The 1,153,433-nt window shown below is 34.1% G+C and overlaps 13 protein-coding genes and 4 non-coding genes across 32 annotated transcripts; 7 read left to right on the top strand and 10 right to left on the bottom strand.

Annotated features, from left to right (window-relative positions):
- The first annotated feature begins 38,322 nt into the window (after positions 1-38,322).
- On the top strand, positions 38,323-42,153 carry LOC149414752 (uncharacterized). Its single transcript, XM_089643382.1, has 5 exons — positions 38,323-38,332; positions 39,320-39,453; positions 40,760-41,021; positions 41,444-41,621; positions 41,745-42,153. Exons 1-5 carry the CDS (start codon positions 38,323-38,325, stop codon positions 41,746-41,748), a joined length of 588 nt encoding a protein of 195 aa, XP_089499508.1. The 3' UTR covers positions 41,749-42,153.
- Positions 42,154-45,209: 3,056 nt separating this feature from the next.
- Gasp (Chitin binding Peritrophin-A domain-containing protein Gasp) lies at positions 45,210-80,585 on the bottom strand. 2 transcript variants are annotated; one of them, XM_089643449.1, is made up of 5 exons: positions 80,455-80,585; positions 57,029-57,238; positions 56,092-56,280; positions 54,823-55,033; positions 45,210-46,448 (listed from the first exon to the last, which is right to left on the bottom strand). In XM_089643449.1, the coding sequence occupies exons 1-5, from the start codon at positions 80,504-80,506 to the stop codon at positions 46,388-46,390; spliced, it is 723 nt and encodes a 240-aa protein (XP_089499575.1). In that variant the 5' UTR covers positions 80,507-80,585; the 3' UTR covers positions 45,210-46,387. The 2 variants fall into 2 exon arrangements, with proteins under 2 accessions (XP_089499575.1, XP_089499574.1); XM_089643448.1 differs by lacking the exon at positions 45,210-46,448 and adding an exon at positions 48,266-49,004.
- A 95,937-nt stretch (positions 80,586-176,522) lies between these two features.
- Positions 176,523-183,191, bottom strand: RpL7A (ribosomal protein L7A). The gene is made up of 7 exons (XM_089643275.1): positions 183,049-183,191; positions 181,727-181,841; positions 181,009-181,158; positions 179,811-179,899; positions 178,683-178,814; positions 177,603-177,725; positions 176,523-176,755 (listed from the first exon to the last, which is right to left on the bottom strand). Exons 1-7 carry the CDS (start codon positions 183,061-183,063, stop codon positions 176,573-176,575), a joined length of 807 nt encoding a protein of 268 aa, XP_089499401.1. The 5' UTR covers positions 183,064-183,191; the 3' UTR covers positions 176,523-176,572.
- Positions 178,882-178,954, bottom strand: LOC149414750 (small nucleolar RNA SNORD36). The gene has a single exon (XR_016303953.1). It is a non-coding gene; the product is annotated as a small nucleolar RNA SNORD36 (small nucleolar RNA).
- LOC149414749 (small nucleolar RNA SNORD36) lies at positions 179,979-180,054 on the bottom strand. Its single transcript, XR_016303942.1, has one exon. It is a non-coding gene; the product is annotated as a small nucleolar RNA SNORD36 (small nucleolar RNA).
- LOC149414748 (small nucleolar RNA SNORD36) lies at positions 181,242-181,313 on the bottom strand. Its single transcript, XR_016303931.1, has one exon. It is a non-coding gene; the product is annotated as a small nucleolar RNA SNORD36 (small nucleolar RNA).
- A 6,669-nt stretch (positions 183,192-189,860) lies between the features above and the next one.
- On the bottom strand, positions 189,861-589,478 carry LOC149414746 (uncharacterized). Its single transcript, XM_089643066.1, has 4 exons — positions 588,914-589,478; positions 514,755-514,839; positions 193,747-193,860; positions 189,861-193,203 (listed from the first exon to the last, which is right to left on the bottom strand). The coding sequence occupies exons 2-4, from the start codon at positions 514,766-514,768 to the stop codon at positions 192,054-192,056; spliced, it is 1,278 nt and encodes a 425-aa protein (XP_089499192.1). The 5' UTR covers positions 514,769-514,839; positions 588,914-589,478; the 3' UTR covers positions 189,861-192,053.
- Positions 589,479-602,235: 12,757 nt separating this feature from the next.
- Positions 602,236-759,573, bottom strand: LOC149414745 (uncharacterized). 7 transcript variants are annotated; one of them, XM_089643451.1, is made up of 3 exons: positions 759,040-759,573; positions 737,047-737,256; positions 602,236-606,830 (listed from the first exon to the last, which is right to left on the bottom strand). In XM_089643451.1, the coding sequence occupies exons 2-3, from the start codon at positions 737,155-737,157 to the stop codon at positions 603,246-603,248; spliced, it is 3,696 nt and encodes a 1,231-aa protein (XP_089499577.1). In that variant the 5' UTR covers positions 737,158-737,256; positions 759,040-759,573; the 3' UTR covers positions 602,236-603,245. The 7 variants fall into 7 exon arrangements, with proteins under 7 accessions (XP_089499577.1, XP_089499578.1, XP_089499579.1 ...); XM_089643452.1 differs by lacking the exons at positions 737,047-737,256; positions 759,040-759,573 and adding exons at positions 652,619-653,063; positions 654,044-654,376; XM_089643453.1 differs by lacking the exons at positions 737,047-737,256; positions 759,040-759,573 and adding exons at positions 652,619-653,008; positions 654,044-654,376.
- Positions 759,574-763,423: 3,850 nt separating this feature from the next.
- LOC149414743 (CIMIP2 protein GA14893-like) lies at positions 763,424-797,435 on the top strand. Its single transcript, XM_089643381.1, has 8 exons — positions 763,424-763,470; positions 777,007-777,145; positions 778,509-778,605; positions 782,905-783,072; positions 783,185-783,340; positions 783,422-783,551; positions 795,795-795,893; positions 797,366-797,435. Exons 1-8 carry the CDS (start codon positions 763,424-763,426, stop codon positions 797,433-797,435), a joined length of 906 nt encoding a protein of 301 aa, XP_089499507.1.
- Elp3 (elongator complex protein 3) lies at positions 783,733-795,420 on the top strand. The gene is made up of 7 exons (XM_089643300.1): positions 783,733-784,393; positions 785,831-785,995; positions 786,581-786,695; positions 787,716-787,966; positions 788,904-789,069; positions 794,887-795,099; positions 795,189-795,420. Exons 1-7 carry the CDS (start codon positions 783,834-783,836, stop codon positions 795,381-795,383), a joined length of 1,665 nt encoding a protein of 554 aa, XP_089499426.1. The 5' UTR covers positions 783,733-783,833; the 3' UTR covers positions 795,384-795,420.
- A 2,033-nt stretch (positions 797,436-799,468) lies between the features above and the next one.
- Positions 799,469-832,422, bottom strand: Kyat (Kynurenine aminotransferase). 2 transcript variants are annotated; one of them, XM_089643314.1, is made up of 10 exons: positions 832,375-832,422; positions 831,788-831,976; positions 828,003-828,153; positions 827,226-827,352; positions 807,030-807,139; positions 806,383-806,626; positions 805,430-805,596; positions 803,927-804,113; positions 801,714-801,877; positions 799,469-799,869 (listed from the first exon to the last, which is right to left on the bottom strand). In XM_089643314.1, the coding sequence occupies exons 2-10, from the start codon at positions 831,973-831,975 to the stop codon at positions 799,795-799,797; spliced, it is 1,413 nt and encodes a 470-aa protein (XP_089499440.1). In that variant the 5' UTR covers position 831,976; positions 832,375-832,422; the 3' UTR covers positions 799,469-799,794. The 2 variants fall into 2 exon arrangements, with proteins under 2 accessions (XP_089499440.1, XP_089499441.1); XM_089643315.1 differs by lacking the exon at positions 832,375-832,422 and having other exon boundaries at positions 831,788-832,240.
- A 2,844-nt stretch (positions 832,423-835,266) lies between these two features.
- On the top strand, positions 835,267-855,622 carry Hen1 (Hen1 methyltransferase). Of its 2 annotated transcripts, XM_089643313.1 has the most exons (14): positions 835,267-835,580; positions 836,990-837,166; positions 838,380-838,639; positions 840,289-840,440; positions 841,522-841,585; positions 842,308-842,590; positions 843,660-843,832; positions 844,347-844,518; positions 845,719-845,800; positions 846,693-846,895; positions 850,728-851,193; positions 852,060-852,102; positions 852,427-852,625; positions 853,090-855,622. In XM_089643313.1, exons 1-12 carry the CDS (start codon positions 835,410-835,412, stop codon positions 852,068-852,070), a joined length of 2,214 nt encoding a protein of 737 aa, XP_089499439.1. In that variant the 5' UTR covers positions 835,267-835,409; the 3' UTR covers positions 852,071-852,102; positions 852,427-852,625; positions 853,090-855,622. The 2 variants fall into 2 exon arrangements, with proteins under 2 accessions (XP_089499439.1, XP_089499438.1); XM_089643312.1 differs by lacking the exons at positions 852,060-852,102; positions 852,427-852,625; positions 853,090-855,622 and having other exon boundaries at positions 850,728-852,032.
- Positions 855,623-856,665: 1,043 nt separating this feature from the next.
- Pgk (phosphoglycerate kinase) lies at positions 856,666-870,962 on the bottom strand. The gene is made up of 11 exons (XM_089643316.1): positions 870,795-870,962; positions 870,501-870,704; positions 868,728-868,872; positions 866,201-866,282; positions 862,467-862,584; positions 861,811-861,949; positions 861,108-861,242; positions 859,533-859,654; positions 858,397-858,497; positions 857,820-857,918; positions 856,666-857,083 (listed from the first exon to the last, which is right to left on the bottom strand). Exons 1-11 carry the CDS (start codon positions 870,854-870,856, stop codon positions 857,043-857,045), a joined length of 1,248 nt encoding a protein of 415 aa, XP_089499442.1. The 5' UTR covers positions 870,857-870,962; the 3' UTR covers positions 856,666-857,042.
- Positions 870,963-871,167: 205 nt separating this feature from the next.
- On the top strand, positions 871,168-882,574 carry wds (WD repeat-containing protein wds). Of its 2 annotated transcripts, none has more exons than XM_089643318.1 (6): positions 871,168-871,486; positions 871,633-871,729; positions 872,473-872,618; positions 874,298-874,442; positions 876,927-877,261; positions 877,654-882,574. In XM_089643318.1, the coding sequence occupies exons 1-6, from the start codon at positions 871,352-871,354 to the stop codon at positions 877,840-877,842; spliced, it is 1,047 nt and encodes a 348-aa protein (XP_089499444.1). In that variant the 5' UTR covers positions 871,168-871,351; the 3' UTR covers positions 877,843-882,574. The 2 variants fall into 2 exon arrangements, with proteins under 2 accessions (XP_089499444.1, XP_089499443.1); XM_089643317.1 differs by having other exon boundaries at positions 871,168-871,492.
- Positions 882,575-895,676: 13,102 nt separating this feature from the next.
- Positions 895,677-1,119,859, bottom strand: raw (NDT-like domain-containing protein raw). 6 transcript variants are annotated; one of them, XM_089643337.1, is made up of 14 exons: positions 1,119,592-1,119,859; positions 1,109,269-1,109,352; positions 974,112-974,224; positions 938,592-938,706; positions 936,049-936,167; positions 909,311-909,435; positions 908,599-908,810; positions 908,117-908,290; positions 907,341-907,654; positions 902,671-902,969; positions 900,854-900,988; positions 899,713-900,460; positions 899,000-899,160; positions 895,677-898,137 (listed from the first exon to the last, which is right to left on the bottom strand). In XM_089643337.1, the coding sequence occupies exons 2-14, from the start codon at positions 1,109,301-1,109,303 to the stop codon at positions 897,994-897,996; spliced, it is 2,694 nt and encodes an 897-aa protein (XP_089499463.1). In that variant the 5' UTR covers positions 1,109,304-1,109,352; positions 1,119,592-1,119,859; the 3' UTR covers positions 895,677-897,993. The 6 variants fall into 6 exon arrangements, with proteins under 6 accessions (XP_089499463.1, XP_089499459.1, XP_089499458.1 ...); XM_089643333.1 differs by lacking the exon at positions 1,109,269-1,109,352 and adding an exon at positions 1,036,994-1,038,148; XM_089643332.1 differs by lacking the exons at positions 1,109,269-1,109,352; positions 1,119,592-1,119,859 and adding exons at positions 1,036,994-1,038,148; positions 1,067,619-1,067,793.
- Positions 1,008,399-1,008,471, top strand: TRNAF-GAA (transfer RNA phenylalanine (anticodon GAA)). The gene has a single exon. It is a non-coding gene; the product is annotated as a tRNA-Phe (tRNA).
- Positions 1,119,860-1,120,106: 247 nt separating the features above from the next.
- On the top strand, positions 1,120,107-1,145,483 carry Fbl6 (F-box and leucine-rich repeat protein 6). Its single transcript, XM_089643554.1, has 9 exons — positions 1,120,107-1,121,078; positions 1,129,817-1,130,165; positions 1,130,662-1,130,818; positions 1,131,899-1,132,059; positions 1,133,691-1,133,857; positions 1,134,688-1,134,828; positions 1,136,716-1,136,880; positions 1,139,142-1,139,349; positions 1,143,030-1,145,483. Exons 1-9 carry the CDS (start codon positions 1,120,593-1,120,595, stop codon positions 1,145,111-1,145,113), a joined length of 3,918 nt encoding a protein of 1,305 aa, XP_089499680.1. The 5' UTR covers positions 1,120,107-1,120,592; the 3' UTR covers positions 1,145,114-1,145,483.
- Positions 1,145,484-1,153,433: the final 7,950 nt, after the last annotated feature.

Raw genomic sequence — 1,153,433 nt, 5'->3', positions numbered from 1 at the left:
CCGATTGTGCACCGGTGACGATGGGAACAATGATGCTAGTTCCTTGGAGCATCTTCAATTAAAATACCGGTAGAACAAGCACAGCGTTCCCAACTGACGCCTGTGCTCTAAAAGTACTATAAAGTACTTTACGAATATACTGAATAGAATTCTCCGGATTCACAGAAGTTATCAAGTCCGAATGTTTAAACAAAATGTCTTCTCATATAATATTGTAATGGAAATAGAAATAAAAATTAAATAGTTATTTATGTGATACATTAAAAATTATTTGGGTAACAATAATAAGTGGTCAATGTTCATTCAAATCAACTTAGTAATAACTTCTAGTGGATACGAAACTTTTTTTTAATTAACTGCCAGTGTTAATTCAGTACCGATAAAGGGTTAATATTCCTGACTCATTTGTCTTATGTTCGAGGCAGGTACCTACCTCCTTATTCTTATTCTCTTCGTCAATCTGGTTTAGATTCGCTTGTGGCCATCCAGTTTACTCCTCCTGCAAGTTCCACATCTTTAAGTATGGTCATTCAAGGTGAACCGATTCCGTGAGCAGGGGTGTTCAAGGACCCGTCAATGACCGCGGATTATTATTAGTAAACACCTGTTTACCTAGCAAAATTGTCAAGCACTCCACATACATTCTCAGATCGAGTTGTCTTTAATGAGACTCTCCTTCATAACCGTACTGATTCTGATACCTTCTGACTTAGTTAGAATTGAATCTTCGCTTAGAACAACCATTAATACTTAACTTTTTTTAACTATTTGATTGCATTCTACCTATTTGTATATTAATGACACGCTTATGCTTTAAATACATAGCTATCAAAAATACTTATATCTGCTGTGTGTCTGTCTATAAGTCTAGTTCAATTAACACTGAACAATTCGGGTACGCCTTGAATTAAAGTGTATTTTTTTAAAATTGTAACTGTTTTATTTAAATCAGTACCTACAATATGGTATTTTAAAATAATATTATTAATTGTCTTCTTCAAAATTGGAATTATTATATCCCGTTGTTTTTCCTGGGTCTGCGCTAGTATAAAAATATTAATTTCGGTTATGCTTCTGTCTGTGATTGTTCTCTGGTTCAATGAATTTTAAGTCTGTTATTTCCAAAATTAGAATTGATAGTGTCAAAAATTTAGATCCCATAAATAAATTTGAAATAAGATCCTCCCACGGAAAATGAATTGAAAAAATATTAGTGATTTTCAGGAAACATGAGTTTGTTAAATACGACAGAGTGAAAACCAGATTTGGCAGTGCAACAAGTAAAGAAACGAATTTCATTTTGTTTAAATGTTATTAAGACGGTTTAACTATAGACATTCAAATTGATTCAACTTTACATTTCTGTGCAGGGTCTCCTTATTTCAATGCGCGTTCTTCGGCGGTCAAAGTACGACTGATGTCATGTAGCAGTCTTAAATACTCCTGGTGCCAAAAATATGGTCACGTGGTTTGCTTCTAGCTCATCTAAATTATGGAAAGTCTACCAATTTGGATATCTATGGGTTTAAATAAATTTATGTAAAAGATTTGGGTACCATTTTCCTACTTTTCTTTTGGCGATTTCTAACTAATTATCGTAAGAATTATATAAAAATCGATCAAAGTAGCCCCATTTCACAAGTTGTTTTATTTTTATATATATATAAAATGTATTAGAAATTCGGGTACATTAAACAATGGAACTTGGCAACAAGTCAATCTTCATAACAATGATGCAAGTAAAGTCTACAAATGCAAACGTCATTAAGTAAACGATAACAGTTTAAAACATGCAAATAATGTTAAGTGTTATTTAACCGTTTTGGTTTTAAATACGTATTAATATATAATTATTTCAATTTCACGGCTTATTTTATGTTTTTAAGCTTCACAAGGGCCTAGATAGGTATTTTAGTATATTTTAAATATAAAAATAAATCATTTTAAATGCTTAAATAAATAACTACTGATAATTTTATATTTAAAAATAAGCAACTTTTCAAGGATGTTTTTTTTTTAATTTCCTAATTTTACTTTGCCGCTGCTCTTCTAAAAAAATTAATACCAATAGTAAAGTAGAAAAAAATAGAAAATTTTTATAAAGATAGTTGCCAAAAAGAAAAAAAAAGTGGCGTGGAAAAAATCAGTGGTAAAGAGCGGTGCCCCGGCAAGGCAAAGGGTCGTGGGTTCGAGTCCTAGATGTGACCGTATCCTTTTCTGATTTTTCTGTTTCAGAGTTTCGTTTGGAAATCGCCAATATTGTCTTCAATAATTAAAAATAGAAACTGTAAAATCATACAACGTGCAGTGTTTTTAATATAGTTGAGTGCAAAATCCATTGAGTTATCCAAATAGAGTCTACATTCCAAGCAACATCAGTGTAAAATATTGTTCCGAGCGGGAAATGAGATGGGGGGTCTGGCGGCTGTCGATGTCACCTGAATCCTTCAGACCGCGAACGAACTACAGGGTTTTCCAATAAGAGGTGTTATTTTGATATTCAATCGTAAGAGATCAATGGTTTCATTGCTTGTGTTGCACGTAGCGCCGTCTTGTTAAAAGTAAATGTTTTCCGAATTAATACCATCTAATTCCAGCCATAAAAAATCATTAATCATCTCTCAATAGCGATCCATTCACCGTAACTGTTGCTCCAGCCTCATTTTCGAAAAAGTAAGGTCCAATGACTCCGCCGGACCATAAACCGCACCAAACAGTCACACGTTGAGGATAGAGAGGCTTTTCAACAATAACTCTTGGGATTTCCGAGCCCCAGATGTGACAATTTTGCTTGTTGACGAAGCCACCGAGGTGGAAATGGGCCTCATCCCTCAAGATGATTTGCATTTAATATATATTTATTATTATTATTAGCATTATTAAAGCGTGTATCGTTCCATTTTTATTAATGGCGTAGTTTCTACTTGTCAAATGTCAAATAATAACAGCTTTAAAAGGAACATCTACCGAAATAGCGGGCTATTCAAAATAACACCTCTTATTGGAAAACCCTGTACTATTACTGCTGATTATGGTCAAACCCTATTTCCCGATAAAAGGATAAACCATTGGTTTCCCTATATTTTCCATTACGATGTGTGCATGTACAGTATCTCAGCGTGCATGTTGGCATTTTGAAGTTATCGCCAGATATTAGACCTGTGCAACGCGAGCGCTTATAACTAACTGAGGCCCGTAGTATCTCACAGCGGACAATTAACCGATGTTTGTGACCCATACTTCGAACGTCAATGTTAGATCTATATATGTACCTCAATGGCAAAATCGTATATTCTTCAAGCTTGAATTTTCTTATGAAACTGTAATCAGTTCATTCTTGTACAGTGCCCCTGAGTTGATTTTTCACAAAAATATTATCCAGTCATCACGATTTTTAATCAACATTTTAAATAATTTCTTCATTGACAGTCTTTTAACGATAACGACAAAATTCTTTTAAAAGTATTATGAATTCAAAGATTCAATTGAAGCTGCTAAAATAGTGAATATGCAGTTTTACTCTCCTGATACATTTTCCATCAATCTCCATGTTTTAATTCGCTATATTCTGTTTTGTCTCCGGGGTTTCTCACAAACTTTCTTAAATAAAACTTCGGTTTCAAAAAAACACTTGTACTTTTAATTTGATAGACTGACGATGGGCTCTGATATCTTACCATATACTAATCTAGTGATATCTATGGGTGAGCTCATACATTAATATCAATGATATTACATATTCCAAATAATGAACATCTTTACATTTTCCGGCTACCACAAGAACTGACTGAATTGATATGTTTGTTACAAATTTAGTGAATATAAAAACACTAAAATATGAAAATATTTTGCGATTCAGTGACTTTTACTTGAATTGCATACAAAAAATAGTATCTTATCATGGATAACTACAGAGCTCTCCTTGCCAAAATAGTGCATTAATTAAGAGTTCAATGCATGTACACTATACGTTATACACTACAAGTTTAGTATAAGCTGTATTATACAGAGGCTTTGTAGTATAAAGCCTCCGTTTCAGTTTGTCCCTGACATTGTCCGCCGCGATCCTAGCGCGAAAGCCTTCCCTGGAAAGCAATGTACGTTTTAAACTCTAGCTAAACCATCAAACAAATTAATACAATATCTTCAACAACGTGTGAAATTATGTGTAACTAATCAACCAAAAACTATAAAATAATTACCTTAGAGTTAACATTTAAATGAAAAGTGATTTCTTCATTTATTTAAAATCTTTTCTACGATACGGTTGAAGTGGTTGTAAAATTCATTGTTTTTTATATCTGTGAAATAAACTAATCGTAGATAAGGATTGTAACTAAACTATTGAAGGGTTTTTCTTACTGGTTTTTTAAGCATTTCAAAATGCTTCGATTCTTGATGTTTGTAATTTTGATGGATGCAATATCTAGTGCTCTTTTACAAACACAAGCTGTGAATATAGTTAAAAGAGGAGATTTTCAAGTATTAAATAAGGATGGAGAGCGTCGTGTGAGGAGGAAAAGGGAATCTACTTTTCAAAGTAATTATAAACCCTTATTATATATATTTGTTTAATGATAATACTGAAAGTTATGTATGAGAATTATTGTATTAAATATATGAATAATTGGAGCAGATGGATGAGTTTGTGTATTTGGAAAAAAGTGGAAAGGCTAATAGTGATAATGAAAAAAGGGTCAATTTAGGAAACTTCATTAACTCTTGATAGGCCAACATGCCAAACAAAACGTCTGTAACCAAGTGACTTTTTGGCAATTGACTTTTAAACTATAGAAATCCCTATTATTCAGTCAATTATTAATGGTAACTTATGTATTTGCGCAGAAATACGTAAAATACTAAAGTGATATGTCAAGTATTTAAGCTAATATAAGGAGGATAGTAATTTTGGGTACTACCTACTCCCCATTTGGCTGCCGGATTATTTATTTGAAGATTGACTGAACGCTGTGGGCGCTAACAAAAATTGTAAAAAGATCCGAAGTCATCAGTCCATAATGGAGGGCTTGTTATCAACCCTGATGTATTGCATAGAGGTATGAAACTGGCAGGAGATGAATGAACGTAGCTTGAATTCTGTGTAAATGAGTCCTTGAGGCGAATGTGTGGTAAAACCATCTATGCACGGAGAAAAATGAGTATTGCTATTCTATTGAGAATCTCTTAAAATTATTGGTAATCCGGTTGAAAACGGGATTGCAGGCCCTTAATTAATGAATTTACAGGTTTCCTGATAAAAATATAGTCACAAATACGTGTTCATAAAAATCCTAATATTTTCACATTTCGTCATTTAATAATATTAAGGCAAATGCAGGTGCATGACCACGTCACCATTTGATATATTAGGAACTTACTAGTTTATCAGGAAACGGCCGGATTACCAATCATTTTAAAAGATTCTTAATAAATTAGCTATAGTCATTTTTCTCCGTGTAACCGTATGAAAATGCGGTTAGATGGTTTGGGTATGCACAGTGAATGATTGAAGAAACGAGTGTCAGAAGAATATATTACGCTGTTGTGTATCGTAGAAGAAGTCAGGAACGCCCGAAGAAGACATAGCACGAACATGTAAACCAAATGCTTGAGACCATGGGCCATGTCAAGAGTCAGAGTTCTTCTTCTTTGTGCCGTATCAGGTCCCCCCGACGTTGGCAATCACTCTAGAGAATGTCTCTTTGTCTTGCGCTACCCGGAATAGCTCCTCCACACTTCTAATGCCGGTCCACTCTCGTATATTTCGCAGCCAAGACATTTGTCTCCTACCAGGCCCTCTGCGACCCTCTATCTTGCCTTTCAATATTAACTGGAGCAAGTGATACTTCTCCCCTCGAAGTACATGACCCAGATATGAAATTTTCCTGATTTTTATTAATCTAAGCAGTTCTCTCTCTGCTCTGGCCCGCCTGAGAATTTCTGTGTTGGTGATCATGTCGGTCCATGGGACTTTGAGTATTCTCCGGTGAAGCCACATTTCAAAAGCCTCTAACCTGTTCATGGTATTTATAAGAGTCAGAATAACAGAAGAGTACCTATGTATGAGACAGTGTATGAATGTGACTGAAGAAAGGAGGGTATGCCAAGACAACCGAAATTAGTATGTTCTATATGTAGTTACTTTACCGCTTTTCTGAATTCTTTACACAATCAGTTCCAATTTTGAAAATGACACTTACCTAAATTAAAAGTTCATTGAACCAGTGTTACGCATGAAGCTCAGACCACCGAATTCGGTAGTTTTGACGAAAAAATATAAAAGGTAAATAAAGAAGTAAATTACATATAATACGTTGATATGTATAATTTAACGGTCAGTAGCTGAGTTGGCGTCGCGTTTGGGTCCCAACCAGGCGTAGTGTATTCAATTCCTCGGCAGACTAAGTCCTCCATCACAACACAAGCAACATTTTCCGCTTACGATAGTGGTAGTAGGAGATATTCAAATATTGTCAGGTTATTCGTAACCTGGGAATGTTTGTCTTTCTTTAAAAAAAATTTAACTAATCACCAATTGGATAAATTTTTTCAGCGGATAAAATCAGTTTTCATAACAATATAACTGAGTAGCTCTTACTTTATCGCCAATAATGTCAAATCCTGATGAATTCACGGTAATTGAACACCTCAAGCATTTTTGTGGTCAATTTCCCAAGGGTGTGCCAAACGTATTGTATCCAATCCCCCAACATTTCCATAGTGAGCCAAAGAAACAACAATGAATTGGCACATTTTACAATAATGAAGAATGACGAATCAACTGTCAGAGCCGAAACAAAAACATTTTACGATCATTTAATCTTAGATCCAACAATGAAAACAAAAATGATTTGAAACGGAATAATAGCTAAGATAACGGTCTCAATTGGGAATAGAACCTTAGATCTCTCTCTTACCGGGACAACGTCTTTAACCACTCGACCATTGGGACCTAATACATCGATTATGTCAATCTCATATTTCAAATTCAGAATTAACAATATTTTCTTGCAACTAATGTTTCCCATATTTTGGCAGTTATCTTTTTAAATAAATACAAATTTCTGAAGAATTGGTTAGTAACCTAGATACTGTCTCGGATAAACATGCGCGATTTTTTTTTTCCGGGATACCTATTTTAATAAAAAAAATACTATTCAAATTTGTATGGGAGTCACTTTACAGTTTTCTTCTGTATTCTATTTCTATAAATTACGTATATTGAATTATACACTATACAAAACAAATAAGTCCAAGATAAATCCGGCCATGATTATGCCATCCCAATTTGTAAGTGGTGGATATTACTGTTTATTCGGATACCAATGCATAATGACAACCAAATTATGTAGATGTATCTTTTAATGAATAATTTATACGAAAACCTCCTTATTGTTGCCAAAGTTGGTAACGGTATGAGGATGTATCGTGTACCGAACGTAATCCTCTTATCATGATGAGTGCCCTACTTATAAAACTGTGATTTACAAAAAAAATTGGACTGTTTGATTTTAATACACGTAGGTAGTCAGGTTAAAGCAATTTATTATTATATTGGTAAAAATATTAAATAATTTCTCCCAGCCCTGTGGAGCCAATAGGATTATTTATATATATATTTTTTTTTTCTACTTCCGATTTTATGTCCGGATTAAATCTTCCCCATAGAAAAAACTAAACCCTTCCACTCACTTTTCCACAAATGATCATCTAGTCAATCAACATTATGTAAGTGCATTATATAAGCAAAATAAATACAAAACAATACAAGAACAACACGTCAACTCACCAGAGATCAAATGGGGAAATAATTCACCGAGTCCAGATATTTTCATATCAGAGGGTTCGGCTCGGTAGAACTTCTAACAGGGCCTATAAATCCTACTGATCCCTCAACATAAATATTTAAAAAATCTTTCGTTATCCTACATGTATTCAAAATGACCGACTTTTGCATCTTTATATATAATTTTTTTGATAGATCTAATACGCCTAAATTTTTAATGAGAGAGCTAGGTATAATGCCAGTAGCCGAAATAACGAATGGTAATATTTTTATAGTTTGAGAATGCCAAATTCTTTTTATTTCATTTCCTAAATCTGTGTATTTTCTTATTTTTTCATTAACAGATTTTTGAATACTACAGGAATTTGGAATAGCGACATCAATGATATAAGTTATTTTTTTTAATTTTGTCATGTAAAACTATATCGGGTCTATTATGACTAATCGTTCAGTCTGTTATATGTTTTTATTATAGTTTTATCATAATATATTTTATAAAATTCGTTTTCTAAAAATGAATTTGGTTCGTATTCATAATATGGTACTATATTACGGCAGTAATATTATATTTATTATTGATTTTTTTTTATACATACATAGATAGTTACATAAAATATTGAAAAACGTATAAAAAATATTATAATAAATGTACATAATTAAAAAAAAAATCCCACGAAGGCGAAGCCTGAGTGTGAGTATTATTATTATTTTTATCTTATTTCCATGGTTTAAGTAGAGATACAATATCAAATATAAATTTTAGTTATTTTAAAAGAGTTACTGTACACACAATAAAATATATCCGCTGTTTTGTATGTATGTTAAATTATAAAAAAATAAACTCTCCATGGATATAAATGTTACAAATAGCCTTGCTAAAACTTATAAGAAAATAAAATTGGGTGTGTCAAGCCTACGCAAGACAGAAGTGAAACTTCTAGTATTCCTCTCTCTCTATTTTCATTTCATCATCTCTATTTTCTCTCTTAGGTTAGTTTGAAAATTAGAGGTTAAATAATTCAACGACGAAGCATGGATTTGCTTTTTCTAATATTTTCTTATAGATGAATGACGTTCGATTAATGTATAGTTCCAAAAATTTTCAATTTATTCACAAGTATACAATATTACATAAATAACAATATTACAATTAAATATCTCGTCACTACTCATTTTTAACACTGAAATTCTGTACCAAACCGTATGAACCACAATTTATGAATGTGGGTTCTGTTGGTTTGTCGGTTTCTTACCTTTGTCGTCTGCGCCTCGAGCCGGTACAGCCGAGATGTTCCTGGTCTCGAGGAACTGTCTCACCTTACTGCAATTGCTTTCCTCGAAGGTTCTATCGGAATTATCCACATTTTTGGAGGCAGCACTACTCACTAAAACCAGCAGCAGCAAGCTGAACGCACAACACGTATATTTACACGGCATTTGAAACATATTTTTTAAAGTTTATAACAACTTCCTCGACAGTAAACAATATTTATATACTGGAATACGAATGGAACGGCAAAGCGCGCGACGCGAGCGCTCTCGACGGACGACTAAACCAGACTGAACGGCGGACGGACGGTACAGGAAAGCCCTGTCCACGTCTGTACCACAGCTAAGGCATGCGCCAAACAAAATTATACTACCGAGTAAAAAAGTACTTAAATAAAACACATAAAAACTTTTATGCGCATGCTAATGATTTGTTGCTTTTACTGAAAACAGTGAACGGTGAACGGTGAGCGGTGGTGGGGGTACCCGCATTTTCGTGTCGATCCTGACTCGGTTTTACTCCGTCCCCGAAAATCCATTACGCGCCTAAAGAAGTTTCACTTCAAAAATATCTAGTTCTATTATGGCATCCGCAATTGGGGTATGTTGTGAGGTTGAGAACAGCGGGGATAGAAAAGAGATGGGGAAGAAGAGAAAGGTGTGGGAGTATCTGGCTACTCAGATCGGGTCACTAAACACGGCTTAAGTAATTTCAAGCAACCTTTCAATTCTGAATGTTGGTTTTTCACCAAGGCGATACTGAAAGTGCTATCTAATACTTCGTTCCAACGTGCCGCAAATCAAACATAATTATATCGGTTTTCTTGCGTAAAATCTGGTTCAATGAACTCAAATTAGCTTTGAATTTAAGTGTCATTTTAAAAAAAAGAATTGATTGTGTGAAGAATTTAGACAATCGATAAAATAGGTACCTACTTATATTTCGGTTGTCTGTGCGTCCTCGTGAAATCTGGTTCAATGAACTCAAATTTGCTTTGAATTTAAGTATAATTTTCAAAATTGGAACTGATTGTGTGGAGAAAAGAAAAATATTTTAATGGTCTTTTCAGTAATGAATTTTAATATCCCGTGATTTTTCACGGGTCTGCTCTAGTAAATTATATTATCATAATTTTTTTTAAATTGTGAAATAAATCAAATTAAATTAATATGTTCGAATTTATAAGCATCTGACTGATAATCATGTTTCCAAATGTTTTCGTGTCATTATTTGATAACTTATCCTTGTTAATATTTTCAAAGTAATAAACGGCCCGGTGATGCAACAGTTTCAAATCCTTTATCTAAATCCCTCCGGAACCGAAAATGGGCAACAACTACAACATCGACAACTGGTAAGGTGTTCTCACTAAAAGAAGCACGACGCATCAAGTATGACTTACTACATTATCACTGATACCTCATTCGCCATAATAAGGGGACATCTCTAGTATTGTGGCGAAATTTAAATAAGGTCAGTCGGGGGAAGTGCGTCTACTAGAAGGTTTAATACGGTTGAGCGATATAGCCATATTTCAATACGATATTGACTAAATTTATCATCTATGGTTAGTTAGCGGTATTTGAAAGCACGGTCAACAATTGTTAAAATTTTTTTAAATTTTTTATTATAAGATAATACATTACAAAATAATAAAAAAATTATAATATAATATTCCCAGTGAGTTTACAAAACTCATTTCAGGAAAGACAACATTAGATGACAATTGCAATTACTATTACGATTGACATACATTCTTCTTCTTCTTTCGTATGGTGGGGGGTCAGAGGGGGACATCTAGATCTGCGAGCCATTTTAGGGCCTCAGGCGTCGCCATGTGGACCTCATCAATCCCGCCGGGGAATGAATGGAGCGGGCATTCGTTGACCACATGTTCGGTAGTCTGCATCGCACCACATTCACACATCGCCGACTCTTTAAGGCCCCATCTGTGCATCATGTGGGCACAGCGGCTATGGGAGCACCTTAACCTATTGATGGCGGACCAGGTTTTGCGAGGCAGTGAGAACCCAGGCTGTCTCTCGGTGGGGTCCTGTATGAGATGGGCATTTCCCACGTTGGCCGTTTGCCACTCAAGTTTCCACCTATCTTCTGGGGTGAGAGGTAGTCGGAGGAGCCTCTCTCCTTCCGCCCAGAAGGGCTTTCGGGACTTCAAGCGGCATGCCGGGTGGGAGACGACATCTTCGTGTAGAGGTATTGCGCTTTTTTGCAGCGCCTTCTTGTATTCCCTCAGTGTTGCAATTTCTCGCCTGATGTTTGGCGGGGTTATGTTTGCAAGTACGGGGAGCCAAGGGAGAGGAGTAGATTTTAAAGTCCCGCTGATGGTTCGCATTGTGGCATTAAGCTGAACGTCTACCATGGAAGTGTGGGCGCTTCTAGCCCATACTGGAGCACAGTAATTATTATTATTGACAAACATTAAAATAAATAAACGCAGATGTTATTATGGAGTTCCAAAGAAAGATGATGTTAGTCATTAATAAAACTGCTGAGGAAATAATTTTTAAGAGCTTTTGCCAATGTTTTTTGTTCGTTGCCGGAAGTTTTAGATTACTGTGTAATGCGTTGTATTGCTTATGTGCAATGTATTGTAGGGAGTTAATTCCAAATTTAGTCGTGTAAGTAGATGACGATAAGTGTATTTGATTTTTTGATCGTGTTTTGTGCTGGTGTACGTCAGAATTAAAGACTGGTTTAGTGTTGGTGTGTGAGGAGTGTTGAATTATTTGTAGAATGGCAGTTGTGATGTTATACTTTGGCAGGATCGTAAAAGGAAGTATTTGTCTCTGTGTGTATATATATTTGACATGTGTATCCCATGGCAGATTATATATATTCCGTACGGCTCTATTTTGAATGACTAGTATTTCGGAACTTTTTTTTTGGTAATGGTGCCCCAGATACTAACTAAATAACTCAGGTGGGAGTGGATCATAGCACAATATGTGGCACGCAGTAGAGATGTGGGGAGCACACCTTGGAGTTGATTAAGAGTACACCGGTTATGGGGGAAATTTTGAATTTTACATTCTCAAAATGTTCCGATAGCTTTGTCTCATAGGTTCTGGCTTTTAGAAACGAAATCTGTTCACATAACAAGTTGTAAATAAAGACCGATTTAACTAATGAACTCCATTTTCTTTGTCAAAAAGTAAATGCGGAATGCCAATGCATATTTAGGTTAGTATTTCGATTTAACATTGACAATTCATTAATATTTTTAAGTAGCTATTTGACGTTTGATCTTCCGGAATGCCGATTAATAGACTATACCTCCGGTGTTGCCAGCGTTTATCCATATCTTGTTTATTGAATTAGTGCATTGAAGGCGCTGAGTCGAGAGAGTACTGCTAGATATTTCAAAAAACCTCCCTCAACCAGTCTTCCCCCATCTGGCCCGCCAGATAGCTGGTGGGCAAGCAGACGTATCCGCCGCCAAGACATGGGACAGACCTCAACCCCATCAACTCGGATACCCCTGCTAAATCACCAAACGTAGCAAACCACATGGGGTGACCTATAGCAGAGGTGTTGGTGAACCAATAAATGGTTCTCGGAGCGGTACCCATACCCGCCTCCTAAATATACTAAACCCGTCGCTGTTTGCTAGCGTTAGATGATTCCGATTGCACCAACTTTAATCTGACAGCAATTTATCATTGTGCTTTTTTCTCAACGAAATATGATGGTTTTTAATCATATCTCTGCAAAAGCTAGCATAAAAAGTATATTTCTCCTTAACATTTTCAGTATTTTAATACACTTTTTTAATTCACTTTCTCCATTTCACGGGTTTACGTGCATTTAGGTGATAGCTTTTTATTAAAATGATTTTATTACATCCTACGATGTTCTTATCCACTCAAGCGATTTTAGGCATATTAAAACAATTTAAAATTAAACAATAACTTTTTAAACATCACTTATAGGTAGCTTCATCAGGACAGTATTTTTTTTTTATATATTAACTCCACACAGGAGGCTCTGAAGAAAATAATTTCCCTCAGGGCCTATGTCATCTTTGGGGATGCTGTGTGGAGGGTCTTTTTGTGGAGAGGAAGGAGTGAACATGGGTCTTAAAGAGTCCCATGTTGTAGGAGGGAGGAAACACAGAGGCCGGCAGTTCGTTCCACAGCCGAGCTGTTGAACTTAAGAACGAATCGTAGAAGCGACCCGTTCTCATGTGACAAATGTCAACCGTGTACAAATGTTGGGCGCGCGTTTGGCGTGTATCCCGACTACGCACTAGTGCCGAAGGGATCAATGAAGCTAGTTCCCCAGAGCATCTTCCATTGTAATACCGAAAATAAAATTTTTCATAAAAACGGAAAAGGTCTTAGGTTGGATAACTTAGAGGCGCTAGAGTTAAGGAAAGCCAAAAACGTCAATAGCAAAGTCATCAACAATCAAATAAACCTAAATAAAAGCCCTATACTCAGATTGTTCCCTATTGACAAAGAGCACTCGCCTCTCAATCTCCCACATATCCCTACCTCTTCCACTGTAGCTCAGACTGTCCACTTACCGTGATATCAACACAGGTTAATTTATATTTTAGATGTTTAGTATTATACTGCCCTGATGAAGTTACGGTTGTAGCGAAACCCGGTCGGCATTAAGTATTTACCTATAAGTGATGTTTACAAAGTTATTGTTTAATTTTAAATTATAATGTCACATCACAAAGTAACCGCTTCATGTGAAGAAATATTATACCAAGTTTGCAAATACTTTTAAGGGATTGCTTGCCATATTGTACCAAATTTATAATTATATAGAACCTAAAAATTTGGGATAAACAGTGAAATCTGAGTGGATTCATTTGCTTTAAACCGCAGTAAGAAATTTTATATGTTTCCATATTAATATTTTGAGGAATGGTATTGCAAATATATGACACATATTGCTCGAGTGTTTGGTTCCCACGCTAAGACTTTCAATGTTGAAATGTATAAACTTTTGTTATAAACCATTTATTTCTCGAAAGCACAGTGAATGTAATTGAATCCAACTCTTTAATGTATATGCCGTACTTCTCCCGATTGACCTTACACAGAAAATGTTCAACAACCACTATATCATCCAATTGAGAAAACACTAAATGAAAATAAAATTATAGGGAAGATGAATGAAAACATTTGACTGCCACCCGAAGAAAATTAAAAAAGTAAATCAACTTCCGAACTAATACACAGGCGATCAAATTCTTCAAAAAAATCGGAAATGTTCGATATATTTGCCGGTATTCACTTCACACTCGGTTTTCAGCGTATAAATGACATGGTTTTTTCAGCGTATAAATGACATAAATTCAAAACATAAGTTTTAGATTTACACATAGATACTACTAAGTGGCACATTTTATTAATATGATCCATGTTTTGTTCACTTTTATTCCAATCTGCCGATAAAACTAAAAATATTAATAATATAAATTCATACAAATCTTTGCAGCCGCAAATCTATGATAATCCAGGTCAGAGTCAAAGGATGGTGATAGAAAACAAACCATGCTGTGAAACAACAAAATGCCCGTCAGAAATAAACACGCAAAAATCTAAAACCACCGGCCCTGTGTTAACAGCAAAACCAACAACAACCACATCTGTAGCAACACGAATTCCCAGCTATAGGACATCTACTATGAACCAACTTGATACAACACAAAAACATACCACTGTAAACCAAATATCTCAATCCGCAACTAAAACTAGACCGGTCATGACAACTTCCATAAGAACACAAACAGAACACACGAGAGCTCCGAAAAAGCATACCGCGACACCAACTAAACAAAGATACCTTACAACAACTTCACTTAAACCAATAAAACATACGACAACTCCAACAAAACATACAACAGCACCGGTGGAGCCAAAAAAACTAACTACAGTACGAACAAAACTTACCACAGAACCACCAAATGCAACAAAAAATAAAATATCTCCATCACAACCAACACAACTTAGCACAGCTATAACAAAAACAAAAAAAATCACCAAAGATATAACAAAATATACCAAAGCTCCACCGCAACCAATAAAAAATACAACTATTGAAAAGACGCCACAAAAGCATACAATGCCTCCTTCAAAACCAATACAACATACGGTAGCTCCACCTAAGCCAACAAAACTTACCACAGTTCCACCGAATCTAATAAAATATACCACTAGTCCACCAAAACCAACAAAACTTACCACAGTTACTCTAAAGTCAACAGTATATACCATTGGTCCAACCAAATCAACACGACATACTAGGACTCGAACCAATAACAAAATCACAACATACCCATCGAAAATTACAAAAGTCTCAACGACTCCAACAAAAAATGTTACCATAGCCCAACCAAAATTAATACAACAGACCACAGCATCAACGCCACTAAATAAACTCACCACAAATCAACAGAATACAATAAAACATGCCACAGCTTCATCAAAACCGAAAGAACATAACACAACTCCATCGAAACCAAAACCTACTAAAGTTCCACCTAAACAATCAAAACTTACCACAGCTCTACCAAATGTAACAAAACATACTTCTGTTCCATTGAAACCATCAACAGTTTTACCACAACAAACAAAAAACACAACGATTCCAAATCCATCTAAACTAACACAACATACCATAGCTCCACATAAACCAACAAAACTTACCACAGTTTCACGTAATCTAACAAAATATACCACTGATTCTCAAAAATTAACCCAATATACCAAATCTCCAACGACACCAAAAAAACATGCAAAAGATTCAACAAAACTAACTACTGCTCCATTGAAACCATCAAAACATACTTCAACCACACCGCAACTAACAAAAAATACAACAAATACAAAAACACCACAAAAGCAAACTGCAACTCCACCTAAACCAGCAAAAATTACGACAGCTTTTCCAAATTCACCACGAGCAACAAAACATTCAACAACTACACCGAAACTAACACAACATACCATAGCTCTTCCAAAACCAGCAAAAAACACAACAAATCCCAGAGCACCACAAAAGCAAACAACAATTTCATCGAAACCAACGCAGCATAAAACAGCTCCACCTAAACCGACAAAACCTAGCAAAACTCCTACAAATTCACCGCGAACAGTTAAAAATACCACAATACCATCGAAACTAGCACCTTATACCATAGCTTCACCAAAACCAACAAAACTTACCACAGCTCCTCCGAAACCAACAATATATACTACTCCAGCCCTACCAAAATTAACACAACGGACAACATCATCAACGATACCAAAAATACTCACGACAAGTCAATCCCGTGCAACAACGGCATCAAAAGCAACACAAAATTCCATCGCTCCAACTAAACCAACAAAACTTACCACAGCTCCAACGAATCTAACAAAATATACCACTTATCCAACAAAATCAACCCAGCATACCACAACTCTAATGACACCTAAAAAACATTCTACAGATTCAACGAAACTTAGTACATCTCCACAAAATGTAACGAAACATACCACTGCTCCACCGAAACCCTCAAAACTTACAATACTTCCTCCGAATTCAAAAAAATACACGACTGATTCAACAAAACAAACACGACTTACCACGGCTCCAACTACAGCCAAAAAAACTACTCAAAATAAATTTGCAACAGATTCAACTAAACTAACTACTGCTCCACTGAAACCATCAAAACATACCACAGCCTCAACGAAACTAACAAAAAATACAACAATTCCAAGAGCGTCACAGAAGCAAACCACACCTCGATCAAAACCAACTCAAAATAACACAACTTCACCTAAACCGATAAAAACTACTAGAGTTCCTCCGAATCCACCGCGAACAACAAAACATATCACAACTCCGTTGAAAGCTATGCAACAAACCATAACTCCACCTAAACCAACAAAAGTTTCTACGCCTTCACCAAATCTAATAAACTGTGCCGCAGATCCACCTCAACTAACAAAACTTACCACATCTCCTCCGAAACCAACAATATATAATACTCCAGCCCAACCAAAATTAACACAACGGACAACATCATCAACGATACCAAAAATACTCACGACAAGTCAATCCCGTGCAACAACGGCATCAAAAGCAACACAAAATTCCATCGCTCCAACTAAACCAACAAAACTTACCACAGCTCCAACGAATCTAACAAAATATACCACTTATCCAACAAAACCAACCCAGCATACCTCAACTCTAATGACACCAAAAAAACATTCTACAGATTCAACGAAACTTAGTACATCTCCACAAAATGTAACAAAACATACCAATGCTTCACCGAAACCCTCAAAACTTACAACACTTCCTCCGAATTCAAAAAAATACACGACTGATTCAACAAAACAAACACGACTTACCACGGCTCCAACGACAGCTAAAAAAACTACTCAAAATAAACTTGCAACAGATTTATCTAAACTAACTACTGCTCCACTGAAACCATCAAAACATACCACAGCCTTAACGAAACCAGCAAAAAACACAACAAATCCAAGAGCACCACGAAAGCAAACCACAACTCCATCGAAACCAACACAACAAAAAACAGTTCCACCTAAACCGACAAAACCTAGCACAACTCCTCTAAATTCACCGCAAACAGTTAAAAATACCACAACTCCATCGAAACTAGCACCTTTTACCAAAGCTTCACCAAAACCAACAAAACTTACTACAGCTCCTCCGAAAACAACGATATATACTACTCCAGCCCTACCAAAATTAACACAACGGACAACATCATCAACGATACCAATAAAACTCACGACACTTCACTCCCGTGCAACAACGGCATCAAAAGCAACACAAAATTCCATCGCTCCAACTAAATCAACAAAACTTACCACAACTTCAAAGAATCTAACAAAATATACCACTTATCCAACCAAACAAACCCAGCATACCACAACTCTAATGACACCAAAAAAACATTCTACAGATTCAACGAAACTTAGTACATCTCCACAAAATGTTACAAAACATACCACTGCTCCACCAAAACCCTCAAAACTTACAACACTTCTTCCGAATCCAAAAAAATACACGACTGATTCAACAAAACAAACACGACTTACCACGGCTCCAACGAAAGCCAAAAAAACTACTCAAAATAAATTTGCAACAGATTCAACTAAACTAACTACTGCTCCACTGAAACCATCAAAACATACCACAGCCTCAACGAAACTAACAAAAAATACAACAAATCCAAGAGCGTCACAGAAGCAAACCACACCTCGATCAAAACCAACTCAAAATAACACAGCTTCACCTAAACCGATAAAAACTACTAGAGTTCCTCCGAATCCACCGCGAACAACAAAACATATCACAACTCCGTCAAAAACTATGCAAAAAACCATAACTCCACCTAAACCAACAAAAGTTTCTACGCCTTCACCAAATCTAATAAACTGTGCCGCAGATTCACCTCAACCAACAAAACTTACCACAGCTCCCTCGAGTTCAATAAAATATACCACTGGTCCAGCAAAATTAACACGACACTCCACGGTTCCAACGACACAAAAAAAAATCAGCACATTCCCATCGAAACGTACTACAGCTCCACCAAATCCAACAAAACGTAATACAACTGCCCCACCAAAACTAATACAAAAGACCACATCATCATCTACAGCAAAAAAAAATTTCACAGATCAACCGCGAACAACAAAACATGCCACAGCTCCAGCGAAACCCAAACAACATTCCACAACTCCATCTAAAGTAAAACAACGTACCACGGCTCCACCCAAACTATCTAAACTGACCACAGTTCCACAAAAAGCAACAAAAAACATCACAGGTTCGCCGAACCTAGCAAAATATACCACTAATACACAAAAACCAATCCAATATACCAAAGCTCCAACGAAATCAAAAAAACTTGCTACAGATTCAACAAAACTAACTACTAATACAATGAAACCATCAAAACATACCACAGCTCCACCGCAACATACAAAAAACACAACAAATCCAAAGGCACCTCAAAATCAAACTACAACTCCACCTAAACCAGCAAAACTTACGACAGCTTTTTCAAATCCACCACGAACAACAAAACATACAACAACTACACCGAAACTAACACAACATACCATAGCTCCACCAAAACCAGCAAAACATACCATAACTCTAACGACACCAAAAAACCTTTCTACAGATTCAACGAAACTTACCACAGCTCCACCAAATGCAATAAAATACACCACTGCTCCACCAAAATCCTCAAAACTTACAACAATTCATCCTAATCCAAAAAAATATACCACTGGTCTAACAAAACAATCACGATATACGACGGCTACTCTGAATCTAACAAAATATACCACTGATTCACAAAAACCGACCCAATATACTAAAGCTCCAACGATACTAAAAACAAATGCATCAGATTCAACAAAACTAACTACCGCTCTGAAACCATCAAAAAATACCATAGCACCACCGCAAGTAACAAAAAACACAGCAAATCCAAAAGCATCACAAAATCAAACCACAACTCCATCGAAACCAACACAACATGAAACAGCTCCAACTAACCCAACAAAACTTACCACAGCTCCACCGAAAACAACAAAATATATCACTGCTCCATTTAAACCAATCAAACATACTACGGCTCCACCGGCATTAGGACAACATCCCACAGTTCCAACGACACCAAAAAGACTTATAACTACTCAACCTAAACATACCACACTTCCACCTACACTAACGGAACTTACAAAACATAATTCTGCTTCAGAGAAACCACCGGAATATTCCACAACTCCCACAAACCATTCCACACTTATTCCAAAACCAACAAATCATTTCACTGCTCATATTGCACCAACACATACCGTTGAATTTCCAACGCCAACAAACAAACCTAGTACAGAGCTCTCCGATCCGACGCCAAATCCCACGCCAAATTATATGAAATGTCTTCAACCATCAGCAAATGGTATCACAATAAACCCTGCTGATGCTTCAACACTAAAAACTCTAACTGGAACGACCCCGCAAAGCAAAACAGCTGTATTTTCTTTTATGACTCTCTCCGAGTCAATATCAACAGCTACCGCGTCGCTAAAAATTAGTATGACAAGCACGGGAACACCAACAAAACATACCACAGCCTCACCTAAACCGACAAAAAGTGTCACAGAGAACCATAGTTCAGCCCGCCCTGTACTAACATCGAAGTCATCTTTCGTACCAACGCCAAATACAGTACCTGCCGTATCATCGAAAACAGGTAATGCTTGGATATTTTTGGAAACCGCCTCAGTTTTTTTCCACCATCATCAATCACCAGCACCTTTATAACAAAAATATTTGCACTTCATATTACTTGTTATGTTTCACGTACACGTAGGTACATAATATTTATTATGGGTTTAGTATTAGGTGGCAAGTTGAGCACTGTGTTATCATTTGCTCTAACGCAGACCGATTTGGGACCATCATCTGACTTCATATTACACATTGACTGGCCAAGTTCGTGTGAGCTGGTCAGCTGGTGGAACTTTTGGTATAAATATATATTGTAAGGAAACTTGGCCGCACTACCTGCTTCTGAGAGGAGACGATGTGGTTTCACCGCTGGTCCACTACCAGACTTAAAAATTAACCAAACGTCCCTACTTCCTCTCTTTAACGGACTGACAATCATTTTGAAGCGGGGACTGAAACGTTATGAGCCTGAACCTCTTTTATTTGTCCATGCCCGACCTCGTGGTGCAATCAATCTCCATAGTCTAGGTCGGTTGTTATAGCGATCACGATGGAGTGCGTGTCTTCAGATGCAACATCTTTCATTAGAAAAAGTAGGTTTCTTCTAGAGATAACAGTGGTTGAATCAACACTGAACTCCAGATAATCCACGTCCTCCCAAAGGGTGCACATTTCCGGTCTAAGATTTTCGAATAAAGAATGGCAGTTGCCCTGTTCATCTGTAATTTTAATCTTATGGAATTCATTCTCCGTTTCATCGATTGTGATTTTGGTTTCGATCATTATTTTGATTCATTTTTGCACAATTAATTATCATTTTGTATATTGTTCTACCTCTAATCCCCTAGCAATTGGATTGGCTAAAAAGTCTTTAAAATGTAATATTTTAATTAGATTCATAAAAGATGTAAGTATGTAAGAATGGGTGTAAGTATATAAGAATAAAATTTTTAATAAATTCAATACTTAGGTCCAAATTGTTAGTGATGCAATCTAATATCAAAAATATTTATTTTTCAGGTATTTCGCAGTACTGCTTGAAGCCCACGGGTCAATTTCCTTTCCCGGAGTCGTGCGGGAAATTTGTAAATTGCTGGGAAGGCGATGGCCATGTTATGGATTGTCCCGCTGGACTACATTTCTCAGCCGAGAATTCCAACTGTGCTTATCCCAATAATGTGGATTGCGGATCCAGACCTTCAGCGAGTTAGTACCAATTTGACAATTATAAATTTTGTCACATTATTTATTAAATCCTTATTAAAACTAATAATTTTGGCTGTGACTCCATCTATCCCCCAGTAACACCGGTGCAACGAGCTCTAGAACTTTTGCTTTGAATTTAAGAGTCATTTTCAAAATTGGAAGTGTTTGTATGGAGAATTCAGAAAAGCAATACATAATGTTTACTTGTAATATAATAATTTTTAAGTTATTTTCAAAATCGGAACTGATTTTTCAAGAATGAGGTCGCCTTTAAAATTAAATTTCATGGTTTTTACAAATGTAGAAGTTAGTGTAGAGCATGCTGAAGACAGAACTTTTGAATTTTAGGAAAATATCCTAAGATTCCAAAGATATAAGCCGACAAAATATTGACATTTGCCGCCGGCCGAAAAGCTTGTGACATCACGGTATATACACGGCGGTTCTGCAGCACTGCCATTTGAATTATGAGTTGTACTGAATCATGTTACGAGACACCATTCTACAATTTTTACCCAGGTTCACTTTAGGAGCTCTTAACTTCGTCATTTTTGGAGATACCGAAAATCTAATTTTACTGTCGTTGTTACTTTTTAACGTGATACAATGCCATCAAAGTGAAAAATTAGAAGACGACCTCATTTAAATATAGGTCTAAGATAGTATTATATAAAATACGATGCCATAACAAAACGGCACAATGACAAACGGAAGATTCAATGAAAGTTAAGAAAAATAATGAACCTAACCTAATCTAACTCTCTTATTTTTAATATTCCAAATTATAAAGTCTCTTTGATTGGTTAGGTTAGGTTTGATGAGGGGGTAAAGATACAGCCATCCAGCTAAAATGATCAGATCCTAAAGAGACCATTTTGGATATAATCCATTACGTTTGGCAAATCAATATATCTACTATAGATTATGGCGTGGCTTTCAAATTTGGTAGAATAATTCAGATCACCAATTAAAAATTTCATAAAAAAAACTACGTCACCTCGCTTCGAAAGCATAATATCTTGGGAGATAAATTTGCTCCTTACAGACCAACAAAAGGTAGAAAGCAAAGCTTCTTACCATCCGACTGCAATAAAATGAACTTTTCTTTTGATAAATGTTTACGTAACCCAATTTTTAGAACAAATAATTTCTGTTTCGGTGTCATTTTTAACATCGACACGACCTGTCTAAACTTTGTTGGTCAATGGTTTTGGCATGCATTTCTCCGGTTAAATCCTGAGCTGTGTTACATCAGTTCCAGGAGTTCCAATCCGTTATAATGTGGATATTTCTTAGAATCGGTTGTTTCTGAAAATTTGAAAATTTAATTAAATTTCGAAGTTAATTTTCAAATTACGTGAATATTCTATTGAAAATCTGTTATTTTTCAGTTTTGTGAGGCAACTCGCCCATAATGTTATTAAAACAGAACGTAAATATAATTTTCACAGAACTTGAAAATTAAGGACGGGTTGTTTCACAGAATTTGAAAAAATTCATCCAACTTCAAAGTTGATTTTCAAGTTCTGTGAAGGTTCTATTCAAGTCCTCTTATTATTTAAGTTTTGTGAAGCCACTGTCCAAAAATAATAAAGTAATAGAACTTAAATAGAACCTCCACATAACTTGTAAATCAACTTTGAAATTTTATGAATTGTTCAAATTCTGTGAAACAACCCGTCCAAAGTGTGAAATTTGATGAGTTGTTCAAATTCTGTGAAACAACCCGTCCAAAGTGTGAAATTTGATGAGTTGTTCAAATTATGTGAAACAACCCGTCCAATGTGTGAAATTTGATGAGTTGTTCAAATTCTGTGAAGCAACTCATCCTTAAAAATTCAAAAATGTAACATAGTTATCGAATTGCCAATCAGCACCATTTAGTGTTTAGACCTTTGAAATGACCCTTAACTAAACGCCGATTCTAAGTCCATTTCAGATTTTCATCAAATTGCGATCAGCTGACATTTCATGTCAAAGTTTTCGGTGAAACTTCTCTACCTGATATTAAGTTACCACAACCAAAATAAACTGTTCTTTTTTTTCAGCCAAATCAAACTAAATTAAGAGGAAGTACGCGTTTTCTCCAAGAAATGAATTTGAAGATTTAAAAAAAAACACTGATTATAACGCTTCAGATATTTTGAGATTTCGTCAAATTCTTGACTTATTTTGTCATATTTGTATTTACCAGTTTATTTCACCGGTAAAACAAGAGGATATATTGCCGACAAGAAATTTTCTCGTTTACCAGAGTTCTAACTCGAACAAAAACGAACATATCTACAACAACGAAAACACGAGTGAATTACCCAATTTTAGCAGCATTATTATTTTTAAAACTGATCTGTCTGTCTGTAACTCGGGTTCAATGAAATCTAGTACTGTAATATAATATTGTAACTCGACATGAACACCACAAAAGATTGAGGCTTGCCATAAGTGGGATAGACTTTTTCCATTAGTTTGAATATTATCCTGGAAGTGGAAGGAGTTAATGAGTATTTCAACACCAATAAAAGGGTAGAAAACTCGGCTATCTTATTCGATGTACCTATATATAAATAAATCGTTATATCTTAAGTCTAAAATAACACTTTATTCTATGGATAGTGCTTATCAACAGAAAGGTAAAATATCCCCTAAATATAAAAGCGGTTTACATATATTTTTAGAGACAACGCATTAGTTATTATAAATTTTCTGACATTTGATCAAGGGGTGATATAAAATATTGTATGTTAGTATTATTGATGAAATTTTGATAAAATGTGAAAAAAAAATCCTAAAACGTTATTAATTCATCCATTCCCTTGATAGCTTAATCACATGATAACGTATGTTTTAGAATTATTTACGAATAAAGTCCATGTTTACTTAAATATTGAAGACAATATTAGTGATTTCTAAACGAAAATCTGAAATAGAAAAATCAGAAAAGGATACGGTCACATCTAGGACTCGAACCCAGGACCCTTGTCTTTCCGGGACAGTGCTCTACCAACTGAGCTAATGGGACCCTATCCCCCTCGGTCACTTTTAACTGTATCATACTTCGAATAAGAACTACCAACATGGTCTTCATTTTTTCATCGCACATTTTTACTGGCAACTATCTTTATGTATGATCGCAAGATTCAACCCGAACTAAATGCAATCTAGACAGCGTCTTTTTAGATAAACCTATCTTATTTTTTTATTTTTATGTTTACTGTTGTGTGTTGTTATGGCTATATATTAGCGAAGTTAGCCGAGTTTTTCACCAGTTATTTGTTTATTTATTAATATGAGTTATCTTATGGATAAGCTAACACGAGGATGGTGAAATACCCCATAAGACTTGTATTATGTGCAATAAATGCAATAATTTTTTTTCGTGTTTTTTACTTTTTGCTTTGTTCAGTGAGGTGGATAAAACTAGGCATAACATATTTACCTACTGCTATATACTTTAAAAAAAGCAAGATAATTATTCCCGGGTTACGAATAACCTGACAATATGTGAAAATCTTTTACTACCAACACAGTAAGTCGAAAATGTTGCTTGTGTTGTGATGGAGGACTAAGCCAGCCGAGGTATTGAATACCGGTCGATTGTACTATATATTTAGTTTTCTACTGTCAACATTATGTATGTAATAAATATTAGTCTAACTTTACTTTATATATTATTGATATAAACTAGCGTACGGCGTACACTGTATTTAAAACGCATTTTTAGTTATGGTTGCTAAATTATTTCAATAAAGACATAACAATTATTATTATTTTTTATTTTATACTTTTTAAACTAGATTTCTTAATTAGGAATATTAACGAGGAAAAATCAAACCCCCAAAAAATACTAAAAAAATTACATCTTATCTTTACATTTGGGAGGCAGGTTATGAAAAACCTTTACATAAAACAGTACATCTACCATTTTTTACATAGTATTACCTACTGTTGTATATTATTTTCTATTGTTTATTTCATGTATCTAATTTATAAAATACTGTACACTATAATGTATAATATATGTATACAAGTATAAATGTTTTATTCAAACTTAATAATTATTTAATTATCATGAACATATAACACATCTTCGCATTTTACAAAAAAATATCAAAATATCTGACCTTCAGAGGCTCTAATGGAATATAATGTGTGTAGCTAGTTATGTACATCTATAATGTATGAAATCAGACCTGACCTTCAGAGGCTCTAATGGAATATAATGTGTGTAGCTAGTAATGTACTTCTATAATGTATGAAATCAGACCTGACCTTCAGAGGCTCTAATGGAATATAATATGTGTAGCTAGTAATGTACTTCTATAATGTATGGAATCAGACGTGACCCTCAGAGGCTCTAATGAAATATAATGTGTGTAACTAGTAATGAACTTCTATAATGTATGGAATCAGATGTGACCTTCAGAGGCTTGTAATGATCTGCCCTTTCTACTTCAAACTTCTCCTTCTTCTCTTCTTTCTACGATAAATTTTCCTTCTGTCCCGTAGGTAACTTTTCCATAAGGCTTTGGTTATATATATATCCGGGGTAGGAAGGTCCTCCCTGCCGTCTTTTCTTTATTTCACACCCCTTCAAGTGTGTACATCCTAGTTTGTCTACGTGACGTACGACCTTGAACGTACTCATTTCACGTGACGGTTCAGTATAAAAAGGCTTCACCGAACGTTGTGTTGGGTTTTTGTTTCTCGGTTTAGAAACCTAGTTATCTATATATGTGTGGTATCCCTTGGTTCTTTTGAGATAGAGTGAGTTGAATTCATTACTGCTGTGTTTTAAAACCATTTTATAAACCTTATCTTCTAAGTCGCCTGCTCTCCCCCCACTAGCTACTCGATTCTACCTATCGTAGGGTAATGTGAATATAATAAAGTGTTAGATTTTATATATGTGATATACATACGATAAGTTTATGGTGTTAGTTGTCGGCGCCATCCATGTATATATTTTGGGAGGGGAAGGAAAGGAAAGGAAATGAATTTTTTTCAAGCTAAGATTGACTCCTCCTCTTACCAAACAAAACTGATGGATGATAATTTGAGCAAGGCGATCGATATCTGCGTGTCTGGATATCACAACCGGACGGGTCTCCCCTTGTTCCAAATCGGCAACCTTCGCGCCAGAATAAAGAAAACCAGGTCTCATCACCAATTTCAGAATTGCCCCAATCTCAAACACCTCCAGGAAATCTACTTTACTGAGTGTAGAAGGGGAAAGCCATGACATCCCTTGTCACGAATCTAGTCGCGAAAATGTGACACGTAAGGTCCTAAGTTACGAGCCACCTCTAGAAAACATTGTAACTCCCACGCCGTCGGGGATTTACATCCCTTTCTAGGTCAATACATATATAACACACGACGATCTTGTCGACATTTTGCCCGCTTATTAACGATAGGTTGTGTGCCTACCCATTCAGCCAATTATCATGTGAGATATATGTAAGGTCTACTCGATATGCCAAATTTGGGATGAGGACTGTCTGTATTTTAATATTTGGTTCCAGTATTTATTTTATGAGGTTACTAGCATCCTCGTGTATTAGGTATGGGTAACTCCTACTGAATACCTATCCTCTCAGGTAAGGTATAAACGGATAATTGGTTTGATTTTTTGCATTTAATTTAAAGAGGCTGCCCACCTCTCGAAAGGCACCTGTTGAGAAAAATTGTTCGGTTGGTAGTTTTATTTCGGAGATTACCATCTCCCTCTTCCGACTTTAGATTTGTTTTTGTACATCCCAATTCGTAACTTAGAAAGTCAAACAATAGATGAAAAGTATTAAATTTGAAAGGTCAAAAAAACAGAAGAAAAGTTTTCATTTTGTTCCGTCTGGTTGCATCCGAACGCTTTCAATTCGGGACGGCATACGCTAGCAAAACTTCCCCTTTGACTGACTGTACCTGCGTCTTGTCCTATATATGAAAAGGTCGTTGACTCGACTCTCGCTCACAGCTGATTGACAATGCGTCTAGCGCATCCCTTCTTATGGGAAGATTATTTGGGTTGCAGGCGTTGCAAACTCGGTTCCTGTACCTCGGTTGTATCCTATTATTAAAAGGGTCCTCTGAAATTTAATAAATAATATAAAAAAACTCACCCTGTTAGTCACCTCCAAATCCTCGTGTGAAACTTACCTGGTTACACTATATAGCTAAATCACTTTAATTTTCGACCTCCTCCCTACGCTTATAAAAGGGTAATTAAATATTCCTGTAAATAAAATTGTACCTCCCTAATCTGTTAGGATTCGAACCCACAGTTAATAATCTATTTGATTCTCTGGTTTTCGGTCTCCGTGGATAGAATGCCATCTCGCCAAATCAATAACCTAGCCCGATTAAAACTTGCTGCCTTTATATACGGTCACTCTGTTTTAAAAACGCGATCATTATTATTATTATTTTCATGTTTTTAAGACAAGTAATTTAGTTTGAACTACACATTTAAATCAACACAACTTTATAACACAATCGCGATTGCACAACACCGGGCGTCCCTGAGGTGGGTTTTTACAAAACGGCGCTCTACAAATTATCCAATTATTATTATTGTCATTATTATTAATTGTTTTCTCACTGAGTCGAACCACTTTCACTTCACACAAGCACTGGTTCAATAATCTTTCACTTTAATTCAATATTCCACAATATTCTCTAATACCATTTGAATCCACTAATTAACTCTAATTTCACACAACACTTCTGATTTGTATTGATTTCTCGGAGCTCCCCACGTATCTAAGTTCAAGACTCGACTGTCCCTCCGGTCTCTCCTTCCCCGTGAGAATCTGTTTACTCCAGGCCTTCTGTCAATAAATCTTCCGTCGTTGTCTAAACAAAAATTTTTTTTTTGAGCACGTTCGTTTATTTATGTGGATGTTTATAACATCACAGGCTCTAATGGAATATAATGTGTGTAGCTAGTAATGAACTTCTTTAATGTATAGAATCAGACCTGACCTTCAGAGGCTCTAATGGAATAAAATTTGTGTGGCTAGTAATATATTTCTATAATGTATGGAATCAGACCTGACCTTCAGGGGCTCTAATGGAATATAATGTGTGTAGCTAATAATGTGCTTCTATAGTGTATGGAATCAGACCTGACTTTCAGAGGCTCTAATGGAATATAATGTGTGTAGCTAGTAATTTACTTCTATAATGTATGGAATCAGACGTGACCTTCAGAGGCTCTAATGGAATATAAGGTGAGTGGCTAGTAATGTACTTCTATAATGTATGGAATCAGACAAGATCTTCACAGGCTCTAATGGAATATGGAATATGGAATATGGCTCAGCTTCCTAATAAAAAAAAAATTGTTAAAAAAAAATGTATCAACCAGTACACCGTTACCCAAGAGAGAAACTTTTAAAAATGATTTCGTTGTAGGTTTGTATATTTGAGCCACTGAATAGATAATTTGGACACACACACACCTTCAAATAGAAGTGACTTCCATGTAGATTTGAATGAAAATTTTTGTAGTTACAGACCTTAAACTTAATTTAACCCCTCAGGCTTCTGGCATATTCTGACAAATGATCTGAGTATTGCAATAAAATTCATATTAATGGAATAATTACGAACACAACCAAAAACTAAACACACTTTTTGAAAGGCGATAAAATATGCTTTCAAATTTTATTATTAGAAATAAAAACATGATTTTAGAATTTTTTTAATGCAAACATATGAAAGTTTTAAAAATGGCTCACCTGGCATTTTTTCGTCTAAACACTGTATCAAAATTACTGATAAACGAAAATAAAACTTTTATTAGACAAATGTATAATTAAAATTACTGTCACTTATTTTTTTTGTTTCACGAAGTCTTATAAATTTTTCTCAGATTGCTTTTGGAACCTCTAGTTTCATTAGGGTGTATATTTTAATTACTCTGCGGTTAAATTCAAGATTTAGATATAAAGTGTATTTAAACATCATTTATATCACGTTTTTAACCAATCACTATCAAGTAAGAAGACACAACGATTTCAATGAGATCATATGTAATTCCCTAAAACGAAGAAATTAGTTGGAGTGGCTCCAGCCCCGAAAAAACTCATAAAAATACAGCGCTCTCTGTCTCTCTTCCACCACCTGACATCGAATTATACTTGATTTTGAATTTGTACCGAGAAACATAATTACTGAATGGAAATTTAATGCCCGTATAGTTTCCCTTATCTTTATTATTCTTTAGTTCATCGTGACTTCACTACCAAGCTGATGAGGGATGATAACAATATACAGGTAATGGGCAGAGTTTTAATTTAAGAAGATAAAAAACACCCTACAATTATACCCTAAATAGTAGACATTCATCATTCCACTGCTATATCTAATGAGTCTGTCCTCCTTTGAACTCTAATATTGTATCCTAGAATTTAGTCCAAACTTCAACGTCTTGCAGCGAACCGGACAAATAAATTAGCAACCTTATTCAATTCCTCCTCCCCGGGAACGACACTGCTTTATGAATGTTTTCAATGTTCAATGAATTCAGTACATTAATTCAGTGATCACCAATAATGTTTATTGACATTAGATTTGAGTACATAATATTGTGATCATAATTATTAAAATACATATTATTTAAGCAGGTAAAGGAATTGAGAAGCTGAAATGACACTCGAAAAGATGTTTTGAAGATTGTATACTAGATCACAAAACCATTTACATTTGATATGACAATTGAAAGAGTCATGTAATCGGAGCCCGGTCGATGGAAAAATGACAAAAGCTTTTGTGAGGCTGGACCTGAGGGTTTATTTTTACATTAGCTCCACACATGAGGCCTTGTGGAAAATAATTCCCCTAAGAGCCTGTGTCGTCATTGGGGATACTATTTAGAGGGTATTTCTAGGAAAGAAAGGGGAGGACATTCAGTAAAGGAAAAAGGTATCAGGAGTTAATTAGTCGTTCAAAAAAGTATAAAAAAGAATGCAGGCAATACTTTTCTTTGGCCTAATTTAAGTTAGAAAATTGAAAGTAGGGGAGGGTGGGGGACCCGAAGAGGTATGCAGAGAGGATATATGATAGTATAACCGCCCCCATTCGTGAACAATTTAGTTATAAATTTAATAATATTATTTAATAATTATAATATGCAAGTAGGTACCTATAGCGTATTTTCCCTAAGCCTACTGCAAATGTAAGTATATCGTCTTTTATTATTCTGCGGTATACCCTCACTACATACTCCTCCGGGAATATGGTATTATTGTAGCAAAAGTATGTAATGATCTGCCCTTTCTACTTCAAACTTTTCCTTCTTCTCTTCTTTCTACGATAAATTTTCCTTTAAGTCCCATAGGTAACTTTTCCATAAGGCTTTGGTTATGTATATATCCGGGGTAGGAAGGTCCTCCCTGCCGTCTTTCAATCCCTTGCCTCTCTCTTTATTACACACCCCTTCAAGTGTGTACATCCTAGTTTATCTACGTGACGTACGACATTGAACGTACTCATTTCACGTGACGGTTCAGTATAAAAAGGCTTCACCGAACGTTGTGTTGGGTTTTTGTTTCTCGGTTTAGAAACCTAGTTATCTATATATGTGTGGTATCCCTTGGTTCTTTTGAGATAGAGTGAGTTGAATCCATTACTGCTGTGTTTTAAAACCATTTTATAAACCTTATCTTCTAAGTCGCCTGCTCTCCCCCCACTAGCTACTCGATTCTACCTATCGTAGGGTAATGTGAATATAATAAAGTGTTAGATTTTATATATGTGATATACATACGATAAGTTTATGGTGTTAGTTGTCGGCGCCATCCATGTATATATTTTTGGGAGGGGAAGGAGAGGAAAGGAAATGAATTTTTTTTCAAGCTAAGATTGACTCCTCCTCTTACCAAACAAAACTGATGGATGATAATTTGAGCAAGGCGATCGATATCTGCGTGTCTGGATATCACAACCGGCCGGGTCTCCCCTTGTTCCAAATCGGCAACCTTCACGCCAGAATAAAGAAAACCAGGTCTCATCACCAATTTCAGAATTGCCCCAATCTCAAACACCTCCAGGATAACCTACTTTACTGAGTGTAGAAGGGGAAAGCCATGACATCCCTTTATCACGAATCTAGTCGCGAAAGTGTGACACGTAAGGTCCTAAGTTACGAGCCACCTCTAGTAAACATTGTAACTCCCACGTCGTCGGGGATTTACATCCCTTTCTAGGTCAATACATATATAACACACGACGATCTTGTCGACATTTTGCCCGCTTATTAACGATAGGTTGTGTGCCTACCCATTCAGCCAATTATCATGTGAGATATATGTAAGGTCTACTCGATATGCCAAATTTGGGATGAGGACTGTCTGTATTTTAATATTTGGTTCCAGTATTTATTTTATGAGGTTACTAGCATCCTCGTGTATTAGGTATGGGTAACTCCTACTGAATACCTATCCTCTCAGGTAAGGTATAAACGGATAATTGGTTTGATTTTTTGCATTTAATTTAAAGAGGCTGCCTACCTCTCGAAAGGTACCTGTTGAGAAAAGTTGTTCGGTTGGTAGTTTTATTTCGGAGATTACCATCTCCCTCTTCCGACTTTAGATTTGTTTTTGTGCATCCCAATTCGTAACTTAGAAAGTCAAACAATAGATGAAAAGTATTAAATTAGAAAAGTCAAATAACAGAAGAAAAGTTTTCATTTTGTTCCGTCTGGTTGCATCCGAACGCTTTCAATTCGGGACGGCATACGCTAGCAAAACTTCCCCTTTGACTGACTGTACCTGCGTCTTGTCCTATATATGAAAAGGTCGTTGACTCGTCTCTCGCTCACAGCTGATTGACGGTTCGCCTAGCATATCCCTGTTAATGATAACATTATTTGGGCGGCAGGTGTCGTAAACGTAGTTCCTGTACCTCGGTTGTATCCGTCTTTTAAAAAGGTCCTCTGAAATTTAATAAATAATATAAAAACTCACCCAGTTAGCCACCTCTCATTCTCAGCGTGAAGCTTACCTGGTTACACTATATAGCTAAATCACTTTAATTTTCGACCTCCTCCCTACGCTTATAAAAGGGTAATTAAATATTCCTGTAAATAAAATTGTACCTCCCTAATCTGTTAGGATTCGAACCCACAGTTAATAATCTATTTGATTCTCTGGTTTTTCGGTCTCCGTGGATAGAATGCCATCTCGCCAAATCAATAACCTAGCCCGATTAAAACTTGCTGCCTTTATATACGGTCACTCTGTTTTAAAAACGCGATCATTATTATTATTATTTTCATGTTTTTAAGACAAGTAATTTAGTTTGAACTACACATTTAAATCAACACAACTTTATAACACAATCGCGATTGCACAACACCGGGCGCCCCTGAGGTGGGTTTTTACAAAACGGCGCTCTACAAATTATCCAATTATTATTATTGTCATTATTATTAATTGTTTTCTCACTGAGTCGAACCACTTTCACTTCACACAAACACCGGATCAATAATCTTTCACTTTAATTCAATATTCCACAATATTCTCTAATACCATTTGAATTCAATAATTAACTGTAATTTCAAACAACACTTCTGATTTGTATCCATTTCATGGAGCTGTCAACGCACTCAAGTTCCAAACCTGACTGCCCGTCCCTGCGCCATGTCCCGTGTGAATGTGTTTACTCCAGGCCTGTCTGTCCATAAATCTCCCGTCGTTGTCTAAACAAAAATTTTTTTTGAGCACGTTCGTTTCGTTTATTTTATGTGAGTGTCCAAAACATCACAGCCTCCCTTTAGTTCTAAGCCCAGCGGGTAATCTCGCTTCCTCGTGTTAGTCGATGGGATTAGAAATAACTATAGGTAATTTACGTTTCTCGAATACCTCTGTATTTATTTTTTATTTTTATTTTAAATTTTATTTTAATTCTTCCAAAATGTTGAGCGCCCCTGTTCTTCGTTTCTAACCTAGCATCTGTTTATTTTTTGGTTCCCGTGATTATCGGCTTGTTCTACTGGTGAGTTTTTTTCCGCCCTCAGCTTTTTCAAGTGCTTTTGTGTCTCTATGGGTAGAAATTCAATATGTCATGTCACACTTGTTTGTTTTCGAATTTTAACTCTGAGTTTTGTTTATTACATAATAGTACTTGACTTAACTTTGTGTTTTTTCATCTCAATGCGTTATTTGTATTATATTCGAGTGTTATTTATTTCCATGTTGATTTGTTTTTATTTTGTGTCCTCGGCTGTGATCCGATGGTTTTTTGTCCGTCTGTGTTATTTATGACTTAAACATTCTCTGCCTTTTAGATCTGGAATAAACAATAATTGTTTACAGTTATTCTAATATCAATGGTATAAAATATGCCATATACTTCACGATATCCGATGCAATGTTTATTTTAGATTTGTCCCAGCTATCTTATTCTTGTGTTATAATTAATCCGATTTCGATGTTTGTTTATCCTTTGGCTTCGTTGTTTATGAACATTTTAGATGTTTTTTGTCGTCACAATGAATTCAATGTTTTCCGGGTCTGTCTGTTTATTCTATTTTGCCTTTGAAGTACGATGTCTCTGTTATCATTTTTGACGATAGGTACCATTTCTTTTGCTGTTAATGTGAATTAATAAGGTTTATGAAATCCATTTTTTTTCTCAACAACAGTAATGAACTCAAGCCAGCTTTTATATCTATCTCTCCTGGTTTGCGGCATCAGATGTAATGATCTGCCCTTTCTACTTCAAACTTTTCCTTCTTCTCTTCTTTCTACGATAAATTTTCCTTTAAGTCCCATAGGTAACTTTTCCATAAGGCTTTGGTTATGTATATATCCGGGGTAGGAAGGTCCTCCCTGCCGTCTTTCAATCCCTTGCCTCTCTCTTTATTACACACCCCTTCAAGTGTGTACATCCTAGTTTGTCTACGTGACGTACGACCTTGAACGTACTCATTTCACGTGACGGTTCAGTATAAAAAGGCTTCACCGAACGTTGTGTTGGGTTTTTGTTTCTCGGTTTAGAAACCTAGTTATCTATATATGTGTGGTATCCCTTGGTTCTTTTGAGATAGAGTGAGTTGAATCCATTACTGCTGTGTTTTAAAACCATTTTATAAACCTTATCTTCTAAGTCGCCTGCTCTCCCCCCACTAGCTACTCGATTCTACCTATCGTAGGGTAATGTGAATATAATAAAGTGTTAGATTTTATATATGTGATATACATACGATAAGTTTATGGTGTTAGTTGTCGGCGCCATCCATGTATATATTTTTGGGAGGGGAAGGAGAGGAAAGGAAATGAATTTTTTTTCAAGCTAAGATTGACTCCTCCTCTTACCAAACAAAACTGATGGATGATAATTTGAGCAAGGCGATCGATATCTGCGTGTCTGGATATCACAACCGGCCGGGTCTCCCCTTGTTCCAAATCGGCAACCTTCACGCCAGAATAAAGAAAACCAGGTCTCATCACCAATTTCAGAATTGCCCCAATCTCAAACACCTCCAGGATAACCTACTTTACTGAGTGTAGAAGGGGAAAGCCATGACATCCCTTTATCACGAATCTAGTCGCGAAAGTGTGACACGTAAGGTCCTAAGTTACGAGCCACCTCTAGAAAACATTGTAACTCCCACGTCGTCGGGGATTTACATCCCTTTCTAGGTCAATACATATATAACACACGACGATCTTGTCGACATTTTGCCCGCTTATTAACGATAGGTTGTGTGCCTACCCATTCAGCCAATTATCATGTGAGATATATGTAAGGTCTACTCGATATGCCAAATTTGGGATGAGGACTGTCTGTATTTTAATATTTGGTTCCAGTATTTATTTTATGAGGTTACTAGCATCCTCGTGTATTAGGTATGGGTAACTCCTACTGAATACCTATCCTCTCAGGTAAGGTATAAACGGATAATTGGTTTGATTTTTTGCATTTAATTTAAAGAGGCTGCCTACCTCTCGAAAGGTACCTGTTGAGAAAAGTTGTTCGGTTGGTAGTTTTATTTCGGAGATTACCATCTCCCTCTTCCGACTTTAGATTTGTTTTTGTGCATCCCAATTCGTAACTTAGAAAGTCAAACAATAGATGAAAAGTATTAAATTAGAAAAGTCAAATAACAGAAGAAAAGTTTTCATTTTGTTCCGTCTGGTTGCATCCGAACGCTTTCAATTCGGGACGGCATACGCTAGCAAAACTTCCCCTTTGACTGACTGTACCTGCGTCTTGTCCTATATATGAAAAGGTCGTTGACTCGTCTCTCGCTCACAGCTGATTGACGGTTCGCCTAGCATATCCCTGTTAATGATAACATTATTTGGGCGGCAGGTGTCGTAAACGTAGTTCCTGTACCTCGGTTGTATCCGTCTTTTAAAAAGGTCCTCTGAAATTTAATAAATAATATAAAAACTCACCCAGTTAGCCACCTCTCATTCTCAGCGTGAAGCTTACCTGGTTACACTATATAGCTAAATCACTTTAATTTTCGACCTCCTCCCTACGCTTATAAAAGGGTAATTAAATATTCCTGTAAATAAAATTGTACCTCCCTAATCTGTTAGGATTCGAACCCACAGTTAATAATCTATTTGATTCTCTGGTTTTTCGGTCTCCGTGGATAGAATGCCATCTCGCCAAATCAATAACCTAGCCCGATTAAAACTTGCTGCCTTTATATACGGTCACTCTGTTTTAAAAACGCGATCATTATTATTATTATTTTCATGTTTTTAAGACAAGTAATTTAGTTTGAACTACACATTTAAATCAACACAACTTTATAACACAATCGCGATTGCACAACACCGGGCGCCCCTGAGGTGGGTTTTTACAAAACGGCGCTCTACAAATTATCCAATTATTATTATTGTCATTATTATTAATTGTTTTCTCACTGAGTCGAACCACTTTCACTTCACACAAACACCGGATCAATAATCTTTCACTTTAATTCAATATTCCACAATATTCTCTAATACCATTTGAATTCAATAATTAACTGTAATTTCAAACAACACTTCTGATTTGTATCCATTTCATGGAGCTGTCAACGCACTCAAGTTCCAAACCTGACTGCCCGTCCCTGCGCCATGTCCCGTGTGAATGTGTTTACTCCAGGCCTGTCTGTCCATAAATCTCCCGTCGTTGTCTAAACAAAAATTTTTTTTGAGCACGTTCGTTTCGTTTATTTTATGTGAGTGTCCAAAACATCACAAGTATTGGTAAGAAGATTTCTACTCAAGACGCCTGCGCTTACAGATATAAGTGTATCCACTTTTGTTTTACCTACGGCCGTATTTCATCTTTACAAATCCCTTCGGAAACACGGTATTACTGTAAGCAACTGACTTTACCAATGAGGATGTACAGCAGAAATAATCCTCTGGGGGATCAATTGTCCGAGGGATCAACTAGAAGAGAGATCAACCGTCCAGGGGATTAACTATCGGGGGTCAATTGTCAGGGGGATCAAGTGTCAATTATAAAGTCAGGTCAAAATCTCTCTTCAACCAACCTCTCCCGATCCGGCCCCCCAAACAGTTGGTAGGCAGACGTATCCGTCGTCAATACATGGAAAAATCTAACCTCATGAACCCGGGCACGCCTGCTAAGTAACAAAACATGAAGCATTGAACCATATGAAGCAACTTATAGCACTAAATAAATGGAATCTTCTAAATCTCGGTTATGAGAGTTTTAACAAAGGAGCGTGCTGAAGTACTGACGGCAATTCTGTACAAAACCATAGTGTTATTAAACGATTCAAAACATAAACAATGCTGCTTGCTTTTATAAATTAACTAGTTAATGTTTGGTATTTTGGGTTATAAGTACTCTAAAAGACCATGGATAAAATTGGTATTCGATATAAAAGTTTACGTAAACTAATGTCTAAAATGGAAAATGTAACAGATACAAGATATGTCAACGCGTCTTGAAAATGAACAACTTCTCGGGTAGGTAACACTAGGACAGTCAAGCCATAGAATCAACTAAAAAAATAAGGCTTAGCAGGCTAATTTATAAATTCTAATATAATAGTGGCACCGATTGAAGTGGACACAATTACAAGAACCTTTCCTTATCTGTGGTGTGTATTTACTACACTTCTTCTTCTTCAATGGCGCTACAGCCCATTTCGAGCCTTGGCCTCCTTTAACATGAGCCTCCACCGCCCTCTGTCCTCGGCCGTCGTCTTCCAATCTGCAACATGGAGTAGTCCTCTGGCATCTTTCCTGACATCGTCCTCCCATCTCAGCCTAGGTCTGCCCGCCTTTCGTTTGCCTCCCGTGTGTCCTGTTAGAACCTTCTTTGGTACACGTGTGCTTGGCATTCGGTGCACATGTCCGGCCCATCTAAGATTTTGGAGCCGTAAATGAGTAGAGAGTCTGAAAAACAACCATCGTTGTTTTTACAAGTTTGACTATTTTGGGCGGTATACCAACATTTAGGAGTATTTCATATATTTTCTCCCTATCTATACTGTCATATGCCTGTTTGAAGTCAACAAATAATTGATATATGTCTATATCGAATTTCCGGCATTTTGTCAGGCATATTTACTACACATTGCTTCTAATAACTTTATTAACTCTATAAATGTAATAAATTCTGGGTTCAGATTTTAGGTATTCCTCTGTTATAAATTTATGCACTGAATTAAAAAAAGTGTTTTACGTAGTTTTCAAATTCAATTAAAAATCAGAGTGTTTTGTTAAAAATCGGGTAAAAATACACCAATGCAATCAACCGTGTGAAGCTGCTACGCAAAGAGTGTGCGAGGAAATGACACGCTATAGATGTCCCGCTTTAGTTCGCTATGCGGGAACGTGAGAAATCCACTCGTCCGCAGTTGTATTTACGACCGCATAGTTGTGTGTGCGTCCAGCGCCCAGCCAGTCGGTCACGGTCCGTCGTTAGATAAGGACTCCTCGCACGTTTGTTTAGCATCTGCCGATGGTTTTTTCATGTTTTCAGCAATTAATTACAATTATAATAAACATGAGCGATTAACTGTGAATATTCATATTTTTCCGATATTAAATCGCTTATTTTGAGATGTGTATTGACTACACAGCACCGGAACGCTTGGATTTTTTTAGTACAGTAAGGGAAAGGTTAAACGCGCATTTGCTACCATCATTTTTTTGGTAACCAATCACTTCTTTATCTTTTGGGTAAATATTACATGTGTAGGTTTTTCATAGACAGAGCTACAAGCAAAAGTATGAACACTAGTTAAAGTCACAAGTGAATAATATGCATTTCAAAAACTTTGAACGGTATACAGACGGAGCACGAAAATTTTGAATGCATTTTACTCAAAACTAGAACTTTTTAAAGTTGTTATTGCATCCTGCTCCTATTAGTGTCTTATTTAACCAGTGATTTCTGACTTTATTTGGAGGAATACATATATATCAAATTTAAGGATCTTACAGTTAGGTTTTGGATCGGTCGGTGGCGTAGTGTATTCAATTCCTCGACTGTTATAGTCCTCCATCACAACACAAAAAACTTTTTCCGTTTACTGTGGGTGGTAGAAGTAGATTTTAAAATATTGTCAGGTTATTCGTAACCCGGGAATATTTCTATTGCTCTTTAAATTTAACACATTATGTCAAGCGATCGCTCAGAAAGTTTTTTCAAACTTGGCATAATTTGCCAAAAATCGCTCTAGTTCTTAGTATGACATTTTCACAACTAAATGCCTTCTTTTTTATTATTGTTTTACATCTTGCTACATATACCGCTATTTTAAATAAACCATTATAAAATGTTACCAATTTTAATTGTTTTTCTTGTCTGATTTCCAGCACCCATACCTTCAGGTTGCAAGCATAACCCCTACGGTACTTTCAGAAGCCCCACTAACTGCAGCGAATTCTACGTTTGTGATGCAGGAGACCCTATCAAATTGGATTGCCCTGATGGACTGTACTACAATGATGTAAGTTCTTTGTCCAATTGTTATCATTATTACAGCGCTACATTCCCAGGGTGAGATATGACCAACTCCACAAATATTCTCCGATGGCTACGGTTTTTAGTCATTGACCTCCAATATTCCGTCCTTTCCTGTCTTTCCTGGTCTTTCACTCAGTCTGTGCGCCTGTTTCTCAGTCTGCTTCAGTGTCACTTCATTCTACTAAATTGTATTCACAGATTATGTCTGAAATGTTTTAGACAACAATAAAGAAGTAGACGTTTTGTCTATACGTGGATCTACGTAATTCACCCGATATTTTTATGCAAACTTAAAAAATTCGGCTTCTTTATTCGGTAAATATTTTCCTTAAATGGAAATAGTTCGTAGTTTACGTAGTTTTAAAACAAACCTCTATTTTAACTACTTTCGGTTTCCCCAGAGGTCTGATTTAGGACCACTATTATTTTCTATGTTTATAAATGATATTGCTCTACTTATAAAATTTGTGACATTTGAATTATTTCCCTGCGATATTAATTTATCTACCAGCATAACGAAGAAGGAGATATATATTCGTTTACAAATCGATGTTGACGGTATTGTAGAGTTATCTAATAGAAACTTTATTTTAACAACATAAAGTATACAAGTATGTGCTTTTACATCTGACGTCTCATTAAAACATATTTCAGTAATGAAAGATTTGAAATATCTTTCGACACGCGCCTGACTTTTCGTTCTCGTTTGGATTTGGTTTGCAACTCTGCCATGCCAATGCTAGGTTTTGTAATGTATAATGCAAAGTCTTTTTATAGTACCTATGGCAATTATGAAGATGCGTTACGTTAGTCTGAAAGACTGTTATAGCACGCCTTTTATTCGCCTTCATTACGGAGGCAATTGAAATTCTTAAAAATCCCATAAATATCAATAAAGACGACGACGGGCTTAGCTTAATAGTTTTTAGTTTCACCAAAAGAAACGCAAAAAAAACATGTTAAATTATAATGTACTACAAGCTCTTAGAGGTTTGGAGTTGGTCACTCGATATCACGTCTACTTACATAAGCACACACTTGACCACAATCTTTACACATCTGCTATGAAGATGGATACTGTAATGCTGTCCGAAACGTTGGCTAAAGAAGGAGATAGCGCAATACGGCATAATACCCCAATAATAAATCATTTAAATACTTTTGGCCATGATATTCTCGGATCATTATTGAATTTATTTTTAGCAACGCAGCAATATTACAATGCACATTAAGATCCATAAAATATACCTATTACTTGTTAAAATAGATACCGTCTCTACGTTTTTCAGAATATCGGAGTTTGCGACTATCCCGAAAGAGTGGACTGCTTAAATGCTGAGGAGACAACCACTCATGCGGAACAAACCACTAGTGTTGAAGGAACCACTAATCATCAAGGCACCACTCCACATCCCGAAACCACTAATCAGTCATCGGAATCCATCGAAGCGAACGACAGCACTTCAACGATGACCACTTCAACAATGACCACCACAACGATGACTCCGATCAAAGATAACAAATTCAAGAAAATCATCACAATTAAAACAGGTAGGTACTTCTGAGAGATGAGGGAGGTATTATTTATAATCAAATATAACGTTTCGGTCTGGATCAAAACAAAAAATAATCTCTCATACAATACTCGTTTGCCTTTTTTTAATATTTCGGTACCTACATGCATGAAGAAAGTTTAAAAAATCATTGTCATTGAGATGGTGACGTTTATAATCATAGTTTATACTTGTAGGTAGTTGTTGCATACTTACAAATCTTATGCCTTGAGAGGACATTTTGTTTTTGATTTATTAAATTAAAGAAAATTAAGAACATATTTTTTTGGACGCAAGGTTTACATTGTTCACAGAACTATTATTTTATATTTATTTAATAACTTTTTATACCAGTGTAGTTGATTACAAGTAGTACAGTATTCAAAAGATAATTAATATAGTTGTTTGTTTTACTAATAGGAATTATCAATACAACAATCTGGTGCCGTTTTGGATCAATAACAAGGCGCACAAAGGACTCCTGCAATTCCATATCGTTATGCAATCCAAATGCATTTATGAAAGAAATTAACTGTCCAACAAGAACTGCATTTGATGCAACTGCCAAAAAATGCATAATTGACACCAAAGCTATGTGGTAAGTAAAATTGAAATATTTTTAATTTCTATACGATTTCGTCACAGAGACATCTGTGTTTGAAATAAGAAATTATTACATATATGGAAACAAAATTTTAATCGTGTTCATTTTGCTTTGCAGTTGACTGGCACAAAATTATCCGAGACGCAATCCATAAACCCGAAAATATTTATTCAACTAGCGACTGATTAGTTCGTAAGTTTCTCCACAGGGGGCGAAGTTATCGTGAAAATTTATTGTGAGAATTTTTTTTTTGTTTTTCAAATTACTTTTCTCTACTAGCATAAGCAGGGCACCCAAGAAAATCACGAAAATTCGTTTATTCATAAGTGAAAAAGTTGAGCAAACTTTATGATATACGCAAAGCAAACTTAAATACCTAATAAATTAATTGAATTTAAGTGATACATCTACATTTTTGAAATGAAATGTATGTAGATGGGATGCTTTGTTGCCGGCTCCACTCCTCTAAGAGCACAGCTGGTATTATTTTATAATATTAAATGGTTTTCTGCGTTTAGTTTTGGTGTAGCCGTCAATCACCGGATACCGGGAAATATTGAGCTTAGCCTTGTTGTATTTTTTTAATATTAATGGGGTTTTTATTAATTTTGATTGCCTCCGCAATTAGGCGTGCTCTGTGCGTTTTGGGCGTTGTAGGGACTTCATTTAAAGGCTTGTTTGTTCTTTTCTACTTATTTTAACTGTATTTTTTACATATTTCATTAATAAGCTTCATTTTTTTTATTTATTTTAACCTATTTACTGGCACTTAATTAAGATCAAATTTTTAAATATTATATAATATTAGGTTCGGTTCATTAGAATGATTTTTTGAGAAAATAGTTATGTTCACTACAAAGCACAAGTAAGGCACAATGAAACAAGTTTGGTAACATCGATATAGAAGTAATGAATGTTGTAAATTGAAGTTATAGGCAGATAATAGAAACAAGGCAGATGGGACGTGAGATCAGAGTGAAACCGCTCGCATATGAGTGTCGCCAGTATCGTTCGTCTACATCACTGCAGATCGAATCTAGAGCGGAGCTCCGCCATTTTTTCTACCTCCCTACCAAATTTACAATTTGGGAGCCGGGATTGGGTACCGCCTCCCCGGGAACCATTTATTGGATAACTAACACCCTTTCCATAGTTCACCTCAAGTGGTTTGGTACGTTTGATAGTAGGTTAGCAGGGGTGCCCGGTTTCGTGGGGCTAGGATTACTTAGGTCTTGGCGGCGAATGCGTTTGATACCTGCTGCGTGGTGGGCCGGATCGGGGGAGACTGGTTGAGGGAGACCCTTTGACCTCTTTAGCCGGACTCTACTTTTTTTCCTAGGTTATTGACTTCTGGACTAAGATTTATTGAGTTAATTTATGAATTTCTAGGTAAAATTATTCACATTCCATGTGATAGTTTACGAGAGTGCTGTTCAGAAAATAACCACCTTTTAACTATGAATATATTACGTGTATTGTATCAATAAACCATGGACTAACTCAATTCTGGTTCGTCAAGTAAGGCAGGTTATGTCCAACATTTTTCTATGACTGTTCTCGGTACTAAATTGTAAAATTGTATTTCAACTTTAATGAAAACCTAATCATGACATAAGTTCTAATAATCCATCTAATGTTAACCTGTAATGTTGCTTTGATAATTTGTATGTTTACATTCCATTTCTGTTTTTGATAATAAATAATAATAAAAAAATTAAAAACTTTCCATTGTTCTCTCTGATTCTCTCAGTTCCACCCAAAAACTTGAAACCAGTCCTTTTCTACATCCTGATTTTCACTTTGTATGCCTTATTCGAGTGCTGATAGCCTTCATTCAAAGCTCTGTTAAAACTGTAGTTCTGATTTGGATTCCTGGACACGTTGGATTCCTGGCATCGTGGGTTATGTTTATGCGGATTTCTTGGCAATACAAGGAGCATCCAACCCTAATGTTACCCTCGTAAACCACATTCCCCTATCTGACATTTTTATCATCCTCATAGACAGATCCCACATTGTTTGGTCAAAGTATTGGCACATTGCTAGTCAATCCAAGCGAGCCTGCTATGCCTCAATACAAAGGACTATCCCATCAAAACGGGGTTTCAACAATTCGCCCATTTCTCCAAAAAATAAATTTCCTCACTTATTCGAGTCATTAGACATTGTTCCGTTCCTTCTAACCTTTTTAAAATTTACGTGCTTGACTCGCCAGATTGTAAATTCTGTGATCTAGAACTGGGAACTTTAAATCAGATATTTTTTGGTTTCCCTCTCTAAAGAAATATCCTCTCTTCTATAAAGCCTTATCTTAAATTGTGACCCCTACATTAAACATCTCATTTCTTGTAAGTCTGAATACGACTCCTATTTTCCATGAAATTTTCCAATTTATACAAAATGTTAATTCACCTTCCCTCTCTCCATCTCTAGAAATCATGGCATTGAACACTCTTGAGGGTGAAACTAGAATTTTTTTTTAAAAAAGTCCCAGAAATATTTTATTATATACCTCTTAACATGATCGCCATGATAAAAATCATCCCCCGTTATTCGTATAGCCCAGACTTGGCTCCATTGTTCACTCACATTAAGAAAGTGGCTTGGGACCAATACATCAATGACAATGAAGATTTTAGATGCTGTGAGAGGTTGGCTACGTTCCCAGACTAACGAGTTTAACGCAGAAGGAATTTTTGAAACTCTATGACAGTTGCTTGAATTTACTATGCTGGAAACTATGTTGAAAAATAGTGAAACGACGTGGTTTTAAGAGGCACGTAATAAAATATTGTTACCTACGCAAGTTTGTTTATTTAGAGCAAAACTTTGGTTACTTTCCTAACAGCTACATCATTTTCAATGTAAAAATAAGGTAGGCAACCGAATAACTGATAAATAATTATAAGCAATTATTAGTCGCCCGAAATATTAATACAAATTGAAAATATCTCCCGAGTAAAAATAAATGCCGCCAACGGGAATTGAACCCGTACCTTCTGGGACATCATTGATATTTTAGGCGACTAATTATTAATTTTTCGAAGAAAACTTCTTCTAACTGCTTTTCACTTTGTGATGGCATTATTTTTTTTTTTTTTATTAAAACACAAATAACATTGTTTACATCACTTTATTTCGATACAAAATGTATACTTGTATGTATACTTGTGCTCCTGATGAAGTGAACTTGGTTCATGAAACATGTTGAGATTTTGTATCGAAATAAAGTGATGTAAACAATGTTATTTGTGTTTTAATAAAAAATAGACTAATTATTGCTTATAATTATTGGTTATCCTTTATGTTATGCATAAAACATTGGTATTTTACTTAAAGTTTATCAGGATAACTATTAATTCATTCGTTAATGGCCTAAAATCCCGTTTTTAACAAGAATACGAATAATTTGAAGATTCTTAATAAATAAGCAATATTTTTTACCACGAAGTTTTCCCGCATATTTTGTAGGACTTCATTTTCATCTTTCTCAAGGGATGTTTTGGGGGTAGAAAAGTTTTATTTTGGAATTGTACACAAATAAGCAAATAATTATTGTACATAGATAAAATAAAATAAAAATTGGTGTTTTCAGTTTTATTTATTTACACATGATGATTCTTTTTTTACATGAAATGATATTTTTCCCCGCACGAGTCATCGTAGAAAATGTCAAATAATTTTAAATGACATATTTTTGATTTTCTTATAAAACTTAAACAATAATTTTGAAATAAATCTCCCTTACTAATAATAATTTCTTAAAAAAACGAATTTAATATTATTATCTTGTCGTATGGCATTTAATGGTTGTCGATTTTCGAAGAACGACGTATATTGGTTTGTAATTTATTCGATTTCTTTAACAAGATCATAAAATAGAAACTAACTAACATAATTTAATTTTTTTTCTATTAGTAAACTCCTTTCTTCGATGATTTATCTTAATACTTAATTTAAATTTATACACCTCCGTCTGAAGTAACTTTCCTCGAGTTTATCGTCAAAAACATAGTATCTATGCTTTTGAAGATCAACCTAGTACAGTATGTCGTCATAAGACATAGTATTTACACTTTTAATGGACAACCTAGTGAACTACATCGTCACATAATATAGTGTTTACGTCATTCTGAAGAAAAACCTAGTACAATTGTAGTAAAAAAATATAGTATCTGCGTCTTTCGATTAACAATTGAGTACAGGTTTACTCTAAAAAAAACATAGTATTTACGCTTATTAAGAATAACCTAGTACAGTATATTGTCATAAAACATAGTATCTACATATTTCTGAAGACCCTAGTACAGTTATGCTAAAAAAATATATCTTTATGATGTTTAATCAAGTTAAACTTACGGTCAAAAACATGATAATTATGTGTCCTTATTTAAGTAATAGTTTATCGTCAATAAACATAGAATCTACATTTTTTGAAGGTCAACAACTAACGGTATTTAAAACTTGTTTATTTGCACATTGTCAATAAGAACAATCGAGTAAAAAATGAATTGAATCTACGTATCAATTTAATGATGATAAAATATGTTTTCATTGAAATAGCTACTGGCAAATTTCCAGACGGTGGCGAAATTAAAATAATTTCATATTTAATACTTCGATAACGATAGACCTTTGGATGTTTGGTCCACCATAGAAGGTGTTGCTGGAGTCTGCAGAAGTGATGTTTAAATGCTAGACTATTACAACATTGACTGTGGAGCCTCTATTTTTGGCAATTTCTCCTGGCGGCATCCATCCTACTTCTTGAATCCCAGTTTCTTCAGGGCCTTAAGGTCTACGTCTCCGTAGTAGTCCTCGCTGTTATTTAAAATTGGAAAATAAAGGATTAAAACACAAATCTACTTTGAATGAGTGAAAGTTGAAAAAAAATAGGTTCCAACACCATGTGATTAATAAGTTCAATTTATTTTCAATTGTGAAGATACTAGCTCTTGTGTTTTACTTATTAGTGATGACTTCCTATAATAAACGAGGATTAGAATTTAAATTTGAAATATCTTCGAAAATCAAATCGTATGGAGGCTTAGCATTTTTTTTAAGTGAGCTTAAGTTCTTGCGGGTTGAACTAAAACCTCCTAGATCACAAGGCTGGGAAACTCATTCAAAGCAGCCTACTAACTTGTATGGGATTTTACAAAAAAAAATCTTAATTTTTTTTTCAGTTTATTCGTATTTGTTAAAACATCTTAAAATGTTTTAGTTAATAAATTAAATTAAATTAAAATACCTTTTTCGGGGGTAATCATATAGTGTTTTCCAATAAGAGGTGTTATTTTGATTAGCCCGTTATTTCGATAGATTTTACTTTTGAAGCTGTCATTTTTTGACATTTGACAAGTAAAAACTACGCCATTAATAAAAACGATACACGCTTCAACAACGCATTGAAATTATTAAAATTCACTTGAGTGAATCAAATGCAAATCATCTTGGGTGATGAGGCTCATTTCCACCTCGGTGGCTTCGTCAACAAGCAAAATTGTCGCATCTGGGGCTCGGAAAACCCAAGAGTTATTGTTGAAAAGCCTCTCTAGCCTCAACGTGTGACTGTTTGGTGCGATTTATGGTCCGGCGGAGTCATTGGACCTTACTTTTTCGAAAATGAGGCTGGAGCAACAGTTACCGTGAATGGATTGCGCTATCGAGAGATGATTAATGAATTTTTATGGCCAGAATTGGATTGTATCGATTTGGACAACGTTTACTTTCAACAAGAGGGCTCTACGTGCCACACAAGCAACGAAACCATTGATCTTTACGATTGAATATCAAAATAACATCTCTTATTGGAAAACCCTGTACAAGTTAGTAGGCTGATTTGATTCAGTGTTCCAGCCTTGTATTCAAGGAGGTTTTGGTTGAACAGCAATAACGTCGAAAAACTTAACAAATTGTGATTTCTAAAAAAAACGCAACTATTTTTCATGTGCGTTTTCCACATTAAAGCCAGATATTATATATTCCAAATATTTCAATTGTTTATTGAGAAAAAATGGTGTTGAAATAGAATAGTCAGGGGAAGAACTATTTACTGAGACAATAGTTGAATACAATAGGAAATGTAAACTTTTTCAATGATTAAGTATATTGGATTGTAGAGAATCTATTATATAATTAAGAACTTCACATTTATTACTAAATACATACCTCAAACAAATCACAACAAATAATTCTACAAAAAATAGAAATTTGTGATTAAAACAATAAATTAGATATATAATAAAGTGCATAATTATAATTGCCTGTAATAAACCCGTTATTTGAGTTTTATTAAATATATAAGTATAAATAATAATATGATTTACGTTAGGGTATTATTACAATAAGAGAGAAATATAAAATGTAATATACTTACACACCTTTATTAGCCAAAACACGAATATACACATGGAAGTTCTTGGTTATATCCACCGTGCCATAGACAATAGAAGATGAAGGAAGAAAACAATACCAAAAACCACATTCAGTGCATTTTTGAAGGAGTTACCATAGACAAGAAGGACAAGAGAAAAACACTGAAAGTCCGGTGAAACATTGATTTGTTAAAATACATCACATTTTCACACCGATATTTATATTTACAATTTAGAAGGAAATAAATAAAAACATTTGAATTATTTTGTAATTTTTATTGACGCACTTTTAGTGCTACGTATTTTTACAAACTTTGTTATTAAACCTAATTCGTACCCTATAAATAATAATAATAATATACAAAATGCAGGTTTACTTGATCCATTTAATTCCTTTAAGAAACAATTTTTAATTTTATTTAAACCACTTATCTATAAAAAAAAACATTAATACTTCTACTTCAATAAAATGATTTTCAAAAAAAGGTCTAAATAAATTGATTTATTCGCTGTATCTGTATTGTCATCGATCAGTCGAGGTTTTGTGAAGAAAATATAAAAAAAATAAATATGTCGTTTTGTTTTGTAAGACTTAAAAATAAACACAAGACTCAACTTAATAACTTTTAAATCATTCTAAAAATATGAAAATAGAAGTTTCTTTGATTTGATTTAAATTTTCTAAAATATTCGCTTTTCAGAAATTTGACTTTATTTAAATATCTGTAAAATGGTTTTAAATATCTGTTAAAAAATTGATCCGGTATTGAAAAAAATAATAAAACAGTTCTCACTTAATCATTGTAAGTTATTAAGTTATGTCTTGGGTTGCATTAAACTAAGGGATGTGGTGATATCTCAGTTATCCTGAGATACCTTGTTGTTGTTCTGGGGGCGAGGCTTGGAGGCTTTGTGCTGGGTCTTGGCGGAGCCATCCTGGCCGGCGAGCAGCTCACTCTTGCGGATTGCCTTCAGGTCCAGGTCTCCGTAGTAGTCTTCGCTGTAAGATCACCCCAGAAGCCTTCAGCATCAATGGTTCAAGTACTACGGGCTACGAAGCTACGACAACCAACCAGCTCATTCAAAATCACGCTCGACTTACGTACTGAAAATTGCATTCACACACAAAATTTACAGATTTTTAAAGAATCTACAAGTTAAAACTCAAGTCTTAACTTGTTTTAATCTAAACTTGTCCAATTTCAACATTATTTGAAATATAGGTAAGTAGGTGGAACCTGTGACAATCTTAGCACTAAATAAATAGTGTCTTGGATTTATATATTCATTTTGATTTATCTAGATTGCATTTAGAAGAATATTGCAATCGTACATAAAAACTCATATATACCAGTCAGTAAAAATGTGCGTTGAAAAAATGAAGAATATGTTGGTAGTTCTTAGTCAAAGTATTATACAGTTAAATATGAGCGAAGAGGATAAGGTCGAATTAGCTCAGTGGTAGAGTAAATCCCTAGCAACGCTGAGGTCCTGGGATCAATTCCTAGATGCAACCAAATCTTTTTTCTAATTTTCAAATTTCAAATTTTTTTCGAGAGTTGTTAATATTGCCTTCAATGATTAAATATTACAATTTGAAGTACTCATTAAGTTATTAAAAAAACACTAAGAAATACTAAAATATTATCTAGATTTTAAGACAGAAATGATTATGTCAGAAAAAGTTCTCAAAGAGTGATCTCCGTCAGTATTTATCTGTTTTTAATAATTTAATAGAATTATTTATTATCTACAGTTAAAAAATATTTATGTTTAAAATGGGTCTAAAAAGAGTTAATTAAATTTTCGTTGAAATTGTTTTCTGAACTTTAAATAATGGCTTTTCTTGACTTAATTATTGTTTCCATTCGTTATTTAAGTATTTGAAAGCAGCCGCCGCTCGATATATGCCAGCTTTCCATTGGTCGCCAGCTTTCACGCATCTCACTTACACTATAACTGTCATAAAATTTACCTTACAATGAAAACTCTCTTCAACAAAATTCAGCATCAAATAATGCACATTTATTCCATTTATTAACGTCATCAACTCAAATAATTGTACCGTTCTCTTTTTAAATAATGCACATTTATTCCTTTTACTAACGTCATCAAGTCAAATAATTGTATCGTTCTCTTTTTAAATAATTCACATTTATTCCTTTTATTAACGTCATTAACTCAAATAATTGTATCGTTCTCTTTTTATATACTTATCTTAAGTTAACTATTCACAATACTGAGAAATGCAAATGGATGCAATTTGTGACATTAAACGGCACAAGGTTCATTCACACGTTCTCGTATTGCTTTCGTTTCAATTTCTAAATTTGCAAACCAGTAGTGAGTGAAATTTTGAACAATCTTGATGTGATTGAAACCGATGAAGAAAATGTTTTTTTTTACAAACGTTTCAGAAAAGAGATAACAAATGAGTTACACCTTATATAAAATGAACAATTTTTAAAAAGTGTCAATTTAATTAGTAGTCGTTTTTAGTACTTTAAAGTAACTTCTACATATTATGCTCTATAAATTCCAGAAAAATGACAGCTTGTAATTTACTATATCTATGAAGATTTTTATGTACTTTCAAATAGATATTTCGTTTATATCTAATGGCGTAATAAATTACTTACGTAATAAGTACTTAAGGTAGACAAGGTTTAGACTAATATATGTTTTTATTTTCTTGGCAAAAAATAACAAAAATTACAGAACCTTCGGTACAAGACGAAACAAATGATCTACTGGCCCTTTGTCGGTGCCTACGAGTATATCTGAGAAAAGAAACGCCTTTCCAAATCTATCTCATTGACACCGCACACTCTTGAGGATAATTTGTAACGATTCACTGATTTCCACAGCGTGTATAAGTAATAATGAAACGAAGCGACAAATTTCCAACACGCCCGTTCTGGGTTCTGGCATAACAATCAATTTTTATAGTCACAAAACGAATCACAAACTTTCCTTTTCAGTACCTACCGCTTTCACTTGTAATGTCATCTGGACTCCGAAGTGCAAGAACCGGTTTATTTTCATTCAGGCTACGAAGGAATACGCACAGACCATGTAGCATTCATTATTAATGGTACACTTATTGTCTGGAGATTTGACATTTCGTAATAATGTTATACAGCTGAGAACGGAATGAGAAAACTATCAAATAGTGTTTTTTACAATAACTCCCCAAAGTATGGTTTTACTCGGGGCTCTGGCCTCTTACAACTAGGTCTTGTACAGACCAATATTCAGGGAGGATAATAACCTAAAAGCAAGGAGGCGATTCGGCCCGGAGTCTAACTGCTGAACACAAGAACGAGTAGTAAAGGTACTCGTATGTCAAATGTCAACTTTGTGCTTCTTGCATTAAAATACAAGTTAAACATAGACGTCATATCCTCCTGATAGCTGCTATACTATGCGTCCAGTTGTCTTCAAATTACCAAAATTATAAGGCAAATTAATTATTCACAAAGAACAAATGGACGATTTCAGTAAGCAATCGACAAAAATCGAATGCAACTGAAAATTCTCCATAATAAGTTCTGCAGCTCATCTCAGTGTGAAACTTTTCTGCGGATTGTCTTGAAGCATTCGGTTTACGTCGATTGCTTACCAACCCGTGGGACGACGGGTTTAGTTACCTTTCGATAGATTTTGGAAATTAGAAGCTAGTACCTGATCTTATCAATCTCTTAGCTAAATTGCTTAATTCGTGAAAGCAATCTCAATGATAGAGAGATCGTGCAACAAGTATTTTGAAGATAATCAAAAAAACGTCTACAAAAAAAGACAATAATTCTTAACACGCCATTAATGACATCAATACATAATTCACAAGTTTTCATCGATACAAAAAAACACGCACTTGAATTTACAGTAGTAAATATCACGCTTCAAACTGGTTGGTTGAGAAAATACAGCAAATACATTTTTGCAAAACATCAACAGATTTTACAAACAAGTTTATCAATGATAAATTTTCGTACATACGAAGGATAAATCAGAAATTGCTAAGCAGTCTACGGATATATTTTTGTGTGAACAAATGTGATGGTGAAAATGTTAGTCAAACAAAGAAAAAAAAAACAGAGTTATGCATTAAATCATTTAGTTGGTTAGTTCAAGCAATTTTTAATTTAATTTTTGTTAGCCTAAGATGAGGTAGGTTGTAAGTTTGTTTGTTTGAGAATTTTAGTCTACTTTTGGAAGCGATATTTTGATTTTCAAAGCAGTATTATTTGGAAAGTATTGAATAAATTTTAATTTCATTTGATTTATTATTACGATTCATTTACAAGATGTATCATTATCGAATGCATATGATTGATTTTAGAGTTAGACATGAATTAACGCACTATAAATTTAAGATTCGATAAAATAATCTATCAATGTTTTAGGGTTGTTTAGGCACAGTTATTAATGGAGTGTCTGTGGCAGGAGACGTGTTGTGAATTTGCTGTTTATGCAAATCTACAGTTTTATTCCGAGATTGAAGAAATTTTTGAACACTTGTCCTACAATACAAGAAGGTGACTATCAAAATGAAGTTTCTAAAACAATCATCCCATCTCATTTTTCTACCTTAAGGCAAAATTTGATGCTTATTGATAAAATTTTGATCACTTAACTTTTAAAATAGGAGGAAAATTACTGTCTACATCTGATTTTGAAAAACTTTGTAAAAAGCCCGACCGACGCCGGAGTCTTCAACAAGTTAACATTAATTAATAATTTTCAACCCAAAAACAAATCATTTATCTACGACGTTTTACGAATTGAAAGAAATTTTAGTTAATTTAAACAAATAATTTACAGTCAAAACAACAACATATATATTTATTGGCAATATGTTGTTGCAACTTGCAACATAATTCTAAAAATAACAACATGTTTCCTTACTAAAACAACCTAGGTTCTAGATAGAATGTTCACGTGTCAAGACGTCTAGAATGTCAAGAATATAGCGGCATTGTTCGTTTTTAATAGTCACGGTATAGTGATTTACAATTCGTTGAAGTAAAACGTCAGTGCTAATTTGTTTTGGTTTGTAATTACCTGCCTATACCTATCGAGAAAAAGATCGAAGCGTGGAACCATTGTTCCTTTAATTAAAACACATGTATTCTTTATTTGATTGATAAAATCATTCGAAGAGTAATTCAATTGTTTATTGATAGTAAGAATTACGCAATAGTGTATTTTGTTTGCTAGATGTACGAGTTGATATTGACATCAAGTCGTATCTATAAAGGAGTTCATTACACCCACCGGCTTTGCGATGGCCTTGTTCTGATTTTACTAGAAGCTTTCTCGTAGCGCAGTCAGTTTGCATTATTATAAATAAATAATAAGTTCTTAACTATCATTTTAATGACTAAAACAGTACAAAAAATATTGTTTGTTTTTGTATTCAATTCAACCAATATCGACACATTTCTAAACTACATTTTTATTTTAAAACACCTGAACTTTACAATCAAACTAACGGTTTTTGCTCTATACATAACGCTATTCAAAAATTATGTTTTGTTGTAAAACAAAATTATAATAAAAGGCATTTATAAACATTTCCTAGTAACAAGTTTTGTTTTGTAAATGCCAATAGAAAACATTTATTTAAACCAATCAATGTTATTGGTATTATTAGTTTTTAATCAAAATGTGAATACGCCTTTATAATACAGTATTTTATGTCATCACAAAACTATGCGGAAATAGCTGTGCCTATAAAATTAAAACGGAATTAATTTAGCAGAAAAAATATACTTGCAATATTTTATAAGCAAAAAACGTTTATTGATCACAACGTATAAATGTCAAGGTTATCAACTTTGAAATTTTTGATCACTCGGTCAAGCATTTTAATATTGCGAATAATAATCTTAAATTTATTGTTCGAGTCGTGGAGCGTTTTCGTTTTCATTTGAATAAATAAACAGTTATTTTTTTTCTGGTTTTTTAGCGAACTCCAGGTGTTTATTTTTTAAATGGCATTGAATAGGTAGCAATATTTTTATTTATTTATTTGAATATTCGACACTTAGCATGCTTGTTAATTTATGTAAATTTAAATATTTGTATTTTAACTGTGATTTTATGTATTTTTTGCTATATTTAAAAGATTTATTATTTAATCAACCGGATTCTAAGCGAATTATTGCGAATTTTGGGCATCCGTTTAAAAATTACTATTTTGCAAAATATTTGTAAATTATTTCTTTCGTTTTATTATTAAATAAGCATTCATTGTAAATTGAAATACTTAGGTTTAAAAGAATATTCTGTTTTATGAGGTGGTTAATCATTATAAAAATATATTAATTCATTATTATTGAGTAATTTTTTGAAAAAAAAAAGGTTTTTATAATGTACAAACTGACAGACCAGCCAATCGGGAACAAAGGAACAAACCAAGTGTGAGGAGCGCAGGAGGCTGCGTGACCGTCTCCTTTTATGTAGTTTGTCAATAAATGAATCTGACAGCATACAGGCAACTCGTATTTTATCACTATTCAATCCTCTAAAATAACAGTCTAGCGATACGATTATCTCATACGATATTGATTATGGTGATGGTTTATGATCTATGGTCAGTTAACGGTAATCATATTGTATCGTGTTGCTTTTTATTATCTAGTAATTATTAGGTTAAGTCATGTAAGTTAAGTGGTTAAGGTTATTCATTAGGTTGAGTTTAATTGAAATGTTTTGTTTGTTAGTTTTTGAGTTAAAGAGTGTAACAAACATTGAAGTAGTTATTTCACAGTGTGTTGAGTGTTAAAGTATTAAGTCCGGGGAGTTAAACTCACCATCCGGGAACATCTTCGGGGTCCTCACAGTTTCCTGTGCCTTCACCGTCTCCGATCTTGAACACGGTTCCGATGGGACATCCGTATTCCCTGGCGACACCCTCGAGGCAGATGTAGTATTTGCGGCAGTCCTCGGGGTGGGCGTGGCGAGAGAAGGATCCGGCGTTGGTCACCTCTCCGGCGGCGGGGCATGCAAAACCGTTGGCTACCTCTGGAATAATTATTATTTCAATCAAAACATGTCAGCAACTCGTTAAACTAAGAGATTTTCAATTAATTTCATTGCTGTCCTTTTTAACCCAATCTACGCCAATCTACCCTATTTTAATACTCGTTAAACTAAGAGATTTATTTACAATGCAATGTATTACATTGTACTCGTTAAACTGAGAGATTTTTTTACAATGCTGACCTTTCCAATGCAATTTACCCCAGTTTATTCGTTAAAGTAAGAGATTTTCATTGCTGTCCTTTTTAACCCAATCTACTCTATTTTAATACTCGTTAAACTAAAAGATTTATTTACAATGCAATGTATTACATTATACTAGTTAAACTGAGAGATTTCTTTACAATGCTGACCTTTCCAATGCAATTTACCCCATTTTACTCATTAAACTAAGAGATTTTTATTGCTGTCCTATTTGACCCAATCTACGCCAATGTACCCTATTATAATACTCGTTAAACTGAGAGATTTATTAACAATGCAATGTATTACATTATACTCGTTAAACTGAGAGATTTATTAACAATGCAATGTATTACATTATACTCGTTAAACTGAGAGATTTCTTTACAATGCTGACCTTTCCAATGCAATTTACTCCATTTTATTCGTTAAACTAAGAGATTTTCATTGCTGTCCTTTTTAACCCAATCTACCCTATTATAATACTCGTTAAACTCAGAGATTTATTTACAATGCAATGTACTACATTATACTCGCTAAACTGAGAGATTTCTTTACAACGCTGACCTTTCCAATGCAATTTACCCCATTTTACTCGTTAAACTAAGAAATTTCTGTACAATACTAGGTTTTTCATCCGCATGCTCAATGAATTATATGTGTGTTTTTACTTTCATTCCTGCACTCTGGAAACTGGTCAGCCCATAAACAGACCTTGAATTCCCTTAACTATCCAAGACACGAAGTTAAATTGATGCACCAGTGATTCGAGAATTTGATTGAGTTTCATATTTTAATTCTTGCTCGAAGAAGATATCAAACATCATGTTTAATGAAGGGTGTAAGTGTGTGTTTACCTTCGTTCTTGCACTCTGGAACCTGATCAGCCCACATACAGACCCTGGCTTCCCTGTCGTAAGCCAGACCGGGGGAGCACTGGTATCTGGAAGCCTCTCCGTTCCAACAATTCCAGAAAACGTCGCACTTGTCCACGTCGGCGAAGATGCCGTACAGGCGAGAGCAGTGGTTGGTGGGGATGGCGGGCTCTGGAATTATGAAAATTGTTATCATAAGCTATTTTATAAATCCATCAAGATTTTTTCGTTTCACTAATTTACAATTTTAATACAGTAAAAAAATCTTTACGGAAAAACATAATTTAAATGCAAAAACACCGTTTGCATCGGGTATTGATATTAAGGACGGGTTGTTTCGGAGAATTTGAACAATTCATCAAATTTCAACGTGCATTTTCAAGTTCTGTGAATGATTTTTTCAAGTTCTGTTTTTATTTCAGTTTTAAGTTTTAAGCAACTAGCCTATAATGATATAATGCCAGAACTTGAATAGGACTGTCACAGAACCCGAAAATGAACGTTGAAATTTGATGAATTGTTCAAATTCTCCGAAACAACCCGTCCTTAATAATAGTTTCAGAATGAGATGCAATCTAAAATTATGATCACTCAAAATGTTAATTCTTATGTTTTCCAAAAAAAAAATTATCGATTTCGTTCGGAATTATATTTTTTTCATAAAAACCGTCTTTAACAACGTTTTCGACAGATTTTCATAAAAGAAACATCATCTTCTTGTGTGTTCATCTTAATAATGAACATCTTCCATTACACTTTGATAAATTTTCTTGTGAGGAACATTCTGCACTACTACGTTAATATTCTACAAAGTGCCATTTATATGGTAGTATAAGGTTGACTTAAATATAGATATTATTATAATAAAAAAATACGAATAATTCTCATGGTTTTTTTATTTTATAATTTAAAGTCTTACCAAGTTCTGACCGGTCTCCGCACTCGACGTTGTGAAGGTAGTCGCAGTTTTCGCTGAGGAACTTGGAATCTGTGGCATCGAAGGCGAGTCCGTTTCCGCAGGTCTTCAGCTCAGCGAGGTTATTGTCACACTTCCAGTACTTGTCGCAGCTCTTGTGATGGGGGTAAAAACCGAAGTCATCGGGGCATTTGAAGCTCTCTTGGGCCACGACTGTAAAACAAATTAATCATTAATTATTAGACAAACAATCCACAAGCACAAAATTATTACATAAAAAATACTCAGTAATTATTTACTAGGAGCGGATATGTTTACACTGTTATAGTCGGAATGCAAATCACGTGATCGGGATCGAATTAAGCACACGTGAGCACAGTCATACCAACTCTAAGCCAACCTTTAAGGTGAAGATTATTTATTACTTGCCCTAGAACAATGTTTATGAATCTACTTTTGAGAACATAAAGTTATTTTTATAGTGCTAGTAAAAATATAGATACTAACGATGACTATACATCGATTTTTTTAGGTCGTGTCAGTTTGTGACAGATATAGCACAAGGTGACTCAACAGCGTTTGATTTTTAGTGACAATTACAGCACGATGTGTTCCGAGAGGTTAAAAGCTAAACTGAATGATTTTAATGTTGGGGTGTTTCTCTAAAATTCAAATGTAACAATGTCATCAAATAGCCAAGCAGCTCATAATATTATATCTCACAGCTTATAAATGTATATATCAATCTGTTGTTTATTTTATATACTATGTTGCAATTACTTAGGTTTCATTTGATTGGTGTATTTTGCAATTAAAGCGGAATCTTGCGACCTATAATTACTATTAAGGCTCTGATGGGGCAATGCGGACTCTTCGAACGAGGTCTGTGGCAAAATGTATTGAAAGGTGCATCCATTGCATTATATAAACTTAACTGCCTACTTAATATTTCAACATGTATGGCAACCGTTTAAATATATTTCTCAATACTTAATACTGTATATCTTAAACGCATATTGTGTTGCTAAATTAAAATTTAACGACAAAATTTTTAAAAGTAATTATATAATGAAACGATACCTCAACAATCTCTAGAGGAAAAACTTTGGAAAAGTGTCGGAAATTCATGGTGTTAATGCAAAGGGGTTTGGTTAGGTTCATTCGTGATTCTCGGAAAGGAGAAAATTCCGACAGTGATAATAAAAAACTTTTAAAAAAAGTTTGTTAAGTAAATATAATTATTTTAAAAAAATATTTAAAAAGCATTGATAAGCACTGATGTTCATAGTCAAGTCACTGAACAGTGAAAATTTGGAAAAAAAGAAAATTGTGGGTTACCGCCAAAAATTGTCCACTGTGCGGTTTTTACTCAAAACCTTGAAAACAGAAGCTAAAACTTCTTTTATGTGATATTTTAGAGTTCTTGACTGAATTGAGAGGGTTATTTTACGTTAATAATAGTTGTTTAAATGAATAAAATCATGTTTGAAGTTACATTCTTCAGTTACGCCACTTTCAAGGTAATCCACTTGGAGCCGTGTATATAACCGTCAATTTTAATGGTGCATATTTGTAACTTTATCAGTTCACTTGACTCTGGAAATGATAATTATTTGTGAATTGTAGTTATTTTAAACATAAAAAAACATTATTAATGCAGATTATTTAAAGTTTAATGTTAAATTCGTAGTCACTGCTTTGTAAGTACTTAACAATACACTTAATTTGATTCAGAATCATCGTAAGTTGATGTAAAACTACACTTAGTTGCAATGTAAAAAATGGACGACAATCATAAGTTAATTGAAAAATATTCTTAGTAGAATTGTCGACGTTCGTTATCCAGATGGTTGAAAGTTGTTGACAATCTTTCAGAGTTTGTTGACAATCGAAGATCAGCCGGAATTGATCAAAGTCATCTGGTTCCTTATTTTTATTAGACTAAGTTTGTTGAGTATCATTTATAATTTATTAGATTTATATTGATGGAAAATACGCCCATTTTCCGATTAGGGAAACCAGTGGAGATATCATGTGACTAGTATTTCTGTTACAAATGCGTATTGTATAATAGCTTGTACTACCATTTTAAAACATTTCATACCGCAGGCCATAGGTGCATAGAAACTAGAATTAATGAGAGAAAATAACTATGTAGGTAAGCGATATGTTGTTTACGGCAAAGGTTGCTCTGACTGATTTATGTTATTATGAAATTATTAAATTTTAACTGACTGCATAATTTAATGTCAAATGAATTTTACAAGAATTATAATTCAGAATCAATTAGCAATGTGACCATTATATTAATAATTCATTATATTCAACTTAAAAGTGCGATTGTGCTTAACTAACTAACTAACTAACTAACCATCACGCCGTTTCCCCGCAGGGGTAGGCAGAGAGGACGGACCGCCAAACAACTCGGTCTTGGCACACACTCCTTGCCTCATTCACATTCATACATCTTCTCATACATACTCTTCTATTATTCTGACTCTTGACATGGCCCGACTCGAGTATCTGATTCACTTGATCGTGCCATGTCTTCCTCGGGCGTCCCCGACTTCTGCTACCATTCACATTTGCATCATATATCCTCCTTACACTCCTATCTTCGCTCATTCGCTCTACATGCCCAAACCATCTAAGCGTCCCTTTCTTAATCTTACTCATTACGCTTACATCAGCCTTGCACTCTTTGCGGATCTCCACATTCCTCACACGATCAAACATGGTTTTACCACACATACGCCTCAGGGATCTCATTTCAACAGCATTTAATCTACTTTCATCCTTTCTTTGCCAGTTCCATGCCTCACTTCCATACATCAAGGTAGGTACCAGCACTCCGTTGTGGACTGCTAACTTCGCTTCTTTGGACAATTTTTTGTTAGCGCCTACGGCGTTTAGTCCTCCATTAACGGAATTACCTGCATTTACCCTTCTTTCGATATCTCTGTCAGCCTTCCCATCTCTCGTAAACATACTTCCTAAATACACAAACTCATCCACCTGCTCCAAGTATTCCCCATTCACAATTATATTGCACACTGTTTTCGCACTCTCTCTTTCAAACACCATTACTTTAGACTTACTTACATTCATCATTAACTCATTCTTCATGCATACTTCGTTCATCCTAGACACGAGAGACTGTAGATCATCTATACTATTAGCAATCAGCACCGCATCATCAGCATACAACAGGCAACATACTTTCAAATTATTCAAATTCGCGCCCAATCCCACCTCTTTCAATTCTTGCATACAATTATCCATGTATAGATTGAATAACCACGGTGACATTACGCAGCCTTGTTTAACACCTTTTGTGATATCAAACCACCCCGTAAAACCACCGTTTACCCTAACACATGCAACGCTTCCCTCATACAGAGACGCAATTGCCTGAATCAGATTCGTATTCACTCCATACTTGGACAACACCTTCCATAGCTTTTTCCTGTCGACTCGGTCGTATGCTTTTTGTAAATCTACAAAGGCACAGAAAAGTTTCTGGTTTTTTGCCAGAAACTTCTCAGTGAGCATACGCAATGAGAATATCTGGTCCATGCACCCCCTTCCACTCATGAAAGCACCTTGCACATCCCATATTTTATCCTTTGTTTCCTTTCTTACTCTTTCAATCAAAATTCTACCATACAGCTTGCCAACTGAACTAAGCAGGCTAATAGCCCTATGATTCCCACATTCCATACGTGACCCTTTACCTTTGTATAATGGCATGATCACAGCCCTTCTCCAATCTAAAGGCGTGTAACCTTCCTTTAAACATTGGTTAAAAAGATTGCACAACCATGTGAGAATTACACGGCTACCTCCTTTAAAATATTCAGCAGCAATATTGTCAAACCCAACAGCCTTACCATTCTTCATACATTTAATCGAGCTTTCTATCTCATCCATGCTAATTTCGGTAACATTCACTCCATCGTCATTCATATCTGATTCGCCACTGGAATCACTGTCATTCACTTCGCTTTCGAAGACTTCCTCGAAATAATTCATCCATCTCTCTTTTATTTTTTCCTCATTCGTCAACATTTTTCCATCTTTTGATTTTATCACTTTCATGCTTCCGTTTTCTGGGCCACTCCGGGACCTTTTGACTTCTTTCCAAAACAACTTAATGTTTTCTTGGAAATGGTTTGTCATTTTCATTCCTTCTTCCTCTTCCAGGCGTTTCTTTCGTTCTTTCACTCCAACTCTTACTTTTTTCTTACATTCCTTATATACTTCTTTCGCTCGATACTTCTCTTCGCTGGAAGCACTGCCAGCCGCAATCAGACACAACCATGCTTTCTTCTTTTCTGAGACCAGTGCTTTAATCTCATCATCCCACCATGCATCACCTTTCTTCCTACCTTGCGTACTTATTCCACAAACCTCCCTAGCAGATTCACAAAGACACACTTTTATGTGGTTCCATGTTTCGTCTATGCTTAGACCATCCATTTCCTTCGCATTCAATCTTATCTCTGCACAATTCACATACTTACTTCTCACATTATCGTTTTGCAGTTTTTCTATTTTGACTCTTGTCGGAGCTGGTACCGTTTTCACTTTAGAGCGCCAACCGCGAAAGAGGTTTACTCTCGACACTACAAGAAAGTGGTCAGTTTCGACCTCAGCCCCTCTGAAAACTCTTGTGTCCTCGGTAACAGCTCTCAACCTAGAGTCAATTACTACAAAATCAATAATTGACCTCTCATTTCCTCTTTCCCACGTATATTGGTGGATACCTTTATGATCGAAGAAAGTATTCGACACAAACAGGTTCCACTCTAAACATACTTCAAGCATTCTGTTCCCGTTGTCATTCGTTCTTTTATCCCCAAACATACCTAAGACCGAATCAAATCCGTCACGTCTAATTCCCACCCACCCATTCATTAAACAAGACGAAATAATACTTAATAGTGTTTGGCAAAATTTTAAATTGTGTAATGTTGTTATCAAATAGCCAATTTATTTATTTTTTTTACATTTGAAAGGTTACGGTTAAACGCTGATTCTAGGGCCGTCACAGCTTTTGAACAAAATTTAATCAGCAGCAAAGTACAAGGATGAGTTTTTTCACAGAATTTGAACAATTCATCAAATTTTAAAGTTGATTTTCAAGTTTCTATTTGTGTTCTGTTATTATATCATTACTGGCCATTTCTTTCACAAAACTGAAATTATAACAGAACTTGAATAAAACTTTCACGGAACTTCAAAATCACATTTGAAATTTGAAAAATTGTTCAAATTCTGTGAAACAACCCGTTTTAACTGTCATAGTGTTTTGCTTGTTAACTGATCACAATTTGATAGAAAGCTTAAACCCACCTAGAATCGGATTTAAAAGGGGACTATTTAAATGTTAAAAAAATGGCGCTGACTGAACCTCAATGTTTCGTCGTTTGAATTGATGTGAACATCTCAACAAAAGAAATGAATTTGAAACAATTCATACTATTTTGATTTCTTATGTAAAAGAACGCATTTCTTTTACAATCTGATATGAATTATGTATATTATACAAGCATAACAGAAGAAATGCAGGTTTTAATGAATATATCAAAGAAAGTAGTATGAGGTAAGTGCAGAATTTATTATAATAATGACGATTAGGAAATAAACTAATTATATTTCATAATTACCATTCCTTTCAAAAGAATGTTTTTGATGAAATCTATTTCCTAATTATAATTTTGCTAATTGCTTAAGGCTTACACCTTTCGACTCTTAGAATTTCAAGCACGATCTGGTGTATCTTCGTGTTGAAGCTTTATTGTGTAAGATGTGACGGTAAAAGGTGGAAACCATCGCGCAATGTATGAAAATAGAAGAAAAAATACAATATTGCTTTCTTCAGAAGCAAGTATGGGGAAATTCAGTTATGATTTCATAAGAATTTAAACAATTTTGCTGAGCAGAAATTGTTAGTGCAATGATGCGAAACACAAATAGGTTATTTTCAGAGATTTTCAACGTGTTCAACGTTTTATCATTTTGTGCAATTGATATACAATATGACATAATCAATCTGTCATGTCTCATTTTTTTAAACATTGTTGCAGGTATTTTCAAGCTCCATACAAAAGCTGACTGCTCTAAAGACAAATAATTATTTGATTTGATTTGAATCAAAGCGATATGATTTATAAACCGAGTTTAAATATGATTTTTAAAAAGTCACCGCAACAAATCTCATCATAATACTTTAATTATTATTTTTTACATCCTTATTGGCGACAACTGAAATAATAACAGAACTTGAAAATTAACTTGGAAATTTGATAAATTATTAAAATTTGATAAATTATTAAAATTTGATAAATTATTAAAATTTGATATATTATTAAAATTTGATAAATTATTAAAATTTGATAAATTATTAAAATTTGATAAATGATTAAAATTTGATAAATTATTAAAATTTGATAAATTATTAAAATTTTGTGGAACAACCCGTCCATAATTTCATATTTCTATCATTATTTGAATTTGATTGAAATTTTCTTACGTGTCGTACTACTCGTACAATGGTGATGGCAAGGATCTGAAATAGTTCACCCGTCGCTTGTGCTCTGTTGACTTGCGAAATCAAATTCGTTTAATTATTTTCTTGGCTTTCAAGTAATTAATTTTGTATTATTGTAATATTAGTCAAGACTTTCGTCATCAAATATAATGCGTTGCAATGCATAAATTCCTTCAACGCTCACTAGGGCGATCATGCAAATCTGATCGTACCAGTTTAAGTGTAATAGGCACTATCTTAATACTCGTAGAATGTAAAGCTATTTTAACCAGATTGTGCTTTGCGGTACTAACTTGGAAATTTATTAGTGCTCGTTCTACCGCAAATCTAAATACATACATACTGCAATACCAGTACTGCTGATATTATTTGTAGTAAAAATTTAAATTCTTACACATATCGTCACTGGTCACTGAACCTAGTAAACAAAAAAACCCTCACCCCGATCCCAACTATCCGATACCTACTGATTTTTTATGTTTCAATTCAAAAAAGTCACCGTAATCCCAAAATTTTATTTGTTTTTGTTACTCCAAATAATGTCGGGAATCACTTCTTAAATTAAGTATTATAATACCCTGTATAATACAACACAGTCACCCCACTTTGACGCCTTTCTACGACAGCAAACAAAGACAAATTCAAACGATACAATAACAAAAAAATCCAGATTTTAACTTGGCTTGGGGTATGCCTTCTTCTAACTTCTTAATAAATGAAGGAAAAAAGGTCTAAGGATGTCCATTATTAGGTCTATTTAACTAGAAATCAATACGACAGTTTTTTTTATTTAAGGATGGTCAGTTTCACTATCGATGTATAGCCAGGATCGAATAGAATATGTAGTTTTTATACAACATTCTGTTTGCTATTTAGATAACTGGTACATTTAATTTAATAGGATCCTAGTTTAATATGTTTTTTATAATATTTAGTGATTTCAAACAGGTTTATAATTGTTATTATCTTGACTGCAAATGCGTCGTTCAAACCGAATGGCTCTACTTTAAAGAAATCTGTGCCGCAGTAGGAATGCGTGAGATCACTTCTAACTGAAGTACTATGGAACACAGTCTACATAGTTAACAACACACCTGTTTCTCAGAACGCTATTAAAATGACACAGATGTTTTCTTAGAACAGAACTATAATAAAAAAACACTCTTGTTTTTGTTACTCTTTTGAGGGTATAACAAAACAAGCAAGCAACAACCTACGTGTTACAGTGGTAAATATCCTTATCGCTGGATCTAGAGGACACGAGTTTAAAGTCAAAGGATTCAAAGTGCACGCAAGACTTGACGGCCTTCGTGGGCTAGGGGTAAGACTCTCCAATAACAATTCAATTTTATTTGATAAATTTGTCGAATTCACAATTTTTTTACTAAAAATAATATGTAGTATACTTGCGGCACGTTCCAAAACGAAATATACTTTCATTATAGCTCTGGTGTAAGACCACCATTCAGAATTGACAAGTTGGTATAAATGTGTTTGGTGACCACATTTGAATAACCTGGATCAAACCTCCGTCCTCTCCTCCATCTTCTTTCCCTCTCCACTACCTTCAGCCTCCCCACTACCCCAATTGGGAATGTCATAGTCTCACTGGCTCCAGACGGTTCGGAGCAGTTGGGACTATTGAGCGGTATTCACAAAACAGTTAAAAAAACTTTCTTATAACGTTGAGCAATTCTCAGTATCTTATACAAATTTATCTAAAGTAACTAACGCCTTGTTTACAAAATTTCTAATGGCATTAAATGAATTTGGCCTAACCTATAAAAAGCAGGTGTGTCAAAGAATCTCGTTCTCACTCTTGTCTCATAAGGTAAACAGCCTACGTAACATTATGAAATCATATTTCCAAATGAACCGAAATTATGCGACACCCGTTACGTGAGTAGTGTTTTAAGTGGGTAAAGTATTAATGTTTATTCAGTGCCGAATCCGACAGACTTTTGCAAAATGTGTGGAGGAGTCAAATATGATGGCCTTCACAAGGAATCGCATTGCTTCGACACATAAATCAATGAAAAAAACATGGTTGATTTGCTGATGCAACACTCACAATGAACATTTTTTAAATATTGAAGACAATATTAGTGATTTTTAAAACGAAAATCTGAAACAGAAAAATCAGAAAAAGAAACGGTCACATCTGGGACAAGGGTCCTGGGTTCGTGTCCCAGATGTGACCGTTTCTTTTTCTGATTTTTCTGTTTCAGATTTTCGTTTAAAAATCACTAATATTGTCTTCAATATTTAAATATTACAATTTGAGGTTTTACTCAATAAAAAATATTCCGAAAAATAATAACATTTTTTAAGGTTCAATAGTTTAAAACTTTATTATGGTGTGTTAAACGTATCACCATTGTTCACACATGGTGAAAAGTTGCAGTTCATCCTATTCTAGGGTCGCAAATGGGTTTTTTTAATGGCTGTGTTCAGAACGGCTTCCACTAAGGATGCTAGTGTATACTGTAGGATATTGTCTTTTTAGTCAAGAATAGCTACAATTTGTTTAGTTTCGTTCTGCAATATTCAAGGAATCTATAAATGACATTTAAATCAACCGATAAAACAGTTTAGAAAGCCGAATGGATGTAACAACGCAGGAGTTTTTCATATTTGAACAACTTACGGCTGTGGATACGGAAACATTAAAGACGAAAATATGTTTGGCAAGATAATAATGCAAATTATAGAATTTAACACCTGTAAAAAGAAGATGATCGAAAAAATGGAATCCTGAACGAAAAATACTATGAAGAAAATAGAAAATTAATGTAATTGGACTTCTCTATTCTGCCAAATTATGGTTTTCAGAAGTGAGGAACGTGCAAATGACGTATTGCATAAGAGAGACATCAATGTAGCTATAAAAGAGAGTGCAAGGTTGGTCAATTTCTAGTATTTCTTCATTATCATCTGTCATCCAAGATACAAAACTACAACAGTACATTAACTACTATATCACAGTAAAATCTAATTTATGAAAAGTAATTGTTTCTTCATTATCATCTGTCATCCCAGATACAACAGTATATTAACTACTATATCACAGTAAAATCTAATTTATGAAAGTAATTGTTTCTTCATTATCATCTGTCATCCCAGATACAACAGTATATTAACTACTATATCACAGTAAAATCTAACTTATGAAAGTAATTGTTTCTTCATTATCATCCGTCATCCAAGATACAACACTACAACAGTACGTTAACTACTATATCACAGTTAAATCTAATTTACGAAAAGTAATTGTACAAAAGACAAATACCTAAAAAATACTCTCAAATAAATGCTTCCTTTATAAGTAGAATTTGCCTGCAAATGACATATTTTATGGACAAACTGCATACGAAAAAATCATCAAAACTAAATATATTATATAGTAGTCTAAATTCAAAGCCAGAATCAAGTTGTCATAAAAACTATGCTGATGGATCATTCGCCTCTGTAAAACCATTTCACTAACATAACCCAGTGTTTGGCTCTCGACTTAAGAATGAAAGAGAAATTTCAAGGCGTGGCTGATCGCATAATGTATGAGGTTCTTGGCTACATAATAATAACTTACATATTTCACCGGACCTAATGATCAGAGTAGTGATAATTTTCTCTGTTATCTCATAAGTCGACTATTGTGACATGAGTTTATTAAGTAGCTTTATAATTTGCTGAGTCGTCAAGAACGCAATACGTGATAATTACAATCTTATAATCTTGATGGTGGTGTTTTCATAGATAAAAGAAAGAAAAGAGATGGGCCATGAATCATTATTAGTTCGAAACAATGCGTACAAAAGAGTGTCGCCAACATCATTCTCCAGTATCCACTACTTAAAGTCACTTCTATGCACAACAATCTTTGTTACTACCTATACCAAACGCGTAACTATCATTGGCTCCGCCACTTCAATAGTCCTTGCAATTTGCTCGTACATCGGCGACAGTTGGTAGGCTTCCATGCTATATCTCTATTTGTTTCATTTATCCATTATGGTTACATTATCTTATTCATGTAGTACACTCTCCAAAGACTTAAACTTTAACATCGATTGCACGCTCTTTTGATCTTTGCCAAATCTTTTGCTCATCACTTTTTACCTGCCATTTTCTTCTCCAGCACTTTACTCCAGACATTTTTATTTATTCGTAATATTTATATAGTCTACTGCACTGGCAATAAATTTCTTTTAAAATGATTTGACATTTGTCTGTTGTAAAACTAGTTTTTTTGACTAAACAACTCGGCTGTTGAATGATTTGCCGACCTCCATGTTTCTTCCTTCCTACAAGATGAGTCTACTCATGACCCATGTCACTTCTAGTTCTCTTCAAAAAGACCCTCCACACAGCATCCCTTAAGATGACCTAGGTCTTGAAGGAAATTATTTGTGTGAGTGCAAAAAAACGGTAAACTTTGTTTTACTGTATTAAGTAATGTCTCCTTTCCAAGGTAGCTGAAAAACGTTAAGATGACGCAGAAAAACTTTTTGTATTCGTATTAGGTCGCAATGATGGAAAAATGATTTTATTGCTGAGATTATCATTCAAACTTTGGTTATATTCATGAATTTGGTCGATAGTTTAGAGAACTCTCATCCTGAACAGAACTCACCCTGAGAACCCGGGCACCCCTGCTAAATAACCAATTCACTTATTGGGGTTATTTGATACTTTTATTAAAATTATATACGTATGTATCTTTGACAGCCCTGTTGTAAGACGAACCCTAGAAATGCGACTATCGTATTTCCTAAGTGCTGCTCAAGAAATTGAGAGTTAATTGCACAATAACACAAGAGCTGTTCGATAATCTAGGTCTAACAAATAATTTTAAAAATGTACTGAAAATTTGTTTATAATAGAATTTTTTTAAATATACAAATAATGCATATTACTAGTACAATTCGTATTTTGAAGGAGGGACAAAATATTTCTGATTTCTTCTTTTAAACGTTTTATTATATTCTGTTCGCTGTGCTACTTTTTAAAACACATTCTTTCGTCAGATGATTACGGAAACATAATATTATAATCTCATATGTAACAGATTAGTTTTTAAAACTGGTTCATTAGGTAACCAGAACAGTGAACCTACAAACACAACATAATCTGTAACACATCTAGGTATGGGTTTGATCTCATAACATGTGAGACTTACATTAGAAACTTCGGGATAAGTCGATCAATCATAAGCTCGTCAGTTAATTTGAGATGCCTAACTCGCGTATTAATCTTTTCAACAAAAACAAGTACTAACAAACTCATTTTAATATAGTCTTAACACATTATATTTGAACCACATAACTTCGGCCGTCTAACCACCTACACAATGCTAACCATGTTAAACATTCTTGTGAGTCCCACGTCATTTGAACTCAAAAATTATACTCGTGCATTTATAACTAATTTATATTTAAAATATAAGCAGCATGAATCGTTTAGTAGTGGTTTTAATAATAATCCGTAAATTTGAATCCTAATCTCATAAAACCCTAATTGTAAGGAAATGCTGAGTGAAGAAAAGCGATAATCATGGGTTTCTAGTTTGTTAATTTGATCGCGTAGAAATATTAAAGACGCATTATTTAAATACCATAAGTAAAACAGATTTTGGAATTAATCGATCATTTTTTTGTAAACCTAGAATAAAATAAAGTATCAGGCCAATTAAAAAATGTTTTTTTGTGTAAATTTCCTACATACCTTTTTTGGTTATAGTTTTATTTTTTAATGTGGCAAGTTAAGTTCTTTGGATTCAGATCGGAAATGATTTTAATATTTGTGGTTCAACATCACAAAATAAAATAAAAAATGAATTTCGTCAATAGTTTTTTGCGTAAATCAAAACAGTTTAATCTTATCTGCGTAAAGAGTGTGTCATTTCGCCGAAATCTGAATTATACACGCCAAAATGGATGGCCGTGTTTACGTCTTAATCGTTTGAACAAATATCTAGTTGTGACAATGTTTCTCCTCGTGCTATAGACCAAGAAATTAATATCTCAGTTCTTTACCTACTCCCTTTATAAATACCGTAAGAAGGCTGTGTTTAAAATTAACCTTAATATCGAACTGCTTTTATGAAACAGGTTTATATATGAGAACACTTTCCATTTGTCGGACGCACACGAAGCTGGGAGTTGCAAGGTGTTTCGGAACAACCTTCTGTTTTCTTGACCTTCGCAAGCCGACAGATGGCCCCTTACTTAAAGATCAAAATAATTGCACCTTAACAAAACACAAAATTCATCATTATTATGCCATCTATGTGTTTAACCAGGCAATAAACCGGATATTATCGTCAGATTTGTCTGCAGCTATTTCCTATTGACCCTTTGTTCTGACTTTCAATTCGTTCTATTGTTCAATACTCAGATGAGTAATTGATTTCGTTTAAAGATACTGTTTCATATTGTGATTCAAATCAAAGCTTTGAATCAATTCCATAACAGTTTTTATAAAATTGTGTGAAAAGTGCATGAAATATGAATTATGAAAATCAAACGTAAGCAACTTTCAGACAATACGTTCTGATGCATAAAACAAAGCAGATAATACGAGAGATATGCCTTCGAAATGTTAAAAAAAAACTATTAATTAAAGATCGTTGTGGAGCGTGGGAAATGATTAATTGCATTCTGCCGTTAAAAAATTTAGTCTACTGGTAGAAATTGTACAGAAACCGCTTATTACATTCACAAGTTAGCATCATTCTCATATACACAAAGAAACATTGTTTCCGGCAATAAATAGAGTCATTGTCTTGCATAGCCTTGAGATTTTAGCTAACAGAGCTAACTCTATCGCAAATGATGCTGAGAAATCAGCAATGTGTATTTCTAAGATGTCATTTTTGCTCGTTTCTTATTTTTTTTATCTATTTCGTAATTACTAAACGTACTTGAGTGAGTAATTAATGATTTCGATCAGCGGAATCGTGTGCGTTGTGCAAAACGCAGTATAATTCTTTAATGCTTTTGTTGGTTGATTTTATGAGATTATTTATTATTTAGAAGTTCTTTAAGATGCATAAATAACGATAAAAGTAATTGCATATGAAATTGTACGTATTAACTGACCACTCTCACCATCTTACTGCGATTATTGCAATGTAAAAGCATATTAAGATATCATTAAAATGTAAATTAGAACTTTTACAATTAATTTCCAAGATATATTTTTTTGTGGTAATTTGGTAGTTCTGGATAGCATGATGAGCGAATTTGTTAATATCCACAAAATGTTAATAAATCTTATTTTAGATGGGAGAGTCCGGAAAAGTATGTGCCAACGAAACCTATATTTTGTAATCTATGCTTGTGGTAATAAACAAAAAGGCATCCCAGCGTACACGCTGTGAGATGGCTAGGGAAAGAAGCCAGAAACTTTAATACAATAAGTCTTTCTCATCTTTGTTTTAGGAGTTTGAAGATGATATTGTCGAGCATGTCGTAGAAATAATGTAAGTAATTGAAATAAGTCACTTAAAGTAGTCTGAACGAGGCTTTTCATAAAAAGATTGATTTAATTACAATAGAACATGAATAAAGCTTTGAAAACGGTAGTGAATATATCTATTAAAAGCATTTCTTCCATCGGCCACGTAACAGGCTACCGTGCATTTGCTAATCTTTAAAAATATACGAAATACCACCAAAACACTCGAGCGGAAAATGTAAACAAATTTTACAATCATAGTGAAAGTTAAAAACGTTAATTTTACGGAAAGGTCGTATAGAGATGCCGCGCATTGCATAATGCCAACGTTTATGTGAGATTACCTAATGATTTAGTCACGAATTTGATTCCATCGCAGCATCCTGGCTTTGTAGAGATAAAGGATTGACAATATGCCGTGAAATTAAACTTAATTCTTACGATGCGCATTCAAATTAAACTAATTTCTTATAATATACTATTGCATTAAAGTAAATTTTTAATATTACCTAACGATTTCGTCACGAATTTAATTCCATCGCAGCATCCTGGCTTTGTATAGATAAAGGAGTGACAATATGCTGTCAAATAAAATTTAATTCTTACGATAAACCGTCAAATTAAACTGATTTCCAACAATATCATACAATATCAAATTAAAATAAAACATAATTACAAATTAATTTAATTTCCAAAAAAGTACTGTCATATAATAATAATTTTAACAATATTCTATCAAATACAAAAAACATATCGCAAAATTAACTTTATTTTAACAAAATTCTGTGAAAATTAACTGCAATAGTGTACAACAGCAAAAAATTAAACAATTATTTTTAAGATACATGAATCTTTTATCAGGAGATTTTTCAATGTGGATGAGTGTTTCAGGCGAATAATTATTGCTTGTAAAATAATTGTTACCCTTTGTGCTAGGCATAAAAAAATCTTGTCTTAAAACATTAGTTAACCAAAAAAAATAATAAAAAATTAAACATTAACCCAACAATAATTCATTTGCAGTATTGTGCTAGGTATTACATATGTTATAATTTATAAGTAAAAGTGTTTTTAAGTGACTGTACTAAAAACACTTATTTTTGGAGATGTTTTAATTCAACAAAGCTTGTTTCCCTATTAAAAAATAACTATACTGGTTAGCCTTCTTCACGTGGCCTAAATAATGAGCCACGTGTAGCCAATCGATTTCAGAATACTATAACCCTAAACTAATAATTATTTTTGATGTGTATAAAAACGCATTTTGTCAAAGCTAGTAGTACACTTCGTTACGGTAATGATTTTAATTAAGATTCTAAATTTAAATCAACGGAAGAGTGTTGCTATTGTTTGTCTAAAGCCTTAGACAGTAATCACTGTTAGGAACCCACGAGTTAGAATTAATAAAACTGTTTCCACGTAACAAACGCGTTATTTAAATATTTTTCAAATAATGCGAAGGATGGCAACTTTCGTTTTCAATGTGAACGTTATGTCGTCTTGATATTTATTTTATTATTTAACATACTTGAAGACGAGATTATGTAAATCAAATTAGTTTTATTAGCATCATGTTTATTTATAGCTACGACATAATTATATAAATTAATTACTTTTATAATATGGAAATTTATTGGAGGAAATCAAATACATTATTGTTAATGTTAAATTAACGCTTTAATGTTGGTATAACAACAGAATAATGACATTTCTAAGATCCATACAATATCTATCCATTTCTGAGAAAGAACTTTCTCTATTATTTTAATATCGCAGTGAACATTATTAAATATCTACTCCACAATGAGTGCTATTATAAAAACGAGTGTTTGTGCAAAGTCTGTATTTACTTGAAACGTTTTCCACAAGAGAAATCATCTATAATATGCAGGAACAAAAACGATAATTCTCAGCAATTGTACAATGAATATATGGTAGGTTTCAGTGAAGCCAAATGTAGTTCGAACAGAAAATATGGGAAATTTCTCGTCTCAATTACTGCAAATAAACTTACTGCCAGCAAATTCCATATTATGTTTTTGAGTTCTGAGGCTTTATGCAACATACTATAACAAATCATCTAGTTATTATGCTAATTCCGAGAGTATATTATATAATTCTTTGATTTCGTATACTATCTAATTCCCGCATCTTGTCGTCTCTAACTAATTAGGGTGAGGGATGCTATTGGTTACCTTTTCACCCCTCCACCCTGGCTAACAGATATGATCCAGGTCACGATATATGAACACAGCTGTGATGACCGATCAAAGGTCATGTTATTGCTCTAGAAAGTCAAATTACCTGACTTCGGCTCCTCCAACAGGTCTAGCCCAAGAAACGCTTCGTAAACCGTCTGCCTAGAAGATTAGCTAACCCAGAGAGAGAAAATACTTGATGGAACCCTTTTCGTAAAACAAAGGGATAAAGGAAAATAATACGTTCCGTTGGGAGGAATGATGCACGTATAACCTGTTTCTTCAGTGAACCTAAAAGGTGTTTATCACACTGTTTGACTATTGTTAGACTGCTATAAATACCTACGTACTTAAAAATTGATTTCACCTAAAATAAGGACTAATTCTATTCACCATTAGAATTGTGCATTTATTTATTACATCAAATTTAACACATTAGAGTTATGAAATCTTCATGGTACGTATCGTAATTTATTTTAGGTTAAGAATACATAATCATCTTACAAAACATCAATAATGATTATTTATTATCGTTGCACGATTCCGAAGAAAGAAGCCTTAATAAGGCTGTGTTAAATTTGCATGCGTTATAATAATATATAATGACAGAAGTGACAGTAAAAATTTTATTTTTTCATTGAGCCACGTTCTCTTTTAAGTGGGTTCGAAACAAAAATATTAATTTTGGCTGTTTGTGCGTTCAATGAACTCAAATTTGGTTTGAATTTAAGTGTCATGTTCAAAATTGGAACGGAGTGTGTGAAAAATTCAGACAAGCGATAAAGTACCTGCCTATAATACAAAATTTTTAACAGGAAATATTTTTTCTATAAATATTTTGTCTGCGCTATATTTATATCAATTGAAAAATTTTGGAGATACAATCAATTTAAAAATAAAATGTTTCGTTGCTACCGTTTAATTTTTATGAGTATCTATTCCTTATTTGAATTTCCTATTAGAATTGCCACACGTGCATCCGCGTTCGTGATTGGCTGCATTCATAAATGGAACTCATTCTTCGAAAACTGTCATGGCCGTAAAGGAATTTATTTTCATATGATCACGTATTTCAAACGGTCTTTTTTCGTCGAAATTCTTTTGCATATTTGACCGACAAAGAACGATTGATAACCATAATAAAAATGCAGGAAATCAATAAGACATAATTGCATAAAAACTATCCAAATTATGGGCGAATTAATATATTACTACCATATATTTTAGCCCATTCACATTTACATAATAAATAGTGCTCCATTATGGTTCTTGTGTTTCAAAGACCCCTTTAAACTCTGTTTCTAGGTCCATTTAAGCTTTCAATCAAATTGTGATCAACTGACAAGCGTAACAACATGATCGTTGTTCTTTTTGGCAGATCATAATTTGTTCAAACTCTGAAACGCACCTAGAATCGCCGTTCAATATTGACCAGTTTTTCGCTGACAAAAATTCTCTACATATTGCATGTAACAAATCGATTATGGTTTGGTAAAACCCTTCAAGCCAAAAAATGGAAATTTCACAGGAGACGATAAAATTTTATATGGAAGTGGATTTTTTTTTCGAAATTTTAAAGACATATTTGAGTGTTGAGTAATTTTATCTACGGTTTTCTGTATAAATGCCTTAATCTTCAAAAATTACTATACCATGTTGTAATTTGAAGACCTATATGAAACCACTCTGTTATGTAGTTAGTAAATAGTACTTATAATTTAAGTAGGGGAGGAAATGGAACAATAAAGTCAGGTATTTGACTTCGTTAGTGTAGAACGAGACAGACATATTAAAGTAGTACAAAAGTCCACGTATTAGTTTTATCTATCTCTCACATTCCAGCTCGCAACTAGATAGCACGAATCCGTAATCTCTCTACTCAGTTAAATAACAAAATAAAGTAATTTCAACTCAAAAAATCATTATATTAATAATTGCAAATCATTAATTAATATTTATAACAATGCAGAAAAATGTTGCTTTAGCTGTTTTACCGAAACACAATCAGAAGTTATTTTCCAATTCATTGAACGTTTATTACAGAGATCCTCATTATTTTCTCATTGCTATTATTGTATACTATATACGACACTTACTGTTACAATAATGACATTATTATCGAATTATGTGTGTATATCCAACGAATGAAGTCACAGTGACACATATAATATAATTGATCGAACTGTGACCGTTAGGAGCAGCCATTCACCTACATTACTTCAACAATAAATGTGACACAGTAATCAATACCTTATTAATTGTAATTCAAGGTGTTTGATATGAATATAATACAGTTATGTGTAATATAGTTCCACGCCCGTAATGTAAGTTACAATTGGGTTATGTTATTACATCGATAAATTTATATATGCGAGCCTTGGTACACATACAATCGTACATTTAATTGCTTGACATTTAAATAAATATTAAGTGTGTGTATTTATTAAAGGTACCTTTCTTTTGATCCTTATCTCACTAGGATGTCTGAATTAATCATGTATTTATGGTATGGAACAACAGAGTAGAAGCAACACACCTAAATAAAATTTACAGCTGTATTACGAATAAGATTTGATAATATTTTAGAATTGTCTATGGTAAAGTAATTAATAATATTTGGAGAGATAGGTAGGTACCTAAAAAATATAAAATTTAACAGATATATTAAATTAGTATAAAAGTCCACGTATTAGTTTTATCTATCTCTCACATTCTAGCTCGCATCTAGATAGCACGAATCCGTAATCTCTCTACTCAGTTAAACAACAAACTAAAGTAATTTAAACTGAAAGAATCATTATATTAACGTTGTTTAAAATTTCTTTTGTTAGAGCCATTCCTCTTGTAATGCCATAATGTACAAGAACAATTGTTGTCATGTGGTATCTTAAACAAATTGTACTAACAAATACGGCTGTAGTTTTCAGGAACGAGTAAGCTATCATTCCTAGAGAAATGGGCTATCAATAGTGTTGTGCACTGCATTAGAACTAAATATTGAAAGATTTGCATTAGGTCTGCTTAGTCTACAAACCAGACCTCATGCAAATCTTTCAGTTTTTAGTTCTAATGCAGTGCACAGCAATGCCCTAGAAGAAAGGGCTATCAATAGTGTTGTGCAAGAACTAAATATTGAAAGATTTGCATGAGGTTTGGTTTGTAGACTAAACCTATAATCTAAATTGTTTCAATAACTGTTGGGATAACACATGTGAAAGTAAACGGATGAAGAAGTCAAAGGCGTCCCAGGAATACGTAGAACGATCAAGTGAATAAAATAGTTGGACCATGTGTCATGTTAGACATCGGAGTGACAGAAAAGCATAATATATTTAGTGAGATTTTGTGACTTTCAAAAATTACTGAAGTGAAAAGTTCGAGGAAAGCGTTAAGAAGCATTTCTTCCACTACGACCACTAATGACATAAAAATACTATGAATAAATTCGCAATTCTTTCCTGAATAAAATTTTTAAAAAACATGTTCGGCTGCACCTGGGTGTTGTTCATAAAAATCTAAAGATAAATGGCCTTGAAATTCGTTCTTTTTATCGCCATAATGCAAATAATATTATTCTGTAGAAGCTTCTAGAACCAAGAATGAAATTCCTTCTGGCAAACAACTATTGAGTCACTGAGTACACTCAAATTGACATTCGAATATCTTTTTTATGTTTTTTCTTGAGAAATAACGCCGGCAGACTAAAGTGGTTGGCCGTGAAACGGGGCTTCGATTACGGCATTCGCAAAGCTTGAATTTTGAAGGATTCTCGGCGAAAAAAAGGATACGATATACTATTCATGATACATATATTATATCGTTTGTACTACGCAAGGAAAATTATAGTTCATATGATATTAACATTCATCCAAAGATCTTTGTAAATCTCATAACAACGTTTACACCCTCACATTATTCATTGATTTCAATGAAAATCTACTCTTGTGTAGAACTGCCCATGAACGAATCTTTTACTTTCATTTTTCACACATCATTTGTCTACAAAAAAAATGATCCAATAGCCGTTTGTCATTGCAAGACCAAAGAGTAAATAATTTACCGCTCAGAATCAATTATTACCCAATAGGTAAAGCGTAATTCCGTAATAATTGGTTACGACAGTTATGTAAGCTTAGGCACCGCATTTTTACAGCCACCTGTCAAACGGCAACTTTTATTTTAAGACCATAGTGAGTATTACCTGCGATATGATATAACCATAAATATGTATCGAAGAAGAAAATTTCCTAGAGAATTGCCCGATATACTTTTCATGGAAAGAATGAGCTAGGTTAACTTTTAACTTTTAAAGCAATCAATGAAATTAATGCAAGTTAATCCGTTTAACTAATTGAGAAAACATTGATGATTTATTGAATGATTGAAACGTTGTTTGAAATAGATGCAGTATTTATGCGCTTTGATTTGTGGAAAAACGCATTGCATCAGTGCATCTAGAAATTGATTAGCAGGTAAAGGATAATGTTTATTTTTTAATAATTGAAGAAAATATTCGTTGCATCTAGGACTTGAACCCAAGATCCTTGCTTGCTAATGGGACCATCATATTAAATATTAAAATTTGAGGTTTTACTCAAAGTTATTTCAAAAATAAATAATTTTTAAGTTTAGGTTATAGGATGTTATAAGTTTTATGGTGATTCCTCTGTTTGTACCAGAATACCTGTTCTGCCGTGTGGTATCTTGAGAAAGTAATGGTGACAACCACGGCTGTAAGGTCATAACTTATTATAAAGAATTAATGATTCTGGAGTCAGTTAGACTACGATGATGCCTCCAATTGAGGATTTTGTGAGAAGGGAAACGAAACAGAGAACCTACCTAGCTAAGCTGATAAAGCTAAAAATCATAGAACACTTCCCAGCAATCTTTATCTCCAACTATGTCCTCTAACCACCCCTGCAGCTTAACAACAAACCCGATTAGGGATGCTGTAGTCCCTCAGTCCATCAGTCCGTCAGTAATACCGCACAATTCTTGTGCGGTATTCACATAAAAAAAATATCTGTTGAATATAGTATCCTCCATACATTTTCTCCACACGCGACACGCCAATGTCTCCAACAAACACCCCGTTGTGATTCAATTGCACCCCAATTCACCTTTAAAGATGACGTGTGGAAGCTACATTTTTTCTACTACACTACAAATCTAAATGATAAAAGCTCGTTTTTACTTTACAAAGCTCTAAAGCAAGAAGCAAATGATATTTACTCTAAACAACGGAGAGTAAGCATTATACATCTAAAAGACATTGTCAAAAAACGTTAGCACGTTGCGCTTTGATTGCGATTTGTTTACTTAGTTGTATACTTATATAATTGATAGATTATTGTTTCGTAATTAGTATTTTGTAAACAAAGCCGGTTGTTGTTTATCTAGGCCTGTTGTAAATACTGCGTCACATTCTGTTGCCCATTTCAAAATAGCTCTATGAGAAAAGTGTTGTATTTTCACAATATTTTCCGTTCAAGCGTACCGCACTTGCCATAAAAATATGCTAATTGAACCGCTGATCGTAAATCTAGAACTTTTTAGGCCTCCATTATATGAAGCGTGGTAGATACTCTCGCGTGAATTAGAATCGTCAAGTTGTTCTATTTGGCTTTAGCCGTGTTTAATGACTATCTGAATAGCCAAAAACTTCATACCCTTCCACTTAATTCTTACCTCCCATAACCTACTTCCTTCAACTTTAGAAAATACTCGAAATCGGAATGTTTACAATAGTTAGCACACAGAAAATTTGCGTAAATTTAAAGATGTCAGAAATTACCGTTTGAGAGTTTCATCGGATTTATGTAAACATAAGACGAGAAAAATCAGTATTGCTCATTTTTTAAGATTCATTTAAAATTAGTCGTAATCCGGTTAAAAACGGGATCGCAGGTCCTTACCGAATGAATCAATAAGTTTCCTGATAAACTTTTATTAAAATACCTATGAATTATATAACGATATCGGAACACGTGTTGATAAAAATTCTAACATTTTCGCATTTCGTCATTATATATTAAAAAGACAAATGCAGGTGCATCAACACGTGTTCCGATATATTAGGAATTTACTAAAAGTTTATCAGGAAACGGCATGTTATCATATTCATTCTTAATAAATTAGCAATACTCGTTTTTCTCCGTGTACAAACGACAAACACTAGATATCTATATGCAGCCAAAATTATTAAATTCAACAAAATGTATATATATATATGTAATTAAAAACATTAATAAACAGCGTTAAATGTTGTAAATTTTTGAGTAGCCTTGTAAAAATGTGCCCGGGAAGTTCGTTTACTCGATTTTCGCCAATTTTCTCTGAAGGCCACTGAGGTATTTATTGCCATCATATAAAATAATTGGTTAAATTAAGGTAAATTGTAATGCAATTGAATGTTCAATTGCAAATGCACTGCTTATTTACTTGCACGAATATCTCGTTAAAATTCCAATTTAAAATCAATTTTCTTAGCTTGTTGCCATCACGCACGTATAAATCGTGAAAGTAACGCAGAATCTAGTTTTTTTTTTATCTCGGTTAAACGATAGGTATTAGCAAAAAATGCATTGAAAGTTTGTATTACTGAGATGTTGAGAAAAATTATCGATTATTTCGTAAATGGAGAAAGCAAAAATCTGTTGTTTTTATCAAGGTAAAAGTACTAAAAATTACGCAAAAAACTGTTCTCCGATGCATTTTATACCATTTTTAATGATTTAAAACATAATTGTAATATTTCTGTATTTTCATTCAAATTGAAAAAAGTCGAAAACTTATTTTTTAAATATATTATAAGTATTTGTGTTTATTTAAAAAAATGCTTTAAAAATCGTGCATTGTAATTATTTCTACCACCCTAATAAAAAAATGTGTCACTAATGTCGTAAAGAAATAAATCAAGGAGATTTATTTTAAATTATATAATCATACAATTATAAATAATACACGGTTGAACAATCAGACTCAAAAAATGCATTAAAAATGATAAAAAGAGATTTAAAAATTGTTCACTTTCTCACGATATTAACATATTTTTTTTAAATGTAAAACACTAGGCAGTTGTTTAATTTAACAATAACACACTTATAAGTAAATAAAATTACGCACTTAATTTAAAAACTACGTTGCACAATCCTTATTTTCAATGCATTTTTCCGAGTTTGCAAACATTTAAACAATTTTAATAAAAATCTACATACCGGCTCCGAATAGTGCCAAAGCGACAATCACTATACACTGTTGTGACTTCATTTTGATAATTTGTAATTTATTTTAACTATTGATCACTGTTTTTCGTCTTCCTTGGGTGTGGAAGAGGTGACTGATGCAGAGTGACTGTTGTTCGCGGCTGGCCGGAGGACGCTTTTATACCATCGGGTCACGTGGTACGGCGGTGAAAAGCCATGCGAACATGTCATGCCCAACCAGCAAGCAACCGAGCAACCAGCCGACCAACGTGCTTTCCTTTTAGAGGCGGCGTGCGGCGACTTCACTAAGGAAGAGCGCCCAATTTAAATTTGGAAGCAAGGAACACACGGAGTAAGATGTGTAGGCTGATCCTGTTAAAAACGTGATTGCAATCCACTTCCAAAAAAAATATTATTCCATTCAGAATATATTGGAAGATGTGTTCACGCAGCTTTTGCTCATTTTGCTAGTAAATATAACGACGAAATGCGACAGTATAAAAATTCTTATTAATACGTGTTAACAAATACATATTTTAACGACAGTTTGTTAGGAAACCTGTCAATTCGTTATTTAAGCGCTGCAGTCTCGTTTTTAACAGGAATACGAATAATTTGACCAATTTTTAATAATTTATATGACACACATGAGATGGGAAGATGACCTAAAACTCACGGCTGGACATCAATGGAAAAGAGTAGCGCGTGACAGGTCCCAATGGAAATTGTTAGAGGAGGCCTATGCCAAGAGGCAAACTGAGCTTCGGGATATATTATAATAAACAAAACATTTATAATATTAATGTACCTAGCAGAAGTTCAGAATAAAAGGCTTATTATTATTATATGAGTTAGTTTTCTCCGTGCAGAACATTCAGCTTTGCCGCCAAAGACAATGTTGTAACACAAAGTAAAAGCACGAAAAATTAGACATCATTTTTAAGAAAATTATCTGCTCTAATGGTGTCCTGTCCCATATTACAAGGAAGGAGGAATAATTTATAAGTTTATATTTAATACAGGTACAGAAACTTGCGGTGAAATATAGGTTTTCCAATAAGAGGTGTTATGTGTATTTAATTCCGGTGATAAAATGTTTTTTTATGGCTGGAATTGGATGGTATTGATCTGGACAACGTTTACTTTCAACAATACGGTGGTACGTGCCACACAAGCAACGAAACCATTGATATTTTAGGGGAAAAGTATCCGGACCGTGTTATCTCTCGAAGATCACAATTGGCCACCGAGATCTTGTGATTTAACACCTTGCGACTTCTTCCTTTAGGACCACGTGAAAGAGAAGGTCTACGCCAACAGCCTAGCGTCGATTCAAGACCTCAAAGATGGAATTCGTGAGGCTATCGAGGACATAAGGCAGCCACTTTGTGATTTGGTAATGATTTGGTGGATAAAGATATGGTCCTGTAGGCGTGGTCGTGGTGGTCATTTGACTGATGTTATTTTTCACTATTAACGGCATATCTTCCTCTTTATAATGAAATAAACATTCGATCATTTATATTAAAAAGGTATTTTTCTTCGAATATCAAAATAACACTTCTTATTGGAAAACCCTGTATAACGATGGAAGCGTAAACTCCATACGGAAAAATGAGTATTGCGAATCTCTTCAAATCATTAATTATTCAGTAAAAACTGGATTGCGGGCCATTTCCTGATTAACTTTGTGTAAATTCCTAACATATCAAAGTGTTCATGCCTTGATAATGTATAATGACAAAATGCGATGATGTGAACATTTTTAAGTGGACTGTTGACATCTAAGTTTTTTGCAGCGCTTATCTAATGATTTTTCATGATAATAGTCTGTAAATGTTCCCAAACAATAAATAAATGATATTAGGATTTATTTTCTGAGTTTCACAAAAGTGGCTGATGGAACTTTTTTATTCTAAAAACAAAAATAAAGTTCATTATATAGAAATAAATTTCTCTTAAATTGAAAATCATGCATCTAGGCGTAATAAAAAAGGAATTATGTGTCTCGGTTTCTGCCGTATAATACTGAAACACTTTTAAATTCATAAACAAAGCGTAGTATTGCCTTTTTCTATCACTGCTTAAAAGACATAATATCTCACCGTAATACAAAAGGAGATATAAAGACTTGTATGATTTCTTCTCATGTTGTGCCGTATAGGGCACGAAAAGACTCAACTGCCCTCGATGTACTGTGTACCAAAAAGTTTATATATTATATTTATTGTTCACCGAACTAAGAACTAGAACCTGGAGAAACTGTCATTGGCAAAGTGGAAGGGAGGAGAAGCAAAGGAAGATTCGGACGCCTGTGATACCATTTTTTACAAGGCCCCAACCCCCGACGTGCCAAAATGACACAAATTGAGGAAAAAAATATTTCAAATTTTTATATAAGCGGAAAATGTTGCTTGTGCAAAGCTGGAGGACTAGCTAGCACAGGACTGAACTAGCGACGTCTGTGTGGAATTTCATATTTTTCCACTCAGCCACAATCTAATTAAGATGATATGCTTTAAAAATTTTCATTTTAAACAATACCAAAAAAGATTTCCATCTAATATTGTTGGGAAAAATAAAAATCTGCAAAATTATTTAAAAATAAAAATCGAAAGTGTTTATTGATTTTTATTGACTTGATCGTGCCATTTTCATCCTTTTCGTCCACCTTCCTCTGTCAGTTCCGTGCCTCACTGCCAAAAATCAGGATTAGTATCAGTACCCGAGGCCGGCCCTGACTAGAATTTTGGCGCCCCGTGTCAAAACCAGTTGACGTCCAAGTAGGCGATCATTGTATTCAATAATATTCGGATTATTTGTAATTTTGTGTAACGCCGTTTTAATGAAAAATTATGTTAGGACTGTTAAGAGTTAGGTATTATCAGCGCCTTGGCGCCTTAACATTTCGGAAATCCGGAGCGCTCCAATTGTGCCTGCATGAGGCCGGCCCTGTCATTACCCCAAGTGGACTGCTATCTACCTGTCTTAAAACATTTTTTATTAGCGCCAACCGCGTTAAGAGTAATTAAAATATTATTTAGCAGTAATTACTTCATATCAACAGAATGGTACTTCTACTAAATACAAACATTAAACAATATTAGACACCTACCCACAATAACAAACATGTTTTCTAAATCTTCACACGGTCTAACTATACAAAAATGATATGCTAATCGTTTCCTATATTCGTCTCAAATGGTAAAGACATAACGTCAGTAACCGCTTCATCAACATGCATTTGAATAGCTATAAAATCTATAAATATCCTTGACCTATCGCTGGGACACGATTGTATTTCAATTGTTATTAAATGGGACTGTTCTTCCGTTTATTTATAATTTACCTTGTTTGGTATACGGGTTAATTTATCACTGTTTTATCTACTTATCAGAGGATCCTGACCCTCACTCAGTTACCCTGATGGGCAAGGCTTCTCTACTCCTTGCGGTCCTGCACTGCGTAGAGACCAAGTATCACAGGCGTCCGGATCTTTCTCTGCTTCTCCTCCCTTTCTCTTTGCCAATGACAGTTTTTCCAGGTTCTATTTCTCAGCATGGCGAACAATGAATATAAAGTGTTAACCCTTCGGGTATTTCTCTACCTTTTGGTACACAGTACATCGAGGGCAGTTGAGTCTTTTTGTGCCCTTTACGGCACAAAATGAGAAGAACTAATAAAAGTCTATCTATCTCCTCCTGTATTACGTTGAGATATTATTTGTTTTAAGCAGTGTTAGAAAGAGGCAATATTTGTATATGAATTTAAACTTTTTTCAGTATTGTTATGGCCTTTTTTTATTATGGCAAGATGAATGATTTTCAATTTAAGAGCAACTTAGTTCTTTATAATAAACTTTATTTTTGTTTTTAGAATATAAAATATTTTATTTTTGTTTTTAGGTTTCATTTGCAACTTTTGTGAAACTGAGAAAATAAATATAAAAAATACATTTATGAAATAGTGAGTACGTAGAACGTATTGCAATTGATTTATCTTTAGGTTTTTTTGAAATATTTTATGCTAAAAATATGGCATTCAGCCAAATAAACTACCTAAAATAATCAGGATTCTTAGCAACAAGGTTATATATTTCTTAAATTCATTTTCAATGTGTTTTTCTCATTCACTATTTCATAAATTTCAATTTTTAGTATTTTATTCGTTATTGAAAGTTTGGAACTCAATATCTCGGTTTCATACAAATGGCAGATAGAACTTTGTTGTTTACTATTTTTCTGTCGATAAAAATCTTTTATGGTGCCAATGTTGATAATTTTGAAACGTTCGTTCTAGGAACCATGGAGAAAGCTTTATAGGAATATGATACTAAAGTTAATAAAATCTTTGCGGCACCTTTGCAGCATTCATCATCGGGGAAAGAGTTGCTGCAATACAGTATCATCTCAAAATAACTTTAAGATAATTACATATTTGCCCTGATGATAAACACCGTAACACCCTCCTAAACATTGTTTAAAAGAGTAGGAAAGACAATACGCTATACTACCCCAAAAGAAGAAATAATAATAATTTGCCGTGAGCACCTTAAAACGTGTATATTGATGTTACTTTATGTTACCTTTGATCTAGTGCGAAGATATATATCATTTTACGTTTATTTATATCCTGTTTGAGAGATTAAAAGTGATGCAGTGACCATGAACGTTTTAACTGTCCATTGGTTCTTGAGACATCGGACTGAAGATTAACACAACACCTACAACGAATAGGTGCTCGATATATACACTGACTACTGTTTTATTACACGGGCTTAAAATCTGTGCTGGAAATTTTCAGTCCAATAGTTCAAGACAAGTATTTTTCTAGGGTGCTAAAATAAATCGTATTTTAAATGAAAGACCAATTTTTTATTTGTGAAGAATCCAGTTATTAATTTGGGAGGCGGTTATGTGTTCCGCCTCCCCGGGTTATTTGATAACCAACATCTCTGCTATAGGTCTCCTCAAGCAGTTCACTACGTCTGGGGATTTAGAAGCGATGCGTGCCCGGGTTCAAGGGATGATGTTTTACTAAGTCTAAGAGGCGGATAAGACTGTCAGAGTACTGCGTGGAGGGGTGGCTCGAAAGAGACTGGTTGAGGGAGGCTTATAGACCTCTAAAGCAGGACTCGACCCACTGTCGACCCATTGCCTTACACTGCACTTGGAGGGACATTGATGGTCTAGATTATTTTTATAATAAATGTAGAGTCGTTTAACCAAAAAAATTAGAGTCCTTATGAGAGTTCTGAAGGAGTAACCATCTGTTACTTATACCAGGGAGGGTAAGCGGTGGACAGCCTCCAGTAGACTTGGAGGGATGGATTAATGAGTTCATCAGACCCTCTGATTCCTAACCAAATCTAATGTTTTTTCCTTCCCAAAACTTTCTCTCCTTCTTTCATTAAAAAAACCCTCCATACAGCACCCTCAAAGATGATATAGGCCTCGAGGGGAATTACTTTCCCCAAGGCCTCCTGTGCGAAGCTAATGTTTAAAAATAGTTATTTAAAAATAAAGTAATTACGCAAAGTTGCAGTTTTTTTTTCATATTTATTTATTTGTGTATTTTTTTAGGTGATCACCTCACAAAAGACCCTACAGCTCCCAGCTATCAGTAGCTAAGAAAACTATTGCATCCCCTATAAATTGCGATACTATGTTAATTGACTAAAAGGATTCGAAAAGAAATTGAGATGGGCAAGAGTAAGATTGAGAGGTACCTGGCTATTCAGATTTTGTCACCAAGTATGGCTACAGCCATTAGATTTCTGAATGATGGTATTTCACCCGAGCAATACTGAGAGTAATCTATAACTTTGGATCGAACCGAATTTTTACTAGCTATACGAAAAAATATGTACTTTATAACCGGGATTTCCAATTTGGTTCCGTCCACAAGAAACCCACACAACGCACTGAGCTGCTCTCACCTAGAAAAGGGGCAAAATAAAGTGTACGAACCTTTCTACGTTCACAAATTTATTAACTTACTCGCTAATTGGAAGCGTCTCAGCGCGTCGTGCGGGACTCTTGTGGACAGAGCCATTTTAATATTCTTTAAAGGCTTTAACGCAACAACGAGATATTTAAAAAAATATATATTAAAAAAAATTGTTTTCCGCATTAGCCTTGACAGTCAAATAAATATGGAAATTACGTTTAAACAGGAAAATCGGATGAAAAATACTGTCGCCACAAACATAAGGCAAAAATAAACAGAATCGTTTGTCACTCATTGCCAAGGTTTTAGTCAAACTTTGTTCACTTTAATTACCAATAAATTTTAATATTATAATGTAGTAACACGTCGTTGATTACCAAATGTAGAATAACATGTTCCAATGACATCATCGGGAGTGGTTAAAATCATGTGTAGTGATTATACTTTTCGCAATTTCTAGTTTGTTAATATCGTTAATTTGATGTGAACACTGATCAATAGTTGTTCTGATAGGCAGAGACAAAATTTCTATTTTACATTTTGTCAAATATCTGTTGCAGACATAGATGAAAGATACAAGAAAGATGAGCCGTGCTATTTGATATTAGCGTCGCTAATATCATTCACCAGATTCACCAGTTCACAAATGAGCAGATTCAAATCGTATTTGCTCACTCCGGTTTTCCACATTTTCTTTCAACCTACAAACGAAACGCAAGACTTTCATTATCTCCAACGCTTTTACAGTCCGTGCAGCTTGGTAGTAGCTCGGCGACAATCGGCACGCATGCATGCCATATCTTCCTTTATTCATCTACGATTTCAACTATGGTTGTAGATTCGAAAATCTAGCTTTCCGGATCAACAATATAAACCACTTATAGTAATTTTTTTGGGGTATTATGCCGTGATTTGCTACCTACTTCTTACCCAAAGTTTTGGACAGCATTGCAGTGACCATCATCAGTGAAATCAGATTACAAATCTGCACTGATGATAGACACTGCAATGGTCTCCGAAACGTTGGCTAAAGAAGGAGGTAGCGAAACGCGGCATAATACCCTAAAAAAAAATCACCATAATACTTTTGGACGTGAAAATCTCAAATCATACACAATATGAACCACCGCCAATGCTTTTAGTTTTGGTTCCATTATTATCCCTTCCTGTTTTAATTTAATTTTTGTTTTCGTGAATGAATTAATGAATGAATGCAAATTTTGAAAGTGCAAATTGCAACTACAACTCGGCAGATAGACTTGTTGTCGATGACAATGCATCAACTTTTGACAATCACGCACACATACCCTGAAATATAAGAGAAATTTGATGACATTACAGCAGTTAATATACGAAACAAATTTTGGTCTTACTCAATCGAGTTTTGGTGCAGTTATTAGCGCTGTTAACTAATTCTGGGTAGGAATGTACGATTCTCATCAATAAAAAAAATTGAATACATTTATTAATAAAAATAAATGTATTATGCAGGGTTTTCCAATAAGAGGTGTTATTTTGAATAGCCTGTTATTTCGGTAGATGTTATTTTTAAAGCTGTCATTTTTTGACATTTGACAAGTAAAAACCACGCCATTAATAAAAATGGAATAATACACGCTTCAACAATGCATTAAAATTATTAAAATTCACCTGAGTGAATCAAATGCAAATCATCTTGAGTGATGAGGCCCATTTCCACCTCGGTGGCTTCGTCAACAAGCAAAATTGTCGCATCTGGGGCTCGGAAAACCCAAGAAGTATTGTTGAAAAGCCTCTTTATTCTCAACGTGTGACTGTTTGGTGCTGTTTATGGTCCGGCGGAGTCATTGGACCTTACTTTTTCGAAAATGAGGCTGGAGCAACAGTTACGGTAAATGGATCGCTATCGAGAGATGATTAGTGATTTTTTATGGCCGGAATTGGATGGTATTGTTTTGGACAACGTTCAATTTCAACAAAACGGCGTTACGTGCCACACGAGAAACGAAACCATTGATCTTTTACGATTGAATATCAAAATAACACCTCTTATTGGAAAACCCCATAATAAAAAAACTCTCTTTTTTCCTATGTTAATAGAATGCACGTGATCATCTGTATATATCGTACCTACGAGAATCAAAACGGACCAACCAATATATCTACTTGTGGCCGGGAAGATTCTAGAGTCTACCAAACGTAAGTGTGCCCTATATAAAGCGGTTATGTCAAGGTACTTAGTCAGTCTTTAGTTCTCAGTCGGTCAAATCCGTTCAAGCGTCCAGCTGCAACTGACAACGGGCGGCCTCTTCTTGCCCATACACCACGCGGTGTACTCCCTCCTTCTACGTTCCCAAAACGAAACTACAATTAACCGACGACTCTGTGGGAAATAACAGCAAGCCCATTCGCGGTTGCATCATCTGCCGACCAGGACCACCGCACCTCCGATTCTTTCCTCATTGGAGCACCTGAAAGATCCATGATATTCACCATAAGTAATGAGTCACCTACAAGTCCGGTCTCCGCTTCTGCTCATTCAAACTACCGACTTCACTTCGCTCCACCACAGTTGACCATCGACCTGAGAAATTCACCACCGATAATGTCCACAAACTGCGTTGCGCATCGGCCTGGAGTCCATCGTATCAACTAGTATCAACTACACTCCGTAAACACTGAAATGTCCACACTATCTTTCATTAACGTTTCTCACTTTACCAACCCCGAAACGGGTTGATTTTTTAATGTAAATACCACATAAGAGCCCTCACTGTCTAAAGCCTGGGGAAGAACGGCATCCCCTATATCTATTTTGTGAGACAGAAAAGAGTGGAAGGGGGAGGATTTGAGGGATAGGAAGGTGGAGAAATAGCTGGCTATCCAGATCTGGTTATCAAACATGACTAATGCCTGCGTTATTGTTAGTTAGTAAGCTTTAAACGTAATAACACACGATAGCAACAATAAGCAGTTACATTTTTATTAAAATTACCCTTGCATCTTGTAATAAAACACTTGTGGGAGGTATCAAAGCGGATCGTGTTCATATTGCCGACTTGCATATCAAATTGCAAAGTAATTCTACCTTTAATTAACCCTAATGGTAGATGCTCCCACATCGATTTACGGGTGGTGATTTTCTTGCAACAACAACATATCGTGTTAAACTATACCGGATATTTATTTTGAATGTACCTTGCACCGTAAATTCGTGATAATCGCAGAGAAAATAATAGCACCAATCTGCCAAGGTTAATTTATTTAATACACACGGGTGTCCCTCTACACCGGCGGTGAAAAAAGTTACACAAAAATGTGTGCAAACAGCCGTTCATGGAGGATATTTGAACATCTCCCGTCTCCAAAGGGCCATCAGCCTAGTAGTACCGAATTCAATTAGTTGTGATGAGCCTAGTAGTACCGAATTCAATTAGCTGTGATTAGCCTAGTAGTACCAAATTCAATTAGCTGTGATAAGCCTAGTAGTGCCAAATTTAATTAGTTGTGATGAGCCTAGTAGTAGTTAATTTAATTAGTTGTGATGAACCTAGTAGTAACGAATTCAATTAGTTGTGATGAGCCTAGTAGTACCGAATTCAATTAGCTGTGATTAGCCTAGTAGTACCAAATTTAATTAGCTGTGATAAGCCTAGTAGTGCCAAATTTAATTAGTTGTGATGGCCTAGTAGTAGTTAATTTAATTAGTTGTGTTGAACCTAGTAGTAACGAATTCAATTAGTTGTGATGAGCCTAGTAGTACCGAATTCAATTAGCTGTGATGAACCTAGTAGTACCGAATTTAATTAGTTGTGATGAGCCTAGTAGTACCGAATTCAATTATGATTTTTCGCCACTTAGTGAGAAAAGAAACACAAATGAGGATGATAAAATCTTTAAAAAAAATCCACGAAAATTTGTAGAACTGTTTCAATGAATTCGCCACTGCCAATATGCCAACTAAGGGGATAGGGAATATGCAATTGCAAATGAGATTTTAATTTTAAAAGTGCTCGTCTCGAGCACACTCTTACTTTATTGGTGGTCTGTCATTGGAAAATAATATCCAAAACTGATGAAATCACCTTGAAGTAGTTTTTATTTTCAAAAGCTGGTCTGGTCAACAAAGAAAAATGCAATCGTCTGCTACAATGCAAAACTGGTTTTTATTCACCAAAATTTGCCTTTAATTAATAATTTGTTTGGTAGTGACCAAAATAGAAGTATTATTAATTGTAATTGACCATACTAAAGAAAAAGAAGAAATCCTTATTAAGCATCCAATGTTTTGATTTTAAACGGTGATCTTTTACCGGGGCAGGCCCAGTTTGATAAACATTATATTGTAAAAAATACCCACTACCAACTCTTTCAGTAACAACAACAAAAAAGTAATTTTGAAGAGAATTCTCTGTAAGCAGTGACGTTACAATATACAGGGTGTATCGGCACGTACCCGACAAACTTTAACCAGCTATTCCTTAGCATATTTGGAGTAAAAAATCTTATGTGCACTTTGCTGTCCGGTAACGTTTTTTTTTTTTAATAAAAAATTTACTACCTATTCATATTTTCACCACACGTCACCACTGTTTTATCCTTTGTCAAAGTTTGAAAACCCATCTGGCAATATTTTATTCGAATTCCGTTGAATAATGTACGTATGTACCTATATTGGCGCGCTTTTACAATCACAACGAAATGGCACGGCACCATTCGTCTCATTTTTAACTATTATTATTTAATGTGTGCGAAAGAGCGATGACGTTTTTCGACATTCTTGCTTATAACAGCTGTTTAACACGAAAATCAATGCCAATGACAGTGATGTAGTGTGGAAATTTTAATTTTTTTTGTTTTTAATTGAAAAAAAAAATGATACCGGACAGCAAAGTGCCCATATTTTTTTTTACTCCAAATGTGCTAAGGAATAGCTGGTTAAAGTTTGTCGGGTACGTGCCGATACACCCTGTATAAATACGCGCTGCAGAAATCGCAAAGTGCCAAGCTAAAAGCAAGATAGTCTTATTGCTTTCGATTTCGTAGTTTTAGTACTAAGCTGCCACGCGTCGCGTAAGGTCGTGTGCTACCTCTAGCAAATTATAAGTAAAATGCCTTCACGTGTGATTAAAAAATGTTTTTTTACCACCCAGCAAACACTAAAATAAGATTTGGTTTTTAAATACACACAAATTATTCAATAATTATTATAAGACTTTCAGCGTCATTAGAAAAAGAGAGATAGCGAACGTAGCAACACAATAGGATGGACAACCTAATAGCATACTAGGTCGCACATAGAGTATTCTGTGTTCGTCTTGTAAGTCTTGTAGTGTAAGTGAGTAAGCGTACGTTGTTATCTCAGTCACACCCTTGACGTAGAATGTAATATTCGACGCAAATACTAAAACGCCGCACGCTATCGTTCATTTCATTCATACGCACATTTTTTGTGAATTCATTTTTTTATTTTTTTTTTAAAGAAAGACAAACATTCCTGGGTTACGAATAACCTGACAATATTTGAAAATCTCCTACTACCACCACAGAAAGCTGAAAATGTTGCTTGTGTTGTTGTTGTGTTTACCCATAAACAATATTTAAATTAAGAGATGACTGGAAACATTGGAGTATTTCTTACTTGCCACATTTTATCTTCAGTTTGTTATTATTATATAGTTATAACGAGTCTAGATGTACTGTAACCCCGTTTTACAGCATTTTTATTTTTAGTGCATTTTGTATAATATATAAAATTCTCACGACAGATTATTAAAATATGCAGACGGAGTTTAATGAAATACAACACCCATTTTTCCTTGTTTGCATAATTTTATTTGACATTTGCAAAATGAAATAAGTTCTCTTCGAGAAACATCAAATATTTTATCGATTTAACATATGACAAACAATACTTCCTTTAAAAATAAAATATTAATTGATGATGGGGGTTAAAATGGATTTGCCAATGAAAGATTACCAGATAACCGTAAGTGGCAGGCAGTGGAAGCTATGGGCTGACTGCAACAGAGCGATAAGCTTCTTGGCTCCGAACCATTTCTAGTCAATACCGCCACTAATTCCCACTCCCTTCAGCTTAACATCATACCCGAAATGAGAATTCCATTTCGGCAGGATTAGGCTATGGACAATTGGGACTATGTTAACATTAACACAACGTAAAAGGTTCAGTAGGTTTATGCGTAGTCCACTCAATATTTTTATGAATGTGCTGAATAAAATGTATGTATTAAAAGTAGCAATCTAATATACTCCGAATTTAAAACCACAAATGATTTATTAAATGTTGATTCAACCAGTCAAAATAATGATTACAGAGAATCGCTTCACATACTATTAAATATTTAATAAAAACCGCTTGGTGTTATTATTCGAGGAATTTAATGTTTCGGATTAACCACATTGATGTGTTCTGATTACTCATGCATTTAATGAGAAATATAATGCACCCGGGTGTGGGTCATTATGATATTTTCGTATCAAATTTGTTTGATACGAAAATTTTTGTGTTATCGGGACCAGTTCATAATCTTTTCTTTTTTTTTCTTTTTTTGTATGTAGAATTTTAGGAAATTGAAAAGGACAAACAGAAATTTTCTGAAAATTTTGGTACAAAAAATCGAGCCGCTATTGATTGAGAGGATAGTGCAATCGCAGCCTGTCATATAATTAAATGAGATTTGTAACAATTACATTTAAAGAGGAACCTAACCTAATGATAACATAAAATAAAAAAACATCATACAATTTAATTAAATTAAATTTAAATGAAATGAACTTAACCGAACCGAATCCAGCCGAGACCAAACCAAACCAAATGTCCAGAAACAGAGCAACATAAGAAAATGTATGAATTAAATAAAGCAAGAAGTGTGTGCCGAGATAATGTTGTGTGGCGCCTTATAATCTCTGTCTAATTCTTTGGGGCAATGGCGTGATGTGGAAATTAGTCAGTTGTTAAATCTGAGTAGAAACAGTCAGGTTTAGTGTTTTACCTACCGTTGAAGTTCTTTCCGCACAAACTCTTTTATTTTATTTGATTGATAAAAAATAATACAATAGTGCCGACTCTTATATTTACTGTACAGTAATCGATTCAACAGACATTCATAGACATCAACCATACTACGTGCTGGTTCATTGTTGGTATAGTTGAGCCGGCTTTGAGCCTGGTGATAATTTTAACCGTACCTTTGCCGCGGTGAAAAGAGATAACACGGACTTCAGTGGGTTACGCAAAGATACTGCACAAATCGATCAGGAAAAGATAGAAAAAACGATGGGAAACCTTTCATCGGTCAGTCAGTAGTCGTAAAAATTGACACTTTTATGTTAAAAAACTCGAGGATCACTTGCAGGTGAAGAAAATCTATGCAATATTTAAATAAACACACAAAACAAGAGAGAGAAAAAAACAAAAATAAATGTATGTGGTTTCATCAAAAAAAAATTATAAGTCGCAAATAACTGTGGAAGTATTTTTGGTTGTTTAGAAATATTTTGATTAAGATGAAACAATATAAATCTTAAAATGGGAGGTGGGTTTGGGTGACGCTACACGGGAATAATTTATTGGATAACCAAAACTTCTGTTATAGGTCACTTCAAGTGGTTCACTACGTTTGCTGATTTATCAGGGTTCCCGTGTTCAAAGGGTGAAGTGTATTTAGGATACGCATGCCCACCAGCTGCGTGATGTGCCAGATCTAGAGAGGATGATTTGGGGCGACCATTTGACCTCTCCAACTGATATCTCGACCCATTATCTTGCGCCGCAACGGGAAGGATAGATTCATACGTCCGTCACTCCTGAATTTACTGATCCCTAGATTTCTACCCATCCCTCATATCTGTTTTCTTCCCAAAACTTTTTCTCCTTCCTTTAAGATTATTTTCCTCGGGGCCTCCTGTGTGGGGTTAATGTGTAGTGGTATGCCACTACTCGAGTCGAACGGTGTCGGGTACTACTTAGTACACATTAGTACCTAGGTACCTAGGCCGTGATAGAACCTACTGGACACTTCGGCTGTTGCCTAGAAGTCAAACCAGACGGTACCTGAAACTAACGCGCTATTCCTACAGGCATTGGGCGACAACTAGAATCTTTAGCGTTACGGGCGGCAACATATTGTAGCGATAGTAAGTATAGAATGTTTTTGAACGTTCTTAGATGTAACTTGAATCACATTGGAACCTACCAGCAAATACTGCAGGTACTGCCCATCTACTTAACCGCTGAATAATTCTCGATGCATTCGCACCTTATATAAGCGACAGCAGGAAAGTGCCAGGGCAGTTTACTACTTACATATCTTTAATGCGCTTATCGAAAAAAGGTAATCCTTTCGAGCCACGATTTCTTAAATCATCATTGCTGTGTCTGTTGGGATTAATTACTTGTGTGATATATAGAATATTGTTAAAATTTATTCAATGCTGTTTTATCCCGGCAACAGAACAAATCCATTATCAAAATTTAAATATTATTTTATTTTAACACCGAACACATTTTCAACCTTTTTTGTTTTTTAATCCAAAATTTGAGGTGTGTGGTGGGTCTTACTTAATAAAATCATCGAGTTATATAAATATAGTCTACATTCCTTGTAAATATTTTCAAAATATTTATTCCATGCGAGAGCGGGAAGCAGAAAGAGGTTGTAGTGGCCATAAACTCAGTCCTCCATTATTGTACAAGCAGCACCTTTCGCTGTATTGATTTTAGCAAGTTATTCCAAACCATTTTGGATGTTTTAAAAAATATGTATACAAATAAATACCTACCTAAATATTACAGATAAATGAGATTTCACCAACACCCACAGTAAAAATCAAACATGCGTAAGTTACATACAATTACATAAACGCACCTAATTTCTCCAGCACTATGTTGACTCTATTCATCATGACCTATTGATCGGCCGGTGGGAATTACGTAGCCAATTCTCCGTACAAACCATTCACTCCCACTCGGCTTGATCGTGTATGTAATGCATACATCTTGACAACATACAGATACTCTTGTTTATGGTAAATCGGTGAGATGAAAAACCGTGGATGGTGTAAGTGTTAGATTTATAATATTACAAAACAGCCTGCTGAAAACTAGTCGTGAAACAAAACAGCCCGCATATGTGAGTAACGCATAAGAGTCCCAACTGCTTCCATGCGTCTGGAACTTCCCCAATTGTGATATGTTGTGAGGTAGTGGGAACTGTGGTAAGAGAAGAAGATGGAAAAGAAGAAGATGGGGTAGCAGCTGGCTAGATCGAGTCACCAAACAATTCTAAAAACATTTGAGGCAACGTTTCAATTCTGAATGATGGTATTCCGCAAGGGCAATACTGAAAGTATCTACATAATATGAAAAGTAGCGTAAATATACAAAATTTTATTAAATAATAAATTTTGAAATAAAATCTAAACCCGCGTTCTTTTGATTCGTAGCCAATGACCGAAATCGAGGAACGATTTGAGAGATGTGTTGTATATTAGTCCAGTCAGTGGGGAGTTTTACCTTGCAAAAGGTTAGGTAGTAGCGATTTTGATATATGTTGTTAAGATTGGGACTCTAAGGAAAAAAAAAAGTTTTCGACCTTGGGGGGGTCGAGCTCGATCCGCCATCTTGGATTGAAGGTGCCAAAATTTGATTTTTTCAAAATAATTATGAAGTGGTTGATTTTACAACCAAATTGTTGAAGGCAAACTTAAAGACAACTAAATTACCTACATTTTTTGTATAAAGTTTTTTTTTTAAATCTAATAGGTAACGAGTTACAGCGGTTGAAAGAAGAAAATTTTGACAAAAAATTGTAAAACTCCAGTTTTCTTGATAAATTTTGTATTATGGTATTTTTTTGTAAGTCTAATAGGTAACGAGTTACAGTGGCGGAAATGTGAATATTTTTCTAAAAAATGATGAAATTCCCAACTTTGTAATTTTTTCGGGTTATTCATTACATAATTATAATAATTTTGTAAACTCATTTCCACACCATGAGGTATAGAACATGGCGCATTTTTTTATTGTGGTATCTCCAGTAGGTCTACTCCACAGATATACCAGCGATGGTAGATTTCGAAATTATGTTACATTACTATGAATTATGTTACTATAAATTATGTTACTTAATAACAGTCTTCGTCGCCAATGTCATCATCTAACTCATTGCCTGTGATACTGAGATTCTGGGCTTTCATTGACAAAATCTTTTCTTCTTCGTCCTCGACATCGATGTGAACCTCTAGCGAATTTCAGCATGTTTGACCATTACAGCACCCACATACAATAGAACACTTCAATCCAGCTTTCGTGCAGCTACATGCAACGCCGCATCCTTTTTTACAATTGCATGAAATAAATTTTAATAAAGTCTCGGGTGCTGGTTTCTTTGTCATTCTTACTGGAACAAGCCCGTTGGTGTCACGTTTACAGCCCCAGTTTCTGGATTTTTTTGGATTCCATACCATTTTTGGACTTGATGGTACGTTCTAAATGCATGGTACCGTGCAGCGTCGTTCGTTGGTGGCAAAGAGGCAAGATTGAATTTGCTTTTTGTTGTCGACTTTGCGAAACGTTTGTAGCGGACTTCTTCCAAGGTTTCCTTATCCATGTCACCCCCGTACAAAGCAACAAGAAAGCGTGTTCTTGCAACTGCTATGTCTTCTGGTGTTGCATCATGTTGTTTGAAGATTCCTATCATGGCATTGAGTCTTGTGTCGTTTTGCACAAGTGAACAAAATTTTGTTTTTCCTTGGTTGAAGAAGGACGATGTTGTATCGCAGCCGCTAAAGGCATGAAGAAACAGAATATTCTCAGCCGCCTCTTTGTATTTCACACTATTCGCAGTCATTCAAAAGTTTTGCCTCTCCCGGGTTTGCGAAGATATATACTACTTTTCGGTGGTGCTAATGCTGTCAGCAGAACTAGGAGATCAACGTCTTCGCCAATAATGAAAACAGCGTCATATGATGAACACAAGGAAATCGCAGTAGGTATTGACAATCAACTCATCAGCATCTTCTTCAGCCTGCTTAACTGTAAAATCATCCTGTATAAATTGCTTTGTAAGCATCGAAATCAGAGGACTTTGTTATTTTCATTGGCTAAAAATCTTTCTTGTGAAACTTGAACTGGCATTGTTTCATCGAAAAGAACATCTGCAGACATGAGCATCCAGGCAACGTCCTGTAACCAGGACTCAATCAGTGTTGCCAAGTCAGCTGTAGACTAGGATCCCACTATAACAAATCAACGTCATCGAGTACACTGATGATGCTATATAAGTATATTGTAACGTAGAAATATGTTAAATGATATTGTGTAATATGTTCGTACAAAATTTTTCAAGAAAACTGGAGTTTTACAATTTTTTGTAAAAATTTTCTTCTTTCAACCGCTGTAACTCGTTACCTATTAGACTTACAAAAAAAAATTTTCGACAAAAAATGTAGGTAATTTAGTTGTCTTTAAGTTTGCGTGCAACAATTTGGTTGTAAAATCAACCACTTCATAATTATTTTGAAAAAAACAAATTTTGGAACCTTCAATCCAAGATGGCGGATCGAGCTCGACCCCCCCAAGGTCGAAAACTTTTTTTTTTCTTTAGAGTCCCAATCTTAACAACATATGTGAAAATCGCTACTACCTAACCTTTTGCAAGGTGGAGCCCTTTTTTATCCCCCACTGACTGGACTATATGTCTTTACCTATTATTTTTGTTAAATAAAATCATTCCCTCCGTTCATTCCGACAAAATTTGAAATATTCTTACTCTCATCATTATAAGCGGAATATGTTGCTTATGCGATGATGATATCTAAGGTAGGAGATACATTTAACCGACTGTGCGTGACGCATGTGTGGGCACGAGCCAATTTATTAAATTCAGCCACTAACCATTCTAATATGTTAAAAAAATTACAGTACTTACTTAGTTCTTTTATGGCACTAGGAATTCACCTGCGTTGTGGAGCTCTAGGGGTATAATACACCAACAACATAAACTTCATGACAATGTAGACATTATTTATATTCAAATAGAATATTGAAAACAAAATGGCCAGTCAAATCAATATATAGTACAAAATTGTTCTTAATCAGTGCAACAAATGTATCTCTTCAGAACAGCTTAGAATAACAGCTGTGAAAAGATTTTGATACAAAACATTTCTTTGGGTTTGAGGTCAAAATACCCAAAAAAACCTGAATTAAAAAAATGTATCAAAAGATATATCACATATCTAATACGGATGTCATTTTATTTATTTGTGTTTTAAAATGTAGTACAGGGTTTTCCAATAGGAGGTGTTATTTTGATATTCAATCGTAAAAGATCAATGGTTTCGTTGCTTGTGTGACACGTAGCGCCGTCTTGTTGAAAGTAAACGTTGTACAGATTAATACCATCCAATTCCGGCCATAAAAAATCATTAATCATCTCTCGATAGCGCAATCCATTCACCGTAACTGTTGCTCCAGCCTCATTTTCTTAAAAGTAAGGTCCAATGACTCCGCCGGACCATAAACCGCACCACACAGTCACACGTTGAAGATAAAGAGGCTTTTCAACAATAACTCTTGGGTTTTCCGAGCCCCAGATGCGACAATTTTGCTTTTTGACGAAGCCACTGAGGTGGAAATGGGCCTCATCACTCAAGATGATTTGCATTTGATTCACTCAAGTGAATTTTAATAATTTCAATGTGTCGTTGAAGCGTGTATCGTTCCATTTTTACTAATGTCGTAGTTTTTACTTGTCAAATGTCAAAAAATGACAGCTTCAAAGTAACATTTACCGAAGGAGCGGGCTATTAAAAATAACACCTCTTATTGGAAAACCCTGTACATTAAAGAATTTAATTTTTTGTGAGTTAATATTGCAAATAATTTTTAAAAGAAATCCAAAATTATGTTTCCTGAAATGAAACTAAAATAAATAAATAAATTAGCCAATAAAACTCTAGATATGTCAAGATTTAGATAACAGAAAAGTTGATCATCGTTACTAAGAGGAATTTAATGTATCATTAATAATTCACTTTCCAGAAGAGACTCGCAGTATCGCCCTGGTGTAAGACCACCATTCAGAATTGAAACGTTGGTTGAAATTGCTTTGGCCGTGTTTGGTGACCAGACCTGAATAGCCAGGTACTTCCCCACCTTTGTCGTCTTCGTCTCCTTCCCCTCAAAACTACCTTCAGCTTCAAAACATACCCCAATCGAGGATGCCATAGTCTCTTATGGCTGCAGAAGGTTGGGAGCAGTTGGGTCTCTTGTGTGGTTTCACATAAAAAAGTAAAATATAAAAAATCATTAACTTGTCAGGTGTCAGCCATATTTTGACAAAAAGTGTCATTTTTTATTATCAATAAAAATATAATTTTTTTAGGACGAACATATAAAAATACAATGGTACATCTTACATTTTTATTCTAAAATTATTGATAGCTTAAATTTATAAAAACACATCTATTACAATTCTTTTTGTTAGAAATATGTATTAAAATTCATAAAAAAATAAAATAAAAATGTCGGTTTCCTAATTTATTTTCTAATTTTGATATAAATTATATACGATGTAAAGTTGGATATAAATTAAAATTTCTACCCAAAAACACGACGGTCATCAGAAATAATTTATTTTATTTATCATTATATCATCTCTGTAAGTATGATAATATTATTTTTTTAATAATTACAATTAAAAGCAAAAACATCCAATGTCTCTGTAAAATCCCGCAAAATTAAATTCTTTAATGGCCCGTATTTTTATATTTAAAACACAAATAAATAAAACGGCATATGTCCGTACTAGAAATTTGCTAAATATTTAATAATTTTTCAGTTTGCTTAAGTATAATGGCCTCAAATTCAATTTTTAGTTTTATTTGAAAAGTCAGCGCAGTCGTTCCTCTTCAAAATGATTAATCTTTTACCGTAATTAGATCATCAATCTGTCGTAAAACAATAATTATTTAAATAAATAAAATTGTCATAGATCTACGTAATTTGGGTAGAGTAGGAATGCGTTCACGTAACATAACCAATCGTATATGTAAGTAGCAATCAAAATTAATGATTATTGTTACAACGAACACATTTTTTTGCGGAATGTTTGTTACGTAGGTGCAGACGATTTATTTTTTGCGATTATGACCACCTTGAACTAAATGCGTAAAAATGTTTTTGTATGAGAATTAATTCAATTGCCTCAGATAATGATCTTGTCGCCGACGTTTTAAAATACATGTTGAAAAGATTAGACGGATAATTGAAACAAATTAGTTTCACAGACGCATAAATGCTATCAATTTGTCAATTTTTAATACTTCCGATGCACGTTCTAAATAATAAATAAGTATTATTTCAATTTTTCATGGACAGAAGTCATGTTTTGGATGTTGAGTTGGGAAGTGTTTCCTTCTCTTTCATAAGCAAACGTTTTTGATGGCCTTGTTGGATTTTTCCTGATGATGAACTCTGCAAGGCTGTCGTAAATATTAGCTCAACATGGCAGAAAGAAAACACGACACCACATTACCAAAAACCAACTTTTCTTGTGAATTCGCGTGTTTAGGACGATGGCAACCCCAATTATTGTTTTTTTTGTCATTATCATATTTTCAGGAGAAAGCACCGACTTACAGACAGTGACAAACAAATTATATAAAACAAACATTATGAAGAACAGAAGAATTCACGAAAAGAAGTTATTCTAAATTGACGGCCTCCGTGGTTGAGGGGTAAGGCTCTCGACTAGCAAACCGAAGGTCACGGGTTCAAATCCCGGCGTGCGCATATAAATTTCAAATGATTAATTTGTGTTATTTCACAATTTATAATTTAAAACAATACATACTTGCGGCACGTCCAGAGTGGAAGATTATTATTATTATTATTATTATTTATTGGATGATTTGTATAGCGCCGCTTTTGTGAGATATCACCTCAGGGGCGCTTACAGTTAATGCAGATATTACAAAAAATATATAAATATTACAAATTGAAATTGAAATTAAGTTAAATAAAATGAAGCACAGAAACAGGTGACACGAAGATGGAGAATCTGCTGCAAGAATCCTAGGTGGTGAAGAAACTGGACCAGCTGCTGCAGCGAGATAGTGCACCGCGTCCACCAACAGTGCCAGCACGAGGTTCGTCATCCGTCCAGGTATGTGTCTGCTGCTAATAGAGCGCTGACACAATGTCCTCTCATGGATTACAGACCTTGGCAGCACCGCTGTGACATTCGGCGAAGATAGAGGATGGAGACTCTGCAGCAAGAATCCTAGTTGGTGAGGAAACTAGACCAGCTGCTGCAGCGAAAGAGTGCACCGCGCCCACCAACAGTGCCAGCACGAGGTTCGTCATCCGTCCAGGTATGTGTCTGCTGCTAATAGAGCGCTGACACAATGTCCTCTCATGGATTCCAGACCTTGGCAGCACCGCTGTGACATTCGGCGAAGATAGAGGATGGAGACTCTGCAGCAAGAATCCTAGTTGGTGAGGAAACTAGACCAGCTGCTGCAGCGAAAGAGTGCACCGCGCCCACCAACAGTGCCAGCACGAGGTTTGTCATCCGTCGAGGTATGTGTCTGCTGCTAATTAAGCGCTGTCACAGTATCCTCATATATATAACAAACTTTGGCAGCACCGCTGTGACGTTCGACAAGTCCATCTCCTTGTACACTTGTTCCTGGTGATTATGTTAGTGGTGCATTGTCCCGCAATAAAAGGCAACGGACGGGATAATAAATCACCCTGGGCACTTGTTAGGGCTTTCAGAGTTTCCAAGAATTCAATTGAAAACATCTGGCGTACCTACAGTTACCGATTCTCGTCCCAAGTTCAACTTCAGCGAATTTAGAATATTTTTTAGCACAATTTTTGATTATCCATTTTTAAAACACTGCACTCTAATGACATTACTAAAAAGTTCTGATTACTAATTGGTAAGTTAATTTAAAATGTTGATTCACTGATTTTTAAAATAATTTCAAAGGGATGTTGCCTCGTTTCCCTTGAAAATACTAAAAAAACACAAAACGGTTGGAAGGCGGCATGACGCGTCCAGCCGCCACAAGGGGCGCTAACTCATACTCTCAGTATCGCCCTGGTGTAAGACCACCATTCAGAATTGAAACGTCGTTGCTTTAAATAGCTTTAGCCGTGTTTGGTTTTCCTCTTCCTAGTCCAACAACCTTCAGCTTCTCAACATACCCAAATTGGGGATGCCATAGTCTCACTGGCTCCAGACTATTGGGAGCAGTATGTAAACAATTTTTTTTGTCTGAAGGGAGTTGGGAAGGGAAGGAGATGGGGAAGAGGGAGGTATCTGGCCAATCAGATGTGGTTAAAAACACGGCCTTGTTTATTAGTATTATTAGGTATGTATGGACAAAAAAAATATTGGAGTCGGCAGTAAAATTCGAGGCCAAATCTTTAACAAAACAATATTAAATGTGTCTTATAAATACACTGTTATTATTAAGTAATTTACAATTGAAAAAGTCCCCCACAATACAAGTAAACTCCCAGCTTTTAGGACAATATATAAAATCTTTGCATTACATATCATTATGTTGATAACAATAAATAAATATAGGAAATTGTTCTATCAGGAATGAAAACAGAACAAAAACAAGATCTTTTGTGTATAAACACAAACAATCCCGCTACATAACGTGCTACTGAAAAATAGTGTTTTAAAATGTTTTGAATGGACAAGGCCAATCAATGTGAACTTTGTGTGTTTTTTTTCCAGGTAATAACACAACGTTTTTTCATGTTTAACTTAAATACAAGTCTTATTTTAAAACTATGAAACTAACATTGAAATGGAACACAAGATTTCTCAACTTTTTCTCCTTAATCCTTCATTGGGGACCCATCATATCGACAAGGCACCTCCAGGCTGTCCCTGTCCTGCACTACTTCAGAGTCCTCCGTTCATACATAGCAGGCCCAATCTCTCCTTGCACATCCTTTTAAGTTGAGGGCACATGGTCGAAGTTTAAAGCTCTAGAATACGAATCCGGAAATCACGGGCTCATTTCAAGTAAATTTGTATTGATTCACAATTAATTAATTTAATAGAATATTATATCTTCTCTCAAATCTATCTAACTAACTAACTTACTATCTAACCATCACGCCGTTTCTCAGCAGGGGTTGGCAAAGAGGACGGACCGCCAAACAACTCGGTCTTGGCCAAAGATATTAGAAGAACGAGATATGCTATGTTGGCCGCCAGACCGTAGGCGGAGTACTACCTAATTAGGGTACTTTGAATGCTATCGGGACGTGTACGCACAGAAATCTGTTCTATGTTTTAGTGCGGATACCTTAGCGTAAGCGAAGGTGTGCAGTAGTATTGGTGAACAAAACCGGCGACACTGGGCAAAACAATTCCACACAGTATGAACTGCTCATAGCACATCTCGTTCTTCTAATATCTTTGGTCTTGGCATACACTCCTTGCCTCATTCACATTCATACATCGTCTCATACATACTCTTCTATTGTTCTGACTCTTGGCATGGCCCGACTCAAGTATCTGATTCACTTGATCGTGCCATGTCTTCCACGGGCGTCCCCGACTTCTGCTACCATTCACATTTGCATCGTATATTCTCCTTACATTCCTTTCTTCGCTCAATTGCTCTACATGCCCAAACCATCTAAGCGCCCCTTTCTTGATCTTACTCATTACGCCTTGCACTCTTTGCGGATCTCCACATTCCTCACACGGTCATACATGGTTTTACCACACATACGCCTCAGGGATCTCATTTCAACAGCATTCAATCTACTTTTATCCTTTCTTGGCTAGTTCCATGCCTCACTTCCATACATCAGGGTAGGTATCAGCACTCCATTGTGGACTGCTAACTTCGCTTCTTTTGTAAATTAAATTAAATCTATCTATATGTACAAATAAGGATGCATGTAGGTTTGTTTTTAATAAAAATCTATAGTTTTATTCCAATGTTGATGAAATTTTTGCACACTTGGCAATAATAGAAAGTTCACAGTTTGTAAGAGATTTTCAAAAACAACCCTAATCCCCATTTTCCACCCCATAAAATAGAAGACGCACAGGCAATGCTATAAATTTCTGCTAATACAGTATATTAGCAGAAATTTATAGCATTGCCTAATATCGCCCTAGTGAAAGTCACAATTCAAAATTGAAACGTCTCCTGAAATGGCTTTAACCTATTTGGTGTCCAGATCTGAATAACCAGTTACTTCCCCACCTTCACCTCACCATCTCCTTCCCTCCCAACGATGACGTGGTCTCACTTGCTCTAGACGGTTGGGAACAATTAGGACTCTTGTTCGGTATTCATTTTTTTTTCAAGTTTCTTCTCCCTACGTTGCCTATGGCAGCCCATGGAACGTCTTCCTTCTAGAATAGCATTTTTAGTGGATTTCGATCTTTTTGCATTTTAAACACGTGATACAAACAAATTGGCTACGACTTTTTTTATGAAAGGAAGCAGAGTATCGAAGGATATTTAAAATGAACTAGTAGAAAATTTTGGATCACTATTTATATTTGAGTTATCCTTAAGAGATAGACATATACCATGGCAAACTTTTCTGTAGGCTTTTCAAGATATACAATCCCGTAGTACATTATTTTGATGTATCTCATAAGGTTTAGCCAGCGTTTAAAAAAAATTTTGACTTGATTACAAAACTTCGCTTTATTTCTACTTTTTATAAATATAATTTATATATGTCATATTTATAAACCTTCTGAGAGAAATTCTCTAAAGGATCCGTTGCGTAGTTAAGAAGAACTAAGCGCACACACAGACAGACGTGGATAGTGACTTTGTTTTGTACTTTTTTATAGATAATAATTCAATTCCATATTGAATCAACAATAAAAAAAACAGATACATGTTTATTAGTCTGGTAGTCTTGCCTAGCATGAAAAAATGTATTTATTGGTCTAATCGAAAACAAACTTAGCTTAGTGTGACACCTGTCACAGCAGACAACGAATTAATTAAGCATAAAGCACTTTCACCAAAGATCACTTAGTACATTCCGCGCCTATTTCCCAGTCATTTCCGAATTAGCATTGTTAATTCCGTCGAAGAAATCTGTCTAGATGTTGAATTCGAAATTCTATTGGATATTCATTTTCAGAGGTTTTGAATAAACAAACATGTCAGTACGTACGTTACCGAGTATATAGATACAAGGCAGAGGAATGAAATGTGAATTAAACAGTTCATAGGTATTCAATTATATTTTTGTTAATTAAGGCGATGCACTACGTATAGTACCTATGCAAAATTGTGATTTTTTGGTTTGAAATTTTAATCGCTTAAACATGTATTAGATGCTTTAATTAAATACTTCAAGTAGAAACAACGCCTTTGAAAATAATCTGACATTTTTTTGATAAGTTCAATCTTAAGATTAGTCTTTTTACAAGCCTAAAAAAAATTCAGTGTCAGCCCTATTAAAACTGATTTAAAATTCAAAATCTCCTACTTACGAACCTATTTTCAGTTATGGTTTTATTGTATAATGTGGAAAATTAAATTCTTTATAAAATTATTGTAAAACATTTAAATATATGTGCCTCCAATTCGCAAAATAAAATAAAACACACTTTTGCCGATGTTTTTTTCTTACATAAATCAAAACAGGTGGGTGGTGTTTGCGGGAATTTAAACCTTATCGCAGTCTACATAAGGAGTGTTATTGTTAGTGGACCCATTCCAAATGTTTTACGACGTGGTGCAAACTGAGTCATGTTTGAGTAATTCAACCCACAGTCTAGGGCAGTGATCAGCAAACTCCCAAGTTAAATTGCCTCATTTCTACGGTGCAGTGATCAACACTTTTTTCAAGAGTCTACATATCAGTTTTCAAGAGTGTGTTCGTATGTTGACTTTGAAATAATCGACTGTTTTTTGATAAGCACAGAAAAAAAACTTGTATCAGGCCTATAAAAACTGCTTTAAAGTTAAAATTCTCCTGCTTTCGAACCCATTCTGGGTTATGGTTTTATTGTATAGTGTGGCAAATTGAGTTGTTTATAAAATTATCGTAAAAAAATGTATTATTTATTATATTTTGGCGATGTTTTTATCTTGCGTAAATCAAAACAGGCGGATGGTATTAATCGGCAATTGCAGTGCATCGCCATTATTTTTTGGACTACGACCGAATCTTTTAATGTTTCAATTCTTCGTTTGAAAGTCGCCAATATTGTCTTCAAAGATTAAATTATACAATTTGAGGTTTTACTCCTTAACATATTAGATATAAATATTCGCTTTAGTCTTGAAAATAAATCAATAGATGTCGCACATTAAAACAAAAATTGATATATTTATCTAATACACTCTCTAGATTGCATTTAGCTCGGGAAGAATCTTACAATCATACATAAACAAATCAACGAATATACTCGTAAATATGCGTTAAGAAAATCAAAATAATCTTAAAAGTTCGTAGTCGAAGAATGATACAGTTATTATATGACCGTAGGGGATAGAGTCGAATTAGCTTAGTGGTAGAGCTAAGTCCCGGCAAGGCTGAGGTCCTGGGATCAATTTCTAGATGCGACATTTTTTACCTTATTTTTTTTTTTCATTTGAGAGTCTCTTAATTATTATTATGGATTATTTATTTATACTGGGTTTTAGCAGATCTCACTTACGTGAGAACAATCCAGTTTACATACAAATACATATACAAAGACACATTAATTTTCATGTACCTAAATAAAGATTAAAATATAAAACAAATAAAAATTAAAATTCAAAATTAAAAATATATATGAAATACAAATATTACAGAAATTAACTTCCTTAATATTATTGTGAATAATTTCTTGGTGAAATGTGTTTTTTTTAAATGTGATAATAATGGATTTTTTTTTAAAGTTTGCAAATATAGAACAGTCTAATATGTAATTAACGATTTGCCGCCAAAACGATAGAGTTTATATGAAGGGCGTTTGTGACGTCATACTAATAAATGTAATAAAATGTTATATATATATATGAATATATGTATATGTATATGTATGTAAAAAAAAAAAAAATCTTTTCATGATCTTTACACTCTCTGAAAAAATATGTTAAATTATTATTTACACGCGTTTCTCCGCCTTTTTAACACGAGCATTTGCTCTAAAAATAGGTGTATCACGATGTACTGTAATGTATTAAAAAGAAAACGAACTTAATGTAATGTAATAACATGTAATGTAAATTTAATATTAAATAAAGAAAAAAAATAATAATAATACAAATGATTTTAGGTCGCAGTCCCGGGTCCCGGTGACAGCTGTCTTGGCTTTTGTTAGTGGATTTACCTATATTACCAATATTCGAAAGGTTTAGAAATTTAATTTTATTGTTGGCTTGATCAACGCTGGCCGGAGTAACGTCATAAACGCCAACAAAACGGGGTACTATTTTAAACGGTTACTATGCATAAGCATATTGCAATTACTTTCGTTATCAAAGGAAAAACGTTTGAGATATTGTAATAGTTGTAACAGTTGCTGAGAAATGGGACTTTGATTACGAATTAAAAACAAATTCAATTTTTGCAACAATAATTTGGGTGTATTCCATGAACAACCTATTAAATACACGATTGAGGAAATACAAACTAGATTACGTCAATATTTCTAGAAATACACCATATTATATTAAATTCGTCCTTGCCAAGCAATAACCATATAATTACTAAATTCACCATTGATTTGGTTTGAGTTCCTCTTTTTATTAACGAAGAATTTGGCTCGCCTTGAATCCACAAGAGTAGGCATATTATTCACTGTCTGACCTTAAAGCAATGGTGCATTTCTAGGCATTGGTATTATTGTGAGGTCATTTGGTGTATTCCTAAAGAGTCTAGACAGAATACGTTCTTAAAAATATATAGCATTCATTTTGTTTAGGCAATTCATTTTGGGGGCAAGTTTAATGGGGCGATGATTAATACATCTATTTTAATACAGGGTTCTCCAATAAGAGGTGTTATTTTTATATTCGATCGTAAAAGATCAATGGTTTCGTTGCTTGTGTGGCACGTAACTCCGTCTTGTTGAAAGTAAACATTGTCCAAATTAATACCATCCAATTCCGGCCATAAAAAAATCATTAATCATCTCTCGATAGTGCAATCCATTCAAGGTAACTGTTGCTCCAGCCTCATTTTCGAAAAAGTAAGGTCCAATGACTCCGCCGGACCATAATCGACAATTTTGCTTGTTGACGAAGCCACCGAGGTGGAAATGGGCCTCATTACTCAAGATGATTTGCATTTGATTAACTCAAGTGAATTTTAATAATTTCAATGCATTGTTGAAGCGTGTATCGTTCCATTTTTATTAATGGCGTAGTTTCTACTTCTCAAATGTCAAAAAATGACAGCTTCAAAAGTAACATCTACCGAAATAGCGGGCTATTCAAAATAACACCTCTTATTGGAAAACCCTGTATGTAAAAATCACGTGTCACTGTGTTCGTACACTCTAATCTCCGAAACCGCCCAACCGATTTTTATGAAGTTTTGCGGATTTGATTCTTTGTTTCCTGTTTTAAATAAAGGAAAGTTTGGACCCGATACGCCACCTATCGGGCGTTATTGATTTTTTTTGTTTTTTTCATATTTCTCATCCTAAAATACATACAACCGCAAATTTAAAAATTCCTTCATAGAAAACGGTCTGTGACAGGACAAAGTCGTATTATAAAATGTATTCCAAATGGTTGAGTTAAATTCTAACTAGTTTATAATCTTAATATATAAAAATTCAACCTTAGTATGTTTGTGCTCGCAAAACTCGAAAAGTAGTCAACCGATATCGCTGAACTTTTCAAAGCTTCTTGTTTTTAATGTTTAGAGTTGTTTAAATGGTAGAAGTCGGGGACTCTCGAGGAATAATAAACACAATTTCTTCGCACCGTAATAAGATACAAAGTTGAATTAAAATCGATGTAATGTAGTTTTTTATCAGTGAATACAGTATACAGTGGTGAATGGTGGAAAAAGTCAGAGGCGCCCGAGAAAGACACTATCAATAGAGAAGCATTGCGGGAAACCACTTTTATATTTATATAAAAAATATAAAGTTTGTTTTTCAGATCGTGATTATCGTACTAAAAATATATAAATTTGAATATTTAAATTCATAATTATTGATTTGAAAAACGATCTAAAACAGCACATCCGAAACGATTTAACTGGCTCCAACGTCATTATGACATATAAAACGCCAAAGTCTGGTCAGACGGCTACCAATAGCGTCGCCCGGAATGACGTCAGTGCCGCTGAATTCACGAATAAAAACGAACACGTCGTCGAACACACATTGTAAATCGTTATTGAAAATTTATTCGTCAACCAAAATAAAATTAATATTCCTTCACTATCGTGTTATTTTCTTTTTATATTTTCGAATATCCCTATTGACTTAAAACGGGAGCAACAACAGCAATCCATGTTCCCTCCCCTTAAAGTAGAATTTTGATACTTATTTAAGACACTTTTTTAAAATTCTATGTACAGCTCGTGTAACGCCGTGGGCTTCTGCTAGCAGATAATAGAAATAATGGTTGATATGGCGTTGAAGCGTGTCAACTGTCGCCGAACTACGACCAAACTCCAAATTTATTTCTGTTGTTGCTCTTGAAAAATATAGAGCACACAACTAGTTACTTGCAAACATAGTTCAAATCAAGAAGTTTATCAAACGATAATTTATGTAGGTCTACCGTACCTGTTTTAAACATTATCACGGCGATAAATCCCATGGTGGCATTTGACTATCTATACTGAGGGGGACACCATTCTAAATTTCCACAAATATCGCTATTGGGATATTTTTACTGTCGGACCATCACTCTTAGTCCAAATCCAAAATTTCAGTCGATTCAATACCATCATGGAGCCTAAAAAAACGGCTGTCATTTTACAACTCCAGGGCGCAGTTTGTTCTCAAATTTGACAATTTTGTATTAAATTTTATTGAAACGTTTTCAGGCTATCAACCTTGATAAAAAATACGAAATATCAGTCCAATCGTTGTCGAAGAGCAATAGAAAATATTTGTTCGTTTCAATGGATGCAAGTCACGCATTTTGCATTTTTAAAGAAAAGTGGCTTTTGGAAGATAATTTTCATCGAATATTCTTTGTAACCCTACAGAATTTAACCTACTAATATGGAATATGTTTTGGACAAAAATAATTTTTGTAAGATATTTTCATAGATTTATGTACAAATCCAAAATATCATTCTATTAAGCGCCATTTGGCTAAAATAAATAAAAAAAAATCAAATAAAGGATAGAGGTTTCAACAAAGATAATTATTCAATTTTTGTTGATTGACTTTTTTTAAATTTAAGGTTATTCCCATCAATGAAGATAATACTGATAAATAAAAACCAAACATGAAACGGAACAAGACACAGAAAATAAAATGATAACGCTCACAATTGGAAATCGAACCCATGGGACAATGCTTCTCAAAGCCAACAAAAAGATAGCAGCAAAAAATACGGGAAAAATAGTTAAAGATAAAATTTTTACCAGAGTTTAAAATAAAATATTGAAAGGCCGAGTTATAGGTGTTGTCCCAGTAAGATAAAGATACTGGGTTCTATTCCCAGTTTATATTAAATTTTATTGAAAAATGTTTGAAAAAAGAATTGTCTATGAAATAGTGACATTTCTTTGGACTAATGTGGTATTTTCACTATGTCATTTATTGTAACTATGAATACTTTTAAAATGTGTGGAAAATTTAAAGTTTAATTTTTTGACTATAATTATCGTGCAAATATGTGTTATTTTAATATTTTCATTAATAATTATTTATTTCAAAAACGATCTAAAACCGGACATTTAAACAAACAAAACGTTATATGACATAGAAACTGCCTATGTCTGGTAACACGCCCTTGAGGTAACTTTCTCACGAAAACGGAGCTATACAAATAATCCAATCATTAACTAATTATTACCAAGGTTGCCCGGCGTCACGTCACTGCCGCCGAATCCACGAATATAAATAAACACATCGATTTGGCGGCAAATCGAAATTGACACATTTTAAATCCGTAAAGAAAATGTATTCGTCAACTTAAAAATAAAATAAAAATACCCTTACTAACGTAATTGTTTCATCATTTTTTTCGAGAATAAAAAAAAAATTGAAAATACCATGTTTTATAATTCCTTAGTGGAAATATTTTGTTTTTCGATCAAATGTATGGTTTACAATTTAATTAGTTGCTTAAGTAACTACTTACAGATGATTTCAGAGGAATTTTACGTTTCGATTTATTAAATACTAGCTGGCCTGTATCAGGTATTGCTTGACTTTTCTCTATTTTCTGTTAATATGATACGTATGTATTATATAGATAAACCTTCTGGAAGAACTTTTAGAAACTTAAAAATATAAGGCGCGCAAACAGACGGCGCGGATAGCGACTCTGTATTTGTTTTATACTATTTAGAAAAAAGAAAATTAAAAACACATTTTTTTAACGTGAAGTCGACTTTATACCTATGTGTAATCACATCTGCCCTGATGATGGACGCTGCAATGCTGTACAAAACGTTGGCTAAAGAAGGTAGCACAACACGGCATAATACCTCAAAAACAAATCTCAAAACATACGTGAGGTCTCGTGTTCATAAAACTAAGTAATGACACAGCAGCTATTTCAGAGATAGGAATTAAAATACCAAACAGTAGCAAGTAGCAGGTAGGTACTGACAACAGGTAGTTTTATAATTATTGCAGTTAACATTGGCCCACAATAATCAATATAAACATTATGGTTAAACTTATCAATTGACTGATTAATCACCTGGGGCCAAATACCGGTAGGTCGTTTTTATAAACCGACTGACCTCTCGAAGGTTTCGGTAACCGCTTCATTACCGTTTATATTATTCATATTATTTAAAAAAAAAAAAACAGGGTTGGATTTGGGTATTAACATATTGTTTATAATTATTAACGCCTCATGGCATTGAAGTTGTGATGAAATTGTTTAATGGATATCATCAGTGTGTTACTTTCTATGAAAGTTGATGCCAAAAGATGTCGAGGGCGTCTCATAAGAATGCAATATGAGTATCGATGTTTTTTTTAAATGATTGGTGTTATCAATATACTTAATTTATTTATTAACACAATAATTTTAGAGACACTATCGAATGTAAACCGAATACCTTTTAAGATATATATTTTTTACCAAATCATGCTCATTGCTCAAGTTTTGCTTTGAAAAAATCATTTTTAATTTTAATGGCGAATTATATTTCATCTGAAGGCGGTTTTAATTTGTAAATAAAATACTAACTACGCACATAAATAAATTAAAATTCACTTAAACTTTATAATTTCGATTGTCGGTGCGTGCAAGCGTGAATGATAGATTAAAAGTCTGATAGTCTTTATTTTTTTTTTTTATACAATATTTCTGAAGCAAATATTTTCAGCTTCCCAAATAGTGATTTTTCCCGGGTGAACGCTAGTGTCTTAATATATATTGTGTAAGAAATCCATTAATGAATTTAAAAATCATTTCTTGAAAGAAACTGTCATGCAATAAAATATGATTAATTTTTTTATAATGATACACTAATGTTTATAAAACAAGGTGTTTTTTTATGCATTGCACAAAGGATAAAAATGATTATAAGCAATAATTAGTCGCCTGAAATATCCATACATATTGAAAAAATCTCCCGAGTAAAAATAAATGCAGCCGACGGGAATTATTGCTTATAATAATTTGTTAATAAAATATAAGGACAATTTTGGAATTAGGTTCCTCTATTTATTTATTTTATTGATACATGATTTAGAGAGTTCATATGTTTTTTTGTGATATTTCACCCTCCATGCATGACCTTGTGTTATGGCGGGTGAATTTTACAGTTTGCGGGCATAGAATCTATACATTACTATAATATAAAAAAGAAAAATGATGTATAGCTAGTTTGGGTTGCAAGAAGAAAATGGAGAAGTTAGATAATTAGAGAATTATAACTATAACTAGACACTATGCACTATAACACCATTAAAACCCCTTGTAGATATTACATTAAAAAAATTGATTTGTTTTTTTTTTTCATAAATATGATAAATTCACAACACGAAGACATTATTTTCACTGAAAATTATAATTATTCAAGAAACTCTTCTTGTTCTTGTTTTGAATCCTGTAAATCTCGTTTTCAGAAGTCGCACTGACCAGTTTCCTAGCAAATATGGGTCAATACCAATAGTGTAGTTTACTTTAGTTTGTTTCTTTAACTACATGTTGCATTGTGGTATGGCACATTAAATTAATAACCATGTTCGAATATTAATCATCAGTTCTATACAATTTGGAGTCATTGATGACGATTATTGCACTTTGTTGGTGTGATTGTTTCATTTTATATAGTTAGATTACTTCAGCCTAGTGATATTAAAACTACTAGTTTCTATGTTCGAAAATATTCTTTCATTCGATATCTAATATATAACTGTTACATTTGACATCCTTTATTTCTCTAAAGTTTTCACGAAACACAAAAAATCTTATAATTATGATTTCATTATAAAAACGTATTTTTTAACTACAGCGGGACCGGGAAGATGGTGCAATCCCTGTTTTCCAAAAAGAGGTGTTATTTTGAATAGACCGCTATTTCGGTAAACGTTACTTTTGAAGCTGTAATTTTTTGACATTTGACAAGTAGAAACTACGCCATTAATAAAAATGGAACGATACACGCTTCAACGACGCATTGAAATTACTAAAATTCACTATAAAAATGGTGAAAATTTAAATTTGGCAGAGACGGTTCGTAATACTCGAACATTTTTGGGTCGTCGTGAAGCACCTTGTCGGACCGCAATACAGAAATTGGTGGAAAAATGCGAGCTGTTGGGACAACTTAGTGATGTGAAGAATAAAACCCGTGCACGTCGCTCAAGAACAGCCGAGAATATTGCTGCTGTAGCCGAAAGTGTTGAAGAAAACCCAGGTTTGTCCATTCCTCGTCGTTCTTTTTTTTTTTTTTTTTTTTTTTTTTTTATTATTTATTGAGTTAGTTTATACATTTGAATATAAACTAATATAAACAAGATCATATTTCATTTTGTAATTTTACATATTTTTACAATAAATATAACATTTCTTTTTAAATACATTCATTCTTCCTTCATTCTTCAGACTTTCAGGCATTTCATCATACATTTTTAGTCCTTTGTACATTAGGCAGTTCTGTGATTTTGTTTTTTTCATATGTGGCAATCTAATCCTATTTACATTTCTGGTTTCGTAATTATGAACATCTCTATTAAAAACAATTTCATCCTTAAAATATTTTGGCATTTGGTTGTTCATGATTTTATGTACAAAAATTAACACATTAAATAATAGTCTCTTTTTTATAGAAATCCAATTTAGCTGTTCTCTCATTTGATCTATGCTTGCGTATTTTCCTTTTCCTAGTATACATCTCATAGCTCTATTCTGTATAACATCTAGCTTGTTCAAGTTTCCTTCATTGGCCAAATACAACATAGTAGAGCAATAATCTAAATGTGGAGCAACTATAGTTTTATAAATCAGCTCTGTAGTGTTTCCATTTAGTTTATTTCTTAATCTTCTAAGAAAATTGACTTTTTTAGATACCTTCTTTAGCACATATTCAAAATTTGCTGCGAAAGTTAGTTTTGAATCTAGTATCACACCTAGGTACTTAATTTCATTTACTTTTTCAATTTTTTCGTCATTAATTGTCAATTTTAACTCTGTGTTATGCGTTTTGTTGCCTATTTCCATATATTTTGTTTTGTTGACATTCAGTTTTAATTTGTTTAATTTCAGCCATTTCGCTATATTTTGTAGGTCTTCATTTAATTTATTGATTGCATCTATGTACTCTTCACATGAAATATAGATTAATGTATCGTCTGCAAATAATCTAATTTTGCAATGTTTTATGGTTTTAATTATATCATTAATGTAAATAATGAATAGAATTGGACCTAATACCGACCCTTGTGGAACACCGAGGTTGTTTTCTATCGGTTCTGATTCTGAGCTTTCCACTTTTGTTACCTGTTTTCTTTCATGGAGATATTCTTTGAAAAGATTTAGAGCTACTTCAGAAAGACCTATATCTTCTAATTTTTCCAAAAGTTTTTTCCTTTCTATCGTTTCAAATGCTCTTTTAAAATCTAAGAATGCTGCAATGGTGATTTTTTTATTATCTGTTTCTTTCTTCCTTCTTTGAAATTAGGCATTCCACAAACTTCATTACACCGTATTTTGCATGAAGATTTGTGTCTTACGGCTTATAAAGTTCAGTTAACACAAGAACTTAAGGCGGCCGATCATCAATAACGTCGTGTCTTTGAGGATTGGGTCCTTCAAATGCGTGAAAATGATCCGGAATTCCATCGAAAAATCATCTTGAGTAATGACCCATTTCCACCTAGGTGGCTTCGTCAACAAGCAAAATTGTCGCATCTGGGACTCGGAAAACCCAAGAGTTATTGTTGAAAAGCCTATCTATCCTCAACGTGTGACTTTTTGGTGCGGTTTGTGGTCCGGCGGAGTCATTGGACTTTACTTTTTCGAAAATGAGGCTGGAGCAACAGTTACGGTGAATGGATTGCGCTATCGAGAGATGATTAATTATTTTTTATGGCCGGAATTGGATGGTATTGATCTGGACAACGTTTACTTTCAACAAGACGGCGCGTGCCACACAAGCAACGAAACCATTGATCTTTTACGGGAAAAGGTTAAAATAACACCTCTTATTGGAAAACCTTGTATTACATGTGATATATACAACAATTTTACATTTAAATCATACTAATTGAAGACTTAATATGTGCTTGGTGATAACTAAAATATAAACATCACTTGAATAAGTTTAATTAAATAACAATAATTAATTAGTACTATCAATTATTAATTAATTTGTGCCTCAAACTTTGGGTCGATAAATTATTTATTTTAATTTTAAAAAGAGTCTTGACTGCCCGGAACAGGTGGGACAATGGCATCCCCAATCGGAGGATACATAGAGGCCAGCAAACCATTCCACAGCCGAACTGTCGAAAACAAGAACTAGTCGTAGAAGCGACCTTTTCTAACGTAACAAATATCAACAGTGTGCAAATAGTTGGGTGCACGTATAGCGTGTTTCTCAACTGAAATACTGGTAAAACAAGGACAACATTCTCACTTGACACATTTGTTCCAAAGATTGCAATCCGTTAGCCGAGATAGTGGAAGCTAACAAACGCTCCGCCCGCTCTGCACATAAAGGGTTTTTTCAGGATTTTGGGGATTCAGACCACAGGGGGCTGCCAAATTTTACAGTAGGTTGCGACTTATACAGAGTCAGCAGTTGTTCAATGTGATCTAATGAAGAATAACTTCCAGTTCAATGTGATCTATTGAAGAATAACTTCCAGTTCAATGTGATCGATGTAAGAATAACTTCCAGCTTAATGTTATTTATTGAAGAATAACTTCCAGCTTAATTTTATATATTGAAAAATAACTTCCAGTTCAATGTGATCGATTGAAGAATAACTTCCAGCTTAACTCTTGAAGAATTACTTCCAGTTCAACGTGATCTATTGGAGAATTGCTTCCAGTGCAATACTTAAATTACTAGCGGAATAAAATACTCATATAATATTGATGACATTATCAAAGCAAAAGTATTGCCCATAGTAACAGCGAATCTTTGCATATAAGAAATAATATTTTAGTTCAGGTATGTAACATGTTACTCATTCAAAGGCATAATATTATGTAAATATACTCAACGCATAAACAAAAGCCCATTTTATATTTACATACCTGAAATTTCAAAACATAAATGCCAATCATTATTTCGCGACCTTCGAAAATGTCATGCATTACGACAGGGCTCTCAAACTTAATCTAGGAATATATTGAACACTAATCTTGTCTCATCTTCTTCAATATCTCCTGTTTGGGTTAGGGACCAATCGCTTCGACAAAGCGCCTCCAGGCGTCCCTGTCCTGTGATACTTGCGCGGCTTCCGTCGTAGCAGGTACATTCTCTCGAGTTACTTTCCCCAGCTTACTAAGGGACAGCCAATTATTATTTTTTTAAATAAAACTTAGTAAACACCACTTTTATTTTTTATACTTACGTTGACCGGGTTTTATTTATTTATTTATTTTACGCCTATTAAGGCTTTTACATACATATATAACAATATTTAAGAAATTATATTCGTAAATAGTGCAGGAAATGAATGTTTAAAACACATATTTAAGAAAAATTAATTTGATCCACACAGTATGTAGGTACAAAATATAAATATAAAAAATCTAAAATATTTTTTTTCTTTCAGCCGACAAAATACTGTTAACGTGCAAAAACTGTAATACTGTCAATTTAAATGGATTTATGAAAAAAATCCCCCTCCTTGATGAAAAAACTTCACCAAGGTATGCTTATATAATGAAATTGATGTACTAAATATATCAACAACATCGGAGTATTTGTTTCCTAGCTGTTGAATCCGTCGCATAGGAGTGTGATATTGGGACGTTGACATAGAATTGCTACAATAATATGGTAGGTATGTTTTGCTACATCCGTAGCTTCTTCAGTCAACAAATATGTATATTTGTTTTGTCTCCTTCCAGTTGTTCCGTAAAAGTTTATAATTGATTTCATAGCAACGAACCTATATAAGGAATTTATCATTTACGCATGGTTTAGAGAAAATCTCTAATTTTGTTTCCTTAGTTTAAATTTCTTCCTTTGTATACTCACTCTTTCATCAGAACATACTCGTTCAGATGCGATTATTATTTAAAAGCGGGGCGATAAACTATTTTATACACATATTATATACTATTCTCATATCTCGGTCCTAAAATACGGGACGTTGATATAGAATTGCTAGAATAATAATATGGTAGGTATGTTTTGCTACATCCGTAGCTTCTTCAGTCAACAAATATGTATATTTATTTTGTCTCCTTCCAGTTGTTCCGTAAAAGTTTATAATTGATTTCATAGCAACGTACCTATATAAGGAATTTATCATTTACGCATGGTTTAGAGAAAATCTCTAATTTTGTTTCCTTAGTTTAAATTTCTTCCTTTGTATACTCACTCTTTCATCAGAACATACTCGTTCAGATGCGATTATTATTTAAAAGCGGGGCCATAAACTATTTTATACACATATTATATACTATTCTCATATCTCGGTCCTAAAATATATAACAAAATCCTCTCACAGCTGAAACTGTGTGAATTGTCATCTTTCGGTCCAAAAATAACAAAATGGTTATTAGATTTAGGCAGGACTGATTCCGAAATATTACTAAAAAATGTAATCTGATAATTATTTATCACGAACGCCTAGTTGTATCTTCGCTTTTACATACTTATTTTCTCTATTTTTAAATCCTGTATTCCTCTAGGATAATTTGAAACCTGTTAATTTGACTGTCCTAAAACGGGAAACTTTCCTAGTTGGACAATCAAAAGATTCCTTGCATATAATGTTATGAATATTATAAAAAAATAAATACGCTCATAACTTCGCCTCGATACTTGATCTGCTATGATCTTATCACCTAGCTGTAAAATTTCTGAGAAACTTTCTACAGTTTTTCAGTATGAATAATAAATATTCGTTAAAATCAAAAATTATACAAGTGAATGTTAAAATTTATGGAATACTAAAAATAAGATTTGGCAAGAAAAGTGAAACAAAAACATATAAAATGTAAACTTTTCGATTCTTTACAATATTCTGGTACACTAGAATTCATAACCTCAAAACTTTACTTAAAACCATTCATAACCCCAAGCAACGCCGGGTATAAGTCATCAAGACTAATATAATAAATAATAATTATTTATTTATGTTGACCGAAGGAAGGGTGCATGGGTTCGCTGCTTTGATGCGCCACAGAATAGCCGGGACGAGTCAGCGCTACCAGAAATCGGACAACACTCTTGTCCAGGCCGTTGCCCAGTGGCAAGGAGCGCCACTACACCAGAGATGGAGAATTTCACTCAAGCCACCATAAAGTCTTAATATGTTCATCAATTGAATCATTTTTTATTTATTTATTTCTATATTGATTTTTTATGTACCTATTAACTTAAATGTAAACTTTTATGGCAGGCAGAACATTGCACATACCACTCTGTCCAGCTGAAATAAAAATTATTAATATAATTATTATAATTATTAAACGAAAATTTTAAACAGAAAAATCAGAAAAAGATACTGTCACATCTACAGTTGGTAGAGCGGTAACGGTCCTGGGTTCGAGTCCTAGATGTGACTGTATCTCTTTCTGATTTTTCTTTTTCAGATTTTCGTTTAAGAATCGCTAAATATGTCTTCAAAATCTCAAACGGTTCGAATCGGGCAAAGACGTGGTAATAACTGCTAAAATACCCTAATGGGGTGTGCCTCACGGGCCGTAACTTTAATAGGCCTGCATTACGATATTATGTGTTTTGGACCCGGTCTGAAATATGTGGTTCCAAGGTCCGCCGGTGAGCTCTGCTAGAAGTGCAGATAACCCTGAAAAACTGGATCACTGGTGTGAAGGCTGTTCCACTGACAAGTGCTCAGCTTAACCACATACTTTTGGTGACTTAAGAGCCGAATTTGTTGTTTAAAAAAATATTTTAAATTATTACGAATCCATACATGGTTTTCTGTGAAACTGCAATATCATTTCTTCTCATATGAAAATCTAGGTGCCTTAACCATCCTTTTATTCATCCTTTCTTCAACCTTTTATTCTTTCAGTATTTAATTCATGTAATATTTAAAAATTGGTCTAAGAATTATAAAATAGAATACATTCCAAAGAATAATAAGAGCTCACATTAATATTTATTTATAAGGTATGTTATTATAGCCTTCTTGTAACTAAATTCCGTGCAATTGAACGCGTCTGATATTTCTTTGAAAGCCTTTTTGCAATCTAGGTACAAACGGATATCTGAAATGACTCAAACTTGATATTGAAAACTTATTAATCCCAAAAGCAAACAAAACCATATTTCTAAAATGACCTTAGTACATGTCCATTAAAGTATATAACAACCTTCCACGTAGCATCAAACAAATAACCGACACACTTAAATTTAAATCAACACTAAAAACATTTTTTTAAACTAATGTCACTACACCTGAAGTTTTTTTTTCACATACATTTGTTAACATGTAATTCTTGGGTTATGTAATATAATGTCTATTTGTTGGGTTAGCTGGAAGATATAGGATGTAACCTATAAGCTATACCCTTTGTACTCTGTATATTTGCGCAGTAAATAAATTTTTTAAATTTTGAATTGTTCTTGCAATTAAAAATTATTTTTGATAAAGTATTAAATATTTTTAGTTGGTGTATGGAAGGTAATTAGGCTAAGTAAATCAGGGCTATCTATAATACCATTTACAATTTTAAAAATAAAATTCAAGTCGGAAAAAAGTCTTAGGACGGGTTGTTTCGGAGAACTTGAACAATTCTTCAAATTTCAAAGTTAATTTTAGAGTTCTGTGAAAGATATTTTTAAGTTCTGTTTTTATTTCAGTTCTGTCAAGCAACTAGCCTATAATGACATAATAACAAAATTTGAATAGAACTTTCACAGAACCCGTAAATGAAAGTTGAAATTTGATGAATTGTTCAAATTCTCCGAAACAACCCGCCCTTAGAGTTTTAATTCTTTCATCAAGTGGTTGTAATTTATGGTCTCTATATGGAGACCGTGTTTACATTTCATATATCAGAAATGCATGCTGAATATTTTTAATGGAATCAGAGTGGAATTTAAAGTGAGGATACCAGATGGAAGAATCATGTTCAACTTGGCTTTAAACTAAAGAAGTATATAAGATCTCTGCCATTACTGATAATGAAGCTAAACATTTTTTTTAATTTTCTCCTTTGTAACTCAGGTATGTAAATTAGGTTAGTTCTCAATAAATGGATTTTCTTTGCATTTACCGTTCTTTCAATATCCTTATCAACATTTGCATCTCTCTTAAACGTACATCCCAATGCATTTATTACAATAAGAAAATAATGATTATTTCTATAATGCCATTTTTGTTGGAAAATCACTTCGAGAGCGTTTTACAATTAACTTACTAAACCGATCACTTAGACTTAAAACTAATAACTTACAATGATTTAATAATAGTGACTTACAGTAACTAGTTACTTACAACTAAGACTTATGACAAGCAACTAACTTCTGAAACTTATAACTAGTGGCTTACATCAAATACATGATTTATAATTAAGACTTATAACTAGTGTTGATGACCAAGTCGGTCTTAATACATAATTAATATTTGATAAACAAAGTCCGCTCTTGTCTAATAAGTCTGTCTGTTAAATATTTTCCATTATTTAGCACCCACACCTAATATTATTCCATTTTCATGATTCTTTGCCGACAAGCAACAGTATAGCGCCCTTCGTGGCAGCAGGACGCGTCCTAACGCTTCCTCCAACCGCTTTGTGTTTTTTTAGTATTTTCAAGGGAAATGAGGCAACATCCCTTTGAAATTATTTTTAAAATCAATCAATCAACATTTGAACTTAAATAAAAATAAACTTAATAATTATTAGAACTTTATAATATGTGATTTGAGTGCAGTGTTTTAAAAGTGAATAAATAATCGGAAATTTTCTCAAAAATATTGGACATTCGAAACGAACGGCGATCGGTAAACGCACTCCAGATGTTTTCAACAAAATTCTCGGAAACTGGGCAAGCTTGGCCCTGCAAGTTTTTTTACTAAGCCCAGGGTAATTTATTACCCAACCGTCGCTTTTTATTGCGGACAGAATGCACCACTTCAACAATTACCAGGAACAAGATTACATGGAGATAAATGATGGACTTGCCGAACGTCACAGCAGTGCTGCCAGGGTCTCTTATCTATGTGAGGTGTCAGCGCTTTATTAGCAGCAGATACATACCTGGACGCTGTTGTTGGACGCGGTGGACTCTCTTACTGCAGCAGCTGGTCCAGTTCCTTCACCACTTAGGATTCTTGCTGCAGAGCCTCCATCTTCTATCTTCGTAGAACGTCACAGCGGTGCTGCCAAGGTCTGGTATCTTTGAGAGGATAGTGTGTCAGCGCTTTATTAGCAGCAAACACATACCTGGACGGATGACAAACCTCGTGCTGGCACTGTTGGTGGACGCGGTGGTCTCTTTCGCTGCAGCAGCTGGCCCAGTTTCTTCACCACCTAGGATTCTTGCTGCAGAGTCTCCATCTTCTATTTTCGTGTCACCTGTTCCTATAGGTACTTCATTTTACTTAACTTAACTTCACTCTATTTTTGTAATATTTATATTTTCTGTAATACCTGCATCAACTGTAAAGCGCCCCTGAGGTGATATCTCACAAAAGCGGCGCTATACAAATTATCCAATAATAAATAAATAAATAAATAATTTATAAAACTAGTGAACACCGTATGCTTCGCTTTTGCTAATGTCTTTCTCGGGCGTCTCCGACTTCTTTCGCCATTCACTAATGTATACCACAATGTTACCGTTTAAAAACTACATTACATCGACTTTAATTCCACTCCGTATCTCATTACAGTGCAGAGATATTGCGTTAATTATTCCATTTATATATTTTTAACTATAATTACTTACACATACATCATCAGTAAGAATTAAAAACAAAAATTTTCATTCCAGACGAAATTAAAAAGACATTTTAAGGACATACGTAATAGGTACATTATCTACATTTAATTTAATATTTAGGTATATTATCTACGTATAATTAAATATTAAGGTATATTATCTACGAATAATTTAATATTTAGGTACATTATCTACGTATAATTTAATATTTAGGTATATTATCTACGTACATTTAATATTTAGTTCCATATAACTTGTAGTAAAATGGACAGTGAATGTTCAAATAAAAATTAAACAATTGCCATCAAAAACATAACATTTTAAAACGCCTTTTAAACTTTTCAATACGTAGTTTTTTTATTACGAGTCCGACTTTATGTCCGGGTTAAATCTTCCCCATAGAAAAAAACTAAACCCTTCCACACACTTTTCCACAAATGATCATCTAGTCAATCCACATTATGTAAGTGCATTATATAAGCATAATAAAAACAAAATAATACAAAAACAACACGTCAAATCACCAGAGATCAAACGGGAAAATAGTTCACCGATTCCAGATATTTTCATATCAGAGGGTTCGGCTCGGTAGAACTTCTAATTGGACCTATAAATCCTACTGATCTCTCAATATAAATATTTTAAAAATATTATAATAATAATATCATAAATATTAATTAAAAAAAAAATTAAATTAAATTTGAGTTCAACAAAATAAACTAGATTAACAATTAATTAATCTTTATAATAAACCATAGGTTTCATTTACATATGGCTAGCAATATAACCTTCGTTATACCATTATTCAACAGACTCTTATCAGAAGTTTATTGATAAACAATCATCATTTATCATTCACTAAAAACATCCCGTTTAATCCACTGAACAATTAATTCCAAGAAATGTGAACGACGTTATACCTATTTTACTCTTGGGCACAAGATCCGCCCTTGAAAAATCACCAAAATATAATTATTGACCTTAATTCGGTCACACGGACACGCCCATAACACACTTCTATCGGCTTATATCTTCAGTGGTTAGATCCTTGCAACCTCCGGTTCCCACACTTCGAATGCTTCCGACCCTGGTATTTAAAAAACTGTAATTCCATTAAAAATCAAACAACTTTCGTTACGTCAGTCGAAGCTTTTGGTGTTATTTCGCTCAGAGGTGAGAAACCAGTTTAGACATAATGATTTTATATTATAAACGTTGCCAATTCGCTATGTAATAATAATGCGAAGATGCAGTAATCGTATTTCGTCATCTCTCTTTTGAAATCAAGCTTAACTTCATTGACATAACATTGTCTAAGGTCTTCGAATTTAATTTATACAGCGAGAAAATACAGGCAGAATTATTTTAAACCAGTTTTTGTGTACTAGAAACTATGGAAAACCAGATAGAAAAGAGTTTTGCTAATTTATTAAGAATCTCTTCAAATGATTGATAAAACCGTTTTCTGATAAACTTTTAAAGCATAATATTTTCGCATTTTTTTCATTATATATTAACAAGGCAAATGACTACGTTTTCGACCATAGGTTCCGGTGTATGGGGAATTTACTTAAAGTTTTTCAGGAAACGGCCTGCAATCACATTTTTAACCGGATTACTAATAATTTGATGAGATTCTCAATAAATAAGCAATACTCATTTTTCTCCATGCGCAATTCAGATTTAAGTTCAATGTACCTGCGCGTTCAATACGCTCTTGTGTCCTGTTCAGGGTGGATCAATGCAAAACAAACTCTAAGCAGAATTCTTGTCTGAACAGACTATGCAATAATTACAATAGCGTATTATCCAAGGTGGATATTTTCAGTTGCGAACTTACAAAATATCAGAGGTCCATAAAAGATTTTTTCTCTGTAATGTTATGTCTCTATTGTTTATATTTCTAGTATGATTTGATTTATATCTACAACCTCTCTCCATGGCTATAAATGTATTGATAAATGTTTTGTTTTGTAAATTTTTCGTTTTATGTAATCTTTTGTTTTGTATATATTTTTGATTTCATATTCCTTTTTTACAAATTTAATTTACTTATTCCTTATAACGCTGTCTCAGTACAGGTAAAGTTACAAGGAGGAAATCCATAATTGGTTTATTTTGGTCATATAATACTTATGTATAAACTGAAATAAATGTAAGCTGTCGATTCCCCGAAAAATAATAAATAAATAAATAAAGTTGCTTGAAGCGACTCTTGGTAGATTTTGGTGACCTGGTATGAATAATCAGGTACTTTTCAACCCTTCGTTTCCCCATATTCTCCCTCCACCAACTCGACCAATCAGATTCATTCGCCTATCTGGAGCCTGGAGATAAAAATGGTTCTATGAAAATTGATGCATGCCGTTTTCTTTCAAATCCCTACAACCTACACTTCTAATTTTCTGTTAAGTGTATAATATATGTAATTAACAGATCTTTCTATTTTTTCTTATGAACTTATAATTTTATTGAAATAACTTTAAATGAAAGAGAACAAAACACAGAAAACTTTGAAAAGATAATGGTCGCAATTGACAATCGAACCCAGGATATCTGTCTTACCGCGAAAATGCCTTTAACCACTAGGCAATAATAATATTATAACTACAATAATAATATTCTATTACCTATGTACTATTATTTGGACAACATTGAGACATAAACCTCGAAAAACTGCAAGACTTTGGGCATTCTTTACTTATAAAGGAAGTTCATTAAACATTTGTAAACCCTTATAATAAATTTGTTTTGTATCGCTGATGATTTTGTCTTAGGTAGTCTTAAATCTTTGCAGCTTCTCGTAGGATAGCTACGGACTGTACTATAAATAATAACACTTTTGAATATATGCTGGTAACATTTTAGTATTAACTTATGTATAAATACTAGAGTATTATAGAATAAACATTTGCGATTCCAGTAGGTGCAGTTTAAGGTTCCATGATAACTCAGGATAGTGACAATTCAATACATGATAAAAAAGTGATATAAAATCATTAAAAGTGACGAAAAAACCCGGTCTATAATAATCTTTTTTTTTAACTCTTCATGATTATCACTTTTCAAAAGTGTGTTGAATTGCCACTGTTTTGAGTTGTGTGGTTACCATAGCTTAAATAGTCTAATTCTTTCCCTGTGTAATTTCATCCATGTGTAATTCCGTTCAAGTGTGATTCTTACCTGAATTTCGTCGTGTAACCCGTCGCGTCGTGATGAAGTGTGAATAGGAAGAATATGAAGAAGGGGAGGGGGAAGATTAGGGTGTGTGGATTGGAAGTACTTAGACCATTTAGATTCGATTAATACTCATACAAACACGGCTAAAGACATTTCAAATAAACATTTCGATTGTCTGTCGAAACTGTCGGCAAATGATTGACAAATAATTACCGAAAGCTGGCGCCTGTGGGAGGCTACACATCAACCTCTGAGAGTAACCCAGTGGCTGCCTACTGAGATTAGACGACCGTAAATAAATTCAGCAATCCGGTGAAGAAGAATCTACTTTCACTTAAGTTATTCTCCCCCACTCCTCAATCTGAAGATAGGATCTACGAAATTGAGGATTCTGCGTTGGGTGACCATGACAAAATATTTTATTTTAATTAAAGGTAGCTATTTATATAAACAAATATCTAGAGGTGTAATGGCGATCTCTTTGGAAGACCTCAGCAACCTATTTATTTTGTTATTTTGTAGAACCTTTCACGTTTTCCGCGTACAATTTTAATTAGTGGACTGGTGGTGGACTCGTATGCAGATTGATTCTTAAGTTTAATCCAGTATTATGTTCTTAACGCAACATAAAATTCAAGTTGTGGACTCATCTGCTGACGCAATTCAGGGGAAACCATTCTCGCGTTCCACGTGCAGTTATGGCTAAATGAGGTTGTGATAATATATTAAGCATTCTTACCCCTCCTATACTAGAAAATGGTCCCTGAAGGCAAAAAGGATCCACATTCTTGTACTAAACACTTTATCACGCTCGATTATAGAATTTCATATTAAAACAGCAAGTATCCTATAAGGGCTCATTGACTCATCACTCTTGTTAACATTGTCTATTGAACAAACTAAAATGTTTGAAATAAAAAAATTACTCCACAATTATTGACGTATTGCGTATTTTAATACTAGTGGTCACCCCACAAAACGACAGATTATGTGAGGTTACCTCAGCGCTAAGATTACCTGCTGAGAGTCGAGTTGAATAAACATTTTAATATTATGGTTATCTAATATTGACACACAAACTTTACCGACTGCGGCTTACTGAAAAATAGGCCTCTGCTGATAAATGTTAAGTAATATATTAATAGGTAAATTTCAAATCATTCATAAGGAGGTTTTGAAGATTTGAAATTGAATCTTTTTGGCAAAATGTCTATGGTGATAGGCCTAGATAATAAAATGAATGAGTTGGGTCATGTAGAGTGCAGAGTCCGAATAACAGAAGAGTATGTATGAGACGGTGTATCATGCATTAATGTGAATTAATTACATTACCTTAGACAAAGTTATGTGGCGGGCTATCATATCTACTTACCAAGTGCCATTAATGAAGGTACAAAGGGCATTAACCTCTTGGTTCATAAGCTCACAAATGCCTTATTAGATTCACCGTTGCAATATTGTTGCATCCGCTGCCTACAATACGACACAACCCTAATAGTGCCTTAACCTTCCCAATGCCAATCTCCAAAACTGCCATCCGTTATAAAACGTGGTAAAACGAGGTGAAACGAGGTGAAACGAGGTAAAACGTGGTAAAGCATAGTAAAGCGTGGTAAAACGTTGTAAAACCTGGTAAAATTTGGTGAAGCGTTGTAAAACGTGAGGAAACGTGGAAAAGGGAAAAACAAAAAAAACGTGGAAACCCTTTACCACGTTTTTAAGAGTGGTAAAACGTGGTAAAGCGTGGTATAGCTTGGTGAATCGTTGTAAAACATGGTATTACGTAATAAAACTTAGCAAAACGTGGTTAAGAGTGATAAAACACTGTAAAAAATGATAAAGCACGGTTCGTGATTAATCGTGGTAAATCATAGTAAAATATGTTAAAACCTATGATAAAACATGGTAAACTATAGTAAAACACGGTAGAACAAGGTAAAGCGTGACAAAGCATTGTAAAGCATGGTAAATTATAGTTAAACGTGGTAAAAGAGGTAAAACTTGGTAAAACACGATAAAATATGGTAAAATACCAATAAAACAGGTAAAATTTGGTATCATCTTACAAAAAAATCTACTTGATATGTTAAGTATTTTCCAAATGTACGATATAATGATCAAAATTTTCGAAAAGGTCGAATATATTTCTTCTTGTAAGTGAATAATTATCACTTAAACGACTCTCAATCGAAAAAAGTTAAACAGAATTTTTATTTCATGCTAGAGCAATCTCGATAAGTTAAAAAACTCATTGTAAGACGGGAAAAACTTACAATACATAGGTGGGAGTTAATTAGTACAATTACGAATCGGTATTTTGATTTCAAAATTATAAGTTCCACATAAAAACAGTAAAAAAATAAAAAAAGAAGAACAAATTTATTTATTTATTTAAAACAAGAAAAAAACAAAAAAGGAAACAAGCAGGACTTAACACATGAGCACAAAGCCAAGGTAGGAATTTACAAAAAGGTACTTATCCACCAATAAATTGACAAATACAAGTACTGTCTTCTTCGTCTTGTTATACTAACAAATTGAATTCTGAATAGCGTTGCTCTTACAATTTAAGGTTATATTGATTAATTTATTTCAATGATAAACTCATTAAATTATTCCAAAAATAAACTCATTGAGTTATTCAAAAAACAAACTAATTAATTTATTCAAAAAATAAACTCATTAAGTTATTCCAAAAATAAACTCCAAAAAAAATATTGTTTCGGAACTGATTTGCCAACTTCTCGGATACGGAAGGGTTAGTACAAGTGGAAGACAGAACATTCAATGGAATGCTGCACCGTTAAGTAATGCCGATGCATCCTTGTATGAACTATTGTGCAATTGCAGTGCCTTAATTCAGTATTTTACATGCAGCGCTGACCTTACGGAAGAAATCGCAAGTGCGATCTTGGACATAACTTTCATTGTATTTAAATTTTTACTCACTTCAATATTATGAACGTTCTCAATTTTTTATTTAATATATAAAAAGACATGCCACGTGAAAATTATCACTGAAATATTGACCAAGATTTCACACTTCTAATAGTGATAAAATTTAGTGTGTGGGTGTCTATGTTATCCTGAACATTCTTTGTCAATCGACAGGGCGTCTATCAGTTAATATAAGCTATATGTTTGGTTATAACTACAGAGAATCATTTCCAACTTACAATTTACGTGTATCTTACAGGACATTTGAGATAAACGCCTTCATAGTAACCCACCCCACCGAACAGATTACGATATGAGTAACAAATTACGGTAATTATAATATTAAGTGTACACAATGATACTATTGTGGACGAAGGAAAGTAAAATTATTATGGAAAACGAAGTATTCTTGTGTTTTAACCTAAACCTGTTCATAACTGCGATAGCTTGCGGAAGAATAATAGCAATATAATATTGATCTAATATGATGATATCTCCTACTTTAGCCTTTTTTGACAGTGCTGATGATGGACCCTGTAATGCTGTACAAAACGTTGACAAAAGAAGGAGCAATCGCATAATAACTCAAACATTAATTACGGTAATAGATACTTTTGGCTGTGATAATCTCAAATCTTATCTGCAAATAATGTCTATTACAGCGGTTATAGCGGATTTTTTTTATTTTTTTTATTTATTCACCAATATAAATTTTTATTACATAAATTTTTCGACATCTGTCTCACTAGGGTACACCTGTGTCGAGACAGACGTATTCAGGTACCTAAAGATTACTTACAAAGGGGCTATTATAAAATTATTGAATATATTATTTTATTTTGCATGTGAATTGTTGTTACTGTTTACGTGTAATTTGGTTTACATTTGTTCGTGATAGTGGGACGTCCAATACTTGTTATCCATTTCTTTATTTCATGTTTGAATTTGGTCATTGACTCTGTTCGTCTAATAGTGTCTGGGAGTATATTGTATAGTTTGCAAGCTATGTATTTTAAATGTCTTTGCCCAAAGGTGGTTTTAGCAAAAGAAGTTTGGAGAAGTTCTTTGTTTTTGGCTCGGGTATTGTGTATCGTTTGAGTTGGTTTGTATGGTGTTTTGCTGTTTTGGTGTAAATTAATCAAGAGGGATCTTGCAAAGAGCTGTTTTATGTCCATAACGTTGATAGTATTGAAAATAGTATCAGTGCTGGTAGAAAAAGGAAGTTTGGGAATTATTTTTATGATTACATCGATTACATGGTTCTGTAACTATGCTGAATTATTATTTTTGCTGTTACTATTAGTTCTATTATGGATTTTTACTATTTTTATTTTGTACTATAGGTTGGAGCATTTTTAATCTATCTATCTATATAAATAAATATGTAAATGTTCTTCACCGATTGCTTTAACATTTTGACACAACGCGTTGCATTTGAATATGCGTGTATTTTTATACACCTTTTTAAATAGATGTCACCTGTGACCTCTTAGGGTATTTTCTTTAGTCATTGCCTGTGACATGTAAAACCAAGCTTGTTTGAAAAACAGCGCCATTTGTTGGATATTTGTTGGCTATCTGTTGAACAAAGACGTAAAAGCAACTAACTCTATTGTTTCTCTATCTGCATAGACAGACTGAGCCACAGCTAAGCGTGGTGGGGTACAGCTAGTCTATAAACAGTATAAAACAAAGTCACTATACACGTCTGTCTGTTTGTGTGCTTAGTTATTCTAAACTACGCAACGGAGCTTGATAGGGTTTTCCCTATAATTTAGAAAATTTCTTCCGGGAGGTTTATATATATAATACATGGATATTATATTTATTGAAAGTAGAGAAAAGTCAAACGACGCCGGGTAAACGTCAGCTAGTAATAAATAAGAGTAAAAATCATTTTATTATATAAAACTATGATAAAATGTACTCCTCGTAGCTTGCCAATATTTTGGATCCTTGATTTATTATATTTATTATCCGTTTGACAGACTGCAGTTGTCCCGTGACTCCAATACACAGTAGGTATACACCAAAGAGACTATTTACTAGCTCTACGCAGAAATAAAACTGCTATATTTTAGGGGAGTTACAGCTATTTATCATCAAAACTGACTATTAGAATATTGACATCGTTACTGTGCTTCAAGAAGCTCTGCAGCGAATGGTTGCTGACTGCACAGTCAACCGCACAACATCATAATTGGTAGACTTTACAGTGAAAGGGATACATACTTGTGCACGAAGAAAAATGAGTACAGCTTTTTTTATCAAGATTCTGTTAAAAATGTGACTACATGACCATTTCCTGATAAAATATTAGTAATTCAGGATATATCTGAACATGTGATCAACGCAGGTGGTTTTTCCGAATAAATATAATAAACGAGATGCAAAAATATTATTATTTTGAGGAACTCGTGTTCCGACTTCCTCATAACATGAAATTTTTCAAATCATTCGTTATAGGCCAATGTTTTAATATGAAAACGATTAATTTTCCCAGAATTTTAATAACTTAACAATATTTGTGTAGTTCGTAGTGTGTTCATTTCCTCGACTGGCTAAGTCCTCCATCACAACACAAGCAACATTTTCCGCTTACAGTGATTGTAGAAGGGGATTTTCAAATATTGGCAGCATATTTATAACCCGCGAATGTGTTATCTTTCTTTAAAAAAATAGGAAGTAATTAGAGTAATTAAAACCAGATATACTATTCTGTGCTAGAACATATTTAGAAAGTACATTCAATAGCACCATTCCTCTTGTAATGCTATTCTGTGCTAGAACACATATAGAGAGTACTTTCAATAGCACCATTCCTTGTGTAATGCTATTCTGTACTAGAACATATTTAGAAAGTAAATTCAACAGCACCATTCCTCTCATAATGCTATTTGTGCTAGAACATTTTCTGCTGTGTGGTATCTTAAAAGTTGTAGTGACCACAACAGCTGAAGTTTTTTAGACCTGTCCAAGACATGGCATTCCAAGAGGAATGGACTATCAATGGTGTTATGCACTATATTAAAACTAAGATTTGAAAGATTTACACTACTTGCAAACTCCAGTAATATCGTCAACTCACAGATATAATCATTGTGACTAACGAAGGCTTCCTTCAAGGCAACGGAAACAGTCTATAGTGGTAGGAAGTGGTAAAGGTAGTGTCGCTTGTCTGCATGGCTCACCCACAGCTGTAGTAACGTTAATATGTCACAATACCTTATCCTAATAATTGTCTACATCCGATGACTAACGCGAGGCTTCTGGGGTGACTACTCCTATATATAAATAATACAGAATTCAACAATTCATTATTTCAAAAGTTTGATTTTTATTTAAAAATAAATAAAAAATCTTATTAATTTTCATCCCCCTAATCGCCCTAATCTAATAGAATATGGTAGGGGTAAATCAAATCATATACAAAATTTATTTAACTTTTTTAAAGGTTGTGTTTTGGTTCTTGTTCCGTTTCATATTTAACTCAGATTTGTGAGTACAAATTTTTCAGTCATAAAATCATATGAATTCGTGTCAATGTGGCCTTACTACAATTTGAAAAAGGCCAAAATCCAAAATAAAGTTTTGATTTTAACCAACGGTTCCTGAGCGTATTTGGATTAGTGTAAATGACTTTTTTCTGTCAGATGTTTTTTTTTTAAATGAAAAACAATATAAAATAACTTTTCATCACCCAACGCCACTGGTTAGTTGGATACAGCCTGGCAGGTCACGTGATATGCACTGCGTCTCGTTCCGGCAGCACGGTAACACACGAGACAGAACGCGTGTCACGTGATCCGTTACAACGTGTAGCAGTGCTATCAGTGGCGAGGTGTGAGAGAATGACATCTACGTTTTTTACTCCAAAATTTTCATCAAATGGCCAACAGGTGTCAATAAACGCCAATTCTCCCCGATTCGCTGAAGTCTGTTTTAGCTCTATATCAATTTGTGATCATCTGACAAGAATAACAACACGAAACCTGTACTTTTCAGCTGATCAAAAATATAGAAATGCTTAAACGTTAATTTATTTATAAATGGATGATATTTGACGTAGAAATTTACAAATATTAGATATATTAAATTACCATACTAGGCGGCTGCCTTTTATGATGACCAATGGAACATAGTTATTTTGTATGAAGTCTAGTGTAAACATATGAATTATATACAGGATTTTCCAATAAGAGTTGTTATTTTGAATAGCCTGCTATTTCGGTAGATGTTACTTTTGAAGCTGAAACTACGCCATTGAAAAAAATGGAACGATACACGCTTCAACAACGCATTAAAATTATTAACATACACTTGAGTGAATCACAATGCAAATCATCTTGAGTGATGAGGCCCATTTCCACCTCAGTGGCTTCGACAAGCAAAATTGTCGCATCTAGGGCTCGGAAAACACAAGAATTATTGTTGAAAAGCCTCTCTATCCTCAACGTGTGACTGTTTGGTGCGGTTTATGGTCCGGCGAAGTCATTGGACCTTACTTTTTTTAAAACGAGGCTGGAGCAACAGTTACGGTGAATGGATTGCGCTATCGAGAGATGATTATTGATTTTTTTATATTGGAAAACCCTGTACATAAACATGCGAAAAATTGTAAGACGTATAATAGAAAGTAAAATATACAAAAATACATGCATAAGGATTAGATTACAATTTATTAAACATGTAATATTTTCGGTAAGTTGTACTGTGGTCACCCGAGCAAACAATATTGCATGAATCAAAATCAATTGTGCAAAGCAACCTACAAAAAACGGCGTGTGTCTACATAATATATAACAGCTATGTCACAGATTCAGTTCAAAGTAATACGGTACTCACCGCTAAATAATAACGCATCCACGAAGTTATGCAGCTCTCGTACCGTTAAATCACCGTATCATATTTTGTGATGACACGAATTTAATTCAATAAGTTACCTAATAATTTATTGTTATCGTGTTGTAATGCTAACCATCTGCATTGAATTTTAAAGAGGGGATATCGAGACATTTTTTAACAACGATAATTTTAATATTTGTTATGAATAATAATTTGAAAATTCTCATCACTATGTAGATATGACAGCCCACAATCGTACATGATTTATTTTTTATATGAATACCGTGCAAGAGTAGCTATGGCTCGGAGCCAGTGTTGTTGTGAGACTGCAGGGGGTGGGAAGGGGAATGAGATGGAGTAGAGACAGCTTGGGAAGTAAAACTTTATTTTATTTTATTGATATATGATTTAGAGAGTACATGTGGTTTCTTGTGATATTTCACCCTCCATGCTAGGGATGACCCTGTGTTATGGCGAGTGAATTTTACAGTTTACGGACATAGAATCTATACATTACTATAATATAAAAAAGAAAAATGATGTACAGCTAGTTTGGGTTGCAAGGAGAGAATGGAGAAGTTAGAAAATTATAAGAAGATGAAAAATTTGAGAAATTATTAGTAAATAGATCACACTAATTAATTATGTACATACTTTACCGCTAAGTTAGGAAATAAGGATATATTTTGTTGTGTCTGAAAGGTGATTAAATTGATAGAGTTTAGAATGAATGGGTATTTTAGTTGTAATGTATTCCGTGTATAAGGATCCATTTGGAAACAAAGATTTCAACAAAATGGATTTCGTCAAATAACCTACCATTTAGTCGTCAGAAACTAGTTTCAATTTTTTTTAAATAAGTTTTAAAAACATGGCTCTATGGGAACAAAAACTAAAAAGAAATTTATGGCGCCCATGATGTAATTTTGTTGTGCTAAATCGGTGCTAAATAAATTTGAATATTTATAAAACACGTTCAACTATCTAACGTTATTGCCAGTTGTGGACGTGTTATAGTAACTCGACTAACCTCCGATAATGTTGATAACAGGGTTTCTTGTAGGCCAATTTATTTTTTTATAATATTATCTACTCGTCTTTTTAACCACATGTCTAAAATTGCACTATTTTTTATCTTCTTTTACACACTACCCACTTTATAATTTATTTTCCTTAACATAAATTTAACACTGCCTAATCTGTCAGTTAAATTGCACTGAAATATTTTACTGTACATTCCTGTCCCCGATCTCAGAACAGGTTAGACCTAGTCATTGGTCATAGATAATGTAAAGCGTGCAATTAAATTTTTACAGGAAATTTCCTGCAAAAATTTAATTGCATGCAAAAATTAATTAATAATTATTTGACTTCTTTCAGAGCACGATTTGCATATAAAGTTGTTTGTTTGTGTGTAACTTTAAAAATAATATTTCGATAAACCTAGATTTATCGGCACTAAAACTGAAATGATCTTAACGGAACAAGTCATCGCTACCGGAAAACCGAGAATAATCTCGTTCACTCTGTAGCCCAGTGGTTATAATATATTATAGATTTTCCTTTAAATAACCGTAATACAAGTGGTTAATTTATTTATTTATTTCTGTATTACTATTGTATGTTTTCTGGTTAAAAAAATTTTTACGAGGCTTTTAAATTTTGTGCATATGGTTACGATTTTTTCACAAAGGTTAAAACAAATCGAATTAATATGAATGATATGTATGAAAATGTTTTAAACATCGAATCTGCTATGTTGAAAGTGGCGATATTATGTGTATATTTGTTTGATAAAGTATGTAACCGAGAAATTGGAGGATTTAATTAGTTTGTAAACATTGACAATGAAATAGCTTTTTGTTAAGTATATTATATCTTTCTTTTCAGACAACTTATGTTTTATTTCTATATGACGAGTATGGCATCCATCGCTTTGTTTCGCTGAATTTAACTATAAGATCTCTCTGGCTCTCACCCTGCAAGGGTGTTCTAGGCCATCATTTCAAATTATGGAGAGAGGGAGGTGAATTTATAAATGAATTTTGTTTAAATGGGGATATTTGTAGTAGAATTTAGACTTAGAAGAGATGAGATGTTGAATGGGGGGGGCAATTTTAGATAAGGCTTGATAGAAGAGAGGATATTTATTTAGAGAGAGACAACCAAAAAATATGTGACCTAAAGTTCTCATTTCTAGCATACAGAATGTACAATCTGGGGAGTCAAGCACGTGCATTTTAAAAAGATGAGAAGGAAAAGAACAATATCCAATCCTATTTGAATAACTGAGGAAATATCTTTTTTTGGAGAAATGGGGGAATTGTTGAAACCACGGATTTAGTGGGATAGTCCTTTGTATTGAGGCATAGCAGGCTCCTTTGGATTGACTAGCAATATGTCAATACTCTAACCAAACATTGCGGGATCTATCTTTGAGGAAGGTAAAAGAAGGTGTCAGATAGGGGAATATGGTTTACGAGGAAAATAATAACAGGGTTGGATGCTCCTTGCTTTGCCAAGGAATCCGCAATATCATTACCTACAATGCCGATGTGTCCAGGGAATGTAATGTCATACCGTTGTAACGTTTAAATCGGGTCGTTGTAATATAATATTATTGGATATGTAGGTTTATTATGCGTCCATATTTATTTTAATAATCGTTGTAAAGTTAATCAGTTATTCAAATCATAATTTATACCGATTTGATTTGACATTGAATTATTATCAAAACGATTAGTTATCGTCCGACATACATTGTACGGTTAGTGGGGAACATAACATATGATCAGTTAGTAGTTAACCTTTACATTGAACCAGTTATTTACAGAGAAACTAGGTTAAAGTCTGTGGAATTAACCTCCAAATTGTCTGATTCCATGGATTATTTCAATCTGCTAATTGGAGCAGATTGCAAAATTAAAGACGAATTCCACGCTCTTAATTTAACTTTGTTTAAAAAAAATATTTGTGTACTTGAGCAGGGGCTATTTAGTTCTCGTTGTAGTAATTTCCTTACAGAAAATGGCGTTTATTTTTCGGAATAAATAAACTAATATACTAGTCAGTGGAAGCAAGTCAAAGTCAGATTGTGGAAGCGCTGGATAAACTACGTAGAGGAGCAGAACAGGGGGGGGGGGGGTTAAGGGTTGAAGGCTAATAGGGGATTCCAGTCATTTTTATTTGTTTTATGAATGTTCACCTTCCAACTTAAAAACGTTATTTTTAAATTTTTTTACAAATGTCGATTACATAGTCTCTTTTGATTAAATAATTTTCAAAGTTGCATTTTTCAAAGCCCGCCAAAACGATCGAAATTTACTGAAGTAATTCGATTATCAATTTTAGACATCATGAAAATTGAAATTAGGCGGGGGCACGGACGTATATAAGGGGGGGGTCTTGGGGGTCCGGACCCCCCCCATTGCACCGCGCCGATTGTAGAATACGATAGTTTCTTAAGTCCGCCACAGTGCGGGGAGCGGGGGAATGGGCAGTGCCCCCGCCGCGGCGCGCCGCCGCCGCCCGCGTTTCGGCCGCGCGCACCATACCAAGCTAGAATCTAGTTTAGTCTATTTTGTCTCTTCGCGTTGCGATTTATTTATCGAAATATTTTGTTATTGTAGGTAGGATGATACTTTTTGATTTTAATTTTATAATTGTAGTTCATTAAAAAGAGTGCCTTACAATATGACCAAAGTTTAGAATAAATTATTTGGTTATGTGATTAAATAAAAAGTGTTTCAATTTTAAAACAAATTATTTGTTCTTAAGATGAAAGACTATTTTTGTTTAGTGTACCTTAACAAATTAGGTATAAAAAAAAGTTATTTTGTTTTCCACCTTTTATTTTATGTTATTTCTTTTTTTATGTTATAAACGAAGCGATTTTATTTAAATAAGGAGCGATAATTATGTTATGTTTATTTTTAGTTCAAATATCAGAGACTGAATGATTTATATATATAATATTTAAAAATAAAGGCTGATTGATTAAGACTGACTATTTTTTTCACGAAAACATGACCTTATATATATTTTTTTAATTTGCGGACCCCCCCCTTATCAAAGCTATATATACGTCCGTGGGCGGGGGTAAATAGAATCATATAAATTAGTCATCTCAGCGTTGCCTAACAGTAATAAATAATAACTAAAATACTCGAAGAACTCAATAATAACATTATTAAATTTAATTAAAAAAATAATTTAATGTTAATGCTACCTCACCCTAGTACACTAATATACTAATAATATTATTTTTAACTCCTACATCAAACTCAAGAGTTAGCGCTTCATTGGCGTAGATATACTTACAAAAATATGTATTACACTATTTTGTTAAGCCATCATATGTTTATTATGGCAACAATGTATTTTTTAATTAATGTTAACCCCTTCAGCCTTTGAGGGTCATATATGACCGTGCGTACATATTTCATAAAAGTATTTTTATCTTTTTTTCTATCATGCAGACATACTTACTTTTTGACGTTAGAGAGGGAAGTGATAAGTCTTTCCAGTTTGCCTCAATTTATACTGGTATCCGTTAGTAAAATCCTAAAAAATAGCCAAAATGAATAATTTATATGTCGCGCCGCTATCGTAACAATCGGTTTAACTTTAAAATTTATTTTTATTTATTTATTGTATGAGCAAGATAAAAGTGAAGGTACAGTTTTCTTACAAATTTTCCAAACAAAACGAATGTATTTTTGAGTTCTCTCAATTTTCCTATGATTGGAGTAAAAATATGGTTGGCTTTAGTGACAACATTTTTCATATTTGATATTAAAATTTTATTATTTAGAAATAGAAATGTTTATTTTAAATGCATACACCGAAAATCTTATTATATCTTGTTTCTAAAACAGCATTTGTTTCTACGGAAAATTAAAAAATGAGATGTATATAGCGCATTTTAAATACACAGAAAACATTGAAAACCGTACAAAAGTGATTAAAGTACTGGAGGGTTAAAGTTTAAAAGAAAATAGCTCAGTGGTAGAGCAAAGCCACTGCAAGGCTGAGGTCATGGGTTCAATTCCTAGATGCAACTAAATTTGGTTCTGATTTTTCTGCTTCAATTTTTTTGTTTGAGAATTTTCAACATTTTCTTCAATGACTAAACATAATCATTATAATACTTGTATTACAATTAGAGATTTTACTCAATCAGTTTCACTATAAAAATATATGATAATGTTGGGTCACCTAACCAAATAGAAGAAAAGTACTGCGTGTACAATATTCAAGTCAATGAACAGTGGAAATAGCAAGCGGTACCTGTTTATGGAGTAGCAACAACTCGAGGACGTGTCTGTACTAAAAATGCCATACTTAAGAAGTTAGTCGTTGCCTCTAGATTCAGTAAAGTATGAATACATTCAACTGGTAAAAGTTCTTAGACGACACCGGTCTCCTGCGCGGTGCGTGCTTAGAATCCTAGCTACTTTATACTGGATGTACAAGCGTTTTCACATGTTTTATTGAAAAAAAAATTCAAAATTGCCATAAAATTTATGAAAAAATATCAAATTTTCACACATCCTGAAGGGTGAGCAAAACAGATTCAAAACAATTACAATATTATTTATTTATTTATTGGACAATTTGTATAGCGCCGTTTTTGTGAGATATCACCTCAGAGGCGCTTTACAGTTGATGCAGGTATTACAAAAACATAAATATTACAAAAATAAATTGAAATTAAGTTAATTAAAATGAAGCACAGGAACAGGTGACACGAAAATAGAAGATGGAGACTCTGCAGCAAGAATCCTAGGTGGTGAGGAAACTGGACCAGCTGCTGCAGCGAGAGAGTCCACCGCGTCCATCAACAGTGCCAGCACGAGGTTCGTCATCCGGTCCAGGTATGTGTCTGCTGCTAATATAGCGCTGACACAATATCCTCTCACAGACACCAGACCTTGGCAGCACCGCTGAAGCGCTGACACCTCACATAGACGTTCGGCGAGTCCATCCTGGTGATTATAAAAATTATTCCATTTCTATAAGTTCAGTGAACAATAAATAATAATTATCTTATTTATAATCCAAAAACCAAAATTTCCTCTTAAACCACGTAAAAAAGGTACAAAAATATTTAACCTTCCAGCGGGCGCGTTGAGAAATTTCCCTTGAGCGGGCGCTTGTCGTAAATTTTACGTCATCAAGTTTTCTCCACGTAAGTGGTGTTTTCTTTATACAAACGTGAGGGAATTTCTTTAAGGATATGACAAATCATAATAGGCAGTACTTAAAAAAAATATTTGACTTTCTTAAAAAAAACAAAGCAACACTCTCAACATGTTAATATTTCAAAACAAAATATTGTATCGACCTATTTAGTCAGAATCAATATTCTCATCCTTACAATTGCTACAAACCACCTCAACAGAAGAATGGTTCTTGCATGTAAAGGACTGGCAACGGCAACACTTCATTGATGCTGAGGATCTTTTCTTATCCAGTGCACATAACCGACAAACACCGCATTTTGGAAAGCTTCTGTTTTCTTCATCTGTTATCGGTTCAACTGCCCTACCGTAATTCACTTTGAGAAAAGCATTTATATCTTGCGGTAAATGTTTGACATTTGATTTGACTCTAGCATAGCTCGAAGCTCGATGCTTACAACTAAGTCGCAAGAGTGGGGGAAGCGATAAGGCGCGTTTGTCGTAAATTTTACGACAGCGCGCCCGCTGGAAGGTTAAATCTTATATTTTATATAACTATGTTTATTTGAAATAAGGAGTTACGTAACGATATAGTGATATTTTTGGGGTATTATGCCGCATTACGCTACCAACGTGTCGGACATCATTACAGTACCCGAAACGTTGGCTAAAGAACGAGGTAGCGCAACACGGCATAATACCCAAAAAATAAATCACTTTAATACTTTTGGCCGTGAAAATGTCATAATCATACAATTTGTCCAAAGAAACCTCTCTATCTCAATGAGATTTTTTTTTCAAAATTTCTTTTGGCAGGTAGGTACCACAATATTTAAAAAAATTGAATAAGAAAGTTCAAATAAAAACAACGATTTCAAATCAGAATATCTGAACCAATAACGGCCACCGTCTTGAAACGTAATGTCGAAAAAGATTGAAATGCAAAACATTCGAGTTAGAACAGGACTTCGCCATGATCAGTTAATTATTTATTTTCTCTTTCATATTATTTTCTACTTTATATTTATTTATTTATACATTCACAGTACATTTTACTACGAGTTATATAGTTCTAGAATAAATAAAACATAGTTAATATACCTATTACGTGTGTCCTTAAAATGTCTTGTTAATTTCGTAGGTGTGAGTAGTATAAATAAAAAAATAGGAAAAAGAAATATACCTGTGGGTATATTCCTTGAAATTCTTTCTCGATCCTGGGCAATCCGCTAAACCGAACATGCACATTTGTATGGTGATTTCATATACAGGGTTTTCCAATAAGAGGTGTTATTTTGAATAGCCCGCTATTTCGATAGATGTTACTTTTAAAGCTGTCATTTTTTGATATTTGACAAGTAGAAACTACGTCATTAATAAAAATGGAACGATACACGCTTCAACAACGTATTGAAATTATGAAAAAATTCACTTGAGTGAGTCAAATGTAAATCATCTTGAGTGATGAGGCCCATTTCCACCTTGGTGGCTTCGTCAACAAGCAAAATTGTCGCATCTGGGGCTCGGAAAACCCAAGAGTTATTGTTGAAAAGCCTCTCTATCCTTAACGTGTGACTGTTTGGTGCGGTTTATGGTCCGGCGGAGTCATTGGACCTTACTTTTTCGAAAATGAGGCTGGATCAACAGTTACGTTGAATGGATTGCGCTATCAAGAGATGATTAATGATTTTTCCTGGCCGAAATTGGATGGTATTAATCTGGACAGCGTTTACTTTCAACAAGACGGCGCTACGTGCCACACAAGAAGCGAAACCATTGAACTTTTACGATTGAATATCAAAATAACACCTCTTATTGGAAAACCCTGTACATTATTAATTGCTGTACACCTTTAATTTATTTTTGTTTCTATTTGTCGTTCTAAAAAAATGTATTCTTTCTGATTTTCCATGCAATTCTCCATTCTCCACCGCAAAAGTGACTCTGAAGACGCCGAATTCTATATCAACCTATTCTATATATTCTACCTTTCCTAATCAAAAATATTAATTTCGGTGGTCGATGCGTGAAGTGAAATATTCCTGCGAGAAATTAAATGAACTAAAAAATACATTGAAATTTAAAAAAATTGTGAAACTGATTGTGTGAATTCACACAAGCGATAAAAAAAGCAACTACCATTAATGAGAAAATTATTTAATTGATAATTCTGAAAAAAAAGTGTATTTCTTATATTTAAATTTTTGACAGATTTCGGGATTTTTTAGATTCATTCTAAAGGTAATTTTCTGATCAAATCTGATGAAAAATTGACAGTATTAATTGGTTTTTCAAGGTCAATAATCCCGAGCCAAATATTTTACAAATGCATTCAGTTTCACAAATCCTACAATTGTAATATCCTCTGATTTCTCACGGGTCTGTGCTAGTCTCTCCTAAATTACTATAAATCTAAGATGTATTTAAGAACCACTGCTGTTTTCCAATGTCAGCGAAGTGAATGTGCATCTATTTACAGTTAAATCGATAATCCGAACACCACGCATGCGCCTATTTAAAGACGCCATCAGATTGGATGATGTGCAAGAATGATTCCTTGAAGAACCAGGCAGAAAACAACACAACATTCTCTTTCGTTCACACACAAATTATACCAGTTATATTCTGTTGTTGAAGTACGCGTATTAATAAATTGATCATCAATTGAACACGATATCTGCAAACTTACACAAACTGTATAATTTTGTGAATTACAGCAAAACGTAACTAGTTAATAGGTACCATGAATGATAATCAGTTTATCACCATTCAAGTGATTTTAAAACTGTTAAAAAATTGTAAATATTATTTTAATGAAAATAAATAACTCTACATAACCCCACAAAGTGAATTTACGATTATTTAAAAAGAAAATCATATTATTCTGATAAACAATCAATTAACTAGGTAATGGAGTATAAAATGGCAAATTTAAATCATTCAATATGCAGTATTTTTAATATGGAGTCTGTTCATCTTCTCCAAACTTTAACTTTCTAATAAAGTTATTCATTTCTGAATTGACATGCCGAGTCAATTCTGATATGCATTTAAACAAAACAAACACAAATTTCAAAGAAATTAAAATAATTTTGGTAAGTACCTACTTTGTCGCTTATCAGATTTGATTTATATTCTTCAGTTCCAATTGTGATAATTTAAAGTTTACGCATTGCGCGGGAATACTCATGCACCGAATTATGTCGAAATCAATACAATGAAATATAGTTATAGATTGATACCTTCTTGTGAAAAATGTCAACAGCTATTTCGTATAGGATACCCACGCACGATTGTTTATAATTTTCTTCGTACGACTTGCGTAGAACTTGAATAACAATATCCCTATGTCTGGGAATGCCATTCCGTCTACGTGACACATATATCCAATGCGACTATTTTATCATGATTTATGTCACTGAGGTCCCATTATGCAGCTCTAGTACCTATAATCTCATTTATCCAATGTTTCTGGAATTCGCCCTTCAAGGGTAAAATAAAGTCGCTATCTGCGTCCGTCTGTTTGTGCGCTTAGTTCTTCTAAACTACGCAACGGGTTTTGATAGGATTTTCACTATCCTTTAGAGAATTTCTCCCGGAAGGTTTATATATATGATACATATAAATTATATTTATAAAAAGTGGATAAAAGCGAAGTTTTGTAATAAAGTCAAAAAAAAAATTTCGTGCGCTTACATTGCCAACGCTGGCTAAACCTTATGAGATAGATCAAAAGTATGTGCAACGGAAAAGGCCTACAAAAAAGTCGAAAGCACGTGACTTTTAAAAATGTGATAGGGAACGGAGGAATATCCAATTCTCATTTGATTAAGAGAGGATTTTTTTTTAAATGGGAAAATTGTTAAAACAACAGTTTGATCAGATATTCCTTTGTATTGTGGCATATTAGGCTCCCTTGAATTGACTAACAATACGCCAACACTCTGTCCAAACATTGCAGGATTTACCTTTGAGGAAGGTAAAAAATGTCAGTCAGAATGTGTTTTATGAGGGTAGCAATAGGGTTGAATGCTCTTTTTTTGCCTAGGAATCCGCAATATTGTTACCCAAGACGTCAAGAAGATAAACTTAAATGTCTTAATTATGTCTATCGATGTCCAAAGCATGCCTGAAGGTCGACAAATCAATCATGTCAGAGTAAAACGCGCTATACGATGGCAACATTGATGCATTTTATGTATTATTTCCTAGACATGAAAAAATATACGTGTGTATACTGGTATATTTCATAAAACTGTTGTTATTAATTTTTTACGAATTTTTTGATTTTTTTACTATCGCTAACCCGTGATACCACGAATAACTGTCGAAACTACGTTTCCCCATTGATGTGTATAGCTTTATCCGTTTCCCCAAGTTCAAATCTGTCAGCGTTGCATAAAAAGCAGCCTTACGATGAACAAGTTTATATCCGTGCCATATTTTTTGAGATGCAGAAAGCTTATTTAGAGGGTGGCCAAGGAAATACTAATGATGTTGTAGTCAAGTTTAACTTTCGTGAGTGCGAATGTTGACTAATCGCAAATATTATTGATAAAGGAGTTTTATTGTATCGGTGTGGGCTGCCATTCTGAAGTGATTTTGGAATTAGTGTGTATGTCGTCATGGCCCTCTTCTTAAGTGAATGTATTGTTTGAAGGGTTGAATGAAGAAGATTAGGAGACAGTCTCGTGGCATTGACATCTACTTATTGTGGTGCAGCCTCATCAAATCGTTGCATCATCCACGAGCGAGATGCAGTTTGGTTTTGGATACGAATTAATCGGGTTTATATCCATTTTAATATATCCAACGCGATTTTATTCATGGTTGTTTAATTATAATGGTTGATATATATAAAATTTGCATGTTTTACAATAAATATACATTGTTTACATGTCATACAGTATTATAATCTAAAACAAAAATAGCCTTTCTTCATAATAAAGAGACAAGGCTTTTGTGTTTGGTGAGGGAATTTTAGCTCAATTATAAAAAATTAGTAATCAATAAAATATTGTAAATAATAAAAAAATAAAAGTAAGAAAAACACAAGATTCATCAGTAAATAGATTTTAAAATTTAAAAATAAATTGCAGAAATGTGGACTCCTGTAGTAAGTGGTCTAAGATAATTTTTCAATTTTAGTTGAAATTCATGAATTTTTGCGATCATTTTTAGATTTGAAGGAAGGTTGTTAAAGTAAGTTATATCCAAATAAATATAAATATTTTTAATGTGTTTGGTATTAAATTTTGGGATTCTAATATTATTCTTAAATCTGATATATTGAATTTAAAATTATTTATTTGCTTTTCCTAAAAAATTACCCACAAAAGCGATGCATTCCTAAATGGGTATTTATTATTTTACAACCTATTATAATAATAATAATCTTTGTAAGATTTGCATCGCGCCGTTTTTGTACAAAATCACCTCAAGGGCGCTGTACAAATATATAATACATTATATATGGAGATAATATACAGTACTATACTTACCTGGTAGGACACTTGACATTAACACTAAATTAACATTAACCAATTGTTGAATACCGAAATTTATACACATGATTTAGGACATAATTGGAAAATTGGACATAATTGGACTTTCCGGTATTTATTTTAATAATATATATATTTATGTTCTTGCAAATTTAAGTACATGGTTTTAATCAGAATTTACTTTTTTAGATGTGATTCGTCCCTCGGTATAAGACAGATTTTGAATAATGTAAATGCAATGTATCTAAATAATCAATCACACGCATAATACGTGTTTACTAGTAACTTGCGAACTTCTAATATCAAATATGTAAAGGCCACGGCTCGAAGGAGTTATAAAAAATCTGATTAAAAACAGGTTTTAAAATGTACAATGTCTAATATTATCATGTATTTGGTAATGCATTCTTTCCATAAAAAAATATGGAAAATTAAACGTATGCAGTTCATAGGTTACGTCGGTGACCTTTCAAACGATAATTCATTCAGGTAATCGAATAACGTTGACCTTTCAACGTATATTGTACATCATTTATTACAGGAAGTCTTTTGTTTTCTCGATTAACAAGTTAGATGCTACGATTTAAAAAATCTGTTAAAATATATCGACGTAATAATATAGTATAAAGTAGACTGATTGATGTAGAAATGAGATCCCTGAGACGTATGTGTGGTAAAACCATGTATGCTCGTGTGAGAAATGTGGAGATCTGCAAAGAGTGCAAGGCTTAGATGTTTTGGGCATGTAGAGCGAATGAGCGATGAAAGGAGTGTAACGAGAATATATGATGCAAATGTGAATGGTGGCAGAAGTCTGGTACGCCCGAGACAAGACGTGGCACGACCAAGTGAATCAGATACTTGAGTCGGGCCAAGATGTCAATTAGAGTCAGAATAATAGAAGAGTATGTATAAGACGATATATGAATGTGAATGAGGTAAGGAGTGTGTGCCAAGACCGAGTTGTTTAAGGTGTAAATACTAATTAATTTGATAATCAATTAATAATTATCGTTATTTATTTTTGGGGTAATATGCCTCATTATTTGGCCAATGTTTCAGACATTACACTACTACCCTGATGGACACTATAACGCTGTTCGAAACTCACATTTATTTATTTATCATTTATTTACATAATAAAATTATAATTAATTAAATAAATATGGAAATAATTTTAAAACCGTTTAAAAACATTTTTTTACACACGTTATTTTATTTATTTTAGGAAATTTTCAAATATTGTAAGGTTATTCATAACTCGGGAAGGAGTGATTTGTTTTAAAAAAATTGTCATGTTGACAGCCCCATTTTCATTATTTGTCGATTTTCTAGTTTAGTTCAACTTCGATTAAATTGTAGATATCGTAGTATTTGGTCGCTGATGTGTAGAACATTTTAAACATCACAATACAATCATTTCACCATGAAGTATCTATCAAACTTTTAAAAATTGAATCATTAAATTAAATAAAATACCCGGTTTTTAAGTTCCAAGTATTAAAAGTATAATCATGCATAAACTTGGAAAAATTAAAAATTTGCATCCGGGTATCATAGGAAGGTATACCTGCTAGAATGACCTTCATAGCAGAATCAGTGTAAGAATGCCTGGTACCTACCTAACACTTGACCATAGAAAAACTGTACCGTGAATCAATTAGCATATTATGTAGATCGGAGATTGACTCAGATTTTCTTAGATATTTCTATGTTATGCAGTAAAAAAGAATGGGCTGTCGATGTAATGCCGATTAGGCCTTGGAAGAGGACGCTGGTAGAAATGTGTTCTCGCGTGCAACTTGTTTGGAATTAATTGGAAATATCTATGTTTTAAACATATTATGGAAAGCAAAGAGACACTTACGTTCTCGTTGTATACTACAGCTTTCACTCAAGATTAATTATTACAGTTCAATGGTATTGTTATTGAATTGGTTGCATTATCGAATAAAATATATATTTTTTTAAATTAAACGAACACTTTGTATTTAACCAAGTTTCATCAGGATATAATAATAACTTTATTTTCAAATATTTTCAGTTTTATTCGTTACCCGGTAAACTGCTCCCAACTGTCTGGGACCAGTAAGACTGTGGAATTCCCATTTGTGATATGTTGCGAGACTGAAAGGTAGTGAGGAGGGGAAGGAGATGAGAAATATGAAGGTGGGGAAGGTCCTAGTTATTCAGATCTGAATGGTGATCTTACATCCTGATGATACTGAGAGTATCTTCCACTCTGGAACGTGCCACAAATATACAATATAATCATATAAATGAGTTGAGAAATAACACAAATTAATGAAATAAAATTTAAATACATAAAATATAGAACACGTAATCTAAAGTTCCCACTTCTAGATCACAGTAAGTACAATCAGGGGAGCAAAGCAAACTTGAAATTTATAAAAGGTAAGAAGGAACGAAATAATGCCCATTTTTAATTCCAACAAGTGAACTTATGACTAATTAGAAACTAATGTTGACTGGGCCATAATTTACACACACCTGTATTTGCAGCGCATCCTCGACGTACATTGTATATACTTGTTATATTATTATATAGTCAACATCTACGTATACATTATTTGGCCTAATACTGTAACTTATATCAAATGTACAGTAGTAAATAAATAAATAATATTATGTTAATTATTAATCATTGGTGATTTTAAATACAAACAGCGAAGCAGTCGTTGAATACATTCTAAGATTCGTAGCCTCCTTGCTATGATTGCCCAGGATGTAACCAAGTAATATACTTTAAGGATTACTTTGAACATACAAATGAATTCAGTCCTTTATCCCATGCCGCCTTGGGAACTCTGTGTGACACGTTATTAATCTTAACCATCAAAGGATTTGAGCTATATGCCTACTTCCACGTAAGATGTGAAATCTGGATGTTTCTTGGATTGGGCATGAAAATGAGGCAAGTAAAATTGTATTTCAGTACATGGTAATAGTTATATGTTTATACTAATCACTTTACGGCATGGAAACTTGGATAGTGTTGTGTCTCCGACGTTTTCTTACAAACTCTCTTATTCAATAAAACTCCGGCTTCAACAAAACACAAGGACTTTTAATGTGATAGATTGACAATGTGCTCTGCTCTCTTAATTAGCAGGTAGTTGAAATAACGTGAACCCCGAACTTGTGGTTCCCACCTTATTTATTATCCATTCAGTCTCTGCAATATTCGAAAGGGTAACCTAATAGATTAATTTGGTACCAGCTATCCACTAATATCAAGGATATTTCAGACATTAGCATTAACTCGAAACCCTTTGAATTGTGAATATTATAATATAAGGCACATCCTCAAAATATCTTAGACAGATAGGATATCGAATTGAGCAATTCTTCATCAGTAGACCAAACTTTGAAAATAGTTTTTTTTCACTTTTTTTTTTCTTTCGAAATAATTTACGATGTTATTTATTTTATTTTTATGTGGACGAAAAATGTTCTGTAATGATGTAAAATGTGCCATTTTTAGTTTGCCGCCAAAACGACGTTTCGTTTTTATACGTGAATTGGTGACAGCCATATTACCAACCAGTGGCGTTTTCTGTGTCATAATAATGTTGTAGCCAGTTGGAACCGTTTCGGAATGTACGGTTTTTCAAATCGATAGTTAAATCGATAAAATCAGAATAAAAAAAATTAACTTTAAATTTTACACATATTTTAACTATGAAAATACCCCATTTTTGCTAAAAAAAAATGAGAAATCTCCGTCTTCTCACATTGTGAGGAACAACAAATACAAGACTACCCATTACCCAATTGACAATTCAGAAGAACATCCATTCATATAAAAGAAAGACAAACATTCGATAGTCACAATAAACTTCCACTACCATCATTAAAAGCAGAAGATGTCTCTTTTGCAATGATGGAGGAATAGACGAGTCAACTTAGCCACTAACCGGTCTTACTTAATTAGAGAAGTGTGGCATTCAATTAGGGTTGCCAGATGGTTTCCAAAAGGAGGACATGTCCTCCTTTTACATGTTTTGTCCTCCTTTACCTACTGTAAGTCCTCCTTTTTGCTAAACATCGGGCGAGACTGGCTTGAGATTTTTTAAGTCTTTACAAGGCTTGTGGAGATTACTTGATGGAATGGGTAAAACCCTTGGAAGATTTCAGATGTTTTGAGTGAATGACATTGCTGAAAGAGAACGAAAACCTATAGTATGATGATTTAGTTTCATGCATTGAGTTTTTGAACATCAGAGGCGTAGAGATTGACGATGTTAAGCTACACGATCAATTTTTTAACTTGATTTCATTTCTTAAATCAAAATCAGATGAAGATGAAGCGTATTATGATTTGAAGTTGCACGAGCAGTGGACAATCTAATTCAAAAGTGTTTGTGAAATTGAATGTTTCTCATAACTGCTCAAGATATGCGAGTATTTTTGTATATGCGCAAATAACGCATAACTCAATGGAGCAAAGAGAGGAATAGACTAAGGACGGGTTGTTTCGGAGAATTTGAACAATTCATAAAATTTCAGCGTTCATTTTCGGGTTCTGTGAAAGTCCTATTCAAGTTCTGTTATTATATCATCGTAGGCTAGTTGCTTGACAAAACTGAAATAAAAACAGAACTTAAAAAAATCTTTCACATTACTTGAAAATGAACGTTGAAATTTGATGAGTTGTTCAAATTCTCCGAAACAACCCGTCCTTAAGTGTCAGTTAAACCTTTAATTCTTACTCAATACAACTTCAAAAACATGACATGTGAAGATTTTTATAATTATTTGTTAAAAAACCAAAAACTTCTTTCAAAAATTGGCAGCTCAGCTAAATATGATTAAAATAAAGTATAATAATATAAAAAATTCGTTTAATTTCTGAATGTCCTCCTTTTTTACAGAAAATCCTCCTTTTTAGACCCATCTGCCCTCCTTTATCAAATTATCATCTGGCAACCCTACATTCAATTCCCTTTGCCTATACCTGTCGAAAAAGGCAACATTGTTAATTAGTTATTTGCAAAGTATCATTTTATAGCATTGTTTCGAAATTCGATAATTTAAAAAATGTAGATAAAAGTATTCGATAATTTAAAGAACAGATCTAAACGAAACAGAACAAGACAATGAAAATAAAATGATGACGATCTCAACTGGGAATCGAATCTATAATCTCTGACTGACCAGGACAACGTCTTTATCGACTCAACTATTGGGACCTAATTATTATGCGTCATATTTCTAATTCAGAATTAACAAGATATCTTGCATCTCCCAAATTTTTGGCAGCTATCTCTAAGAATGATTACAAAGATTTTAAGAAATGGTTTTCAACCTAGATAGTGTCTCGGATAAACAAATCCTATTTTTATTTATATGGGACACCTATTGACTTTTTCCAAAAGTCTAAATGAATATTTAATTTTTATCGGAACGACTTTTCTTTAACTTTTGAAGGTTATAGCTATTAATGTAATATATCATACCAACAAACCTAAACGAAACATGGAACAGAACAAGACACATAAAATGCGTTAAAAATGGATTTGCATCCCATTCGAAAATGGCGCAATAATTGCATTGTTCTCGATTGGCTTAGAGCCAGTTCGTTATTCAGATGAAATCATAAATTCATATCTGCAATCTTATGCGGCTATACTCATAATAACCAACAACTCGTTATAAATTCCTTTACGGTTTATCACTGCCAAATCATTAATGAAGGTATGGTTCATTTCTCATTATTTAATGTGCGTCATTGAAGGAAACTTAACTGACCGAAACAATTTTGACTCATTCAGAAAACAAGCAATAATTGTGTAGTAAAATTCACGTTACTAATCAAAACATTTTGAAATAACTGCAGTAGTCATCGATCAATGGTATCGCTTAAAATTATTGTTGTGTTTTCTAGTAACCCATAAGATTAAATTGTATCAATAGATAATAAAAAACGAAGGGAGCTATGAAATGGAAGCGTGCTGTCTGTTCAATTCAATCGTTTTATTCATTTTAAAAACATTACTAAATACAATTTCAATACCTTTTTAAAGATACACAAGAAAACAACAAATATAATATATCGTAGATTTTATAAAGATTGCCGTCACTCTGCTTCATTGATGTTAAATATATCAATATCCGAAGTGATTCTATTTAGCAACAAGATAGCTCTCCCCACCGGCATGTCTATTGACAAGTTAGTCCTGCAGGTAGAGTTACAGATGTCCGGTTTTGGACCGGACAGTACGGTTTTTTGAACGGCTGTCCGGTCTAGAAAATTTTGTAAAACCGGACAATAAAATGTCCGGTTTTTTTGAAAATACGTGACATATATACCTCACTTACGAAATTATTTACAGAGCGAAAGCCGTGAGCAATTCTGGCGGGTGGTAGCAAGACTAGCTCAAATCTGTTTAAAATGGTACAATATGTGTGCAGTGTTCCCGTCTCTAATGCCTTCGTAGAAAGAGTTTTAAATGTCAGTTTCACTGGATTTAAAGATACGAGTACAACTTCAAGCAATAAAAGATTATTTAAAGCAGTAGCATCTAGTGCCAAATATGTTAATGTGATTTTTTACTAAGTAATAATAAATATAAGTTTTAATGTTTACTCTGTGTTTCATTCTGTTAACCCTCAGAAATTTTCGGTAATTTTCTCTGTTTGTTTAGGCCAAAATCAAAGGGGTTTATGATTATCAAAAATCTGGCAACCCTACCTGCAGTCCTAAAAATAATTCAGTCTCCGCTGTCGGTGATGGAGGTTAACACTGGGAACATTGAACGGTTTTAGAATTGTCCACGAATCAGTCTGATGAAGTGTGATGTTCTAACCCGTAGATGGTTCATTCCGAGAACACTTAAGAGAAAAATCAGTAGAACAGCGCTACGGGCTGTTAGTTGCACTCCCTCAGGTAGAGAAATCATGGAAATTTCTTCTGAACCCTCTCTAACATGATTTCAGGGAATTCTTCACCTGATGCGAGTTCCAAACTGCGGACCCACTCCTAACCAATGGTTCATGGTCCACCTTCATTTTTTTTTTTTATAATGAAAAACTAATGTTTATAAGACAAGGTTTTTATGCGTAGCACAAAGGATAACAAATTATTATAAGCATTAATTAGTCGCCCGAAATATCAATACAAATTGAAAATATCTTCCGAGTAAAAATAAATCATATAGAGTCAAAATATTTCACCAACAAATGAAGATTTTAATTGTAGTACAAGGAATATAGATATATAAATATTTAACAATATTACATTTTTGATCATCATTGGTTATGTATACCTACCTTTTCAGAAAAGAGTAGTTCTTGTGTCTGATAAGGGAGCCACGATTCTTACACAAGTTTCATGTTGTAATAATATTTTTGAATTGAATAATTGATTTTTCAATGTAATGTTTAATTTAAGTATTTTTTTTTTCTTTTTTTCTGATTGGTTGACAATACAGCGCAGTTCAGAAGGGAGATTATTGTAGTTTTTTATGACTTGGTAAATATAATGGTTTTGCATTTGTGTTGTTTTAAAATTAGGTGTAATAAATTGATTTCCATTTCTCATTAGTTTGTAAAATTCTTGGTATTCTTTGTTATTTTTTCTTTGCACATTTTTATAAAAGAATCTTGCCTAAATATGATATAATATATCTCGATGCCATCTAGTGGGAAATTCAGCACTAACAAAGCATTTCCTACAAAAATAAATTTTGTTGTTAACAGGTGAAAAAAATATAATAAGCAGTAATTGTTGATTAAAGTACTTGTACATATTGAATTATTTGGCCGGTGGGAAATAAGCCGACGAAGCTCAGTGGGCCAGAGCACTTGTTTGGACATCAGAAGGTGCGGGGAGATATTTTGAATTTGTATGGAAATTTCAGGCGAGTAATTAATGCTTATAATAATTTGTCACCTTCTTTGTCCTCAATGTGAAAAACCAATTACTTGCTCTAATTTAACATAGTACTTTACTGTTACCGAGTTTAACATGTTTGAACTCTGCCAAAACTTTCAAGCCACATAATTAAAAAGTTAATCTTAGATTAGCATTGTTAGAATCGAATCTACGTGACAACCAACATACTTGTTATTCGCCAGTTAACTGACAACCGAATAACTTTCTTCCGTTTAAGAACTTCGTGTTTTGCATTCCGTTAACATTGAAAATGAGCGGTCGACCAACAAAAACCGACATTGTTTTAAATGCTATTATTCTAGTCAGGTACGAATTATAAAGTCACTATTATTATTCCGTGTACAATACATGCTCAAATGTGTTATTTACAGTTACAAGGTGAATGCACTTCTTTCAGTAAGTCAGAAGGGCTCAAACCTGACTTTTTCACCATGTTCTTGAAATCAAATACCTACTGAAACATTATTTTTTGGTTCTCATAAAATGAATGACAAAAAAAGGATGATATCTATTTTCCTAATGAGAAACTCTACAGATCCTTCACAATTCTATAGCTACGGTGGAAAATACTGCCTTAGAATATCGGTCCGCAATTCTAATGTAACTACAGGACCTTTTGTGATAAATGATAAATGACGACTAACAGGTTTTCGATTTACAATTATATATTACATGGTTTTCCAATAAGAGGTGTTATTTTGATATTCAATCGTAAAAGATCAATGGTTCCGTTGCTTGTGTGGCACGTAGCGCCGTCTTGTTGAAAGTAAACGTTGTCCAGATCAATACTATCCAATTCCGGCCATGAAAAGTCATTAATCATCTCTTCAATAAGCCACCGAGGTGGAAATGGGCCTCATCACTCAAGATGATTCGCATTTGATTCACTCAAGTGAATTTTAATAGCGTGTATCGTTCCATTTTTATTAATGGCGTAATTTCTACTTGTCAAATGTCAAAAAATGACAGCTTCTTTAAATAACATCTATTTTAAATAGCGGGCTATTCAAAATAACACCTCTTATTGGAAAAGCCTGTATTATTTTCCCATAGGAATTAGTCTATACTTGTTTGTCCATTCTTAAGTTTGTTAATTTTCGCTATACGTTTATCCTGACGAATAAACCATTGACTTTGAAACATGTCGATCCTATTTTGATTAAATAATGTTGTATACAAAGTTATTTATATTATTTGAGTTAAAATATAGCCACAAAATGAATTTACAATTATTAAAAAATTATTTAGTGAAACTATTATTTTTAAAGCTGCAAATTTGCACATAATGCGATTTCCAGATATTTTACAAAGGAAACCAAAGGATAATTAATCCACTTACCAACTGTTCAACTGGCTACAACGTCATTATGAATCCGCCACTGGCTGGTAAGACGGCTGTCACCAGCGTTGCCCGGCGTGACGTCAACACCGTCAATTCTGTATTTCTATCTTCTATCTATATGTAAATAAAAATGTAAATGTTCGTTTGTTCAAAATGTTAAATCTCTACAAGTTCTTCATCGATTGCTTTGAAAATTTGACACAACGTTGCATTCGAATACACGCGTGTTTTATATACAGGATGTATCGGTACTGACCCGACAAACTTTAACCAGCTATTCCTTAGCACATTTGGAGTAAAAAATGTTATGGGCACTTTGCTGTCCGGTAGCATTTTTTTTTCAAATAAAAACAAAAAAATTAAAAATTTCCACACTACATCACTGTCATTGACATTGCTTTTCGTGTTAAACAGCTGTTATAAGAAAGTATGTCGAAAAGCGTCTTTGCTCTTTCGCACACACTAAATAATAATAGTTAAAAATGAGACGAATGGTGCCGTGCCATTTCGTTGTGATTGTAAAAGTGCGCCAATATAGGTACACACGTGCATTATTCAACGGAACTCGATTAAAATATTGCCAGATGGGTTTTCAAACTTTGACAAAGGATAAAACAGTGGTGACATGTGGTGAAAATATGAATAGTAAATTTTTTATTAAAAAAAAACCTTACCGGACAGCAAAGTGCACATAAGATTTTTTACTCCAAATATGCTAAGGAAAAGCTGATTAAAGTTTGTCGGGTACGTGCCGATACACCCTGTATATATATTACATAAAGATATCACCTGTGACAAAAGCTTTTTTAAAAAAACAGCGCCATCTGTTGGACGTAATCATCGCAGACAGACTACAGCAACGCGTGGCGCGGTAAAGCTAATTCACGAATAAAAAAGAACGTGTTGTTTTGGCAGCAAATCGAAAATGGCGCATTTTAAATCATTATAAAAAATAAACTCATCAACATAAAAATATCATTATTATAATTATTTTCGAGAATAAGAAAAAAACAGTAAAATACCCTGTTGTTCAAATTGTTGTAAGAAGCAACCCGTCCTTAATGTCAGATGAAAGCCTTCGAGGTATTTACAAAAGCTTAGGACTTTTTAAGTTCTGGATCGGGACTGAAAAAGAGTATCCAATGTTATTCAAAACATCGTTAATGAAGTTTTTTTTTATATTAACTCCACACAGGAGGCCCTAAAGAAAATAATTTCCCTCAGGGCCTATGTCATCTTTGGGGATGCTGTGTGGAGGGTCATTTTGTGGAGAGGAAGGAGTGAACATGGGTCTTGAAGAGTCCCATGTTGTAGGAGGGAGGAAACACAGAGGCCGGCAGTTCGTTCCACAGCCGAGCTGTTGAACTTAAGAACAAATCGTAGAAGCGACCCGTTCTCATGTGACAAATGTCAACTGTGTACAAATGTTGGGCGCGCGTTTGGCGTGTATCCCGACTACGCACCGGTGCCGAAGGGATCAATGACGCTAGTTCCTCAGAGCATCTTCCATTGTAATACCGATAGAACAAGGACAGCATACCTACCTGACGCCTGTGCTCTAAAGATTGCAGTCCGTTTGTTAAGATTGGGGAATCTATCAAACGGACCGCCCGTTTCTGCACAGAGTCAAGGGTTTTTTTTCATGTATTTTGGGGCTCCGGACCAGAGATGACTGCCAAATTCGACAGTAGGGCGCACTAGTTACTACTATTTGCATGTACATACATGTGAGAGACAGATTTTTCTGCAATGCTGCTATAAAAACTATATATCGCTTTAGACTAAACATAGAACGGGATTTGAAAGTGGCTAATTCTAATATCTCACCAATAATAATTAAAAAATTTAACTCACCGACTGTTGATGAATTAAATTTTAAATTTATTTATTTATTTATTTCATTTCATTTATTTCATTCAAAAAACAGTTTTTACATAAAAAGCATGCTCTGCACATCTCACTAGGGCATTCCTGTATCAAGATGTGCAGCTTTACAATAATATCATTTTAAAAAAATACATATATGTAAATTTAAAATAATAACAACATTAAATTAAATTTAAACCAAAAAAGAAAAGTTTATGACACGGACGTTTCGAGACCGGTAGACAAAAATAAACAAAATTTTAGTAATAAATGTATGAAAAAAATAAAAACAAAATGTCAACAAAAGAAGCATTAGTAAGTAAGTTGGCAACAATAATATTCTTCTGTTAACTAAAGTACAAGTTACCTGTGCTGGCTTATCAGACACAAGCATAGGGTAACCATACTAACAATTACAACATGGATAGTATGAATAATAGATTATAAGAAATAATTAATTAATTACTTACTTAATCAATTACTCATTTTATATGCTTACAAAAATGTGTATTTTCCGGTCCCCTCTGCTAATATTTTAGAAAAATTGTGCATAAAATAATTATTAACCCGCTGTTACCTTGACATCTACCTGAAAAACACTTTTAAATTTGGTATTCTTTTTCTTCTGGGGTCGCTGATAAAAACTTCTTTCAATTTGGGAACTCAGTTTCAAAAAGTTTGCGGACCGCTGACCAAGAAGAATAGTAAATTAGAAAAAAACTGCGTTATTTTCATGGTGCTGCAGATCATCGTTGGACAATCATAATTGTTGAATATTTTGAATACAGATAATAGTTATAATCATATTTATATATATAGTTACCGAACGCCATGACCGTTGACATTTTAAGGGTCAAAGATAAAGTTTTAACACATAAAGGTGAAAACCAATATATTGGTCGCTTGATGAGGCTTTTGCTGTGTTTTGTGACCAGATCTGAATAGCCAAGTACTTACCCACCCTCCTCTTTCCCATCTTCTTCTCTTTCCAATACCTTGAGCCTCGTAACACACCTACCCCAATTGGGGATGCCAGTGGCTCCAGACGGTTGGGAGTTGGGAGCAGTTGGGACTATTGTACGATATTCATATCAAAAAAACTTAATTTCATTTTTTAATAAAAATATTTCATAATCGATTGTGAAGGATGAGTTTAATAATCCTATAAGGTGTTTCGTGTACAAATTAAACTGCCCACTAATGTATTTATTTAATATTATAACATATTTTCTCTAATAATTGACCATGATTAATTATTTAACTGTTAATTAAAGATACCATACATTGCACGCATTTTTTAAATAAATAAAAATGTGATTACACCACTATCGAGGTCGCCTGTCAGTATTTTTACATCACACGGTTCAACACCCGATGAAGTAACACATTAAATGGCCGCGGATATGTTTAATATTATTTCAAAACGGCTGATAAACACGTTATAGTAATAAGTCGCTTCTTCGTTTGCCAATGGCGAGTCAAACTTTTCACTACTTAATTTTAAATTTCTTCACGTTACGAAAATATTACAGTGAAAATAAAATAAATCTCAGTGATTAATTCAGTTTATATCATCGATGTTGTTTCTGCTATCGTGGTACGAGAACACGCCGTCAGATGGAATGCAGGAAAACACTTCTTCTTCTTGACATATAAATTTATTAATTCCCAATATAATTGCAGAGGATCTTATTTTCCTCTGCTAAAACTTAAACTGAAAGAAATAAAGGTCTAGTTTCCTCTATTCTTCAGTTTTCCCTAGGTTTACATAAACCTAGTAATTATCTCACGACTGACTGCCTAGGTACGCATGTACCTACCAGTTATTTCAACACTCGCTCCTCCGTAGGTACGTCTGTACCTACCCGTTATAGCAATACTCTAATACTGTCCTTTTTCTGGGAGGTATCTGTATTTAAACTAAATTCTGAAGGACGTTTTACAAAAATAAAGATGTTCCACCCGCTCGTTGGCAAACAACATTCTTAACATAAATAAAATGCACTTAACTATTATTAATGATACAGACGTGACTTAAACAATACAAATATTTTAAAGGAATTATTTTAAAGGAGATGAAACTTTATTTGGGGTTTTTATTATTATGGGACAGGGGTGGGAAAGGTATTGGCAAATATTTTTAGGCATAATGGTTTAACTAGGGTCATCATAAACATATAAAGCGAACAGCCCTATTTGAAAGCTGCCGCCGCTTGCAGTAAAATGTCACTAATTCTTAAATCATAAATGATACACAAACAAGACAATATGTTTATAAAAATACCAGGCCAATGAATTGTTTTATTGTAGGGTCGAATCTGCAAATGTGGGAAGCTACACTAGCTTTAAAAATACGAACTGTGAGAATGCGCCTGAAGGCTAAATTTTACTGAGCAATATGTAATAGTCGCATTCTGGAAGATACATACCTCCTCCCGTGAAGGTACTTCACAAAATAGGCAAAGAATGCGACTGTTATCTTCATTAGGTACCTACTCTACTGCTTGTCTACGAAAATTACCAGTTAATTTTATTAAAATATCTGAAATACAAATATTTATGCTACTCTTAAAACTAGAAATTCCGTGGAATATGTAAATCTTATGACTAAAAATTGTGTAGTAGGTAATGTCTTAAAACTAGAAATTCCGTAAAAAATGTAAATCTTATGACTAAAAATTTTGTAGTTGGTAATGTCTTAAAACTAGAAATTCCGTAAAAAATATTTATCTTAGGACTAAATGGTTGTAGTAGGTAATTTCGCATTCACCTCCCCCCGTGAATTCATTTCACCTAGCGGATAAAAAGAATGCGATGGTTGTATCTTCAATACTGCTACTTTAGTAGCCGGTCTGCGAAACGTACCGTGATTTGTTTGAATATCTACAACGCGAACTTGTCCATCGGCTCCGGGGTATACTTTTACTACCATACCCTTTGGCCAGGTATTCCGGGGCAACGTGTTGTCACATAGGATAACTACGTCGCCTACCTTTATAGGTGGTATCACGTCATGCCATTTAGAACGTTTTACCAGTGTAGGTAAATATTCTTTTACCCATCGTGACCAAAATTGGTCGGCAAAAAATTGTGCAATACGCCATTGCTTTTTTAGGCATAAATCGCCGTGATCAAAGACCCCTACGATTGGGGTGTCATATTTATAACCTAACAGGAAATGATTTGGTGTTAGACTTTCAAAATCCTTGCTATCGAGAGAAACGTGTGTGAGTGGTCTACTATTAACTATATTTTCTGCTTCTAACAGCAATGTGTGCAAAGTGTCCGGGCGTGGTGCTTGCTCGCGTAATATGGCGTAAAACGTAGTTTTAATTGATTTTATTAGACTTTCCCAGGAGCCTCCGTGGTGAGGAGATCCTGGCGGATTAAATTTCCAATTTATTTTCCTTACCGACATTTCGTTATTTAATTTGTCCTGGTTTAGAGATGATAATGATTCTGATAATACCTTATCAGCACCTCTAAGGTTTGTTCCATTATCACTCCAAATAGTTAGCGGGTAACCGCGCCTAGCAATAAAACGTCTGATTGCTAGTATGGCGGAATCCGTAGTCAGGGAATCCGCGATTTCAATATGCACGGCTCTTGTTGATAAACATGTAAACAAAACACCGTACCGTTTTTCATTTCTGCGCCCTATTGTAACTATCATGGGACCAAAGTAATCCATGCCTGTGTGTGTAAAAGGACGTATATGATGTTGTAACCTTTCCATAGGTAAACATCCCATTAGAGGTGCCTGTGGTTGGGCTCTCTTATTTTTGCAAGTTTGACATAAATATTTAATTTTTCTAATAGACTGACGCGCATTAAGTATCCAATACTTTTGTCTTATTGCATTTAAGACGTGTTCAACTCCACCGTGGCTAGACATCTCGTGAAACTGTGTAATTAATAATTGAGCTAACTTATCTTTATTGTCGAGAATTATCGGGAAGACTGTACTTAATTGTACGTCTTCAATCGCCGCAATTCTACCCTGTATGCGTATTATTCCATTTACATCTAAATACGCACTTAATTGTCTTAATCTACTATCTTTTGGCAATCTTTCGTTTTTGGATAAAATTATAATTTCTCTATGAAACGTTCTTTTCTGAGACTCTTTTATAAGAAAATGTTCTGCTGAAGTTAAGTCATCAGCAGTAAGAGAATTATTTTCTGCTTGTTTGCCTCTACATTTGTTAATGAATTTAAAAACGTACGCTGTAGCTCTTAATAATCTTGAATATTTGGAGAATTTATTTAAGTCTATGAAACATGCCGCCGATGTGGTGAGTAAGATAGCCGATGGTTTTAACTCTAATAGTTCTTTGTTTATGCTATCACACTGTTTAGCCAAATTCTCTTGCGGCCATACTTCTGGAGGTGATTTTAGGAATTCGGGACCAGAAAACCATCGTCCCTCTAATCCTAAATCTGTCATTCTAGTATCTCTGGTAGCCTCATCTGCTATATTATCTTTAGTTGGAAGCCACCGCCAGCATTCTGAACCAACTGTTTCATCCAACTCACCTAGCCTATGCGCAACAAAAGGCTTAAAATTTCTTGAATCAGATTTTAACCAGCACATTACGGTTTTTGAATCTGTCCAAAAATGTTTCGAGTTAAAGGTGAGCGTGTGTTCACCGATTATACATTTATATAATCTACTACCTAAAAGGGCTGCTTGCAATTCTAAGCGCGGAATTGACATCGGCTTGATTGGGGCTACGCGGGTTTTGCTAGCAATAAAATTTACGAAGACCTGACCATTAGCATTTTGAACACGACTATAAGCTACACAACACATTGCCTTTTCGCTCGCATCACAGAAAATATGAAGTTGTCTGTCTACGGCGTTTTCACCATCGCATAAAATCTCGTAATACCTAGGAATTTTAACTTTACTTATTGACCTTAAGGCTTCCAACCACTGAAGCCATTCATTAAAATTACGATCATTTAATTTCTTATCCCAGTCAGTACCCGACCTCCATACATTTTGCAGTAGTATTTTAGACCGAACTGTCAGGGGTGCTAAAAACCCGGGCGGATCGAATATTGTCATAATGACTTTCAACATCTGCCTTTTCGTGGGTCTTTGCTTCCCAGAAATAATATCCCGGGAATTTTTTTGAAGCTTAGATCGAATGACAATGTGTCTGAATTTGGATCCCATTGCAAACCTAATGTTCTCTGTATGTTTTCCTCACCTTGTTCGAAACAAACAACATTCTTCGACCTGTGGGCTACGGGAATGTTTTCTAGCGCCTCTGGCGCGTTACTTGCCCAGCCGGTGATATTAAACCCGCCTTGAGCATGTATGTATGTAATATCTTGTATTAATTTCTTCGCACTTTCTACTGAATTTACACTATCTAAATAGTCGTCCATGTAATGTTTTGTTTTTATTGCTTCGACGGCCTGGGGAAACTGAGATAAAAATTGATCCGCGTTTTTATTTTTTACGAATTGCGCCGAACAAGGTGATGATTTTGCGCCAAAAATCATTGAATTCATAGCGTATACAGACGGGGCTACCTTACGATCTTTTCCTCTCCATAAAAACAACTGAAACGGTGTATCTTCATCAATAATTTTAATTTGTAAAAACATTTCTTGGATATCGGCGGTAAATGCAATTTTATTTTGCCTAAATTTAAAAAGCATTCCTAGCAGAGAATTATATAGATCGGGCCCGGTTAAAAGCCTATCATTCAAAGAAATTCCCTTTGATTTTGCCGCCGCATCAAATACAACCCGCAGCTTTCCTGGCTTATTTGGGTTGTAAACAGCAAAATGTGGTAAATAAAATTTATCCGAGCTATCCGGATACCTACCACTGAAATTGAATTTTTTTGCATATCCTTTATCTAAATAATGTTGTATTTTGTTGCAGTAGGCTTCCGCAAATTCAGGGTCTTTGTCCATTCTCTTTTCTAAAGTTTTTAATCTATTTTCCGCAACCTGAAGACTATCAGGAAAATATCTTTCTTCTTCCTTCCACAGCAAACCCGTCTCCCAATGACACCCCTGACTAGCGCGTTTTGTGGTACTTTCTAACAGGGAATATGCACGTTTATCATCTTTGCATATTTTCGGGCTCACTACTCCCATCTCGTCTATCTTAAAACTCTCTTTGATAATTTCATGCAATTCGCTATTTTCGTTTTCCTGAACATGAAAATTGAATTCCACACTATTTCCCGTTTTATTTGAAATATGGCCGAGCGCGACCCAACCAAGCTTTGTATAAGATAATGATACTTTATTTTTATCTCCCTGAACTATTTTTCTGGAAATAATTAATTCCCAGTTGTTTTGCCCAATTAACATTTGGGGTTTTACATTCCTATCAAAGCGAGGAGCGTTCTTTAAGTGTTTATTACTCGCAATGTAAGAATTAGATAGCGCCATTTGAGCTGGTATCTTTAAATCCCGAACGGTTCGAGCACTAGCTATGTACGATTCTACTTCGTTTTTACCTTTTATTTTTACATTTATTGACATAGAATCCGCGTTGTTGGAGCTCATTTCATTGACTCCATGCAATGAGAGGTCACTAACTGGTCCAGACAAACCGATTTGTTTGGCTACTTCTTGGTCTAACAATGTGACGGTTGACCCATCGTCTAATAGCGCATGAATATTTCGGCTTCCGAGTGGCCCGTATACCGTAATCGGAATAATTTTTAAAAGTACTTGATTACTTTCCCACGTGTTTGTGACAACTTCATCGGTTTCCACCCGATTGTGATTAACCAATAAATCATGAAATTTTTTGTTTGGTGATTTTAAATTTACTTTACAATTAAAACGGGAATGTCCGTACCCTAAGCACTTATAACAAACATTATTATATTTAGCAATTTCCCATCTTTGCGTTATTGGGACATTTTTAAATTTCTCACATTGCCAAATCTGGTGTTCTCCTTTGCAAACACAGCACGGTGGTTTTCCATTATTAGTGGTGTGATAAAGGAATTTTTTTGACGTATCGTACGAACGTTCGAAATGATTATTTTTGGATGCATAAGGCCTATTAAAATTTTGTTTATTTTGATGTTGATTAGCTTGCCGTGGATGATAATTATTACTATACTGCTTGAAATGGTTATTGGAAGCGAATTTAGTTTCGTTACTGATTTTAGAATTAAAACTTATTCCTGAGTCACGTGAATTAATGACGATTTCTTCCAGCCAAAGTGATAAATAGCAGATTATTGGCTGTGTTGTGTTCCGCCTATCTTTGTCTGTAAGCCACAACGTTCGTAGTGTACTAGGCAGTTTACCGATTAATGTCGACAACAAATCTGGATTGTGCAAATGTCCGATATTTTTAAATGATTTTAACATAGAAATTAAATTTTTTACTTTACAAGAAAATCGAATTATGGCGTCTGAACTGGTATTCTCATCTAATTTACTTAAATTTCGGATCTCACCAATAGTTTTTTGTATGATGTGATCCGTGTTGCCAAAAATATTTTCTAACGTATTTATTATTTCCTTGACATTGCAAGGAGATAATAGAAGGGAAGAAACCGCGTCACGCGCCTCTCCTTTTAACGCTTTTTGTAATCTATATAAATTTTCGCTGTCAGATACTTTTAAGAAGTCTGTGGTATGATGGTATATTGATTTGAATGCAATCCATTCAATTGGATTGCCGTTAAATGTGGGAAGATTATTAACTTTGGGCCTGGTATTATATAAAGACATTGCCTTACCAATTGATTCCGCGAGACGGTCTTCAGTTATAGCAGGTGTTGGTCCCTGGAATCGGCCCTGCGACTCTGGCCACTGTTGCCCGTCGCGTTGCTCTGCTAAGTTGAATGGCTGCTCTGATGTAGGCAGCTCCCAGTAGCTACTGCTTGGCTGCTGAGGCTGCGTCGACTGCAGCTGAAGAGATTGCCCTACCGAGGGCTGCTGATGCGATGTTCCTCTGGGTGGGAGTAGCTCGTACCGCCCGCCCTGCTGCTGCTGCTCCAACCGCTGTCCCAAGTGCAGCGGAAGAGTCTGCTCTGCCCGAGGCTCCAATTGCGATGGGAGAGTCTGCCCTGCCAAGGGCTGCTGCTCTGAGGATCCTTTTGGTGGGAGTGATGTGTACCGCCCACCCTTGTTCTGCTCCAACCGCTGTTCCAATTGCAGCGGATGAGCTTGTTCTACCCGAGACTCCATTTGCGACGGGAGAGTCTGCCCTGCCAAGGGCTGTTGCTGTGCAGTTCTTGTGGGCGGTTGTAGTGATGAGCGCCCATCATGGAGCAGTTCCTGTTGCTGCTCCATTTGATCTCGAAGAGGCTGTTCATCGTGATTTCCAAGTTCTGATGATGAACTGTGATGTGACTGGTCCACCCAGTCATTGACTCTATCCTCGACAGTCCGTTGCGAAGTCCTTGATGCAGCTTCTAAAACGAGCGCCGCATGTTGCTCCTCTGCTTCCAAGACTGACATTGCTGCAGCCATCTTTGCTTCGGCAGCCTTTGCTTCAGCCATCTCCGTAAGTAGGCGGGCCTTTTGTCTCGTGATGTGCACCTTGGTTGCTGAAGCTTTTATTTGAGCTTCCATCCAGCTGCTGCTGGTTCCCGCCTTGCTGCCGCAGACAGATGACGTCTTTGAGTGTTGTCCCGCTTCCATGATGCTGCTGTTCCCGATGCGGCTCGAAGGACCATATGTTTCTGCTATCGTGGTACGAGAACACGCCGTCAGATGGAATGCAGGAAAACACTTCTTCTTCTTGACATATAAATTTATTAATTCCCAATATAATTGCAGAGGATCTTATTTTCCTCTGCTAAAACTTAAACTGAAAGAAATAAAGGTCTAGTTTCCTCTATTCTTCAGTTTTCCCTAGGTTTACATAAACCTAGTAATTATCTCACGACTGACTGCCTAGGTACGCATGTACCTACCAGTTATTTCAACACTCGCTCCTCCGTAGGTACGTCTGTACCTACCCGTTATAGCAATACTCTAATACTGTCCTTTTTCTGGGAGGTATCTGTATTTAAACTAAATTCTGAAGGACGTTTTACAAAAATAAAGATGTTCCACCCGCTCGTTGGCAAACAACATTCTTAACATAAATAAAATGCACTTAACTATTATTAATGATACAGACGTGACTTAAACAATACAAATATTTTAAAGGAATTATTTTAAAGGAGATGAAACTTTATTTGGGGTTTTTATTACTATGGGACAGGGGTGGGAAAGGTATTGGCAAATATTTTTAGGCATAATGGTTTAACTAGGGTCATCATAAACATATAAAGCGAACAGCCCTATTTGAAAGCTGCCGCCGCTTGCAGTAAAATGTCACTAATTCTTAAATCATAAATGATACACAAACAAGACAATATGTTTATAAAAATACCAGGCCAATGAATTGTTTTATTGTAGGGTCGAATCTGCAAATGTGGGAAGCTACACTAGCTTTAAAAATACGAACTGTGAGAATGCGCCTGAAGGCTAAATTTTACTGAGCAATATGTAATAGTCGCATTCTGGAAGATACAGATGTATATTGAAAGATTTTGTGCAAATTGATTTTCATAATTAATTTTAATTAAGGCGATGCACTACGTAGTAATGCAAAATCATGTGTATTTGGTTTGAAAATTTGGTCGTCTAGAAATGTTTCAGATGCTTTAATTAAATACTGCGAGTAGAATACATCTTGTCCTTTAAAATTATCGAGTATTTTTTAGATAAGTCTTCTTATAAGCCCAGAAAAAAATAATGTTAAAAGGCCTATGAAAACTGCTTTAAAGTTCAAAATCTCTTACTTACGAACCCATGTTATTATGAACCCAAGTTATTTATAAAATGATCGGAAAAAAATTAAATATTTATGCCTGAACATCCACAAAATAAAATAAAAGGCACTTTTGGGCCATGTTTTTTTCTTGCATAAATCAAAACAGGTGGATGATGTTAAACGGGAATTTAAACCTTATCGCCATCTACGTAAGGGGTGTTATTGATAGCGGCTCGATTTAAAATATTACACGACGTAGTGCATCGCCTTAACACTTTATGGTGGCATGATAAATAAATCGAACATTTTAAACATTGTGTTTTTCAGCCCTGCAGCCAGGTACACTTTATATCAATTCAATTTATTATTTCAAAAACATTACAAAAGCATCAATTTTAAAGCATGTGTAAATTTGTATATTTAATCATAATTTTTTGAACATAATTATTATATATTGCAGAAGCTTAAAATATTCTTTTTAAAGTGGGTGTGAACTATACGGAGAAAATTGACTGTCGCTAAAATCCTGTTAAAAACATAATGGCACTCCATTTTCTAATAAAATATTATTAAATTCAGAATACATCGGAAAATGTGTTCATGCAGCTGCGCTTATCCTGATAAATATAATGACGAAATGCGAAAATATTACAATTTTTATGAAACTTGTTCCGACATGTTTTATAGATAGTTTGTTAGGAAATCTGTCAATTCAATCATTAATGGCCTGCAATCCCGCATTTTTAACAGGAATACGAATAATTTGATTAGATTTTACTAAATTAGTAATATTGTATATCATTAAGTTATCTCCGTACAGCAACAAAGCTTGCCGTTTAAACGCAGCTAGATGCAAAATATGGTGACCGGGTTTGTCATCAAAATGACAATTCAACACACCTACAAAAAGTGATATAAAGTCATTTTGATCTAATATACCTGATGGAACCGCTAAATATATGTCGATCCGACTTGATTCTATTCAACAACAAGATTGCCCTGACCATTGGCAAGTTAGTCCTGCAAGTTGGGGGATGAAAGAAGCAATGCTGTTGGTGACGGAGATAACCACCGGGAACATAGAATGGTCTCCATGATAGAAGAGTTTTCAAACCATCCACGATCGTGCACATCTCATCAGATCCGTGGATGGTTCTTTCCTAACATACCCAAGAGAAAATCAGTAGGATAGAGCCACGGATAATTGACATACTCCCAAAATTCTCAAATAATCAATGGTATCAATTCTGAAAGAGCTAAGCTAAGCATTCATAACAAGCTATCAACTGTCTCTAAAGAGTCCTAAAGAGTATCCCACGATATTTTGGACACGTTGCTAAACGGAGAACTCAATCCTGGAGAAACTCATTGTCACCGGCAGAGTGAAGAGTAAGCGAAGAATGCGTTAAAGCCATCATGTGTCACAGGCGTTCAGAACTTCGATATCCTTGGCTCTCCATCCAGCGCAGGACCGCAAGGAATTTGGCAGCCATTTTCGCCAGGGAAATTGGAGTGGGTCGCGATCCTCAAAATAAGACACCGATTCCAAATTCTGCAGTGGGCTGACCGTGTGAACAAAAATCTATTGCATCCGAAACTGTTTACAGGTTCCGATGAACATGGTAGGGCCAACAGATTACGCTATGTGCATTATTTATTTATTTATTTTTTCATGTTCTCCATAAAACGGTTATACACCAATATATCGTGGAGAAGATTACAAATTAAAAAGTTTACAGAGGCAGTTTTACTATTTTGTGACATATGTTAAAAGATAGTTACTGAATTGTCTGTAGGTGACATTGAAAATGTCGATGGCTAATGCAGAATCATTAAGCAGTTGAGTCGCTCTGTTTATTGGCGCGTTCTGATAGGCAGAAGTCCTCGCTTTCGGAGCATATAGGAGTGCATGGGATCTCCCTCGATTATGGCTTGGCCTATTTCAGCCTAAAAAGCCTTAAATAGGAAAAGCCACGAGAATATAGTCTGGTCTGTCATGGGCTTTATAGTGGACTGTAGATAATTTAAAATGAGACGAAATGAAATGGTGTTTGTTGGAATTGGGTGTTAGTATGTGTAGGAATGAACAAGGTATGGAAAGAAGGAAAACGAAGAAAATTTCTACGAAGGAGCACACAACACAATCACAATATAGTAAGCTCCACCGCTAAACCTAGAGGTAATTATCGCCGCAATAAAACGAATGAGTACTTAAAATGATGACTTTCAAGATAGTCAACTTCCTTCTTTTCAAGGATTATATACACGAAAATCACCATCAGCTTGCTTCCAGTAGTTTATCCTTCTTCTGAACAAAACAAATGCACTCGAATTTTCCCTATATTCTTGCCATTATTCCAAATTTCAAATACTTTTCCAGCAAGGTGATGATTAAGGATAGTTAGGAACTGGGTAAATGATATCCCGGTAGAAATAAGCATATTCTCTTTTAAAACAAAAAAATCCACATAACCCAATGGGTGTCTAAATGGAAACAAACAAGAGGCAGGATAAAAAAGAGATGGTTTGATGGTTTCGAAGAGGATTAGAGCAGAAAGCAGGACGTAAAGCCCTGAGGACTAGAGATAAATAGTTTGATACAGCAATCGGTGGATACATTTGTGGAGGAGGTCAAATCTCATTCTGGCAGCATCGCTGTAATTGACGTAAACATTAATGTTTCTAGGTATGTCAGTTCTCGCGGAGAAGATTATGGTAGGCATGTCTGAGAATTTCCATTAGCAGATAAATTCTCTCTTGGAATCGTTGGGCCGCGGAAAATGAGATCACAGAGATTTCAATCAAAGAACAAGGGAGAAAGTCGAGCATATATTATCATACAAACTATTTATACACACTCAACAAAACACGACACGTCCATCTGTAGAGCGGTGGAGTTAATGTAGTGCGATCATTTACTGAGGAGCTATCTTCTGGGCTGACATCTATCTACCTTACTTGTAATTTGAAATATTCTTGTTGTTTTATAAGAATTTTCCAAACTCAAGACGGTGAATCTTTTTCCCTTGCTCGGGTTTTTTGCGTAGGTAGATTAAATAATAATAATCCATTATTTAGGCCCCTTCTGAACAAAACCATATCCTAAAAATAGAAAGAGTACAAAAGAGATTTATGCGTTACCTGTATATGAGGTAATATACATACTATCAATTCCTGTATTCATCCTTACTGTATAAAAGAAATGCTTGATTTCAACAACTTAAGCCTCAGAAGTATTTTTAAGTTAATCTCTGTAATAATACGTAATCCACCTATTTTGAAAGAGGTTAACTTATATGGTTTATGGTCCGGCGGAGTCATTGGACCTTACTTTTTCGAAAATGAGGCTGGAGCAACAGTTACGGTAAACGGATTACGCTATCGAGAGATGATTAATGATTTTTTATGGCCGGAATTGGATGGTATTGATCTGGACAACGTTTACTTTCAACAAGACGGCGCTACGTGCCACACAAGCAACGAAACCATTGATCTTTTACGATTGAATATCAAAATAACACCTCTTATTGGAAAACCCTGTACTTACATGTATACCTCAATTTTTTCCGTAATATATTGGTGCACAATTGTTTTATGGAGAACATGAGGAAATATATAAATAACAAGCTGACGTGTACCCGTCGTTACTCGATTTATCTCAACTTTCCATACATATAATATGCATAATTCTCTAAATGAGAGTGAAAACCCTATCAAAACCCGTTGCATAGTTTAGGAGAACTAAGCGCACAAACAGACAGACGCGGAGATAGCGACTATGTTTTGTACTATTTAAGATTATGAGGTCCATTCACATGCGATTGAAAGAATCTAAAATAAATTTTTAAGATAAATAAATTTTAAAATGGGCATTCCTAGAGAAAACCTGAATTACGATAACGTACTTTGTTCATTAAATTTAATAAAATTATGTGATCGAAGAATTATTTCCGATTTAACCTGTTTGTATAAAATCATTAATTCAATGTTTGATACCCCTGATTTATTATATGTAATCTCTTTTCATATTCCAAGCAGGTCAGTTACAAGACAGTACCTACCATATTATTGTAGCAATTCTATATCAACGTCCCAATATCACACTCCTATGCGACGGATTCAACAGCTAGGAAACAAATACTACGATGTTGTTGAGATATTATCTAGTACATCAATTTCAATATATCCTATTGAAGTTTTTTCATCAAGTAGAGGAATATTTTAATAAAGGTATTTAATTTGACTAACACAATAATTTTGTCAACTGAAAGAGAAAAAAATATTTTGGATTTTTTATGTTTTGTGCCTGCGTGCTGTGTAGATAAAGTTCAGTGATATTTTGACTTTATATTTTATTTTTCTGCAATGGTTTTAAATAGTCGTTTCCTGCACTATTTTCGTATATAATTTCGTAAATATTTTTTATACATATGCATGTAAAAGCCTTAATAGGCGTGAAATAAATAAATAAATAGATATGAATCACGAAAATGAACATTGTAGAAATCAGTTGTAGGATATTTAAGAGTTGGAAGCGAGACGGTTTTGGTTGGAGTAGTCGGTAGAAGGACTAGACATCCTTTTTGTAAGAATTTAATTATGACAAATTCACTGTCTGAAATTGAACATAAAAGACTTTTTACAATGTTGGGATATAGAATGGGATTTTAGCAGTGGCGTTGATCTATGATCAAAGGATATATAATAGATTGTTATAATCTTTGCCCTGGGACAGTTATTTCTATTCACTGAAATAAACGGTACCTAGCTGGGCCCCTTTCCGATGGGGGCCACTAGGCATCGGCCTTGTTGGCTTATGCCCTAGGCGGAAGTCCGGCCCTGATCGCAATGCGATAAAACTAGTAGTTCTTTAAACAGTGTACCGCGAGTCCAAAAAAATGTGTTTCTACTTTTCCTCATTTAAAAAATCAATACCAAAGATCCTTCTTAAATAATAAGATTTGTAAGTACCTATCTACCTACCCAATATTTATTTTCTTATTTGGCAGCTCTTTGTGGGAACCACGATTATGCAAACGCTGGCGGGGTAAAAATATAGTATCCAACAAAAGTAAAACTAGATCACTCTCTTGAGCCGGAACCAGAACGTTACAAGCAAATTTACAGACGGATAAATTGCCAAATGGTCGAATTAAAACAGGACTTCGTTACCATCGGTCAATTATACGTATTATATATATGGACATATCATAAACCATTGAAAAAATGATTCGTTTATTCTAAGGTTTTTATGATTTTCGTACTCGATAAGAAAATAAATTATTATCGCCGACATCCATAATTTTTTTTTTTTTGGATTGTACTTTCAACTACCTACTAAGACCTAGAACGCACTGACAAACGCAAAACAAAACGCCTAACCGCGTACAAACACGCACTTGCGGCTGGCGTTCTATTTCATTTCGACAAACACTAACTTAATTTTGGATCGCCAAGTAGTGTAATATGTTAAATAATGATTCGCAATCATTTTATATTTACTTTGTAATAACATAAAACATGAAGACAAAAAAAATCACATTTTCAATGTGGTACAGCGGCATCTATGAACAAATAGGAAAAGCTAATTATTACTAGATTCAAAAAGTTTTGGCAAAAATCCAAGAGATGTCAGCTTCAGAAAACAATTTGCTTATGCATGACAGTTGGGATTGCCAGAGCTATGAAAAGGAAAATATTTCCAAATTTCCTAAACAACGGTTCCTACGTGAAAAACTCTCTTTTCCCCAAAAAACACAGAAAAAATAGTACCCTTAGAAAGTGTTAAAAATTAAAATTCTGTAAATCATTTCCAACCATTTGTTTATCGTATTATATATGTCGATACGAAGAAAAATATTATTTACAATCAACGTTATTGTTGAAAATTGAAAAGAGTGATTCTGCAATCCCCAGTTAATTAGATAAAACACAAAACTAATAATCAACAAACCTAACAAAAAAAATAATAAAAAGTACAATAATAATAAATTTTCTTAGGTATGTATTATATTTTTTATTGTTTTGTGGCTTCTTTGTTTTCATACCATTGGAGTTTTAAATAGACAAATCAACAAGCTTTTTTGCAGTCAATGTTCGCTTATAATGTTGACAGAAGACTTGGTAAAATATATATTTTTTAAATTACACAAGAGACCCAACTGCTTCCAACCGTCTGGAGCCAGTGAAACTATGGTATCCCCAATTGGGATATGTTGTGAGGCTGAAGGTTGTGGGGAGGGGAAGGAAATCGGGAAGAGGAAGATGGGGAATACACCAGGGCGATACTGAGAGTAACTTCTACTCTGGTACGTGCCGCAAATATAATACATAAATATATATATAAGTAAATAAATATATTTTTTTTATTTATTAATAATTTTTTTGTTACATACGTATAAATATGTAAATTTTAGGTAAGGTAAAATTTTTTTTTTTTTAAATATACAATTAAACAAAAAATATAGTACAATAGTATGCATATAATGTACAATGTCAAAAAATTCCACATAGGCTTCGCCAGTTCGTGGGTATACTTATGTTTTATTATGCAGTTAAGATTATAAATTATAACATTACGCTTTAAAATATAAAACAAATAATTCCGTATTTATAAAATTTTAAATTAAAAAAAAAACAAGTTAAATAAAAATTAAGAATTTGGAAAGTTACAGCAGGTAGGATGTTATAGCAGGTAAGTATTTGTTTTATTGGTAACGATCCAAGTCTTTATTACATTTTTGTATACGCTGTAAGACGATATATTTTTACATCTAATTTCTACAGTCTGATGGAGTGCATTGTAAATTAAATAATAATGATTCATATAAATAACGAAAATTTACTTGCGCATGTTGGGATTTGAACCCACGATTACCGGAATGCTAGACGAGGGCCTTAACCTAATCTAACCCCGACAAAGGAAGGTTTGAAGATGTACGTTTCTTTCCATACGCAAAAGGGCGTGATTTATTAGTAGTTCGCTAGCGTTTATTGCTGGCATTCCTCCCACACCGCGCTTCTGTAGGAAGAAGGTATTTTTTTGGTTGAACTATTTATAGCAAGGGAAAACGCCTCACTTCATGGTTTTGAAATCTATGTGACAGGTACGAGCCAGTTCCGCAGAGTTGTTACAGGCTGCAGCCTGCAGATTACCAAGTTCCAATCAGAGAGGGAACCAGAAAAATGCACATTCAAAAGCCAGTTTTAATGATTGAAGGTGTGATGTATGGTAAAAAGTTGGGTATTCAAGCAATAGATGGCACTAGTCAGAAAGCTTACTCCAGAGTCCGACAGATGTCGCTAGAGTGTAGCAATTGCCTGTGGGGTATCCTTGTCAGACTTCAAGCTTCTAGAAACAGAGAATTACCAACCCTCGGGTAATGAAGAGTGTAGCTAAATTCAGACTTATTTATTGTAACGTAAATACAAACAATTATTGTAAAGAACCTTTTACTTTATCAAGAGTTCCCAACACACTAAATCTGCAAGTAAAGGCAGAGATATAACAGAAGGTGTTTTCAATTAATGCAACGAATGACCCAACACTGTGTTCCATATCAAAACCAAAGATTGTTGTGGCTAATTCATCACCACGCGAAGAGTATAACTATTTTTTTCCAAAAGAGGAAACATTCCCTGGTTAAGAATAATCAGGTATATATTTGAAAAACCCATACTCCGTTAGAGTTGAAGATGTGGCTTTTGCAATGAAGGAGGACATAGCCAGCTAAGGAATTGAATACACAACACCCGAGTCAACTCAGCAAATAAAATTAATGATTCCATAATATTATTAGTGGACCCCACAATGCTTCGCTGCTGCTTGTGTCTTTCTCGGGCGTCTCCGACTTCTTCCATCATTCACTACTGTATACCACAATGTTACTGGTAAAAAATTACGTTACATCGACTTTAATTTGACTCTGTATCTGATTCCAGTGCAGAGATATTGTGTTAAGTATTTCTCAGGCGTCCCCGACTTCTTTTACCATTTAAACCACTCTCTAAACACTCCTGCCACTAATAAGAACTAACTTTGAAATTTTCATTGTAATCGGTCAACTGCTTTTCGAGTTTTGCGAGCACAAACATACGCGGGCTGAATTTGTACATATATAGATTATTATTAAACCCAGTTTACTGCCAGATGCTGCCAGAAAACAAACATATATTGGCTCACTTATGGAGCTAGTTTTAGTACCACCACAGTAAGCGGAAAATATTGCTTGTGTCGCATTGGAGTACTTAGCCAGCTGAGGAAATGAACTCATGACGCCTGCGTCGGACCCAGACGCGATGCCAACCCAATTATATATTCGAATGTTGTTCCAATGCTTTCTCAAAGTACCCAACTGGCCACTCATATAACATGCGTTTTTCTTTCTCCTTATAATATTTTGTGTTTTTGCAGGGCCGGCCCTGTGCAAGCACGATTGGAGCAGATCAAAGTCTGTGCAAAGGAGGGCGGTCCATCTGTTTCACAATCCGTTGTTAACAGACCAATTGCCATCTCTAATGCGCAGAAGCAATGTGAGCATGCTACTGAAACTGCTCTAAGGAGCTAGCAGCTAGGACCATCATGATCCCCGATCATGATGGTCCCCGACAACAGACACGAGCGGAACACCCGTTCACAGTTGATGTTGGCTTGTTCAGGGTCGTTTCTTTAACTCGTTTTTGTGTAAGTCAGCTTGAATGTGTTTTTTCTCCTTCGTATTATCTGGGCCTCTTTCGCATTATTAAATCCCTCCATATAGCCCCTACCTTAAACCGCCCAACTGATATGTCAAAGATATTTTCGCTCTTAGTATTTGTTCTAAGTATTATGCGTCTTGCATATGCTTATCGTGGGCGGGGGATATCTACAGGCATCTCGCTTACTCACCTACATAAGAAGAGTGTTTCCCTAGTATTCGAATAGTACGGAAACACTCTTCTTATGTAGGCGAGTGTAGGTAGGTACAAATGCGAAACACTAGGTAACAGGTATTTGGAATAAGTATTTATTCTTAGTTGTACCCAAGTATTAAGACGGGCTAGTACGACTCACTCTACAACCGAGTGGCGACATAGTTCCCCTGCGTCATAGAAGAAAAAAAAATCCAAGCCGCTACTTACAACTGCTAATACCTTACATCCAACACAGCGCCTTTGAGGTTTTTACTATCGCCAGGAGCCACTCGGCTTAGGGCCGGCCCTGCGTTTACGTATGTAGTGATTACCTTTATGCTGCTTCACTCAAATTTGTAAATTGTTGACCTCGATAACCTTCCCCTAGTAAGGTTAATTATTGTGTGATAAATTATTTATATTCCGTGAGAATTAGAAAAAAATTCGTTCCCTTATTTCAACATATTGTATTCCATATTAGATGCACAGGTGGGAATGATGTTCTTGTGTATCACAACGGAAGATGTTCAGAGGAATTAGTGTCATCGATTCCTTCGACTTGCAGTCAAGAAAGATGCCAAGCGTGTGCCAAACAAATACATACACACAAACATCTGTCCTGACTTCAATGCATACAAATCATTGACCAGACGAGTTAGTATCAAGCAATGATTCATAATATTTATTAGTCACTTCCCTCGTTGAAGACCCACTTCACAGCATCCCCAAAGATGACACAAGTCTTAAATGAAATTGAAGCACGTTTACTTCGACTACTATTTACTTTTTGCCTGTGACAGACCACGCTATATTCTCATGGCTTGGCCTATTTCACCATATCGCTCGCCATATATGTATTTCCATTGGTAAGTGTATGGCGAGTGATACACTGAAATAGGCCAAGTCATGTTGCGTGTAGGGTAAATGTGTCGTCTACCAAGGTAATGTAATAAATGAAACTAAGTATGCAAATTTTTATAGTGTTTTTTATTGAATATTTTTTATAAGTGTTCATAGTCTATCCGTGCTTCTGTAGCAGCTCACTGGCCTTGGCCTTTTCCAACTTGGTGACGCGAGCCATGGACTTGGAGCCCAGCAGGCCACCGCCCCAGTGACGTCGCAGCTCCTCGTAGCGCTCGTTGAAGTTGGTCTTGATGGCGTCCACCAGCTTCGAGAACGAGGCGCGATCACCCGACTCCACCTGGAAACAACATTTTCATTATTACACATCAATCAATTTGAACCAATCCACGCGGCTAACAAAATTGATGGTAGCGTACAATCAGTAAAGGTTTCTATTGGTGGTAGAAGAGTTATCCGCATAGCATTGTAGGATAGCAAATAAAACATCATGTCGTACGCTACACCAAAATAATTTTTAATACAAGTTTAACTATGAAATAATAATTGGTCAATAATGCCGTTCTAAGTGGGTGTCCCAGAGGCAGACCTAGCGAGATATGGATATACTGCGTGAAGAATTGGAGCAGGACGGGAAATAAGGGAGACGATACCCTGAGATGTAGTGCCATGATGATACATATAGCACCATTTAGTGATACAATTACCTAAGGGAAGCTGCTTTACGTTGCTACCCTCCTGTGTAAACTATTGGATCATCGAAATCCCAAATGTTGAGGAAAGCAGTTTTAAAGATTATTTTTACATTTATGTATCTGTTGCAGGCAGCATGGATTAGGAGGACAAATAAATAAACTTTAAACTGCTCTCCTTAACAATCGGGATTTTGAAGATACAATAGTTTACGTTGGAGTGGTCGATTGGTTAATATACGAAGCCTCGTACTCATCTGCGAGCTGTACTGTAACCAGGCTCTTGTGTACGCAATGTTCACACCACTGCAACTGTAACGGGCCACCGGTGTTGAGTGCCCTTTGATTCGCAGAAAAGACTGGCAGCCATTGGCTTGCGAGCCCCGTACACACTTGTTACAACTCACAGTATGTACAGGGCTACATGGGAGTATGAACTTTCTAAAAGCCAGGTGATTCTAAGACTGTGGGTTATTGGGTTGGGTGGGTACTCACGTTGGTCAGGCAGATGGCACTGCAGTTCTTCCTGCGGATGAGGGCTCCAAGACGTGCCTTTCCCTTGACGATGCAGTATGGGACTCCCATCTTTCTGCAAAGGGCGGGGAGGAAGAGAACCAGCTGCAAACAAACAGATGTTGTTATTTCATACCGTTTTATTCAATCAACATCCTCATTTCACATAGAATCACATATTTATCCATTTTCTTTATGAAGAAAGACTATTTATTAGACATTAACTAAATATAATTTTCAACAATATCTTCCCCTGGGTATTACACAATAAAAAAAAGGAAATAAGTTAGAAAATGGAAACACCACACATTGTATTTTCATTTGAAAGTTTTCAAGTAATTATAATTTATTCCAAAAGCCATTAACTGCCACTGCTTGCGTGTTTGCGAAAGATTTGCCAAAGTTTATGAATTATTTTTATATGAAATGAAATGAAAAAAAGAGTGAAGTGACAATAAATAACCATCATAAATTTTTAGTTCCGTTACAAAGCGGTATTTTTACAGTTGGTACGTAACAGTTCATATAACAATTGTTATTTCTACATCATATTACAAAAATGAATGTCAACTGGGAATATTTCTATTATTCTTGAATCATTGCATCTGATAAATCATTTAAAGTAACTTAACGACGAAATCTTAGAATACCCCAGAGGTTAATATTATACCCAGAAGCCATTTTCTTGATGTATATAGCACTGGAAAAGGAACCCAGAAACAAGATTTGATGAGTCGTTCGTAATGTTGATTTCTGCATGGTGCCAAAATGGTCACAAATCAATATTAAATATAAATATGAAAGTTGCCACAAGATTAGAAGTATGTATAGAGAACATTGAGTTTGCTTTATCGATAGCCATTTGGCGAGGGAATTAAAGTGATTTGAGAGTTTGTTTAGCTCAGCGGTCATGCGACATCAGTGATCCGGGCGCCCCAAGGAGATCTTTGTCAGCCAAGGTGACCTCCCGGACTCAGTCGAAGAAATTCTAACATCATTGCTAAACAAACGAGGTGTTATTATTTTAGGTTGGTCGGTATGCAATTAATAATTACTATTTACCTCAACAGGGTCAACATCGTGGGCAATGATGACCAGCTGGGCCTTCTTCTTCTCTACCAATCTGGTGACGGTGTTTGTGCCGGCCCTGATTGTGTTTGGCCTCTTGGAGGGAGCCTCATCCTTGCCAGCAACCTGCAAATACCAAAGGGTTCAGGGTTAGATTAGGGTTGTCATTATATTTAAAAGATACTAAGAAATAGGTCTGTCAGTGTTAAAAAGCTCGTAATTTGTTTCAATCATTGAATTCATTGCTTTTTTTTTCATCATTTGAAGTTGTGACGTATCTCGTGGTAATTGTAATATTCATTTTTAAAACCTTCAAATGCTGTTCAGTCTTCAAAACCAGTATCCCTGATATTAAAATGAACTCCCAAATAAATGAAATAAAATTATTGCCACCACAGATTTCGAAAATCTAAAATTAAATTCTGTATACAGATATGCAAATAAACCACAGGTAGATTCTGTGCAGAATGGGGAATGGCGAGTTAAGAAATGGAGACACTTGACCTCTTATTCTTGGCTTTCTGGGGGTGTTTCGTGATCCAACTATTCAGCTAATCTAGGCTAAAATTTAAATACAACAAAACTGTTTTTACGAAATTCATGTGGGATCGAGATCTACAATATCAGTCTAGAGAATTTGAGATGGAGCGCTTGGCTATTGGGCTAAACGCAACATTTGTTTCCATTCAATTTGGTATGGAAGGCACTTCAAGTGTTATTCTTTGACAATCTCAATAATTCTTTTCTCAAACTATCTTCGGGTAGGTACCATAATATTGAAGAACTGAAAATAAGAAAATAAATAACACGATTTACATTTGGTAAATAAATTTTCACTGCACCTAACATAATAATAATCAGTTAGCCACCTAGTGAAAGGCTTGCTTGAATAATTAAATGAATGCAGTAGATGCTCGAAAATGACAAATACAAAGACAAAAGAAATGCCAAATGATCGAGTTAAAACAGGACATCACTACACTCGGTCCATAATGATGTTTGCTTCAAGCACTCGGATGTTAAGATGGAAAGACGTGTTGCCCTGAAATGTATATTACAAGAATTCTGTCGCTGCAATAACATAAGAATAAATACAAATAATAAAATCTATGTTCATGTTACCTTGGCTTCAGCCTTGGCCTTCAAGCGCTGCTTCTTCTGGATTTCGCTTTCCGGGCGATATTTGGTCAGGATTTTGAAAAGTCCCTTGGCTACAACGAAGCAAGTAACAAACATACTGGATTAGTGCATATTGAAAATTAAACTGGTCACGTGTTTTGGTATGGGTGAGATTATCAGTGTTAAAAAGCTCGTTGAAATATAACAACATGGTTTTGATTTCAGATTCTTTTCTCATCATTTGAATAAAACTAATAAATTAATAGCTGATTTAAAGAAAATAAGATAAAGATGGAGACAGCACAACTTTATCAAGATTCACGTGGAATTGAAATTTCATTGTAACCGTACAGCGCAAACAAATACAGAAGGTTACGGTCCTGCCGCTGATTAACTCTTATGTAACCTCTCGTTTTATGTATTACTTGCCTCATTTATGAGAAAGAGGGAGAGGTTACAACAGAGCTATCACGGTAAGACTGTATATTTAATGTCTAACATTTATGATCCTACCAATGCGAGCACCGTTATGACCTCTTGTTTGCCAACATGATACAATTTTAAAATCATTTCTCTGAATATAACTAGCATTTCGGGGGAAACTACTTATGGTAGGTAATATACTATTTTTTAAATACATATAAACATATCATCTGGCAAGACATTATAATTTACAAAAACAAGTTTTTACAAAATTAGAATTAGATGTCGAAGGGTGAAAACTTAGCATCGACGATATAAATTAAAGCTATTAAAGCTTTCAAATCTCCCAAAAACTCCATCAACGGGTCCCGGGGACTCATATCAAAACATCCCCTCTCTCATTCTATCCATTGCAGACCCCTTCGCGTCTCAGTATCTTTCTACATTCTGCAATTGCACTCACATACGTGCAAAATCAATTTAAGAGTCGTAATATGAGAGTTACTTTTCGCCCCACAACATAGCGGTTAAAGATTTGACAGAATAATAATAATTGGATAATTTGTACAGCGTCATTTTGTGACAAATCACCTCAAGAGTGCTGTATTGTGAGTTCCTGGGCTCTATCTGTCTGCTACTTAAAGCATTATGCCTGTTTATAGCGGATATAAAAGCGGAAGAGGTTAGAGTGGATCCATCAGTGGTTTCAAGTATTGGTAAAAAAAATTCAGTTTTTTTAAATAATTGATGCGATTTTGTGTGATAAATGGTAACGTACCAGTCTGCTTGTCGAGCGTGGACTGGAACTGATGTATTGGGGGAGGAACCTTCAACCTCCTCTTGAGCACGGCCTTCTGGCGCTGGATGCGCACATACTTGGGCCAGCGCACGAAGCGGGACAGGTCACGCTTGGGCTGAACATCCTGGCCTAAATATCGCAACAAACAAAAGGAAAATTGATAATCATGTCACGGAATAACGAACTACCTACTAGAAAGTTTATTGACTTGGGTCACTTCAGTGTTAAAAAGCTCGTTGATAAGAACATCAATAATGTTTCAGATCTACGTTTCATCATTGTGATTTTAAGTTGAAGTTAGCTCATACAAAACATGCAGCTTATATGAACAAACACAGCAGTGTCCTGTTAAATGCAAAAATCATCATATATAACAGGTATGTTCACAGATAGTATAAACTAGTGAATATATTTATGGCATTGAAGTGTGCCAACTGTCATAAACTAGCCAACGAAAGTCGTGCATAGGGTGTGTAGGTAGAAACAAAGTCAGGATTTGCAGTAAAATGGGTGGATGGTGTTGACAACACTTTTGTGCGCACAGTTTCATACTAAAAATTATTAAGGACTATCTCCTTCATTTATATTATCTAGACATGTAACCGAGAACTATTGAGTTTATTTCTTAAGAATTACAGTGGGTAACTAGCGAACACCGACGGGTGTTCAACCATAAAAAAAATCTTGTGTTTCTTACCAATGCCGAAGTTGCGGGTCCTCTTTTCGAAGAGGGGGTTGACAACCTTCTTGGGCTCAACTTTCTTCACAACCAGAGGGGCGGCTGCTACCTTCTTCCCGGACTTCTTCTTCGGCTGACGGAGGAAAAAAACAACATTAGATTTAATTTATAATAACGCGATTCATTAGTTTCCAACCTTAATAAATAACTGTCCTTGTCCATACATATGGTATAAAGGCAGTCAGTGCACTTTAAACTAAAAGAACTTGTGTTGTCAAAGTTGCCTACTCAAAAACAACAGTGTTTACGCGGTTTTCAGGACCATGAAACTAATTAAAAACACACACATTATGGTTTCATTTTATGGTGGGGCACTAATAAATTCATAAACCATCCTTTAAAACAAATGCTTAGATGTGGGATCATAGGTTATTTACAAAACTTGGTATGTCCGTAGTGGCACATGGGTAAAAATAGTTTATTTAGTCAAAATAAAGAGAGTTGATAAGTCTTGCAGATTTATTTAAGGCAGAATCCAGATTATTAGCATAAACAAGACAAAGGGGACATAATAAAATGACAGTAACTGGCAATGCAAGTGCAGTATTTGACCATGAAGGAGTTTGTTTGAATGTGGGTTTAGGAGCACTACAATTGTTTTAGAAAACTATAAGCACCTAATTTGATAACTAACTCGTCTTTAATTCTACACGCTTTGCCTTTAGAATCGCTGGTTTATTTATCTACTGTACCGCGAGCAGACATTTTGAGGTTATACATCAACGTTTGAAAACGAATAAAAACAATATTTAGATGACTAAAATATATGTAGCACGCGGTGAAGATTCAATTACAAAATTATTAACTCGAAAGAAACAATTTAAAGTAATCTTAAATCTATATTTCGGATATGCATTGACAGGCTGGTGTTAAAAATCGAACTTATTGTGGCGGTGCTATCAACATCAGTCTCCATCTTCGCTACATGTAAAAACTCTTTTGAATATACTAAAACTGACCTTATGGAAATCGGTTTATAATAACAAAACAAAGTATGGAAACTTCAGATTTGAGGTTAGAGATATAAATGTCAAAATTCACCAGAAAGTCGTGAGAAGTTGTGACAATGTTGAAATCGATCAGGCAATAACTGAATTTAAGTGAATTTGCAACACAAGAACAAATGAAACCGATTATTACGTCAATAAATACAGTAAAACGAAAGGCATGTCATGTGGATTTTGGCACTCTCGAAACGGTGAAAACACAACACAATTTCAATATCACGGGAAACGGAGGGCACAAAATATTAATCATCGATGATATAAACACTCACTCACCTTCTTCTGAACCATTTTGAATGGTATTAAGTTAACAGATTAAAAAACCACGAAAAGATTCGTGGCCGGCAAACGGACATAAACCAGTCGGCGACAATGGCCGATGTAAAAAGACACTTCGCTGACGTTTCCGGTGAGGGCTGGATTCTTCATCGCTATTGGTTCAAAATAGTCACGTGGTAATTTGTGTTCCGGCACTAGTGTACCGGCCTAGCGACAGATTGTTGAATTAATTTCGTTCCATGATATAAAAGAAATCTGTAATAATCATATTTAGCTTCGATCGTACGACAAAAGATGGTGTGTATTCGATTATACTCTCCTAAATTAATTTGTGGTCTAGCGGCAGATAGTCGAACTAGTTCTGTTGAATCTGTAAAATGTAGGGTATTTTCTTTATTTATTAGTAAAATTAATGTTTATCTTTGGTCTTATAATAACAGGTGGTATGATTTTCGTTGCCGCAATTTTTTGCAGTCTACTCGCGAAATTTGAAAAACAAATCAATGGTTCTTTCTTTTAGCTAGAAAAACTGTGACTAATTTTTCACCCCAAGTAAAAGTAAAAATAAGATAATAATAATCAGAGTGTGGCTTGACATTTTAATTAGAACAAATATTATAATAATAATATTTGGCTAATTTATATAGAGCCGTTTTCGTGAGAAATCACTTCTGCCCTAGAAGGCGTATAATTCCATACATTACGTCAAATAGTTTCGATTATATCAAACAGTATTATTATAAGCCATAAATGAAACACTTACTTAGAAACTGACGTGAACAAGTACTGTAGTTAGGTATTACTATAACCTAACTGCAGTTAAGTATAACTAACATTAAGTACAGGTACTGTACGATTTATAATTGAAACTAGTTGATATGTTTAAATTATAAAAAGATAACCTATCTTTTCATTTCAAATTAAATGATCTTTAATCTGTAGTAAATAAATATACATGATTTATGTAGAAGTGTGCAGAAATAAAAATTATATACATTTGCTTTATAAAAATATCGCCTTAAATGGTTTATACTGCAGTAGTAAGTAAAACACAGTATCTTCCGTTGGAGCAGTCATTACCAAAGCAGGGGTTCTACCTAAAAAAAAGAAAAAATCGGCAAGTGGTCTACGGTACAAAAAAGTTTGGGGACCTCTGCTTTAGGGTATCAAGACAGATAAGTACTTTGTTTTTACTTACCACTGTAGTACTCATTGCGTAAAACACTTATCTGGCCCCAAAGTAATATTTTTATCGTTTTGTTGATGTTTATAAGTACTAAAACTGAATTTCTAAATGATAATACATACTTTTTATACATGGTATCTGGAACCTCGCAGTACAAGCGAGAAACTAGTGAGTCTACATCTCATTTGGCGTCCTTTTTGTGGCATAACTTTTTTGATTTGAGCTTTCGTTTTCGAGTTTACATTTACATTTCGAGTCCTAAAAAAATGAGGAAAGTCGTTCGCTAGGGAATTGATATTGGCTGTTTTTATAAATAACTAACCATCAAACCATTTCTCCGCAGGGGTAAGCAGAGAGGACGGACCGCCAAACAAATCGGTTTTGGCACACACTACTTGCCTCATTCACATTCATACATCGTCTCATACATAGTCTTCTACTATTCTGTCTCTTAAAACGGCCAGAAGCAAGTATCTGGTTCACTTAATCGTGCCATGTTTCCTTGGGCGTCCCCGACTTCTTCTGCCACTAATAATTGTGTCATTTTATTGAACACCAAAAGTTTTTGTTTTGAACTAGTTCCCGAAAAAAAAATTGGACCAATTTCACGCGTGTACTTGTACCACGAGTTCCGTGTATTCGTAATAAAGTTGTCATTTTCTTATGTTGAAGATTTCTTGGAGTATCTATGTGATATAGACCAGTTTTTCGCTTGTTCTTGTACCACGAGCTTCCGGACACCGTGTATACGTCAACTTCACTGTGGAAAATGATTGGAAAACCTTTTATTATAATTTTTCTGTGGCAATATTGACATTAGACGTCATGATAGCAATTCTGAAATTTCGACGGTGACTTTTATCAATTTAATTAAAAAAATACGCCCTAACATCAAAAATCCACAGCTACAGAAGGTCCTTGGTGGATCTGTGGAAAAGGGAGTCAAATTAAATTTAATTACAGATACAGACAAAAAAATATGATTAAAAAATAATAATGTCTTCAAAAAGGCTTTTTTGTGTTGATTTTTTTTTCTCCTAAAAACTGCGCTTAAAATGAAGTCAAATATTATTATGACTATCACCTACCTACTAACCGTCTTACAAAATAGATTCTTACACGCCCGTTCAACAATTAACAAACGCCATTGTAATAAGTCAAGTTTTTCACTATTCTGTCCTTACGCGCCGCGTAATATTTGGACTCAATTTACACACAATTGAGGACATTGTTTATGGCCTACGTGACCGAGGGATAAGGCTCTAGACCAGCAAGCCGGAGATCGTGGGGCTTATATCCCGGCGTGCGCAAGTAAATGTGAGTTGTTTTACAATATACTCATTTATAATAATACATAGTATGTTTGCGGCGTGGTATATAGTACGTTACAGAGTGGAAGATAATCTCAGTATCGCCATAAAATAATAATAATAATATTTGGATGATTTTTATAGCGCCGTTTTTGTGCAAAATCACCTCAAGGGCGTTTTAAAAATATATAATACATTTCTAGAATGATCTGTGTTATTACTAACTATACAGGGTGTATCGGCAAGTACCCGACAAACTTTAACCAGCTATTCCTTAACATATTTGGAGTAAAAATCTTACGTGCACCTTGCTGTCCGGTAACGTTTTTTTTAATAAAAAATTTAGTATTCATATTTTCACCACATGTCACCACTGTTTTATCCTTTGTCAAAGTTTGAAAACCCATCTGGCAATATTTTATTCGAATTCCGTTGAATAATGCACGTGTGTACCTATATTGGCGCACTTTTACAATCACAACGAAATGGCACGGCACCATTCGTCTCATTTTTAACTATTATTATTTAGTGTGTGCGAAAGAGCGAAGACGCTTTTCGACATACTTGCTTATAACAGCTGTTGAACACGAAAAGCAATGCCAATGACAGTGATGTGGTGTGGAAATTTTATTTTTTTTTGTTTTTAATTGAAAAAAAATGCTACCGGACAGCAAAGTGCCCATAACATTTTTTACTCCAAATGTGCTAAGGAATAGCTGGTTAAAGTTTGTCGGGTTAGTGCCGATACACCCTGTATATGGAAATAATTTACAGTACAATATTTACCTGGTAGGTCACTTGAGATTAACACTTAATTAACATTAACTAATTGTTTATTAGCGAAATTTAGATATAGGATTTAGGACATAATTGGAAAATTTGGATATAATTGGACTTTCTCTCAGGAATGGTATATTTTTTTTAGGGTATGACAGCTTAAAAAGGTAAGTTTTTAGTTTAGACCTGAATTCTGTAGGACTTGTTATGGATCTTAGTTCCTGAGGATGTTTATTCCAAGCCTTCGGCCCAGATGATGTTGCTGATCTAATAGTTGACTGCCTCAGACCAGTGTTTTTTGGGATGCATAGTTCTTAGTGGGGCCATTTCATTGATGGATTTAAAAACCATCCAGCACAATTTGTGCTGGATTCTTTCAGGGCACTAGAGCCAGTAGTGTAAGACCACCATTCAGAATTTAAATATTGGTTGAAGTGTCTTTGGCCGAATCTGATGACCATATCTGAATAGCCAGGCACTTCCCCACATATCCCCATTCAGCTTCGATTATAATTAGCTGTATCATCCATCGACTAAGAACTACCAACATTATCTTCAAAGTGGGAAAAGGGTTGCAATAATAACAAAATCAGTTGAAACATTGAAGGAATTTAAACTTTATTAAATATTATTGATTGCACTAGTGTTTTCTATACAAGCTTTATTCACAATGTTAATTACATACTAATAAAGATTAAATTGACACATTACATAACGTTTTCTTATTATTTTAAGATATCGTTATCTTAAATACTCGAAGTTATATACTTCTTTCATTCCAATTCTCAGTAAATCAGAAAAATACTTTCGTAATATTAATGATTCTCGTTTCGATTAGAATAATTAATTTATACAGTACATTCAATCAAAACTTCTACATTTTCTTATAAAAATGATAGATTTTTAATTTAGTACAGACATTAATTTTCATAGTTTACACAACCATTATTTTACAAAAATACTTTTGCATAATTTAAAATATTGGGTATTCTTTGAAGATATTATTTAAGACGCAACTAATTACTGTGTTCAAATTTAAAATTATTTATTAAGAAGTCATTTTTTGTTATTTTCACAGACGTATCTTTAAATTTTATTCATAATGAGAAATATAAGAATTTTTTGGAATATAATAGTAACAAAATTATAAGACAGTCTTTAAAATTTACAAAATACTTGTAAATTTATGATTAATAATACAAATTTGTATCAATTAATCTTATAATAACATCTTATTTTATTTTTTTTACAGTGAATAATGTGTAGGAATCGAACCAAGTGTATTTTTACAAAAGTGCACAAATTAATGGCAAAGTCGAAAATTATTAAATTTAAAATTTGTTTTTAATTATTAAAAGTGGAATAGAAAAGTATTTATTTATAATAATGAGTTAATACATTACCTGGGTTATATAAATAAAATGATAATACGTAATTTTAATTATGTATTTACATTGTTTTTGTTAAGAGTTACGAACTAGGAAAGATTCTTTGGGAATAACCTATTAGGAAATATGTAATTAGAAAAACATTTTTTTAACATTAGGTAAATTATAATATTACATTAATAAATGAATAAGGAGCAAGCGTTTATAAAAAGAATTTTCAACATTTTATTTTGGCAAATAATACGATGTTAGGTTTTTACTGTAAATACGAATTCCAAACTTAATATGAATGATAACTTTTTTTAAGCATTGAAGATTACTCTAGCGACTCTCTAGTGACACTTATAACAGACTCTATACGCATCAAAGCGTTTTATTTAATCCATATCGCACGCCATACAATCCCATACAGACCTGTCACACCTGACAGATGATGTGTTATAAGTGTGGGCGTGGCGACGGTGATGCGCCGTGATCTGCTAGCCAGGCTATATTTTAAAATGATGCAGTAGGTAGGAGAGGGGGTCAGAACGGAGCGCTGTTATCACGCGGCTGTCATCTGTCAAGGTAACAGACCCCATACAAAGAAATGATATTCCGCGGCAGTTCCCCAATTGATATGACCCCCTTTCCTGAGGAAGTTTATAACGTAGTTGTGACACATCAACATATAATCTGCATAAGGCACTCCCAAATAAGCGTTGATGTGTATAGCGTAATCTGTCTTGGGCTTAAAAAGATTCTGTCGTATCTGGGAACCCAGGATCTCAACCTTGCCGGGGCTTTACTCTACCACTGAGCTCATTCGACCTATCCCCTTCGGTATATTTAACTGTATCATACTGTGACTAAAAACTACCAACAATCTTTGTCAGATTTTTCCGTTTCAATATTTAGAATTTTCGTTTCAGAGTCGCTAATATTGTCTTCAATGATTAAATATTACAATTTGAGATTATACTTATTAAGTTATTCCAAAAAGGGATAATTATTTTTATTGATGCACTGAAAATTCTCTGTAGAATTGTTCCAAAAGAATTTACAATTAAATTTTTACAAAGGAATTACATTTATCTAATAATATTCAAGCCATGAAATCTGAAATTGGATATAAAAATTACAAAGAAATGTTTTACTATATAATTACATTAAGGTATATACTTACTTGATTGAGAAATTATAAAAATAATATTTTTTTCTTTCTTAACAACGTCATAGGAAAATACACACTTTATCAAAGTCTTTGTGTTTTTTACGTGAAAATAACAATTATTTTCATTAAAAATACACGAACCAACCTCTAAGCATGGTTTTTTTTAAAACGAAATTATTTATTTTAAAGTTAAAAAATTATAGATTGATACTAAAAGGTTAAATTTAAAATATTACATGGTAACGTTGTAAAAATGCTGTTACTTCTTAAAAACTAGTAGTTCATTTTAAGCAAATTACAATTTATTATTTACACTACTTGAACAGCAACATAAAAATAAAAAAGGTTCAAATATTTTAAAAATAAAAGGTTTTTATATTTTTTTACTAAAATAATCAAATTTCAATAATAGTTTTGAAATTGACTACGCAAGTTGTAATAAAAAATATACCTACCGGATTAAAAAAAATGTTATTATTTTAGACTTAGAACTGCCGCGTAACGTAAAGTGGTATTTTATTACAAAAATATACCTGGTTTATTGTTATTGTTGTCTTTATAAAACGTTTTACAAAGTAATGAAGATATCGTTCTGTTTCAATGATTTTTTTAAAATTTGAGGTGACCTAATAGTACTAAGAACCACAGCATGGTTATGGTATAATTGAGAAATAGCGGCAGTTCTAGATATATTCTGATGAAATTTCGACGGACGAATTAGTAAAAAATTTTTTTGGAGGGTAAAAATATACGGATATAAGACAAGGTTAATACGCACAAAATCTCACTTTGAATCAGTTTAAAAACAACTATTTCATTCACCAAAAATGGAAAATAACTCATATTAATTGTTATTTCTTCAAAATTAATTTGATTGTTATTGATGTGAAAGTTTAAGGGTAAGTTTTTTCTTCACTTATTTAACTCAAACTATGAATCTATAGATGTAAAAAGGTTTTGAGATTGGGTTTAATTAAAAATTATATTAACAAAAAACTAGCTTAACATACTTATGTATATGTCAACTACGTTAAATTATGTGTATTATTAACGAAATAGCTATTAAAATGCATTATTTTCTATTTGCGGTTACTGGAATAGTTGTTTCCTTTTGTCATCAAACTGATACAGAATCTTTTAAACATAAAATTAACATTGACAGTGTCCCGTGCATCTGTATATTTACCTTTTATCTCTATATTTAGCAAGTGGCCCAAAAGTTTCAACATTAAAAATATCAGGACAGCGATATTAAAGAACAGGGATTCGGGTCCAAACTAAGTCACAAAGTGACAATATTGTATTGTTAATGCATTGACCACGAATTAACTCAATATAAAGCTGATTACAATTAAATATCCGTAAGTAGAGGTCTATGTAACGTTCATACTCTCGAAAAGATTACATATCATTTAAAGATTGCCTTTTGTTGCTGTGGATCTACAATTTATACTTCGAATGGGATAGGAATATTTCCTAAATTATAAACATCTATAGTTATTATTGATTAGCAATGGAATCAGTGAATTAAAAATGAGTTTTGGAATATAATATTACAATTTGAAGTTCTCTATAATACTCTTTAGATAGACAGCATTACAAATTCAGGATTTTAAAACCGATAATTTTTGATAGATTTTTATTATATTGACTGTCAAAGTGCATTTAACATGTTATTCGTGGTTTAAACAAATATACTGGCAATATTTGATCACAAATGAAGCTCATATTTCATTCAATACAATACCAAGAACATATCAAATACAGCCCTTTAAATAGGACTCAAACGGTTTTAGTTTTTTGCACGACAATTGATTCTCACTCAAATACTTTGTGTTGATCAATCATTATTAGTTTTTACTTTAGTGTGATACTTTCTACTACAATATAAAGTTATGTTTTCAAAGGACATTGCATAAATACAATATTTAACAACCCTCCAAACTAGAAATATAACTTTTGGAAATCGATAGAAAAATGTGTCGTGCAAGAATGGAGAATTAAAAAAAAAACAAATACACATAATATTACATTGTTCGACATGATGTAAATGTTTGATTAACAAGCAATTTTCATAAAACGTCATAATACTTTTAAGTAGACAAATTAAGCAAATCCTAATGTGTTTACCCTTTTTACCAAATTGAACTAATGAAGTTTTCAATTTGAATCTTAAAAGTATATTAAAATGAACGCTGGATCCTAAATACTATGAACACTTTTTTGTAACATTGTCATCAATTGGCTGATTATTTTTAACACTTGAAAGGTTTCCAAAACGCTGATCCTAAGCTCGTTTTAATCTTTAAACAATAATTTATTTTCAGCATAAAAACACTGTTATTTTTACAATTTGACAGAAAGCTCAAACAGACCTAGAATGAGCTTTCAACGAGTTTTAAACGTCAAAAACAAAATGGCACTGATTGGCAATTTGAGGACAATGTTACACTTGAATTTCTGTGAACTTGAGGACAATTTGATAGGATGGTCGAATTTACTTGAAAATGTAAATGGAAAAATAGCCAAGGGGAATATTCATTGTTCGAGCTACTTCGATTTAAATAAATCGTAAAGCTGTTGAATGTTGAATACAAACCAGTGAACAATGATTTTAATCTCGCGAGCATTGGACCATTGTTGTAACTTGTAATATATGCTTTATACTCCGCCCGGCTTTATTTAAACTGAAATTCTTTTATCTTTAATTAAATTCCGATTTGATTTTAAATGTCTGCTAGTTAAAATAACGAAAAGGCGTGTATAATAAATGTTAACCATTTATTACGAATTTTAAGAAATACTTGAATTTTCCAAATAGGCTACATAAATAATTCAACAGAATGATTATTTTATTCAAAGGTCTTGTGATAATGACTCGATGCTAAAAGTTGAGACCTTCTTAATATGCATTTATGTAAAAAGCAGACAGTGTAGCATAATTTCTTTACAAAAAGTTTGTTAGTCTCATAATACTTAACGTTAAATACATACGTAGACAAAAATGGACATCACAAACTTAAGATTCCGATTTAGACCACTTTTTGGTTCCAGCCAAAAAGAATCCACTGGATTTAAACTATTAACAGAGTCACATGGAATTGTTTTAAGCAATTGGGTTAATTTCGATAAAGAAAAGGTAGGTAAATCAAAAGCACATCGATCGCAGAAGGACTGGAGGGGTATATTTAGGCATAGCTCTGGGCTTGATCCAACGATATTCCAGTGAGCTTGTTTCCCTTCTCAACCCAATTTTTCAATCTGCCTCTCAATTCCTCCAAACTCTTTGACTTAGCTTTGTTAATCCTTTTGTACTTCACGTCTTTTGGCTTCGTCACGCTTCTGTGGTTTGACATGACTCTGTTGTACGTCGTGACGTGACTTCCTTTTACTTTGTCTACGTTGGTATCTTCTAGCAGCATACTCCCGTCTAGGATATGGCAGTCGGACAGGTTGTCATCTGATGACGTTAAATTCGAGATCTGCTTTCTAGGAACGTAGCTGTAGGCCCAAGCTATTTGTTGGCACATGGCGTCAGTAAGTGCGTTGACGTCTGAAATCTTAAGTTCATTTTTGTCTGTATCGTTGGTTTTATTAGCTGTTTTCAAAAAATCACTCGAAATCTTCTCGCTTCTTAGCTTGAATATGTCTCTTCGGTTTTGAGCTTGGTTGAGAATGGCGTTTGCGTCTTCCTTGTCCGCTGCGCATCCTTCTTTAATATCCTTTTCTGTGCTATTCTGCGCGCTAAGTTTGTTGGAGCTGCCATCTCCGTCTGGTTCTTCTTCAACGCTGTAGACAGTCTCCAGGATTTCTGGTCTTCGTAGGAAGCCGTTGGATCTTCTGACCGAAGAGTATTTTAAGTTAGGATCGATGGCATCCGATATCGATCTGACTATCGTGACGGAATCAGCGGTGCTGGATCGGAATCTTGGAAAGTGAGGAGTGTTGTAGTCCGAATCGAGATCTTCCATAATCACCGCTGAGTCTGAGTCATTTAAAGAGTCAAAGTCTGGTACGAGGTTAGTCTCGTTGATGAGATCTCTATAGTCGATGATGGGATGAGTGGGTTCGAGTCCATTGTCTAATAGTTTATTTGCGAGAGATTCAATGATTCTTTGTTGTCTGAGAATGATCGTCTCCCTTTGGGCGAGCAGAGCTGTGATCTCCTTCTGTTTCCGAATTAGTCGGGATTCGAACAACAGCAGCTGACTGGACAGTGACTTGAGTTGTTCTGCCTTTTCTCTTTGCACTCTGGAAGATAGGTCTTCCTGGATTTTGTGAGCTCGCCTCCAAATCAATAATTGGTGTGCCTGGGCCCTGTAGCGCATTCGAAGATCCCTGGAACAATAACGATATAATATATTAGTTATTGAGTTTGTAAACTGAATTTAATGTGAACACCGCACAAGAGTTCCAACTGATCCCAACCGTCTGGAGCCGGACTATAGCATCCCCAATCGGCGTATACTATAAGGCCTAAGGTAGTGAGGAGGGGAAGACGATGGGGAAAAGAAAGATGGGGAAGTATTTGGCTATTTAGATCTGGTCACCAAACATGGTTAAAGCCATTTCAAGCAACGTTTCAATTCTGAATGGTGGTCTTACACCAGGGCGATGCTGAGAGTGTCTTCCAGTCTGGGACGTGCGCAAATATACTTTATATTACTTTTAATTAATGAGTTGTGAAATAACAAAAATAAAACAACCCGAGTTGAACCCGCGACCTTCAGATTGCTAGTATAGAGTCTTACTCCTCGATCACGGAGTCTGTCTATCATTGAAGTTTATTATTGAAATTGGCCAATGAAAAGCCAAAACTGACTGACAGTATCAGAGGAGTTGGAGCATTGGAGACGACGGTTTGTTGGTTTGTTGATTTACCTGATGATCTTCCTGGCTTCGTCCAGGGTCTGCGCCTCGGGAGGCAGGTCCGTCAGGGAGGCCGCCATGGAGATGTCCGGCTCCGTGGGGCTGTTCAGGGCCGACTCGCTTCGACTGAAACAAATAATAGCATCATCGTTAAAACAAAGACATGGCTATTGGACAGCGTCATTTGAGATATAATGAGATGTTTTTTTTTCCTGCCATTACGGGATTACAAAGATCACAGGAAGGTGTTAAAAAATCAGCACATACATTGTGTATTCGAAAATATGAGAATTACAATTAGAACAGCCATTTCTATTATCTACTAGTGGACACCGCAATGATTTGCTATCGCTAATATACATTTTGGGCGTCTCCGACTTCTTTCACCATTCATTACTGTATTCAATGCTACTGTTAAAAAACTACATTTCATCGAATTTAATTGAGGACTAGGCTACAATAACGGCAATTTCGCAAAAATGGCAAAAGTTAGAAACATTTAATGTTGTTAAGACTATGCAAAACATTCTTGAATCTTCTTACGTGTACCTTAGAGACGATGGAGCTAAGCTCAATAGTTCTTGGTATCCGGTAATTGACGGTTACACCAGAGCTAAACGAAGAAAACCACTTTAACCAAATTATACGTTAATGTTAGCTCAGAGGGTTGGAGCTGGCAACACGGTATCACTTCCTCATACATAAGCTCACATTTCACCACAACCTCAAATAACACATCTGCCCTGATGATTGACACTGAAAATGCTGTCCGAAACGTTGGTTAAAGAAGGAGTTAGCGTAACACGGCATAACACCCCAAAAACAAATAGCAAAAATACTTTTGGCCGTGAAAATCTTAAATCATATTTAACGTTATATTGAGTTTTATTTATTTGGCTATGAATATAAAAGTAATAAATGTGTCAATATTTATTTGTAAATGAGAGAATTTAGCGTTAATTCAGTTGAAAAAAATGCCCTTATTGCAGAGAAGAGGTTAGGTATCATATTTATTTTAAATTCGAATAATTATGTATTTAATAGGTGTTCGCTATCCGTGCCTGTCTGTTTGTGCGTTTTCTTTTTCTAAACTAAGCAACGGAATTTGATAGGGTTTTCACTATAATTTAGAGAATTTTTTCCGAAAGGTTTACATACATAGTATATGCATATTTCACTTATAAAAAGTATAGAAAAGTCGATGTTTTGTAATCAAGTCGTAAAACAAATATTTTCGGGAGCTTTCATTGCTAACGCTGGCTAAACCTCACGATATAGATACAAATAATTTGGTATATGTCTCTCTCCTAAGGATAACCCCCAACAACGCCGAGTACACGTGAGCTAGTTTTAATAATAAAATAAAGACTGTGGCGCAATTTTTTTTATTAATTTATCACAAATATCTTGCAATTCTTGCAATCAATCGTCTAAAAAACGCCGAGTGAAAACACAATTGACTGTTCTCTAAAGCCTTCCACGCTCTTAGCGTTAGAATTAAAAAATGTAAAATAGCACGGCTATCCAAGACTATCTCTAAAGACCGACCGAATTTGGATCGCTTATAAAGGGGTTTTCCAATGAGAGGTGATATTTTGATATTCAAAGAAACTTTTCCCGCAAAGATCAATGGTTTCGTTGCTTGTGTGGCACGTAGCGCCGTTTTGTTGAAAGTAAACGTTGTCCAGATCAATAATATCCAATTCCGGCCATAAAAAATCATTAATCATTTCTCGATAGCGCAATCCATTCACCTTAACTGATGCTCCAGCCTCATTTTCGAAAAAGTAAAGTCCAATAATAACACGTTGAGGATAGAGAGGCTTTTCAACAATAACTCTTGGGTTTTCCGAGCCCCAGATGCGACAATTTTGCTTGTTGACGAAGCCACCGAGGTGGAAATGGGCCTCATCACTCAAGATGGAATTCGATGGAATTCTAATAATTAATAATAGTGAATTTTAATATTTTCAATGCGTTGTTGAAGCGTGTATCGTTCAATGTTTATTAATGGCGTAGTTTCTACTTGTCAAATGTTAAAAAATTACAGCTTCAAAAGTAATATCTACCAAAATAGCGGGCTATTCAAAATAACACCTCTTATTGGAAAAGTATTAAAAGGAATTTTTTTTGAAAGGTGGTCTATATTTGGAAAACTCTGGTCTAGTCCAGGTCTAGTTTAGGAAGAGAGTGCAATAAAGATATTATCAGTTTGAAGCTGTTAAAAAAATTAGTTTGCTGTCTAAACATGATCTTTACCGTTCAGTCTCTTTTGTGGTGGCGTTTTTTCACAATCGTTGATTTATTAGCCTCTTACCGCGTGTTTGCGAGTTTTCAGCATATTAAAGGTAGCCACCGATTTGCATGCCTCAAGAAAAAACTGAATAATTTATTATACGTCAAAAAAGACCGAGGTAAAATGTAGCCATCGATTTATCTTGCTTATGGGGAGGTTGGTAACCTTCATGGGTATTTTATTGAATTGCGATAGAAACAATATCACTACTTCGGATCATTTAACGAGCCTCCGCACTAGTAGCTGATTCAATTAAAGGTAAGTCTTCACAAAACTGGACATGCAGCTCTGATCTATCAGGGAATGATTCAACATAGATCCAGCATAAATAAATTCATACAACATAAAATCATAAATTAGGCTTGGTAAATGTAATTTAATCAGGTAAATCAACAAAGATATAATAATAACATTTGTTTTTTGGTAAACTAATGTTTAAGACAAGATTTTTTATGCATAGCACAAAGGGTAACAATTATTTTACAAGCAATAATTATTAGCCTGAAACACTCATCCACATTGAAAAATCTCTTGATAAAAGATACGTGACGCCAACGGGACTTGAAAACTCTAAGATAAGCCAGAGATCTAGAGATAAGCCGCCATAGCTCAGTGGTCAGAGCTGTCGACCGGAAATCGAAAGGACACGGGTTCAAGTCCCGTTAGCGTCATGTATCTTTTATCAGGAGATTTTTCAATGTGGATGAGTGTTTCAGGCTAATAATTATTGCTTTTAAAATAAAGATATAATAAATAAACAATGCTTGGCTATTGCTAATATCTTTTTAGGGCGTCTCCGACTCCTTCCACCATTCACTACTGTATACCACAATGTTACCGTTAAAAAACTACATTACATCGCCTTTATTCGACTCTGTATTTCATTCTGTTGAAGAGATATCGCGTTAACTATTCCTCGGTCCCCACTGACTTCGTATATCATTCAAACAACTATCTAAACGCTTCTGGCACTAATAAGAACAAAATTTGAATTTTTTAGCGAATTCGGTCGACTAATTTTCGAGTTTTGCTAGCATAAACATGCAGGCTGAATTTTTATATATTAAGAAGATAAATAATTAATGGATACATAAAATATACCGGGTAGTATTAACTCATTTATATTCCGACTAAAAGTTGAAGGAAAGATAAAAAGTACTTTGATAACATTAGAAACTCAATTCACAAATAGTATTTCACATCCTAAAGGAATCTATAAGAACTCCACAAAAATTAAAATTTTTGAATTTTTATGTTATCAGTATTATAAACCACTAGTCAAAAAATGCTCAACTGAATTTAAATTTAAATAATTTTATTTTTTTATTGTGTTTATTTCTTGCTAGAGCAATCCCGATGAGTTACAGAACTCATTTTAGGACAGGAGGAAACTTACAATTCATATGTAGGAGGTAGTAGGTACAATTTTACAACGGTATTTTGATATCAAATATAAGTTTCACATTCAATACAACATAAAAATTAAAAATTAAAATAATGACACGTTAAGTAGAACAAACAACAATTGAAATCAAGTACAGAAAGAAAAAAGAAAAAAAAAACACATGGATAAGATACAACAGGAAATGACAACACAGTTACATATTTTCATTTTTAAATGTAGTTAAAAAATATTCTTTTAAAGCATTGCTTTGCAATTTTTTATTATGGTGGATGTGTTTGTACATATCTGGAAGCGAATTATATAGTGTATAGGCAATATAGTTCAGTGATTTTAACCCATATTTTGTAGTGTGTGTTTGAGGAATGCGGATTTTATTGTTATTTCGAGTATTGTGGTTGTGGATGTCTTGATTGTAAAGTGGCTTGGTAATTTGTAGGATGGTGCTTGTGATTTCACATTTAGAAAGGATTGTAATTGGAAGGATACCAGAAACTGAATAGATGTCCCTAACATGAGTGTCCCATGGAAGTTCAAACACATTTCTGAGAGCTCGGTTTTGAACCACCTGCAGGTCAGCTATCAATGACCATGACAATATATGATCTGCCTGGCATTATCAAAAAAACTCTTCCGCTTGCTATCACGCCAAATAATATAATGTAACAAGTGGAATTTTCCCGTTTAATAGGGATATTTTCACAGATGAAGACTTTCTTCCATCGGAAGTTACAAATCGTGCTTAGGTGCCTTTGACAGACTCCTCTGCTGCTGATCTCACAAGAACACCATTGCAAGACCTAACGAATGCAGAAATTGAAGAAAAATTGTTGGACCCTCAACCATCAACTAGCGGAACCATTAAACCTGGGTGTCAGAAAACGCCAGAACAAATCCAGCCATTACCCAAAGCTCAACCAATAAAGAACTTTCCAAATCGTAAAAAACTTACGAGCGCAATTTTAACGGACACCCCTACAAAGAAAAAAATAGAATTAGAAGACAAACTAAGAAAGGAAAAGAAAGAGAAAAAAATTTTAAAAAGCGTGTATACAAAACTAACTAAAAAAAACAAGCACCCAATAAAACAAAGGTGGTGTCAAAAACAGAACTACATAAAAAAAATATTTTAGACGTAAAAAAAAGAATTTTGGTGTCCACATCATCCAGTGAAACTGAAGAGGAGCTACCACTTATGGAAACTGACGACAGCGATGCAAACGAAGAAGAGCAATGTATATTTTGTCGTAACCCCTATTCTAATGATATTTCTGGTGAAAGATGGGTGAGGTGCATAAATGTCATAAATGGTGTCATGAGTTATGTGCCGGAGTGGATGAATACATTCCTGCCTTCATCTGCGACTTTTGCTTGACTGACTGAGATTTATTTTAAATGTTTTTATTTTTATTACATTGGAGGTATACTAAAACCACTTTTATTTAACTGATAATAATATATTATCGGGACTTTCGTTTTTACCAATTTTATTTCGTACCTAACTAATGCTTTTACTTAATTATTTGTTCGTCTCAACACGCCCCACCCCCGTCTCAACTAGCCCCACGGGTGGGGCTTGTTGAGCCAATTCCCATATTTTGTAAAATAATATTTTGTCACTTTATTGGTATGTTAACAAAATTAATAATACCAAAATAATGTAGCCAAAGAGTTATTTGTTTCCATTAAAATGTCAAACCTTTGATTTCATTAAAGATTTTTCTACTACACTCAGTTTTGTAATTTAGTCACAACACGCCCCACCCTCCCCTACTAATGATTGCTGTGTAATTAATAAACATATTATTTGAAATGCGTGCTTACTTTGTGTGTAGACGGAATATATGTATGCGAATATGAAGAAATATATCATACGCAAGGGTTAAATTATATTATTATAACGTAGTCCTAATCAAAACTAGGTCAATAATATAATAATCATGTTTCGGTGTAGAGTATTCACAAAACCTATATTACGAGTATTTCAACGGTGGTGACGACTGTGTAGATTAGCTTTTGTTTGTGCAAACCTAACATAAAATATTTTTTTGTTATTTTGTTTAGTTCGTTCCACTTAATTAATTTTAATTATTTAAATTAAATAATTTATTTATTCATTTAAGCGCGTTGGGCTCTTTCACAAACAAGTATAAATTAATTACATTACATAGTGCATTAAAATTAACAAAATAATTACAAAAGAAAAAATGCTATATTTATGAGTAAAGTATAAGATCAAAAAAATATAAAAAAATAGAATAGGAACAAAATGAATTAACGCAATGAAAACAAAGGTATTAATATCTGCCTGGAGTTATAACAAAAATAAGCATTAAAGAAAAACTAAATATTTACATAAAAATGTAAATTACAGATTTTATAATATAATAATGTTAGCTAAACAAAATGTTTATCTTAAATTTTAGTATCGAATAAATTAAAATATCAACGGAACCTAAGGCTTTGGACTGGGGAATTAAATAAAATAGATTAATTAAATAATTTAGATGAGTGAACAAAGAACAACTCAGGAAGTCTCGGGTAACGATTTTGTACTCAGAACGCTATTAGTTTAATTATGTCAGGGGTATCCATCAAATCATTAGGTAATTTGAATAAAAGTACTAAATCGCTCACGGTTCTTCTGCAAGATAATATATATATATATTAATCGTTATATATAATAGTTATTAATTTCTGAAAATTTTTATGATTGTGATAGCTATTTTAGCGTTCAAGACCATGATCAAACTGGCACTTGATAATGGTCTTGAACGATTTTTCACTTGTTTCTCAGATCAAAAAAGTTTGTTTTTTTTTCACTTTTTTTTTCTCGGGTCTAGCAGTTTGCCCCTGATGAATCTTCATTATTCGACTTTATTTCGTAATAAAATATGAACAAAACGACCAACTCTTAATTTCGTACCAGCATCCATTATTACTTCTGACATAAGGCCGGTGTTAATAGGACTAATCTTTGATTAAATGCCTCCCGATCATCTTTTTTATCGCTAGGGTAAGGACCCCAAATAAGAACAAGTAATTCAATTAAGTCTTATTCTCAACCGAGCGTTAACTCCGAGTCTTAATACAGTCGTTAACTTTTAGTGTTTTGCTTTCATGTGTTGCTGTGAGAAAGTTAATATTTGTGACAGTCGTTCCATTAATTCTAGAAGTTTCATAAGAAAGGGTTCTTACGAAGAAAATAAATTTTATAAGAGTAACCGATATATGTATTTGTTTCAGGACTTGGACCATTTGGTCACACAAATGTTTACATTTGTATCAAATAAGACTAAGGTATCTCAGTTATATGAAGATTCAGAAGTTCCCGTCTTAAAGAAATATTTTAAGTTTGGTACGTCTCATCTTTTAGTCCTTTGTCCATCAATATTAATAATCATCATTACAAAAAACAACACCAAAAGCGCCAAAGCCGAATTTGACAAATGTCCTTACAATTTTCGTGACATATATCTGATAGAATTAGTATCTCAAAGCCTGAACAGTTATTGATTGTTGTAGTCAGAAGTGGCGACCTCTGTTATTTAAAAAAAATAACGTTTAAAATTGTCAAACAGCATCCCCGTTTTCTTCCCATTTCAAAGCATTCTCAGTTGCAAAAGGTTTTACATATTTTTCCATCCTTTTTTTTTTGATTTTTCCAATTTACAATTAACATTTTTTTCAGAAAAATTAAATTTTCTCAACGTCGAAAATTTCCAAGCTTCACATAATTTTAAAAAGATAAATATTTTTATTAAAATTTCCCAACCAATTTATTTTGATTTTCCAACATTCCCGGATAGAGTAAAAAATAAACTAATTTTTGAGCAAAATTTCCGATTTTCAATTTTTCCAAAGAATACAATTTCCGGACATGAAAATTTTCCAAACGTCACATAAAAAAAACGATTCCCCTAACAATTTTCCAACCGACTTTTTTCTTCGATTTTTTCAATTTTCCCGAGTAAAAAATAAAATTTCCCAACATGGAAAATTACGAAACTTTATATCAAAAAGTTTATATCGAAACTTTATATCCGACGAAACGAAAAGTTTTCTGGGGTAAAAAAATTCTAAGCTTCGAATTACAAAATAAAAAAAGTCAACAAATTTAAATTGAAAAAACTAACTTATGAACCCAACTTCATGTATGACTATATTCTTAACACGATTTTTTTACCGGTGACTTTGCTGCCACTGGATGGACCTGATATTATTTTTCCAAGAAACCGGCTATTTTGGAATCGATTCCTATTGGTTTTTATAAAATTCGAGAATATGAGCAATATTTTTCGGAGTTCACGAGTTCTGCCACATCAATACAAATATTATTTGAGAATTGACTGACAAAAATTATTAAAATTACACCAAAAAATTCCAGTTCCTGACTTGTTCACAAGTCTGGCCATGATGGTTTATAGGGGAGAAATTCGAATTTTATTTAAAAATATACAATTTCGACGGCGTTATTTAATTTTTTGAGTCCTGATTGGCAGTCAATTTCTTGGTTAATAGGAGTTTTTACTTAGTAGAAATTAGATTTCATTAGTCCAGTGAATTGAAAATCAACGAAGTTATAAGAAGTTCACATTTTACGAAGGCATTCACAAATTATTTTAATTTTTATAGGAAAATGAATAGATAGGTTCCTATGTAATAAGTAAATTTTTGCAGACATACTAATAATTGCTGGAGATAGGTAGAGAGAGGTGAGAAGTACTTGGCTATTCACCTAACAGAGTTGAATATAGTCTCAGTATCGCCCTGGTGTAAGAACACCATTCAGAATTGAAAAATTGGTTTTTTTTTTTTTTTATTTTTTTTTTTTATTGATTTATTGTGAAAAACAGTATATTCCATTTACATTTCACAAATAACAGTTTATAAATTACAGTTTATAAGAAGTCAGTACATACATTTATTTGCATGGGTAAATACATCAATACTATCTGATTAACCAGATTTGTTAAATAGTATGCTTATCGCCGTCTTAAATTCTCTTTGGTTCAAATTGAAAATGTCAATCACAGAAGAAATGTGATTTAACAAAGTAGTTATTCTCCCCAAAGGCATGATCATTGGTAGGTTGGTCCTGCCCCTTGGAAAAATAAATAATCTGTGCTGTCTAGCTCTGATGAAATTATCAGGGACATAAAAAGAAAATCGTTCCAGAATATCTGGATTGCAAATGTGCCCATTTAGCATCTTGTGCGCCACTAACACCATTGCAATATTTCTCCTAATGTCTCACTAGCTCCAAACGATTGGGAGCAATTGGGATTCTTGTGAGATTTCACATAAAAAATAGGTAAAAAAATAACATCTAGATAAAAACAATAGCTAAAGTATCTAGAAGAATTAATGGTAATTATTATTAACTTACGCGAAAGGAAGAAAGGACCATAAAATAACACTAAAAGCCTTACCTACAGTACTTAGTTAACTAAACACGTTTTTAATTAAACGTTAATTCGTTTCCTTAATGGCTTTTAAAGAACCCATATTTCACGGGGCGACATTAAAATTTAAGTCACTCATGCGAACTCGAGAAATAATAACAAACAATGCAAACAAATAAATATTCAGAATAAATACGCCTTAATACGAAACGGCTTATCCACCCAGTCCATTTGCCTTAAGCGATTTGCCGTTTTCTATTGTAAAAACAAACCCGAGAAAATTCGGAGACATAAAAGAAAGAAAAGGGTGAAATAACAATAAACGGAATCCTGGTAAAGCGGCCACGAACAAAATAGCTTCACAACAAAATAGCCTCGCGGATAAATATAAATATATATTTTTTTGTCTGTACTGCACTGTTATTTTAAAATATAACAATTGCAGACCCGTGAAAAAACACGGGATTTTTAAATTGTAGGATTCGCGAAGCTAAAAAAATAATAATTAAATTATATAGTTTTATTGGAATATTTGCCTTTCAAAATAAAACAACATTTACAATTTATTTGAAATTATTTACCTTTCAAATGAACACTGTTAGTAAACTTGATAAATTATGATATCGCTTAAAATATTGAACAAAATAAATACACATTTCAAATATGGAATTTTTAATTAATTAATTAAAATGAAATTAGTTTTTGTACCTACTTTATCGCTTGTCTGAATTTTTCGCAAATTAAGTTACAATTTTAATAATGACACTTACATTCAAAAGCAAATCCAATGCATAAAGTTAATTGAACCAGAGTTACGGACAGAACCACAACCGAAATTAATATTTTTGATAATTATGGTTTACCAAATTTTATTATTATTTCAAATTAGTTTCGTTTCGTTTCGTTAATTCGTTTGTAGTACCAATTCGTTTTTTCGTGGCGACAATTACCTCGAGGTATCGCGGTGGAACTCACTATATTGTGATTGTGTTGTGTGATCCTTTGCAGAGATATAGTGGAAAATTATTTGTCATCCCGTTTCCCTTCATTCCATACATTGTTCATTCCTATCATACTATCTCTAATAAACACCAATGCATTAAATTTCGTTAAAATTTTTTACAGTCCACTTTTCATAATGTGCATCAACTGAAGCTGTAATTCGTTAGCTGTTTCGAATGCAACAAACAGATTGCCCTCCCACCGACATGAACATTAACAAGTTAGTCCTGCAGGCCGAGAGATAAAAACAGGATAATAATATGCTGTCGATAATGGAGAAAACCATTGAAACTATGATCAGCATCCTGTGATTAGTTCTATTAGCTCCCCAATTGTTTCATTTTGAGTGGTTTTCCGACTGATCTTGGGCTTGGTTTTGGTTTATCTGTACGTTTTTAGATGGGGCTGTTTTGTCACAGCTCTTCTTTCGCGAGCCCTGGTGGTCGCCTTGCGATAAACCCATCGCCAAACACGCTATACTCAGAAAGCTGACACTTTTCAAAATTTCAATATTATTTACTTAAAGTGCTAAGGTAAAAGGATCGACTGATATTTTATTCAGGAGGTCACAACTAGACGGAAGAACGTTCCATTAAGTTGTTATTATTATTTGATGTTAATATTAGGGTAGAATTTTAACGTGACATAGCGCATGAAGTGCCGATTATATCGTGAATTTTAAATAATAGAAGAATTATTTAACGAAACATAATTTGGCTATTCATTAAGTTATTGTAATTTAATAGTATCTGCAAAATAAAACATTTAAATAAAATAAAACTGTGCACTCAATTAGTTTGGAACCTGCGTACTTTGTATCTGGAGAGTCAATAATTTTAATCGCTCGGCAATGGCGATGATCATCGTTATTGATAGAGAATAAAAACAAATTTAATGAAGGTAACATAGTCCTAAGGCTTGGGGCGGTGAGACTATGGTGTGGTGCTCAAATAAAGTTCAACTTTCCATACAATGTTTTAACGAAAATCACTTGAATAACTTACAATTTAATATACAGGGTGTCCGGGGGTAAAGAGCACTTTGGAAGGTAATCCTACATGATGATGGAAGTAAAATAGAAAAATACATAACTTTTTTAGAAATTCCAACTTTTTTTCCATACTAAAATATTTTTCCATAAAATAATATTTATTTTCCTATACAAAATTTTTGTTAACGTAAAACTACCTCAACACGTTGGAATTTCGAAAAAAGTTATGTATCTTTTCTACTTCTAAAATCACGTAGAATCACCCCCTAAGGGAGTGCACTTTACCTCCGGACACCCTGTATATGCAAAATATCAGAATAGCATTAAAATTCATAATTTAAAAATATTAAAAAAACCAATAATATTTATGAATTTTAGCTTTTTTGTTATTACCGTTACATTATTTTATTACTTCGTATTATTTAAGGGGGGGCTAGGGTTAATTCGTACGAAAAAAGGCATTTTTTTGTGAATTTTTTGTGACAACACAGTTAAAATCTCTTTATTAAATCTAATAGTACAGTAAAGTATGACATTTTAAGAATGTTGTATAAAATTTTCACGGAGAAATATTAAAAAATACGGCAATGGCAGCAATTATTCGGACGTGTCTCAAAAAAAGTAGAATGGCGGTGCCCCTCATAACTCGGTGCTGGGTCATCTGAAATCAAAAAATCAAAGTTCATTCATTAGATAATAGTTTTTCCCAGGTAACGCTGGGAGGGTTTTTCGAAATTCTAATTTTTCACTTTTTTGGAACACTTTGAAGGGAAAAACGCTATTTTTAGTGAAAAAAATCGGCTAATTTGTTATTGTAAAATAATAATTATTAACAAATTTGAAAAAAACTCTCCAGCGTTACCTCGTAAATTATGTACAGAAATAGTTTTCAAAATTTTAAAAGGATCGGTGCAGTAGTTTTGAAGTTATGACGGGCACCGACTTTGAAAACGTGAGTTGTGGGAAAAACGCTTTAAAGTTTTGAACACTAAAAAATCTGGTAGGTATTAAACGTTTATAAGCAAATTTTATCGGCTTACCTCACACTGAATCATCAATGCCAGGTCCACAAAGGATGTTGCTATCATCCATGATGTCTAAAGCACCTTTTTGCTCCTGTCTACGACGAATCCTGCCTTCTTTAGTTTGTCTCTCAGCTTCCTGCTCTGCTCGGCATATATGTATGGTCGGGTAGGGGTTAAAATCCGACAGGTATAAAAATACTCGTAACTTCGTCAATTTTGCTCCAATCAACTTGAAATTTGAACACAATATTCTTAACATATTAAGCATTTTATTTTTAAAAAAATTTAAAAAATAAAAAAAAAATAATTTTAAAACCCTAGCCCCCCCTTAAGCGTAAATTAACTCCCCAAACACAAGATTCTTGGGTCCTTATGGCGAGGAAAACCTACTATGATTTTTTACTTTACAATACAATGCGAACATGTAATAATTATTGTAAAAAATACATACATTTATAAAAAATAAAATACTAGAATTTGTTTTTAAAATCATGGGACTTCATGAATTGGATTTATCTCTTATCTGCGTGATAATTTATAATAAAGTAACAGCGCCCTAGAAGTGATTTATAACAAAAACGGCGCTATATAAATGAGCCAAAAATTATTATTGTTAAAGTCAGGGATAATAAAGTATCCTTCATCTTATACTTAGTTTCAACGAATAATATTTTGAAATATTGGCATCCGTTGCCCTTGTTTGCTGAATACTGTGCTCCAGTATTGGATGAAAGCGCCCAAACTTCAATGGTCAGTGTTCAACTTAATTTCAACTTCTCTTCCCTGGCTCCCCGTATTTGTAAAATATCACGCTGGAGATCCAAGAAGGCTCTGCAAAATAGCTCACTATCTTTGTACGATGATTTAATGACCCTGCATGCCACTTGAAGTCCAGAAAATCCGTTTGGATGGAAGAATGGAGACTCCTTCATTTTCCATCGAACAGTGAATCATGAAGAAAAAAAGGGTTTTTGGAAATCATCGGCATAAAAAAAAATCTATCAAAATCTCAGACATGAAAGTATAGTAATCAATTTAACCTTTAAGACGCCAAGCAACGACATATCATGATTCCACGACCAAGTTGTTTATGTAATCTCAGTAATAGGTATCTTAAAATAAATGAGAAAATCCTTCTGAAGAAATGTGTAGCAATGCGCACCTCCGTCCTGACTCGTAGATGATTCATTCCGAGCATACCCAAAATAATGACGGTAGGATAGAGCAACGGGTAGTAGCCATACTCCCTCTTGTGTAGATATCTACACATATGAGTATATATACATTATGAAACCACTGTATAGATATACTATTATATGTACTTTTTTCATTTAAATAAATTCAAGAAAATAACCAAAATATTTTCGAATGTTCACCCAAGACATTTATTACAGAATTATTATTACAGACCGGTCATTATTACCCAGGCGTAGTGTGTTCGAATTCCTCGGCTGGCTAAATCCTCCATCACAACACAAGCAGCATTTTACGCTTAGTGTGGTGGTAGTAGGAGATTTTTTGAAATATTTCAGATTATCCGTAACGCAGGAATGTTTGTCTTTTTTTTTAAAAAAACTGTATTATTGAGAATAAGCTATCACTTGATGGTCGGTATTCTAAGGGTTAAATCGTGAAAACTAAACTCATAATTTTGGTCACGTCTTTGACCACGTCAAAGGGATAATTTTCCAATAACTTTACGGCGGTGATTCAATTTATTTTCAACGTTTTTCTGAAATGTGCTTTACGACAGAATTTCCCTCCGGGGCTCAAATATTGGCTTTGAAAAGAAATATTTGGTTTTATGTAATATTTCGAAAACAAAGTGACATTTTAACTTTTAAAATGAGGCTAGATTTATTCAACAAATAAATTGTAAAACTTTTCAATCACATTCACGAAAAGCAAGAATGTCGAATAACTTAAAAAACGTATCTCTTTTAGCCCTTTCAATACCAGAATTCCTCCTGAGGAACGTTAACAAAACAAATTATTTGATTTTGTGAAAAATATCGCCATATATTCTACATATCCAATTGAAGGATAATCCCCATGGCGTCTTTTTTTATGCTAGTTTGCAACCATTATTCCAGCAACAAATACTGTAAATATAATGACAGTTCCCGTTTTGGCTGTTTTGCTTGGACTGGGATTTTTTATTTATATATTTGTTTTTTTATTTATTAATTCATTTAGATTTACACACAGTACAATATGATACAAGATATAATTAAAATATTTTGTGATTATTGATTATTGTACCTTATTTATCCACGGGATCCACGTTTATTTATATGTATGCACGTTAAACTGTAAATTTTTGTGTGACAGGTTTTTTTTACTATAAAAAATAACCCCCTGACGCCAAATAAATATTTTTTTAAATGAAATATTAAAAAAAAAAAATTTAATCCAAAAATTCTCAAATAATTGTTTAAGATGTTATCAAGCTTAAAATAAACAAGTCTAAACAGGGTGTCCGGGGGTTAAAGTGCGCTAACTTAGGGGGGGATGATTCTTCATGATTTTAGTAGTAAAAAAAAGAAAATAAATTCCAATGTTTCAATGTAGTTTTCACGTAAAATTTTTTTATTGTTTTCATGTGAAAATAAACATTGGAATTTCGAAAAAAATTATTTATCTTTTTTTACCTCTACCATCATGTAGAATCACCTCCCGAAGTTAGCGCACTTTAACCCCGGACATCCTGTACGAGGAAATAAAAGTGCAGTGCTGAAAGGGTAAACGCATGTCAATAGCTTAGTATGTAGCATTCTCGAGAGTGGGTTTCAGACATGGACACGTATTTATGTGTTTATTTTTATTTATTACATTTAAAATGGATCCACTCACTTTGTCTAATATAAACATAGGTTATAAATTACACATGTAATACTTATCATTACATACATTCCTACGGCCTCCTCTGTCAAGGGGTAAGGCTCTTGACTCGCAAACGAAGGTCACAGGTTTAAATCCCGGAGTGCGCAAATAAATTTTATTTGATGAATTTGTGTTATTTCACAATTTATTATCTAAAAATAATATATAATATTCTTGCAGCACGTTCCAGAATGGAAGATACTCTCAGTATCGCTCTGGTGTAAGACCACCATTCAGAATTGAAAGTTGCTTTAAATGTCTTTAGCCGTGTTTGGTGACCAGATCTAAATAGCCAGGTACTTCCTCACCATCCTCTTTACTATCTCCTTCCCGTCCCCACTACCTTCAGCCTCACAATATACCCCAATTGGGGATGCCACAGTTTTACTGGTTCCAGACGGTTGGGAGCAGTTGGGAAAAATTTCAACATTAAATTGAATGCATCAAAATTTTCCACTCCCTTTTGTTAATGTTTACATTCAAAGGTCATTTTAAAACATATTTTGAACTTTGACAGAAAATCGATACAGCATGTTTTCCCGGGGATAATTATATTGACTAAACATATTGCTGAACTGCATTTTGCATTGAGGCAGAATAATTAGTGACCCTAAAACTGGCACTAATTGTTGCATAGGTTGGAGGAGAGGTTAATTATGCGTGTGTGGTTAGCTTTTAGCCGAAGGTCCCGGGTTGAAATTCCGGCGTACACAAGTTAATTTTATTTGATTAATTCGTGTTATTTCACAATTTATTCAATTAAAATAATATATAGTATACTTGCGGCACGTTCCAGAGTGATCCTCTCAGTATTGCTCTGGTGTAAGCTGACCATTCAGAATTGAAACTTTGCTTGAAATAGCTTTAGCCGTTTTGGTTTCTCCTCCCCCTCCTCACTACCTTCAGCCTCACAAAATACTCCAATTAGGGATGACATAGTTTCACAGGCTACAGACGGTCATAAAAAAGAATTAAAAATACCGAAAACATTACAATTATTTTTACTCGGATACATTATTTGGGAATTTTCGCCAAAGCTTTTACACGTTTTTAAATTTTTTTTATTAATTTAAAAATTTTCCTTCACGTTTTATTTTTTAATTATCCACCAATACCGGGTACTAGAAATCTATTTTTTTTCAGTGCAGATATTCTAGGAATTAGTATTCTCGGATTAACTGTTGCTCAAAAAACTAATGGAGGGTTATAATGTGGATTCTTCTGTGGAGATTTTAAATTTATCACTTTTTGTAAAACCACAAAAGAGTCCCAACAGCTCCCAACCTTCTGTTAATAATATATCAGTATCGCCCTAAAGAAAGACCACCATTCTGATTTAGCCATCTTTGATGACCAGATCTGAATCGGTACTTCCCCACCTTTCTCTACTTCATCTCTTTTCCCTCCCCACAACCTTCAGCCTCACAACATATCCTAATTGGAGGTGCAATAGTCCCACTGGCTCCAGACGGTTTGGAGAATTTGGGACTCTTGTGCGGCGATGATTGATGGAAAATTTTGACAGTATAACAATATTTTTTTGGAAGAAAAACAAAACAAGTGAATATTTTTGTTTCGTTCGAACAAGTAGGCATGCTTTATAAAAATCAAGGTAAATTTAATTCTAGAAAATGTATACAATAAGCTTTCAACCTGCTAATTTAAAAAAATATTATTTTTACGATTATCCAACAATCCCCTCTTGTCTACCAACACCTCAGGGAATATTTCTGTGTTTCGGAAATAAGAAAATCTTGCTTGGAAATAAACAAGAAAACGATGGCATATAAACAACTATCCCGCGTTACGGATATTAAATTTTCCAGAGAAACATTCGCCAAGAGAAAATGATCCCATGTCACTTAGGCTGGCCGCATACATACGTTTTTCGTATTCGATTTCCGAATTCGTTTTCCGTATTCGGACATCCGAATGCACGGAATCAGTAGAAAATACATTAACTGCCGCACACGTTCGTTTTAGTTCCGAACGGAACAAATTCCTTACGCACGTTCCGAATGCGAGCCCGCGCGTTCGTGAAAATGAATGGAAAAAACCTAATGACGTCATGTGGAACGCAGCTATTGCATACAGTTTGTTTGTGCCGACGCAAACGTACGGAAATTTCCATTCGTAATTCAGTGTTGCCAACGGATCTTGACCTAATATCGCCGTTTCTCATACATAAGGTAGCGTAAAGTAGCCGAATTTGCTGTTAGGTGGGACATGTTTAAAATTGATGTTTTTACGTGAAAATAAAAAAATTTCGTGGGGGGGGGGGTGGCTAGAGAATTTCAAAAAAATAAAATTTGTCCCCAGAAAATAAAAAAAATTCATGGGGAGGGTGGCTAGAGAATTTCGGGACATGTTTAAAATTGATGTTTTTGAAGTAGCTTAATTGGCGACCAGTCGCCTTTTAGATTTTTTCGGCGCCGATTCTCGCTCTGAGTAGCCTAAATGGCGATATATCGCCCTTGTTGGCAACACTGGTTCTGACGTTTATACATTCCGAATGAAGAAAAACGAACGTTTGCGCTAGTCTCACGGAATTCCGAATACGGAAAACGAATTCGTAAATCGAATACGGAAAACGTATGTTTGCGGCCAGCCTTAACAATGTCAAATTTTACTAAGACATTTTTCTTCTTGCAACATTAGTATGTGACGCTCAAAGAGAACTAAGTCCATCCTCCTTTCCTCGTAAATATGATAAAATTTTATAACCATCGATAATCGAAACGTGGTAGTTGGGCCATCAACATTATTAGTATGAAACCGCACGAATACTGTTGCAATTTGTATCAACGCATAGCGGCGGCCCGCCTTTATTTCTACCTACACACCAAACGCATAACATTCATTTAATGGTCGTTTTGAGAGTCCGTGAAATTTGGTCGTAGCTCAGCGACATTCGGCGCGCTTCTATGCCACATCTATTTTTGTTTGTGCTCTATGACATGACAGTTTTAGCTTATATATTGAAATAATTATAAGCAATAATTAGTCGCCTGAAATATTAATACAAATTGAAAATATCTCCCGAGTAAAAATAAATACCGCCAACGGGAATTGAACCCGTACCTTCTGATGTCTGGTCAGTTGCTCTGAAACCACTGAGCTATGTCGGCTTATTTCCAACCGGTCAAATGATTAGCTTTGTTTGAAAGCCTTTCCTACAAAAATAAAGTTGGTTGTTTACAGGTGGGAAAAATATAATAAGCAGTAATTGTTGATTGAGGTACTAGTACATATTGAATCATTTGGCGGGTTAATTATTGCTTATAATTACTTGTTATCCTTTATGCTATGCATAAAACCTTGTCTTATGTGTTTAACATTAAAAAATAATAATATATTGAAGTCCATAAATTTTCTAATGAAATCCATACATTGTTTGCTCAATTATTGCCATGAGAATTTATCAAAACGAAAACCATACATTTTAGCTCAATTATTGCAATGAGGACTTATCTAATGAAGTCCATATCAATGTTTGTAGTGGACATTTTGAGTAATAGCCACTATTTGCTCCAGACAAAAGATTACCAAATTGAATGGAAATGAAATATTTCGAATTGGAATACATGTCCCTGAAAAATAATATAAAACTCTTGGAACAATAAATTGGGTCACAATATTGCATGATAAACATGTTTGTTTCTATTAAACCCTGCAAAACCCAGTGTTGATTCAGATTGCCACGAACTTTGTGATTTTTTCCCGTAACTAAAAGAGTTATGTGTTTTGTTTTCTAATAGCTGGAAATATTCTCTTAATATTAACGCCACTAAACTGAAAACCATAAAATCTATAACCTAACCTAACCTCACCTAACCCAACAGATATAGCTTATGCGGGGATCGTAAAATATCCAAATAAAAAAAGAGTGAAACGCTGTTGGGTCATGTAAACTATATCCCTGAAAATTATAACAGTAATTTTTTAAGATTTTACTGTGATATTGGGATGGCGAAATTATAGTCAATATATTGTTATTACCGTGATGAATTCAAACTTTATTGACTGAATAAAATCATTCGTTTAACTACCCAATTACATGAGCCAAAATCTGAAATTCTGCCTTGTATAGTAAAAATCCCTATCACCATTAATATCGCTGACAAGTTTTATCCTCCGTTGGACTCTAATATTGTTTCTTAGAATATAGTCAAAAATCCATCGCCCTCGGTTGAACTCGACCGCTACGTCAGCGATTTTGAAAAATTCCTCGATCTTTATGATATGTAGGTAGCCGTTGGTCATCAACAAAGTGATTTCTGTAAATCAGCGTGCTTGTGGACATTTGGACATTGGCTTCTCGAGTTAGATGAAATCCGTACACCTCCTCATAAACGTAGCAACAGTGCGAATGCACCGGTACTCGTTGATTGACCTCCTCAGTCATTTACGATAAAAATCCAATGAATGTACCCCGTTATAACAGCATAATCTAGAACTAACATTCTGTGCAAGACATCGCGTCTACCCTCTTTGAAATCCAATTTCCTCTAATGTCCCAATTCCACTGGTTGTTATCAAATCGCAATGGCAACATTACCTGAATGCACCTGCGACAGTATCCTTACAAATAACGATACTTCTAGCAAATCTCTTTTATAATATCTCTCCCACAGACTAATCTACATATAAAGTAGCTTCATGCGAAAGACAATAACTTGAATAACGTTCCAAGAACCGTGACAGAAAAGGTCGACTATTTATATGAGAATGCAATCATTTACCACTTGAGCTTTTCCAAGCTACAGCCCCTTTACTATGGAAGTTATTTTATGTTATTGGATTATCCTTAATTTTTATTCTAAGACTCAAAGTAAGAAACATTTCTACAAAGAAACTTTTGAATGCATTTTTGTGAGAATACTGCCTGAAGCCAGCTGGCTAATTTTTTTAATATTTTATTTAAATATAATTTTATTTCATATGCATTCTAAAACTACTATGAATGACAATATTCTATTATCTATGTACTAAAATTTTAACTTCACAACATTCACGACAAACTGTAAAACTTTTAGCTTCGTTTACATTTAAAAGGAAAACATTTCAAAAGCTTTATAATAAATACTGTTTTGTGTTCTCGATATATTTATCTTAGTAAGTCGTTGAATCTTCCTGTGGGATAGCCATGAACTGTACTATTAATAAAGTAACACTTTTTAACATATAATCTAGTAACCTTTCTTTTAAACTTATAAATAAATACTAGGGTATTATAGACTAAACGTTGCCACACACTTAGCATATTGAGTGCTCGTTGCATCATTTTATCCTAGTATATCTGCTACACCACAATACAGACCTCTTTCCTCTGTTCTGAATTATTTACATTATTTTGACTTGTGTTTTATTGCACAAAAAATTACACTTGTGCAATAATTCAGGTGGGACGCTACAGTGATTTTGTACACAAAGTTCCTTGATTTGAGGTCTAATTTTCCCTTTATTATTTATCAATTACATTTATCCTACTTAAGAAGTAAACCTTTTTACATTTTTAACAAGTAAGTGTTAATTTTTTTTAAGTAAATGTTTATTGTTATCGATTATAGTTCTCAAATATTTACTTTCTTCTACTTCTTCAATATTTCGACTGTCTATAGTTAGGGTAATAATTTCGTTTAGTTTTTTACCTAACTCCATGAATTTACTTCTAGTTACGGTTAATTTCAGTTAATTTATATTTAACCATTTAGATATTTCAGTATGTTTACTTTGCATTATTTATATTGCATATTCAATATCATTTGCTATGGTATGTAAAAGTGTGTCATCTGCAAAAAATATTGATGGAATAGTAGATTAGGCACTTCACTATATCATTAATGTTATAAAAAAAGGAGCGGTCCCAAAACAGATCCTTGAGGGACCAATACACCAAAAGACTCCAATGATATATGGCATTCCTATTTGGGAATATTTTGTTAAGCTGAAAGAAGTGGGTATAGACAGAAGAGGGGAAATAGGAAGGTTTGAAAGTACTTGGCTATTCAGTAGTTCGATCAAGCTGATCAATCAACCCGACGTTTGGATTCTGTATAGCAAAATTTCACCTGGTTGGTATTGATAGTATCTACCATTCTGTATCATGAGTTGAGATGAAAAGCGATTGTAGCAATACATCACGGGAACGATGGAATTTTTTTTTTTCTATTTGAAAAAGTCAAGAAGTCTCAATTGCTCCTGACTGATCGAAACCAGAAGGACTATGGCATCCAGAATAGTTGGGGTATGTTGTAAGGCTAAAGGAAGCACAGCTGAAGCCATTTAAATCAACTTTTCATTTCCGAATAATGATCTTTAACTAGGTGAATATATATGTGTTATCAAAGTTTACCTCATTGAATAGAAGTTACATCGTGTTCAAATTACATAACCATTACCTGGTGTACAGATTAATCCATTTATTCAATGCATATCTCATTAGCAAATGAACAGGGTAGTATTAAATTACAGTTGGCAAACTGGATGCGGTGCATTACACGAACAAAGGTTCAGCTACACCGCTGTAGCCCATACAAGGTGGGCTCTACACCGCAAGCATTAGACTGATAGGAAGGATTTTAAATGTTTATTTGAAATGGTTCCTCGATGAGAGAAAACTAATATAACCTATTATTTTTTAATTATTATCATTTAATGAGCAGGCAGCATTCTGCCGATGCGCTCATATTTGATTTGACAATAGGTTTTCACAATTTAAAATAAGTTAATCCTTTTTTTCTGGTTGGTAAATTGGTTTATATTAGTAAAATCGATGACATGTTGTAGAAGTTTGTTTTATTCGTACTTTCTATATTTACAAAGAAGTGTATCCTAGGATTAGACCCAAAAAGGTGAAGTAATTTTTTTGAGTATCCAAGGAGTTTTATGTTTTTGTCGGTGTTGAAGATTTTGTTAGATTCCAAAGCAACTATAATGTCCAGATAAAAAAATTAGAATCTCAATTAAGTCACCCCTTTCTCACACTAACTCTGAGGGTACCTACCAGCAGTATTAGCAGTTTTAGCGGTTCTAACAGTTTTAATAGATTTATCGTGACATCAGATACTGTGAATAATTGAAATTTCATAAACTGGTCGTTCTGTGACAATTATACCTCAGGTACAAAAAAACTATGTTTCTAATTTTTTCATTTTATTAATTTATTTTTATTTATTGGACAATTTGTATAGCGCCGCTTTTGTGAACTCGTTATAATATCTTACACGAATATACATTAAATAATATTAAATTAAAACCAGTGTCACAAATTCGTGACTTGGGTGTAATATTCGATGAAAACTTGTCATTCATTGCACACATCAACTATATAACTAATAAGGCTTTAAAGATGCTTGGCTTCCTTTGCAGAACTTTAACTGATTTGAAGTCCATAGATTGTATGAGAACCCTCTATATTTCATTAGTCAGAAGTCAATTGGAGTATAATACACTTATTTGGTCCTCTTTATATAAAGTAATATAGAAAGAATTCAGCACAAATTTCTTAAGTACGTAAATTTTAAGCTCAGAATTCCTATTGATTACATCAATTATGTCAGTTTGATGAATCAATTGCATCTAATAACACTGTGTGACAGGAGAATCATTTCAGACCTGGTTGTGTTACACAGAGTCATTAACAACTTAATTGATAGTCCTGCCATCGTTGCCACTATTAAATTCCATGTGACTACTAGAAATACAAGACAAAATATAACATTCTTCTGCAATACATACACGACCAACTATCAGACACACTCACTGACCAATAGGATGTATGATCTGGTCAACAATTATGGGGGTGCTATTGATTTATTTATTGACTCCATTTATAGAATTAAGCATAATCTATACCAAAACTTTGTCGAATCCTACAAATTAAGAGTAGCGTTGGTAAATTAGTTTTAATGTTTTGTATTATATTTAGTGTTGTTGTAATATCTTTTTTACTTTATGTTACTCTTACGTTTTACTAATATTGCTTCATATTTAATTATTATTTTCTTTAAATTTTTTTTTTCTCATTATACTTGTAATCACAATTTTACAATTGTGTATTTCGTACCTACTTTACAATGGATTACATATATTTACTGTCAGTATCTCCTGTATTATACAGATATTCTCCTATGTACACTGCATCATGTATCACTTTTATGTAAAAGCCCTTTAAGGCGTATATATAAATAAATATTTGATAAATCAAAACAAAAATTTCCTCTGAATTATTTTGTTTTCAATTTTTTCTTAATTTTCTGTTCTATGGTGTATAATTATAAACCAAATATTTAATGCAAGATAACAATAATAATAGTGCGGTTTTGACCGAATTTTGTAACAAACTGTCAAATAAATATCAGAAACCAAGGGAGAGAGAGTGCATCGACTGTCGCCACGCTACTACCAAACTGTACGGACTATCAAAACGACGGAGACATTAAATATTATGCGATTTGTACGTACAAAAAACAAAAGCCAGGCATCGCTGTATGTATATACGATTTGCAGTAGTATGGTTGAACGATGTGGACGACAAGAGTCGTGCGTGCGTTTACACCAATAATGGTTTTTGGCCAACCTATCTTGTAGAGGTGAAGCGTATATACTAGAACAGATATCTCAAAGATACTTTCTTACTTAGTATTTGTTCTTAAGTGTAATACGCGCGTCTTGCGAATCTTACAAGTCCATATTTCTGGATATTCTCCAGCCACCTACCACCTAATGTGGGTAATCCAGCACTAGGGAACAGGTATCTGGAATAAGTATTTTTTCTCACTTGTACTAGTTGTTCCAAGTATCCTGAGCAAATAGTACGATTCAACTCTATTATCTTGTTTATTTTATCTATGGTCTGTCAACTATCACTTTTATTTTCGTCGGTGGTAGATTCTGTAATTGGCAAGCTTAATTAATTGATTAATATTGCCTTCCAATCACCGTGTGCCACGTGTGTACTATTTAAATGATATAAAAGTCATTGCGTTTGTCCGTGAACCAACTATTTTGTGTAGCAATACGCATATAACCGTGACATGTTTTGTGTTCAAGGTTCAGGGATGAAAGCCCAGTGGACAAGGTTTACCCGGCCCCGGGGCCAAACTGCCATGTCGCTACGCCGCTGATTTAAATTGAACTCGCAAACCCCTTTCAACTAGAAAATTGTCACAGAATTTCCTGAATATATTTACGCATTCAAACAAACAATAGAGTAGTCAGACCCATATACAAGCGAATTCAAAGCGTGTTGACACAAAGCCGCGAGTATGCTGCCCTGCTGCGGCGGTTGCACCAAAGCAACCCGGCATTTTATTTCTTGGTATGTATGGACCTTATGTTGGTCTCGCCATCAAAGATTTTTACGACAATTTGATTTATTCGTTCATTTGATACCGAGTAATTTTTAGTATAAATACAACACAAGAGTATCAACTGCTCCCAGCTATCTGGAGTTAATGTGACTAACGTCTGTGGTATCCCCGATATAGTATTTATACTGATTATTTTTAATTGTTCATTTTCTTTGTGAATATGGCTTTGTTTATGTCAGGACCTGCCTCCGTCGTCTTACCACCAGCCAGTAGCGTTATCAACATCTGCTGTGCTTCGTTTATCACGACTTATATCTCATACAAACTATTAATTTTTCAGAAGGACATGCTCAAAATACAAAAAAATCTTTTCAGACGCTGATATTTTCCATTTATCCACAGATACATTTTACTAAATGAAAACTAGAAAAAATGAAATCAAAATATCAATTATGAACCAACCACCCCTTGCTGTGTGTAAGATCTTTATGTTATTTTCTCATTTAACCCTAGATTCATAACCATTCGTCCCACAGACCGCGCAAAACGTAAATTTCTTTCTAGTGTCTCGAGTGAAAGAGATAGAATGATGACCTTTCAAGTACCTTTCTAGATCGCTTGTTCAATAGTAACGCGGGTGCGCTTGCCTCGCAGTGAAGTCTTGTGGACAAGTTATAGACCTTTGAACGTCTGAGAGACGAATGTTTATGAATAGTGTAACTTTTGACGAGACTGCAAGTTATTTTGAAAACATTGTTTTTGATGAGTTCTGGCTATACAGAGTAAAAGTAAGTATATGATATTATTCTATATGAGTTATTATTTATAGTTACATCTTATTTTATCGTTCAAAATGTATTATTGTGTGTATTTCACATAAAATCTTTTTATTTTATTTTAGAATAGATGATCGGCACATTGATGACTATTTGAATCGTTTATCTGATTCTGGTGATGATGATTTTACCAGTCAGCAAAAGGATATAGAAATCAGTGATGTCGAAGATCATGTGAAATTAGACGAAATGATCCCGATAGATTCCGGCAGTGATAACGACATGGTTACGTAAAGACACGAAATGCCAACTTTGAATAGATGCCTAAAAAGGAAAATCACAGAAGTTTTAGATGAAAGGCCTACCATTGCCACACCTGGTCTAAGTGGTACTCAAAAAAAAGTTTGTGGTCATTGTGATCATAAAAAACGGCATTTGACAAGTTTCCAATGCAAGCAATGCAAAAAGTATTTGTGCATGAACCATCGCCGCCTCATGTGTGAGGAATGTACCGATGAAATTTAATTTTAACTCGTTTATTATTTTTTTTGTTACCTTATTAAACATATTAAAGAGTGCCATACTTTTTTTATTATTTATTAATTTATTTATTTTATTTACAAGTACCCTAAAACTCGTCACTTAAATTTAGTCGTCTGTGAGATGTTTATGAATAATGTTCCTCTTAGATAAGGTTATGTATCTAGGGTTAATTGTGTCGTTTTTCTATTTTGTTTATCCTTGATCATTTTGTTAAGATTTCATATTTTTATATGGTTAAATTTTATTTATTATTGTAGAATTATAAACATTCTGTTTTTTTATAGATTCCGCCAACAATATATATATAAATAAAAATGTAAATGATCGTTTATTCAAAATTTTAAATCTCTGTAAGTTCTTCCCCGATTGCTTTGAAATTTTGACACAACTTTGCATTCGAATACGCGTGTGTTTTTATATACCTATATTATATTACTTACGACAGGTAACAATATGCTTTTTTTTTAAACCGTGCCATCGTAAAAGCAACACGCGCTATTTTTTTCTCTATCTGCACAGATAGACTGAGCCACAGCAACGCGGGTGGGCTAGTAATTTGTATAAATTTGTTGTATATTACGCGGAAACTTCAGTGGTCTTATCCCAGAAAACTTTATTTATTTTTTTGTTTTTACATTACTTTTTTTCTGTATCACATACACTAAATCATGTATAATGTAAATATCATGTAAAACCCACCAGGACATAATATTGTAAATTGTCTTTTAATTACTAATAATATTAAGATTCCATTTGCGAAGAGTATTATGAGATATTTCAAAGATTTATAGACGGTTCATCTAGATTAAAAGGTAATTTATTTATGAAAAGAATTACAAAGTAGTCTTACTGGACTAACTTCCCTTTGTTGGGTCTCTAAGTTAATCTGGCGAAACCGTTTTAATACTGCGCTCCGCAGACTACAATCGGCTAGGGTTCGGGAATCTTTTTCGGAACCGTTCGGAACCTGATGTGCGCGCGCAACGCTCGCCGTACAACCAACGCCATCTGTGATTAATTGCTAAAACTGACATTACTTTATTACTGTCTCAGCTTTAATGAAAAAAATCAAATCAAATAAATAATAGGTGGTTAGGTGCCTACCAACTTTCCAAATAAGTACCATTAAATAAAATATTGATTCTGGCTTCAGAAATACACGCTTTGATTTTAGTATTACATTATTTATAATAAAGTTTCTCATTGTGAATTATAAATTGTGACACAAACAGTCGATTGGTTGATTATAATATAATTTTGAACGCATTTTACAAAGGCTCCATTAGCTAAAGGCACTTTGAAGCTATTCCAATAAAATATAATATACACATTTACAAGCAGGGTCGGATCTAGAAAAATATAGCATAATTTGCAAATATTGACAACTTATGTGGTCGAGTGGATAAGACTCCGTTAAAAAAGAAGAAGAAGATTACTGAAAATTGTTTGAAAGATAGTTATGTAAATACGATTGATAGAAGAAAGAGCAAATATTAAAAAAAGATTATAATCAGCGACCGTAGTGAAAACATTTAATAATAGCCGCGCGCTACTGTGGCTCAATCTGTCTGTGCAGATAGAAAAATAATAGCGCGTGTTGCTTTTACGTCCAAAAGATGACGTTTTTTTTAATAAACAAATCATGCTGTTTAACAGATTATGCTTTAAAAAATATATATATAAGTTTTTATCTCTCACAAGTTACATCTACATAATACAGGGTTTTCCAATAAGAGGTGTTATTTTGAATAGCCCGCTATTTCGGTAGATGTTACTTTTGAAGCTGTAATTTTTTAACATTTGACGAGTAAAAACTACGTTATTAATAAAAATTAAACGATACACGCTTCAACAACGCATTGAAATTATTAAAATTCACTTGAGTGAATCAAAAGCAAATCATCTTGAGTGATGAGGCCCATTTTCACCTCGGCGGCTTCGTCAGCAAGCAAAATTGTTGCATCTGGGGCTTGAAAAGCCCAAGAATTATTGTTGAAAAGCCTCTCTATTCTCAACGTGTGACTGTTTGGTGCTGTTTATGGTCCGACGGAGTCATTGGACCTTACTTTTTCGAAAATGAGGCTGGAGCAACAGTTACGGTGAATGGATTGCGCTATCGAGGGATGATTAATGATTTTTTATGGCCGAATTGGATGATATTGATCTGGATAACGTTTACTTTCAACAAAACGGCGCTATGTGCCACACAAGCAACGAAAACATTGATCTTTTACGATTGAATATCAAAATAACACCTCTTATTGGAAAACCCTGTATAACACACGAATATTCGAATACAACGCTGTGTCGAAATTTCAAAGGAATCGATGAAGAACTTTCGAAAATTTTGAACAAACAAACATTTTTATTTACATGATCGATAACCACAAAGTTATAGCTATATACGTTTTGTTTTTTGGTACGTTATTATTTACGTATTATTCTCAGAATCGTTCTGGTTGTTTCAAATGGTTTTAGCCGCTTATAGAAACTTTTCGATTTTGAATGGAGGTTTTTCACCAGAGCGATTCTGAAAGTATCTTCCACTCTGACTCTGTAGATAATAGTAAAAGAGAGATGTGTCATGAACATTGATGTATTATACTAGATTAGCCCTGTCTAGTTAAATTCATTTTAAAAATAACGCCACGTAGCGTACGTCACAAATATGGAGATGAACTTAACAAACCAACTCTGTTTAAACTCCTTGTACAAGCGTTCAAACTCGTAAGCGAAACCACGGAGAATTTGTTGTCAGAAGTGTTGTAATATGGACATAATTCAAATTTAAATATTTGGAATTCGGTTATTTTTGTGATTGAAAAAATGAACTTGCCCAGCATAGCTGAGAAGCAAAATAGACCAACAAAAGGTAAAACGCAATGCACAGTGCCCATTTCGCATTGTGTCATAATGCGTGGGCCTTTTCATAAATGTGCATGTGAACCAAACCAAAATTGTGTTGGGGTTATTTTTAAATGAATATGCCGTGTCTAGTCTAATTTAGTCTATGGTCATGAACCATTGTTAGCATGAAACCGCGTGCATAACGTGTCTCGAACATCGTTCATCCCTACTACTGCAAATCGCGTCTAGGCACCTAATTACCATCTACCTAATTAAGATAACATTAATGTGGGGAAAACAGACTTCGAAAAACCCTCCACAAAATATGAAATCTATTGTCACACTTATTTTATTAGTAAACCGGTTTAACCGGTAGTAAATCATTTTAAATTGGGAGGGGGTAAGATAGAATCATATAAATAAGTCGTCTAAACGTGGTTAAAACCACAAATACAAATGGCTTTGAAAGCCGAAACAGCTGTGACAATAACAAAAACCAAAAAATACTTGCAGAACTTAATAATTATATTATTAATTAAATTTTAAAAAATTAAATGGATTTATAAAAAAAACACACAAACAATAAAAATAAATTTTTACGCACCAAACTTCAGAGTCTGTGAAGTTTGGTCATAGCTTGGTAACAGTCAGCACGCTTTCATGTCAATCTCCTTTCGTTTCTATTGTTTATTGTGTTTTTTAGCACCTTTTTTCGATTTCGACCCTGTTAAACATTGCACGAGTAGATTGGCGTTCTTTGGTAAGCTCTGATAAGAACTTCAAAGCTTTCCGCACAATATTCAAAGCGACTCCTTTATTTTCTTGGAATTTCATTTTGTGGCAAAATGAAAATGTAATTATTGTGTATTTTGTTGAACACAATAAATAGCTTATTGTATGATTTTAATCAGCATTTTGTCGGTTTAAATAATATTATTGTTATGTTTATTGATTAGTATCTAATAAATTGTTTATTCAAATGACGGCTTCCGTGGTAGAGTGGTGAATATCCCCGATGACCTTAGCTAATCCAGAGATCACAGGTTCAAATCCCGTCGAGCGCAAATAAATTGTATTTCACAAATAATTCATAAAAAATAGTATGTAGGTAATACATATAGTTATATGAAAAGTTTTTTAGCTATTTTTTTACTATAAATATAATTTTCATTTTTCGACCTAGTTGCGCCATCCCTCCGGCCGCCTAGTAGCCAATTTTAAAGATTTTTTTTGGTTTGACTGAGGATTGAACCTTCCTCCCGAGGGACTGGAGTCAAGCACAACTGAACCAAATCCAGATTGGGTAGTACCGACATTTAATTTCGTATATTAACTGCAAGGGTTTTCCAATAAGAGGTGTTATTTTGGATAGCCCACTATTTCGGTAGATGTTACTTTTGAAGCTGTCATTTTTTGACATTTGACAAGTAGAAACTACGTCATTAATAAAAATGGAACGATACATGCTTCAACAACGCATTGAAGTTATTAAAATTCACTTGAGTGAATCAAATGCAAATCATCTTGAGTGATGAGGCCAATTTCCACCTCGGTGGCTTCGTCAAAAAGCAAAATTGTCGCATCTGGGGCTCGAAAAACCCAAGAATTGTTGAAAAGCTTTCTATTCTCAAAGTGTGACTTTTCTATGCAGTTTATGGTCCGGCGGAGTCATTGGACCTTACTTTTTCGAAAATGAGGCTGGAGCAACAGTTACGGTGAATGGATCGCTATCTAGAGATGATTAATGATTTTTCATGGCCGAAATTGGATGATATTGATCTGGACAACGTTTACTTTCAACAAGACGGCGCCAAGTGCCACACAAGCAACGAAACCATTGATCTTTTGCAATTAAATATCAAAATAACACCTCTTATTGGAAAACCCTGTATTATTATTTGCTGTGTAAAAAAGAGCTGAAACATTATTTTGATAATTAACGAAGGTAAGTTTTATGCATTTTTTGTTTCGTCGTCATGCAGTAGCCTAAAAAATTATAAAAGCACTTATTACCTGTCAATTGAGTAGAAATACAAATAAATAATTATATCTAACGTATGTACTTGATTCCTTTCGAATTGCACGAACTAAATAAGTGTTTTTGCCACAGTTACAAGTAAACCGACGATTTTGTCGCATTAGGTACCTCTTTGCGAAGAGAAAAAAACACGCTAACGTGGGTTGGCTGTAGCGATGAGTCGTTCAAGAGAGAGCCGCTGAATTGAGCTAGCTCTTTTTGATGAGCGACTCCTGGAAACCGTACCACGGCTCAAATGAAAGGTTACTATTTTTTATCGGGCGATATTTTAGATAAATAGCGCCATTAAAATTATCCAAGTGTTGATTGTTATTACATACTTGGAGACGTGAACGGCGTCTGACAGTCCAACATATGGATAAAACACAGATAGAGACAGTAATCAAAAGATAGTTTTATAAAACAATAACTTGAGAATTTGTCTGCATCCTAACTATTTCTCACGGATTGACTTGGTAGATAACAATTTTAAATATTTTTTACATGTAATTAAGGAAAAAGTATTTAAGAAAATTCTTTTGTATTTAGACAATGCTCAGTGACAAATAAAAGTGTTCAAATATTTTTTTATACAAGTTAAGAGATAAATCATAATTAATATTGGACAGGAGTTTGTTTAAAAAAAGTACTTAAACAGTATAGTGAATGAAGTAGGTATGTACAATTTTTAAAAAAAAATTTATAGGAAAACAGATTTTAATTTCCTACCAAAAGTAACATATTATGTATCAAAAAATTTGTCGGAATCCTTCAGGTTTTAGTTTTTATCATACAATTCGAACATTCTTTTGATTGGATCCCTGACACCAGCATTTGTGCGCGTCCGGCTAATATGGAATAAGTCTTTAAGCCTAGTCCTTCTGGATGGTATTTTAATGTTATTAGATTGAGTAAGCCAGGACAGTTGGTAAAATTGTTACAGATTTTGTACGAGGTCAATAGGTCAAGGTATGTTTGCGGGTAAGTAAGAGTGGAGACGTTATATTTCGAGAGCATATTTGTCAGGGACCGCGGAAGTACTCTATGACGGGGGGGGGCAAACTTGTTTAGTCACCCTCTTCCTTCACTCTCCTCTCCAGTCAATCAACTAGTTATAAATAAGACAAAACGGAGATGACTAGGTCAAACAAATAACAAGTTCACTGAATAAAAACTTATTTTTTTAAATATTGCTTTATTGCATTCATTGAACGATACCAAAAACGTTGCGTCTCTCAGCCGTCTTTGAAGCAAATTCCCTAAGAATTTCATTTACATCTAAACTAAATGTTTCCACCTTATGCACGTGCAGTATTGATTATTTAAATAATCAAAGCTCTAATGCTATCTCTTGACGATTTTTCTTGAATACAACAAACACTTTTTCATTTATGAAAAAAAGCACTGTGAAGGATACAGATAATCTTTACCAGCAGAGATAATCCTTCTTTACTCAGGTAGTAAAATTGGAGGGGGCGCGGCCCCCCCTCATTTGATTTTAGGGGGGCATTTGGCCCCCTCTGCCCCCCACTTCCGCGGTCGCTGATATTTGTGTATCCCCGTTTAGGTGCGCTCATTCCATGACTTTGCCAACTACTAACTACATAGAATCTTATTTTTCTCGTGGTACGAGGCGGCGTATCGGTACGGGTACGGTAAGTGTCGTACGATCATTCATACCCTGAGAGCTGGTAGAAGTACCGGGAGTACCGCCCGATAGGGCAAACACAGTATTCTCATTGCTCATACGCTCTGAGCTCACGGCTACTGTTCAATTGAGCCATCGTTCAATTGAGTCGACTCTTTGTGCCGTTCGAAAATATTGAGTTGATACCGTGGCTCGTGCTCTTTTACAAAATGAGTCATTGCATTACCCATCGCTAGTTGGCTGCTCCGTATATAGCTGTGTATATTGTACGTATGTATCATGCGACATCTGTTGCCCCGGATATAATTTGAAGACGGAAACTAAATACTGCGGGAAAATACTGGAAAAGGCTTTTTCATTTGGCGTTTGAGGGAGCAAAAAACCGTCATTACGGCCTAGTGGAAAACCTTATTTACGGAATGAGAGGAAGTGACTATGTTACGGGCTTTAGGAGTAAGGTAAGTACCTACCTTCCTGTTGAGGTAAACACTCTGAGGTTAAATACAGCTTATTTGGTTTCTCCTTAATAATTCATAAATGACATTAGCTTTTACAAAAAAACCTCGAGGTTAGAATAAATTTATATTAAAATAGGAAGATATTCTTAGAACGGGTTGTTACACAGAATTTGAACATATCATCAAATTTCAATTTTGATTTTCAAGTTCTGTGAAGGTTCTATTCAAGTTCATTCATTATTTCAGTTTTGTGCAACAACTGGCCAAAAATGATAAAATAACAGAACTTTAATATAAAACCTTCATAGAATGTGAAAATCAACTTTGAAATTTGATGAATTGTTCAAATTCTCCGAAACAACCGATCCTTAGTATTGCACTGGTGAAAGACCATCATTCATAATCGTAGCATTACTTGAAATGGCTTTAGCCATGTTTGTTTATCTATATAATACGTCGTGAAGTATATGAGGCGGGCAGATTGGTTTTGATTTTTCATAAAAATTTACAGTTTTGATTCCGAGATTGGAAAATTTGCACACTTGACCTTCAAAACAAAAGGAAAGTAACTTTCTATAACTGATTTCAAAAAACTCTGTCTAAAGCCCAGGTAACGCCGGGACTTGTGCTAGGAATATATAAAGGAGAGAGACTGTGGTTTGATTCCGTGATTGATGAAATTTCGCAAACTTGATTTTTAAAAAAAAATGTTGACGGTCGGTATGTGTTATATCTCTGCCTTTACTTACAGATTTAGTGTGTTGGGAACTCTTGATAAAGTAAAAGGTTCTTTACAATAATTGCGTGTATTAACGTTACAATAAATAAGTCTGAATTTAGCTACACTGTTCATTACCCGAGAGTTGGCAATTCTCTGTTTCTAGAAGCTTGAAGTCTGACAAGGATACCCCACAGGCAATTGCTACACTCTAGCTACATCTGTCGGACTCTGTAGTAAGCTATCTGACTAGTGCTATCTATCGCTTGAATACCCAACTTATTACCATACATCACAATATGTTATTTCGTAAATACACCCCCTTCCTCCCCTTTTCGCACCCCTTAAAGAAGACTTATTTTACTTATTGATGAAATTTTGCACATTTTACGATCAGAATAAGAAAAATTCTGCCTAGATCAATCTCGAAAAACTATTGGCAAAGTCCAGCCAACGCCGGACTTTAACTAATAATAATATAAAAGTATGTGTGCAGAATGAGGCAATGATATTTTTAAGTTAAATTAATCGAAAGTCACGGTGTTGGAAAACTGTGTGAATTTAGTCGTAAATTAAACGTACTTGGAGCAATTAAATGAGTTTGTGTATTTTGGGAAGTATGTTTAGGAGAGATAGAAAGACTGAATGCAGTAAACTCCATTAACCGTTGGAATGCCAGCGAACCGTAGCGGATTAGATAGGAACTTACCAAACCTTAAAAAAATCGACCTGTAAATAACAAAGTTTTTTTTCTATAATGCGCACATCTGGTTTCAAATTTCTTTTAAAATAAAATAAAATAATTGACTGAGAATTAAACCTACCAACCTAACAACTGAGTCAAAAACTCAACCGAGCCAAATCGGATTCAATATTTTTGACATTTATTGCATATTTACTGCTGTAACATCATCATAAGCGTATGACTCCGCGTGTGTGTGCATGATTTCCACTAAAGGTTGATAAACTCTTTGTCGATAACAATGCATTCTATATGCCATATTTCAACTCGATCGGTTATTGGAAAGTGGGTTAATTTATGCTTTCAAGATTTGCATTAATTTAAAAATAGAAGCATTTAAAAAATTCCTGAACCCAAAAAAAATAATTACAATAATATCATATAATGGCTTATCGTTCCGCCAGTTGCAAACATTGATTTTATTTGTGAAAAACCGTACCGCAGATTCCGTATCAAATGTCGTAATTTTTCATTTTCATAAGTCATAATTCTGAATTTTTTTTTTTTTTTTTTTTTTATTGAAAATTTTTTTGATACATATGTATACAGGTACATACATAATAACAAAAAATAAAAGAGAGTAACAAAAAAATCCCACAAAGGCGAGGCCTGTGCGTGGGCATTATTATTTGTATGTGGATATTTAAAACAGAGGTTTAAATAAAAATAAAATATTGTACATGGTGATTGATTTTACCGTAATTTCAGTTACTTTTTACTAAAATTCCAAAAATATTTAAGTGCTCAATGAATATTAATTGGTACAACAAGTATTAATTGATACAACAAACACATAGCAGACTTTATTATATATCTACTCTTAAAGCTAATTAGTTGTAAGTATAATTAATGGCTTTGTTAATAACTTATAAGAAAAAAATATCTATTTTGGCTGTTTTGAGCCAAGTTTTGATATATTTTTTATATAAATGAAGATTTTGACGAGTGGTCTCTTTAAGGGTTGAACATACTGAATTATAGATTTTTGGAGCAATAAAACTAATGTGTCTCTGGGCCTGTCTAGTTTTACAGTGGGGTACAACATACTCACAGGCGCCACATCTTCGACTGGAACGATTAGAATTTTTAATAAAATTGTTTGGGTGCTTGTAGATAAATTTAAGACATTGAAAACTATAGGTTTGTCTAAGGTCCAAAATATCGGTTTCCCTAAACAATTGTTTGGAGGGATAAGATTTACTTTTCTGGTACATAATCTTAATTATTGATTTTTGGGCAATTTCTAATGGTTTGAGATGATTATTGTAACTTCCTCCCCAACCAATTATTCCATAGGAAATAGATGAATAGACTGGTGCATCATAAACTAATTTTATGGTTTTTATATTAACTATATTACACATTCTTTTAAAAATATAATTTAAATATCTCAGTTTGTTAACAGTTTTTTCTATATGGCTGGTCCATTTTAGTTGAGAATCTATGGTTACACCTAAGTACTTAATATTTTTTCCTGATTTCATCTCTTTACAGTTTGAGCATGCGGTAGGGTTACAATTTACATTATGAAATCTTAAATTAAGATTAGTTTTGGGAGCTGACTTCAGTGTGTTATAGAAAGGAATACAGAGAGTTTTTTCATAATTTAAAGTAAGAAGGTTTCTATCTAACCACTCTTTGACAATAGTAATACATTTGTTAGCCTTATTAGTTGTGTCTTCCCATGTATTTCCTTGGACTGTTATTGCAGTATCGTCAGCAAATGAGAAAATATTACCAGGTATAACAATGTTACATAAATCATTTATATAGATTAAAAAAAGTAGCGGCCCTAATACAGTCCCTTGTGGAACACCGTGTTTAACTGTATCAAAATTGCTCAAACACATTCCAATTTTTGTACATTGTTGTCGATTCGAAATGTAATTTTGTAAAAGCATGAGACATTTATTTTTAATTCCAATGTTGGATATTTTATTTAAGAGAGTACTATGGTTGACTGTGTCAAAGGCTTTCTTCAAATCTAAAAAAAATGTTAGGGTTTTAATATTTGAGTCTAGGTTAGAATAAATTCTATTGGTTAAATTAAATAAAGCATCGTCAGTGCCGAGTTTGGTTCTAAAGCCATATTGGTTAGCTGATAGGAGTGCATGAGATTCCAGAAAATCGATGATTCGTTTTTTTATACATTTTTCTAATATCTTGGACAATTGAGAAGTTAAGGTGATTGGTCTGTAGTTGTCTGTTTTACATCGAGGTCCTGATTTGTGTATTGGAATGATATTCGCAAGTTTAAATAAATCCGGGAAAATACTCTTACTGATACATGCGTTAAATATATGATGTAGTGGTTTGATTATATGTTGTTTTATGGATTTAATTGTAGCATTACTTAAGTTATCAGGACCATTTGCAGACCTAACGCTTATGTTATCAATATGGTTTGAGATTTCAACTTCTGTAATTTCCATGAATTCAGATAGTTCAGAGGTAGAATTTTTAGTCTCTAAATAGTCTGAGAATACATTCTGAGAGTGTAAGCTAAGAGAAGGGTTATTGTCTATTAGGGTAGATGCAGTGTTTGTGAAAAAGTGATTGAAATTGTTTGCATTATCTTCAGCATTCTCTAAGATTATATTATGTTCGGTTACAATTTTTTGGGGAATTTTGTGATCCTTTTGTTTCCTGTTTGAGATCTCATTTATGATGTTCCATGTTTTTCGTGAGTCGTTTTGTGCTTTTTGGAGTTGTTCAGAATAGTACTGTTTGCATTTTTTTATAAGAGTATTAAGGTAATTTCTATATATAATATAATGGTTCCTTTTGCTGTAATTTTGTGTTTCATTGTTGGTTATGCAATGGTTTTCGTAAGTTTTGTAAGATTTGAACAGTTTATTTCTATGATGTATTGATATTATTAGACCACGTGTGATCCATGGTTTTATGTGTCTATGTTTACTTTGAGGTGGTTTTCTTTGTTCATAACATTTTTCAATGTGGTTTTGAATAATTTCATAAAAGTTATTTAGAGACAGATTAGGGTCGTTATTAGAAAGCACCGAATCCCATGTTTCGGTTGTTAGTGATATGTCTAGTGATAGGTAATTAATTTTTGTTTTTATTTCCTGCTGGTTATTGGGATCGATGTTTCTGGGAGAATTTATAACGCAATGACCGTAGAAGGTGGGATAGTGGTCTGTAATGTCAATTTTTAAGGTAGCTGATCTATTTGGGTATTTTTTTTTTGCTTTCAGAAATATGTGATCAAGACATGAATCATTAGGATGATTGGGCCTAGTAGTACTGTTCAGGTAAGATAGGTAACCTTTGGTGTACAGTAAGTTTAAGTATTCGTTTGCAGATGGATTTAGTATTGCGTTTTGTATATTTATATTAATGTCTCCCATTAAAAATGAAAAATCAAATTGATTTGAGCTATGTTCGTCAATAAAAGTTTTAATTTCGTGTATGAACAAATTTGTGGATAATGAGGGAGAGCGGTATGCTGACAAAATAGAATACTTTTTTCCTTGAGAGGTAAAGGTTGCATGGACAGCATTTGAATATTTGAAATTTGGGCTGACAATGTAAATATTAGATATAGAGTGTACATTACAAAATATGGTAATGCCATCATGAGAGGTGTGTCTAGCTGGAATTGAAAAAGAAATATAGTTTGGTAGGCTGAAAGGGATACATTCGCACATTTGCGTTTCGGTAAGAGATATAAAATCAATTTGGAAAGATAACGAGTTTAAAAGGATACAGAACTCATCAAAATGTTTCCTAATACTTCTGATGTTCATATTTAGTACATTGAAAGATGTATCTTCGAAGATTGAGTTTAGGTCTTGATAATTTTCGCATTCATGGTTTTCCGGGATGCTATATACTTCTAAGGAGGCCATTTTTATTGAGTCCGGGAGGTATCCAAAGAGGTTGTAGAAGTGAGGCACGGTTACTGGAGTGGAATGTCGCTCGCATCTTTGACATATATTATTGGTGAATCCTTATTTTTACGGAGAAGGACGTTCCCGTTTTTCGTCCACGCATATTGGTATGCCATTGATTTTGTTGCTCTCGCTAGCCAGAGTAATTGCTTGTTTTGTGGCGTCAGCTTTTCATTTATGTAGATAGGGTTTATCGAGGTGGAGTGATTTATATCTTTGGCGGAGAAATATCCCGCTTTCTTTTTTTGGGAAAGGATCCTGTCTTTCAATTCTTTTGTAGCCATCTTTATTGTTATACATTTCTTTAGTGAGTTGGTGTAAATGTTTATTATGGAATTATTATTTAGTAAATCTTCACACCCTATTTTTTTAAAGTTGCATTCTATAGGTATTTTAGGATTTTCTTCTTTTTTAGTTTCGATTCCGTTGATTTCGAGCGATTTTTCAAGGCAATTTTGTAGAGATTGATTTACAACAGATTTTAAATTTTTGTTTTCTTTTTCCACTTCCTTAATTTTTTTGTGGAGTTTATTTCTCTCTACTTCATAGTCATCGATTTTTAGTGAAAGAAAGTCAATGGTCTTGAGTTCGCACAGCTGGTTCTTGAGGTTTTTTACATCTTTTAATTCAGCAGAGAATTTTTTTTCTATAATTTCCGACATATCTTTTTTTAAGCTATCGATGTTTTTTTGGTTTTCAATGTTTTGATATGCTATTTGAGACATTATGTCTTTTTTCATTACGTCCATTTTTTTTTTCTACGAACTGTATAATTTTATCTTCGCTATCCAGAATGGTTGTCTTGCCTCTGGTGCTGCTCATTGTGGATTTTTTAAAAATAAGTTTATTGTTTAATTGGATGCTCTATTTTTTTTTTAATAGGGTTTCAAAAATATCACACGTTACAATGCAGATTAAAATTAAATTTAAAAGAACAAAAAAAAATGCGATTGAAAAAAAAAAAGCAGCAAAGTTTTTTTTTTTTTGGAAACTGTGGGGTTTGAACTGACTTCCCGTATTCCACGGAGAGTATTGGCGAAACGTTTATACCACCAGGCTACTGACCGCCTGTGACGTATCGATAAATAATTATAATATTAATTGTGAGGGCACAGGTCCGTTTGTATTTATTGTAATAAAAGGTTTTGATTGAGTTTGCAAGCCGGTCACTGTCACTTCAAATTGTCACTTTAATCACTTAAATTTGTAATGACTAGGCCGTTTAGACTAAACTAAATTGGATGAATCACTTCACGGGTTTTACAGGTAAACACCAACCGTCGGTTGTTTGATTTTGGTGAGATTTTAACTATGAATTTGAGCGATTTTTGTGGAGCGATTATTTGACGTGCGCACTGTTTTAAATGTTGTTAATGAATTATTTTAATTTATATACAAGGAATGTTCATACGGCTTATTTTTACTGTGAAGAATTGCAAAAAATAATAAAACTCAATAATAGTGCCATTTTTTTTCATTACATTATTTTTTTTTATAACATTAGTGAGAATTTTTTTTTCTGAATATAAGTAGCTGTTCTGGGGAAACTACAAAGAATACGAATTTTACATAAATACAATTCACAAAAACATGAAAATAGTGTCCTATCGGCGCACGGCGGGCTAAACACATATTACCCCAGTGTTCCGAGGGTTAAAATCTTATTATATAAAATGTACCTACTTGAATAGAGTAGTGATTATTTATGCATTAACTTATAAAGATCCTTCTAAGATCATACTTCAATAAGTTACACATTTACTTTAGTCTATTGAAAGATCGACACAATATCTACAGAAGATACGGCGAAATTATAATTTGAAGCGGATATTTTTTTTGATTATGTAAAGTAAACTTACTCCTATATTTACATGTTCAAGACGCCAACGAATGTTTGGATAATCAAGCATTTCCAAGAATATAAAGAGATCGATTGAGAATGTTTGCAATGCTCTAGTTCGGATTCTAGTAATTTCTACCCGTTGTTCAATTACGGGCTTAATTTGACCACACATTGAACATTCTCTCAGATCAATTCGATTAGAAATAAAGTCACATTCTTTGAAGATACGCAGTTTTATTGTTGACCAAACTTGTGATCGCTCTAAAAGAGCCGATATTACGCTTCAGAATACGAGTATATAAAGGAGTTTTTTTTCTGATATAAAATTTCTTCCGCTTGTCCAGAGGCGGCTCTATGGATCCAGGGAATGTGTGACTAATCTTTATTTGATATTGTGAAAAATGCCCATATATTATTATCCATATCAATTTTTTATAGAGGGTTTTCCAATAAGAGGTGTTATTTTGATATTCAACCTTAAAATATCAATGGTTTCGTTGCTTGTGTGGCAAGTAGCGCCGTCTTGTTGAAAGTAAACGTTTTCCAGATCAATACCATCCAATTCCGGCCATAAAAAATCATTAATCATCTCTCGATAGCGCAATCCATTCACCGTAACTGTTGCTCCAGCCTTATTTTCGAAAAAGTAAGGTCTAATGACTCCGCTGGACCATAAATAGCACCAAACAGTCACACGTTGAGGATAGAGAGGCTTTTTGACAATAACTCTTGGGTTTTTCAAGACCCAGATGTGACAATTTTGCTTGTTGACGAAGCCACCGAGGTGGAAATTGGCCTCATCACTCAAGTGAATTTTAATAATTTCAATGCGTTGTTGAAGCGTTCCATTTTTATTAATGGCGTAGTTTTTACTTGTCAAATGTCAATAAATGACAGCTTCAAAAGTAACATCTACCGAAATAGCGGGCTATTCAAAATAACACCTCTTATTGGAAAACCCTGTATTTATATAGAAAGTAGAGAAAATTCGAAGTTTAATCAAGTTATTAAAAAACATTTTCGGGCGCTTACATTGCTAAAGCTGGCTAAACCTTATAAGATACATTCAAAATAATGTACTACGGAATTGTATATCTTAAAAAGGCCAGTGGAAAAGTCTGCGATGGTATATATATATCTATCCCTTAAGGATTACCCCCAGTAACGCCGGGTGCACGTCAAGTATATGAAAACATACGCGTATTCGAATGCGACGTTGTGTCAAAATTTTATATTTACATTTTTATTTATATATAGATTAAACTCCATTTATATTGAAGTAAAGATTCAATTAATCACTCAAGCATAAATGTCGCTTGAGAGGAAAATTGTCACAATTTTGTAAAGTCAATGACATTTCTATACAAGTTTTCGAGGACGTTAATGTACGTAGTTAGCATCTACACTCGTAAAAACATAATAAACCTCATAAACTTTAGACATGTGTCATAATAATGACGTTGTACGCTACCACTGAATAGACAAACGTGTCTATACTCTTTGTGCCCGAAGTAAGATCAAATTGATCTTACTTCTGGTGAATTTAATCAAATGTAATCTAATTTCAGAATTCTTTCTTGAACCGATAATCTAATTCATTGTGTCTGTAGGCATCAAAAGGTCGTATGTAATCTGGCGATGACAGTTGTCTTTTAACCCCTAGTGTGCCAAGAAATCCACAGTGGATTTCCTAGTAGCTTGCCGCGATTTTCTGATATTTAGAATAGTCCCAGCATACTAAAATTTATTTCATTCGCTTGGCGAGGAAATAATGTATCTTTGTGTTATTTTAGCTTATCGTTTCGTCACTGGCAAATATGTTTATTTTATCTGTGGAAACTCCATGTCAACTGTCATAATTGCGATTAATACAGTACTGTATTTATTTACAGGTAATCGCGTCGTATGACTTATTTCTTCCGCGAAGAACGATTAAGCTATTCTGGGAAAACTATACAGGATATTTGTAAGCTATTCTGGGAAAACTATATAGGATAGTAATTTTTTTAGTATTATGCAGTGTTGCGCTACCTTCTTTTTTTGCCAACGTTTCGGATATCATTACAGTGTTCATAATCAGGGCAGCAGATGTGAAATAGAAGATTGTGGTGAAGTGTGTGCTTATTTATGTAGATGTGAAACAGTGTTGCCAGATCCAATCTTCTAAGAGCAGTACTACAGTATAATTTACCAAGGTTTTCTGCATGTAGTTTTGGTGTAGCCGTCCATTACCGTCAGAACTATTTAGCATAGCCCCACAGTCTTCATATTTAATTAATCTCTAAATAGTATAAAACAAAGTTTCTATCTGCGTCTGTCTGTTTGTGCGCTTAGTTCTTCTAAACTACGGAACGGATTTCAATAGGTTTTCAAAGAATTTATGCTAGAATGTTTATATATGATATTGCATATTATATTTATAGACATTAGAGAAAAGTTGTGCAACGCCGGAAACACAACAGCTAGTTAATATTAATGGCATTTTTGTAAATTTCAATTGCGTCCGTAATTAGGCGTGCTCTATGCGTTTTGGGTCTTCTTTATTTCTTCTCTTTCTTGATGATGGACACTGTAATGCTGTCCAAAACGTTGGCTAAAAAAGGAGGTACCACAACACAGCGTAATACTCCATAAATAAATCACTATAATATAATAATAGGTCGTGAAAATCTCAAATCATATCCAACATAGAATAAATTTATAAATTTCATATAAATATATAACCACATTGTCTTGTAAGACGGTAAAATTTACAAAAATTTAATTTTTCTTAAAACAAGTTATTACAAAAATAGTGTCAGTCGGGGTATGGCGAGCGATTGGTATTTTACCTCAAGGCATTCCACGGGTTAAATCGCTATAAATCACATTTCTAGGGAATGTCTATTCGACATACGAAGTTATATTACAGTGAAGGCTTGTTAACCAAGGCAAAGAAACAAATATATTTAATTTTATGATATGAGTTACGATTTTAACTATGGCGTAGGCAGTTAAAATATAACTTGACGCTTTCATAAATGATGTTTATAAGATATTTCAATAAAACATGAATCTGTTATAACCAAAGCCACGGAACCGAAAATTTCTAGAAGTATGTAATTATGAAATATATAATTCAGTTCTACTAATAATTTCATTTATTCCATGTTGAAATAACAATTAGAAATTCCCAAGATTTCGAATCCAAACTTATTACTTTTACTATTTATTCGTCTCTAAATAGTGTAAAAAAGAGTCGCTATCTGCTTCTGTCTGTTTGTGCGCTTAGTTCTTTTAGGGCAAAGCTTAGTGCTAAATCACTATTTTGATTAATATTTATAACGAATTGGTGTACATTAAGAATATCAAAAATTATGCTTTAGATAAATTGAAGGTTTTCCTATCGTTTCGCTTGAGTTGAACACAAATAAAAAATAAATTACTCAACAAAAAAAAAAATGCAAGCTACTAAAATAGTATATTAAAGTATAAGTGGATAAACAGGTCTTTAAAACACGCGCGATTTTTCGAGCACGACGGCGTAGCCGAGTGCTCGAAATAAAGCAAGTGTTTTAAAGACCAGTTATCCACGAATACTTTACGCTATTTTTTTATTGGTACACTTTGAAAACATAAATATTGATATTATTATTAAAAATTTGGAAATAAGAACTATTAATGAATTCTTGATGTGACATCACAATATCTTGTTGTCATGGAAATGAAAAACACAAACATTGACGATTAAAATATTCCTGTCAGATTTATAGTTAAAAGTTGACATTTAGACTCCACATTTTGTTGATTTGTTGATGTTGCCATGGTAACTTTAAAAAACGCGCGTTCCATAAAGTGCGATTTAAACACGCTAGAGCGTACTTTAAATGAGTAAAAAAGGGCAAAAATAAAAAAATATATATTTTTCCAATAGAAATGTATGAACGCATAAAGGAAACAACTTTAAAAAAATACGTTATTATAGTTAAAAATATCTGTGACAGTTTCACTTCATTGACTTTTTGCTTTCTTTAAAAATTATGTAAAAAAAAATAAAAACCAGTTTTGTGCTTGAAATCGAACGTTCTTAGACTCCGTTTGTCAAGCGATTTTAATGCCTATTACCTACAATATAAGGTATACCAAGAATGCACACATTTTTGGCTTGTAGCTTCCTCTACGGAACGGATTTTGAGAGGGTTTTCACTATCACTGATAAAATTTCATCTGGAATCATGCATATAAAATGTATAAAAAAGTGATAGGTCGATGTTTTGTAATAGTAAAGTCGTAAAAATATATTTTCGGGTGCTTACATTGGTCACTGTTGTTAAGGCTGGCCGCATACATACGTTTTCCGTATTCGATTTCCAAATTCGTTTTCCGTATTCGGAATTCCGTGAGACTAGCGCAAACGTTCGTTTTTCTTCATTCGGAATGTATAAACGTCAGTACCAGTGTTGCCAACAAGGGCGATATATCGCCATTTAGGCTACTCAGAGTGGGAATCGGCGCCGAAAAAATCTAAAAGGCGACTGGTCGCCAATTAAGCTACTTCAAAAACATCAAAACATGTCCCGAAATTCTCTAGCCACCCCCCCCCCCACGAAATTTTTATTTTCACGTAAAAATATCAATTTTAAACATGTCCCACCTAACAGCAAATTCGGCTACTTTACGCTACCTTATGTATGAGAAACGGCGATATTAGGTCAAGATCCGTTGGCAACACTGAATTACTGAACGAAAAATTCCGAACTTTTGCGTCGGCACAAACAAATTGTATGCAAGAGCTGCGTTCCACATGACGTCATTAGGTTTTTTCCATTCGGTTTCTCCGAACGCGCCGGTTTGCATTTGGAACGTGCGTAAGGAATTTGTTCCGTTGGGAACCAAAACGAACGTGTGCGGCAGTTAATGTATTTTCTACTGATTCCGTGCATTCGGATGTCCGAATACGGAAAAAGAATTCGGAAATCGAATACGGAAAACGTATGTATGCGGTCAGCCTTAATCAAATGACTTTAAAAAATGTTCAAAAATGTGTATATCTTAAAACGCCTACAGAAAAGTCCGCAATGGTATATGTCTATCTCCTAAGGATAACCCCTAGCAAAGCCGGGTATTCGTCTAACTAGTTTTTATTAAATAAAAGTAGGTATAAATATTTAACATCAACTTTTTATTTCAGATTAGGAATTATGCATTTTTTTCCAAGTAACATCATCATCTCAATGATAATTCTTTTTTTAAACATTCTTTAGGTTGGTAAGTACCAGAATATTGTAAAAAATGCGAATAAGAACGTACAGATAAACACGACGATTAAACATTCGAAAAAATAATCTTTACTGAACCAACAACCACCGTCTTGATATGGGAACGGGACGTACAAACAAATTTGCAGACAGGCGAAACGCAAAACTGTCAAATGAAAACAGGACTTGACATTACCAACTTTGATTTTAACCAATTCAATTTATGTCCCGTAGAAGGATATGATATAACGTAAAAAAGATGATTAATTGATAAAAACAAAGTAACTTTTTATTTAATTATGAACATATGTTTTGCTAAAATAATGAAGGCAGCGAACAAATACTAAACATGACCTTGGTGTAATGTACCTACATACAGTTGGTAGATAATAGTGCCTATTTATCCCATTATGTATTATTTGACAATCATTACACTAAACGTAAATTATGATCCATGCATTAATCTCCGTATTAAAATCATCATGGGAAAATGTAAATAATGGCCTTGGCATGATTTAAAAAAACTTACTGATTTAATTGCCCAGGAAATGCTGAGTTCTATTTAACTATAATTTTTATAAACGCACAACGCGCCTTGAGCCAAAATAACATTAAATGTATGAAAATATGATTTAAGATTTTCACGGCCAAAAGTATTTTTGTTATTTGTTTTTGGGGTGTTATGCCGTGTTGCGCTAACTCCTTCTTTAGCCAACGTTTCGAACAGCATTGCAGTGTCCAACATCAGGGGAGATGTATTATTTTTTAACATAACACATCTGTACTCTAGCTACTTTAAAAATATGATAAGATATTATTAAAAAATATATACACTTTAACAAACCTCTAATTTGTGCTCTAACGTAACTGCCCAGTATTAAAAACTGCGTAAAAATTGAAAATTCCAAATTTGTTTAAAATATAAAGCGTTGAATAAATTATTTCTCTCAGTTTCGTATCGTAAGCCCAAATCTCTTATGGTCTGTAAATTAACTAGCAACATGGGCGTAACAATGAATTGCGGTTTTAGCCCAGGGTGGAATATTACAATACAGTCCCGTTTGTTTCAAAACCCGCCGACCCTACATTACGTTACCGAATCGTATGTTACCTTTTAGAGCGGTATGTTACGTCTTGTACCGGTATGTTAACCGTAACATAGGTTTTCCGGGAAGAAGACATATGCCAAAGTTAACGGGAACTAATTATTATGATGGTGCTAAAGGTCTAATATTGGACAGTATGGGAAAAGTTTGGTGTTAGAACTATATTGTTGGAATTAGTTCTCATTGTTTCTTTAATCTGGAAATAAATTTAAACATAAAACTAAAAACAGAAAGTGAACTAGCATTAGGTATAAGTTATACGTTAATTGCTTTACCTCTTTAAGTATTTGAGCTGCATACAATAGTAAAGATTAATTAGATTTTATATTCATATTAATAAAATTTTTTTTTTTTTTTTTTAAACGTCTTAGTAACACCATGCTTCTGTTGAGTTATTTTATTTAAAAAAATATATTATATATACATTAATACAATAAATAACCTGATTTAAAAACCATATTATTTATTCAATGTATTTTTTAATAATAATAAAAAATAACTTATCACCGCTTATTACGATTTTTTTGTTTATATATTGTTGTGTTCCGATCGATTGGTACTCGACGAATGGATTATGGATAATTTTTAACGAGTACATAAGATCAAACAATCGTGTTTATTACAAGGAAAATAGGAGTGGGAATAGGATTCCAATACCTTGTGATATTGATATTGCTTTATTTGGAAGTTCTGATGTGAACATCAAGTATTCTTTCACAACACAAACGGTTTTTTTTCACACACGACAATAGTTCAATATTTATTCAATGTATGATAATTGTGGCTGATATGTACTGGCTTAAGATAATTATTACGAGGGGGCAACAAATTTGCAACTATACGCAACAACGACGAAATTAACATAAAAAAACGAATGACATTTGCTTTTGGCTTATATTTTACAAAATCTTCTTGATTGATTTTTTCGAATGTAAGACCTTTAGAAAATGGAACAAAAACAAGGGAGAGGGCAATTTAGGTAGGAACCGGATTGTTGAGATGATCATAAAAGTGTTTCAAATATTAAAAAAATATATATCTATTTGTCTTTACTTCTTTGTCTATTCACGTATGTATTAATTTTCATTATACGTTTATGTTGATGAAGAAACCATTGGTTTCAAAAAATATCGTTTATTGTGGTTGAATAGTGTTGATTTGTTTTCATTAAATGATGCCACAAAGTGAACCTGCGATTATTAAAAAAATAATTAAGATTTTTCTAGAATTAGATTAGAAAGATCGGCAACTTTATCAAGTACATAAAACTAGTTTCCTAATAAAGAAGGTAGGTAGCTACCTCAGTGAAAGTGTTGGTAATACCACCAATGAAACAAACGAGTAGGTAGTCAAAATATCAAAGATAAAGTACCGGATTATATAATTATATGTCGGAACACTCGCCATTCGAAAAGTGAAAGGTCAAATAATGTAAACAAATTTGATATTGGTCCGATGATTGATTCTGTATTTAATGTTTCAATGTTACAACCATTAAAGTTATTACCCGATATTGCTCGGGGACTTATGAATTGTTTGGGGGTAATATTTAAAGGTTGTGAATTCTAGAGAAACCGACAAATTATACATGCATCAGTTGATACACCAAACATTTTATCCCAAATTAACATCAATATACCATCAAGAAAATCAACAAGGAGGATGATAGACATTTTCTATATTAAAGCCTAACACACAAATACAGGATATTTCTCCCCTGTACAGCGAACATTAAGAAATTATAACATTATACATGGCTCTGATAATGAAATAGACATTTTTAATGACCAATTTCAACACGCATTACTTAATCATATTAAGCTGATATTGTGATGAAGCCCTTTATTCAAACGAAGCAACATTGTACCTACCTAATCAGTTTCTCACCATTACAGGTGTGACAATTACAAATCGTTTATGAACATATTTGTATTTACCTTTTACCCATTCTTATTTGTTATTTACTTCTGCATATATTTAGCTTATTCATTTTGTTACTATTTTTGTTATTATTATACAGGGTGTATCGGCAAGTAAAAGACAAACTTTAACCAGCTATTCCTCAGCACATTTGGAGTAAAAAATGCTATGGGCGCTTTGCTGTCCGGTAACATTTTTTACCATTAAAAACAAAAAATAAATAAAAAAATCCACACTACGTCACTGTCATTAGCCTTGTTTCTCGCGTTCAACAGCTGTTATTAGCAAGTGCGTCAAAAAGTGTCCTCGCTTTTTCGTACACACTAAATAATAATAGTTAAAAATGAAATGAATGGTGCTGTGGCATTTCGTTGTGATTTTAAAAGCGCGCCAACGTAGGTACGTACGTACATTATTCAACGAAACTCGAACAAAATATTGCCAGATGGGTTTTCAAACTTTGACAAAGGATAAAACATTGGTGACATGTGGTGAAAATATGAATATTAAATTTTTTATTAAAAAAAAATGTTACCGGACAGCAAAGTGCCCATAACATTTTTTACTCCAAATGTGCTAAGGAATAGCTGGTTAAAGTTTGTCGGGTACGTGCCGATACACCCTGTATATTTAAAGATCCATGTACGTAAATTTTTGGGCACCATGCCTGTTTTATGTACTTAAATAAAAATAAATAAATAAATTATAAATTTTCTTCACGCACGCCTCATTTTTCCACAAATAAGTATTTGATTCATGTCTTTCTCGAACATCCCCGACTTTCTGAACCATTCACTTTACGTAGTAACATAAAATCCACATTGTTACCGTTAAAAAAATACATTATGTCAGATTTGATTTAATTTGACTCCGTATCTTATTTTAATACAGAGATAATGTTAAGTCTTCATCGGGCGTCCCCAAATTGTTCTAAAATTCACTGCTGTATACCATATAGTTTCTGTTAAAAAGTTCATTATATCAACTTTAATTCGACTAGCCTTTCTCGGGCGTCCACGACTTTTTCTCCCATTCACTACTGCATACCACTTTGATAGATACTATTAAAAAACTACATTATATAGTCTGCAATTCAACTCCGTATCTAATTCCAATGCATAGATAATGTGTTAAATCTTCCACGGGTGTCATCGGCTTCTTAAACCATTCAGAATAATCTTTAAACACTCTAGGCACCAAGAAGAATAAACTCATCTTGATGTAATGATCATTATGGGGTATAGCTCCGATCCAAAATAGGAACCGAAGAAAACACACGGCAATCTCTAAAGTCCACATCTATGGTGGTTTGATATCTTGAACTTGAATTACCCCATTATCGCGAGATTTCAATATATTGTTTATCCAATATTAACAAGACGTCCATCAGTTTGTGGCTGTCATTTTTCAATTGGGAGCAAAAGACAGAGTCATTACATTATGATAACGCTTATACTTTATATTATACGATTATATCGCCTGGCCAGGCCACATTTCACATCCAAATGGGTAATAGTATATTGCCCATCGGGGGGTTAAAAAGCCTTTTTATAGGTATTAGTAATTTAATTATACTCTAATCGAAACCTAACCTAACCTAACCCAACCTAACCTAACCTAACCTAACCTAACCTAACCTAAACTAAACTAACCTAACCCAACGTTCGTTTTTTTCCCATGGATCATGATTCGAGATTTATTGAATAACTAATTTCATCGAACGGTTCCCAGTTTTGGCTCAGCGGTTTGGCTCGCAGGTGTATATGCGCCATAATATGATCTAGTAACTGAAAAAAATCTGCTAAAGATTGACAGTTCGTCTGAATAATTTACTCGAATGTTAAATAAACTTATAAGAATTCATATCACACACGTCTTTCTTGAAAATATAAAATGTTAAAAATAGGGTGAAAAGATATTACATTGAAGCTGTCTTGTTATTTTTTCAAATGTAAAGAATCACGCTATAAGCCGCCTCGAGGCATTACACGGTGAAGTACGATTTCAACATTGATATTGTTGTGTTATATCAAAAATAGATATTTTATTTATCATGGTAAACATTTACTAGCCGGCTTCTCTCAAGAATCAAATAAAGTTTCTGCGAAATAATGTAAGCAATTGAAATTTTTAAACGACTTGTCTGGATTTGATACATTTTTATTAAATTGGAATTTTAAATCTCCAAAGCCTATAAAAGAAACAAAGTACTTGCTACACTAGCTCCACACAGTAAGCCTCGAGGGAAATAATTTCTATCAGCGCCTACGTCATCTTCGGGGACCCTGTGTGGAGGGTCTTTTCAATGAAAGGAAGGAAAATGTATGAGGGTTGGGTGGAAATCCCCGTGCGGTTCAAGGCGATGGGTTAAGGCGAAGCTTAATATCAAATCACTATTTTGATTAATCTTTATAAGGAATTGGTGTACATTACGAATACCAAAAAATATGCTTTAGATAAATTTAAGGTTTTTCTATCGTTTCTCTTGAATGGAATACAAATAAAATAGTAAAAAACTCAATAAAAAATATAAATGTAAACACTAAAAAAAATATTTTTTAATGAAAATGTATGAACGCATAAAGGAAACAACTTTTTAAAAATACGGTATTATAGCTAAGATTATCTGTGACAGTTTCATTTGATTAACTTTTTTGTTTTCTTATAAAATTATTTACAAAATAAATAAAAACCAGTTTTGTTCTTAAAATCGAACGTTTCTATACTCCGTTTGTCAAGCGATTTTAATGCCTATTACCTACAATATAAGGAATCCCAAGAATATACACATTTTTGGCTTGTAGCTTCCTCTTAAGAGAGTCCTGCTGGAGAGGTCAAATACGGTATCCCTCAAACATTTTCTCCTAATCCAGCCCGCCACGCAGTAATCGGGCAGACGTATCGGCCGCCAAGACCTAGAAAAACCTAGGTTAACTGAATAATCTCACTAAGAAAGAAATACGTCAAATTTATGCAGGAAGTTTATGTTCACATTCTGAAAAATAAATAATATTTTTTTTTAGAAACTGAATAATATAATTATTCTGTTTCTAAAAAAAAAGTTCATCTATAAACAAGTTCTACTAAACAGGACAGTTTGATAATGCCTTCAGAAGGCGAAACCGCTGTCACGCGTAGTGGTATTTATTACAGAGCTAAGCTTGTTTATAAAAGAAAATATATTTAAAATTAAAATATGGAATAATTTAAAATTAATAAATTACGCAGGTAAGAATGTTTTAAAAATCATTCTACCTTACCTATTTTAGCCATCCCTCATCTAGAATATTCAATGTTTTTTAACCATTGTTTTCGCTGGCACAAAAGGTAAAGTCAAGGCTTTAAATCCGCTGAATGCACTGTAATACCTACGCTGTGTATTGCAGCGGTCCCCAACCCCGGAGTCGCCAATAACTCAACAAAATTGCAACAATACAAATCAAATTTTATTAAAGTTCTGTTCACTTATAAGTTTGAAAGCAATGATAACTAATCCAATTAATTATGGCTTAAAAACAGTGTAAATTTAAACTCAAAAGAACAGGCGAAACTATGGTCTGATGTCGAGGTATTCACAAAAGCACAAGACATCTTATTTATTTTTATTTTATTTTTGTTTATTGCAGAAACAAACAGTACATAATTACACAGATGACAATAGTTACAAAATTATAAAAGTTACTACAATAATTGGTACCAATGACATGTCGCTGACATATATGCATATGAGGTATATTATACATTTTACGGTTAAGTTACATTTTTAAGTTAAGTTAAATTAGGGTGCTGGGGAAGGAGAGAGGTGTGTGTGAGTGTTTGTGTGTGTGTGTGTACGTGTGCATGTGTGTCTGTGTGTGGTTGTATGTGTTACGTGGGCGAATTCAGTGTGCTAAAAAAGTTTTTCTTAAATAGAGGGAGAGAATCAAAAAATATATCGGTATTTGTGCTTGTTTGAATTGAGTTGAATGTTTGAAGGATGATTTATATTATATGTATTTATATTTTGGGAACAAAAGAGTACATTGTTCACAGTAATGAAACAATTTACAGATATTAAATATTTCATTGTCACTACTTATGTATGATACATTTCCTTGTAATGTCTTATTTGTGGTATGTATATTTACAACCCTACGAATAAACGCGGTGAGAATTTTATACAATTGTAAAGGCCGTGTTTGTAAAAACCTTACTAACTGAAACGTTAAATAGAAACTGACCTAAATATATATACGTTGCTTATAAGTTATTTTATAAAGTAATATTATATTGACCATTTTATGAACAAAAACACGATTTGTGGGTAGATAAAAATACATAAAAAAACTGTCACAGCGCATCTTGACAATAAAAATAAACACAAATGCGCATGCGTGGGATCGTTGTCCGATGTTGCGAGATTTAATAAATAGAGTTGTTTTATTAGTACCAACTCGAATCTAAACTTTACAGTCTTTATACAGTGCGTGACAAAAAGCCGTTACGGTTGGGAAGTGATTTTTTTATTAGTAAGGCTGATAATTACCGTGTATATATATATATGGGTATAAGTGTAAGGGTGACGTGTGAAGAGATATGAATGTGCATTGAACAGTTTATATGATTGACAAAATGCTCATTTTAAATATGGGCAGTGAATGTCGATGTTAGAGTTTAGTAAATATTACTAAAGGTATAAAGATCACGGATTTATTGGAGAATTAGATGCTGAATTTTTGTTACAATAAAGCTTGAGGAATAGTGCTGTGTGTCGTGTACATCTCAAAAGGGTACGCTAAAATTAATTAGGAACAGTTCTTCAGTACGGTCGATGTTATTGTTTAGAATTATATCCATAAATGTCTTTCACTGTTATTCAAAAAAATCCTGAAGAAGTGTCTAGCATTTGCTTCTGCAAATGTATGACTAAATGAATAAATATCTCGTCAGACTCAATATAAATGTTGTTAAGGGACGTACTTGACTCACTTTAACCAGTGATTCCTGACACTATATAGAGTGAAAAATTACTCTTTGGGATCACCGGTTAAAATAAGTCACTAACTTCCCTTAACATCCCGTATAGCCGTATTTGAAATTTTCTATTTCTAATATATCACAAAGAATTAACGTTTTAACTATAAGTGCGTAGCCACGAGGTTCGAAATAATTTTGTGCCAACATGAGTTTATTGAATAAATTTTTAAAATTAATTGCTCGTTTTAAATAATGCTTACAAAAATATATCAAACATATGTTTTCCTCTTTCCTATTATTTTAGGACTGGTAGTTCTGTGAACAGTAGACCTCACATCCAAGAAAGTAACGTTTACTTTACTTAATCATAAACCATAAATATATATTTATTTATTTCATATGAGTATTAATTCAATTTGTCCATAGAAATATTACCAACTAAACGAAAATTCTTTTTTAATCTTTCTTTGGGCCGAAAAAAGGCAGTATCCAACACTTCCACCATATTGAATCGGAACCGGAACGTAACAAACAGTTTTGAAATGCCGAATGGCTGAGTTAAACCGAATTTTGCTACGCTCGCGCTCAGTCAAAAAATATTGTGTATGACGCATAATGAAATACAGATAAAACCAGCTGTTACCTTGACATCTCTACCTGAAAGGAAATGAATCACCATGTGTTTATCCTGTAAATTGGGCGATTTTTCTAGGCCGCTGAAAAAACCTTTTTGACATTGGGATTACAGCTCCAAAAAAGGTTACGGATCCCTAGAGTGTAGTATTTACATCACAGTTCTACGGCTTCGCTTTCCACAGCGAGCATAAGATTTTTGCAGTAGGTAGTACATACTTCTGTGGTGTTTTTATATTTTTGTTGTTTAGACGTACTGCCAATGCTTCCCGCGCATACTAATTAGGCTTTTGCATAGAAAATCGCCCCACTGCCTTCTGGGAGCTTTCAACCCTAAAAGGCACAGGGTAGTTTAAAATTGAACGTAGTTATGCAGAAAGCAGATACAAACAAAAAAACTCAAACTTAGGTTTTTAGAGATATTGGTGTTTTTACAGGTCTGGATGTTTTCTGTAAAATTTATATACGTGAATGGGTTCCATGGCAACTCAGGGCAGTGTCAATTCAATACACTTTTGAAAAGTGATATAAAGTCATCAAAAGTGATAAAAATACCTATAAACCTAACATAACGTAACCTGGTAAGTTTTTAGATTCTCACGGCCAAAAGCATTTTTGTTGTTTGTTTTTGGGGTGTTATGCCGTGAATAGTGAACATCTTCGGATCTACCGGATCTGCCCTGATGATGGACACTGCAACGCTGTCCGAAACGTCGGCTAAAGAAGGAGCGCAATACGGCATAACACCCCAAAAACAAACAACAAAAATAACGTAACCTGTTTTGAGTTGCCCGTTCACCTAGTGAATATAAGCTCTACAATCTACAAAATCTATACAATTTGGAAGGCGGGTATGGGTACCGTCGCCCCGGAAACTTATCCGTTTATTCAATAACCAATACCTTTGCCATATGTAACCCCAAGTGGTTCGCTATGTTTGGTGATTTAGCAGGGAAATTAAACCACAGATATTAATCAGAGGATTGTTTCTAAAAATTTTTTAAATATTCAGTACCTCCCTAATCCCATATTGATCAATATTCCATAAAAACGTCTTTCGACATAATATATTTATTCAATCATACTTAACTTTTTTTTCTTTAATATCGCCTAGAAGACAGTTATATAAATTGCCACTATGGTAGCCAATGGATTGCTCGTCATATCGTGAAAATATGGTGTTTAAACGTATGCTATAATGTTGTCGTGTAAAACGATTGTGTACCATTTGATTTTATAATGAATATTCAATGGAAATGAGTTCACTAAAATTATTTTATAAATTGATTTGAAGACACTTACGTATTTACAATTCATGTATTTTCTTAGTGTTAAAAGTATTTTTATTATTTCTATTAAACTTAACCTCACATAACAAAGTCAAACATAACCTAACCTTATCTATTTTTTGTTATTTGTTTTTGGGGTGTAATGCCGTGTTGCGCTAACTCCTTCTTTAGCCAACGTTTCGGATAGTATTGCAGTGTCACCAGAGCTAAACGAAGAAAACCACTTTAAATAAAAAATGATACGTTAATGTTAGCTCAGAGGGTTGGAGCTGGCAACACGGTATCACAACCTCATACTTAAGCTCACATTTCACCACAACCTCAAATAACACATCTGCCCTGATGATAGACACTGCAATGCTGTCCGAAACGTTGGCCAAAGAAGGAGTTAGCGCAACACGGCATAGCACCCCAAAAACAAATAACAAAAATACTTTTGGACGTGAAAATCTTAAATCATATTTAACCTTATCTAATTTAATCTAATCAAAGTGAAACTTATATTAACCTGTATGTGAAAATTAAAATTACGATATTTTTCTATTTTTGTACTGTTTCGTATGCGAAACTTATAATATTGATCTCAAAATACTAATGTAAAATTGTACTTATTAACTCCCACCTGTGTATTGTACGTTCCTCTTGTCCTACAATGAGTTTTGTAACTCATCGGGATTGCTCTAGCAAGAAATAAAAAAATTACAAGCAAAAATTATAGCATTATACAAAATATAAATTGAAAAATCTTCTGAGAAAAAATAAATGCCGCCGACGGAAATATTTTTTCAAAGGATATTTGTGTTTCAGGCAAATAATTATTTTTCAAATACTTTGTTATCCTTTGTGATTTGCATAAAAACCTTGACTTGTAAAAATATAATTTTACCTTTAATAAAAAAATAATTATCTAACATCAAAGTATTCATTAATTGTGAGTTTTATTTTGCGAACACCGCACAAGAGCCCTAACTGCTAACAAACACCCGGAGCCAGTGGGACTATGGCACCCCCAGTTGAGGTATTTTGTGGTGCTGAAAGGAGTGGAGAGGGAACAGAACACCAAACATGGCTAAAGTCATTTTAAGCATAGTTTCAATTCTCAATGTAGTTTTTTTACCAGGGCGATACTGAGTGTCGTCGACCCCGGTGATAATCTCTAAATAGTATAAAACACTGTCACTATGCGCGTCTGTCTGTTTGTGCGCTTAGTTCTTCTAAACTATGCAACGAATTTTGATAGGGTTGTCAGTATCATTTAGAGAATTTCTTCCGGAAGGTTTATATATATACATTGATATTATATTTATTGAAAGTAGATTAGGGGACGGCCGAGGGAGACATGGCACGATCAAGTGAATCAGTTACTCGAGTCGGGCCATGTCAAGAGTCAGAATAATAGAAGAGTATGTATGAGACGATGTATGAATGTGGATGAGGCAGGAAGTGTGTGCCAAGACCGAGTTGTTTGGTGGTCCGTCCTCTCTGCCTACCCCTGCGGGGAAACAGCGTGATGGTTAGTTAATTAGTTTTTTTTTTAAGTAGAAAAAAGTCGAGTAACGCCGGGTACATGTTAGCTAGTTTAGATATAAAGAAAAATGAGAGAGTCAACTTCTGCAATCTCGCAAGAATGATAATCAACAACAAAAAAGGTCTTAACTCATCTGAAGTTTCAAACTCCAAATTAATTTTAATATTTATTAGCAAAGAAATTTTTCGAAGTGTCGAACAAATCTCTTGGCAAAGTTTGTCAAATCTTAATTAGTCAGCTTTTCCCCGAGTGGATTAGCGCCAAAACTGCCAACTTTCGGAATTACGAATATTGACGAAATCTTTAAATTGTTTTACTCCATTTATGATTACTTTACAATATTTCTGAAAACATTCAAGTTTATAAGATTTAAGACGAGATAATACCCTAAAATAAAGTCAGAATCGGTGGTTAATTCCCCAGGTCGAGGCGCAATACCGCGTCGGTGGATGTAGTCGACGGCGAATCTTCCAGGTTGACGGTTAACACCGTAGAAGCGGAGGTAGACGGTGGTGGAGGTATCTCTACGCTAAGCGAGCGGAGACTAGACTGAGCGGTGAAGTTCTTCACTGGTGGTGAAGACTATGTGTAGTCCTGATGCTCCAGTAAAGAGTGCCTAAAATGCAGTGGATCTTGACATCAGTTGTCGAAGATGTCGCAAGGCCTAGGCGCAACTGCAAGTTCGCGCGTTCTTCACTGACTGACTAAGTACTGAGCAGACGGGAATGTTACGAGATGTTGCAAGTACGCGCTATCGCCGTTTATCTCGCAGGTTCCAAACACGACGCGCATCGCGAATACCGATGTTTTAGAACTGTATAGTAGTGTGCCGCTACACATCTACGCATAGCGGTACCCCTCCATTGTTTCTACTTACACACTAAACGACGCTTCATTCGGCCAGCTTCGTGTCTTGATTATTTCTGCCCGGCTGCCTCTGTGTGGTATATTTGCTTATGTTTTCACTAAAATTGACAATGGATCTATTCTAAATTATGACGAATTTTTAATTTGTAATACAAGTTTTTGTGAATATTTTAATAATAATAACTTTACCATCAAAAACGTAAAGAATTGTTTACTTTAATTTTCACTTCCTTATAAAATGTCGATATTTCACATCTGCCAGGCGTCCTGTGACGGCTATTGTTATTTTTTTTATTGTCTTTAGCTGATATATTGTATCTATTGACAATAATTTTTCATGATAATGTATCTAGATTTTATGTTGTCAATTGTTTAATTGTTAGTTAAACATACTTTAAACTCAAGAGACGTTGATGGATATCTAGGCCTAGTTTAATGTTAAACAATTATACGGTTTCAGCTCTAATTAAATAAATATAGTCAATGACGCTCTGGCAAAAACTGACTGGTCTTCTGTTTTAAACGCACAGGACGTTAACACGGCGGTTAACAGCTTTTACCTAATCATCGACGCCTTAATAGATGACTTTGTTCCAAAGAAAGTTGTGAAACCAACCAATTTCCCAACGTGGTACTCATCGGCTCTTATTAACATTACAAAAGAAAAGCTGAAATTCTTTCGAGCCTGGAAACGCCACAAGAACCCACTAGATTACCAAACCTTTTCACTGCTCCGAAAAAGACAAAAGAAAATTGCTACTCTCACATACCACAATTATATTTCACATTTAGAACATTCTATACAAAATAATACAAAAAAAATATGGAGCTTTGTCAAAACGCAAAGAAAATCTCCCTACATGCCGGAACACCTAACATACGGCTCGAAAATCGCACACAACAGTAAGGAGATCACTGACCTGTTTGCTGACTATTTCTCTACCGTCTTCACTGATCATACCCCAAATTTAGCACCTGATGTCAAGGAACCTGATCCGTTAAATAATATAGCCATAAACTCAATTAAAATCAATGAAGACATCACCTACAAATATCTTTCATCCATTGACATTAACAAAGGACCTGGTTTAGATAGTTTGCCTGGTATCTTCCATACGTAATTGTAGTAAATATATCACTATTCCGGTCAGCGCAATTTTCAAAAAATCATTAAGTGATGGAACGTTTCCTCATAAGTGGAAATCTGCCGTAATAACTCCCATTTATAAAAAAGGCGATAAACATGACGTTACAAACTATAGACCTATCTCTCAACTTCCTATCTTAAGTAAAATTCTTGAAAAAATCGTTTACGACCAACTTTACCCGACTATCGCTACAGCAATTACACCCAACCAACACGGATTCATGAAAAACCGGTCTACTACATCTAACCTGGTCCTATTTGTCAACTATTTGCACAGCAATATGGACGAAAGGGTACAGGTCGATGCTATGTACACCGATTTTTCAAAGGCCTTCGACCGCGTTATTCACTCAATTCTTTTAAATAAACTTACTCGTCTTGGAATACACGGTGACTTATTTAGATGGATTAAGTCATACATTAGTAATCGTAGTCAAATTATCTCAATAAATGGTGTCTTATCCAAAATAATCAACGCAACCTCGGGCGTTCCTCAGGGTTCTCACCTTGGTCCGCTTTTCTTTAACATATACTTAAACGACATAGGCTCATGTTTCCAACACTCAAAATTTTTAATGTTTGCAGATGATATGAAAATTTATAAAACGGTCATCTCTCTATCGGACTGTAGAGAGCTACAAAGTGACTTAGACAGGCTCTGCAACTATTGCACTGTTAATTATTTGGACCTCAATGTTTCGAAATGCCACACCATGTCCTTCACCAGAAACAAGCATATAATTAACTTTCCCTATTCACTCCGCGATGAACCCGTGATCTCAAAAAGCGAATGTAAAGACCTTGGAGTCTACGTAGACAGTAAACTTATATTTAATACGCACATTTCTTCAATCACTACCAGATCTTACAAAATGTTAGGTTTCGTACTGCGTCTGAGTAAATTATTTAAAAATCCTCGTACGCTAGTAATGCTTTATTCCTCACTAGTCAGAAGTACACTGGAATATGCATCGCCTGTCTGGAATCCCAAATACACTTACTATGTCAATAATATAGAGCGCATACAAAATAAATTCATTAAGTACCTAGGTTATAAATACAACAATAATTATATCTGCACTCTCCAATCCCTGAAATCCAGGCGAACGGTAGCTGACATGACATTTCTCCATAAAATAATACACAACGAAATAGACTGCTCAGAACTTCTATCCCAAATAAATTTTAACACCCCATTTAAAAGAACTCGACACACCAACCTTTTTTACACAACTAGTAATAATACAAACGCTGCAGCCAATTCCCCTATTTCTCGTATCCTTCAAACATTCAACTCAATTCAAACAAGCACAAACACCGATATATTTTTTGATTCTCTCCCTCTATATAAGAAAAACTTTTTTAGCACACTGAATTCGCCCACATAACACATACAACCACACACAGACACACATGCACACGTACACACACACAAACACTCACACACACCTCTCTCCTTCCCCAGCACACTAATTTAACTTAACTTAAAAATGTAACTTAACCGTAAAATGTATAATATACCTCATATGCATATATGTCAGCAACATGTCATTGGTACCAATTATTGTACTAACTTTTATAATTTTGTAACTATTGTCATCTATGTAATTATGTACTGTTTGTTTCTGCAATAAACAAAATAAAAAAAAAAAAAATAAAAATAAGCGCACCTGCCGTCTTGCCGAAATTCGTTTAAACCTATTGAGTTGAGATGCGGTCTTCAAAATGAATAATTTTTATGTAATTGAGGCGGTATTTTTGTCCTTGAAAGACAAAAGAAAATGAAATGACAACAATAAACAATTACAAATCGATTTGACATTTTTAATATGCTTAATAATAAACAATATCATTTCGGTTGTTTAAATGTAACATGCCGACCCCTGGGTGGGAACCAGATGCGATGCCAACTCAGCCACCGACCGGTTTCGACATTGTTTTCCTGCCTCAATTTTGCCGACACTTTGTTTCACATTGAATCTTAAAAGATGACGAAAAAATCCCCACAGCTGTCAGCAGATAAGAACGAATGATCAATCTTCATCTATTAACATATCTTTTCTCTCAAAGCATCCGTTGACTCGTTTTCCGCTACTATCTGACAGACAGATTTGTGACGAATTTACCTCGAACATTATTTTTTGTTTCAAGCAAGTGAATATGTTATAGGATTATATTCCTACCTTAAGCTAAATTTAAACCTTTTCTTGTATGGTCAGTGCACCGAGTACAAATTCTTAAGATAACCTGTCAATAATTATTAGATGGAGGGCACAAACTGGTTTTCATACACATTTTTAGAATTAACATGAGGCGATTGAATCGGAAAATGATGCCATACAACTTTTCTTGGGGTAAAGCGAACAAAAAAAAACCAAAAACTTTTTTTAGAAATTCCATTGTTTTTTTTACGAATAAAAATATTTTTTCCAAAGAAGAATATTTATTTTCACTTACAAACAATTCAACTTTTTTTACCTTTAAATTAACTAGTTTAAAATGTTGAATTTAAGAAGAAAGTTGATTTTAAGAAGAAACGATTTTTAGATTTAGATTTAAGAAGAAACTTGCACTATCATCTAGAATCACCTACCAAAATTTGTGCAATTTACCCTCGGACACCCTGTATAAAGTTGACCATTTATCATTACTATTATATTATGTTTTGTAACCGGATAAAACAGAACTGCAACGAAATAATTGGTAAGGTTTGGGTTAGTTTACTTAGTTTACAGGTAAGGTTAGGTAAGGTCATGTTAGGTAAGGTGAGATTAGATTCGGTAAGTTTTGTATTTTTTAGTTTCATCCGCTTGTGTTTGATATTGATACGAGTATTTTCATTTGATATTGTACAGATTCAAAAAAAATTCTACTGCTGCTAAATAATATGTTTAGATAATAATATTATGTATCACTGTAACTCTCGTGTCTCTTGTCTCTCCTAGTATTATTTGTCATTTTACTGAACTTGTGTATAATTTTATATTTTAATTTGTTTAGTTTTTTAATTGTATGTAACCTGTATTTAATTGCATTTTTATCTGTATGTATGTAATTTGTAGATTTTTGTCTGTAACATAACTGAGTTTTTGTAACTGGATAGTTCTCACATAAGTGAGAACATCTGTAAAAACCTAGTATAAATAGATAAAATGAACTATTCTATATTCTATTTCAACCTAAAGAGAAAAAAAAAATCTATATTAATGACACAGAATGAAAAAAATAAATTTTATTTTGGAATCCTGAAGGTAACTTGATCTGGAGTGAGTGTCGAAGCCATATCGAGCATGTTGACTGATGACGTAAATTCTTCAAGTCAATCCCTGACTCAAAGCGACCTCTCGACAAATGTCCCGGAATCATCCCTCACTCAGCTTTATCTCTTGACAGAGCTAACCTGGCTAGTGGCTACACAAGTGCTTCATCCCCTACATTTAACACAGGGGTGTTTTACGATTTTATTTCGGTGTTTCACAAAAACGAGAAAATTTGTAAAAAAAAGTGAAGAAGAAATCAATCAAACAATATACTTAACCCAACCTAACCGAACATTACATAACAAATCTAATCTCACCTAACCTATTATTTTATCAGGTTTACTTGACAAATTCTTCTAAAAATATTATGCATTCAAAGATCTATCCTGCTATCTCCGCTACCCGAACATAAATGTGTTTTCGTGTTTGATTTATAATTTATGTTCGCATTACGATACTATTACCACATTACGATATTATGATTATGTTTTTAAGATACCTTGTATTTTTAAAATCTTGTTTTTAAGGCGCTTTTTATTTATAAAATAAACTTTTTAAGGCACCTTTTATTTTAAAAGCTTGTTTTTAAGGTGCCTATTAATTATTTTGTTTTGTAGTGCGTGTTTTGATTTTTTAAATATTCAATAACATTCTTGTCTTTCTCGAAATGGGTAAGAAAAAAATCATCATTTTTTAAAAAAACTTTTTTAAGGCGCCTTTCATTTTAAAAGCTTGTTTTTAAGGCGCCTTTTAATTATTTTGTTTCGTAGTGCGTGTTTTTATTTTTTAAATATTCAATGAGTACGGAAAATTCCACCAAGAAAAGCATTGCGGGTAGATTTAGGTATTTCTAACTTAAATAATTATATAAAGAAAATTCAATTAAAATAAAAAAATCTAGTATTTTCCCTTATACAATTAATAATGCCTATGTCTTAATATCTTCTCATTTTAAAACAAATATAAAAAATAACATTTACCAGCTATTTTAATCCGTTAAAAATCATTAGAGTGATTATTTCTATATTTAAAATGGTTTTTAAAAATGGCAGTTTTAGTTCCGTTGTGTAATATTATTACACAACAGCTGTTTCGCCTTCCGAAGGCATTGTCAAACTGTAAATAATTAATTAAATTTTCTTTTTTTGTCAGATACATAAAATGTGTAGGTTTGTAATTCCCCCCTGCATAAAACGAGCCGACTTTACGCGAAACAAACACTTGAACTTTTCAACGGAAAGTGTTGGTTGGTTTCTTTTAAGGGTGTGCTTTTATGTTTGCTTTGAAATCCTTACTAACCCAAAACGGTACACGAAAAGCGGTATCGACTTCTGAAGAATAAGCGCAAATAGGGTGGTGTATCGACATTTAAAAAAAGTGTTTAAAAACAAACTTTAACAATTGTAATACACATAATAATAGTTAAAATACACGTAATAAAAGTTTATTATTATTAGTATTATGTGTATAACAATAATTAAAGTTTATTTTTATTTATGTGTATTACGTGAATTTTTATTATTATTTTGTGTATTTCAATAAGTAAATTTTTTTATTTTATTTTAGATAAGATATTATTATTATTTTTTACTTATAGAATTGTGTTTGAACATTATATAATAACATTCTCTCTGATGTAGATATCTTCAATGTAACTAAAAAAAATTAAAATCTATATTAAATATGCATTCTATATAATATCCCAACTAAATCAAACTACATGAAATGTTATGATATAAATTAATAATTATTATTATGATACGATTATTTGTATAGCGCCGTTTTCGTGAGAAATTCATCTGAAGGGCGCTTAACAAGTTAATTTATACATTTAATCTATTTCTATCACTTATGATGGATTGTTTCATAGAATTAGAACAGTTTATCAAATTTCAATGTTCATTTTCGAGTTCTTTAAATGCCCTATTCAAGTTCTGTTATTATATAATTATAGGACAGTTACTTGACAGAACTGAAATAATAACAGAACTTGAAAAGAACTTTCACAGAACTTGAAAATTAACTTTTTATAATCTAACCTAACATAATGAGTCCAGTAGAGAGGTCACAAGAGTTCCAACTGCTCACCTAGAATAGAAACGTTGCTTGAAATGACTTAAGGTGTTCAGATATGAGAAGCTGGGCAGGTACTTCATAACCTTCCTATATCTCATCTATTTATTCTCCCCACTTATTTCATCCTCTCTACATACCCAAAATTGAAGATGGCAGAGGGATTTGGGCAATTTTGTTAAAAAAAATACAGAACCGTTTGATAGCTTTTATTTCTTCAGAAAAAAAGTATTATTTTTACCGTAAAGTTTAACTACGAGTAAATCGACTGATGCAAAAAATGGTTCCTACTTAACCTCTAAGAGGCCATTACAACAAATGATATCGACTGACACCCACGTGACATCTTGCGAAAAAAAGAAAAACTAAAAAAAGAATAATATAGTAAAAGCTTTATGGATTGTTTTACGTCGAGAAAACATCCCACACGTCGATGGTCCGTCGTAAAACAACTTTTCATTGATCAACCGCCGAGCTTTATCTTTTTTATTATTTTTGACTATGGTAAATGGTTGAACTTCGAGTGAACTTGCGAGTTATTGGTTTTTTACAACGTTTATACGTGGTAATGGTGGATGTGATAAAATTTAAATATAATTTGATGCATTCATTTATATCATACGCCCATAAGGCTTACATTACAAGTATGTGGTATATATTACAATTCAATGAAACATTATTAAAGACGTAGAATTTGTTGAAGAAATTGTAAAAGATAACAAAACGCACAAAATAATAACAAAAGCTAATGTTCATATTTATTAATGAGATATGTTATTTTAGCCTTCTTGTCACTAAATTTGGTGCGGTTGAATATATCTACTATTTATGAGAATTGCCAAATGCATGCAAGCGAGTATCTGAACGACTCAGTCCTGACATTTTTGTTACAAATAAAATATTTTTTGATCGAGAATTTCTAGTTGGAATGTGGAAGGTAATTGAACTAAGTAAATCAGGGCTGTCTATAATATAATTAAAAATTTAAAAAATAAAAGTTGAGTTAGAAACAAGTCTTCTGTTTTCAAGTTAAAACAATTTAAATTATTGATTTACTGCAATACAAAATTTTACAATGCATGTAAAGTTTATTTCAAAAAATATTTTATTTAAACAAAATACAAACAGAACTTGAACAAATTAAGAGTTTTTCAAATATTTTTGGGTTATTCGTAACCTAGGAACACTTACACAATAAAATTTCGACATACCGTCTGTCAGTATTCACAATTGGGTAATATATTACATTCAAAATGTAAGATATTAAACATTTGTGAGGCATGGGGGTAGGAGCTAGTCGTTATGGTGTATAGTTTTACGACCCCGCCATGTGTTTAGAATCTTCCATCAACCCTTGATTTACAACTTCGCATAGTAAGGAATTGATAAGGGTGGATTACTTTAATAATATTTTACAATTAGGTAGGGCTGATTTGAAAAGTAGAATATAAGTTATTAATTACATAAAGATATGTATCGGATATTACAACTTTCAATAATGTTGGCTTTAAATTTGGTTAGATTACTCGAATTAGGTTAATAGTCTATCGACTGTTTTATTTATGATTTTAAATTTGAATTATTATTACAACTGTAGTGGTACACCACTACTTGACTCGAAAGTTATTCTAGAAGTTTCCAAAAAAGCATCTTGGATTTTCTTTTATTTTTTTAAAATTGTTTCTGTAGAAACTGGAATGTTCGAGAATGTTTTATTTTCCACCTAGATAAGCGACAACATGAACGAAATGGTCAGTACAGTACCAGCAACCGCGACATCGAGATCGAATTATTTTGCCTACGTGACGCGCTTCGGAACATTCTCGAACCTTCCTTTCGTAAATCATTTTGTAGTATTTTCTACGTTTATTTATTGTTTTCGGATGTATTATTAAAAACCGCTTCAGCCAAATTTCGTAGTTATTTATTAATAAAAAAGAATACAGAACATAACTACACAACTAGCTGACGTGCACCCGGCGTTGCTGGGATTTATCCTTAGGAGTTAGACAAATACCGTGGTGTACTTTTTTGTAGGCCTTTTTAAGATATAATATTTCGTATTAAATTATTTTGATGTATCTTATGGTCTAGCCAGGTTTAGTCTCTCATTTCAGATTTAGCCAGCGTTAGCAATGTAAGCGCCAGAAAATATTTTTTTACTACTTGATTGCAAAACATCGACTTTTCCTTACTTTCCATAAATATAATATGCATGTATATATATAAACATTTTGGAATTTTTTTCTAAATGATAGAGAAAACCCTATCAAAATCCATTTCGTAGTTTAGAAGAACTGAGCGCAAAAACAGACCGACGCGGAAAGCGACTTTATTTTATACTATTTAGAGACGCTCAAGAAATATACCAACAAATACCCAGTTTTTCGTTAATAGTTTTTGGAAAACAATTTTTTTGTTAAAAATTTGTATTTTATCATTATTCTTTTTGATTTCGTCTACTTTTTTATTAAAGTGAATTTTTTTTGTGACTATAATAGCGTTGGGCAAAAGAAACGTTTATTTTATCTTGTTCTTTTACTATTTGAATAATTGAATTTATTTTTATTCCGCCATGCCAATTCATAGTAAAATTATTAATATTCTGTAGACGTTAAACGGACTTAACAGCTTTCAATATTGTTGGTGTTAGTCTTGCTTCAGATATTCGAGATTCATTGTCCAAATTACAGTCCATTAACTAATATTCTGCAAACCCAATCAGAGAATAATTTATGATATAAGGACATTAGACAGACATTACATATACATCAAACATACTAATTTATTTTATCTGTGCTTTTGTTTTTGTCTTTATTTTGTCATGCGTGAAATCTGGTTCAATAAACTGAAAATAAATTGAATAAGTGTCATTTTAAATTTGGAACTAATTATGTGAAGAATTCAGACCAGCTATAAAGTAGGTACCTATAATATTTTAACCGAAAATTATTTTATGTTAATAGGTTTATAATATAATTATAATTGGAACTGATTTGTTAAGGATTCGGACCTTTTTTCAGTCATGGTTTTTCAATAATGATACTTCACTCAATTTTTACTATTCTCAGAATCGTCTAGTATGAAGAGGAGTGCATGAGAGAGCGAGAAGAAAGGACTATAAAATAGTGTAAACGATTGTCCAATGTTCCTTCTCCATCACCTGTTACTAATATTAATTATTGCAGTATATTTATTTTTTTCGCCATTCCAATAATATTAATTGCGATATCCATGTGACAAAAAACTCCCTGGAAGCCCTGTATGGAATTTTATTGAATCCTGCTAGCCTTACCCTTTGCATAAAATATTACAATATCTTCATCAGAAATGAATCCGCCATGTCTTGCCACGGCACAGAGAAACGGTGAAATGATACCCGATCTGTCTAACGTTCTCCTTAAACTCCGCTGAAATTCTCCTGAAATATTCCTGAAAGATTCATGAAACATTATATCTGAAATGTTTCAGAAATTCGACTAACTACTGCATATTCCCTCAGGGCTCTTATTAACGTAGGGGATGCTGTGAGGATGGTAGAGAAAGGAGTGAACGTGTTTTGAAAAGATTCATGTTATAGGCAGAGGCGATTTTCTCTAATGAGCAGTTATGCGATGAACTCCAAAAGAAAAACTACGGCGAACAAGACTCACTTGGATTATAATATTACTACAGTTTGAACAGCGTGCCACAACTCCATAATATTTTCCCGTACAAATTAACAGCGCGCCACGACTCCATTGTGAAAAAATCCACCAATAGGAAAATAGGGCGGCTGACATTGTGTGCGTATCCCGGAACGCACATATGAAGTTAAAAAAACCTATGGGGTATTTGAAAAAACATAAATACGGTTTCCGCCAGCGAAGAATATCAACGTAACTGAATTTATTTCAAAGCTTGTATAGCCTTTGGACTAGGGAATTAATAAAACAGTTTATTTTCAACGAATTAAGACAGACAAAATTTGCACTACTCGTATTGCGATTTTGTGCTTTGTTCTATCAAATGCATTCATTGAGCCATTTAAAAATATGTGAATGCCGAACAAGAGTTCTAACTGCTGCTCTCAACTATCTGGAGTCAGTGAGACTATGGAACTGGCACCAAACACGGCTAAAGCCATTTAAAAGTATCAGTATAATTTTTTTTCAGAGTATCTTTCAATGAATAATAATACTATTTTATAAAAAAGTATATATTTTATTTTATTTTACTAAAGCAAGTTTGGAATAAAAGTTAAGGGTAATACAAGGGAGAGTAGTACAATTTCGCATTTATTATATATGGATGACATAAAATTATTTTCGAATTCTGAACAAAATTTAGAGAAAATGATCGAGGTAGTTAAAAACTTTTCAGATGATATCAAAATGACTTTTGGTTTAGATAAATGTAGAACGATCCATATAGAGAAAGGCAAAATTGTAGATGGGGACGAGAGTATATTTAGAAATTTCAAAATTACTAGTATGAAAAGGGATGAGGTTTATAAGTATTTAGGATACCCACAATCAAATAGATTAGACCATAGTAGTATTAAAAATGATATTAGGATTAAATTTCACAATAGGATCAGGAAAATTTTAAAATGCAATCTATCTGCTAAAAATTTAGTAAAAGCAATAAATACTTGGGCAATACCTCTATTAACGTACTCATTTGGCATAATTAAATGGTCTGATACAGATTTAGATAACTTAGAAAGATTAATTAGAACTACGCTAACAAAGTTTAATTGCCATCATCCAAATTCAGCTATAGAACGAGTTAATTTACCTAGAAATTTAGGAGGTAGAGGTATAGTCAAAATAACTTCTTTGAAACATAATCAGGTAGAAATGCTAAGAACTTTTTTTCCATAGGAAAGCTCATAGCTCAGAAATGCACAAAATAATTTGCAAGGCAGATAGAAATATTACACCTTTAAATTTATACGATGAGAATGCCAACATTTTTAAAAATCCCAACCAGGAATTATTAGATTCCTGGTCAAATAAAATTTTACACGCAAAACACTTCAATTATCTCAACCAAACGTATGTTGACAAAATTTCGTCAAACAAATGGTTGAGTATTGGAGAGTTGAGCGCAGAAATAGAAGGATTTATGCTTGCCATTCAGGATAGAGTCATTAATACTAAAAATTATAGAAAGCATATAATCAAAGATACAAATCAAATTGATGATTTGTGTAGAAAATGTTTGGCTTTTCCGGAAACTATAGAACATATTATATCTGGATGTTCTATATTAGCACCGTCCGAGTATACATTTAGGCACAATCAAGTTTTAAAAATAATTCACCAAAATTTGGTAATTAAACATAACTTGATTGACTGCCGTAATATAGTACCATACTATGAATACGAACCAAATTCATTTTTAGAAAACGAATTTTATAAAATATATTATGATAAAACTATACTAACAGACCGAGCGATTAGTCATAATAGACCCGATATAGTTTTACATGACAAAATTAAAAAAATAACTTATATCATTGATGTCGCTATTCCAAATTCTTGTAACATTCAAAAATCTGTTAATGAGAAAATTAGAAAATACACAGATTTAGGAAACGAAATAAAAAGAATTTGGCATTCTCAGACTATAAAAATATTACCATTCGTTATTTCGGCTACTGGCATTATACCTAGCTCTCTCATTAAAAATTTAGGCGTATTAGATCTATCAAAAAATTTATATATAAAGATGCAAAAGTCGGTCATTTTGAATACATGTAAGATAACGAAAGATTTTTTAAATATTTATGTTGAGGGATCAGTAGGATTTATAGGCCCTGTTAGAAGTACTACCGAGCCGAACCCTCTGATATGAAAATATCTGGAGACGGTGAATTTTTTTTCCCATTTGATCTCTGATGAGTTGACGTGTTGTTGTTCTTGTATTGTTTTGTATTTATTTTGCTTATATAATGCACTTACATAATGTTGATTGACTAGATGATCATTTGTGGAAAAGTGAGTGGAAGGGTTAAGTTTTTCCTTTGGGGAAGATTTAACCCGGACAACTAAATCGGAAGTTTAAAAAAATGAATAGGTGAAATAACACAAATAAATCAAATAAAATTTACATGCGCGCGCCGCGATTTGCATCCATGACCTCCGGATTGCTAGTCGAAAGCCTTATCATTCGATCACGTAGGCCACCATCAACTACTGCAAGTCGATTAAATCAACCAATTTCATTAAATTATTTGTTCGATAAGTACAGGTAGTTTGAAATGGAACCTTAAACAATGTGTTGAACTTTCTCTATTTTTAAATATAATATTTATTGGAATAAGTTGTGCTTACAAGTGTACATACCTTCGCCAATATTAATCTATTTCTATGCCATCATTGTGTAGTTTTGAAATATTATATTAGAAAATATTATATTGGAATTAAAACATGAATTAATTCGAGTGTTTATAAATATAAATTAGGTATGTAGTTTCAATGTCTCTCAACAGATGTCGTTAGAATACATAATTTTATGTAGTTATAAGGTGTCTCTATAGGTGTCAGTAGTAGTACCATATGATAGATATAACTTTGGGACGTTTGGGTACAATACCCGAATGGTTACGAAGATAAGACGATCTTCCGATGTTAGACGATCTACAGGCGATCTTCAGTAACCGATTCTCCCGCTTCAGAATAACTCAAAACATCATAAAGAACGGACGTGAGTCCAGTTAGATATATATTGTAAATATGATACGATAATAAATAGCGCTGTAATCTTGTTGCAGTTGTAAGTATGTCCTGCGATACACGGCTGACTCGGGAGTTTTTTTTCAAATGTTTCTAGATTCCCTTCCATTGTATTCTAGGCCATCATTATAACTTATTGAGAGAGTGAAGGTAAATTTATACATTAATTTTGTTGTTATTGGCAAATTTCAAAATTATATGGAAAATTAAAGTCGAATTCAGAGTTAGAAGAGATGAGATCCTTGAATGGAGAGGAGGCAAGTTTAGATAAGGCATGATAGAAGAGAGGATATTTGTTTGGAGAGGAACAACCAAACAACGATAAAGTTCCCACTTCAGAATGTACAATCTGTGAAGTAAAGCTCGTAAATTTTAAATAGGTGAGAAGGAACGAAACAATGTCAAATCCTTATTCGAATAAGTGAGGAAATTTATTTTTTTGAGAAATAGGGGAACTGTTGAAACCACGGGTTTGATTTGTATTGAGGCAAAGCAGGTTTCTTCGTATTGACTAGCAATGTGCCAAAACTCTGTCCACACATTGCGGGATCCATCTTTGAGGATGGAAAAATGTCATCATTCTGTGTAATTGGAAAAACCAATCTACTACTGAGGGATTCTAATGGGGTGATTCTGTGTAGGTGTAAGTATTATCGAACTGACTGTAGTAGGCAAATTTCAACATAATTTTTGAAGTGAAACTTCTTTAGGCGCGTAATGGATTTTCGGGGACGGAGTAAAACCGAGTCAGGATCGACACGAAAATGCGGGTACCCCCACCACCGCTCACCGTTCACTGTCCCTCTCTCACCATATGCGCTTGTTGAGGTGGGGGAGCCGCTCACGAACGTTCTCTCTCTTCTCTTCTTTCCTCTCTCTCAGACACCAGCGAACTGCGCCACGCCAAGCATCAGCTGCTTGGTTAGTATACTGCGTCGTGAGTGTAATACGAGTGAAATACGTAATTGATTGTGGTTCATACGGTTAATTTGAAAATAGAGAGAGAGGAATAAATTAAATTTGAAAATAGAGAGAGAGGAATACTAGAAGTTTCACTTCTGTCTTGCGTAGGCTTGACACACCCACTTTTTTTTGTAGAACCTCGTTGGTTTACTAGCCCGCGAGAGGCCATTTGCTACATTTCAAAGTGATGCAGAAGATAGATGCAGAGGAAAAAACATACTATTACATACCGAGCTTTGCAAGGCACCATCGGATTTATGCGTTAGTGTCTCTTCAGAAATATTGTGAGAGGTTTACCTGCAACAAAGAAAAACATTATTAGTGGATTTGAATCTCTCTGTAACTTCGGTTCATTGAACTCTAGAACTTGAATTAGCTTTGAATTTAAATATCATATTCATAATTGGAATTGACTGTGGGAACAAATACGGCAAGCGACAAAGTAGTCACAAGAAAATATTTAATATAAATCAATTGATCAATAATTCTATATTTTAAATTTTTACTTCTTTTGTTTAAATTGTTGACTGATGTGGAAAACTTTAGTTAAAATTAAATGGGGTTTTAATATTTAAAAAAAACATAAAAAAGAAAATCTTTACAAAAGATGCAAAAGTTATTTGATTTGCGTTATTTTACAAATTACTAATTTAAAAAAATATTCAATATTCTTGCTGTACGTTCCAGAGAGGAAGATACTCTCATTATCGCCTTGGTGTAAGACAACCATTCAGAATTGAGACGTTACTTGAAATGGCTTTGGCCGTGTTTGGTGACCATATCTGAATAGCCAGGTACCCTACCTTCCTCTCCCCTATCTTCTTCCTCTCCCCACTACCTCCAGTCCCACAACATACCCAATTGGGGATGTCATAGTTTCACTGGCTCCAGATAGTTGGGAGCTGGAACTCTTATCCGGTTACACATTAAAAGACAATAATAATATTTGTAATAAAATATAAAAAATGATAACTGTGATTTGATACGTACAATTATTTTTCATTAAACATAATACAGATTTTATTCTTCGTGATAAAAGAAGTAAAAAAGAAAAAAAAACTTTTTTACAAATTCTAATGCTTATTTCCGCATACAAAAATATTTTCCCATGTAAACAATTGAACTTTTTAACATAAAAAACTACCTTAAAACGTTGGAATATCGGAAAAATTTTATTTGTCTTTTTTACTTGTACCTAACATCATGAAGAAATTACCCTCCGAAATTAGCACACTTTACCTCCGGACACCCTGTATAACAACAATTACAATAAAACAGTGTAACGTTTATAAATTGGCGAAAATTATGTACGATATAATATCTTATGCATCCTATCTTTTGGCCCCATCATCCTGCATCCTACGGCTCAATAAAGGTTATAAAATGTTCGTCTTAAAAGTATACATTTTCTTGATTAATCTGAAATAAATTCTCTCTCGAGAAAAAAACTTCCAGTGGTTTCAGACACATAAATCTGTTTCTCATAATCTCCCGCTGAAAAGTTTTCCAGTAGGTACTCGCTTCTGCGAAATGAATATTTTCATTACTTCTTTCGTTTTTTCGCTTGCAAATATAAGTTTTGATGAGGTTTTAACTGGTAAAACGTTCGGAAGATGAGGACAGTTAGCACCAGGGAAAAAATGTTGAAGATTTATTGTTTTTAGTAAAAAAAACAAAACTTTGAATTTTTATAATCATTACATGAGAACTTAGTTTTCACAGAGTCGGCTGAAGGTCGTAATGATATAATATTTGTATAGCCATAAAAAATATTTTTACAATGATGTTACAGTGCATCTAGAATTATTATTGGGTCACAAAATTAAGATAAAATGTGACAAGTAAGAAACGCTCTTTATTTAACCGGAAAATTTAAGCGTTGATTTTGAGGGGTCAAGTGATCAACTTAGTGCCGCGCCATAATAGAGCAACTACAGTTTTCAAATAGCAAACGGCAGATGTGAAGTTTTGTTGCAAAATAAATTAAGTTTCTTTGTCCGAGAGTGGTTTTATAAATTAGAATGTTTTCTGTATCATTTTGATTGGATCTAGTGTGATGGAAAAGCAGTTCAGTAGAGGATTCCGCATTTTTTATATTTTCAATTGTATATGTTTGGCATATATTTGGTACATTTAAACTACTTATCAGATTTAAGATTTAGATTTTTATGTCGAATTTAAGTTTAAATTCACGTCGTGATTTAAGTCGAATTTAAGGTAGGACGTCATCGCTTGTCTGAATTCTTGACACACATGTTCATTTACTAGAATTACATAGATTACATAAATTTTCCAGGTATTTGAACGTAAAGTGTAATATATATCATCAAATATAAAAAATATTGCTTTAAGGGGTGAAGAAATTGAGAGGGGGTGGTTTCTCGAAATTTCAAGTAAACAGCAACCTTCCTTTTGTTTTGAAGGTCAAGTTCGCAAGTTTTCAACAATCTCGGAGTAAAACTGTAGATTTGTATTAAAAAACAACCACACACCCTTCTATTTATTTTTAATAACTAGCTGAAGTTCCCGGCGTTTCTCTAGCTTTACACAGTTTTCCGATAGCAGATGTAGACATTGACTTCCTCTTACTTGGAGGTCAAGTGTGCAAAATTTCATCAATATGCAAGACTACATGACCGCCTACATCAGAGACTCTTATAATATAAATTGCGTTGCCCGAAGATGTCATCTATTCAGTTAACAATCTTATACTTATTTATCAGTGAAAATAAGTTCAGTTTGGCGTGTTACGAGTATGTGTCTAATCAAATGGACTAATCTCGGTTGCCGGTGCATAGGTGTATGAGCGAAGTGATGTGAAATATTCCTGCGTAATGTAATAAAAGTAATCACGTCTAATGAAATTTTATTTTTCAAAAGTCTAACCGATAAGAATAAATCGTAATGTATTATAACATAAGACAAACTATAAAGCAGGTACCAACATTACTTCATTTTAAATAATAAATCTACACATATTTGCTACTTAATTTTTTTTCTCAAGTTTACTAAAGCGTTCAATAGAAAGATAAATTTCTGACCTCTCTAATTTGTAAATTGTTTTATATTTGTAATAAATTATTTTTGAAAGGTGTAATGTATGCCAAATGTAACTGGTGCCAATGTGGTGTAGAGGCAGAGTATTATTGTAGCGGATGAAGGTCGTACACAATAATGATACGTGATCGTATACTGTTATTTATTGGCGAGCTGCTTGCAACAAAAGAGGCACACAACTAACGTGCATCGCCTTTCATAAGATCTTGCAAGCATTCCATCGCGCTTGCACTCATCCACATTCGTACAGAAATCACAAAAGGCAATGATGATCCTAAGGTAAATAATTTATAAACATTTTAAGCTCCGCAGTTCGTACAATTATAATACGTGTCTGCGCTACCATAATATTATTAGAAAGAACGATATTCAGGTTGGTTCCCCATAAAGAAAATCATTTTACTATGTTCACTTTTGGTTATGTTGATTTTTATTGTGTTCTGTAATACGGTTCGGTTTCTCACTGTTCGTGGTATTCTGAGAACTCTTTGTCTACATGTTTACTCCATTTTTCTATAGTTTTTATCTATCCTTTATCCTTTATCACCGGCTTTAAGGGTTCATATTTCCACGTCGCGATTTAAAAAAAATACCAGAATATCAAAAGATTTTCTTCCAACAAATGCACTCCAAGCTAGTTCGTGGATGGGAGACTTTTGTGTTTGGGATATCGATCTCTCAAGGGTCTCAAACGCAGATAATTTATATAAATTAAAATATAAATGTTTGTTTGTTCAAAATCTAAAATCTCCGAAAGTTCTTCGGAGATTTGAGATTAAGCGTGTATTTTTATACACCTATATTAATATTATCAGTTTTTGGTTTTATTGTGAACTGTAATCAATATTTGACACAACTATTAGGGTAGTTGTGGTTAACAGTTAGAATTAAAAAAGGATTCTGACTTACCCTTGGTATTTTCGATCGATATTACGGCATTGATGGATAATACTGGTTTTCACTGCGCAATCTTCCGTAATAGACTTCAATGAAATGCATTAAATGGAAATTTTCACTGCACCGGTTTTCTTAACACACTGGTCGAGCATAATAAATTTTTGTAATGTCACTGAGGTAGGTATGTAAGTTCTACATTGACTGGTAGTTGGCGGAGGAATGCAGGGAAATGTGTTACAAGGAGATGTCAAATACCAAAATTCATAATAAAACGTGTTCTTACAAATTCTAAAAACGATTGATTTTGCAATCACCCAATCCATCATTGAGTATGGTATCATTGCATGGGGAGGGGGTACTTCATCAGCTCTAGATCCTGTTGAAAAAGCGCAGACAACAATTATGAAAATTATTCTCAAACTTCTTCAAACTTGAAGCAATAACTTAATTTTCCACATAATGAGAGTATTTGATGTTCGACAGATCTATGTAAAAAATATATTATATAATACATTACTTATTCAAAAATGTCATTGTTACTAACTTACAAATAGGTATTTTACTTACTAATGATATATTATATATTCTGTAATTTTTTGATGAAATAAATAAATATAAAAAAAAAAAAATTAAAATTAAAAAAAATTCTCAAAACAAAAATAAAGGACTAATGTGCCGTGGTAGTGGAGACCATTATTTGGATGCATCGCTTCCACTGCGGTGCAAGTCCATGGGTCGAGATATAGATACAACAAATGCACGGTGTCCGGAAACTCATAACTGGTGAATCTACCTCACATTTGGGGTCGTTATTGTACCCCACTTTACACTTTAGTTGTAGAAAAAAAAGTGAAAGTGTTTAAAAAAAAAATCGAACTGTGATTCAACAGTTTCCCGCTTTTACTGCGCGTTTACGGACACCGTGTATACTTCTTTACTGATCATTCTATCTGTTTACGTTAGCTAATATTTGGTTCCAATATTGCTTTAAAATGGAAAAGCTCATATCGTATCTATGTAAATAAATAAAATTAGCAAGTAAGGTCCGTAAGACCGGTCGGTGGCCGAGTTGACATCGCGTTTGTGTCCCACCCAGGCCTAGTGTGTTCAATTTCTCGGATGGCTAAGTCCTCCATCACAACATAAGCAACATTTTCTGCTAACTGTGGTGGTAACAGGAGATTTATAAATATTGTCAAGTTATTTGTAACCCGAGAATTCTTAAAAAAAACAAAACATTTTTAAACTTTATTCGAATTCTCAATATTTGAAACCCCTAACTCGGGTGTGTACATGTACACATCTTCTGAAGCCCGTATTTATTTTTCTGAATTTTTTATCCTTTTTTCATTCTTCGTTTTCTAAGCGTTAAAAATTCCTTTGTGCTTGTATTTCAGACTGGATTTCTCGCTTGAAGATGGGATTTTAGTTTCAAAGGCTGCAAAACAACTTCAACAATTATTTATTTCACACATTGTCGTGAAATTGTTCTGAGAAATATATTATGTTACATTCTCATATTAAAGCTTAACATTTGATATCCTGGAAATATTATGCGTATCTACTTAGATGGTTTAATTAAATATTACGATTAAAACACATATTATACTTTGTTTTAACTAGAATTTTATTATAGCAGGTCTTTTTACAAGCCTAGAAAAACATTGCTTTGGGGTGAAAAATCTTCACTTACGAAACTATTTTCAGATTAGATATTATTGTATTATGTGAACTATAAGTGACAATGTGTCGAGCAGCAGCACCTTTATGAATTTTTGATATTTAAATACGTATTTTGATCAAATATATATCAGTTTAAATGTGGTATTGTCATGCATTCGGAAATGTTGTTAATTTGTACTGATTTCTTTACAAATACACCCCAAAATTAAATCAAAAACGGTATATTATTATTATTTAAAAAAAAAATATATTAAAAATGATTTCAAAAATCTATCTCAATTACCAGCCGTTCATCAAATCACAAAACACTTGCGAGTTTAATGTACCTAATACCCCACTAGACTAGGGTGCAAATGCCGCGAGAAAATAATTAAAATAATCAAGTTAATTTGAAAGTGGCGCCGCTGTGGGTTACGCCAAATATTCCCAGTTGAAAGACAGAAAGGAATAACCCTTAATTTTTACGAAAACACCGTACGTTGTTTCAATCTTGGCTGGAAAATGCAAATTAAGTTTGTAAATTCATGTTGTGAGTTATGAGACTGAAGGGGGTGGCGAAGAGAGGTACACGTGCAAGACGAAGACTGGAAAGTAACTGGCTATTCAGATCTGGTCGACAAACATAGCTAAAGCAATTTCGAGTCACGTTTCGATTCTAAATAATGGTCTTTCTCTAATAAATTAATATTATGGATATCGATAATACATAATGACGAAATGCGAAAATGTTACAATTTTTAAGAACAAGTATTCCGACATTGTGATATTACATTCGTGTTTTCCTAAAAGTTTATCAGTAAACCTATCAATTGATTCATTAAGGACCCGCAACCCCGTTTTTAACCAGATTACGAATGATTTGAAGAGATTTTCGATAAATTATTTATTTATTTATTTTGTAAGAAACAAACAGCTTTTATATAATATACAATGATAGATATAAATATACAAGTTAACTGAAGTCAAGCCACAGAAGTTTCTTATGTTAAAGTTCATTGGAAATGAAGTTTTAATATCTTAAAATTAATTTGGTGTTAAAGGAAGGGGAGAGGAAGGGGAAAATAGGAAGAGGATAGGAGAGGATAGGAGATGGAAAGGGTAATGCAATAGAAGAAGAAGACGGTAAAATACTCTTCAAAAATGACCAAATAGGAGAAAGGTGGAAAAGATATCTCGAAATGCTGTACAATGGAAATGGAAATTGTGACAACGAAACATTGATAGAAAGAGAAAATGAGGTAGTCGCAGATGATTTGGGAGATCCAATCACTAGAGAAGAGTTTGACCTCGCACTGAAAAATCTAAAAAGCGGGAAAGCACCCGGAATCGATGACGTTCCGGCTGAACTAATTAAGCCAGCAGGAAAAGGAACCACAGATGCCCTGTTTAAAATGATACAAACCATGTATAAGACTGGAGAGATACCAGAGGATTTTGAGAAATGCCCAATTGTCGCATTACCAAAGAAGGTAGGCACGACGAAATGTGAACAACACAGAACTCTTAGCCTAATATCCCATGCTTCAAAAATATTGACTTATATCATTCTAAAAAGAATCGAACCAAAAGTAGAGAACATCCTTACCGGAGACCAGTATGGCTTTAGAAGAGGTGTAGGAACCAGAGAAGCAATATTGTCGCTACGAATACTACTAGAAAAAAGAATAAAAAGAAACCAAAACACATTCATCGCATTCATAGACCTGGAGAAGGCTTTCGACAAAGTAGAATGGAAAAGACTCTTCGAGATTCTGAAGAGAATTGATATAAAATTTAGAGATAGACGAATAATCCAGGCGCTATACAAGAATGAGGCCGCTATAATTAGATGTGACAATGAAACAAAAGAAGCCAGTATAAGACAAGGGGTGAGACAGGGATGCTCTCTGTCACCTGTTCTTTTTAATGCTTATATACAGAGTGCGATCGATGACTTGAGAGAGAGAATGAGTCACAGAAAAAGTGTAAAGATACACGGGCAAAAGGTGGATATGATAAGGTTTGCTGACGATATTGCTTTGGTTGCTGAAAGCGAAGAAGAACTGCAAGAGACCTTAACAACCATGCAAAACATTCTTCAAAACAACTACAACTTGAAGATAAATAAAGACAAAACAAAGCTGCTGACTGTAGGCCCAACGCAACATCAGATGAGAGTAGAGATGGCAGGAGTTCCACTAAAGAACACCAAGGAGTTTGTCTACCTCGGGAGCAAAATAACATGGGACGGTCGGTCTAAGAGCGAGGTCGACAGCCGTATACACCAGGCTAGGCTTCCATTCAATAAAAGGTCGAAAATAATAGAATCGAATAATATAGACCTAAAACTGAGAATACTCCTCATCAAGACCTATGTATGGAGTATCTTGATGTACGGCTGCGAAACATGGTGCCTATCCGAAAGAGATAAACGGAGACTAGAGGCTTTTGAGATGTGGTCATATAGAAGACTGTTAGGAATTTCCTGGAGAGACCATATTACAAATGAGGAGGTTCTCCAAAGAATCGAAGGAGGAAGGCACCTGCTCAGGACCTTGTCCGAAAGGCGTGCAAGATGGATCGGCCATGTTATACGACAAGAAGGCCTCTTGCATGTCATAATGGAGGGTATGACCGAGGGGACCAACTCTAGGGGACGCCCACGCCGAGAGTACCTGGAGGACCTGCTGGTGGACGTGCGCTGCTCATCATATGCAAAAGTCAAAAGAGCCGCACAAGACAGGGAAGAATGGAAGAGGAGATTAAATGAAATTGCTGCAAACCAATCCCAGGATTGAAACCAGAGAGAGAGAGAGGAGATGCTATATATCCATACTCGATACATTCCATACTCTCATTTTAATAATCGATCGTACGCATTACTTCATATCGATATTTCTTTAGGTTATTACCAAAAATGTCAATGCTGTAAAATTTTGTATTATATTGTGCACATATACGAGGAATTGGGGAATTTTTTCGAATGTTTGTTCTACACGAGGATTAGAAAAATACATTGTTCTCCATGGGAACGTGCAGTATAAATACATTATTTGAAAATGTTAATTGAATGTGATATAAATAACATAAAAATTTACTAGCCTACGCTGAGATTTGAACCCGCGACTTCTTAATTCGTAGGCGATGACTGCTCGACAGCGAAGGTAGTCTAGAGCTTGAAATGTACATTTCACAGACAAAAACGAGTACCTGTTAACATGTTTAGTGTTATTATTGTCTAGACAATGTTAATATCACTAGCACTCACCTGTCGAGTTTTGGTATCTTCACACGAACTAATAACGATTTCCGGAAAATAATTATTTACCATTTTGTGATGTGTTATTTTTTTGCTGTGCGGGTTAGCTCTTTCTATGTTTTCAAAGTCAATGTGGAAAATGGCGAAATTTAATATGGAAATTTGAAAATGTGTTGCCACTTCAAAATAATTTATTTGTGTTTGAAGTACACTTTTGGATTTTCAATTTCAGGCAACATTAAAAAGAATTGCCTTTTTCGAAGAGATTGGAATATATGGGTGCCATTTTGAGTTTTTTTTAAATGGAATTGATGGGTGGTGTTACGCATTTTTTGCAACACATAAATAATTAAATGGATGGAGGATTTAGAAAATGAAAAATTGAAATATTTCACATCAATTGTTTGTTTAAGGTCATAATTTTTAAAACGTTCCCGGATTACAAAAAACCTGGCAACATTTGAAAATCTCTTACTACCGCTATCACAGTAAGCGGGAAATGTTGTTTGTTTCGTGAATTAGACTTTAGGACTTAAGACCAGCCGAGGAATTGAACTCACGACACCTGTGTGGCAACCAGACGCGATACCAACTCAGCCACTGATATATTCGCTTATAACTTATACCCGTGAATGTGATTGTGTCATGATGGAAGACTTAGCCAGCCGAGGATTTAAATTCACGACGCCTGGGTGGCAACCAGACGCAATGCCAACTGAGACATGATATTCGCGTATACCCGTGAAAGTGATGTTTTTCGTGATGAAGGACTTAGCCAGCCGAGCAATTGAACTCACGACACCTGGGTTGGAGTCAGAAGCAATGCCGACTCAGTCACTTACCTATTCGCTTGTACCTCATACCCTTTAACGTAATTTTATTTATTTTTTTTTTTTTTTTATTTATGCTTTAATATATTTGTTAAACAATGGTATAGTATTAAATTAATTAAGAGTCAATTTAATGGGGTTTTTTCACAAGATACGGAAACATGATTTAAAGTGCGTTTGTCATGCGTAACTCTGGTTCAATGAACTCAAATTTGCATTGAACTTAAGCGTCATTTTCAATATTGGAACTTAATGTAACAAGCAACAAAGTACTTGTCACATTAATGTCATTTTAAAACTTGGTACTGATTTGTCAAGAATTCAGACCATCCCCCGATATTCACGGGTCTACCGCAAGCATATATTATAAAGTTAATACAGTTTATTGACTGTTATTCCACCATTCCAATATCATAATAACACCTTTATGGAAATAAATAACACAAAACAATTTACTTACACTATCGAAGAATCCACAAAAAATGTATAAAATTCTAATTGACAGCAACGACGGAAAAAAGTTTAATCCTATTTGTCCAAACCACCGTCAAAACGGTAGCACTTGACATCTGTCAAATACAAACACGTAAAAAGTTGTCGAAACATTGTTGCTACGCTTTGTTGACATTCGCTGTCAATGTTGATGGACACAGGGTTCTGAGGGGGTAAAGTGCCCTAACTTCGGGAGGTGATCTGACGGTAGAAGTTAAAAAGAAAAATATTTTTTTTCGAAATTCCAATGTTTATTTTCCCCTGCTTAAAAATTTTTCAAAGAATTATATTATTTTTCCCATACACACAATTCAGCCTTTTTACTTACTTATTTTACTACCAGCTACCTTAAAACATTTGCATTTATAAAAAAATTTATTCGTCTTTATCATTTAGAATCACGCTTAGATATTGTACAAGTCGTACTGGAAAATATTGGGAAAGCAATGGTATAACCTTTCATCGGTAAGTAGGGTTTTACCATAATCAGTAGTCGTGTAAATTGACTTAAATAGTGTTGGGTAAATGATTAAATGGTGTTAAAAACTCGTGAAGCATTGGCGCGGTGGCGCGCGGCTGTTGTTCGCCTTCGGTTCGTTCGTTGAGTTCGTTCGCGGTAGGAAGGATTCGGGCGACATCGACAGCCGCCACACCCCCCTTTTTACATCCCGCACGGGAACAATTTTCCCACCGATATTTCAAGGAATATAGACTCTATTTATATATAACTCAACGATGTAATGATATAATTTTCAACAGTAACATTTTGGTACACAGTAGTGAATGGTGCATTGCGGGGTTCACTAGTACCTAAACCGTATATAGTTTATGTAACGTTGTATTGTTTTGTTTTTTTTTTATTATTTCATGTAAATAATTATACAATTCTTTCAAATAAATGTAACAATCTCAATTTCAATTCTTTTTTCAAACTGTATTCAGGCCGGTAGGTATCATAATAATTATTATGGTACCTACCGGCCTGAGCATGGGTGATGTGAAATATTCCTACGTATGAATAATTCTTAATATTATAATTGCGCTAAAGTAGGTACCAACTGTGTTTTATTATAATAATTAAACCACTCGAGCGATTTTTGGCGTATTTTGCCAAGTTTGCATAAACGTTTTGAGCAATCGCTTGCCATAATGTGCCAAATTTATAGAACCTAAAAATATGCGATAAACGGTGAAGTCTAGGTGGATTCATTGGCTTTAAGCCGCAGTAAGCAGTTTTATATGTTTCTATATTAATATTTTGAGGAATGGAATTGATTTAATAATATGGTAAATGTACACATACATATATGACATCAATCGCTTGAGTGTAATATAGTAATTTTATATTTGAAATGATTTACAGATTTATTATTTATTTCACAGATCTAAATCTGAATAATAATTCTTAAAGTTTACTACAGAACGTTATTCAATAAGTATTTATAATTATCTAAGAATAAATCTATTTGAATTTCACTTTTGTTTTCGGGAATAAACGAACGCAAATCTTGGAACCGGAAATTAACCCACTTCCCGACATCTGATAAAGCCGTTACTAGTGAGATAGAATCGTTATCTATGACAATGCATTCCATGAACTTTTGATTGCAATCACGTAGGTACACACGCGGAAGTAGGTATACACATTTATCTCATATACGAAATAATTAAATAACGCTGGCTAAACCTTATGAGATACATCAAAATAATGTACCACGGAATTGTATAACTTAAAAAGGCCTACAGAAAAGCCTGCGATGGTATATATATATCTCATAAGGATTCTCTCAGCAACGCCGGGTTCAAGTTAGATAGACGATATTAATCATACAATTTGAAACCAGTACTAAATACGACATAAAAATTCCGCCATCCGATTACAAGATGAAAATATACACTTTATTCACTAGCGACATCTCTTGACAGATATTTCCCGTCTTGGGGAATAAAACTCAGGGTTTTACGATCTCAACCAAACTCCACCAAGTCTAAAACTGATATATTATACATAAAGTTGAATTCAATCTGTTGAAAGCAGGGGGCTATCATATAAAGGTGTTTGTTTTGGCTGACTGCGTGTGACAAATTTGAGATGTCGTTGACAACTGGAACACTAAACTTAACGGAGCGTAGATATATAATAGCAAAAAAGGGAGATAATATAGCCTAGCTACGAGCCAATGATAGCTGTAAATTTGTTGTGGTTTTAGTATTAATGTTCCTGGTAACAATGTTCCCTGTCAAAATGTTTCCAGTAAAAATGTCCACAGTAAAAATGTTCCCTGTCAAAATTTTGCTAGTATTAATGTTCCTTGCCATAATGCTCCTAATTAGAAACAGATAGAATGTTATTATATTGACACAATCAGTCAGCAGAGTCAGTAGGTTCTAACCCAGCGGTCTGCAGACCGCGGCTCGACAGGCTTTACGGCTTTTAAGGCTCTCTAGAAATCACCTCCACTCAACCAGCCTCACGAGATGGAGCCGCTTGGATAGAATGAACTTTTTTTTATTTTATTTTTTATTTTTTTATTTTTATTTTATTTTTTATTTGGTACATAATTTTGTTACAATTTATGTTTTCCAGTAATGTTGGCCTCACTGGGTGGCTTGCCCGTGCTGAGGCCTTCATTTTATAATATGAAAATCTAATCTACATATTACATTTAAAGAGAAGATAATAAATTTGAAAAGAAAATAATAAATTTAAAATTAAAAACACGAAAAACATAATGATACATTTAAAATTAAAAAATAATATAATGAAAATAATCTTGTGTGTTTGTGAGTGATGTGTGTTTATGTTGGTTTTGTGTGTTACGTGTAGGTTTTATTTTTATTTTATGATATGACATTTTGGTAAGATTGTCTTTTACTTAAACTGTGTTGTCAACTCAGCTTTGGAACTTATTTTAGCTCAAAAACATGTTTTAGCCCATTTTTTAAAATATTCTAGGTCTTTATTTTATGCACAACTCATTCACGGAAAATAATAACTTTATATTCATAAAATGCAATAATATAGACTAACACTTATAACGGCACGTAGGCAAAAAAAAAGCAAATTTTAAACATGTTTTTGGCACGAAAGTTTCCTTTACAAAACTTATTTTTTTTACTGGCAAGCCGGAATTTCTTCGGTGGTTTATGAGAGATTCCAATTTCGGTCGCCATGGGGTTGCAGGTAAATTTTGTAACGATATTTCAGTATGAAATCGGGTCTTAACTTTTTGGGTTCGGTCGCCTGCAAAACGAAATGAACCTTGCGGTCGGTTAAAATTCAGGGGCAGAGTGGTCGTTTTTTGCTTGCAAACTCCCGATTTTTTTTTGCGCGAAGGCTATGCGGAATTTACCCAAAACATACGATTTGAATCCGACCAATCAGAGGGCTGAAACTGTCCAGACGATAACGTAATAATACTATCAGATATTTATTTCTATGTGGAAATCGTTGTTTTTATCTCAGAATACCCACCCCTCCCCCCGGATTCTAAAATACGGTTTATTTTCTGAGAAATTTTCTAGCCACCTATCTATCTATCCGGATATTTGGCTATCTGATTTTTTATCCTGTTTTCTTGAAAACTAGTCTCTTCTCCCATTTTGGAGCATTTTGGTAGGGAAAGTTTTATTCGGAGACTTTTTGGTAGGGAAAATTTTAACTAGGGACACTTATTCTGGGAAAAATTTGACAGGGAATATTATTACGAGGAATATTATTACTGATTACGGTTTGGTGTGAAGGTAGAAGCTATACTTAGATGCGATTAACTGTAGCATGGGTGATCGATGTTGGCGACACTTCTACGCCCGGTTTCTAACTAATAATGGTTCATGGCCAATCTCCCTTTTATTAACTATGGTTTAAAGTTAATTCATTATATAATTTTTCGAAGAAAACTTCTTCTAACTGCTTTTCACTTTGTGATGGCATTATTTATTTTTTATTAAAACACAAATAAATTTGTTTACATCACTTTATTTCGATACAAAATTTCAACATGTTTCATGAACCAAGTTCACTTCATCAGGAGCATTAGTATACTAAAGTTATAATTAAAATTAGGTCTAGAAAGAAGAGGTAGAAGGAGCTGGGAGGGGTAAGGGTGGGGGAGGGTTATTCAAAGTAGGAATTAAAATGTCATTAGACGGGAAAGACCGGGTAATTGGGAAAATATTTAAAATGGGGTTTATAAAATTTTTTTGTTTATTAATAATATCTGCTTTCATATTCACGTGTTTTCTTATTTCTAAGATTTCAAAATTATTGATTTGAGATACCTTGTAACCAGAATGTAGTATTTTAAAACCTGAATTAATATCGAAAGTATGGTCGTTATTTAATAAATGATCCGCAAATTCTGATTCACAGTTTCCCTTTAAAGCCCTAAGATGTTCTTTAATTCTGATCTCAAAGTTTCTATTAGTTTTTCCTATATCCCTTAAATGCATACTGTTGCAAAACTGCAACATACCGTTCAAACCACCTTTAACTCTTTGGTGTATACTTAATGCATGCCGTTTTAGAATTATCAAGTTCACGGTAATATATTTTATCGAGTGGCATCACCTTTTTTTTCTTTCGCGAATGTCAAATGTCACTTTTTCTTTAACAATTGAAGATTCTCGAAAATTGGTTGGAGGTTAGAATTACAGTTTTGTTTTGCTGTTATTATTTTGATTTTCTAAGGTAAGTAGATACAATAATACAATACTTATGTGTAATAACTCGTATTTTTCCGGAACACTTATTAGTTTTGAGAATTTTTTTTAGGTTTTTTATTTTTTTTTCATACGTAAATTGTTCATATTAATTTTTATTAAATACATGGTGTTGTAAACCTGCAACAATTTTTTTTAATCAAATATCATTGAAAAATTACAAAAAAATAAAATTCTTTATATTTGCTTGCATATGCATGTAAATATCTAGAAAATATATTTTTTTTCCAGAAAAATAAATAAATCATGCATTTAAGGGATATAAAAGGAATTACAATCATTACAGTTGAGTTTATAAACACCTGATTTTTTAGTTTGACTATCAATATCTTTATTATTAAGAATATATTTTTTTAATTTGTTATTCGTATAAAACGCCGGTTGAATAGTGAAGGGGATGTTTTTATTTATAATTTTGAAAGTATCATTATCTACAAATAGAATTCTACGTCATTGTTTGTTTGTATATTTATAAATAGGATAAATATAAAGTTTAAAGAATTTATGTTTAATTTTTTTATTTAGTATTTCATCTTTCAATTTATTAGGATAGCCGTTATTAGATGCTATTTGTTTTATGATATTTAATTCTGAGATATAATTAGGATCCGACAAAGGAATCGAAATTAATCTATTAAGCATAGAATGGAAAGCTGCGACTTTTTATGTATTTTTTTAACATTATGTAGCTGCGACTTTTTATGTAATTTTTTACATAATGTATTTTTTTTTTATTTTATAGTGAATACCTCACAAGAGTCCCAACTGCTCCCGTCTCGAGCCAGTGAGACTATGGCATTCCCAATTGGGGGATGTTGTGAGGCTGAAGGTAAGTGGAGAAGGGAAAGAGGAAGGTGGGGAAGTACCTGGCTATTCAGATCTAGTCACTAAACACGGCTGAAGCCATTTGGAGCAACGTTTCAATTCTGAATGGTGGTCTTACACCAGGGCGATACTGGTAGTATCTTCCACTCTGGAACGTGCCGCAAATATACTAAATATACTAAATATTATTTTAATTAATTAATTGTGAAATAACACAAATTAATCCAATAAAATTTATTTGCGCACGCCGGGTTCGAACCCGCGACCTTCGGAATGGCAGTCCAATGCGTTACCACTGGACTATGCCGGCCGTCAAAAAAGTAAGAAAGCCCAGTTAACAGCAGATAACCGCAATATATTAAGGAGAGAGCCATCGTCATTAATGATTTATTGTTTGTCAGGAGAACCACGGTATCCCAATTTGGAGTATGTTGCAATACTGAGGAGACAGGGAGAGGGCGGAGTCAAAAGGAAGGTTGGAAATGTCTGATGAATATGGCATGAACATGGCTTTTCAGAACTGGTCACAAAACACGGTTAAAGCTATTTGAAGTCTTTCTTTCACCAGAGCGATATTGAGGGTATTTAACATTCTGGAACTTAAGGAAAATAATAATTTTGGTGGTGTGTCTCTGAGTTTACGGTCCAATCGGGTTCAATGAACTCTAGAAGATATATTTGTATGGTGATCAAAAATTTAATTTTCGAAATTTCATTTCATTGATCGTCTTTTCTTTTTTTTATACGTTCAGCTTCACAAATCCTGTAATTATAAATCCCGTAATTATTCACGGACATGCTGTAGTATTATAATTTTTTTTTGTTATTTATGAAATCAAACACATAATTAAAATTTAAGCACGCCGGGTTATGAACCCGCGAACTATGAATTCATTGTCGAGAATCCTACCCGCCCGGCCACCGAGGTCATCATCAACGTTTTGTTACTAACTAACACGTATCTACAAATTATAATTAATTATTTTTCTACTAACAAGAATTTTTTGTTTTATTTTTTAACTTATGTTATCAAAATTTGTAATTCAAGACATCCATTCTTTTTTTCCATCGGTAGGTAACCTCTCATGTTGAAAGCATAATACGTATTTAAATTGCATAAATCTTCACATTTGGTACGGAGGAGGCCATTAAAGAGTAGAATATATCCTGTTTATTGCCATAATTAAGACGTGGAACGTTTAATATGATATATAAGGGTTGGCAACCGTGCCCAAGGGTCTAGAACTTAGAGTAAAAGTTGTATAAGTCAGATTTTAAAAAAATGGCAACTTTTTTAAACGCCGCGTTTTTCGAATGCACATTGGGTTTGAATCGGTTAACGCTGTTTCACCATATCATCAGTTTTATCCATAGATTATAGGAACTAAGAAGATGGGATATTTATTTATTATTCATTAACGCCCTATCGGGCTTTAACAGAGTAAATTGACAGTTTATGTATGTAAATATAACATAATACATGGATTATTATCATAACATAACTAAATTCAAAAAAAATAAAGTAATATTGTAAATAAAGAAAAGTATAAAGTAAGTATGTATATTGTATATACATATATGCATATAATTATTCATGTTTGTTGCAAAACCAGAAACACTGAAAACAGTAAAATAATTTACTCTTCAGGTAAATAGAAAATAAATATATATAATTTACTGATATCCGTTATAAAACAAAAAAATAATGTGATAAAATAATATGATCAATTATTAGTCTAAAACCGTGCAAACAAGAAGAAGAGTAAAGAATTGTTGGAAATTTGGACATTATATTTGTATATAAGTCTTTTTCTAAATAAGACAGATATGAAAACTAGCATGGATTTTCTCTATCGCTTGGCTTATAATACCAAATTTGTAAGAGATACTGAGAGTAAGAGAAATATATTAGCTGTAAGTCTCTACATATACAAGGTTTTCCAATAAGAGGTGTTATTTTGAATGTCCCGATATTTCGGAAGATGTTACTTTTCAAGCTGTCATTTTTTAACATTTGACAAGTAGAAACTACGCCCTTAATAAAAATGGAACGATACACGCTTCAACAACTCATTGAAATTATTAAAATTCACTTGAGTGAATCAAATGCAAATCATCTTGAGTGATGAGGCCCATTTCCACCTCGGTGGCTTTGTCAACAAGCAAAATTGTTACATTTGGGGCTCGGTAAACCCAAGAGTTATTGTTAAAAAGCCTCTCTATCCTCAACGTGTGACTGTTTAGTGCGATTTATGGTCCGGCGGAGTCACTGGATCTTACTTTTTCGAAAATGAGGCTGGAGCAACAGTTACGGTGAATGGATTGCGCCATCGAGAGATGATTAATGATTTTTCATGGCCGAAATTGGACGGTATTGATGTGGACAACGTTTAATTTCAACAAGACGGCGCTACGTGCCACACAAGCAATGAAACCATTGATCTTTTACGATTGAATATCAAAATAACACCTCTTATTTGAAAACCCTGTATAAATAAATATTTTTCATTAAGACAGTAGTTATAGGTCTCAGTCGTATGTCACTAGAACTAAGTTTTAGATGTAAGTCATTAATTATTATGAATCCTAGTTGTAAGCCAGCTGTATTTATTTTTTAATAAATATATTGGTACAGCGCCCTTGAAGTGATTTTTCACGAAAACGGCGCTACATAATTTAGCTAAATATTATTACTATACAAAAACAATAAAACTCAAATATCTTGGTCACTCATAAGGAGGTAACAAATAAAAGGTCTTAGTAGAACGATCGAAGACTTTGCGGAGAAGTCGCCGTAGTTCATGAGTTGTTCCAATCTGTAGTATGGTTAAGATTGCCCGGATGATAGTCGAAGATTATATGGATGATAGTCTTAGATAGGATGAGAGAGGACACCAATGGAACAAGAAAAATTGGTTGGTACTTTCATTAAATTTCACTCAAAATTTGATAAAAGCGCTTATTCCTATGGTCTTTCGTTATTTCGTTGGTTGTAACTTCTTCTTGGTATCTCTTTTGAACAGCGTTATGCCAGTAAATTTGTTATTTGTTAAAGTCACATAAATTTCATTAAATTTTATTAAGTAACTAATATGTAATGTGTTGTTTTGAAGATGCTTTCGCCAACCAAGCTGAGCGACCGCTTAGTGCAAATTTGAAAAAAACAAACAGTTTAGAAGATATCAAACGTAATTATCGCTCGGCGTTCCGTCTATTCCTGATGCATCACCGACTTCTCCTTTCATGATACTGCATTGGTGATTTCTCACAGTGATTTTCAATTATGTATTGACCTCCTAAAAAAAGATTACATTAAGTTTTTGAAATGGTCTCACGAAAAAAAAACATATTGCACATACTATTGCACCTGAAATAAAATAAATCATGATAATTTTGGAATAACTAAGTGAGTAAAATTGTAATATTTAATTATTGAAAACAACATTTGACCGGTCAGTGGTTGAGTGGGCATAGCGCTTGGGTCTCACCCGAGCGTCGCGTGTTCGATTCCTCGGCTGGCTAAGTCCTCCATCACAACACAAGCAACATTTTCGGCTTTCTGTGATGGTAGTAGGAGATTTTCAAACATTGTTGGGTTATTCGTAACCCGGGAATGTTTGTCTTTCTTTTAAAAAAAAAAAGAAAAAATATTAGCGGTTCCTAAATAAAAAATTTAAACAGAAAAATTGGAAAAAGATACGGTTTGCATCTAGGACTTGAACACAGGATCCTCGCCTTACCGGGGCACCGCTCTACCAACTGAGCTAATGGGACCTTTTCTCTTTCGGTCATATTTAACTGTTTCATACTTCGAATGAGAACTACCAACATTGTCTTCAATTACTCACCGCACATTTTTATTGGCTGAAGACAATTTTGTAGTCCTTATTCGAAGTATGATACAATTAAATATGACCAACGGAAATAGGGTCCCATTAGCTCAGTTGGTAGAGAGGTGCCCTGGCAAGGCAACAACGGTCCTGGGTTTGAGTCCTAGATGCGAACGTATCTTTTTCTGTTTCAAATTTTCGTTTAGGAATCGCTAATGCTGTCTTCAATAATTAAAAACATTCACGTAAGATTGTTTACATATTTGTATCTCTGCATTTTTTACGTTTGAAAAATTGAACTGGTTAAACAATATGTTTATTTAGATGTTACTAGAGACTGCTCTCTCAAATGGGATTTACGCGTAAATAAAGTCTGTGAACGACGGAGATTATATATTTTAAATTCCTACGTTTCAATATGTACACTTCTTACACAATATATTTAGGTATCATTAGCTGAATCTATTATAAGGTATGGATTTACAGCTTATGGATTTTCCTGTAAAACAAATATTATTCATGTTCAAATCAGTTAAAAGTCATTAGTTAAATTATCAGCTAATAAAAGTTTAAACGAACAAAGGCATAATATATTCCATGCTTCTATCAAAATCCCAAAATTCTCTAAGTTAGAGCAATTATGTGGTACAAAATTATATTTCACCATACGAATAGCACTTTATACATAAATTGACTAAACCACATTTTCAATACTTGTTTTACGTCAAATGAAGGAATTAAGCATCTAAACAAATATGGGTACAGAACGCTGGACTACTTTAAACCTAATTGTTTAAATATGTTACCTGCCGAAATTTAAAGAATTAGCTCGCTAAGAGAAATAGACTATTATCTCTTAAGAAGACAATTTCTAATTGCATATATATTTTTATAGTATATATATTGTTACAAATATCTCTAAGCTATACCTTTTATGCATGTATACATAGTTATTACTATTTTAGATACCATCACCGTTTTCCTCGATGTGGTTGATTTTAAAACGTTTTAATTTTCTCTAAAATAAGTTGAACGTGAACAGTTCCGAATGACAAACTAGTACAAAATAGTTTATTGGTACTGGTGTATAAGAAGTTATGAAGTTGTTTTTATGATAGTGTAAGAAATTATTGTCGAAGGACCTTGGATGATTGAGCAATGACCACTGCACATAAGACAATATTTGTTGTATGGATAAAGGAAGGACTCACCATTAGGAAAGGGCACTCGCTTCTTCTTGTCTTTTCTCCTCACAACAATGTCACTTAACACGAAGCGGCTTGCACGATATCGGATGATAATGTCTTAGAGGTAAGGGAGATGAGATCTCGCGCGGATGCGGTTTTATTGTGAGCGGTTCGGGTTATTGCAACATACTGATTACCAAAGGGCACATAAAATGAGCAGGAATGGAAAGGAAGGTAGGACAAAGGACAATAATACTATCTCAGTACAGTGGTTGCAGGTATGTGTGCATGAGATGTATGTATAAATTAATGTCTATTGCGCATTGGCGCAACCAGCTACTATTCTCTTGTATTATTTCTTATGAGTATTTTTTTTCATTTTGTATTAAAATAACAACAAAAATAAACATGGAATTCCTTTTTACACCATGAGTTAGCAGTTACAAAAATTAAGATTAGGTAAGTTACAAAAAAATCTACTAGTTCAAATAATTTACATAGGTCTTGCATTAAATTCACTAATTCAGACTCCTAACCACAACATTATTATTGGCCACAAATTTGTTATTTTACAAAACGTATGCTTTTAAGGGAGCGTATAAGAACAAAGCCATCGCAAGTACGCCGTTTACGGTTGCTTTACGGTGCGTTTACGGTTCCTTTCCCATAATTCTCATAAGGCTCGCGGAAATTTTGTCCTGCTTATACGTAGCATAACATCTTATTTATTTTTCGTTCAAGTTCCATGTCTCGCGCCATCATCAAGTTTGTTATCATAACTCCATTATAGACCGCTAGACTCACAAGCAGAAGTGCAAATGTAGGAAACACTGGGCACATGTACGCAACGTAAGCAACGCATTGACAACTGGACCACTTATGATCTGTTTATGTAAATAGATGCTTAGGAAACACACTTGCGGCACACACTCCTTCCTACGCTACCCACGCAACGCACGCACGTCTATATTAGCGTGGAACGTGTGAAAGAAAAGTGACGGTAGTTAAAGGCCTCCCAACGAGCTTTTTTGATGTTTAAGACTATATTTCTTTTGACATTTTGTATTAACTATTATTTATTGATCGTTTTTTCGTTAAAATGAGAGATGAACAACTAATAGATTTAGTATGACTAGAAGTAATTTATAACGCTTAATCCATTGAATATCACAATACTATGATTCAAATGTGCGTTGCATGCGTAGGACAAGTGAATACATGGCTTGAGAATGTAGTAATGCATACGTTGCGTACATGGGCTCAGTGTGACCTTACCTTAACAGTTATTGATTATCTGTCAAGTCGGTGAAATGTTTCTGCTTTTCATATAGCGGCCCTTTACATCAAGGATTTAATGTGATATTAACTCAAAACATATAAACCTATTTGAATATATGTCTCTCTCATACTATACTTTGGTGGCACATTCACTGCAGTCAATAAATTGACTAACGTGGCGAAGTCCTGTTTTAACTCGACCGTCTTGCATTTCGTCTGTTTTTAAATGTGTTTCCGGTTCAAAGAGATGGCCGTTTCAATGGTTTTAGTTTAGTTTTGGTGGTGAAATTTGATATCGACGTGTTTATTTCGATATTCCTATTCGTTTTTCTTCAATATTAAAGTACCTACAACCCTCCTGAAAAAGTTTAAAAGAAGAATTGTAATTGAGATAGCGACGTTTTCTTGGAAAAATTATAAAATTAGTTTTTTTTCAATATATATAAAAATTCCCTTTTAAAATATATGGTTTATAATTCATTTAAAAGGTATTTAAGGACAATTATTGCAAATTTATTAAAATTTCTTTAAATTATTCGAAATCCTGTAAAAAATGGGACTGCAGATCCTAAACGAATGAATGTGTTAAAATTTTCGTAAAAACGAATATTTTAATGCGACGTGTCCGTAAAATCTTTTTTTTTTTTCGCATCATTTATTTTATTTTTTTATTAAGCTGATCTTTATTGACTGAAAATTGCACTTTTTTTAACAATGTATAGATAGTCCCACGAAGCTACCACATGGCTGCTTGTTTGCAGGTTCTATACATTCAAAAGTACAAGATAATATAACACACATTCAAAAGTAAGACAATACGTCAATAATTTCGCCATTATATATTAACAGGGCAAACGAAGGTGTTTCAATATATTCGGAAAGTGCTAAAATTTTATTAAGAAACGGTCTGCTGTCCCGTTTTTACAGCATTTTAATAAATCAGCAATAATCATTTTTCTTCGCATATATCAGTGTCACTCACTACCTGGCAGACGACAGACGTGAGTGCCTGTACACTAACTGCATTAACACGTTGAGATCCGAAGTATAACTGTAATTTTTATTTTTTAATAATCTTTATTATAACTTTTGTTAATAAGTAAAAGTGAAAGAAATATGGAAGAAGAAGTTGATCCACACGCGTATACAAATAAAGCCAAGAAAGAAATAATCGAAATGACCTCGTTATTCGAGGACAGCCAAACAAGAATCACGAAAGAAACTAAAACAGAAATCTCCAAGAAAACAAACTCTATCATTGAAAACATTTCGCATATGGCGATAGATCTTACAAAACTAAAAGAAAAAAATAAAATGATGAAATAAATGCTGAAAATAAAAATGAAAGAGAGACATATGCGTAGGCTTTCAAATCCAATTATCAAGAAACTGAGAATGTTGAAAAAAACTTCCCTTATAATAATAAAAAATCCTAACCTAACCTAACCAAAATCAAGATCAACTCATGGAAACTATACTAAATACAATAAAAATAAAAATATAAAGATATAATATAAAGATCTGTACATTAAAAATTCATTATTTCAAATCATAAAAGAAAAAGAAAAGTACCAATTTCTAACTGAAAACCGCACTCGATTTAAATACATTTTGCCATATCCAAAATCAAACACTTCCTTTGCACAAAATTACTATACATACCAAGGAAGAACCTTTTTCAATCAACTCCCCGAGGAAATCAGAATCATAAACGACAAAAACCAAGCTTTTTAGCATTTTGAAAAAATATTTTAAAGTTAAATTATCAAAAAAATGAATGGTAAATATTCTACTTAAGAAGCAACTTCTTCTAATACGTATTAAAAAAAAATGATAATAATAATGGTCTTTATCCCAGAAACTAATAGCATCATGTTTTTATTTACATATTATAGCTACTAGTAGTATACTTTAACTACAATTTTTTTTTTCCTACTGCTCTTGATTCTATATGTATATCTACAATAATATAATGTACACTCCTCTTCCAACCACGAGCTAATGCTTTTCTGGAAGAGTAGTATTTAATATTGTCATTGTAAATTGTAAACCTTATTACTTAAATGTTCTTTTTCCTTTAATAAATAAATAAATAAAATAAAATAATATTCCGGAAAATCTAGTTGGATGGTAAAGATTTGCTACTTTATTAAGTAAATCCCGCATTTTCTGAATGATTGCTAGTTAGTTTTCAAATATAACAAAGGTTCTAGCTTACAGATAATTGTACGAAAGAAATCGCTAAAAATATACTTTGCATATCATCTTTTTCTAAATCTCTTTGTGGAACTTTTACAATCTAAGACTCAGGTGTAACTGGCTCTACGGAGAACTCTCTTTTACTGTAATTGGCTCTAAATAACACTTGTAAAAAGTGAGATAATGGAACGGAAAGGTAGGGAATGGAATGTTTGGGAATAGAAATAAATCTTGAGAGCACAGTGTAAAGAATTCAAGGACTATTTCGAAGGTGATTGATTGAAGGATTTACCTTTCAAGGTGTGCGCACGTGTATTTTAGAATTGTAGTGAAAAATAATGCATAGTTACTAAATTATTAATTATAACTATACGGAGAACAATTACTGACAAAAAATTGATATCTTTTTTAAGAATATCTTCGAATGATTCGTTATCCGGTTAAAAACGGGATTGATAGGTTTTCTAATAAAGTTTTAGTATTAATAAAATTAGTATTAATAAAAATCATAATATTTTCGCATTTCATCATCATATATGTTCATGAAGTGTTGGATATTATTACTAATTTACTAAAAGTTTTCATGAAACGGCCTACAATCCCGTTTTTAACCGGATTACCAATAATTTGAAAGGATTCTTGATAAATTAGAATACTAATTTTTCTTCCTGTATAAACAAATTTTTTAGAAGAAATTAACCATCATTAAAAAAATGCATATTCTAGATAATGAATGGAATGGAACAACTGGAATTTTTCCAATGAACTACAAAACCACAATAATCTCACCTATTTACAAATCTGGAGATCCACATCAAGCAACGAATTATCGCCCAATATGTCTAATTTCTAATATAGGAAAGATCTTTGAAAAAATAGTAAAAAAACAAATGGTAAATTTTCTAGATAATAATAAAATATTTCACAAAAACCAGTTTGGCTTTATAAAATCTCTCAGCACACAAGATGCTATTGCTAACGTAACTTCATACATTTCTGAATCATTAGATAAAAGTAAAAAATGTGCGGGTATATTTATTGACCTTAGAAAGGCATTCGATAGCATATCCCATGAGATGCTATTAAAAAAATTGAATAATATCGGCATAAAAAGCAATGCGATTAAATGGATCACCGACTACTTAAAAAACCGTCCTCAAGTAGTAAAAATCAATCGTGTTAATAGTGATCAAGAGATTACAAGCTTTGGAATCCCCCAAGGTACAGTGCTTGGACCAATTCTATTTACTATATATGCACTCGATATTTTTTTTCAACCTTTACATGGTCAAATTACGTCATACGCTGATGATACAGTATTAATAATAAGTGATAGGACTTGGGAAAAAGTAGAGTTAAAGGCCACAGAAGACATCAACACGCTCAAGAATTTTTTTGACACTAATTTACTGTCACTTAATAATGAAAAGACATTTGCAATTCCATTTGCAATCCATACAAATGATACTCCTAAAAATTTTAACATTGACATACATAATAATACTAAAATTCACAGCCAAAACTATTGCAAATCAAACTGTACAGTACTAAAAACAACAAATAAAATTAAATATCTAGGAGTAATTATTGATAAAAATCTGAAATGGAAGGAACAAATATGTCAAGTAGTAAACAAAATTAGAAAATTAATATATATATTTTTAAGAATTAGAAACTTTCTGTCGATAAAAAATCTATATATAATTTACTATGCCTTAGTTCAATCCACTTTACAATACGCTATTATTAGTTGGGGATCCGCGTATAAATGTAACCTTCTTCCAATTGAAATTATACAAAGAACAATTATTAAAATTATATTAAAAAAACCCTTTGACTACCCAACAGAACGCCTGTTTGAAGAATTTCAAGTACCTACATTTAAAGACCTATATATTAAAAACTCACTAATCCAAATTATAAAAGAAAAAGATAAATATCAATTTTTAAATGAAAACAGAACGCGACTTAGACATGTTTTTCTATGCCCAAAACTAAATACGTCTTTTGCACAACATCATTATACTTACCAGGGAAGAACCTTTTTCAATCGTCTACCAGAAGAAATCAGAAACATTAATGATAAAACCCAAATACTGCTCTCTGTCAAGAGACACTTTAAAAATATTCTGAAAAAAAAACTACTGTCACTTAATTAATCTCACAAATATGCTTAGTTTTCCATAACTTTCTTTCTTTTTTTAAATTTATTATATTAATATATTATCCTTCACTACTATAAAAAAAAATACTACAGCAAACATACATTTATGTACAATGAATTATTTAAGTACTAACAGAATGTACACTCCCCTTCCATACACAAGCAAATGCTTTCAATGGAAGAGTAGTAAAAAGACCCAAGATGTAAAATGAATTATGTACCATGTAAACATATTATTAAAAATAAAAAATATATATTAAAAAAAAAAAAAAATGAAAAAATCAACCAGAAAAAAAAGTTTATAAAAATGTAAATGCATATATTTTAAAATGTAATTTACAACATAAAATGGTTTGACTGAGAAATTGTACCTTCTTACACAGGAAACAGTTGGCAACTCTACCACTCTCACCAAATGCTGATCGGGTAGTAACGACATTTGTTTCGTATATGACTCCTATAATGTCAAACGATGTCAGAGAAATACGTTTATGTCAACGTTTGTGTGCGTGATTGCCACCAAAAGTTGATAGAATGTGATGTCATCGAAAACGAGTATATCTGCCGAGTTTAAACTGCTAATAAACGTGTTTAAAAGTCTACATAGCTGATAAACAACAATTTATGTTTCGTAAACGGTTTGTTTATCAGTTGTTTTAAAATTTTAAATACATAGGCTGTTAATGTTTTTTTTCCACTTCTGGTCACCAAAAAATATGTCATTGTCAACCAATAAAAATAGAATTACGAAAGTTTTTACGTCGGGAACTGTTGTAAATTTGTTCAAGAAGGAATGTCGAATATTTGAAATGTGTCAACATTTTTTTTAAACCGAAGTAAGATAAAATTGAGGTTAATTCAGATACGCTCGCAACGCACTTCTATCGGTGGTAGTAGATCTCTCCAATGATGGGCTTACCTTCCTAGACATTAATTAATAATAATAACCAGATTCAAAGGTGGCACAAGTTTCAAAGTTAATTACTCACTTGAAATGAAGGCGGAACAAAACAAACAACATGGATTTCCCGCATCGATAAACTATTTGACTAAGGGAGGAAGCTGTGAAAAGGGTAGTTTTAGATTGTTGTTTGTAGGCTGTAGGGTTTCGGCTGCAGGGTTCTTAAATGGAAGCAGGAATTATATCAATGGCAGGGCAGACTTAGTGATAAACTAAGCGATAGTTTTAGGCCTAGCATTCAAAAAGGACTCAGAGATTATCGGCGTAACTATTTGACTATCTAACTGCTACGCTACATTTGTGGCAACTTTTTTGTAAAATTCAAATAACTATGTATTGCACTAAAATTAAGAACTTTTCCTTTTCGGTTTTTGTGCATAGATGGATTAATTGAAAATAGTATAAGGATCTCCTACGGTCATTCGTGTTATCATAATATGTTATGGGATAAAATCTCTTAACTATATTGCCTACACACTCTATAAATCTCTTCCAGATATGTGTAAAAACAGCCAGCATAATCCAAGAATTCAAAGTAAGGATTTAAAAGAATATTTTTTAAAAACACATAAAAGCGAAAATACGTAATTCTTGTCGTGTTGTATTTTGATTTTGTTTCTTTCTCTCTCCTTTTATATCCCCTGTATTTGTAATCGAGCATAATCTATTTTTACCAATGTTTTAGTGGGTAAGTACCATTTTCTAAATTCCTACCTTGACTCTGTGTTTATGTGTATATACCTGAATGTTTCGTTTTGTTGTTTATTTTGTTTGCTCTACTTAATCTCCCTTTTTCTATTTGTTTACTGTTTTGTATGTAAAACTTATAATTATGATATTTTTCTATCTTTGTACTGTTTCGCATGTGAAATTTATAATTTTGATATCAAAATACCAACATAAAATTGTGCCTATTTACTACCATCTATGCATTGTAAGTTCCTCTCATCCTACGATGAGTTTTGTAACTCATAGAGATTGCTCTAGTAAGAAATAAAAAAATCAATAAATATATATTATTTTGACTTAAAGTCAAACGATGTTTTCTACAAAAAACATACAAATAATTCTAAGGCTGGCTTTACACTCGTAAGTAAAAATTACTCAAAGAATCCCTTACATATGCATCCAACTAATGGTAATTAATGCTCACGGAAGTTGTTCGGAAGTTTGACTTATGTAAGCGCTCACAGTGACCGCTATACCCATAGTATAATATATTCTATCACTTTTATTATTCTAGACACAAATAGACCTATATACGCATATAACTTCTCCGCTTCTACTATTTTGTTTTGTTGAATCTTTTAAATTCAAGTATGTGCGTGAGAATTTATTTTTGCCATTATGTTTACATTCTTCTTTATGGTATTAATTTTTAAGTGTTTACTCTGATACAAAATGCTTGTATTTTTTCTTTGAAGAAAATCCCACTTGGGCGTGTAATAAATAAATAAATAAATTTTGTTTGCGGTAAGATGGCCCAAATAAAGTGTTGGAATAAAAGTTGGTTTGAGAAAAACAATTCTCCACGCGCTTTTATTCCATTACGGCGGAATTGAACGAAATTCTTTAATTTTATCAATGACAGCCAGATGACATCAACCGACTTCGAATTCAAATACGTAATGTTGTAAATAGAAGCGTTGAGATTAGAAATTATTGGACCGATAATTAAAAATAGGAATGCTCATTTTAAAAATATTTTTTCCACTTGAAAAACAAACGATATTATTTCGCTTTTTGGAATCAGAAAATTTTCTTTCCGTTTACATTCGTTTTTGTAGTGTTTATTTGAGTTCTATCTAGTGTTACCTTATACATTGTTTTTGATATTTAATAATGTACTTATCCACTTATCCTTATCAGATTTAAGTTTACACAATAATTAAAACAAGTTTGTATTCGAAATAACTCCATGAAATTTTCACAGTAAGCATCTCAACATATCAAACTGATATCATAAGCTGTGAGAAGACTGGAAGTTCCGCGAAATTGATTAGACCTATCAAAAATGGTGACCGGATAACTTATCAAAATGATAATTCATCACATCTTTAAAAAGTTATATAAAGTCATGGAAAGTTATGAAACAAAAAACATTATTAACTAGGTTAAGTAGGTTAGTTAAGGTTAGGTTAGGTTAGGTTTAAATTTTTTTTCATCGTTTCTAATGACTTTATAGCACTTTTTAGTGTTGAATTGTCAATGTTTTGAGTTATCATGGAACCGTCAAAAACGTACGTCTATTACGTCACCTGTAACTTACTACAAATTACGGTAAGCGAATCACAGTGTCGTTTAAATTGGAAATTTTGCCATTAGTCACTTACGAGAGTGACTTACGGGAAAAACCTTCGCATGTAACGGCAGCATTAAAATCAAAGAGATCTAGAAAAAAAATTACATCAAAAAATATTTCGATGTTTTATAATTTTTCTTTTTCTTTTTTTTCTTTTAAAAAGAAAGTCAAACATTCCCAGGTTACGAATAACCTGACAATATTTGAAAATCTCCTACTACCACCACAGTAAGCTGAAAATGTTGCTTGTGTTGTGATGGAGGACTTAGCCAGCCGAAGAATTGAACACACTACGCCTGGGTGGGACCCAAACGCGATGTCAACTCGGCCACCGACCGGTCTTTTGTATGTCTTTCGTTGATAACGTCATTTAACTTTAAATCCTAGAATTATTTGTATGTTTTTTTGTAAACTAAATTTAAACCCTCGTTAAACAACCTATTAAGTTGTTACCATTAATTTTAATCCAACTTTGCAACATTGCGAGTGGGTCACGTTTACAAGTGTTTGCCGAAAGGAATGATTTTTTTAAATAGTGAGTAAATAGGCGTATAAGATATATGAGCACACACCAAGCTTTGAAGATCATCGTGGGATTTTTTAGAGATGATTCTTTTTAAATATTGTGTGATGTTACCTGAAACAAAAAATAATCACTGTTAGAGAATCATACACGAAACAAGGTATGGTTTTACAAACGTAAAAAAACATCATTACACAAAACCGTGTATAAATCAAAACCGAATAATATAATATATAAACGAAAAAAAAAAAATTTTTACTCAACTGCTGACCCTGTACAAATTGCAAGTGTGGCCGACTGTTGAAGTTGTCAACCACTTCTGGTCTGGAGCACCAAAATACCTGAAAAGCCCGTGACTGTGCATAAACGGGCAGTCCGTTTGATAGATTCCGCTCGTTTGGCAGATTGCACAGGCGTCAGATAGGTTGTCCTTATTCTACCGGTAATACAATGGAAGATGCTCCGAGGAACTAGCATCACTGATCTCTTCAGCACCAATGCATACACTGGAAACACGTATACGCGACCAACATATGTACACAGCTTGGCTGCGGAATGATTTGCCAGCCTCTGTATTTCCTTCCTCCTACAACATGGATCTCTTCAAGACTCAGGTTCACTACTTCTTCTCCTCAAAAAGACCCTCAACGCAGCAACCCTAGAAATGCCTTTTGTGTGGAGTCAATGTGAAAAAAAGTTAAGGTAAGAATAGGTATAATAAGTAAGAAAAGATTAGATTAGATTTGTTTTTATCACTTTTCTGTTTTGTCATGGAGCCATCAAAAACTTATATTATCTTCCTAGTTAATTACTAATAATTACTCAAATTCTATTTATCTTAAGTATTAAGGCCTTAAATTTGTAAAGCTTTTAGTCTCGTCGAAGGTAAATCTGGATCTGACAAAGGTTGTCTCAACTTGGATTGAGGATAATCAAAGGATTTTGGGACATTCAGCCGTTAGGGCAAAGAGTTTGTAAACTTATGTTAAATTACCGTATTCAAAAACAATCAAAGAGATAAATTTTCGTGCAAGGAATAAGGTAAGATACCATTAATTAATTAGTAGTTCTAACACTTTGCTTATAAGTGTAATGATTGTGTGATTTTAAAGCAAAATATTTACTTCAGAACCGAAAATGCCCCTATCAAAATCTGTCAGTGTGACATCTCACCCTCTATCCACGGCATAGTAATTGTAAGTATGCGAAGGCTAGAGGGTGAGATGTCAAAATCTGTCTGTGTGACATCTCACCCTCTATCCCTAGCATACTATCTGTAGGTATGCGGGGGCTAGAGGATGAGATGTCAAAGTCTGTCTGTGTGACATCTCACCCTCTATCCCTAGAATAATATCTGTAGGTATGCAAGGGCTAGAGGGTGAGATGTCAAAATCTGTCTGTGTGACATCTCATCCTCTATCCCTAGCATACTATCTGTAGGTATGCGGGGGCTAGAGGATGAGATGTCAAAGTCTGTCTGTGTGACATCTCACCCTCTATCCCTAGAATACTAGCTGTAGGTATGCGAGGGCTAGAGGGTGAGATGTCAAAATCTGTCTGTGTGACATCTCACCCTCTATCCCTAGAATACTATCTGTAGGTATGCGAGGACTATAGGGTGAGATGTCAAAATCTGTCTGTGTCACATCTCACCCTCTATCCCTAGCATACTATCTGTAGGTATGCGGGGGCTAGAGGATGAGATGTCAAAATCTGTCTGTGTGACATCTCACCCTCTATCCCTAGAAAACTATCTGTAGGTATGCGAGGGCTAGAGGGTGAGATGTCAAAATCTGTCTGTGTGACATCTCACCCTCTATCCCTAGCATACTATCTGTAGGTATGCGGGGGCTAGAGGGTGAGATGTCAAAATCTGTCTGTGTGACATCTCACCCTCTATCCCTAGAATACTATCTGTAGGTATGCGAGGGCTAGAGGGTGAGATGTCAAAATCTGTCTGTGTAACATCTCACCCTCTATCCCTAGCATACTATCTGTAGGTATGCGGGGGCTAGAGGGTGAGATGTCAAAATCTGTCTGTGTGACATCTCACCTTCTATCCCTTGAATACTATCTGTAGGTATGCGAGGGCTAGAGGGTGAGATGTCAAAATCTGTCTGTGTGACATCTCACCCTCTATCCCTAGCATACTATCTGTAGGTATGCGGGGGCTAGAGGGTGAGATGTCAAAATCTGTCAGTGTGACATCTCACCCTCTATTCCTAGCATACTATCTGTAGGTATGCGGGGGCTAGAGGGTGAGATGTCAAAATCTGTCTGTGTGACATCTCACCCTCTATCCCTAGAATACTATCTGTAGGTATGCGAGGGCTAGAGGGTGAGATGTCAAAATCTGTCTGTGTGACATCTCACCCTCTATCCCTAGAATACTATCTGTAGGTATGCGAGGACAAGAGGGTGAGATGTCAAAATCTGTCTGTGTCACATCTCACCCTCTATCCCTAGCATACTATCTGTAGGTATGCGGGGGCTAGAGGGTGAGATGTCAAAATCTGTCTGTGTGACCTCTCATCTAGCATACTAACGTCAGTAAAGCTTTGATCGATAATATTGCCCCGCATTCCGAATTTGAAACAAATTTGCATAGAAAATAGTTACAAGAAGGCTATAATAACATACCACAATAATAATAATTATTATTATTATTGAGGTTAGCATTTTTTTAACATTGGCTCCAATAATTTCTCTCAGTACTTACGTCATCTTTGGGAATGCAATGTGGAAGTATTTTGTAAGGAAATGAAGGAAAAGAAGAAGAGGATGAACTGGGATGAAAAGTGTATGAGGGTGGGTAGAAATCTGGAGGTTATTGTGTTTCATGAGTAACGGACGTTTGAATTCATCCATCCCACTACGGTGCAAGGCGATGGGTCGAGAGAGTCGTGCTGGAGAGGTAAAAAGATCTCTGTCAACCAGTCTCTCCAAATACGGCCCGCCACTCAAAAGGTGGGCAGACGTATCCAATGCCAAGACCTAGACTAAGTAGACCTGCTAAGTCTCCAAACGGAGCGATTCATTTGGGTGACCTATACCCGCCTTCAAGCGTGGGTCCGCATGGGTTCTATACAATTTTCAGGGCAAATATTACTTTTGATTATTCATCCACTGAATTATTATGCACATATTATCACATCACATGTTTGTAAAAGTTCATATTATTGTAATACAGATAAATATTTCTCTGGAACAAAAAATGTTATTTTTGAATTCCTCACATTCCAGATTCACGTATTTTTGTTTTTGACTATTTGCAGAAGTTAGGAAATGAAATAATATCAGCTTGGTGTTTGTTTTATTCACGGAATAGCCATATTTCTTGTGAATACCGACAGCGGCTGTGAAATACCTTTCCGAATATTGAAAATGTGGCAAATAATGGATGTTACGTGTTCTAAAGAGACAAAAGCATGCGACAAACAAACGAAAAACTTGTTTTGTTTTTCTCTTTCGTGCCTGCAATATTAAAGAGTACAGATAGATACTTTTAACAACGATGTTGTATCCATATATTCTGGAGATCTTTGCTTACTAATGTACTGTTATTGTTGTAGATAACTCAAACAAAGGAATATTTGGAAGATTTGGCTTGGCCCATTGCCATGAAAATTCTTCGTTTGGGTAGAAACAAAGGCGGGGCGCTGCTGTGCTACGCGATTTTCAATCGTATTGGTATATGGTATCGTTGGCGAAACTTGCTGTGCGAGCGATTGCATACCGGCTGTAGTCGTCATCACGACTTGTTCAAGATATCGCACGTAAAAACACATGTTCTAGCACAGCAAAGCATGAAAAGAGGAATGCTGCTATTGAATGAATTTCATAAAGCAGTAGACATATTTAAATACTCTCATAACCTTAAAACTTTTTGTAAACCTATCTTCCCAAATGTTAAAACGAGTAGTTCTGTAAACAGATGCTTAAGCGTCCATAAATAATGTTTCTAATTTTCTCTTACTAAATAAAGAAAATCAAAATTATTTTCTCTGAAATAAAAAGATTTTTATGTATGTACTTAAATGCCTACATGCTTAATTACAAAAAAACATATTTTAGGAAATATTTTCTTTAATTTCAAGTAAGGAATTGTAAAAATTGTCTGAAGAAACGTCGCAATCGTGATGAAAGTTCTTTTTTAAAACTTTCTTTAGGCAGGTAGGTACCATAATACCGAAATGAGAATAAGACAATTCAAATCATGGAGGAAAGAAGGAAGAAGAAGAAGGCATGTGTAGACCGCTCCTTAAACTCAACGTTTGTTATAATCTACGCGTTCATAGATGGCGTTAATTAAATTATTTTATTAAAATACGCTTTTTGGAATTTATGCCTTACAATATTAAGACGCATTATTTGTTTTCGCACGTACATACGCAATATGAATAAATAGTTTTGCCCGTATAAAAACTCAATTCTTTCAAGGGAGGCATACAAATACAATACAGTATCTGTGATTCAATCCAATATTGTATTTGCATGCCAATGTATGAAAATTTTGTATATTCGACATTTGACATTCGCTCCCGATGAACGAACGTGGGACGAAGGTCACGCCAGATGTTTTCAACGGAATTCTCGGAAAATCAGAAGGCCGGAGCAAGTGTTTCGTTACGCCCAGGGTAATTTATTATTCCGACTGTCGCTTTTTATTACGGGCACAATGCACCGTTTCTACAATCACCAGGAACAGGATCACATGGAGATGAATAATGGATTCGCCAAACGTCACAGCGGTGCTGCCAAGGTCTGTTACCTATGTTAGGATATTGTGTCAGCGCTTAATTAGCAGCAGACACATACCTGGACGGATTATGAACCTCTTGCTGGCACTGTTGGTGGACGCCGTGGACTCTCTCGCTGCAGCAGCTGGTCCAGTCTCTTCACCACCTAGGATTCTTGCTGTCTCCATCTTCTATCTTCGTGTCACCTGTTACTGTACTTAATTTTACTTAACTAAACTTTACTTTCTTTTTGTAATATTAAATTTTTTTGTAATACCTTCACCAACTGTAAAGCGCCCCTGAGGTGATGTCTCACGAAAGCAGCGCTATACAAATTATCCAAGAAATAAATAAATGCATGTACAAATGCTAAATGGTCGAGTTAAAACGGGACTTTGCCAAGCTCAGTCAATAAGAAATCTTATACTGTAAATGGAATCTGTCAAACATTAATTTAAATAAATAATGGTTCATGACCCAACTCCCTTGTTACTATTATCTATGGTGAAAGATCACTAATCAGAATCGTGCTGTTACTATTGTTTTAGTTCTTCTATCCTCTAACCCACGGAAAGTTCACCACAAAGTGTTTTCTGTGGTTAAATTAGTTTTACACCTTCTGTTAGTTAAAATGTGAATCTAACTTTAAGGTGACACAGCACATATACTTCATCACACGGAACAGTGGAAAGCACATCTAAGTTGTGTAATTTAAACTTTCCACACGAACCCAGGGTCAGCTTCTACATTAATGTTTAACACCACGTTCAAATTTAAGTACAATATTTACATAAAAAACAAAATATAGTCTATAATCATAATTAATATTATTAATTATGTAATATTTTAGTTTTAAATAGCCATTTCTTACATTTATTTTCGCTTTGATACCTGTATTGATAATGATTTACATTTTGTATTTTTATTTATATTATTGAGATTTATTTATCTAAGTTACTCCTTGATTATTTGATGTTGAAATATAAAAGTTTCGAATTTATACTTAATTGTGTTAGTTTATAAAAAAAAATACATTTATAAATAGAAAATTTAATTTATTCTTCATATTTATTTTTAATAATAAGAACTAATTAATCACCTCTCATTACAATATTTTTTTTCTATATTTACTTATTTGTCTATTGTCTCTACTTTTAAATTCGTAACTTCTCATTATCCTGACGAAGAAGCTATTGGCTTATAAACATGTAGATTATTATTGATTAAATGTGGTGTATACAAAGTCTTTCATTTTCATTTAATTGAAATGACGCTACAATGTAATTTTGCAACTATTTAAGAAGTCATAAAAACAGTGTTTTAACTGTATTCAATTTTTTACAAATATATATTTTTTTTGGTTTGACTGAGGATCTAATCTTCCTAACTAGGAACTGGAGTCGACAACTCTACGAACCTCGCCAAATGCCGATCCGGTAGGACCGACATTAATTTCGTATATTGACTGCTGTAAAGCCATCCGATTTAAGAGAAATGCGTATATTTTATCGAAAACTTGGTAGAATGCATTTTAATCGACACCATATCTTCCTGAGTTTCAGCTCGATCGGATGTCGGAGAGCGGGTTAATTTCCGCTTCCAAGATTTGCATTCATTAATTCATTACCCAGAGTTGCTAAACAAGATTCCATTCAATGTACCTGCGCGTTCAACACGCTCTTGTGTCCTGTTCAGGGTTGATCAAAGCAAAACGAACTCTAAGCAGAATTCTTGCCTGAACAGACTATGCAATAATTACAATAGCGTATTATCCAGGGTTGATATTTTCAGTTGCGAAGTTACCAAATACAAGAGGTCCATAAAAGAATATTTTTCTGATGGTTTGTAAATAATGTTTATGTCTCTATTGCTTATATCTCTATTATGATTTGATTTATATCTACAACCTCTGTCCATAGCTATAAATGTATTGTTTTGTAAATTTTTCATTTTACATCATTTTTTTAATTGATATTCCTTTCTCACAAATTAAAATTTAATTTACTTATTCCATATTATGCTGTCTCAGTAGAGGTGAAATCACGAGGAGGATATCCATAATTGGTTTTATTTTACTATATAATACTCATGTACAAACTGATAAAGTATAAACTGTCGATTTCTCGAAAATGAATAAATAAATAAATTACCGAAAAAAAAGTGAAATTCAAAGAGTTTTATTTAATCGCGGTAAGAAGACATTTCATACTTTCAAAGTAACCCAATAAAATGCAAAGTTTGTACAGCGTATATTACATTCAAAAAAGTAATCATCCGTGGTTATTTTATGACGTGACCTTTTTATGTCTCCTGAGACTCGCAAGTCGTCAATGATAATATCCAGGCCGTGGATTTTGCAATCCAGCCGAGAGTCAAGGAAAGCAAGGAGCAAAGTCCGCCACCAACGTATTAAATAGTCCTGGGTCGATCAATAACTACCCGATCATTCATTATAACCTGATCATGAACCACAATGAGCGATCGGTCACTTTTTTCTACAACCCGAGCTTTGGGCCAACTTTAAGGCGACAAAAGACTCTGATAACAGGGGTTTACTCGACACTTACGTTTTGATTATTTCTGATGAACGTATTACTAAAATCGTAAATTTTTCTAGAGGTATCTCTATGTATGTAAGTGATTTATATTTAAGATTGATAAAAAATGGACCTTACCATTAAATATTTGATGTAAAACGGTTTGAAAATTTTATAAAACTATAATATAACTATAAGATTAGCGTAAGCATCACATTTTATTCTTCTACACGATGCATTAGTAACATCCCGAGGGATCATAAATTATTATGATTCATAATAATTAATTTTAAATATGTGCCTACTTATAAGAAAAAACTAAATATTTTATGTCATTGTGCCCTCTTGAGGTTCAGTTATTTTGGTTCCTAATTGTTAAGTCTGTTGCTAAATGGTTTGTTAAAATAATTGGTTAATCTTTATCAGCCTGCAACATTATAATATAACTTATTATCTCTGTCAGTATTTATCTTCGTTATGGAACTTCTTTGACTTGTTCCGCTATTGGAAATAATTATTTTGTATAGGATCCCTGATGAAAGATATAAAGTTTGGGACCTTGCGAACCTAAAATGAAATGAATAACTTATTACATTCTCAACTCGTTAGAGAATAATTTTACAACGTCTTTTGAGAAGTTGCATAAATTTCTTTAAAAGTTTTTAGAAGTTCATTATAAGAAGCACTTTGCAGTTAAGTTCGCTGCACACAAGTTTAATTTTAAATAATAGTTTTCTATAAAGTTTTAAATTCGTTCAAGCTCAGTACATCTTGGCTGGAGAAAGCTTCTTTTGAAATTACCCAGAGAAGATTTAAAAATGTTTTTTTAACATTTTAAAATATTTTGTGCAATGCATAACTAACAGAATCTACAGAGATAAATATTATTAAAAATGAACTCCACACTGGAGTATGTCATCTTTGCGGTGTAGAAGGTCTTTTTGAGGAGAAGAAAGAGTGCGCATGGATTTTGAAGAGACCAATGTTGTAGGAGGGAGGAAACACAGAGGCTGGTTAATCGTTCCACAGCCGAGCTGTTGAACTCAAGAACAAGTTGTAGAGGAGACCTATTCTTATGTGACAAATGTCAACCGTGTACACATGTTGTGTTTCCCGACTATGCACCGGTACCGAAGGGATTAATGACGCTAGTTCTTCAGAGCATCTTCGATTGTAATACCAGTACAACAGGGACGGCATGCGTACCTAATGCCTGTGCTCTTAGGATTGGAATCCGTTTGTTCACATAAGGGAATCTATCAAATGGACCGCCCGTTTCTGCACAGTTAATGTAAGTCAAGGGATTATTTCAGGTATTTAGGGGCTCGCGACCAGAGGTGACTGCCGAATTCAACATTTGTACATGGTCAGCAGTTGTGCAGAGTACACCCAAATTCTGAGAGGATTACTTGACGCTAGCTTGACGCTCGATGGACCCCCGTGCCTGAGCTAGTCACAGAGTTACACCAAGCATATCAAGATATAGGAACTCCCAAAATTAAGAAGATTCCTGTTTTGACTCAACCACTTTGCATTTCATCCTATTGTAAATTTGACGGTCAATTTTATAGCCGTGTTCGGCTGTCAAGTAGGAATAATCAACATTACGCGAAGTCTACTCTTCACAGAATTACTAGTTTAGTCAGAGTAGTAGATACACTCAACATCGCCCTGATGAAGGATCACTATTCAGAATTAAAACGTTTTGCGTTGCTCCAAATGGATTTAACCCTGTTCAATGATCAGATTGGAGATGGCACAGTATCACTGGCTTCAAGCAGTTGGGATTCAATTTAAAAAAAAGATATTATTGATTAGAGTTTATTGTTTTATTAAGAACGTTTAAATTTTTTCAATTTAACTTTTCTGTTTTTCATACTAATACTACATTTAAATTAACTTTTAGTTTACTTAATCAGATTTTCCATGAATTTATAACAGATTACTAAAAAAAAGATTTTCAACTTTCAATTGAACGGATATTAAATTATATCAAGAAAATCAATCCATTAATCTTAAAGAAAGAAAAGAAAAAAGCTTCATCTACCATTCGGGATTCCTTTATTATTATGGTAAAATAAAAATTCAGAGAGAAAATTCTACAAAAAGGAAAAAAACTGTCGATTGACATCAACTGATAATCTATGAAGGTTAGATCAATTGTCTAAGGAATTCTATCAGAAGATTACATTTCGAATATCTCAAATAAACACATCAACTGTTTTTGTTTCGTATCCATTAAATATAATAAAAATTCTAAAAATATTGGTTGTGAAATCTATTTGCGAAATGTACGTAGAAATGTACGAAACGTACGTACGTAAATATATTCAGTGCGTGCGTGCTACTAAGGGCCTTACTAATAAACGTGTTTTATGTTCTTGTGTGTAATTTTGTGTTCTTGACACATCTGATAAGAACAACCAATAATGCAAGGAAAAAGGTAGTTTATCAGTGAGTTGTGTATATTTAACAAGTAAATTAGGTAGAATGTTTAGTGAAATATTTTACATTGTTTTTTTTTTAAATTTATTTGTAATAGCTTAAGTCCCGGTGTTGCCTGGGATTTAAGCAGAGTTCTTCGAAATCAGATGTGGACAATAAATTCACTTTCATTTTGAACACTAAGTGTGCAAAATTTCATCAAATAGTATCAAAATTTGGCTTTAAGGGGTGGGAAAAGGGAATGGAGGTAGTTTTGGAAAAATTATAGATTTGTAAAAAATAAAAAAAATTCCATGGGTGTTCTCTTTTATGTGAATAAGCTCAAGAGTCCCAACTGCTCCCTGGAGACAGTGAGATCATAGCAAATCTAATAAGAGTATATTGTGAGGCTGAATGTAGTGGGAAGGGGAAGCAGATGGGAAAGAGGTAGATGGGGAAGTGCCTTGCTATTCAGATCTAAAATCACTAAACACGGCTAAAGCCATGTCAGGCAACTGTTCGATTCCGAACGGAGGTCTTTCATTAGGGCGATACTGGGAGTATTTACCAGTATCTTATACATTTATATTTAACTCAAACATGTTTTTGCTGATGTGTTATCACAAAATAGTATAAAATAAAGTCGCTATCCGCGTCTGTCTATTTGTGCGCTTAGTTCTTCTTAACTAAACAACTTCTTTTCTTAGGCTTTTTTCCATCATTTAGAGAATTTTTTACGATAGTACCTTAGATAATCCTATGAGATTACGTAATTGCACATTTAAAAGGTCCCACAGAAAAGTCCGTAATGGTATATGTCTATCTCTCTTAAGGATAATCCCCAGTAACGCCGGGTACTCGTCAGGTGGTAAATAGATAAACGAAAATATTCAGTTTGAACTCCAAAATCATTTCGCTGCTGTCCAAAGTGTCTGGAATTCTGAGATACACTCAGAAAAACTAATTTCATCACAAAAATTAAAATTTTATCAATCTTATAAAAACAAAAATATCTTTTATGTTGTCATTACAAGAAGAGTAATACGGTAAAAGGTGATACGTGTTGTAAAAGATTTCCTGGATTTAGAGGAAGTGAGTATCAAACGGATTTCCGAGGCATACATAAATGTCGATCACAATACTCCTGAGAAATCAACTTCCGAATTTAAACGGAATACATTTTGTGTGACTAAGGAACGAAAATACAGATTCTGGGATACAATCTATCTACTGGGTGTGTTTGGAAGTAATATTGCACTTAAAATATATGTATTTTGTACTGTTTGCATAAATAAGAGTAATTAATTTACATGAGCGTAGACTAGGCGAATTCGCAAGCCAAACTGTAAATGAAAAAAAAAATTGTCAAATGAGATTTTGTAATTTATTGCACTCAATTAACTCTTGACAGGCCAAGATGCCAAACGAAATGTTTGTAACCATGTTGGTCTTTCGACGACCCCATGATTTTATGTCTTATAGGCTTTTAAACTATAGAAATTTCTATTATTCAGTCAATTATTAGTGGTAACTTATGTATTTTCGCAGAAATACGTAAAATTCAAAATGATTTGTCAAGTATTTAAGGTAATATAAGGAGGATAGTAATTTTGGGTACTACCTACTCCCCCACTTGGCTGCGGGATAGTTAAGAAAGTGAAAATTTTTGAAAGTTCTTTGTTTTCAACCACGTTTTATTGTTATACAGATCGACCGGTTTTGGTTGATCTCAGCTTTCCTCGGGACAGTAAACATATACAGTAAAATACAATGCAGAAGAAGATTGCAAGGTAAAAAAGAGAAATCATATAAGAGAGGGAGAGAGCATCAGAGACAGGCCAGTAGGGGTTACATGGGGAGAACGGAACAATTTTTAAAATTGTGCAATTTTTTTATTTTAATTTTATTTTTATATATCTAATGCTTTTAAATTATTACTTGGTATCCTGTATTTTTACTAAGCGTATAGTTAGTATCAATTAAGACCGCGCGTAACGTAAATATTCGATCAAACAAACACACCAGGTGTTTAACAAGTACAGAATTTTGAATTTTGCAGATAGGTTTTCTTTCTTTGATAATTTAAGATTATTAACATTCTTACCAGGCGATTGATCAAATAACGATATTAATCCTGCTAAAACAAGTCTTTCTGATGAGCCGACATCAACTTAAATAAAAATAATTAATTTTGTCTGTTTTGTGCTAAAGAAAAAAAAATCGAGAACAGAAGAAATTTATTCTTGTTTCTACCTTAAGATATGGCCTCATTAAATTTAATTTTATCGACGACATTATCAAATTTCTAAGAAATCTATCTTGGAGATTTCAACTGCGAAAAGTCACTGGAAATGAAGAACTAAGTTACATAATTTAAATAATGGTGACGTTTCGCACAATTTAAACATAATCTGAGGCCACTAGCGGAAGATTTGTAAACCCCAAATTTGTACGATGGAAACATTGTCGTTTTAAAAATTATACTCTTAAATAAATAACCAAAAAATATTTACTTTACTTAAGGAACTATATTTTTTTTAATCAAATCCAAACGGTTTCTTAATAAACGTTCTTTCCTCAGGTCAAAATATATACCAACATAACATTTCAAATAATGGGTGAACAGAACATATATTGTTAAGTCTTGAAGTGGGGGTGGAGGCATGACTAGTGATTAGTGAACATATCTAAGATAGAACTGTAAGATAATATTTTTTGGTTAGTAATAATAGACACTTATTTTAAAAAAAAAAAATTTAAAAGAAAGACAAACATTCCCGGGTTACGAATAACCTGACAATATTTGAACATCTCCTACTACCACCACAGTAAGCTAAAAATGTTGCTTGTGTTGTGATGGAGGACTAAGCCAGCCGAGGAATTGAACTACGCCCGAGTAGGACCCAAGCGCGATGTCAACTCGGCCACCGACCGGTCAAATAAGTGGTTATATAAGTGGTTTGCTACGTTTTCATCGAGTGAAGTGTATTCAGAATGCATCTACCCGCCAGCTGCGAGGCGTGCCAGATCGGGAGAGACTGGTTTGGGGAGACCCTTTGACCTCTCCAACTAGTCTCTCGACCCACAGTGGGAGGGATAATATATATCCATTCGTCCGTCACTCCTGGACATACTGATCCCTAGATTCCAACATTCCTTTTTCCTTTCCAGAATTTCTTTTCCTTTCTTAAAAATACCCTCCACACAGTATTCCAAAAGATTAGAAAGAAAAGGAAGTTATGTTGGACCTCCTGTGCGGGGTAGTGTAAAAAAAACTCATTGAGTGATTCACAACTCTCATGATCAGAAATGAGTCTATTGTCAATAAACAGAGAACATTATCTTATATATGTTCCCATTCGCCGTCCGTTCTCTCTCCCCCTCCTACCCACTCCTCACTAATCACTTCAACACTTAATAATACATGTTAACCGGAATAAAGAGAAGATAAATACATATTCACCGGAATAAAGAGAGGGTAAATACATGTTCACCGGAATAAAGAGATACGGAGTTGAAATAAAGTCGATATAATGAAGTTTGTACTTAGGTGTTCTGTAAGGTGTTCTTTGAATCTTTCTAAAATGTCCCAGCTTTTGCGATAAACTTTTTTCAACCTTGCTTATATTTTTTTCTTGTAAATAATCTGTACTTTGTGGGCGAACCGGGAATTAAGGCCGACCAACAAAGACGACAATATTAAATAACCGAAAATTTCCCGGAAGATTTATTAATTCGCACAAAGTCCTTGAACCGAACAAGATTTCAACAAAAAATTAAAAGAGTTTTTGAAAAGGAAACGAAAATTGCTCAAAAAAATTAAGGACCTTTAGAAATTTTCTTCGATCCATTTTTTCTTACGATATTTCCAAACTTCCTTAATGATTTTCTTTTCTTCCACCGTTTCTTTTTATTTTAAAAAGTTTCTCTGATTTGGAAGTGCATTAGAAGCAGATTTTCTGGCAAGTTGAACAGTTGTGTTGTGTACTTGTGTTGTAAATTTATATTTATTTTTTTTATAGTGAATACCTCACAAGAGTCCCAACTGCTCCCGTCTGGAGCCAGTGAGACTATGGCATCCCCAATTGGGGGATGTTGTGAGGCTGAAAGTAAGTGGGGAAGGGAAAGAGGAAGGTGGGGAAGTGCCTGGCTATTCAGATCTAGTCAGTAAACACGGCTAAAGCCATTTGGAGCAACGTTTCAATTCTGAATGGTGGTCTTACACCAGGGCGATACTGGTAGTATCTTCCACTCTATAATTATTTAATGAAAAAATTTAATTTATTCTCAGATCGCAGAATTATATTCGGCTTAATATTTATGTTCAAAATTGTAAAGGTAGTTTAATGGTAGGGTAGCCTTGATTTAATTAATCTTATTGAATTTCATGCACACATGAGAGCTCTTCGTTCTAAAACCCGGTTTAATTGAAATAATTCCAAGACTGAGCATTCCAAACACTCGATTGAACCTAAATTACATGAAGTTAGTAATAGGTATGCAGATGTAGCGGATCTGTTTAAATGCACAGAAGCTAGGTCCAAGATATACTATGATATACTATGATATCTTCTAAATCATTACTAATACAACGTAAGTCCACTCATACTTGTTGATAATATTTTGTATGTACTTGTATCTCCTTCTAGTATTAATTTTATACTTTCTGTCGTCATTTATGATCAAATACCACAGTTAATTGTTATTCTGTGACATGAATTGTGGTGTATGATATATGTATACCGTTGATATACAATAAATAAAGTAACTATAACAGAAATCGGCGACCACTTAAAATAGCAAAACATGTTAATAAATATTGGTAGTAAAAACTTCACCGACAACTGACAGAAAAAAGCCGTAAAAGATTTTTAATACAATAGTGAACGTGCCTGTATTAATTCTAAACAAATCATCGACATAATTATCATCAAAGTATCTTCGTTATCTACTTCTTCATCAGCATAAACGCAATCCTCGTTATTTTTTCACCATCACTTCAACGCAAAAACCATCACCATCATTGTCACTATTGTCATGATCATCACAACAGTCATGCGATTTTCTCTCTTCTATTTCATTGTCACAGTAACCATCGCAATTATCATCGATATAGTCATCTTCGTCTCTATGTAAAAATCATTACCATCGCAAATATCGTCACAGTTATCGCAAAAACAATCCTCGTTACAACCGTTATCAACGTAACTCGACTCTTCACTGTCACCGTCATCTACGTAATCATCGATACAATCGTCATCAGCGTAAAAATCATCAACACAGATGTCGTCACCGTTATTGCCAAATAATCATTGTCACATCCGTCATCAACGTAATCCTCGATACAATCGTTACCATAATCACCAGCGTGACGTTATCATAATCGTCAACATTGACTATTTTTGCGGCACAGATTTGTACTTAGAAAACGAAATAGAAAATGGTATTAATGATTTTCCATTCCCAGACTTGAAATGATAGAATCTTATGGGACCATAAAACATAATCCTTATAAAAAGCTTTTACCGTGACTATCAAACATTTCTGGATTGATTAAACGGTAGCCACTGTCTCATTGTACCCTTATGTTCAAAAAACTTTCCTTTGTTGTGGAAATTCCTTACTAATTCTACGCCAAACTTTTTCGTTAATTTCCGGCCTATGTTTGTAGTGCTTCCAAAAAAAATTCAATCACCGATAGAGTTTCGTAATTTGATTTTTAGGAACAAAGGCACCTAGTGTCTATTTATGATTTAACTTTAAATTACCGAACATCAGTGGATCCACTGAACCAAAACTTCCTAGGATATCATGTACCGATTTTGAAGAAAACACTTAGATGCCGCGAATTGACATAAATAAGACACATTGAGACCTAAATCCTTGGCTTGTCAATGAAGTAGATAATCTGTTCAAGAAAGAATTTCGGTTTTTAATAATGCGTCCCTTTGGTTGTGCGGGTTCAAGCTTCACTTTACCTTGGTCTGAGATGTCAAAGTTTTGAAGTTAAAGACGTTTGCCTATAATGTATTAATAATTTTTGATTTTGTGGTCGAATCTTGGGTAAAGTTTATATTTTAACTTTTAAATAGGACGTATACACTGAGAAAACTTGCTGATCTGAAATATTGTTAATAACTGTCAAATTATTCGTTTTCTTGTTAAAAATGAGACTGCGAGCCTGTAACGAATGAATTGAATGAGTTCGTAACAAAACATCAAAAGCAAATGGTGTTGATACTGACATACTTATATTGTAGCATGATATCTATAAGAAAACAACACGTGTTTTTTTAATGACTAATATTTTATCAGAGAGATAACATGCTGTCACTTTTTTAACATGATCATTTTTCTCCTTGTACTTACCATTTTATAACATACTTAAACAAGCAAATTGAACCAGATGAAACCAGATTTGAAGTTATGGCAACATTATAATTAAATATTGTACTTTAAAAAATGTTAAACTAAAATGCATTGCACAAGATTGAACCTCAAGATCAGAAATCTGTAAATAGATTACGATAAATTCGCATACTTTGACAACTTAGAACTTGGTAAGGCGAAGTTAAAACCCTATTCAACTAAAGTGAAGAAATAAACTACGCCTCGTAACGAAGTGTCAAAAAGTGTTAAAATTTCATTTTGGTATCTTCGGAAATACAGCACATATGGATAGATCTGAAAATTATTTTGGTTATTTTGAGCAAAAGAAATAGTTTTGCATTCAAAGATAATTTTTGAAAAAAATACGTTTAGAACCTTGTCCAACTGAGGTGACGAATGTTTGATCACTTTCATCAAAGTCTGGGATAATTGACCTTGCTTTGGCTGGGCCCTTAATACATTTCTATCGGTTTATCTCCTCAGTGATTGGATCGCAAAACTAATTAACCTGATTAAAAAAAAATCAATCATGTTTACACTATCGATAAAATTTGATGGACATAACCTCCGTGGTCATGGGGTAAGGCTCTTGACTAGCAATCCGGAGTTCGTGGGTTCAAATCCAGGCGTTCGAAAGAAATTTTTTATTTTATTTTTTTATTGATAAACTAACGTTTATAAGACAAGGTTTCATGCATTCTCGGGTAAAGAACCCAGTGAGGCCAACATTACTGAATTAGAATATGAAATATTGTAAAATAATGTATCAACAATAAAAAAAAAATAGCATAAAGGATAACAAATAATTATAAGCAATAATTATTTACGGATGACTAATTATTGATTATAATTATTTGTTATTCTTTATAAAACCTTGTCTTATAAACATTAGTTTATCAATAAAAAAATAATAATATTTGACAAGTCAAAAATATTTCACCAATAAATGAAGATATCACATGTCTCAACGCCATCTAGTGAGAAATTTAGCACTAACAAAGCCTTTCCTACAAAAATAAAGTTGGTTGTTTACAAGTGAAAAAAATATAATAAGCAGTAATGGTTGATTGAGGTACTAGTACATATTGAATCATTTGGAGGGTTGAAAATAAGCCGACATAGCTCAGTGGATACAGAGCACCTGACCGGACATCAGAAGGCACGGGTTCAATTCCCGTTGGCGGCATTTATTTTTACTAGGGAGATATTTTCAATTTGTATTAGTATTTCGGGTGACTAATTATGCTTATAAAAAATTTATCTGACTGTTTAGTGTTTTTTCACAATTTAATAATTAAAAATAATACAAGACATTTTTGCAGCACGAGTAGAAGATACTCTCATTGTCGCTCTGGTGTAAGAACACCATTCAGAATTAAAACGTTGTTTGAAATGGCTTTAGCCGTGTGGTGATCAGATAAGGGCATCGATTCTCGAAGAAGTCAGTCCTCTCAAACAACGAGTTGTTCGACCCACTTGTTGTTCGAGTGGAATGACTTTTGACGATTTGAGAATGTGTGCCTTCGACGAGACTCGACGAGCATTTATGTACTTTTGACGGCGATTGCAAGCAGCCGGGATTGGAGAATCGATACCAAGAGTAGCCAGGTACTTCCCCACCTTCCTTTATCGCATCTCCTTTCCTTTCCTACTAACTTCAGCCTTTAACGTCACAACATACACCATTTGGAAATGCCAGATCTCATTAGCTGATTGGGTGCAAATGCGATTATTTTGTTATATTTACATAAAAAATACATTAAACATAAGTTATTGCACTCACTGTTTCAAATCTCCTAATTCTTTAAGTCGATTTTATTAAAATTTTAAAGGTATGATTGAAAATTAAAGTCTTTGAATTTTCATTTATGAATATCCGCTTAATTCAATTTATGCCCCTATTGAGCCGAGGCGAGGGTGCGAAAATAACGAATAACTTAACGAAAAAATAATAAGTCCACCGGTAAAGCGAGAAAAAATCAGATGCTTGAAGAGCTTTGTAAATGGTTCCCAAATTTCGTTGAATTTCTATTAAATTTTAATTAAAACGATGTCCCTTGTAAAAGTAAATCGCCCGAAAGACGAAGCTAAAAGACAATTTGAAATCTCTCAGCTGGAAAATTGGTCTTCATTGAAGGCAAAAAATAATGCATTCAATTATTTTTTTAAAATAGTAATCTATATTTTCGTCAAAGTGAAAAGCCACAAGAGTTAAGAAACTAATTAAATTTTATGTTCTTATAAACAATAGGCACTTTATGACTATTTTTACTACCCGGTTTCGCCCTTGATCGTCCTCATCTTTTGTATAAATGAAAATTGAAAATGGTAATTTAATTTGGCAAGAATTCAAAGCATTTCGAAATATACTTAAAGAAATTTGTTTAAAATAATTTTATTAATTTTAAATTATAATAAACAGAGATATCCTTCATATTGAAAGAAATAGTACGCTTTATTTTATTTATTTATTGGACAATTTGTATAGCGCCGCTTTTGTGAGATATCACCCCAGGGGCGCTTTACAGTTGATGCAGGTATTATAAAAAATATAAATATTACAAAAATAAAGTGAAGTTAAGTTAATTAAAATGAATATTTTGATAGTTAAAACGATATTTTAGAATTCCATTGAAAGAATGGATGAAATTTATTGATGCAAGGGTTTCATTTTAAAATTTATTTATTATCGCAACGAAGTTAAAATAAATTACCAAAAATGAATTTTCATTATTTAAATCTCCAATTTAAATATCTACGATGCTTGTGAATTATTATGCCTTAGTTTAGTTAAGTGACTTGCAGACCTGGGCAGATATTAAATGCGACCCGTGTCATAATAATTTATTTCCGTGGCCGTACAAGGTAGACAATAAAAAATATTTACCATTTTCTCTTACAAGAAGTAGCCTCTGATAAAAGAAAATTATACCAGGAAATTCACGAAGGTTGACATTTTTATTAATAGATAAACAAGTCAAAGTGATTTCATCATAATTAAATTTATGACAATGACTAGACCCATAAAAATTATTAAAATACACTTGCGACCAATAAAAACCGGTAACCGATTTTTAATTTATTAAAGCGTAAACAGAAAGTTCCCGTGAGCAATCATTTTGCTATCTCCCATTTCATCTTATTCCATTGTGCTTGTTTCCAGGTCCCGTGAGGGTCCTTGTTTCCAGGATCCTGTAGCGGAAAGGGGTTGGGTTCCTTGAAGACTCCACGTGGGAAGAGTCCACCTACGTGGACTTAGCTCTCCTCTCCACTCTCCCTTGGCTTCCCGAAGGCCCCAAGAAGGAAGAGTCCACCGAGTCTCCCCATCCCCTTCCCACCCAATAATTAAGCTTTTGCAAAATTTTAGAACAAACTTGTTCTAAATCTCAAAATTTAATAAATTATCATTTACATGTAACACAAATTGATTGAAGTAAAATCTATCAGGGACCTTGAAGTGATAATGGGTGTTAAATTAAATTTTATCACACGTACGTATAATTTGAGATTTTCACAGCCAAAAGTATTTTAGTGATTTGTTTTTGGGGTATTTTGCCGTGTTGCGCTACCTCCTTCTTTAGCCTACGTTTCGGACAGCAGTGTCCATCATCAGGGCAAATGTGTAACAAATCACTATTATCTAACATAGATACTAATCAATTTTTATTTAGAGAGGAAAAAAGATTAACTTATTTTATATTTAAAATTAAAACTTATTGTGAACTCAGATAAAAGAGCATCATTAGAATGCTGCAAGCTCATTAAATAATAATAATAATAATACTGATGAAGTCGTCAACAAAGCCAACAAAATGCTGGGATTTATAATTCGTATGTCAAAACCTTCCCGCAACATAAGTACTCTGTATTCCCTTTATATTGCTTATATCCGCCCCATGTAGAACACTACACACCGATATGGACTCCTTTCTACCAAACCCTTACTGAAAGTTTCGAAAGAATTAAACGAAAATTGAAGCACCTAAATTATAAAGTAAATTAACGCTTTATGGTAATGTATTTTTAGGGTATAACGCCGTGTTGTTACGGTCTAATTTTCCAAAAATAAATTACTATAATATTTTTCGTCTTGTTAATGTCAAATTATATGTATTAACGCTTTTCAAATTATAGCGAATTCATTAAATTTCACAACTTCAACCCTATTCATACACGACCTTTATTTTTTTTTAAATAATGAATAATGGCATGGACTAGCCAGAGCTTACAAAATTGATAAAAAATTGCATACCATAAAGATCAACAATATAACATAAAATTTCACCATGCGGACATTCTAAACAATAAATAACCTTAAGAAATATCGAACAGAAGTAACGCATAAAATCATTAATTAATACGTTAGTACGTAAGGTATCGGGAGCATCTCCTATTCTTACCTTATATTCCTCTTCCACTCCCCTTATCTAAAATTCATTTGAATAGACAATAAAACTCCATCTCTAAGCAAGTTTGATTTTTACCAAAGAAATCCACCGTCTCTAATCATTTCGAACTTTCACAGAAAGTGCCAAGAGTGCACTGTTACGAAAACAGCATAGAATAGGTTTCGACAAGGCTCTACAAGTTTTTTTGCCACCTATTTGAAGAATTGGAAACGGTACGTATGCATCGACGGATGTGAGGCTAGGGAATTCTCTGTATTCTCTGGAGTACCACAGGGGTCAAACCTAGAGCCTGTTCTACATATAATTTTAATAGATGATATTCATGAATGTATCAAATATGCCACATGACTGCTTTTTTATGGAGATTTTCGACGGGAGAGATTGTGTCAAATTACAAATCGATTTGGATTCAATTTTAACATATGCTGATAAAAATAAATTATTTTTGAACACAAATAAATGTGTTACTATGTCATATACACGTTCGAGAAACCCCATCAAATTTGATCATTGTATTAAAAAAGATTTACGGTCACCATTAAAATCTATGAAGGACCTAAGAGTAGTCTTTGATCCCGAAATATATTTTCAGACCATATATTGCAGTTGACATCATGATGCTACAAACTTTTAGGGTTTTTAATAAGATGTTGCAAACAGTTTTCTAATCCCGAAGAAATGATACATAATTGAATACGCCTCGGTTGTATGTGACATTCATAATATATTGAGAAATTAGATTAGAATAGATTAAAAAAAAGTTCCTTTTAAACTTGATATATGAACGAAAAATTGCTCGATAAAACGCGCTACCAAAGTCTCCAGTTGATGAGGAGTGGGGCCCCTATCAGTAACGGCATATAAAATTATGAATAATTTAAAAGATTGGAATTCTATAAGTTATTCGTAACAAACAACTACAGCCAGGAACGGCACCATGATCGGCTTTGTATCCCGCTTACCAGAACGGACGTACTCGCTCGGCATAGTATGTCAAGAGGTATTGTGCTTTTAAATAATATGTATAAGACTTTTTCTGGTTATTCCAAAAATAAATATTCATCCTGGACTTGCAGAAAAAGTCAATTGGTGTCCCACATTAAATTTAAAATAAGATACAATTATCTAAGAGATTATCTAGATCGCATTTAGTTCGGGTTGAATCTTGCGATCATACATATGTATAAGACTGTTGACATTTTTAACAGTAGCCCAGATTATTCAAGGGGCATATAAATGCCATTCATTACACATTATGAATATGTAATTTATGTTTCTTCTTATTTTTTTTTGTATATGGTTTATTTTTTAAGTGCATTGAAAATGTACAAAAAGTCTGTTATGTAAAAAAAAAATTGATCATGAGAATTATTTTGGTTTAACTTCAATTATTAACTTTATATATATATATAATCTTATTTATATCGGGTCTATATGATTTCCATTCTCTTCGATTCTCAGATAGTGGAATCAGTGGAGTCTCGTAAATAAGATAATTTTAATAATCTCAACCTGTAATCTCAGAGATCAGAGGAAAAATAAAGTCACAAGCATTGTATTTTAGGATTGAATTTTATCTTGGAATAAAATATTTCTGTAAAAAATTTGAGAAAAACGAGAAAAAATTACATTGAATGCGTTGTTTTTTATAATAGCCGTAAAGCGAAATCGAAATAGCACACCATCCACCATTAGTTTTGAAGAAAAAAAATGCAAAGCCCAATATTGAAAGAAGAAATTTTATAATACAAAACATTATTTTAGTTAAAGCAGTTTATTTTATTGTTGGGTTATGTTAAAAATGTAATAGATATTTTTTAATAAAATGTTTTTATTTGTTGAAATAAAATAAAGCGTAGAAAATATAAATTATTTTACGAACACTGTTTTACGTATGCATAATATTTCTATTGAAGAAAATGTAACTTTATTGTCTTACCATTGAAAAACTTTATCCTAGACTAGACTAAAGTTTTGTACGAGATTAAAAAACTTAGGTAAAACAAACTTATACTTGTTAAATTCTTATGTTTCTACATTAACAAACCGAATGCCTAACTTTCACTGCTTAGCCGTTTTGTTAGTCCATGCAGTTTGGTCCGAGTTTGGCGACAGTCATCACGTTTCCATTCCATATCTACCTTTGTTTCTATTGTCTGAAACTTGAACCAGGCAACATACTCGCTTTGTCGTCTGACCGTTGATTTATCATAAATTATTATCGTCTCCCGGCAGATGTACGTGTTTTGGCTGATTCTTTAATGACATCTGCACCTGTGGGTTTAGCAAGACGCTTAGTTGTTTGTATTGTAAAGCGAGAAGTCAATAGATAAGTCTTCACATAGAGTAGCGGGTTCTGAATCAGCCTATCAATATGGAAGGGGAGTGTTGTAGCGATTGTACGAGGTTTATCTAGAACACTACATAGCGAGTTTGGCTAGATACATTTCGCGCATTCGCTAGAAGGGTCTAGACAATCACCTAGGCATAATTCCAGCGCCATCGAAACTACCAGAAGTATCTTGACTGAGCGAGCAATCTCCAGTTTACCAGCGGTCTCGCGTGTACTTACTACCGCCGTCGGCTGGACTGTATAAATAGGCCCGACGCAGCGAGCAGTCAGTCAGTTATTAGTCAGTTATGAATAGGCAATCTCGCGAGTAACAAACGGCGCGCCTCGCAACCCGCGCAGGACGATACACCCGGCTTTGCACGGTTCATCCATGGACTCCAACGGGACCATCACAGCGCTCTGGCCCCAGCATTCCTGGCCAGCGCTACATCGGATCATCATAGCGCCCTGGTTCCAACACATCTGACCAGCGCTACATCCGCGCACCTGGACCCCGCGGCATCCTCACCGGTCTATGGATCTCCCGCACAACTGCCGACCAGATCCAGCGCACCTTCGGCTTCCCTGTTCAGCACTGGAGTACCTGGAAGACCCATGGTCTTCACCAGTACCTGACACGTCCACGAGTCCGGTCACAAGCCTCACCGCCTACATCCGGAGTCTTCATCATCAGTCCTAAAGTCATCTCATATACTGCATCCTGACTCAATAAAACACCGTGCCCTTCACAACCTCTTTCATTGTGTCCTCACCAAATCCCCAAATACCGGATCATCATCCAAGTTACACAATAGTACGCCATAAAAGTATTCTATAAATCAGTGTATCAATCAGTAAAAAGAACTGTTCCAGAACCAAGTTACCTACCTCTTAACAAACGAATAAATTTGATTGGTGTCGCCGGTATGATAAACGCACTTACATAGATAAAGGGGTATTGGTATAACCCAGAGTTTTGGATACTCTCAGTATCGCCCTTCAGAACAGAAATGTTCTACCCGAGTTTAGTGTAAAAAATAAGTAGTCAAGTAGATACTTTTTGGACGGTAGCGGACAATCTACTATTTTATTTTTACACAATATAATATTTTTGTATTTATTTTATTAAGTTTTTTCTATTTTACGAAGGAAGAAAAAAATATCGTTTTTCGTGTGAGCAATGTAAAAAATTATTTATACTTCTTTTACGCTGTAAACGTGGATATCGCTAATATTTAAAACAAGACGAAAATTACTTTAATATATGAATAATAATAACATGGCACTCATATAGCGCAGTTTAGTGTCATTTCTAAACAACTACTCGTATAATAAACTTAAAAATGGTAATTCAGTATTAGTGGTTCTTAAAATTATTCCTACAGTGTGCCTTACCCAATACAGATCTAATATTATAACACTAAATACACTGTTTATACAAATTGATGACAAAACTAAAAATAACAGCAGGACAGGACAAAACAAGAATATTAAAACTAAAACATAATATAAAACAGGAGGCAGTTTGTGCTCAGAAATGAGAATCTTCTGAGCAGACATTTTGAAAATGTACAATAAGGAGGCAACCGAAACCAAACAATTAGCGGAAGTTTTAGAATATGGCTTATTATAAAATATTGAAAAGAAGTTAAGATTTATGAATGGTAAAATTTTTTAATATTTTTTCTTTTTCATTCAATTCAGCCAAATTCTGGAGATTAGTAAGAGCTGAGGGAAGTCTATTCCAGTCTCCAGATGAGCCGGCCTGTTACAATAAAAAAACGATCATAGTAAACTGCTCGATTTGAATTAGAAAGTTCGATTAGACGATAACTAACATCTAGATCTCCTGACCTTAGAGTAAGCTGTCTATTGCTTAAGTTTCGTCGTATACATAGTTCCGATATACAAGTCTGGCGCCATTCCTTGCAATGCTTTGAAGGTAATTAAGCAGATCTTAAACTCTATTCTTTCAGGGCATCGAAGACAGTGAAGGCGATCCCTTAGAAGTGGGGTTATACGACAATACTTAGATTCATGAACAGTATTTATATGTTATAACTAGCGCATACTCGTGTTAAATCATTCTTAACAAATCAGTTCCGATTTTCAAAATGCCAATTCAAATTATTTTCTGTTAATTTATCTTATTGCAGGTAAGTACGGAATTCTTCACACAACTTCAATTTTGAAAATTACGCAAAAATTAAAATCTAATTTTATTTCATTGAACCATATTTCACACATGACTAACTAACGCACAGCACAGACAAACATTTTCAATTGAAAATATTGTTTACAGTACAAGAATTCTTGTTTTAAACTTCTTAACATTTGGGAAGAAAGTTCTACCAAACAGTTTTACTGTTTCAGAAATTATTCAATTGCACCTTTTTTTAAATGCTATTCTGTTCTAGAATATCTGTTCTGCCGTGTGGTATTATTAATTAAGTCATGTTCTCTAAAAAACTGTTAGGCACAAATTTTGGGGTGTTTTAGTAAAAAATAAATATTGCGGTAAAGATTACAAATTTGAGATACATGTAACTACAAAAAGGTAAGAGAAGTTGAAAATGTCGATGGTCAATGCAGAATCGTTAAGCAGTTGAGTAACTCTGTCGACCACGAGTATATTTGTTAGGCAAATAAACTTAAACTCTTTCAACATTTATTATGGTTCCTGAGATTACCTTTAAAAAAATATTTATCGTTGGAATCGACCATTCCTGTTAAGAACAAGGATGGATTTACATAGAAACGGATGGTATGTATATTCTCTCTTATACAGGTGAGGCATGAACCTATTTTGTACTTTTCTATTTCTAGGATACGGTTTTGTTCAGAAGGGAAAAAATGGAACTAAATTTCAGGATACTGCGAATAAGTGCTACATTTATAGATGAACAAATCCTAACATTTTGTTGGCGCTAGAGACAATGTCAGATACGTGGAATTTAAAAAAAATATTAAATCTTCCAATCCTCTTCTGATATCCTTGTTTTTTAGAATAGCCACAAAAACCGTCAAAAGGGCTTTGCACCGATAGGTTTTCTACATTCACACCTTTTACGGGATATAAATAATAAGTTGTTTTGTATTTTTCCGACGTCTCAAGCATAGAAGATAGATTGAGAAAAAAAGGCCAAAATAAAATTATTCAATCTTTTTCACTTTAGAAAAACTACAATACCAAACGATCAGAAACCAGAACACATAACGTAGATAGTAAAGTTTTTCCCGGAAAAACAGAATATTATTAAAGTATGTTGCGCGATATTCGCGTAAATTATCGACACATGGGTTAGATTATAAGGGTTATAATCTAGGCAGGTATGTGCCTATCTATGTTAACGCTCTGTTCGCTGAACCAAAAAGATAAGTATTCGCAAATGTGACTTACGGAAGAGTTGGTTGGGATATTGGCAGCGCACGTATGGTGGACGTATTTACAGGCACTCATATAAAATTGCATTAATTATAACCCCGGATAGCATTCGAATTCACACATCGGTTCTTTTATCGGTACGGTGTTTTGTTAACTGACATTAGATGACGTTGGCGCTACGGCGCCGGCGCGGGTGGCTAGATTCCACTCAAAGCAACACTGCGCAGATTCAAACCAGTAAAATTTGAATCCTAGCTTCCTTATTGGTTGGAGCAAAAAAGGGGTTCAGCGTCATGAAACATATATATTTAATTAATTAAATAACCTAGCCATTACCTACGTAGGAAAGGATATCAAATAAATGGGCCAGCTGTTTTACCGATATTTAAATGTAGATAATTATTGTAATTAAATATCTAAATAACGTCATTTGTTTCTTTCGCAACGTTTCTAGGGCCGGTTTAATTTAAACAATACTAGCTGACGTGTTCCCGGCGTCGTTGGGGCATATCCTTAGGAGATGGAAATATACCATCGCGGACTTTTCTGTAGGCCCTTTTTGATGTATCACATAAGGGTAATGTAAGCACCATAATATATATTTTTAGTAAAAAATCGATTAATAACTCGATTACAAAAAATTGACTTTTTCTATTTTCTAAAAATATAACATGCATGTATTATATACATAAACCTTCCGGAAGAAATTTTCTAAATGATAGTTAAAATTTTTTCAAAATCCGTTGCGTTGTTTAGAAGAATTGAGCGCATAAACAGACAGACGCGGATGACCACTGTGTTTTATACTATTTACTAGAGAAAGATATGTGTTCAACTGAGAAGCATAGAGCCATATTCTTATCCCCAGTTGGGACAAATGTGCGATATAAAAAAAATATACAGGGTTTTAAGGGACGTACTTGACTTTTTCAACCAATAATTCCTGGCAACATTTGGTGTAAAAATCGTGTTTTTAATGTTCCTCTTTTTCAAAGACAAAAAATAAATTCTTTCACTTGTCATCTCATTCCGACCGTAACTGTCCAATAACTACTGATTTGTTAATGTTTTTAGTTGAAAAATAAAACAAAAAAATTCTTTAACATTACTACTACAAATTATATCAGGAATCAATGGTTAAATATAGCCCTGTGTAAAAAACTTAACTAAAATTCTTTTCTTAGATGATCATGTCTTCCTTTGACCCAAAAGTACAAACACGTTTTTTTACTTGTTTCACGTAACATGCTAAGCATAATATTGAGCTGTTATATATTTTTGAATGATGATGATATGAAAATAGACTGAAGGATAAAAATACCAACATTTAAAGAAAGAAGAGAAAGGGGTGACTTGATGGAGACTTAACAAACACGTTATTTTTAATTGAATCTAATCCTTGGAAATACTTCCTTGCAAATAGAGTAGTGGAAGCATGGAACAAACTTTCACAACGATTTGAATTCTTATTCGGAGAGAAAGGGGATTTTTAATTTAAGTCAATCAATTTGTCGTAAAACTCTTAAATAAGACAAGAGCTCATCAGCAGAATGTTGTTCATTAAATAATAATAATAAGCACCGTGATGTTGGTACTAGTATGTCAATTATTGTTAAAATAAAACTTGGTATTTATTCGTTAAAAGTTTATCGGATCGAAATGTTTCAAAACCTAGGTTTCTTCGTCAGAATATAAATAAAATAATTAAAATTGTTAAGTGTCTACAAATGAATCACCTCTCATTATAGATTTAAAAAAACATTATCACGAGAGGTGAATAATTTATTATTATTAATATATAAAATAAATTAAACTATCATAAAGTGTAAATTAATATATTTATGTAACTGGAAAAAAAACTTTCATAAAATAACTCATTTATGTATACATCAAAAACTTTATACAAATTAACACAACAGAATCAAGTAGTAGGTAACTCATATGTCTATAACTAATAAGAAATTAAAAAGTAAATCATTGTCAATAAAGATATTACATTCTATTAAATATATATTTGGTAATTAATAATACTTATTTGACTAAGAATACTTTTTATAATTTATAAAATTAAAAAGTTATTTAATTGCAAAGCCATTCTATTCGTACGTAAAAAGTTTAACCCTTTTTTATTTCAAATTAATTATTTGTTTCCAAAATATGGTTGACAAATTCAGAATAATTAATTTTATTTGTTTTTTTAATGAGTTTTATTATTCACAATGTACATTTGTTAGTTATAAATTTTATTAATTAGCGACCGATTTCGACACGTTCGTGTCATTAACTAGCTATTTTAAAACTAAATTTTTAATTGCCGAAATATGGGGTTTTATTTAGTTTGATTCTTTGGTGGGAGGGTATTTGAGGGAGGGGGAGGGGGTTGAGAAGGAAACGGAGGGTGGAGTCAACATAACGGGGAACATTGTCAATAGAGGTGATTTGCAAGGTGCGATTATTTTATTAACTATATTAATGTTTGAATTAATTTTTTTGTTGATTTCTATTGTTTCTAATGCGCACAAATTAAAATATTTATTAATGTTAGAATGTTTAAAATTAGTTTTATCCCGGTTGAAGCTATGGCCTGTCTCTATCAAATGATTAGCGAACTCGGAGAAATTATTATTTTTTAAACATAGTTCGTGTTCCCTAATTCTGGTTTTGAAATTTCTAGTAGTCATACCTACATACTGTGAGTTACAATCATTACACTCTAAAGTGTATATCCCATTTTTATCTAATTTATTTGAAAAAATCCTTGTAATTAATTAAGTTTTTTTATTTTAGAGTTAGTGTAAAAAGCTGTCGAAATATTAATTGGTAACATGCGGGATATTTTTAAGGATAAGTCGCCTGTATAAAGAAGTTTTTTATATATTAGATTTTTACTAGATTGATTGTTATTATCTCCACTATAAATGTACTTTTTAGAAAATATTTTGGTTTGTTTCTTATTAGCTAAACGGTTAGTTATGTTAGGTTTATATCCGTTGTTTAGAGCTATCTGTTTTATTATGTTAATTTCATTATTGAAATTCTCAATATTTAAAGGGACATTAATGGCTCGATGTATCATTGAGTTGAAGGAGGCGAGTTTATGGGACAAAAGATGAAGTGAAGTAGAAGGTATAACACAGTCAGTGTGTGTAGGTTTTCTATAGATATTAAAAACTCACATCTAAACTGATGTTTAAGTCTAAAAAATTTAAATTGTTATTATCGTTATGTTCCAGCGTAAATTTTATACTTTGTTGAATGTTATTAATAAAAGTGAGAAAATTGTCTAATTGTCTGTTGCTACCTGTCCAAATAACAAATAATTAATATTATTCAAACATTTAAGTTGCTCTTTAAATTTCCAGAAGTATAATTTAATGGAGTTTATTAATGAATTTTAAGTTGTCGATAAGTACCAGTCCATATCCAAAAAAATGTCAACGTTTTTTAAAAATTTAAATACGTACTTGCTACGCGTGTGACTTTAGGTATGTTATTTATGTGAATATATATCAGGTTGGATGTGTGCCAGTTTTAGCAAATACTAAACATCATTGTTATTACTTACCCGTATGAAATCGGCATCACGGTACTCTACTCTAATGATGCCGATAGTTCATCAGATATTAAGATTTTAATGAAAAGTGGCAATTTGTATTAGCCAGTTGTACAAAGTTATTTATTATTAAAATATGGGTTTTGCTTATTTTTGTAGTATGTAAGTATGCCACATTTGTATAGATTATTTTAATATCACAGTACTAACAGAATTCAGCTCCATTTACAGCTGCACTATCAAAGATCATTGGTATTTTATAAATATATTGAAAATACCAACAGAACCATTTGATGCTCAAATATTATAGATAAATTCCCGAATTCGCCGTTTTGTGCTAAATTTTTTAAATTGTGCAAATAATGTTTGATGAAAAGCCAATCTGCACACAATTCAGCTGTGGGAAGGAGTTAACCGTTTGGATGCGAGTGAACGATTTATCGTTGTTTGTAAGAAAGGTGAGAACTACCAACGACGATCGTTGTTTGAGCATTTAAAGTAGGAAAATATCTTGGAAACATGCTGTCCTTTGTTCCGTTCATAAAATTGAATGTAAGAATCACAAACCATTAATTTATACGTTTATTACAAAGTGTTGTAGGTATTAGGTATATGCATTGCTGCGAATTTGTTATACTATTAGGTAGAATATGTAATATTAGAAAAAAAAATCTACATAAAACAAAATGTAACATTTTTCTGAATGCATGATCTGAGCAACACGTTTAGGGGCACTATTGATATACATATTATTAAGTCTCCATTTTTTGAATTAAGCGTAATCTATACCAGCACTTTGCTGAATCCTACAAAATATTGTAGTTCTAGTCTTAGTAGTATTTTGACTCTACATAATTTTAGAAGTAGAAATGATGAATCACTTTTTTGAGATTCCAACGTTTTAAGGTAGTTTTTAGGTAATAAAATAGCTGAATTGTTTATATGGGAAAATAAATATTCTTCTATAAAATATTTTAGTATGGAAAAAAAGTTTTAATTTCGAAAAAAGTTATTTTTCTAATTTACTTCTACCGTCATGTAGAATCACCTCCCGAAGTTCGAGCACTTTATCCCCGTACATCATGTATTTTACCTTACGGTGACTATGTATTATTTTGGTTATATAATAATAATAATAACATAGCATTTATATAGCGCAGTTTTGTGTTGTTTCACTTCAAGTGCGCCACTATCAGTTCGACACTACCCCATGCCTTAAAAACTTTTTTATATAATTTTCGATGGCTCATTAGGTATATTATATTCTTATTATCTATGCAAAAGATAACATTATGATAATAATAACATAATATATCTAATGAGCCATCGAAAATTAGGTATATTATTTTATTATTATCTATGCAAAAGATAATATTATGATAATTATAACATAATATATCTAATGAGCCATCGAAAATTAAGTATATTATTTTCTTATTATCAATGCAAAAGATAATATTATGATAATAATAACATAATATATCTAATGAGCCATCGAAAATTACGTATATTATTTTCTTATTATCTATTCAAAAGATAATATTATGATAATAATAACATAATATATCTAATGAGCCATCGAAAATTAGGTATATTATTTTATTATTATCTATGCAAAAGATAATATTATGATAATTATAACATAATATATCTAATGAGCCATCGAAAATTAAGTATATTATTTTCTTATTATCAATGCAAAAGATAATATTATGATAATAATAACATAATATATCTAATGAGCCATCGAAAATTAGGTATATAATGTTCTTATTATCTATGCAAAAGTCCAGCTGAGCGAAAAATCAAATAACAAACTTGTAATGTAAATGGTATTGTTTATTTTTGGTTTTGTGTTAATTTTTGCAAATGTTATGTAAGTAGGTTTATTTTGTTTAATGCAGAAGGAATTATATTATGGGTTTGGTGTAATCTCTGCAATTTTATTCACTTGATCGTGCCATAATATTTTCCTCGAGCATCCCCAATCTTTTATACTACCGATTTCAAATAAGTCAGCATCCAAATTGTTGAATTAAGCAAGTTGAACCGGTTTTAACAGCAAGTTAAAACCCGGAGGATTATCTTCCCCTGCAGAATTTCTATGGAACTAGAATGGAGAATGATATTGCAACCTGAGATTTAATGAACGATATTATATTAATGGGTGACTTTCCCGTTTCTGTAAGACCTGTGGGATACCTGAATTTAACTGGAAAACTTGTTCTTGCATGCAAAGATTTGATGGCTTTTGTTGTGTTTAATTAATAAGGAACTTGAAAACGGTCACGATGTGTAAATACATGCAATAACAGAGTACAGAGCTCCGCTGAATATTCGAAAATCTTTGATCAATTCCACCTGACGAGAGAAAATAATAATTTGATTATACACAGAAACATCCACTAAACAACTCTATCAATCTATTTGGTCAGTACCATAAACAAATCGTAGGCAGGCAAGAGAATATTATCATATGTTATGGACATAAAACAGTTTTTTGCAAGATCCATCTTGATTTATTTACACCAAAACAGCAAAACACCATACAAACCAACTAAAACGATACACAATACCCGAGCCAAAAACAAAGAACTTCTCCAAACTTCTTTTGCTAAAACCAACTTTGGGCAAAGACATTTCAAATACATAGTTTGCAAACTATACAATATACTACCAGTCACTATTAGACGAACAGAGTCAATGACCAAATTCAAACGTGAAATAAAGAAATGGATATCAAGTATTGGGCGTCCCACTATCACAAACATATGTAAACCAAATTACACGTAAAGAGTAACAACAATTCACATGCAAAATAAAATAATAGAATTAATAATTTTATAATAGACCCTTTGTAAGTAATCTTTAAGTACCTGAATACGTCTGTTTTGACACAGGTGTACCCTAGTGAGACAGATGTCGAAAAAAATATGTAATAAAACTTTATATTGATAAATAAATAAATAAATAAAAATTTTAAATCATCAAGCATATTAATTTCGGCTGTGAGTGTATGTGAGTGATTGTAATTCTGGTTCAATGAACTCGGATTTGTTCTGAATATAAGTTTTATTATATAAATTGGAACTGATCGTGTCTAAAATTCGGACAAGCGATAAAGTATAGTATTTTACGTGGAATATACTATTTCAATAGAAAATTATTTCAACTGTCATTTTCAAAATCAGATGTAATGTGTCAATAGTTTAGACAAGCGATTAAAAACCTACTTTGATTACTTACTTACTTACAATTGTCCTTATTTTGATGTATCCTTTACATAAACTTTCTTCAGCTTCACAAATCCTACAATTAAAATATCACATGATAAAAATATTGTATTTGATTTATCAGAAATCCCATTTTGTACGAATTCAATAATTCTTAATTAATTAATTCTTTTTCAACACTCCGTAAAAAGCGTAATTAATTAATTTTCTGGATTTTTATTACATCTGAGCTTAAGTGTTTATTTGGAGAAATTACCTGACGTTCTGGTGACAGGTGTTCACGAGCTAAAGTCGACGGATACATCATTAATATTCTGAAATAATTACTTTAAATTTTGGTTCTCTCACGCTTCTCTTAAAAACGTGACCTTGAAAAACGAAAATTTTTGGTTAAATTGGCGTAGATGGTAAAAATTTTGTCGTTTAAGGAAATTATCAAACTGATTGTTTTATTGAATTGTGGTGTATGGTTATAAGTTAAGTATTCAAGCGATAGATTGCACTAGTCAGAAAGCTTACTCCAGAGTCCGACAGATGTCGCTAGAGTGTAGCAATTGCCTGTGGGGTATCCTTGTCAGACTTCAAGCTTCTAGAAATAGAGAATTACCAACCCTCGGGTAATGAAAAGTGTACATAAATCCAGACTTAATTTATTGTAACGTAAATAAACGTAATTATTGTAAAGAACCTTTTACTTTTTCAAGAGTTCCCAACACACAGAAATCTGCTAGTAAGCAGAGATATAACAATTGGCGCAGCCGGTAGGATAGATAGTAGGTAGGACAGTCATCAATTCATTTAAGGGTATACTTGAAAGAATTAATAATCTGCCATTTCTGATTGAATTATTTTATTAAAAAACACTTTTTACAAGTTCTGCTTTAAAATAATCAAATGCATTTGTTTGCGCCCGTACATTCGTAATATAAATAAATAGTTTTATTATTTTACAAACTCAATTCTTTCAAGAAAGGCATACAAATACAATATTGGATCGAATCACTGATTGCATTTGTACGTCTTCTGTTGGAAATTCTTTTGTGTAAAAATTTTGTCAGTTTTAAGTCTGTTTCACTACTTGCTGGTTTTCAAAGTATACTAACCGTAATCATTATAAAGGTAAATTTCAGTTTTTTTCTCCGATAAATATTATTTTGATATGCACACAAATTCTACACTTATAAAATTTCCTGATTTTTACGGGTCTGCGTCAGTAATTAATACCTTAAAAGAAAAGGAATTTTTAAAATGCTGTCACTTCAGATTTTCAAACGCCTGGAAAGCAGAAAATCAGTGCGGGCATTACCAACTTCTTTTGAGCATCGTTAATTAGAAGAAAGAAGCATCTTTTATTCCCTAACAAAGTGTTAAAAATTCATAAACCTTGTTCAGGAGAAAACACATTGCCCATTCGTAGCTAGCTCTTTTGGTATAGAAGATGCTAGAATAGCTTTCATTGACAGGGATATAGTACTTAATCTTCTGTAACCATGACAAATTGAAGGGCAGAAAAAAATACGTGTATTTCTATTTAGAAATGATTTTTTTTAAATACCTACTATCTCGCATTTTATTATAAATTGATTTTTTAACGCCACCTTGTATCCGATGTTCAAATACACCTTGTGAACAAATGTCCATAGTCGGTTTATAGCCAGATATCCCAAAGCAATATTGACTCAGATATCAGTCTTCTATCGCTCTAGAAATGCGATTCCTTCCGTCATGTTTACATTCATAAATTTTATGTAGACAAGAGATAACGGAAGGTATGGGAATCGATATTATTATATTCGATATGAATAAACAGTTCTGTCCGTAAACAAACTCAATTCTTTCAAGAAAGGCATACAAATACAATATTGGATCGAATCATTGCTAAAATATTGTTTTTGTATGCCTTTTTAGAAAGAATGAAGAATTTTTAAAAGAACGAATCTATTTATTCATATTTATATTGCGTATGTACAGGCGCAAACAAATAATTTGTCCTAATATTGTAAAGCAATACCTTGCAAAAAGCGTATTTTAATAAAATAAAATAATTAATAATAATAATAACATGGCATTTATATAGCGCAGTTTAGTGTCATTTCACTTCAAGTGCGCTTAACTACTCGTATAACAAACTTTAAAAAATGGTAATTCAGTATTAGTGGTTCTTAAAATTATTGCTACAGTGTGCCTTACCCAATACAGATCTAATATTATAACACTAAATATACTGTTTATACAAAGTGATGACAAAACTTAGAATAACAATAACAGCAGGATAGGATAAAACACGAACATTAAAACTAAAACATAATATAAAACAGGAGGCAGTTTGTGCTCAGAAATGAGAATTTTCTGAGCGGACACTTTAAAAAGGTACAATAAGGAGACAATCAAAATCAAACAATTACCGGAAGTTTTAGAATATGGCTTATTGTAAAATATTGAAAAGAAGTTAAAATTTATAAATGGTAAGATTTTGCCATCTATGAACACTTAGAATATAACGAGGGTCGCTTTTAACCTCAACAATTATGCTACATTAAAGGACACTATAATTTTGTTCATTTAAGAGTATTAAAATATATATTTATTCGATTCTTCGGTTTCAGGTTATCGGGAAGGAGATTGTAAATGTGTTTACTCTCATAGCTTATCCTTACCACTTTCAGTATTTATTGTATTAGTGTACAATTTATTAAGTTGCCTTGTAGAATGTTCGTGTACTTGTGACGTTTTTATTAATGTTGTGTTCTTTTATGTAACTACATCTTGTATTTTGTAGATAAAAATCATATGGTATATTCGTACAATTTTCTAATTGTCAATAAGTTAATTTCTTGGTATAGTTGTTTTCGTGGGGGTAGACAGGTTTTTTTTCTTAATATTTCTGGCTTTCACCCTTCAATGGGGTTTTAGGACATCTTTTAAAATTATGGAGAGAGGGATGGTGAATTTTAAATTAATTTTGATCAAATGAAAAAATTTGACAATTAAGTTCAGACTTGGAAAAGATGAGATGTTGAACACAAGAGAGGCAATTTTAGAAAAGTGGATAGTTGTTTAGAGAGGGATAACCAAAAAATATATGATCTTAACCCACAATTCAAGAGTTTAAAAAAAAATTAAATTCGTATTATTTGTAAATTGTAATTTTATTATTAAAATTTGATGGATTTAATTTAGTCGTATTTTGTTTAAATTCGTATAATTGTTAATTTTTAGCGTAACAGTCACATCGAGATTTCTATTATTTGTAGTTAAAAATAAAGATAAAGAAAAATTTCGATCTCCGGTGACATTTTTGATGTTTTTTTTTCTACAAAATCAATAGGAATTGGACGGCAAGGGTTGATATGTGGGGTTGGGAGGTTACTCCGCTAATTAACCAGTGTCGGCATGTGAAAGATTTTTTGAAAAATTTCTTTTTAATTTATTACTCCAAATAATGGCAGGAATTACCGGTTAAAGTAAGTCAAGTGCGTCCGTTAACACCCTGTATATTACTGTAAATAGATAATAATTCAAAATCTAGGGTCCCACAACAAAACAGAATATCGAAGAATGTGAAGGAAAAATAAAAAATATACCTAACATAACCTTTTCCTTTATCTAGTAAAATATAATAAGAATTAATTGTTGATGGAAGTACTAGTACAAATTGAATTATTTGGCGGGTTGGAAATAAGCCGACGTGGCTCAGTGGTCCAGAGCGTCTGACCGGACATCAGAAGGCGCGGGTTCAATTCCTGTCGGTGGGATATATTTTTACTCGAGAGATATTTTCAATTTGTATTGATATTACAGGCGTCCAATTATTGCTTATAATAATTTATTATCCTTTGTGCTATGCATAAAAACCTTTTCTTATAAACATTATTTTATCATTAAAAAATAATAATATTTTATCAAGTTCAAATTTCACTATTTTAAACAGTTTTTTACACTGAAAAATGTCAGTAATTTCTTATCATGGAATTATATATTTTTCGCTACATGGTTCAAGTCAAAGAAAATAGAATAAAAGTTCAAGTGCTAGTTGCACCACCCTTTTTCTTTTTTTTAATGAAACTATAAAATTAACTGTCTCGGAACACACTCTTTGCTTCCGACATATTCACATTCATACATTTTCTAAGGTTGAACCAACTTTGGAAATGACACGACTATTCTCCATTCTCCGTGTTCAAACCATCTAAACTGTAAACCTAAATTATACTTTCTGTTTTTTTTAATTTTTTTATATACACAATAATATTATTATTGGGTTTATAAAAACAGTTTATATTTAAACAAGTTCTGCTGTGTAATTATTATTACGCGTGACAGCTGTTTCGCCCTCTAAAGGCATTATCAAACTGTGGGTAGCCCACTTACAGACGATACATTTATATTATTTCTATGTTAGAGGGCGAAACAGCTGTCACGCGTAATAATAATTACACAGCAGAACTTGTTTAAATATAAACTGTTTTTATAAACCCAATAATAATATTATTGTATATATAAAAAAAATTAAAAAAATAAAATGGAGTTCTACAAATTAAACTTAATAACAATAAATATACTTACTGTCTTAAAAAAATAAGGACTAACATTACCGGATTACAATTAATCTGACAAAATTAGAAAAACCACTACTACAATCATTAGCGGAAAACGTTGCTTGTCGAATGATGATTATGATTTGAACGTACGTCGCCTGCGTTGGAAATGGACGAATCTTTCCACTCAGCTGATACTAACTACTTGCCTCATGGATCAATGCAATTTTGATTATCTACGACATATATTATTAGGCAATGGTAATTTCAAAAGTTTATTTTGTAGAGAAAAGACTGATTTAAAATTTCATAAGTTCTTTTGTACCAACCTCCAACACTGCCAAATTTAATCTGCCGACGCTTTGTAAATTTATCGAAAACATTTTCAGGATTAAGGATGTTTTTTCTGTTCGAACTTTGTGGACTTGGAATTGTTGTTATCGCATTTTGGATTAGGAAAGGTAAACAAGAAAAGGTTAAGTTTGATTAAGGTAGGGTCAGGTTTAGGTTTACTTAGTGGAGGTGAGGTATCTTATTTAATATTTCGAGGATAGTTGAACAGTAATTTGCGGTGTTGAGTTATTTTGCTGAGTAGATTTTGTAGGGGTCCGAATTTTTTATGTTTTATTAAAAGATAGTCAACATAAGCGAGCTTTTATCGAACTTCATGATTCAAAAATATTTTTTCCTTTACGAACAAAATACGGATTCTTTTCTTAATTTTTATATTTGAAAGTGCAAAAGCTACGAAATCGTTTTGGGAGCTGAAAAACTGAAAATTTAAAGTTGATTTTCTAATACTGTAAAGGTTTTATTCAAGTTCTATAATATCTTAAAAAAATTCAGATTTGTGAAACAACTGGCCAATAATAATGTAATAATTTGATTAGTTGGTAAAATTCTGAGAAATAACCCATCCTAAGCCAAAGTTAATATATAACATTTTCAGCACGAATTTTTAGATAAGTTACGAAAATTCAACCTGAATTTTCATCAATAATGAATGTGTTTCAAATCCAATCACTTTTGAAACTAGCAGTCGGTTTTAAGAGAGTAAAATTCCAACATTTAACTTGAGAAATAAATTATTAATCATTAAAAATAAAGTTGCATTCAATATGAACTTCTGTTTGTGCGGAAAGCAAGTAAAAAGTGTGTAACTTGTAACTAATGAGTAAAGCTGTGCAATCTCACTCCAGATCGCAGAGAACAAAAGCCATCTCAATGCTAAATCTGCTCAAAGAGCTTTTAAACCACACCAACAAGAAGAAACAACTTAAGACTAAGGAGACCGCAGCACGCAGGGTGTAACTTTGTCAACGGTATAATCAACAGAGCCATTGTTGTATGGACTTTGCCTGGAATCTAATGGTATAAGTATCTCGTGATGGGTTGAGATCTAAGAGCCAAGTTGACTTGATAAAAGGGTGGATCATTAACCGCGTATGCGCCAGAATTGCCTTTCGGCAATGTAAAATGTATTCGTTGAAAACCAGCCTTTCCCATAGGCAATGAAGGTCTTGAGCCAAACGGCATCTGGTGCTAGTAAAAACCTCAAGGGCGCTGTATTAGGTATTAGGTTATTATCAGTGTAGTAGCAATAGCAAGTCGGCGCCCAGAGAGGAGTGCTCCCATTGTACCTGCACAGGATCGGCCCTGACTTTAGGCAAGGTAGAAATATACATTATTTTGTAGGTTTATACCTTAAATTCGCTTGGCTAGGAAATAATACATTAGTTGAAAAAATCAAACATTCCATTTTACCTTTATTAGTCTGCACGGAGCGAATTTGTTTTCCAGCGAGTTTGCCTTAATGCTCACTACTACCTTTGTGAAAATAATTTTTAAAACACAAATTTAAGGAAGTTAGAAATATTTTAAGAAGGGGCTTTTGCGGACTTTATTATTGAAAATTTAATCAGTTATATGAATATTTATAAATATATATACGCCTTATTCGCCTCAAGGCGGCGTATCAATAAAAGTAACAATTGATAAAAAATCTTACATTTCTTTCTAGTAAAACAATTTCGTCACCCAACAAATTTTGCCATAAAATTAACAATCTTCGCTGGCTTCGCGAACGTTTTTAGAAGCTTGTAAAAGTATACATCAAGTTGGATTGATGTTCATCCCCATATCTTGTGACTCGGTGCTTTTCAGGCCGATAAATTAATAAATATTACATTATGGGATTAAAACAATCTATGCTTGCGAAACGGGGAAATAGAATTCGATGGGGAGTTGTATTATGAAGTTACACTTAGGCGGTTTTATTTATAGAGTGAAATTAGGTATGATAGAATTACATAAATGCAAACAGTGGGTATTTAATATACTATTAGTAACATAACTTGCCTTTTAAAGGTAACTTCATTAATGCTAATAATAATAATAATTTTTATTCCAGGATGTGGGGAGGTTAGTGCAATCCCACACATCCCATATATATATATATATATATATATATATATATATATATATATATATATATATATATATATATACATACATATATATAGACAATAGGTATATAAAAAATTAAAAATATATGAAGAAGAATAAATTAAAACGTACAACTATGCAGGGCGTGGTCTTGAGTGAGCTTGGGCCCAGCGCTCACTCAGTAGTGGCGCTTGGTGCTGGTAGGCTGCGGTCACCAACGTGTTGGCGGAGGCCATTAGCCGCATCCTGGCTCCAGTGACCCGGTGTCTCATCAGGCCGGAAAATCCATTTAGTTCTAATTCCGTGAACATTGTCGATGCGCTGCTGTTTCTTCGGTATCCAAATATGATTCTACAGGCGTCATTATATTGAATTCGGAGTCGTTCCATCGAGCAAGTTCGGTAGTGACACCATGTCTCACACGTGTACAGGCCAGTACAGAATGCATTGAACAGTATTTTCCAACGGTATTGCTGCATTTGCAAAATCTGCGGGCAATCATATTAGATACTATGATTAGGCTTCTCCTATGTGGTTTTTTTTATAAATATGTTGATATCCGAGTTGAATCTTTTCATCGGCAAGATTGCTCTCCCCACCGGCATGACCATTAGCAAGTTAGTCCTGCAGGGTAGGAGATAAAACAGTCTACACTATCGGTGACGGATATAACCACCGGAACCATAGAAATTACATTAATTAAAGCATCCATAATATTTGTAGACGAACAAATTTTCAAAATAAAAACTTTTAGAATTCATGTCGCGTACATCAACTCAAGGTTGGGCTTTTACATCCAATGCCCATGTTTAGAATCGGGCCAATTTTTAAAATAGAGAAGGTCACCGGGCTATTTGTATTGTATGGATAAAGTTAATAAATGTCGAAACTCTGTGGTTTAGCGGCAAAGTATCCCACTGCGCAAACTTACCCCATTTAGAATAGTCATTCGTATTAACTTGTATTTCTAGATAATGTTCTTCCTTGTCACGACCTAACTATCGTACAGGAAATGATCACTAACTAACTGAAACTTATACTACATCGTGTAAAACTTCGTGCTCTGAGAGTACAAGATGTAGTACTATGGAGCCTGAGAAATCTCAAATAGTGTCTAGAGTACACTACCCACTTTTATTTACAAGAAAACTTTGAAAGCTTGCAAACAGATGGTTGGTAATTCGATTCTCAGGTACAATCAATTTATTCCTTTCTTGCATGAATTTCTGACAATATTTGAAAATCTCCTAGTACCATCACATTAAATTACCATTAATTACCATTGCTTGTGTCGTGATGTAAGACTAAGCCAGCCGAGCAATTGAACTCACAACGCCTGCGTTGTCAACTCAGCCGGTGACCAGTTAATTAACATCTAAGTAGATAATAATGTACTTCACTAACTGAAAATATGAATAAAATAACCTTGTTTTTAACTAGTTTTGCGTGAAGATATAAAAGAAGCAAAAATAGAACATTAAAATTGATTTGTCAAATTAAAGTAAGGACACACTGGACCACGTGTGCAACGTGTGTATTACTATGTTTCTTGGTCAACGTGCACACTTGTCCTACGTACGCAACGCAAATTTGAATCATAGTAGCGAGATATTTAATAGATTTTACGTTAGAAATCACTTTATAACGTCTGACTAAATCTAATATTTGTTTTCCCATTTTAACAACAATGCCAAAACCAACATAACCTTAAACTTAAAATCGGATGGTTGGAAGGCCTTTTACCAACGCCATCTTTCTTTCACACGTCCCACGTCAACCGACGCAGATCGGCATTGCGTATTGCATGGAAAGAATAAAATGAATAAAATTTAAAATACGGATTTAAAATACGGATTGAAAGTTGTCCAGATTTCATAATGCGTTGCGTACATTGTGTACCCAGAGTGTTGTTTTCTTTACTTTTTGTTAAATTTAATATAAATCAAATTCAATAATGAAAATGTTAAGTTTCACAAGTATTTTAATTGGTAACATTGTGATAGCTGTTTCGGCGTTCGAGGCCATTTTAAAACTTAATTTTCTAAGGAATTTCAAGCACTCTTCTATTTTCTTACATTTACATTTAATTTCGTTAATTTATATGTAAAGGACTGGGGAAAAATAATTTTGAATTACTAAAGGTAATTAACTTAAGTACATCAAAGGCTGAAAATCTGTTTTATTTGCCTAAGCAAAAACTCTCAAACGTTTTCGCCTGGCAAACTTTCACGTAAGGATGTACATATCATTTACAAATATTTTCAGTTTCAATATTAGTAGTTATATAAATATATATGAAAACACGCACATAGTAAAGTAATTCTCAACACACCATGAAGCATGCAAATAATACAGGGTATAGAAAAACAGACAGTGCAGTTTTGAAGGGCCGGTACATCCCGTTTATGTTGGGAGGGTCGTGCCGTTTTCAGTCGTTACCATGGTTTGGTCAAAACAACACAGGGGCTTCGCTGTCCGACGTTTCTTGAAAATGGCCGTTCTCAGCAGGCATTCCGGCTGCAATTAGCAACTTCTTCCTGTAAGGCTATCCGAAGGAAAATGTTTTAAAACATCGGCCTTACATACCTTGACAGAACTCAAGGATCGAATTTGGGGAGAAATATTCGCTACCCGTCGAGATGTGACAAACTGCTGCCGAAAACTTCAGAAATAGCCTTCATCAATGTATCGCTGCTGGGTGCGATCATCTTTCTGATTTCATCTTTAGGACATGATACATATATCTTCATGATGTGCCAAATAAAATCAAATCCCTTTTCTGTAAGTTTCGCCGTTTTATTTTAATAGCTCTTCAAAACTGCACTGTCTGTTTTGCCGCACCCTACATAACTAAAAAGATTAACTTACTCGTAAAAGCTACTTGTATACATACATTTTTGTTAACTTTGTGATAAGTGTTTTTTCAAAGATTGTAATATTTGAATATAAGTAGAAAGATTGGTTGCATAGAATAACAAAGGAAGAATGATGACTAACTTAAACAAAAATATGAATTACTAAAATTAGAATTTTAATATTTTAAAAAGATATATGATGTAGAATATTTTCTTAATCATCGAGTGGAACTTGGATTTGGATAGAAAATTTTCAGCGGCTTCTGTGGTTCAACTTCATGATTTGGTTGTTTTTTTTTTAGTAACATAGAACTTGATTAGAAGATGATGTTTTTAAACACTAGTTAGTATTTTATTCTTATAATTCCTTAAGCCAAGATTTGACCCGACTGTGTTTTTATTTGTTTGATGCTGGGTGGGTTTTTTAAAATTTATTATTACATTTATTTGTACACATTATGTTAATACTATTTATATTTTTATACGAGTAAGATAGGGCAGGCAATGTTTATGTGCCTATATAGAGGGCACGCCCCTGGTTATCGGGTTATATTAGATTAGGTTTGAATTTGTTTGACCTGTTTGTCATCGTTTAGTTCTTGGAACCCAATAAAATATAATATACCGTCAATACTGAACACCCCGTTCGAGGTCAATGGATGAACAATAATATTTCAGTTAAATTTAAGACGAGACAATACCCTAAAATGAAGCCAGAATCTTAACGTCGTAAGTGAAGGCGTGCACAAAAGTAGGTGACGCGCGGCCCAGGTTTATTGGACAGACCCAAGATCAAGTTGATTGATTCCAATCCCAAGATTTGATTAATCAAACTCTAAAATAAATTGGAAACCTGTTGGGAACCACAGATGCACTCATAGAGGGCAGTGCATAGAGCTTGCGTGGAAGTCCGCAAGATGGCAGCTAGTGGCCAGTAGTCGCCAGGGCCAGTGGGAATGCTCCCAGACAAACTCACTGTTTCAGATCTCAATTAGACAGCTTCTAGTAAGATCGACTATCGAGTCTCCATTGTAATACGCGAAGTATTAATAAATCCCTGATTTATCACAAAGATCCATTATTTATAATCTCCTTCCACGACGAGTTGGAGAACTATTTGTGGGAACACAACTGAACCTTAACGACTTAAGTGATGAAGTCTAGTAAAAACAATATTCGTCGCGCGGCCTGGCCTAATGGACGGACCTACGGTCCACTTTGCCCTACCAGGCCTAGAAAATCGATCTTTTCATGGGGTTTATTTTAATTATCTATGATGAACGTATTACTAAATTCACACATATTTTTAGAAGGATCCTTCGTGAAGTTACTCATCGTCAATCGTCTCTCAAGTCAATCATCGTCCAGCTATGTCTTACGCTAATTTTATGGTTGAAAAACGTTTTATAAAATTTTCAAACCATTTTACATAAAATATTTTAATTGTAAATTTCGTTTTTATTAATTTTAAATATAAATAACTTACATCCGTAGAGATCCCTATAAAAACATTTGAGATTTTAGTAATACGTTCATCAGAAATAATTAAAATGTGAGCGTCGAGCAAATCCACGTTATTAGAGTATTATGTCACCTTAAAGCTGTTCGCATTTTGTATTCACCCCTTCCTTTCAAGCGTAAGCATAAAGTATTCAATAGCCAGCCAATGATAAAGTTGGCACACTGAAACATTATTGGGTAAATGCATACCTACCGCTGATAATTCCATTGTAACTTTTCCCTCTTTCTCGACACACACGTCGGAAATATTGGTTACAACTTATATCGACGCAACCAAACGCTGTCTTCTTTGTCATACAACGACGAATGTTTCAGAAAATGCGAATCCTAATATAAAATCACTAATTACGATTAATTTCAAAATAAATGTAAACACAAACTACTAAAAAATGTGTTTTAGATTACTTGGATGAAAGCAAATGCTAATAAACAACTTATCTGTGACAATTTCTCTTAACTATCATTTTTCTTTCTATAATTCACAAAATAAATAAAAACCACTTCTGCGCTAAATTCGACCATTTGTTATACAGGATTTTCCAATAAGAGGTGTTATTTTGAATGGCCCGCTATTTCGGTAGATGTTACTTTTGAAGCTGTCATTTTTTAACCCCTCCGACATTTCGCGAACTTGAAGCTAAGATGTCTTAACCGAAATGTCAATTTCACGAAAACGTTGTCTTATTACCGCCTCACAATCAAAGCTCTATAAATGAAACATTACTGAACGGAGCCGAATAGTAAAAACTGTTTTAGAAAGGTTACAAAATAGGCTTTCAAATTGTTGTATCATAAATAAATATTAACATTTGTAAATATTTAAATTTAGAATGGAAACATGAAAAATAGGTTAAAAATGACTCACGTCATGTTTTTAGGTGAAAATGGTACTAAAATCACAGATTATGTAAACAAAAATATTTATTCTATTGTATATATGTGTAATAAACACTTTTATCACCTCATTTTTTTATCATTTCATATAAAAATATTTTATAAAAATTTAATATGTGAAGCGCGCGGCGCTACCGGCAGACATTTTGCGCGGATAAAAATTTTGTGTCAATTATGCGACTGTCAGCAGATTCCTGTTTTGTATTTCCATAGACAACTTGGTAGTGATGTGTAGCTTGATCTATAATCGACCTTTTAGTTTTTGTTTGAGGGATGTAACTAAAATAATAACGGAGTAAGAACGATTTCTATGGAGAGACACGCGTTGACGTGTAAACACGCTTATTGTACTTGACTGCTGTCGTATTTTTAACGCATATATCTGCTTACGTTGCTGAGGGGTTAACATTTAATAAGTAAAAACTACGTTATTAATAAAAATGGAACGATACACGCTTCAACAACGCATTGAAGTTATTAAAATTCACTTGAGTGAATCAAATGCAAATCATCTTGAGTGATGAGGCCCATTTCCACCTCGGTGGCTTCGTCAACAAGCAAAATTGTCGCATCTGGGGCTCGGAAAACACAAGAGTTATTGTTGAAAAGCCTCTCTATCCTCAACGTCTGACTGTTTGGGGCGGTTTATGGTCCGGCAGAGTCATTGGACCTTACTTTTTCGAAAATGAGGCTGGAGCAACAGTTACGGTGAATGGATTGCGCTACCGAGAGATGATTAATGATTTTTTATAGCCGGAATTGGATAGTATTGATCTGGACAACGTTTACTTTCAACAAGATGGCGCTACGTGCCACACATGTAACGAAACCATTGATCTTTTACGATTGAATATCAAAATAACACCTCTTATTGGAAATTCCTGTATAATTGTTATTTATGCGAATCACATAAATATATACATTTTTCTTAAATGTGAATGCCGCACAATATTCCCAACTGCTTCTAACCGCCTGAAGCCAATGAGACTATTCCAATTGGGATATGCTGTGAAGCTGAAGGTGGTGGGAAGGGTATTAGAAGTAGGAGATGAAGGTGGGGAAGTATTTGGCTATTCAAATCAGGTCACCAAACACGGCTAAAGCAATTTAAAGCAACGTTTCAATTCTGAATATATCTTGTATATTCCATTCTGGAACGTATTGCAAAAACAATTTTATATTATTTTAAATGAATAAAATGTGGAATAACACAAATTAATCAATTAAACTTTTCTTGAGTACGCCATTTTTAGCCTGTGTATTCCTCTGAAAACAGACCATTTAATTGCAGGACAAAACAAAAAAAAAATATTTTAAGTACATTAGGGGTAGGTGGGGGGAGGAAGAAGGGGGGTTGCAAGAGTGCAAATTTGGACACCAGATATTAGTGTGCGAAATACAATACATCCTTTGCGGTAGGGACGATGTTCAAGAATATACAAAAGCATGGCAGGCAAGTAATTAATATACGAGAGTGCACGAGCCCGTGGTAAGCTTTTACGGTAAGGTAATTATTAGTATTTTTGGGAGGGGGAGTGGAAGAAGATGGGTAAAAGGGAAGTAGGAAGGAATCTAATTATTTATTATGTACGAAATATCCGTCATGGCCAATCTCAATACGAAACTCGGTTCGGTTATGACATCTCACAAAGATCGCATACAAAGGAACCTACTAAGCGTGCATAACTTGCAGATTGACTGTGCCTATGTACGTAGCAGTTCGTTTTCGATTGCGATCCAGAGTTTTACAACTTTTTTAAACATATTCTGTGAACAGTTGAAAGAGTGGGTACATACAAGTCTAACTCAAAATTGGCTTATCGCGGACGGCGTCCGAACTTTTACCACCACATAGAAAGGAACTGTTTGTTCAGTAGCATGTTAAATTGGAACGCGTGTCTCTAAATAGCATAAAACTAAGTCGCTATCCACTTCTCTCTGTTTTGGCGCTTTGTTCTCCTAGATTGATTTTGAAAGGGTTTACACTATCATTTAGAGAATTTCTTCCGAAAGCTTTATATATGCATATTATATTTATAGAAAGTATAGAAAATTCAAGCAATGCCGGGTAAACGTCAGCTAGTGTGTGATATTGTTGTTATTGTGTCTTCATTTTAAAATCTCCTCCCTTTCAGCCAATGTTCCACTTAAATTTTCGATTTTTTTTTTATCTATTATTGCACGATAACATCCATCAGAGTACAAGATTTCTTATTTTTTGTGAAAATAGGTATACAAACTAATATCTTAACAAACGGTTTGCAATTCTAAAAGCACAGGTGTCACCAGGTGCGATTGCTGTCCTTGTTCTACGGGTATTTCAATGGAAGATGCACCGAGGAACTAACGTCATTGAGTCATGCCCTTCGGCACCGGTGCAGACTCGTTCGAGTTCAACAGCTTGACTATGGAAAGATTTTCTGGCCTCTGTGTTTTTTTTCTACTACAGCATGGGTATTTTATTTATTTATTTATTTTATTATTTTATTTATTAACGCCCAGAGGGCTTTTACACGTAGGTGGTACAATTTTAATGGCAGTTTTGAAACATAAGAAAGAAATAATAAAAATAAAATTACATTAAAAAAAATATATGCAATAAACAAAATTAAAAATAACAAGAACATAAATTAAAAAATTCAACGATTTGACTGGTTTACAAAAATATAACTTCATATTATTACTATATACATATAATTTAATATTAAATATATCGACATCACCTAAGTATTGGTTTCCCATAGTGTGAAACCGTTGTATTGGGGAGTTCGCAATGTAATTGCGCTTATGTGTGTTGCAGTGGAATAGTGTATTTGGTCGTATTGTTATTGTAGGTATTCGTAAGTTTATGAGTTGCAGAAATTCGCAACAGTCGAATTTATAGTTTAGAATCTTGAATAAAAAAGTTAAGTCGTTTATTTTACGCCTGTCTTCCAATGTGTGCATTTTTAGAGTATTTAATAAGAAATGATATTGTAAGTCTTCTAGTGGGATATTTAATCAAAAATTTATAAAACGTAGATTTTTTTTATATTCGCTCAATGTTATTATCTTCAAGATCCGTATTCACTCGTTCCTCTCCTCAAAAAGACCCTCTACAAAGCATCCTTGGAGGTGACATAGGCCCTGTGGTAAAATATTTTCATGTGCGGAGTTAATGAAAGAAAGAAATACCAGGGCGGTACTGAAATTATCTATAAATCACTCTGGAGTTAGCCGGACAACTCAACGTCTTTAAAAAGTGATAAAAAGTAATGAAACAAGAACAAGGTTAAAAAGGTTACGTAGATAGGTTAATGTGTTAGTTTTTTCATCGCTTTTAATCACTTATATCAATTTTTGAAGGTGTGTTGAAATATTATTGTGTTGGGTTTTCATGGAACCTTAAAATACATAGGATGTATTGTAATATTGTCTAGAGTTTATAGGCCATAGATCTGTATTTCAAAATGTCGTGGTACGACCAGAAGCTTACGCCAAACGCCCTCTATAATCAAAGCCATATTATGCATTAAATATGCACCCATAGTTGACGACGCGACGGCGCGGCATAGTACACGCCAAGTGCACATTCTCGGTTAACGTTTGTCGTGGTAGTCAAGCCGGTACAATATGACACGTGGACACGTGGCGCCCTTGTCTGTGCGACTGTTACAGACTTTATCCGAATCCCACATTCACCATTCTGAGTCATGCAACTAAGTAATTAAGTAACTCCTATGTTGAAAATATTACCTGTGTAAGTATATATTTTATTGAACCAGACGAAAATTTGGCCCCGATTAATTTGCACATGATGGCTATTTGCTCTACGCTGACAGATTTTAACTTGAGGAAGTATAATAATGATAGAAATCAATACTAACTGTCGGTGTATGGGTGTATGCGTGATTTGAAATTGTATTCCTGCCTATTTCGTACCGAGTATTGGTACTGGACGAATGTACTGTTATTTTTAATGAGTAAATAATCAAACGATCGTGTTTATCACTAGGAAAATAGGAGTGGGAAAAGGAGGCCTTCACCTTGTGAATGATCATGCTTCATTTCGAAATTCTGTGGGCACAATAGTTTATAGATGTACATCTAGTATTGTTTCACAACACGAACTGTTTTTTGATCACACACGACGATATACAATATTTATACATTGTATGATGATTGGGGCTGATAAGTAATGTTTTACGGCGACAAATATGAGACCACGACAATATTCCAATTCAAAAACAAATGACACTTGCTTTGAGCTTCTATTTTTCAAATCTTCTCGCTTGCTCTCTTCTTCAGGAAATGGAACAAAACAATTGAGAGAGCAATTTAGGTAGGAACCGGATTTTTTGGAATAATCATAAAAGTGATTCATTATTAATGCGCAAAATTATTCAAGTTCTACTAAAGTTTTTCAAACAGAAGTAAGATTTTCAGAATATATAAATATTGTGCCATTTGTAAAATCAAAAACAATACTGAGTACTACTACTAAAGATGTCTGTTGACTTTGATCAATTCAATCAATAGAAAAATAGATCAATTTCGGTGTATTTTATCCAAGATTGATGTGTTTTTATCAATGATATGTTTACCTTAAGCAAGAGCAAGTTAGAACAAGTAATATAATAATGTCAATTCATGCAGGGTTGTAAAAATCACGTTGTTTAACTAAAACTTGTTAAAACTTGAAGCCACAAACAAGGTTCGAACTAAAGGTGGATAGTCCGATAGAGTTTTCCATACAAACTTTGAGGAACGAATGACGGATATAGGAAAGATATAATTATATTATAAGTGATTTACTTAATTTAAAAACTATTTAATAAAGTGGCGAATACCCAGTTTTGTAATAAAAAATGTTTTATTATAAGGAAGTAAAATAATATATTACTATTTAATTCCGCTAGATTCCGTTGGATTTTTAAAGAGAGAATCTGTCTCCGTCGCCCCGCTAAATTTTTTTAATGCCCCCTTAACTTTCTTTGAGCCTTCAACTGCCATCCTGAAAGCCTCCAGCGCCCACAAGAGGGTGCTATCGCCTACTATGAGAAATACTGGTTTAGATCATATCTCTCACCACGATAGTAAGAGAAACGACGATTTCTATGAGATAAATATGAGCTGTTCTCAAAAGCGAACAAATTGACATACGGGTAATACCTATTTGTTCGCAAAACCGAACAAATTAGCTTGAGAGGTTAAAAATAAGAAGCAATAAATAAGAACACAAAATAATCATATAATCTAATATACTATAAATGGCCAATAAATTCTGAAAAAATTTACAAAGGAAAAAACAATGTGTTTTGGTTGCAATATTACTACTTACTTTTATTTTGCTTTACAAAAACACGTTAATGTCCCTTTGTCCAACCATTATTATTTTATCAGATTCATATCACAGAGAATAAAATACCGAAATTACAAAACAAACCCATTGTTTGAATAGAACTATTTTTTAAATTGATTTTGGCTCTCCTTTGAACGTGTTTATGAAATAACGTTTTATTTTCGCTTCGGGACCTATGCTTTCAAAAATTCGGTGAATGTATAATAGAATTGAATGTTTGTAGTTCAATAGAAAAAAGGCTCGATTTGACTGAAAAACTAGATTGATTTTATTTTTTATTTTTGTTTTTTTTTTATGTGAATATCGCACAAGAGATCCAGCTGTTTTCAACTATCTAGAGGCAGTGGGACTATGGCATCTTCAATTAGGGTATGTTGTGATGCTTAAAGGAGCTGGGAAGTGAAAGAGAAGGGCAAGGCAAAGGTTGGAAATCACCTGGTTTTGTTTTCAGGTTTGGTCATCTAGCACGGTTAAAGTCATTTCAAGCAACGTTTCTATTCTGAATGTGGATCTATCACCAGGGCGATACTGACAGCATCTTTATAATCGTAGATAGGTATAAGCAATTAATTGGTGTTCCTAATAACTAATAACAAATCTAAAAACACTATTTTCTTTCTAATTCTATTATTTAATATCCAATTTATATTCGCTAAATACATATTTTAACATTGTTCGTCTACCTCAGAGAACCGATGAAATCAATCCAGAGCGTAAGATACTTATTAGATCATTATTTCTCTGCTAAAACTAAAAGGTCTACCATTAATATCAACAAGTTGTTAAATAGTTTTATGCGTTTTTGGCTAACAGATCTAAATAGACAGGTACTTCCCCATTCTCGTCCTCCATATCTTCTTCCCTTCCCTACTCCCATCAGTCTCATAAAATACCCCTACATTTTTATTGGCGACGCGTGCATGTCTTACTGGCACCGAACCATAGAAAGTAGTTGGGACTCCTTTGCGGTATTCGTGTATTAAGCAAATTTCTATGGACATTTAAGTTAACCGAACGAGCTGTCAAAGCGTTCGAGCATTCTGCTGTCCGTCAACATTGTTATTATATTGCGACGTCATTAAATCACGAAGTTCACTTTTCCCACAGAACAAGTCTACCATCATATTACTGTCAATCTCTTGTCCTTCTCCTGTCATTGTCCATTTCTTCAGTCATCTCTTCTATGACAAGATTGCGTTTGCCTGAGATGCAGCTTGGTACAGGGCGCAGCAGCAATGGGTTAACGCCAACATAAATTAAAATGTATAGTTCGACCAAAAACTAAAGAACGTTGCCCAGCGTCGTTCGGAATGAAGCACGGAGTGGCCAGCCACTAATGAACGAAGTATTATCATTTAATAAAAATGTTACGAAAGTACGAATCATACTTAAATATGGATTAGTCATAGATTACAAATATGTCAACTTAATTTATTAAAATTATCTGAACGTAGAATAGTTAATGACCTAACATGTTTATATAAAATCATAAATTCAATAATTGACAGCCCTGTACTATTATACTTGATTTCTTTACATATACCTCGCAAACCAACATCGAGGCATTATCTACCATTCTATTGCGGTAACTCCAACACAGAATCACAATTCTGTACCTCCGTTCGGCGTATACAAAAAATAGGGCAGTGACTATAAAGATGTTGTTGATATATTCAACAGATCATTCATCAAATATGAACAAGTTATTACCCAATTTATTTCAGAAAGAAGAACATCAAATTTAATATAATTTAACTATACAAACTACGTAGCTCTGTTTATCTTAACAATGTACTGTAATTTTCCAAGTGTTATATTTTCCATCTTGCATGGTGGAGTATCGTGTAGAGGTTGTTTTTTATTTTCTTTTTGATTTTGTTTTTTGATTTTGCTTTGGTTTTTTTGATCTTGCTTTGATTTTGTTGTGCTTATTTAGATGTCCTTTGTAATGAACAAAAAAAATAGCATGTAAAATCCCAGCCGATCAATAAATATCAGTTTTCTAATATTTTTTAAGGGGTTAGCGTTCAAAGAAATATGCACCTGACTGACTATTTTCGTGTTCAGTGGTTGCATCTTTAATGAGAAAAGTTTTTCCCATCCATTTTCATCTTCATCCAGACATTTTGTTATTGTTGCCATCTCCGAGATGAGATGCCAGATGCTGGGAAAGAGGAGAGGCAGGAAGGACAGCAATATGGTCTTGAAGAAGAGTCATTATTATGCAAACGAAATGATAATATTAATTTTGCGAAAACGATGTATTTAATAGAGTGCAGAAATAATAGCGGTTATTATGCTTAGTGAAGAAGTAGTTCCTCCTACCCAGTAACTCGAGTCGACAACTATACCAACCTCGCCAAATGCCGCTCCGACATTTATTTCGTATATTAACTACTGTAATGACATCAGATTTAAGAGAAATGCGTATATTTCCGTGTTTGTGCGATGTGATTGTCACTAAAAGATGTAATGCATTATCGTCAACAACGAGTGTATCTGCCGAGTTTCAGCTCGATCGGAAGTCGAGAAGTGGGTTAATTTCCGCTTCCAAGATTTTCATTAAATTCCCGAAAACAAAAGTAAATTATGTGTATTACAGGTTGTGATCGTTTAAGTGTTGTAATTTCGGTTGTATTTTCGATGATTGTTGACGGCAAACAATGACAGATACTGTTATGACATACGACCTATAGTTATGTTAAAGGTGTTGCCATTTTTTGACGATATAGTCCCAAAATATTATTTCTTCTCCAATGGCAACCATGTGCACTGTAAGTATGAAAATGATTGAGTAAAGCAAAGATTTTTCATATGGGTTCCAATATAGTTTCCATATGGGTGTCCGTATGAAAAAAGGCGTCGTGTAAAACTCCCGACGCTCCCGAACAGGCCAATGGCTCCGAGTTCGGGTCTCGAACGCCACCTAAACTTTATAAATTCTATCATAGTTATTATAAAATTATGATATTATTATTATGACAATCAATATCATAATGAAGCGTAAAATTTAATAAATTAATTTAAAAAAAAAATTTAAAACTGAAACAAAACAAAAGTCTAGAATCCAAAGTAACGTACGTGTACCATAACACAGCGAATGCCATCGCAAATACTCGAAAACATTACATAAAAAAAAAACGTTGAACTGTTTTTCAGCAAGATTTATAAGTATGGTATTTTAATTCGATTACGTGGAATCAACTGCAGCGTATGGATTTACATTCCCCTTTTGGAAGGTTGTTTAAAAAAGTAGTCCATTTATAAAATTATTCGCTTTGTGCGAGACCGGAGGAGTAGTTTCTTGCATTCTGTCTGTACTACAATAATAAACCACAGTCGAAGGAAAGTGGAAACAACATCGTGAACCGAAGCCTACGCTGACCCGAAAGGACAGATTTTCAATGTTGGCTAAATATCGTCAAGAATTTAACGAGTTAGAACGATTAGCGGAACAAAGCGTTGTTGGGTTCCCTTGAAAGATTCGCTGTTCAATCATCTGCAAACATTTATACATTCATTATTTTTCAATCAAATTTCCAAATAAATAGTATAAAATCTGTTCCGAGTATTCCAAAACTGAGTTACAATGTGAAAACGTATTACATCATTCAAAAGACAAAATTCTTGTTATTTTTTCATGTGAAAACAGCACTCGAATCTCATTGCTTACTACTAACTATCCGGAAATAAAGGAATTGAGGCATCTATCTCCCATTTAAGATAAAGATGAGCATCTGCGACAAGCGACCGTGTGGCTGACACCGGGCGCACACCAAGTGGGCGGCGTATTTACGTTTCCGTGTTCAATTGTAGGCAAGTACTGCCTTGAAACACGCACGGGTTTGTTACGATAATTCTCTTTCTAAACTCGTGTTTAATTCGAGGCGCGCTTCCAATCGTGCTTGGGCTTATAATTACCATGCACATTGATTGAGCGCGTTGTAACTCGTGCACGATTGGAGGACGCGCGCTTCGCATTGAACACGGGTTTAGAAAGAGAATTAGCGTAACAAACCTGCCTCCTATTGAACACGGAAAAGAAAATACGCGAGATGGCGGTGTGGATTTAATTTTTATACAAATCTACAGTTCTATATTTCATTTGCATAATACAAACGACCTTTGAAAGGTGATGACAGTCATATAAAGAAGATATTTTAACGTTAATTGTCAATATTTAACCGGTTATTATATAACAGAATTCTACATAATACCATTTCCCTAACAGTTCTGTTTTCGGTTCTGTCGCTTTCATAAGAATAGATAAATAATAATTTTATTGCTGTCGAACTAATCGATGACGAAATCGTTTAAGCAAATTTAATAATGTATAATACTAGTTTGCAGAACGACTTTTTTAAGACTTTCTTTACGTTGATATTGAGAAGTTAGCAATGTCATATATATAATAATAATAATAACAATAAGTGTTTTATTATCTTTTTTTTTTGTGTAACAAATAGATATAATGATATCCTCACTGGGATCTCCCGTGCTGAGGATTTCATTGACATATTATGTATAATTTAATTATAAGAAAATTAATATTACATCAAAGTTACAAATAAATTTAATTATGAACAAATATCATGCAATATATATATATATATATATATATATATGTATATTTTTTTTTTAATAATTTTAAAATAAGTAAGATGTTTTTTGATATATATATATATATGAAGTGTTTTTTGGTATAGTTATATATATGAAATGTTTTTTGGTATAGTTCAGTTGATTCTGTTTTAGTCTGTGTTTGATTTCAGTAAATTTTCTATTTCAGATCTTCCTATGTTAAGTATCCAGCTTTTTATTTCAGATTTAAATGTTAAAGTGTTGAGGTTTTTGAGTGTGAGTGGTATTTTGTTGTAGAGTTTAATACTATGATATAAGAAGCTTTTTTGCCCAAAAGTTGTATTAGTAATTATTTGTTGGATAAGTTTTTGATCATGAGATCTAGTGTTTCTATTGTACGTGTTTGTTGTTATTTCTTGTGTTTTGTGCTTATGAATGTAAATGAGTATAGTTTTAGAATATAGTTGTTTAATGCTCTGCCATACCGATGGATTTTTATAAACTGTTTATTTGGTGCTTCCACAAAAGATTAAATTTATCTTTCAAGGTTTATCTTACTCGGTCAAGCACGCTTTTGCAGTAGGTATCTACTTAACTATTACATAATTTTTTTTTACTATTTCGTTACAAATTGAGATTGATGAAACTTTGCACACAAGTCCTTTAATAACTTCTACATCTGATATCGAAAAACTTTACGTAAACACCGGGGATATCAGCTAGTCATCAGTTATTGGAAGTATGGTCTGCTGTGAATCACAATTTGCTACTCTAAAAAGGGTGCCGAGAGGAACGAAATAAGGAAGAGGAAGCTGGATAAGTACCTGGATCTTCAGATTTGGTCACCAAACATGGCTAAAGCCATTAAAAGCATCGTTTCGATTCAAAATACTGGTATATCACCAGGGCGATACTGAAAATATCCATAACACTGGAACGTGTCATAATATATATTATCCAAGACTCAATTGAAGATGACAATTTGTTGATGACCTTTTTTAAGGTTAATTTTTTTTTACATAAAGAAGGTTACGATTTTTTTTAAATTCCTCATAGAACCATCACAATAAGCGAAAATTTTTACTTGTTTATTATTATTTATTTATTAACGCCGATTATAGCGGCTTTTACAAAAGAATAACATATTTTTTTTACTTATTATAAAAACAGAATATACATAGATAAAAAAAAATATAAATACAAAATACATAAAAGAGAACAATAGAAATGGTTATTATAAATACAATGCAACAATGTGTATATATAAATATATAAACAATTAATTTACAATAAATCCCGGATAAACTAATACTTTAAAACTGTATTTGGTTATATTCAATCAGAGAAGCGCTGACATACAGTTTTAATTAAGTGGTGTTTGTATGAGGATAAACTAGCAATGTTTATAGATTCATCCAAAACATATTTATTACCAAGTACATGTAGGCGATTCATTATGGAATTGAGTTCAGCGTTAGATCCTGTATTGTTGCAGTGATAGGGTAATTTGAAACGAACTGATCGACTAGGTAAACGGAAACATATTAGCGAAAGAAGTTCAGGGGAGTTCAACAGGTTGGTAACGATTTTAAATAAATAAAATAGGTCAAAACAAATTCTTCTTTCTTTTAATGTATCGAGTCCCAATAAATGTAACAGAGAGGGGTAATTAATGTTTTCGATGAGTATTCCCAATTTAAAATTAATATAACGTGAAAATTTATGTTGGACGCGCTCAAGGGAATTCTCATGTACACTGTAGTAAGGACTCCAAATGGTGGTGTTAAATTCTAGTTGGCTTCTAACAAGTGAAGTGTAAAGTAATTTGACAGTTTTTAAATTTTTAAAATGCTTTGAAATCCGTAAGACAAATCCTAACATTTGCATTGCTTTACTGGTTATATTATTAATATGTTTAATGAATGTTAATTTAGTGTCAAAGGTTATACCAAGGTCTCTTATTTCATCAAAAGATAATAAGGTGTGATTATTGAGAAAGTAGGTGAACAACAATGGGTTTTTTTTTCTGTGGAATCTCATAAGTTGACATTTTTTTACATTAAGTGTTAATTTGTTTTTAAGACACCAATCGTTAAAGCTATTAATATTAGATTGAAGTGTTAGACAGTCCTCTATATTGTCAATAATTCTATATATCTTCATATCATCAGCGAACATTAGAATGAGAACACGGGTGAATATGTTTGTTACGTCGTTAATGAATAAATTAAAAAGTATAGGACCAAGATGCGAACCCTGGGGTACGCCACAATGTGGTACTTGTGCAATGATGTAGGACTAATTTAGTAAATTTAAAAAAAAGAATCAGTTACACCTAGGTTAATCCAAGGCTTTGCACCCCTCTCCACTACTTCTAATATGCTGCTCAGTTATTATTTCATCTAAAAAAATTTTATGCTTTTTAAAACATCGTTTAGACCTCATTATTTGGTAATATGAGTCTCAGTGGGTGTTTTTACATAATATAAAATGTGTATTTATAATGTTAACTCTTTAATTAAATGAAATTGAACGAACTTAAGAGTGATTTATTTCCGGGGAATTATGCCGTGTTGCACTACCTCCTTCTAAAGCCAAGGATTCGGACAACATTACAGTGTACATCATCACGGCATAATACTCCAAAAATAAATCACAATAATACTTTTGGTCGTGATTATCTCAAATTATATCGAACTTAAATGAAAAGTAAAGAAATAGAAATAATAAACAACAAACACACAAGTTTGAACAAAGACAAAACAGTTCTCCGATTTAGCAATAAACAACAAAATTTAGAATTAAACCAACAACAACAACAACAAAATAGGGATTGGCAGTTTATAAATTAAACGTTAATTGAAAAACCCGCAACATGGCGCAATTTGATCGACCATTGTCTGCGCGCAGTTCGGTTTTTCAGAGCACTTCGTGCGACTCCACAACAGCAAAATCTCAAAACAGCGACCACCTCACACAAAAATTCAAAAACATACTAACAGTCATCAGATCCAAGAAAACAAGTCTTTGAACTTTTTATGAGTGCCCCTCAAATTACTTTACCTGGAAGTGGATAAGTGGAGTGGGAAAGCTGGATCGCTATTGCATAAGTACAATCGTGACTATGTATCGCAAATCCAATGACTAGAACGGTTTTTGTTACACAGGCGACTGCAGTAACCATGCTGCTGCATTTTGGAGATAAATGCAGCTTTCTTTAAGAAGGACTTTGAATGTGATATTGTACAGAAATGGTAATCTATTTAAAATCTGATGAGATACGAAAAGAAAAGGAGCTTACCATTTCTGGAAAATCAATATGTTTTTTTTTCGGTGTCATCAGACGAAAAGTAATTGAATTCTTACCTGTAACAATAGAAAAAAACATTTGTTAAACATGCAAAAAATGATGTCCTATCTATTAAAAAAAATGTGGATGATAGTCGAACAATAGTCTAGGATCATTCCGACATTAGTCAAACGTACTAGACGATGAAACGCCGTGCGACAGTTGTTGTTTTCCGTGAACACGCTAGAAAGATAATCTACGTTCGCGGGACGTAGACGGTTTTTTAAATATTGCTGACTCTTTTTAATTACAACACGTGGCATCTTGTCTGTGTCAGTTAATTCATCGTCGGTATAACGTGAGACAAATATGTCGCAACGGTAAGTGCTCTAAAGACCTAGAAATGGCTAAGATGTACGTCCACAAGACGTAAAAAATTATTTTGTGATACTTTTGCGAGATACGTTTTGATGTAAAATTTGTATAATATTACAACTTTAAAATTTTAGTAATGTAAAAAGACTGATAAGCATTTAGTAATAGTGAATGAAAAGTGCCCAAAAGTAACAAAAAAAGACTAATAGTTTTATAAAAAAGGTCCAATTATACAAGTAAAAGATTTTTTGTTAATTTATAAGAGTTTCTTAATATTTGGAGGTATAGTTTTTCTAATTAAAAAATATGCCTTTAATTTATTACAAACATTCATATAATATATAGATATATATATATTAAAATTTCACATTATATACTAATTTCATACGTTACATACGTCTTTGGGACGTATGTAACGTCCAAACTAAGTGGTAAAAACTAAGTATTTTATTAATTTTCAATTAAGTAACTTACTTTACTTTTTGGCATTGTTTTTTGCAGTAACGCAACATATCACAAAAGCGTATCAATTTGGGCATTCGTAAAATGCTAATAATTGTTGTAGATCGGCTAAAGATGTTGTATGGTAGATGTTGATTTACCTACCTACATCAAAGTGGAGCCACTTTTTCACTCAGTGTCTTATCCAACTATAATACCCATAATCGGCCATCATAACAGAATATCCATAAATAATCAACAATAACAACCGATGGCCACTGCCGCTCCGCTCCGATCCGTTCCGCAGTGACCATCCGACGCCGGTCCGGAACCGGTAAGCCTCCGCGGCGACCGGTCCGGGGCCGACGACCTGTCCCCCCTGCACCTCCCTCAGCCCTTGGCCCCACAGCGGTCACGTGGCCTGTCAAATAGCCAAACAAAAACACACGGCGCAGATTCCCAGAAAATCGACCGATGGACCAGTTTGAATGATCACCTTTGGTTACAGTATTTATAATCATAAGGTAGCTAAAGTCTGCAATAATTTATTTATTTTTATTTTACGCCTATTAAGGCTTTTACATACATATATAACAATATTTAAGAAATTATACTCGTAAATATTGCAGGAAATGACTGCTTAAAACACATATTAAAAAAATATTGTTGAATTTGATCCACACTGTATGTAGGTACAAAATATAAATTAAAAAAATATTTTTTAAAGTGCAAAATACTGTAATACTGCCAATTTAAATAGCTTTATCAAAATATTCCCCTACTTGATGAAAAAAACTTCCATAAGGTATGCTTATATAATGAAATTGATGTACTAAATATATCAACAACATCGTAGTATTTGTTTCCTAGCTGTTGAATTCGTCGCATAGGAGTGTGATATTGGGACGTTGATATAGAATTGCTACAATAATATGGTAGGTACTGTCTTGTAACCGACCTGCTTGGAGTATGAAAAGAGATTACATATGATAAATCAGAGGTATCAAACATTGAATTAATGATTTATAATCTAATTATCTCTTTTTCTGTGTTTCTGTGTTTAAATACCAGAGTGGAAGATACTCTCAGCATCGCCCTAGAGATTCAGTATTAAAAATTTGCTTGAAATGGCTTTGACTGTGTTTAGATAACAAAGGCATCCTTCGTGGTCTAGCGGTTATATTCTCCGGTCTACTGATCCGAGGGTATCGAGTTTTCGACCTAGGACTGGAATTCACGAAATGCCAAAGCGTTTTACGATTTTGTAAATATTTACGATAGGAGACATTATGTTAATTTTTTTTATTTATTTAGACTACCGCATACTCTTGCTGAATCGCGAGGTATCATAATAATATATATTTCGAAAAGGACAAATAAATATTTTCTAAAACATTATAGTAACAGGTAGGTACTTTATCGCTTGTCTGAATTTGTTTAAACAATCAATTCCAATATTTTGAAAAGGATACTTAAATTCAAAGCAAATCCAAGTCCTTTTTTTACATTAACCCCACACAGGAAGCCCTGAGTAAAATAATTTTTCTTAGGGCCTATATCACCTTTGGGGATGCTGTGTGGAGGGTTTTTTAAGGAAAGGAAGGAGAGGCGGTTCTGGTAAGGAAAAGGTATGAGGGTTGGGGTTCCATGATAACTCAACACAGTGATAATTCAACACACTTTTAAAAAGTGATATAAAGTCATTAAAAACGATGAAATTTTTTTTTTTAACCTAACCTAATCTAACCTACATAATCCAGTTAATAAAGTTCTTGTTTCATCACTTTCCATGACTTTATATAACTTTTTAAAGATGTGATGAATTATCATTATGATGATTTATCCTGTTACCAAGGGTTGGGTAGGAATTTCGGGATTAGTGTGACCAGGAATGACGGACATATGAATCTATATCTCCTGCTGCGACGCAAGGCAATGCGTCAAGAGAGACCTGTTGGAGAGGTCAAAGAGTCTTCCCAAACCAGCCTCTCCTGATCTGGCAGGAGGTGGGCAAGCGCATCCTGAACACATCTTACCCGATGAACCCGGGCATCCCTGCTAAGTCACCAAACGTAGTGAACCACGTGACCTAAGGTGAGGTCAAAGATATTAGAAGAACGAGATGTGCTATGCGCAGTTCGTACTGAGTGGAATTGTTTTGCCGGAGTGTCGCCGGTTTTTTTTACCAATACTACTGCACACCTTCGCTTGCGCTAAGGTATCCGCACTAATACATAGAACAGATTTCTGTGCGTACACGTCCCGATACCGTTCAAAGTACCCTAATTAGGTAGTACTCCGGCTACGGTCCGGCGGCCAACATAGCATATCTCGTTCTTCTAATATCTTTGGGTGAGGTGTTGGTTATCCAAAAAATTATTCAAGCCCAAGCCCGCCTCCCAAATTGAAAATAATATTTAATTATCATGTTTATTTAATTGTTGAATCTGCGTTAAAATTTTATGAAAATGAATTAATCAAATTGAATAATGGTTATTATTTCGTTCCGCAAGTAGCTTAGTTTTTTTTCTTAGTTTTTAATTGTGTCAGCTGTTTCGGCTTTCGGGGCCATTATCAAACTGAGTCGAGCATGTTGACCAAATAGCTAACCATCACGCTGTTTCCCCGCAGGGGCAGCCAGAAAGGATTGAACGCCAAACAAATCTGCCTCGATAAACACTTCTTGCTTCAAATATGATTTAAGATTTTCACGGCCAAAAGTATTTTTGTTATTTGTTTTTGGGGTGTTATGCCGTGTTGCGCTAACTCCTTCTTCTGCCCTGATGATGGACACTGCAATGCTGTCCGAAACGTTGGCTAAAGAAGGAGTTAGCGCAACACGGCATAACACCCCAAAAACAAATAACAAAAAAACTTCTTGCTTCATTCACATTAATACTTCTCTGTTCTGTTTTCACATGACCCGACTTAAGTATTTGATTAATTTGATCGTGCCATGTCTTTCTCGGACGTTCCCAATTTTTTCTACCACTATGTTCGGCGTTATGTATTCTATTTAAACTCCCTGTTTAGAATCTTAAAAATTCTAACAAATATTACGGTATTTTTTTTCATATTTTCAACTTGACGTTGACAACACCTGATAATAATCCTTACTTTAGTGACACAGCGATCTTGTAAAACAAAGACATAAGAAATGTCACACAGAGTTAACGATAAGTTCAATACACAAATTATGTAAGTGAAAGAATAAAACAATCAAAAAAGTAGTCAAATATTTACGAAATTAAAGTAATTTTCTTGACAATTTAATTGTTTGTCTACTGATCTATAAGATTTTACATCGTGAAATCTAGAAGATTTGTAATTAATCTTTATTTCGTAGAAAGTTTTACAAAGTCGGCTAAATATAGAGAACTTAATGGGGCATATATTCCGAGCAACGTTATTACTTGGTTGAATCATAAATTTCAATTTTGTATCTTTGAAACCATAGTAATGTCAACTATTTTAGAACTAACTATAATTAAGAGTACATACAGTACCGCTTGACTTGTAAACTTTGCAGGCGGCCAAACGTGGAATTAAATACGTATAGCTTATTCGGTTGTAAAAATATTTTGAAATTTAAACACAAATAGGAAAAACTATGAAAAGTGACAGTAAAAATCTTTAAAGTTTAAACATAAATAGGAAAAACTATTAAAAGAGATGTGAAAATTTTCGCCAAAATTTGTACATGCTCGTATTTTAATCATTTTATACTTTGCATTGCGTTATTTTATTTGTAAGTTTTTACAAAAAGTCGGGATTTTTTATTCACTTCAGAAATTCTGAGACTAACTACCATAATATGTACTCCAGAATACTAATGGAGGTTAATAATGTTGATTCTTTTGTGGACATCTTCAATTTACAACTAAATAAATGCAAAAGATTTTTGCCGGGGAACTACAGTTATGTATGGTAAATCAGTTTAATAATAATATAATTGTACATATTTTTATTAACTTGTTCTTTATAAATGGGATGGGGGATGCTGATGTCACGGAATCGAACTAATAGATTCTTTACCAGAAATGTCACACTAGTTTTTTTTTCAATCAAATGCGCGAACACTTCCCCGATAATAAAGACAGATATGGTGACATTCAGTTTTAAGCAAATGGGACTTAAATAAAATCTTATTATTTAAGAAAGGACAAGGATGAAAAAATATTTAAAATACTTTTTGTTTTATAATTTATTTTAAATAAAGAAGTTCCCGCGCCGCACCATACAAGCTATTTAAGACACATTTTAGATTTAAAAATAAACACGAAAACAGAACTTGTTTAACCAAATGTAAAATTTGGACACCGTGAAAACAAACTTCCTTTTTATCTAAATCATTATTTAAAAAGGTTTGTAAAAGGTAAATTTGCATTTCATTGACGAATTAGTCAATTAATAAGTACGCATGTTAAAAATATATTTACTTTCTAATATCCCACAAAACGTAACTTTGAAAAAACAAATCAAAAACGCAATGTACATTTTTTTGCAAAAATTTCATTGTAGGTGGGAAGCATTATTCGGAAGATAAAGAGTTTTTAGTCCACTTACTGTTTAATACCTACGTATAATTTAAATAACACTCTGCTTCAACTACAATCGGGGGAGATGGTTAATATGAGTAAAAGTTCCACTGCTTTGCAATCAAGGTTCATAATTTACCTTGTCAATATTGCCGCCATGTGATATTTTGTTAGTATGAAGTGACGTTTGGTGAAAGGTTACGCGTTAAATCTAAATATGCTTAATTAACCCAAACCAAGAATCTAATTACTTATTTTGTACCTGTTTTCCATCTCCCCCAGCGTTGTTTCTTGTACTAATTAATTTGAAACGAAATTTTACTTCAATAATTTGGGCGTATTTAGCAGTCGACGGAGTAGAGGAAACTTAACTCATTCTCAAAGTTTTAGCACAGTTAGACTTTGATAATGCAAAAAAAAGCCCTGATATTTTTAGTATTAGAATGAGATGCCTTCAGTTTAATCTGTATATTGCTATAGAAGTTTGGGAGTAATCAGTTAGCCAGAACTGGTCGCCAAACACGGCAAAAGCCATTTTAAGCAATGTTTCGATTCTGAACGGCGATTCTTTCACTTCATTATGAGGGGCTCCTTGGTTGAGTGGTTACGATCCTAGGCTACGAATCCGGAGGTCGCACATTCAAATCCCAGGGTGGGCAAATAAGTTTTAATTTGTGTTTTTTCATTATGTGTTCATTTCAAATGATAAACACTACCTATTTTATCGGCACGTTCTAAAGTGGTAATTTTAGTATCGCCCTAGTGAAAGATCACCATTCAGAATCTAAAAGTGCTCTAATTGGCTTTAGCCGTGTTTGGAGACCAGAGAGCCAGGTACCTCCCAATCTTCCTCTTCCCCATCATACTCACAAAAAAATAAACAGATGCAATCTGGTGTACCGTAGTTGGTCTTGCTTCGGCCAGTGAGATTATTATGTGGTATCACAAAAAACAGATTGATCTTTATTTCACTGCGTAACCTAAAATAACGAGCTTTATAAGACTGCTAAGCTCCTTTTATAAAATATACCATGTAGATAATTAAAAATTCCATGTTTTCATAACAAAATGCTCAAAATATATTAAAAAAAGAAAACACGCAAGCAGTTTATTATTAGCGGAGCTGGATCAACAAGTGCAGCCTCCCGTAGTCATGACTACCCTCTGCAACAGGCGCAATGCGGTGACGCAAGAGCCACCTACCACCCCTAACTCCCACAAAGTCCCCCCCCCACCCACTAAGCCTGAATATAGCCTTCAGTCCCCAGCCGGGAAACCTACCCCCTAAACCCTATTACGTGGGGGTGGATAGTTGGAAGCCTCTACTACCACATCTGTTATGCTCTCTGTAGGCTATTTGTAACACCTTAACGCCGGATATAACTTTTGGATAATTTGTTTTATTATTTTCATTGCTGGCATCCGCGTTATATTACCCACCTTACTAGACAATATATCTTGTGATTTGTTTGTTTTTATTTACCACTAATTGTGTTAAGGTAGCAATTTCGTCTGGTATCAATTTCGCCCAGCAATTGAAGATTTACTGTGTAAATAAAATTATGTAGTGATTTTTCCTTATATGAGTTTACTCTAGAGACACATATTCTATTTGTTTGTTATTATTTAAGAAACAAAAAAAAACAGATAGGCGAAGCTTAGTGCTAAATCACTATTTTGATTAATCTTTATAACGAATTGGTGTACATTATGAAAGCCAAAAAATATGCTTTCGATAAATTGAAGGTTTTCCTATCGTTTCGCTTGAGTAGAATACAAATAAAAAAATAAATTACTCAATATAAAATATTAATGTAAGCTACTATTTTTTTTTGTCAATAGAAATGTATGAACGCAAAAAAGAATAAACTTTAAAAAAATACAGTCATATATAGCTAAGATTATCTTTGACAGTTTCGCTTGATTAACTTTTTTGCTTTCTTATAAAATTAATTAGAAAATAAATAAAAACCAGTTTTGTGCTTAAAATCGAACGTTTTAGACTCCGTTTGCCAAGCGATTTTAATGCCTATTACCTACAATATAAGGCTTACAAGGTTTTGTGTAATGTGTGTGTGAAAGAGGAAGTGTGCAAGCGAGAATGCTCGCAAAGTTTACATAAACGAATCAGAACGCGTGTCTCAATGTCTCTCTTACATTATCTGCTTCCAAATAAACACCTGGACAAAATCTACCTACATCGCGCATTATTACAATACCTCAATTATTACAACGTATGTGTGAACCTTTATGTCAGAATTGTGTTGTTTAGTGGATAGAGTTGTGAGTGCGTATTGATTAAGTCTCTAGTAATGTTTTTCTTAAGAGGTAAAAAGTGTATATTCTTGGTATACCTTATATCGTAGGTAATTGGCATTAAAATCGCATGACAAAAGGAGTCTAGAAACGTTCGATTTCAAGCAAAAAACTGGTTTTTATTTATTTTGTAAATAATTTTGTAAGAAAGCAAAAAAGTTAATAAAGTGAAACTGTCACAGTTAATTTTGGTTATAATACTGTATTTTTTTAAAAGTTGTTTCCTTTACGCGTTCATACATTTCTATAGAAAAAAAAAATTTTTTAGTAGTTTGCATTTATATTTTTTATTTTGTTATTTATTTTTTTATTTGTATTCTACTCAAGCGAAGCGATAGAAAACCTTTAATTTATCTAAAGCATATTTTTTGGTATTCATAATGTTCACCAATTCCTTATAACGATTAATCAAATAGTGATTTGGCATTAAGCTTCGCCTTAAATTATGATAGGGAGTCAAAAATATGTCGGGTATTGAGTTGGTACAAATATTATTGAAAAATTGTCTAATTTGAATAATTGTCTTAAGTAAAAGTTTTAACTCTTAATAAATTAAACCTCCTAGCTAACAAAATAAAAACAGCGATATCTGATAAAGACATAGTTATTATATTGACAAAGTAATAATATGTTCATATCTTTCGCTCACAATTTGATGTCGTATGTTGACGGTTTTCTTAAAACGGAACATTTTAACGTACTGACATTTTCCTTCAAGAAGTCAACGGGTCCCTCAAAACGAGAGGTATTGTCACGTGAGGTCACATAATACAAAATCTTTTTCTACCTTTTGTAGAAAAATTAGGTCGATTTAGCAAATTATACAGGGTATCTGGGGGTAAATTTCATGAACTTCCAGAGGTGACTACATTATGGTAGAAGTAAAAAAGATAAATAATTGTTTTCTGAATTGATTCCGTTGCTTTCTTTTTTACAAACAATTCAACTTTTATAGCTAAAAACTACCTTAAAACGTTTAAATAAAACAGTTGTTCTGTTTTACTTCTCTCTTACTCCCGAAGTTTGTGGACTAGCCTGTATTACCATGAAAATAAAATTTAAATATTTTTCAATCAGATAGAAAAATAAATAAGACCAGAATAGCTAATTTATTTTAGTTGACCAGTTCTGCGGGTGTTATTGCGAGGGTAGTTCCCAGTCCGGGAGAGGTGGGCGGACCCGGGAACGGCCAGAAGTCAAGGCGATCTGGGATTGCAAGGCACACAGGGTCGAACATACACAAAACACATGTGCACAGAACAAATTCATTAATTATTTGTGCAACAAATGGACTACTTATTGCCATTAGTAATAACAAATTTATTTGTACGAATGTGCACATCCACCGCCATCTTTTATTAAGGCGATACACTACGTCGTGTAATTTTTTTAAATTGAGCCGCTATCAATAACAATCCTTACGTAGATGGCGATAAGGTTTTAATTCCCGCTTAACACCATCCGCCTGTTTTGATTTATGCAAGAAAAAAACATGGCCAAAAAGTGCCTTTTATTTTATTTTGTGGATGTTCAGGCATAAATATTTAACTTTTTTTTTTGATCATTTTATAAATAACTTAATTTTCCATCTTATACAATAAAATTATAACAGAAAATGGGTTCGTAAGTAGGATATTTTGAATTTTAAAGCAGTTTTCATAGGCCTTATACATTATTCTTTTCTGGGCTTATAAAAAAACTTATCTAAAAAATACTCGATTATTCGAATGGTCAAGATGTATTCTACTCGCAGTATTTAATTAAAGCATCTGAAACAATTCTAGGCGACCAAATTTTCAAACCAATAACACATGATTTTGCATTACTACGTATGGCATCGCCTTAATACAGGCCGTGCTGTAGAAAATGAACTGACAGTTAAAAAGACCTTTTTTCGGACCTCTGCATTGGGTTAGTATATATAGTAGGACAATTAGTATAGGTTAGTAGCAAACCCTGCTAAACCCAGTGCAAACGTCCGATAACAGATCTCTTCAACTGTAAGTTAATTTTCTACATCACGTCTTGTATTAATAAAAATGGGTGTGACTTACATCATTATGTATGTACGAGTAGGCACACAAATTGATTTCTTATTTATTACTATGCCGTATTGCGCTTTAAATATTTACAATTATTAAGAATTGTAATCACTCCTTGCAATAAAAAAGGATAAAGTCATCAAGGAATTGAAAATTTAGGTAAAAACAAAATTTCTCAGTTTTCATCTTCGCAAGTCAAGTTAATTCCGATAAGATAGGATTGCACTACGCCAGCCAAAAGTACTCTTGTATAGGTGCGACCGGTACACCAGAGGTTTTTATTTGACAGGACTTGAAACACGTGCTCTGTAGATAGGAAGGAGGTTGGAGTTTAATCGACCGGTATACATAAGCCAATATTGGAATTTAAGATTGGCAGGAATAAAAAAGGAATTGATTGAGCATTTTATTTTGGTTTTTTTTATTCTAAATATATTTTTATTAATCTTTTAATTAAATATCATTGAAGAAGAAGATAATACTAATAAATCTAAACATGAAACAGAACAAGATACAGAAAAATAAAAAAGATAACGGTCAAAACTAGGAATCGAACCCAGGATCTCATGTCTTACCGGGGAAAAGGTAGCTGCCATTAATATAGGAAAAATTAATTCCTAGATGATATTGTTAGTTCTTTATTTGAATTTCTGAAGTTCTTCTGGTGCTATTAAAAATATCTGTTTTTTTTTGCATATTCGTTACCTAAACCGTGTTAGCGTGGTATAAAATAGTCCATAAACGGTAATTATTCGGAATCGCTGGACAAGGATTATATGAAATATTTTAAAATAAAACCTTCTGATTTACCTTAATTACTATAAAAGGAATCTGACTGCATTTGGGATATTTTTAATTTTAGCATTTTAATTTTTAATTACGTAAATCGAAAATTCACTTTCGTTGTATGGGATGACAGCTGGAATGCTTTCTGTTGATAAAATTTTCTTTTGTTTGTATTCCTGATACGAGTGGCTATATTTTTTACCATGTGCAAATACTAGTTAGGTACTATTTTAGCCAAACTCGAAAAATAAAATAAAGATATTTAGGTATGTTTTATAAAATACAAAAATTAAAAAAGGTGGGGTTATTATAGGTAAGGTTGGATTATTATAGGTTAGGTTGGTTTATTATTAGGATTTAGGTTAGGTTAGGACAGATTGGATATTATAGGTTAGGTAGGATTATTATTAGGATATAGGTTAGGTTAGGTTAGGTTGGATTATTATAGGTTAGGTTGGATTATTATAGGTTAGGTTGGATTATTATTAGGATATAGGTTAGGTTAGGTTAGGTTGGATTATTATAGGTTAGGTTGGATTATTATTAGGATATAGGTTAGGTTAGGTTAGGTTGGATTATTATTAGGATATAGGTTAGGTTAGGTTAGGTTGGATTATTATTAGGATATAGGTTAGGTTAGGTTAGGTTGGATTATTATTAGGATATAGGTTAGGTTAGGTTAGGTTGGATTATTACTAGGATATAGGTTAGGTTAGGTTAGGTTGGATTATTATTAGGATATAGGTTAGGTTAGGTTAGGTTGGATTATTATTAGGATATAGGTTAGGTTGGATTATTATAGGTTAGGTTAGGTTAGGTTGGATTATTATTAGGATATAGGTTAGGTTAGGTTAGGTTGGATTATTATTTGGATATAGGTTAGGTTGGATTATTATAGGTTAGGTTGGATTATTATAGGTTAGGTAGGATTATTATTAGGATATAGGTTAGGTTAGGTTAGGTTGGATTATTATAGGTTAGGTTGGATTATTATTAGGATATAGGTTAGATTAGGTTAGGTTGGATTATTATAGGTTAGGTTGGTTTAGGTTTGATTATTATAGGTTAGGTTAGGTTAGTTTAGGTTTGATTATTATAGGTTAGGTTACTATAGTTTAGGTTAAATAAAACAATAATTATTATATTACCTAAATATAAATAATTTAAGTTCTATAAGTAACATAAAAATATTTTATTTTTCGAGTTTGGCCAAAACAGTACCTAACTAGAATTTGCATTCCGAAATGATTCAAATTCTAGCTACTCGTATCAAGAATACCAACCAGAGAAAATGTCATCAACAGAAATCATTCCAGCTGTCATCCCATACAACGAAAGTGAATTTTCGATTTACGTAATTAAAAATTAAAATGCTAAAATTAAAAATATCCCAAATGCAGTCAGATTCCTTTTATAGTAATTAAGGTAAATCAGAAGGTTTTATTTAAAAATATTTCATATAATCCTTGTCCAGCGATTCCGAATATTTACCCCATAAACTTACTAGCTATTATTTTTCCCCGCGACCGTACTAGGATGTTTTACACGAAATAAAATTAATTTCAATAATGCAGAGTTTTAATAAGGAAATTAATGATCTTAAAAAGAAATATCAGACACCATTAAAAATTTTAGATTCTTAATAAGAAAATTCTCATTTATATTTGAATAAGTTCTTTGTTTATATATTCATGACGGGTCAGTAGCTGAGTTGGCATCGCGTTTCCCACCCAGGCATTGTGTGTTCAATTCCTCGGCTGGCTAAGTCCTCCATCACAACACAAACAACATTTTCCGCCTACCATGGTGGTGGTAGGAGATTTTTCAAATATAGTCAGGTTATTATTTTTATTATCCCGAGAATGTTTGTATTTAAAAAAAAAATCAATTTAAATTGGTGCTGTATTTTTCTTATGCTTAATTTTTGTAAACATACAGGGTTTTCCAATAAGAGGTGTTATTTTTATATTCAATCGTAAAAGATCAATGGTTTCGTTGCTTGTGTGGTACGTAGCGCCATCTTGTTGAAAGTAAACGTTCTCCAGATCAATACCTACTATCCAATTCCGGCCATAAAATCATTAATCATCTCTCGATAGCGCAATCCATTCACCGTAACTGTTGCTCCAGCCTCATTTTCGAAAAAGTAAGGTCCAATGACTCCGTCGGGCCATAAACCGCACCAAACAGTCACACGTTGAGGATAAAGAGGCTTTTCAACAATAACTCTTGGGTTTTTCGAGCCCCAGTTGCGACAATTTTGCTTGTTGACGAAGCCACCGAGGTGGAAATGGGCCTCATCACTCAAGATGATTTTTCGATAGAATTCTAATAATTAATAATAGTGAATTTAAATAATTTCAATGCGTTGTTGAAGCGTGTATCGTTCCATTTTTATTAATGGTGTAGTTTTTACTTGTTAAATGTCAAAAAATGACAGCTTCAAAAGTAACATCTACCGAAATAGCGGGCTATTCAAAATAACATTTCTTATTGGAAATATACAGGTACTTATGATTTTCAATGATCGAAAAAATAGCTCATTTTGTTAGTTAGTCTTTTTACCGCCTACGGATAGAGGTAACTTTCCGTAATTCAGTGATTTACAATCCGAAAATAGTTTGTTGTTGATTTTTGTTCTAATTGGATTTCCGGATACCACGATAGTAGAAATTGGAAGCGCTCCCAAACGACGCAGGTCATTTCAGACAAGTAATTAGCTTCCAAGTAATAATGGTAAGAAGACGCTTTGCTCTACAACCTCTTCTCATTCCTTTCCTCTTCTCTAATTCTATTCCCTTCCTACTAACTTGTTTAAAACAACATTAGATGGACTTGCTGTAGGAAGACGCTTTATTTATTTTCAGTGAAACCCAATTAACTGGAAAAGCTGGATTGTACTGACAAAACTTCTGGTTGGCAAATTTATTCTTATTTTGCTGAGCGTTTTACACGATCCATTTTTCATTGAATTTCCATATGGGTCGTCTTTTCACTTGGATTCAGTACTAGCACGTGATCTGTTCTGGTATCGATTTTCGTACAGTTTAAGATGGCGGATATTATTTGTCAATCCACACTATATTACACATATACCTAGACTTGAATCTGTTCAAAGAAAGTTTACGCGGATTTTGTCTTATAGATCAGGTGTCTATCATATACTGGACGGTTACGAACAAAGACTTACATATTTTAAATTAGAGAGTCTAGTTAAAAGACGAAACACAAATGGCCTCTTAATGTTTTATTAAATTGTGAAAGGTCAAGTAGATAGGAATTTAGTCAATCAAATCAAGTTATACGCCAGGCCCATTATAACAAGAGACCCTAACATATTTCCGACAATTTTAATAATCCTATGTCTAGAATGTCTCGGTCGTACAACGACCTTGCTAAAACGCACACAACCATAAATATTTCTTTCAATTATTACAAGAGATATCTCCATGATTTCTGTACCTGAAATTCAGTAATAATTTAAATTTAAATCACGAACACTGTTCTGTTTATCTTTTGTTCTAAATATATTTTTGTCCCAAAATATTATTTCTTGTCTAATTGCAACTATATGTATGAGATTGTTAGCATAATAATAATGATCGTGTATATGAAAGATTTTTTCATACTGGTCTCGATATATTTTTCATATGAGATTCGATATGACAAAAAGCATCGTGTATAACGCCCATAAGGTTGGGGTGTTTCTAACATTGAAGAAAAATGACGAAAAAAAAGAACTTAACTTACATAATCTAATATTTATTATTATTATTTATATACTGACTAAATATGATGGACTCGCCGAACGTCACAGCGGTGCTGCCAAGGTGTGTTGTCGATGTGAGGATATTGTGTCAGCGCTTTATTGGCAGCAGACACATACCTGGATGGATGACGAACCTCGTGCTGGCACTGTTGGTGGACTCTCTCGCTGCAGCAGCTGGTCTAGTTTCTTCACCACCTAGGATTCTTGCTGCAGAGTATCCATCTTCTATCTTCATGTCACCTGTTCCTGTCCTTCGTTCTATTTTACTTAACTTCACTTTATTTTGGTAATATTCATATTTTTTGTAATACCTGCATCAACTGTAAAGCGCCCCTGAGGTGATAACTCACAAAAGCGGCGCTATAAAAATTGACCAATTATTATTATTATTATTAGCTTAACCTACGTTTTACCTAACCTGGCCTTCGATAGTAATTAGCATCTAGATTTAGTGTTATTTAAAATTATGTGTGCCAATAACTATAATCTGAATATTTTATAATTAGTAATAATATTATGTGTACATATTTATATTGTAATTGAACAAACCTGTTGACAAACTGCCTAATTATAGTTTAGCGAGATAATACTTTAAAGAACAATTTAAAAAATTAAAAAGAAAACACTAAAAAAGTCTACTTCATTTTGAACTTGCCAATTCTTTTAACATGTTATTTTTATCACTACCCTATTGTATTTGGTTATCAAATCCAAGTTCAGCACCATTATGAATATTTCGCAAATTAATGGTACCGTGTCAATTTTCAGAGCGTTTCAACTTTCGATCAATTTGTGATTAGTTGTAACGTATAACAACGTGACGTGCTTGACACCTTATCACAATTCGATCAATAAATAGCTGAAAATGACATTCGTTGTATATCAAACGAAATGCCTAGTTTACCCAGTGAAGGAATATTCAGACAAAAATCGTTGCTTGAAATGGATTTATTTGGATGTGTTAAGTAATTTGACCTGATTACAGGTACAGAACGTCCAAGCTCCCCCTTCATAAAGTTTCTATTACCGTAAGATCTATGGCTCCTTCAAATTATAAATATTATCTCATTACACTACAAATTTTCCTTCAATCTCACAACGTCAGGGTAGCATAGCTGCAATAGCGTGGAATTTTGTATTAGGTTAGGTAAGATTAGGTTTTTTTTACATTGACCCTTCAGGGCCTGTGTCATCTTTTTGGATGCTGTGTGGTTGGCCTATTTAAGGAAAGGAAGGACAGGAGGTTTTGGGAAGGAAAAAGGTATGAGGGGTGGGTAGGAATCTGGGGATAAGTGTCAAGGAGTGACGGACGAATAATCTGATCCTAATGAAGTGCCTCCCAATCTGGAAATTCAGATCTAGTCACCAAACACGGCCAAAGCCATTTCAAGCAACGTTTCAATTCTGAATGATGGTCTTACACCAGGGTGATACTGAGAGTATCTTCCACTCTGGAACGTGCCGCAAATATATTATTATATTATTTTTAATTACTAAATTTTAAAATTAAAATAACACAAATTAATCAAATAAAATTTATTTGCGCACGCGGGGATTTTAACCTGCGACCTCCGGATTGCTAATTGGGAGGCTTACCCTTGACCACGGAGGCCGTCAATTACCATCATGATATAATATTTCGATAAAATAAAGCCGAGTCTCGGGCGAAACCGGGTAGTAAAACCATTGTTTATCATAAATTAAAAAAAAATTGTAGCAGTAAATCCTTTCATAAGACTTGAATTTTTAATTTAATGTAGTAGGTGTTTGAGTAATTTCTGTTATGGTAATTAAAATACGTGAATCCCATACTGAAATATAATCGTATTCATTTTCTCGTGCAAAACATTCTGAATTTTAATGACGCTAAGCGAATTTGTCAAATGATTTGGCAGGTAAATTAAATTAGGTTTTCTCCGAAACTTACGCAAACATGGGGCGCGTGACGAAGGTAAAGAATTGCTTACATTACATTTTTGACACCCTCAAATTATGTGTGTATTCTTATTATGTTACTGTGACGGGTTTATAAGGATTTTTATAATAAATACCAGCTTATCACATTTCAAATGCTGCAAAGTTTTAAGAAGAAGAAAAAAAACTCGTTGTTCAGGAACCGCAGATTTACTTCTATCTATATCTAGGGTTGCCAGATGTCCGGGTTTGGACCGGACAGTAAGGTTTTTTTGAACGGCTGTCCGGTCTCGAAAATTTTGGAAAACCGGACAATAAAATGTTCGGTTTTTTTGAAAATACGCGATATATAAACCTCACGAGATACTTTACAGACCAAAATCCCTGAGCGATTCTGGCGGATGGTAGCAAGACTTTCTCAAATCTGTTGGTACATTATCTGTGCAGTGTTCCCATCTCCAACACCTTCGTAGAAAGAGTTTTTAGTGTAAAGGGTATGTATCGACTGTTCCGTAAAAAGCGAATCATGTGTTTTCTTCAATTTAAATATCAATTGCACTGAATTTAAAGATTCAATTTTAGGCAATAAACGATAATTTAAAGCAGTAGCATCTAGTGTCAAATATGTTATAGTATTTTTTTGCTTACCAATAATAATAATGAATAATGTTTACTAAGGACGGGTTGTTTCGAAGAATTCGAACAATTCATCAAATTTCAACGTTCATTTTCGGGTTCTGTGAAAGTTCTATTCAAGTTCTGTTATTATATCATTATAGGCTAGTTAGTTGACAGAACTAAAATAAACACATAAATTGAAAAAATCTTTCACAGAACTTGAAAATGAAAATTGAAATTTGATGAATTGTTCTAATTCTCCGAAACAACCCGTCCTAAGTGTTTCACTGTGTTTACCCTCAGAAATTTGATTTTCGAGACATTTTGATTTTCGACAAACCAAAAAAAATCAAAGGGGGGACCCTTTGATAAAAAAGTGTCTGTTTTTTTATCTGGACCATATGGCAACCCTACCTATACCCCCCAAAATTCCCTTTCCGATCGTTGAGTCACCGGGAAGCGTATTTCTTTTTCCGTGTTTAATAGGAGGCAGTACTGCCTTGAAACACGCACGAGTTTGTTACGCTAATTCTCTTATTAAACGCTGTTATTGCCTCCTTTTAAACAAGGAAAGGGAAATACGCCACCGGGAAGAGAAATAGTATGATATATTTGTCCTGTAGAGATTGTTTCGAAAAAAATTAATGATACAAAAATTCATTCGTGAGAGCATATATATATATATATATATATATATATGTTTATTAATTTTACACTTTCTCACAAACAGTAATATTCCTCCGACTTCCGATACTCAGTATAAAGTTGTTTACAGTCTATGTAATATGAGCTTCTTTAAAAAAATGTTTGGAGCGTGCTCAATTTCTTACTGGCTTCGCATAATGCAGAAGTCGGCAACCAGCGGCTCTTGGAGTATTTTTACTTTCGTTTACATTGTTTACTTTACATTAGAGAGGATAGACCGTCACATAACCATGTTTTGAAACTGAAACCACTCAACTTAACAAAAAATAACAATTTAATAAATTTAAAATTATTTCAGAAAAAAACACAATTCAATATATTTATAATTACTTTATTTTATACATACTACTAATTTAAATCACATTTTAATGAAATCCTCAGCACGGGAAATCCCATTGAGGATATTATTATATCTGTATGTACGAGTAACAACAACAAAATAGATAATAAAACACTTTAGGCTGGCCGCATACATACGTTTTTCGTATTCGATTTCCGAATTCGTTTTCCGTATTCGGACATCCGAATGCACGGAATCAGTAGAAAATACATTAACTGCCGCACACGTTCGTTTTAGTTCCGAACGGAACAAATTCCTTACGCACGTTCCGAATGCCAGCCGGCGCGTTCGGAGAAAACGAATGGAAAAAACCTAATGACGTCATGTGGAACGCAGCTATTGCATACAGTTTGTTTGTGCCGACGCAAACGTACGGAAATTTCCATTCGTAATTCAGTGTTGCCAACGGATCTTGACCTAATATCGCCGTTTCTCATACATAAGGTAGCGTAAAGTAACCGAATTTGCTGTTAGGTGGGACATGTTTAAAATTGATGTTTTTACGTGAAAATAAAAAAAAATTCGTGGGAGGGGGGGTGGCTAGAGAATTTCTGGACATGTTTAAAATTGATGTTTTTGAAGTAGCTTAATTGGCGACCAGTCGCCTTTTGGATTTTTTCGGCACCGATTCTCGCTCTGAGTAGCCTAAATGGCGACATATCGCCCTTGTTGGCAACACTGGTTCTGACGTTTATACATTCCGAATAAAGAAAAACGAACGTTTGCGCTAGTCTCACGGAATTCCGAATACGGAAAACGAATTCGTAAATCGAATACGGAAAACGTATGTATGCGGCCAGCCTTATAACATACTCACAGGTTTTAAACTCTTAATTTTTTTAAGACAATCGCTATTCAAATGCAGAGTTGAAAAAATAATTACATTTATTAAATTCCCTCGATAGAAAATAATGTTCTCGAAACCATTTTACTCGAACAATGAGTGGTTTTACCCTCTCTTTGTTTGAGTGGAATGACTTTTGACGTTTGACGTATGTAAATATAATAATAATAATAATATTTGGATGATTTTTAAAGCGCCGTTTTTGTGCAAAATCACCTCAAGGGCGCTGTACAAGTATATAATACGTTTCTACTGTGTTATTACTAACTATATATGGAGATAAAATACAGTACAATACTTACCTGGTAGGTCACTTGAGATTAACACTTAAAATTGTTTATTAGCGAAATTTAGATACAGGATTTAGGACATAATTGGATATAACTGGACATTCTCTCAGGAATGGTATATTTAATTTAAGGGTATGACATCTTATTATGTACCTTTATGATACTCAAGAATAAGAATGTCGACCAATATATGTACTTTTGACGGCGATTGCGAGCGGTCTGGATTGGAGAATCGATACCCCGTTATTTAATACATATGAAAATATTCACAGCGTTTCTTTAAATGCTTTTTAAGACATTTGTCGAAAGATATAAAAAAAACTTTATTGGCTGAGCATAGCGAAGCCGTGTTTTAACTCGACCGTTTGACATTTCATCTGTCTGCAAATTTTTTTGTACGTTCTAAAATCTAAAATCACTTTGTTCTTCAAGCAAGCTTTACTTTGACTAGATGGCCAACTATAACTGGATTATTAAGGTACCTACCTGCATGAAGAAATTTTAAAAAAAATAATTATCATTCAGAAAGTAACTCCTTACTAGACAAATTATGTAATTCATTACTTAGTTAAAATTTAAAAATTCATAATATATAAAAATTCAGCATGCATATGTTTGTGCTCGCAAAACACAAACAACAAAATAAAAGATTAATCTTATTAGTGTCAGGAGTGTTTAAAGATGTTTAAATAGTAGAAGAAGTCGGGGACGCCCAAGGAATAGTTGTTAACGTAATATCTGTTCATATTAACATATTTTTTTAAATTCAAAACAGGTTGACGACCAATGATCTATTTACCGAACAATGGTGCTCCAATTTTAAACAGGAGCTTCCATTTTAGTTATGTTTTTTTTGTTCTAATATCATCTCTCCCTAAGTGATTCGCGGAACACCTTGTAATAGTATCTTATTGCGATATTTGTATCAAATTGAATTAAAAAAATTTCAGACATTTTTCGTTGAACGTAAAAAAAAATATGTATATTCGATACTATGTTTAATGAAGGCATGATTTTAATGGTGTAGTTTCTTCTTGTAGGGTTAAATAGGTATTTTGGTATATCTATGAAAACGTCAAGAAAGGAAAAATATTCACTGAATAGATACATTATGGATGTATATTTTTAGACGCATTTAAGAAGAAGCTAGAAGCCAAAAATGTGTATATTCTTGGTAAACCTTATATTGTAGGTAATAGGCATTAAAATCGCTTCTAGAAATGTTCGATTTCAAGCACAAAATTTCTTTTTTTATTTATTTTGTAAATAATTTTATAAGAAAGCAAAAAGGTGAATCAAATGAAACTGTCACAGATAATTTTAGCTATAATACTGTATTCTTTTTTTACGCGTTTATACATTTCTATTTAGAAAAATATTTTTTTTTAGTACTTTACATTTGTATTTTTTATTGATTTATTATTATTTTATTTGTATTCTACTCGAGCAATTTATTATTTTATTTGTATTCTACTCGAGCGAAACGATAGGAAAACCTTCAATTTATCTAAAGCATATTTTTGGTATTCATAATAAATACCAACTCGTTATAAATGTTAATCAATAAAGTGATTTAGCATTAAGCTTCGCCTTAAAAGAAAAAAATATTTACGTACATGAAACTTTACGACAGTTGTTTCAAAGAATTTGAACAATTCTTCAAATTTCCAAGTTCTGTGAAAGATTTTTTCAAGTTCTGTTTTAATTCCAGTTTTATCAAGCAACTAGCCCATAATGATATAATAACAGAACTTGAATAGGACTTTGACAGAACCTGAAAATGAACGTTGAAATTTTATGAATTATTCAAATTCTGTGAAATAACCCATCGTTAGAGATGTGCTATTTTGTACGCAGTGGTGACGAGCGACAGCAAAACGATGTCTACATTTTTTCTCGAAATATGCTCAGGAATTCTGGTTAAAGTCTTACGGTACTTGCTGTTACTCCCTGTATATAGTCGACTAGCTGAAGTCTCCGGCGTTGTGCGGCCTTTTTTTACTAGTTTATGGCAAAGTTTGTACATGATGTAAGTGTAAAGCACAATAAAAGTTTTTTTCGGAAGAAGCAAAAACTCAGGAGTGCGACATTATAAAAACTTGGAACTTCGACATGAGAGTAAAAGCACATCTTATGCCGCGAATACATTTGCGCGATGAGGCTTGACTTATAGGAAAGGAACGAAACAACAGCAAATGGCGCTAAACGCCGCTAGCGGTTGCTTCGTTCCTTTCCCATAATTCGAGGCTCGGTTCGCGTTTCGGCTTACAATTAGATGTTTAAATAACAATGCATTTTCTGAGTTCCCGAATCATTCAACCTCTCAGGCCAATTTGTTCGCTTTATGGAACAGCTCACATAAATATTGTAAAAATAGTTGTATCTCCCTTACATTATGGTGAGAAATATGATCTAAAATTGTTAGAAAAAGAAAGAAAACACGCTTTATATTCGAATCTAGAAGCTAACTACAAAACTATTAAATTACCCGAATCTTCCCAAATCATTCAACCCCTTAGGTTAATTTGTTCGCTTTTGGGAAGAGCTCACATAAGTATTGTATAAATCGTTGTATCTCCCTTACATTATGGTGAGAAATATAAAATGAAACAGTGTTAGAAAAAGAAAAACACATGCTTTTTATTCGAAAGTTTCCGACTGCGATTTGAGAAAAAAAGATGAAACTTTGTGATTTATATTATAATTTATTTATGAAAAGAAGGTGACAATAACGTTTATAATACATTCGTCTAATAATATATGTGTGCGTTTTTACATGTTTTCCTTATTTTTATGTTCGCTTTCAAATTTTTAATACTTCAAAACTTTTTTAAAAACGTTTTTCAGTTTTCCAATCATTGAGAATTATTACATTTTAATGGATTTTATTGCAAGGAGTAGATTATGCACAATTCCTTAGGGTTTAATAGAATCTAATCACCGTTTCGAAAAAATCTTTGGAACTATAATTAGGTAAAATAATTAAGAATCCTTATAATTAAAGAGAGCAGTCCATAATAACTCCAATATAATTAATAATCAACTAAGTTTATATATATATAGACTTGAATTTTTTTAAATATTTCTTCTGTTGTAGTTCTAACCGGAACTTTTACAATTGTCTAAAGTACTATACTAAGGACTATGTTAAGTCAGGGTGTTTTAAAATTAGATATATAGAGTAACCTTCTTCTTGTTTTGAAGGTCAAGTGTACAAAATGTCATTACTCTCGGAATAAAACTGTAGATTTTACAAAAAATAAAAAAACGCCGCCCCCGCAACAGACAATCTTATTCTTAACAATATAAATAGACCGCAAACACGGATACATCATCATAAGGTAATGTTAGCAGGACAGCTCACTGAGCTGCTGTGTATTTGTCAAGAAAAAAGTCATTGTTTTAATGGATTTTACTGTTAAAGTTCCATTATATACAATACATCAACTACCATAGAGTAGTCAACGGCATTGTTTGAATTCTTGGAATTTGTTACAAAATAAACGTTTTAATTGTTTTAAACGGTTAGTCGCCTGAGTGTATTCAAAAGATTAGTAGCTGATGTGTATTATCCTTAGGAGAGACTTTTCAAGATATACAATTCCATAGAAAATTATTTTAATGTATCTCATAAGGTTTAGCCAGCGTTAGCAATGTAAGCACCCGAAAATTTATTTTTTACTACTTGATTACAAAACCTTGACTTTTCTCTACTTCCTATAAGTAAAATATGCATGTATTATATATGTAAACTTTCAAGAAGAAATTTTCTAAATAATAGTAAAAAATTTATCAAAATCCGTTGCGTAGTTTAGAAGAACTAAGCGCACAAAGAGACTGATTCGGATGGCGACTTTATTTTATACTATTTACAGATAAAATGTAAACAGGAGTTCTTTATTAAAATCCTCTTAAAAAAGTGATGAAAAACCTTATGCCATACTACAATAGCGCCTCTAATACAATACAATTAAACACTGCCAATATTTTATTGGAGTTGGGCTTATTATTAATATTATAGGGTGTTTGGTATATGTTAGATTCTATGTTGTGTCTTTGTTTTTTTCTTCTTGTTTCGTCATTGAACCAAAAAAATATGTTTCTCATTATTCTAATTATTGCTCATACACAACAGCTCAAGTTCAACTCTATCATAAGATTGTAACTAATTAAAACATTAATGAGATATATTATAGACATAGACAAATCACACACTCACTTTTACATATTTTTGGTTCCTTTGAACGGGCAATTTGCCTAGTTAGGAACCAATAATTTCGACCTGATAAAGTACAATAATCTATAATCACTAAAAATATTTTTATTATATCTTGTATCATATTGTACTGTGTGTAAATCTAAAGGAATAAATAAATAAAAAAATAAAATTTTCTCTTAAATTTAGCTTACTAACAGTACATACTTTCAGCTCATTCTATAGCGTCGACAATGACGTATTTTTAACTGCATTTCTTCACAGAATTGCATAAAACACATAACGCAGTAAGCGGCTTTAAATTCTCACGGACTTTTACAAAACGGTCCATAGACGTGTTTTGTTTTATAATGTTTTGCAGTTTGTACGTGAGAGTTATGTAAAAGACTATTTTTCAAAAAATAATATATTATTTTTGTTTGTTTTTATTTCAACAAATGTTACAATCCATTTTTCTACAAACTGTAAAAGTAAACTGCCCGGTCTTAGTCTAAAAATGGTAATTGCATCGTTTCCCACCAGGCGTCATAGATTCAATTCCTCCCCTAGCTAAGATTTTCATCATTGTATAAGCAATATCTTCTAATCATAAGCACTCGAGCGATATTGCAAAAACGTTTTGAGCGATCGCTTGACAAAATGTGCCAATTATTAAGAACCTAAAAATATGGGATAGGCGGTTAAATCTAGGTGGATTCTTTGGCTAACCACAGTAAGCAGTTTATATTTTTCAATATTAATATTTTTAGGAATGATATTAAATAAATAATATGATAAATATATATATTGCAAGCAAAACCGGATTTTAGTTAGTGCGCGTTTTATTTAGTAAAAGCTAGTTTATAATTTAGTTTAAACTATAATAATCTATTTTTATTTCTAGTTTTAACTGGTACCATCTAGTTTTAACTGTATTTTAATCTAGTTTTAACTAGTAAGAATGCGTCCTAACTAAAAACGGATTTTCACTGTAACATATACAACCAATTGTTCTAGTGAATAATGATTGTAGTAGAAGTTTTCAAATATCGTCCCTTTGTTAAAAAAAAAGATTTTTTTTTAAATTCTGATGGGCCCTCCTTAACACAATTTAGAATACTCGACGGCCACCTTCATTTTCTAATAAAATATACAAATTAATTGATTGTATTGCAAATGAAAACTATTATTTGAAAATATATTTTTAGACGTTAGTACTTTTTTGTTCGATTATTTACGTTAATTTTACACAGAATATTTCCCGCAGGACTCATGTCAAATTTTGGGAAGCTGTTGTATAGTTTTTTTAAAGAAAGAATATGAGGAAATCCTAGAAAGGAAAAGGGCATGAAGGGTGGGTAGGCATCTGGAGGTCAGTGTGTCCAGAAGTAACGGATATACGAATTCATCCCTCATACTGTGATGCAAGGGGATGGGTCTAGAGAGTCCGGCTGGAGAGGACAAAGGGTCTTCCTCAACCGGTCTCTCCGATAGGCCCCCCACACAGAAGGACATACGCGTTCGGCGCTAGGACCTAGACAAATCTTACCACATGAACAAGGCACACCCGCTAAGTCAAACACAGTGAACCACTTGAGGTGACCCATGGTTGAGGCGTTCGTAATCCAATGAATGGTTCCCGCCTTCAAAACTACTGCAAGAAATCAATACAAATTTATTTGTTAACGCATTGAATTTGTGGATAAAATAAATTGAATAGTAGGTATTCCAATTCTGACAATTTTTATTGTATTTTGTCACGCTTTTCCATGGCTCACTCTATCTGTGCAGACAGAGACAAATTAGTGAGTTTTGCATATACTATACAATAGCGCTTCTAGCTTTTACGTCCAACAGATGGCGCTGTGTTAGAAAAACATGTTTTTACCTGTCACATATGACATCTATATAATATAGCTATATGTATAAAAACACACACGTGTAAAGTAATGGTGTTTGAAAGAGAAAGTACGAAAACAGTGTGCAATATAGTTGTGAATGAGGAATACTTGGAGCAGGTGGATGAGTTTGTGTATTTATGGAGTATGTTTACGAGAGTTGGAAGGCTGATAGAGATATTGAAAGAAGGGTAAATGCTGGTAATTTCATTAATGGAGGACTGAATGCAGTTGGCGCTTAACAAAAAATTGTACAAAGAAGCGAAGCTAGCAGTCCACAACGGAGTGCTGGTACCTACCTTGATGTATGGAAGTGAGGCATGGAAGTGGCAGATAAAGGATGAAAGTAGACTGAATGCTGTATAAATGAGATCCCTAAGGCGTATGTGCGGCAAAATCATGTATGATCGTGTGAGAAATATAGAGATCCGCAAAGAGTGCAAGGCTGATGTAAGTTTAGTGACTAAGATCAAGAAAGGGACACCTAGATGGTGTGGGCATGTGGAGCGAATGAGCGAAGAAAAGAGTATAAGGATAATATACGATGCAAATGTGAATGGTAGCAGAAGTCGAGGACGCCCGAGGAAGACATGGCACGACGAAGTGAATCAGATAATTGAGTCGGGCCATGTCAAGAGTCAGAATAATAGAAGAGTAAGTATGAGACGATGTATGAATGTGAATGAGGCAAAGAGTGTGTGCCAAGACCGAGTTGTTTGGCAGTCTGTCCTCTCTGCTTACCCCTACGTGGAAAAGGCGTGATGGTTAGTTAGTAAGTCACACGCGTGTTCGAATGTAACATTCTGTCAAAATTTCAGAGCAATTGGTGAAGAACTTTAAGAGATTTAAGATTTTGAACAAACTAACATTTACATATTTATTACGTATACATTTACGTATTTACATTGGGTTTTTACACATTTATTAAGAGAATTGAATTTATTTTTTCCATAAAAGCTTTAGCTTGTAGTCATTTATAAGTAATTAATAATATGATAGGTATAACGTTGAAATCAATATCCACTCGAAATACAGATTTAACTTCGAGCAGGCATTAATTTGCATATTAAAGTTAATATAGCCCCTAGTGTTAAAGGTATTCACTGGGGACTTGGTTGTGAGGACTGAAAAAGCTCTTTTAGAGGTATTGACCACAAGACGAGGGTTGGAAGGTTTTTAGTTGGATTCTGGTTAGCAGGGGAAATTTCCAAATCAAAATATAATAACCATTGTGAATTATGCGCTGAATTGTGGCGGATTTGGGAAATTAATCACGAATATACTATTTATTTTATTTAAATTGTGAACAAAGAAGCGACGCTAGCAGTCTATAATGGAGTGCTAGTACCTACCCCGATGTATGGCAATGAGTTGAAAATTAAATTTATTCTCTGTGGGTATTCCCCACCAGCATTACCTCAAGTACGATCGATTATTAATATGAGAGTATGGAATGTATCGGGAGCATCTTCTATCCTCTTCCTATATTCCTCTTCCTCTCCCCTTCCTCTAACCCAAAATTAATTTTAAGATATTAAAACTTCATCAAATGAAATTTAGCATAAGAAACTTCTGTGGCTTGAATTCAGTTCACTTGTATATTTTGTAATAGCTGTTCGTTTCTTACAAGTAAATAAATAATTTAAAAAACATTTATTGTTGATTAAGATAGTTTATATTGCATATTCGTGTATAAACGAATATACCCAAGGTTACATTTCATTTTTACAAAATTACATTTTTACAGTAAAACAACTCATTTTAAATACAATAAATTATTCAGACCAACGGGCATTTCATACATTCTTAGTCGTTTATTGATTAAGCAATTCTTTAAATCTGTTTTTTTTTTTAATATACGGTGATCTATTTCTATTTACAATCTGGTTTAATAATTAAGTATATTTCTCTTTAAAAAAATTTCACCCTCAAATTATTTTGGCATTTCATTTTATAAATAAAAATTAACTCATTATTTGGCTGTCTGTTTTTTTATTGGAATCAATTCAGCTCTTTTCTCAATTGATTATATTTTTTGCATATTTGCCTATCCTTAGCATATATCTCTCTGTTTTGTATAATTTCTAGTTTTGTTCAGGTATCATGCAACAAGTGTCAATAGTAATGCCGCACTCAACAAAATACAGGTGAGATGTGTGATGGCACAGATTTCACATTACATAACGTAGACAATGGAATTACCGTTCTTAGGCACATCGCGTCGCGTCGTTCTAGATCACATTATTTACTCGGATTGGCACTTAATAATGTAGATTACGACATTACGTTCATTAGCAAGGGTGTTCGGTTTTGTAAACTGTATAAGACTGTTAGTTTTAATCAATTCTGGAACTGCAAAATCCAGAAAACAACGATCTGAATCTCCGACAGTTCGATTGGAAAACAGTCGTGAACAAAATGATCGGTTTGTAAAACTTAATAATTTTTTTAATCAATCCATATTAGACAAGTAAGTGTACAATGTGCTTGCCGCTAAAATTTATAAACGAGTCCCGGTACGATCAAGGGAGTTATGGTGTGGTAGCCCTCTATCCCCCATTCATGAAGAAAATTCCCGTTTTTACCTGAAGGGCGTGCATTTTAAGATATAAGAGCTGGAAATTTCGCTCTCTAGAAATTCCTAGAACAATCTAGAACATTTGAGAACATTCCACAACATTTCAGAACATTCCGGAACATTTTGGATTGTTGTGAAATGTTTGGGAATAGTCTATAACGTTCGGGAACTTATTAATATATACAAAAAGTCGATTTAATGTAGTTTTTGAACGGCAACATTGTGGTATACAGTAGTGAATGGTGGAAAAAGTCAGAGGCGCTCGAAAAACACATTAGCAATAGCGAAACATTGCAGGGATCCACATGTCTCTTTATGTAAAGAAGAGTGTCAGTGGCAGGCGGGTGGATTTGATTTTTATACATATCTACAGTTTTATATCAAGACTGATGAAATATTGCACACTTGACCTTCAAAAAAAAGAGTAAGGTCACTGTCTACATCTGAGTTAAAAAAACTAAAGCCTGGCAACCCCGGGGACTTCAGCTAGTATATAACTAACTAGTCTGAAGTCTTGAAAATCAGTTACAATTTTCAAAATTAAAAAACAATAATTTCATCATTGAAGAAAGAGATAATAATAATAAATCTAAACGAGACATGAAACAGAACAAGACACCGAAAAAACTATAAAAAGGTAACGGTCTCAACTGGGAAACGAACCCATGATCTATCTTTTACCGGAATTATCTGTGTCATTAACCACTCGGTCATTGGGATTTAAATATTTTATGTCATTTTTGTTGATCTCATATTTCAAATTTAGAGGAACGTGCCGCAAATATACCATATACAGGGTGTCCGTGGGAAAAGTGCGCTAAATTTGGGGGGAGATTGTTCACGTTAGTAAAAGTAAAAACACAATTGACTTTTTTCGAAATTACAACGTTTTAATGTAGTTTTTAGGTAAAAAAAGTTGAGTTGTTTGCTTGGGAAAATAAATATTTTTTTGTTTGGGAAAAAAAAAATTTTTTCGAAAAAAAATGTTTATATATTATACTTCTACCATCATATAGAATCATCCCCCGAAGTTAGGGCACTATATTATTTTCAATGAATAAATTGTGAAAAAACACAAATTAATCAAATTGAATTTACTTGCGCACGCCGGGGTTTGAACTCGCGACATATGGATTGCTGGTCGAGGCCCTTACCATATATATAATCGAAAACAGACTCACAATTTTATGACATAATTATTATTATAAAAATATTACACATTATCTTTCCTATGTCATAACTATATTGAAATTGTTTGTGCTTGGCAATAATTTAAATGCGAAATTCACACAATTGTATAGAACTTTACCGTGAGAAAATATTTTGAAAAACAAAGTCTCTAGATCACTTGGGAATATAATCACAGACTTTACTGTGTGCGAATATTGTTGACTCCAAAGGTTTGCACTTTAATATAAAAGTGAAATGTAACACATCGAAAGTAATATTAATTATAATCATTACTTTCGTATTATAATCTGGCATTATAATCTGGGGTGGCTGTGCACAATCTACCATCTAACCTCTTCTAAAAGCCCAAAAAATGGTAACACGTGTCATTAACAAGCGACCGACAAGATACCCCTCCACTCTACTCCTCATAGAGTATAAGGTCTTAAACATACGACAACTCCACCTAAAATTTTCCTACATACATTTCCTGTTCAAATATAAAAACAAAACTCTTTTACAACACAACTACACCACCAGAACAATAACCAACGGTCACTACAAAGTACCTTCATTACATACCACGTCAGATCAATGAACAATTTGAAAACCTGAAAACCTAAAAACCGTGAGTCAACCCCATTCCTTTAAAAAACAAATTACGAAATGGATCCTTACACACGGAATACATAACAACTACAATACCCATTCATTCTACACTCTATCAATTTAATCACTTTTCAGTCAAAATATAATATATCCTTATTCCCTAACTTAGCGGTATAGTATGTACATAATTAATAAGTGTGATCTATTTACTAATAATTTCTCATCTTTCATCTTCATATAATTTTCTAACTTCTCCATTGTCTTTTTGCAACCCAAACTTGCTTTACATCATTTTTCTTTTTCATATTATAGTAATGTATAGATTCTGTACAAACTGTAAAATTCACCCGCTTTAACACAGGGTCATCCCCAGCATGGAGGGTTAAATATCACAAAAACCATATGTACCCTCTAAATCATGTATTAATAAAATTAAAAATAATAATAAAAACCTTTAAACGACACATTCGAAATCCAAATTAATATACTACGCCTTAGTTCAATCAAGTTTACAATTCGCTTTCATCAGTTGGGGTTCCGCATACAAAAGTAACCTTCTCCCAATAGGAGTCGTACAGCGAATTATAATTAAAATCGTATTACAAAAAACCCAGCGACTACCCAAAAAGCAATTATTTGAAGAATTTCAAGTACCTTCACATAATTCAAATCATAAAAGAAAACGACAAGTACCAATTTTTAACTGAAAACCGAACTCGACCTAAATATATTTTTCCATGCCCAAAATTATTATACTTACCAAGGAAGAGCTTTCTTCGATCGATTACCAGAAGAAACCAGACGCATTGATGACAAAATACAAACATTGAACACTGTGAAAAAATCTTTTAAAGACAATCTAAAAAATAATTGTAACGTAATATTTTTAGTGTAATGAATGTAATAATATGGAGGATGCTAATCTTAAATAAAAGATTCATAATTAAGAATTATAATTTATTGTAAAACAAAACATAGCAAGAGACTCAATGAATAATTTAAATATAAATAATCTCAGGGTGCGACTAACCTCGAAGAAACGTTAGTAGGTCGGTATTATTACGTAAAAATAATTAACATGGTGATTGAAAGTTATGCTAAATTGTAGGTAATATAAATGAATTATAATTTTAATTATCATTACTATAAATATTAAGGGCGCCAGTTCCATATAACGATAGAACAAAATTTATGAAATTATAGTAAATCAATATTGCAAACTGTAAGAGAACTAAAGATTGAATATTTGAAATGAATATTGAAATGAATATTGAAATGAATATTGAAATGCACAATGATAAACTAAAAACTTTCCGATTTCGTGTTGACCGCCATCCGCGAAGAGTCCTTTCTTCCCCGTACGTGTGATCGCTGGATCCGCCACCCGAATACTGAAGACGAAGCTCCTCTTGTTCCGTCAACCAAACGCGAACCTTGTCTCATGGTGTCGCCAGTTGTCGGATATCCACACCAAATAATATAAATCAACGGGTACTTAATTTATCCCGTTACATAATGCACATCACCCATTTTCTGTAAAAAAGTATATTATTTATCTTCCTATTTACACTTATGTCCACCAAACATAATTATAATGTAATTATTTTTTACTTTCTCCCTGTAATGTACTTACTATAACACGTAATACATATTATTTATTAAGTACTTCCAAATAACTACAATAATGTACTGGGGCTCTATTCCTGAATCGAGGGCGCTCGTAATCGCCGTCGAAAGTACGTACGTTGGTCGTCGTTGCTATTCCCGAAATTGGTCGAAGGTACATACTTCGACGCCAAACGTCAAAAGTCATTCCACACAACAACTACTGGGTATAACCAGTAGAAACAGGGCAGCGAGTGGTAGGTTGTTGGCGTTTCTATGGAATTGGCTGTCAAAATCTAGTCTAGCTGTCAATTTTTGTTTTACCGCGCGGATTCCGCAAATGTAAAAGTGGGTGAAAATTTCCCACTTACTAAGTCTTTATCGGAGCTTACAAGCTCAATTAAGAGTTGCTTTTGGCAATTTGTAATATGTCCCGCAGCCATTTCTGTTTTGAATAACGAATAACTGTTGTTTGTTTGACAGTCACACCATAGAAATCCCAAAAACATCAGGAACATAGACAATATTCACAGGGGTGCCAATATAATCATCTCTTCTACCAACTTCGACAGTTCGACGCTCAAGAATACGTAAAATTGAAACATTCGAAAAAGTTAGTGGCGACGACTAGTAGTTTTTCACTCGAAGACGGCGCATACGAAAACGATTGATCGTTTAACTCCAGAATCGCAGGCCAGTGCACTCCTCTTCCAAACACAAACTAACGATTTTACAGGTTGGGACAAAAGTAATCACCCTATTGAAAACGCTATAACTTTGGAAATGGCGCCAAATGTCAATGCGGTTTTGACATTTGTGAAGTAAACAAACGCAGAATATAAACCAAGAAGACATGAATCGGTTTACCGGAAAAAAAACAAATTTTCCAAGCAGTACCAAAGTTTATCACTAAAAAAAAATTACAGCAAAAGAACATCGGGTGATTACTTTTGCCCCAACCTGTATGTAAGAGAAGTACCTATTCGACAGTACACAGAGAAAAAATAGTATTGCTAATTTATGAATTAAGAATCTCTTCAATCACTATTTTGATTAATGATTATAACGAATTGTACATTATGAATACAAAAAATATGCTTTATATAAATTGAAGGTTTTCGTATCGTTTCGCTTGAGTAGAATACAAATAAAATAATAAATTACTCAATAAAAATATAAATGTAAACTATTAAATTTTTTTTCAATAGTTATGTATGAACGCATAAAGGAAACAACTTTAAAAAAATACAGTATTGTAGCTAATATTATCTGTGACAGTTTCACTTGATTAACTTTTTGATTTCTTATAAAATTAATTTATTGTTATCAAGTTTAATTTGTAGAACTCCATTTTATTTTTTTATATATTCAATAATATTGTTATTGGGTTTATAAAAACAGTTTATTTTTAAACAAGTTCTGCTGTGTAATTAATATAAAATAATTAAAAAAAACACTTATAAAATTATAAAATTATTTACAAAATAAATAAACACCAGTTTTTTGCTTGAAATCGAACGTTTCTAGACTCCGTTTGTCAAACGATTTTAATGCTTATTACCTACAATATAAGGTTTACCAAGAATATACACATTTTCAGCTTGTAGCTTCCTCTTATTGTTTGAATTGATAGGTTTCCCGATAAACTCTTAGTAAAATACGAATGTATTATCACGATGTCAGAACACGTGTTCATAAAAATCCCAATATTTTTGCATTTCGTCATTATATATTACCAAGGAAAATGCAAATGCATGAACACGTGTTCAAATATATAAAAAAATGCTTAAACTTTATCAGTAAGTGGTCTGCAATCCTCTATTTTAACCGGATTACCAATCATTTGATTTTTAATAAATTAGCAATAATCATTTTCTCCTTGTATTTACAAACATTAAGTCAATGAATCAAAAGGGTGAGAAAGCTTTTAAAAATATTTGTTTAAGCCACTGAAGTAATAAACTGGTAGACGTGTATTGTGGGTATATAATTTTTCCCGAAGTAAGCTTAATTGTTCCTTACTCCACGTGAAATTTTTCATAATATTTTTAAATATCTGAATCCTTCACAGAGCAGATAATCATTTTTTTGACCTGCTTGGGAAGCAGAAGTCGAAAGCTCTTATATAAAAACGGACGACATCAAAGTTTTGTTCTTCATACATCTCACTTCTAGATATTACATATATCTACAGTGAGTAAACAGTATTTACTTAAACATTCACTCAAAGTCGAAAACGCTTTGAGAAAGCCGTCAAAAATATTTATCGTAAGCGAAGAGAAATATTTTCTGGTTTTCTTTAGACCGACTGTCCCGTGAGAATAAAATGGCTTTCGTTAAAGTTGAGATGAATTCGAAAAAAAATCTTTATTAAAATTTATTTAGAAAAGTGGAGACTGGTTATTTTCCAAATGTATAATTTGGCAGACAAATAAACTGAACAATGTTTTTCAATCACTCTGTAAATATTGTATAATCATAGCATAAAGAAGAAAACTAGAAGTGCCTCCCATAAAAAATAAATGTTCCATTTAGTCCAATAGCCCAGCACTCTGTTTTTTATTTTCTTTTTTTTAACGGGTATTCTCACAAGAGTCCCAACTGCTCCCAACCGGTTGGAGCCAGTGAGACATTCACATCCCCAATTAGAGTATTTGTTGGGAGAGGATGAAGATGGGGAAGAGTAAGGTGTGAAACCACCTGGCTATTTAGATCTGGTCACCAAACACGGCCAAAGCCATTTCAAACAACGTTTCATTTCTAAATGGTGAGACTTTCATCAGGGCGATACTGATAGTATCTTTCACTCTGGAACGTGTCGCAAATATACTACGTATTATTTAAATGAGTAAATAGTGAAATTACGCCACCTCCAGCTTGCTAGCCGGGATTCTTATTACCCCTCGACCACAGAAGCTATCAGCTCTGTCTCTGACATCGTAGATCTCCCTCCCATTTGAATTTAGTAAACACAAAAATTGGAAATTTAAATCCACGAAACACACCATGACATTTCTTGAGTCCTTATGCTGTGGATAAAAATTTATGTTTTTACTAGCTGACATAAATAATAATATTTCAAAGTTCTTATAAACTACGTAACGGGTGTTAATAGGGTTTTAACTAGCATTTAGAGAATTTCTTCCGGAAGGTTTATGCATATATATTTATATTTTTTTAAACTTTAACACTCCTGAACGAGGTCCCTAGCAGACAAAATCGGCCCCTGTAACGATTTAACATGAAAGACGTGATACGTCTCGATTTTCGAGACCATTTTGAAAAATTATCAGTTATTAGATTATCGGGTACATGAAATGTATATTCAGTTGATTCCAGAAGACCGATTTCACCCTCGGGAGAATCAGCAAACAAAGCTCTAAGGTCAGTTTCAAAGGCTGTTATTTCGTCTATGTGATTCAATCAACTGGTTCCAGACAACCTGGCGGCTAGACATGTTTATCTTAACCCGCGAGTGACCCTAACGTACAATAATAGCTACGCGTTCATTAAATTATTTTATGAAAATGCACTCTGCAAGTTATACTATAAAATATTAAGATGAATTATTTGTTTGTGCCCGTACTTGAACGAGTAGATTATAACGTTCGTTGTTTAACATTAAGTGACACAAAGTGTTAATTTTATTGATATTTATAAAAATAAACATTAAGGCGATGCACTACGTTGTAATGCAAAATCATGTGTTTTTGGTTTGAAAATTTGGTCGCCTAGAAATGTTTCAGAGGCTTTAATTAAATAAAGCGAGTAGAATACATCTTGGCCTTTGAAATAATCGAGTATTTTTTTAGATAAGTCTTTTTATAAGCCCAGAAAAAAATAATGTATAAGGCCTATGAAAACTGCTTTAAAGATCAAAATCTCCTACTTACAAACCCATTTTCGGTTATAATTTTATTTTATAATGTGGCAAATTAAGTTATTTATAAAATGATTGAAAAAAAATTAAATATTCATACCTGAACATCCACAAAATAAAATAAAAGGCACTTTTTGGCCATGTTTTTTTCTTGCATAAATCAAAACAGGCGGATGGTGTTAAGCGGGAATTGAAACCTTATCGCCATCTACGTAAGGGTTGTTATTGATAGCGGCTCAATTTAAAATATTACACGACGTAGTGCATCACCTTAAGGGTAAAATTAAAATTATTCATGATGCTCGTTCATAGCTTTAAAATATTAAAATCAATTGTTAATTGTAACAAATACTGTACATGCGGTATACGAGTAAATAGTTTTGTTAGTATAAAAACTCAATTGTTTCAACAAATTACCGCCATATATAATAATTATAATGTCTTTATTTAAGAAATTTGCAACTAAACTTTACTCATAACCTGCCTCACTAGGCTAACGGCTAGCCTGTGTTTGAGCAATCATTTAAATACATATGAATGTACCTACACTTAAATTATAATAGAATCGCTCATTATTTTTGTTAGTTCAATAATTTCGAATTTGGGTGAGGGCACCGGTAAAGGCCATATTATTACATTTTATACAAATCATAATGTTATTTGAAATATTTTTGAGTATCACATTTTTTTATGTTCTCTGGAAGAGTATTGTACAATGTTGTTTAAAATTTGTTTGACCGAAAGTAGTATGCATTACAGGAATTTGGAGTAAATCTTTGTTATTGTTCTTGTGAGTACAGCAAGTATTTAAACTTTTTTGTTGTATTTATGTATGATTGTATATAGGTGCGTGAAGATTGTTTTCGCGTATACCTGCTCAACGTCAAACAAATTCATAATATTATAGATTAAGTTCGAGTATCTGTAATTAGAGGTAGCCTAAGGATTATTTTGATAATGGTTTTCTGTTCTTTTATGATTGGGTATAGTGCATATGAAATGCCACCACCCCATGCTATGATTCCATACTCAATGATAGATTGACAGACATCAAAGTAGATCATTTTCAAGTGTTGTAAGTCGAGAAACTTTCGTCCTGAAAAAGTGAATTTTTTACTTATTTTGTTTGCAATTGTGGAGATTCCATTTTAGGTATTGATCAATTGTGATGCCGAGGTACTTCTTCTAAGTATTGCGCCCAAAGTCGGGGAATAGTTATAAATAAGCAGTTAATGAATAATTTAAACTTGACCCTTAAATAATTATACCACTTTTATGTGAATATCTCGCAAGAGCTTAAGTGACAAATCATTTTTTTTAATCTTTGTGTATTCTGAATAAATCGGAATATTATGAAAATTTGACAAATCAGTTCAAATTCTGAAATAGACAAATAAAATAATTATCTGTTAAATATATTATGCCATGTGTACAATGAGTTCCATTTTTAAAAATGACAACATTGAAATTCTGTTAAATGACACTGTCCATTGTCGTTCTCATGCTGAGAAATCATAATTAAAAAGATTTTAAATGTGACGAATACAGCTATCCCCTTGAAAAAACGGGAGAAGAGACTTTCCGCGCCCTCTTATCCGAAGGCTATTAGTGACAATGTGTTTAATAAATTATTTATTTGACGACGGGCAAGTCAGAATAAGTTAAGGAAAATAATTTTAACCCTTCAGTACTTTCATCACTTTATCTCTGCGCTATATACATCTTATTTCTTAATTTTACGTAAAAACCAATACTATTTTAGAAACTAGATGAAATTATCTATCTGGTTTATGCATACTTAAAATTAAAATTAAAATTTCTAAATAATAAAATTTTAATATCAAACGTGAAAAATGTTGTCAAAAACGCTAACCACATTTTTTACTCCAATCATAGAAAAAATGTGGGAACTCGATATTTCGTAAACAAGTTCGTTTTGTTTAGGAAATTTGTAAGAAAACTTATCTCGTTCATATAATAGAAATAAGAAATATTTTTTAAAGTTAAACCGATTGTTATTATTCACTATGGATATTTTTAGTATTTTATTAATGGATTCCTGTAAAAATATTTGAGGCAAACTGGAAAACAATATTATTTCTCTTTCTAATTTCAAAATTTCGCATGATAGACAAAAAGATAAAAATACTTTTATGTCCGGTCATATATGACCCTAAAACGCTGGAAGGGTTAAGTTTATGAAATTAATTATTTAATCACATATGAAAGCAGTGGAATCAACGAAAGTTATCCATTTGGTGTGTTTGATAAGATTTGGTTTCATACTAATAACAGTTCATGACAAATCTCTTTTGTTTCTCTTATCTATGGAGACAATGAAAATTATGCAGTACAGATTTTATAATAAGTTATTTGTAAATTGCACAGCGGTAAGGAGTCAGACACCTATATTGAGTTTCGCTAAGATTGTCGCAGAAACTTTGTAAAATACGCCGAGAGCTTTTGGACTTAACTCTTTCAAACTCGCGAACCCTAATGCACTCTTATAAACTTCAGCGGTTGAGCGAGAAATACATTTGAATACTGAGGCCTTACAAACTTTAAACAATACTGAAGAGAGTTAAGAGAGGAACTAAAGGAATAAATAAGTCTCATAAAGTTCTAAACCCTATATTTTGGTCGTTGTCATTTTTTGATATATCTCACAAAAGCATCATTGTTTTTACTGTATAGTAACAGCCTGGATTCTCATTGCTTCGTAAACTCTGATTCGCCATCAATAAGATAAGCCGCCATGCCCACATGATGCACAGGTGGGGCCTTAAAGAGTTGGTGATCTGTGAATGCGGTGCGGTGCAAACCACTAGTCATGTGGTCAACGAATGCCCGCTGCATTCATTCCCCGGCGGTATTGATGAGGTCTACACTACACTGAGGAACTAGACTGGCTCAGTGACCAAGATGTTCTCCTCTGACCACCCCACCATACGAAAGAAGGGCTGTATACTAGGCTAACTATTTCGCCTTCACTTGGGTCCAAAAATAATAGAGATAGGCCATGCACTTTTATTGGTGGTAATAGCGCGTGTGACGAACATAGATCATCCACTCTTCTGCGAATCGATAGATATGTCTCTATCTATCAGCGTATATGACTATCAGCGTCTCTTGTAACCATAAAACTAACTTGTAACCATTAAAAAATACGTTTTTATACACAACGATACAAATAATATACTAAATAGAAATGGATGATTACATTATTCAACAACTAGAAAAAAATTCTACGTTCAAAATTTAATTTGTGACAACACTAGTGACTGTAAAACAATACTTGAAATGACTCCAAATTCATTTACCGTAATACATTTAAACATACGATCTATAAAGAAAAATTTTGACCATTTTCTAGTAAATCTAAATTTATTAAAAAAAAATCCGGACGTAATCATACTTACTGAAGCCCATTTAAACATTAACTCAACCATTCCAACTCTCCCCAATTACATCAACACTCAAAGCTCACATTATATTAATAAGAATAGTGGTATTGTACTATACACTAAAACAATATATAAAGACGTACGCTTTACTGAAATAAATATGACAAAAGCAAACTGTATTATTATAAACATGAATATTAATAATAAAATACATATTCAAATAATGACAGTCTACAGGACACACTCAGCTATAATACCAACATTTATAACAGAATTGAATAATATTATCCTAAACCATAAATGTGCAAAAAAATTTCTGATTGGTGATATTAATATAAACATTGCTGAAAATAACCATACTATTGAAAAAGAAAACTATATCAACATGATGACCGCTTTAAACTTTAAACCCTGTATAAGTAGTTATACTAGAGAATTTAACAATCAGATGCCATCATGTATTGATCATATATGGTGTAATTCCAACTATACTGATAATCTCCAAACAATAATATGGAAAAACAACATAACGGATCATCATACATGTATACTAAACCTCAACATAGAAAAAAAAATAATAATAATAATAATGACTCTGCCATTCCTAAAATAAAAATAAATCACCAAGAACTATATGAAAAACTGTCTCACGAAATGTGGGAATCTGTACTTACCACAGAAGATGTGAATATAAGTGCATCACAATTTCATGACACCTTTCAAAAACATATAAAAGATTCAAGCTATGAAATACCGAACAAATAATATAAAAATAAATTTCGTAAACTTAAGCCATGGATCACTCATGGCATCGTGGTTTCTATAAGAGAAAAAGAAAAACTATTTAAACTAACAAAAAAATATCCACTAAATAATCCGACCATCTCACACTTCAAAAAATACAGAAACAAACTAACGGCACTAATTAAAACCACCAAAGAGGAATTTTATAAACAAAAGGTATTGAATTCAGGAAATAACAATAAACAAATTTGGAAAACAATAAATGAGATTATTGATAAAAAAAGGAAAACCAATGACATTTTAAAGCTACATATTAATAATAATTTGGTACAAGTTTCGGATAACCCTAAACAATGTGCAAATGCTTTCAATAATTTTTTTTCTAATGTAGGAAAAAATCTGGCAAACAAAATAACTAATAACGTAGTTAATATCACATCTGCCGTAGAGAATGAAGTGGCATCATCAAAAAAAACAATAGGAAAATTCGAAATGGTAACTGAACAAGAAATTGTTGATATAATAAAAAACCTAAAAACTGAGTCAGCACCAGGTTTCGATGGGATCACTGTTGAAATTCTAAAAACACATCTTAACTTTTTGAAAAAACCTATTACATATATTATAAACAATAGTCTTAAAAAGGGAATCTTTCCATCAATATACAAAAAAACTATTATTTCGCCGATTTATAAATCAGGTGACTCAAAAGAAATTAATAACTACCGACCCATATCAGTACTATCAAATATCTCAAAAATTTTCGAAAAGGTAGCCAAAAAGCAAATACAAAATTTTATTGGAATTAATAATATATTGAGTGACCAACAATTTGGATTTCGCGCAAAAATAACCACGCAGGATGCAATCATAGATTTAACAACAAAAATATATGAAGCACTGGACAAAGGCAAAAAATCTCTTGTAATTTTCATAGACCTGAGGAAAGCCTTTGACAGCATAAGTCACAAAAAATTACTATACAAGCTTAACGAAATCGGAATTACTGAAAACGCCAACACGTGGATTGAAAGTTTCCTGAACTCTAGAAATCAATACGTAAAAATAAAAAATATTCTTATTGAACCGAGCACAAGCGACTTTGGAATACCACAAGGCACAATTTTGGGCCCTCTTCTATTCATCTTATATGTAAATAATATCTTTGAATTACCAATAACAGGAAAACTTATTTCATATGCAGATGATACTGCAATTATATTCCAAGCAAATTCATGGAATGAACTTGAAACAACTGCTAATCATGATATCAATACCTTAAAAGAATGGTTCGACCAAAATTTATTAACATTAAACATTGAAAAAACCTATTATATACTTTTTAGTATAAATAACAAAAAAATACCTCCTATCGCCTTAAATATTAAAATTCATTCAAGAAAATGCGCCACTAAAATATTAACATGCCAAAATAATGATTGTCTATGCATAGCAAATAAAAAAGAAATAAAATATTTGGGTGTAATAATAGATAATAACCTTAAGTGGAAGACTCAAATAACCTATATTATAAATCGATTAAGAAAACTCATATACATATTTATTAATTTAAGAAATATACTTAACTTAAAAATTCATAAAAATATATACTACGCACTAGCCCATTCAATAATACAATACGGTATCGTTGCGTGGGGAGGAGCTTACAAAACCTCAATTTTGCCACTGGAAATTACCCAAAGACTAATAATAAAAATTATTACTAGGAAACCATCAGATTATTCAACCTCTCAACTTTTTCAAGACTTTCAAGTCCCACCTCTAAAAAATACATATATAAAAAATACGCTGCTTCAAATACACAAAGATTCTAAGAAGTCACACTACGCCATGGTACGCGTAGAGAGCAATAGACATAACACAGTGGGTCGCTTAAGTACGCCATTAATGCATACCAGTTTTGCACAACACTTCTACACATACAATGGAGTGATGTGGTTTAATCAATTGGAAATGGAACTAAGATTGGAACCTGACTATAATAAATTCAAAAATAGACTAAACAATGATATCTTAAATAGTTTGGCTACCTAGAATTGCATTGGAAATTGATTAAGAATATTTAATTGACAGTTTCTTTTTTTTTAATTTATTTTTTATTATATATATTTATAAATATTATTATTTTTTATCTATGCACGTATATATTGTGTTATAATTTTTCAACTTTTAATTTTAATTTTTAATAAACTTCTCTATGTTCCCGCCTTTACACACGAGTATTTTAACTCTCGTAAAGGTTATATATATATTGTATACATATATGTAGTGGTACGCCACTACTTGACTCGAAAGTTATTCTAGAAGTTTCTAAACAAGCTTCTTGGATTTTCTTTTATTTGTTTTAATATTTGTTTCTGTAGCAACTGGAATGTTCGAGAATGTTTTATTTTCCACCTAGATAAGCAACAACGTGAACGAAATGGTCAGTACAGTACCAGCAACCGCGACATCGAGATCGAATTATTTTGCCTACGTGACGCGCTTCGGAACATTCTCGAACCTTCCTTTCGTAAATCATTATGTTGTATTTTCTAAGTTTATTTATTGTTTTCAGATGTATTATTAAAAACCGCTTCAGCCAAATTTCGTAGTTATTTAATAATAAAAAAAATACCGAACATAACTACAGATATCCAAATGAATGAATGACTTCCCTAAAATAAAATTTTAGTATCATTTTGACGAGCTGGAGGCAAACCACGTGACCATATTTTCACCAACGTTCGAGAATGCTTTGGATAAACTAAGACATCAGTCGTACATCGACTACCGAATATTGTACATTGAAATAATCAAACCATGCACAGTAAAATAAGTTTGTTAAAGTAAGAAAAAGGTTTGCAGTGCTGTCAAACAACCTGTTCTTCTATATGTGATAAATAAATTAAGAAAATAATGATCGAAAGAAGGAAAGATTTTTCATATGGGTCCCAATATAGTTTGCACATGTGTATGAAAAAATGCATCGTTCAAACCCCGCAAGGGAAAGATTTGGTCAATATTTGGATATACAAATAAAAAATAAAAATAATTAAATTATGTGATTATTCCAGACAGCTTAAGGGTTAAGTACTGTACATAAACTGACAGACGTGACAACTTATCTAGAACTGAGATCTATTGATAGCGCAAATAATCCTATAAATCTACAGAGTTTCCGTTAGACTGGCTAGACCAGTAGTTCCTAAAGTGTGCTGTACACGTCCGCCCCGCTCTTGGGGGCGCTACGAGCACGGGCAGGGTGGACGACAGGGGGCGGTAGAAGCTCTGAATATGTAACGCTCATATTATATTTGTTATCAATCTCACCAAGATATTTTTATACAAAGGTTTTTTTCGCTTACTGAAATGACATGAAAATTAATTTGGCACTAAAAAACAAACCAATGAACCTTAGTCCCAAACACACAATCACATTTATACATCTTTACAGTTGTTGGGACTCTTGTGCGATATTCACGTAAGACAAATAGTTAGTAACAATGGCCCATAATTGTTTTTTTCGATTATCGATTTCGAAAAAGTTGATATTCTTTTTAAATGCGTCGTTATTTTTTTCATGCTTCCAATGTTCAAAGAAAAAATGTTTTGTGGTAGATATTTTTTATGTGAATACCGCACAAGAGTCAAAACTGTCTAGAGCCAGCGAAGCTATGGCATTTCCAATCAGGATATGTAGAGTTATGGTTAATAACGTCTCCGTTTTTTTTTTTTTGCCATCGCAATATATCTCTCACAATAAAATGTACCTCACTTCAAGAGAAATCGATCATCGCCAAACCTCGGAGATAAATTTAAGAAAGTGATACGCCCCTAGGCGGTACCTTAAATACTATAGTATTATTGAACAGAATTGCCTCTAGAGTGAACGGTAGGTAGTAGGGCCACAGGACCAGCGGTACAGAAAACACTAGATGAGATTGAGCCGTAAATAATAGAATAAATAGTTATGAATCTGAAACCGCGTGTTGCCAGCATAGTTGAAAATGGTATAGCCTCATCGTTTGCCAGCACACCGCCGCTTTAATAGTCCGTGCAATTTGGTCGTATCTTTGCGACATCGGCACTCTTCCATACCATATATCGCTTTGTTTCTATTATTTACCAAAATAAACCCTCAATTTGTCTGGCGGTTTTAATTATAAAATTAATAATAATCAAGGTTTTCTTTAGAATAGGAACTTGGGAACACGATATGATTGCGTTTAAAAAAACAATCGTTTTTGTTGTTGTTTCTCTTGGGTTGTTTAATTATTATTATGTATTAGCGGTCTGCGCTAATACATAATAAGTGAATAATTACGGGATAATATTATTGTAGGATTTTTGATGTAGAAAGCACACAAAAAAAATCAAAAGAAAATCTACCGTTAGAATGTTAAATGTAAAATTAAAAAAATAAATTAAACCACCTATCCAATGACATTACAAAAACACAAGACACGTTACATTTACTCATCGAACAAAAATGTAGCACCGCTTATGAAATGGATAGAACGGAATAGCTATACATATAACTTAAATAGCTGTTTATATAAACGGCTAGCTAAAGTATGTCCAATGAACCTCATTCAGTGAAATCATGCGCATTCTCAGAGTAATGTATCTTCACCTAACCGTCTGGCAAACATTTAAACAAAAGATATACACATTTCGATTAAACAAAATAATAAAATAATTTTGGTACTTACCTACTTTATCGCTTTTCTGATTATGATATGATTAATTATCAGTTACACAGGAACCCAATTTCAAATCACGTATGCACCCATGCACCGAAAACTGAATTGCGGTAAAAAAACTTATTTAATAGATTATAAAAATGCACATTATAATAAAATCGTACCTTTAAGTAAACGAATTATTGGTGATATTGCATTGTTATAATTAGAGGTAGATTGTTAAAACATAGCAATTCTACAGTTATCCACGATACTTCTCCTAAATTGATGTAAATGACCAATAATACAACACAATACCCTAAAATAAAATCGGAATCCTAACGACGTAAGTGAAAAAGTCGTCTACAAAAATATGCGACGAGCGTTCCCTGTGTTTTGGACTGCCCTACGGTCGAATTTTCCTAGCAGGCCTAGGGTTTATTTTAATAAATAACTCTGATAAACGTATTACTAAAATTTCAGATGTTTCTAAATGTATACCTCGGGTAGTTACTAATTCATTGGCGAAAAAAATAAATTCTGGTACTTACCGTTAATTTTATGGTTGCAAAACGATTTATAAATTTTTTAAACCGTTTTACGTAACATATTTTAATTTTAAGGCAGTCTTATTATTAATTTTAAATACAAATAACTTACATCTGTGGATATCTGTCTAAAAATTGATATTATTGTTGCAAATTTATCGAAATTAATTAAAATGTGAAAGTCCAACAACCCTCGTTATTAGAATTTTGTGTCATTTGACGTGACGTGTTGGATATCCTAGTGATTTTTAATACACAAAACATACTTATTCATGTCGATTATTCTTGCAACCGTAGGGCGTTCCAGTCTTACTTTATAATTACTGACAGACGCTCATCTGGAGAAATTATCATAACGACTATCATCAATGACTGGACGAGATGAAAACATCAATGGCTCAAATGTCAAACGCATAGCTGTAAAGAAGATGAATTAACACGGTATTTCAGAGACAGGGAGCGAGACTAACGGTCTATGATAGAGTTTTGAAGTCAATCATGTTATATTGAAATGTGAAGTGAAGCAGACAGTAGAGGATATAATTATATTTTGTAACATAAAATTTCAGATGGGGAAGGTTTGTGCTAGCAATCTTCGAAACGCAGTAAACCGATTGCAATGGAAATTACGAAGTTTGTTCTTATTCGTGCCAGCAGTGTTTAGAGTTATTTGAATGGTAGAAATAGTCAGAGACGCCCGAGCAATATTTAACGCAATATTTGTGCACATATATATGAATGAAATACGGGGTCGCATTAAAGTGAAAATAAAAATGAAGGCCTCAGCACGGGCAAGCCACCCAGTGAAGCCTACATTACTGGAAAACTTAAAATGTAAAAAATATTGTACCAAATAAATAAATAAAGCCGATGTAAAACAGTTTTTTAATACAGGATTTTCCAATAAGAGGTGTTATTTTGATTAGCCCGCTATTTCGGTAGATGTTACTTTTGAAGCTGTCATTTTTTGACATTTGACAAGTAGAAACTTTTTTTTTATATTAACTCCACACAAGAGGCCCTGAAGAAAATAATTTCCCTCAGGGCCTACGTCATCTTTGGGGATGCTGTGTGTAGTGTCTTTTTGTGAAGAGGAAGGAGTGAACATGGGTCTTGAAGAGTCCCATGTTGTAGGAGGGAAGAAACACAGAGGCCGGCAACTCGTTCCACAGCCGAGCTGTTGAACTTAAGAACGAATCGTAGAAGCGACCCGCCATTATAAAAAACTACGCCATTGATAAAAATGGAACGATACACGCTTCAACAACGCATTGAAATTTTTAAAATTCACTTGAGTGAATCAAATGCAAATCATCTTGAGTGATGAGGCCCATTTCCACCTCGGTGGCTTCGTCAACAAGCAAAATTGTCGCATCTGGGGCTCGGAAAACCCAAGCGTTATTGTTGAAAAACCTCTCTATCCTCAACGTGTGACTGTTTGGTGCGGTTTATGGTCCGGCGGAGTCATTGTACCATACTTAATACATAATGAGGCTGGAGCAACAGTTGCGGTGAATGGATCGAGAGATGATTAATGATTTTTTATGGCCGGAATTAGATGGTATTGATCTGAATAATTGGTATTTCATTATATTTCTTTTTGTAACAAACTAGCTGGCGTGAACCCGGCGTTGCTCGGAGACTTTTTTCTACTTTCCTTAAATAAAATATGCATGTTTTATATATGTAAACCTTCTGGAAGAAATTCTCAAGATGATAGTAAAAACCCTATCAAAATCCGTTGTATATTTTAGAAGAACTAAGCGCACAAACAGACAGACATGGAGAGCGACTTAATTTTATAATATTTAGAGATAACGATAGTGATATCTGATGTCTGCACTGTAGATTTCATTTATATATTATTAAAATTTAGTTGTATGAATAATATGAAAGTCTTTGTAGCTTTTTTCTCAAATAATTATAAATATATTAAATGGTGTTTTTAGTGCAGTTGATTGGTTTCAGATTCAGTTTTATTTGGTGTCAGCATATTTTCAATTTCTGATCTCTTATATATCCTGTATCCAGATTTTTATTTGAGGTTTAAATGTTATTTAAATATTGTTGTGAGTTTTAAATGAGAGTGACTTTTTGTTGTAAAGCTTAGTACCGTAGTATAGATATCAGATAACTCTTAGAATGCAGAAAAATGCAATAATACGAGATGTCTTTGGTATAAAATATAAAATTTAGAAATTTTTTACAACGTCGTAAATATTATTTTTATAGGAAATTTTTTCGATATTATTATTATCCCGCTATGAAAATATTGAACGATATTTGTGTATTTTAAAATTAAAACGACGCGCGTCGCTTAAATTTAATGAAGCAGAACGTAGCGAGCAAATATTATACACTGAATGAGTTAATTAAAGCAATTTTGTTAAATAATATCACTCAATTATGTAAATACGTTAGCCATTTACTCGTGATAAGTCATAGAGATAAGACCCACTTTCTTGCAAATATGCCGAAGAAGTTTTCATAAAGTTGCGAAAGCAATATTGCGCTTATAATATTTTTTTTTTTTTTTTTTTTTTTTTTTATTTATTGAATTTTTTTTTTATACATACATGGTTACATAAAATATTGAAAAATGTATAAAAAATATTGAAATAAATGTACATAATTAAAAAAAATCCCACGAAGGCGAAGCCTGAGTGTGGGTATTATAAGTATTTTTATCTTATTTCTATGGTTTAAGTGAAGATACAATATTAAATATAAATTTGAGTTATTTTAAAAGAGTTACTGTAGAGATACAATACAAGAAACTAAATCATGTAACATGTAAAAGTTTTAAAATAACACAAAAAATAAGGTAAATACTAGTTTTTGAAGACATCTTAAAAAGTGAATTAGCAGACAAAGCATTACAAACAATAAAATATATTCGCTGTTTTGTATGTATGTGAAATAATAAAAAATAATGTATACATTGATATAAATGTTACAGATAGCTTTGCTAAAACTTATAAGAAAAAAATATCTAGTTCAGTGTTTTTTAGCCAAGATTTGATGTACTTTTTAAAAGATTGAAGGTTTACACACGTGTCCCTTTTAAAGGTTGTACATAAAGAATTATACATTTTTGGAGCAATAAAACTAATATGCCTTTGGGCCAACCTGGTTTTGCAGTGAGGCACAGCATATTCACAAGCGCCATATTAGAACACAAATTCTCTGTTTATGTCAGGTTCTGATAAACTTTCTGTGGAGCTTAGACTTTCGAGCTGAGCCGAGAGAGCTTTGTGGAGGATCGGTATTATTTTTTAAAGTGAATACCGCATAAGTCCCTAAGGATTAATGACTAATTACCTAAGGATTATACATCCACAATTGTGTGTTGTGAAGCTATGCTAACCTAACCGAATATATGTACTTACACACTATACACAGTGCTCCACGCTCATACCGTGAAACTTTAAGGGTTGTTAATTATGATAATCTAAAAAAATTTCAATATTATTGGAATAACTTTTCATTTAATAATTTTCGAAGGTTATAATACCAATCAATATAATATACCATTGAAGAAAATAATACTGTGTGGTTAGAGGCGTTTTCCCGGTAATACAGAAATCCTGGGTTCGATTACCAGTTGAGACCGTTTCCTTTTTTATTTTTTTTGTGTCTTGTTCTGTGTCATGTTTTATTTAGATGTATTAACTTTTTTCTTCAATTATACAAGAAAAAAATCTTATAAAGTTTTTTAAACAAAGTTAATTATAAAAAAAATGTAACAAAAATTGACCGGTGTAATACTAGCTTTACTTTTGCGAGTAATGCACGTGTTCGGATAACAAAATGGCCACCAATCTTAAATAGAACAGCTGACCAAGTGGTAAGAAATAATAAATTATAAAGGTAGCTTTATACGAACGCTTTATGTCATAATTTTTTTTTTGTAGCGCTTATGAAAAAATATCTACATTTTTTGCAAGTTTGAGAATTCACCCTCCAGAGTTATGAGATAAAATCAGATCAAGCGAGCTTTACATTTTGTTAAAGATGGTATTATTATTTCGAAGATATTTCCTAAACGGAGAAAACTGATATAAAATGTTGTTAATTTTTTTTTAAATCTGGTTTTAAATGACTTGACAGAGTTTCTAAAAAAGTATCAGTTAAAAGCAAATGTTTAATGCGGCGAAATACGTGTTCGTACAAATACTGATATTGATATTGCCGCATTCCGTCATGATATTTATTAGGAAAAGAATACGTGTTCTCGATATATTCTGAATGACTAATATTTTATGATGAAATTGGCATGCTATCAATTATTAACAGGATCATTTTCTCCGTGTATGAATGTTTTTTATAATTATTTAATCTGACCTTTGTCCCCATAGAATGAAAAAGCTTTCGTCCTCATTAACTACCCGGTAACAACAGTTTATTTTTATAGCCTTTTTTACATACAAGTTTACAAATGTCTAATTTATTATAATTTACATAAATACATTATTACATTTTCTGTAGATTAATTTGGCTCGCACAATCCAGCTTGAATACCCCGATTGGCTTTTTGCAGCGCATTATAATACTTCATCCCTTAATAGTAAACTTCTTTTTGTATTTTCTTTGTTTTTTTTTGGCAGCCTGATTTTATTGCACGTCCTTGTGTTATGTCTGTGAATATTATGTTATGTATAATTTTGTTTGTAAAAGAGGAAGCTACAAGCCAAAAATGTGTATATTCTTGGTATACCTTGTATTGTAGGTAATAGGCATTAAAATCGCTTAACAAACTGAGTCTAGAAACGTTCGATTTCAAGCACAAAACTGCTTTTTATTTATTTTGTAAATAATTTTATAAGAAAGCAAAAAATTTAATCAAGTGAAACTGTCACAGATAATCTCAGCTTTAGTACTGTATTTCAAAAGTTGTTTCCTTTATGTGTTAATACATTTCAATTGAAAAAAAAATTTTTTAGTAGTTTACATTTATATTTTTTATTGAGTAATTTATATTTTTGTTTGTATTCTACCCAAGCAAAACGATATTAAAACCTACAATTTATCTAAAGCATATTTTTAAATATTCATAATGTACACCAATTCGTTATAAAGATTAATCAAAATAGTGATTTGGCATTAAGCTTCGCCTTAAGTATTCTGGTAGCAGGTTGTTTATTATTTTATATTTAAATATCATCGCATTCAAGATTACCAACTGTTACACTGTTAACCAATTCAGTTTCTTTTGAAAATCTATTTGCCTAAGTATTATTTTCATTGCTCTATATTGGAGAATTTTCAACTTATTTTGTTCTCTGTCTCTCATAAGAATATAATCTTTTAACAGTAGTAAAAATTGCAACAAAGGCGTCCTTTTTAGAGGTTGCCATTGGTTATAAAAAGATTCTCTGAGATTTTTTATTCCCAATGTGAATAAGGCATTATTCATAAATACACAATGCAGATACCTAAAGAATAAAATTTCGTGCGAAAAAAATAAAGTGGGGATAACTCAGAAATAGGTCATGTAACATATTTAACTTCCTCGAGAGGAAAATGTGTGAAGAAGCCCCAAAAAGGTTAGGGTGTATTTTATTCATCTCCATTCGTCTAGTGTTAAAGTTTTCATTGTTACGAAACTTGCGAAAAAGACGGATGAAAATATGTACTCACATATGCATCAAAGCTATTCCCGTACCTTGACTGATAGGGTGGTTTTAACATGAAAATTTTTTTGTAATACTCTGTTGTATTATGTATGACATGTTATTTTTCCTACTACCTTCAGCCTTACCCCGATTGGGGATGCCATAGTATCACTGGCTCTAGACGGTTGGGAGCAGTTGGAACACTTGAGCGGTTTAAACATTTAAACAAATGCAATCATACATTGGATAGAATGTTAATAAAATAAGTTTTTTTAAAACAGGACGGCACGTGCTTAGTTTTTTAGTTGACTGAGCGTAGCGAAGTTATGTATGGTCAGCGGGCAACTCAGGACAATGACAATTCAACTCACTCCAAAACACCCTTGAAGTCATTCAACACACTCTTGAAGTCATTCAACACACTTTTGAAGTCATTCAACACATCCTCGAAGTCATTCACACTCTTGAAGTCATTCAACACACTCTTGAAGTCATTCAACACGCTCTTGAAGTCATTCACACTCTTGAAGTCTATCAAAACACTTTCGAAGTCATTCAACACACTCTTGACGTCATTCAACACACTCTTGAAGTCATTCACACTCTTGAAGTCATTCAACACATCTTTGAAGTCATTCAACACACTCTTGAAGTCATTCAACACACTCTTGAAATCATTCAACACACTCTTGAAGTCATTAAAAGTGATGAAAAAATTTGGTTTAATGAGTTACGTTAGGTTGAGTATTTACGATTTATTTTGTTTCATCACTGTTTTCATAACACTTTTCAATAATGTGTTGAAGCGTGTTGAATTTAAACCGTCTCGGGTTGCCACGGAACCTTATAAAGAACTCGACGGTTTTTTTAATATTTTTTTATTGCTGTAACAATCCCGATGAGTTACAAAACACATTTTAGGACAGAAGGAACTTAAAATACATAATTTGGAGGCAAGAGGTCAAATTTTACGGCAACCCGATAACACGGGACAGTGGCAATTCAACGCATTTCAAAAAACTCCGCAAAGTGTTATAATGTTACGAAAAAAAAACAGGTTTAATAGGTCACGTTAGGTTAGGCATTTTTTCATTACTTTTACTGACTTTATATCACTTTCAAAGGTGTTTTGAATTGCCACTGTCCTGCGTTGACATATAAACATATGAGTTTCGGACAGTACACAAAAAAAAATTAAAAAATAGTGGAAGTAGAACAAAAAATTCATTTTATGTGAAAACTTTACTTGTTAATGTAAACATGTAAAATGTCATTATTTATATAAAAAAATATAGTTGTTTGTTTCCCCAATATACTAAAATAAAAATAAATAAAATAACAAACTGGATAAACAAACATATATATGGATGATTACAAACATATATGACGATTGATTTTATTCATTAATTTCATTCATTTAACATATATATCCAGCTAACCATAAAACACCCTAATATAATGGAACTTCCTTCTTCTTCTGGCGTTAGTAAAATTAGATTGTTAATATTAATTTTAGTTGTAAGTTGCTAAATATGTAAATACTCGTATATATGTCGTTAAGATAGTAGTTATAGGCCTTAGTCGTAAGTCACTAGATATAAGTCTTAGAGATAAGTCAGTAGTTCTAGTATTAACTATTTAAGAAATATATTTGTACAGCGCCCTTGAGGTGATTTAAGAAATATATTTGTACAGCGCCCTTGAGGTGATTTCTCACGAAAACGGCGCTATATAAATTAGCCAAATATTATTATTATTAAGAGTACTGCATAGCGATTGAGTTTTATTTAGACCGGTTAAGAGCTGAGTGGACAAATGCGTAGAGTTCATTTAATAATAACTAATTTATGAAATCAGTCAACATTAACAATTTATTTCAATACATAACTCCAAACCCTAAAATATTAAAAAGTATTTCGCTTTCTTACTAAGAGATGGTCTACTAACTAATATGATAAAAGAAGTATTTATTATTCAATAGGAGATATGTAATCTAAAGAAGCAGGTATGATTAGTTAGATATGGATAGACGAGTTCTTGTTAGGTCTGAAATAGAAATTATTATACGGAAAAAACCTGTGCTGGAAAGCGAGTTTTAATCACGTACTTAGTCAATTACTAGGATAGGTTACATAACTCAATGAGGGACCATTGATATAGATTTAGAATGGTAGATACCTTTCTTATGAACCTGGTAAAATACCACCATTCAGAAACGAAACGTTGCTTTAACATGGCTTTAGCCAGGTACTTTTCCACTTTCTTCTCAACCACCTCCTTTCAATTTGCTAAAACATTCAGCATACTTACGTACGGTGATTGAGGCTGCTATAGTCTAATAGTGTGGAGCAGTTCAGACTTTTGGGCGGTATTTACTTGGTATGTTGTTTAAATCATTAGAAAAAGTTTTGACTGTGTTTAGCTGCAATCAAAAGTTGATAGAATGCATTGTCATTGACAACAAGTTAATCTGCCAAGCTTCAGCTCGATCGAATGTCGGGAAATGGGTTAACTTCCGCTTCAAAGATTTACATTCACCGAAAACAAAAGTGAAATTTAAATATAGTGTTTAAAAACTACATGTTTTTACAGCATCAGAAAAATAAAATTTATTGCAAATACCTACCTCATGTGCAATTTAAAAAACTAAAATACAAAAAAAATATTTCTGAATGGCCAGGGGCGTTAGACCCTGTCGGTACGACACTGATCCAAGCACGAATATTTAGCAGGGTGTAACAAAACAATCATCACACCATTTTCCCGCAGCAATAATAACAAGACAGAGAGAATAGACCACAACACAATTCAGTCCCGGCATAAACTCGTTGCTTCATTCATACGTAATCTCATACATACTCTTATGTTCTTCTGACCCTTGACATGACATTACTCTAATATTTGGTTCACTTGATCATGCCGTGTCTTCTTAGCGCGTCCCCGACTTCTACTACTATTGACTTCCGCGTCAATTTTTTTCATTATTGGTTCATTTTACTTGTGACTATGGAATACCTAACTTGGGTATTTAGTGAGGCTAAAAATAATGGAGAGGGAGAAGAAATAAGGAAGAGGAAGGTGGAGAAGTACCTGGCTATTCAGATCAGATTACTGAACACGGCTAAAGCCATTTCGAACAACGTTTCGAACATCCCCGTCTTTAACCAGGGTGATACTGAGAGTACCTAAGACTCTGTTAAGTTTGTTTCATCTAACAAACATTTATTTCAAAGTGTCGAAATGATTGATTTCCAATGTCAGCATTTTTCCAGCTCCGAATAAGTACATTATTTATTATTTTTATCTCTCGCTAGAGCAATCCCGATGAGTTACAAAACTCATTGTAGGACGAGAGTAATCCATAATACATAGGTGGGAGTTAATGGGTACAATTTTACATTGGTGTTTTCATATCAAAATTATAAGTTTCACGTACGAAACAGTACTTAAATAGAGAAATATCATAAGTTTCACACACAAACCAGTACACAAATGAAAAAAGGGAGGTTAAGTAGAAACAAACAAGAAAAAAACAAAAAAAAGAAACAGACAGGGATATGCACATCAGCACAGAGCCAAGGAAGGTACTTACCCACTAATATTCAATGGTACAAATATATTATGCTCGTTTACAAATACAGGGGATAGAAAACGAGATAAAAAGAAACAAAGCAAAGTACAACACGACAAGAATTACTTATTTTCGTTTTTATATGGTTTTAAAAAATATTCTTTTAAAGCCTTACTTTGAATTTTTGGATTACGCTGGCTGATTTTATATATATATATCTGGAAGACAGTTATAGAGTATGTAGACAATAAAGGTAAGCTATTTTTGACTTTAATCTTAAAGCATTATAAATTAAAGCATTACTGATTGTGACATCAGTATTTCAAACGATTTTGCGGGCTTTTTTGTGGTTATAGATTTGGCTCCGACCTTTTTTGGCGCACCAGCTCGAAGCAGCGATATTGAAAACTCTTGTTACTCTTATAAAGAACGCTCCGCTAGTGAAGGTTTGATGTCGTGGAGATCTCCGTTTTTTAATGATACGCAAGTAAATTTAATTTGATTATTTTATGTTACTTTACAATTGTTTGCGGTAAGTTCCAGAGTCGATGATACTCTTAGAATCGCCTCGGTGTAAGACCACCTTTCATAATTTAAACCATTTTGGCCGTGTTTTTCCCACTAGCTTTACAACATAACCCAATTGTACCCAAGTACTCCTCGGGTGTCCCCGACTTTTCCTACCATTCAAACCAATCTCAAATCACTTCTGGCAGAAATAAAAACAAACTGTGAAATATTCAGCGATATATAATGACTACTTTTCGAGTTTTGTGAGCACAAATGTACTAAGGCGGAAATTTTTTAAAATATTGAGATATAGGCGTAAACTACTGAAAAACGTATTTTGTTCATTAGAAATGTATGAAACCTCTTTAAAACCTTCTGTTTTTTGGCTAAGATTATCTATGACAGTTTCCCTTGATTAACTTTTAATTCACAAAATAAACAGAAACCACGTTTTCATTATATCCGTGGTAACATAAGGCACTCTTAAGAATGTACACACTTTTGGTGTATTCCTCTGAAAATAAAAGAAAGGCTACTACTGTCTACATGAGGCCGTGGACTTCAGCTGGTATGGAAAAAAACAAATTTTTTTCTAAGACAATTTTTACGATATTGACAAGTTTGCAGTTATTTGGTTAGTGTCAAATTAGAAGACGAGAGAAAAAGAGGAAAGTCACAGATGCGCACAACAACCACCAAGTACCCGATAGAACAGGGACAGCATTCCCACCTGATGCCTGTGCCATAAAGATTGCCATCCCTTTGTTAACATAGGCGAATCTATTTAATAGAACTCGCATTTACTGCACAAGTATTTTGAGCTTCAGACCAGAGGTGGCTGCCAAATACTTGATGAAAATGATTTGGTGATACGTTTTATAAAAAACATTAGGAGAGGTTAATAAATTTCTTAGAGAACATACAAAATTCCGCCATGCAGAATCTTATATGTCCTCTTACAAGGACTATCTATATTTATCCCTTTGAAGGACGATGATTTGACGATGTGTGATTTTTACACAAAATTACTAGAAATTACTTACAGTTGTACAAGTAATTTACCCAATGGATAAAATTAAATGTACTATGTCAAGTACCAAGTGCCTTTTAAAACTGCGGGGAGACTTGTCCTCCAGGAAAATTGGATTGGGTATGAAGAAACAAAAAAGTATTTTTTCGACGAATAATATTTTAAATCATTGCGATTATTTCAAAAGTTAGTTGTTTCAAATAAATTCTTAAATATTATTCTCCACAATCTTTCCTATATCCTAAAATCATGAGAATTTATCCTGAGGGTGCACAAAGGGTGCCTCATTTTTGCAAAATTAAAGTTTTGCATTGCATCCGTTATTACAAAATTACGGTTGTTATAAAGTAAGTTACTCTTTTCCCTTACAAAATTAACTTTACATTATAAATATTCTGTAAAATATCTGAAACTTCGCTCGTTATTGCAACTACTATTATAATACGTATTATAAACTAAGCGGTAGAGAGTAGATATTCTTAGGACGGGTAGTTTCCTAGAATTTGAAAAAATTTAAAAAAATTTAAGTTAATTATTGAAATTCTGTTCATTCTGTGAAAGTTCTACTAAAGTTTTGTTTTCATATCATGTATATATATTTTAATTGTATCTTTTGTAAAAAAAAATACAATTTAAAAACAATAAATAAATAAATATCATTATGAGCTAGTTTCTTCGCAGAACTGAAGTAATAACAGGACATAGAACTTACACAGAAATTGAATATTAACTTTGAAATAAATCTCGGTACCATCCAATTAGGATTTGGCTGAAGTGATAGCTGTGTTCACTCATTTCAATCTGTCCCTGGGGAGGAAGGTTCAATCCTCAGCCGAAACAAAAAAAAAATTAAATACAGCTGTTCGAGGAACGAACAAGGGTTGGGAAAGCCGTACTTTAAAGGGCTATTCCATACAGATAAAGCATAAATGAAGTCTATGGCTTGTGACAGGCGAATGCGAAAACACAATACGTAAGGTTAATTCACAATCAACTTACCGGGTGGCGATGGTGAAATCTGGATGGTGAGACTCATCTGTCAGCACTGGAACGGGATTGTGGTTCGTTAGCACTCGTTATTTTAAATTAAATTGCGATAAAATACGTATTAAGTGATTATTCCGATAAAGAACCGGCGATGGTGTTTTGACAGGACGAACGGTTTTTGTGCGATAGTTCGGCTCAAGGCCCTCCGTGGTTATAGCTGACGTGTGCAAATTTAAACTACACAGTTCAAATTCTGACGATACGATTGGTTAGCACACGGCCTCTCAAAGCAAACGGCGTGACGGAACAACAGTTATTAATAAAAATAGATGTACTGCGGAAAAAAAACTTCGTTTTTCACAGGACGATTTTTTTGTTTGTTCTCCATTTTGTTGGTTAGCTTCATTCGGCAAAACGTTGCCATGTTTTGTTGTGTACACGACCTAGGACAACTTTCGCCTCGTGACGTCACTCAGGTCAACATTACGGTAAGATGGATCAGTGGGTTCCTGCCGTCTACAAAAATACATATAATAATATATAATGTTCTTATCAACATGTGCTGTTCACGTTCGGACCAAAGCCAGATTAACCGGTTACAAAGCGACCGGTTTCACGCGTACGACTGCAACATTATTTTAATATTAAATATAATTATATCGGAAATGTATGTATATTTACGTCCATGTAGCTGGATGAACGGTTCAGTTGGACGAGTTTAAATAGTATAAAAAGTCGCTAACCGCGTCTGTCTGTTTGTGCGTTTAGTTCTTCTAAATTACGCAACGGATTCTCATAGGATTTTCACTATCATTTAGAGAATTTCTTCTGGAAAGTTTTTATATATAAAACATTCATATTATATTTAGAGAAAGCAGAAAAAAGTCGACTAACGCCGGGTACACGTCCACAAGGAAAAATCTAGGGCTTATTTCCAATGTTCTTTTGGTAGAAATTCAATTTTTTGCTAAGAATTTTTTTTTAATATTTATAATACATTCCATTTTGCTAATATCCAAGAATCTTAATTTTTTTATCAATTCTACATACACATCTAAAGTAAAAATATCAATAAATCAAAACAACGGGTTCCATAATACTGATAATATAATATATCAGACCCCAAAGTTGACAAAATGATTTTGGTTTTCTTCATGTGAAAAGTGCTCACAGTTCCAACTTATTCCTACAATTTGAGAGCCGGGTATGGGTACCGTAGCCCCGGCAACCATTTATTGGATAACCAACGCTTCACCCATATGTCACCCCATGTGGAAGGTGTGCCCTGGTTCACAGTTTGTTTAGGTCTTGGTAGCGGATGCGTCTGCCAACCTGCTGCGTGGCGGGTCGGATAAGGAGATGCTGGTTGAGGGAGATCCTTTGACCTCTCCAACAGGACTATCGATCCATCGCCCTACATGCAATACGAGAAATGTATTAATGCGTCCGTCTCTCTTAGACCCACTAACCCTAGATTTTGAATCACCCATCGTATCTAATTCCTTCCCAGAACTTACTCTTCTTTATTTTCTGTAATATTCTGTGACACTGCGAGTTGATGAAAGATACCAGAGAGGAAATGTTGGATGGCTTGAGAGGGATTACAAGACAGGCATGGAATGCTTTAAAAAGTTTGTAAAGTCCTGGGTAGAGAGATGGTCTGTACTAAGAGTTGCTGACTTAGATTAAAATCATCTTTGTTTCTGCACGGTTACTCCTCTATCACAACTTTGATATTGCTTATGCCCGATTGCTTTGTGTTTTTTTAAATACTTTATACTTTTTTTGTCTTATGGCATGATCGCAATGCATTTATTATTTTTGTATGTTTTACTCTCTGTATAATAATTTGTTGTATATATTGGCTTTATATACAGTTTATTTCCCGTTTTTACACTTTTAATTTATGCATTTGCAATGTCTGTACATCCTTCTTTATACTTTTGATTTTGAACACTATTTATATACTATTTATCTACGGGTCCGAAGGGATGAACACATTGCTACACATTTCTCCAGACTGCTCCGTGGATGGTTTGAAAACTCATCTATGATGGAGAGCTTTCATTTCTTTGTTCCCGATGATTATCTCCATCACCGACAGCGTAGACTAACGCGCCAATGGTCATTATGATCAATGGTCATGCCTTTGGGGAAAGCTAGCTTTCTGTTGAACAGAATCAATTCGGAAATCGACATATTAAGCATCAAAGAAGCTGCCTTTAAAAAGCAAGCTCTGTTACTAGTAGTTTACTCGATATACCCACTGTCCGACTATGCCGACTTACTTTTTTCTATTCTTCCACTTTTTCTATCCTTTGCGCTGGTTCATACACAAATCACTAATTTTTCACCAAAATGCGAGAGCTCACGATGGCGTTTAAGTTTCGACACGGTCGATAAAGGGGGCTGCGTAATTAAACGTTGTTGACAGGACGTTTTTTTCAACTCAACCAAAGTTCAAGTAAGTCGGCATAGGAAAGGTAGGAATTAAGTCGGTGGACAACAATAATATTCATAAATGAGATCAAAAGGAAATGTGTAGGTAATACGATGCCAGCTACCAACAACAACTGTATTTAAAAACGCACTAAAACGAGTAATTAAAATTATAAATTAAATTTAATTGAATTACAATACAAGAATGTGTAGCAAATACACTACGCATCATTTTAAATCAGTAAATAAATAGTGAAATAACACAAAATAATCAGAAAATATTAACTCGCGCACGCGGGGATTTGAACCCGTGATCTCCGGATTCATGGCTGAACCATTGAATCACAGAGGCCTTCTGTGTGTTATTGACGGGTTTCCAACTAGCGTACAATGTCGCATAAGCAGATTTAGTAATCCCTAACACAGTTGGCAACAGATTACGGTCGGTACATTATTATATTATACCATATTATTTGAATAGGGCAACGGATAAACACCGGTTTATCGATTCTATAAATGACACGAGCTCCTACGCGTGGTAATAAATTAGATTAAGAATGGGGAGCTTAGCTGATTTCGACGTGCACGAACTGAAAAATTAAATGCCATCTGGGTGCCTAGCATGACCATATCGATAACGAAACAACAACGGTGGGATAAACTTAGCTGTCAACGTTTATTTATCGATGTCGCGAACATGAACGGTAATCGATAATAATTGTAACAATTTCAGAAATATACGTATTTTTTTAAGAAAATTGGAATGTCAAAAAGTACGTACATCTAGAGTTATGTGGTGTTTTTATTAAAATGCTATAGATATTTCATTCCATTTGTTTATTAATATTGTTGTAAATCAATCGCAAGGTTTATAAATCAAAAATGATGTAAAAAAAGTTTACGTGCACGTTGATTACGTCCACTTAACCAATATACGGGGTAATCATACGCATACCGTGGTGTAAGTGTACGCACTCTGCTTTCTACTTGCTTTTGGGTGCAAAATGACCCATCCGGTCAAAATGCCAAGAGCCTAGTATGGTAATCGAAAGAAAAAACGCAACAAATAAAAAAGTATATTTAGGTACTCATTTATTTTGTTTTGTAAAAATATTTCACTGTAAAAATATAATAGGAGATGAAATATGCACAACTTTCAAAATCTTTTTTAGAGGTGTAAGTGTGCGCACCTACATAAACGCGTACGCTTACCCTTCACACACTTTTTTTTTTCAAATACCGACATAAAAAATCGTACTTACGTCTTTTCTGATCACTCTGCCTAGTAACCGCCCAACAAAGTTATTGTTTTAAACTTTTTTTAAAATTATAATTTTTAAAAGAATATATTGTTTTCTTTTTTTATAGCCCATTTTTATACCTCATTCTTCGTGCAAGCAACCAGCAAAAGCCAACGATTTAAAATCTCGTGTTCCCTCCCTTCATTTTACCCTTGCGTAAATCATTCTAATAATTTGAATATAACGTACTGCTAAAATACTGCGCAAAAGAAAATACAACGAGAAAATTCAAACATATTCCATTTTTGAAAGAACTCTGCAAATAATGTTTTTTCAAAGTCCGGGTTACAGGTAAGTCATTATTTCACTGCTAATTTTCTCCATCCATTTTTCTCCCTGAAGCCTTCGAGATATTTAATATACGGAATTGTACATTTTGGCATTTTCCGTTGAATTTTCCATCGCTTTTGAAAAAGAATTCCACTTAGTGAGTAATTAAACGTGATGTATTCCAATGGATAGGTATACCCTTTTGTGAATGAAAAATTATTCATGACCCATAATCACTCCATCCTCTCCTCAAAAAACCCTCGCATAGCGTTTCCAAAGATAAAAGGCTTTGTGTGCAGTTAATGCCAACAAATATTCCTTTTTCTATTACGTTATTGTGAAAAATGCTAGAACCAAGAATCTATTGAAAATCAAAAAGAGTGTAAAAACGCAGGAGATTAAAAAAACGCTATACAGAAACATAAAATTACTGTGTACTTGTCGATTTGATTTTTGTGGTAATATTTTAGTATCCGATTTCCAAATAACTTTAAGGCGATGTACTACGTCGTGTAATATTTTGAATCGAGCCGCCATCAATAACACTCCTTACGTAAATGGCGATAAGGCTTAAATTCCCGCCTAACAACATCCAGCTGTTTTGATTTAGGCAAGAAAAAAACATGGCCAAAAAGTGCCTTTTATTTTATTTTGTGGATGTTCAGGCATACATATTTAAATGTTTTCCGATCATTTTATAAATAACTTAATTTTCCACATTATACAATAAAATCATAACCGAAAATGGGTTCGTAAGTAGGAGATTTTGAACTTTAAAGAATTTTCATAGGCCTTATAAATTTTTTTTTCTGGGCTTATAAAAAGACTTATGGAAAAAATTCTCGATTATTTCAAAGGCCAAGATGTATTATACTCGCGATATTTATTTAAAGCATCTGAAACATTTCTAGGCGACCAAATTTTCAAACCAAAAACACATGATTTTGCATTTCTACGTATAGCATCGCCTTAAATAATAATGTTTTCCGACAAATTTATTCTTGAAGGTAAGTAAATTTTTATTATAACTGGTATCTAATTAGCAGAGTGGTCGACGACATTCTGAATCAAAACATAACGTTCTAAATGACTTTAGCCGTGTTTAGTGACTTGATTTGAACAGCCAAGTGCTTCCAACATTCAAATTTCCACCTCCTTCCTCTCTCCATTCCATTCAGCCACACAACATAATATATGCAATTGGGGATGCCATAGTCCACTGGCTACGGGCAAATGGAATACCAATATCTTCAAGTAGCATAAAACAAAGTTTTTATCCGCGTTTGTCTGTTTGTGCGCTTAGTTTTTCTAAACTACGCAACTGAATTTGATAAGATTTTTACTATAATTTAGAGAATTTCTTCCGGAAGGTTTTTATATATAAAACATTGTTTAGATTTGTTTGGGCTTGATGAAGTCTTCAATTACAGACGCATGGTTTTTTTGTTTTTACTGCACAAAACTGCATTTCACTTTGTTTAATGTTACAAAGAGTTAAATTATTCCCGACCCGGACAAAACACTTTTACTGATGGTCCGTAGACCATAATGACTAATGACTGATGACTAATGACTAATGACTAATGACTGACGGCCGGCATAGTCCAGTGGTAACGCATTGGACTGCCATTCCGAAGGTCGCGGGTTCGAACCCGGCGTGCGCAAATAAATTTTATTTGATTAATTTGTGTTATTTCACAATTAATTAATTAAAATAATATATAGTATATTTGCGGCACGTTCCAGAGTGGAAGATACTACCAGTATCGCCCTGGTGTAAGACCACCATTCAGAATTGAAACGTTGCTCCAAATGGCTTTAGCCGTGTTTAGTGACTAGATCTGAATAGCCAGGTACTTCCCCACCTTCCTCTTTCCCTTCCCCACTTACCTTCAGCCTCACAACATCCCCCAATTGGGGATGCCATAGTCTCACTGGCTCCAGACGGGAGCAGTTGGGACTCTTGTGAGGTATTCACTATAAAAAAAATAAAAAAATGACTGCTTGTTACTATTTTATAGGAGAGAAGAAGTGAAAAATCAAGGTCGGCGAGGCCTTTTATAATCTAACCAAGTAACACACATTGACAAGCTAATTGTAAACAATTGATAAAGCAAAACATCTGTTTTATCTGTTAGCCCTAGTTTTACCTCTGACCGCTAGGTGCTAGGCAGGAGCCTGTAAAGTAACTGGTGGTGAACTTTGCTAATGGTTCGTACATTTTTAACAAACATGTTTATTATATTTTTTGAAAGTAGAGAAAAGTCGAGCAAGCCGGGTACACGTAAGCTATTTTTATACTATTGGAAAGATCATATGTAAAAAACATGAAAATTAGAAATAATTAACAGAAAGTAGAAAAAATTCAACGTTTAGTAATGAAGTCTAACATAACCCTGGTTAAACCTTATAAGATACATCAAAATAATGTAGAACGATATTATATTATTATATCTTAAAAAGGCCTACAGAAAAGTCAGCGATGATATATATATATACCTATATATATGATATATATATACCTATATCTCATAAGGATAACCCCTAGCCACGCCGGGTACACGTCAGATAGTCTAGCTATGATATTCAATTTAATCTGTTTCTTCAGCAAACAAAGCCTTAATTTCAGCAGATTAACTACTAGAAAATTAAGTAATTAAAAATATTTCTTTTATTATGTAATGTACATTCATTGATTTACCTACCCACTAAGGTTTTATTGGATATTTGCATAGGTATCATTTTAAATAATTACCTCGGTGGTTTTAAAAAGGATTGGCCCAAAAAGATTTATGTTTTGAAAGTGACAGCAGAAATTAATGTAAAGGATTTGTTGAATTATATCACACCCGTTACAATAATTCATCTAAATGAAAATTAATGCGGACGCAGTTAAGTTAATTAATTTTACTAAAAATATAATAAGTCAAATGTTAGGTTGCCTGTTTTAGAGCAGTTTTAGAATTGTTGGCGTAAATACCGTGAAAATTAATTTCCCGTTTCTTCCGTTAAAATGTTATAAGTTTTATTTCACCAGTTACAAGTCTTAGATGTAAGTCGCTAGCAAAGATATTAGAAGAACGAGATGTGCTATGCGCAGTTCGTACTGAGTGGAATTGTTTTGCCGAGTGTCGCCGGTTTTGTTCACCAATACTACTGCACACCTTCGCTTGCGCTAAGGTATCCGCACTAATACATAGAACAGATTTCTGTGCGTACACGTCCCGATACCGTTCAAAGTACCCTAATTAGGTAGTACTCCGGCTACGGTCCGGCGGCCAACATAGCATATCTCGTTCTTCTAATATCTTTGGTCGCTAGTTATAAATATTAGCTATAAGTTATAGTGATTATTTTTTTAATGTAAATGCCGCACGAGAATCCCAACTGTTCCCAAACGTCTGGGGCCAGCTAGACTATGGCATCTCCAAGTGGGGTATTTTGTGAGGCTGGAGGTAATAGGGAGGAGTAGGAGATGTAGAAGAGGAAGGTGAGGAAATAAATGGCTATTCAAATCTATCTATCGGTCTTACACCAGGGCTATACTAACAGTATCTTCCGTGCCGCAAATATACTAAATAATATTTTAAATTAATAAATTGTGAAATAAAACAAATTAATTAAATAAAATTTACTTGCACACTCCGGGATTTAAACTCGCGATCTCCGGATTTTTAATCGAGCGCCTTAACCCTCGACTACGTTGATAAGTTAAAGATTAGATAAATTCAGTTTTAACGAGCCCTTGAGGCGAAGTAATGTTTTTTTATTTTTTTTTATTTGGTACGTTATTTTTTACAATTTATGTTTTCCAGTAATGTAGGCCTCACTGGGTGGCTTGTCCGTGCTGAGGCCTTCATTTTATAATATGAAAATATAATCTACATATTATTTAAAGAGAAAATAATACATTTAAAAAGAAAAAAATATATATAAAATTAAAAATAAGAAATACATAATAATACATTTAGAATTAAAAAATAATACAATGAAAATAATCTTGTGTGTTTGTGAGTGATGTGTGTTTATATTGGTTTTGTGTGTTACGTGTAGATTTTATTTTTATTTTATGCTATGACATTTTGGTAATATTGTCTTTTTTGTTCTTATCCATTTTGTAATTTTGTGTGTGAATTTATTTTTATTTTCCTCAATTTTAATTTCAAGTTTTACACTGTTGAAAGCTTTTATAGCATGGTATTGGTAGTGTCTTTGTCCAAAGCTTGAATTTACTGTCGGAGTTTTTATGTTTTCTTTGTACGCTTGTCTAACTGGTCTGTTAGTGTTATTTTGTGTATTTATTTTTTCGGAATAACTTTATTGAGTAAAACCTCAAATTGTAATATTTAAATATTGTCTTCAATATTTTATTTTGTGTATGTTGAAATTTATTTTTTTTTTGTCAAAAATGTAGTTTAGTAGTGTTTTAACGTATAATTGGCGTATATCTAGTACGTCACAGCTGTTGAATATTTGGTCTGTATCGGTCAGTCTATGTTTTTTTAGTAGTTTCTGTGCGGTTTCTATGTAATTGATAGCCGAGTTTGTTGCTCCTCCCCAAGCAAGTTTAAGTGCATTGTAATGTTTATGGCTCCCCTTTTTAACGACGCTTTCTTGGGAACCCGCCGTATTTATTAACTCGGCTACTATCCAGTCGATGATTTATATTTGACTTTTGTTGGGCTTATAGCCCGCGACTTCTAGTTCCAGATCCGAGGGGCTTACCACTTAGCTAAGGGAAACATTCTTCACAACTCAAATCAAAATAATAATATCCATCAAAAAGTTAGCGTCCTACCAAAAGAGCCCAGTCACTGCTATTATTGGCTGGGAAGCTCTGAAAAATTTGGCTATTAAAAAAAAAACTCGATTTATTAGTGGGCGCAAACGTTCTGCTAACAAGCAATTAGTTCCAGCAATAGTAAATTTGATACGCTTCGGAAATAGTAAATTTTTTTAGTATGCAAACATGTTTCAAGGTATCACTGTCTTTTTCCATGGGTATGATGTCATTTTAAAAAGGCTCATCAAATTATACCATCGAAAAATCACTTTTTTTTTATTTGAGTGGCAGATTCTTTCAAAATCACCCAGATGTTAAAATACAATTCTGGATCAAAACGTTACTTGGAATGATTTAGCGACATTAGGACCCTGTGATGTTTGGTAATAAGTTGGGTTTTCAAGCGATAGATGGCACAGGTCATAAAGCTTACTCCAGAGTCCGACAGATGTCACTAGAGTGTATCAATTGCCTGTGGGATATTATTGTCAGACAACAAGCTTCTAGAAACAAAGAATTACCAACCCTCGAGTAATGAACAGTGTAGCTAAATCCAGACTTATTTATTGTAACGTAAATAAACGCAATTATTGTAATGAACTTTTTACTTCATCAAAGAGTTCCCAACACAGAAATCTGCAAGTAAAGCAGAGATATAACAGACCCTATCTTAAAAAAATAGTATCTTTTTCACTACCTGACGTCCAATCGATCTGAAACTGGGCAGACAGACTGGTTGTCGATGACAATGCATTATATCAATATTTGATGACAATCACACATACACACGTGGCTTACACGTATTTGCGTCATTTGCACCCTTGACTCCAGTCCATGAGGAGGAAGGTATAATCTTCAGTCAATAAAAATATATATATGTAATTTTATTTTAAATACCTTTGTAAAATTTATGCCGAAACACCATAAATATTGTCGTTTTTTTTAATTCATTAACAAAAATTTTAACTCTTCAATAATGGTTGAGGAGTGATGCTCTCGACTATAAGTCGGGAATTCACGGATTCAAAGCCATACAGGCGCAATAAATTATATTTAACTGTGTTGTTTCATAATTAATTCATTCAAAATAAAACAATATTACTGTGTATTTACGGCATGTTCCATAGTGGAAAATGCTCTCTGTATCTTGTAGTACGTTGAAATGGCTTTAGCCGTATTTTCTCCACATTACTTGCAACCTTACAATATACTCCAATTGGAGATACAATAGTCTCACTGGCACCAGTAAACGGTTGGTTGGGAGAAGTAAGAACTCTTATGCGGTATGCACATACAAAAAAATAATAATATTTAGTGTTATAAATATTCTTGTCCCTGTTAAATTAACTCGATTCCACCAGCTTTTACACTGTGACAACCATAGTACTAAGTAACATAACTCCCCACTAGCGAGACTTCACCAAATTGTCAATACATACGAGTATACAGACAATTTTGATATATTTAAAACCTTTCTGTCCTACAACAAATCAAAAATAATTATTTGTGAATATAGCCGATATGTTTCTGTATAATGTTTGTAAAAAGATAACTTAGGATTTGTGAATACTTTTCGAGTGTTGGGCAGATCAACGGCGTGTTCAAACACGTTTTAAAATAGGGTAGGTACCGTATAATTACCTTTTTTTGCTCGTTGCTGAATCGACAAAGGTTTGTAATGAGTGCTAACTAACTAACCATAACGTCGTTTCACCGCAGGGGTAGGCAGAAATAACGAACCACCAAACAACTTGGTCTTGGCACACACTCCTTGCCTCATTCACATTCATACATACTCTTCTATTATTCTGACTCTTGACATGGCCCGACTCAAGTATCTGATTTACTTGATTGTGCCATGTCTTCCTCGGGCGTTTCCGACTTCTGCTGCCATTCACATTTGCATCATATTTTCTCCTTACACTCCTTTATTCGCTAATTCCCTCTACATGCCCAAACCATTTAAGCGTCCCTTTCGTGATCTTACTCACTACGCTTACATCAGCCTTGCACTTATTGCGGATCTCCACATTTCCCACACGATCATACATGGTTTAGTGCGTACATATAAAATAATGTTGGTAGTCCAGGGTTAAAGGAATAATATTTTTCACTGGAGTTCCTTAGTTATAAACAAAAACAATTTCAAACCACATTCAGGGACCAAAGACATTTGGAACAAAATTCGTATATAATTTTCCAAGCGATATTTTCCTGCTTCGGGACCGTGGGAGGTTGTTGCCTCGTAGCGAACTAAATTCCATTTTGAGACAAATGAAAAATTCAGACTCCCTTATCCATGCTTTTTCTCCCGGGGAATCGCCCTTGGAAGGGTCTTATCGACTTCGCCAGAATTTCAAATTTTAGTAACGGGAACAAGTCGATGAGTTTAATAAAGTGGCAGAATAATCTAGTAGTTTTGTGAACAGAAGACCTCCAGTCCAAAAAAAGTATGTTTCTATTTTTCAATTATTTCATGTAAAAATTTTTTATTTCAAATGAGGAACTATACAATTTTTCCGAAGAAACATCACAATATTGATGAGAATGATGATTAATTTTTTTTTAACTTTCTTAAAGCAGGTAGGCACCATAATTTTGATTGTTCCGATTTGACATCTCGTAGAAGGATCAATACTCATATGAACCCTGGCGGAGTAAAAAGGCAGTATAAATCGGAAATGGAACTTACACATCAAAAATAAAGATAGACGAAATGCAAAACGATCCAGTTAAATGATTTTTTGTCATTAAATTTCCGAATCCAGGCATTTACAAACTATGTTAGCCAATTTGAAATGTTAATATTATAATCACTGAAAACTTTAGATTTTTAAATACACCTATTGGAATTTCGCTTTTTTTAGGAAATTAATGAATGCAAATCTTTGAAGCGGAAATTAACCCGCTTCCCTACATCTGATAAAGCTGAAACTCGGCAGATGTCGATGACAATGCATTTGGTGGCACTCAATCACACAAATGCATTTTTCTGAAATTATATGATATTACAGCATAATAAATCGCGGACCAGTTGTAGACCCAAGTTCCTTGGTAGAAAAGTTCGACTCTCAGTCAAACACAAAAAAAGGGTTTTAAAAGACATTTTAAATTAGATGCAATATAAATGCACTATATTAAAAAAGATGCACTGTAGTAAAATAGATGCATTATAATAAAATAGATGCACTATAGTAAAATAGATGCATTATAGTAAAATAGATGGATTGTAGTAAAATAGATCCATTAAAGTAAAATAGATGCATTATAGTAAAATAGATAGATTGTAGTAAAATAGATTCATTATAGTAAAATAGATGCATTATAGTAAAATAGATGGATTGTAGTAAAATAGATGCATTAAAGTAAAATAGATGCATTATAGTAAAATAGATGGATTGTAGTAAAATAGATGCATTAAAGTAAAATAGATGCATTATAGTAAAATAGATAGATTGTAGTAAAATGGATTCATTATAGTAAAATTGACAGATTGTAGTAAAATAGATTCATTATAGTAAAATAGATAGATTGTAGTAAAATAGATTCATTATAGTAAAACAGATGCATTATAGTAAAAAAGATGCATTATAGTAAAATAGATGGATTGTAGTAAAATAGATGCATTCTTGTAAAATAGATGCATTATTATATTAAAATAGATGGATTATAGTAAAATAGATGGAGAAGAACCTGGCTATTCAGCTTTGATCACCAAACATGTCTTAAGCCATTTAAGGCAACGTTTCAGTTCTGAATGGTGGTCTTACACTAGGGTGATACTGAGAGTTTCTTCCACTGTGGAACATGCCGTAAGTATACAATATATTATTTTAAATAAATAAATTATGAAATAACACAAATTCAACAAATAAAGTTTACTTGCGCAAGCCGTGGTTTGAACCCGCGACCTTCGGATTGCTAGTCGAGAGCCGTACCTCACGACCAAAGAGGTCGGCAGTTAGACTATGGAATAGGAACGGTAAGAGAAGACGAAGCAGTAGGTATCTGGCTATTCAGATCTGGTCACCAAATCCGGCTAAAACAATGTCAAGTAACGTTGAAATTCTGGAAAGGGCGATTCTAAGAGTAAATATCTACCACTATTTGGTCATCTCTGAAACATTTATGTAGTCATTCTATTTTTTTTCTCAGTAAAATTATTTTCTTTTGTGGTCATTAAACACTGAACGATGATAAATGAATTATAACAATTCTTTTCATTTTTATAAAAACCTCCATAAATGTTAAAGAGTTTCTTTGTTTCAAGGGTGGCGGTATTCTCAAAGACAAAGAAAAATAATAGACACAATTATTTTTTCCTGGTTTTTAGTTCAACTGCTTTGTAAACAAAAAATAAAAACGTGTGTTTTTGAAGATGAAAATATCTGTAGAAAGGTTGAGATAAATGAAATAAAATTACACCTTACAACAAATTGTTAATGTTTGTTATTATAATCATATTAAAAAACCTATTTTAAATAGGTTATTAAATACACTTATCAAACTCCACTGTACAACGTTCAAAATATCATGTTATCCTTTTTTGTGTGTCTCCGAATCATTGCCTTTCAAAAGAAGAAATTTACCTTTCTAAATATTATGACTTATATCCAATAACTTTATAAAAATGCAAGAAAAAGTTATATTTATTTTTTCAAACAACAAAATATAGCAGCGCCTTTGAAAAGAACGAGCTGAACTAATGAAATAGCTTTATGAACGGGCCACTAAAGTATGTCCACTGGAACATTTCACATCAGTGAAACCAGAAACCACAAGCGTTGTCTCAGTAACGTGTACACATTCTACTAATGCTCTTAAGCATATGTCAAACAGTTAAACAATACAAATACAAATTTTAAATAAAGAATTATTAATTACTCATCAGTTAACATTGTGTAAATTGTTTTAAGCAAATAATTTTACGCACTACGCAGGAATAGTTTCAAAGCACGCACCTTTGCACCGAATGACCCGTATATTATCGTATAAATATATTAGTGTACGCGTAGTATCACGATACGCAGTTTGAAGTAGCAATATTTTAAGCTAACACCAAGCCATTTATAAAAAGGTCAAAACACCTATTTTTTGTCTAATATTAAAGATACTTTTTTTGGCACGGCCTCAGTATATCGACAACTAAGCAGAATCGATACAACAATTTAAGCTGTCGACGTATTCTCGAGGCTCTGTCATGTGGAAGCAATGTGTTTGACTGGAAGTTAACTATGACTGGATGCCTTCCCAATCCTCCCGAAATAGGGATAAATTGAATTGATTATTCAAGGGATAGATCTATTTCCAAATTACCATAAATCAACACTGTCGCGCTGTTTGAGAGTCGATTGAATGAAATATGAGATTAAAAATAGCTCACCAAATATGGAGTTTGTTCTTTCTTTTGTTGTTTAGAGGAACTCGGTAGAAATTTTTACCTGAAATAAGGAAAAAAAAAAAGTTAAAATATTGTATAAAAAGTAAACCAAAGGGTATAATAATAAAACGGTGTTTTTTCAGATAATTTTGGTATAATCCGCAGAGCTTGTTACTGGCATCAGCATCAGGGTAGAGATTGCCCTGATAATGGCCTTTCGATAAAAGACACCAGAAGAACAACGATAATATTCCAACTCTTTCTAAAGAAAAATACTGCATAGATTTGATGAAAAATGATAAAGTCGTGTAGTACAAACTATTATTTCAATTTGTGAGGCGGGTTTAGGCGGAAGAAACCCATTGGATAACCAACACCTTGCAAAAGATCACTCCAAGTGGTTCGCTATGGCCGGTGGTTTAGAAGGGGTGCCCGTGTTCATCGGGTGAGGTGTGTTCAATATGCACCTGCCTACCAGCTGCGTGGTGTGCCAAATAGGGAGAGGCTGTTTTGGGGAGACCCTTGGGCTTCTCCAACTGGTATCTCTACACATCGCCTTGTACCATACTTCCGTCACTCCTGGACATACTGATACCTAGATTCCTACCCAATTCTCATATCTTTTACCTTCCCAGAACTTTCTCTCCTTCCCTTTCTTAAAAAAAGATTCACACAGCATTCCAAAAGACTACATAGAACCTGAGGGCAATTATTTTCCTCTGGGCCTCCTGTGCGAGTTAATTTTAAAAACGAGTAAAAACTTTATGACAAAAATTATCTAATCAACTTATTTCATTGCCCCCAAACCGTACTTATATTCAAATTATGACTTTGGACTCTAGCGAAATGACGGCGATAATTTACTTCAGCAGTAAATTAAGGAGTAGAAACCAAAATACAAATTTATATTTATAAAGCAAAACTTTTTAGAGATTTCTGCTTCTGGACTTTTTGCGCTCTTCTGAATTACGTTAATGAAGAGATGAAGTTTTCGGAGGCTGTTAACTTGGGAGCTTCCAAATTCATAGCCCTAATAAATCACGTTCAGGAAAGCTGACATCAAACATAAATAATATAATATAGTGCTTATTAAGCGAAATGTGTGATATTTACATATATTTTGCCTATCGCTTAGAGTTTACAGGGTGTTACAGTCGAAAGGACTTAATTTATACGAATTCATCTCGATTGGGAAAACCTCTAAATGTTCGGCCGCTATTTCAGTTGTTGGATTTATGAAAATAAAATCATCGTTTAGGAGAAAACTTACTGAAATAAAATATTGCTAATTTATTAAAAATATATTCGAATTATTCGTATTCTTGTTAAAAACGGGACTGCAGACCTTTTTCCTAATAAACTATGCACGAAAGTGTTATGGCAATGTCAGAACACGTGCTCAATAAATTTAGACATTGCCGCATTTCGTCATTATATAACAACAGGATAAATGCAGCTACATGAAGACGTGTTCCGATATACTACGAAAAACTAATACTTTATTAGAAAATGGCCTGCTATCTCCTTTTAACAGGATTTTAAGAAATTAGCATTACTCATTTTTCTACGTGCAGTTAAAGCGATTTTCCGAACTAAAATTCAGTTTAATTAGAATATTTGTAACAGATCTATTATTTTTTTCATATGCTTTTATGTAAAACATCAAATCGGGCGTAATAAAGGTTTTTTAACTACACACGTGCTTCATAACAAAATGTAAAATAAACACACTTTTGTAATTGCGATAACAAACTTACTTTAATTACGTTATTATATTACTATAAAACACCTTCTAACCAAACACTAACAAACTCCATTGTACAATTTCGATTTATCTATAATACTTTTTCACAAGTAAAACGTAAAACAAAACCCAATCTGGCCTAGTAAAAGTTTGCTAAATGCAAACATGCCTTACAACAAACTGTTCATGTTTATTTTACTACACATTATAAATATTACAAAATGTTGCTCTGTAACAACGCTCATAATACCTTAAATACTTATTTTGTACTCTTGTTATTATACGCAATATTTAATTAACTCCTTTTTAAATCAGAACCTTATATGATAACTTATATTGTACCTGCTTATATCTTTCATACTCACTTTATTATGTGACGTACTATAAACTTTTTTCTACTCCTGAACAACTTACCTATAACAATGTATATACACTTCAAGGCGTTAAACATAAATACATTTTGAAAGCTTTTGAAAAAATATATTATAGGTTGGTGAAATACACTTTTATTGTAAAAGGTTAGTATATAATGTCGAAATCAAAAAATTTTTTTTCTATACTCTTAAAACACTACCATGTCTGACTCATTATTTGAAGAGATAGACTCATCTTTTAATATTTCGGAAAATATTTGTCTAACTAGTGTTGAATGTAATAACACATTATTAGAAATAGATTCTCTAAAAGCATTAACAATCCTTCACCTAAATATTCGAAGTGTCTCGAAAAATTTTGATCATTTTACACTTGCATTAAATGAACTCACTCATAAACCGGATTGTATTGTGTTGTCTGAAGCCAGAATTAGCGGCTACTCAGGTACCTATAATTTACCTGGTTACAAATACTTTGTCACAACTTACAAAATAAATCAAAACAGCGGTATCATTGTTTTTGTAAAATTTATTCATGAGAATATTTCCGCTAATGAAATTCACATCGATCTTGTAAATTGTCTTCATATTCGAATTATTATAAAACACACGTTTTATGATATAATAGCATTATATAGAACACATAACTCGAGCATTAGTAATTTCACCGAGAATCTGAAATCTATTATAAATACTAATTGTTCTCAAAATGCATTTGTTGTAGGCGATGTTAATATTGATATATCTAACGAATTTGAAAATAATAGAAATAATGAAAAAACTGAATATATCAACACATTAACGGAACTAAATTTTAAACCATGTATAAAAAAATATACGAGAGAATTTCATGGACAAAGGCCATCATGCATAGATCATATCTGGTGTAATTCTAATGAAACTGAAAAAATAAAAACAATTATTTGGAAAAATAACATTACTGATCATCACACATGTATTGTAGTTTTTAAAACTGACAAAATAGATGTGAATAATTACTCCCGCAATAATTTCCCAAAAACTATTATTAATTACGAAAAATTACAACAAAACCTTAATATTGAAAATTGGGAAACTGTTCTATCCTCTAATAACACCGACTTATGTTCACTAAATTTTGAAGCAATCTTGAATAAGCACATCAAATCTTCCTCTTCCATTATAAAATACTCTCCAAAAACTAAATTTAAAAAATTAAAACCATGGATCACTCAAGGAATCATAATTTCAATTAGACATAAAGAAAAAATTTATAAAGAACATAAAAAGTTTCCAGAAAACTATAAACTATATGAATACTTTAAAAAATTCAGAAATAAACTATGCCACATTATTCGGAAAACCAAAGAAGATTTCTATAAAGAAAAAATCAATATTGCTGGCAACAATAATAAAAAGATATGGCAAACTATAAATGAAATTATCAATAAAAAACCAAAAAAATCTAACATAAACAAAATCACAGATATTGATAACAAACTTTACGATGTAAACACGGATCCAACGAAATGTGCAAATATTTTTAATAGTTATTTTGGGTCAGTTGGCGAAAAATTAGCACTCAAAATAAAAAACACTGATAATAATGAAAAATTAGCACTTAAAATAAATAACACTGATAATAAAGATCTACCGTCACCATCCAATAATTGTAACAACTTGAGTCAATTTCAACGAACTAATGTTGATGAAATTAAACAAATTGTTAATGAATTAAAAGGTAATTCTTCCCCTGGTTTTGACAATATTTCTGTAGAAATACTTAAAAAAAATTCTGACTCACTCTGTAAACCATTGGCTCACATCATAAATACAAGTTTTGAAAATGGCAACTTTCCCTTTACCTACAAAAAAACTATTATTTCCCCAATTTTTAAATCTGGGGACCCCAATCTAAGTAGTAACTATAGGCCAATTTCTCTCACCTCAAACATTGCCAAAATATTTGAAAAAATTGTAAAAAAACAAATATTTAAATTTGTTAAAGAAAATAATATTTTAAATGCACATCAATATGGTTTTAGAGAAAATATGAGCACTCAAGATGCTATCGTTGACTTAACATCTGAAATTTATAAATCTTTAGATAGTAAAAAAAAATGCATTGGAACATTTGTCGACTTAAGAAAAGCATTTGATAGTATATCACACTCTAATCTTATCTCGAAACTAGCGAAAATTGGTATAACTAACAATGCTTTAACGTGGATTGAAAATTACCTTTTTAATAGAGAGCAATTTGTAAAGTTAAATGGCTCTCTGAGTGATTCGCAGACCACAAATTTTGGCATCCCGCAGGGAACTGTTCTAGGTCCAATTCTTTTCATCATTTATGTCAACGATATTTTTAATCTCTCAATTATGTCTAAACTTATTTCATACGCTGACGACACAGCAATTTTAACTGAGGGATTAACTTGGAATGAAACCCAAAGAACAGCAGAGTTAGATATAAACATACTAAAAAAATGGTTCGATAATAATTTGTTAACACTTAATACTGAAAAAACTTTTATAATTCCTTTCACCATTAATAAAAATTCATTCCCTGATAATTTAAAGATAAGTATACACTCATGTAATTGTAATAGAATTTCAAATTTATGTAAACCTGACTGCTCTGTACTTACTGTTAAAACTAATGTAAAATATCTAGGTGTAATTATAGATAGTAACATAAAGTGGAAATTACAAATCAATGCAATAGTAGAAAGATTAAGAAAATTATTGTACATTTTTCTTAGAATACGAAACATACTAAATTTTAAATTATTAAGAACCATATATTTTTCACTAATTCAATCAGTATTACAATACGGAATTGTTGGTTGGGGTGGAGCATTCAAAACTTTTCTCTTACCTTTAGAAATCATCCAAAGAATATTAGTAAAAATAATTTTGAAAAAACCGTATGATTACCCCACAATTAGATTATTTCAAGAATTTAAAGTCCCTTCACTTCATATTATTTATAAAAAAATAACTCTTTTTCAAATACATAAAGATTGTTTCAACATTGACAACTTAATAACTTTTTCGAACAGCAATAGACAAAGTATTCTTGGCTCTATAACTATCCCGCGCTGTAACACCACCACAGCCCAACAATTTTATAAATATTTTGGTGTCAAATGGTTTAACCAATTACCTCTTAACTTAAGATTGGAAATGAATTATAAAAAATTCAAAAGCTCAATAAAAGCACTATATCAATAGCACATTAAAATCGTTTATACTTAAAAAGACAATATAATCTCTCAATTATTATTATATTGAAATCCTTTTCTCTTATTTCTTATTCTTATCTCTTTCTTTCTTTTACATCCTTTTCTCTTTTCTATTTGATAAAATTTTGTTACATATAAAATTTTTATTTTGTTATATTAAAAAATAAAAATTCTTTTCATTATCATTACACTCTCTGAAAAAATATGTTAAATTACTATTTACACGCGTTTCTCCGCCTTTTTAACACGAGCATTTGCTCTAAAAAAAGGTGTATCACGATGTACTGTAATAAAAAGAAAATAATCTTAATGTAATGTAATAACATGTAATTGTAAATTTAATATTAAATAAAAATTAAATATTATAAAAAAAAAAAAAAAAAAAAACGATTATTTCGCTATCAAATTACATCAGTTATAAATCTTTTGTGGGCTTGAGAGGGGGTCGGTGGTTTGGAGTTCGTAGAAGTATTTCCTCATGTTGGAGAAGGTTCAGAGGAAATTTCAGAGATTTCTCTTCCTGGGGAAGTATGATGGCTTCTATCCGTGGCTATCTTCCTGACTTTCTCTTAGATATGCTCGGAATGAATCATCTATTGGTCAGAAGGGGTGTACTGAGCACAATGTACTCGTTGCTTTAGAATTATTCTTGGATTGTTCGCAAACTCGAGTATCGTGGAGGGTATTAATCTGGTTAAATAATAATAGTTATCTCTGTTACCGACAGCAGACTGTTTTATCTCCCAGCCTGCAGGACTAACTTGTTAATGGTCATGCCGCTGGGAAAGCTATCATGTTATTGAATAGAATCACTTCGGTTATATAATATCGAATGTAGATGAATAAAGCGGAGCTTATTCGGCAATCTTCATTACAATTCGTTTAAAATCTGCTCTTATATTTTTATTTCTTTTTCTTGTGTATCTTTAAAAACTCATTTAAATTGTATTTAACTTATATAGATGTAAAAATTGATTATTAAAAACTAAGTTATTTTTTCAAAACCATTAGGAATTACCTCAGTAAAAACAAATTAATAAAGATCTACATGGCTCTTTGCCAATAGCTCTTCGAATATGGTATTATCGGATGGGGCAGTGTAAATGACAATATCCTAAAATCACTCATTAAAACCCAAAAAGCCACAACGAAAATTATTAATAAGTCCCTGTAAGAAATACCTCTGACAAAATCTTTAACAAACTTAACATCATATCACTTAAACAACTCCATTCTGAAACGATAATAAAGATACTAACGATCTTAAAAGTAACTAAAAAACATAGACTGACAGATACAGACCAAATATTCAACAGTTGTGACGTACTAGATATACGCCAATTATACGTTAAAACACTACTGAACTACATTTTTGACCAAACTAACAAATTTCAACAAACACGAAATATCACTAACAGACCAGTTAGACAAGCGTACAAAGAAAACATAAAAACTCCGGTAGTAAATACAAGCTTTGGACAAAGACACTATCAATTCCATGCTATACTCGTAAAAGCATTCGACAGTCTAACACTTGAAAACAAAATTGAGGAAAACAAAAATAAATTCCAACACAAAATTACAAAATGGATTAAAAAACAAAAAAGAAATATTTTTAAAATTTCAATAATATAATAAAATAATAAAACCTACACGAAACACAAAAAAAAATCTAACACGGAACTACACATACAACTTTTGGGCAAAAACATATCCGACAAGCAACCACAAATACAAATTTTGGGCAAAAACGTATCCAACAAGCAAATCCAACACGCAACTACAAATACAACTTTTGGGCAAAAACATATCCAACAAGCAACCACAAATATAACTTTTGGGCAAAAACATATCCAACAAGCAACTATAAATACAATATTTGGGGAAAAAACCTTACTACATGAACTAAACTCTACAATAAAATCCTAAAAGAAACCTCTCAACTGAAGAACAAGCCTACGCAAGACAGAAGTGAAACTTCTAGTTTCAGCTGATGCTTGGTGTGGCGCAGTTCGCTGGTGTCTGAGAGAGAGGAAAGAAGAGAAGAGAGAGAACGTTCGTGAGCGGCTCCCCCACCTCAACAAGGTTTCACTTCAAAAATGCCACAGCCGAGAATCGAACCTCGCTTAACTGATTGAAAGCCAACCACGCTGAGCACCAACTGTAAGCAAAGCCGCATAAATTGATTATATTATGTAGGTTCTGAAAATATGAGAGCTTGTTATGTTTTATAATGTTACCTACATCACACCCAAAATATAATATATTTTTAAAAATAATGTACAATGTACAGAAATAGAATCCCACACAAGATCGCGTAGTGCGCTCTAGCGAACGGATATTTTATCAGAGGGAGATAGTTTTAATTTTTTTTTCTGTAAATTATTACATATTATCAAAATAAATAAATTAATTAAATAAATGTAATACAATTATCATAATATACGGATTAGATAATAATTTTAATCCAACACAATAACGCAAAGCGCGCTCTAGCGGAGTAATGTTTTATCACAGTGAGATAAGTGTTTTTATTATTTTGCAATATTATTTTCTTTTAAAAAATGTTCTGACCTACTAAAAAATAAGATATTGAATGAAAAAGGCGTTAAAAACAAAAAAATAATGTGCGATGGCCGAGAATCGAACTCGGATCAACTGCTTGGAAGGCAACTATGCTGACCATTACACCACCAACGCCAGTTGTCGGGATGAGCTAAGAAGCATTTATATGTTACTTCAAAACTTTGACTAGATCAAATGAACTTTAATCGGTGGTGGGGGTACCCGCATTTTCGTTTCGGTCATGAGTCGGTTTTACTCCGGTCCTCGAAATTGCATGACGCGCGTAAAGAAGTTTCACTTCAAAAAAACACACTGTAAAATATTTTAGAATTATTTCAGTAAAAACACTATTTAATATATTTATAATTACTTCCATACTGCAAAATTTTAATAATATGTAAATTAAATCCTCATCATGGGAGATCCCAGAGAGGATATCATTATATTTAGACACTTTTATTATCATTTTAAAATATTTGTAATAATTTATGTCTGGGTTTAATGGTAAGCCAGTGATTTTAATAACGATTTAATAATGAATTTAATAGTTAATAACAGTAATTAAAGCTCTTTGAAGAAAAATTCGCCGTTTTCCTGGGGGCTTATTCCTTTGTGTAAATTCAATTCAACTCAGCTACATTCAATACCGATAAAACGATGTCTATTAAATAAAATTTCAGTCAATAATTATAATCATTTTACAAAAAAATTAGAAAATACACAGATTTAGGAAATGAGATAAAAGAATTTGGAATTCTCAGACTATAAAAATATTACCATTCGTTATTTCGGCTACTGGCATTATACCTAGCTCTCTCATTAAAAATTTAGGCGTATTAGATCTATCAAAAAATTTATATATAAAGATACAAAGTCGGTCATTTTGAATACATGTAGGATAACGAAAGATTTTTTAAATATTTATGTTGAGGGATCAGTAGGATTTATAGGCCCTGTTAGAAGTTCTACCAAGCCGAACCCTCTGATATGAAAATATCTGGAGTCGGTGAATTATTTTCCCATTTAATCTCTAGTGAGTGACGTGTTGTTCTTGTATTGTTTTGTATTTATTTTGCTTATATAATGCACTCGCATAATGTTGATTGACTAGATGATCATTTGTGGAAAAGTGTATGGAAGAGTTTAGTTTTTATTTATTTTATTTTTTTTTTTTTTCACCCGGTCGGGCGGCGTTTTGAGGGCGGTTAAGGTATTTCTGTAGGAAGGGATTTATTAAAGCGGGTCTTAAAAGGCCTGGATTATATTATAAAGGAGGAAAAACAGGTGCCGGTAACTCGTTCCACATACGAGCCGACTTACACAAAAACGAGTCGCAGAAACGACCATGAAGCTAATATTTCTTTCGAATATGTTTATAGTTTTTGTTGTTTGAATATTATTTTCATAGCTAGCTGACCCCAATTGACTCACCAATCATATCGTATTTTTTCATAGTGCTTTCACACACACGAAGTATTGGATTCTGTAAGTCTAATCTTAATTTTTTTGGCGCACATTTTATAACAGCGCTCTGCGTGCAAAGTCGTTTCTTCTCCAAACTTAAACATTCTAGTATAATTGCGTTTATGCCAGATAAATCTGTTGAAAATTTAAACGAATGAAATACACATTTATGATATAACAAGTATAGAGATTTTTATGGTTACTACTAAAGTTTTTAGGTAGTTCTTTATCGCCTTTCTGAACAATCGGCTTACATTTGTAAATAACACTTAAATTCAAAGCAAATTTGAGTTCATTAGGCAGCAATTTTTCCCATCACGGATCACAGACAGCCAAAATTAGTATGTTTGATGATATTTAGCGACTGTGAATTAGAATATGGAAACAAAAGAAAAAATTATTTACGTCAGAGTAGCTGAATTATTAATTTTTTTAAATATGTGTAGCTTAACTTCAAGTGAAATGTAAATTTCGCAATCCATTTAATTAAAATAATAATCTATCTATAATATTATTACGCTAACGTCTGCCATATTCGCTCGCTCCACGTACAGCTACAAACAGAAGTGCTGCCATCTAGTATTAATTGAAAATTGGCACTCATACGATACAATCAACAAAACGCTAATTACTCCGTCAGTGTGTTTCAAGTACACTCCGACAAAGCGTGATGTCTGTCTTCAGCAATCACCATATTACTTGACAATGGAATTGGGATTGAATAAAGCTTATACTCGAATTTGGATCCCTTTGACCACGAAACAGAAGGTAACAATTATTGTAATTACACAATTGTTTCGTTGACAAATTATCTCATTTCTCGTGCCGTGTAATCTTGATTTGATTACATTGGCGTACGGGACTTTTTCGCTGTCAATCATTTATTCTCACATTTTCTTACGCGTCACAACATACCTTACTGCCTCACGGGTTCCAAGCATTTGGAATGCTTGCGCGAATCAAAGGTGAAAAAAGTATATTTTTAAATACATCTTTTTGAATATCACAATGATTTAATGCAAATCTGGGAAGCGGAAATCAACCCGTTTGCCGAAATCCGACTGAGCTTAAATGCGGCAGATATATTTTATCAATTTTATTGATGGCAATCACGAATACAAAGAAAAATTAAAGTTTTAAATTACATTTTAATAGTCTTATTAATTTTTTACTTTGTTTTCCTAAATTTATAGTTTACCGTGCAATAATAAGTCCGCTGATTGGCAGAAATTATGTTTTACTAGCGCAGACCCAGATATTTTGATTTTAGCATTTGTGAAGCTGAGAGTATTTATTAAATTTAAAATTTAAACGAAAATAAACACACATTTCAAATATATAAGTATTGATAAGTTAATAAAAATTATATAATTTTGGAACTTACTTCATATAGCTTGTCTGAATCGTTCCCACAATCCCAGTTATTACAGTTAAGGCGATGCACTACGTCGTGTAATATTTTAAATCGAGCCGCTATCAATAACACTCCTCACTTAGATGACGATAAGGTTTAAATTCCCGCTTAACACCATCCGCCTGTTTTGATTTATGCAAGAAAAAAACGTGGCCAAAAAGTGCCTTTTATTTTATTTTGTGGATGTTCAGGCATACATATTTAATTTTTTTCCGAACATTTTATAAATAACTTAATTTTCCACATTATACAATAAAATTACAACCGAAAATGGGTTCGTAAGAAGGAGATTTTGAACTTTAAAGCAGTTTTCATAGGCCTTATACATTATTTTTTTCTGGGCTTATAAAAAGACTTATCTAAAAAATACTATTTCGAAAAAGTCATTCGAAAATTTTTGCTTTTTGAGAAACGAACCCACAACTTCCTGACTCAAATTTAAATGCTTGGTTCACTCACGCGGAGGTTTGTCAGTAATACATCCATAATTTTCTTCGATGGAGAAAAAGCTTTTTGGAAAGTTGGGGCTTTGATAACAACAATGCACGCCACTGTCACGAGTGGGAGTACAAACACCCCCTGTGTTAGGGGTTGAAGCAAGAAGGGTGAAGCTATCTGTTGAATGTCAGAGACAACATTTGAAATGGACATAATAGGGAGGCTTTGTTCACCAAATAATAATAGAGCCTCCGAAACCGTTGAATATGGATTCAATCAAATTCAATTAATTCCTAGATTTATATAGAGAACGATTGTTATTAAATTTGAACTCTCGAGTAGATTTTACTGTTTTCTTAGATCAAAGGAAAATAGAATTAATTCATGAAACACATATATATCTACAGTTGTTGAATTTAATTTGTAGAGGGTATTTTTATAATGTAAAATAATGATCCAATTATGGAATTTTCTCTCGTCCTTATCAAATCAAAGTGTTTGATTTTACTACGTTATTATTGTTACGCCTCGAAAAGCGAAACTAATAAACTAAGTAATCTAAATTAAACATTATTTATAGAAAACCAATTTAGATTCCTTAAAGACCCAATTATTTATTTATCATTTTATTTTCACAATGAAAACAAGTCGACGAGTTCTATAATAAATATACTGTGAAGTCAGAAGGACATAACACACATATTATATAATACGTTCTCATGTGACAAATGTCAACCGTATTTACTTACCATTCCTTCATATTATTTATAGTACTACATTTTTATAATATATAAATGAAATCCTCAGCACGGCAGATTCCAGTGAGGATATTATTAGCTCTATATGATACAAAAAAGAAAGATAATAAAAAAATTATCATAATATTATTCTTTAGTCAGAAGTCAATTTTAGTATAATTCACCTATTTGGTCCCCTTTATATAAAGTTCACTCCAATAATATAGAAAGAGTTCAGCACAAATTTCTTAAGTACGTAAATTTTAAGCTCAGAATTCCTATTGATTACATTAATTGTGTCAGTTTGATGAATCAATTGCATCTAATAACACTGTCTGACAGGAGAATCATTTCAGAAATGGTTGTGTTACACAGAGTCATTAACAACTTAATTGATAGTCCTGCCATCGTTGCCACTATTAAACTCCATGTGCCGACTAGGAATACAAGACAAAATATAACATTATTCTGCAATACATACACGACCACTCACTGACCAATAGGATGCATGATCTGGGCAACAAGTATGGTGGTGCTATTGATTTATTTTTTGACTCCATTTATAGAATTAAGTATAATCTATACCAAAACTTAGTCGAAATTAGTTTTAATGTTTTGTCTTATATGCACTGTTGTTGTAATGTCTTTTTACTTATGTTACTTTTACGTTTTTTTTAATTAGTTTTTTAATTATTTCTTAATATCTTCTCATTATACTTGTAATCACAATTTTACAACTGTGTATTTTGTACCTACTTTACAATGGATTACATCTATTTATTGTCAGTATCTCCTGTATAATACAGATATTCTCCTATGTACACTGCATCATGTATCACTTTTATGTAAAAACCTTTTTAGGCGTATATATAAATAAATAAATTGTATTTAAATAATGCTAAGTTAACAATCTAGTTAAAAGGGTTCACAGAATGTATTGATGTTAATATAGTCACATCCAATAGCATTTTACAAACGACACATTCGAGACAGTTGATTGATTGAAGTAGGCAATATTGTTATTACATAATTAAAAATGGAATGTATTATTACTCCTTAATTTACGTCTATTAGGAACTTTAATGTGAACAAGGACTAAAATAATGGAAGACAAAAATCATTCAGAGTGCAAGCAAAAAACATCACGCCTTCAGAATGAGACGCCCTATGATCTGTGATAGTACCTTCAAGCTAAATTAATAGGGCTGTTTCTGTTCCCATCAGGCTAATGCAACCTTTGCTACCAACCACCTCCATCCATTCCTTATCCAATTCGAAATTTTCACTACATGTACACCATTTATAAACATTTTTATTTTATATCATTGAAGAAGATAATACTAATTGATCTAAACGAAACACGAAAATAGGACAAAACATAGAATAATTCAAAGATAACGGTGACAACTAGGAATCAAACACAGGACCTCTTGACAAGCGTCTTAACCCGTCATAAGAGTAATAACGGGGGTTTGCTCGACGCCAACATTTTCATTATTTCTGATGAACGTATTTTTAAAATCTTAAATGTTTCTAGAGGGATCCCTAAGGATGTAAAAAATGTATATTTTAGATTAATAAAAACAGGACCACTAAAATATTTTATTTAAAACGGTTTGAAAATTTTATAAAACCTTTTTAAACACAAAATTTAATTTATCTAGAGGATGAATTAGCAACTTCCCAAGGGATCCCTGTAGAAACGTTTGAGATTTAATTTATCTAGAGGATGAATTAGCAACTTCCCAGGGGATCCCTCTAGAAACGTTTGAGATTTAATTTATCTAGAGGATGAATTAGCAACTTCCCAAGGGATCCCTCTAGAAACGTTTGAGATGTAATTTATCTAGAGGATGAATTAGCAACTTCCCAAGGGATCCCTCTAGAAACGTTTGAGATTTTATTTATCTAGAGGATGAATTAGCAACTTCCCAAGAGATCCCTCTAGAAACGTTTGAGATTTTATTTATCTAGAGGATGAATTAGCAACTTCCCAAGGGATCCCTCTAGAAACGTTTGGGATTTTAGTAATACGTTCATCAAAAATAATTCAAAAAAACCCCAAGGAAAGATCGATTTTCTTGGCCTGCTAGGGCAAAGTCGACCGTGGGACCGTCCATTATCACTGTTTTTTCACAACTGCTTCACTTATATGTCGTTAGGATTCCCACTGTATTTTAGAGATTTTATCGTTAAGATTCTGACATTCTTTTAGGGTGTTGTCCCGCCTTAAGTCGCCAAGATGCATATCCAGGTACGACGAGAGATCTTGGGTTCGATTCCTAGCTGTCACCATTGTCTTTTTATTTTTCTGTATTTTGTTGTATTTTCATGTTTCGTTTAGGCTTATTAGTACTTTTCAATTAAATATTACGTTGATAGTTATAGCCTTCAAAATTAGTTAAAAAGAAAAAGATATTCGTGAATCGCAATCTCATGGTTATTTTGGCTTATTGGTTCGAATAAATTACCACTTAGCAATAAGCTCACCGCTATTCAACCATGCAAATATTTGTATTACAGCCACTGTTGGCAACATACAAAGTATTTACAATACACTAAGCCCCAAGCACTTCTAGCGGAAAACCATTTCGGAAGCGTCTATCAAAAATAATTGCATTCGAGATTCTCGACTTGATCGGGCCATATCCCTTTACCTGGTTTGCGTACTTTTGTATTTTTTAACCAATAATATGTTGATCTCAATTCTTGTTAAATCATTAATTTATTGAGTGTATGAAGTCATCACATAGTTTGATGCAATATAATCCTGTATAAATTAGTTTACAATAATATTCAATTCCCAGAATTGCTAAATAAGATTCAATTTAATGTACCTGCACGCTCCACACGCTCTTCCGTACTGTTTAATGTAAAACAAAGTAAACACAATTCTTACAAGAACAGATTATGTTATATTTACAATAACGTAATATCAAACGTAGACATTTTCAATTGCGAACTTAACACAAATATAAAATGAGTATTTCTCTTATATTTCATGATTAACTAACTTTTCCGTTAATTAAATTTATAATTCTGTCAAGAATTGAAATGGTTTTATGTACATCCTTTCTTCTTATGGTTACTAATAAATGACAACCGTGACTAATGGTATACACATTTCTGGAAAAAACAATTCTGAACTATTATTATCATGAGTGAGATAGTGTTGTTACAGTTTTATATAATTCTGTAACTTAAATAATCCTGTCATATATTTACTATAATGTGATATATTTTCTTACTAAATATTACACCTTCAATTAAACTAGAATAAGCTCTTTAAAATCAAAATTAAATTCTTACTTTTCATAAGCAACATTTTGTGGTTATACAGGATTTTCCAATAAGAGGTGTTATTTTGATATTCAAAGAAACTTTTCCCGTAAAAGATCAATGGTTTCGTTGCTTGTGTGGCACTTAGCGCCGTCTTGTTAAAATTAAACATTGTCCAGATTAATACCATCCAATTTTGGCCATAAAAAATCATTAATCATCTCCGGATAGCGCAATCCATACACCGTAACTGTTGCTCCAGCCTCATTTTCGAAAAAGTAAGGTCCAATGACTCCACCGGACCATAAACTGCACCAAACAGTCACACGTTGAGGATAGAGAGGCTTTTCAACAATAACTCTTGGGTTTTCCGAGCCCCAGATGCGACAATTTAGCTTGTTGACGAAGCCACCGAGGTGGAAATGGGCCTCATCACTCAAGATGATTTTTCGATGGAATTCTAATAATTAATAATAGTGAATTTTAATAATTTCAATGCGTTGTTAAAGCGTGTATCGTTTCATTTTTAATAATGGCGTAGTTTTTACTTGTCAAGTGTTTAAAAATGACAGCTTCAAAAGTAACATTTACTGAAATAGCGGGCTATTTAAAATAACACCTCTTATTGGAAAACCCATAATTTTCTTATAAATTTAAATATTTTATTTTTTTATTAATGTGTTGTCTTATTAAGGGTATAGTCACAAGGATAATATCCATTATTGGTTTTATTTTGAATTTAGTTTGGCATGAACAAACTGATTAAATATAAACGGTCGATTTCCGAAAATAAATAAATAATTAATATATAGAAACCATAAATATGTACATGTTTATTGTTCATTTATAAGGTAAAGTGCGTGAATACGGTACCATGGGGAATATCCCCATATCGGAAATATACCGCACTGACACCTTAGACCTCCTAGTGTATACACAATACCAATACATATCGGCGAATTTATATATATTTTTTTAATAAAATACAAGGTATGGTATGGTTTTTTTATACATTAGCTCCACGCCGAAGGAAATCAATTCCCCTCAGGGACTATATCATCTTTGAGGATTCCGTGTGAAGGGTTTTTTACGAAAGGAAGGGGAGGAAGTTCTTGGAAGGAAAAAGGTATAAAGGGTGGGTAGGAATCTGGGAATCAGTACACCCAGGAGTAACGAACGTATTAATCCATCCCTCCCACTGCGTTGAAAGGTGATGTTCTGAGAGAGTCCAGCTAGAGAGGTCAAAGGGTCTCTCTCAACCAGTCTCTCCTGATCCGGTCCGCCACGCAGTTGATGGAAGGATGCATCCGCAGTCAATACCCGGACAATCCTCTCCCCATAAACCCGGGCACCCCTGCTAAGTCACCTAACGTAACCTAACCACTTGGGGCGACTCATGGCAGAGGTGTTGGTTATACAATAAATGGTTCCTGGGGTGGCAGTGCCCATATCCATCTCCCAAATTAAAATTATTGTAATTAAAATAAACATGAACAGTTTTTTTGTAAAGTATGTTTGTAATTAGCAAATCACTATTACGCCCTTTCACATCTATGGAAATCAGCAAAGTTGGCACACGTGCCTGAACTTTCGAGTTAGCAATCAAGTACTGAATGAAACGCGCATTAATTCTTCACATTAAACCTATTCTTCAGCCACCATGGATCTACGTGTCCTGACTTCTAAGTTAGTTATCGGGTAACACATCAGACTCGCGTTAATACGATTATAGTGGCGTACGTCAATCCTGTATACACTCTCATTATCGCCCTGATGAGAGACCACTAATCAAAATCGAAACGCTGCAGCGCTGCTTGTAATTTTAAACATATCCAACAAGAACTAAAAATACAACATTTGGGTAAAAACGCTTCCTATACTATGGTACTAAACTTTGCGACAAAATCCGATGTACGTATGTCTGCTTCGCCAAAGGCAAAATGCAAGCATTATCATATATTTCCCTGACACGTGTTACAGAAATGAAACCCGTTTCTTTAGCCGTAAGAATTATAAAAGTGCCAGTCGTCAGGCTTTCATGTCTCCCTGTGTTTCTTTTATCTTTGGTCACATTTTAGTTCACTCTTCTATGTCACCAAGAAATTGGAAACTATAACATCGACAGAAAAATGTGTATTTATGCAAATATGTTGAGGTAAGCAATAAGCAATAAATAATAAATGGCTGTTTTCAATCTCTAGGTTAGACCTTCGATTGAATCTTAGATTAAGTAAAACTTTTGCGAGAATTAGGTCGTAAGTTTGAAATGCAATTATCTTTTTTATTAGAATGACTTTGACCTACGTAACAGGACATAGAGGACTAATATGTACGCAATGAAAATGGGCGGAAACACCATGTACAGGACCTGATTCGGATGTAGAAGTGACATCCTGTCACAATAAAAGCCTTATTGAAAAGTAGGTCAAATCCCAGCATCAGAACGAATGGGAATCCGGGATGAAATTATCTAAAGTGCTCGCGGACAGATCAAACTCCAAGCGAACCTGGCATATAATCAATATAGATAGAAACTCACTGCTAGTGATACACTATCTCCTCAACAGATGGTTTTTTTGTGAGTGAAAATCGCCAATAGCTAATGGAAGTGGGGAAAAGATGAAAAAATACTAATTCATGATCGTGGCGACGTTCTGCCTAGATGGGAAAAAATAATAATTTCGAAATACCAAAAATATTAATTTCGAAAATCAATCCAAAGTTTTTCACCATTCAGAAAGAGCATAGGACTCTGCTACTATACGATAATTGTATAAGATATGTTTGCCAAATTATCAAAAGAGACAAAAAAGGTATGCAATCCTTTTAAGTACGTATCTATAAAACAATGTGATTTGATATTTTACGACATAAGGTACTTATTGTTATCGTTATTGATTTTTGGGATATTAAGCCGTGTTACGCTTCCTTCTCTTTCAGCCAATATTTCAGAAAGAGAAACATTCCCGGTTTACGAATAACCTGACAATATTACCGGGTTACGAATAAACCCCTTCTTCCACTACAGAAAGTGGGAAGTGTTGCTTGCTTCGTGATGGAGTTCTAAGACAGTCGAGGAATTGAACTCACGACGCCTGGTGGGAGCCAAACCCGATGCCAACCCAACCACTGGGCAGATGGATAGCAGACCGTGGCAGATCATGTCAGATAATGATCAGCTTGCACGGAGGAAAATGAGTATTGCTAATTAATTAGATATGTATTAAAATTATTGATAATCCGGTTAAAAACGAGATTGCAGACCTTCAACCAATGAATTAACAAGCTTCCTGATAAACTTTCGTATTCAAAAACTGTTGTGTCCCGACATCGTGATAATGTATTTGAAATTTACTAAAAGTTTATCAGGAAACCTGTTAATTCATTCGTTAAAGGCCTGCCATCCCGTTTTTAATCGGATTTCCAATAATTTGAAGAAATTTAATAAATTAGCTAGATACATTTTTCTCCGTGTGGCAGATCACGTTTGCCCTGATGATGGACACTATAAGGCTATCTAAAACATTAACTAAAGGAGAAGGAGTGTAACACGGCATAATACCCCACAAAACAATCACGATAACAATAAGTATATTTACAGATAGTGTGTACGAACTGTAGCCACTCCTAGTGAACGTTCGATCTATGTTGAAAGTAATTTAATCAAAGTGGTTTAAAGAGTAGGTACTTCAGAATTTGAAGTTTTCACTGCTAACGGACTCGCTTTCTGTGGCCCTTTCGAAAATTTCGTTAAGATGTTGTCGAGTACTAAACATCTTGAATATATAAACCAAATGAGAATGCGAACGAGGAAACTTTAATGAACTGTCTCAAATTCTCTATTCAAGTTTTCTATTTTCTCTGTTTATTATGTAACGTAATGTAACAATTTAGTGCCACATGGTTTACCTCGTTTTGCCTTACAGTAACTCACTCCTAAGGCCGCTCTCAAACAAGAAGGTTGGAATATTTCTGATTTACAATAAAAAACAAATAAATGGAATATTTCTGAACCTGTACGAAAACTAAAAACTGTTTTTGAAAGGTTATAAAGTACGCTTTCAATACAAATGTATAATTTTAGATGTATCAAAATTTTGAATGCAAAAAAAAAGTGGATTACTTGATAACGAAAAAAAACACGCATTTTATCAGACAAACGTTTTCGTAACCTCATTTTTTGGTCTGGTTTCAATATATATTTTTTTATGTGAATTACGCACAAAAGTCCCAACTGCTCCCAACCGTCTGGAGCCAGTGAGACTATGGCCTCCCCAATAGGGGTATTTTGATGAGATGGAGGAGAGGAACGTAGGGGAGTACCTGGATATTCATATACGACCACCAAGCACTGCTAAAGCCATATCAAGCACCTAGTCTTCCATGGTGATACTGAGAGTACCTTTCATACTGGAACTTTTTTCAAATTGCGCTTGGAACTTTTGGTTTACTAAAGTGGCACATTTTAATTATTCTGTGGTTAATTTCTAGATTTTAATATAATGCGTGGTGTTTTTTTTTTATTTCTATGTATGTACTTTTTATTTATTATTATTGTTTTTAACACAGTAGTTTTAACATGAGATGGATATAAGATGTTTATTTTTATTTATTTATTTATTATTAGAAAATAATACAACATTTCTAATAATAACAGCAGGCAAAATATATATTTTTTAAATTCCTAAATAGTCTACTACTCCATAAAGTGAGAATACAATATACACAATTCTAGAGAATTAGTTTTATAAAATCTAACAATAGCCTTTTAATGCTATATTTTATAGATTAAGGGTACAATATATCATTATCAAGTTTTAGTAATTTGCTTTTTGAATTGTTCAAATTTCAAAGTTTCGGAGACATTAATTTTGTTTTTGGACAATATATTGTACCATCTCAAACCTAAATACAAATAGTGGTGCTGAGCCGTGGTCGTTCTTTAGCATTTGGATGGATATTAGGTCATTTGTTTTCAATGTATTGCTTATGCTATCGAAGGGTTGAACATTAATGATGAAATACTATTTATAAATTTAATATAAGGCGTTTCTTTTATACAATTATGTGATAGTTGGTATATTAAATTCCAGAAATATCTCTAAAGTTGTGAAGTAAAGTTTCCTAAGGATATTTTTTTAGTAAATACTGTTATATTTTAATTATAAAAATAAAAATAAAATCTTCCTCTTTATTCTTTTTTGTTTTTTTATATTCCCGATATAAATTTTCTACTGTGATCGTTCCTATTCTCAACACGTTTATATATTTAGTTGATATGTTCACACTAAACCTCACAAAACTATATTTATTTATTCATTTTCGGGAAATCGACAGTTTACATTTAATCAGTTTATACATAAGTATTATATAGTAAAATAAAACCAATTATGGATTTGCTCCTTGTGGCTTTAACTGATTCAGCATAATATGGAATAAGTTATTTAAATTTGTAAGAAAGGAACATGAAAAAAAAAATTATACAAAAAAAAAGATTATTTAAAACGAAAAATTTACAAAACAATACATTTATAGCCATGGAGAGAGGTTGTAGAAATAAATCAAATTATAATATAGATATAAACAATAGAGACATAAAAATTATTCAAAAACCATCAGAGAAATATTATTTTATGGACCTCTTGTATTTGGCAAGTTCGCAACTGAAAATATCAACCTTGGATAATACGCTATTGTAATTATTGCATAGTCTGTTCAGGCAGAGTTCGTTTTGCTTTGATTTTTATTCCATTGGTCACCATGAAACAGGCAGTCGCCTAGTATGGTGATTTAATGTGTCATATATAAATAAATGTTTTAATGTATTGTCGTGTATTTTACAAATAAAAAATATTGAATTGTTTTCTTTTCCTAGAGTTTTAAAAAAAAGTTTTACCGATACATTTTCTTGCTAGTTCGAAAAAATAGCTTATTGGTATAATAAAACGTTAAATGTATTTTTCTCTTTTTATCCCCTTGTTCAATCGAGCGCATTCTTTTCAGGTACTCTTTGTTACCCCACTCTAAAGGAAATTGAGAGAAAAGAACTAAACATTTATCATGCTAAAAAATAAACAGTTTTATCGTCATTTTAATCATAATTATATGTTATATTTGAAACCCACGAGCACCAAACCCCAGCTGACCCTAATTATGTATTTTTCTGAAAGATTTTCTTAGGTACTTTCGTCACAAGCATTTCTGATCAGAATATTAAATAAATATGTGTTTGGCGTAGTAAATTAGTAATTCGGCCTTTTATGCCCCGTTTATATCATACATTTGATCATACTAGGGAAACAACTATTTATATGAGACCATTTGAGTTGTTTGCCCAAAAGCGAACAAATTTGACCGAGAGATTAATAGCGGGCTCAGATCAATCTCTTTTGCTGTGTGTGTGAGTGTTTGTGTTTTTATGAAGGCGGTAACATAGACAGTTTCATTATACATAATGGGGTGTATTTATAAATTGTAAGTAAGATCACGTCATTGTTTTTAAACGCAAAATTAAATACGTATACAAAAATTATTAATTAATAATTACTAATCAAAAATTTAATTTAACATCAGCGGGTTTGTAAACATTTTTTATATGACTTAATATTTAGTTCTGTCACCATTTAGTTTTAATTTTAGTAACGGTCAATCCAAAAAAAAGTTTTTTCAGTCGTTTAAATCATATAATTGCATTTGCTTGTAAGAATATCGATGAGTTAATTGCTCTATATTGTCAGTGCTATGACATATCAAAGAACAACATTTGGGAGCCACCTTTGGGCTGTAACCCCAAAATGTACAACCTATTTTATTCCGTGCAAAGGAGGGCGGATCATCTGATTGATAATCCGTTGTTAACAGAACGATTGCCCTAATGCAACGCAATGAAGGAATTCTGAGTCAATTATACAGGTATTTTAATGGAGCCTGCTCTAAAGAGCTAGCAGCATTAACCTCTTGTGCTCCGGTGAATGTAAATGAAACTTGACGACCATGAGGATGTGTCGATTCTTCGAGTCGTTTTTTTGTGCAAGTCGGCTGGTTTTTGGAACGAGCTACCGTCATCTGTGTGTCTTCCCGCTGACCTGTATTAATAAATCTTTTCCTACAGTCTTTACATTAACCCGCCTAACAACGCAGCCCAACAGGTAGCGATGTAGTTCCCCTGTCTTTCCACTTTACAGACAGGTTCGTTCTTATGAGGTGTTACATAAAATAAATAATCAATTTTTTATAAATGTCTGTTGTCTATGTAAAATTTACAACTTCCTGTCGCTTGTACTTGCGTGTAATTTTACACCTACTGCAAAAACCAACCGAAATAATAATTGCCATTGTTGAATCGTCGTTTTCATTTATGTTTTCACCCATTTTATAGAAAATTTAATATATAGCATAAACAACATGGGACCCAAATCTGATCCTTGGGTAACCTATTTTTTTAAATTATTGGACATGATATTTTATTTTACATAATTTTGCTAGCGGTTTAATAATTTATGAGAAAATGTATATTTTGTTAGAGAGAATGAAATAACGTTGCGTTATTCACCTTTGCCTTTGAGCGTTTTATATTTTACCGAAAGAATTACAATTTAACGTTCGAAATCCTTTGTTTCTAAGAATATTATTCGCCGAACCTAATTACTCAAGGGTTCAATTTCACCACTTAGCAAAATTAAGAACAAGCCTAAATAATGTTAACCAAAATATAAGATAGAAATAAGGCTTCAATTAACTACACCAATAAAACGTCTGGCGTGTTTCATTTTGCAGGATAACCATCTTTAGGGTAAATACATCAGTAGAGGTTTTGGAAATAAATCTAAAGCGAAAAAAAAGGTTTCTTACTTCTTGAAATGAGATGAAATTTTTCATCACATTCAACATCTCGCAAGAAACTTTTCACACTGTTTTTCTAATGCAATAATTTTTTTCTTAAATAACTTTATTTTACTGACGACGAAATAAATAAATTCCAAGTTTTTCTAAAGAAAAGAGTCCCAACTGCTCCCCACCGTCTGGATTCAGTGATGCTATAGCATCCCCAACCGAGTTATGTTGTTAGGCTGAAGGTTGTGGGGAGGAGAAGGAGATGGGGTAAAGGAAGGTGGAAAAGTACTTGGCTATTAACACGTCAAAACGTCTTTTCAAGCAACGTTTCAATTCTGAATGATGGTCTTACACCAAAGCGATACTGAAAGTATCTTCCTCTCTGGAACGTGCTGCAAACACACTATGCATTATTTTGATGTCTCCTCGGCGACTAATTACTATTTCAGTTAATAAATCGTGAAGAGCAGCTAACGAATCATTTGTTACTTGAGAAGTGGCTTCATCTTGATGGAAATATGTTTTGCTGTTGTAGCCAATCTAATTTTGCATTTTTGTAGCCAAAAAATGGCAATATCGGTTGGTACGAAAAACATTCTGAGACACCCGTTACAACCATTGGCATCAGATGGGCAACATTTGAAACATTAAAAGGCCTATGTCAAAAACTTGATCCTGGAAGGCTCGTGATTAAAATAGACCCAGAGAGAGCACCTAAGCAATCGTCCACTTGCTCCTCACGCGTTTTAACGAAAACGTGAAAAAAAAGACAAAAGATAATACTAGAACGATGACGTCACGTTCGACCTCTCTCTGGGACTAGTATACTGTTTGACAGTGTGATGTGCTGTATAATAGTATATTAGAACAGGCACTAGTTAGAAACTAATGTTGAACGGGCCATAATGTATTCACGTCTATTCTATATTGCAGCTTATCCTCGCCGTACATTGTACTCGTCATTTTATACATGGTGTCCGGGGTAAAGTGCGCTTACTTCATGAGGTGATTCAACATGATGGTAGAAGTAAAAAAAAAATTCAAAATTCCAATGTTTACTTTCCCATACAAAATTTTTCCATAGAAGAATATTTATTTCCTCATACGAATTCAACTTTTTTTACCTCAAAACTACCTTAATACGTTTGAATTTTGAAAAAAGTAATGAACAATTTTTACTTGTATTATCGCGTAGAATCATCCTCCAAAATTAGAGCACTTTACCTCTGTATAAAATATCCATGTACACAATATGTAACTTTTGATTTTCCTTCATCAAATTTACAATAAATAATAGGTTAAAAAAATAGTGTTATGAGGTCAGATGTTTTTTTTAATGATAACTTAAAAATAGTTCGCATAATGTCCCAAAATATATTTAAGGACTTTCAAGAGTCTGGAATAGACATGAACCATTCCCTTTTCCTGTGTGTTTTTACAGTTTATTGTATTCATGGCTAAATTACCAGACTCTTAACCCATTCATGACGAACTATTTTTTTTTCGAATTTCGCGCAGAAAATTCACAGAGTGGTTGGTTTTGAAAGTAGAATAAGAACGTTTTTTTCGGAATTTGAAAAAATCGTCTCCTCATCCCCCAGGAGCCTCGAGAAGGATGAGGTCCATATGGATCTTTCGGCAAATAACTAGTCAGAAATTTAATTTTTTCATCTTTATTGTTCAAAAAGTGTAATTTTCAACAACATTATTTAGTGTGATAGCCCTCGAAGCATTTCACGCATAGTCCGACCTTATATGTGATGCAACGGATGCGCCGCTTGCTTTTACAAGATGCACAAGACAGTTTTCCTCCCTTATTAGTCTCAGTTATCGGTATTGGCCCAAGATAATGGGGGACGGAGGTATCATACTGCATCGCCGTTTGACCTATTTTGGTGAGTTTGTCGGGTGCCTTGAAGTATTTCTTGATAGAATACTTCTCGCAGTAATGCTTTGATATTTCTTCACGGAATTCTAACTGCCCCAATTTAAAATTGCCCGTGGCTTTGCGCTTCAGAAGCCAGCAATTCTGAATGGTTACATCAATGGCCCAGGTAAAAATGGACCACCACCATTTCTGTTGGCGAACAGTTATGCGATAACATGCAACGTTTTGGTCCATTCTGTCAGTTCCGCCCATATTCGTGTTATATTGATGAATTGCATATGGCCTCTGTATACTGATCTTTTTTTGCTCCTTCCGTGAGTAACGGCTTGCTAGATCCAATGGATTCTTTCCGTATTTTGTTGAAGCTACAGAACAAACAGCGTTATCAACCCATTGAGTAACGTAGATGGGGGTCTTGCCAAATGATGTCTGCGCACTTTCAGTATGTCCTCGAGAAAGCACACCTTTGTTGTATTTTGACATTGTTGCCTTCTTCTTGGGGATAGGAGATGAACTGGGAATCCGATTGTCTCGAATTGTACCTGTGCCATTGTATCCATAAAAATGCAAATAGTACAGCAATGGCATACCCGTAAAAAGATTATCAAAGTAGAAGTGATATGGCAATTCGCGCTTTTCCACTGGCAATTGATCGACCAACATAAGTAGTGGTGAAGCATTCAAGCCTACAACACCATACTCCTTTGGAATCCGGGGATTGCTGCCTTGGTAGATCTCAAAATTGATCAAGTAACCGGAGGGTGTATTTAGGCTCCACACTTTATATCCGAATCGAATGGGTTTGCCTTTTATGTATTGCTTACATCCATGGCGGCCATAGTATGGAATCATCGATTCATCATAACTTAAATTTTCTTCTGGGTGGAAGTTTCGCATAAACCGTTCAATAAGCCTATCTGTAAATGGACGTAACTTCCACATCCGGTCTGCACTATTGAACTGATTTGGTGAAGCAAAGTGTATCATTTTGTGTATCTGTTCAAATCTATCACGAGACATGGTGGACGCAATCTGCTTATTGTAGAAAGGGCGAGAGCTGCTCCAGTACAATCGAGTTGATGGAATCGGGCATAATCCCGATATGATTGATAAGTATACCCATGTACGCTTTGATATCCCCGACAGTTAAAGGTGATACTTTATGACTATTTTCAGGGTCTTGCTTGGTCTGATATTTGTTGGATTCTGTAACGATGAATTCGTACATTTCGTTGTCAAAATTTAGTTCAAATAATTCCACCGGTGATAAAGCAGCTACGTCGGTATAATTTCCTTCGGGAAATATGCTAGAAACAATTGGCGTCACATAGTTAGACAAAACATGGTTTTCGGACCAGGCATACGTTTTGGAATGCGATAAGGTGGTTCAGCGGGATCATTCACTCTGTCTCCAGTACTAACACGGCATCGTTTCAAAGGAGGCTCGAAAGAAGTGCTTGCAGACGCTTGACCGTGTGATGCTGAAGCGTCGAATAAATTTATGTCGAAGTCACTGAAAGTTGAATCCAAACGCTCGTCTCCGAAATGCTCTAGATTAGGGTTCTCTTGATCTGAATCATAATCGGGCGTATCTTGTCCCTTTTTGTGTCGACGGCGATTTACGATTTGGCAATTAGAAAACAATTGCGCTCGAGAAATATTGGCAATTATTCCACCGTCATCTTCATCAGCTTAATCTGCTCCGGACAAATCACTCTCATTTGGCGGCTCCACATACACATCCACATCCACTACCTCATCATCCTCCAAATTCGTATCCGATTGTTCTTCAAGCAGTAACATCACTTCTTCAACAGTCAGACCCCTAAAAAACACGAAAAAACAATGAAATCTGCGAAAAATTACAATTTATGTATAGTGAGATCTGCCGAAAGGTCCATATGGAGCCAAAAATCAAAACCTTCAATTCAAAGTACTCTCTTTGATACAATAAGGATTATTTTTGTAACAATATGTCTATAAATAGTTAGTAAATTTCATTCTTTACGGATCATAAACGGTTTTGGAAAAAAAAAATCAAATCTACACATAAGTTTATTGGATTACTTACTTCACTCGCTTTGACATTTTGAAAAATTTGCACTTTTTTTCAAACTCCGTTTATACACGTCTGTCCACGCCGGCACATGCAAACGAACTGAGCGCCTCTAAGACAAATGTGTTCGTACATGCTTGTAGACTACATAAAACTGAATTTCGCATCGCCATTTTAATATATCGGCATGATGTGACTAATTGAGGTCCAACACTTTTTCGAGGTCCATATGGCACCTTCGTCATGAATGGGTTAAACGAATATTCTCAAAGGGTATTACGAAAACATTATGAAAAGAAAGTCACTCAATTATAATTGTTTTATGTGTTTTTTTTTAACTGAAGCAGGACCGTGAATTTATTTTTTTGGTAGAAATGTTCCATTTTTTTAGCGTGTTATCAGTTCCCATTTTGGCCTTAGGCATGCCGGTAATTATTTGAAGCAAATATTAGCTTATGTCTTAAATAAATTCAGGAAGTATTTGGGCATTATTAGTTTTAATTTTTTTAATCAGAAATACTTATTCGTCCTTCCATCTTTATATCTAACTAATTTGGAAAATCAACAGAATGTCCATAAAAGAGACATTTTTTTTTTTTCAATTTTTATGATTATGACATTATTTTATACATTTCGATGAAATTATATTATATATTTATAATCAAAAATTTTGACTTTACATTAAATTTATTTTTATACTATATGCTTTTCAACTTAAAACAATTCATAATAAACATTTTTATGTTTTTAAACTATTTATGATATGATATATTATTCAACCATCCTCAAAGAAGATATTTCCTATATACTTCTGATTCTTATGTACTTTCATGCTTGATCTGACTGTGTACATTTTATGTCATTTGTCTTTATACATTTTTATATTATAGGTGTTATGATGTATTACTTAACTATCCTCAAATGAGATATATTATATTCTTTTGATCACTATATTATATCAAATTTGTTCTGTATAAATTCTACGTATATATTTCTCCTTCAAATTGTTATATTGTGGTGAAATAAGAATACGATTATAATTGTATTGAGTTTAATAAATAAACCATTCTTATTGACAATCGTTTAACAAGTGCTTGACAGGAACAAATTCAGAAGCAAGGACAATCTGGGCATAGATAATAGACAAAGATAATATCTAGGCAGTGTTACTATATCCAACATCCCTCTTTTCCTAAAAACGAAAAAGTCAAAACAACATACAAGTAACATTATAACAATGAAAAACAGTGAATAATCAATTATAATCAGATGGATTATATCTATCAGGTTTTTTAACAGTTCTGCCCGAACGGGTTCGATTGCTTGTCTCATTGCCTGTCGTTTCTTCAGGAATAGTAGGACCTGGATATAATGGGACGGAATGGAAATCATTGTCAAAAGGTTCACCTTCCTTGTATGAACTATTTTCAGAATGCAGCGATGGTGATTCCTGAAGTGATCTGTCTAAATTTAAGTGCTTTCTATTCCTGCGGTACCCAGAACCATCAGGAGTTTCTATAAAGTATGGCCTAGGGCAACTTTTTAAAAACCTCTACTACAATGACAGGTAACTATGAACATGACGCACTTTTCTAAATACTACTTACTATATCTCCTACTTTTAATTCAGCCAAGTTCCGAACCTTTTAGTAAAAAAATCTTTTAATTTTATTCTGAATATTTTGAAATTTTATCTCATAATCTTTAAATTGTACTACTTTAGGTCTGAGGTGATTGGCTGTTACTGGCAAATTACATCTCAGTTGACGTGACATTAAAAGACTTGCAAGGGATGGAAAATCATTTTTCGGACTATTTCTGTAATGTAACATTGCGAGATATGGATCCGTTTTGGATTCAAGGCATTTTCTTAAAATATTCTTGAAAATTTTTACTGAACTCTCAGCTTGACCATTTGACTTATGATAGTTTGGACTGGTAGTGATATGTTCTATATCCCACTCGTAACAAAAAAATTAAAAATTGCTGATTGAAATGGTGGTCCATTATCACTTACTAATGTTAACGGTATCCCATGATGTGAAAATATAGATTTAAAATGTTTGACAATAGTTTCCGCGTTATAATTGTAAATCAATGAATTTTTGAATTGTTTAATCAGTCACAATAAGATAGTTTGAGTCGTTGAAAGTGATTAAATCGACACCTACCTTTTCCTATGGAAAATTAGTGACACTATGTTGCAAAAGAGGGTGTGACGGGTTGTTAGGTTTGAATTTGGTACAAATCTGACATTGATCGACAACATTTTGAATGTCAGAGTTGATATTCGGCCAAAAAATCATATTTCTGACTAAATTTTTTGATTTTGACATACCTAAGTGACCTTTATGAATATCTTTTAATATTTCAGGACATAAATTAGTGGTATAATTAAACTAGGTCTTTTAAATACCAAATCATTAACAACGTGTATCTCTGCTTGAAAATTCCAATACGGTTTAACGCAACACTCGACTTTATTTTTACTAGACGGCCAACCGTTTTTGTAATATTTCTTGAGAATTAATAACGACTGATCGTGTTTTGTCGCCTCAGTTATTGATTTGAGTTTTTCTTCCGAGACGGCTAGACTTGACATCAATAAATTAATGTGTATATCCAAAACAAATCAGGTTATCTCTTCTATATTATTTATATATTACCCGTCTCGGAACAGAGGTTGTCTGGTGAAACGGGTAACTTACCTACGAAATTGTCAATATTTTTTTCGATACAATAAACTATTATTAAAAATTAATATTATTTTAACCTTCTGCAAATCAAGCAAGCAGACAAAACAATCATAACTGTGTGGTGTGGGGTAAACGAGTTTACCCTTGTTTTATCCATTTTACTTATGGGAAAATTAAATATTCGTTTTCATATAATGTAAGGGTTCGTGTATGCATTCTGTTATAGTGATAATAATAGTGATAATATTTCTTTGCTTAAAATTCCTTACTCAAACAAATACACACATAGAATAAAATATAATAATTTGAGAGGGGGATATCACTCTATAAATGGGGTATTAATTAGGGGTAACCCAGTGACCCCATATGATTGTTGAAGGGTTAAACTTACTACTAAATATGTAAATACTAATTTATATTTCGAGGATTTATCAAATTAAAAGTAACCAGATCATTTTATTAACAGAATTCAGACAGTGTATTAATTTACAATCTCTTATTTTATTACGTCCGTAGCGAACAGGCGTTAAACGTGTGTTATCTTTTCATACCTTGTTCGGAATACGACAGGCGGTAAGGATTTTAATAGGCTCTCAGGAACAAAGGTTGGAATTATTACAAAGCGGTTCTATTTGGGATTAATCCCCAGTTAAGCCGTCGTTTGTTAAACCTCGGTTTATTACATTTCATACTAAACACCGGCTTAGCCGCGGCGATACAATGCCATTAACCGGTAGTTAAAGTTAATCTCACCCTTAGCGAAAGGGTGCTATTATATTTGAAACTTGACAAGAATGCTTTTAAACTTTGCGGAGTTATGTGTTAAAAAGTTGTGGATACCTTCACCTGAAACAGTAGAGTTATAAATTCTCTCAGTATCGCCTTGGTGATAGAACAACACTCAGAATCGAAACGCTGCGTTTCTTGAAAAGGCTTTGGTCGTATTTTATGGTCAGATCTGAATATCCTCCTTCCCATCTCCGCTGCTCTTGGCCTCACAACTGGGAACTTGTACGAGGTTCATGCATGGGCTTATTTGAGGAACACATAGCTTTTGCCTAGAACCAGACGTTCTGAAAAAATAATATTATTCATAACTCTATTAATTCCTCTTGGAATGCCATGGCTTATAGATGCCTGAAAACTTCAACCATGGTCGTCGCTACGACTTGTTCAATACATCGCACTGCGGAACTCCTCTTAGAATACTACGGCTTATGGGTGCCTGAAAACTTCAGTCATAGTCATCGCTACGACCTGTTCAATACATCACATGGCAGAACTCCTTTTGGAATGGTACGTCTTATAGGTACCTGAAAACTTCAGCCATTGTCGTCGCTACGAATTGTTCAATACATCACATGGCAGAACTCCTTTTGGAATGCTGCAGCTTATTGATGCCTTAAAACTACAGCAATAGTCGTCGCTACGACTTATTCAATACATCACACGGCAGAACAGATATTCTAGCACAGTTTAGTACAACAGAAATGGTGCTATCAAAATAAATTTCTGAAACAGTTCACAATTACATTTAACTTTTAGTATAACTATCTTCCAAATTTATAAGAATGTCAAAAAAAGAGATATTGTACTGTAACTGGATAGACAATCAGTCATACAATAAAAAAACCTATAGAGATGCGATAGTCCTACTGGCTCCTGATAATTTGGAACAGTTGGGACTCTCGTGCGGTATTCACATTTTTTAAAGCAAACGTGAAATAAATCAATCATATTAACTTACACATGCAACGAATGCTCTTTATTCATACGGATATGGTTTAAAAAATGACTCACCATAATTTACCAGGCCCGTCGGACAGTTTATTATTGCGTGTAGAAAACCCTTTAGCAGAATAATAGTAGAGTGTCGACCCATTTTACGACAATTAAATGAATTATTAGTTTTATTAGTAATGTCCACAATTTTAAGCAAAACCACATGAAAAACCACAACGAAAAACTAAATATTATTATATTTTATTTGATTTCGGTCAATTAGAATTATTATTCGCAATTGAAAACTCATCTAAAAGGGCTTCAATTAACGTCTGTAACTTAATTAAATTATGAATAAAATACAAACGCTTTTGGAAAACTCATCCATCTAAATACGTTTTACAGAGACGGAGACAATTTTCTTGCAACCTCTGAAAATATGATTACCATCCTTTGAGTCTTAAAAACTTAAGACAGTCCCAACAAATAACCACCGAGCTCTAGAACTTAGTAAACGAGTACAGTTTAACAATGAAATGTAGAAATTTAAGTTTAAAGTGAAATAATTTTTTTTCAATGCTCTGGCGACACTGAGTCAAGAACGAAATGACACAGGTGTGAATATCATTGATGATAATTGCCAATATAACGCTGTCAGAATTACACACCGACTGAATTACACATGAAAAAAAATCGCAAGCTGGGAGAATTACACCCTTTGCAAAGCATTATCTAAAATTTGTTTTTATAGGTTTAAATTAAATTAAATTGAATAACTATGTGTATGTATAAAATAAGTTATTATTTTTCGGAATAACTTTTATTGAGTAACTAGTATAAAATAAGTTTCATACTTTAAAAATAATTAAGGAAGGTTAGGTTTTATTGACGTATGTGATTTCAGTAGGTGTAATTAAAGTAGGTGTATTTACAACCAGTGCTGTACCTACCTTCTTTTATTTCGTACCTAATAAGTACATTTTTATTTTTATATCTTATTTTTTCTAAGTTTAATAACTATTATATTATTTAAGTTATATTTTTTAGTTTGTAATTAAATTTCTTATTTTCTTAATTATATAGTGTTATCAAATTTATCATCTAGTTTTATAGCTATTTGTTAATTTTTAGCTACATCAACTAGTGAAATTTTACAACCTATAATCCATAATGACTCACAACACTCCCCAACTCAAACACGAGAAATAATTTCTCAATTGAGTTGGGCAATTTTTTGTTAAAAATTTCTAATTTTTTCGCAATCAGCCTCGAAATATCTACATTTGTAAATTATTGTGATGTGTTTGTATATTCAATTAAAAAAAGGTGTAATTTCAGTAGGTGTAATTAAATTAGGTGTAATTAAAGTAGGTAGAATTAAATTAGGTGTAATTTCAGTAGGTGTAATTAAAGTAGGTGTAATTTCAGTAGGTGTAATGAAAGAAGGTGTAATTTAAGTAGATGTTATTAAAGTAGATGTAATTTCAGTAGGCGTAACTTAAGTAGGTGTAATTTCAGTAGGTGTAACTAAAGAAGTGTAATTTAAGTAGGTGTAATTAAAGTATGTGTAATTAAAGTAGGTGTCATATCAGTAGGTGTAATTTAAGTAGGTGTAGTATAGTTCTCTCCATGCTTGATGTCATTTGTAATTTTGGAAGTATAATAATACGGGTATGTAAAATTCATGCTCTTATAATTTCGCGGTGTTACCATTATCAAAAGTGTGGTTATGTTATTGATATCGTTGCTAAGGTCCCGTAGTAATCGTTAGATGGTTTGAAGTAAATACGAATTTTAGAGGGATCCCTCAAATATTAAAAAAACGTTAATAATTAAGCGAAAATATTTAATAAAACACCACTCGTTTGAAAGAGAGCAAAGATCTCTCGAAAATTTCTTTATTTGCATTTAAAGTTACACTGTAATTTTTTCCAAGTATATAACATATTAAATAACAGAAAAAAAACGTAATTTTAATAATTTTCGGAGCTTGCTTTGCGATTTTTTCTTTTATCGAAGGAATTTCACATAATTAACGTTTCTGCAAAACAACTAAATAGATTTCATCTTCAAAAATAACTTTTATTTTTTGGAACTTAAAAACTTTAAGAGTTGACTAGTAACTTGTTATAGATCAGTAGAAATTGCGTATGCGAGTTGCCTGTATACTGTCAGATGCGTTTATTGTAAATCAAAGATAGCAAGACGGACACTACGCCTCCCACGATCTGCGCAACTTGGTTTTGTCTTCATCCCAAGATTGGCAAGAGTATAAATTTGAATGCCTATGAAGGCAGCATTTATTTGTCAGACTGTACCATATTATCCTTTCTTAATGCGTTCGCAGAGAAAATTATATTACCTACCTACCCGCGAACGGTGGTATAAAAAGCGAACAGCGTAAATAAATACTTCACAGCGAGGAAAATGGAATTTCCAAGTTGGTTTCTTCCCCGGGGACCAATAAAGACTCAGACCTCACTCAAGGGTCAAGGAATTCGCGATTTATTCAACAAGACGTAAAGTTGAAAAAAAAATTCTTGTATGAATTATTCAAATTTTACCGTAAAAATTTTGTTTGAATTATCTAATAAACTCGTGACGTGGGCAAAGTCCTTAAAAAAACAAGAAAAGATAAAAATTAGTTGAAAGATAATATTGTTAGTGGACCCCGCAATACTTCTCAATTGCTTTTTTCGGGCGTATTTCTCATTGTCTTTCTCGGGCACTCCCGCCATTTACTACCACTGTATACATTACTGTTAAAACATTTTCTGTTGCAGGTGACATCTACATAATATAGGTATATAAAAATACGGGCGTGTTCGCATGCAACGTTGTGTCAAACTTTCAAAGCAATCGATAGAGAACTTTTGGAAATTTAAGATATTGAACAAACATTTACATTTTTATTTATATAGATGAGAAGATAATATATTTTGACTGTGTAAATTGGGATAGGAACTTTTATCGCAATATTTTCTTCTAAATTTGAATGTTTCATTTTGAAGTAGACTTAACAAGGGCAAAGAAGGGATTTGGTTTTGACAGGTGGATTATTGGCGGGAAAAACTATGTTGAAGGGAAAACGGGTAGAGAAATGGCGGGATTATTGTCAACATGTTCAAGATTGGTCGGAGAACGGATTAATTTGTCGTGGAAATAATTTAATAAGTGATTTTACTATGTAAGATTTTTTTTTCGAGCTGACATATCTTTACTAAAGCAAAAACCACTTTGAAGCGGTAAACTCTGGCGTCTTTAAATGGGTATATCCATTTTTCGACTACAATATCTAGATGAACCAAATCTTTCTCGGCTTGCAATGTTATTTCTTATGAAGCTTCGAAAGATGCTTTCGTTTGTCTAAAATATAATATGATGTCATATTGTTTTTCCATTTTCGATTTTGGAGAATATTGTTAAACTGGAAGGATTAAGAGAGGGAATGGGAATAAGATAATTTTTTATGTGTGAATACCGCGCAAGAGTCCCAACTGCTCCCAACCACCTGGAGCCAGTGAGAATATGGTATCCCCAATTGGGGTATGTTGTGCGGCTGTCGGTAGTGGGTGGTAAAGGATATAGGGAAGAGAAAGGTGAGGGATTGCCTGGTTATTATTACTTATTATTACTGGTCACCCAACACGGCGAAAGCTATTTCAAGCAAAGTTTCTATTCTGAATTATGGTGTTACACCAGGGCGATACTGAAATTATCTTCCACTCTGGAGAGTGCAGCATGTATACTTTATATTATTTTGAATTAATAAATTGTGAAATAACACTAATTCATCAAATTAAATTTACTGAAGTCGGGATTCGAACCCACGACCTTCGAATTGCTAGTCGAGAGCCTTACCACTCGAACAAGGAGGCCGTCAAAATCTAGTAACTTAACTTATCGCTAAAGAAAAATGGTTATACCAAGACTAACTTCTACATTAAATATACTAATTTTTTGTTGTCGGTGTGCGGGTAAATAAGTTATGTGAAAGATTCCTGAGTAGGTACTCAGGAGTCAAGAAGTTTGGGTCGAAATTCGTCTATTTAAATCGTACACCTTTTCTGCGACAAGTTAAGTATTGCAAAATTTAATAGAAAACTGTTTTATTATAAAAATATACTATTATTATATAATTCGTTCAATAAACAAGAGAAGAAAGTTATCTTCCTTGTTTATTAGTTCTCTTAATAGATAATAATAACCTGTTGACATTTATAAAAAGCAAGCCAAAAAATCTTACTGAATAATTTATGATATTTAATTATGCATTCATATTTAATTTTATTACGAAATTAATTACATTATCAGTAGATCCAGTCTTAAATCGAAAGTCAGGAGTAGCATAATCCCATTAGAATGTGGTCATGCTAATGATTACCATACAAACCAGATTTTTTTCTTGGCCACTATTGTTAAATCATTTAAGTTGTCTATTAAATTAGGATAACCAGTCTTTTGGCAGATTTAAGTACAGAATATAATCATTAGGTTGTTTGGAACCGATATTGGAACGTTAAATTAAATAATGAAGAAAGTTAAGAGCAAAGACCACCATTTTGAAAGTGTCATGAAAATGTTATGACCAATTAAAAATAAGTGTAACATATACAAATTTCATAAACATTTTTTATGCTACTGAGAATTAAACAGTATCCATCTTACTCATAATAGATAGAACGGAGGGATAGTAACAGGTTAGTAGAAAACGTTACTCATAATCATGCGCATGAGTACTGCGTTTACCAACCGTAATACCGCAGTTTTAGTGGCTGACAGATTTTTTAACCGCCGACCCCAAGGAATAGGGACGTATTAAGACGGAGATCGCAGACTTTGTTAGCAATCTGGTTGATTTGACAAATATCGATCAGTAGCGCAATGAAAATGTAAAAAAGCAGTAACACCCATTGGCAGCGGTATCAGAGGAATATTGAAAATCGAAATGTCGATTTACCCAAGCAAATACGGAACGTATAATCAAATTGGCCAAATTTTAAAGCAATTCAAAGCACACCGGGTCAATGACATCGCAAATTTCATCTGAAGTTAGCAACTAAACGCGAAATGCGAAAATGAAAATTTAAGGATTGAAACAAAGTGGAACCAGTCTAAAATAATCTTGCATGAATATTGTTTCGTATCGATTGGTACTCGACGAATGTACTGTAATTTTTAACAAGAAAATGATATTAAACAATCGTGTTTATCACAAGAAAAAGAGGAGTGGGAAAGGAGGCCTTTATCTTATGAATGGTCTTGCTTCATTTGAAAGTTCTGATGTTGGTCTTGAATGTTCTGTGGCACTATAGTTTATAGATGTAAATCTAGTATTGTTTCACCACAACACGAACGGTTTTTTTGTAACAAATATTTATAGTTTCTATAATTTACATTTATGATAATTTATATATCGGGGCTGATAATTTATAATGTTTTCTGATAATTACTACGAGGGGTGACTAATATGCAACGATGTGCAACAACGACAAAAATAACATAAAACAAACAATGACACTTGCTTTTGGCTCCTATTTTTCAAATCTTCTTAATAAAGGTAAAATGGAACAAAAACAAGGGAGAGGGCAATTCAGTAGGAATCGGATTGTTGGGATAATCATAAAAGTGTTTTAATATTAAACATATATTATTAACAGTAAATATTTTAACCCGAGCCGTATACCGCCCTTTTCACCGTATACCAGCGCTGCTGCGGTATATTAGGGAATCTTTATAAGTAAGAAAGACTGTTTATTGGTTAATATACAAGATATTGAATTCATTTGGTAATAACTTACTGAGTTTCGGAGAACTTGAACAATTCTTCAAATTTCAAAGTTAATTTTCAAGTTCTGTGAAAGATATATTTAAGTTCTGTTTTTATTTCAGTTCTGTCAAGCAACTAGCCTATAATGATATAATAACAGAACTTGAATAGGGCTTTCACAGAACCCGTAAATGAACGTTGAAATTTGATGAATTGTTCAAATTCTCGGAAACAACCCGTCCTGAGTAAGATAATTTCAAATAAATCAATCTTACGTTGTTTATGTTGTTGAACCTGCATAATAATTTGTAAATTTAACGAAGTATGAGATACAAATATGATTGGATTTATGAATAAGATAGATTTGTGGCATTATATCCACTAAGGCTACCCCTATGGGAATGACATGATTATTTTTTAGTTTTATTAATAATCATTGTTTCATTTTTTTTAACGAATAGATAAAGTTATATCCTTACTGGAATCTCCCGTGCTGAGGATTTCATTTACAAATGATTAAAAATTAGTGGTATGGATAATAAAAAGTAAGTATAAATATATTGAATAGTCTATTTCTGAAATAATTATAAACATGGTTTTTTTTTCAGTTTCGTTCTGCATTTGGTGTCAGTATAATATCTATTTCTGAAACCCCTTATGTTTTGTTTCCAGCTTTTTTATTTGAAATTTAATGTTAAAATATTGTTGTGAGTTTTGAATGAGAGTGGGATTTTGCTGTAGGGTTTAGTACCATAGTATAGGAAGCTTTTTTGCCCAAATGTTGTTTTTGTAGTTACTTACTATATGTAATATATGTCTTAGTTATGTTACTTTAATCACCTTGAGGTGATTTTGCACAAAAACGGCGCTATACAAGTCATCCAATTATTATTATTATTATTATTAGTAACAGTATCTCAAGTCATGTTAAATTACATTTCGTTTATTTATTTATGTCTTTGAAAGTAGCTACAACATTGTGGTTATCCTTTATAAATAATTTTTTTTTTTTTTTTTTTATTGTGTTTATTTCTTGCTAGAGCAATCCCGATGAGTAACAGAACTCATTTTAGGACAGGAGGAACTTACAATTCATATGTAGGAGGTAGTAGGAACAATTTTACAACGGTATTTTGATATCAAATATAAGTTTCACATTCAATACAGCATAAAAATTAAAAATTAAAATAATGACACGTTAAGTAGAACAAACAACAATAGAAAACAAGTACAGAAAGAAAAAAAAAACATGGATAAGATACAACAAGAAATGACAACACAGTTACATATTTTCATTTTTAAATGTAGTTAAAAAATATTCTTTTAAAGCATTGCTTTGCAATTTTTTATTATGGTGGATGTGTTTGTACATATCTGGAAGCGAATTATATAGTGTATAGGCAATATAGTTTAGTGATTTTAACCCATATTTTGTAGTGTGTGTTTGAGGAATGCGGATTTTATTGTTATTTCGAGTATTGTGGTTGTGGATGTCTTGATTGTAAAGTGGCTTGATGTTGGTGTGAGTTGATTTTTGGGTAATTTGTAGGATGGTGCTTGTGATTTCATATTTAGGAAGGATTGTAATTGGAAGGATACCAGAAACTGAATAGATGTCCCTAACACGAGTGTCCCATGGAAGTTCAAACACATTTCTGAGAGCTCGGTTTTGAACCACCTGCAGGTCAGCTATCAATTTCTTTGAGGCAAAACCCCAGATACAGCAGAGATAGGAAAGGTGTGAATGTACCATGGCATAGTATACTGAAGTTAGTAAAGGAATGGGTAGTAATCCTTGAAGCCTATATAGTACACCAGTTATAGGGGTAATTTTCTCTTTTATATGATTTATATGGAGATCCCACGAGAGTTGGGAATCTACGATCAGACCCAAATATTTTGTGTTCATTTTCTTTTCGAGGCAGTTGTCTCCAATTTTAATATCGAGGCTGAAATTTTTCTTGTTACCGAAAAGTATATAATGGGTTTTTTTTAATGAGGTAACTTTATTATAACCACTATATATTTATTTTTTAATAAACGCTAACCGGTTTCAGAACAACAGTTCCTTCCTCAAAGCAAAATAAATACTAAATTATTTATTTATTTATTTATTGACGCCCTATTGGGCTTTTAAGTACATAAAAATTACAAATTTCATTTTTAAAAACAGTATAAAACAAACAATAGAAAATCTAAATAAAAAATAATGATTGAAAATTTTGTGGACAGAAATAATTCGTGACTGGTTTAGTTTACTGTTGTTGAGTGGTTTAGTTTACTGTTGTTGAGTGGTTTAGTTTACTGTTGTTGAGTGGTTTAGTTTACTGTTGTTGAGTGAGTACAAAACAATGTGTTAGCATAATATATTACTTGAAGTGGGGTTGTGGACTTGACTAGGGACAGTAAGAATATATATTTAAGTTAATGACTGTAAAAGTATATGGTTATCTATATACGAGTACGTTGAAATCGCAGAAGTTGTCTTGCCAAAGTCCGTCTTCTTTGTAGACTGCATTTTATTTGGACCTCATTTTTTATAGATTGCCTTTTTTCTGTTGTCGGATATTCTATGTATTTGACATATTATATAAAATACATGCGCAAGTCACATATATCGTATATATTTTTGACGTGTCGTTCGATATCGATCATTTCAACAGATTGTGATTTTTGTTCAGTACGATAGAAAATAAGTAAAAATGCGACCGGTACCGTTATATCCATAAAAAACACTTTTGATCAATTTTTTTTATATAATATAGACGTAAACATAGAATAAGGAAGATTCTTATTCAATTGGTGTAAATGATTAGCAAGTAATACAATTTTATATTTAATAAATATGATATTAAAGCCTTCTTGCGTCTACATACATTCTTTGTGGACGTATTGTCAACTGCGTGGAATCTAGATACAAACGAGAATCTAAAATACTCTGTCCTGTTAAAAATAAACAGAATTTAGCATCTGGTATATCTGTTATTTTTTCTATTATTTTGTTCTGAAGTTATGTTAGATTAGGATTGCTTATGTTAGGTTTAGACGAGTTCTACAGCAGACAGAAAGCAAATTTTAGTACCAAAGCGATCTTTTTCTATTTTAGTAAAACTAGCTTCAATACAATCTAGCGTATAAATTGTCACTCAAATCCTTATTTTCAGGTCCTGAAAAGACGTTTATTAGGCTCTCACGGCCATACATTTTCGCCTTTCAAATGAAAACCTTTTCTGCAGAACAGAATTGGAAAATCATTTATCCAGAATGCTTTCGTTAAGTGCGTTATTTTTCTAAAACATAATCACACTTCTGAGAGGGTTGTTTTCTATCCCGAAAAACCTTTTTTTATTCGCCTTATTGCTTTTGAAGACGAATCTAATTTTTCAGCAAAATTGAATTTGATTTGTTCAATAGTTTTATCTGAATTTGTCGATATCTATCAGTAATGTGCGACATCTGTATTAAGTAATATGAGTATAAAAGAGACGCTTTTTGGTCATATTGAGCGGAACAACGAAGAAAGGAGTGTGAGGAGTATATATGCTACGTTCCCACATGCGCATGCACACTTGTCCTACGCACGCAGCAAAAATTAGAAAATTCGAACGTTATAAATCACGTCAAGATGTTATTAAATCTATTAGTTGTTTATCTCCCATTTTAACAACAAGGCGAGCAATAAAATGTTGTTAAACGCCGAACGTCCAAACAAACTTAACCTTAAACGGAAAATCCACGGAAAAAATTTAACGGACTTTCTTCACAGCCATATTTCGTCCTACGCCGATCTGGACAGTGCATAGATTGCAATTATTAACTGTTCATATGTCATACTGCGTTGCTTACGTGTCGTACGTGGGCCCAGTGTGTGCTCGTAGAAAATAAACAAAGTTTTTAAAAGAAATCTCAAAATTAAGCATATTAAAAAATAATTTTGTTTACTTTAATAAGGGAAGAAAAATTACCATAACTTAAATGAAGGTACGCTTCTGAGAAGAAAAAAAACGTACTTTGAGTTTTAATATCAATCTGAAGATTTACGTAATTATTTGTTTTATTTAATTAAATTTCTGATAAAATATTAGCAGAAAGCTGAAAGTTTTCTGTATTTCTCATCGAAATTAATATTGTTCTCTCTTTTTATCCCATAAAATAAAATATGGGAATTCCAAAGGAAAGTATGTATTACATTACAAATTTCTCAGAAGCGTACAGATAAATACGCATTTATTCTGTGTGGATTAAATTTGAAATTTTTGAAGTATTTTAACAGATGATTTTCATGAATGTTTTTTTTCTTCTTTTTCGTATGGTGGGGGATAATTGGTGGAGGTTAAAGTGGAATGCTAAGGTTATTCAGCCTGAGCATCGGGAGTCACTTGGTTCAACACAGATGAAAGGGTCATTCTTCTATGATGTTGTTTGAAGATGACCACATTCGGAATCATTTAGGCATTTGTGGATCAAATATGGCTGCGACAATTAAATAATCAACATTTTTTTATTGGATAATCAACACCTCTTCCATAGGTCACCACAAGTGGTTCGCTGCGTTTGGTGATCTAGCAGGAGTGCCCGGGTTCATCGGGTGAGGTATGTTCAGGATGCGCCTACCCACCAGCTACGTGGCGTGCCGGATCGGGACAGGCTGGTTTGAGGAGACCCTTTGACCTCTCCAACTGATCTCTCTTGATCCATTGCCTTGCGTTGCAGTGGCAGAGATATATTCATATGACTGTTACTCCTAGACACACCCAACCCTTATACCTTTTACCTTCCCAATATTTCATCTCCTTCCTTTCCTTAAAAAGGACCAGCCACACATCATCCCAAAAGATGACATAGGCCCCGAGGGAAATTATTTTCCTCTGTATTGGATTAATGTAAAAAATATATATAATAGTATACGAGCATATATATGCTCGTGAACTATGATAAGTTACCAACATTATCGATAAACTCACTATCGATTGATCGTGCTTAGGTACCCGGGCCCTACCCTCAATAATAATAACTTGTTATGTATCACTGGATAAGTTTAAGAAAAGATAAAAAGTTAGTTATCACTATTGTGGGACTACTTTATATCCTTCCACATGCGGAGAAAACTAACGCGAATTAATCCGCTGCTATACGCAAGCGAGCATGAGAAGAGGAATCTTTATTCCCGTTTTAGCGTTCGATTCAACCGCCATTACTACCTTCTTTCTGCCACCGTCACCGCGCTCTGCGTAAATTATAATATTCGTCCTCACGAATAAACTAAATCAATTGTGCAGACACTCGTTTCAATCTCCCATCAGAAGGCGCCGTAAATTACAGCTAATTACAAGCCCTACACAAGCCCTTGCCATACTTTGCTTAAGATCAGAAAAGGTCAGTTGTGAGTAATCCCGCCGTAATTAAATCTGCCTCCCAAATGTCTCCTAATCGTCAAAAAACAAACAACAGTTCACAGCGGCTAAGTGTTTTTGATACGTGATCTGTTGTGTGTACGTTAACAATTATTTATCGATCGACCTTACTAGATACCCAGATCCCATATATTTTAGCCAATTCTGCTTTCGTTACTGACTGCAGAACGCCACTGGAAAAACGAAATGAAATAAAAACCCTTGGGAACAGTCGGGCTTACTTCGATATTCTGTGTTTATCCTATTTTGGCCGAAATAAAATACAGTAATGATTGATTATGAAAAGTCATCGAGCGAGATGTATGCCTTCCAGACCTTCATCATTATTTAAGGTCGGTTGGAAAGGTCAAAAAACAATTAAATGGGCAACAGATGAAATCTAACGTTTCCAAAAAGATTTTCCACGACAGCAAAAAAATCCTCGGCTTTTGTGGGTTTTCTTTTGTTTTTTTGCTTGCTCTGATGTGAATTCAATTGACCGTAATCTAAACGTTTGAAAAATCAACGACAGAGAAAAAATTAAGAATGTTAAAAGGTATCTATCTATTCGTTTTTAAAGGGTAAAAACCAACATTTTAACCAACAGCATTCACTTTAGATAAACTTTAAATATTTATTATTAGAATTCTTTTTTATATTTAATTATCATTAAACATTAAAAAAATGATAATCATTTTCGATTTCAAAATATATCACCAATAAATGTAGATATAATATGTACCAGTAAGCTGACGTAGCGCAATGGTAGATCAGCTGACCGGCAATCAAAAGGCAGACGGTTCAATTCCCGCCGGCGGTACTATTTTATACATGAAAGATTTTTAAATTCGTATGAGTGTATTCCAAGTTCTTACATGATAATCTAAATCATGTATTACTACAATAATTCGGGCAAAATCACATAAAATGTTTATTGTTAAATTTGAAAATAATATATTTTTTTAAAAGCTGAACCACAGTTGTAATGCTTCCATGCCATATCTCCCTCTGTTTCTATAATATGTTTATATAATTTAACCAATTCACTCTCAGTGAATGCTGAGTATAGGTACTTACCTATAAACTCTATAGGGCAAATAGCAAATGTCATTAATATACGATTATGCTAATCAGCAATAAATGCCACCATAAAGTGAACAGTGCCTACCTGCTTGGAGAAATTGGTGACATTATGTTCGGATCAAAATTTTCAATCAATTATGAATGTACGAAATGTACCTATATGGAAAATTAAATTGGTAGCTGGAAAAACCAATTTATGTGAAGTCGCAGGTAAAGCATTCGACTCTCTGAAATCGTCATGTCTCTCTCTCTAAATCATAAATTAGACAAAAACGTTGTACGGTTAAATGTTTGATGCGGTGTGGGAGAGTATTTTTAATGAGATGAAGGAGTAAACATTGGTCTTGAATAGATCTTTGTGGTTGGAGGGAGGAAACACAGAGGCCAGCAAATCGTACGACAACCGAGCTGTTCAACTCAAGAACGAGTAGTAGGTCGCTAAAACAACACGGTCTTGTCTGAAAAATGTCAACCGTGTACAAAAGTCGGGCGCGAGTTTGGCGTGTTTGCCAACTTTGTAACGGTACCGAAGGAATTAATTACGCTAGATCCTAACTCCATTGAAATAGAGGTAGAACAAGGACAGCATTGCCACCTGAAGAGTCAAGGGTGTTTTAAGTATTTTGGGGCTCCAGACCAGAGATGGTTGCCAAATTCAACAAGATTTGCGATTCGTGCAGAATCAGCAAATGTGTACTTGTTGACATGTTACAAATTTTGCATTTATTTTGTGGTTCTATACATTTTTGTTTCTTTGAAAAGCCAGTATTGTGTAAGGTTTTTTTTTTATAGTGAATTTTTATTTTATAGTGAATACCTCACAAGAGTCCCAACTGCTCCCGTATGGAGCCAGTGAGACTATGGCATCCCCAATTGGGGGATGTTGTGAGGCTGAAGGTAAGTGGGGAAGGGAAAGAGGAAGGTGGGGAAGTACCTGGCTATTCAGATCTAGTCACTAAACACGGCTAAAGCCATTTGGAGCAACGTTTCAATTCTGAATGGTGGTCTTACACCAGGGCGATACTGGTAGTATCTTCCACTCTGGAACGTGCCGCAAATATACTATATATTATTTTAATTAATTAATTGTGAAGTAACACAAATTAATCAAATAAAATTTATTTGCGCACGCCGGGTTCGAACCCGCGACCTTCGGAATGGCAGTCCAATGCGTTACCACTGGACTATGACGGCCGTCAATATTAGAGAGAAAAAAAGCTAAGTAACGTCAAGTGCCATCTTCGATACGGGAAGAATGAAGTTGGTAATACACTAAAAATACTTTGGGTCTAAGCACAGTTTCCAGTAATCCGACTTAAAGGAAGGTTTTGCTACCAAACCAAAGCTATTCTAGTACCAAAATAAATATTTTGCGTGGGATTATTTCAGTGAGGAGATCGGCCTTTCAGCTAAAGTTGGGACCGAAACGGATTTGACAGAATCGCTGAAAATGATATCTACTGATGGTTTTATATTTATAATATACAAAGTATAGCTTGTAGCTCTCACTGGACAAATAATCCCAAAGATTTGCCATATACACATTGTTCGGAAATTAGCGGTACTGGGGAATCTAAATCATAAAGAGTAAAAAAAAAACTTTTTTTTTCTTTTTTGAATTTTTAGAGTTTTTTTTTAAACTTTTTTTTTTCGGCATAAATTTCTGGCTAAAAAAATTTTTGGCACCTGATATAAGCTTCAAAAGACAATGCACAGCTGATAGTAGCCCCCTAAATACGTGGTTTTCCAATAAGAGGTGTTATTTTTATATTTAAAAAAAATGCCATTTTTTAATATAAATGATCGAATGTTTATTTCATTATAAAGAGGAAGGTATGCCGTTAATAGTGAAAAATAACATCAGTCAAATGACCACCACGACCACGCCTACAGGACCATATCCTTTTCATGAAATTTTCCATAACTAAATCGCAAAGTGGCTTCCTTATGTCCTCGACAGCCTCACGAATTCCATCTGTGATGTCTTAAATCGACGCTGGACTGTTGGCGTAGACCTTCTCTTTCACGTGGCCCCAAAGGGAGAAGTCGCAAGATGTTAAATCACAAGATCTCGGTGGCCAATTGTGATCACCTCTTCGAGAGATAACACGGTCCGGAAACTTTTCCCGTAAAAGATCAATGGTTTCGTTGCTTGTGTGGCACGTAGCGCCGTATTGTTGAAAGTAAACGTTGTCCAGATAAATACCATCCAATTCCGGCCATAAAAAATCATTGATCATCTCTCGATAGCTCTTTGAATATCAAAATAACACCTCTTATTGGAAAACCCTGTATTATATGCCTGTACAGAATATAAATAAATAATAATACTAGTACATTTTACATGTTCATTGGTCAAATGCATTGTACATACAGTTTTGTATTAGTGATCGACGAACCGTGTTAGCCTTCAGTTGATAATAGTTTGTCATGTTTATAATAATAATAAATAATAATATCTGGATGATTTGTATAGCGCCGTTTTGTGCAAAATCACCTTTAGGTCCTTGATAGTTAGTAAAAAGAGAGAGCATTGTAAAAATATCTGAATATGTAAAAATGCCGCCTGCGTGTGTCTTTGCTTGCAAAACTCGAAAAGTGGTTGACCGATATCGCTAAAAATTTCAAAGTTTGTTCTTATTAGTGCCAGGAGTGTTTAGAGAATGGTAGAAGAAGTCGGGTACGTCCGAGAAAGACAAATTATGTACAGAGCCCTTGAAGTATTTTTTTACAAAAACGGCGCTATACAAATCATCCAAATATTATTATTATTATTAAAAATTGATTTTTTTCATATTTGACATAAAATATTACAACTGTTGACTCGATATTCTCGAAAACGAAAGCTCAAGTTAATTTTTTTTTAAATGTTATACCTACCACCAAATAGTCTCCAAATTTAAATTAGTTTAAGCAATTTACCGCTTGTACCACTAGTTTCCGGACACTGTGTATTTCAAAACGCTAAGATTAAAATCATAGATAAATAAGCAAATGTAGATTTGGTATGCAAAGTTCCGACTATCGCCGAGCAACGACCAAACCGCACGGACTATGAAATAAAAGTTATGCGATTGGTTTGTAGGTAGAAACAAAGGCGGGCGTTGCTGGGCGTAGATACGCTTTGCAGTAGTACGAGTGAACGACGCTGGCGACACTTTTGTGCACGCGATTTCATAGAAATATGGGTTCATGGCCCATCTCTCTTATTTCCAGTATAATATGATTTTAATTGTAGAATAAGTATTTCCAGTATCTATGATTTAAATTGTAGAAGAATAAGTTTTTCCAGGATCTATGATTTAAATTGTAGAATAAGTATTTCCAGTATCTTTGATTTAAATTGTAGAAGAATAAGTATTTCCAGTATCTATGATTTAAATTGTAGAAGAATAAGTTTTTCCAGGATCTATGATTTAAATTGTAGAATAAGTATTTCCAGTATCTTTGATTTAAATTGTAGAAGAATAAGTATTTCAGGATCTATGATTTAATTTTAGAATAATTATTTCCAGTATCTATAATTTAAATTGTAGAAGCATAAGTATTTCCACTAACTATGATTTGAATTGTAGAAGAATAAGTATTTCCAGTATCTATGATTTGAATTGTAGAAGAATAAGTATTTCCAGTATCTATGATTTAAATCGTAGAGTAAAATTTAGCCCTTGGCTGTTTTATTGCAGCAATTAACATGAGTCTGCGGTATTTTTCTTTATTTAACAGTCTTCAACTAAACTGTTAAGATTAAAAACACTAAATATACATTTCATTATTAATAGCTGGCCAAATAATCAGCGTATCTTTTAAATTCAACATTAATTAACTAAGATTCCCTCCCTAAATTTAAAAGAATATTATGTTTAAATATTTACTCTAATTTTAAACGGGTATTTACAAAAAAATCCAGAGCATATTTGAAGTGAAAAACGTAGATGTAATTATGCGGTTCAATGATTTTTTTTAAATTAAAAACAAAAATAATATGTTTCTATCACACGTCGCCACCGATCACACTGCTACACGCACGACGGGATCACGTGATAAAAACTCTCTCTCCTCTGTTGCGACGCTGCTGGAGAGAGACGGAGTGCTAATCACGTGACCTGTGCTGCCGGCCCCCAACTACTCAGTAGCGACGAGTTATAGATTTTTTTTGTTCTTGTTTTTAATTGAAAAAATATATCAATCAATCCTTTAACTACTCGAGCGATTGGTGTCATATATCTGTATACATTTACCATGGTATTTAATTAATATCATTCTCCAATATAATAATGGAAACATAAAACTGCTTACTGCGGTTTAAAGTCAATGAATCCGCATAGATTTCACAGTTTATGGTTTGTCGTTTTGGCGGCAAATAGAAAATGGCACATATTAAATCATTTAAAATTAGAATATTTTTTTAAAGTGGGATAGAGAATACATATTTCTATCAAGATCTGCTTAATGACCTTCAAAGCATTGCAAGGAATTGCGCCAGCCTATATATCGTAACTATGTGTCCGACAAAACTTAAAGCAATAGACAGCTCTAAGGTCAGCAGATCTAGATGTTAGTAATCGTCTAATCGAACTTTCTAGGTAAAATCGAGCCGTTTACTATGATCGCTCTTTTAGTGTAACAGGCCCTCTCATCTGGAATAGACTTCCCTCAGCTCTTACTAATCTCCAGAATTTGGCTGAATTTAAACGGGCTTTAAAAACAAAATTATTTAAAAAAATCTTATCATTCATAAATCTTAACTTCTTTTCAATATTTTATAATAAGCCATATTCTAAAACTATATATTTTATAATTGTTTGGTTTCGGTTGTCTCGTTATTGTACCTTTTCAAAATGTCTGCTCTGAAGATTTTCATTTCTGAGCACAAACTGCCTCCTGTTCTAAATTATGCTTTAGTTTTAATATTCTTGTTTGGTCCTGTCCTGCTGTTATTGTTATTCTAAGTTTTGTCATCACTTTGTATAAACAGTGTATTTAGTGTTATAATATTAGATCTGTATTGGGTAAGGCACGCTGTAGGAATAAATAAGAACATGACCACTAATACTGAATTACCGTGTTATTATACCTATACAAATACCACGTTATTATTATTATTTATGGAATTGTATGTACCTCTATATGTACATAAGTTCGTTCCCGATATAGAATCTATCTCCACGCGAACATTATAACGATTCTTAACTTTTGACTGTTTGAAATAAACCTAAAATCGTGCTTTTCACTAATCACCTCATTTGTTATGCCTCTCTAGAGAAGGAATGGAAAAAACACCGATATCGATTACATTAGACGAGCCCTACATTACAGCGGGTGAACAATAATTTTGTGAAATCTCCTTGCTGGTGATGGTCTATTGCATTTGAGATTTTACTGTGATATTGAAATTTAAAAAAATTATAATAATAATTGAAAAGAAATACATACATTACCGGGTTTCAAATACCCTTTTGGCAACATACAGGGTTTTCCAATAAGAGGTGTTATTTTGATATTCAATCGTAAAAAATCAATGGTTTCGTTGCTTGTGTGGCACGTAGCGCCGTCTCGTTGAAAGTAAACGTTGTCGAGATCAATATCATCCAATTCCGACCATAAAAAATCATTAATCATCTCTCGATAGTGCAATCCATTCACCGTAACTGTTGCTCCAGCCTCATTTTCGAAAAAGTAAGGTCCAATGACTCCGCCGGACCATAATTCCCACCAAACAGTCATACGTTGAGAATAGAAAGGCTTTTCAACAATAACTCTTGGGTTTTCCGAGCCCCAGATGCGACAATTTTGCTTGTGGACGAAGCCACCGAGGTGGAAATGGGCCTCATCACTCAAGATGATTTTTCGATGGAATTCCGGATCATTTTCACGCATGTCAAAGACCCGTTGTTGAAGCCTGTATCGTTCCATCTTTATTAATGGCGAAGTTTTTACTTGTCAAATGTCAAAAAATGACAGCTTCAAAAGTAACATATACTGAAATAGCGGGCTATTCAAAATAACACCTCTTATTGGAAAACTCTGTAGTTTGCCCATTCGACTGCAAATTGCATCTACTCACAGCTGCGCCCCGCCTTTGTTTTTCCCCACACACCAACAGTGTATATTATTAACGCATAACTTTCATTGCACAACCGCTTAGAAAGTTCGTAAAGTTTGGTCGTAGTTTGGCCAGTCGCGCTGCCATGCAATATATTCCTTCGTTTCTGTTATCTATGATACAAACTATTACAAATATGACGTAAAATCTCTAAATAGTGTAAAACAAAGTAACTATCCGCGTCTGTCTGTTTGTGCAAGTATTGTGGTGGGGTCTTCATCTGGAGCAAGGCTGTCCAACCTTTTTAACAGTTGGGCGAAATTGACGATTCAAAAATCACTGGCTACTGAATACTGACTTTTCCTATTTTTGTTACCTAAGCTTTTTAAAGTCTTGTTTTATACAAAAAACAAGAAAACATATTGAAATTTTATTGCTGTTTATCAAAATAATAAAATAAATAGCATCTACTGCCAAATAACGAAACAACATTTTATGTAGCAAAAATCTAAATCCAAGTAATTTGTACAATCAATGTGATTTCTGACATTGTTTTTTTTTTTCAACAATTCTCCTATGTTAGGAGTCAGTTCAGATAATAATAATAATAACATGGCATTTATATAGCGCAGTTTAGTGTCATTTCACTTCAAGTGCGCTAGATGTTGTCAGTAGCAACAACTCAGACATATGTTGATCAGTTAGAGATGTGAGGTATTTATTTTTTACAAAATTAAGATTATAAAAAAACTTTTTACAAACATACGTTGACCCAAAACTACTTAAAAATTGAAAGGCCAGGTCAGTTATAGTGGAAGTTGTGATGTTTTGGACACTCACATAAAATAAACGATAAATAATAAACGAACGTGCTCAAAAAAATTTTTTTGTTTAGACAACGACGGAAGATTTATGGACAGACAGGCCTGGAGTAAACAGATTCACACGGGACAGGGCGCAGGGACGGGCAGTCAGGTTTGGAACTTGAGTGCGTTGACAGCTCCATGAAATCGATACAAATGAGAAGTGTTGTGTGAAATTGCAGTGAATTAGTGGATTCAGATGGTGTTAATAGTATTGTGGAATTTTGAACTAAAGTGAAATATTATTGAACCGGTTTTTGTGTGAAGTGAAAGTGGTTGGACTCAGTGAGAAAACAATTAATAATAATGACAATAAGGAACAATCGGATAATTTGTAGAGCGCCGTTTTGTAAAAACCCACCTCAGGGGCGCCAGGTGTTGTGCAATCGCGATTGTGTTATAAAGTTGTGTTGATTTAAACGTGAATTCGTATACAGTTCGAACTAGATTGCTTGTCTTGAAAACATGAAAATAATAAAAATAATGATCGCGTTTTTAAAACAGAGTGAACATATAAAGGCAGGAAGTGTTTAATCGGGCTAAGTTATTGATTTGGCGAGATGGCATTCTATCCACGGAGACCGAAACCCAGAGAATCAAATAGATTATTAACTGTGGGTTCGAATCCTAACAGATTAGGGAGGTACAATTTTATTTACAGGAATATTTAATTACCCTTTTATAAGCGTAGGGAGGAGGTCGAAAATTAAAGTGATTTAGCTATATAGTGTAACCAGGTAAGCTTCACGCTGAGAATGAGAGGTGATTAACTGGGTGAGTTTTTATATTATTTATTAAATTTCAGAGGACCTTTTTAAAAGACGGATACAACTGAGGTACAGGAACTAAGTTTACGACACCTGCCGCCCAAATAATGTTATCATTAACAGGGATGTGCTAGGCGAACCGTCAATCAGCTGTGAGCGAGAGACGAGTCAACGACCTTTTCATATATAGGACAAGGCGCGGTGTACAGTCAGTCAAAGGGGAAGTTTTGCTAGCGTATGCCGTCCCAAATTGAAAGCGATCGGATGCAACCAGACGGAACAAAATGAAAACTTTTCTTCTGTTATTTGACTTTCTAATTTAATACTTTTCATCTATTATTTGACTTTCTAAGTTACGAATTGGGATGCACAAAAACAAATCTAAAGTCGAAAGAGGGAGATGGTAATCTCCGAAATAAAACTACCAACCGAACAACTTTTCTCAACAGGTACCTTTCGAGAGGTAGGCAGCCTCTTTAAATTAAATGCAAAAAATCAAACCAATTATCCGTTTATACCTTACCTGAGAGGATAGGTATTCAGTAGGAGTTACCCATACCTAATACACGAGGATGCTAGTAACCTCATAAAATAAATACTGGAACCAAATATTAAAATACAGACAGTCCTCATCCCAAATTTGGCATATCGAGTAGACCTTACATATATCTCACATGATAATTGGCTGAATGGGTAGGCACACAACCTATCGTTAATAAGCGGGCAAAATGTCGACAAGATCGTCGTGTGTTATCTATGTATTGACCTAGAAAGGGATGTAAATCCCCGACGACGTGGGAGTTACAACGTTTTCTAGAGGTGGCACGTAACTTAGGACCTTACGTGTCACATTTTCGCGACTAGATTCGTGATAAAGGGATGTTATGGTTTTTCCCCTTCTACACTCAGTAAAGTAGTTTATCCTGGAGGTGTTTGAGATTGGGGCAATTCTGAAATTGGTGAAGAGACCTGGTTTTCTTTATTCTGGCGTGAAGGTTGCCGATTTGGAACAAGGGGAGACCCGGCCGGTTGTGATATCCAGACACGCAGATATCGATTGCCTTGTTCGAATTATCATCCATCAGTTTTGTTTGGTAAGCGGAGGAGCCAGTCTTAACTTGAAAAAAATTCATTTCCTCTCCTCTCCTTCCCCTCCCAAAATATATACATGGATGGCGCCGACAACTAACACCATAAATTTATCGTATGTATATCACATATATAAAATCTAACACTTTATTATACTCACATAACCCTACGATAGATAGAATCGCGTAGCTAGTTGGGGGAGCAGGCGACTTAGAAGATAAGGTTTATGAAATGGTTTTAAAACACAGCGGTAATGGATTCAACTCACTCTATCTCAAAAGAACCGAGGGATACCACACATACATACATAACTAGGATTCTAAACCGAGAAACAAAAAACCAACACAACGTTCGGTGAAGCCTTTTTATACTTACCCGTCACGTGAAATGAGTACGTTCAAGGTCGTACGTCACGTAGACAATCTAGGATGTACACACTTGAAGGGGTGTGTAATAAATAGAGGAGCAAAGGCTTATAAAGACCACAGGGAGGATATTCCTACCCCGGATATACATAACCAAAGCCTTATGGAAAAGTTTCCTATGCGACTTACAGAAAATTTATCGTAGAAAGAAGAGAAGGAAAAGTTTGAAGTAGAAAGGGCAAATCATTACAAAGTCTTCCTTTGACACCAATTTCCAGAAATCTCCAAATTCTTCTGAAGAACTTTGTGACTTTGAAAATATTTTTTCTGCAAGAAGGTTTTTTAGTGCAGAATGATTTTGCAGTTCAAAGAGTTCCAACTGGATATTGGCAGGACAACTTATTATTGCAGTCAAACTGATTGTGAAAGGATTAACAAAAAAATAAATTGTTTTGTACTTTCAAAGTCCTGGAATCTGCTTTCAAACAACTGTAATAAGCATCTACTTTTAGTCTCTCTCTGTCTGTCATATAATATGTTCTGATTTCCTATATCTATGGTCTATCACTTTCCGAGCGGAATATCTAAACATGTGACCGCGCGCAAGCTTTATTGTTTGCTTTACCGCGGGAGCGCGACACTTTTTCAAATTGGCGGGTTTTTTTTTAAAATGGTTCACGCGGGCCACTTATAATTCGTTCACGGGCCACAATGTGGCTCGTGGGCCTGGGGCTGGGCAGCCTTGATTTAGACGATTTCTTTAGGAATGTTTATATCTATGATATCCCAGTTATTTTCATTAAAGTGTTTTCATTGAGGTTTGTAAGATATCTACTATATTTCAGTTATTTTCATTAATGTGTTTTCCTTGGTGGGTAAGATATTTAAGATATCTAATATATCTCAGTTGGTATTTTCTTTAAGGTGTGTAAGTTATCTAAGGTGTTTTTATGTTTTCTGTTTATTTATGTTTTTTTTCTGTATGTAACATGAATTTTATGTGGAAAGTTCACTGGATAATTGAACATGTAAAATTTAATTGTTTATATAAACTGTTTTTTTCTCTACTTTCTTTGGATGTATCTATATTGTGTTTGAAGAAAGTAGAGAAAAGTCGGGTATACATCAGCTAGTAAACAATAAACTGTTGGCGTCAACAAAACATTGTTAAAAGAAGCCTGGTACCTACCCTTATGTATGGCAGTGAGGCAGAGAAAGGGTGAAAGAAGGCTGAATGCTATAGAAATGATATTCCTAAGACATATGTGTGGTAAAACCATGAATGATCGTGTAAAGAGTATATGGAAGAAGTCGGGACGCCCAAGAAGACATGGCACAATTAAATGAACCCGATACTTGAGTCGGGCAATATCTAGAGTCGGAATAACAGAGTATGTATGAGACGATGTATGAATGTGAATGAGGCAAGGAGTGTGTGTCAAGACCGAGTTTTTTAGCGGTCGGTCCTCTCTGCCTCCCCTATATATGTATACACCGGATTATTCGACGAGGGCCGTGCTAATAATTTTCATATCTCTGGGATGTGGAGTCAGAAAAGTTAGTTTTGGCAAAGAACCGAAATCCCTACGGTCTCGGAGTGAAATATTTGAATTATATGCTGCCAACTGAAAACGTTATGTTCATGAATCAATCATAAAAAGGTTAATCATTTCAAATGTACATAATACTAGTACGATTTCAACTATAATTGACAGTTTGACAAAATTCAAAATTTGAAACTCATACAATTTTAAAATAAATGTTATTTATTGTTTTGTATTTTTACTGCAGAACAATCTTTAAAACGGTATCTAGTTTGAGTGCGACCGACCAAGTGTATTCTGCATTAACGCGAAGCTTAATGCCAAATCACTATTTTGATTAATCTTTATAACGAATTGGTGTACATTATGAATACCAAAAATATGTTTTAGATAAATTGAAGGTTTTCCTATCGTTTGGCTTGAGTAGAATACAAATAAAATAACAAATTACTCATTATAAAATATAAATGTAAACTACTAAAAAAATGTTTTTTCAATAGAAATGTATGAACGCGTAAAAGAAAAAACTTTAAAAAATTCAGTATTATAACTAAGATTATCTGTGACAGTTTTACTTGATTAATTTTTTTGCTTTCTTATAAAATTATTTACAAAATAAATAAAAATGAGTTTTGGGCTTGAAATCGAACGTTTCTAGACTTGTTTGTCAGGCGATTTTAATGCCTATTACCTACAATATAAGGTATACCAAGAATATACACATTTTTGGCTTGTAGCTTCCTCTTAATTGTCCCACCACCTTTGTAACATCTCTTTTTGTTACACTAGTCTTTGAAGCAACCTCTTAGATACCCCTCTAATTCTTCTTACCCTTTTATTATAACAGTTTTACACTATGTTTTTACAAGTTAATTTTATTATATGCACATTTTATCCTGGAGAAAGGTCCATCGTTTCATGTTAAGTTCGAAACACACGGTCAAACAAACTACTCTACATCGCACATTCAAAAACTAACTACACAACATTCATTTTTCAGAAGGACATGCACAAAATACAATAATATATTTCAGATTCAGTCCTTAGTTCAGTTTACTAAATGCATATTAGAGAAAATTAAATCAAATTGTTAATTACGTACCCTCTCCACCTGCTGTGTGTAAGATATCTAAGATATTTCAGTTATATTCATTCATGTGTTTTCATTAAGGTGTGTAAGATATCTAAAATATCTCAGTTATTTTCATTAATGTGTGTAAGATATCTCAGTGTTTATTAAGGTGGGTAAGATATCTAAGATATCTCAGTTATTTTCATTAATGTGTGTAAGATATCTAAGATATCTCAGTGTTCATTAGGTTGTTTTCATTAAGGTGTGTAAGATATCTAAGATATCTCAGTGTTCGTTAAGGTGTTTTCATTAGGGTGAGTAAGATATCTAAGATATATCAGTGTTCATTAAGGTGTGTAAGATATCTAGGATATCCCAGTGTTCATTAAGGTTTTTTCATTGAGGTGGGTAAGATATTTAAGATATCTCAGTTATTTTCATTAGGGTGTTTTTTTTATGTTTTTACGTTGTTTATTTATGTTTTTTTCTGTATGTAACATGAATTTTATGTGGAAACTTCTCTGATTAATGCAGCACGTAAAATATAATTATTTATATAAAATTGTAAAACTGTTTGTTTCCCCAATATACTTAAATTAAAAAAACATGCTGGGACTCACTAATCAACGTGCTTTTAATTGATAAACCGTTTAATAGTTGTATTTAAAACAAGGAGAATAATTATGAATCAGTATAATATTTTCACAGTCGTTAAAACAAAGTGTTTTATATGCCCTTTCATTTAATAACATACTGTAGACTTAGCTTGTTTTACGCCCCACCTATTAAATACACATATCCTTACAATCTCAGAACATCGTTATCTTCTCTAATGGGCTCCTTGCTTAAAATCGTATTTCACTTCAGTTAAATAGACAGCCTCAACGAAAAAGCTGTCTTACAAGGAAAGCTCGGCTTGTTTGCTAGACACTCGCGTTTGAATTAATTATGTGACTATAACGCGTGATGACGTCAGGGAGAAATTCAATACGAATAACTTTGGGAAGAAAATCAGCGTCTGAAAGGGGAAACGTAGCCTTGGTTCAATTTGATGAGACTCTGAGAAAACACAGAGGTTTCTTGGAGTAACCAAAAGATTAAGGCTTATAGGATTAGCGAGAATTTACAAAACGTTTTCAAATCATTTCTTTTTTAGTTGCAATAAATACGTACACTGCACGTTTTTCATCTGATATATTTTTTTAGTACAACCATAGACATATGAATATTAGTAGACCTGCCCTAAGTGATTAAAAGCGTATTATTCCTCACTCCCCATACCGGTTCCATTAGAGCCGGCTGGGCTCGCGTATGGCCTCAAGTGAATTTAGAAAACGTGACGTCATCATTCTTGTGCGAACTATGGTCGAGGCATCATCGGTTCATTTTACGAAATAACACGGCAAAATGGTGGCTTGTGGTATGAAAACTTGTAAAAATAGATGTGAAAAAGAGAATAAACCCAATTGTCGTATAACATTCCATATATAAGCATTATTTTACTTTATTTTAAGCATATTCACATCGTATAATATGGATCAGTTGTAGAAACATATACTATCACATCGAGATACGTCTGGACGCGAAACACAAAGCTGGTTGGTTGCTGGGAAGTAAATTATGAACATTTATAAAAGTGTCTTAACTAAATACGTAAACGAAATATTCGACTCTGAAAATAGAAGAAATTTATTTTGCCGAATTTGGACTTCGCAAATTTGTTCACGTGGCGAGTAATTTGCGCTCCCATGTAAAAATGTCTATTCATTCAAAAGCAGATTTTACTTTTAAGAACTAAATGGTGATATTATAATGCGAGATGCCTATATACTGTCAGATTGATTTATTGACGAATCACAGTCAGTTTCACCCCCTTCGTTCTTCAACAGTTGATTTTACCCCTCATCTTTAATTTCTAGTCTATATATTCATATGTGTGTGAGTACAACCTTGTCGCCTGTACGTTACGTCAGATCCGTAGTTCTGATTTTTTTCTGTTGTTTGTGAGTTTTTTATAATGTTTTTGTGATAATTCCGCGGGTATAGCTACCGCCACCCCGGGAACCATTTATTGGATAACCCACACATATGGCATAGGTCACTCCAAGTGGTTCACTACTTTTGGTGATTTAGCAGGGGTGCCCGGGTTCTTTGGGTGAAGTGTGTTTAAGATGCGCCTGCCCACTATCTGCGTGGTTTTCCAGATTGGGAGAGGCTGGTTTGGGGAGACCCTTTGACCTCTCCAACTGGTCTCTCGACACATTGCCTTGCACCGCAATGGGCGACACGCTGATCCCTAGATTCCTAACCAATTCTCATACATTTTACTTTCTCAGAACTTACTTTCCTTCTTTTCCTTAAAAAAAAACCACCACACAACAACCCAAAAGATGACATAGGCCCTGAGGGAAATCATTTTCTTCATGGCGTCCTGTGTAGGGTTAATATACAGAGTTTTCCAATAAGATGTGTTATTTTGAGATTCGATCGTAAAAGATCAATGCTTTCGTTGCTTTTTTGACACGTAGTGCCGTCTTGTTAAAATTAAACGTTGTCCAGATCAGTACCATCCAATTCCGGCCATAAAAAAATCATTAATCATCTCTCGATAGTAATCCATTCACCGTAACTGTTGCTCCAGCCTCATTTTCGAAAAAGTAAAGTCCAATAACTCCGCCGGACCATAAACCGCACCAAACAGTCACACGTTGAGGATAAAAAGGCTTTTCAACAATAACTCTTGGGTTTTCTGAGCCCCAGATGCGACAATTTTGTTTGTTGACAAAGCCACCGAGGTGGAAATGGGCCTCATCTCTCAAATGATTTGCATTTGATTCACTCAAGTGAATTTTAATTATTTCAATGCGTTGTTGAAGCGTGTATCGTTCCATTTTTATTAATGGCGTAGTTTTTACTTGTCAAATTTTAAAAAAAGACAGCTTCAAAAGTAACATCTACCGAAATAGCGTGCTATTCAAAATAACACCTCTTATTGGAAAACTCTGTTAATTTAAAAACAATCGCCGATTCCAGGTAGTAACTAAGTTTCAGCTTTTCCCTAGATGGCGATCAGTTGTATTTTTTTGCTGATCACAATTGGCTGAAACAGTGAAAAAGACCTAGAATCGGCGTTTGTAGAGGACTTGTCAAATGCCAAAAAACACTGTTTGGCATTATTTGATGTCAACGTTACATTTGAATTTCTCTGATACAATTGGCATAATGAACACGAATCATGGCAATATTTATATGTTAATATGAAGAAATTATTATGACTGATGTATTCGTCAAATATTTTAATTAAAGACGTCATTGGTTAACGAGGGTAATTTCACAGAAATGCTCATATAATTTTCTCGAATTCATCGTCCCAATAGAATAATTTTCCTTAACTTCCGTACTGATTATTCTAATTAATGCCAAGAGTTGTAAGAGCCCAGCGAAGCCTTTTGGGAAAATAATGGTTATTATTTAAGTAGGTTTTCAAGACGATGAAAATTCCACTTTGAAATTAGAGGCAAATGGAAAATTAGAATAAAAGCATAAGAAATTAATTTAATAAACAAACTGTTGTGATTTTTTTTGATATTTTAATTGTGGGTTCGTTGTAATACTATAATTGGGTAATAAAACAATTATTAGTAATTAGTGCATATTATCGATATTCGGCGATTTTGGATATTTACGGAAACTTTAGAAATATTTTTTATTTATAGATCACACGATTTGTTATCAAAGATCACATCACGTGAGAACAATCCAGGTATAAAAACTCAGTCAATATACAAATAGGTAATAACATACAATTACAAAAATCCACTCGGACATAGTATACAGTAATTTTGGCAAGAGATAAAAGAGACACAAATAGAGACACAAGTGTAAAACATAATATAATTAACGCAATGAAAATGTCAGTAAAATTTCACAACATCAGACGAAAGGAAAAATTGAGGAATGTTCACATACACATGGAAATTTTGAGGAATTTTCCGGCAAACACACACACACACAAGCTCACAGCACACTTATATCCGTCCATTTCTTTTATCACATAATGTTCTTCTGTACTTTGAGTGTAACGGTCATTTACCGAAAATCGTTACGAATAAGATCACATATTTTGTAACACTTTTAGTTAGACAATACCAGGCTATACAATACCATAAACTCGAACAATAAAAGATGACGGACTATTACGAAATTCGATGTAAACATCACTATTGTTATTATTGTAGATGGTTACGAACTCGGTTTGCAGAAAACGATTACGATTAAGGGGACGAATACAATGGACTTGAGAATCATAGCAGATGTGAAAGGATTTGCGTGGGAAGAGAACCACGACAAGGTGTGCAACTATTATTCGGTGTTTATTAATAATTTGCTATATTATGTATTATTTATTTATTTCACCATTAAAGACCTTTTTTGAGGCTTTGTTGCTATCTGTTAAGATTTGTTTTGGCTTGATGAAGTCTTCAATAACAGACGCATGGTTTTTTTTTTGTTTTTACTGCACAAAACTGCATTTCACTTTATTTAATGTTACAAAGAGTTAAATTATTCCCGACCCGGACAAAACACTTTTACTAATGGTCTGTAGACCATAATGACTGCTTGTTACTATTTTATTGGACAGAAGAAGGAGGAATCCAGTCGGCGAGGCTTTTTATAATCTAACCAAGTAAAACACATTGACAAGCTAATTGTAAACAAACACTGTCAAAGAAAGCTAATTGATAAGGCAAAACATCTGTTTTATCTGTTAGCCCTAGTTTTACCTCTGACCGCTAGGTGCTAGGCAGGAGCCTGTAAAGTAACTGGTGGTGAACTTTGCTAATGGTTCGTACATTTTTAACACTATCTTTACTCCTTTCCACGGAGGAGTAAAGATTATTCAGTTTTTATTTATTTATTGAATGATAAATTAGAGATGTCCACTGACTCGACATAACTATTTCCCTCCATAAGTATTCTGGGCAGTGAGGAGTACAAGAAATATAATAGTTAGTCACAGAATATCTGCACCGAAATAATTTCTGACTTCAAGTATTACGTAGTTGTATCCAAAAGCTTGAATTCGGTGAAAATTGAATGAAAATTCAGGACTATCAAATGCATAATTTACAATTTTATATTTTAGAAATAATACAAGTGAGTAAAAATCATTTTTTCTGACAATTTAATCATAAAACTGTGTTAAATAAAAAAATTGGAATACCCATTTTAAAACTAAGGACGGGTTGTTTCGGAGAATTTGAACAATTCATCAAATTTCAACGTTCATTTTCCAGTTCTGTGAAAGATTTTTTCAAGTTCTGTTTTAATTTCAGTTTTGTCAAGCAACTAGCCTATGATAATATAATAACAGAACTTGAATAGGACTTTCACAGAACCCGGAAATGAACGTTGAAATTTGATGAATTGTTCAAATTCTCCGAAACAACCCGTCCTAAGAAATCATAGAATTATTTTGTGTTATTTCAATTACTCGAATGAAAATTGTAATGTGCGTTCCATAGGAATTATGAATATATGACACGAAAGTGACTACAGAAGAAGTTTTGGACGACCGATAAAGACGTGGCATGATCAAGTGAATCAGATATTTGGGTTGGGCCATGTCAAGAGTCAGAGTAACAGTATGTACGAGACTATGTATGAATGTGAATGATGCAAGGAGTGTGTGCCAAGATACAGTTGTCGGTTTGTACATTTTATCTGCTTCTGTTACCAGTGTTTAATTTTTCAACACAAATTGATTTTGATCGCAAATAAATTTGAATTTAATTTCATTGTTATTACAGTTTAAGAAAAAATATATTCAATTCTCTCTAAAGTAACCAGCGTTGCCGGGGCTTTGTTCAGCTTTAAGGGTGGGAAAAGGGTTAGGGTTGTTTAAATCTTATGTAGACAGTGACCTTTTTCTTGTTTTGAAGAACAAGTGTGCAAATTTCATCAATATTTGAATAAAACTGTAGATTTGTAAGAAAGAAAAAACCTATGGACGCTCTTCATTAGTTGTGAATCACTGGAGCGATTTTTGGCATATTATGCCAAGTTTGCATTAACATTTTGAGCGATCGCTTGCCCACAATGTGTCATATTTATTGAACCTAAAAATGTGGGATAAGCGTTGATCAACGTGAATTTATTGGCTTTGAACCGCAGTAAGCAGTTTCATGTGTCTCCATATCAATATTTTGAGGAATGGTATTAATTAAATAATAAGGTAAATGTATATATATGACACAAATCGCTCAAAGTGAGATAAATATAAAACTGTATTCGTTTTAGGCCACTTTATAATATTCAATTTGATTCAACTAATTTTAGTGATTTTCCTCTCATTTTGAACGTCAAGTGTGCAAAATGTCATCAAGCATCAAAACTCTGCTTTAAGGGTGGAATTGGGAAACGGGGGTGGTTTTTCTAAAACACGCATAGACGGTGACGTTCCTCTTATTTGGAAGATAAGTGTTCAAATTTTCATCGATCTCGAAATAAAACTGTAAATTAGTATAACAATCAAATCAACGCCTCCCGTCACAGACACTTTTTTAAACACTAGCTGACATGTACGTTGTTGGGGGTTATAGAGAGAGATAGACATATACATCGCAGACCTTTCTGTAGGCATGTTTAAGACATACAATGCCGTACTACATCCATTTTGATGTATCTCATAAGGTTTAGCCAGCGTTGGCAATGTAAGCGCCCAAAATTGTTTTTTTTTACCACATCTTACAAAACATCGATTTTTTTCTACTTTCTGTAAGTATAATGAACATTAAAGGATAGTGAAAATCCTGTCAAAATCCGTTGTGTAGTTTAGAAGAACTAAGCGCACAAATATCTACTTACCTATCGGTTATTATTTACCTTTTTTTTATTTAGTTATTTTTATTTTTTCTTATAATCTATTATTCATACTATCCATGTTGTAATTGTTAGTATGGTTACCCTATGCTTGTGTCTGATAAGCCAGCACAGGTACCTTGTACTTTAGTTAACAGAAGAATATTATTGTTGCCAACTTACTTAATAATGCTTCTTTTGTTGACTTTTTTGTTTTTATTTTTTTTCATACATTTGTTACTAAAATTTTGTTTATTTTTGTCTACCGGTCTCGAAACGTCCGTGTCATAAACTTTTCTTTTTTGGTTTAAATTTAATTTAATGTTGTAATTATTTTAAATTTACATATATGTATTTTTGAATGATATTATTGTAAAGCTGCACATCTTGATACAGGAATGCCCTAGTGAGATGTGCAGAGTATGCTTTTTATGTAAAAACTGTTTTTTGAATGAAATAAATGAAATAAATAAATAAAACAGACAGAAACAAATAGCGAATTTATTTTATGCTATTTAGAGATTTGAGATTTATTTCAATTTTTTTTGTAAAATCTCTCCACTTGATTTTTTTCAATTCAACCTAATTAAATCTCACTATAATTTCCAACCGACTGAATTTAATTCCGACCCAATTTAAATTGAGTGTGAATAAAGTCAGAATATACTTAAATCTAGACTGGGCGTCTATTAAATAATTGATTGAAGAGAAGCCAGCTATGACGGTTTTCATCATCCATCATTATTGCAGTACCCTTTAGAAATAATAGCCTTCTCGTTTACTAAATAAATATTAATTTTCTCCACGTCGTGTGCTTTGTTTCCAAGGCTGGGAAAACATTATATTCTTGGGCTGGCCTTATCTGATTGCTAAAATTAATTGTTTTCATTCAAAAGTTCACATAATTTACCTAACTTATAATTTCAGTTTCAGGGTCGATATTACTGTTTTGTACAATAGCAAAAAACAATCAATTTGCCTCATAATTTAAAAATATGTTTTACATTAGGACACAACAATATACAGTAAATACTTCGGTATAATGTTGTTAATTTATTTATTTATTTTTCGGAATAACTTTATTGAGTAAAACCTCAAATTGTAATATTTAATTATTGAAGACAATATTAGCGATTTTTAAACGAACATCTGAAACAGAAAAATCAGAAAAAGATACGGTCACATCTGGGACTCGAACCTAGGACCCTTGTCTTGCCGGGACACCGCTCTACCACTAAACTAATGGGAACCTATCCCCCTCGGTCACTTTTAATTGTATCATACTTCGAATAAGAACTACCAACTTTGTCTTCATTTTTTCGCCGCACATTTTTATTGGCAACTATCTTTATGTATGATCGCAAGATTCAACCCGAACTAAATGCAATCTAGACAGCGTCTTTTTAGATAAACATATCTTATAAGTACCTATCTTCGAAGTATGATACAATTAAAAGTGACCGAGGGGGATAGGGTCCCATTAGCTCAGTGGTAGAACGGTGCTCCGGCAAGACAAGGGTCCTGGGTTCGAGTCCTAGATGTGACCGTATCCTTTTCTGATTTTTCTGTTTCAGATGTTCGTTTAGAAATCGCTAATATTGTCTTCAATAATTAAATATATTTATTATTTAATCATCTTCATAATATATAAAAATTCGCAAAACTCGAGAAGTAGTAAACCTATGTCGCTGAATATTTCAAAGTTTATTCTTATTAGTGTCAGGAGTGATTAGAGAGTAGTTTTAATGGTAGAAAAAGTCGGGGGCGCCTGAGGAATACTTAACGCAATATCTATGCACTGGAATGAGATACGGAGTCGAATTGAAGTCCATTTAATGTAGTTTTTTAACACTTACATGTTAGTATTAAAATATATATGGTAGTGGGTGGTGGAATAAGTCAGAGACGCCCGAGAAACACATTAGCAATAGGCGAAACATTGCGTGGTCCTCTAGCTCAAGATAACATTTACAACTCTCAAACGAAAAATCATAAAAATATTCTACAACTATGGTAGTCCTACCCTATCCCCTTCGGTCATATTTAACTGTATCATACTTTGACTAAGACTACCAATGTTATCTTCATTTTCTTAACGCATATTTTTATGGCTGCTATCTTATGTGTGTTTGCAAGATTCTGAATTTAATTTAAATCTATTTTATTTGTATTTTAATTTATTGTTTGGGAACATTTACAGACTATTAACGTGAAAAAAAATCATTAGATAAGCGCTGCTAAAAACGTATATGTCAACAGTCCACTTAAAAATGTTCACATCATGCACAGTTTAAGGACGGGTTGTTTCGGAGAATCTGAACAATTCATGAAATTTCAACGTTCATTTTCAAGTTCCGTGAAAGATTTTTTCAAGTTCTGTTTTTATGTCAGTTTTGACAAGCAACTAGCCTACAATGATATAAAAACAGAACTTGAATAAGTCTTTCACGGAACCCGAAAATGAACGTTGAAATTTGATGAATTGTTCAAATTCTCCGAAACAACCCGTCCTAAGTGTCATTATACACTATGTATTGACAAAAAATATAAACAGCAAAACGTGAGCAAAGGCAAAAAAAAACGATATCAAAAACAAAACATACAGATCAATATGTGATCCAAAAAACAAAAGCAACAGAAAACAAATAGAGTAAATAAAAAACAAACAAACATTCACAATCTATTGCTAATTTGCCTTTTAAAATAAGCGAGACTATTTGCATAATATATATCTATATGGTTACCCTCAATAGAATTGTACAAACGACACATTCGAGACAATGGATTGAAGTGTACAATATTGTTTTTAAATAATCTAGATAATTCCTTGGACTAAAAGTAATAAAAAATAGTGTTTTATTCAATAAGTTGTTCTACTATAAAAATATTGAACTTTTATTTATTTATTGTGAAAAAAAAGTGAATCCAATTACGTTTCATAAAATTTACAATTAGTAAACTTACATTTAGTTGATCGGTTGGGACACAGACTTGTATTAAAAATATTTATATTTATTGCAGTGTTGGAGTCACCAAAGTTTAAATGAAAAATGTGTAAGAAGAAAGTTTGCATAAAATTAAAAGGTAGAATAAAGTTATCAAGAGTAGACCGGTAGTCATTTGTCCCACAGGCAGGATCATTGATAGGTTTGTCCTGCCCTCCCTTCTTTCCTCCGTGGTCCTGCCTCTTGGAAAACTAAAAACCCTGTGCTCTCTATCTCCGGTGAAGTTATCGGGGATATAAAGCGTAATGTCCAGCAAAACATCAGGATTGCAAATTTGCACATTGAGCAGCTTATATGTTACGAGCTGTTGCTGTGGATCCTTCCAGAACTTTCAAGAGCATTCTCGAACTTTTCGGAACCTTCTAGACTCATCGACACACTCCTCCACTCAGTTTGAAACCCTATAGAACCTTCTCGAACTTTCTCCTTCCAGAACCTTCTAGAAAATTCGAGAACCTTCATGAACTTTCAGAAACTTTCTAGACTCACCGATAAAATCGGCGTACCCATTCTTCCACTCCCATCCACGTTCAGCAAACCCCACCAAACTCTCTTACTTTCGATGTGACACCAAGGGCTATCTACCACCATAACCACTAATGGGTGGCAGTGGCTGTTTGTGAAGAAAAGTAGGTGGGTAGGGAAAAACGTGTTTCTTTTTATAATATATATTAGATTAACAATATTTTATTTATCTTCGAATGTCAAGACGATCTAGTCCTAGCTTAATAAAATTGTAGAACAAATATGAAATAAGAACCTAACAAAGTTTCGGGAGATGAAATAAAATATTACAATTTATTATGTAGTTTCATTTTCAATTTTTCGAGCATCAAAAAGTATTAATATATTTTAGAAAAAATATTTGTGAAAATAGCATAAATAATATTATATATTTAGAAAAATGAATTTGATGAACCAACCAAAATGAGTTTAAAGATGAAAATATTATGTACATAATTCATCAGCACAAACTCATTATCTTAAAATTAAATAAAACCTTTCTTAATGAAAAATAACGAACTTTACAAATTTATTCACGAATGCTTGGAACATTACGTATCATTAGTAATATGATTTCATAAATATTAATTTAGCAAATAAAAGGTTCTACCATCCGAAAACTTCTCAGTATAACTTCAGTGAAATTGAACAAAAGTTGGGATTGCAAAATTAGCTTTGAATTTGATTTGGAATTATCAAAATGGTTTTGTTCAGCGATCTGAAAATTAATTTCATTCAATTTTGGTACCAATTTCTTAGTACCGTAAAAGTTGTTTTTATAATTATCCTAATCATTATCAGCCAGTATTATTTTTTGTATGATAAACTAATGTTTATAAGACAAGGTTTTATGCATAGCATAAAGGATAAACTAAACTAAACTAAGGTAAAAATAAACTCGGGAGATGTCTTCAATTTGTATTCATATTTCAGGCGACTAATTATTGCTTATAATAATTTGTTATCCTTTGTGCTATGCATAAAACCTTGTCTTATAAACATTAGTTTATCATTAAGAAAATATAATATAAGTCAAAATATTTCACCAACAAATGTAGATATAATATGTCTCGACGCCATCTAGTGGGAAATTTAGCACTAACAAAGCCTTTCCTACAAAAATAAAGTTGGTTGTTTACAGGTGAAAAAATATAATAAGCAGTAATTGTTGATTGAAGTACTAGTACATATTGAATTGTTTGGCGTGTTGGAAATGAGCCGACGTGGCACAGTGGTCCCGAGCACTTGACCGGACATCAGAAGGTACGGGTTCAATTCCCGTCGGCGGAATTTATTTTTACTCGGGAGATATTTTCGATTTGTATTGATATTTCAGGCGACTAATTATTCCTTATAATAATTTATAATCAGCCACAAATTTGTTAAGGAAATTATTTGTGAACCTCACCATGAACTGCCAATAGATTTCAGAGTAGTAGATCTTATCAGTCCTTCGTCTAGTCAAGAATTGAAGGATGAGGCGCTCGAAATGGCTTTAGGCATGTTTAGTAATTCCCAAACTTTCACATTTCATATGCCATAATCACAGTTGAGACTCTTGAGCTGGGTAATCATCGATTGATCCTTTTTTAATAATCCATAGTAAGCGTTCAAAAAGAGAAAAAAGATGGTTTGAAAGGGAGTTATGTAAATACAAATGTTAGAGGGAAACCGCTTATGTTAAAAATCGATTATAATTAATAAGCAAAAGCAAAAATATTGTATAAAGCTTGACTTATTTAAAATAGATCTCTTAACAAATGTCTTACATTTAAAAAGGAACACCGCATTTTTTTCATCAGATGCGTTTTCAATAATTTTCGAAGTAAACTTTGCGATTTTTTTTTTCTATCGAGGGAATTTCGTATTATAACTTTTCAGTTCTGAAAATGTGTAGAGATTATCTTAAAATATAACATACACTTTTTCATGAACTTAAAAACGTAACGTTTTGAAGGAAAATGTGTTATGAATTGGTCGAAAATCGCAAGTCGGGATCTTAACTGCTCGAGCGATTTTTGCCATACTGTGGAAAGCTTGCAAAAAGGTTTTGTTGCAAGTTTATAGAACCTAAAAAAATGGGATAGGGGATGAAATCTAGGTGGATTCATTGGCCTTAAACCGCAGTTAGCAGTTCATATGTTTTCATAATAATATTTTGGGGAATGGCTTTAATTAAACAATATGCTAAATATATACAGAATAAATAATATAGCCGTTGCAGCACTGGGTGTTTTACTGTGTATTTTAAGAAAGGCAGAGATATTAAAAATCTGAAAATATTTTAAAAACTCTTACTGCAATCATTATAAGCGAAATATTTTGCATGTGCAATGAGGACTTTGAAAGCAGAAAAATCGAACCCACAAAGCCTGGGTGGAAACCAGACTGGTCATTTTGTTAAATGAAGTCCACACAGGAAGCCCCGAATAAAATAATTTACTCCGGTCTTAAGTCACTTTGGAGGAGGGTATTTTTACGGAAAGAAAGAAGAGGAAGTTCAAGGAAGGAAAAGGGTATGAAGGATGGCAAGAATCTGGGGTCCGTGTGTCCAGGAGTGACGGACGTATGAATCCAATACTCTCACTGCGGTGCAAGGCGATCGGTCAGACGCCAAAACCTGGACAAACATAACTCCATGAACCTGGGCACCCTACTAAGTGAACAAACATAGGGAACTACTTGTTTATCTTTAAAAAATGTTACTAAGCTGTCGCAAGGAATATACAAGGTGTTAAGAGACATATATTGGAGTAAAAAATGTAGATTACTGTTGGGAAGTAAGAGCTTCATAGATGCACGCATAGATGGCAGTGCATTGAGGTTGCGTGAAAGTCCGGAAGATGGAGCCAGTGGCCAGTAGTCGCCAGGGCCAGTGGGAAGGCTCTCAGAGAAACTTACTGTTTCAGATTCCAATTAGCCAGCTTTTAGTTAGGTCGACTATCGAGTCACCATTATAATACGTGGAGTATTAATAAATCCCTGATTAATCCAAAAAAAACACTTATTTATTAACTCCTTCCAAGACGAGTTGGAGACCTATTTGTTCGAACACAACAATTACATTTTGGTCGCAGTAACTTTTCTAAATAACTTTTAACTAAAAAAAATTGAACAATCAGTACTGGATAGTTAGAATCGGAGTGTATGGTTTGTTACTCGGCTGAATGACCAGTGACCGGTAAAATACTTCTCTTAACACCCTGTATAATTTACTTATTTAAATAGTAGATACTCTTACTGTAGATATTAACATCGTTACTTGTAACTTTATGAAACCAAAGTTTGTAAAACGGAATAATATTGTTTTCTGTGTAATATCGCTTTGTGGCGTCTTCAAACTTATTCATTCCCTGTCGATGTACATAGTATCCCATTACAGATATCTCGACACAGCCCCCCGCTTCTTCCCACTTCCTTTCACTTCCCCCAACTTCCTTCCACTTCTGGAACCGGGCCGAAACTCGCCCGGATGTAGACTTGTGCCGTTTTAGAAGCTGGCAGTCGTAAACCACGTGTTTTTGGTTGAGAGACGATTGGTTTGTAAACTCAATTAACCAAAGCTTTGCTCACCTACTATATTATACATACGGCATTACAAATAAAAAACACTTCCCAACCGTTAAACGATGTTTTAGTTGCACATTGGATAACTACTGTACAATTTCTGTTTCTAACTCACACGAATTAAAAAATGTCTCCAACTGGCTGCGAAAGAGCTGGCAACGTTGCATTTTGGCTGATTGACACACGAGGCACCCGTCTTGAAAAATTTAGGTTATTTCTGACACATTATTTTATAATTTTACTATTACCGCGTGAATTTACCAAGAATTCCGTGAAAGTGATTTGTTTTAATAACAGAAATAACTGTAGGTAACTATAAATCTAAAAAAATCATCGTTAATATTGTTCAAACAATTAATCCAGTATGTCAACTTTTTTTTGTAATTCTTTGTGAATTATTATAATATTTTTTATTGTTTAAAAGAGCTAAAAAATGGGGTAACAGTGTTATTGCAGATTCCCTAAAGAAAGGGAATATATTTTCAAATTCCATTTTCTATACAATTTTTCGACGTTTGGAGTAAAAATACATGCGTTTTGTATCAACTTTTTTGTGTTCAAAATTATTATATTCCAATTTATAAACATTATATTTTAAATACAAAAATCTTAGCAGGTAATTCTATCTAGTTTCTAAAATGATATTGATTTTTACAACATCTTCAAAATTATCTAATACATAGAACATTTAAAATACAGTGGAAAGATTGCGGAATTCTATGAGTAATTATTATTATTTCAAGTTGATACAACAGATAAAGCTTTCCATGAACTATTTTATGTCAGTTTCTATATTAGTAAGGTTTTTACACACATAGTTGTTTATCAATTGAATAAAATCTTCACAACGTTTTTTAGTAGGGCTGATAACGCGTGTTTCTTTATGACAATGAGCAAGGTATCGACCAAACTCACTAACGATTTTTGTCAAAGTGTTAAGAATTTTAATTCAATCGAAGATCTATTTTAAATTGCAAAATAATCTAAAAGGCAGCTGTGCTACTGCTACCCTGAGCAAACACATTTTTCTGCCACTTTCCCCGTTCTAATTTATAATTTATATTCCCTAATTCTAATTTATATTTTATGAACATTTTAACATTTAATTAATATTCTGAAATAGACCAAACCACTAATAAGACTAATTGTTGCTTATAATAATTTGTTATCCTTTGTGCTATGCATAAAAAAACCTTGTCTTGTAAATATTAGTTTATCATTAAAAAAATAATAAGACCAAACCATGATGCGTATAGCGTAATATGTCGCCTACCAAAATCTTCGAGTAATTGATATCATATCGATAATAAGATATTAAATATACTGGTAACGTTGCTAGGCACAGCTTTTAATAAATTATAAATCGCAGACCCGTGAAACTTCACAATATACCTATTACTATATTTGCAATTTTGAAAAAAATATTAAAATAATTTTCTGTTGCTATATCATATTACAGGTGGGTACTATAAAGCTTGTTAAAAACGGTTCAAACCAGAAGTTTCAATTTTGAAATGACACTTAAATTCAAAACAAATCATAGTTATAGAGTTCATTGAACCGGGCAGAATTACAGACACAACCCAGATCATTATTTTTGATTGTATGATTTTGGAAATGTTTTTTTTTTATTTATTTTTTATTGAAAAAACCGTTACCACCACCCCGGTTACCATTAATTTAATAACCAAAACCTCTGCCATAGGTTACCCCAAGTGGTTCGCTACGTTTGGTGACTAAGCAGGGTTATCGGGTTTATGGGATGAGGTTGTCCAGGTCTTGGTGGTGGGTGCGTCTGCCCACAGCGAGCACTGGCGAGCCGAATCTGGAGAGGCCGGTTGTAGGAGTCTCTTTGACTTCTCCAGCCGGACTCTCTCGATCTAATGCAGTAGGAGGGATGGATTCATCCGTAACTTCGCGACCCACTGACCCCTCCAGATTCCTATCTACCCCATCATACCCTTTTCCTTCCCAGAACGTTCCTTTACTTATAGAGATATAAACATCCACACAGCATCTTTAAGGTGATGTCATACGTAGTAATGCAAAATCATGTGTTTTTGGTTTGAAAATTTGGTCGCTCTAGAAATGTTTCAGATGCTTTAATTAAATACTGCGAGTAGAATACATCTTGGCCTTTGAAATAATCGAGTATTTTTTAGATAAGTCTTTTTATTAGCCGAGAAAAAAATAATGTATAAGGCCTATGAAAACTTCTTTAACGTTTAAAATCTCCTACTTACGAACCCATTTCCGGTTATGATTTTATTGTACGATGTGGCAAATTAAGTTATTTATAAAATGATCGGAAAAAAATTAAATACTTATGCCTGAACATCCACAAAATAAAATAAAAGGCACTTTTTGGCCATGTTTTTTTCTTGCATAAATCAAAATCGCCATCTACGTGAGGGGTTTTATTCATAGCAGCTCGATTTAAAATATTACACGACATAGTGCATCGCCTTAAATATAACATAGGACCTGAGGAAAATATTTCTCAGGGCCTCCAGTGTGGAGTTAACGTGAAAAAAAATCTAAATTAATTTTTTATTTTCATTTTACAAAAACAATATTATTGTAACTTTTATTTTCAGTAAACGGACAATAGGTTTCGTTCATAGGCTCCACAGTTCTACAGAGTTCCAACCGTGGGAAACACAATGAAATGGATATTTGTGTTTGTTTACTGACCCATTTGTTGAAGATCCCAAACAAACAAAGTGCAATGCAAACAATAAATTCTAGAACAATGTTTTTTCCAATCTATTTTTATACAGTATTTGATCAAACATACATGAAATTAGTTACAATTGTTCTTTGAACGTATTTAAAAATAACTTTTTTCATTGAACCATTATTATATTATTGTAAAGTTTACAATTTTTTTGTGTAATCATATCACAAGGTGCTTGCTTATAGGTTATTGTTATTGTTGTCATTAGTAAAATATTACATTAGTTAAGTGTAAGGTGTTGGGAATATTTCGTGTTTATAGTAGTCCCATAGAAAGGTCGTAAGTGCTATTACATAGTATATTCTGACTCTCTCGTTTTCATACAAGACGTGCCAGAAGGTAGAGGACATTTTATTTATTGTTTCTTTATATTGTATCTTTTTTTACATAAGTATTATAATTTTACAAAATAATAAAAAAAAAATAGCACAAAGATTATATATTAGGAAAACAATATTGTTCCATTAACGTTTCTACGAATTGGGTACCTACATGCCTACATGGTATCTATTAATCTAATTTCAGCCAACTCATTACAGTATAATATAATGTAGTAAACATGTAGGGTTATAACTATTATTTTAAAAGGGAGAGAAGAAAGAAAAAAAAATAACATTATAAAAGGAAAAGGATGAAAAAAATATATATACAACATATTATGTATATTATTTGACACAAAATTATGTCAATTGTGGATGACGTATTTACGACCTCGCCCTGGGTCGACTAAAATCATTTGTCCATCAGATAGAAAGCTTGTGAAGGCGATGCAATGCAAAGTAACAAAATAAGTTCAATGACAAACTACTTTAAAGTAGTTTATTGGGACTTTTTGATTTTTGTATATTATTTTTGATATTTAATAAAAAAAAAAAAAAAAAAAAAAAAAAAAAAAAAAAAAAAAAAAAAAAAAAAATTGAAAAAAAAAAAAAAAAAAACGAAAAATCATGTGCTTTTGGTTTGAAAATTTAATGGTTTACAAATATTATGGTATCTTGGCATTTGACATGTTCGAGCATTTTTTTGCCATTCCCATTTTTCAAGCCATGGATTGCGAAATCTGCTAAGTTAACTGATATCTGCATGACTCTTTCTGCCAGGAATTTCTAGTTAAAGTAACCATTTTCAGCTCGGAACGTCAATTTCATAACAAGCTGTGAAACTATTTGTTACCAAAAAATAAGTCAAGATTATGTTTTCTCTATAAATTTGAGACACATCTGTCCTTGGCCTCATTATGCACTATAATAATATTTTTTATCATTTCATATTTTTAACAATCTTCTCTCTGTTTTGTAACAATAGAAGATGCATAATTCATTGTAAACTGTAAACAAAGTTAGATGAAACCCTGTAGAAGCTTACCCGACGAAGCTACAGGAAAGTAATAAAACGAGGTCGGCACGTTGTGTGATAAAAGCGATATAAAACATAGTAGGTAATAATTTTATTTTAATTGAAATATGTTTTATTTGCTGGGGACGAGATACCAACCCGTGAACTGTCCGGAGCCAAGGAGTTTAGAACACTACCATGGAAGTCGTTAACTATTTAACAAATTGACTAGTGATGGGAATGATACAGCTTACATTTACAAATACGACGCACAGTGGGATAAAGAATGATTCCAGGAAATAGTAAAATAGAATGCAAGTAACTATAATGTGAATTTATTAAATTGTTGTAGTACTATTAGTTGCTTTCACACTCACTTTTTCACTATTTCACTGTTCCAATATTTTCTCAAAAAAACATAAAAAATGAAATATCCCAAATAAACCGTTAAATTCGCTATAGAAATCTCATAATCAGTTATTTCTACTCAGGAAAGAAACTTTCTGAATACATGCGAATATGTAAATTCTAATCTGAAGAAGTCTAATCAAAGTGAATAATATGAAGAAAAAAAAAAAGACAATTCGACGCATTTAAATAAAATAACGCCGGGAAGATTGAGAGTTCAAGCATATTAAAACATATGCAGCCGAAGATCGCGGGTTCAAATCCCGAAGTGCGCATGTAAATTTGATTTGAATAATTTGTGTTATTTCATAATTTACTAATTTAAAATAATATATAGTATATTTGCGTCACGTTTCAGAGTGGAAGATACTCTCAGTATCGCCCTGGTGTAAGACCACCATCCAAAAATATGAAACGTTGCTTGAAATGTCTTTGGCCATGTTTGGTGACCAGATCTGAATAGCCAGGTACTTCCCTACCGTCCTCTTTCCCACCTCCTTCCCCTCGTCACCACTTTCAGCTTCACATACCCCAATTGAGGATGCCAAAGCCTCACTAACTCCAGACCAAAAATAATCAATAAAAATATCACAAGTTCTTCAAACACGATGCTCTTCCAGATAGAAGTAACGATAGAAGATCAAAACAGGCAATACCAACTTACTTATGTTTGACGAGCTCTCTATAATAACCCAATGCACTAATTGCTTTTCTGTCAATTGAAGGTTGCTAAGTAGTTAACCACTTTAAGTTTTGTTGTCAGAAGTTACAAGAACATAATTACTCCTATTCCTAGAATTCGTGTTTCTCCCATAGTGCGACGCTCTGCAATTTGATTTCCATCCCAATGAAAACCGTAATAGGTTTAGCATCTGGTTTTGCCTCTGCATCCAGTCGCCTTTAGTCCTGCCTTTGCCAATCAATCCTTTTCCTCACCGCTCTTGGTTGTAAATCTAATAATATAGGAAATGCAATTAATTGATCCAGTAACCTTAGTTCAATCTGATCCTTACGTATTTATTTGAGTGACAATATGTCCTTGCAGCTTTCCCGAGTCCATGATTGGCATTTCAGAAATCAGTCTATCAAATATGGCTGATAAAGTTAATAACAAGTATTAAATAAAGTCTTTTAAATATAGGTATTATGTTCAAAATAATAATTGGGACTCTTATAACTACCTTAAACTCTCCTTTCTGGTGCTGTTAACTGAGCCGGTATCTTCTCTAATTATTTAAATATCTTTATAAAAACACGTATCACTAAGTCCATATTTTATGTATTCCTCCGCTATACAGTTATGTATCGGGTAAATGATATTTTTAGATGTTGTATTAACGGGTATATTAATGCTTCTGGATTTTTAATAATATATTCTGAGTTTAGATTACTTTAGTTTATAGATTAATCGAGTACAGAGATTACGGATTCGTGTTATCTAGTTGCCAGCTGGGATGTGAGAGAGAGATAAAGTTAATACATGGGCTTTTATACTACCATAATATGCCTGTCTCGCTCTACAGAAACGAAGACAAACACCTGACATTGTCCACATAAAACATAAATGCATCAGAAAAAAATGATTTATAGAAAAATACAGCAAGAATTAATCGATAACAGGATAGAACAGAAAACCATAAATAGTAATGGGTTACGTTGTGTAAGATAAGGTTAGGTTAGTCTTTCAAGCTGTCGTTTTAAAAATTAAAATGTAGAAACTCGAATATCAAAGAATTTTACGATAAATATGAGAAAAAAAACAACAGTAAACATGTACGTTTTTCTTAGAGAAAATATTGAATGCTAGACCCTCCCGGGAACTCTATTGGGGAACGTCAGTTTTGACCCAGGATGATTTAATATACAGCTGTGGCCAAATTATAAGAACATATGATTACTTTTTTTGCAGTTATTATTTTCATATCGGTATCTTAGAAAACACTAACTTTAAATTTTTAATAAAATATATACCGTATTTAGAAAAAAAAACGATTAAATAACTAATTGGCGCCATGTAAATTTGACCAAATCACCATTCCCAGTTGGTGGAATTTGTTAGACTGAAGGTAGTGAGGAAGGAAAGAAGATGTGGAAGATGAAGGTTTGGAAGTAATTCCACATATTAAGGAAATCCGACTTAAAACATTACAAAATGTAATAAGCAATGTTGAAAAAAATGGTCCACACAAATATAAATCATTTTTCATAGCAGACAGAAAGATTGGCAGACTGGCAGTGTGTAGGCGCAATATAATTAATTTAATGCCATATGTGTCACATTATTAATAATGATATAAATGATGATGAGATGACCACGTCATTTATATGTATTATCTAGGTCTAGGTCGAGTCTGGTATACCTCATCACACCACGGTAGATAATAATTGTTTCAGTTCGACCCTATATTTAACTGTACCATGCCTCGACTACGAACTACAAACTACGAACATTATCTTCATTTTATTTTATTGGCAGCTTTTTTTACCTCCAATTGCAAGATTCTTGCCAAATTAAATGCAATCTAGATAGTGTCTTCGATAAATATATATTTTAATGTGCGACATCTATTGACTTTTCTATAATTTAGAAAAGTCTAAGTTAAACATAAGCAAGGTTTTCCTTACATGATCATTTTCAAATACTGAAAGTATTTCTTGAACAGATAATCAATGTGTTATTTGCTCAAAAATCTTGGAATTGAACTTTTTAAATTTAAAAATATATGATAATCAAAATCTTTCTCAAAAAAAAATTGTATTTGATCAGTTAGTTGGTCGATCTGTCCAAAGCGTAGGGTTCCCACTCAGATTTCGCGGATATTAATTAACTGATTAATTCACTGCTGTCTTCCATCACCGATCAAACATTCCGGTTTTAATGATTGCAGTAGGAGGAATTAAAAATATAAGTTACTCCTAACTTGGAGAAGTTTGTCTCTTTCTTTTAAAATATATATTTTTTTAAAGAAAGACAAACATTTCCGGGTTACGAATAACCTCACAATATTTGAAAAACTCCTACTACCACCACAGTAAGCGGAAAATGTTGCTTGTGTTGTGATGGAGGACTTATCCATCCAAATTTGTAGTTAAAAACGTACGTGTTATTTTGCCATCCAAAAAAAAACGTACGTGTTATTTTGCCGTCCGATGATTCACACCTTGCCATTATATGGCAAAACGACAGTGCTAATAAAAAGTATTTAACACATGATAGGTGTCAGAAAAAACTCATGTTCAACCAAGAAAAGATTTGGTTATTTCATAAACAAAGATTCAAACAAAACTACTTTATGCTTGCACGTACGTTTATACCCGAAAACACGTAACAATACGCGGTACATAATTTAAAACTATCCTGCATTAAATATTCTGTCCCCTGCTGTATAGTACCAAATAAAGAGGCAGGGTAGCTACTCCTACGGGTCAACGGTACAAACGAACAAGGACTGATTTATTCCCCGTCTCTTGGGCGCGCGGGCACATAAATAATGTGCCCGGTACTGCCCAGGGCCTGGCTAGTACACCCTACCCGACCTGCCCAGCGCCCATAGCCCACCCAGGGCCAGCCTACCCGAACCGGGGAGCCCTTTACATTGTACACACTGAAGATGTAACTAATAGAAGTGTGTTAAGGGCGTATCTCTGTACACATAAATTCTATAAGGGAAGTTAGCAAAATAACTGAAGTTTCCAGTGAATAAATTTTATCACATATCTGTAGTAACAGGTGCAATTACAAATTACAAAAGTTTTACCAAAATTTTAAGTACGTACGAGTATTTCATATAGAAATGATTTCCTTAAGAATTTCTTTCAGTGTAAATACTACCCGTATAGAATTAAGAGATAAACCGATTTTAGTTTCTCATCAACAAAGTGGTTTTTTTTTAAGAAATCATTAGGAGTATGTATTACTTGTATCTACTACAAATTAATTTACAATATTTTTTCAAGAAATCATTTGAAGACCATAGGGAAAAACAAGGATTGTAAATTAAAACAAATTTCCGTAAATCAAATCTTAAAGTTTAAAATTTAGGCGTAGTTGTTTCGCAGAATTTCACGCGTTATAATCATCAAATGGCCATTCAGAGCCATTTTTTTTATGACAATGTCATATTTTAATTTCTATGAAACAACCTGTCCTAAGGCTTCCACCTTATCGTCTAGTAAAATTTAACAACAAAACAAGCATATTTCAACACTGGACTGCGACAGTAACAAAATAAAACACAACTGTTGAGAAAATTCTATTACAAAAAATGTTAATTGAGACACTAAATTACTTGTATTGAAAAATTACTTAAGGTGTATTTTTAAATAAATCATTTCTATCATTACTTGTATTACAAACTTAGAAAGTGCATATATTTGATTAAATCGTTTGCATCATTACATGTATTACAGTTTATTTTATTATTTAGAAAGTGCCTTTATTTCAATAAACCTTTTTTATCATTACTTGTATTACGAACTTAGAAAGTGCCTTTTTTTAATAAATCATTTGTATCACTATTTGTATTACAAACTTAGAACGTGCCTTGAAGCCAGTGGGCTTGAATCCTAACTTTTCAGATATTTTTTAGAATTAACGGCACAAGTGCCATTTACATGCTAGAAAGTTATTGACAGCCAGATTTATATTTCGATAGAGGCACATTAAAACATCAGCTAATATTGCTTACGAGTTACCAGTCGTGTGTAATCTATAAAATAATAATATTAATATTTAAAAATTTGACTTTTTCAAGATTCTGAATATGTATATACCACCGAAGAGGCAAATCGATAAACGTGTGTTAAGGGCGTGTCTGTGTTCTCTCAATATTATCTTACATATGAATCTGTTTGAGGCATCAATATATGTTTATAACTACTGGTCGATGATCGAAGGCGCATGTGTCGAAATGTTTAAATCACACTTCTGGGGATTTCCTGTTCGGTGCCTATGCAGTATGGAGCCTTAGGAAGTACGCTGTTCCTTACGCTGCGGAAGTTTGGTTGGGTCAAAATTAGTTATACATAATACATGTCAATTAAACAACTCTACCAGTATCTAAATAACAACTATCACGTATATTAGAAACATAAGATCACAGGATCAACAACATAACCAAAAAGCAACTAAACTCTACAACGAAATCCTACTCTCATTCAAAACTTACAACAATATTAACATGTAAATAACTACAATAATATGCTGCGCACTACTCTTTCAAACATAATCAAAGGCTTCAATGGAAGAATAGTATTCAAATCTCTTAATATGTAAAAACACAATGTAAATACGATTTTATCTTTTAATTTTTAGTATATTTTTTTTTTTTCAAATCAAATAAAAAGCTGGGTACAAAATCTAGGTAGATCAGAAATAGATAATATACTAACATCAAATACAGACCGAAATTGAAACTACTAAACTGAACAAAAAACACCGTTCAACATATTTATAATTTTTTATATTATCCATTCTACTAAATTTTCATCATATGTTAATGAAATCCTCAGCACGGGAGATCATTATCTCTATTTGTTACAAAAACGGAAGATAACAATACACTTATGTTTGTATTTTTGTTGTGTTAATTACTGAAAATTGTGGCAAGTAATTAATTTAGTTCACAACTTGTGGAGGAACATTATTACCGAATTGTAATATCTTTGGAGATAATACTTAAACCAAATTCGTTGATTTATGAATTCGTATTTGAGAATTTTAACCGCTCTACCGCAGAGGTCATATTTTGACTTTGAGTCAAGTGGTTTTACGTTCAATTCCGCCGTAAGGCAAAAACTTATTGAATTTATTAAATGGCCTTCATTAAGTGTAGTACGAATTGGTTTACGTCATGAATAACAAGAAAATATACTTAATTGAAGCTTTTCCCTGAGTGTAGCTGGAGCAGAATTAAATTAAATTAAATAAACAGCTTCAAAAATTGCTGTTTTTAAGATTATTTGTGACAATTTCCTTTCATTAAGTTTTTTTCTTTCTTATAAAATTATTCACACAATAAACAAAAACGATTTTGAGCTTAAATCGACTATTTTTAGAATACCCTCGCCCTAACGATTATATGCATATTATCTATATTTGTGATGACGTAAGAAGACACATTAAGACATGCTCTACGAAGTTATACAAAATCATGTGTTTTTGGTTTGAAACTTTGATCGCTTAGAATTTTTTTGGATGCTTTAATAAAATCCTACAAGAAGAGCACATCTTGGTCTTTGAAACAATAGAAATTTTTTTTATTAGGTTTTTTTACAAACACAAACACAAAAAAAAGTGTCAAGCCTATAAAAACTACGTTACAGTTCAAAAACTCCTACTTAAGAACCTCTTTTTGGTTATGGTTTAAAGTGGCAAATGATCTTAAAACATTAAAAAAGTTGTGCCTGAATTTCGCAAAATAAAACAGACTTTTTGGAAATGATTTTTCTTGCGTTAATCAAAACAGGCAAACATCAAACTTATCGCCATGTGCATAAGGAGTATTATTGTTAACGGCTCGATTCCAAGGGTTACAGGACGTGGTGCATGCCCTTATCATATTCGCTGTTAGGAGCTTTTGTTACCATTAAAATAACATATTGTTGGTCCGCCTATGGGAGTGATTGGTATTGAACCGGTTAAGGAAAATAATGAAAAAAATTATGGGTCAGTATTATAAATATATATATTTATTTATATGGTTGATATAATAATGAAATATAGACAGTCAATCGGGTAGCTACGAACAAAGACATTCTTGCCTAGAGGCACAGCAAAATGTTCCCACAAGTTTTTCACGTATTCGAAGCATGCAGCAACTCTCATTAGCAAATTTTATTCTAATTAATTAAAGTCTATAAATAAATCCTCGGCCTGCCAATACAACAAACGCGACAGGGTGTTTGTAATGCGACTTCACTAATTTATTTTCGGTTAAAACCTTTGATGTTTAAATATTTACAAACATTTCTGTTATTTTTCAATTAGAAACATATAACTTTTAATGCACTCGACAGTTTTTTTTTCCTTATTTAGAATTAATCTACTCATTTATGGGATTAGAGTGTAGGACAGTCGTGTTATTGTTATTACAACTGAATAATATACCTACGAAAGGGCGTCGCCAGCATTAAAACTAGTGGGGGGCAGTTTAATTTTTTATAGAGCTTAAAGGGAAGGAACAAAGAAGTAGTCAGAATAAACTAGAAATATATTTACATATAAGCTGACTTACACCCGGCGTTGCTCGGAGTTATGAACAGGGCCGTTTTAAACCAAAATATCGAAAATAAGTTTTGCACATTAATCCCTAGTAGCCGAGTGGGAAAATGCGTCGTATTCCCACCCAGCCGTCACGACTTCAAACCGCTGCTAGCTAAGTCCTCCATCATTGTACAAGCAACATTTTCCACATACACCTATACCTGTCCTGTGTTCCTAATGGGAATCATTATGGGACCTAGCCGGGGCCTCCTCCGACATCGGGGTCCAATGAAAATTTGGTACATTATTTTCCCCGTGTCCTCAATGTGTACCATTTTCAAGATAACATACTATGCCTTGAGGAACACATCGGAGCCTCCGTGTCGAGTAAATAAAAAATAAAAAATAACTCGGTTCCTGGCTTATGTTTATTAAAATAAAACAGATTTGTAGTTTTTTGGCGCCGGTTACAAACGTCTTTTTTTCCTTTATTTTTTTTTCATTAATTTGTCTAGAGTCCCCCTCTCCTAGCAGACGCCCGTGTACATACGTATTGAGGTATGTTATTATAGCCTTCTTGTAACTATATTTCGTGCAGTTTAACACATCTACAATTTCTGCGAAATTATTGCCAACTGCATGTTATCTACGTACAAGTGAGTATCTAAATGACTCAGTCCTGATATTGTTGCATAATTAACTGTAAAATTCACCCGCCATAACACAGGGTCATCCCTAGCATGGAGGGTGAAATATCACAAAAACCATAATGTACCCTCTAAATCATGTATTAATACAATTTAAAAAAATATATTAATTAAAAAGAATTTATGTTGAATGTGCTTGGGCTCAATATACTTCGACATGGTACAAAAAATTACAGGACAGTCAAAAAATTAGTTTACCGAAATTTTTTTTTACCGAAATTTTGTTTGTCAAGATGGTGACTTTTCAAGGAATACATCTATTGAGTTTCAAAACTCTCCTAAATAATTAGATGTGGGACCAAATTTTGACGTTTTAAGGGAGTTTTTATGTAAAAAGCTTGAGTCGTTCGTATGGGAAAATAAATATTCTTCTATGGAAAAATATTTTAGTATGGGAAAAAAAGTTGGAATATCGAAAGAAGTTGTTGAACTTTTTTACTTCTACCATCGTGTGGAATCACCTCCTGAAGTTAGTGCGCTTTACCCCCGGACACCGTGTATATTATGGTGTAAAAAGTTAACAGACAGCAATTATATAAGCCGCATGGTAAAAATTTTAAGTTATTTAAATAGTCATGCACAAAATACCCTGAATAACTAAAGCAGATAAAATGTAAGTCTTCTAACCAACTAGACACAAGCACAGCAATCTAACTTATCCATTGGCCGGGTATTGGCCAACATTGGGACGGATAACGTGACGTCTCGATCTAACTAAAGCCTTACATTTCCAACTAACGCCAAAGTGAAGGCGAGCAAATGTTAGTTGTTAGAAAGACTTCCAGAAATTGATCCATTATATTTTATTTAAAAAGGTATACAGTACATACATATTTTAATTGTATTTGTGCGATCATATGCAGTGCAGTAAATGTTGAAACATAATCAAATTTACAATTTTTTTTTTATTTTTCGACTTTATGTCCGGGTAAAATCTTCCCCACGAGAAAAACTAAATCCTTCCACACACTTTTCCACAAATGATCATCTAGTCAATCCACATTATGCAAGTGCATTATTTAAGCACAATAAATACAAAAACAACACGTCAACTCACCAAAGATCAAATGGGAAAATAATGCAGCGACTCCAGATATTTTCATATCAGAGAACTTCTGGCTGGACTTATAAATCCTACTGATCCCTCAATATAAATATTTAAAAAATCTTTCGTCATCCTACATGTATTTAAAATGTCTGATTTTATTAATATGTATATTAATTTAATTATTTTAATTTTTGGAGTAACGTAATGAGTAAAACCTAACATTTTTTTATTATTACAGCGACTATTTAAACATTGTACGTACAAAATATGATTTTAAATATATAAATATAGTAAGTTGTATTTCTTAGTCCTCCTCACTAGGGTGACCTGTGCTGAGGATGACTAAAGTTATTCATTTCTGTTTTATTGGTTTTTTATGTTGTTTTAAATGTTTTGTTTGGAGTTTTTTCATTTATCTCTTTCAGCCAGATTCTTATTCTTGATTTGTAATTTTAATATTTGAATGATTGAAGAAATATGTGAAATACAAACGACAAAAATCGATTCAGTTGCTTCTAGGAATTGAACCCAGGATCTCTTCCTTGCCAGGGAAGTGCTCTGACCACTAAGTTAATTCGACCGTAACAACTTTGATCATTTTTAACTGTTTCACTCTTCGCCTGAGAGCTACCAATAATTGGGTTCAATTTTTTTATGTAGTTTATTAATATTGTCACTTCACAGTTTTTCAACTATCTGTATACAAAAAACCACGTCGCTCCGTTGTGACGCGAAAAAAGGACAAACAAACAAACACGCTTTGGGATCTATAATACGTATTATGCATAATATTAGTATTCAATTTATTAGGATGAAGTCATTCAAGCTTATCAAACTCAATGTAATGTTTATTTCTCTTTGTAATGTTACAATAAACCTCATTGTATACATATATAAATAATACGGTATACAATGTGTATACACTGAGCTTTATTGTGACATTACAAAGAGTAATTTTTATTTCTCTTTTTTTACATTTGAATGGTTATCTAAAACGCTATCGATCCTACGTCAATTTCAAATTTCTTTCAAATTGTGATGTTTATTTATTTTATTGAAGAAGAAGATAATACTGACAAATCTTAACGAAATATGAAACAGAATAAGACAAAGAAAATAAAAATATAACGGTTTCAACTGAAATCGAACTCATATCTCTCGTCTTATTGGGACAGCCGAGAGATGTCATTTTTGTTGATCTCATATTTCAAATTCAGAATTGACAAAATTATCTTGCAAATAATTTTCATTTTGTCCTCAAAAAAATTTCAAAAAATTAAAAATTGACCTACAATCGTACAAACGGAGATTTTTCAAAACGGGACTGACCATTTGATGACAAGTTTACATTTGAAATTCTTTGGAACGTCTTTTTGAAGCTATGACTTCATACGTCAACAATCTATCGTTTATACTTCAGAAGGCTCTCATTTGAGAGAAGAAGGAGGTACCTAGTGCAGCTGCAATTGGATGCAGTTGTAGCTAGCGATACATCATCTGCATCGACCTCTACCGCCGTTGCAACGCGCTGCACCGGTCACGACTCGCGCTCTCGGGTCATTGGCGCGACTGCACTAGACTGCACTACACTGTACATTGCACTTAATGCGCCTTGCAAGTAATAATGCACAAAACGGAAGAGCTTTCAGAGAAGACAACGAATGCATCGGTACGACTGGTCTATTCTGCAACTCTCGAACGGTTTGATCGTACAGTCAATTTGGATTTTCGAACAAAAAAGGGTAAATTTTACTATTTTCGTCATTCAAAAATTGCCTGTTTTAACTCGACCGTTTTGCATTTCATCTGCCTGTAAATTTGTTTGCACGTTCCTTTTCTGTCGAGTTCGTCGAGTTTTTTTTTTTTAATTCCTTTATTTTTCTCAATTTTTACATTAATTACATACAATATTATATAAATCAATACGAATAATGGAAACCCACTAAGGCGCAGCGTGTGCGTGGGTAATATATTTAAGTTATTATTTTGTTGTACCTAGAAATAAACAAATTGTGGGCATATAAAATAAAAACAAGATTACATTTTGTCTAAGCGGTTTTTATAAAAAGTGTTTACAATAGTGTATAGTGAAGTTATAAGTGTTTAGTGTAATATATTATGGTGAATATTTTATGAGAAACATAAATTGATACAAATTAAATAAAAAAAGTTTCAACTGCTGTATCGAAAAGCCATAATTTTAACTCTTTTAAATATTGAGAAAGTTTAGTAATCACTTGAATATTTTTCGGTAAAAGATTGAAAGTACGAGGTCCAATGAAACTGCAGTGTGTTTGAATTTGTTTTGTGTTTGTTTGGGGAGTATAAAATACATTATTATTTCTAATTTTGATTCTGTTTTCATGTATTTCGAATTTATTTTTGTTTTTAAAGATGTATTTCATAATTTGCAAAATAAATAGTTTACGGACACAGAATAGTTTAGATTCTTTGTATAACTCATCTGTTGAAAATGTTCTTTTCCGACTATACATAACTTTGATGATATAATTTTGAATAATTCAGGATTTATTTGCACGGATAAAACTTACCGAGATAAAATATTGCTAATTTATTCAAAATCTCGTAAAATTATTTATATTCCTATTGAAAACGGGACTGCAGGCCTTAAGCGAATGAATTGACTGGTTTTCTAACAATCGGTGATACATGAATATTTTATGAGGATGTCGGAACACGAGTTCACAAAAATTCTAATATTATCGCATTTCGTCATTATATTTATCAGGAAAAGCGCTGCTGCGTGAACACGTGTTCCGATATATTCTGACTAATGTTGTGGTAATAAATGGCTTGCCATCACGTTTTTAACAGGATTTGAATAAATCAGTCATATTATTTTTTCTCCGTGTGGACTTTCTTGTTCGCATTATTTAAATATAATATGCTGAAGAAATGTGGAAAAGGAATTTTCATTGAGATAGCGACGTTCCTTTGGACAAATTGTATAATTCCTTATTTGAAATAAAATTATGTTACATTAATTATACGATTTATAATTAAATTATTTAATATTAGATTTATTTAATATTATTCTATTCAATGTACCTGCGCGTTCAGCACGCTCTTCTGTCCTGTTCAGGGTGGATCAGTGCAAAACGAACTCGAAGCAGAATTCTTGCCTGAACAGACTATGTAATAATTACAATAGCGCATTATCCAAGGTGGATGTTTTCAGTTGCAAATTTACCAAATTCAAAAGGTTCAAAAAAGAATATTACTCTGATGGTTTTTGAATAATGTTATATCTCTACTGTTTATATTTCTATTATGATTTGATTTACAACCTCTCTCAATAGCTATAAATGTATTGATATATGTATGTTTTCTAAATTTTTCGTTTTATATAATCTTTGGTTTTGAATAAATTTTTGATTTCATATTCTTTTCTTACAAATTTAAATTACTTATTCCTTATTATGCTATCTCAGTAGAGCTAAAGTCACAAGGAGGAAATCCATAATTGGTTTTATTTTGTCCATAAAATATTTATGTACAGAAAATTAATAAATAAATAAATTAAATAAGAGCAAAATGAATCATACTTTTTTGAATCGGTGCTTAAAATCTTTCGGGCATATTCAAACACTTGTGTATAATAAAATTATATATTTTTACCAGTCTTGAGTCTTTGAGGTTATGATGCTCCGTAAAAATAGCCTTCAAATCATAAGTGCAAGTACAAGCGCGATGATATTACAATGAATGATCATCAAAATAAATTACAAACTTATTACATTACGTTTGGAATGCATGATGTGCTGACGTGAGAATTATAATTAATCCGTAATAAATTAACTTACCGTGAAATGAATCTGATTTATTTTACTACTTATGAGACCACTGGTCTTTCTCGCTTATTGTATTTTAAATGTATTATCACTGAATAAAATTAAAATTTTGTGAGAATTTACTAACCTTAGCCAACATAACGTAATCCATGGCATGTTTGTCCATTAAAATGACATTACTCCAAGCTAACGCAAAACGCGACGTTTTCCCACGTGCGGCGCAGGCGAAATAATTAATGGACCGGGAAACATAATGACTTTTTTTCTATACCGAGATGTAAAAGATTTGTCACCTACTCTACTCAAACATTTATTTTTTATAATATTGATTACATTTCATGCTTTTGACTGTCCAACTAGGAAGGATTCCCGTTTCAGGACAGTCAAATTTACAGGTTTACCTAGACGAATACAGGATTTAAGACTAGATAAAATAAGTATGTTAAAACGAAGATACTGAAAAGATACATAAAAAGATACATACAAGTGTTCGTGATAAATAATTAACAAATTACATTTTTAGTAACATTTCGGAATCAGTCCTGCCTAGATCCAAAAACCATTTTGTCACTCTTGGACCGAAGGATGACAATGCAGACAGTTTCAGCTGAGAGGGGATTTTATTATATATTTTAGGACCGAGATATGAGAATATTTTTTGATTTAAAACAAACATCGATCAAATTTAATAATTAATGGACCGGGAAACATAATGACTTTTTTCTATACTCTACTCAAATATTTAAAATAAACATCGGTTAATTTTTTTAACTAACGGCGGAAGGAAGTGGAGAATCTAAAAAATTCACAAAAAATCAAATCTGGTCACTAAAAATAGTTAACATTATTTCAAGCAGTGATTCCATTGTGATTGGTGGTATCTCACCAGGGCGATTCTGACAGTATCTTACACTCTATAGCCTAATACATACACACAACGCATTGCTACTATTTCAGTACCGAAACCAAACAGCAGTACACAATGCTTTTTTTTAATATAGATCCTCATATGGAAACTATATCGGGACCCATACGAAAAATCTTTGCTTTACATCAGTCTTTCTCAAAGTGGGCAATAACGCCCCCTTGTGGGCGCTGGAGGTTTTCAGGGGGGCAGTAGAAGTCTTAAAGAAAATTAGGGGGCGTTAAGGAATTCCATCTGTAAAAATCCCATGGAATCTAGCTGAAATAAATAGTAATAGTTTGTTTTTAATCCTTATAACAAAACATATCTTTTTATTAAAACTGGGTATTCGCAACTTTGTTAGTTAGTTTTTAAATTAATAAAACACTAATAATATCACCGACATTGGTTCCTCAAAGTTTATATGGAAAATTGTATCGGACTATCCACCTTCAGTTCGTGCCGTGTTTGTGGAAATCAACATCAGCAGCTGTAGGCAGACTGATGGAACCTATGCGCAAGCCAAATACTAAGTTTGGTGATCGCGCTTTCGGAGTATCTGGGCCGAAGGCTTGGAATAAACTCCCTCCGGTACTAAGATCCATAACAAGTCTTACAGAATTCAGGTCTAAACTAAAAAATTACCTTTTTAAGCTGTTATACCCTTAAATTAAATTTACCATTCCTGAGAGAAAGTCCAGTAATATCCAATTATGTCCCAAATCCTATATCTAAATTTCGCTAATAAACACTTAGTTAATGTTTATTAAGTGTTAATCTCAAGTGAACCACCAGGTAAGTATTGTACTGTATGTTATCTCATTATATTGTTAGTAATAACGTAGATCAATGTAGAAATGTGTTATAAATTTGTACAGCGCCCTTGAGGTGATTTTGCACAAAAACGGCGCTATACAAATCATCCAAATATTATTATTCTAACAAGGTATTAGATGTAGAGGATAGATATCGTCACAATCCTATCTATCTTATGATAATGCATGTTTAAAAAATATATTTGCAATAACTTTTTGACCGGTTGGTGGCCGAGTTGACATCGCGTTTGGGTCCCACCCAGGCGTAGTGTGTTCAATTCCTCGGCTGGCTAAGTCCTCCATCACAACACAAGCAACATTTTCAACTTACTGTGGTGGTAGTAGGAGATTTTCAAATATTGTCAGGTTATCCGTAACCCGGGAATGTGTGTCTTTCTTTAAAAAAAAAATTTAAAAAAATAAAAATTTAAAAAAAACTGTTTTTAAGATACGCAACACATTTTGGGGTCACTAGATTTTTTTTCTCAAAGTGGGCGGTGGTCGAGATAAGTTTGAGAACGTGTACTTTACACGATTATAATTTCTGAAAAATTCTTCGTGAAGCCTGGGCGACGCTGAATAAGATGCGAGCAACCTCCCTAGTTCCGTGGCTCTGACACATAATGTATTACATCTTGTCCTCTGTGCCATTTGTCGCATTGTCCGACCTATAACGCGTTTCTGTCCCGTGGTTCCGAGCCTTCTGTTCGGAACCCATTGCACGCAAATTCAAAGCGAATTATTCATCCTTTGTCGACGAGATTCTATACTAAAGTGACTCGACACATTGCGAAAATTACCCTCTATGAATTTAACGTTTTCATTTAACCCAAATTGTGTCTCCTAAATGGTTTTAAAATTACGCAAAAAATGATTGATGGTTTTATTAATAATAACTTTAATGATAGTACATAGAAAATTTTTTGACAACAATCCCTTACAATTTTTGACAAATTCTTCAATTTTGAAGGTAAACACTAGAGTTTGTATTGAAATAGAATATCAAATAATAATTAGTTCATTTATTGTTTTGGTGTTTAATTCGTAGAACTCCATTTAATTTTTTAAATAAATTTAAAATAAATCAAATTTAATAATGTTATAATAATTAATAATTCGCAGCTCACCTCTTGGAAAAAAACCACGTCCCGCTTGACAACAACGAGCCTAAACCTTTACACATAGAAAGAAAGGGTTTTAGATTAAATTTACTAGAACAATTAGAGATAAATAAAAGAACTAATGATCCAAACATAACCCTAATTAATAATCAAACAAAAATGATCAATTCTCCCCTACTTAATATTTTCAAAAAACCCAAACAATATAATTCCTTAGCATAATCACCCACGTACCAACAATTAGAAAACCAGAAAACCCTTAGGTCATTAATTTTAACAGGTGTGCAAACACTGCTGGATTACCAAATATTTTGGTTATTCCAATTCTTAATGAATCATTTTTGACCATTATAGAAATTTAAATGGGTGGGGATAAATAAAATTATATAAATAAGTCGTCGCCGTGTGGACATATCCACAGTTTGATAATGGCCTCAAAAGCCGAAACAGCTTTCACATTAAAAACTGTAAAAATAACAGAAATACTTGCAGAACTTAATAATTATTATAACATTATTAAATTTGATTTATTTTATATTTATTTAAAAAAAAAAATAATAATAATATAATATTTAAATATTTAAGTTCATATTTAAATCTTAAGGTTTAATATTGAAAGTCAATGTCATCATTTAACATGTAAGTTGAGTATAATCATACTTTTTACATCTTACCAAACATACAACCAGTTATACGTTTCATCCTTGTGTTAAGAAATTAAAAAAATTACATAAATCAAAAACCATAATTCAGGGTGTCCGGGGGTAGAGTGTGCTAACTTCGGGATGTGATTCTGAATATTTATTTTCCCAAACAAACCCCGAAGTTAGCGCACTTTACCCCCGAACACCCTGCACATTATAATATAATGCGAGAGTATATATATAGTACATAAAACAAATTAAATTCATAACAGAATAACATAAACAAATGTAGAAAAATCACTGATAACATGTCAGAAAAACAATATTTATGCCTTTTTTAAAATTTATCAAATTCGCAATTGAAAATATCCACTTGTGATATTTTGTTACTGTAAAAATTACTAATTATTTTCAAGTGTTTTCGTTTACAGTTTGTTTTCGATTGAACGACTTTGAATATGACAGAAGAGCGTGTGGAGCGCGCAGATAGATGTGTTTTAAGCTGAATAATTTTATTCATTATTAAGGATCAAAAAGATCATGTATTAAAATGAGGTACTAACCTTTCCGAATCCATTTTAAGGCTGTTGATGCGCCGTCCTCGCAAAGTTCAGGCTATTTCAGCCGAGAGTGTTTCTGCCTGTTGATCTGTAATAAAAAAATTCATTTGTGATAAAATGTAATAAAAAAACTGATCTGTAATAATAATAAAATATCGCACTCGGACAAATAACATCATAAAAATACAAGACACGTTTTATTTAAATATGCAGAAACGCTTATGAAAAGGACAGCCATTCAAAGAATATGTGTGTACGAATGAAATAGGTACATTTTTTTCTATTATTTTTTTGGTAAACTAATGTTTTTAAGACAAGATTTTTTATGCATAGCACAAAGGGTAACAATTATTTTACAAGCAATAATTATTCACCTGAAACACTCATCCACATAGAAAAATCTCCTGATAAAAGATACATGACACCAACGGGACTCGAACCCGCTGTCGACCTAGAGCTGTCGACCGGAAATCGAAGGGACACGGGTTCGAGTCCCGTTGGCGTCATGTATCTTTTATCAGGAGATTTTTCAATGTGGATGAGTGTTTCAGGCGAATAATTATTGCTTGTAAAATAATTGTTACATTTTTTTCTATTTATTTTTGGGGTGTTACGCCGTGTTGCGCTAAATCCTTATTTAGCCAACGTTTCAGACAACGTTACAGTGTCCATAATCAGGGCAGATGTGTGATGATGTCTGAAACGTTGGCTAAAGAAGGAGTTAGCGCAACACGTCATAACACCCCAAAAACAAATACCAAAAATACTTTTGGCCGTGAAAATTTTAAATCATAAATATGTACAGTTTTATTTAGAATACTAGATAAAGTCCTCGGAGTTGCCCAGGCTTTAGTTATTGTAACTCAGATGTAGACAATGACCTTCCTCTTGTTCTGACGGTCAAGTGTACAAAACTATCATCAATCTTGATATAAAACCGTAGATATGTATAAAAATCAAATCCACCCCGCCCATCCGGTGTCCAACCGCCCACCACAGACACTTTTCTTTACATAAAGAGACTTGTGAATCGCTCGCAATGTTTCGCTATTGCTAATGTCTTTCTCAGGCGCCTCTGACTTCATCCACCATTCACTACTGTATACCACAATGTTAGTGTTAAAATACTACATTACATCGACTTTAATTCCACTCCGTATCTCATTACAGATATTGCATGAAGTATCTCTAAACACTTCTGGCACTAATAAGAACAAACTTTTAAATTTTCACCGATCTCGGTCGACTACTTTTCGAGTTTTGCGAGCACAAACATAATCAGGCTAAATATTAAGACGTTCCCCAACATTCCAGACTATTCCCGAACATTCCACAACATTCCAGAATGTTCAGGGATGTTCTGGAATGTTGTGGAATGCTGTCAAATACTCTCGAATGTTCTGGACTCTTCTAGAAATTTCTAGAGAGCGAAACTTCCAGCCCTTTTATCTACAAAAGCACTACCTTCAGGTAAAAACGGGAACCTTCTTCATGAATGGGAGCTAGAGGGCTACCACACCATATAACTCCCTCGATCGTACTGGTACTCGTTTCTGAGTTTTAACGGCACCCACATTGTACGCTTACTTTTATAATATACAGGGTTTTCTAATAAGAGGTGTTATTTTGAATAGCCCGCTATTTCGGTAGATGTTACTTTTGAACCTGTCATTTTTTGACATTTCACAAGTAAAAACTACGCCATTAATAAAAATGGAACGATACACGCTTCGACAACGCATTGAAATTATTAAAATTCACTTGAGTGAATCAAATGCAAATCATCTTGAGTGATGAGGCCCATTTCCACCTCGGTGGCTTCGTCAACAAGCAAAATTGTCGCATCTGGGACTCGGAAAACCCAAGAGTTGTTGTTGAAAAGCCTCTCTATCCTCAACGTGTGACTGTTTGGTGCGATTTATGGTCCGGCGGAGTCATTGGACCTTACTTTTTTGAAAATGAGGCTGGAGCAACAGTTACGGTGAATGGATTGCACTACCGAGAGATGATTTTTTATGGCCGGAATTGGATGGTATTGATCTGGACAACGTTTACTTTTAACAAGACGGCGCTACGTGCCACACAAGCAACGAAACCATTGATATTTTACGATTGAATATCAAAATAACACCTCTTATTGGAAAACCCTGTATATTGATATTTATTATCTTCGTGAAATTGTAATTTACAAAGATAACATAACTATTAGTGAACTATGCTGTATGCTGCTATGTAAATGTTAAACGTTTACCATGTACAGCCACTATTCATAGATTTGAGTATCGAATAGTAAACTCGGACTTTATAAATAAAAACGTTATCCTACGGATAAGCTATCAAGAGGATGGTGAAATATCCCCTATGTCTTGCAACAGAATAATCATAAAATTTCACTTGCTTCTAGCGAAGGATATCTCTTTGTCAACCACGTTCTTGAATGCCAACCCACGTATCGCTTTTCCCAAATTAGTCAATGAGTTATTGTACTTGTTGTGAACGCGACTAAATTATTTAAATAACACAACAAGGCAGCTGTCAGTATCTCCATGGCTGGTTTGATTTACAAATTGTACAGTTGCTCGGTGGAGCGTAGTTTGTAGTGTGCATACTAAATATGTTGTTTTAAACGTGTTGAGAGCAAGTGAAGTGATGGGATCGCAAACCATTGAAATTCGAAACAAATTAATTCAAAATTAACAAAAACATGCATTTCAGGGTAACCGGGTTAAAAACTCCTACTATCATCATAATAAGCGGATTTTTTTTAAAAGCCGACAAAAACTTAGACGAATGATTTCTTGCCTTTTTTATGCCAAACTCCAATTTGAATTTGAGGCCAAAATACACAATCAAACTGAATAATTATTTTTTTTAAGACCGCGAAGCCGTTTCTTTTAACTCTATCTAACATAACAGTAGTCCATTTAATTTATGCAGAACTGATTTCGGTAATAAATTTTAATGAGAGACCCACGAAAGAAAATATGAAACATTCAACACGAATATGGCAGTTTTCAACCCCTTCTCTCTCTCTCTCTCGCTTGAAAATGGTTTGAGACGATATTGAGAGAATCTTTCACTCTGGAATTTTACGCAAATAATATAGTGTATATTAAAATACCCAATCTGGCATAGTAAAGGTTTGCTAAATACAAATACAAAAATTATTTACAACAAACTGTTCGTGTTTATTTTTATTTTATAAGTTATTACACATTGCTCTGTTACTACTTTCATAGAACCTTAAGTACTTATTTTGTATTCTTGTTATTATATAAAATTATTGAACTCCTTTATTCATCAGAACTCTCTAAGATAACTTATGTTGTTCATACTCAGTTTATTATGTTACGTACTATTTAATTACTATCGTACTCCTGAACAACTCATCTATAACAAAGTATACATATAAAAGCCTTAAAGGCGTGAATAAATAATTATATAAATTATTTAAAAATAATAAATTGTGGAATACCACATATTAACCGGGAATTGGACCCACGACCTCCACATTGCTAGTTGTGAGTCCAGGAGTGCCTCGACCAGGAGACCGTCGAACTGCAATTTAAAGCGGGTTTAATTATATTTATTTAAGAAACCTCATGTAACAAATAGAAAACATCTAACATAATCTTTATCAAACCCTTTTGTTAATTTTGTGTATGTTAGAAACGGTTGTTGACCCCATCAGATTTATTTTTATTTATATTTACATTTGTTCCATCTCACTATATTATAATGCCATCTAAATAAGCTAAAAGCGATAGTTAGAAACATGTCATGTGTTTTTGAGCTCTTTGAACTAATCAAATGAAACTTTTGGTTCGTTCTCACACATAAATTTTACCACAAAGGGAAATATACAGGAAAGTTTCAACATTCGTTGGACATTTCGTATGCATACTGTATTTTCTGAAACACATTTATCTTTGCACCTACGTCTGTTGTAACAATTTACAATCAAAGGTCAGACATTCAAATAAACATCTACTTTAGTGTGACCACCGCTAAGAGTCATATTCGAGTAGTCCTGTATCGATTGTGAACTACCCGCTCATTGAAACCCGCTCGCGAGCATCCAGAGAGCGAGCGGGCTATTTTTTCAAAAGCACCCGAGTCACCCGACCCACTCTCGCGACCTGGGTACCGGAGTGGTGATGCGAGAGCACAGAGATTGTCAGCACCCGGGTCTCGAGACCCGCTCCCGCAACCTGGGTTCCAGGTGCCGGTTTAGTGGGTCGAACGCCAGAACCAGGATGTCACTACCCACTCCATGATAGAATAGAAGATGCATAAGCACGAATTTTGTAGACAAATAAATTCCTAAAATCTAAAATAGGCAATCATTGTGGTTCCAGTTTCCATTTACCGGAGACCTACATAGAACCGCTTCTTTTTGCAGATACTTTTGACCGGTTCCCGATGACGGGAAGATTGCTCGTTAATAGGTTTGACAAAATAAAATAAAAATATACTACAAATATGTGATCTATCTACGCCGAAGGAAATGTACCCGGGTGACGGGTAATTGGGTTTCACGTCGTGTATGATCTGGTACGGCGACCGGCAGCGCACCCGAAAAACCCGCTCAAAGAGCAAGTTATCGCAACCCGCTCACGACGCTAGAGGTTCGCGAGTCTCTCGGATAGTGTAAAACTATCAACTGACCCAACTCTACATTCCCGCAGTCAGGTAAGAGTAACAATATGTACCAAAAGGATATTATTTAACCAGCGATTACCGAGGATGTTTAAAATCATAAATGTACATGTCATTTTGCTGTCTGATAATAGTTTTTTTTTCCATCCTAGTCTCTTTCCAGCATCACAGTTAGCCTTCGAAACATATCACGTGATCCGTCATGACGTGTAGCAGTATAATCAGTGGTGGTGTGTGATATATTTTTTGTTTTGTTTTTAATTGAAAAAATATGTCATCGGACAGCAAAATGAAGTCTACATGTTTTACTCAAATGTGCTCAGGATACGTGAAAATTAAATTTTGGTCTCAGATGATGTTTTTTTTTTAACTAAAAACTTTAAAAATCAGTAGGTAATGGACAGATACAATCAGGGTGAGGGTTGGGTGGTAACTTCAAAAAAATTTATGGCGTTTGTAAATGAAAATAAAAAAATAAACAAAAAAAAAACTAAACCAAAATTTTATTTTCACATTTTTCTTCAAATAATGTCAGGAATCACTGGTTAAAGTAAGTCAGACACTCCGGATTCGTAGTCGAGGACCTTACCCCTCGACCACGGAGGTCGTAGTGGATGCATACTTTAATTGTTTCCTTTGTCAAACGATGTAAGACAAATCGTTCTTCTCCATTCACCATCTTATCAAATATTCATACTGCGGTCTGTTGAAAACACAAAGGAAATAATACCCCCAGATGAGTATTTTATAAAATGAAAGCGTTAGTTTTATGGTGGGTATATTTTCATATGAATGAAAAATTAAAATTATAAAAATTCGGGGTTCGCCTGAGAAAGTTATATTTATGTTGGGCCATGTCAAGAGTCAGAAGAGTTATAGAATTTCGCTAAAAAATAACGCAAATTTTGACAAAAATAACGCGAATTTCACCGAAAAAATACCGCGAAATTTACATGTCCCTATCAGTGGATAATAACTGACGATTATTATTATTACACGTGTTTTGTATAATCTATTAGAAAGGCCACCTCTCTCTTCTATATATAGCAACAGTTACCTATGAATATTTAAATATCATCGATTGAAAGTGAATTGATTTTGTACGTGACAATGTCAATGTTTATACGAGAACCGTAATAAATATACGACCTTGAAACTACTGCACAAAATCTATTCTCTATTATTAAAACTGAGCTAAATCGTGACTGCATGATGCAACCAATATTATTATTATTTTTAATGGGTTACGCAACGCATGTAATTTTTTTACAATGGACTGGATTGTAAACAGGAAACTGTGGCGAGATGAATCTGTCATGATCAACATGTAGCGTGAATAAATTTTAAATAGAATTAGTTTAAATAAAAATCAACCGGTAAAAATCAAATACTCCTATGTTACAAATAGCCTGAAAATATCATAAAATTTCCTACTACCATCAGAGAAAGCAGAAAATTTTGCTTGTGTCGTGATGGAAGTCTTAGCCAGCCGGGGAATTGAACACTCTACGTCTGGGTGGGACCCAGACGCGATGCAGTCAGCCACTGACCGGTCAATTATTTTTTACCATAATAACTCTATTTTCAAATGTCTTTAAGCAGAAACAGATAAAAATTGATTTGACTGTGAATTGAACCATCCTCTACCCGACAACTCTACTAACCTCGCCAAATGCTGATCTGGTAGAACTGTCATTTATTTTATACATTAACTGCTGTAATGCCATCCGAATTCAGATAAATTGCCACAAAATGTGAAAAGAATGCACTGTCATGGACAAAAAGGTTAAATGCTGAGTTTCAGATCGATCGGATTTTGGTTAGTGAGTTATTTTCTACTTCCAAGATCTGCATTAATTCATTCGCGAAAACCAAATTGAAATTCAAATGTATGTACGAGTATTTTAAAATAGATAAAAAAAATCAAATCCGACAAGTCAGTAAAAAAATTAGTACTTATTATGTACTTTATCCAGTAACCCGTCGGGTCTACATGAAACCAAATCATGTCATTAAATATTCCCGCTTGACATTCAATTTAAGATAGATTCGCTGGTTTTTCAACATATCACAAAAATAAAACAATATTTTTGAAAGCATATGAAAGAGTCTTTCAGATTTATATATTGCAAACGTTAGTTAAATTTAAAAGTTATATGTTTACGCAAACATGTCTAAAGTTTTTTAAATCACTTTTCTTGTTATTGTGGTGTTTTTCTTTTGATCTTTTTTGACCATTTTATAAGAAACTTAAGAACGCGTTTAGCTAGACAACCGTAATATAAAGATATCATGACAATAAATTTATAATACTTGACCGGGTGGACTGTTTGGCGGTTTTATTTTTATAGAATTATTTCAAATTATACGGGAGCTTCCATGGTAAACTTTTAAATGTAAAGAGGAAGCTTGATTTTCTCTCTTTCTAAAACTGTTTATATTGTATACAATACTTTCCCTTTTTAATAGAAAAACATACATTTCCGGGCTAAGAGTATCCTAAATCCTGCTTCTGGTACTACCACCGTAATAAGCGGAAGACGTTGCTGATGTCGTATATGAGGATTTAGCCAGTCGATGATTTTAAAAACACGGACGTGGGAACCAGACGCGATATCAACACAGCCACTGGCCGGTCAAATAAATATAAAAGAAAAATTATGAGAACATATCATTTGGTGACAGATATAGCACCACGTAACATTAAAAAAACAAGACGCATAACTATATTGCTGTACCATAATACTTACGTACAAAAATTGTTTAGTGACACAAATTAGTTTGATAAAAAACAGCATTGAAACTCGGGCGAAGCCGGGTAGGAAGTATCTACAAGTAAAACTATAATTATAGAATTAAAAACAAATGAAAACAAAAGCATTAAAAGGTATTTTCTAAATAATATAAAGAAAAGTGTTGCGATGTGGGTTTGTTTTTTAAACAAATCCATAGTTTTATTCAGAGATTGATGAAATTTTGCACTATTTGCCTTTAAAACAAGAGGAAGGTCACAGTTTATAAGAGAAAAACCACCTCACCACTTAAAGCAGAATATTGATAGGTCTTGATGAAATTTAGCACACTCGACGTTCAAAATAAGAGGAAAATTAATGTCTACATCTGATTTTGAAAGACTCTGCGTAAAGCCCGGATAACTCCTCAGCTATTGTCATATAATTATTCTATAGCACAATATTTTTAACACCTAAGTTTTTTTGTCTTAACCGGTCTGGTAGAATTAATTATTAAAAATTAATAACCGATTAAATATTGCATATTAGACACAATAAGTAGAAATATCTACGTATCTTTGAAACCAGACAAGTTACAAGGCAACGTTTCACCACGGCATACAAAAACACATTTTTTGCTGGGTTTATTGGTGAGATTAATCATTTCATTTCATTAGTCAAGGTTGCCATCTTGCGATAATAAATAGGTAATAATAACCAGTGTTGCCACCTACATAAAAACACTTTCGAAACTAATAAAAACACGCCATTATAAGGTTGAATCGACATGATCGAGAACAAATCAAAACTATCGATATTAATTTTACGTATAAAAATAAACTTTTTTTTTTAAATTAATTTTAAGAAGGTAAATGAAAAGGCAGTTTTTTTGTGTTTTTACATATATCTATTTATTGGACGTTTTGTATAGGGCTGGCAGATTCTTAAAAAAATTCCAGCTGTTAACCCTGTATAAATCTTAAGTACCTACGCCCAAAAATTGAACTTGGTAGCCACCTCTGGGCTGGAGCCCCACAATACTTGATAAACCTAGTTGAATCGATTACCATATTTAATGCACAGTCGCGATGTAGGCATACTGAGTCTGTTATACGAGTATTTTAATGGAGCCTGCTCTAAGGAGCTAGCAGCATTGATCTCCGTTGCGTGAAAATTGACGAACACGAGCGGAACACCCGGTCACAGTTAATGTGGCTTCAGGATAACGGATTGTCTCTTCGACTCGTTTTTGTATAAATCTAATAAATTTAATCCTGGCGTCTTCAATATCCGCATTAATAAATCCCTTCCTACAACCCTCCCTTAATCAACTTAATACTGCACAACCGGGTGGCAATATAGTTCGACTGTCCTTACACTGTACAGTACACACAGGGGTATAATGAGTATGGAATATTACAAAAAATATTTGTGACATGAAGAGTCACAAAAAAATTAAAGAAAGTGGTAAATATAAACAACAATAAAAAATTTAAAATAACATAAAAGATAACGAAATATCTGTAACACACAGCAGGGATGGAGAGTCGATAATAATTATAAACCTTGTGATTAAATTATTTCTATTAAGAATTTATTAAATTGACCTCGGGATACATTTTTCTTCCACTTACATTAAAAAGCAGTTTTTTTATGCAGAACTAAAACTGAAAACCTGAATTATATATTTTTTATGTGAATAAGACAAGAGTCTCAACTGCTCTCAACCGTCTCCAGGAAGCCAGTAAGGATTCCACAATGGGGTATTTTCAAAAACTATGAATACCGCTAAAAAAGTGTGGAAGATTTTAAGTTAATTTTTCTGATTCGGATAATAGTACCGAAAATGGGTAATTTTAATATTTTCAATCATAATTATATATTTAAAAAAAAACTCTCATTCTGATACGGTTCCAACTGGCTACAACGTCACTATGACATAGAAACCGACCACCAACGTTACCCGGCGTGTTATCGACGCCGCTGAATTCACGAATATAAACGAGGTTTGAAAAATCGAAAATGGCACATTTTAAATCGTTATAGACAATTTATTCGTCAACACAACAAAAAAATGAGAATACCTTCATTATATTTAATTCTGAATGTATTTTCCACTCTGGAACTATAATTCTGAAGTAAAAGTTACATTCAGAACTATAGTTCAAGAGTGGAAGATACAATTCTGAATGTATCTTCCACTCTGGAACTATCCTACTTATTGCGAGTACCTACTCATATTATTAGTCAAGTTAAACATGAAAAGGGGGTTGTGCTTGCAAAAGGTCCAGTCATTCTGAATTTTTTGTATGTTGTTAGGACCTAAACCAGTATTAAAAAAAAAAATTTGCAACTTCGAAAGTGATGTGCGAGCGGCGGTGGACCTAAAAAACCAGGATATTTTCGGATTTTTTTCAGTTTTTGCTCAATATCTCAGTAAAGGAAGGGTCTGACCGGTGTAATTGGAAGACATACTTTTAAAGTAGACTAAATTTTCTATAATTTGAGACCAAAGCAAGCCATACACAGCCATTGGTTTTCAAGATACAGTTCTTCAAAAATAGGCAATTTTTTCGAAAAAGTGAAATTTTTTCGAAATGGTCACTTATTTTGTAAAATAATTTATAAAATACGCATCCTACGTCAAATATTATGGGAAATAAGTAAAAATAAGTTGTTGTAAATTTAATTAGCTTTCATTTGAGACTAGATTAATATCTGTAGACTCAACGGTTCTCTCAAAAATGGCAGATAACCAAAAACAGTCCTAAGTGGATTTTGGGTGAAATGAGTGTATCGATGGAACGCATTTAACGACAGCAAGCTATAGTTGAATCGCGAGGGTTCGCAAAAGCCAACTACATATTACATATATACGAGTTTATAGACATTATCTGGAGTATAATAATTGAAAGCACCTCGAAGCCACAGTATTGTTGTCTATCGATGTAATGTATCTCAGCTTGTCTGGCGGTTTTCCTCGTTGGTCTCGTTTGTCATTGTTCCGGTGTCTCTTGTTACTTTGTGAAATTTTCTTTGTTGCTTCGGCGAGATATTGTCTGGTTCGCCGATGTTTCGTCGTTTCTGGCCTTCTCTTTATTTACAAAATAACTATACTGTAATATCGCTTTGTCATTGAAATAAAGAAATAAGTTTAGTGATTTCCCGCAATAACATCTGTGAAGTGGGTACTTTATGTATCACAGAGTCAAATAAAAGCAAAAACTATTTATATTAAAGCTTATGGGATGGGATAACAATATGTTAAATAAATGAAGAAGAACTACCCTTCAGAACATTTTTTCAGTTTGCAATTATTCTATGTTTTTCAAATGCGCTAGATACCATGCGCTAGATCTTATTTTTTTTTTTTAATTTTCCTTAAATATAAATACTGTATTAGATAAAATTATCTTTCCGGCGTATGCATTTAAAATAAACATTACTCTTTATAAATAATCGAATTTTAATATCAAAAACGTGAAAAATGTTGTCAAAAATGTTACCCACATTTTTATTTAATGTAATACTCCATTCATAAAAAAAAATTGAGAGAACTCGATATTTCGAAAACACATTCGTTTTGTTTGCGGAATTTGTAAGAAAACTGTACCTTCACTTTGTGGAATGGAATCCAGTACAAATATTTGAGGCAAACTGAAAATATTTATTATTTCTCTTTCTAACCTCAAAAAATTATGTATTTCCGCGTGATAGAAAAAAAGACAAAATACTTTTTTATTAAATATGGACTCCCGGTCAAATATGACAATCGAACCCTGGAGGGGTTAATGTTCAACAGTACCTACTTACACTATCATATTGTTGACGCAAATGTATGCATCTCCCTACTTTAGCGTATGTTCCTGCACTCCTTACCACCCTATTACCTATAGCCAACTACCTGTCCCTGTCTAACAGAGTGGAGTATTTACATACCTACCTTAGTGACATTGCAAAATATTATTATACATGTCCAGTCTGTTAAGAAAACCTGTGCGGAGTCAGGATTACGGAAGTTTGTGCAGTGATTGCCATAAGACGCATACCAATTACCAAGGGTAAATCAGCTTAACCTCAGCTAATCCAAGAGTAGTGTATTATTTACAGTCCATAATAAACCACAATTTGATTCGCATACAATTTTTTAATTTTATTTATTTTTATTTTCATATTTCTTTTTTTATATTTCGTTTCATGTTTTTTGTTTGTTTACGAGTTCTCTACGCTGGTAATTCATCTGTGTTGTAGAGGACATTTTACAAAGTCACCTAAATAAGATTTTAACAAGTATGAACAATTTTAAAAAAATTACAGCAATTTAATTTAGTTCAAACATAAATCTTTTTTTTTAATAATGTAGGAAAAAAAACACATATATTATATTTAGGAAAATTCGATCCAGTTTCATAAATTATTAACATTTTTTTTTACTTTAACCTGATCGGAAATTGAGTTATTGTAGTGCCAGTCAAGTTTATTATTATTTGTTATATTAACACGCGAATGATCGGGCGCACAGCCGAATGGTTCCGACCTTTTCCGGACCAGCCGATCGTGACTACCAGCCGGCAATAGCCGAGCAGCAGCAAGTAGAATAACTTATTAAGACTCACAGTCACAAAGCACTCTTTTCAGGGTGAAATGCCTAAAACCAAAAAAAAAAAAAAAGACTCACTGCACAGGACGTCCTTACAACAGTTTACAGTACTATTGTATACCTTATAGTAATAAAGCAACTTGTAATCTCGACGAACTACGTGTACCTTATTGAAGACTCAAGCGATCATTACACAAAGAAATACAAATGATCAGTCATAATTAAAGGACATTACAATGATCATGTTAGTATTTTTACATTGCTGTTTGTAATCCCTTTTCGTAAAAAATTCTGTATTTAAAATTTTTAATGTTTTGTTCTGTATTTAAAGGTACTTGTGACGAAAAAAATCGCAGCATCACGTTCGTTCGTTAAATGCATTGTACATACAACGGTTGTTTTGTATTATTGATCGATCAACCGGTGGAAGCAATTTCTCAACCTTAGGTCATTATAGTAAATTGTCCAATCTATAGTCAGTAATAAGATAGAGCATTTTATAAATGGTATATATTTGTACAGCGATGTAAAAATGAAAATATCTATCATCAAGTAGGATTTAAAATTATTAGTTTGCATGATAAACATAAGTGGCGACTGAATCCTGTGTAAATTACCACCTAGTTATTTTAATTGTAATTATATGTACTGAATCAATTGATAGTGTTACGATTTCAAAGAAAAATGTATCTAAAGCTAGATTTTCCAAGAGTACTAAGTACCATTTTTGATTTCTCTAGTTTCTCGATTAGACTACAATATTCCGAAAGTAGTGTCCATTTATCAAGTGTCTGGGATGAAAATTTACGTCAAATAGCTTCGGCTATCAGTAATTATCATTAAATTATTACCAACATCAAACGCACAGAGTTTTCATAAAAATCATTTTGCGTGAGCATCGACGTTTCACTGAGCGAACAAGTCCGATGACAAAAACACGAGTTTAATTCTAACCGTTTGCGAATTCCATAGAAATTCTTTGGTGGTTACTGAAGTTTGAGCTTAAACCTAAAATGCTTAGAACTAAGCCAATGGAGTCGTCCTAGTTAGATAGGAACCAGCGGGCATAATGTGACTCAGGGTGACTGCATATTAATTGCCTGTTTTAGGTGTATTCCACATCCGCGTAAGTTCCTACTGCCTGCAGCCAATTGGACTCACAATATAGCATCCCCAATTTAAGTAAGTTGTGAGGGTGTAAGAAATAGATAAAGGAAGGAAGTAAGAAAAATGAAGGTTGTGTAGTATTCTATGCAATACTCCTTAATATGACATAGACACTAAGGCAAATATTTTCCCTCAGTGCCTCCTGTATGGATGTAATATAAAACAAGGATGAAACCATTTTAAGTTACGTTTATGAAGTTTTAAAGCTTTGGCTAGAGGTGGACGAAGCGCAACACGGAACAACACCCCAAAAATCAATCATGTAAAAGAGAATTTTTTAAGGTCCACATCTCATGGGCTCATTTGATAATGGAAAGGTGTTTCAAAGTTATAAATATTTTTATATTCCATATATCTACATATTTATATAAAGAAGAGTGTCTGTGGCGGGCGCCCGCGTGGCTTTGTTTTTTTTATAAAAATCTGAAGTTTATTCTGAGATTGACTAAATTATGCACACTTGATCTTCAAAACACAGGAAAAAGGTCACTATCGAAATAATATTTCAAAAAAAATACTCCCTTCCCCTTTTTCCACCAAATAAAGCTGAATTTTAATAATTTTTAATTAAATTTTGCATAGTCGACGTTCAAAATAAAAGGAAAATTACTTTATACTTTTAATTTTAAAAAAAACTCTGGGTTAAGTCAGTGCAACGCCGAGAACTTCAGCTAGGACATCGATAAAGGAGCAAAGAGAGAAAAAAATTATTGGAAACCTAATCGATTAACCATGTCGAAAATGGAATTAATTGTTTATAATATTTATTAGACTTGGAAGGCCTATCTAGTACATTCTAACACAGAGCAATCGTGAATGCGATTTTCCATAACATTGTCCTCTGAATCGTGAAATGGCTTCCGCAGTAAACGCTCGGCCGGGTCCGCGATCTGCAAGCATTCCTCCGCTAGGCGGCTAATGGTCCACTGGGAGACGCGAGAGATACTAGAAGAAAGTGACGCGAGGAGAGAGCCGAGATGAGAACATAACAGATCTCAGATGGTCCAGCTCGTAACAGATCACACTAGATGAGACCTACTCATCTATTTTACAAGGACCTTCAAATAAGCATTGTATCAAAATATTATTAGCCGTTGGAAGTAATAGTTAGATGTCATCAACTATATCAAGATACTGAGACATTTTTACAAGTATCATGTACATGGTGTAAGTACAGAATGTGGCAAAACATATATTCAGAGTTCTGAAGGGCTATTAAAGAAACGGTACAACTTACAGAAATGGGGTTTATTTTATTTGTTCTGGTGCATCGTGGTGTTTTATGCATCACGTCCTGAAGATGACATCAGAAAGATTGTGGCCTTCAGCAGCAAATCATTGATAAAGGCGATTTCTGAAGTTTTCGACGGGTATAGCGGCGATTTCCTCTAAAATTCAGTTCTTCCGACGACGACGTTTAAAAAATTTTTCCTTTAGGTAGCCCCATAGAAAGAAGGCGCAAATTGCAACCGGAAGGCCCGCCGGGTGGCGGCGATAGAACGGCTATTTTCAAGAAACGTGCGGATGGCAAATCCCCGGTGTTGTCCGAACCAAACCATGGTAACGACTGAAAACGGCACGACCCTCCCGATACAATGAGACCCCTAGCAGATTTCTTCCCCCAACATACTTTCGAAACTGCAATGCTTGTTTTGCTACACCCTGTAAAAAGCATAATTTAAGAATAAATTCACAGTTTTCACAGTCCTCCTCACTAGGGTTTCCTGTTCTGGGACGGCCTGTATTTTTTTATATGATTTAGTTGTTTTTACATTTTATTCATAATGTCGGCAAGTTGATTATCACTCTATCCATTATCCAGTTCTCTCAGCCATGTTTGTAAGTTTTAAATGATATATTAATTTCTGTATTATATATTTTTTTGATTTGGTAGATCTGGCTTTAGTTTAGTAGAATAAAATCTTATATTTCTCTATCCAAAAGATGTATTATTTTCCTGTTTGAGTATTTATGTTGGGCAATGGAGTATTCAATGAGTTTTTTTTTTGTTTACATAAAACAAAAAAAATTGTACATTGAACACTTGAGAGTTTTTAAAATATTTCGTCTGTTGAAGTTCTAACCGGAACGTACTCGTTTTGTGGACATGTTAAGTCGCTCTGTGTATGTGCTCAAGGCTAACCCCTGGTTTTAGCAATCTTGGTACTAAATAAATTAAAAATTGTAACAGTTTGTGAACGGTATTTACCCATAATTTCGATTGGTTTTTTGGTTAGACGTTTTTGTTTATTTTCCTGCCAACATGTAGCGTCCAACTTCGAGTTTTCTGGCGGTAGTAAGTATAATATAGCTGTCATAACAGTCCCAATGTTCCAACAGGTTAAATTCTCGAATTCCATTAAGAATTTCAAGGTTTTCATTATATTTGTTAGGACGGGTTGTTTCACAGAATTTTAACAAATTCATCAAATTTTAAAGTTCATTTCAAGTTCTGTTATTATTTTAGTTGTGTAAAACAACTTGAAAATTAAGTTTTTTTTTCCGCCAATTTCGACGTTATTTCTAGCAGTTATATTCAACAGTATATAATATTAATTTACGGACTTTCGCCAACGCCAAATATTAATGCAGACCACTTTCTTATCAACGACTGTAATTTTCTTCATGCAAAACCATAGAATAAAAACGAACACAAGAAATGCGACAAGGGCGTGTTACATGATTCAAAAGTCTAACCGCTTTTTGCAAAAATTTAAAATATAGAATTTTAGTTTTACCATCATTTTGATCAAACGGGATAGTGATATAAAATATTAGGCGTAAGAGAGACAGAGCGCGTGCTAAGTGGTATAGAACCAAAAGGTACTAAGTCTACATGAAAGGTAATATCTCATCAGTGTAAATAATATACTAGTCAAATAGTGAATGGTAATTATTGGAGTCACTCAGACCAGCCTGGATCGTGCTTTATCAATGCAGCTAAATCGGGTACACACGAAAAGCTAAAAAACGCATATAATCTCAAGAGTCATTAGGTACCCATTCAATGTATAAACTCGTTACCAAATTTAACAATGCAAAAAAATTACGTATTCTTTTTACAAATAATATGTGGTAGCTGTGAAAAAAACAGTTTTTTCATATATCTACGAGAGCTTCTCTTTCCAAAGTTAGTTTAAATGTAACAATATCAGAGACCAAGCATTTCAAACACTCGCTTGTACCTAGATTAGTAATATATATATATATGCAGATGTGCCAGATCTATTTAACTGCATGGAATGTAGATACAAAAAGGCTATACTATCATACCTTTTTAAACAATATTAATTTATCCTATGTCTACTTATAAATTTTGGATGTACTTGTAGGTATTTCTTACATTTATATCCTTCTAAATTTTCTGTTAATTTTATACTCTCTATTGTTAATGGCATATTTATACCTTTGATATTAAACAAATCTACAATTATATAAAGTATCAACATCTAGTCCTGTTAATATTATTAAAGTACCAACATCTAGGCCTGTTAATTTATTTATGTATTATTAAAGTACCAATAGCTAGGCCTGTTAATATTATTAAAGTACCAATAGCTAGGTCTGTTAATATTATTAAAGTATCAACATCTAGGCCTGTTAAAATTATTAAAGTATCAATATCAGGCCTGTTAATATTATTAAAGTACCAATAGCTAGGTCTGTTAATGTTATTAAAGTATCAATATCTGACCTGTTAATATTATTAAAGTATCAATACCTAGGCCTGTTAAAATTATTGAAGTACCTATCAATATTAGGCCTGTTAATAAATTTTATTAAAGTATCAATATCTAGGCCTGTTAATTTATTAATTTATTATTAAAGTACCAATAGCTAGGCCTGTTAATATAATTAAAGTATTAATATCAGGCCTGTTAATATTATTATAGTATCAATAGCTTGGCCTGTTAATATTATTAAAGTACCAATGGCTAGGCCTGTTAATATTGACACAGAAAAAAATATTTTGATTGTGTATTAACTTCAAAAGCTAACTTTTACACTTCAATTTAATGTAATTACTTTTTTTATGTTAAAAACATCAATGTAATATTAATTGCATTGTGAAGAAAAATATAATGTTAATAAAACGAAACATGAAATAGAAGAAGTCACAGGAAATAAAAATAAATGTAACGTTGGCAGCTGGGATTGAACCCGGAACCTTTGTCTTACCGGGACAACACTCTAACCGTTGAGCTAACAAAACTAGACCTAATAAAGGATAATCTTAAAAGAATTCATAATTGGCTCTTTCATAGATGGCGCTAATATTTTAATTTATGCTACACTTTATGCTTTAAAATTTTAAAACGTTTTATTTGTTTGCGGCCGCAAATGCGTATTATAAATATGAATAAATATTTTTGTCGGTATAAAAACTCAAATCTTTCAAGAAAGGCATACAAATATAGAATCGGATTGAATCATCGATACAATATTGTATTTATATGCCTCTCCTGATGTTGGCTTTGATCCCCAATTGCGACCCTTACCTTTTTTATTCTGTTTATTTTAGTATTTAATGTTTCGTTTTAATTTATTAACATTTTCGTTTGCCAAACTTTATTTTTACAACACTATCATTGTCTAAAAAACATATTTATTTATTTATTTTTATTTAAGTACATAAAACAGGCATGGTACCCAAAAATTTACATACATGGATGTATTAATACATAATAATAACAACATGATAATAACAAAAATAGTAACAAAATGAATTAGCTAAATATGCAGAAGTAAATGACAAATAAGAATGGGTAAAAGGTAAATACAAATATGTTCATAAACGATTTGTTATTGTCACACCTGTACTGGTGAGACACTGATTAGATAGGTACAATATTGCTTCCTTTGAATAAAGGGCTTCATCACAATATCAGCTTAATATGATTAAAGGTAATACGTTTTTTAAGTGTTTGAATTGGTCATTAAAAATGTCTATTTCATTATTAGAGCCATGTAAAATGTTATAATTTCTTAATTTTCGCGGTACAGGGGAAAAATATCCTGTATTTGTATGGTAGGCTCTAATATAGAAAATGTCTTTCATCCTCCTTGTTGATTTTCTTGATGGTATATTGATGTTAATTTGGGAATAAATGTTTGGTGTATCAACTGTTGCATGTATAATTTTGTGTAGGAGCAATGAAATATCCTCGACACAATAAAAAAAATATTTTACAATACAATTGTAACGTGTTCTATTACACGTAAAATGAACTGTAAATCAAATCCACAAAAAAATACGACAGTAAGAGCTCATTCAATTGGTTTTGAATAAATCACGGGAAAAACTGGAATGAAGGAAACAGCCTACCTTGAATTCCCCAGAATCCAGGCAATAGGGCTGTCGACGCACTTGCACTGTTCACGGAGTGAAATTTCCACTCGAAGCTTGTGAATAATACAACGAGGATACTACGATTGCACCTACTTGCTACACGACACGAATTCGAATGCTGTACTTACGACAATTTACAATGCAACAAAAATCTTCTTATTTTCAAGTGTGGGTAAGGCTGTTTTTAAGGAAGGAAATGGATAGTAGGTATGACAGTAGGTATATGATGGGAAAATTGTAGATATTATCCAAAACTGTTTCAATACTAAACAACAAAATTGCCGAGTTTCAGCTCAATCGGATATCGGGAAGTAGGCTAATTTCTGCTTCCAAGATTTGCATTAATTCACTATCGAAAACAGAAGTTAAATTCAAGTATATGTACTTAAAAAAGAACAAGGGTTGACTTTAAATAATATGTTACAAAACCAGGGTATGCGTTTTACCGTAGAGAATGAATGCAAAAATACATTTCTCGTAAAAGTGAGGGCACTCTCATAGGAAAATCCATAATGCATGCGTGTTTCCATCGTGCCAAATGAAATTATTGTTTTTTGTTACATTTTTGTAGCGTGCAATGAATGTGGACCATTCAAACTCAGATCTCATCGGTCTTGTGAACATTTTTGCATCGTTGTGTAAGTATGTAGTTTGTATCGAAGTCTAATACCAACAAAGTAACATGGTATCTCACACACAACTTCAAAAGAAGTGCAGCATGTAACGTAAAGCAGAGGTATGCACTTGAAAATGTGGCCGTTCCAAGTGTAGCGATAACGAAAACGTTATTATATTATATATTATATCAGGGTTTGCGCAAACACCAAACGATACTAGAATTTGTAAGGATCGAAGAGTTGTTATATTATTTATAATCGTTATAAACATAATTTTGATTTGAGGACAAAATACTTGACCCCTCAATGTAATTAATTCAAATTAATAATAATAATAACAAATAAATAATATTAAAAAAATTAATTTAATTAAATTTATAATATTAAAATTTTAGCTCTCTCATTAAAAATTTAGGCGTATTAGATCTATCAAAAAATTTATATATAAAGATGCGAAAATCCGTCATTTTGAATACATGTAGGATAAAGAAAGATTTTTTAAATATTTATGTTGAGGGATCAGTAGGATTTATAGGCCCTGTTAGGAGTTCTACCGAGCCGAACCCTCTGATATGAAAATATCTGGAGTCGGTGAATTATTTTCCCATTTGATCTCTGGTGAGTTGACGTGTTGTTCTTGTATTGTTTTGTATTTATTTTGCTTAAATAATGCACTTGCATAATGTTGATAGACTAAATGATCATTTATGGATCAAGTGTGTAGAATGGTTTAGTTTTTCCTATGGGGAAGATTTAACCCGGACATAAGATCGGAAATTGAAAAAAAAAACATTATGCTGATTGTAATCGCGTTTAATTATCTAACATCGTAACGGAAAGGTTAAACTGAATCAGTGTTTTTTTCACTAGGTAATAATAACCACAAATATATATATTTAGTCAGTGAAAAATCTGCCAGCCCAGAAATGCTAAGATTCTAGTAAATCCAACACGGGTACCAGTTACCGGTACATACTATATTGCAAATGCGTTGGGCTCATTCGTCCGTACCTACCGATCACGAATATGAAATGAATAATGCATTCAAATCCATCATCTAGCAGGCTTGTAAATGTCAAAATGCCATCACATTCGTGCGGAGGGTCTGAACATGACGATTTTCAAACAATGTAGAAATACTACAATAGGGGGTCTTAATATATGGAAGTTATTTCCATTTCATTTTTGAGATTTTGTTTCTTCGGAGGACCAACGTCGACACGATAAAAGTATTAAAACATTGACTTCCTGTTGGAAAGCAAAGAGCTTCATAGATGCACGCACAGATGGCAGTGCATAGAGCTTGCGTGAAAGTCCGCAAGATGGAGCCAGTGGCCGGTAGTCGCCAGGGCCAGTGGGAAGGCTCTCAGAGAAACTTACTGCTTCAGATTCCAACTAGCCAGCTTCTAGTTAGGTCGACTATCGAGTCACCATGTATTAATAAATCCCTGATTAATCTAAAAGAACCAATTATTTATAAACTCCTTCCAAGAAGAGTTGAAGACCTGTTTGTACGAACACAACACTTCCCAAATGTAGACTTGCCCTAACTTGATATCTGAGAATCATTTCGACAAGCTGGAAGCAAACCACGCAATCGAACTTTTAGCACCAGGACGGTTCGAGAATGCTTTTACAAAGCAATGCGTTGACCGCCGAAGAGCGCACATTGAAATAACCAACTGCGCGGAAAAGCAAAAGTTCGCTAAAATACGACAAAGGATTTTTTATTTATTTATTAAGTTCAAAGAAATTTACATTTCACTTTCTTAACTTAAATATATAACATTAAATAAATAGTTTCTAATATTGTTCTAATTAAGGATTGCATTGTGGGATTTTTCTTCGCAGTATCTGAGTGTTCATTTTTAAACGAACCGCCTAGCGGAACGACGCTATATATGAGTGAGGTAGGTAAATTATAACACATTTGATAAAGTGTGTTATTAAATTTTCAATTTTGGAAAAAAGCTTGAACTTCTTTTTTTTACATTCGATTTGAAATTTTGTATATTTGTAATTATATTGTAAGTTTTTTTACGCAGCTTGCAATTGGCGCACCATTACGACTAGTAGTATGCGCACGACTAATAATTGGTGAGCAAATTTTATTTTCATGGTCTGAATAATGCGAGTTGCCGGTATACTGTCAGATTCATTTATTGACAAATCGCAGGAAAGAAGACAGTCACTATGTCAATATTTGAAATGTGATGATACATACTGATTTCGGTTGTCCGTGATGATGTTTGTGATGTGAAATATTCCTGCGTAATGTAATGTAATGCCTTTAATTATTCACTTTCGACGAACTTTTAATTTTCAAAATTGCAACTAATCATTCATTGATTGTGGGAACAGATAGATAAATTATTTTATTTTAATAATATTTCTGCATTTGAAAAGTGTTTTTTTTTTTTTGTTCAAATCTGTATCACTAATGATTTTTACAAATTACTGCTAACGGTGTTCATACGAAAATTAATTTTGAAACAGTCTCTCAAATTATTTTTTTTTGATCGGCAAATATTTTCAGCTTCACAAATCCTACAATTATTACAATATCCCGTGATTTTTCAAGGTTGTGCTCTAGTATAATGATATTATGATGTAAATATAGTTTTATGTTTTGTAATTTTAGTAAATATCATGATCATTATGATTCACAATTTGATCAAATGTTGAAATGGAACGATAATCTCCATTTTATGTGGACCGGCCAAATACCAACATTTAAAGAAAACAGCGTTGATTGTCGATTCTGTGGTCGTCAAATGAGATGTGGTTTAAAAGGCTTTCAAAATTGCGCAGTACGAAAGTTTTTAAAAAGCTTAAGATTACTGATTTTTCGCAAGACGGGGCGAAAACCCAAAAATGAAGCCTAAAAATTCCGTTGACTAGGCTTAATAACTTTACCCCTAATGCGGCTTATATTGCTTCATAAATAAATACAAAAATAAACTCTGACGGCGAAAATTACAGGTTTGGGAAAAGTTTGAAAGTTACTAGCGCCGCCTGCCAGCGAGTTAATTAAACTTGTGGAGCAATAAGTGTCCAGAATGAGCGGACGGAGATATAAATGACGTGATATAAATGTCACGTTTAATACGGCTTTAGGGAGCATCGTTTGTCCACATACAAAAAAAGGGTTAGAAAATGGTTATTTCGTATTTTCTGGGGTTTTCTTATTGGGGGTGGTTGAAATGAATTTAATAGGACCCAGGGCCTTTTTCTCCAGTTTTCATCGTAAAAACGATTTACCCAATCAGAATGTAAAAGGTGTTATTTTTGCGAAAATCTTTTTTTTAATAATATGTTTGCACCGCTCAAAATTTTGGTTTTTTTATGCGATACCTCACAATTGCGCCCCTGCCTTTATGTACAGACAGAAGCGCTATCGCGCCACCCGGTTGGGCAGCGTTGAGAGACGGCTTAACGTAGGGGCTGAAGGAAGGGCTTTATTAAGAGGAAGCTACAAGCCAAAAATGTGCATATTCTTGGTATTCCTTATATCATCAGGTAATAGGAATAAAAATCGCTTGACAAACGGAGTTTAGAAACGCTCGATTTCAAGCACAAAAGTGGTTAATATTTATTTTGTAAGCAATTTTATAAGAAACCTAAAAAGTCAATCAAAGGAAACTGTCGCAGATAATCTTAGCTATAATACTTTTTTTAAAGATGTTTCTTTTAAGCCTTCATACATTTCTAATGAAAAAATGTTTATTTTAGTAGTTTACATTTATATTTTTTATTTAGTAATTTAATTTTCTATTTTTATTCTACTCAAGCGAAACGATAGAAAAACCATCAATTTATCTAAAGCATATTTTTTTGTATTCATAATGTAAATCTCTGCTTTAACTTAATTTCATTTTCTATTTAATTTTATAATTTATTAATCTCTTTTTATTTATTTTACTATATGTAAATATTATTTGTACTTATATCCTCTATGGGATGTGTGGGATTGCACTAACCTCCCCACATCCTGGAATAAAGAATTTATTATTATTATTATAAAGATTAATCGACAATAGTGATTTAGCATTATGCTTCGCCTTAATACGGGTCTTGAAGAGTCCCTAAATTACTACAAAATTTTAATATCATGTAAATGAAATCCTCAGCATGGGAGATCCTAGTGAGGATATCATTGTACTTATTTGTTACAAAAAAGGAAGTTAATACAATAATTATAATTTTATATTATGTAAACTGTGTGTAAAAGAATAGAAATAAATAATTAAATTGAAAGAATTTTTTCTTTAAAGTTTTATGAAGGTTATACTCATTAATGTAATATATCATTGAAGTACAAGATAATACTAATAAATCTAAATGAAACATTAAATAGAAATATTATGGGTTAGATTCCTAGTAATAAAAATAATATTTAGCTAATTTATATAGCGCCGTTTTTGTGAAAAATCACCTCAAGGGCACAAGTTGTAACCGTTATCTATTTTTTTTTTCTGAGTCTTGTTATGTGTCACGTTTCATTCAAATTAATAAATAAATAAATACCTTATAATTAATTTCTCTGGCACAGTTTAAATATACCTTACATCCTTGGCGTGATCTCATTCGCACAGTCCGCACACCTTGGCGCATCGATAACTACTAGAAAATTGTGACGCAATCCCAGTAAAGGTGCTCAGCGCGGGACGGTATCAGCATTCAAATTCTCTCCGGAACATCGGCGCATTAGGGCATGGGAGAAATTCTGGGGACGTAACCGTACCACACGGAACTTCATAATGTATGCAGTCAAATTGCATCACACGCTATGTGATGAATAGCAATCAGAACGAATATAAACACCTCACGATGTTCATAAAATTGTTGCCTTTCGTATAGCGATGAGTCGTTCATTAACGAATCGCACTATTGAGCTAGCGCTTTGAGATGATGAGACATATTCGTACGACTCCTAGTAAACCGTACAAGGGCAGTTGAACGGTTACATCAAAATTATCCAAGAATTCTGAGAGAAGAATTCAAGAATTCCGACATCTGGACTTGGACATATATACCGACACTTATTAACTACCTAGCTAGCATCTTATCATCTTATCCGGGTACCAAGATCGATCATTCATTCATACGCTTACGCTGTGAGCTGGGAGCCTGCTTGAGGGAGCCGTATCAGTAGAGCCGTAGCGGGGGAGCCGTAGTAAGGGAGCCGTAACGAGAGCAGTACGATCTGAGCTCACGGATCCCGTTCAATTGAGCCGTCGTTCAATTGAGTCAACTCTTTAAACCGTACGAAAATATTGAACTGGTATCGTGGTTCTTGCTTATAATAAAATAACCCGTAGATCTCACTTCCAAACAAACAACTTTTTCTGATTGTTCCGTTCGAAAAATAATTCGATTGTTCCGTTGTTATGAAAAATAGAGTACGTTTTGTGTGTTAGTAAATTTTATACGATTTGTTTTAACGACGTAAACTTAACATGGTCATTGGTCATAGCTGTTTACGACATAGTTCAAAACGTATTTATTCCATTATGTGTGGTAAGCGTCATGAGAAAGATTAAGAAAGGGACGCTCAGATGGTTTGGGCATGTAGAGCGAATGAACGAAGAAAGGAGTGTAGAAGAATACATGTCTCAAATTTGAATAGTAGGAGAAGTCGGGGACGCCTGAGGAAGATATGGCATGATCAAATGAACCAGATACTCGGGCCATGTCAAGAGTCAGAATAATAGAAGAGTATGGATGGGACGATGTATAAATGTGACAAGACCGAGTTGTTTGGCGGTCAGTCAACTCTGCCCACCCCTTCGGGGAAACGGGGTGATGGCTGGTTAGTTAATTAGTCAGTTTACGGTCGATTAAGCAAGGATAATTAAAATATTTATTTCGGTTGTGCCTCTGTCTTTAACTCCGGTTCAATGAACTCTAGAATTTTTGTTTGAATGCAATTTAATTTTTAGTGTTCATTTTCAAAATTGCAACAGATTTGTCAAGACAATTCTAGTTAGTTCAGACAATTCTAGTTAGATGAGGCACTAACCGAAAACAATTGTTCTACTTTTTTACCTCTAATTTGTCCTCCAACGCTCTCATCGCTCTAACGCCTAAGGACCTGAAATTACCAAATCAATTCTACTCGCGTGATAACAGTGGAACACGTTTCGACTAGATGTTAATGCGCTATAGCGCCTCTATTCCCGTTATAATAATGTATTAATCATATTACATATTTTTTATATAATCGAGCGCTAGGTTTAGGAATCATGCTTTTATTTTTAAAAGTTAAGCATAATTTTACGAAAAAACCTGAGAATAATTTAAAAACCAATTCTATCATCATTGTAAGCGGATAATGTCCCTTGCGATACCTGACGCATTTGTCAACTCAGCCACTAACTGGTCAAGTTTTCTTAAGGCACATACCATGTGCCGACCAGGAACACAAGACAAAATTCAACATTCTTCTGCAATACATACACAACCAACTATCTGACACACTCACTAACCAATAGGATGCATGATCCGAGCAACAGGTTTGGGGGTACTATTGATATATTTACTGACTCCATTTATAGAATACCTGCAATTTGTTGAATCCTTTAAAATATAAAATAGTTTAATAGATTTTGTCTTATATGTCGTATTGTTCTATTTTCTATATTATTTTATGTTACTGTTACACGTTTTACTAATATTGTTTCATGTTCAGTTTACCAGTTAAACGTTATTTCATGCTTTAAAAACTTTGTGTATAATATTCGATAGCTCACTGGGTATATTTTGTTCTTAAAATCCATTTAAAAGATCGGCTGGGCATAAAACCAAATAAAACGCATGAGAGTTATCAGTCATCACTCATCATTAATGTTTTTAGCGACAGGCATAATACTAGCATATCGAGAGACATTTGAGAATCTGATTGATCTAGCGTTAATTAGCCAAATTAAATTATTTTAATTAGTGCTATTAAAATAATATGTTGCAGCCCTAATTAGTTATTTAATGCATGATCAGATTATAATTACATGTCTGGATTCAGTGCACTTAGGAATTATAACTTGCACATATACATAGAACCTACCTACTACCGACTACTGAGTGCAATCACAACCATCCATTACGTATAAAGTAACAGAACAAAACGTGTTTTAATAATTTTTGGTGCTTACTTTGCAAATTTTTCTGTAGAGAGAATTTCATATAATTAACGTTTCGGCATAAAAAAACAATAGATATTATTTTCAAAAATAACATATATTTTTTTTTAAACTTAAAAACTTATGAGTTAACGAGAAACTTGTTATAAATCGGTAGAAATTGGGGTATGCGCGCGCCAGCCGAAATTACCATCATATTGTAAGAAAATTCCGAGGACATTCGTAATAGGTACTTTAAATGTATTTAATTTAATATACCGCATACATATATATTTTAAAACACTTCTATTTGAATTTCACTTCTAATTTTCGAAAATGAATGAATGCAAATATTGGAAGCGGAAATTAACTTATTTTCCGACAGCCGATCGAGCAGATATACTTGCTGTCGATAACAATGCATTATTTCATTTTTTGTTGACAATCGCGTACATATATGCGGACATACACGCATTTCTCGGTCCTACCCGATCGGCATTTGACGAGGTTCTTAGAGTTGTCAACTCCAGTTCATGGATAGGTTCCTCTGTCAAATCAAAAAAATAAAATTAATTTATGTGCGAGTATGAAAGTTTAAAAAAACTTTGTTTTGCACGAGTTGATTTTTTCCCCTCCTTAATAATTATAAAGTTTTTTTCAATTCACCGCAAGGACGTAAAGACATGTATTTCAGCTCGAAAGGCCATAAAGCGTACTTCATCGACACCGCAGAATATTAATTCACATCAGTTGCATAAGCTAAGCGTAAGCAGTCGCGGTGAGTCAGTGTTTAATTCAGACGTAGTATTCGTTTGCATTCGCAGTGAAAGTTGCCTGATTAAACTCCTGTCCGTTGGATAGCACTTGAACCCTAGAGAGAGTGGCCTGCACTTTATGTGAGGGTCATGTCTTGTGTCCGCACTTAGAATAATACGTAACTACCTGTTGTACCTTCTCTACAATCTCACAGTCTGACCGACGAATACCGGAATTTATTATATTGCAGAAAACGAGCTTTCAATATGTTTGTTTGCGTACGGATGAGTTCAATGGTGGAAGCTTAAGGCCACGTCGTGTAATATTTTAAATTGAGCCGCTATCAATAACAACCCTTACGTAGATGGCGATAAGGGTTAAATTCCCGCTTAACACCATCCGCCTGTTTTGATTTATGCAAGAAAAAAACATGGCTAAAAAGTGCCTTTTATTTTATTTTGTGGATGTTCAGGAATAAATGTTTAATTTTTTTTCGATCATTTTATAAATAACTTAATTTTCCACATTATATTATAAAATCATAACCAAAAATGGGTTCGTAAGTAGGAGATTTTGAACTTTAAGGCAGTTTTCATGGGCCTTTACATTATTTTTTTCTGGGCTTATAAAAAGACTTATCTAAAAAATACTCGATTATTTCAAAGGCCAAGATGTATTCTACTCGCAGTATTTAATTAAAGCATCTGAAACATATCTAGGCGACAAAATTTTCAAACCAAAACACATGATTTTGCATTACTACGTATGGCATCGCCTTAATGCTAAATCACTATTTTGATTAATCTTTATAACGAATTACATTATGAATACCAAAAAATATGCTTTAGATAAATTGAAGGTTTTACTATCGTTTCGCTTGAGTAGAATACAAATAAAATAATAAATTACTCAATAAAAAATATAAATGTAGACTACTAAAAAAAAAAACATTTATTCAATAGAAATGTATGAACGCGTAAAGGAAACAAATTTAAATACAGTATTATAGCTAAGATTATTTGTGATAGTTTCACTTGATTAACTTTTTTGCTTTCTTATAAAATTATTTACAAAATAAATAAATAAATAAAACGGTTTTTGGCTTGAAATCGAACTTTTCTAGACTCCGTTTGTCAAGCAATTTTAATGCCTATTACCTACAATAAAATGAATACCAAGAATATACACATTTTTGGCTAGTAGCTTCCTCTTAACTGTGAAATATAATTTCAGCTCGCAGCTAGAGATATATAAGCAACGGAATAGAATGCAGATTATTTGCTATAATTCTGTTTATACGTGCAGATTGTAGCTGTGTGGTGATTGGAGATGCGGATTCCAACGTTAATTGATACGTTGGTACTTCAAAACATGTCTATATTTTTGTTAGTGCGTTTGTGTAATAAATTTATATTTTATGTCCCGTACAATCGCGTTAAAAATTTCAAGCTGGTGAGTAACATCACGCCGTTTTCCCTCGGGGTTAGGTTTTCTCTCGGGGTTTATAAGGCAAGGATTTATGCATAGCGCAAAGAATAACAAATAATTATAAGCAATAAGAGCACCTGACCGGACATCAGAAGGTACGGGTTCAATTCCCGTTGGCGGCATTTATTTTTACTCGGGAGATATTTTCAATTTGTGTTAATATTTCAGGCGACTAATTATTTGTCATATTTCTTTTACACTAACTCCACATCTGAGGCACTGGGGAAAATCGGCCCTCAGGGACAATATCATCTCTGGTGATGCTGTTTTGGGAGTATTTTTTAGAAGAGGAGTAGAAGTTTAGGAGGGAGTAAACACAGAGGCCGAAATTTCATCAAACAGTCACCTACCCGCCAAAGGGCACAGAAACACTCTCCTTCAAATAAATGAAAAGATAATTCTTTCTGGGTTTGATTTTTAGCTGTAACATTTATCGTATATTATATTATTTTTCTGTAACTTGTTTTATTTCATGTTTTGTTTAAAATTATTACTATCATCTTTTTTCTTAAAATATAATAATTTATTTTAAATCTGTATTTCTTTCGTTTAAATGTTTGGAAATTTTCAGGTTTACTAAAATTCGAAAGGTAATTTTCTTATTTTAAAAAGTAAATACTTTCAGCATTACAAATCACACAATTATAATATCCCTTGATACAGGCTTCTTTAAAAGTAATATTTACTTTAAAGTAACTGCATTAATTTGGTACAAACTGTAGACAAGACGCGGTTGTAAGCAACGGTTTTATATCATTACCATCATCATTCAAGCGTTACTTGTTAAATAAATTACTGTACCTACTACAAAAATTTTCAAAGTGGCATATCAGAAGTAACGTCTCAATAAATTACTCCAGTAAACGATGGTACTTTTTGGCGTGTAAAGAGGATTTTAGTAACGGATTTTGCATAATTCTCTCGCAGTGGAGATCAATTTTTAAAAGCATGGTTTCTAGTTTAGAAACAGTTTACCCGCTCGATTTAATCCGCACTTAGCACAGGCACTGGCAGCCCATTAAACAAAACTCCCATTTCTTAGCATAGTAGCTAAACATGTATTTATTGGTAAGAACTGTTTTTATTATTAAAAGCAATATTTTAAAATTCTCTCTACCGTACTACAATATATTATATGCCATAACTTTTGATTTTTTTAAAATAAATTTTAGTTGGTTTTTTACTATGCACTAGTTGTATCCCACCACGCATTGCGTGTCTCAATCGGTCTGTGTAAGGTCCAATAACTCCGCCGGACCATAAACCGCACCAAACAGTCACACGTTGAGGATAGAGAGGCTTTTCAACAATAATTCTTGGGTTTTCCGAGCCTCAGATGCGACAATGTTGCTTGTTGACGAAGCCACCGAGGTGAAAATGGGCCTCATCACTCAAGATGATTTACATTTGATTCACTAAAGTGAATTTTAATAATTTCAATGCGTTATTGAAGCGCTTATCGTTCCATTTTTATTAATGGCGTAGTTTCTACTTGTCAAATGTCAAAAAATGACAGCTTCAAAAGTAACATCTACCGAAATAGCGGGCTATTCAAAATAACACCTCTTATTGGAAAACCCTTTAGTTTGATTGAATATTGTTTTGTATCGAATGAAACTTGCTTTGAAAAACAACAAAGGTTTGTCGCGAGGTAAGCAACGTTGATATTTTACGAGTATAAAATAACACACTAGTATATTTCGATCTATAATAGAATTGCAGACAAGTGGGTGACTTTAAAATTATTTCGGTCTTTGAGGCAGTGAAGGTGCAAACAGTCCAGGTTACAAATTTGAACAACTCTCGAGAATTATTAGCACGAAAATTTTTGTGAGAAATGCAAATGGCTAGCCATTACACTACCATTACCCGAGGCAAGCTGCTATGAGATAAACCAAGGAAAGTGTGTTCTGGGTGTATCCGTGCGCTTGAAGTGAGCTCATTTATTCCTTACTTATGCTGAAATTGATCGAACCATTTTTATCATCGTAATTAATTCTTGAGCGTATAAATAGATTTATTGGTCTGTCTGGGTCTTGAAGCCAAAGGGGGATCTAGAGGGTTATATCGATGCCCTACCGAAGCCCTTGCATTGCTAAAAGGAATTAATATTACGACTTCTAATTTTGTAATACATTAATAATAATAATAATTGTATAACTTGTACAGCACCGTTTTTGTTGAAAAATCACCTAGAGGGCGCTGTACAATTTCTAGTCTCCATCTAATTTTATTATTTACAAACAGATTCAGAAAAACATACTTATTGTTTACAAACAGATTCAGAAGAACATACCTATTATTTACAAACAGATATAGAAAAACATACTTATTGTTTACAAACAGATTCAGAAGAACATACTTATTATTTACAAACAGATTCAGAAAAACATACTTATTGTTTACAAACAGATTCAGAAAAACATACTTATTATTTACAAACAGATTCAGAAGAACATACCTACTTATTATTTACAAACAGATATAGAAAAACATACCTCATGTACCTACCAATACCTATGAAACTATTGATGTGATGGTTCATTTTTACTTGTTCGTTATACATATATTTATGTTTTAAACATAATTTACAAAGAAAATACAGTTATTATTTCACCTAATTTTATACATAAGATGTACCACCATAAAAAGCTAGGCTTGTGTATTGTTTATTGCGGTATTTTAAGTAGGTACATAGTTATCTATGTCCTAATACAATCCTTTTATACATATACATACAGTTATAGTAACACATTTAAAATGAATCAATCACATATTTTCGTAATTTAATTTTAAATGTTTTTTATGTTTTCTTCTGATTTTATTTCTTCTGGTAGCTCTCCAAATATATTCAACGCTCCGTACATCAATGACTTTTGACTCTGTGTTTTTTTCCTGAAGGGGAGTCTCAATTCATTTCTTTTCCTCGTCTCATGTGTATGTTTGTTCTGTAGTTTATCATTTTTTCTTAGGAATTCACTAGACGTATGGCCATTGATAATCTTGTAGATTAAAAATATGGTATTAAAGTAAATAATTTGTTTAAATGACAAGATATTTAACTCCTTCAACATGTTCTTAATTTTTGTGTATCTATTTTTCTTCAATATGGTTCTCATTGCTCTATTTTGTAGAATTGTCATTTGTTTCACTAAACCGTCGTTGGATAAGAATAGAATGCTGCTACAATAATTTATGTGTGGTACAATAATTGCGTTGTACACATTTTTACTGGAAACTGTGTACAACGTAATGTGTGTATGGGGGATGTATAATCTAGTTCGTTATTTTTGTGTGTATATAACAAAGTATTGAATTCAAGACACTTTCTTGTAATGAATTGAAAAAAATTGCTCTAATGATATGTGGAGTTGAATTGCCCCATTGTTTTTTTTTTTCATTTCAAAGTTGGAAGTATTGACGTTTGTCTGAGTAATCTATTGTTTTTTAATGGTGAATTTTTATTTAGAATATTATCTTTGTAAATTTGTTATGTTGCATGCTAGGAGTATAATGTATTTAGTGCTAACTTTTAATTCGTAAAACAAAGGTTCTGCTATATAAGTACCACCCCATCCTATAATGTCATATTTATTAATTGGCAGAAGGCAAAGAACGTCATTCGACTAGTATTTATTGATGTGACTGTTCATCTGTACTTGTGTGTTATATAATTTTATACTGCTATTAATATGTGTACAATTCACGTAGTTTAACCTATTGATAACTAATTGTTAATTTATCGTTATCATTATTTTACATAACTACTGTTTGAAAATGTACCACGTAATTACCCACACATTTGTCAATATTTACCTGCTGAGACACTACAAAAGTAGTTTAGCAGGTTTGAATGAATATATAAGAAAAAAATCACATTTCCAGGGATTGGATGTTCAGTTGTTCAGTTGATCATTGACCTTCGCTTATAAAATATTCCAGAACTAGCTCCACGTAATACCATCCTGAACGAGGCTTTAAAAATGAATGATTTTGATCATCGCGGGTACCTTTCCTACTATACTGGTGTCTTCATTATAATTATTATTACTCTCGCAGACACGTGAAAAATCACGAGATATTATAATTCTAATTTTGGTGTTAGATTGGATCACAGAGACAATATTGTATTTGTCTGCCTTTCTTGAAACAATTATGTTGAGTTTTGTTAATACCTCACTAGGAGAACCCGTGCTGAAGTGTTCGCATGGATTGAGAAAGTGTTATTATGCCGTCATAAGTAAAAACACATCATCGTCCTTGAGGTATTCAAGAAGGATACTGAGATTTCATTCATGGCGGCAGTAATGTATACATAATAGGTTAATAGTTGTTACACCATAATGTTACATATTACATAGACATAGTTTAGTGAAAAGTAAAGGATACTTCATGAAGTATACATAAAGATACAGTTAAGAAGAAAAATAATAAAACAAAACAAAACAAGATTAGTAGAAGTAGAAATAGTGATTTTGCCGTGTTGCGCTAACTTCTTCTTTATCCAACGTTTTAGACAGCATTACAGTATCAGATATGTGACATCTGCCCTGATGATGGACACATGATAAACACGGCATAATACCCCAAAAATAAATCACATACCGTAATCAAAATCATGTGTTTTTGGTTTGAAAATTTGGTCGCCTAGAAATGTTTCAGATGCTTTAATTAAATATTGCGAGTAGAATACATCTTGGCCTTTGAAATAATCGAGTATTTTTAGATAAGTCTTTTTATAAGCCCAGAAAAAAATATGTATAAGGCCTATGAAAACTTCTTTAAAGTACAAAATCTCCTACTTACGAACCCATTTTCGGTTATGATTCTATTGTATAATGTAGCAAATTAAGTTATTTATAAAATGATCGGAAAAAAATTAAATATTTATGCCTGTACATCCACAAAATAAAATAAAAGGCACTTTTTGGCCATGTTTTTTTCTTGCATAAATCAAAACAGGCGGATGGTGTTCAGCGGGAATTTAAACCTTATCGCCATCTACGTAAGGGGTGTTATTGATAGCCCCTCGATTTAAAATATTACACGACGTAGTGCATCGCCTTAAACAGAAAAATAGCAAAACCACCTCAACCTAGGCCAGGACACGGAATAAATCGGCCTCTTATTTCTACAATATCCTTCTATATTATTTAATTATCTTGAGGCGCATGTCGTGAAAACATCCCATAAAATTATGATCGTAAAAACAATTAGAATAATTAAAGCGATAAAAACAATTGATAGGCGGATCTATTCCCTATAAATAAACAAAGAAATAGAGTCATTATCCACTTTTTATATTGAAAGAACCGATCCAATAGAAAGTTTGTAACTGGTATTTGTAAATTGAAAGAGGACAATTAAAAATCCATTATTTGTACACTTTCTTGGCGCTTATTTGCGGGGATAATTGAATTTTAAACTGAGAGGCGATTATGATAAGTCAACTAATAACTTTGATTAATGTAGGTACATAATAACTAATGGTTGCATGTTAGAGTTATATTGATTTATTGGATATGTAAATAAGTTCCTATTTTTTGTGGTAACTATTCGTGGTGGAATTCTATTTTAATGATTTATTCAAACAATGTAAAACTTTTACATTAAAAACTTTTTTATATAAAAGTTGATAAAAGTTTTAAATTATTTTTGCACTGGCGCTGTTAAAAAAAAACATGTTTGTCCAACAGATGTCAGACATCTATATAATACAGCTATATAAAAATACACGAGCATTCGAATGCAAAGTTGTGTCAAAATTTCCGAGCAATCGAAAAAACTTTTTAAAAAAGATTTTGAACAAACAAAAATTAACTTTTTGTTTTTGTTTTTGGGGTGTTATGCCGTGTTGCGCTAACTCCTTCTTTAGCCAACGTTTCGGACAGCATTGCAGTGTCCATCATCAGGGCAGATGTGTACACATGATGTCTGATAACACCCCAAAAACAAATAACAAAAATACTTTTGGCCGTAAAAATCTTAAATCATATACATTTTTTATTTATATAGATAGATGGATAGACATTCCAGTCATTAAGTATTCCTCGGGGGTCCCCGACTTCTTGTACCATTTAAACATATATAAACACTCCTGACACTAATAAGAACAAACCTTGAAATTTTCAGCGATATCGGTCGACTTCAAGGACCTAAGAATTTAAATAACTTTATGTTATAAATATGTATAAGATGTCATGTTAAAATAACATTGTATATAATGTTATTTCAAAATAACATTTTTTATAATACTATTTTAAAATAAAATTTTATAAATATTTAATTAAATATATTCAATGCCGAGCATCAATAATAATTATGTTACATACAAAACTTAATAACACAATATTCTCCATAACGATCAGTACCATGGGTTTGTTTGTTAAACATTAATTAGAAGACAAACTTCCGTTTTGCACCATAATCACTTCCCACCATAGACGTTCAAAATGATAGACCAGCCAATCTTGGAAAGGTAAACAAACCAAGTTGCACGGAGAGCGGAATAAACAATAATAATAAACAATAATAACTGACAATATACGGCAACTCACATTGTAATATCACTATTTTGTCCTCGAAATTAAAATCTGCTTACGAATTACTGGTCATTTTTACAATGGCGCGCAAATTGCTTGGCTGCGTAAAAAACTTAACTACAAATTCCAAATTGGGTAAACAAAAGTTGGGATTGTTTACATAAGTGATTATTTTGTTACGCTATTTAGTTAGACACTTTTACAAATGTGTAATAATTTACCCACCCACGCCAGGCGGATCGTTTAAAAATGAACATTCAGATCTTGCGTGTGCCACAATTTACTGCGCTGCAAACCTTTAGCGAATTTCTGCGCAGGGTCAGGTTATTTCAATGTTCGCAAACTAACCTAACCTACTACAGCGTTTTCCAATAAGAGGTGTTATTTTGATATTTTTCCCGTAAAAGATCAATGGTTTCGTTGCTTGTGTGGCACGTAGCGCCGTTTTGTTGAAAGCAAACGTTGTCCAGATCAATACCATCCAATTCCGGCCATAAAAAATCATTAATCATCTCTCGATAGCGCAATCCATTCACCGTAACTGTTACTCCAGCCTCATTTTCGAAAAAGTAAGGTCCAATGACTCCGCCGGACCATAAACCGCACCAAACAGTCACACGTTAAGGATAAAGAGGCTTTTCAACAATAACTCTTGGGTTTTCCGAGCTCCAGATGCGACAAATTTGCTAGTTGACGAAGCCACCGAGGTGGAAATGGGCCTCATCACTTAAGTGAATTTTAATAATTTCAATGCTTTGTTGAAGCGTGTATCGTTCCATTTTTATTAATGGCGTAGTTTCTACTTGTCAAATGTCAAAAAAATGACAGCTTCAAAAGTAACATCTACCGAAATAGCGGGCTATTCAAAATAACACCCCTTATTGGAAAACTCTGTATTTTATCATGTTCTGTTTTGTCATCATTTTTTATTACACATCAAGCACGTAAATTTATTGATTTTTAAAAAATCTCCATTCGCTATTTCGTAGACACTAATATTATAGAGACTGTATTCAGAGTCGTAAGAATCAAAACAGAAAAACCCCGTTTGTGATAAATCTTTCTGAAAACGGTCATTAATTCGCAACAACTGTCCTGTATCTTTGTTCGACATTTGTGGCGACCATGCAAATCGAAAACATAAATTGTGACTAAAAATGGTGCAAAGAAAGGAGGTAATAATCATAAATTTACACTAGCGTAACGTAACACAACCTCCCCTACACCAATTTTCAACCAAATGTTAAATATATTTTTATTATTATATGACTTTAGCACAATAATAATATAGAAGATTAATGTAATCCAAAGTACATTGATCTCAGAGCACCTAATGAATAATTATGTGTCAATGGTTTTAACAGACGTACATAACATATTAATAAACCATTATCGTGATATGTCATGTAAGAGAATGTTATCAACATAATATTATTGTTCGTGTATAAAGCTTTCATTATCTTCACTTGTTTAGACATGCTAATAGATTAGTGTGTTTAAATAAAGCAAACTTAGATATTTAGAGATTTAATAAAGGATGTTTGGAAAATAAACTACAGATAAACTTTAATATTATGTATACAAATCTATGCACATTTTATAAATATGGCATTATGTGATTTGAAATGAAAAAATTCGAGGGCCTGGGCTTGTTAGGGACAGAGGTCGCCAAAGAGACATGGATGCCTGAAGGCGCGTTGTTGATGCGAAGGACTTCAAACCTGAATCTGACAAGGAGGAGAAGATGCTATGGTGAGGATTGAAATATATGAAGCCAACAATATAAGAAATTATACTGCCAGTATACGGCCAGGTGTACTTTTGCTTAGCGGTAAATTTGATTGGACCTGTTCTGCATTCAGGCGGCGGGTTTGGCAAAGTACCTAATGCTACGTATACATATGCGAGCCGAACTGCCGAACTGAACCTCAACTTTTGAGAAAGGAACAAAGCAACCGCAAATGGCGCGAAACGCCGCTTGCAGTTGCTTCCTTTTTTTCCGTAATTCGTGGATCGGTTCGCGTTTAAGTTCGCAAATGTATAAGTACCATAACAGACTAACTATTTATGAATTGTGGGAATATGTTTATTATGTAGGGGATATATGTTTATTTTGTAGGGGTATGTGTTTATAATGTGGGAGTATATGTATATTACGCAGGGGTATGTGTTTATTTCTAGGGTGTCTGTAGAAAATGAGTGTACGGTAGTAGGACCGCTTTCTCATATTTTTTTTCGTTTTGTGACTTTGTCATTTTTTAAAGGTGTGTTAATTATCATTGTGTTGAGTTGTCCGATTACCGTACGGACTAAGTGAAAGATAGAACATCATCTAGTAAGTATGTAGGGGCTAAGTGAAAGATAGAACATCATCTAGTACGTAGGGGCTAAGTGAAAGATAGTACATCATCTAGTGAGTATGTAGGGGCTAATTGAAAGATAGAACATGATCTCGTACGTGGGGGCTAAGTGTAAGGACTACAACATCATCTAGTAAGTATGTAGGGGCTAAGTGAAAGATAGAATATCATCTTGTACGTGGGGGCTAAGTGTAAGGGCTACAACATCATCTAGTAAGTATGTAGGGGCTAAGTGAAACATAGAATATCATCTTGTACGTGGGGGCTAAGTGTAAGGGCTACAACATCATCTAGTAAGTATGTAGGGGCTAAGTGAAAGATAGAATATCATCTTGTACGTGGGGGCTAAGTGAAAGATAGAACATCATCTAGTACGTAGGGGCTAAGTGAAAGATAGAACATCATCTAGTGAGTATGTAGGAGCTAATTGAAAGATAGAACATGATCTCGTACGTGGGGGCTAAGTGTAAGGACTACAACATCATCTAGTAAGTATGTAGGGGCTAAGTGAAAGATAGAATATCATCTTGTACGTGGGGGCTAAGTGTAAGGGCTACAACATCATCTAGTAAGTATGTAGGGGCTAAGTGAAAGATAGAATATCATCTTGTACGTGGGGGCTAAGTGTAAGGGCTACAACATCATCTAGTAAGTATGTAGGGGCTAAGTGAAAGATAGAATATCATCTTGTACGTGGGGGCTAAGTGAAAGATAGAACATCATCTAGTACGTAGGGGCTAAGTGAAAGATAGAACATCATCTAGTGAGTATGTAGGGGCTAATTGAAAGATAGAACATAATCTCGTACGTGGGGGCTAAGTGTAAGGACTACAACATCATCTAGTAAGTATGTAGGGGCTAAGTGAAAGATAGAATATCATCTTGTACGTGGGGGCTAAGTGTAAGGGCTACAACATCATCTAGTAAGTATGTAGGGGCTAAGTGAAAGATAGAATATCATCTTATACGTGGGGGCTAAGTGTAAGGGCTACAACATCATCTAGTAAGTATGTAGGAGCTAAGTGAAAGATAGAATATCATCTTGTACGTGGGGGCTAAGTGTAAGGGCTACAACATCATCTAGTAAGTATGTAGGGGCTAAGTGAAAGATAGAATATCATCTCGTACGTGGGGGCTAAGTGTAAGGGCTACAACATCATCTAGTAAGTTTGTAGGGGCTAAGTGATAGATATAACATCATCTCGTACGTGGGAGCTAAGTGTAAGGGCTACAAGATAATTTTGTAAATATGTAGGGGCTAAGTGAAATACAGAACATCATCTCGTACGTAGAGGCTAAGTGAAAGATAGAACACCATCTAGTAAGCTTGTAGGGGCTAAGTGAAAGGTCTGCAACATCATCTAGTAAGTAGTATAGGGGGTATGGGTCTAATGTCATCATGTAGGAGGTATATTATGGCTGCGGAGATCGGTCCGGGGTGCGAACCCTTATTTCATTATTAAAAACAAACGGTAAGCACAAAACCCACCGAGTACTTTTTTAAGCACTAGACTTCATATGACTATTATTTACTATAAAATTAAATTTTACCAACTGGTTTCATAAAATAAATATCTTTGCACGCCACTGGTATTTACAAGTTACGTGCGTGTGCAGAAATACACATCGTTTGTAAGCGCAGTCGGGTACGACGCTACAGTAGACATTGAAACTACAAGATGAAAAAAGATTTACCAGTAAATATTTATTAGTTCCTCTTTTTGCTGCCTGTGTGTGAGTGTGTAAAAACGATTTATTTTAATTATGTGTCAATTAAAAGATTAACTTGGTCTTGCAATGTGGCCCTGCATAATGTAATATCAGCTGCGGCCTTTGATCCGTTATTTTCAGCAACGACTCGCTAACAGTCTCCCGACCCTGTGCCGTAACGGCTAACGAACCAACGACCGACCGTTGCGGTTATCATTTGAGCCGTTAGAATCCGTTATTCGTGGGAAAGCATTTTTTACGCTAAATTGAGAAAAACTGTCACCTGCGTGTTATTTTTGTTTACAGAAAGGCGAAAATTCCCGGGATATGAATAACCTCACAATAAGGAAGTTGAGTGAAAAATATTTTGACTTATAAAAAATATGTTCATGTAGATAAAAAAATATCGATTCTAAAAATATAAATATATTTCTATATTATTATTCTTAGAATTAGTTAAACGTTCTTGAAAAAGCATTCAATAGCATTAGACTGTATACGCTCCACGATTGGTCGAAAGAATTCTGACGTCACATGTGTCGTGACTTGTACGTTCAACGGATCACCTATGGTGCATCTCTTTCTATTACATGAGAGATGGTCGGTTTAGATGAGAGAGGTGTATAGGCCAAAGGTTTATTTGGGTTTGTCAAATATATGTACGTATTTGTTGTTATTATTATATGAAATGGATTTCTAAAGATACATATTCGTATAGTGCTTTATAATAATATGTTGTTTATTGCATAACTTAGAAGTTTTTATTATTATACATGTCACATAGCATGTGATACACTTCAGGCCGCCGGCCGCCCAGAAAGGTATCACAGTGAACTGGGCTGTAAACCGTTATTTTACTTTTGGTCTTTACTTTTCTGCGCGGTGGTCCTGAATTAGCGCGTGGAACGTCAACAAGTATCGACGGCAATACAGTACAAGTACCGTACCGGGCGGGAAAAGCAAATATTCTAACTTAAAATATTAATTTAACTATGAAATCTTAATCAATTTTCTTTTTTTTTAATAACATCAATTCTAATAGACGGTTAATATTGGTAAAAAAATTACTGGAATTCCTTGTTGAAGAATTAAAATTTTTTCCATACAAAATGCTTGAGCGTCGTGGTTTTCACAGTTCTAATGACGTCACACCACACCCCGCCTCTTACCGCTCGGATTCCGCTCGTTTTGGCGGGCTTAATAAAATTTAAACTTTGAGAATTAATTTAATTATGAAAACAAACTTTAAAAAAAAAAAAAAATACCAGTATTTAAGTTTGAATGCGAACATTGATAAAAAAAAATAAAAAAAATGGACTCAACTTCCTTATTTATAAATGCTCTTTCTCTCATTATTATAAGCGGAAAATGAAGACTTTGTCATTAGACGGCAACCTGATGCATTTGTTACTCAATTACTAACCTTTCAATATAGACAGGCTTTTGGCATTGTGAACGGTAGATCTGGTACTCTCAGTATCGCCCCGGCGATAAACCAGTAGTTAGTTAGACGACGGCATCCCTATTGGGGTACGTTGTAAGGTTGAAGGTAATAGGGAGGGGAAGAAGATGGGGAAAGGGAAGGATAGGGAATTACTACTGGCTATAGTGGCTAATCAGATCTAGTCAACCAAGCCTCACAGGTTGTCAAATTTAAAATATCAAGATTTGATATCTATCAGAACACAAAACGAATGGATGGAGTTATTTCGTACGGAAATTTAACAATAAGTACAATTTAATTGAAACGTATAAAACACAGCGAAACATGTCTGTGTTTGAATTATCTTATTTTCAGTTAGTTTCTTACAAAGCCCATCAAATTCTTAATATTCATGTTGTTTTCAAGGCAGGTTTTACGATTTCAGTTAGAACAAACCAAAGTCTAGAAACAAAATTGAAATGAACACAGTAAAGTTTATCTTTATTACCATCACAGTGATTATTGAAAAATATTTTCAAACACAGTTAACCCTAAAGTGCGGATGTTTTTTTAACGTTTCCGAAAGGGGTGAATAATAGGTTCTAACCCCACGAGACAGATACAGATAAACATCCACGGTGAAAAGGGAAAAGAGCAAAATTCACAACAGTTTAACACTTGTTTTTACACAAATATATATTTACAATTTTTTTTTATTCAAGTAACAAATTAATTAAATATTAATTATTATTTCAACGGTACATCAAACACATATATTATGTAATTAATAACTGTACTATATTCAATATTGTGTAATGTAAATCATGTATCTTTTTTTTACTAATAAAAAAAAAAACAAAAACAAAAAAAACCCGCACCTCCTGATGTACGGTCAGGTGCTCTGGACCACTGAATTACGTCGGCTTATTTCCAACACGCCAAATAATTCAATATGTGCTAACTTCAATCAACAATTACTGCTTATTGTATTTTTTCACCTGCAAACAACCAACTTTATTTTGTAGGAAAAGCTTTGTTAATGATAGTATTATTAAAATAGTAGTAAAAAAAAAATAAAAATAAAATAAAAAAAAATAAAAATAAAAAAAAATTACGCATAAAATCGTAATTACATTGGAATTTTACATATTAAGAGATTTGAATACTACTCTTCCATAGAAGCGTCAGCTTGTGTTTGGAAGAGGAGTGCACAGTACATTATTGTAGTTATTTATAAATAATTAAAAAATATGATAGGTTAAGTGTTGTAGTAAGTACATTACGGTGAGAAAGTAAAAAATAGTTATATTATATGTTTCGTATATGTGATATAAGTGTAAGTAGTTAAAGTAGATAAGTAATATACTTTATACAGAAAATGGGTGATATGTGTTATTTTTAATAACAAACAAAAAAATAATAATCATTTAAAACAAATTCTTACGTTAATTATGTTGAACTACAACACTCTGTTAAATTATATGAATTTGCTCAAATTGTCAGACAGGAATTGTCACTGACTTGGTATTTCTATATAAAATTCTAAATGATTTAGTTGATAGTCCGGTATTACTAGAATTTATAAGCTTCCGGATTCCACAACGTAATCCTAAAAGTCAGAATTTTTTCAATGCAGAAATTCTGTTACTAACTACCATATGTATTTCTCTTTGCCCAGAATATTAATGAAGGGAAACAATTATACCAAGTGAGTGGACATCTTCAATTTATCTTTAAACAAATAAAAAATGTTATTAATGCGTCTAGTTTCTTCCGGTAATCGATTGATATAATAATTTTGGGCAAATAAAATATTTAATTTTGGGCATGGAAAAATATAATTAAGTCGAGTTCGATTTTCAGTTAGAAAGTGGTACTTGTCTTTTTCTTTTATGATTTGAGTTATTGAATTTTTAATGTACCTACAGACCTTTAACTGAAGGTACTTGAAATCCATTTTCTCTTAAATATAAATCATTTTAATACAATAATTATTATTTTCGATGTAGCATCTATGTTATCCTTCTTGGCCTTTCATCTTTGGGGATGCCGTGTGGAGGGTTTAAGGAAAGGAATCAGGAAATGCATGAGGTATGAGGGGTGAGTAGAAATTTGGGGATTAGTGCGTACAGGAGTGACGGATGTATGTTTCTCTCACTCCGCTGAGACAGTCCAGCTGGAGAGGTCAAAAGGTCTTCCTCAACCAGTTTTTCCCGATTCGGCCCGCCATGTAGTCGGTGATATAAGAATGAATAAATGAACCCGGACAACCCTGCGAAGTAATATTTGAATCAGACCCACCCACTGTATTGCAAGGCGACGCACAGTGGTTCCAAATACCCCAAAACTTGGAAACAATTCACAGGACGGATTTACAGGAAATAAAAGGTGATATTATTTTTTGGTATAGGTAAAAAAAATAAAAATATTCGGTTTTAGTAAGTTTTACTGTGATTTCTGCATTTTATTAACAAAAATATAAAATTTAAAATGATAAAATTAAATTAAAAATATAAAAGTCCACATCCTTGGAAAATACAGGCCGAGTAATGTTTAATTTTTCTTTTTTAACATTCTGATGCAGACGATGAACAATCATCATCATCATCATCGGTGTTAAAAATACTTGAAGAATGAATATTCGGAGGAATTATTAAGTCGTAAACTTCCTTAGGAAAACGATTTAACTGTTTTTTTGGGAGTTTCCTGTAACTAGTTATGACAGGGTCAGATGTTACTAACATTAAATTTAAAATATCCTCATTACATTTCTCTCGAGAACATTTTCGAGAATAGTTTTCGCGATATTTTTTAAAATCTTTGTTCCGAGCTTCCCATAGACATATGAATATTAGTAGACCTGCCCTAAGTGATTAAAAGCGTATTATCCCCACTCCCCATACCGGTTCCATTGGAGCCGGCTGTGCTCGCGTATGGCCTCAAGTGAAATTTGAAAACGTGACGTCATCATTCTTGTGCGAACTATGGTCGAGGCATCATCGGTTCATTTTACGAAATAACACGGCAAAATGTTGACTTGTACTATGAAAACTTGTAAAAATAGATGTGAAAAAGAGAATAAACCCAATTTTCGTATTACATTCCATATATAAGCATTATTTTACTTTATTTTAAGCATATTCACATCGTATAATATGAATCAGTTGTTACTATCACATCGAGAAACGTCTGGACGCGAAACACAAAGCTGGTTGGTTGCTGGGAAGTAAATTATGAACATTTATAAAAGTGTCTTAACTAAATACTTAAACGAAATATTCGACTCTGAAAATAGAACCGAATTTTTTTGCCGAATTTGGACTTCGCAAATTTGTTCATAACGTGGCGAGTAATTTGCGCTCCCATGTAAAAATGTCTATTCATTCAAAAGCAGATTTTACTTTTAAGAAGTAAATGGTGATATTATAATGCGAGATGCCTATTTACTGTCAGATTGATTTATTGACGAATCACAGTCAGCTTCACTCCCTTCGTTCTTCAACAGTTGATTTTACCCCTCGCCATTATCTTCTCGTCTATTAATTCCTATGTCTGTGGAGCTTCCTGAGCCTCTTCTGATAATTGGCCAATCGGCAGCAATGCATTCGATATTACGTCTGGCCCGTGGATTAATAACTTATGCACAGTAGGGGGCATATAATACCACGGATACAATTTAACGAAATACTTAGCAGTATCAAGAGAAAACTTCCTTAAATTGTCAATATTAATATCGTAACCACTTGATATTGTTACTAAAATGACATGCATTCTTTCTATAATTTTTTTATCTACGCCTGTGATCTCTGATGCCAAATCTGCGTTGCGGAAAAATCGCCTGGCTGTATTGCCGTCATTGGAATTTCCAAAACCAGGCTTAGGCTGATCGACTATTAACCCCATTCGATTTTTGAATTCCTTTTGTATATTAGCTTTATGTTTCGCCACAATTTCCTTGTCTTGATTTCGGGCTTGCCATTTTTTTATTGGAAGTTTATAACCCACATGCAAAAGATATTCGAACAGTCTAATCCAACAGTGTAACACTGACAAACCAAACTCTAAGGTTGAAGGTTTATGTGGTCTTGTTAACATTTTATCTATAGAATTAAACTTTTTAGAACTGGCACCACAAATGTAGCAACGTTGTGTAGAAGCTGTATCTGTCAAGGCGTTACAAATTTTCCCATCAACCATTGTTAAGATGAGTTCATGCGACACCATTATAATTTTTCCATCAATTGCCACGGGTGAACTCGTAAGATTTTTTATTTGCGCACTTATTCTGTTCTTTTCAGCAATCGCAAGTTGTGTCGACTCTTTGGCAAAGTTTATCTTAATTGGGCGGCAATATCTGGTGGACGATGGGCGAGGATTCTGCCACACAACGTTTGTATTGTCAGAGTTCCCGCATAATAAACGTATGGGTACGATTGAAGATATAAAAACGCTTGAATCATCCGCATCCGCTTGCGTCCCAATGAACATCTGTTTGTAAGAACTATGCCCTGAACTGCCATCAAAGCCCCACTTTGAAATCAACCGCAAATTGTTTGATTGTTTACTTTTTAAACCACAAATGATTTCTTTTTGCACATTGATCACACGTTCAGAAGTGTGATTCAAAAGAGCTTGAACAGTTACTTCTGCAGATGTAGCAGTGATTGTTATGTCTTCTTTTTTTGGATAGCACGCTTTTTTTGCTTCAAGTACTATATTGTATGGTGGAAACCTTTCAGGATCTTTGGATCTTATGACACTGTACTGGTGCTTTGTAAGCTTAACTTCCACCATGGTTGAGAGGGCTTCCTCCCCAGACATCCGTCTAGAGTGAGTATCTTCGAATACCTCGTACGCTTGTTTGTACTTAGATGCACGCCTAGGTGAACGAATGATGTCTTCTAATAATTTTGATGCAACCGGTTGTCCAGAAGCTCTCAAATTCATTTTTGTTGCAAACGCCAAATGAGAAAAAGGTGAATTTTTCCGAAGATCTTTAGTTTTTAAGCGTTTGGATCGGTCAGAACTCTGTTCAAATTGTATTTCCGGGCGACCGCTTCTATGTTGTTTCCCATATAATGTAAAACTGATAGGCGTCTCAAGCCATTTTTTATTTTGCATCACAAATTTAGCCTTAATTCGACGAGCAATTATCCATCTTGTTTTAAAGCGAAATTTGAAGCCCGCGATCTTTTTACCGAGTTTATCCAACCCTTCTTTAGGGCAATTGGTGAGGTTTATAAGTTTTTTTTTTTCAAATATAAAAATCGTCTGTCCATCTGTTGGCACTTTGAATTCATCAGTATATCAAATAACTCCCTTTGTCTCAGGAACAAATCCCTTGAAACCGAACCTGTGACAAAAATAATATTTATGAAGCACAAAAATTTAATAGTAAGTAAATTATGGAAAAATTTCTGGACCGAAAAGGGGCATAAAAGTAGCAAGATTTTTTTTCTTAATATGATTCTAAAATAGTTTAGCTACAAAAGTGTATCAGCACTTTTACGAAATTCTAGGAAATATGTAACTATAACCTTAACCGTTTAAGAATTTATCGTATTTTTTTTCAAATTTCACCAGATATTTTTAAAAAATATATCGCAAATTTGTCACATTAGAAAATGAAAAAAAAAACATTCCGTATTTAGTACATACCTGAAGGTATTGGATCCATGTTGAAAAAAATATGCCAGCAAGCGTTATACAAAGTTATCACTCCCTATATATTGTATTAAAAATGTTGCACTTTCACACAATCGTCTTGCCTGCTCGGGAAGCCGATCTTTACTGACGTGGTACGCAGCAGTGTTGCCAGCTCGAATTTTAAAGTAGAGCTAGGCGAAACCCAAAAAAGAGCCAAAAAGGAGCTAAAATTTCGAAAGTGACATAAAGCATGGGGGGGGGGGTTGTTAGAGAATTTCAGAGAAGAAAAATTCGGGGGCGGACTGCAGAATTTTTGACAAAAAAAAACTTACCTTTTGTCCTTCTTGTTGGCTGCTTTTGAACAACTCATAACAAACACTCAACAATACACTTGTTTGTTTTTATAATTTTCAAAACACAATTATTTTTGATAATATCTAAGTCTTCAGGATATTTTTATTGTTTTTTTTAATATTTTTTTTTTGCTAGGCAGCGACTAGTTTTTAAAAAAATCTAAGCAGTCATCCGGTTCCAGTTCCTGTACCATCGCACTGCTAGGACCGGCTTCAACAGGATTTTTTTCATATACAGCCATTGTTCCAATTTTTTTTGAACTTCTGGGGGAAGTTCATAATCCTCGCAACATTTGTTGTGTCGCCTGAGCCCCGATCGAATTGTTAAAATCGAATTAACCATGTCATTGCCAAGTCTATTTCTAGTTTTATTTTTGACTGTATTTAACTGGCTAAAAACTCGTTCCACTTCTCCGTTTGACCACGGCAGAGCAAGTACCGAAACTGCGAAAGAGCTGATTTCGTGGAAAGGATTTTCATCAGCGGCATCACGATACTTTAGAACCTCAGCCCAAAACTTGACTGTGCTTGATGTGCTTCTCCAGGGTATTAGAGAGATCTTGAACCATTGGACTTCGGATTTTGCAATGATGTCTGCAGAAAAGTAAATATCGATAGGTTTACAGCTCAGTTCACTGTGAGACTTGCGCGGCGGCCTGAAGTGTCGCGGGACTCGGTCGCTCCGAAGTGTGCGTGTAAACGGCGCTATTTTTAGTAACTGTTTACTTGTGCAGGAGTTCGGGGAATCTCTTTTTTTGGGAAGTCCTCGTTATTTTGGAATATTATTGCAAATATAATTTTTTTTAATATTATTTCACGTGAATAAGAGCTGAAAAATCTGAAAAACGAGCTAAGAAGCTAAATGAATTTTTTTGGAGCTGACGACGTCGATTTAGAGCCAGATCTAGCTCTAAAAGAGCTGAATTGGCAACACTGGTACGCAGCGACGAAACATTTTGCCGAGTTCGGTGGTGGGGGGAAAGATGCGCTAGGATGTGTCGTCAAGATATAGCAACAAAATTTAGTGGTCCCTGTAATTTGAAATTTTGAATTGTTTCCAATGCTCCCATACTGGTAAAACCATAGTGCGACGGGTCGAAAGAGTCAAGAGAGGTCAGGAGAGGTCAAAGGATCTCTCTCAACCTCTCCCGGTGGGAAGACGCATCCGCCGCCAAGATCAGAACAAACCACACCCCATAAACTTCTAAGCCATTATCTGCTTGTATTAAACTACAGATAATAATGATAAATACGTCTACCCGCGAAGAAAAATGTTCGGATTCGAGTTTTATTCGCAGTGTGATCTTTTTCTAATTCATGTTATTTAAATTCAATATTTTTTTATTTTTTATTAAGTGTTAACATATTACAAAACTCTTTTCGGGAAAGACAAGATTATTTGTACAGAAGAATAGTAATTTAAAATGGACTAGACAGAATTAATTGTTAGTTGGCTGAAAAATATTTCATAAATACCTTACGAAAGATATACAAAAGTTAGAGAAATCCAAAGAAAGATTGTGTCACTTAAGGCGAAGCTTAGTGCTAAATCAATATTTTGATTAATCTTAATAACTAATTGGTGTACATTATGAGTACCACGAAATATGCTTTAGATAAATGGAAGGTTTCCCTATCGTTTCGCTTGAGTAGAATACAAATAAAAAAATAAATTACTCAATAAAAAATATAAATGTAAACTAATAAAAAAAAACATTTTTTCAATAGAAATGTATGAACGCGTAAAGGAGACAACTTTAAAAAAATACTTTATTATAGCTAAGATTATATGTGACAGTTTCACTAGATCAACTTTTTTACTTTCTTATAAAATTATTTACAAATTAAATAAAAACCAGTTTTGTGCTTGAAATCGTACGTTTCTAGATTCCGTTTGTCAAGCGATTTCAATGCCTATTATCTACAATATAAGGTAAACCAAGAATATGTGCATTTTTGGCTTGTAGTTTCCTCTTAATAGCTTTTGCCAATGTGTTTTGTTTGTTTGTTACAGGATAATGCGTTGTATTACGTATATGCGATGTATTGTCAGGAGTCAATTCCAAATTTAGTCGTGTGACGATAAGTGTATTTTATGTTGTGATCGTGTTTTGTGCTGGTATGTGTCGGAATTCCGGGTTTAGAAATTAAAATAAAGTTTATCTGTGGAAATCTTACAGCAATAAATACGAGTCTGCAGTTAACGGCTAAGATTTAAGACGCCAAATAAACCTTTCATCGTTAAACGCGGATAGTTTGCGAAATAATGGACTATCAATATTCAACATAAACGGCACTCTTAAGAGCGATCCTAAGTCAAACGGTCTCTCACATAATGTTGACAATTATTGGAAAATAGTTTTGAAACATTATTTTCCACTTCACGCAATATTTAACTACTCCATGCGCTGGTGATAGATGCAGCAAACATAAGCCGATTGTCTTCGTATATATTTATGCATTCGGAAAACGAGTTCACTAACCATTTTTGGGTATTATTGCGTTTGATCTAAGCAAATATTTATTGATACGTGTTATTTAGTACTTACGTGACACCTCACAAGAGCGCCCCTGTCTGTAAAATTTAAAGACAAAGAACAATGTCGCCACACGGTTGGGCAGATTTGTGAGGCGGTTTAAGGTAGGGGTAGTAGTAAGGGATTTATTAATGCGGGTCTTAAAGAGGCCCGGATTATTTGAAGGAGGAAAAACAGATGCCGGTACAATCGATTACCATGTTATAATTCAGAAGTTTGAAAATATATATTCCTTTATCTCAACAGGAATTTCAAGGAAATTGAGTGAAAAATATTATGGCTTAAAAACATACATTCATATAGATCAATAACGCGGATTCTGAATATATATGTTTTACTATACAAAATTAATTACACGCAGAATAATTCATAGGCCGTCATTTAAAAAACGATTAAAGCCGTAAGAAACTCAAACGCCCTGTGATTGGTCGTCGGGTTCTGACAGCACTTAAACGGCTACCTCACTGGTTGGCCGGCCGCGTGCATTAATAATGCTTACAATTTTGTGCCAAGTTGCGCTGCGTATACTCGCACACAAATCATTCCAATTGAATTCATGTTTTTTTGGAAAATTGCTAAATATTTAAATCGGTCATTTTCTGTTTTCATACAGACCCGAGTGGGATTGGCCTTACTGTGAATCGACAAAACCGACTTACGTATGACGTCACGCGTAGCCTGTAACTATAAAATCGAAATAGTTTTTTTTAAATGGTATTTGTGATGCATGGTAATAAGGTTGAGTATTTAAGCGATAGATGGCGCTAGTCATAAAGCTTACTCCAGAGTCCGTCATATGTCGCTAGAGTGTAACAAAAACTTGTGAGATGATATTGACAGGGAAGAAGCTACTCGAACCAGAGAATTACCAACCCTCGGGTAATGAACAGTGTAGCTTAATCCAGACCTATTAATTGTAGCGTAAATAAACACAATCATAAGAAGAACCTTTTACTTTTTACAAAGAGTTCCCACCACCAAAATCTCCAAAGTAAGGCAGATATAACAGTATTTAAATTAAAAGATGAACAATTCATAATAATAAATTGACTGGAATTCCTTATTATGAACGGATCCATACTCTTTGTATGGAACCCACAGCCGCCGGTTGACTCGAACATCCATTTCGCAGGATTAGAAAAACATATCTACTATTGAGGGCCATTAACATTAGACGCAGAATAAACCTTTCATCGTTAAACTCGGATATGGAAGCGAAATAATGGAGAATCTTAAATTCAACATTAAATAAGATGCCCTATTGTCTACAATGGGAATTAAAATACCAAGGTTAGTTTCGGAGATGGAATTACATATAAGTTAAGATTAAGTTGTTTGTTTCTTTGCTAAAATATGTTGTATTGTCTGTTTTAAACTCAGTTCTCTTTGTAACTTTGAAACATGGTCAAACAATGTGATTGTTTTCTTATTTATTGATTATTGTATTTACTTCAGGATAGTTTAATGATTTTTTCCGCAATGTTTTTTATTCTCATATCATCCAATAGTTTAGCATAATACCAAACACGACGACCTTCGTTGTTATATAATAGATAGTGGAAACACAGGGAGAGGTATGGCATGAATCGTGCAGAATGTTACCGGACTGCAAAAACTATCACAATGAAAGTTATACGTAGTTAGTACAAATATTCCGTGAATAACACTTTCCCAATAGATGCGAACACCTCAGCACAGGTTTTCCTAGTGAGGCGTTAGCAAAACTTTTGTAAACTGTATATAAAAAAGATTAGAAATAAATAAATAATAGTGCCAGTCACACAACTATAAAAATACGCTTTGACTTCAAACAAAACTGTAGTTAGTTTACGTACCTATTTCGAAATTGATTTTAGGATTTTTAAAATTCTGTGTTAATTCTTACACCACTTAAGGTTTAGAGAAACCAATTAGAAGATTTCGAACTTTCCTAACAAACTTGCCATCAATAAAGGTAACACTTGGACAGTGACTGACGTTGTGGGGGCATTGTAAATGGAGGAGGGGAAGACGGAGTGTTTGAAATTGATCATTATTCTTAAGACCCCGCATTCCGAATTTCTACCGATTTATAACACATTGCCCTTAACGCTTTAAGTTTTAAGCTCTTAATAATATATATGCCATTTTTAAAGGTAATCCGTGTACATTTGCAAAGCTGAAAAAATAATTATAAAAAATTCCTTGGTTAGAAAAATATCGAAAAATGTGCTCCGAAAACTATTTAAAACACATCTAGTTCTTTTATTAACGTGTTATATGAATAAAAAAATCACAGTGTTTCTTTAAATGCTACTTAAGACAGTTTTCGAGAGATTTTTGTTATATTTTAAGAAAGTCTTGCTTTATTAATTTTTTTCCCTAACGCCTATTTTTTTTTTTTTTAAAGCGGAGACGGTTTACACGTAGTTCCCGTGAGCCACAGGCCCATTGTGCTATCTCCCATTTTACCTCAATCCTTTAACAACAACCCAGTCCCTTTTATAAAGTTCACCAGGGTTATCATTGGGTATGTGGCTATGTCTTCTGGTTCTACTGTATGTCTCCCCAGGTATCTGAGCCTAGTTCCCACCAGGGCAGGACATTGGCACCACAGGTGAATTGGAGTCTCTTCATCCTCTTCACATTTCCTGCATCTATTGGTGTTTTCTACTCCCAATATCTGCATGTGTCTCCTGAGATGGCAGTGTCCTGTTAGTAGTCCTACCAGTTCCCTCAGTAAGTTTCTGTCCATATCGAGTAGTTTCTTGGTTCGCCTAGGGTCTGGTCCTTTTATGAGTACTTTGGATTGTCTCATTCCAGGTGCCCTCTCCCATTCCTTGCGGTGCTGGGATTTGACCCACCTATCAATATGTAATTTTGTGTGGCAAGCTGCTACTCCTACGGTCGGCTCGGATCCTACAAGTGGTGCTTTCGCCCCTTTAATATTCGTATTATAATATTCGTATTTACATATCTCCCATTTAAACGATCTTCTTCTTCTTTTTAAACGCTTACTACGGAGCCTTAAATCTTTTCTTCAAAAGTTATACACTATAGTATATTCACACATAACATTTTTTTGTCTGAGCACTTTTTAGCTGCATTACATGTTTTTATACGCTTGGTCGTATTTTCGGGTTTTTGCAAGAAATTTATGACAACATTGTTTTGGCAAAAAGTGAAATTGTACAGAATTGCGATGGATTGTGTCAAACAATGATGAAAGTTTTATAGATTCAGTGACTTCGATAATCTTACAATGGTGTTGACTTTTATTATTGCAAATCAGATTTCAGTGTCGCAAATTAATCAAACGACGTTATTAGCATAGTAAACCGAGAAAACTGTCAGTGTAAAAATAGAATTATTGTTAAGCGCCCTAGAAATGATATTTTACAGCAAAATCAAAATTACTATTTAATAATAATAATAATAATAATCTAGTAGAAAACTACAGTTAGTGATTCCGTAAGGAGCAATTTGAGACCAGAAGTTGTGACAGACAAGGAAAGGAAGGAGATGAAGTTCTGGGAAGGTAAAGGATATGAGGGTTGGGTAGGAATCAAGGGATCAGTTTGTATAGGAGTCAAGGACTTATGTATCCCTCCCACTGCGGCACAAGGCGATGGGTTGAAAGATCAGTTGGAGAGGTCAGAGGGTCTCCCCAAACCAGCCCCCCGATCTGACACGCCACGCAGCTGGTGAGAAGACGCATCCTAAACACACTTCACCCGATGAACCCGGGCACCCCTGCTAAATTACCAAACGTAGCGAACCACTTGGGTGACATATGGCAAAAGTGTTGGTTATCCAATAAACACCTCCCAAATTGAGAAGCTTCTACTAGATGTGCGAATTTAGTTTGTTTATGATTGTACGTGATTGTACCATAGGTACTAGAACAAGTCAAGTCTCAAGCATTCGCAAGTTGTATAATAGTTGTCCGCAGACCAACTGTTACCTGTTAGGCAGTTCAAGTAGTTAGTAGGAATCAACACATGTATGCACCATTAGTACGACAAGCAGAGCAATATCAGCAGCCTCCATTTCCGCGGTAAAATAAACCATTACTCGAAACCTTTTCGCTTGTTAACAGCGATATTCCATTAGTGGCACGCGGTTGCTGCATTCATTTGTTGGACAACCTGTACCTACACCTACTGCTACCTGATAACTACCTGTACAGGGGGTCCCGACTTCATTCTTTTGTAGGACAAATAAAAATACCTACATACGTTACCACCTGATAACTAGCCCTGTATCTACATGGGGTCCGACTTTGACACAATTCTAGAATGATACCCCATTAGTAAGCATGCAATTATTGCATACATTTTTGTATAGTCTAGAGTGATCTGCTATCTAACTTGTAAGTTTTCCAATGTAACAGTATTCTAGTAAGATCCTCCGTTAGATGCTTTCATTTTTGTATAGTCTAGAGTGATCTGCTATCTAACTTGTAAGTTTTCCAATGTAACAGTATTCTAGTAAGATCCTCCGTTAGATGCTTTCATTTTTGTATAGTCTAGAGTGATCTGCTATCTAACTTGTACGTTTTCCAATGTAACAGTATTCTAGTAAGATCCTCCGTTAGATGCTTTCATTTTTGTATAGTCTAGAGTGATCTGCTATCTAACTTGTAAGTTTTCCAATGTAACAATATTCTAGTAAGATCCTCCGTTAGATGCTTTCATTTTTGTATAGTCTAGAGTGATCTGCTATCTAACTTGTAAGTTTTCCAATGTAACAATATTCTAGTAAGATCCTCCGTTAGATGCTTTCATTTTTGTATAGTCTAGAGCAAGGCTGCCCAACCCCAGGCCCGCGGACCATAATGTGGCCCGCGAACGAATTATAAGTGGCCCTCGTGAACCATTTTTAAAAAACCCGCCAATCCGCCAATTTGAAAAAGTGTCGCGGGCCTGCGGTAAAACAAACAATGCCGCTTGCGCGCGGTCACCAGTGTTGCCAACGAAGGCGATTTAACAAAAACAAAAATACACCGGTTTTGATATAGTATTTTTTGCGTCCGAAATGGAATCTTGTAGCCACCCCCCCCCCCCCCCATGGAATTCGAAAAATTGTTGTGGGGAATCACATATGATGTTTTTGGGTGCGCGGAATTTTTTCTCAGCGAAGTTCCGTAACAACCCCCCCCCACCATGGATTTCAAATATTTGGTGGGGAGCACTCATTTTGAATTTTTTTTTTTTTGTGAAGAATTATGTTTTATAGAAATTCTCTAACAACCCCCCCCCCCCCATGGAAATAAGAACCGTCAGGTATTCAGTGGCCCGCCAGTGATTCAAAATCGTCAATTTGGCCCAACTGTTAAAAAGGTTGGGCAGCCTTGGTCTAGAGTGATCTGCTATCTAACTTGTAAGTTTTTCAATGTAACAATATTCTAGTAAGATCCTCCGTTAGATGCTTTCATTTTTGTATAGTCTAGAGTGATCTGCTATCTAACTTGTAAGTTTTCCAATGTAACAGTATTTTAGTAAGATCCTCCGTTAGATGCTTTCATTTTTGTATAGTCTAGAGTGATCTGCTATCTAACTTGTAAGTTTTCCAATGTAACAGTATTCTAGTAAGATCTTCCGTTAGATGCTTTCATTTTTGTATAGTCTAGAGTGATCTGCTATCTAACTTGTAAGTTTTCCAATGTAACAGTATTCTAGTAAGATCCTCCGTTAGATGCTTTCATTTTTGTATAGTCTAGAGTGATCTGCTATCTAACTTGTAAGTTTTCCAATGTAACAGTATTCTAGTAAGATCCTCCGTTAGATGCTTTCATTTTTGTATAGTCTAGAGTGATCTGATATCTAACTTGTAAGTTTTCCAATGTAACAGTATTCTAGTAAGATCCTCCGATAGATGCTTTCATTTTTGTATAGTCTAGAGTGATCTGCTATCTAACTTGTAAGTTTTCCAATGTAACAGTATTCTAGTAAGATCCTCCGTTAGATGCTTTCATTTTTGTATAGTCTAGAGTGATCTGCTTTTTAACTTGTAAGTTTTCTAATCTAAAAGTATTCTAGTAAGATTTTCCGTTAGATGCATTCATTTTGGGAAAACCTGTAGTGATCTGCTAACAAACTTGATAATGTTTCAATGTAATAGTATTAGTTGCATTCATTTTTTGGACAACATGCAAAATAGCTCTTTACAATTTATACCAGCACTCAAAATAAGACTCCATAATGTAGCATGCAGTATTTATATTCACACAATAGACCAAAACAAAAGCTTTGCCTACTGCCTTTGTACCATAGATAATAGAAACAAGACGGGCCGTAAAATTGCGTAGCCTCTTTGATAGTATGTGCAATTTGGTCGTAGTTCAGCGACAGTTCCATGTCATATCTCCCTTTTGTTTCAATTAACAAAGCTCCGTACAGAGGTCCCCATGTACTCGTAAATTAAAATAATATTTTCACTTACGGTCGCTTTTCCAAAACAGGCATTAAATTGCCGTTTCACCCGCCATTCGCTGGCTGACAAAATTTTTGTAATAACTTACTTATATTTTGCTATGTTATATTTTTGTTAATTTTACCATCTTACCAAATAATGTGTTCATATATTTATAAAAATTCCCGAAAAATATATATATATATATATATTATTAATACATGATTTTGAGGGTACATGTGGTTTTTGTGATATTTCACCCTACATGCTAGGGTTGACCCTGTGTTATGGCGGGTAAATTTTACAGTTTTCGTATATAAAATGTATACATTACTATAATATGATAAAGAAAAATAAGAAAAATGATGTATAGCTAGTTTGGGTTGCAAGAAGAGAATGGAGAAGTTAGAGAATTATAAGAAGATGAAAAATTTTAGAAATTATTAGTAAATAGATCACACTAATTAATTATGTACACACTATACCGCTAAGTTAGGGAATAAGGATATATTATGTTTTGTCTGAAATGTGATTAAATTGATAGAGTGTAGAATGAATGGGTATTGTAGTTGTAATGTATTCCGTGTGTAAGGATCCATTTCGTAATTTGTTTTTTAAAGGAATGGGTTTGACTCAAGGTTTTTAGGTTTTCAGGGATAAGGTTAAAGATTTTAGGAGCTAGGAAGAAAAATTGTCTTTGAGCTGACGTGGTATGTAGTGAAGGTACTTTGTAGTGACCGTTGGTTACTGTTCTGGTGGTGTAGTTGTGTTGTAAAAGAGTTTTGTTTTTATATTTGAACAGGAAATGTATTAGCAAAATTTTAGGTGGAGTTTCCTACGTAGATTCCCGGAAAAGCTACTTATATTCAAAGACATGCTTTTGTTCTCTCTAATATCATAAAAAATATATATGTTTATATTATATTATAAAAAAAGAACACGAAAATATTCTTTTGTTTTATAATATACTACAACTAAATAAGCATTTTCACAATATAAAAACTTGTTATTAGACTTTCCCGCAAATAAATACAGTACTAAGACATTTGAAATTGAATTGAAATTTACGACGTGCTTTTACACAGATAAAAAATCAATGTTTGCAAGTGACGAAACGATATTTCCTTGCCAATCGAATAAAAATTATTTTAGTATGTTTAGGGTATTTTTTAAGGTTCATAATACATTAAATCAAAGCAAGTGCGGTGAGTTCCTGCATAATCTGCTACGGATTCGCTGGTATTTCAATGGTTACAAGTCTATTAAGATTATTCCAATTAGTGAAGTTAAAATAACAAGGCTTTGACATTTTGTTTCAGAATTCGTGGAAGTTTATTTATGATCTCTCTTTTGATCTTTGAAAGTTTGTTTCTCTGGGGTTATCTCAAATCTTAAATAAATCTCCGGCTTCTACAAAACAATGGGCACAGATATCTTAATTGGTAGGCGGTTGGAATAATCAGGATCCCGACCTTGAGGTTGCCACTTAATTAATTACTCTCGACAGCTAACGCCATCTATGGATAACTTTATGGACTACTACAAGTTCCATCTATGGGTAATCTCTTATATTATTATCAAGGATATCACAATTATTATTGGATTGAGGGTAGGGGGAGAGAAAGGGATTGGTGGGTGCCAGGCTATTTACAACTAGTCAATAAAATTATACAATCATTAGTTTTTTATATTTATTTTGTTATTTGAATTCAGCACAAGAGTCCCAATCTTCCCAACCGTGTGGGGCAGTAAGAATACGGCATACCCAATTGGAATAGGTTGAGAGTCTGAAGCGATGGGGAAGAGGAAGAAGTGGAATTACTTGACTATTCAGATCTGGTCACCAAACACGGCTAAAGTCATTTCAAGCAACGTTTCAAAACCGAATGGTGGTCTTACACTGAGTGCGATGCTGAAAGTATCTTCCACTCTCGAACGAGCCGCAAATACGATAAATATTATTTTTAAATGTATAAGCAGGAAAATAACACAAATTAAACAGATAAAATTTACTTGCGCACGCCGGAATTTGAAAACTTTACCTTGCGTTGAGAGCCTTACCCCTCGACCAAGGAGGACGTTAATTACATTATAGCAATAATATAACAGCGTCATAACATTAGAAATTATTAAATTTTAAAAAAGATGTATTATAAACAAGTAATTGTTCTTAATTTTGACAGCTATTTGAATAATTTTCAAAATACCATTTTAGTAACCTCCCCCCGCGATCTTTTGCACGAAAAATCAAAAATGGCATATTTTAATTCGTTACAATTTTTGTTTCATCATTTTTAAGTACGGCCTCGTGGTGGTCGAGGGGTAAGGCTCTCAAATAAGTTAAGGGTTCAAATCCCGGCGTGTGCAAGTAAATTTTATTTTATCGATTTGTGTTATTTCACAATTTACTAATTTAAATACTATATCTGTGGCACGCTTCAGAGTGGAAAATACTCTTAGTACAACAATTCAGAATTGAAACTTTGCTTAATATGGCTTTAGATATGTTTACCTTCAGCCTCACAACAAACCCTAATTGGGTTCAGATGGTTTAAGGCAGTTGGGACTCTTGTGCGGTAAAAAAACAATGATACTCACGTACACTGTTACTGAAATTCAAAGGCTATTGATGTAACACGTTTCAAAGGCCACACAATCCAAAGGATTCAAAGCTTCGGTATATCGAATACCAGCTGACGTGTCCGGTGTTGCTGGAGGTTATCCTTAGGAGATAGATATCACTGACTATTATAAATTATTACAAAACCATATTACCCCTACGCCTCTCCTCAATAATTGCTCATGCACCAACCTAAAAAAATCCGACCAAATTAAATATCTAGGGGTTGTTATAGATAATCAACTACGTTGGGAGGATCATGTCAATTTCACAACAAAAAGACTCCGCAAATTGTGCTATATATTTCTCTCTCTCTCAGATCAATCCTGAACCTTCAAACAATGAGATGCATATATTTTGCACTTTTCCAATCAATAGCTAAATACGGTATCGTGGGATGGGGAGGCTGTGCAGCTTCAATTATTAATCCCATGATCTTAATTCAAAATCTGCTACTAAGGATTATATTAAAATGTCACCCATCTCACCCTGCAGACCCACTTTTTAAAAAATTCGCAATCCTAGACATTAGACAATTATACGTTAAGACAATTCTTATACACATAAAGAAAAATGATTTAACACTCAAAACTCAACACAATATTTGCACCCGCTACTCATCACACCAAAAATGTAAAATTCCTCCAACAAAAACAGCCTTCGCCCAGCGACAGTTCTCTTATATAGCGCCTAAAATGTTCAACTTACTGAGTATTGATATTAAGACATCGAAAACTGATGATCTTTATGCCATTAGTGTACAGAACTGGTTATTTGCTCAAGGAAGGAAATATTATAAAGAATACCTTACAACTTAATAGTGTTCTTATTTTTCGAGTAAAAATTTTATCTCTAAATTAACTTTCAACAAAAACTTTATATTACGCTGATGCGATTATTTTTATTTCTATTATCCCTAGCATTATCTATTATTTTTATTTGTATCCTACCTTATTTTTATTTATCTTTATGTTTACAAGATTCACCTACTCCGATTCCTTTCCTGTACCTATGTGATCATGTACATAATATTATATATTCAGTATTGGTTATTTATGAGGGGAAAGAACTATTTTAAAGAATACCTGACATCATTAAATAAGTTCATTTGCTTTATTATTCTTTTTTTCATTTCAATTCTGTTTTCTTTTCATCGCTTTCTTATTTTCAGTTAAACCTATTTAACCTATACCTATTTTAAAACTGAATGAATCATGTATTACATTTATATAATTATACACAAATTTCGACTACCATAATACGGACACATGTGTCTAGTGTGGTAGTCGAAAAGCATGTGAAAAACCTGTATCCAAATATATTTTTATGAATAAAGAAAAAAAAAAGAGGAATTGAACCAACGACGCGACGTCTGGGTCCGACTGAGCCCGACGCATTTGTACACTTAGCTACTAGTCGGTTAATATAATATTTGGATAATTTGTGTAGCCGAACATGATTACTGCACAAGAATTCAAAATTCCAGAAGCCAATGCGTTGACCTCTAATGTATCTTAACGCAATTTTAAGGACAACAAAGTAATTACTTTAATAAACATATTTAATTCATTAAATTTATTTGACTTTTTCATTATACAAATGGTAGCGATCAGATCAAAGGTCATTTACTAATGTTTTCAGACAAACTTTACTCAACGTAACTTATTTAGTCCTGGAGGTGATATTTCACAAAGAAACGTCCAAATACAAATTAGCTAAGTACAGAATTATGATTATTCGGAAAGTCCTTAGAAGGCTGTGAATGAATAAGCAGAACTTCAATGTAAAGTAAATAATTCAATCATCTCTAAATTTATATAAATGTTCGTTTGTTCAAAATTTTACATCACTGAAAGATCTTCACGGATTGCTTTGAAATTTTCACACAATGTTGTGTTTTTCACACAATACGCGTGTACCTTTACATTGACTGATTTATATAGATGTCACCTGTGACAGGTAAAAACATGCTTTATATATAACAGCGCTATCTGTTGGACGTAAAAGCAACACAAGTTATTGTTTCTCTATCTGCATTTACAGACTAAGCCACAGCAATACGTGTAATACAGCTAGAGTATTAAAAAAAACTCTTCAAATTGTTCGTATTCTTGTTAAAAACGGGACTGCAGGCCTTTAACGAATAAATTGACAGGTTTTTCTTATAAACTATGATTAAAACAGGAATGTTTTATGGCGATGTCAGAACACGCGTTCTTAAAAATTCTATCATTTTCGCATTTCGTCATTAGTATAATCGCAGCTGAATAAACGCGTGTTACGATATTTTATGAAAGTATCAATAGTCCATTAGGAAATGGCCTGCTATCACCTTTAACAGGAATTTAATAAACCGGCAATACTCATTTTTCTCCCGTCCGAAATCGATATTTTTAATTAATCATTAATATTATAAATCACAACAATAAAATTAAAAGCGTTTATACATCATGTTTAGTTTTTTTCCTTTTAGGGGTCAATAAAGACGGTTTGACTAATTATTTATTAACGAGAGCCAACTGTCTCTGAAAGGTTGTAACTACATCAATACCAGTGGTGCTTCGTGGTTTTTTCAAGTGGGGGTTCAGAAATTAAATATATATTTAATCAAAATGTACTTACTGTTGTTGTCGCTGTATATTGTAGAAAGCTCAATATAATATTGCATAACTAACGAGTTATAATACGGCATTTGCCGAAACTTTCGTACAGGTAACTAACGAATACATATAGCGTCTTATCTAAAAAAAGGTTGAATTTTAAATACGAAATTATAAGTATAGATACATTTAAATCTGTTCATTTTACTAGTAGATTACAGATACCAGTACGGTTGGAGAAATCCAGGAAGAAGAATATAAAAATGTACAAAAACTGCTATAGAATGATAAATTCCAAAACATAACATAATAAATAACAATTAACTTGCATCGTTATTGTGCGCAAAGACCGGCCGGCCGCGCGATCCGTCAAACTCCGGAGGTCACGTGGTATCAAACATCATGGTTCACGGCGCACCAGGATAGTCTTAATTTGACAAAAAATTTCGATAATACCGTCAGGGCGATTGTAATGTATTTTCATGAAGCATTTTGTGCTGATTCTATAACGCACAAAATGGGAATACCAACCAAATTTTTGGTCGCGTGGATTTTAAATGCGGAATTTTAATGTCGTACTGTTTATAATATGCTGATATTATTATAATGCAAATTTATCTTTGTAACGGGATAAATTAAGTACCCGTTGATTTACATTATTTGGTGTGGATGTCCGACAACTGGCGACACCATGAGAGAAGGTTCGGTGTTTGGCTGACAGAACAAAAGGAGCTTCGTCTTCAGTATTCGGGTGGCGGATCCAGCAATCACACGTACGGGGAAGAAAGGACTCTTCGCGGATGGCGGTCAACACGAAATCGGGAAGTTTTTAGTTTATCATTATGCATTTCAATTTTCAATATTCAAGTCAAATATTCAATCTTTAGTTTCTCTTTTTTACTTTCATTGGTTTACTATAAATTATAAATTTTGTTCTATCGTATATATATGGAACTGGCGCCCTTAATATTTATAGTAATGATATTTAAAATTATAATTCATTTTACTACCTACAATGTAGCATAACTTTCAATCACCATGTTAATTATTTTTACGTAATAATATACCGACCTACTAACGTTTCTTCGAGGTTAGTCGCACCCTGAGATTATTTATATTTAAATTATTCATTGAGTCTCTTGCTATGTTTTTGTTTTACAATAAACTATATTCTCTAAGTATGAATCTTTTTATTTAAGATTATCACCTTTATTCTCACATTTATTCACACTAAAAAATGTAATGTTACATCTTGAATAAATAAATTTTCTCATCTTTTTAATGGGGATTTACCGCACAAACGCACTTTGGAGAAAACTGCCACTGGTATAATATGTAGGTATATTAGCTAGCTATATTTTAATATTCGACTTTTCGACCTCTCTTCGTAAGGCAGGTGCGAAATGGCAAAACAGGTAGAGTCCCGAGTCCCCTCAACACCTGCTCTTTTGAAATGGCTACCAAATAAATAATAAGTTTATGTTTCCCTCGGCTGTAAGAGGGTTAAAAACCTTACTATTTATTTAGATACCTTAAATAAATAGCTATGTTTTCACCAGAAACAAGGGAGAATGGCCATAAACCATTATTAGTATGAAACCGAGCTCACAACGCGTGTCGCCATCCATATTGCTGCAAATTGCATATACGCACAGCGCCGCTATCCTTTATAAACACACTAGCTATACCCCGCAACGCGTTGCTGCGGCGCAGTCTATCTTTGCAGTAAAAAATATGTTTTTGCCTACCGCAGGTGACATCTATATAATAAATATAAACATTAACATTTTTATTTACATAGATTATTTGAATTTCTCCATTGTTTTCGGTAATGAATGAATACAAACTTTGGAAGCGGAAATTAACACACTTCCCGAAATACGATCTAGCTGAAGCTAGGCAAATTGACTCGTTGTCGATGACAATGCATTTTTTAAATCACGTACACACACGCGGTGGTATACGCATTTCTATGAAATCGGATGACATTACAGTATTTAATAAACGAAATAATAGTCGATTCTACCCGGTCAGAATTTGGCGAGGTTTGTATCCTCAGTATAAACAAGACATTTTAAAATAGATGTATTACAGCAAAAAAAAAAAAAATTCTTCCATTTTTATGTAAATACTGCCCAAGAGTACCAAATTCTCACAACCGTCTGAAGTCGGTGAGACTACGACATCTCTAATTGGAGTATTTTAAAGCAATTTTGAAGCAAGAAAAACATTCCTGGGTCACAGGAAAATGTTGCTTGTGTAGTGATGGAGGACTTAGTCAGCCGAGGAATTGAACTCATGACGCCTGAGAGGGACCCAGATGCGATACCAACTCTGCCACTGACCCGTCTTATAGTAAAAAAATAAAGGGTTAGCGGGGGTAAAGTGGTGGAAGTAAAAAAGACGAATAACATTTTTTCGAAATTCCGTTGTTTTTTACCCATAAAAAATATTATTTTTTTTTTCACCATAGCTTAAAACTTTGAAATTTTGAAAAAACTTTACTTGTAATATCGTATATAATCACCCCCCGAAGTTTAAACACTTTACCTCCGAAGATATATATTATTTTAAGTGAATTATATGTGAAATAACACGCCGGGATTTGAACCCGCAACCTATAAACCAAACGCATATATTTCATTGCAGCGACAGTCGGCACGCTTCCGTGTCCAATCTCTCTTTTTTCTATTATCTATTTACCTATAAGTAAAAGAGTGCTGTCGTCACATGCATATACTTAATGTCCAAGTTTTCCAACAATTTTGTTTACCACAAATATTTAATTAAAAATTCCCGTAACTGAAGGCAGTTTGTTAGGGCGCGCGTAAACGTATTTATTATGAAACAACAATATCCGAGTAGGCGGATCTTCCTCCTACCTTCTCCCAGTTCATTAACACCGTGTTGCACTCGCAGTCAATCACACGAACACGAACAGTTCGGCCATCGAAAATATAGCGACCATCGGTGAATTCGTCAATAAGTTGACCAGAGAACCAAAAATACAAAATCCACGCAGTAATATAATCCATGCTCATATTTTAAAATCTCATACGAACTGAATACAACTTCGTATAAACAAAGCGCTCGGACATCGATCGAAGTTATTTTGAAATTCGAATTATGTCCGCCATTCGAACATTGGCACATAGTCAAAACTACAAAATCACATCGTATAAAAAATAATGTGATCCGTATACAGATATTTTTTGATTTTTGTTTTGAGCATTGAATCGTATCGGAACGTGATCGCGTAATTTGAAATAATATGGCTGACGGCGTTTGCAGCCAGGAAGAAAAACCGGTCTTACCGGACGTTCGCTCACTGAATCTATAATATGGCGCCCGAGTGAAAAGAGGAGAATCGAGCAATGCGCAATAATTTGGTTCGTGTTTTGTTGGTTTGACTCTTTTTGATCGGTGGCGACCGCGTGAAGTGCAGCGGTCAGGTTAAAAGTTAAAATGACCGCCTGTTACAGATGTTGGCGCCAAAGTCAGCCGGAGAAATGAAATAGGGCCGATAATTCGATTGCTTCTTAACCTTAGCTTGTGAGATATAAATGTACGTTGCTCCCTATATCAATAAGATATTTGCGAGCATGGCCAGCATATGATTCCGACATTCGGTAAACAAAGGCCGCCGCTTTCAGCGCTTTCCCGAGCTTTGTTAACTGTCAAAATACCTAGACAACTGTATGAAGAATATTGTTCGTTATGCAAAATTACTGGCTTATTAATGAACGGAGGTGAACTAACGAAGCTCTTGAAATTGAAAGAAGTCATTTACGAGATCAATTGAATCGTTCGAGCTTGGAGAAACGAAATCCTCGGAAAATAAGCATATTGATTCCATATTGTTAAGTTATCGATTTGACCGTGCTAGACTTACTGGTTGGAGCCGTGGCAAGATAAAACTCGTGGTACCATTACTAAATATAACTTATATGTCAGTCTATAATAACTAGGTACTTAATTAACGGGGGTTTGCTCGACGCTCAATCTTAATTATTTCTGATGAACGTATTACTAAAATCTCAAATGTTTCTAGGTGAACCTCTACGGATGCAAGTTATTTATATTTAAGATCAATAAAATATTATAATTTAAATACCATTAAAATATTTTATGTAAACCATTTGAAAAAAATTTGTAAAACTTTTCTACAAAATAAGCGGTAAGCACCAGATTTTATTTTTCTAGACGATGTATTAGTAACTTCCCGATGGATCCCTCTTGAAACATTTGAGATTTTAGTAAAACGTTCATTAGAAATAATTACAATAAACCCCACGGAAAGATCGATTTTCTAGGTCTGCTAAGGAAAAGTCGACCATAGGTCCGTCCATTACACCGGGCCGCGAGCCGAATATTGTTTTGCACGAATTCATCACTTATGTCGATAAGATTCTAACTTTATTTTAGAGATTTGATAGGGCAAATTCATCTACAGGTCCGTCCAATACATTAGAACCGCGCACCACACAATTTTGTGCATAGCTGCTTCACTTACGCTCTTAAGATTCTGGATTTATTTTAGGGTATTTTCTCGTCTTAACTCTGTGGCCCGGTATATCAGTTGCTTCTAAGCTTGACTTAATGTAACTGTCTCTTAAATGCCCATTGCTGTCTCTTTCGTTGATTATTTTATTAGCAATAGCCATTCTACGTACAGATTGACGCAAATTTAAAATGCTATGTTTCAAATTTATAAGTCGGAACGCGGTTAATGTTCATATTTTATATTTAAAACACTTTGTTTCAGTTATATGTATAACAATGAGAAGCAACAATTTCAGTAAAACAGAATGGAAAATAATTTAGCTAATAGATTATTTCTTTAAAAATGCGCATAATTCGATGTCTTTTCTTCATGCCATGTTTTTAGATAATAATAATAAAATAGAGTTTATATTTTTATTTTTTTTAATTAACCTTTTAAATTTCAACGTAACCATATGGATATGTTTAAAAAATAATTTCTCTGAATATAACTAACTATTCTTGGGAAACTTCTAAGTTAAACAAGCAAAAATTTACAACTATGTATTTAACTTTACATTTTTTTTCGCGAATGAATTAATACAAATCAAAGTGGAAATTAACTCATTTCTCGACATTCAATCGAGCTGAAACTCGGCAGAAAAACTCGTTGTCGATGACAATGCATTCTATGATTGGCGGCAATCACGCCTACACTCTCTGACAATACGCATTACTCTGTAATTTGATAACATTACAACAGTAAATGTAAGAAATAAATGTCGGTCCCAACCGATAGGTATTTGGCGTATTTCGACCAAGATTATGATAGAGTTGTCGACACTAGTTCCTGGGAATTGATGTTCAATCGTATTTTTTCCTTACGGGCTAATTTTTTTAAAATGAAATGTGTCTCATTTTTCTATATGTTTACCCAAGTTTAGTGAAATCGTTGTTATAAATGACAGTTGTACTGGGTGCACTACATTCAGCAATAATTTGACTTGTTCTCTCGTTCAGTAAGCAACAACGACAGATGATGCACGTATTTACGTCCCTTATAAATATGCCCATGGGCATTACTGAATGATAGAAAAAGTCGGGAACGTCCGAAGAAGACACATAGAGCTATAATTAGAGGTGCTACTAATATCTTGACGAAACTTGTTCCACTATTAGAGCACGATAAGCGGTGCGCGTAGACCGGATTCGGTAGTTTTAGTTAGAGCGTTGGGAGAGTTGGAGGTCAGTTGCACGTCAAAAAGCGGAACCTATTTTTTCGCATCATGTCTTATCTAAATATAATACATTAATAAGATGACATGGCACGATCAAGTGAATCCAATACATGAGCAGAATATGTTTTGAGTCAAAATAACGGAAGAAAATGTATGAGACGATGTATGAATATGAACGAAGCAAGGAGTGTTGATGTTTAATACCTACCAACCTACTCCAAAAATCACGGGACAGTCTGAATTCATGATTCTTAATCATTTCCAATTTTAAAAATTAATAATGAAATATTATATTATAGGTAGATAGGTAATCTATCTCACACAGCTGATTTTAATTACACTTAAATACAAATTGTTTGTGAACAAGATTTCACGCGGGACTAACTAACGCACGCACAGAAAACCGACATTTGTATGTTTGACTAACAGCAATGGGCTTCAATAAGTAAATAAAAATTATAAGAAAAACGTAAGCTTTTTTAATTTAATTAACAGGAGGGAAAATCCACGATTTTAATAACAATATAACGTTGTGTTTAATAAATCACTCCGCTTGCGCTCTGTCCCTGAACCTTCTCAAATGAACCTTAGTACATACATAGTTGTATTTGTATATAAATATATAACACTTTGCACATAAAGGGCTAGGTGTCGCCTGCTTCCCAGAAAAACTAAATTAGATGTGTTGTACGGCAATATGTCTTGCCATGAATGAGTCACTCACACCTTCTAAAGTACATGGCGTCCAGAAACTAGTGGTAAAGGTATAGGCGAGGAAACTGATAAGTAAATCTACGCCACATTCGTTTGGATTCGATTTTGTGTTAGGAATAACTTTTTGGTTAAGAATTTCTATTTTGTGTTAGGTATAACTTTTTGGTTAAGAATTTCTATTTTGTGTTGGGTATAACTTTTTGGTTAAGAATATCTATTTTGTGTCGGGTATAACTTTTTTGTTAAGAATTTCTATTTTGTGTTGGGTATGACTTTTTGGTTAAGAATTTCTATTTTGTGTTGGGTATAAATTTTTGGTTAAGAATTTCTATTTTGTGTTGGGTATAACTTTTTGGTTAAGAATTTCTATTTTGTGTTGGGTATAACTTTTTGGTTAAGAATTTCTATTTTGTGTTGGGTGTAACTTTTTCTCTAAGAATTTCGCTTTTGAGTAACTGAAGCCAAGATTGGAAGTTTTTATGGTCAAATTAAAAATTCAGTAGCTACAGGGGAAGGTTCCAATAGTTTATTCCTTGATGCCAAAATAATGTTTTTTTAAAGGGAAAGGAGATGGGAAAGAGAAAGGTGGGTAAGTAATTAGTGCCAAGTGCTATTCAGATCTCGAAAATATCCATTTCAAGCAACATTTTCATTCGGTATGAAGGTCTTTCATCAGATAGATACTAAAAGCATATTTCACTAAAAATATACTATGTATTATTTCAAATTAATTAATTATGAAAAAACACCAAAATTATTAAATATAATTACTTGAGCACACTGGGATTTGAACCCGCGTCCTCCGGATTGCTAGTCGAAAGAATTACCCCTAGACCACGAAGTCCGTCGGAATGCATCGAGAAAAAAAAGTTTTTTGGGTTCTCTATTCTTTTTTATCAGTTGCAATTGCAAAGTTTGTACATGATGTACGAGTAGTAATTATACATATAAGGTATAATATATGTATAAATTCAACATTTACACAGCCCTCCTCACTAGGGTTTCCTGTTCTGAGGTGGCATGTAGTTTTTAAACTTTTTTATATAGTTTCAAGTTGTCTCTCCATCGTCTCCATAATGTTTGTAAGTTGAATATCACTTTGTTCTCTCAGCCATGTTTTTACTTTTACGAAGGCCTCAGCACGGGTAACCCACCCAGTGAGGCCAACATTACTGGATAACTTTTTAATCAAATTATCTACATCTATTACATACAGCTTGTGAATGGATAAAGACGTCATTCGACTAGTTAAGGGTGAGTAGATACTGTAAGGACCTATCTAGTTTATTCTAAGTAAAAGGTTAAGGCAATTTCACCATTTTTCCAGCAACATATCTCAAAAGAAAATTACCAATCTAAACCAGTGTTTCTCAACGTGGGTAATATACTGCCCACCGGTGGGCGATTGAAGTAGCTCGATGGGCAATCAAAAATGCTTGGGGGGCGATTTGGTAGTATTTGGTAGGCGATAGGAGTACTTTTTACACTAACTTATTTTTAAACAATAGAGGATTCAAAGCTTTTTGTTGGGACAACATTTAAAGCTATTTAAAAATTCCAAAAGATTTTGTGACTGAACTTTCTTGTATATTCAGGTAATTATTTTTTGAAAAATATTCACAGGTAGGTACTTTGAAAAGTGGTAATGGGCCCAAAGAGTTGGGAACCTCTGATCTAAACTAAACGAATAAACTGTCTCACAGCATCGGCATAATAAATCACAAATAATACACCTTTATCTACAAAATACAAAACAGAAAATATTTACGAGATTCGCAAAAAATATAAATTTGTGGTTTGTTTTCAGTGGTGTCAAGAAAAGTTTATTTAATAATCTTTGGGAAATCAAAAGTGGAATTTTATCATTTTTTAAATTTTATCAAAATACAACCTTTTATGAATTTTCAACCCGTGATAAGAAATGAACAGAATTAACAGAATAGAATTATTTAATACAAAAACTAAAATATGATAAGTTGAAAGGACGTGAACCAAATTAACTTCATAACAGAATTACCTATATAACAAAACAGAAAAGTCACGTCAGAAAAAAACTGTTTTAATATTTTATCTTGAAGATGTCCACTTTTGAAAATGTGTTATTCTCATAATTGTTACATTGTCTGTTCAGGCAAGAATTTTGTTTAGAGTTTGTTTTACATTGATCCACTTCGAATAGGACAGAAGACATTATTATGAGCGGCAGCACTCTGGTGATGCGCTTATATCTGATTTCACAATAATTTTAGAAGTTTGTTCTATGCTTCCACTACTCGATTTGCAAGGAAGTGTTTATATTAGTAGTATCGATGACATTTTTTTTTTAAGAAAGACAAACTTTCCTGGGTTACGAATAACCTGACAATATATTTTAAAATCTCCTACTACCACCACCGTAAGCGGAAAATGTTGCCTGTGTTGTGATGGAGGACTTAGCCAGCCGAGGAATTGAACACACTACGCCTGGGTGGGACCCAAGCGCGATGTCAACTCGGTCACCGACCGGTCAAATGGACATGTTGTGGAAGTTTGTACCATGCTTCCACTACTCTATTTGCAAGGAAGTGTTTATTAGTAGTATCGATGACATGCTGTGGAAGTTTTTTCCATGCTTCCCCTACTCTATTTGCAAGGAAGTGTGTATATTAGTAGTATCAATGACATGTTGTGGAAGTTTTTTCCATGCTTCCCCTAATCTATTTGCAAGGAAGTGTGTATATTAGTAGTATCAATGACATGTTGTGGAAGTTTTTTCCATGCTTCCCCTAATCTATTTGCAAGGAAGTGTGTATATTAGTAGTATCAATGACATGTTGTGGAAGTTTTTTCCATGCTTCCCCTAATCTATTTGCAAGGAAGTGTGTATATTAGTAGTATCAATGACATGTTGTGGAAGTTTTTTCCATGCTTCCCCTAATCTATTTGCAAGGAAGTGTGTATATTAGTAGTATCAATGACATGTTATGGAAGTTTATTCCATGCTTCCACTACTGTATTTGAAAGGAAGTGTTTGTTTCCTAGGTGTTTTATTAATTTGCTTTTAGTGTTTACATGGAGATGCATTTACATGTTTGTTGGTGGTGAAGATTTCATGGAGGCCAGGCCAAGCAACAAAATTTCCCTTTCTCTTTTTTTTTCATTTTTTGTTCATTAAGTATCATCATTAACAATATACATTAATCTGAATCTTATTTTTATATAATGCGCTAAATGCTTCAAGATGGTGACTCTCAGAATCGCCCTGTTCAATCTAATATCAGAATCTTCATCTTAATATTATGTTCAAACTACTATGTAAAATTTGAAATAGGTTCTAATTTTTCTTGCGAGTACAGTGTTAAAAGTTAATGCAGGTTTATTAGTAAGTACACAATTAAAACACTTTTAAGGTTCTCAACCTTTTTGCGGTTGGGAGGTACTTTTGTCCTATTTTTCATGAGGATAGACTTCTAATAAGAATCTTACAAGATTTTTACTGTTGCTTTCTTTAAAACTTTGACCATCAAACCAATTTGTCCTACGGCCAGTATTTTTATTATTTGTTTTATTCATAGCTGTAAATTTAAAACACGAACATGATAATTATTTTTAGAATTTATAATCGTAATTATTGGGATTGACCAAATTTTAAAACTTAAAAAAATAATATGATTTCAACGTATGAAATTTTCCAAGACTCATTTCTTCAATGTGTAATTATTCATTACATTTAAAGCAGGAAGATACTAGTTTTGTATTTTATGAAAGACATACAAATACAACATTGTATTGGAGCGAGTTATGTAATGTATACATTGAGTTCGGCTACTTTAACATTGTGTCGTGCGTTAAATTACCAACAAAAAGTGACTATTGCTTGTGAAAATTGAGTCACAGTTTCATAGTTTTCAGCAAGGATGAATTGTAATAATGACAAGAAATTGTCAGCTAATCGGAAGAACGCTTTTAAAATTTGTATAACTTACCTTGTTTTGTTTTTTATTATCATTTGTTAGAAAATAGATATTAAACCTTGCTTCCTTTTTGTTTAAAATATATTTCCGTTTCATTGGACAAGGGGGCCAAGTTGATATTAGAAAAAAAGGACACGTCTGTTATTTAGATAATAATGGAGACCAAGTCATTTACTTCAAACTAATGAGTTATCACTCTGTTTCCTGGCAGGGGTAGGCAGAGAGGATAGACGCCACACAACTCGGTCTTGGCACATACTCCTTGCTTCATTCACTTTCATACATCTTATCAAAGACAATGTTCTATTATTCTGACTCATTCATTAGCTTCCACGTCATATATTCTCCTTCCAGTTATCTCTTCGTCCATCTGCCCTGCATGCCCCAATTTTCTTTATCATATACACATTTGGATCAGCACTGTTTTAGCCTACACATGCCCAAATGATCTCAATGATAGTATATTTAAGGCGACACAATACTCTAATAACGAGGATTTGCCATTTATTAATTCCGACGATTTCGTATCTACAATATCGTTTTTCAGACAGATGATACCCAAGGATGTATGTTATTTATATTTACGAATAACAAAACAGTACCTACCTAAGCATTAAAATATTTTACGTAAAACGATTTGAAAATTTTACAAAACGTTTAAGTATAAAATTATCGGTAAGAACCAGATTTTATTTTTCTGGACGATGAATTGGTAACTTCCGAGGTTTTATTAATTTGGAAACATTCAAGATTTTTTTAAGGCGAAGCTTAATGCCAAATCACTATTTTGATTAATCTTTATAACGAATATGTGTACATTATGAATACCAAAAAATATGCTTTATATAAATTCAAAGTATTTCTATCGTTTCGCTTGAATAGAATACCAATAAAAAAATAAATTACTCAATAAAAAATATAAATGTAAACTACTAAAAAATATTGTTTTTCAATAGAAATGTATGAACGCATAAAGGAAACAACTTTTTAAAAATACAGTATTACAGCTAAGATTATCTGTGACTGTTTCACATGATTAACTTTTTTTGCTTTATTATAAAATTATTTACAAAATAAATAAAAACCAGTTTTGTGCTTGAAATCGAACGTTTCTAGACTCAAGCGATTTTAATGCATATTACCTACAATACAAGGAATATCAAAAATATACGCATTTTTGGCTTGTAGCTTCCTCTTAATATGTTTATCAATTTTCTAAGCCTGCTAGTTTATGGGCGGTTTATGGGCGAAATTCCTAAAAAATAAAACTAGTTATTTTTATACTAACTTTGGTCCGGGGAATCCGAATCTGGAAGAATCAGGTTGCGGCAAGCAATATTAACTGAATTACACGACTTTAAAATTTCGACGCACAAACAATTGAACTGGCCATTTTGAACGCTTTCTGACAATAAAACTAGTTATCTTGGGAGGAATGCAGATTACGCCAAACTCTGGGAATTGAATAAAAAAAAATTGAGGGAGATACAGCCGATCAAAGTTTAATAAAATTGCACTTCGCGATCTGATATTATGACCTCGGACAGTCCGCCGCCATATTTTGTCACTGTTAAGAAAATCAAATTAATAACTTTTTAATACTTTTGAAATTTCAGTAGTGCCAACCAAAAAATAAAAAGTGTTGCCATATAATAATATCAATGCATGGAAAATTCTGAAAATTAAATATCATTTGCCAGATTGGTAGTTTATTATTTAAAATCTTGTAAATACTTAATTTATGTATATATATATAACCTAACCTAACTGTGATTTTCTATAACAAAAAAATGACCCTTTAATAACGCCCACTCGCGTCCCCTTTAGAGTTTTATCCCAGTTTTCTAGTAGTTTGTGGGCTACGCTAGGTTTGTATAGACGGTTTGTGATTTAATACTAATACCTTTTTTCCATGTTATTTCCTGTTACACAAAATTGCCCCTTTAATAACGTCTGCTCGCGTCCCCTTTAGAGTTATATCCCAGTTTTCAAGTAGTTTGTGGGCTACGCTAGGTTTGTACAGACTGGTTTGTGATTTAATTCTAATACCTTTTTCCCATGTTCTTCTGCCTACTCTAACCCAAACTAAAAACCTAACCTATTTTGTAAAAAAATATTATTATTATATGGCAACACTTTTCTTTTTTTGGTTGGCACTACTGAAATTGAAATAGTTATTAATTTGATTTTCTTAAGTCATAGTTGATTGTTGATAAATAAAACATGGTTTCTATGTATCGCGTACGAAATTTCAAAACCCTATAACTCAGTTAATAGTACCGGATTTCTTTCGGATTCGGATTCCCCGGCCCAAAGTTAGTATAAAGATGTATAAAGATAACTAGTTTTATTGTCAGAAAGCGTTCAAAATGGCCGGTTAAATTGTTTGTGCGTCGAAATTTTAAAGTCGTGTAATTCAGTTAATATTGCTTGCCGCAACCTAATTCTTCCAGATTCGGCTTCCCCGGCCCAAAGTTAGTATAAAAATAACTAGTTTTATTTTTTAGGAATTTCGCCCATAAACCGAAGTTTACCCCAAATACATACCGTCTCCACCTACATCTTTATGATTCCCATTTTATATTTGCAGGGGCAAATTTGACCCTAGCACATTTTTGTACACGCCTAATTCACTGACTTCGGTTAAGATTCTCACAGCTGACTTTATTTTAGGGTAATGTGTCGTCTTAATCCTTCCTCTGCCAGTTCCATGCTTCACTACCCAAAGTGACCATAAGGGTTGGTTTCAGCACTCCTTTGTGGAGTGGCTGCACTTCTTTGGACAATCCTAACCTCATCAAGTTTATTACAATATTTTAAAACACTATTGAACAATGGCACTGTGAATACTGGGCAACAATTGCTTCCAACTGTCCTGGCGTGGGGAAGGGGAGATTGAGGAGTATCTGGCCATTCAGATCTGGTCACCAAACAAGGCTATTTGAAGCAACGTTTAAAACGTTTTAGCAACGTTTTCACCAAGAAAGTAAGTAGGTACCTACCAATCATTGTAGGTATACACGGAAATGTTTTAGCGATATTCTATAAAATAAAAACGTCAATAACATTTCGGTAAAAGGAATAAAACTGTGGTTTACACTCACCGATCTGTGGTGATTTCTGATTTCCTGATTGTAAAAACTGCACCCAATTCACAAGAACCGTAAACATTTAATTTACAATTACGTATCGAACCACCATTCTTACAAAACCTGTCCGCAGACACAAAATGACTTTAAAAAAGAATTATTAAAGATTTAAACTACCGATGTTTATCTAATAAATTCACGAAACAACAACTCACGACTTTAAAACACAAGACGGAAATTAGTGTAAAAAAAAGGTACTAGCTTTGAAGTCAATGCAACAATAAATTTATGTTAAAACTTTGATTTATTATTTTTAACAAAGAGTTCACTCTCAATTTAGTAACAGTTGAACTTTACTGAAAATCTATCTGCAGATCACAGGTATTGAATAATCCATTCTCGTAAAACACTGATTTGTAATTAAAAAAAGGTGAACAACGCGATTTTTAATATTTTGTTTATGATCAAATCACTTTCAACATTGGATCCATCACGGGGATTGTTGTTTTTTCACAATTTCATTCGTTTTTAGTAACTTTTTAAACAAACTTTGGATTATTAAGGTTTTAATAGATCGCGATGTTTGCATCCGGAAAGTAGCGACGCGTCCGACCCCTACAACGTTCGTTTCTCGACTGGCCGCTAGCGCGAAATTACAACATTACCTGTTGAAGCGCCGCTCTTTCATCTGGCGGCCAGGTGACGCACTAAACCAACCAATGCTCCAATATTATAGTCTCTTTCACGCAATTGGACCAAATTCAAACAATCTTTCAATTATATCACAGTGGGCATGAATTATGTATTTTGGTTTGGCAAGTGGCGTCGTGTCGCTTGCTCGAAAGACAGGTCGGTTTTTAATTAATCAGATATATAGATTCAACGCATCATTGTTAATCAAATAATTAATTGCCGTTTTAATAAATTACAGGTGTCTGATATAAATCTTCCCTCATGCTACAATAATATTCATTTTGCAGTAGGTATACGTACAATTTTGTAAATAAATTTGTTGTTTTGTAAAATAACTTGTTTATGTGACAGCACGAGAGTCCCTACTGTTCCCGATTGCCTGGAGCCAACTATGACGTCCCCAATTTAGATGTGTTGTTAGGCTGGATGGTGTTGATAGGGGAAAGAGAATAAGTCACCAATCACGGCAAAAGCAATTTCAAGCAATGTTTTGATTCTGAATTCTGGTCTTTCACCAAGGTGATACTGAGAGTATCTACCATATAATGAATCTATCTAGCTTCGTATAAATATGAACGAGAGTTTGTGGCGAGCGTTTTGTCACACGAATCTACAGTTTTATCCCGAGATTGTGAACACTTATAAATTCCAGCTAAGATTAATTACTAGTGACTTAACAACTAACACTTATAGCCAGTAACTAACTAATGAGACTTGTAGCTAGTGACTTGCAACTAAGACTTATAGGTAGTTATTTTAAGGTTGTTATTTAATTCAGTGCAGTTTTTATAAGTTGGAAATCAGAAATCAGTGCAGATTGGTGAGTCTAAAGTCTAAAAAACAATACTATTATCTACCTATCGATGAAATATTATTGGTGTTGTTTATATAAACGTAATATTCAGTACATAAAGTGTCAGCTACACTACTCACTTCGATGCTTCGACGGAGTCCTCGACGAAGTTAGCCGAAGTTCGAAGTGCGTGCCCACACACTCGTGCAACTTCGCGAGTAAACTTTGAAGTCCTTTGATTCGGGCGCATTTACCGACAACAATCGAAAGTAGGGCGAAGCGAAGCGAAGTTTCCCGAAGCGAAGTGAAGTTCGTGCCCACACTATCGTATTCGGTCAACTTCGATCAACTTCGCGAGTAGTGTAGCTGGGCTTTAACGTTACTAACTATTATAAAAATATTTTTTACATAGGTTTCCTCAGTAACTAATCATTATTTAATACTATTTGAACTTTATTTTTGTTTTCTTGATTGAATGAATGATTGTATGAAAGAGTTAATATTAATCTTGGAAATGGAAATTAATCCACTTTTCGACATCCGATCGAGCTGAAACTCTGAAGATAAACGCGTTGTCAATGACAATTCATTCTATCAACTAGTGGCACTCATGCACACACGCGTTTTTCTGAAATTGGATATCTTCGGTACTATACAATTGTGATTTGGCTTAGGTGTTGTAAGCGTTTTTGACCTCAGTCCCTGAGGAGGAAAGTTCTCCTCGAAATAAATCCTCACACAATAAAATACATTTTTAAATATATCTGTTAAGGCGATGCCATACGTCGTGTGACATTTTGAATCAAGCCGCTAGCAATAAAACCCCTTATGTAGATGACGATATGGTTTAAATTCCCGTTCAACAACATACGTCTTTTTTCATAAATCCAAAAAAAACATCCCCAAAAAGTGGCTTTTATTTTATTTTGCGGACGTTCAGGCACAAATATTTAATTGTTTTACGATCATTTTATAAAGAACTTAATTTGCCACATTATACAATAAAACCGTAAACGAAAATGGGTTCGTAAGTAGGAGATTTTGAACGTTAAAGCAGTTTTTATAGGCCTGATGCATCATTTTTGTGGGCTTATTAAAAGACTTATCTAAAAAATACTTGATCATTTAGTAGGCCAAGATGTGTTCTACTCGCAGTATTTAATTAAAGCATCTAAAGCATTTCTAAGTGATCAAATTTTCAAACCAAAAAAACATGAATTTGCATTGCTACGTATGGCATCGCCTTAATAAAGATAGACGCATGATTGTTTTATTATTGCGTGCACTCAATTTTCGAACGCACTCGGTAAAATAACGAGTAACTGTACCGCAGACAGCAGACTGTTTGACTTGCTGACCGGCTTAGAGGATATCCGCAGTGTCCATTAGTCCAGTGTCCAGTGTCGGGTCCAGTCTATCGTACACCTAGCACCCAGCATCTATCATCTTATTCAGTATATGCGAGTTATCATCTCCATGGTTTTAAACGATAGTTTTTTTTCATACCGATCCCCATATCGGGGCCCAAATGAAAAATCTTCGCTTTAAACGATCGTTTTTTTTTCATACATATTTTTCATATGAAATAATATTTTGGGACGGTACTAAATCATCAAAATAATACTAATAATAATTCATTGAGGAAGAAGATAATCTTAATAAATCTAAACGGAACATTAAACAGAACAACGCTAACACACAGAAAAATAAAAAGATTATTTTTACAACTACAGGGTTCTCCAATAAGAGGTATTATTTTTGATATTCAATAGTAAAAGATAAATGGTTTCGTTGCTTGTGTGGCACTTAGCGCCGTCTTGTTGAAATTAAACGTTGTCCAGATCCATACCATCCAATTCCGGCCAAAAAAAAATCATTAATCATCTCTCGATAGCGCAATCCATTCACCGTAACTGTTGCTCCAGCCTAATTTTCTGAAAAGTAAGGTTCAATGACTACGCCCAGAGGCGGATTTGCAGTCTTGGCCGCCCTAGGCCCCAGACCATGTAGCCGCCCCTTTCTCAGTACCCATCATAGGTGTGGCGAGGGCGGCTGCGGGGCGTGGGGGCGCGCTGTGTGCTGTGTGTGAACACGCTCTTGCATATCGCTATTTCGTACGTAGAATATTTAGGTACTTAGGAAGAAATTTCTTGTTATCATCTGTGTCTTTTTTGTCACGATTGGCCGCCCCTAATATCTGGCCGCCCTAGGCCCGGGCCTACATAGGCCTAAGGGCAAATCCGCCTCTGACTACGCCGGACCATAAACCGCACCAAACAGTAACACGTTGAGGATAGAGAGGCTTTTCAACAATAACTCTTGGGTGTTCCGAGCCCCAGATGCGACAATTTTGCTTGTTAACGAAGCCACCGCGGTGGAAATGGGCCTCATCACTCAAGATGATTTGCATTTGATTCACTCAAGTGAATTTTAATAATCTCAATGCGTTGTTGTAGCGTTTATCGTTCCATTTTTATTAATGGCGTAGTTTTTACTTGTCAAATGTCAAAAAATGACAGCTTCAAAAGTAACATCTACCGAAATAGCGGGCTATTCAAAATAACACCTCTTATTGGAAAACCCTGTAGAAATCGAACCCAGGATCTCTCGTCTTACCGGGGCAGGCGTCTTAACCAACTTAACCACTGGGACCTATTTATTAAACTTCATATTTGTCGATCTCATCTTTCAAATTCAGAATTAACAATGTCATCTAGCAACTAATTTTTCTCGTATTTTTGGCATCTATCTTTTTAAATGGAAACAAAGTTTCTAATGAAATTGGTTTGTAATCTAGATAGTGTCTTGGATTTAAAAAAAATATATTTATATGGGATACCTTGACTTTTTTAAAAGTCTAAATCAGAGGTTCCCAAAGTGGTCTATATGGACCCCCAGGGGTCGATATCGGCTTGCTGGGGGTCTATGTCAGCGAGAAAAAAATTTGGGGTCCACGAGATTCAAATGGGGGTTACATACAAGCGGACCCCCATTTATTTCAACTCAATATTTAGGAGTTCCGTAAATGACACAATACACCTAACACAAATAACACAGTTTACGTAATACTAATAATAGACTGAGAAATTACTTATTTGATATTTGTATGTTTATATATCGTAAAACATACATATTCTCGTCAGAATTAATACATTGAACCAAAACATTGCACATTGGAAGCCGCGAATTTTCCTAGTTCCCCAACTTGTTTTTGAAAAACGTCTAGGGTAATAATGACGTTCAACATTTAAATGCCCATCACACAGACTTCAAAACTAAGTTTGAGGATATTTTGACTGTAGAAATGGAATGTTGAAGAATCGGATATCATGTGACAAGAAGCACTGACCGGAATAAGCACTAACAAAGAACTTAAGGGGCAGTTCTGTAGGGCTAAAAATTCCCGTTGCTTATCCTGCTTCATTTTCATTTGGTGTAATACTTCACCAGGGTGCCCCTGTCTGCACAATGTAAAGACAGAGCAACTATATCACCACCCGGTTGTTGGGCAGGCAAGGGAAGGGAATCTTTTTACTAAAAAAATAAATGATTATCACATGGGACGTTCATAGTTTTAGGAAAATTCAATATTCGGCAGGCAAGGGGTCTACGGAAAAAAAATTATTTGGCAAGTGGTCTACGGGGCAAAAATGTTTGGGAACATCTGGTCTAAATGAATAATCTTCAATGATAAATAAATAAGTTTTAAAAATAATAATAAAAAATTAGAATTTGTTTCTGAATAATGATAATTGTTTATTCCGTAATGTGTGGAGGTTTGTGCAATCTCACGCATCTCAAAAAGCACATACAATACTAATACAATAATTTTACAATAATATACAATAATAAGAACAAAAAAACGTTAGATTGAGGGGGCAAACATTTTTCTGCACCCTGCTGCGGTGCTTGAGTCTGGACTCCACGATAAGGATATTTTTGGAGTTGTTTGTCGTCTCCCTTAAACCTGCTACCCGGGCTATTATGAGGGCTGCAAAACCTGGTACTTACCCTTCCGGGAGCATGTTGGAAGCACTGCAGTATCTGAGAAAGTCAAACATCATGTGGAAGGTGTTGTTATATTAAACACGTGTAGCCTTTCCATGCTGCTCTTCTTAAGAGGAAGCTATAAGCCAAAATATGTATGTTCTTGGTATACCTTATATCGTGGGTAATAGGCATTAAATTCGCTTGACAAACGGAGTCCAGAAACGTTCGATTTCAATAAAAAAAATTATATTCAGGGTTTTCCAATAAGAGGTGTTATTTTGAATAGCCCGCTATTTCGGTAGATGTTACTTTTGAAGCTGTCATTTTTTGACATTTGACAAGTAGAAACTACGCCATTAATAAAAATGGAACAATACAAAATTCATTTGAGTGAATCAAATGCAAATCATCTTTAGTGATGAGGCCCATTTCAACCTCGGTGGCTTCGTCAACAAGCAATATTGTCGCATTTGGGGCTCGGAAAACCCAAGAGTCATTATTGAAAAGCCTCTTTATCCTCAACGTGTCACTTTTTGGTGCGGTTTATGGTCCGGCGGAGTCATTGGACCTTACTTTTTCGAAAATGAGGCTGGAGCAACAGTTACGGTGAATGGATTGCGCTATCGAGAGATGATTAATGATTTTCTATGGCCGGAATTGGATAGTATTGATCTGGACAGCGTTTACTTTCAACAAGACGGCGCTACGTGCCACACAAGCAACGAAACCATTGATCTTTTATGATTGAATGTCAAAATAACACCACTTATTTGAAAACCCTGTATAATAAATAAAAGTTTTTATTTATTTTGTAAATAATTTTACAAGAAAGAAAAATAGGTAATCAAGTGAAACTGTCACCGATAATCTTAGCTATAATACTGTATTTTTGTAAAATTGTTTCTTTTTGCGTTCATACATTTCTATTGATAAAATATATTTTTTAGTAGTTTGAATTTATATTTTTTATTGAGTAATTTATTTTTTTTATTTGTATTCCAAGCGAAGCGACAGTAAATCCTTCAATTTATCTAAAGCATATTTTTTGGTATTCATAATGTACACCAATTCGTTATAAAGATTAATCAAAATAGTGATCGTATAAAATGATGTACAAAACGTAAGGATTAACATTCTTTTTACACGTGAAAAACGTTGCAACAAGTTATGTTCAAAGGAACATAACCATTGATCACAATCATTATAGCATCTGTCACTGTCTTTTGCGAGTTGTGTCACGTGTTTTGGCGTTTTCTAATCGATTTGTTTGTTCAACTGCTCGTCGTTTGAACCTTCATCGTGATGATTTTGGCGGCCGGCCCTGCAGGTAACTTGGCGTAAACAGGCTCTTGGCGAAAATTGCCTGCCTGATCATCGTGTCCAGATCTTTACCATATTCGTACATATGAGGTGAAACCACCAGAGCACGGCAGTTACTTTTATGTGTTTACAGGTACTGGAGTGTGGGTCCCCTCCACTAACTATCTGCCTGACACTTGAACTTGATTGTTTTGTTGTTTATTTTCTGTGTTGTCCTTAGTTTAGTACTTGTAAGCGCTTGCATACCGCTTCATAACACCGTATGCGGGGACATTGAAGGCCTAGCTTCATTTATATAAATTGTAGAGCCGTTTATTCAAAAAAATTAGATTCATGCGAGAGCTCCGAAGGGGTGACCATAAGTCACCTATACCGGGGTGGGACAGGGTGGGTGTACCTTCAAAGAGCACGGCAGAGCAGATTCCAAAGCAATAGCTGTTAGTTACATAGTTACCAATAGATATTATTTATTCTATGAGCTTACAGTAAAGTTCTCGTGTATTATTTCCTCGAAACAAAATGTCAAATCATCTAACGTACCTAGAGCCCCAGGGACCCTAAGCACTCACAGATTAGGGGTCACCCCTTGGTGGGGTACCTACCTACATATCTATCATGTCTTATTTCAGTTTTTCAAAGTCCTGAACAACGTCGGTTCCAGGGGAGACAGTCTACTCCAAGCATGTCAAACTGAAAAGCTCTCAAGGGTCAAATACACAAGGTTATAGTTAAAATGCGTATTGCCTATTTATTAAGAATCTCTTCAAATTATTGAAGATATATACGGTCGGTGGCTGAGTTGACATCGCGTTTGGGTCCCACCTAGACGTAGTGTGTTCAATTCATCGGCTGGCTAAGTCCTCCTTTACAACACAGGCAACATTTTCCGCTTACTGTGGTGGTAGTAGGAGATTTTCAAATATTGTCAGGGAATGTTTGTTTTGCTTTAAAAAAATGGTAATCTTGTTGTTAAAAAATTGGTAATCTGTTTTCATTTATTTTGAAATTATTTTGTTTTTAAATAAATATTTCATAGTTTGTAGTATAAATAATTTACGAATGTTAAATAATTTAGATTCCTTTTATGGTCGGTCGAGAATGTTTTATTGTTGTTATATATGTCTTTAATTATGTGTTTTTGAATTATTTGTAGAGGCTTAATGAATGTATCAGGTGCACCACCCCATCCTATTATGCCATAAGTGATTGCAGATTGCACCAGAGAGAAGTAGATCATTTTCAATTTTTCAGCGTTTAAAATTTCCTTGAGTCTATAAAATATGTAGGTAAGATATCTTAGTTTAGAAGTGGTTTGATTAATATGTGATTTCCAATTAAGATTAATATCTATTGATACTCCTAAATATTTTATATTTTTGACATTAGCGAGTTCGTTGCACAGGAAGCACAATTCTTGATTGCAAGTTGTATTATGGATTCTAATTTTAAGGTTGTCTTTTGGTTTGTTTTTCATGTTTTTATAAAAAGGTAAGTAAAATGTTTTGCTGTAGTTTAAGACAAGTTTGTTGTATTTTAACCATTTTGAAACAATTGAAATACATACAGTTGCTTTCGAAAAAGTTTCTGTCCAATTATTACCATCCACTATTATTGCCGTGTCATCGGCGTAAGAAACAATTTTACCCTTAGCACATTTATATTATATTTATACCCTTATCACTTTTTATTCCTTAGCACATTTGGAGTAAAAAATGTTATCAGAATTTTGCTGTCCGGTAACATTTTTTTTTAATAAAAAATTTCATTCTTATTTTCACCACATGTCACCATTGTTTTATCCTTTGTCACAGTTTGAAAACCCATCTGGCAATATTTTATTCGAGTTTCGTTGAATAATATACGGACGTACCTACATTGGCGCACTTTTACAATCACAACGAAATGGCATGGCACCATTCGTCTCATTTTTAACTATTATTATTTAGTGTGTATGAAAGAGCGAAGACGCTTTTTGACACACTTGCTAATAACAGCTGTTGAACACGAGAAACAATGCCAACGACAGTGACGGAGTGTGGATTTTTTATATTTTTTTTGTTTTTAATTGAAAAAAAATGTTAACGGACAGCAAAGTTCCCATAACATTTTTTACTCAAAATGTGCTAAGGAATAGCTGGTTAAAGTTTGTCGGGTACTTGCCGATACACCCTGTCTACATTTGTTATGCTGAAACGTTAATTATATGAAATTGCCTCGATTGAAAAAATCGCAAAGTATGCTCCGAAAATTATCAAAAACACGTTTTGCTCTGTTATTTAATATGTTATAGGCACGAAAAAAATCACAGTGTATCTTTAAAAACAACTAAAGCATTTGACGAGAGATTTTTGTTCTATTTTAAACGATTTGTGTTTTATTAAATATTTTCACACTTTTCGCTTAATTATTATCGTTTTTTAATATTAGCGCGCTCCCTCTAATATTCGTATTTACATATCTCCCTTTCAAACTATCTTTGAACGCTTACTACGGGGTCTTTACGGGTTATCCCTGCACTGGAAAGAGATTGGGGGTTCGAATTGAAATCGATATTATGTAGTTTTTTTTACAGTAACAATGTGGATTTCATGGTACTACACGAAGTGAATGGTAGAAACAGTCGGGGAGGCCCGAGGAAGACGATTCAAATATTTATTTGAAGTAAAATGAGGCGTACGTAATGAACGAAAAATAATATGTAAGGAGAACGTATGACGTGTATGTCAATGATAGAAGAAGCCGAGGACGCCCGACGAAGAAATGTGACGATCAACTAAAACAAATAGGTACTTGAATAAAGTAAACATTTTTAATCCTATTTACTCTATTTTTATTACTAACTCTTTCACCGAGACGTACTTACGGTGATTCCTGATATTATTTGAAGTAAAAAATGTGATTGAAATTTTGGACTACGGTGACATTTTTTTATGTTTTTTGTGTCAATTTAAAACATTGAAAAAATAAGTAGGTATAGGACAGGTATGATAGGGTGTGCAAAACGTAGGTATAAAAGATAACAACAAAAAACGCTCATTACTAATTTGTACTGTCGAGACAAGGTTTAAAAAAATAAGAAAAATGGTGAAGTTAATAGATTCATTAGGATTGCATTTTAAAACTCACAACATTATCAACACCAAATAACATATCATCAAGTTCGCAGAGTTACAAAAATAATATATGAAAAAATATATGTTGATAAAATGGTGCTGTACATGCGATATTTAAGGTTAAGGTTAAACGCAACGCTCGTTGTATTGTACGTGTTCACAGATGGCGTTAATTACTTAATTTTGTTTAAATACGCTTTTGCAAGGTATTTCTTTACAGTATTAAGTCAAAACATTTGTTTGCGCCCGTATATACGCAATATGAATATGAATCAATAGTTTTGTTCGTTTAAAGACTTAATTTTTTCGAGAAAGGCACACAAATACAATATTTTACCGATGATTCAATCCAATATTGTATTTGTATGCCTTTCTCGATAGAATTGAGTTTTTATATGGACAAAACTATTTATTCATATTCATGTTGCGTATATGAGGGCGCAAACAAATAATTTGTCTTAATACTGTAACGCAATACCTTGCAAAAGCGTATTTCTTTCGAGAAAGGCACACAAATACAATATTTTACCGATGATTCAATCCAATATTGTATTTGTATGCCTTTCTCGATAGAATTGAGTTTTTATATGGACAAAACTATTTATTCATATTCATATTGCGTATATGAGGGCGCAAACAAATAATTTGTCTTAATACTGTAAAGCAATACCTTGCAAAAGCGTATTTAAACAAAATTAATTAATTAACGCCATCTGTGAACACGTAGAATACAACGAGCGTTGCGTTTAACCTTAATCTGTTCGCTGTTCAAGCACGATGAATTATTTGGGGTACGAATACAAATAATCGTTAAAAAATGGGAATTATTTATTAGTAACAAGTATAACAACGTCTCTGAATGATTAGATAATTAAAAGTAGTTCCCTTTAAATTTGCAGATTAGCGCCAAATCAGATCAAATAAAATAACTAATTTTTAAATTGTTTTGTTGTGATGGCAATAGATGTCACTAGCGTGAAATCTGTAAACTATGAGTATGTATAAATTCGATCACAGATGGCGATATCGCTGCTTTTCATATGAATGCATTTAACACTCATTCAAAGATGTCGCTACTAGTCACATAATACCAACACCTCGATGATCACAGGAGGATTTACGAGGTTTTGATAATACTCGAGCAATATAATAATGCATTTACCTCCGACTAGTCTGCAGACACGTTTGATCCATGAAACCGCTGAGTGCATTTTGTTTAATTTTATATAAACTTTATAGATACAAATATTTTTTTAAAAAGAGAGACAAACATTACCTGGTCACAAAAAACCTGACAATATTTGCAAATCTCCTATTACCGTCACAGAAAGCAGTCAATTTTGATTGTGCCATGGTGGAGGACTTAGCCAGCCGAGGAATTGAACTCACGAAACCTGGGAAAGGAACCATATGTAATGCCAATTCAGCCACCAACCTGCATTTCCGTCTTTACCTTCAAGGCACACAAATGGAAATGCAAAATGCAAAATGGGTATTTTCCATTTTGCATTTTAAATGCTTTTCTAAAAACCATTTTGCATTTTGCATTTTAAATGCTTTTCTCAATGCATTTTCCATTTTAAATGCTTTTTTGCAACATTCTTCCTACTATCTCCACTCATCTTTTTTTCAAAAGCCCCAGATGTCAGTCGGTCCTCAACCTCGCTATGAGAGATAATTTACATTTTTCAAGTTGCTCCCTGTGGTAGAAGCCCTGGCAATCGAGTGATACCATTACAAAAAATACTGATTGAAATACTGAACATGGGGCCATGACGCTGTAATATTAAATGTTATATAGCAGTTTCTATGTTTTTACGTTGGCAACATTTGTCCCGCGCAAATTTTTTGTGGTTCATAATCTGTAGTCGTGGTGTTTTTTGATTTACCATCATGTAATATGTTTGTTCTACATTGATGTCCATTATTAAATGACAAAACTGTTTAAAAATTCTATAATTATTTCAATTGTTTGACTTGAGAAACCATTTTGCATTTTCAATGCATTTTGAAAATAGGTATTTTGCATTTTGCATTTTAAATGCTTTTCTAAAAACCATTTTGCATTTTGCATTTTCAAATGGAAAAGATTTGACCCATTTCCATTTTGCATTTCAAATGGTTTTGGGTACCCATTTTGCACATCTCTGCACACAGGGCATAGGCCCAGAACATATATTATGGAAACTTTCTTTTAAAATAAAAATAAATAAATATTGGACAATTTTTATAGCGCCGCTTTTGTGAGTTATCACCTCGGGGGCGCTTTTCAGTTGATGCAGGTAAGTATTAAAAAAATATATAAATATTACCAAAATAAAGTGAAGTTAAGTAAAGTAAAATGAAGAACAGGAACAGGTGACATGAAGATAGAAGATGGAGACTCTGCAGCAAAAATCCTAGGTGGTGAAGAAACTGGACCAGCTGTTGCAGCGAAAGAGTCCACCAACAGTGCCAACACGAGATTCGTCATCCATCCAGGTATGTGTCTGCTGCTAATATAGCGCTGAAATGTGTCTGCTGCTAATAAAGAGCGCTGACACAATATCCTCACATAGATAACAGACCTTTGCAGCACCGCTGTGATGTTCGACGAAGATAGAAGATGGAGACTCTGCTGCAAGAATCCTAGGTGGTGAAGGAACTGTACCAGCTGCTGCAGCGAGAGAGACTACAGCGTCTATCAATAGTGCCAGCACGAGGTTCGTCATCCGTTCAGGTAATGTGTCTGCTGTTAATATAGCGGTATTTTTGTTATTTACCTTTTTGTTTTTGGCTTTCAAAAAGGTCCCCCAAACTCAGTGCGGGAGCCAAGGGAAATTCTCTAGCCACCCTCCCATCCAGAATACGAAATTTATTTTCATCCTAGAGGTTTATGCAGATTTTCAAAAAGAGCCCCCAAAGTCAGTGTTCATGGCGACAGCCACGCTGACCGGTCACCAATTATGGTGTCATGCCTTACTTTTTTGGTTCAGGGTGTAAGGCTCTCGACTAGCAAGACGAAGGTGGCGGGTTCAATTCCAGGCGTGCGCAAATATATTTTATTTGATTAATTTGTGTTATTTCACAAATTACTCAATTAAAATAATAAATAGTATACTTGCAACACGATCCAGAGTCGAAAATACTCTCAGTAACGCCCTGGTGTAAGACCATCTTTCAAATTCAAAATTGAAACCTTGCTTGAAATGGCATAAGCCGTGTTTGGTGACCAGATCTGAATAGCCAGATAATCCCTCACCTTCCACTTCCCCATCTCCTTCCCCTCCCCAATACCTTCATAATGCCATAGTCTCACTGGCTCCAGATTGTTGCGAGCAATTGAAACATTAAGATTTTGGTAAATTTGCTAAGACAGAAAGAAACTTATAATTAAAATATGAAAACGTTTGTATTTTTGAATGGTTATAATTTAGGAAGTCAAACATTTAACAATAAATCATTACTAAAATCTAATTGTACAATCATTGAGAGATAATGTATTCATCTTTTCACATTTCATTAAATGGATTTATATATTTACAGTATGGACATTTTATTTGGATGGTTATTAAACTTTATTTGAAAGTAGATCTCAATTTATCATAATTACAAATTATAAAGCTATTATATTATATACTTTTGTAGTTTTCAAACACATGCAAATAATATTCATGTACATAATAAAAAATTAACAATAATAATTTGTGATATAATTTTCGTTGCAAGTAGAAAGATAGGTAGGTAAGTGCATACTAAAATAATAACAAATATTTAAAAACATGTTTTCTCATTTGCGAGATAGAAAAGAGATTTAAAATGTTTTGTTTAGATTAGCATTTACAAACAATTATACATAAGTATTGTCATAAAATTTGAATATAAGACAAAAACGTATAAAAGCAATTTCTTATTATATAAACAGAATGCATTTAAAATATAGTTTCACGGAAACTTGAAGAAGATTAATATAGATCATATTTATTTAAAAATTAATAGTAGTATTGTATTATGTAGGTAGGTACTTAATTATTATTAGGTTAATATATTATATTTTCACCAAATAAATAAATTTCATTAAAAATAGTATTAATATTACAATAATTATTTACAGCCAATGCAATTACATAGTTATACAATGATTAGTGAATCGATTCTTGTTTCGTTGTCCGGGAATTGTTGATTCAGGAAAGATTGACTAGTCTTCACCGTATTTGCTTTGAAATATACGGCGAGGCGTCGTTGTATATTCATTGAATAGGATCCAAGTTAATCCGTATTCAACATTAGGATTTATAGAAGATTAACACCTAATTGTTCTTCGTTGCTTTAAAAAATGATTGATTTATTATCACTACTTCATATTGTTTGACATTAAAACATGGAAAAAAGAACAATGTATAATCGTAAAACAAAAAGCAAGCACTTTATGCAAAAGGATAGTTTAAAACTTTGTTATTCATAAGTATGGCTCAAAATACTTGATGGCGGTGTTGGTTCCGCATTTCTCATACAGCGGGGTGACCCTCCCGACCACATACGGAGTTTTAGATTTCATTTTTACGTCTCTCGGCTTCTGCACGCTCTTGTGGTTAGAGCTGGGCGGCCGGGACGGAGTAAGGATTGACTTGCTGCTGAGACCGGACGACTCCAGAAAGTATTCAAAGGGCAAGGAATTCTTGGTCTCCGATTTGACCGCGGCCGGTTCTTTCACGAAGGTGGATGGTTCACATTTAACCGTGTTGTAGGAGCCACAGTTACTGCTGGACGAATTGCTCGATTCCAGATCGGAATAACGTACTGAGTCCGTGTCGACGCTATCGATGTTTGACAATAGGTCTGGTTTGTTGGACATTATCTTTGTGTAGTTTTTTAACGCCAATTTGGTAGGATTAATGCTGGCTGCGTTTAAAGCTAAGTTTTTTGCGTTTAAGTCATCTTCCGCCGTGAATTCTATTCTGTACGGACCCTCGGCTGGATTTCTGTTGGTCAAGGCTTCGCAAAGTTTGGAGGAATCTTTTAAAACGTTTCCGTTAACTTCATCCGTGGTGCTGTCAGTACTGCTCGCATCGCTTGTTCCGGAGCTGATCCGATACTCCTCAGCTCCGATATTAGTAAATTCACAATCATCTATTTTAAATTCCTCAAAATTTTGTGACAGATCAAATTTTTCGCAGTCATTCTCCACCGCCTCGAAAATTGGCAAATCTATCCGGGATTTTTCCGCAATTCGAAGCGAACTGCGTTCAGTTATCGGAAAAACCTGCTTCGGGCCAACTCCATTTGCAAAAGACCTATTCATATCTGTTGACATTATACATTTGTTGACATCTTCTATACTGACACTTCGGTTTTTGATATCGGTGAGAATCGTCGAAACGGAATGTCCGATTTGGATAGAGTTTCTCAAATCCTTTTTGGTTACTGTGTTCAAGGTGTGCGGGGGTGGTTTCCCGGCGTAGGTCTCATGAGCTATCTTGGGAGGTTCGGCGAGGTCATCCTCATCAGGAATGATGATCTCGGTGACTTGCGGAAGCATGGGAATGTCCTTGTCGTGTAGTTTGTTAGGGGTGATCTTGGCGATGGTGGCAAGTTTGGGCAAGGCCCTCTTCTCTGCGTGTATTTCGACCGTGACCTCGGTGGAGGCGGACACCAGTCCCCGTTTCCCGCTGCTGACTAGTGGAACGTTTACCTCTGAAATGGAACAATAATCAGGCTCCCCGGAAACGCTGGACTTGGAGGAGCCGCCGGTGCTCTTGCTACCGGGAACGTCAGGGGTCCGTTGGCTCAGGGCAACGGGGTCAGAGTTCGGGGTGGCGGCGGGCAGGGGAATATTGGGGGGCAGATTTGAGGGGAGGGTGGGAGGAAGGCTGCAGGCTCCGGAGCCGGACAGGCCTGGGTTGGTGAGTTTAAATTTAGACACTAGGTTCTTTGGTTTTGGCGGCAAGGCCGGAGGAACTCGGGGCACCTTTCTCTTATTGAGGGCGCTGGGGAGACTGACGTACTTGGTGTCCATGTCAACGTAATGATTACCATTCATTTTGTTCTCTAAGCTCATGGCCATATTTTTAACTATCGTATTTTTCTTGAGAGATCCCGTGTCGCCGGGACCCCTGTTAATATTGTTTATGGTTCTCGGGAGGGGTACGGGGATTGATTTCAGTTTGGAGTTGACCTCTTCGTCTGACTTGGTGATGATCGGTTCATAATCGTTACTGTAAATACTTTGCACTTCGTAATTAAAAGCCTCGGCGGTGAGAGGAGCTTCGTAGCTATGCTCCGAAGCCGTCTCCAAACTGAACTTGACAATCTTGTGAGCGCTCCTTCTCTCTTGCGGAGCTCTTTGAAGATCTCTAGGGTAGTTCTGTCCATTCTTGCCCACACTCTCGTCGAAGGAAATGCTGTTCAGCGTAGAGAACTGGACCCTCTTAGTGGAGGCCTTGGGACTGGGAGACTCGTAGACCCGGGGAGTGTCGCTGCTGTTTTCATCCAGAGAGTTCTGTAGCAATATCTGGTTGACACACTCCAGCACGGGATTGTTCTTGTAGATCTCGCAGGATGGATCGTCATCAGGATCGCTGGCGCTCGCGTACCAGTTCTCATTTTGTTCATTATCGAATTTATTATTACACGCTTCGTAGACGTGTCGATTATTAATTTTAGCATTATTTGTACTTATATAATTATTTTGATTCCTTGTATTTTTCCGCCGATTACTTTCCTTATCACTGTTTGATTCGGTGTTGGATGTGGACACAGCTGATTCCAACAGCAAATGGTCCGCACTGTACGTTGCACCGCCGGTGGAAGAGTTTCCTGTTTTATGCGTTTTGCTGTTTGACGATGTTGATAATATACTATCAGCTGACGCGGCTCTCGCGACGTGTCTCAGCCTACCACTAGAGCCATAAGGACACTCCTCCTGTTCAGGATCACTAACATTGGTGTACCAGGGGTTCTCAGAATTGCCATTGGAATCCCGGCCGACCTCGTTAGCGATGTCACCGTTTTCTAACACACGGCGATACGAAGCTTCGTCGCTCGAAGCCTGTTTTCTAATACCGTGCATGTTGTCAATTTTAGCACTGAAGGTTCTGTCTCTATCGTTTCTCCCCATCAATCTGGACTGTATCTGGTCTTCGTACTTCTCGGGAGAATTGAGCAGTTCGTCTATTCTATTAGAAGCTCTTTCGATATCTTTAGATATTTCCTCGCCGATATCACAATCATCGCCCTCAGGATGGAACAGTTTGGAGTCTTTTTCAGACTGGGGTCCGTCCTCTGCGCTAGAACTGCTGCACAGACTTTTGGTCTGCCTGCTCTTCTGAACGTTGTCTAGGTAGGCGCTGCTATGTCTTCTCCCGGAGAACTTCCTGGACCTCCTCGTCACGTCCTTGCGTACAAAAGCCTGCTTATTCTTCACGTAAGTCCCTTTTTGAGAGGAAGCGTCATTAGTCTCAAACACCTCTTCGCTCGAGCTCGTGTTTCCATATTTGACGTCATTCTTGGATTGTTGGAAACTCTTGCTCAACCTTGAATTCTTCTGGAAGGGTTGTTGGAGATGGCTCTCGTGGTAACTAGAGCTTCTTTCGAAGACTTTTTGTGTTTCCACGCTGTCGAGACTGTGGAATTCGGGGTCAGTTTCAATGTTGGTCTGTTCGCTGGTGAAGCCGACCATCTGTTGGCAGTTGGAGCAGTGTGTTCTGAGCTCCCTCTTCAGCCGGTGGATCTCTTCTCTCTGTCGGACGATCTGCTGGTCTTTGAGTTGCAGCTTGTGTAGGATGGTGGACTGCTCCTTGCGCAGGCTGGCCTCGAGCACGAGCAGGGCCCGGAGAAGGGCGGCGGCCTGCTTGTCGGCGTGCGCGCGGCGGGCCTCAACGGAGGTGTCTCTGAGGAGCAGTTTGTTGGCGAGACCCCCGGCGCGCTGCTGCTCGCGGGCGAGGGCGCTGTGCAAGGAGGCCACCTCGCGCCGCAGGGCTGCGGCCTCTTCCCCAGCCCTGCTGCCGCCACTGCTGCCACTAGCAGCGCTGCTGTTGGCATCCATCTGAAAGTAGATAAACAATGTTATAATTAAATACATATAAACAAACCTAAATAATAAATCGATACATCAGAAATAATCATCACGTAATCATCAAAATAATCATTCAGATATTTTTCAATTAATGGGTATACATACAAGTTATATTTTAAAAAACAGCAAAAATATATATTCAATAAAGGTCTGGGTAGTTAGGAAAATGTTTAAAGTTTCCGTGAAGTAAATAAATATTTTAAACTGCAATCTCCATATGAAATACATGCCGGAATTTTAAATAAAACTTTCTAAGATACCTTTGTTGGTTTTCAAACTGTATCTACATTTATTTATTACAAACATTTTATTGTTGATTTATCTTGTAACAAATAAACAGCTTTATAGATAATGCAAAGATAAATAAATACCTGGTTAAATAAGGTTGCCAAAAAGTTTCTTATTCTAATTTTGATTAGAGAAAGGAATTTATTTTGCCTTAAAACTATTAAGAAGGTAAAATGCGAAAAGGAATATAGAATAAGGATAGGAGGTTCTTTCGTTTTATGTTTTTCATAAAAAATTTTGAGTGTTAAACGCTGGTAAATGCAAACCGTATTAATTAACAAATATTTATAAGATGTAATTTTTAGTTACATTTGGAAAAGACTATGTATTTATTTGCACTTAGTGCGATTTTTCACAAAAACGGCGCTTTACAAATTATATAAGTAAATACAATTTTATTTGTAATTCGATATAATATTATGCTTGATATAAACGCGATCTTCGGTAGGTATAGTGAAATAACCTGAATGCTTATTGGTAAAACAGCAATGCCCATCTTCAGCTATTCCAACAACTTTACTGTCACGACTAAAACACTTTGCGCAAACAACTCCAGCAACAACCAACTGCCTACTGCCTACTGCCTCGGTTGTCGAAGAGACACTGGCATTCTGGCAATGGTAACCAACAACTGACAACCTTCCCCGCGGCCAGATCATTAAATATTATCACAGGCAAAACAAGCAAACACTTATTCAACACCAAACAACCTTATCACATCAATACAGAAGATAATGATAACGCAATGCACTCAGAGCGCAGAGCAAAACACGTGAGATCAGCATTTGTAGGAATGCAAACATCGCAAGTCTGCTTACTATGGAGACAAGACCCAGATCTTTTTTTCAAAGGGCCTGCCACTTTCCCGCCCTGGTGTAAGTCACAGATGGTTACTCATACACAATAATTAGTCTGTAATATCAATACAAATTGAAAATATCTCCCGAGTAAAAATAAATGCCGCCAACGGGAATTGAACCCGCGCCTTCTGATGTCCGGTCAGACGCCTTGGACCACTGAGCCACGTCGGCTTATATCCAACCCGCCAAATAATTCAATATGTACTAGTACTTCAATCAACAATTACCGCTTATTAAATTTCCTCTCTAATTGAAAACATAACATACCCAAACCTAATATACATAACCTACTCAAACCCAACCTAACCTACACATGCTTTACCATTTAAAACTATGGAAGAACACCCAATTGGTCCCACCACATCGGTATTGCTATTGAAACAAAGATATATTTTATGATTTTTTATATCGTAGGTACACATATCTAAGAGAAAAAGTTATCGTTATAATTTGTTTTATTTATTTTAGCACGAATCAATTTTCGCCGCATATCATGAGAATATTGGTCAACCTGCTAAAAAAAAGACAGCATCACTTTTTAAGACTTACAGTAAGACGAGACAATTCTCTAAAATAAACCCAGAATCATAACGACTTAACTAAAGCAGCCGTGCACAAAATTATGCGATACATGGCCCTATTGTACTGGACAGACCTGCGGTTGAATTTGCCCCATCAAATCTCTTAAATAAAGTGGGAATCTGTACGACCTGTGTAAGGTCCTGTTTTTATTAGTATTAAATATAAATAACTTGCATCCGTAAGGATCCCTCTAGAAACATTTGAGATTTTAGTAATGCGTTCATCAGAAATAATTAAAATGTGAGCGTCGAGCAAACCCCCGTTATTAGAGTCTTATGTCACCATAACAACCAATCCATTATCATTTTCATTCGATTGCAGAAATCCATTCTAGTTCTTTCTGTAGCACTGGCGAATTGGGTGCACGTTTTTAATAATAACAATATAATAACTTATAAACGTGACCTCTTGCGTCCGTAAAAGTCATAAAACGTGGGAAAATAACTGAGACAATTTCTAAAACAAAATTAATTAATTTTCACACCGCGAATATTTTATCAATATCAATATCGCGCCATACGTTCCTCGGTTGTCCCTGGCGTTTTCATTAGCATCTTCTGCCATCGACAGATACAGATAAAACAAAATGACTTATTTCTGGAACTACTTCACAAATCCTGACTTGTACTTCATTGAACCAAACGAAAAATTAAATAAATAAATGGAACTTCCTGCATTTACCATTCTTTCTTTCATCTCTCATGAACATGTATACTTCCCAAATATAAAAAAAACTCACCAACTTGCTCCAAGTATACATCATTCACAAGTATATTGCACCTAATGGGTATGTTAAATTTAATTAAATAAATTCTCCCAACTCCCATTGTTTAAGACACAAGAGCACGTTTCACCTGAATGCATTTAAAAATAATATCACCAATTTATCCCTCTTACCCAACTGTGTTGACTTTATAATAAGGTAGAGTGTGCTCAAGTAGACATTTTCATCAATAATTTATAGATTCAGGAAAAAATTCCAAAATATCTAACAATTGTTAAGGCGATGCACTACGTCGTGTAATATTTTAAATCGAGCTGCTATCCTAATAACACCCCTTACGTAGATGGCGATAAGGTTTAAAATCCCACTTAACACCATCCGCCTGTTTTGATTTATACAAGAAAAAAAGCATAAATGTTAAAAAAAATTCCTATCATTTTACAAATAACTTAATTTGCCACATTATACAATAAAATCATAACCGAAAATGGGTTCGTAAGTAGGAGATTTTGAACTTTAAAGCAGTTTTATACATTATTTTTTTCTGGGCTTATAAAAAGACTTATCTAAAAAATACTCGATTATTTCAAAGGCCAAGATGTATTCTACTCGCAGTATTTAATTAAAGCATCTGAAACATTTCTAGGCCACCAAATTTTCAAACCAAAAACACATGATTTTGCATTACTACGTAGTGCATCACCTTAAGCTAATTGTATTATGTACAAATTTGGAATGAAATACCTTTATTCGAATATCGACATCGTTACTGTGCTTCAAGAAGCTCTACAGCCAATGGTTGCTGACTGCACAGTCAACCGCACAATATCATAAATTTACAATGAAAGGGATACCTACGTGTGTTTGTGGTTATATTATTTAATTTGAATTTCGATTATTTGATTTCATTTTAATTATTTATAATATATTTAATTACATTAGAGGTACTGCTGAAAACGAGCTGCATTCCAGCGAAAATCCGGAATGTATAGCTGAGCAGCGATCCTTTTGTCAAGAGAAACAATTTAATAACAACAACAAAAAATAAGATGTGTAAATATGTAACAATCTATTGTAAAATATATATTGTTTTATTATTATGTCTCTCTTTGTGTCTATTGTGTCTCTTGCCTCTCTTTGTATTATTTTTAGTGAGTTTTTACATAATTTTATAACTTTGTAATTGTATGCACCTATTAGTACATTAAATGAGTTTTTATAACTGGATTGATTTTTTTCAAATGTTTCTGGTTTTCACCCTTTAAGGGTTTTCTTGGTCATCATTTCAAATTATATAGAGAGGGAAGGTGAATTAATATATTTATTTTAAAATTAAACAATAACTTTGTAAACATCACTTGTAGGTAAATACTTAATGCCGACCGGGTTTCGCTTCAACCGTAGCTTCATCAGGACAGTATAATACTAAAAACCTAAAATTTAGATTAACATGTGTTGATATCACGGTAAGTGGACAGTCTGAGCTACAGTGGAAGAGGTAGGGATAGGTGGGAGATTGAGAGGCGAGTGCTCTTTGTCAATAGGGAACAATCTGAGTATAGGACTTTTATTTAGGTTTATTTGGTTGTTGATGACTTTGCTATTGACGTTTTTGGCTTTCCTTAACTCTAGCGCCTCTAAGTTATCTAACCTAAGACCTATTCCGTTTTTATATAATAGACTGACGATTTATTTTGTTTAAATTGGCAAATTTCAAAATTAAATGGAAGATTGGAGTCAAATTCAGACTTAGATGAGATGTTGAATGGAGGGAGGCAATTTTAGATAAGGCTTGATAGAAAAGAGAATATTTTTTTAAAGAGGGACAGCAAAAAAAAGTGATCTAAAGTTCCCACTTCTAGACCACAGAAGGTACAAGCTGGGGAATCAAGCACGTAAATTTTAAAAAGTCAGAAGGAACGGAACAATGCCCAATCCTCATTCGAATAAGTGATGAAATTTCTTTTTTGGAGAGTTGTTGAAACCACGGAGGTGATGGGATAGTCCTTTGTATTGAGGTATAGCAGCCTCCTTTGGATTGTTAGCAATGTGTCAATACTCTGACCAAACTTTGTGGGATCTATCTTTGAAGTTGAAAAAATGTCAGATAGGGGAATGTGGTTTACGAGTTAAATGAATTATTCTGTGAGAACATCGGTAAGAACTAAGTATAAATAAATAAATGCCAAAACTTCACCGTCTTTCTGTGTGCTTTTTCAATATTTTTTTTCATTTTCCAGCGATCTGTTTTCTTAATTACATTGTCACCCAAATGAAGACAAAAAAAACAGATTGACTAAAGCTAAACGAATGGCGCTTGGTTGACTAAACGTTGCTTAATTTTTTTTATTTGAACAAAATAACACGTCCAATGCACGCCTATTACCCTGAAATCCAAGATAATCTAACTTTCCAATATAGGTCTAATAGAATTCGATGTTTTCTTCCACTTTCTGCATTTAACTAAGACAAATGCCTATTTACGCTCGTTAGGTTTTCACTTTAGCTGGTGTCTCTTTTAAGCAAGCAATTACCAAATGAAATATGGAAAACTAACCTCCACGGTTGAATAGTTAAGATATTTGCAGCTACTTTCTTAAAACACAACTGAGCGACCGCTTAGTTGAAATCTCGATGTCAAAATAACGTCCGCGTAGTTAAGAAATTAAGTATTTTATTCGCTAAGGATGCGTTTTTACTCAACTGTAGTTGAGTTAGAGTTTTATGGTAATGGTAATAGGAGTTTTTATTGTCAATCCAAGTAATTATTGTAAGGTCAAGATAACCTAACAGGAGTTTCTGTCTCAAACACTAGAGCACGTAATACGAGTTTTATAGTGATGGTAATAGGAGTTTTTATTGTCAATCCAAGTAATTATTGTAAGGTCAAGATAACCTAACCGGAGTTTCTGTCTCAAACAGTAGAGCACGTAATGAGAGTTTTATGGTGATGGTAATAAGAGTTTTCGAATATTGTTGGGTCAAGATAACCTAACCGGAGTTTCTGTCTCAAACACTAGGAAACGTAATAAGAGTTTTATGGTGATGATAATAAGAGTTTTTCGAGTATTGTAAGGTCAAGATGAATTACAGGAGTTTCTGTCTCAAACACTAGAGCAAGTAATAAGAGTTTTGTGGTAATGGTAATAAGAATTTTTCGAATATTATCAGGTTATTCTTAACCAGAGAATGCTTGTTTTCCTTTATAAAAATAAAACTCAAAACCAGGGCGCACTAGCGATCTGAACAGAGTTAGCAGTTTTGCACTATAATCTTTTCACGATTATTTGATCGTGCCTTTTTATTAAATCACCTTTTGCGATAAAAACAACGATATTTTTTTTAAAAATTAATTCGTAATGTGACATTTAAATTGATGAAATCAACACTTCAGTAGGAAGATACTGAGAATTTTCCATGGAACTCTGTCTCAGGACATGGAGTTTTAGCTTGGACGTCAAACAACATAAAAACAAACCATTTCCACTGTTATAAAAGCGATAAACGCAACATAACAAACACGCAATAACCATTAAATAAATTATGTGTCAGCGATCTTGAACTGTGAATCATTCATAATTCTCAAGTAGCAGTCAGTAATGAATTGTGTCCTCTGATAATTGAGGTCAATTGATAAGACCAAGAGAAAATGGAGAAATTTCAGGGACGGATTTACCGATACGCATCGACTTAGATTATTTTACAGAATATAGAAACTGGGCATGTACGTTGTTTTCAAAATCATTAAAATCGAAAATGAAAATTTGATCGATCAGAAATATTCTGAATTCTTTAATTACCTACTGCGAGTAAAACACATCTTGGACTCCAAGCTATTTTTTATTTTTTTAATTTAATTCAAATCAAATTTAATAATATAATTATTAAGTTCTGCAAGTATTTTTTGGTTTTTGTTATTGTTACAGCTGTTTCGGCTTTCAAGGCCATTTTCAAACTGTGGTTTATCCACGTTTAGACGACTTATTAATATGATTTTATTTTACCCCCTCCCAAATTAAAAATGATTTATTACCGGTTAAACCAATTTACTAATAAAAATAATTGTGACAATAGATTTCATATTCTGTGGGGGTATTTTGAAGTCTGTTTTCCCCACATTAATGTTTTCTTAATTGTTCAATAATGATGTAGCAGTTATTAATTTATTTAAATGTGTTATATTGTTTAGGTTTTGTGAACATACTTAGAAGCGGGGAATAAATAATTTTCCTTACTTTATTAATTAATGTTATATTAGGGTCATTGGTTCTTTTATTGATTTCTAATTGTTCAAGTAAATTTAATCTAAGGCCCTTTCTTTCTATGTGCAAGGGTTTAAGTTCATTGTTGTCAAGCGGGACGTGATTATTTATTAAGAGATGTTCTGCGAATTTTGAAAAGGTGCTTTTATTATTATAACATCTTATATTATAATATGTTCTTTGAATCTAGTTGAGAAAGCCCTTCCCGTCTGTCCGATATAAGTAGCGTTGCAGTCGGCGTGGTCACATTTTAATTCATATATGCCACTATTATTGTTTAGGATTTCTACTTTTAGAGTTTTTAAGGTTTGTTCTTATGTTATTATTGGTTTTGAAAGCTATATTTAGACCGCATTTTTTTAAGATCCAAGCTATTGTTTTTTAATTCGGGTATTTTTTTTACTTACTTATATAATAAACCATAAAAATTTTATCTTACATTTATTTACTTCAAATAAGGAATTTTACAATTTGACTAAAGAAATGGCACCATCTCAATGAGAAATCTTTTTTTTAACTTCTTTCAGGCAGGTAGGTACCATAATATTGATAAAATATAAATAAGAAATTCTAAGGACGGGTTATTTCACGGAATTTGGAAAATTCATCAAATTTAAAAATTGATTTGCAAGTTCTGTGAAGGTTCTATTAAAGTTGTATTATTATATCATTATTGTTCAGTTGCTTCACAAAACTTAAATCGTGACAGAACTTGAATAGAACCTTAAAAGAACTTGAAAATCACCTTTGAAATTTGACGAATTATTCAAATTCTGTCATAGAATTTGAACAACTTCTGCGAAAGTCCTATTCGAGTTATTATATTCTTATGGGTCAGTTACCTCACAAAATTTAAATAATAACAGAACTTGAATAGAACTTTCTTGGAACTATGAAATTTGATTAATTCATCAATTTCTGTAAAACAACCGGTCCTAAATAAACACAACAATTTCACATTTGAACAAAGATTCTTTACAAAACCATTAAAACGGCCACCATCTCGAACCAGAAAGGGAACATTCAAGAGGTCAACTTGATTCAGTGTTCTGGCTTGGGTTGAGGTGGTATTGGCCTTCACTAATTTTCCCAAACTGCTACTAAATTCAAATAACAGTATATTTTTAAACACGGGATGGGGAATCCCATAGGTGATACTTTAGAATACATTTTTAAATCCACCCCTGTAATATGAATTAAGTTTAAGGAGAGGGGTCTTAGTCACTCTGTAAAGAACAATAGCTTTAAATAATAGTAATAATAATAGTAACTACTTTTATTATTGCATTCTCAAATAATGAGGTCAGATCTAGACAATGGATCTTGCAGCGGCCGTGGTTGGTAGTTGTTGGGTGGTGATTAGGCAAACCAAAACAACTGATAATGAAGGTAATAACAACCTAATAACTAATAACAGGGAGATTAACTACTTTACTATTGTTTAACAAAGCGAAAGATCCAGTAAAAACTAATAATACATAACGAAAGCAGATATTAAAAACAAGGGTCTAGTCATGCACGACTATTGCGACTCTTCTTTGGTTAGGTTAAATAACTAACAATACAAACACAAGCCGAGATACGATCAAACTTAGTGTTTCAAAGACCCAATCATGTCTGATTACGTCTAAAAGGGATCGAAATGACAATCTAGCCTGCTTCAACAGAAGCATTCTTCCCAATATGCCTTCCATTGATATGCTTGGTGTAACTCTAAGTGAACAGCTCAGGCACGGAGGCTCGATTGAAACCAGAGTCAAGCTAGCCTTACAGAAGTTGGGTGTACTGTACAGGGCCCGCAGATACATTAATAGTACACAACTGCTGACCCAGCCATTTGTCAGCCACCTCTGGTCTGGAGCCCCAAAATACCTGCAAAAAAACTCTTGACTCTGTGCAAAAACCTGCGGTCGGTTTGATAGATTCTCCTATCTTAACAAGCGGATTGCAATCTTTATAGCACAAACGTTAGGTAGGTATGTTGTCCTCGATCTACCGGTATTAGAATGGAAGATGCTCCGAGGACCTAGCGTCATTGATCCCTTCGGCACCGGTGCATAATCGGGAAACACGTCAAACATGTACACGGTTGACATTTGTCACAGGAGAACGAGTCACTTCTACGACTCGTTCTTGAGTTTAGCTTCGGCTGTGAAACGATTTGCCGGCCTCTGTGTTTCCTCCCTCCTACAACACGGGTTCACTCTTTCCTATCGTCAAAAGTACCAAAGACTCAAAAAAAACTGTACTGATTATCACAAAGCGGCTATGAATTGGAAGTTACGCGTTTGCTGTGTAAGCAAAAACAAATGTGTGGATACATTTTGTGTACGATGTTTTATACTAATTTCATGGTCGATCTCCCAGTTTCTGTTAAACAGAGAAACTAATTATGTAGATGAGATATTTAGTTTTTAAATTTGGACTTTAAGTGAATTTACCAAAAATATCATTACTTTAAGCAAGAACACTATTCGCGAAAAATATAAAACTATGATACTATGCTAAGAATGCTATGAACAATCAAAAAGGACGAAGAAACCACACTCTCACAACACAAGAGCTAACCGGAATGACAACCTTATTATAACCAAATTTTAAACTTTTGGACAAATTAACTACGAATGCCTTTATACCAGTGGCGGCTCGTGACTTTTGGGTGTTCCAGAGTGGTAAAATTAAAAAAAGGCATTATTTATATTGTTGTAGCTGAAAAAGATTAAAAAAAAATTCGAAAAATCGATATAATGTATGAAGAATTTCAGGAAATCCGTACGGCGCACGGTGAAACTGAAATTTCCTGAAAATCTTCATACAAAATACGATTTTTCAAAAAAAAAATATTAATCGTTTTCAGCTACACCAACATCAATGATGCCATTTTTTTGTAATATTAGCACTATAGTACACCCAAAAGTCACGAGCCGATACTGCTTTATACTAAGCTGTATAATTCACTTCCAACAACAATAAAGAAAACGGATAATGCAAATAATTTCAAACAAATTAAAAACTGGCTTAAAAAAATTAAGAACAGGAATTATACAACATTTTGAAAAAAAATATCGTAGGATGTAAAACAAACGTAGTCCGTCTCAGCACAGGATTCCCTAGTGAATTATTTGTTTTATCTTTATAATTTGTTACTGTGTAATAAAATAAATTACAAATGTAGGTATTTGAAGTTAAAACAAAAACTTTTTAAAAATGTAATCACTTATATTAATTACCTCGTGGAATTTTTAGAAGTGATCAATAAGTAAGTAAATTATTACCACCTCAGAACATCAGCCAACTAAAGTGGTTTCATAAATACACCATTAAACTGGGTGGTTTATACCAAAAAACGTATTTGTTCCTACCTTATTTAATAAATTTTTTGGTATAAGAATTAAAAAAAAATATATATTATAAAGTTCAGTTTTGTTTTACATGGTGTTAAGGGATCAGTGATTTCTGAAATTATTTGGAGTAAAAAATGTAAATGAAGCTTTGGAATCTGGTCATATTTTTTAAGTTTTTTTTTTTTTTTTTTAATTAAAAAAATCAGTAGGACAGATAGGATCGGGGTCTGGGTCGGTTGGTTACTAGGCGGAGTGACCAGCTTTTTGTAATATTATATCAACTAATTAATCACCGCTCTTTGTAATATATTTTTATAATAACTAAATAATCACCGCTCATTGCACTATTTTTGTCTATTATTGGTACTTATTTGTCTATACTTATTATAATGTTAACTATGCGTTTATCCTAACCAAGTAACCATTTGATCGTGATGAAGATCATCGTTATCATCATCAAACAAACATACCAGACCTATCGATCTTTTTTGATTAAATATTGAATTTACAAGGTTATTTATTTAATTTTAATTATAATTAAATTATTTGGAAATCTATAAAAAAAAGGATATAATCTTTAATATCTGAGAACGGTGAGATAGATATTTTGCTGAAACACGCGACACCAGAAACAGTAAATACATTTAAAGGGTACTAGGTATGTACAACTAATAAATATTAATATTGACCTAACACGAAAACACAAACTGTTGACAAAGCAGGAGAGAGGACGTAAGGAGCAATGGAAAATCTGGCGAAAACATCCAATAACCTTTAGGTCGCTCTTATCTTCATCATAATATTGGCTCATTAAACAAACAGTAAAGAATTGTTGTATGCATTCTTATGATCATTTAATGAAGCTAATGAAATTTCTTTTGTCTATAGTCCAGTACCGAGTCGAGTTGGCCGTTCTATCTTTTATAGTACCTATGTACAATATTATTATCATTATTTGAATGTAATAAGACTATTTAAAGTAAAAACTGATGTGTAATGTTGAGTTGTTTTGTAAAATTGTCTACTAGTTTAAGACCCACCCGGCTTCGCCCGAGACGTCAACACTCTTTCTTATAACTGAACAATTGATTAACGATATAGCGTAGTGCTTTATATTTTGAGATTTAAATTGAAATTTAAAAGCTCGTAATGATAATTTGTCGACTTTTTAAACTTCTGATTAGTGATTATATAACATCAAGGGAGCTTTACATTATATTCTTTAATGTCGTATTAGTTTAAAAAAATCTTTTCAAATAAAGCAAGATGTGGAGAAAGACCTTATTAATTAATTAACGTCCTTTTTAGTGTCAAAAATTACACGCGGACTACCAATGCATATATAAGTTAGTATTTCAATTCAACATAATCGATTCATTCATATTTGTACATAGAACGTTTAGGAATGTTCAATATCAACAACGTAACCGCGCTCGGGATACTGATATTAAATCGTCAGAATTTAAGTCTATCACTCGGATATTTGATGGTGCTGGACCCTTTTATAAAGATTTTTCAATCATTCTTCTCCGTCGTTCATAGAAAGCTACCCGCTCTGAGATCAAAGCCAAAGTTAAAATCGCAACATAAATAATCGACCAGAAACGCGAGAGACAGATCGAAGAAAATATTGATTTATAACATCGAAAACTATTAATAATGGTGCCACGAACCACAAGCTGAAGCTTGCTGTTTTGTGCTACTTTTTGTACAAGAACCACTGAAAGACAAGGAACAAACACCACCACAAGAACAAAGACTCGAAAGGCGACCAAGGCATTCACTTTACAACAAAACACTAAACTGAATGGTGAGTTGAATGAGAATGAATAAGAAATAATTCAAAGCAATACCGGAAGCCACTCATTTTACACTAATGAAATAAATGATAAAGCAGCTATCAACTTAATAAGTGATGCCCTATTTAAAAAGTAAACGAAATTTCCGTAGAACTGATAGTGAAATTTACACAACATGGCGTCCTGTTTTCTGCGCTAACCCCTATGAGACTGGTAACATTTTGAAATATCTCAAAACCAATTTTAATATTGAATTTATTTGAAATTTGGTGATGAAATGAGTTAAAAAAATTTCTAAAACCTGCTCTACACATTGCACACTGCAGTGGACCTCAAGGTGGTCACAGTTTCATCGGACTGCAAATGTAGCCAGCCGCACAGTAGAGGTAGAATGCAGATGAATTTCTGTTGCGGGCGGCATGGCTTTGTTTTTTATAAAAATCTACAGTTTTATTCCGAGATTGGTGAAAATTTCTACACTTGATTTTCAAAACAATAGAAAGGTCACCATTAATAAGATATTTCGATAAATGACGCCTTTCCGCTTTTCCCATCCCATAAAGTAGAATTTTGATAATTAACGAAATTTTGCACACGTGACACTCAAAATAAGAGGTTTCGAAAAAGTCTTCCGCTAAATGTTGCGGATTTCATCTAGTCCATCATAAAACAAAGTTAATCTTATTGTGCTTTCTGCAACTATTGCATCCAGTCTGTAAAATAATATCATCTAAAGAAAAAGAGTCACGTATGTGAACATCCTTCGGTAATGTTATGTAAAAGCCTAAAGTCCAATAGACACTGACGTATGTAGGTACAGCTTTCTTCAACCTTTACGCGATAATTTATATCTCCAGAGGTGCCAAACTTCGAATTCGATCATGGCGGACATGGTATCCAGAAAACCAGACGTATTCACTTGGGTTAAAAAGTTCGAGCAAAGTACCAAAGATGAGGTGTGTGGTATTGGCACATCACTCCCACGATTGTATTTATTAATTTATGATACATTATCAATTTATTATTGTTATTAGTATTAATTTATTCAATTGCCACTATCATCAGAGCTATCAGAAACACGTCGTCTTTACGATTCTACCGGCACTAACAATGATAGTAGGTATGGCCACTGAACTGAGGAGCTACACATATACAAGTGTGTTGTGGGCGTGATTGCGTGCCTAAAGAGGTCAATTTCATCTTACTTTTGTGTAAACAATCAGACATTTTCAAATATCGCAATTCTTTCTTGAATAAATAATCATTTTCACTGGCCATTCTGAGATCTAACGCTGGACATAGTGGCACGCGATAACGTTGCATTGACGAGCTGGGCCGATGGTCGGTTCGGCTCTTCATTAATTTGCATACATATTATACAAGCGACCAAATCAGTTTGCTTTTAAACCGACAATTTGGGAGGCAGGTACCATTTATTGAATAACCAACACCTCCGCCATAGGGCGACCCAAGTGCTTCGCGCTACGTTTGATGACTTAGCAGGGGTGCCAGGGTTCTTGGGGTCTAGGTCTGGGCGGCAGATGGGTCTGGGCCGTATCGAGAGAGAATGGTTGAGGGAAGCCTTTTGACCCCACCGGACGGACTCTCTCGATCCATCGCCTTGCACCGCAGTTGAAGGGCTGGATTCATACGTCCGTCACTCCTGGAAACACTGACCTCCAAATTCCTCACCACCACTCATACCTTTTTCCTTCCCAGAACTTCCCTCTCATTCTTTTTCTTGAAAAGACACCCCACACAGCATCATTTAAGATGATATAGGCCCTCAGGGAAATAATTTTCCTCAAGGCCTCCCGCGTAGAACTAATTTAAAAATAGATAGTTCATACTTCTAGGAGTTTTCTGTCCATTGGTAGTGGCAGACAATGGGCACAACATTGATAAATAGTTCAAACATATTAGCCTAAGCCCGCATCGCCTTGACATTTTGTGGGCACAGCTGGTGCAGCGGTTCACTTGTTACGCCATGCACACTGAATAATGTATGTGTAGATTGTGTAGGTACTGTGCTGTGTGAACGTTTGCCAACCAACACGTAGAGGCGAAAACATGTTCTTTGTTCCTGCTGATAAACTAGACTACGCGGGTCAATGATAAGAATAAGCTAATGATGTGCAAAATGGCTTGCAAAATAGCGGAACACCAGTAATACTTATTTGCTTATTTTATTTAATGATTAGCACAGACATTTTAATTGTAGGATTCATGAAGCCGAACGAATTTATAAAAAAACGTATTTGTCTCAGGATTATTATTGCTTCTCAAAAGAGAAATTTACTTTCGAATGTTAGTACTTGAAAAATTACGACATCTATCCAATTACATTATAAAAATTACGACATCTATCCAATGTCATTATAAAAATTACATTATCTATCCAATAACATTATAAAAAATTACGACTTATATCCAATGACATTATAAAAATTACGTCATTTATCTAGTAACATTATAATAAATTACGACATCCATCTAGTGACATTATATAAATTACGACATCTATCCAATGACATTATAAAAAATTACGACATCCATCCAGTGACATTATATAAATTACGACATCTATCCAAGGACATTATAAAAAATTACGACATCCATCCAGTGACATTATATAAATTACGACATCTATCCGATGACATTATAAAAAATCATGAGACCTTATATTCATGCTAATCGAACAAAAAATGTAGCAACCCTCATGAAAAGTATAGCCATTCAAACAATATGTATATGAACGAGCCGCTAAGGTACGTCCACTGGATTTGGTCCACTTAAAGCACGTGCGTAGTCTCTGTAACGTATCTTCACTCTCATCTAAGCATTTTTCAAACATTTAAACAAAAGATATACCCATTTCAAACAAAGAATTATCATCTACTTTTTGTTGAGTTTTATTTTCTGTTCGTCTTAACTGCATCATTAAGTTCACTTCAAGTAGTATACTTTTATTTTCACTAAATTGAGAATCTCAAGGACAATGCTGTGTTTTTACTTATGACGGCATAATAACATTTTACCTAATACATGCAAACACGTCTGCACAAGTTCAAACACTCATACTGTTACTGAGCATTAACATGTTTTCTATCACATAAACTATTATGTAAACAATTATTTTTATAAGCAATAATTATTAGCCTGAAACACTCATCCACATAGAAAAATCTCCTGATAAAAGATACATGACGCCAACGGGACTTGAACCCGTGTCCTTTCGATTTCCGGTCGACAGCTCTGACCACTGAGCTATGGCGGCTTATCTTTTATCCGCGACCGGAAAGATTAAGAACGACCGGAAATCGAAAAGACACGCGTTCAAGTCCCGTTGGCGTCATGTATCTTTTATCAGGAGATTTTTCTATGTGGATGAGTGTTTCAGGCTAATAATTATAGCTTATAAAAATAATTGTTACCCTTTGTGCTATGCATAAAAAATCTCGTCTTAAACATTAGTTTACCAAAAAAATAATTATTATTATGTAAACTTTATGTAAGAGAATAGAAATGAATTAAAAATAAATTATTAAGTAATAAAACTATTTTGGTACCTACTTTGTCGCTTATCTGATGTGATTTATACATTTATATAGTTACAATTTTGAAAAATAAAGTTCACGTTACGCGTTACGCAATACTATTTAAAATCACGCACTAATGCACCGACAACCGAAATTAGAATTTTTATCGATTCTTTCTAATAATTTGGAGTTTTAAAAAACCAGTACAAAAGACGAACATCGCGAGATTTATAGTGTCCCGGGATGAATTTGCTCTGAACTCCGGGAGATGATTCTATAATCTATATAAAAGTAAAAAGGGAAATTACAAAATAGATTTGTATATATATATATATATATATATATAATATATATACTGGTAAATAAATACGACACAGGTGGCCCCGATCAAGTCCATTGGTCTCACAACTCTAGATTCACTATACTTTGGAAGATGGTTAATCATATTATATGAATTCCGAGCGAATAAAATGCCAGCTACTGCAGGGCAGCATACTCGCAGCGCCGAACAACACCGAACGAATGATCTCCTGGCCACACCACGATTATACGACCACAAAAATAATAATCTGTAACGTGATCATTAAATAAATGCACAATTTAACGGTGAACACAATTCTTCACAAGTCTTTATTTTGGGTATAATCAATTTGCAAGTGTGACACGTATTTAGTAGCTCAAAATAGGATGACAGTGTAACAAAATTCAACAATCACTTTATTGGTTCACTGAGGAAACAGGTTAGCACTGTATCCTTCCTCTCAAAGCAACGTAATATGTTTCCTTAACCCTTTATTTTACGAAAAGGGTTTCAACGAGTATTTTCTCCCCCTTGATTAGCTACTCTCCGAAGCAGACGGTTTACGAAGCGTCTCTTGGGTCAGACCTGAGAGAGGTTTACTGAAGTAACGCTGGAGGCACCGGGAAGCAACTTGCTCTCTATTACTGAAACATATCCTATTATAGATGCAGGAAAAATAGTAAGCTAGATCGAAGAACTAACCAATGTGCCCAGCAATTTACACAATTATTAGATCGAAGAACTAATCAATATGCCCAGCAATTTACACAATTATTAGATCGAATAACTAATCAATATGCCCAGCAATTTACACAATTATTAGATCGAAGAACTAATCAATATGCCCAGCAATTTACACAATTATTAGATCGAAGAACTAATCAATATGCCCAGCAATTTACACAATTATTAGATCAAAAAACTAATCAATATGCCCAGCAATTTACACAATTATTAGATCGAAGAACTAATCAATATGCCCAGCAATTTACACAATTATTTCATAGTTTGTTTTAATAATAGAAAATATCAAAGAATGACTATCATTTCGATTGCCTAATCGTTACAACACATTTTTTAATCCGAATTTATCAATAGGTGAAACCTTTTTAGAATTGAAATTATAGAGGGTTATTAGTTATTTATATTAACAGCCTTTACAAAAGCTTTTAGCGCATTCATTCAGCGGTTAAATGTTAAGTCATTAATCACATAATAAATTCACGTTACTGCCGCCGTATCGAGGTCAGCCCCTACTTTGCCACTAATAAACTAATACTGGCAACAATTAAAAGGTGATACGGCGTATATTAAAGGCGTAACGGACACACTCACTGATAACATAATTATGGACACAAATTTGGCCGTAATGGCACAAAAAAGATTGAAAACCAATCAGTAAGGAAATTTATTTGGTGTAAAAAATGGGATTGACAATTTGGTCACCGGTGATATTTTTTCAACTAAACACTAAAAAATCTATTCTTCAATAGTTGCAAAATTACTTTGTGGTGTCATTTTAATTATAATGAAAATAAACTATTTTTGATACACCACTTTTAATTAATAATAATCTACATATTTCAGAATAGTGAAAATTTGAAAATTAAAAATATATAAAGTATAGACAAATAAGTACACATAGAAAAAAAATGTATAGACAGGTGATTAGATTAGATTAATTAGTTATTATTGATTTATAAACTAATTAATCACCTCTCACTCTAACTTTTAAAATTAACTTGTACCACGTGTTATTGGACACTTGGGCGGTGCATATCGCGAGTCAAAATTAACAAATATATTTATAATTCTAAAGCGAGACAGAAAACATCTGCTCGTGATGTACTTTCCAGAAATTTCGAGATCAATCATTAATTTGTGAATATCGTATGGAAAACACACACACTAAATGTGGGATAACCGAAAGAAACAGAACAACAACCAAATAAAACGTGATAAAAGAAAGGGCTTGGTTTTGTTAGGTTAGGATAGGACAAGTTAGGTTAGGTTTGTTGTTTGGTTATTAAATAATAATGAAACAATTTAATAATAGTATTTTGACCGGTCGGTGGCCGAATCGACATCGCGTTTGGATCCCACCCAGGCGTAGTGTGTTCAATTCCTCGGCTGGCTAAGTCCTCCATCACAACACAAGCAACATTTTCAGCTTACTGTGGTGGTAGTAAGAGATTTTCAAATATTGTCAGGTTATTCGTAACCTGGGAATGTTTGACTTTCTTTTTAAAAATAAAAATAAAAAATAAATAAAATATGTCAACATGTTTAAGAACTAACGGATCCTTCATCAGGATACAAAGTTGACCAAATAACACACTTTGATATCATTAAAAATAAGGGCCAGTTGTTTCACAAAATTTGAACAATTCATCAAGTTTCTAAGTTCATTTTCAAGTCAGGTTATTATTTCAGGTAAGTGAAACAACTTGCCAATAATGACATGAAAACAGAACTTGAAAATTAATTTTGAAATTTTATGAATCCCTCCAATGCTGTGAAAGAACAGGCCTTATTTTATTTTTTTTCAATTCAAAATTGTGAGACAAAGTACTTTTACAAATATTATTATTGAAGAGTGTTGTCTTTTGGTTTGCTTGTTACAGTGGAGTACCAGAACAGGAACCGGCCTTGGGAGCCGGTGGACGATGGAGATTTGAGGGCACGTGGCCGCGGAGCGCACCAGTGACTTGTAAAGAGTAAAGAGGCCATTGGATCGATAACCGGTTCCACGGAACTGGCAGAAACTACTAAATGCAGATGTGGACTCGCAAAAACAACAGGAACACTGATATAATTGACGGTCGTCGTACCAAAAATACGCTTCGAAAGATGAATCTTAATGCATTTTCTAAGGCCTTTATTGTGTGGTGGCCTACATTTAAAATAGTATGGAAAGCTACGCAACTTCGTTTTTGGCACAAACTCATTTGATTCATTCGCATTCATACGTCATTGACAGACGTCCATTTCCTTCTCGCACGTCTTGTATGAAAACGAAAAAAAATACAGAAAATACTAAAAACGATGAAATCACGTACAACCTCTCGCTAGGACTTTTTTAAATTAATTCCACACGGGAGGGCTTAGGGAAAATAATTTCTCTCAGTCTTTAGGGATGCTGTGTGGGTTTTTTTTAAAGAACGGAAGGAGAAGAAGTCTGGGAACGAAAAACGTATGAGAGGTGGGTAGGAATCAGTGACGGACGTATGAATATATCCCTCCCGCTGCGGCGCAAGGCGATGGCTCGAGAGACCAGTGGGAGAGGTCAAAGGGTCTCCCTAAACTAGCCTCATTCAACGCAGCTGGTGGGCAGGGCATCTTGAACACACCTCACCCGATGAACCCGGGCACCCCTGCTAAATCATCAGACGTTGCAAAGATTTCGGTTATACAATAAATGGTTCTCGGGGCGACGGTACCCAAACCCGCCTCCCAAATTATCCGACACTAACCAAACACCCTAGTGACTGTTTTTATTCTACAAAATTCGGACTCGGTTTACTCGAAAACTAAAGCTCAAATCAAAAAAGTTATCATATAATATAACACAAAAGCTACTCCAAATGTGATGTAGTCAGAGATGTGCTTTATTTCAAATAAATCCATTTCAAATGGAAATGCAAAATGCAAAATGGGTATTTTCCATTTTGCATTTAAAATGCTTTTCTAAAAACCATTTTGCATTTTGCATTTTCAAATGGAAAAGTTTTGACCTATTTCCATTTTACATTTCAAATGGTTTTGGGTACCCATTTTGCACATCTCTGGATGTAGTTCACCAGTTTCCCGCACGCTGTGTTTCTGTACACGGTGTGTATTGACATATTTCTTTTTTTTAACTACTCATATTTATATATTTTAAGTTATGTTATTTCTTTCTTTTTACATGACGCTCGTGGTTTTTTTTTTGCACACAGAGTATTGCACCCGCCGCCTTTTCCCCCTTAAACAAACAACATACATTTATTTATAGTTTACAATCGAAGTGAATTAAACGCATTTGGTAGAAGGACAACGTCTGCAATAGTATTAAATATGGAACATCTGGTCAGAACTGTGTGCATCCAAAACAAAGTACATACGTAAACGAGTCAATTTTTCACATGAGGTGTGTTTATGCCATTAGTAAGATCAATTACCTGCAATTGCTGTAGCTGACCTGCCATCAACACAATTGACATTAATAACTGTATTAATATTACGCAGTTGTGTGTTTAGAATTGGTGCAACAACAAATCGTGTGCATTAGTCACAACAACGCACAGTGGACTCAATTCGCAAACTTTAGCTGGCCAAAAATTTGAGGCAATTGAATTACATGATATACTTCAAATAAAAACAAAAAAATATATTAAGATATAGTTTTTTGTTGGTAGCTGTGCCTTGGTACACACTCCTTGCTTCATATAATTATAATTACTGGCATTATACCTAACTCTCTCATTAAAAATTTAGGTGTATTAGATCTATCAAAAATTTATATATAAAAATGCAATAATCAGTCATTTTGAATACATGTAGGATAACGAAAGATTTTTTAAATATTTATGTTAAGGGATCAGTAGGATTTATAGGCCCTGTTAAGAGTTCTACCGAGCCGAACCCTCTGATATGAAAATATCTGGAGTTGGTGAATTATTTTCCCATTTGATCTCTGGTGAGTTGACGTGTTGTTCTTGTATTGTTTTGTATTTATTTTGCTTATATAATGCACTTGCATAATGTTGATTGACTAGACGATGATTTGGGGAAAAGTGTGTGGAAGGGTTTAGTTTTTCCTATGGAGAAGATTTAACCCGGATTACTGATAAATAACTGCACTAATGTACACTTATCTTCGAACGACAAGCTAAGACTTTTCCATAGAAGAGTTGAATTAAAATCACATAACGCTCATATGAAAATGTGTCTTGAAAAAACAGTGACTGAAGATTTGTTGACGAATTTTCAAATATTTTTCAAAAAACAAACAACTTAAATGTAAAGATACGAGTACAATAACGGTGAAATTAGATAACTAGCAGAGTGGTCTTTTACACAACAAAGCTGGAGAATTCACATAATATATATTTCAGCATTTTTAACTAAATTCATATGATTCTTTTCAATTACATTAGTAATATCTAAAAACCTAATGTAAAACCTCTTTTATTTACATACTTTAAATCTCTTTTAAAAAATAACAATCTTATATCGTCGTCAATAATCCACTCCAAATGTTTAAATCATCGAGGTGTACCTTTAATAATCTTATTCATTACCCTTACATTCGTTTTAAATTCTTTCCGGATTTCCACATTTGTTACACTATTATTCTAACAAGATATTTGTAATAATTTATTTTAATATTTAAGTGATGTCAAAATGGTATTTTTGGTCACCACGTTGGGATCTCGGTGCGGCGTTGAAACAAAAAGCACAACTACTAACAATAAATAGAACCATGATAAAGGCACGACCACTTGGCAATTAAAACCCGGCTTAGATAAATGTGATACGACCAAAAGCAATTAAGGAGAACTGGTTAGAGAAAGGATTGACAAAGGAGTTAGACAAAGAAGGAATTGAAACCCGTGGTGGTGTTATTAAGCAATCACAGTACATAGATTCCTTCAGTGCTAGTTCCCTTCTATGGATGTAGGCTATATTATGTCTGTGGAGTTGTTGAGAGTATATTTTTTGTTGCGTAGGTTACTTTAGAAATGTCAAAATAATGATACCACATTCAAAAAACAATTGAGTCCACGTAAGCTGACTATGGCCCGCAAATTAAATTGGTCCAAGAGGAATACACGACCCAAAAACTTGTATATTCTTAGTGTATCTTATATCACCACGAATATAGATAATAGGCATAAAAATCGCTTAGCAAACGGAGTCCATAAAAGGTCGATAGAAGCGCAAAAGTATTTTATATATTTCTTTTATAATTTTATAATAAAGAAAAAAATCAATTGAGACACTGTCACAAATAATCTTAGGCAATAAAATATTAAGTTTGTTTTTAAATTTGTTAGTTATATGCGTTCATTATTTTCTAAGGAAAAAATACTTTATTTAGTAGTTTACGCGTATATTTTTTATAAAGTAATAATAATATTTGGATGATTTGAATAGCGCAGTTTTGGTGCATAATAAGCTCAAGGGCGCTAAGTAATTAACAATTTTATTTTGATTCTACTCAAGAGATTTTTTTATATTCATAATGTAAACCGATTCGTAGTAAAGATTAATCGAAAATATTCTTTCTTCTATTCTGTGATTTCACTGATTAGTAAACGTTCAAAGATGGTGTGAAAGGAAGAAAAGTAAATACGAATGTTAGAGGGAGGGCGCTTATTTAAAAAACACAATAATTTTGCTAAAATCGTGGAAATATTTAATAAAACACGACTCGGTTGAAATAGATCAAAAATCATTTTGTTGCATTTAAGGCGAAGCTTAATGCCAAATCACTATTTTGATTAATCTTTATAACGAATTGGTGTACATTATGAATACCAAAAAAATTGTTTTATATAAATTGAAGGTTTTCCTATCGCTTCGCTTGAGTAGAATACAAATAAAAAGATAAATGACTAAATAAAAAATATAAATGCAAACTACTAAAAAAATATTTTTTCAATAGAAATGTATGAACGCAAAAAGGAAACAACTTTTACAAAATGCAATATCATAGCTAAGATTATCTGTGACAGTTTCACTTGATTAACTCTTTTGCTTTCTTATAAAATTATTTATAAAAGAAATAAAAACCAGTTTTTTCTTGAAATCGAACGTTTCTAGACTCCGTTTGTCAAGCGATTTTAATGCCTATTACCTACAATATAAGGTATACCAAGAATATACACAATTTTGGCTTGTAGCTTCCTCTTAAAAATACACTGTGATTTTTTTCATGCCTATAACATATTAAATAACGGAAAACGGTGTTTTTAAAAATTTTTGGAGCATACTTTATTTTTTTCTATCGAGGGAATTTCATATAATTAACGTTTCGGCTTAACAAATGTATATATATTATCGTTAAAAATAACTCTTTTGGAACTTAAAAAATAGTTATAAATCGGTAGAAATTAGGTATGCGGGGGCTTGAGGTAAAACGCGATGCACGGGCGCAATATAATAATTTGTCCTAATAGTGTAAAGCAATACCTTTCAAAAAGCGTATTTAAATAAAATAAATCAATTAATGCCATCTATGAACACGTAGAATATAACGAGTGACGCGTTTAACCTTAAGGTCACCAAGAGAGATATTTACGTCCGTCAAAGTTGTTATCAGGAAGGAGCCCTGACAAAATAAGCCACCTGTTAGCATTACTAAAAAAATACTGAAATATCGGTCCCATGTTTCGTACATGGTAAATAATCAAAGATGTAGATTGTATGCAATACATATTGAAGTCATTCGTATCAAACGCTGAGGGAAGTCAAAAGTAATATTACACAGCACGAAACGCGTGTTTTGTAACTCGTAATGAAAGGACACAAGTACACACATAGTACGTGACTTTTACCCGTAGCATCGTGAATAACAAATGTGAATCGTTTTAAATGGTAACGTTTTGTTCGTTATTGCTAAACTCATGCAAAAAAATCGTGTAAAAGACGGACAAAATCATACACACTATCGAGGAAAAAGGAATATGCTTTGGAAGATTCACTTAGTTGCTAGCTATAAATGTTAGTTATAAGTCACTAGTTATAAATCGTAGCTGAAAGTTAGTTATAAGTCTCGGGGGTATTTCAACGTCGTCTTTATGTCTTTTCCACACGATACCGTATATTTTCGATGTACATTTTTATTTATAAAGTCCGAGTTAAAAATTACACGAACCCATGCATAGTCGTTATTCGAGTATAGGGTTTTCCAATAAGAGGTGTTATTTTGAATGGCCTGCTATTTCAGTAGATGTTACTTTTAAAGCTGTCATTTTTGTGACATTTGACAAGAAAAAACTACGTCATTAATAAAAATGGACCGATACACGCTTCAAAAACGCATTTAAATTATTAAAATTCACTTGAGTTAATCAAATGCAAATCATCTTGAGTGATTTATACCTATATTTTATTTAGGCCCATTTCCACCTCGGTGGCTTCGTCAACAAGGAAAATTGTCGCATCTGGGGCTCGGAAAACCCAGGAGTTATTGTTGAAAAGCCTCTCTATCCTCTAGTGTGACTGTTTGGTGCGGTTTATGGTCCGGCGGAGTGATTTTTTGAAAATGAGGCTGAAGCAACAGTTACGGTGAGTGGATTTGCGCTATCGAGAGATGATTAATGATTTTTTATGGCCAGAATTGGTTGGTATCAGAGATGTGTTTTATTTCAAATAAATCCATTTCAAATGGAAATGCAAAATGTGTATTTTCCATTTTGCATTTTAAATGCTTTTTTAAAAACCATTTTGCATTTTGCATTTTAAATGCTTTTCTCAATGCATTTTCCATTTTAAATGCTTTCTTGCAACATTCTTCCTACTCTCTCCACTCATCTTTTTTTCATAATTTTTTCATAATAATAATTTTCTCGCATCCTTCAAACATTCAACTCAATTCAAACAAGCACAAATACCGATATATTTTTTGATTCTCTCCCTCTATTTAAGAAAAACTTTTTTAGCACACTGAATTCGCCCACATAACACATACAACCACACACAGACACACATGCACACGTACACACACACACAAACACTCACACACACCTCTCTCCTTCCTCAGCACACTAATTTAACTTAACTTAAAAATGTAACTTAACCGTAAAATGTACAATATACCTCATATGCATATATGTCAGCGACATGTCATTGGTACCAATTATTGTACTAACTTTTATAATTTTGTAACTATTGTCATCTATGTAATTATGTACTGTTTGTTTCTGCAATAAACAAAAATAAAAATAAATAAAATAAACCCCAAATATCAGTCAGTCCTCAACCTCGCTATGAGAGATAATTTACATTTGTCAAGTTGCTCCCTGGTAGGAGCCCTGGCAATTGAGTAATACCATTACAAAAATACTGATTCAAATACTGAACATAGCCGAAGCTGTAATATTAAATGTTAGATAGCAGTTTCTATGTTTTTACGTTGGCAACATTAGTCCCGTGCAAATTTTTTGTGGTTTCATAATCTGTAGTCGTGGTGTTTTTGGATTTACCATCATGTAATATGTTTGTTCTACATTGATGTCCATTATTAAATGACAAAATTGTTTAAAAATTCTATAATTATTTTAATTGTTTGACCTGAGAAACCATTTTGCATTTTTAATGCATTTTGAAAATAGGTATTTTGCATTTTGCATTTGAAATGCTTTTCTAAAAACCATTTTGCATTTTGCATTTTCAAATGGAAAAGTTTTGACCCATTTCCATTTTGCATTTCAAATGGTTTTGTGTACCCATTTTGCACATCTCTGGTTGGTATTAATCTGAATAACGTTTACTTTCAACATGACGGCGCTACGTGCCATAAAAGCAACGAAACCATTGATCTTTTGCGATTGAATTTCAAAATAACACCTCTTATTGGAAAACCCTGTATATCGGGTAAGTTAGCCGAGTTTTCAACCCATCGCGAGTAATTATTTGTTGATTTATGGCCCACGCTAAATTTTCGCCAGCTGATTCAATTTTCGTAATAACTTACTTGTTTTTTGCTAAATTATGTTTATTTATTTATTCAAATACAAACGGCACGACATGTGCCATTAAAATAAATTTTAAAAATTTACTTAAAAGTACAAGGTATAAAGTATAGAGCATAAAGTATAATACAAGGTATAAAACTTAAGGTTAAATATAATGTTACGTATAAAGTATAATTTACGGTGTTTAAGTGTAAAGTTAGGGTAAAAAACGTAAAGGTTAATTATAACGAATAAATTATAAAAAAACAAGTACAAAAGGTGAGAAAAATAAAATATTGTTAATAATGACCAAACATAAATGATTATCAATTATCAAAGTAACGATAATGTAAACAATAATGTATGCTTTATTACTATTCTTGTATACATAAAAAAAATATATATATCTTTTATATGATAACAGACTTCCTTCATTATTGATATCAAAGTATTCATTTCCTAATCTATGCAGGCGATATATTAAAGAACTTTGTTCTGCATTAGTGGCAATATTGTTACAATGATATGGCGATATTAATCGAGTTGGTCAAATTTGTGTTTATATTTTTATAAAAATATACATAATCCACAATATGCAGTTTCCCCGGTATAGCTGGTTATAATTCAGAGAAATTATACGCAGGCGTTCAAGACATAGATATGGATAAGTTATCAAGGGGATGGTGAAATATCCCTTACCCCCTCAGGCCACGGGCATATTTTGTTAGAAAATTTCTGCTTTGAAAAATCTAAATAAATTGAATGTTTCTGAATGAATCTGAAAACTAAACATAAAATATCTCACCTCAAGTTTCATAAATATTTCTCAAATTGATTTCGGAAACTTTTGGATTCATGGAGGTGGAGGTGTGCACATTTTAATTTTGCTGTGATTATCTCTAGATTCGAGTATAAAGCGTGGTATTTTCTCTTTCTAACACCGTTTAGATCATATTTCTGATCATGACATTAAGGAAGATACGAAGATTTCTATGAGAACTATATGAGTTGTTTCCAAAAGCGAAAAAAATAGCCTGAGAGGTTATGTTGTTATAGGTTAAATAAATTAAGCTCCTTTCAGATGATTTTCCACGAAAACGGCGCTGAATAAATAATCCAACCATTTTAAATTATGATGAAAATACCTTTTCCTTCCCCTCCCCAATAAGCCCCCGCCTCACGATAATACTTAATATTGTGGCCTGTGCGTGTTCAATAGTCGCGTGGTATTAACATTTTGCAATATTAATCGATAATATTATTCTTTCGTTACGTAAATCTATCAAAATGACATGTTGGATACCAGGGTATCGATTCTCCAATCCAGGTCGCTCGCAATCGCCGTCGAACGTACATACATTGGTCGACAGTCTTATTCTTGAGCCTCGTCGAGGGTACATACTCGTACAACGTTAAAAGTCATTCCAGTGGTTCGACCCACTCGTTGTTCGAGTGGAATGACTTCGTGGAGAATCAAGGTCCATTAGACGTAAACAATCACGATGGATGAATGCCATGTCATTCTTGCTTCACTCCAGTGACTTAGCGTGTCCGTAAGCAAATAAATAAACCTTTGTTACTTAAATAACTAAAGTGCGTGCAACATTTTTTATTCGCGTGTTAATATTAATATTTTGTTCTCATTCTCGACTTTCACATTCATTAGCATTTGTTCATTCACGATCTTAACATAAATTAGCTACAGAATTTAGAACGAGGAGGATACTGTTTATATTGCCCACTGGAAGAATATAAATGAACTGTACACATTCAAATTAATAGACCAGTCATACAAGGATAGGGAAAGAGAAGCAAACTAAGTGTGAGGAGCGCGGGAGGCGGCGTCACCGTCTCCCTTTTTGTGTTTTTAATAAATGTATATGACAGTATACAGGCAACTCGCAATGTAATATCACTATTCAGTATTCAAAAATAAAATCTGCTTACGAATTACTAGTACTTTTTACAATGACGTGCAATACTGGCTGCGTAAAACACCCAAATCGGGTAAACATAAGTTTAGGCTTGTTCCCAAAATTGAATATTTTGTTAAACACTATTAGATAATTTACCCACCTCAAACATTTTAAGCGTCGCTATGCCAAGCGATTTATTCAAAAACGAACATTCAGATCCTGCGAAGAAAAGACCCATAATGTACTAGAAAACTTTACTATTCTGCGCAAGTTCCGGTTATTTCAGTGTGCGCTTTTCGGCGGTCAACGCTCGACTGATATCGTAAATTATTCAAAGCATTCTCTAACACTCTTGGTGCCAACAATATGGTCACGTGGTTTGCCTACAGCTCGTCGAAATGAAACCCAGATTTCATATTAGGGCAAGTATGTGCTTACCTGTGCTGTATCTGTGTCTGTGTACCTGTGTCTGTGCTATACCCAAATGTCAAATATGGCTTTGGATCAATAAACTTAATCTCAAATTATATCGATACATACTGAATGTGTATCTTTATAATGTCTACAAATTTACACATCTCATAATATGTTGCTTTTTGCGGTTTCTTGATAAATTTGCAAACATATTTTGATAATGCCTTTGAAATGGAGTTCTAAAAATTTAATGCAATAAAAATATCAATTTCGGTTGTTTCTCTGTCCTGTGTAACTATGGTTAAATGAACTCAAATTTGCTTTCAAATCTAATTGACATTTTCAAAATTCGAACTCATTTTATGAAGAATTCAGAAACGTGATGAAGTACCTACCTACGAAATACTTTTTTTTAACAGAAAATTAGTTTTTGTGTTTTTCTTAAATTGAAACTGTGTTGTCAAGAATTCGGACTATTCTGAGATTTTTCACGGTTTTGTCTTGACATAAAATATTACGTTTGTCGAGACGATTCTATGCCAGATCTCGCCTATGGTCTTAACGGAAGTGCTAGCCGGTGGCGACACGTAAATAGAAAGAAAAAAATTTCAATATGAACAAGTTAATGTGTTTTAAATCACTTTATTTTAACACCCTGCTCTACCGGTATCAGAATTGCCCTCCTTTGTCAGAAGAATATTAAAACTGATTGAAGATTTTAAATAAAGTGACCGGTCAGTGGCTGAGTTGACATCGCGTTTGGGTCCCACCCAGACGTAGTGTCTTCAATTCTTCGGCTGGCTAAGTCCTCCATCACAACACAAGCAATATTTTCAGCTCAGTGTGGTGGTAGTAGGATATTTTCAAATATTGTCAGGTTATCCGTAACCCAGGAATGATTGTCTTTCTTTAAAAAAAAAAATATTACAAAAAAAAAAAATTTGGCACGAACGAAGTAATTTTTTTTAATAGATTTTGTTTAAAGGCGATGCACCACGCCGTGTGACATCTGGAATCGGGCCGCTAACAATAACACTCCTAATGTAGAGGTTTAAAGTCCCCTTAACACCACCTGCCTGTTTTGATTTATGCAAGAGCACAAATATTTAAAATTTCACCATTATTTTTTAAATAACTTAATTTGCCACATTATACAATAAAACCATAACCGAAAATGAGTTCATATGTAGGACATTTCGAATTTTAATGGAGTTTTTATAGGTCTGATAATTTTTTGAATTATTCAAAAAATTATCGATTATTTCAAAGACGAAGATGTGCTCTACTCACAGTATTAAGTTAAAGCATAGCAAATTTTCAAATCAAAAATATACGATTTTGCATTACTACGTAGTATTTACTTCGCCTTGAACAGAAAAGAGAAATAATCTTTTAACAATAGGATATCCACTTTTCACTCCAAATAAGTTTTAGAATCACTGGTTAAAGTCTTGTAAACACATCTTTATATCCTGTATATTGTCACGTAACTCGTTTTTTAAAACGTCTACTCTTTTTCGTCAATCCATTTTATGCAAAAACCTAACATTGTATTATACTAGTAAGCACGTAACATAAATTATAAATGTAATGTTTCATAAGAGCGTGCAATAAGGCTACCTTGCGGTTTTATAAGAAACTGCTAGAATTATTTATACATATGTTATTCATGACCTCAAGATTCTGCAAACAAACATACAATTCTGGTACTAGAGGAAATAATAATCTTCCTTGGTATGTTAGATCTGTGTCATACTTTATTTTGGTGGCATTACGCTTTCTTACAATCATCAGATTTTGAAATACCGCATGCAAAGGTGTTATTACTAAGCAATCAGGCTGTCATCAATAAATTATGACTTCATTATTATTAACCGTTTGAGAGCCAAAAAAATTCATACAGTTGCTTGTAAAATGCAACCAAAAAAACATTATTTTTTATGAAACTATATTAATTTTTAAAACCCCATAAATTCTTTGAATTTTCAAGGATTTCGATGATTTTTTCGGTGTTTTATTAAAGAATATTGGTTTAGAATCACGCTGAGGAGAATCCCGAAGTCCAGGCGTTTCGAAAAAATGAGAATTTTACGTACGCGCGACTGACGCAATCGACGGAAATCGACGATCGGCAATCTTCGTTAAAACACGAATCGACGAAAATCGACGATTGGCACCCAAACGGTTAATAAACGAGTTGTCGAAGGATGCAACTCGACTTGCATATTTTTAGAAGCTTTTGGAATGGCCTGTGAAAGTAAGCCATGATGTTTCAAATATATATTTATAATAGCTCACGTTGGCATTGGGTCGACGAAACAAACGGTTCCGGAGCGCAGAATCGAGAAGAGAGGCAGAATCAACGGCTGGTTGCAGATTCTTGCGAATGGAAGGCACTGGGACAAGAATTGCCCGCGGCAGTTGCGAGCGACCCGGCTGTCTCAATCCAGCCTATGCTCATATACTGGATCGATCGATCTTTTTACACGACCTGGGTCGATCACGACCCGCAGTGAAATGATCGGATACTTTTTCCACTTTTACACATATAAAAAATGCCATTGATAGATCGATGGGCCGCGCTATAATGTAAAAATCTAAGATGACAGCAAGGTAAAGTGAATATTTCTTACTCAATGAGAAAGTGGAAACATGTTTAAATGAAGCCAGCACACGACTGGTCTAATAATACCACTTTTCCTAGAAGCTTATCAACTTATCGGTACTTAATAAGGCAATAAAATCTTTAGGAATGCATCTGAAAACAAATTGTTCTAATAAATTTGCCGTGGAAATATTACGCAAAACCATTGACATAGAAAAATGAAACAGTCCGCAGGGAAACACAAACACGTGAAATCAAACAAAATCTTTCGGTCTGGATCAAAACGAAAGGTAAACAATTTTTTCAAAAATTAATAACACCAAACCTTCTTACACAACAAAAAATGTGTAAATTTGCCATTAATATATTATACTAGCGCAGACCCGCGAAAAATCACGGGATATAATAAATGTAGGATTTGTGAAGTTGGAAAGAATTTATTAAAAAAAAATTGCCTCGGGATGATTGCCTTTCAAAAGACGATCCGAAAATTACATTTATAAATGATTACTATTATTTATTAAACTAAAATTATTTTGGTAACTACTTTATAGCTTTTTTTATTTTTTTATTTTTTTTTTATTGATACATTATTTTACAGTATTTCACATAGCACTCTTTTTAGGGTGAATTGCCTAATACAAAAAAAAAAAAAGTATTTCATATCTTAATTCAGTAATGTTGGCCTCACTGGGTTATTTACCCGTGCTGAGGCCCCCATTGCAGCTTTTTTTTTTATATTTACTCCACACAGGAGGCCCTGAAGAAAATAATTTCCCTCAGGGCCTATGTCATCTTTGGGGATGCTGTGTGGAGGGTCTTTTTGTGGAGAGGAAGGAGTGAACATGGGTCTTGAAGAGTCCCATGTTGTAGGAGGGAGGAAACACAGAGGCCGGCAGTTCGTTCCACAGCCGAGCTGTTGAACTTAAGAACGAATCGTAGAAGCGACCCGTTCTCATGTGACAAGTGTCAACTGTGTACAAATGTTGGGCGCGCGTTTGGCGTGTATCCCGACTACGCACCGGTGCCGAAGGGATCAAAGACGCTAGTTCTTCAGAGCATCTTCCATTGTAATACCGATAGAACAAGGACAGCATACCTACCTGACGCCTGTGCTCTAAAGATTGCAGTCCGTTTGTTAAGATTGGGGAATCTATCAAACGGACCGCCCGTTTCTGCACAGAGTCAAGGGTTTTTTTCAGGTATTTTGGGGCTCCAGACCAGAGATGGCTGCCAAATTCGACAGTAGGGCGCACTTGCGATTTGTACAGGGTGAGCAGTTGTGTACTATTAAAGTATCTGCGGGCCCTGTACAGTACGCCCAGCTTCTGAGAGGCCAACTTTACTCTGGCTTCGATGGAGCCCCCGTACCTGAGCTGGTCACTTATAGTTACACCAAGCATATCAATGGAAGGCCTGTTCGGAAGATTGCTTCCGTTGAAGGAGACTAGATTATCATTTGGATCCCTTTTAGACGTAATCAGACAGGATTGGGTCTTTGAAACATTAAATTCGACGAGATTATTTTTACCCCAGGAGGAAATACTCTTGAGATAACCGTCCATTCTCTGCTTCAAAGCCCTCCGAGCCGTTGGAGTTTGTGTGCCCTTTGGGGGCTTGTCAAACAAAAAGCTATCATGAACTGTACTGTCATCCGCGTAACAATGAATCGGTGCACATGTCAAAAGGTCATTGATGTGCAACAAAAACAAAGTTGGAGACAGAACCGATCCCTGTGGGACGCCAGCATTTATGGAGTGCGAGGAAGAGGTGAAACCGTCAGCAACCGCCTGAATCGACCTATCCCTTAAAAAGTCAGCAATCCACGTACACAGGGATGCGGGAAGTCCGTAAGAATGCAATTTGTTGACAAGTCCTCGGTGCCAGACCCGGTCAAAGGCCTTGGATATGTCTAGTGCGACTGTTTGGGTCTCACCGTGACGTTCCAGGCACCGCCCCCAAACATGCGTCACATACGCGAGAAGATCACCGCACGAGCGGTTCCGCCGGAATCCGTATTGACGGTCGTTGATAATTTTGTTCTTCTCGAGGTATGTGAGCAGTTTGTCGTTGATCACACGTTCCATCACTTTGGACAGAACTGATGTGATCGCTATGGGGCGGTAGTTGGCCGGGTTGGAGCGGTCACCTTTCTTGGGAATAGGGTGAATTACCGCTTTTTTCCAACCAGAGGGCACAGTGCCACACTTCAGGGACATTTTGAAGAGCTTTGTCAAAACTGGAACTATTTCCGCAGCACACCTCTGCAATACCAGGGCAGGTATTCCATCAGGTCCACTAGCTTTGTTAACATCGAGCCCCCGTATGACGTGGAGTACATCCCGATGCCGGATCCTCAGCTTTTTCATATAGAAGCCGCAGTGAGGAACCGACGGCGGAACAGCACCCCCGTCGTCGAGGGTCGAGTTTTACGCAAACATTTTCCCTAAAAGGTTTGCCTTTTCGGTGGCGGTGTTTGCTAGTGAGCCGTCAGGTCTGGTAAGAGGTGGCAAACTGGGTTTGCAAAAATTTCGACCTATTGAGCCCGCAAGCGACCAGAATGCTCTGCTGCCATGCGGGCAGGCAGCCAGCTTTTTGCTGATCTGCAGGTCGTGATCGCTTATCTGAATTGTTCCCACAATCAGTTCGGATTTTGAAAATCATAGCAAAATCCCCATTGTAGAGATAATTGAACAGAAGTTACAGACACAGAGACGGAGTCACAACCGAAATTGGTATATTTAATTATTTTTTTCATAGCGTCCAATTTCACAGTTTCGTTCGGGAGAAGAACGCAAGTCTAGCGTATATTAATGCCGAAGGTATTAAATTTACATAGCGAATATTATGTAGACACACTTAGGTAGGTACGTTATATTAAGTACACAGGCGAACCTTATCAGTAAAATTCTACCAAAGAAACAATGGCCACTGTAATTTATTAAAGCCACGGATTTCATCAAGTCCAATCAGTTTTAGACGCGAAGCATTTAAAAAACAACCAGTCAATCCAGAGGCGAGTCAAATCAGTGGTCGATGTGAACCAAAAAATGGCCATCAATTAAATGGTGAGCATTATGATTTCCAATCCGGCATCCCGCAATCCCACGGTATTTCAGAAATATTTTATCCAGCGGATTCGCGAAATTTCCAGGATTGCAAGATTTGCGGGATTGCGAGATTGTGGATTTGCGGGATTGTGAGATTTGTGGGATTGCTAGATTTGCGGGATTGCAATATTTGAGGGATTGCGCGAGTGAAAAAAATCATAATTTACACTAAAAACATGCTGCTTTGATTTGCACACGCTTGAGCATTGTCTGTTCACGTGTGGGTGACAGGATTCTCCGTATTCCATATTTTAAGATAGTATTTTTTATAAAAGTCTTCTTGAAATACTTATTACGTTATTTTTAATGTCAAGTAAATTTTATTCCCAGTAAATGGTTTGTAAAAATTTTAAACACGTGTTCTCTTATCAGATTTAAGTCCATTATCTTGAAGAGGAATAACTCTGGCAGAGATTGCAAATGTTAATGGCTCACTCTCATTTTCTCTGATTACATAAAAAAATGTCATTATCGTTAATTAAACAAATAATAAAATCATTATAATCTTTGAGACCTACGTCTTTTGTACAGAACATTTATCTTTCCATGCGATATTATAAAAACATGGTCTTTGAGACCTACGTCCTTTTTACAGAACATTTATCTTTCCATGCGATGTTATAAAAACATGGTCTTTGAGACCTACGTCCTTTTTACGGAACATTTATCTTTCCATGCGATGTAATAAAAACATTATGGTCTTTGAGACCTACGTCCTTTTTACAAAACATTTATCTTTCCAGGCGATGTAATAAAAACATTATTGTCTTTGCATCCTGAAATAAAAAAAAAATATTATTTGAGACCTACGTCCTTTTTAGAGAACATTTATCTTTATATGCGATCTAATAAAACGTAGTGAAATGTGCCTTTTCGCAGTCGATGAGCATTTTATATTTATAATCTTTTGCAATTGTCCGTATTATCATTATCGCTTATCTATTTACTCAGTGCATGCAATGGTGATAGGGATGCTATCTAGCCCTGGCTTATCGTGACGAACCTTCCTTAGTGGCAGTTTTACCTAAACTGATCAGCAAAATAATTATTTTTTCGTGATATCATATCATATCATCGATTTCTGAAGTAGAAGCAAGGAAAAATAAAGTATTCTTGCGAAATATCAAGTTGCAATCTCTCAATTTATCCAAGTCGCACTTTTTTTGTTTTGTTTTTTAAAGAAAGGTATACATTCCCGGGTTACGAATAACTTGACAATACTTAAAAATCTCCTACTACAATCTCAGTAAGTGGAAAATGTTGATTGTGTCGTGATAGAGGACTTAGCCAGCCGACAACTTGATCTTACGACGTCTGGGTGTGAACTAGACGCGACGTCAACTCAGCAACTGATTGGTATAATTATTGCAATGTCAATACTAAATTATTTAGTAATAATTGCTTTTAGACACGTTCTAAAATCGCTAATTTCCCAACGGTTCGAATTTGGCTATAAGGTAGGTGAAGTTAGTGGCTGGTAAGACAGCTATCACCGAAAACCAGGGATTGCCCCTACAACGCTGACCGGTGTGACGTCACAAACGCCGTCAATAAAAATAATCATCTTTTTGGCGGCAAAGCAAAAATGGAACACTTTAAATCGACGACGAAAAATTATTGATCAAATATAAAAATAAGAAAAGTCTCCATTATCGTTATTTTTAAACTTATTTTTTTCGTGGGTTTTTTTTATTATTAACTCCACACAGGCCGTGAGAAAATTATTTATTAATTTTCGGGAAATCGACAGTTTAAATTTATTTCAGTTTGTACATAAGTATTATATAGCCAAAATAAAACCAATTATGGATTTTCTCCTTGTGACTTTACCTCTACAAGAAATTTTCTTTCATGGACGTCTTGTATTTGGTAAATTCGCAGCTGAAAATATCCACCTTGGATAATACTATACGCTATTGTAGTTATTGCATTGTTCAGGCAAGAATTCTGCTTAGAGTTCGTTTTGCATCGATCCACCCTGAACAGGACACAAGAGCGTGTTGAACGCGCAGATACATTGAATTGAATCTCATTTATCAACTCTGGACATTGAATATAATTGTTAACTATTTTATACAGAAATAGTGCATACTTATGATACCTCCGTACACTCAGTGAATCAATTTTAAAGTATGAATTCCCTCGGAGCATATGTCTTTTGGGTATTCTGCGTGGAGGGTCTTTTAAGGAAAGCCAAGAGAGGAAGTTCTGGAAAGGAAAAGGGCGTGTCCAGGAATGAATGACGTATAAATCCATCCCTCCAATTCGGACTCAAAGGGTATTTTTCAACCGATCTCTCCTGATCCAACCCACTACGCAGCTGGTGTGCCGACGCATCCATGACACGCCAAGACCTGGATATATTTACGATATATGATATACCAATATACCTATCCCCATGAACCCGGGCACCCCTGTTAAGTCAACAAACGTACCGAATTCCTTGGATACAGAAAATACACGGAGAAAAATGAGTATTGATGATTTATTAACATCCTGCTAAAAACGGGATTGCAGGCCGTTTCCTGTTAAAGTTTTAGTACATTCCTAATATACCGAAATATTTCTCCTTATAATATACAATGAGTCTCGCATTTGTGTTTTACTGAAAGTTTATTATGAAACCTATCATTTCATTTGTTAAAGGCCAGCAATCTCGTTTTTAACCGGATTACAAATAATTTAAAGAGATTCTTAATAAATAAGCCATATTTTATATCAGTAAGTTTTCTCCTTTTAGGTGCTGCCGTTTGCCATTCGGAATGTTGGGTGATTTTAATTGACCTTACATAAATTGCTTTCCTTGTTTTACAATGCACATTGATCAACTATTTCGACAGTGACTCTTAATTATTGAGGCGGTCAGCGCAGAAGTGGCGTAATCCACAGATAAAGCTAATTAGAGTAGCAATTGAAAGGGTTTTTTAATCATACGTTTCATCACAAAGGAGTGGTTGGATCAACCAATTTGTAATAATTCACCGCGAATGATTTATGTTCACTTTGACTCAACTAGATAACTTTTTTAGAAATCAGATTTCCGCCATTTCTTAGATGATCGCACAGACATAAGAATATATAGACTAGAAATTAAAGGTGAGGGGTAAAATCAACTGTTGAAGAACGAAGGGGGTAAAGCTGACTGTGATTCGTCAATAAATCAATCTGACAGTATATAGGCATCTCGCATTATAATATCACCATTTAGTTCTTAAAAGTAAAATCTGCTTTTGAATGAATAGACATTTTTACATGGGAGCGCAAATTACTCGCCACGTTATGAACAAATTTGCGAAGTCCAAATTCGGCAAAAAAAATTTCTTCTATTTTCAGAGTCGAATATTTTGTTTACGTATTTAGTTAAGACACTTTTATAAGTGTTCATAATTTACTTCCCAGTAACAACGATGCGCACACTTGAGAATCGCTACATTCGACCGCTACGTCCGCTGATGTATCTCGATGTAATAGTATATGTTTCTACAACTGATTCATATTATACGATGTGAATAAGCTTAAAATGATGCTTACATATGGAATGTAATACGACAATTGGGTTTATTCTCTTTTTCACATCTATTTTTACAAGTTTTCATATCACAAGCCACTATTTTGCCGTGTTATTTCATAAAATGCATCGACCATAGCTCGACGCTAGTTCGAACAAGAATGATGACGTCACATTCTCAAAATTCACGGGAAGCCACACGCGAGCCCAGCCGGCTCCAATGGAACCGGTATGGGGAGTGGGGAATAATACGCTTTTAATCACTTAGGGCAGGTCTACTAATATTCATATGTCTATGGATGATCGCTTCAAATTACAACATAACGACAATAATATTACTGTCATTAATTTGTCTGTCGATTTATATATCCAACAATTTCGGATAAAGAAATGTGTCAATAAAAAAATAAAAACTTAAAAAACTAAGTTTTATAACAAACAATACGTCCATTTTTAAATGATTTTTAAATCTTAAAAGATATAAATTGGTTTGACTTACTTTGTGTTGCCGACTCCAATTTCTACCCAGGAACTGGAGTCGACAACTCTACCGATCGGTAGGACTGACATTTACTTCGTATATTAACTGCTGTAATGTCATCCGATTTCAGAGAAATGCACGGAGAAAACATAAAACATAAAATATTGCTAATTTATTAGAATCTCTTCTAATTAGTCGTTTTATAAATGAATTGACACGTTTCCTAATAAACCTGCAGTAAAACACGAATGTGTTATCGCGACGTCCGAACACGTGATAAACGCAGGTGCATGAACACGTTTTCCGATATATTGTGAATGTACTAAAAGTTTATCAGGAAACGGCCGCAATCACGGGTTTAACAGGATTTTAATAAAATAGCAGTATTCAATTTTCTCCGTGTGATTGCCTCCAAAAGTTGGTCAAATGCATTGTCATCGACAACGAATCTATCTGCTGAGTTTAAACTCGACCGGATGTCGTAAAAACCATTACATTTTAGTCCACCTTAAGCCCCATATTGATCCAAAATGACTGAACTATTATAACATAGTATTGGCATAAATTAGTATGTTCTGGTCGAACTCGCGGGGTGCATATTATATTATGTATGTATATATTTATATAATTCGCAAGTAGGTACTAAAGTGGTCAAGAAATACAAAGGCTCTAATCTCATGATAATGATAATAACGCCTGTCCGGTCAGACGGCAACTCGTGCCGCCTCAACCCAGGCCAGGATACTGTATTAAGTTGGCCTGCTATGCATATTAGTTATTGCTATGTGATTAAAAACGTATTCATGAAGCAGTTATATAAGGTGAAATGACTTGAAGCATAATAATAACAGATTAGCTATACGGACCAAAAATAACACGAACAAAATATGCGCTATCAATGCCAAACGTTATGGTCTCGATTTTTCAATATTCATTCCGATAACATTGAAAAGATTCAATGGAAGTTTCTAAGGTTTGTAAACTATAAACTAAATACAAAACAATGATTACAATTACTATACTGAAAGTTCCGCTTGGAACTCCGACAGAAGAAATATTCAAAAACTTCAATGTTTACAATGTACAGAAACTATATTCAAAAAATATTTTATTTAAACTGAAAAAAAACATATCCGAATACTCCACTGCCCAACATAAATACACAACCAGGGCAAAAAGCGAAAATATCCTGATTACTCCCAGTTTGAACACATCCTTTGGACAGAGAAATAATAAATTCCATGCTATAAAATTGTTCAATGCTCTACCAAATGAAACCAAAAAAATAAACGAAATGAGTATATTTAAAACAAAAGTCAAAACATGGCTTAGAGATCAAAGTAATAATCAACTTACAAACATTATGAAGACAATGTAAAGACAATTCAAAACTAAATACAAAAATCTAAGAAAAACTACAGGCCGCCTCAGAACAGGAAACCCTAGTGAGGAGGACTGTGAAAAAAATACAAAAAATATACTTATATTATACGTTAAACCTACATAATGTACAAATTTTGCTATTGATATTAATAAAAATAAAAAATAAAAAATAAATTACCTCCTGGATAAAATGTCTCTATTGAAACTTTCAGAAAGAAGAATATGCACAGATTTAATGTTATAAAGAATATACATTTTAAAATTGACTGTCCCGAATTACTTCACTTTATCAATATTTTTTTTTTTTTTTTTTTTTTTTAATTTAATTTTTATTTAATATTAAATTTACAATTACATGTTATTACATTACATTAAGATTATTTTCTTTTTATTACAGAACATCGTGATACACCTTTTTTTAGAGCAAATGCTCGTGTTAAAAAGGCGGAGAAAACGCGTGTAAATAGTAATTTAACATATTTTTTCAGAGAGTGTAATGATAATGAAAAGAATTTTTATTTTTTAATATAACAAAATAAAAATTTTATATGTAACAAAATTTTATCAAATAGAAAAGAGAAAAGGATGTAAAAGAAAGAAAGAGATAAGAATAAGAAATAAGAGAAAAGGATTTCAATATAATAATAATTGAGAGATTATATTGTCTTTTTAAGTATAAACGATTTTAATATGCTATTGATATAGTGCTTTTATTGAGCTTTTGAATTTTTTATAATTCATTTCCAATCTTAAGTTAAGAGGTAATTGGTTAAACCATTTGACACCAAAATATTTATAAAATTGTTGGGCTGTGGTGGTGTTACAGCGCGGGATAGTTATAGAGCCAAGAATACTTTGTCTATTGCTGTTCGAAAAAGTTATTAAGTTGTCAATGTTGAAACAATCTTTATGTATTTGAAAAAGAGTTATTTTTTTATAAATAATATGAAGTGAAGGGACTTTAAATTCTTGAAATAATCTAATTGTGGGGTAATCATACGGTTTTTTCAAAATTATTTTTACTAATATTCTTTGGATGATTTCTAAAGGTAAGAGAGAAGTTTTGAATGCTCCACCCCAACCAACAATTCCGTATTGTAATACTGATTGAATTAGTGAAAAATATATGGTTCTTAATAATTTAAAATTTAGTATGTTTCGTATTCTAAGAAAAATGTACAATAATTTTCTTAATCTTTCTACTATTGCATTGATTTGTAATTTCCACTTTATGTTACTATCTATAATTACACCTAGATATTTTACATTAGTTTTAACAGTAAGTACAGAGCAGTCAGGTTTACATAAATTTGAAATTCTATTACAATTACATGAGTGTATACTTATCTTTAAATTATCAGGGAATGAATTTTTATTAATGGTGAAAGGTATTATAAAAGTTTTTTCAGTATTAAGTGTTAACAAATTATTATCGAACCATTTTTTTAGTATGTTTATATCTAACTCTGCTGTTTTTTGGGTTTCATTCCAAGTTAATCCCTCAGTTAAAATTGCTGTGTCGTCAGCGTATGAAATAAGTTTAGACATAATTGAGAGATTAAAAATATCGTTGACATAAATGATGAAAAGAATTGGACCTAGAACAGTTCCCTGCGGGATGCCAAAATTTGTGGTCTGCGAATCACTCAGAGAGCCATTTAACTTTACAAATTGCTCTCTATTAAAAAGGTAATTTTCAATCCACGTTAAAGCATTGTTAGTTATACCAATTTTCGCTAGTTTCGAGATAAGATTAGAGTGTGATATACTATCAAATGCTTTTCTTAAGTCGACAAATGTTCCAATGCATTTTTTTTTATTATCTAAAGATTTATAAATTTCAGATGTTAAGTCAACGATAGCATCTTGAGTGCTCATATTTTCTCTAAAACCATATTGATGTGCATTTAAAATATTATTTTCTTTAACAAATTTAAATATTTGTTTTTTTACAATTTTTTCAAATATTTTGGCAATGTTTGAGGTGAGAGAAATTGGCCTATAGTTACTACTTAGATTGGGGTCCCCAGATTTAAAAATTGGGGAAATAATAGTTTTTTTGTAGGTAAAGGGAAAGTTGCCATTTTCAAAACTTGTATTTATGATGTGAGCCAATGGTTTACAGAGTGAGTCAGAATTTTTTTTAAGTATTTCTACAGAAATATTGTCAAAACCAGGGGAAGAATTACCTTTTAATTCATTAACAATTTGTTTAATTTCATCAACATTAGTTCGTTGAAATTGACTCAAGTTGTTACAATTATTGGATGGTGACGGTAGATCTTTATTATCAGTGTTATTTATTTTAAGTGCTAATTTTTCATTATTATCAGTGTTTTTTATTTTGAGTGCTAATTTTTCACCAACTGACCCAAAATAACTATTAAAAATATTTGCACATTTCGTTGGATCCGTGTTTACATCGTAAAGTTTGTTATCAATATCTGTGATTTTGTTTATGTTAGATTTTTTTGGTTTTTTATTGATAATTTCATTTATAGTTTGCCATATCTTTTTATTATTGTTGCCAGCAATATTGATTTTTTCTTTATAGAAATCTTCTTTGGTTTTCCGAATAATGTGGCATAGTTTATTTCTGAATTTTTTAAAGTATTCGTATAGTTTATAGTTTTCTGGAAACTTTTTATGTTCTTTATAAATTTTTTCTTTATGTCTAATTGAAATTATGATTCCTTGAGTGATCCATGGTTTTAATTTTTTAAATTTAGTTTTTGGAGAGTATTTTATAATGGAAGAGGAAGATTTGATGTGCTTATTCAAGATTGCTTCAAAATTTAGTGAACATAAGTCGGTGTTATTAGAGGATAGAACAGTTTCCCAATTTTCAATATTAAGGTTTTGTTGTAATTTTTCGTAATTAATAATAGTTTTTGGGAAATTATTGCGGGAGTAATTATTCACATCTATTTTGTCAGTTTTAAAAGCTACAATACATGTGTGATGATCAGTAATGTTATTTTTCCAAATAATTGTTTTTATTTTTTCAGTTTCATTAGAATTACACCAGATATGATCTATGCATGATGGCCTTTGTCCATGAAATTCTCTCGTATATTTTTTTATACATGGTTTAAAATTTAGTTCCGTTAATGTGTTGATATATTCAGTTTTTTCATTATTTCTATTATTTTCAAATTCGTTAGATATATCAATATTAACATCGCCTACAACAAATGCATTTTGAGAACAATTAGTATTTATAATAGATTTCAGATTCTCGGTGAAATTACTAATGCTCGAGTTATGTGTTCTATATAATGCTATTATATCATAAAACGTGTGTTTTATAATAATTCGAATATGAAGACAATTTACAAGATCGATATGAATTTCATTAACGGAAATATTCTCATGAATAGATTTTACAAAAACAATGATTCCGCTGTTTTGATTTATTTTGTAAGTTGTGACAAAGTATTTGTAACCAGGTAAATTATAGGTACCTGAGTAGCCGCTAATTCTGGCTTCAGACAACACAATACAATCCGGTTTATGAGTGAGTTCATTTAATGCAAGTGTAAAATGATCAAAATTTTTCGAGACACTTCGAATATTTAGGTGAAGGATTGTTAATGCTTTTAGAGAATCTATTTCTAATAATGTGTTATTACATTCAACACTAGTTAGACAAATATTTTCCGAAATATTAAAAGATGAGTCTATCTCTTCAAATAATGAGTCAGACATGGTAGTGTTTTAAGAGTATAGAAAAATAAATTTTTGATTTCGACATTATTGTATTGTTGAAATATAATTGTAGGAAAAAATGTATTTGAGGAGAAAAAGTGTTCGCCGAGTGAAACATTAGTTTCAGCAAGAAAATAAATATTAACAAAATTATTAGAATAAAAAAAAAAAAACACAATGGTAACAAAAAAGAAATTGGTAACAAAATCTCTTATGAATCTCATGTATGAATTTATACATGAAATGTAATTTAATTCTGCTAACATATTTAAATAATTTAAGTGTCCGATAAATAGCAATGATATTAAATGAATAATTCATAAAATTTATCTCCAAGTTTAATATATTGACATTGTTCACCATTATTTCATTTACACTTGTGACAGCGTAAATATTTGATACAAATATGGCGACGCCGCAAATTCTGTTAGTTTTATATTTTGTTGTATAGTACGAGTAACCCGGTATATTATAATTAATTTCACTCGATGAATGCATTTCTGATAATATTATACAGTCAAGTCTATTTAATTGTTTAATAGTTATTAGAAATTCTTCGAAATTTTTTTCCAAAGATCTAACGTTCATGTGTATTATTATTAGGCTGGCTGTAGGTTTTATATCTATAAAATCGTTTGTATTATTTACCGTGTCAACAATCCTTACGTCTATTTTATATGAATTATCTATTGCGTTTATTATAAAGTCGTTCATTTTGAGGTAGTAATAAAAATTAACAATAATGTTGGCGCTGGGAATACACTTCACATTTGCAATTATAATATTACTTGTGTTGACTTTCATATTATCACTGCGTGTTAACACTTTGCGGGAGGGCTTTTCGCAATATTTTTTTGAAATATTGTGCAATTTATTTAGGTTTTCGTTAGACTTGTAATTAATGATATGCATCATTAGTCGTAATCGATGCGATCCCTCGCAATTTTCAGCATTTTGTTTCTATAGTTGCACCTAATACTGTTGGCTGCGTGGTCCGTGGTGTTTTTTTCTCCATATTTAGAATTTTGTCTGGTGCAGTTTACACATGCTGGTACTGTTTTTTCTCTTCCCGGACATTTTGAAAGGATGTGGTCGCCCATGCAGTGTGGGCAAATTGGAGGGCTGGTTCGGTGTAGGCATCTTTTAGCCGTATGCATGAACATACAGCAATGAAAACATTGAGTTAATGGATCGCAATCTTCAATTTTTACTCGTTGAAACTGTATATTTAGTTTACCGAGTGCAAGGAGACTTTTTCGCATTTTGCCACTGGTTTCCATGATGTAGCTAGTGAATTGGCGCTGCTTTTCGTTTATGTTTGTGTTTTTTATCTCCGTTATAAGTGTGATTTTGTTGTCTTCACTTTCCTTGTAAACATCTTCAATTCCTTCATTCTGGGTAATTATTCCGCAAACTATTTCGTCTTCAGTAAGATTGGATTTTAATCCTTTTATTATTATTTTTGGTCTTTTCTTTTGAATTTCATTTACCACCAAATCGGTATTCAGTTTTTTTATTTCGGCTTTTAAGGTATTTGCATATATCCATAGTATTTTTTTCTTAGAAAAGCCCACTAGGGCGTTTAATAAATATATAAATAAATAAAAAATATGCTTCAAGTGTATGATCAAAAACAGGAATATATCTTTTGAAACAAGTTAAGCCTACCAAAATATATCAGCTAATATTTTTAAGAACTTTATGGCTCAATATTCACTGACGACCAAAAACGCTCAAATATGCGTAGTTACATATGCACGTGTTCATAATCCGATGTTTAATATTTATATAAGAGGAAATTAATATTTAAATAACAGGCCTAAATAAATACTTGACTCAGTGTTCTGGCCTTGATTGAGGTGGTTTTGCGGCAAAAGGCGGGTTAGCAACCTCCCCAAAGTCAGCGACTCGCGCACGCGTCCGTGACTATAAACTACGACATTTGTAAAGTCGAATTACACCAATAAATTATACTGTGAAGTCAGTGGACGCAAATCGGCGTTCCACATGGATTCGAACAGGCCCCACTGTTAGTTGAAACGGTTTTTAAACAGTAATCTAATAATTGACTTTCACGCCGTTTCTCCTAAGTGGTAGGCAGAGAAGATAGACCGCCACACAACTCTGTCTCATTCACATTCATAAATAGTATCATGCGTAGGTACTCTTCTGTTATTCTGGCTATTGACATGGCCCGACTCAAGTATTTAATTCACTTTTCTCCCAGATTATATCTTTAATTCACTTTCCTCCCATACTTTACCTTTATTATTATTGTTTCGAATAAATTAGACACAATAGAATTAATTCTAACTGAACATCTATCTGCCCGACAAAGGATAGTTTAATGGTAGTTTTATGTATTTAATGGGGGTTTTATCACATATCACTGACGTGACAATAAATAACCAGTGGATGATAAAACCATTATACACGTATCCGGAAACTAGTAGTAAAAGCGGAAAACTGATGAATCCACATCACATTTATGCTCGATTTTGTGGTATAGCTTTTACGATTTGAGCATTAATTTTCGAGTAAATCTAGTGCAAAACGTTTCTTGAAATGGCATTAACCGTGTTTGGTGACCAAATATGAGTAATCAGTTACTTCCCAACCTTTTTCTTCCACGTATTATTCCCTCCCTATCTTCAGCCACACAATATACCCCAATTGGGGATGTCATAGTAACACTGGTTCCAGGAAGTCAGGAACAGTTGGGACTCTTGTGCGGTGTTTACTTTAGTATTTGGTGCATGCCTCAGCAATAAAAACGAAAAGTATATATCGGAAACCAAACATTAAGTAAATCAAGTACAAACAAATTTGGGATTCCTCAAGGCACGCTCCTCAGACCATTACTATTTGTATATGGAAATAATATTTTCTGACAAAAAATTAATGATGAATTAATCTCTTATGTAGATGATACTGTATTATTAATCAAAGGTCCAACAAGGAAACTAGTTAACAAATTTTCAAATGAAGATTTTAACACTTTAAAATCATGATTTGATAATAACCCACTCACAATTTATGCAAAAAAAAATGTTTATCCATTTTCTCCTAACAGATAATATTATCATCCAAGTTAAAAATGTGACAATGTAAACTGTAAACAACATCTTTATTGTACAATATCTTTATAATCATCTCTTCTTCTGAAATGAAAAATCTAAAAGTGCTTGGTACTTGAAGATCATCGGGACCCGGAAGATAAGTAAGAATCAAAAAAACCTCCGTCGTCATATTTTTTAAATCTTCACACTCACATAAACTCCGACGGCCCCGAACAGCTCTCCACACTCGCCCGCCATTTGAACAGGAGCCGCGTAACTTCGCAGGATTTTGCAAAGGATAATAGCGTGGCAACGGCGGCATGCTTCGGAGGTCCCCGGTCCAAGGTTTCGCAGTGTGGACCATTCAACACGGAAGGTCACTTACTATGGTATTTCGTAGCAGGCTTTCAAAAACTCCAACGTTTATTCGGGGTTTCACTGAGTCACCGAAACCACAAGATACTTCACTTTTCACACGAAACCAACTTGACACTTGAAGAACACGATAAATTCATCAGATTTATGGAATTAGACAGGATTTTACTTTGCGGTGGATACACAAAAACGATCCCATACAGTGATGTCATCCAATATCCGAAACAACTAGTTGCCAACAACAACAAATATCTTTAATCATGCAAAACTAACACTGGAAAAACTATAGAGCAATAGGTTTCTGATAAATGTCTACCAATAAAACATTATATCGTAAATAATTTTTTTAAGTCATTGGTTAACCTCATGTTGAAGACAGCTTTTTTTACAATTTTTGGTGAAATTGTCTAACCAGCGAATGTTAATTTATGAAGATAGTTAAAAGAGTAATTTAAAAAAAAGATTTGCATAACCCTTTATTTACATAAATCAGATTAATATTAGGAAAATAATTAATTAGACGGGAAGGATTAAAATTTATTACGATTTATCACAATCAGTTGAGTCATTTTGAATCCATTGTTTACTTGTTTTAGACCAATTACGTATTCCATTGATCTTAAAACGAGTCTTCATACGCAGTGAGACTGTATTATGTGAATTTTGCTTAGAAAAGTTCAACATTCAAATCATCTGTTTGAGATAAGTGATGCTGCGAGAAAAATTAATATGTATCAATGATCGTAAAAAGCAAGGCCGAGTGTATGCCAGTGTGTTGGTTGCACTCGCCCTACTAATCTTTAGAAATCGTAAAAACTGGTTGGTATCGCTGTCGGTTGCTACAAAAACGCTAAAATGCCCACATTGCATTTTTATAATGGTCGAATAAACAACACGAACACTTAAATTATATCACGTATTATATTATTATGATAATAAACAATGATTTTCATGTGACTTTTCACGTTTTAGTGTTTGTTGCAAGAAACAAAGCTAAAAAATACGTACATTCTAAATTAATATTACAATTTGAAAGCAAATATTGATTCAACGCTAAAAACTTTATTTTAAAACGTCAATTCACAGAATTTTATACATTTCAGAACTATTGCAGAGAATTTCAGCGGTATTCGTGCAATTTTACGATCACAAGTCGATTCACTGAATCCGCGATCTATTTTCTCGCGAGAACCAAACAAACGGCCGGCTTCTGACGTCAGGAAAGCACTAGGAATGCGCCAGGCGGTAGCGAGGTAACTCTACCTTACGTAGAACAAACTCTAAACACTGCTATATTATTTACTGAACGAAAGTAACAACTAAGTAACAGCTTACAGCTCGACCGAACGTTACACAATCCACAACCGGACCGCTCAAAGGCAGTTGGACTACTAACTTCAACTTGGCTGACTGTATAAATTAGCGTGATTATTACTATCGTTGTAAATATATTATAACAGGAACCTGGTAAATGTTCAGCTTGAGGTGTTTGCATACACAATGTTCCTCAGTGAGCTGTTCCGTCTTATCAGTTCTGACTGATGCGCCTTATCAGGAAAGGAAGCGGTCTGTCTAGTATCTAAAGATATTTGGCTCTCAACCACGCAAAAGATTCGCTCGTTGATTAAGTTTAAGTCAAGTGTTACCAAAAGGGGCCAAATAAATCACGTAGAATGGGGGGATCTACTAAAAATTACCTAAACTTTCGATTTCGCATTCAGTGTCAATTTTCAAGTACTATTTTTAATAATGCCAAATTAAATCTTTTGTGTTTGGCAAGTCGTTGAAATTCATCGATCAATATTTAGTATTGTATGAAAGATAGGTAAATTTTTTTCACAAGCGTGTAACGAAATTAAGACTTGAAGAAAAGCGAAAACAACATTTCCCTAGGCAATTTCCCTGGAAAAATGCTGTGTTTCACCTACGGCCTTAAAGATCGTTATTTGGCTAGTTACATAAATATATAGATAGTTTGATGGTTCCATGGCGTCTTGGAACAGTGGCAAATCAACACACTGTTTATAAGTGATTAAAGTTATGAATTTATGAACAAAAGTAGTTCTATAAATTTAACCTAACGTAACCTAATTAACGTTTCCAGATTCATTTTATAAACATTTGTTAAGTTTATTTGTAGGTATATTACAGATATTAGTGATTATTGGTGTTGTCAGTGAGGATAAAATTGATGTATTGTCATTTATTTGTGTTCTTATATCCTAGGTTATTTTTGTTTAATTTAATATTTACAATTTTGTATTTTTTGTAAATATTTTTAGCCCACAGGTACTGGACCCTTAGTTTGTTGTTATAATTTTATGTTTACGTGAAAACCTGTCATTAGATTTAATTTGTATTGTTCATAGTTTATTATTTAGAGACGTAAAAAAATCTGTAAGGTTTTCATAATAAATAAAATAAAAAAATCTGTTTTTTCCTATTAATAGTATTAAGTATGTTCATATATTATGTTCTTAACTTATATTTTCTATTAATTGCTGTTATACACGCTAAAAGGGCTGTTTATTACTTACGCATTTCTCATTTAGACAACTGTTCAACTTGAAATATACTTAATTAATAAATATTTAATAAAACACGACATATTTGAAATCGACCAAAAATATCTTAAAAGACACATTGTAATTTGTTTCATACCTACAGCATGTTATAAAATAGAACCTGATATGATTTAAAAAATCAGAGAAATTTCAAATAATTACTTTTCAACTCTGCTAATCAATAGAGAATATCTTCAAAAATTACATATATATATTTTTAACAGAGTTGAAAAAGTAATTTCCTGATTTTTTACTTCAAATAATTATTATTCCAACTCTGCAAAAAAATAGATGTTATTTTTGAAGATATTGCGTAAAAAGTCCTTGATTTTTTTCAAATACTTACTTTTTCAACTCTGCTAATGAATAGAGAATGTAACATCTATTTTTAAGACCTTAAAAACTTAAGTGTTTTTATGACGGTACAAATTTACATTTTTTTCTCGATTCTCGCTACGCCACATGACGTGACATCGTAAATAATAGAAATAAAAGAAAATATGGCATAGAAGCGGAGTGTCGCCAAGGTACGACCAAACTGAGCGGACTATCAAAGCGTCTATGCAATGAAAGTCATGCATTTGATCTGTGGGTAGAAACAAAGGCGGGGCGCAGCTTTGTGTAGACACGATTTGCAGAAGCATGGGTGAGCGCTGTTGTCGACTAATGGAGCGGTAATTAGTCGTGGTTTCTATCCTCGAGGTCAAGTTCAAATCTCATTGTACGCAAAAAAAAAAAATGCTGTTCTTTTCCGATGAAAACATGTTTTGAAAGTTCGGTCCCAGCGTCACGCTGATGTTTTTATAATATGACATGTGTGTGAACCCTTGTAAATGGCTGAACAGCTGTCGATAGGCTTATTAGATCAAGTGTTGATAAAATAAATAAATTGGTAACAGTGCGATGCCTTGGAGGTCATTGTTCTACGTCACGTAAATGTTTACGTCTTCGACAATCCAGTTCAAGTTCCTTGTTACTACGCAGCTTCAACCAAAACCACCTAAAACCCAGGCCATTACACTTGATTCAGAGACTTGGCCTGGGTTGGGGTGGTTTAGCTTCGACCGAGAATTAACAACAAAACAAAAAATTGAAAAATAAACCTAAACAATAAGAACCCTCGTGATATTTTAGACAGAAATTGATATTTAAGTTCTATGGCTAATTATTAAAGAAATCATCGATATAATACCTTTGTCGATGGATAAATGTTGTTGCGGACTAATAATAGTGCATTTTTCACGAGACCAGAGCTCACTATTAGTTTTGAATGTTGCACGCTGTTTTTTTTTTGAAGTGAAACTTCTTTACGCGCGTTATGCAATTTCGAGGACAGGAGTAAAACCAACTCATGACCGTCATGAAAAACCGTGATCATTTCGCTATAGGAGCCTAGCCAATATTATATACCTAATTTAGGTCACTCTCCAAACTCAGCTTCGCGGTCTAGAGGCAGAGCACGCGACTCTCGTCGTGAAGAACCGAAGTTCGATCCCCGCTTAGACTATTTTTTTTCTTCTTTTTGTGATTTTTTTAATAATAATTTTTTTTAAAGTGATAAAATGCTCTCGTGCTGCGACTTTTAGATATTTTGACTATATGATATTTTGGTCGAATACGTAATAACCGCGGTCTAGAGGCAGAGCGTTCGACACTCGTTATGCAGGACCCGGGTTCGAATCCCATATTTTTATAACTTTTAATAATTTTTTTATCATATGCTACTTATAAATATGTCAATAGACAGAAAAAAAGAGAGAATGAAATGAAAAGAGAGAGAGAAGAATAATAAAAGTTTCACTTCCGTCGTGCGTAGGCTTGCCACACACTGTATTTTGTTACTTGACATGTGACATCTCACAAGAGCGCCCCTGTCTGTGTCTGTACCATGTCGCCAGGACCTACTCTGTATCTTTCGGGTTAACAAACCGGTAGGTTCGTGGTTTAACCTTTCCTTGCCGGTGCTGACAACTGAGTGAACATCGGCTCTAATTAATAAAGTATCTCTCTAAATCTACTAAACACAGAGTTAAAATTGTAGGGATTCCTCAGCAATACATTTATGTATTGCATTTAGTAATTACAACATATAAATATTTACCGAATATATAGCACCGGAGGACGAGGAATTTTTGAGCACCGTAAGGGAAGGGTTAATACGGGTTTGTGACGTGGCTAAACCGGCGGCAGGAAAGTTTGAGGTAAGGGCTATGGGAAAGGATTTATTAATATCGGCATTTTTATGTTCTAGCAGGGGGTTTGTGACGTCACAACGGCCAACGTTTGTAAGGGCAGTCCCGGGAGCGGGTGACAGCTGTCTTAGCAGTCAGTAGCGTTACCTAAGTCATAACAAAATCAAACCGTTTAGCAATTTGCGATTATAGATCGTCTTAAATAAAAAACAATTGTACAACATAATTTGTCTTTTGTGAAAGTTCACCATTTTTATACCAATACTCGTAAGCATATCGTAAAAGAAGTAATTTATTTTATTTCAAGTAAATACGCAAAAGAAAAACATTGGAAGACGATATTTAGGATGGCGATATAAGCCACTAGTTCTCTAGCTATGAAACTTAGTTATAAGCCAAAAGTAATAAGTTGTAAGTATCTAAGTGATAGGAATAAATTAAATGCATAAATTAAGTTGTTAAGCGCCCTTGAGGTGATTTTCTCACGAAAACGGCGCTATACAAATAATACAATCATTATTATTATTATGGTTTGTTTCATAGAATTTGAACAATTAATCAAATTTCAACGTTTGTTTGCGAGATATATGAATGTCCTATTCAAGTTCTGCTATAATATTATTATAGACCAGCTACTTGACAGAACTGTAAAATAATAACAGAACATGAAAAAACTTTCACAGAACTTGAAAATTAACTGAAATTTGAAGAATTTTTCAAAATCTCTGGACCAACCCATCCTAAATGTTTTTATATACATGGATGGTTTAAATATTTTACCAACTCACACTAAAACTTGTAGGTACTTTACTTTGCAGGGTCAATGTCAAATTTTGTACAAATAAAAACTATAATTCTTTTAGTCCGATTTAGAAGATTTACCCCACGTGTTAACAATAACACTCTTATGCAGACGGAGATAAGTTTTAAATTCCCGCTTATCGCGTGCTTTGGTTTATGCCAGCAAAAAACATTGCCAAAAACTACGTTTTATTTTATTTTGCAAAGTTCAGGAACATATATTTAAAAGTGTTACGATCAATTTCTAACTTAATTTTCCGCAATGAACATTAAAACCATAACCGAAAATAGGTGCATAAGTAGGAGATTTTGAACTTTAAAGCAATATTTATAGTGTGTAATATGAATATGTGTTCTAGTCGTAGTATTTAATTAAAACCTCTAAAATATTTCTAGGCGATAAAATTTTCAAACCAAAACACAGGAATTTGCATTTACTACGTAGCGGCTTTGCCAATGTTAATTTATTCGTAAGACAAAATAGATTTCCTTATTATGGCTATAAACATGGCGCCATATTGCTGAGATTATCTGATAAGATTATACCGATGGAAGGATAAAAGTTTCACGTTGTAAAAGCTAACTAACATAACAGATTCGGCATCCGATCGAGCTGAAACCCGGCATATATACCCGTTATCGATGACAATGCATTCTATCATGTTGGCAATCACGTACACACACGCAGACAAATACGCGTATTTCTTAAATCGGACGATATTACAGCAGTTAATTTACGAAATAAATGTCAGTCCTACCCAATCTAGATTTGGTTCAGTTGTTAGCGAGGGTTACTCCAGTCCCTGGGGAGGAATTTTCAATCCTCAATCAAAACGCCAAAAATAAAAATTATACATTTTCATCTATTAAGAGGAAGCTACAAGCCAAAAATGTGTATATTTTTGGTATACCTTATATTGTATGTAATAGGCATTAAAATCGCTAGACAAAAAGAGTCTAGAAACGTTCGATTTCAAGCAAAAAAACTGGTTTTTACTTATTTTGTAAATAATTTTATAAGAAAGCAAAAAAGTTAATCAAGTGAAACTGTTACAAATAATCTTAGCTATTAAACTGTATTTTTTAAAAGTTGTTTCCTTTACGCGTTCATACATTTCTATTGAAAAAAATATTTTTTGTAGTAGTTTGCATTTATATTTTTTATTGAGTAATTTATTTATTTATTTGTATTCTACTCAAGCGAAGCGATAGGAAAATCTTCAATTTAAGTAAAGCATATTTTTTGGTTTTCATAATGTACACCAATTCGTTATAAAGATTAATCAAAATAGTGATTTGGCATTAAGCTTCGCCTTAATAAAAATAGGTTTCAAATTTACGTGTTGATTTTTTATGATGATTCCATAACGATTTACAACTTTTGCCAATTTTTCAGCAAAGTTTTTATCGATGATGTCGGTAATGTGTCACCGTCCCCGGTCATGACTACAGATCGCCAATGATATGAACAAACAACAGTTCACGACGAGTGCATTTAATTTATTCGACGTGAACTGGTGTTTATACGTCGAACGACATGTTAGTTAATGTTTGTGCGGGGCGTTTGTGATGTCATACACGCTGACATTCTTAAAATGTAGGGCAGTCCCGGAACTTTAAGTTAGTATTAAAAAATAGTGTGACAGTCATTTTCAACAGAATTCCTCTTTTTTAAAAATATCCCATTTTTATACCAAAACTTCTATCTATCATTTCATAAAAAAATGATTCGCTTTTCTCTCCTGCATCATATAATTCAAAAATTAAACCACTGGAGCAGATAAAAACACAAAACCAATTAATAATAGGTAAAGACATACCCTGAACATTATGATGTATCCTAAATCTAAGGTTTCGGCAAGTAACTCACGTCCCCTCCTCAAGAGCAGTGCCAACCACCGAGGCTAGTACAATACTGATTACTGATTTACTTAGCAAGTTAGATCATAATTCTCTTATCAATCTAATGCCATCTTTCAGCAAATCAACTTGTTTGTTCCAGTCACAATAATCGTGGTGTGTTTGATTAAGAAATAATTAACCTCAATGATTCGGCAACAGTTGTACTAGTATTGTCCCGAACACTTGGGAATACACGGAAAAAATTGTTTATCCGATACCACAGTTGTTGAATAATTAACCAAATATACGAAAAATTAATGGGACACCATAAAATCAAACTGTTCTACGTGCACGTGTAATTTAGGTGCCAGTTTTGATACGTGCAAAATCAAAAATTCATTTTCAAAATAATATTTAGGTTGCTTAGAGAGTTAACTGACTTACTTTAATCAGTGATTCCTGGCCTTATTTAGAGTAAAATTATAGATTGCCATTTTAATATGAAGAAATCAGTAGGTACTTGATGGTTAATTTTATGGTGGGGTGTTGGGTAGTTACTCGGCAGAGTGACCAGTAACGATAGTATAGGGTTTTCCAATAAAAGGTGTTATTTTGAATAGCCCGCTGTTTCGGTAGATGTTACTTTTGAAGCTGTCATTTTTTGACATTTGACAAGTAGAAACTACGTCATTAATAAAAATGGAACGATACACGCTTCGACAACGTATTGAAATGATTAAAATTCACTTGAGTGAATCAAATACAAATCATCCTGAGTGATGAGGCCCATTTCCACTTCGGTGGCTTCGTCAACAAGCAAAATTGTCGCATCTGGGGCTCGGAAAACCCAAGAGTTATTGTTGAAAAGCCTATCTATCCTTAAAGTGTGACTGTTTGCTGCGGTTTATGGTCCGGCGGAGTCATTGGACCTTACTTTTTCGAAAATGAGGCTGGAGCAACAGTTACGGTGAATGGATTGCGCTATCGAGAGATGATTAATGATTGAGATGGTATTGATCTGGACAACGTTTACTTTCAACAAGACGGCGCTACGTGCCACACAAGCAATGAAACCATTGATCTTTTACGATTGAATATCAAAATAACACCTCTTATTGGAAAACTCTGTATTTGAAAAAAAAATCATGCATATTTTTATTCCAAACTAGTTGTACCCCGCCACGCATTGCTGTGGCTCAGTCTGTCTGTGCAGATACAGAAACAATATGGCGTGTTGCTTTTATGTCCAACAGATGGCGCTTTTTTTAAATAACATATTTTTACCTGTCACAGGTGATATCTATATAATATAGGTATATAAAAACACACGCGTATTCGAATGCAACGTTGAGTCAAAATTTCAAAACAATCGATGAAGAACTTTCCGAAATTTACGATTTTGAACAAACGAACATTTACATCAAATATGATTTAAGATTTTCACGGCCAAAAGTATTTTTGTTATTTGTTGGGGTGTTATGCCGTGTTGCGCTAACTCCTTCTTTAGCCAACGTTTCGGACAGCATTGCAGTGTCCATCATCAGGGCAGATGTGTTATTAACATTTACATTTTTATTAATATATATAATGATTAAAGTATGTGAGGTGTCTATTAACATCCCTAATTCCTGAATAGGAAATCAACGAAAATATCCCAAATTGCAAAAAATATGTATATTTGCCTACGCATCGAAGGTATTATTCAACGAAAAAAAATACTTACCGTATCCGAAATTAGAATTAAATGAGTCTGGTTTTAAATCTTACCTGAAACAAGAGAAAAATATTTTATTAAAACGCTAGTAAATAATAAAGATAAAAATAGACAAAGGGCATTAGATGAGGAAAGTAAATTACAAAATATTTTTAAGGGTTCAGAATAAAAAAGAGATTCTCAAACATGATCGGTTTTGGCAATATCTGGTGGACTTTGTCCCCTCTACAACCTGTGACAGGACGCCCCTATGAATTCCAAAATGTGTTCGAATAGCATGCATACATATTTTTATTTTATTTATTTATGTCTATTCTTGAATACACATTTCACAAATGATTACAGTGGTTTATATTGTAGTACAGAGAAAAAAGTACAGAAAAAAGGTATAAAAAATAAAGAACATAGTTTGATATAGGTAAAACTGTGTGTGGGTGATATTGTATGTTACGTGAACACCTCACTAGGAGAACCTGTGCTGAGGTGTTAACGTGTTTGTGATTAAGTGTGACAGGTATTTATGTGTTGTAGTAGAAAGTATTTTTTTTTTCCACAGACATATATTGAAACATGAAAACACACATTTATATGTGAGTGTATGTATTTTTGGATAATTCTTGAAGAACGTGTATAATATTTAATTTTACTTATTATTGGTTTGGAATAATAATCTTTTGAATAAAGTGAATATCTTGATTTTTTATCCAGGCTACGATATGTTTTTTGAGAAAGTTTGTAAATGTATGTGTAGTCATTTATTGTTTCAAAGTAATGGGCATACTGTTAAAAAGTTTTGTTGCCTAGTATTGAAAGTGTCTTTGTCCATGTGTGGTGTGTGTGTTATCGGAATGTACAGTGTTTTATTTGTTGATGACCTGGTTTTTATTATGGCTTTTGGTTGATTTGTAATATGAAGATTATTATGGATGAGATGTATGAGAGCAGTTTTGGCGTAAAGTTGTCTCATTGACATGACGTCTAGTATAATTCAAGTATAATAACTTAATACTTGAATTATTGGTTTCTTAAAAAAATTGCTCCTTAAAGACCAATTCCCAATGCACCACATTTCTACATAAGGCGTCGTAAAATAGGGTAGTAACTGGATCAAACAAAACAGTAACGAAATTAAAGATGTTCGACAAAAACGACTGGTAGTTCAGGTGAGGTTAGATAAGGTTTGTTGTATTTTCGTTATTTTCCTTCACTCTTCTTCAATATTCAGTTTTGTTAATGATCTTCTGTCTTATCATGGAAACTAAAATACATCAATACAAAAGTTGTTAAATTGGATATAGTGCATTCCGTTTTTCCTCCGACGAAGGGAAATTTCTTCATCCTGGCAACACTTATGGCAACTTGTATTCCTTGTGTAGTTCCGCCGGGCAAACACGATAAATACACAAAACTGAATCAACAACATTCTTCGGCTTGGTTTTGTTTCAAAAAGCGTCTCGACGTCGACGTCGAATTTCCGCTGAGTAAAACGTCATACATGTGCAAAACCGACAGTTTAAATATTGCCTGAAATTTGAGTGACATCCACGTAACTTTTTCAATTTATTTAACTAATTTACATGAGGTGTTTTCCCCGCAGGGGTAGGCATAGAGGATAAACCGCCACGCAACTCTGTCTTGGTTCACACTCCTTGCTTCATTCACATTCATACATCGTCTCATACTTATACTTATGTTATTCTGACTCTGCCCCACTCAAATATTTGATTCTCTTTATTGTGCCATGTCTTCCTGAGGCTTCCTGTTTTATCTACAGGGTGTCCGGTAAGTGGTGGATAACCTTTCTACTGTGAACGGGGAAACTCAATGCCCTTCGGAAAATTGAATTTATTATCACGTTTAGTAAAATTAGCATGGTTTTCGAGTTATTTGGACTTTTTTAAACATTTATTAAACTGACAACTCGAGACTCTTTTTTTTGAGGCAGCGACAAAGAAGAAATGCAAAATGAAGGTAGGGAAGTAACTAGCTAGTCAAATCTTGTAACTAAAAAAGCTAACGTCTTTGCAAGCCACGTAATTTCATGATAATTTTACACGGAGAAAAAAAATTTTCTTATACTTAATACTTTAAGGGGTGTTTATCATCTTATTTTCTCTATACTTTTGTTTCTACATTTAGTTGGCGATGTTTTGCCTGTAAAACATTGTTCTAAAAGATATTCTTTAATAAATTCTTTGATAGATCTAGAGTTGAAATCATCCCTCTCATCAATAGAAAACAGTTTCACCATGTCCCTCGTATCCTGAGTTTAATATAATTCATGCTTTCTATACCCCTTCAGACACTTTATATACGTTACAATAAAATAATGCTAATTTATTGAGAATCTCTTCAAAATATTGGTAATTCGGTTAAAAATGGGATTACAAGTCCTTAACGAATGGATTAACTGATTTCCTAGTAAAATACGAATATATTATTACGATGGCGAAATACACATTCAGTCATTAAATATTATCAAGGCAATTGCGGGTACATAAACATAATATGTTCCGTTATATTAGGAATTTACTAAAAGTTAATCAGAAAAAGGCCTGCAATTTCGTTCTACCAATAACTTGAAGAAATTATTAATAAAATAGTAATAATTATTTTTCTCCGTGTAGGTACCAAATCGCCACTTTTATATAATATTATAATATGTACAAGATAGAAAAAGGCAATGCCGAATTTATTTGCTCAAAAACTGCCGCAGAGCATTATTTGTTCAGATTGTTATCACATGATCCGGTCAAGTGTATGTAAATAAACAAACACAATATATGAATGCGTACACATCACTTACACATACAATAAGAAGTGACGTATCTAAATCTAACAGTTATTAGACAGTGAAATGTCAAAGGCAGAAGAGAATCCGTTGAAATCGAATAGGGGTAAATTAGGTAATTTTGTTTTTTAATGGGTGTAGGTTTTGTCCTACTCCCATATCACAAAACAATAAATAGTTGCATAATATTTAATTAATTACCCATCAAGTCATTCCACCGATTATATTACACCACACTTAAAGATAATTTTTTTTAAATGAACAAATATATATACCTACGGTGATTGCCCACGTGTTCTTATTGATTTTCCGTAAGGCGATGCCATATACGTAGTAATGCAAAATCATGTGTTTTTGGTTTGAAAATTTGGTCGCCTAGAAATGTTTCAGATGCTTTAATTAAATACTGCGAGTAGAATACATCTTGGCCTTTGAAACAATCGAGTATTTTTTAGATAAGTCTTTTTATAAGTCCAGAAAAAAATAATGTAAAGGCCTATGAAAACTGCGTTAAAGTTCAAAATCTCCTACTTACGAACCCATTTTCGGTTATGATTTTATCGTATAATGTGAGAAATTAAGTTATTTATAAAATGATCGAAAAAAAAAAAATTTACTCCTGAACATCCACAAAATAAAATAAAAGGCACTTTTTGGCCATGTTTTTTTCTTGCATAGATCAAAACAGGCGGATGGTATTAAGCGGGAATTTAAACCTTATCGCCATTTACGTAAGGGTTGTTATTGATAGCGGCTCAATTGAAAATATTACGAGACGGTACAAAATGGTACACATTTATTAATGTTGTTATCAAGCCTTTCAATTTTCAACATGTTTATATATTCCATTAATTTGTTTACTTGACTTGATACAAAATAACTATGTTTCATTGGTCAAAATGAAACAGGCAGCCGCCTTGTGTGGTGATTTAACATATATATTATCTGTAAATACCAATGTCTAATATCATACATTTATAAATAAAATAAGAAATAATAAAAGCGTTCTTCTTCTTTGTATGGTGTATAGTGGTCAGTGGGGAAAATCTAGGTTAGTGAGCCAGTCTAGGGCCTCAGGCGTCACCCTGTGGACCTCATCCATCCCGCTGGGGAATGAATGCAGCGGGCAAATCCACTTTTGAGTGACGTGTATTTTTAAAAAAATTCCCCGACATTTAGTGGTTCCCCTTGGCCGGGAGACCTATCTGTCTTCGGCCCCTTAAGTAACGTCGGATGCCCACATAATTTGGGTGCCGCATAACTCACTGCCCTACCTACACACGTGGTAACGATAAACGTGCTGGCGATATCGCGAACAGCGCTGCGGTCACAACATTTTCGTGTGATAGTTAGCGCACTACTTAATAATAAAGGGTGAAACATGATATAACGTAAGAAATATCTTCCTGTAAAATTTAAAAAACTTCGATGAGCTTAAAAAAAATAGGTAACCTATTACGATACACTGTGGTTTGGCCTATTTCACCATATCGCTCCCAATACACTTATAGCGTGGTATGTCACAGGCTTAACGCGGCTATTTTTGCCGAATCGCAGTTTATTGGTTCGCAATGAACTAATTAATAGAGACATCTATTGAGATTTCAGTAAAACATTTTTGTACTTTGTGAGAAAACCACAATCAAAGTAAGACAAATTTTGTGCAGTACAAGCTACACCTATAAACATAAATGTTAACTTTAATAACAATCATATCGAACCTTCCCAAACTTGTTCACTGCAGGGAATACAACTAGATGCAAATATAAACTGGAAAGAACATGTATCTAAAGTTGTTGCAAAAATCAGTATCTTTTCTTTTGTTCTAGGCACCCTTAAAAATATCTTAAACATCGAGTCAGTAATCATCGCATACTATGGATACGTATACTCAATAATAAAATACGCAATAGTTTTTTGGGGAAACTCAGGAAACGCCAAAGATGTTTTTATCATCCAAAAGAGGTGCCTACGAAAAATTACAAACTCTGATCACCGGGATTCATGCGGGACCAATTTTTAAAAATCTTAAACTTCTGGCAGTGACGGACATATATATAATGGAGTTATGCCTGTTAGTTCGATCATCTCCAGAAAAGTTCCCACAAAAAAACTCAACACATAAACACGCTATAAGGTTCACAGAAAACCTATTAATCCCAAAAGCAAAGAAAACTATTTTTCAAAAAGGACCACACTACTGGCCGTTAAAGTATATAACAACCTTTCACGTAGCATCAAACAAATAACCGACATACTTAAATTTAAATAACACTAAAAACATTTCTTTAAACAAATGTCACTACACCTTACATAAATTAAATACCTCTGTTTTTGTTTTTTATTTACATACATTTGTTAACATGTAATTGTTGGGTTATGTAATATAATGTATATTTGTTGGGTTATCTGGAAGAAATAGGATGTAACCTATAAGCTATACCCTTTGTACTCTTTTTGTGCAATAAATATTTTTTTGAATTTTGAATTTTGAGAGTGGACAATCACTTGTTGCGAGCAATCATAGTCTATTTAACCCTACTTACTTTGTAGCTCGAACATCCCTATAACATTGCAGCCTTACTAAAAAACGTGGTGTAAATATTACTCGAGGCGTAAATCAGAACAGTGAAACACTTGACTAATTACCATGGCGTTTTTTTGGTTAAAACGTTCTTAAACCAGGCTCGAGGCCGGCTTTACCACACCATCGTTGAACGGGTGTGTAAGAATCTAATTATTAAGACGGATAACATTTTAAATAATTATACCTGCTACTTCAAAACTGTTTCAGTAAAGTAAGAAATAGAGTTGGTCAAGTCCTGTGATCTAAACTACGTTTGGGTCGGTACTGCTACCTGGCGGCGATGGGTATCTACCCGACATACAATGTACCATACGGGCAATGAGGTTTATAGATAGTCAGCTTTTGCGTTCGAAGAATGGACCACGCATATCGGATCATTGTCCGATGTGAGATATCTCGTGCATCAATCGGTTACAGGCACTCGGGTACAGGTCTCCGGCGATAACTTCAAAATGTCGACATGCACGCTGAGATATTGTACAAGTCGTAATGGAAAATATAGGGTAAGTAATACATTTCATCTGTATGTATGGTTTTACCGGTCACCTTTGACACGTTCGTTGAGATCGTTCGCGGTCTGAAGGATTCGGGCGACATCGGCAGTCGCCACACCCCTATTCCTACTTCCCACACGGGGAAAATAATTCACACTTATATTGCAAGGAATGTAGACTCTATTTATATATAAGTCAATGCATACGGGTCGACATTCCGCGCATGCGTGGGGCGGGCCACTGTACGATGGCATTCCACGGAACAAGATCATTCATCCTACTACATTTATAATACTATACACTACCATACTACGATAAACTATCACTCCAAAGTTGGACGTGAATTCTTGATTCCTTAGCTGTTTGAGAAGACTCGGTCGACATAGCCAACAGATGACGGGGACATACGTATTATGAAAAATAATTAAAAACCGCGTAAAGTGGTGATATGGGCTGACGTGACGACCCACTCACCGTTCGAAGCCCTTTGAGTATTGTCAGCGGATATTCGCTCGAGAATCGAGGTAGTTGAGCAGTACCACTAACTGGTCGACAGCCTGGATGAGAGTTCTCATCAAAATCAAAAATACTAATTTCGGTTGTGTGTCTGTCATGTGTAATACTGATTCAATGAAAACTAGAAATCGGGTTTGCTTTGAATGTAAGTGTTATTATTTTCAAACTGTAACTGATTGAGTGAAGAATTCAGACAAGCGATAAAGTAATTATTTATGATATTATCATGATATCATTCACAAGTGTGAAAGATACTCTCAGTATCGCCCTGGTGTAAGGTGTAAGACAACCATTAAAAATTGAAACGTTGCTTGAAATGGTTTTGGCCGTGTTTGGTGACCAGATCTGAATAGCCAGGTACTTCCCCACCTTCCCCATCTTCCCCATCTGTTTCTCCTCTAAATAGCCTTCAGCCTCACAACATACCCCAGTCGGGGATGAAAGTCTCACTGGCTCCAGACGGTTGGGAGCAGTTTCACATTAAAAAAAAAAAATAACATTTTCAAAATTGGAACTGATTTTTGCATAATTCAAGCGATGAAGTACCTACCTATAAATTACTAAATTTTCGTAAATAATTTTTTACCTTCTTCTGATGTATTCTTTACATAAAATTTAAGCTTCACAAATCCTACAATTATAATATCTCGTGATTTTTTACGAGTAAATAAGATAAGTAACGTTGGGTCCTTGGTGTGTCCAGTGAAGAAGCTCCTAGCTTATGTTAACTAGCTTGGATATCCTTCGTAATTATATTGAGAATTCGCGTGTTATTCACATGTTGCTCTTTAAATTATTGTAATTTCCGCCACGTGGAATGCTGCAGCATCGCAGCATCCCTTTTCCCAGTCGTTATCCGAACATCACGTCTCGCCATTATCGAAGTTCTAAGTCCAGTCATGCAGTGAGGCTTGCCTTGTTGCATTAATAAGCAGCGATTATGCTGACACGCGATCCCGGCTCAACCCAGCAACAAACCAACCTAACTATTCTGGCTAATTCATCATGGTTTACAAATCACGTAAGACAGCAGACTTCTGCAATGATCGTGTCAGAACGGACGCACGGATGGGTCAAGGTTGTCACAGTTACAGCTGACAGTAAAGCAAACGTCCCAGCACGACATGAATTTGGATAATCAAGATTATTATTCTGTCGGGAAAGAAATGACCGCATTTGCTTCTTCAAAATTATAAATGGTATTATTGATTCACCTACTCTACTGCAACTCATTCCCTTCAATATCCCCTCGCAAAGACTCAGAAATAATGAACTGCTCTTCCTCAACCATCTTTCGACAAATTATGGATATTATTCACCATTGTCCAGATTGTGTAGACTGGTCAACTCAAGTCAAAACCTTAACTTTTTTGGGATAAGTCTGAATGATTTTTGCCAGTCGCTAAACAAGTATTATAAGTGACCTGTGGTCCTGACCCACGGCGTATTCTTGACTTGATTCGACTTGTCACTTTATTTTCTTATATTATATCTACCATATATCTTTGCTTTCATGTACCTTTGTCTACTCCTGTATTTTTCATTTTACTTTATTCGTGTTATTATTTTGTAATTTGGACGATGTCCGTTAATAAATAAATAAATTACTCTTGGAAACTGAAAGCTGCAACCATCTTTCATGTTTAAAAAGAACATTATAGGATTCCTAGCTAATTCATCGCAGTTTACAAATCACGTAGGAAAGTAGACTGCTGACATGATCGTTTCGAAAAAGACAAACGCGTCAAGGTTGTCACTGTCACTGCTGACAGTAAAGCAAACGCTCCAGCGCGACATCAATTTGGATAAAAAACATTGCAAGATCTACCATTGGAAACTGAAAGCGGCCTCCATCTTTCACATTTAAAAGAAAGCATTACACAGGATTCCTAGCTAATTCATCGCAGTTTACTAATCACGTAGGACAACAAACTGCTGACATGATCGTTTCAAAACGGACGAACGCATGGACGGGTCACAGTCACAGTTGGCAGAAAACCAAGCACTCCAGCGCGACATCACTGCAACGGCATTTATGCAAGCCTTCCAAAATATCAAATTGACAAACTTCAATCTTTGTTTAATGCAGCAGCGCGGTTCATAACCGGGGTTTCAAATTATTCGCACATTTCAGAACACCTTCGTAACCTTCACTGGCTCAAGTGCCTTGAAAGAATCCAGTACAAACTGTGCTGGAAGGTGTTTAAATCCACCAATGAAATGGCCCCACACTATATCTCTGAACCATGCGTCCCGGAAAACACTGGTCTGAGGCAGTCAACTCTTAGATCAGTAATATCATCAGATGTAGGCAAACTGATAGGACCTAAGCGCAAGCCAAATACTATGTTTGGTGATCGCGCTTTCGGAGTATCTGGGCCGAAGGCTTGGAATAAACTCCCTCCGGAACTAATATCCATAACAAGTCCAACAGAATTCAGGTCTAAAATAAAAACTTACCTTTTAAAGCTGTCATACCCTTAAATTAAATATACCATTCCTAAGAGAAAGTCCAGTTATATTCAATTTTCCAATTATGTCCTAAATCTTGTATCTAAATTTCGCTAATAAACAATTAGATAATGTTAATTAAGTGTTAATCTCAAGTGACCTACCAGGTAAGTATTGTACTGTATATTATCTCCATAAATAGTTAGTAATAACATAGATCACTGTAGAAATGTATTATAAATTTGTACAGTGCCCTTGAGGTGATTTTGCACAAAAACGGTGCTATACAAGTCATCCAATTATTTTTTAAACTTCCGATTTAGTTGTCCGGGTTAAGTCTTCCCCAAAGGAAAAACTTAACCCTTCCACTCACTTTTCCACAAATGATCAGCTAGTCAATCAACACTATGTAAGTGCATTATATAAGTAAAATAAATACAAAACAATACAAGAACAACAACACGTCAAATCACCAGATATCAAATGGGAAAAAAAATTCACCGTCTCCAGATATTTTCATATCAGAGGGTTCGGCTCGGTAGAACTTCTAACAGGGCCTATAAATCCTACTGATCCCTCAACATAAATATTTAAAAAATCTTTTGTTATCCTACATGTATTCAAAATGACCGACTTTTGCATCTTTATATATAAATTTTTTGATAGATCTAATACGCCTAAATTTTTAATTAGAGAGCTAGGTATAATTATTATTATAATCAATTTGGATAATCAAGCTGCATCCATCTTTCATATTTACAAAAAGCATTGCACAGGATTCCTGGCTAATTAATCGCAGTTTACAAATCATGTACGACAGCAAACTGTCAGATCGAACGGGTCAAGGCTGTCACAGCTGACAGTAAAGCAAACCACAATTGGAATAACGGAGATCAAGATTGCAAGAACAACTCTTTCAGACAATGAACGGATTTGACAGATATCTATTGGATTGTATATTTAATAAAGGTCATGATTTCTTAGCTAAAAGCACAGTGCGGAAATCCTGTAGTACCTAAGTATTGTTGTGTATTGGTCGTTCACTTTACCAAATTTGGCTCTCACTAATTGTTGTGAACGTGAAAAAACTCGGTAACCGATATTTTCATCGTAATCAAGTGATCGTAAGCAAAAAGATCGTATGAAAAAGATCTACATAAAATGATTGTAAGCAAAAATATCGTATGCAAAAGATCGTATATAAAATGATCGTAATTATAATTTTTTATCGTAAGGACATTTGATCGTAAATTACAATTTTTACGGTACATTATACATTATCTTTAAAAATAAATTATGTAAATTATATCAAATCTTTTTACTTTAACGTGAAAAATACTAAAGACAGGATGCATACAAGATACAAGACAAACACTATTATTTGGTTACAGTCATTTACTTATTATAATTATTTTTTTGTATATTTTTTATTTAGCTATAAAATTACATTTTATATCTAGTGAAAACCTTTTTTACTTATTTCTATTACATTGAGGACACTTTAAAATACACCTAAAACTTATTCTTTATCGTAGGTATTTAGGCATAACCCATGAAAAGCAGCAAGGCTTTTAGCTTCATTAACATCTGTTCGTAATTCATTAATCTATTTGCCTACGATCATTTTGCTTACGATCATTTGAGCGTTACCGTCATTTGTTTACAATCATTTGAGAGTTTCGGTTATTTTACTTGTAAGTTCATACATATGTAAATATATATGTCATAAGACAGTAGTTATAGTCCTTGGCCGTAAGTCACTAAATATAAGTCTGAGATGTAAGTCACTAGTTTTAAGTCAGTAGTTTTAGTATTTATTATTTAATAAATATACTTATACAGCCCCCTTGAAGTATTTTTTTAAAGAAAACGGCGCTATACAAATTAGCCAAATGTTATTATATTTATTATTATTACGGTCTTTTGATTATCGATCATTTTGAGTACGATCATTTTTTTAGGATCATTTTACATATAACTAAAAACTCACTTCTTCATTAATACTTTATTAAATATACGTTAAGAAAATGAAGATGTTGTTGCTGGTTATTGTGTTTTTTAACATTTCTGTTTTTTCGCATGTTTCCGTTGAGAGATGTTAATATTATTTTTTTTTACACTAACCCCCCACTGAAGGCCCTGGGGAAAATAAATTCTCTCGGGGCCTAGGTAATTTTTTGAGATGCTGTGTGGAGAGTCTTTTTTAAGGAAAGGAAGGAGAGGATGTTTTGGGAAAGTGTCCAAGAGTGAAGGATATATTAATAAATCCCTCCCACTGTGGCATAAGGCCATGAATTGAGAGTTGGAGATGTCAAGGGGTCTCCCCAAACCAGGCGCTCCTGATCTGGCATGCCACGTATCTGGTGGGCAGACGCATCCCGAACACACCTCACCCGATGAACCCGGGCACCCATGTTAAATCACCAAACGTAGCGAACAACTTTGGATAACCTATGGCAGAGGTGTTGGTAATCCAATAAATGGTTGCCGTGGCGGCGGTACCCATACCTGTCTCCCAAATCGTCTTCAATGATTAAATGTTATTTTATTTATTTAATTATTGTAAAGCCTCCTTGATAAGGTTTTTCAGGCGTAAAAAACAGCAGTATATATCTGACATTGAATGTATGGTTGTGGTAGAAAAAATTGCTTTAAACATTACCAGGCAACTACTTAACTTATGGCTTTGTATGTACCGTTGTATATATTGCTAATATGACTTAACTTATGACATTTAGTAGACAGTTTTTATCGTAGTATGTCGACATTACAAACCAGCGTTTTCACAGTTCAGGGGGAAGGGAAAGATAAAGGTGTGTATTTTAAGTGACTTCGTGACCAGATCAAGGATATGAAACTGTGTTCTTTATTTGATCGGACTGCGAGGTCATAAGATAAAATATAACGTCACATTCGATAGCACTTATGCACTGGAAATAATCCAATCGCTCCTGTCTGTCAACCCAATAAAATACACTTTCATTAATTTTGTAAATATTGCTAAACTAATAGTTCTGAGAACAGTAGAACCCGTGTTCAAAAAAAAAATTCTTTTATTTAATGAATCTGAAATCATTTGATTTGTAAGTAGGTACTTAAGGCGATGCACTATGTCGTGTAATATTTTAAATTGAGCCGCTATCAATAACAACCCTTACGTAGATGGCGATAAGGTTTAAATTCCCGCTTAACACCATCCGCCTGTTTTGATTTATGCAAGAAAAAAACATGGCCAAAAAGTGCCTTTTATTTTATTTTGTGGATGTTCAAGCATAAATATTTAAATTTTTTTCGATAATTTTATAAATGACTTAATTTTCCACATTATACAATAAAATCATAACCGAAAATGGGTTCGTAAGTAGGAGATTTTTAACTTTAAAGCAGTTTTCATAGGCCTTATACATTATTTTTTTCTGGGCTTTTAAAAACACTGATCTAAAAAATACTCGATTATTTCAAAGGCCAAGATGTATTCTACTCGCAGTATTTAATTAAAGCATCTGAAACATTTCTAGGCGACCAAATTTTCAAACCAAAAACACATGATTTTGCATTACTACGTATGGCATCGCCTTAAATATCTAAATTTTATGCAGAACTTTTTTATTATTATTTCAAACAAGGAATTATGGAGTGTATCCAAAGAAATGTTACTCTCTCAATGACATTCTTTTTTCAAAGTTTCTTCAGGCAGGTAGGTAGGTACGATAAACAAATATTCGAATTAGAAGGAAAGACTGAAAAATTAAAACGGCTATCATCTTGAAACGGAAACGGAACGTACAAATAAATGTACAGATAGACGAAATGCAAAACCCTCGAGGTAAAACAGGACACGGCAACGCTCAGTCAGTAAGAGGAAGAAGAATTCAAAATTCAGTGGATAATGTCATAGATAAAAGAAACGAGAAACGAGGGACATGAGCCTTGAGCAGTTAGTTAATATAAAACCGCAAGTCAGGTCAGTGGTAATTCAACACACTTTTGAAAAGTGATATATAGACTGTTGAGAAAAAATGTTGATCATTGCACCGATGAAATGAGGCAATTTATCTTGGCTTGCCTATCACTGCCTAGACTGTGGGTAGAATTACTCAATCATGACTCTGTCTGTACTACGTCGTATAACATTTTAAATTGTTCCGCTAACAATAACACTCCTTATGTAGACGGTGATAAGGTTTAAATTCACGCTTAACACCAGCCGCCTGTTTTGATTAATGCAAGAAGAAAAGATCGCTAAAAGTGCGTTTTATTTTATTTTGCGAACTTCAGGCACACATATTTAAATGTTTCACATAATTTTCTAAAGAACTTAATTTTCCACACTATACAATAAAACCATAACAGCAAATAGGTTCGTAATTAGGAGATTTTGAACTTTAAAGCAGTTTTAATAGGGCAAACACTTAAATTTATTTTGGGCTTATAAAAAGACTTTTTCAAAGGCGTTGTTCTACTCGCAGTATTTAATTAAAACATAAAAAACACGTGATTTTGCATTACTAGATACTGTATGTGCAGGGTGTATCGGCACTAACCCGACAAACTTTAACCAGCTATTCCTTAGCACATTTGGAGTAAAAAATGTTATGGGCACTTTGCTGTCCGGTAGCATTTTTTTTCAATTAAAAACAATTTTTTTTTAAATTTCCACACTACATCACTGTCATTGGTATTGCGTTTCGTGTTCAACAGCTGTTATAAGCAAGTATGTCAAAAAGCGTCTTCGCTCTTTCGCACACACTAAATAATAATAGTTAAAAATGAGACGAATGGTGCCGTGCCATTTCGTTGTGATTGTAAAAGTGCGCCAATATAGGTACACACGTGCATTATTCAACGGAATTCGAATAAAATATTTGCCAGATGGGTTTTCAAACTTTGACAAAGGATAAAACAGTGGTGACATGTGGTGAAAATATGAATGATAAATTTTTTATTAAAAAAAACGTTACCGGACAGCAAAGTGCACATAAGATTTTTTACTCCAAATATGCTAAGGAATAGCTGGTTAAAGTTTGTCGGGTACGTGCCGATACACCCTGTATATTTATATGTGTGTTTAATAGATATTGATTATATTCGTAGTCCTCCTGGGAGTCGTAGTCCACTAGGAGATCCTGTGTGGAGGGGGACTAGGTTTTGGAAGTTTTCAGCGACTTCTATGGTTCGACCTCATATTTTGGGTAAGGTTTTCCAGAAACTTCTACGACGATGTTTTAAGTATGCTAGTAAGTTCTTCATCCGGTAGTTCCTTAAGAGGAAGCTACAAGCCAAAAATGTGTATATTCTTGGTATACCTTATATTGTAGGTAATAGGCCTTAAAATCGCTCGACAAACGGAGTCTAGAATCGTTCGATTTCAAGCACAAAACTGGTTTTTATTTATTTTGTAAATAATTTTATAAGAAAGCAAAAAAGTTAATCAAGTGAAACTATTACAGATAATCTTGGCTATAATACTGTATTTTTTAAAGATTTTTCCTTTACGCGTTAATACATTTCTATTGAAAAAATATATTTTTTAGTAGTTTATCTTTATATTTTTTATTGAGTAATTTATTATTTTATTTTTATCAAACGAAACGATAGGAAAACCTTCAATTTATCTAAAGCATATTTTTTGGTATTCATAATGTACACCAATTCGATATAAAAATTAATAAAAATGGTGATTTAACATTAAGCTTCGCCTTAAGCCAAGATTTAATGTCCTTAATGTAGTTATTTTTTGTTTTGAATTGTTTGAGAGAAAAGTGAGAGTTTGTTATATACCTTACTGCTAAAAATTCAGAGCTTCTTTGTCCAAAGGTAGAGTTTCACTTTGGTATATTTAGTATCTAAAACCAACATGTTCATGATCTAATCCTGGACACCAAAAATATCAGTGATTGACATTTGAAAGTGTGGCAGAAAACCTTGAAATGGTGACTAATATTATTCAAAGCATTGAGTCAACATGACGCTAGTAACAACATGACCCCCTGACCCAGACCTTGTTAGTGTGTCCTTTCCCACGAAACTTTCCATGTCACGTCAAACGGTCTACTCAAAGTTAGTATTCCACCTTAAGGCGATGCACTACGTCGTGTAATATTTTAAATTGAGCCGCTATCAATAACAACCCTTACGTAGATGGCGATAAGGTTTAAAATCCCGCTTAACACCATACGCTGATTGATTTATGCAAGAAAAAAACATGGCCAAAAAGTGCCTTTTATTTTATTTTGTGAATGTTCAGACATAAATATTTAATTTTTTTCCTAACCTTTTTTAATCATTATATAAATAACTTAATTTGCCACATTATACAATAAAATCATAACCGAAAATGGGTGCGTAAGTAGGAGATTTTGAACTTTAAAGCCGTTTTTATAGGCCTATACACTATTTTTTTCTGGGCTTATAAAAAGACTTATCTAAAAAATACTCGATTATTTCAAAGGTCAAGATGTATTCTACTCGCAGTATTTAATTAAAACATCTGAAACATTTCTAGGCGACCAAATTTTCAAACCAAAAACACATGATTTTGCATTACTACGTATGGCATCGCCTTAAAAGTATGTTTTATTTTGCTAAACGTCACCTTCTAGAACGGACATCAAAGCAAGGCAGCCGTTGCTCTGTTGAATTCACCCATCCAATGAAGGGCCATTCTGTACAGAAAGTAATCTCATTTGGACGACATTCCTCTCTCATTACCTCATTTATTACACGTGCCCGCTTCAGGTAGACGTATTTCATGTTCCTTGAGCATTTCTTAAGTGAAATGGGTGATATCAATAAGAATCGTAATCTCTATCACGTATACGAGTAATCATGCTGTCTGAAGCACGTTTCATAAATGTCATGTCAATATTATATTTTATGAACGAACAGAAAGATTTAAAATAAAAATTTTAACCACAAGCCCACAGGGATGGTCTCTGATTTATTTATTTATTTATTTACTAGACAATTTGTATAGCGCCGCTTTTGTGAGATATCACCTCAGGGGCGCTTTACAGTTGATGCAGGTATTACAAAAAATATAAATATTTAAAAAAAATTAACTGAATTTAAGTTAAGTAAAATGAAGTACAGAAACAGGTGACACGAAGATAGAAGATGGAGACTCTGCAGCAAGAATCCCAGGTGGTGAGGAAACTGGTCCAGCTGCTGCAGCGAAAGAGTCCACCGCGTCCACCAACAGTGCCAGCACGAGGTTCGTCATCCGTCCAGGTGTGTGTCTGCTGCTAATAAAGCGCTGACACCTCAGATAGATAAGAGACCCTGGCAGCACTGCTGTGACGTTCGGCTAGTCCATCATTCATCTCCATGTAATCCTGTTCCTGGTGATTGTTGAAGTGGTGCATTCTGTCCGCAATAAAAAGCGACGGGATAATAAATTACCCTGGGCTTAGCAAAACACTTGCTTGATTATTAAAATTGATTAAAAATACTTCAATCATTCAACATTATGAAGGCTTGAAAAACTGTGAACAGGCGTGTGCGACGGATAAGCTGTTTGTAAAAAATCTATAGATGGGTATTTCAAATGTTTTTTTCGAAGATATATCATTTATCTATCTCGATAAATAAAAATGCAAATGCTTGTTTGTTCAAAATCTTAAATCTCCATGCATTCGAATGCGCGTGTGTTTTTATATGTCATATTATATAGATGTCACCTGTGATAGATAAAAACATGTTTTAAAAAAAACAGCCCCATCAGACAAACGTGCTTTTTTAAATACAGTGACATCTTTTGGACATAAAAGCAACATGCGCTATTTTTTATATCATCTATTATATCAGCACAGACCGACGACTAAAGAAAATACCGTCATCACCAAGTCCGTATTCAATAGCACAGACAGACAACACAGCAACGCGTGGCGGGGTACAGCTAGTATTCCCGAATAAATTAACAAATATTATTGAATGACACCTACAGAATTAATTAGTCTTCTTTCTCATTGCAGCATTATTCTGAAAGGCAGTTGCAGAAATGTTTTTTTTTTAATAATTGTAGGCTCCTACAGTGTCCTTGAGAGAGGTTGTATGCACATCATTGACGTTCGTCCTAAAATTAGTTCATAAAAATCTTCCCCCTCACACGTTTCGAATGAAAATGAAAAAGACACAAGATAATAGATACGTAGAATGTCTTTAATAATATTCCCATGTAAATTTAGCGAACTTATATCACTGTCGCTCATCAACATTATACCATGTAAGATATGACATACGTCCCATTGGAATGCTTCATGATGAAATACAAACATACGCGCTCTGCCTGGGACTACTAGTAGTCCTAGATGTAGGAGAGTCTTGGTAAGAGTCTAAAAGTAGGAGAATCCTCCATGCTAAGACAGGCCAGTGCGATCGTCCATTCTGACGAATAAAATTGAGGAATTCGTGGCTGTAAAGAAAAAGCGTGAGGGCTAATAACTGAATAATGTCGACACAGCATGAAGCACCGTAGACCTAGCTTACTTAGTTACAATATTATAAAATGGAATACCAACCATGACTGTATGCGTAGTACCTATCTATATCTGACCACGATTCTACAATATCCAGGTCAGCGCTGAAATCGAGATTGCATCGTCCTATTTCCACTTCACTTTCACGGCATCTCAGGAATGTCTGAGAGGCAGAAGAAACAGCATCTAGATGCTTCTCTATCTGCCTTCTGTCTTCTGTCCACCGAGCCGAGCCAACACAATTATAATAATGTAAAGAAAAAATGGAAAGTTATTTACGAGGTGTCCCATAAGAGTGTCATTTTTTTTATAAATATTCAAAACGTCTCGAGTTTTAAGGTCATCACGCGGGCTTTGCATTAATTCCTCGACTGCTTTTTCACATCGAATTCAAAGATTTGGCTGGTTTTGAGAGGCTACGATCATCCCACACGTTCGCTATTATCTCTAGCTTAAAATAACTTAAGTATTAATGATAATCTACTGTGGAACTTTTACTCATATATTTAAATAAACCAGCTTTGTCGGAGAGTTGGATTAAAAACAAGAAACAAATATTATCGAAAGTTATAAATAGTTAAAAATTAATGTACATATTTATCAAAGTTCCACAGGTCATCGCAGATGTTTGTGCGAAATGGAAATAGTTCGCAAACGGAAAAAGGCATAAAAATCGCTTGTCAAACGAAGTCTAGAAATGGTCGGTTTATGCTTAAAAGTGGTTTTTATTTATTTGAAACTGTCACAAATAATCTTAGACCGAACAGTATTTTAAAAGTTGTTTCTTAAATGCGTTAATAATTTTGTAATTAAAAAAATACAATGTTAAGCAGTTTACGCTTATATTTTTATAAAGTAATTAGCGGTTTTAATTAAATCTACTCGAGCGAAACGATAGGAAAGCTAAAATTTATCCAAATCCCATTTTTGGTAGTCATGGTGTAAACCGATTCGCAGTAAAGATTTCGCTAGTCTTGTTTTTTTAGCGACACATCATTTTTAAGAGAAAAACGTTGTTTAAAATGATAATTTAAGTTTCAAAAATTTTGAACAGGCCATATGACAAATCCTTGAAGAACACCCGGCGACGTTGATTTAGGAATTACCACTTTCCAGCTCTAATCATAAAATATAAGTTATTACATAAGCACATCATTATGATGTATTTCTTAAATGAAATGCAGATTTGAAAAAGCATCAAATTCAACAAGTTTATTTCCTTACAAAAATTAAATTGAAATTATTTGGGCTTAATCAGAGAAGGACAGTTTAAACCCGTGCCGATAAAAAGCCTACTGTTGAGTAACAGCCGGCATCAATAGAAAGTCTCGTTTCTTCACGCGGCACATGCACTTCGAAGACTTCAGGTAACCACCGGATACAGTATTACGGATAAGTGTAAGAATAGGGTACATCCGCGAGCGGCACGAAAAGCCATGGGGCGAAAGCGTGAAATTCCACCTTATCACACCCGCACCCGCATGGAACTAGCGTGTAACGCTTTGATACGCGTTAATAGCAACAATATAACTAGTGAATAACGCGGAAAATGTTTTTCTAAGTAATAGATAATAGGAAGATGAGCAAAGAACCATAATTAGTACGAAACCACGCGGACAAGTGTCGCTTACATCGTTCATCCATACTACTGCGCATTCGTTTCTACCACACACACAAAACGCATAAATTTCATTGCATAACCGCTTTGTTAGTCCATGCATTTTGATCGTAGCTCTGCGACAGTCGTCATGCTTCCATGTCTTATCTGCCTTTGTTTCTATTATCTACGGATTTAGCATAACCAAAGAACAGTTGAAATAATCGTGCATGACTAAACTCTTGCTTTAACACCGAGCCCCAACTGCTCCCAACTGTCTGCAGCCAGTGAGGCTATGGTATCCCCAATTGGGGTATGTCGTGAGACTAAAAGTAGTGGGATGGGAAGAGGATGGAAAAGAGAGGGTGGGGGAGTACCTGAATGGTAATTCTGAATGGTGGTATTACACCAGGGCGATGCTGAGAGTATCTTTTGCTCTCGAACGTGCCACATATTATTTTTAATTAATAAATTGTGAAATAACATAAATTCACCAAATATAATTTGGACACCTTAAATATCCACCACATTCCAGTAAACTTGAAATTTCACTCAAAGCAATAAAGATAAAAGATACTTTCGGCGATGACTCACTTGCAATTAATGTATGAACAATGAACATGCGTACAGAAATGCACCAAGTTTACCAGTTAGAAGGTTTATAGTACAAGTACCAGGCTAACAGCTACGAACAGTGGTGTTTACGGTCAGTATTACGTCAAGCACGACTGTTACAATTCCGCTAGCCAACTTAACACCATATTACTCTTTTTACAGCCCATATTGCCCTAGCTGGCAGCTGCACGTATCAGCCTGATACTTTACTTTTATTAGTTTTTTACTTCATATTTACTGTCCTGCAAAATGCTTGTATATGATCACGATCAAATCATTATTTACCTAGTGTTTTATGTGACAGTTTGTAATTTTATATAGTAGTCAAATGAATTAACTTGTAGACGTAAAACTACAAATTTATTCGTTTGTTTTACAGTAACGATCGTATGTGGTATTTATTCGGGGAAAACAAAATGATCTCTTTCAGTATACGCGGATTATGAATTATGAATCAATATGAAAAAGTAAAATGAATCTCCAGCAACTTTCAGGGCATTCATTATTAATTATTCACCGGCTGCGCCAATGCAGGATTTTTAGGATTTTATAAGTAGTTTTCAGTACAAGCCAAAATTTATTATTTACGCGAGACAAGTAACAATGGTTCTTGAGAGAGCTAACGTCTGAATTAGTGGGGTTATGGGTTCAAAAGATGGCGAGTGAGCATTACTGTATAGATATAAACCTTTCGTCTGTTGCCGTCTCCCTCTAACACTACAGAAGTCAAGCTGGCAACTCTAATAATTTTAAGCATTATGTGAAGACAATGCGAAGACACACGAAGATTTTATTAATGATAGTACCATGCGAAAAATCGTTATGACCTAAAAGTTTTGATTTATATGATAACAAAAGAAATAATACCTTTATCAAAAATTGTTCGACAGGAAGTCGTAATAGACTGAGAGCAAGACCAAACCTCACCAATATAAAACAATTTCGTTCTTTCAAAAGACATCGACAGTAAAATTCAGACCCCTTGTTCTTCAAAGCCATATTTTTAAAATTATAGCTGACAACGCGTTCGAAAAAAAGTGAAATTGTCAGAAAAATAGATCCTTTAAGTGGTTTTAAATAGCGAAACCACGATGGATAAATAATCCTCATGGGGAAAATAATTCTACTTACAAAAATCAATAAGGGGAATTTTTTTAACAATTTAACTTAAAACCTTGGATGAATTAATAGTGTGAAGATAAATCACTATTTAAACTCACAGGTTAAATAACGCTGGGGTAGGCTGCCATATTGGAGGACAATTCATCAACAACGTGAGCTACGCAGACGATATGGTGCTGATGGCACCGTCAATAAGGGGACTAAGAATTCTCTTGAAGATCTGCGAAGAATATGCACTCGAAACAAACATGTTATATAACGCGAAAAAAACAGCACTGCTGGTCGTCAAATACAGAGAAGGACCAAAAAATATTCCCCCAGCATTTTTGAATGGAGAACCTCTCATAATAGTAGATACAACGAAATATTTAGGGCATATCATCACCAACCACTTAACGGATGACGACGACATCGACAGGCAGAGGCGAGCACTGAGCATAAAAAGTAACATGCTCAGTAGAAGATTTAGACTCTGCAGCCCGAATGTGAGAAGGACGCTATTCTTAGCTTTCTGCACTACCTTGTATAGTTGCGAGCTGTGGGCCAATTTCAAAAAGCGTACCATGGAAAGGCTTCGGATTCAATATAATAATGCTTACCGCATAATGTTCGGACTTCCAAGGTACTGCAGTGCCTCCTCGATGTTCATGGAGGGGAGAGTTCCCGGCTTTGCGGCCCTAATGAGAACCAGGGTAGCAGGAACGAGAGGAAGGATCAACAACTCCAGAAACGTCCTCATCATCGAAACCCGCCAGACCTCAGGATCGAGCATCGAAAAACATTGGAGAAAAATATTGGCCCCCATAATTATCGCTCCGATATACCAATAAGCTTCCAAGAAATGTAAATGTTTTATGATATCACTCTCCACTCTATATATTTCCTTTTACTTTTTCTTATGTTTTATCATACTTACATTTCATATTTTATTTTATTTGTACCTATTTATCTCTGTATATAACATTGTAGTTATATTTTATGGAATGTGTGGGATTGCACTCACCTCCCCACATTCTGGAATAAACAATTATTATTATTATTTTATTTTCAAGCAACGTTTAAATTCTGAATGGCGGTCTTAAACAAGGGCGATACTGAGAGTATCTTCCACTCTGGAACGTGTAGCGAATATACTACATACTATTTTTAAATTAATAAATTGTAACAACACAAATCAATAAAAAACCCGCGACCTTCAGCTTGATAGTGATAGTAATGACATCTGTCATAGAAACTTTATCAAATTTCTGTTCACTATATAGAAAGAATTCAAGAGTTCCGTGGGCGAATATCAGCTGACAGCTATAGTGTCTGTCCATTGCGCCTCTGGCCTCGGACTTTGAGAAGTTGTGGGGCAGAAAGATTTGAAAGGTAAAATATCGCATTTTAAAGTCGCACCTTTCTTTTGTACCTGGCGTGGGTGGGCTCAAAGAAACGCTGAAATATGCCTTGAATTTTACAAAAAAATATATATATCCACACAAAGAAACCGTTATATGATGAATCACCTAGCCTGAATTGCCCACATCTTTCAAGGAGAGAGTCACTAATAAACAACAGAATTTGAACTCAAAACCATTGACCAGCAATACTTTATTATTATGACTAGTAAAATAACTAATAAATAACGTTATAACTCTAGGGATCATTAACCTAAAAAGCCACGGACGAAGCTATTCGAGTACAATTTGAAGCCGCGGGGTAAGGGAAAGATGTATGAAAAATGACTTTACTTATAAATATTTTTTAATGACACGTTCATTCCTTGTCTCATCAAATACAAAAAAAATCATAAGCCATTATAGTATTTATAATATTATATTATAGTTCATATGCACCATAATATATACAAATCATTTCAAAAGTTTGTCATACAAGATGACTGCCAGGCAATCTCCCCCCCCCCCCTCCTAGATTTTGCTTCAAAGCCATTCATACAAAATTGCAGTAATGCTCTGTCCAGGGCTTTTTAGGTCCATGCTAGGGATGAGGGTATTTTCTATAAAAGGAAGTCATAAATCTGGTCCTTGAGGAACTCTCAGTTCGATGCAGCGTAAAGATTGGGGCATATAATCGACAATTAGAAAGACATATACTAAACTGTCGTAATAATAATAATTGGATAATTCGTATAACGCCGTTTTTGTAAAAATCACTTATTACTTACTATTTAATAATAATAATAATTGGATGACTTTTATAGCACCGTTTTTGTGCAAAATCACCTTAAGGGCGCTGTACAAACTTATAATACATTTCTACAATGATCTATGTTATTACTAACTATTTATGGAGATAATATACAGTACAATACTTACCTGGTAGGTCACTTGAGATTAACACTTAATTAACATTATCTAATTGTTTATTGGCGAAATTTAGATACAGGATTTAGGAAATAATTGGAAAATTGAATATAACTGGACTTTCTCTTAGGAATGGTATAATTAATTTAAGGTTATGAGTTTAAAAAGGTAAGTTTTTAGTTTAGACCTGAATTCTGTTGGACTTGTTATGGATCTTAGTTCCGGAGGGAGTTTATTCCAAGCCTTCGGCCCAGATACTCCGAAAGTGCGATCACCAAACTTAGTATTTGGCTTGCGCTTAGGTTTCATCAGTCTGCCTACAGCTAACAGATACAGAAATCATACTTACCTGGATAAACATACTTTTGTTGTTGTTTTAAGCTTGGAGAAAATTCAATGTTGCACGCAGAGGACACTATAAAAAAAATTGCATGATTTCTCAGTTGCTGTTTTAACATCCAATACTATTGTACAAATTTTAAATATTCATATTTTTATTTTTAGTGGAGAGTTTTTATAAAATTACCTTTAAAATCTTTTATTTGTTTTACTTAGGTTTAAGAACGAAATTACCAATAGTTATTTATATTTTTTACGCATTTAGTTATTTACAATTTTCGCAGACTGTGAAAGTGAAAGGTTTTTGACTTATGGATATGATTGTCTAAATAGCTAAGTTAGCTCTAAATTCTGTCGAGTATTGTTAAATAATATGGCAGTTTATTCAAGGCTAGACTCCAACACTCCCAAATCACTCTCACCGAACTATTAAGATATTAATCTGGTGTGCGTTTTGGTTCCTTCAACCTTCCAGTAGCTGATGACGCTGCTGACCTAAGGGTTAACTGTCGTGAATTGTAGCAAATTAAGGCCTGTGAAACCTAAAATCATCAATAGTTCGTCACCTCAGTTGTACAAGGCTCTATCTGACATCTTTTTCAATAATGACCTTTGAATGCGAGACCCTTAATTTCTTTTGCTCATTCTATAACCAAACTTTCAGAGCCTTCTGTGTTATATTTCCGTAGATACTTGTATGACAAAGTTCTATAATCACTTTGAACCTTTTGCTATTGTCATTGTTGTTTCTATCTGACAGTTGATCGTTTTTACTAGTCGCAGTGTAGATCGTCAATTTAGTTTGATATGGTTCTAACTTCACCTTTCCATTTTCTGAGGTGTCAAAGTTTGCAAAGAGGATTTCTTATAATCTAATAAACAAAGATAAACTAATAATAAAGTCATTAAGCACCAAACCGAGAACCACTGGACAAAGAATAATCCCTAAACTCAACACAACACCATTACACATTCTCAGACATTAAATGTTATAACAAACTCCCTAAAGAAATACAAGCTGAATAAAAAATGAACTTTAAGAATAAACTAAAAATACACTTTACCTCAAACTAATTTGGTTATTTGGTTGTGTGTCATAATATTGTATGAAAATTCAGTTTTAAAAATATATGTATATTTACACACAGGATTTAAAGTTTTTTATAAATTATTTTTGCGATATTTAGCGTATAGACATCAGTTATTCTGTACACATATGTTCAAAATTTTATAGTGTATCTGTATGGTAGTATTCCTAAAATTATGTAACGTTAAAAACTTCACACGACACTGCCTCCTTAAATACGAGTTATTCTCAATTAGGAAGGTATTAATTAACAACTTGGAACGAATATTATATACTCTATATATACTAATATCGGTAAAATAGACATGCCTCTTGTAACTATTGCAATCGAGAGTGGGAAACAGCAGACGGAATGCTGGTTTTTGGCCAAATTCACTGTAACTATTAACTACTCTTCTTCTAGCTACCAAGTTGTATGTCAAAACTTCAACAATATCATTTGCAAGTTCTCCAAAAAGGGCATATTTGGATATAAAGAACATGATGGTAATATTATTTATGAGCGTTGTATTTTCTTTACAAGAAACTCGACACTTCTAGGTCACCCCACCAGCAAGGCTCTAATCCGCCACAAAAGAAGGTAAATCAAATTATAGCTAGCATTGCCTAGGCTTTTGAATATTAGTACAATACCAATGGTACAGAATTCGTAAGATACGCCCGCGGTTAGCAGACAAACACAGAAAGTAATCATTGCGTCTGGAACCCACATTTTAATATAGATGTACAAGCTGTTGAAAGAATACAAAACAAATTCTTACGTTTTATAATTTTTAAAATGGTTATTCCAGCAATTATGTTGAACTACATCACTCTGTTAAATTATATGAATATGCTCAAATTGTCAGACAGAAGAATTTTCACTGACTTGGTATTTCTATGTAAAATTCTAAATGATTTAGTTGATTGTCCGGTATTGCTAGAATTGATAAGCTTCCGGATTCCACAACGTTTTACTAGAAGTCAGGATTTATTTCAGTGCAGAAATTCTGGGACTAACTACCACGTGTATTCCTCTTTGCCCAGAATACTGATGGACGGAAACAATTATATCCAGTCAGAAGACATCTTCAATTTATCTTTAAACAAATATAAAATGCTGTTAGTGAAGCAATTCAGTTAAGTACAATAAATAATGTATATTTCTTAATATTCGTATGTAAAAGCCCCGAAGAGGGCGTTAATTAATAAATAAATAAATTACTAGGGCGGTACTGACGGTATATCCTGCTCTAAAGCAAGATCAGAAATTCAAACACTCCTCGATCCATTTAACCATTGTAATATTGTATAGAATAATTAATTTATGGGTTATCGTGCCGTGCTGCGCTTCCTATATCTTAATTCAACGTTTTTGTACAGCGCTGCAGTGCCCATCATCAGGGCAGAGGTAGATTGTGGTCTAGTGCATGTAAATATATGTATACGTAAGTGATACCGTTTCAGTATAATAATCAGTGAAATTAATGTGGTTTTCTGGGTTTAGTTTTGGTGTAACCGTCAAGTACGGAATACGCTCCGTCGCGTCGTCCATATTAATATTTATTGTGTTTTTTGTGAATTTCAATTATTGCCTCTGTAATTTGACTTGCTCGATGCGTTTTGGGTCGTCCAATAACTTAAAATTAGTCATAATAATACTTTTGGCAGTGAAAATCTCAAATCATATCAATTAAGAATATTAAATACGGGGAAATATTCTTGTACAACAAGTCAATCTTGTGTATTGTATATCAAAGGTCTTGAATATTCTGATTGCAACATTTGATTACCGACCTACTGCGCCGATCTGGGTCGAATATCTTCGTAAATCACTGCAGAGCCATTTGAGCCGTTCTACCTCTGTCGCTCGGTTTCTGACCCTATCTCCTAGTCGAAGACAGGGCAAGGAGGTCATGGGACACTTTCCCTTCCCTTCAGATCACTCTCCTTTTGCAACTGGTATGGTTCATTAACCGTCCTTTTTCCAGCATTCAGAACAGAAAAAAATCGTAATAATAAAATTAGTATGAAATTGTATGTTAGGATGTTTAGCAATAACCTTCGGAAATATAGAACCGAAATAATGTGCATGATCATACATTTTTATGGCATGACTATAGATTGCATCGGGAGTATCTCCTATCTTTATCCTATATTCCTCGTCCTCTCACCTTTACCTACATATTTTTTTTATTTTTTTATTATAAAATACTATTATGATGAAATATATAAAATACAATTATTACAAATACTCATATGATGAAATTGAACTAACTCTAAACCTCTCTCCTTTGGAAGTCCGTCAGGAAAGAAATGACCTCATTTGCTTCTTCAAAATTATAAATGGTATTATTGATTCACCTACTCTACTGCAACTCGTTCCCTTCAATATCCCCTCGCAAAGACTCAGAAATAATGAACTGCTCTTCCTCAACCATCATTCAACAAATTATGGATATTATTCACCATTGTCCAGAATGTGTAGACTTGTCAACTCAAGTCAAAACCTTAACTTTTTTGGGATAAGTCTGAATGATTTTTGCCAGTCGCTAAACAAGTGACGGAATATTGTAAGTGTCCTGTGGTCCTGACCCACGGCGTATTCTTGACTTATTCGACTTGTCACTTTATTTTCTTATATTATATCTACCATATGTCTTTGCTTTCATGTACCTTTGTGTACTCCTGTATTTTTCATTTTACTTTATTCGTGTTATTATTTTGTAATTTGGACGATTTCCGTTAATAAATAAATAAATAAACAATAACATCGGTTTGTTTCTTTAAGTTTGAAGGTTAAATGGTGATTTTCAAATAACTCTAAAATAACTGTGGATCGAAAGGAATATGCATAAAAAGGACCAATACTTGTTTGTATCTAGAAGACAAATCTATATTATATAATCACTTGTTTTCACTTCTGATATTAACCGATCTTGTTCTGAATCATAAAATTTTTTGTAGTGAAATAATGTAGATAATGGAAATAATGGAGATGGTCACGAACCATTATTAGTATGAAACAAGTGTCACCAACTTCGTTTATACCAACACATCCATGATACTCCAAATCGCACCTACGCAGCGGCGCGTCCCGCATTAGTTTCTACCTAGACACCAAACGCATAATTTTCATTGGCTACTTTGATAGTATGTGTATTTTAGTCGTGGCTCGGCGACAGTCGGCACACTCTCGTGCCATGTCGCACTATATTTATATATTCTATGATTCACACGAATTGTTTTTATTATAGGGTCAAATTTAAATATCTTACAATGGGGTAATTTATGGGGCAATATTTATGCATAGAATTTTAAACAATAACATCGACTGTACCGAACTTCTATCCCTTATTAATTTCAACATACCTTTGAGACGTACACCACCTACAGGGCTCTTCTACACGCTTAATCATAAAACAAATGCAGCATCTAATTCGCCAATTAACTGAGCTCTTCATATTATAAATAATATTTGTCTATACTTCAACATTGACATCTTTTCGGATTCACTGCCCAAATTCAAACGTGACATTATGTCAATAATATAAACTGTTCAATGCGCATACATACAGACACATACATTTCACACACACACCTAAATTACACACACACCTACATAGTACACACGTCACCTGGTAATTAAGGAATAAAGATACCACTTAGCAGACATTACAAGGAAACATATCATAGGTAGTCAACATGGAGTATCTAATTCCTGTATATTGTTTCTTCTTCTTTGTGTGCCGTATCAGGTCCCCCCGACGTTGGCGATTACTCTAGAAAATGTCTATTTGTCTTGCGCTGCCCGGAATAGCTCCTCCACACTTCTAATGCCGGTCCACTCTCGTATATTTCGCAGCCAAGATATTTGTCTCCTACCAGGCCCTCTGCGACCCTCTATCTTGCCTTTCAATATTAACTGGAGCAAGTGATACTTCTCCCCTCGAAGTACATGACCCAGATATGAAATTTGTTTCATCAATGTAAATCATGTACTGTTTGTTTCTGTAATATAAAATTGGATTAAATAAAATTACAAATTCAAGAATCTTGTTACGTGATGATGCCAACTATGCCTACTATATAATCTGAAAAGGTATGTTTAGGATCAAATGTAACTCCGAGGTCCCTTATATATTTCACCGAAGACAATATTTCATCATTTAGTTTAAAATCTAAATTAATTGGGTTTTTTAACATATCACATATCTTTTTTTACATTAAAGAAAATTTTATTCTCATCGTCCCATGAATATATTGCGTAAATTGTATGAATATATATAGTTGTAATTCAATACAATCTTGAATGTTGCCTATCATCTTGAGCAATATGAGATCGTCAGCAAAAAGCAAGCAATTGGTACTAAGGATGCATTCTTGAATACCATCAATTAGGGAGGTGGGTTTGGGTACCGCCACCCCGGAGATCATTTATTGGATAACCAACACCTCTGTTGGTGGTTGATGGTGGATGTTCGGTGATTTAGCAGGAGTGGCCGGGTTCATCGGGTGAGGTGTGTTCAGGATGCGCCTGCCCACCGACTGCGTCGTTATTTCCCTCAGTAACAGCTTAGGAACATTATTGTCTTTAGGGCCTAGTGTAAAAAGTGTGGAGTTAGTGTTAAAAAAAATCTAGATTAGTAGAGGGGTACCAAGTTTGACCCCTGAGGACCCCTTTTGATTCAATACGACCACATTGTAGAATTTAAATCAAATATTTTTAAAGTTATTAATATTAAAATTACCAAAATTGCCTTTGATTTTGAAAGAACATTAACAATCTTTAAATAATATGAAATTAGAAAAAGACAAAGCACGACCCCAGAACCTATCAGGTCAATCGAAATCTTAATTTGATATACATACAAAAACTGCTTACAATCAAATGCATGATTGTAAGCAGAGCTCATCTAGTATACACCGTATCAACGACTGCAGTACAAAACTCCATAACAGTAACAGTAATAATGATTTCTTCAAATGTTCACCAAATTCTTCAAATGTTCAGCTATACCTATTACATATGATTTAGCAAAGTCCAAATTTCTTCCATTTTCTCTTATTCCGCAAATCACTGCTGTTTTTGTAACGGCTTGTGGAAAATCCACCGGATGCAGATGGAATACGGATAACGGTTATTTTTAACCCAATAACGTAAATGTATTATGTAAATTAATTCTAAGTTGCTTATTAGGAGGCCATGCCTGTCCGGCCTGGCTAAGCCTTATTTGGTGTATCCATGGTAAATAGACAATCTAAATTCCTACACTCAACTGCATTCACAAATCCCTATACTGCGTTCAACTATAATTTGTAGTTGAGGAAGTTGTATCTACCTTGAACTGTAGTGAGAAGACTTTTGTTTTGGGAGATACACATACTCGTACATCATAAGTACTTCGATAATCTTTCAGCAAAAAACTAGTTAAAAAAGGTTTTTTTAAATCCGATCGTCTATTTTTACATTATCTCCACAAAGGAGACCCCGAGGAAAATGATCTTTGTAGATGATGTGTGGAGTTTCTTTTTATGGAAAGGAGAAAGATATCAGGGGTGATTAGGAATGTGGGAATCAGTGTGTCCAGGATGACGGATGTATGGATCCATCCCTCACGCTGCGGTGGAAGGCGATGGATCCGGCTGGAGAAGTCAAAGAGTCTCCCCCAACTGATCTCTCCCGATCCCGTCCGCCACGCAGTTGGTAGGCAGACGCATCCGACGTCAAGACCTGGACAAACATCACCCCTTCTAATTCACCAAACGTAGCGAACCACTTGGAATGGCTTATAGCAGAGGTGTTGGTTATTCAATTAATGGATCCCGGGCGGCGGTACATGTACCCGCCTCCAAAATTGTCACTGCTCCAAACAGTCTTCTTTTTGCAAAAGTTTAAAAAGTTTAAAAGCACAAACTCTTCTGCCGTCAAGAGATAAAGCAGTGCGCAAGGTTAAACTTGCATTAGTATTGTAATCACTAATCACCTACTATGCGGGTATGTTTACACACTTCATAGACTACATACAATTGATTGACAGACGAATGATTTATGAAGACTATAGATTAGAACTGTAAGACTGTCACGGAAAGAAATATGGTGTGCACGAGGTTACAGCAATTACTTGCGATAATTACAGAATAAATCACAGTATTGAATGTGTGGCCTTGAAACCCAGAAAGCATTCAGCAAACACAAGCAAGCTCAGTGCATTATGGGCATCGACCAGCGGGAATAGCAAGTCAGATGGCAATCAGAACAGAACACGGTGTCAATCGCACGAGAGATGGGTTCCACTTACTACGTAACGTACTGCTTATCCGGATAGCATACAGCAGAAGAGAGAACGGGTAGATTACTTGGTAAGAATGGTATTGTAGGTGCTTCACTTTATTTACAAAGGAAGTGCATCTTTGGATCCGTGGTTTGCGCCACATAACGTTAATGTGGTGGTTTTCTTGACCAACTGCATAATTCCACAATGCCATTATGCCATCGGTGGCAGCCTGCTGCAGGCAACTATCAAATCAACCTCAATTCAGGACAGGACACAATTAAGTTGGTCGCTTAGAAGCTTTTACATGGGTATCATAAAATTATACAGTATTCTTTTTATATGACTGATCGCCCCAAAATATTTTTTTTTTATTTATTTAGTGATAAATTAAAGATGTCCCACTGACTCCGCATAATTATTTCCCTTAATTAGTATTCTGAGAAATGTACATCATGTATATGGTAGTTAGGCCCAGAATTTCTAGAATACTAGTAATAACGTATTGGAATCGAAAGGTTATGCAAGCAATTCTGAACAATCAAATTCATCCGTTAGAATTTTATATATAAATACCTACAGTTAGTATTATAGTAAATCAGTTAAAATCTCTGTCCGGCATTTTAAGCAAGTTCAGGTCACTGAGTGTGCTCTGTAAAATTGCCGGAATACCCATTTTAAACTTGAAAAACGTAATACTTTTATTATTTTAATATGTTGTAATGTGGTTTTCAGACGGGAGAATTGTACTTTAGTTGACTTCCAACAAAGCCATCCATAAGACAATTTTAAAGGTTGATATTGCTCGATTCGACGGGAAAAGAAGTTGCAACAAAAATAAGACGACGTGAGGCTGATCATCTAAAAGTTCTGTACAGTGAGAAAAATACAAAATATCTAAGTGTCATACTTTTTAAGAGTCGCAATTCAGACCTTTCCCACAATGTGTGCGAGTCGTTTTCAATTTCGTTTTTTGTGCGAGAAATTATTCTAAAAGTGGTCACGTGCATCTAACTTCTATCTTCGGCTTCTGTATTTGCTGATACCATTAAACCAATCTTCTGCACGATCACACCCACCCTCGGGCGACCCCGACTTATTATTTACTCCACACCACTTTCACCAAAAGCTGGACAGACTATAATACCATGCGGTTTTTTGCATGATTAAGAAAAAAAAAGACTAATTAAAATGTGTTATTTCACACTTTGCAGAAGGGAAGATACTCTGAATATCGCCCTGATGAAAGACTACCATTGAACATCGAAACGTTGCTTGAAATGACTTTAGACGAGCTTGATGACCAGGTCTGAACAGTCAGGTACTTCCCCACCTTCCTCCACCCGATCCCCCTTATTACCCACCCCTTCACCCCAAAATTTATTAAAGTGTACGCACCTCAATAAATTAGGGATATCATTTATTAGATAACCAACACCTCTGCCACAGATCACCATAAGTGGTTTGCTACGTTTGGTGACTTGGTAGGGGTGCCGGGTTTGTGGGATGACGTTTGTTTAGGGATTGGATCGGAAGAGACTGGTTGAGGGAGACCTTTTGACTTCTCCACATGGATCCTCTCGACCCTTAGCCATGTATCGCGGTGGGAGGGATGGATTCATACATCCACCAATTCTGGACACATTGACCCCAGATTTCTCCCCCCTCATACATTTTCCTTTCCGGAACTTCCTTTCCTTCCTTTCTCTAAAAATACCCTCCCCACAGCATACCCAAAGATGACATAGGCCCTGAGGGATTTTTTTCCTCATGGCCTCCTGTGTGGAGCTAATGCAAAAAGGTCCCATTGGTTCCGGACAGTTAGAATTCTGGTGCGTTATTCAATAAAAAAAGGTCATTTATCGAGACAACCTTTCAGACCTTTCGCGTTTCGCCAATACATAATATAAAAGTTTGGATGATATTAACATTACTACAAGTATATTTAAAGCACACGACCTGCTTTTAAATCACCAAATCGCCGCCAGGTGTTTGGCTTTCGGGGAATACCTTTTCACAAATTGGCAGACTAATCGACTCGTTCGGTTAGCGAAGAAACCTTACGAAAGGAACCTGTCTAAAATAGGAGACGGATATTGTAGCCAAACGGTGCGTGACCAACCGGTAACAAGCAACGAAGTAACCACTAACCACCATCTTCGGTCTTCTGTAGAAAGCACAAGCCATCACCAACAGAGGCAACAGTACCATCGCGATTCGTCGGCAGCCCGGTGGACCGACAAATTATACACGCTGCTTCACCAGCCTAGTGTCAGCCACTGCTTTACAACCCGGAAGCGGGTGTAACAATATATCAATAAAACGAACATCACATATACAACTGACATCGTGTATATTCTCGTTACCTACTTCTTAAATTGGTACATTCGTTATGTAAGTTTTATTAATCAATTGCATCTAATTACACTGTCTGACAACACAAAAATATCCTAGAAATAGAAAAAAGTACAAAAGAAGTTTATGCGTTACCTGTATATGAAAGAATGTACATTGTACGTACTCTTCATTTCTGTATCCATCCTTGTTGGCTCGATTTCAATACCTAAAGCGTTTTTTTTTTCATTTATTGTTTATTTATGAAAAACAGTTATTCCAATAACATTTCACATCATTTCCAAATAATCGTATGACTACGAGTACATTAATATATTATATAAATTTATTAAATCAGTTGCGATGCGTTAAAAAATACTTATTCTAATCTTGAATTCATTGAGGTTTGACTGAACCATGTCTATCTCTGGAAGAAGTTGGTTTAAAAGCGTAGTCATTCTCCCAGAGCCATGACCATTGGTAGGTTGGTCTTGCCTCTTGGAAAAATAAAAATAAACTTGTGCTGCCTAGCTCTGGTGAAGTTATCGAGGACATAAAACGTAATACGCTCCATAACATCTTCTTCTTCTTCAATGGCGCTACAGCCCATTTCGAGCCTTGGCCTCCTTTAACATGAGCCTCCACCGCCCTCTGTCCTCGGCCGTCGTCTTCCAATCTGCAACATGGAGTAGTCCTCTGGCATCTTTCCTGACATCGTCCTCCCATCTCAGCCTAGGTCTGCCCGCCTTTCGTTTGCCTCCCGGGTGTCCTGTTAGAACCTTCTTTGGTACACGTGTGCTTGGCATTCGGTGCACATGTCCTGCCCATCTTAGTCTTTGGAGCCGTAAATGAGTAGAGAGTCTGGGAGCTTGGTAGATGTCATATAGCTCCTTATTGTGGCGGATTCTCCATGCCTCTCCCTCTCGCACCGCTCCTAAGATTCTTCGAAGTACCTTTCTTTCGAAGATGTCCAGCCGTTCCGCAGACTTTGCTGTCAGTGTTCCCGCCTCACATCCATAGGCCAAGACCGTTCTAATAATTGTTTTATAAAGGGTTATTTTGGTTTTCCTATGGACGTTTCGGGATTTGAACACTGGCAGCAACGCGAAGTAAGTGTTGTTAGCGGCTGTGATGCGCTTTCTTACTTCTACTGGGTCTTCGTTGTCCTGCGTTATGATGGAGCCCAGGTAGGCAAACTCTTCGACCACTTCAAAGTTATAGGAGTTTTTAAAATTCACTTTATCTTTTATTCTGCGGTGTGGGGTTCTGGTTTGCATCATGATTTTAGTTTTGTTCTCATTGATTTGCAAGCCCACCTCTCTTGCTGCAGTCTCCAAAGGGTCAAACACCTCTCTTACAGCCTGTAAGGATCTTCCCACAATGTTAAGGTCGTCTGCATATCCAACTATTTGATTGATTTTGTAGCAAATGTTTGCTCCATAACATCAGGATTGCAAATGTGTCCGTTGAGCAGCTTATGTGCTACTACCACCATTGCAATTTTCTAACGTCTAGAGTCAAGACGATCTAGTAATAACATTCCCGCGAGAAAGTCAGAGGGATATATCAAAGGGTATATATACGACAATAAAGAGCTCATTCAATTGGTTCTGAATAAATCACGGGAAAAGTGGAATGAAGGAAACAGCCTACCTGGAATTCCCATGAATCCGGGCAATAGGGCTCTCGATGCAGTTGCACTGTTCGGGTGAAATTTCCTCCACAACGAGATAAACGAAAAAAATGAGAGAATTTGATATTTGCATGTGAATAATACAACGACGATACTAAGGTGGCACCTTCTTGTTTTACGACACGAATTCGACTGACTTGACAATTTACAGTGCAACATAAAATTTTCATAATTTTTCCAATGTGGGTAAGGCTGCTTTTAGGGAAGGAGATGGATAGTATATGATGGGAAAAATGGTAGGTAATATCCAAAAAACTGTTTCAATACTAAACAGGAATCAATATCAAAATCCACATAAAGTGGCATTCTTAAGGCAGATAATTGCAAGGCTTGTTTTCCAACTTCTAAAGCCGATTTCTCAGGATCTATGCGGCCGAACGCACTCGTATTTGGTATACTCACTCAGACAAAACTTCTGAAGTGTAATCAATAACAAAATCCCCCTAAAAATTTCGTAAATATTTTTAGAAAACCTTTATTAAACTAATGTCTGGAACTCCTAATCCACACTCGTGGCAAATCCCATTCACTTTTTATTCTCTAAAAGCGAGGACTTATGCCAATCAGATCGAACAAATCAACAGAGCGACTCAACTGTTTAACTATTCTGCATTAACCATCAACATTTAGTCACTTACACACAGTTTAGTATCTACCTTGTCAAAAAATAGTAAAACTTCCCCCATGACCTTTTATACTTACATGTACCTCTAATTTGTAATATTCTCCGTAATATATTGGTGCATAACCGTTTTATGGAGAACATAAATAAATAAATAAACAAAAATAAAACAAACTTTAAATTTTTAAATTTGACTCCATTTAAACTTAAGCTATGTACCAGCACTTTCTGAATCTTACACATTATAGTAGCGTAGGTAATGTAGTTTTACTGATTTGTGTTATAATATCGTTTTAGTTTATATTTTACGTCAATGTTAACTCCACTAAGTTGTATACATAGCAAAAATCGATATCTCTCCATAATTGACAGTATTAGGTTAGTTGGTTATCAGGAATTTCAAAGGGATCGATACTATCTTTGAGAGAAAAATAAGGAAAAAGTATCTGGCGAAAAGGCATAACGATGATCTACACAAATTGTGCTAATAAGGATATGTACGAGTAGATATAAAACGGAGATATTTCTTTATGAAAACTACAAACGAGTAGTAAACTTCGTTTGCGGTGAGGAGGATAATGGGGGTTTCATCAAAACCACCGAGGTCGGGACATTGAATATAATCGGCCACAATAAACAAGAAGGTACACGAACTTGTGAATACTTGTAATAGTTCTTTTCAAGATCCAAACTTAATGAAGATAATAAGCGGATGTGTGAAGTTTGATGAAGCAAACTAACAGTGTGTGCAAGAACAGAGTTGTATAGCATTTCCCGCTGAGATAACTATTTGAAAATTGAGAAGAGTGTGAAGAACGATAATTTCACGTAAAAACATGTTTTGTTTACGATGTAGAATTTATGTAACTACCACTTTGTAGTTATGGCAATTAGCGTGTTCTTCTCACAAATTGGCTAATTATAAATAATTGCGTCGTTTCTTCACATCATTTTTATGGGACATGGAACAAGGTATTTGGATAATACTAGCAATTGAAATATCTGTTAACTAATTAATCAATATCCCTCGCCACACCTGTGAGGTAATTATTGAAAAGTTTAAAACAGAGATGTAAAAGTTCTTCACAACTGCAATACAGGCCAAAAACTAGATAGGCTAGGATCATTACCCGTCTAATATTTGTATTATTATCACATGTTCTTAACTAAAATATGTATTTTCTTCATTCAGAGTCCATAACAATATTATTTCCGACTACTATGTGAGAAATGTATCCTTTCGACTACTATGTGAGAAATTTATCCCAACGTCATAAAAATATCAATCAAAAATTCCATGTTACCATGAATATAATAATAATAGCAATATACACGTGTCTAAAAAGTAAAAATGAGTGAAACAATTCAAGTGAGGTTTAGCCTTAATAAATAGTAAGTTAGTTTATAAAACCGAGGTAATTATGTTTGCTGGTAGTAACCAAATAATTCGAAATTCAGCTGTGAAACTGACATAGCAACGAAGATGGGAAAATCCATATTTATTTTTTGGAATAACTTAAGGAGTATAAACTCAAATTGTAATTTGATTATTTACTTATTGAAGATAATATTAGCGATCCTTAAAAGAATATTTTAAACAGAAAAATCAGAAAAAGATACGGTCCCATCTAGGACTTGAACCCAGGACCCTCGTCTTGCCGGGACGCCGCTCTACCAACTGAGCTAACTCTACCGAAATCTATATTATTGTAATAAAATCCTTGTATGCCTCTTCTGTTATCCTATGTTCCCCAAATGTATATATATATATATATATAAACCTTAGTTTAAAGTATAATTGAATCAGTCTGAAGATGACTATAACATTGGTGAAAAATAAAATAAGAGGAAAAGTTTAAAATTGTTTCAATACATCATTTGAAAGAACCATAGAAACCTGCACCTACTATTTTTATAAATGAGTCGTACGATCTCTGCGGAGCAGTGTCAGCATTTATTAGGCAAATGTGATGACCACCGCAATACGAGTATATTTAACAGCGCTATACAATACATAGACAGATATATAATAAAGAAGAACGCCAATAAATTCCTTAGATTTGAATGGAAACCAATTTCGCCACTGACTTACCTATTTCTGGTACCTTTTGGTTACAGCCGTAGACATCCGAATTGATAAGACTTGTCCTAACATGAAATCTGCGTATACGTGACCATATTTTTGGCACCACGGGGTTCGAGAATGCTTTGAATAAATAATAAGACATCAGTCGTGCGTTGACCGCAGAAGAGCGAAAACTTAAAAAATCAGACCAGAGCAGAATAGTAAAGTGAAGCAACGGTTTGCAGCATAGTCCATTGTGGGACTTCGGAAGATTTAAATGTCCGTTTTTAACCGAACCGCCTTCAAATCGGGTTGCATAGCGACTCTAAAAATGAGTAAGGTGGGAAAATTATAACACATGTGTAAAAGTGACTAACTAAATAGTGCAACAAAATATTAAATCTTAGAAACAAGTCCGAGCTTTTGTTTACCCAATTTGAGACTAGTGGTTAAGTTTTTTACGCAACCAGAAATTTTCGCGCCATTGTATAAATGACTACGCTACGACACTCACTCCCCGCTCTGCCTTACTTAGTTTGTTCCCCTTCCCCTGATGGGATAGTCCAACAATTTGAATGTTTATGGTTCTAGCCCATAAAGCACGCTTTCTGTCTCTCTACACTTACCTGAAATCGTATATCGCCAACCCTTTGAATTTCATAATGATGGTTAAACACAGTTCTGCATATGAAATTTAAGCAAATTTCCGCCAGACTTTTTGATCACGGTACACGACCACGTGGCATTTCTTGTATATTTCTTAACCCTATGTACAGATCATTAAAAATTTGACTAGGTCATTTATTAACAAAGCATTTATTTTGATAATGAAATCGACACTAAACATTTCAAATACTCTCATAAAATATACTCCAACCGCAGATAATTTCATTTGAATATTAATGAAATCATGATCACGTTTCATCAACCACAGACCACAAAAATAGAGGTTGCCTCCTTAAAAAAACCGTAAATACTGTACGAAGTAGATACGTATATAGATATAGAAACTATCTAATTTAGTACCCACATAATGCTGAAAGTTAGGTATGCAATGGAGTATTGAATAAAAATACTTATGCGGCTTACACCTTGTCTTTGGAGTTTGGCGTGACTTCAGGTGAGCGGCCATCGGTAACCATTGTAGACATTGTGGACACTTACGCACATCCGGTAACGACAATGGACAATACAATCATAAAAGACCAGAAATTAGCGTCGAAAATACACGAAAAAAATCTTAGCCCCATAAGATTGCTTCAACCTGCTGGAACGCATCTTTGAAACTAATTCCGATACTGGTATATCTTCATCAATTTGGAATTTCTTCTGTCCAATAAACGCTCTTTAAAGGCTCATGTCCATATTTCCATAGCCAGTCTGTTGCAATTTGATAGGAGCACCTTTCTCAATAAAAACTCCATTACAATGCTTGGAGTACATATATCAGACCGGCTCAAGTATCGGGGCTCTATAGAAGCCCGATTATCTAAGAAAGTGAGCGTCTTGTAAATTCTAGCAAGGCTAGAATTAGCCTTGTAAATAGACCTGTAAATATACATGTAAATAGCCTTGTAAAAGTTAGAATAGTCATGTAAATTCTAGTAAGGCTAGCAAATTCTTCAATAGTGACCATTTGCTAACCCTGTACAAATTTCAAGTACGCCCAGTGATTGAATTTGGGAGCCATCTAGGCTGGAATCCCAAAATACTTGATACCTGATTCTGTGCAAAGAAAACCGATACGTCTGATTGACAATCCGTTGCCCACACATCGTTTGCCTTCTCCAATGCACGGACGCAATGTAGACATGCTGAATCTGTTCTACAGATGTTTCAATGGAGCCTGCTCAAAGGAGATAGCAGAATTAATCCCCGGTGCACCGGTGCACATGGGTAAAACTCTACGGACATGAGCGGTTAACCTGTTCACAGTTGGCTACATGATAACGGGTCGAACGTAAGTCGGCTCGTACGTAGAACGAGCTATCGGTAACAGTTTTTCCTCCTTCCTGTATTACAATCCGGGTTTCTTCAATACCCCCATTAATAAATACATTCCGACCGCCCCTACCTTCAACCTGCATCACAACGCTGCCCAACCGGTTGGCGATATAGTTCCTCCGCCCTTACACTATACAGACAGGGGCGATCTTGTAAAAAAAAAAATATATAGACCTTTGGCCTTCCCATCGTGCTCTAGTGTTCTACTTTCCTCCAGTCAACCCATCTCTTTCTCGGTCTGCCTCTAGATCGTTCCTTGCCTTTAGTCTCCTGTCTTCCAGCATTTTGGGACTTATAGAATATTACAACGGTTAAATTCTCAATTGTCAAGATTTTACGGTGAATTTTATACTGGTATAATATTCAATAGACCCACAAATTAACATATTGTTTTATCTCGGATGACAGATTACACAATTCATTTATATAAATTAAGAATAAAGTGGGACCCAAAACGCTTCCGAGAGGAATGCTAAACCTAAATGGTATGCTTGTTTTTGATTTTTACACTATTTCTAAGGTGTATTATTAACAAAATCTTTTTAGGATATAAACAACATGATTTGAAGGTGGACATTGATATCGGCAATGCATTCAAAAGACTTGCGGCGGATGCAATTTGTAAGGCTTATTGTAACACTTGTATTGTACGCTTTTTACCACATCGAGGAAATAATAAATCAAAGAAATGAAAAGTTTGTTGTGAAAACGCTAAAGTACCAGAGAATTAGTATTGCCTTGGTAAATAGTACGCGGTCATGTGGGAAGGACCATCAGAATAACAGGGAAATCTAATAATAAAAATAAGGTGTTTAAGTTAACAGGGACAAGGGAATTGATAGTGCCAAAAGGTTTCCACATAGATAATAGAAACAAGGGATATAGACCGTGAACGATTATTAGTATGAAATACAAAAAAATAAAATAAATATCAAATTTTTAAAGCCATATATAAACTGTATTTATTTACAGGAAAGCCTGATATAATTTATTTTTTATTGCGAACACTTATTTAGCTTTAGAAGCGTAGACCTGTTTCACATCTTGGAAGAACTCAAGGATCAAATTCGGAAGGAAAAAGCTGCTATACCAGTCCATATATGTTTTATTTTATTTTATATTATAGAAACAAACAGTATATGATTTACAGTGATGAAACAATATACAGGAATTAGATACTTCATGTTGGGTACCTATGATATGTTTCCTTGTAATGTCTGCTAAGTGGTATGTTTATTCCTTAATTACCCGGTGACGAGAAGTATGTAGGTGAGTGTTATGAAGGTGTGCGTGTGTAATGGATGTGTGAGTGTTTGGGTTTGTGTGTCTGTATGTATGCGCATTGAACAGCTTATATTATTGACATGATGGCACGTTTGAATTTAGGCAGTGAATCCGAAAAAATGTCAATGTTAGAATTCAGACAAATATTATTTAGAGCATAAAGAGTTCTGTTATGTGCCAAAATGCGGCTGAAAACTTCGCCGAAATCGCCTTCATCAATGTACCGCTGCTGGGAGGCATCTTTCTGATTTCATCTTCAGGACTTGATACATAAAACGGTATGATGTTCCGTTAAAATAAAATAAACCCCATTTTTCTAGAAGTCGCGTCGTTTTTTCTTAATAGCCCTTCAAAACCGCACTGTATGTTTTTCCGCATATACTACGAGTTTCCGGACACCGTGAATAATCGATGGTGTTACTGATTGCAATTTCATTGCATAATATGTTAAATGTAATGTTCTTCCATTCGTATTTTTTTTATGAATGTTTTCAAATCGTGATTTCATCTTAGTTCTTAACACTTTCACAATCCTACTACATATCTGTACAGATTAAAGATGGCCAGCAAACCAACGAACCAACACAATCCATTGTTAAGGGGAACCATAGCGTAGATAATTGTACCTAATCTGCTTTATATCTTACTACGAGGTGTGATTTGTGTTCTGCTTGTAAAAAGCAGTTGCCTCTTACACAAACTCTGTGCTAATAATTCACTAATTCGCCAAATGTAATTAAATAATTGTATAATTATCATGGACGGTCACTTTCTATTAATGAAATCAATTATTTTGTTGTTATTTTGGTAAAAACATAATCCAAAATAATGTTGCACTTCTCAAAACCTCGGTGAAATTATTTGCATTTATTTTCATTTTTATTAATTTCTATTTATGCTAAACTTAGCATAACTTGTACAACATGATTTTTATTATGTATTATGATTTAAGAGGAAGCTACAAGCTAAAAATTTGTCTATTCTTGGTATACCTTATATTGTAGGTAATAGGCATTAAAATCGCTTGACAAATGGAGTCTGGAAACGTTCAATTTCAAGCACAAAACTGGTTTTTATTTATTTAGTAAATAATTTTATAAGAAAGCCAAAAATTTTATCAAGTGAAACTGTCACAGATAATTTTAGCTATAATAGGTACTGTATTTTTTAAAGTTTTTTCCTTTACGCGTTAAGACATTTCTATTGAATAAATATTTTATTTAGTAGTTTACATTTATATTTTTTACTGAGTAATTTATTGTTTTGTTTGTATTCTACTTAAACGAAACGAAAGAAAAACCTTTTTTTTAAATTTATCTAAAACATATTTTTGGTATTCATAATCTACACCAATTAATTGAAAAGATTAATCAAAATAGTGATTTAGCATTAAGCTTCGCCTTGAGGCGATGAAACACGTCGTGTAACATTTGGAAACGGGCCGCTAACAATAACCAAAACCTCCTAGATCAAATAATTATGTTCTATGAGGTTTTGACAATAACACTCTTTGTTTAGATGGCAATAAGGTTTAAATTCCCGCTTAAGACCAAGCGATTTGATTTATGCAAGAAAAAACATTGTCAAAAAGTGTTTTATTTTATTTTACGGAGTTCAGGCACAAATATTTAAACGTGTTACTATCATTTTCTAAAGAACATCATACAATAAAACCTTAACCGAAAATGGGTTCGTGTGCAACTTTAAATTACTTTTTACATATAATTAGATACTTTTAAATATAAAGCAAACATAAATTGTCATTCATTAAAAACCAAAATTTTATTGCACAACTAAAATGGGTATTAATTAAGTTTCCTGAGATCTTTTATTTCATATTATTATTTTTTTTTGTTAGAGCAATCCCGATGAGTTACAAAACTCATTGTAGGACGAGAGGAACTTAGAATACATAGGTGGGAGTTAAAAGGTACAATTTTACATCGGTATTTTGATATCAAAATCACAAGTTTCACATACGAAACAGTACAAAAACATAATAATTGTAAGTGTCAGCTATAAAACAGTACAAAAATAGAAAAATATCATAATTGTAAGTGTCAGATACAAAACAGTACACAAATAGAAAAATATCATAATTGTAAGTTTCAGATACAAAACAGTAAAAAAATAGAAAAATATCATAATTGTAATTGTCAGTTATAATTGTAAGTGTAATTCGAATATTTTTAAATAAAGGTTGACTTTTAACAAAAGAATTGAGTTTTCTTAATATTGATCATGTCTAGCAGTTAATTTATTTACATTTAAAGATTGTATTCACTTAAAATGTCTCACGAAAAAAAAAGTTTTTGTAAATATTTCTCTTTGCGACCATACTACTTTCAGTGATCGTACCTAACAAGAATTAGGACGTTATGAAGCCATACAGCTTATTCATACAATGGAACGGAATGCAATAAACCCAGGCAAAAGCTTGCAATGTTTTCCACTAAAACACACAAATTATAATTAATAAGGTTAGTCGAAAAATCCTAAAAGCAATACATTTTGCATTTCTTAGTTTACACACTTCAAGCGGACGAAAATACAGTCCCTTTCGAGAAAATGGATTTGCTTTAAGCCGCTTTATCTTTGAAAATAACACACATCTTTTAATTTTTTTTTCACCACTCCCTAACTATTTTAATTTTATTTTGTTTAGTTTTAAAAAGAAAGACAAACATTCCCGTGTTACGAATAACCTGACTATATTTTAAAATCTTCTACTACCTCCACAGTAAGCGGAAAACATTGCTTGTGTCTCGTGATGGAGGACTTAGCCAGCCAAGGAACTAGGACCCAAACGCGATGTTAACTCTGCCATTGACCGGTCCACTATAAAATAATATCTGGCAGTAAAGCCTACTTTGTAATAGAACTTCATAAACTGAAGTTAGACTGAGGTTTGGACAATTTAGTGATGTTTAATGTGTAAAAAATCTACGTATTTTATTACAAAAAATAGATTTTCACTTTCGCACAAATCATAACAAAAAATAAGTTTTTCCGCATCTCAAGTGCCATAAGTTTGAGAATTTATTACACATTCTACAGGTTTTGTATAGTTTCCTATCACTATAGACCAGTTACTTGACAGGACTGAAATAATAACAGAACTTGAAAAGAACGTTCACAGTACTTGAAAATTAACTTTAAAATTTTAAGAATTGTTCAAATTCTCTGAAAACAACCCCCGTCCGAAATATTTTTCCACACAAGAGACAAGAAGATACGAAAATGGAAGACTTGTATCACATTGTTTATACAAATACATATTTATGGTTAAAATATTGGTATACAACATTCATATAGAATTATCGGACAGCAATTTAAGAACACTCTTCCCGCCGGAAGTGTGATAGTTAATAAAAAAATTAAAACCTTCAAGGTTTACGAATAATCCTACAATATTTTTAATTATATATTTTTTTGCTAGCTACGAGCCAAATTAGAATTATTTTTAGAATATGTACTGAGGGAATCGATTAAATATAAATTCCATTATAAGCAGCAAGCAGCAAGGTGACTGCAGACACGCGATGTTATCACATCATAAATCCTAGATAGAAACCGCACACTTTCTGTTGACAGCCGCAGTCGGGGAGAAAAGAATTCGCTGAAAAACTGCAAGTGAATGCAACAATTAAAAACGAAATGGCCATTATTGCAAGTACTGTATTTGGTACCAACTATAGATGACAGAAACAAAAAGAGACACAACATGGACTGTCGCGGAGCTACGACCAATCTACACGAACTATCAAAGCGGTTATACGATGAAAGATATGCCATAACAGCAGTACCTTAAATTGGTGTATTTTTAAATAAACTACATTTAGAGAAGACCAAACAAAACGCTAAATGACATTGGCGCAGCCGGAAGAATGATACTAATATTGGTACATGGCCCATATCCCTTCTGCTTCTGCTTCTATCTTCCATGACTTGGACCATTAGTACAAATTGATATAAATGTTAACAGTATTTAGGTACATTTTACACCATAATGACGAAATAAATGCAACTTACAGTTTTGTCATTTTATGGCCTGCTGTCATCATCGCTTGGGAAAATGGAACCATGAAATATTATTTGTTATTGTTTGATACCCGTGATTATTGTACGGTGTGCGGTATTTGCGAGTATTGTGCTGTGCTTTGCGGGAAAACTGCTTGGGAATCGGGTCAGTAGATGTCATTAAAATATGTTTAAACCTGTAAGAAACAGTTTTACTTTCTTTTGGAGCAAGACAGATTACAGCCCATCTGATTTTGACAACCTCCGTTGAAGAGTGGTACGATTTTCGTGTCTAAACCCTAGGTTCGGGCTCATAATATATTTATTTATAAGGGTTGCATCATTGATAATACCTGAAAAACTGAAATTTCCTGAAAATCTTCATACAAAAATACGAAATTTCGAAAACAAATTAATAAATCATTTTCAGCTACAACATCAAAAATGCCATTTTTTAATGTTAACACTCTAGTACACCCAAAAGTCATGAGCCACCACTGTTTGTACCTCGTTCCAGGATGAAAGATACTCTCAGCAACGCCCTAGTGAGTAGTGATAGATTCGCCATTTAGCAAACAAACCGAGAAAAGGGATCGACTTTTCAATTTTTATTAAACTTTTATCGTGTTTTTTTTAAATAAGTTTCCTGATTTGTGTGTGGGATTACTTTCGAGACATTTTTGAAAAGACTTGTTCGTCATCATCAGCCTTTGTCTAACGACTGTCGGTAGACGGATAAGTGATAAGGATAAGCCTTATATATATTGTTGGCTACGGAATTCAAAAACGATATTATGAACATACCCAGAAATCAATATTAGTAGCCAAAACTAGAAACAACCTTAACGAAGAACCTTAAGAAACAACCTTCGAAAAATCTGGGGAAAATCTTACAAATTATTATATTATCTGAGGAAAATCTTACAAATAATTATAAAATTGCTCCTTTGCTCCGCAGCACGAAAATTGCCGTTATTTCGGTGGTCGATTGAAATTTAACCGTAGAATAAATTGCGTTCGTGGGAAATTTTATTCTATTATATCTATTACCTACATTCTTAACCACTCGGAACATTAGAACGTCAAAAGACGTAAATATGATAATAGCGGTCAAGACATTAGTACGTCTTTTCACGTAAACGCGTGAGATTTTACAAAAATCGATTTATTTCCATCACTAGTATACGGATTGCCATGATTTAAAAAACAGAGTATCGATAATGAATAACGCTACGCGTCTGCATTCAAGAATATCTATGGAATTTCGAGGTGCATTATCTAAGTCGATTGGACTTGTCATCTTGTTCGTTCATAATTTATTGCGTTTTTAAATAATTTATTAAAAATATTTTAGTTTGGGCGGTTAATATTTTGAGGTGACTAATAGTTTTTAATTATATTTCTTCAATATATAAAGTGTTATTTCTTTATGATACTCAGAAAATAGTACATTTTTCACAGCTTTGAAATAATGGTCAGCGATTTTTACATATTTTTGACGTTTTCAGAAAATGTATATTTAGAAACGCAAATATTTACGTATAACAAAACAATACGATAGTGAATTTCATAATCTTTCCAAAACATTTTTTAGAATGAGGCTACGTTTCCCAAAACGTGAGTTATGAAGCTTTTAACAAAACGCGTGAATAACACAAAAATTTTCGCGTTTTGACAGTTCGCAAAGGAACACAAAGTAAATAAAAGTCCTTTTCTGAGAGGTTAATGCACGTATTCCGTACACAGTGACCAGGAATATATGTCATATAATATATTGTTGAATGCTGCTAGAAATTTGTAAGGTTCGGTGGTGCACGAAAGAAATTCTTACAGGAAATAGGAAGTTGGTCTTTTACAATTTTTTACTGTGATTTTGGAATGGCAAAATGATAGTCAAAATACTGTAATAATGAACGCAATTATCTAGGATTACAGGTGATAAAGAAGAGCTACTGGACAACCTTTCATGCTGCCTCGCTCATACAAGACGAAAGTAGGACATTCGTTAAAGGGATAAAATTGCACAACGAACAAAGGATTGATTTGACAAGACCACGATCGTAGCAGTTCCCACTTGAGACCGTTAAATTTTTCTGTGTGACAGAATGAAAAATTCAAACAAATTTCATGGCGCCAAAGCAGGCCGAAAACTTGTATTTCCTTTCATCCAGTTCATAATATCGGAGTAACAGATAAGATTAGTTAACCAATGACTTCGACCGTTATATACTTCGACCGTTATTTAAAATGGGACAGACATATAGAGTCGGTTAAAGGAAAGCTAAACAAGTTGATTTACTTTTTCAAAAAGTGAAAAATATACTGAACATATTTGATATAAAGAATATATACCTCGCAATAGCTCAATCCATAATGGAATACGGCATTATTGCCTGGGGCTATGCCAGTAAAAAATACATAGACACACTGTATAAAGCTCAGAAAACCTTAATAAAAGTAATACTTAAAGTACCAATACTAACACCCACTTCAACCATATTCAAAAAATTCCCAGTGTTGAAGATTCTAAAATTATATTCAAAACAAATACTTACTTTCCTTTACAAGAACCCAAAAACATTTAAAACTTCACAAATTTCTCGCAATACTAGAACAAGACATGCACACCAACTACTAATACCAAAAACCAACACATCCTTTGGACAAAAACACTACAGATTCCAGGCCATAAAACTGTACAATTCACTTCCTATACAATATAAAACATCTAATCTTACAGAATTCAAAAAACACATATGGAACTGGCTACAATCCTTTTAATATTTGATTTTTTATAATTCACTTTTTTTTTGTTATAACTATGGAAAAATCGATTTTATATTTTTATTTTTATTGTTACTCTGTTTAACTAACTCCACTGTATTATTTTAGTATTATATAACTTTATAATTGAAAAAGTCCTCCATAACACAGGTGAACTCCTAGCGTGGAGGACAATATACTATACCTTTGTAATACAAACATATTTAAGAATAAATAAAAAATGATCTCAGCGTTTCTTCGCAAGGGTAGGCAGATAGGATTGCTTTACTCACATTCATACACACTCTTCTGTAATTCTGACTCATGGATGACCCGATTCAAGTATTCGAGTTCATTCGCTTGATCATGCGATATCTTCCTTGTGCGTCCCCGATTCCTTCTAAGATATTTGTAAAAACAAAGAAAAGTAACACGCTTTTTGGTAACTCTGTACGTGGGTCAGCTCATAAAGCATTGTAAAAAGATAAAATCCATGTATATTACAACTCACAGGCCTCACAGCTGAATTGCGACCGGTCATTAAACTTACCAGTCGTTTGTAGAACTACCCATTAGAAGATCAGTTCGTGAGAGAATTCTCCTGGTCTTACTAAAGGAGAAGTACCAGATATTAAAGTAGCAATGACGGAAGATGAATCATGATTAATGTTCTTTTTTGCTAGCACAACTAATCGGACAGAAGTGATGGAATAAGCTACGGTACATCAAGGTCATCAAATGTCAAGGATCTAAATTGTGCAATACGAATTTTCCAAGTCAGCGATTTGTAGACATTGGAATCAACAGAAATAATTGCTGAATTGCATATTTTTGCGCACAGATAATAGAAAAAATGTAAAATTTAGCATGGAAGCGTGCCGACTGTTCCGAACTACGATCTGATCAAACTGCACGGACCATCAAAGCGGCGGGGAGGAGCCTATGAAAGTTGTACATTTGGTATGTTTCTAAGCAAAAACAATGGCGGGGCGCCGTTGTGCATAGATGTGATTATAACAACAAGTAGTATAGGTGAACGATGTTAGAGATGTTTATTTGCAGGTGGTTTCATAATAATAATTGTTCATAATAATGATAATAATGATTTATATAGCGCCGTTTTTGTGCAAAATCACCTCAAGGGCGCTGTACAAATATATAATACATTTCTACAATTATCTACTAACTATTTATATATGAAGATAATATACAGTACCATACTTACCTGAGTCATTTGAGATTAACACTTAATTAACATTAACTTATTGTTTAATAGCGAAATTTAGATAAATGATTTAGGACAAAATTGGAAAATTGGATATAATGTTACTTTCTCTCAGGAATGGTATATTTAATTTAAGGATATGACAGCTTAAAAAGTTAAGTTTTTAGTTTAGACGTGAATTCTGTTGGACTTGTTATGGATCTTAGTTCCGGAGGGAGTTTATTCCAAGCCTTCGGCCCAGATGCTAGGAAAGCGCGGTAGCCAAACTTAGTATTTGGCTTGCGCTTAGGTTCCATCAGTCTGCCTACAGTTGATTATGTTGCTGATCTAAGAGTTGACTGCCTCAGGCAGATCTCCCTTGTTCCTATTATCTATGGGTATTAGATTCCATGAATTCTTAGGTAGATTACGTACTACTGGGGTATAAAGATTATTGGATATTGACGTCTTGAAAAATCTCTTGGTATCAAAAACATGACGATTAGGTACTTCTGAAAAGCTTTTAACTGCACCATAGTGCTCACCATATGAAACCTTAACAATAATTTAAATAAATTGCATCATGAAATGTTTAGTTGTACCTATGTACGTGTGCCAATACCCAGACGACAACTACCTACAATAGACAGACGCCAATACATTGTTCATTGTTTGCTAATGCCATAAGTCGTAACAGTCACGACGCGATGATGCCGAGGGGGACTGGGAAACACAAAAACGACATAAACCTTCAGGCACATAATGTTATGTTGTGCTCAATACTCATCAGATCAGTATGGACCCACATAATCTTCATCTCAAATGGCAAGACAACGCATTCTAGTTCGTGTAAACCTCCATAAAGCTCCTCTCACCACTCATCTCGCCTCACGCGTAGCCTACTTTTGCTTTTACAAGCGATGATGCAATGAACGCAGCATCTTCCCAACGACGCGACAGTAAAAAGCAAGACGAAAGGTTTTCACGGATTATCGATTCGCTATTCAAAACGCTGTACTCTTCAATCACATACTTTATTTAATCATTAAATACACCGACAATGATATTAAATACACCGTATCATTTGAGCATTCATAGTTAACAGCAATGTGTTTCAGTGGAAGGAATCAAGTCCAACATTTCCGGTGTACCTCAAGGTTCTTATTTAGAATCATCTTTATTTAATGTACATATTTTTTTTGTATTCACAAGCGTATCCTATAAATATGCAAATTACCTCGCATATGCAGATGATAAATATATATTCTTAGTCATAAAATCTAGCAATTACTACATCAAACTAGAAAACCTTAATCAACTTGTCATTATTGCGAATTGAACAATCTTAGATAAATATTTTAAAATATAAGAAGTAACCATTTTCAGAAAAATTTCGGTTCACCTCGATGTAACGAAACTAGTAGGCACTAAATTTTAAATATATTAAAAAATATTAAACCTGGATAAAACAAAGTAACTTTTTAATTGCCAAAAATATTCTTTAACTTCAGTTTGAAAATCTACCCATTCAAATAAGATTTATTTTATTTCTCTCACAATTCCAAAAATAGCGGAAATTTTTCAAATTTACACAATAATTCGATGCCGAATTAACGTATAGTAATAGATAAAATTGATATAGAATAACTGGTTGTACGTAAACCTTTACAAAGTATTTTTTCATAAAGTTTAATTTATGTATTTACTTCAAATCGCGTCGAATTTCAATGTCTTCCATAACGGTATCACAAATTCCATTGTTTCTGCGAAGAGTTGTTAAATTATGCATGGCAAATTGAGAATTTATTTCTCAGGTGATTTAGAATCTTCTGCTGAAAAAGATTTTAATCAGTCACTATTTTTATTGTTAATAATTACACGATTACACGAGTTCAACAAAGAACTATAATAGTTCAACAAAATACCTCAGAGAGTTCAGCGAAGTTTTACACACATTCGACCAACATAAGAACGCTAGATTAGGAAATAATGCGTTTGATAAACAATCAACATTCAGTAGTGTATAATTAATTCGAAGAAATATTTTATTATACGCGATGTGTGTAGATTGTATCGACAATGTGGACCATTAGTGGCCAAGCAGTGGTACCAAAAATGAATCCATCCTTTGGACAGCGTTTTCATATCTTCCTAGCTCCTAAGGTATATGGTGGATTCAAACAGCAATACATTAGGCATAAAAAAGACTAGAATGGCTGACAGAAATTGGTGGACAACAGAATCGGAGAGCTACCTGAGTAAAATCATTGTCTGACTGAAGAAATATATACTTTAACGAATTGCAGTGGGAATCGGCGAAAAGATAATGACCCAACATCTTTATCTCTATTATCTCACGCAATTCGTCTTTATCCCTATTATCGATCAACCCTTACTTTGATACAATCCTGTGATTGAGGAGTGAAGGATATAAGTATGATGCTTGATGATGATATACGTACGCACGATCAAGTTTGTATGCATGATCTGCATACGTATTTCATCATCAAGTTTGGGGTACTACTGACATATTTACTGACTCCATTTATAAAATTAAGTGTATACCAACACTTTGTTTAATCTTACAAATTACAGTTGTCTGGAGCCAGTGAGACAATGGCATCCCCAATCGGGGTATTTTGTGAGGCTTAATGTAGCGGAGAGGGAGAGGAAGGAGATGGGGAAGTATAATGTAGGAAAGTACCTTGCTATTCTTATCTGGTTACCAAACACGACCAAATCCATTTCAAGTAACAATTAAATTCTGAATGGTTGTATAACACCAGGGCGATACTGAGAGTTCTTCCACTATGGAAGAGAATTAAATGTAGTTCGATAGTTATGTGTTAAAGTATTCCTTAGCCGGCAAGTATGTGTAGTTATTATATAATTAAATGAAAACGTGTTTTTAACGTAATAAAACAGCTGACTTATTCTATTTGATGTGTGTCTCTATTTGATGAACGTAATTCTTCTTCGCGAGATTTCTCACATAAGATAACCACTAAGACGTTATAAAGTTTGTGTATTTATTTATAGATAACTCATTTGATAAGAATAAATAATATTCTAGTGCCTTTTGTGATCCTAATAAACTCCACAAATGTGGATATAACATAGCGGAAAAGCCTGCTACGGACAATAGACCATAACGTAAGCTAACTTACGTAAATGATGCCTTTGAACACTGAAAGCATTCAAATGTCAAAGAACCGTTTTCAAAACCATTATATTATGTCACTCCTGAGTGCCATGTGACGTTCATTCATTTTTATTACCATTACTAGCAATTCCGTGAACAGTAGACATCACTTCCGAAAAAGTATGTTTCTAATTTTCTCCAATTTACATTAAGAAAAATTACCGATAAAAAATATTGCAAATTTATTAAGAATCTCTACAAATTATTTGTAATCATGTTAGAACGGGATTGCAGGCCCATAACGAATGAATTGATAGGTTTCCTGATAAACTTTTGGTAAAATACCAAGTACGTGTTCATAACAAACATTTTCGCATTTTGTCATTATACAGGGTGCATCGGCACGTACCCGACAAACTTTAACCAGCTATTCCTTAGCATATTTGGAGTAAAAAATCTTATGTGCACTTTGCTGTCCGGTAACGTTTTTTTTTAATAAAATATTTACTATTCATATTTTCACCACATGTCACCACTGTTTTATCCTTTGTCAAAGTTTGAAAACCCATCTGGCAATATTTTATTCGAATTCCGTTGAATAATGCACGTGTGTACCTATATTGGCGCACTTTTACAATCACAACGAAATGGCACGGCACCATTCGTATCATTTTTAACTATTATTATTTAGTGTGTGCGAAAGAGCGAAGACGCTTTTCGACATACTTGCTTATAACAGCTGTTGAACCCGAAAATCAATGCCAATGACAGTGATGTAGTGTGGAAATTTTTATTTTTTTTGTTTTTAATTGAAAAAAAAATGCTACTGGACAGCAAAGTGCCCATAACATTTTTTACTCCAAATGTGCTAAGGAATAGCTGGTTAAAGTTTGTCGGATTAGTGCCGATACACCCTGTATATTGTTATATCTGTCTTACTTTGCAGATTTAAGGGTTGGGAACTCTTTGTTAAAAAGTAAAAGGTTCTACATATAATTATGTTTATTTACGTCATAAATAATAGGTCTTTATTTAGCTACACTGTTCATTACCCGAGGGTTGGTAATTCTCTGGTTCGAGAAGCTTGTTCCCTGTCAATCTCATCTCACAAGTAATTGTTACACTCTAGCGACATCTGTCGGACTCTGGAGTAAGCTTTATGACTAGCGCCATCTATCGCTTAAATACTCAACTTATTATCATACATCCCATATATTATTAAGAAAAACGCAGGTGGGTGAACACGTATTCCGATATTATTACGAATTTACTATAAGGAAACAGCCTGCATTCTCTTTTTAAACCAGATTACCAATAATTTGTAGATATTCTTTAAATAAATTAGCAATAATTATTTATCTCCGTGTCATAAGTCGAAACCAAAATTTTATATTTTTTTATTATTGGAATGGATACAGTTTTACCAAAGGAACTTAACCATCTTAATAACAATTATTAACTAATAATAATTTTATTCGGGCAGGTAGATAGGTATTGATCATTCCAATTTGACAGATCGTAGTAAAAACCACGCTAATGCGGACTCTGGCGGGATAAAAAGGTAGTATTCAAAACGGCCACCATCTTAAACAGAAACGGAACTTAACAAAAAAATTTAAAGACAGTTTAGTTTTAGTTTTTATACAGGGCCGGCCCTGACCCAAACGACGCCTGGCGCTAGTAGAAACCTCGAGGGCGCTTTGTTAGGTTAGGTTAAGTTATTATCAGCACCTTGTTATGGAGCCTTGGCAAGTAGGCGCCCTGGAGCGGACCGCTCCAATAGCGCCTGCACAGGACGGACCCTGCCTTTACAAGCAAGGCTTAGATTCTGGATGGTAATCTTATCACAGAGTTATGCAGAAGTGTTTTGATCTATGAAAACTGATTTTACCGCTCTGCCACGGAAGTTGTCTATACGGGTAAACCAAATTTTGTAATAAAATATGTAATATCCTTGATATTAGTGTATGAACTCACCCATAGATGACAGTAGATTAGTATATCGGCTTACCCATAGATGGCGTCAGCTGTCGAGAGTAATAGTATAGTAAATAAGGTAATAACCTCAAATTCGGGGTCCATATTATTACAACCGCCTAATAATTAAGATATCAGAACCATTGTCGATCCATCACAATAAAAGTCCAAGTGTTTTGTTGAAGCCGGAGTTTCATTGATTAAGAGAGTTTGTGAGAAAACCACGACAGCATTATATACGACCTACATTAAATTATCTTACGAAATAACAGTAATTAATAAATTATAACTATGTATACGAACTACATTTTTGGTATTTTCTTCGCTTTTAAAATGTGTTGGTTTTATTATAACTGTTTTTGTAAAAATAAAAATAAATAAAATCATTGAGGAAAATTATTTTCATCAGGGCCTATGTCATCTCAAGAGATGCTGAGTGGAGGTTATTTTTTAAGAAGAGGAAGTTCTGGGAAGGAAAAGGAAGGGTAGGTAGGAATAAAGGGGCGGGTAGGAATCTGGGGTTAGTGTCGCCAGGACTGACGTATGAATCCATCGCTCCCACTGCAGTGCAAGGCGATGGGTCGGGAGAGTCCTGCTGGAGAGGTCAAACCGATCTGGCCCGCCAAACAGCAAGAGACGCATCTTCTGCTAAAACCTAGACAAACCTCACCCCATGAATACTGGCACCCCTGCTAAGTCACCAAACGTAGCGAACCACATGTGGTGATCTATGGCATATGTGTTGGTTATCCAATAAATGGTTCCCGGGGCGGCGGTCTTTGTACCCGCCTCCCAAATTGAATATAATAAGATCTAGTATCCAAGAAAGCCGAGGGTTCCTTTCAAATACATCTGGGCTCCAAACCAAAGATGGCCGACGATTTCATAATTCTGACATAACCCGCTCATGCCCCCGAACCGCATTCAATTGTCACTTGAATCACATGAAACCCAAACGCACCTAGGAAATGTCAACTGCAATAAACATGTAAGAATAGCTTCTTACATGTTTTTCACGCTAATTGCTGTAAGGTGCCGATGACTCATACTGAGGAGTTACCCGCACGAATCCAAAAGTGCAAAAGTGCAAAGTAAATTATAATGATGGAAAACTAGAGTCTTTAGTGCTAATACATGATTACGAGTCACGTAATGTCCGATGTACAGCACTTGCATTATTGACTCATGCCCAATTTTATTTCGTGAAGAGAAAGTTATGCGAGTTGTTGGTTAAAATCAAAGCACGTTAAATAATGTATATTATGTTAGTCTAGGATGAATATTGTTTAATTATTTTTGGAATAATTATTGAAGATAAATGTTACTGAATTTAAACGAAAAGTCAATAGATGTCGCACATTAAAAATAATAATAGGATATATTTATCGAAGACACTGTCTAAATTGCATTTAGGTCGATACAGTAAGTAAAAAGAAGCCAATAAAAATAAGCGATGAGAAAAAAATAGTTCTTATTCGTTCTTATAAATTTAATAGTTCTTAGTCCTAGATGCAACGGTATATTCTTCTGATTTTTTTGTTTCAAATTTTCGTTTAAATCGTTTTTTGAAAGAAGAAATTAATCTACTTCTCGATATCCGATCGAGATGAAACTCAACAGATGGACTCGTTGTCGATGAAAATGCATTATATCTACTTTTGGTGGCACAAGAGCACAACACATATTTCTCTGATATTGGTTGTATTATTAAAATTTACTGTACCTAGTTAATATACGAAATAATTCTCGGTACCATCCAATTGATTTGGCTTGAGTGACAGCACGGTTTAAACATTTTAGTCAGCCCCTGGGGAGGAAATTACAATCCTCAGCCTTGTTTTAAAAGCTATTTTAAAAGTTCACAGCAGTTAGCATCCAGTCACCGGGAAGAAAAGTTTAAAACCACTGTGAAACCAATAAAAAAAAATTGAATTTTATGTATATTTATCAATGACTTGCTGCCGTATACCCGGCTTTGATCGGGGATTTATGAATAGTTTGGGGTAAAGTTGTGAGGTTGTGATGATCTCATCAGGTTTAGCCAGAGTTAGCAATGTAAGCGCCCGAAAATATATTTTTTTTACGACTTGATTACATGATTTTGTTCATTAAATTTAATAAAATTATCTGATCGTAGAATCATTTCCGATTTAACCTGTTTGTATAAAATCATTAATTCAATGTTTGATACCCCTGATTTATTATATGTAATCTCTTTTCATACTCCAAGCAGGTCGGTTACAAGACAGTACCTACCATATTATTGTAGCAATTCTATATCAACGTCCCAATATCACACTCCTATGCGACGGATTCAACAGCTAGGAAACAAATACTACGATTTGTTGATATATTTAGTACATCAATTTGATTATATAAGCATACCTTATTGAAGTTTTTTTCATCAAGTAGGGGAACATTTTGATAAAGCTATTTAAATTGACAGTATTACAGTATTTTGCACGTTAACAGTAATTTTTCGGCAGAAAGAAAAACATTGTTGTGGATTTTTTATTTTTATATTTTGTACCTACATACTGTGTGGATCAAATTCAACAATATTTTTATTTATATATGTGTTTTAAACAATCATTTCCTGCACTATGTATAAATTCGTAAATATTGTTATATATGTATCTAAATGCCTTAATAGGCGTAAAATAAATAAGTAAATAAATAAACCTTCCGGAAGAAATTCTCTAAACAATTGTCAAAACCACACCAAAATCCGTTGCATAATTTAGAAGAACTAAGCACACGGGTAGACGCGGATAGTGACTTTGCTTTATACTATTTAGAGATGTATTATGGTAAAAAAACTTTATTTTTACGGGCTGATTTTTATTTCTGAAAAATACATTATTTTGTATTTCTTATCAAGTTGATTACATAAAACAATCAACTTAAAATGTATTCAATTTGTATTTGACCTTTCTAGGAAGATTGTAAGATAACCCTGACCTATTATAGTACATGAATGTATTAACGTTATATCCAATCCATTATAATATGCATAACCTTAAGGTTATACCGGGGTTTCCGTTGCTTAGTGAAACCTTACGCATTATTACAGATTAATGGTTATTCATTTAATTCAATCACAGTGAATTCAAGAAATTACTCTTCAGTAGTTAACGAAACAATTAATAATGAATTACGAGTAGTTAACAACGATATTCAAGGCCCGGAGTAACTAAATTAGATTCAGTTTGATGTACCTGCCCGCTCCACACGCTCTTCTATCCCATTCAAATTGGATCAATGTAAAGCAAAAATAAAATAAAAACTTGCTTGAACACATTATAATAATAATAATATTTTGATGATTTGTATAGCGCCGTTTTTGTGCAAAATCACCTCAAGGGCGCTCTATAAATATATAATACATTTCTACAATGATCTATGTTATTACCAACTATATATGGAGATAATATACAGTACCATACTTACCTGGTAGATAACTTAAGATTAACACTTAATGAACATTAACTAATTGTTTATTAGCGAAATTTAGATACAGGATTTAGGACATAATTGGAAAATTGGATATAATTTGACTTTCTCTCGGGAATGGTATATTTAATTTAAGAATATGACAGCTTAAAAAGGTAAGTTTTTAGTTAATACATGAATTCTGTTGGACTTGTTATGGATCTTAGTTCGGGAGGGAGTTTATTCCAAGCTTTCGGCCCAGATGCTCTGATAGCGCAATCACCAAACTTAGTATTTTTATTATTGTCAGTCTGCCTACAGCTATTGATGTTGGAGACTATGTAATAATTATTACAAACATATTTATATTAAAAGTGGATATATTCAATTGCGAGCATCATAAATATAAAAATGTCAAGTGTTTTTCGGTCATGTTACTAGATGGCGTAATTTACTCGACGACGGAGGCCTACTTACATAAATACTGAAGATCAATTCATTTGAAAATGGTATGCACACTAACAATAATGGTGATATTCAAGAACAGTTCACCACTAGACATAAAGACTCTGGGGTTTTTGCAGACCATTTTACGGCAATAATAACAATACAGGTAAAAGAAGAAGAAAAAATGCTTCAATTGTGCATTCACAGGTAACGGAGGGCAGCAAGTGCACAGGGTACCTGCTAATAGTGTATAATGCATGCTGTATGCAGCATTGTGTTGCAGACCGTAACAGAACGAGGGTATAAATGGTAGATGGTGGATGGTATATGGTAGACGCAGCACTTTTATATTGTTATATATTGAAAGAAACAAAGCTTGCCGCTTTGAAAAGGATAGTACTCCTCACTAATACTAACCTCCTAGGAGCTTTTGCTAATACCCGTTGAAGTCGGCAACGCGAATTATAATGTGTCGAGAAAGAACCAAAATATAATAAGTGTAAAATGTTATGGCTTAAAAAATATATTCCTATTTATTCATATTGATCAAAAAACGATGATTCTGAATATATAAGTTTTAGCGTATACAATTAAGTGTAAAATTAATAATTCGTCATTTAAAAACAATGAATGATATTAATTAAATAACATGATATCTGCGTATCTAGTTATCTAGTACCTACATGCTTTTAAATGTGTTGCCCTCATGAAGTATTTCGAGAAAGCGACTACATATTATTCATATTTCATGTTATGTGTATAATAGTCGCTTGCTTACAAGTTTTCATGAGCTATGGAACTTACAAATATCTATTTTTGCAAAAAAAAATCAAACAAAGAAAAGACGCCATATTGTTTGCTAAATATTTTTTCAACAGTAAAAGTATTAGGTATAATAATAAATTAATCAAAAACTTAAAACAATCTAATAGTATTTACTGTAACGTATATCGTACTCTCCACGTTCTAGCCACACACGGAAGTGCTGCCATCTCTAAGATTCAAAGAGAACTAAAGTTTTTCTGCTAATATCAATTTATTTTTTCACACACGCTTACATGATTCGGTTCCACAATAGAGCGCAGCAGACATTCAATTAGTAAGTAAAGGTTATGTAAGTATGTAATTATTATTGCAGTGCCATTTTAGAAGTCAGTTTTCAATGAAATTTTTTAATTTAATGAAGTGTGGTTGGAAGGATTTCTACATTCTTAGTTCTTAAAACGATTGCACGACTTCTTAGGATAAAATAGATTATCATTAATATCTGTACATATATTATACAATCTGATTGCCTACTCTAATAAAACCTGCATTATTAATGTTACCTTTAGCCCACCCGTTGGAATTTTATTATCTCAATTAAATAACACTAATTGCACCCGATTAATTATTCTGTTGATGAAATCTGATATGATGTTAAGCCTTGAATTAAATATGAAAATGAACTATCACTCTTTACATTACAGTTACAGTATAATAATTACAGTTAATTATTAGTTCAAGTTTTTGAAAACCATCTAGAATAACCATAGATTATAGAGACAAGTGATATAGTCCATGAACCAAACCGCACACACAAAGGCGATGCCATACGTAGTAATACAAAATCATGTGTTTTTGGTTTGAAAATTTGGTCGCCTAGAAATGTTTCAGATGCTTTAATTAAATACTGCGAGTAGAATACATCTTGGCCTTTGAAATAATCGAGTATTTTTTACATAAGTCTTTTTATAAGCCCAGAAAAAAATAATGTAAAGGCCTATGAAAGCTCTTAGAACTGAAAGAAATCGTATACGCGATCCATGTACTTAATTAATTCATCTAAGACGTAATCGTTTCATTCCGTTCCAGCTTCGAGAACAAAAGTTGTTGTCATAAGTTATGACTATTGACCTCATGAACTAATTAACTCCATTTTTAGTGTCAAAAAGTACCTACATGCAGAGTGCCAATGTATATAAAAGTTCGTATTTCAATTCGATATTGTCAATTTATAAGAATTTTTAACTTTTACGTAGCCGTCTGTCATTTAGGAATGTTAATTCATAGAGATCTCTCTATATTTCTAGCGTATATTGAATTCTGATTTATTGCCTTATCAACAATCGGTTTAAAATCATCGGTAGTTACGCCTATCGATCCTATATTGTAAAGTTATCGATTCCACAGTGAGACCCCCAGATCTTCCTTTGTTTCTATTTTCCATGGGTTGCAATGTAGAACGGATTGATGGAGAAAGGTGTATCGGGGCAGCGAAAATGGAAAGGACATGAATTATTATAACACAAAAATAATTTCACGAATCGAAGTAACAGAATAGGATGTGGATGAAGCAAGGAGAAATACCAAGGCAGAGTTAAATATACAGGGTTTTCCAATAAGAGGTGTTATTTTGAATAGCCCGCTATTTCGGTAGATGTTACTTTTGAAGCTGTCATGTTTTGACATTTGACAAGTAGAAAATACGCCATTAATAAAAATGGAACGATACACGCTTCAACAACGCATTGAAATTATTAAAATTCACTTGAGTGAACCAAATGCAAATCATCTTGAGTGATGAGACCCATTTCCACCTCGGTGGCTTTGTCAACAAGCAAAATTGGCGAATCTGGGGCTCGGAAAACCCAAGAGTTATTGTTGAAAAGCCTCTCTATCTTCAACGTGTGACTGTTTGGTGCGGTTTATGGTCCGGCGGAGTCATTAGACCTTACTTTTTCGAAAATGAGGCTGGAGCAACAGTTACCGTGAATGGATTGCGCTATCGAGAGATGATTAATATTTTTTATGGCCGGAATTTGATGGTATTGATCTGGACAACATTTACTTTCAACAAGATGGCGCTACGTGTCACACAAGCAACGAAACCATTGATCTTTTACGATTGAATATCAAAATAACACCTCTTATTGGAAAACGCTGTAGCATTTCATTAATTCTGCGCCTCCGTGCGGAGAAATTGCGTGATCAATAAGTATCTACCAAAGTTTGTTTTTTAATAAACCAATGAACTTTCAAAGTAATCGTTCGGTTACGGACGATGAAACGTTGACGATTTGATACATTTTTTTGAATTAGGTACATTAGCTAGTGAATTCAATCATTTCGAAAAGTTGCCATAGGTACAGGTAGACTGGTTTTTGCCCGTGGCTGCTCGTGGCTTGGCCTGAATCTCGCTGTAGTTGACAATGAATGCCAACCATTGATTTATGGATGACTTTTATAAACGTTGCGAAATGTCAAGAGACTTCCCGTGGAGAACCGCTTAGTACCGCTGCAGAATGATCTTGCCGCTGTAACTAAGGTTTGCAAATGCGGGATTGCGGGATATAATTTAGAAATCGTGTGGGATCCCATGGGATTTTTATTAAGGGGATTGAAATAATGCCAATATTTCATAAAGATTATTAATTGCTAATAATCTTTGAGACTATAAGAAAAACATTGAAAGGGTAAGGAATTTAAGAGGACTTTTCTTATCAATAATTGTTGGTTCTAGTAATATTATATAAAGACGTTGAAAATGTAGTATTTTAATAAGATATTGATATAAAATGAAAACGTACAATTTAAAAAAAAATGTCTGTCACTGACAGGACTCTCCAAGAGACAATCAAGATCATTCATTTTTGGTGCTAGTCACACTATAAAAAAATCATTAAAAAGTAAGTGTGGTAAGCATTTAATACTTTTATAAAAAATAAGATCGCAAAAACATAGATTATGGAAAGTGCTGCAACCCATACAAAACAGCATGTTTTTGGTGTAAATTTTGTTTTATTTTCAATCCCGCAATCCCGCAAATATTACAGAAATCCCGCGGGATTGCGGGATGCAGGATTGAAAACTCTAGCTATTTATAAGCGGTGTTTATCAGCTCTTGCTGGGAGAGGAGCAACGTAGCTATCAGCGATTAACCGAATACAGTATTAACTTTCATTCAAGACGGAAAGAAAACAAAACTTGCGGAAAAAGTTAACAATAGATCGGTCTAAAGACGACAGTACAATAGCGTGCTTGGAATTTACCTTGCAACAGCCTTGAACTATTGAAATTATAAAACATTCTTGTCTACTTTGTAAAAGACGTACGTAAGTGAACCCCCAGATCTTAGAGACTAATGTTATCGATAAAACAAAAAGTTCTGAGCAGTTTTGTTTTCAATTGTCCAACTTTTCCAAGGCAGATAATTTGAATACTCACGAAATAAACACTTCGTTAGGCTGAAGTCACGCGAAGCTCGCTTCTACTTGAAGGTAGCCATTATTGATCCACTGAAAAAACGTAGGTACTAAAGGTGCACGAACAAGGGAAAAACTATTTCATGAAATAGAGAAGGTAGATTTTTAATAGGCACCAAATGTCCACTTTCCTCGTCTAGAAAAATAAGTATTAGTAATTTATTACAATCCCTTTAAAAACGGGTTTGCAGGTTTTGCGGTTTTCTAATAAACTTTATTATATTCATAATATATCGGAACACGCGTTCATATACCTATCCAATAATAATAATTAATGACGAAATGCGAAAATACTGAACTTTTTAAGACCAAGTGTTTTGACGTCAAAAGTTATTTACATCCACGTCCTGACAACATTCGACCCCGATTGCAGCGCCGCGCCATCGCGGAGAGAATGACAACTTTTGTGACGTCATCAGGTTTAATAATATACTGCAATACGTAAACTTTATACTTTATTACAAACAAAACTTAGTGACAACACCTATTGGAAACATTTTTTAAATGAGAGATTTCTGACAAACTTAATAAAAAATTGAATAATAATAAAAAATGACATATAACTGAAAAATATTAAATAAAAATCAGACCCGTAAAACAGTTTTTTATCATAATAAATCTGTTTTTATTTATAGATATATTTAAAAACACTTTCTTTTTTGTTTGACTGAAGACTGAATCTTCCTCCCCAGGGACTGTAGCAATTAACTTTTAAAATATATTTTATATTTAAGAAGAAAAAATTTTTTGCTTGACTGAACTTTCCTTCCCAGGAACTTGAGTTAACAACGCTAACACCTAAGCCAAATTCTAATTGGATAGTACATACATTTCGTTTCGTATATTAACTACCGTATATTTTTTATTAACGGCGCGGCGCGAAACGCTGCTTGTTGTTGCTTCGTTCCTTTCCCATAAATCGTTGCTCGGCCCGCGCTTTTTTACATGTTTATACGCAGCATTATACACCTAAACATCTACTGATGTGTACATACTTGTAATTGCTTTAAAGTGTTAGATGAATAGGAATGAATACTGGACTAGACAGTACAGAGTTAATAAGGCCAGGTGCTTCTGTATTAGGACGGGGGAACTTACTATTGACGGGTTTTAACGGGTTATATTCCAAAACGGACTACTATATTCAGTGGCGCACTCTTGTTATTAATCTCTATTGTTTTTAGTTTGTAGAACTGCGTTTCATAATTATTTTTAAATAATTGTAAACGTTGTTATTAATTTAGCTAAAACGATAAATGTGCTAGTTTATGTTCGTGTAGAGAGCGTAAGTGACGTCACACCAGCTAATGTTCGTAGTTGCACCAGTTACAGACGTCACAGCCAAATTCGTACTGTTTAGGAATTAGCGATTGTATTTTCAAATGACAATCAGGCCCAAAAATCGTATACGGTTGACATTTTTGAATAGGAGCGGTCGTTTTTACGACTTGTTCTTGAGTTCCACAGCTCATTTGTGAAACGATATGCCAGCCTCTGTGTTTCCTCCCTCCAACAACATGGGTCTCTTGATTCTCTTCCGGACCCATATTCGCTCATTCCTCTCCTCTTCCTCTCGCCTTGAGATAAATTATCCAATAAAGTAAGTATTGTCCGGTGGAAAGAAAGTGTGTAATTTCTTCGGTCCGTGGATATAAGTGTAAGTTCGCACGCAGAAGAAATAATTGGAAATGACATTATTAAATCAGGTATTTATTTAATAATATATATTTATGTTCTTTAATGTTCTCCTGTTTAAGAGAGGAAAGACATTTTTTTGTTGGGCTGTACAACAATTCGAGGATTGGATTAGAATTTATGATCCTAAATGTTATTCGTTCCTCGGTATGAGACAGATTCAGGAGTAAGGGTAAGTAAGACAAATAAATCCTATAAGAATAGTTTGATTAGGATGTACATATTATAGGCGGTAACCGGATAAATCATCACAATGATAATTCATCACATCTTTAAAAAGTTATATAAAGTCATGGAAAGTGATGAAACAAAAACTTTATTAACTGGGTTATGTAGGTTAGGTTAGGATAGGTTAAAAAAAATTCAGGGTTCCTAATGACTTAATATCACTTTTTAAAAGTGTGTTGAATTATCACTGTGTTGAGTTATCATGGAACCATTATAGGCAATACAAGACTGCTACTCTCAGGCAGGAACATTTCATTTAAAGCCCTAAGTAGTAAGCGTACAAAGATGGTTTGAAAGGAGGATATGGAAATACGAATGATAGAGGGAGCGCGCTAATATTAAAAAACGATAACATTTAATCTAAAATGGTAAAAATATTTAATAAAATACGATTTGTTTGAAATATAGCAAAAATATCTGGACAAAAGATTTAGTTGCATTTAAAGATACACTGTGTTTTTTCCATGCCTATAACATATTAAATAACAGAACAAAACGTGTTTTTGATAATTTTCGGAGCTTATTTTGCGATTTTTTCTATGAGGGAATGTCATATAATTAACGTTAATAAATGTATACATGAAATTTAAAAAGTTAAAGAGAAACTTGTTATAAATCCGTAGAAATTGGGAACGTAGGGGCTTAAGGTAAGCTTGTAAATTATGATAACAATACATCTATTTACGCCACTGCAAAGAGACCTCATTACTGTCAACGCTGTGACGTGTATATTATACAATTGTGGTCAGTTTTTACAGAAACTAACTGTGGATCAAAATGCAACACACACCTCCATAAACAGAAGTACAGGCAGAGTCAATACAGTCACCGGCTTCCCGCTTGGTCAAACCGGCTGCGGCAACCATCCGATTACTCTAGAGATTTATCTATATATAAGGTCCCCACACAGATCTACAGATTAAATAATTACCTACTTAACGTTAGACACGACGATAAATAGAGGTGAGATAGGAGATGAACTAGTGGCCAGATAACCAACTGTAAGATAAATAGACTTGCAGGCATCAACCAACATGATCAACCAACAGGATACAACATTAAACTTCTAAAAACATGATTTTATAAACAAAGGGGTGATGGAACACTAGACACTATCGTATATAATATATACACGTTGTTCGGAACTCGTAGTACCTTCAAGCGGGAATCTGGTGATTGTACATCAATCATAATATAGAGAACCCAAAAGAACTTTTTCAGTCGAACTGAGCAGATTTTTTTCGTCTTTTTAAAACTGATATTAACCCATTTTTTTTCAAATTTGACCTTAAATTTCCCAGCTTTCGACACGTTTTTCTAGAAAATAAAAACTCAAATAAATAAAATTTACACAGCAAAATCGACTCCAAATGAGATGTAGATTCACCAGATAAACGCTTGTACTGTGAGTTTCCAGACACCGTTTATATATCTTTTACAATACAAGATTTCAGAAATACAGAATTAAGCAATTAAAAGAAAAAGTTTTAACGTTTTGTAAAGCGCCAATGGGTGATTTTTCAGAAAAATGGCGCTATACAAGTTATCCAATTATTATTATTATGAAATAGTAAAATAAATGTAAAATCCACATTTTAGAAATTTCATTAAATATATTTTGCTGCGATAGAACATTTTTTCTGCCGTGTGGTATCTTGAACAATTCATAACCTACTATAAATAAAATAAGCTTAGGGGGCATACACTAGCAAGGCAAACCGGTATAATATTATAAAAAGCTCCTCGTCTGAACGAGCCTTAGAATATAGAAATGTAGATATGGCATGAAATCGTGTTAAGTTATGGAAAAGTTATACGTTTGGTGTGTAGGTAGAAACGAAGGCGGGGCGCCCCTGTGCAGTACCAATAATGGTTAATTCAACCTTTGTTTCTATTATCTGTGTGTAACCTACACTGTACACCCCATTGAAAATGTCTTACAAAACGAATTTACAATACTATCAACTATATACTCGCTGCAATTACGAAAACGAAATAATTCATCCGCCCAAAAGCGAAATCGCATCAAAGTTATTATAAAATGACTCAACAGTTTGCAGAAATCAAGAAAAAATATGAATAATGTATTTAGACGAATTAAATTAACTTTTTCAATTGTTACGAAACAGAAATTAAACTTTCAAAATAACGTCAAGTTGTGTGAACATGTTTATAATAACATGTACATATTTATAACCTAGTTGAGTGCTTTTACGCTAGAAAGTGAATGTTAACAGAATTAACCATCTCTAATGAAATGAGTGATTATTATTGTGTTATTACTTCGCTTCGTGATTCATTACTAAACAATGTAGTCATTGCAAGATGGTGTGCATTAGGGCATTACTGGAATAACAAAGTCATCGTAAAATATTATATAAAAATAAAATAACACTAATTGATATGATTTCCCTAACGTAACTTGTGTATTCAAAGATGTGCCAAAATCGAAGCAATTCGTTTTTTTGTCAAAAGAGCATTATTTAACTAATTAACCATCATGTCGTTTCTCCTCACGAGTAGGCAGAGATGATGGACCGAGTTGTTTGGGACACATACTCCTTGCCCCATTCATATTCATACACCGACTCATACATACTCTTCTCTTAAGATTATTTGAAAATACAAGATTAATCATTGTTGAGAAAAAAAATTTCATTTATTTTTTGCCATATTTTTTTGCATAAGATTAAACATTTAGTATAAAAAATTATATTATGTTTAAAAAGGTAAGTAAAGGGAACCCGCAAAGGCACTGTAGTACCTAGTATTAAAAATGAATGATAAAATAAGAATAGAAAAAATAAACTTTTTAAACAAAATAAAATACTACAAATCATATACAACTCAAGCTATAATGTAAATTTTAAAGTTACGGTATAACAATGCAATAACGTTATGAAGAGGTGAAACATAAAGTTTCATGATTTAAATTTTTATTATTTAATTTCATTAGCTTCTCTAGGGCCTAGGAGTCGAAAGGTCTTACTTAAAATGGCGACAACAGGTTTCTTTCAAATCGATATGGATTATCTACGGCCATCGATACTACTTGGCGTTTTGATTTTTTCTGTTTCGTAGACGGCTTTCCTTTAATCTTTAATATAGAGTCGTGTTTTAACTCGACCGTTTTCAAAATCATCTGTCCGTAATTTTTTTGTACGTTCCGTTTCCGGTTCCGGATATAGGCCGTTTTAATGGTTGAATAAAGATAATTTTTTTTCAAATTTTATCGTCGTGTTTATTTGGACTTTCTTATTACCATTTTTTTCAATATTAATTAAGATAAAATAATTATTTAATTCCTTATTTGAAATAAATAAAAGAATTATCATTGAGATAGTGGCGTTCTTTTTGGTCAAAGTATTTAATTCCTTATTTGAAATAAATAAAAGAATTATCATTGAGATAGTGGCGTTATTTTTGTGCAAATTATGTAATTCCTTATTTGAAATAAATAAAATATTATCATTGAGATAGTGGCGTTTTTTTTGGACAAATTGTGTAATTCCTTATTTGAAATAAATAAAAGAATTATCATTGAGATAGTGGCGTTCTTTTTGGTCAAATTGTGTAATTCCTTATTTGAAATAAATAAAATATTATCATTGAGATAGTGGCGTTCTTTTTGGACAAATTGTGTAATTCCTTATTTGAAATAAATAAATGAATTATCATTGAGATAGTGGCGTTCTTTTTGGTCAAATTGTGTAATTCCTTATTTGAAATAAATAAAATATTATCATTGAGTAGTGGCGTTCTTTTTGGACAAATTGCGTAATTCCTTATTCGAAATTTTAAAAAAATGTTACATAAAATATGCACGGTTAATAATTAAGAAGTTGGAAATTTTGGTACTGAAAATCTAATTATTTCACAGGAAATTGTGGTTTTGATTTATTAAATAAGAGAAAATTAAAAACATACGTTTATGGATGCGAGTTCTACTTGTTTATAGTAGTCATTAGAATAATAGACATAGTAAGTACTTATGTAGATGAACTACGCGGAATGAAGTCATTCTCACCAGTAGTGGATATTGCAAGAAAACAAATTAACATAAGACCACCCGCCAAGAATGGAATAGAAATACCTCTTAATATGGTTAAAACATTTTATAATTTTCTCGATATGTGCATAAGAACACAATTATTATTACATAAAGAAAAGTTCTTACAATTGCAGTGGAATGACTCCATTACTTGACAGTATCCCATTTAAGGGAAGATTAGAAAACATGTAATAATAAACGATGATATTTAATTAAAATACAGTACTTAATTAATAAAGTTGAACTGGCAATGGCGTAATATAATAAAAGTCGTCGTTCAACTTTATATTTTCTTTGTCAATGTGAACGACTTCTCTATGATGTTTTGTTCTCATTTGTCAATATCCAACTTGAACAAATTAATGTTGTACCCGTGACGGTAAGCAATCGATAGAAAATTATGTTCGTTATGTAAGTAAGGTAACGAACGGTCTGCAGCGCAGTTCAGTGTGGAACTTTTCTGCATTTGGTTTATGTCGATTGCTTACCGACCCGTGGGGACGACGGGTTAACCTTTAAAAAGTATTTTTAACAACAATTTTTATTGATTTCAAAACCGATCTAAAATTGAAAATTCCTAAACGGTTCGAATTTGGCTTGCTGCTGGGCTGCCAGGACGTGAAACTGCTCCAACAAACGTTGGCGCGTGTGACATCACAAACGACCTCCCCACGAATATATCGTTTCGGCGGGAATCAAAATTGGTATCCAGAATAAAATCGTTAAAGAAAATGTACTAGTTTTGAAATATAATAAAATTGTCATTATTGTAGTATTTTTTTATTATTTAAAACATAGTTAAAATACTATATTCTACTATATGCTAGTTAGTACACATCATAAGACTTAATTTTTTTATTTAGTATTTGGATGTTTTATTGAAAGTTATAATATGACGAAAACATAGAAAAACATATAAATGCATAAAAATTGATAAAATAATGTGAAATAGTTTTTTTGTAACCGTTTATGTTCCGAAATGGTTGAAACCGTTTCGCAGATTTTGAGGTAATCGTTTTTAAAATAAACGTGTAACTTTGCCCGCAAGAAATGATTCCAATAGAGCACGAGTCGTACACCCGTACCCATGCAATGCTCTGCCCGAAACTCCGTTGCTTACCGTTGCCAAAAATTGATTCTGTGAGCGAAAATTTGAAACAGTACATAAAATTTAAAAAAAAGCGTATAAATTTTTTTTACCATAATACATTTTTATTAAAATATCTTCAGTTTTAGTGAGTATTTAACCTTCCTGCCCAGGACGGAGTCGAAAAATCTACAAACCTTGCCAAATGTCGATCGATTAGGACTGACATTTATTTCGTATATTAACTGCTGTAATGTCTTCCGATTTCAAAGAAATGCTCCAACGCCTGCGTGTGTGTACGTGATTGCCACCAAAATTTGATAGAATGCATTGTCGTCGACAATGAGTCTATCATCTATCTGCAGAGTGTCAGCTCGATCGGATGTCGGAACGAGAGTTAATTCTGCTTCCAATATTGGCATTCAATCATTCCCGAAAACAAAAGTAAAATTCAAATAGATAATTAAAAATGTAATGATTGCAAAAAACGCAAATGGTAGTTAGGCATATTAGTGCGGTTAAAACATAAGAATTTTTTCTTCGAAATATTATAGAGTTTCGCGCAGCCATTTCGTTGTAGAAACTGAAGCGTTTTCTGTTATTTTGAAAAAGAAACTGAAATGCCCATCTATAATGCATAGGCGCAATAATACTGTTTTTTTTTATTTATTTATTTGTATGAGAAAACAATTCCTTAGAACTTTTACCGTTTGTTTGTGTGCCTAGTTACTTATCCAGGTAACTATGAGGTTATTGATTTCACGTAACGTTTATCAGGTTTTCCAGGAAGCGACGTTTGCATATCGCAGCTCCGATATCTCATGGCAAGGTAAGCACTAGGCAGTAGCCACCAGGATGCGGGCGGGAGATAGTAGCAAATGAGGATACTACGTCCTGTTATCAGAGGAAAATGACGCACTAACGGTACATCTAATAGGTCCCTAAATACCTACCTACCCGGCTAATCAAAGTTTATCGCATGAAATAACTTCCTCTGATCTAATCTAGTTGTTATCAATAACCTATCAATACATATACCGTGATACCAACGGTAATAAAACTATGAAACAAAAAAATATTATTTTTTTATGTGAATACCAGCCAGGTATTGGACTATGACATCTCCGATCGGGGTACGTTGTGAAACTGAAGGGAAAGGTAAAAATATGGGAAGATGAAGTTTGGGAAGTTCCTGTATGTTCAGATCTCGTCACCAAACACGCCTAAAGCGATTTCAATCAACGTATCGATTCTGAATAAAGTTTGTTTTTGAACTAGCAACAAAATTGCGAACGGTGACACCTAGCTTGATGAATACTGTACAGGTTTTTCTGTCCGATATTTATTCAATCATTTCTATTACAATCTATGGATCTTATATGTATAGTTTTATATATATATTTTTTTTTATTTTTAATATAGTTTAAAATATGAAAGTCACAATTTATCAAGCAGAAGCTGTTCTTTTTTATATAAAAAATAATAATGTCTTCAGTATTTCACTTATAATTAAATAATAATAATCACAGGAAAAATCTATTAATTCTTGTAGACTGTTCCGTATAAACTTGGTGTTAACTAATCTCATAGGTACTGCGCACTCAAGGTTTGCAGATCTACCGCTCTGGCACCACCAGTATGTTTGTTACGACTTAGAAGAAATGTGACAACTTAGAAGTTCCCTTAGGTGCTGATATTCATAACGCACCTACGGGATTTGTGATTCGTTTCGGACTCGCTCTTGAGCAGTACAAGTATCACTTGAACTGCCGGTGGAATTACGGAATTTTAATGACGTGCCGTTTAAATTTTGGTAAGATTATAATACGAGTTTGTCTTATTTTATTTATTTATCTATTTTAGAAAAAATCGCCACTGATCTTATTCATTACGTAAATAATACCCAGTGAGCTTTTGCGTAGCGGAGTATCAACTGTCAATTCGCTTGACCACAAGAGACACTGGAAAAACCGCAAAACCTTCACCTCCATGAAATATGAATTGCGTAATTGTATACTGAGTCATTTAACTCCATATACTTAATAACAAATTTAAATATAAACCTAAGTACGTTGTTGTAATATCGGAAGTTATAATATATTACAATAATTTTCTTTCTTTTAATCGTGTTTACGCCAAATAATGGCTAATTGTCGTGTCATAGAGAATTGTTTATGGCAATGAATTTAGTTCCTGAACCCCGTTTTCCTCTCCTTCATACCTCTCCTCTTTGTCCGGGAGTCAGTCAAAACCCAACAGCCGTGACGCGAGGTGAACATTATTACCCAAAACGCATTGCATATCAGTAAAAACTCATATAAACGCATCGCAATAAATAAAGTTTAGCTAATACCAAAACTACAGTGGAATCCAAGTGCATCCCAACAAGTGAAAGTTCCTACACCTCTCTAAGTACCCTTATACCCTCATAAAACTCATTGCCTTAAAATAATTGATTATTTTATAAAAGGTCCACAGCTTAAACAAATCGTATAGTAAGTACCTAGTGTTAATAAAATACTGGAAAAAATTCAGAAATAATAAAAAATCAACCCGCAAAAAAAATGCTTCTCACTGTACAAATTAATTTTGAAATGTTCTATAAAACTGGTTTTACTGAGTATTGAACTTACGACATTTATTTCGTATATTAACTGCTGTAATGTGTTCCGATTTCAGAGAAATGCGTATTTTTATCTCCGCGTGTGTGTACGTGATTGTCACTAAAATAATACATTGTCATCGACAACAAGTCTATCTGCGGAGCTTCAGTTCGATTGAAAATAAAAGAAAAATTCAAATATGTAGATGTATTTAACTCCTCCAGCGTTTTAGGGTCATATATGACCGTGCGGCCATATTGTATTTAAATATTTAATTTTGATTTTAAGTATTTTTATATTTTTTCTATCATGCGGAAATTCGTTAATTTTTTGACGTTAGAAAGAGAAATAGATGATAATTCTTTCGAGTTTGCCTCAAATATTTATACTGGATGCCATTAATAAAATAAATAGCCAAAATGAATAATTCATATTTCGTGTCGCTATCGTAACAATCGGTGTATTATATGAACGAGATAAAAGTGAAGTTACAGTTTTATTTCAAATTCTCAAAACAAAACGAATGTAGGAAAAGGAAAATGTGTTTTCGAAATATCTTGTTCTCTCAATTTGATTCAATTTCTCTCAATGATTGGAATAAAAAATTAGGTAAAAATGTGGTTAGCGTTTTTGACAACATTTTTCACGTTTGACATTAAAATTGTATTATTTAGAAAGAGTTATGTTTATTTTAAATGTATACACCGGAAAGATAATTTTATTTACTTTCTAAAACAGTATTTTTTTATACGGAAAATTAAAACATAAGATGTCTATACCGCCTTTGAAATACTCAGAAAATATTGCAAACTAAACAAATGTGTTGAAAGTATTGAAGTTATTAACGAAATTAAACTAAAATGGTCGTTAAATTATTATAAGGAATAATTAGTCGCCTGTAATATCAATACAAATTGAAAATATCTCACGAGTAAAAATAAATGCTGCCGATGGGAATTGAACCTGCGCCTTCTGGTATCCGTTCAGACACTCTGGACCACTGAGCCACGTCGGCTTATTTCCAAGCCGCCAAATAAATAAACCGATTTTATTTTTGTAGGAAAGGCTTTGTTAGTGCTAAATTTCGTACTAGATGGCGTCGAGACATATTATATCTACATTTGTTAGTGCTAAATTGATGGTCATTTGTATTGATATTACAGGCGACTAATTATTGCTTATAATAATTTATTATCCTTTGTGCTATGCATAATAACCTTGTCTTATAAACATTGCCGGTTTGGAACCCGCGCTATATTGTTTATGTTAACAGGTTAGAAAGAGTTCAGGAACGATTTCTCAAATTCCTCAATTTAATCATTTAACACATACAACTCTTACGACGAAATCGAGAAACATTTTCGAATCACGAAACTACTCAACAGGAGGATTGTCGCTGATCAGATGCTCTTGTATAAAATTATTAATTCTAAAGTTGACTGCCCGGAGTTGCTGAACAAAATAAATTTCAATGCGCCAATTCGATACAGCAGACAAAATACCCTTTTCTACATTGATAGATGCAATACCAATTCTAATCAAAATTAATTTATGCAAAGGACATGTAACTACTATAATAATAAATTTGCAAATATAGACATTCGTGCTGAAATATTCACTGCTAGTTACTATCACTACAGAATTTAATTGTATCACATTCTAACTCATATTCACGACTGTTAAATTGATTGTACCTAATATTTTAATATTACTTGCGTGGCAACTTTTCCTTATCCCTCTCCTCCCCTTTCCCGTTCCAACCCAAGTCTATTTAAGTATAGTTATAATCACTTTTATTTATTGCTGTTTATAGTAGGTATATTATAGGTTTATCGTTTGTTGAATTTACATTCGTATTATTATTTTTCTTATTTGCTGCTTTATTCTGTTTTTTTTCTTTCTATTTTTATTAAATATTCTAGTTTACAGGTTAGTTTTATGCTTCTGAATATCTATCTGTGAACATTAATAATTTGGTCTGTTTTTTTGTTATCCTCTTATGTATATTGTATTACTAAGACTGTTTATGTTCCTCAAATAAATAAATAAATAAAATTACTTTATCATTAAAAATTATAATGGTCGAAAAGTGCGCAGGACTTACCGATAATAATACTACAGATGCCAGCCATACGTCATCACCAAGCTGTCACATATTGTGACCAACAATCATATATACAAATAGGTTGAGAAAGTTGTGACGAGGATAGAGCGACACTCACTTTCACAAATTCAACATTGGTTGTTATTATATTCTTAATAAGGATCCAGGAGCACTCAAAGCATATTAACTACGCGTAGTTTACAACTCGGGATAAAACAAATTGCAGAGTTACGATAACACAATGCCGGTTGAACCTCTACTATTGTAGATATTCTAGAACATAAATACATGTTTTTTTTATACTTAATCAGGTCCTATTTCATCTTTGGGGATGCTGTGTGGGGAGTTGGAATAGGAATCTAGGGGTCAGCGTGTCAACGACCAGAATAGGACAATGGGAAGAAGATTTTATTTATTCATACTTATGTGAGAACTATCGAGTTATAAAAATCCAGTTAATATAAAAATAGTTACATAAAATTACCAAGGCCTACTCAGACAAAGGATACATAATAACAATTACAAATTATATAAAAAGTCACTTAAATGACAAATAATAATAAAAATGGCAAGAGACTCAACGAGAGATAACTGATACCAAAGATATTAGAAGAACGAGATATGCTATGTTGGCCGCCGGACCGTAGGCGGAGTACTACCTAATTAGGGTACTTTGAATACTATCGGGACGTGTACGCACAGAAATCTGTTCTATGTATTAGTGCGGATACCTTAGCGTAAGCGAAGGTGTGCAGTAGTATTGGTGAACAAAACCGGCGACACTTGGCAAAACAATTCCACACAGTATGAACTGCTCATAGCACATCTCGTTCTTCTAATATCTTTGACTGATACATATAATATAATTATTAGCTCTCCAATTATTGTTAGATATTTTTTAGTAATAGCAGAATATTTTTTCTGAATCCATACAAATTATTGAAAAAATGTATACTTCAGCACACTCTTTGTCTTATTACATACTCGACACATTTGGGTCAGAGGGTTAAAATAAAGAAAATCAGATTCAATAAGCTTGATATCTTAAACAATGGGAATTAGGAACATTTATTTCAATATTGCTAAGACATAATTTAGTGTAAAGATGACCGTGATTTATTTTATGTAAACACATTAGATCAATCTAATTTGATGACGGGTTCTTGCACAGAATTTGAACAATTCATAAAATTTCAAAGTTAATATTCAAGTTCTGTTATTAAATCATTACTGACCAGTTATTTTCAAATACTGAAAAATAACAGAACTTCAAAATTAACTTTGTTCATATTTTGCGAAAACAACCATGTCTTGAAGTATTCAAGACGTACCTCATATGATCCAAGGCGGTCATGAAGATGAACGATAATGTCTTATCATATTTTTTGAGCCAATTCTACAACGTTTTCATATTTGCAGAAATGTGGATACCAAATAGTGCTTCCATATTCCAGTTTACTTCTAATTAAGGCATTGTAAAGGGTTAGAATTGATTGAAGATGAGAAGAGAATTCTTACCTTATCTGGTCCATTCAAGAAATCCGAGTCTGTGTAGATGCAGAGGGTGGACTTCCTCGACAAGGAGTCGCTGGCCAGACTGCTGGAGCTACTCCCGGTGGAGAACTTCATCTTGGACCGATACTTGTAGACCCGCCCGCGGCACTGCTTCTAATGCAACACATCCACTGTCATTCCACTTCACACCAATGTACAGGAAGAATGGTCAATCTGAAAAAAAAAACAAATGTTGATGACAAAATGTATTGGATAGGTCAAAACAAATATATTGACAGACTGAAGTTTCAACCGATATCGGCCACGGATTCGGCCACGGATTCGGCCACGGTTTCGGTTTCGTCCGAAAATTCTCCGAAACTTCGGCTCGGCCAAAACCTGGGTTCGTGATTCATGATGTGTCGTATCACGTTCGACTTGAATGCCTCTAGAATAACATAAATATTATGTTAAAAATAGGCTATGAGATAAAAGATGTTTTAAAGTTAAAAGATTTTTTTCTTAAGTTTATTATTTAAATTATATATTTTATTTCACAATGCATTTTATTTAAGTCAAACTTTAATGATTAATAAGTTTAACAATAAAAACGACTAAATTCGGGGATTAGAGTGTTTTTAACTGATTTAAATAAGTTTCGGTTTCGGCTGAAACTAGAACAGAAGCCGACATTCGGTTTAGGATTCGGCTGAAAGTCTGGTTTCAGTCGGTCACTAAAAAAATCCCTCAAAATCCCATGAAATCTGTGAATAACCTGACAATAGGAGTTACAAGGCCGGTCAATGGCCGAGTTGACAAATGTATTTATATATTTTATTCATTCATGTATGTACAATATTACAACGTTAACTAACTAACTAATATCACGCCTTTTCCCCGCAGGGGTAGGCAAAGAGGACGGAACGCCAAACAACTCGGTCTTGGCACACACTCCGTGCCACATTCATGCATCGTCTCATACATACTATAAATGTACAAATTATATATAAATAAATAAATAAAAATAAATAAATACTCTGTTATTATTCTGAATGTTAGTCTTACACCAGGACGATATTAAAAGTATCTGCCACTCTATCTGGAACGTGAAGCAAATATACTATATACTATTTTTAAGGCGATGACATACGTAGTAATGCAAAATCATGTGTTTTTGGTTTGAAAATTTGGTGGTCTAGAAATGTTTCAGATGCTTTAATTAAATACTGCGAGTAGAATACATCTTGACCTTTGAAATGATAGAGTATTTTTTATGTAAGTCTATTTATAAGCCCATAAAAAATAATGTATAGGCCTATGAAAACTGCTTTAAAGTTCAAAATCTCCTACTTGCGAACCCATTTTCGGTTATGATTTTATTGTATAATGTGGAAAATTAAGTTATTTATAAAATGATCGGAAAAAAATTAAATATTTATGCCTGAACATCCACAAAATAAAATAAAAGGCACTTTTTGGACTAGTTTTTTTCTTGCATAAATCAAAACAGGCGGATGGTGTTAAGCGGGAATTTAAACCTTATCGCCATCTATGTAATGGTTGTTATTGATAGCGGCTCAATTTAAAATATTACATGACGTAGTGCATCGCCTTAATATAATGGATTATTAAATTGCGAATTTAAATGGGTTAAATTCTTAATCGAACACGATTTCAAGTTGCATAGCATAAAAAAACATGTTCCGTTGCAAGAATGCAATTTATTGTAGTGCACTTGTACGGGTGCACGCACACGGAAGCAAATAGTAATACCAATATCCGAGTAGGTTACCTAAACTAAACAATGTTTAAACATAAATAATATTTTAATATAACGTCCTCCGTGCTGTATAAATGTATTATTCCATTTTACTGGATTTGCTGTTAGATATACGAAATTCTGTCAATCGGAACCACGAGAAAATGGTTTACAAATGTAAAATGTTTTTTCCATTTTGCGAAAAATTAATGTTGTATGGTTAAAAACGAATGGCAAGTAAAAAAATAAAAATTTTAAAGAGGACAAGTTTGACTGTAGACACGCCATTTTTGTGCACACTGATAGGATCGAAAGTTGAAAAATGTTTATAGAACTAGTTATAAAAGTTCACCTCTATACTAATAAATCGCAAAAAAAAATATTAGAAAAATCGAGTGGTTTCCATCGTAGAGAAGTTTGGACAATTGGGTAATCGGAAAACAGAACAGCAACCAAACAAAATAATATAAAGTAGTAGGTAAGGTTAGATCAAGTTTGTTGTTTTCTTCTCTCTTTGATTATTTATTTACGGCACAAAGTGCCTTTTAATACACAGAATGAATTATTTATATTAAGAAAAGATTACAAACAAGTCTAAAAGTACTGATACAAATTAAATTATTATTTACAGTGAAGATATAGAAAACAAAACTTAATCGAACAACTTTTTAAAGTTCGGTGTTATTAAAAATATCTGTAATTTCTGCACATTGGTTCCTAAGTTTTGTATGCGTGGTTTAAGGAAGTTTATAAACGAATTTGACAGTTTTTTGCAGTGAAAGATCGCTTGAGGGTCGAGACCATTACGCTATATGCATCATGGATTGGCCACATCTGTCACACGCTTAACTCTATTAGGAACACGAAACGAAATCAGTTGCAATAATGCAAGGCTGTCAGTAAGGGAATTATTGATTATTAAAAGAAATGTGTTATCAGATACTCTTCTTCTTTCGGACAGTTTTATGCATTTTAGATTTTTCATTAGATAGTTATTCATATAAATAAAAGGCAATGTTTTTAGGTATGTGGTCTATAGACTCAAAAATTACTTGACCCATTTTGATGAAAATTTCAACGTTTGTTCTTATTAGTGGCAGAAGAGTTAAGAGAGTGGTTTGAATGGTAGAAGTCGGGGACGCCCTGTGATGACTTACCTCATTATATCTGCACTGACAAAAGTCAATATAATATAGTTTTTAATATGGAATACAGTAGAGAATGGTTGAAAAAGGCGGGGACTCTCGAGGAAGATATGATACGACCAAATGAAACAAAGATTAAGAATGTTGTGAAAGTAGAATATAAAGCGTGGAAGTGAATGTTACTCATAGTTAAAAATACTCTCAGTTTTCAGGTACTCAAGAAATCACAACCTCAAAACATTATTCCGAACCAATCATAATCCCGAAAGACGCCGGTTACACGTCAGCTGGTACGAGGGTTTATTTTTGCAATAGGAACAAGTTTATAATTTATTGAAAATTTGTGCTGTAATATTCACTTCCTAAACTTTTCTGTTTTGTCATTAATTTCTATCATTTACACTATATCCTTTATCCAAAACGTAACGGACCGACTCGAAACACAAGTTACCAGTAGGTATTCAAGCAAACCATCTACCCACAAGTATGTATTGTGTTGCGCGCATAGCTGAGTCGAGTAGAAAGACGAGTAGGAAGCATAAACAGAAGAAGAAAATAAGAATAAGCGATGGGTGTTGGTTGTGTTGTGCAGATGACCGCGGGCGGTGCAAGTACAGGCTCGCTTTTGCGGTCACTCCTTCCACGCCGCGTTGGTGTCTTCGCGTTTTGGGGTCGCAACCCAGATTCGCTACTTCTCGTGAGCCCAGTGCCCACCGTCTGACTGGCCACACATTATTGGGAGCCGATATTCGGAACAGTTTCTCAACGTCTCGCTTCTCACGATACTCGCTCTGATGATGACGGCATACAAGGTTTCGTGTCCGTAATATTCCATGACAGAAGAGAACAGTGACAAAATAGGACACTGAAGAAAAATTTAGAAAGGAACACAAACTACAAGCTAACCTAACCTATTATTTTATCAGGTTCTGTTTGTCACTGTCCGGTTTAATCCGATCCCAGTAATAAGCGATTGTTAAGTAAGTAAGTCGTATAACAGTGTAATTACAATAAAACAAAACAGCGAAATGTATACAAAACTTGCTTTAGCTATGTTTAGTACCCAGATTTGAATAGCGAGACTATTTCCTGAAATCAGATATAGAAAGTTATTTCAAGTATCAAAAAACTGTTTTTAAGGAATAGGGGTGATTTTTAGAAATCTTGTTTTAAAGGTCGTGTGTGCAAAATTTCACCAATCTCGGAATAAAACTGTAGATTTGTATACAAATCAAATCCACGTTGCCCGCCCGTTAACCCGCCCACCGCGGGTAACAGACACAATTCTATGTATTAATAGAAGATATATATATATATATAAAATAAACGATAACTGGTTTGACTGCCCTGAATTAGTTAACAAATATAAAATAGAAAAATGGAAAAACAAGGATTAAAAAATTAGGTCACAATGGCTGAGTGGATTCCCGGTAAGACAAAGATCCTGGGTTCGATTCCCAGTTACGACAGTTATCTTTTATTTTCTGCATCTTGTTCTGTTTCACGGTTCGTTTAGATTTACAGTATTATCGTCTTATTTCGACGGTACAACATTCAAATGGTTATTATAAAAGTTGTTCCAACTTTATGTTTCACTTCGTATCAACGTGTTACATTACCTTACCGCAACATTAACATTCATATTACAGCTTGCTTGATATTGTACTTAGTATTTTACTTTGTTTAAAATGTTTATTTTTATTCTTATTTTATTAATATTTTTATTTTACCCACACACAGACGGTGTCTCTGTGGATTCCCTTAACTTACATTTCATACTTCATGTATTTTTTTTTTTACATTTTAAAAAAGTATTGGTAAAAATATAGGAAAAACATACTTCAAATAACTGTATTTTTACGTTACTGGTGATTGAATTACCACTTAACTTCAGTAATATTATTAATAATTAATGCTATATTATTAATACTATTATTTTTCTTACTTCTTTTACCTACCTTTGTATTTTATTCAATACTTTTTGTACCTATACTATTTTTTTTATTACTTTATACTTTTTTACACTTTATACTTTTTAAAGATATACTATTTATACATTGTTATATTAGCCTTTATATTACGTATGTTATTCAATACTTTTGTACTTTGGCTTATATACTTATTATTCGATATTTTATATATTTTCACACTTTATACTTGTAACTTTTTATACCTAATTATATTACACATGTTATTCAATACTTTTGCACTTATGCTTAAACTCTTATTATTAGTTATTTTATATATTTTAAAAATTATTACTTTAATTATAACTTTTTATACCAACCTTTTATATAATATTTAATACTTTGTACTTATACTTACACTTCTTTAAATGTTATACTTATAACTTTATACTTTGTGTTAATGCACATATTGTGCCTTATGTATTAAATAAATAAATGTGCAATATTAATATTTATGTGACATACCGACAAAGAAAATGTTTGAGAAAAAATCATTTACCTATCACTCGCAGAATCATCTCTACGATATTGAATAACCTCTAGGAGACATTCTTGCAAAACTAATTAAATTTTTTTACAATCAGTACAAAATTAATATTTTCACAAACTATTTTTTTACAGAGACGTAACATTTCATTGTTGTATCGAAACTTAAATATCTTGCCTGTACAGATCTTACTATGGGACAAAATATTGATTCAACATATTTCTGACTCTGAATATAAAAATAAATTGGAATATGAACACAACACTAGGTTCACAAAGAATGAAGGCATGCTTATTCCAGAATATAGCAATAAATATGGAAGCGAACCCTAGAATAAAACGTGCCCAAAATATTCAACGTGTTGTAACATAAAAAATTGTAAATTCCAAAATAGATTCAGATATATGCTAAAAAAATGGCTGACAAGTAGACAAGCTTTTTACTAATCATAACTATCAATCAATAGTTGTCATTCATTAGCATGTTGATTTAGTGTGCCAATAATAATAATAATAATCTGAATATCTTACAAGTAGTAATAATATTATGTATACATATTTACATTGTAACTGAACATGTATATCCTATTGGCAAATTGCTCGATTATAGTTTAAGGCGATGCACTACATCGTGTAATATTTTAAATTGAGCCGCTATCAATAACAACCCTTACGTAGATAGCGATAAGGTTTAAATTCCCGCTTAACACCATCCGCCTGTTTTGATTTATGCAAAAAAAAAACATGGCCAAATGGTGCCTTTTATTGAAGTGAAACTTCTTTAGGCGCGTAATGAATTTTCTGGGACGGAGTAAAACCGAGTCAGGATCGACACGAAAATGCGGGTACCCCCACCACCGCTCACCGTTCACTGTCCCTCTCTCACCATATGCGCTTGTTGAGGTGGGGGAGCCGCTCACGAACGTTCTCTCCCGACACGGGACAACAATCGATGCAGTTTTTGCACGATTCATTAAGGATTTAAGTGCTCATGTATATATCTCGCACTTTAGTTACCATAACCCAATTATCACGACATTAGGAAATGATATTCATGAAATTGACAATGAAAATGGCACATGATTGGTAAATTGTCATTGTAATTTCTTTGTAATTTTTAATTGTAATATTGTTATTTATGTAATATTGTATACTTGTGAATAAATTGAAAATTTTTGGAACTATACATTAATCGAACGTCATTCATCTATAAGAAAATATTAGAAAAAGCAAATCCATGCTTCGTCGTTGAATTATTTAACCTCTAATTTTCAAACTAACCTAAGAGAGAAAATAGAGATGATGAAATGAAAATAGAGAGAGAGGAATACTAGAAGTTTCACTTCTGTCTTGCGTAGGCTTGACACACCCACTTTTTTTTTTTTTTTTTGTGGATGTTCAGGCATAAATATTAAAATTTTTTCTTATCATTTTATAAATAACTTAATTTGCAACATTATGCAATAAAATCATAACTAAAAATGGGTTCGTAATTAGGAGATTTTGAACTTTAAAGCAGTTTTCATAGGCCTATACATTATTTTTTCTGGGCTTAAAAAGACTTATAAAAAGAATATAAAAAATACTCGATTATTTCAAAGGCCAAGATGTATTCTACTCGCAGTATTTAATTAAAGCATCTGAAACATTTAGGCGACCAAATTTTCAAACCAAAAACACATGATTTCGCATTACTACGTATGGCATCGCCTTAACGGGATAATACTTTGAAGAACAATAATAAAATAAATGTAATGTCTTGTTATGCAAAATGAACAATGTACATTGTTTGTAATGAATTCAGGTTTCCATATCCCGGGGCCTTTACCTAATTATTAGCAATAGTAATAAAGTAACAGGCAAATCAATATGACTCGGTTACGGTCAAATTGTTTCCTGTTACCTTACATTGTTATTACTTGTTACTGACCTTTGTTTTAATGGACCAACTGGTCTACTGAGCTCTCTTTCGCCGCCCACACATTTCTTGCAACCAGTACATTATTATAGTATATACATCATAATACAGGGTTTTCCAATAAGAGGTGTTATTTTGAATAGCCCGCTATTTCGGTAGATGTTACGTTTGAAGCTGTCATTTTTTAACATTTGACAAGTAGAAACTACGCCACTAATAAAAATGGAACGATACACGCTTCAACAACGCATTGTAATTATTAAAATTCCCTTGAGTGAATCAAATGCAAATCATCTTGAGTGATGAGGCCCATTTCCACCTCGGTGGCTTCGTCAACAAGCAAAATTGTCGCATCTGGGGCTCGAAAAACCCAAGAGTTATTGTTGAAAAGCCTCTTTATCCTCAACATGTGACTGTTTGGTGCGGTTTATGGTCCGGCGGAGTAATTGGACCTTACTTTTTCTAAAATGAGGCTGGAGCAACAGTTACGGTGAATGGATTGCGCTGTCGAGAGATGATTAATGATTTTTTATGACCGGAATTGGATGGTATTGATCTGGACGACGTTTATTTTCAACAAGACTATAATTCAGAATTGAAACGCTGCTTCGAACGTGACCAGATCTGAATAGCCAGGTACCCCACCTTCATCTTCCCCATCTCTTTCCACTCCCCGTACATTCAGTCTCACAACATACCCAATTGGGGATGCAATAGTCTCACTGGATCGCTGAGCTGTACACATAAAAAAAATATGTCGTACCTACAGGAACGATGTACATACAATTTATTATTTTGTTTTCGTGCTGTTTGTGACAAGATAACGACAGCGCCACCAACCTGGCAAAACAAGCCGGATGTAATCATCCCCTATATCCGGTTTATTTTGCGGGTGTCTTAAACACTCGGATTAACCGACCCCCATCCGGCATTCTCCACGTGGGTGGCGATTGACGACTTCGACTTGGTACAACCAACCGATGGACATACCGCTAACCTTGCTGAATATAATAAAAATCTTTTTCCTCTTATTAAATTTACTGTGTGATTTCTTATTTTTACGTTCATAACATTTTTATGAAGTTAAAAGTACACGAAAAAGTTTTAGAAACTTCTTTCAATAGCACCATTCCTCTTGTCATGCTATAACATCTGTTCTGCCGTGTGGTATCTTAAATAAGTCCTGGCTGAAGTTTTCAAGCACGTGCAATTCGAACAGAAATAGGCTTATGCACTACATTAAAACTAAGTATTACAAGATTTGCGTAACGTTTGGTTTTTTGGCTAAATCTATTCGTCTCCTCAAGTAAGGTACACCTTATTCATATACATATAAGGACCGGTCGGTGGCTGAGTTGGCATCGCTTTTGGGTCCCACTGCGTACTGGGTTCAATTCCTCGGCTGGCTAAGTCCTCCATCATAACACAAGCAACATTTCCCGCTTACTGTGGTGTGGTAGCAGGAGATTTTCAAACATTGTCAGGTTATTCGTAACCTCGGATGAATTCTATTCATACGCTTATAGATATACCTTATTTTTGTGCATACTTTCCAGCATACACAGAACGCTGCTGTGATCGGTGAAGAGGAATGCATCGGACGGGAATCGAACCCAAGACGTCGTGATTAGAAAGTGTGTTACCTTCACTACACACCCGCCATTGGTAACACGGATGGAGATGGTTCACTAAGTCGGTGGCGATCAAGTGTCACGAACTTAACCCCTGTAGGGTTAGCACCTAGTAGCTGTTCTAACTCTGTAGCTGAATATTTATTACACACGCCAATACGAGCTTTCACATAATTAATGATGAAACGTAAAACTATATGGATACAGGAGTAAACATGGAGTAGATAATTAGTTCATACAAAAAACGTCTGCCTGTCCCTGTAAGCTAGTGTCGCTTAGTAATAAAAGTAGTAACCGACCGAAATTAGATTTTTAGCTGAAACCGAAGCCGAATTTCGGCCGAAACCGAAACCTATAAGTTATAAGTTTAAAAAACTCCATACCAATAAATTATGCGTTTTTATTGATAAACTTACAAGAGGCACCTACTGCACAGTGAAATAATTTGCATCAATTTTATGAGAAAATTTGTTTACTTTTAGAACTTTTTGGTTCATTGTTCTTTAATGTATTCTAAAGGTAACTAATGGAACTACTAAATATATTAAACATAACAGTCTAGTCTTTAAAAGTCTCTAGAGTTGTTGACATAAAGACACTGTAACTACTACTTTAATTTAAACTATGAACTTTGACAAAGATAAATAACATTTTAAATGGACGAACTCTTCAAATTTTGAACTTTGGGACAACTGACATAAAACAGCTTCTTTTAAAATAGTGCCTAAGTTATTCTAAAGGCACACACAGCAGCCAAACGTAATCCGACGAGTGTTATAATGAACACAGGTTTCAGCCGTGCCAAATGTTTCCACTACTTTTTTAGCCGAAACCGTGGCCGAAAATCGTTTATTTGCAGAAACGTGAACCATAAATTTTCACTAAAACACACCGTGTCCTAAGCTCATACAGCGAAACTTATACTCACGAAAAACTTAGCAAATAATGTAGATTTTTTTTTTTAGTAGGAACAAATAAAAAAGTTTACAAAGTGTTCGAATAAACACATCTTTATACGTTTTTTCTCCTTCTTAATTAGTTATTAATTATTTTAAATGTGAGGGGCAATTTTGTTATTTCAACACTTCTCGCATAGTAAAGCTACGGTTTTACTGGACAATTTTTATTATAATTTTATTTTAGAGACCTATGTTTTCTAATGTTAAGTATACATTTGCGAACTTAAAGGCGAACTGAGCAACAAATTACGGGAAAGGAACGAAGCAACCGCAAGCGGCGTTTCGCGCCATTTACGTTTGCTACGTTTCTTTCCCATAAGTTGAGGTTCAGTTCGGCAATTCGACTGGCGTATGTATGTATACGTAGCACAAGAGTTGATGATTTTAAAATTTTGATAATTTTATGATTTGTTAACATTTTTGTGAAATCAAAAATTTTTAAACAATTTGACGATTATAGTGGTTAGACCTGTGGACCTATAATTGAGGGCCATGGTTAGACCAGCATTTAAAAAGCGAAAAACATGCTTTATTTCGTGGGTGAAACACCTGAGTAATTTGATAAGGCTACCTTGAAACCAAAGAGAGACATAAACATTGATAACAATAACCATAAACATCGTCTAATTAGCTACACTTGTAAATGGCAAACTGCGTGGGCAGGTACAACACGTTCCAGAATAATGATAACATATTATCGTAGAAATAGGTAGGTAACTACCTACGGTGTGACACAAAATTATACACATTCTCGTAGGGAAACACAAAAGTTTAAAGTTTAAATTTTTGGTAGACCGTTATAGCCGACCTCTGTCATAGGTCACCCTGCACGGAGATAAATGAGTACGTATTGGTAATTTATTAAGAATATCTTCAAATTATTGGAAATCCGGTTAAAAACGGGATTACAGGCCCTTAACGAATGAATTAAAAGGTTTCCTGTTAAACTTTTAGTAAATTCCTAATATATCGGAACACGTGTTCATGCACCTGCGTGTATCTTGATAATATATATTGACGAAAATAATAGGATTTTTATGAGCACGTGTTCATTACTAAATCGTGATTAAATATGGAGTTTTACTAAAAGTGTACCAGGAAACCTATCAATTCATTCGTTAAGGGCCTGCAATCCTATTTTTAACCGGATTACTTAAAATTATAAGAGATATAAAAAAATAGCAATACTCATTTTTCTCCGCGAAAGTCTTAGCAGGGTAGCGGGGGGTGCCCGTGCTCATAGGATAAAGTTTTTCGTGGTCTTATTTGTGAAGGCAATATTTAGTACTAATTATTTTGAGGATATATGTAAATTTATACATTTGCAGGACGAAATCCATCATGCAACAAGTATAGAAAAAAAAACAGCTGGGATTTACAGGGAAGCGATATTAATATTAAAAAGAATTTCATAAATAAACATTGAAACTTTGTTCAGTTTAACGATCATTTAAATTTTTAATGATCATTTAAAACAACACTAACTCACATAGCGCAATTTCAAACATATTTTAAAGAAATCAACACACTCATGGTGGTGTAGTCGATGCCGCAATAATCGACATTACAGGGAACATAATTGAAAAAATGTAGTTACCATAACATATACAGGGAAAACGAACCAAAAATGCCCTGGGCGGAGCTATTCAAGAACAATTTGAAGACGCGGGGTGAAGTGGAAGATGTTTGAAAGAAGTTTTTACCTACATAACATGTCCCGTTCCCTCTCTCATCAAATACCCAAAAAATTAATAAGCCGTTAAAATTGCAATAACAAAATAAAAAATTAACAAATTATTTATTGTAGGCAATAATTTGTTAATTTTTCGCCTGAAATATCAATACAAATTGAAAATATTTTCCGAGTAAAAATAAATGCCGCCAACGGGAATTGAACCCGCACCTTGATGTCCGGCCAGGTGCTCTGGACCACTGAGCTACGTCAACTCATTTCCAACACGAAAAATAATTGTACTAGTAGGTACTTCAATCAACAATTACTGCTTATTATATTTTTCACTTGTAAACAACCAACATTATTTTGTAGGAAAGGCTTTGTTAGTGCTAAATTTCCAACTAGATGGCGTCGAGACATATTATATCTACATTATTTGTTGGTGAAATATTTTGACTTGTCAAATATTATTTATTTTTTTAATGATTATAAGACAATGTTTTTTATGCATAGCACAAAGGATAAAAAAATATTATAAGCAATAATTAGTCGCCTGAAATATCCACACAAATTGAAAATATCTCCCGAGTAAAAATACAATTTGTATGGATATTCTTAGAAAACAGAACTGATGCTCTATCCAGCATGGACATAATAAGCATTTAGAATAAAATGAAAATAGTTACAATAATACCACTTTGCATACAAATCATTTTAAAAGTTTGTCATGCAAGATGGCTGCCAGGCAATTTCCCCTCGCCATAAATTTGGCTTTAATGCCATTCATACACAATCGTACTAATGTTCTGTCCAGGTATTTTTAAGTTCATGCTGTTCAGGGCTTTATAGGCTCATGACAAATCATAATGGACCAGAATGTGAAAATATGAATTTAGTAAAAAATTGTTAGTTTTTGAGATATTTGCACTTTTATTTCGTTAAAATCTACTTCTTCGAACAGTTTTCAAGTGCCACAGCTACAAAATTCCATTTCCTAAGATTTTATGTTTTTAATACGCAACCCTTCTATCTGTTACAGTTCTACGACATATTTTGATATTCCGGACCGTCACATCAGCTTTTCAATGGATAACGTTGACTTTTGGGACACCCTGCAAATTTTTCACTTTGTTATCAAATTATTAGTATACGTTTTTTGATCGACTTCACCCCACTTTACGACACCTACAAATGACTACACTACAACGGTCTGATTCTTTGGACTAAATGGGCTTCGGGGGTCTACAAGTCGGAAAACAAATAATAATGGCGCCAATAATACCAACAGACCAACTTAACTAGACTTGTCCTTGAAATGGTATATCGTTAGTTTCGAGATGTGTGGGTTCAACCTACGATCCTCTACAACAGGGGTGCTCAAACTTGAACTGCTGGCGATCTACTTCAATATTATTAGATTCCGATCGATCGACTCTGAGAGGCTGCAAGTATGTGTGATGCAGGATTGTCGTCTATGTAGGTAGGGTGTATCGTGGCGCAGGTATAAGTGTATATATAGGGAAGTTGCACAATTGCATGGCCACGAATCCACATAGAATTTGGAGGAACGACAGAAATTAGTTCGCAATATGCATTTTTTTTAGTCAAGGTAGGTGGAGGTCCGCACTAAAAAGTCAATAAAAAACTTATATTTATTCAAAATCGCAAGTTTATTGGTTCTTACAAAAAACAAACGAGTTCTAGTTTCTAAACTTAACTAAATAATGACTTTGGATGTTGAAGCGTGGCACTGCATGTCCTCAGCATACTTTTCATACGATGGTACGTAATTACCGCGTGCTAATCGCAAGCACGATGACATATGTTCGTCAGTTAGTCGATTACGATATTTTGACATAATTATTTTCATTTCAGAAAATGCAGACTCGCACAAGTAAGTTGACCCAATTTTTTATTTTTTATATTAACTCCACACAGGAGGCCCTGAAGGCAATAATTTCCCTCATGGCCCATTTCATCTTTGGGGATGCTGTGTGGAGGGTCTTTTTGTGAAGAGGAAGGAGTGAACATGGGTCTTGAAGAGTCCCATGTTGTAGGAGGGAGGAAACACAGAGGCCGGCAGCTCGTTCCACAGCCGAGCTGTTGAACTTAAGAACGAATCGTAGAAGCGACCCGTTCTCATGTGACAAATGTCAACCGTGTACAAATGTTGGGCGCGCGTTTGGCGTGTATCCCGACTACGCACCGGTGCCGAAGGGATCATTGACGCTAGTTCCTCAGAGCATCTTCCATTGTAATACCGATAGAACAAGGACAGCATACCTACCTGACGCCTGTGCTCTAAAGATTGCAGTCCGTTTGTTAAGATTGGGGAATCTATCAAACGGACAGCCCGTTTCTGCACAGTCAAGGGTTTTTTTCAGGTATTTTGGGGCTCCGGGACCAGAAGGTGCGTCCACACCAGTAACAAAACGTGTTACAAAGAGTTATATAACCAATGTTATGTAACTTGTTAGAAATTCAACTGAAAAATGTTGTATAACACGATGTTGTGTAACTTTTTTTCTGTTTTTATAGCAGGTTACATGTTACCCAGAGGTTGTCGGTAAAGATCAAAGGAATTAGATAACTTGGTTGTATAACAAGTTGCAAGCTCGTCCACACACACAACAAAACAAAAAAAAAAACACAAAAAACAAACAACCCACCTTTCAGTGTCCTCCCATCAGTTGATGGAGAACTATCTGTAAGTGAGTGTGTCTGAGTGCGTGGAGTTTTTTTTAATTTGACTGGCGTTCTTTGTTTTGTGTATTTTGTGAGGTATTTTTTGAGGTCTTTTGGAGATGGAGTGGACGAAGGAGAATACCGAAAGATTGATTGAGCAGTATCGTGAGAAAGCAGTACTTTGGGATCCACAACACAATGAATACAAAAACCGTAATAAAAAGCAAGATGGTTGGGCTGATCTAGCTTCCGATTTTGAAGGAAACGTGGATGAGGTGGAGAAGAAAGTTCGGATGCTAATTGGACAATTCCAGCGCGAATTGAAAAAAGGGAAGAGTGGAGACGGAGCTGATGCCCCTTACAAGACCAAATGGATATATTTCCACTCTCTGCTTTTTCTAAAAGATAAAAACACACCGAGGCACCAACAAGAAGTCGGACAGCAGCTCACGGGTGAACTGCAGCAACCAGATGAGTCCACACAGGCGTCAGATCAGGCACAGGTAAACACACTTCAGTTTTAATTAAACTTTAATTAATTTTAATTACATTTTATACAGTTTAATTTTTCAACTTTAATTTAGTAGTTAACTACCTATTTAGTAGGTACCTACATAATAATTATTTGTCACTAAGAAGAAAGTGGGAGGAGAAAAACAATGTAGGTAGGTACCTACTTAATCCCTCGCATTCAGTATCTGTTTTGCCACGGCACTGATCCCTCTTCAGATTGAAAAAAAGCGCTGATTTCATTACGAACCATTCTGCCGACGTCGGAGGGTTTTCTCGGGATCCTTCTGAGCCGCAGAAAGGTATCTGTTGGTTCACCCACGATTCTCCAATGTCCAGGTGTAACTTCACCGGAGGAGGTATCTTCATCATCGAAGGTCCCAGGGGGGGTGTACGATGATGCTGATTGACTTTTTCGAAGAAAGTTGTGGAGGAGGCAACAAGTTAGGACAACATTTTCTGCAGTTAGGGGCTCAAGAAGCAGGGGTTTTCTGAGGACTCTGAATACAGCTGACATTATACCAAATACATTTTCCACAGTGCGCCTTGCTCTGCTATGTCTGCCATTATATATTCTCTGTGGCGAACCTTTTGCTTGTGCCCCCGGATACGGTTTCATCATGTTTGGCAGTAACTGAAAAGCGTCGTCACACACAAAAACGTAAGGAGTTGGCAGTGTTCTCCCAGGCAGAGGTGTTGCCGCTGGCAAATGTAAATGTGATGTTTCAAGAAGCCTCTTGAACTCTGTACTGCCAAACACGCCACCATCAGATATTCGCCCTTGGCATCCAATGCTGACATAAGTAAAACAGTAGTTTGCGTTGACGATGGCCATAAGTACAATACTGAAATACCCTTTGTAGTTGAAATAATCACTACCGCTGTGTTTGGGAGCTTGCAACGTAATATGTTTCCCATCAATGCTGCCACAGCAGTGAGGATAATTCCATTTTTGGTCAAAGTCAGCAGCTAAATCAAGCCATTCTCCTTGACTGCTTGGGGTCTGCAAAAAAAGAAAATATTTCATCATATACTTATTGTTGACAACCCACTTCATTTCTTTGAATTAATGAAATTTGTTTTTCTTTATAGGGGCCAGAAGAGACACAGACAGAGCAAGAACAGTCTACTTTCCTTCCGCCATCTCAAATGAAAAGACCCAGCAAAAAGAGATCCCACAACGACAGTATGGCCAGGGAAGCATACGATGTAATGAAAAAGCTTAGCGCCAGGACCAGGGACGAGTTTGATGTATTTGGGGAACAAGTAGCTATTGCCCTGAGAAATTTGAAAGATAAAATGTTGGTGGTGGACACGAAACATCAACTTACTAACATTTTGTACCACGCAGAAAGGCAAGATCTACGCGGAAGACCACAAGTCTACGGTCATGGAAGCCCACAAGTCTACGGTCAAGGAAGCCCACAAGTCTACGGTCAAGGAAGCCCACAATTCTACGGTGACGTAAGCCCACAGTTGCACCCTAGTACCCAGCAAGTCTACTCTGCTGTCAGCCCAGATGCTTACTCTGCAGCTAGCACATCTGCCGAACCTAGCCCCGTTGACCAAGCAACGACTGACTCGTTGAATTTACTGGATATGTAATTGGCTTTTTAATTGTTTTTTTTTTCTTCATTTTATTTAGCATTATTGAAAGTAATAGTATATAAGTTTGCATAATATATATTAAAGTTTGCATAATAAAATATTTGTTTGAATATAATTATTGATATACATACCTTGATTACATCCTTCAAGAAGACAATAAGGGCCCTACAGACTTCAGGAACAATCTTGGAAATACTCTGCTTTGAGATCTTGAATAAGTAACTCAAGCTTTGATAGGAATCACCACTCGCCAAAAATCTCAGAGTAACTGCAAGCCTTTCTCTTGCAGGTATAGCCCATCGATAATTGGTGTCCTGCTTTGCAATAGTTGGGGCAACATTGATCAAGAGATATTCAAAGTCAGAACTGCTCATTCGAGCGAAATTCCGAAAACTCCCATCATCCCTGATTTCCCCACTAAGGGGATCTCTACCGTCTTCCATCAGATCCTCCATCAGGTGAGTTCCACTGTAACGATGTCGAGCTTCCAGCGAAGGTCGCACCCACCATCTGCGCTGAGTTGGTTGACGGTGAGTTGATATAATTACACAGGCCGCGGCGGCCAGCAAAACCTCTTCCTCCGAAGCCATGATTACTACTGAATCCTCAAATGATTGAAAGTGTTGCATTTCTTGTTTCATGAGGTGTGGACGCGTTTGCTAGTTGTAACTTGTTATATAACAAAATTATAAAAGTTGTACAACAAAGTTTATACAACATATATACATGTTTTAAAACAATTGTTATACAACTTTGCTATTTCGTTACCGGTGTGGACGTACCTAGAGATGTCTGCCAAATTCGACAGTAGGGCGCACAACATTGCCGTCAACTGAAGGGCGATTTGCCTTAGATTCGGATATTTATCTTCAGATATAAAATACCAGAATTTTGTGTCAGATGCTGTGGCCATGAGATGTATATCTGATATTATCTGCAATGTTCCAGAACACTCCGTTCAGTAACTCAGTCCGCTACAAGCTACAAATAAATAATAAAAAAGAAGGCATGAAAAATGGGATCGACTCAAAAAGCACTCGCGATCGACCGTTTGAGCACCCCTGCTCTACAATCTACAACACCTAATGTTATGCATAGTATATTACTAATTGAGGAGTTTTTTCAATGTAAATCGCATAGGTAGAGCCTACTTTGAAAAAACAGGTTTGGATGAAATAATCTTATAATAATATACCTAGATACACATTATATTTCTCAATTTGGGAGGCTGAGTTGGGTACCGCCACCCCGGGAACCAATTATTGGATAACCAACACCTCTAGTGACCGAGTGCAGGGGTGGCCGGGCTCATCGGGTGATCTCGATTACTGCAACGGCATTTATGCCAGCCTTCCAAAATATCAAATTGACAAACTTCAATCAGTGTTTAATGCAGCAGCACGGCTCATAACCGTGGTTTCAAAATATTCGCACATTTCAGAACACCTTCGTAACCTTCACTGGCTCAAGTGCCCTGAAAGAATCCACTACAAACTGTGCTGGATGGTGTTTAAATCCATCAATGAAATGGCCCCACCCTACATCTCTGAACTATGCTTCCCGGAAAACAATGGTCTGAGGCAGTCAACGCTTAGATCAGCAACATCAGCAGCTGTAGGCTTAAGATGAAACCTAAGCGCAAGCCAAATACTAAGTTTGGTGATCGCGCTTTCGGAGTATCTGGGCCGAAGGCTTGGAATAAACTCCCTCCGGAACTAAGATCCATAACAAGTCCAACAGAATTCAGGTCTAAACTGAAAACTTACCTTTTTAAGCTGTCGTACCCTTAAATAAAATATACCAATCCTAAGAGAAAGTCCAGTTATATTAAATTTTTCAATTAAGTCCTAAATCCTGTATCTAAATTTGGCCAATAAACAATTAGATAATGTTAATTAAGTGTTAATCTCAAGTGACCTACCAGGTAAGTATTGTACTGTATATTTTCTCCATAAATAGTTAAGTAATAACATAGATCACTGTAGAAATGTATTATAGGTTTGTGCAGCGCCCTTGAGGTGTTTTTGCACAAAAACGGCGCTATACAAGTCATCCAAGTATTATTATTATTATTTGAGATGTGTTCGAGATGGCCTGCCTACCAGCTGCATGGCGTGCTAGATCGGGAGAGGCAGGTTTGGGGAGACTGTTTCACCTCTCCAACTGCTCTCTCTTGATATCGCCTTACACCATACGTCCGTCACTCCTGAACACGCTGATCCTTAGATTCCTACCCATCCCTCATACCTTTTACCTTTCCAGAACTTTCTCTGCTTCCTTTCTTTAAAAAGACAAGACAGCATCCTCAAAGATGATATAGGCCCTGAGGAAAATTATTTTCCTGAGGGCCTCCTGTGTGGAGTTAATTTAAAAAAAAAAACAATAATAATATCTTACGAGATTTCAAAATTTCAACATCATTCTTCGAAAACTTTTCACGTTTATTATTTTCTTTTAAAATAATTTGATTCAAAGCTCCATAGCTAAGGATGGAAACTATATATAACTTTTTAAATATTATATTACATGTATTTTAAATTTTCGACCTAGTTGCGCCATCTATTGGACTGGCTAGTTGCCAATTTCAAAGATATTTTTATTATTATTATTATTGTAGAAAGCAATCACTATGTGGTTTGACATATTTAATAAAATAAAATACTTTTTTTGTTTTAAAACCACGATATTTATTAATTTAAGAACCGACCGGTTTCGCTTTACTTAAGCATCATCAGGGTACAAATTAATACTGGACATTTCTAGGCGTCAACGAGTGCTGTAAAATATTTGAAAATATCTCCAAACAAGATATGCTTCAAGTAACGAATAAATGAAAAGTTAAAATGGTTCCATGATAACTCAACACAGTGACAATTCAACACACTTTTAAGAAGTGATATATAGTCATTAGAAACGATGAAATTTGATTGATTTTTTTTGTTAATTTTCAGAAATAATTAACTGTTCACTCCTTCCTCTCCACAAAAAGACCAAGAAATTAAAAAGCAAGAGTTGTCTGAAGTACGCAAGATATTTTCAATTTGTATTGATACCATGATTCTTATCACGATTCCAAAATTTTGGAGTATTAATTTGTACCCTGATGATGCTTAAGTAAAGCGAAACCGGTCGGTTCTTAAATTAATAAATATCGTGGTTTTAAAACAAAAAAGTATTATATTTTTTTTAGTTTAACTGAGAATTTAACCTTCCTCCCTAGGGATTGGAGTCTACATCGCTAACAATTGCGCCAAATCCCAATTGGGTTGGACTGACATTTATTTCGTATATTAATTGCATTCATTAATGTCATTCAATTTCTAAGAAATGCATTAACGTCCGTGTGGGTAAGTGTGATTGCATTGTCTTCGACAACGAGTCTATCTGCCGAGTTTCAGCTCGAACGGATGATTTAAAGTGGGTTAATTTCTACTTTCAAGATTTGCATTTATCCATTCACGAAAACAACATAAAAGTTCAAATAAATATTTGCCTCAGTATTTAAAAAAAAGTAATTTACCTTTTCAATGTTAGTAAACTTGAGGAATTACGACATCTATCAAAAATTTAAACAAAAGAAATAGACACCTAAAGTAAAAAAAAAAAATTAAACAATCAAAATAAAATAATTTACACAGTTCCATTTTGAAAATTAAAAGTTCAGTGAACTTGAATAATTTTACGCGTTACGAAGGTATAATTGACATCACTTCACGCAGTCATTCATGCACCGACAACCGAATTTAATAATTTGAAAAACTAACTTCTTAGATTTTTTTTCTTTTTTTAATATCAGATTGAACTCAAAATGAGATTTACCACGAACCGCCACTAGTGTACGTTTTTTAAAAGCTAGTCATTTTTTATCGAAGAAGTTTTACGAACGCAGAAGGCAACGGCTGAACTTCAAGTTTAGCATGCGGGTTGCCTTGAGAAACCCGCATTCCGGGCCTAGTCAACAAATATGTAACGATCTTTTTCAAAAAAAATACACAATATTTCTTCAAAAACGTTACTTTATCGATGACGAGATTAATTTACTGACAGGTTCTGCACGAGGTTTTCGACACCCTTTACTGGACAACTTTTTTAACATTTACTTTTAAGAAACTAATTTCCTTCCTTCCTCTGCTCTTCCTCAAAAATGGTTTTTACATACTCCATCCAGCATCCCCAAAAATGACTTGGAAAATCATATGTTAGGAGGGACTAAGTCATTTTTGAGGATGCTGGATTGAGAGTCTTTTTGAGGAGGAGAGGAAGGTAAGCTGAAATTAGTACATTTTACGGAAAGCCGTGACAAATAAACCGATGTTTCGCTATATAGAATTATGATAATTATTCAGAAATAATTTCATTTTATGTTTTTATTTTAGTAACCCTAAATTTAATTTGAGAAAAAAATTAACAAATCAGAACAAAGTTTTTTATAATCTATAATAGATATATCTATTTTTACATTATTTATATATATAGCTATATTATTCTTAAATGATTTTTAATCGTATATTAAACTGCTGTAATGTCATCCGATTTCAGAAAAATGCGTATATTTCCGTACGTGTGCCTTTGATTGACACCAAACGTTGGTAGAATGCATTGTCATCGACAACAAGTCTTTCTGTCGAGTTTCAGCTCGATCCGATGTAGAGAAGTGATCTAGTATCCGCTTCCAAGTTTTCGGTAGTTAATTAATTAATTAATTACCGAACACAAAAGTTAAATTAAAAAATAGGTATGTATTTAAAAACATAAATATCATGCAGTATAATTTATTTCAAATATCCATATCTCACGATAGAAATGACGTTGTGAGCTGAAAATAACTGCGTATATCTTTTACATAATTGCGTTCTTCGAGTCGTTGGTTTCAGCGAGAAAAAGATTTTCATCTAATAAAAGGTATTTTTAGATTATTTTATCGGTTGTTTTATTTGTAAGTACTTTAAGAATAGGTAGGTACTTCATTTAACAAAATATTGGATTTTCGATAAATTCCAATCTTATTACATTTAAATATTTGGAATTTGAGGAATTTTAAGTTTGCAACTTATTTTTTACAGCCCTAATGAATTTTAAAAGGTTTCGCAAGGGGTAATATAACTTAAGTGGATCATGAAGAATGTCAAGGGTTTGTAGGTAGAATAGAGTGTTACTTATTGGCATTAAGACCGCAAATGCAATTTATTATTAAAAATGTTGTATTTATTATGACATTAGGCGTTAACCTTGAAATCCAGACATATGAACAATTTGTCAGGCGCCAGGGCTCATCGTTCGAGAAGTTTGATTTAGAACCATCATTCAAAAATCCTCTATTGACAATTTAACCAATTTAATTTTAAAAGGTACCTACCGTATTTAACTAATTTAATTTTAAAAGGTACCTACCTACCTACATTGGATCCATACGAGTGGTCATGACTCGATTTCTTTAAATTTTACTCCCTGCCATAGAAGATAGGAATTCGGAAACTTTATCAAATATTCTTGCTTTTACATAATTAGAGACATCTTTTGTAAAATTGCAATCACAATGCAAGTTTTATTTGAAAGGCTCGTTCGCTAACAATACTGTTATACTATTATTATCTACCATAAACTAAAATGTCATATGTCATCGACCATAGGGGGGTTGTGTCACCCCTTTATGAATCACTTTGGGGACACTCACCTGATCTTCTCACCGAAAACACTCGTACTTGGAGAAATCATAAAAATCCATTTAATGAAGTCTTTCACTGAGCTAATTTTCAAAATCACACACATCGAGTTCCATCTTTTAAAGTTTTAGCAATAATATAACAACAAAAAAACACAAACAAATCAAAAACACTTCAAAATTCCTCAAATAACGAGGCTTGGTTCACTCAATCAAAGATTCAAAATTAAAACACACTTGATACTCTGAGTTTATCAGATTGCAATATCACTAAATAAATCACACCAATTTATAAATGCACAATACAGTATGATGACTTTTAGTTTTCCATAACAACAATAACGGAACCGAGAGTTTGCGGCTATCGCCGTAAGACATAATATATTAAAGCGACGTTCCACTTTCATAAAGTTCTGCCGCCTAATACGGATGGCTTGAAACGCGAATAAACAGAGGTTAAAATGTTAAGTTAGCAAGGGTTTGTTTGATATAAGAAAGTATTTGAGTGGTAACGTCTGGCCGGAGTTCTAAACAACACTAACTGGCTCGCTGACGGCAGTTCGTACACCGCGCCACATTCCTCGGGTACAAATGGCGATTGGAGGAACTGCTCGCAGACCGCGGTACTGCTATTGGACTGGGTAGGTACAGGTAGGGTACGTACGATACAGGTAGTACAGGTATTGGTAGACTGGCAGTAGGTACTGGCTGGTACTGGCACTGGCCGCGAGAGGGAGCCGCAAGCGCTGAGCAGCGCCATCCAGCTGGTGTGCGGGCAGACTGGTAGACAGACTTCACAACAAACAAACAAACTGTGGGTATGTACTGCAATTCTCCCCTAAATTACACGGTAAGAAATCTTACTGTCGGAAATCGTTAATGATGACTGGAAAATATAACAGAACAAGCTAATAATATTTCCATAATTTCTACAGTTTTTTTATGAAAAATCACCTCAAGGGCTCTGTACAAATATTTTTTTTTTTTTTAATATTTACTCCACGAATTCTTAGGCAGTTTCTAATTATATACAAACAGATACAGAAAACATACACATGGCAGGTCACTTCAGAAAAACACAGTTTCATTTCTAAATACATAGTACAAAACAAAAGTCGCTATCTGCGTCTGTCTGTGCGCTTAGTCCTTGTAAACTAAGCAGAGATGTGCAAAATGGGTACCCAAAACCATTTGAAATGGAAATGGGTCATAACTTTTCCATTTGAAAATGCAAAATGCAAAATGGTTTTTAGAAAAGCATTTCAATTGCAAAATACCTATTTTCAAAATGCATTGAAAATGCAAAATGGAAAATACCCATTTTGCATTTTGCATTTCCATTTGAAATGGATTTATTTGAAATAAAGTACATCTCTGAAACTAAGCAACGGATTTTAATGGAATATTTATATAATACATGCATATTATATGTATAGAAAGTAGAGAAAAGTCTAGCCACGCCAGGTACACGTCAGCTAGTTAGAAATTATAAGCTTGGAGACGATGCGAATTTGCACGCACATTTTACAGTTTCCATTATTTTATCTTCCTTTACTATTGATATTACTTACATTTATTAGAAGACTAGTGACAAAAGTGGAGATGATATTTATTTTAAATATGTTAATATTTATAATTCAATTTTAGGACTGGAGATTTTTTTTATAAATTGTCTTAAAATGACTTCTTAGGGTTTAATTCGAAATAATCAATAGTTATTAATATTTTTTATTTGTTGACAATGACGAGGACTATGAAGGTAAAAGTTCTTGACTTCATGGGGATAAGATTGTTTGAAAAATGAGCTTTAAGTTTGGCTCTAAATTCATACTTTAATCATATGGCAGTTTATTCCAGGATTAAAATTGCCGTTGGGTACAAACTAGCGCAGCACGTGTTTCGTACTCCATCTCGTTCCAGAAGCACTGTACAGACGAGGTAGAGCGCGTATCACGTGCTTAGTTTCGACATATGACAGTGTGATAGAAAAAAAAACTACGTAAACCACCATAAAAACAAACTTTATATTTCGTAAACTTATAAAACATAATTATTTTTTTTTAAATAATGGAAACATAGTCGTGAAAAATCATTATATAAGGTAAATATTATTTGTGAAATTTCTTTAACGGAAGTTTATATAAGACGTGACTTTTATTTTTATGTTTTCTAACTTTCAGCTCGCAAGGGTGTTCTAAGCATTTTCTAATAGTCTCTAGGTCATTTCAAATTATGGAGGGAAGGTGAATTAATTTATTAATTTTATTTAAATGGGAAAATTCCATAATTATATTTAATATTGGTGTTGCGTTCGGACTTGAAGAGATGAGATGCTAAACGGAAGGAAGGAATTTTAGGTAAGACTTGATGGAAGAGATGTTAGGAGAGAGACAGCCAAAAAATATTTATTCTAAAGTTACCACTTCTAGACCATAGAAAGAAAAATCTTGAATGCTAAGCACGTAACATTTAAACTTCTTGTTTATCAATATTCAAAAAACTGTATCCAATCCCTAATATTTTTTACGTGCGGAAAAGGGGTAAGAAGTACTTTTGTAAAATTAAAAAAAAACTGTTCTGTTTAAATATTGAGAACCACCGCTCATCAGATTCCATCTTCAGATTTGAATTTAGAGTTTTTCCTAGCTGCTTTTTTATTCATCGTAGGTTGATAAATAAGTTTCATAGGAATGCCGTACTTAAGTATTTATTATGGTACCTAACCTACCCGCCTTATTCGTGTTTTTTGTTCCTCTCCGTGTGGAGAGAGTGAATGAATTCTACGACCGGCAAAAAACGACCGTTGGATTAATAATAATTTGGCCGAGGGCGTTTGGTGAAATTATGAATTATTTTAAACGTCGAAGCGGCCAGCCGGACCTACGTCAAATTAATTGCATTCTTACAGATTTAATGAGGTGAATTCCAATCCGAATGAGTAAAGGATCTTTCTCTACTGTGAGAACTAATTTTATGTGCTATAAAAAATAATAAGTAAGGTAAATTTCTCCATTCACCAAGTAGGTACCTACCTACCTAAAGAATATCATTATCAGTATGACCGTCCCGGTATATCAGTCGGTCCGTATCCTCGCTATGTGCAAAATTCCCTGCTCAAATTTAAGCGGGCTAAATCGGCCACTCAAGCCTTGGTAAGTTTTTTTTTACTATGTGAAACCAAACTAGATGAACTGGTATGTTGTAAGGCTAAAGGTAGTGGGGAGGGGAAGGAGATGGGAAAGAGGAAGGTGGGAATGTACCTGGATATTATGATCTGGTCACCAAATATGGCCAAAGCCATTTCAAACAACGCTTTAATTCTGAATGGAGTTCTTACACTAGGGAGATGCTGAGAGTATCTTCCACTCTGGAACGTGGCGCATATATAGTATATATTATTTTAAATGAGTAAATTGTGAAATAACCCATATTAATCAAATAAAATTTACTTGCGACACTTGGATTTGAATCTGCGACTTACAGCTTGCTAGTCGAGAGCCTTACTCCTCGACCATGGAGGCCTTCATTAGCTGAAGAATCTTTCCCCTTTTAGACGCCGAGGTGCTAGCAGTCACAAATGTTAAATATAATGTTTATGTGAGTAATTACGTATGTCCATCTCACCGACAATGTACGTAAATTGCCTAATTTCGTTCAGTGTGGACTGATATATTGACTATTGTATTCTTCGAGCGATGAGGGATGTTGATGATAATTAATGATTACCAACCTAAAATAGACAAATAGACTGGTAAGATATTATAAGAGGATTTTTTCAGGACAGTTTGTTTTCAGCGGTTTGATCGTCATCATTTCATGAATAGTGCACTGACTCCAACAAAAAAAATACTATTTAAAATTAGTACCTATCCTCGCACGCTGTGTTGAATTGGAGTACTTTGTCAAAAAACCAGATCGAAATTTAAACATACCACTCACGAAGACAGTAGTTTAATTTTACATAGAAAAAAGAAGCACACTTCTCTATTAAAATCATAAACAATACGTGTAATATTGGTGATATCTAGGCTCACGACATATATACGGATTATGTTCCAAGTCCCGCTAAGCTCGGCATTCCAACCAAGCCGAGCTTAAAATCAACCTATATACCGGGCCTTACTAGGTAAGTACCAAAATATCTGCCTACTATTTTTTTTGGTGCAGAGGCACTACTTTGAAATTTTATTCAAATAATCGAACAGTTTGTCAAATTCAGTTTCGGAAATATAAATTCTCTCGGTGCTATGAAAATTTCAAGTTAAATAATCAATAATCAATAAGTTGCAAAAATACAACATTGTGTTATGAAAATTTCTGATTAAATAATGCTAGTCATCAATTGAAAAATATTAAACAGAATATAATAAAAACGAAGAAAAAATAATTTTTCACAATGGCGGCTTCAGCAATGTCTACTCCTCAACCCCATCTGATTCCAGGGTGAGTAAAACTTTGTCAAATTAACGCAACTACATAACTACAAATCGACCGTACAGACGAGGGCGTCGCTACTGTGTAACTGAAATTTCCAGTACAAGTTATCTCATCTCTGGGTAGTCTGCACACTTAGATATCAATGCCTGCACATATACTTTTGTCAGCCTCCGTGGCGGAGTGGTTAAAATCCTCGACTATGAATCCGGAGATCGCGGGCTCAAATCCCTGCTTGCGCGAGAAAATTTCATTTTGTACTTTTTCATATTTCAAAATAATATTTGCAGAATGGTATATAACACTCAGAATTTCAGATCTGGTTAGCCAGGTATACAGAGTGTATCGGCACGTACCCGACAAACTTTAACCAGCTTTTCCTTAGCACATTTGGAGTAAAAAATGTTATGGGCACTTTGCTGTCCGATAACATTTTTTTTCAATTAAAAACAAAAAATTATAAAAAAATCCACACTCCGTCACTGTCATTGGCATTGTTTCTCGTGTTCAAGAGCTGTTATTAGCAAGTGTGTCGAAAAGCGTCTTCGCTCTTTCATACACACTAAATAATAATAGTTAAAAATGAGACGAATGGTGCCATGCCATTTCGTTGTGATTGTAAAAGCGCGCCAATATAGGTATTGATTATTCAACGAAACTCGAATAAAATATTGCCAGATGGGTTTTCAAACTTTGACAAAGGATAAAACATTGGTGACACAATGGTAAATTTTTTATTAAAAAAAATGTTACCCGACAGCAAAGTGCCCATAACATTTTTTACTCCAAATGTGCTAAGGAATAGCTGGTTAAAGTTTGTCGGGTACGTGCCGATACACCCTGTATACATCCCTACCTTCCTCTTCCCCGTCTCCTTCCCCTCCTAACAACCCTCAGTCGCATCACATTTTGAGGATAACATAGTCTCACTGGCTCCTTGTTGGGGCTCTTGTTCGGTATTTACATTTAAAAAAATGTAATCCTGTAATCTGTAAGTTGTCAATGAAGCTATACGAAAACCACCTCAACTCAAGCCAGGATAACACTCTTTAGGAGGATCTTATATAAATAAGAGGCCGACTTGATTTAGTGTCCTGGCCTGGGTTGAGGTTATTTTGCCTACACTCCGTTTACCGAGAAGAAAACATCCGCAACGAACAAAAAAATTTCCCTGCAACATTATTGCATACGAGCAAAACTATCCTTACCCCACCTAGACTAAATTGTTTTTTTTTTTATATTTTTGGGAGTCAGATTTAAGAAAAGACAGTAGCCAATAGGGGTCAAGAAGAACCAAGAAGATTCAAAAAGACAGGAAGAGCCAAAAAAAAAACAAGTAGGGCCAAGAAGAGACAATAAGAGCCTAGAAGAGTCTAGGAGACAAGAAGAGCCAAGAAGAAACAAGAATAGCTAAGAATAGTCAAGAAGACAAGATGAGACAAGAAAAGTCAAGAATACAAGAATAGCCAAGAAGAGCCAAGAAGAGCCAAGAAAAGTCAAGAAGAGTCGGGAAGAGCCAAGAAGAGCCAAGAAGAGTCAAGAAGACAAGAAGAGTCAAGAAGAGCCAAGAAGAGTCAAGAAGACAAGAAGAGCCAAGAAGAGTCAAGAAGACAATACGAGCCAAGAAGACAAGACGAGCCAAGAAGAGCCAATAAAAGTCAAGAAGAGTCAGGAAGAGCCAAGAAGTGCCAAGAAAAGTCATGAAGACAAGAAGAGACAAGAAAAGACAAGAAATGGCAAGAAGAGCCAAGATGAGCCAAGAAAAGTCAAGAAGAGTCAGGAAGAGCCAAGAAGAGCCAAAAAGAGACCAAAGAGAGCAAGAAGAAGGAAGATATAAAAAAAAGATCAATCATTTCATTTATTTTCTGCCCATCCTAAATTATTAGGTTGCCATGTACACCAATCGATTAAACTAACTCAACCTCCTTCCCATCCTCAGAAGACGTGTTCCAAGTCCTAACAAATCAGTGCTCCAGATTGGGTAGTACTGTCATATCGTATCGTGTACCAAATCTAAGAGTCCCAACTGCCCAGAATCAGTGGCACTATGGCATCCCAAATTGTGGTATGTTCTATGGCTGAAATAAGTTGGAAGACAGGGAAGAGAGAAGGTTGGGAAGTGCCTAGATCTTCAGATCTGGTTAACAAACGCCGCTAAAGCCATTTCTAGCAACGATTCAATTCCGAATGGTGGTTTTCACCAGGGGGATACTGAGAGTATCTACCATTTAAAAATACAAGGTGTTCAAACGTCTATCAAAAATACCAGCTGCTAGCATAGAGTCAACTAAAGCCCAGTTTAGATGGTATTCGAAACTGACTTTATATACGTAACAGTTTATATTAAACTAGCTGACGTGTAGTTTTCTATGCTTTCTATAAACATAATATGTACGTTTATATATAAAAACCTTCCAGAACAAATTCTCTAAATGATAATGAAAACCTTATCAAAATTCAATTCGTAGTTTAAAAGAACTAAGCGCACAAACAGACGAGGATAGCGACTTTGCTTTATACTTATTTTAAAGAAAATCTCATGCTTAATCTATGCATCATACTCATATATGATATTATTATTTATATGGGTTTGAATTTTTTAATAAATTACTATTCTAATTCAATAAATATATTTTCGGAAGCAATACAAACTCTTGAATTGAAGACATTTTTTTTCTGAAATCTCTAATTTAATATTGCCAATAGATGTAGAATAGATGATGCAAACTAGAAATGTCGTAGATTTAAATGTAGATAAATGTCACCACTTTCTTGATTCAGCCCATGCAAGCGCTCTGTCTTTTATATTGTATAATAATATTTACAAATTACAAACACTAATGACATTTGAATTTAACAATATAATTACAATGATGATGAAATAGAGTTCTTCATTTGAAATTTAAGGCGCGATTGGCCAGACTTTGGGAAAACGAAACACGCCCACGTCGCATTTCTTGTGATCTTCTTGATTTTATGAATTTGTTAGTTTTAGTCTAGTTTACCAGATGTATTTAATTTATTTATTTTAATTTATTTATTAATCTTAAGTTAGCTCACATCTTCGTGTGTGCTAATAGTTTTATAAACATATAAACATGTACATTGTTTGGCAAACATAATCTTTCTTTAAATATTTCAATAAAGTCACAAAAAAAGAAACATTAATAATTGAGATAGACATATTTTCTTAATTCATTTTTGAACTTATTAATATTTTCTATCACAGCAATTTCCTTCGGGATTTTGTTATAGAGTTGAACGGCCTGGTACATCAGAGATTTTTGGGTGCTTGTTTTTTTTCTTGTTGGCAATCTAATTTGCTTAGAATTTCTGGTCCCGTGTCCGTGTATCTCGTTATTGTAATTTATTTTTCTTTTCAGTTCCTTAGACATCATCCCTAAGTTAATTTTATGTATAAAAATAAGTACATTCAAATACACAGTTTGCTTCACCGTCAAAATATTCAGCTCCTTTAACATGTCTCTTATCCGTGTGTATATGTAAGATTATTTTTCACTTACTCCGGGTGAACTTGATCAAACGAAAGAATGTACATTGTGTTTAGTATCTATTAGTTGAAAATATTTATCGACGAATCAATCTGGCTTTATATTAGGAATAACCCACCCTTTATAATGATGTAAAAACGTTGGGTTTTGGCATTGTTCGGGCCGCGTGCCATTCAAATTAAAACAGGAACAATACAATAGTATTTGTCGCCTTCAAATAATACACGACTCTCCCCTGATATAATACAGACAAAACTGCGTTATATAAATTCATTATTATTGTTATCTACCAAGCCGATTTTTCAATTTATAGGAATTTCAGGCTAATAATTATTGCTTAAAAATAATACGTTATCCTTTGTGATATGCATAAAAATCCTTGTCTCTTAAACATTAGTTTATCATAAAAAATATTAATTATTAATAATTCATTATTCCAGCAATTTTTTTAAACTACAAGACTCTTTTAAATAAAATGAATATGCTTAAATTGATAGTCCAAACTGTTTGCATTGATAAGTTTTCGGATTCCACTATGTTATACCAGAAGTCGGGATTCATTTCAGTGCAGAAATTCTGGTACTAACTACCATATGTATTCCTCATTGCCCAGAATACGTATGGAGCGAAATAATTATTCCGAGTCCTGTGACATCTTTCATTTATCACAAAAGATTGTTACTGAGGCAGTTTAGTAATAAATATGTATTGATATAGAATTACTTATATTGTCATATCAATATATTAAAACATAAATACTGTATTGATAAATAATATTTGCTATTCATATGAAAAAGCACATAAAAAGGGTGTTAAAATATTTATAAAATATTAATAAATCAATTAATTAAATTGTTATTATTAAACACCTCGACAGCCGACTCTCGATTTACTGGGACAAACTAGCGGAACGTGTCAAAGACCCAAAAGAAAGAAAAATAAGCTACATAATACAAATTAAGTAAATTGAAATTAAGATTTTGTTTGTTTTCGTGATCCTTCGTGACCATGAAAATAATAATTTTTCAGCCGTCCGAAATTACCTAAGTATACCAAAGGTGATGATTATGATCTAGAGATTTTTTTATACAGCATAGAAGTACTAATTGAGCGAGCCGGTCATGGATTTACTGTTAATATTACTTTATGATCACGGATTTATAATTAATACTAAAAACCTATTTTCGGATCTACTACTTACGAAAAGTGTTTTCTGAATGTTTTTTTTAATCGTCTGACAAATTTAGTTGCATATTATATTTATATTCGGAAAAAATGCGAAAATTTGTTCACGTTTTTGCGATTTCGCGAAGCAATTTCAACATGTCAACAACCAGGGCAAGGAGGTTGTGGTTCTGCTGAATTTCACGGTCATTTCAGAAAGTGCATCGCTTTTATTCGAGTGTGGGTAGTTTTGAGACGAAATAAACTTGAGATTTTTGAACACGCGAATCTCTGGGAACACGCTTATCTACCTACTGCATGAGAAGTCACTTTGAAGATTTTCGTTGTATATTTCACGGTTCCATGATAAATCAACACGTCCACAATTCAACACACCTTTAAAAAGTGATATAAAGTCATTAGAAACGATGAAAAAAAATTTAAACCTAACCTAACCCAACCTACTTAACCCAGTTAATAAAGTTTTTGTTTCATCTCTTTCCATGACTTTATATAACTTTTTAAAGATGCGATGAATTATCATTTTGATGAATTATCCGGTCACCATATTTCACAATTGCCTAAATTGTGGAGCGTTTTTAATATATTTCGATTAACCGGAAGATCCTTTAACCAACTATCCCAATAAATCTAGATTTTACTGTGTAATAATATAGTCACGTTGAAAGGGGACTAGGCTTTGACTAAAAAGTAGTGGCTGTGGAGTGGTAATTCGGCCACCATTGAAAGGAGCGAGATTTTTTTTACCGGTGCGTTGAAGTCTCTAGTACTTCGCTGAATAATCAAACTGCAAAATATTATGTTATTAAAAAAAATAATACCAATATTAATTAATAAAAAAACCTTTATTTGTAAACAAGTTCTGCTGTGTATATATAATAACGCGTAACAGCTGTAACTAATTATAAAATACTAAGGACGGGTTGTTTCGGAGAATTTGAACAATTCATCAAATTTCAATGTTCATTTTCGGGTTCTGTGAAAGACTTATTCAAGTTCTGTTTTTATATCATTGTAGGCTAGTTGCTTGACAAAACTGAAATAAAAACAGAACTTGAAAAAATCTTTCACAGATGTTGAAAATGAACGTTGAAATTTGATGAATTGTTCAGATTCTCCGAAACAACCCGTCCTAACTATCTAATCATCACGCCGTTTCTCCGCAGGGGATATAATAACAGCAGGACAGGACAGGACAAAACAAGCATATTAAAACTAAAACATAAGATAAAACAGGAGGCAGTTTGTGCTCTGAAATGAGAATCTTCTCAGCAGACATTTTAAAAAGGTACAATAAGGAGGCAACCGAAACCAACCAATACATGAAGTTTTAGAATAAGACTTATTATAATTGTGGATGTTCAGGCATAAATATTTAAATTTTTTCGATCTTTTTATAAATAATCTAATTTTCCACATTATACAATGAAATCATAACCGAAAATGGGTTCGTAAGTAGGAGATTTTGAACTTTAAAGCAGTTTTCATGGGCCTTATACATTATTTTTTCTGGGCTTATAAAAATACTTATCTAAAAAATACTCGATTATTTCAAAGGCCAAGATGTATTCTACTAGCAATATTTAATTAAAGCATCTGAAACATTTCTAGGCGACCAAATTTTCAAACAAAAAAACATGATTTTGAATTACTACGTGGTTCATCGCCTTAACTCTTTAAGTTTTTAAGTTCAAAAAATAAAGTTATTTTTGAAGATAATATCTATACATTAGTTATGCCGTAACGTTGATTACATGGAATTCTCTAGATAGAAAAAAATCGCAAAGTGGTCTCCGAAAATTATCAAAAACACGATTTGTTCTTTTATTTAATATGTTATAGGCATGAAAAAAATCACAATTTATCTTTAAATTCAATTAAAGCTTTCGTCGAGAGATTTCGCGAGTCGTGTTTTATTAAATATTTTCACCATTTTCGCATAATTATTATCGTTTTTTTAATATTAGCGCGCTCCCTCTAACATTCGTATTTACATGTCTCCCTTTCAAACCATCTTTGAACGCTTAATACGGGGCCTTAATTTTAAGATATGCTTGCGGTAAAACAACACAAATCAGTATTAACAACGAGAATCAACAACAATCGCCGATATTTGTGTACGTACTGTCGTTGCTCGGTGGCACTGACTTGATCACGTGGCAATTCAAAATGATGTCAGGGCTGTTTTGAATCGTTCCATCTATTCTACCTGAATATATATATATACATATATACAGTCGTAATATTTTTCACTGGAGTTTCTTATTGTAAATTCACCAAGTTTTTCTAAGAAGGATTAGGCAGAAAGAAAAATGCTTTGGATAAAACGCCGCATGGAGAAAAATAAGTGTTGCTAATTTATTAAGAATCTCCTCAAATTATTCGTAATCCGGTTAAAAACGGGATTGCAGGCCCTTAACAAATGAATTAATAGGTTTCCGGATAAAATACGAATGTTTTATCAAAGTTTATCATGAAACGACCTACCAACAATAAAAGAACTCATACCCAAATTCAAACCTATGCCAAATCCTGAGACAACTATAATGAAAAATATTCGTAAAAAATTAGCCGATGAAGATTTGATCCTGACTAAAGCTGACAAGGGAAATACAGTTTTAAACATCCCACGAAATGTATATAATGAAAAAGTGAAAGACTTCATTAATAGTGATAATTTTGTAATTCTGAATAAAGACCCCACTAACAAGTACCTAGAAAATGTTAAACAAACACTTAAGGCATGTAAAACTAAATAATTCCAACATGATTCATATCACCAAGTAAAAATTTTAACTAAAAACCCCAAATCTCCAAAATTATATGGTTTTATTAAAATTCATAAAATTGACAACCCAATTAGACCAGTAGTATCATGTTGTAATGCCCCAAATTTTATAATATCGTAATTTATTACTAAAGTGTTTAATAATACCAATGTTTTCACTCCTAAATACACAATTAAAAATTCATTTGCATTAGTAGAAGAATTGAAAGATTTGGTTCTCCCTAATAATTGTAAACTCATTTCGTTTGACGTGGTTAATTTGTTTCCTAATGTTCCCATTGGGGAAAGTAAATGTTTATATATCAGACTTATTAAATACTTCTAATTTATCCAAAGACTTTATAAATGATCTCACGTCGTTATTTAATATGTGCCTAAGTCAAAACTATTTCCAATTTAATAATGTTATATATCAGCAAAAAGAAGGTTTACCTATGGGTGCTCTCACTAGCACTTTGATTGCCGATATATTCATGAATAACTTAATCGCCTTAACGAGAAAGTTGTAATAAATAGTGTATGCGGGGGGGCTTAAGGTTAAATGGAACCATTTATTTATTTATTTTATTGATACATGTGGTTTTTTGTAATATTTCACCCTCCATGCTAGGGGTGACCCTGTGTTATGGCGGGTGAATTTTACAGTTTGCGGATATAGAATCTATACATTACTATAATATAAAAAAGAAAAATGATGTATAGCTAGTTTGGGTTGCAAGAAGAGGATGGAGAATTAAATAGATCACACTAATTAATTATGTACACACTATACCGCTAAGTTAGGGAATAAGGATTTATTATGTTTTGTCTGAAAGGTGATTAAATTGATAGAATAATAATCTCGTTGTAATCTACGAGTTCGTAGATCGTTAATTTATTTATTTTATTAAAATACACTTTTGGCAAGTGCTTTAAAATATTAAGACGAATTATGTGTTTACGCCTGTGAATACAGAACATTTTATTTGTAAAATACACGTTTTTTTAATGGATACGTTGATACATTGAATCACCAAACTAGGCAACTGCCTGTTTCATAGTGACATGAATATGAATAAATCGTTTGTCCGTACACAAACTCAATTCTTTCACGAGAGTCTGTATTGGGTTGAATCACCGATACAATAATGTATGTATTGTATATGCCTTTCTTGAAAGAATTGAGTTTTTTTCTGATAAAACTATTTATACGCAAACAAATGATTCGGCTTAATATTTTAAAGCATATCATGCAAAAAGTGATTTTAATATAATAATTGAATTAACGCTATCTACGAATGCGTAGATTATAACGAACGTTACGTTAAGGCGATGCACTACGTCGTGTAATATTTTAAATTAAGCCGCTATCAATAACAACCCTTACGTATATGGCGATAAGGTTTAAATTCCCGCTTAATACCATCCGCCTGTTTTGATTTATGAAAAAAAAACATGGCCAAAAAGTGCCATTTATTTTATTTTGTGGATGTTCAGGCATAAATATTTAAAAAAATTTCTATAATTTTATAAATAACATAATTTGCTACATCATACAATAAAATCATAACCGAAAATGGGTTCGTAAGTAGGAGATTTTGAACTTTAACGCAGTTTTCATAGGCCTATACATTATTTTTTTCTGGGCTTATAAAAAGACTTATCCAAAAAATACTCGATTATTTCAAAGGCCAAGATGTATTCTACTCGCAGTATTTAATTAAAGCATCTGAAACATTTCTAGGCGACCAAATTTTCAAACCAAAAACACATGGTTTTGCATTACTACGTATGGCATCGCCTTAAAGTTTACTTAGCGACAGACAGCACTGTCTTCTTAATTTGGCTGTCGCGCGCCCAGACCTATACCTACTCTACTCGGCCTTGATAAATCGGGCAGATTTTCACGTGGCAAAAACTAAAATATATCTCCGGCCACGGCGCGATTGATAGATTGGTACGTGTCCAGAAATACAAGGATACACAAGGTGCAAAAAACATTATTATTAATCGTGTGTGTAGTGTTTGGTGTTGTTTGAATCGTGTATGTGTATTGCACGTAGTATATAGGTGGTACTAGGTATGTACGAGTAGGTGGAATGACCTTCGCAAAGAAGAAGTCTCGAATTCCTTTCGGGTGAGTGGGTCCATCTCTATCGGGCTTTAGAACAGTGGCGTACTGAATCATTTATTGATGCATAGCTACATCAAAAATAATAATTACCATCTGTCAATCAATCAATATAAAGTTGGTATCGCTCACCACTCTGTAACTCACTTTAAAACTCGAGGTAAACATAGCCCCGATACTTTTTAAATACATCTATTTGAATTGCAATTCTGTTTTCGGTAATGAGTGAATCTAAATCTTGGAAACGGAAATTAACCCACTTCCCGATATCCTATCGATCTGTAACTCGGCAGATAGACTCGTTGTCGATGACAAAGCATTCTATCAACTTTTGGTATCAATCACACACACACACACGCGGACATGTACTCATTTCTCCTAAATTCGACGTCGTTCCTACCCGATCGGGATTTGGCCGAGTTGTAGGTAGAATTTCAGAGAAAATTGTTTTTTTCGGACAGAAGGTCTACTGTTCACAGAACTACTTGTAATTAATAAGTAGGTACTATTTGGTATGATGATTTTTTCGGATAAAATTGTTTCGGTTTGTACTTTTATGGCAATGTTAATTTTTTTCTAAATGTTAATTTCTTCCTACAAAAGAGAATTTATTAAACGTAATTGCACACACGTCGCGCGTCGGCAGTCAACTTGTGCGCAGTGGATGGAAGGAAATTAACTAAATTCATAATCAAGAACCAAAAGTTTGGTACGCCACTGAACTGGATCAAGTTTCAATGGCCGTCATCGCCAAAAGAATGCTGGTCTACATTTCACGACGAAACTGAAAATGGAGGTGGCTCGATTCATCTGGCCATAGCGTCATGTAGTCCACACCTCCACGTATATATTTATAGAGATCCATGACAAAACAGAACACTCATAGAGAAAAGTGATATTCTTGACGCACTTATTTATAAGTATGTATTTACAAGAGAACGATGAATTTTTAAATGTAATATGGTATAAATTGCGCCTGCTCTCAACCTCAAAATTTCTCACTGACGCAGTACATCACTAATGTAATGTAATAAATAAAAAGAAATCAGTTCTCATTTTTTTTATTTTTTATTACAAGATAATACATTACAAAATGATAACAAAGTTATAATGTATTATTCCCAGTGAGTTTACAAAACTCATTTCGGGAAAGACAACATTAGATTAAGGACAAGACAAATAAATAAAATACATTAAAATAAATAAACGCAGATGTTATTATGGAGTTCCAGAGAAAGATTGTGTTAGTCATTAATGAAACTGCTGAGGAAATAGCTTTTAAGAGCTTTTGCCAATGTTTTTTTGTTCGTTGCCGGAAGTTTGAAATTACTAGGTAATGCGTTATATTGCTTAAATGCAATGTATTGTAAGGTGTTAATTCCAAATTTGGTCGTGTAAGTAGATGACGATAAATTTTGAAAATGACACTTAAATTAAGAGCAAATCCGAGTTCATTGAACCAGAGATGCACAACCGAAATCAGTATTTTTTGACTAAAAATTATGTTAAAAAAACTAGCCTAAAAACTTAACCGACTTAGTTAACCTAATTTAATTTTTTATCACTTTTCATGACCTTACAAAGTAGTTCTGATTTGTCACTGTTCTTATTTGTCCGGTTACCTACCTACATAACCATACAAGACGTGTTCTACAATTTCTAGTAGTAGTAGATCACAAAATTCGTCTGGAGTTTAAAAACAGGGTGGTATAACTCCGATCGAAAATTTGAACCGAAATATAGTGACGTCATATGTTTGCCTAACTATATCCACCAATGAAAAACTCTGAAAAACTATGGAATAAACATTCAAAGTTTTTCATTGGTGTATAGTATAATAATTTGGCTCCGAGTGAGAATTTTACTGTCTATATATTGGCATATCTATGGTTTTAAAAAGCCCGAAGTTATCCACCGATCTAATGAGTGGTCTATTTATGTTCAGAAACGGGCAGAGTATTTTGTCGCCTGGGGCACTCTTTTGATATCGCGCCTCAATAATAATAATTATGATTATTTTTAAAGTGACTTTTGCCATTATTGATATTTTACTTCCAAGTTCACAGTGTTCATGGTCAGGTACGTATGGTCAAGTTAACCATGTCTGACCTTATTGTAGGTTGGTAAGTACTTGGTTCAGACACAACAAATTAATGACAAAAGAGAGTCATGAGAGAATTTGAACTTGAGTGCAAATTGGTTAGCACCCTCTTCTGCAAGCACAAGCATGTCCTGCAAATCCTGTAATATAGCTGACATGTCCCAATGATTGGTACCTAATTAACAATATTTATGCAATTTCAGACGAGTCCCGATATTATAGCACCAAGCCAAATGTACACATTTGGACGTGTCTTACCTATCACCGATTTAAAAAGTACTTTTCTACGTTACAATTATTATCAAATAATAATATAATAATAATTGGATAACTAGTATAACGCCGTTTTTGTGAAAAATCACAACAAGAACTCTGTACAATTTATTACGAATTCCTAGTATTTATCTAATTTTATTATTTACAAATAGATTCAGGAAAACGTTTTAATCAAGGTTTTAAAACACCGGTAAATTGTTTGTCAGGTGCGGTCATGGATGCATTTTTGCACTTTGGTTCAACACAATAACATTAGTGACGAGATGCTGACATTTTACGTAGTGTTCTTCAATGTTAAAAGTGGGCAATCTTAAGAATAAAAAACGTCTCCACTCCTACTATACAAAACACATCGATAGTTGAAAAAAACGTAGGCTTTTTGAAACTGGTCACCGGTGACGTCACGGGTCACGTCCATAGATTTGATGCATGGAGAGATTCGAAAAATTTAAACATTTTGATAATTATTTTAACTATTAAAACTATATATAACAATAAAGGTCATTATTAATTAAATTAAATATTTTAAGAAAATGAACTGGAGTTCCTTATTAAAAAGTGGTTACACGAATTTATGATGCTACATCACAATACAATACGCTAAGATACGATACGAATGTTCCACCCCAGCCAGGAATACTCCTGCCCTGGTGAGACCCGTACACCAGGGGGCACTGATTTGTTAGGACTTGGAACACGTGCTCTGAGGAGAGGAAGAATGTTGGAGTTCAATCGACCGGTGTACGAGATAAGCCAATATTGCAAGAATAATGGAATTGATTGGTCGTTGTTTTTTTCTTATGTTTTCCTTCTTCTTGCCTCTTTTTAGCTCTTCTCGGCCCTTCGTGGTTATTTTTGGCTCTTCTTGGCTCCTTTGTCCTTTCTTGCATCTTCTCGCCCCTTCTTGTCTCTTCTTGGTTCTTCTTGGTTTTTCTTGACTCTTCTTGGCTCTTCTTTGCTCTTCTTGACTCTCCTTGACTCTTCTTTGCTCTTCTTGACTCTCCTTGACTTGCATCTTTTCACCCCTTCATAGCCTCTCTTGGCACTTCAGGGTTCTTCTTGACTCTCCTTAGCTTTTCTTGGCTCGCCTTGACTCTTATTGCATTTTCTCCTCTCTTATATACTTCTCTCTTACGTCTCTTTTTGGCTCTTCTCATCTTTTCTCTTCTCTTCTTAGCTCTTCTTGTCTCTTCTTAGCTCTTCTTGACTTTTCTTGCCTCTTCTTGGTTTTTCTTGCTTCTTCTTATTACGTTCCACCACAAAGTAAAAAACTCAAAATTAATCCCAAATTAAAAGTAACAATAAAGTTTTATTTTCTAAGGTCTAGTTTTCACGTACGGCCCAGACATGTCCGGTCGAGTATGACGTCACAAGAGCATTTCTGTGCGTGAGAATGGATACGTCCGGCAGACATATACAGAAATGCTCGTCGCTGACGTAATGCTCGCCCGGGCATGCTCGCTCGTGAGTACCTACTAGGCTTAAAATTGCTGATAATATTTAATAAATATTTCAGGATAGCGAGTTATGTACCTAGATAGCTAATATTGAGTGTTGTTATCATGTTGCGCAGGTACACCGGCCACTCTCCGCAGGTGAGGTTTCGCATAGCAGACACGTATGGCTCCATGACCCACAAGATTTTACTGGATCCCTCCACGGCGCATGCAGAGAAGCTGGTCCTATCCGACCGTACCAAGGATGACTTCCAGGTGAGTTCGACAGTATATGTAATATTACCTACCCTCTCACAAAGGGTTAAAGTTTTTTTTATAGAAAAATAAAATTTACCTGGTTAAGATATTACCTACTTAACCTGAAAAAAAATCATTCCTCCTACAACCATCATTATAAACGGAAAATTTTGTTTATATAATGATGGAGGACTTAGCCAGGAAAAGAATGGAACCAATGATGGAATAGAGTTTGTTTGGAGAATTCAGACAAGCGACAAAATACAGAATATTATTATAACTTAAACTGAATTGTTTGGAAATTAAGACCATCCCCATTTAGGTGGGACACGAAGCGAAAGGGTTGGTTCCACTTTTTACCTCGAATCGGTCCAATTTGACCTCCAACGCTCTTACGCCGAACGACCGGAGACGTTCGAATCCGGTCACTGCGCACTGCAACACATTCGCGTGACCATCCCCCAATATCAGAAACTGCATGACGTCATGATCGGGATTTGTAGGAAGAGTAACGTCAGAAACATTACTTGATATAAATGTATTACTTTCACTTTCTTTCATTCCTTAAGCTATCTGTAAGGCATATACATATTTTATGTATTCGGATAACTGATTACATTTTCAAAAATAAATTCCGGGGTAGGTACCCTTTAAAATATTTGGAACTGGGTTATTTTTGTGACTGAAAAAAACTCGCTAAGCTTGGCTAGAAGACTAATTAGCTGCCCTACATACCAACAAAACAAGGTAAAACGCAGTGCACAATGCGGTCTAAATACTGGGACACAATGCGCACGCTTTTTCATAAATGTGCACGTGAACCAAATCAACATTGGTTTGGTTGCATTTTCTATATCGATATGCCGTGTCTAGTTATATTTGGTCGATGGTTGAGGTATAGATATCAATGAGGTTATATAAATGTAATGTTATGTATATACATCAATGATAGATATAGTCTATATTCCTTGCAAAATCAGTGTAAAATGCCGGTGGCCGCCCGCCGCGCAACCGCCCGAAACATTTGGGTTACCGGCGCGCCAACATCAAGGGCTCCTTGTAAATTGGTTTTTTAATGTTTTTACATTAAAAAACCAATTTACACCACTGCTGATTATGGTAAAACTCTATTTACCAAAGAAGGGTTATACCATTGCTTTCCCTGTCTTTTCTAGTACGACTAGTACAATATCTCAGCTTGTTTACTGAAGCCCGTGGTATCTCACAGTGGACAATGAACCGATGTAAATGGTCCCTACTTCGAACGCTAATGTTGGCTCTATCTATAGACCTCAATGCTTTCATGCCATATCTCCTTTTGCTTGTATTATCTATGACCATTATGTGTATTGGTGTGTGACCAAACTATTAATGTTTTCAGACGTACAGACCACCAAAGGAATCTATGGACATCGTGAACGCTAGACACAGAATAGATTACCCGATCTACAAACACCCCATGAATCCTGGATATGACGGTATATACTATACGCCTTTTGGAGATCGATAAACTTACCTTTGCAGTTTTTTTTAATAGTCAGACCATAGTCTGACCAATTTATATGGTAAGGAATTTGGGGTCTATCATAACCTCGCATTTGAATCTACTATAATTTTTTTTTTTTTTTTGTTATTTGTTTTTGGGGTATTATGCCGTGTTGCGCTAACTCCTTCTTTAGCCAACGTTTCGGACAGCATTGCAGTGTCCATCATCAGGGCAGATGTCTTCATTGCAGTGTCCATCATCAGGGCAGACATCTGCCCTGATGATGGACACTGCAATGCTGTCCGAAACGTTGGCTAAAGAAGGAGTTAGCGCAACACGGCATAATACCCCAAAAACAAATAACAAAAATACTTTTGGCCGTGAAAATCTTAAATCATATCTACTATAATTTGTTCTATAATCGGTGTGACTCTGTGTTACCATAGTAAGGACAAAATTTTATTTTATTTTATTATTGTGAAATTATGAATTTTGTATCTTTAAATCGATGAGTTCCATTCAATTGAAGTTTTAACTAATCTTTGTAATTCAAACTACGTTTCTCCTCACGTGAACCGTTACATTATAACAAAATTATGCATTTTTTTCCACTTAAATAAATATGAAGCCATCTTTGACAAGTCTAGTAGCGGTCTAGTAGATTATTTAGATTGGATATATTGCCCGGTTCATATTGGTAGTGAAAAAGAACCTGCTTTATCACTATAGGTATATAGACTACCATTCGGCAGGATGGAGTTCATTTGGCAGACTGACGTCAAGAAACTTTCGATGTAAAAATTTTGGCTGAGGTACTTTTACCTATATACGAGGCATATCCAGAAAGTAAGTGTACTGACGCTCTCACGACCGAATGAATTTTATTTTCGATATGTTGGCTACACGTACGTGTAGCCTGACTCTTCCCCTCCACAACGAGACCTGTTCAAGGTCAGTACGTTGAGAAGTGTCAACGCGACAACACGTTTCGTGAAAAATGTCAATCCAATCTCCCGCCAAATGCGAAATACGCGGCGTCATCCGTTATCTCGTTTGGAAGGAAAAACCTCCGTTTGAGGTTTATAATGAGGTGAAAACTGCATATGGTGATAAAGCTATGAATTGTAAGAGTGTGTACAAGTGGTATCGCGAGTTTAAAAACGGTTCTCACCTCTTCACCCTCCACCAAAAAGTTCAAAACCACAATTTCAGCCAAGAAAATCGTGGCATCCGTGTTTTGGGACTGTCAAGGCATAATTTTGATTGAATATCTGCCTCAAGTGGAGACCATCAACTCTGCAAGATACTGTGAGACCCTAAAAAAATTGCGGAAGGCGATTCATAACAAGAGGAGAGGCATGCTGACAAAGGGAGTCAGCCTGCTGCACGACAATGCCAGACCACACACTGCCAACGCCACGAAGGAACTGCTTGCTTCGTTTAAATGGGATATCCTGAACCACCCCGCGCATTCCCTTAACCTAGCACCTTCAGATTATTATCTCTTTACCTCCCTGAAGCTGTACATGGGTGGAAAAAGGTTTTCAACCGACGAGGAGGTAAAGGAGGAGGTGGAGAAGTGGACGAAGGGGTTGGCGGGAAACTTCTTCGAGGAAGGCATCAAAAATTGATACCCCGCTTCACCACCTGCATTGAGAGGAATGGCGACTATGTCTAAAAATAGCTTACATATGTACTACGGTAATCATGTAATTTTTTAATTTCAATAAAAAGATTTGTAACCTACAAAAATTCAGTACACTTACTTTCTGGATACGCCTCGTATTATCTCATTCAGAGTAATAGGATTCAGCTTATCATGCGAAAGTTACTTCTAATAACGGCTTACGGCGCATTCTTTGTCCCCTTTTGAGAGAGCAATTGGAACTCTTGAAAAGAAAACGTCAAAATACGCCTGCTTTTTATAATGGCTTGTATTGTATTACCTATAAAATTATAGGTACTCTTTCTTAGATGAAATTAAATTTATTTATTTATTTATTTATTTATTATAAGAACTTGTTGAACATTTTTATATATTTTTGATAATTCATCCGCCATGCTAGGGATGTCCCTGTGTTATGGCGGGTGATATTTACAGATTGGATTTATAAAATAAGTTAATTATAAGTTATAAAGTTATGCAATTCAGATAAAAATATAAGTTAATTAGATTATACAATTAAATAATAAGTAAGTAATAAAACTATACAAATTAAATTAAATTAAAAGTTATTAAATTATACAAATTTAATTGCATTACAAATATTAAAATCATGGTTTCTAAATGTATTTATAGTAGTAAAGATGGTATTAAATATTAATAATAATTGATAATTAGTTGATAAAATTATAATATAATTTAATTTATGTACCAGTTTTTATAAACCATAGAAATTGATAATTAAGATGTGTTTTTGCAGATGTTTAGTTACTCTAGTGCTTAGTAGAATTATATGAATTAACAGAATTAGAACAATAGGAAGAGTGTTAGAACAGATATATATAAAAATAAAAATGGAACAATTTAAGTTCATCAAAAAGTAAAAGACACTGAGATAATCAAAATAGTTAAAACAGGTATTTGTAAAAATTAAAATGGCACAATTCAAATTCATCAAAAAAATATGAGGCATTGAGATAATCAAAATGGTTAAAACAGATGTATATAAAAATAAAAATGGAAAAATTAAAATTCATCGAAAAATAAAAGACAATGAGATAATGAAAATAGTTAAAACAGATATTTATAAAGATAAAAAGGGAACAATTTAAAATTCATTGTAAAATAAGAGAAACATAGATAATCTAAATTGTTAAAACAGATATTTGTAAAAATAAAAATGGGACAATTTAAATTCATCAAAAAATATGAGACATTGAGATAATCAAAATAGTTAAAAGAGATGTATATACAAATTAAGATGGAATAAAAGTTCAAAGTTCATCGACAAATAAGAGACATTGAGATAATCGAAAAAATCAAAACAGATATTTATAAAAATAGAAATGGAACAATTTAAATTCAACGAAAAATAAGAGACATTGAGATAATTGAAAAAAATTAAAACAGGTATGTATAAAAATAAAATTGGTATAATTTAAATTCATCGAAAAATAAGAGACACTGAGATAAACAAAATAATTAAAACAGATGTGTATAAAAATAAAAATGAAACAATTTAAATTCATCGAAAAATAAGAAAAATAAGTGACACAATAATCAAAATAGTTAAGACAGATATCACGATTTAAAATAATAATGCATAGGAAATGGTTGAAACAATTGTTATAATTATAGTTCATGCGACAGTTAAGAGAATTATAGAAGACTTTAGTTATTTGGAGAAGTAGAGTTTTTAAAATGAATAGTATAATAATTACCAAGGGATGTAAAAAAATTAATAAATATACCACATTTAAGAGAATTAGCAAAATTAAAATTATTAAGAAAAGTGAAAAAAGTGCAAGAATAAAAACAATCACCAGGATACACGGAATCAAGTGGTTTGAAATTATGAAATTAATTAGAATAGTTCTATCCAATTTTTGAATAGCATTATTAAGAGAAGTTGAGTGAGGTAATTGATTTAAGTAAGATAATTTTATTTGATGATATGATAGGATTAGGATTATCATGGAAATATAAGGAGTTTATTTAGTTGAAATTATTTTATAATTTAAAACAATTGAATGTATCACATGTATCATACGACATAAAGTAATTGAGAAATGAAAAATATTTAAGTAAATTAAGTTTGGTATAATAATTCGATAAATTAGCACAGTGGAAATAAATGTATGAATTGGAATAATTGTAGAATAGAATATAGAATAGAACATAGAATATATATAGAAAAGAATATTTGAGTGATTTAAAATGATCAGATAAAGGGGAATTATGGAGCAAGTTACGATAAATATTTGAAGCAAGTTGATTAGTTTAGTAAGATTATTAATAATTATAGATAGATTTGTGATGTGAGCAAAGCTGACTGAGAAAAGAGAAAATGAAAATAATACATCTGTGGCTCATTTTATACTTACATAAATGTATCGGTACCAGTCTACACTTTCCATCTTGATTGGATATCAGTTTTGTAATATTATCAACTTTTCAGTTTTTTCTTTATTTCCAGCTCGCTTTCATTAGTAATTTCATATTCGATTTGCGTCTCAAAAATGTCGTAGATTTTTCACTCCATCTTTCGTCGTTTGATTATGCAGGTACATTAATTTTCCTGTGCTATTATTTGGGGAGTGTAATAATCTGTTTTTAATTCTTGAGTAGGTTTCATTCCCAAACTGAGTGGCGAATTGGGGCAAAGGTTTGCAGTTTCGGCCACAGAGGCAATGGCCGAAAATGAGCGGGAAAATCTGAAACAACGGCTTGCGCGTCAACAGCTCAAGATGGCCGTCAAAGGGAACGTCGACCCGCGGGATTATAAGAATTATGCAAGTTTATTATTTATAAAATATTTAATTCATTATAGAATTGCACAATTAAACTCAAAGAAAGTAGTTTACAGAAAGTTTACTTTATTTAAAAAATATATTACATTAACAGGTAGCCAAGGAACAATTTAGATTGCCACTGCATAAAGTGAGGCCCGAATGCGTTGGTATTTTGAAGAATATGCCCGTGAATGAACCTTACCCGACCCCCCCTCGACAATCTCTCACGCCATTTTATAAAACGAGGGGAGGCTTGCCGCGGGAAAAAGATGGTAATAATTTTTTTTTTTTTAATTTAAAAAAATTATTACAAAAATTAAAAATTGTCTTATTCGATGCTCATTTTCATCTAGATTTCACTGGAACTTTACCTAGCATGCGTCAAACCGGGAAAACTGTTGAAAGGTCGTCGAAGATTTCTGAAATTGCAGATGATTATAAGCATAGGAATACACCAGAATGGGCACCTATCAATCTCATCAGGTTTGAACTTACTAGTATTCAATGTTTTATGTAATTATTTGTGATTTAAATTCTAGTTTTCATTCGGTAAAGGGAACACTGTAAAATGTTCAGTACCAGTTTGGTTGGTACTGAGAGTGGTTTATTTATGTTGGTACTATTTTTAACGTGTGGCAACATCTAAGTATCACGTTGCTATATTTTGACATTTTCATCTGTCAAAATTTACGTCGTACATGTTTGTTTTTCGGAACATCGCTTTAAAATTTGAATAATAAGAACCGGCTTGAATAAAAAGTAAACATGAAGAAGAAGCCGTTTGCGCATCTGAGCCGCCAGGAGAAGATGGTAATGACCATCGGCGAGATCGTCCAGGAACTGCTGGCTGCGCACCACCAGGGCAAGGACGTTAACCTCAATCGCATGAAGACAAGAATCGCTTCGAAGTACGGACTGGACAGTTCTCCACGATTGGTTGACATAATAGCAGCAGTTCCTGCGGACGCCAAGAAGATTCTCCTACCGAAGCTTCGCGCTAAACCTATCAGAACCGCGTCAGGCATTGCCGTGGTAGCCGTTATGTGCAAACCTCACCGCTGTCCTCACATCAACATGACCGGGAATATCTGCGTGTATTGCCCCGGTGGGCCGGATTCAGACTTCGAATATTCCACGCAGAGTTACACTGGCTACGAGCCTACTTCCATGCGCGCTATCAGGGCTCGGTACAACCCGTACCTTCAGACCAGACACAGGGTCGAGCAGCTCATGCAGTTGGGACACAGTGTGGATAAGGTTGAGTTTATTGTGATGGGAGGCACTTTTATGTGTCTCCCAGAAGACTACAGGGATTATTTTATAAGGTAAGTGTCGAAATATACTATATTATACGTTATAATAATTATGAATCATAAATATAGTATAAACTCTTTATGGCAATGACATTACAATCTATAAACACGTTGCAGAGTTCTCAACAGTGGTAAGTCAAAGGTACATGTAAGTCGCACTTTTGATTATTTCAATATAGTATTAAACCATCAAGCGTCGCGTCAGGTTGTGCGTTATCTCTAACCAAATTGGGTAAATGAGTGCCATAAAGCCCTTGTGTATGATACGAAACTTTTTATATTACATGTAAACACTGGTAAAAAACGAGGAATAACAATATTCGTTTGAAAATACATGTAAATTACTTATTTTTATAAATAATACAAGTATTTCAATTGTTATCTCGAAGATTTTAAGTGCCGTTAGAGAAAGTGAGATAGCGAACATAGCAACATTTAAGTATAAGGACAGCCTTCTGGTAGTAGTGTTCCGTATTCGTCTTAGTCTAAGCGAGTAAGTGCAGGGTCATCTCATTCGCACCCGTGATGTAGGATGTACTATTCGATGCTACTTTTAAATACGAAAACGCCTCCTGGTCCTATATTTATTTCGTTCATACATACATATTCTTTGAATATCTATCTATGTCTCACGAAAAGCATTTCAATTAAGACTTTACTGGAAATGCAAGTGTGTTTGTTACTTACCACATTTTTAAAAAAAATTTTAAGACAATAACGTGTTTAGATGTATAAATGCAACGTCATGGCTTTATGACGCAATACTGTTAAGTCCATTTAATATATTAGTACTAATTGAAACTATACAATTATTGTGCAATTTGTCTAAATTATATTAAATACGATGAAAGCAATCGAATGACCACGAAAACATGTATCGAATATTTAAAAATATTGTTATATTATTCATATCATTTAGTGTTTATCTTAGACTTTTTATATTATGTATGTAACAACCAGGGCCGGCCCTGTGCGTGCACAACTGGATCTGCACCGAATTGCCAAGGTGCTGATAATACCTAACAATTGACAGTCCTAACATATTGCCCTTGAGTATTTTTCATTAAAACGGCACTACACGAAAATACAAATCATCTGAATATTATTGAATACAGTGATCACCTACCTAGGGCTTAGACGCCTACTGGTTTTGACAAGGGGTGCCAAAATTTTACTTACGCCAGGCACCGTTTGGCTCAGGGCCGGCCCTGGTAACAACTGCTTTCTTATAATTAATATTTATCTGAAGATGGGCACTGTTTTATGATATCACTGGCATTAAAATCAAATCAGAGTTCAATTAGAATTGCATTTGCAGGAATACATTTTAAGGCACTGTTAAGATAAGAAAATACAAAACCAAAGTAAAATATAGGACTGTTGGAGAAGCACAATAAATTTTGTAGACCTAGAAAACAATGAAGATGTAATTTTGGTAATTATTTGTAGAAACCTCCACGACGCCCTCTCAGGTCACACTTCGTCCAGTGTAGCAGAGGCAGTCAGGTATTCCGAGAGGGCCCGAGTCAAGTGCATCGGTATCACCATCGAGACGCGCCCCGACTACTGCCTCAAGAGACACCTCTCCGACATGCTGGCCTACGGATGCACCAGGTAATTTCATTTCCCTATCAATTTGAATGATTCATCGGGTAACCAACACCTCTGCTAAGGTCATGCCAAGTGGTTCGACACATTTGGTGACTTTACAGGGTGAAGTTTGTCCAGGTGGTCTTGGCTGGCTCATTGTGTTTCTCAAAGAGGATTTTTATTCTTTTTATACAGAAAAGAAGAAAACTAGAAGTGCCTTCCATACAAATTTGAATGGAAAAAAATATTCCATTTAGCGCAATAGTCCCGTGTTCTGTCTCACTTAGACTCACCTGAAATTATTAGATCTCCCATCTCATTTGAATTTCGTAAACACAGTTTTGTATTGGAAACAGCGCCCTTGAGGTGTTTTTGCACAAAAACGGCGCTATACAAGTCATCCAAGTATTATTATTATTATTAAAAGCTCAAATATTTTGATTATTCTTTATTCTGCACTCCCGTCTCTCGTCGCTACTGCCTCCCAGCATCTCTAAAGATGGCATAGGTCCTGAGGGAAATTATTTTCACATGTAGAACTATGTAAAAAATAAAATTTGTTCGGCTGCAGTTCTGGTTAACTTTTACGTAATATAACTTATCTTTTAGATTGGAAATTGGAGTGCAGTCTGTGTACGAGGATGTGGCACGGGACACCAATAGAGGACACACTGTCAGAGCCGTGTCCGAGAGCTTCCACCTGGCCAAGGATGCTGGATTCAAAGTAAGCATTTGTATAATAACTTAGTAACCACGGAATACCACTCTTGCAACAATACGTTTTGGGCGTAATAACTGTAATGGGTAACCTGAGATATGAAATGCTTAAATGATGTGGATGTTCCTCGAGCACGGTTTGGCACGGTGATGACATGGTCCCATTAATTGGGCTTCAACGCAGTATGAATATAGTCCTACAGTTTGAACTCTTATGTATTATTTATCACATAAAAATAAATTCTTATGAATTTTAAAGCACATTAGGATGATTTAAACTAAACCACAAAAACTACATTCTATAAATTATCAAATTAATACTGTTATATAAATGGGTGATGATTAAATTACCAGAAATTTATTTTTAGGGATTATTCCCGAAACGGGGAATATTCATGTTATTTACAAATCATATCAGTCAGAGCATGCTGAGGACAGAACTTTTGGAAAATATCGAAGATTTAAGCTGTCAAAATGTTGGCCGAAAACCTGTGATACAATGACTGGCGGGGCTGTACTGCAGCAGCAGTGCCATTCAAATTATGAATTGTGTCTCGTGTGATGACACACAACACGCTTTTATAAGTTTTACCCAAGTTAACTTTGAAAGCTCTGTCGAAAACTAATTTTGCTGTCATTATTACTATTTCATCAAAAAAAAGACTTAGGTGTCGACAATCTCATTTATAATAACTTTCTTAACCACTCGAGCGATTTTTGACATATTATGATACCAAGTTTGCAAAAACATTTTGAGCGATCGCTTGCCATAATGTGCCAAATTTATAAGACTTAAAACTATGGCATAAACGGTGAATTAATTGACTTTAAACCGCAGTAAGCAGTTTCATAAGTTTCCATATTAATATTTTGAGGAATATTATTGATTAAATACTATGGTAAATCACTCGAGTGGTTAAAAAAAAATCCAATCTGGGAATTAATATTAGGTTAGGGTATATTCCCAAGTGCACATCACTATTTACAAGTATTCCGTCACCAAAGTAATTGTATAATTTTGTTGCAGGTAGTGGTCCACATGATGCCAGACCTCCCCAACGTAGACCTCGAGCGTGACATTGAACAGTTCATAGAGTTCTTTGAGAACCCGGCTTTCAGGGCGGACGGGCTCAAGATATACCCCACCCTCGTGATAAGGGGCACCGGCCTCTACGAGCTGTGGAAGACGGGCAAGTACAAGAGCTACCCGCCCTCCACCCTGGTGGACCTGGTGGCCAGGATACTGGCGCTGGTGCCGCCCTGGACCAGGGTCTACAGGTAGCTAGCAAGCAATCACATCCTCAATCCTCAGGGCCCTAGCAACACCCACAGATATATACCGCACCCTCGAGGTATCTTGTGATGGTCTCTCTACCCCTAAGCTTCTAATCCACAGACCAAAGAAAAGATAGACCTACCCATAAGGACGAGGGGAAAAAAACCAAATTGCGCAGAGCAGGGGAAGTGGTGTGGGCGTGTTTTTCAGTGATCTGTCAATAAATTAATCTAAACATAATTGAGAATCCCGAATCGGACAAACTTTTTTGTTTCCAAAATCGAATTTTGTTACAGTATTTAGTTGTTAGACTGTTAGGCACAAATATTTTATAATTTACTCACCGCACTAAAAACGAACATGCAAAATATGAGCTTATTCCTTGAAAATCAATTTTGGTGGTGGACCTTTCAAATTGACACAACTACTTGGGAAACTAATTAATATTTAGTTAGAGTTGAGAACTGACTTACTCCTGGTCTTCTGAAACATGTCTTGTGAGAGCACATGTAAACCTTTATGGTTCTCTTAGCAGAATCTATATTATATACAATCTGAGAATTACTTAACATTTACACTGCACAGGCTGTCTTAACAGAGTGACGAGGTATCGATAGAATGTTGCAATTGTCATTCAGGTAGGTAATCCACACTGTCAGACAGGGGCAGGTAATTAGGTAAGGGATGTAGAGTGAGGGAATGCAGGAACATACGTTAGTGAGATGCATAGTTACGTCAACATTTTCCGCGAACCTAATTTTGGAACACAATTAATAAAAAAAAAATTAAAAATAACAAAATGTAGCCGCGGTACTCTATGCTAAATCGAAATAAATTAAAGAAAATTATTATGACACGTAAGCACGCCCACAGAAAAGTCCCATAATGGATTGCCCTGTAAACCGTTACCTTACTTTAGCGAACATGATGTAATTGCAGAGTCCAGCGAGATATTCCCATGCCGCTTGTGAGTTCGGGCGTGGAGCACGGCAACCTGCGTGAGCTGGCACTGGCGCGGATGAAGGACTTTGGGACGGACTGCCGCGATGTCAGGACCCGCGAAGTCGGCATTCAGGAGATACACAATAAAGTCCGCCCCTATGAGGTTTGACCATTTTTGTTTTTGTCGAATCATAATATACATATATATAAATTGTACGTAATAAGTGAATTGTAGGATATGTGAAGCTGAAAGTATAAAAAACTACATGTATTTACCTCAGAATCATTGCCTTTCAAAAGGAGACTATCATCCAACAGACATCTGTCAAATATTTAAACAAAAGAAAAAAATATTTCAAAAAAAGAATTATTAATTAATAAAGTAAGTTTGGTACCTACTTTATTGCTTGTCTGATGTGATTTATACTTATCAGTTTCAATTTTGAAAGATATTTAAATTATTACCTGACACTATAAAGCAATGTAAGTCTATGAATAAGGTTAAGTATATGGTGAAAAGTTAGCTATCTGAAAAAAAAATTTTTTATTTTTTTATTTTTTTTATTATTGAACATTATAAATGATAACAATATGCAGACTTATAAATAATTTGTTCATTATTATTCTATTTCTCCATAAGTTGAGCTCCAGGAGCTCGTGTTTATGGGAGGAGTCTTTACATTTAGTTCTAATGATTTTTTAAACAATAATCAAAAACTTTTGAAATAAATACAAACATAATATTAACATAGGTACACAAATTAGAAAATTGTCTTTTTAAAGATAATTAAAATAATTCATCTTTTTACAGATTAAGTAAGCGTGAGGAAATTAAGGGTACAATATATCAAGAAAAATTTAGAAAAGTAGTTTTTTTTTAAAGACAATCAAATTAATATATATTTTTTACAGATTGAGTAAGTGTAAGAAAATTAGGGGTACAATATATCATTATCCAATTTTAGGGTCTTAATTAACTTTTTGAATTGTTCATAATTCACAGTTTCGGTTACACTAATTTTATTTTTGGACAATAATATATTGTACCATCTCACACCTAAATACGAATAGTGGTGCTGAGCCGTGGTCGTTCTAAGCATAGGAATGGCTATTAAGCCATTTGTTTTGAATCTATTGCTTATGCTATCTGAGGGGTGAATTTTATAAATAAAATATTCTTTATAAATTTGATATAAGGCGATTCTCTTATACAATTCTGTTATAGATGGTACATTAAATTCCTGAAATATCTCTAAAGTAGGGGAGTCATATGGTTTTCTAAGGATGATTTTTATAATTATTCTTTGAATTGTAATTATGGGCTGTAAAGAAGCCTTAAAAGCCCCTCCCCACCCAATAATCCCGTACTGCAATAAGGACTGAATTAATGCATAATAGACAATTTTGATAGTTTTCTTATTTAAAATATTTCGTATATTATAGAAAATATAGATAAGTTTTCTTATTCTTTCAACAGTGAGATTAATATGGTCTTTCCATTTAACATTTTTATCTATTAAGATACCAAGATATTTTATATTGGATTTATGATTTAGTTTCGCGCAGTCCGTATTACATGTACCGTCATTTACACAGTTTTTAGAATGAATTGTTATGTTAATTAGGTTATTTGGCACATCTTCTTGTAGAGTGAAAGGAATACAATATGTTTTTTCTGTGTTAAGTGATAATAAATTGCCATCGAACCAATTTTTTATAACCTTCATATCCTGATTCGCTGCATTGGTAATTTCGTTCCATGTCTTTTTTTCGATAATTATTGCAGTGTCGTCAGCAAAGGATATAAGTTTACCATTAAGTGATAATTTAAACATATGGTTAACGTAAATTATAAATAAAATTGGTCCAATAACAGTCCCTTGGGGAATTCCAAATTCTAAAGTTTCATCTACGCTAAGTGAGTTATTAAGTTTTACTTTTTGGTTTCTTTGAGTTAGATAGCTTTGCAGCCAATACCTTACCTTACCAATAATACCGATATCATTTAATTTATTAATTAGTTTTGTATGGGAGATACTATCAAAAGCCTTACGTAAATCAATGAAAATGCCAAGGCATTTATTTTTTTTATCTAATGCACGGTATATAGTTGAAGTTAGTTCTGCAATGGCATCATGAGTGCCTAGTTTCTCTCTAAATCCAAATTGGCTAGGACTAATTATTTTATTATTTTCAATATAGTATAAAAGTTGCTTTTTTACGATCTTTTCGAAAATTTTTGCAATGTTTGAGACAACAGATATGGGTCGATAGTTTGATATTTCTTCAGGGCTGCCAGATTTAAAAACGGGTGTTACAATAGATTTTTTATAAACAGAGGGGAATATTCCACTATTTAAACTAATATTTATAATGTGTGTAATTGGAATTAATAATTCATTATAATTTTTCAACATTTCTACTGTGACTCCATCAAACCCTGGTGCAGATGCACCTTTTAATTCACTTATAATATTTTTTATGTCATCTGTTGTTACCGGTTTGAAAACTGACAGATTATTTTGTTTGTGACAGTCCTTTTCGAAATTATCTATTTTATAATTTTCATCGATCCGTGTAGCTAAATTTTGTCCGACGTTAGCGAAATATTTATTGAAGGCATTAGCACATTTTGTCGGTTCCATTAGGGCATTAATAGAATTTTTTCCGATATTAATTTTTTTAATTTGAGTTTTTTTGTTTTTTCTACTATTTATTTCATTTATTGTTTTCCATATATGTTTTACATTTTGTTTAGCCACATCAATTTCATTTTTGTAAAAGTTTTCTTTAGTTGTTTTTAGTAAACAGGTTAATTTGTTCCTAAATTTTTTATAATCTGTGTATATTTTTTTATCTAAGGGAAATTTCTTTGTCAAGCGATATAACTCTTCTTTTTTTCTAATAGACACGATTAAGCCATGTGAAATCCATGGTTTTATTTTTTTGAATTTTGATTTAATTTTTATGGTTTTAATATCTGTTGATGCTGTAATATAATTGCATAGTATATTATCAAAAATATTTGCGCATGTTTCAGCACATGTTGATTCTAATACGGAACGCCATGTTTCTGTTTTTATTTTTAGGCTTAATTTATGATGGTTTAGTGAATTTTTTGTAAAAGTATTGCATTTTGAATCAATATAATTATTAATATTAAGTTTTTGTATATAGATGCAAGTGTGATGATCAGTAATATTATTTTTTAATATTATCGTGTGTAATTTGTCGGTATCTTTAGTGTTACTCCATATGTGGTTGATACAAGATGGACGTTGACCGTAATTTCTCTAGTATATTTATTTATACACAATATGAAATTCATTTCCGTCATATAATTGATAAATTCAGTTTTTATTCTGTTACTATTTTCGTTTGAAACATCTATGTTGAAATCGCCGATTATTGTTATGTTCTGTTTATTTTTTTTTGATAAGATAATGCTTCTCAATTCATCCATAAATGTGTACTCGTTTGATCCGTGTGTTCGGTAAATTGCAATAATATTAAAACACATTTTATTTACATTTAGATTAATATCTAAGCAATTAACTCGCTGCATAGGTACTTCTTCCACTGCGATGTTTGAATAGCAAGATTTAACAAATACAACAATACCACTATTTCTATTAATAGCACAAGATGTTGCGAAGTAGGTATATTCTGGTATGCAAAATTTATTGTATACGTTGGTGAATGCTTCCGTTAAAACTATAACGTCCGGTTTATGATTTAGTAAATTAATTGAGAGTAAAAATTCATTGAAATTTTGTTTCATTGATCTGATATTTAAATGGAGTACAGAGAATGAATTTGTTATTTTATCCACGATTTTATTACAATCTTTTAAAGTATGACAAATATATTCTGAAATATTAAGCGTTTTATCTAATTCCTCAGTGAAGAAATTATTCATTTTAAAAGAAATAAGGAAATAATATTGTTATAACTAATTGTCAAAAATGAATTTGATTTTGATGACAAACTATAAATTAGCAGCATATGTTCACGGATAATATCAAGGTTGACTTGAAATAGTTTTGGTGACAATATTGAACAACTTAGCATTATATTTATGATATTATGAAGATGATACATACTATGTAGTATATTAATTTTGTTTTGTATAAATAATATTTTACAAACATTAACACTTTGAGAGTAGGCTAATATTTTAATGTTGTGTTTTTGTCTTAAAATTTTACAGAAATAGTTAATTAAATATTTTTTGGATATTACTGATAAATCGTTATCTCTTCGATGGTAGATTAATAACATTGAAATGTTTCTCAATTGTTCGAAAGTTTTAATATTAATAGCTAAATTGTGCGAAAAGTCAGAAAAGTGTGAAAAGTCAGAAAAAAAGCGTATTTGAAACAAAAATATAAAATTTGGTATTGAGTTTTTAATCTTGTTAAGAATTTTAAAGTTAGTTATTAAGAATGTTAAAGTAGGTACATACCTATTCATAATTTATACGCCCTTGGGCAATAGTCATCATTTTTTTTAAATACATACAATTTTTGCTATTTGCTTTATGATTTGTATCGTTTGTTGACTTGAAAGTGTTGTTTTGGAAATCACAATTTTTGCATTTCTCTTCTTTGTTTTTATTGGGACAGTCTTTCCAAGGATGGTCCATGGCGCAGTGCAGGCACGAAGCATTCTTGTCCTTATTAAAGCAGTTGACAGCTGAATGTCCAAATCTCAGGCAATGGAAGCATTGCATTATTGGATTAGCATCCTCCACCCGCACTCTGTGGTATCCAATATTAATTTTCTCTTTAGATATGAGATATTTCCTAAGTTTTCCACTTGTTTCGACTATATAGTTTGTAATATTGTTTTGTCCTTTTGGTTTAAGCATTTTTACTAATTTTACTGAGTTTTTCGGATTTTCATCCATGATGATTTTAATTCCATCATTTTGGGTTATTAATGATTCTATTATTTCTTCTTCTGATAGGTCGATAGGTAGGTTTCTGATGAATAGTTTAGGATTTTTTTTTTCTAATTCTTTCGCGATCATAGTATTTTTGAAGACTATATTTATTTCTTCTGTTAGTTTTTTTGCGTGATCCTTTTTGGGGCAAGAGATGATTAGTTTCTTATTTGATGCTTTATGTACTCCATTTACTGCAATCCCCAAATGCGATGTTTTAATTTTTTTAACTATCATGTTTAACTATTACTTTAATATGTATGAAAAAATGTTGAATAGAAACATATTTAACTATTACTTTAATATGTATGAAAAAATGTTGAATCTGTAGATATTAGATGTAAATTATAATTCTAAAATGTATATGTAACTAAACTTTAAGCACCTGTTGACGAGCCAATTCAATTGGCTTAGCAGGACTTGTTTTTTGATATGTATTGACTATTCATCAATAAAAAAAAAAAATTAAAAAAAAGCTCTGTTAACTTGAATGATTTTACACATTATTCTGGAATATGATTTCAAATCACATACCCACAGACAACTTATATTAGTATGTTTAATAATTAATGATCAATTGCGTATGCATGCAATGCAAAAACCCTTTTAACCCGTTGGTTTCAAAAATATGTCTAGTTTTTCTGTATTCGGAATTTTTTTTCGCAAAATGTTAATCTTATAATTTTTTCATAACCAATTAGACTCTCGAGATCATGGTACGAACATAGATTGTTTGAAATTTTTTTTTATTTATTCCATATTTGTAGGTTTTACAAGTGAACTGTTTGCGAAAATTAAAAAATAAATTCCGTAAAATCGTCTACCTAAATTTAGGCCGCCGTTGCTCAAGACCTCGCGATGAGTCGATGAGCCCTAAATATGAATAGCCGTTGTTTGACTGGTTAACATTATCTACGAAGCTGTCGCATTTATGTATTCCGTCGGCGGCTATTCCCGTACACGGATGTCATTAATGATAGCAGAATTTTAATGTAAATGCTTGCATAAAAATCATTGCTTGTAAATGCATTGCAGATTGAGCTGATCCGTCGTGACTACGTGGCCAACGGTGGCTGGGAGACCTTCCTGGCGTACGAGGACCCGCAGCAGGACATCCTAGTGGGCCTGCTCCGTCTGAGGAAGTGCTCCCCGGAGACCTACCGGCCCGAGCTGAAGCCCTCAGCCAGCTCGGACTTCAAGCAGTGCAGCATCGTCAGGGAGCTGCATGTTTACGGATCCGTTGTGCCCGTAAGAATCTATATTAAAACTCTTCAATAAAGAATCTAGAAAATTTGATTAACCGAAAAGTTAAAATAATATAACTTTAACATTGGCAGGTGAGCAACCGGGACCCCAAGAAGTTCCAGCACCAGGGCTTTGGCATGCTCCTCATGGAGGAGGCGGAACGCATCGCCCGGGAAGAGCACGGCTCCGACAAGATGGTGGTCATCTCCGGCGTTGGCACCCGCAACTACTACGCCAAGATCGGCTACAAACTGGACGGGCCCTATATGTCCAAGAGTCTCATCTGAATGTGTATATTTTATGTAAATAAAGATCTAAAAGTGATGTGTTCTTTTATTCGGGAGCCTGATTCTGTTATCCCGGTAAATTTGGTTTGCTACTGCCCTGTTCGGGATAGCAGTACGTCCATTGATGGTAGAAACGAGTGAGATGAACCATTGATGTAACTGCATGCACAAAAGTGTCACCGACATCATTTATCCATAGAACTTCAAATCGCATCTATGCACGCCTCTGTTTCTGCCTACACACCAAACGCACAACTTTTATAGGGTAGCCGCTTTGATAGTCAGTGCAGTTTGGTCGTAGCAGGGCGACAGTCGGCAAGCTTCCATGCTACACCTCTTTGTTTCTATTATCTATGGGCAATCCTCACGAAATCCTTAAAAAAAATTATAATTTTGGTTCCTTTTTCCCAGACCTGATCCCCCCCTGGTCCTCGATCCTAAAGAAATATACCACAAACACATTGGTCTCCTTCCCAACTACATGGGACATGTTCCTGGTGTCATGTTCAGGTAAATAAGCATTCATTTCCTTTATTAATTTTATAAAAAAACCTCTGTCGAATTGCTGTTTATACATTTCTTTTTAAGGGTATAATTAAAAGAATTCATAATCAGCTCTTTCATAGATGGCACTAATTTAATTATTTTAGGAAAAAATACTTTTTGCAAGTTTTAAAATATTATATATATATGCAATAAGAATATGAATAATTAGTTTTTTTCCATATTCAAACTCAATTCTTTCAAGAAAGGCATACAAATACAATATTGCATCGGTGATTCAATCCAATATTGTATTTTGTGAGCCTTCTTTTAAGGTTAAATGCAACGCAAGTTATATTCTATGTGTTCATAGATGGCGTTAATTAATTTATTTCATTAAAATACGCTTTTAGCAAGGTATTGCTTTACAATATTGAGACAAATCATTTGTTTGCGCCCGTATATACGCAATATGAATATGAATCAATAGTTTTGTTCGTTTAAAGACTTAATTCTTTCGAGAAAGGCACACAAATACAATATTTTACCGATGATTCAATCCAATATTGTATTTGTATGCCTTTCTCGAAAGAATTGACTTTTTAAACAAATCAAACTATCTATTCATATTGCGTGTACGGGCGCAAACAAATGTAGTGCCAACACACCAACCTCACTATCTCATGGCTGTTACAAAAATGTCATTTGTAGTAATACAAAGAGTGTGACACAACATGAAATGAGGTAGCGGGGCATCTTGGATGTTTGTATGGGACATTTGTAGTGCTTCTTGTATGAGGTAATACCATTTCCAAATTATTATAAGCAATAATTAGTCAACTGAAATATCCATACAAATTGAAAATATCTCCCGAGTAAAAATAAATGCGCTGACGGGAATTGAACCGCACCTTCTGATGTCCGGTCAGGTGCTCTGGACCACTGAGCTATGTCGGCTTATTTCCAACAGGCCAAATAATTCAATATGTACTAGTACTTCAATCAACAAATACTGCTTATTATATTTTGACATCAAAAGGGTGGGTCCCCTCCAATGACTGCACATCAGAAGGTGCGGGTTCAATTCACGTTAGCGGCATTTATTTATACTGGGGTAATATTTTCAATTTGCATAGATATTTCAGGCGACTAATTATTGCTTATAATAATTTGTTATCCTTTGTGCTATGCATAAAAAAAACCTTTTCTTATAAACATTAGTTTATCACTAAAAAAAATACTAATTCCAAGTCTAAAAATAATTCACCTCAAAAAGTTGTATTCGACCCTTTCAATGATTTTAATGTGATTATTAAAGACAGGTGACCATATTGTTGAGTTGTATATTCTAGAATGCTTCTAAAATTTGAATGTGTGAATATTTTTTAAATTGTTGGAAATCCAACATTTTCATAGCCTCGTTAGCGATAGAAGTTATATTCTTTTTATTTGAAACAATCATTTTCTATTTGTTAAACATATTTGTGATCATTTTCCAGGCAAGGAAAAACATACGGAAGTGACACGAAGGATGCCAAGCGCTGGTTCAGGGGAGATTTCCTCACATAAGCACATTTTTAAATATATATATTTATATCACTTACTTTTATCGCAAAATTATTCTATAAATTATTATTTCAGTAACTCAAAACAGAAAATATATTAAGCCCTATATTGTATTATATTTTTTCATTTGACAAAAATTGCAAGGTTTTTTTTTCATTGTTATAATATTTCAGAATGATAAAAATAGACAATACATTTATTTATTTATTTATTTACTATGTAGTTGCCTGGGCCTTACACAAATTTTTTTGAAATCAGATGTATAAGTTTTCATCTTATTTTGAACATCAAGTGTGCAAAATATCTTCAAGAAGTACCAAAATTTTTCTTCAAGCGGTGAGAAAAGGGGATGAGAGGTTTTTTTTTAAATATCATGTAGACAGCGACCTTTCTCATGTGCTGAAGGTCAAGTGAGAACAATTTCATCTATCTTGGAATAAAACTGAAGATTTGTATAAAAAAAACAAAGCCCGCCGCCCGCCACAGATTAGCAAAGCACAGATAACAAATCCAATTCCTACTTATCAGTGGTTTGACGGGATTGAGAGGTAAGATATTTAACTATCAGGAGGTGTTGAGGTTGCACAAAGAAATTTACTATGGTTATTGCGACACATTCCAGAATGCAAGATATTCTCAGTATCGCCCTGCTGAAAGATCACCAATCGGAATCGAAATGTTTTTATTTTATTTATTTGCGTTATTAACAGTTTTCATCCATTCATATTTTATAGCGAATTGTTTATATGATTGATCAATAAAATAATGACATTCAATATTAAAGACCAAATTAAAAAGTTAAATACATAACAACATAATATAAGCAGTTCTGATAAAGTCCAACTACTGAAAGGTACAAAAAGTGTTTTTTTTTTAAATATATAAAGGTATTTATTATTTTTTTGATAAATTAATGTTTTAAAGACAAGATTTTATTTATGTATAGCACAAAGGATAACAATTATTTTTATAAGCAATAATTGTTCGCCTGAAACACTCATCCACATTGAAAAAATCTCCTGATAAAAAATACATGACGCCAACGGGACTCGAACCCGTGTCCATTCGATAAATAAGTATTTAATAAATAATAATATTTAATAAATAAATAAATAAGCCCCCATAGCTCAGTGGTCAGAGCTTTCGACCGGAAATCGAATGGACACGGGTTCGAGTCCCGTTGGCGTCATGTATTTTTTATCAGGAGATTTTTTCAATGTGGATGAGTGTTTCAGGCGAACAATTATTGCTTATAAAAATAATAAATATATAAAGGGTTTTCCAATAAGAGGTGTTATTTTGAATATCCCGCTATTTCGGTAGATGTTAATTTTGAAGCTGTCATTTTTGACATTTGACAAGTAGAAACTACGCCATTAATAATAATGGAACGATACACGCTTCAACAACGCATTGAAAATATTAAAATTCACTTGAGTGAATCAAATGCAAATCATCTTGAGTGATGAGGCCCATTTCCACCTCGGTGGCTTCGTCAACAAGCAAAATTGTCGCATCTGGGGCTCGAAAAAACCCAAGAGTTATTGTTGAAAAGCCTCTCTATCCTCAACGTGTGACTGTTTGGTGCGGTTTATGGTCCGGCAGAGTCATTGGACCTTACTTTTTCGAAAATGAGGCTGGAGCAACAGTTACGGTGAATGGATTGCGCTATCGAGAGATGATTAATGATTTTTTATGACCGGAATTGGATGGTATTGATCTGGACAACGTTTACTTTCAACAAGACGGCGCTACATGCCATACAAGCAACGAAACCATTGATCTTTTACGATTGAATATCAAAATAACACCTCTTATTGGAAAACCCTGTATTTATACGGCTTTTTCAGTATTTGGTGACCAGATCTGTATAGCCAGGAACTTCTAAAACTTTTTTCTTTCCAACTCCTTCCCCAGTCTCTTCACCCTCACAACATACCCCAATTTCCATAATCCCACTTGCTCTGAGCAGTTGGGACTCTTGTGCGGTATTCTTATTAAAAAATATTTATATTGTAATACAAATAAATAAACAGTTACGTAACAAATATATATTTCATTTGCATAAATAAATAGTTTGCTATAACATATATTATAAAAACTAGATAACCCGCAGTGTGAAATTTTCTCTATAACATTCTGGATAATGTTGTTTAGAGCAGTTACTCTAACATTTAAACAACCACGATGATGTCCAACCTCCTGTAGGTAGAAATAACAAGGAGAATCTTTTGAGTGATTTTTGGAGGTAAGTAGCAATTTTATTGTAAACACTTACATTCCTTACTTATTCATAATCTTATAGTAGATTGTACAAAATATATTTGAGCCTGTTTAAAATTTAGCTATAGATTGTTCTTGTTTATAGTTTGCTGCTGCTTGTGTTGTTGCTCCAGTTGTGTAGGATGTCGGCTGCTTTTTGGAGATTCTCGTCTTTCTGCAAATTCAAAATGAACGCAGAATTACTTAAGCTGCCAACCTACGCCTCTCAGTTTTGTAATTTTGTGGTTTACACTCAATAACCTAACTTAATATAATGAGAACTTGTCAATTAAACAACAGAACAGGACAAAATAACAATAATCAAACACATAGCTTGAGACGGCCTAAACAGTGACAACTGTGAAACTTTGGTGACCAGATCTTTTTTTTTTTTTTAAATTTATTCATTCACTTATTGTTGGGAAATAAGAGCTTTATAGATGCACGCACAGATGGCAGTGCGTAAAGCTTGCGTAGAAGTCCGCAAGATGGCAGCCAGTGGCCAGTTGTCGCCAGGGCCAGTGCAAAGGTTCTCAGAGAAACTCACTGGCCCAGATTCCAATTAGCAAGCTTCTAGTTGGGTCGACTATCGAGTCACCATTATAATACGTGGAGTATTAATAAATCCCTGATTAATATAAAAGAACCATTTTATTATTAAACTCCTTCCAAGACGAGTTAAAGACCTGTTTGTACGAACACAACACTTATACATACAGTTTATAGGTATACATATTGACATTGGGTGCAAGTGATACAGATAGATCTTCCATATATAAAACATGGTAGTAGAACTAAATGTGATATGCAACTGTATATACATGATTGAAGCATAGGTAGTAATGTTCTGTGAACACCTCACTAGGAGAACCTGTGCCGAGGTGTTCGCATGGGTATTATTCTACCGTCATAGATGGAAACACAATATCCTCTTTGGGAGTCTCCATGGTGGCAGTATTTTACATTATTAGGTAAGAAGCTGTGTTGACATGTTCATCATAATATTATACAGACACAGTGTAGTAATTTGAGGTAAGTTACGTATCAAAATGTTCTGTAGACACACTGTAGTACAAGAGTACAGATACATTGTACAAATGTAGAACATGATTTAAACTTCAAAATATTATATATGAGTAATGAAAAGAAAAGTAAGAAATATACATGAAGTGAACTTAATGAGCAGTTAAGCTGAAAAGGGAAAAAAAAAGCAAAACAGAAGTTATATTACAATTAAAGGTATAAATTATTATGTTTGGTTTGGAGTAAATAGGTTTTGGAAAAATAGTCTTCCTTTAGATTTTATTCAGTCTGTGATCTGTTTTTTTAGTTTATGTCTTGGTGAATTATCAGCAGGTTGTTTCAAGGAAGGTGGCATGCAGTTATACAGTTTAATAGAGTAGTAATTAAAGGATCTTTGCCCGTGGGTTGTGTGCTTTAGCGGGATGTTAATTGTTAGGTTTGTTGAAGACCGGTTTATTCTTGAGGACTGAGATAGTAAAGGGATATGTAGTTTGTATTTGAAAAGGTGAAGAATAGACGATTTTGCATAGAGTTGCCTGATAGACAGAACGTCGAGCATCTTAAAATTATAATTATGAACTATCTGAATAGCCAGTTACTACTGCCCAACGTTCCACTTCCCACATCCTTCCTTTTCCACAGCCTTCAGGCTCACAACGTACAACAGTTCCACTGGCTCCGGAAAGTTGGGACACATCACACGTAAAAACATAATACCGTCTGTCAGTCTTAATCATAGATTATAGAAACAAAGGAAGATATGGCGTGGAAGCGTGCCAACTGTCTACGTGCTAAGACCAAACTGGACAAATTATCAAAGCAGCGGAACCAATGGAAGCTGCGCTTTTTAAAGATAGTTGTGATACACATAAATGCGATTTGTAGTCACACGGGTGTACGGTTTCATACTAATGATGATTCATGGCCCACCTCCCTTGTTTCTATAATGTGGTCTCAATCTATCCACCATAAGCGACTAAGGAAGGAGTAAGGAACCTTGATAAAGCAGTATCTGACGTAGTCCTCGCCCAGGTGCTTGTTCTCCTTGTTGTAGAAGGCGCTGGGTGGGATCCCCTGCAGGCCAACCTTCTTGGTCATGTACTTGGTGAAACGGTAGTCGCGGTATTGGTCCGTCTCCGTGGAGAGATCCACCTTGTCGACTGGAAATGAAATATAGATAAATAATATAAAAATAAAACTTCAATCAAATACAATTCAATCAAACAATCAAACACCCAGCAGGCCTGAAAAAAGTAATTTCCCTTTAAATAGTGTTTTTTCTGAAATAATTATAAATATTTTACATAGTGTTTTTTTTTTATTCAGTTGAGAGATTTCAGTTTCAGTTTGTATTTGGTGTCAGTATAGCATCTATTTCTGATCTCCCTATGTTTTGTATCCAGCTTTTTATTTGTGAGTTTTGAATGAGAGTGCGATTTTATTGTAGAGTTTAGTACCATAGTATAGGAAGCTTTTTTTCCCAAATGTTGTATTTTTAGTCGATTGTTGGATATGTTTTTGACCCTGAGATCTAGTGTTTGTAATATGTGTATTAGTTGTTATTTCTTGTGTTTTGTATTTAAAAACTAGCTGTACTCCGCCACGATTTGCTGTTTGCTCAGTCTGTCTGTGCAGGCAGAGAAACAATTGCATGTGTTGCTTTTATGTCCAACAGATGGCACTATTTTAAAGGAAAAATGTTTTTACCTGTCACAGGTGACATCTATATAATAAAGGTATGTAGCTGTAATAACTAGAAGGTTCGGGAACGTTCATACGTGCAACCCACTTCACCTTAGAACCTACTAGCGAAACATCGTAGGTACTGCCCATTTACCTACTTGCGATTGCACGGATTATTCTCAAATGCATTTGCGTCTATATAAACGGCCATGTCAAAGTGCTTTGCCCAGTCATTAGTCAGTCAATAATTAGCAGCTACAAGTGAGTACTTGCTGCAAACGCTCATCGCTAACTGAATCGGACGGCCTTTTCGGCAAGCATTACCTCACCACGCCTCCATGAGATACTACGATCTTTGTAAGACTCAACGTCATCCCCAGTGCTGAACACGTCTACAAGCCGGTCTCCACCAAGGCGGTGTTGAGCCACTGACTTTATCGCCTCGACCACTCCACCGCTATCATCTCCGCTTACATCTGGTGTTGATCTTTGACATCCACCGATGTGGTATCGATCTTCGGCCAGGGGAATTCACCGTCCATCTACATCCACCAATTGCGTGAGCATCGGTCCGGAGTTATCTCTCGATACTGCACTGACCCAATAAACGCTGTAACCTTACAACCTCTTTCATTTGTCTCTTTATCACATTCCCAAAGGTATATAAAAACATACACATATTAAAATGTAACATTGTGTCAAAATTTCTAATAAATTAGTAAAGAACTTTCGGAGATTTAAGATTTTGAACAAACAAACATTTACATTTTTATTTATGTGCATAGATAGATGTAAAGGAGTATTGTTTTAGAATAGACTTGTTTATGTGACAAGTTTGTTAAAGATTTTGTTAATGCTAGTTCTTACAGGGACTTTCAGAATAATTTTCATTATGGCTTTTTGGCATTGGGGCGCACTTGCGATTTGTACAGGGTCAGTTGTATACTATTATGCTACTATGAAAAACAGGTTTTTAATAACGTTGTAAATTTGTAATTTGACAGGTGTTTATAATAAGATAAATGAATCTTATTGCGCACTTAACTCCAACATAGATAATGAATATTATGACATTTCTTATCAACTCTACAAACAAACCACTTGTGTAATATTAACATTCAATTCAGCCAGGACAAATAGGTATTTTTTAACACAATCCCGTAACCATATCGCTATCATAACGAAGCAATAACGGTACGATATTCTAATCAACTGATGAAACTACGTTTAATCTGTCAGTTTTGAGCAAAAAACAACCTGTATAAGTTGATATCGTTGCTACACATTTCTTCAAACTACTGATTCGTGGATGGTTTGAAAACTCAACTATCATGGAGAGCATTCACTTCTATGTTTTCGAGAGTTATCTCCGTCACCAACAGCATAGACTGTTTTATCTCTATCTTTACATGTAGACAAGTTTATCTAGTGAACTAATGGGCGCAGTGTACTAACAATATAGTTTTGACGTGTGATAACACCCGGGGGTCAGTCCCAAAACATTTATATATATACAGAGAACTCACTCAGCTTGGACCAGTCGGCCAGCATGAAGTAGCCCCCCTCTGGGATGGTGGGGTTCATGCCCACGTCGGACAGGAACTTGGCCATGAAGTCCCGCTTGGCCGTCAGCTCCTCAGGCAGACTGTTGAAGTAGCACTCGGGGGTCCCCATGCGGTTGAACTCAATCTCAAATCCTCGTGCCACGGCTTCCTAAAACATGAACAAGAATAACATCATTAACCACTCGAGGGATAGCGTATTTAAAAAAAAACTTATAAACTGCTTCCTGCAGTTTAAAGCCAATGGATTTAACTGCATTTCCTTGTATATCCCATGTTTTTAGATTACATATCGACACCTCTTACGTAAACTATTGTAACTTCAAAATCCTAATTTTTGAGAGCAGTTTTAAGTTTTTTTGGTCATACATCACAAAGGAGTTACGATAAATGACAGTGTAATAAAACCTGTTTACATTTTTAATATTTTTTTTGTTAATTCCCACATAAAATTTGCACAGCATCCAAGCTAGATTACATTAAAAAAACTCAAAATTGCCATTTTGTGGGTTACGATAGATTACGTTAGAGGGGTCGATATTTTATTTTTTATATTAACTCTACACAGGAGGCCCTGAAGAAAATAATTTCCCTCAGGGCCTATGTCATCTTTGGGGATGCTGTGTGGAGGGTCTTTTTGTGGAGAGGAAGGAGTGAACATGGGTCTTGAAGAGTCCCATGTTGTAGGAGGGAGGAAACACAGAGGCCGGCAGTTCGTTCCACAGCCGAGCTGTTGAACTTAAGAACGAATCGTAGAAGCGACCCGTTCTCATGTGACAAATGTCAACCGTGTACAAATGTTGGGCGCGCGTTTAGCGTGTATCCCGACTACGCACCGGTGCCGAAGGGATCAATGACGCTAGTTCCTCAGAGCATCTTCCATTGTAATACCGATAGAACAAGGACAGCATACCTACCTGACGCCTGTGCTCTAAAGATTGCAGTCCGTTTGTTAAGATTGGGGAATCTATCAAACGGACCGCCCGTTTTTGCACAGAGTCAAGGGTTTTTTTCAGGTATTTAGGGGCTCCGGACCAGAGATGGCTGCCAAGTCAAAGCAAAGCAAAGCCCAGTCAAAGAAATATTGGCAGTGTAGGGTAACTTGTAGGGAGTTAACATCTCCAAAAAATTACAGTAATATTTACCTTTCCCTACATTTATGTGCGACTGGTATCATTATAACCCGAACGCGAGAGAGAATAAATGATTCTGTCTCCAGCGGTTTCAGCTGCCGGTTTAGTCTTAAATACCCTCTAACGTACGCGCTCTGCTTTTGTTCGTTAATTACTGTATCGTGAGTTTGTAAAAATAATTTAAAATATTCTAATTCTGATTTTACACACTGAGAGTAACCACGCAACCTTGGATTCTGCGGATTAGAGAACCGCAGAATCATCCAGCCTACAATCCACTTAACTTTGTGAGAGCAGCTTAGAGAAGTTAAATGGACTTCCTCATTGTGTGTACCTGAATGGTGGTGTTACAGGTGTAGACGCAGTTCTGGTGCACCGCCTGCAGGTTGGCCATGAGGTTGGCCGGCCCGTACGCCCAGCCCGTCTTCCATCCGGTGGCCGAGAAGGTCTTACCGGCCGACCCTATTGTTATGGTCCGCTCCCACATGCCGGGGAGGGTGGCTGGAAACATAGTATGAGATATTATTATTATTATTATTGGGTAAGAGATAGAAGGAAATAAAGAAAAATCAAACCCGTAACCCCTTAGCCGGAAGACTCTATTTTACTTTGCAACAGTAGAATAACATTAAGGGTGGGTTGTTTCATAGAATTTGAACAATTCATCAAATTTCAACCTTCATTTTCGGGTTCCGTGAAAGTCCTATTCAAGTTCTGTTATCATTATAGACCAGTTACTTGACAGAAATGAAATAATAACAAAACTTGAAAAGAACTTTCACGGAACTTGAAAATTAACTTTAAAATTTGAAGAATTGTTCAAATTCTCTGAAACAACCCGTCCTAAATAATTTTTGTTTAATAACTTCTAGGGTATGACATACCCGACCTCACTCACTCCAGGTTAAGGAAAGGAGGTTCTGGGAAGAAAAAGATATGTGGGGTGGATAGGAATCAGGGGGTCGCTGCGTCCATTAGTGACGGTTGTAAGAATCAATCCCTGCCCCTGCGGTGCAAGGTGATGGATGGGTCGAGAGAGTCCTGCTGGAGAAGTCAAGAGTTCTCCCTCAACCAGTCTCCCGATCCGGCCCGCTATGCAGCAGGTAGTAACCGCCAAGACCTAGACAAACCTAACCCCATGAACTCGGGCACCCCTGCAAATTTAACAAACAACTTGGAGAAACCTATTACAGAGGTGTTGGTTATCCAATAAATGGTTCCCGGGACGGCGGTATACGTCTCGTATGAAGATACATAAGCAGAGTATTGTTTGAAGCATATCCTCACCTATCCTGATATGTTTGTAAGGCTTGTAGACCAGCCACTCGTAGACCTCGTCAGCTATGCAGAGCACGTTGTATTTCTTGCACAGGCCGGCGATGTGCTCGAGCTCCTCCTGGCGGAACACCTTGCCCAGCGGGTTGTTGGGCGTGTTGAGGATGATGGCTTTGGTCTTATCATTGAACAGTGATTCCAGTTCCTGCTTGTCCAGCACCCAGTCTGAAGATAATATCGTGCCTTCTGTCTTTTTCTAAATAGCAAAAACAATTATTATTTTTATTATATTATGACTCAGGTTTATAGATCGTTTAGATAGGAGTAGAGTTAATGCAATCCTCCTTTTTATTGACAGGGTGAAAAGTTCTCCTTTTTACTGCCAGTAAATGTTTTTGTGGTGAAAGCAGAACTGCACTCTGGCGATAGAACGACGAACCAGGCATTAATGAAGTTTGGTGGTTTTTTTTTCGGATTTATATATAAGACTGAAGAATCGGACATCCTTTTATCCAATCTCTGTCACAAACATGTTAAATAATGTACAACACTACTCAAAATGCAACTAGTTTTGTCTAGCGGAACTTCATAAATGGTTATGTTGCGACAGCCGTGTAGATAAATTAACGCAAAACTGAAAGAAGTGAATGACAACTCACCAGCCTGAGAGGGATGAACCTGGGAGTGCCTCCGGCCATGCGGACCATCGGGTCGTAGCAGTCGAAGAACGGTTCGATGATGATGACCTCATCTCCCTTGTCAACGTGACCTGGTCAATACAAATAGATAATGAATCGAGGTAACTTACATATGACATCATAAGCAAATGGCAAGTCATAGAAGGCTCATGCTAAAAGAGATTTTTTATTTTTTATTACGCCGCCAAGATCTGAATAAACCTCACCCCGTGAATGCGAGCACCCCTGCTAAGTCGATAAACTTAGTGAACCACTTGGGATGAGCTATGGCAGAGGTGTTGGTAATCCAATAAATGATTCCCGAGACGGTGGTACCCACTCCCGCCTCCCAATATACATCTACATAGATCGCAAACTTTAAATAGTTTTGTAGAACTAGTAATTGCAGATAGAAAAAGATAACATTCATTTTATCTCGGAATCCAGTGGGGTAATAAGCGAGACATTTCTTAATGAGAGAACAGGTTAAAACTAGAAAATAATTAAATATGTAATTTGATAACATTACGAGTTGTACAGTAAAATTTTATACAGTACGCTTTATCTTGATGGGATAGATTGCATTCCCCACAAGGAAGTGGATAGTAAATATATATATATATATATATATGTGTGGGAAGCATAGAATGAGGACAGTTTTTCGAGCGCGCCCATACTTCGGGGACATTTGTATAGTTTGGGGACAGGCCCAAAGTATCTGTCCCCAAACTAACACTTTGCATTATATACGCAACGCATAGATTGAAGCCAATTTCAAAATTATGCAGAAGGCATGCTTTGAGCCATACATTACTAAAATATCCATAGATGCCACTATCGTATCGTTCTCAGATTTTTGAAATTTTCTATTGTGAATTTTCGAATTAGCAAAGGCTCGGTACCTATTTACCTAATTTATGTTTGTATTCTTTTTCGCTTGCTTTTGTCGGAGAATGTCGCATTTTTAAACCCGGTGTCCGCATTGTTGGTATTATTTTTTCTCATTAGATAATAATAAAATTAATATGCTCGTACATAATATGATGGTGTATTAAAAACTGATTTTAAAATAATCTAATAAAAATAATTACACATATTACGTTTGTGCAAACATTAAAAAAAAAAGTTTTTTTTTTGGTTTTAGGCATTCCACTCTGAAAAGAGTGCTTTGTGAAAAAAAAAATACTTCCATAATTTTTAATCATATTACAGATACCTGTATTTTCAAAATAAATTTATTTTCATACTTTGACAATGTGGGCTTCACTACCCGTACTGAGTTTTATACTTTTTATTTTTATAGTTTTTTTTTTCTAGGTACCTATTCAAAAGTATAAATGTATGTAAAATAATAATGAGAGGTACATACTTCCTACTCTCATGTTACGTGAATAATGCAATAATAATATAACTATAAAAAAAGAATTCAGAAATCGCGGGTTCAAATTACGGCGTGCAATTTGCATAATTTCACAATATTTATTTGTTGAAATAATACGTTAGTACCTACCTATATGGTATAGGTATTTGCGGCAAATTCAAGAATGGTAGATAGGTACTTTCAGTATCGCCATGTTACTTGAATAATGCAATATTTTAAATAACTACAAAATAGTTGTTCATTGTTTCGCCGTTGAGATTGAGATTACGATCCTTGGCTACGAATTCGGAGGTCGCGGGTTCAAATTACGTCGTGCGCAAGTAAATTTTATTTGATAAATTTGTATAATTTCACAATATTTATTTGTTTAAATAATCCGTTAGTACCTACATGGTATATTTGCGGCAATTTCAAGAATGGTGGATAGGTACTTTCAGTATCGCCCTGTTACTTGAATAATGCAATATTTTTAATAACTAGAAAATAGTTAATAACTACAAATAACTACAAAATAGTTGTTCATTGTTTCGCCGTTGAGATTGAGATTACGATCCTTGGCTACGAATTCGGAGGTCGCGGGTTCAAATTACGTTGTGCGCAAGTAAATTTTATTTGATGAATTTGTATAATTTCACAATACTTATTAGTTTTAAATAATTCGTTCGTACCTATATGGTATATTTGCGGCAAGTTTAAGAATGGTGGATAGGTACTTTCAGTATCGCTATGTTACGTGAATAATGCAATATTTTAAATAACTACAAAATAGTTGTTCATTGTTTCGCCGTTGAGATTGAGATTACGATCCTTGGCTATGAATTCGGAGGTCGCGGGTTCATATTACGTCGTGCGCAAGTAAATTTTATTTGATAAATTTCTATAATTTCACAATACTTATTAGTTTTAAATAATTCGTTCGTACCTATATGGTATATTTGCGGCAAGTTCTAGAATGGTAGATAGGTACTTTCAGTATCGCCATGTTACGTGAATAATGCAATATTTTAAATAACTACAAAATAGTTGTTAAATTTTTCGCCGTTGAGATTGAGATTACGATCCTTGGCTACGAATTCGCAGGTCGCGGGTTCAAATTACGTTGTGCGCAAGTAAATTTTATCTGATAAATTTGTATAATTTCACAATATTTATTTGTTTAAATAATACGTTAGTACCTACATGGTATATTTGCGGCAATTTCAAGAATGGTGGATAGGTACTTTCAGTATCGCCCTGTTACTTGAATAATGCAATATTTTTAATAACTAGAAAATAGTTAATAACTACAAATAACTACAAAATAGTTGTTCATTGTTTCGCCGTTGAGATTGAGATTACGATCCTTGGCTATGAATTCGGAGGTCGCGGGTTCAAATTACGTCGTGCGCAAGTAAATTTTATTTGATAAATTTGTATAATTTCACAATATTTATTTGTTTAAATAATACGTTACTACCTATATGGTATATTTGCGGCAATTTCAAGAATGGTAGATAGGTACTTTCAGTATCGCCATGTTAGTAAAAATGCAATATTTTAAATAACTACAAAATAGTTGTTAAATTTTTCGCCGTTGAGATTGAGATGACGATCCTTGACTACGAATTAGGAGGTCGCAGGTTCAAATTAGGGCGTGCGCAAGTAAATTTTATTTGATAAATTATACCAAATAATTCGTTCGTACCTATATGGTATATTTGCGGCAAGTTCAAGAATGGTAGATAGGTACTTTCAGTATCGCCATGTTACGTGAATAATGCAATATTTTAAATAACTAGAAAATAGTTGTTCATTGTTTCGCCGTTGAGATTGAGATTACGATCCTTGGCTATGAATTCGGAGGTCGCGGGTTCAAATTACGGCGTGCGCAAGAAAAAAATATTTATTATTTTTTTGGTAAACTATCTTGTATATCTTATATCTTGCGTCATGTATCTTTTATCAGGAGATTTTTCAATGTGGATGAGTGTTTCAGGCGAATAATTATTGCTTGTAGAATAAAAAAAATATTTGATAAATAGGTGTAATTAACAGTTTATTAAGTTTACTTAATACGTTGGTACCTATACTATAGTATATTTTCGGCACTTTCACTTTGCACTGGCACTTTCGGAACATTTGTAAATGTGTACTTTCACTGTCGCCAGACGGTTAGGAGCAGACTCTTGAGTGATGGTAGTGGTGTTGATGTAATGGTAGATACTGCTACCCGGCTCAGAACATTAAAATCCTTTAAAGACCTCTTTAAAATCGAAAAACTTTTAATTTCATTAATTTTGTCTAAATAAATTGATTACATTTTTCAGAAAACTTATTGTTCATAGATATGTACCTAGGTACCTAGGTAACTGGGCTAAATATTGGTCGGTTACAAGATTAATTTTAATTTAATTGAAAAACATCATAGGTAGGTGGTTAATAAGTTCAAAACTTAATTCATAACAAAGTTCTCAAACGATTAGCTACGAATTCACTCCGCGATCACGTGAACATTTTAACACGTGTTACTGACGTGCTCCTGCCACCGCGCAGAAAAGAGACAGCTACCCAACAGTTTGTTCCGTAATTTGATTGAACCCTTTCCACATATTCTCGACCGGATATATCCCAGACAGCTATCGGATTACATTGAACAAATATATTTCTTTTAGAAAAGGGTTGTCACAACCAATGATAATTAAAATACATTTTTAATATTATTTTCAGTTAGTGGCCATATAAGATTATCGGTATTATCATTCTGTGAACCATCATTTCTATTTGTTGTATTTTACGGAAATCAACAGGCATAAACCAGTTTTAAAATGAAAATGTTATCTTTATCAAAACCGTAATAATTACTAGTGTTTAATTTTTTATCAAATCTTGTATTATAAAATTCTAAATAATGGCCGAGACTCGCCAGAGCTTACCAATTTAATAAAAATTCCAATTCCATCAAGATCAACCCGCCAATCCAATTTATTCCATTTGCCCACATGTAGAACAAACATTAGAAAAAAAATCCCAATTCCTGGAATATGTACGCAATATAACAAAAAAATTCACAGCATAGACATTTTTAAAAAAATCTTCAGAAATATCGAATAGAAGAAACGCGTACGATAAATTAATACGAAAGTATGAAATGTATCGGAAGCATCTTATATCCTTATCCTATATTCCTCTCCTTTTTCTCTAACCAAACATTAATTTTAAGATATAATAAAACTCCATCTCCAAACCAATATTAGCATAAGAAACTTTTTTGGCTTGACTGCAATTCACTTGTGTGAATGGATTGCAGTCGTATTGTAGGTATTTATCTCTGTATTATATATTATGTATACTGTAAGCTGTTTGTTTCTTACAAATAAATACATATTAATTCCTTATCTCACTTATTTAAGTATCGAATAAAATAGTTAATATTTATTCAGTTGTTAGATTTGAAGAGGTTTTAATTAGGACGTTTACACAGTAATTAACTAGGTTTGAACAGCTAGGATTCGATTGTATTCTCTTTACACTCTTTTCTCCATTAATCCGTGCAATATGCCTAATCCATATAAAGCGTCCACTTCTTTATCGTGTTCATTATAATAACTTTAGTCTTGCTTGGTGACCAGATATAAATACCTAGTCAGGAACCTTTACCGCTCCATTTCCTTCTCCTCGTACCTACAGTACCTAGTACGAGTAATCGTTCGTTTCGGGACACCGACTGGATTCTGATTTGGTAGGTACCTAGATAAACAAAATACACCAGAGATTTTTCCGAAAGGCGAAATAGCGAACCTAATAGTATTGTAAGTACTGTGGTAGGTATGCGGTCTATCTTCTTTGATCTTACGAATTCGAATCAATTTACAGAATGCAACATAATTATATTCCTACCTACTTTGTACATATCTTTTCATAAATTATCATAAAGTCCAAGTAAGTAGTGACCTAGGTAGGTACCTGCCTACCGAAGTCTAAAACATCAAGATTTGATTTAACTATCGATATCAAGCATGAAACTAAATTGTTTGTTTTGTGTATCCCTTGCCGCTGTATCTTTCTTGTGGCGTGATACATTTTAGCTATCATTGGTTAGTGGTGTTATGTCACACTATCGCGTAGGGATATATAATAGTGCTATTCCATGTGAGTTCGATTTATATGCACCACTTCAAAATTTTAAACACTCCTGATGGAGAAAATTAATAATGTTTGTGGTAAGGTTTGGTCGAGGGATAAGGCTCTCAACTAGCAATCCGGAGTTGCGAGTAAATTTTATTCAATTAATTTGTCTTATTTCACAATCAATTCATTTAAATAATCTGTTGTGCACTTGCGGCGCATCGCATAGTGAAAGGCGCTCTGAGTAAAACCACCGCTCAAAATTGAAACGTTGCTTTAAATAGTTTTAGCTATATTTAGTAACAAGATCTGAATAGCCAGTTATTTTTTTTTAAGTTTTCTTGAGAAACTGTTTTTTACCTTCCATACAAATTAAATTGGTGTGGCATGGAGTTATCAAAATCACAAATAGTTATCACAAATAAATATATTTTCTTTTAAGCTATAATATAATAAAGCATTGTATTGGGTTTTGGACATTTTGAAGTCCGTTTCTACATTAAAAAATATATTATGTTGCCCTACGAAAAGTTCCGGTTTCGGAATTCGGTTTTGTTACCGAAATATACGAACATTCTTATAATATCATATCGATTGTAACATTTCGATATTTATGATATTGTGATATTTCTACAAACCATAAAAAGTGTTTTAAGGGGCGCCCACATACTTGTCTCGGCTCGGCAAGCGTCCGCAAGCGTTTGGCTTGGCTTGAATAGGCTTGCGATAGCTTGCTGCCGATCAGGCCGGGGTCCGGTTGGTATTCTGTCCACAAGGCGCGGCAAGCGTTGCTAACTTGCGCCTTGTATATGGCAATTAACCCTGAGAAGAGTACAACTCCGAGCTGTTTATAGTAAATATCGTAAAAATGTATAACTGGACAAACGATAATCATTTTTTTTAAATTATATCAAGCAGGGTCCTATGTATGGATTTATTAATTTAAAAACATATATAATTAATTCAAGTAAATTAGTTAATTTTTATATGAAAAGGAACAAGTCACAGAAAAATAAATAAAGTAACGGTTGAAACTGGGTCTCTCGTATATCCGGGACGAATGCATTATACCACTCTTTTTGTGTGTGAATACCGCACAAGAGTCTCAACAGCTCCAAGCCATCTGGAGCCAGTGAGACTATGGCATCCCCAATTGGGGTATGTTGTGATGCTGGAGGTAGTGGAGGGGGGGTAGTAAATGGGGAAGAGGAAGGTAGGGAAGTACATAGCTATTTAGATCTGATCACTAATCACGGCTACAGCCATTTCAAGCAACTTTTCTGCTAGCGAGAGCACTTATTTTTAAGTTGTTTCTGACGATTTCAAATTTTAAAATTAACAATATTATCTTCAACTATTTTTTCCCATAGTTTTGGCAGCAATCTTTTTACATTATTTTCAAATTTCTTCTCAAATTATCAATAAAATTAATTTGTCTTTTTTTTGGGCAATTTCTTCGTTTAGCTTTTAAATAGAAATAGGAAAAATGACATCTGTCACAGCTGATGTAGTTGCCTCGACGTCCGCCAAGAGCGTAGATGCCAACGTTTGGCTTGCCTACGCTTGGCAAGTGTCTGGGCGTAGCATTCACTTTTCGTCGGGACAGTTTTTTTTTCGAGCTTGTTGCCGTGAATTCAAGGTAAAATACTTTATTATTTTAGGTGATTTTTAAATTACTAAGAAAGCGGTGTAAGTGGTGTAAACAAAGTGATTTGTTTTTATTTAATTTGTTATTATTATTAGAAGTGAGTGCATATAATAAAGGCTTCGCATTTATCGTTCTCGATGGTAGTCAACGCGCATGGACTTGGCACGCGTGAATCGAATGTTACCTACAGGCTGTTTCAAAGTTCGTTCGTCGCTCAACAATATTAAAATATTTAGGTACTACTATTTCGGATTTTCGTCGCTCAACAATATTAAAATATTTAGGTACTACTATTTCGGATTTCTTTCGGAAACTGCTTCCTTGAACCCATTATTAGAACCATTTAGCGCCCTTGAGGTGATCTTTCACAAAAACGGCGCTCTACAAATTATCCAATTATTATTATTTTTTTTATTTGCCTGTGATTAATTAAGATCGTTAATTAAGCTAGTGTGTGTCGGAGTAATGTAAGCTTAATCGATAAATACTGAAAGCATGTCTTCCGTTCGATGTTTCCTGCTTTAATTAAGACAGTTACTATTGGCAAACTGCGTTAATTGTATCATTTAGTGGAACAATAAAAGAAATCAGTTTTAATCGAATACTAAATGTTGTTTTATTAATTTAAAACCAGGAATATTTCTGTGTCATTTATGAAAATGAGATGTAGTATATGCAGTTCTATTATAAAAGGTAAACAAAGTGTTTTTATTTTATTTAATGGTGTTACTAAGGTTAGGTAAAGAGATGCAACTCGGTAAAAAAACTTAAGTTTTTAGAAAATAAAATTGGTATAAATAGGTATTTATCAAAATTAAAAAGTAATTATGGGAATAGAGGTAAAATCTTTTTTGTTATTTGTTTTTGGGGTGTTATGCCGTGTTGCGCTAACTCATTCTTTAGCCAACGTTTCGGACAGCATTGCAGTGTCCATCATCAGGTCAGAACCAAGACGGCCGGCGTGGTCTAGTGGTATACGCTTTTGACTACAGATCCGAAGGTCGCGGGTTCGAACCCGGCGTGCGCAAATAAATTTTATTTGATTAATTTGTGTTATTTCACAATTAATTAATTTAAAATAATATATAGTATATTTGCGGCACGTTCCAGAGTGGAAGATACTCTCAGTATCGCCCTGGTGTAAGACCACCATTCAGAATTGAAACGTTGCTTGAAATGGCTTTAGCCGTGTTTGGTGACCAGATCTGAATAGCCAGGTACTTCACCACCTTCCTCTTCCCCATCTTCCCTCCCCTCCCCAATACCCTCAGCCTCACAACATACCCCAATTGGGGATGCCATAGTCTCACTGGCTCCAGACGGGAGCAGTTGGGACTCTTGTGCGGTATTACTGTAAAAAAAAAAAAAAAAAAAAAAAATACGCTTTTGACTACAGATCCGAAGGTCGCGGGTTCGAACCCGGCGTGCGCAAATAAATTTTATTTGATTAATTTGTGTTATTTCACAATTAATTAATTTAAAATAATATATAGTATATTTGCGGCACGTTCCAGAGTGGAAGATACTCTCAGTATCGCCCTGGTGTAAGACCACCATTCAGAATTGAAACGTTGCTTGAAATGGCTTTAGCCGTGTTTGGTGACCAGATCTGAATAGCCAGGTACTTCCCCACCTTCCTCTTCCCCATCTCCCTCCCCTCCCCAATACCCTCAGCCTCACAACATACCCCAATTGGGGATGCCATAGTCTCACTGGCTCCAGACGGGAGCAGTTGGGACTCTTGTGCGGTATTACTGTAAAAAAAAAAAAAAAAAAAAGAATCAAGGGCAATAAATAACACATCTGCCCTGATGACGGACACTACAATGCTGTCCGAAACGTTGGCTAAAGAAGGAGTTAGCGCAACACGGCATAACACCCCAAAAGCAAATAACAAAAATACTTTTGGCCGTGAAAATCTTAAATCATATTTGAGGTATAATCTGATTACTATAACATGACGGCCACTTTTGTCTAAATATTGACGTAAATAAACTAACGTGAAGTTGACAACACGCCGAAAATGTTAAATGCTAATGAGTATTGCCACGTTAAAAAAATCGTCACCAATATAATTCGTCAAATCTTCTTGTAAAAAATTTACAATCCGGCAGGATCAGTCCCCTCCCCAGAATAGCTAGTACGATGTTGAAGCGTAGTTTTAGGGAATATTTATGAGTAGGGCCGTAGATATATTTATTTTCAAATGTATTGACTTAATATTTAATAAACGTAATAAGTGTGCAAGGACATTTTGAGAAATAAAGGAAGTGAGAAATAAACTTTATATCTCCCAATGGAGAATTGTGATAAAAATTATTCATCTAAATGTTACAGATTTAAAATTTAATGTGTTTTTGTTGCTGAAGGTAAATGCTTAATTTTTTCTGAATGTTTAGTCGAATTACACATTTTTTGTCGAAATCATAAAAATATATATTTTCAATTCATAAACGTTTCCACTTCTTTAGTAAATCCTTTTTTGGTTTGCGAAGGATTACCACGCACAAGTTTCATCATGAAAAAGATTTACGCAAAAAAATTACTTTGCGAACTCCATATATTATACTTTTGCATCAAATATGCACTCACTCATTCAAGGCTTCGGCCAATAGTGTTATACGAAAGAACTCACACAATCACAGACCAAGTTTTACTCCCCACACGATGCAATCTCTGAGAACAGGAATTGCGTAGAAAATTAGTGCGAGAAGCAACTACATTAAATGGAGCATGGGGTCTAGTATTGTATTTATTGGGTACGTACTAGGTCAGGGCTGCCTGACCAGATCTGAATAGCCAGGTACTTTCCTCTTCCCCATATCCTTCCCATCCCCACTACCTTCAGCCGCAGAACATAACCCAATTGTGGACGCCATAGCCTCACTGGCTCCAGATGGCTGGGAGTTGAGACTCTTGTGCGGCATTCAAATATCAACTGAAAACAATACAAATAACTCCTCGATTAATATTTTTTTTATGTGGATACATCACAAGAGTCCCGAGTGCTCCCAACCGCCAGGAGCCAGTGAGACTATGGCATCCCAAATAATTGGGGTATGTTTTTATATACATATATGTGACACCTCACAAGAGCGTCCCTGCCTGTGCAGTGTACCGACAGGGGAACTATGTCACCACCCGGTTGGGCGGCGTTGTGAGGCGGATTAAGGTAGGGGCTGTAGGAAGGGATTTATTAATGCGGGCCTTGAAGAGGCTCGGATTATAGGAGGGAGGAAAAACAGATGCCGGTAGCTCAAAATTGCTCGTTGATAAGCTAAAAGTATTGGAGAGAGGAAGGAGATGTGGAAGAAGGAGGTGGGGAAGTACCTGGTCACCAAACACGGCTAAAGCCATTTCAATCAAATTTTCAATTCTGGATGATGGTATTACACCAGGGCAATACTGAGAGTACCCTCCAATCTGGAACGTATCGCAAATATACCTTATATTATTTTTAAAGATAAATTGTGAAATAATACAATGCCATATCTGCTTTGTTTCTATTATCTATGGGTAAAACCATGTAGGTGCCTACCTAACACAAAAATTTAAATTTGTAACGGAACAAGGAAGATAGGCCATTAATCGTTGTTAGTTTGTGTGTAGTGTCGCCAACATCATTTAACCTAACAATGCCCTGCATCTACACTCCTACATAGTCACCAAACGTACAACCCGTGCAGTATGGTCTAAGCTCGATGGCAGTTGGCAAACTTCCATGCCATATCCGCTTTGTTTCTATTATCTATGGGTAAAACCATCTAGGTACCTACCTAACACATAAGTTAAATGTGTACCGGAACAGGGAAGATAGGCCATTAATTGTTTTTAGTTTGTGTGTAGTGTCGCCAACATCATATAACCTTACAATGCCCTGCATCTACACTCCTACATAGTCACCAAACGTACAACCCGTGCAGTATGGTCTAAGCTCGATGACAGTTGGCAAGCTTCCATGCCATATCTGCTTTGTTTCTATTATCTATGGGTAAAGCCATGTAGGCACCTACCTAACACATAAGTTAAAATGTGTAACGGAACAGGGAAGATAGGCCATTAATCGTTGATAGTTTGTGTGTAGTGTCGCCAACATCATATAACCTAACAATGCCCTGCATCTACACTCCTACATAGTCACCAAACGTACAACCCGTGCAGTATGGTCTAAGCTCGATGACAGTTGGCAAACTTCCATGCCATATCCGCTTTGTTTCTATTATCTATGGGTAAAACCATCTAGGTACCTACCTAACACATAAGTTAAAATGTGTACCGGAACAGGGAAGATAGGCCATTAATTGTTTTTAGTTTGTGTGTAGTGTCGCCAACATCATATAACCTTACAATGCCCTGCATCTACACTCCTACATAGTCACCAAACGTACAACCCGTGCAGTATGGTCTAAGCTCGATGACAGTTGGCAAGCTTCCATGCCATATCTGCTTTGTTTTTATTATCTATGGGTAAAGCCATGTAGGCACCTACCTAACACATAAGTTAAAATGTGTAACGGAACAGGGAAGATAGGCCATTAATCGTTGATAGTTTGTGTGTAGTGTCGCCAACATCATATAACCTAACAATGCCCTGCATCTACACTCCTACATAGTCACCAAACGTACAACCCGTGCAGTATGGTCTAAGCTCGATGACAGTTGGCACGCTTCCATGCCATATCTGCTTTGTTTCTATTATCTATGGGTAAAGCCATGTAGGCACCTACCTAACACATAAGTTAAAATGTGTAACGGAACAGGGAAGATAGGCCATTAATCGTTGATAGTTTGTGTGTAGTGTCGCCAACATCATATAACCTAACAATGCCCTGCATCTACACTCCTACATAGTCACCAAACGTACAACCCGTGCAGTATGGTCTAAGCTCGATGACAGTTGGCAAACTTCCATGCCATATCCGCTTTGTTTCTATTATCTATGGGTAAAACCATCTAGGTACCTACCTAACACATAAGTTAAAATGTGTACCGGAACAGGGAAGATAGGCCATTAATTGTTTTTAGTTTGTGTGTAGTGTCGCCAACATCATATAACCTTACAATGCCCTGCATCTACACTCCTACATAGTCACCAAACGTACAACCCGTGCAGTATGGTCTAAGCTCGATGACAGTTGGCAAGCTTCCATGCCATATCTGCTTTGTTTTTATTATCTATGGGTAAAGCCATGTAGGCACCTACCTAACACATAAGTTAAAATGTGTAACGGAACAGGGAAGATAGGCCATTAATCGTTGATAGTTTGTGTGTAGTGTCGCCAACATCATATAACCTAACAATGCCCTGCATCTACACTCCTACATAGTCACCAAACGTACAACCCGTGCAGTATGGTCTAAGCTCGATGACAGTTGGCACGCTTCCATGCCATATCCGCTTTGTTTCTATTATCTATGGGTAAAAGTTTGTTGGTACCTATAAAAAAGCTAAAATTAACAATAAGTATTAAAAATGTTTTTTTTCGAGATGGATGAAATTTTTCACTCTTACCTTTCGAAAAACTCAACGAAAAAGTTTCATAAAGGATTGGACTTGAAGACGAAACATTACTTTATCATAATGTACCAAATTCACAGCGCGTAAATATCTACATATTTGATATTATTATTTGTGCCATCTGGCGTCAAAAATATTAATAATTACACATTATTCCAATGGAAGTTTCCTACTTACCATAGGTCGAAAGTATGCTTTATGTACACGAAACACCTCTCTGTGAAAAGCATTGTTTGAGACCACGACGGGAAATTATATATAACGCATACATTGAGGACTGTCTTCAAACTATCGTCTGTACAGAATAAAAATATGTCTTCAAAGTATGCTCTAGATGTATGTATCGATATATATATTAAACGGTACATCATAGACGTATATAGCTGTGAGGGGGTAGTTTTTAAGGGTTGATTAAACAAAATGGCATTAAAAAAAAAGTGTATATAATGTGGCTCAAAGTATGCTTTATACAAATATATATATATATAGGTCCCACAACATTTATTGCGTCCGTGCGTAAATCCGTCTTTGGGCGTCCAGCACTTCTAGTTCTTTTTTTTAGATTGTTTTTGTGAATATTGCACTATGTTTTACTCACGATAATCGCTAATATCATATTTTTTTAATATTCATAATAATGCAGGTTTTGATGTTTATTACACTCTCATACATTTCTAGCGTCACGTACATACTCACGTCCGGGTGTATATTTTTTGTATATTGAAGGTTCCTTTTAATATAGGTTTCACGTCCGTTCACTCTAATTTAATTGTTACGTCTGCCGTATATTGCTGACTATTCTAATAAAGGTTTCACGTCCATACTGAATAATATATTCTTGCGTCCGAGTGTATATTATTTGTTTGTTACATGTCGTTTTGAAGGTCGATTTAATTTTTACGTCTTCCGTATATACGGCCCTTAAGACTCTTGGATTTGTTTTGAGAGTTTCAAAAGGTAAATTTAGGCCGTTGTTATGCCCCTTATATTATTAAACCCCTTAGGATTACATGACTTATTCTGATATGGGAGATATATTTCACCTTAAAAATAATTAGTATAAATATTGTTTATTTTAATTCTTTTATATATCGAGACAAATAGACATCTATAATTTTTGCAATCTTTTCTTTATTTTGAATATCTACTTATGTGAGACTTCTTATCATTTTTACCAATGTATCTTATTTTATTAAACGCTTTTGTTGTAACATTTTTTTTTTCATTCTATTTTGTTTTCTCTATTGTTTTAATTTTGAAGAATTTATAATAACTGCGATACTCAACTATTAAACTAGAATGTAAACGTCTATTAGGTGTAATAAATAAATTAACAAATAAATAAACAGCACAAAATATTTCTTACTTTTCTAGTGAAGTTTTCACGTTCATAGTGAATTAATTAATTAATTACAGCATCTGTGGTTGAGAGATAAGACTCTCGACTCGCAATCCGAAGCCCGTAATCTGACGGTCAAACCCGGCGTGCGCAAATAAATTTTTATTTGTTTGTGTTATTTCACAATTAATACATTAAACATAATATAAAGTGTGTTTGCAGCACGTTCCAGAGTGAAATATACTCTCAGTATCGCCCTGGTGTGTGACCACCATTCCGAATGGAAACGTTATTTCTAAGCTTTTGCCGTGTTTGGTGACCAGATATAAATAGCCAGGTACTTTTCTACATTTCTCTTCCTCATCTTCTTCCCCTCCCCAATACCTTCACCCTAGTACTCAGATTGGGGATGCCACAGTCTCGCTGTTCTAGACGGGAGCGGTTGAGACTCTTGTGCGGTATATAAAAAATATATGTATATATATTTATGTTTTATTTTTTTGACATCCAGAAACACACCAGACCTGACAACAAACTGTCTATTGATAGTGAGAACTTTTAATGAATATCTTGTTGCACCTTGTATACAAACGTACCTACTGGGCGCAGGCGTGCGACAATTTTTTTTACAACGATATCCTTAGTAAAAATGTATCATTTCATAACGCGCCAGTTCGCTCCATTGCAGAGGGCGGTCGGACATTTTTAGGTCGGGATATCAATTTACCGTCCACTGTAAACCATCTTACAAAAATGTCCACCCGCGCAAGGCGCTTTTTAGTTCTGAGTGCTAAGTGGCAACGTTGTAAATGAACTGAATGTTGCCAAATCTGGGGTTTTGCTTCACCAAGGACTCAAACAATACATAAAAATGTACAAATTCGCCAACGGCCATGGGGACGCAATACTATCGACGAAATGCGTGGACGCAGCACGGCCGTCGTTATGTATACAAAATAATATCTACTCGTGATTGGTCACGAGGATACAATACCATCGACGCAGAACTTCTGTCGTTACGTATTCAATATAATAATATCTGTTTTTATATTTAACTTAATTAGTTCAACCTCAAATTGCAATATTTTAATTAATGAGTTAAACTTATTAATACCATTAAGTTCAAAATAAAAATATTTTTTTTATTTTTATTTCTTAACATCTTTAGTGTTACAATATTTACAACATAATATTAAATAATATTTAAATCACTTTTCTGATAAGTAAGATGCTTGTGCTTAGGAGAGGACAACAATATATTTTTACATATTTATATTGCAAATATTATTACAAAAACTATTAATAACCTTACAAGAAAATACAATAAAAGTAATAAAAACAGGTTAGTCATAAATAATACCAAGGAATTATAAGCAGAAACATAATATGTGGAGTTTATTAAGCAGAATTGATTTGAAAGTACCTACACGGCACATACGCTCATGTAATCTAGTAAAATAAAAATGCTTGTCTTAGAAGAATATGTTCAACATATGTATAACAACATTCTCTCTGATTCTATCTTCGATGTAACCAAAATAAATATAAAAACTATATTAAAAATGTATTAAACGTGTACCAAACTGCATAAAATGTTATTATATTATGTTATGACATATATTATGTAGTATTACGTTATAATAATCTTCTGTTTTAATAATCTCCTGTTATAATAATCTCCAGTTAAAATAATCTCATGTTATAATAATCTCCAGTTAAAATAATCTCATGTTATAATAATCTCCCTCTTGAATAACGTTATATTTTTTACAAAATGAAACAATACTATGTTTTAAACCACTTTATATTTATTTTATACAATATTTGGGTCCAATCCAATCCAAACCGGTCGACGAAATATAAATAAAAATAAAGTGGTTTAAAACAAAGTATTTGTTTCATTTTGTATAATGTCAAGCCACTAAGTGTTTGCTTTCTTCGATAAATTTAATATTTTTTAGTTCTTGTAAGTATAGTTTTTAAATTTTTACATACATAATAGAATAGAATATTGCGGAAATCTGCAATTGGTTTCTCAGTTAGGTAAATTACACGTGTATAAATGAACCACATTGTAAACTGTTGATTTCCCTGAAATAAAATAAATAAATAAATAATTTAAAACAATAAGAAAATTTATTAGGTGGTATTAGAGAATTTTAAATTGTTTTTTTTTGTAACTGTCATAATTTTCCTCAGATATATCCAGGAGTAATTTATTGAATAATTTTATACCGTTAAATAAATAATGATGTTTTGCTGTTGTAGTTCGAACTAGTGGTACGGTTAGTCCTCCAATATAAATAATTATTTAGCTTAAAATTAATTATGGAATATTATTTTTATCAAATAAATCTTTATGTTATTGAAGTTCTTAATGTACGAGTATTTTTGTCATAAATTTTTGTGAGAAGGGGAACCGGGAAACCTTGGAAAACATTTATTGTTGGATAGTTATATGGCTTTTTTAAATATGATTTTTATTAATATTTTTTCAATTGTCACAAGTGGACGTAGGTATGATTTATACGCACCCCCCCCCGGAAACCACGATTTCATATTGTAGTAGTGTAGAATGTGCAAGTGCAAAATAAATACCTTTAAGTATTTTTAATGATACAGTATTTCTAAGTCTAAAAAACATAAAGATGAGTTTTCTCATTCTGTCTACTGTGGAGTTTATTTGACTTTTCCATTTGATGTTATTATCGATAATTATTCCAAGATGTTCACAGCCTAAGCACCCTGATCAAGTTTCTGAAAGAATCGCTTGGGTACCTACTGGATTATAAGGGTATAACGAGCTATGTATTCGATACATGCGATTATATTAATTGGCTCATTATTTAGATTCACTAATTGACAAACAGTTTGCGTTACATATTGGTATTTCGTTAACATTGATATCAGTAAATTTTTCTTTAGCATAGACTACAATTCCACTACTTTTATTTTTGTGATAATTTGTGACATATTGTTTGTAGTTTGGAATACTTGGTATATTTTTATGTATTGCATGCGAGTGTGCCTCGGATAGTATTAAAAAATCTGGTTGTGGACATAATGTTAAATACATAGGTATACCAGAAGTTCGTCCATGTTTCAAATTATAATCCTTATGTTTAAGTGCAAGATTGTTAGTAGATTTATTATATTGTTCTAGATTTTAGTGCATTCGCTGTATGTTTCACATACGTATTCTTCTATATTTTGATTTTTTGTTGATTTCATTTAAGTTAAAGTTTTCATTGCATTTATGAAGGTGTGATAAAATATATATTTATAATTCTATGAATATATTAATAATAATCCTCACAATTTGTGTTACGATATTCTTGCTAGATTTCAATTCATATCTTGAGGTTTTTATTTTATTCTATAAGATTTATTTTATATTCAGATAATATTCGGGAACTTATAAATTGTTTGTTTAATTGACAACAATATTTAATTTAAAATAAAACAATAACTTTGTAAACACCACTTTTATTTTTTATACTTTGTGCCGACCGGGTTTCGCTCCCAAAAAAAACGCTTTTTCTTTTAAAAAAAACACAACGGACGCAATACTACCAACGTAATGCGTAAACGCATCACGATCGTCGTTATGCATTAAAAACTACGCAGGACGCTTCTTAGTTCTAAGTGTCAAGCGGCATCGTTGTAAATTAACTCAACGTTGCCAAATCTGATGATTTACTCAACCAAACGCTCAAATAATTTATAAAAATGTACTGATGAATGGCCATGGGGACGCAGTACTATCGAAGTAATGGGTGGACGCAGCAAAATCGTCGTTATGCATTAAAAACCACGCAAGACGATTCTTAGTTCTGAGTATCAAGCGGCATCGTTGTAAATTAACCAAATGTTGCCAAATCTGATGATTTACTCAACCAAACGCTCAAATAATATTTAACAATGTACTCCGAATGGCCACGAGGACGCAGTACTATCGACGTAATGCGTAGACGCAGCAAGACCGTCGTTATGTATTCATAATAATATTTCAACGTGATCAGCCATGGGGACGCAATACTATCGACGTAATGTGTGGATGCAGTACGACCGTCGATATGTATATAAAATAATATCTACTCGTAATCGGTCTCGAGGACGCAATACTATCGACGTAATGCGTAGACGCAGTACGATCGTCATTATGAGTTAAAAATAGTATATTCTCATGAGCGGCTACGGGGACGCAGTACTATCGACGTAATGCGTGGACGCAGCACGACCGTCGTTATGTATATAAAATAATATCTACTCGTAATCGGTCTTGAGGACGCAATACTAACGATGTAATGCGTAGACGCAGCATGATCGTCGTTATGTATCGAAAATTATATTACTTCGTGGACGCGGCAAGATCGTAGAAATGAATAAAAACATACACTGCTCGATATATACATCGTGTAGCGAACCTGTCGGCAAAATGTCAAACGTTCAATATTCGTTTCCAGACATTCTGAGACATTTTTTGCTTCCACAAAAATTTTTGCCATACGATTCTACATGGGGTAAGCATCGTTCTGGCCAATTTTGAGGTCAAAACATTGCAGCGTCCGTATATCGGACGCTGTAAGTCGGTGGACGCTGCAATGCTATGGAGTTTTTAGGGGTCGGACGCAACAAATGTAGCGGGATATATATATATATATATATATATATATATATATATATATATATATATCTAAAAACAAACAACAGCAAAACTCTCTTACGAAGTTTTCCAAGGGACCGAACAGCAAAAAACTTCTTTAGTGAAATCCAAATTAGGCATTTTTTTTTAAATGAAGTTTTTTTTGTACACATGTTATTATTGTTATGTACATATTTTTAAATTTCACAAGTAAAATAAATTTAAAATATTTCATTGTTTCCGGCTACGATAACATCCAACACTTTGGTATTCTTTCAGTCACAGCAAACACAAAAATCTCAGGCCGCCACAGTTTAATAAGCAAATGTACATTTTCATTGAGATAAAAATGGAATCTGATAAAGTGGAAATATAAGAAATAAAAAAAAAAACTATTTATGATGTTCGTATATTGTATGGCGAATTTTTCTTCTCCTAAATAACTGACAAATTTCTTGCGCACATAGTAAGTTGTTATTTACCTGACTTAAAATTTTGGTATTTAAATTTCTTTATTGTAATTAATGTCCAGTAAAAAAATCAACGGAAAAGATTGGCGGTAAAATAACAACTCTGAAACGAACAATTTCAATGCCGAATACCTACAGTAAGAATACCTGCCGTACGGAATACGGCATCTTTGTTTGAAAAAGTCCCACTTATCAAAATACGCTAAGTAGGTTAAGAACCTATGTTTCGCGCGGTAGGGGGATCTTAGGTAAGGTGTAGTTAATACAGTCAGCGTCGCTTACACACACTACCATATTGTTAGACCATCATTGTATTAAAACTGCTTTATGTAAACGAATAAGTTCATTTTAACTGATGAATGCTAGATGTCAGTAAGATAAAGGTTCAAACTATTTTTTGGCTAATTTATCTGTTAAATTCTTCAAATATTTACGTATTATACAGCTACTAAAGTCAAATGCATAAATATGTGCGTATAACGCTGGAAGCAAGTTTTATTTTTTTTATTTATTTAACGACCAGAGGGCTTTTACATGTAGGTGGTACAGTTTTGATAAGGTAAAAAAGAAATAATAAAAAAAAATTACATTAAAAAATACATACAAGAAACAAAATGAAAAACAAGAAAAAGAACATAAATAATAAATAATAAAAAAAACAACGATTTGACTGGTTTACAAAAATACAACTTCTATTTAGGAATAGTGTTGGAATAAATCTTTTACGTGATCCACAAAATTCGCAAAGTTAATATTAAATATATCGACGTCACTTAAGTATTGGTTTCCCATAGTGTGAAACCGTTGTATTGGGGAGTTCGTAATTTAATTGCGCTTATGTGTGTTGCAGTGGAATAGTGTATTTTGTCATATTGTTATTGTAGGAATTCGTAAGTTTATGAGTTGCAGAAGTTTGCAAAAGTCGAATTTAGAATTTTGAATAAAAAAGTTAATTAATTTATTTTACGTCTGCCTTCCAATGTGTGTATTTTATAATAAATGATATTGTAATTAATTTGCGCATTCATTTGTGCGCGTGGTGGCGTATAGGTTAACAGCGTTTTTTTTCTTACCTAAAAGAGTAGAGAATAATGCCTCATAAGCTCCTGCTGTGACCAACACTTCTGTGTGGGGGTTGATTTCTCTGTTGCAAAGCTTAGAGTAAAGCTTGGAGATTGCGTTCACCAATCTGGGATGTCCCTAAAAAAAAATACATCATAAAATTTAAAATCCTTTCACTATTTGACTCAGTACTTATTGCATACAGTGATATTTTTGTGAAAAATTACTCCTAGGGCGCTATACAAATAAATAGTTTATGGTATCCGATTGTCACATCCGAAACTACACTGTGAACTTTTAAAATGACTGTAAAACAACTACATACATAAATGAAGAAATGGTGCTGGAAACTCTAACTTGCGCAATCTTCTGTTCCATTTATTTTTCAAACAAGTAGTAATGGTTAGGGAAAGGTAGGAACTGGATAAATACCATTACGGTAGGAACCAACCATATTCTCATTTCAAAACCCAACACTGTCATTCCAAAACTAAATGCTGAAAACCATATAAACCACATCAATTCTATACAAATAAACTTTGTGTACTTTTCACCACAATCTACAAATTTGGCCTGATGACGGGCACTGTGAGGCTGTCTGAAACGTTAGCTAAAGAGGAGGAAGCGCAACACATAATACCCTAAAAATCAATAATGACAACTAAAATAAGTGTTTTATAAAAATTATTAGCACTTTTTTTTTATCTACAGCTCTGCCCTGTTTTTGCAAAATTATACAAAATGTGTGTACACAAATAAATAAAGAATGTATTTAGCGGGTAACTTACAAATCCCCTGGTGTACTGGTACATCAGGACATCAGATCCAGTGGCAATGTCCACCAGGGCCTTGCCCATGTAATCTGGGATGGCGAAGTCCGGGAAGCCCTGGCCCAAGTTCAGCGGCTTGTGCTCCAGGGCCAACTGAATGTACTCCACCCTGAAAATATCATCACAATCATTTCTATTTCAAAGCCAGGAAAATATAGGCATACCCAGTGAAGAATTCCGATTCCAGGTAAGTACTTTTTTAAGGGGGTCTTAAATTCGAGGTTAGGTACTTTCTTAGTGAATTGTATGCATATTTCAATGTATTCTATTTTTAAATGTAGCAAATACTAGGATTGATTGACAAATCGATTATTTGGGGGGAAAACGAAATGGTTTAGAGGAAAGGTGAGTGGTTTATTTATGGAGAAAAGTTTGAAATCGATTGGATGTTAGCATACATCAAAATGTATGAAAGAAAACCAAAGCGCAACTTGGAAGCGCTAGTGTAGCATGTTGCCATCAGAATGTATGGGAAATGTCAGAAGCTGGAGGTATTATTAATATTGTGGCGGTTACGCCACTCCTGCATAAACAATTCTCTTTGTACAGCAACTAACCATTAACCACTAGCAACCTCAGTCAATAAATGAACAAGCTCCTTGTGTCATTAATATTACACCCCATTCTGTTTTGACTCCCGAATACTTTAATTTAATGTATACCTCAGTATACCTAAAATATTATAGGGTATGTGATGTTAGGCACTGAAAAGATAAACCGATAAGTGTGATAATCCATTGCATTTATTCCAAACTAGTGGGATTATGGCAGCCTCAATACAAAGGACCACTAAAATACACGAAAAGGGAAGGATAAATAATTATGAAGGAAAGAAATAATATGTCACCTCAAATTTCATGTTTCCAGAGTTCACCGTTTGAGAAATTTGCTGCTTCAGAAAACGTAAATTCTGCTACATAAAGCTAAAATAAAATTGTGGAACTATTTTGCAGTCAGTGAAAATTTTTAGTTTGTGACCTCTTCGTAAATGATTTTCAATCAAAATTTTTAATTCTTGTGAAATATTATACTTTCTTATGAAATATTATAGATTCTTATCAAATATTAAACATTCTTAAGGAATATTATACATTCTTAAGAAATGTACTATAATATCAGCCGTTATCGAATAAAAATTACTTCGTTACAAACATGAATACGTTAGGAGGAAGCGTGGAGGTCAGGAGGTTATGCAAGGTTATGGAGGTTAGGCAAGTATGTACGAAACTGACTGTCGTGATGATATCATGGCACATTTTTACACTATTGAACAGATAACAATTTTTAAATAACACATGCTGTGGAGATCCACCAAAACCTATAGATGTTTCAGAAAATGTTTTAAAACTTGAATATAGAGAGATATGATTGAAGACTTTCATGACCAAGAGAATTATTGTGATTAATCTTTGGGTTTTTATGCCATGTTGCTCTTCCTCCTTTAGACAACGTTTCGGACAGTGTTGCAGTGTCCATCATAGGGAAAGATGTGTAGATTATGGAGAAGTGTGTAATTAATGTAATTATGTATGCAGAGACGACAGGGACCAAGCTTAACAGTTCTTGGTATACGGTACTTGATGGCTACACCAAAACTAAATGCTGAAAACCAATTCACTTCACTAATTATTTACACTGAAATAACGGCCCTAAGAGCAATTAACACGAGCAACATGGTATCACTTTTAAATACATAAACACACACTTCACCACAATCTACTCATCTACCCTGATGATGGATTTTATAATGGGGTCCGAAACATGGGCTAAAAAAAAAGAAAGCACAACACAGCATATCAACTCAAATTTAATCACTTGAATATAGTGATGTACATTCTTGAGTACAGCAAAGCGTCTTCATTTTACTCACTTGAATATAGTGTGATGTATATTCTTGATGACAGTAAAGCGTCTTCATTTTACTCACTTGAATATAGTGATATATAATTCTTGATGACAGTGAACCGTCTTCATTTTACATAATAATTAAATATTTACATAAAGAATTCCTTATTATTTGAATGTATAGCAGAAACGTCATACATTATATTATGCGTTATGTCTCGTAAACTCTTGTATAGCATGGGTTAGAAATATTAATTAGACAGATAATAAAATAATCAGTAAAGGATAACAGACACCTACGTCGCTACATATGTATTTTAATGTGTTATGTTTAGTTAACTAATACGTGTAGCAAGCATGTATTGGAAATAGGGATAAATAACTTTCCGTGATTAAGCAGGATAGGCAGATATTTCACTATTTATTGAAAATGTTGTCTTGTTAACTTAGGCATTTTATTAAGTCAAACACATCAATTAATTTTTTAAATAATTTAATAATACGGTTTTATCTTTGTTTAGATAGCCAATAGCGGTACATGGTAGTGAGATTTGAACATGTGATATTAAAATGATTATATCAGTTGAGCGTCATGCAAATACCTTCAACATTTTAATTAAAATTAAACATTGAACTGAAAACCATGAATACGTTATCAGTTGACGTGAACTAAGAATTGCGTTATATAATAATAAATTAACATGAATATTATTAAAACTAGAATGAAATATAATATGCTTCAATTGAGGTGTATGAAACTCATTTTTAAGAGGATAAATTTGAATGTATTTGTTCATAGTATTGAAAGTTTCAAAAAAACTTTTTCAAACTAGTCTGAATGTGTAGCGACGTTTACACGGCCGGCCCTATTCAGGCACAATTGGAACAGTCCGCTCCTGGCGCCGAATTGCCAAGAAAACATGGCGCTGACAATACCTAACACCTTCCAGTCCTAATACATCGCCCTTGATACTATTTTGCATTGAAATGGTGCTACACAAAATAAAATCATCTAAATATTATTGCTTACAGTGATCACCTTCCTGGTGCCAAAATTTTGCTTGCGCCATGAGCCGTTTGGCTCAGGGCCGGCCCTGAACGTTTATCAATTCCATCCATCTGGTAAACCGATACACTTTACACAAGAAAGGGTCTCATTAAAATGAATTGCCTATACATTGAATTTGGAATGGGATACTGCTTGACACGGATAATTTTGCAGTTAAAGGAGGAACTAACAAACAAATGGTAATCATTTAGGATTACTGGCCACGCTTAATTGGATTTTTCTTAAATAACACTTTGATTCAACTTAATTCATTAATTTTATTTTTCTATTATGAAAAAACTTGCCTAAAAACCTATTTTATATTAATACAAAATATCAGGAATATCAACATACTAAAATGTCATAGAATATGGACAGAAATTATTGTAAAACATCTATATAGAGGTCGAAAAACACAAAAACAATTTTTTTATTTCACGTAACTATCGCAGCATTCTCCATCCACCCGGATGTAAATAGTTTTCTTTTGTGTTAATTATGTTAAATGAAAGTGTTATTTAAAAAAAATCTATGTATTAAGCGTGGCCAGCAATTTTAAAAGTTTACCAAATAAACAAACTGCAATGTTATCCCTGTGAAACTTTTACATTTTGAATAATATGAGTAAGTGTTAATAAAACATGATTGAATTGAGTTAGATTCTAGATGGATTCTAAACACAACACAAAATTTAGAAAAATAAAATTACTTTAGAGGTCATTCGCACATTCAGCATAAAATAAAATAAAAAACAAATTATGAATTGAGAGCGGGATGATAACTTTAAAAATGGTATCTGTCAATCTGCGGTTTTTTATTATGACGTTTAAATTAATTATTTTTAGCTTACCATACGCTTTTTTCGCCTCCTCCCAATCTAGCGGGCAATGCAAACTTTTCACCACTCATTTTAATTGGTTTTGTGGCCTGCTCTGTGTGACTGATGGGCCTCGATAGATTCAAGAAGCTGACTGGCAGATTTACAGATGAAGTACACGGCTTTATCGCTCCCCAACACCGATAACAGCTACGTAGCATCCTAACGGCGAAAACACAAAGTAAGTTAAACTAACAGATTGATAAAAATAATCAAATTACAAAATGACACCGGCAATGTCACTTATTATTACGCAAATCTAGGAATACCGCCGATTTTAAATATCTAAATGTGTACGCCGACGGATACTATACATTTATGCACACACCGATATGATCATAAATAAACCACTCTCGATATGATTTTCGGCAGCGGTTCCCGGCCTGCGAAAGGCGGTCTTCTTGATAAACAATCCCAGATCTGATAAGGGAAACCTACATAAATGAAACCTATATATTGTACTGTAGCATAACTAAGCGAGTTATTTACGTAATAATCAAATAATATTTTACTTCAACACTGAAAAAAACAGCCAATGTAAATAATTAATAAAACATTACTATTTTTGACAGCTCTTCATTGATGACAGCAGACGGAAACGGAGGGACCATAAATATACCACTCTCTAGATCGATATCTTCGGGCTTTTTGTATACAACAGAATTATACAGTACTTAACCACAGATATACAAGCAGTACCTACCGTGCGGAAAAGAGCAGTAGACAAGATAGAAAAAACTCAAGGTCATCTAAAAGTAAGATGCAACCATAGACAATATAATTGCTCTCGGCCTACTCCATTCATTCACTAGCCCAAAAAAATATTTTAAAAATAAAAATGTCCTTGAAGCAGAAAAATGTCGAAATGTTTTCCGAGGGCAAGGTTCATCTGACTAAGAAAATAAACTTTTACAGTGCATTTCCTTAAGATGAAACTTGTTAATCTGAGAAGAAGAAACCCAAAATGACGAGAAATTTGCAACAACACTGAAGAAAATTTCCAAAACATGATTGTCCGACAGTACGACGAAGAATTCCGACATTTTTTAGCATCATGAACTCATGGTTACATATGTTTAAAAATCTTTAATTTCACCAAAACAATAAGATAATACAGGATAACACTAATCAATAACATGAATAAGTTGGTCGATATAATAAAAAACATTTATACGTTGTGGAGGAAGACATATGCCAAGTATGTTACGTAATAACCTAAAAACTGTCAATTCACTTTAAACTTGAACTTACGTAGGTAGGTTGAATATATGTTTGTAACTCGCTAACACTATACTGGCTTATATTGTATTTTTATCACGAACAACTTTAAAACGACGGAAATGATAGTATTTCGGCAGCAAATGACAACCCGCGTGTATAAATAAACCATTCACGGCAAAATTCCGCCATCTCTTTCTGTTACACGAGTCATTATGGTAGAGAGCGAGAGATCAAACCAATCCTTCTGCTCTCACCAATGAGATCTGAGATTTTAGCCATATTATTCGTTTTCTATAAGAATTTTGAGGTGGGCGTGGCGGTTTCAAATGAGTTTCAAGGCTAAAGCTGAGAGAAATGCCCCTGGGAGGGACATAAATAAACCAATCACCGGAGGGATAGGTAACGATAGGTTATGGCATAAATCAACTATCTAGGTCAGGGGTGCTCAAACGGTCGATCGCGATCGACCGGTCGATCGCGAGTGCTTTTTGAGTCGATCTCGAGAAAAATTTCCCATTTTTCATGTCTTCTTTTTTATTATGTATTTGTAGCTTGTAGAATTCAAAATATAACAATCGACTAACTGATGAACATATGTCATCGTGCTTGCGATTAGCACTCGGTAATTACGCACCATCGTATGAAAAGTATGCTGAGGGCATGCAGTGCCACGCTTCAACATCCAAAGTCATTATTTATTTAAGTTTAGAAACTAGAACTCGTTTGTTTTTTGTAAGAACCAATAGACTTGCGATTTTGAATAAATATAATTTTTTTCATTGACTTTTCAGTGCAGACCTCCACCTACCTTGACTCAAAAAAATGCATATTGCGAACTAATTTCTGTCGTTCCTCCAAATTCTATGTGGATTCGTGGCCATGCAATTATGCAACGTCCCTATATATACACTTATACCTGCGCCAGGATACATCCTACCTACATAGACGACAATCCTGCATCACACATACTTGCAGCCTCTCAGAGTCGATCGATCGGAATCTAATAATATTGAGGTAGATCGCCAGCAGTTCAAATTTGAGCACCCCTGATCTAGGTTATGGTGGGTTATGGGTTAGGTTGGGTTAGGTCATAGACAAATAGAATTAGATAGATTAGCATGGGTATTAGATTAGGTAGTAACTTATGGTAGTAACGTAGAAAAGTAGGTGGTCGCTGTGTGTATGGTTATTAAGGTCCCCGTGGGTGCGTTTATGGCTCCCCCACACGTACACTTCGTAGCGGTCATAAATAAACCACTCTCGTAGCGGTGGTACATGGGTGGTACCATACGTGGTAGAAAAGTCTCATAACTCACAATATATACAAGGTTTCCGGGGGTAAAGTCCACTAACTTCGGGAGGTGATTCTACATGATGGTAGGAGTCAAAAGGAGAAATAACTTTTCTTTCCATACAAAAAGTCGTAACTACTACAATGCTACAAATTCTTAGTGTGAAGTACAAATTAACTTAATAAAATCCCGCAAAAAAAATGCAATCCCGCAAATCTCGCACATTTAAATCTGCGGGATCAAATATTGCTGAAATCCTGTGGAACTAAGATGTGGGATTAGAAGTCGTACTTGTAATGTAATAAATACAATAAATACCCAATTTCTACCGGTTTAAAAGAAGTTTATCGTTCACTTTAAGTTTTTAAGTTCCAAAAAAATAAATTGTAGATAATATCTATACAATTGTTATGCCGAAACGTTAATTATACGAAATTCTCTCGATAAAAAAAATCGCAAATTAAGCTCTAAAAATGATTCAAAACACGTTTTTTTTCTGTTACTTAATAGCATGAAAAAATTCACACTGTATCTTAAATGCAACTTAAACATTTGTCGAGAGATTTTTGCTCTATTTCAAACGAATCGTGTTTTATTAAATATTTTCCCCATTTTCGCTTAATTATTATCGTCAATATTAGCGCGCTCGCTCAACATTCGTATTTACATACATATCTCCCTTTTAAATCATTTTTGAACGCTTAATACGGGGCCTTAAGTTTTCTACCCAGATTTCACCCTTCCAATAATACAATATTTCTTTTAATTCACCGGGAGTGAGTGGGTTTATTCGATAATGCAAGTCTGTAAAAGTTTAGTCAGCACCTTTTTTCTTTTTAGTGTGTGTCATGTTTATTTATGTGTTATGTTTATGTATGTGGTGTTGTGTTGTTCATCCTGGCAACACTATTGCACAATTCGTTGTTTTTATTTAGAACGCATGCGCTGCGAAATAACAACTGTCAAAACAGTAAATTGAGTAAATTCGTATATTGTATTTTTTGTGGACGCGTAGTTTGATGATATTACGTTATATTTATCTGTTGAAGGCCTTGGAAAACTAGTATACTCAGAACAACATTATGTCGGCCGAACCGGATGACAGTTTTGAAGAAACGGAGGTTGGCATGCCGCCCGTGACGAGGTTCTGCGAGAATGGCGTACAGTTTTACCCGCCGGCTTATGTTCAGCGCTATGGAGATGTCTGTGACATTCTGAAGAACGATAAACGCTGGGCAGGAACTATTCAAAAGGTTACATTTTTACTGCGCACTTGTCGTTTTTACCTTATATTTCGACACACAATGAAGAGAACCTTATTGTTCATAAGCTTTTCAATCTAACATAATAATCCATGTTCTCAAGCCTCCGTTAATTGTTTAGTTTTGGTTTCCTCCTATTTGTTCTAGCTGCGTACTCAAAATCATGTAATGTTTATTGCTGAATCTAAACTGACTACTGATTGCATTATTATAATACTAGCTTACGTGTACCTACCCGGCGTTGCTGGGGGTTATCCTTAGGAGATAGACATATACCATAGACTTTTATGTAGGCCTTTTTAAGATCTATAATTCCGTAATACATTATTTTGATGTATCTCATAAGGTTTAGCAATGTAAGCGCCCGAAAATTAACTTTTTACGACTTGATTACAAAACATTGACTTTTCTCTACTTTCTATGAATATAATATGCATGTTTTATATATATAAACCTTCCGGAGGAAATTCTCTTAATGATAGTGAAAACCCTATCAAAATCAGTTGCATAGTTTAGATGAACTAGGCAACAAACAGACCAACAAGGATGGCGACTTTATTTTATACTATTTAGAGATTATTGTAAGGTCACCATTCATATTGGTTTTACCAGTACACGTTAAAATTCAAAGGTCTAATAATAATTGTTAATCGGATTAAATCTTTTAACAAAAATTCACCAAGCATTTTCGGAAAGCGGGCCACTTGAAACATTAAATCAGCTAGCGTGGAATCAGAATCAGTTAACACCTTCAAATATCCTAAAACCGGGGAAAAAAATCTGTTATTTTTATCTCATTAGTAGTTCTATCAACAGTAGACATTGCATTAAAAAAATTATGTTTCTAATTTTTTTTAAACCAAAATTTCCTCTGAAATTATTAGATTTGTGAGTACTTAAATATGTACCATTATATTTTACGTAACATTTTTATTTCAAATAATGGCACATTCTCATCTAATCTATTCTATTAGTCTCTTTGGTCCATTTAAATTACAAATGTTGAAGTTCATTAAGCTTTGGGTTTCTATTACATAGAAAAGCGTGTTCTTATGGATCTATTTCATAGATTCTATGAAATAGATTAGTTAAGATCCCGGCTTAAGGAATTGTATAATTTGTTCGAAGAAATGTCACCATCTCAACAATAATTCTTTTTTAAAATTTTCTTCAGGCCGATAGGTATTGATTATTCCGATTTCACAGCATGTAGTAAGAACCGCGATCATGCCAACTCTGCCAGGATAAAAAGGTAGTATTCAACAAGGCCACCATCTTAAACCGGAACGTAACTAACAAATTTACAGTCTGATGAAATGCCAAATAGTCAAATTAAAATAGGACTTTGCCATGCTCAGTCAAAAAAGAAAATAGATAAAGCAACCTTTTTAATATTTCAGGTGGTAGACTTTGGCTGTGCAGAATTGTCCCTATTCACTTTCCTGAAGAGCATCCCCAACTTGACCACTGTTCTGGAGGTGGACTTCGATGAGGATCTGCTGCGGCGTTCTCATGAACTGGCCAAGCCCCTGTTTTATGATCACCTGTTCCCCAGGAAGACTCCGCTAACAGCCAAGGTAATTATACCTACTGCGATCACACCAATATCTACTGTTAACACAAGTCTAGTAAACCGAGAATCACTATATTTCCCTTAAAGCCTTCAGGAGTTTCTTCTCTCTTCGTCAATTCAGATTTCTTCATTAAAACTGTAGCAGCCGCGTCACCGCTGCTAGGATCATCAAATTATAGATCAGACTGTATGTGTAGGAAGGCGAAAAAAGCTGAATCAACAATTAGACTACAATGCATTACGAAATATCGACCTTTGATACCGCGATACGTAAACTGCTGATAAGATGAATGTGAAGGAATGCTCCTCGGCCCCGCGGCATCGTCGCCGGCCGAGCGTCGCCTGCATCTGCCGACCTGGTCCATCGCACCTTCACCTACCTTGTTCACACCGGAGTACCCGGAAGACCCCACGTCTTCACCAGTGCTGAACACATCCACGAGTCCGGTCTCCACCACTCCATCGCCGTCTACACCTGGTGTCATCGTCATCGGTCCAGAGCCACCTCCCAACTGCGCAACTCAACTGACTCAAAATAAACGCTGTGACAACACCATCATTATTTTTCATTGTCACACTACAGATCCCACAAAACTTTCGGTGAACTGGTTTTAGGAGGTAACCGTTTGATCTGTTCGCTACCAAGCTAATTATTACGCATACTCATGATAGTGAGTTAAACTGCCCTAGCTATCTTCTTACTATTTTCAAAATGTCCATACAAATTATAAACTTTTTACTTTTGTTTCTTAGATCCGGCAATAATGACGAGAAATGATTTCAAATTGTTTTTATTTTATGTACTGTATATTTTTTATTGAGTGTAAATATGTATACATGCTAACACACATTGTATGCAGAGACAATTGAGGGTCTAGAGTCATTCATAATAAGTAAATGCAGCTTTGTTTTATTTAAAAAATTCTTGACATATACGAAGAAGGAGGTAAACAATCAGTTTCCCTCTGCCGTCATTGGGAAAGTGGTGAGCCCCTTCCAATGCTATCAAACTGTCATGATGGAGGACTTGGAGCCAGCCGAGGAATTGAACTCACAACGTCTGGGTGGGAAACAGGCGCAATGCCAACTCATCCACTTACCCGTCTATTATACAACATAATTTCCTTTTTTTTCAGCTATTACATAGTTATATTTTGATGCAATACTAATTTGGTGTTGGTGGTATCCTCAAGTTTTTTTTCTTATTTATCTTCCAGGTTCTTGTTGGCAGTGTGGCAGACCCCGACTACCGCCTTACAGGCTGTGATGCGGTGCTGTGCATCGAGATTATCGAGCACCTAGACCCCTGGGCGTTTGATCGCATGCCGCACAACATCTTCGGCTTCATTCGTCCCCGTCTCGTACTAATCACCACCCCCAATGCGGATTTTAACGTGCTCTTCCCCAACCTGAAGGAGGGGGGCTTCCGCCATTGGGACCACCGCTTCGAATGGACGAGAGAAGAGTTCAAAGACTGGTAAGTAGTTTACATCGTAAAGGGTTATCTTAATGTGATTATTATTAAGTAGTACTTACCACCCAATCTTTGCTGTAAGTTGGTACATGATTGGAGGATCTACCATAGATATATTTTTATTTATTTATGTACATGTAAATTACTAATCAACAAATATTTTATCTAATACATTGTAAAAGTTCCGTTAATACATTGAGTATGTAGTGCTATACACTTTGAACTCATGTTAGGTTTCGAAGACTGCATCGAATTTTATGTTCACAGTGTTCAGGTAGCATTTCGCTATTCCCACAGGCGAATTCGGGTACAGATTTGTTCGACTCGCTCGACAATACAATGTGTTGTTGCGTCATCCCCGATTGGAGACTGTGGCACAAATATTTGTATTTTGTGACATAATCTCATTATGTATTAGATACATGGCCGTTAACAAACAACAGGTCGTTAAAACACCCACAAGCTTGTAGTTGGTAATAGGTTGTCATACATATAATAAAATTAGATGGATATAAATAAGGGTAAGTTCCATGGAGGCGAGAATAAAATAATTAAACAATTTTTTTAAGACTAATGTAAGATGCTTCATACGGCCCCAAATAATACACTTAGCGCCACTGAGTACAATACACTTAGCACCAGTGTGTTTTAAAGTAGTCTTCCTGTTTGTGGGTTTTGGAATGAACAAGAATTACGAATGACAAAGTCCAGCAGTTTGTATGTTCTGCTGTTTGAGTCATTTACATGCTGTGAAATGTCATTTTGCTGTAGAAAATAACTCCTAGATCTTTTACCTGGGTCAGACGATGGAAACTGTTAGCATTGATTAAATACTCAAACGTGTTTTATCACTTTTATTGAGCTGAAGCTTTGGCAGTTTGTCTTTGCCCAGTTTACAATAGAGTCTATATCAATTTGCAGAAGAATGCAATCAATAAAGCTTTTGATTTTGCGGTAGAGTTTTAGGTCATCAGAATGAGTGATGATTGAGCCGATATCATCAACCCTCAGTCTAATTTGTTCACTTTTGGGAACAGCTCATACGGTCTCATAGAAATCGTTGCGACTCCCTTACTATCATGTTTAGAAATATGATCTAAACGGTGTTAGAAAGAGAAAACACCACGCTTTATATTCAAATCTAGAAGTTAATTACAGAGAAAAAAAAGAACACCTCTATTAAACCAAAGGTTCCGACTGCAATTCGAGAAAAATTTATGAATTTTTTTATGAATCAGTTTTTAGTTTTCAGATATATTCTGAAAACTAAAAACTGATTTTATTTGGATTTTATTGCAAAGCACAAATACTCTGACCTTCTGACAGAATATGCCTCAGGGGTTAATAAACATCAAAGTATGTTATAGAAACGAGAGAGATGGGACATTTACAGCAAATCACATTTATGCTCAGTGGCTCACCAAACTCATATGTTTCATTGCATAGCCGCTTTGAGAGATTATGCAGTTTCCCGGACCAGTTCCTGGCATCAATTCCTCCACTGGCTAAGTCCTCCATCATTGCACAGGCAACATCTTCCTCTTTTTACGACAGTATTAGGAGATCTTCAAATATTGTCAGGTTATTCGTAATCTGGTAGTGGTTGTATTTATTTTTAATATTTTTAATTTTTAATAATGTATTGTTTACAGGGCAGAAAATGTGGTGGTCAGATACCCCGACTATACCGTGGAGATGATCGGGGTGGCACCGGGCCCCAAGGGTACGGAGCACCTGGGCTGCTGCTCCCAGATGGCGCTTTTCATCAATCAGAATTACGTTAAGCAACAAGATGTCGATATCCGTTAGTCAAAATTCATTTACATTCTTTACCACTTAATGGTTCCATGATAAAACAGATTTTTGAGGAAAAGAAATAAACCAAAAAAAACTAACTTCATCTAACCTATTAATTTATCGTGTTCTGTTTTATCTGGCTACCTTACACCATTGCTCAAATTGATGGCCATTTTTTACTCTGGTTTGTCTTCACCTTAACGCAAAACTCGAGTTTTTTCAATCTCCATCACGTTTGAATGACAATCAAATCGACAATCAACGCCACTTGAAATGTTCGTTTCTTGTTAAATGCTAATTCTTATTTCAGTCATGCTGTTATGCTTGATGGCTAATCACTTGATTGATCAAAAGCTGAAACGGGCCTTCAATTGGCGTTTAATAATACAATTTCAAAATGGCGTTAATCGTCGATTTGATTGAATCTAAGGACGGGTTGTTTCAGAGAATTTGAACAATTCTTCAAATTTCAAAGTTAATTTCAAGTTCTGTGAAAGATTTTTTCAGTTCAGTCAAGCAACTAGCCTATTGTTTATTCCCACAAACAGTTCTCCAACTCGTCGTGGAAGGAGATTTTAAATAATAGGTTATTTGTATTAAATCAGGGATTTATTAATACTTTGCGTATTACAATGGTGACTCAATAGTCGACCTAACTAGAATCTGTGAAGCTCTTACTTCCCAACACCTATAATGATAAAATAACAGAACTTGAATAGGACTTTCACAGAACCCGAAAATGAATGTTTAAATTTGATGAATTCATTTATTCATTTTCGGGAAATCTACAGTTTACATTTAATCAGTTTGTACATAAGTATTGTATAGCTAAAATAAAACCAATTATGGATTTCCTCCTTGTGACTTTACCTCTATTGTAAATAAATGTTCAAATTCTCTTATCCACCCGTCCTTAGTGTTTAAAAATTGATGAACTTTAGAAACGTACAAATCAGATTTCCTCTGCAAACATTCAAACGACATTATAAATTAAATGTACATGTAAAAAATCCTTTAACGGACGTAAATAAAAAAATATATGTAATGTAAAATATCATTCGGCCTTATTTTTTTTGTTTAATTTCCAGCCACTCACACAGAGACTGAAAATGTAGAAGAGAGACGAAATATATCAGACGGAGAAGTAAAACTGTAAGTTAATATAATTTTATTACTATGTATTCCATATTTAGTTCTTATGTTTGACCACACTATTGACCAAATTATTGTAAACTTTTTACCAAACCTAAGCTTCAATCCAAGATCACCTTGTCCCTGTCTTGCGCTAATTGGGCGATCTCCGTCCATAGTAGGCCCAGCTTCTCTTTGCACCACCTCTAGGATTGCTTCTTCCAACGTTGCCTAGGGCGGCGCTGAACATCTTCCCTCTGGAATCGCACTCGGTATTTCCAATGGAATTCTTAGATTGTGATCAAGCCACCTCAATAATTGCGACTTTTCAAAGAGAGACAACCTATTACATTTGTAGAAGTCAGACCTGTGGCTCCGTACTATGCTGAAAAATAATGCTGATGTCATTATTGCCGCATCAACCTTTCCGAGGGCGTGGAGAAATGACACGTTTTATTTCATGAACTAAAGTTACGCCCTAGTACCAAAAACATATTGTTTGGCCTTTATTGAATTCCGTGAAGCCAAAATTGAATTTATTCCAACTTAGATCACTCTCTGTTGAACTCGACCACTTCTTCAACGGTCTTGGGAAAACTCTCCATCCAGGTGATAGGCAGCCGTCGGTCGTCAACCCAGTAAATTCTATGAATCAACATATTTGTGAACATTGGCTTTTTTAGTTTGGTACAGAGCCTCGTGTAGGGATACTGGTTTATTGATATCCTCATATTATTTTTCAGAAACTGTGATAATCCTAAGGAAGTACACATAGATGAGACTGCTCAATGTCTGCCCATTGTAGCGGGGAGCCAAAGTGACAGTGAAGAAGAAGAATTCACCAATAACAATGAGAGTGCCGTTGTTAGATTGGAGGACTGTAGCTTCTACGAGAGGAAGGTGCAGACCACGGTGAAGACAAATGGGACAACACAGGTTAAACCACAGTGGGACTGCAGAGTTTGGGAGAATCCGGGCGTCTGCCAGTACTATACGAGTATTATGGAGTATGTTTATCCTTTTGAGGTAAGATATTCTACACTTTCTGTGCTCTAAGGCCCTTCGTCCACAGGGATACACAACCATCCGATACTCGACGATTCAAGAATCTTGGCGACTACCGCCGTACATCTGCGTGGAGGTTCATATATAGGCACGCATTGCGTACATTTTGTAAACTCGTCGGCGACACCGGTCTCCGCGACTGGACAGGCGAGTTTGTTCCCAATCACGTCATCGAGGCTTTAAACATGGCGTTACTTGTGTAGGACAATTTGTAACAATGCGTGTGCTGTACCAATGTATCACAAATTACCTACTGGTCTCCAATATGAAGGAACATTATCAGGTATAAAATAGTTTTTTTTAACTACTTTAATTTTTAATTTGTTTATTATTTCGTGGTACATTAACTTGATAACTTAATTTTATCTACGCATGAATGCGTATTTGTGCACTAGCCTCTTTCTTTCTGTAATATCTTGCACAGATAAGTAATTGATGGGCCGCACACACTTTGATTAAATTAGAGAGAACATTGGTAGTGACGTGTACGAACTCTACAAACTCTTTAAAAGCACTTTTGCCAACATTAATTTTACTAAGAATTGGGATGGCAGAATATAAATCAATCGGCTGTAATTAACACAATGTATTGTCTCGAGTAGCAGGTGTTGAAGAAGGGACATTGGACACACACTCTTCATAACACTGTTCGCCAGCTTATCCTTTTTCTAGGCTTATAAAAAGACTTTCAAAGTCCAAGATGTGTTCTACTCATAGTATTTTATTAATGCATCTAAAATACATATTTCTAAGCCATCAAATTTTCAAACAAAAACATTTGTTTTTTCATTACTTCGTAGTTTAAGGAAACTTTAAAAAAATCATTTCTCTGAATATAACTAATTGAAGAAAGTACTTATGGTAGGTAACACATTATCTGGTAGACGGTACAATTTAAAAAAACTGTTATAATGAAAATTGAATAGAATGGTGAAAATTTATCACCGGCGATCTAGAAGTTAATGGTCCTTTCTTCTCGCTCTCGTTATAATGTGGCTCAGTGGTTACGATTATTATTGTTCCCTTGTAGTGTGACCCGCGCACCAGGGAGCAGAAGGTGGTGGACGAGGCTATGTTCCGGGCCGTGGGCTTTTCCTATTGCTACGATGATTACTACGATGATATAACCGATCAGTGGCGCATTCCTCTCGATGCTCTGCTTGACAGGATGACCAACATTAATCTAGAGCTCGATGAATTGAGGTGAATTTTTTTATCATATTATGAGAGAACTGGGAATAGTGAAGTCTTTTTAGTTGTTTGAATTCTGTCAAACTGTCATAGTGTACCGTTATTTAGATCTCCAAATAACATTGTATTTGATACACATCACATCAATCTTAATTCATGTTTGTATATCTTGTATAATTGCATATTCCTATACAAACATAAATTACAATTACCTCTTGGATAAAATGTCTCTATTGAAACTTTCAGAAAGAAGAATAAGCACAGATTTAATACTGTTACAAAGAATATGTACTACATTTTAAAATTGACTGTCCCGAATTACTTCAATTTATCAATATCCATGTTCCCAAAAAATCATGCCGACATTTCTTACCTTTTTACTTCAATAACACCAGGACACTAGCTTACCGAAATTCTCCGATTCCGAGACTTCACAATCTCGGAAACAAATATTATGATCTGCAATCAATCGCATTGCCGTCTATTTTCTTCTACACTTTCTTGAAGGACTGTAATAATTTTCCAGGAGCATTTTGTCTGCCGCCAATTACAACATCCAAGACGACAAGTTGTTGTACGTGAAACCTCAGCTGACGTCCTGCAATTCCTCCGAGGCCAGCCTTGAAGAGTATAACGAGGCTTGCCAAGTGGATGACACTTTTCACGTTGCAGCAGGAGACAATGATTACATAGAACCGGTAACACAACTTCTACTGTTTTCTCTTCTTTAGATAATTGTAATGTGGAGCTTATATTTCGGCGTCGGAGGATTGTTTGCAGTTAAATCTCGATCAATTGTTCCTCGAATAGTTGTTTTCTCGCATGTGTCGTTTATTTCTTCCAGTTCTGAATTAATTTCATACAACACTCACAAAAAATAGGTTGCATCTTGATTGTTCCTCTGTTCCTCGTTTTACCGCATGAATCGTTTAAAGCACTCAGTTTTTTTTACCATTTAACTCGATATGGCATTAATTGTCATTCAAACACAGTGGATATCTTTGTACTTTCTAGTTTTTTAGCATTTTAACCTTAAAAATAAACCGTCTTTTGAAAAAAATGTCTACTCTTCAAGAGAGATTAAAAATTGTCGAAGAAGGGGAAAATAATACTGCTGAAAAACGCGTTGATGTAGCCAAGTGTTTGGGAATTTTTATTTAAACATGTTAATTTATATTCAAAATTTATATATAAATGCAAATTTTTTCTATTTTCCCGCATTCATGGTTTATTTCAGACAGAGGTTTCAAAATATTATGTAATAAGATTTACCCTAATTCAATAGCTATTTTAACATTTTTATTTTACAATTAAGTTCAAGATCTTTAAAAAAATTGATAAATGATATACAAGTACATAATAGGTTTAAATTAAACAATTATTAAGTTCAAGATCTTTGGATAAATGATACACGAGTACATAATAGGTTTAAATTAAACAATTATTAAGTTCAAGATATTTGGATAAATTGATAAATGATACACAAGTACATAATAGGTTTAAATTAAACAATTATTAAGATCAAGATCTTTGGATAAATTTATAAATGATACTCGAGTAATAGGTTTGAATTAAACAATTAAGATACACAAATAAGCATACTAGGTGAAGAGTTGTGGCCCGTCCAGGTCGAGAGTTGCGAATGCCATTGTTTTTGACACATCCGAAACAGCTTTCCGCTAGTATATTGTAAGTTGTTAAGTGTTTTTGTCTTTGATTAGTCAGTGGCTTTTTTTGAATTGACAAATCAGTGATTTGAATAGACTTTTATACTGCATTAAAATTAGCTTTAGCTATGAGTAGTAACCAGATCTAATAATAAATAACCAAGGGTGTACTTGCTAATTGAGGTCATGTCTCAATGGAATCAATTTGCTGATCAATGTTGTGTATTCTAGGATTGGAATGTAAGCGAAGATGAAGACCAATCGTGGGCACCTCAGAATGATGAAGAAATAACTCCAAGTCTCCACCAACCAGGTAACAATGAATTATTTTTTTTATAATGATAAACTAATGTTTATAAGACAAGGTTTTTTATGCATAGCACAAAGGATAACAAATTATTATAAGCAATAATTAGTTGCCTGAAATATCCATACAAATTGAAAATATCTCCCGAGTTAAAATAAATTCCGCCGATGGGAATTGAACCCACACCTTCTGATGTCTGGTCAGGTGCTCTGGACCACTGAGCTACGTCGGCTTATTTCCAACACGCCAAATAATTCAATATGTACTTCAATCGACAATTACTGCTTATTATATTTTTTCACCTGTAAACAACCAACTTTATTTTTGTAAGAAAGGCTTTGTAAGTGCTAAATTTCCCACTAGATGGGGTCGAGACATATTATATCTACATTTGTTGGTGAAATATTTTGACTTGTCAAATATTAATTTTTTTTTTTTGATAAACTAATGTATATAAGGTTTTTTTGTTAAAAATGAATTGTTTTATATTAAAATTTGCAGTGTTCAACCATATGTTATCAATATTTTTTTACTGTACAGTTTGATTGACTGAGTTTGAATTGCATTTTGTCTGTCGGTACATTTATTTGTATGTTCCGTTTCGAGATGGTGACTGTTTTTATAGTTCAGTAAAGATTTTCTTTATTTAGACTTTCTTATTTGCCTTTTTCAATATTATGCTAACCTGCCGGCCTGAAGAAAGTTTGAAAAGAGAAATGTCATTGAAATAGACATTATAACCATATATGTTAATATAATGCCTTCCATACGCACTCGCTTAACACCCTAGATACTGACGTAAGTAGTGCCATCTAAATTTTTCAAAGAGAACTGTAAAAGTTTTCATAAAATTTGGTCATGTCATTAATATACTTAAATTTAAATTGTGCAACTCCAGACATTCAAGAAGTCATCGCAGACCAGTTTGCCGATGATGATGTTGAGGACATGACCTTGGACAGCGGCCTTCTGGGTGATAGCGTCACCTCGGTGCCTGAAGACAGATGGCGGCCCGATAGTCCTCTCGCTCAGTTCCTGGACGCTAATAGAGATGCCACCGAGGAACAGAGGTTGTCAGATTCTGGGTACTTGAAGTCACAGGTATTATTTCACAAGTATATAAAAGAAGGTGTCTTCAAATATAATGGAATTTGATTAAACCCAACCCAAGACTTTCTAATCTAAAAATATTTTGATCAAACGGCAAATAAGTGCCATTTTTTGCCAGTAACATTTATCTCCATTAGCTTTTGAACAAATTTTGATCAGCATAAAAGAATAATTGTCATGTTATGCTTGTCAGCTGATAAAAATTTGATAGAAAGCTGAAACGAACGTAGAATCAGCGTTTAACAAGGACCTTACAAATGTAAACAAGACAAAATGGCGTTGATTAGCCATTTGATAGAATTAAGGCGAAAGGAATAGGACAACAAGATATAGATGAGGGGTGTGCCACAAAGTGTTTTTTGATGGAAACATGCATCCAAATAGCTTGCAAGTAAATTTTTACAGTAAAAGAATTTACTCTACGTAAATAAAATCTCCCAATGAACATGCCTTTATATTATTATTGCATCTCATCGACTTTAAAGTACCAAATCGACAATTCGGGCACATGCACCTATATCACCTATATCTATATAATAGAAAAAGTACAAAAGAGATTCATGCGTTACCTATATATGAGGGAATATATGTACTACCCTTTCCTGTATCCATCCTTATTCTTAGCAGGAATGCTCGATCTTAATACATTAGAAGCCCGCCGAAAAATATTTTTAGGAAAACATTTTTTTAAGATAATCTCTGGAACTATACATAATCCACCTATTTTGAAAGAGATTAACTTATATGTCCCAGACAAGTATACTCGTGGAAGGTCCCATACCCTTTTTTATGCTCCAAAAGCGAGGACTTCTGCCTATCAGAACGCCCCAGTCAACAGAGCGACTGAACTGCTCAACGAGTCTGCATTGACCATCGACTTTTTTAACGTAACCTACAGGCAGTTTAACAATTATCTTTTGACGTATGTCACAAAGTAGTGAAACTGACCTTTTTATGTGTTTTGCTATACTTTTTGTCTAATTTGTAATCTTCTCCATAATGTATTGGTGAATAACCGTTTTACGGAGAACATGAAAAATAAATAAATAAATAAATAAATAAATATCTCGCTTTCATACACTTAGAAATAAATTCGCCTCAAATATCGATAAGAAATACCTGAATCATGTTTTTATGTCACCAAACACAAATAACACAGTTTACTTAAGAGTGGGTTATAGGGCATAATGGTGATTTGCTGGAAAACAGCTCCCTAAAACGGCTTAATACTACCTTTCGTATGTCATTCTCAGACTTCATATTTTTTTATACCAATTAATGGACTATTATTTTTCAGTCTGCCTATTTTTTTTTGTAGTTGTTGTAGGCATTCGACTATAAAAAATAAAAACATTGATACACCATACAACCCACTTTTAAAACTTCGATCCATGATTATCGCATTAAAAACGCTTTTACACAATATTTTTAATTTAAAATATGTATATAATACACACATCTGTAGAAGTACGGCCTCTTATTATCGTTATGATATCTGTGGATATTAACAATTAAATAAATACTTCATCTTGCACCAAATTTTCAAGACATTTCACAGTATTTTACTTATTACGGGTGAGAAGCCCCCGTGAACGGTACTGAAGCTATCGCTCCCTGTTTCACGGCGTATATATTTCGAAAATGCCATCAAAATGTTTCATTAATGGGTCTAAAAGTAGAATACCGACTCACTTGAAGCATTGCAATAATCTAATGAAGCTACAAAAACAGTAATTACTCACAAATTCTCTTTTTTCATGTAAATTTGACGTATTGTATTTTTTCAAGTGTCATATTTTAAAACTCAACATTTAATATGCGTTCCTTTTCCTAACGGTTAGCACTAACGTCATGTTGTTTACTGGCGGCATCTTTATGCAAGTGTGTGTGAGAGAATTCATTGTCTTTACGCGCTCTGACCAAGTGGGAGAGTGAACGTTTTATCATAGGGCACGTTTGGTAATTGAACCAAAAATTACCAATATTATTTTTCTCTTTGTAGATCAATATTATGATTTATCCATGGCAGCCGGAAAAAATACTCCAAACAAGGTATGCTTCAAGTAACGAATAAATGAAAAAAGATTATTGTTTAGTTGTACTAAATAACACAGAATAATTTAACAAATAGGTATATAAATAAAAAAATAAAATTTCTTTCATTTCTCGAGGTCAATTTATTAATGATGGTATTAATATGTATAGATATTCTATCAAATATAAAATTAAGAAATTTACCAAATAAATCCACCTTCGATTTTCTCGAAAACGAAAGCTCAAATAAAAAAAGTCATAACCCAAAATTGACAATAAATGAATAACTGCTTTGATAATTTTATAGAGAAACTGACCAGGACGCGATTTTCGTAAATTTACTCAACATGTGAGAACTTTGGGCGGTTGGTTCGATTCAAGACCTCTGTGCGTTACCTCAGAATGATTACAACCCAAGGGCTTATAACTTGTAAACATAAAGAAATATAAACCTTAATGTTGCAGGTTTCAAAACTATCCGTTTTTAGCTTATGACCTATAAAGGGTTTTACCGTTTATACCACGAGTTTCCGAACACCGTGTAAAACAAACTATATGTATCGGAAATGTTCCTCAACACTAATGACAACAGCAAGTGAATGATGAAACATTTATAAAAAATGTCAAATTAAATGCTTTACCAAAATAGTAGGTTCTGCAAATAAGTCATACTTTTTTACTAAGTTGTTTGTTTTACTTAATATTTCACATTCATATTATACGTTCATTGCTTTGCGACAAACGCACGTGTGACGTTATATTTTAACAAGTTCATTAATGTACAACTACCGCCCTCTAGTGACATAAAAATGAAGACATTTTGACAGTTTGCGAAATTTCGCTATCATATAACAAGCGCTTAATACTAATAATAGACTGAGAAATTAGTTATTTGATATTTGAATTTTTAAATTTCGTAAAGTTGTTTATTGAGGTATATAAACAGAGATATACGTTCCTTTTCTCGTCAGAATTAATATATTGAAGCAAAACATTGCACATCGGAAGCCGCGAATTTTCCTAGATCCCCAACTTGTTTTTGAAAAACGACCAGGGTAAGGCTTATCAACATTTAAGTGTACTTCACACAGACATACAAACTAAGTTTGAGGACATTTTGACTATGGAAATGGAACGTCGAAGAATCGGAAATCATGTGAAAAGAAGAAATGACCGGAATAAGCACTGACAAGGAACTTAAGGGGCAGTCCTGTAGGGCCAGCTACAGAAAGAAATTGCCGTTGCTTATCCTGCTTCATTTTCATTTGGTGTAATACTTCACAAGGGCGCCCCTGTCTGCACAATGCAAATACAGAGGAACTATACCTCCACCAGGTTGTTGGACAGGCAAGTGAAGGGAATCTTTTTACGAAAAAATAAACGATTATCACATGGGACGTTAATAGTTTTAGGAAAATTGAATATAGTCTACGGAAAAAAAAATATTTGGCAAGTGGTCTACGGGGCAAAAAATTTTGGGAACCTCTGGTATATAGCCTCACATTTATCAGGGCTGGACTAGACTGTAACTAGAAAAAACTTTGGATATTGCATGAACCATGAATTTCATGAAAACCTCACTCAGAAATCATTATATTACTAACGTTTTTGAGCAATCTGTCATTGTTTTATTTAGGTGTAACTAATTTATAACTAAGTACCTACCATTCTCTTCTTTCATTGCTTCTGTTTTTCAGTTCATATTGTATACTTTGTACTGTGTTATTATTGGATAATAGTCTGCAAACATATGTAATAATAAATAAATAAACAAACAGTTTAATTCCAGGATTCTCCTCAATCACCTGGTTGTTCCGACTCCTTCTCCAACGACCTCATAACACCCGACAAAGACATGTCCGAGATGATGGTCCAGTCCACCATCCTGGAATGCATTCCGGAGAACTTAAACTGTCCCACATCGTGCTGCAGTCCCAAAGACCAGACCACGGAACTACCGTCGGAATCCCACCGCCCAGCCATCGGGCCTCAGATTAACCACCATTTGAGGCATAACGACTTTGAGGTTATGCCTCAAAACAACCACCATTTGAGGCACAATGAAGTCGCACCTCAAAACATCCATAATTTGAGGCACAATTTTGAAGTTCGAGAGAGATTAGTTCGGCCAGACTTTCTACAGATTCAGAACTTGGAGGTGGCCGTCGTTGATCATTTGAACAACAATGTGGATTTTGAGGGGAATAATTTTGGAGCGGATCAAAGGGAGAGGGGAGATGAAGAGGTGGAGAGAGGTCAGTTAGAGATTATATGTATAAAAATGTCAATGTTAACTTAGAATAGCTTTTTTTAAGTAGTTTGATTCACATTATTTCAAGTTATACCCCATTTATTAAGCATCTCTTCAAACATAGATGTAGAAAACGGTTCCATGACAACTCAGGACAGTAGCAATTCAACAAGCTTTTGAAAAGTAATATAAAGCCATTAAAAGTGATGAAAAAAGACTTATATTTAACCTAGGTGTTTTTTCACTTTTCAAAAATGTGTTGAATTGTCACTGACCTGAGTTGCCCAGTTACCATAGAATACACTAAGTGCCTTTTACTAGTGACCATTATTTTGGACATACTGGAAAGCGATACAGTAGAACCCCGTTATTTCTGAAAAAATGCATAATTCTAAATTTTTACCAAAAAAAGTTCCCAGAATTGTAGAAATCGTATACTTTCATAAATCAGTAAAATGTCAAGTATGCGATTAGACATCATCCTAAATTGTATTATTATTTTTTAATTCTAAATCTAACGGTTTCGAATATCTGAATTTGAAGGGCTGGCCAGCTCTTAATTGGATGGCCACGAAAATTTGATTTCCGCCGAAGTATGTTGCATTTTTACAAATTTACTTTGAACATCTGAGAGCCGGCCGTGACGGTAATCAGCCGGTAATTGGTTTTGATGTCCCGTGCATTTCGATTTAACCAGTTTTCTGTTGTTGTGATGTTGAATAAGCACTTACGGTATTTTCAGTACACATTTTGTTTTCTATTTCAATTTATCAATTTGATTTGTATATGTTGTTATTTTATTTTGTGTTATTTATTTATTATTTTTTTTTAAATTTGTGGTATTTATTTATTTTTTTTATTTTGCCTTAGAGCTGATGTAGAGTTTTTGGATGTCTACCAGAATCTCCATTTTGTAAGTATTTTTGCTATTTTCAATATTATCAGTATTTTATCAATACGTGTTTAGCCTGTTCACTGCCCTTACCGGGAATTTCTCACTCGTCCATCTGCACCTAAAGGAATGTCTTTTATATGAGTCGTGAATTTGCAAAACTCTGCTAGTGTTTACAAAATTTCTGCTAGTTTTGATAAATTCTGAAGTAAATATAATATTAATATTTTTCACTAAATATCTAATATATATTATGTTCGTGAATATTTATTTAAAGCACACTCGTAAGGGCTAGACAGTTTAGGTTAGACAACGACTAAAAGAAGATTATTTTGTAATTTACAGTCCATCTCTTGGAGGTGGACTTTATGGACCATGCGGACAATCTTCTTCTCGGACAGTTGGACCGACACAACGAGAACCACATCCTGGACGAGTTCCTGCACCAACTGCACCAAGAGCCGGAAGAGGGCATAATCATGGAGGCGGTGCTGGAGTACAGGGAGAACTTCCAGGGGAATGAGAATGATGATTTAAATCCGGGGTAACACATATTTTAATAAAGTTATCAATCATTTCAAAATCTAGATAAAAAGTTACATTGCTCCATTACCACTCGTACGCTTTCGTACCCTATATTTTTATTGGTTAAGATTCACGTCCTACTTTCTGTCTCGAAAACCACGGACAATGCTAAACCGCATTCACTGTAGTCACCGATGCTGTGCGTAAGTGTTGTAAAAATATAACTGTTGAACATTACAAAACTATATCGGTTCCCTGAGGACACAGCAATGCCTTGTAGCCACCAATGGGAGAAATTTTCTGCATAGCTCCCGTTGAGCACTCGGGTCAGGCACATTATGCCACATCCCGTGTTTCACTTATTTTTTGACAGTAGCCCAATCCCTTTTCTTTTTATCTAACATTCTTGTAGGCGCCCAGTGTTATTCTTATTCTATTTCTATTTCACTTTAAAATACTAATATTTTATTTCTTGCATTTCAGTGCTTTGGTGGACATACCGCTAAACTCGCAAGACACTCTTCCCAACACTCCTTTGGAAGACGAAGAGGATGAAGACAGCAGCCTGGAAACCAACTATCTGCTGGAATCCATCGCTTCAACCCTCGGCCTCAACTCCCAATACAGCTTTTACACAGAAGATTCCTTCCCAAGCTGTTCTTCTCAAGTTACACGAGAATGCCACCTACGATCCCCAAAGCACCATAACTTACTTAGCAAATTTCATGAAAATGAAACAAGTCTTGAACATTTTAAACAAGCATGTTCATTCTCCGTTGAAGAGTGTGATTTAACAAATATAGTACAAGAAAATGATTCATTTCAATCATTCAACAATCCGAAAGAAAAAAGGTCATTCCTTAAGTCGGACAGTAATCTACCAAAGGAAGGCGAGACTTTCTTTGAAACGGACGATAAACTTCTAAAGGAAGGTGAAGCTTTCTTTGAAACAGACGGTAATCTACTAAAGGAAGGCGAGACTTTCTTTGAAACGGACGGTAAACTACTAAAGGAAGGCGAAGCTTTCTTTGAAACAGACGGTAATCTACTAAAGGAAGGCGAGACTTTCTTTGAAACGGACAGTAAACTACTAAAGGAAGGTGAAGCTTTCTTTGAAACAGACTGTAATCTACTAAAGGAAGGCGAGACTTTCTTTGAAACGGACGGTAAACTACTAAAGGAAGGCAAAGCTTTCTTTGAAACAGACTGTAATCTACTAAAGGAAGGCGAGACTTTCTTTGAAACGGACGGTAAACTACTAAAGGAAGGCGAAGCTTTCTTTGAAACAGACTGTAATCTACTAAAGGAAGGCGAAGCTTTCTTTGAAAGGGACGGTAATTTACTAATGGAAAGCGAGTCGATATTGAAAAAGAAACTCCTTGCTCTAACCGGTGCAAATTCAGATGAATCCGCTCTCGCTCGATGCAGTGAACCAAAGCAAACTCCTTCTCGTTCCAAACTGAATGAGGAAGAATCATCCATATTGGAAGATAGTCAAACATTCCGGTCACCCATTTGAAACAATTTGGCTGCTGAAGAAGCTGACGGTGATACTGAAGTACGGGAAATTAACAACATAGGTACCATAATATTACATACATATATAAAAATAATAAAATAATGGTAATCCATTAAGGTGCTGGTAAATGAGCAATATAAATTGCCTGTTGCCGAACTATTTTCTTGGCCATCAATAGTCTTACAGGGCAATATTGTATAAAAGAAATTGATAACAAAAAGAATGATATGCTGCAATGACTTTTGTATAAACTTAAAAAAAAAAAAACTTTTGAAAAAAAAAGCATTGCACTGCTGTGGTAGGGATGGACTCAAATGTCTATCATTCACGGACCTACTAACCCCCGGATTCCCACCCACCCCTAATACCTTTTTCCTTCCCTGAACTTCATTTTCTTGAAAAGACCCTCCAAGGTATCCTCAAATTAACCACAGAGAAATTATATTCCTCAGGGCCTCATGTGGAGAGCTACAATAAAAAAAATAATTTATAAATCGCACTCGAAATACTTGATAGTTTTGGTATCGGGGAGGTGGCAAACAGATGTTATGTAACAGAGTGAGAAGGAAATATATTGTGCCCAGCAATATTGTTGTAATATCGTTAGCTGAGCGAACTCAAAATCAAAACAGGGAAATACGTAAAAAAGAATAGGCAACATACAACAATCATGCTTAATCTTGACCGACAATACGGAAAAACCTTGCCGGAAAATAAATTGCCCCTAAAGTTGCTCATTTACCAGAGTCTTTACGGAAGAGAGAACTTGCTTTCACATTTGCTTATTGAGCTTGGTTAGTTCCTATTTATGTAAATATGACCTTTTCCCTAATTGCGGCAGAACGTATGCATATCTTATTTGCACTAATTGCATTTTAAAACAGAATCGATATAATCCAAAAAGTGTGATCGATACCGATTTCAAAGAGAACTGGGGTCACCAATTTACATCTCCAAGGCTACAGACAGACCAGAAGTAGGTAAAAATTGAGCTTACTTTTGGCTCATGGACACGCTCACAACACACTTCTAGCGATTTATCTGTTCAGTGCATTTTAATAAATTGTGATGAAAGTAAGAACCTCTAAACTTTAAGGCCTATTCATTTGAATTTTTACCCTTCGACATTTTGTCAATTTTGAAGTTGGGTCTCTTCTTCAGAAGTCGATTAAAATTGTACCAAATGCTGATGGATCGAGAATCGGTGGTCACAAAGTATTTTTATTTTAATATTATTTAGCACAATTACAATGCCCTTCTAAACATTTTAATATGCTCACAAACATTATGAACTTTAGAAAGAACTGATATTATACCAAAGAATGAAACATTTCCATAGAAAAAGTAGTTTTTTTTGTAAACAATTATTGTTATTATTATAATTCACATTATGTACCATAAATATAGCAACATTTCTATTAATATTTTTGTTTTTAATTGACGGTTGTTTGAATGGGAACAACGGCTGTTAATGTTGAGATTACAAATACATGCGTTGATGGGAAAAATATATGTTTTATTTATGTATCTTTTGCACCCATTTAGCTAAAGGATTCAGGAACCCGTTGCTGATCTAGAGTTCTAGCCAAGAGTGTATAACTCCGTTCGGAAATTGGAACTGAAATATTGTGATGTCATATGATTGCCTAACTATATCATCCACTAATGAAAAACTCTTAAAGTCTGAATTGACTTTGTTGGTGTATAGTATAATAAGTAGGCTCCTAGTGAGAATTGTACTGTCTATATATTGGCATATCTCTGGTTTTTTAGGACCAAATTTGTTTCATACAAAAAGCCTATCGATCTAGTGAGTGGTTTATCTATGGTTCCAGCCTCCGGAAAAAATACACAGAGTCCGGAAACTAGTAGTACAAGAGGGAGAAGAAACTGATGAATCTACTGCACATAGAAATTTTGAGCATTTTATTTTTTTCGGCAACTTAAGAGGTCTGTTTTCGCAGCCCGAAATAAGCATCTCAAAAGATGGTTTCTGTCCCTCTCTAACGAAGTAAACCGGGTAGCGGGGGTCTTGTCCGACAGTGCGAGCGACAAAAGTTATACATATAAGAGGTTAAATAAACAGGAACATTTAGTTTTATTATTTGAAAATTTGCACGAAGCCGGAGAACTACCCCTTTCGTTTAGTTCATTAAAAATAGCGCACACAGATCACATATGCGGCTCCAGACCTATTCTTTTAGCGTTTGTGTAATTCACACTGGCGGCTGTGCGACGCAGGCAGTTGCAGGTGTGGGCCGCCGAAAAAGACGGAAAACAGAAACGATATTTTAGGTGTATGCGTGAAACCTTTTGTTAAGTTCATTCAAATTAGCGGAGAAATGTATTGTTGTAGGAGATACGGAAATCGGATGATGCGTGTTGCTGTAGCAGACAAAATAATAATACCTTCAAGGAGGAAGGTGAGTGTCAACATAAGAATTTGAACTCCCCCAATACCGTTTTCCCTCCCCTTAATTGCCCAGGCAATGCTGGGTGCTTCAGCTAGTATTATAATATAGCAAAAAATTAAACAAATCTTTTTGTACTTCCGAGACATTTATTTTATAACACTCTCCGCAGTTACAATATCGAGATTTAACCAAAAAGGGCACCTCATGTGTATACACTATTTTTCAAAATAAACTCCTATTTATTTTGATTATTTAGTACGCTTCAAATTCAAATCGCTTTCACAATAAACTAGAAATTTCTCAGAGTTATTTTAATAACATTCCAATAGCCATAATATAGTGTCATGCATTCCTAACTGCACTTTATGCTTTCAAAGCCATTGTAATCTTTTTTAACAAGAATTCATTTAAGAAACTTATTTATTAAGACAAAATGAACTATCTTTGTATAAAACACATTACAATAATACGATTATTGATGACTAAATCCTAGAGAGTTTAGTTTAAGCGTCGGTGAGAGCGGCAACTCCTGGCAACACTTTACCTGAAAAATAAAAAGGTAAATAAGAATGGATATAAACAAATTAAGGATAACTTATGAACCAAATATTTCTATTATTCATCAAATTATTTATTTTTACATCAAATAAACCATAGAAAAAAGAAGAAAACTACTTTGATTTTCCCGCCAAAACATCTGTCAAAAAAATTTGTATATTTATGTGCTAGTGATGTGCATAATTTCGATATTACTTATCAGTAAGTAGGTAAGTCTATATGTATTGTAATGTCATTGGTCTGAGATCAGTTTACACAAAGAACTGCTGTTTTCTTAGTACAAAATTTTACAGCATTGACATTTTTGGTAATAAACTAAAGAAATATCGATATGAAGTAATGCGTACGATCGATTATTAATATGAGAGTATGGAATGTATCAGGAGCATCTCCTATCCTCTTCCTATTTTCCTCTTCCTCTCCCCTTTCTTTAACACCAAATTAATTTTAAGATATTAAAACTTCATTTCCAATGAACTTAAGCATAAGAAACTTCTTTGGCTTGACTTCAGTTAACTTGTATTGTATTTATATCTATCATTGTATATTATGTAAAAGCTGTTTGTTTCTTACAAAATAAATAAATGAATGTTTTGGGTTATGTTTGGTGTTAAAGTTATTATTTGATTACCAAAGAGAAGAGAAAAACAGCATTGGCAAGAAAATGTGACAGATATTCCCCCACGAATACACAGAATAAAATAAGTTAATGTATTTGTTACCTTCCAGTAATTCTAGGGAAGCTCCACCCCCGGTAGAAACGTGGGACACCTTGGACTCCGTGTCCCACTTGGCACAGCAAGTTGCTGTATCTCCTCCCCCTGAAAATCAACGAATAATGGATACTTGTACATAATCATATATACAAACAGGATTAGAAAATTTTACAGTTTTCTGTCTGGAATTTCTATGTGTACATAACTTGCTACTTTGTTTCCGTCACGAGCTTTAAAAAATTATTTATCACCTTAAGTAGACATATATACCTACTACATTCTGAGATAAGCTAGTGTCTTAGGTCTGGTCCTGCTATTGAGAGCTCTGCTGTAACCTCTCTTTCGGTTACATCCATCATTTATGGAAAAGAGGGAAAGGTCATCCGTGGTATGCACATAAACAGTTTCAAATAATAATGTCTGAACTCTGGGGAGAACATACCATATACATATGCAACACTTGTTATATCCTTTGCGACCCACAAACATTTGGAAAATATAGGTTTATTGATTGCAAACTTTCACATAGTTGAACTAAAGTTGTGGTTGATTCATATAATAATAATTAGCAAGAAGCACTGACCGATGATTGTGATGGCTCCGCGGGTGGTTGCAGCCACAACGCCGTCCATGATGGCACGGGTGCCACCGGCAAATTTCGCAAACTCAAACACTCCGGCGGGGCTGCAAAATAAAATATCACCAGTTATTGACAAAACCAGTTTTATAACATTAATTAACAAGTACTTAATGGGATTATTAATGCAGTGAAAGTGAAGAAATTTAATAAAATGGAATGAAAAAATTTCATTACTATGGCAACACCGATTTTAAAACAAATTTATAGTAAATTCAAATGTGAGGTTATGATTCATTCCCAATTTGAATTTGACAGGATGAAATAGAAAGGAAAAATGGCAAAGGTATATTTTGACACAACATAGTTTTGGTTTATGATGAATTCCTAAAACTTTTTAAATGGGATGCAGATTTTACTGTAAAATTTAAAGGGACTGAAAAAACAAAACTTCTTAACCCTTCAAGCCTCGGAAAAACATTACTAGCCACAAAATCACCACTAGAGCCACTTAGGGACAGACACTTATATAATGTCTATACCCTGACATACATTATAAAAGTGTTTTTTTATATAATGCGGAAATATATGATGTGTTCAGCATTAGAAAGAGAAATAATTATTCTTCACACTCACAAATATTTATACTTGATTCAATAGATAAAATCCAAAAAATTGTCAAAAGTGATGATTACAAATTGGCAGGAATTTTCCGTTGACAGATAAAAGTTATTTAGGTTTTTTTACTGTATACACGGCATGAAAAGTGGACAGTTTTCTTACTAATTTCCTGAACAAAAGGAATGTGTTTCGTTCTAAGTATCGAATTCTCTCAAACTTATAGATGTTTCGAAATGTTTCAAGTTTTTTTGTTAATACAATTTTCTTGTTTGAAATTAAAATATTATTGTTTATAAATATCAATGTTTATTTCAAATATAAAGATTTGAAAGATAATTTTATCTAGTTTCTAAAATGGTATTTGTTTTTAGGACAACATCAAAATATGAAATATATTTAGCACATTTAAAATACCTCGAAAGCATTCTGAAATTCCACAAGAAATTCCTATTGTTGGGACCTGTGTGTAAAAATATATATTTTTATTTAAAATTGCTATAATCATGTATAAGTCAGCTTACCCGTTCCATACGATGACCTTGGCCCTTGCAATGGGTTCAGCAAACAGTGCCTGGGATTTGGGTCCTACGTCCAAACCCATCCATCCGTCAGGGATGCCAGTCTCTACGTCTGCTACTCCAGACTGCAAAAACCCTCTTCATATTAACAAGCTGTAATTTCATTGATAATAACATGCATCTGAAATAGCTCCCTCTTCAAGCTCTTTTGATTATGACGTGCATCTGTTGTCTGTAACCCACATTATAATATTCTTATACAAGCTATGAAAGCATACAAAATTAATTTTTACATTTTCTAGGTATTAAAATTCTAGCAAATTTGTTGAAATACAAATGCTCAGTTAAATGATCCGAATACGCTTAAATTGTCAGACAGGAGGATCTTCACTGGCTTGGTATTTCTTTATAAAATTTAAAAAAAATGCATATGATAGTTCAGAATCGAAGAGCTGGATGGAAATTATGATGAAAATCTTAGTTTTGAGACTACATAACTTATGATGAAAATCTTAGTTTTGAGACTACATAACTTATGATGAAAATCTTAGTTTTGAGACTACATAAATTATGATGAAAATCTTAGTTTTGAGACTACATAACTTATGGTGAAAATCTTAGTTTTGAGACTACATAACTTATGATGAAAATCTTAGTTTTGAGACTACATAACTTATGGTGAAAATCTTAGTTTTGAGACTAGATAACTTATGATGAAAATCTTAGTTTTGAGACTTCATAACTTATGATGAAAATCTTAGTTTTGAGACTACATAAATTATGATGAAAATCTTAGTTTTGAGACTAAATAACTTATGGTGAAAATCTTAGTTTTGAGACTACATAACTTATGGTGAAAATCTTAGTTTTGAGACTACATAACTTATGATGAAAATCTTAGTTTTGAGACTACATAACTTATGATGAAGATCTTAGTTTTGAGACTACATAACTTATGATGAAAATCATAGTTAATGCGTTCAATGTTTTTGAAATGCGTAATATTCACTTGTAACTAGTGTTGCGTGGAGCAAAAACAGTTTGTGCGTGTTTAAGTTGTTATTGCATTCACCTCCTCAAAATTGCATGAATCGATAAGTTTTCGAATTCCATTATGTAATAATAAAAGTTGTGATTTATTTAATGCAGAAATTCTGTAAATAACTACAGTCTTCATTGCCCAGAATACTAACGGGGGGAAATAGCTATGCCGAGTCAGCCGATATCTTCAATTCATCACTAGATAACACAATGTTGCATTCGTTTTTATATACCTATATTATATAGATGTCATTTGTGACAGGTAAAAAACATGATGTTTTTAAAAACATGGTCATCTGTTGGACGTAAAAGCAACAAGCGCTATTGTTTCTCTATCTGCTTAGACGGACTGAGCCAAAGCAACATGTGGCGGGGTACAGCTAGTAATAGGCTTTTTGATTCGCAAATTCAAATTCGAATGAATGAATATTAACCGTCCCCCTCCCCTCCCCTCCGCTCCCTTCAGCCTTACAACGTAACCAGTCCCACTGGCTCCGAGCTGATGGCATCCTTGTGTGTGTAACATGTGATTGTTACCTGTGCGTCTTCGGCAAACTTCTCAGCGGTGATGAAGTCAACAGGGAGGTGAATCTGCACATTGTTTTTCTTGGCCTTCTCCAATAACTGCTTGACGATCTTGGCTCCCTCGGGGTCATAAAGAGATCCGCCAATCTAAAAATAACAATACATTGTATATTCCTAAGCAAAACATTATTGTTATATGTACTAACCGTAGATAATAGACTCAAGGGAGATAGGTCATGAACCATTTTTATTACATAATATATTAATTTCGAAGTAATTTCTGGGTGGCAACGATAATTATGCAGATATCTGCGATTATCAACGTCACCCCATATTAAAGTACCTATATGGAGGTCAATGAACAAGTATCGGTGCACAGTCCCTATGCGAGAAGCTGTATAAAATTCAAGAAGCCAATCCGTAGAAATTATCAAGTTACCGATCGGCAGCAAGAAAATATCTCAAACTGCTGACACTGCGGCAAGCTCAACAGAAGACGTTGGAGTTATTTTATTGGAGTTCAACGGAGGTCAGACTCGTTAGCTATAATGGTGGAATGAAGAATTTTTAGTATGTACACCATATAATTCAGTATCATGTTAAAACTCCACCGACCGCCCGTCTTCCTCCTTGTTCATCCCTCTTCAGCTCGGTAGTGAAATCATGACCATAGTCTGACTCCTACATTTATTATTAATATAATTTAGTTTATTACCTTCATTCCGGAGCACTCCTTTAAGAATGTATATGCCATGCCGCCTCCGATGATCATCTCATTGACCTTGTCCAGCAGGTTCTCAATGAGCTGGATCTTGTCAGCTACCTTGGCTCCTCCCAAGATTGCCAGGAAAGGCCTGAAATATATTATTTGTATACATTACAACACATACACGTAAGTTGTTGTTCAGTGTTGCCACTGTGAAATATCGTACTCTAAAAGTATCAGTGTTGCCACTGTGAAATTTAATTTGATTAATGATTTTAACGACCCATGTTGTAGGGGGAAGGAACACGAGGCAGGCAAATCATTCCACAGTCAAGCTGCTGATTCTAGAACGAGTGATCCAAACAACCCGTTCTCATGTGACAAATTTCAAATGCGTACAAATTTATGTTTGACGCACTTTCGCCCTGTTTCCTGAATACACACTGGTGCTGAAGGAATCTATGATGCAAGCTCCTCAGAGCATCTTCTATTGAAATACCAATAGAACAAGGACAGCATTCCCACCTGATACCTGTGCTCGAAAGATTATAATCGATTTGTTACAATAGGGGAATCGATCAAACGGACCACATGTTCCTACACAGAGTCTTTGACCGGGGCAATAAGTGGGTGATATGGTAAAATGTTAGTACATATAAAATCACCTCTCTGGCTCATGCAGGGCCTTGGCGAAGTAGGTCAGTTCTTTCTTCAGCAGGAATCCGCTGGCTCTCTGGTCGAAGCCCTCTCCCATCATTGAGCTATGGGCCCTGTGCGCTGTGCCTGAACAAAATATATTCAAATTACTGAAAACCCTCAAAGGTCGGTGGCTGAGTTGACATCGCGTTTGGGTCCCACCCAGGCGTAGTATGTTTATTCCTCGGCTGGCTAAGTCCTCCAACACAACACAAGCAACATTTTCCACTTACTGTGGTGGTAGTAGGAGATTTTCAAATATTGTCAGGTTATTCGTAGCCTGGGAATGTTTGTCTTTCTTTAAAAAAAATATATTTATCTATTTGAACTTTTATAATATAATACATGATATACAGCTCGACATTTAAGTGTAGAAAACAAATGATGGCGCTGCAATCGTTTTCTAGGTTTTAAATGGCAACACCAAGATGGCTCATAGGACAATGAATGTATGTTAAAAAAAAAACACTTCAGCCAAAATGCATATTTCATAACGTATTTGTATTTTCAAAAATTTTGCACAAAAAACTGTAATTTAAATGGAAGTAAAATAAAACAAAACAAGTCTTAAGTGGGCGTTTATTTCGCTATAAAAACGTAGGTACAAAAGGTATTTAAAAATCTGAGTCTATTAATTCAACACCTGACATGTAATTATTATCTTCGTCCTCATGCGATTCTTCTTCTTCCGTATCTTCATCTTCATCTAAACGTATTATCAGTTCATCGATATCATCATACAGAGTACTGCCTCGTGCATAATATTCTGCCTCAATTTTCATCACGTGTTTGCAACAATTTTTCCAATCATCAGCACTTATGCTATTAAAAGCATTTTCTGTCAGCTCTTTTATATTGACCGTGTTTCCAATATTCTGAGATGCAACTTTTCGTTTGGCCTGTGCCCAAATTAGCTCAATCGGGTTAAGGTCGCAGTGGTAAGGGGGAAGCCTTACAACCGTGTGACCATGCTCTCCTAATACTTCATCAATATCATATACAGGCTCTGGCTTATGCATTTTAACCAGAGCCAACAATGATGGTTTCCTTAATGAATTGTCAAAAACAATGTTGTTATGTAATAACCATGCTTTTATGTCATTAACTCTCGTTGAGGTTGTTGGTGCCTTGTTTCTCACAACACTGTGATAAGGCGCATTATCCATGACAATAATGGAGGGCTCTGCTATATTGGGTATGAGCTTCTCAACAACCCACTTTTTAAAATTATGTGCATTCATTTCAGAATGGTAATCCTCTTTTTTGTTTGTTCCACTAAAAATTAATAGGGCATTAGGGACAAAACCCATTTCACTTCCAGCGTGAACAATGATCCAGCGCTTACCTTTTGAAATATCGTGTTGAACTCCTGTCACATCCATAGATTGCCAGCATTTCTTTAGCTTGTAGGATGAATGGATATAACTTTCATCCAAGTAAATAATATTTTTTTGCAGTTCTTCAGGTAAATTTCGGTTATCCATGATAATTTTTAAGTAATGCTCTCTTTTCGCCGCAATATTTGTTTTTTCAATAAGAGCACTTCTGTTTGTTTTGCACTTTTTATAAACAAAGCCGATGGAATGCAAAATTCTTCTTAAATATTCCCGGCTACCATCAAATCCAATGTCTTCTTTGAGTACAGTTAGTAATGTTCTTAAAGTTGGGACTTCTTTTCGCACTATGTAAAAAAAATGAATTTTTTGTCGAATGGCACAAATATCAAAATCATCCAACTCTTTTTTAGGGCGTCCTATTTTCCGTTTTCCCGGTGTTTCAAATTTTCCGTCTGCCTTTTCCCCTTCCTTGACGATTCGTCTTACCGTTGATTCAGATTTTCCTGTGTGTGAAAAACATCATTAAAATTAGTATTATAGAAAAAAATTATAGTTAAAAAAACACATACTAGATAATATTCATTTAGAAAGAAAGAAAGAAAGATAAAATTAAGAAAAAAGTTACTTTTCTATGAGTTTAAAGTTGCAAATTTTTTTTTTTAATTGAGTTATTCCCTTTTTCCTGTGGCCTCATATGAACTGTCAAAAGGAAATGTCAAATTCGGATTGTTAAGCATAACCTCAAATCAGATTGTAACGGTTATAATCGCTCGAAAATTGGCATAAATCTTCTAATACTAATGAAATTTATTAAAAAAACTATACTACGTACCAGTCATTTCTGCAGTTCGTTTGTAAACATCTTCTAAATTAGATAGGAGCATCTTCGCGCGATATTCGGCTAGGCAGCGTTGAAAAACGCTGTATATAACTTCTCTTGCACCACTACGTATCGGTTTGTTCATTTTAATTAAATTCAAACAATATACAGGCAAACAATGAAAAAATAATTATTAAATGAGCGGATCATACACGGATTTAAGACAGTAAATCGGAGCAACATGACCATAACATGACAGACATACGAAACGTCATAGACAAAGCAACTAATTCGGTGTTGCCATAGTAATGAAAAATTTAGTTCCAATTTAATACATTTCTAGACATGCTGGATTCACTGTACATGACACAAAAATGAGTAAAACAAAAAACATTTCACAAACAAAATTAAGAAATGGATTAAAGAACAAAAAAGGATGTATGTATTACAAAAAAAAATTCTTAAAAAAATAAAAATAAATTACCTACATAGTGCACATATCATACACGGTGACCGGATAAATCATCTAAATGATAATTCATCACATCTTTAAAAAGTTATATAAAGTCATGGAAAGTGATGAAACAAATAAGGGCCTCAGCATGGGTAACCATCCAGTGAGGCTAACTAATTAACTAACTAACCATCACGCCTCATTCACATTCATACATCGTCTCATAGATATTCTTCTATTATTCTGACTCTTGACATGACCCGACTCGAGTATCTAATTCACTTGATCGTGCCATGTCTTCCTCGGGCGTCCCCGACTTCTGCTATCATTCGCATTTGCATCATATATCCTCCTTACACTCTCACATTACCAAATAATATATATATATATATATATTTTTTTAAAATATTTCTTGTTTACATTTCGTAGGATTAACAGATTCACTTTCAGCATTGACGACTTGGAAACTTTAAAAGCTTGGTCACTCATGTTCAACGCGCTATTACATTAAACTAGAGTAAAACGCTAAAACTAAAGTAGGTAATCAAAAACCGCTCGCAGACAACAATTTTAGATTCATTCATTTGACAGTTGCCGAATTTTCACTGAGCATTGAAAGTTATATTGACGCAAAAGCCAATTGGCGAGTGCGGAGTTTCTCGAAACATTCGAACTCTGCAAAATGGCAGAGTTGGCAGTAAACCTGTAAACCTTGACAATTGACCTTTAGGAGAATATGGTCGTACCGTGTACGTCTGTAAAAAAACTATGCAAAAAGAGTACGGACGTACACCGTACAGAAGTGTTTGTAGTAATCCTAATAAAAATATTAATATCTGATTAATTGGGTTATTTTTATATTATATATGTATTTTTTAAACAAAATTGGAACTTTTATAATATATACTATAAATACAAACACATTCTTCTCTCAAAAACTCACTTTCTTAGAGGTTAAAATAAAATTTTGTAATTTTACCAAGGGTCTGCGCTTTTCCATTTACAAGAAAGTTTTACCAACCAACTAAATTTACAAACATAATAAATATCGCGTGATTTTAGTAGTGGTAATAATAATAATAATGGTCTTACCGAAGGCATCATTGACATAGAGGTCTCCCAGTTTGCGGAGGCTTGCTCGGAAAGCCTTTACCTTCTCAGGGTCAGCCTTGACCTGCAAGACAAAATCAACCAAAAATAAATTAATCTAAGTTAATATCGATACTTCATTAATCAATGTCTTCATGCTTATTCATTACTAGAGACTGGCAAACTAAAGAATGCGCTTTGCCCTTCGTATACTGCGCAGCTTTGCCAAAGTTATTTGTAATTCTTCAGTAATCCAGAATAGTGATTGGGGATATTTTCTGGTTGACATTTGGTTTCTGCCAGTGACATTACAAATTATAGACCTGTTGTAGAGATCTCAAAAGTGGCAAGTCAAAGATATGCTAATTGTTCTACTTTCCATTTAGTGGTTTTAGTACAAAGCTGACATGCGTTTCATAAGGTTGTGTGCTATCTCTAAATAAATTGCATAAAAAGTGCCAAAACCCTCGTGTGATGAGAAAGTGTTTGCTTTACTCGGAAAACACTGGAAAAAGCCAAGGAATAACATTTCATTTGTGAATACACACAAATTATTTATTATTATAAATAATACAATTATTTCCCGAAGATTTTCAGCGCCACTAGAGAAAGTGAGATAGCGAATATAGCAACACATTAGTACAAGAAAGACAAAGACGACCTACTGGCAGTAGGTCGTCTCATATAGCATTCCGTATTCGTCTTAGGGTAAGCGAGTAAGCGTATCTTGTCATCTAAGTCACACCCAGATATTCTTCTATTATTCTGACTCTTGACATGACCCGACTCGAGTATCTAATTCACTTGATCGTGCCATGTCTTCCTAAGCGTATCTTGTCATCTAAGTCACACCCAGATATTCTTCTATTATTCTGACTCTTGACATGACCCGACTCGAGTATCTAATTCACTTGATCGTGCCATGTCTTCCTCGGGCGTCCCCGACTTCTGCTATCATTCGCATTTGCATCATATATCCTCCTTACACTCTCACATTACCAAATAATATATATATATATATATATTTTTTTTAAATATTTCTTGTTTACATTTCGTAGGATTAACAGATTCACTTTCAGCATTGACGACTTGGAAACTTTAAAAGCTTGGTCACTCATGTTCAACGCGCTATTACATTAAACTAGAGTAAAACGCTAAAACTAAAGTAGGTAGCTAAATGATGTAGAATGTAGTATTCACCGCAACTTTGAAGTAACCAAACACTGCCTAGCCTTATGTCTATTTCATTCTCACACACATATTCTTTGAATGTCTATCTTTGTCATACATGAACAACGTTTGAATTAAGAATTTACTGGAAACATAAGGGCTTCTTCCTTGCCACATTATGTCTTAATTTTGTGAGACAATAACGGGTCTATATGTATTGTAATCTATTGGTTTTTGCGCATCAACCATCGGGCGCATTCTCTTGTTTGCCAAACCCTACTTATTATACAATGTGCCGATAAAATAATCAAGGGTCAATCGAAAGTGCTGACCAAAATGCATTTTAATCATAAAACAATGCGCAGTGTGCGTCTAACATGCTTATTGAATAGAAATCGGTAAGATGGAATGTTTTTCAAAAAAAAGGAGGATTAAAGCTGTTATACCTATATTTAATTTTTCTGTTTTGGAAAAAACAGAATGATTAAATATGTAACAGCTTTAATAACTGAAAACTTATTACATATTTCAATTACATCATGATTTTATTAAAAGTACTAATTTCGTATTTATGTTACTGGGTATGTAACTCCAATTCAATGAAATCTAGAACTTTTGCTATGAATTATGGCATCATTTTCAAAATTATTGGAAGTGTTTGCATGGAGAATTCAGACAAGTGATAAAATACCTACCTATAATATAATATTATTAACAGAAGATTATTTTGGTAAACTTGTCGAATTCCGCTGCAGACAAAGGCTCTTTATAAAAACAACACTTGATTTTAACATAAAGATCTAATGAAGACAACTATTTAAGTCGGGGGTTCTCAAGTAAACATGCAGGAAAATAGGTTTTTAGGGTGTTAGTTTGGGTTATTTTAATAATTTATGCGTATTTCCAAACCTCCAAACTTAACTACGATTGTGAAAAATTTGAACTTTAATGCATCTTTTACCATTTTCCACCACTTAATTAGTTATTTTTTGTAGAAATTAAGTTGAAACCAAGTGCAATTTATATATTTTTTGCGTATTAAGCGTGCAGCGGAATTTGAAAAGATTAATATTATTTTAATTGCCATTTTCAAAATGGGAACTGATTTGTCGAAAATTCAGACTACCCCCATTGATGTATATTTAGATGAGACACGAAGCGAAAAAATTGGTTCTACTTTTTAACCTCTGATTTGACCTCCAACACTCGAACGCCGAACGATCGGAAACTACCAAATCTGGTATTGTGTACACTTACGGAGATATAAAAGTAAGTAAGCAGATATAAATTATTAGTTAGGTAATGAGGTGTGCCATCATGGGTACTGGGGAGGTTGCGCTGTTAATATGCATGAGTTTACCTTGGCTCCTGATGCATCCACTCCCTTGCCCTCCTCCTCCAGATAGAAGCGCACATTCTCCAGTAGGATGACGGAGCCGGTGGCCGGATTGGCGCAGGCTGCCTCCACCTCCGCTCCCACGCAGTCAGGAAGGAATGTTACTTCTCTGGAATAAACCATAGACAATGAATATCAATGGTTAAACCCGTATATAACAGGAACAAGAAAAACAAAATGTTATTAGTATGAAACAGCATGCACAAAAGTGTCGCCAACATCGTTCACCCATACCACTGCAAATTGCACTTTTTTACTTTAACACTGGAGGCCCTAAGAAAAATAATTTCCCTCCGGGCCTGTGTCATCTTTTAGGATGCTGTGTGGAGAGTCTTTTTTAAGGAGAGGAAGTTCTGGGAAGGTAAACGGTATGGACAGTATTTCGACATTTTGTACGCTTGTGACAGTTGATCAGCATCGGTGATCTTCCTCTGATTCTTCTGCTTTCCACTTTGTCTGCGACCACGATCCCAGGTTTCAGATCTCAGTTTGGCGAGCGATGTGTCTGAAGCATCTTTGGATACGTTGTAGGCAGACATTTGACAGTAGATTTTGCCTTACCTAGCCTATATCTAATGATAATGAACATATTTTGACGATTTATCAATTATATTCTTACGTACTTTGAAAAATGTGGAATAATACAATATTTTATTGTAATAGTAATCTCTTTTGTGTGTACTTTCAATTAATGTGTTTTTTTTTTAAATATAAATACAATGTCACCTTCACCATTGAACCGAAATAGCTGCAGTATATTTCATGATTACATGCATAATACAACCGTGATATTGAACATAAAAACAACAAAAAAAATATTGAAATTTTTAAATGATATGATTTTATAGCTGTTCTCAGTACTCTTAAGTGGTAAAATATTATATACGTGTCCGTAAAACACTTTACTGCTTGTCCTAATTATTTATTTATATACTCAATGACCATGTCCAATTATAACACATTACAAATTACACAAAGTTAATATAAGAGAAATGTTACAGAAGATAATTTTTAAAAATTACAGCTATGACAAAAACAGGGCACAAAAATAAAGATGTCAAGTTATGATTAGTTAATTAAAAAAAATTAAGTTGGGCTGCTGTTCTATGGGTTGGTAAGGAATCTACATAAACCGAGTGCTACAAGACCCTGCGCAGAAAAGTACCACAATGGACTGCGCTGCGGACAGTTACAGTCTTACAGCACTTTTAAAACATTGATTGCCTACCGACCCATGAGACGATGACCTTAAACAGATACTTTGTTTTGACCAGTAAATTTTGTGGTTAAATATTTAAAATATCTACATTGTTTAGCAAAAAAATTACATATTAAGTTCTAACATAAAAAAAAATACTTTATTTAAAAATACACATACAATTTTCACAACTGATAATAAAAAAAGGCCACGCTCAATACGAATACGTTAAACAATAAAAAAAAAAAACATGGTGGAACAAATTGCATGAAATTTTGGTTGACAAAAAATGGAACTATAATGCAGTATTTTCCATTCTCCGGAATTTGGTGTGTATAGTAATTAATATGAATCAAAGTGTTATTTCAAAAAAATATTTGCATTAAGTGTTGCCAGTGATCCCAAAATTTAACTAAATATTTTTAAATCACCAAAAATAAGTTATTGACAAAATACTGTGGTGAATTCAGAGATGTGCTGTCGATAAATCAAGATCAATATAGATCAGAAATATTTTGGATATAAATTTATCAAATAACCTGTTCAGAAGCTTTTTGAGCTCTTCAGCGACGGGCTTCAGGGTGTACTTCAGGTTCTTCTGTCCATCGGGCCTGCCCAAGTGAGACATAAGCACCACAGACTTGGCTCCCTTCTCCACAGCATAGCGGATGGACTCCAAAGCAGCTACGATCCTCTGGTTGTTTGTAATGACTCCTTCCTTCAGGGGGACATTGAAGTCCACTCTACAAGAAATCACACCAATTACATAAACGAAAAAAAAACAAATATTGCCGGTTAATATTTATTGATTGTTTGTAATTGTAGGTTTTTACCGCATAAGGACCCGCTTGTCGGCCAGATCCAAGCTGTCGATTGCGAGTTTGTTCAGAGTCATTTTTATGCTTGTGAAATTGAATGAACGGAAGAAGTATGAAGGTAAGGAAGGCGTCCTGAAGAAGTACGGGAGAATTTTTAAAGTGACATTAATAACCTTCAAATGTCATTAGGTCAAAAATATTAAAACTAATGTTGCTACACAAAATTATTGCCCAATGAAAAATAAAAAGCTAGTACCTACCCAGTTTCGTAACGTGTGGCTCCACTATTTAAAAATAATAAAATTGGCACCCCTGATTCGTTAGTGTATGCATATTACGGATTTTCTTCAAGCATGCTTTCAGATTTAAATGTTGGTATCAACTGATATGCGAAGTTGTAACATGTGAGACGCTACGGGAGATCTTTGAATTCGTTTCGTCGTAATTGTGTTAAAGTGCTCTATTTTTGTGTAGTTTTCTCCAGGATACCCAAATACAGTGAACTGTTAACTCATCAAACTTTGTGTCATAGATGGTTAAACGTAAAATAGTGCTTTATCGTGGCGTTTAACATGGTGCCTTTGGGACCCGCGCCCGGTCATCCGGGTCCCCACCAGAGCCATGGCGGGCCCACTTCGAATCCCGCTGGTCCGAATTCCTTGTCCCAGCCTCAAGGAGCCCCGTCCACCAATAAAGCTACGGGACCGGTAAATGTAATTTTCGTTTCCCCCTCATTCAATATTGCGCGGGATTGCATAGGCATGGGATACATATTTACATAATATATCGTCATGTTCCTTGTTTTTGCTTTCCTATGATTCCATTCTCTATTTTAACTGTTCTTCCTTTTCAGAAATCAAATTACACATTAAAATTTACTTTGGCGGGACACACTAAAGCGGTTTCGTCCGTTAAATTCAGTCCGAATGGAGAATGGCTAGCAAGTTCATGTAAGTATTAGAACATTGTATACTTTTTACATGCATCCTACAAACTTCAGGTAAAGAATTGCTCCAATATCTGATATATCAACCATACACCTTGCAAACACTTAAATTAGCATACTGGCCACTTTCCTTCATGAAATAATATTTATCTACCAAATTATTAAATAATCTTTCTTCACTTATGGCATTATCTTACAACATCCACCATTATTGTCATTCAAGGAACTAACTGTTGATATTAATTACAACACAATTTAAAAAATAACGAATTAACATTTTCCTCTCTTTGGTGTAATAATTAAAATAAAATCCAATGAAAAAAAAAAGTTTTTTTTAATAGACTGTTTTTAATATGTAATGCAAACGTTAATTTATCCATTTACGTTTTCATATATTATCAAGGAGTGAAATATACAAGTACCCAGTGGCATGCAGTCTAAAACTGTCCCTACCCTAAGAAAAATAAGACCAATATCATTCAAAGATCAAAATGTATTTGTTATATGATTTTATCAATAAATGTGTTGGCTCATTAATTCAGTTGGCCACAACAATCATCGCAAGTTGATGATAAATGCCCATTTTCCAATAATTCACAACCATACCTGAACTACACGTAACCTACCTTTGATCATAGAACAATGCATGTCGCTGGAAGTACCTGATGGTTAACGACAGTTAGAAACTATCATGACTTGGCTATGAAATCCAGGATTCTTTTGTATTAATTAATTTTATTCTTGCAGCCGCGGACAAACTTATAAAGGTATGGGGGGCATACGACGGGAAGTTCGAGAAAACGATAGCGGGGCACAAGATGGGCATCAGCGACGTGGCCTGGTCCTCAGACAGCAGACTCATAGTCAGCGCTAGTGATGACAAAACCCTCAAGGTTAGTTAAACTTATAAAGGTATGGAGGGTGTACAAGTTCGAAAAGACTTGACAGATCCAAACCTGAACCATGTATTTTCCAACCTTTCTCTTCCCATCTCCCACTTTATTCAGCTTAAAAGTTATCGCACATGTATCAGCCCGGCATTGGATTAGCACTGCCTCGCTTCATTTCACTAGCTTGTCCCGAGGCGAGGTGATGCTGTTATGATACTGGTAAGTGTTTAATAAGGGTTTCGTACAAAAAATTCTGAACGGCTCGAGCTGAGTCAGTACTGATCTGGTGCCAGGGAGATTTGTGTGCGATAATCTTTCTCAAACATTCCCCAAATTGAATGTGAAAGCCATAGTTTCACAGACCAAGGAAACCATATACCCGCTCATATGGACAAGAGGAACAAACCTGTTATTTATCCATCCCTAGCTGTAAATCCCAGATCATGTGAAAAAGGTTCGGTACTGGATGTTTGGTTTACTTGCAAAATCTGAATATTTTGTGTTTGACCCTTTTAATAATTTACTCACCGCAGTAAACACTTACTATACAACTATTTCACTTAACTATAGAACCCGATTTGATAATATTAGTCGGTTAGAAATGAACATTCAGACCCTGCCCAAAAAAGTCCCACACTGCAGGGGACTGCGCTGCAAACCTTACTTTAGCGAACTTTACATTTAAATCTCAAATAAAAAGCTGAATACAAAACATATGAAGATCAGAAATAGATAATATACAGACACCAAATACAGACTGAAACTGAAACCACTCAACTGAACAAAAAAAAAATATTGCCATGTTACTACTAACTATTAAATATATTTGTAATGATTACTAAATTTTAATACTATTTAAATGAAATCCTCAGCATGGGAGATCCCAGTGAAATATCATTAAAAATATATTTGTTACTAAAAAGGAAGATAATAAAACACTTATTATTATTTATTTTATTAATTAACACCCTTTTCTGGGGCTTTTACATATGAATATTAAGAAATACACATTATTTATTATACGTTTAAAGATAAATTGAAGATGTCCACTGACTAAGTATAATTGTTTCCCTCCATTATTCTGGGCAAAGAGGAATACAATGGTAGTTAGTCCCAGAATTTCTGCACTGAAATAAATCCTGACTTCTAGTATTACGTTGTGGAATCCGGAAGCTTATCAATTCTAGCAATACAGGACTATCAACTAAATCATTTAGAATTTTATATAGAAATACCAAGTCAGTGACAATTCCTGTCTGACAATTTGAGCATATTCATATAATTTAACAGAGTGTTGTAGTTCAACATAATTGCTGGAATACCCATTTAAAAATTTATAAAACGTTATTTAATTTTATTTATAATATAATTTATAAAATTTAATCTATTAACGGCGGTGAGTACTCTACTGATGTGGTGGTTTATTCAAGGTATGCTAAACCCTCCTGGTGCGAAAATGATTGTCAAGTGGTTTGCCCAGCTCATGGCGTGTCTATGTCTTCTTATGTCAAAGGGAGATATGACCTACTACCTAAAGTTATGCCAAACAAGGGTGGGTGCGTCGCTGTGATTTGCACTAGAATGAGTACGATGTTGACGACACGCGTTGCCCATCTTCCTTTTTTCCATTATCTGCTGTTCCTCTCTTGCCCTATAAATACATTGATGTTGTTGTTTTGCAGGTATGGGAGTTAAGTTCAGGAAAGTGCCTGAAAACCCTGAAAGGACACAGTAATTATGTATTCTGCTGCAATTTCAACCCCCAGAGCAATCTGATTGTCTCTGGGAGTTTTGACGAAAGTGTTAGGATATGGGATGTAAGAACAGGTTGGTACCTTCTATATTTTTTTTTTGAAACAAATACTTTTACAAAAGATATAGCTAGACCACCAGTAAAAGAGAGTGCGCAGACGCACCATGAAAGGGTGTGGATTATTAGTTAATCGCTCGTTGGTAGCTTGCCACACCGCACTCTAGGGAACGGTCTCTTGTTTTTGGTGAAAATGTAAAATATTTCTCATCTTACGGCGTTAATACTAATACTCTTCCTGGTGTTAAGCATTTTACAGTTAAAAAAATATATATTTGACACATATTACTAGCTGATGTGTACCCAGCTTTGCTGGGGGTTATAATAATTGGATAACTTGTATAATAATTGGATAACTTGTATAATAATTGGATAACTTGTATAATAATTGGATAACTTGTATAATAATTGGATAACTTGTATAATAATTGGATAACTTATATAATAATTGGATAACTTGTATAATAATTGGATAACTTGTATAATAATTGGATAACTTGTAAAATAATTGGATAACTTGTATAATAATTGGATAACTTGTATAATACAGTAGAACCTCGTTAATTCGAAATCCAGCGGACATCAAAAATCAAATTTCGAATTAACGAATTCCCACGTAATTCGAAATTTTATGAAAAAAAAAAAAAAAAAAAAAACGCCGAAAATCGATTTTCTCGGCCGCCTCTTCAAATCCGGGTGGTATTTTAGTTGTAAATTCGTATTAATACCAATTATTTCTTTATTTTCGCGGTCGATTACAGTAGCGGCCGGCCCTGTAAATTCAGATATTCGCAATAAATTCGTAAAAATGCTATATATTTACGCGTAAATCGAGATTTTGCTGCCGATTTCGGTCGCGGCCTACCCTTTAAATTGAGATATTCGTAAAAATACGATATATTTCCGCGTAAATCGAGATTTCGCGGTAATTTTCCGTCGCGGCCTACCCTTTAAATTGAGATATTCGTAAAAATACGATATATTTCCGCGTAAATCGAGATTTCGCGGTAATTTTCTGTCGCGGCCGGCCCTTTATTTCAAATATCTGAATTTGAATTCGTAAAAATACGATATATTTCCGCGTAAAACGAGAATTCGCGGCCGTATTCCCCGCGCGGCCGGCTCTTCAAATTCAGATATTCGAAATAAATTCGTAAAAAATATGAAATATTTCCGCGTAAATCGAATTTTGTCGGCAGTTTTTTGTCGCGGCCGGCCTTTAAGTTCAGATATTTGAAGTAAATTCGTAAAAATATGTCATATTTCGGCATGGATCGAAATTTTTCGGCCGATTTCCGTCGCGCCGTATTTTTTCAACGCGGATATTCGAAGTAAAGTTAGTAAAAATACGATATATTTACGCGTAAATCGAAATTACGCGGCCGAGTTTCGTCGCGGCCGACCCTTTAAATGCAGATATTTGGCGTAAATTCGTAAAACTACGACATATATCCGCGTAAAATGTATTTTCTCGGCCCTTTAAACTCGGATATTCGAAATAATTTTGAAAAAATACGACATTCCAGTGTAAATCGATTCAGATTTACAAAATAATAATACTAATTAGGACGATTTATAACCACGTAAAAATACAATTTTCGGCGTTTTACCGCCATGGCTGACTTTTAGATTCAGATTTACGAAATATTTTGATTTATTTTCGCAAAAATCAAATTTTTTCGAATTACACGAACAAATTTTCGTGCGCGGACAAAAATAAATTTCGAATTACGAATTAACGAATTTCGAATTAAAAAAAATTTTGTATGAAAAAATTTTTCAGCGGAAATTTTTTTTGCGAAAATTTCGAATTACGCGTTTTTTCGAATTATCGGGGTTCGAATTAACGGGGTTCTACTGTAATTGGATAACTTGTATAATAATTGGATAACTTGTATAATAATTGGATAACTTGTATAATAATTGGATAACTTGTAAAATAATTGGATAACTTGTATAATAATTGGATAACTTGTATAGCGCCATTTTTGTGAAGGCTTTCTAAAGTAAGATATACAATTCCAAAGTACATTATTTTGATGTCTCTCATAAGGTTTAGCCAGTTAGCAATGTAAGCATCCGAAAATATTTTTTTATGAATTGATTACAAAACATCGACTGTTCTCTACTTTCTATAAATATAATTTGTGCTTATTATATACATAAACCTTCCGGAAGAAATTCTCTAAATGTTAGTGAAAACCCTATCAAAATTAGTTTTGTAGTTTAGAAAAACTAAGTGCACAAACAGACAGACGCGGATAGTGACTTTTTTATACTCTTTTGAGAAGATTATGCTTTGGCAGACACCATTTTCTATCTATTTCTTGCATGGCTCCAAAGGTTCGTCTTAAAGAGTATCGACACAGACAGATTTTGATGAAAAATTTACATAAACATTACATAAGCTGACTTGTATGAGGACATTATTTCTCAGCACATTCATTTTTAGACTAGACTTGCGCGAGTGGCTTGATATGAAAATGTTCTAATTCTTTCAGGAAAATGTCTAAAAACCCTACCCGCGCATTCTGATCCCGTATCCGCCGTCCACTTTAACAGAGACGGCTCCCTCATAGTCTCCTCGAGCTACGACGGGCTATGTCGCATTTGGGACACAGCGTCGGGCCAATGCCTCAAGACGCTGATAGACGACGACAACCCGCCCGTGTCCTTTGTTAAGTTCAGCCCCAACGGCAAGTACATCCTTGCCGCCACGCTGGACAACACCCTCAAGCTGTGGGACTACAGCCGGGGCAAGTGCCTCAAGACATACACGGGCCACAAGAACGAGAAGTACTGCATATTCGCTAACTTCAGCGTCACAGGAGGAAAGGTAACACACCACTTTATTACTTACTCCCAGTGTTCCAACAGGCTGAAGAGGTGGGAGATAGCTGGATATTCACGTCTAGTCACTATACATAGTTCAAGCCATGCATTTCCAAGCCAAACAAATGGTGAATTTGTGATTTCTTTAGAAAAACTTAAGTATTTAAATTGTATCTCTCAGAGCCTCGTTTATGTAATAGATACTATTTTTATTACCAAGGTTCTATTGTGCGTATTATATTTACTCAAATGATGAGTGATCGCAGCTTAAATCCAATCATTAGTATTTTTAATGATGTTTTAGGCTAATAATTACTGCTTAAAAACAAACATTAATGACTAAACAAAATGACACGCAATCGCAATATCAACTATGTGCTTGTTTTATCTCTTCAGTGGATAGTATCAGGATCTGAAGACAACCTGGTGTACATCTGGAACCTGCAGTCCAAGGAGGTGGTCCAGAGGCTGGCGGGTCACACGGACACGGTACTCTGCACGGCGTGCCATCCCACGGAGAACATCATCGCCTCAGCTGCCCTGGAGAACGACAAAACCATCAAACTCTGGAAGTCCGACACGTAGGGCTATGCGCCCCGCTCTGATCCTGCAGTCCGATTCAATCAGAAACCTCCAGAGTGATCCTATCAATCCTACCAACTTGGAATCCGGTCATGAGTTCATCGAGTGCTATAGGCGCCAATCTTGAGGCCTGTAAGATGTCTGAATCCAAAGTAGCAATGTTTGGTCTGGCGTTAATGACTTACCAGACTTGATTCGATCATAAAGAGTACCCGTAATGAATCGGCACCTGAGCAAGAGTGCCGTTATTGATGAATGGCATAATAGATGCTTACTATTCGACGATGAGGCCGAAAAATTTATACTAAATTGATTGATGATGTTGATTTTAACACATCCCCGTGTATATAATAAAATTCCTTTTAACAACGAGTACCCATAAATATTTTTGTAACAATAATGCTTTCAACACGCCGTGCGTGCAGTGTATTTGTCATTTCGTAAGTTATTACACCATATTATTGAGTTTGAGCTGATTGGATTTGTAAAACTATAAATATGTAGTGATTGTTACAATGAAGTTTGTCTGCTTGTAAGAGTTGATCTAGTGATAGGAAGCCAAGGAAGAGTTAACTGATGAATGTGGCAGAGATTACGGAGTCTGATGGGATGCGATGGGATGTGAACTTGGTGCTAAGTGGATGGATTGGTATGCTGAGAAGTGTACAAATTAGGTGGCATTTCACGACCAGGGTGATCTCTGATCTTAAATAGATCGGTGGTCAGGTCTGTAGCTATGAAGGTTGGTGCCAGAAGAATAGCTGGTCGTATCGGAGCCCTGGGAAGACATTAAACTAAACTAGCCCCTGCGAGAGCTCGTACGGACGTCATCGACGTTCATTCTCTTCCTTCTCACACATCTTATTTGAAAACAAAAAAGACAGAAGATGCTAGAACGACGACATTACGTACAATCTCTCGTTGGTACTGGTATGCTTGTAGATTACAACATTGTCGTAACTGAAGGACCAAAGGTGAAATGAAAATAGATTTCATTGTGTAGATTGATTTTAACTGCATGCCCCTACATATACTCAGTTACACTCTTTTGGGAGTTTTGTAAAAATTCATAATCAAATTATACAACTGGAATGTACTGCGGGCTTTTTTGAACAATTTTTGTTTTGTGTTAATTAGTATGGATAAATTTCTTTGTCATTGTTTTAAAAATGATGCCAACAATCTGCTTGATGTATCAGATTGACTCTTGATCTCTTTGTCCTTTCACTTAATTAATTACAAATATTTATATCTTGGAAACTGGTTTTTACATGGAAGGGAGTACAATCATACTTTCTTCTAATCATCAGACTGGTCGATCACTTTACAATGTTTGAATCTACAAAATTGATTACTTCTCAGAGCCCAAAAAGAACCCTCGTTTGGTGAAATATTAACGGCAATAATGACTACATAAACGCAATGTCTAAACCAAAACTCTGTGGAGAACTATTTAAGTTTATTTTATTTGGATAGTGTAATTGAAAATTATAATTGATTTCCGAGCCTGATAGTATAAATAAGCTTGCATTGGAAATCTAAACCTTTGAAGATGTAATGACCCAAGAGATTTAAGATTAACTTGTTTACCATCTACACATGCATAACTAACTGCTTTTGATTGAATTATGCTAACTCTAGAAAGTTAACCTAATGTTCCGCAAACAAATCTACTAAATCTAACTTGGTTTAGCATACTTTTATTTAGAGCAGTTGATTGTGTATACAACAAAGTTCTTATCACATATTTGCAAGGAGTGCAAGAAAAACTGAATATATTTTATTCTCTCAAATTATATAATGAAAGTTGCATCTTCTCGAATAAACTCTGTATTTAATTTCGAATTTAAAATTTTTTATTTTTTTGTGTATTTAAAGAGATGATAAAAAACAAACTGTAAAGATAATCATAATTACTTGTGTTAATTAATTTTAATAAAATTGCTGAACTTCTTATGTTTATTTTTAAATGAATGGATGTTTGGCTGATGCCTGTAGCTAGTTGAAATATTTACTTTATTTGTACTAACACATTAAAGCATAGCATAGTATTTGCCTCTTTTCTCATCAATAGACATTGGATTATATGCAATATAAAAATGGTGAGGTACGCACTAATGCATGCCTAAAGTACATAAATACTTAAATGATAAATTAAAGGACAGAATAACTGAGACAGGAATATCGCTGTGAATATGCACTAATAACCAAAAAGGGCTCAATTATACTCATCCATAGACAAATTCTATCACTTTGCTCTTATCTATTCTCAGAAAATAGACAAGTCCCATCATATTGGTATTTTCTCTTGCCATCAAATAGACAAACTGTATAACTTTGCTCATATCTATTCAGAAAATAGACAAGTTCTATAATTTTCCTCTCACCTATTCTCAGAAAATAGATAAGTTCCATCATATTGGTATTTTCTCTTCCTGTCAAATAAACAAATTCTATAACTTTCCTCTTACCTATTCTCAGAAAATAGACAAGTTCCAACATATTGGTATTTTCTCTTCCCGTCAAATAGTCGAATTCTATCACATTTCCATTCTCAGAAAATGTTTCCCCTCTATTCTTACCTAATGGACAAGTTCTATCAAATTGCCCCTTTCTGTGTCCAATACCAATAGAAATTTCTGATAAAAGTGTATATAAGTGCGATCAAATAATGGTTAAAGTCTGTGACAGACCACGCTATATTTGCGTGGCTTGACCTATTTCAGCATATTGCTCGCCATACATTCCCATTGGTAGTATATGGCGAGCAGTATGCTGAAATATGCCAAGTCATGATACGTATAGCGTAATGTGCTGCCTACCTGAAGCTATTATTTAATGCCCTTGGTGAGAATTGAGTTATTTTTGATGCACAGCAATAAATATTAAACAGGTAGAATGAAAAATGATAGTGACAAAATGTGCATCACATTGCAAAATTTTATTTTGTGAGCAAATCAATATACAATATTATGTATTAATGGAGTCAAATCAATGAAAATTTTAATTTTGTTTTTCATAGAATTCAAATTATAATAGTTTGGGGGATTAGCACAGAAATATCTAGTTGTATTTATTAAGTCCTATTTTTAATGTTTCTCTTTTAATTATGATAGTGTTTTAACTAGTTTTTTTAACTTTTCTTTTGTGTAAGCAAATGGACAATAACTTTTGTTTAATTTTTTCAAGTTATAAAATTTGCCTACTAGAAATTTTAATTTCAAATGATAATCATCGTTGAGTATTTTAGCTTATACCTAACTATAGATGCCTTAAAATTCTTTTAACATGTTCCATCATCGTATATTGTTGTTATTTCCCAAAAATTAAAATATAACATTTTCATCCATAAGCCATTCAGCAGCATTTTGTTGCTTCTGACATTTGAAAGGTTCGCCTCAGCTTTTTTTTTTTACAAATTTTGATCAGCAAAAAACACAACTGTCGTGTTGTTTATACTTCTCAGCTGATCACAGTTTGATACGATTGAAATGGACCTAGAATCGGCTTTTAACGAAGACTTCAAATGTAAAAAAAATACAAGATGGCGCTGATTGACCATTTTTTCGCCAAAATTTATCATTTTAATTTATGTAAAAACTTCAATCTTAATCATTACATAACATTGGTCATTTTTACATTTTTTTCCAATTAAATCTACAAACAAGGCCGGCAGAACCTAATACAGTGCCCTTGAGGATTTTACTAGCGCCGTTATGCTCAGGGGTGCCGGCCGTGTCTACAAATTGTATTCTCCATACCATACCAATTTATACCAACTGACTCCTAATAAACTCTAAATTGCGAGTTTGGTTTTAGCGCTGATTAATTTCATAAAACGATGCAAATCTAGTGCCTACCTATACAAAGTACAATGCTAAGCAACATTTAAAAAATAAATTGAATCTAATATTCTTTCATTTCTCATTCCCAATAAGCTGAACGCATTAACAATGAGAGATACCAATAAAGTAATTAGTAAATTGTGCCCATTTACAAAAAGTATTTTTTCCCAAAGCAAAACTCCTAAAATAAATTTTTAATGGGTAAGCTTGCCATTATTTATATTATGTATTTCCTAAATGGGAGTTTCTCATCTTTTCTATTAAATAAATAATAACCTTAAGCCAATATTATATTCCCCGAGAAAAATATAAAATTCCAGCCTAAGTGCTATCTATGTTTTAAAAAAATAAACCTTTAAGTAGAAGTTTGATAAAAGCAATAAAAAATAATTAAAAAACGCACTTTTCGCATTCTAAAAATTAATCAGTACAAATTTTCAAATTAGTTGTCTAATTAAATAATACATGTAAAATGATGGGAATAAGGTCTATAATTGCTCGTTCAGGGATGGAACCCTGGATTATTGTGCCTATGAAGATTCCATATTTCGCCGCGCCAATCTAAACTATAATCACTAACGGATTGCTGTAAAAATAATTTTATTCGTTAAATTCATCTCATTAAAAATGTCTCCTAAAATAAATTATTATTAATATTGGAATAAATGAAGCCATTGTCCACATTTGCAAAAAATAAAAATAATGTAAAATATTTAAATTCATAACTAATTGTTTTTTAGGTTCTTGAGATGTACATAGTTTGTTTAGTTTGTATGTTTTTGTGTTTCGTTGAATAAAATCACTTTTCTAGTTTGTTTTCCTCGTTTGCGAACTGAATCCAACTTCTCTAAATTAGTTGAGTGGTTTTCTTGTTGATGTAACATTTGGATATGTACATTAAATGTAAGTTATACATATTATTAATATGTATTAAATGTAAGTTATACATATTATTAATATGTATTAAATGTAAGTTATACATATTATTAATATGTATCTAATAAGGTAAGCAAGAGACTATAGTGTGTTTACTTATTTTTGTATTTTATCTTTCACGATAAAATAGAAATAAATAAAAAAAATTGGACAATTTTATATCTCTTTTATTTAAGTTCAACTGACATTAAATTCGTTTTCCTTATCGCCCTGGTGAAAGACCCCTACTCAGAATCGAAACTACTTGAAATGAGTTTAGCTATGTTTGGTAACCAGATCCGAATGGCCAGGAAATTTCCCTACCTTATTCTATATACCCATTTCCAGTGGTGCCATTCCAACCGAAATTTCGGTAGATCTGATTTCATCTAAAATCTGCCGACATTCATGGAACATGTAATTTTAAATTTGTACCGAAATTTTAAAAGCGCAATTCTATACTGGACCCAACAAAAAAATAGGTCACTTGAGAATTTTTTTTCCCTGAAATTCTTTAGCCACTGATTCCCCCCCCCAAAAATCAAAAATATTCTCTCCCAACTTTTCTAGCTACCTCCCCTCCCAAGATGAAGACAGACTGAAGAGATTTTTTGTCACCAGTACCGATTTTTCAGCCCTCATTTACTGATATTCATTTTCACGACATGGCTTCACTGCTCATATCCTTCTCCTCACTCCCTTCTGCCCCAGAACATACCCCAATTAAGGATGCCATAGTCCCGCTGGTTCCCGACAGTTGGGCTCTTGTATAGTATTCACGTAATTTAAAAAAAATTATATCCTGAATGGAAGATACAGTTTACAGTATCTCCCTACTTCGTTTTTTAAGTGAGGCTGGTCTACCTTCACTGTACAGAGGAAATCTGGCAATCTGAAGCAGTATAAATTTGGATAGTGAGCTTTGGTGTCTTGAAATTGCACAGATTTTTCGGTCTGGAATCTCTAAGGAAATGCTAATATTTTCAGCTAAGCACAAATTATATCCATCATGAGCTATGAAGCTTTCTCTGATCTCAAGATGAAGCCAGGAAATAGAGAGTGCACGCACTGTAATTAAACACAACGGTTTTTTAATAGCTGAAAACGCCAAACTTCCTACAAACGCGCACTGCGGTTGGAGTTTTTACTTAATTCTATTTAATGGTGGTACTGAAATGGAATTAAGTAAAAACGTTAGCCGCAATGCACGGTTTGGCACTTTCAGCTATTTCAAAACCGCTGCATTTAATCGCAGTATCTACGGAGAAGGGTTCAATCCTCGAACAAACCAAATCTTTTTATTTTATTATCATATTTACAAAGTACCTGTTCATAGATGGCGGTAAATACGTACACACACTAAACCAAAACGAGATAAACCTAACAGTCAATAGATGGCAGTAAAAGCGCAATCTGAAAATTAAAATATAAATAAATAATAATAAATAAAATTAAAATAACTAAAACTGCAAACAGGCGTAAGTACGGAAAGTTCTTACAGGTGTGCCGAAATTTTGCCCAACAACAGGCGCTAATCAGACGCGGCCCGTGACTGTAATTACCAGCAGTGCATTTCACTTTTAAAATGTACCTAGTCTGTAATTTAGGTGGAGCAAATTAATGAATGGGAACACCTACTGCAATTCATTCTATCTTCTAAGTTATATTTGTAAAATAACTGATTAAATAATACAAAATTATCTCGAAAATAAAGGACACTCAATTCATCGTTGAAAATATAGCGAAACCGTTTGATTTCACCGCGAACGAGTTCCAATGTGTTAATGTTGTTGCGTTAACATTGAACATTAGTATTTCTAAGCGAATCCATTCCAAACGCATTGGATTACGCATGATCAAAGTGATGCAAAATTCACTCGCCGTCAAAGCACTTCGATAATGCACGGAATGGGTTATGTATCTGCACTGCTCTAACACGTAATTTGACGTTAAGAGTGTAATCTGTCTCGCTCATGTCACCGTTTCGGCTACTTCGGGCTGTCTCGATACCGCCCGATGCTGTTTTAGTAGTATGGTAAAAGTTGGTTCTGTGCATATCGGGGTATGCACGACCGCTTGCTCTTGCGCGGGATTTTTTTACTAGAAGATAGCTCAAATAATGACCTGACGGGAATTACAAATTTCTTAAATCGATCACTGGGGCACAGATGTCGTTGTAATTTGTTATGTGGAGATTGAAGACAAGCAGTGCAATGCACAAATGCACGTACCAAGGAACCGCCTCTGGCGCTAATATACATAAACCAAATCACCCCATCTGAAAAAATTTTACAGAACACAAACAAAATGGACAAAAACATGGAATTATTTTTATCTAAACTTGATGAGAAATTAGAAAAACAAGCGGAAATAATAACTCATTCCGTTACTAGAAATGTGATGGAAGCGCTAGATGAGAAGATGAAAACAATTATTGAAGAAAACAATATCCTTAAAAATAAAGTTTTAGAACTAGAACAAAAACTTAAAGCAGTAGATAGAGAAAAACGTAAAAATAACCTGGTGTTCTTCGGAATGGAAGAGAAGGGAAAATCTAAAGGAGACCTAGTAGACTACATTAAAGACCTCATAGTAAACACGGGAGTACATTTGGACAGCCAAGAAATTAGCAACGTGTACAGAATAGGGAAACAAAGCGAAAACACGAATCGTCCGGTCATAGCCTCTATCACGACCCAATGGAAAAAACACCTTATACTCAAGAACAAGACAAACCTTCCGCCAGGTATTAATGTGAAAGAAGACTACTCGAAGGAAATCCTGGAAAAACGAAAACAGCTACAACCTCAACTAGAAGAAGAGAAAAAGAAAGGAAAAATTGCTTACATAAAATATGACAAACTGATAGTGTTAAAACCGAAGGACAACATTAGCGAAAAGCGAAAAAGAGGAACTTCGGATTCTCCTAAGTCATCAGAACAGAAGAAAGTAAATACAAACCAAATATCAAGCAATCCTTCACAACCTCTACCCAAAACTAGCATGAAAGAGACCAACAGACCTAACATTCTGAACTATATCAACCGGGCAAGTTCTGACCCACAACTAAGTGCTCCAAAAAACTAATTACTGTCTCGGAAGATCGGAAACAAGGAATATTAACAACAACCAAAATTAACAACCAAAACCAACCAACAAAAAGTCTCCCAATTCGGCTGGTCCCCGCGGGAGTTATAGACCACAACCCTCTAACAACAAGAAGAAACAAAATACTCAATATCGCAACTTTAAATACGAGAACCCTTAGAACGGAAGAAAGCCTACACGAGCTAGAAATAGCTCTCGAAGAAATAAAATGGGATATCCTGGGCATTAGTGAGATGCGAAGACTAGGAGAAAAGATTGAGGAACGCATTGACTATATACTATTCCACAAAGGCGAAACAGCCGGCCAAAAAGGTGTAGGATTCATAATCAAACGGTCAATGAAACAATACATACAAGACCTAATTGGAATCTCTGATCGAATAGCCATTCTTAACATTGACATACCGGGATACCAAAAAGTATGGTCAGTTATACAAATTTATGCTCCAACAGAACAAGCAACGAAAACAGAATTCAAACTTTTCTATAAAGAACTAACACAGACAATAACAAGGTATCAAAACAACCATATTATTCTAATGGGCGACTTTAATGCTCAAGTCGGGGAGAAGCAATGCAAGGAAGAATATGTCTTGGGAAAGTTCGGTCAAGGTAGAAGAAGTCCACAAGGTGAGTTTCTGGTTGAATTCTTATTACAACACAACCTAACGCTCTTGAACAGTTTATATATGAAAAACCAAAAGAATAAGTGGACATGGATCTCCCCCGACGGCAACACCAAAAACGAAATTGACTACATAACATCAAACTATCCAAAAGCCTTCACGGATACGTCGGTTCTAACTAAATTCAACTTCAATACAGATCATCGAATGGTCAGAAGCAACATAAGAATAGAATTACCAAAGAAATCTAGAAAACATTTCGCTTCACTCACTACAAAACACCACAGCGATGAAAACTTAAAGGTAATAACACAATCTCTAATTAGATCAGCCGCAGAATTAACTACGAGTAACATTGATACTCATACGAAATATGGAAAGCTAGAAAATCTACTAACTAAAGTAAAAGCTGAGACTAGCAATAGAAACAAGTACAAGCTAAGTGATACAACGCTGCAACTTATAGAAGAAAGAAAAAATCTACTTACAAAACATCCTAAAAAAGAGAACATAAAAACTATAACGAAACTAAGTAAGGAAATCAGAGAGAACATCAGGAAAGATAGGAAGACCAAGAGGCTGCAAACATTAGAAAAGCATATAGTGAAAACAGGAGGAGTGAAAAAAGCGCTTAAAGAATTGAAGGAATCAAATAAGGAATGGATACCAAAACTAAACAAAAAGGGGACTACTTCTTCAAATAGAAATAACATCAACGAAATAGCCACAAAATTTTACCAGGACCTCTATTCAAGCCCAGACGACAAACAAAAATACGATCAGAAGACAAACGTCATTAAAGAGCAGAAAAACGTTATAACCGAACCAAAAATACTTTCCAGAGAAGTAGAAAAAGCCATATTCAGTCAGAAGATGGAAAAAGCTCCAGGCCCAGACAAAGTGACAAACGAACTTCTTAAAGGCACCCTAAAAGAACTACTACCAATACTCACTTCAATATTCAACGAAATACTAACAACTGGTCTAATCCCTCCACAGTGGAAAACATCAAACATTATTCTTATATTTAAAAAAGGACAAAAGGAAGATATAGGGAACTACAGACCCATAAGTTTGATGTCAAATATCTACAAAGTATTTTCCAAGGTTATCCTGGAAAGAATAAGTAAAAAGTTAGACGAAAACCAACCACGGGAGCAAGCCGGCTTCAGACAAAAATACTCTACCCTGGACCACATACACACAGTGAAACAAATAGTAGAAAAATATAACGAGTATAACAAGAAAATATACATGGCATTCATCGATTACTCCAAAGCTTTCGACAGCATAAAACACACAGCTTTATGGGATAGTCTTAAACAGCAAGGGATACCTTTAATATACATCAATATTATAAAAAACATATACCTGAATTGCGAAGCGAGGATCCAACTAGAAACCTTGGGGAAAAAGTTCAAGATCAAGAGAGGAGTAAGACAGGGAGACCCTCTATCACCAAAATTGTTCTCGGCTGCTCTAGAAAGTATCTTCCGCAAACTAGATTGGGAAAAATATGGTATCAACGTGCAAGGTGCAAAACTGAACCACCTAAGATTTGCAGACGATATAGTCTATTTGAGGAAAACCCAACGCACCTAAATAAAATGATAGAATCACTAAACAAGGAAAGTGTGAAAGTCGGCTTATGCATGAACAAAAACAAAACAAAATTGCTTACAAACTCTGATCCAGTAACTATAAAAATTGACAACCAACCACTCGAATATGTGTCAGAGTACATCTATCTTGGACAATTAATATCACACAAAGATCAAACCACTAAAGAAATCGAGCGAAGAGTAGCAAATGGATGGAAGAAATACTGGTCTTTGAAAGAAGTCTTGAAATCCAAGGAACTAAGTATGCAAATAAAAAGGAAAGTCTTCAACACGTGTATAATTCCAGTCATCACCTATGGATGCGAAACTTGGGCACTCACCAAACGCCACAGAGAAAAGTTGGAACGCTGCCAGAGAGCCATGGAGAGAAGTTTGACAGGAATAAGAAAACAGGACAGAGTGAGATGTAGCAAAATAAGGGAGATAACTAATGTTGCCGATATAGTTACCCAAATAGACCACCAAAAATGGAGATGGACAGGTCATATGATCCGAGACCCACAAGAGAAATGGTGTAAAAATGTCACTGACTGGTATCCCAGAGATGGCAAGAGAAGTAGAGGACGTCAACACATGAGATGGGAAGACGACCTAAAACTCACGGCTGGACATCAATGGAGAAGAGTAGCGCGTGACAGGTCCCAATGGAAATTGTTAGAGGAGGCCTATGCCAAGAGGCAAACTGAGCTTCGGGATATATTATAACAAACAAAATATTTCTAATATTAATGTACCTAACAGAAGTTCAGAATAAAAGGCTTATTATTATATTATTATTATTATTAACTTTTGTCTGCATCTATGGCCAAAGGGGGTCGCGAGAATTTTTCAACCTGTAAAGGGATCGCGTATTCAAAAAGATTGATAAAACACTGGTTTAGAGAATTTCTCCCGGAAAGTTTATATAGTATAATCAGAGATGTGCTTTATTTCAAATAAATCCACTTCAAATGGAAATGCAAAATGCAAAATGGGTATTTTCCATTTTGCATTTTAAATGCTTTTCTAAAAACCATTTTGCATTTTGCATTTTCAAATGGAAAAGTTTTGCCCCATTTCCATTTTGCATTTCAAATGGTTTTGGGTATCCATTTTGCACATCTCTGAGTTTAATACATGCATATTATATTTATAGAAAGTACAGGAAAGTCGACCTTTTGTAATCAAGTAACATTGCTAACGCTGGCTAAACCTTAGAAGATACAACAAAATAATGTGCTACGGAATTGTATATCTTGAAAAGGCCTACAGAAAAGTCCGCGGTGGTATGTCTATCTCTTAAGGATAACCCACAGTAATCATTTTTATCTTTATGTGTTATTTGCGACGCTATTTTAACAAATAAAATATGAATTCTCATCCAATCATCTTAGTTATGTTGAGCATTTAATGAATATTAATATTGCCCTTCACAACATATAATTTAAATTAACATCTTAGAAGATATCGCAATTTGAAAAATCACTTACAACAACACTATTTGCCGCACGCACAAATGCCACCGCGGCGAGTACCTATCTTTGTTGTGATAACAAGTATATCAGAGCTCTCTGCGTTGGGTTGTTTATTGACAATATTATTTGGTTTTCAAGGATGAAACAAGTTATGCTTATTTTAGTGTTGTTAGTTTGGAAATATTGTTTGTTTGTTATTTGTCGTTTATTTTCCCGATCACAGTTTTGTTTTTAAATTATGTCTCGAAAACGTAGTAAGTTGAATTTGTTCGTAGTACAAGGAATGCAAAAAGAATGCGTTTGGTATGTCTTAATGACGAAAATGAAAAAGAAAGGGAAATCCGACTGTCAAATAGCAGAGAAATTACTTCATCGTGAAGAGATAGATAATCGTTTGTTGAACGTGAGGCTTGCCTTAGTCTGGATCGGGATAGGCATAGATCCCAGAGAGCCAGAAAATCTTTCGTACAAAGAAACAATCGATTACTCACCGATCGAAATAGACAAAATAACCGTCGGTCCATGATGGTTACAATTTGTGTTCAAATAAAGTTAATTCTGCTGTGAATTACGATTCTTCAATTGAATACAATAATAATCCTGTGGTTTCAACAGGTACAATGTCTGTTGTCTGCGAACATTGTTCTGCTCTAAAATGGAAGGATGAATCTGAAGGTATGTGTTGTTTACAGGGAAAAGTAAAATTAGAGTAAATTCTTCCTCCACCCGAACCACTAAACTCTCTTCTGACGGGTGATCATCCTAAATCTAAACAATTCATGCGCAATATACGCCGATATAACAATGCGTTTCAAATGTCCTCTTTTAAGAGTACCAAAGATAATAGAATATATATACTATAATATCTTTGAAGAGTATGCAGGTTGTTGAGAGGGGTTTTATGCCTACTTTAAAAATTCAGGGGCAAGTTTATCATTTAGAAGGGAGCTTACTTCCATATCAGCCTGATGATTATAAATTTCTGTAAATCTATTTTATCTCAGATCCAGAAACACAAGCTTCAACGCGGAGTAACAGTGTCATACAACCAATTGATAGTGGTTTGGTAAGATCTCTACAAAATATGTTACATTCCCTTAACAACTACATGCAGTCTTTCAAAACTGCTATTGACAGCGTTCCACCAGGCACACCCGATTGCAATGTCGTAATCCATGCAAATAAAGTACCTTTCGAAGAACACAGCGACCGTTATAATGTCCCATCCATAAGTGAAGTAGCAGTATCGATAGCTGGACAAAAATTTGATAAAAATAGATATTGTATTGCGCAGGCGTGACAACAATTTGCAAATCTCAGAGTTCCACAGATCTTATGGCAGCTTACAGTATCCTTTGATTCTATGTCGGGGCGAAGACGAATACGCCATTAATGTTTCTCAAGTTCACCCGATTAGTGGAGCACCTCTACGTAAAACGGTTTCATGCATGAACTACTATTTCTATCGTATAAATGACAAGACAACACTTTAACTCCTTACTTAAATATAGGATCTTAACGAACCAATACTTGGTCGATCAATATGCAAGAAATTGAATCAGAGCAATTAGCTTACATCTGTAACTACCAAAATAAATTGAGAGCAGGAAATTACGTTCATCTTCAGGATGCTTTACGGTCGAATGAACAAAGCAGCGACATTGGACAATTGGTTATACTACCTTCATTGTTCACGGGTGTGCCTCGATATTTGCAAGAAAAATCGCAGAACTCAATGACTTATGCCAGAGATCACGGTATCTGATCTCTTTATAACTGCAACACGTAACACAAACTGGAATTGGAAGGTGTAGACATGAAAATGGCTTTTTGCAGAGTTGTTGCTCAAAATTTGGAATGGGCAGTTACCACAATACAATGGAAGAATTAATCTCTACAGTGAAAACCTTTGCGTTTTCCTTAATGACTTACGAGAATTAGTCGACAATGTTTATCCCGAAATTAATGACATAAGTTGTAAGACTATACCTTGGTTCAATTAGAGATCAATTCTGTCACCTGCTAACGAAAAAGTGGAGAAGGTAAATAACTTGATTCTCTTGAAGATTGATGCACCAACGCAAGCATGCTACTCTGTAGACACTGTGCTCGATATTGAAGGGGCTATTAATTTTGTCACGGAATTTCTCAATTCCTTGCAGCCCTCTGAAATCCCCCACATAAATTGGTGTTGAAAGTAAGGTGTCCTATTATTTTATTACGGAACCTTAATCCAACCAAATTGTGCAATGATACACGTTTGCAGGTAAAATCTTTGAAAACATTTATAATAGAGTGTATAATACTGACCGGGGCCTCTATTCCTGAATCGAGGGCGCTCGTAATCGCCGTCGAAAGTACGTACGTTGGTCGTCGTTGCTATTCCCGAAATTGGTCGAAGGTACATACTTCGACGCCAAACGTCAAAAGTCATTCCACACAACAACTACTGGGTATAACCAGTAGAAACAGGGCAGCGAGTGATAGGTTATTGGCGTTTCTATGGAATTGGCTGTCAAAATCTAGTCTAGCTGTCAATTTTTGTTTTACCGCGCGGATTCCGCAAATGTAAAAGTGGGTGAAAATTTCCCACTTACTAAGTCTTTATCGGAGCTTACAAGCTCAATTAAGAGTTGCTTTTGGCAATTTGTAATATGTCCCGCAGCCATTTCTGTTTTGAATAACGAATAACTGTTGTCTGTTTGACAGTCACACCATAGAAATCCCAAAAACATCAGGAACATAGACAATATTCACAGGGGTGCCAATATAATCATCTCTTCTACCAACTTCGACCGTTCGACGCTCAAGAATACGTAAAATTGAAACATTCGAAAAAGTTAGTCGTGACGACTAGTAGTTTTTCACTCGAAGACGGCGCATACGAAAACGATTGATCGTTTAACTCCAGAATCGCAGGCCGGATGTGGAACTGAAGAAATTGTTTTAATTCCCTGGATTCCTTTAATACTGACGGATTTACCGTTTCGATTAAAACACCTGTAATTTCCCGTAAAACTGTATTTTTCAATGACCATTAACAAGTCACAGGGATCAAAGTTCAATGTTGCAGATTTCGATTTGGGTGTTGAGTGTTTTTCACATGGATAACTATATGTAGCCCTTTCGCGTGTAAATTCTAAGCAAAATCTGTTTGTGCTGTCTAATGGAAGAATAGCTTTAAACATTGTACATAAAGACATTCTGTACATACTGGCAGTATAATCTGATTCAAGATAAAAGTTGATATTTACAGCAAATATAATCTAAAAAAGCTGTGCTAAAAAATGTATGTTTCCAGTAAATTGTTAATACAAAATAAAACACAAACAAAATTATTGATAACGCACTTTTTGGAACTATAAACTGTCAAAGCGCTTAAAATGATGCAACATTAGTGCATTGCACCCGTGCGAAGCCGGGGCGGGTCTAACTAGTGGAGAACTGTGAAAAATCAGGAGATGTTATAATTGTAGAATTTGGGAAGCTAAAATATTTGCCCCAGGATCACATTGCCTTTCAAATGAAGCTTTTGAATGAATATCTTTCAAAAATTTCAACAAAAGAATAACACATCACAAAACTATAGAATTATTAATTAACAAGCTGTCCCCTGCCCTGGCTCAGTCTGTCTGTGCAGATAGAGAAACAATAGCGCATTTTGCTATTATGTCCAACAGATCTGTTTTTAAAAAAGCATGTTTTTACCTGTCACATGTGACATCTATATAATGGTTCCGTGATATTTCATCAAAATGAAAATTCAACACACCTTTAAAAAGTGATATAGTCAAGTGATGAAACAAAAACTAGATTTAATAGTTTTTTTTTTTTTATAGTGAATACCTCACAAGAGTCCCAACTGCTCCCGTCTGGAGCCAGTGAGACTATGGCATCCCCAATTGGGGGATGTTGTGAGGCTGAAGGTAAGTGGGGAAGGGAAAGAGGAAGGTGGGGAAGTACCTGGCTATTCAGATCTAGTCACTAAACACGGCTAAAGCCATTTGGAGCAACGTTTCAATTCTGAATGGTGGTCTTACACCAGGGCGATACTGGTAGTATCTTCCACTCTGGAACGTGCCGCAAATATACTATATATTATTTTAATTAATTAATTGTGAAATAACACAAATCAATCAAATAAAATTTATTTGCGCACGCCGGGTTCGAACCCGCGACCTTCGGAATGGCAGTCCAATGCGTTACCACTGGACTATGCCGGCCGTATATATATGATAATATGTAACCTATTTAACCTAGTTTTTGTTTTATCACTTTTTGCAGGTGTGTTGAATTGTCATTTTGATGAAATACCCGGTCACCCTATATAATATATGTATGTAAAAACACACGCATATTCGAATGCAACGTTGTGTCAAAATTTCAAAGCGAGGGGTGAAGAATTTTTAGAAATTTAAGATTTTGAACAAACAAACATTTACATTTTTATTTATGTCGAAGATAAAGATAGACAAAACAATTTTGGTACCTACTTAATCATTTGTGTGGATCGTTCCTTTTAGGGTTTTTTGGGTGGTTTAAAAAATCACAAAAACATTGGTTTCAATTACAAATATATTTTGTTGTAAAAAAACATTCATTTAGTTTGTATTAGAAGCTGTGATATAGCCCTCCTACGCTCAGGACATGAGGACAGTACACGGGAGAGTTAATGTCATGGATGTACACAATAGGAACAGAGTTGTAGCTTCAGAACTGGTCAAAACCATTCATTCATTATATTTATTATATATATAGACATCATTGATTCATATGCATAGATAACAGGAACAAAGAAGATGGCAAAACCATTACCAGCATGTAACCGTACGTACAAAAGTGTCATATTACTGCAAATTGCATCTACGCACAGTGGCACCTCGCTTTTGTTTCTACCTAAATACCAAATGCACAACTTTCATTGCATAGTCGCATTGATAGTCCATGTAATAAGGTCGCAGCTCGGTGACAGTCGAGACAAGCTTCCATGCCATATCTCACTTTGTTTCTATTATCTATGTTCTCATTACTTAGATTAGCCACTCAGGTCAAAATAAACTAAATTAGTTCACAGCGAGCCCATTTGTAAAGATGGGCTAAAGGCTAAATTGCCAAAAGCAACGCGTCTATATTTTTCTGTATTTTAATATCTGAACCACACGCCGCTAATGGCCAATCAAAGGTTAGTTATTTTATTTTTTACGGTCATTTTATACAACTCTGTCTGAAAGGTAAATTAATGGACGAAGTATTTAAATCATAAATATCTAGGATTATGTAGGCTTTCAAAATTTGATTGTTTTTTTTTTATTAATGTACGTCAACTATTCACGAAATATTCAAAAAATTATATTCAAACTTAGAAATAAATGTTACGAAATTTAACTAGTTAGGAAAATATTTTGTTATTTTACAAAATCAAGATTTTCATCGCCATACAAATTAAGCTCACTTTAATGATTTGCTACCATTGTAATTTTACAATAAGTTGTTTTTAGTTTCAGAGTATTCATGATTATATTATTATTATTTTCATGTGCTATTTATTCCCAATAATTATAATTCAATTATATAATACTTATATAGTGCTCAATATTAAGTACTCTTTACTTTAAATTATCCTATAACTTGCCATTTACGAATGGTGCAAAAAGTTATTTTTACAAGAGCCATTTCCTAGACTACAAAACATTATTTAAATCATTTTTGTATCTAGCTTGAATAATTTAAACATTAATTGCAATATTGTGTTTTATTCAAATAATTAATTTAATATAATATATTCTGTGCATGTTACATATATATATTGATTTAACCTAATAAGTATTTTCATTGCACAACGATATTAGAATTTTCATTATTTTTTTAATTGGTTGAAGAATATTGACATGGAATTGAAAAGAAACCTAGTACTAAGTTCTCTATCATAGATTTAATGGTCATTATAGCTGCTTTGTGTTAACGTATTAATTAATTGCTGCACGAAGTGGTTCACTCCACAAAACATGGAACATTTACTTCTATTTTACCAAAGCTTCTTCTTAGGCAATCAAGATTCTTTCTTTCAAAATTAACGGGACAGTTTGGCTCTCAATTTCTAATAAACCATTCCTTATTTCAAATAACAAAACAGTTTGGCTCTCAATTTCTAATAAACCATTCCTTATTTCAAATAACAAAACAGTTTGGCTCTCAATTTCTAATAAACCATTCCTTATTTCAAATAACAAAACAGTTTGGCTCTCAATTTCAAATAAACTATTCCTTATTTCAAATAATAAAACAGTATTGTTTCCAATTCCAAATAAAAGGTTTATTATTTCAAACGATAAAAGTGTTTGGCTCTCAATTTTAAATAAACCATTCCTTATTCAAATAACAGAGCAGTTTGATTTCCAATTTTAAATAAACTGCCCATTAATTGGAACCATCAAACAGTTTGGATTTGAATTGTATTTGAAAAATTCCACATTTCAAACTGTAGTAGAATATTTTGGTTTTCAAATGCAATCAATTTAAAAGATGGAATCCACATTTCCCCAAGAAATTGGTCAAAATAGTTTCTGTCAAATATTATACAATAAATAATAGATTTCAAACAAATAGTTTACAATTTCAAAAAAACATATTTTGGAAATATGATTTCAAATAATTATTTACAAGTTTTTACCGGCATAGGCACCACCATGGATATGGATATACCAAATCAATGGTTTTCTATTACTACATATTAGAATTGTATTTTCAATACGACCATATTACTAAGAATAATAATGACTTTAACATGGGTCAAGCATATTTCAGAATATGTATACATAAAAATCTTTCTTTTTCGTCAAATAAATAAAGCATACAACTAAAACAAATAAGATTTTATCTAAAACTTTTTAATTACTTTACTATGTACAAGGATGCAATTTACAAAATGTTGAAAAATTAACTAACAACTGCTTCAGCATGGAAAATTTTAATATTAAAATTCCTAATTAATTTAATAATTAGATAATCATAATTTGTTTAGTTTACATGCACCACTAAGCAAATTTTTTTGTAAAAAATCAAAGTTAGATGCTAAATTATAAATGATTCTTTTTAAAAGATTTAATTTCCATGGTTAAAATAATAATAAAAATTCCAAACTAGTACCATAAAAAAATTGTTATTGATTAATTTGTTTTCATTCAATATTTTAAATAAAGCTGCCAATTTAATCTCATTTTTACTTTTCTAGTGAGAGACCTTTTTATTATTATTATTTTCAAATAAAACAATTAATTAATATTATAATTTATTATTCAAGAAAATATATTTTTGAGTCATGCAAAGTATATATTTTCTTTGTTGGTGTCGAAATAATGAAAACATGAATTAATTAGAATTAGAATAGACTAGATTGGCCTTGTAAAGAACTGCTATAGTCCATTATTATGTAAACCACACTAAAGTAGTCAATGTTGAACTAGAGATAGGTTCATCCAATCTATTCCATTCTATGTCGATGATAGCTAAAGATGACAGAATGGTAACTTACACAAAATATTCTTAAGGACATAAATACATATATAATAAAAAATTTCAATAGTCATGAAATTTACCTACTATTTCCAATTTAAATCTAAGTTTTTTTAAATATATATTTAGAGAGAGATGTTAAATTTTATTTAATACATAAATTACCTCGTCATTGGTAAATATTATTAGAGAAAATATATTAAAAATTACTCAGGTAAAGATAAAATCAATGTCAAGTAGTTTCAATAAATACAAATATATTTCCTTAGGTTAAATCAGTGAGGTGTTAAAAACGAAAATATAACAATTTTTAGTCACTTTGCAATGTGCTTATGTGGCACGGAAACCAATTTCTGACAATTCTCACTGTTTGCTGCCAAAAGGTACAAAACTTCCCAAATGATTGTAGCCCCGAAAGAAAGCTTTGACAACATAAAAAAATTTCATTCCATGGCTTTTACAAAAATACTTTCTTTCAATGCTTGAAAAACAGCGTATTCTCAAAACAGACATTATTAATTCCAATTATCACATATTATGTACCTACATCGAGTTTAGCGATATTTTAAGGTTATGTATTTAGTGTTTTGTTCAGTTAAAAAATAAGGCAACTTTGTAATGTAAATTAATTTAATTTAGTGATTCAACGTTGCGGCGGCCATCTTTCAGGGCCATTCTGATTCCACGGCAATGTTATTCAAATACAATATCGTATACCTAAGTTCAATGTATGAGCTAATAATTTCACAATACATTTTTTGACGCTTTCAGTTGAAATACTGAGAATGAACCATCCCCAAAGTAAGCTAGCAAGAGCGTGCATACCCCTAGATAGTTTTTTGTCCCTCCTGAACATTTTTACAAATGGTTCTTTTGATAATTGATCTGAATAAACATAGCTTTGTCAGCATGCTGACAGGTTGTATGCATGTTGACAGTTGGTACCCCTGTTCCCCAGTAGTCTGCGTTGTGAAATTTCTGCGTTGCCTCCTCCAGGCTATCAAACACCAAACAGACGCCACGTAATGCAGCTTCATGTACGCTGACAGGTGGTATGCATGTTGACAGTTTCTCAGTAATCTCCGTTGCGTAACTTCTGCACTACGCACTGCGTCGCCTCCTCCAGGCTGTCAAACACGGGAACATTCTCTCTCTTGGCCAGGTCGATGAGGTAAAGGCGCCCCCTGTTGTAATCTTTCACCGCACGTTCGGACAACTGGAATAAACAATGGATAAGTTATAAGAACATACTTTGTACTAATACATAAGTCCTTTTCGAAGCATTCGCACAAATGGCAGTAATGTAACACCTTGCCATTCAGGTGATCAGTAGGTGATTTTTAATTATTTATTTCGAAAATCCCGCAATCATCTAATATTTTTAGTCACTAGATTTATTAAGCCTCTATCGAATGCCAAAAGATGTCACTAATGTCCCTGACTTGGAATTTCTACATAATGCTTTGTATTGCTTTGACTGTCTATGATCATTTGAAAATTGAATAACTACTGTGACTATAGACATTTGCAGTAGACCATAGACAACATACAGAAATAATAATATTCAATATTGCCTCCAATAAGTACAAGTCAGGGCAATTTCTGTAAATAACATACAGAATTCAAGCATTTATAAATACAACGATAATTTTTTTTATTTTTATAAAACCTAAAAATGGAATGAACAATGAAATATAGGTGGACTCACTGGCTTTAAACCGCAGAAGCAGTTTATACGTTTCCGTATTAATATTTGGAGGTATGTTTTTGGTAAACATGGCATTGACATCTTGGGAATGTTTGCATATAAGAATATGTTTACTGACCCTTTGGGGATATAAATATAAGTTACGTATAATATATCGTATTATAACATTTGCAACAGTGCCAAAGAACATCTCTCTCTCTCTTACTGTGTCAGCTGTGGGTAGAGATGCATTAACCTTTTCAACGCAATCTATCTCTCCACGCAGAATGCTTTGACACAATGAATGTGTTTTATGGATCACATATAATGAGACATCCGCGTACGGGATAGCCTCCGATAATAAGATGTCTGTATAAGTGTGAGTACTAACCCCCTCAGGATGGTCCAGCAGCTGTACGCAGAGCACCACGGCCTTGGGCCTCAGCCCGATGCAGTGTGCGGCCAGCACCATGGGGGCCAGGCACCGCGTGTCTCGTGTCACCCCGAAGAACAGCACCCGGCTGCCCCAAATCTGCCGATCATCGTACATTCCTGGGGAAAGAGATAGTATTGATTATTCCTTCCAAACATATTTAATCTTTATCTACGCGGCTGTCACATTTGTGATCCATAGACGGATGTTGCATATGTGTTTAATAAAACTTTATTGCTTTGAGGGAGGGAAGATGAATTTATTGGCAAATTACATAATTACATAGAAGATTGGAGTCGAGTTCAGGCTTAGAAGAGATGACTTGTTGAACAATTGGGAATAGTTGGGAGGCAATTTTAGATAAGGCTTGATAGAAGAGAGGATAGTTGTTTGGAGAGGAACAACCGAAAACATGTGATCTAAAGTTCCCACTTCTAGTCCACAGAGAGTACAATCTGAGGAGTTAAGCACATGAATTTTAAAAAGGTGAGAAGAAACTGAACAATGTCCGATTCTCATTTTAATAAGTGAAGAAATTTCTTTTTTGGAAAAATGGAGAAATTGTTGAAACCACTGTTTTGATGGGATAGTCGTTTATATTCAGGAATATGTGCCAATACTCTGCCCATTGTGAGATTTATCTATAAAACCAAAATAATAAAATAACGAACCTCGGAAAGGTGCCGGGGATGCATTTTCTGGTATTCTATAGAAGTCAGATGCGCTTAATCTGTTGTCTGCTCCGCTGTGCAGAGGGTACGGCCCCTCTATCCCCTTTCTTCTAATCTCCACCTCCTCTTCTTCACCCAGCTTCTTGGAAGCCGGCGAGCCTTCGCGGGAATACTTGGGCTTCTTCTCCGGCTGATCCCCTTCCAGAGTCGGGGATCGTTCATGCTTATACGTCCCCCTCGCTTCGTAAGGGAACTCTCCGTCGTTAGAGTTCGAAGCGTCCGGACTTAATAAGCTATTACTTATTTTGATAATCGCCATGTTTGGTTTTAAGTCTGCTTTTGTGGTGGAGTTGCTTCTTGAAATTGTCGTATCAGTGTCAATTCTGACTGTAGAACTGCTTCTCGAAATGTCAGTTTCAAGTCTGACGGAGGAGTTGCTTCTTGAGATGTCAGTGTCTATTCGGACGGATGAGTTGCTTCTCGAGATGTCAGTTTCAAGTCTGACGGACGAATTGCTTCTTGAAATGTCAGTTTTGATGTTTGGGCTGTTTCTCGAGCTGCTGGTGAACTGTGAGTGGAATCGGTTGTGCGTGATGACTCCGTCGAAGGTGAATTTGCCACCATTGGCCGGGGTGTAGGGGGGAGCGGAGAACATGCGGCTGTAGTCGTTCAGGGCTGGCACGTAATATGTGAGGTTGCTTCTCTCCAGGATGGGAATTACTTTTTCTCCTCTCCATGTGGTCCTTACCTGAAAAAAATGTAAAAGAGATTGAGAATTTATTTTTTGACAAAAGTTATAGTATTAAATATTTATGTATTATTGTTTACAGCTAATGGTTTTAGTATGTTTGTCAATACTCCTCCTTATTTCAATACTCTTTATTTGAAAAATTAGTTTACAAGGAACAAAATTTTCGACCAGATAAGAGATGTCCAGATAAAAGAACCATTTGAATGAAAACTTTGCTTGCAAAGAATTTCTGTAGCCTCACAACATTTCCCAAATTAAGGTTGTCATAATCACACCAGCTCTGGGTAGCTAAGACTCTTGTGCGGTTGTATAAAAATTTGAATAGGGGTGCTACAGAACCACTGGCTCCGGCAGTTGGAACTCTTGTGCAGTAATAAGAAGAGTACTCACAATGCAGGAGCCCCCGAGGTAGACGTCCCGCATGGCCACGAACTCGTCCCTCACGCTTTCGGCCAAGCCCTCCAGACGGCGGGAAGACTGCGGAGTCAGAGCCGAGTCGCAATCGACCCCAGACCCTACCATAACCTGCAAAACAACAATATTATATTCATTATTAAAATTGGAAGAAAGTACTAAAGTTACTTTGTTCACCCATACTAGCCTTTGTTTCTACCTACACATTTTCATAGCTTAGCCACTTTGACAGTTTTTCTATTACCTATGTGTGAAATGTGGAAAAAACTTATATACATGTTTCTAAAAACTCGTAATAAAACCAGGAAACTGGTGAATCTTCACCACATAGGGTACCCAAAAAAAAATTCTATCTAGCATTTCGATTTTTTTTCTAATTTTTTCCAGTTACACTGAAGTTAAAAAAACTTTTCTAGCCAGGTGTATACTTCGTCGCATTTTACAGTTGATATTAAACTCCCAGTGACCATTTTTTTTCAAATTAGACCTAAAAAAATTCAACTTCTGACAAATGAAGGAAAACAAAAGCTCAAATAAAAGTTACACAACAAAATTGACTCTGAATATGATGCAGATTCACCAGTTTCCCACTTATACTATGAGTTTCCAGACACCGTGGATACATATTGTATGTAATATTGTTAACCCTTTTTTAAAATTTCTTCATCGGCAAATAGAAAACATCATTCATTTAGGATCAAAATGGCAGACTTTTTTTACCTTGAAAATAATGAACAAGTTGAGTGGTCACAAATTATTAACACTCTCATTACAAATAAAGGAACATGAATAATATTGACACTAGTGCAGGTGTTAATGTATAATGATCATCACGATATATCGAAAATAATGTATGGCTGACAATTTACACTCAAACATTTGGAATAAATAGATACATAGTTACAAATCAAAAAGATTCAGGCTTCGTGTCTGGTAATGTGATACAAAAAAATCCAGGCTTCGGGTCTAGTAATGTGATATAAAAAGATCAAGGCTTTGGGTCTGGTAATGTGATACAAAAAGATCCAGGCTTCGTGTCTGGTAATGTGATACAAAAAGATCAAGGCTTTGGGTCTGGTAATGTGATACAAAAAGATCAAGGCTTTGGGTCTGGTAATGTGATACAAAAAGATCCAGGCTTCGTGTCTGGTAATGTGATACAAAAAGATCAAGGCTTTGGGTCTGGTAATGTGATACAAAAAGATCCAGGCTTCGTGTCTGGTAATGTGATACAAAAAGATCCAGGCTTCGTGTCTGGTAATGTGATACAAAATTTCGTTTTAACCCTTCAGGTTTTAAATTATTTTTACCTACTAGTCCCAACGAAACAATGAAATTTGATAGAATTTCAGAATACTCCCGAGGTATCTAAAATGTGCTAGATATTTCTCATTTTTGATTTTAGAAACTAGATAAAATTCTATTTGAAGTGTTTGTATTTGAAATAAACGTTGATATTTTTTATAAAATAAATTTTGACATCAAATATGAAAATGACAACAAAAAAATTACCAGGACATTTTGACTCGAAACATCCATCATTTTGAAAGAATTCGATATTTAGAAAACCCGCCAATTTGTTACATACATTTTGAAATTTTTTAGGAATTTATTTGTGTATAAATATTTGAGAAAACCAAGAAGAATAATTAATTAACCGCCACAGCCATCAGCCGGCACGTTACAACACAATGTATGTGTTGTTGTGTGGATGTTGATTATGGATCACCTATGCAACATCTGAAAAGATCACGTTAAGTATCACACACAATATGAGTGGATAATATTCTCACCTTGGGTATATAAACACTCAATTTCCGTGCCGGTTTTCCGTTGGTTCCCGCCGTGGCGTTGGTTCCCGCCGTGGCGTTAGTTCCCGTCGTGATTTCCTTGGAGCTCTGACTGTCGTCACTGATTTCCGTCCGGTTCTTCAGCCGGATGCCGCCGTCCTGCTGTTCCCGTCGCCGGGAATAAGTGGTGGAGCTTTTGGTGTTCGTCACGATACTGGAATTTGCCGTGCTGGTACCGTTTGTCAAACTCAGGCGGCCATTCAATAGGTTTGGGACGGAATCGGTTGACCTACTTGAGTTTTCTGGAAAAGAAAAGATTATAAGACGTTGAAAGTTGGGTTATTATAATTTATTAAATAATTTCCTTTCATTAGTGAAAAGTATCGCTTGAGTTCTGATTATAAGCTTGGCATTGATATTAAAAGTGATGTACAACATTTAAGTAAGTGGTAAAAAAATTAAGTAAAAATTATATAAAATTAAAGTAATGGTTATTATGTATTATTTACATTAATGAAAATGAGACGTAAAATTGAAATCTTTTTAATTAAAAACGAGAATTCTTAAGAAATAATTGATACAGCAATTTTGTCATCATCTACGCGTAAAATAATAAGTGCAAATAAAACAACTCCACTTTGCCAACTTTACATAAAAAGGGATAAATTTATCTCAGATTTATCAATGTACAAATTCGTCCATTAGATTTCACAACTTTATAGACATTTCTTCAAATATATAAGTTTGTGTTATGATAATTTAAAAAAATCATTCATATTAATAATAATAAACCGTTAGTTTTGACTGATTGACAGGTAAAAGGCTGCCATTAGCTCTATTTATGGCTTTAACCTTAGAATTGACAAGGCGATGCCTACAGACTAAACTTACACCTGGTAAAGGAAATACTAAATCTGCTATAAGGAAACATACATTCGTGGTTTAGAATGTCAGTTTAAAGAAATCAGAAATTACTGTCTTGTGTAAATATTTACTTGACTGCATATTATGGTTAATTTAATGTGTAATTAATTATCAGTTATTTATAATCAATTGAAGTCAAGTTCAGTATGCTAAAATAAGCAATGAGGTATTTTAAACAACTTTTGATTCATGTGTTTTTATACCAATAATGCGGTCTATTTGTAGCAGGTTTCCATACAAAAATAATTATTATTGTAACCTCAGAATAACTAACCATTAAGCAGAAAATCTGGTTGGATGTCTGACTAAAAGAATAGTGAATTCTGGCACAATATGATCAAACGTCATTTCCATCATGAGCTCTGATGTTTTGAAAAATCTATTTAAAAAAAGTGTACGTCACCATTTGGGTATGTTTTTCTTAAGGTTACGTTTATAAAATCGTATCTCAAAATATAACTAACTATTCTAAGGAAACTAAATATGGTAGAGTATTTACTATTTTTATAAATATTATACACGGTGTCCGGAAACTCGTAGTACAAGCGGGAAACTGGAGAATCTACACCACATGGGGAACCCAAAAAAACATAAAATTTTTTGATTTGAGCATTTTCAAAAAAAAAAAAAAAACCAAAAAAAAATATTTTTCGGCTATTTTAGGGTTAAAATTTTTTCTGGTGTTTAGGGTTGAATAACAGATGTTTTAACCCTGCAGAGCAGAAATATTTTATGATTACACCGGGTTAAATGAAGGGTGATTTCAAAATAATGCTTCAAATCCGAGTTTCTTCATTTGTTTTACTTTCAAATAGTTTTAATTAGTTGGGTACTTTGATCTTCAGTAATAATTTATAAGAATTTGATTAAAAAAAAAAAAAAAAAAAAAAAAAAAAATCAACTTCAAACTCGATTTACTCGATAACGAAAGCTCAAATAAAAAAAAAATATACTACAAAATCGACTCCAAATGTGATGTAGATTCACCAGTTTCCCGCTTGTACTACGAGTTTCCGGACACCCTGTATTTATATGATCTGGTAATTAAAAAAACAGTATTATAAGTTATGACAAAAATAGAATCAGATAGCGCGCGGCTAAAATTTTGCATCGGCACAATTAAAGTTAAGAAAAAATAATGTCGAAACTCGGGCGAAATTTAGAATGTAGTGTGTAACTACTAATTCTTCCACAATATTTATAAAGTATAGTTTTGTGTAGACAAATTGCTTTGGTATTATAAAAGATTAGCAATTTCCATGTTTTGAGGGTGATTGCAAATACAGTATATTTGATATACAAGCCAATAATTCATATTAAAAAGCATTAAAACAACAAATATTAAGTGGATAAAGGTGCCAGCAGCACCTCATATTTGGTATTTAATGTTGTCATAATAGAAAATTACATATTTTCTAATTAAATGACAATTAACACAAAAATCAAAACAAACAAAAAAAACAATGAGTGTAACAAAGCTGATGTCACAAATGCGGTGATGGGTGCTCAGGCAAAATCACTACATCAAAAATAGACCAGGCTTTCTGTACCTATCTTAGAGACAATATTGGAAATGGCCGTTTGGACGCTTTGCAAAAACTGCCGCCACTTTGTTGTCCTGGGACGTCCGGCATTAGTATCGTCGCCACTAACTTGTGGGGAATCGGGTTCTTGGCTAATCGTTTGTTCACTGGGAATGCCTTTGAGGGGAAAACTAAAAGATTGGTCTTTCGTTGGCTCTGCCGGAGTGAGGGAATCTAGGAGGACCTTAGCTTCCCATCTCATTAGCATTCTGATTCTCTGTTCTACATCGTCCAGATCAGGTGATTCTTTATTCGGTATCATTACTGCAAAATGAGTAACACAACATTCAAATTTCTATTAATTTAGTGTAAAGACCAGATGTACGAACTATATTTGATGTCATCACAAATTGGTAGTCAGCGCCACTGTGATTTTTTTGACTTTGCCACTTCAAATAACGCACCCAATTGACCACTGATTCTCGGTCCGTGCTAGCCTGTGAAATTTTGATGAACGTTGTACTTGACAGCTGATTAAACGCTGTCTCAGGCCATCAGTAGTTAACGGGGCCATTTTTTGATGTGTCAAAAAAATGAAAATGCTGCTGTTTGCCGATTTGTGATGATTTCTAAAACTGCATACTCAATTGCAAGCTGTTACCATAACAGCGAGCCGGTAGAGCATCCTTTGATTCACGGCAGGCTCGCGAGCCACATAAACACTGTGAAATGATTTTTGGCAATAGTATTGGTTACAGTTACAGTTCACAATGAGTAAGCTGCTTTATGTCTAACTTTAAGGAAGTTCATACAACCACGCCTAAATGATTGAATGGGACAAGGACAAAGTATTGAAGACCAATGGAATAGACAGATATTATATTATTTTGTCTCATGAATTTCATGTTAAAAATACCAATGATTGTCTAGAATTTCCTCCCCTGTGTATTATTTTGCCATAACCTTGGGTCAAGTTGTCAGTCAAAATGTTGGATTAGTCATTAGGAGCAGTTGGCTATTTAATACTATAATTAAATATAGAACAGAACTGTTCAAACAACATTGTTTGTGATTAAAAAAAAAAAAATACCACGGGAATATGCAAAAAAAGCTTGAATTCATCGCTAGCATACAGTACAACTACTCAATAGCATAGTGACATTGAAGCACCGATCTAGTACAAGGTAAAACATTGCACTTGCTTTAGTATGGAATCTGACAGCATTGTTTACACCGAGAGTTGCTGAACACATCGTCAAAGTTAGTTACATGCCGAGTACGCTACTAACTTTAGCTTCAACCATTGTGATTACACTATTTATATTTTATCAATATTCAACAGTTAATAATTTAATTCTGAATTACTTTCAAACATGGATTTTGAGATTGGAATTTCTAAAACTCTCATTTACTAGAAAGAAAAAATTTCTGTTTACCAATTACATACAAAATACAGAGATGTTGTAGATATCTCAAAAGTGGCAAGCGAAAGATACGGCAATTGCTGTACTTTCAATATAGTATTAAACTGTCATGCTTCATGTGAGGTTGTGTGTTATCTTAAATAAATCGCACAGAAAAGTGCCAAAATGCCCGAGTAAAAGCCGAGGAAAATAACATTTCATTCTTAAATACACGCAAATTTCTATTATAATTAATACAATTATTTTGATTGTTCACCGAAGATCAGAGAAAGTGAGAGCGCAAAGTTAACAACGTACACGTATAATAAGGACAACGGCAGTAGGTCATCTTATATAGCGTTCCGTATTCGTTTTAGTGCAAGCGAGTTAGCGTAATGTTATCTCAATCACACCGGTGCTGTAGAATGTAACATCCAATGCAACTTTTTAAGCATGTAAATGATGCCCGTTCCCATATCTATTTCGTTCGTACAAATATATTCTTTGCATATCTATCTTTGTCATACATGGCCAACATTTATGTACTTGCCACATTTTGTGAGACAATAACGTGTCTATAAGTTTGTAATATCATTGGTGTGTGTACTGCAAATGTTAAACTCATAAATGACAGCTCAATATACCTATCAAGAAGCTAGAAGCACCGAGTGGAGTTAATAGCCGGATAAATGGGATCTTTCCACACCCAATGTGAACAGCGCTTGAACACAGAACATAGCTGAAGATAATGTTATAGCCGAGTCCAAAGTCACTATAGCCGTGTTGTACGATACAACTGTTGAAGTAGCAAAATGAAACTCACTAGTATTATCGGTGTACTCGGAATCCTCCATGATTTCCGCAAGAACTGAGCAGAACAGTTCAAAATCCACGGCATTTACTCTATTTTCTCCGTTGGTCATTTTGGAATGGCACAGATTGAGGTTGGAACTGTTTCTCTTGTCTCCGGTGTTCTCATGGTCTCCCTTGGTGGTGGCCAGTGACTTGACCAAGGTTTCCACGTGATGAAGGGACAGGTTCATGCCAGTGAATGCCTTGAGAGCGACAAGGGTCTGGTTCGAAGACAGACTTCCAACTTTACTCTCGTCAGCCGCGTCGAAGGCCTTCTTCAGCTTCCTGAGATTGAAAACAAATACAAAATAAGTAAGATCGAAAAACATCACTAGATAGTATCAATTACATGGCAAGAGTCCCAACTGCTCCCGACTGTCCGGAGCTATTGGAACTATGGCACCCCTAATTGGAATATGTTGTAAGGTTGAAGGTAGTGCGGAGAGGAAGGAAATAAAGAAGAGGACGGTGGGGAAGTATCTGGCTATTCAGATCTGCTCACTAAACATGGATATTGCCATTTCAGGCAATGTTTTGATTCTGAATGTTCATCTTTCACCAGGACGATACTGGGAGTATCTTACCTTGCTAGACTCCAACTAAGATCAACATAGATGTTGATGGATTGAGGATCGATAGATTGATGGTTTAATAGATTGATGGAAGGGTGGATTAATAAATTGAGGGATTGCTGAATAGATGATTGATGGATTAAAGGATCGATGAAATAATGGATTGATAACTTACATGAGATGGTTGGCGATGGTAGGTGCCGAGGGGATGGGTCGCAGGGGCCCGCCCCCCCGGAGCAGCAGCTGGGTGCAGCGCAGGGCTGCCCCCAGCTCCGTGAAAACGGGCAGCGCCCTCCGCTCCGCCACCTCCTGCAGGATGGCCTGCCCACGGGACAGGTCCAGGTATTCCCTGGGGAAACAAAAACACATTAAACATACGGAACATCATCAGGGCGCTACATCTACACAGGATTTGGTCTCTTCCACAAATGTTCTCCACTTATTATTAATTCCCTAAACTAAAAACAACAGGAACGCTGTTCAGGAGATGCAGTAGGTTACAAGGTATCTGAGTGTGTTACAATGATCATCTGTCAATAAATGACCTTTTGATAAATTGATGCTATAATGATGTTGCTTTCACTTTCATAAAGTTGATATTGGCAGTTGTGAGATTTAACGATGAATGATAGGGTAATCTCCTTTGAATCAACTCACTGGTTGGACACCACTTCGCCTCCAATCCTCTGCCCCCTTCGGTAGGGCTGCAGTACCAGCACGAGGGGTCTAGGAGCCGCGGCGAGATGCGCGGCTTCCACGGCAGCCGCGGCCGCGCGCGTGTCTGCGTCCAATACGAAGAACAGCACGCGCGCAGACTGCTTGGCGCGGTGCTCGATCTCGATCAGCTCCAGGGACCAGTCGGCCACTTGCTGCAAGGGAAACATATTTATTATAAATTTTCATCTGACCTCTCATAAGAAGTGTAAAACTAAGTGGGACCTAGATGTGAACCCTGTGGTACACCAGTATGGAGAGCCAAAGACTCCGACGTTCTAGATCTTTTGATCATTTGATCATCCCAACGCATCGGTGATCCTCCTTTGATTCTCCTGCCTTCGACTTTGCCAATAACCATAAGTTTCTCCAGGTTTGAGTTCTCAATTTGGCGAGCAACGTATCCAAAATAATGATTATCTTAGGATACGGTGTAGGCAGACTGTTGATATTAAAAAGTACAAGTGCGGGTTAAAGGAAAAATAAAACATTACACATATTTACTAAGAAATCATAACACGACATTTTTTTAAATGCGTTAGGTGGATCTACATTAAAAATTGTGAACAAAAGTGGACCTAAATGTGAACCTTGAGGTACAATCGTAATAGCGGAGAAAAGAAGAGGGAGGGTGATGAATTAAATTGGTACTTACAGGATTGAAATACGTAATTCCCATCTTTTCCAGAGTGGGGATGGCCACGTCTGATCTCCATGTCGTAGGGTTACAGGAACCTCCCAGGAACACTTCATAGGGATGCTGAGGCTCAGGCACTGTTCCTGAAACAACCAAATAATAATTAACGCATTAGTAAAATCATCAAGAAGGGGTTCCACGAAAATACTTTTTTTTTTTCAAAAACAAATAGTGACAGAACATAACATTGAAGAACAACAACAACAAAAACATAATCTACTCTTTCATCATGTACTGTTTTAGCAGGTTACTTCAGGGTTGGATCGGTTAAGCACGAGGAAGTTGCAGGGTTGTGCAACTTCCTCGTGAAAGTTGTGAAATCTGTCCTGATGATGAACACTACAAGATTATCATCAGCGTCAACACGGGTATACCGCAGAGTTCACTTTAAAGACCCCTCTTATTCACACTTGCTATAAAGATTTGCCAGAAGCAAACAAAAAATTGGAATATTTCAATAGCTTCTAAAAATGATGTAGGCAGTAGTTACACATTAATTTCCATCAATTTTACTGGCTATTCAGATCTGGTCGCCAGTGCAACAGTGTGTGTGTGTATTTCCACAATTTTACATTGAAAAATGGCGAGACGTGGCACTATATCGGTAGGAATATGGACATTACCTATACGAAATATACATAGGATAGGTACTGGCCGATCGACATTCAATACAAATTAAATATGTTCTATCGGATGATATCACCATCGCAATTATTGTGACGTAAGCACCTCCACTACTACCTACCTACTATAATATTCGCCCAAGGCAAGACGGGCCGAACGGGCAGCCAAATTTATGTTCGAAATTCAAATAGGTGCGTTGATATCCGGATTTTGTGCCGTACCCATAGATAGGTATAGAAACGAGGGAGATCATGGCCCATAAACATAGACTAAATTAACCATTATTAGTAAGAAATCGCGCGCACAGGGCGTAGATATAGCACTATTCACCCATAATATATAATACTAAATTTCAAAACATAGACATTTTTAGCAATACACTTCACAAATATCGATTAGAAGTAACTCGTACGATCGAAAATTAATACAATAGTATGGAATGTATCCAGAGCATCTCCTATCCTCATCCTAAATTCCTATTCCTCCCCTCCTCACCTAAAATATATATATATTTTTATTTTATGCAATAAAACTCCATCTCCAATCAATTTTAATATAGGTGACTTTTTTGGCTTGACTGTATTTAACATGTATATATTTAGGGTGAAATGCAGATCACGCCAAACTCTGGGAATTGAATAAAAATGCACTTTCTAGATGAGAAAAGTGTGTAGAAACTCATTAAAAAAAGAATTAAGGCGCGGAAGAATAAATTGAGGGAGATACAGCCGATCAAAGTTTAATAAAATTGCACTTCGCGATCTGAGGGTAAAATTCGGTTTATGGGAGTATAACCGAAATTGAACTTGATTTAGACTAATTTAGGGCTGGGGAATCCGAATCTGAAAGAATTATGTGGGGGTCGGCACTATTAACTGAGTTATAGGGTTTTGAAACTTCGTACGCGATACATAGTAACCATGTTTTATTTATCAATTATGACTTAAGAAAATCAAATTAAAAACTTTTAATACTTTTGAAATTTCAGTAGTGCCAACCAAAAAAAGAAAAGTGTTGCCATATAATAATAATATTTTTTTACAAAATAGGTTAGGTGTTTAGTTTGGGTTAGAGTAGGCAGAAGAACATGGGAAAAAGGTATTAGAATTAAATCACAAACCAGTCTATACAAACCTAGCGTAGCCCACAAACTACTTGAAAACTGGGATATAACTCTAAAGGGGACGCGAGCAGGCGTTATTAAAGGGGCAATTTTGTGTAACAGGAAATAACATGGAAAAAAGGTATTAGTATTAAATCACAAACCGTCTATACAAACCTAGCGTAGCCCACAAACTACTTGAAAACTGGGATAAAACTCTAAAGGGGACGCGAGTGGGCGTTATTAAAGGGTCATTTTTTTGTTATAGAAAATCACAGTTAGGTTAGGTTATATATATACATAAATTAAGTATTTACAAGATTTTAAATAATAAACTACCAATCTGGCAAATGATATTTAATTTTCAGAATTTTCCATGCATTGATATTATTATATGGCAACACTTTTTTATTTTTTGGATGGCACTACTGAAATTTCAAAAGTATTAAAAGTTTTTAATTTGACTTTCGTGACAAAATATGGCGGCGGACTGTCCGAATATGGTGATAATATCAGATCGCGAAGTGCAATTTATTAAACTTCGATCGGCTGTATCTCCCTCAATTTATTCTTCCGCGCCTTAATTCTTTTTTTAATGAATTTCTACACACTTTTTTCGTCTAGAAAGTGCATTTTTATTCAATTCCCAGAGTTTGGCGTGATCTGCATTCCTCCCTATATTTATATTCTATGTATAAGCTGTTTGTCTCTTACCTTTACCAATAAATAAATAAATAAATAAATAATACTACAAATTGCATGCACGCACAGCGGTGCCCCGCCTTTGTTTTTACCTACACACCGAACGAATAAATTTCATTGTATAGCCGCTTCGATAATCCAATGCCATAGCCCCTGCTTTCTTTTCCTGTTAAAAATGTCAAACATAACCTCACATCTGAACGTACTATAATTATTGGTTCCGTATTGCCATAATCATGAAAAACAAAAGTTCCGCTTTATTAAATTTCTTTGTTTAATTAAATATTGTCATCTTGTATTCTGATATCATGATCGTGAAATTTTCCATCGAGAACCACAACGATGTCCGTTCATTCACTAAAACAAAATTTTTTGTTCAAAATGAAAAATTTCATGGTCATAAATGTGACAATACAAACTTTATAGTAATATAATGATAAATGTCTGTAAATTTTCAACCAATGATATTATCTATATTTTGAAAAGATTTCTGCTTATGCTGTTTTTAATAAATGGAACAAAAAAATAAATTACCAGTACCTCCCTAAAACCGCAGATTACATATAAATCGAGGAAAATCTATAACACAGAACACGTTGTTGTAAAAACGTGATCTTTTTAAAGAGTCAAGAATAAAAATACAGCAAAACGTGTCACAATTGCAGCGATCATGAACGCAATCCGAAAGAAGTCATTTTGATTAGGTGTTTAAATTTAAATACTATTTAATGTCAAGTTTACAACTATTTGCCAGTCAGCAAAGGTCGTATGGACACGTGCTTTTCTACGAATAACTGCGTAACATTTGTTATTTGTATAAATAAGCAAAAACATTAATTACAGCATGTCGACTCGTAGGAAAATTTTAATATTTTATCTTTTTAAGAATTTAACAACGTGTTTTATTATTTACAGTTAAGCGTTTTAAAATAGATGATTTTTGGCGCTAAATGCAGTTTTCATGGAGTTGAAAAAAGACGCGCAAACCATTACAGAAGTTAAAACTAGTAGTCTAAAATGGTATATTTCTAATTTTCTCTTGTATAATCAATCAAAATGAAAGTTTGCTCTGAAATCATAAGATTTGTAAATAGGTACTTAAATACCTGCCTATTTGAATATAAACCATAAATATTTTACATAAAATTTTTAAAAAATGTGGAATAATAAATTACACAATTTGTCCAAAGAAGTGTCACCATCTCAAAGACATTTTTTTTCAAGCTTTCTCAGGCCGGTAGGTCCCATAATAATAATTATTCCGAGTTATAGTTAACCACGATCGTGAGTACTCTGGCGGGATAACACGGTAGTATCCTTCACGGCTACCATCTTGAACCGGAACCGGCATGTAATGAACGACTTGGGAGAAATGCCAAATAGTCGAGTTAAAACAGAACTTCGCTACGCTCAGTCAATAATAGAGTAGTCTGGACCATACAAACGCAAATCAGCGCGTCGGGAGTATGCTGCCCTGCAGTGGAAGTTTCATGTAAACCAAGCTTTCGGGTATTGTTAATACAATATCATTTGCAATGTATTCAGATAAAAATGAATTGTTTCAGATAAAGCCTACGTTGGGGGATTTATTTCCCGCTGGCATCGCCAATAGGCATTTATGGTCTGACAATACAAAAATAACTTCGTGGCCTTTCCTAGGGTCAATTTATATGAGCTAGTAGTTGCATATCGCAAAAATCCCTGATAAACTGTCAAAAAGATAAATGGTGAGATCATTTCCGATATCATCAAATAAGTACTTTTATTATTCTGTCCAGTAATTAAAGTCAACGACGAGATATTATGCTAAGAGATTTCATTCAGTACACGTTGCTACGACCCTCGGTTGAGGCGCAGTAAATAAAAACTTAACTCTGTACGGCGAGCGGTTGTCGAGAAGTTCTCTTCGTGGTCGATATATAATTTAGAGATCTGGACACTGAGGATGTGTATGTAAGATCTGCAGGTGTGAGTGTGTAAGTATCTTGGAGTGATACAAGTTCCAGTGTGTAAGTATCTTGAGGTGAATATATGGATTCCACACAATAACAACTTTATAGATTTAGTTGAATAACTTTATTTAGATAGAAGTACACTTATTTACTTAATTAAATGATAAGTACATTAATTAAATGACAATGACAATAATGCGTAGAGGTGCAGCGTGTAAGCAGCACAAGTGATGTTAATTGTGAACATAGGGGAACAGCTTGTTCCTGTTTATATAGTATTCCACGTCTCTGGGACCGTGAGAGCATTGTGGACTTTAATCCCTAAGATGCAAAAAAGGGTCATGTGACTAATTTGAATATTGCATCATTGATTGGTTTCCCAAAATAATAGGGTTCCTTTTAAAAGTGCCGAAGAAATGAATGTTTGCCATTATAGCTTACTTTTGGGGCACCGGCTAAGATTAACAGTAATATTAAGATGTAGAAAGAAATAAAGGTTGACTTTAATTACTTAGATTTATAGCATAGGCTGGGATTATAACATATCTCCCCCCTTAAAATGAAAGCAACGGTTTTTTAAGTTTAGTTGCTGTAATTATACTTCAAATTATTTTCACTTGAAGATAGTTCTTGAAGAGGTACATCTTCGTTTTCCAGATTTGTTAAATTTCTGAATGTCATACTTGGTTGGATCCTTGTAGTGGATCGTCTAGGATTGTTACATTGATTATATATCCTGACACAACATTTATTATCGTCGTCATTATTTAAAAAGTAAGAATTAATTATTCTAAAGAATTTACAACATTTCAATAGTTTGTAAACAATAAAAATAGTTAGCATAGCAGATAACGTATAGATAACAATTTGAAATTTTGTTGAATGTTTAATAATGAGTGGCTTTGAATTATATGATTTAAGATCGTCATTGAATTGATCGATTTTATGAGATGCCAAATTAATGTCATCGTGTTGCAAGTTAATTAAGTTTATCGGTTCAAGTTCATTTAAGGTTTCATTATATTTTTTCATATTACAGCAATTGTCATCGACAATGTTTAAAGTTGGAATAGGGTTAACATATTCTGTGATGAGATTACTTTTTGCAATTAATTGTGTGAGACCTGCATAGGCTCTACAACTTGAATTTAAAGTTAATATTCCAGTATGTAATAGTTTGATATCAAAAATATTATTTCTATCTTTACAGTCGATAGTTATTTTAGAAGGATGAGAATAAGTAAAAATCCATTTATTATTTTTTATAGGCTGCCATAAGATTATGTTGCCTTTGATGATCCTACTAAAACATTCATTAGGTATTTCATTAATATAAGCAGACAATAAAATTGTCTCGCATATTGGATCGGAGAGAGTGGATAACACATCTAGATCCTTACATACAAAATTTTCATTGGTAATAGTTTTACAATTATTCTTAAAATTATCAAGGTACACATAAAAAGATTTGTCCTTTGTGATTGCTAAATATTTATGGTTAGGAATAATTAAGGAGAAGGTATTAGGGATATCAATATTTGGAACAGGTAGAGGAACTACATGAAATAGGTTGTATTCCTGCGAAGTTACTAAAGGTATTTTTGTTATGAAGATGAGTTTATCATCAATATAATAGGCAATTAAATCTGATATATCGATTAAAGAATGAATATTTTCGAGTTTTAAACTTAAGGGGAATTCTTTTCCGCTTGGTAAATGTTTAATATTAGAGTTTAGCTCGAAGTAAAGTTGTTGAGGAGTAATTATGTCTGGGTGTAAAATTCCTTGTTTAGAAAATAAAATAGCATTGATTAAGGAATCAATTTGTTCATAAAAGTATTCGGTTGTTTCGAATAAAGAGCTTGTTTGCGAGATAAGTATATTTTTAATTTCTTGCATATTCATTTTATCGTGGTCTTCCTTAAAATAGTTATTTATTTTTATAATATTTTTATTCATAGTATATTCGTCATAGTTAAGTTTAGTAAGGGTAGAATTGAAATTTATGAGAGTCGATTTAGTGACTTGTAATTGTTCTTTCATCAGATTATAAATATGTTTGTCATCTGACATGACGCGTTCAATCGCATCATCATAATATTGCGCATCTTCGGAGTCGAGGGTTCCGAAAACAGCTTTAAATATTTTTCCAACACCATCGATTAAACCGCGTTTTGTGCGTTGGTTGGAAACAAGGTGTGTAATTGATTCATATTTAGTTTTACATTTTTTAATAGTATTAAAAACAGGTTTTAAAAGATCTTTGCAATTGTCGTTAGGTACGTATGATAAATATTTGGAACATGTGCTTTTAGTTAAGGCATAATTATCTTCTAAAATTCGTATTTGTCTAGGGAAAGTACTAATATTTAAGTAGGTAATAACTTTCCAATCATCATTATAAACTTTTAATTTTCCAATTTGATCGAAGAAGAGTCCATTTCCAGTGGTTATTGGTTGGACGTCTTGGGAAAGAATTAAAATAGTCTTGAAGGACCTGGAACAGGAGAGAAAGCGCGATATGGCTTAATTCTGTTAACATGGAATCTTTTTAATGAATTATTTTCCATTCTTATGGTAACATTATGATTATTATGAACCTGTACAATCTTGTACGGTCCTTTCCAATTAGGAATAAGTTTCTTGCTTAATGATTTAGGTTTATTAGTATTTTTTATTAATATTAAGTCGTTAATTTTATAAATATTATTCGATACATTTCTATCGTAATATTTTTTGGATGTCTCTTTGGCATGTCCGATTCTTTCACGGGCAAGTGATCTGGTAATGGCGAATTTATACTTTAATTGATTAAGATAACTTTCGTAAGTTGGGTTTGAATCTGGGTTTTCTAAAGAGCTTGGTAAAATAGGTTTATGTCCAAAGACAAGTTCGTAAGGAGTGAATTTAGTTGTACAGTGAGTACTTGTATTATATGAAAACATAGCTAGAGGGATATAGTCGTCCCAATTTGTTTGGTCACTATCTATATAATGAGTAAGATAATCCTTTAAGGTAGAATGAGAGCGTTCTAGTGCTCCATTTGTTTGTGGGTGATAAACAGTAGTTTTCAAATGTTTTATTTTAAATAGGTTGGTAAGATGTTTCATTAGATTACTAGTAAATTGAACACCTTGATCTGTGAGGATTGACTTAGGTATTCCATAGTGAGAAAAGAATTTAACGAGGCAATCAGCTACAGTTTCTGTTTCTGTAGAGTTAACTGCATAAGCTTGAGAAAACTTTGTAAGATCGTCTTGAAATGTGACGATGTATTTATTATTATTGACAGTTTCATTAAGTGGTCCGACTATGTCGACCGCAATTCTTTCAAAAGCTTCTGTGGAAGTGGTAGTGATTTCCATTGGAGCTTTATATGCTCTTCTATCAGTTTTATTTTTCTGACAGTGGATACAATTTTTCACATAATTTTCTATATCATCTTTCATTTTTTCCCATCGGTATCTTTCTTTGATCCGACTGTAGGTTCTGAAGAAACCTGGATGTCCGGCCATAGGGCTATCGTGACATTCTTTTAATATTACGGGAATTTGCGAAGTTGAAGGATTAATGATTTTATTGTGATTAATATTGATTTTAATCTTTAAGTTCCTAAAAAGATATTGAATAATTTCCTTTATTTTTATAAAAGGAATGGAATCAAATGAGTTTTGGAAGTTCGGTAACGTAATTTCAGTTACACGTTTTTCAATAAGTTTAGATCTTAAATTTTTAAGTGTTAGGAAAATATCTTTAGGAGTTGCTTTGTCGAAGTAATGAGTTTTGGTAAAGCAATGAAAGTAAGTTTTCTTATTATCTGTTGATTTTGATTCATGAATACCATATAAATTTTTTGGTATTTCTAAAAGTTCGTCAGTGTCTGAACAATTGGATAATATTTCAGCACAGAAAGGGTTTTGATCATCTAGATCGATAGAAGTTGGGTATGCCATATATTTTGACATATTATTTATAAAGAATGAATCATGTTCATTAAAACTAAAAATAGTTGGTTCATTTTTATTAGAATAAAATTTCACGTAATTTTCATGAGTATCATTATTTATATTATTTTCTAAAGGTATTGATGATAGAGTATCATCTATTTCTAAATTATTTGTAGGTAAATTATTAAGATAAGTTTCTAAATCATCGACATTTATTTCGTCGAGACATGGTTCGTTTAAAAGATCAATGATATCTTGAGAAGGTGAATTTTCATCTTCTGTTACAATGTTTATTGGAATACGAGACAAACAATCGGCATTAGAATTTATTCTGCCTGGTTTGTATTCTATTTCGTATTCGTATTCTTCGAGTTTTAATCGCCAACGTAACAATTTGCTACTGGGATTGGTAACATTCATTAACCATTTTAATGGTCTATGATCGGTGTAAATTTTAAATTTTCTTCCGAAAAGGTAAGGACGGAAATGTCCTACAGCCCAAACAATGGCTAAAAGTTCTTTTTCAGAGGTACTATAATTACCTTCTGCTTTATTTAAAGTTCTGGACGCATAAGATATTGGTAAATCTTTTCCAACTTTTCCTTGGCTCAAAATTGCACCTATTGCATAATTTGAGGCGTCAGTAGTTAAAACGAAATCTCTAGTGAAATCTGGATATTGTAATATAGGATAAGAAGTTAATTTTTCTTTCAATGTATCGAAAGCATTTTGCTGTTCGTTTTTCCAGTCAAATTTAATATCTTTCTTTAGAAGAAAAGTTAAGGGTTTCGTAATTTTACTGAAGTTTTCAATAAATCTTCGGTAATAACCAGCTAGACCTAAGAATGATTTAATTTCTTTAGGATTCCTGGGAATAGGAAATTCAGAGACTGCTTTGATTTTGTCGGGGTTAGGAGTAACACCGTCGTTTGAAATTAAATGACCTAAATAAGTTACTTCTTTTCGCATGAAATGACACTTATCTGGTTGAATCTTCAGATTATTATCGGCAAGTCTTTGAAATATAGCTGTGAGTTTTTTAGAGTGATCTTCTATAGAATTTGCGTATATGACAATGTCATCTAAATAGACGAAACAATATAATCCTTGTAAGCCGATTAATGCGTTATTCATTAACCGTTGAAACGTTGCTGGAGCAGTCTTAAGACCGAAAGGCATACGTGTATATTCAAAATGTCCATTGGGAGTAGAAAAAGCAGTTTTTGGAATATCATCTTCGTGCATAGGAATTTGATGAAATCCGCTAACAAGATCTAGTGTTGTGAAGTATCTACAATGACCTAATTGATCTAAGATATCTACAATGTGAGGTAATGGAAAGGCGTCTCCGACAGACACGTCGTTGAGTTTCCTATAGTCTACGACTATTCTCCATTTAGGTTTTCCTGAGGAGTCATTTTTCTTTGGTACAACCCATATAGGAGCTGACCATGGTGAAACACTAGGTTGAATAATACCATCTTCTAACATTTTATCTATTTGTTTATTTACTTCTTCTTTATGTACTTCAGGGTATCTATAATTTTTCGTATGTATTGGACTTTGAGTATTTGTTATAATTCGATGTTTAATAGCATCGGTTGCTGTAAGTTTGTCGCCTTCGAGATAAAATATAGAATTATAATTGTCGCAAATATCTAATAAGGAATTAATTTCTTCCGAATTTAAATGATCTATACAAATTTGATCACGAATTAATTTTTTACGTTTTTTACCATCATTATTAGAATTTTGATTAAAATGGTAAACATTTTCTGGGATAGGTTTTAAGTAAATTTTCATTATATTAATGTCAACATATTCGTCTGTTGAATTCAAAATAGTACAATACGATTTATTATTCGCATCTACTTTAGTTATAGCATTTGCTAAATATACACCTTCAATAGGTATTTTTACGTCGATAATCCCTTCTTTAATTTCAGGGTTTAAAATATCGATTTTAATAAGAGTTTCTGATCTAGGGGATAAAGTAAATATAGGAGTCAAATGCTCATTAGGATCAGAAATATGTAACTTTAAAGAGTAATCGTTAATACGTATTACATTATTTTTATAATCAATTTTCGCATTTTTATTTTCGAAAAAGTCGTTCCCTAAAATTCCGTCATAACCAAGGTTTAAAAAGTCACTATCCACCGCGTGGAGATCATGAATAATAGTTTCATTGCCGAAACTTAATTTAATTTGAACGATTCCAATAGATTCGATCGATTTTTTCGATCTACTTATGCCATTAATCTCTATAATTTTGCCCGAATTTACGGAAGTACCTTCGCCAAGACAGTGAGTCTTGATGAGGGATACGGCTGCTCCTGTGTCGACAAGAAAATGTCTTTTAAAAATAATACCATTTGTAGGTATTTGAAGAACCACATGACGCAACGTATCTGAATGAGATGGCGAATAATTTATATAATTTTTATTAGATGTTAACATGGAACGTTTGAATACTCTTGAGCCTAGCTCGCGACTTACAGTAGATCGGCTCGAGATTCTACTGCAGATCTGGAGTTTAAATGATTTACCTTTGAATCATTTTTCCTTGGTAGGGAAGACGAATTAAGAGTTGCAGAGTTGTTAGGATTTGGATTTTCATTTTTATATTTTAATACTCTGCACTCATCTATCATGTGACCAGGTTTTTTACAGTACCTGCACATTTTATTATTATAATTTTGTCCCGAATTTGGACTAAAATTTTTATTATAGTTATTATTATAACTTGATCCCGAATTTGGGTTATAAGATTTATTAAAATTATTATTATTATTTTTTACGAACATAACTTTACGTGTATTAAAGTTCGAATTATTGCTTTGATTTTTATTTTTATAACAATTGAAATTGTTATGTCCCGATTTACCGCAAATCGTACATGATTTATTATTAATATTATTAGTTTTAGAGGAATTCAGTAATTTATTTATTCTCTCTTCCTCTAGTGATATTGTAAAAGCTTCATTGAGGTCTTTCGGATTGCGCGATCTCAAAATTGTAGCTATGGAAGGGTTAGTTCCATACATAAATGTTTGCATACCGAGTTCTTGGATGCTGGCTGTTCTGCCTAACATTTCTGCGGGATTATTATTATTTTGATTAATTGAGACTAAGAGGTTTTTTATGCAATTTTCTATCCGTAAAATATATTGAGATACGTTCTCATTATGAAATTGTTTGCAATTTTGCAATTCCAATAATAGGTGTGCGTAATGTTTGCGTTCACCGAATGATCTTTTTAATAGATCTTTTAATTCTGACCAATTATTGAGAACGTGATTGGCACAGATGACTTCTGCTTGGCCTTCTAATGAAGTTAATATATATGAAAGGAGCGTATTCTGTTGATTAGGCTGAGCTAGTACTACAGCCCGGTCGCAATTAGTTAAGAAGGCACAGAGTTTATCTCTGTTTCCATCGTAAGATTTGATAAATTTAAATAAAACAGGTAATGGTAAAGTCATTTCCTGGGATTCCTGAGAGGACGAAGTAGGTATATCGTTCATTTTGAGATGTATTTATTATTATTAAAGAAATTAACTGAATTTAACGCGAATTAATTTAAGAGGTTTTTATTAAATTTTAATTATTTTACGAAATTTATTATTACGCGTTGAAGAAAGAAAAGGAAATATAAGAGTTTCACTAATACACGGTTCACGGTGTATAAGCGAGAAGAAATGCATTAATTGTCAATAAGGGAATTGGGAAAATACAGTGTAAAAATTTCTACAGGACAAAAATTTTTATGGACTTACAGTAGAAGAAGGACGAGTCGCCAGTTCATACTGCTTGTAGAAGTGAAGGTCTCGATGCTCGTGGTTTAGAGTTGACAGGATTGGATTCTTGGCTGCTTGAAGAACTGAAGTTCACCGTAGATGTTGTCTCCGCGATCTACGTTGTTGCCGTTTTCTTCTCTTCTCCAGGGTCACGTCGATGAGTTAGGTTGATTTCAGGGAGAGCCGTCCCTGCCTTCGAAAAGGGTTTCTCCGAGGAGAGTATCTGCCAGACTTGTCGTCGTTGTTCCGGTGAAGTGATGAGGTAGGAGTCTTCCGTCGTCACAAAAGATCCTTTGGGAATGTCTTTGCAATCCCACTTCTGACACCAATTTGCTACGACCCTCGGTTGAGGCGCAGTAAATAAAAACTTAACTCTGTACGGCGAGCGGTTGTCGAGAAGTTCTCTTCGTGGTCGATATATAATTTAGAGATCTGGACACTGAGGATGTGTATGTAAGATCTGCAGGTGTGAGTGTGTAAGTATCTTGGAGTGATACAAGTTCCAGTGTGTAAGTATCTTGAGGTGAATATATGGATTCCACACAATAACAACTTTATAGATTTAGTTGAATAACTTTATTTAGATAGAAGTACACTTATTTACTTAATTAAATGATAAGTACATTAATTAAATGACAATGACAATAATGCGTAGAGGTGCAGCGTGTAAGCAGCACAAGTGATGTTAATTGTGAACATAGGGGAACAGCTTGTTCCTGTTTATATAGTATTCCACGTCTCTGGGACCGTGAGAGCATTGTGGACTTTAATCCCTAAGATGCAAAAAAGGGTCATGTGACTAATTTGAATATTGCATCATTGATTGGTTTCCCAAAATAATAGGGTTCCTTTTAAAAGTGCCGAAGAAATGAATGTTTGCCATTATAGCTTACTTTTGGGGCACCGGCTAAGATTAACAGTAATATTAAGATGTAGAAAGAAATAAAGGTTGACTTTAATTACTTAGATTTATAGCATAGGCTGGGATTATAACAACGTGCTTGTTTATATAGGGCAAACGTCATTCATATTATAATTCTGACCTCGCACAGTCAGGGCCGGCCAGTAAATTTTTGACGCCCCTTGTCAAAACCAGTACACCCCTGTAATCAATAAAATTCGGATGTTTTGTATTTTTGTGTAGCGCCGTTTTTGTGAAAAAATAATCTCAAAGGCGATGTGTTGGGACTGTTAGTTGTTAAGTATTATCAGCGCCTTAATAATTCGGCGCCCGGAGCGGACTGTTTAATTGCGCCCGCGCCCCGGCCCTGCGCACCGTAGAACCACTTTAAACCAATATTGATTTTTTCACACAGATTTTTATGGCTATCGAATTTTAAAATAATATTACAACAGCAAAAAAAACCTACAAAGTAAGTACTAAATAATGGTAGTCAATAACAAAAATAATGGAGTTCGTAGCTTAAAATGGCAGAAGGATGAAACTAACACTTAAAAATGCTTTAATCGACCGTTTTGCATTACATCTATCAGTACATTCGTTTTCGAAAATCTGTTGCATCTTCTTTATTATTTAAGCAAGCCTCACTTCGACTAATTGGCTAACATTTACTATACTATATAGTTCAGTAAAGATTGTTTTTTCAAATTTGAAATCGTCGTGTTTTTATCTGGATTGTCTTATTTGCATTTTTTTCAATTTTATACTTACATGCCTGAAGAAAGTTTGAAAAAATAAATTGTCTTTGAGATAGATGGTGACATTTCTTTGGACAACTTGTATAATTCTTTATTTGAAATTTTAAACAAAATATATGCCTGTAAAATATATGGTTTGATTAAGTAGGTAGGTATTTAAGTACCTACGTACAAATCTCATGATTTCAGAAGAAATTTGTTTTGATTTATTAAATAATAACATATTTATTTAGAAATAACTTCTTTCAACCACTTGTGCGTCATAATATTTTACTCTCTGCACAATTTGTAGCTTTGATAAGCTTTTTACGGCGCTAAACAGATGGCAGTTATCACAATAATAATGAATCTAATTTATATTTTGTATGTATGTATTTATATTATTTGGTTTTTTTTTACGAAAAACTAAACTAATTTGAAACTACGTCTGGAGCCAGTGAGTCTGGCATCCGCAATTGATATATATTAAGAGGCTGAAGGAAGTGGACAGGGGAAGAAGACGGTGAAGATGAAGGTTCAGGTTTATTCGCCAAACACGGCTAAAGCTATTTCAATCAACGTGTAACCTAACTTAGCATGGCATAATCGTGCCTAAAATCCATTAAAATGTATGAAAACCAAATTTCGCAACTCGTGCCGCTAGGAGGAGCTAGTGCAGTATACTACTGCTATCTATATACTCATTTGTACTGTTCTTAACGTAACTTCAGCATTTTTTTTATATTTGTCATGTAGTAAGTGTGAAGAACTTAATTGGTTGATGTATGTCAATTTCACAACGTACTTATCAATATATATTGCTTGAGTCATAAATATAATACATAAACAGAATGAATTAAACCTAAAATATAATTGAAATAGGCGGGTGGGTACTTACTTTTCTTTGTGCATCCCATTTTGCGAAGAGTTTTTATCGTCATTTAATTGACTAATTAACAATCAAATTGTCACTTTTAATAAATTATTATTATTATTATTATTATGATTAAAATCTAATTTGTACTCTTATAAATATTATTATCACAGTTGTTATAAAGCTTTTGGGCTTAATTAGAAAATTAATGTATGTATTTTATAAATTCATCTAGTTTATTTAATAAATAAATAAATTGAGTATTCTTGATGTATCACAGACTAGGTTATAAACTATTATTAATTGGGTATATCCGAACCAAAAGTATTTCACCAATAATATACCTTCCATGTGGCTTGCTTATTTTTTTATTACACATTTTATTAACTGAAAAAAAAACAATAATATATTTTTATAAATAAATGCTACCAATGCCACTCATCACTCATCGCTTTGTGGGTTGTACTAAAGTATTTATTTGGCAGTTTTATGAGTAAGAAAAGTGCCTACTATAAAGTAGATAAATTTAAATTTTTAAAAAAGATAAAAAATTCCTATCTTGATAATGACTTTAAAAACAAGTTTTATCGTATGTGTCATATTTTTATCACATATCTAATGGATATCGATTATTAGATTAGCATATTTAAATAAATTTAATTTCTAAAAACGGGAAATAAATTCGATTAGAGGAGATTAAACGCTTTAAAGAAAGTTGAAACTCTAAAAAATTCTGCAACCAAAATATATATAAATGATTTTTTTTTACTTTAAAGTAATTTTGTTCAATTATACAGGGTGTATCGGCAAGTACCCGACAAACTTTAACCAGCTATTCCTCAGCACATTTGGAGTAAAAAATGTTATGGGCGCTTTGCTGTCCGGTAACATTTTTTTCCATTAAAAACAAAAAATAAATAAAAAATCCACACTCCGTCACTGTCATTTGCCTTGTTTCTCGCGTTCAACAGCTGTTATTAGCAAGTGCGTCAAAAAGTGTCCTCGCTCTTTCGTACACACTAAATAATAATAGTTAAAAATAAGACGAATGGTGCTGTGCCATTTCGTTGTGATTGTAAAAGCGCTCCAACGTAGGTACATTATTCAACGAAACTCGAACAAAATATTGCCAGATGGGTTTTCAAAATGATTCTCATTTAAATTTAAATTCTCATTTAAAGACATAAACATTGTTTGGCATTATATTCTAGACATTTATTCAAAAAGTATTAAATTTTTCATAACTCATCACTCACCAAGAGTCCCTTCGTCTTTGAAATTTTTATTTTCTTTCGAGTTTTACAAACATGAACCTAAAAAGCCAAAAAGCCCCGGACAGAGCATTAGCGCGATTGCTCCGTCCAGGCCTTTTTAGGTCCACGTTTACAAACGTCAACGTCCAAAGAGAAAACAACATATCTTGATTTTTTTTAGGTCCATGTTTACAAACGTCAACGTCCAAAGAGAAAACAACATTTCTTGATTTTTTTAGGTCCATGTTTACAGACGTCAACGTTCAAAGAGAAAACAACATATCTCGATTTTTTAGGTCCATGTTTACAAACGTCAACGTCCAAAGAGAAAACAACATATTTCGATTTTTTAGGTCCATGCTTACAAACGTCAACGTCCAAAGAGAAAACAACATATCTCGATTTTTTTAGGTCCATGTTTACAAACGTCGACGTCCAAAGAGAAAACAACATATCTCGAATTTTTTTTGAATTTATATGTTTTAATTGTGAACTAGATTTTGATTTTACATCTAAATTATCGGTGACCGGATAAATCATCAAAATGATAATTCATCACATCTTTAAAAAGTTATATAAAGTCATGGAAAGTGATGAAACAAAAACTTTATTAACTGGGTTAAGTAGGTTAGGTCAGGTTTAATTTTTTTTCATTGTTTTTAATGACTTTATATCCCTTTTTAAAGGTGTGTTGAATAGTCACTGTGTTGAGTTATCATGGAACCAAATTATAATGTACATTTTAGATAAACAAAAACAAATTGCCTATTCGTGTAATTATCTTCCTTACAATGCGTTAAATAAGAAAAATAAAAACGGTTATCTTAGAATATGAAGTAGAATCATCTCCTTTCGAAAAGTACCACTAATTTGCATTGGGACCATTGTGCTTTTTAAACTTTCATTCATTTTTCTAAAAGCCATATTTTTTAACGTAATGACTATCAAAATGCATTATTTTTCATTTCCGAAAACTGAAATACTTCTCACTTCCCATTATTATCTTAGTATTACAAAGTAGTTTTTTAAATGTGTATTATGGAGACATAAGATTAATAACAGGGATTCGCACGAGACTCTGATTTTAATTAATTTAGAAGAATTCGTTACTATAATATATATTTCTTTTAGAGGGATCCCTACGGTTTCAAGTTATTTATATTTAAGATTAATAAAAACAGTACCTTTCCACTAAAATATTTTATGTAAAACGGTTAGAAAATTTTATAAAACGTTTTTTGATTATAAAATTACCGGTAAGCACCAGATTGTATTTTACTAGACAGTGAATTAGTAACTTCCCGAGGGATCCCTCTAGAAACATCTGAGTTTTTAGTAATACGTTCATCAGAAATAATTAAAATAAACCCCACGGAAATATAAATATTCTTGGCCTGCTAACCAGAAAACTGTCCAATATTGTTTTTACACGACTTCGTCACGAATGTCGTAAAGATTCCTACTTTATTTTAGAGATTTGCTAGGGCAAATTCAGCCGTAGGTCTGTCAAATATACAGGGCCGCGCGTAGCATATTTTTGTACATGGCTTCTTCACTTGTATTATTTATTTAAAGGTTTTATGTGTAAGATGACAGATGACGTAGTTAAGATTTAGGGTATAGTCTCGTGTTAAGCGTCTCCCCATTTTATGTATTTACAAAATACGATTAAAAAGTTTAAAAAAAAACGCATTACAAATAATTGTTCTCCCCGAACCGACATTTAAAAAAGCATAATGCAAGCGAATTGTGCAGAGTATATAAAATGACATGACATAATAACATGGCAGTGAATAATATTTAACAAATACTACAACTGATAATGACCGCGAACTGTGGCGCAGATATTAAATGATATTGCTCTGATTGCAGATTGTAAACAAACTACCTAGTGCAAGTAAATAACAAACGTGTAGTATGGTAGTAAACCAACTTGTTTCGTAACAAATCAGCCATGATTGAATAAACGTCACTTTTGGCGCCAAATGACGTCTCGAACGTTCCGAGCGCGCGCGGCGGCAACGTTTATAACTTCATTTTATCGTCAATGTTTACAGGGTCATACGTATATAAAAAAAAACAACACTACAGTCAACATTTCATGTTTTATAAATGTATAGCTGTACGAGATAGCAGCTTGTTGGTGTAAATGTAAATATAATTGGACGAGAGTTGAAAATAAGATTAACAAAATAAGCTTCAATAATTTTAAGCATTTAGGTTCTTATTTATGAAATTGAAGCTGGGGGTAGGTACCGTATTAGTAAATTTGACGCCAATTTGAAAGTATTCTATTTTTAAGTGTGATAAAATAATTAGAACTGGTTGTTTGAAAAATTAGGACAGAATTTGAACAATTCATCAAATTTCAAAGTTAATTTCCAAGTTCTGTGAAAGTACTATTCAAGTTCTGTTATTATTTCAGTTCTGTGAAGCAAAATTTCCATGATGATTTAATAACAAACTTGGATAGAACTTTCACAGAACTTAAAAATTAACTTCTAAATTTGATGAATTGTTAAAATTTTCTGAAATAACTTATCGTAATTGTTTTTCAGATTCATTTTTAGAGGAAAAACAAAACGGTTTCGTGAAAAGTTTGAAATTTGTTAAATGTTACCGAAGAAACACGCCGGTAAAAGTGTTTGTTTCTGAAGTATGTGAAATTGATTATATTTTCGAATATCGACATTTTTCCGGATAGATAATCAATAATTACATTGGCCTGCACCCTATTCGATCAGTTTTCTTTCAAATCACATTCTAGGAATGATTTGTGTTCAGTGGATATGTCGTTCATCTGAACGGTAAAAATCAACAATGCGTATTATAAATAGGTATATTTTAATGAAATTTTGGATAAAAGTCGTATTTTTTCGGTAAATATCCGGACAACGTGGACATCCAATTACGCGTAAATTATTTTAACACTTCGAATCAGTTTGATAACAATGAGGAGCATCTATTTCAGTCTCCGGAGAAGTAAAATAACACATTTTAATTGCTAGGTAGTACCTTCTTCGTTAAAATTAAAATTTACAAAAATTCATCGCGTTTACTTGGCGGCCATCTTTAACCTAACCTAACCTTTTTTTCTTCTTAAAAACATTATTTTATTTACGAAAATTTATTGTCGTTGTTCTAAATTCAGTTTTAAATTTTTAATTTAACGAAAACTGTACGAAGGTACCTACCCGAGTAGGTACATAATGTAAACGGAAAATAAAGGCAACCACTCACGCAAAGAATAGGGGTTGTCTAAACATAATGACGATCGAACTATTTTTATAACGAAGCATTAGTCATAGGGAAAATGTATGTTTTATTGAGTAAATGTTGTTTTTAGGAAAACCTGCATACTTATATGAAATCATTCATTCATTCATTCGAGGATGCCGCTTTGTAAGCATTACTGATAATGTGGCTTAGTTCATATAATTTCGTTTTGATCAATTTTTGATTTGAAATTAATAAACGACACACATACCTAATATTTAGCCGAAAGTATCATATGTTTTCATTCAAAGGGTTAATAATCTGAGAGCTTTAAATAAATATAAAACAAAGAGAAAAAAGCAAGCGATTCAATGAGAGTCGGAGGTGAAATAAGTTTATGTAAAAAATGAAGTCCATGATCGTTTTCAATGTTTTGACAGCTTGCCAGTTAATTTAAGAGATTAAATTTGTTCAAGTATTATACCTATATGAATGAATATAAAATGCACCTAACGCTTGAGAAAAGGCGTTTGCATTGTATGTTCAGTGTTACAAGGTTCTTCTTGCAATCATTTCAAAATTCATAAAAAATCTCTATCCTAAAATGGTAATCATTTTATTTTTTATGAAAAAAAATAGATTCATCAACTGTTCCAAAAAGCAAAAACTCCAGAATTCCAACATATGGGAAGCTTCGTTAATCAATAAAACGCGGGATGAGCACATTGGTAAACACTTATTCATGATTTCGATGGCGATATGTTGATATCAAACACTAAACACACACAGGATATATCACTCAACGCTGCAAACTTATGGAAAAACACTACCACACTAACACACGACCACGGTAAACGGTCGTACAGCGAAACCTATGAAACAATATCAAAGGTAGGTATATAGCACTCTTTATAATTTGATTCATTAAAAATGCGTAGGTTTGTTTGGAAAAATATATAAACACCACTACGTTTCTCACTCACCTACAAAAGATTTAAATATGATTGCTTTTGACGCGTATTTCGGAATATTGGCACCCTATTATAATTTAATTTTGTCTGTGGGTTCGAATTCAAACTGAACCCACCGCGCGCGGCAAACAGCAATGGAGGATTGAGCGGCTTCCCGCACTCGCGCCGACTTTATATGTCTGTCGAGTTGAGTCGTCATTTGTCAGTACCTACCGCATTTATTACCGACATTGATAGTATACGGGGCAAGTCGTCAGATCTCGTCAGAAGTCCAGTAAATATTATAATAATGATGGTTGAGTTTTCTGACTGCTGCCAGTATGTTGTTTTTACCGGAAATCATGTATTTCTATGTGTTTTTAATGAATTATTCGTGAATAATTCATTAAAAAAACATGAATTTTAACATCGACCAACTAAGGGCCGGTATATTTACGCTCGTTACAGCGGCTCCCTCGTGTGTCGGTAAGGAATCGACATAAACAGAGTGCTGTAAAACCCTGCGAGATGTTTACGTCCTTCAAGTTGCTCTCTGGTAAGACCCTGACAAGATACGCTGAGTGATACCATTACTAAAAATTACTAATAGTAGAGCGGCCCATAGTATAGTGTTTTATCGATGTTTTTTTAACGTAGCGAAGGGGTGACGCAAATGTGTTTCCAATATTTTAAGGGTCTCTGTGTGCTATTAATCGCATATTTCAACAGTTCCATTAATTATAAGAACTGTCAAAACATTAATATTGAGTAACTCGCCTTAAAACGTAGAACTTTATGTCTAAAAGCTAGGTAAAAATCTACACGAAGCCCAGAGAAAATAATTTTAAGAAAGTGCTGCCATTGATTAGCGCCAAGAAAATTTTAAGAGTATGTGCAGCTTAAGAAGAAAATAAATCATTGATAATATTAAAACATGACATTTTCAGATCAATTCGACCGCCGATTCATATTTTTATAGAAATCCACCGACAATATTTGATGTTTACCGCCCATTTTGTAAGCTGTAAACTGACACCTGAATGGAAATGTTCTGGGCCGGTAAATCAATTGTTCTTTATTCTCGCTAACAGAGATATTTACGTCTGTTAAGTTGCTCTGTGCTAGAAACCCTGACAGGATACCTATTATAAGCCGAGTGATGCCATTACAAAAATTACTGATTTACTGGAATTACAATAAAAAATAAATTGCTAGGAAAAAACAAAGAAAATCAGCAAGTAATACATAACAATTTCAATTCGCCTCGCAAGATCCCCCAAATTCAGGGTGCCATAGGGCCGGTAAATACCGGCATAGCTCTGAAATCAGTTGCTTTTTGCTCGGCCCAAGAGATAGATATGTATGTTCGTCAAGTTGCTATAAGGTAATCCTGACAACCCAATTCGATTCATAACATTCCCGAGTGTGCTGAAAAACCAGCAACTGATTCCAGACAGTAAAACTTTTATGGTGTCACATAGGCTCGGTAAATAAGTATGTTTTAGTAATATTTTGTACCTATCATCATGCTTACCATGATAGGGCTCCCCACAGAGAGAAACATGACGGACGTAAATATGTCTCAAGCCAAGCTTAAAATGCAACTGATATACCGGCCATACAGGGAAAAATGAGTATCGTTGATTTATTAAAATCTCTTTAAAATCATTGGTATTCCTGATATTTTTTTTTGTAAATTCCCAATTTTTCGGAACACGTATTCATGCAACTGCTTTGCTTTCATAATATACAACGACGAACTGCAAAATATTATGATTTTTATGAACACGTCTTCTGACATAGTGATAATATGTTCGTGATTTACTAAAAGTTTATAAGGAAACTTAGCACTTCATTCCCTAGGGGCCTATAATTCCATTTTTAAACAGATTACGAATAATTTGAAAGGATTCTTAATAAATTAGTAATATTCATTATTGGAATTATTTTCTTCATGCATAGGTACCTACTTTTACAAGATTTGGTCGCTAGAGTGTGGAGGGCCGTTATTAAAAAACACATTTAAATAAAATATTGGAAAAACCAACAGTTTACGACATTAATGGTAAAATATGTATAATAATTGAATCAATAATAGATTTTCACTAATGTTTCTTAATTATTAGAAATTATATAAGAACAAAAGAGTAACAATAACCTATAGGGATGGGATGGATCTAGTCTGTGTAAAGTAATATTTTATTTTATTTATTGATTTTAGGTTTGAAGTTATGAGGTGCCGAGTTAAATAAATCGAATTCACTGTACGAGTGTTAAAAATGTACGAAGCGCGGTGAATGGATGTGTTTTGTTTTGAGTTAGTGTTGAATTTAGGGATGTTAATATGTGGTTTTGTCTGGTTTTGTCTTAGGGGCATACATAATTGAATGTTCAATTTTATTTTCGATAAATCATTGAAGATTAAACCTCATTGTAATATTTAATCATTGGCGAAAATAATATCAACCAATGAAAATATGAAATGGACAGGTAGGATAAAACATAACGGTTGCAACTGAGATTCGAACCCAAGACTTCTCTGGGTAAGACTAGAGAAGATGAGGGTTCGAGTCGGAGTTGGAAAAGTTACATTTTTACTGCATGTGTCTGTCTGTTTCAGAGTTAGTTGTTGATATTATCTATTTCAGTAATAATTAAATGTATGAACATGCTATTATTCTTTATGCGGTCTGTAGTTAGCATATTTTTTCGATTTGTAATACCTAATTATCTTCAGGTTGATTACGGTATAAATATGACGGTATCACTTAGATCATTTTACTCTGTTGAGGTAATAAAAAATGAGAATGATTCCATTGTGATTTCTACAATTACGAAATCAGTATTTCACATACATAATTCATACCTACGGTAATAATTACTATTCTTGAAAACATTTTCTAGTTTATTTCCCTCCATTAGCCTAAATTATTTATTTAATAATCTAGTGAAACAATATGAAAAAAATATTAAACAAAAACTCCATAATAAAAACAAATATTGCTAACTTATTAAAAATCTCTTAAAATTATTCGTATTCGGGTTAAAAACGGAACTGCTGGCCTTTAGCGAATGAATTGACAGGTTTCCTAATAAACTATCAATAAAACACGAATGTGTTGAATGAATGGTGATGTCGGAACACGTGGTCATAAAAATTTCAATATTTTCGCATTTCATCACTGTGTACTTTCAGGACAGACGCAGGTGCATGAACACGTGTTCCGATATATTATGAATGTACTAAAAGTTTATTAGAAAATGTCTCTCTATCCCGTTATTAACAGGATTTATTTTTTTGTCTGCAAACTATCAAATGTCTGCTTAGAAGATTCTCATTTCTGAACACAAACTGCCTCCTGTTTTATGTTATGTTTTAGTTTTAATATTCTTGTTTTGTCCTGTCCTGCTGTTATTGTTATTCTAAGTTTTGTCATCACTCTGTATAAACAGTGTATTTAGTGTTATAATATTTGATCTGTATTGGGTAAGGCACACTGTAGGAATAATTTTAAGAACTTGACCAGAATACTAAATTACAGTTTTAATTTTTTTTATTTTATTTTTTATATATTCAATATATATTCAATATATTCAATATATATTCAATATATTCAATATATATTCAATATATTATATATTCAATATTATTGAATATATAAAAAATAAAAAAAATAAAATGGAGTTCTACAAATTAAACTTAATAACAATAAATACAGTTTAAGTAAAGCGCACTTGAAGTGAAATGACACTAAAACGTGCTAAATAAATGCCATGTTATTATTATTATTATTATTGAAGTGAAATGACACTAAAATGCGCTATATAAATGCCATATTATGCTGTTATTATTATTATTATTAGGATTTCAAAATCAGTCCACTTTGCACTGATTTTGGAAGGTACGCAATAGGCAAACAAAAACGAAAATTTTAGCGTTTTTTTATATATTTTTCATTCTTAGTAGCTACAAATCCGAAAAAAATCTTTTTAGAAATTGATTTGAAACTGTTCGTGATAAAATTGATCAGTAGCGCGCCGCTTAATTGAAACCGGTTGTTGAACTTCTATTTTTGAAATTGTATGTAACCTACCTAAATTTATGTATTTTTGGTCATCCTTTTTTCAACGTTTCTCGTCTCGTCAAACAAAAAACAAACACAACGCTGCCCATCCATTCACTGACCTTTGATCTATTCCTAACACAGTCGGTGTTCACTGTTCCCCGTGTTGCTGAATACTGCAGCGGTCTCATCTCCGTAATCTCCTCGACAACAAACACATCAACACTGTACATAAATATCTCACAGCTTCCCACTTCAGAGATGAGCCGCTTCCGCTGCTTGGGAGACCTTGACTGCACACAGTGCCCTGCTATTACAAACCTAGTATTGCACTTATCGATGCACACATTTGACACACAATACAATGTGCAATAGACTCTCGAAAGAAAAAAACCTCTGTTAACTGTAAAAACCATAAGTCGTCGAAAGATGGGACTTTTGAGTGACACTGCGTTCAAAAGAAAACCAGTATTACGTTCTATTTTTTACGTGAAACATCTTTTAGCGCGCCTAGGGGTAAAACCGATTTTTGCGTAGCAAGCGTGCCAAGAGGGGACCACGCTCTTGCAGGTGACTCGTCGGCTCTTTCCGCCCGGCCGCCAAAACTCTGTGCGGGGAAGGCGTGACAGAACGACGTTTCATTCGGCCAATCTCGTGAATCGTCGGCTCCTTCCGCCCCGTCGCCTATATTGTCGTTTCCTCTACTACATTGGTGTACATCAGAGTGAATTTAAAAACAAGAGCATCGTTTCTAGCAGAGCGCCGTTTTCGTTTCTTAATATATTTGCGTGAATTAAGTGTTTATTGATTTTAAATATGAGTGACACCGACATTGATAGCGTCAATGACAGGGAAATGAAAAATCATCACAAGTAAATGCAATTGCTCCCTGTTAAAAATAAAAATCAATTTGAATGTTTCACATCTGCCAGGCGCCCCCGTGACGGCAATTATTTTTAGTAAAGTCTAAATCAAAGTAAAGTGGGACAGAGTTTTTCTTCAGGGTCGGTCTTTTGGTATGGTGTGTGAGAGTGTTTTTTAATGAAAAGTGGTCCATATCACGGGAGGGAGGAAACACAGAAGCCAGCAATTCATTCCACACCGACCTCTAGGGCACAAGAATGAATTTTGAATGGGACCCCGTCTCATACGGAAAATATACAACCGTATACAAATTTTGGGCACGAATTTGGTAATTCTCCCAACTAAAATACCAAACACAGAGTATTCTCACATAAAGCTTATAATATTTTGTAATGTAAGTAATGCAATCCGTCTATTAAGACAAATGAATCCATCAAACCCATTTTTTGCGCAAGAGTTATAAGTTTTTTCGTGTGTTCAACATCTCGGCTGTAGAACGACTTGATGGCTTTTGTGTTTGCATGCTCCCCCCATAACATGGAACTGCCCAAGAACCTGGTTAAATCTTTTCTCACTATTCAGCATCCTCAAATATACAGTACAATGGAATGTGCCTTGTGTAGCCTTTCTACGATACCAGGAAGAAGAATCACTGTTATGACTACGCGGTCACGGGAAACTTAACAAATTTCCACAAAGAAGCAGAGATGAACGCAAGATGTTCATTAAATAATTCACGTGTAACGGATAAGAACTAACAGCGTGTTAATTAGGATGTTTTGTGAGTCATAGAAACTGGTTAGCAATCAGAAATCAGAACAAACACATGTGTCCAGGAAACCGAAATTACTGAACAATTCTAGAACGCGCGAGGAATGCCAAAAATCATTATATTATAATCATTTAACTGAATCATGTAAAGTCTTGGTTTCACGGTCTGTAGGCACCTTGCGTATTGCGGCTTTTTTCTTTACGTCTTTAATAAATTATCAAGAATTCAATAAACGTTCGGAGAAAATGAATACTTAGAAGTATTTATATGTTGGCAGTTCAGTTTTTAGAGAGCGGGTTTCGTGGTGTCTTTAAGCCCGTCTTTAGTTTTTTTTAGTTTTATTTTATAGTCTAGAACGTTTGGGCATTTTCGATTTGATGACGGTACAACAAATGAGAGAGAGAGAGAGAGGATACAAAAACTCGAATATTCGTTTAATGCTAATTAAAGGAAGGGTATAATATTTCGGTGTTCGTTTCGGCCAATAAACGAGTTTCGTCCGCGGTTTCGGTTCAGCCAATACTTCGGCTCAGCCGAAACTTAAACGTGTTTATTTTTGTCTATGTTTATTGTTTAAATACGTTTTGTTTAATATAGTTAGGTGCAAGTTCTAAGGTAATATATATTTATAATTCCTTTAAATTTAAAGTACCTACGGCGAACATTGAAAACTGTTACATAACAGCGAACCAAAAAGCGCTAAAAGCAAACCAATTTACTCATTGCGTTTTTTATTTTATTTAACAATGAACCATTACAGGTTTAACAGTAAAAAACGCTTAATTTCGGTGTAGGTATGGATAATTTAAAAACTTATTTAAATAAGTTTGGCTTTTAATTTCGGCCGAAACTAAAACAGAATTCGAAATTCAGTTTCGGTTTCGGCTAAAAATCTAGTTTCGGTCGGTCACATGGAATAATAAGAGATAAGTGCTTACCATTTTCTATAATATTCTTGACTAACGGCTTCAATCCATTCTCTGGTACACTTGACGAATTCTTCGATGCAGTGGATGGTGCAATTTGATTGCAAAAGGTACTCTCCTTAGAAGATAAACTGAAAAGAAGAAATATATTGATTATACAATAGTCCAGTCAGTCGCTTATGGGTAGAATAGTATGGCAATAGCGTTGCAATAGCATTGAAATTCGGCAGACATGTTCCTGTGTTATTTTTTATGTAAATGCGGAACAAGAGCTCCAGCTCTCCGGGTCTACTGGAACTATGGCATCCCAATTTGGGTACATCATGAAACTGAAGGGAGCAGGGAGAGGAAAGAGATGGGGATGAGGAAGGTAGGAAAGTACCTGGCTATTAAAATCTGTTTAAAATGGGTAAAGCAAATTCAAGCAACGTTTGGATTATGAATGGCGGTCAGAGTGTAGATACTTTCAGTATCGCCTTGATGAAAGACCACTATTCAGAATCAAAACGTTGTTTGAAATGGCTTTAGCCGTGTTTGGTGACCGGATCTGAACATCCCTACAGCCTCAAAACATTATAAGCGAGGAACATATACAGAGAAAACTTACCGACATAAAATATTGGTAATTTACTAAAAATCTGGTAAATTTATTTGTACTCCTATTAAAAAACAGACCTTTAACGAATGAATTGACAGGCTTCCTATTAAACTGTCAGTAAAACACGTATATATTATTAGGATGTCGTAACACGTATTCATAAAAATTCTAATATTTATGTGATATTTATTAGGAAAAGAACACCTACATGAACACGTATTCCGATATAATCTGAATAGACTAATATTATATAGGAAATGGATTGCAATCACAATCACCCGTACTCATTTTTCTCCGTGTACGTGCTAAGTTTCAAAGCTATCGCATTTCTTTCCATCGAAGACTCTATCCATATTAGGGAGTCCAGGACGACAGGGCTTCAAGAAAAATATGTCTGAGGATGTTATGCAACGAGCAAAATTATAATAATATTGTGGAAAGGATTTTAACAAGGAACAAAGCGCACCGCCATATGAATCACAAATCACAATGCAGTCAAATATAAATATTCCATTAACATCATACAAACCGTTATACAACAAAGGATTTACTCATGTCCGACTTGCAACGAAAAATTATCCAGAAATTGTATTACATAAGCCAATGCAGTTCTGTATATTATTGTATGGTTTTCATTGCGCATTATACAGGATTTTCCAATAAGAGGTGTTATTTTGAATAGCCCGCTATTTCGGTAGATGTTACTTTTGAAGCTGTCATTTTTTGACATTTGACAAGTAGAAACTACGCCATTGATAAAAATGGAACGATACACGCTTCAACAACGCATTGAAATTATTAAACTTCACTTGAGTGAATCAAATGCAAATCATCTTGAGAGATGAGCCCCATTTCCACCTCCGTTGTTTCGTTAACAAGCAAAATTGTCGCATCTGGGGCTCGGAAAACCAAAGAGTTATTGTTGAAAAGCCTCTCTATCCTCAACGTGTGACTGTTTGGTGCATTTTATGGTCCAGCGGAGTCATTGGACCTTACTTTTTCGAAAATGAGGCTGGAGCAACAAATACGGTGAATGGATTGCGCTATCGAGAGATGACTAATGATTTTTTTATGGCCGGAATTGGATGGTATTGATCTGGACAACGTTTACTATCAACAAGACGGCGCTACGTGCCACACAAGCAACGAAACAATTGATCTTTTACGATTGAATATCAAAATAACACCTCTTATTGGAAAACCCTGTATTTCAAGTTTGTGTCTTTTGTCATTGATTGTTTAAAAAGTGACAATTTACTACGATACTAAAAAGAACAGTGTGGTATATTTATAACAATGAAAGGAAGAAAAAAAATGTTTGTACTAAATTTTCTTATTTTTTCTTCCTCCCGGGGAACTATTTATTGAATAACCAACACCTCTGCCATACCCCACGTGGTTTGCTACGTTTGGTGATTTATCAGGGGTGTCTGGGTTCATCGGGTGAACTGTGTTCAGGCCTTGGCGGCGGGCGCGCTGGCCACCAGCTGCGTGGCGGGCCAGATCGGGAGAGGTTAGTTTAATGGGACCTTTTTATCTTTCCAGATGGTCTCTCTCAATCCATCGCCTTGCACCCCAGCGGAAGGGATAGATTCGTATGTCCGTCACTCCTGGATACACTGATTCCTAAATTCCTACCCACCCCTCAAACCCTTTTCCTTCCCAGAACTACCTCTATCCCACACAGCATCCCCAAATATGACATAGGCTCCGAGGGAAATTGTTTCCTCAGGGCCTCCTGTGTGGGGTTAGTGTAAAAAAGAAAGATAATTGCTTTCACAAAGTAAAGTGAGAAAATCACAGTTCGTAAAATGTATGGGGTTATTATTATTGACTTTTCTTGTGTAACTGAAAAAACAACGCGCCGAGGAGGATAGATGACGATGATTACATGTTCAAACAGTATGGGTAAGTTGTATTACAAACTAGAAAGAAATGAAGACGTTTATATACTCACGTTCTTTTCTGCGAATGCCTCCTGAGCTGCGCGGCAAACATGCAGAACTCGCCGAAGGAAAGGGACAACTCCCCGCGGCGCGCACACTGCCTCGCGCACACCAGCATTTCAAACACTGCAACAAGAAGAACAAAGGCTTACTGATACATTCATAAATAATAGAAACAAATGGAGATGTGGCATAGAAGCGTGCTGATTGCCGCTAAGCTACACCCAAACTGCACGGACTTTCAGAGAAAAAGGTAAAAGAACATAAAACCGCTGCATGGTTGTAACGACATTCTCACGATTAGGTGTCCCTGTTGTATCGTAAATAAATCATTAAAATTTGTTAATATCTTTGGAAAGGTATGAGTTAGAGATGCCATTTTATTAGGTTAAATACCTGGGACTATTTCCTTACAAAATATATGAAAGATATAGAAGATAAGGAACGACAAAGAAGAGCCATTAATATACGGCCCGGAATGCTCTCAAGGTAGTTCTACCACATTAGCGACGAGGATGTCAGGAAATTACCTTTTAAGACATACTATACTACACTGAACTGTTATGTACACACATCTGAACTATGGACACAATACCCAGTAGAGTAATGAGACAAACTTAGGGTGTGCTACAATAATGCATACAGGCAACTTCGAAGGTTCTGCAGTCACTCTACAATATTTACTGAAGATAGGGTGCACTCTTTCCCCGCCTTACTTCGCTTTAAACTAAGTCTACCTTAAAATTGTGTTTATCTCGTATAAAAAAACAGACTGGGGTTGCACCATCCTCCCAGTCTGCCAACCTCTCAACCGCATCAAAAGGTGTTGGAAAACCACCCAATCTTTTCTGAATCAAGCTCGATTACCCTGATTCTCTTAGGTCGGGGCGTTCGTATTTACTATTAGAACTCGTAAAAACTACATTTGGAAGAAATATGTTATTGATCTAACCATTTAAAGATCACTAGGTAGAGTTCGTGTTGATGATGGTTTTATCATCACATTCTTTCCGTAAATAAGCATTTCATCTCTTAGAACTGTCACGACTGATGTTATTTCATTAGCGCTAATTCCTGGCTTCTGTAAAGTCACCTCACCTTTATCATCTGTTATTGCTCGAACGGTTAACGTCAGTCAATTAACGGTGACATCACGCTAATGACTGGACGAGCCGTTCACCTGAGGCTTAACGAGGGAAATGTCTTCATAAACAATAGTAGAGTTTACTTCCTCAATGGTTTGAAAGGAATTATAAGGACAGACAACGGACACGGACAGTCCGAACATGCGGCCAAGGCTGATTGCCCTGGGATAGTAAAACTTGCGTTAATTCACGATCACATCATCGGTCACAATATCTTCTTATTCAATTACGGAAATACTTAAAAGTAATAATATGTATTAAGTTAATAGAAACACAAGGAAATTGGCACGGAAGCCGACTGTCGTCGAACTACGACCAAACTGCACGGACTATAAAGCGGCGAAACCAATGAAAGTTGTGCGTTTGATGTGTGGGTAGAGGCGTCACTATTAGTAGGTGCGATTTGGGATGATATTGGCGAAACAGTTTGCATGCGGTCGCATGCGGTTTTAAACTAATGATGGTTCATGGCCCATCTCTTTTATATCTATTATCTACAATTCGGATACAACAAACTCCGATTCTGAATAATATACAAGTTTTATTTTAATTATTATGTACATGCAGTAGGTACAAATGATATATAAACCAAGACATCAAAACGCCCCCCGACGACGCGACGTCACTTTAGGGTTTGCAGCGAAACAAATATGGAATATTGTGGAGAGATTGACAACTATTGTGATGTCATATGATACAAGAACGTTTTGATTTTCAATTCAGTCCCGTTTTTACGAAAAAAAACTCGGCAACATCAATGAGCATTAATAGCAATTAGTAATTCTATCATAGATCTAAGACTTTATTTATATCTCGGTTTAACCTTGTTCAAAAATCATTTAACCTGAATAAAACTCCACGTCTTTCACCTTCTACGTCCTTCTACAAGATTACTTCCTAAAATACCCACTTGTTAAACTCTTCCTAACACCTTTTGTTTAGTTTATTCCGCAATCGGAACCAATAAATATTTACACATCGTTCAATGAATTGACCTTGTTTCGATAGAGGAGCGAAGTAATCTGCAAATTGTGTGCGATTTATATTTTATATGATGCTAGCTGACATGTACCCGGCGTTGCACGGATTTTCTGTACTTTCTATAACACGAATGTATTATAGTATATACATATACAAACCTTCCGGAAGAAAGTATCTAATTATAGTAAAAACCCTATCAAAATCCGTTGCGTAGTTTAGAAGAACTAAGCACACCAACAGACAGACGCTGAAAGCGCCTTTATTCTAGTAGTAGCCGACATTTACCCGGCGTTTTTCGACTTTTCTCTACTTTCAATAAATATAATATCCATATATTATATACATAAACCTTCCAGAAGAAATTCTCTAAATGATAGAAAAACCTTATCAAACTCCATTACATGGTTTAGAAGAAATAAGCACACAAACAGAGAGACGGGGATAGTGATTTTGTTTTATAATATATTTAGAGATAATAGATACTGTTGAGAGATTAGAGATCACACAAAGGACCGCATGTGCAAAAATCGCGATTTTTAGTTAAAAATGCAGAAATATCCGTGAATTCACCAACTTTGTTGTGTAGAAAGGCCACATATGCTACTACCAATTTCACCGTTATTGTTAGATTATGTTTCTGTGCATTTATTACAATTTTAACATATTTTTAATGTAAAACATATTTAAAAATATATTATATACATTCAAATATATATTGTCCGATTTTTAAAGGACTGAACAAAATAATAATTATAACATGTGAAGATTTGCTCAATAATACTAACAACTAATAATATTTTCAATAGATGTCTCTTTGTTTACTCTACTTATAGACTGAGCGATATCAGTAGATTCCTGTTTTACCATAGAAACCATTTTTCCTTTGTTTTAAGATATTTTTTTTACTGTTCAAATTTTCGAATTCAACGACCGAAGCGTTTTTCTTTTTTATTATTAATATAAAAGTAAAGGGATTGTATAATAATGTGTGTGACATACCAAACAGTGCCTTTATTTAATAAAAATAAAATTTAAAAATCTTTTTCAATGTTCCACTCTGAAGGGAAGAGCAAATGTCATAGATGATTTGATGTGAGGTGAAAAAGTTATTTAGTTGAAATAATACGACATTAATAATTATGAAAGAAGCTATAATCTATATTTTTCAGCGTTAAAAAGATAAACATAATTTGAAATATTGCGATTTAATTTGAACCCATGACCTCTGGGTCCATATCCAAGGAGCTTGCCGTTCTGCCACGGAGGTCTTTATGTAAATGAAAACAGACAGCTTAAATCGGATTCGACGGCAAAAACAGGCCATTAATTTAAAAGTCCAATATGGTAGCAACCTCGACAACGGGTCGTCTGTCGTGAAAAGTTTGTCGGGAAAAGGTCACACATCCAAATATGGAGGCGCCACGGCCGGTTTGGTCATTATTTGTTGATATAAATATAAAATATATGAATAAAATCACAATCGAAAGTATTAATAGATAGTATTTAAGTCTGATGTTGTAAATTACCTTTCTTTAACCGTCCCGTTGCCAACGAGGGAAACCAAAAGATCTAAAATTTCTATCCTTCTCGCATCAGCTAGCCTTATTGATAACATGCGTGGGGTACCTCAGGGACCCTTCATGGTAACAATTTTATTTTGCATCTTGGCATTTCGAAGGTTAACTAACTTTTTGGTCGGATTTTCTAGGTTAACCCAACTAGTTTCATCTGGCAACGTAATTTCTACCATGAGCTACAGAGATTTGAATGATCCATTTAATTCTCCCAAAATATTGTCATACGATAAATAATTTGTAGCATAATGTACAGCAGCGAGCTTACAAAGGTGTAGACTAATATTATTTTAGTAATCAGATTTTTTTGTGATTTATTGATAGCTTTTACCTTAACAACTTCACATTATGAACATCATCTAACCCCTGGAACGCCAGAAGGCGTGTCATTTGATTTTGTTGCCAATCGAATATGATGGTTTTTTTTTATGCTAGGAGATAAAAATCCAGAAAAAAAATGTTTTTCCCTGTCGAGGATAAAAAGCATTTATAACAATTTATGAGGAAAAAAAATCGCAGAATTTATAATAATTATTTAAAGATACTTTTTTCCATCTACTGTTCTTTTATTTGAAAATTTTGGTTTTATATTTCATTATGGTACTATGTAAGATGAATATAACAGGACAAATGAAAATTAAACAAGGAAAAGAAAACGGTGACTCAAAGAAGGAATTTATTAAAGCAGAGAAAATAAAACTAAATTGGGTATTGGAAAAATGTACGAGAGAATGAAAGTAATTTTGAAGCAGGGAAAATTACACCGAATGACTCAAAATTTCATCACTTTAAAATAACAGTGTACCTAACTTCTAATTGGACTAAAAAGGCATAATTATTTATGAGAGTACCCTTCTTAGAAATGCAGGTCTTTGAACAAATGAGGATATGTTCATTGTTCATCAGCATTTTTTGATTTAGAAGATGATCATAATGATTGAGTGTGAATGACCTAGCCTTCTAGAATTTATACCAGCGATTTTCAAAGACAGCGATATTGATCGAGACGTACATAATAGAAACAAAAGATTGATACGGCATGGAAGCGTGTTGCCGAGTTACAACCAAACTCTGCGGACTCAAATGTGGAAACAACATGCGTGGATGCGATTTGCAATAGTATGGGTGAACGATGTTGGCGACACGCGTTTTGCGCTCGGTTTCATACTAATGATGGTTCATGGCCCATCTTTCTTGTTTCTATCATAAATGGTTATAGTCATAACTAAGTAGGTGTAAAACACTGTTCTTAGAATACGGCAAACTGCCAATCAAATAAATATAATGATTTCATAAGAATACACAACACAGGAAATAATTTACTGAAAAAGCGGAAACGATAAAGGAAACCATTATATTATACAAAACGGGATATAAAGCTGATCTACACGAGGAAATTATCCGAAGGCTATCAATATTAACATGTTTCTAAGTAAACGCAGATTGATACGAGGCGATAGAATACTATAATAACGTACAATAATATTGTCATACAGTTAAGATTTTTTTTAAGGGCGGAGACGGTTTACACGTAGTTCCCGTAAGCACTTAGGCCATAGGTCCATTGTGCTATCTCCCATTTTACCTCAATCCTTTAACAACAACCCAGTCCCTTTAATAAAGTTCACCAGGGTTGTTATTGGGTATGTGGCTATGTCTTCTGGTTCTACTGTATGTCTCCCCAGGTAACTGAGCCTAGTTCCCACCAGGGCAGGACATTGCCACCATAGGTGAATTGGAGTCTCTTCATCCTCTTCACATTTCCTGCATCTATTGATGTTTTCAACTCCCAATATCTGCATGTGTCTCCTGAGATGGCAGTGTCCTGTTAGTAGTCCTACCAGTTCCCTCAGTGAGTGTCTGTCCATATCGAGTAGTTTCTTGATTCGTCTAGGGTCTGGTACTTTTATGAGTAATTTGGATTTTTAACTCATCTGAAATCTAATTTAGATTCCTGGACATGTTAACGGACAAGGGTAACAATATTGCGGATTTCTTTGCGAAACAAGGAGCGTCCAACTCGTGTTACCCTCATAAACTATATCCCCCTATCTGAAATTTTATCCATCCTCAAAGATAGATCCCTAAGTTTGGGCAGGGTATTCGCACATTGCTAGTCAATCCAAGTGAGATAGACGACTATTCCTCGATACAAAGGGCTATCCCATCAAAACAGTGTCTTCTTAAATTTCCCCATTTTAACAAAAAAAATTCCTCATTTCCCATTCCTTCCGACCTTTTTAAAATTCGTTAGATCACATATTGTTTGGTTGTCTATCTCTAAACAACTGCAATCTCTTTTATCAAAACTTAAGTTACTTCCCTCCGTTCAACTTCTCATCTCTTCTGAAGTCTGAACTAGACTTCAATCTTTCATATAATAGTTATGAAATTTTCCATAATTTGAAATGATGGCCTAAAACACCCTTGAAGGGTGAACGCCAGAAACATTGAACAACACTCATTTTCAGCAGACTGAATTGTAACTTTTGTTTTGTATAAAGTTTGTATTCTTCATTACTTCCTTTATGACTCCTACGCACGTAACAACCTGTATATTTTATTGTTATAAATATTAAACTGGAAGCTATTTGCCGTAAATAAACAAATAAATTCTCAGACGTCTCACATATTTTGGTCAACACACAATAAACTTAGATTCATATTTTTTGTGGGTAGCCTTACAAAAGTTGAAAAGAGTAGGCGTTCCACTATTCAGTGGTACGCACAGATCTTTACCATTACACCACCGAAGTCATACGTAGTAAAAAAAGTTAAAACTTTAAAAATTAGGAGGAAATTTTTGTGCTGAAGCAGCAATAACTCTCTTGCATCGTGAAATTTGCACAGTTTTGCTTTATTTCTGCAATTTTTTAGTCAACGCAACTATACAGGGTGTATCGGCAAGTACCCGACAAACTTTAATCAGCTATTCCTTAGCACATTTGGAGTAAAAAATGTTATGGGCACTTTGCTGTCCGGTAACATTTTTTTCAATTAAAAACAAAAAATGATAAAAAAATCCACACTCCGTCACTGTCATTGGCATTGTTTCTCGTGTTCAACAGCTGTTATTAGCAAGTGTGTCAAAAAGCGTGTTCGCTCTTTCATACACACTGAATAATAATAGCTAAAAATGAGACGAATGGTGCCATGCCATTTCGTTGTGATTGTAATTGTCGGGGGGTAAGGCTCTCGTCTAGCAAGCTGGAGGTCGCAGGTTGAAATCCCGGCGTGCGCAAGTAAATTTTACTTAAGTAAATTGTGTTATTTCACAAATGACTCATTAAGAATTATATATAGTATATTTGCGGCATGTTCCAGAGCGGGAGATACTCTCAGTATCGCTCTGGTGTATAAGACCACCGTTCATAATTGAAACGTTACTTGAAATGGCTTTGGCCGTGTTTGGTGACCAGATCTGAATAGTCAGGTACTTCCCCACCTTCCTCCTCCATATTTCCTTCAGCCTCACAACATACCCCAGTTGGGACTCTTGTGCGGATTCACATAAAAAAGCTTAATACATAACTTCAATCGTGAGCTATGGCGCTTTGAAATATATATTCGACCGGTTTGATAAACTGATAATATTTCGCCTTTTTAGTTATTAGTTATTACTAATAATATTTTATAGTAAATACGATATAAATAATCCTAAGTAATAAAACCAGTATTTTCTATACAAAATATATACTACCGCAGACCCGTGAAACACGGGTTAGTCTGAATTATTGACAAATCAGTTCCAAATTTGAAAATGACACTTAAATTCAAAGCAAATTTCATTGAACCAGAGATACGCAGGACGCACAGAGAGCCGAAATTAGTATTATTAAATTATATATCCTCATTTTAAGAGGAAGATATAAGCCAAAAATGTGTATACCTTATATTGTAGGTAATAGGCATTCAAATCGCTTGACAAATGGAGTGTAGAAACGTTCGATTTCAAGCAAAAAACTGTTTTTTATTTATTTTCTAAATAATTTTATAAGAAAGCAAAAAAGGTAATCAAGTGAAACTGTCACAGATAATCTTAGCTATAATAATGTATGTTTTAAAAGTTGTTTCCTTTATGCCTTCATACATTTCTATTAGAAAAAATATATTTTTTAGTAGTTTACATTTATATTTTGTAATTTTTTTTTATTTGTATTCTAATCAAGCGAAGCGATAGGAAAACCTTCAATTTATCTAAAGCATATTTTTTGGTATTTATAATGTTCACCAATTCGTTATAAAAATTAATCAAAATAGTGATTTGGCATTAAGCTTCGCCTTAAGTAGGTAGTACTTATATTTTCCTGGCGAGTTTCAAACCTCTTTCCATTTTAGATTCTCCATAACTTGACCTCCGAGAGTTCTTTAAACCACTGCTGACCCTCAATATCACAATATCAACAATACTATTAGCCATCAAAAGAATAAAGATGTCACATTTAGTGTTGTGGTTGCATAATTTATGTGTTTTTCCGCAATAAAATCCGTCGATCAGAAGTCAACCTTCGTGAACACCGCCGCCCGTTCAAATCATAAAGTAAATGGGTTGAGATATTCGCTTTCTTTTACAGTGCAAAGTTTATGGGTTTTATGCAAATTTGATAGAAACAAGGGAGATGAGCCATCATTATTAGTACGAAACCGCGAGCACGTAAGTGTCACAAACATCGTTAAGGCGAAGCTTAATGCCAAATCACTATTTTGATTAATCTTTATAACGAATTGGTGAACATTATGAAAACCAAAAAAATTGCTTTAGATAAATTGAAGGTTTTCCAATTGCTTCGCTTGAATAGAATACAAATAAAAAATAAAAAATATAAATGTAAAGTACTAAAAAAAAAATTTTAATAATAGAAATGTATGAACGCGTAAAGGAAACAACTTTAAAAAAATACAGTATTATAGCTAAGATTATCTGTGACAGTTTCACTTGATTAACTTTTTTGCTTTCTTATAAAATTATTTAGAAAATAAATAAAAACCAGTTTTTTGCTTGAAATCGAACGTTTCTAGACTCCGTTTGTCAAGCGATTTTAATGCCTATTACCTACAATATAAGGTATACCAAGAATATAGACATTTTTGGCTTGTAGCTTCCTCTTAATCGAGGCAATTGCCTCCCGTATTATTGCGGCAACTCCAACACGGAATCACAATTGTACACTCCCGTTCGCCCTACACAGAATGTAGGTAGTGATTATAAGGACGTGGTTGACATGTACAAATACAACGCATCAATTACTAAATATATACAGGTCTAAGTAGAGTTTATATCGGCAAGCCGAACAACAAATCTATATAAACAAACTGCATAGTTCGGCTTCGACTTATTTCATATATTTATTGTACCATTTATAATATACTATTTTTCCATCTTGCATTGTAGAGTATTTTGTTTTTGTGATGTAATTATGTTTTGTTTAACTGCACAGAAGCTAGGTACAGAAAGGCTACACTATCATATCTTCTAAATCATTATTAATTAAACCTAAGTCTACCCATACTTGTTTATAATATTGTATGTACTTGTATCTCCTTCTAGAGCTTGTATTAATTTTATACTTTCTGTCGTCATTTACTATGATCAAATGACAGTTACTCGTTTTTTTGTTTAAATTATTACTAGTGTTTGATTATGCTTGTTTTCTGTGACATGTAATTATTGTGTATGGCATATTTATACCGTTGATATTTAACAAAATGTAATGCTCATTTAGATGTTCTTTGGCTTTTACATGTTTAAAAGAATAAACATGTAAAAGCCCAGCAAGGCGTGAAATTAAAAATAAACATATAAAAAATTCAATAGAATTCTAACAACTGGTTAAATCTGAAATTAAAAGAAAAACGGAATTCAAGACTAATAATTTGATCGTACCCCGGGGCTAAGGTCTCTTGCAAGTGTAATAAGCAATTTAATGCGAAAATGCACAACTAATCTAAAAAGACCTTGAAAAAATATGTTCTACAACTACTAGATTGATTTGTGACGATTAGGAACACCTAGGAAATTACATGTTGCAAATGTTAAACAATAATTATTATTAAACGTTGTTTGGGAAAGGTCTAAAAATATCATAATTCATCTGCTGCAAATGCGCAACCTTCGCTGCTTTCACATTCTGACATGGAACTATGTAAAGCTGGACACACACGACAGAGCCAACGAGCCAAATGGCCCCGCCCCGAGGCAGAACTCATAGTTCGGCGCAAACGCCAACGCAGATGGCTCGCCGGATCGTGTATGTGAGATCCCGAGCTAAAATCCGAGTATGGATTCACAGCTATAGTCGGATAGATAACACGGTCCACGGAGGAAAGATTTCTCCGTGGTATGGCCTCTTCAAGCGCACATGATTATGTTCTGAATGTTATAGAAAAAAAATATATACCTTTTTATGTACCTAAATGTATAATTACACACTTCTTAGTTTAAAATAAATTATTTGTAATTTTTTTAAAATTTAATCCTTCTACCTCCCTACTTTATTTTAGATAAATCTTTATTTAATATTAGTGAACAAATAACCTATTTTATGTACCCACACGGAGAAGAATTACTATTGCAAATTTATTAAAAATTGATTAAAATTATTGGTAATTTAGTTGAACACGGGATTGCTGGCCCTAATATTATTCTTGAAAATCTTTTAGCAAATTACGACTGTATCGGAACACGTGTTCTTGCACCTGTATTTGCCTTGATAGTATACAATGAAGAATGCGGAAATATTAGGATTTTTGTGAACACTTGTTCCGACACCGTGACAATGCATACGTATTAATTTTTTTATTACTATTTTTATTTCTGCTAGAGCAATCCCGATGAGTTGCAAAACTCATTGTAGGACGAGAGGAAAGTATTTTTATATCAAAATTATAAGTTTCACATACGAAACAGTACAAAAATAGAAAACTAATTATATATTTCACATACAAAACAGTTATAGTTTTAGTAAAAGTTTATTAGGAAACCTATCAATTCATTCGTCAAGGGTCTGCAATCGCGTTTTTACGAATTACGAATAATTTCAGATTCTTAATAAATTAGGAATATTTAATAATAGAAATTTTTCCGTGTAAATACGACGATTTTAGTTCACAATTGAGTTGTTTGTCTGGCTTGGATCCTCGTGGCTCGGCTCGGTCGTGGGTGTCCCCCTAAAATGGACTTGAGTGTCCAAATAGACAGAACTCTGGGCCAAATGGCTCTGTTGTGTGTGCCCAGTTTTACACTGGTACTGATGGCATTGCTCAATAATCTACCATCGTTCACTTGGTCATGGCATTTCTAAATCGCTGTTTCTACCGCCCACTGCATCTTTGCGTGTTTTTCATTTGGCAATTTGGCATTAATAATTCATATTGTGTAGTGCTAATGATCTAACGGTGAAACCAACTTGATCTCATTATTACCATGTATTTTTCGTCATCAATTTTATAATAAATGCCATCGTAATTATCAAGGATATGCGGAGAAAACTTACTGATATTGTTAATTTATTAAGAATCTGGTCAAATTATTCGTTTTCTTGTTAAAAATGGGACTGGAGGCCTATAACGAATGATTTGACAAATTTCATAACAAACTATCAGTAAAGCACGAATATGTTATGAGGAAGTCTCAAGAAAAAAAAAAGAGTCCTGTTGAGGACGAACCTTCAACCCATTTTCTTCCATTGATATGCTTGGTGTAACTATAAGTGACCAGCTCAGGTACGGGGGCTCCATCAAAGCCAGAGTAAAGTTGGCCTCTCAGAAGCTGGGCGTACTGTACAGGGCCCGCAGATACTTTAATAGTACACAACTGCTCACCCTGTACAAATCGCAAGTGCGCCCTACTGTCGAATTTGGCAGCCATCTCTGGTCCGGAGCCCCTAAATACCTGAAAAAAACCCTTGACTCTGTGCAGAAACGGGCGGTCCGTTTGATAGATTCCCCAATCTTAACAAACGGACTGCAATCTTTAGAGCACAGGCGTCAGGTAGGTATGCTGTCCTTGTTCTATTGGTATTACATTGGAAGATGCTCTGAGGAACTAGCGTCATTGATCCCTTCGGCACCGGTGCGTAGTCGGGATACACGCCAAACGCGCGCCCAACATTTGTACACGGTTGACATTTGTCACATGAGAACGGGTCGATTCTACGATTCGTTCTTAAGTTCAACAGCTCGGCTGTGGAACGAACTGCCGGCCTCTGTGTTTCCTCCCTCCTACAACATGGGACTCTCCAAGACCCATGTTCACTCCTTCCTCTCCACAAAAAGACCCTCCACACATAATCCCCAAAGATGACATAGGCCCTGAGGGAAATTATTTTCTTAAGGGCCTCCTGTGTGGAGTTAATATTTAAAAAAAAAATTCCTCCCATTGCACCGCAGTAGGAGAGATGGAATCATACGTCCACCATCCTACAACTAATTTAAAATCGTGATGAAAGAGAAAGGGGCCTTTTTATGCGCTCTTTATGACAGTATTTCAAAAAGTTAAAATACGTCCGCCATTCCTGGACACACTGACCCCCAGATTTATATCCACTCCCATTTATACAATTTATTTGGAGAAAAAAAATAGATGTCATTTTGTTGTTCGATATTTGAAAAAAAAAAAATAAAACAAAAGAGATTTGTTTCTATTACAAATCGCAACTAATCACACTGCTACACACGCGACGGGATACGTGCTACGCGCTCTCGAACGAGACGGATGTATACGTGTATCACGTGACCCGCTAGGCTGTACCTACACATCTATGGAAAAAAAAAATTAAATTTAGAATAAAATATCGTCGGATATCAAAATGACATCTACATTTTTTCTCCAATAAGCTCAAGTTGATAAAAATCCTAAAATCCTTCAGGTACGTGCTGTTACACCTTGTATGTGTGTATATATTATCAAATGAGTAGTTTATTGTGTAATTATTTTTTAAATGATAAACTAATGTTTATAAGACAAGGTTTTTTATGCATAGCACAAAGGATAACAAATTATTATAAGCAATAATTAGTAGCCTGAAATATCAACACAAATCGAAAATATCAACCGCCTAAAAAAAATGCCTCCGACGGGAATTGAACCCGCACCTTCTGATGTCCGGTCGGGTGCTCTTGACCGTAGAGCTATGTCGGCTTATTTTCAACACGTCAAATAATTCAATATGTACTAGTGCTTCAATCAACAATTACTGCTTATTACATATATACATAATTTTTTTAGGACCTCAGAAGGTTGCTTATAATATTTTTTAAATTTGTTTCTGTAAACTACATGGTTTTCCAATAAGAGGTGTTATTTTGATATTCAATCGTAAAAGATCAATGGTTTCGTTGCTTGTGTGGCACGTAGCGCCGTCTTTTTGAAAGTAAACGTTGTCCAGATCAATACCATCCAATTCCGGCCATAAAAAATCATTAATCATCTCTCGATAGCGATCCATTCACCGTAACTGTTGCTCCAGCCTCATTTTCGAAAAAGTAAGGTCCAATGACTCCGCCGGACCATAAACCGCACCAAACAGTCACACGTTGAGGATGGCTTTTCAACAATAACTCTTGGGTTTTCCGAGCCCCAGATGTGACAATTTTGCTTGTTGATAAAGCCACCGAGGTGGAAATGGGCCTCATCACTCAAGATGATTTGCATTTGATTCACTCAAGTGAATTTTAATAATTTCAATGCGTTGTTGAAGCGTGTATCGTTCCATTTTTATTAATGGCTAAGTTTCTGCTTGTCAAATGTCAAAAAATGACAGCTTCAAAAGTAACATCTACCGAAATAGCGGGCTATTCAAAATAACACCTCTAATTGGAAAAACCTGCATAAAGCAGAAAAACTGTGTTGTGAAGCGGAGAAACTTTCAAGCTGTGAGATAAGTCAAAAAAATTTCTACCAATCTAAATATTTCTTTGATAACTGCTTATGTCTGGTCACAAGTATTGTCGCGTTTTGAGGATAACCGATTATTAGTTACTTTGTCCATAATATTATTACGTGCGCAGAAGTCCAAGTATACAAAATGAATCACCCAGTTCCAAGTAGAGTCCAAGTCGCCATTCGATAATATATTATTCATGACAATCATCACCCTTCGATCGAAAGGGGTGGCATGATTTCCCAACATGACGCCATGGGTGACGTTAGTCCATTTCATAACAGACAATAAAACAATAACAGTCCGTTGACGTCAATTAAATAAATATTTTTAATAGATTGTTTTTTTTAGATATGGCGCGTTCAAAAAAGAGTCACTCAAATATGAAAAGGAAGGAAAATAATCAAAAATTATTGTAACGTCATCTTGCGTACGTGTCGGCAATCAGTTCTCACTGGACAAAGTGTGAAATTAAGATGAATTAATTATTAACTTCTCAGGTTAACTTGTTCGCTTTTAGGGACATCTCATATGATCTCACAGAAATTGTTGTGTCTCTCGTACTGTCATGGTTGGAAATATGATCTAAGCGGTGTTAGAAAGAGAAAACACCACGCTTTATATTAAAATCTAGAAAATAATTATAGAAGAATTAAAATGTACACCTCGAAGAAACTAAAGGTTCCGACCACAATTTGAGAAAAAATTATGAAACTTTTTTACTAATTATTTTTAAATGAAACCACATAAAAGTTAGGTGGCAGTAAAATTTATAATACATTTTGTAATAAAATATGTGTTTTTTTCATTCATCAGTAATTTTATTTCAGTGTTCAGACCAAAAAACGTAGAATGAGCCATTTTTAAAACTTTGATTTCATAATTTAAATATTTAAAAAATTATATGTTTACTTAAAATGATAAAATTCGAAAGCGTTTTTTATCGCCTTTTAAAAACAGTTTTTAGTTTTCGGATACGTTCAGAAATATCCAATTTATTTGTATTTTATTGAGACGCGGAAATACACACAAATTCTCCGACTTTTTGACAGCATCTTTAAAAAATATAACGGTCAGTATGCCAGAGGCCTGAGGTGTTAAAGCCTTATTTGCACGAAAGTTGAAAGTTCGGCGCAGAGTCTGTTTTCGCAAGGGGAAGGTCATTCACACCATTTTATCAGTTTTTTTTAAGAAAGACAAACATTTCGGGGTTATGACTAACCTAACAATATTTTTCAAACCCCACTAACATCAATGTAAGTGGAAGACCACAGTAACATCTAACTACTTTACAATCTAGACATCCACAAACACAATACTCGGAATAACAATAAAATCCGCATTCCTGTAACACACACTACGAAATGTTGAATAAAATCTAACTATATTGCCTACACACTCTATAACTCTCTTCCAGATATGTATAAAAATAGCCAGCATAATAATATAAATAGATAAAAAAATAACTACTTACATCGAAATTCAGTATTACTTTGAAGGCCAACATATTTTTTTTTATTGATGGTACTATTTTTTTTAAATTGGTAGCCTGAATATCTACAGTATCCCCGACTGCACAGATAAACTCGAAAAATTAAACGCATTGATTTATATCACCAAATTACTTCCGAACTTATTATATTGTAATGAAAAACAGACACTTTTATAGAAATATCAAAAAAAATTAAACGAACTAAAAACACTTTTAAGTTTAATTTATTCGAATTGGGAAATTAATAATCGTTGAAGCGATGTGCTCCCGAACATGTGTCGAGTTGTGACAACAATGAAAACAACGAACTCGTAAATACTCTAATGAAAGGGAAAATCCGCAAACAGTGAGATTCCGACCGCAGACGAGTTCAGAGAAAAGCGGCCACGATTCTGAGAAATGACTTGTTTGTAGAAATTCCAAAACGACACAATCTCTTCACAATAATAAAAAAACAAAGGCATATATTGCAAGTATGTAACCAAATGTTGCGATAAAAGCAAAACTTAATAAGTTAAAAATGAATGAAACTGAATTACGATTGATTTTCCCTTCTTTTTAATGTAATACAACATTTACATAGTCTTGGTAACATATAAATATATAAACGATTTGGAGGTATTTGACAATAATTTGAACTTGGGAAACTTCAAACATCACGTATGTGCGAATTTTCTTCCTAGTTTATAAATTGTTGTTAACAACAATTTTGTACGTTTTTATTAATATTGTCGTTGATTTAAAACATATTTATGTTACTTATTAATATTTTATGTTGCCTAACTATATTTAGTTAACTCTTATATTTCAAGTTACCTATGTTTATTTAACTCTTATATTTCATTTCTAATTTTCTAATTAAAAAAGAAAGACAAACATTCCCGGGTTACGAATAACCTGACAATATTTGAAAATCTCCCACTACCACCCCAGTAAACTGAAAATGTTGCTTGTGTTGTGATGGAGGACTTAGCCGCCCGAGGAATTGAACACACTACGCCTGGGTGGGACCCAAGCGCGATGTCAACTCGGCCACCGACCGGTTCATGTTACCTATATTTAGTTAACTCTTATATATCATGTTACCTATATTTTGATAACTCTTATATTTCATGTTACTTACATTTTGTTAACTCTAAAAAGAGTTAACTATAAAAAAGGTGTACTGCATTGTACGTAAAAACGTATTGGGCGTTTTAAAATAAAAAAAAAATAAAATATACACTAAACAAAAGGTTTCTTTGGAGGTGATTGTACATTGTACTTACATGATGGTACATGCATAAGAGAAACTAACGGATGTACTTATTAGTGTATTTATTATCTTGTAAAAACAGATTTAATATTTATAAAAGAACGTAAATTTAAGGTGTATTACCCAACATAGCTTCACTAAGATCTGATAAATCCTCGGCACCAATAAGGACTGATAGAAAAGTCCGATAGCCTTCACTTCGTCGATATATTCCACTTGTAAAGTAAACAAATTGCAAGCAGCTCAACACGGAGTACTTACAGAGCAGTTGAACTAGTACTCCAGGTGAGTTAGAATACCATGGCGTCATCGACCTGACGTAACGGGTGATCATTCTCACCTCACGATTAACTCCGCCGATTAATCATCACATCATCAACACAACACAACGGGTGAGAGAATTCGAGTTTCGCCGCTAACGAGGCTACCCTTTGCACTATTGCAATGGAGAGAATGAATCCCAACAACCAACTACTAATTTTATATAAATTGGATTTCCACAAGGACGAGTAATGGGTCCATCATTCTTTTGCAGGAGCAATAACTGGAGAAGGTAGCTAGCTATCTACTAACTACAGCTCTCACCTTCTTTATATGGGCGTTTTTTTCTTACCGATCCCCATATGGCAACTATATCGGGACCCATCTGAAACAATCTTTGGTTTACTCGATCATTATTTTCATACAGATATTCTCTAAATCTGAACAGAAAAAATCTGTTAAGATTTAGAGAAATTTGGAAAGGTATTGAGAGTTGAGAAACCAAGGAAATATTTGAGCTATCGTATAAATAAGTCAAGATTTTCCAAGAAAACATTCGAGTCCACCGTTCACAAATTTTAAAGGAATCATAAGAAAAAGTTGTGAAAAAGAATGCAACATATCATCCATAGTTCTTTCGGCAATTGGCGATATGAACAAAACATTTTTTTTCTGGTAAAACCAGAGTTCAAATCCCACGCCTATTCTACTCCGCAGCGTGCTAATGTTGACATGGTAAGCCTTGCTTCTTTTAAGAAATGATTGCATACCTTACCAGACAAAAAACACAATTGCTGACCAGACAATATTTTCAAATACCAGAGTTGAAAAGGTGTGAAATGAGGCTTGAATTATTCAAGTAGGATGAACGAGAGCGCAAAAATCTTCCACCTAAGGACTACAAATGCCATTTTCACCATTCCCGCAATGGGAATTTTGTGTTGGCAGAATAACGGGTGTTGGCATTACACAGTAATATCTTTTCATACTCCAAGCAGGTCAGTTACAAGACAGTACCTACCTACCTGGTCCGGAGCCCATAAATACCTGAAAAAAACCCTTGACTCTGTGCAAAAACGGGCGGTCCGTTTGATAGATTCCCCAATCTTAACAAACGGACTGCAATCTTTAGAGCACAGGCGTCAGGTAGGTATGCTGTCCTTGTTCTATCGGTATTACAATGGAAGATGCTCTGAGGAACTAGCGTCATTGATCCCTTCGGCACCGGTGCGTAGTCGGGATACACGCCAAACGCGCGCCCAACATTTGTACACGGTTGACATTTGTCACATGAGAACGGGTCGTTTCTACGATTCGTTCTTAAGTTCAACAGCTCGGCTGTGGAATGAACTGCCGGCCTCTGTGTTTCCTCCCTCCTACAACATGGGACTCTTCAAGACCCATGTTCACTCCTTCCTCTCCACAAAAAGACCCTCCACACAGCTTCCCCAAAGATGACATAGGCCCTGAGGGAAATTATTTTCTTCAGGGCCTCCTATGTGCAGTTAATATAAAAAAAAAAAATTATATATATAAATATCAATGTCCCAATATCACACTTCTATGCGACGGATTCAACAGCTAGGAAACAAATACTACGATGTTGATATATTTAGTACATCAATTTCAATGTATATAAGCATACCTTATTGAAGTTTTTTTTATCAAGTAGTGGAATATATATTTTTTTAAATTAGATCTAAACAGTAATCCCCTTATTTCGAACAACAAGTGTGCAAAATTTCATCAAGTATTAAAATTCTGCTTTAAGGGCTGGGAAAAGGAGATGGGGTGGTTTTTGAAGTTGGAGAGACTCAAAACAGAGAATAAAACATTTATTACAAACTATCTGGCGTGTACCCGGCGTTACTAGGGGTTTTCCTTAGGCGATAGACATATAACATCGCGGAATTTTTTGTAGGCATTTTTAAGACATACAAATTCGTAGTACATTTATTCGGCGTTAGCAATGTAAGCGCCCTAAAATATTTTTTTACGAAATTACAAAACATCGACTTTTCTCTACTTTTTATAATTATAATATGTATGTTTCATATATATAAATCTTTCGGAAGAAATTCTCTAAATGATAAAGAAAACCCTATTAAAATCCGTTGCGTAGTTTAGAAGAACTAAGCGCACAAACAGACAGACGCGGATAGCAACTTTATTTTATACTATTTAGAGTTACAAATTATGGTGATTGTTGGTTTTGTGATACCAACACCAATAAAATTTCTGGATAGGTAGAATAATTGTATATGTCTATCAGAAGTCATACGCTCGGAAGGTAGGTGAATAAACACGAGGAACACAGTATTCATATGCTTTTATAACCGTATTCACTATCATACAGTGTCATTCATACTTAATTGTCTCTTTAATTCATTTGGACATCATTCCCATGCACAAACAAGATGGTTGGCTTTTCAAAACAATTTTACTGCATCCTAGAACCATCAAGAGACAAGCAAACTTTACCAAATACTTGCTACCGGAGCTTCGAGATAATCACTGGCTACCCACCGTAAAATATATGAACAAACAGTAATTATACGTAGTATGGCATTACCAATTCAGATAAATCAAGATGAACGTCCTACCAGCCACCAAAAACAAATAATAACCTGTTCCATCAACACATTAAACAATATTCACATCGATGACTGTCTTCAATAGAAAATCATTACCATAACACGTTTAAAATCATATCTCTTGAAAGAAGCCCACTGTCTAATGATGAGTATTATTACCTTGTATTAAAAGTATAGTTACGTGATTTTTAAATGTCCACAATATGAGGGCAGTATTGGGTCTTTTTAAATATGTGTATGTATTTGAATTTCGATTTAGTTTTCTTGATAAATTGAATTGAATTGATTGGAAAAAAGTGAGAATTGCTGATTTATTAAAATCCTGCAAAAAGTATTATTTTCATAATACATCGGATCACGTGTCCACGCAGCTGCGTTTATCCTGTTATTATTTAATGAAAAAATGTGAAAATATTAGAATTTTTATGAACACGTGTTCCGACATCCCCATAATGGGGCTGACAGATTAGGCTACACGTAACATGGCTTGGCGTGTTTCAGCATATCGCTCGTCATACAATCCCAATGAAAATGTATGACGAGCGATATGCTGAAATAGGTCAAGTCACAAGAATATAGCGTGGTCTGTCAAAGGCTTAACACATTCGTATTTTACTGATAGTTTATAAGAAAAACTGTCAATTCATTCGTTAAAGGCCTGCAGTCCCGTTTTTAAGAGGAATAATAATCACAAGCTTTCTCCGTGTGGATGAATGAAGTGGAATCTTGGAAGTGGAAATTAACCTACTTCCCGAATTCCGATCGAGCTGTAACTCGGCAGATAGACTCCTTGTCGACGACACTTCATTCCTTCAATGACACTCATGCACACACATGCGCGCATTTTTCTGAAATTGTATGACAAGTATAGGGCGACACTGAGAGCATCTTCCACTCTGGAACGTGCCGCAAGTATACTATATATTATATTAAATGAATAAATTGTGAAATAACACAAATTAATCAAATAAAATTTACTTGCGCACGCCGAGATATGAATCCGCGACGCTAGTCGAGAGCCTTATCCCTCGACCACGGGGTCGTCAATTAGCGAAATAAATGTCGCTACTATCCAATTAATCAACAAAAATTTTGCTTAGGTGTTAGTGTTGTTGACTCTAGTCCATGGGGAGGAAGTTTCAACCGTGAATCAAAACAAAAAAAAAATTAAAAATAGTACAGAGTTTTCCAATAAGAGGTGTTATTTTGAATAGCCCGCTATTTCGATAGATGTTACTTTTGGAGCTGTCATTTTTTGACATTTAACAAGTAGAAACTACGCCATTAATAAAAATGGAACTATACACGCTTCAACAACGCATTAAAATTATCAAAATTCACTTGAGTGAATAAAATGCAAATCATCTTGAGTGATGAGGCCCATTTCCACCTCGGTGGCTTCGTCAACAAGCAAAATTGTCGCATCTGGGAATTGTCGCATCGGAAAACCCAAGAGTTATTGTTGAAAAGCCTCACTATCCTCAACGTGTGACTGTTTGGTGCGGTTTATGGTCCGGCGGAGTCATTGGACCTTACTTTTTAGAAAATGAGGCTGGAGCAACAGTTACGGTGAATGGATTGCGCTATCGAGAGATGATTAATGATTTTTTATGGCCGGAATTGGATGGTATTGATCTGGACAACGTTTGCTTTCAACAAGACGGCGCTACGTGCCACACAAGCAACGAAACCATTGATCTTTTACGATTGAACATCAAAATAACACCTCTTATTGGAAAACCCTGTAGTATTACAGAAAAATTAATCATGATGGGTTGACTTTTATTGGAGTTTAGTTCTGTCTAGTGTTAGATGAGTTTTTTTTTATTGGACGTCCTTGTCTTGATTTAGTTAAGGTTGGCAAGAAACTGGATAAAAGATCCACATACCGGATTATGAAATGGAATGTTAAAAGTGCCTGCGATATAAATTCTAGATTCCTTAAGAAGCTGCTTCCGGTACTTATGATCAACGAAGCGATTAAAGTTTATAGAAAATGGGTTCATTAGAATCATTAATGTTGAGATTATTATGTGAATAATCTATAAAGCCATTGCATTATGATAAATCATTTAATATATTTTATGTTCTTCGTTTGCCTTCTTTTAGCTATAGAATGGTTACGATCGTTGTTAACTAATCCGGAGGTCGCGGGTTCTAATCCCGGCGTGCGCGAGTAACATTTATTTGATTAATTTGGGTTATTATTACACAATTTATTAATTTAAAATAATATACAGTATACAGGGTGTCCGGGGGTAAAGTGCTCTAACTTCGGGAGGTTATTCTATATGATGGTAGAAGTAAAAAAGATAAACAATTTTTGTTTTATTTTACAAATAGAAATATTTTTCAATGGAAGAATATTTATTTTTCCACACAAAAAAGCCACATTAAAACGATGGAATTTCAAAAAAGTTATTTGTCTTTTTTATTTATGCTGTCTTGTAAAATCACCTCCAGAAGTTAGTGCACTTTACCCCCGGACAACTTGTATTTGCGGCACATTCCAGAATGGTACATACTTGACCTGTCGATTCATTCGTTTGAGGCCCAGAATCCTGTTTTTAACAGAAATACAAATAATGGTTCCATGATAACTCAACACAGTGACAATTCAACACACCTTTAAAAAGTGATATAAAGTCATTAGAAACGATGAAAAAAAAACAAAATTTAAACCTAACCTAACCTACTTAACCCAGTTTTTTTATTTTATTTTATTTTATTTTTTTTTATTAACTTTCAAAAATACATTTTTTACAATTAAGTCCCGTTAAACTGATTGATATCAGTTTGTCAACGGGTTCTTTTAACAATTACTTTTTAAATACATATACAATTTTTACAAGTAGGTACCTACATAAAATATACACATAATTACATTAGTACAAAAAAATTCTTTCACATAACCATTTTTTTAACATACATTTCCTTCTGTGAGTCAATTCACAGCTTTTTATTGAGTTTGGTAACATGTTGTAAATTATTGGAACGAGGTATTCTAGATATTCTAGTTAATAAAGTTTTTTGTTTCATCACTTTCCATGACTTTATATAACTTTTTAAAGATGTGATGAATTATCATTTAGATGATTTATCCGGTCAAAAAAATAATAAAACCAGAATTTTAATAAATTAGCAATATATTATATCAGTAAGTTCTCTCGATGTCAATAAAAAAAATCATCGGGACATAATTCTATTTGAAATTCAATTAGATATTCAAATTTATTCAAATAACGAATAAATCGTTAGTTTGGAATTCATTGACAATATATACAACCTATAAAAGAAAAAAAACATAAATAATAAGAAAGAAAAACAGGAATATGACAAAGGAGAAAAGAATGTAGTAGGATACGACCTCAGTGGAAGCATTACGCAGAAAATTCCTTTAATTTTACTATTGGTCATTTCAAGATCCTGTAAATAAGTAGCTACGTGGTATAAAATCTATTAAAAATAACCCCACAGTTGCCTAGAATAACGCAATAAACAATAATAAATCTATCCATTTATAAATAATTGCTCGAAATATGAGCGAATTACGTCATAGTACGCTCATTGTTGAGAGAATAATCTCGAATAAAACCGATTTCAGACCGAAGAGAGATAGCGGGGCTAATTTATGCATGAAATCAAATGTAAGCAAATGCGTCAGAATAATGTGCAGAAACATTGATGACCAAAGATAGTCAGAAGACGAAATCATTATTGTTCTAGATAGGCGAGTGTCAAATCTCCACCACCGCGACCGTAGCGTTTGGCCTATTGTACCCAACGAGAATATATAAATATACTAACTGATGTACTTTTTTTTTACGAAAAAATATTTTTACGACTTAATTATAAAACATCGATTTTTCTATACTTTCTATAAATAAAATATGCATGTATTATATATGTAAACCTTTCAGAAGAAATTCTCTAAATGATAGTGAAAACCCTATCAATATCCGTTGCGTAGTTTAGAAGAACTAAGCGCACAAACAGTCAGACGCGGATAGCGACTTTATTTTATACTTTTTAGAGATGATACTAACGCAAGCCCGTGAAAAATAACAGAAAAGCCTGAATTCTCGACAAGTCAGTTCCAATTTTGAAAATATCAATTTAAATAATTTTCGGTTAAAAATATTTTATTACAGGTAGTGAAAATGAGAACCAGATTTCACACAGGAATAACTAACGCACATCACAGACAACAGAAATTGGTATATTAGTAATTTAATATTTTCGTGTGAGACCCTACACGAAATTTCATAACATTTTGGTGACGTTTTACGCTGTATTGGTGGTAATGATCTGGTCATACGAATTTCAAATGATTATTCAAGCAATTGACATCAATTTGTCATTCATCTGTAATTCGTTTTCTTAGTCAGCGAGGATAATTGATCACTTTGATACAGCGTTCAATGATGACGGTGCGGATCATCTTTATGACTTATGACTCTGTTAACCTGTGACAGGTCGAGAGCAATGTGAAATTTCTTGGAGCGTTATTGTAACAATGAGAAGAAACTGACTCCCCATGTTTTCTTACCAAAGTCAAACAAGCAGGACTCCACTGGGAATCGCAGCGCGGTACTCACTAAAACATAACAAAAAAATACGAATGTATAAAGTAGAAACATTTACGTCACAACGGAGCTCTCAGTAGCATCACAATTAAAATACTAATTTCGGTTTTGCCTCTGTCTGAAACTCCAGTTCAATGATGAACTGTATAACTTTTAACAAATAATTATACCTGTAAAACAACCAGCTTTATTTTTGTACCTGTAAAAAACCAACTTTATTTTTGTAGGAAAGGCTATGCATAAAACCTTGTCTTATAAGCATTAGTTTATCATTAAAAAAATAATAATATTTGACAAGTCAAAAATATTTCACCGATAAATGAAGATATTATATGTCTCGACGCCATCTAGTGAGAAATTTAGCACTAACAAAGCATTTCCTACAAAAATAAAGTCGGTTGTTTACAGGTGGAAAAAATATAATAAGCAGAAATTGTTGATTGAGGTACTAGTATATATTGAATCATTTGGCGGGTTGGAAATAAGCCGACATAGCTCAGTGGTTCAGAGCACCTGACCGGACATCAGAAGGTACGGGTTCAATTCCCGTTGGCGGCATTTATTTTTACTCGGGAGATATTTTCAATTTGTATTGATATTTCAGGCGACTAATTATTGCTTATAATTATTTGTTATCCTTTATGCTATGCATAAAACCTTGTCTTATAAACATTGGTTAACTTTACTTTGAATTTATCATTGGTATAAAACCCTGGATATTAGTGTAAGAGCTCACCCATATATGATACTTGATTAGTCTATTAGGTTACCCATAGATGGAATTTAGCTGTAGAGTATTGTAGAGACCGAGTGTATTATAAATAAGCTGGGAGCCTCAAGGTCAGGGTCCATATTATTCCAACTACCTGCTAATCAAGATATCAGAGATCATCGTCAATCTTTCACATTAAAGTTCAAAGTGTTTAGCTAAGCCGGAGTTTTATTTAATATGAGAGTTATGAGAAATCCCAAAGATACAACAATTATTTAACGAGTAGGCAGCATTCTGCTGTCACGCTCATATCTGATTTGACAATAACTTTAACGGTAATTGAGTTTTAAATTTAAAAATTAATTCATCGATGACATGTTGAGGAATAAGCTTCGTTTAAAAAGAGTTTTTTGAGACCAAAGCAACTTCAAGCAATATTTCGATTGCGATTAATATTAAAAGCGGAAGCGCAGGTATATAGGTATCTAATTCCTAATGCCACACGTGGTAGATAGAAGTGCACGTAACAGTGTGACGAAAACCAACAACAGTAACAAAAGAACAACCAACTAATTAACTGTAAAATTAAATTAGCACCGCATCATAATAGTGAATGCGGAAGCGCAGGTATATAACTGACTCCTAATGCCACACGTGGTAGATAACTAACTCCTAATGCCACATGCACACACGAAAACAAACAACGCTAACCAAAAGAACAAGGAATGGATAATATTGAATGCGGAAGCGTATAGGTATATCTAACTCCCACAGCATCCATTGCTTCGCCTCATTGTGTGCCAGGTCTTCAATTCTACATGTCTAACTCTGCTGTCTGCTGTGGGTCCAGACGGCTCGGGTCAACAAACCCCGCGGAGGCTGGCCGAGGATTGGAGGGAGAGACCTCAGCGCTGAGGGCAGACCTCGGCTCGCCTTGGAACTCTTAACTCGGTGGTCGCCGGAACCAGCAAACCTACCAACCTTCACCCGTCCCTTCGGCCAACTGTAAGTGGGAGAGTGACATGGTGTTGCAAGGTCTGGAAACATCCGCGCGGTTTATGGTTCCATTACAAAACTGAACATCGACAAAACTAACCTAACCTAAGTATGGTATGTGGTGGGGAGGCATTCTTCCATTGGTAAACTTTTAGAATCGCTGGCCACGCTCGATACGTAGTACTTAAACATGGCAAAACTGTAAAATCGCATGAAATTTAAAAATTTTGTATGAAAAAAATTAACTTTAATGCAATATTTTCCATTCCCCAGATGTAAATAGTTGACCGAAACGTGGACTAAGTGGACGCGCGACACGGCGTAATAATCCAAAAATTAATCACGTTTAACCTAACCTATTATTTTATCGTGTTCTGTATTGACACTGTCCTGTTTTATCGGGTCATCTAAATAACTATATATTCATGTTACTAATAAAGCGACCAAAACCGTCGTTGTCGTTATATTAATATATCTTTCATATAAGACATAAGCAGATACGTATTGTATGTTTAAAAAAGAAAAAAAATCGATATTCCATTCCTTTAAAAAAACAGTAATCAGAAACACTTTTCCTTTAAAATGCTAAAAATTATCGAACGTTTTTAAATATCCCGAACTAGCAGACGTGACCCGGCGTTGCTGGGGTTATCCTTACGAGATGGATATATACGATCCTGGAATTATTGATTCCTTGGAATGTAGTACATTATTTTGATGTATCTCATAAGGTTTAGCCAGCGTTAGCGATCCAAGCACCCGAAAATATTTTTTTAACTTGATTACAAAACAGCGAATTTCTATAAATATAATACGTATGTATTATATATATATATAAACCTTTCGGAAGAAATTTTCTAAATGCCAGTGAAAACCCTATTGAAATCTGTTGCGCAGTTTAGAAGAACTAAACGCACAAACAGACAGACGCGGATAGCGACTTGATTTTATACTATTTAGTGAAGATAAAGCCCATTACAGTAACATTTTGAAAGGACGTTATAACCAATAAATAATGAACACATAATAATTATAGATTTTTTGCGCATATCAATAACTAGATAAGATTGTCAGCGAAATGGGAACAAACAATTTTATTTTCAAGACTTCTCAGGTTGGGAGTAAACCATTGTTTTTTTTTCCCACGGTAACCTTAGATATTTGAAGTAAAAAAATGGCAAATAATACAGAAAAGTGGGACACGGTTAATAGGCACATTTAAAAAAAATATATAACAATTAGAAACAACTAAGTACATATTTCAGTAACCAAAAATAGAAAATAATGCAATTTGAAATCTATTTTGTTAAAAAAACGAATAATTCGACGTCTTTTAACTAACCTTTAAACTTTCACTTCAATAACAAGGGCTACCAAGTGAATATTAACGAAAACACTATTATTATACAATTACAATGTATTATTTTAAATCTCCGGATACTAAAATACCTAATACTTCTCATTATTATCTAACACATACAAAGTATTTTTTAAAGTGCGTATTAATAGTGTCCCGCTTGACTATTTATTTATAATAAATTTTATCGCGTAGATGGTTCCAGAATTATAAGCATCACTGTACACCGTAAAAAGGTGCAAAGAGTAAGGTACCACGATCAATCTGCGTGACTCACACAGGTGATCGTGAAAAAACAATATCATGGCTGTTCTGATGTCATCATCACCGCATCACACACACCACTAAATCACAAAACCACCACACCACCACACTGCTGAGGTCGAAGGCCGCCGGCCATCATGAAGAAGACAAGTGCCATGTGCGCGTTAATACCAAGCCAATACTGACGCCTCATGTGAACGAAGCCGAAAAAATAAGGTTTATATTTTTGTTAAGAAAATTGTTTGTTTTATTTCATATTCGGTTAAATAAAATATGTATTAAGGCGATGCACTACGTAGTGTAATATTTTAAATTGAGGCGCAATCAATAACACCCCTTATGTAGATGGCGATAAGGTTTAAATTCCCGCTTAACACCATCCGCCTGTTTTGATTTGTGCAAGAAAAAAAATGGCTAAAAAGTGCCTTTTATTTTATTTTGTGAATGTTCAGGCATAAATATTTAATTTTTTCCGATCATTTTATAAATAACTTAATTTTCCACATTATACAATGAAATCATAACCGAAAATGGGTGCGTAAGTAGGAGATTTTGAACTTTAAAGCAGTTTTCATAGGCCTTTTACATTATTTTTTTCTGGGCTTATAAAAAGACTTATCTAAAAAATACTCGATTATTTCAAAGGCCAAGATGTATTCTACTCGCAGTATTTAATTAAAGCATCTGAAACATTTCTAGGCGACCAAATTTTCAAACCAAAAAAACATGATTTTGAATTACTACGTAATTAATAATTTCTACATCGTCTTAAGCAAAATTTTACTCTCACAGCTTCTGAGTGATACGTTAGTGATGAATACGGATTTTTTGAACCTGAAATCTCAAAATCTTACGCCATTTAACTACATTTCTTAACCACCAGGTGCTGAACTAATGTAAGGGTACGTATACATTTGCGAACCGAAACGCGCACCGTACCACGAATTACGGGAAAGGAACAAATCAACTGTATGTGGCGTTTCGCGCCATTTGCGGTTGCTTCGTTTCTTTCCCATAAGTTGTGGTTCAGTTCGGCAGTTCGGCTCGCGGATGTTTACAAATGTGTACAGCAAAATCCAAAACGAGCAAAATGATTTTCGTTACTATAAACTTACGAAATTAACCATCACGCCATTTCTCCGCAGGGGAAGGCAGAAAGGATTGACCGCCACATAACTCTGTCTTTGGCGCACACTCCTTGCTTCATTAACATTCCCACATAGGTACTCTTCTGTAATAACTATTGACATTTGATTCACTTGAACGTGTTGTGCTTTCCTCAGGCATCCCCGATTTCTTTTACCATTCAATTCCCCGTCATATGTTCTCCTTCTACTCTTTCCTGTGTTCTTTCACTCTGCACGCTCAAACCATACTAATAATAATCATACTAATTATATATTACGCAATTATCTATAACAATTAAATAATTATTTTGAAAGCTTTGGTGTATAGTCCAGGGCCAAAACTAGTAATCAGTAATTTAATGCGTAACTTTTAAGACCTCTGACGTATCCAAAGTCCTAAAGAGCTTAGACGGCCCAGCCAGTAAACTTGTGGGCGTCAATAACAAGCAACGCCTTGAACCCTGCTGCGAACGAAGACGTTTTAGGAGATTTATTGATTGCCGAGTACATCCTGGTGTATTGTAATTCTGGTGACACAGAATCAGTGATTTGTGACATTTCCTTACGTTTTATAGCCCGGGCGTCAGTCGAATAAATTCTTCTTTAGGGTGTGGCTTACTGCGTATCAAATTAAAACATGCATATATTTGAAATTACGCAGCGTATTTGAAGTCTGTTTGAAAACGATGTCACCCCAAAGTAAAATGACATTAAAAAAAACGTTATGTTAATGATTTTCGAAAAATAATAGACTTTCATAAAAAATTGGAGTAACGGCCGTTTTACACTAAGATTTTTTTTGTACAGTTTACATATGGGTAGTCATTTCACGTTATATTCATACGATGGATTGGATTCGAGATGAAAAAAAGGACACGTTCTATTTATTTTGGTACCGATTTTCGCACAGTTTAATATGGTGGAGATTATTTGACATCTGTCGTGTCATTGTTTCATGTTTTGGAGAAAAATAACTAGTGCTGATTTATTAAAATCCTGTTAAAAACAGGATAGCACGCCCTTTCCTAATAAACTTTTAATACATTCAGAATATATCAAAACACGTGTTCAGGCACCTGCGTTTGTCCTGATAGTACACAATGACGGAATGCGAAAATACAATATTTTTTATGAACACGTGTCCCGACATCGCCATAACACATTCGTGTTTTACTGAAAGTTTATTATTAAACCTTTCGACTCATTCGTTAAAGGCCTGCAGTCCCGTTTTTAACCGGAATACGAATAATTTGACAAGATTTTGAATAAATTAGCAATATTTTATATCAGTAAGTTTTCTCCAAGCACAAGTGTCGCTAATATAGTTCACCCATACTACTGCAAATGACTGAGGTTTTTTTTATGTGATCTATGGATAAGTTCAAAGTGTTGCCATTTTTTTATGTTGATTCACACAGATCACCAGAATCTTACCCACCCCTCAAACTTGTTTCCTATCTAGAACTTTATCTCCTTTATTTCCTTAAAAAGACCCTCCACACAGCATCTTCAAAGATGATAGACGTCATGAGGGAAATTGTGTGTGTGGAGCTGATGAAAAAAAACTAGATAAATAGCGAACTCTGAGGAATTAATTATATATGAAAATAATGATCGTGCAAAGCTAAAATTTTCCATATGGGTCCCCATATGGAATCTACATTGGTATGAAATAGCATCGTGTAAAACGTACATGAAATTTTTAACAAATGCGACCCTCTGTTTTAGGGGAAGGTTTTAATTTCTAGTAGTATGACAAAAATAGACCTAAGGCAAGCAATAAAAATATTCCACGATAGTTATAAATTGCTGCGCCAAACGGCGAATCGGCCCATATATGGCGGGCTGAATTATTTCCTAGCAGTAATATAATTTATACAGCTTATGAAAAGTTATAAATCCTTGACATTTGAGCGGGCAACCGTTCTCATGACCATAAAACCTACATACCCATGATAAGGTATATTTATAATCATTGCAGTAACAAGGATGTTAAACTCTATAACAGTGATTCCCAAACATTTTTTACTCTTTTTATCATCACTCTTTTATACAAAAATAATAGTGTGCAAAAAAAACTTCCAGATGGCAGCACTTCCGTTTGTAGCTAGGTTTGGAGCGAGTTTGTAGGTACGGCAGATGTTAGAAGTGTTTCGCTAAGCCCAGGGTAATTTATTATCCCGACCGTCGCTTTTTATTGCGGGCACAATGCACCACTAACACAATCACCAGGAACAAGATTACATGGAGATGAATGATGGACTTGCCGAACGTCACAGCGGTGCTGCCAAGGTCTGGTATCTATGTGAGTGTCAGCGCTTTATTAGCAGCAGACGGATGAATAACCTCTTGCTGGCACTGTCGGTGGACGCGGTGCAATCTTTCGCTGCAGCAGCTGGTCCAATTTCCTCACCACCTTGGATTCTTGCTGCAGAGTCTCCATCTTCTATCTTCGTGTCACCTGTTCCTGTACTTCATTTCATTTAACTTAATTTCACTCTACTTTTTTAATATTTATATATTTTTTGTAATACCTGCATCAACTGTAAAGCGCGCCTGAGGTGATATCTCACAAAAGCGGCGCTATAAAAATTGTCTAATAAATAAATTAGCATGTGCAATAATATTATAAATTAACAACAGAAGATATTTTTACCTTTTAAAAATAAAAATAAAAACCTACCAGGGTTTCAATAGAGAGAACTGCCAATGTTGAGATATCGGTTGCAATATCGGTTCGACGATCAATAACAGCTCAACTAAAATAGTAAATATATAGAGACCTAACCCAAGAATATAACGTGCTTAAAATGTTCAACATGTTGCCAAGTAACATAAAAATTGTAAATTCACAAATAGATTCAGTGTTTCGTTACGATTTTGTCATTTTTCGGGCTGCGCCACATTATTAGCTTTGTTATGCTCCCGCCAACCATAGAGAAGTAATTCAAACTCCACGCTTGATTTTTGTACGTGCAACCGAACGCACCCAGCCAAAAGTGAGGTAATTAAGGATATGGTAAGGATTCAACCGTCATAGACTCAAGATCGAAGAGTTGTTTATCGGAGAGAAAACCGCAGGAAAACGCTGTTAAATCCATTAATCGTCCGCCGTTTGAGGCAATGATTAATTCTATCGTGAACAGTGCTTTAATGTGTTATTTAATAACTTCCGTCTCCTCTATACGTGAATTAGAGATACCGCTGTTAAAGATAATCATTCGATTTATATACAGGGTTTTCCAATAAGAGGTGTTATTTTGAATAGCCCGCTATTTCGGTAGATGTTCCTTTTGAAGCTGTCATTTTTTGACATTTGACAAGTAGAAACTACGCCATTAATAAAAATGTAACGATCCACGCTTCAACAATGCAATGAAATTATTAAAATTCATTTGAGTGAATCAAATGCAAATCATCTTGAGTGATGAGGCCCATTTCCACCTCGGTGGGTTCGTCAACAAGCAAATTTTCGCATTTGGGGCTCGGAAAACCCAAGATTTATTGTTGAAAAGCCTCTCTATCCTCAGCGTGTGACTGTTTGGTGCGGTTTATGGTCCGGCGGAGTCATTGGACCTTACGTTTTCGAAAATGAGGCTGGAGCAACAGTTACGATGAATGGATTGCGCTATCGAGAGATGATTAATGATTTTTTTATGGCCGGAATTGGATGGTATTGATCTGGGCAACGTTTATTTTTAACAAGACGGCGCTACGTGCCACACAAGCAACGAAACCATTGATCTTTTATGATTGAATATCAAAATAACACCTCTTATTGGAAAACCCTGTACATGCTGAAAACATTGCTCATAAATAAAAATACTTTATACTAATCATCACTATCAATCAATTATCGTTATTTATTAGCATGTAGATCAAGGACGTGTTGTTTCGGAGAATTTGAACAATTCTTAAAATTCAAAGTTAATTTTCCAGTTCTGTGAAAGGTTTTTTCAAGTTCTGTTATTATTTCAATTCTGTCAAGCAACTAGCCTATAATGATAAAATAACAGAACTTGAATAGGACTTTCACAGAACCTTAAAATGAACGTTGAAATTTGATGAATTATTCTAATTCTCAGAAACAACCCGTCCTTAGTGTTATTTTAGAATATGTGTGCCAATAATAATAATCTGAATATCTAATAAGTAGTTACATTATATATAATTATGAGAATCATAATAATCAAAAATCTGTTTCTGAAAAAATAAGATAATACACAGATTTAGGAAATGAAATTTAAGAATTTGGCATTCTCAGACTATAAAAATATTACCATTTGTTATTTCTGCTACTGGCATTATACCTAGCTCGATCATTCAAAATTTAGGCGTATTAGATCTATCAAAGAATTTATACATAAAAATGCAAAAATCAGTCATTTTAAATACATGTAGGATTACGAAAGATTTTTTAAATATTTATATTGAGGGATCAGTAGGATTTATAGGTCCAATTAGAAGTTCTACAAACAGTTTTTTCTTAAGGCGATGCCATACGTAGTAATGTAAAATCATGTGTTTTTGGTTTGAAAATTTGGTCGTCTAGAAATGTTTCAGATGCTTTAATTAAATACTGCGAGTAGAATACATCTTGGCCTTTAAAATAAAATCGAGTATTTTTTAGATAAGTCTTTTTATAAGCCCAGAAAAAAATATTGTATAAGGCCCATGAAAACTGCTTTAAAGTTCAAAATCTCCTACTTACGAAAACATTTTCGGTTATGATTTTATTGTATAATGTGGTAAATTAAGTTATTTATGAAATGCTCGAAAAAAATTAATATTTATGCCTGAACATCCACAAAATAAAATAAAAGGCACTTTTTGGCCATGTTTTTTTCTTGCATAAATCAAAACAGGCGGATGGTGTTAAGCGGGAATTTAAACCTTATCGCCATCTACGTAAGGGTTGTTATTGATAGCGGCTCAATTTAAAATATTACACGACGTAGTGCATCGCCTAAATATATTAATTCTATTTACTGATGCCAAGCTATTGGGGTTGTATATGTGTACACTACTGTACACCCTCGTGGCCTACGTTTCTTTTACCACAAGTCTTTGCTGAATATGTGTATAGTTTATTATGTTGTCTTGTGCATGTTATATTCGTACAGTTTTTCGATTTTCAGTAATTTCGTTCCTCGGTATACTTTTTTGGTGGGTGTATCTGGGTTATAATTTAAAAAATATAAATAAATTTATTCTGTATTATTGGTAGGCCGTTTAAATATGTAATGTATGTGTTTCCCCATATTTCAATTAAATAATTTAATTAATAATCCCCTGTAATATCATTAGTGTTACTGTAAGAGCTCAACCATAGATAGATGGGGTTCAGCTATCAAGATTTGTAGAGACTGAGTGAATAATAAATAAGGTAGGAACTTCAAGGTCCGGGTCCATATAATTAAGATATCAGAACCCATTGTTAATATCTCACTTTAAGAGTTAATTCCTTTGTTGAAGCCGGAGTTTTATTTAATAAGAGAGTTTGTGAAAAACCTAGGAGACACAACACTTCCATTACCCACTCCGCTCAACCTCGCAATAAACCCCGTATGGTTCGACTGACTCCGGACAGTCTGAAATGTTTTTTTTCTTTCGTGTATTTGGGTTTGACGCGTTTGATTGATGGAAACTGTAAAAGGTATTGCAATGCCCAACCCAAATCATGATGTAATTAATGTAATGTATACAGTACATAAAATACCACAGGTTATAGGTAAAGTTGGCCCGCGTGTATTAGACTTTAACCCAGAAAGAAACAAGGTAATGGCGTGCTACAAACTGATGTTTTCTACTTCAGAAGGTCAGGTAAATTTTGCCACACGGTGACTCACTAGTCGAACACTTTCATTACTTGGCAACATCGATCTATCAGGGCACCTACCTTAATATTTCAATACCTGACAACCTCAGATGCGAATATAAAATTAAACAAAGCGCAATAAGTTTCTTAAGATTCATAGTATCAAAATAAAAGTTGTTCGGAACGAAGGGCAGTGCGCTAGGCGAGTGCAGCCACCAACAAACACTAAATCTCGCTTCCTCTCCTACCTTTCCTTAAAAAGGACCCTCTACACACCATCGGATCGAGAATGTGTTATAATTTAATTAACTTAGCGAGGCAAAGGACTCATTAATCATATTAAATGAGATTGTTAATTCGTTTTAAACAATGCTTAAGAATTTAACAACTAAAAAATCGTGTGTATGTAAAGGCACACTGATTGCACCCTCTCCGGTTTCCTTATAAAGACTCGTGTAACAGAAAAAGAAGTTAAAACTGAAAAATTACTGCAAGGCTTATTGCTTACGTTAAAGATAGATTGAAATATCCGTGGCCTGATTAAATCGATTACATCTTTAATTAGAGCAAAGGCAATTAAAATTTGAACAGAACAATGGGTTCAAGATTTAAAGTTAATTAACCGTGAGCAAACTTAAAGATACAGGAGGTGAATTTTCAAAATGCACGACTGTTTTGAGTTTTTTTTGGTTTTGATTCTGTGCCGTTCCGAATCAATGATAGTTAATTAGTTATATAAAAGATGCGCTTGTTTGTACCGCCGCCTTTGCGGTTCTGTCATAGAATAATTACAGAAGAAATGCCATGTGGACTTGTATCGTGATCCAAAAATCTGGCCAATCGGGCCTTACATTTCCAATACAAACTGTGTTTCATTATGATCATAAATTTCAAATGGAATAGCAACATACATTGTCAGGACAGTGTAAGAGAGATACGAATAGTAAATGGTCTAGAATCAAAATGTGCCAAGTCGTTAGTGGCGACATTTGTATCCATTCAAATTTGTACAGAAGGCACTTCTAGTGATCTTCTTTATCTAACTGTGGGTTGGTAATGACTTTCGATAATAGATTAGGAATGGATATTTAGTTGTATAGGTGTTTTGACTAGTTTAATGATCTGTAATGAGTTTAATTGCAGTAATTTTCTTCGAATAGTAGAATTGTGTCAAATACGAAGCACTTATTTTGCCGACCATTAGTAGAGATCATCATTAAATGTAATTTTTTTTTAAAGTAGGGATCCAAGCGGACGACCTTGAGGTACACCAAAGTTAATCTCTCGTGGATTGCTCACAATTGTAACGGTTTTCAATTGCTGTGATCTACCAAATATAAAACGTTTTTAGCTAGCCATAGCCTGTAATTCCAATTTTTTGTAATATTTTAGATTTGTATACCTTTTTTTGTTTTTATGTCTCGGTGTGTTTACTGCGGGTTTATTTCAATGGGGTAGGTAGAAAAAGGTTGTGTAAGTTGGTCTTACCTTGCGTCTTGGAGGGATAGAGGTTGAGATCATTGAACAGCAGCTGAAGAGAGTCGGCCGGGGCGCGGCAGGAGCGAGGACCCACCCGTGTGCCCCACGCGCCGAGAGCCTCCCTACGGACAAACAAAAACAACAATATTAGTTATTATACTCATTGCATTATTTATAACTAGAGCGCAAGCAAAAGAAAGTGAGAAGACGCTCGTCTCTTGCAACGCGCAGAAAGGTTCGCTAGGGTTCGTTAGTGCATTGCCACGCCACATTCGCGATTCATTCCAGACGACTCCAGTATTTAGTTTATTGTCGATATTATTAGTTTTTTGTCCATTTTCTCTTATTCAATAAATAAACCCAAAATTTCCTCTAATTTTATTTCAAATTTGGAATTTTACAATTTGTCCAAAGAAACGTCAGTATCTCAAAGACAATTTTTTTTTCAAACTTTCTTCTGGCAGGAAGGTATAATAATATTGAAAAAAAATGAATAAAAGGTTCAAATAAACACGAAGATTTCACGGTTAAAAATTATCTTCAATGAACCATTAAAATGACGCAATCTTGAACCGGAAATGGAATGTAGAAACAAATTTACATACAGACGAAATGTAAAACGGTCGAGTTAAAACAGGACTGAGCTACGCTCAGTCAATAATGGAAAAAAAAGAGAGATGTCGACTGTCACCGAGCTACGACCAAACTACACGGACTATCAAAGGGGTGATGCAATTTGCAGTAGCTGGGGACATTTTGCGAGCGCGGTTTCGTACTAATACTGGTTCATGGCCTATCTCCCTTGCTTCTATCATCTATGGCGACAGCTGAGCAGTCTTAGAAATAGCTAAGTGTTTATTTTATACTGATATGCCAGAAGGTTCCGGAAAAAGGAAATGACGGAGAGGAACCATTGAAAGGAGTAAAGTATATAAAATGTAAATGAGAGATGACGTAATAATTGTAGCGTTTTATTATGCTCTCCTTGAGACGGTCCGCTCCGGGAGAGATACGCTAACGCGTTAATGAGGGTTCATAATTGTAGTGGACGAAGTCAAAATAAATTCTAGAATGACACCTCAACGAGCGGGCAAATTCACGTCAACTTAATGCGAAATTTAACGATTTAAACGAAGATTTAAACAAATCGCTGAAAATTGTAATAGTTACCTACCTAATTTAGTCGGCTAATGTGTTCATTATGGAATTTAGCTAACATAAATTAAAAATTACAACATGAAACTGATCGCCAAAAAATCATATCCATTAATGGTAAAGTTGCAAACCTAATTTACATAACTAAGGAAGCCTAAAAATATTGAATTATTCTGGAAATTAAATGTGATATATTAATTTATTGAAGGCCCGTAGGGCTTTTACGGACATAATGTAAGCCTAAATTTTACATAATGCTGAAATATAAAGTTACATATATATATTATTCCAATATATACTTGTTCATGTATGTTTTCGTGGTAGTTCATGTAAAGTTCGGTAATTGTTGTATATTATCTAAATGTATTGAATTGAGATGGGTCTCGGTCAGAACTATACCGTCGAATTCAGTTTTTAAAAGACTAAGGAAGGGTTGAACTTTGAACTATTCATCAAATTTCAATGTTCATTTTCGGGTTCTGTGAAAATCCTATTCAAGTTCTGTTATTATATCATTATAGGATAGTTGCTTGACAGAACTGAAATAATAACAGAACTTGAAATTTTTTTTCACAGAACTTGAAAATTAACTTTGAAATTTGAAGAAAGAAACAACCCGTCCTCTTTTCGAGAGTTTATAATAATTCATTGATGTTTTTGTTTATGTTTCCAATATTTAAGTGCATAAATACTAATAAAATACTTTTCATGTTACTTTGTAGTAAGTAACATTATCGTAAACAAAAGTTAAAATATTTCAATGTGAAAAAACAGCTCTATTTGTAGAAAATTAACTAAATATATCTACGACATCGGAGTATATTATGCTACCCAAATTTTGGATTCGTCTCATAGGAGCTTAGTTCTGCGACGTTGAAGAAAAATTGCTACAATAATATGGTAGGTACTGTATTGTAACTGTCCTGCCAGGAACATAGAACGAAATTAAATACATATAGATGTATTGACAGATTATTTAAGGGTAATAATTGACAGGGTACTTAAAATTTTTCAGTGATCTAGTTAATCTTCGTTTGAATCATATATTGCATAGAACTTTCGTGTGCATTTTCCCACTATTGTGGAGATGGAGGGCCGTTAAATAGGGTGTGCATTGGATTGATTGATCGATTGGATTGAATCATCGGTACAATATTGTATTTGTATGCCTTTCTCGAAAGAATTGAGCTTATAAACGAACAAAACTCGTTATTAATATTCATATTGCGTATGTACAGGGGCAAACAAATAATTTGTCTTAATATTGTAAAGCAATACCTTGCAAATAGCATATTACAAAAAAAATGCATCAATTAACACCATCTATGAACAGTATGAACACGTCGAATATACCGAATCGTAATCCTGAAGAGTCCTTATAAGAGGTACTGATTAAATATTTCTTTCAGAATTATTGACGCAATGCTTAGAGCATAGAATGAAGAATTCGCAGAGTTACCTGTATAAATATTTAGTACGTTTCTTTCTGATTTTCAAGGACCATAAGTTTTTGGTTGCTATTTTACAAAAAAAAATGTTTTTTAATTGCACATCATGTTTAAAAAAAATTTAAGGTGTTTGTAAAATTACCTGACCAAAACTTTATGAACTAGAAAGAATCTAAAATTTGAATAAAAAGTAAAGATTCTGTTGATCATTCAATCGATATTTTAAATTCAAAAAAATTTTACGTTATAATTTTCTTGTACATGACCTACCTGATAAAATGAAATTAAGAATAAGTGTAATCGTATTGGGAAAGTTATAGCTAAAAAAATATTATTTTGACAATATTGTCGTCCCCGACTTGAACCTTTATTATGCCGAATCCTTATATGACAAAGAGATGATGCGAGTCAAGGTAGGTCAGCGATAGATGGCACCAGGGTTGACTGCAAATAATGTTGTGACAAAACGTTTATAGTACACACAAACTTACTGAACAACTTTTTGATATATTAGATTTTGGTAGATGTGCCTAAAAATTCGCGTTACGCGTTATTTATGATAATTATGATCAATAAATTACAGAATAGAACTGTTTAGAGGTCTCACTTACTTAGAAGATTTATGTATCCAGAGGTTTAAACATCAAACACCGGAGCGCGTAAAATGATTTATTTATTAAATTAGGAACTTGATGCTTTTTTTCGCATATTTGCGGCGCATTCCAAAGTCGTAGATACTGTCAGTATTGCCCTGGTGAAATACCACCAGTCAAATCGAAATCTCGTTTGAAATTATATTAGTCGTGTTTGGTGACCAGATCTGAATAACCGGGTACTTTCCAACATTCCTAAATGCCCAACATTTGTACACAGTTGACACTTGTCACATGAGAACGGGTCGCTTCTACGATTCGTTCTTAAGTTCAACAGCTCGGCTGTGGAACGAACTGCCGGCCTCTGTGTTTCCTCCCTCCTACAACATGGGACTCTTCAAGACCCATGTTCACTCCTTCCTCTCCACAAAAAGACCCTCCACACAGCATCCCCAAAGATGACATAGGCCCTGAGGGAAATTATTTTCGTCAGGGCCTCCTGTGTGGAGTAAATATAAAAAAAAAAAAAAAAAAATTCCTCTTCCCCACCTCCTTCCTCTTCGCATAAGTTCACACTCCCTTCAATCTCGCAACGTACCCAAATAATTGGGGATGCCATAGTCCCATTGGCGGGCAGATGGGTCGACTAGAAATAACCTTAACGCGAGATCTACATACGTTCTTTCATCATTATAATTTATCTTCACTAGTAACTCTGTGAACAGTAAACATCGCGTCCAAAAATTTCAATTTCAAATTTCAATTTCAATTTAATAAATCAAAACCAAAATTTCGTCTGAAATCATAAAATACTTAAATACCTGTCTACTTAATTATTAACCATAAAATATTTTACGTAACATATTTTCATATTTCAAATGAGAAATTATACAATTTCACCATCTCAATGACAGGGATTTCCAATAAGAGGTGTTATTTTGATATTCAATCGTAAAAGATCAATGGTTTCGTTGCTTGTGTGGCACGTAGCGCCGTCTTGTTGAAAGTAACGTTGTCCAGATCAATACCATCCAATTACGGCCATAAAAAATCATTAATCATCTCTCGATAGCGCAATCCATTCACCGTAACTGTTGCTCCAGCCTCATTTTCGAAAAAGTAAGGTCCAATGACTCCGCCGGACCAAAAACCGCACCAAACAGTCACGCGTTGAGGATAGAAAGGCATTTCAACAATAACTCTTGGGTTTTCCGAGCCCCAGATGCGACAATTTTGCTTGTTGACGAAGCCACCGAGGAGGAAATGGGCCTCATCACTCAAGATGATTTTTCGATGGAATTCCGGATCATTTTCACGCATTTCAAGGATGCGTTGTTGAAGCGTGTATCGTTCCATTTTTATTAATGGCATAGTTTCTACTTGTCAAATGTCAAAAAATGACAGCTTCAAAAGTAACATCTACCGAAATAGCCGGCTATTCAAAATAACACCTCTTATTGGAAAACCCTATATTTCAAATGAGAAATTATACAATTTCACCATCTCAATGACAATTGTTTTAAAACATCCTTCAGACCGGTAGATACATAATATTGATTTGGCAGATCGCAGTAGGAATCATGTTCATGCGAACTCTGGTGGGATAAGAAAGTAGTATTCAACACGGCAACCAACTTGCACCAAAAACAGAACGTAACAAACAAATTTACAGCCAGATGGAATGCCAAATGGTCGAATTGAAACTACAAATGTATTTTTAAATTATTGAAACATGTTTTAATTATTGAAGTACGCACTTACCAATGAATACTTTTGACTTGTCCAACGAAAAGCAACGGAAGTAGAACAGATATTATCGTCCTTACAGACGCCATTTTACAAGAAATGTTAGAACTGCTTTTCTTGATATATAATTATTGTTAAACCGAATGAAATTTCAAACATAACACATTATTAATAATGTCCATAAAACGCAAAGATAATTCGCAAGAAAAATTCTAATAAATTCATTAGAATTCCTGAAATGACAACTCACTAAATAACAGATGACATAATTATATATTATGTGATAACACGACATTACAACACAGTTAAGATAGGTGGAGTTCAGTTAAAAGACGATTTTACCAATTCAAATTGAGCGAATGTTTACGAAGAATTGGTGAAAATTATTTCATGAAGATGATCTAATAATGGGCACAGTATACGATTAAATACTTTCTGTAATACCTGGGCTAATTTATTTTCGTTTAATCTTACATTGGTGTAATATCCTTTAATTATTTTTTAACATCATTAATACTATTATTTTATTTATTATTAGGTAGGTACATCTATATAAGTAGGGTTTACACTTATTTATTCACTGTGCCTGTCTCACTAGAGATATTCTGTATCGAAACAGGCTGTTTACATCTACATTTTTCGTTAAGCTTAATTTAATATTGCCTTAATTCGTTTGGTAACAAAAATGGGATTTTTAATTTAGATTTGAGTGAGTTGATTCATTATTGCCCGATATGTTGATGATCCAATTTTTATTCAAGAATTTAAATTTGTTTAGGTTGTCCTGTGTTCTCAGGCAGGTTATTGTATATTTTAATCGCCAATGTATTTAAATTTGTTTAGGTTGTCTCCTGGGTTGTCAGGTAGGTTATTGTATATTTTAGTGGCAATGTATTTAAATTTATTTAGGTTGTCTCCTGTGTGTTCGGGTAGGTTGTTGTATATTTTAGTGCCAATGTATTTAAATTTGTTTAGGTTGTCTCCTGGGTTGTCAGGTAGGTTATTGTATATTTTAGTGGCAATGTATTTAACTTTGTTTAGCTTGTCCTGTGTTGTCAGGTAGGTTATTGTATATTTTAGGGGCAACGTATTTAAAATTTCTTTGTCCAAATGTTGTATTTGTTTTAGGAATTTGTAAGAGATCGTTGGTTTTAAGCCACGAATTTTTGGTTGTTTGGTGTATTTTCGTAAAATTAACATTTTTTTAAGAGATGAGTAAAAATTTTTTTTTGTGTAAATTTTTCTAAGATCCAGTACTTGAAATTAGTTGAATATATCTACAGTGCTTGTTATTCTTATCAATTGGGATGCCGGATTAATAGTCAAATGACTGTAATTAACACAATGCATTATCTAGAATAAGTAAAGATGATTAAAAAGAGACATTGGACAATCGTTCATACTCTTTTCTCTCGTCTCATTCAGCGACAGCCCACCCAAAAACTTAAAAATACGGAATTTTGACAGTTCAAATCTGAGTATAAATGTTATACGGGTAACTCGGAAGTATTGGAAATCCAAAAATAAGAGTTACAGCGTAATCAATAAATATTTTTAATAGCCCCGTGCTCTACATTTTTTTATTTACATGTATCACAGCACGTTCCATTTTTGATCTACATTAACGCTAGTTAAAGTATGTAGGGTAGTACATTGGTCATGTTAAATTTTTGATCTACATGTATTTCTGGTTAAAGTGTGTAGGTTAAGTGCATAGATCATGTTACATTCTAAATTAAAATGTTAGGTTTTTTTAATCAACATTCGCCACTGAAGAATATAAGTTATAAATCATTATTAATTATATAATATAGACTCATTAAGCAATAATTTATGGTGATTATGTATTTATGTAATGAACTTTGGTCCAAGAACTTTACCACAAAATCTGTGAAAATAATCTAACCACAATCAATCTGACCAATCCTTGATTCAATTTAAAAAGCAGTCGTTTTAATTGTTAGTTAAACCACAAATTTATTCACAGAATTTAACGTAGGCAATTACATCATTTTAAGATTAATTATTATTAGGGTTTTAAAAAATGCGGTTAAAGCTGGTTAAGGTAATGATTTACTATTTAGAAATAATCTCAATAAGATAAATAGCGTTCAAAATTTAAAAAAAAATTGTCAGACTGAGGATTGAAACTTTTTACAGAGGAAATGAAGTCGACAAATCTAATAACAGAGCCAAATCTCGATTGGATACAATCGACATTTATTGCGTATATGTAATGTCATTGGTTTTCAGGGAAATGCGTATATGTCTGCATATGTGTGCGTGATTGCCACCAAGTTGATAGAATGCATTGTCATCGACAACGAGTATATCTGCAGAGTTTCAGCTCTATCGGATGTCGGGAAGTCGGTCAATTTCCACTTCCAAGATTTGCATTTCTTCATGAAAACAAAGGTTAAATTTAAATATATAATTTAATTAATGTTAGAAAACATTATTAAAATTACTGGAAAATAATAACAAACAATGCATTACTTTTATTAATTTTGAGATATTCGATCCAATTCTGTTCTACCAACAGTCAAATGTCACATTAATACTGCTTAAACAGTTGTATGAATATTCAAGAACTAGCTGCGAACTAAACGTAAAATTATCCGTATAAATTTTGAACTAAATTGTTATTTAAATGTATCATTTTACATTTTCGTTAATTTTATTATTTTTTATCATAATAATTTAGTTGAAACGAGGTATTTTTTTGTTAATGGTACGTTTTAAGATTATCTTAATAGTAAATATTTACCCTCGTTTACACTACGTATTTAAATTAATAATTATTAAATTATGAAAATAATTTTATTTTATTATTATTTTAATTACACGCGTTATGAATTTATTTAATTTAATATCACTTAAGTAAATCACGACGAGTTATTTTAAGAGTAATATTTAATGTCTTCCTCAGACGTACGAAAACTCTATACTGAATGTAGTTATCTCGATAGTATTATGTTTTGCTGAGAAAACACTGAGAAGGTCAAACAGGATAACGAAATTTATACGAATAATAAATAATGCATAGCAGATATTTTATTTATTTATTTAGAAGTTCATAACATCGCAAGAGACGTATCTAATACCAAAAATAACGCGATATTTTAGTAATGTTTACAGTAAATATATCAATAATAATATCAGTCCCCATTCAGATCCCTGTGGAACTCCTAATTTCATTCAGAGTTTAAAATTATTTTTTTTGTCATCTACTGGATGCCGTCTGTTATTTAAATATTATATAAAATCATAGATAATAGAATATATGGCATGAATGCATGACGACTGTCGCTGAGCTACGACCAAATTGCACGAACTATGAAATCGACGAAGCCAACAAGTCATGGGCTTGGTGTGCAGGTAGGAAGAAATACGTTAGTTCATGGCCCATCTTCCTTGTATCTATTATCTATGTTTGAAACCTTTTATTTATGAATTCCCCTTAATCCACTATTATTAAAATGTTCCATATTAAATTCCCACCTCATCAATTTGTTTGCTCTTTTTAAATGACTTGGGTATCTCATGATACCATGAATTGGTATGGTCCCTTTTAATGATGAATCGATTGTCAAGGCCATATTTTGCCATCATTAGGAACCTTGAAAATTCGCCTTTCTTACCTATTGAAGGTAATCGATTAGAAGGGAGGGGTAAATAGTGGGGAGAGGAATGTGATGGAAAGGAATAGACTTTCACACTAGGGCGATATTAACAATATCAATCACTTTGGAAGTGACGAAAATACACTACAGATATTTTTTTAAATAATTAACCCCACGAGACAAGACAAATAAAAATCGCTACTAAACAATGGAAGGTCGTGCAATAACCAGTGAACTCACCCTAATCCAGCGAATTGCCTATGAAATATTTGGACGGTGAGCAATATTGCACATAATTAGTTGTTTAGGAAATTATGTTACATATTTATATTGGTAAACCATAGACAGAGTATTAATTAATTTTGTTCAAAATTCTACTTCAATACAGGTTCGCCTAGTGAGGCAGGTTATGTCCAACTTAAATAAACCTACCTACGATTTTTCTGTTGTTATTGCTGTGCTATTATTTTTTCAATGTTATAATATAATATCTAATGTTACTTCTGCTATTTGTTAATATTATTTGTCTATACAGGGTGTATCGGCACTAACCCGACAAACTTTAACCAGCTATTCCTTAGCACATTTGGAGTAAAAAATGTTATGTACACTTTGCTGTCCGGTAACATTTTTTTTCTTTTAAAAACAAAAAATAAATAAAATTTCCACACTCCGCTACTGCCCACAGTATAGGGGTAAAATAATTGGCAACGCCGCGCTACTGTCATCTCTTTCACACATATTCTGTCTCAAGTCCCGTGTGGTTCCCGCCACCCCGTCTCGTATCAGTGGTCAGTGCTGTTTTGGGAGTTCGCATGTCATCAAGTTTCTAGTTTCGTTTTTGTTTTGTTATCTAAGTTTTTACTGTTGAAATATGCCCCTCAATTATCCACCTGCCGAGCAAGCAGATATTGTTTTTGTTTATGGATTTTGCAATGGAAATTCACGAGCAGCCGTAAGGGAGTATCGCATGAGGTTTCCTGGAAGACGCGTCCCACACCATGCTACCTTTGTCCAGGTTTGTACCCTATCAATTGTTTATTGAAACTATTTACATTCATTGATAATGCCAAAAAGCGCTTTTGAAATTTAAACTGGGAACATTAAAAACATAACAAGGGGCCACCAACTTTAAAAATGTAAATTGTACTTTAGGTGATTTGTGTTCAGTGGTCACTAAACGGCGTTTTAAAAAGTTAATTAATTTTAATCTCTAATAAATGCATCATTCACTGCAATTGAATTCACTCCCTTTCTCACCATGGGATTATTTAAATTACTTGAATTCAATTTCACCCCTGTGAATCCAAGATATCAACCGTACCTAGTTAAGAAAATTATAATTTAAAACACTTTGTTATACATTTTACTATAAAAAAATGAAATAAATGAAGAGAAAACGTAAGTTTTCTGATATGTGCCTAAAATAAGTGTTCTTTAAAAATAAAATGAGTGAAAAAGCCCGCGATTGTTTATTTGACATTATTACTGAGCTGAATAATAAAAGCAGTTGTTATTTGTTGTTTTGTTTCAGATGTATCAACAATTGCGTGACTGTGGCATCGGACGGATTGAAGGCGCCGGCGGAGGACACAACATCGTTCCTGTGGCAGTTGAGGAGAGAATCCTGAACTTAATTACCGAAGACCCCACGCTGTCCGTGCGTCGGGTCGCTCTGATGATAGGACACAGGGAACACATGGCGGTATGGAGAGTTCTGAAGAAGCACGGGCTCAAACCTTTTCACTATAGGCGCTGCCAAGGCCTCATGGAGAATGACCACTTTTCCAGAGTCGTGTACTGCAGAAGAATGCTGCATAATGTCATAAGAGATGCAGACTTCATGAAAAACATATTGTTTACCGACGAAGCACAGTTCACTAAAACAGGAGTGCTAAATGTGCACAACTTGCACCATTGGGCTGAACAAAACCCCAAGCTTGTTCGGGAGTCGTCGAGCCAGGACAGATTTTCCATCAACATGTGGGCAGGAATCCTGGGAAATCAAATACTCGGTCCAATCGAGTTGCCTCCCAGACTAAATGGACCGATGTATTTGGAGTTCTTACAAGTGCAACTGGGCGAGATTCTGGAAGATGTGAACCTCGAATTACTACGGAGAATGTGGTTCCAGCACGATGGAGCCCCACCACACTATTCGATTGCCGTGCGGAACTACTTGGATGTCGAGTTTCCTGGTCGTTGGATAGGCCGTGGAAGTCCGGCCATTGCTTGGCCACCAAGATCACCCGACCTGACCCCCCTGGATTACTACCTGTGGGGGGCTCTCAAGGAAAAAGTGTATGCTAAGCCAATAGCCTCAAGAGAGCAACTGCTCGAACGAGTGATGGAAGCCGCTGCAGAAATTAAAGCAAATCCTGCAAACTTAAATAATCAAAATATAACAAGACTACACGCTTGCATCGAAAATAATGGTAGTCACTTCGAACAAATGCTCCAATAAAAAAATTAACATAAACTACATGTCCGCATTTTCATTTATTATTTATTGGTAAAATTCTCACAATGTCATTCATTTACACATCAATATTACCTACATATCAATATTTAATAAAATCTGTAGAAGAGTATGCCCGTCGGCATTCAACAAGTTTTTCGACAAGTGTGTCGAAAAGCGTCTTCTCTCTTTCCTACACACTAAATATTAATGGTTAAAAATGAGACGACTGATGCTTGTAAGCGCGCCAATACGTAAAAACAACGAAACTCGAATAAGAATTGCCAGGTGGGTTTTTTAATCGCTTTAATCTGACTTTAAACAATAATTAAACACGTAAAAATTATTTAATATAATATTACAGTACAGTACTTTGAACCTTCGCAATAAATTTATTTGATTTTAAGTTTAGTTTGTAGAACTCCATTTCAATTTAGAGATTTTTTTTATTTTAACAGTCTTATTAAAAAATTTATAAAAACAGTGTGTTTATAAACAAGTTCTGCTAGTTGTAATTATTATTACGCGTGACAGCTGTTTCACCTTCTGACGGCATTATCAAACTTTGGTAAAGCCACTTACAGACGACGTAAGTGATAACTTTCTTTTTTTATTATTCTGGCTTTATTGATTTCCGAGTAAATTGTCGTAAATTATTATTTGCTAATCCCAATATTATTTGCTAATGCTAATAATTAAGTGAAATTTTAAACAATGCAATAATAGGATTATTGCATTGTTAATTTCACTTAATGTCGTTGGTATTTCCAACTGATGACTCAGGGGTTTATTTCCCTGAATAATTAAGTATTTTGGGGTCTAATTATTATTCATTTCATTACATCCGATAATTTAAACAATTTTTATGTTGAATTGGGGTAAGTTTTATGGCTAAGGGAAGGAGTGGAAGGTGAGGAAGTACCTGGATATTCAGATCTGGTCACCAAATACGGCTAGTCATTTCAAGCAACGTTTAAATTCTAAACCTGGATATTCAGATCTGGTCACCAAATACGGCTAGTCATTTCAAGCAACGTTTAAATTCTGAACCTGGATATTCAGATCTGGTCACCAAATACGGCTAGTCATTTCAAGTAACGTTTAAATTCTAAACCTGGATATTCAGATCTGGTCACCAAATACGGCTAGTCATTTCAAGCAACGTTTAAATTCTGAACCTGGATATTCAGATCTGGTCACCAAATACGGCTAGTCATTTCAAGCAACGTTTAAATTCTAAACCTGGATATTCAGATCTGGTCACCAAATACGGCTAGTCATTTCAAGCAACGTTTAAATTCTGAACCTGGATATTCAGATCTGGTCACCAAATACGGCTAGTCATTTCAAGCAACGTTTAAATTCTAAACCTGGATATTCAGATCTGGTCACCAAATACGGCTAGTCATTTCAAGCAACGTTTAAATTCTGAACCTGGATATTCAGATCTGGTCACCAAATACGGCTAGTCATTTCAAGCAACGTTTAAATTCTGAATTAATTAATCAATTACGAAAAAGCGTGGGGTTAAGAATATTTTTTTTAAATTATAGTTGTAATTTATTGTCGATTTTTAAAAAAAATTGCGATATTTTAAATAAAATTTAATAATTATTGTTTAAATAAATTAGCAATCTGGCAGCATTCATTTGCAGGTGGTCAATCCAATGCAGTCATGACGTTTGTGTGAGTGCTTTCCTTTGTCTCAGTGTGTTGCGCAGCAGTTTTATATGAACCGTTTTTTGATTCATCGGGATTGTTTTTAAAACTATACATTCTTTGTACCTTCAAATTAGTGGAAATAAACTTAAGTGTGTCAAGCTGCTCGTTATATTCCGGTAATTCTGGAAGGCTTTTAACATAAGCAATAATATTCATAAATCACATTCCGCGAAGTTGTAAATAACTAAATTTATTAAAAAATATACGTTGTAGGATAGCCTAGCAAGTAACATTTTGACAGAGCACTTACGGTGATTTAAAAAACAACGGCGCTGTTCAAATAATCCAATTATTATTATTGATAAGTACCTAAGTGAGGAAAATTGTTTTTAAAAGTGCTCAGAATTATTGGACTTCGATTATAAATTCAGGAAATCTACTAATTAGTTTCTTAGTTTCAAAATTAGACTATTTAATACGTGAAACGCGTAAGAGGTGAAACCAAAGCATTCCAGAGGTGAAACAATTTAGATACAAAAATAAAACTGATGTGTACAATACAAGAAGACAATCAGTGATTCGCATACGAAAAATGTGAATAATCATTATTGTTAAATAAAATATTTCTTTTCTGGTACTGGATTATGTAATACGGGCTTCGTTCGCAGCAACACGCGAGAGTTGCGATGTTGCTTTCAAATTTTGACAAAGGATAAAACAGTGGTGACATGTGGTGAAAATATGTTTAATTAATTTTTTATTAAAAAAAAACGTTACCGGACAGCAAAGTGCACATAACATTTTTTACTCCAAATGTGCTAAGGAATAGCTGGTTAAAGTTTGTCGGGTTAGTGCCGATACACCCTGTATGTTTATAATCCTGTTATATTTTTTATAATCACTCTCAATATATCTTTGTGCCCGTCCAGACTTCAAAAATACTAGACAGAGTTTTCAAAGTTTGTTCTTATTAGTCCCAGGAGTTTTTTTTTGTTATTTGTTTTTGGTGTGTTATGCCGTGTTGCGCTAAATCCTTCCATAGCCAACGTTCCGGACAACGTTACAGTGTCCATCATCAGGGCAGATGTGTGCGCAACACGGCATAACACCCCAAAAACAAATAACAAAAATACTTTTGGCCGTGAAAATCGTAAATCATAAGTGCCGGGAGCGTTTAAAGAATTGTAAAAGAAGTCGGTGGCGCCCGACAAAGACTTTACTCTTATTTCTGAGCTCGAATGAGGTATGGAATCGAATTATAGTTGATTTGATGTAGTTTTTAATAGTAAACATGTGGATTTCATTATATTACATGGAGTGAAACGGAGAAAAGAAAATTAATCAAATTTGTGGTAAAATGACTAAAATGAATGTACGTGATGAACGAAGAGGTGTGAGTACAATGGTTGAAGAAGGCGAGGACGCTCTAGGAAGACATGGCACGATCAAGTGATACAAATACTTATCATAAAACAATATAAATAAATACAAACTAGACTGTTGTGAACTCCTGCAATTCATAGATTTCAGAGTACCTACTCGAGCAAATAGGCAAAATATACTATTCTGCAACAATAACTTTAGTACCAACTATCACATACATGCACCTATTTCTCGCTTTCACACACTTGGAAACAAATTCACCTCAAATATCGACATATTTAATATAAGTTTGCCTGTGTTCAAGAGATACCTGAATGAAATTTTTATGTAGCATATTTAAAGAGTGATTGCGTATATTTGTTGTTTTCTTGTAGATATACATTTTTTTATTATTTTAATACAGATCATATGGGTTACATTAATACATACATATTTTGCGAAAAATAATATTTAAGTTCATAATTGGTCATGTATACCTTATCAGAAAAGAGGAGCTCTTGTGCCTGATAAGGGAGCCACGATTCTTACTTAGATTCTGTGTTATAATATAATATATATATGTATATTTTTTTACTATATATTTTTACTAATAATTTTTTTACTATAATAATTTTTTTACTATAAATATATATTTTTTTGGAAAAAAAGTTTGTTTTTTTCTTTTTCTTGTTGGTTCGTAATACAGCGCAATTCAGAAGGGAGATTATCGTAGTTTTTTATGGCTTGGTAAATATAATGGTTTTGCATTTGAGTTGTTTTAAAGATTGGCGTAATAAATTGATTTATATTTATTATATGTAGAATTTGTTATTTTTGTGTTGATGTTTTAAAAACAAAAACCTTCTGTTGTCAAGGTATTATGCATTAAATTATGTATAGTGTAAAAGCCCATCAGGGCGTTTAAATTAATAAATAAATAAAATAAAATAGTATTTCTACTTTTAAAATGCACCCAGTTGACAGGTACACCAGAATTCAAAACCTCAAAACTTATAAATTGTAACCACTCAACCATGAAAGCCGTCATCCATAATTGTCTTTCATAAAAAAAATTATTTGATTCCATTATGACTTTTTAATTGATTCAGGTCAAACAACAATTTATGATTAATTATGTGATACGATTATATTCGTAATTTCTACTTTATCAACAGTATCAGAGTTGACACGATACCAGCACTGCGGACCATAGACAGCTCCGTACTGAATACTAAATAATAAAGCAGAGAGTTCTGCTCTATCAGTGCGCGAAGGTGTGCGGCCCCTTCCTTACCCCTCCCCCTCCCCACACCCCGAGGAGAGACCACCTTGGCTGGCAGAAACAGAAATACGCCATGATGTCATCGACGGCCGGCGCGTATATATAGCCATAAACACACTGCACAGCACACACGCGCACAGGGCTGAACACAGGACATTTTGCCCACATTCTTACATTTTTTAATGATAAACTAATAATTTGTTATCCTTTATGCTATGCATTAAAAAACCTTCTCTTATAAACATTAGTTAATCATTAAAAATAATAATATTTGACAAGTCAAAATATTTCACCAAAATATGTAGATATAGACTAATTAATGATAAGGAGTAATTGTTGATTGAAATACTAGTACATATAGAAAGAAACCATTCATGTGTTCTGAATGCAATTACTAACGTTATCCAAATTGACCCTGGTAATAAATTACATCTTTGCGATTCTTTCAAGGATAAAGAAACCATCCTGTCACTTCGAATGCAATCAACAATTGTCTCAAAATTTGTTTTGACAGCATCGCTATTCCATTGTAAGAATATTATGTACTAAATACACAATTTGGCTGTCCTGAAACGGGAACCCTTCCCAGTTGGACAGACAAAGGTTAATTTTGTTTTGTATTGTTTGTAATTTATATATATATATATAAAATAAATAAAAAATATTGACTTATTTGGCGGGTTGGGAATAAGCCGACGAAGCTCAGTGGTCCATAGCACCGGACCGGACATCATAAGGTGCGGGTTCAATTCCCGTCGGCGGCATTTATTTTTACTCAGGAGATATTTTCAATTTGTATGGATATTTCAAGCGACTAATTATTGCTTATAATAATTTGTTATACTTACAACAGTTAATTATGTCGTTCAAAAACGGATAAATTATCAAACATACCTACTTATTTAGTTAGTCTGTAGTGTGCGTGAAATTTGATTCAATTTGTAACTGTTTGTGTGAAGAATTCAGATAAGCGATAAAGTACGTAGGTACTTACCTACTTAATATTGATAAATATACAGATAAGCGAGACCAGGTAGATAAGCATATTTTAATGTAAACACAGTATTTCAGTAAATAGAAATGGAAAATAGTGATATTAATAGCTATTTACTATTTAACATATTAATTATGGTTGTCTGTGGTGTGCGTTAGTCCCGCGTGAAATTTGGTTCAATGAACTTAAATTAACATTGAATTTAAGTGTCATTTTCAAAATTGCAACCGATTTTGTGAAGAATTCAGACAAACGATGCAGAACATAACTATAATACTAGTATAGTTCTGTGAACAGTAGAGTTCGGGTAATGTTGATTACTCCGACTTGACAGCTCGCAGCAGTCTGCCATCTTGACAAGATCGACCGGACACGAAATGCACAAAAATTTACAAATGCAAAGTATTCATGTCAAAACAGGGTTTCGCTAAACTCTAATTATTTTAATTTTAGTGTTCAAAATGGGAACTAATGTTTTGAAAATTCAGACAAGCGATAATGTACGTTTCACTACAACGTTTTTTTTCAGATTTTTTTTAAAATTCTATATTTGAAATGTGTATTTCTTAGATTAATCTTTAAAAGTAGTCAGATTTAGTGATTTTTGAAGGGTTTGTGCTGTTTCCATTTTAAATAAAGCGTTTTATTTACTAATTAACTAACTCGATAAGCCAATATAACATCCTGTGATTTTTCACAGGTCTGCGTTAGTACAACAATTAAAAAGTGAAAATACCCTATTCGGGACGCCAAGGTCCAACTGGGACCCGGTAGTTGGGACCCAAGTGGACTATGACCCTTATATACCCTAATTAATTTTAATATACCTTTCAGACGTACACCACACACAGTGATATTTATTCCACACGCTTAATTACAAAATAAATGCAGCATATAATTCTCCAATTAACAATAATGTTCCATAATATTTGTCTAATATAAACATTCTATACCTATACACTACACACGTCAGCCGACAATTAATAAATATACGTACATATATAGGCCATTACAAGGAAAAAATCTACTCCCTGTTGAAATTGTACAACGTTTAATTATTAAAAAAATATTGAAAAACCAAGAGATTATCCAACACACCTAATTTTTGAAGAATTTAAAGTATTAAAATTTGATGATCTTATCAAAAAAAACATAATCACTCAAATAATAAAAGAAAAACAATATCACAGCTTTTTAACTGAAAGTCATACTCGTCAAAAACATATATTTCCAACACAAAAATGTAACACCGCTTTTGCTCAACATCATTACATATATCTAGGGAAAAAATACTTCAACAGCCTACCCGAAAATATCAGAACAATAAAAAACGATAAACACCCACTAAAAACAATTAAAGAGAAGTTCAATGTAAAAATACCAAAATGATGAAACTATCTTTTTAAGTAATTATAAATTATAATATTCATAATTAGAAACAATAAATATTCTTAATTTGATGCTCACCACTCTTCTAGACACAAGCGCCAGCTTCTATAGATGAGGAACATTCAAAAAAATCAAAAGCAGTGAAAATTAATTGTATGAATTGTATCATACCTTGAAATATGTCATATCTGTAATTTGTGTCATCGCTGTAACCGATGTAATGTTTGTTTCTATAATGTAAAATACATTATACAAATATTCTAATGTAAAAATAAAAATACATAAAAAACAAACATGGAAAATAATATATCATTTCCGATTTCTAAAAAGTTACCATTTCAGCCCTGTTATCGGCAGCGGAGCATTTACATTTCCTATAGCCGCCGAGTCACGGAACTGGCGGAACCCCTTGCCCTCGTGGAACAAATAACATACGTGTGGCTTCGATAGCTCCACAGCTCCTGATTGAAGGGATCTCGCTACATTCTACCTAAGAAAGGGTTCTACCAACGTATAATAAAGGAAACACTCTATAAATAGACATAAAATATTTTATACCAGGAGTTTTGTGAACAGTAGACCTTGCGTCAAAAAAGAACTTTTCTAATTTTCACTTATTTAATAAATCAAACCACTTTTTTTTACTGTAATCATATGATTTGTAAGTAGGTACTTAAATACCTACCTACGTAAACGATATTTTTTGTTTAATTAAAAAGAAATTATACAATTTGTCCAAAGAAACATCAACTGTCAATGACAATAATTCTTCTTTTAAAAACTTGCTTAGGGCTACAATATCATTGAAAACATGCAAACAATTAAGTCCAAAAAAACACGACGATTTCAAATTTGAAAAAAAAATCTTCACAGAACTATTAAAATGGCCACCATCTTGAAACGGAACGTACAAACAAATTCACAAACAGACTAAATGCAAAGCGGTCGAGTTAAAACAGGACTTCGCTTGGCTGCTTTAATCAATGAATTGTCTAAAGCATCGAACCGAGGAATGGAACTGGTACATGAAGAATGAAATGACTGAATGCTGTGGATATAAGAGTCGTCGGACACCCGAGGACATGGCACGATCAAGTTAATCAAGTACTTGGGACAAATGTCGAAGAGTCAGAATAACAGAAGACAGAGTTGTCTCTGCCTACCCCCGCGAGAAACGCGTGGCCGTTAGTTAGTCAAATTATCATGACTTGTATAATTGAATATCGCGCGAGAGCTGGACCTATCACGACGCTCGTATTATTATTTTGAAAATAGAACGTCATCGTTCGAAATACAAAACGGAAAGATTTGTTTTGTTTACAGAGGCCGCTACTGGTTGGCTAATGATATTAAAAACGTTTTGTATACAGAAAATTTAACCCGAGAGGTGACAGAGCAATTTCATACGTTTTCAAATTGATGTGGGTGAGATAACAACTCAACCAAAGGAGCATTTTTTATAGTTCATATACAATAATAAATATAAAATTATTTGTAATGCACGACCACAATTAATTTATTTTTGTACAAGAGAAGACACACGATGTGTGGTCCAAAAAAACAATGTATTTTTACGATACTAGATCTATTTTAAACTTTCGACCTAGCTGCACAATCTCTTAGGCAGGCTAGTAGCCAATTTCAATGATATTTTTGTTGTTATTCTGACTGAGGATTGAACCTTCCTCCCCAATGACTGGCTTTTACACTGCTGGAACTTTTAAAACATAAAAAAAGGTTTTTTTTTTGGTTTGTCTGAGGATTTAACTTCCCCCAGGGATCGGAGTAAACCGCGCTAACAACATACATTGACCTCGACAACGATTCTATCTATGTGGGAAAGTGGGTTAATTTCCGCTTCCAAGATTTGCATTCATTATGTACATATTTAAAAATATTAACATTTGATTTCTATGTCATAATTTTGAATTTAAATTTGTCTTTCGTTAATACCCCGTAGTTGGCTAAATTAGGTTAATATTACAATATCCATTACAAGGTATTTAGCGAATTTAAATTAGAACTGACTAGCAACATTTATTTATGTTAGGTTAGGTTGACAGAGTTCAGATTTATTGTAGATAGGAAAAACAAAAACATGTACGTAATTTTTAAAATGCATCATATTAACGGGGTCACGGTGTACCCCGCTCGGTAATTTAAGGTTAGAGGTGTTTGAAAGAGAATATTGTATGAATGATTTCACGGTTATTTTTAATCACAGAGGTCGCACAATAGCTCTAACCTCTATTTACTGCGATATGTTGGGCGAAATCCATTCCAATGGAAATTTTATTAATGAAATATTATTAATTGCCCGCTGATAAAATGACGTAAGTGATATTGATTGATTTTCGCTCTTCTGTTTCTAAGTTTCGCCGCTAGGCCATCTCGGCGACTTTTTTCGGATACACGAGATCTTCGATCCCACATCGTTTAATTCTTGCATTTTTAAGGCATCCGTGTTAGAGGGGTAAGGCTTTCGACTAGCAATCCGCAAGTCGCTGGTTCAAATCCCGGCGTGAGCAAGTTAATTTTATTTGACCAATTTGTGTTATTTCACGATTCTTTATAATATATAGTATTTGTACTTGTGAAACGTTTCAGAGTGGAAGATCCTCTCAGTATCGCTCTGGTGTAAGATCACCATTCAGAATTGAAACGTTACTTGAAATGGCTTTGTTCATGTTTGGTGACTCGATCAGAATGAGACTATGAAATCCTCAATTGGGGTATGTTGTGAGGGTGAAGGAAGTGAGGTGGGAAAGGAGATGGGGAAGAGGAAGGTGGGGATGTACCTGGCTATTCAGATCTCGTCACCAAACACGGCCACAGACATTTCTAGCAACGTTTTAATTCTGAATGGTGGTCTTACACCAAGGCTAAAACTAAGAGTATGTAATGAGTACGTTGCGTTATAACAAAAATTAATCAAATAAAATTTACTTGCGCACGCCGGGATTGAACCCGCGACCTCCAGCTTACTAGTCGGGAACATTGCGCCACGACCACGGAGGCCGTCACCCTGGGGCTAAGGTGCCTCAAAAATCATGAAAATCGACTTTTAAATGACATTTATATTTTATAATACAAAACAACAACAAAAACTGAAAAAATAGTTCACATCCCTCATAAATATACAGGGTTTTCCAATAAGAGGTGTTATTTTGAATAGACCGCTATTTCGGTAGATGTTACTTTTGAAGCTGTCGTTTTTTGACATTTGACAAGTAGAAACTACGCCATTAATAAAAATGGAACGATACACGCTTTAACAAGGCATTTAAATTATTAAAATTCACTTGAGTAAATCAAATGCTAATCATCTTGAGTGATGAGGCCCATTTCCACCTCGGTGGCTTCGTCAACAAGAAAAATTGTCGCATCTGGGGCTCGGAAAACCCAAGAGTTATTGTTGAAAAGCCTCTCTATCCTCAACGTGTGACTATTTGGTGCGGTTTATGGTCCGGCGGAGTCATTGGACCTTACTTTTTCGAAAATGAGGCTGGAGCAACAGTTACGGTGAATGGATTGCGCTATCGAGAGATGATTAATGATTTTTCATGGCCGGAATTGGATGGTATTGATCTGGACAACGTTTACTTTCAACAAAACGGCGCTACGTGCCACACAAGCAACGAAACCATTGATCTTTTACGATTGAATATCAAAATAACACATCTTATTGGAAAACCCTGTGCTAGATATACTTGCAATATATTTCGATTTTTTTAATCAGTTGGATGAGTATTTTGGGCTAAATTCCAAAATTACGTTTTGTATGAAAATGCCGCGAAACCGTTCCTCTTCAGAAATAATTTTTTTTAAGCAAATTTTGGTTTTTAGTAAGTTAAATTGTAGTGCAAAACTGGGTAGTAACAGCTAGCGGATTCGTCAAATAATTAAAAACAATAGATAATTCATTACTTAGTTAGTTTAACCAGACAATTGCTTTGTTTTTCGTATGAATCAGTTTCCTGTTGGAAATATTTGAAACATATCTCATTTTCGGTCTGAGGGCTTCGTGGAATAGTGATACAAGCGGCCAAATATAACATGACCAAGGTTCATAATACATTAAACATACATTGTAATATAATTAACGCAGGCCTCTGAAGTCATGGGGTGTTACAATTGTACGATTTGTAAAGCTGAATGTATTTATAAAAATATATTTGACTCAGGATAATTGCATTTCGAAAGAAGAAATTTACCTATCGAATATTAGTGAACTGGAAAAAACCAATGACATTATAAAAATACAAGATACGTAGTATATTCATACTAATCTAAAAAAATGTAGCACCGCTTAAGAGGAAGCTACAAGCCAAAAATATGTATTTTCTTGGTATACCTTATATCGTAGGTAATAGGCATTGAAATCGCTTGACAAACGGTTTGACAAGAGTCTAGAAACGTTCGATTTCGAGGAAAAAAACTGGTTTTTATTTATTTTGTAAATAGCTTTATATGAAAGCAAAAAGTTAATCAAGTGAAACTGTCACAGATAATCTTAGCTATAATACTGTATTTTTTAAAGTTGTTTCCTTTATGCGTTCATACATTTCTATTGAAAAAAAAAAATTTTTGGTAGTTTGCATGTATATGTTTTATTGAATAATTTATTTTTTTATTTGTATTCTCAAGCGAAGCGATAGGAAAACCTTCAATTTATCTAAAGCATATTTTTTAGTATTCATAATTTACACCAATTCGTTGTAAAGATAGTGAATCAAAATAGTGATTTGGCATTAAGCTTCGCCTTAAGAAAACCAAATTTCTACCGATTTTTAACAAGTTTCTCGTCAACTCATAAAGTTTTTAAGTTCCAAAAAAATATATGTTATTTTTGATGATAATATCTATATATTTGTTATGCCGAAACGTTAATTATATGAAATTCCCTTGATAGAAAAAAAATCGCAAAGTAACCTCCGAAAATTATTAAAAACACGTTTTGTTCTGTTACTTAATATGTTACAAGCATGAAAAAAATCACAGTGTATCTTTGAATACAACTAAAGCATTTGAAGAGAGATTTTCCTCTATTTCAAAGGAGTCGTATTTTATTTAATATTTTCACCATTTTCGTTTAATTATTATTGTTTTTAATATTAGCGCGCTCCCTCTAACATTCGTATTTACATATCTCCCTTTCAAACCATCTTTGAACGCTTACTACGGGGCCTTAATCAAAAAGCCATCAAATGTTCAATCCGAAATCACATGATTTTTCATTTCTTCGTACAGCTTCGACTTAATTTTTTAAATTTCAAGTTCTTATTCACGGCCGATATTATTTGTAGTGCATATTGAATTGCGTTTAATAAGGAACTAAAATAAAGCTTGATGATGTTACAATAAATAATTCATGATTGTAAAATAACTAATAATTTGTCCACCCACTGTATATATCTGCTAAAACCGGGTATAGTAGGCAGGCAGGATAGAGAGGCACTACGAATTAACTTAAATATTAACATCCTTGTTAAAGTATTAAAAAAATCTGTAAAATTATGAGGCCCGTGTTTATTGATAAATAATGAACCATTACGTAATCCTTTGATCTATGGCGCGCGCCCTTTTCTTAGAAAACCTTGCGGCTAATGTGTTGTTATTAGCCATAATATTCAGTATCAAGTTCATGATAATGGTGATGGCTTAATACAATCATGCATTATTCATTGTAACATCATCAAGCTTTATTTTAGTTCCTTATTAAACACATTTCTACTACAAATAATATCGGCCGTGACTAAGAACTTGAAATTTTAAATATCAAGACGAAGCAGTACGAAGAAATGCAAAATTACGTGATTTCGGATTGAAGAGAATTTCAGATAGAGGGAGTGCGTTTATATTTAAAATATAATAACTAAGCGAAAATGGTGAAAATATTTAATAAAACACGACTCGTTTGAAATAGAGCAAAAATCTCTCGACAAATGCTTAAGTTGCATTTAAAGATACACTGTGAATTTTTTCATGCCTATAACATATTAAATAACAGAACAAAACGTGTTTTTAATATTTTTTCTATCTATTTTACATAATTAACGTTTCGGCATAACAAATATGTATATTATCTTCAAAAATTACATTTTTTAAAACGTTTTCAAGGGTTAACGAGAAAACATGTTATAAATCGGTAGAAATTGGGGCTTAGGGGGTAATTTAAACCTTATCGCCATATACATAAGGATTGTTAATGTAAGCGGTCGGATTCCAAATGTTAAACGACGTGGTGCATCGCCTTGATTTATTTGGCTTTAAGACAGGACAATTGTAGGGATGCGGGGGTGAACACAATTTTGTTTTGAACCTCCCCTCCCCCCCAAAATATCCGGAACCATCTCTAGAGGTTGTATCTGAGCTGTGAATAGATAACACGGTGGAAGTATGTTGTGTGGCCAATATGTGGTGAATTTTACCTAACTCCGAGTGAACTTGATTCAACATTTTCAAAAATATCTAAGCCTATCTAATATAATAAATATCTTTTTTTTTTTTTTTTTTTTTTTCGTAGGAAGCAATCACTTTGTGGTTAGACATTATATATTAAATCAAATAAAACACTTTGTTTATTAACCACGACTTTATTATTATTACATCTACCGGTTTCGCTACGGTCGAGCTTCATCAGGATGTGAAATATAACTAAATTTATATTTCACATCCTGATGAAGCTCGACCGTAGCGAAACCGGTAGATGTAATAATAATAAAGTCGTGGTTAATAAACAAAGTGTTTTATTTGATTTAATAATAAATATCTTATAGTTATCTAATTAGCGACATCAGTTCTCTAAAAATCTGTACATAACACACTTCTAACACTCGTTTTTGTATAACGATATTCTAATAGTCGAGTTTTGCTCTCGATTTGATGTCGAGAGTGGCCAGCTTTCTGAAAACGGGTCCCGACGCTTTCTTTCGGGACTCTTAATGCTAAAGGTGGAAACACATTATTAAAACCCGACGCGACCCGATGAAACGCGATGCGTGTTGAGTCGAATCAAATGTATTGTTTTCTATAGACCAGAATCACACTATGAACATCCGACGCGACGCCATGCGCGCACACGCCACCCGATCCAGACGTGCCAGGTCGATGTGTTGCCCATGGTGGGGGTAAACACGCCACCCGACGCGGCCTGCGCAGTATGTTTCTAGACAACACACGACGCTACGCGTCAGTCGTTCGAGAACTGTCACAGAGCATATACGGAATTTATGCCAATTTAATATTATTTTTGCATTTATTTAGCGAAATGACCGACGAACAATTAATTGAGTTGGTAAAACGATATCCTGTTCTATATGACATGAGTTTAGCTATATACAGGAATCATACTGTGATAAATAATGCATGGGAAGAAATGTCGTGTCTTTCCTGTGTATGTCACTTTGAATAAATTCGTGTATTTCTTCAAATTGTGTTTTAGTAACCCGAAAATACATATGAAATCTTTCATTATCTTGAAGTAAGTCTGGATACAGAGTATGATATTCACCACACATACTTCTCTTTTGATTTATTTCATGAACCCAGTAACGCCTAGTTATTCTCTTTTTCTTGAGTCGTTTAAGTATCATATATGTACCCATAATTTGCATCAAATCTTCTTCAAAGTCTTCATCTGACTCTTTATTTATTAAATCCATAGTACAAAACCATTCACTTCCACTGCTGTTAGCTAACTGTATTCAGAAATTGCTAGTATGTCGTGGCGTCGCGTGTTGGTAATGTGCACGGTGCATATCGGGTGTCGAGACGTGGCGTCGCGTCGCGTTTTAATAATGTGTTTCCTCCTTTAATCACTTTTGATTGATCTTTATAACATGTCTTTATGTACATTAGGAATACTAAAAAATATGCTTTAGATAAATTGAAGGTTTTCCTATCGTTTCGCTTGAGTAGAATACAAATAAAGTAATAAATTACTCAATAAAAATATAAATTTAAATTACTTTAAAAAAAATAGAAATGTATGAACGCTTAAAGGAAACAACATGTAAAAAATACAGTATTATAGCTAAGATTATCTGTGACAGTTTCACTTGATTAACTTTTTTGCTTTCTTATAAAATTATTTACAAAATAAATAAAAACCAGTTTTGTGCTTGAAATCGAACGTTTCTAGACTCCGTTTGTCAAGCGATTTTAATATTACAACAATATTAAAATCGACTATTACCTACAATATAAGGTATACCAAGAATATACACATTTTTGGCTAGTAGCTTCCTCTTAACCATGAACCATGGTTCGACGACAGTCGGCACGCCATATCTCCCTTTGTTTATATGATCTATGTCGCTAACCAACTCCCCCTGTGAATGCGGCTTCAATCGAGAATACCTACGCCAATTTAAAAGCAGGCAAGCAAGCAGGATTATGCATAAAGTCAAGGCCACGCGGAAGTAATTAATTCCTCGTGCGTTTTATCATTAACAATAACATTATGCATTATTTGTAAAGCCCGCATTGTCTCGCAGAGAGTTGATGCAAGATGTTAGACACATCGACCAAGATATCGGAGAGCAGACTGATCAGTAATCTACATAAATGTATGGTTATACGAAACATACATAGGCTGGTACGGAAAGGCCAATTATTTATACAAGACTTGAAAAATTGTTTCGTTGTTTTTTTGGCTCGGAAACATATTTTTCTTTTCTATAAATTGACATACCGGACCAAGAAATTACGCATTCAAAGTTGATTCTAGCAACTTATGTATTTGTTAGGGGAAAATAATGTTCACAAAATTGTGGAATGGCTGTAAAAGGTTAATCCTTCCTAAGGATTTGTTTGTTTTTGATTTTTATTTTTTCTGGCACATTGGCTAACAACGCATCAAAATTAATACGCATAAGAGCTACATAAAAATAATGATTTTCAGCGCCATTAGAGAAAATGAGATAGCGAACGTAGCATTACATAAGTATAATAAGGACAACCTATTAGCAGTAGGTCGTCTCATACAGTATTCCGTATCATGCCATCTCAGTCACACCCATGATGTAGAATGTAGCATTCGACACAATTTTTAAATACAAAAACACCGCTTGGTCCTATCGTTTATTTCTTTGAATTAATCTTTGTCATTCATGAACAGCGTTTGAATTAAGAATTTACTGGAAATAAGAGTATTTCTTACTTGCCACATTTTGTCTTAATTTTTATCAGACAATAACAAGTCTAGATATATTGCAACGTCATTGGGTACAAAGTATTTATAATTTTATTTCCAAGATGTAGATATATATGCACCACAATAATTTCCATGGGCAAGATTCATATCAATACCTTGTCAAGCAATTAAAACCATACTTAGCACTATATAACAATAGTTGATTTATTAATTACTCACGCAAAACTTAATTATTTTATCTCAATTAAGCACCTTTGACCTTTCACGAAGCAAAGACTTGCACTAAACTTACTGAATAATTAAATAATGGCAAATTGCTAACATTTACCATGTTTGGTAGTGCTGAAGATTTATATTATAACTAGCAGGTAAAAACCTGGTACCGCGGTTATTAGATTTCAAAGAGTAAAAAAGTACTTAAGGCGATGCACTACGTAGTAATTTAAAATCATGTGTTTTTGGTTTGAAAATTTGGTCGCCTAGAAATGTTTCAGATGCTTTAATTAAATACTGCGAGTAGAAAACATCCTGGCCTTTGAAAAAATCGAGTGTTTTTTAGATAAGTCTTTGTATAGCACAGAAAAAATAATGTAAAGGCCTATGAAAACTGCTTTAAAGTTCAAAATCTCCTACTTCCGAACCCATTTTCGGTTATGGTTTTGTTGTATAATGTGGCAAATTAAGTTATTTAGAAAATGATCGAAAAACATTGAAATATTTATGCCTGAACATCCACAAAATAAAATAAAAGGTACCTTTTGACCATGTTTTTTTTTTGCATAAATCAAAACAGGTGGATGGTGTGAAGCGGGAATTTAAGCCTTATCGCCATCTACGTAGGGTGTGTTATTGATAGCGGCTCGATTCGAAATATTTCACGACGTAGTGCATCGCCTTAAACATGTTATAATATTTTATGAAAACTTCAATATTTTCAATTTTTAAATTATTTATTTATTTATTTATTGTTTATTTGCAAAAACAGTATGAACCAGAACATTGCAATATCGATAATTAACATTTACAAAAAAGTGAATAACAAATAGGTACATTTACAAGTGGGACAAAGAAAAAAGTTTCAAATTTAGATTTACAATTTTAAGTATTGAATAATAATATTTCACGTTTAAATACGTTGTAGGACATGTGGAAAATATCCACATTTCCTGCGAGGCAGTTAATTAACCTAGTGATTCTTCCCAAGGGCATCACCATTGGTAAGTTAGTTCTGCACCTAGGAAGAATCAAAAGCCTGTGTTGGCGGCCTCGCGCGAAATTATCCGGGACATAAAATCCTATTTTAGCCAGAATGTCTGGTATTGATACTAAACCGTTTAGTAGCTTATACGCCATCAGGAGTAATGCAACATCCCTTCTGGAACTAAGGCTGCATATACCCAGCATTCCCGAGATAAATGCTGTTGGAAACAGCCATGGGTAATAACCAAACTCTCTCATGTAGAGGTATCGTAAAAACTTTTTTTGTATCTTCTCGACCATTAGTACATAGACAGTGTCCTCTGGCCCCCATACCTGAGATCCATTCTCGAGAATGCTACGCACTAAGCTAAAGTAAAGCAGCCTTATTACTGCAAGGTTGGTCAAGTCTTTCGAATTGTGTATGACAAAACCCAACATCTTAGTGGCTGATTTACAGATCTTTTCAATATGAGCGTGAAATGTTAAGCGAATGTCGTACACAATTCCCAAGTCCTTGCAAGTCACCATGTGCTTCAGTGACGTATCTTTCATTTTGTAATTAAAATATATGGTCTTGTGTGCCCTTGTAAAGCACATCACTGAACATTTTTGGAAGTTGAACCCAAGTTTGTTATCAATACTCCAGTCAATAATTGCATCGATATCTTCCTGGAGCTTTCTACAGTCTTCTATCGATCTTATTCTCAGAAAGAGTTTGATGTCATCGGCAAAAAGTAGAAAACGGACGAATTTAATCTTTCCCTGAATATTGTTTATAAAAATTAAAAACAATAGGGGTCCTAAATTGGATCCCTGCGGCACACCAGAATTTGTAGGATATGCATTAGAGTTGAACTCACCATAGGACACGAATTGTTCTCTTTCACTCAAATAGTTACAAAAGAGTTTCAATAAGTTTTCCGAAAAACCAATTTCTTCGAGCCTATTTAGAAGCACTAAGTGATCAACTCTATCGAAAGCCTTTGCAAAGTCATGATAAGATGCGTCAACTTGCTCGTTGTTATCGAGTGCTCTCGACAAGTAATCTGTAAATACCATTAAATTTGTAGTGGTTGATCGGCCATGTCTAAATCCATGTTGTTGTTCGATCAAGAATGGTTCAACTTTGGTATAAACATATTTATGGATAATTATTTCCAATAGTTTAGCAGGTGCGGAGAGAATCGCTATAGGACGGTAGTTGGTTGTTTGATACTTGTCGCCATCTTTGTGTAAAGGGGTGACTTTCGACAGCTTCCATAATTTAGGAAAAATTCCGTTTTTAACCGTAAGATTAAATATATATAGAAGTGGCTTACATAATGGTTCAGAACATCCCTTAATAATAAAGGGTGGAATGAAATCAGGACCATACGATGTTTTTGGTTTCAATTTCTTTACTGCTAAAACAAAATCTACAATATCAACGCTATGAATAGATATATTTTGAGCTTTTGTTGATTCAGTCTGTCTTGGAACATAAGATTCAAAATCAACTTTTTTTGAATTATATACGGATTGAAAATACTTTGCGAAGGCTTCCGGTATGTCGGATCCTTTGTGTGTGCTATCATTTAGATTAACATGACTTAAGAAACCTCTGTCACGTTTCTTGTCAGAAATATATTTCCAGAATGATTTCGGATCGTTTTTCACGTTATTCTCTACCTCCGAAATATAATTTTTGTGGGCTATTGAAATATTGCGTTTAATTCTAGTACGATAAGTTTTAAATAACTCGTGTTCACTTTCCAAACCTGATTGTCTCCACCGCCGGTGATGTATGCGCTTCATCTTTATGTCCCCAATAATTTCGCGCGAAAACCATTTAGGATAGTTTTCTTTTCGATGCCTTTTTTTTCTTGGGAAGCATTCATCTAAATACGCGAATAGGATATCGTAAAAACATTTAACTGCCTCGTCAACATCGGAAATCTCCAAGATAGCCTGCCAATTGTGGTCACGCAGTTGGCTGTACAGCTTCTCAAAGTCTCCCTTGTAGAAATTCCAACCACGGAAGTTATTTTCTGATAGTATATGATGATTTTTTAACGGTTTATCATGTTTAAGGTTAATTTCTGACAAAAGTGTGGGATGATGGTTGTCTTCTGGAACAAGACAGAAATCAGATTTTTCTATGACCATATTAAAATTACCTAGCACTAGATCCAAAGTACGACCACTTGAGTTCAGAACTATATTAAATTGTTTCAGCTGAAATAGTTCCATAACATACGAGAGTTCGGTTTTCACAGCACGTGGATTTTGTGAAGAATTGATATTAAAATCACCAATCACTAAAATTTTCTTGCGAACAAGGTAGTTTAAATTACTAATTAGCATTTCGAAAAAAGTCGTGTAAACACTTGTTTTGGATTATAGATGGCACATTATAGATGGCAGTACATCCGTTTGTAGCTAGCACTTGGAGTGAATGTATACGACTGACGTCAGCGTTCTAGTGATAATAGAAACAAGGCAGATGACATTTAACCGGAAAGATTCCCAACTGTTCTCTAGCGTCGGGAGTCAGTGAGACTATGGCATTTTGGCATCCCCAATTGAGGCATGTTTTGAGGCTGAAGGTGATGCGGAGGGGAAGGAGATGGGAAAGAGGAAGGCGAAGAGGAAATTTCAAGCAACTGAATGCTAGACTTTCACTAGAACGATACTGAATGTATCTTCCACTCTGGAACGTGCCACAAATATAATATCTACATTATTTTAAATTAATAAATTGTAAAATAGCAAAAAAAGAAATGATATTCGCAAATGCAGCTAATTTTAGTAAATGTCAAGTTTACTAAAGCAGAACTTGAAAAAAGTGCTGGAATGCAAATGCTTTTGATTGCTCACTAAGCAATTGAATTCTATGAATTAATATATTAATAATTATTAATTAATTAATACATCACCCTTTATAATAAAATAATTCATAATATGTGCTATTCGACAACAAATAGAAAAACAAATTGTAGATTCGTGAACACGAATGAATTTTACGTATTGTTTATTGAAACATTATGACATGCGATACAGTATTACTTGTAATATAGGGTTTTCCAATAAGAGGTGTTATTTTGATATTCAAAGAAAAATACCATTTTTTAATATAAATGATTGAATGTTTATTTCATTATATAGAAAAAGGTATGTCGTTAATAGTGTAAAATAACATCAGTCAAATGACCACCACGACCACGCCTACAGGACCATATCCTTTTCATGAAATTTTCCATAACCAAATCGCAAAGTGGCTGTCTTATGTCCTCGATAGCCTCACAAATTCCATCTTTGAGGTCTTGAATCGACGCTGGACTGTTGGCGTAGACCTTCTCTTTCACGTGGCCCCAAAGTAAGAAGTCGCAAGGTGTTAAATCACAAGATCTCGGTGGCCAATTGTGATTTCGAGAGATTCGATTTTCACACTTTTCGAGAGATAACACGGTCCGGAAACTTCTCCCGTAAAAGATCAATGGTTTCGTTGCTTGTATGGCACGTAGCGCCGTCTTGTTGAAAGTACACGTTGTCCAGATCAATACCATCCAATTCCGGCCAAAAAAAAATTCATTTTATGGCCGGAATTAAATACACATAACACCTCTTATTGGAAAACCCTATAGATGTTTGTATTATCTACGTGTTTGACTCTACAGAATCTTATAATGGTGTCATGATTACATTTTGAGTTTAATTAATCTGAATTATGTTGTTCATTTAAGTTCTCTATGATACATTTTCTAGCAAAGGTCCAAAAAATATGTGCGTGTACATATTAGTATTATAAATAAGAATTATGTAATTATGTTAGAAACAAAACATGTTTTACACAACATATCGACATATCATTATGTTTTGATGAAAATTAATAAAGTGTCTTTTTTTTAATTTTTCTTATAATACTCCTAGATTCTTACTGGTCTGAGTAAGTATTCTACTAATATTCAAATAGTGCGATTTAGGAAAACTCAACCCGTAAAAACAAGATTATTTACTATAATATTTTTTTTTATTATTTAGATCTATACACTATTTTTGATTTGACCGAGGATTAAACCTTCCTTCCCAGGGACTGGAAGTCTACCGCGCTAACTGCTCAACCAAAACCCTATAGAATATAGGACAATTAAAAAACGAGAAATTAAAATCTATCGATCGAGACACTTTCATACGACTTATGACCAAATAGAATCAATAATAATGTGAAGAAATAGAGCTGCGTCGATCGATCATTTTCAGAGATGTGCAAAATGGGTACCCAAAACCATTTGAAATGCAAAATGGAAATGGGTCAAAACTTTTCCATTTGAAAATGCAAAATACAAAATGGGTTTTAGAAAAGCATTTCAAATGCAAAATACCTATTGTCAAAATTCATTGAAAATGCAAAATGGTTTCTCAGGTCAAACAATGAAAATAATTATAGAATTTTTAAACAATTTTGTCATTTAATAATGGACATCAATGTAGAACAAATATATTACATGATGGTAAATCCAAAAACACCACGACTACAGATTATGAAACCACAAAAAATTTGCGCGGGACTAATGTTGCCAACGTAAAAACATAGAAACTGCTATCTAACATTTAATATTACAGCGTCATGGCCCCATGTTCAGTATTTGAATCAGTATTTTTTGTAATGGTATCATTCAATTGCCAGGACTCCTACCAGGGAGCGACTTCAAAAATGTAAATTATCTCTCGTTGCGGGGTTGAGGACCGACTGATATTTGGGGCTTATGAAAAAAAGATGAGTGGAGAAAGTAGGAAGAATGTTGCAAAAAAGCATTTAAAATGGAAAATGCATTGAGAAAAACATTTAAAATGCAAAATGGTTGTTAGAAAAGCATTCAAAATGCAAAATGAAAAATACCCATTTTGCATTTTGCATTTTCATTTGAAATGGATTTATTTGAAATAAAGCACATCTCTGATTGTTATTGACAAACTTACCTATTTAAGCTGTCACCCTTAAATTAAATATATCATTCCTGAGAGAAAGTCCAGTTATATCCAATTATGTCCTGAATCCTGTATTGCTAATAAACAATTAGTTAATGTTAATCTCAAGTGACCTACCAGGTAAGTATTGAACTGTATATTATTTCCATAAATAGTTAGTAATAACATAGATCATTGTAGAAATGTATTATATATTTGTACAGCGCCCTTGAGGTGATTTCGTACAAAAGCGGCGCTATACAAATCATCAAAATATTATTATTATTAACGAGTCTGCTGAGTTTCAGCGCGATCGAGTTAAGTGGGTTTATTTCCACTTTCAAGAATTTCATTAATTTATTCACGAAAACAAAATGGATGTATTTAAAAAATAAGAAAAGATTTTAGTACACTATTGATAAAAAATAATCACATTTTTGTATTTAAAAGGAAATAGTCAGCTATGAATAAAAAATTTAAGAAGTCACTTTTGGAAAAAAAACGGTTCACTCAGAAAATCTTATTTTCAAATGACAAATTCTTCGAGAATTAGTGCCTTTTGGTAAAAACTGAATAAACCAATCGATTCAGGGCTCTCGATTTAGTATTGTTATAACTCAATTTTTGGAATAGAACCCCACTTATAATATACAGGGTTTTCCAATAAGAGGTGTTATTTTGAATAGCCCGCTATTTCGGTAGATGTTACTTTTGAAGCTGTCATTTTTGACATTTGACAAGTAGAAACTACGCCATTAATAAAAATGGAACGATACACGCTTCAACAACGCATTTAAATTATTAAAATTCACTTGAGTGAATCAAATGCAAATCATCTTGAGTGATGAGGCCCATTTCCACCTCGGTGGCTTCGTCAACAAGCAAAATTGTCGCAACTGGGGCTCGGAAAACCCAAGAGTTATTGTTTAAAAGCCTCTCTATCCTCAACGTGTGACTGTTTGGTGCAGTTTATGGTCCGAAGGACGAATATTAGGCAAATAATTATTGCTTGTAAAATAATTGTTACCCTTTGTGCTATGCATTATGTTGTCTTAAACATTAGTTTACCAAAAAATAATAATTAATATTTGACAAGTCCTAGTATTTCACCTACAAATTTAGACAATTTGTCTCGACGCCATCTCCTGAGAGAGTTAGCACTTACAATGCCTTTCTCATATAAAATAAAGTTAGTTGTTTTCAGGTGAAAAAATGTAACAAGCAGTAATTGTTGAATGAAACACTAGTATGTATTGAATTATTTCGCGGATAAGAGATAAGCCGCCATAGCTCAGTGGTCAGAGCTGTCGACCGAAAATCGAAGGGACACGGGTTCGAGTCCCGTTGGCGTCATGTATCTTTTATCAGGAGATTTTTCAATGTGGATGAGTGTTTCAGGCGAATAATTTTTGCTTGTAAAATAATTGTTACCACAAAAGTTATTGTTGAAAAGCCTCTCTATCCTCAACGTTTGACTGTTTGATGCGGTTTATGGTCCGGCGGGTCAGCTACGTGCCACACAAGCAACGAAACCATTGATCTTTTGCGATTGACTATCAAAATAACACCTCTTATTGGAAAACCCCGTAGAATACACGAGTTCATGATGTGCGATATTACCGCGTGTTAACAACAATCATATTACATTACACCGTTCACTCAGCACGTGTGGCTAGATCATGAATCATGACACAGCAACTTAATAAACCATAAAAACACTAATGAATACATTTCCTGGTTGTGAATCTGCAGACACGGTACGCCACTGCAATAGTAAACACACAATATTAATTAAAAGTCGCAGCATCATGCCTATGACCACGATTTTACTCAATTACACAGTGTTTTATACTTTACAGGACATTTCCGTGAGCACGGTGTCCTGAAACTGACACAAGCACATTAAGGCAAAGCTTAGTGCCAAATCACTATTTTGATTAATCTTTATAACGAATTGGTGTACATTATGAATACCAAAAAATGTGCTTTAGATAAAATAAAGATTTTCCTATCGCTTCGTTTCAGTATAATACAAAAAAAATTACTCAATATAATATAAATGCAAGCTAATAATTTTTTTTTCAATAGAAACGTATGAACGCATAAAGGAAACATCTTTTTAAAAATACAGTATTATAGCTAAGATTATCTATGACAGTTTCACTTGATTAACTTTTTTACTTTCTTATAAAATTATTTACAAAATAAATAAAAACCAGTTTTTTGCTTGAAATCGAACGTTTCTAGACTCCGTTTGTCAAGCGATTTTAATGCCTATTACCTACGATATAAGGTATACCAAAAAAATACACATTTTTGGCTTTTAACTTCCTCTTAACTTTCTTACTATCCCGCAGCCAAGTGGGGGAGTAGGTAGTACCCAAAATTACTATCCTCCTTATATACTTGACATATCATTTTAGTATTTTACGTATTTCTGCGCAAATACGTAAGTTACCATTAATAATTGACTGAATAATTGAGATTTCTATAGTTTAAAAGCCCATAAGACAGAAAAACGCATGGGGTCGTCAGAAGACCCATTTGGTAACAGACGTTTTGTTTGGCATCTTGGCCTGTCAAGAGTTAACAATATCATTGACATAATATATTCCAGTCGCAGAACAAATAAATTATCAAAATACATTAATTATCGTCTACATCTTAATTTACGTTTTTTTAAATAAGTGATGATATTAATGGCTTTGTAAACGGAGAACTTGGAAAACCGTGACTAAACGATGATAGAGTATCGCAATTGTAGATTGTAGTGCAGCTAGAGATGATCATTCTCATCTCAGCGATATCTCAATCGGAACGGTGGTGTCTATAGGACCGGCAGATCGATGAAGTCACCGACGGATCGGTGTGAACTTCACACTATATGAATGATATTATAAAGCGCGGTTGACAAACATTGGCACGGGAAATTCTGCATGCTACGTCTTACAGACAGCGTCACTGTTAGTCCTAGTATACTAGTTATCGTATATCGTCTACGCCATTCGATGGAAACACGGAAGGTGAGGATTCATTGGGATTTTAAATTCATAACGTCTTATTAAATCTTTAGTTGTTAATCTCCCATTTTAACAACAAAAAGTGCAATAAATAATGTCAATAAACCCCAAACAATAGGGAATTCTCTTCACACCAAAAAATCACTTATTATTAATTATTCACATGTAGAAACACTTCAGACACAAGAATACATAGTTTTTATAATTTTCAAAAATCATTTATTAAAGTTATAATGACTTTAAAAACAGGCGCGAACGAAATATTTCAATGCAGCTAAAAACGCCCGGTGATTGATCAAGCGTTCAAGGGCGAACGATGACGTCACTGTTGACCGGCCCGAGTAGATCCTGCAAACCGATGGCGGCGGCAGCGGCAAAGGTGTGACGTAGCACTTGTGACGTAGCGGTCAAAATGGCGCATGACCGTTTTCAGAGCCGAAATAGCACGCAATTTTTAAAACAAAGTATTAAAAATGCATTTAAAAAAAAGAAAAAAAAGAGGGACATAATAAAATAATTATCTTTATTGAAATAAATTATTTACAAAATGCACGAGAATTCCCTATTCGATGGAAGTCCTTTGACCACCGCCATCTAAAGGTAAGGCTATACTGGGCCCACTTACGCAACGTTTGCATTACTACGTTCCTAGGCTAACTTGCACACTTGTCCTACCCAAGCAGTACAAATTAGATCGTAGTATCGCGATATTCAAAGGATTTTATGTAAAAATCACTTAGGACGGGTAGTTTCGGAGAATTTGAACAATTTATCAAATTTCAACGTTCGTTTTCGGGTTCTGTGAAAGTCCTATTCAATTTATGTTATTATATCATTATGGGCTAGTTGCTTGACAGAACTGTATAATAACAAAACTTGAAAAAAATCTTTCACACAACTTGAAAATTAACTTTGAATAATTGTTTAAATTTTCCGAAACAACCCGTTCTAAGTCACGTCTTACTAAATCTATTAGTTGTTCATCTCTAATATTAACAACAAAACGTGCAATAAATAATGTTAATACATGCCAAACGTCCAAACACACAACCTTAAACGTTAAATCAGCTCATGGGAACGCTTTTCACCACTGCCATCTTTCTTTCACACGTCCCACGCCGCGATTTGGACAGGGCGGATTGGTGTTGCGTGAGTAGCGTAGGATTGCATTGTGACAAGCGAGTTTATAAAGCATCTATTTTTATAGAAAATGCACGGATTGTAAGTTGTCCAGATGTCTTAATACGTTGCGTACGTGGGCCAAGTGTGTCCTTACTTTTTCATCACTATACAGATGTTTGATATTATATGGTGGAGCGGTTAACACGATTGTTGTTCTCATGAAAAAACATTACGAAGTGTAATTATTTTAGGTATATGAATGAATACATTGAAAAAGTTTGCGAATCTCTGTTCTAAAGCAAGCCAATACTGTTCATGACATCACCCATTGCCAAATTTAATACGCGTCTGTCGATGGCCCGCCACAGAATTGGCTAATCCGAGAGACAGATTGCACACTTTGATAGACAAACACAAACACTTTATAGCTAATTCATATAGAAAGTGGATAAGTCTATACATAGTTTATGAGAAAATACAAAAGGCTATGGAATATATGACAGTTAAAAAACGAGAAAGTAAAATCTTTCGATCGAGACACTTTCATACGACTTATGACCAAATAGAACCACAATAATTATGTGACGAAATAAAGCTGGGTCGATCGATCATTTTACGCGAAGCAGGTCGTTCACGACCGAAGTGATCGGGTCGAGAGTACCCACTTTTTGATAGGGTACTTTTACATATGGAAAAATGCTAGAGGGTGGAGGAGCGCCGCAGGCCGTAACTCGAAAGTACCCGTCCACAACAGAAACCGTGTACCCGTCACCAAATCTTAGATCCGATACTCTCGTTTGACGTACGTAGGTGGTAGGTAAATGATAGACTATTTTAGATTGACAGGTATGTACCGTCTTTATTAGTAGAGATTACAGATCTGGCATCCCATCAGGGGACACGGGTGCAGTCATTCGATTTTTTTTATTGTGACCCGTTAGCTCATTGGTAGTTCGTGAGCGGGTTATAATGATCGGGTAGTTCACGATCAACCCAGGGATAATATTAAAGTCACAATTACAGGAATATTTACAGACCAACGAAACAAAACAAAAAAGGAGTTTTAAGACGTCAAACAACATTAAATTACTGAATGACCATGATAGTCAATATATAGATACTATGTTGTTGTATATTTGTAGTAAAACTCTCTGACAGTGAGCTCTGGCGTAGTGAAATTTGCACAACTTTTTATTTCGGGATTTTCTAGGTCAACGCAACTATTTTAAGCCCATATCGTCCTTCCCATTGTGAACTTTGAAATATATTTTGACAGCAAAAAAAATACAAAACAACATTTTGTTTGTTGCATTTATACGAACAGTGTAAAACTCGAGCGAAACTGGGTAGAAAAACTGGATCATTTTAATATGCACCAAGTAACCTATGTTAACCCAACTAGACCATATAAAACAAATATAGTCGACACTTAACCTAATTCAAGGTTGATAATCGGTTGGAATTATTGAACAAGCGGTTCTCATAAATCCGGTTGGAATTCGCAGAAGAATTCAGAAGGTTGTCTTCAGAAAACAAATTCGCGGGGGAGAGACATTATAAGACAGCTCGATCCGCATACAAAAATAGTGTGAATTTAGTGTAAATTAGTTTCAAGTTCGCGACACCAAGACGGAAGGGAAAATATGTGGGTCGACGTGCCCGATCTTGAAATACACAATGGTGTCGAAACATGGCGTCGAGAATAGCAGAGATATATCTCTCCAAACACTTACGGATAAACATGAGGATGAAGCAACTACGTTTCGGGTCAACGGCCACATTCATCTCGACAATGAAGGATCTTGGAATCATGTTTGATAGTAGACTGACATTTCATGCTCATATTGAGGCGACATGTAGCACTTCACTTAGAATTCTGGGCTTTGTTCTACGCACTGCAAGGAATTTTAGAGATAAACGGGTGCTTATAGTTTTATTTAATTCCTTAGTAAGGAGTAGACTTGAAAGTGGGTCGGTGATTTGGAGTCCACACCAGGTAAAGTATTCTCTCATGTTGGAGAGAGTTCAGAAGAAATTCTTGAGATTTCTCTACATGAGGGAGTATGGCTACTACCCGTGGCTCTATCCCACTGACTTTCTTTTGGGTATGCTCGGAATGAACTATCTACGGGTCAGGAGAGATGTGCGCATTGCTACACATTTCTTTAGACTGATTCGTGGATGGTTTGAAAACTCGATCATCATGGAGAGCATTCATTTCTATGTTCCCGATGGTTATCTACGTCACCGACAACATAGACTATTTTATCTCCCAGCCTGCAGAACTAACTTGCCAATGGTCATGCCTGTGGGGAGAGCAATCTTGCTGTTGAACAGAATCAATTCGGATATCGACATGTTTTGCATCAATGAAGCTTCCTTTAAAAGGCAAGCTCTATTATCACTGGTATAGTTGATATACACACTGTAAATATTAATCTTAGAATTCTTATTATAAAAATATTTTAAAAACGCATTGAAATGAACAATTTTGTAATGTTTTTGAAATTAATAAACAAATTGAATTGAAGGCATTTTGACTCAAAATTGTGGACTAATCAGCTGTTCAATAGCCCAACCTAACATCTAGCAGTACCAAACCTCGGTTACCACACGGCATTTCTTCGTTTTGATACTATTATAAATCATAAGGAGAAGATAATACTACTAAATCTAAATGAAACATGAAACAGAACTAGACAAAGAAAAAAACGTAATGGTCGCAACAGGGAATCGAACCCAGGATCTCTGTCTTACCGATGGATGGTATAAGAAGAAATATGAGTATTGCTAATTTATTAGGAATCTCTTCAAATTATTGGTATTCCGGTTAAAAACTGGATTGCGGGCCTTTTCCCGATAAACTTTTATTAAATCCCTAATACAGGGTTTTCCAATAAGAGGTGTTATTTTGAATAGCCCGCTATTTCGGTAGATGCTACTTTTGAAGCTCTTTTTTTGACATTTGACAAGTAGAAACTAAGTCATTAATAAAAATGAAACGATACATGCTTCAACAACTCATTGAAATTATTAAAATTCACTTGAGTGAATCAAATGCAAATCATCTTGAGTGATGATGCCCATTTCCACCTCGGTGGCTTCGTCAACAAGCAAAATTGTCGCACCTGGGGCTCGGAAAACCCAATAGTTATTGTTGGAAAGCCTCTCTATCCTCAACGTGTGACTGTTTGGTGCGGTTTATGGTCCGGGGGAGTCATTGGACCTTACTTTTTTTGAAAATGAGGCTGGAGCAACAGTTACGGTGAATGGATTGCGCTATCGAGTTAATGATTTTTTTATTACCGGAATTGGATGGTATTGATCTGGACAACGTTTACTTTCAACAAGATGGCGCTACGTGCCACACAAGCAACGAAAACATTGATCTTTTACGATTGAATATCAAAATAACACCTCTTGTTGGAAAACCCTGTATACCGGAATACGCGTTCTTGATAATATATAATGACGAAATGAGAAAATATTAGGATTTTTCGAACACGTGTTCCGACATCGTGATAATTAATGCATCCGTATTTTACAAAAAGTTAATCTGGAAACCTATCAATTCACTTGTTTAGGGCCAGCAAACCAGTTTTTAATCTAACGATTATCTAATATGAAGAGATTCAATAAATGAGCAAAACTATTAAATAATAATCATATTGAACCCGTGACCTCTTCCTTGACGGGGAAGTGCACTGACCACTGAGCTAATTCCACCATTTCAACTTACTGCATTTTTAACTGTATAGAGCTACCGACACTATCTTCCACTATAAAAAATATTCATTCTAGACTTGTAGAAAAGTCAATAGATGTCGCACATTAAAATAAAAATGGATATATTTATCGAAGACGCTATCTAGATTGCATTTAGTTAGGGTAGAATCTTGCAATCATACACAAATATAGCATTCAACAACATATGGGTTTATAAAATGTACTAAACAATTGAAAATGACGTAAGTTGATATGGTCGAATTAGCTCAGTGGTCAGAGCAAGGTCCTGGGTTCAATTCCTAGATTTGACTGTAACTTTCCTGTTTCACATCTTTCGTTTGAGAGTCTTTGATATTGTTTTCGATGATTACAATATAAGCTATTGAACTAACGTTCATTTACACATCCAGAGTTATATAGTTTCATGCACATAATTCATGCTTATATTGTATTAAACATCGGAGTATTTGTTTCTCAAATCAATGCAAAATTCGTCGCACAGGAGTAGAATTTGTAAATAACAAATTAATATAAGCAATAATTAGTCGTCTGAAATATCCGTACAAATTGAAAATATCTCCAGAGTATAAATAAATGCCGCCAACGGAAATTGAACCTTCTGACATCGAGTAAAAAATAAATTTGATTGTTTACACGTGAAAAAATATATAATAAGCAATAATTGTCGATTGAAGTAATAGTACATATTGGATTATTTGGCGTGTTGTAAATAAGTCGACGTAGCTCAGTGGTAAAGAGCACCTGACCGGACATCAGCAGGTACTGATTCAAATCCCGTAGGCGGCACTCATTTTTACTCGGGAGATATTTTCAATTTGTATGTATATTTCAGGCGAGTAATTAATGGTTATAATAATTTGTTATCCTTTGCGCTATGCATAAAAACCTTGTCTTATAAACATTAGTTTAAGTATCATCATAAAAAATAATAGAATTATAGAGTTGTTGGATCAAGCAGAAAACTCCAAAGTTCTATCACCCATATAAAAAAATGCGTATAATAAATGAGTGTTTATGATGCACACGACAATATGTGACTTTTCTATAAAGAAATCTATACGACTGTCGGCGACGTGACAAGCGATGAGAGTGGAAACAGCGTGTGTAAATTTGGCCACTCCAGCGATGTAAAAAGTTATTGATTTTTAGTATTCGCAGTCGTACAAGAGGCACATAAACCTAGTTTCTCTTTTAGCAAGTTTTATAGCAAAGGTGAATTTTCACAAACTTTCCTTGTTAAATCCAGTCCAGTGAAAAGTTGTTGATTCAATTGAAGTTTGGTCGTGTTGCGTGATCGTACGATATTGTAATATCGATTCACGTGAAATTTGCATGTTTTTCCCATCATTAACGGCAGTCCGTTTTCTTTGAAGAAACGAAAAGGGGCAATTATGAAGATTGCCCTACTTTAATTTTAAATTGAAGAAAACAAAAAATATACAATATAACACACAGTTGAGAAGAAAAAACTTGTTAATATTCAGCGATTAAAATAATAATATTTTAATATTAAATTCCTTTTACAAGAACAAAGTTTAGGTTACATGTAAAAAATGGTACCAAGATAACTTAATACAATGAAAATTCAACACACCTTTAAAAAGTTATATAAATTTCAGTCATTAAGGCCCTGTTGTAAGCGTTCAAATATGGTGTGAAAGGGAGATATCTAATGGTGAAAATACTTATTAAAACACGACTCGTTTGAAATAGAGCAAAAATCTCTCAACAAATTCTTAAGTTGCATTTAAAGATACACTGTGAATTTTTTCATGCCTATAAAAGAACAAAACGGGTTTTTAATAATTTTGGAGTCTAAAAACATAAAGAGTTAATTTTTAAGCGGGGGCTTAAAAGCGATGATAAATGTAACCGATTAACCTAGTTTTTGTTTTACGGTTTTCATGACTTTATATCACTTTTTAAAGATCGAATTGTCATTAATAATAATAATAATCTTTGGCTAATTTATATAGCGCCGTTTTCGTGAAAAAAACACCTCAAGGGCGCTGTACAAATATCATGCCTTGTGGTGGGTTATCCGGTTACTATAAGAAATTACGTAATAATATTTGCAAAAAAAAGAAACTTAGATAGGTACAAAAAAGGAAATTTAAAAAAAAAAATAACACCAATTTCAAAAGAATTTAAGAACAAAAATTTAACAAAAATTTTTAAGAGCAAAAATTTAAAAAAAAAAAAAAACAAAACAAAAAAAAAAAACACAAACGTAAAAAAAACACAATTTTAAAAAAAAAAAGAACACATAAAAAAAAAAAAAAAAACACAAATTTCAAACAAAGAACACAAAATTTAAAAAAAAATCAGGCAGTGGTGTAGATCGCTTTCAAGAATCAATAGCATTTCCCTTTTCATTTTCTCCTCGCCATCACAAGAGATTTGTTTCAGGAGCAATATACTCATCCCCACCGGAGAGTCATTAGAAGGCTGGTCCTATAGGTAGGAAGCTATAATTATTATTAGAATTACAGGCATCGTCTTATAGATCAATTCTGCCGTGTTTTGACAAAACCATGAAACCCAAAAAGGGGTAAATGGGTGAATTGCGTTTGAAGATTTCAACAACCTGTCCAGCCGTGATTTACTCCGAGATTGATGAAATTTTGCACACTTGACTTTCAAAACAAGAGGAAGGTCACTGTCTAGTGTTGTCCCTCCACCATCCATTACTATATTCAAAGCGATGCAGTGCCTCTGGAGTATATATATTTGGTGATTCTGTAAACGATCGAAGTTATAACTATATCTTTCTTTGGAAATCTTTTTTTGTGTATGATTTATGCAATTTTGTACGGAAGCTAGATTGTCTTGGTTAACGAGAAGTCCCTCTCGTTCTTGTATTTATGTTATAGGTCAATGCAAAATAACATTCTAATTTATTGTGACATAATTTATAGCGGCAGTAAAATCGTCGCTTCTTCCATGCACAGGTATTGTATTGTCTGACGCATTCGTACGTTTTCTAAAGCACAGTTTTTTGGACTGTTCGTGTTATAAAACATTGTTATTAGTGTTGTGTTCGAGACATTTTAAGATAAATTACAGTGAAAGGAACAATAAATCTGTTAGTTTCGAGAGAAGAAGAGAAGAAAAGGCGGGAAAAAAATCTGGTACATTCTGCATGTCAGATATATACATATACGATTGTGTTGTTGGTTTTGATATTGTAATCACGTAAAAGTTTTTCGAAATCTTTGATTCTACCATAATCGCCATAGAATCGAAAATGTCTTGAAGAACAGTCTGCCTTAACATAAATTCATTTATGTATCGATTAATAAATTCTAATTTCCATTCCTGAGTTTATATCGAGTAAAAACAATTAGATATAATTTTGCTGTCCGGTGAAATTTAAAAAAATAAAAAAATAATATATCTATATTTAAATCACAGGTCGCCACTGGGTACCAACTGGCGCATCATGTGATATGCCCTCCGTCTCGTTCTAGCAATACAGTACAGACGACGAGACGGAGCGCGTATCATGTTGTGACAAAGTGCATATCATGATGCGTTGTGGGGTGTGGCAATGTGGTCAGTAGCGACAAGTGGTAGAAATATATAGATTTTATTCCATTTGAAATAAATAATTGCTGGTTTAAGTCTGCCGGGTAAATGCTGATCTATTTAAAACTGTTCTATGCTTTCTCATCCTATTGGGTGACGCCTATAACAAATCTGACTACCCACCCTAATGGACAGTGATTTGTGAGCCCAGATCTCATTGTGTCCGAGTCGGCCGGGTGATCAAATCGCGCCTATATAATATCTTACATCTAGGTAGAAAGCTGCTCTGTGTTTTCTCAACCTGTTGAGTTGACGCCTAATAAAAACCTTTATACAATGAAGGCCCACCCTAATGAACAGTGATTTGTGAGCACAGGTCCAGAATCATAGACATTCGGGAGGGTGATCTCATCGCGGCTATATAATATATCTGATCCCCATCTAGGTGCAAAGCTGTTCTGTGCTCTGTCGCACAGTGGGTTGATGTTTGTCTTTTCCCGAATAATAATTGATCCGACTTATTAAGTCGATACAAAGTCCATCTACCCATATTAACTTTACTTACCGAAGACGCTAATTAGGATTCTGTTTTTAGACTTCCGTTGATCTTAGATTCTATATCTGCCGATGACTTAGCCGCTGATACAGACCCGTATTGGAGTGGTTGATACTCTCAGTATTGATGAAATACCTCCATTCAGAATTGAAACTTGTTTGAAATAGCCAAATACTCCGCTACATTCCACATCCCCATCTCCTTCCCTTCTCCACTGCCTTCAGCCTCATGACATACTTCAATTGCGTATCCCATAGTCCCACTGTCTCCGGACAATCTGGACACTCGTAAAACATCAATATTGTGGATTTCAGAAAAATTCTTTATTAGAATAGAACACAAATAACTTTGTTTACATCACTTTAATATATATAACCTCTACTTGTTTCATGAACAATGTTCACCTCATTAGGAGCAAGTATATCCTGATGAGGTGAACATTGTTCATGAAACATGCAGAGATTTATTTATTTATTTTGTAAGAAACAAACAGCTTTTATATAATATACAATGATAGATATAAATATACAAGTTAACTGAAGTCAAGCCACAGAAGTTTCTTATGTTAAAGTTCATTGGAAATGAAGTTTTAATATCTTAAAATTAATTTGGTGTTAAAGGAAGGGGAGAGGAAGAGGAAAATAGGAAGAGGATAGGAGATGCTCCCGATACATAACGTACTCTCATATTAAAAATCGATCGTACGCATTACTTCATATCGATATTTCTTTAGCTTATTACCAATGCTGTAAAATTTTGTATTATATTGTGCACATATACGAGGGATTGGGGATTTTTTTCGAATGTTTGTTCTACACGAGGGTAGATAAAATAAATCAGATTGTCGGGTTGATCTAGACGGAATATGAAGATTTATTAAATTGGTAAGTTCTGGTGAGTCCAGACCATTATTTAGGTTATATTTATTAAAGTGATGGAAACTAAGTTATTTGTGTTTTTTTCTAATAAATAGTGACATCACAAAGTGATAAGCTTTCAGAAGAAATTTTCTTCGAAAAATTAAAAAATTAAAAATTCTTTATTTATGTATTTACTAGCTGACGGGTACCCGGCGTTGCTAGAGGTTATCCTTACGAGATAGATATATACTATAACAGACTTTTCTATAGGCTTTTTTAAGACATACAATTCCGCAGTATATTATTTTAATGTATCTCATAAGGTTTAGCCAGCGTTAGCAATGTAAGCGCCCGAAAGTATGTTTTTACGACTTGATTACAAAACATCTACTTCTCTCTATTTTCTATAAGTATAATATGCATGTATTGTATATATAAACCTTCCGAACGAAATTCTCTAAATGATAATGAAAACCCGATATTGTTTTATACTATTTAGAGATTTAATTGGAGGCCTCTACACGTAAGTTGCTGTTGTAGGTAAGTTGTTCAGGAGTACAATAATAAGTGAATAGTACACAACATAATACACTGAGTATGAACGATTTAAGCAGGTGCAAATATATGTTATCTTAGAGAGTTCTGTTGTACAAAGGAGTTCAATAATTGTATAAAATAACAAGATTACAAAATAAGTACTTACGGTATTATGAATGTAATTACAGAGCAATATGCATTCAATAAAAGTAATTTAATCAAGCTGATCGAACCGACATAGCTCAGTGGTTCAGAGCACATGACCGGACATCAGAAGGTACGGATTCAATTCCCGTTGGCGGCGTTTATTTTTACTCGGGAGATATTTTCAATTTGTATTGATATTTCAGGCGACTAATTATTGCTTATTATTATTTGTTATCCTCTATGCGAGTCTATGCTATGCATAAAACTTTAAACATTACTTAATATTATTTATTTTTACTTATTTTTACTCGGGAGATATTTTCAATTTGTATTGATATTTCAGGCGACTAATTATTGCTTATTATTATTTGTTAACCTCTATGCTATGCATAAAACATAAAACATTACTTAATATTATTATTTGGACTATTCACATTTTTGTAAATAATAATAAATCATTATTAGGTGTATTATTATTATAAAAAACGAGTAAAATTAAGTTTTGTTCTAGTTCTGTTATCATTTATGTGAAACAACTGGCCCATAATGATTATTAAAAGAGTACTTAGATAGAACCTTTACATACATTGAAAATTAACCTTAAAATAAATCAAATTTCTAAGTTAAAATTCAAGTTCTGTTATTATACAAATACTTTGAAGCAACAATAAAACAGAATAGGAATAAAACTTTCACAAAACTTTAATTTTGACATTGAAATTTGATGAATTGTTAAAATTCTGTGCCATTTATTTAAAAAAACTTTTCGATTCTGAAAGGCAGTCTTTCACCAGAATGATAATGAGAATACATCACACTGGAAATTGCAAAAGGCAAAGACATTTCATAAAAAAAGACGATAAATGTATAATGAAGGGTCGACGGTTCCTCTAATGGAGGCTGAGAGGTAGCGAGATGGGATTTGGAGGTGATGTCATGACTTTGGCTGAGTTTAATGACTCTCCAAGCTAAACCCAGTCTACGGAGCAACAAATTAATTCCCTAAGTTTAGAGACCGCATCATTCAACGTGTTCTTTCTCTTTTCAATTCTCGTAATACGTTGGACAATGCCACTCTACTAGCGCACTTGAAGTGAAATAGCACAAAACTGTGCTATACAAATGTCATGTTATTATTATTATTACAGAGTTTGAAGATGGACATTGCAAGGCTGTCCAAAAAGTAAGCACAATACGACTAACAATATAATATAGCTAATGATTTGTTTGATTGTTCAAATTCTATGAAACAACCCGTCCAGTGTTGACTGATTGTGAACAGCAAGTAATCTACTTCCCAAAATTTATTTTCCCCGTCTCAATACATGGGGTACGAATAATTTGATTAAATCGCATTTAATCCAATTGGATTAAATTCAATATTGAAGGATCTAAAACATGGCGCAGCTCAGATAAATGTAAATATAGCTAATTACTTCATTCCATTGTTTACTTCCAGATCCAGTGATATCATTATTTTTAATGAACTATGTACGTACCAAATATTATGTTAGCAGTCGTATTTGTGGATGAGCCACTTGCATGATGATTTGCAAGTATATGTATAAAATACATATTCGAATCAAAAAAAAAAAATATTTCTTTTTTTCATTCCTGGAAGATTTCTAAAAATTATCTTTTTTTAAATTTTTGACAAATAAAGTAGTCAGCCCACATAACCGGAGCATAGCATGACCGTGCTATGACCTCGCCGCGAATTATGGGAAAGGTACGAAACGGTGCGAAATGCCGCTTGCCGTTGATTTGTTCCTTTCCCGTAAAAGAGTCTTTAATACTTTTGACAGACATTAACTTATGTTCTGCCTAAAAATACCTATCTATTTGGGAATAAAGGTATTATTTCAATTTAGGGGTAGACCCAAAACTTCCCAATGTCCTTTAAAATAAAGTTTACTTATGTTTTTAACTATCCTTTTTGCTATACATTTTCTGAATGTGACATCACGAACTTAAACGAGTATGTTATCATTTAAGACAACATTAAACAGAAAACAAGGTAAAAAATTCAGACGCATCTAGGAAATTAATCCAGGACCTCTTCCTTACCTTAGGGGATGTGCTCAAAACCGCTAAACTAATTCGGCCATACAAACTTAATAATTTTTAACTGTACCATACTTCGACTAAGAGCTACCACAATTATCTTAATTTTCTTAACACACTTTTTTGGCTGCTATGTTTGTGTATGATTGAAATATTCTACTCGAATTTAATTGCAATCCAGATACTGTATTGGCTAAATACAAACATTTTTTAAATTTTAATGTGCAACATATAGACTTTTTTACAAGTCTAGGATGATTATTCAATATTTTTTAATAAATATTACAATTTAAGGTTTTACTCATAACGTTATTCCACGATAAAAATATTAAAACAAGTATTTTCAATTTATAGATTTTTTTTTACATTTCCGCATTGCCGGTTGAATTTTTGACAGCCAGTCGAAAAAGCATGCAAGAGGCCCACCGTGATATCAGCCGGTTGATGTCATCGAGTCCAATGACAGGTCGACACAAATATTTATAAGAGTCTTATCCTTATCAGAAACGCGCTAAAGATATGCTTTATTTTATTTTTATCTTCTTACCTGTCCGATAAGTTGATTGGGTTTAGATATGCAGTGCAAAGTGTATGTAGTATGTTAAAATGTAATTCGTCCTGCATTTACGTAATTATCTCCTTGTTAATTTCTGCCACCACACACCGTATTAATATGATAAAGGTTCTCAAGTCCGTTGCTCATTGTTGAGGATCGTGACCTCCACTTCAATTTCCCCGCTGGACAAATCTCCTCGACTCCTCGCGGTAATGCGCTGCGTGGAGGACTCAAGGACACCGACGCACAGTGGGCTGAAAATCGCCTTTCATAGACATAGACTTGAATTTTTCAGGGTATTTTTTTGGCTAGAAATGGATTCTGCTGATCATTACTATGCTATAAAATTTCGTATGAAGCAATTGCGTGTACAAATGAAGGAGTTATCATTTTTTTAAGAAAAAATTGTATGGCACTGACATTAAAAATGAGGCTATCTCTGGAATCATAAGGTTGGCCATTATATCCTTACACACAGATAAGGCCGGCATAGTCCAGTGGTAACGCATTGGACTGCCATTCCGAAGGTCGCGGGTTCGAACCCGGCGTGCGCAAATAAATTTTATTTGATTAATTTGTGTTATTTCACAATTAATTAATTAAAATAATATATAGTATATTTGCGGCACGTTCCAGAGTGGAAGATACTACCAGTATCGCCCTGGTGTAAGACCACCATTCAGAATTGAAACGTTGCTCCAAATGGCTTTAGCCGTGTTTAGTGACTAGATCTGAATAGCCAGGTACTTCCCCATCTTCCTCTTTCCCTTCCCCACTTACCTTCAGCCTCACAACATCCCCCAATTGGGGATGCCATAGTCTCACTGGCTCCAGACGGGAGCAGTTGGGACTCTTGTGAGGTTATTAACTATAAAAAAAAAAAAAAAAAAAAAATACTACTATTTATTTGTATTTTTTTGACATATTTCGTATTGTGGCGCAACTTGCGATTTTTTTTTTTAAATCCTCAAAGTGAAAAAAAAACTTTATGTTGATGATGTATTTTAATGCTTAAATGCTTTACATATGAGTGTTCTTTGTCTAATTTACAATATTTTATTGACACTATAAACCAAAATAGTCTAAGAAATAAAAAAAAGTTTTTTTACCAATGTGGCGATATATCTACTATTCATGGTGGGTATTTAGAACTTTTAATTGTATTGGATTGTATGATTGACACTAATTGCAAAATCAAAGTTAAAATCAAAATTAAAGCAATTGCTTCATACGAAATTTTATAACATAATAATTATCAGCAGAACCCATTTCTAGCCAAAAAAAAGACCCTTGAAAATTCAAGTCTCTATGTCTATGAAAGGCGATTTTCAGCCCACTGTGCGACGTACCGGATGCCAGTGATACTTGGTCACTCTGGCGAATTGGTGACCTTCCGCGTGCTTTTCTGCCTTTAGCCTTGCCAGGGACTATGAGTTCCTCCAAGTTGGAGTCCTGAGTTTGGCGACCAACGTGTCCAAAGTATCTTAAAATACGTTGTATGCAGACAGTTTAAAGTCTATTGTGGATGCCTAGTTCTTATGCATTTGATATACGCAACTGGTTGTGCCACCGTGGTGACCCGGCCTATGACTTATAACTTCAGATTTCAGAAGTTTCCGGTTGTTCGGAGTTAGAGTGTTGTAGGTCAAATAGGACTAATTGGAGGAAAAATAGTGGAACTATTATCTGTCTAAATATAATGCATCAATAAAGATAGTCTGAATACCCAACATTTCAGTTCCAATTTTGAAAATGGCAATAAAAATAATTTTATGCACTAGAAGGTACTTTATCGCTTGTCTGAATTCTCCAAATAAACACTTCCAATTTTGAGAATGATTTATTTATTTTACGCTTATTGAGGCTTTTACATACATATATAACAATATTTAAGAAATTATACTCGTAAATAGTGCAGGAAATGGCTGTTTAAAACACATAAAAATAAAAATATTGTTGAATTTGATCCACGCAGTATGTAGGTACAAAATATAAATATGAAAAATCCAAAATATTTTTTTTCTTTCAGCCGATAAAATACTGTTTACGTGCAAGATACTGTAATACTGTCAATTTAAATAGCTTTATCAAAATATTCCCCTACTTCATGAAAAAAACTTCAATAAGGTATGCTTATATAATGAAATTGATTTACTAAATATATCAACAACATCGGAGTATTTGTTTCCTAGCTGTTGAATCCATCAATTAAGTCTATAGTCGCATAGGATGATGATACAATTCAAAGCAAAAGTTGTACAGTTCATTGAACCGGAGTTACAGACAGAGGCATTACTGAAATTAGTATGTTTTTAATAAAAGTACCAACCATTAGTTTTATCCATTACATTTTGGGAACATGACGTCCAGCATATTGTAAATCTTTCTCTCCCGATGTGTTTAGCCGTGAAGCGAAGCAGCGAATTATATTGAGTACCACTAAAAATATATTTTTTAAATACATTTAATATCTTATTTACATTTGTATTATTTGGTAGTTACTATTACTAGCGCTGAGTCACTTTCAAAGCGGACCGGCGTTTTTTTTCACTCCATTGACATTACGTATTGCAAAGTGTACGTGCTGCCGATAGAAGTCAGTGTTCTGGGCGTGTCCGTGTACCCGAGGAAAGGCCCAGAGTGGTGTATACTCTCAGTATCACCCTGGTAAAATACAACAATAGAGATGTTGTTAGGTCCTACATTTGAATAGCTAGGTACTTATTTAAAACTCCTTACCTCCTTACTCCCCTCGGCTTCATAAATTATGATAATATACATATACACCCCACTGGCTCTGGAATGTTGGAACTCTTCTGCGAAATTCGTTTAAAAAACAGTCAATTTTAACTTACTACCTGTGAAATTCATCAAATAAGATTCTCTCGTGAACTAATCAATGTTTTATTTTTTTTATTAATCAAAAAAAATTATATTGTTAAGAGGAAGCTACAAGCCAAAAATGTGTATATTCTTGGTATACCTTATATTGTAGGTAATAGGCATTAAAATCGCTTGACTAACGGAGTCTAGAAACGTTCGATTTCAAGCACAAAACTGGTTTTTATTTATTTTGTAAATAATTTTATAAGAAAGCAAAAAAGTTAATCAAGTGAAACTGTCACAGATAATCTTAACTATAATACTGTATTTTTTTAAAGTTATTTTCTTTATGCGTTCATACATTTATTTCTATTGAAAAATATTTTTTTTTAGTAGTTTACATTTATATTTTTTATTAAGTAATTTATTTTTTATTTGTATTCTACTCAAGCGAAACGATAGGAAAACCTTCAATTTATCTAAAGCATATTTTTTGGTATTCATCATGTACACCAATACGTTATAAAGATTAATCAGTATTGATTTGACACTAAGCTTCGCCTTAACATATTTTCATTCAATAAATTACAATTATATATTTTTTTTAACCAAAAGTAAACATATAATATATGTTTCTTGATGTTTATTAATACCTCCCTAATTTGGGATTTGGACAATTTGGAAGGCGGGTATGGTACCGCCGCCCCGGGAACCATTCATTGGATAACCAACACATCTGCCTTACGTTTGGTGACTTGGCAGGGGTGTACCGATTTCATAGGTTAAGTATTGTCTAGGTCTGCCCACCTACTGTGTGGCGGGCCGGATTTGGATAGACTGGTTGAGGACGATCTTTTTACCTCTTCAGCAGGACTCTCTCGACCAATCACCTTGCACAGCAGTGGGAGAGATGAATTCAAACGCCTGTCACTCCTGGACACCCATCTTTCATACTGTTTTCATTCTCAGATCTCCCTCTCCTTGCTTTCCTTAAAAACCTTCCACACAGCATTCGCAAGGAGAACATAATTATTTTTCTTGGTGCATCCTGCTTGGAGAAAATGTAAACAAATTGAGAATAACTCTTGTTTAGTTAGAGAGTGTAAAAAGGAGTAGAAGTATTTTTTTTAACAAATGGTGTAGTTTAGGAGTACACTTCTAGGAGTTTTCTGCTCAGTTCCAACTGCCTAGTTACTTCTTGTATCTTCGTTATTTATTTCGCCGAACAGCTGTTTGTTTTATTTGCTTTGCTTTGACACAAGTGATTAACGACCCGCCACACTAGCGAACAATTTGTTGTACGGAGTAATACCAATTTTATGACTCAATCGAAGTTCGGCTAATGTTATTTATTGATATATTTGTATTTTTTTCGTATGGGCATTTCTGTCAAAATTTGTAAATTGCGTTTTCGTCATGTTCCACATATTTGATTGGTTTTTTCATATTTAATTATTGTAGAATATTGGAACGTTGTAGGTATATTTTGAACTTTATCAGTCAATACAACTGTCGAACCTGCATATATTTTTGATTAATTATTTAGATCAACGGGAATAGTGTTTTTATGTCCCATTTCAGCACTCGATTATACAAAGTCTGATTTAGAATTAAATATTAAATTGGCTTCAAATCTCGACGTGCGCAAGTAAATTTAATTTGAATTTTTTTTTGTATATCTTGGGCATTAACTATGTAACAATTTCTAGATATTATTGTTTAATTGAGTTTTATTTTCCAATGTACATTTGTTACTTAAATTTTGTTTACTTTGCTAAATTTTGCTTTCACTTAAAACTAAGATTGTAAGATTGCTAAATTTTGTTTATTTTGCTACCGGTTTCGACACAACCGTCTCATTAACTAGCTACACGGTAGCAAAGTAAACATTAACTAGCTACACGGTAGCAAAGTAAACATTAACTAGCTACACGGTAGCAAAGTAAACATTAACTAGCTACACGGTAGCAAAGTAAACATTAACTAGCTACACGGTAGCAAAGTAAACATTAACTAGCTACACGGTAGCAAAGTAAACAAAATTAAATGAACAAATGTATGTTGAAAAATAAGACTCAATAAAATAAAAATGATTAATTTGTGTTGTTTCACAATTTATTAATCCAAAATAATATATTGTGTACTTGTGGCACGTTCCAGAGTGGAAGATACTGCCAGTATCGCCCTGGTGTAAGACCACCATTCAGAATTGAAGTGTTGCTTCAAATAGCTTTTTTTGTGTTCAGTGACTTTGAAGTGTTTTTTGACGGCCGGCATAGTCCAGTGGTAACGCATTGGACTGCCATTCCGAAGGTCGCGGGTTCGAACCCGGCGTGCGCAAATAAATTTTATTTGATTAATTTGTGTTATTTCACAATTAATTAATTAAAATAATATATATAGTATATTTGCGGCACGTTCCAGAGTGGAAGATACTACCAGTATCGCCCTGGTGTAAGACCACCATTCAGAATTGAAACGTTGCTCCAAATGGCTTTAGCCGCGTTTAGTGACTAGATCTGAATAGCCAGGTACTTCCTCACCTTCCTCTTTCCCTTCCCCACTTACCTTCAGCCTCACAACATCCCCCAATTGGGGATGCCATAGTCTCACTGGCTCCAGACGGGAGCAGTTGGGACTCTTGTGAGGTATTCACTATAAAAAAAATAAAATAAAAAGTGACCAGATCTTAATAGCCAGGTAATTCCCCACCTTCCTATACTCCCCATCTCCTTCCCCTCCCCTCTACCTTCAGCCTCAAAACATACCCCAAATAGGGATGACATATTACATAATAATAGATGGTTGGGAGCAGTTGGGACTCTTTTTCATAAATTGAAAAAAATCAAGTTTAACATTTCCGATAAAGAAATTAAATATTAAGTTTTCAGTTAGCTGTGATGCCTCATGTTGTGATGAGGTCATTTTTCAGCTCCAGAGAACAAATCCCTTCAGGGTGCTTCCAGTCTCCTTTGGCAGGTCAGAGTCTGACCCAAGGGACGTTTAATTAACCGTCTGCTTGGGAGTTCAGCTAACCCAGAGGGAGAATACTTGTTGGAACCCTTTTAGTAGATTAAAGGGTGAATGGAACCTTTGGGAAGACCAAGACAGGTGTATTATGTTTCTCAGTGGACCCACCAAAATTGATGTTAAAGTTTATTACACTGTCTTACTATTGTTGAACTGCTATAAATACGTGTAATACTTGCAAATTGATAAAGACTAATTGTGTTCACCGTTAACATTGTGCATTTATTGAATATACCTGTTACAATATCATACAACAAGCCCAAAGATGATATAGTCCCTTAAAAAAATTTCCTCAAAGCTTCCTGTGTTAGCTAAGTTAATTTTAAACAAATCTCCCTTCTATGTACAACTAGGTATGTAATTTTATACGTTTCCTTCTTCGCAACAACTATGGAGGATTGTTTCAGAGAATTAGTTATAAGGCGAAACTTAATGCCAAATCACTATTTTGATTCATATTTGTAACGAATTGGTGTACATTATGAATACAAAAAAATATGTTTTAGATAAATTGAAGGTTTTCCTATCGCTTCGCTTGAGTAGAATATAAATAAATATATAAATTACTCATTAAAAAATATAAATGCAAACAACTAAAAAATATTTTTTTTCAATAGAAATGTATGAACGCATAAAGGAAACAACTTTTTTTAAAATACAGCATTATAGATAAGATTATCTGTGACAGTTTAACTTGATTAACTTTTTTCCTTTCTTGTAAAATTACTTACAAAATAAATAAAAACCATTTATTTGCTTGAAATCGAACGTTTCTAGACTCCGTTTGTCAAGCGATTTTAATGCCTATTACCTGCGATATAAGGTATACAAAGAATATACACATTTTTAGCTTGTAGGTTCCTCTTAAAGACAATTCTAAAAGTTAGGGTTATATTTCCAAGACAAGAAATATTTTAAAACTTACAAGTCTAGAATGTACAAAAACTTATTAAAAGAATATTTTATTTAAAATGTAAAAAAATATATCTAAATACTAGACTGCCCAACATAAATACTCAACCAGAGCAATAAGCCAAAATATAATGGTTACTCCCAGTTTGAACACATCTTTTGGACAGAGAAATATTAAATTCTATGCTACGAAACTATACAATGCTCCATCAAATCAAACAAAAAATAACGGAAATGAATACATTTAAGACAACAGTAAAAATATGGCTAAGAGAACAAAGTGATATTCAACGTACAAACATTATAAAGACGAACTTGAAAGTAAATACAAAAGTTTAAAACTACAGGTGACCTCAGAACAGGAAACCCTAGTGAGGAAACATCATGCACAAAGTTTGCAATTGCAACTAATAAAAAAAAAAAGTTCTGTGAAAGTCCTATTAAAATTCTGTTACTATATCATTATGGGTCAGTTGTTTCGCACAACTGAAATCATAACGGAACATTAATAGAATTTAAAAATTAACTTAGAAATTTGATGAATTGTTCAAACTATGCGAAACAGCCCGTCTTAAGTTTCGCTTCGTCAATAGTCTTTGTTCGTAAGTTTACAGATCAGCTAACAGTCAGTGAGGTAGGTGTATGATATACCTCAATGCTAACAGTACATATAACATTAGATTGTATTCTATTAGACGGTGTCGACTTTCGTTTGTCTACTGAAGTATCTCCTGTTATGGAATACGCTGAGAACTAGGCGGGATATTCAATCTAGCGTGGGAAATGATACCAATTTATAACTTCGCAATACACAATCTGAGGGTTGTGCGGATCTTTGTTATTTACTTGATTGGCGCAGATCCGTGAAAAATCACGGGATATGATAATAACTGTAAGATTTGTGAAGCTGAAAGTATTTATGAAATATATATAAGGTTTCCGATACCTCAATGTGTGTGTCCCCGGGTAAGGTGCACCAACTTCGGGAGGTGATTCTAAATGTTAGTACAAGTAAAAAAAAACTTTTTTAGAAATTCTTTATTTAAGGTTGAAGTTGAATAGTTTGTATGGAAAAATATAAGATGGAATTTCTAAAAAAAATATTGATCTATTTTACATCTACCATCATGTAGAATCTCACCCCGAATATCAAATACGAGTCGATCAGAAATTTACCTTTCGAATGTAAACTTGAAAAATCAAGTCAAAATTTCAAACAAACTAAAAATTTCGAATATAGAATTTTTCATTAATAAAAATAATTTAAAAAACGAGGTAGGTACTATTTTTATCGCTTGTCTGAATTAAAACAATCACATCAAATTTTGTAAATTTAAAAGCAAATGTGAGATCATTGAACGTGAATAATTTCACGCAGGAATAACTAACTCACTTCACGCACCGACAACCGAAATTAGTATTTTTGATTAACCAAGCAAATTCAAGTTGATTGTTTGTACATCCATTTACTAATTTATCAATTTGCGCTTCCAGGTTTCGAATCCACGTTCGGAGCATAGGATATCAACCGCTTGGAGATTCTTGTTTAAAATATTAAATAATTATTTTATTATTATCGACATTATCAGTTTGCGGTTTTATGCGGCATCGCTTTCATAATTAATTATTTATAATAATTTTGAGTTAATACTTTACTCGATATCATCATTCTGTTGTGGTTTTCCGTCAACATTCGACAGATGCAGACAAACTGTCATGCTAAATCCATCATGATACATACATCCATTTTGACTGAAATTTTCGCGTTTGCGATAAAGCGAATATTTGCATTTTCACGCGAATAATGGGAAATTATCGATTAGCTTAAATTTTCCCTTGAATCTTGTTCAATCTCTCGTAACACTTTTACAAGAGTTAGTAGATATTACAAATAACCTCATATAACAATAAGATGTGGTAAGCAAAAACCCAAGCGTGTCTGATTTCGGCAAAGAGGGAGATCAATGACTGTCTGGTGCAATTTGATGGGAGCACTCTCCCCAATAAAGACTCCATTGAAATGCTTGGAGTTACTATATCAGACCAGCTCAAGTATCGGGGATCCATAGAAGCCAGAGTAAATCAGGCCTCCAAAAAGTTGGGCGTCTTGTACAGGGCTAGGAGATTCTTCAACAGTGACCAGCTGCTGACCCTGTACAAGTCTCAAGTCCGCCCAACTATTGAATTTGGGAGCCACCTTTGGGCTGGTGCCCCAAAATACTTGATAAACCTGCTTGAGTCTGTGCAAAGGAGAGCGATCCGTCTGATTGACAATCCGTTGTTAACAGACCGATTGCCTTCTCTGATGCATAGACGCAATGTAGGCATGCTGTGTCTGTTCTACAGGTATTTCAATGGAGCCTGCTCCAAGGTGTTAGCAGCATTGATTCCTGATGCACCGGTGCACGTGCGCGAAACTCGACGGACACGAACTGAACACCCGTTCACGGTTGACGTTGGCTTCATGAGAACGGGCCGTTTTTACGACTCGTTTTTGTGTAAGTCGGCTCGTATGTGGAACGAGCTACCGGCATCTGTTTTTCCTCCCTCCTATAATCCGAGCCTCTTCAAGGCCCGCATTAACAAATCCCTTCCTACAGCCCCTACCTTACTCCGCCTCACAACGCCGCCCAACCGGGTGGTGACATAGTTCCCCTGTCTGTGCACTGCACAGGCAGGGACACTCTTGTGAGGTGTCACATAAAATAAAAAAAAAAGTAGAGGTATCAAAAACTTTGTAATAAATTTTCAACTCCCCCCCCCACTTTAACTCTGCCCCTCCCACCAGGAAGGAACTCCCCCCTCCCCTTAGGGTCGAACCCCCTCATGTGAAGGCTATAGCTACATCACCGCGTAAACTAATTAAACTAACTTTTTGGAAGGTTATTAAATATTATTAGTGTAATATATGATTGAAGAAGATAATACTAATAAATCTTGAATTTGAAATATGTGATCGACAAATATGACGTTTATTAACTAGGTCCCAATGGTCGAGTGTTTGAGACGCTGTTCCTGTAAGACGAGAGATCCTGGATTCCATTCCTAGTTGTGACCGTTATCTTTTTTTTTTAGTGTCTTGTTCTGTTTCACGTTTCGTTAAGATTTATTAAATTAAAATATCTTTTTGTGTATTTACAAATATTACTCTAAGGACGGGTTGTTTCACAGAATTTTAGCAAATCATCAAAATTTAAAAGTTAATTCACAAGTTTTATCAAAGTCATATTTATATTACTATCCAAGTACTGTGAAACAAGCGGCTCATGATAAAAATATAACAGAACGTGAATTTTGACATTGAAATTTGATATATTGTTAAAATTCTATGAAACAACCGGTCCTAAATGTACCGACATACCCAACTAACTATAGACTTTATGTCTACAAATCTGTACAATTAATACTTGAATCCTAATAAAAACCACCCAATTGCAACACTTCTAAGGGCCCGTTCCCACTTCCGTTTTCAAATCGGGGGCGGGTCCCGTTTTCAAAACGGATGCCCTAGTGGCTGTAGTGGATGTATGGAGCTGTTCACACTTGTCCGACACGATTTGAAAACGGATCCGACATTTTTTGTCGGATGGCTCGCCTACGCAGCGCGTCCGTTTTCAAATCGTGTCGGCACACGCTCGCTCATAGTGTTGTATGGAGCTGTTCACACTTGTCGTCCAGTCGTTCCGGCAGAGTCCCCGCCAAACCCCGACCCCTCCCCGCCCGCTCCCTGTCGCAAGGAAGCAGGCACGCTGCGTGCTTGTATTTGGTTATTTTGTTAAGTAAATAAATCAAAACTAAAATAATGGATAAGGAAATAAATCCCGAAAATTTAATACCACTGGTCGAAGAAAGAGTATGGTAATATTTTATCTTTAACTAAATAAAAACAAAACACTTGGTGTACACAACTTTTGTACATCAAAATTTTTATTTTATTTTATTTAAGTTTACTTTTTTTTAAATTTTAAAGCTTTAATGAGATGCACGGAAGAGCGTATTAGTTAAATAAACACATAATAAAAAATATTTGAGTGTTTATTGTTTTCTTACTTTAAAATATCGATAGCCTTTCTTCAGGACAAATGCACTTTCTCAATTTTGTATTTTGATATGTTAAGCTCTCTGAAACTCATTCCAGTAGATGGTTAAAGGAAGTGATAGACATTCTCTTAAGCCATTAAGCGCCCTTGAGGTGATTTTTCATGGTGAAAACGGCGCTATATAAATAATCCATTCATTATTATTCTAAAATAATTAAAGAACTTTAGTTCATCACTTCTTAACTCACCAATTAACACTTGGAAAATTCCTACAGAAAATCATTCGGCTATGATTGGGTGTACCCAAAATTTTCTTTTCACTTTTTTCCTTCTATTTAATAAGTACCACATGACAACAAGAGCTTCATCGTCGTCCATTGCGCACCATTACTGAATAATGAGCAAATAACATGTTTTTGTTGAATCGACAATTATTTTTTTTCGTAGAGTATGGTCCGTTTTTAAAACGGTAGTGTGAACAGGGCCATTGGCCGTCCGTTTTTAAAACGGGACCCGCCTCCGATTTGAAAACGGAAGTGGGAACGGGCCCTAAAGCATCGCAAATGCCATCGTAAATATTGCTCAAACCGATTAGTATTATTATATTAATGCATGTATAGTTTAGGATTGTTGTAAACGGGAGTGGCGCCATCTGTTATTTAAACGTTAATACCTTTTTATAGTGCCGATAGAAAGTGTATAAATATATCTAAATGAATTCGCAACTCTTGCTTATTAAAACAATTCAGTCGCTAGTGTAGAGGACCGCTAACGCCATAGTGCCAATAATATATATTATAAGAATTATATTATTATTTATGCGCGCTTTTTTTCACCTCGTGAATAATAATGAGTTAAGTCACCGATCCAAATAGCCTCTCACACTCAAAACTGTCGTGATGTCATTCGGTTTGGACAAATACCTTATACTTGAATACGGTGGCCGAATATGGCAAATGGCAATACCGGCGTACGCCTCTACTCCCCTGGCGGATAGGTGGATTGGTGTTGCCATTATTCGATACGCAAACTAACTTGATTTATCCGTGGGGGTATGCAGATAGATGGCGAAGCTTTCCTTGGTCTACTTACCTGATTAAAAATGACAATTCCGCAATCGTTACATATTGTTATTTTATTAGAAGAAATGTGTATGCAGGTAACTAAAGCAGGAATAAACGCAAATAAGAAGTTATCCAAATGAAGCTGGCAGTCCAAAATAAAGTGTTGGTACTGTTGTATCTCCTGGTTTTTTCACTAAATTTCTTATTAAAGGCAGTTGGAATAATATATAAACATGCCATCGATGGGTGAGCTCTTACACTAATATCATGGATATCACAGGTACCAACACTGATGTTTTTCACGTACAAAAACTATAACTGGGTAAAAAGAAAAGCAATATAAAATAACCACGTGTAATCGTGGTCTCGACTCGTTCAAGATACCACACGGTAGAACAGACGTTCTAGCACAGCATAGCATGACAAGAGTAATGGCGGTATAGAATAAAATTTCTAAGACAGCAGATAAATATCTTAAGGCGATGCCATACGTAGTAATGCAAAATCATGTGTTTTTGGTTTGAAAATTTGGTCGCCTAGAAATGTTTCAGATGCTTTAATTAAATACTGCGAGTAGAATACATCTTGGCCTTTGAAATAATCGAGTATTTTTTAGATAAGTCTTTTTATAAGCCCAGAAAAAAATAATGTATAAGTCCTATGAAAGCTGCTTTAAAGTTCAAAATCTCCTACTTACGAACCCATTTTCGGTTATGATTTTATTGTATAATGTGGCAAATTAAGTTATTTATAAAATGATCGAAAAAAAAAATATTTATGAACATCCACAAAATAAAATAAAAGGCACTTTTTGGCCATATTTTTTTCTTGCATAAATCAAAACAGGCGGATGGTGTTAAGCCGGAATTTAAACCTTATCGCCGTCTACGTAAGGGTTGTTATTGATAGCGGCTCAATTTAAAATATTACACGACGTAGTGCATCGCCTTAATGCGCTTTTAATATTTTTTGTATACATATCTTCCCAAATATTAAAAAAAGAAATCTTGTACTGTAAATGAATGACTAATAGTTCGATTAAACTCCAATCTATAACCCATCCTCAGAACATGTGTGTCTTTTCTAAACTAATCAGAGCATCTTATGTACTGGTCGCACCGGGACAGGAGTTATCCTGATGGTGAATAATTCTACTACTATGATTCAAAGACCCATAAAGCCGTAATAAATAATGTCCAATTGAGTATGTATCTATTTAAGTTGATCTTCATACCGTTCTTGGTCGTGTCAATTGAATAGTCAAGGACACATCCATTATCCTGAGGAATTCCTTGGAGAAATAAAATACTAATTACCTTCGTTCTAATCCGTAACAGGTGTTAATCACTTACTGGCTAATGAATAATGAAGCATGCGCTCGTAGTAATTGGATAAACAATACTACGAGCGATTATTCATTGTGCATTTGAACTTTTGTATTAATTAAATGAATTTAAGGCAAAAAACACTGACTCAGTGAGTAAATGTTGTTTTAACAAACAAAGAATATCCACAAAAAATAAAGAAAACGATTTAGCCCACAGACCGAAGGATGTTCCTAATAAATTGAACTCTATAAATACAAACATTGGGTTGTTTGACTTTTGGGGCAATGGGTTGGGGTTCTTCCTCCTTAATTTTACAAAAGTTAAACAAAATAATACTATTGACTGTGAGAATCAAATTAAACTTAACGAGATTAACATTTTTCATATTATTTCTCTCACCTCGAGTGTTCAAAACAAACAAATAAAAATTACACTTCTTCTGAAGATATCCAATTGATGAATAAATGCCACCTTGAGCTAGAAAAGAAATGGCATACACAATGCAAGGGTAAACTTTATAAATGAATAAAGAAACGCTTACCTAGAGAGCCTGCCGCTTAATCTTCCATTGTCAGTGGGTTCTGTGACATCAGCGGCGGTACTTTCCTTCGGCACTTCCTCAGGAGTTGTTGAACTGACACTTTGCTCTTCCGACGGATCCGCCTTTTTGCCGTTTCCAGCCGAGAAAGAGCCAGACCTGTGCAGGGCTTTAGCGACGGCTCCATTGCTGAAAACTCCGCAAGCGGCGGTGCGATGCTTGCCTTGGTGGTTGTGGAAGGACTGGTGCGAGGAAGCAGAGATCTTGGGGTAAGTGTGGTGGATGTGGCTCTTGGGAGAGCGGGCGCAGATAGCATTGGCGGCACTTCGCAGGCGTGACCGCAGCCGAGGACCTCCGCCCGGAGTTGTCATCATGACGCTGTCCATAACGTGCTCCACAAGAAGACGACCCAACGTTAGGCTTGACCGAGCAATCAAATCGGAATTCAGAAAGATGTGGCTGAATTTTGTGTCAATTGCAAGATTAGATCGACCAAGGACAGGTAGTAAATCTGGTCGATTTGGTAGCTTGCCATTGAGTATCCGACGATTGGTGTTTGCCAGAAAGACTCGCTCTAAATGATCGGCCTCCTAAGATCGACGGTACGAAGCGCTGATGTGCTGATGTCACCCTCCCAATCATAAAGTCATCGATTCGGAAGTCAACTCCGTTCACAGGTCATCAGATAAGCTCGGCAGACATCATTGACTTCATTTTATAATTACTCGATGTCATCAGCATCTATGAATAACAATTAATTCCGTCGCTAGCCAAGTTGGGATCAAATCAACTTAAAAAGTAGTTTCATGGATGTTTTTGAAGATATACGAATGTGAGAGATGGTATTAGATTTGTTTGTTTGTTTTGCTTCTTCCATTACGTCAATCGCTTCTTCGGCTTGGCTGATAGTGATATTTCTACGATCTAATCTCATCGTGTACATCTCTTCCTTTCTTCTTCGTCAAACTTATTATTTTCACAAACAGTTGTGGGACACAAAGCACTGATTTCAAAAACCACTTTTAGTTTTAACTGTTTTAACGCTTGTAAAAAGCGTCAAAAACCAAACGTATGTTGCAGTCCATTTTGGTTAATAACTCACTGCCAACAACTGGTATTTGCAACACTCACAAATGTTGGTGTTAATATCACAATCAGCTGAATAAAACAGGAAAAAAATAGATTAATTACCATTACGAACGTATCGATAAATAAATGATCAATTATGTCATCGAACAACTTATCAATCCGTTCTGGTTTCTAAAATTTAAAAAGACGCTTTAAACATTTTTGCGGTCGGCTTGAGTTATCTTTACGAAATCTTTTTTTGGACGTATTTTTGCCACATTTTTACATTCATCAAAATAAGATTAATTAATTAATAAAATTATTTTCGGGCTAGCGTGTTTATTGTAAATAATAACGCAGAACTCTGATCGCATATGAAAAAAAAACTCTCGAATGGCGATCTCCGGCGTCACGAATTTTGGACAGGTCGTCGTAATATTATTTGTTCATCAAATATGTAAAAAGGAAATATTATGTTTTGATGTATACTAGTAATGTTATTATACGATTAAACGAACATTCTGTGAATGTAAACGAAACCGTGACAAATTAAATACGAATAATAATATAATATCTGGCTACAAAAATACAATCATTTTACAAACGTCCGATAGAATAAAAAAATACACATAGCCAGCAATAGAATAGGCGTGACATCATTGCGGGCGAAATACAACGGCGATTAACCGACAATGGCCAACGCGTGAAAATAATGTAAAATTATTAACATTCGTTGAATTAAAATACGCGAGGGAACCCCTACATTACTGGTGAAAGATCCGACGTATTTAAATGGGCACACTCGAAGTCGAACATTCCCGGGTTACGAATAACCTGACAATGTTTGAAAAACTTCTACAGCATCATATTATATAATAATAGTTGACTAACCCGGCGTTGCTGGGGGTTATCCTTAGGAGATAGACATATACCATGGCTGAATTTTCTGTAGGCCTATTTATGATATATAATTCCGTAGTACAATATTTTGATGTATCTCATAAGGTTTAGCCAACGCAATATAAGCGCCCGAAAATATTATTTTTTCTACTCGATTACAAAACATCGATTTTTCTCTACTTTCTATAAATGTAATATGAATGTATTACATATACAGGGTGTCCGGAAACTCGTAGTACAAGCGGGAAACTGGTGAATCTACATCACATTTGGAGTCGATTTTGTAGTACATTTTTTTTTTATTTGAGCTTTCGTTATCGAGTAAATCGAGTTTGAAATTGATTTTTTTTTTTTTTTTTATAATCAAATTCTTATAAATTATTACTGAAGATCAAAGTACCCAACTAATTAAAACTATTTGAAAGTAAAACAAATGAAGAAACTCGGATTTGAAGCATTATTTTGAAATCACCCTTCATTTAACCCGGTGTAATCATAAAATATTTCTGCTCTGCAGGGTTAAAACATCTGTTATTCAACCCTAAACACCAGAAAAAACTTTAACCCTAAAATAGCCGAAAAATATTTTTTTTTGTTTTTTTTTTTTTTTTTTGAAAATGCTCAAATCAAAAAACTTTATGTTTTTTTGGGTTCCCCATGTGGTGTAGATTCTCCAGTTTCCCGCTTGTACTACGAGTTTCCGGACACCGTGTATAATCTCCCGGAATAAATTCTCTAAACGATAGTGAAAACTTTTTCAAAATCCGTTGCGTTGTTTAGAATAACTAAGCGCACAAACAGACAGACGCGGATAGTGGCTTTGTTTTATACTATTTCGAGATGTATATAACTCCATACTAGGCGAAAGATGACGCTTGCAGTGGTGGTTCGTGGCATGTCTCATTAATACTTAAATAGGAAATTAAAAAAGGAAGAAAAATAATCTTATTGCTATTTTCCATAATTATTTTAAAGAACGAATTCAATCATATCACTCTACCATAGATTAGCGATCTAGCAACAAGATCCATAACCAACATGATTATAATGAAGTAGGTTATAAAAAGTTGTTTTAAATACAAAAATCTCAATTTACCCAAGACACTTTTATAAAAAATTAACATCTCCAGTAATTCACTTATTTTAATAACAACTACGTTTCTTGCAAAATATTATTCCGTATAAATCTGGTGTTAATATAAGTCTGGTGCTGCGCACCCGAGCAGCTAACAAATTCCTAAGGTTTGCACCCGCCTACGGTTTACCGGTGAAGCGCCACGAGTATGTTTTGTGTGAACTATTTCTTATCAGAACAGAAAGTTCCGTAGGCGCTGAATTAATAACGCACGTATGGGATTCACATCGACGTAAAGGCCCCGTAGTAAGCGTTCAAATATGGTTTGAAAGGAAGATATGTAAATACGAATGTAAGAGGGAGCGCGCTAATATTTAAAAACGATAATAATTAAGCGAAAATGGTGAAAATATTTAATAAAACACGACTCGTTTGCAATAGAGCAAAAATCTCTCAAGAAATGCTTTAATTGCATTTAAAGATACACTGTGAATTTTTTCATGCCTATAACATATTAACTAACAGAACAAAACGTGAGTTTAATAATTTTCGTAGCTTACTTTGGGATTTTTTTTCTATCGAGGGAATTTCATATAATTAACGTTTGGGCAAACAAATGTTTAGATTTCATCTTCAAAAATAACATATTTTTAAACTTAAAAACTTAAAGAGTTAAACTTGTTATAAATTGGGTATGCGGGGGCTTCAAATAAAGTTTTGTAAAATTATGATGCAAGTTTGTCTTTATTTTCTGCACAAACGCACTGCTGAGATTATACACTAAATTATAGTAGCTAATCCAATCTAGTTTATTTAATTTCATTGAATCATTATAATATTTTTGGCGGAGATCGCCAGAGGAGGGGGGGCGGGCTGAGGGGGATGAGGAAGGGGCAGGGACTTTGTAACATAAAGGATGACATCAGTCGCTGGCGAAAGTATCAAAAATACTAAATAATTACTATCAGAACAAATGGCGGTAAAGCTGTGGAAGACATGTCGTATTATTGTGGATTTTCATAAATTCGTTTCAATTACGTAATGAATGTCTTTTTGCTATCGAACCATCGATAAATATTTATCGAACGCCCCAATACAACGGTTTCACATCATGGGAAACCAATACTTAGGTGATGTCAATATATTTAATATTAACTTTGCGAATTTTATGGATCACGTAAAAGACTTATTTCAACACTATTCCTAAATGGAAATTGTATTTTTGTAAGCCAGTTAAATCGCTGTATTTTTTTAATTTATGTTCTTGTTCTTTTTAATTTTGTTTCTTGCGTATATTATTTTTAAATGTAATTTTATTTTTATTATTTCTTTCTCATGTTTCAAAATTTATGTCTTTAAAATTGCACCACCTACACGTAAAAGCCCTCTGGGCGTTAATTAAATATGAAACAAATAAAAAACTCGTGATTTTTTTAGTTACATTAAGTGATATTTCAAAATATCGTAACTAATGATGAAAATGAAGTTGCCTATTTAGAAATTCCAAGCAGAAAAACAGTGCAAATTTCAAGACATGGAAATAAAATAAACAAGTTTTATGAATACCATTCGAGATTTTTTTTTTAAATTTTTAAATTTATTACTAGCGGTACTAGTAGTCGTGCATAGTTCGACCAAAAAAAATCGTCCCGAAGAGTCATCCGGAATGAAATGAGGAGGCAAGTGCGGCAAGCCACCAACGAACGCTAGCGAACTACGTTTAAATCACGCCCTTTGTCACACGTCACACGTGGATCTGCGCTCCTACTTTTGCTTGCAGTCTGGACGTAGTAACATACGTTTCTCATCATGATGCTGCGACCTCCACATATTCAATACGGGCTTAAGTATACTAATACTAACGAAGTATCCGTCTATATCCGAGGGTCCGTCAGTCAAGGGAAGAGTCAGCCAAGCTTTGAGTTGGAACTCATTAGTGGTGACGAGTAGCAAGAACTAAGGAAATACTAATCCGTCACTAAGTTACGAAGCCTATTCTTTATAATGCTCAAATGCTCCCAACCGTCTGGATCCAGTGAGTCCATGGCATCCCCGATTGGGGTATGTTGTGAGGAGTACCTGGCTATTCAGATCTGGTCAACAATTTCGACTGTAAAAATTTGAAAGATTTCGCCAAAAGTAAGGCAAAATTGACCTTAGTTAGGGTACACCAGATGCACTTTATGCTTGTGAAGAACTTGTCAACCGGGGGCTACGTCAGTCTTCACGCCTCCGTTTGTTTGCTTCTAAATAACACAATTAAACTTAAAGTCAAGCTTATTTTCGAGAATAGCGGATATAACCTTGTCGTGACGTACTCATTGGGCAAATGGGCAATGGCCAATAACATCCTTGTTTGCCAACAAATTTCCGTTGTGCGATCATAGAGTCTTGGTTGAAATTGGATTTATATATGTTACACTATGGATAGTTAGTGTTTCGAAAACTCCTATTATTATTAAATTTAGGTGTCGTTTAGGTGGCATATCGAAGATTTACTATTGTTTTATTTTTTATGTTTTTCGCGAACAAAAAAGTGAAAATATCATATTTATACTCAGTTGACAAGCATAAAGATGACCATACAACATAAGCATTTTTAAAAAATCTTTTTCGCGAACAAAAAAGTGAAAATATCCTATTTATGCTCAGTTGACAAGCATAATGATGACAATTCAAGATTTTTTTTCTTTTCTTTTTATTTTGTTGTATAACGTTGATCTATTTTCATCTTTTCTATGTTTTTATATTTTATTGTTTGCTATGCCAGTATGGTATACATTTTAACACACAGCCCCTGCACGTGGCCCGAAATAAAATAACTTTTATTATTACGAGCGCAGACCACTAAATAATGTGATAAATATACATTTCAAATATAGAACTAAAATAATTTTCGGGTAAAAAATATTAAATTATCGGTAGGTACTTTATTGCTTGCATGTAATCTTGGTACATCAGTTACAATTTTTAAAATGACAATTAAAATAATTTTCTAATGAAATATTATATTAATAGGCAGATATATTACCGATGTTTAAATTCTTCACAATTTGAGAATTAAATACAAATCAAATTCGAGTTCATTGAACCAGAGTTACAATCACAGACATACAACCGTAAATAGTACTTTTGATGACATTATGAACATGAAAGATTTAGGTGAAATTTAGGTGAAACAAAGACGGGACGATATTGCCGACATTTTCGGTGCGCGCGGTTTCATACTAATAATGATGGCACATCTCAGTTATTTCTATTGTCTATGTAACATGGTTAAAATCTAGAAAATATGCATCTTCATCGTGAGGTGCGTCACAATAAATTGGTAATAATAATATGTGACAATACTTTACGACGTTCTTGGTTCAGTTATTTATTAAGCTGGGTCCAGACATGTTCTTTTGTCCGTACCGTACCTCCGTTTCGTACCAGCGCACAGTGGCTTAAATTTGAGCGCTGGCGCGACATTGACCCCAGATCGGCATGTTCCCGAAATGAATTTTTTTTTACCAATGTGTTCTCAGTTAATCACTGACATTAAAAAAAAACATTGAAAATAACATCCGAAGCTTACTTACTCGGTAATTACGCACAGAACTGAGATGTTCGGGCGCGCAACTATGCTGCTGTATCTAGGCGAGTTTGAAGGCGTGCGGAATCAGGTTGTTTGTGTACTTGTTTCACAAAAAAAGTATTTTTAAAAATTACTCGACATATTTTTTAAGATACGTGCTTTATTTAAATAACTGAAAAAATTTTTTTTTTCATAAATTATAACTGTTGCCTTGGTTCAAAGTTTACCTTTTTTTACAATTTTTTTTACCAAAGTTTTGCCTTTAATGGAGTAGGAATAAAAATCTTCACAAGTCTTCACGCTAATTTTAATAGTATATTATTACTGTGTCTTTTTTGTACACGGACTAAAAAAATCACCACCAACTTTAGCCAGCCACTCCAGTAATTGCATTTTTAAGAAATGATTGTACTTAATTTTCGTCAATTTTTTTTCAGAATCCTATATTTGACTCCGATATGTCAAAGAAAGATTAACTGTATGTAATATTTAGTTCTTCGTACCGTTAGAATAAAATTTAAGTTATTCCCAACTATTCACTGTCAATTTAAATTAACATCTGAAACTCAATTATTATGTAATTAGTCGCAGAACAGGGGTACACTGATATTCGGGCGCGCAACTATGCTGCTGTATCTAGGCGAGTTTAAAGGCGTTCGAAATCGGGTTGTTTGTGAACTTATTATACAAAAAAGTACTTTTAAAAATCACTTGAGATATTCTTTAAGATACTTGCTTTATTTAATTACCAGAAAAAAAGTTTTTTTTTCATAAATTATAACTGTTGCCTTGGTTCAAAGTTTAGCTTTTTTCCAATTTTTTTCCTTTAATGGAGTAGGAATAAAAATCTTCACTAGTCTTCACGCTAATTTTAATAGGATATTATTGCTGTGTTTTTATTGTTCACGAAAAAAAAATCACCACCAACTTAAGCCAGCCACTCCAGTAATTGCATTTTTAAGAAATTATTGTACTTAATTTTCATAAAATACAAACTTAGCGCCCAAGTTACACGCTACTTTTTATAAAAGCATTAAAATTATTATCAACATTTCAACTAATAAGAATTAACAAAAAATAAGTGGTATTTCTTATTAATACTTAAGAAAACATCAATGGTGCCAAATAGTCGAACGCCGAGAGCGATGTCGCGCCAAATCATCAAAATTGGCCACTGTGCAGCGTCGCGATCAAGAACGCTAGTTTGGACGCCCGTTCGGTACGGTACGGTGGTACGGCATCTCGATACGGATAGAGGTACGCTCCGATCCATCGCGAGTCGGTTTTTCGTCCCGTTCAAAGGCGATACGGTACGGGTCTGCGCCAGTCTGGACGTGTTCGCGGCGTCTTACATCTTTCTCTGTTTTTGAACAATTCTAACTCCCACCAACGTCGCCTTTTTTGTTTTTTTTTCGTTATATTATTGTGAATAACAATGAAGGATGCGCAAGCAATCGTCAAATTCTCAAACACTTACGCAGTCGACGACATGGTGGGAGGAAATGAACACGCGATGATCGCAGCGACGTTACGGAGATACGGGCTCTTGATCGCGACGCGGATACGAAACGGAGGTACGGTACGGACAAAAGATGATGCGTCCAGAGTTTTTGGATCGCGACGCTGCACAGTGGCTTAAATTTGAGCGCTGGCGCGACATTGACCCCAGATCGGCATGTTCCCGAAATGAATTTTTTTTTACCAATGTGTTCTCAGTTAATCACTGACATTAAAAAAACCATTGAAAATAACATCCGAAGCTGACTTACTCGGTAATTACGCACAGAACTGAGATGTTCGGGCGCGCAACTATGCTGCTGTATCTAGGCGAGTTTGAAGGCGTGCGGAATCAGGTTGTTTGTGTACTTGTTTCACAAAAAAAGTATTTTTAAAAATTACTTGGCATATTCTTTAAGATACGTGCTTTATTTAGATAACTGAAAAAAAAATTTTTTTTCATAAATTATAACTGTTGCTTAGGTTCAAAGTTTACCTTTTTTTCCAATTTTTTTTACCAAAGTTTTGCCTTTAATGGAGTAGGAATAAAAATCTTCACAAGTCTTCACGCTAATTTTAATAGGATATTATTGCTGTGTCTTTTTTGTACACGGACAAAAAAAATCACCACCAATTTTAGCCAGCCACTCCAGTAATTGCATTTTTAAGAAATGATTGTACTTAATTTTCGTAAATTTTTTTCAGAATCCTATATTTGACTCCGATATGTCAAAGAAAGATCAACTGTATGTAATATTTAGTTCTTCGTGCCGTTAGAATAAAATTAAAGTTATTCTCAATTATTCACTGTCAATTTAAATTAATATTTGAAACTCAATTATTATGTAATTAGTCGCAGAACAGGGATACACTGATATTCGGGCACGCAACTATGCTGCTGTATCTAGGCGAGTTAGAAGGCGTGCGAAATCAGGTTGTTTGTGTACTTGTTTTACAAAAAAGTATATAAAAAAAATTCTTGAGATATTCTTTAAGATACGTGCTTTATTTAAATAACTGAAAAATATATTTTTTTCATAAATTATAACTGTTGCCTTGGTTCAAAGTTCAGCTTCTTCCATTTTTTTTCCTTTTATGGAGTAGGAATAAAAATCTTCACTAGTCTTCACGCTAATTTTAATAGGATTCATTGCTGTGTCTTTTTTGTTCACGGAAAAAAAATCACCACCAACTTAAGCCAGCCACTCCAGTAATTGCATTTTTAAGAAATTATTGTACTTAATTTTCATAAAATACAAACTTAGCGCCCAAGTTACACGCTACTTTTTATAAAAGCATTAAAATTATTATCAACATTTCAACTAATAATAATTAACAAAAAATAAGTGGTATTTCTTATTAATACTTAAAAAAACATCAATGGTGCCAAATAGTCGAACGCCGAGAGCGATGTCGCGCCAAATCATCAAAATTGGCCACTGTGCGCTGGTACGAAACGGAGGTACGGTACGGACAAAAGAACATGTCTGGACCCAGCTTTAGTGACCGTGTACGCGAAACACGAAACGAGGTGTTCCTATCGATGATGTCATTCTATACAACTCTGTCTCATCGGTCGTTAACAAGTTGTTCGCGAGCTTTTTGGTTATTTTAAAATTAAGGCGAAGCTTAATGCCAAATCACTATTTTGATTAATCTTTATAACGAATTGGTGTACATTATGAAAACCAACAAATATGCTTTAGTTAAATTGAAGGTTTTCCTGTCGCTTCGCTTGAGTAGAATACAAATAAAACAATAAATTACCTAATTAAAAATTTAAATGCAAACTACTACAAAAAATATTTTTCAATAGAAATGTATGAACGCGTAAAGGAAACAACATTTTAAAAATACAGTTTTATAGCTAAGATTATCTGTGACAGTTTCACTAGATTAAATTTTTTGCTTTCGTATAAAATTATTTACAAATTAAGTAAAAAACAGTTTTTTTGCTTGAAATCGAACGTTTCTAGAATCCGTTTGTCAAGCGATTTTAATGCCTATTACCTACGATATAAGGTATACCAAGAATATACACATTTTTGGCTTGTCGCTTCCTCTTAAGGTATGTGACACATTACAATATCCGCATCATGGCTTGGTCTATTTTAGCACATCGCTTACATACTCACGGTACCCTCGAGACAATTCCCTAAAAAAATCCCCAATGTGTAATTACCAATGTTTTTTCACTTGTATTTAGTATAGTATTATCTCATATTTTGCCATAATTGGCAACAAATTACATTATTTAATCCATACTCATCAGCCTTCAGCGGCGGCCATCTTGATTCAATGTCCTGGTCTTGGGGATCTAATATAACGTGGTCTGTCACAGGCTTTATGATTCGTGATCCACCTCCCTTGCTGTTGTAAAGGTTTCAGACCCCTGCACCATACTCTAAACAGGTGGAGAGGGCGACATTAAATAAATAGCCTACAACTACAGCACTGTGCAGCGCCATCTGATTATACCACACTAAACACTGAACATTAAACACAATGAAGTAAGCTCAATATTTCCTTACGTGAGAATATGGCGACATTAGTTTGATATCGAATCGATCTATACCGGGTCTAGGGATTGTTTGTTCAGTACACGGAGACAATTTACTGATGAAATGTTACTAATTTATTAAGAATCTCTTCAAATTATTCGTAAACCGGTTAATAACGAGATTGCAGGACCTTAAAGAATGAATTGATAGGTTTCCCGATAAACTTTTAGTAAAATACCAATGTATTGTCACGATGTCAGAATACGTGTTCAAAAACATTTATGCATTTCGTCATTATATATTATTAAGAAAAACGCAGGTAAATGAACGCGTGTCCCGATATAAGTACAAATTTACTAAAAGTTTATCAGGAAACAGCGTGCAGTCCCGTTTTTAATCGGATTGCCAATAATTTAAAGGGATTCTTAACAAATTAGAAATAATCATTTTTCTCCGTGTGGTAGTGGCAATGGAATATAATTTGAATCGTTACAAGGGCCCTTGAGGTGATGTCTCTCAAAAGCTGCGCTATACAAATTGTCCAAGAAATAAATAAATATCAAAAAAACAAGGCCGTATAGACCTGGGCGCGCGACTGCCAAATTACGAAGTCCGTGTTGTCGCTAAGTAAACTTAAAAAAAGTTAGTTCTTATTATTGTACATAATCCTTATATTATTGTATAAGAGAAGATTTTAAGAGAAGATTGTAAGAGAATTTAGATTGTAAGAGAAGCGGCGGGTAAAGGTATATTAAATAGCTAACGTTTAACAATAACCAAAATCCAACAAAAATAATTCGCAAATAATCAATCGGTAGTGCCTTTCAATTTCGCAAATTAATATTCCTACGTGCTTGTTATTTAGCAACAAATTACGCGTATTATATCATGATTTAACTCAGTGATTTCACAAAGTTCTTACTTTCGAGTAGGTAGATACTAGAGCTTACCTACTTAAAAATAATACTATTTGTCGACGAAATTATCTATGACATCATTTTCCTTTATTTCCACAATCAATGCTTTTCAAATTGAATAAAAGTACGCGGTAAACTTTTTAGCGCGATTACGAAAACCACTTGATGATATGAAAAAGATACATTTAAAAATTGAGCAGTATTATATGTATGACTTCCTCCAAGCTTATGATCGATTTTAAGATCTTGTTGCTTGATATAACGTTGCTAAACAAAGGCAATGGGAGATGAGAGAAGTAGAGGCCAGGACTCTTCAGGGGTTATAGTAAAGTAGAATGTCCAGGATACCATAGACAAACAGGCGCACTTATCTATCAATTCTGGAAGGAATCTAAAATATCCTTTCAATTCGGGTATTGGCGGTGGCGGGCCCGATCGGGAGAAGGCAGGTTAAGGGAGACCCTTTGACCTCTCAAGCCGAGAACTAATAGCTTCATACGTCCGTCACACCTACCCGCAGATCTACCCACCTCCCAGAACCTATATTTGTTCCCTTCTCAAGAACTTCCTCTCCTTAAAGAGTCAAAACCTCACTACCGCGAAACCTTATTTTATGCAAAACCTTTTGTAGTTATATAAAGCCTAAAGCAATATATTTTGGTGGAACATTTCCGTGTTCGCATGTAATATTTTTAGTGGATCTTGGATTTGGTTGAGGTAGGTACTCAACACTAGCGGAAAGACGGTGTCCGCTACCCTCCACAACGACTCAAGAAGAATAAAAAAATTTCGGGTGTACCACAGGGTACACGTCTAGGCCTCACTAAATTTTACACTTACAAGACTTATTATTAAAATAAAAGAATTATTAAAACACAACTGAAAAACAGAGTATTCTTTTCAAAGCAGACCTAAAACAACATTTTAATAATAATAAATATTTATGTCGGATCTAGGATCGTGCCAGGGGCGGTGATCTCATCAGGAGGCAGTGCTGTTATTTGCTGTAGCTGGTTTAATATTAGCTGTTAGTTGTTAGCGGTACACCCACGCCAAATATTGGTGGTATTTCTATGTAGGATTCGACAGAGTTCTGTGTAACTTACTATACAGGTTTGCCTTTGTCTGTGACTGCGGTGTTTTCTGTTATCCGGTGTCCAGGTGTGAGGTGTCAATGAGATAGATCGATTAAAATAGTAATAATAATAATAATAGCGATTTGAGAATAAATTATATTTTTATTAGCCGAACAGAAATTTGCTTTGTTATAAACCGAGAGACTTTTTTGAGAGACTTCATATAAAAATAATAGGTAGGTACCAACAGCACATAAAATATTTTATTCCCGGTATTCTAGTGGATGATACTCCGAGAAACTAGTGGTGTTGATCCCTTTGGCATCGGTGCTCAGTCGAGAAACACGTCAAACGCGCGACCAACATTTGTACACGTACAACATTTGTCACATGTAAACGGGTCGTTTCTATGACTTGTTATTGAATTCAACGACTCGGCTGTGGAATTATTTGCCGGTCTCTGCATTTCCTCCCTCATGAGAATTCTTCCAATTTCACTTCTTCCTTTCCTAAAAAATACCTTCGACACAGCATCCATAAAGATGACATAGGTCCTGAGGGAAATCATTTTCCTCAGAGCATCCTGTTTGGAGTTAATTTCTCAAAATAATTTCAAAGTTCTTGTCGACTTGATGAAGACAAATTAGCGTCCTAACGAAATATTGTATTTTAAGATCTTATTTTCAAAGTAGCCAGAGATGGCTATTCTTTCTTCATTTTTGTTTTTCGCGTTGTAAAAGCGATGCATATTACGCTTCAAAAAGTATTTAAATTAAATAATATTACAAACAAATAGTCGACAAATAGTTATCGCATACCTGGGCGATTTAAAAAAAATTATAACGATAAGTCATTATCAAGTCTCACCCAAATAACAGCTGGATGTCTAAGAAACTGTGCGGTTGAAATTCGTTTTCATTTATATCGATGAGATAATAAGTACAATAAATCAAATAATAATAACAATGATAGATTTGACTACTTTATACAGATACAAAACAATATCTACAGAAAATATAAACCACAATGTCCTTCAGTAGCTGTACCGGCATGCTAATAATAATCGCAGTCCAAAAAAATAAGTTTAGGATTCTCCGGTTAAAGTAATTTTTTTTAGTATAAAGCTGTCCTATGTAGGTTTTTGGTTCAGTTTTACATTCAAAATTGTTTTCCGATCTCGCTCAATTGTAGACAACATTTTAATTTATTTTGAAATTATTATATAATTGCGCATGTAAAACAATCCCAAACGTCACAATGACAGTAAGTGTTGTATTGTACGCTACAGAATGACTGGTTTCCGTGATCAGCCTAAGCCTAACCTAACCTAACCTAACCTAACCTAAGCCTAAGCAGTGATAAAATAAACGTAAATATTATTACCATACGGGATTACATAGTCATCCTTCTGGTGTACCACAGGGATCAAATCTTGGCCCACTGCTTTTTCTAACATTAATAATTATACATTGTGAAAATTAAACTGTAATTATGTGTATTTCGCAAATAATAGTATATTTTTTCGTGAAATTTCGTCTGTTTCCGATTGGAAAGAACAACAGATTCAAAATGACGTCAATAACACGCACAATAACTGGTGTACTGTACTGCTCGAAAAATGTTACAGTTTAAGCTTCAATCGATATAGAATTAATTGTAAAGGATTTTTCTTACGTTATTAATACTATATGTCATATAAAAAGACATATTAGAAGAAAAAACAAATTACTTGTACCCTTTCCCTCTAGTCGACCTTTGAGTGAACGAAATCAAATGCTCTACTGGACAATTTACTGATTTTCAACAAATTAACGAAATATTGATGCAAATAGCATAATGATCATTAATTTAAAAATACACGAACGCACGCACAGACGAAGTTGTGAACACTAAATAAAAATCACGGTCAAACATAGAATAATTTATTATCATCACTACTTACTCTTATCTCCGTATCAACGTTTGCCATTTTTCGCATAGCTAAACAGCAAACGTAGCATTGGATTTTTAAAACGTCTCCAAATGTATTTAAATCCGCTAATCAGAATGCGCTCAGTCAGTCACGTGCCACGGACCACGTGGTGTGAAAACGCGCTATAAAAAACAATTGATATTCAAAAATACGCACCACCAAGATGGACGGAGAACGCTGAACTGTGAATATTAGAAGGAAGCTTTGTTTTTTTTATTTTATTTATTTATTTAAGGAGAAAACACAGATACAGACAGTAATTAAAAGATAATTTTGTAAAACAATAACTTGAGAATTCGCCTGCGTCCTAACTATTTCTCACAGATTGACTGGTAGATAACAATTTTAAATATTTTTTTACATGTAAATAAGGAAAAAGTATAAAATAAAATTATTTTGTATACAGATCTCAGTGTCAAATAAAAGTGTACAAATATTTTTTATACAAGTTTAGAGATAATCATAAAAAAGTACTTAAAGAGTATAGTTCTAAGTATTATTAGAATTAAAGCAGAATTAGACAGAAGTAGATACATTTTAAACTAGGTGTTAAATACTCTCAGTATCGCCCTGGTTAAAGACCACCATACAGAATCGAAAAGTTGCTTGAAATTTCCTTTTTTATATATTCTTCCCATCCCCACTACCTCACTACCTCCAGATTGTTGGGAGCAGTTGGGATTCTTGTGCTGTATTCACATAAAAAACATTGAGTTCTGTTTTCGACACAACCGTATGTATCTTCCTCGCAAAAATATAAAATTAATTACTTCGCAATTTTTTTCTAAAATATCTCTTCACACTATAATTTCACAACGTACTATATAATATACAAGTTCATAGATGAGGTTAGTATAATTATTTTATGAAAATACGCGTTTTTCAATTTATGCTTTAACATATTAAGACGAATTATTTGTTTGCGCCCTTACTTGCAATTTGTATTTATTTTTTTAAACGCCATAAAATGGCTTTTACAAAAGTATGATACATCGGATTATAAGCATAAAGCGGTACACAGGAGAATATTAGTAATAAATTACAGAACAAGTAATGTGTACACAAAAATTTTATTGCAAGTGATACAGTTGTTAAGGCGAAGCTTAATGCTAAATCAATATTTTGATCAATCTTTATATCGAATATTATGAATACTAAAAAATATGCATTAGATAAATTGAAGGTTTTCCTATCGTTTCTCTTGAGTAGAATAAAAATAAAATAATAAATTACTCAATAAAAAATATAAATGTAAACTACTAAAAAAAATATTTTTTCAATAGGAATGTATGAACGCGCAAAGGTAACTTTTTTGCTTTCTTATAAAATTATTTACAAAATAAATGAAAACCAGTTTTGTGCTTGAAATCGAACGTTTCTAGATTCCGTTTCTCAAGCGATTTTAATGCCTATTACCTACAATATAAGGTATACCAAGAATATACACATTTTTGACTTGTAGCTTTCTTCTAATAGAAGTGCAGTGAGACAATACATAATTAAAAGAAATATCTATTAGTGTAGTAATAGTTGAATGAATACTATTTTGTACATAGACATATGAATATTAATAGACGAGAACTTAAAGGCGAGGGGTCAAATCAACAGTTGGGGAACGCAGAGGGGAAAGCTGACTGTGATTCATCAATAAATCAATCTGACAGTATATAGGCATCTCGCATTATAATATCACCATTTAGTTCTTAAAAGTAAAATCTGCTTTTGAATGAATAGACATTTTTACATGGGAGCGCAAATTACTCGCCACGTTATGAACAAATTTGCGAAGTCCAAATTCGGCAAAGTAAATTTCTTCTATTTTTAGAGTCGAATATTTGGTTACCGTATTTAGTCTATGAGTTTGTATAAGACAAATGTTTATGATAATGAATAGTAATTAATATAAAATAAATTCTATTGAGGTATAGAATGTTATAATAACAGAGAATATTTTATTTGAACATAATATTAATATGTATAAAAAAGTGACTTTATAACAAAATTTTATAATAGAGTAATTAGTAGTGAGTTTATTGTTACCTTCAAAATTAATTCTACTTGGAATAGCTGGGCAGGTATCGCAATTTGGCTTTAATAAATCAGGGCTGTCAGCGATTTAGTGATACTTTTGGATAAGAAATAATAATTTTTAATAAAATAATACATATGCTAGTTAACACTATAAGATATCTGGAGTAAATCGTTTAGATGTAGTAAAATATGATATAGGATATGAATGCGAATAATTATTTTTGTCCGTATTCAAACTCAAGAAATGCATACAATTACAATACTGTATCGGTGATTCAATCCATAATAATAATAATAATATCTTTATTATGGAAAGTTTACACATTACAACTATAAATACATATTATGGTGTACATTGATTTGTAACTTTTATGTTTAGGGTTATAAAATTAACAGAAAAATGCAAACATAATATTGTGAAGGTAAAAAGAAAATAAAAGTACAGTTGAGGTTTCTCGAATACCGCCTCACTAGGCTAGCCTGTGTTGAGGCAGAATTATTCGTGTTAGTTCCTAATCCCTTTGAACATACCTATACTTGTGTTAAGATGCATTCGCTCAATAATGTGGTGACTTCAATAACTGCGAATTTGGGTGAATGCTCCGGTAAAGGCCCTATTCTTATTTTTGATCCAAGTTTTTACATTATCTTTGAAATTTTTTTGTGAATCACATTGTTTTATGCTGTCTGAAAGAATGTTGTAGAGTCTTGTGGCAAAGTATTTAAAGTTTCGTTGACCAAACGTAGTATGTGTTATCGGTATTTGTAGTAAGTTTTTGTTGTTGCTTCGAGTACATCGTGTATCTGAAATCCAATATTGTATTTGTATAATGTATGCCATTCTTAAAAGAATTAAGTTTGTGGACAAAACTGTGTATTCATATTCCGTATGTACGGGCGCAAACAAGTGTTTTTTCATAAAATAATTTAATAAGAGCGGTATATGAACGCGTAGATTATAACGTGCGTTACGTTTACCTTATGTTAATAGTTAATAATTCTAGGACTTAGGTATTAGGTATATCGCTCCGCGATAAAACTGTAAACTAAAAGTTTTTTTTATTTATACTGATAAGATTCACTCCGAACCTAACCAAACATTGGAAGTGCGTAAACAACACATGCACTCAATAAAACAGAACCATTTCATTGTACTATACCTACCTACATGCGCGAGACGTTATTAGGGCTGCCACCTCTCCGGGTTTGACCGGGAGTCTACGGGTTTGCATGGTGCATGTCCGGGCTACGGTTTTAACATCAATATCTCCGGGTCAGACCGGGCGGTGATAGCGAAGCGACAGACGACCATCACGGCGCGGAACGCGTGACTGTCTGAGTGAATGCATGATAAATAATACGGTGCCAAAATAATGAGAAACATAAAGTTTTTGAGGTCTTCTGATCAGGATCAATTAAAAAAAAGAAGCCAATGAAGTTTACAGGAAAACTCTTGAATACATAAAGAAATATTATGATTTTGAGGATTCTGTATTCAAAATCTTTTCCAAATTCGATCTAACAAGTGCAGTAAGTTACGAAGATACTGTGGAAGCTGTCGAATCACTTGGTTTGAAAAATGTCGACGAAGATAAACTTTATGACGAGACCCGAAAATTAAACCAAGTTCCTCAGTTCGTACAATCTAGTCATTCAACATTGCCTGTTGATTTGCGATGGGTTCAGTTATTCAAAGTCACCTCAACCGTCACCGAACTGCAAAAAAAAAATTGAAATTTTTTTTTCAATCCCTATTAGCAATGCTTTTGTTGAACGAGTCTTTTCTTTAATGGGAAATTTGTGGACAGACGAGCGAAACTGCTTGTCAGTGGACATAGTGAAGGCAGAGTTAGTTGTGGAGATTAATTACAATATGAATTGCCAAGAATTTTTGAAGTTTTTGAAGAAACCTGAGCAAGAAAACATGCTTAAACAATCCCTTCAGAATGAAAATATGGTTTTTAGTGTCAAGCTGGTCCAAGTCAGCTTAGCACTAGCTAGGTCATATATATTTAAAAAAACATTACCAATGGTAATTTACCATGACATTTTGCCTTAATTAAATAATTCATACTAAAAAAGTTTTATTTTGATAAAAAAACTATATTTCTAAAATCTCCGGGTCTACTGTTTTTGAAAGGTGGCAGCCCTAGACGTTATACGAGTACGTACCTATATTGTGTACAAACTAAGCAACATAATAAACCAAAGGTACAATAGTAAACAAAGATCTTTATCCGATCCAAAAAAGTATATTTCTAATTTTCACTTGTTTAATCCTAGCTGAGGTGTACCCGGCGTTGCTCAGGACTTATAAATGGTTTGGGGTAATGTTTTGAGGTTGTGAGGCCTTTTAACCCTAGATAACTAATCGCTCGTCGAGGCGACGACGCGCTACTCGGCGAAATTCGAAATCACCTCTTCCTAATTTGAGTAAACAGTGCAGCACGTGACGCGATTGCGGCTACACGCATACTAGGACATGCCCTACGACCATCTCGTCGTCCGCTGGACGAAAGTTTAGATATAACAATTTTTATTTTTAAGGTACCTACCTACATTCATATATTCTTATATTTATTTTTAATGTTGGCGAATCTTTTACAATAGAAGCTCCGGATTCATCTACGTCAAACGTGCCTAAAATTTGCTACCTGTGTCCATCCAAGGCCCGTAGGATGACCAAACACCGTTGCACCAGATGTAGAAAGGCTATTTGTGGTCCACATAATGTTGACATGTGTGGTAGACTGATATTTTGATATTAATTTGTTCATTATAAACCTTACCTTTGTGCCATGTAAAAAGTTCCTATCTTAATTAAATATTTTTTATTTATTTCTAGTGTTTTATTGCGTAGTCCACTCGACGAAAGTGTAGTTACAATCAAACAATGAAAACAGTTTAGTTATCTGGGGTTAAAGACATATAGTTCCGTAGTATATTATTTTGATGTATCTTATAAGGTTTAGCCAGCGTTAGCGATCCAAGCGCCCGAAAATAACATCGACTTTTCTCTACTTCCTATAAATGTAATATTTATATAAACCTTTCGGAACAAATTCTTTAAATGATAGTCAAAACCCTATCAAAATCCGTTGCGTAGTTTAGAAGAACTAAGCGCCCAAACAGACATATGCGGATAGCGACTTTATACTATTTAGAGATAAATCAAAACCAAAAAAAATCTGTCGTCATTAGATTTGTAAGTAGATACTACCTATTAAATTAAAATCATTTCACATTTGAAAAAAAATCTTGCAACCATCTTGATCCGGAGCCGGAACGTAACAAACAAATTTACAGAGAGATAAAATGCCAAATGGTCGAGTTAAATAATAAATAGTAGGAAAAAATAGAGATATGGCATGGATGCGTGCAGAGTGTCGCAGGTCTACGACTAAACTGCACGGATAATGATATAATGCTTTTGGTGTATAGATAAAAATAAGGAGAGGCGCCTTTGTAGTAGTATGGGTGGACGATGCTGGTGACACTACTGTGTTCGCGGCTTCATACTCATAATGCTCCATGGCTCATCTTCCTTGTTTCTATTATTCAAAAATATCATCACAGGTTGGAAAACCATTGTTTTGACAATAGATGCCTTTATTTAGCATTTTGATCAAACGCCAATACGGGCCCCGTACGGGAGTCGTTCGTTATTATTTAAAGTTGAAGTGCAGACATAGAACTTGACGCCTACTGTCGTACAGATGATGCCAGTTTACAATAATTACAAAAAAAACGAAACAATCCGTTCTAAATTAAAAAAAATATAAGCAAGATAGGAAACAAAAGATAAATCACCTGTGTTAAATAATTTTTAGTTATATACTACGGGAAAAACGTCCAGTAATGGAATAAAATAATAATTAAGCAAAGCCAAACAATGACTGCCGAATAAATTAAAAATAGACACAAACAAAGAATAATCCATCATTATTAAAATATTTGATTATCTTTAGCCGGCTGCGTACAATACTGTACAACGTACCGCCGAAACAGAATGTCATAATAATCCATTCATCCGATGTCTTTCCCAACGCGCTCTGCCTTTACCGTTCTGAGCCGATGACAACACTTTGCGGCCTCGCGATTGGCCGAAAGTGACAACACTGCCGGCCAATGGGAGGCCAGCGACGGCAGCGCCACGGCTTACTACGTCACCAGCACGTTTCTATATCGACATATCGGCGAAGGTCGATCTCGATCAACAATGGACATTTTTGCATTGGAAATTTTTTAAATTGTTAGTGGTCATTTAAATATTGCATGATTTTTGGGGTATTTATATCAGGAAGGGACCTCTGATCAGTACAAGTAAAAAATAAAGGGATTTTTACGATTAGGAAATTAAAATACACATTAATTCAGTTCGGGAATATAAAATAGAGTGGTAGAGGTAGGTTCTCTAAGGTGACCGGATAAATCATCACAATGATAATTCATCACATCTTTAAAAAGTTATATAAAGTGATGAAACAAAAACTTTATTAACTGGGTTAAGTAGTTTAGGTTAGGTTAGGTTTAATTTTTTTTTCATCGTCTTAATGACTTTATATCACTTTTTAAAGGTGTGTTAAATTGTCACTGTGTTGAGTTATCATGGAACCGTTCTCTAAAGACCGCCATTAAAAATGTATAGCTTAGATCTTCGACTGAATTGATTTCGTAAAAGATAACTTCCATCGTGAGTTTTGGAGCCTTGAAATATCCACAAAACACTTAAAAGTAAAATAAGACGCCTTATTGCTTGTTATATATTATTTTCAATAATAAAAAACTAGTTCATTATAATCTAAAAAATGTTAACCCCAAATGTCAAATTGACTCCTAATACATACTTACAAAAGTTATACACGGTGTCCGGAAACCAGTGGTACAAGAAAATTTCGTATTTTAAAATGCTTCGAAGCATGGAACTTCATCCAATAGTTTATAATCCTAAAGTTTCCGATTTTTTTTTTGGTTCTCTATTAAAAAGATTCATAGTTTCCCGCTAGTTTGTCATTAATTAACATTCTTGTGTGGTAGGTATTCACATAAAAAAGGTTCTTTACAATAATGTAAAAGGATTTTCGATATCCTCGATTATTTTGTTGAACTTTGGGTAGGTAGATAATTGCTGGCGATATCTATATTTATATCTCTAGTGATATTGTTGTAAGATAACAAAAACACAATACGAAACATGGGCTGCTACAATAAAAAACAGATAGAGGCAAGTAAGTAGGTACTAATGAAAGTAAAAAAACAATAACAACATTCTACAGATGCTGATTCTATTTCTATTTACCTATATATCTATTTAGATATCTTATTTCATGATATTTCGGTGATAGTTCTTTCGCATTACGAAGATTAGGCACCGACCGCTACCTTAGATAGGAAATATCATTAATTCACTAAAAACTATATACTTGCAGCATTTTAGTAAAATGAGGCGATGCACTACGTCGTGTAATATTTTAAATCGAGCCGCTATCAATAACACCCCTTACTTAGATGGCGATAAGGTTTTAATTCCCGCTTAACACCATCCACCTGTTTTGATTTATGCAAGAAAAAACATGGCCAAAAAGTGCCTTTTATTTTATTTTGTGGATGTTCAGGCATAAATATGTTTTTAGATCATTTTATAAATAACTTAATTTGCCACATTATACAATAAAATCATAACCGAAAATGGGTTTGTAAGTAGGAGATTTTTAACTTTAAAGCAGTTTTCATAGGCCTTATACATTATTTTTTTTCTGGGCTTATAAAAAGACTTATCTAAAAAATACTCGATTAGTTTAAAGGCCAAGATGTATTCAACTCGCAGTATTTAATTAAAGCATCTGAAATATTTCTAGGCGACCAAATTTTCAAACCAAAAACACATGATTTTGCATTACTACGTATGGCATCGCCTTAAACTGTGTGTGTTGACCAGATCTGAACATCCAGGAACTTCCATAAATTCCTCTTCAACATCTTCATCCCATCCTCTCACAATCAGACTCACAACGTATATTAATGATTGGGGTTGCCATAGTCCCAATGGGTCAAGACGGTTAGTAGCAGTTACGACATATTAATATGAACACCTAAATAAATAGAGCAATCAATCTAATTCGAATGCAGGAGGTAAAATTATTATGAAAGTCCCTGTAATAATTAGCACTGATGAAATCTTAACAAACTTAACATCATGTCAATTAAACAAGTCTATTCTAAAACAATATTCCTTTAAATTCATAAATAGAAGACACAAGAAATAACAACTCACAAGTATATTAGAAACACTAGATCTCAGGGTTCAAAACATATCCAACAAACAACTACATACAACATACAATATTTGTGCAAAAAGCTTCCTATACTATGGTACTAAACTCTACAACAAAATCCCACTCTCATTCAAAACTCACAACAATATTATACCATTAAAAAGCTGAATGCAAAACAAAGGGAGATCAGAAATAGATAATTTACTGATACCAAATACAGACTAAAACCGAGACCACTCAACTGAACAAAACAAACACCTTGTAATATACGAGTCATTCTACAAAATTTTAATAATATGTAAATGAAATCCTCAGCACGGAAGATCCCAGTGCGGATATAATATCTATATATGTTACAAAAAATAAAGATAGTAAAACATCGGTTTTTATTATTACTACAGATACGTAAAACCCAAAATATTTCGACACAATTGTTTTAGAATAGAGTCCAATAAATTTGTTTTGAACCGTTATATTTCGAAAGAACTCAAATGTTTTGATTTCAGAATGAATAATTTTGATACGGTCATTACTACATTTGGGCACATACTTATTTTGGGATACTCTTAGTTGAACTAGATTCAAATACCGTGAACTGTTGTTACTCACAGATGAGTAAGCATAAACGACAATAGCGTGTGATCAAATACCGTATCCAAACCGACAATTTTATAAAACGTTTACATGGATACACAATTACTCAAATTAGGCACAATGCTAAAAAATACAAAAATAGGGCAGTCTATTAAAACAAAACAACGAAAAAACCGTTAATATTAACTGATAGTTTTGTTTTTTTCAAGATGTTACTCGAGAATTTTTAACTACGTGTTTTTAGTTCAAGCAGAATAATTTGTTGATTTTCATTTTTTTAAACTCTGGTGTGCCTTGGCGACATGAAATTGGTACAACACTTTTCTGCACGCGGAAAAATGAGTATTGCTAATATATTAAGAATCTCTTCAAATTATTGGTAATCCGGTTAAAAATGGAATTGTAGAATGAATTAATAGGTATCGTGATAAACTTTTAGTAAAATATATTATTTCAATGTCGGAACACGTGTTCATAAAAATCTTAATATTGTCACACTTCGTCATTATACATTATCATAAATTAAGGCAAATGCAGAGCATTAACACGTGTTCCGATATATTAGGAATTTACTGAAAGTTTATCAGGAAACGGCCTGCAATATCGTTTTTAACCGGATTAAAAATACCTTCAATAGATTCATAAGGCCTCGCAGTAAGCGTTCAAAGATGATTTGAAAGGGAGATATGGAAATACGGATGTTAGAGGGAGCGCGCTAATATTTAAAAAAACGATAATAATTTGATAAAACACGACTCTTTTGAAATAGAGCAAAAATCTCTCTAAAAATACTTTAGTTGCATTTAAAGATACACTGTGAATCTTTTCATGCTTATAACATATTAAATAACAGAAAAAAACGTGTTTTTAATAATTTTCGAAGCTTACTTTCCGAATTTTTTTTGGAGGGAATTTCATATAATTAACGTTTCAGCATAATAAATGTTGAGATATTATTTTCAAAAATAATTTTTTTTTTTGGACCTTAAAAACTTAAAGAGTTAACGAGAAACTTGTTATAAATCGATAGAAATCGGGTATGCCTTAATACTTAAACAATACGAATTTTTCTCAGCGTGCTGCTCACCTCAATACCGATTTTTAACCTAGTCTGTGCAGAACTCTAAAATCCTTCAAATTGGCTACACCCAAGAGATGCTACAACCAGGTCAAAAATTGAAACAAGATGTATTATAGTAAAAAAAAAGTTTTTATGGGTAGATTTTTTATTATGAATTCATACCATTATACCATTTTTACACGATTTAAAACATTTACGCCATGAATGACAGATCAGCCCATTGAAATAATATTGGAATGTTCGATTGATAACGTGAAGATTATAAACAATGAATTGAAGATCGACGTGACGTCATTATCGATAACTGTACCTACCTACTTATCAGAAGATCCTTCAAATCTGATAAATTAAAATAATAATACAATAATCGACTCCAAAAAGATCGAACGATTTTATTATTCTAGCCAATGCAACGGGGCCCATCAGAAGTAGGAACTAATTTTTCTCCGTGTAAAATTTTAACACATTCTTTGCGGAAAACGAGAAAACTCGTCATATGCCTTTTTACAGTACGACGCTGGAGACGAGTTTACTCGTTTTGTAGCGCAAAGCGGTGAGGAGCGGGAAACTTGTAAACAAGGGGTTCTAAATGGGTGCGGGGTCATGTGTTTTCTATTGTCGGCGGTACCCGATCTATCTATCTGTCAATACAATGAGTTTGAAACACAACAAAAAAATAATAAAATCGTTGTCGCGTGTGTTACGCTCACAAACTACGCAGTGAAACGCGGTACATGTGCAAGTTTTGCAATGTGCCCCTGCATAGAGGAAAGTGTTTCGAACGCTATCACACATTGAAGCACTATTAGGTTATAGTTTTTTTTATATGTATTGAAAATTTCTAAATAATCTTGTAATTTTGTATGAATAAATTTCGATATGTAATTTCGATTGTGAAATATTGTTTTTTCCTATGATTCCCAAGAAAGTAGAAAGGTTTTGTTCATAAAAAAAGGAATTATACATACATTGCTAAGTAAATAAATAGAGACATCTTTTTAAAGTAAAACACTGAAAGTTCATCGAAAAATATCAAATAGATCATAAGATATGAATATTTTGCGGAAAGTCTAATTTTGGCGCTAAAATTTAAAAAAACACCCGCGCTTCGCCCCCAATTTGGCGGTAAAATGCCCAACCATGGCCGAAATTCTAACCGTTTGATTTTAAAATGTCACAACGCAAAAAAATATAAATCACGGATGTTTTAAACAATAATAAGTACTCTTTGTATTTCATTAACTCTAGAACAAATCAATTAAATTATTAAGGCCAGTTCTTTTTTTTAAACAGATTACAAATAATTGGTGTTGCGTGAAAGAGTGGAGGTGAGCGTGTTATTTCCAATTAGAAAAACGGTGACATCACTAGTGAGAATCTTCACTGCCCACGCATTAAATTTTATACAAAATATGTTGTCAACAAGCTAATGATGTCAATAGTTCGATACTTTGTCCGTATGGGGGCGAATATCTATTGGCCGAGCCGTTACATCCCTAAACGACATACAGTGTCATTAATCATACTGATTTCGGTTCAGTGTAATTTTCAAAATTGGAACAGATGATTGTGGGAAGTATCCAGACAAGCGATAAAGTAGGTACCTATAATATATTAGTATAACAGAAAACATTTTTGTAATTTTCAAAATTGGAACTGATGCAATGGCAGCCATTATACGGCACCCCATAGGAACTAAATATCGAAGAAGTTTTATTGTAGACTATATAGGATTTGTGAGGCTGGAAGTATTTATAAAAAAATTGCCTCAAGATTACAATATTGCCAATTTTCTTTATAACGTATTTATTTTGATGCAAAATTAGAGAGATTTCACAAATTTACATATCGAATGAACACCGTTAGTAAACTCGAAATATATTTTTTTCAAAATTTGATTGTAAAGAAATTCACGTAAATAAATAAAAAAATAATTTGAAGATTATAGGTAGGTACCTACTTTATCGCTTGTCTGAATTCACACAATCATCAGTTCCAATTTTGAAAATTTCATATCAAATTTGAGTTCATTACGTATGAGCATTTCACATGACTCACAACAGAACATTACTACGTTTATGGTAATCTTGCCTTACGTACTATGTTTATAATAATATTTGGCTAATTTATATAGCGCCGTTTTCGTGAGAAATCACCTCAAGGGCGCTGAAATAATTAAAAAATACATTATCGTTAAAAACACGTTTTTTGGCCAGAAATTTTAATTTGTGTTCCAACATAAATCGTCCGTTTATAATATTTTCTGCAATCATATTTAATATAATAGAGCACTTAAAAACAAAAAAATAATTACCATTAACTCAAAAATAATTGCCAAAGTGGCCACTAAGGTCATGAAAAAATAATCCGTGCTAGATATTTGCTATTTTGGGCGTGGCATATACGTATTGTATGTTGGGGTGACACACTACGTTATAATCTTCCTCAGGAGAGGGGGTCAGATCAATTGGAGGGCTACCGCGGAGTATCATTTCTTTGTAAGGGATCTGTCACTTTTACAGACGACAACCGCGTAATTACTGCGCTCCATAATTTTCAAATATTGCCTGGCTAGTAGATCACAGCGCAAGTCTTCGCAACGCCAACACTTATAACTTATAACACATCATTTGGTGTGACAGGTCTATATGGGATTGTATGGCGAGTAATATAGAGTTATATAAAACGCTTTGAACTTATAGCGTAATCTGTCACCCCCTTTATGGCAATTATATAGATGAAAATTTTCATGTCCCGATATAGTTTCCATACGGGGATCAATGTGAAAAAAATCATTCTGGAAAACGCCCAGAAGGGATTTTCAGTTCAGCTGTAAATTTATTGTAAACCAATCATTCGTAACCAAACGTATCATGGTTATGAATGAACGATAAATGCGTGATTTCATTCATTCATTCATTAATAATTCTAGGGATGTTATCTCGGGAAAGCGATGTTTGTTTTTAGTCAGCATCCGTTCGACTAAATATTGCGTGGGTCTACTCATAATAATAATTGAGTAACAGTTACTTTCATAATGACATATCGTACTACTTCCTAATCTAATTCTTTATCAGTTAACTAATAAATATCGTGTGCATTATTTCCTGTGGCTACATGTGTAAGATATAATCAACCACTGCTTTTTCCGAGAAAGCCACCTTGATAGTAATATGTACACACTTGATATACTATGTATACAACGGAATCTACGTTTCTTCTCTCGAAGCCTGTAGTCTGTACCTATGTAAACTAACAACAGACAAACTGGCGCCCGATTCTGTTTTTTGAGAAAAATGTCAAAAAGGAGTCCAATTCTAACATAAAATTTGTGTGAAAATAGGTTTAGAATGAGGATACAAATGGACTCAAGATTCTCGTTTCTTTTACGTAGAAATAATCGGAACATTTTAACGTAATGAGACTACTCGTGCAATGGAGATTTCCCGGTGCTCAGTTTTCGATTCTGCCATTCGATTTAATTATCATCATACCTCTAAGTGAACTGTTTACTGTGTTTTAAGCCACTTACATTTCACCGTTCATCTCATATTTTTAGGGTTTATAAAAGAAATACCGAGAAATTTATAATTAATTTCAAATCATAAAAAATCTCTTAGCTAAATTTGGGTAGCCATCGCTCGAGAGGAGAAGACATTATCGTAAATATACGGGCACAAAACAGATCGAATCCGGAATTCGAGGATACGCGCGACGAGCATGCGTACTTAGTGTTGCATTCCAAACAAACATTTTGCATGAAAACTATTGAAAACGGGACGCACAGACATTTTGCCAGACTTGGACTGGAACACGAGAAAAAAACGTAAACACTAAACTTTATAAATATGTGGTGTTGAGTACTAACATATAACCGAATTAGCTAGAAAAAATCCTTTACACAATTTTCATTAAAGCATAAACAATGAATGTCCCACATTTAGATATACACCATCGCAAACTTTTCTGTAGGCCTGTTCAAGATATACAATTCCACACTACATTTTGATGTGCGAGTATCTTATAAGGTTTAGCCAGCGTTAGTAATGAAAGCGCTCGAAAATATATTTTTACGACTTGATTACAAAACATCGACTTTTCTCTATTTTTTATGAATATAATTAACATGTATTTTTTATATAAATCTCCCGGAAGAAATTCTCTAAATGATAGTGAAAACCCTATCAAAATCCGTTGCGTAGTTTAGAAGAACTAAGCGAACAAACAGACAGACAGGGATAGCGACTTTATTTTATACTATTTAAAGATGTATAATTTCAAATAATTTAACTTCAACCAAGTGAGGATCGCCTTCTTCAGAGATATTAAATGAATTATTGCAGGTGCAAATCATATGATTTTTATTAATTTATTTCGCAGAATAGCCGTCACTTATAACGTGGGAAAATAACTAATTTAGTATCGACTAATCTGTTGGCGCTAAACATTTTTTTAAATATTCTTTCAATCACTTTAAATACATACTGGCAAACCGGTTACAAATGCGGTACGTTTAAATATTAAAATCAGCATCCATGGATTTGGCATATTGTTTATGGTAATTTAATCTTAATTATGAATTAGTAAAATGTTACAGCAAACTGATGCTTCCTTGTACCAAAATAATTATTGAATTATGTACGTTAACCTGTAATTAAATAAATAACTTACGACATACGCAAATATTAAATACTAACGTAAATTGTATAGGTTTTATCGCGGTGCTTTTTGGTGAATGATGTAGCTTAATTTTTCTACTGACCGAAATTTCAGAACAATTTTTTTTAAATATTTCCCTAACCGTCGCACTTTTAATAGGCAAAGATCGTAGAAATTACACTTCGTTTCAACAGAATTACTACAAGAAACAATGATTTACGTCGGGATACAAAGTTGGTAAAAGGTGCATTATAATTCCATTTTATTCAAACAAAGCTCAAAATTCACTTTTTAAAACGATGCCTTTGAGGCCATTGTGGACTTTTAAAATGGAGTGACACTTGTGAAAGTTATAATAATATAATAAGCATAATTAACCCAAACTAAGAACATATTTTGTGCTTGTTAATAGTTGTTTCTAGTAGTTATTGATGAAACAAAGTGTAATTTCCATAATTCGCGCCTACAAGTGCGGTGGTTATGGAAACAATTACCAATTTTTTCATAAAATAATATTATGTTTAAAGGTTTTGAGTGATTTTTGATTTGATTTTCTACAATAATCTTTTTTTTTTCATTGAAACATTTTGTATGGAAAATCTTTTTGGAAATTATTTCCACTAAAAAAATTGACATATTGAATAAATCCACAAAAAATCTAGTAGTATGTACAACCCATCTACGAGTATATCCATACAGATTAGTACATAATTTCTAGTAGGTAGGTACTTATAATTTAAATCAGAAAATCAGTTTTTCAGATTTCATCAGAAGAAACTCTAGAACTCTTGAGCGCGTAATTTGCACAAGTTATCAGCTGCCAACAGTATTTACATTGTGAGCTGCGGAGCTTTAAAATATCCAATAAAGAATTAGAGAAGTTGGCATTACATATTCAAATTTGAAACCAATTAAGTATAAATAATTATGGGATAATGCGCTTTTGAGGGACATTATAAAAGTTTCTTTGAATTAGTGCAGCGAGCAGACCGGTTTCATGTGGGTCATAATCTTTTTTGACTTAGTAAAAATATGTATCATCTTAGTAAATCATATAATACTCATAAAATAATTAGTAATTACAGATAAGACTAATTCTAATTACCATTCTACAGCATTTCACGAAAACGATTTTTATTCCAAAGTATAAATATTAACGATTTTATAAAGGAGACATTGATATTATTTGAATAATTCAATTGACTGATAAAAACAATAGGAAAATATTAAATTATCATTCTTTACACTCTGATTATAAATCATAATTCATTTTATTTTAAGCGTGTGCCTAAAATTCAAAAGCAGAACAAAAAATCACTAAATTCATTTTTAAAACAATTTACTTATAGAACATTCTCAAAATACTAATACGCCATAGAGTAAGCGCTTATAAATGTATTTATACCTTATGACAGTTCAGAATAATTCCATTTATAAACAGTCCAACCAACCACGAGGTTCGGTTTAAATAACAACCGGGAAATCTATGGAATTAGACAACACGGAACGGAAAACGCGCGTATTCTTTTTTCAAAGTTCAAAACTGAGAGGCGCCGACTTCGTGACCGAACGCCACGGACCGCCGCGGATAACTGGGAAGTGGGAGGGAGAGCGTTTGAGAGGAGTGAGGAAAGAGGTGGCATTGGCGCCAAGCCGGCGGTCCGCGAAACTAAATACTATTCTAATTTTGAATTTGAATCAAATATAAAACTATTCAAATAAGTTAACAGAGAATACACAATCAATTTGCCGTGATAATATATTCGTAATTTACTGAAAGTTTATCAGGAAACCTGATAATTTATTCGTAAGGCCTGCAATCCAGTTTTAACTGGAATTATCAATAATTTGAAGAGATCCTTAAAAATTTAGCAATAATCAATTTTCTCCGTGTAGATAATGGACCGTTTCAGTACCAGTGACTTGTAAGAAATGTTATTGTGTATTTGAATTTTTTTTTCAGGAATCCCTGGTTAGTAAATCAGGTAGGTACGTATCTTAACACACTTTATTGAAAATATATAGTACAGTTTTGCATTAATTTTAGAAATGCCATAAAGTGGGATTCATTTGTTTCATTAAACATTTGTTTTATCAAACACAGAATCTACTAAACTGAACTATACAAAAAAACACTATCTTACTTATTTTAAAATTATTAAAAAAAAAATTTTACTACATGATATAGATATGTTTATAATTAAATTCATGTTACTTTGTTGTAATATTAATTTCTTATAAGTAAATTATAATATGTAAATGACATCCTCAGCACGGGAGATCCCAGTGAGGATATCATTATCTCTATATGTTACTAAGAAAAGAAGAAAATAAATCATTATTATCATTAATATAATACCACATAGTAGAGGGGTATAACTCCGATTGAAAATTGGAACCGTGAATATTGTGACGTCATATTGTTGCCTAACCATATCTACCAATGAAAGACTCTGAAAGTCTATGGAATAAAATTTCAGAGTTTTTCATTGGTGTATAGTATAATAAGTAGGTACTGTCTTTATATTGGCATATCTATGGTTTTTATGACCATTTTTTTCATACTAAAAGCCCTAAGATATCGATCTAGTGAGTGGTTTAGGTATGCCATAGAGTAAATAACACCAGTTATAGTAGATTCAAATGTGAATATGTGCGAAGTTATGAATGACTGACGGTTTGAAATTTTACAGGAAAACCTGCATAATGGCGTAGGTTAGCATTAAGAACGACAATTTCGATTTTATTTTCTGTGAATACCGTACAAATGTCCAAACTGTACGGAGCCAGTAATACTACAACACCCTTGCAGGTATGCTATGGACTATGATGTTGAAGGGAGTGGGAGAAGTTTGATATCGGGTAGGTGAAGGTTAAATAAGCAATGTTTCGATTCTGAGTAGTCGTTCACCAAGGCGATACTGAGAGTGTCTACTACTTTGTAAATTGCCCTAGTATACATTAATTAAATGTGAAATAAACACATGCAAATTCAATGAAATTTATATGCGCACGCCGGGATTTAAACCTCACTTTATATTTTCAAATAAAACTTTTAATACTACTAAAAAAATGACATCTTTCAATAACCTGACGAATAATGAATGACTATTCGTCATTTTTAGGCAAAATTTTACCATTGTCAAAAAAATTGTTTGTTATTCGCAATTTTCGGACAAATAACGTATTAACAGTCAAGTATTTTTCTCGCGATATTTCAGTATTTTATGTACTATTGTACTTCCAAAATACTTATTTTCTATCATTTGAGGTTAGTTTAAGTTTGAATAGCCATTATGTAACGCAACTAACTTCCGCAACGAAACCTGAAAACTGTCAACGTACCTACTGTCATTCGATTTAAAAAAACGACGTTGCGCCACTGCTGCAAAATACTAAAAAGTTAACACAACAACCCCTTAAAAAATACCACCGCTTTTCCCAAAATGTCACAAAAATAACGCGAATTTCGAACAAAATCCCGTTATTTTATACGAACCTGGATACATTAATCCCTACTTATGACTAACAAGGTTACACTAATAAATTATTCGTAAGGTATCAGATGTATAGGGAACAAACTTACTGCATACTGATATTCGATAAAAAAAAACGACAGGTATGATTTGAGGTTTTCGCGACCAAAAGTATTATAGAGATTTGTTTTCTGGGTGTTATGCCGTGTTTCGCTACCTCCTTCTTTAGCCAACGTTACGGACAGCATTGCAGTGTCCAATCATCACGGCAGATGTGTAATCTTACAATGCTGTTCGAAACTTTGGCTAAAGAAGGAGGTAGCGAAACACGCCATAATACCCCAAAAACAAATCACTATAACCCCAAATAAAACGACGTTGCGCTACTGCTGGAAAATACTAAAAAGTAAACACAACAATCCCTTTTACTAAAAAATACCACCGCTTTTCCCAAAAATGTCACAAAAATAACGCGAATTTCGCACAAAATGCCGTTATTTTATACGAACCTTTATACATTAATCCCTACTTATGACTAACAAGGTTACACTAATAAATTATTCGTAAGGTATTAGATGCATAGGGAACAAACTTACCGCATACTGTCATTCGATTAAAAAAAACGACGTTGCACCACTGCTGCAGAATACTAAAAAGTGAACACAACAATCCCTCTTACAAAAAAATACCACCGCCTTTCCCAAAACTGTCACAAAAATAACGCGAATTTCGCACAAAATCCCGTTATTTTATAGGAACCTTTACGTAGGGTATTAGATGCATAGGGAACAAAGTTATTGGATAATATGGTCCGATATCTTGTCTACCGTTGTCCAATCTGTCCGTGTTGCATCCCACTCACAATCATAACTACGTTACCTAGACGAGACAAGCAAACTTTGTTTACCAGAATAAATAATACATTCGCCTTGTTGGGGACAATATGCATAATAATGTGCGTTACAAATCTCACCAATTTACCAACTGCTCGAACAATCTTGATTTAAATTACGCTACTAATAATTACAATTACCATAAGCAAGTTTCCCGCCCACATGCAAACATTTGCTGTAGGATTAAAAACCTACAGCCATTTTACTTTTAACTGCCCTGTAATTTATTCATGTAAATCATATCCATTTTCTTTTAATTTATACTTATACACGCTTACAATAAATAATTGATTTTTTTTGCAATACTTTAAAAGAAATAAAAATACATATTTAACTTTCTTAACCTTATTATAATATAAATAAATTTTGATTTACTACCTACTCCCGTCGACCCGTCACAGTGAGTAAAACATTCAAATTATTTTTTCGCTATTCTGACAGAAAATAAGGGTTATCGTTATTTCCACAAAGGAGGCCCTGAATAAAAAAAATCCCTTAATATCTATGTCATCTTTGGGGATGCTGTGTGAAAGGTCTTTTTAAGGAAAAGAGGAAGTGGGCAGGAATCTGGGAGTCCATGTGGCCAGGAGTGACGGACGTATGGATTCGTCCCTCCCACTGCGGTGCAAAGGGACGGGTCGAAAGAAAGTCCGGCTGAAGAGGTCAAACAGTCTCGCCACGCAGTAGGCGGGTAAGTGCATCCTTGCACGCCAAGACCTAGACAAACCTCACCCAATGAACTCGGGCACCCCTGCTAAGTCACCAAACATACGAACCATTTGGAGTAACCTATGAAAGGGGTGTTGGTTATTCAATAAATGGTTCCCAGGGCGGCGGTACCCATAAAAGAAAAGAAATTAAATAATATGTAAACCCATAATTCCCAAATTGAAAATAATATAACATTTCAAATTATAACAACGTGCAAAGTGATATATTTTTCCTAATTATTCTACTACTTCATAAGGTGAGTTCCAGGAGCTCGTGTTTATGGGAGGAGTATTTACATACAAAAAGAAAATACAAATATTCTAAGACTTATTAAATAACTACAAACGTAATTCAACATACAAATTAACATAATTCAATATACAAATTAACTACAAACGTAATTCAATATACAAAATTTTAGAGATATAGATTTACAAAAAATAATAACAACAGCCAAAGTTTTTTTTAATTCTAGCTAGTATGAATTATGTAAACGCATATTGAGGGTACAATATACAACATATTTGTACATTTTCAAAGAATTAAATTGTTTTTTGAATTGTTCATATTTAAAATTTTTTGGACAATAATATATTGTACCATTTCACACCTGAAAACAAGTAGTGGTGCTGAGCCGTGGCCTTTCTTAGCATTGAGAGCTACAAGCCAAAAATGTGTACATTCTTGGTATACCTTATATCGTAGGTAATAGGCATAAAAATCGCTTGATAAAAGTCTAGAAACGTTCGATTTCAAGCAAAAAACCGGTTTATTTATTTTGGAAATAATTTTTTAAGAAACCAAAAAAGTGAATCGAGTGAAACTGTAACAGATAATCTTAGCTATAATACTGTATTTTTTTAAGTTGTTTCCTTTATGCGTTCATACATTTCTATTGAAAAAATATTTATTTTAGTGTTTTGCATTTATATTTTTTGTTGATTAATTTATATTTTTATTTGTATTCTACTCAAGTGAATCGATAGGAAAACCTTTAATTTATCAAAAGCATATTTTTTGGTATTCATAATGTACACCAATTCGTTGCAAAGATTAATCAAAATAATGATTTGGCATTAAGCCTTTTGTTTTGAATCTATTGCTTATGCTATCTAAGGGGTCAATTTTATAGATGAAATATTCTTTATAAATTTGATATAAGGCGTTTATTTTATACAATACTGTGATATAATGCACTATTATAGTTATCAAGTTTTAAATGTTAGTAATCCTATTTAATTTTAAAAAAATCCTTTACATATTCAATTTAAAATTAAAAAAAAACTTTATTTATGAACAAGTTCTGCTGTGCAACTATTATTAGTACGCGTGACAGCTGTTTCACCTTCTGAAAGCATAATCAACTATCCACAACTGTCACAGTTTGATAATTCCTTCAGAAGGCGAAACAGCTGTTCGGGTGATAATAATTACCGAGCAGAACTTGTTTATAAATAAACTGTTTTTTGTAAATTGAATTATAACAATATTGAGTATGTTATAAAATATATTTACATAAATGTAGCTTTATCGTTGATATTATTTTATGTCGTATGTATATATAATATCATCTCAGCCAAGTGGTGTGGTTTATAATGTATTTGTGTCTATCTCGGTTAGTATAAATTTTAAAAAATCTATTGTTGTAAGATAAAATTAGTGATGATATAATAGGATGTAATAGTAAAGCGTGAACTGTAATTGGACGCGGTTAAAATAATACGTAAAAATATAAAATCAATATGTATTAATCGGTAAAACTACATAGATAAGTCTATGTAAAACTATGCAAGTTCGTGGTTGGGCGTGATGTAACTCGTGATAAGGCGCGTTGGAGCCTAAAATAACATTAGAGCGATTTGCCATTCTGCATAGTACGTTGTGATTTATACTAGTAAACGCCCTCATGCAAGCGTTAATCTGGGAGTTGACTTAGTCGATAGTTGTGATAAGTGTTGTAAGCTTAGTCAATAATTAGAGTGAAACCGCGCTTACCTAGGTATCGCTTAAATGGTTTACCATTATCACTTCAAATCGCATCTAATTGGAACTATACATGACCCGCTAGTCTAGGCGTTGACTTAGTCGATAGTTGTGATAAGTGTTGTTAGCGTAGTTAATAATTAGAGTGAAACCGCGCTAACTAAGGTATCGCTTAATTGGTTTATCATTATCACTGCAAATCGAATCTAATAGAATCTACACATGACCCGTTAATCTAGGCGTTGACTTCGTCGATAGTTGTGATAAGTGATGTAAGCGTAGTTAATAATTAGAGTGAAACCGCGCTAACTAAGGTATCGCTTAATTGGTTTATCATTATCACTGCAAATCGAATCTAATAGAATCTACACATGACCCGTTAATCTAGGCGTTGACTTCGTCGATAGTTGTGATAAGTGATGTAAGCGTAGTTAATAATTAGAGTGAAACCGCGCTAACTAAGGTATCGCTTAAATGGTTTACCATTATCACTTCAAATCGCATCTAATTGGAACTATACATGACCCGTTAGTCTAGGCGTTGACTTAGTCGATAGTTGTGATAAGTGTTGTTAGCGTAGTTAATAATTAGAGTGAAACCGCGCTAACTAAGGTATCGCTTAATTGGTTTATCATTATCACTGCAAATCGAATCTAATAGAATCTACACATGACCCGTTAATCTAGGCGTTGACTTCGTCGATAGTTGTGATAAGTGATGTAAGCGTAGTTAATAATTAGAGTGAAACCGCGCTAACTAAGGTATCGCTTAAATGGTTTACCATTATCACTTCAAATCGCATCTAATTGGAACTATACATGACCCGTTAGTCTAGGCGTTGACTTAGTCGATAGTTGTGATAAGTGTTGTTAGCGTAGTTAATAATTAGAGTGAAACCGCGCTAACTAAGGTATCGCTTAATTGGTTTATCATTATCACTGCAAATCGAATCTAATAGAATCTACACATGACCCGTTAATCTAGGCGTTGACTTCGTCGATAGTTGTGATAAGTGATGTAAGCGTAGTTAATAATTAGAGTGAAACCGCGCTAACTAAGGTATCGCTTAAATGGTTTACCATTATCACTTCAAATCGCATCTAATTGGAACTATACATGACCCGTTAGTCTAGGCGTTGACTTAGTCGATAGTTGTGATAAGTGTTGTTAGCGTAGTTAATAATTAGAGTGAAACCGCGCTAACTAATGTATCGCTTAATTGGTTTATCATTATCACTGCAAATCGAATCTAATAGGACCTACACATGACCCGTTAATCTAGGCGTTGACTTAGTCGATAGTTGTGATAAGTGTTCCAAGCTTAGTAAATAATTAGAGTGAAACCGCGCTAAATAAGGTATCGCTTAAATGGTTTACCATTATCACTGCAAATCGCATCTAATTGGATCTATACATGACCCGTTAGTCTAGGCGTTGACTTCGTCGATAGTTGTGATAAGTGTTGTAAGCTTAGTCAATAATTAGAGTGAAACCGCGCTAACTAAGGTATCGCTCAAATGGTTTACCATTATCACTGCAAATCGCATCTAATTGGATCTATACATGACCCGTTAGTCTAGGCGTTGACTTAGTCGATAGTTGTGATAAGTGTTGTAAGCTTAGTCAATAATTAGAGTGAAACCGCGCTAACTAAGGTATCGCTTAAATGGTTTACCATTATCACTGCAAATCGCATCTAATTGGACCTATACATGACCCGTTAGTCTAGGCGTTGACTTCGTCGATAGTTGTGATAAGTGTTGTAAGCTTAGTCAATAATTAGAGTGAAACCGCGCTAACTAAGGTATCGCTTAAATGGTTTACCATTATCACTGCAAATCTAATCTAATAGGATCTACACATGACCCGTCATGCAGAATCCAACATGTTGAACCATGAACCTAAAAGGCCCTGGAGGTCTAGCACGAACGAACGATAAATCCCTATTTCAGTACGATATTGTCCAAATCCGTCATCTATGGTAAGTTAGCGATATTTGCGAGCACGGTGACCATCTATCCGACACCTTGGAGGACGCACTAAGAACAGAGGCTTTTGTCTTCCTACTGTCGGAATCATATAATGATTACATGATTTCATAAGAAGACAAAAAGACAGCTGCTTTTAGCGCGGCATCGAAGGTGTCGGATAAGCGGTCAATATGCACAACTTTTTGGATAACGTCGTTCGTTAAGCTAAATATCTGGCTTATTAATTAATGGAATTTAACTAACTAAGCTCTTAGAATTGAAAGAAATGGTGTATACGATCCATAAACTTAATTAATTCATCTACGACGCGATCAATTGATTCTGTTCCAACTTGGAGAAACAAAAGAAAACTAGAGACTTCAAGAACTAATTAATATCTTTTTAGTGCCAAAAAGTACATGCGGTCCGCCAAGGATTAAAGTTATTATTCGAAATTATCAATTTATTGGTATTTTTATGTTTTAATGTCAAATTCATTAACACATGCACCAGTGTTGCCAGTACGAGACGTACATACGTAACAGGGCGAAGAGATTTGTCCCGACTATTATTGTCGCGTTATCAGTGGACGTGCGAACTCACCGGTAAGACAGTGAAAACAATAGGCAATACACGGTCATCTTGCCTGACAATACGGAAATCTTGAAACAACAGCACCTTGCTGGCAAGAAATTGACGTACAAAGTTGGTCGTTTACTCCGTGGTAAGCGTTCAAAAAGAAGAAGAAGATGGTTTGAAAGGGAAGGGAATAATTAAGCGAAAATTTTTGATAAAACATGAATCGATTAAAATAGAGCAAAAATCTCTCGACAAATGCCTGACTTTCATTTAAGAGGAAGCTACAAGCCAAAAATGAATGTGTATATTCTTGGTATACCTTATATCGTAGGTAATAGGCATTCAAACCGCTTGACAAACAGAGTCTAGAAACGTTCGATTTCAAGCAAAAAACTGTTTTTTATTTATTTTGTAAATAATTTTATAAGAAAGCAAAAAAGTTAATCAAGTGAAACTGTCACAGATAATCTTAGCTATAATAATGTTTTTTTTTAAGTTGTTTCCTTTATGCGTTCATACATTTCTATTAAGAAAAAAATTTTAGTAGTTTGCATTTATATTTTTATATATATTTGTTTGTATTCTACTCGAGCGAAGCGATAGGAAAACCTTCAATTTATACCAATTCGTTATAAAGATTAATAAAAATAGTTATTTGGAATTAAGCTTCGCCTTAAAGATACACTGTGAATTTTTCATATTTATAACAAGTTAAATAACAGAACAAAATGTGTTTTTAATAATTGTCGAAGCATACTTTGCGATTTTTTTTTCTATCGAGGGAATTTCATATAATTACAGTTTCGACTCTACAAATCTAGATATCATATTCAAAATAAACGTATGTTTTTTTAGGAACTTAAATGTTAATCTCTAAGTAGTATAAAACAAAGTCGCTTTCCGCGTTTGTCTGTTTGTGCGCTCAGTTCTTCTAAAATACGCAACGGATTTTGACAGGGTTTTCACTATCATTTAGAGAAGAGATAGAAAGTAGAGAAACAGATACGTCGCAAAAAATATTTTCGAGCGCTTACATTGCTAACGCTGGCTAAACTTTATGAAATACTGTACATCAGAATAATGTACTAAGGAATTGAATATCTGAAAAAGACCTCACAACCTCAAAACTTTACCCCAAACCATTTCAAAGTTCCCCAACAACACCGGGTACACATCAGCCTGCGTATGTTTGTACTCACAAAACTCGAAAAGTAGTCGACCGATATCGCTAAAAATATCAAGGTTTGTTCATCCGTGATGTTTGGTCACGTCATAAATCCCTTTAGGTATGTCTATTATCTATGGTAAAATCCGTCTCTGCGTAAAAGTGGACAATCCTAATGCGGATCTATTGCATCTAAAAGTCTGACGTGATTCTGGGCGTAATATTAGGTAATTTGCCGGCGTAAATAATAAAACACGATATGATTTTATAATAAAACGTGCTTAATTAAGTATAAGCGTGGGCAGTTCCTGGCTAGAACACGTAAGCTTCTTTTTTACGAATGCGTCCCCCAATTACCTCATCCAACATCCTGAAGTATTAACCCAATGCAATAATTCACAGCAAAAATAGTTTTGTACATTTTATAAATCAGCGCAAATCATTCCCATTGTTATTTCCTTTGTCAGAATGTAGGACGAATGCCAAGACAAAATCTGAACGATTTTCTTTTGACAACCAAATATCCCGCCGAAAACTAATGGCGCCATTTTCATTCAGTTGCTCACACTGCATTTTAGGGATGTAGCGGACAGTTGTTATCGGTATTCGAACGAAGGGCGGTAGGTACCGCCGAATAATGAACGTTATTTGAATTCCATAACCAACCAACAATCAATTCATAAGGTGAAATTTATTACTGCCAGAGGGCCCAGAGGGGGGAGGCGGTCAGCATTTGCTGAAGTGCTGAACGTTAGATCCGCACCTGTGTCGTATTTTCCTCCGGTATTCATTAATTCTAGCATGTCTTTCACAGCACTGCACGTTATGCCTCACAACATACCCCAATAGGGAATGCCGGAGTCCCGATAGCTTCGGGCAGTCAGGACTCTTGGGAGATATTTACATAATAAATAATTCATCAAGTTTTGATCGGTGAAAGTAACTGTTGTTGTGTGAACAGATGCAGAACGAAATCCCTGGATATTATGCAATTTAATCGTGATAAATAAATGTTGACATTTGCATTCCTTAAGGTGTATTCCATCGTAGTTCCTAGAAAGATGAAAACGATGAAACAATAACAACGTCTCAATGATAATTCATTTGGCGTTGAGTAATCACAAACAGAAAGGTGTTATCGTCAACTTCCGTGCACATTGTTTAGATTTATCAATATTATTAACATTTACATCCTGCCTCATTTAAATAACTACTTATGTTGGGGCGTTACATAGAAATTCTAATGTAACATTGTCATCAAACGGCCAATTAGCGCCTTTTGTTTTTTGTTAGATTATAGGTCCGTTTCTGTTTTCTATCAATTTGTGTTCATCCAACAAGTATAACCACATGACAGTTGTACTTCTCTGATGCTCATAAACTTAAACTTCTCAAATTATACCGAATCCATTAAATTTCATAATTTTAACTCCCTCCAAACACGACGTCTAATTTTTGATCAAATCTTATTGTTTAAAATCCTAAATAATGGTCTGGACTCACCAGAACTTACCAATTTAATAAATCTTCATATTCCGTCTAGATCAACCCGACAATCTGATTTATTTTATCTACCCTCGTGTAGAACAAACATTCGAAAAAATTCCCCAATTCCTCGTATATGTGCACAATATAATATAAAATTTTACTGCATTGACAATTTTGGTAATAACCTAAAGAAATATCGATATGAAGTAATGTGTACGATCGATTATTAATATGAGAGTATGGAATGTATCGGGAGCATCTCCTATCTTCTTCCTATTTTCCTCTTCCTCTCCCCTTCCTTTAGCACCAAATTAATTTTATGATATTAAAACTTCATTTCCAATGAACTTTAACATAAGAAACTTCTGTGGCTTGACTTCAGTTAACTTGTATATTTATATCTATCATTGTATATTATGTAAAAGCTGTTTGTTTCTTACAAATAAATAAATAATCTGCCCAAAAGTCGCAACTGCGTTTAACAGGAACCATTCAAACGTAAAAAACCAAAGTAGCGTTGATTGGTTTTTTGATGACAATGTTACATTTGAATTTGAAAGTAGAATTGACCGAGATGTAATAAGACAAGGTGTTCTTCAAAATAACCAAAGTAAAATAAATAAAGTACAAAATTACCAATAACAGAATAGATTATTCATCATTACAAACGCAAGTCTAAACACTTCATTCATAGGAATCAACCCAGTCACTCCCGCAATTTTATATGTAATATTTTCTGAATACAGATTAAGTTATTATTTTAGAGACGCACTAAATGTAACAGGGCGAAACGGATATAGATTTGATTCATAGTTACATTTTTCCTAATACAATCCTTGTACATACATATATTAATTTTAATACTTTTTTTGATAAATTAATCAAATATTTCCAAAATTTTTTTTCAATATATTTTTTTCTGTTCTTATAATTGGTGGTGGAAGCAGTTGATCTGGGTTCGATTATCAATCTTTGCAAAAAAAACTGGTTTTAAAAAAAAACTTTTATAGTTTATTTATTTTATATCCCGTGATTTATGAAGGGTCTGCGATAATAATTTTCCTAAATTCACTTCCGAAAACCGTAAAGTCACTTCATAAGAAGATTTTATTGGATACCTACGGCTAAGAATCTTGGCATTGTAATGACTTAAATAGCAAATAAACAACAATGAATTTTGTTTTCAAACAATAGATTCTTCGGAATTCGGCAATATACAGTTCCAGTTGGATTTAAAAATAATTCACACAAATAATTGAAAACTATGAGGGCGGAAGGCGTCATCTCATGGAAAATTCGATTCAGCAATTAATTGGTGAAAAATTTCATCCATAACAAATTGAGTCATGCATAATTTAGGCGGTGCGGTCATCTCTTAAGCCGGTAGGTGAGGAACCCACGTAGCAAATACTGTTGCCTATATTAGGGGTTATCTAATGCTTGCTAAATTTATAATATCAACCTCCGCACTTTTCTGTTTAGGCAAAGCAGAAATAAGTCGGGCGAAATACTTGCAATACTTGTTAGGATAGCAAAGGGAACTTAATATTTTCGTTCATAATTATTATTGATTTTTAAAAACGACCTAAAAACTTTTTTTCATTCCGAAAAGGTTCCAACGTCATTATGACACAGAACTGGACATTTCCCCTCAAAGTGGAAAGAAAGTCACATTTCTCCTACTAAAGAAAGGTGATGACATCGATATGACAAATCATATATATATAAAGGAATACCCAAACTATTTGAATCGATTGTTCTTGATTAAATATATCCTCATATAATTAGCAGTATAGATAAAAAAAAACAATAACATGGATTTGTAAAAACCACAAATTTGCTTCCATATACAAAATTACATTACGAATGCATTTATAGCAAATGTAAAAAAAAATCAAGTCGAAAGTATATATACAGATTTCGCCAAGGCATCTGATAAAGTATCACATAAACTTCTTCTTCGCAAACTAAATACCTTAGCGATACATGGAAAATTGCTAATTAGGTTCGCTAATTATCTGAGTGACAAAAAGCTATTTTTAAAAGTGAGAGAGAACAAATCTAAAGAATTCTACGCATCTAGCGGCCTACCGCAAGGTAGCCATTTAGGTCCTGTACTATTCTTACTTTTTACTAACGACATAACGTCTGATGACATAAAAAATTACCGATTAATAATCGCTTTAAATTTGAGCTTAATTTAATCGTATAATTGGTGAGTAACGCACAATCTATATTTTATTTATTTATTTTATTTATTTATTGTTTGTTTGTAAATATTACATAATAAAATTAATGAACTTAAAATGTCCAACTAGGCGATTGCCCGTTTTAGGACATTCCAATATGATAATGTTTTTACATGTAAATTATGGTACATTATAGTGTTGACTATTCTGTTGTTAAAAAAAAATACATATGTATATTCATATTCTAGAATACTTCCAGTTATATCACGACATATTTTACTATTATTTAGCTGACATAATAACTGAATTAACATAACATAAGCTGAATTAATAGATAAAAACAAGAAAATGAATTTGAAAATGAAACTGAATTGAAGAAATTCTGTTGGTAAAGTAATACAAATGTATGTTCTTTTTTTTTTTTTTTACTATTGTTTAGCTGATATATTAAAATAAAGAAATATTAATATATAAAAAAAGGAAATGAAAAATATCAAAAAATAAAAAATGAAAGTAAAGAAGGAACTTTTCCTTTAAGGAGAAATATCACGAAGAATTGAACAATTTTCGAACTTTCTTTATGTAAAAATACAGTTCCTGTAATGCTAATATAATACCAATATAAGTTAAAATGTAAAGAAGAATGTAAAGAAAAACAAAATTTACAATTTAATTACTGTTTTTTAGCATATTCTCGCATTCAACTCTCCCCAAGACCAGAAGCCAATTGTTTACCTGCATACGCAGAATATTAGTACTCTTTGCCTTCCATGCATCAGGTATGAGATTGAGCAGTTTAGGGCCTAAGTATGAGAATTGTCTCTGTGCTAAAGATGAGGAAGTGGTGGGCGGAACTGTTGGGTTTTTTTTTGCATGTCTTGTATTATGACAGTGGTTTACGGAAGCTAAGTAGTGCCTCTGTTTTTGAGTATGTAAAATGATTTTCCTCATGTATAATTGTCTTACATCAAGAACACGAAACTCTGCGAACAATGAATCGCTGGGGTACCTGAAAGGTTTTTTCAGTATGACTCTTATAAGCGATTTCTGGGATTTAGCTAAGGGATCGAGTATGGTTTTAGCACAACCTCCCCAACCTAAGGAAGCATAGTCTAGTATGGAATTGCACATTGCAAAGTAAATTCGTTTCAAATCATTTAGACATAGAATATTTCTTATTGCTATAAACAGATGTGTAAGTTTCCTGACCTTTGTGGAAGTAAAGGCTATGTGTTTGTCCCATCTCAGAAATTTATCAATGATAATTCCTAGGTATCTTATATTGTCCACACATTCTAAGGTATTGCATTTACATGTAATAGTGTCGTAACAATGGTGTATTCTAATGTTAATAATTTCTTGTGGTTGACCCGCTTGAGTTGAACTGAAGCAGATGAATTTCGTTTTATCCGAATTTAGAGTGAGGAGATTACTATCTAGCCACTGTTTAACTTTGTTTATGCCAAATTCAGCTTTAAAGCAAGACTCATTCCAGGTTATATCTAAGTATTAACAAAATGTAAATACAATAACTTTCTGTCGAAACAAATCTCCAATACTATTCAATTATGCGATAGACCATATACAACTGGAAATATTAACTAAAATTAGAGACCTCGGAGTTATATTTGATGAAAAATTAGAATTTGTACACTACACAAATCCCACTACAAACATGGAAAATGAAAACATAACTATTTTCGCTGAGAACCATGAAGCCTGTGACAGACCACGCTATATTTTCGTGGCTTGGCCTATTTCAGCATATCTTTCGCCAAATATTCCCATTGGGATTGTATGGCGAGCGATATGCTGAAATATGCCAAGCCATGATGCGTGTAGCGTAATCTATCAGCCCCCTTAACTTACTTCCTATCATGAAAATTTCAAAATTAAAAGCCTCGTGGGCGTATAAAAGAGTAAATAAATAGAAAAGGACAACTAGTAGGACGGCTGTCACCAACGTGGCCCGGCGTGACGTCTAGGCCGCGGAATTAATGAATAAAAACGAACGGTAACGTTATAGAGAATCATCGGCATCATTATGTAAAATGTATTCGTCAACTTAAACATAAAATAAAAATACCTTCGTTATTGCATTTTTTTCGAGAATAACAAAAATAATGAAAATACCCTATTTCGCAGATATTGGCTATTCGATTACGTACCTCTAAGATATTACTATTTGACTAAAGTATATTATTGTGAAACGGGATTATTAAATAAATGCACTATTTTAACGGCGAACACAATTAGTCTTTTTGTTGAGCACAATCAATTTGCAAGCATGACACGTATAGAGTCACGTGGGGTAACCGTGCGCAATTTTTACATTGGGATTTTTGTATTAAAAAGCTTTAGGTATTTTACTCATTTTTTTTGTTTATTAATGTGATCGATTATTAAGGCATCTCAAACAACCATAAAAACCTCATATGGTTCATAAATCAAACAGTTATATAAAAAAGTTACATGCATGTCGATTGCGTACACTTACCCCGTGTGCGGGGTAAGTATACGCATACCGTAGGGTAAGTGTTCGCACCGCAAAGAGTTACCCTCCATTGCAATTATCACACTTAAATTGCCCCTTATCGTAGTCTGTGCAGTTCTCATGCCACCATGCTTTACACACAATACATTCTATCCAATCTTCTGTAGGTGGATCTCGATATTTCTCCTTGCATTGTGGGCAAAAATAGTCCTCAGAAGCCTGTTTTTGTGCGCTCTTTAAACAGTTATACACGCTGGAATTTCCCGCCTTACTTTGTGGTGATTCTTTGTGGTGTGACTTTCTTGAAAAGAGGTGGTCGTCCGATTTCCGTGGTTTTAAATATTGGTTTTCGGACGATTTTTGCATCTGCATCTGTCTGCTTCTGCTGAAGTTTCTTTTTATAGGGACTTGAGCTAATTATTTATTTATTTATTGTAAGAAACAAAAAGCAATTTTATACAGGATAATTTATACAAGAGGTTAAATATGAGGTAAGCCAAAATAGTTTCTTATGCTAATGTTGGTTAATGTGATATAATACAAAATTGTAATTGGTTATAACCATTAACTGAAAATGAAATTAACAAAAAATTATTTAAGACTTGCATGCATTTTTCAGTTTTTATAAAACCGCCGAACTTGAACAACGTTACACCCAATAGCTCTCGCAATACTTGTGGGAGTAGTCTGTCTTAAAGCTAAAACAGGGTTACGTTTTAGAAATCCATACACCCAATCCTTGCCAGCCGTTTTTGTAATGTTGTCACATCTGTTCTTGATCTTGTTGATTTCAGCATACTCGTAGACAATTTTTCTCATTGTCAGCAAGTCAGGCCGTAGAACATTTTGTCAGTTTTTTTACAATAATCAACGATTTCGGCCTGAAAATAAATGAATAATTATTAGATCAATAGTTTCACAAAAAAATGATATCTGCACGATAAATTGAGTATCTATTTATCTAAAAATCTACCTCTTTATCTGGTGTAAATGTCGGACGATATCTCCCCATTGAAGTTGCTATTAATTTTAGTTTTAGGCGTTTACGCAGAGTGGCTTCACTGATCCCAACAATATCTTCAGCAGCCCGCTGACTCTTCCCCTCTTTCAAAAGCCTTTTTGCAGTTTATTTTTGCTCTTGAGTGCAAACTGACCTCTCCGGGTGCTTTCTCACGTACACACGTGGAAATATGCTACTGTAAAAAAATAACGAGAGTTGAAATATTATGCTATAAAATCAATATTGTCTATCGGGGTAAGTGTTCGCACCCGTCCAACTGCGAACGCTTACCCCAGCACACTTACCCCATCACACCAAAATTCAATAAACTTTAAAAATCAGATTAGTGGTTATCTTTATTAGAATTATCAGTTTGCACCCGTCTAACTAACAATATTTCACTAAAAATTATAATAGACCACGTCGCTCTCACACAGCTGGTTACACAATAGCACACATCGGTAACAGAGATGAAAAATTTAAGAAAAGCACAAAAAAAAGTAATTTACCCACCAGTTTTTATTGACAAATCAGCATCCACTGTACACGTGTCCTGCTTCGGTGCGATCCAGAAGGCTACTGAATTAAGGAACGCGCGGGCGCTTAACAGGCACACTCTTGTCGGAAACATCACTGCGAACACTTACACTCCGCGTACGGTTACCCCACGTGACTCTACAATATTAAGACAGTGTACATTTTTTAACAACAACTCCATGGGTTCATTAAGGAAACAGGTTACATCTGCATCATTCCTTCCCTTAACTCTTTGTTCCACCAAAAGGGTTTTGATGAGTATTTCCTCTCTCCGGATTAGCTGATCTCCGAAGCCGACGATTTACGAAGCGTCGCTGGTGTCAGTCCTGCCAGAAGTTACCGAAGTTAGGTAACTTAACTTTCTAGAGCAAAACATGAACATTTATCGGTCTTCACAGCTGTGACATTCCTTCCGGGGATCAATCTCTAAGCCAAAGCGGCAGGGTGAAAAAACTATCCTGTAACATCTCTCGCACGAAGCGATGCGGGAATGAGAAAGCAATCGAGATCGAAGAACTAATCAATAAATCAATAACTAAATGATTTGTTATATATAGTTGTGAATAAGCCTGTTCAGTGTACATCCACATTTTAAAAGCTTCCTGATTTGATTCATTGGTGAGCGAGTATAATTTTACGATAGAACTAATGCAGCATTATTAAATAATGTTACAGACAAAGCAATCCATTCAAATATAAAGTTTTAGCAATAAAAAGATCAACTCTGTGGTGTGATGTTGTCACTTCGTTTTACGACCGTTCCGCCGCACGTTCGTCCAATTGGTCGGCCCATTAACGCCGAGATTGCGTCCATGTGTTATGATTATTGGGTGATTGCCTTCAATGGGCCATCGGTCCAATAAAGAAATCGACAGAGACAGTGTTTACCCGGCTAATTCAATCAGGTGAACTCCTCGACCCGCGCACTAGGTGCAAGTGGCAGTAAAGGCAAGTGAAATAGCTCCTACAGCAATACCTCGCCTAATGCCGTAAAAGTCGAGTTATGAGATGAGTATTATGACTATAACGCAGCAAAGGGGGATTTTCATTTTGATTTTTTGGTTAAGTTTACATATATGTTATAAAATTAGGTTTTTTATTTATTTAATATCAACGGTATGAATATACCATAAACAATGATAACATGTCACAGTTAAAAACGTACAAATATTTTAAAGAAAAGAATTACAAATATATGTGGCATTTGATTGTGAAATGACATTAGAGAGTAAGTAAACAAGAGATACAAGTACATAAGTTTCTATAGTGCAAATTAATAATTAATAATTTTACAGGTATCTTAATTTTTTTTATTCTAGTAAAAAATAACGATATTGAAGGTGTTGTATTTTCGTTTGTTAAATCCGAACAAAGTACGTTATCGCAATTTAGGTTTTCTCTAGGAATGCCCATTTTAAAATTTACATATCTTAAAAAATTATTTTGGATTCTTTCAATCGCATGTGAATGAACCTCATAATTTGGGAACCAAACCGTGGAATTGTATTCTACATGACTCCTTACTAGTGACATATATAATGTTTTTACAGTATTGACATTATTGAAATCACTAGATACCCTTAAAATAAATCCCAACATTTTCAATTCTTTATAGGTTATTATTTCAATAAGCTTGATAAAGTTATGTCTCGTGTCAAACCAAATACCTAAGTCATTAATTTCCGAGACAGATATTAACGACATATTGTTAATGGAATAATCAAAAAATATTGGATTCTTTATTCGATGAAACCTCATAATTTGACATTTGCTTATGTTAAGTTGCAAGCGGTTATCACGACACCATATAATAAATTTTGACAATATTTGACAATATATGGCAATCGTTAATGTTTGATAATGCAAGAACTATGTAATATGTCATAATGCAAGAACTATAAGAACTGTAAGAACTAGCACCGACGAACTCTTCAACTTAACATCATGTCAATTAAACAACTCTTTTTTTCCCTTTATATTCATAAATACAAAACACAAGAAATAACAACTGACACGTATATTAGGAACACTATCTCAGGTTCAAAACGTATCAAACAAGCAACTACAAATCATTTTGTCATTTGGGCAAAAAAACTTCCTATACTACGTATTGACACCAAATACAGAGTGAAACCACACAACTGAACAAAAAAGCTTCCTATACTACGTATTGACACCAAATACAGAGTGAAACCACACAACTGAACAAAAAAGCTTCCTATGCTACGTATTGACACCAAATACAGAGTGAAACCACACAACTGAACAAAAAAGCTTCCTATACTACGTATTGACACCAAATACAGAGTGAAACCACACAACTGAACAAAAAAGCTTCCTATACTACGTATTGACACCAAATACAGACTGAAACCACACAACTGAACAAAAAAGCTTCCTATACTACGTATTGACACCATATACAGACTGAAACCACCCAACTTTTAGACCGGTCAGTGGTTGAGTGGGCATAGCGCTTGGGTCTCACCCGAGCGTCGCGTGTTCGATTCCTCGGCTGGCTAAGTCCTCCATCACAACACAAGCAACATTTTCGGCTTTCTGTGGTGGTAGTAGGAGATTTTCAAACATTGTTGGGTTATCCGTGACCCGGGAATGTTTGTCTTTCTTTAAAAAAAAAAAAAAAAAAAAACTGAACAAAAAAACCACCATGTAATATATTTATAACTATTTTAGAAAAAAACACTTTTATAATTATTATAAAATTTTAATAATATGTAAATGAAATCCTCAGCTCGGGAGAACTCAGTAAGGATATAGATACCTATTCGTCACAAAAAAGGAAGATAGTAAAAACACTTACTAATCAATAATTATGAATGAAAATTAAATTTACACATTTTCTCTGATTCAACGATGAATCAGAGAAATGAACTCTAAATCTTCCACACATTTTAATGATATTCATAGTTGTGAAAATACTTCATTAAAAAACTAATCTAATTCATGGCAGGACGCCGTATTCAACAATTTATCTCAATAGGTAAATAAGATTATAAACCGTTGTGGTTTGTAGTAACGTGACGTGTTAGTCCTTTTCTCGGTTAGTATGCCCGATGGAAATCTCGATACTACTTGTTGATTTGGGTTTAATTGAAAGAGAAGGTCAATTATTGTAGTAGATGTACCCAAACGCAACGCTTGTACGCAATATAAACATGGATTTCTTGGATTTGTATTTACATATATTTATGTTATTTTAAAAAAAAACATAACCTTCGTGATATTTTTATAAAATTCATGCCTAACCTAACTTTTCAAGACGCCAACTTCATGTGGTCAGTTTTCCAAAATGAGACGTTGCCAGCTCTTTTGCAACCAAAGACATATTTCATTTTGTAAGATTTTCAAATAGATTTTTACAGTCTATATTCATTCAACAATATTGACACTAATGCAGAACAAAATTCTTTAATATATCGCCTGCATAGATTAGGAAATGAATACTTTGATATCAATGATGAAGGAAGTTTGTTATCATATAAAAGATGTATAAAATATATTTTTTTACGTATGGAAGAATAGTGATTAAGCATACACTATCGTTACTTTGTTAATTAATAATCATTTATGTTTGGCATAGTTGACAAATAAGTCTTTACTAAGAATATTTTATTTTTCTTACCTTTTGTACCTACTTGTTTTTTATAATTTATTCTTTATAATTAACTTAACTTTATATTTAACTTTACACTTTACACCGTAAATTATAGGTCCTTTACGCTTTAAACTTAACTATGTATTTAACCTTTACATTTTATACCGCATATTATACTTTTAACTTTATGCTGTATACTTTATACCTTGTACTTTTATCTATATTTTTATTTTATATTAATGGCACATGTCGTGCAGTTTGTATTTAAATAAAATAAAATAATTAAAATGTTTAACTGTTGGGATGTGTTTTGCCAGTAAGGTTGTGAAGATTTAAATAATACAAGATAAACGATTTTTATAAATGTATTTGTATCAACCTACAGAGAAATAATACATAAAAGCGTTTCGAGCCATCGAATTGTCTACTTGCAAACTTTTTCTGATTGGTTTTGTAGTACATGTGTGAAATTAAATTAAAAACCTTCGAAAATTTGTGAAACTAAAAATTCTTTTGACGATGTTATGAATTTTGCATAAATCTAAAGAGGTGGGTAATTTAAAACCACAAGCGAAAGGATTTTGAGAATTCCTAGGTAGTCACGTACTACCTTACATTAAAATACCAACAGGAAAGACACACGGACACAAATCCACGGGTATATTTGTATAAAATAATGTTCCTCTTATGATCACGCGAATGTATTGAAGATGACACAGCATATTAAGGGTATAATAATAGGCGAGAGGTCCAGTCTCTACCAGAAGTGCATAATGTCAACCAATTGGTCCCCAGAGTCTGGGACGTCAGACCTTTGGCTCTGAGGTCACGAGACGATTGGAATAACTGATGCTTTGAAATGATCAGGTCATATGCTAAATGGTAGCAGTGAGTTGCGACCTCGGACCAATATTGCCGAGACTATTGGTCCATAGAGATACTGGAACTTTATGATCTGTTGTTAGTTTATTTAATGATGACTGATAAGATAAATTCATACAAGATTTTTTTTTGCAATTTGTTGCTTAAATCTTCAATTGAATAATTTACGTGAATTTGCTTACTAGTACAAAAAACCGTTAACCATTAATTAGTCAGTTTTAGGTTCTAGAGAAGTTTCAGATTGGCTCGAGAATTTTGACTATAAAATCAAAATTTGAAAATTTTATAGTGGATTTTCCAATAAGAGGTGTTATTTTGAATAGCCCGCTATTTCGGTAGATGTTACTTTTGAAGCTGTCATTTTTTGACATTTGACAAGTAGAAACTACGCCATTAATAAAAATGGAACGATACACGCTTCGACAACGCATTGAAATTATTAAAATTCACTTGAGTGAATCAAATGCAAATCATCTTGAGTGATGAGGCCCATTTCCACCTCGGTGGCTTCGTCATCAAGCAAAATTGTCGTATCTGGGACTCGGAAAACCCAATAGTTATTGTTGAAAAGCCGCTCTATCCTCAACGTGTGACTGTTTGGTGCGGTTTATGGTCCGACGGAGTCATTGGACCTTACTTTTTCGAAAATGAGGCTGGAGCAACAGTTACGGTGAATAGATTGCGCTATCGAGAGATGATTAATGATTTTTTATGGCCGGAATTGGATGGTATTGATCTGGACAACGTTTACTTTCAACAAGACGGCGCTACGTGCCACACAAGCAACGAAACCATTGATCTTTTACGATTGAATATAAAAATAACACCTCTTATTGGAAAACCCTGTAGATCTAGGGAATCTTCCATAGACATACAACTGTGATAAGAGATGGTCTCCGCTCGATGTCAACGTTGCGTTTTACCGTCGAAGGATTTGCTCGGCACATCCTTGTGGAATTCTGCGCATTACTGTTCAACACCTGTGTGTAAACACCGCCTTACTTCATGTTTTAGCCAGTGTTGAACTTGAGCCTTTTTTGTACATTCCTAACTCTAATTAAGGTGTTAAAAATAAGTATATTTACACCGGCAAGTATGTCCTTCTATATACACCACTAAATTGACCACCTACGCGGAGATTTGTATATCTACATAATATGTAATCATGTTAGATATATTGATTACGTCACCACTATAAATGAGGCAACTCGCAGGTCTTTATCGGGGGAGAAGAAAAGTGGTTTTTTCAGATGTGGTCAGGGGCGGCTGCTACATTAGGTCAATGAGATAGTGACAACTTTGCATAACTTCACTCCAGTCGTAGATTACGAAATCATGAAGTGTGTTATCGATTATTACTATTGATTCGTCTGCTATCATCCCTGGATTATCAATTGGGTGGTCGTATGTTTATCGTTACTCATAATAATATAAGATGGCGCAAAAGTCATCACCATAACAGAATATGTTCTAGTTTTTGTAAATCGCGTCATACGTCATCACGACTTTGATATTTATGAAGTAAACAGAATACACATAAGCAATAATTAGTCGCCTGAAATATCCATACAAATTGAAAATATCTCGCGAGTAAAAATAAATGCCGCCGACGGGAATTGAACCCGCACCTTCTGAATTCTGGTCAGGTGCTCTGGACCACTGAGCTACGTCTATGCATAAAAAACCTTGTCTTATAAACATTAGTATATCATTAAAAAAAATAAGAAATACGTTGACAAACCATGGGTTGCGGAATTTATCTTCGCACCATTTGAACAGTTTAATGACCCAGATGCAATTATAGTCATATTCTATGGTATTATAAGAAACAAGTATGGACGCACAAAAGTAAATGTGTTTATAAATGTGCTGGAACAAATATAGAAAAAAAATCCTCAGGAATATCTAAATGCGGACGCATGGAACTTATACGAGGTTCATGCACCATATTATGGACCTACTTGAGGCAATGAATAGATTTGTCCTAGAAACGAGACGTTACGCAAATTATACAATACTTAGTTTTAATACAGTATAAATTGATAGCCCATTCCTCGTAGAATGCTATGGTTTATACGTGCCTGAAAACTTCAGCCGCAGTCATATCGAAATATCGGAGGAAAAGACAGTGAACCTAGGAGTCCCACAAGGATCTGTATTGGGGCCATTACTATTTATATTATATATTAACGATATAGTGCAGTGCTAAAAATACTGTTTTATCAAACTGTTTGCGGATGATACGCTTTTATATTCAACGGGAAATAATTTTGAAGAAGTTATGCTCAAAATTCTCAAAATCAAGTCGTCACCCCGACTTGTTCAAGATACCACACGAACAGATGTTGAAGCACAGCATACAATGACAATGATAATAGTGCTATTGAAGGAAATGTCTAATAGTAGATTTATTTAAGCATACATTAACTTTAAAAAATTATCTTCTTAAATGTTAAGAATTTTTAAATCGTTAAATCGTTTACGTTCGATGAACGCCAATTGCTTTGAATTTAAGTGTAATTTTAAAAATTGGAACTTTAATTCAGAAAAACGATAAAATACGTAGTGTCGATCTATAATCAATTTTTTTTTTACCTTGTCCGGTTTTGAAAAGATATCAGATCGGTTTAAATTTTGAAAAGTACGGTCGGACGTTCACAAAGGAAATCAAGTTGTATAATTTGGATCGATAGATTCGCGCCTGTAAAATATGATCAGTGGTCTGGTGGGTGTCTTTGGAGTGGACTGGTCTAGTGAATGAGCCGGTTCGGGATCCTAACCCACGTAAAGTCTAATCCACGCATTTCTATTGAACTGTTTGACCACATGCGCCCACGCCTGAAAATACTTGACATCTATTAGAAAGAGACATGTTTGCGATACTTCATCGAGCAAAACTACTGAACACGCCTCCATTTCTCATGTCTTCTCATCCTGTTCCAATTCTCAATTTGGGAGGAGAACCGCCGACCCGGGAACCATTCATTGGATAACCAAGACCCCTGCCATCATAAGTCATCCCAAGTGATTCGCTACGTTCGGTAACTTAGCAGGGGTTCCTGGGTTCGTGGAGTGAGGTTTTTCGAGGTCGTGGTGGCAGAAGCGTCTGCACGAAAAAAAAATTAAATATTGCTAATTTATTAAGAATCTTTTCAAATTATTCGTTATCCTTTTAAAAACGGCCCTGCAGGCCCTTAACGAATGAATTGATAGGTTTCCTGTTAAACTTTAGTAAAAAATAATTTATTATCGCGATGCTGAACAAGTGTTCTGATATATTAGGAGAGTACTAAAAGGAAACGGCCTGAAATCCCGTTTTTAACCGGATATTAATAATATCAGTTATACAATTTTTTCTCCGTGTACCCACCAGCTCCGCTGCGAGACGGATCGGGAAAGGTTGAAGGAGACCCTTTTATATCTACAGCAGGACTCTCTCGACGCATCGCCTTGCACCGCGGTGAAGGGATGGATTCACGCGTTCGTTACTCCTGGATACACGTGTCCCGTAGATCCTACCCACTCACGCCTTATACCTTGTTTCTTTCTCAAAATTTCCTCCTCTTCCTTCCTTTAAAGATACTCTCCACACAGCATCCACAAAGATGAGTGAGGAGCTAAAGTTTGAAGAAATCCTACTATACTGTAGTCACTACTGGCTACAGCCAAAAACATCTAACAACTTTCAATACACTAGCGCCTCTAGCACAGATAGCGGAAAACCATCCCGGACGCGCTTATCAACAAAAGCAATGGTATACGCGACTCTCGACTTGGACGGGCCACATTTCTTCACCTTGTTTGTTAACTCGAGCATCGTTTATTCTATATGTAGATCATTTGATGACATTAGTAAGTAAAACAAGTCACCGGCGGCCAAAATTTCATATAAATATTTTACTCTAAATAATGTCAGGAATCGCTTGTTAAATTAAGTTGCGTAGGTACGTCCCTTAACACCCCGTATATGCACATATAATAAACCACCCTATGAATTACTTTAAGTCTTAATACACTCACTACTAAACATCCCTTAACTACTTCCTAGTCTGCTAGGTACCCAGGGACCAATTCTCCGATCTAGGCCGCTCGCAATCGCCGTCGAAAGTACATACATTGGTCAACTTTCTTATTCTCGAGTCTCGTCGAAGGTACATACTAAGACGTCAAACGTCAAAAGTCATTCCAAACGAACAAGTTTTGTTCGAACCAGTCGACGCCGACTTGTCTTCGACGACTGTAAAAATTTAGTATATTGTATCGTACTCCCACAGATAGATGCGCAAGAAGTCCACGGCCACGATTGACACGAAAGTACAGCGATGTGGTCACACATTACTAGCTTAGCTATGCCACGAAAACGCCCATTTTAGGATGCTTTATAAAATAAATTTAAAAAAAACAAATACGTATAACTCATTCAGATGGTCAGAATTTGACAGACGAACAATTCGTCAGGAATTTTAGGATTAACAAAGCCTTAGAAAGTCGGCTGGTGTACCTACGTTTGTAAAACTTCATCCCGTTCTCTAGCTGTAGATGTCGAAACGAAGACGGGTACAAAAATGACGTATCTATGAAACATTCGACGTTGGCTAATTTTATGCGAATAACGAGTAACTCTTGATCGCTATTGGAGAATTGAGCCCCAGTCACCCACTTGGTCATGATTGTCAGTGTCCTGTCAACTTGCATTATGTTAGCACTTCAAGTCTATATCAGTCTTTAGGGCTCACAGAATCTTACAATGATCTCAATCATTCGTGAATTGATTCACGTAGGCACTTAGACTTATTGAATTAATCAATGTAAGTATTTCATCATTATCGTTTGCGCGATTGCCTACATTTTTGCATTATGTTAGCACTTCAAGTCTATATCAGTCTTTAGGGCTCACAGAATCTTACAATGATCTCAATCATTCGTGAATTGATTCACGTAGGCACTTAGACTTATTGAATTAATCAATGTAAGTATTTCATCATTATCGTTTGCGCGATTGCCTACATTGAATTAGAAAGAATATGTTTTTAAAATGTCTCGTGGTTTATAAGGTGATTGACAGGTCGGCAACATACCAAGCAATACACCAGTATTACCGAAAGGGAACTTAGGCAAGAGTGATGCGTCATAGATTACACACTGCAAATGTTTTTGAATCTAAGGAAACGCGTTACGATTTAAGATATGCATTTATAATATTGTTACAAAATACATAGTGAATTGCATAACAACAAAATAGCGAGAAAATAAGTTTTATTAATATTTCTACACCGATGAAGAGAACTAACTACCTCTTGAGTTCATTTGTCACATTGCACAATGAAACCAAAAAGTGGATCGTAAATAAGAAATTTTTAACATTAAAACAGTCTTTATAGACCTGGCTACTTTATTTTTTCTGGGCTTTTAAAAAGACTTATAAAAAGTGCTCCATTCTTCTAAAGGCCACAAGTTGTGTTCTATTCGCGGTATTTAACTAAAACTTCTAAAATATTTTGAAGCATCAAATTTACTACTTAGTGCTTCGCCTTAAATATAATATTGTGTAAAGTGTGTATAAATGTAACTCGTATTTTTCATATTACAATAAACAAAGTATATATTTTTAAAATCATACAAGGTGTCAGGAAACTGGTAGAACAAGAGGGAAACTGGTGAATATCAACATCACATTTGGAATAGATTTTGTAGTACTCGTATAACTTTTTAAATTTGATCTTTGAAGCGGAGTACTTGAAAAATTCCATTACAAATCGGTGGGTAGAATTATTTCAACAATCTAGAAACATTCCACTGCAAATCGGTGGGTTGAATTATTCCAACACTCCAAAACATTCCACGGCAAATCTGTGGGTTGAATTATTCCAACACCGCAGAAACATTCCACGGCAAATCGGTGGGTTAAATTATTCCAACACCCCAGAAACATTCTACGGCAAATCGGTGGGTTGAATTATTCCAAAACCCTAGAAACATTACAAGGCAAATCTGTGGGTTGAATTATTCCAACACCTCAGAAACATTATACGGCAAATCGATGGGTTGAATTATTCCAACACTCCATAAACATTCCACGGCAAATCGGTGGGTTGAATTATTCCAACACTCCAGAAACAATAATCTCCATCATATTGCGAATTGTCGTGGAGGTACTAGGTAGTGGATATAGATTATAAGAACGGGTGTTCTCCCTAATAGTTGAGGAAGGCTGAAAAAACGTGCCAAGAATTTCACGCGTACTTTAAATCATCGCCTGATATATTTGAAAAAATTTGTCAATCACACAAAATTATTAAAACATTATGAACAAATAAACGCCACACAATATTATACAAACGCATACTTGTACAAAAAAAATAGAATTAGTGGATCCCGCAATGCTTCGTTATTGCCGATGTCTTTCTCGGGCCGTCAGTATTTTCGTTTTGAAAATATAAATGGTCACGTTAGACTACAAAAAGTTCAAAGCAACTTAATGCACCTTAGCCTCATTCGAGTACTCCTAAAATTCCATCACGGGACGCCTGGCAGATGCTAAACATAAAAATTGTTTTTGAAGGAAGTGAAAATGAAAGTAAACAAGCTTTTATAGTTTTGCTAACAAAATAATTATTTTATTGTTATTAAAATATATGCAAAGAAATATATAACAAATTAATAATCCATCATATACCGCACAGAGTTTTGGCGGCCGAGCGGAAAGAGCCGACGAGTCACGAGGCTGGCCGAATGGAGCGTCGTCCCTACTTGCCACGCAAGATTCGGGTTACTCACGTGCGATGTGAGGGTCCATCAATAAAACCATAGCAAGTCATAGCCCTATTTTTAGTGAACCTACAATAAATACTATTGAAAATGATGAGACACGCATTGACGTCCGGATAGAATGAATACGTCACATTATCTATTCATAAATTAAACACTTCTCTAAACTAAGAAAATAACACTGAAATGAAAACATTCACAAAAACAAAATAGAATAATTATTAACACTATCTGATATAAAGCCTGAATCGCTTGAGAGCAAAATTTTCAGCGACCAGATTTAGGTGCTAGAATTACTCCCGCGAGTGCTAGGCGCGTTTTCCATATTAGCAAGCTGTTTCCGAGTGTAAACAATATTAAGCTCACGTTTTAATTATATACTGCCGCAGACGCGTGAAGAATAACGGGATATTATAATTGTAGGATCGATAATTGCATCTTAGCTAAATAGCGCAAACCCATGAAAAATCACGAAATTTACATTTAGGTATCAAGATTAATCCTAAGATGTTTGAAAGTTTGTTAAATTTTCAGAATTAAAATATTATTAAAGTAGGTAGGTAGTTTATCGCTAGTCTTGATTCTTCACACATTCGGATCCAATTTGGAAAATTACAATTAAGGCGATGCACTACGTCGTGTAATATTTTAAATTGAGCCGCTATCAATAATAACCGTAGATGGCGATAAGGTTTAAATTCCCGCTTAACAGCATCCGTCTGTTTTGATTTATGCATGAAAAAAACATGGCCAATAAGTGCCTTTTATTTTATCTTGTGGATGTTCAGGCATAAATTTTTTTTTTTTCGATCATTTTATAAATAACTTAATTTTCCACATTATACAATAAAATCATAACCGAAAATGGGTTCGTAAGTTCGTAAAAAAACTTTTTTATGTTAATGATTCATTTTAATGATTAAATGCTTTACATATGAGTATGCTTTGTCTATTCTCTGTCCACGATAAGAACGACCTGTTGGAGTACCAAATTAGGTTCGTTCTGCGCATACCACCCCCCCGCTCCTTTCCTCCGCCATCGCTCGGCTATCTCCGGCAATCTTCGCTGACAATTCGTTATACGTTAGTGCCTGCGCTTAGAGAAATTAACCCATTCAGACCCTGCTATAAAATGGATGTTCAGCCGATATGTCCGAATTCATTATCACCAATTACGAAAAACAAAAAAGGACAGGTAAACATTATTTATGTGTTATTTGTATGACTATTCGATTTACAACAATGCATTTTTATAATTCAAGGATATAGATAGGTAATATATGTATAAAATTTGTGAATGTTGGTGTTGATCGGTTTTTTTTATGTTTATAGGTGGTGCACAAACCTCAACGGACAATGATAATAAATATGTATCGAAAAAAAATTTCGGAATATCGATCACATTGTTGATGAACTAGAGGACAATAATGATAATTCGTTAGCTTTTGAAATTTCAAATGAATCATCTGAGGAAAATTAATTTTTTTTTTAATGGCAATGATGATATTTTCAACTTTGGATTGATTTCTTAGCCGATTTGATAAATCTGATGCCTAATAAAGTACAATATATGTATTGTAATACTATCATCATCATTATTTGAATGTATTAAAATGTTTTAATTTTTAATTTTATTTATCGGTAGGAAAATAAATTAAATAATTAATTTATTAAAATAGTGGGTCTGAATGTGTTAACGCTCGACCTTTTAGGAGTGGGGTGAAGGGGCGGAGACATGCGCGTCCACAGGTTGTTCTAATCTTGGACCGAGTATAGTTTACAATATTTAATTTACACTGCAAGCCTACTCACATGTAAAGCATTTAAGCATTAAAATTAATCATCAACATTAAAAAGTGTTTTTTTCAACTTTGAGGACTTTTAAAAAAAAAATCGCAAATTGCGCCACAATATGAAGTATGTCAAAAAAATACAAATATATAGTAGTATATCTGTGTGTAAGGATATAATGGCCAACCTTATGATTACAGAGATAACCTCATTTTTAATGTCAGTGCCATAGAAATTTTTCTTAAAAAAATGATAACTCCTTCATTTGTACACGCAATTGCTTCATACGAAATTTTATAGCATAGTAATGATCAGCAGAATCCATTTCTAGCCAAAAAAAATACCCTTGAAAATTCAAGTCTCTATGTCTATGAAAGGCGATTTTCAGCACACTGTGCGTCACTCCTGGACACACTGAACCCCAGATTCCTACACACCCTCCATGCCTTCTTCCTTCTCGGATCTTCCTCTCATTCCTTTCCATATGACATAGGCCCTGAGAGTAATTATTTTCCTAAGGGCTCCTGTGTAAAGCTAATGTTAAAAAAATAGTAACAGCTACCAGGCAAAAATCACCAAGCTTAGCATAGGGCCACGCTGTAAAATTCTTACAGAATCAGGAATGCGAAATTTGCGTAGCGTTAAAAAACTCGTATTGTGAAATAGGCTTAACATACTATAATAATGACGCTTTAGAAGATACGTGACTTCCTAGAACAGTAACCAGTTGCGAGATGAGTTTGTAGGAAACAATACACACGTCAATAAGGCTGACGTAGATCGGTTAGTCATGGAATCGTAGGAAGGGGCATAAATTACTAAATTTGACGCCGGCGCCGGAAAGAGGGAGATAAGAAAAAGGCATTTCAAAGTCATGGATAAATAAAACCTAGAAAAGCATATTGTTTTAATTACGACTAGTTTTTTTAACGTTAACATTTAAAGAAACTCTCTGATTTTTTTCGAGGGAATTTTATATAACTTCTGTACTCGGCAAATGTTTAGACAATACCTAAAATATATTTTTTTGGACTTGAACTTAAACACTTTAAGTGTGCAAGGGAAGCATTTTTATTTATTTATTTAATGCTAGCTGTACCCCGCCATGCGTTTCTGTGGCTCAGTCTGTCTGTGCAGATGTCCAGTTGGCGCTGTTGAAAAAAAGCAGGTTTGTCCATAGATGGCGCTGTTTTTCCAAATCAGCATGATTTGACCTGTCACAGGTCTTTATAATATATTAATATAAAAACACAACACACAATGCAACGTTGTATCAAAATTTCAAAGCAATCGGAGAATAACTTTCGGAGATTTAAGATTTTGAACAAATGTACATTTTTTAAAATTTATATAGAAGATTATAGAAACAAACAGTACATCGGTTACAGTGATAGTAGACCTTACCTTTGATATGTTTCCTTGTAATGTCTCATATGTGGTAAGTATATTCAGTAATTACCGGATGACATGTGTAGTGTATAGTGTTGTGTGTGTATGTGTGAGTGTATATGTATGCGCATCGAACTGTTTATAATATTATTGACATGATTCCACTTTTAAATTTGGGCAGTGAATCAAAAAAATCGGTGTTAATTGGTGAAAAAAGATACATTTGTTTTGTAATTAAGTGTGTAACTAAGTGTATGCATAGACATTCAAATTAATAGACATGTAAATCAGGGAAAGGGGAACAAACCAAATTTTTCGTAGGACTGGAGGTGACCTGACCGTACCTTTCTGTGTTTTGACAATAAATTAATCCGATAGTATACAGGCAACTCGCATTGTAATATCACCATTCATCCTCGAAGATAAAATATACTTATGTATTACTATTCATTTCGCAATGGCGCAGAAATTGTTGGCTGCGTAAAAAACAAAAGTTCCGGCTTGTTTCCGAAATTTAATATTGTGTTACACTATTCAAAAATATTTGAAAATAACCTACTACCACAACAGTAAGCGGAAAATGTTGATTGTGCTGTGATGGAGGACTGGATAAATGTGTTGTGATGTGGGACCCAAACGCGATGTCAACTCAGCCACCGACAGGTCGAACTGTTTAGTTAGACACTTTTAGAAATGTAGCTCTCGGATATACCTTTCCAATTTATTTTAATATGTGATCCTTATTGACTTTTCTACAGGTATAGAATGAATATTTAATTAATTGAAATAACTTTTGGAGTTAATATTGGTTATTCTAGAGTAGTTTAGAAGCCGCAAGATGCGGGCAAAGAATGGCGAATGCTATTACAGCTCCACTGAAACTAACCAAAACATAAATAAAAATGGAGTAATAATTTTATTGCAGAGATAACTCTGTTATACAAATAGAGATTGCACGCAAAAGAAAAAAAGTGTATTGTTGTACACTTTATTTACGTCAATCCCCAGATCAAACAATAAATAATATTATGCCATCTCAAATATTTGTACTAATAAAAATACAACAGGGCACAAATTAACTACATATTAAACAGAGTGTCAGTGTTTGTCTTAAAGATAAAATATTGTCGTGTGCACATTATTGAAATGAAGATAAAATCGCAGACTAAAGAATATATTACGTGAAGAACATCAGAATGGAGTAATCCCTTGCCATTACTGCACGGAGAGAAATCGATTTTTGCCCACACGATAAATTAAGGCGATGCACTACGTCGTGTAATTTTTTAAATTGAGTCGTTATCAATAACAACCCTTACGTAGATGGCGATAAGGTTTAAATTCCCACTTAACACCATCCGCCTGTTTTGATTTATGCAAGAAAAAAACATGGCCAAAAAGTGTCTTTTATTTTATTTTGTGGACTAAAAAATACTCGAATATTTTTAAGGCCAAGATATATTCTACTCGCGGTATTTAATTAAAGCATCTGAAAAATTTCTAGGCGACCAAATTTTCAAACCAAAAACACATGATTTTGCATTACTACGTAGTACATCGCCTTAAGAGTGTTTTATCGATTTGCCTTGATCATGCAAATGACGATAGAAAGAATTTTCGCAGTAATGCAAAAATATTCTGATTTTCATGAACACTTGTTCCAAAATCATGATAATATATTCGTAATTTACAAAAAAATATCAGGTAACCTGTTAATTCATTCGGAAGGCCTACAATTTTAAGAGATTCTTAATAAATTAGCAATTTATAGTAATTTTTCTCTGTGTGCGCCAATAAGCAATTCCAGTCGATTTGTTGTTATTTTTATTATGAATATTCACTTTCTAAATTAAATACCAGTATTTTTTTATTTTCAAATATTTATTTCGTAGTTAAAATAATTTTCAGAGTTTGCATTTTTCAAAAACCGCATCAAAATCTGACGCGGTACGCGTGACGTCACACGTACCCCGGTTTTATGAGTTGTTAACAGTAAGGTCAATCCCACTCGGGTCGGTATAAAAACAAAACAATTTGAATATTAGCAAGATATCCAAAACAAGGATTCTTTTGAAATCATTTACAACTGACGAAATTGAACCAACCATCACGTTGTATGTACGCAACAATCAACGGTGAACGATTGCCACAATGGATAAACCAAAAAAATTGAGTGGTCTGTAAGGGTATATCATATCTTTAGGCGCTAAAGCAAACACGCCACATTTTTAAATCGTTGTAGAAAATTTATTCTGTAACACAAAAATGGCATTAGTATTGTAATTTTTTTCTACAATAAAAAAAGGTAAAAAATTATTTATGACTCTTTGACTCGTGGATTGTGAAATGTTCTAAGAAAAGTTACACGAGTACCTCGTAATGTGTGTTTAATTATGCAGTCATGAATTGTACGTAGACATGTACTGAAACGTAAATTATTAGGGCATTCACTGTTTTTTAATGTATTTAAACAAATAGGTCATTGATTTACAAATAATCTTGCAAACACTACAGGGATTTTATAATAAATACTTTACTTAGTCCACACAAACTTCTCTTATCGTTGTGTGTGTCGTTTTCTTAAACAAGACAACATACTCGTATATGGTGTCCGGAACTCGAAGTGCTATAGAGAATCTATTTAATTAATCCAAAACATACCATTTTCTGAGCATTTCTATATGTATATTTTTCAACTCTTTTTTTTTACATTTTTTTATAGGGTTAAAAGGTGCGGAAAATATGATATTTACGCTTTTATTAACCCCCTAGCAACTGATTTTTTCAAACTTGACCTTAAAAATTCCAACTTACTCGATCCGATTACTCGAAAACGAAAGCTTAAGGCGAAGCTTATTGCAAAATCACTATTTTGATTAATCTTTATAACGAATTGGTGTACATTATGAATACCAAAATATATGCTTTGGATAAATTGAAAGCTTTCCTATCGTTCCGATCGAGTAGAATACAAATAAAAAAATAAATTACTCAATAAAAAATATAAATGTAAACTACTAAAAAAATATTTTTTCAATAAAAATGTATGAACGCATAAAGGAAACAACTTTTAAAAAATACAGTATTATGGCTAAGATTATCTGTGACAGTTCCACATGATTAACTTTTTTGCTTTCTTATAAAATTATTTACAAAATAAATAAACACCAGTTTTGTGCTTGAAATGTTTCTAGATTCCGTTTGTAAAAAAACGTTTCTAGATTCCGTTTGTCAAGCGATTTTAATGCCTATTACCTACAATATAAGGTATACCAAGAATATACACATGTTTGGCTTGTAGCTTCCTCTTAAATCAAAAAACGTTACACCACAAAATGAACTCCAAATGTGATGCAGATTCACAAGGCCTGTAGTGTCGTATAAATTTTAAAAAATTGGATCGGCGATTTATAGCTCAGATCAGAAGTCTACGAGATTTATATAAACAACATTTCATCGCGTACCCTATTAAAACGGAATCCATTCGCAATATCAATCATTGCGCGTACCATGAAAGCGCCGCAGGCAAAAATTCCACTAGGCCCAAGGACAAACCACTCAATTACGTTGATTCTTATGGTCCGGAAAGTCAGATTACAAAGAAAAAAATTGTCACTAAATTTTATGAAACGGAAACATTTCAATTGCGTGAAACTTGGATATTAACTAAACGCTGAATTATTTACAGTGTTTTGTTTGAAACAAAGTAAGTACACAAGGTATGCCTATCGCACAAAATCAAATAAAATCGCCCCGAAAGTACTTTTAACTCTTGATCGTCCCTCAAGTGACTTAATTCGCCTACTGATAGGCGATATTGAAAACATTGGGACTTTTTGAATAGGGCCCCACCGCTTTCCCACCCTGGTAAACGAGGGGGTACCCAAAAGAAACCGAACTGATGTTGCGGCGGACTCAGTTTTTGTAGTACCAGATTCTGTCGGTAGGACCGTGTACACTTGTACAGCACATTTCCCTAGTCAGTATGCTAATCACTGGGCTGGAGATCATCCTTTCGAATGTATTATTTTTTTGTTGACAGTTGTTTAGTGTGCTCGTCATTTATGCGATAGCTAGATTTCTAGATAGATTTTATAGTGAAGTTTTGAAAACTGGTACAAGAATTCTTGAAGTGTTAAAAAGCCTACAAGGATGACGTTATGAGGAAACTCAAAGTTAAAAAAATTGAGAACAAACTCAGAATGGACGACTTCTCTCACATCGAGAAAACAAATCAACATTGTCTTGATGTTTGATCTCACTGAATGAACTTTTTTGGGCGAGATTTGAAGCCTTCCATTGGATTGACTGTTGCTTTGTTTCAGGGTCTTAATCATAGCACCATGGTTAATGATAGTCACCAAAAATATCACACCAGCCGAAAGGACCACTTATCCAGCGCAGTTCTTGGCATACTGACTGGGGAAAGATAGTTGTACACGCTCCTTCCGGTAGAACCCAGTACTACAAAAAATAAGCCCCACACATCATCAGTTCGGTTTCTTTTGGGTACCCCCTCGTAATTTAAAAATGGTTTTTCCTCCAGGACTTTCACAAAGACTCAATAAATCGAAAAGATTTTTTTGTAAATGAAGCTACACATAATATAACCACCCTAACCTTCAGTGTCCCTACACAGCAGCGATTAGTATAAGGGTGATGAGACTGATGAGTAAGAAAAGTATACTTATTATGATACTGGTGATAAAATTAATTTGAGAAAGAAAGGCCAATCTGTTAAATGAAGATAACAAAATCAAAAGAGTATTTGTTAATACATAAATCAAAACAAAAAGAAGAGAAATCCCTGGTCGTACGCAGGGACAAGGGTCAATATATTCAGAGCATTCATAAAACAATGGATCTGGGACACATGGAGACACGAAATTGATAGAATATTGCAACCAAACAAAGACTGATTGAAGTGAGACAACCTGTGTAATATCCAAGTGATTGAAGTGAGACAACCTGTGTAGTATCCAAGTGATATTAGTATAATTAAATTTAATTAATATTAGCTTAAGATCTACATTGTAAACTGTCAAGCTTTACAAAATACAACAAAATTATAGCACACATTCTAACTAGTGAAATAGATTATATTAAAATGCGAATTGAATAAAATAAAATACGGAAAATGTAAAGTGTATTCCGCAGCACGGGAAATTCCAGTGGGGAAAACATTATTAAATAAAATCATGTCAACACAAAACATAGTAAATAAATAATTAACAAATATTACAACCAGGATAACAAAGCCTAAGGATTGCTTAAGAGGAAGCTAGAAGCCAAAAATGTGTATATTCTTGGTATACCTTGTATCGTAGTTAATAGACATTAAAATCGCTTGACAAACGGAGTCTAGAAACGTTCGATTTCAAGCAAAAAACTGGTTTTTATTTATTTTTTAAATAATTTTATAAGAAAGCAAAAAAGTTAATCAAGTGAATATCAAGTGAATCTTAGATATAATGCTGTATTTTATGCGATCATATATTTATATTGAAAAAAAAATTTTTTTTAGTATTTTGCATTTATATTTTTTATTGAGAATTTATTAATTTATTTGTATTCTACTCAAGCGAAGCGATAAGAAAACTTTCAATTTATCTAAATATATCTCATAATGTACACCAATTCGTTGTAAAATCAAAAATATAAACCTACACTATTTCAACGACACCTGGCTTAGATCTTACATTGAATCCATAGATTTCGCAATACATATACAAAAATATACAGTATTTGGTCGGTAGTATGGAGGGCCGTTTATAATTCTGTTAATATTCACACATACAAACGTAAAACCAAATCAAATAATATAAATAATGTGAATACCTCACAACAGTCCCATTTGTTCTGAGGCTGAAGGAAGTAGGGAGGGGAAGAAAATAGATAAAGCCATTTAAAGTAACTTTTCTATTCTGAATGGCAGTGTTTTCGCCACTCTCGTACATCATGTGATGTGTGTAAATGCACGTTGTTTATATATGCAATAAACTGAAACATCATCATCGCTATTAATATGCATATGTAATGAAACATTTTCTGTGCCAATAGTAAAGTAACGTAAATATATCGTGGCACTCTATAGAAAAGGTCAAACAAGAGAATCGTTTAAATTGAACTTCGAATAGTGCTTTATCGCTTTTTACGAAGCACCTCCCATTTATTGAACTCTGCTCACATTGGCCAGGCAGATTAACACAATTAAAATCAGGATCGGATTTCAAATTTACACGTTAAATAAATAACACTCAAAGAACAGTCTAATCACAAAGTTAGGGAACCTTTTATTGAACATACATAAAAATAACAAAAAAAATATTTCAGTAAATAGTATTATTTCGGATATGATTTGAGATTGCATAACCTCCTCCTTTAGGACAGATGTATCACATCGGCCCTGATCAGAGATGTGCTTTATTTCAAATAAATCCATTTCAAATGGAAATGCAAAATGCAAAATGGGTATTTTCCATTTTGCATTTTAAATGCTTTTCTAAAAAGCATTTTGCATTTTAAATGCTTTTCCCAATGCATTTTCCATTTTAAATGCTTTTTTGCAACATTCTTCCTACTATCTCCACCAATCTTTTTTTCATAAGCCCCAAATATCAGTCGGTCCTCAACATCGCTATGAGAGATAATTTCCATTTGTCAAGTTGCTCCCTGGTAGGAGCCCTGGCAATTGAGTGATACCGTTACAAAAAAATACTGATTCAAATACTGAACATGGGGCCATGACGCTGTAATATTAAATGTTAGATAGCAGTTTCTACGTTTTTACGTTGGCAACATTAGCCCAGCGCAAATTTTTTGTGGTTTCATAATCTGTAGTCGTGTTTTTTTTTTTTTTTTTTTATATTAACTCCACACAGGAGGCCCTGAAGAAAATAATTTCCCTCAGGGCCTATGTCATCTTTGGGGATGCTGTGTGGAGGGTCTTTTTGTGGAGAGGAAGGAGTGAACATGGGTCTTGAAGAGTCCCATGTTGTAGGAGGGAGGAAACACAGAGGCCGGCAGTTCGTTCCACAGCCGAGCTGTTGAACTTAAGAACGAATCGTGGTGTTTTTTGATTTACCATCATGTAATATGTTTGTTCTACATTGATGTCCATTATTAAATGACAAAATTGTTTAAAAATTCTATAATTATTTTAATTGTTTGACCTGAGAAACCGTTTTGCATTTTCAATGCATTTTGAAAATAGGTATTTTGCATTTTGCATTTGAAATGCTTTTCTAAAAACCATTTTGCATTTTGCATTTTCAAATGGAAAAGTTTTGACCCATTTCCATTTTGCATTTCAAATGGTTTTGGGTACCCATTTTGCACATCTCTGGCCCTGATGATGGAAACGGTAATGCTGTCCGAAACATTGGCTAAAAAAGAGGTAGCGCAACACGGAAAAATACCCCAAAAATAAATCACTATGGTAGGTTTTCGTTTACTTGGATGCAAATGGCAACATCAAGAATAATAGGAAAAATGTTGAAAAAAACGTTATTCAGAAATCATAAATAGATATTTGAGCGAGATAATTGCAAAGAACTGTGTTTTTTGGAAATTTACATCAAATAAGCCATGTGATTAGATGTTAAATAAAAATATTTATACCGCGTGGAAGAAACGCGAATGTTCAGCATTTATTTATTTTATGTAAAGAAAAATTGAGTTACGGTATGTTTTCCTGTCAAGTCAATCGTTCAGATTCGAAATTCAAACATAACCTCACATTTGAATCTACCATAACTTGTTCTAAATTCGGTGTTCCATTTAATTAAATTTCTAAACTTTTTTGGTAAACAGTCTGTAGTTTTAGTTTAGTTTCTGAGTGCAGCACTGTGTCAAGATTATGCATGACGGACGTTATTTGACGAACGCAGCTCTAGTTAGAAGTATGAATTATAATAGCTGTAGTGCGTTAGGTATCGGTAGGTACTGTGCCTACCGCGATAAGCGCTTCGTGGAAAAGCGACGCTATTTCTAGGTAGGCCCGATCCGAGGATAGCCCCCGCACTGTGACGTTTAACAACCGTTGGTGTTGGCGCGGAAACGTTTTTGAAATAAATTTCGAACGATTGCGAAAAAGATGGCGGCGGTCTGTGACGCTACTCGAGAACAGTTTGACATGTCCGTAACTTTGCAATTTAGATTGATAAAAAACAAAGAAATTTGATGACGAAAGCGGCGCAATACCCTTTTGGTTGGCTTTTTGATGAAAAAAAGTAGTTGGTCTATCGAAATTGTCACCCTCGGCGCTTTCTTTCAGTGTGATATGATTAATATATTTAATAAATAGTTCTGTTTTACAAAATATTAAAAGGTTGTTTGTTAAGTAAACGAAAAGTATTTTTAATAAGACGTCGAAGTGATTTTTTTAATTTTTCACAATCAACAGGCAGCGTCCGAAATTCTGGGTGCTATGATCAAAATTATACAAAATACAAAAGATATCTTAATAAATTTTTGACATTCTTCAATATTTTGAATCATCATCCAACACTAACTAGCATTTTTGCATGTTCTAAATATAATGTTCTACATAATTCTACTCCATCCATATTAAAAGGAAGCTACAAGTCAAAAATGTGTATATTCTTGGTATATCTTATATTGTAGGTAATAGGCATTAAAATTACTTGACAAACGGAGTCTACAAACGTTCGATTTCAAGCACAAAACAGCAAAAAGGTTAATCAAGTGAAACTGTCACAGATAATCTTAGCTTTAATACTGTATTTTTTAAAAGTTGTTTCTTTTACGCGTTTATACATTTCTATTGAAAAATTTTTTTTTTAGTTATTTACATTTATATTTTTTTATTGAGTATTTTTTAATATTTTTTTTATTCTACTCAAGCGAAACGATAGGAAAACCTTCAATTTATCTAAAGCATTTTTTTGGTATTCATAATGTACACCAATTCGTTATAAAGATTAATAAAAATAGTGATTTGGCATTAAGCTTCGCCTTAATCTAAATTCAACATTTATTAAATCTGTCAATAACATGGCAATGCTGTACTTTTACTGTATATTCCTGTCACATACCTTAGAACAGGTCACACCTAGTGAGATAGGTAATGTAAAGCATTCGATTAAATTATATACAAAATTAATCGTGGTAACTACGAATATTGTTGTTCTCTTTTTTTATGAAAATGTAATATTTTTGTTTTAATATACGCGGATTATCGGCACTGAACTGAACTTAAAAATCGAAAATGATAAAAATCAACAGTATTATTTATTGGTTTTACCTGGGATCTTGAAAATATTACTTTTCGGTGTTCTTATTTATACGTGCTATACAGCGTATTCCACGAAACTTTCATTCATGAAATACTTTCAATTTCATTAGTGCCCAAATAAAAAGTTATGTAAAATTTATTATTTTTTCTTTGTGAATTATAAAGCGTTCGTATACTAACACCTTTATAATTATTATTTATTACTACACGGTCAGTTGTTCTGATTTAGTAATGTTATTATTAAGTTCTGCAAGTGTATTTTAGTTTTATTTTATTATTGTGACAGCTGTTTCGGCGTTCAACGCTATTTTCAAAGCTAAGGCCACGTTTAGACGACTTATTTATATGATTCTATTTACCCCCGCACATTTTTTTTCAATCAAATAAGTGCATTACTCGCAAAAGTAAAGCTGCGATTACACTGGACATTTTTTTGGTAACCTCCACATTCCTCGCACGATCAAACATGGTTTTACCACACAAACGCCTCAGGGATCTCATTTCAACAGCATTCAATCTACTTTCATCCTTTCTTTGCCAGTTCCATACCTCACTTCCATACATCAAGGTAGGTAGCAGCACTCCGTTGTGGACTGTTAATTTCGCTTCTTTGGACAATTTTTTGTCAGCGCTAACTGCGTTCAGTCCTCCAATTACCTGATAATTAGAATCGCCTTATTTAAAAAAATATATATAAAGATTTTGTAAATTAGATTATGGCTAATTACAACCACCCTAAAGCTTCGTGGTATGAGCGTGGAACACAGTATATACTATCAGGTGTTAGGTGAAGCTTCGTGCAGTGTGTGCAGTTAGTGGGCCCGGGCAAGGAGTGACGAAGGGTTGGAAGATAAAGGAGCTGACTGACCTGTGCAGGGGCGGCGCCGGCTGGGGGGCGCTCATCCCCCTGGGGGAGGCGAGGGCGGGCGGGCCCGGGCTCCGCCAACGCCCGCTGCAACAACACCTTGAACCATGAGACAATATAATTACACTTTTCACTTCTACCACACTCCATACTGCATTTTAATGCCTACTTCATGTCCTCGGAGAGACTATTCAGTTTAAGTTCCGAAACGTTTGCAACTTCTGCGGATTCTGTGCTAATCGTTTAAGGCGATGCCATACGTAGTAATGCAAAATCATGTGTTTTTGGTTTGAAAATTTGGTCGCCTAGAAATTTTTCAGATGCTTTAATTAAATACTGCGAGTAGAATACATCTTGGCCTTTAAAATAATCGAGTATTTTTTAGATAAGTATTTTTATAAGCCCAGAAAAAAATAAAGTAAAGGCCTATGAAAACTGCTTTAAAGTTCAAAATGTCCTACTTACGAACCCATTTTCGGTTATGATTTTATTGTATAATGTGGCAAATTAAGTTATTTATAAAATGATCGAAAAAAATTCAATATTTATGCCTGAACATCCACAAAATAAAATAAAAGGCACTTTTTGGCCATGTTTTTTTCTTGCATAAATCAAAACAGGCGGATAGTGTTAAGCGGGAATTTAAACCTTATCGCCAACGACGTAGTGCATCGCCTTAAACGTGTAACTTAGTCCACAATGCTTCCGAAATGCTTAAAAAAACAGTTAACATGAGAATTCCGCGCAAAAACTTTATTTAATCATTTCTATTTATTTTACAGTTAAAGTATTTTAATTGTAATATAAACACGTGTGACGTGTTTTTGATAGTGAATTTATTGTGCATTGATTTGAAAAAATATTAAAATACAAAACAAAAAATACAGACTGATTATGTGTAGGTAAGTAGAATTATGTTTAAAATAGCTTCCCGCTCGAGTAACCGTTACTTTTAAGAAACCGAAAAGTTTCGGTTATTTTATAGAAGAAACTGAAATTCCCACCCCTACTGTTTAGAGTTCAGAGCTTATTAACTTAGGGCCTTATTAATAAATGTGGTAAATTGTTGTTTTATCATTTATGTATTTGACAAGGCGGAGACAAATTATTATTTATTTTTATTTTATTTTATTTATTTATTTAACGCCCAGAGGGCTTTTACATGGTTGGTAGTATAATTTTAATTTGACAGATACTTTGAAACATAAAAAATAAGAATAAAATTACATTTGATAAAAGCTATGCAACAAGTCATACAAACACAAGAAACAAAAACAGAAAATTACAGCTATTTGTAGGTTTACATGATGTGTTTAGGAGTATTGTTGAAATAAATGTTTTAAATGATCCACAAAACTTGCCAAGTTGGTATTGAATATGTCAACATCACCCAAGTAATGATTTCTCATGGTGTGAAGTCGTTGTATCGGAGAGTGGGCAATGTAGTTACGCTTATGTGTGCTGCTGAAGAATATTGTATTTTGTCGTGTTGTTACTTTGGGTGTATGTATGTTTATAAGTTGCAGGAGTTCACAACAGTCGAATTTAGAGTTAAGTATTTTGAATAAGAACGTTAAATCGTTTATTTTACGTATATCTTCTAATGTATGTATTTTTAGAGTATTTAATAAGAAACAATTAGTCGCCTGAAATATCCATACAAATTGAACATATCTCCGAGTAAAAATATTGAATCCGCACCTTCTGATGTCCGGTGAGGTGCTCTGGACCACTGAGCTACGTCGGCTTATTCCCAACCCGCCAAATAATTCAATATATACTAGTACATCAATCAACAATTACTGCTTATTATATTTTTTCACCTGTAAATAACCAACTTTATGTAGGAAATATGTAGGAAAGGTTTGTAACTATATTATTTAAACTACATCTTTAACCAATGTTATGTAAACAATAACCTGTGGTAAATAGAGGTACCAAAAAACTGTCCAATATAAATTCCTACACTAAACTTTTACTTGTGCTCATTGTAATTGCATTCAAACACACAACGTATAGTCCTATGTTATATTTTTCCTGATTGTTGTGGTCGAGTGCGGAGAAACCACAATGAATTGCAGCTTACCTTAATAATACCGCCTCTTACACACGAGTTGGTCCCATGATAACTCAATCCAATGACAACTCAACACACCTTTAAAAAGTGATATAAAAGCTTTAAAAGCGATGAAAAACGTGTATACCTAACCTAAGTAACACAAAAAATCTAACATAAAAATATCTCCCGATAAAAAACAGTAACTGTTCAATTGAGCCGTTGTACGGTTTACTAGGAGTCGTACGAATGAGGATCATCAAAAAAACTAGCTCAATTGAGCGACTCGTTCGTGAACGACTCATGGCTGTTGAGTATTTTAAAGAGGTGATTTAAGATTGTTTTGGCGTAAATTTGTCGAACATCTGGGTACTTATAAACCTTTTTTGTACTTTTTTCTATTTCTAGGATATGGTTTTGTTCCGAATGTGGCCACATAATTAAGATACTGCGAAAACAAATCGCGCAGCTGTGTTGAACAGTTTGAATACCCTTTGCAATATGTTCAAATGTGCATACGTCAAGCTGACAGCTTAAAAATGATTGCAGCAGTAATTTTATTTCAAAGTCAATGTTTCACACCTGAACTAAAAAATACAATTTATTAGTGCTGAATGAAATATTGTCAAGTGCAGTACGATAGACCATTTTGGAGTAGTTTGAATCAAATCAACCATAGAAAATAGGAACGTCGCGTCGCACAGTGGCTTAAATTTGAGCGCTGGCGCGACATTGACCCCAGATCGGCATGTTCCCGAAATGATTTTTTTTTACCAATGTGTTCTCAATTAATCGCTGACATTAAAAAAACCATTGAAAATAACATCCGAAGCTTACTTACTCGGTAATTACGCACAGAACTGAGATGTTCGGACGTGCAACTATGCTGCTGTATCTAGGCGAGTTTGAAGGCGTGCGAAATCAGGTTGTTTGTGAACTTTTTGTAAAAAAAAGTATTTTTAAAAATCACTTAAGATATTCTTTAAGATACGTGGTTTATTTAAATAATTGAAAAAAAAAAAATTTTTTCATAAATTATAACTGTTGCCTTGGTTCAAAGTTTACTTTTTTTTCCAATTTTTTGCAACAAATTATAATGTACAAAATTGTTCACTGTATTTTTATTATCTGTTTTCTTAAAGAATTATAATCTATAAAATACAAACTTAGCGCCCAAATTACTCGCTACTTTTTATAAAATCACTATCAACATTTCAACTAATAAGAATTAACAAAAATAAGTGGTATTTCTTATTAATACTTAAAAAAATATCAATGATGCCAAATGGTCGAACGCCGAGAGCGATGTCGCGCCAAATCATCAAAATTGGCCACTGTGCGTCGCTCCGGTTTGAGCAATATATCACCATAATTTTATTAATTAATTCTAGTGTAGTAATAAAAACCTCGTTATGTTTCTGGTGTTAGGGAAGGCATAATTTCTTAATTTTTATAGTAATAAAAAAGAATCTTCACTTTTAAAACTGGTTTACATATTTTTTTCTCTTTTCTTTTATTATTTTAGTACATTTGAATTGAAAATTATGTGTACCATGTATCCTGTTCAGTTTTGGGATATTTATATTGTTATTGTTTAAAACTAAAAACCTTCTGTTGTCACTCTAATATGCAGTAAATCTTGTAAAATGTGTATTATGTAAAAGCCCATCAGGGCGTTTAAATCTCTAAATAGTATAAAATAAAGTCCCTATCCGCGTCTGTCTGTTAGTTCTTGCGTTTGATTCTTCTAAACTACGTAGCGGATTTTGATTGGGTTCTCACTATCATTTAGAGAATTTCTTCCGGAAGGTTTACATATACAGGGTTTTCCAATAAGAGGTGTTATTTTTATATTCAATCGTAAAAGATCAATGGTTTCGTTGCTTGTGTGGCACGTAGCGCCGTCTTGTTGAAAGTAAACATTGTCCAGATCAATACCATCCAATTCCGGCCATAAAAAATCATCAATTATCTCTCGATAGCGCAATCCATTCACCGTAACTGTTGCTCCAGCCTCATTTTCGAAAAAGTAAGGTCCAATGACTCCGCCGGACCATAAACCGCACGAAACAGTCACACGTTGAGGATAGATAGGCTTTTCAACGATAACTCATGGGTTTTCCGAGCCCCAGATGCGACAATTTTGCTTGTTGACAAAGCCACCGAGGTGGATATGGGCCTCATCACTCAAGATGATTTGCATTTGATTCACTCAAGCGTGTATCGTTCCATTTTTATTAATGGCGTAGTAACATCTACCGAAATAGCGGGCTATTCAAAATAACACCTTTTATTGGAAAACCCTGTATTATACATTATATTTATAGAAAGTAGAGAAAGGTCGATGTTTTATAATAAAGACGAAAAAATATGTTTTCGGGCGCTACATTGAATACGCTGTCTAATCCTTATGAGATACATCAAAAAGATGTACTACGGAATTATATATCTTAAAAAGGCCTACAGAAAAGTCCATTATGGTATATGTCTATCTCTTAAGAATAATCTTCAGCAACGTAAGATGCTACTGGCAAGACCATGGTTCATAGGTAAAACGATATAACTTTAAAATGCGCTATGGACTAAGTCAGGGGTCCGCAGACTTTCAAGTGTACGGAGAAAAATGAGCATTGCTAATTTATTAAGAATCTCTTCAAATTGGTAAGCCGGTTAAAAACGGGAATGCAGGCCGTTTCCTGATAAACTTTTAGTAAATTCCTAATATACCGAAACACGTGTGCATGCACCTGCATTTGCTTGATAAAACATTCGTATCAAACTAAAAGTTTATCGGGAAACTTGTTAATTCATTCGTTAAGAGCCTTCAATCCCGTTTTTAACCGGATTATCAATAATTTGAAGAGATTCTTAATAAATTAGCAATCCTCATTTATCTCCCTGTGAGAAGATCTAGGCTTTAAAGGAAACAGGCAGGATAACAAATGTATCAGAGAGCCATATAAATAGGGGGTGGGGAGGCTAGAGATATTCCGTTATTATAACACATTTAAATAAATTAATAGCTGCTACATCATTGTTAAAGAATTAAGATAACATTAATGTGGGGAAAACAGACTTTACCCCCACATAATATGAAATCTATTGTCACAATTTTATCAGTAAATCGGTTTAATCGGTAAGTCGTCAAAACGTGGTTAAAACCACAGTTTGAAAACGGCCTTGAAAGCCGAAACAGCTGTAACAAAAACAAAAACCAAAAAATACTTGCAGTTACTTATTAAATATGATTTATATTAAATAAAAATAATAAAAATGGAGTTCTACGAATTAAACACAAAAAAAATAAAAACATAGATTTCAACACAGAAATAACCGGTTCCTTAGACAAATAACTCATCATCATTTTACGTGAATGCGTTCTACATAAAGTAAAGAGCTAGAATATCCAAAAAAATATCTGAGTTGGCAACACTGTCTCATGTTGTCTCATGGCGGCTGGTTGAGTGGAAGTGAAATTGGAGTTGATGTTTGAAGAGCCGCAAACGCCTATGCAAAGAGCCGCACACGACTCGCGAGTCGCGGTCTGCTGATTCCTGGTCTGGGTCAGTGATTCCCAAAGTGTTTGGGTGGCGTTTGAGAGATCCAGAGGGACAGTTTGACAGCCTTGAGGGCAAATAAAATGTGAAAGTGAAAGATATAGATATAACTACCTAAATTAACTATGTGTGTGTATACATAGCCTTACTAATAAACATGTTTTAAATTTTACACAACCGATAAACAATCATTTATTTTTTCGAAAACGGTTGTTTATTAGTTACGTACAATTTATTTAAAATCAGGCGGTGAGCCGAGTAAGTTTGGGAAACACTAGATTGCGAAGACAACACGTTTGGGAAACACCAGAGTCATAGACATATGAATATTAGTAGACCTGCCCTAAGTGATTAAAAACGTATTATCCCCACTCCCCATACCGGTTCCATTGGAGACGGCTGGGCTCGCGTATGGCCTCAAGTGAAATTTGAAAACGTGACGTCATCATTCTTGTGCGAACTATGGTCGAGGCATCATCGGTTCATTTTACGAAATAACACGGCAAAATGTTGACTTGTGATATGAAAACTTGTAAAAATAGACGTGAAAAAGAGAATAAACCCAATTGTCGTATTACATTCCATAAGTAAGCATTATTTAACTCTACTTTAAGCTTATTCACACCGTATTATATGGATCAGTTTTAGAAACATATACTATCACATCACAATGTAGCGATTCTCAAGTGTGCTCATCGTTGTTTACTGGGGTAAGTAAATTATGAAACATTTGTAAAAGTGTCTTAACTAAATACTCTGAAACTAACTACGACTCTGCAAACAGAAGAAATTTACTTTGCCGAATTTGGACTTCGCAAATTAGTTCATAACGTGGCGAGTAATTTGCGCTCCCATGTAAAAATGTCTATTCATTCAAAAGCAGATTTTACTTTTAAGAAGTAAATGGTGATATTATAATGCGAGATGCCTATTTACTGTCAGATTGATTTATTGACGAATCACAGTCAGCTTCACCCCCTTCGTTCTTCAACAGTTGATTTTACCCCTCGCCATTATCTTCTCGTCTATTAATTCCTATTTCTGTGACCAGAGTTCACTTTTTTACATTATGTGTATAGGGTTTGTAGAATATAGTGTTTCTTTGATTTTACGTCATACTCTATAATTATTTCATGATATAGTGTGTTATTTTTTAACTCTTCCTAAGTGAAATTGAAGGTGTTATTATTTTTATTTGTTTTTAATAAGGATGCCATTGTTTACAGGTGAAAAAATATAATAAGCAGTAATTGTTGATTGAGGTACTAGTACATATTGAATCATTTGGCGGGTTGGAAATAAGCCGACATAGCTCAGTGGATACAGAGCACCTGACCGGACATCAGAAGGCACGAGTTCAATTCCCGTTGGCGGCATTTATTTTTACTCGGGAGATATTTTCAATTTGTATTAGTATTTCGGATGACTAATTATTGCTTATAATTATTTATTATCCTTTATGCTATGCATAAAACCTTTTCCTATAAACGTTAGTTTATCATTAAAAAAATAAGGATGCCATTATTTACAAGATGTTAAAATGAACTATGTGGTCGAGACGTGCATTATTACAGTTTTTTCCTGTCAAATTCTGGAATCCTTACTTCTGAACAGACTCTAAAATATTGTTCCAAGATCAATGTTGCCACAGTAAATAATGGATAAAGAAACATATCTCAGTAGGTACCTACCTACGTTTATGTAAAAAACACACTTGAGTTTCAAAATATCGCAATGACTTTGAAGTATTTGAATATAATATGCAAATTTAAAACTGTCACCTAAATTTTATTGTAATATTTTAACTATAACACAAGAGCTTAACTATTTACTGTGAAATTAATTATTAAAACAATAGGACTAAGCATTGGTCTCAACAAACCTTTTTCATTTATTTTCTGTGTATTTTTCAAATTAATATTGTTGGAATATTATAAATGGATAAAATCTATATTTTTTTCCTACAGAAATATAGATTTTTAATAAATATACAGAAACGTCTTTTCTTATAATACTAAAATAGTTTTTTTTTTTAAATGTATGTTTTAATTAAACCTAAGCTGAAAACCAAAGAACCTATTTTAGTGTCATAGATTATTAATATTTTGTTTTAAATAAGTGAAGAAAAAACTAACCTTGAAACATCGACATCAATAACAGAGGCCGCCAAGTGAAAAATCGATTTTAATTTTTTTTAAATCTTTAAATTGTATAAAATAAAGTCGCTACCCGTGTCTTTCTGTTTGTGCGCTTAGTTCTTATAAACTATGCAACGGATGTTAAGGCGAAGCTTAATGCTAAATCACTATTTTGATTAATCTTTATAACGAATTGATGTACATTATGAATACCGAAAAATATGCTTAAGATAAATTGGAGGTTTTTCTATCGTTTCGCTTGAGTTGAATACAAATAAAAAATAAATTAGTCAATAAAAAATATAAATGCAAACTACTAAAAAATATTTTTTCAGTAAAAATGTATGAACGCATACAGGAAACAACTTTTAAAAAATAAAGTATTATAGCTAAGATTATCTGTGACAGTTTTACTTGATTAACTTTTGTGCTTTCTTATAAAATTATTTACACAATAAATAAAAACCAATTTTGTGCTTGAAATCGAACGTTTCTAGACTCCATTTGTCAAGCGATTTTAATGCCTATTACATACAACATAAGCAGAGATGTGCTTTATTTCAAATAAATCCATTTCAAATGGAAATGCAAAATGGGTATTTTCCATTTTGCATTTTAAAGGCTTTTCTCAATGCATTTCCATTTAAATGCTTTTTTGCAACATTCTTCCTACTATCTCCGCTCATCTTTTTTTCATAAGCCCCAAATATCAGTTGGTCCTCAACCTCGCTATGAGAGAAAATTTACATTTGTCAAGTTGCTCCCTGGTAGGAGCCCTGGCAATTGAGTGATACCATTACAAAAAATACTAATTCAAATACTGAACATGGGGCCATGACGCTGTAATATTAAATGTTAGATAGCAGTTTCTATGTTTTTACGTTGGCAACATTAGTCCCGCGCAATTTTTTTGTGGTTTCATAATCTGTAGTCGTGGTGTTTTTGGATTTACCATCATGTAATTTGTCATTGATATCCATTATTAAATGACAAAATTGTTAAAAATTTTATAATTATTTTAATTGTTTGACCTGAGAAACCATTTTGCATTTTCAATGCATTTTGAAAATAGGTATTTTGCATTTTGCATTTGAAATGCTTTTCTAAAAACCATTTTGCATTTTGCATTTTCAAATGGAAAAATTTTGACCCATTTCCATTTTGCATTTCAAATGGTTTTGGGTACCCATTTTGCACATCTCTGAACATAAGGTATACCAAGAATATACACATGTTTATCTTGTAGCTTCCTCGTAATAGAGTTTTCACTATCATTTAGACATTTTTTCCCGTTAGTTTTATATTTATCTTTATATTTATGAAAAGACGATGTTTTGAAATCAAGTTGTATAAAATATATTTTCAGGGGCTTACATTGCTAACGCTGGCTTAACCTTACGAAATACATAAAAATAAAGTACTACGAAATTGTGTATCTTTAAAAGATCTACATAAAAGTATATGTCTTTGTCCTAAGGATAACCCCCAACAACGCCGGGTACATGCCAGATAGTAACTATTAGAATGCAATATTTTTCATTTCCAGAAACTGAAATACTTACTTCTCTTTATTATGTAACTGCTACAAAATATTTTAAAAATAAAATGTGCATATTAAGCGTGTCACTATTTTCTGTATATTTACCACATTTTTAACACCGTGTCATAATGAATAAATTTAGTATAATGACTGAACTGAATATGAAAATATGGCTGGTTTTTTTCAATAAATAAAACTAAAAATACGTGTTTATTAATTATTGTACGTAGAGAAGTGATTCTGAATTTTGGTAAACTTGTAGAATTCTGCTGCATGCAAAGGGTCTTTAAAAAACAATACTTGATTTTAACTTAAATATCTAATGGAGACAACTATTTAAGTCGGGGGTTTAAGTAAACATGCACACAATAGGTTTTAAGGTTTAGTTTGGGTTATTTTAATATTTTATGCATATTTCCTAACCTCCAAACTTAACTGTGATTGTGAAAAATGGAACTTTATAGCATCTTTTACCATCTCCCACGACATAAATAGTTGTTATTTGTAGTAGTGATTTAAGCTGAAAGCAAGTGCTATTTATATATTTTTGCAGCGGAATTCGAAAACTTTGCCCTGTATTTTTAATTTATTTTTAACAATTTTTTAGAAAAAAATATTGTAAAGAAATATGACACGCGTCAAAATACTGGACGGACTATCATTATTTCATAAGTCAGCTGATTTTGACAGGTAGCCATTGTTTTTATTTTAGTGTCATTCTGTATTGCTCCTATCAGAACCCGAATACCTTGATTCGTTTTAAAGAGATGTAAACAGTGACTTCATATCAATATTTACTAAAAATAAACAAACAGTGTCAGATCACGAATAACACACGGTGACAACGGATTCGGTTAAGTTTATAAGAGAAAAGCGTTATCCGTATCAAATATAATAGTATCAAACTACTTTGACAGGCTATGATCCATTTTCCACTTGGCACGTCAAACATATTATTATCTCCGTTCGACATGGCAGTACGCCGTAACAGTTTGAATCGATTGAATAAACAAAATAAATATAACCATGACTCACCGCTGCACTTAAATTTTATTTCCACCGCTATATTCAATCAACACAAGATTATATTATTATAATTGTATTAGATATCGCACGAATATAATACAACGAGACACTCGGTGATGAAGCATTGTCAACACTTTTTGTATTAAATCCATAACACATTTTCGGATGCCATAAAAGTATTAAAAATACCTATTCAGCGCATTTTGAAAAACACGCTGGAATTATTTGAGAAAGAACTTGGTTGCCCGAGTGAAATGATCGTTCCGCATAGGCGATACATACGCACAATACTGTTATTTCATCTTTTAATCCGAACACTGGCCGTAATTCATCGGTGTGAGTGAAAAGGCATATAGGTTATTGAATTTCTGTAGTTGACACGGTGCTGCCATCTAGCGCATAACCTATAACTAACTATGTACAACATTGGAAGTGTGTGTCCACACCGACACCGGCCGTGCAAGCCTACGAGCACTACGAGCGATTGGACGGCCGTACACCGTGCAGTGTTTTGACGCCAGTATAATACTAGACTTGTGTCACGGTGCACTCTGTTGATTAAAATTTGAAACACAATTAGCTTCTAAACAAGGTCAACAGTCTTCGTAAAGTCGGATGTCGATGAAAATAATTAATTATTTTCGGTTTTATCGGCTGTTTTCCGACAAAGACCTGTAAAAGTGCGCGATAATAGTGCAAGCGATCGGGCAGCGGGCTCGCGGCGGTCATGTGCGCTCCCGTCGACTCGACGATGAAAACCTTACTCGAATATGGATGACCTAAAATACGAGTGTGACGAGAAAAAAAGTCATCCGTTTCGCCGTAAAGAGTCAAAACCGGAATTATCGGTGCGAATTAACTATTCGGAATATGTTGTACGGTGTACGCTTGTCCCATCGAGTGAAGTTCGCCCCAACAGGAACGTCAGAGGCAAAATGTGATGTGTCAACCGGATTGTTTATGATGTGATGAGCGGGTGATTGTTGATACTGTCGGCCCACGGCCCAGGCATGGACGGCCCGCGCTTGCCGCAGCCAGGCCTGCCCGTGGCCTGCGTCAAGCTGGAGACCGACTTCGAGCAGAGCATCGACGCCGTTCAGGCCTCGCAGCGGCGCCTCAACGGCCGGCCGGAGCCCCGCAAACGCCGTTCGCACCGCGACCCCGACTACCGCGACGGCACGGGCTCCGAGGATGAGGTGAACGGGCACCTGCCCCCCGAAAAGCGGCGGCGCTCGGGCGCCAGGGCGGCCCGGCGGGTGCGCGCCCCCAGCGGCGGCAAGCCCTTCAGCCACCAGATGAGTCTGTTGCCGCGCTCCCGGCTGCTGGCGAGGGTGGTGCCCGAGCCGCCCGCCAGCGGCAAGCCCCGCAGCATGATGGTCCTTTCCAGCAAGAAGAAGCAGAACAAGAAGGAGCGGGTGGACACCTACCACAGCCAGATATCAGAGGACCGCAACACCATCAAGATCAGGATAAGGAAGGGCACTTCCAAACTTCAGGTATACCTATAACGTCTTACATCTTAGACTGTAGTCCCTATCTACATTACAATTACACCCATCACATATGACTTTCCTGCAAAACTTCCAAGGTTTTCTTTGTGCAATGTAAGGTTATGTTGCATACTGTTTATCCTACATGATAAGTTGTACTGGCAATACATTGGTAACGAATCGTGCTCTGTCAGCGGCTAATACAAATGATTTGTGCCGAGAAAGCTGATAAATAAAAGTTAATGTTGAATAATAACAAAGATTGATTGCACATTTTGTTAAATGATAACAGTGACAACAACCTGATGATAAGCCATTTCTAGGTTTTCCAATGTAATATAATGTAGTGCACATATTGGTTTCGGTGACCTCGGATATAATGCAACAAATAAGAATATCCAGGTTAATATTTTAAACGATGTTAGTGTTCATATCGGATCTCGATAATAATATACAAATATAGTTTTGTCCACAAAGAAATGTATGGCTTTTACTGCGAAAAACATTATTTGCAAATGGTGGGTTCTTTGAATTCTTTTATCAGATATTGTCAAATCATATCTCTTGTTTATCTGCGGGTGATGATATTGAATGAATGATATCGTTTCTGCACTAGTATTTCGTGACTGATCTTTCTAAACAATTTTTCTTGGAACTGATAACAGCAGGAGATTACTTCTTTATCATTTAAGTTTTTCTTCAATGAAATTTAGTCGGTATCCATGATCCATCGATCTGTTGATATCGACACAAATCATTTACTTTCTATAATCATCTTCTTCTTTGAATTATATTATTATTTCTTCCTTTGGGACGGTCTGCATATCTCCTATAAGCATTTACTCATTGTGTGTCTTGTATTTATTGAGAGTAGCCCAGCCTCTAGTAAAGTTCACCAAGGTGCTTCACAATGGTTCCTGGTTCCACAACATGGTATTTAACTCTCTGGTACCAGGAATGAGACAGTCCAAAGTACTCATAAACTAGACCAGACCCTAGACGAAACTGACAACTACTCAATATGGACAGAAATTCACTGAGGGAACTGGTAGGGCTACTAACGGGACACTGCCATCTCAGGAGATTCATACAGTTGTTGTAGGGAGTGGAAAACACCAATATATGCAGGAAATGTGAAGAGGATGAAGAGACTCCTATTCCTCTATGATGCCAATGTCCCGCCCTGATGGGAACAATGCTCAAATATATCTGGGAAGATACATTGTGGAACCAGAAGACAGCCAAATATCCAATAACAACCCCGGTGAACTTTATCAAATGGACTGGATTACTGTTAAATGAATGAGGTGAAATAGGAGACAGCACAATGGAACCATAGCGTGAGTGCTCACAGGAACTATCCATACGCCATTTCCGCTTTAATAAATAGTAATTCCCCGATATTTGAGCCTTCTCCCCATTAAGGAAAGACATGGGCACCAAGGTACCAGGCAAATGGGTGTAACTTCATCCTCATAACATTTCCTGATTCTGATGTTTAGTCACTACCGACAGCTGCAAATCTCTCTTGGTATTGATGTGTGCAGTCCTTATATTTCACCCCGAGAGCTCCTGTTGGGTTACACTTCAATAATATTAATTAAGTTTGGAAACATCATTTTTCAGTATTCTGAATCTCTCAATCTTCCGAAACAACTTGTCTTCCATTGGTGTAACTCTAAGTGGCCAGGGAAGTACCAAGAGGCACGGGGGTCCATCGAAGCCAGAGTCAAGTTAGCCTCTCAGAAGCGGGGCGTACTGTACAGGGCCCGCAGTACTGCAGATAGTACACAACTGCTGACCCTGTACAAAGCCCCACTGTTGAATTTGGCAGCGACCTCTTGTCTGGAGTCCCAAAATACCAGAAAACACCATGGACTGGAGAGATGATAGATTGCAATCTTTAGAGCACAGGGGTCTGGTAGGAATGCTGTCATTGTTCTACCAGTAACTAATAATAGTCATTGATCCCTTCGGCGCCGATACATAGTCCGGAAACATGCCAAAACGTGCGCCCAACATTTGTACATGGTTAACATTTGTTATATAAGAATGGGTCGTTTCTACGACTCTTTCTTGAGTTCAAAAGCTCGGCGGAAGAACGATTTGCCGGCCTCTGTGTTTCCTCTCTTTCTTACAACATGGGTCCTTTCAAAACCCTCTCCTTAAAAAGACAACCGTATTTCTTCCTTAGATTACTCTCAGTACAATGTGTACAAAACTGTGGTACTCGTAATAGGTAAATTCTAATAGTAAACGTGGAATACTCATCCAAATGGTGAAATCCCCAGACTGCACAATGGGGTTGTCTCCTACAACCGTATGTCTTCCATAGATTACTCTTAGTACAGTGTTCACAAAACTGTGGTATTCGTAATAGGTAAATTCTAATAGTAAATGGGGAATATTCATCCAAATGGTGAAATCCCCAGACTGAACAATGGGATTGTCTCCTACAATTGCCTATACGCAATACAATGCATTACCTAATAGCCTAAAACTTCCAGTAACGAACAAAAACACATTGGCAAAAGCTCTTAAAGATCAGCAATTGTATTAATCAGTGCCACATTCTTTCTTTGGATCTCTCTAACTGTGTTTATTTATTTTAATGTATTTATGAAATATTTTCCATTTAACTGTATCAAAATCGGTTCTTCTATTGGCTTATGTTGTTTTGCGGCTTTCACTTTTGCATTTCAAATAATGCCAATGTAAGTAAGCATTCCCCTAGAGAAGTGTTGATAAGAGAATTTTTGGCTCGAGAGTCCAAAGACTCTAATAGGATCTGTTAGCCAGGGCGGTTCTTCTATTGATTGGCTTGTGTTGTTTTGGGACTTTCACTTTTGCATTTCCAATAATGCCAATGTAAACAATAACCCCATTCACATTTATTATCTGAGCTGTGTTATTTTATTTTTTTATGGCATCCTCAATTGGGGTATGTTAAGAGGCTGAACATTGTGGGGAGTATAAGGAGATGGAGAAGTTCCTGACTATTCGGATCTGGTGACCAAACACGACAAAAGATTTCATGCAACGTTTCAATTGTGAATGGTGGGCTTACATCAGGGCGATACTGAGAGTATCTTGACTTATTATTTTAAATGAATAAATTGTGAAATGATTCAAATTAATCAAATAAAATTTATTTGCGCACGCCGGAAATTGAACCCGCAACCTCGAGATTGCTAGCTGAGAGTCTTACCCGTTTTTACCATGTAGGCCTTCTAAATTTTAAATTCCATCTTCCCGCTATCTATTCTATATTGACTGTGTTTTATTATCGTTTATTAAAACATTTAATAAGGTCGTCTCCTAATTTTTATTTTTATTTTGAGGAAAATGTAACGGCAATTGTAAAATTAGTTTTTCGATATCTTCAAAAATGACGATAGTTATTAGCTTTCAAAGTGAACTTGGGTAAAACGCGTGCAATGGTATCTCGTGACGTCACAGGAGACACGATTCAGTATAATTAATAATTCAAAGTGAACTTGGGTAAAACGCATGCAATGGTATCTCGTGACGTCACACGAGAGACGACTCAGTATAATTAATAATTCAAAGTGAACGTGGGTAAAACGCATGCAATGGTATCTTGTGACGTCACACGAGACACGACTCAGTATAATTCATAATTCAAAGTGAACTTGGGTAAAGCGCATGCAATGGTATCTTGTGACGTCACACGAGACACGACTCAGTATAATTCATAATTCAAAGTGAACTTGGGTAAAACGCACGCAATGGTATCTCGTGACGTCACACGAGACACGACTCGGTAAAATTAATAATTCAAAGTGAACTTGGGTAAAACGCATGCAATGGTATCTCGTGACGCTACACGAGACATGACTCAGTATAATTCATAATTCAAAGTGAACTTGGGTAAAACGCAGGCAATGCTATCTCGTGACATCACACGTGACACGACTCAGTATAATTTTGAAATTCAAAGTGAACTTGGGTAAAACGCACGCAATGGTATTTCGTGACGTCACACGAGACACGACTCGGTATAATTAATAATTCAAAGTGAACTTGGGTAAAACGCATGCAATGGTATCTCGTGACGCTACACGAGACATGACTCAGTATAATTCATAATTCAAAGTGAACTTTGGTAAAACGCACGCAATGGTATCTCGTGACGCTACACGAGACATGACTCAGTATAATTCATAATTCAAAGTGAACTTTGGTAAAACGCACGCAATGGTATCTCGTGACGTCACACGAGACACGACTCGGTATAATTAATAATTCAAAGTGAACTTGGGTAAAACGCACGCAATGGTATCTCGTGACGTCACACGAGACACGACTCGGTATAATTAATAATTCAAAGTGAACTTGGGTAAAACGCACGCAATGGTATTTCGTGACGTCACACGAGACACGACTCGGTATAATTAATAATTCAAAGTGAACTTGGGTAAAACGCACGCATTCCCCTGAGGTGATATCTCACAAAAGCGGCGCTATACAAATTGTCCAATAAATAAATAAATAAAAATGGTATCTCGTGACGCTACACGAGACATGACTCAGTATAATTCATAATTCAAAGTGAACTTTGGTAAAACGCACGCAATGGTATCTCGTGACGTCACACGAGATACGACTCGGTATAATTAATAATTCTAAGTGAACTTGGGTAAAACGCAGGCAATAAACTAAAAACTTACCTTTTTAAGCTGTCGTACCCTTAGATTAAATATACCATTCCTAAGAGAAAGTCCAGTTATATTCAATTTTTCAATTAAGTCCTAAATCCTGTATCTAAATTTCGCCAATAAACAATTAGATAATGTTAATTAAGTGTTAATCTCAAGTGACCTACCAGGTAAGTATTGTACTGTATATTTTCTCCATAAATAGTTAAGTAATAACATAGATCACTGTAGAAATGTATTATAAGTTTGTACAGCGCCCTTGAGGTGATTTTGCACAAAAACGGTGCTATACAAGTCATCCAATTGTTATTATTATTAATGCTATCTCATGACGTCACACAAGACACCACTCAGTATAATTCGAATGGCAGTGCTGCAGTACCGCCGTGCATGTAGTGTGATGTCATACGCTTTCAGCTGGCCGCAAATATCAACATTTTGTCCGCCTATATCTTCGGTACTATTCGGTATTTTCAAAAGATTCTAAAAGTTTTGTTGGTAACTGAACTGATCTAAGAATATGATGCGTTTGGTGATGTATATGATGCACATGGGCATTTTTGTAAAAATTTGTACATATTTTTAACATTTTTTATGCTTTCCTTTTTGTTACTTTTACGTTTTATTTATAAGTTTTCACCGATACGAGATTACTAGAAGTCGGTTTTTTTTTATTTAGTGCAGCAATTCTTAGACTGACTACCATAATATGTACTCCTCATTGCCCAGATTACTAATGGAGGTTAATAATGAGGATTCTTCGGTAGACGTCTTTAATTTATCACTAAATACGAAAGATTGTTGCTGGGGCACTTAGGTTATGTATAAAAATAAAATAAAAACTGTTTAATAGTACATAATATAATTGTATATATAGTTTTTTAATTGTGTAAAAGCCCCTTAAAAGACATTAAAAAATAAATAAATATGGTCACTGAATGGACCTAACGAATTCTTTGCCAGAAATTTTAAACTTGATTTTTATCAATGGTGGTCCAAATTTATGTAAAAACTGTATATTTTCGAAAAACATATTATGCAAGCTGTTTAAGACACCTCAAAATTAATCTTACATTTCTTAAGGCGATGCATTACGTCGTGTAATATTTTAAATTGAGCCGCTATCAATAACAACCCTTACGTAGATGGCGATAAGGTTTAAATTCCCGCTTAACACCATCCGCCTGTTTTGATTTATGCAAGAAAAAAACATGGCCAAAAAGTGTCTTTTATTTTATTTTGTGGATTTTCGGGCATAAATATTTTTTTTTTTTTCGATCATTTTATAAATAGCTTAATTTGCCACATTATACAATAAAATTATTACCGAAAATGGGTTCGTAAGTAGGAGATTTTGAACTTTAAAGCAGTTTTCATAGGCCTTATGCATTATTTTTTTCTGGGCTTATAAAAAGACTTATCTAAAAAATACTCGATAATTTCAAAGGCCAAGATGTATTCTACTCGCAGTATTTATTTAAAGCATCTGAAACTTTTCTAGGCGGCCAAATTTTCAAACCAAAAACACATGATTTTGCATTACTACGTATGGCATTGCCTTAAATTAAATACGTAATCAGGCTTTGTTTAATTGAACTTACAAATGGGATATGGAAAAACACACTTCCTTTTGATATAAATGTATTTAACTGACTAAATAAAGAAAATTAGTAAATTTGCATGTTAAAAATATATACCTTTACAATATTCTACAATAAGTAACCAAGAACAAACCAAATCAAATTGTGGGACATGACAAAAAGGCTATGCACAAACTTTTGTGAAAATTAAAACGCATTAAATTATAATGTAATAGAGTATCGGTGCTTGTTTCCCCAAACTTCTATTTCTCATAATAATCTCAATCCCTTAACTCAACTCATAATAGATAATAATACAGAGGGATAAGAACAGGTTAGTAGAAAACGTTAATCATAATCACGGGTATGCGTAGTGTAATACCGCAGTATTAGTGGCTGACAGATTTTTAATCCGCCGGGCCCCCAAGGATTAGGGATGTGTTATTATCGTATTAAGAGGGTGATCGCCGACTTTGTTAACGATCTGGTTGATTTGACAAATATCCATCGCGATGAAAATGTAAAAAAGCAGTAATACCCATTTGCGGCACTATGAGAGGAATATTTTAAATCGATTTACCAAAGCAAATACGGAACGCTTATTCTAACTGGCCAAATTTCGAAGCAATTCAAAGAATACTGGGTCAATGACATCGCAAATGTTATCTGAAGAAACGTGAAGTTAGCAACTAAAAGCGAAAAGCGAAAATGACCGTGTTTTTGAGGATTGGAACAAAGTGAATGCATGTCTAAAATAATCTTGCATTATGAGTAAATATTTCAACCCGAGCTGTATACTGCTCTCTTCACCGTACAACTATACCAGCGCTGCAGCGGCGTATTAGCGAATCCTTATAACTATGACTGAATTAGTTTAAAGAGTAGCAGAAATATCAACAATCAATAAAAAATATACTTTTGACAAAGATCCAGTCATGTTGCTATTGCTGTTTGCTATTAATGTTAACTATTAATAACCTTGTTAATTACTGGCACGCATTAAAAACCAATTATCTGCAAATACTGCAACCTGCGCTTGCTGTTTTTATTCTTAATAACTCCTCTAGCGAACCATTATATTCGTTTTGTTTTTAAAACTACCTATTGTTATTTTTTTTTTACATGCCGTTTTTCAATGCAATGAATTGAAAAATATTTAAAAAGTACTGAAGAGATAAACTGACAGAAGTGTATTGTAGGCGTGTCTGGTGTGCCTCAAGTAAGGGAAATTTGTCTTTACTTCGGGTGAAATTAAACTTCTTGAACAGATAATAATCAATTTCATTAAATTAGCGACATCAGTTATCTTTCAAATCGGTATGGATCACACTTCTAGGAGGTTTCTGTTCAGTGGGAAAAGACAATATGGCATCTTGAATTATTTTTTTTTACAGTTCTATGGATGTTTCACTCCATAATACCATTCCATCAAGTATTGACATTGTGAGCTGAAAGTGTTGGCATTGTCATATAAATTACTGGCTATAAAAGCTGTGTTTTTATTGCTATGATGTCAGAAAAACAGATTTCCTGTTTTATAGTAATGGGGTTATTAGCCCTAAAGATTTTTTTCCCTCAATAATTTGCTGTGTGGAGGGACTTTTTAAAGAAAAGCAGGGGAAGTTTTGGTGGAGAAAATTTTTTATGAGGGGTGGGTGGGAATCTGGTGGTCAGCGTGTCCAGTAGTGACGGACGTTTGATCCCTCTCACTGCAGTGTAAGGGATAGTTGTAGATCAAGGTCCACTTTTTTATGAGGGGTGGGTAGGAATCTGGTGGTCAGCGTGTCCAGTAGTGACGGACGTTTGATCCCTCTCACTGCAGTGTAAGGGATAGTTGTAGATCAAGGTCCACTTTTTTATGAGGGGTGGGTAGGAATCTGGTGGTCAGCGTGTCCAGTAGTGACGGACGTTTGATCCCTCTCACTGCAGTGTAAGGGATAGTTGTAGATCAAGGTCCACTTTTTTATGAGGGGTGGGTAGGAATCTGGTGGTCAGCGTGTCCAGTAGTGACGGACGTTTGATCCCTCTCACTGCAGTGTAAGGGATAGTTGTAGATCAAGGTCCACTTTTTTATGAGGGGTGGGTAGGAATCTGGTGGTCAGCGTGTCCAGTAGTGACGGACGTTTGATCCCTCTCACTGCAGTGTAAGGGATAGTTGTAGATCAAGGTCCACTTTTTTATGAGGGGTGGGTAGGAATCTGGTGGTCAGCGTATCCAGTAGTGACGGACGTGTGATCCCTCTCACTGCAGTGTAAGGGATAGTTGTAGATCAAGGTCCACTTTTTTGCTTTTGTTTCGATGTTTTATGTTATATTTATTATAAGATTGAAAGACCTGAAAATGTCATCGGAGGTCAATAAAATTGTGGTTTATCTCATACATTGTGTAGGGTCAATAATTAAGTATAGGGATTTTGAAATTCTAAAAACAATAAAATCACTTCTACCTAGTATGCAACATCATTACCAAAATGTTCATTTTGCAGAAACCGCGACGGAGAAAGTCCCGCCTCGTAGCGTCGCCCTCTCCCACCCCCTCCCCGTCCACTTCCAGCTCCGAAGAAGAAGAAATGGAAGGTGAGGAAGAGGTGCAGGAGCAGGTGCAGGGCGGCGGGGAAGTGGAGGAAGACGGAGAGGAGGGCGAAGATGAAGAAGAAGAAGAGGAAGAAATGGAGGTGGGCGGGGAAGTGGCCAGCAGTCAGGAAGAGGAAGGCGAGGGGGAGGTGGAACCCGAAGACTGTGAAGAGGTGGAAGAGGAGGTGGTTCCCGTGGCCGCAACCACTTCTGCAAGAACGCCCCGGACGCGGACGCCTAGACAAGCCAAAACTGCCAAAGGTGTGTTACCAATAGATTGCATAGTTTACCAATTTTTGAATTTAATATTTATGTGAATACTGCACAAAAGTCCCAACCACTCTCAACTGGGAGCCATTGGGACTATGGTAGTGGGGAGCAACATTATTTTCCTCTAATTTTTTAATTGTATGCGCAGCCCATCAACTTATCTGTGCAAGAAATGATTTATTTAAATACAAACCGCATGGAGTAAAAACGTTTTAAATATAGAATAACTAAAAAATAAATATACCAGGGTACTGAGATCTGGTCACCAAACATGGCTAAAGCAATTTCCAGAAAGGTTTTTAAATCTGAAGGGTGGTCTTTCACCAGGGTGAACAGAAAGATTTTCTGGCATTCTCAATACATGACTAAGTCCCCTCAATTCCAACTCTTGTATGAAGAGTAGCATGAATTCAATGTTATGCCTATCTACTATCGTCCAGCTTCTTATTCAATCCCACTTTGCAACTTCTGCCGCTTCCCCTTCCAGCGCCCAAGGCCCCGGCAGAGGCGGTTAGCGCTCCCGAGCCGCGGTCGCGTCAGGCAGTCAACGCGGGCCCGTGGGGCGCCAGCGTGCCCGAGGAAGTCCTGGCCGCGGTCTTCCGTCACGTGGTGAACGAGGAAGGCAGCCTTCCAGCTTTAATCAGGTACGTTCCACCAAAACATTGATGAACTATCACCACCATTTCATTCTACGTAAAGAGTATTTTGTGAGCAACCCTCAACTGTCCAGTTTAACACAAATGAAGGGTTACGGAATATACTGACTTCCTTATTATATTATATTTTATCACTTACTTATTTTGCGCATTAAATTAATTTATTTATTTATAATTAACGCCCTTTTTCGGGGCTTTTACATATGTATATTAAGAAATATTTATTTATTTATGTATTTATTTATTAGATACAAATAATTACATACATATTAAGGAAGCTTTGGCTGTCCAACTAGGAAATTTTCCCGTTTTAGGACAGCCAAATTGCCTGGTTTAGTTAACATTTGTACACGCTGCTGTTATGAATTATATTTCCATACTTTACATTAATAGTTACGCTAGTAATATAGTCTATATACATATATATTTATCAAAGTAATCAAAATAAAAACTTTTTCAGACATATTTGTACACCCGAATATTAGTTTTTTTTATGAAAACACCTGATAAATTTTATCAAGGTACATGTAATAATATGCAATTAAGGAACACTGTATCCAGGGTACATGATAACATATTGGATTAATTCGATTTATAGTTACAATATAAGAAAAATATTAGGTGGGTTTCTTAATTTGATCGTTAATATACGTTATTAATTGTACATAACTGAATCGATTCATTAACAACATAAATTGAAGATGTCCACTGACTAGTATTCTGGGCGAAGAGCAATACATATGGTAGTTAGTCCCAGAATTCTGCACTGAAATAAATCCTTCAAAATTAAGTAATAATTCAAAATGAGTGCTCCCCCACAAAATATTTTTTGCGGGTTTTTTGAAAATGGTTCACGCGGGCCACTTATAATTCGTTCGCGGGCCTGGGGTTGGGCAGCCTTGCTTTAGAAGGAATGGGAAAGGCTATAGTGTCAGCGCACGGAATTTAATCGTTCTTGGCAACATCATGTCTTTTCCCTTCATTTATTTAATACAGAATTTTTTTACAAAAAATGTACAAGATGGCTTCAAAACTAATTTTCTTTCTCATAAAATTTTCTGTTTCCAGAGTGGGAGAGGTGTGCAAGCGATGGCACGCAGCTAGCGTGACACCGGCGCTGTGGGACAGCGTGGAGCTGTCGCACAACACCAAGGACAAGTGGAAGACGGACCACCGCCTCGTGTGGCTCCTCGAGAACCGACTCTCCATGTGCCGCCTTTTAAATCTTAGTGAGTCTTGCTCAACATAATATATACCTGCAGGATGTATCTCTAACTCTATTAGTAAAGCTTTTTCAGTTTTTTCTTTTCTTCTTTGTTTAAAAGTAAAAGGTTCTACTGATAATTGTGTTTATTACGTTACAAATAATAGGTCTGAATTTAGCTACACTGTTCATTACCCGAGGGTTGGTAATTCTCCGGTTCGAGAAGCTTGTTGTCTGTCAATAATATCCCACAGGTAATTGCTACACTCTAGTGACATCTGTCGGACTCTGGAGTAAGCTTTATGACTAGCGCCATCTAACGCTTAAATATTCAACTTCTTATCATACATCACACCTTTTCAACTCAATCTATCCACCATGTAGCACGTTTCTACACAATGTATGTAGGTTAAACTCCATGGATCATTGTGACATGCGCGTACTTCAATCGTATATCGATGAACCGGTCAGTGGCTGATTGGCATTGTGTCTGGTACCTACCCTGGCATTCTGAGTTCAATTCCTCAGCTGGCCAAGTCCTCCATCATGACACAAGCAACATTTTCCGCTTACTATGGTGGTGGTAGGAGATTTTCAAATATTTAGAAAAAAATAATATATGTAATAGGTCGAAGACGCCTCCACAATGGCAATGCACTTTTTCACAGATAAAATAAATATGTTTGCACATGACGAAATGACGGGATAGAATAAAATTAAAAAAATATTATTTCAAGGGAATAGAATGTAATTTAATATCCTAGGATCATTTTTTATGGTTCAAACTACAATAAAATCGAGTCAAGTGTGGTTGAGCTGCTACGTATCCACTAGGGCATTCAAACGTTTGATAGATCTAGGGGTTAACAATACATTATGTCAACAGCGCTAAAGAGATAACTGTGAAAGAAGGGAAGTGAGTTGCGGATATACCCGTATTCCCTGAAGTAAGCTCAATTGACCAAACATCTTCAAATATTGATATTCCTTCTTGATCTTAATATAATCTATTCCATTTTCCTAGAAGTCAAAAGTTCTTATGTAGGGTTTTCAATCCCACAATCCCACAGGATTTCAGCAATATCTGATTCTGTTTATATAAATAAGTGGTGGTCAATCTTTGACACTGAAAGAGGAACTGAACTTGATGTTAGAGAGGGTAGAGCCGCATCTGAAGCTCGGAAACTTCAAGATCTGTTTTTGAGGAAAGAGATGTCCCTTTTTAAGATCGGAGGTATCAGGGAATTTTTGTCAAATACCTTCTTTATGACAGTCCAACCAACTAGTGTTGAAGCAGAGAGAATGTTTTCTGCTGGTAAGCTTTTTGCACAAATGTCCGCGTATGGGTGAAATAGTCTTCGTATTTACGATCTTATTTTTTTCAGTCTTAAAATAGTTGGTACCTTTTGAATATCTTTTTTATAATATTACTAGTACCAAAGATGATTGATACCAAATATGTAATAAGAAACATTGGCATTATTTCAATACCCCTTAATAAAAATCCCGTGGTATACTGCAGGATTTATAAATGGTATCTCTCAATACTGCGGGATTTGAAAAAATACGGGATTTACAAATCGTAGTCGTAAATTGGTGACATTAGTTTATTAGTACAGATATCATTTATATTAACAATTTTTTGTTGAATTCCAGGTAACTGGAAGGTGTCAAACTTCCCATGGGTGATCAGCAGCCTGGTAGAGTGCTGCCCTCTGTTGGAGGAGCTGAACCTGACGGGCTGGAAGAGGCTGTCCATCGACCAGCTCCGGGACCTGACGCAGGGGCTGCTCAAGCTGGCCAGGCTGGACCTCAGCTGCACGGTATTCATAGCCATATCTCCACTCTATAGTCACATTGCAATTTGGTAGGCGGGTTTGTAGTGATAACCAAAGGCTCCACCATAGGTCACCCCAAAATGGTTTGCTATGTTTGGTGATTTAGCAGGGATGCCCAAGTTCATCAGGTGAGGTGTGTTCAGGATGCGCCTGCCCACCACCTACGTGGCGTGCCAGATCGGGAGAGGCTGGTTTGGGCAGACCCTTTGAATTCTCCTACTGGTCTCTTTCGACCCATCGCCTTGCTCCGCATTGGGAGAGATAGATCATTCGTCCGTCACTCCCGGACACACTGATCCCTAGATTCCTACGCACCCCTTTCATACCTTCCCACAACTTCTACACAGCATGATGACATAGGCTCTGAGGGAAATAATTTTGAATGAATGACTTAAGAATGAGTCTTAGAAGCGATCCATTCTCATGTGACTAATGTCAACACGAGTTTAAGGGAGCATCTTCCAATGAAATACTGGTTGAACAAGGACAACATTCCCACCTGACGCCCGTGTTTAATGATTGCAATTTATTTGTTAAGATTGGAGATTCTTTAAAACTGGGTGACCGGATAACTCATCAACACGTCAATTCAACACACCTTTAAAAAGTGATATGAAGTCATGAAAAGTGATGAAACAAAACCTAGGTTAAATAGGTTACGTATGTAAAGTTTAGATGTTAGTTTTTTTTCATCGCTTTTATTTAGTTATCATGGAACCGAAAACGGAATAGATTTAAATATGAATCAAAGTAATCTTATAAATTAAATTTTTACCTGATGTATGATTGAATAGCATTGATTATGTTTATTTTAGTCGGAGACGGGTTCCTCTGGTGGCTGCTTGTCGGTGGCGAGTCTGACGCAGATGACGCAATGCATGGCCGGCAGACTGACTCACCTCACGCTCGCCAACAACAAGTTGGCGGGACTGCCCGTCATACTCAACGCCATCGCCGTGAGTTCAGAATACTACTTATTTGTATCAACGCACAGTCCCAACCCGAGATACCGGCCTGCTCTTACAGCAAGAGTATGTCGTGGGAATATGATTTCAAATGTTTAATGTAAGGAGACCCAATTGCAAGGCCAGCAAATTAACAGTATTTATATGCTGGCCTTCATCTTGTAAACGTCTTTTGTTCTTGCACAACCCTCAAGTTTGCAGTACTAATATTATATGCCTTTTAGCAACACTGCCAGCAGATATTAATGAAAACTTTAATACAATGGTGATTTTCGCTCATATCACTGACGTCAGAAGAGTAAAATATTATCCAAAGTACCTATCAGAACTTTCTCTGACCATTTTTTTAATAATCTAAACATCATGTCACTTAAACAACTCTATGCTAAAACCATACTTATTTATTCTCACAAAAATAATACACTTGATCTACTAACGAACATACCTAACAAAATCACTCGATCCTTCAATCAAAAATACATCCAACAAGCAAAAACAAAGACAACATTTGGACAGAGAAATTTAATTTACTATTGCATAAAACTTTACAACAAATTACCACTCTCCTGCAAAAAACTAACAAATCTCAATATACTCAAAGAATTCATAAAACAATGGATCTGGAACACAGGGAAACACGAAATTGATAGAATATTGCTACCAAACAAACACTGATTGAAGTGAGACAACCTATGTAATATCCAAGTGATGTAAGTATAATTAAAACAATCGCCTTAGATATACATTGTAAACTGTTAAGTTTTAAGAAATACAAAAAATGTAGCACACATTCTAACTAGTGAAATAGATTATATTAAAATGTAAATTTAATAAAATGTAAAATGTCTTCCCCAACACTGGAAATCCCAGTGGGGAAAACATTATTAAATAAAATTATGTCAATACAAACAATAGTAAATAAATAAATAAACCAGGTGACAATCTTTTTTGGCACCAGAACGGTACGAGCATGTCTTAAATAAACTACGACATCATTCGTACTTTGACCGCCGACGAATGCACATCTAAAAAACCAGACTCTGTGCAGAAAAGTAAAGTTCCATAAAGTAAGGTAATTGTTTGCAGCGCAGTTCATTGTGCGACTTTTCTGCGCAAGGCCTGAATGTTTGTATCTAACAGACCGTCAGGCATTCTTTCATGTAGTTTATTTTTAATACGGTGAGTAGCAAAATATTCGATTTTGGAAACAAGCTGAAATTTTTTTTTCTGATTTGCAAATACGCGTATTACATAGCGAGCAATTCACGCGCCATTGTGAAAAGGACTACATAGTTATTTGTAAGCAGATTTTATTTTCGAATACCAAGCAGTGATTGACTGTCTAATTAATTTATTTACAAATCACTGAAAGGGACACGTCTACGCCACTTCCCCGTTGGTTTGGTTTGTTGGTTTGTTCCACTCACCCTATTCTACTATGTTGCCCATACACAGAAGAGTCTGCAATTCATTTCAGAACACGTTATTGCACGATGAACTTCGTATTATTATCTGTCTTTGAAAAAATCCTGATTGAAAATAAGTATTTTTTTCCGTACATAATCGGTGTCGAATGAATGTGTGGTAGCTGTTTTTGTAGGGTGAAGTTAAATGCGCTTGTTTCAACCAGTAAGTTACCCTGGCCTAGGGACTTAAATAAGAGCTTTACCAGTACTGCCCATTACAATTTTAAAAATTTTACCGATTGCATTCAATTGGCGTGGAGAAATGACGAGGATTAAAATTTAGAGGGAAATTTTGGGTTAATACTTTTGACAATTTGAAGTGCCTCTTATTATTATCCTTTTGAAGATTTGATAGAAAGTAAAGTATATTCCGTACATGGATTGATTGTTTGTTTGTGTTGATTCCTCGCAGGCCAACTGCCCCAGCCTGGAGCTGCTGGATCTGTCCAACCTGTGGGCGGTGAGCCACCCGGCCATGGTGCCCCTGGAGCGCCTGCAGAAGGGCTGCCCCCGCCTGCGCGTGCTGCGCATCACCAATTCGCAGGTGGTGCTGGCCACCGCCACCACCCAGGAGCAGGTATTATAATATTACTCAACCGTTTTGCATTTTGTCTGTCTATTAAATTTTTTGTATTTTACATTTCCGTTTCAGGTTAATGGTTCAGTAAAGATTATTATTCTCAATTGTGAAATTGTCGTCTTTTCGCTTTTTTTTAATACTATTATGGTATCTTCCTGCCAGGACAAATCGTATAATCCCTTATCTATTAATATAAAGAAGAGCGTCTGTGACAGGCGGCGTGGATGTGATTTGGATACAAATATACAGTTCTATTCTGAGATTGGTGAAAATTTGCACACTTGATCTTCAAAACAAGAGGAAGGTGAAGGGCAATGCCGGGGACTTTAGTTAGTTTGAAATAAAAAAATGTTACATAAAACATCTATGGTTTATAATAAAGTAGTTAGGTATTTAAGTACCTACATACAAATCTTACGATTTCAGAGGAAATTTTGGTTTATTATTTATTAATAAGTCGACTGGTTCTTGAGCACATGTGCGCAACAACTTTTACACCGTGCTTACTCTAATGCCACTCATGTTGGAATTTTTTGGAATGGAATTTTAACTCTTGTGGTTTGAAAAATTTATTAAGGACAAAATCAGAATCGCTTGCACTAATGTCTCTGTAGATTCTACTTTTTTTTTCATGAAGGTAGTGGTTCTATGATGGCTTACGAAGTAAATTGTCTGTGATGAATGAATGTCTGTGATGAATGAATGTCAAAATTCAGTTTCCTTCAAAGATGTCCCAAAAATGAAAATATCAGAATTTTGAATGTAGTATAGTGATATAGAGCAGGGATAGTGCAATGCAATATATTCCATATTTTGAAATAATATATAAAATAAAACATAATAAAAATGCATAGATAGGCTCAAAAAATACGTAATTTAACCTCTCAGAAAAGGACTTTTATTTACTTTGTGTTCCTTTGCGAACTGTCAAAACGCGAAAATTTTTGTGTTATTCACGAGTTTTGTTAAAAGCTTCATAACTCACGTTTTGGGAAACGTAGCCTCATTCTAAAAACTGTTTTGGAAAGATTATGAAATTCACTATCGTATTGTTTTGTTGTACGTAAATATTTGCGTTTCTAAATATACATTTTCTGAAAACGTCAAAAATATCTAAAAATCGCTGACCATTATTTCAAAGCTGTGAAAAATGTATTGTTTTCTGAGTATCATAAAGAAATAACACTTTATATATTGAAGAAATATAATTAAAAACTATTAGTCACCTCAAAATATTAACCGTCCAAACTAAAATATTTTTAATAAATTATTTAAAAACGCAATAAATTATGAACGAACAAGATGACAAATCCAATCGACTTAGATAATGCACCTCTAGATTACATAGATATTCTTGAATGCAGACGCGTAGCGTTATTCATTATCGATACTCTGTTTTTTAAATCATGGCAATCCGTATACTAGTGATGGAAATAAATCGATTTTTGTAAAATCTCGCGCGTTTACGTGAAAAGACGTACTAATGTCTTGACCGCTATTATCATATTTACGTCTTTTGACGTTCTAATGTTCCGAGTGGTTAAGTGAAAAAAGATAAACACAAAAATGTGTGCAAGCAGCCGTTTATGGAGGATATTTGAACATCTCCCGTCTCCCGAGGGCACGGGGGACTCCATCCATGTGGTGGCGGAGAAGCGCTCTCAAAGAGTGCACTCGTCCTTCCAGGAACATTTCCATAGCGCTGCAGTATCAGCATTATTGTAAGTTACTTTTAGCTTCTGCCATTGGGATGCAGCGTAATCTACCCACAGTTCTGACGTGTACAGCGAAGTGCAGAATGCGTTGAATAGTATCTTTTTCACTTTTGTACTGCAAAGGTGAAAACGCCTTGACAGCATACCTGCTCTAACGGATATCGCTCTTCTTTGCTTTTCCATATCCTCGATGTCTTTCAGGTCGTCTGTGATAATGTCCCATATATTTGACGCTATGAGTAACATCCATTTTCCTTCCGTCTAAATTATTTCTTTGAAAACACCTTATTTTTTTCATGTAGGGTATGTATTCAAGTTTATGTAGTGTCTCGGCTGACAGTCAGGGGATATTTTGAGGATTTTCTGCGCTGATGTTACAGAGGTCAAATAAGAGAAAATTATATACACAGTTTTGGATACGAGGTTTACTGTTCACAGAACTATAAGAGAGAGCTTTCTCCAACTTCCCTAGCCTGGAGCTTTTGGACATGTAAATAATAATTTAATTAAATTGTAATCTAATATAATCAATGTTCATTTCAGATGGAGTCCCCCGGCTTCCCGATGCTGGAGGAGCTGTCGGTGGCGTGCCCCTCCACGGACTACAAGCTGGTGGACGACGAGGCGCTGGGCCGGATCCTGAAGGCCTCCAACAGCCTGCGCCTGCTAGATGTGCGCGGCTGCATCCGCATCACCGACTCCGGCCTCATCAAGGTGCCGGCCTGGGACCTGCAGCATCTCTTCTTGAGTGGTGAGAGATACATTATACCAATTGCCACTTCATTTAACCAACCTAATGGCAAAATGTGAATGTTACTATGTATAAAAAAGCAAAAGCACTATGGTTCAGATGCAACTGGCAGAGCTTCTTCCTCTTGTCTGTTTGTCCGTCCATTCGCAACCTTATCTCTTTTGTGTTTGTTTTGTACGACGTGTCGCAACATTGGTTATCTTTTAGATATTATAATTGCCTTTCAAAAGAAGATATTTACCTATTGAATATTAGTAAACTTGAAAAATTACAACATGATGTATCGAATGACACTGTAAAAATACAAGACACATTATATTCATACTAATCGAACAATGAACTTATGCACGAACAGGCCGCTAAAGTATGCCCACTGGACCTAGTTCAGTGAAACCACGAGCATTGTCTCAGTAACGTATCTTCACTAATCATCTGTCAAGCATTTGAACAAAACAAATAAGGATTTCGAATAAAGAATTATTCATTCATAAAATAATTTTGGTATTTTATCGCTCGTCTGATATGATAAGTAGTTCCAAAAGAACGTTCAAATTTTGAAAATTTAAAGTTCATTGAATTGAATAATGTTACGCATTACGGAGGAATATTTCACATTACTTAGTTAGTTACCCATGCACCCATGAAATTAGTGTTGATGTGATGATGGTACTGTGGTCACTGGCTAACAATATCTTGGGGCTCTATGAGCTTGTTGCTGGTGCTGTTAGATATTTATCAAGTATATATCACCACCTGAGTGTATGGTTCTGGGGTCAATCCGCACCAAATCATCCAGGCCATGTCACCCACCATCTCAGATTTTGATGAAACTTTAAATTTTTAATCCTTCCATATAGATAAGAAAATATACCAAATTTTACCTTCCTACCTCAACTCGTTTTTTTTTTATGGGCAGTTGAAGTTTGGGCAAAATAAGCGTTTTTACATATTCCGAGCACTCCGGAAGAGCTTGTACCTTCAATGAAAAAAAATTGTATCTTTGTCATTTATAGTGCAAATGCAATGAAAATTTTCAATATTATCAAGAAAACTATGCTGATTGCAGAAAAAAATAAATAAACCCTTTACATTTATCTACTTGACTTTAAAAAATTACCAAAAGTAATTTTTTAAGTAATTTTTGGGACGGAAAAGGTACTTTACAAAAAAGCAATATCTCGGGAAGGTACAGTGTTAATGAAGTAATTTTTTTTTTATTCATATCTACAAATAGCATAGAATCACATACAAAAATAAAATTCATGGCATTTTACTTGCTTCAATAAATAAAATCCATTTTAAACTTTTTTCAAACTTTTTGTAATTTTTTTTTTATTCTTATCTACAATAAACATAGTACAACCTAAAAAAATAAAACTCCTGGTATTTTGTGTGCTTCACAGTGTAGAAACGTTTTTAAAATGAGAAATCTTTATCATACAGAATTGTTCTAGGTTTTTTTAAATCTAGATACTGTATTTGCAAATAAAAAAAGTCAAACTTATTCGGTCCTTTACAACATGCTGGTAAGCTTGCAATGTAAGCTTAAGGCACCAACAAAATAATGTACCTTGTTCCTTACCCTGAATGCATACACCATAGCAATATTTTATAACAAGATCAACTTTTTAACTCTTTTCAATACAAAGTTAACTCTTTAAAAAACAAATACAATAAAAATAAAACAGGCAATGTAGGATTAGGTTAAATGAAAGTACATTACAATAATATTGTTTACAAATAAATGTTCAAGTTCATTTTTTACTTTTATTCTTGATCTGACCCATAAGATGGTTGAACTTTTGATCAGCATGATGAACGTCTTTTTCAAGAAAGTAGTAAGCTCTTCCTGAACCTTTTGTTGTGGGAGGGTCAACGATATTAAAAATATTTTGTAGTGGAACAAAACAAATATCTTCTTTTTGATGTGGCCAGTAAAAGGATGGAGCTGGGCCAAAAGGATGCATAAACTTGATTGATACATCACACTCGTCTTCATCTTTGGAAACCACAAGTCCAAAAAACCAATGGTTGTCATATACGCAAGCTACATAAGAGTTTGTACAAATATATTTTCAACTTCACTTATGTCTTCTTGAAAAGTGTTAAGCTCTTCAATTTCATTGTTAAGGTTTTGGCTCTTACTAATTTTTGCTCTGCATGCATTACAATTTTTTTGTCCAGGGATTGCTTTATTAGTTACTTTTAGAATGGTATTAATGTTCTCTGAAAATTCCAAGGATACTGTTCTTAAAGTTTTTGTAATTTTCCTTTTGTGGCTTTGGAACGGGTCAAAACAAGCTTTTTGAAATGTTTCATATTTATTTAAGTTAAATATTCTGTGGTGCTCACAAATGTTGAAAACCAAGTCTGTAGATACAAAACTTCTTTGTTGAATAAGCTTTTTTTCAAATTCACTTAACAAATCCACACTCGTTAATTTCTCTGACTTAGTATAACTTTTTTTGTGACATTCAGTACCATTATGTTGTCCCACACTACATTTAACTAAACTTGTTTCGATTAGAGACATTTTAACAACGTACACCATAACATGAAACAACTACTGTATTTATATAGATGATCACTGCTTTGAAGCTGACTCAGAACTAAGCATGTCAGAGGAAACAAAACATGTAGTATCCTGCAAACTTAGTGATGAGGCAGATAGTAATTTTCATGTTCTGTCTTGTTCTTGTTGCAGATACATCATTTCCATGTAGTGACTTGTCTCTAGGACTGTTTCTTTGATATTAGTCCATTCATTCAACCTATATTACTAGCTATATACCTAAACTATAACTTGCCCAATTACAAACTAAAAATAGATATAAAAAAAATCACAAAAAGTTTGAAAAAAGTTTAAAATGGATTTTATTTATTTTTGTATCTAGATTTAAAAAAACTTGGAACAATTCTGTATGATTAAGATTTCTCATTTTAAAAACGTTTCTACACTGTGAAGCACACAAAATACCAGGAGTTTTATTTTTTTAGGTTGTACTATGTTTATTGTAGATAAGAATAAAAAAAAAATTACAAAAAGTTTGAAAAAAGTTTAAAATGGATTTTATTTATTGAAGCAAGTAAAATGCCATGAATTTTATTTTTGTATGTGATTCTATGCTATTTGTAGATATGAATAAATAAAAAAATTACTTCATTAACACTGTACCTTCCCGAGATATTGCTTTTTTGTAAAGTACCTTTTCCGTCCCAAAAATTACTTAAAAAATTACTTTTGGTAATTTTTTAAAGTCAAGTAGATAAATGTAAAGGGTTTATTTATTTTTTTCTGCAATCAGCATAGTTTTCTTGATAATATTGAAAATTTTCATTGCATTTGCACTATAAATGACAAAGATACAATTTTTTTTCATTGAAGGTACAAGCTCTTCCGGAGTGCTCGGAATATGTAAAAACTCTTATTTTGCCCAAACTTCAACTGCCCATAAAAAAAAAACGAGTTGAGGTAGGAAGGTAAAATTTGGTATATTTTCTTATCTATATGTAAGGATTAAAAATTTAAAGTTTCATCAAAATCTGAGATGGTGGGTGACAAATCCAAAATTTTCTGGATGATTTGGTGCGGATTGACCCTCTGGCGACCTATGCCTTAATATTGTTCCAATAATCTCTGCTCACACAAATAAATAATAGTTGCTTCATGAACATTCCAGGCTGCTGCGTGACCAGACAGTCATCCTCGTGCCTGGAGCTGATCTGCGAGAAGTGGTCGCACAGCCTCCTGGAGGTGGACTTGGCCTGGTCCACGGCGCGCCAGCCCCTGGACGCTGCCGTGGACTCACTGGCCGACAAGGGACGCGAGAGTAAACTCCGGACACTCAATCTGTGCGGCTCATCGGTGTCCTTCGATCCTGTTAAAAACATCCTCCTCAAGTGTCCTAACCTGGACTCTGTCAACCTGGCCTCGTGCAGGGCCTTGCCTCGGGGCATGAAGAGACATTACACCGGCAAGGAACTGCAGGACCTCAGGGACTCCTTCGACCCCGTCAAGAAGAAGGAGAAGGAAGAACAGGAGAGATTAGCCAAAGAGAAAAAGAAGAAGGCGCAAGAAGAAGCCAAACAAAAGGTGGAGGATGCTAAGAAAAGTAAAGAGGGACTCAAAAATAAAGAAGAAGGAAAGGACACACCTGTTAAAGATGATCAAATCAAGAGTCCAGATCACAGCAGTCTAGAGACAGAAGATACTAAGTTTGGCATCAAAAGCCCTCATTCGTTGGTGGTGGCCAGCCCTAGTGTTAATAAAGCCAGTGACAGTGACAACACAGCCTCGGTTCGGTCCGCCGAGCAGGACTACTCCCCCCAAACTGTTACCGCACAAAACTTTAGTCCCGCTCCCAAAAGTGCTCCCTCAGTGCATGAACCATTCTCCCCGCAGCCCAGTACCAGTGGGCTCTCTACCCCACGGAGCAACGTCCAGGAATTTAGCCCTGCCGGCAGTCAGGTCACGGCCGACCCCGTCAGCGCTTCCAACCTGTGCGACTCTGATTCCAGGCAGGATGCCACCAGGGCGTCTGGCTGGAACGCCGAGCAATATAGCCCTTTGAAACAGGAAACCCTGTCTTCCTCGCAACCCAGTCCAGACACGGCTTTCCCCGCTGCCGGGGCTAGTCGCCAAGATACGCACAAGCCAGGCGGGACCTGGAACATCGGCCACTACAGCCCCTCTGTCAGTCGCCAAGAGAGTCCCTACTCTTTTCAAAACAGTCCCTCCCTCGCCAGACAGGAGAGTCCCTACTCTTTGCAGAAGAGTCCATCCGTCGTCAGACACGAAAGTCCATATTCTACCCAGAAAAGTCCCTCCGTCAACAGCCCATATTCCTCCCAAATCAGCCCCTCTGTCATGAGGCAAGAGAGCCCCTACTCTTCACAGAAGAGTCCTTCGGTGGCCAGACAAGAGAGTCCGTATTCTTCCCAGAAGAGTCCCTACCCGTCTGTCAAAAGCCCCTACACGTCACACAAGAGTCCGCTGCCCGACGTGGGCTCCCTTCATAAACCTAACCAACTGATTCAAGGCTGGAACTTGGATCAGTACAACCCCGTGATGAGGCAGGAATCCGCCAGCTCCAGTCAGCCCAGTCCGGAGACTGCGCAGGTTCTGTCCAGGTCGGCCAACTGGAATCTGGAACGGTTCAGCCCCATGCCCTCCAGCGCCATGATGCCGAGCCCCGACACGAGCCAGGTGACCTCCTCGGGCAAGCCTTGCGGTCAGTGGAACCTGGACCGATTCAGCCCCATGGCGCGGGCTGAGTCCTCCCCCGCGGCCGTGCCAAGCCCCGAGATGTCTTCCGTGAAGCCGGCGCAGTCCTGGAACCTGGGCCACTTCAGCCCCATGGCGCGACCCGACGTGTCGCCTGTGGGGCAACCCAGCCCGGAGACGGGACAACCGGTGCCCAAGGCGGGCTGGAGTGCGGGGCACTCGGGCCACTCCGTGAGCCAGCCCAGTCCGGGGAACGTACAGCTGCCCAAGCCGCTCCAGAGCAACTGGAACCTGGGCCAGTTCAGCCCCATGGGGAAGGTGGACAGTTCTAGCGGAGGGGGGAGTACCCACGCGGGTGGGGGCCCGCTGCCCTCCATGTGGGGGGCCGGGAGTGCCTCGCTTCCGGGACACAATGTGAAAAGTGATTCGGACCGGACAAGAACCGCATTCGGTGACCAAGTGACTACGACGACTTATTGTGCTGACCAAAACATTTTCCGCGGCTACCGGGCCGATATCAATGGGCCCAGTGTAGAGTGAATGACTTTACTACTTTACAGAGATGAATAATTCCCGAATAAGAGACGTACTTACATCACTGTTTTTATACCATATTTATAGACAAGTCTGAATAGAGAAACGTTCTAGGATAATTTAGTGCTTAGCTGATTGGGTAGAGGTTATTACTAGACATGTGAAAGTGCGCTTCATCATGTTTTCTATTTGTTTTTGTTGCTATTTTTGTATCCATCTAAATGTTTGATATTGTTGAAGATTTTATTAATCAATCGTTTTGTACGATACAATAATTATGTACTGTAAATATTATGTTGGTAAGTTGAAGGCCGTAATGTTTATATAATTAAATATAAAGTCAACTAAATTATATATTATAATAAATATATTCTGTTCTGATACAAAACGCAATTAACATCGTCTGTTCATGTGATCCATTTCTATGTACAAAATATAACAGTCAATTGCTTTACTTTGGACCCAACGGTAGTTTATTGTTTTGCCAATTACATAAGAACTTGCAATCTTCCATCCACAAATTATTACATGGTCGTTAGTAAATGTGTCTGGTTCCCTCCCATGCGTCATGGGTTCAATCTTCTGCTGGCTATTTGTCCATCATTGCACAAGCCACCTATAATGATGGTAAGCAATAGGAGTTATTATAATATATGTAATATTATCTTTCTTTATTAACCCCTCAGGCCTCAAGCATATTCTGTCAAGGTCAGAAAATTTCCGCTTTGCGATAAAATCTAATTGAAGAAATATTTCTGAACATATCCGAAAACTAAAAATTGTTTTTGAAAGGTGATGAAATACGCTTTCAAATTATTATTATTATTTTTTTTTTTAAATATAAAATATTTTGAATGCAAACATAAAAAGTTTTAAAAATGACTCACCTTACTAAGTTACTCTCTCCTCACTTTTTTGTCATTTCATATAAAAATAATTAATTAAAAATTCACAAAGATTCATAAATTTTCTCAAATTGCGGTCAAACACTTTGGTTTCATAGAGGTGCACATTTTAATTTTTCTGTGATTAACTTGTAGATTTGAAATGTAAAGCGTACATTTTGTAGTGTTTTCTATTTCTAACACCGTTTAGACGATATTTCTCACCATGACAGTAAGGGAGTCAATGATTTCTAGCGCTCTTCCCAAAAGTGAACAAACTGAGAAACCCTGAGGGGTTAATAGAATAAATAATAATCTTGAATATGAACAGAAAACGTGTAAATTGCATTTGTATGGAAAGACTGTCTTACAGAGGTAACTAATTCCGTGCATTTATTTAAGGAATATTTGAGACTCGCCTCTCCCTTCAAAAGACATAAATGTATTATTTCAGAATATTGTCAAAGAGTACTTAGAAATTGTCTAAACTTATTATTTAGAATAATGAACATTCAATAACATGTTTGGTGAATCTAAAGATAGTTTCGAGCACAGCGTCAATGGTGACAGCGTCACTGCATTAGTGTTACTGCGACACTGACGCTCTAGTGACATTAAAGGTCGCGGCACTATCATTCAGCGACCTTAAAAGCCTCCATTTTTATTAAAATGATCACGGCTGTAGCAACAATACGCTCTCAAACGCGACTCTGTAATGCAGCTGGGTTTGCATAATTTCCCGCACATTGTATAGGCGAACCAACGCAGCATCACTGTCGCTGTGCTCAAAACTACCTTAATAAAAGCATGATGTATTTATTCCGACTTTTGTGCTACTATATTCCCACTAAGAATTGCAGCATTGTTTGGTTGCCTCTTGACATTAGCAACCTTATGTATGATTGTTAGCACTCATACAATAAAATCGATTGAATAGACCATGACTGAAAATGGATTTTTTTGACATTATTATTTTCGATGAATTGAGCAGCGCTCTGGCAACCAATCAAATTATATGATTCATATATAAAGTAACATTTTGATATCAGCACCTCGTTATGACAGTTTTCTGTGAAGTGAAGTTTTAGACTGATACATCGATGTGTGGTGCTTAGGCTGTAACCGTGTCGTAACCATGAAGTATATTGATTAATATTTCTGATGAAATTATCACCGTTTGACATTTTTTAAAAATAATTAACTTTTTTTTTTTATATGATATTTTTTTTTTACATTAACTCCATACAGGTCCTGACGAAAATAATTTCTCACAGGGCCTACGTCATCATTGCGGATGCTGTGCGGGGGTTATTTTTAAGGATAGGGAGGAGAGCAAGTTCTGGGAAGGAATATAGTTGAGGGGGTGGTAGGAATCTGTGGGTCAGTGGTGTAGGGTGATTGATCGAGAAAGCCCGACTGGAGAACAAAGGGTTTCCCACAACCGGTCCCTTTTGATCTGGCCCGCCACACAGTCGTCAGATACACATCCTCAACCAAGACCTAACAAATCTCACGCCACGAACCCTGGCAACCCTGCTAAGTCGCCAAACGTAGCAAACCACTTGGGGTGACCTATGGCAGAGGGGCTGGTTATCCAATTAATGGTTTCCGGGCGGCGGTACCTATACCACCCGCCTCCCAAGATAAAACAAAAGATTTGAATATTCGCATGAAATGTTATTTTTCTTTTCATTTTATTAATTTAAGATCAAATTTCACCAAGGGAAGTTATTCAGTATCTTGTTTCTCCCTTTGTTTTGTTAATAGAAATTTCAACATGTTTTTTTAACCTTTTAAATGCGATTGTACAAACAGTTCGACACAGCAAGAAATCAGCTATATACATCAAACCTTAATATGGCAACTTTGGTTTCCTACACAGACCAAAGAAGACATAGACATGTCCTAATGCAAAATCTGAATATCGTATCGACGAGTTGGAGGCAAACGTGACAGTATTTTTGGCAACAAGAAGGTTCAAGCATGTCATAAATAAACAATGACATCATTATTATTTTGACCTTCTCACTCTTACGAATGCACATTGAAAAAACCAGACCCTGCACAGAAAAGTAAAGATCGTTCAAGTAAGGTAACTGTTTGCAGCGCAGGCCATTGTGGGACCTTTCTGCGCAAGGCACTCTCTCATATTTCAAATATTCGTTTATATAAAGCATTTGTAAAAGTGTCTTTAACTGAATACTGTAACAAAATATTCGTTTTTTTAAACGATCCTGTTTTTGGATTCTCGATTACGTGTATTACGCAAAAAACAATTCACACGCCATAATACAAAGGACTAGTTATCCGTAAGCAGATTTTATTTTCAAAGACTAAGTAGTGATTCTACAATGCGAGTTGCCTGTATACTGTCTAATTCATTTATTGAGTAAGTCAGTTTGTTCCCCTCGCCCTTATGGGCAGGTCTATCTTGTCTTTGATCTGTGGTTGTCACTAATGTTCCATGTGATGATATTGGAAAACCTGAGCCAGTTAATGCGACCGAAAGGTTATGATAACTCATCATATTTCTTCAATTTTTGTTGATCAAGTTTTCATACATTCCTACAACGAAGATAATTATGTTTTTACCCCATCATTTTGTTAGTTAAAAAAACATCTCATTTCTACAACGGGAATAATTTTAACCTTAAGTTTGCAATTTATTGAAAATATCAACCGAAATATCATTGTACATGTTACCCCATCATTGTGTTAGATAAAATAACATTACAATTTTTGGACAGATCCTTAAATGTAGGTTCTTGTCTTCAGCATACCTAGGGTTGCCATAAGTGGCTAGGGTCACGTTGGGACATCGTTTGGGGGGGTGGGATACACAAAAAAAGTGCCACACGAACTGACAATCCGCTGTATCGCCCCTCATCGCTGTCCCTGCGATTTCTTTCGGGCACGCGGAAATATCTACTCGCTCCTAGTCAGCACAGCGGCAGAAAATATTCGTTGGTAAATAGCGTTGCTGCATTGCCCAACAGACAGAGGGCTCGATAACGGTGTCAGTCCCGATACATTGGGAAGGACGGTAACCCTAACCACATACTACTTCTGATTGGCAAAAGCTTAAAATATAATAGTATTATAGTTTTTTGTTTGGATACAAATCATTACTTAAGTAGCTACATCTGTACACATTGCATTTATTTAACCAAATAACACAATATTATATGTATTTAATATAAGATATCGTTTACTTTATTTTATTTCATTATTCTGTTCAAACATATACAGTGAAACCCCTTTACAAGGTTCCTTTATAAGAAATTGTTTCTTTTCGATTCCTTGAAAATTTAAATCAAACATAACAATTTGCTGTCTTGCTATAATTACAGGATAATCCTGTATAGTTTTCCATCAAAATTTACAATAATCTTGAAATCTTTCATCGCATGAATGACATTCTTATCAAACTAGGTTTTATTTTTTGGCAAAGATAAAAAAAAAAGTTTTATTTAAATGAAACCATTTTGTTTTATTAGAATTAATATATCTATCCAGCTCCATTTGAGATTTCATCAATATTATTTCTTAACAATTGAAAATTATGTATTATTAGATATTTCAAAGCACCACAGCTCATCAGAAAACAAAATATTTCATAGTACCAGCGTATCCTGTTCAAAAGTTTGACTTGATTTTTTTTAATATGAATACTGTACAAGAGTGAGACTGGCATTACCAATGTGGGTATTATGTACTGAAGGGTATGGAAAAGTACCTGGCTATTCAGATCTGGTCAACAAACAAGGCCATTTAAAGCAAACGTTTCAATTCTGAATGATGGTCTTACACCTGGGAGTATCTTCCACTCTTCAACTGTTTCAGACATTACACAAACAGATTTTCTTTGTCAAAATATCAATTTAGATTTGTTTTCATGCACAAATAGGTCAATTGGCATTTTTGTGAAAACCCTTCGCATATTTTTTATCATCAGCTGCCAAATTATACTATATATGTTAAAATATCAAATTAATTTGATATCCTTTTTATTGTAAAAGTACAATTTAAACTTTCCAATTTTGTCTTAATTAAGAGGAACAGCAGCACTGCCTTTTTCATATAAAACTTTAATTTGGATTTCAGACTAAAATACAGCCAATGACCGGTCAGTGGCTGATGTGGCATCGCATCTGGTTTCCATCCGGGCGTTGTCAGTGGGTCTAGGCTATTGCTGTGGCTAGGTCTTTCGTCATAACATAAGTAATATTTTCCGCTTACTGTGATGGTAGTAGGAGATTTTCTTCATCCATAAACTTTCTTTTAAAAAATATATGTATCCAGTACAGATTTGAGCTATTTTATTCATGTGTCCCATAATTGCCAAATATGCCTCTGAAATAATGAAAATCAAATTCTTTAATGGCCTATCTTAATATATTGTGTTTGTACAGGCTAATCTCCGAAACCACCCAACTGATTTCAATGAAATTTTGTGAATGTGTATGATTGGTTCCAGCTTGACATGAATCCTATAATTTCTATACCCGCTATATCCGATTTTTTGACAAAATGATCTGAGTATGACATCTTGTTCACATTTTTGCAAGCAACAAGAGGAGCCTAAAATTGAGTTTCAAAACCCTCCTTATCACGACCAAAAACCATGTTAAAACTGCGAGTGAGAAACCAAATCCGCTATATCATACATAAAGTTACTATCAAAATGCGCTATATCGGATTCAACCAATCACAAGCAGTTATTTTGCCAAAATACAATATGACCGCCGCTCTGACGCCACCCTCGTGTGCCAAAATTATCTACGCGTGTGTTTCTAAACCCGCCATGTCGGCTCAGTTGACTTTCAAAAGCCTCTATATCACGAAGTGAGTATCAAAATCCGCTTTATCCATTTTATTTATCGAAATTACTTAATTATTGCTAGACATATATAGAAAAATAAATGCTTTTCGAAATTTTATTACAATTACTTATGTACGCTAGAGATGTGACAGTTTTTTGCGGTTTTCTCCAAATCAATGAAAGTTGATATAGCGGGTACAGAAATTACACGACTCACATATAGGATAGTTTTGGACCCGATAGGTGGCGCTGTTGTCGAGATCAAATTTTTTTTTTTCAGAATTCTCATCCAAAACTACACATGACTACAAATTTTAACTTCCCTACACCCCCTCCCCCTCAATATTTGAGTCTGGTATTTTCTCTAAATGCATAATACAGATGTCAATACAAAGAAGGCGGTCTGTGACAGGACAAAGTCTCTCCGAGCCCACTAGTTATTTTATAATTTAAAACCCAAATAAATAAAATACCACAATTCTGTACTTACCTTTTGATTTTAAATAAATTATTCCATTTGGTTGAGTAGTAAATCCAAAAATTTTGCTTTGCCGTTCCTCTCAATGTATATTTTTATTTGAATTTGTAAATGTATGACGAATTATTATGTATATTATATTTTTTACTGTTGACTTATTTATTTGACTTATTTGTATTTTTATTGTTTTTAAATGTATGTAAATATGTATTTGTAACAATTTTAATGTTCATGTTCAAATAATATTACTATTTTCTTTTTTACATCATCTTATTTACAATTTTTTAGGGAATTATAAAACGTATTCCTATTACGTTGTAATAAATTATGCTAAACTTCCATTTTTGTTTTTGCTATACTTAGCATAGGAATTTTAAATGTACCGTGATTCCTTAATTGGAAAAATCGATTCAAAACACCTTGAGATTCATTGTGTCGAACTTCAAAATACAAAAACAGAAACCTCCCGATTTAAGTAAACAATGCGTTTCGTTAATCTTTACCTTAATTCTACTTTACAGTTGAATTTGTAGATTACATATTTGTATGTTTATAAAATGTAGATATATTCATCGTCCAGTTCATTAATTAGACGAATCCAAAAACACGAAATTTGAGTTAAATGTAAAAATTTATCTACAGGGTTTTCCAATAAGAGGTGTTATTTTGATATTCAATCTTAAAAGATCAATGGTTTCGTTGCTTGTGTGGCACGTAGCGCCGTCTTGTTGAAAGTAAACGTTGTCCAGATCAATAACATCCAATTCCGGCCATAAAAAATCATTAATCATCTCTCGATAGCGCAATCCATTCACTGTAACTGTTGCTCCAGCCTCATTTTCGAAAAATTAAGGTCCAATGACTCCGCCGGACCATAAACCGCGCCAAACAGTCACACGTTGAGGATAGAGAGGCTTTTCAACAATAACTCTTGGGTTTTCCGAGCCCCAGATGCGACAATTTTGCTTGTTGATGAAGTCACCGAGGTGGAAATGGGCCTCATCACTCAAGATGATTTGCATTTGATTCACTCAAGTGAATTTTAGTAATTTCAATGAGTGTTGAAGCGTGTATCGTTCCATTTTTATTAATGGCGTAGTTTCTACTTGTCAAATGTCAAAAAATGACAGCTTCAAAAGTAACATCTACCGAAATAGCCTGCTATTCAAAATAACACCTCTTATTGGAAAACCCTGTATTTCTGGATAAATATGCAGATAACTCATAAACGCATACAAACAATTTTACAATGCTAATAAACTTGTAAAGAATTAATCAACATTACTGTTAACATATTGTGAAATTAAAATCTCAATGTTGTAGGACATTTTAAAATAGTACTGCATAAGGGTCCCAACCGTCTCGAGTCAGTGAGACTATGGCGTATGTTGTGAGGCTGGAAGTAGTCAGTAGGGGAGGGAGTGGGGAAAAGGAAGATAGGGAAGTACCTAGCTATTCGGATCTGTTCACCAAACACGACTAAAGCCTTTTAGAAATTTGTTCACCAGGACAATACTGAAAGCATCTACCACTCTGGAACATGCCGCAAATATATATATTTTATTTATAGAGCGGAGACGGTTTACATGTAGTTCCCGGGAGCACTTAGGCCATAGTCCCATTGTGCTATCTCCCTTTTTACCTCAATCCTTTAACAGTCACCCGGTCCCTTTTATAAAGTTCACCAGGGTTGTCCTTGTATGTGGCTATGTCTTCTGGTTCCATAATGTGTCTTCCCAGGTCTCATCTCTCCTCTCCAATCCCCCCTGGTTCACCGAAGGCCCCACAAGAGAAGAGAGCCTCATCTCTCCTCTCCATTCCCCTTTGGTTCTGTGAAAGCCCCACAAGGGAAGAGTTCACGGAGGTGGCCTCATATCTCCTCTCCACTCCTTCTTGGTTCCCTAAAGGTCCCACGAGGGAATAGGGTCTCATCTCTCCTTTCCGCTCCTCCTTGGTTCCCCGAAAGCCCTATGGGGGAAGAGTCCTCTCATCGTTGGTTACCTGAAGGCCCCATGGCGGAAGAGTCCACTCCCCCTCGGTTCCCAGAAGGCCCCACGTGGGAAGAGGGTCTCGTCGCTCCTCTCCATTCCTCCTTGGTTTCCTGAAGGTCCCACGAGGGAAGAGGCCTTCGTCTCTCCTCTC

This window comes from Hesperophylax consimilis, chromosome 19 (assembly GCF_061612785.1).
Source record: "Hesperophylax consimilis isolate HC1 chromosome 19, BYU_Hcon_1.0, whole genome shotgun sequence".
In the NCBI taxonomy this organism is placed as follows: Eukaryota; Metazoa; Arthropoda; class Insecta; order Trichoptera; family Limnephilidae; genus Hesperophylax; species Hesperophylax consimilis.
Note: the sequence above shows the minus strand (reverse complement) of the source record. Positions and strands in the feature narration are given on the sequence as shown.

Bases quoted from the DNA above. Each gene is read 5' to 3' on its own strand.
- LOC149414752 (XM_089643382.1), top strand. The intron at 39,454-40,759 runs GTAAGTTCTTTG...TACGTTTTTCAG, and splicing joins ATGGACTGTACTACAATGAT to AATATCGGAGTTTGCGACTA. The intron at 41,022-41,443 runs GTAGGTACTTCT...TTTTACTAATAG, and splicing joins AATCATCACAATTAAAACAG to GAATTATCAATACAACAATC.
- Gasp (XM_089643448.1), bottom strand. From the start codon at position 80,506: ATGAAGTCACAACAGTGTATAGTGATTGTCGCTTTGGCACTATTCGGA. The intron at 57,239-80,454 runs GTATGTAGATTT...TTTGTTTTACAG, and splicing joins TTTGGCACTATTCGGAGCCG to TCGTGGCCCAAGAGAGCTTC. The intron at 56,281-57,028 runs GTAAGACTTTAA...TCATAATTCCAG, and splicing joins CGGAGACCGGTCAGAACTTG to AGCCCGCCATCCCCACCAAC.
- RpL7A (XM_089643275.1), bottom strand. The intron at 178,815-179,810 runs GTAACATGAACA...TGGTATTTGCAG, and splicing joins AGGCCAAGGCTGAAGCCAAG to GTTGCTGGCAAGGATGAGGC. The intron at 177,726-178,682 runs GTAAATAGTAAT...GTTTGTTTGCAG, and splicing joins ACGATGTTGACCCTGTTGAG to CTGGTTCTCTTCCTCCCCGC.
- LOC149414746 (XM_089643066.1), bottom strand. The intron at 193,204-193,746 runs GTAAATCAACAA...TTATTGTTCCAG, and splicing joins GAAGCCAGGAAGATCATCAG to GGATCTTCGAATGCGCTACA.
- LOC149414745 (XM_089643451.1), bottom strand. From the start codon at position 737,157: ATGAAGTTCTCCACCGGGAGTAGCTCCAGCAGTCTGGCCAGCGACTCC. The intron at 606,831-737,046 runs GTAAGAATTCTC...ATCTACTTTCAG, and splicing joins TCTTGAATGGACCAGATAAG to ATGGATGCCAACAGCAGCGC.
- LOC149414743 (XM_089643381.1), top strand. From the start codon at position 763,424: ATGGCGGCTTCAGCAATGTCTACTCCTCAACCCCATCTGATTCCAGG. The intron at 777,146-778,508 runs GTGAGTTCGACA...TAATGTTTTCAG, and splicing joins GTACCAAGGATGACTTCCAG to ACGTACAGACCACCAAAGGA. The intron at 783,073-783,184 runs GTTTATTATTTA...ATTAACAGGTAG, and splicing joins GGATTATAAGAATTATGCAA to CCAAGGAACAATTTAGATTG.
- Elp3 (XM_089643300.1), top strand. From the start codon at position 783,834: ATGAAGAAGAAGCCGTTTGCGCATCTGAGCCGCCAGGAGAAGATGGTA. The intron at 789,070-794,886 runs GTTTGACCATTT...AATGCATTGCAG, and splicing joins ATAAAGTCCGCCCCTATGAG to ATTGAGCTGATCCGTCGTGA. The intron at 795,100-795,188 runs GTAAGAATCTAT...TAACATTGGCAG, and splicing joins TTTACGGATCCGTTGTGCCC to GTGAGCAACCGGGACCCCAA.
- Kyat (XM_089643314.1), bottom strand. From the start codon at position 831,975: ATGCTACGTAGCTGTTATCGGTGTTGGGGAGCGATAAAGCCGTGTACT. The intron at 828,154-831,787 runs GTAAGCTAAAAA...TGATATTTTCAG, and splicing joins GGAGGCGAAAAAAGCGTATG to GGTGGAGTACATTCAGTTGG. The intron at 801,878-803,926 runs GTGAGTTCTCTG...TTTCATTTCCAG, and splicing joins GGCCGACTGGTCCAAGCTGA to TCGACAAGGTGGATCTCTCC.
- Hen1 (XM_089643312.1), top strand. From the start codon at position 835,410: ATGTCGGCCGAACCGGATGACAGTTTTGAAGAAACGGAGGTTGGCATG. The intron at 840,441-841,521 runs GTTAGTCAAAAT...TTTAATTTCCAG, and splicing joins GCAACAAGATGTCGATATCC to CCACTCACACAGAGACTGAA. The intron at 842,591-843,659 runs GTAAGATATTCT...GTTCCCTTGTAG, and splicing joins AGTATGTTTATCCTTTTGAG to TGTGACCCGCGCACCAGGGA.
- Pgk (XM_089643316.1), bottom strand. From the start codon at position 870,856: ATGACTCTGAACAAACTCGCAATCGACAGCTTGGATCTGGCCGACAAG. The intron at 862,585-866,200 runs GTAAGACCATTA...TATTTTGTTCAG, and splicing joins CTATGTCAATGATGCCTTCG to GCACAGCGCACAGGGCCCAT. The intron at 858,498-859,532 runs GTAAGCTGACTT...TTTATTTTGCAG, and splicing joins AAGGTCATCGTATGGAACGG to CCCCGCCGGAGTGTTTGAGT.
- wds (XM_089643317.1), top strand. From the start codon at position 871,352: ATGGTGCCTTTGGGACCCGCGCCCGGTCATCCGGGTCCCCACCAGAGC. The intron at 871,730-872,472 runs GTAAGTATTAGA...TTATTCTTGCAG, and splicing joins AGAATGGCTAGCAAGTTCAT to CCGCGGACAAACTTATAAAG. The intron at 877,262-877,653 runs GTAACACACCAC...TTATCTCTTCAG, and splicing joins TCAGCGTCACAGGAGGAAAG to TGGATAGTATCAGGATCTGA.
- raw (XM_089643333.1), bottom strand. From the start codon at position 1,037,376: ATGGACAGCGTCATGATGACAACTCCGGGCGGAGGTCCTCGGCTGCGG. The intron at 900,989-902,670 runs GTGAGAATATTA...GTTGTTTTGCAG, and splicing joins TGAGTGTTTATATACCCAAG to GTTATGGTAGGGTCTGGGGT. The intron at 898,138-898,999 runs GTTAGTACTCAC...TGTTTATTCCAG, and splicing joins TGCTGGACCATCCTGAGGGG to TTGTCCGAACGTGCGGTGAA.
- Fbl6 (XM_089643554.1), top strand. From the start codon at position 1,120,593: ATGGACGGCCCGCGCTTGCCGCAGCCAGGCCTGCCCGTGGCCTGCGTC. The intron at 1,134,829-1,136,715 runs GTGAGTTCAGAA...GATTCCTCGCAG, and splicing joins TCATACTCAACGCCATCGCC to GCCAACTGCCCCAGCCTGGA. The intron at 1,136,881-1,139,141 runs GTATTATAATAT...TGTTCATTTCAG, and splicing joins CCGCCACCACCCAGGAGCAG to ATGGAGTCCCCCGGCTTCCC.